The sequence below is a fragment of the Dermacentor variabilis genome, chromosome 9 (assembly GCF_050947875.1).
Source record: "Dermacentor variabilis isolate Ectoservices chromosome 9, ASM5094787v1, whole genome shotgun sequence".
In the NCBI taxonomy this organism is placed as follows: Eukaryota; Metazoa; Arthropoda; class Arachnida; order Ixodida; family Ixodidae; genus Dermacentor; species Dermacentor variabilis.
The window spans coordinates 21,331,285-22,449,262 of NC_134576.1; the positions used below are offsets into that span (position 1 = coordinate 21,331,285).

The following is a 1,117,978-nucleotide window of genomic DNA, read 5'->3' on the forward strand; positions in this document are numbered from 1 at the left end:
GAAGGGCACAACATTAAGAAAAAAACCAGCAAGAAAAGCAATACCAATACATTGCACCAACTAGCCCAATGTGTTTTACTGGCACAACGTTATACAATACTTAACAAACATTAACAGAAAAAGTTACTGCCTATGCACCCTGTACAGACGGTAAACCAGCGAAGCTGAAATGTGCAGCCCCGATGTTTATCACTGGGTTAATTCCAATGGTTTATTCAAGTCTTTCTATATTAGTGGTTATGTCTGTGTTTCTTAATGAGGTTATGCACATGTTTGGCTTGGGTTTATCACATTGTTTATTTGGAATGCCACGCATTGCACTTTGCAAGGTCACCATCATGGAAAGTGCAATGAATGGTTCATTGTGTTAATCCAGCGAGTCCATTAAAGTCTTTCTGATTTATGTTACGCACTTGTGTTTTGTAATGCGTTAATCATAATGTTTATGACTCAGTTATGCACTGTAGTTACGAAGTGGCACACTGGGGCTGCACATTTCATTTAATTAAATACAGGGACACATTTTGAACCTATTGGGAAGTCGGAGAGAGACTGCTGCACGCACGCTCTGCTGCTAGAGAGAAACGACGTCACTATCGGTCTAGCCAATGGCCCACCACACCTTTGCTGTGAGATAATAATGACATCATGATCTTGTCTTAACCCCATCCCCCTCTGTGTCCCTTCCCTGCAATAATACGCAAATAAATGTGTGTTTGAAATGCATAAGCATTTCTATGTCTACCCAACAAGAAATGTCTCCGTCCATCATGCAAGACGAATGCAATGGCTTACACCCCCTTAAACAATGGCTCATACCCCTACACTAGGGTTTTTGGGATCGGACCATGAGTGTTTCGCCTAGGCATATACAGCTTCACTGTAAAAAGAATGAACACCTTTCTGCTAGAGACCAAGACAATCATGAGGTGTATTAACAAATGAAAGTTTATTGAACATGCCGAGTAAATGCTGGTCGACAAGCAATAAATCGAATTTACACAAAAAGCAGAAGCAAGATCTGATGCGTGTCCATACAGATCCCAACAGGAAACGCATCCATCTCTGAAAGTGTAACAGCGGCCATGCTGACACAAGATTCTCCCAGTGTATTTGCATCTACAGCATCCATAATTTCTCTAGAAAGCCGATCTCCACAGAATGCTAGCTTCTTCCTCTACAATGCACTCTCCACATCTGAGCGTGCATTGTAGAGGAAGAAGCTAGCATTCTGTGCAGATCGGCTGCCTAGAGAAATTACGGAAGCTGTAGATCTAAAAATGCTGGGTTAATCTTGTCAGCACGGCCTCCATTAGAAATGGATGCATTTCTTGTCAGGAAACCCACATGAATTTTTGCTCCTCCTTTTTTGTGTATGTTCAGTAAATGCTTGTCAGCAAGTATTTACTCGGTGTGTACATTAACCTTTTGGTTGTTAGATCATCTCGGGTTTCCTTGTTTGTCCTATGTGTTCTCTGGTGCCATTTGCAGCCAGACTATTCGTTTTTTTTTTAGACTGCAACAAGTCACTTTAGTGGCCCTCATGATACCTTATAAAATCTTTTATTTGGCCAATGTAGCAAGAATGTACAGTGTGAAGCAGTAAGAACAGGGTACGCTAACTTCTAATTAAAAGGTTTATTGTGAAAATGCAGTGATCTATAAAGGTTACCACAAAGTAGTACAACAATACAACCTGATAAAGACTAGTGCTTGATGAAACCAAACATAAAAGCAGGAAAGGGAGAAAATACATATATATATGTACAAGTCCAGGAAAAAAAAAAAACATTGCGATCAAGTGTGCATGTGGCTACCTTCCAGGAAACTCATTTTTTTCCCAATGGCATGGAACTGGAAGAATGTGCTTGTATAAGCAAGCTGTCAGTCTGTCTACTGGAATAACAACAGTGTTTCTTGAAAGGTGCTGGCATGCAGGATTGGCAATTGTAATGATTTTTTCCTGCACTTGGAATGTTTCTGTATTTTCTTTCTGTAGCATATTTATTTATGTTTGGCTGCATCAAGTACCAATTTTTATCTATCCTTCAAAAATGTCTTTCTTTTTCTGGGGAAAACTCGGGGAAGGCAGGAGATGGAAATTCAAGACGATGAGCAACATGAGAACAAGGTGAAAATAGGAGCCAACTTTTCCACATGTGGACCTTGAAGACAAGTCCACTTGTCGAAACGTTGGCTCCTGCTTTCACCTTGTTCTCGTTTTGCTCATCGTCCTTTTTTTTTCTGGTAATTTATATAACTCGCCACATTTGTACAAATGAACCTGAGTTGAAAGTTAGTCCTCATCCATATCTAGTGTCATCCTGTTGATACTGCTCCATGCTATGCACTCTTGCAACATTTGTGTGTGTGTGTGTGTGTGTGTGTGTGTGTGTGATTGTGTGTGTGTGTGTGCGTGTGTGTGTGTGTGTGCGTGCGTGCGTGCGTGCGTGCGTGCGTGCGTGCGTGCGCGTGGATTTAGATGTGAGATCGGGCCCTTGGGCAGAGGTATCATTCTTCTCCTGTGCAGCCTTATGAATTCATTAACTATAGTGCAACAGAAATGCGATGGACAGGAACGAAGTGAACACACAGAGTGCTTCGTTCTTGTCTGTTGTCTATCTGTTGCACTTTAGTTAATAATGAATACACACAAACTCATCTAGTTTTCAGTTATTATGTCAGGCTTATAATAAGCCCGCCTGTGTCCTGGAATATCTGCATGGCTATGTATCCTGTAATTTAATTTCTGGCCATGTGCTTGCAAGTCGCGTGTCAATCTCCTGATTTTCCTGACAATCTTGTGTGATGTGCAGGCCCAGACAGTTTCTCGTGAATCCATGCAGGGTGTTGTGCTGGGTGTAACCTGCACTACAAGTGCTGCTTTGATTGCTTTCAGTTCAGCTTTTCTAGGTGTAGGATGACCTGGAATGGTACTCACTTATATGGGGTTTAGTTTTATGTAGTGTCATACTACTGCTACACTGCTATTGCCAGATCAGTGTACTATATGTGCCTTATGTTTGCTTGCATCTTCATGATTAGCAACCTCCTCTGTGTGTTTGGCAGTTGCGTATAGTCTCCTAGCCTAATTGTTTGCCCCCGTATTCCACGGTATGGGCCTGTTGTGTTTCAAGTTCAGGTACTCCCGAGGTTGTGTTTTGAAGGGAGGGGTAGTCGTCTTTGCATCTCATATGCTAGCTGGCATAGTATCTTGGGACGAGGTTCTGAGCTCTTGAGACAAAGAATTTGTGCTGCAGGCTGCAACTCTAGTCTGTCTAGGTGCTTGTTCGTTAGCTCTTTCTCATAGAGGTCTTCAAGCATGGTACAGTTGGAAAGACCTGTTATTACTACCCGATGCCTGTATTCGATGAGTTGTCTTTTTTGTGCGCTGCTGGTACTAATTCATACCGTACCATACCTTGGACACAAGCACAGCATCTGCGATTTTCTATAGTATCCACTCGTCCACCCCCATTATTTCGAGATTATTCTTTTCACCAGGTATGGAAGTTGTGTCCAGGCATTGCATAATTGTTTCACCCACATGCTGGCTCTGCTGTCATGGGCTTACACTAGCTGAGGATTTGTGGATGTTGACTTGCGGGCATATTTGCCCAGCTATGTGGATCACAATGTGCAATCTGGGGTAGTCCTTGATTCTAGTCTTTCTTTTTTTTCCGACGTCGATATGAGCTGACTTATCAGAAAGTGAGAGGCCAGACTGGCCAAGAAAGTCTGCAGTGTTGTAGAGGGCTTGTTGCATCATTCTTGATTTCTGTATAAGATAGCTTTCCCATAGACTGTAATACACCATAGGCTGTAGTGTTTCTTGTAGTACGCCCGTGTTGTTGGTGTGTGTGGGCCAAATGTACCTCCAACTCTCACCTGGAATTTTCTGTCTTTCAGAAAGTTACTGTTTAAGTGCTCTACCAGAAATGTTTTTGCTCATCGTTCCTCTTATTAGAGCAGCATGAGGTACTGCTGTTAAAAGCCTCTTCACTCTCTTCATTCTTTCATAAGCGGTATTACACAATGTCCTGCAATAAAGTTTCTGCTGCTTATGGCCCACTCATATCTGCCAGAAGGGACAACTCTTGAAAAAGGTTTTCTTTGTGCCATGTGTGCGACGTAGTGTGAGCATTCATGCCTTGACATTTATACATCTGTAGAACCAGCTTCCTGACAGAGTACTTGCTATACCTGATCATGCTTATTTGTGCAGTGCTGTTGAACAATACATATTGATGCAATGAATATTTACACACTCAAATTATCACGAAAGATGGTTGTTTTACAATTCTGCCCTTTGCTTTCTATTGGTGTTAGATTTTGCATAAGCATGCCCCCCCTATGCAATAGTATTTTGAAGTGTAAGGATTCAATAAAAGGTGATGAACTAAATCTAAGTGCAAGAGCTTTTTTTCTCACCTATGACTCCCATTGAAATGCGACTTCCATGGCTGGCAAATCAATCCCTCGCCTTGTGTTAGCAGCAGAATGCTATAGCCACAGTGGGGAAGGTGAACAAATTTAAGAACAATATTTCTGTCTATAATATTTTTTCTTGCCTGTATGTAAGTAAAGTTTGGAATAAGTTTGTCATTGCAAGAAAGCCCAGTTTGTGGTCTTTTATTGAATAAACCAAATATTGTGTATAGTTGAAATGTAGAAATTTGTTCTAAAATCCTCAGGTGATATATGTTCTTGCAAGTAGCATGGTATTTCATTACTTATAAATATAGTAATCGCAGTGGATATCGTTATATGGGTTTACACACTAACATATGTGATCACAAACTTATTAGAAACTTACTAAAACATGTAAGGCATGAATGTTTCTGCACACTTGATCAGCTGTGAACGTGCAAGAACTGCTAGTACTGGCTGACTTCACTGCACAGTTTTGATTTACTTTTCTTCAGCGTGTCGTTTTATACTGTTTTATCCCCACAAGAACAGGCCGTTTGCCTGCTTTTTGCATTGTTGCACGAGTTCTACATAATTGTGCAGGAGGGTACGTTGTCACTGTGCCACTATAGCAAGCAATTTACTTAATCTACTAGCTGTACAGTTAATTACCTTGCAGAGCAAGTGTTCATACAGATGCAGTAAGGATACAAAGTCCGCAACATAGTCAATGTTTCTTGGTTTCTGTGCAAGAAAAAAAAATTCTCCAGAGAAGAGGTGCAACTTAACGTGCATGTAATATTTTATTCAAGCCACGGATTTAATGCTATCGTAGCAAATTCATTACGATAGCCTACACTTTTGCTCTATCAAATTTCATAAGAGGCAAGATAAGCTTTCAAGATGCATCGGGAAACTCGTGCTTGAAAACCGACAAGAAAATGCAACTGAACGGTACCGCGTTCAGCGCAACGTTGAAAGTTCGGGTACTTTGCTGTCTTGTCATTTGCCCTTGCCGAGGTTAAAATGATTCAAGCTGCTCCGTAAGCGCGATTTTTGCATGCTACTCAACAAAAGAAAATTGTAACGACCTCGTCGTCTGCTGGGGATCGAACACCTCCTAGCACTGACAACTCGCAAAGGCGTACGAAGCAAACGTGAAAATGCGCTTCATTTGCTGTGTAGCGTGTCAACAAACGCATAGCAATCGGAGAATGCAATCTGCGGTACAAGTTTTTATTCTCCCTTCGCGTACGTACCGAATTCGACGATCCACGTCTCCGCGCATTGCACTTGTCGTGCGAGACGCCATTTTCCGAAACAAACCAGCGAAATAGCTCCGTTGACAGCTCTCCGCGCAATTTCGACGGAAAACGCAGCGATCGGTGCGACGGTGCGACTGTGCGACCAACCGGTTGGTCGCAGCCGAAAATCGGGGGGTCGGCACTGCGACTGCGATTTTCATCGCAAACGACGGAAATCGCACTTCCGGTGCGACGAAAATCGCATCCCTGTCACGTTGATCTCACGTTTGGAAGCAGGCTGTGTCACCTTACGATGGAAGACCTTCTGGTAGTCTACCACAGCGATCACAAGGCAATACTGTGCATGTGTAGAGTCATCATCATCATTTATTGGACCCTTAAAGGCCTCTGTGGGGCATTACATAAATGGGATGTTGCACACAAAGTATAACAAGTAGGTAATCGCAACAACAGCACACAGGCAATTATATCAAAATAAGAAGGAAGAATACATAATAATGTAGCAATTTATACATGGTACAAAACAAATAATAAAAACACACAGGCAAGTATAGTGGAAGTAAGAAGGAAACATATGAAAATGTAGCAATTTATACATCAAGATAAAGCATGAGGTTCTCGTTAAATTTTACAGGATCGCTCACAATGACTAGAATTGGGAAGCTGATTTCAATCCCGAATCACAGCAGGCAAGAGAATGGAGTTGAATAGACGGGATGAAGTGTGGACAGGTGGGACTAGAAGCGATCGAATCACGCAGGTTAGGAAATTTGTAGTATTATTTCTGGAATAGGCATAAGCGAGAGAGTTTACGTCTAAGGGCTAGTGGGCTGATACCGAGAGATGACATAATATTACTAATGCTGTGGTAAAAATCGTAATCTGAAGTAATAAAACGTGCTGCGCGATTCTGGATGGATTCTATCATTGGTATTCGTTAAGTCTGATGAGGGACCAAATTGCGGATGCGTACTCAAGCTTGGTACGTATGAAAGTCTCGTATGCTAGTTTGCGAGTCGATGGTGGAGACAAAGAAAGTGATCTTGTAATGAAACCCAGTGTTTTTGATGTGTCAATGGCGAGTTGAGTGATGTGCTTACCCCATGTTAGTTTGCTGCTAAGGACTCCTAAGTACTTATATGATTCAACCTTGGATATTATGGATGACTTTAGTGCATAAGGATAGGTAATATTGGAACTCTTACGTGACATATGCATAAACTTGCACTTGGTGATGCTAAGCTCCATCAACCAATCTGAACACCAGTTTTTGATTATTTGCAAGTCCTTTTGTAGAGTTGCCTCACTGGGGGAGAAAATGCGACAGTACAACACACAGTCATCAGCGAAGAGACATATGGATGATGAGATGCCAGAGGGGAGATCATTGATTTAAATGAGGAAAGGCAGCGGCCCAAGGACAGAATAGAACCTTGAGCCGCGCCAGAGACCACTTCGAGAGTGGCTGAATGACACCCCCCGACGACGGTGTACTGAAAGCATTTTGTGAGGAAAGAGTTAATTTAGGATAATGTCAGGTAATCGGTGCTGAGGTATGAAAGTTTAAACATGGGACGTCGGTGTGGGATGCGGTCGAAGGCTTTGGAAAAATCTAAAGATATGAAATTGGTTTGAAATAATGATTCCAAATTGAAATGAAGGTCAGTTGTGAATTCAAAAAGTTGCGTTTCACATGAATCACCAGGGCGGAAACCGTGCTGCTTTGGAAATAAAAAAGAGTTATGTTAAAGGTGGTTCGTGACTTGGGAGTATATAATGTGTTTCATGAGCTTACAAGCAATGCAAGTTAATGCGTTGCACGAAATTCTAAGTTCCGTCATGTCCCTGCAGAATAGTATGTGTACCGATGCTGATGACCTCCAGATACAACCTGTAAAATATGCTATCAATATAATCGCACCCATTTTAGAACATGTAGTCAACATGTAGTCAGTTCCACCGGCACTTTCCCCAAAGAATTTCAGACATCAAAAGTATGAGTGATATTCAAGGGCGGTGATATCAACGACGTCTAATTACAGGCCAATTTCAATTATTGCCGTGTTTTCAAAATGTATTGGGAAGTCCAGCTTTTCAATGAAGTACAGCATTATAATGCCATGTCAGTATGATTTCAGGAGCGGTTGCTCAACCGAAACGGCCCTTTTGAGCCAAAAAGGACAGATCTTGCAGTCCTTTGAAAATGGACTATCCATACTAGGCATATTCGTTGATTACTCTAAAGCAGCGAGCATACGTCTGAATGCAACTCTGCTCTTTCGCAGTGAAAACGGTGATACCAAAGGCTCCGGTGCTTGGTTGGAAACTCCCAGCGCTATCCTGGCTGCTCAGAAGCTGCACCACATCGCTGCGTGTTCATCGACTCGTGTTTCAGCATGGTGCTGCAGACCGTTCTGCAAAACAGATATAACCTGGACACTGGGTGCATCCAACTATTCGGCAACAGCGGTGGCACAGCGAGCGCACGTCTGATTGCAATTCTGCGCTTTCGCAGGTTGGTAATTTAGACAAAAGTTTATTTAAAGTGTGCTGCTGCTGCCGCCGCCACCACCCTTACAGTTGTCTTTGCTGCTGTCATTGCACATCTTGTGATATTGTACAGTAATGTCGACGAAAGATCTTTGTCTTTCCTGTGAAAATGGCTTTGACACACCCGATCTGTCAGTCCAATGTGCTGAAAATTCTGTTTTCTACCATCTTGGAACTTTCCCGAGCCTTACAGAAAGAACAGTACAGGAGCAAAAGCGTAGCAGCCACACAGAAGTGGGCGTGTCCTACGTGTAACGCTGCAAAAAGCAACGAAGATGCTCAGAAAGATGAGGCTTTAAGAGGAAGCTTTAGCTCAAGTGCTCCTGTCTAAATACATGTAAAAGGAGAATTTGTTTTCTCGGCAACCACTGCACCAAATTTGACGAGGTTTGTTGCATTTAAAAGACAAGCTTAAAATCTAGTGACTGTTGGTTTCGAATTTTTGAGTTAGATTGTCAATTTTTTATTAAAAATTGGCAAAAATCGAAAATTTTCAAAAAACGAAACTATCAAGTTTACAACTCTCTAACTTAACCACTAAAAATGATAATACAATTCTGTGAATTGCATCTAATAGTACATCTAAAGCGGACAAAATTGATATGTTACACATGAATATAAAAAAAATTTAATCATAGAGAAATACAACTTTTGCAAAACCGTTGTAACCAACGTAACAAATTAACGTAAGATGTAAAATGACATATTGAATTTGTCCGCTTTGAATGATCTAATGGATGCCGTTTACAGAATCGCGATATCGGTTCTTGATGCAAAGCTATGAGTTTAAAAACTTCGTGCTTCTATTTTTTTCAAACGGTCAAATATTTGAAAACCGTTTTAAGAAAATTCAAGCCCTAAATCGAAATTCCGCTTCCAACAGTCACTAGAATTTAACTTTCTCTTTCAAATGCTACAAATTTCATCAAAATCGGTCCAGGGGTTATCTCATAAAAACGTTTTTGCGTTTTACATGTATTTGAATAGGCCGCGTCGGAGTTGGGCCCGAGCTAAAGCTTCCTCTTAAGGAAGGAAACTGGTGAAATCAGATTACTTTTGTGTAGCATAAGCCAGAAACTTGATGGTTTGATGCCATTGAAGGAGACAGTGTCAAACATTGAAAGGGCAGTTCAGATGATGTCAGAAAAGTATGGTGAGCTTCTGCACTGACTGCAAAACCAAGAAAAAGAGACTAAGGACATTCACAAACGAATGGGCGCCATCATTGAGGTGCAATGCAAAAAAAAAATTCTGATGTGAAGAAAATGGTGCAGACAGAATTAAATGACCTTGAGTGGCGTAACAGAAACCTAAATATAGAATTTCATGGAATTGAGGTAACTGAAAGTGAGAACCCGCTACAAAAAGTTAACAACTTGGCTGATGTGATGAGTGTGCCAATAGTACTCTCAGAACTAGAAGTTGCTGCTATTCACCGTTTGCCAGCAAGACCGGGGAACATTCCAGGCATAATTGTGGAGTATACGAAGCAGGTGTTGAGGGACCAGTGGCTGGAAAACCGGCAAAAATTGAAAGCGAAGAGTTGTCGTGTGATTGTGGCTAGAGAATCTAACTAGCCACGACAGGCAGTTGCTTAACATCGCGAGAGAATTGGCGAAAGAAAATGGCTTTCAGTATGCGTGGCACAGGAACGGAAAGGTTTTCGTGCGCAGGGTAAACGGCGAGCATGTTATTGTTGTATGAATTAACGCACATGACTTTCCCGTATAATCTTGTTTTGGTCAACTGTAAACCCTTGTCATTCTTTCTAAGATGGCTGAACCAAAAAGTAATGTATTTCTTTCGCAAAAAATAATTGTTGTCGGTACCACTGATCATAAAAATTTCTTAAAACTTTTACACTTAAACATTAATTCCCTTTAGAATAAACGAGCCGATCTTCAATTTTTTATCTCCGAATTCTATTTTTTGTTTGGCGCCATATTGCTTACTGAAACATAGGGCAAAGACAAGGATGATGCACCTACATTCATCTCTTATCAGTCTTTCTGTTTGAGTCGCACAACGTGCCCTGGGGGCGGTCTTATCTTACTGTTAAAGGAAGCATGGAATGTACGTGAACTAGTTCCCGACTTTTGCATCACATGTGATAATCTTGAAATACTTACTACTCGCGCAGCTCTACATCTGTTTTCGGTGTGTTATAGGCCACCAGACTGAAACCCTGGCAGTTTTTTATGCTTCTATGAAAAACTCTTATATTTTTCGTCTGACAACCTGTATCTTTTGGTATCTGCAGGTGACAGATATGTTAGGTCATTCTGCGTCACAGCAGAATATGGATGGTATCAAATGGTTTTACTAGGGCTATTGCTTCGCCAACCAGAATTACAGAAAGGAGTGCAACTTTGCTGGACTTGTTCCTTACAAATATCAACAGTAAAAAAATCTTTGCCGGAGTTTTGTCACATGATATCAGTGGCCATCTTCCTATATTTCTCTTCATAAAAAACACCGTTCGCGACAACCTAATAGCATTCAGGCATTTACATTCAAGATATCTCTGGGTCTAGCCTGGAGGCTTTTAAAAATGAATTGCTTGGTAGTAACCTGGACAAGATTCTTCTGATAAAAAACGCTGATCAAAATAAGCCTACAATAAATATCCAGACATAATCTCAGACATTTACAAATGCCACTTAAATTTCCAAAAAGCAAGTCCATTTGAATAAAAAAAGACGTAAGCCATGGATGGCCCCTGATCTGCTAAGCAAAATTAAACATAACAACGAACTCTATCACAAGTTCGCGGTAAGTAGAAATTCTACCATTCTTACACGCTATGGAATGTGTGGCCGTCCGCTAGGCTTAAAGGGACCCTGAAACGATTTTAACAATTTTGTACAAACTTACTGAGTCGTTAGAGTAGGTCCTTCTGATCATTAATAGACGCATCTAAGTGCTCCGCGTAAAACGTGTAATTATAAGGTTTTAAAAATGTATATCGCTGCCGATCGCAGCACACTGCATGGCGGAATTTTCAGCCGCCACTACCCATATCATGTAAATCACCCAATTGACGTCAGTAGGGCGAGCTATTCGATTGGCTCCCCAGGGCACGTCATCGATAATTTTTCCACCTTTATGGTGAAGAAATGATGTCTGTAATAGCTATAATGTTAGTTAATTTGTTTCTATAAAAGGAAAGTAACAGAAAGAGAATGCACAAGAACAATTTTTCACTACACTTCCGGCACACATCAAGCGTCGTCTGCTTGTGTTACACATGCTCCATTTTGACAAGAGCTCCGCAGTCAGAGTCAGTCTCAGTCTTTTCGTGAGCACTATGATTCGACTTTGTTGCGTTGTGGAGTGCAAACGTAGCAACTGGCAATATGTCAAGCTGCGACTTCGTGCCCCTCTGCACGGCAGCAGACGAGCGGACTGGCTGCAGCACATCGGACTGCTGCTATCCAATCGGCAGTGGCATAGCAACAGGGGGGGCCGGGTGGCCGTGGGCCCCGGGTGCAAGGGGCCAGTTGGGCGGGGGGGGGGGAGGGTACGTGTCATATACGCCTGAAGACACCCCTCTTTCCGCCGGCTTGACTGGGCGCAAATTGCAAAGAATGCTCCGGTATCCAGTAGCCCGGGCTCATACACCCGATGCGTTGCGCCGCAGAATTTTCGGCTACAGCTCTATAAACACTCCACGAAATAATTGCACGAATGTGTGGGCTAAAAAATTTAATTCGCGAAATGTTCGCTCAACTACTCGCCTTAGCGGAACGTTTCATGTGGGGTGCGCTCGTGCTGTGCGTTCATGCTGGGAACAGGAGTCGCTAAACATACAGTGCGGCGTTGTAAGGCGTTGGGGCTCTTGGGTCCCTTTTCCGCTCAGAACGCGCAGCGAAGACGAACAAAGATAGCAGCAAGAGGGCGTTCAACCAGCGCGCCCGGCGCTCGCGTTTACGGCGACGCGTTCGTTGAGAGCGACGTCAAGGTAAACACACCTGGTAGCGAAACTTCCATAGGAACCCATACGTTCAAAACATGGCGGTCCATCGAGGGTTCATCATAGTGTTCCTGTATACGCATGTTCCCTGCGGGAGCATATACAGGAACCATAGAGTTACTATACTGACTCTAGAGGACAAGCTACCCATAGGGCCCATGCATTGAAATCGGGAACCGCAAGAGCGCCGCCATGTTGCTACGCGCCGAGGTTGCCAGCTCCTGAGACGCTTGCTAGACTTGGTGACAGTAGTCAGTTTTAATCCGGCAACAGTAGCAGCGTAGTAGCATGGCGTCTCGCTTGTACTGTCGTGATGTGTGCGTGCAGCCGTGTGTTTGGGCTTTATAAGTTGGTTCTTTATTCTATCTTGCGGGACGGTGCGGGTGTGGTCCATGTTGGCCGTACAGGTGGCAGTTATGCAACCGAGGGATGATCCTGTTGAAGTTTCCGGCGGTATGCGGTTTTCAGCGGTCACGCCTGTTGCAGGAGTGTTACTCGACGAGGTTACGAGCTCGAAGCTGTGGTCAGATCCCTCGTTGGCGTTCCGTAATTCTCTTCGCACGGGCGCGGTGCGTTGCAAAAGCCGCTTTCGCGATCTATCGCCGCGACGATAGATCGTTTTTTTTATTATTATGAGTACTGATCCAGCTGTAGGGCACATGTAACCGACAAACGGAAGTCTCAGGAGAGCACCTGAGATTATAATAAAGCAGGCGGCGCAAGAACTCCAGAGCACCGAAGTGACAGTGGGGGGGATCAAAGCTCGAAGCAGAACGGTACGTAGGTTGGGGTCGCCGAGGCAGGTGTGTGTGCCAGGGAGTGTTCGCACAGACAGCTACCCTGGCACGCGCAGCAGAGCCTCGCAAGGTCGAGATACCTTAAAGGCACCTGCGCCCATGATCTTTCTTTTGCCTCGGTGCAGTGTGCACGATTAAAGAGAATAATATGGAGGGCATCTGGTGCAGTCGCGAATGCGTCATGACAAATGTAGCTCGTGTCGCCTGGCGTGTGCAGTAATATCAGAGTTGGTTGTGTGAACTTTATGCATAATACGCTTTGTTACGGTACCTTAACGCAATGGGTCTAGAGGACGGTGTTGGTACATTTTTTCGTACCGCCCTAATCCTATACCCCCTACTACAAACACACACACACATACCCCCCTCTTTTTATGTATACATACAATTCCTTGCCACGACAGATCCATAGCCTCCTTTATTTTTGAAAAATAGAGGAGGCCATGGACCAATTGACCAGTTCAAGTTGTCAACTTCTCAGCAACTGTCATAGGAATCACTGTATTAAACACAATTCCACGATCGGATTGTTTACTTTCATTTTTTGTTGTAACACTGAGGACTACATAGAACTTTATTTTGTATATGTGAGAGAAGTATGTGGATATCACAAGCTTAAGCCAATGTGCGATACACAGACAAAGCAGCTGCTACAACATGAACTGCATTGAGGGCCACACAACACATACGTAATTAAAGGTGCAAAATATAGGGGGAAGCTTCAAAATACGCTCTGTAGCACTGCAAAGTGTAGCATATATTGTATGTGTACAATAAATGTTCAAAAATACAATGCATCAATGTCCCATTTGCCTTCAAGTTTATTATCAAGTTCAAGTTTACTGAAGTTTATTATGAGCATATGTACAACAGGAATCTACTGACACACCCGCAGTCAAGGTGGCTGTTCGAGGTGTGCTGGCTGCCTCCGTGAAAGAAAAAGAAATTGGGTGAATGTCGACACCAGTGCCACTGCTTCTTGCCTCTGACCTGCACGTGCCTCCGCGGCATCTTTGTGCACAAGTGTGCTGGCGTGGCGAGGCGTAGGAGTCATCCGAGAGAAAGAGTATCGTTTACATGGAGAAGTGGCTGTTCACATTGCCTGCCGCTTTCCCTCAAATGTTTCCTTTACGATTAGGGTGACACACCCACAGTCAAAGTGGCTGTTCAAGGTGTGCTGGCTGCCTAAACGAAAGAAAAAGAAAGAAAGTAGATGAATGTCGACACCAGTGCTATTGCTTCTTGCCTCTTACCTGCATTTGCCTCCACGGCCTCTTGGCTTGCGGAGTCTTTATGAAGGTGGTACGTTAATATTAAGTTTACAGAAAGCGATCGCTAAGTCCGTGACTTATATAAATCACGATGTACGCATTCATGCAATAAAAGATGACGCGAATTTCGGTTTCGAATCTGTTTTTTGGATGCGTAGTAGTTTCGCACAGTTTAGGTTTGACATGCGATCGCGCGTCGACAGCGGACGCTATGGCACACTCCTGCCTTATGTGCCACCGAAGCCCCCAAGTGCTCTGGCATATACCGTCACATGTAAGTAAACGAATGTATCTCCTTGTTGAGACTATCACGCGAGTATGCAGCTCTTGTGGTGAATCACAATCGTTTGAGAAGCGTCACAGTAGAGCATTTTTCTACATGCGGAGCGGTGTTCTTATTTGCAGGTTTCCCTTCAGTAGGAAATTGCTGGACAGGCGGACCAGCGCACCGGAATTGTACTGGCGAAGCCGCAAGCAACTCAAAGAATCTGTTTAATTGTTGCACTTTGAACAATCATGCTTCTACAAAGGCCACAGCAGACAAACAGTCTGATGCCGAGTATTTCTCTGCCACGAAGTAATCAAGAGGCGAGTGCCTAATGCGGACGAAATCGAGTGCATCGAGACTTAGAACGGCAGAAAGCTCAGCTACTTGGTAAGGATTCATTATGCAAAACAGAGGTGAGGCGTGCAGACAGGACACAAGAGTAGAGAAGTGGGCGGCGCTCGTGTTGTTTGCTTGTAAATACTCTACTCTTTGTGTCCTGTCTGCACGCCTCACCTCCGTTTTGCATAACGAGTGCATCAACCCACATATTAATAGCGTAGGCGTTTTATTAACTGTGCAATATTTTCAACACTTCCTTGCATGCCATTTCATGTGGAATATCTTTTCTGGTCACAAATTTGTGCAGCGAATCTATTTGCATGATTGACTCCGGGCCTGCGGGAACGTTCACTTGCACTTGATGCTGAGTCTTTTACGTGTATCCATAAACTGAAGATATGCACATCGGATCCCTGCGAGCATTTTCAAAATTCAATTATTTTAGACAACAGGCACATATGCAATACTGACATAATCCCGAGTACCACTAAGCAGCTGGGACACATTTTTGTTGACCATACTCGCAGGTAAAATAAGTAGATCATGTGGACAGCTCCAGCTCATTCTCCTTAAATCAGTGTGTACAAGGGGTATGCAAAGATAATTTTTTTCTCGCGCACCGATTATTTTGCTGTATAAGCAAGAGAACCCACCACGTTAGTGTAACGTATCTTGCACATCACACTAATATGTGCTTTAATTTACCAAGTGAGATGAGTTACTTTTATGGCTCATTCAGTCATATCACACTGCAAGCTGCATTCATCAATCTTCAATTGGATTTTGCAAATGTTTAATGAAACATGTTTCCCTTTTATGCAGATATGCAATGGCAAGCCCTTCCGTGTGTTCCAAAGGTAAAATTTAAGCTCTAAATTAAAAAAGACATTTTTAGTCAGAAACAAGCAAAAATGGTGAATGCAGAGTATCGAAGCCCAAGGTACAGAAATTATTAGAAGTGTCGAATGGTTTTAAGGAAAGAGTCGTATTTGCAAATGCAACTCTTTAGTGGAGGTCAAGCAAGTCAATATAGGTAGAATAATCTGCAAGATTATGCGAGTGAGGGGATGTCAAACAATGGGTCAGGAAATGCGTTGTTTTTCTGCAAAACAAAAGCTATGATTGTAATTACATAAGTCATTTTAGCGTCATGAGACTGGTGCTTGATAAATTCAGAAATAAACCAAAAAACAAGACAAGCAAAAATAAAAAAACAATTTAATGATGCTCTCTCCACACTGGGATAAATAAAAATAAACACATCACATCTAATGTGGACATATCAGACGCCTTGTGAAACACGAAAGGAAAAATTCAGTTTCGAGCTATGGAACTTGCCGCATAGATGTGGGGGGCCTTGCACTAATAGTGATAGTTACCACTGCATTTAGAAATTGAAAGCATTTGTGCAGACAAGGATGATTCTTTATATTTTTGGCTACCACTTCAAATGCCTCCACCAAGTGTTACAATGCTGCACGCAGCCATACTAAGGATCTCGCAGCAACACCTGCAGGTAAAAAGCAGAAGCAGTCAAAGTCCTGGTGTGTACTGGACACCATGTTTGAAAATTTTTGGGCAAGAAGAATGCAAGAAGCAGACATAACTGCATTGATTTCAATAATTTCCCATTTGAATGGCCTTTTCTTTTTGTTTAGACAATGCCTACGCCTAGCCACAGCAGCTCCCTCATACAGACTCCGCAAGCCAAGAGGCCGTGGAGGCAAATGCAGGTAAGAGGCAAGAAGCAATAGCACTGGTGTCGACATTCATCTACTTTCTTTCTTTTTCTTTCGTTTAGGCAGCCAGCACACCTTGAACAGCCACTTTGACTGTGGGTGTGTCACCCTAATCGTAAAGGAAACATTTGAGGGAAAGCGGCAGGCAATGTGAACAGCCACTTCTCCATGTAAACGATACTCTTTCTCTCGGATGACTCCTACGCCTCGCCACGCCAGCACACTTGTGCACAAAGATGCCGCGGAGGCACGTGCAGGTCAGAGGCAAGAAGCAGTGGCACTGGTGTCGACATTCACCCAATTTCTTTTTCTTTCACGGAGGCAGCCAGCACACCTCGAACAGCCACCTTGACTGCGGGTGTGTCAGTAGATTCCTGTTGTACATATGCTCATACTAAACTTCAGTAAACTTGAACTTGATAATAAACTTGAAGGCAAATGGGACATTGATGCATTGTATTTTTGAACATTTATTGTACACATACAATATATGCTACACTTTGCAGTGCTACAGAGCGTATTTTGAAGCTTCCCCCTATATTTTGCACCTTTAATTACGTATGTGTTGTGTGGCCCTCAATGCAGTTCATGTTGTAGCAGCTGCTTTGTCTGTGTATCGCACATTGGCTTAAGCTTGTGATATCCACATACTTCTCTCACATATACAAAATAAAGTTCTATGTAGTCCTCAGTGTTACAACAAAAAATGAAAGTAAACAATCCGATCGTGGAATTGTGTTTAATACAGTGATTCCTATGACAGTTGCTGAGAAGTTGACAACTTGAACTGGTCAATTGGTCCATGGCCTCCTCTATTTTTCAAAAATAAAGGAGGCTATGGATCTGTCGTGGCAAGGAATTGTATGTATACATAAAAAGAGGGGGGTATGTGTGTGTGTGTTTGTAGTAGGGGGTATAGGATTAGGGCGGTACGAAAAAATGTACCAACACCGTCCTCTAGACCCATTGCGTTAAGGTACCGTAACAAAGCGTATTATGCATAAAGTTCACACAACCAACTCTGATATTACTGCACACGCCAGGCGACACGAGCTACATTTGTCATGACGCATTCGCGACTGCACCAGATGCCCTCCATATTATTCTCTTTAATCGTGCACACTGCACCGAGGCAAAAGAAAGATCATGGGCGCAGGTGCCTTTAAGGTATCTCGACCTTGCGAGGCTCTGCTGCGCGTGCCAGGGTAGCTGTCTGTGCGAACACTCCCTGGCACACACACCTGCCTCGGCGACCCCAACCTACGTACCGTTCTGCTTCGAGCTTTGATCCCCCCCACTGTCACTTCGGTGCTCTGGAGTTCTTGCGCCGCCTGCTTTATTATAATCTCAGGTGCTCTCCTGAGACTTCCGTTTGTCGGTTACATGTGCCCTACAGCTGGATCAGTACTCATAATAATAAAAAAAACGATCTATCGTCGCGGCGATAGATCGCGAAAGCGGCTTTTGCAACGCACCGCGCCCGTGCGAAGAGAATTACGGAACGCCAACGAGGGATCTGACCACAGCTTCGAGCTCGTAACCTCGTCGAGTAACACTCCTGCAACAGGCGTGACCGCTGAAAACCGCATACCGCCGGAAACTTCAACAGGATCATCCCTCGGTTGCATAACTGCCACCTGTACGGCCAACATGGACCACACCCGCACCGTCCCGCAAGATAGAATAAAGAACCAACTTATAAAGCCCAAACACACGGCTGCACGCACACATCACGACAGTACAAGCGAGACGCCATGCTACTACGCTGCTACTGTTGCCGGATTAAAACTGACTACTGTCACCAAGTCTAGCAAGCGTCTCAGGAGCTGGCAACCTCGGCGCGTAGCAACATGGCGGCGCTCTTGCGGTTCCCGATTTCAATGCATGGGCCCTATGGGTAGCTTGTCCTCTAGAGTCAGTATAGTAACTCTATGGTTCCTGTATATGCTCCCGCAGGGAACATGCGTATACAGGAACACTATGATGAACCCTCGATGGACCGCCATGTTTTGAACGTATGGGTTCCTATGGAAGTTTCGCTACCAGGTGTGTTTACCTTGACGTCGCTCTCAACGAACGCGTCGCCGTAAACGCGAGCGCCGGGCGCGCTGGTTGAACGCCCTCTTGCTGCTATCTTTGTTCGTCTTCGCTGCGCGTTCTGAGCGGAAAAGGGACCCAAGAGCCCCAACGCCTTACAACGCCGCACTGTATGTTTAGCGACTCCTGTTCCCAGCATGAACGCACAGCACGAGCGCACCCCACATGAAACGTTCCGCTAAGGCGAGTAGTTGAGCGAACATTTCGCGAATTAAATTTTTTAGCCCGCACATTCGTGCAATTATTTCGTGGAGTGTTTATAGAGCTGTAGCCGAAAATTCTGCGGCGCAACGCATCGGGTGTATGAGCTCGGGCTACTGGATACCGGAGCATTCTTTGCAATTTGCGCCCAGTCAAGCCGGCGGAAAGAGGGGTGTCTTCAGGCGTATATGACACGTACCCTCCCCCCCCCCCCCCCGCCCAACTGGCCCCTTGCACCCGGGGCCCACGGCCACCCGGCCCCCCCTGTTGCTATGCCACTGCCGATTGGATAGCAGCAGTCCGATGTGCTGCAGCCAGTCCGCTCGTCTGCTGCCGTGCAGAGGGGCACGAAGTCGCAGCTTGACATATTGCCAGTTGCTACGTTTGCACTCCACAACGCAACAAAGTCGAATCATAGTGCTCACGAAAAGACTGAGACTGACTCTGACTGCGGAGCTCTTGTCAAAATGGAGCATGTGTAACACAAGCAGACGACGCTTGATGTGTGCCGGAAGTGTAGTGAAAAATTGTTCTTGTGCATTCTCTTTCTGTTACTTTCCTTTTATAGAAACAAATTAACTAACATTATAGCTATTACAGACATCATTTCTTCACCATAAAGGTGGAAAAATTATCGATGACGTGCCCTGGGGAGCCAATCGAATAGCTCGCCCTACTGACGTCAATTGGGTGATTTACATGATATGGGTAGTGGCGGCTGAAAATTCCGCCATGCAGTGTGCTGCGATCGGCAGCGATATACATTTTTAAAACCTTATAATTACACGTTTTACGCGGAGCACTTAGATGCGTCTATTAATGATCAGAAGGACCTACTCTAACGACTCAGTAAGTTTGTACAAAATTGTTAAAATCGTTTCAGGGTCCCTTTGAGCCTAGCGGACGGCCACACATTCCATAGCGTGTAAGAATGGTAGAATTTCTACTTACCGCGAACTTGTGATAGAGTTCGTTGTTATGTTTAATTTTGCTTAGCAGATCAGGGGCCATCCATGGCTTACGTCTTTTTTTATTCAAATGGACTTGCTTTTTGGAAATTTAAGTGGCATTTGTAAATGTCTGAGATTATGTCTGGATATTTATTGTAGGCTTATTTTGATCAGCGTTTTTTATCAGAAGAATCTTGTCCAGGTTACTACCAAGCAATTCATTTTTAAAAGCCTCCAGGCTAGACCCAGAGATATCTTGAATGTAAATGCCTGAATGCTATTAGGTTGTCGCGAACGGTGTTTTTTATGAAGAGAAATATAGGAAGATGGCCACTGATATCATGTGACAAAACTCCGGCAAAGATTTTTTTACTGTTGATATTTGTAAGGAACAAGTCCAGCAAAGTTGCACTCCTTTCTGTAATTCTGGTTGGCGAAGCAATAGCCCTAGTAAAACCATTTGATACCATCCATATTCTGCTGTGACGCAGAATGACCTAACATATCTGTCACCTGCAGATACCAAAAGATACAGGTTGTCAGACGAAAAATATAAGAGTTTTTCATAGAAGCATAAAAAACTGCCAGGGTTTCAGTCTGGTGGCCTATAACACACCGAAAACAGATGTAGAGCTGCGCGAGTAGTAAGTATTTCAAGATTATCACATGTGATGCAAAAGTCGGGAACTAGTTCACGTACATTCCATGCTTCCTTTAACAGTAAGATAAGACCGCCCCCAGGGCACGTTGTGCGACTCAAACAGAAAGACTGATAAGAGATGAATGTAGGTGCATCATCCTTGTCTTTGCCCTATGTTTCAGTAAGCAATATGGCGCCAAACAAAAAATAGAATTCGGAGATAAAAAATTGAAGATCGGCTCGTTTATTCTAAAGGGAATTAATGTTTAAGTGTAAAAGTTTTAAGAAATTTTTATGATCAGTGGTACCGACAACAATTATTTTTTGCGAAAGAAATACATTACTTTTTGGTTCAGCCATCTTAGAAAGAATGACAAGGGTTTACAGTTGACCAAAACAAGATTATACGGGAAAGTCATGTGCGTTAATTCATACAACAATAACATGCTCGCCGTTTACCCTGCGCACGAAAACCTTTCCGTTCCTGTGCCACGCATACTGAAAGCCATTTTCTTTCGCCAATTCTCTCGCGATGTTAAGCAACTGCCTGTCGTGGCTAGTTAGATTCTCTAGCCACAATCACACGACAACTCTTCGCTTTCAATTTTTGCCGGTTTTCCAGCCACTGGTCCCTCAACACCTGCTTCGTATACTCCACAATTATGCCTGGAATGTTCCCCGGTCTTGCTGGCAAACGGTGAATAGCAGCAACTTCTAGTTCTGAGAGTACTATTGGCACACTCATCACATCAGCCAAGTTGTTAACTTTTTGTAGCGGGTTCTCACTTTCAGTTACCTCAATTCCATGAAATTCTATATTTAGGTTTCTGTTACGCCACTCAAGGTCATTTAATTCTGTCTGCACCATTTTCTTCACATCAGAATTTTTTTTTTGCATTGCACCTCAATGATGGCGCCCATTCGTTTGTGAATGTCCTTAGTCTCTTTTTCTTGGTTTTGCAGTCAGTGCAGAAGCTCACCATACTTTTCTGACATCATCTGAACTGCCCTTTCAATGTTTGACACTGTCTCCTTCAATGGCATCAAACCATCAAGTTTCTGGCTTATGCTACACAAAAGTAATCTGATTTCACCAGTTTCCTTCCTTAAGAGGAAGCTTTAGCTCGGGCCCAACTCCGACGCGGCCTATTCAAATACATGTAAAACGCAAAAACGTTTTTATGAGATAACCCCTGGACCGATTTTGATGAAATTTGTAGCATTTGAAAGAGAAAGTTAAATTCTAGTGACTGTTGGAAGCGGAATTTCGATTTAGGGCTTGAATTTTCTTAAAACGGTTTTCAAATATTTGACCGTTTGAAAAAAATAGAAGCACGAAGTTTTTAAACTCATAGCTTTGCATCAAGAACCGATATCGCGATTCTGTAAACGGCATCCATTAGATCATTCAAAGCGGACAAATTCAATATGTCATTTTACATCTTACGTTAATTTGTTACGTTGGTTACAACGGTTTTGCAAAAGTTGTATTTCTCTATGATTAAATTTTTTTTATATTCATGTGTAACATATCAATTTTGTCCGCTTTAGATGTACTATTAGATGCAATTCACAGAATTGTATTATCATTTTTAGTGGTTAAGTTAGAGAGTTGTAAACTTGATAGTTTCGTTTTTTGAAAATTTTCGATTTTTGCCAATTTTTAATAAAAAATTGACAATCTAACTCAAAAATTCGAAACCAACAGTCACTAGATTTTAAGCTTGTCTTTTAAATGCAACAAACCTCGTCAAATTTGGTGCAGTGGTTGCCGAGAAAACAAATTCTCCTTTTACATGTATTTAGACAGGAGCACTTGAGCTAAAGCTTCCTCTTAAAGCCTCATCTTTCTGAGCATCTTCGTTGCTTTTTGCAGCGTTACACGTAGGACACGCCCACTTCTGTGTGGCTGCTACGCTTTTGCTCCTGTACTGTTCTTTCTGTAAGGCTCGGGAAAGTTCCAAGATGGTAGAAAACAGAATTTTCAGCACATTGGACTGACAGATCGGGTGTGTCAAAGCCATTTTCACAGGAAAGACAAAGATCTTTCGTCGACATTACTGTACAATATCACAAGATGTGCAATGACAGCAGCAAAGACAACTGTAAGGGTGGTGGCGGCGGCAGCAGCAGCACACTTTAAATAAACTTTTGTCTAAATTACCAACCTGCGAAAGCGCAGAATTGCAATCAGACGTGCGCTCGCTGTGCCACCGCTGTTGCCGAATAGTTGGATGCACCCAGTGTCCAGGTTATATCTGTTTTGCAGAACGGTCTGCAGCACCATGCTGAAACACGAGTCGATGAACACGCAGCGATGTGGTGCAGCTTCTGAGCAGCCAGGATAGCGCTGGGAGTTTCCAACCAAGCACCGGAGCCTTTGGTATCACCGTTTTCACTGCGAAAGAGCAGAGTTGCATTCAGACGTATGCTCGCTGCTTTAGAGTAATCAACGAATATGCCTAGTATGGATAGTCCATTTTCAAAGGACTGCAAGATCTGTCCTTTTTGGCTCAAAAGGGCCGTTTCGGTTGAGCAACCGCTCCTGAAATCATACTGACATGGCATTATAATGCTGTACTTCATTGAAAAGCTGGACTTCCCAATACATTTTGAAAACACGGCAATAATTGAAATTGGCCTGTAATTAGACGTCGTTGATATCACCGCCCTTGAATATCACTCATACTTTTGATGTCTGAAATTCTTTGGGGAAAGTGCCGGTGGAACTGACTACATGTTGACTACATGTTCTAAAATGGGTGCGATTATATTGATAGCATATTTTACAGGTTGTATCTGGAGGTCATCAGCATCGGTACACATACTATTCTGCAGGGACATGACGGAACTTAGAATTTCGTGCAACGCATTAACTTGCATTGCTTGTAAGCTCATGAAACACATTATATACTCCCAAGTCACGAACCACCTTTAACATAACTCTTTTTTATTTCCAAAGCAGCACGGTTTCCGCCCTGGTGATTCATGTGAAACGCAACTTTTTGAATTCACAACTGACCTTCATTTCAATTTGGAATCATTATTTCAAACCAATTTCATATCTTTAGATTTTTCCAAAGCCTTCGACCGCATCCCACACCGACGTCCCATGTTTAAACTTTCATACCTCAGCACCGATTACCTGACATTATCCTAAATTAACTCTTTCCTCACAAAATGCTTTCAGTACACCGTCGTCGGGGGGTGTCATTCAGCCACTCTCGAAGTGGTCTCTGGCGCGGCTCAAGGTTCTATTCTGTCCTTGGGCCGCTGCCTTTCCTCATTTAAATCAATGATCTCCCCTCTGGCATCTCATCATCCATATGTCTCTTCGCTGATGACTGTGTGTTGTACTGTCGCATTTTCTCCCCCAGTGAGGCAACTCTACAAAAGGACTTGCAAATAATCAAAAACTGGTGTTCAGATTGGTTGATGGAGCTTAGCATCACCAAGTGCAAGTTTATGCATATGTCACGTAAGAGTTCCAATATTACCTATCCTTATGCACTAAAGTCATCCATAATATCCAAGGTTGAATCATATAAGTACTTAGGAGTCCTTAGCAGCAAACTAACATGGGGTAAGCACATCACTCAACTCGCCATTGACACATCAAAAACACTGGGTTTCATTACAAGATCACTTTCTTTGTCTCCACCATCGACTCGCAAACTAGCATACGAGACTTTCATACGTACCAAGCTTGAGTACGCATCCGCAATTTGGTCCCTCATCAGACTTAACGAATACCAATGATAGAATCCATCCAGAATCGCGCAGCACGTTTTATTACTTCAGATTACGATTTTTACCACAGCATTAGTAATATTATGTCATCTCTCGGTATCAGCCCACTAGCCCTTAGACGTAAACTCTCTCGCTTATGCCTATTCCAGAAATAATACTACAAATTTCCTAACCTGCGTGATTCGATCGCTTCTAGTCCCACCTGTCCACACTTCATCCCGTCTATTCAACTCCATTCTCTTGCCTGCTGTGATTCGGGATTGAAATCAGCTTCCCAATTCTAGTCATTGTGAGCGATCCTGTAAAATTTAACGAGAACCTCATGCTTTATCTTGATGTATAAATTGCTACATTTTCATATGTTTCCTTCTTACTTCCACTATACTTGCCTGTGTGTTTTTATTATTTGTTTTGTACCATGTATAAATTGCTACATTATTATGTATTCTTCCTTCTTATTTTGATATAATTGCCTGTGTGCTGTTGTTGCGATTACCTACTTGTTATACTTTGTGTGCAACATCCCATTTATGTAATGCCCCACAGAGGCCTTTAAGGGTCCAATAAATGATGATGATGACTCTACACATGCACAGTATTGCCTTGTGATCGCTGTGGTAGACTACCAGAAGGTCTTCCATCGTAAGGTGACACAGCCTGCTTCCAAACGTGAGATCAACGTGACAGGGATGCGATTTTCGTCGCACCGGAAGTGCGATTTCCGTCGTTTGCGATGAAAATCGCAGTCGCAGTGCCGACCCCCCGATTTTCGGCTGCGACCAACCGGTTGGTCGCACAGTCGCACCGTCGCACCGATCGCTGCGTTTTCCGTCGAAATTGCGCGGAGAGCTGTCAACGGAGCTATTTCGCTGGTTTGTTTCGGAAAATGGCGTCTCGCACGACAAGTGCAATGCGCGGAGACGTGGATCGTCGAATTCGGTACGTACGCGAAGGGAGAATAAAAACTTGTACCGCAGATTGCATTCTCCGATTGCTATGCGTTTGTTGACACGCTACACAGCAAATGAAGCGCATTTTCACGTTTGCTTCGTACGCCTTTGCGAGTTGTCAGTGCTAGGAGGTGTTCGATCCCCAGCAGACGACGAGGTCGTTACAATTTTCTTTTGTTGAGTAGCATGCAAAAATCGCGCTTACGGAGCAGCTTGAATCATTTTAACCTCGGCAAGGGCAAATGACAAGACAGCAAAGTACCCGAACTTTCAACGTTGCGCTGAACGCGGTACCGTTCAGTTGCATTTTCTTGTCGGTTTTCAAGCACGAGTTTCCCGATGCATCTTGAAAGCTTATCTTGCCTCTTATGAAATTTGATAGAGCAAAAGTGTAGGCTATCGTAATGAATTTGCTACGATAGCATTAAATCCGTGGCTTGAATAAAATATTACATGCACGTTAAGTTGCACCTCTTCTCTGGAGAATTTTTTTTTCTTGCACAGAAACCAAGAAACATTGACTATGTTGCGGACTTTGTATCCTTACTGCATCTGTATGAACACTTGCTCTGCAAGGTAATTAACTGTACAGCTAGTAGATTAAGTAAATTGCTTGCTATAGTGGCACAGTGACAACGTACCCTCCTGCACAATTATGTAGAACTCGTGCAACAATGCAAAAAGCAGGCAAACGGCCTGTTCTTGTGGGGATAAAACAGTATAAAACGACACGCTGAAGAAAAGTAAATCAAAACTGTGCAGTGAAGTCAGCCAGTACTAGCAGTTCTTGCACGTTCACAGCTGATCAAGTGTGCAGAAACATTCATGCCTTACATGTTTTAGTAAGTTTCTAATAAGTTTGTGATCACATATGTTAGTGTGTAAACCCATATAACGATATCCACTGCGATTACTATATTTATAAGTAATGAAATACCATGCTACTTGCAAGAACATATATCACCTGAGGATTTTAGAACAAATTTCTACATTTCAACTATACACAATATTTGGTTTATTCAATAAAAGACCACAAACTGGGCTTTCTTGCAATGACAAACTTATTCCAAACTTTACTTACATACAGGCAAGAAAAAATATTATAGACAGAAATATTGTTCTTAAATTTGTTCACCTTCCCCACTGTGGCTATAGCATTCTGCTGCTAACACAAGGCGAGGGATTGATTTGCCAGCCATGGAAGTCGCATTTCAATGGGAGTCATAGGTGAGAAAAAAAGCTCTTGCACTTAGATTTAGTTCATCACCTTTTATTGAATCCTTACACTTCAAAATACTATTGCATAGGGGGGGCATGCTTATGCAAAATCTAACACCAATAGAAAGCAAAGGGCAGAATTGTAAAACAACCATCTTTCGTGATAATTTGAGTGTGTAAATATTCATTGCATCAATATGTATTGTTCAACAGCACTGCACAAATAAGCATGATCAGGTATAGCAAGTACTCTGTCAGGAAGCTGGTTCTACAGATGTATAAATGTCAAGGCATGAATGCTCACACTACGTCGCACACATGGCACAAAGAAAACCTTTTTCAAGAGTTGTCCCTTCTGGCAGATATGAGTGGGCCATAAGCAGCAGAAACTTTATTGCAGGACATTGTGTAATACCGCTTATGAAAGAATGAAGAGAGTGAAGAGGCTTTTAACAGCAGTACCTCATGCTGCTCTAATAAGAGGAACGATGAGCAAAAACATTTCTGGTAGAGCACTTAAACAGTAACTTTCTGAAAGACAGAAAATTCCAGGTGAGAGTTGGAGGTACATTTGGCCCACACACACCAACAACACGGGCGTACTACAAGAAACACTACAGCCTATGGTGTATTACAGTCTATGGGAAAGCTATCTTATACAGAAATCAAGAATGATGCAACAGGCCCTCTACAACACTGCAGACTTTCTTGGCCAGTCTGGCCTCTCACTTTCTGATAAGTCAGCTCATATCGACGTCGGAAAAAAAAGAAAGACTAGAATCAAGGACTACCCCAGATTGCACATTGTGATCCACATAGCTGGGCAAATATGCCCGCAAGTCAACATCCACAAATCCTCAGCTAGTGTAAGCCCATGACAGCAGAGCCAGCATGTGGGTGAAACAATTATGCAATGCCTGGACACAACTTCCATACCTGGTGAAAAGAATAATCTCGAAATAATGGGGGTGGACGAGTGGATACTATAGAAAATCGCAGATGCTGTGCTTGTGTCCAAGGTATGGTACGGTATGAATTAGTACCAGCAGCGCACAAAAAAGACAACTCATCGAATACAGGCATCGGGTAGAAATAACAGGTCTTTCCAACTGTACCATGCTTGAAGACCTCTATGAGAAAGAGCTAACGAACAAGCACCTAGACAGACTAGAGTTGCAGCCTGCAGCACAAATTCTTTGTCTCAAGAGCTCAGAACCTCGTCCCAAGATACTATGCCAGCTAGCATATGAGATGCAAAGACGACTACCCCTCCCTTCAAAACACAACCTCGGGAGTACCTGAACTTGAAACACAACAGGCCCATACCGTGGAATACGGGGGCAAACAATTAGGCTAGGAGACTATACGCAACTGCCAAACACACAGAGGAGGTTGCTAATCATGAAGATGCAAGCAAACATAAGGCACATATAGTACACTGATCTGGCAATAGCAGTGTAGCAGTAGTATGACACTACATAAAACTAAACCCCATATAAGTGAGTACCATTCCAGGTCATCCTACACCTAGAAAAGCTGAACTGAAAGCAATCAAAGCAGCACTTGTAGTGCAGGTTACACCCAGCACAACACCCTGCATGGATTCACGAGAAACTGTCTGGGCCTGCACATCACACAAGATTGTCAGGAAAATCAGGAGATTGACACGCGACTTGCAAGCACATGGCCAGAAATTAAATTACAGGATACATAGCCATGCAGATATTCCAGGACACAAGCGGGCTTATTATAAGCCTGACATAATAACTGAAAACTAGATGAGTTTGTGTGTATTCATTATTAACTAAAGTGCAACAGATAGACAACAGACAAGAACGAAGCACTCTGTGTGTTCACTTCGTTCCTGTCCATCGCATTTCTGTTGCACTATAGTTAATGAATTCATAAGGCTGCACAGGAGAAGAATGATACCTCTGCCCAAGGGCCCGATCTCACATCCAAATCCACGCGTGCGCGCGCACGCACGCACGCACGCACGCACGCACGCACGCACGCACGCACGCACGCACGCACGCACGCACGCACGCACGCACACACACACAATCACACACACACACAATCACACACACACACACACACACACACACACAAATGTTGCAAGAGTGCATAGCATGAAGCAGTATCAACAGGATGACACTAGATATGGATGAGGACTAACTTTCAACTCAGGTTCATTTGTACAAATGTGGCGAGTTAAATCAATTACCAGAAAAAAAAAGGACGATGAGCAAAACGAGAACAAGGAGAAAGCAGGAGCCAACGTTTCGACAAGTGGACTTTTCTTCAAGGTCCACGTGTGGAAACGTTGGCTCCTACTTTCACCTTGTTCTCATGTTGCTCATCGTCTTGAATTTCCATCTCCTGCCTTCCCCGAGTTTTCCCCAGAAAAAGAAAGACATTTTTGAATGCTAACTGCGCGACAACACCGCGCGCGGCTTCTTTGTATATAAAGTGCCCCACAAAGTTATGAAATTATTTACAATAATGTAGTGGATGCGAGAAAAAGCCACAATTGTTCCAGTGAGATTCAGTAGACGCGAACGCAACTGCATCACACGGGCGAGCTCCTTTTTGCTAACTGCGCAACAACACCGCGCGCGGCTTCTTTGTATATAAAGTGCCCCACGAAGTTATGAAATTATTTACAATAATGTAGTGGATGCGAGAAAAAGCCACTATTGTTCCAGTGAGATTCAGTACACGCGAAAGCAACTGCATCACACGGGCGAGCTCCTTTTTGCTAACTGCGCGACAGCACCGCGCGCGGCTTCTTTGTATATAAAGTGCCCCACAAAGTTATGAAATTATTTACAATAATGTAGTGGATGCGAGAAAAAGCCACAATTGTTCCAGTGAGATTCAGTAGACGCGAACGCAACTGCATCACACGGGCGAGCTCCTTTTTGCTAACTGCGCAACAACACCGCGCGCGGCTTCTTTGTATATAAAGTGCCCCACAAAGTTATGAAATTATTTACAATAATGTAGTGGATGCGAGAAAAAGCCACTATTGTTCCAGTGAGATTCAGTACACGCGAAAGCAACTGCATCACACGGGCGAGCTCCTTTTTGCTAACTGCGCGACAGCACCGCGCGCGGCTTCTTTGTATATAAAGTGCCCCACAAAGTTATGAAATTATTTACAATAATGTAGTGGATGCGAGAAAAAGCCACAATTGTTCCAGTGAGATTCAGTAGACGCGAACGCAACTGCATCACACGGGCGAGCTCCTTTTTGCTAACTGCGCGAAAACACCGCGCGCGGCTTCTTTGTATATAAAGTGCCCCACAAAGTTATGAAATTATTTACAATAATGTAGTGGATGCGAGAAAAAGCCACAATTGTTCCAGTGAGATTCAGTAGACGCGAAAGCAACTGCATCACACGGCGAGCTCCTTTCTGCTAACCGCGCCACAACGCCGGGCGAGGCCACTGTGTATAAAATGTACCCCAAAAGGTAACGAAATTCGTTACAGTGATGTAGTGGATGCTAGAAAAGGCATACTTTTCCCAGAGAGATTAAGTAGACGCGAACGCAACTGCATCAAACGGGCGAGCTCCAGTTTTGCTAACTGCGCGACAACACCGCGCGCGGCTTCTTTTTATATAAAGTGCCCCACAAAGTTATAAAATTATTTACAATAATGTAGTGGATGCGAGAAAAAGCCACAATTGTTCCAGTGAGATTCAGTACACGCGAAAGCAACTGCATCACACGGGCGAGCTCCTTTTTGCTAACTGCGCGACAACACCGCGCGCGGCTTCTTTGTACATAAAGTGCCCCACAAAGTTATGAAATTATTTACAGTAATGTAGTGGATGCGAGAAAAAGCCACAATTGTTCCAGTGAGATTCAGTAGACGCGAACGCAACTGCATCACACGGGCGAGCTCCTTTTTGCTAACTGCGCGACAACACCGCGCGCGGCTTCTTTGTACATAAAGTGCCCCACAAAGTTATGAAATTATTTACAATGATGTAGTGGATGCGAGAAAAAGCCACAATTGTTCCAGTGAGATTCAGTAGACAAGAACGCAACTGCATCACACGGGCGAGCTCCTTTTTGCTAACTGCGCGACAACACCGCGCGCGGCTTCTTTTTATATAATGTGCCCCACAAAGTTATGAAATTATTTACAATAATGTAGTGGATTCGAGAAAAAGCCACTATTGTTCCAGTGAGATTCAGTACACGCGAAAGCAACTGCATCACACGGGCGAGCTCCTTTTTGCTAACTGCGCGACAGCACCGCGCGCGGCTTCTTTGTATATAAAGTGCCCCACAAAGTTATGAAGTTATTTACAATAATGTAGTGGATGCGAGAAAAAGCCACAATTGTTCCAGTGAGATTCAGTAGACGCGAAAGCAACTGCATCACACGGCGAGCTCCTTTTTGCTAACTGCGCTACAACGCCGGGCGAGGCCACTGTGTATATAATGTGCCCCAAAAGGTAACGAAATTCGTTACAGTGATGTAGTGGATGCTAGAAAAGGCATACTTTTCCCAGAGAGATTCAGTAGACGCGAACGCAACTGTATCACACGGGCGAGCTCCATTTTTGCTAACCGCGCGACAACACCGCGCGCGGCTTCTTTGTATATAAAGTGCCCCACAAAGTAACGAAATTCGTTACAATTATGCAGTGGATGCGAGAAAAAGCCATACTTGTCGCAGTGAGATTCAGTACACGCGAAAGCAACTGCAACACGGGCGAGCTCCTTCTTGCTAACTGCGCCACAACGCCGGGCGAGGCCACTTTGTATATAATGTACCCCAAAGAAGTAACGAAATTCGTTACAGTGATGTAGTGGATGCTAGAAAAGGCATACTTTTCCCAGTGAGATTCAGTAGACGCGAACGCAACTGCATCACACGGGCGAGCTCCTTTTTGCTAACTGCGCGAGAACACCGCGCGCGGCTTCTTTGTATATAAAGTGCCCCACAAAGTTATGAAATTATTTACAATAATGTAGTGGATGAGAGAAAAAAGCCACAGTTGTTCCAGTGAGATTCAGTAGACGCGAAAGCAACTGCATCACACGGCGAGCTCCTTTTTGCTAACCGCGCCACAACGCCGGGCGAGGCCACTGTGTATATAATGTACCCCAAAGAAGTAACGAAATTCGTTACAGTGATGTAGTGGATGCTAGAAAAGGCATACTTTTCCCAGTGAGATTCAGTAGACGCGAACGCAACTGCATCACACGGGCGAGCTCCTTATTGCTAACTGCGCGACAACACCGCGCGCGGCTTCTTTGTATATAAAGTGCCCCACAAAGTTATAAAATTATTTACAATAATGTAGTGGATGCGAGAAAAAGCCACAATTGTTCCAGTGAGATTCAGTACACGCGAAAGCAACTGCATCACACGGGCGAGCTCCTTTTTGCTAACTGCGCGACAACACCGCGCGCGGCTTCTTTGTACATAAAGTGCCCCACAAAGTTATGAAATTATTTACAATAATGTAGTGGATGCGAGAAAAAGCCACAATTGTTCCAGTGAGATTCAGTAGACGCGAACGCAACTGCATCACACGGGCGAGCTCCTTTTTGCTAACTGCGCGACAACACCGCACGCGGCTTCTTTGTATATAAAGTGCCCCACAAAGTTATGAAATTATTTACAATAATCTAATGGATGCGAGAAAAAGCCACAATTGTTCCAGTGAGATTCAGTAGACGCGAACGCAACTGCAAATACACGGGCGAGCTCCTTTTTGCTAACTGCGCCACAACGCCGGGCGCGGCAACTGTGTATATAACGTACCCCAAAAAAGTAACGAAATTCGTTACAGTGATGTAGTGGATGCTAGAAAAGGCATACTTTTCCCAGTGAGATTCAGTAGACGCGAACGCAACTGCATCACACGGGCGAGCTCCTTTTTGCTAACTGCGCGACAACACCGCGCGCGGCTTCTTTGTATATAAAGTGCCCCACAAAGTTATGAAATTATTTACAATAATGTAGTGGATGCGAGAAAAAGCCACAATTGTTCCAGTGAGATTCCGTAGACGCGAACGCAACTGCATCACACGGGCGAGCTCCTTTTTGCTAACTGCGCCACAACGCCGGGCGAGGCCACTGTGTATATAATGTACACCAAAAAGTAACGAAATTCGTTACAGTGATGTAGTGGATGCTGAAAAGGCATACTTTTCCCAGTGAGATTCAGTAGACGCGAACGCAACTGCATCACACGGGCGAGCTCCTTTTTTGCTAACTGCGCCACTACGTCGGGCGAGGCCACTGTGTATATAATGTATCCCAAAAGGTAACGAAATTCGTTACAGTTATGTAGTGGATGCTAGAAAAGGCATACTTTTCCCAGTGAGATTCAGTAGACGCGAACGCAACTGCATCACACGGGCGAGCTCCTTTTTGCTAACTGCGCGACAACAGCGCGACTTCTTTGTATATAAAGTGCCCCAAAAAGTTATGAAATTATTTACAATAATGTAGTGGATGCGAGAAAAAGCCACAATTGTTCATGTGAGATTCAGTACACGCGAAAGCAACTGCAACACGGGCGAGCTCCTTCTTGCTAACTGCGCCACAACGCCGGGCGAGGCCACTGTGTATATAATGTACCCCAAAAAAGTAACGAAATTCGTTACAGTGATGTAGTGGATGCTAGAAAAGGCATACTTTTCCCAGTGAGATTCAGTAGACGCGAACTCAACTGCATCACACGGGCGAGCTCCTTTTTGCTAACTGCGCGACAACACCGCGCGCGGCTTCTTTGTATATAAAGTGCCCCACAAAGTTATGAAATTATTTACAATAATGTAGTGGATGCGAGACAAAAGGCACAGTTGTTCCAGTGAGATTCAGTAGACGCGAAAGCAACTGCATCACACGGCGAGCTCCTTTTTGCTAACTGCGCCACAACGCCGGGCGAGGCCACTGTGTATAAAATGTACCCCAAAAAGTAACGAAATTCGTTACAGTGATGTAGTGGATGCTGAAAAGGCATACTTTTCCCAGTGAGATTCAGTAGACGCGAACGCAACTGCATCACACGGGCGAGCTCCTTTTTTGCTAACTGCGCCACTACGTCGGGCGAGGCCACTGTGTATATAATGTACCCCAAAAGGTAACGAAATTCGTTACAGTTATGTAGTGGATGCTAGAAAAGGCATACTTTTCCCAGTGAGATTCAGTAGACGCGAACGCAACTGCATCACACGGGCGAGCTCCTTTTTGCTAACTGCGCGACAACAGCGCGACTTCTTTGTATATAAAGTGCCCCACAAAGTTATGAAATTATTTACAATAATGTAGTGGATGCGAGAAAAAGCCACAATTGTTCCAGTGAGATTCAGTAGACGCGAACGCAACTGCAAATACACGGGCGAGCTCCTTTTTGCTAACTGCGCCACAACGCCGGGCGCGGCAACTGTGTATATAATGTACCCCAAAAAGTAACGAAATTCGTTACAGTGATGTAGTGGATGCTAGAAAAGGCATACTTTTCCCAGCGAGATTCAGTAGACGCGAACGCAACTGCATCACACGGGCGAGCTCCTTTTTGCTAACTGCGCGACAACACCGCGCGCGGCTTCTTTGTGTATAAAGTGCCCCACAAAGTTATGAAATTATTTACAATAATGTAGTTGATGCGAGAAAAAGCCACAATTGTTCCAGTGAGATTCAGTACACGCGAAAGCAACTGCATCACACGGGCGAACTCCATTTTGCTAACTGCGCCACAATGCCGGGCGAGGGCACTGTGTATATAATGTACCCCAAAAAGTAACGAAATTCGTTGCAGTGATGTAGCGGATGCTAGAAAAGGCATACTTTTCCCAGTGAGATTCAGTAGACGCGAACGCAACTGCATCACACGGGCGAGCTCCTTTTTGCTAACTGCGCGACAACCCCGCGCGCGGCTTCTTTGTATATAAAGTGCCCCAAAAAGTTGTGAAATTATTTACAATAATGTAGTGGATGCGAGAAAAAGCCACAATTGTTCCAGTGAGATTCAGTACACGCGAAAGCAACTGCATCACACGGGCGAACTCCTTCTTGCTAACTGCGCCACAACGCCGCGCGAGGCCACTGTGTATAAAATGTACCCCAAAAGGTAACGAAATTCGTTACAGTGATGTAGTGGATGCTAGAAAAGGCATACTTTTCCCAGAGAGATTCAGTAGACGCGAACGCAACTGCATCACACGGGCGAGCTCCATTTTTGCTAACTGCGCGACAACACCGCGCGCGGCTTCTTTGTATATAAAGTGCCCCACAAAGTTATGAAATTATTTACAATAATGTAGTGGATGCGAGAAAAAGCCACAATTGTTCCAGTGAGATTCAGTACACGCGAAAGCAAATGCATCACACGGGCGAGCTCCTTTTTGCTAACTGCGCCACAACGCCGTGCGAGGCCACTGTGTATATAATGTACCCCAAAAGGTAACGAAATTCGTTACAGTGATGTAGTGGATGCTAGAAAAGGCATACTTTTCCCAGAGAGATTCAGTAGACGCGAACGCAACTGCATCACACGGGCGAGCTCCATTTTTGCTAACTGCGCGACAACACCACGCGCGGCTTCTTTTTATATAAAGTGCCCCACAAAGTTATGAAATTATTTACAACAATGTAGTGGATGCGAGAAAAAGCCACAATTGTTCCAGTGAGATTCAGTACACGCGAAAGCAACTACATCACACGGGCGAGCTCCTTTTTGCTAACTGCGCCACAACGCCGGGCGAGGCCACTGTGTATATAATGTACCCCAAAAGGTAACGAAATTCGTTACAGTGATGTAGTGGATTCTAGAAAAGGCATACTTTTCCCAGTGGGATTCAGTAGACGCGAACGCAACTGCATCACACGGGGAGCTCCTTTTTGCTAACTGCGCGACAACACCGCGCGCGGCTTCTTTGTATATAAAGTGCGCCACAAAGTTATGAAATTATTTACAATAACGTAGTGGATGCGAGAAAAAGCCACAATTGTTCCAGTGAGATTCAGTACACGCGAAAGCAACTGCATCACACGGCGAGCTCCTTTTTGCTAACTGCGCCACAACGCCGGGCGAGGCCACTGTGTATATAATGTACCCCAAAAAGTAACGAAATTCATTACAGTGATGTAGTGGATGCTAGAAAAGGCATACTTTTCCCAGTGAGATTCAGTAGACGCGAACGCAACTGCATCACACGGGCGAGCTCCTTTTTGCTAACTGCGCGACAACACCGCGCGCGGCTTCTTTGTATATAAAGTGCCCCACAAAGTTATGAAATTATTTACAATAATGTAGTGGATGCGAGAAAAAGCCACAATTGTTCCAGTGAGATTCAGTACACGCGAAAGCAACTGCATCACACGGCGAGCTCCTTTTTGCTAACTGCGCCACAACGCCGGGCGAGGCCACTGTGTATATAATGTACCCCAAAAGGTAACGAAATTCGTTACAGTGATGTAGTGGATGCTAGAAAAGGCATACTTTTCCCAGTGAGATTCAGTAGACGCGAACGCAACTGCATCACACGGGCGAGCTCCTTTTTGCTAACTGCGCGACAACAGCGCGACTTCTTTGTATATAAAGTGCCCCAAAAAGTTATGAAATTATTTACAATAATGTAGTGGATGCGAGAAAAAGCCACAATTGTTCCAGTGAGATTCAGTACACGCGAAAGCAACTGCAACACGGGCGAGCTCCTTCTTGCTAACTGCGCCACAACGCCGGGCGAGGCCACTGTGTATATAATGTACCCCAAAAAGTAACGAAATTCGTTACAGTGATGTAGCGGATGCTAGAAAAGGCATACTTTTCCCAGTGAGATTCAGTACACGCAAACGCAACTGCATCACACGGGCGAGCTCCTTTTTGCTAACTGCGCCACAACGCCGGGCGAGGCCACTGTGTATATAATGTACCCCAAAAGGTAACGAAATTCGCTACAGTGATGTAGTGGATGCTAGAAAAGGCATACTTTTCCCAGTGAGAATCAGTAGACGCGAACGCAACTGCATCACACGGGCGAGCTGCTTTTTGCTAACTGCGCGACAACAGCGCGACTTCTTTGTATATAAAGTGCCCCAAAAAGTTATGAAATTATTCACAATAATGTAGTGGATGCGAAAAAAGCCACAATTGTTCATGTGAGATTCAGTACACGCGAAAGCAACTGCAACACGGGCGAGCTCCTTCTTGCTAACTGCGCCACAATGCCGGGCGAGGCCACTGTGTATATAATGTACCCCAAAAAGTAACGAAATTCGTTACAGTGATGTAGTGGATGCTAGAAAAGGCATAATTTTCCCAGTGAGATTCAGTAGACGCGAACGCAACTGCATCACACGGGCGAGCTGCTTTTTGCTAACTGCGCGACAACACCGCGCGAGGCTTCTTTGTATATAAAGTGCCCCACAAAGTTATGAAATTATTTACAATAATGTAGTGGATGCGAGAAAAAGCCACAAGTGTTCCAGTGAGATTCAGTACACGCGAAAGCAACTGCATCACACGGGCGAGCTCCTTTTTGCTAACTGCGCCACAACGCCGGGCGAGGCCACTGTGTATATAATGTACCCCAAAAAGTAACGAAATTCGTTACAGTGATGTAGTGGATGCTAGAAAAGGCATACTTTTCCCAGTGAGATTCAGTAGACGCGAACGCAACTGCATCACACGGGCGAGCTCCTTTTTGCTAACTGCGCGACAACACCGCGCGCGGCTTCTTTGTATATAAAGTGCCCCACAAAGTTATGAAATTATTTACAATAATGTAGTGGATGCGAGAAAAAGCCACAATTGTTCCAGTGAGATTCAGTACACGCGAAAGCAACTGCATCACACGGGCGAGCTCCTTTTTGCTAACTGCGCCACAACGCCGGGTGAGGCCACTGTGTATATAATATACACCAAAAAGTAACGAAATTCGTTACAGTGATGTAGTGGATGCTAGAAAAGGCATACTTTTCCGAGTGAGATTCAGTAGACGCGAACGTAACTGCATCACACGGGCGAGCTCCTTTTTGCTAACTGCGCCACAACGCCGGGTGAGGCCACTGTGTATATAAAGTACCCCAAAAGGTAACGAAATTCGTTACAGTGACGTAGTGGATGCTAGAAAAGGCATACTTTTCCCTGTGAGATTCAGTAGACGCGAACGCAACTGCATCACACGGGCGAGCTCCTTTTTGCTAACTGCGCGACAACACCGCGCGCGGCTTCTTTGTATATAAAGTGCCCCACAATGTTATGAAATTATTTTCAACAACGTAGTGGATGCCAGAAAAAGCCACAATTGTTCCAGTGAGATTCAGTTCACGCGAAAGCAACTGCATCACACGGCGAGCTCCTTTTTGCTAACTGCGCCACAACGCCGGGCGAGGCCACTGTGTATAAAATGTACCCCAAAAGGTAACGAAATTCGTTACAGTGATGTAGTGGATGCTAGAAAAGGCATACTTTTCCCAGAGAGATTCAGTAGACGCGAACGCAACTGCATCACACGGGCGAGCTCCATTTTTGCTAACTGCGCGACAACACCGCGCGCGGCTTCTTTGTATATAAAGTGCCCCAAAAGGTAACGAAATTCGTTACAGTTATGTAGTGGATGCTAGAAAAGGCATACTTTTCCCAGTGAGATTCAGTAGACGCGAACGCAACTGCATCACACGGGCGAGCTCCTTTTTGCTAACTGCGCGACAACAGCGCGACTTCTTTGTATATAAAGTGCCCCAAAAAGTTATGAAATTATTTACAATAATGTAGTGGATGCGAGAAAAAGCCACAATTGTTCATGTGAGATTCAGTACACGCGAAAGCAACTGCAACACGGGCGAGCTCCTTCTTGCTAACTGCGCCACAACGCCGGGCGAGGCCACTGTGTATATAATGTACCCCAAAAAGTAACGAAATTCGTTACAGTGATGTAGTGGATGCTAGAAAAGGCATACTTTTCCGAGTGAGATTCAGTAGACGCGAACGTAGCTGCATCACACGGGCGAGCTCCTTTTTGCTAACTGCGCCACAACGCCGGGCGAGGCCACTGTGTATATAAAGTACCCCAAAAGGTAACAAAATTTGTTACAGTGACGTAGTGGATGCTAGAAAAGCCATACTTTTCCCAGTGAGATTCAGTAGACGCGAACCCAACTGCATCACACGGGTGAGCTCCTTCTTGCTAACTGCGCGACAACAGCGCGACTTCTTTGTATATAAAGTGCCCCAAAAAGTTATGAAATTATTTACAATAATGTAGTGGATGCGAAAAAAGCCACACTTGTTCCAGTGAGATTCAGTACACGCGAAAGCAACTGCATCACACGGGCGAGCTCCTTTTTGCTAACTGCGCCACAACGCCGGGCGAGGCCACTGTGTATATAATGTACCCCAAAAGGTAACGAAATTCGTTACAGTGATGTAGTGGATGCTAGAAAAGGCTTACTTTTCCCAGTGAGATTCAGTAGACGCGAACGCAACTGCATCACACGGGGAGCTCCTTTTTGCAAACTGCGCGACAACACCGCGCGCGGCTTCTTTGTATATAAAGTGCCCCACAAAGTTATGAAATTATTTTCAACAACGTAGTGGATGCGAGAAAAAGCCACAATTGTTCCAGTGAGATTCAGTTCACGCGAAAGCAACTGCATCACACGGCGAGCTCCTTTTTGCTAACTGCGCCACAACGCCGCGCGAGGCCACTGTGTATATAATGTACCCCAAAAAGTAACGAAATTCGTTACAGTGATGTAGTGGATGCTAGAAAAGGCATACTTTTCCGAGTGAGATTCAGTAGACGCGAACGTAGGTGCATCACACGGGCGAGCTCCTTTTTGCTAACTGCGCCACAACGCCGGGCGAGGCCACTGTGTATATAATGTACCCCAAAAGGTAACGAAATTCGTTACAGTTATGTAGTGGATGCTAGAAAAGGCATACTTTTCCCAGTGAGATTCAGTAGACGCGACCGCAACTGCATCACACGGGCGAGCTCCTTTTTGCTAACTGCGCGACAACAGCGCGACTTCTTTGTATATAAAGTGCCCCAAAAAGTTATGAAATTATTTACAATAATGTAGTGGATGCGAAAAAAGCCACACTTGTTCCAGTGAGATTCAGTACACGCGAAAGCAACTGCAACACGGGCGAGCTCCTTCTTGCTAACTGCGCCACAATGCCGGGCGAGGCCACTGTGTATATAATGTACCCCAAAAAGTAACGAAATTCGTTACCGTGATGTAGTGGATGCTAGAAAAGGCATACTTTTCCCAGTGAGATTCAGTAGACGCGAACGCAACTGCATCGCACGAGCGAGCTCCTTTTTGCTAACTGCGCGACAACACCGCGCGCGGCTTCTTTGTATATAAAGTGCCCCAAAAAGTTATGAAATTATTTACAATAATGTAGTGCATGCGAGAAAAAGCCACAATTGTTCCAGTGAGATTCAGTACACGCGAAAGCAACTGCAACACGGGCGAGCGCCTTCTTGCTAACTGCGCCACAACGCCGCGCGAGGCCACTGTGTATATAATGTACCCCAAAAAGTAACGAAATTCGTTACAGTGATGTAGTGGATGCTAGAAAAGGCATACTTTTCCGAGTGAGATTCAGTAGACGCGAACGTAGCTGCATCACACGGGCGAGCTCCTTTTTGCTAACTGCGCCACAACGCCGGGCGAGGCCACTGTGTATATAAAGTACTCCAAAAGGTAACAAAATTCGTTACAGTGACGTAGTGGATGCTAGAAAAGGCATACTTTTCCCAGTGAGATTCAGTAGACGCGAACGCAACTGCATCGCACGAGCGAGCTCCTTTTTGCTAACTGCGCGACAACACCGCGCGCGGCTTCTTTGTATATAAAGTGCCCCAAAAAGTTATGAAATTATTTACAATAATGTAGTGGATGCGAAAAAAGCCACACTTGTTCCAGTGAGATTCAGTAGACGCGAAAGCAACTGCAACACGGGCGAGCTCCTTCTTGCTAACTGCGCCACAACGCCGGGCGAGGCCACTGTGTATATAATGTACCCCAAAAAAGTAACGAAATTCGTTACAGTGATGTAGTGGATGCTAGAAAAGGCATACTTTTCCCAGTGAGATTCAGTAGACGCGAACGCAACTGCATCACACGGGCGAGCTCCATTTTTGCTAACTGCGCGACAACACCGCGCCCGGCTTCTTTGTATATAAAGTGCCCCACAAAGTTATGAAATTATTTACAATAATGTAGTGGATGCGAGAAAAAGCCACAATTGTTCCAGTGAGATTCAGTACACGCGAAAGCAACTGCATCACACGGCGAGCTCCTTTTTGCTAACTGCGCCACAACGCCGGGCGAGGCCACTGTGTATATAATGTACCCCAAAAAGTAACGAAATTCGTTACAGTGATGTAGTGGATGCTAGAAAAGGCATACTTTTCCCAGTGAGATTCAGTAGACGCGAACGCAACTGCATCACACGGGCGAGCTCCTTTTTGCTAACTGCGCGACAACACCGCGCGCGGCTTCTTTGTATATAAAGTGCCCCACAAAGTTATGAAATTATTTACAATAATGTAGTGGATGCGAGAAAAAGCCACAATTGTTCCAGTGAGATTCAGTACACGCGAATGCAACTGTATCACACGGGCGAGCTCCTTTTTGCTAACTGCGCCACAACGCCCGGCGAGGCCACTGTGTATATAACGTACACCAAAAAGTAACGAATTCGTTACAGTGATGTAGTGGATGCTAGAAAAGGCATACTTTTCCGAGTGAGATTCAGTAGACGTGAACGTAACTGCATCACACGGGCGAGCTCCTTTTTGCTAACTGCGCCACAACGCCGAGCGAGGCCACTGTGTATATAAAGTACCCCAAAAGGTAACGAAATTCGTTACAGTGATGTAGTGGATGCTAGAAAAGGCATACTTTTCCGAGTGAGATTCAGTAGACGTGAACGTAACTGCATCACACGGGCGAGCTCCTTTTTGCTAACTGCGCCACAACGCCGAGCGAGGCCACTGTGTATATAATATACACCAAAAAGTAACGAAATTCGTTACAGTGATGTAGTGGATGCTAGAAAAGGCATACTTTTCCGAGTGAGATTCAGTAGACGCGAACGTAACTGCATCACACGGGCGAGCTCCTTTTTGCTAACTGCGCCACAACGCCGGGTGAGGCCACTGTGTATATAAAGTACCCCAAAAGGTAACGAAATTCGTTACAGTGCCGTAGTGGATGCTAGAAAAGGCATACTTTTCCCAGTGAGATTCAGTAGACGCGAACGCAACTGCATCACACGGGCGAGCTCCTTTTTGCTAACTGCGCGACAACACCGCGCGCGGCTTCTTTGTATATAAAGTGCCCCACAAAGTTATGAAATTATTTTCAACAACGTAGTGGATGCGAGAAAAAGCCACAATTGTTCCACTGAGATTCAGTTCACGCGAAAGCAACTGCATCACACGGCGAGCTCCTTTTTGCTAACTGCGCCACAACGCCGGGCGAGGCCACTGTGTATATAATGTACCCTAAAAAGTAACGAAATTCGTTACAGTGATGTTGTGTATGCTAGAAAAGGCATACTTTTCCCAGTGAGATTCAGTAGACGCGAACGCAACTGCATCACACGGCGAGCTCCTTTTTGCTAACTGCGCCACAACGCCGGGCGAGGCCACTGTGTATATAATGTACCCTAAAAAGTAACGAAATTCGTTACAGTGATGTTGTGTATGCTAGAAAAGGCATACTTTTCCCAGTGAGATTCAGTAGACGCGAACGCAACTGCATCACACGGGCGAGCTCCTTTTTGCTAACTGCGCCACAACGCCGGGCGAGGCCACTGTGTATATAATGTACCCCAAAAGGTAACGAAATTCGTTACAGTGATGTAGTGGATGCTAGAAAAGGCATACTTTTCCGAGTGAGATTCAGTAGACGCGAACGTAGCTGCATCACACGGGCGAGCTCCTTTTTGCTAACTGCGCCACAACGCCGGGCGAGGCCACTGTGTATATAAAGTACCCCAAAAGGTAACAAAATTTGTTACAGTGACGTAGTGGATGCTAGAAAAGGCATACTTTTCCCAGTGAGATTCAGTAGACGCGAACCCAACTGCATCACACGGGCGAGCTCCTTCTTGCTAACTGCGCGACAACAGCGCGACTTCTTTGTATATAAAGTGCCCCAAAAAGTTATGAAATTATTTACAATAATGTAGTGGATGCGAAAAAAGCCACACTTGTTCCAGTGAGATTCAGTACACGCGAAAGCAACTGCATCACACGGGCGAGCTCCTTTTTGCTAACTGCGCCACAACGCCGGGCGAGGCCACTGTGTATATAATGTACCCCAAAAGGTAACGAAATTCGTTACAGTGATGTAGTGGATGCTAGAAAAGGCATACTTTTCCCAGTGAGATTCAGTAGACGCGAACGCAACTGCATCACACGGGGAGCTCCTTTTTGCAAACTGCGCGACAACACCGCGCGCGGCTTCTTTGTATATAAAGTGCCCCACAAAGTTATGAAATTATTTTCAACAACGTAGTGGATGCGAGAAAAAGCCACACTTGTTCCAGTGAGATTCAGTACACGCGAAAGCAACTGCAACACGGGCGAGCTCCTTCTTGCTAACTGCGCCACAATGCCGGGCGAGGCCACTGTGTATATAATGTACCCCAAAAAGTAACGAAATTCGTTACCGTGATGTAGTGGATGCTAGAAAAGGCATACTTTTCCCAGTGAGATTCAGTAGACGCGAACGCAACTGCATGGCACGAGCGAGCTCCTTTTTGCTAACTGCGCGACAACACCGCGCGCGGCTTCTTTGTATATAAAGTGCCCCAAAAAGTTATGAAATTATTTACAATATTGTAGTGCATGCGAGAAAAAGCCACAATTGTTCCAGTGAGATTCAGTACACGCGAAAGCAACTGCAACACGGGCGAGCTCCTTCTTGCTAACTGCGCCACAACGCCGCGCGAGGCCACTGTGTATATAATGTACCCCAAAAAGTAACGAAATTCGTTACAGTGATGTAGTGGATGCTAGAAAAGGCATACTTTTCCGAGTGAGATTCAGTAGACGCGAACGTAGCTGCATCACACGGGCGAGCTCCTTTTTGCTAACTGCGCCACAACGCCGGGCGAGGCCACTGTGTATACTAAGTACCCCAAAAGGTAACAAAATTCGTTACAGTGACGTAGTGGATGCTAGAAAAGGCATACTTTTCCCAGTGAGATTCAGTATATGCGAACCCAACTGCATCACACGGGCGAGCTCCTTCTTGCTAACTGCGCGACAACACCGCGCGCGGCTTCTTTGTATGTAAAGTGCCCCACAAAGTAACGAAATTCGTTACAATTATGCAGTGGATGCGAAAAAAGCCACACTTGTTCCAGTGAGATCCAGTACACGCGAAAGCAACTGCAACACGGGCGAGCTCCTTCTTGCTAACTGCGCCACAATGCCGGGCGAGGATACTGTGTATATAATGTACCCCAAAAAGTAACGAAATTCGTTACCGTGATGTAGTGGATGCTAGAAAAGGCATACTTTTCCCAGTGAGATTCAGTAGACGCGAACGCAACTGCATCGCACGAGCGAGCTCCTTTTTGCTAACAGCGCGACAACACCGCGCGCGGCTTCTTTGTATATAAAGTGCCCCAAAAAGTTATGAAATTATTTACAATAATGTAGTGGATGCGAAAAAAGCCACACTTGTTCCAGTGAGATTCAGTAGACGCGAAAGCAACTGCAACACGGGCGAGCTCCTTCTTGCTAACTGCGCCACAACGCCGGGCGAGGCCACTGTGTATATAATGTACCCCAAAAAAGTAACGAAATTCGTTACAGTGATGTAGTGGATGCTAGAAAAGGCATACTTTTCCCAGTGAGATTCAGTAGACGCGAACGCAACTGCATCACACGGGTGAGCTCCATTTTTGCTAACTGCGCGACAACACCGCGCCCGGCTTCTTTGTATATAAAGTGCCCCACAAAGTTATGAAATTATTTACAATAATGTAGTGCATGCGAGAAAAAGCCACAATTGTTCCAGTGAGATTCAGTACACGCGAAAGCAACTGCAACACGGGCGAGCTCCTTCTTGCTAACTGCGCCACAACGCCGCGCGAGGCCACTGTGTATATAATGTACCCCAAAAAGTAACGAAATTCGTTACAGTGATGTAGTGGATGCTAGAAAAGGCATACTTTTCCGAGTGAGATTCAGTAGACGCGAACGTAGCTGCATCACACGGGCGAGCTCCTTTTTGCTAACTGCGCCACAACGCCGGGCGAGGCCACTGTGTATACTAAGTACCCCAAAAGGTAACAAAATTCGTTACAGTGACGTAGTGGATGCTAGAAAAGGCATACTTTTCCCAGTGAGATTCAGTATATGCGAACCCAACTGCATCACACGGGCGAGCTCCTTCTTGCTAACTGCGCGACAACACCGCGCGCGGCTTCTTTGTATGTAAAGTGCCCCACAAAGTAACGAAATTCGTTACAATTATGCAGTGGATGCGAAAAAAGCCACACTTGTTCCAGTGAGATCCAGTACACGCGAAAGCAACTGCAACACGGGCGAGCTCCTTCTTGCTAACTGCGCCACAATGCCGGGCGAGGATACTGTGTATATAATGTACCCCAAAAAGTAACGAAATTCGTTACCGTGATGTAGTGGATGCTAGAAAAGGCATACTTTTCCCAGTGAGATTCAGTAGACGCGAACGCAACTGCATCGCACGAGCGAGCTCCTTTTTGCTAACAGCGCGACAACACCGCGCGCGGCTTCTTTGTATATAGTGCCCCAAAAAGTTATGAAATTATTTACAATAATGTAGTGGATGCGAAAAAAGCCACACTTGTTCCAGTGAGATTCAGTAGACGCGAAAGCAACTGCAACACGGGCGAGCTCCTTCTTGCTAACTGCGCCACAACGCCGGGCGAGGCCACTGTGTATATAATGTACCCCAAAAAAGTAACGAAATTCGTTACAGTGATGTAGTGGATGCTAGAAAAGGCATACTTTTCCCAGTGAGATTCAGTAGACGCGAACGCAACTGCATCACACGGGCGAGCTCCATTTTTGCTAACTGCGCGACAACACCGCGCCCGGCTTCTTTGTATATAAAGTGCCCCACAAAGTTATGAAATTATTTACAATAATGTAGTGGATGCGAGAAAAAGCCACAATTGTTCCAGTGAGATTCAGTACACGCGAAAGCAACTGCATCACACGGCGAGCTCCTTTTTGCTAACTGCGCCACAACGCCGGGCGAGGCCACTGTGTATATAATGTACCCCAAAAAGTAACGAAATTCGTTACAGTGATGTAGTGGATGCTAGAAAAGGCATACTTTTCCCAGTGAGATTCAGTAGACGCGAACGCAACTGCATCACACGGGCGAGCTCCTTTTTGCTAACTGCGCGACAACACCGCGCGCGGCTTCTTTGTATATAAAGTGCCCCACAAAGTTATGAAATTATTTACAATAATGTAGTGGATGCGAGAAAAAGCCACAATTGTTCCAGTGAGATTCAGTACACGCGAATGCAACTGCATCACACGGGCGAGCTCCTTTTTGCTAACTGCGCCACAACGCCCGGCGAGGCCACTGTGTATATAACGTACACCAAAAAGTAACGAATTCGTTACAGTGATGTAGTGGATGCTAGAAAAGGCATACTTTTCCGAGTGAGATTCAGTAGACGTGAACGTAACTGCATCACACGGGCGAGCTCCTTTTTGCTAACTGCGCCACAACGCCGAGCGAGGCCACTGTGTATATAAAGTACCCCAAAAGGTAACGAAATTCGTTACAGTGACGTAGTGGATGCTAGAAAAGGCATACTTTTCCCAGTGAGATTCAGTAGACGCGAACGCAACTGCATCACACGGGCGAGCTCCTTTTTGCTAACTGCGCGACAACACCGCGCGCGGCTTCTTTGTATATAAAGTGCCCCACAAAGTTATGAAATTATTTACAATAATGTAGTGGATGCGAGAAAAAGCCACAATTGTTCCAGTGAGATTCAGTACACGCGAAAGCAACTGCATCACACGGCGAGCTCCTTCTTGCTAACTGCGCCACAACGCCGGGCGAGGCCACTGTGTATATAATGTACCCCAAAAAGTAACGAAATTCGTTACAGTGATGTAGTGGATGCTAGAAATGGCATACTTTTCCCAGTGAGATTCAGTAGAAGCGAACGCAACTGCATCCCACGGGCGAGCTCCTTTTTGCTAACTGCGCGACAACAGCGCGGCCTCTTTGTATATAAAGTGCACCAAAAAGTTATGAAATTATTTACAATAATGTAGTGGATGCGAGAAAAAGCCACAATTGTTCTGGTGAGATTCAGTACACGCGAAAGCAACTGCATCACACGGGCGAGCTCCTTTTTGCTAACTGCGTCACAACGCCGGGCGCGGCAACTGTGTATATAAGGTACCCCAAAAAGTAACGAAATTCGTTACAGTGATGTAGTGGATGCTAGAAAAGGCATACTTTCCCCAGTGAGATTCAGTAGACGCGAACGCAACTGCATCACACGGGCGAGCTCCTTTCGCGACTTCTTTGTATATAAAGTGCCCCAAAAAGGTATGAAATTATTTACAATAATGTAGTGGATGCGAGAAAAAGCCACAATTGTTCATGTGAGATTCAGTACATGCGAAAGCAACTGCAACACGGGCGAGCTCCTTCTTGCTAACTGCGCCACAACGCCGGGCGAGGCCACTGTGTATATAATGTACCCCAAAAAGTAACGAAATTCTTTACAGTGATGTACTGGATGCTAGAAAAGGCATACTTTTCCCAGTGAGATTCAGTAGACGCGAACCCAACTGCATCACACGGGCGAGCTCCTTTTTGCTAACTGCGCGACAACAGCGCGACTTCTTTGTATTTAAAGTGCCCCACAAAGTTATGAAATTATTTACAATAATGTATTGGATGCGAGAAAAAGCCACAATTGTTCCAGTGAGATTCAGTACACGCGAAAGCAACTGCATCACACGGGCGAGCTCCTTTTTGCTAATTGCGCCACAACGCCCGGCGAGGCCACTGCGTATATAACGTACACCAAAAAGTAACGAATTCGTTACAGTGATGTAGTGGATGCTAGAAAAGGCATACTTTTCCGAGTGAGATTCAGTAGACGTGAACGTAACTGCATCACACGGGCGAGCTCCTTTTTGCTAACTGCGCCACAACGCCGGGCGAGGCCACTGTGTATATAAAGTACCCCAAAAGGTAACGAAATTCGTTACAGTGACGTAGTGGATGCTAGAAAAGGCATACTTTTCCCAGTGAGATTCAGTAGACGCGAACGCAACTGCATCACACGGGCGAGCTCCTTTTTGCTAACTGCGCGACAACACCGCGCGCGGCTTCTTTGTATATAAAGTGCCCCACAAAGTTATGAAATTATTTACAATAATGTAGTGGATGCGAGAAAAAGCCACAATTGTTCCAGTGAGATTCAGTACACGCGAAAGCAACTGCATCACACGGCGAGCTCCTTTTTGCTAACTGCGCCACAACGCCGGGCGAGGCCACTGTGTATATAATGTACCCCAAGAAGTAACGAAATTCGTTACAGTGATGTAGTGGATGCTAGAAAAGGCATACTTTTCCCAGTGAGATTCAGTAGAAGCGAACGCAACTGCATCCCACGGGCGAGCTCCTTTTTGCTAACTGCGCGACAACAGCGCGGCCTCTTTGTATATAAAGTGCCCCAAAAAGTTATGAAATTATTTACAATAATGTAGTGGATGCGAGAAAAAGCCACAATTGTTCTAGTGAGATTCAGTACACGCGAAAGCAACTGCATCACACGGGCGAGCTCCTTTTTGCTAACTGCGTCACAACGCCGGGCGCGGCAACTGTGTATATAAGGTACTCCAAAAAGTAACGAAATTCGTTACAGTGATGTAGTGGATGCTAGAAAAGGCATACTTTCCCCAGTGAGATTCAGTAGACGCGAACGCAACTGCATCACACGGGCGAGCTCCTTTCGCGACTTCTTTGTATATAAAGTGCCCCAAAAAGGTATGAAATTATTTACAATAATGTAGTGGATGCGAGAAAAAGCCACAATTGTTCATGTGAGATTCAGTACACGCGAAAGCAACTGCAACACGGGCGAGCTCCTTCTTGCTAACTGCGCCACAACGCCGGGCGAGGCCACTGTGTATATAATGTACCCCAAAAAGTAACGAAATTCGTTACAGTGATGTAGTGGATGCTAGAAAAGGCATACTTTTCCCAGTGAGATTCAGTAGACGCGAACCCAACTGCATCACACGGGCGAGCTCCTTTTTGCTAACTGCGCGACAACAGCGCGACTTCTTTGTATATAAAGTGCCCCAAAAAGTTATGAAATTATTTACAATAATGTAGTGGATGCGAGAAAAAGCCACAATTGTTCCAGTGAGATTCAGTACACGCGAAAGCAACTGCAACACGGGCGAGCTCCTTCTTGCTAACTGCGCCACAATGCCGGGCGAGGCCACTGTGTATATAATGTACCCCAAAAAGTAACGAAATTCGTTACAATAATGTAGTGGATGCGAAAAAAGCCACACTTGTTCCAGTGAGATTCAGTACACGCGAAAGCAACTGCAACACGGGCGAGCTCCTTCTTGCTAACTGCGCCACAACGCCGGGCGAGGCCACTGTGTATATAATGCACCCCAAAAAGTAATGAAATTCGTTACAGTGATGTAGTGGATGCTAGAAAAGGCATACTTTTCCCAGTGAGATTCAGTAGACGCGAACGCAACTGCATCACACGGGCGAGCTCCTTTTGCTAACTGCGCGACAACAGCGCGACTTCTTTGTATATAAAGTGCCCCAAAATGTTATGAAATTATTTACAATAATGTAGTGGATGCGAGAAAAAGCCACAATTGTTCCAGTGAGATTCAGTACACGCGAAAGCAACTGCAACACGGGCGAGCTCCTTTTTGCTAACTGCGCCACAGTGCCGGGCGAGGCCACTGTGTATATAATGTACCCCAAAAAGTAACGAAATTCGTTACAATAATGTAGTGGATGCGAAAAAAGCCACAATTGTTCCAGTGAGATTCAGTACACGCGAAAGCAACTGCAACACGGGCGAGCTCCTTCTTGCTAACTGCGCCACAATGCCGGGCGAGGCCACTGTGTATATAATGTACCCCAAAAAGTAACGAAATTCGTTACAAGAATGTAGTGAATGCGAAAAAAGCCACACTTGTTCCAGTGAGATTCAGTACACGCGAAAGCAACTGCAACACAGGCGAGCTCCTTCTTGCTAACTGCGCCACAACGCCGGGCGAGGCCACTGTGTATATAATGCACCCCAAAAAGTAATGAAATTCGTTACAGTGATGTAGTGGATGCTAGAAAAGGCATACTTTTCCCAGTGAGATTCAGTAGACGCGAACGCAACTGCATCACACGGGCGAGCTCCTTTTGCTAACTGCGCGACAACACCGCGCGCGGCTTCTTTGTATATAAAGTGCCCCAAAATGTTATGAAATTATTTACAATAATGTAGTGGATGCGAAAAAAGCCACACTTGTTCCAGTGAGATTCAGTATACGCGAAAGCAACTGCATCACGCGGGCGAGCTCCTTTTTGGTAACTGCGCCAACGCCGGGCGAGGCCACTGTGTATATAGTATACCCCAAGAAGTAACGAAATTCGTTACAGTGATGTAGTGGATGCTAGAGAAGGCATACTTTTCCCAGTGAGATTCAGTAGACGCTAACGCAACTGCATTACACGGGCGAGCTCCTTTTTGCTAACTGCGCGACAACACCGCGCGCGGCTTCTTTGTATATAAAGTGCCCCAAAAAGTTATGAAATTATTTACAATAATGTAGTGGATGCGAGAAAAAGCCACAATTGTTCTAGTGAGATTCAGTACACGCGAAAGCAACTGCATCACACGGGCGAGCTCCTTTTTGCTAACTGCGCCATAACGCCGGGCGCGGCAACTGTGTATATAAGGTACCCCAAAAAGTAACGAAATTCGTTACAGTGATGTAGTGGATGCTAGAAAAGGCATACTTTCCCCAGTGAGATTCAGTAGACGCGAACGCAACTGCATCACACGGGCGAGCTAATTCTTGCTAAGTGCGCGACAACACCGCGCGCGGCTTCTTTGTATATAAAGTGCCCCACAAACTTATGAAATTATTTAAAATAATGTAGTTGATGCGAGAAAAAGCCACAATTGTTCCAGTGAGATTCAGTACACGCGAAAGCAACTGCATCACACGGGCGAACTCCTTTTTGCTAACTGCGCCACAACGCCGGGCGAGGCCACTGTGTATATAATGTACCCCAAAAGGTAACGAAATTCGTTACAGTGATGTAGTGGATGCTAGAAAAGGCATACTTTTCCCAGTGAGATTCAGTAGACGCGAACGCAACTGCATCACACGGGCGAGCTCCTTTTTGCTAACTGCGCGACAACAGCGCGACTTCTTTGTATATAAAGTGCCCCAAAAAGTTATGAAATTATTTACAATAATGTAGTGGATGCGAGAAAAAGTCACAATTGTTCATGTGAGATTCAGTACACGCGAAAGCAACTGCAACACGGGCGAGCTCCTTCTTGCTAACTGTGCCACAACGCCGGGCGAGGCCACTGTGTATATAATGTACCCCAAAAAGTAACGAAATTCGTTACAGTGATGTAGTGGATGCTAGAAAAGGCATACTTTTCCCAGTGAGATTCAGTAGACGCGAACGCAACTGCATCACACGGGCGAGCTCCTTTTTGCTAACTGCGCGACAACAGCGCGACTTCTTTGTATATAAAGTGCCCCAAAAAGTTATGAAATTATTTACAATAATGTAGTGGATGCGAGAAAAAGTCACAATTGTTCATGTGAGATTCAGTACACGCGAAAGCAACTGCAACACGGGCGAGCTCCTTCTTGCTAACTGTGCCACAACGCCGGGCGAGGCCACTGTGTATATAATGTACCCCAAAAAGTAACGAAATTCGTTACAGTGATGTAGTGGATGCTAGAAAAGGCATACTTTTCCCAGTGAGATTCAGTAGACGCGAACCCAACTGCATCACACGGGCGAGCTCCTTTTTGCTAACTGCGCGACAACAGCGCGACTTCTTTGTATATAAAGTGCCCCAAAAAGTTATGAAATTATTTACAATAATGTAGTGGATGCGAGAAAAAGTCACAATTGTTCATGTGAGATTCAGTACACGCGAAAGCAACTGCAACACGGGCGAGCTCCTTCTTGCTAACTGTGCCACAACGCCGGGCGAGGCGACTGTGTATATAATGTACCCCAAAAAGTAACGAAATTCGTTACAGTGATGTAGTGGATGCTAGAAAAGGCATACTTTTCCCAGTGAGATTCAGTAGACCCGAACGCAACTGCATCACACGGGCGAGCTCCTTTTTGCTAACTGCGGGACAACAGCGCGGCCTCTTTGTATATAAAGTGTCCCAAAAAGTTATGAAATTATTTACAATAATGTAGTGGATGCGAAAAAAGCCACACTTGTTCCAGTGAGATTCAGTAGACGCGAAAGCAACTGCATCACACGGCGAGCTCCTTTTTGCTAACTGCGCCACAACGCCGGGCGAGGCGACTGTGTATATAATGTACCCCAAAAACTAACGAAATTCGTTACAGTGATGTAGTGGATGCTAGAAAAGGCATACTTTTCCCAGTGAGATTCAGTAGACCCGAACGCAACTGCATCACACGGGCGAGCTCCTTTTTGCTAACTGCGGGACAACAGCGCGGCCTCTTTGTATATAAAGTGCCCCAAAATGTTATGAAATTATTTACAATAATGTAGTGGATGCGAAAAAAGCCACACTTGTTCCAGTGAGATTCAGTATACGCGAAAGCAACTGCATCACACGGGCGAGCTCCTTTTTGGTAACTGCGCCAACGCCGGGCGAGGCCACTGTGTATATAGTATACCCCAAGAAGTAACGAAATTCGTTACAGTGATGTAGTGGATGCTAGAAAAGGCATACTTTTCCCAGTGAGATTCAGTAGACGCGAACGCAACTGCATTACACGGGCGAGCTCCTTTTTGCTAACTGCGCGACAACACCGCGCGCGGCTTCTTTGTATATAAAGTGCCCCAAAAAGTTATGAAATTATTTACAATAATGTAGTGGATGCGAAAAAAGCCACACTTGTTCCAGTGAGATTCAGTAGACGCGAAAGCAACTGCATCACACGGCGAGCTCCTTTTTGCTAACTGCGCCACAACGCCGGGCGAGGCCACTGTGCATATACTGTACCCCAAAAAGTAACGAAATTGGTTACAGTGATGTAGTGGATGCTAGAAAAGGCATACTTTTCCCAGTGAGATTCAGTAGACGCGAACGCAACTGCATCACACGGGCGAGCTCCTTTTTGCTAACTGCGCGACAACAGCGCGGCTTCCTTGTATATAAAGTGCCCCAAAAAGTTATGAAATTATTTACAATAATGTAGTGGATGCGAGAAAAAGCCACAATTGTTCCAGTGAGATTCAGTAGACGCGAAAGCTACTGCATCACACGGCGAGTTCCTTTCTGGTAACTGCGCCACAACGCTGGGCGAAGCCACTGTGTATATAGTGTACCCCAAAAAGTAACGAAATTCGTTACAGTGATGTAGTGGATGCTAGAAAAGGCATACTTTTCCCAGTGAGATTCAGTACACGCGAAAGCAACTGCAACACGGGCGAGCTCCTTCTTGCTAACTGCGCCACAATGCCGGGCGAGGCCACTGTGTATATAATGTACCCCAAAAAGTAACGAAATTCGTTACAATAATATAGTGGATGCGAAAAAAGCCACACTTGTTCCAGTGAGATTCAGTAGACGCGAAAGCAACTGCATCACACTGCGAGCTCCTTTTTGCTAACTGCGCCACAACGCCGGGCGAGGCCACTGTGTATATAAAGTGCCCCAAAAAGTAACGAAATTCGTTACAATAATGTAGTGGATGCGAAAAAAGCCACAATTGTTCCAGTGAGATTCAGTACACGCGAAAGCAACTGCATCACACGGGCGAACTCCTTTTTGCTAACTGCGCCACAACGCCGGGCGAGGCCACTGTGTATATAATGTACCCCAAAAGGTAACGAAATTCGTTACAGTGATGTAGTGGATGCTAGAAAAGGCATACTTTTCCCAGTGAGATTCAGTAGACGCGAACGCAACTGCATCACACGGGCGAGCTCCTTTTTGCTAACTGCGCGACAACAGCGCGACTTCTTTGTATATAAAGTGCCCCAAAAAGTTATGAAATTATTTACAATAATGTAGTGGATGCGAGAAAAAGTCACAATTGTTCATGTGAGATTCAGTACACGCGAAAGCAACTGCAACACGGGCGAGCTCCTTCTTGCTAACTGTGCCACAACGCCGGGCGAGGCCACTGTGTATATAATGTACCCCAAAAAGTAACGAAATTCGTTACAGTGATGTAGTGGATGCTAGAAAAGGCATACTTTTCCCAGTGAGATTCAGTAGACGCGAACGCAACTGCATCACACGGGCGAGCTCCTTTTTGCTAACTGCGCGACAACAGCGCGACTTCTTTGTATATAAAGTGCCCCAAAAAGTTATGAAATTATTTACAATAATGTAGTGGATGCGAGAAAAAGTCACAATTGTTCATGTGAGATTCAGTACACGCGAAAGCAACTGCAACACGGGCGAGCTCCTTCTTGCTAACTGTGCCACAACGCCGGGCGAGGCCACTGTGTATATAATGTACCCCAAAAAGTAACGAAATTCGTTACAGTGATGTAGTGGATGCTAGAAAAGGCATACTTTTCCCAGTGAGATTCAGTAGACGCGAACCCAACTGCATCACACGGGCGAGCTCCTTTTTGCTAACTGCGCGACAACAGCGCGACTTCTTTGTATATAAAGTGCCCCAAAAAGTTATGAAATTATTTACAATAATGTAGTGGATGCGAGAAAAAGTCACAATTGTTCATGTGAGATTCAGTACACGCGAAAGCAACTGCAACACGGGCGAGCTCCTTCTTGCTAACTGTGCCACAACGCCGGGCGAGGCGACTGTGTATATAATGTACCCCAAAAAGTAACGAAATTCGTTACAGTGATGTAGTGGATGCTAGAAAAGGCATACTTTTCCCAGTGAGATTCAGTAGACCCGAACGCAACTGCATCACACGGGCGAGCTCCTTTTTGCTAACTGCGGGACAACAGCGCGGCCTCTTTGTATATAAAGTGTCCCAAAAAGTTATGAAATTATTTACAATAATGTAGTGGATGCGAAAAAAGCCACACTTGTTCCAGTGAGATTCAGTAGACGCGAAAGCAACTGCATCACACGGCGAGCTCCTTTTTGCTAACTGCGCCACAACGCCGGGCGAGGCGACTGTGTATATAATGTACCCCAAAAACTAACGAAATTCGTTACAGTGATGTAGTGGATGCTAGAAAAGGCATACTTTTCCCAGTGAGATTCAGTAGACCCGAACGCAACTGCATCACACGGGCGAGCTCCTTTTTGCTAACTGCGGGACAACAGCGCGGCCTCTTTGTATATAAAGTGCCCCAAAATGTTATGAAATTATTTACAATAATGTAGTGGATGCGAAAAAAGCCACACTTGTTCCAGTGAGATTCAGTATACGCGAAAGCAACTGCATCACACGGGCGAGCTCCTTTTTGGTAACTGCGCCAACGCCGGGCGAGGCCACTGTGTATATAGTATACCCCAAGAAGTAACGAAATTCGTTACAGTGATGTAGTGGATGCTAGAAAAGGCATACTTTTCCCAGTGAGATTCAGTAGACGCGAACGCAACTGCATTACACGGGCGAGCTCCTTTTTGCTAACTGCGCGACAACACCGCGCGCGGCTTCTTTGTATATAAAGTGCCCCAAAAAGTTATGAAATTATTTACAATAATGTAGTGGATGCGAAAAAAGCCACACTTGTTCCAGTGAGATTCAGTAGACGCGAAAGCAACTGCATCACACGGCGAGCTCCTTTTTGCTAACTGCGCCACAACGCCGGGCGAGGCCACTGTGCATATACTGTACCCCAAAAAGTAACGAAATTGGTTACAGTGATGTAGTGGATGCTAGAAAAGGCATACTTTTCCCAGTGAGATTCAGTAGACGCGAACGCAACTGCATCACACGGGCGAGCTCCTTTTTGCTAACTGCGCGACAACAGCGCGGCTTCCTTGTATATAAAGTGCCCCAAAAAGTTATGAAATTATTTACAATAATGTAGTGGATGCGAGAAAAAGCCACAATTGTTCCAGTGAGATTCAGTAGACGCGAAAGCTACTGCATCACACGGCGAGTTCCTTTCTGGTAACTGCGCCACAACGCTGGGCGAAGCCACTGTGTATATAGTGTACCCCAAAAAGTAACGAAATTCGTTACAGTGATGTAGTGGATGCTAGAAAAGGCATACTTTTCCCAGTGAGATTCAGTACACGCGAAAGCAACTGCAACACGGGCGAGCTCCTTCTTGCTAACTGCGCCACAATGCCGGGCGAGGCCACTGTGTATATAATGTACCCCAAAAAGTAACGAAATTCGTTACAATAATATAGTGGATGCGAAAAAAGCCACACTTGTTCCAGTGAGATTCAGTAGACGCGAAAGCAACTGCATCACACTGCGAGCTCCTTTTTGCTAACTGCGCCACAACGCCGGGCGAGGCCACTGTGTATATAAAGTGCCCCAAAAAGTAACGAAATTCGTTACAATAATGTAGTGGATGCGAAAAAAGCCACAATTGTTCCAGTGAGATTCAGTACACGCGAAAGCAACTGCATCACACGGGCGAACTCCTTTTTGCTAACTGCGCCACAACGCCGGGCGAGGCCACTGTGTATATAATGTACCCCAAAAGGTAACGAAATTCGTTACAGTGATGTAGTGGATGCTAGAAAAGGCATACTTTTCCCAGTGAGATTCAGTAGACGCGAACGCAACTGCATCACACGGGCGAGCTCCTTTTTGCTAACTGCGCGACAACAGCGCGACTTCTTTGTATATAAAGTGCCCCAAAAAGTTATGAAATTATTTACAATAATGTAGTGGATGCGAGAAAAAGTCACAATTGTTCATGTGAGATTCAGTACACGCGAAAGCAACTGCAACACGGGCGAGCTCCTTCTTGCTAACTGTGCCACAACGCCGGGCGAGGCCACTGTGTATATAATGTACCCCAAAAAGTAACGAAATTCGTTACAGTGATGTAGTGGATGCTAGAAAAGGCATACTTTTCCCAGTGAGATTCAGTAGACGCGAACGCAACTGCATCACACGGGCGAGCTCCTTTTTGCTAACTGCGCGACAACAGCGCGACTTCTTTGTATATAAAGTGCCCCAAAAAGTTATGAAATTATTTACAATAATGTAGTGGATGCGAGAAAAAGTCACAATTGTTCATGTGAGATTCAGTACACGCGAAAGCAACTGCAACACGGGCGAGCTCCTTCTTGCTAACTGTGCCACAACGCCGGGCGAGGCCACTGTGTATATAATGTACCCCAAAAAGTAACGAAATTCGTTACAGTGATGTAGTGGATGCTAGAAAAGGCATACTTTTCCCAGTGAGATTCAGTAGACGCGAACCCAACTGCATCACACGGGCGAGCTCCTTTTTGCTAACTGCGCGACAACAGCGCGACTTCTTTGTATATAAAGTGCCCCAAAAAGTTATGAAATTATTTACAATAATGTAGTGGATGCGAGAAAAAGTCACAATTGTTCATGTGAGATTCAGTACACGCGAAAGCAACTGCAACACGGGCGAGCTCCTTCTTGCTAACTGTGCCACAACGCCGGGCGAGGCGACTGTGTATATAATGTACCCCAAAAAGTAACGAAATTCGTTACAGTGATGTAGTGGATGCTAGAAAAGGCATACTTTTCCCAGTGATATTCAGTAGACCCGAACGCAACTGCATCACACGGGCGAGCTCCTTTTTGCTAACTGCGGGACAACAGCGCGGCCTCTTTGTATATAAAGTGTCCCAAAAAGTTATGAAATTATTTACAATAATGTAGTGGATGCGAAAAAAGCCACACTTGTTCCAGTGAGATTCAGTAGACGCGAAAGCAACTGCATCACACGGCGAGCTCCTTTTTGCTAACTGCGCCACAACGCCGGGCGAGGCGACTGTGTATATAATGTACCCCAAAAACTAACGAAATTCGTTACAGTGATGTAGTGGATGCTAGAAAAGGCATACTTTTCCCAGTGAGATTCAGTAGACCCGAACGCAACTGCATCACACGGGCGAGCTCCTTTTTGCTAACTGCGGGACAACAGCGCGGCCTCTTTGTATATAAAGTGCCCCAAAATGTTATGAAATTATTTACAATAATGTAGTGGATGCGAAAAAAGCCACACTTGTTCCAGTGAGATTCAGTATACGCGAAAGCAACTGCATCACACGGGCGAGCTCCTTTTTGGTAACTGCGCCAACGCCGGGCGAGGCCACTGTGTATATAGTATACCCCAAGAAGTAACGAAATTCGTTACAGTGATGTAGTGGATGCTAGAAAAGGCATACTTTTCCCAGTGAGATTCAGTAGACGCGAACGCAACTGCATTACACGGGCGAGCTCCTTTTTGCTAACTGCGCGACAACACCGCGCGCGGCTTCTTTGTATATAAAGTGCCCCAAAAAGTTATGAAATTATTTACAATAATGTAGTGGATGCGAAAAAAGCCACACTTGTTCCAGTGAGATTCAGTAGACGCGAAAGCAACTGCATCACACGGCGAGCTCCTTTTTGCTAACTGCGCCACAACGCCGGGCGAGGCCACTGTGCATATACTGTACCCCAAAAAGTAACGAAATTGGTTACAGTGATGTAGTGGATGCTAGAAAAGGCATACTTTTCCCAGTGAGATTCAGTAGACTCGAACGCAACTGCATCACACGGGCGAGCTCCTTTTTGCTAACTGCGCGACAACAGCGCGGCTTCCTTGTATATAAAGTGCCCCAAAAAGTTATGAAATTATTTACAATAATGTAGTGGATGCGAGAAAAAGCCACAATTGTTCCAGTGAGATTCAGTAGACGCGAAAGCTACTGCATCACACGGCGAGTTCCTTTCTGGTAACTGCGCCACAACGCTGGGCGAAGCCACTGTGTATATAGTGTACCCCAAAAAGTAACGAAATTCGTTACAGTGATGTAGTGGATGCTAGAAAAGGCATACTTTTCCCAGTGAGATTCAGTACACGCGAAAGCAACTGCAACACGGGCGAGCTCCTTCTTGCTAACTGCGCCACAATGCCGGGCGAGGCCACTGTGTATATAATGTACCCCAAAAAGTAACGAAATTCGTTACAATAATATAGTGGATGCGAAAAAAGCCACACTTGTTCCAGTGAGATTCAGTAGACGCGAAAGCAACTGCATCACACTGCGAGCTCCTTTTTGCTAACTGCGCCACAACGCCGGGCGAGGCCACTGTGTATATAAAGTGCCCCAAAAAGTAACGAAATTCGTTACAATAATGTAGTGGATGCGAAAAAAGCCACACTTGTTCCAGTGAGATTCAGTAGACGCGAAAGCAACTGCATCACACGGCGAGCTCCTTTTTGCTAACTGCGCCACAACGCCGGGCGAGGCCACTGTGTATATAATGCACCCCAAAAAGTAACGAAATTCGTTACAGTGATGTAGTGGATGCTAGAAAAGGCATACTTTTCCCAGTGAGATTCAGTAGACGCGAACGCAACTGCATCACACGGGCGAGCTCCTTTTTGCTAACTGCGCGACAACAGCGCGGCCTCTTTCTATATAAAGTGCCCCAAAAAGTTATGAAATTATTTACAATAATGTAGTGGATGCGAAAAAAGCCACACTTGTTCCAGTGAGATTCAGTAGACGCGAAAGCAACTGCATCACACGGCGAGCTCCTTTTTGCTAACTGCGCCACAACGCCGGGCGAGGCCACTGTGTATATAAAGTGCCCCAAAAAGTAACGAAATTCGTTACAATAATGTAGTGGATGCGAAAAAAGCCACACTTGTTCCAGTGAGATTCAGTAGACGCGAAAGCAACTGCATCACACGGCGAGCTCCTTTTTGCTAACTGCGCCACAACGCCGGGCGAGGCCACTGTGTATATAAAGTGCCCCAAAAAGTAACGAAATTCGTTACAATAATGTAGTGGATGCGAAAAAAGCCACACTTGTTCCAGTGAGATTCAGTAGACGCGAAAGCAACTGCATCACACGGCGAGCTCCTTTTTGCTAACTGCGCCACAACGCCGGGCGAGGCCACTGTGTATATAATGCACCCCAAAAAGTAACGAAATTCGTTACAGTGATGTAGTGGATGCTAGAAAAGGCATACTTTTCCCAGTGAGATTCAGTAGACCCGAACGCAACTGCATCACACGGGCGAGCTCCTTTTTGCTAACTGCGGGACAACAGCGCGGCCTCTTTGTATATAAAGTGTCCCAAAAAGTTATGAAATTATTTACAATAATGTAGTGGATGCGAAAAAAGCCACACTTGTTCCAGTGAGATTCAGTAGACGCGAAAGCAACTGCATCACACGGCGAGCTCCTTTTTGCTAACTGCGCCACAACGCCGGGCGAGGCGACTGTGTATATAATGTACCCCAAAAAGTAACGAAATTCGTTACAGTGATGTAGTGGATGCTAGAAAAGGCATACTTTTCCCAGTGAGATTCAGTAGACCCGAACGCAACTGCATCACACGGGCGAGCTCCTTTTTGCTCACTGCGGGACAACAGCGCGGCCTCTTTGTATATAAAGTGCCCCAAAATGTTATGAAATTATTTACAATAATGTAGTGGATGCGAAAAAAGCCACACTTGTTCCAGTGAGATAAGGTATACGCGAAAGCAACTGCATCACACGGGCGAGCTCCTTTTTGGTAACTGCGCCAACATCGGGCGAGGCCACTGTGTATATAGTATACCCCAAGAAGTAACGAAATTCGTTACAGTGATGTAGTGGATGCTAGAAAAGGCATACTTTTCCCAGTGAGATTCAGTAGACGCGAACGCAACTGCATTACACGGGCGAGCTCCTTTTTGCTAACTGCGCGACAACACCGCGCGCGGCTTCTTTGTATATAAAGTGCCCCAAAAAGTTATGAAATTATTTACAATAATGTAGTGGATGCGAAAAAAGCCACACTTGTTCCAGTGAGATTCAGTAGACGCGAAAGCAACTGCATCACACGGCGAGCTCCTTTTTGCTAACTGCGCCACAACGCCGGGCGAGGCCACTGTGCATATACTGTACCCCAAAAAGTAACGAAATTGGTTACAGTGATGTAGTGGATGCTAGAAAAGGCATACTTTTCCCAGTGAGATTCAGTAGACGCGAACGCAACTGCATCACACGGGCGAGCTCCTTTTTGCTAACTGCGCGACAACAGCGCGGCTTCCTTGTATATAAAGTGCCCCAAAAAGTTATGAAATTATTTACAATAATGTAGTGGATGCGAGAAAAAGCCACAATTGTTCCAGTGAGATTCAGTAGACGCGAAAGCTACTGCATCACACGGCGAGTTCCTTTCTGGTAACTGCGCCACAACGCTGGGCGAAGCCACTGTGTATATAGTGTACCCCAAAAAGTAACGAAATTCGTTACAGTGATGTAGTGGATGCTAGAAAAGGCATACTTTTCCCAGTGAGATTCAGTACACGCGAAAGCAACTGCAACACGGGCGAGCTCCTTCTTGCTAACTGCGCCACAATGCCGGGCGAGGCCACTGTGTATATAATGTACCCCAAAAAGTAACGAAATTCGTTACAATAATATAGTGGATGCGAAAAAAGCCACACTTGTTCCAGTGAGATTCAGTAGACGCGAAAGCAACTGCATCACACGGCGAGCTCCTTTTTGCTAACTGCGCCACAACGCCGGGCGAGGCCACTGTGTATATAAAGTGCCCCAAAAAGTAACGAAATTCGTTACAATAATGTAGTGGATGCGAAAAAAGCCACACTTGTTCCAGTGAGATTCAGTAGACGCGAAAGCAACTGCATCACACGGCGAGCTCCTTTTTGCTAACTGCGCCACAACGCCGGGCGAGGCCACTGTGTATATAATGTACCCCAAAAAGTAACGAAATTCGTTACAGTGATGTAGTGGATGCTAGAAAAGGCATACTTTTCCCAGTGAGATTCAGTAGACGCGAACGCAACTGCATCACACGGGCGAGCTCCTTTTTGCTAACTGCGCGACAACAGCGCGACTTCTTTGTATATAAAGTGCCCCAAAAAGTTATGAAATTATTTACAATAATGTAGTGGATGCGAGAAAAAGTCACAATTGTTCATGTGAGATTCAGTACACGCGAAAGCAACTGCAACACGGGCGAGCTCCTTCTTGCTAACTGTGCCACAACGCCGGGCGAGGCGACTGTGTATATAATGTACCCCAAAAAGTAACGAAATTCGTTACAGTGATGTAGTGGATGCTAGAAAAGGCATACTTTTCCCAGTGATATTCAGTAGACCCGAACGCAACTGCATCACACGGGCGAGCTCCTTTTTGCTAACTGCGGGACAACAGCGCGGCCTCTTTGTATATAAAGTGTCCCAAAAAGTTATGAAATTATTTACAATAATGTAGTGGATGCGAAAAAAGCCACACTTGTTCCAGTGAGATTCAGTAGACGCGAAAGCAACTGCATCACACGGTGAGCTCCTTTTTGCTAACTGCGCCACAACGCCGGGCGAGGCGACTGTGTATATAATGTACCCCAAAAACTAACGAAATTCGTTACAGTGATGTAGTGGATGCTAGAAAAGGCATACTTTTCCCAGTGAGATTCAGTAGACCCGAACGCAACTGCATCACACGGGCGAGCTCCTTTTTGCTAACTGCGCGACAACAGCGCGGCCTCTTTGTATATAAAGTGCCCCAAAATGTTATGAAATTATTTACAATAATGTAGTGGATGCGAAAAAAGCCACACTTGTTCCAGTGAGATTCAGTATACGCGAAAGCAACTGCATCACACGGGCGAGCTCCTTTTTGGTAACTGCGCCAACGCCGGGCGAGGCCACTGTGTATATTGTATACCCCAAGAAGTAACGAAATTCGTTACAGTGATGTAGTGGATGCTAGAAAAGGCATACTTTTCCCAGTGAGATTCAGTAGACGCGAACGCAACTGCATTACACGGGCGAGCTCCTTTTTGCTAACTGCGCGACAACACCGCGCGCGGCTTCTTTGTATATAAAGTGCCCCAAAAAGTTATGAAATTATTTACAATAATGTAGTGGATGCGAAAAAAGCCACACTTGTTCCAGTGAGATTCAGTAGACGCGAAAGCAACTGCATCACACGGCGAGCTCCTTTTTGCTAACTGCGCCACAACGCCGGGCGAGGCCACTGTGCATATACTGTACCCCAAAAAGTAACGAAATTGGTTACAGTGATGTAGTGGATGCTAGAAAAGGCATACTTTTCCCAGTGAGATTCAGTAGACGCGAACGCAACTGCATCACACGGGCGAGCTCCTTTTTGCTAACTGCGCGACAACAGCGCGGCTTCCTTGTATATAAAGTGCCCCAAAAAGTTATGAAATTATTTACAATAGTGTAGTGGATGCGAGAAAAAGCCACAATTGTTCCAGTGAGATTCAGTAGACGCGAAAGCTACTGCATCACACGGCGAGTTCCTTTCTGGTAACTGCGCCACAACGCTGGGCGAAGCCACTGTGTATATAATGTACCCCAAAAAGTAACGAAATTCGTTACAGTGATGTAGTGGATGCTAGAAAAGGCATACTTTTCCCAGTGAGATTCAGTACACGCGAAAGCAACTGCAACACGGGCGAGCTCCTTCTTGCTAACTGCGCCACAATGCCGGGCGAGGCCACTGTGTATATAATGTACCCCAAAAAGTAACGAAATTCGTTACAATAATATAGTGGATGCGAAAAAAGCCACACTTGTTCCAGTGAGATTCAGTAGACGCGAAAGCAACTGCATCACACTGCGAGCTCCTTTTTGCTAACTGCGCCACAACGCCGGGCGAGGCCACTGTGTATATAAAGTGCCCCAAAAAGTAACGAAATTCGTTACAATAATGTAGTGGATGCGAAAAAAGCCACACTTGTTCCAGTGAGATTCAGTAGACGCGAAAGCAACTGCATCACACGGCGAGCTCCTTTTTGCTAACTGCGCCACAACGCCGGGCGAGGCCACTGTGTATATAATGCACCCCAAAAAGTAACGAAATTCGTTACAGTGATGTAGTGGATGCTAGAAAAGGCATACTTTTCCCAGTGAGATTCAGTAGACGCGAACGCAACTGCATCACACGGGCGAGCTCCTTTTTGCTAACTGCGCGACAACAGCGCGGCCTCTTTCTATATAAAGTGCCCCAAAAAGTTATGAAATTATTTACAATAATGTAGTGGATGCGAAAAAAGCCACACTTGTTCCAGTGAGATTCAGTAGACGCGAAAGCAACTGCATCACACGGCGAGCTCCTTTTTGCTAACTGCGCCACAACGCCGGGCGAGGCCACTGTGTATATAAAGTGCCCCAAAAAGTAACGAAATTCGTTACAATAATGTAGTGGATGCGAAAAAAGCCACACTTGTTCCAGTGAGATTCAGTAGACGCGAAAGCAACTGCATCACACGGCGAGCTCCTTTTTGCTAACTGCGCCACAACGCCGGGCGAGGCCACTGTGTATATAAAGTGCCCCAAAAAGTAACGAAATTCGTTACAATAATGTAGTGGATGCGAAAAAAGCCACACTTGTTCCAGTGAGATTCAGTAGACGCGAAAGCAACTGCATCACACGGCGAGCTCCTTTTTGCTAACTGCGCCACAACGCCGGGCGAGGCCACTGTGTATATAATGCACCCCAAAAAGTAACGAAATTCGTTACAGTGATGTAGTGGATGCTAGAAAAGGCATACTTTTCCCAGTGAGATTCAGTAGACCCGAACGCAACTGCATCACACGGGCGAGCTCCTTTTTGCTAACTGCGGGACAACAGCGCGGCCTCTTTGTATATAAAGTGTCCCAAAAAGTTATGAAATTATTTACAATAATGTAGTGGATGCGAAAAAAGCCACACTTGTTCCAGTGAGATTCAGTAGACGCGAAAGCAACTGCATCACACGGCGAGCTCCTTTTTGCTAACTGCGCCACAACGCCGGGCGAGGCGACTGTGTATATAATGTACCCCAAAAAGTAACGAAATTCGTTACAGTGATGTAGTGGATGCTAGAAAAGGCATACTTTTCCCAGTGAGATTCAGTAGACCCGAACGCAACTGCATCACACGGGCGAGCTCCTTTTTGCTCACTGCGGGACAACAGCGCGGCCTCTTTGTATATAAAGTGCCCCAAAATGTTATGAAATTATTTACAATAATGTAGTGGATGCGAAAAAAGCCACACTTGTTCCAGTGAGATAAGGTATACGCGAAAGCAACTGCATCACACGGGCGAGCTCCTTTTTGGTAACTGCGCCAACGCCGGGCGAGGCCACTGTGTATATAGTATACCCCAAGAAGTAACGAAATTCGTTACAGTGATGTAGTGGATGCTAGAAAAGGCATACTTTTCCCAGTGAGATTCAGTAGACGCGAACGCAACTGCATTACACGGGCGAGCTCCTTTTTGCTAACTGCGCGACAACACCGCGCGCGGCTTCTTTGTATATAAAGTGCCCCAAAAAGTTATGAAATTATTTACAATAATGTAGTGGATGCGAAAAAAGCCACACTTGTTCCAGTGAGATTCAGTAGACGCGAAAGCAACTGCATCACACGGCGAGCTCCTTTTTGCTAACTGCGCCACAACGCCGGGCGAGGCCACTGTGCATATACTGTACCCCAAAAAGTAACGAAATTGGTTACAGTGATGTAGTGGATGCTAGAAAAGGCATACTTTTCCCAGTGAGATTCAGTAGACGCGAACGCAACTGCATCACACGGGCGAGCTCCTTTTTGCTAACTGCGCGACAACAGCGCGGCTTCCTTGTATATAAAGTGCCCCAAAAAGTTATGAAATTATTTACAATAATGTAGTGGATGCGAGAAAAAGCCACAATTGTTCCAGTGAGATTCAGTAGACGCGAAAGCTACTGCATCACACGGCGAGTTCCTTTCTGGTAACTGCGCCACAACGCTGGGCGAAGCCACTGTGTATATAGTGTACCCCAAAAAGTAACGAAATTCGTTACAGTGATGTAGTGGATGCTAGAAAAGGCATACTTTTCCCAGTGAGATTCAGTACACGCGAAAGCAACTGCAACACGGGCGAGCTCCTTCTTGCTAACTGCGCCACAATGCCGGGCGAGGCCACTGTGTATATAATGTACCCCAAAAAGTAACGAAATTCGTTACAATAATATAGTGGATGCGAAAAAAGCCACACTTGTTCCAGTGAGATTCAGTAGACGCGAAAGCAACTGCATCACACGGCGAGCTCCTTTTTGCTAACTGCGCCACAACGCCGGGCGAGGCCACTGTGTATATAAAGTGCCCCAAAAAGTAACGAAATTCGTTACAATAATGTAGTGGATGCGAAAAAAGCCACACTTGTTCCAGTGAGATTCAGTAGACGCGAAAGCAACTGCATCACACGGCGAGCTCCTTTTTGCTAACTGCGCCACAACGCCGGGCGAGGCCACTGTGTATATAATGCACCCCAAAAAGTAACGAAATTCGTTACAGTGATGTAGTGGATGCTAGAAAAGGCATACTTTTCCCAGTGAGATTCAGTAGACGCGAACGCAACTGCATCACACGGGCGAGCTCCTTTCTGCTAACTGCGCGACAACAGCGCGGCCTCTTTCTATATAAAGTGCCCCAAAAAGTTATGAAATTATTTACAATAATGTAGTGGATGCGAAAAAAGCCACACTTGTTCCAGTGAGATTCAGTAGACGCGAAAGCAACTGCATCACACGGCGAGCTCCTTTTTGCTAACTGCGCCACAACGCCGGGCGAGGCGACTGTGTATATAGTATACCCCAAGAAGTAACGAAATTCGTTACAGTGATGTAGTGGATGCAAGAAAAGGCATACTTTTCCCAGTGAGATTCAGTAGACGCGAACGCAACTGCATTACACGGGCGAGCTCCTTTTTGATAACTGCGCGACAACACCGCGCGCGGTTTCTTTGTATATAAAGTGCCCCAAAAAGTTATGAAATTATTTACAATAATGTAGTGGATGCTAGAAAAGGCATACTTTTCCCAGTGAGATTCAGTAGACGCGAACGCAACTGCATCACACGGGCGAGCTCCTTTTTGCTAACTGCGCGACAACAGCGCGGCTTCCTTGTATATAAAGTGCCCCAAAAAGTTATGAAATTATTTACAAAAATGTAGTGGATGCGAGAAAAAGCCACAATTGTTCCAGTGAGATTCAGTAGACGCGAAAGCAACTGAATCACACGGCGAGTTCCTTTCTGGTAACTGCGCCACAACGCTGGGCGAAGCCACTGTGTATATAGTGTACCCCAAAAAGTAACGAAATTCGTTACAGTGATGTAGTGGATGCTAGAAAAGGCATACTTTTCCCAGTGAGATTCAGTAGACGCGAACGCAACTGCATCACACGGGCGAGCTCCTTTTTGCTAACTGCGCGACAACACCGCGCGCGGCTTCTTTGTATATAAAGTGCCCCGAAAAGTTATGAAATTATTTACAATAATGTAGTGGATGCGAGAAAAAGCCACAATTGTTCATGTGAGATTCAGTACACGCGAAAGCAACTGCAACACGGGCGAGCTCCTTCTTGCTAACTGCGCCACAACGCCGGGCGAGGCCACTGTGTATATAATGTACCCGAAAAAGAAACGAAATTCGTTACAGTGATGTAGTGGATGCTAGAAAAGGCATACTTTTCCCAGTGAGATTCAGTAGACGCGAACCCAACTGCATCACACGGGCGAGCTCCTTTTTGCTAACTGCGCGACAACAGCGCGACTTCTTTGTATATAAAGTGCGCCAAAAAGTTATGAAATTATTTACAATAATGTAGTGGATGCGAAAAAAGCCACACCTGTTCCAGTGAGATTCAGTACACGCGAAAGCAACTGCAACACGGGCGAGCTCCTTCATGCTAACTGCGCCACAACGCCGGGCGAGGCCACTGTGTATATAATGTACCCCAAAAAGTAACGAAATTCGTTACAGTGATGTAGTGGATGCTAGAAAAGGCATACTTTTCCCAGTGAGATTCAGTAGACGCGAACCCAACTGCATCACACGGGCGAGCTCCTTTTTGCTAACTGCGCGACAACAGCGCGACTTCTTTGTATATAAAGTGCCCCAAAAAGTTATGAAATTATTTACAATAATGTAGTGGATGCGAAAAAAGCCACACTTGTTCCAGTGAGATTCAGTACACGCGAAAGCAACTGCAACACGGGCGAGCTCCTTCTTGCTAACTGCGCCACAATGCCGGGCGAGGCCACTGTGTATATAATGTACCCCAAAAAGTAACGAAATTCGTTACAATAATGTAGTGGATGCGAGAAAAACGCCACACTTGTTCCAGTGAGATTCAGTAGACGCGAAAGCAACTGCATCACACGGCGAGCTCCTTTTTGCTAACTGCGCCACAACGCCGGGCGAGGCGACTGCGTATATAATGTACCCCAAAAAGTAACGAAATTCGTTACAGTGATGTAGTGGATGCTAGAAAAGGCATACTTTTCCCAGTGAGATTCAGTAGACCCGAACGCAACTGCATCACACGGGCGAGCTCCTTTTTGCTAACTGCGGGACAACAGCGCGGCCTCTTTGTATATAAAGTGCCCCAAAATGTTATGAAATTATTTACAATAATGTAGTGGATGCGAAAAAAGCCACACTTGTTCCAGTGAGATTCAGTATACGCGAAAGCAACTGCATCACACGGGCGAGCTCCTTTTTGGTAACTGCGCCAACGCCGGGCGAGGCCACTGTGTATATAGTATACCCCAAGAAGTAACGAAATTCGTTACAGTGATGTAGTGGATGCTAGAAAAGGCATACTTTTCCCAGTGAGATTCAGTAGACGCGAACGCAACTGCATTAAACGGGCGAGCTCCTTTTTGCTAACTGCGCGACAACACCGCGCGCGGCTTCTTTGTATATAAAGTGCCCCAAAAAGTTATGAAATTATTTACAATAATGTAGTGGATGCGAAAAAAGCCACACTTGTTCCAGTGAGATTCAGTAGACGCGAAAGCAACTGCATCACACGGCGAGCTCCTTTTTGCTAACTGCGCCACAACGCCCGGCGAGGCCACTGTGTATATAGTGTACCCCAAAAAGGAACGAAATTGGTTACAGTGATGTAGTGGATGCTAGAAAAGGCATACTTTTCCCAGTGAGATTCAGTAGACGCGAACGCAACTGCATCACACGGGCGAGCTCCTTTTTGCTAACTGCGCGACAACAGCGCGGCCTCTTTGTATATAAAGTGCCCCAAAAAGTGATGAAATTAATTACAATAATGTAGTGGATGCGAGAAAAAGCCACAATTGTTCTAGTGAGATTCAGTACACGCGAAAGCAACTGCATCACACGGGCGAGCTCCTTTTTGCTAACTGCGCCACAACGCCGGGCGCGGCCACTGTGTATATAAGGTACCCCAAAAAGTAATGAAATTCGTTACAGTGATGTAGTGGATGCTAGAAAAGGCATACTTTCCCCAGGGAGATTCAGTAGACGCGAACGCAACTGCATCACACGGGCGAGCTCCTTTTTGCTAACTGCTCGACAACACCGCGCGCGGCTTCTTTGTATGTAAAGTGCCCCACAAAGTAACGAAATTCGTTACAATTATGCAGTGGATGCGAAAAAAGCCACACTTGTTCCAGTGAGATTCAGTACACGCGAAAGCAACTGCAACACGGGCGAGCTCCTTCTTGCTAACTGCGCCACAATGCCAGGCGAGGCCACTGTGTATATAATGTACCCCAAAAAGTAACGAAATTCGTTACCGTGATGTAGTGGATGCTAGAAAAGGCATACTTTTCCCAGTGAGATTCAGTAGACGCGAACGCAACTGCATCGCACGAGCGAGCTCCTTTTTGCTAACTGCGCGACAACACCGCGCGCGGCTTCTTTGTATATAAAGTGCCCCAAAAAGTTATGAAATTATTTACAATAATGTAGTGGATGCGAAAAAAGCCACACTTGTTCCAGTGAGATTCAGTAGACGCGAAAGCAACTGCAACACGGGCGAGCTCCTTCTTGCTAACTGCGCCACAACGCCGGGCGAGGCCACTGTGTATATAATGTACCCCAAAAAAGTAACGAAATTCGTTACAGTGATGTAGTGGATGCTAGAAAAGGCATACTTTTCCCAGTGAGATTCAGTAGACGCGAACGCAACTGCATCACACGGGCGAGCTCCTTTTTGCTAACTGCGCGACAACACCGCGCGCGGCTTCATTGTATATAAAGTGCCCCACAAAGTTATGAAATTATTTACAATAATGTAGTGGATGCGAGAAAAAGGCCACAGTTGTTCCAGTGAGATTCAGTAGACGCGAAAGCAACTGCATCACACGGCGAGCTCCTTTTTGCTAACTGCGCCACAACGCCGGGCGAGGCCACTGTGTATATAATGTACCCCAAAAGGTAACGAAATTCGTTACAGTGATGTAGTGGATTTTAGAAAAGGCATACTTTTCCCAGTGGGATTCAGTAGACGCGAACGCAACTGCATCACACGGGGAGCTCCTTTTTGCTAACTGCGCGACAACACCGCGCGCGGCATCTTTGTATATAAAGTGCGCCACAAAGTTATGAAATTATTTACAATAACGTAGTGGATGCGAGAAAAAGCCACAATTGTTCCAGTGAGATTCAGTACACGCGAAAGCAACTGCATCACACGGCGAGCTCCTTTTTGCTAACTGCGCCACAACGCCGGGCGAGGCCACTGTGTATATAATGTACCCCAAAAAGTAACGAAATTCATTACAGTGATGTAGTGGATGCTAGAAAAGGCATACTTTTCCCAGTGAGATTCAGTAGACGCGAACGCAACTGCATCACACGGGCGAGCTCCTTTTTGCTAACTGCGCGACAACACCGCGCGCGGCTTCTTTGTATATAAAGTGCCCCACAAAGTTATGAAATTATTTACAATAATGTAGTGGATGCGAGAAAAAGCCACAATTGTTCCAGTGAGATTCAGTACACGCGAAAGCAACTGCATCACACGGGCGAGCTCCTTTTTGCTAACTGCGCCACAACGCCGGGCGAGGCCACTGTGTATATAAAGTACCCCAAAAGGTAACGAAATTCGTTACAGTGGCGTAGTGGATGCTAGAAAAGGCATACTTTTCCCAGTGAGATTCAGTAGACGCGAACGCAACTGCATCACACGGGCGAGCTCCTTTTTGCTAACTGCGCGACAACACCGCGCGCGGCTTCTTTGTATATAAAGTGCCCCACAAAGTTATGAAATTATTTACAATAATGTAGTGGATGCGAGAAAAAGCCACAATTGTTCCAGTGAGATTCAGTACACGCGAAAGCAACTGCATCACACGGCGAGCTCCTTTTTGCTAACTGCGCCACAACGCCGGGCGAGGCCACTGTGTATATAATGTACCCCAAAAAGTAACGAAATTCGTTACAGTGATGTAGTGGATGCTAGAAAAGGCATACTTTTCCCAGTGACATTCAGTAGAAACGAACGCAACTGCATCACACGGGCGAGCTCCTTTTTGCTAACTGCGCGACAACACCGCGCGCGGCTTCTTTGTATATAAAGTGCCCCACAAAGTTATGAAATTATTTACAATAATGTAGTGGATGCGAGAAAAAGCCACAATTGTTCCAGTGAGATTCAGTACACGCGAAAGCAACTGCATCACACGGGCGAGCTCCTTTTTGCTAACTGCGCCACAACGCCGGGCGAGGCCACTGTGTATATAAAGTACCCCAAAAGGTAACGAAATTCGTTACAGTGACGTAGTGGATGTTAGAAAAGGCATACTTTTCCCAGTGAGATTCAGTAGACGCGAACGCAACTGCATCACACGGGCGAGCTCCTTTTTGCTAACTGCGCGACAACAGCGCGGCCTCTTTGTATATAAAGTGCCCCAAAAAGTGATGAAATTAATTACAATAATGTAGTGGATGCGAGAAAAAGCCACAATTGTTCTAGTGAGATTCAGTACACGCGAAAGCAACTGCATCACACGGCGAGCTCCTTTTTGCTAACTGCGCCACAACGCCGGGCGAGGCCACTGTGTATATAATGTACCCCAAAAAGTAACGAAATTCGTTACAGTGATGTAGTGGATGCTAGAAAAGGCATACTTTTCCCAGTGACATTCAGTAGAAACGAACGCAACTGCATCACACGGGCGAGCTCCTTTTTGCTAACTGCGCGACAACACCGCGCGCGGCTTCTTTGTATATAAAGTGCCCCACAAAGTTATGAAATTATTTACAATAATGTAGTGGATGCGAGAAAAAGCCACAATTGTTCCAGTGAGATTCAGTAGACGCGAAAGCAACTGCATCACACGGCGAGCTCCTTTTTGCTAACTGCGCCACAACGCCCGGCGAGGCCACTGTGTATATAGTGTACCCCAAAAAGGAACGAAATTGGTTACAGTGATGTAGTGGATGCTAGAAAAGGCATACTTTTCCCAGTGAGATTCAGTAGACGCGAACGCAACTGCATCACACGGGCGAGCTCCTTTTTGCTAACTGCGCGACAACAGCGCGGCCTCTTTGTATATAAAGTGCCCCAAAAAGTGATGAAATTAATTACAATAATGTAGTGGATGCGAGAAAAAGCCACAATTGTTCTAGTGAGATTCAGTACACGCGAAAGCAACTGCATCACACGGGCGAGCTCCTTTTTGCTAACTGCGCCACAACGCCGGGCGCGGCCACTGTGTATATAAGGTACCCCAAAAAGTAATGAAATTCGTTACAGTGATGTAGTGGATGCTAGAAAAGGCATACTTTCCCCAGGGAGATTCAGTAGACGCGAACGCAACTGCATCACACGGGCGAGCTCCTTTTTGCTAACTGCTCGACAACACCGCGCGCGGCTTCTTTGTATGTAAAGTGCCCCACAAAGTAACGAAATTCGTTACAATTATGCAGTGGATGCGAAAAAAGCCACACTTGTTCCAGTGAGATTCAGTACACGCGAAAGCAACTGCAACACGGGCGAGCTCCTTCTTGCTAACTGCGCCACAATGCCGGGCGAGGCCACTGTGTATATAATGTACCCCAAAAAGTAACGAAATTCGTTACCGTGATGTAGTGGATGCTAGAAAAGGCATACTTTTCCCAGTGAGATTCAGTAGACGCGAACGCAACTGCATCGCACGAGCGAGCTCCTTTTTGCTAACTGCGCGACAACACCGCGCGCGGCTTCTTTGTATATAAAGTGCCCCAAAAAGTTATGAAATTATTTACAATAATGTAGTGGATGCGAAAAAAGCCACACTTGTTCCAGTGAGATTCAGTAGACGCGAAAGCAACTGCAACACGGGCGAGCTCCTTCTTGCTAACTGCGCCACAACGCCGGGCGAGGCCACTGTGTATATAATGTACCCCAAAAAAGTAACGAAATTCGTTACAGTGATGTAGTGGATGCTAGAAAAGGCATACTTTTCCCAGTGAGATTCAGTAGACGCGAACGCAACTGCATCACACGGGCGAGCTCCTTTTTGCTAACTGCGCGACAACACCGCGCGCGGCTTCATTGTATATAAAGTGCCCCACAAAGTTATGAAATTATTTACAATAATGTAGTGGATGCGAGAAAAAGGCCACAGTTGTTCCAGTGAGATTCAGTAGACGCGAAAGCAACTGCATCACACGGCGAGCTCCTTTTTGCTAACTGCGCCACAACGCCGGGCGAGGCCACTGTGTATATAATGTACCCCAAAAGGTAACGAAATTCGTTACAGTGATGTAGTGGATTTTAGAAAAGGCATACTTTTCCCAGTGGGATTCAGTAGACGCGAACGCAACTGCATCACACGGGGAGCTCCTTTTTGCTAACTGCGCGACAACACCGCGCGCGGCATCTTTGTATATAAAGTGCGCCACAAAGTTATGAAATTATTTACAATAACGTAGTGGATGCGAGAAAAAGCCACAATTGTTCCAGTGAGATTCAGTACACGCGAAAGCAACTGCATCACACGGCGAGCTCCTTTTTGCTAACTGCGCCACAACGCCGGGCGAGGCCACTGTGTATATAATGTACCCCAAAAAGTAACGAAATTCATTACAGTGATGTAGTGGATGCTAGAAAAGGCATACTTTTCCCAGTGAGATTCAGTAGACGCGAACGCAACTGCATCACACGGGCGAGCTCCTTTTTGCTAACTGCGCGACAACACCGCGCGCGGCTTCTTTGTATATAAAGTGCCCCACAAAGTTATGAAATTATTTACAATAATGTAGTGGATGCGAGAAAAAGCCACAATTGTTCCAGTGAGATTCAGTACACGCGAAAGCAACTGCATCACACGGGCGAGCTCCTTTTTGCTAACTGCGCCACAACGCCGGGCGAGGCCACTGTGTATATAAAGTACCCCAAAAGGTAACGAAATTCGTTACAGTGGCGTAGTGGATGCTAGAAAAGGCATACTTTTCCCAGTGAGATTCAGTAGACGCGAACGCAACTGCATCACACGGGCGAGCTCCTTTTTGCTAACTGCGCGACAACACCGCGCGCGGCTTCTTTGTATATAAAGTGCCCCACAAAGTTATGAAATTATTTACAATAATGTAGTGGATGCGAGAAAAAGCCACAATTGTTCCAGTGAGATTCAGTACACGCGAAAGCAACTGCATCACACGGCGAGCTCCTTTTTGCTAACTGCGCCACAACGCCGGGCGAGGCCACTGTGTATATAATGTACCCCAAAAAGTAACGAAATTCGTTACAGTGATGTAGTGGATGCTAGAAAAGGCATACTTTTCCCAGTGACATTCAGTAGAAACGAACGCAACTGCATCACACGGGCGAGCTCCTTTTTGCTAACTGCGCGACAACACCGCGCGCGGCTTCTTTGTATATAAAGTGCCCCACAAAGTTATGAAATTATTTACAATAATGTAGTGGATGCGAGAAAAAGCCACAATTGTTCCAGTGAGATTCAGTACACGCGAAAGCAACTGCATCACACGGGCGAGCTCCTTTTTGCTAACTGCGCCACAACGCCGGGCGAGGCCACTGTGTATATAAAGTACCCCAAAAGGTAACGAAATTCGTTACAGTGACGTAGTGGATGTTAGAAAAGGCATACTTTTCCCAGTGAGATTCAGTAGACGCGAACGCAACTGCATCACACGGGCGAGCTCCTTTTTGCTAACTGCGCGACAACACCGCGCGCGGCTTCTTTGTATATAAAGTGCCCCACAAAGTTATGAAATTATTTACAATAATGTAGTGGATGCGAGAAAAAGCCACAATTGTTCCAGTGAGATTCAGTACACGCGAAAGCAACTGCATCACACGGCGAGCTCCTTTTTGCTAACTGCGCCACAACGCCGGGCGAGGCCACTGTGTATATAATGTACCCCAAAAGGTAACGAAATTCGTTACAGTGATGTAGTGGATGCTAGAAAAGGCATACTTTTCCCAGTGAGATTCAGTAGACGCGAACGCAACTGCATCACACGGGCGAGCTCCTTTTTGCTAACTGCGCGACAACACCGCGCGCGGCTTCTTTGTATATAAAGTGCCCCACAAAGTTATGAAATTATTTACAATAATGTAGTGGATGCGAGAAAAAGCCACAATTGTTCCAGTGAGATTCAGTACACGCGAAAGCAACTGCATCACACGGGCGAGCTCCTTTTTGCTAACTGCGCCACAACGCCGGGTGAGGCCACTGTGTATATAATATACACCAAAAAGTAACGAAATTCGTTACAGTGATGTAGTGGATGCTAGAAAAGGCATACTTTTCCGAGTGAGATTCAGTAGACGCGAACGTAACTGCATCACACGGGCGAGCTCCTTTTTGCTAACTGCGCCACAACGCCGGGTGAGGCCACTGTGTATATAAAGTACCCCAAAAGGTAACGAAATTCGTTACAGTGACGTAGTGGATGCTAGAAAAGGCATACTTTTCCCAGTGAGATTCAGTAGACGCGAACGCAACTGCATCACACGGGCGAGCTCCTTTTTGCTAACTGCGCGACAACACCGCGCGCGGCTTCTTTGTATATAAAGTGCCCCACAAAGTTATGAAATTATTTTCAACAACGTAGTGGATGCGAGAAAAAGCCACAATTGTTCCAGTGAGATTCAGTTCACGCGAAAGCAACTGCATCACACGGCGAGCTCCTTTTTGCTAACTGCGCCACAACGCCGGGCGAGGCCACTGTGTATATAATGTACCCTAAAAAGTAACGAAATTCGTTACAGTGATGTTGTGTATGCTAGAAAAGGCATACTTTTCCCAGTGAGATTCAGTAGACGCGAACGCAACTGCATCACACGGGCGAGCTCCTTTTTGCTAACTGCGCCACAACGCCGGGCGAGGCCACTGTGTATATAATGTACCCCAAAGGTAACGAAATTCGTTACAGTTATGTAGTGGATGCTAGAAAAGGCATACTTTTCCCAGTGAGATTCAGTAGACGCGAACGCAACTGCATCACACGGGCGAGCTCCTTTTTGCTAACTGCGCCACAACGCCGGGCGAGGCCACTGTGTATATAATGTACCCCAAAAGGTAACGAAATTCGTTACAGTTATGTAGTGCATGCTAGAAAAGGCATACTTTTCCCAGTGAGATTCAGTAGACGCGAACGCAACTGCATCACACGGGCGAGCTCCTTTTTGCTAACTGCGCGACAACAGCGCGACTTCTTTGTATATAAAGTGCCCCAAAAAGTTATGAAATTATTTACAATAATGTAGTGGATGCGAGAAAAAGCCACAATTGTTAATGTGAGATTCAGTACACGCGAAAGCAACTGCAACACGGGCGAGCTCCTTCTTGCTAACTGCGCCACAACGCCGCGCGAGGCCACTGTGTATATAATGTACCCCAAAAAGTAACGAAATTCGTTACAGTGACGTAGTGGATGCTAGAAAAGGCATACTTTTCCCAGTGAGATTCAGTAGACGCGAACCCAACTGCATCACACGGGCGAGCTCCTTCTTGCTAACTGCGCGACAACAGCGCGACTTCTTTGTATATAAAGTTCCCCAAAAAGTTATGAAATTATTTACAATAATGTAGTGGATGCGAAAAAAGCCACACTTGTTCCAGTGAGATTCAGTACACGCGAAAGCAACTGCAACACGGGCGAGCTCCTTCTTGCTAACTGCGCCACAATGCCGGGCGAGGCCACTGTGTATATAATGTACCCCAAAAAGTAACGAAATTCGTTACCGTGATGTAGTGGATGCTAGAAAAGGCATACTTTTCCCAGTGAGATTCAGTAGACGCGAACGCAACTGCATCGCACGAGCGAGCTCCTTTTTGCTAACTGCGCGACAACACCGCGCGCGGCTTCTTTGTATATAAAGTGCCCCAAAAAGTTATGAAATTATTTACAATAATGTAGTGCATGCGAGAAAAAGCCACAATTGTTCCAGTGAGATTCAGTACACGCGAAAGCAACTGCAACACGGGCGAGCTCCTTCTTGCTAACTGCGCCACAACGCCGCGCGAGGCCACTGTGTATATAATGTACCCCAAAAAGTAACGAAATTCGTTACAGTGATGTAGTGGATGCTAGAAAAGGCATACTTTTCCGAGTGAGATTCAGTAGACGCGAACGTAGCTGCATCACACGGGCGAGCTCCTTTTTGCTAACTGCGCCACAACGCCGGGCGAGGCCACTGTGTATATAAAGTACCCCAAAAGGTAAAAAAATTCGTTACAGTGACGTAGTGGATGCTAGAAAAGGCATACTTTTCCCAGTGAGATTCAGTAGACGCGAACCCAACTGCATCACACGGGCGAGCTCCTTCTTGCTAACTGCGCGACAACACCGCGCGCGGCTTCTTTGTATGTAAAGTGCCCCACAAAGTAACGAAATTCGTTACAATTATGCAGTGGATGCGAAAAAAGCCACACTTGTTCCAGTGAGATTCAGTACACGCGAAAGCAACTGCAACACGGGCGAGCTCCTTCTTGCTAACTGCGCCACAATGCCGGGCGAGGCCACTGTGTATATAATGTACCCCAAAAAGTAACGAAATTCGTTACCGTGATGTAGTGGATGCTAGAAAAGGCATACTTTTCCCAGTGAGATTCAGTAGACGCGAACGCAACTGCATCGCACGAGCGAGCTCCTTTTTGCTAACTGCGCGACAACACCGCGCGCGGCTTCTTTGTATATAAAGTGCCCCAAAAAGTTATGAAATTATTTACAATAATGTAGTGGATGCGAAAAAAGCCACACTTGTTCCAGTGAGATTCAGTAGACGCGAAAGCAACTGCAACACGGGCTAGCTCCTTCTTGCTAACTGCGCCACAACGCCGGGCGAGGCCCCTGTGTATATAATGTACCCCAAAAAAGTAACGAAATTCGTTACAGTGATGTAGTGGATGCTAGAAAAGGCATACTTTTCCCAGTGAGATTCAGTAGACGCGAACGCAACTGCATCACACGGGCGAGCTCCATTTTTGCTAACTGCGCGACAACACCGCGCCCGGCTTCTTTGTATATAAAGTGCCCCACAAAGTTATGAAATTATTTACAATAATGTAGTGGATGCGAGAAAAAGCCACAATTGTTCCAGTGAGATTCAGTACACGCGAAAGCAACTGCATCACACGGCGAGCTCCTTTTTGCTAACTGCGCCACAACGCCGGGCGAGGCCACTGTGTATATAATGTACCCCAAAAAGTAACGAAATTCGTTACAGTGATGTAGTGGATGCTAGAAAAGGCATACTTTTCCCAGTGAGATTCAGTAGACGCGAACGCAACTGCATCACACGGGCGAGCTCCTTTTTGCTAACTGCGCGACAACACCGCGCGCGGCTTCTTTGTATATAAAGTGCCCCACAAAGTTATGAAATTATTTACAATAATGTAGTGGATGCGAGAAAAAGCCACAATTGTTCCAGTGAGATTCAGTACACGCGAATGCAACTGCATCACACGGGCGAGCTCCTTTTTGCTAACTGCGCCACAACGCCCGGCGAGGCCACTGTGTATATAACGTACACCAAAAAGTAACGAATTCGTTACAGTGATGTAGTGGATGCTAGAAAAGGCATACTTTTCCGAGTGAGATTCAGTAGACGTGAACGTAACTGCATCACACGGGCGAGCTCCTTTTTGCTAACTGCGCCACAACGCCGAGCGAGGCCACTGTGTATATAAAGTACCCCAAAAGGTAACGAAATTCGTTACAGTGACGTAGTGGATGCTAGAAAAGGCATACTTTTCCCAGTGAGATTCAGTAGACGCGAACGCAACTGCATCACACGGGCGAGCTCCTTTTTGCTAATTGCGCGACAACACCGCGCGCGGCTTCTTTGTATATAAAGTGCCCCACAAAGTTATGAAATTATTTACAATAATGTAGTGGATGCGAGAAAAAGCCACAATTGTTCCAGTGAGATTCAGTACACGCGAAAGCAACTGCATCACACGGCGAGCTCCTTTTTGCTAACTGCGCCACAACGCCGGGCGAGGCCACTGTGTATATAATGTACCCCAAAAAGTAACGAAATTCGTTACAGTGATGTAGTGGATGCTAGAAATGGCATACTTTTCCCAGTGAGATTCAGTAGAAGCGAACGCAACTGCATCCCACGGGCGAGCTCCTTTTTGCTAACTGCGCGACAACAGCGCGGCCTCTTTGTATATAAAGTGCCCCAAAAAGTTATGAAATTATTTACAATAATGTAGTGGATGCGAGAAAAAGCCACAATTGTTCTGGTGAGATTCAGTACACGCGAAAGCAACTGCATCACAACGCCGGGCGCGGCAACTGTGTATATAAGGTACCCCAAAAAGTAACGAAATTCGTTACAGTGATGTAGTGGATGCTAGAAAAGGCATACTTTCCCCAGTGAGATTCAGTAGACGCGAACGCAACTGCATCACACGGGCGAGCTCCTTTCGCGACTTCTTTGTATATAAAGTGCCCCAAAAAGGTATGAAATTATTTACAATAATGTAGTGGATGCGAGAAAAAGCCACAATTGTTCATGTGAGATTCAGTACATGCGAAAGCAACTGCAACACGGGCGAGCTCCTTCTTGCTAACTGCGCCACAATGCCGGGCGAGGCCACTGTGTATATAATGTACCCCAAAAAGTAACGAAATTCGTTACAGTGATGTAGTGGATGCTAGAAAAGGCATACTTTTCCCAGTGAGATTCAGTAGACGCGAACGCAACTGCATCACACGGGCGAGCTACTTTTTGCTAACTGCGCGACAACACCGCGCGCGGCTTCTTTGTATATAAAGTGCCCCACAAAGTTATGAAATTATTTACAATAATGTAGTGGATGCGAGAAAAAGCCACAACTGTTCCAGTGAGATTCAGTACACGCGAAAGCAACTGCATCACACGGCGAGCTCCTTTTTGCTAACTGCGCCACAACGCCGGGCGAGGCCACTGTGTATATAATGTACCCCAAGAAGTAACGAAATTCGTTACAGTGATGTAGTGGATGCTAGAAAAGGCATACTTTTCCCAGTGAGATTCAGTAGACGCGAACCCAACTGCATCACACGGGCGAGCTCCTTTTTGCTAACTGCGCGACAACAGCGCGACTTCTTTGTATATAAAGTGCCCCACAAAGTTATGAAATTATTTACAATAATGTAGTGGATGCGAGAAAAAGCCACAATTGTTCCAGTGAGATTCAGTACACGCGAAAGCAACTGCATCACACGGGCGAGCTCCTTTTTGCTAACTGCGCCACAACGCCCGGCGAGGCCACTGCGTATATAACGTACACCAAAAAGTAACGAATTCGTTACAGTGATGTAGTGGATGCTAGAAAAGGCATACTTTTCCGAGTGAGATTCAGTAGACGTGAACGTAACTGCATCACACGGGCGAGCTCCTTTTTGCTAACTGCGCCACAACGCCGGGCGAGGCCACTGTGTATATAAAGTACCCCAAAAGGTAACGAAATTCGTTACAGTGACGTAGTGGATGCTAGAAAAGGCATACTTTTCCCAGTGAGATTCAGTAGACGCGAACGCAACTGCATCACACGGGCGAGCTCCTTTTTGCTAACTGCGCGACAACAGCGCGACTTCTTTGTATATAAAGTGCCCCACAAAGTTATGAAATTATTTACAATAATGTAGTGGATGCGAGAAAAAGCCACAATTGTTCCAGTGAGATTCAGTACACGCGAAAGCAACTGCATCACACGGCGAGCTCCTTTTTGCTAACTGCGCCACAACGCCGGGCGAGGCCACTGTGTATATAATGTACCCCAAGAAGTAACGAAATTCGTTACAGTGATGTAGTGGATGCTAGAAAAGGCATACTTTTCCCAGTGAGATTCAGTAGAAGCGAACGCAACTGCATCCCACGGGCGAGCTCCTTTTTGCTAACTGCGCGACAACAGCGCGGCCTCTTTGTATATAAAGTGCCCCAAAAAGTTATGAAATTATTTACAATAATGTAGTGGATGCGAGAAAAAGCCACAATTGTTCTAGTGAGATTCAGTACACGCGAAAGCAACTGCATCACACGGGCGAGCTCCTTTTTGCTAACTGCGTCACAACGCCGGGCGCGGCAACTGTGTATATAAGGTACTCCAAAAAGTAACGAAATTCGTTACAGTGATGTAGTGGATGCTAGAAAAGGCATACTTTCCCCAGTGAGATTCAGTAGACGCGAACGCAACTGCATCACACGGGCGAGCTCCTTTCGCGACTTCTTTGTATATAAAGTGCCCCAAAAAGGTATGAAATTATTTACAATAATGTAGTGGATGCGAGAAAAAGCCACAATTGTTCATGTGAGATTCAGTACACGCGAAAGCAACTGCAACACGGCCGAGCTCCTTCTTGCTAACTGCGCCACAACGCCGGGCGAGGTCACTGTGTATATAATGTACCCCAAAAAGTAACGAAATTCGTTACAGTGATGTAGTGGATGCTAGAAAAGGCATACTTTTCCCAGTGAGATTCAGTAGACGCGAACCCAACTGCATCACACGGGCGAGCTCCTTTTTGCTAACTGCGGGACAACAGCGCGACTTCTTTGTATATAAAGTGCCCCAAAAAGTTATGAAATTATTTACAATAATGTAGTGGATGCGAGAAAAAGCCACAATTGTTCCAGTGAGATTCAGTACACGCGAAAGCAACTGCAACACGGGCGAGCTCCTTCTTGCTAACTGCGCCACAATGCCGGGCGAGGCCACTGTGTATATAATGTACCCCAAAAAGTAACGAAATTCGTTACAATAATGTAGTGGATGCGAAAAAAGCCACACTTGTTCCAGTGAGATTCAGTACACGCGAAAGCAACTGCAACACGGGCGAGCTCCTTCTTGCTAACTGCGCCACAACGCCGGGCGAGGCCACTGTGTATATAATGCACCCCAAAAAGTAATGAAATTCGTTACAGTGATGTAGTGGATGCTAGAAAAGGCATACTTTTCCCAGTGAGATTCAGTAGACGCGAACGCAACTGCATCACACGGGCGAGCTCCTTTTGCTAACTGCGCGACAACAGCGCGACTTCTTTGTATATAAAGTGCCCCAAAATGTTATGAAATTATTTACAATAATGTAGCGGATGCGAGAAAAAGCCACAATTGTTCCAGTGAGATTCAGTACACGCGAAAGCAACTGCAACACGGGCGAGCTCCTTTTTGCTAACTGCGCCACAGTGCCGGGCGAGGCCACTGTGTATATAATGTACCCCAAAAAGTAACGAAATTCGTTACAATAATGTAGTGGATGCGAAAAAAGCCACAATTGTTCCAGTGAGATTCAGTACACGCGAAAGCAACTGCAACACGGGCGAGCTCCTTCTTGCTAACTGCGCCACAATGCCGGGCGAGGCCACTGTGTATATAATGTACCCCAAAAAGTAACGAAATTCGTTACAATAATGTAGTGAATGCGAAAAAAGCCACACTTGTTCCAGTGAGATTCAGTACACGCGAAAGCAACTGCAACACGGGCGAGCTCCTTCTTGCTAACTGCGCCACAACGCCGGGCGAGGCCACTGTGTATATAATGCACCCCAAAAAGTAATGAAATTCGTTACAGTGATGTAGTGGATGCTAGAAAAGGCATACTTTTCCCAGTGAGATTCAGTAGACGCGAACGCAACTGCATCACACGGGCGAGCTCCTTTTGCTAACTGCGCGACAACACCGCGCGCGGCTTCTTTGTATATAAAGTGCCCCAAAATGTTATGAAATTATTTACAATAATGTAGTGGATGCGAAAAAAGCCACACTTGTTCCAGTGAGATTCAGTATACGCGAAAGCAACTGCATCACGCGGGCGAGCTCCTTTTTGGTAACTGCGCCAACGCAGGGCGAGGCCACTGTGTATATAGTATACCCCAAGAAGTAACGAAATTCGTTACAGTGATGTAGTGGATGCTAGAAAAGGCATACTTTTCCCAGTGAGATTCAGTAGACGCGAACGCAACTGCATTACACGGGCGAGCTCCTTTTTGCTAACTGCGCGACAACACCGCGCGCGGCTTCTTTGTATATAAAGTGCCCCAAAAAGTTATGAAATTATTTACAATAATGTAGTGGATGCGAGAAAAAGCCACAATTGTTCTAGTGAGATTCAGTACACGCGAAAGCAACTGCATCACACGGGCGAGCTCCTTTTTGCTAACTGCGCCACAACGCCGGGCGCGGCAACTGTGTATATAAGGTACCCCAAAAAGTAACGAAATTCGTTACAGTGATGTAGTGGATGCTAGAAAAGGCATACTTTCCCCAGTGAGATTCAGTAGACGCGAACGCAACTGCATCACACGGGCGAGCTAATTCTTGCTAACTGCGCGACAACACCGCGCGCGGCTTCTTTGTATATAAAGTGCCCCAAAAAGTTATGAAATTATTTACAATAATGTAGTGGATGCGAGAAAAAGTCACAATTGTTCCAGTGAGATTCAGTAGACGCGAAAGCAACTGCATCACACGGGCGAGCTCCTTTTTGGTAACTGCGCCAACGCCGGGCGAGGCCACTGTGTATATAGTATACCCCAAGAAGTAACGAAATTCGTTACAGTGATGTAGTGGATGCTAGAAAAGGCATACTTTTCCCAGTGAGATTCAGTAGACGCGAACGCAACTGCATTACACGGGCGAGCTCCTTTTTGCTAACTGCGCGACAACACCGCGCGCGGCTTCTTTGTATATAAAGTGCCCCAAAAAGTTATGAAATTATTTACAATAATGTAGTGGATGCGAGAAAAAGCCACAATTGTTCTAGTGAGATTCAGTACACGCGAAAGCAACTGCAACACGGCGAGCTCCTTTTTGGTAACTGCGCCAACGCCGGGCGAGGCCACTGTGTATATAGTATACCCCAAAAAGTAACGAAATTCGTTACAGTGATGTAGTGGATGCTAGAAAAGGCGTACTTTTCCCAGTGAGATTCAGTAGACGCGAACGCAACTGCATCACACGGGCGAGCTCCTTTTTGCTAACTGCGCGACTACAGCGCGGCCTCTTTCTATATAAAGTGCCCCAAAAAGTTATGAAATTATTTACAATAATGTAGTGGATGCGAAAAAAGCCAAACTTGTTCCAGTGAGATTCAGTAGACGCGAAAGCAACTGCATCACACGGCGAGCTCCTTTTTGCTAACTGCGCCACAACGCCGGGCGAGGCGACTGTGTATATAATGTACCCCAAAAAGTAACGAAATTCGTTACAGTGATGTAGTGGATGCTAGAAAAGGCATACTTTTCCCAGTGAGATTCAGTAGACCCGAACGCAACTGCATCACACGGGCGAGCTCCTTTTTGCTAACTGCGGGACAACAGCGCGGCCTCTTTGTATATAAAGTGCCCCAAAATGTTATGAAATTATTTACAATAATGTAGTGGATGCGAAAAAAGCCACACTTGTTCCAGTGAGATTCAGTATACGCGAAAGCAACTGCATCACACGGGCGAGCTCCTTTTTGGTAACTGCGCCAACGCCGGGCGAGGCCACTGTGTATATCGTATACCCCAAGAAGTAACGAAATTCGTTACAGTGATGTAGTGGATGCTAGAAAAGGCATACTTTTCCCAGTGAGATTCAGTAGACGCGAACGCAACTGCATTACATGGGCGAGCTCCTTTTTGCTAACTGCGCGACAACACCGCGCGCGGCTTCTTTGTATATAAAGTGCCCCAAAAAGTTATGAAATTATTTACAATAATGTAGTGGATGCGAAAAAAGCCACACTTGTTCCAGTGAGATTCAGTAGACGCGAAAGCAACTGCATCACACGGCGAGCTCCTTTTTGCTAACTGCGCCACAACGCCGGGCGAGGCCACTGTGCATATACTGTACCCCAAAAAGTAACGAAATTGGTTACAGTGATGTAGTGGATGCTAGAAAAGGCATACTTTTCCCAGTGAGATTCAGTAGACGCGAACGCAACTGCATCACACGGGCGAGCTCCTTTTTGCTAACTGCGCGACAACAGCGCGGCTTCCTTGTATATAAAGTGCCCCAAAAAGTTATGAAATTATTTACAATAATGTAGTGGATGCGAGAAAAAGCCACAATTGTTCCAGTGAGATTCAGTAGACGCGAAAGGAACTGCATCACACGGCGAGTTCCTTTCTGGTAACTGCGCCACAACGCTGGGCGAAGCCACTGTGTATATAGTGTACCCCAAAAAGTAACGAAATTCGTTACAGTGATGTAGTGGATGCTAGAAAAGGCATACTTTTCCCAGTGAGATTCAGTACACGCGAAAGCAACTGCAACACGGGCGAGCTCCTTCTTGCTAACTGCGCCACAATGCCGGGCGAGGCCACTGTGTATATAATGTACCCCAAAAAGTAACGAAATTCGTTACAATAATGCAGTGGATGCGAAAAAAGCCACACTTGTTCCAGTGAGATTCAGTAGACGCGAAAGCAACTGCATCACACGGCGAGCTCCTTTTTGCTAACTGCGCCACAACGCCGGGCGAGGCCACTGTGTATATAAAGTGCCCCAAAAAGTAACGAAATTCGTTACAATAATGTAGTGGATGCGAAAAAAGCCACACTTGTTCCAGTGAGATTCAGTATACGCGAAAGCAACTGCATCACACGGGCGAGCTCCTTTTTGGTAACTGCGCCAACGCCGGGCGAGGCCACTGTGTATATCGTATACCCCAAGAAGTAACGAAATTCGTTACAGTGATGTAGTGGATGCTAGAAAAGGCATACTTTTCCCAGTGAGATTCAGTAGACGCGAACGCAACTGCATTACACGGGCGAGCTCCTTTTTGCTAACTGCGCGACAACACCGCGCGCGGCTTCTTTGTATATAAAGTGCCCCAAAAAGTTATGAAATTATTTACAATAATGTAGTGGATGCGAAAAAAGCCACACTTGTTCCAGTCAGATTCAGTAGACGCGAAAGCAACTGCATCACAAGGCGAGCTCCTTTTTGCTAACTGCGCCACAACGCCGGGCGAGGCCACTGTGCATATACTGTACCCCAAAAAGTAACGAAATTGGTTACAGTGATGTAGTGGATGCTAGAAAAGGCATACTTTTCCCAGTGAGATTCAGTAGACGCGAACGCAACTGCATCACACGGGCGAGCTCCTTTTTGCTAACTGCGCGACAACAGCGCGGCTTCCTTGTATATAAAGTGCCCCAAAAAGTTATGAAATTATTTACAATAATGTAGTGGATGCGAGAAAAAGCCACAATTGTTCCAGTGAGATTCAGTAGACGCGAAAGGAACTGCATCACACGGCGAGTTCCTTTCTGGTAACTGCGCCACAACGCTGGGCGAAGCCACTGTGTATATAGTGTACCCCAAAAAGTAACGAAATTCGTTACAGTGATGTAGTGGATGCTAGAAAAGGCATACTTTTCCCAGTGAGATTCAGTACACGCGAAAGCAACTGCAACACGGGCGAGCTCCTTCTTGCTAACTGCGCCACAATGCCGGGCGAGGCCACTGTGTATATAATGTACCCCAAAAAGTAACGAAATTCGTTACAATAATGTAGTGGATGCGAAAAAAGCCACACTTGTTCCAGTGAGATTCAATAGACGCGAAAGCAACTGCATCACACGGCGAGCTCCTTTTTGCTAACTGCGCCACAACGCCGGGCGAGGCCACTGTGTATATAAAGTGCCCCAAAAAGTAACGAAATTCGTTACAATAATGTAGTGGATGCGAAAAAAGCCACACTTGTTCCAGTGAGATTCAGTAGACGCGAAAGCAACTGCATCACACGGCGAGCTCCTTTTTGCTAACTGCGCCACAACGCCGGGCGAGGCCACTGTGTATATAATGTACCCCAAAAAGTAACGAAATTCGTTACAGTGAAGTAGTGGATGCTAGAAAAGGCATACTTTTCCCAGTGGGATTCAGTAGACGCGAACGCAACTGCATCACACGGGCGAGCTCCTTTTTGCTAACTGCGCGACAACAGCGCGGCCTCTTTCTATATAAAGTGCCCCAAAAAGTTATGAAATTATTTACAATAATGTAGTGGATGCGAAAAAAGCCACACTTGTTCCAGTGAGATTCAGTAGACGCGAAAGCAACTGCATCACACGGCGAGCTCCTTTTTGCTAACTGCGCCACAACGCCGGGCGAGGCGACTGTGTATATAATGTACCCCAAAAAGTAACGAAATTCGTTACAGTGATGTAGTGGATGCTAGAAAAGGCATACTTTTCCCAGTGAGATTCAGTAGACCCGAACGCAACTGCATCACACGGGCGAGCTCCTTTTTGCTAACTGCGGGACAACAGCGCGGCCTCTTTGTATATAAAGTGCCCCAAAATGTTATGAAATTATTTACAATAATGTAGTGGATGCGAAAAAAGCCACACTTGTTCCAGTGAGATTCAGTATACGAGAAAGCAACTGCATCACACGGGCGAGCTCCTTTTTGGTAACTGCGCCAACGCCGGGCGAGGCCACTGTGTATATAGTATACCCCAAGAAGTAACGAAATTCGTTACAGTGATGTAGTGGATGCTAGAAAAGGCATACTTTTCCCAGTGAGATTCAGTAGACGCGAACGCAACTGCATTACACGGGCGAGCTCCTTTTTGATAACTGCGCGACAACACCGCGCGCGGCTTCTTTGTATATAAAGTGCCCCAAAAAGTTATGAAATTATTTACAATAATGTAGTGGATGCTAGAAAAGGCATACTTTTCCCAGTGAGATTCAGTAGACGCGAACGCAACTGCATCACACGGGCGAGCTCCTTTTTGCTAACTGCGCGACAACAGCGCGGCTTCCTTGTATATAAAGTGCCCCAAAAAGTTATGCAATTATTTACAAAAATGTAGTGGATGCGAGAAAAAGCCACAATTGTTCCAGTGAGATTCAGTAGACGCGAAAGCAACTGAATCACACGGCGAGTTCCTTTCTGGTAACTGCGCCACAACGCTGGGCGAAGCCACTGTGTATATAGTGTACCCCAAAAAGTAACGAAATTCGTTACAGTGATGTAGTGGATGCTAGAAAAGGCATACTTTTCCCAGTGAGATTCAGTAGACGCGAACGCAACTGCATCACACGGGCGAGCTCCTTTTTGCTAACTGCGCGACAACACCGCGCGCGGCTTCTTTGTATATAAAGTGCCCCGAAAAGTTATGAAATTATTTACAATAATGTAGTGGATGCGAGAAAAAGCCACAATTGTTCATGTGAGATTCAGTACACGCGAAAGCAACTGCAACACGGGCGAGCTCCTTCTTGCTAACTGCGCCACAACGCCGGGCGAGGCCACTGTGTATATAATGTACCCGAAAAAGAAACGAAATTCGTTACAGTGATGTAGTGGATGCTAGAAAAGGCATACTTTTCCCAGTGAGATTCAGTAGACGCGAACCCAACTGCATCACACGGGCGAGCTCCTTTTTGCTAACTGCGCGACAACAGCGCGACTTCTTTGTATATAAAGTGCCCCAAAAAGTTATGAAATTATTTACAATAATGTAGTGGATGCGAAAAAAGCCACACTTGTTCTAGTGAGATTCAGTACACGCGAAAGCAACTGCAACACGGGCGAGCTCCTTCTTGCTAACTGCGCCACAACGCCGGGCGAGGCCACTGTGTATATAATGTACCCCAAAAAGTAACGAAATTCGTTACAGTGATGTAGTGGATGCTAGAAAAGGCATACTTTTCCCAGTGAGATTCAGTAGACGCGAACCCAACTGCATCACACGGGCGAGCTCCTTTTTGCTAACTGCGCGACAACAGCGCGACTTCTTTGTATATAAAGTGCCCCAAAAAGTTATGAAATTATTTACAATAATGTAGTGGATGCGAAAAAAGCCACACTTGTTCCAGTGAGATTCAGTACACGCGAAAGCAACTGCAACACGGGCGAGCTCCTTCTTGCTAACTGCGCCACAATGCCGGGCGAGGCCACTGTGTATATAATGTACCCCAAAAAGTAACGAAATTCGTTACAATAATGTAGTGGATGCGAGAAAAACGCCACACTTGTTCCAGTGAGATTCAGTAGACGCGAAAGCAACTGCATCACACGGCGAGCTCCTTTTTGCTAACTGCGCCACAACGCCGGGCGAGGCGACTGCGTATATAATGTACCCCAAAAAGTAACGAAATTCGTTACAGTGATGTAGTGGATGCTAGAAAAGGCATACTTTTCCCAGTGAGATTCAGTAGACCCGAACGCAACTGCATCACACGGGCGAGCTCCTTTTTGCTAACTGCGGGACAACAGCGCGGCCTCTTTGTATATAAAGTGCCCCAAAATGTTATGAAATTATTTACAATAATGTAGTGGATGCGAAAAAAGCCACACTTGTTCCAGTGAGATTCAGTATACGCGAAAGCAACTGCATCACACGGGCGAGCTCCTTTTTGGTAACTGCGCCAACGCCGGGCGAGGCCACTGTGTATATAGTATACCCCAAGAAGTAACGAAATTCGTTACAGTGATGTAGTGGATGCTAGAAAAGGCATACTTTTCCCAGTGAGATTCAGTAGACGCGAACGCAACTGCATTAAACGGGCGAGCTCCTTTTTGCTAACTGCGCGACAACACCGCGCGCGGCTTCTTTGTATATAAAGTGCCCCAAAAAGTTATGAAATTATTTACAATAATGTAGTGGATGCGAAAAAAGCCACACTTGTTCCAGTGAGATTCAGTAGACGCGAAAGCAACTGCATCACACGGCGAGCTCCTTTTTGCTAACTGCGCCACAACGCCCGGCGAGGCCACTTTGTATATAGTGTACCCCAAAAAGGAACGAAATTGGTTACAGTGATGTAGTGGATGCTAGAAAAGGCATACTTTTCCCAGTGAGATTCAGTAGACGCGAACGCAACTGCATCACACGGGCGAGCTCCTTTTTGCTAACTGCGCGACAACAGCGCGGCCTCTTTGTATATAAAGTGCCCCAAAAAGTGATGAAATTAATTACAATAATGTAGTGGATGCGAGAAAAAGCCACAATTGTTCTAGTGAGATTCAGTACACGCGAAAGCAACTGCATCACACGGGCGAGCTCCTTTTTGCTAACTGCGCCACAACGCCGGGCGCGGCCACTGTGTATATAAGGTACCCCAAAAAGTAATGAAATTCGTTACAGTGATGTAGTGGATGCTAGAAAAGGCATACTTTCCCCAGTGAGATTCAGTAGACGCGAACGCAACTGCATCACACGGGCGAGCTAATTCTTGCTAACTGCGCGACAACACCGCGCGCGGCTTCTTTGTATATAAAGTGCCCCAAAAAGTTATGAAATTATTTACAATAATGTAGTGGATGCGAGAAAAAGTCACAATTGTTCCAGTGAGATTCAGTAGACGCGAAAGCAACTGCATCACACGGGCGAGCTCCTTTTTGGTAACTGCGCCAACGCCGGGCGAGGCCACTGTGTATATAGTATACCCCAAGAAGTAACGAAATTCGTTACAGTGATGTAGTGGATGCTAGAAAAGGCATACTTTTCCCAGTGAGATTCAGTAGACGCGAACGCAACTGCATTACACGGGCGAGCTCCTTTTTGCTAACTGCGCGACAACACCGCGCGCGGCTTCTTTGTATATAAAGTGCCCCAAAAAGTTATGAAATTATTTACAATAATGTAGTGGATGCGAGAAAAAGCCACAATTGTTCTAGTGAGATTCAGTACACGCGAAAGCAACTGCAACACGGCGAGCTCCTTTTTGGTAACTGCGCCAACGCCGGGCGAGGCCACTGTGTATATAGTATACCCCAAAAAGTAACGAAATTCGTTACAGTGATGTAGTGGATGCTAGAAAAGGCGTACTTTTCCCAGTGAGATTCAGTAGACGCGAACGCAACTGCATCACACGGGCGAGCTCCTTTTTGCTAACTGCGCGACTACAGCGCGGCCTCTTTCTATATAAAGTGCCCCAAAAAGTTATGAAATTATTTACAATAATGTAGTGGATGCGAAAAAAGCCAAACTTGTTCCAGTGAGATTCAGTAGACGCGAAAGCAACTGCATCACACGGCGAGCTCCTTTTTGCTAACTGCGCCACAACGCCGGGCGAGGCGACTGTGTATATAATGTACCCCAAAAAGTAACGAAATTCGTTACAGTGATGTAGTGGATGCTAGAAAAGGCATACTTTTCCCAGTGAGATTCAGTAGACCCGAACGCAACTGCATCACACGGGCGAGCTCCTTTTTGCTAACTGCGGGACAACAGCGCGGCCTCTTTGTATATAAAGTGCCCCAAAATGTTATGAAATTATTTACAATAATGTAGTGGATGCGAAAAAAGCCACACTTGTTCCAGTGAGATTCAGTATACGCGAAAGCAACTGCATCACACGGGCGAGCTCCTTTTTGGTAACTGCGCCAACGCCGGGCGAGGCCACTGTGTATATCGTATACCCCAAGAAGTAACGAAATTCGTTACAGTGATGTAGTGGATGCTAGAAAAGGCATACTTTTCCCAGTGAGATTCAGTAGACGCGAACGCAACTGCATTACACGGGCGAGCTCCTTTTTGCTAACTGCGCGACAACACCGCGCGCGGCTTCTTTGTATATAAAGTGCCCCAAAAAGTTATGAAATTATTTACAATAATGTAGTGGATGCGAAAAAAGCCACACTTGTTCCAGTGAGATTCAGTAGACGCGAAAGCAACTGCATCACACGGCGAGCTCCTTTTTGCTAACTGCGCCACAACGCCGGGCGAGGCCACTGTGCATATACTGTACCCCAAAAAGTAACGAAATTGGTTACAGTGATGTAGTGGATGCTAGAAAAGGCATACTTTTCCCAGTGAGATTCAGTAGACGCGAACGCAACTGCATCACACGGGCGAGCTCCTTTTTGCTAACTGCGCGACAACAGCGCGGCTTCCTTGTATATAAAGTGCCCCAAAAAGTTATGAAATTATTTACAATAATGTAGTGGATGCGAGAAAAAGCCACAATTGTTCCAGTGAGATTCAGTAGACGCGAAAGGAACTGCATCACACGGCGAGTTCCTTTCTGGTAACTGCGCCACAACGCTGGGCGAAGCCACTGTGTATATAGTGTACCCCAAAAAGTAACGAAATTCGTTACAGTGATGTAGTGGATGCTAGAAAAGGCATACTTTTCCCAGTGAGATTCAGTACACGCGAAAGCAACTGCAACACGGGCGAGCTCCTTCTTGCTAACTGCGCCACAATGCCGGGCGAGGCCACTGTGTATATAATGTACCCCAAAAAGTAACGAAATTCGTTACAATAATGTAGTGGATGCGAAAAAAGCCACACTTGTTCCAGTGAGATTCAGTAGACGCGAAAGCAACTGCATCACACTGCGAGCTCCTTTTTGCTAACTGCGCCACAACGCCGGGCGAGGCCACTGTGTATATAAAGTGCCCCAAAAAGTAACGAAATTCGTTACAATAATGTAGTGGATGCGAAAAAAGCCACACTTGTTCCAGTGAGATTCAGTAGACGCGAAAGCAACTGCATCACACGGCGAGCTCCTTTTTGCTAACTGCGCCACAACGCCGGGCGAGGCCACTGTGTATATAATGTACCCCAAAAAGTAACGAAATTCGTTACAGTGATGTAGTGGATGCTAGAAAAGGCATACTTTTCCCAGTGGGATTCAGTAGACGCGAACGCAACTGCATCACACGGGCGAGCTCCTTTTTGCTAACTGCGCGACAACAGCGCGGCCTCTTTCTATATAAAGTGCCCCAAAAAGTTATGAAATTATTTACAATAATGTAGTGGATGCGAAAAAAGCCACACTTGTTCCAGTGAGATTCAGTAGACGCGAAAGCAACTGCATCACACGGCGAGCTCCTTCTTGCTAACTGCGCCACAACGCCGGGCGAGGCGACTGTGTATATAATGTACCCCAAAAAGTAACGAAATTCGTTACAGTGATGTAGTGGATGCTAGAAAAGGCATACTTTTCCCAGTGAGATTCAGTAGACCCGAACGCAACTGCATCACACGGGCGAGCTCCTTTTTGCTAACTGCGGGACAACAGCGCGGCCTCTTTGTATATAAAGTGCCCCAAAATGTTATGAAATTATTTACAATAATGTAGTGGATGCGAAAAAAGCCACACTTGTTCCAGTGAGATTCAGTATACGCGAAAGCAACTGCATCACACGGGCGAGCTCCTTTTTGGTAACTGCGCCAACGCCGGGCGAGGCCACTGTGTATATAGTATACCGCAAGAAGTAACGAAATTCGTTACAGTGATGTAGTGGATGCTAGAAAAGGCATACTTTTCCCAGTGAGATTCAGTAGACGCGAACGCAACTGCATTACACGGGCGAGCTCCTTTTTGATAACTGCGCGACAACACCGCGCGCGGCTTCTTTGTATATAAAGTGCCCCAAAAAGTTATGAAATTATTTACAATAATGTAGTGGATGCTAGAAAAGGCATACTTTTCCCAGTGAGATTCAGTAGACGCGAACGCAACTGCATCACACGGGCGAGCTCCTTTTTGCTAACTGCGCGACAACAGCGCGGCTTCCTTGTATATAAAGTGCCCCAAAAAGTTATGCAATTATTTACAAAAATGTAGTGGATGCGAGAAAAAGCCACAATTGTTCCAGTGAGATTCAGTAGACGCGAAAGCAACTGAATCACACGGCGAGTTCCTTTCTGGTAACTGCGCCACAACGCTGGGCGAAGCCACTGTGTATATAGTGTACCCCAAAAAGTAACGAAATTCGTTACAGTGATGTAGTGGATGCTAGAAAAGGCATACTTTTCCCAGTGAGATTCAGTAGACGCGAACGCAACTGCATCACACGGGCGAGCTCCTTTTTGCTAACTGCGCGACAACACCGCGCGCGGCTTCTTTGTATATAAAGTGCCCCGAAAAGTTATGAAATTATTTACAATAATGTAGTGGATGCGAGAAAAAGCCACAATTGTTCATGTGAGATTCAGTACACGCGAAAGCAACTGCAACACGGGCGAGCTCCTTCTTGCTAACTGCGCCACAACGCCGGGCGAGGCCACTGTGTATATAATGTACCCGAAAAAGAAACGAAATTCGTTACAGTGATGTAGTGGATGCTAGAAAAGGCATACTTTTCCCAGTGAGATTCAGTAGACGCGAACCCAACTGCATCACACGGGCGAGCTCCTTTTTGCTAACTGCGCGACAACAGCGCGACTTCTTTGTATATAAAGTGCCCCAAAAAGTTATGAAATTATTTACAATAATGTAGTGGATGCGAAAAAAGCCACACTTGTTCCAGTGAGATTCAGTACACGCGAAAGCAACTGCAACACGGGCGAGCTCCTTCTTGCTAACTGCGCCACAACGCCGGGCGAGGCCACTGTGTATATAATGTACCCCAAAAAGTAACGAAATTCGTTACAGTGATGTAGTGGATGCTAGAAAAGGCATACTTTTCCCAGTGAGATTCAGTAGACGCGAACCCAACTGCATCACACGGGCGAGCTCCTTTTTGCTAACTGCGCGACAACAGCGCGACTTCTTTGTATATAAAGTGCCCCAAAAAGTTATGAAATTATTTACAATAATGTAGTGGATGCGAAAAAAGCCACACTTGTTCCAGTGAGATTCAGTACACGCGAAAGCAACTGCAACACGGGCGAGCTCCTTCTTGCTAACTGCGCCACAATGCCGGGCGAGGCCACTGTGTATATAATGTACCCCAAAAAGTAACGAAATTCGTTACAATAATGTAGTGGATGCGAGAAAAACGCCACACTTGTTCCAGTGAGATTCAGTAGACGCGAAAGCAACTGCATCACACGGCGAGCTCCTTTTTGCTAACTGCGCCACAACGCCGGGCGAGGCGACTGCGTATATAATGTACCCCAAAAAGTAACGAAATTCGTTACAGTGATGTAGTGGATGCTAGAAAAGGCATACTTTTCCCAGTGAGATTCAGTAGACCCGAACGCAACTGCATCACACGGGCGAGCTCCTTTTTGCTAACTGCGGGACAACAGCGCGGCCTCTTTGTATATAAAGTGCCCCAAAATGTTATGAAATTATTTACAATAATGTAGTGGATGCGAAAAAAGCCACACTTGTTCCAGTGAGATTCAGTATACGCGAAAGCAACTGCATCACACGGGCGAGCTCCTTTTTGGTAACTGCGCCAACGCCGGGCGAGGCCACTGTGTATATAGTATACCCCAAGAAGTAACGAAATTCGTTACAGTGATGTAGTGGATGCTAGAAAAGGCATACTTTTCCCAGTGAGATTCAGTAGACGCGAACGCAACTGCATTAAACGGGCGAGCTCCTTTTTGCTAACTGCGCGACAACACCGCGCGCGGCTTCTTTGTATATAAAGTGCCCCAAAAAGTTATGAAATTATTTACAATAATGTAGTGGATGCGAAAAAAGCCACACTTGTTCCAGTGAGATTCAGTAGACGCGAAAGCAACTGCATCACACGGCGAGCTCCTTTTTGCTAACTGCGCCACAACGCCCGGCGAGGCCACTTTGTATATAGTGTACCCCAAAAAGGAACGAAATTGGTTACAGTGATGTAGTGGATGCTAGAAAAGGCATACTTTTCCCAGTGAGATTCAGTAGACGCGAACGCAACTGCATCACACGGGCGAGCTCCTTTTTGCTAACTGCGCGACAACAGCGCGGCCTCTTTGTATATAAAGTGCCCCAAAAAGTGATGAAATTAATTACAATAATGTAGTGGATGCGAGAAAAAGCCACAATTGTTCTAGTGAGATTCAGTACACGCGAAAGCAACTGCATCACACGGGCGAGCTCCTTTTTGCTAACTGCGCCACAACGCCGGGCGCGGCCACTGTGTATATAAGGTACCCCAAAAAGTAATGAAATTCGTTACAGTGATGTAGTGGATGCTAGAAAAGGCATACTTTCCCCAGGGAGATTCAGTAGACGCGAACGCAACTGCATCAAACGGGCGAGCTCCTTTTTGCTAACTGCGCGACAACACCGCGCGCGGCTTCTTTGTATGTAAAGTGCCCCACAAAGTAACGAAATTCGTTACAATTATGCAGTGGATGCGAAAAAAGCCACACTTGTTCCAGTGAGATTCAGTACACGCGAAAGCAACTGCAACACGGGCGAGCTCCTTCTTGCTAACTGCGCCACAATGCCGGGCGAGGCCACTGTGTATATAATGTACCCCAAAAAGTAACGAAATTCGTTACCGTGATGTAGTGGATGCTAGAAAAGGCATACTTTTCCCAGTGAGATTCAGTAGACGCGAACGCAACTGCATCGCACGAGCGAGCTCCTTTTTGCTAACTGCGCGACAACACCGCGCGCGGCTTCTTTGTATATAAAGTGCCCCAACAAGTTATGAAATTATTTACAATAATGTAGTGGATGCGAAAAAAGCCACACTTGTTCCAGTGAGATTCAGTAGACGCGAAAGCAACTGGAACACGGGCGAGCTCCTTCTTGCTAACTGCGCCACAACGCCGGGCGAGGCCACTGTGTATATAATGTACCCCAAAAAAGTAACGAAATTCGTTACAGTGATGTAGTGGATGCTAGAAAAGGCATACTTTTCCCAGTGAGATTCAGTAGACGCGAACGCAACTGCATCACACGGGCGAGCTCCTTTTTGCTAACTGCGCGACAACACCGCGCGCGGCTTCTTTGTATATAAAGTGCCCCACAAAGTTATGAAATTATTTACAATAATGTAGTGGATGCGAGAAAAAGGCCACAGTTGTTCCAGTGAGATTCAGTAGACGCGAAAGCAACTGCATCACACGGCGAGCTCCTTTTTGCTAACTGCGCCACAACGCCGGGCGAGGCCACTGTGTATAAAATGTACCCCAAAAGGTAACGAAATTCGTTACAGTGATGTAGTGGATGCTAGAAAAGGCATACTTTTCCCAGAGAGATTCAGTAGACGCGAACGCAACTGCATCACACGGGCGAGCTCCATTTTTGCTAACTGCGCGACAACACCGCGCCCGGCTTCTTTGTATGTAAAGTGCCCCACAAAGTTATGAAATTATTTACAATAATGTAGTGGATGTGAGAAAAAGCCACAATTGTTCCAGTGAGATTCAGTACACGCGAAAGCAACTGCATCACACGGGCGAGCTCCTTTTTGCTAACTGCGTCACAACGCCGGGCGCGGCAACTGTGTATATAAGGTACCCCAAAAAGTAACGAAATTCGTTAAAGTGATGTAGTGGATGCTAGAAAAGGCATACTTTCCCCAGTGAGATTCAGTAGACGCGAACGCAACTGCATCACACGGGCGAGCTCCTTTCGCGACTTCTTTGTATATAAAGTGCCCCAAAAAGGTATGAAATTATTTACAATAATGTAGTGGATGCGAGAAAAAGCCACAATTGTTCATGTGAGATTCAGTACACGCGAAAGCAACTGCAACACGGGCGAGCTCCTTCTTGCTAACTGCGCCACAACGCCGGGCGAGGCCACTGTGTATATAATGTACCCCAAAAAGTAACGAAATTCGTTACAGTGATGTAGTGGATGCTAGAAAAGGCATACTTTTCCCTGTGAGATTCAGTAGACGCGAACCCAACTGCATCACACGGGCGAGCTCCTTTTTGCTAACTGCGCGACAACACCGCGCGCGGCTTCTTTGTATATAAAGTGCCCCACAAAGTTATGAAATTATTTACAATAATGTAGTGGATGCGAGAAAAAGCCACAATTGTTCCAGTGAGATTCAGTACACGCGAATGCAACTGCATCACACGGGCGAGCTCCTTTTTGCTAACTGCGCCACAACGCCCGGCGAGGCCACTGCGTATATAACGTACACCAAAAAGTAACGAATTCGTTACAGTGATGTAGTGGATGCTAGAAAAGGCATACTTTTCCGAGTGAGATTCAGTAGACGTGAACGTAACTGCATCACACGGGCGAGCTCCTTTTTGCTAACTGCGCCACAACGCCGGGCGAGGCCACGGTGTATATAAAGTACCCCAAAAGGTAACGAAATTCGTTACAGTGACGTAGTGGATGCTAGAAAAGGCATACTTTTCCCAGTGAGATTCAGTAGAAGCGAACGCAACTGCATCCCACGGGCGAGCTCCTTTTTGCTAACTGCGCGACAACAGCGCGGCCTCTTTGTATATAAAGTGCCCCAAAAAGTTATGAAATTATTTACAATAATGTAGTGGATGCGAGAAAAAGCCACAATTGTTCTAGTGAGATTCAGTACACGCGAAAGCAACTGCATCACACGGGCGAGCTCCTTTTTGCTAACTGCGTCACAACGCCGGGCGCGGCAACTGTGTATATAAGGTACTCCAAAAAGTAACGAAATTCGTTACAGTGATGTAGTGGATGCTAGAAAAGGCATACTTTCCCCAGTGAGATTCAGTAGACGCGAACGCAACTGCATCACACGGGCGAGCTCCTTTCGCGACTTCTTTGTATATAAAGTGCCCCAAAAAGGTATGAAATTATTTACAATAATGTAGTGGATGCGAGAAAAAGCCACAATTGTTCATGTGAGATTCAGTACACGCGAAAGCAACTGCAACACGGGCGAGCTCCTTCTTGCTAACTGCGCCACAACGCCGGGCGAGGCCACTGTGTATATAATGCACCCCAAAAAGTAATGAAATTCGTTACAGTGATGTAGTGGATGCTAGAAAAGGCATACTTTTCCCAGTGAGATTCAGTAGACGCGAACGCAACTGCATCGCACGAGCGAGCTCCTTTTTGCTAACTGCGCGACAACACCGCGCGCGGCTTCTTTGTATATAAAGTGCCCCAAAAAGTTATGAAATTATTTACAATAATGTAGTGGATGCGAAAAAAGCCACACTTGTTCCAGTGAGATTCAGTAGACGCGAAAGCAACTGCAACACGGGCGAGCTCCTTCTTGCTAACTGCGCCACAACGCCGGGCGAGGCCACTGTGTATATAATGTACCCCAAAAAAGTAACGAAATTCGTTACAGTGATGTAGTGGATGCTAGAAAAGGCATACTTTTCCCAGTGAGATTCAGTAGACGCGAACGCAACTGCATCACACGGGCGAGCTCCTTTTTGCTAACTGCGCGACAACACCGCGCGCGGCTTCTTTGTATATAAAGTGCCCCAAAAAGTTATGAAATTATTTACAATAATGTAGTGGATGCGAGAAAAAGGCCACAGTTGTTCCAGTGAGATTCAGTAGACGCGAAAGCAACTGCATCACACGGCGAGCTCCTTTTTGCTAACTGCGCCACAACGCCGGGCGAGGCCACTGTGTATATAATGTACCCCAAAAGGTAACGAAATTCGTTACAGTGATGTAATGGATGCTAGAAAAGGCATACTTTTCCCAGTGAGATTCAGTAGACGCGAACGCAACTGCATCACACGGGCGAGCTCCTTTTTGCTAACTGCGCGACAACACCGCGCGCGGCTTCTTTGTATATAAAGTGCCCCACAAAGTTATGAAATTATTTACAATAATGTAGTGGATGCGAGAAAAAGGCCACAGTTGTTCCAGTGAGATTCAGTAGACGCGAAAGCAACTGCATCACACGGCGAGCTCCTTTTTGCTTACTGCGCCACAACGCCGGGCGAGGCCACTGTGTATAAAATGTACCCCAAAAGGTAACGAAATTCGTTACAGTGATGTAATGGATGCTAGAAAAGGCATACTTTTCCCAGAGAGATTCAGTAGACGCGAACGCAACTGCATCACACGGGCGAGCTCCATTTTTGCTAACTGCGCGACAACACCGCGCCCGGCTTCTTTGTATATAAAGTGCCCCACAAAGTTATGAAATTATTTACAATAATGTAGTGGATGCGAGAAAAAGCCACAATTGTTCCAGTGAGATTCAGTACACGCGAAAGCAACTGCATCACACGGCGAGCTCCTTTTTGCTAACTGCGCCACAACGCCGGGCGAGGCCACTGTGTATATAATGTACCCCAAAAAGTAACGAAATTCGTTACAGTGATGTAGTGGATGCTAGAAAAGGCATACTTTTCCCAGTGAGATTCAGTAGACGCGAACGCAACTGCATCACACGGGCGAGCTCCTTTTTGCTAACTGCGCGACAACACCGCGCGCGGCTTCTTTGTATATAAAGTGCCCCACAAAGTTATGAAATTATTTACAATAATGTAGTGGATGCGAGAAAAAGCCACAATTGTTCCAGTGAGATTCAGTACACGCGAATGCAACTGCATCACACGGGCGAGCTCCTTTTTGCTAACTGCGCCACAACGCCCGGCGAGGCCACTGTGTATATAACGTACACCAAAAAGTAACGAATTCGTTACAGTGATGTAGTGGATGCTAGAAAAGGCATACTTTTCCGAGTGAGATTCAGTAGACGTGAACCTAACTGCATCACACGGGCGAGCTCCTTTTTGCTAACTGCGCCACAACGCCGGGCGAGGCCACTGTGTATATAAAGTACCCCAAAAGGTAACGAAATTCGTTACAGTGACGTAGTGGATGCTAGAAAAGGCATACTTTTCCCAGTGAGATTCAGTAGACGCGAACGCAACTGCATCACACGGGCGAGCTCCTTTTTGCTAACTGCGCGACAACACCGCGCGCGGCTTCTTTGTATATAAAGTGCCCCACAAAGTTATGAAATTATTTACAATAATGTAGTGGATGCGAGAAAAAGCCACAATTGTTCCAGTGAGATTCAGTACACGCGAAAGCAACTGCATCACACGGCGAGCTCCTTTTTGCTAACTGCGCCACAACGCCGGGCGAGGCCACTGTGTATATAATGTACCCCAAAAAGTAACGAAATTCGTTACAGTGATGTAGTGGATGCTAGAAATGGCATACTTTTCCCAGTGAGATTCAGTAGAAGCGAACGCAACTGCATCCCACGGGCGAGCTCCTTTTTGCTAACTGCGCGACAACAGCGCGGCCTCTTTGTATATAAAGTGCCCCAAAAAGTTATGAAATTATTTACAATAATGTAGTGGATGCGAGAAAAAGCCACAATTGTTCTAGTGAGATTCAGTACACGCGAAAGCAACTGCATCACACGGGCGAGCTCCTTTTTGCTAACTGCGTCACAACGCCGGGCGCGGCAACTGTGTATATAAGGTACCCCAAAAAGTAACGAAATTCGTTACAGTGATGTAGTGGATGCTAGAAAAGGCATACTTTCCCCAGTGAGATTCAGTAGACGCGAACGCAACTGCATCACACGGGCGAGCTCCTTTCGCGACTTCTTTGTATATAAAGTGCCCCAAAAAGGTATGAAATTATTTACAATAATGTAGTGGATGCGAGAAAAAGCCACAATTGTTCATGTGAGATTCAGTACACGCGAAAGCAACTGCAACACGGGCGAGCTCCTTCTTGCTAACTGCGCCACAACGCCGGGCGAGGCCACTGTGTATATAATGTACCCCAAAAAGTAACGAAATTCGTTACAGTGATGTAGTGGATGCTAGAAAAGGCATACTTTTCCCAGTGAGATTCAGTAGACGCGAACCCAACTGCATCACACGGGCGAGCTCCTTTTTGCTAACTGCGCGACAACAGCGCGACTTCTTTGTATATAAAGTGCCCCACAAAGTTATGAAATTATTTACAATAATGTAGTGGATGCGAGAAAAAGCCACAATTGTTCCAGTGAGATTCAGTACACGCGAAAGCAACTGCATCACACGGGTGAGCTCCTTTTTGCTAACTGCGCCACAACGCCCGGCGAGGCCACTGCGTATATAACGTACACCAAAAAGTAACGAATTCGTTACAGTGATGTAGTGGATGCTAGAAAAGGCATACTTTTCCGAGTGAGATTCAGTAGACGTGAACGTAACTGCATCACACGGGCGAGCTCCTTTTTGCTAACTGCGCCACAACGCCGGGCGAGGCCACTGTGTATATAAAGTACCCCAAAAGGTAACGAAATTCGTTACAGTGACGTAGTGGATGCTAGAAAAGGCATACTTTTCCCAGTGAGATTCAGTAGACGCGAACGCAACTGCATCACACGGGCGAGCTCCTTTTTGCTAACTGCGCGACAACACCGCGCGCGGCTTCTTTGTATATAAAGTGCCCCACAAAGTTATGAAATTATTTACAATAATGTAGTGGATGCGAGAAAAAGCCACAATTGTTCCAGTGAGATTCAGTACACGCGAAAGCAACTGCATCACACGGCGAGCTCCTTTTTGCTAACTGCGCCACAACGCCGGGCGAGGCCACTGTGTATATAATGTACCCCAAAAAGTAACGAAATTCGTTACAGTGATGTAGTGGATGCTAGAAAAGGCATACTTTTCCCAGTGAGATTCAGTAGAAGCGAGCGCAACTGCATCCCACGGACGAGCTCCTTTTTGCTAACTGCGCGACAACAGCGCGGCCTCTTTGTATATAAAGTGCCCCAAAAAGTTATGAAATTATTTACAATAATGTAGTGGATGCGAGAAAAAGCCACAATTGTTCTAGTGAGATTCAGTACACGCGAAAGCAACTGCATCACACGGGCGAGCTCCTTTTTGCTAACTGCGTCACAACGCCGGGCGCGGCAACTGTGTATATAAGGTACTCCAAAAAGTAACGATATTCGTTACAGTGATGTAGTGGATGCTAGAAAAGGCATACTTTCCCCAGTGAGATTCAGTAGACGCGAACGCAACTGCATCACACGGGCGAGCTCCTTTCGCGACTTCTTTGTATATAAAGTGCCCCAAAAAGGTATGAAATTATTTACAATAATGTAGTGGATGCGAGAAAAAGCCACAATTGTTCATGTGAGATTCAGTACACGCGAAAGCAACTGCAACACGGGCGAGCTCCTTCTTGCTAACTGCGCCACAACGCCGGGCGAGGCCACTGTGTATATAATGTACCCCTAGAAGTAACGAAATTCGTTACAGTGATGTAGTGGATGCTAGAAAAGGCATACTTTTCCCAGTGAGATAAAGTAGACGCGAACCCAACTGCATCACACGGGCGAGCTCCTTTTTGCTAACTGCGCGACAACAGCGCGACTTCTTTGTATATAAAGTGCCCCAAAAAGTTATGAAATTATTTACAATAATGTAGTGGATGCGAGAAAAAGCCACAATTGTTCATGTGAGATTCAGTACACGCGAAAGCAACTGCAACACGGGCGAGCTCCTTCTTGCTAACTGCGCCACAACGCCGGGCGAGGCCACTGTGTATATAATGTACCCCAAAAAGTAATGAAATTCGTTACAGTGATGTAGTGGATGCTAGAAAAGGCATACTTTCCCAGTGAGATTCAGTAGACGCGAACGCAACTGCATCGCACGAGCGAGCTCCTTTTTGCTAACTGCGCGACAACACCGCGCGCGGCTTCTTTGTATATAAAGTGCCCCAAAAAGTTATGAAATTATTTACAATAATGTAGTGGATGCGAAAAAAGCCACACTTGTTCCAGTGAGATTCAGTAGACGCGAAAGCAACTGCAACACGGGCGAGCTCCTTCTTGCTAACTGCGCCACAACGCCGGGCGAGGCCACTGTGTATATAATGTACCCCAAAAAAGTAACGAAATTCGTTACAGTGATGTAGTGGATGCTAGAAAAGGCATACTTTTCCCAGTGAGATTCAGTAGACGCGAACGCAACTGCATCACACGGGCGAGCTCCTTTTTGCTAACTGCGCGACAACACCGCGCGCGGCTTCTTTGTATATAAAGTGCCCCACAAAGTTATGAAATTATTTACAATAATGTAGTGGATGCGAGAAAAAGGCCACAGTTGTTCCAGTGAGATTCAGTAGACGCGAAAGCAACTGCATCACACGGCGAGCTCCTTTCGCGACTTCTTTGTATATAAAGTGCCCCAAAAAGGTATGAAATTATTTACAATAATGTAGTGGATGCGAGAAAAAGCCACAATTGTTCATGTGAGATTCAGTACACGCGAAAGCAACTGCAACACGGGCGAGCTCCTTCTTGCTAACTGCGCCACAACGCCGGGCGAGGCCACTGTGTATATAATGTACCCCAAAAAGTAACGAAATTCGTTACAGTGATGTAGTGGATGCTAGAAAAGGCATACTTTTCCCAGTGAGATTCAGTAGACGCGAACCCAACTGCATCACACGGGCGAGCTCCTTTTTGCTAACTGCGCGACAACAGCGCGACTTCTTTGTATATAAAGTGCCCCACAAAGTTATGAAATTATTTACAATAATGTAGTGGATGCGAGAAAAAGCCACAATTGTTCATGTGAGATTCAGTACACGCGAAAGCAACTGCATCACACGGGTGAGCTCCTTTTTGCTAACTGCGCCACAACGCCCGGCGAGGCCACTGCATATATAACGTACACCAAAAAGTAACGAATTCGTTACAGTGATGTAGTGGATGCTAGAAAAGGCATACTTTTCCGAGTGAGATTCAGTAGACGTGAACGTAACTGCATCACACGGGCGAGCTCCTTTTTGCTAACTGCGCCACAACGCCGGGCGAGGCCACTGTGTATATAAAGTACCCCAAAAGGTAACGAAATTCGTTACAGTGACGTAGTGGATGCTAGAAAAGGCATACTTTTCCCAGTGAGATTCAGTAGACGCGAACGCAACTGCATCACACGGGCGAGCTCCTTTTTGCTAACTGCGCGACAACACCGCGCGCGGCTTCTTTGTATATGAAGTGCCCCACAAAGTTATGAAATTATTTACAATAATGTAGTGGATGCGAGAAAAAGCCACAATTGTTCCAGTGAGATTCAGTACACGCGAAAGCAACTGCATCACACGGCGAGCTCCTTTTTGCTAACTGCGCCACAACGCCGGGCGAGGCCACTGTGTATATAATGTACCCCAAAAAGTAACGAAATTCGTTACAGTGATGTAGTGGATGCTAGAAAAGGCATACTTTTCCCAGTGAGATTCAGTAGAAGCGAGCGCAACTGCATCCCACGGACGAGCTCCTTTTTGCTAACTGCGCGACAACAGCGCGGCCTCTTTGTATATAAAGTGCCCCAAAAAGTTATGAAATTATTTACAATAATGTAGTGGATGCGAGAAAAAGCCACAATTGTTCTAGTGAGATTCAGTACACGCGAAAGCAACTCCATCACACGGGCGAGCTCCTTTTTGCTAACTGCGTCACAACGCCGGGCGCGGCAACTGTGTATATAAGGTACTCCAAAAAGTAACGATATTCGTTACAGTGATGTAGTGGATGCTAGAAAAGGCATACTTTCCCCAGTGAGATTCAGTAGACGCGAACGCAACTGCATCACACGGGCGAGCTCCTTTCGCGACTTCTTTGTATATAAAGTGCCCCAAAAAGGTATGAAATTATTTACAATAATGTAGTGGATGCGAGAAAAAGCCACAATTGTTCATGTGAGATTCAGTACACGCGAAAGCAACTGCAACACGGGCGAGCTCCTTCTTGCTAACTGCGCCACAACGCCGGGCGAGGCCACTGTGTATATAATGTACCCCAAAAAGTAATGAAATTCGTTACAGTGATGTAGTGGATGCTAGAAAAGGCATACTTTTCCCAGTGAGATTCAGTAGACGCGAACGCAACTGCATCGCACGAGCGAGCTCCTTTTTGCTAACTGCGCGACAACACCGCGCGCGGCTTCTTTGTATATAAAGTGCCCCAAAAAGTTATGAAATTATTTACAATAATGTAGTGGATGCGAAAAAAGCCACACTTGTTCCAGTGAGATTCAGTAGACGCGAAAGCAACTGCAACACGGGCGAGCTCCTTCTTGCTAACTGCGCCACAACGCCGGGCGAGGCCACTGTGTATATAATGTACCCCAAAAAAGTAACGAAATTCGTTACAGTGATGTAGTGGATGCTAGAAAAGGCATACTTTTCCCAGTGAGATTCAGTAGACGCGAACGCAACTGCATCACACGGGCGAGCTCCTTTTTGCTAACTGCGCGACAACACCGCGCGCGGCTTCTTTGTATATAAAGTGCCCCACAAAGTTATGAAATTATTTACAATAATGTAGTGGATGCGAGAAAAAGGCCACAGTTGTTCCAGTGAGATTCAGTAGACGCGAAAGCAACTGCATCACACGGCGAGCTCCTTTTTGCTAACTGCGCCACAACGCCGGGCGAGGCCACTGTGTATAAAATGTACCCCAAAAGGTAACGAAATTCGTTACAGTGATGTAGTGGATGCTAGAAAAGGCATACTTTTCCCAGAGAGATTCAGTAGACGCGAACGCAACTGCATCACACGGGCGAGCTCCATTTTTGCTAACTGCGCGACAACACCGCGCCCGGCTTCTTTGTATATAAAGTGCCCCACAAAGTTATGAATTTATTTACAATAATGTAGTGGATGCGAGAAAAAGCCACAATTGTTCCAGTCAGATTCAGTACACGCGAGAGCAACTGCATCACACGGCGAGCTCCTTTTTGCTAACTGCGCCACAACGCCGGGCGAGGCCACTGTGTATATAATGTACCCCAAAAAGTAACGAAATTCGTTACAGTGATGTAGTGGATGCTAGAAAAGGCATACTTTTCCCAGTGAGATTCAGTAGACGCGAACGCAACTGCATCACACGGGCGAGCTCCTTTTTGCTAACTGCGCGACAACACCGCGCGCGGCTTCTTTGTATATAAAGTGCCCCACAAAGTTATGAAATTATTTACAATAATGTAGTGGATGCGAGAAAAAGCCACAATTGTTCCAGTGAGATTCAGTACACGCGAATGCAACTGCATCACACGGGCGAGCTCCTTTTTGCTAACTGCGCCACAACGCCCGGCGAGGCCACTGTGTATATAACGTACACCAAAAAGTAACGAATTCGTTACTGTGATGTAGTGGATGCTAGAAAAGGCATACTTTTCCGAGTGAGATTCAGTAGACGTGAACCTAACTGCATCACACGGGCGAGCTCCTTTTTGCTAACTGCGCCACAACGCCGGGCGAGGCCACTGTGTATATAAAGTACCCCAAAAGGTAACGAAATTCGTTACAGTGACGTAGTGGATGCTAGAAAAGGCATACTTTTCCCAGTGAGATTCAGTAGACGCGAACGCAACTGCATCACACGGGCGAGCTCCTTTTTGCTAACTGCGCGACAACACCGCGCGCGGCTTCTTTGTATATAAAGTGCCCCACAAAGTTATGAAATTATTTACAATAATGTAGTGGATGCGAGAAAAAGCCACAATTGTTCCAGTGAGATTCAGTACACGCGAAAGCAACTGCATCACACGGCGAGCTCCTTTTTGCTAACTGCGCCACAACGCCGGGCGAGGCCACTGTGTATATAATGTACCCCAAAAAGTAACGAAATTCGTTACAGTGATGTAGTGGATGCTAGAAATGGCATACTTTTCCCAGTGAGATTCAGTAGAAGCGAACGCAACTGCATCCCACGGGCGAGCTCCTTTTTGCTAACTGCGCGACAACAGCGCGGCCTCTTTGTATATAAAGTGCCCCAAAAAGTTATGAAATTATTTACAATAATGTAGTGGATGCGAGAAAAAGCCACAATTGTTCTAGTGAGATTCAGTACACGCGAAAGCAACTGCATCACACGGGCGAGCTCCTTTTTGCTAACTGCGTCACAACGCCGGGCGCGGCAACTGTGTATATAAGGTACCCCAAAAAGTAACGAAATTCGTTACAGTGATGTAGTGGATGCTAGAAAAGGCATACTTTCCCCAGTGAGATTCAGTAGACGCGAACGCAACTGCATCACACGGGCGAGCTCCTTTCGCGACTTCTTTGTATATAAAGTGCCCCAAAAAGGTATGAAATTATTTACAATAATGTAGTGGATGCGAGAAAAAGCCACAATTGGTCATGTGAGATTCAGTACACGCGAAAGCAACTGCAACACGGGCGAGCTCCTTCTTGCTAACTGCGCCACAACGCCGGGCGAGGCCACTGTGTATATAATGTACCCCAAAAAGTAACGAAATTCGTTACAGTGATGTAGTGGATGCTAGAAAAGGCATACTTTTCCCAGTGAGATTCAGTAGACGCGAACCCAACTGCATCACACGGGCGAGCTCCTTTTTGCTAACTGCGCGACAACAGCGCGACTTCTTTGTATATAAAGTGCCCCACAAAGTTATGAAATTATTTACAATAATGTAGTGGATGCGAGAAAAAGCCACAATTGTTCCAGTGAGATTCAGTACACGCGAAAGCAACTGCATCACACGGGCGAGCTCCTTTTTGCTAACTGCGCCACAACGCCCGGCGAGGCCACTGCGTATATAACGTACACCAAAAAGTAACGAATTCGTTACAGTGATGTAGTGGATGCTAGAAAAGGCATACTTTTCCGAGTGAGATTCAGTAGACGTGAACGTAACTGCATCACACGGGCGAGCTCCTTTTTGCTAACTGCGCCACAACGCCGGGCGAGGCCACTGTGTATATAAAGTACCCCAAAAGGTAACGAAATTCGTTACAGTGACGTAGTGGATGCTAGAAAAGGCATACTTTTCCCAGTGAGATTCAGTAGACGCGAACGCAACTGCATCACACGGGCGAGCTCCTTTTTGCTAACTGCGCGACAACACCGCGCGCGGCTTCTTTGTATATAAAGTGCCCCACAAAGTTATGAAATTATTTACAATAATGTAGTGGATGCGAGAAAAAGCCACAATTGTTCCAGTGAGATTCAGTACACGCGAAAGCAACTGCATCACACGGCGAGCTCCTTTTTGCTAACTGCGCCACAACGCCGGGCGAGGCCACTGTGTATATAATGTACCCCAAAAAGTAACGAAATTCGTTACAGTGATGTAGTGGATGCTAGAAAAGGCATACTTTTCCCAGTGAGATTCAGTAGAAGCGAACGCAACTGCATCCAACGGGCGAGCTCCTTTTTGCTAACTGCGCGACAACAGCGCGGCCTCTTTGTATATAAAGTGCCCCAAAAAGTTATGAAATTATTTACAATAATGTAGTGGATGCGAGAAAAAGCCACAATTGTTCTAGTGAGATTCAGTACACGCGAAAGCAACTGCATCACACGGGCGAGCTCCTTTTTGCTAACTGCGTCACAACGCCGGGCGCGGCAACTGTGTATATAGTATACCCCAAGAAGTAACGAAATTCGTTACAGTGATGTAGTGGATGCTAGAAAAGGCATACTTTTCCCAGTGAGATTCAGTAGACGCGAACGCAACTGCATCACACGGGCGAGCTCCTTTCGCGACTTCTTTGTATATAAAGTGCCCCAAAAAGGTATGAAATTATTTACAATAATGTAGTGGATGCGAGAAAAAGCCACAATTGTTCATGTGAGATTCAGTACACGCGAAAGCAACTGCAACACGGGCGAGCTCCTTCTTGCTAACTGCGCCACAACGCCGGGCGAGGCCACTGTGTATATAATGTGCCCCAAAAAGTAACGAAATTCGTTACAGTGATGTAGTGGATGCTAGAAAAGGCATACTTTTCCCAGTGAGATTCAGTAGACGCGAACGCAACGGCATCACACGGGCGAGCTCCTTTTTGCTAACTGCGGGACAACAGCGCGGCCTCTTTGTATATAAAGTGCCCCAAAATGTTATGAAATTATTTACAATAATGTAGTGGATGCGAAAAAAGCCACACTTGTTCCAGTGAGATTCAGTATACGCGAAAGCAACTGCATCACGCGGGCGAGCTCCTTTTTGGTAACTGCGCCAACGCCGGGCGAGGCCACTGTGTATATAGTATACCCCAAGAAGTAACGAAATTCGTTACAGTGATGTAGTGGATGCTAGAAAAGGCATACTTTTCCCAGTGAGATTCAGTAGACGCGAACGCAACTGCATTATACGGGCGAGCTCCTTTTTGCTAACTGCGCGACAACACCGCGCGCGGCTTCTTTGTATATAAAGTGCCCCAAAAAGTTATGAAATTATTTACAATAATGTAGTGGATGCGAGAAAAAGCCACAATTGTTCTAGTGAGATTCAGTACACGCGAAAGCAACTGCATCACACGGGCGAGCTCCTTTTTGCTAACTGCGCCACAACGCCGGGCGCGGCAACTGTGTATATAAGGTACCCCAAAAAGTAACGAAATTCGTTACAGTGATGTAGTGGATGCTAGAAAAGGCATACTTTCCCCAGTGAGATTCAGTAGACGCGAACGCAACTGCATCACACGGGCGAGCTAATTCTTGCGAACTGCGCGACAACACCGCGCGCGGCTTCTTTGTATATAAAGTGCCCCACAAACTTATGCAATTATTTACAATAATGTAGTTGATGCGAGAAAAAGCCACAATTGTTCCAGTGAGATTCAGTACACGCGAAAGCAACTGCATCACACGGGCGAGCTCCTTTTTGCTAACTGCGTCACAACGCCGGGCGCGGCAACTGTGTATATAGTATACCCCAAGAAGTAACGAAATTCGTTACAGTGATGTAGTGGATGCTAGAAAAGGCATACTTTTCCCAGTGAGATTCAGTAGACGCGAACGCAACTGCATCACACGGGCGAGCTCCTTTCGCGACTTCTTTGTATATAAAGTGCCCCAAAAAGGTATGAAATTATTTACAATAATGTAGTGGATGCGAGAAAAAGCCACAATTGTTCATGTGAGATTCAGTACACGCGAAAGCAACTGCAACACGGGCGAGCTCCTTCTTGCTAACTGCGCCACAACGCCGGGCGAGGCCACTGTGTATATAATGTGCCCCAAAAAGTAACGAAATTCGTTACAGTGATGTAGTGGATGCTAGAAAAGGCATACTTTTCCCAGTGAGATTCAGTAGACGCGAACGCAACGGCATCACACGGGCGAGCTCCTTTTTGCTAACTGCGGGACAACAGCGCGGCCTCTTTGTATATAAAGTGCCCCAAAAAGTTATGAAATTATTTACAATAATGTAGTGGATGCGAAAAAAGCCACACTTGTTCCAGTGAGATTCAGTAGACGCGAAAACAACTGCATCACACGGCGAGCTCCTTTTTGCTAACTGCGCCACAACGCCCGGCGAGGCCACTGTGTATATAGTGTACCCCAAAAAGTAACGAAATTGGTTACAGTGATGTAGTGGATGCTAGAAAAGGCATACTTTTCCCAGTGAGATTCAGTAGACCCGAACGCAACTGCATCACACGGGCGAGCTCCTTTTTGCTAACTGCGGGACAACATCGCGGCCTCTTTGTATATAAAGTGCCCCACAATGTTATGAAATTATTTACAATAATGTAGTGGATGCGAAAAAAGCCACACTTGTTCCAGTGAGATTCAGTATACGCGAAAGCAACTGCATCACACGGGCGAGCTCCTTTTTGGTAACTGCGCCAACGCCGGGCGAGGCCACTGTGTATATAGTATACCCCAAGAAGTAACGAAATTCGTTACAGTGATGTAGTGGATGCTAGAACAGGCATACTTTTCCCAGTGAGATTCAGTAGACGCGAACGCAACTGCATTAAACGGGCGAGCTCCTTTTTGCTAACTGCGCGACAACACCGCGCGCGGCTTCTTTGTATATAAAGTGCCCCAAAAAGTTATGAAATTATTTACAATAATGTAGTGGATGCGAAAAAAGCCACACTTGTTCCAGTGAGATTCAGTAGACGCGAAAACAACTGCATCACACGGCGAGCTCCTTTTTGCTAACTGCGCCACAACGCCCGGCGAGGCCACTGTGTATATAGTGTACCCCAAAAAGTAACGAAATTGGTTACAGTGATGTAGTGGATGCTAGAAAAGGCATACTTTTCCCAGTGAGATTCAGTAGACGCGAACGCAACTGCATCACACGGGCGAGCTCCTTTTTGCTAACTGCGCGACAACAGCGCGGCTTCCTTGTATATAAAGTGCCCCAAAAAGTTATGAAATTATTTACAATAATGTAGTGGATGCGAGAAAAAGCCACAATTGTTCCAGTGAGATTCAGTACACGCGAAAGCAACTGCATCACACGGCGAGCTCCTTTTTGCTAACTGCGCCACAACGCCGGGCGAGGCCACTGTGTATATAATGTACCCCAAAAAGTAACGAAATTCGTTACAGTGATGTAGTGGATGCTAGAAAAGGCATACTTTTCCCAGTGAGATTCAGTAGAAGCGAGCGCAACTGCATCCCACGGACGAGCTCCTTTTTGCTAACTGCGCGACAACAGCGCGGCCTCTTTGTATATAAAGTGCCCCAAAAAGTTATGAAATTATTTACAATAATGTAGTGGATGCGAGAAAAAGCCACAATTGTTCTAGTGAGATACAGTACACGCGAAAGCAACTCCATCACACGGGCGAGCTCCTTTTTGCTAACTGCGTCACAACGCCGGGCGCGGCAACTGTGTATATAAGGTACTCCAAAAAGTAACGATATTCGTTACAGTGATGTAGTGGATGCTAGAAAAGGCATACTTTCCCCAGTGAGATTCAGTAGACGCGATCGCAACTGCATCACACGGGCGAGCTCCTTTTGCGACTTCTTTGTATATAAAGTGCCCCAAAAAGGTATGAAATTATTTACAATAATGTAGTGGATGCGAGAAAAAGCCACAATTGTTCATGTGAGATTCAGTACACGCGAAAGCAACTGCAACACGGGCGAGCTCCTTCTTGCTAACTGCGCCACAACGCCGGGCGAGGCCACTGTGTATATAATGTACCCCAAAAAGTAATGAAATTCGTTACAGTGATGTAGTGGATGCTAGAAAAGGCATACTTTTCCCAGTGAGATTCAGTAGACGCGAACGCAACTGCATCGCACGAGCGAGCTCCTTTTTGCTAACTGCGCGACAACACCGCGCGCGGCTTCTTTGTATATAAAGTGCCCCAAAAAGTTATGAAATTATTTACAATAATGTAGTGGATGCGAAAAAAGCCACACTTGTTCCAGTGAGATTCAGTAGACGCGAAAGCAACTGCAACACGGGCGAGCTCCTTCTTGCTAACTGCGCCACAACGCCGGGCGAGGCCACTGTGTATATAATGTACCCCAAAAAAGTAACGAAATTCGTTACAGTGATGTAGTGGATGCTAGAAAAGGCATACTTTTCCCAGTGAGATTCAGTAGACGCGAACGCAACTGCATCACACGGGCGAGCTCCTTTTTGCTAACTGCGCGACAACACCGCGCGCGGCTTCTTTGTATATAAAGTGCCCCACAAAGTTATGAAATTATTTACAATAATGTAGTGGATGCGAGAAAAAGGCCACAGTTGTTCCAGTGAGATTCAGTAGACGCGAAAGCAACTGCATCACACGGCGAGCTCCTTTTTGCTAACTGCGCCACAACGCCGGGCGAGGCCACTGTGTATAAAATGTACCCCAAAAGGTAACGAAATTCGTTACAGTGATGTAGTGGATGCTAGAAAAGGCATACTTTTCCCAGAGAGATTCAGTAGACGCGAACGCAACTGCATCACACGGGCGAGCTCCATTTTTGCTAACTGCGCGACAACACCGCGCCCGGCTTCTTTGTATATAAAGTGCCCCACAAAGTTATGAATTTATTTACAATAATGTAGTGGATGCGAGAAAAAGCCACAATTGTTCCAGTCAGATTCAGTACACGCGAGAGCAACTGCATCACACGGCGAGCTCCTTTTTGCTAACTGCGCCACAACGCCGGGCGAGGCCACTGTGTATATAATGTACCCCAAAAAGTAACGAAATTCGTTACAGTGATGTAGTGGATGCTAGAAAAGGCATACTTTTCCCAGTGAGATTCAGTAGACGCGAACGCAACTGCATCACACGGGCGAGCTCCTTTTTGCTAACTGCGCGACAACACCGCGCGCGGCTTCTTTGTATATAAAGTGCCCCACAAAGTTATGAAATTATTTACAATAATGTAGTGGATGCGAGAAAAAGCCACAATTGTTCCAGTGAGATTCAGTACACGCGAATGCAACTGCATCACACGGGCGAGCTCCTTTTTGCTAACTGCGCCACAACGCCCGGCGAGGCCACTGTGTATATAACGTACACCAAAAAGTAACGAATTCGTTACTGTGATGTAGTGGATGCTAGAAAAGGCATACTTTTCCGAGTGAGATTCAGTAGACGTGAACCTAACTGCATCACACGGGCGAGCTCCTTTTTGCTAACTGCGCCACAACGCCGGGCGAGGCCACTGTGTATATAAAGTACCCCAAAAGGTAACGAAATTCGTTACAGTGACGTAGTGGATGCTAGAAAAGGCATACTTTTCCCAGTGAGATTCAGTAGACGCGAACGCAACTGCATCACACGGGCGAGCTCCTTTTTGCTAACTGCGCGACAACACCGCGCGCGGCTTCTTTGTATATAAAGTGCCCCACAAAGTTATGAAATTATTTACAATAATGTAGTGGATGCGAGAAAAAGCCACAATTGTTCCAGTGAGATTCAGTACACGCGAAAGCAACTGCATCACACGGCGAGCTCCTTTTTGCTAACTGCGCCACAACGCCGGGCGAGGCCACTGTGTATATAATGTACCCCAAAAAGTAACGAAATTCGTTACAGTGATGTAGTGGATGCTAGAAATGGCATACTTTTCCCAGTGAGATTCAGTAGAAGCGAACGCAACTGCATCCCACGGGCGAGCTCCTTTTTGCTAACTGCGCGACAACAGCGCGGCCTCTTTGTATATAAAGTGCCCCAAAAAGTTATGAAATTATTTACAATAATGTAGTGGATGCGAGAAAAAGCCACAATTGTTCTAGTGAGATTCAGTACACGCGAAAGCAACTGCATCACACGGGCGAGCTCCTTTTTGCTAACTGCGTCACAACGCCGGGCGCGGCAACTGTGTATATAAGGTACCCCAAAAAGTAACGAAATTCGTTACAGTGATGTAGTGGATGCTAGAAAAGGCATACTTTCCCCAGTGAGATTCAGTAGACGCGAACGCAACTGCATCACACGGGCGAGCTCCTTTCGCGACTTCTTTGTATATAAAGTGCCCCAAAAAGGTATGAAATTATTTACAATAATGTAGTGGATGCGAGAAAAAGCCACAATTGGTCATGTGAGATTCAGTACACGCGAAAGCAACTGCAACACGGGCGAGCTCCTTCTTGCTAACTGCGCCACAACGCCGGGCGAGGCCACTGTGTATATAATGTACCCCAAAAAGTAACGAAATTCGTTACAGTGATGTAGTGGATGCTAGAAAAGGCATACTTTTCCCAGTGAGATTCAGTAGACGCGAACCCAACTGCATCACACGGGCGAGCTCCTTTTTGCTAACTGCGCGACAACAGCGCGACTTCTTTGTATATAAAGTGCCCCACAAAGTTATGAAATTATTTACAATAATGTAGTGGATGCGAGAAAAAGCCACAATTGTTCCAGTGAGATTCAGTACACGCGAAAGCAACTGCATCACACGGGCGAGCTCCTTTTTGCTAACTGCGCCACAACGCCCGGCGAGGCCACTGCGTATATAACGTACACCAAAAAGTAACGAATTCGTTACAGTGATGTAGTGGATGCTAGAAAAGGCATACTTTTCCGAGTGAGATTCAGTAGACGTGAACGTAACTGCATCACACGGGCGAGCTCCTTTTTGCTAACTGCGCCACAACGCCGGGCGAGGCCACTGTGTATATAAAGTACCCCAAAAGGTAACGAAATTCGTTACAGTGACGTAGTGGATGCTAGAAAAGGCATACTTTTCCCAGTGAGATTCAGTAGACGCGAACGCAACTGCATCACACGGGCGAGCTCCTTTTTGCTAACTGCGCGACAACACCGCGCGCGGCTTCTTTGTATATAAAGTGCCCCACAAAGTTATGAAATTATTTACAATAATGTAGTGGATGCGAGAAAAAGCCACAATTGTTCCAGTGAGATTCAGTACACGCGAAAGCAACTGCATCACACGGCGAGCTCCTTTTTGCTAACTGCGCCACAACGCCGGGCGAGGCCACTGTGTATATAATGTACCCCAAAAAGTAACGAAATTCGTTACAGTGATGTAGTGGATGCTAGAAAAGGCATACTTTTCCCAGTGAGATTCAGTAGAAGCGAACGCAACTGCATCCAACGGGCGAGCTCCTTTTTGCTAACTGCGCGACAACAGCGCGGCCTCTTTGTATATAAAGTGCCCCAAAAAGTTATGAAATTATTTACAATAATGTAGTGGATGCGAGAAAAAGCCACAATTGTTCTAGTGAGATTCAGTACACGCGAAAGCAACTGCATCACACGGGCGAGCTCCTTTTTGCTAACTGCGTCACAACGCCGGGCGCGGCAACTGTGTATATAGTATACCCCAAGAAGTAACGAAATTCGTTACAGTGATGTAGTGGATGCTAGAAAAGGCATACTTTTCCCAGTGAGATTCAGTAGACGCGAACGCAACTGCATCACACGGGCGAGCTCCTTTCGCGACTTCTTTGTATATAAAGTGCCCCAAAAAGGTATGAAATTATTTACAATAATGTAGTGGATGCGAGAAAAAGCCACAATTGTTCATGTGAGATTCAGTACACGCGAAAGCAACTGCAACACGGGCGAGCTCCTTCTTGCTAACTGCGCCACAACGCCGGGCGAGGCCACTGTGTATATAATGTGCCCCAAAAAGTAACGAAATTCGTTACAGTGATGTAGTGGATGCTAGAAAAGGCATACTTTTCCCAGTGAGATTCAGTAGACGCGAACGCAACGGCATCACACGGGCGAGCTCCTTTTTGCTAACTGCGGGACAACAGCGCGGCCTCTTTGTATATAAAGTGCCCCAAAATGTTATGAAATTATTTACAATAATGTAGTGGATGCGAAAAAAGCCACACTTGTTCCAGTGAGATTCAGTATACGCGAAAGCAACTGCATCACGCGGGCGAGCTCCTTTTTGGTAACTGCGCCAACGCCGGGCGAGGCCACTGTGTATATAGTATACCCCAAGAAGTAACGAAATTCGTTACAGTGATGTAGTGGATGCTAGAAAAGGCATACTTTTCCCAGTGAGATTCAGTAGACGCGAACGCAACTGCATTATACGGGCGAGCTCCTTTTTGCTAACTGCGCGACAACACCGCGCGCGGCTTCTTTGTATATAAAGTGCCCCAAAAAGTTATGAAATTATTTACAATAATGTAGTGGATGCGAGAAAAAGCCACAATTGTTCTAGTGAGATTCAGTACACGCGAAAGCAACTGCATCACACGGGCGAGCTCCTTTTTGCTAACTGCGCCACAACGCCGGGCGCGGCAACTGTGTATATAAGGTACCCCAAAAAGTAACGAAATTCGTTACAGTGATGTAGTGGATGCTAGAAAAGGCATACTTTCCCCAGTGAGATTCAGTAGACGCGAACGCAACTGCATCACACGGGCGAGCTAATTCTTGCGAACTGCGCGACAACACCGCGCGCGGCTTCTTTGTATATAAAGTGCCCCACAAACTTATGCAATTATTTACAATAATGTAGTTGATGCGAGAAAAAGCCACAATTGTTTCAGTGAGATTCAGTACACGCGAAAGCAACTGCATCACACGGGCGAGCTCCTTTTTGCTAACTGCGTCACAACGCCGGGCGCGGCAACTGTGTATATAGTATACCCCAAGAAGTAACGAAATTCGTTACAGTGATGTAGTGGATGCTAGAAAAGGCATACTTTTCCCAGTGAGATTCAGTAGACGCGAACGCAACTGCATCACACGGGCGAGCTCCTTTCGCGACTTCTTTGTATATAAAGTGCCCCAAAAAGGTATGAAATTATTTACAATAATGTAGTGGATGCGAGAAAAAGCCACAATTGTTCATGTGAGATTCAGTACACGCGAAAGCAACTGCAACACGGGCGAGCTCCTTCTTGCTAACTGCGCCACAACGCCGGGCGAGGCCACTGTGTATATAATGTGCCCCAAAAAGTAACGAAATTCGTTACAGTGATGTAGTGGATGCTAGAAAAGGCATACTTTTCCCAGTGAGATTCAGTAGACGCGAACGCAACGGCATCACACGGGCGAGCTCCTTTTTGCTAACTGCGGGACAACAGCGCGGCCTCTTTGTATATAAAGTGCCCCAAAAAGTTATGAAATTATTTACAATAATGTAGTGGATGCGAAAAAAGCCACACTTGTTCCAGTGAGATTCAGTAGACGCGAAAACAACTGCATCACACGGCGAGCTCCTTTTTGCTAACTGCGCCACAACGCCCGGCGAGGCCACTGTGTATATAGTGTACCCCAAAAAGTAACGAAATTGGTTACAGTGATGTAGTGGATGCTAGAAAAGGCATACTTTTCCCAGTGAGATTCAGTAGACCCGAACGCAACTGCATCACACGGGCGAGCTCCTTTTTGCTAACTGCGGGACAACATCGCGGCCTCTTTGTATATAAAGTGCCCCACAATGTTATGAAATTATTTACAATAATGTAGTGGATGCGAAAAAAGCCACACTTGTTCCAGTGAGATTCAGTATACGCGAAAGCAACTGCATCACACGGGCGAGCTCCTTTTTGGTAACTGCGCCAACGCCGGGCGAGGCCACTGTGTATATAGTATACCCCAAGAAGTAACGAAATTCGTTACAGTGATGTAGTGGATGCTAGAACAGGCATACTTTTCCCAGTGAGATTCAGTAGACGCGAACGCAACTGCATTAAACGGGCGAGCTCCTTTTTGCTAACTGCGCGACAACACCGCGCGCGGCTTCTTTGTATATAAAGTGCCCCAAAAAGTTATGAAATTATTTACAATAATGTAGTGGATGCGAAAAAAGCCACACTTGTTCCAGTGAGATTCAGTAGACGCGAAAACAACTGCATCACACGGCGAGCTCCTTTTTGCTAACTGCGCCACAACGCCCGGCGAGGCCACTGTGTATATAGTGTACCCCAAAAAGTAACGAAATTGGTTACAGTGATGTAGTGGATGCTAGAAAAGGCATACTTTTCCCAGTGAGATTCAGTAGACGCGAACGCAACTGCATCACACGGGCGAGCTCCTTTTTGCTAACTGCGCGACAACAGCGCGGCTTCCTTGTATATAAAGTGCCCCAAAAAGTTATGAAATTATTTACAATAATGTAGTGGATGCGAGAAAAAGCCACAATTGTTCCAGTGAGATTCAGTAGACGCGAAAGCAACTGCATCACACGGCGAGTTCCTTTTTGGTAACTGCGCCACAACGCTGGGCGAGGCCACTGTGTATATAGTGTACCCCAAAAAGTAACGAAATTCGTTAGAGTGATGTAGTGGATGCTAGAAAAGGCATACTTTTCCCAGTGAGTTTCAGTAGACGCGAACGCAACTGCATCACACGGGCGAGCTCCTTTTTGCTAACTGCGCGACAACAGCGCGGCCTCTTTGTATATAAAGTGACCCAAAAAGTTATGAAATTATTTACAATAATGTAGTGGATGCGAGAAAAAGCCACAATTGTTCTAGTGAGATTCAGTACACGCGAAAGCAAATGCATCACACGGGCGAGCTCCTTTTTGCTAACTGCGCCACAACGCCGGGCGCGGCCACTGTGAATATAAGATACCCCAAAAAGTAACGAAATTCGTTACAGTGATGTAGTGGATGCTAGAAAAGGCATACTTTTCCCAGTGAGATTCAGTAGAAGCGAACGCAACTGCATCACACGGGCGAGCTCCTTTTTGCTAACTGCGCGACAACAGCGCGGCCTCTTTGTATATAAAGTGCCCCAAAAAGTGATGAAATTAATTACAATAATGTAGTGGATGCGAGAAAAAGCCACAATTGTTCTAGTGAGATTCAGTACACGCGAAAGCAACTGCATCACACGGGCGAGCTCCTTTTTGCTAACTGCGCCACAACGCCGGGCGCGGCCACTGTGTATATAAGGTACCCCAAAAAGTAATGAAATTCGTTACAGTGATGTAGTGGATGCTAGAAAAGGCATACTTTCCCCAGGGAGATTCAGTAGACGCGAACGCAACTGCATCACACGGGCGAGCTCCTTTTTGCTAACTGCGCGACAACAACGCGCGCGGCTTCTTTGTATATAAAGTGCCCCACAAACTTATGAAATTATTTACAATAATGTAGTGGATGCGAGAAAAAGCCACAATTGTTCCAGTGAGATTCAGTACACGCGAAAGCAACTGCATCACACGGGCGAACTCCTTTTTGCTAACTGCGCCACAACGCCGGGCGAGGCCACTGTGTATATAATGTACCCCAAAAGGTAACGAAATTCGTTACAGTGATGTAGTGGATGCTAGAAAAGGCATACTTTTCCCAGTGAGATTCAGTAGACGCGAACGCAACTGCATCACACGGGCGAGCTCCTTTTTGCTAACTGCGCGACAACAGCGCGACTTCTTTGTATATAAAGTGCCCCAAAAAGTTATGAAATTATGTACAATAATGTAGTGGATGCGAGAAAAAGCCACAATTGTTCCAGTGAGATTCAGTACACGCGAAAGCAACTGCAACACGGGCGAGCTCCTTCTTGCTAACTGCGCCACAATGCCGGGCGAGGCTACTGTGTATATAATGTACCCCAAAAAGTAACGAAATTCGTTACAGTGATGTAGTGGATGCTAGAAAAGGCATACTTTTCCCAGTGACATTCAGTAGACGCAAACGCAACTGCATCACAAGGGCGAGCTCCTTTTTGCTAACTGCGCTTCAACGCCGGGCGAGGCCACTGTGTATATAATGCACCCCAAAAGGTAACGAAATTCGTTACAGTTATGTAGTGGATGCTAGAAAAGGCATACTTTTCCCAGTGAGATTCAGTAGACGCGAACGCAACTGCATCACACGGGCGAGCTCCTTTTTGCTAACTGCGCGACAACACCGCGCGCGGCTTCTTTGTATATAAAGTGCCCCACAAACTTATGAAATTATTTACAATAATGTAGTGGATGCGAGAAAAAGCCACAATTGTTCCAGTGAGATTCAGTACACGCGAAAGCAACTGCATCACACGGGCGAACTCCTTTTCGCTAACTGCTCCACAACGCCGGGCGAGGCCACTGTGTATATAATGTACCCCAAAAGGTAACGAAATTCGTTACAGTGATGTAGCGGATGCTAGAAAAGGCATACTTTTCCCAGTGAGATTCAGTAGACGCGAACGCAACTGCATCACACGGGCGAGCTCCTTTTTGCTAACTGCGCGACAACAGCGCGACTTCTTTGTATATAAAGTGCCCCAAAAAGTTATGAAATGATTTACAATAATGTAGTGGATGCGAGAAAAAGCCACAATTGTTCATGTGAGATTCAGTACACGCGAAAGCAACTGCAACACGGGCGAGCTCCTTCTTGCTAACTGCGCCACAACGCCGGGCGATGCCACTGTGTATATAATGTACCCCAAAAAGTAACGAAATTCGTTACAGTGATGTAGTGGATGCTAGAAAAGGCATACTTTTCCCAGTGAGATTCAGTAGACGCGAACCCAACTGCATCACACGGGCGAGCTCCTTTATGCTAACTGCGCGACAACAGCGCGACTTCTTTGTATATAAAGTGCCCCAAAAAGTTATGAAATTATTTACAATAATGTAGTGGATGCGAAAAAAGCCACACTTGTTCCAGTGGGATTCAGTACACGCGAAAGCAACTGCAACACGGGCGAGCATCTTCTTGCTAACTGCGCCACAATGCCGGGCGAGGCCACTGTGTATATAATGTACCCCAAAAAGTAACGAAATTCGTTACAGTGATGTAGTGGATACTAGAAAAGGCATACTTTTCCCAGTGAGATTCAGTAGACGCGAACGCAACTGCATCGCACGAGCGAGCTCCTTTTTGCTAACTGCGCGACAACACCGCGCGCGGCTTCTTTGTATATAATGCACCCCAAAAAGTAACGAAATTCGTTACAGTGATGTAGTGGATGCTAGAAAAGGCATACTTTTCCCAGTGAGATTCAGTAGACGCGAACGCAACTGCATCACACGGGCGAGCTCCTTTTTGCTAACTGCGCGACAACAGCGCGGCTTCTTTGTATATAAAGTGCCCCACAAAGTTATGAAATAATTTACAATAATGTAGTGCATGCGAGAAAAAGCCACAGTTGTTCCAGTGAGATTCAGTAGAAGCGAACGCAACTGCATCACACGGGCGAGCTCCTTTTTGCTAACTGCGCGACAACACCGCGCGCGGCTTCTTTGTATATAAAGTGCCCCACAAAGTTATGAAATTATTTACAATAATGTAGTGGATGCGAGAAAAAAGCCACAGTTGTTCCAGTGAGATTCAGTAGACGCGATAGCAACTGCATCACACGGCGAGCTCCTTTTTGCTAACTGCACCACAACGCCGGGCGAGGCCACTGTGTATATAATGTACCCCAAAAGGTAACGAAATTCGTTTCAGTGATGTAGTGGATGCTAGAAAAAACATACTTTTCCCAGAGAGATACAGTACACGCGAACGCAACTGCATCACACGGGCGAGCTCCATTTTTGCTAACTGCGCGACAACACCGAGCGCGGCTTCTTTGTATGTAAAGTGCCCCACAAAGTAACGAAATTCGTTACAATTATGCAGTGGATGCGAGAAAAAGCCATACTTGTCGCAGTGACATTCAGTACACGCGAAAGCAACTGCAACACGGGCGAGCTCCTTCTTGCTAACTGCGCCACAACGCCGGGCGAGGCCACTGTGTATATAATGTCCCCCAAAAAAGTAACGAAATTCGTTACAGTGATGTAGTGGATGCTAGAAAAGGCATACTTTTCACAGTGAGATTCAGTAGACGCGAACCCAACTGCATCACACGGGCGAGCTCCTTTTTGCTAACTGCGCGACAACAGCGCGACTTCTTTGTATATAAAGTGCCCCAAAAAGTTATGAAATTATTTACAATAATGTAGTGGATGCGAAAAAAGCCACACTTGTTCCAGTGAGATTCAGTACACGCGAAAGCAACTGCAACACGGGCGAGCATCTTCTTGCTAACTGCGCCACAATGCCGGGCGAGGCCACTGTGTATATAATGTACCCCAAAAGGTAACGAAATTCGTTACAGTGATGTAGTGGATGCTAGAAAAAACATACTTTTCCCAGAGAGATTCAGTACACGCGAACGCAACTGCATCGCACGGGCGAGCTCCATTTTTGCTAACTGCGCGACAACACCGCGCGCGGCTTCTTTGTATATAAAGTGCCCCAAAAAGTTATGAAATTATTTACAATAATGTAGTGGATGCGAGAAAAAAGCCACAGTTGTTCCAGTGAGATTCAGTAGACGCGAAAGCAACTGCATCACACGGCGAGCTCCTTTTTGCTAACTGCGCCACAACGCCGGGCGAGGCCACTGTGTATATAATGTACCCCAAAAGGTAACGAAATTCGTTACAGTGATGTAGTGGATGCTAGAAAAAACATACTTTTCCCAGAGAGATTCAGTACACGCGAACACAACTGCATCACACGGGCGAGCTTCATTTTTGCTAATTGCGCGACAACACCGCGCGCGGCTTCTTTGTATATAAAGTGCCCCACAAAGTTATGAAATTATTTACAATAATGTAGTGGATGCGAGAAAAAGCCACAATTGTTCCAGTGAGATTCAGTACACGCGAAAGCAAATGCATCACACGGGCGAGCTCCTTTTTGCTAACTGCGCCACAACGCCGGGCGAGGCCACTGTGTATATAATGTACCCCAAACGGTAACGAAATTCGTTACAGTGATGTAGTGGATGCTAGGAAAGGCATACTTTTCCCAGTGAGATTCAGTAGACGCGAACGCAACTGCATCACAGGGGCGAGCTCCTTTTTGCTAACTGCGCGACAACACCGCGCGCGGCTTCTTTGTATATAAAGTGCCCCACAAAGTTATGAAATTATTTACAATAATGTAGTGGCTGCGAGAAAAAGCCACAATTGTTCGAGTGAGATTCAGTACACGCGAAAGCAACTGCATCACACGGGCGAGCTCCTTTTTGCTAACTGCGCCACAACGCCGTGCGAGGCCACTGTGTATATAATGTACCCCAAAAAAGTAACGAAATTCGTTACAGTGATGTAGTGGATGCTAGAAAAGGCATACTTTCCCAGTGAGATTCAGTAGACGCGAACGCAACTGCATCACACGGGCGAGCTCCTTTTTGCTAACTGCGCGACAACACCGCGCGCGGCTTCTTTGTATATAAAGTGCCCCACAAAGTTATGAAATTATTTAGAACAATGTAGTGGATGCGAGAAAAAAGCCACAGTTGTTCCAGTGAGATTCAGTAGACGCGAAAGCAAACTGCATCACACGGCGAGCTCCTTTTTGCTAACTGCGCCACAACGCCGGGCGAGGCCACTGTGTATAAAATGTACCCCAAAAGGTAACGAAATTCGTTACAGTGATGTAGTGGATGCTAGAAAAGGCATACTTTTCCCAGTGAGATTCAGTAGACGCGAACGCAACTGCATCACACGGGCGAGCTCCTTTTTGCTAACTGCGCGACAACAGCGCGGCTTCTTTGTATATAAAGTGCCCCACAAAGTTATGAAATAATTTACAATAATGTAGTGCATGCGAGAAAAAGCCACAGTTGTTCCAGTGAGATTCAGTAGACGCGAACGCAACTGCATCACACGGGCGAGCTCCTTTTTGCTAACTGCGCGACAACACCGCGCGCGGCTTCTTTGTATATAAAGTGCCCCACAAAGTTATGAAATTATTTACAATAATGTAGTGGATGCGAGAAAAAAGCCACAGTTGTTCCAGTGAGATTCAGTAGACGCGAAAGCAACTGCATCACACGGCGAGCTCCTTTTTGCTAACTGCGCCACAACGCCGGGCGAGGCCACTGTGTATATAATGTACCCCAAAAGGTAACGAAATTCGTTTCAGTGATGTAGTGGATGCTAGAAAAAACATACTTTTCCCAGAGAGATTCAGTACACGCGAACGCAACTGCATCACACGGGCGAGCTCCATTTTTGCTAAGTGCGCGACAACACCGCGCGCGGCTTCTTTGTATGTAAAGTGCCCCACAAAGTAACGAAATTCGTTACAATTATGCAGTGGATGCGAGAAAAAGCCATACTTGTCGCAGTGACATTCAGGACACGCGAAAGCAACTGCAACACGGGCGAGCTCCTTCTTGCTAACTGCGCCACAACGCCGGGCGAGGCCACTGTGTATATAATGTACCCCAAAAAAGTAACGAAATTCGTTACAGTGATGTAGTGGATGCTAGAAAAGGCATACTTTTCCCAGTGAGATTCAGTAGACGCGAACCCAACTGCATCACACGGGCGAGCTCCTTTTTGCTAACTGCGCGACAACAGCGCGACTTCTTTGTATATAAAGTGCCCCAAAAAGTTATGAAATTATTTACAATAATGTAGTGGATGCGAAAAAAGCCACACTTGTTCCAGTGAGATTCAGTACACGCGAAAGCAACTGCAACACGGGCGAGCATCTTCTTGCTAACTGCGCCACAATGCCGGGCGAGGCCACTGTGGATATAATGTACCCCAAAAAGTAACGAAATTCGTTACAGTGATGTAGTGGATACTAGAAAAGGCAAAGTTTTCCCAGTGAGATTCAGTAGACGCGAACGCAACTGCATCGCACGAGCGAGCTCCTTTTTGCTAACTGCGCGACAACACCGCGCGCGGCTTCTTTGTATATAAAGTGCCCCAAAAAGTTATGAAATTATTTACAATAATGTAGTGGATGCGAAAAAAGCCACACTTGTTCCAGTGAGATTCAGTAGATGCGAACGCAACTGCATCACACGGGCGAGCTCCTTTTTGCTTACTGCGCGACAACACCGCGCGCGGCTTCTTTGTATATAAAGTGCCCCACAAAGTTATGAAATTATTTACAATAATGTAGTGGATGCGAGAAAAAAGCCACAGTTGTTCCAGTGAGATTCAGTAGACGCGAAAGCAACTGCATCACACGGCGGGCTCCTTTTTGCTAACTGCGCCACAACGCCGGGCGAGGCCACTGTGTATATAATGTACCCCAAAAGGTAACGAAATTCGTTACAGTGATGTAGTGGATGCTAGAAAAAACATACTTTTCCCAGAGAGATTCAGTACACGCGAACACAACTGCATCACACGGGCGAGCTTCATTTTTGCTAACTGCGCGACAACACCGCGCGCGGCTTCTTTGTATATAAAGTGCCCCACAAAGTTATGAAATTATTTACAATAATGTAGTGGATGCGAGAAAAAGCCACAATTGTTCCAGTGAGATTCAGTACACGCGAAAGCAAATGCATCACACGGGCGAGCTCCTTTTTGCTAACTGCGCCACAACGCCGGGCGAGGCCACTGTGTATATAATGTACCCCAAACGGTAACGAAATTCGTTACAGTGATGTAGTGGATGCTAGGAAAGGCGTACTTTTCCCAGTGAGATTCAGTAGACGCGAACGCAACTGCATCACAGGGGCGAGCTCCTTTTTGCTAACTGCGCGACAACACCGCGCGCGGCTTCTTTGTATATAAAGTGCCCCACAAAGTTATGAAATTATTTACAATAATGTAGTGGCTGCGAGAAAAAGCCACAATTGTTCCAGTGAGATTCAGTACACGCGAAAGCAACTGCATCACACGGGCGAGCTCCTTTTTGCTAACTGCGCAACAACGCCGTGCGAGGCCACTGTGTATATAATGTACCCCAAAAGGTAACGAAATTCGTTACAGTGATGTAGTGGATGCTAGAAAAGGCATACTTTTCCCAGTGAGATTCAGTAGACGCGAACGCAACTGCATCACACGGGCGAGCTCCTTTTTGCTAACTGCGCGACAACACCGCGCGCGGCTTCTTTGTATATAAAGTGCCCCACAAAGTTATGAAATTATTTACAATAACGTAGTGGATGCGAGAAAAAGCCACAATTGTTCCAGTGAGATTCAGTACACGCGAAAGCAACTGCATCACACGGCGAGCTCCTTTTTGCGAACTGCGCCACAACGCCGGGCGAGGCCACTGTGTATATAATGTACCCCAAGAAGTAACGAAATTCGTTACAGTGATGTAGTGGGTGCTAGAAAAGGCATACTTTTCCCAGTGAGATTCAGTAGACGCGAACGCAACTGCATCACACGGGCGAGCTCCTTTTTGCTAACTGCGCGACAACACCGCGCGCGGCTTCTTTGTATATAAAGTGCCCCACAAAGTTATGAAATTATTTACAATAATGTAGTGGATGCGAGAAAAAGCCACAATTGTTCCAGTGAGATTCAGTACACGCGAAAGCAACTGCATCACACGGGTGAGCTCCTTTTTGCTAACTGCGCCACAACGCCGGGCGAGGCCACTGTGTATATAATGTTCCCCAAAAGGTAACGAAATTCGTTACAGTGATGTAGTGGATGCTAGAAAAGGCATACTTTTCCCAGTGAGATCCAGTAGACGCGAACGCAACTGCATCACACGGGCGAGCTCCTTTTTGCTAACTGCGCGACAACACCGCGCGCGGCTTCTTTGTATATAAAGTGCCCCACAAAGTTATGAAATTATTTACAATAATGTAGTGGATGCGAGAAAAAGCCACAATTGTTCCAGTGAGATTCAGTACACGCGAAAGCAAATGCATCACACGGGCGAGCTCCTTTTTGCTAACTGCGCCACAACGCCGGGCGAGGCCACTGTGTATATAATGTACCCCAAACGGTAACGAAATTCGTTACAGTGATGTAGTGGATGCTAGGAAAGGCATACTTTTCCCAGTGAGATTCAGTAGACGCGAACGCAACTGCATCACAGGGGCGAGCTCCTTTTTGCTAACTGCGCGACAACACCGCGCGCGGCTTCTTTGTATATAAAGTGCCCCACAAAGTTATGAAATTATTTACAATAATGTAGTGGCTTCGAGAAAAAGCCACAATTGTTCCAGTGAGATTCAGTACACGCGAAAGCAACTGCATCACACGGGCGAGCTCCTTTTTGCTAACTGCGCCACAACGCCGTGCGAGGCCACTGTGTATATAATGTACCCCAAAAGGTAACGAAATTCATTACAGTGATGTAGTGGATGCTAGAAAAGGCATACTTTTCCCAGTGAGATTCAGTAGACGCGAACGCAACTGCATCACACGGGCGAGCTCCTTTTTGCTAACTGCGCGACAACACCGCGCGCGGCTTCTTTGTATATAAAGTGCCCCACAAAGTTATGAAATTATTTACAATAACGTAGTGGATGCGAGAAAAAGCCACAATTGTTCCAGTGAGATTCAGTACACGCGAAAGCAACTGCATCACACGGCGAGCTCCTTTTTGCTAACTGCGCCACAACGCCGGGCGAGGCCACTGTGTATATAATGTACCCCAAAAAGTAACGAAATTCGTTACAGTGATGTAGTGGATGCTAGAAAAGGCATACTTTTCCCAGTGAGATTCAGTAGACGCGAACGAAACTGCATCACACGGGCGAGCTCCTTTTTGCTAACTGCGCGACAACACCGCGCGCGGCTTCTTTGTATATAAAGTGCCCGACAAAGTTATGAAATTATTTACAATAATGTAGTGGATGCGAGAAAAAGCCACAATTGTTCCAGTGAGATTCAGTACACGCGAAAGCAACTGCATCACACGGGCGAGCTCCTTGTTGCTAACTGCGCCACAACGCCGGGCGAGGCCACTGTGTATATAACATACACCAAAAAGTAACGAAATTCGTTACAGTGATGTAGTGGATGCTAGAAACGGCATACTTTTCCGAGTGAGATTCAGTAGACGCGAACGTAACTGCATCACACGGGCGAGCTCCTTTTTGCTAACTGCGCCACAACGCCGGGCGAGGCCACTGTGTATATAATGTACCCCAAAAGGTAACGAAATTCGTTACAGTGACGTAGTGGATGCTAGAAAAGGCATACTTTTCCCAGTGAGATTCAGTAGACGCGAACGCAACTGCATCACACGGGCGAGCTCCTTTTTGCTAACTGCGCGACAACACCGCGCGCGGCTTCTTTGTATATAAAGTGCCCCACAAAGTTATGAAATTATTTACAATAATGTAGTGGATGCGAGAAAAAGCCACAATTGTTCCAGTGAGATTCAGTACACGCGAAAGCAACTGCATCACACGGCGAGCTCCTTTTTGCTAACTGCGCCACTACGCCGGGCGAGGCCACTGTGTATATAATGTACCCCAAAAAGTAACGAAATTTGTTACAGTGATGTAGTGGATGCTAGAAAAGGCATACTTTTCCCAGTGAGATTCAGTAGACGCGAACCCAACTGCATCACACGAGCGAGCTCCTTTTTGCTAACTGCGCGACAACAGCGCGACTTCTTTGTATATAAAGTGCCCCAAAAAGTTATGAAATTATTTACAATAATGTAGTGGATGCGAAAAAAGCCACACTTGTTCCAGTGAGATTCAGTACACGCGAAAGCAACTGCAACACGGGCGAGCATCTTCTTGCTAACTGCGCCACAATGCCGGGCGAGGCCACTGTGGATATAATGTACCCCAAAAAGTAACGAAATTCGTTACAGTGATGTAGTGGATACTAGAAAAGGCAAAGTTTTCCCAGTGAGATTCAGTAGACGCGAACGCAACTGCATCGCACGAGCGAGCTCCTTTTTGCTAACTGCGCGACAACACCGCGCGCGGCTTCTTTGTATATAAAGTGCCCCAAAAAGTTATGAAATTATTTACAATAATGTAGTGGATGCGAAAAAAGCCACACTTGTTCCAGTGAGATTCAGTAGATGCGAACGCAACTGCATCACACGGGCGAGCTCCTTTTTGCTAACTGCGCGACAACACCGCGCGCGGCTTCTTTGTATATAAAGTGCCCCACAAAGTTATGAAATTATTTACAATAATGTAGTGGATGCGAGAAAAAAGCCACAGTTGTTCCAGTGAGATTCAGTAGACGCGAAAGCAACTGCATCACACGGCGGGCTCCTTTTTGCTAACTGCGCCACAACGCCGGGCGAGGCCACTGTGTATATAATGTACCCCAAAAGGTAACGAAATTCGTTACAGTGATGTAGTGGATGCTAGAAAAAACATACTTTTCCCAGAGAGATTCAGTACACGCGAACACAACTGCATCACACGGGCGAGCTTCATTTTTGCTAACTGCGCGACAACACCGCGCGCGGCTTCTTTGTATATAAAGTGCCCCACAAAGTTATGAAATTATTTACAATAATGTAGTGGATGCGAGAAAAAGCCACAATTGTTCCAGTGAGATTCAGTACACGCGAAAGCAAATGCATCACACGGGCGAGCTCCTTTTTGCTAACTGCGCCACAACGCCGGGCGAGGCCACTGTGTATATAATGTACCCCAAACGGTAACGAAATTCGTTACAGTGATGTAGTGGATGCTAGGAAAGGCATACTTTTCCCAGTGAGATTCAGTAGACGCGAACGCAACTGCATCACAGGGGCGAGCTCCTTTTTGCTAACTGCGCGACAACACCGCGCGCGGCTTCTTTGTATATAAAGTGCCCCACAAAGTTATGAAATTATTTACCATAATGTAGTGGCTGCGAGAAAAAGCCACAATTGTTCCAGTGAGATTCAGTACACGCGAAAGCAACTGCATCACACGGGCGAGCTCCTTTTTGCTAACTGCGCCACAACGCCGTGCGAGGCCACTGTGTATATAATGTACCCCAAAAGGTAACGAAATTCGTTACAGTGATGTAGTGGATGCTAGAAAAGGCATACTTTTCCCAGTGAGATTCAGTAGACGCGAACGCAACTGCATCACACGGGCGAGCTCCTTTTTGCTAACTGCGCGACAACACCGCGCGCGGCTTCTTTGTATATAAAGTGCCCCACAAAGTTATGAAATTATTTACAATAACGTAGTGGATGCGAGAAAAAGCCACAATTGTTCCAGTGAGATTCAGTACACGCGAAAGCAACTGCATCACACGGCGAGCTCCTTTTTGCGAACTGCGCCACAACGCCGGGCGAGGCCACTGTGTATATAATGTACCCCAAAAAGTAACGAAATTCGTTACAGTGATGTAGTGGGTGCTAGAAAAGGCATACTTTTCCCAGTGAGATTCAGTAGACGCGAACGCAACTGCATCACACGGGCGAGCTCCTTTTTGCTAACTGCGCGACAACACCGCGCGCGGCTTCTTTGTATATAAAGTGCCCCACAAAGTTATGAAATTATTTACAATAATGTAGTGGATGCGAGAAAAAGCCACAATTGTTCCAGTGAGATTCAGTACACGCGAAAGCAACTGCATCACACGGGCGAGCTCCTTTTTGCAAACTGCGCCACAACGCCGGGCGAGGCCACTGTGTATATAACATACACCAAAAAGTAACGAAATTCGTTACAGTGATGTAGTGGATGCTAGAAAAGGCAAACTTTTCCGAGTGAGATTCAGTAGACGCGAACGTAACTGCATCACACGGGCGAGCTCCTTTTTGCTAACTGCGCCACAACGCCGGGCGAGGCCACTGTGTACATAAAGTACCCCAAAAGGTAACGAAATTCGTTACAGTGACGTAGTGGATGCTAGAAAAGGCATACTTTTCCCAGCGAGATTCAGTAGACGCGAACGCAACTGCATCACACGGGCGAGCTCCTTTTTGCTAACTGCGCGACAACAGCGCGGCCTCTTTGTATATAAAGTGCCCCAAAAAGTTATGAAATTATTTACAATAATGTAGTGGATGCGTGAAAAAGCCACAATTGTTCTAGTGAGATTCAGTACACGCGAAAGCAACTGCATAGCACGGGCGAGCTCCTTTTTGCTAACTGCGCCACAACGCCGGGCGCGGCCACTGTGTATATAAGGTACCCCAAAAAGTAACTAAATTCCTTACAGTGATGTAGTGGATGCTAGAAAAGGCATACTTTCCCCAGTGAGATTCAGTAGACGCGAACGCAACTGCATCACACGGGCGAGCTCCTTTTTGCTAACTGCGCGACAACACCGCGCGCGGCTTCTTTGTATATAAAGTGCCCCACAAACTTATGAAATTATTTACAATAATGTAGTGGATGCGAGAAAAAGCCACAATTGTTCCAGTGAGATTCAGTACACGCGAAAGCAACTGCATCACACGGGCGAACTCCTTTTTGCTAACTGCGCCACAACGCCGGGCGAGGCCACTGTGTATATAATGTTCCCCAAAAGGTAACGAAATTCGTTACAGTGATGTAGTGGATGCTAGAAAAGGCATACTTTTCCCAGTGAGATCCAGTAGACGCGAACGCAACTGCATCACACGGGCGAGCTCCTTTTTGCTAACTGCGCGACAACACCGCGCGCGGCTTCTTTGTATATAAAGTGCCCCACAAAGTTATGAAATTATTTACAATAATGTAGTGGATGCGAGAAAAAGCCACAATTGTTCCAGTGAGATTCAGTACACGCGAAAGCAAATGCATCACACGGGCGAGCTCCTTTTTGCTAACTGCGCCACAACGCCGGGCGAGGCCACTGTGTATATAATGTACCCCAAACGGTAACGAAATTCGTTACAGTGATGTAGTGGATGCTAGGAAAGGCATACTTTTCCCAGTGAGATTCAGTAGACGCGAACGCAACTGCATCACAGGGGCGAGCTCCTTTTTGCTAACTGCGCGACAACACCGCGCGCGGCTTCTTTGTATAAAAAGTGCCCCACAAAGTTATGAAATTATTTACAATAATGTAGTGGCTGCGAGAAAAAGCCACAATTGTTCCAGTGAGATTCAGTACACGCGAAAGCAACTGCATCACACGGGCGAGCTCCTTTTTGCTAACTGCGCCACAACGCCGTGCGAGGCCACTGTGTATATAATGTACCCCAAAAGGTAACGAAATTCATTACAGTGATGTAGTGGATGCTAGAAAAGGCATACTTTTCCCAGTGAGATTCAGTAGACGCGAACGCAACTGCATCACACGGGCGAGCTCCTTTTTGCTAACTGCGCGACAACACCGCGCGCGGCTTCTTTGTATATAAAGTGCCCCACAAAGTTATGAAATTATTTACAATAACGTAGTGGATGCGAGAAAAAGCCACAATTGTTCCAGTGAGATTCAGTACACGCGAAAGCAACTGCATCACACGGCGAGCTCCTTTTTGCTAACTGCGCCACAACGCCGGGCGAGGCCACTGTGTATATAATGTACCCCAAAAAGTAACGAAATTCGTTACAGTGATGTAGTGGATGCTAGAAAAGGCATACTTTTCCCAGTGAGATTCAGTAGACGCGAACGAAACTGCATCACACGGGCGAGCTCCTTTTTGCTAACTGCGCGACAACACCGCGCGCGGCTTCTTTGTATATAAAGTGCCCCACAAAGTTATGAAATTATTTACAATAATGTAGTGGATGCGAGAAAAAGCCACAATTGTTCCAGTGAGATTCAGTACACGCGAAAGCAACTGCATCACACGGGCGAGCTCCTTGTTGCTAACTGCGCCACAACGCCGGGCGAGGCCACTGTGTATATAACATACACCAAAAAGTAACGAAATTCGTTACAGTGATGTAGTGGATGCTAGAAACGGCATACTTTTCCGAGTGAGATTCAGTAGACGCGAACGTAACTGCATCACACGGGCGAGCTCCTTTTTGCTAACTGCGCCACAACGCCGGGCGAGGCCACTGTGTATATAAAGTACCCCAAAAGGTAACGAAATTCGTTACAGTGACGTAGTGGATGCTAGAAAAGGCATACTTTTCCCAGTGAGATTCAGTAGACGCGAACGCAACTGCATCACACGGGCGAGCTCCTTTTTGCTAACTGCGCGACAACACCGCGCGCGGCTTCTTTGTATATAAAGTGCCCCACAAAGTTATGAAATTATTTACAATAATGTAGTGGATGCGAGAAAAAGCCACAATTGTTCCAGTGAGATTCAGTACACGCGAAAGCAACTGCATCACACGGCGAGCTCCTTTTTGCTAACTGCGCCACAACGCCGGGCGAGGCCACTGTGTATATAATGTACCCCAAAAAGTAACGAAATTTGTTACAGTGATGTAGTGGATGCTAGAAAAGGCATACTTTTCCCAGTGAGAGTCAGTAGAAGCGAACGCAACTGCATCACACGGGCGAGCTCCTTTTTGCTAACTGCGCGACAACAGCGCAGCCTCTTTGTATATAAAGTGCCCCAAAAAGTTATGAAATTATTTACAATAATGTAGTGGATGCGAGAAAAAGCCACAATTGTTCTAGTGAGATTCAGTACACGCGAAAGCAACTGCATAACACGGGCTAGCTCCTTTTTGCTAACTGCGCCACAACGCCGGGCGCGGCCACTGTGTATATAAGGTACCCCAAAAAGTAACGAAATTCGTTACAGTGATGTAGTGGATGCTAGAAAAGGCATACTTTCCCCAGTGAGATTCAGTACACGCGAACGCAACTGCATCACACGGGCGAGCTCCATTTTTGCTAACTGCGCGACAACACCGCGCGCGGCTTCTTTGTATGTAAAGTGCCCCACAAAGTAACGAAATTCGTTACAATTATGCAGTGGATGCGAGAAAAAGCCATACTTGTCGCAGTGACATTCAGTACACGCGAAAGCAACTGCAACACGGGCGAGCTCCTTCTTGCTAACTGCGCCACAACGCCGGGCGAGGCCACTGTGTATATAATGTACCCCAAAAAAGTAACGAAATTCGTTACAGTGATGTAGTGGATGCTAGAAAAGGCATACTTTCCCAGTGAGATTCAGTAGACGCGAACGCAACTGCATCACACGGGCGAGCTCCTTTTTGCTAACTGCGCGACAACAGCGCGGCTTCTTTGTATATAAAGTGCCCCACAAAGTTATGAAATTATTTACAATAATGTAGTGGCTGCGAGAAAAAGCCACATTTGTTCCAGTGAGATTCAGTACACGCGAAAGCAACTTCATCACACGGGCGAGCTCCTTTTTGCTAACTGCGCCACAACGCCGTGCGAGGCCACTGTGTATATAATGTACCCCAAAAGGTAACGAAATTCGTTACAGTGATGTAGTGGATGCTAGAAAAGGCATACTTTTCCCAGTGAGATTCAGTAGACGCGAACGCAACTGCATCACACGGGCGAGCTCCTTTTTGCTAACTGCGCGACAACACCGCGCGCGGCTTCTTTGTATATAAAGTTCCCCAAAAGGTAACGAAATTCGTTACAGTGACGTAGTGGATGCTAGAAAAGGCATACTTTTCCCAGTGAGATTCAGTAGACGCGAACGCAACTGCATCGCACGGGCGAGCTCCTTTTTGCTAACTGCGCGACAACACCGCGCGCGGCTTCTTTGTATATAAAGTGCCCCACAAAGTTATGAAATTATTTACAATAATGTAGTGGATGCGAGAAAAAGCCACAATTGTTCCAGTGAGATTCAGTACAGGCGAAAGCAACTGCATCACACGGCGAGCTCCTTTTTGCTAACTGCGCCACAACGCCGGGCGAGGCCACTGTGTATATAATGTACCCCAAAAAGTAACGAAATTCGTTACAGTGATGTAGTGGATGCTAGAAAAGGCATACTTTTCCGGGTGAGATTCAGTAGACGCGAACGTAACTGCATCACACGGGCGAGCTCCTTTTTGCTAACTGCGCCACAACGCCGGGCGAGGCCACTGTGTATATAAAGTACCCCAAAAGGTAACGAAATTCGTTACAGTGACGTAGTGGATGCTAGAAAAGGCATACTTTTCCCAGTGAGATTCAGTAGACGCGAACGCAACTGCATCACACGGGCGAGCTCCTTTTTGCTAACTGCGCGACAACACCGCGCGCGGCTTCTTTGTATATAAAGTTCCCCACAAAGTTATGAAATTATTTACAATAATGTAGTGGATGCGAGAAAAAGCCACAATTGTTCCAGTGAGATTCAGTACACGCGAAAGCAACTGCATCACAAGGGCGAGCTCCTTTTTGCTAACTGCGCCACAACGCCGGGCGAGGCCACTGTGTATATAACATACACCAAAAAGTAACGAAATTCGTTACAGTGATGTAGTGGATGCTAGAAAAGGCATACTTTTCCGAGTGAGATTCAGTAGACGCGAACGTAACTGCATCACACGGGCGAGCTCCTTTTTGCTAACTGCGCCACAACGCCGGGCGAGGCCACTGTGTATATAAAGTACCCCAAAAGGTAACGAAATTCGTTACAGTGACGTAGTGGATGCTAGAAAAGGCATACTTTTCCCAGTGAGATTCAGTAGACGCGAACGCAACTGCATCACACGGGCGAGCTCCTTTTTGCTAACTGCGCGACAACACCGCGCGCGGCTTCTTTGTATATAAAGTGCCCCACAAAGTTATGAAATTATTTACAATAATGTAGTGGATGCGAGAAAAAGCCACAATTGTTCCAGTGAGATTCAGTACACGCGAAAGCAACTGCATCACACGGCGAGCTCCTTTTTGCTAACTGCGCCACAACGCCGGGCGAGGCCACTGTGTATATAATGTACCCCAAAAGGTAACGAAATTCGTTACAGTGATGTAGTGGATGCTAGAAAAGGCATACTTTTCCCAGTGAGATTCAGTAGACGCGAACGCAACTGCATCACACGGGCGAGCTCCTTTTTGCTAACTGCGCGACAACACCGCGCGCGGCTTCTTTGTATATAAAGTTCCCCACAAAGTTATGAAATTATTTACAATAATGTAGTGGATGCGAGAAAAAGCCACAATTGTTCCAGTGAGATTCAGTACACGCGAAAGCATCTGCATCACAAGGGCGAGCTCCTTTTTGCTAACTGCGCCACAACGCCGGGCGAGGCCACTGTGTATATAACATACACCAAAAAGTAACGAAATTCGTTACAGTGATGTAGTGGATGCTAGAAAAGGCATACTTTTCCGAGTGAGATTCAGTAGACGCGAACGTAACTGCATCACACGGGCGAGCTCCTTTTTGCTAACTGCGCCACAACGCCGGGCGAGGCCACTGTGTATATAAAGTACCCCAAAAGGTAACGAAATTCGTTACAGTGACGTAGTGGATGCTAGAAAAGGCATACTTTTCCCAGTGAGATTCAGTAGACGCGAACGCAACTGCATCACACGGGCGAGCTCCTTTTTGCTAACTGCGCGACAACACCGCGCGCGGCTTCTTTGTATATAAAGTGCCCCACAAAGTTATGAAATTATTTACAATAATGTAGTGGATGCGAGAAAAAGCCACAATTGTTCCAGTGAGATTCAGTACACGCGAAAGCAACTGCATCACACGGCGAGCTCCTTTTTGCTAACTGCGCCACAACGCCGGGCGAGGCCACTGTGTATATAATGTACCCCAAAAAGTAACGAAATTTGTTACAGTGATGTAGTGGATGCTAGAAAAGGCATACTTTTCCCAGTGAGATTCAGTAGAAGCGAACGCAACTGCATCACACGGGCGAGCTCCTTTTTGCTAACTGCGCGACAACAGCGCGGCCTCTTTGTATATAAAGTGCCCCAAAAAGTTATGAAATTATTTACAATAATGTAGTGGATGCGAGAAAAAGCCACAATTGTTCTAGTGAGATTCAGTACACGCGAAAGCAACTGCATAACACGGGCGAGCTCCTTTTTGCTAACTGCGCCACAACGCCGGGCGAGGCCACTGTGTATATAACATACACCAAAAAGTAACGAAATTCGTTACAGTGATGTAGTGGATGCTAGAAAAGGGATACTTTTCCGAGTGAGATTCAGTAGACGCGAACGTAACTGCATCACACGGGCGAGCTCCTTTTTGCTAACTGCGCCACAACGCCGGGCGAGGCCACTGTGTACATAAAGTACCCCAAAAGGTAACGAAATTCGTTACAGTGACGTAGTGGATGCTAGAAAAGGCATACTTTTCCCAGTGAGATTCAGTAGACGCGAACGCAACTGCATCACACGGGCGAGCTCCTTTTTGCTAACTGCGCGACAACACCGCGCGCGGCTTCTTTGTATATAAAGTGCCCCACAAAGTTATGAAATTATTTACAATAATGTAGTGGATGCGAGAAAAAGCCACAATTGTTCCAGTGAGATTCAGTACACGCGAAAGCAACTGCATCACACGGCGAGCTCCTTTTTGCTAACTGCGCCACAACGCCGGGCGAGGCCACTGTGTATATAATGTACCCCAAAAAGTAACGAAATTTGTTACAGTGATGTAGTGGATGCTAGAAAAGGCATACTTTTCCCAGTGAGAGTCAGTAGAAGCGAACGCAACTGCATCACACGGGCGAGCTCCTTTTTGCTAACTGCGCGACAACAGCGCAGCCTCTTTGTATATAAAGTGCCCCAAAAAGTTATGAAATTATTTACAATAATGTAGTGGATGCGAGAAAAAGCCACAATTGTTCTAGTGAGATTCAGTACACGCGAAAGCAACTGCATAACACGGGCTAGCTCCTTTTTGCTAACTGCGCCACAACGCCGGGCGCGGCCACTGTGTATATAAGGTACCCCAAAAAGTAACGAAATTCGTTACAGTGATGTAGTGGATGCTAGAAAAGGCATACTTTCCCCAGTGAGATTCAGTACACGCGAACGCAACTGCATCACACGGGCGAGCTCCATTTTTGCTAACTGCGCGACAACACCGCGCGCGGCTTCTTTGTATGTAAAGTGCCCCACAAAGTAACGAAATTCGTTACAATTATGCAGTGGATGCGAGAAAAAGCCATACTTGTCGCAGTGACATTCAGTACACGCGAAAGCAACTGCAACACGGGCGAGCTCCTTCTTGCTAACTGCGCCACAACGCCGGGCGAGGCCACTGTGTATATAATGTACCCCAAAAAAGTAACGAAATTCGTTACAGTGATGTAGTGGATGCTAGAAAAGGCATACTTTCCCAGTGAGATTCAGTAGACGCGAACGCAACTGCATCACACGGGCGAGCTCCTTTTTGCTAACTGCGCCACAACGCCGGGCGAGGCCACTGTGTATATAACATACACCAAAAAGTAACGAAATTCGTTACAGTGATGTAGTGGATGCTAGAAAAGGCATACTTTTCCGAGTGAGATTCAGTAGACGCGAACGTAACTGCATCACACGGGCGAGCTCCTTTTTGCTAACTGCGCCACAACGCCGGGCGAGGCCACTGTGTATATAAAGTACCCCAAAAGGTAACGAAATTCGTTACAGTGACGTAGTGGATGCTAGAAAAGGCATACTTTTCCCAGTGAGATTCAGTAGACGCGAACGCAACTGCATCACACGGGCGAGCTCCTTTTTGCTAACTGCGCGACAACACCGCGCGCGGCTTCTTTGTATATAAAGTGCCCCACAAAGTTATGAAATTATTTACAATAATGTAGTGGATGCGAGAAAAAGCCACAATTGTTCCAGTGAGATTCAGTACACGCGAAAGCAACTGCATCACACGGCGAGCTCCTTTTTGCTAACTGCGCCACAACGCCGGGCGAGGCCACTGTGTATATAATGTACCCCAAAAGGTAACGAAATTCGTTACAGTGATGTAGTGGATGCTAGAAAAGGCATACTTTTCCCAGTGAGATTCAGTAGACGCGAACGCAACTGCATCACACGGGCGAGCTCCTTTTTGCTAACTGCGCGACAACACCGCGCGCGGCTTCTTTGTATATAAAGTTCCCCACAAAGTTATGAAATTATTTACAATAATGTAGTGGATGCGAGAAAAAGCCACAATTGTTCCAGTGAGATTCAGTACACGCGAAAGCAACTGCATCACAAGGGCGAGCTCCTTTTTGCTAACAGCGCCACAACGCCGGGCGAGGCCACTGTGTATATAAAGTACCCCAAAAGGTAACGAAATTCGTTACAGTGACGTAGTGGATGCTAGAAAAGGCATACTTTTCCCAGTGAGATTCAGTAGACGCGAACGCAACTGCATCACACGGGCGAGCTCCTTTTTGCTAACTGCGCGACAACACCGCGCGCGGCTTCTTTGTATATAAAGTTCCCCACAAAGTTATGAAATTATTTACAATAATGTAGTGGATGCGAGAAAAAGCCACAATTGTTCCAGTGAGATTCAGTACACGCGAAAGCAACTGCATCACAAGGGCGAGCTCCTTTTTGCTAACTGCGCCACAACGCCGGGCGAGGCCACTGTGTATATAACATACACCAAAAAGTAACGAAATTCGTTACAGTGATGTAGTGGATGCTAGAAAAGGCATACTTTTCCGAGTGAGATTCAGTAGACGCGAACGTAACTGCATCACACGGGCGAGCTCCTTTTTGCTAACTGCGCCACAACGCCGGGCGAGGCCACTGTGTATATAAAGTACCCCAAAAGGTAACGAAATTCGTTACAGTGACGTAGTGGATGCTAGAAAAGGCATACTTTTCCCAGTGAGATTCAGTAGACGCGAACGCAACTGCATCACACGGGCGAGCTCCTTTTTGCTAACTGCGCGACAACACCGCGCGCGGCTTCTTTGTATATAAAGTGCCCCACAAAGTTATGAAATTATTTACAATAATGTAGTGGATGCGAGAAAAAGCCACAATTGTTCCAGTGAGATTCAGTACACGCGAAAGCAACTGCATCACACGGCGAGCTCCTTTTTGCTAACTGCGCCACAACGCCGGGCGAGGCCACTGTGTATATAATGTACCCCAAAAGGTAACGAAATTCGTTACAGTGATGTAGTGGATGCTAGAAAAGGCATACTTTTCCCAGTGAGATTCAGTAGACGCGAACGCAACTGCATCACACGGGCGAGCTCCTTTTTGCTAACTGCGCGACAACACCGCGCGCGGCTTCTTTGTATATAAAGTTCCCCACAAAGTTATGAAATTATTTACAATAATGTAGTGGATGCGAGAAAAAGCCACAATTGTTCCAGTGAGATTCAGTACACGCGAAAGCAACTGCATCACAAGGGCGAGCTCCTTTTTGCTAACTGCGCCACAACGCCGGGCGAGGCCACTGTGTATATAACATACACCAAAAAGTAACGAAATTCGTTACAGTGATGTAGTGGATGCTAGAAAAGGCATACTTTTCCGAGTGAGATTCAGTAGACGCGAACGTAACTGCATCACACGGGCGAGCTCCTTTTTGCTAACTGCGCCACAACGCCGGGCGAGGCCACTGTGTATATAAAGTACCCCAAAAGGTAACGAAATTCGTTACAGTGACGTAGTGGATGCTAGAAAAGGCATACTTTTCCCAGTGAGATTCAGTAGACGCGAACGCAACTGCATCACACGGGCGAGCTCCTTTTTGCTAACTGCGCGACAACACCGCGCGCGGCTTCTTTGTATATAAAGTGCCCCACAAAGTTATGAAATTATTTACAATAATGTAGTGGATGCGAGAAAAAGCCACAATTGTTCCAGTGAGATTCAGTACACGCGAAAGCAACTGCATCACACGGCGAGCTCCTTTTTGCTAACTGCGCCACAACGCCGGGCGAGGCCACTGTGTATATAATGTACCCCAAAAAGTAACGAAATTTGTTACAGTGATGTAGTGGATGCTAGAAAAGGCATACTTTTCCCAGTGAGATTCAGTAGAAGCGAACGCAACTGCATCACACGGGCGAGCTCCTTTTTGCTAACTGCGCGACAACAGCGCGGCCTCTTTGTATATAAAGTGCCCCAAAAAGTTATGAAATTATTTACAATAATGTAGTGGATGCGAGAAAAAGCCACAATTGTTCTAGTGAGATTCAGTACACGCGAAAGCAACTGCATAACACGGGCGATCTCCTTTTTGCTAACTGCGCCACAACGCCGGGCGAGGCCACTGTGTATATAACATACACCAAAAAGTAACGAAATTCGTTACAGTGATGTAGTGGATGCTAGAAAAGGGATACTTTTCCGAGTGAGATTCAGTAGACGCGAACGTAACTGCATCACACGGGCGAGCTCCTTTTTGCTAACTGCGCCACAACGCCGGGCGAGGCCACTGTGTACATAAAGTACCCCAAAAGGTAACGAAATTCGTTACAGTGACGTAGTGGATGCTAGAAAAGGCATACTTTTCCCAGCGAGATTCAGTAGACGCGAACGCAACTGCATCACACGGGCGAGCTCCTTTTTGCTAACTGCGCGACAACAGCGCGGCCTCTTTGTATATAAAGTGCCCCAAAAAGTTATGAAATTATTTACAATAATGTAGTGGATGCGAGAAAAAGCCACAATTGTTCTAGTGAGATTCAGTACACGCGAAAGCAACTGCATAGCACGGGCGAGCTCCTTTTTGCTAACTGCGCCACAACGCCGGGCGCGGCCACTGTGTATATAAGGTACCCCAAAAAGTAACGAAATTCGTTACAGTGATGTAGTGGATGCTAGAAAAGGCATACTTTCCCCAGTGAGATTCAGTAGACGCCAACGCAACTGCATCACACGGGCGAGCTCCTTTTTGCTAACTGCGCGACAACACCGCGCGCGGCTTCTTTGTATATAAAGTGCCCCACAAACTTATGAAATTATTTACAATAATGTAGTGGATGCGAGAAAAAGCCACAATTGTTCCAGTGAGATTCAGTACACGCGAAAGCAACTGCATCACACGGGCGAACTCCTTTTTGCTAACTGCGCCACAACGCCGGGCGAGGCCACTGTGTATATAATGTTCCCCAAAAGGTAACGAAATTCGTTATAGTGATGTAGTGGATGCTAGAAAAGGCATACTTTTCCCAGTGAGATCCAGTAGACGCGAACGCAACTGCATCACACGGGCGAGCTCCTTTTTGCTAACTGCGCGACAACACCGCGCGCGGCTTCTTTGTATAAAAAGTGCCCCACAAAGTTATGAAATTATTTACAATAATGTAGTGGCTGCGAGAAAAAGCCACAATTGTTCCAGTGAGATTCAGTACACGCGAAAGCAACTGCATCACACGGGCGAGCTCCTTTTTGCTAACTGCGCCACAACGCCGTGCGAGGCCACTGTGTATATAATGTACCCCAAAAGGTAACGAAATTCATTACAGTGATGTAGTGGATGCTAGAAAAGGCATACTTTTCCCAGTGAGATTCAGTAGACGCGAACGCAACTGCATCACACGGGCGAGCTCCTTTTTGCTAACTGCGCGACAACACCGCGCGCGGCTTCTTTGTATATAAAGTGCCCCACAAAGTTATGAAATTATTTACAATAACGTAGTGGATGCGAGAAAAAGCCACAATTGTTCCAGTGAGATTCAGTACACGCGAAAGCAACTGCATCACACGGCGAGCTCCTTTTTGCTAACTGCGCCACAACGCCGGGCGAGGCCACTGTGTATATAATGTACCCCAAAAAGTAACGAAATTCGTTACAGTGATGTAGTGGATGCTAGAAAAGGCATACTTTTCCCAGTGAGATTCAGTAGACGCGAACGAAACTGCATCACACGGGCGAGCTCCTTTTTGCTAACTGCGCGACAACACCGCGCGCGGCTTCTTTGTATATAAAGTGCCCCACAAAGTTATGAAATTATTTACAATAATGTAGTGGATGCGAGAAAAAGCCACAATTGTTCCAGTGAGATTCAGTACACGCGAAAGCAACTGCATCACACGGGCGAGCTCCTTGTTGCTAACTGCGCCACAACGCCGGGCGAGGCCACTGTGTATATAACATACACCAAAAAGTAACGAAATTCGTTACAGTGATGTAGTGGATGCTAGAAACGGCATACTTTTCCGAGTGAGATTCAGTAGACGCGAACGTAACTGCATCACACGGGCGAGCTCCTTTTTGCTAACTGCGCCACAACGCCGGGCGAGGCCACTGTGTATATAAAGTACCCCAAAAGGTAACGAAATTCGTTACAGTGACGTAGTGGATGCTAGAAAATGCATACTTTTCCCAGTGAGATTCAGTAGACGCGAACGCAACTGCATCACACGGGCGAGCTCCTTTTTGCTAACTGCGCGACAACACCGCGCGCGGCTTCTTTGTATATAAAGTGCCCCACAAAGTTATGAAATTATTTACAATAATGTAGTGGATGCGAGAAAAAGCCACAATTGTTCCAGTGAGATTCAGTACACGCGAAAGCAACTGCATCACACGGCGAGCTCCTTTTTGCTAACTGCGCCACAACGCCGGGCGAGGCCACTGTGTATATAATGTACCCCAAAAAGTAACGAAATTTGTTACAGTGATGTAGTGGATGCTAGAAAAGGCATACTTTTCCCAGTGAGAGTCAGTAGAAGCGAACGCAACTGCATCACACGGGCGAGCTCCTTTTTGCTAACTGCGCGACAACAGCGCGGCCTCTTTGTATATAAAGTGCCCCAAAAAGTTATGAAATTATTTACAATAATGTAGTGGATGCGAGAAAAAGCCACAATTGTTCTAGTGAGATTCAGTACACGCGAAAGCAACTGCATAACACGGGCTAGCTCCTTTTTGCTAACTGCGCCACAACGCCGGGCGCGGCCACTGTGTATATAAGGTACCCCAAAAAGTAACGAAATTCGTTACAGTGATGTAGTGGATGCTAGAAAAGGCATACTTTCCCCAGTGAGATTCAGTACACGCGAACGCAACTGCATCACACGGGCGAGCTCCATTTTTGCTAACTGCGCGACAACACCGCGCGCGGCTTCTTTGTATGTAAAGTGCCCCACAAAGTAACGAAATTCGTTACAATTATGCAGTGGATGCGAGAAAAAGCCATACTTGTCGCAGTGACATTCAGTACACGCGAAAGCAACTGCAACACGGGCGAGCTCCTTCTTGCTAACTGCGCCACAACGCCGGGCGAGGCCACTGTGTATATAACATACACCAAAAAGTAACGAAATTCGTTACAGTGATGTAGTGGATGCTAGAAAAGGCATACTTTTCCGAGTGAGATTCAGTAGACGCGAACGTAACTGCATCACACGGGCGAGCTCCTTTTTGCTAACTGCGCCACAACGCCGGGCGAGGCCACTGTGTATATAAAGTACCCCAAAAGGTAACGAAATTCGTTACAGTGACGTAGTGGATGCTAGAAAAGGCATACTTTTCACAGTGAGATTCAGTAGACGCGAACGCAACTGCATCACACGGGCGAGCTCCTTTTTGCTAACTGCGCGACAACACCGCGCGCGGCTTCTTTGTATATAAAGTGCCCCACAAAGTTATGAAATTATTTACAATAATGTAGTGGATGCGAGAAAAAGCCACAATTGTTCCAGTGAGATTCAGTACACGCGAAAGCAACTGCATCACACGGCGAGCTCCTTTTTGCTAACTGCGCCACAACGCCGGGCGAGGCCACTGTGTATATAATGTACCCCAAAAAGTAACGAAATTTGTTACAGTGATGTAGTGGATGCTAGAAAAGGCATACTTTTCCCAGTGAGATTCAGTAGAAGCGAACGCAACTGCATCACACGGGCGAGCTCCTTTTTGCTAACTGCGCGACAACAGCGCGGCCTCTTTGTATATAAAGTGCCCCAAAAAGTTATGAAATTATTTACAATAATGTAGTGGATGCGAGAAAAAGCCACAATTGTTCTAGTGAGATTCAGTACACGCGAAAGCAACTGCATAACACGGGCGAGCTCCTTTTTGCTAACTGCGCCACAACGCCGGGCGCGGCCACTGTGTATATAAGGTACCCCAAAAAGTAACGAAATTCGTTACAGTGATGTAGTGGATACTAGAAAAGGCATACTTTCCCCAGTGAGATTCAGTAGACGCGAACGCAACTGCATCACACGGGCGAGCTCCTTTTTGCTAACTGCGCGACAACACCGCGCGCGGCTTCTTTGTATATAAAGTGCCCCACAAACTTATGAAATTATTTACAATAATGTAGTGGATGCGAGAAAAAGCCACAATTGTTCCAGTGAGATTCAGTACACGCGAAAGCAACTGCATCACACGGGCGAACTCCTTTTTGCTAACTGCGCCACAACGCCGGGCGAGGCCACTGTGTATGTAATGTACCCCAAAAGGTAACGAAATTCGTTACAGTGATGTAGTGGATGCTAGAAAAGACATACTTTCCCCAGTGAGATTCAGTACACGCGAACGCAACTGCATCACACGGGCGAGCTCCATTTTTGCTAACTGCGCGACAACACCGCGCGCGGCTTCTTTGTATGTAAAGTGCCCCACAAAGTAACGAAATTCGTTACAATTATGCAGTGGATGCGAGAAAAAGCCATACTTGTCGCAGTGACATTCAGTACACGCGAAAGCAACTGCAACACGGGCGAGCTCCTTCTTGCTAACTGCGCCACAACGCCGGGCGAGGCCACTGTGTATATAATGTACCCCAAAAAAGTAACGAAATTCGTTACAGTGATGTAGTGGATGCTAGAAAAGGCATACTTTCCCAGTGAGATTCAGTAGACGCGAACGCAACTGCATCACACGGGCGAGCTCCTTTTTGCTAACTGCGCGACAACAGCGCGGCTTCTTTGTATATAAAGTGCCCCACAAAGTTATGAAATTATTTACAATAATGTAGTGGCTGCGAGAAAAAGCCACATTTGTTCCAGTGAGATTCAGTACATGCGAAAGCAACTTCATCACACGGGCGAGCTCCTTTTTGCTAACTGCGCCACAACGCCGTGCGAGGCCACTGTGTATATAATGTACCCCAAAAGGTAACGAAATTCGTTACAGTGATGTAGTGGATGCTAGAAAAGGCATACTTTTCCCAGTGAGATTCAGTAGACGCGAACGCAACTGCATCACACGGGCGAGCTCCTTTTTGCTAACTGCGCGACAACACCGCGCGCGGCTTCTTTGTATACAAAGTGCCCCACAAAGTTATGAAATTATTTACAATAACGTAGTGGATGCGAGAAAAAGCCACAATTGTTCCAGTGAGATTCAGTACAGGCGGAAGCAACTGCATCACACGGCGAGCTCCTTTTTGCTAACTGCGCCACAACGCCGGGCGAGGCCACTGTGTATATAATGTACCCCAAAAAGTAACGAAATTCGTTACAGTGATGTAGTGGATGCTAGAAAAGGCATACTTTTCCCAGTGAGATTCAGTAGACGCGAACGCAACTGCATCACACGGGCGAGCTCCTTTTTGCTAACTGCGCGACAACACCGCGCGCGGCTTCTTTGTATATAAAGTTCCCCACAAAGTTATGAAATTATTTACAATAATGTAGTGGATGCGAGAAAAAGCCACAATTGTTCCAGTGAGATTCAGTACACGCGAAAGCAACTGCATCACAAGGGCGAGCTCCTTTTTGCTAACTGCGCCACAACGCCGGGCGAGGCCACTGTGTATATAACATACACCAAAAAGTAACGAAATTCGTTACAGTGATGTAGTGGATGCTAGAAAAGGCATACTTTTCCGAGTGAGATTCAGTAGACGCGAACGTAACTGCATCACACGGGCGAGCTCCTTTTTGCTAACTGCGCCACAACGCCGGGCGAGGCCACTGTGTATATAAAGTACCCCAAAAGGTAACGAAATTCGTTACAGTGACGTAGTGGATGCTAGAAAAGGCATACTTTTCCCAGTGAGATTCAGTAGACGCGAACGCAACTGCATCACACGGGCGAGCTCCTTTTTGCTAACTGCGCGACAACACCGCGCGCGGCTTCTTTGTATATAAAGTGCCCCACAAAGTTATGAAATTATTTACAATAATGTAGTGGATGCGAGAAAAAGCTACAATTGTTCCAGTGAGATTCAGTACACGCGAAAGCAACTGCATCACACGGCGAGCTCCTTTTTGCTAACTGCGCCACAACGCCGGGCGAGGCCACTGTGTATATAATGTACCCCAAAAAGTAACGAAATTTGTTACAGTGATGTAGTGGATGCTAGAAAAGGCATACTTTTCCCAGTGAGATTCAGTAGAAGCGAACGCAACTGCATCACACGGGCGAGCTCCTTTTTGCTAACTGCGCGACAACAGCGCGGCCTCTTTGTATATAAAGTGCCCCAAAAAGTTATGAAATTATTTACAATAATGTAGTGGATGCGAGAAAAAGCCACAATTGTTCTAGTGAGATTCAGTACACGCGAAAGCAACTGCATAACACGGGCGAGCTCCTTTTTGCTAACTGCGCCACAACGCCGGGCGCGGCCACTGTGTATATAAGGTACCCCAAAAAGTAACGAAATTCGTTACAGTGATGTAGTGGATACTAGAAAAGGCATACTTTCCCCAGTGAGATTCAGTAGACGCGAACGCAACTGCATCACACGGGCGAGCTCCTTTTTGCTAACTGCGCGACAACACCGCGCGCGGCTTCTTTGTATATAAAGTGCCCCACAAACTTATGAAATTATTTACAATAATGTAGTGGATGCGAGAAAAAGCCACAATTGTTCCAGTGAGATTCAGTACACGCGAAAGCAACTGCATCACACGGGCGAACTCCTTTTTGCTAACTGCGCCACAACGCCGGGCGAGGCCACTGTGTATGTAATGTACCCCAAAAGGTAACGAAATTCGTTACAGTGATGTAGTGGATGCTAGAAAAGGCATACTTTTCCCAGTGAGATTCAGTAGACGCGAACGCAACTGCATCACACGGGCGAGCTCCTTTTTGCTAACTGCGCGACAACAGCGTGACTTCTTTGTATATAAAATGCCCCAAAAAGTTATGAAATTATTTACAATAATGTAGTGGATGCGAGAAAAAGCCACAATTGTTCCAGTGAGATTCAGTACACGCGAAAGCAACTGCAACACGGGCGCGCTCCTTCTTGCTAACTGCGCCACAACGCCGGGCGAGGCCACTGTGTATATAATGTACCCCAAAAAGTAACGAAATTCGTTATAGTGATGTAGCGGATGCTAGAAAAGGCATACTTTTCCCAGTGAGATTCAGTAGACGCAAACGCAACTGCATCACACGGGCGAGCTCCTTTTTGCTAACTGCGCCACAACGCCGGGCGAGGCCACTGTGTATATAATGTACCCCAAAAGGTAACGAAATTCGTTACAGTTATGTAGTGGATGCTAGAAAAGGCATACTTTTCCCAGTGAGATTCAGTAGACGCGAACGCAACTGCATCACACGGGCGAGCTCCTTTTTGCTAACTGCGCGACAACAGCGCGACTTCTTTGTATATAAAGTGCCCCAAAAAGTTATGAAATTATTTACAATAATGTAGTGGATGCGAGAAAAAGCCACAATTGTTCATGTGAGATTCAGTACACGCGAAAGCAACTGCAACACGGGCGAGCTCCTTCTTGCTAACTGCGCCACAACGCCGGGCGAGGCCACTGTGTATATAATGTACCCCAAAAGGTAACGAAATTCGTTACAGTTATGTAGTGGATGCTAGAAAAGGCATACTTTTCCCAGTGAGATTCAGTAGACGCGAACGCAACTGCATCACACGGGCGAGCTCCTTTTTGCTAGCTGCGCGACAACAGCGCGACTTCTTTGTATATAAAGTGCCCCAAAAAGTTATGAAATTATTTACAATAATGTAGTGGATGCGAAAAAAGCCACACTTGTTCCAGTGAGATTCAGTACACGCGAAAGCAACTGCAACACGGGCGAGCTCCTTCTTCCTAACTGCGCCACAATGCCGGGCGAGGCCACTGTGTATATAATGTACCCCAAAAAGTAACGAAATTCGTTACAATAATGTAGTGGATGCGAAAAAAGCCACACTTGTTCCAGTGAGATTCAGTAGACGCGAAAGCAACTGCATCACACGGGCGAGCTCCTTGTTGCTAACTGCGCGACAACAGCGCGGCTTCCTTGTATATAAAGTGCCCCAAAAAGTTATGAAATTATTTACAATAATGTCGTGGATGCGAGAAAAAGCCACAATTGTTCCAGTGAGATTCAGTAGACGCGAAAGCAACTGCATCACACGGCGAGTTGCTTTTTGGTAACTGCGCCAAAACGCCGGGCGAGGCCACTGTGTATATAATGCACCCCAAAAAGTAATGAAATTCGTTACAGTGATGTAGTGGATGCTAGAAAAGGCATACTTTTCCCAGTGAGATTCAGTAGACGCGAACGCAACTGCATCCCACGCGCGAGCTCCTTTTTGCTAACTGCGCGACAACAGCGCGGCCTCTTTCTATATAAAGTGCCCCAAAAAGTTATGAAATTATTTACAATAATGTAGTGGATGCGAAAAAAGCCACACTTGCTCCAGTGAGATTCAGTAGACGCGAAAGCAACTGCATCACACGGCGAGCTCCTTTTTGCTAACTGCGCCACAACGCCGGGCGAGGCGACTGTGTATATAATGTACCCCAAAAAGTAACGAAATTCGTTACAGTGATGTAGTGGATGCTAGAAATGGCATACTTCTCCCAGTGAGATTCAGTAGACCCGAACGCAACTGCATCACACGGGCGAGCTCCTTTTTGCTAACTGCGGGACAACAGCGCGGCCTCTTTGTACATAAAGTGCCCCAAAATGTTATGAAATTATTTACAATAATGTAGTGGATGCGAAAAAAGCCACACTTGTTCCAGTGAGATTCAGTATACGCGAAAGCAACTGCATCACACGGGCGAGCTCCTTTTTGGTAACTGCGCCAACGCCGGGTGAGGCCACTGTGCATATAGTGTACCCCAAAAAGTAACGAAATTGGTTACAGTGATGTAGTGGATGCTAGAAAAGGCATACTTTTCCCAGTGAGATTCAGTAGACGCGAACGCAACTGCATCACACGGGCGAGCTCCTTTTTGCTAACTGCGCGACAACACCGCGCGCGGCTTCTTTGTATATAAAGTGCCCCAAAAAGTTATGAAATTATTTACAATAATGTAGTGGATGCGAAAAAAGCCACACTTGTTCCAGTGAGATTCAGTAGACGCGAAAACAACTGCATCACACGGCGAGCTCCTTTTTGCTAACTGCGCCACAACGCCGGGCGAGGCCACTGTGTATTGTTTGGATCCCACCGATGGCATCGGTTGTTGGGAACCCCGGCGCTGACGCCCGTGGTTGTACCTGGGTCGCAAGCCCCAAGGGTAGCGTTGGCCTGGCGGCCTGGGGTACAACTGGAAGCATCCGAAGGTCCCGGCAAAGCATGAGTCGACTGGTAACAACAAAACAACTTGTTTATTTTAACATCGCAAAGAGTTGGCGGTCAGGTTGACCGAAGAAGAGAGACGGGAGAGCACTTTACTCAACAGAAGAAATCGGAGCCCTCCTTTTGGCGTCCGGGGGCAGCTGTTTTTATACTCTCGCAGTTGAGGGCAAGAAGGAACCCCTGAATAGACGAGCACGGGATTGTACAATGGGCTAATGGTGACGCACACTGTCGTAGCGCCGCCGGTCGGGCACAAAGACTGGGAGGAGAGCGTGACCCCTGCTGTCGCATCGCCTGGTTCGGGCACAATGACTGGAAGGAGAGGGTGACCCCTGCTGTCGCATCGCCTGGTTCGGGCACAATGACTGGAAGGAGAGGGGGACCCCCGCTGTCGCATCGCCTGGTTTGGGCACAATGGCACATACACTCACACACGCACATGAAGACACGTGGCATCGGAACATGCCTGGAAACGCCTGGAAACACCTGGCGGGGAGCGTTGCGGCGACGCCGAACGGGCCAAAATGTCTGCCGCCCCGCCGCAGTCGCGCCGGCAAAACCGCGTGTCGCAGGCGAAACGCAACAGACCGCCCCGCCGGGGGAAGGAGATCCCGATGGACAGGGGACTGCATCCGCTGTCCGGAGGGATGTCGCTCGATGATGCTCATAACCGAAGTCGGGCGTCCCTCGACGTTTCTTGAGCGTAGCGCACAGAGAAGGCCTCGTTCTCTCGTTCAGGTTCGCACGGGACACTGCAAAGTGACTTCGGGAGAGTTCACATTTTTGTTCTCGTTCCCGGCAAGCGTTAGAACTACGCTGAAACTCAACCGCTCAGTCAGCAAGCACGGCACAACCCTCACTAAGCCCTGCCAGGCTCTTTCCCCTTTTTATACCACTGCCTAGTTCCTTACAGTAGTCTAGCATCACTCAGAACGCGTCCACAAATTGAAAAATTGCACTAGAAAGCATATCATCACTTTGAAACACTAAACAAAAGCAATATGTTAAAAAAAATCCTGCCTCAGGAAGAAAAACATCAGTAACCAACAATTTTGAGGCTGATTCCTACGTTAGGGGCTTCGACTTAAGCCATCGGCGTTACCGTTGAGACTCCCCTTTTTGTAACGCACCTCAAAGTAATATTGTTGTAAAGCGAGGCTCCAGCGCAGGAGGCGGCTATTTTTGGGAGAGATGGTCTGCAGCCATTGGAGAGGGCAGTGATCCGTCTCAATGATAAACCTCGAGCCGGCTAGATAGCATGACAATTTCTGAACGGCCCACACGAGACACGCACACTCTTTCTCGGTGGCGCTATACGCCTGCTCACGACTGGTCAGCTTACGACTAGCATACAGGACGGGGTGTTCTACTTCTCCATTTTCCCGTTGGCACAGTACAACGCCCATGCCTCGCTCACTAGCATCGCACTGAACAACGAACCCTTTTGTATAGTCTGGCGATCGTAGCACAGGCTGGTTTGTTAGGGCACTCTTTAGGGCGCTAAAAGCTCTTTCCTTTGTCTCGTCCCAGACGACTGTTTGAGGCTCTGTCTTTCTTAGAGCATCCGTCAGGGGAGCCGCGATATCAGAGTACCTGGGGATGTACCTCTGATAGTAGCCGGCGACACCTAAGAACGACCGAATATCGGTCTTCGTGCGTGGTTGCGGGAAGTCTCGCACAGCGGCCACCTTTATTTCAGAGGGGCGGCGACGACCCTGACCAATCACGTGACCGAGGTAGACAACCTCGGCCTGTGCTAACTGGCACTTAAGAGCCTTGACTGTCAAGCCCGCTTCGCGCAGGCGGGTTAGCACTGCCCGCAAGTGTGCCATATGCTCAGACCAGGATGCGGAGAATATCGCTACGTCGTCTAGATACGGTAAAGCGAATTCTTGCTGTCCCCGCAACACTTTATCCATGAGGCTTGAAAAACAGTATGGCGCGTTCTTCAAACCAAAACTCAACACTTTAGGACGGAATGTTCCCATTGGTGAAATGAACGCCGCATACCTACTAGCCTCTTCTGTAAGTGGAACCTGCCAATAACCCCTGACAAGATCTAGGGTGGAAATAAACTGAGCGCTACTAACTTTCTCAAGGCGCTCCTCGATGTTAGGGATCGGATAAATTTGATCCTTAGTGATGGAATTAAGCCTGCGGTAGTCGACGCAAGGACGAGGTTCCTTGCCCGGTACCTCAACTAAAATCAAAGGGGAGGTATAATCACTCTCACCCGCCTCAATAACTCCGAGCTGTAGCATTTTCTTTACCTCAGCCTCCATAATATCGCTCTGGCGGGGTGACACCCGATACGCCTTGGATCGTACTGGCTCTGGGGAGGTAAGTTCTATATCATGAGTAAGTACAGAAGTCCTACCAGGCCTCTCAGAGAACAGACCTTGAAACTCTTGTAATAGCTGGTGTAGTTCGGTTTTCTGCTCAGGCGACAGCGGTGCTTTACTGATAAGGTCACTAATGACTTGACCGGTGTCTTCCCTGTTCGTCACTGAGCCTAGTCCCGGAAGCTCGACCGGAAGCTCTTCAGGAACGTTTACCATCATGCACACCACTGCTTCCCTTTGTCTATAAGGTTTGAGCAGATTACAGTGGTAAACTTGCTGTGCTTTCCGCTTTCCTGGCAGACTTACCACGTAGTTAACGTCCGACAGTTTCTGAACAATTCGTGCTGGGCCCTCCCACTGCACGTCTAGTTTGTTGTTTAGCGATGTGCGCAATATCATGACCTCATCGCCCACCTCAAAACGACGGGCCCTGGCTGTCCGATCATAATAAACCTTGGCCCTCTGCTGGGCCTTTGTCATTGCTTCACCTGACAACTCCTGTGCCCTTCTTAAGCGTTCGAGGAGCTTAAGTACGTACTCCACCACGACTGGGTCGTCGCCCCTACCTTCCCACGATTCTCGAAGCATGCGAAGCGGAGATCGAAGCGAGCGACCGTACACCAGTTCAGCTGGCGAAAACCCCGTAGCCGCATGCGGCGCGGTCCTTAAAGCAAACATCACCCCAGGCAGACACAGCTCCCAGTCAGTTCGATGTTCAAAACACAACGCTCTCAACACGCGCTTCATGACGGAGTGGAGCTTCTCAACGGAATTCGACTGTGGGTGGTACACTGAGCTGTGTAACAGCTTTACCCCACACCTTTCGAGAAAAGTTGTCGTCAAAGCGCTAGTAAACACTGTGCCCTGATCTGATTGGATTTCCGCAGGGAAACCAACTCGCGCAAATATGGACAGTAGTGCATTAACTATCTCAACTGAGCTGAGTTCTTTAAGCGGCACTGCTTCAGGGAACTTTGTCGCTGGGCAGATCACAGTCAAAATGTGTCTGTACCCCGTGGCTGTTACCGGCAGAGGTCCCACTGTATCAATAACGAGCCGTCTAAAAGGCTCCGTTATGATAGGTACCAATTTCAACGGCGCCCTTGATTTGTCCCCTGGTTTGCCCACCCGCTGACAAGTGTCACATGTCCTCACGAAATGGTCTGCGTCCCGAAAACACCCTGGCCAATAGTACTCTTGCAAGAGACGGTCCTTAGTTTTCTTAACTCCTAGGTGTCCGGACCACGAACCCCCGTGTGACAAGCGCAACAGATCCTGACGATAGCATTGAGGCACGATCAGCTGATCGAACTCCACTCCTCGGCGGTCTAGATACTTCCGGTACAGGACTCCACCTCTTTCCACAAAACGCGCAGTTTTCCTGGCGATACCTTCTTTGACATTGCAGCGCACGTTTTCCAGGCTGCCATCCTTTTTTTGCTCGGCTATCAAAGCCGACCGGCTGACTTTTAGCAACCTATTAAGTCCGTCTGACGTAGGCGCGATGAGCAAATCAGTAGCTAGCTCTTCTAACTTTCCCGTGTCGGGCGTTTCCTCTCCAGTATCTGGCGCCTTTAACGTTACAGACTCAAGTTTATTCAGTTCGGGCGTGCTCTGAATATCAGCTTGCTGCGCCTCTGACCCTTTTTCGTTGTTTGATAACGTCGGCCCCGCAACTACCGCCTTTGCAGCGAGCTCCCGAACCTTCGATCTGGTTAAGGCCTGAACACTAGCTTCACCAAACAAAAGCCCCTTCTCGCGCAGGAGGTGATCGGACCTGTTTGAAAATAGGTACGGGTACTGGGGTGGCAGCATAGATGACACTGCCGCCTCCGTCTCAAGCGCTCCGAAAGGTCCTTCAATAAGCACCTTTGCTACTGGCAGACACACGCTATGAGCTTCCACGGCTTGCTTGATCCATGCGCACTCGCCCGTGAACATATGGGGTTCTACGTAAGACGGGTGAACTACATCCATCGTAGCTGCGGAATCGCGAAGCACTCGGCACTCTTTCCCGTTCACGAGGAGGTCTCGCATGTAAGGCTCGAGAAGCTTCATGTTCTCGTCAGTGCTGCCTATTGAAAAAAACACAACTTTTGGTGTTGTTTCTGGACACTGCGCCGAAAAGTGACCCGGCTTCTGGCACGTATAACAAACGCGCGCTTGCCTCATCTCGAACCGCTTTCTGCGTTCGGCTTCGGCTGCCGCCGTCTCCTTAGGTTCGGTCGCACTGCTTCCACTCGCATCCGCACTACGCGTGTTCCCCTTTGCTCTCATGGGTGTGAACTTCGGCCTCTCAAACTTCGAGCCAAATTCACCCTTTTGACCGTCCTTAGCTCCGCGAGCCCGACGCGTCACAAACTCCTCGGCTAGCTCAGCGGCTTTAGCCACCGTACAAACGTCTGGCCTATCCAAGACCCAGTATCGCACGTTCTCCGGTAACCGACTATAAAACTGTTCTAGCCCGAAGCACTGCAGAACTTTATCGTGGTCACCAAACGCTTTCTCTTCTTTGAGCCACTCCTGCATGTTTGACATAAGCCTATACGCAAACTCTGTATATGACTCACTTTTGCCTTTCTCATTTTCCCGAAACTTCAGACGGAACGCCTCCGCAGACAGCCGGTATTTTTTTAGAAGACTCGATTTCACTGTGTCGAAATCCTCTGCCTCCTCTCCATCCAAGCGAGCGACTACGTCGGCCGCCTCGCCGGGTAACAAAGTGAGCAAGCGCTGTGGCCACGTTTCCCGAGAGAACCCCTGCTTCTCGCACGTTCGCTCAAAGTTAACCAGGAACAAACCAATGTCCTCTCCAAGCTTAAACGGCCGCATCAGGTCAGTCATTTTGAACAATACGCGTTCTCCTGCACCGTGTGCCTGACTTCCATTACGAGCGCGTTCCATCTCTACCTCGAGACGCTTCATTTCCAAAGCGTGTTCGCGCTCTTCTTTTTCTTTCTGCTCTTTAACTTCGCGCTCCTGTTTCTCTTTTTGCTCTTTAAGTTCGCGCTCCTGTCTTTTTGACCTCTCCTCAATAGTCTCAAGGCATTCCGACAGCTCGTCATCCTCAGCCTCTAACTCAAGAATAGCCTTTAGCAGTTCTGGTTTTCTGAGTTTGTCCGAGACATCCAGACCCAACTCTCTTGCAAGCTCCAACAATTTCGGTTTGCGCAACGACTTCAAATCCATGGCTGCTCTGAATGCTGCTTTCTCTACTGCTTACTAGTGTCTTGCCGCAAACTAACCCGGCAGCAACGACAACCACAATTACCAGCTCTGTTTCTGACACTAACAAAAGCCTGGCAAAGCTCAGAAGAAGAAAGTCCCGCACTCACCAAACCTCGCAGTCAAGAGTTCAGCGCAGTCGTTCCGCTGCAGGCAACCAGTCATCACACAGGGCTCGTTGCACTGCTCCCGGATCGTCGTTGAGCTGCTCAGCATACAGTCAACTGCATCTCTTCGCTGCTGGCCTCCGTTGTCGCGATCTCACCGCTGGCAGACAGTTGTTTGAAGTCGGAGGCGATCTCACCGCTGCCAACCAGATGTTTGGATCCCACCGATGGCATCGGTTGTTGGGAACTCGGCGCTGACGCCCGTGGTTGTACCTGGGTCGCAAGCCCCAAGGGTAGCGTTGGCCTGGCGGCCTGGGGTACAACTGGAAGCATCCGAAGGTCCCGGCAAAGCATGAGTCGACTGGTAACAACAAAACAACTTGTTTATTTTAACATCGCAAAGAGTTGGCGGTCAGGTTGACCGAAGAAGAGAGACGGGAGAGCACTTTACTCAACAGAAGAAATCGGAGCCCTCCTTTTGGCGTCCGGGGGCAGCTGTTTTTATACTCTCGCAGTTGAGGGCAAGAAGGAACCCCTCAATAGACGAGCACGGGATTGTACAATGGGCTAATGGTGACGCACACTGTCGTAGCGCCGCCGGTCGGGCACAAAGACTGGGAGGAGAGGGTGACCTCTGCTGTCGCATCGCCTGGTTCGGGCACAATGACTGGAAGGAGAGGGTGACCCCTGCTGTCGCATCGCCTGGTTCGGGCACAATGACTGGAAGGAGAGGGGGACCCCCGCTGTCGCATCGCCTGGTTTGGGCACAATGGCACATACACTCACACACGCACATGAAGACACGTGGCATCACAACATGCCTGGAAACGCCTGGAAACACCTGGCGGGGAGCGTTGCGGCGACGCCGAACGGGCCAAAATGTCTGCCGCCCCGCCGCAGTCGCGCCGGCAAAACCGCGTGTCGCAGGCGAAACGCAACAGTATATAATGTACCCCAAAAGGTAACGAAATTCGTTACAGTTATGTAGTGGATGCTAGAAAAGGCATACTTTTCCCAGTGAGATTCAGTAGACGCGAACGCAACTGCATCACACGGGCGAGCTCCTTTTTGTTAACTGCGCGACAACAGCGCGACTTCTTTGTATATAAAGTGCCCCAAAAAGTTATGAAATTATTTACAATAATGTAGTGGATGCGAGAAAAAGCCACAATTGTTCATGTGAGATTCAGTACACGCGAAAGCAACTGCAACACGGGCGAGCTCCTTCTTGCTAACTGCGCCACAACGCCGGGCGAGGCCACTGTGTATATAATGTACCCCAAAAAGTAACGAAATTCGTTACAGTGATGTAGTGGATGCTAGAAAAGGCATACTTTTCCCAGTGAGATTCAGTAGACGCGAACCCAACTGCATCACACGGGCGAGCTCCTTTTTGCTAACTGCGCGACAACAGCGCGACTTCTTTGTATATAAAGTGCCCCAAAAAGTTATGAAATTATTTACAATAATGTAGTGGATGCGAAAAAAGCCACACTTGTTCCAGTGAGATTCAGTAGACGCGAAAGCAACTGGATCACACGGCGAGCTCCTTTTTGCTAACTGCGCCACAACGCCGGGCGAGGCCACTGTGTATATAGTGTACCCCAAAAAGTAACGAAATTGGTTACAGTGATGTAGTGGATGCTAGAAAAGGCATACTTTTCCCAGTGAGATTCAGTAGACGCGAACGCAACTGCATCACACAGGCGAGTTCCTTTTTGCTAACTGCGCGACAACACCGCGCGCGGCTTCTTTGCATATAAAGTGCCCCGAAAAGTTATGAAATTATTTACAATAATGTAGTGGATGCGAAAAAAGCCACACTTGTTCCAGTGAGATTCAGTAGACGCGAAAGCAACTGCATCACACGGCGAGCTCCTTTTTGCTAACTGCGCGACAACAGCGCGGCTTCTTTGTATATAAAGTGCCCCAAAAAGTTATGAAATTATTTACAATAATGTAGTGGATGCGAAAAAAGCAACACTTGTTCCAGTGAGATTCAGTAGACGCGAAAGCAACTGCATCACACTGCAAGCTCCTTTTTGCTAACTGCGCCACAACGCCGGGCGAGGTCACTGTGTATATAATGTACCCCAAAAAGTAACGAAATTCGTTACAGTGATGTAGTGGATGCTAGAATAGGCATACTTTTCCCAGTGAGATTTAGTAGACGCGAACGCAACTGCATCACACGGGCGAGCTCCTTGTTGCTAACTGCGCCACAACGCCGGGCGAGGCCACTGTGTATATAGTGTCCCCAAAAAGTAACGAAATTCGTTACAGTGGTTTAGTGGATGCTAGAAAAGGCATACTTTTCCCAGTGAGATTCAGTAGACGCGAACGCAAGTGCATCACACGGGCGAGCTCCTTTTTGCTAACTGCGCGACAACAGCGCGGCTTCTTTGTATATAAAGTGCCCCAGAAAGTTATGAAATTATTTACAATAATGTAGTGGATGCGAGAAAAAGCCACAGTTGTTTCAGTGAGATTCAGTACACACGAATGCAACTGCATCACACGGCGAGCTCCTTTTTGCTAACTGCGCCACAACGCCGGGCGAGGTCACTGTGTATATAATGTACCCCAAAAAGTAACGAAATTCGTTACAGTGATGTAGTGGATGCTAGAAAAGGCATACTTTTCCCAGTGAGATTCAGTAGACGCGAACGCAACTGCATCACACGGGCGAGCTCCTTGTTGCTAACTGCGCGACAACAGCGCGACTTCTTTGTATATAAAGTGCCCCAAAAAGTTATGAAATTATTTACAATAATGTACTGGATGCGAGAAAAAGCCACACTTGTTCCAGTGAGATTCAGTAGACGCGAAAGCAACTGCATCACACGGCGAGCTCCTTTTTGCTAACTGCACGACAACACCGTGCGCGGCTTCTTTGTATATAAAGTGCCCCAAATGTTATGAAATTATTTACAATAATGTAGTGGATGCGAAAAAAGCCACACTTGTTCCAGTGAGATTCAGTAGACGCGAAAGCAACTGCATCACACGGCGAGCTCCTTTTTGCTAACTGCGCCACAACGCCGGGCGAGGCCACTGTGTATATAGTGTACTCCAAAAAGTAACGAAATTCGTTACAGTAGTGTAGTGGATGCTAGAAAAGGCATACTTTTCCCAGTGAGATTCAGTAGACGCGAACGCAAGTGCATCACACGGGCGAGCTCCTTTTTGCTAACTGCGCGACAACAGCGCGGCTTCTTTGTATATAAAGTGCCCCAGAAAGTTATGAAATTATTTACAATAATGTAGTGGATGCGAGAAAAAGCCACAGTCGTTTCAGTGAGATTCAGTAGACGCGAAAGCAACTGCATCACACGGGCGAGCTCCTTTTTGCTAACTGCGCCACAACGCCGGGCGAGGCCACTGTGTATATAGTGTACCCCAAAAAGCAACGAAATTCGTTACAGTGATGTAGTGGATGCTAGAAAAGGCATACTTTTCCCAGTGAGATTCAGTAGACGCGAACGCAACTGCATCACACGGGCGAGCTCCTTGTTGCTAACTGCGCGACAACAGCGCGACTTCTTTATATATAAAGTGCCCCAAAAAGTTATGAAATTATTTACAATAATGTACTGGATGCGAGAAAAAGGTACAATTGTTCCAGTGAGATTCAGTAGACGCGAAAGTAACTGCATCACACGGGCGAGCTCCTTTTTGATAACTGCGCCGCAACGCCGGGCGCGGCCACTGTGTATATAAAGTACCCCAAAAAGTAATGAAATTCGTTACAGTGATGAAGTGGATGCTAGAAAAGGCATACTTTTCCCAGTGAGATTCAGTAGACGCGAAAGCAACTGCATCACACAGCGAGCTCCTTTTTGCTAACTGCGCCACAACGCCGGGCGAGGCCACTGTGTATATAAAGTACCCCAAAAAGTAACGAAATTCGTTAGTGATGTAGTGGATGCTAGAAAAGGCATACTTTTCCCAGTGAGATTCAGTAGACGCGAAGGCAAGTGCATCGCACGGGCGACCTCCTTGTTGCTAACTGCGCGACAACAGCGCGGCTTCTTTGTATATAAAGTGCCCCAAACAGTTATGAAATTATTTACAATAATGTAGCGGATGCGAGAAAAAGCCACAATTGTTCCAGTGAGATTCAGTAGACGCGAAAGCAACTGCAACACACGGTCGAGCTCCTTTTTGATACCTGCGCCACAACGCCGGGCGAGGCCACTGTGTATATAGTGTACCCCAAAAAGTAACAAAATTCGTTACAGTGATGTAGTGGATGCTAGAAAAGGCATACTTTTCCCAGTGAGATTCAGTAGACGCGAACGCAACTGCATCACACGGGCGAGCTCCTTGTTGCTAACTGCGCGACAACAGCGCGACTTCTTTGTATATAAAGTGCCCCAAAAAGTTATGAAATTATTTACAATAATGTACTGGATGCGAGAAAAAGCCACAATTGTTCCAGTGAGATTCAGTAGACGCGAAAGCAACTGCAACACACGGTCGAGCTCCTTTTTGATACCTGCGCCACAACGCCGGGCGAGGCCACTGTGTATATAGTGTACCCCAAAAAGTAACAAAATTCGTTACAGTGATGTAGTGGATGCTAGAAAAGGCATACTTTTCCCAGTGAGATTCAGTAGACGCGAGCGCAACTGCATCACACGGGCGAGCTCCTTGTTGCTAACTGAGCGACAACAGCGCGGCTTCTTTGTATATAAAGTGCCCCAAACAGTTATGAAATTATTTACAATAATGTAGTGGATGCGAGAAAAAGCCACAATTGTTCCAGTGAGATTCAGTAGACGCGAAAGCAACTGCATCACACGGGCGAGCTCCTTTTTGATAACTGCGCCACAACGCCGGGCGCGGCCACTGTGTATATAAAGTACCCCAAAAAGTAACGAAATTCGTTACAGTGATGTAGTGGATGCTAGAAAAGGCATACTTTTCCCAGTGAGATTCAGTAGACGCGAAAGCAACTGCATCACACAGCGAGCTCCTTTTTGCTAACTGCGCGACAACAGCGCGGCTTCTTTGTATATAATGTACCCCAAAAGGTAACGAAATTCGTTACAGTGATGTAGTGGATGCTAGAAAAGGCATACTTTTCCGAGTGAGATTCAGTAGACGCGAACGCAAGTGCACCACACGGGCGAGCTCCTTTTTGCTAACTGCGCGACAACTGCGCGACTTCTTTATATATAAAGTGCCCCAAAAAGTTATGAAATTATTTACAATAATGTACTGGATGCGAGAAAAAGCTACAATTGTTCCAGTGAGATTCAGTAGACGCGAAAGCAACTGCATCACATGGGCGAGCTCCTTTTTGATCACTGCGCCGCAACGCCGCGCGCGGCCACTGTGTATATAAAGTACCCCAAAAAGTAACGAAATTCGTTACAGTGATGAAGTGGATGCTAGAAAAGGCATACTTTTCCCAGTGAGATTCAGTAGACGCGAAAGCAACTGCATCACACAGCGAGCTCCTTTTTGCTAACTGCGCCACAACGCCGGGCGAGGCCACTGTGTATATAAAGTACCCCAAAAAGTAACGAAATTCGTTAGTGATGTAGTGGATGCTAGAAAAGGCATACTTTTCCCAGTGAGATTCAGTAGACGCGAAGGCATGTGCATCACACGGGCGAGCTCCTTGTTGCTAACTGAGCGACAACAGCGCGGCTTCTTTGTATATAAAGTGCCCCAAACAGTTATGAAATTATTTACAATAATGTAGTGGATGCGAGAAAAAGCCACAATTGTTCCAGTGAGATTCAGTAGACGCGAAAGCAACTGCATCACACGGTCGAGCTCCTTTTTGATAACTGCGCCACAACACCGGGCGAGGCCACTGTGTATATAGCGTACCCCAAAAAGTAACGAAATTCGTTACAGTGATGTAGTGGATGCTAGAAAAGGCATACTTTTCCCAGTGAGATTCAGTAGACGCGAACGCAACTGCATCACACGGCCGAGCTCCTTGTTGCTAACTGCGCGACAACTGCGCGACTTCTTTATATATAAAGTGCCCCAAAAAGTTATGAAATTATTTACAATAATGTACTGGATGCGAGAAAAAGCTACAATTGTTCCAGTGAGATTCAGTAGACGCGAAAGCAACTGCATCACATGGGCGAGCTCCTTTTTGATAACTGCGCCGCAACGCCGCGCGCGGCCACTGTGTATATAAAGTACCCCAAAAAGTAACGAAATTCGTTACAGTGATGAAGTGGATGCTAGAAAAGGCATACTTTTCCCAGTGAGATTCAGTAGACGCGAAAGCAACTGCATCACACAGCGAGCTCCTTTTTGCTAACTGCGCCACAACGCCGGGCGAGGCCACTGTGTATATAAAGTACCCCAAAAAGTAACGAAATTCGTTAGTGATGTAGTGGATGCTAGAAAAGGCATACTTTTCCCAGTGAGATTCAGTAGACGCGAAGGCAAGTGCATCGCACGGGCGAGCTCCTTGTTGCTAACTGCGCGACAACAGCGCGGCTTCTTCGTATATAAAGTGCCCCAAACAGTTATGAAATTATTTACAATAATGTAGCGGATGCGAGAAAAAGCCACAATTGTTCCAGTGAGATTCAGTAGACGCGAAAGCAACTGCAACACACGGTCGAGCTCCTTTTTGATACCTGCGCCACAACGCCGGGCGAGGCCACTGTGTATATAGTGTACCCCAAAAAGTAACAAAATTCGTTACAGTGATGTAGTGGATGCTAGAAAAGGCATACTTTTCCCAGTGAGATTCAGTAGACGCGAACGCAACTGCATCACACGGGCGAGCTCCTTGTTGCTAACTGCGCGATAACAGCGCGACTTCTTTGTATATAAAGTGCCCCAAAAAGTTATGAAATTATTTACAATAATGTACTGGATGCGAGAAAAAGCCACAGTTGTTCCAGTGAGATTCAGTAGACGCGAAAGCAACTGCATCACACGGGCGAGCTCCTTTTTGATAACTGCGCCACAACGCCGGGCGCGGCCACTGTGTATATAAAGTACCCCAAAAAGTAACGAAATTCGTTACAGTGATGTAGTGGATGCTAGAAAAGGCATACTTTTCCCAGTGAGATTCAGTATACGCGAAGGCATGTGCATCACACGGGCGAGCTCCTTGTTGCTAACTGAGCGACAACAGCGCGGCTTCTTTGTATATAAAGTGCCCCAAACAGTTATGAAATTATTTACAATAATGTAGTGGATGCGAGAAAAAGCCACAATTGTTCCAGTGAGATTCAGTAGACGCGAAAGCAACTGCATCACACGGTCGAGCTCCTTTTTGATAACTGCGCCACAACACCGGGCGAGGCCACTGTGTATATAGCGTACCCCAAAAATAACGAAATTCGTTACAGTGATGTAGTGGATGCTAGAAAAGGCATACTTTTCCCAGTGAGATTCAGTAGACGCGAAAGCAACTGCATCACACAGCGAGCTCCTTTTTGCTAACTGCGCCACAACGCCGGGCGAGGCCACTGTGTATATAAAGTACCCCAAAAAGTAACGAAATTCGTTAGTGATGTAGTGGATGCTAGAAAAGGCATACTTTTCCCAGTGAGATTCAGTATACGCGAAGGCATGTGCATCACACGGGCGAGCTCCTTGTTGCTAACTGAGCGACAACAGCGCGGCTTCTTTGTATATAAAGTGCCCCAAACAGTTATGAAATTATTTACAATAATGTAGTGGATGCGAGAAAAAGCCACAATTGTTCCAGTGAGATTCAGTAGACGCGAAAGCAACTGCATCACACGGTCGAGCTCCTTTTTGATAACTGCGCCACAACACCGGGCGAGGCCACTGTGTATATAGCGTACCCCAAAAATAACGAAATTCGTTACAGTGATGTAGTGGATGCTAGAAAAGGCATACTTTTCCCAGTGAGATTCAGTAGACGCGAACGCAACTGCATCACACGGGCGAGCTCCTTGTTGCTAACTGCGCGACAACAGCGCGGCTTCTTTGTATATAAAGTGCCCCAAACAGTTATGAAATTATTTACAATAATGTACTGGATGCGAGAAAAAGCTACAATTGTTCCAGTGCGATTCAGTAGACGCGAAAGCAACTGCATCACATGGGCGAGCTCCTTTTTGATAACTGCGCCGCAACGCCGCGCGCGGCCACTGTGTATATAAAGTACCCCAAAAAGTAACGAAATTCGTTACAGTGATGAAGTGGATGCTAGAAAAGGCATACTTTTCCCAGTGAGATTCAGTAGACGCGAAAGCAACTGCATCACACAGCGAGCTCCTTTTTGCTAACTGCGCCACAACGCCGGGCGAGGCCACTGTGTATATAAAGTACCCCAAAAAGTAACGAAATTCTTTAGTGATGTAGTGGATGCTAGAAAAGGCATACTTTTCCCAGTGAGATTCAGTAGACGCGAAGGCAAGTGCATCGCACGGGCGAGCTCCTTGTTGCTAACTGCGCGACAACAGCGCGGCTTCTTTGTATATAAAGTGCCCCAAACAGTTATGAAATTATTTACAATAATGTAGCGGATGCGAGAAAAAGCCACAATTGTTCCAGTGAGATTCAGTAGACGCGAAAGCAACTGCAACACACGGTCGAGCTCCTTTTTGATACCTGCGCCACAACGCCGGGCGAGGCCACTGTGTATATAGTGTACCCCAAAAAGTAACAAAATTCGTTACAGTGATGTAGTGGATGCTAGAAAAGGCATACTTTTCCCAGTGAGATTCAGTAGACGCGAACGCAACTGCATCACACGGGCGAGCTCCTTGTTGCTAACTGCGCGATAACAGCGCGACTTCTTTGTATATAAAGTGCCCCAAAAAGTTATGAAATTATTTACAATAATGTACTGGATGCGAGAAAAAGCCACAGTTGTTCCAGTGAGATTCAGTAGACGCGAAAGCAACTGCAACACACGGTCGAGCTCCTTTTTGATACCTGCGCCACAACGCCGGGCGCGGCCACTGTGTATATAAAGTACCCCAAAAAGTAACGAAATTCGTTACAGTGATGTAGTGGATGCTAGAAAAGGCATACTTTTCCCAGTGAGATTCAGCAGACGCGAAAGCAACTGCATCACACAGCGAGCTCCTTTTTGCTAACTGCGCGACAACAGCGCGGCTTCTTTGTATATAATGTACCCCAAAAGGTAACGAAATTCGTTACAGTGATGTAGTGGATGCTAGAAAAGGCATACTTTTCCGAGTGAGATTCAGTAGACGCGAACGCAAGTGCACCACACGGGCGAGCTCCTTTTTGCTAACTGCGCGACAACAGCGCGGCTTCTTTGTATATAAAGTGCCCCAGAAAGTTATGAAATTATTTACAATAATGTAGTGGATGCGAGAAAAAGCCACAGTTGTTTCAGTGAGATTCAGTAGACGCGAAAGCAACTGCATCACACGGGCGAGCTCCTTTTTGCTAACTGCGCCACAACGCCGGGCGAGGCCACTGTGTATATAGTGTACCCCAAAAAGCAACGAAATTCGTTACAGTGATGTAGTGGATGCTAGAAAAGGCATACTTTTCCCAGTGAGATTCAGTAGACGCGAACGCAACTGCATCACACGGGCGAGCTCCTTGTTGCTAACTGCGCGACAACTGCGCGACTTCTTTATATATAAAGTGCCCCAAAAAGTTATGAAATTATTTACAATAATGTACTGGATGCGAGAAAAAGCTACAATTGTTCCAGTGAGATTCAGTAGACGCGAAAGCAACTGCATCACATGGGCGAGCTCCTTTTTGATAACTGCGCCGCAACGCCGCGCGCGGCCACTGTGTATATAAAGTACCCCAAAAAGTAACGAAATTCGTTACAGTGATGAAGTGGATGCTAGAAAAGGCATACTTTTCCCAGTGAGATTCAGTAGACGCGAAAGCAACTGCATCACACAGCGAGCTCCTTTTTGCTAACTGCGCCACAACGCCGGGCGAGGCCACTGTGTATATAAAGTACCCCAAAAAGTAACGAAATTCGTTAGTGATGTAGTGGATGCTAGAAAAGGCATACTTTTCCCAGTGAGATTCAGTAGACGCGAAGGCATGTGCATCACACGGGCGAGCTCCTTGTTGCTAACTGAGCGACAACAGCGCGGCTTCTTTGTATATAAAGTGCCCCAAACAGTTATGAAATTATTTACAATAATGTAGTGGATGCGAGAAAAAGCCACAATTGTTCCAGTGAGATTCAGTAGACGCGAAAGCAACTGCATCACACGGTCGAGCTCCTTTTTGATAACTGCGCCACAACACCGGGCGAGGCCACTGTGTATATAGCGTACCCCAAAAAGTAACGAAATTCGTTACAGTGATGTAGTGGATGCTAGAAAAGGCATACTTTTCCCAGTGAGATTCAGTAGACGCGAACGCAACTGCATCACACGGCCGAGCTCCTTGTTGCTAACTGCGCGACAACTGCGCGACTTCTTTATATATAAAGTGCCCCAAAAAGTTATGAAATTATTTACAATAATGTACTGGATGCGAGAAAAAGCTACAATTGTTCCAGTGAGATTCAGTAGACGCGAAAGCAACTGCATCACATGGGCGAGCTCCTTTTTGATAACTGCGCCGCAACGCCGCGCGCGGCCACTGTGTATATAAAGTACCCCAAAAAGTAACGAAATTCGTTACAGTGATGAAGTGGATGCTAGAAAAGGCATACTTTTCCCAGTGAGATTCAGTAGACGCGAAAGCAACTGCATCACACAGCGAGCTCCTTTTTGCTAACTGCGCCACAACGCCGGGCGAGGCCACTGTGTATATAAAGTACCCCAAAAAGTAACGAAATTCGTTAGTGATGTAGTGGATGCTAGAAAAGGCATACTTTTCCCAGTGAGATTCAGTAGACGCGAAGGCAAGTGCATCGCACGGGCGAGCTCCTTGTTGCTAACTGCGCGACAACAGCGCGGCTTCTTCGTATATAAAGTGCCCCAAACAGTTATGAAATTATTTACAATAATGTAGCGGATGCGAGAAAAAGCCACAATTGTTCCAGTGAGATTCAGTAGACGCGAAAGCAACTGCAACACACGGTCGAGCTCCTTTTTGATACCTGCGCCACAACGCCGGGCGAGGCCACTGTGTATATAGTGTACCCCAAAAAGTAACAAAATTCGTTACAGTGATGTAGTGGATGCTAGAAAAGGCATACTTTTCCCAGTGAGATTCAGTAGACGCGAACGCAACTGCATCACACGGGCGAGCTCCTTGTTGCTAACTGCGCGATAACAGCGCGACTTCTTTGTATATAAAGTGCCCCAAAAAGTTATGAAATTATTTACAATAATGTACTGGATGCGAGAAAAAGCCACAGTTGTTCCAGTGAGATTCAGTAGACGCGAAAGCAACTGCATCACACGGGCGAGCTCCTTTTTGATAACTGCGCCACAACGCCGGGCGCGGCCACTGTGTATATAAAGTACCCCAAAAAGTAACGAAATTCGTTACAGTGATGTAGTGGATGCTAGAAAAGGCATACTTTTCCCAGTGAGATTCAGTAGACGCTAAAGCAACTGCATCACACAGCGAGCTCCTTTTTGCTAACTGCGCCACAACGCCGGGCGAGGCCACTGTGTATATAAAGTACCCCAAAAAGTAACGAAATTCGTTAGTGATGTAGTGGATGCTAGAAAAGGCATACTTTTCCCAGTGAGATTCAGTATACGCGAAGGCATGTGCATCACACGGGCGAGCTCCTTGTTGCTAACTGAGCGACAACAGCGCGGCTTCTTTGTATATAAAGTGCCCCAAACAGTTATGAAATTATTTACAATAATGTAGTGGATGCGAGAAAAAGCCACAATTGTTCCAGTGAGATTCAGTAGACGCGAAAGCAACTGCATCACACGGTCGAGCTCCTTTTTGATAACTGCGCCACAACACCGGGCGAGGCCACTGTGTATATAGCGTACCCCAAAAAGTAACGAAATTCGTTACAGTGATGTAGTGGATGCTAGAAAAGGCATACTTTTCCCAGTGAGATTCAGTAGACGCGAACGCAACTGCATCACACGGCCGAGCTCCTTTTTGCTAACTGCGCGACAACAGCGCGGCTTCTTTGTATATAAAGTGCCCCAAAAAGTTATGAAATTATTTACAATAATGTAGTGGATGCGAGAAAAAGCCACAATTGTTCCAGTGAGATTCAGTAGACGCGAAAGCAACTGCATCACACGGTCGAGCTCCTTTTTGATAACTGCGCCACAACACCGGGCGAGGCCACTGTGTATATAGTGTACCCCAAAAAGTAACGAAATTCTTTACAGTGATGTAGTGGATGCTAGAAAAGGCATACTTTTCCCAGTGAGATTCAGTAGACGCGAACGCAACTGCATCACACGGGCGAGCTCCTTTTTGCTAACTGCGCGACAACAGCGCGGCTTCTTTGTATATAAAGTGCCCCAAAAAGTTATGAAATTATTTACAATAATGTAGTGGATGCGAGAAAAAGCCACAATTGTTCCAGTGAGATTCAGTACACGCGAAAGCAACTGCATCACACGGGCGAGCTCCTTTTTGCTAACTGCGCCACAACGCCGGGAGAGGCCACTGTGTATATAATGTACCCCAAAAGGTAACGAAATTCGTTACAGTGATGTAGTGGATGCTAGAAAAGGCATACTTTTCCCAGTGAGATTCAGTAGACGCGAACGCAACTGCATCACACGGGCGAGCTCCTTTTTGCTAACTGCGCGACAACACCGCGCGCGGCTTCTTTGTATATAAAGTGCCCCACAAAGTTATGAAATTATTTACAATAATGTAGTGGATGCGAGAAAAAGCCACAATTGTTCCAGTGAGATTCAGTACACGCGAAAGCAACTGCATCACACGGGCGAGCTCCTTTTGCTAACTGCGCCACAACGCCGGGCGAGGCCACTGTGTACATAATGTACCCCAAAAGGTAACGAAATTCGTTACAGTGATGTAGTGGATGCTAGAAAAGGCATACTTTTCCCTGTGAGATTCAGTAGACGCGAACGCAACTGCATCACAAGGGCGAGCTCCTTTTTGCTAACTGCGCGACAACAGCGCGGCTTCTTTGTATATAAAGTGCCCCACAAAGTTATGAAATTACTTACAATAATGTAGTGGATGCGAGAAAAAGCCACAATTGTTCCAGTGAGATTCAGTACACGCGAAAGCAACTGCATCACACGGCGAGCTCCTTTTTGCTAACTGCGCCACAACGCCGGGCGAGGCCACTGTGTATATAATGTACCCCAAAAAATAACGAAATTCGTTACAGTGATGTAGTGGATGCTAGAAAAACATACTTTTCCCAGTGAGATTGAGTAGACGCGAACGCAACTGCATCACACGGGCGAGCTCCTTTTTGCTAACTGCGCGACAACACCGCACGCGGCTTCTTTGTATATAAAGCGCCCCAAAAAGTTATGAAATTATTTACAATAATGTACTGGATGCGAGAAAAAGCCACACTTGTTCCAGTGAGATTCAGTAGACGCGAAAGCAACTGCATCACACGGCGAGCTCCTTTTTGCTAACTGCGCCACAACGCCGGGCGAGGCCACTGTGTATTTAGTGTACCCCAAAAAGTAACGAAATTGGTTACAGTGATGTAGTGGATGCTAGAAAAGGCATACTTTTCCCAGTGAGATTCAGTAGACGCCAACGCAACTGCATCACACGGGCGAGCTCCTTTTTGCTAACTGCGCGACAACAGCGCGGCTTCCTTGTATATAAAGTGCCCCGAAAAGTTATCAAATTATTTACAATAATGTACTGGATGCGAAAAAAGCCACACTTGTTCCAGTGAGATTCAGTAGACGCGAAAGCAACTGCATCACACGGCGAGCTCCTTTTTGCTAACTGAGCGACAACAGCGCGGCTTCTTTGTATATAAAGCGCTCCAAAAAGTTATGAAATTATTTACAATAATGTAGTGGCTGCGAAAAAAAGCCACACTTGTTCCAGTGAGATTCAGTACACGCGAAAGCAACTGCAACACGGGCGAGCTCCTTCTTGCTAACTGCGCCACAATGCCGGGCGAGGGCACTGTGTATATAATGTACCCCAAAAAGTAACGAAATTCGTTACAGTGATGTAGTGGATGCTAGAAAAGGCATACTTTTCCCAGCGAGATTCAGTAGACGCGAACGCAACTGCATCGCACGAGCGAGCTCCTTTTTGCTAACTGCGCGACAACACCGCGCGCGGCTTCTTTGTATACAAAGTGCCCCAAAAAGTTATGAAATTATTTACAATAATGTAGTGGATGCGAAAAAAGCCACACTTGTTCCAGTGAGATTCAGTAGACGCGAAAGCAACTGCATCACACGGCGAGCTCCTTTTTGCTAACTGCGCCACAACGCCGGGCGAGGCCACTGTTTATATAATGTACCCCAAAAAGTAACGAAATTCGTTACAGTGATGTAGTGGATGCTAGAAAAGGCATACTTTTCCCAGTGAGATTCAGTAGACGCGAACGCTACTGCATCACACGGGCGAGCTCCTTTTTGCTAACTGCGCGACAACAGCGCGTCTTCTTTGTATATAAAGTGCCCCAAAATGTTATGAAATTATTTACAATAATGTAGTGGATGCGAGAAAAAGCTAAAATTGTTCCAGTGAGATTCAGTAGACGCGAAAGCAACTGCATCACACGGCGAGCTCCTTTTTGCTAAGTGCGCCACAACGCCGGTCGAGGCGACTGTGTATATAATGTACCCCAAAAAGTAACGAAATTCGTTACAGTGATGTAGTGGATGCTAGAAAAGGCATACTTTTCCCAGTGAGATTCAGTAGACGCGAACGCAGCTGCATCACACGGGCGAGCTCCTTTTTGCTAACTGCGGGACAACAGCGCGGCCTCTTTGTATATAAAGTGCCCCAAAATGTTATGAAATTATTTACAATAATGTAGTGGATGCGAAAAAAGCCACACTTGTTCCAGTGAGATTCAGTATACGCGAAAGCAACTGCATCACACGGGCGAGCTCCTTTTTGGTAACTGCGCCAACGCCGGGCGAGGCCACTGTGTATATAGTGTACCCCAAGAAGTAACGAAATTCGTTACAGTGATGTAGTGGATGCAAGAAAAGGCATACTTTTCCCAGTGAGATTCAGTAGACGCGAACGCAACTGCATCACACGTGCGAGCTCCTTTTTGCTAACTGCGTGACAACACCGCGCGCGGCTTCTTTGTATATAAAGTGCCTCAAAAAGTTATGAAATTATTTACAATAATGTAGTGGATGCGAAAAAAGCCACACTTGTTCCAGTGAGATTCAGTAGACGCGAAAGCAACTGCATCACACGGCGAGCTCCTTTTTGCTAACTGCGCCACAACGCCGGGCGAGGCCACTGTGTATATAGTGTACCCCGAAAAGTAACGAAATTGGTTACAGTGATGTAGTGGATGCTAGAAAAGGCATACTTTTGCCAGTGAGATTCAGTAGACGCGAACGCAACTGCATCACACGCGCGAGCTCCTTTTTGCTAACTGCGCGACAACACCGTGCGCGGCTTCTTTGTATATAAAGTGCCCCAAATGTTATGAAATTATTTACAATAATGTAGTGGATGCGAAAAAAGCCACACTTGTTCCAGTGAGATTCAGTAGACGCGAAAGCAACTGCATCACACGGCGAGCTCCTTTTTGCTAACTGCGCCACAACGCCGGGCGAGGCCACTGTGTATATAGTGTACCCCAAAAAGTAACGAAATTGGTTACAGTGATGTAGTGGATGCTAGAAAAGGCATACTTTTCCCAGTGAGATTTAGTAGACGCGAACGCAACTGCATCACACGGGCGAGCTCCTTTTTGCTAACTGCGCGACAACACCGCTCGCGGCTTCTTTGTATATAAAGTGCCCCGAAAAGTTATGAAATTATTTACAATAATGTAGTGGATGCGAAAAAAGCCACACTTGTTCCAGTGAGATTCAGTAGACGCGAAAGCAACTGCATCACACGGCGAGCTCCTTTTTGCTAACTGCACCACAACGCCGGGCGAGGCCACTGTGTATATAGTGTACCCCAAAAAGTAACGAAATTCGTTACAGTGATGTAGTGGATGCTAGAAAAGGCATACTTTTCCCAGTGAGATTCAGTAGACGCGAACGCAACTGCATCACACGGGCGAGCTCCTTTTTGCTAACTGCGCGACAACAGCGCGGCTTTTTGGTATATAAAGTGCCCCAAAAAGTTATGAAATTATTTACAATAGTGTAGTGGATGCGAAAAAAGCCACACTTGTTCCATTGAGATTCAGTAGACGCGAAAGCAACTGCATCACACGGCGAGCTCCTTTTTGCTATCTGCGCCACAACGCCGGGCGAGGCCACTGTGTATATAATGTACACCAAAAAGTAACGAAATTCGTTACAGTGATGTAGTGGATGCAATAGAAAAGGCATACTTTTCCCAGTGAGATTCAGTAGACGCGAAAGCAACTGCATCACACGACGAGCTCCTTTTTGCTAACTGCGCGACAACAGCGCGGCTTCTTTGTATATAAAGTGCCCCAGAAAGTTATGAAAATATTTACAATAATGTAGTGGATGCGAAAAAAGCCACACTTGTTCCAGTGAGATTCAGTAGACGCGAAAGCAACTGCATCACACGGCGAGCTCCTTTTTGCTAACTGCACCACAACGCCGGGCGAGGCCACTGTGTATATAGTGTACACCAAAAAGTAACGAAATTCGTTACAGTGGTGTAGTGGATGCTAGAAAAGGCATACTTTTCCCAGTGAGATTCAGTAGACGCGAACGCAACTGCATCACATGGGCGAGCTCCTTTTTGCTAACTGCGCGACAACAGCGCGCCTTCTTTGTATATAAAGTGCCCCAGAAAGTTATGAAAATATTTACAATAATGTAGTGGATGCGAAAAAAGCCACACTTGTTCCAGTGAGATTCAGTAGACGCGAAACCAACTGCATCACACGGGGAGCTCCTTTTTGCTAACTGCACCACAACGCCGGGCGAGGCCACTGTGTATATAGTGTACCCAAAAAGTAACGAAATTCGTTACAGTGATGTAGTGGATGCAATAGAAAAGGCATACTTTTCCCAGTGAGATTCAGTAGACGCGAACGCAACTGCATCACTCGGGCGAGCTCCTTGTTGCTAACTGCGCGACAACAGCGCGGCTTCCTTGTATATAAAGTGTCCCAAAAAGTTATGAAATTATTTCCAATAATGTAGTGGATGCGAGAAAAAGCCACAATTGTTCCAGTGAGATTCAGTAGACGCGAAAGCAACTGCATCACACGGCAAGTTGCTTTTTGGTAACTGCGCCACAACGCTGGGCGCGGCCACTGTGTATATAAAGTACCCCAAAAAGTAACGAAATTCGTTACAGTGATGTAGTGGATGCTAGAAAAGGCATACTTTTCCCAGTGAGATTCAGTAGACGCGAAAGCAACTGCATCACACAGCGAGCTCCTTTTTGCTAACTGCGCCACAACGCCAGGCGAGGCCACTGTGTATATAAAGTACCCCAAAAAGTAACGAAATTCGTTAGTGATGTAGTGGATGCTAGAAAAGGCATACTTTTCCCAGTGAGATTCAGTAGACGCGAACGCAACTGCATCACACGGGCGAGCTCCTTTTTGCTAACTGCGGGACAACAGCGCGGCCTCTTTGTATATAAAGTGCCCCAAAATGTTATGAAATAATTTACAATAATGTAGTGGATGCGAAAAAAGCCACACTTGTTCCAGTGAGATTCAGTATACGCGAAAGCAACTGCATCACACGGGCGAGCTCCTTTTTGGTAACTGCGCCAACGCCGGGCGAGGCCACTGTGTATATAGTGTACCCCAAGAAGTAACGAAATTCGTTACAGTGATGTAGTGGATGCAAGAAAAGGCATACTTTTCCCAGTGAGATTCAGTAGACGCGAACGCAACTGCATCACACGGGCGAGCTCCTTTTTGCTAACTGCGTGACAACACCGCGCGCGGCTTCTTTGTATATAAAGTGCCCCAAAAAGTTATGAAATTATTTACAATAATGTAGTGGATGCGAAAAAAGCCACACTTGTTCCAGTGAGATTCAGTAGACGCGAAAGCAACTGCATCACACGGCGAGCTCCTTTTTGCTAACTGCGCCACAACGCCGGGCGAGGCCACTGTGTATATAGTGTACCCCGAAAAGTAACGAAATTGGTTACAGTGATGTAGTGGATGCTAGAAAAGGCATACTTTTGCCAGTGAGATTCAGTAGACGCGAACGCAACTGCATCACACGCGCGAGCTCCTTTTTGCTAACTGCGCGACAACACCGTGCGCGGCTTCTTTGTATATAAAGTGCCCCAAATGTTATGAAATTATTTACAATAATGTAGTGGATGCGAAAAAAGCCACACTTGTTCCAGTGAGATTCAGTAGACGCGAAAGCAACTGCATCACACGGCGAGCTCCTTTTTGCTAACTGCGCCACAACGCCGGGCGAGGCCACTGTGTATATAGTGTACCCCAAAAAGTAACGAAATTGGTTACAGTGATGTAGTGGATGCTAGAAAAGGCATACTTTTCCCAGTGAGATTTAGTAGACGCGAACGCAACTGCATCACACGGGCGAGCTCCTTTTTGCTAACTGCGCGACAACACCGCTCGCGGCTTCTTTGTATATAAAGTGCCCCGAAAAGTTATGAAATTATTTACAATAATGTAGTGGATGCGAAAAAAGCCACACTTGTTCCAGTGAGATTCAGTAGACGCGAAAGCAACTGCATCACACGGCGAGCTCCTTTTTGCTAACTGCACCACAACGCCGGGCGAGGCCACTGTGTATATAGTGTACCCCAAAAAGTAACGAAATTCGTTACAGTGATGTAGTGGATGCTAGAAAAGGCATACTTTTCCCAGTGAGATTCAGTAGACGCGAACGCAACTGCATCACACGGGCGAGCTCCTTTTTGCTAACTGCGCGACAACAGCGCGGCTTTTTGGTATATAAAGTGCCCCAAAAAGTTATGAAATTATTTACAATAGTGTAGTGGATGCGAAAAAAGCCACACTTGTTCCAGTGAGATTCAGTAGACGCGAAAGCAACTGCATCACACGGCGAGCTCCTTTTTGCTATCTGCGCCACAACGCCGGGCGAGGCCACTGTGTATATAATGTACACCAAAAAGTAACGAAATTCGTTACAGTGATGTAGTGGATGCAATAGAAAAGGCATACTTTTCCCAGTGAGATTCAGTAGACGCGAAAGCAACTGCATCACACGACGAGCTCCTTTTTGCTAACTGCGCGACAACAGCGCGGCTTCTTTGTATATAAAGTGCCCCAGAAAGTTATGAAAATATTTACAATAATGTAGTGGATGCGAAAAAAGCCACACTTGTTCCAGTGAGATTCAGTAGACGCGAAAGCAACTGCATCACACGGCGAGCTCCTTTTTGCTAACTGCACCACAACGCCGGGCGAGGCCACTGTGTATATAGTGTACACCAAAAAGTAACGAAATTCGTTACAGTGGTGTAGTGGATGCTAGAAAAGGCATACTTTTCCCAGTGAGATTCAGTAGACGCGAACGCAACTGCATCACATGGGCGAGCTCCTTTTTGCTAACTGCGCGACAACAGCGCGCCTTCTTTGTATATAAAGTGCCCCAGAAAGTTATGAAAATATTTACAATAATGTAGTGGATGCGAAAAAAGCCACACTTGTTCCAGTGAGATTCAGTAGACGCGAAACCAACTGCATCACACGGCGAGCTCCTTTTTGCTAACTGCACCACAACGCCGGGCGAGGCCACTGTGTATATAGTGTACCCAAAAAGTAACGAAATTCGTTACAGTGATGTAGTGGATGCAATAGAAAAGGCATACTTTTCCCAGTGAGATTCAGTAGACGCGAACGCAACTGCATCACTCGGGCGAGCTCCTTGTTGCTAACTGCGCGAACACAGCGCGGCTTCCTTGTATATAAAGTGTCCCAAAAAGTTATGAAATTATTTCCAATAATGTAGTGGATGCGAGAAAAAGCCACAATTGTTCCAGTGAGATTCAGTAGACGCGAAAGCAACTGCATCACACGGCGAGTTGCTTTTTGGTAACTGCGCCACAACGCTGGGCGCGGCCACTGTGTATATCAAGTACCCCAAAAAGTAACGAAATTCGTTACAGTGATGTAGTGGATGCTAGAAAAGGCATACTTTTCCCAGTGAGATTCAGTAGACGCGAAAGCAACTGCATCACACAGCGAGCTCCTTTTTGCTAACTGCGCCACAACGCCGGGCGAGGCCACTGTGTATATAAAGTACCCCAAAAAGTAACGAAATTCGTTAGTGATGTAGTGGATGCTAGAAAAGGCATACTTTTCCCAGTGAGATTTAGTAGACGCGAACGCAACTGCATCACACGGGCGAGCTCCTTTTTGCTAACTGCGCGACAACACCGCTCGCGGCTTCTTTGTATATAAAGTGCCCCGAAAAGTTATGAAATTATTTACAATAATGTAGTGGATGCGAAAAAAGCCACACTTGTACCAGTGAGATTCAGTAGACGCGAAAGCAACTGCATCACACGGCGAGCTCCTTTTTGCTAACTGCACCACAACGCCGGGCGAGGCCACTGTGTATATAGTGTACCCCAAAAAGTAACGAAATTCGTTACAGTGATGTAGTGGATGCTAGAAAAGGCATACTTTTCCCAGTGAGATTCAGTAGACGCGAACGCAACTGCATCACACGGGCGAGCTCCTTTTTGCTAACTGCGCGACAACAGCGCGGCTTTTTGGTATATAAAGTGCCCCAAAAAGTTATGAAATTATTTACAATAGTGTAGTGGATGCGAAAAAAGCCACACTTGTTCCAGTGAGATTCAGTAGACGCGAAAGCAACTGCATCACACGGCGAGCTCCTTTTTGCTAACTGCGCCACAACGCCGGGCGAGGCCACTGTGTATTTAGTGTACCCCAAAAAGTAACGAAATTGGTTACAGTGATGTAGTGGATGCTAGAAAAGGCATACTTTTCCCAGTGAGATTCAGTAGACGCGAAGGCAAGTGCATCACGCGGGCGAGCTCCTTGTTGCTAACTGCGCGACAACAGCGCGGCTTCTTTGTATATAAAGTGCCCCAAACAGTTATGAAATTATTTACAATAATGTAGTGGATGCGAGAAAAAGCCACAATTGTTCCAGTGAGATTCAGTAGACGCGAAAGCAACTGCATCACACGGTCGAGCTCCTTTTTGATAACTGCGCCACAACGCCGGGCGAGGCCACTGTGTATTTAGTGTACCCCAAAAAGTAACGAAATTGGTTACAGTGATGTAGTGGATGCTAGAAAAGGCATACTTTTCCCAGTGAGATTCAGTAGACGCCAACGCAACTGCATCACACGGGCGAGCTCCTTTTTGCTAACTGCGCGACAACAGCGCGGCTTCCTTGTATATAAAGTGCCCCGAAAAGTTATCAAATTATTTACAATAATGTACTGGATGCGAAAAAAGCCACACTTGTTCCAGTGAGATTCAGTAGACGCGAAAGCAACTGCATCACACGGCGAGCTCCTTTTTGCTAACTGAGCGACAACAGCGCGGCTTCTTTGTATATAAAGCGCTCCAAAAAGTTATGAAATTATTTACAATAATGTAGTGGATGCGAAAAAAAGCCACACTTGTTCCAGTGAGATTCAGTACACGCGAAAGCAACTGCAACACGGGCGAGCTCCTTCTTGCTAACTGCGCCACAATGCCGGGCGAGGGCACTGTGTATATAATGTACCCCAAAAAGTAACGAAATTCGTTACAGTGATGTAGTGGATGCTAGAAAAGGCATACTTTTCCCAGTGAGATTCAGTAGACGCGAACGCAACTGCATCGCACGAGCGAGCTCCTTTTTGCTAACTGCGCGACAACACCGCGCGCGGCTTCTTTGTATATAAAGTGCCCCAAAAAGTTATGAAATTATTTACAATAATGTAGTGGATGCGAAAAAAGCCACACTTGTTCCAGTGAGATTCAGTAGACGCGAAAGCAACTGCATCACACGGCGAGCTCCTTTTTGCTAACTGCGCCACAACGCCGGGCGAGGCCACTGTTTATATAATGTACCCCAAAAAGTAACGAAATTCGTTACAGTGATGTAGTGGATGCTAGAAAAGGCATACTTTTCCCAGTGAGATTCAGTAGACGCGAACGCAACTGCATCACACGGGCGAGCTCCTTTTTGCTAACTGCGCGACAACAGCGCGGCCTCTTTCTATATAAAGTGCCCCAAAATGTTATGAAATTATTTACAATAATGTAGTGGATGCGAGAAAAAGCCACAATTGTTCCAGTGAGATTCAGTAGACGCGAAAGCAACTGCATCACACGGCGAGCTCCTTTTTGCTAAGTGCGCCACAACGCCGGTCGAGGCGACTGTGTATATAATGTACCCCAAAAAGTAACGAAATTCGTTACAGTGATGAGGTGGTTGCTAGAAAAGGCATACTTTTCCCAGTGAGATTCAGTAGACGCGAACGCAACTGCATCACACGGGCGAGCTCCTTTTTGCTAACTGCGGGACAACAGCGCGGCCTCTTTGTATATAAAGTGCCCCAAAATGTTATGAAATTATTTACAATAATGTAGTGGATGCGAAAAAAGCCACACTTGTTCCAGTGAGATTCAGTATACGCGAAAGCAACTGCATCACACGGGCGAGCTCCTTTTTGGTAACTGCGCCAACGCCGGGCGAGGCCACTGTGTATATAGTGTACCCCAAGAAGTAACGAAATTCGTTACAGTGATGTAGTGGATGCAAGAAAAGGCATACTTTTCCCAGTGAGATTCAGTAGACGCGAACGCAACTGCATCACACGTGCGAGCTCCTTTTTGCTAACTGCGTGACAACACCGCGCGCGGCTTCTTTGTATATAAAGTGCCCCAAAAAGTTATGAAATTATTTACAATAATGTAGTGGATGCGAAAAAAGCCACACTTGTTCCAGTGAGATTCAGTAGACGCGAAAGCAACTGCATCACACGGCGAGCTCCTTTTTGCTAACTGCGCCACAACGCCGGGCGAGGCCACTGTGTATATAGTGTACCCCGAAAAGTAACGAAATTGGTTACAGTGATGTAGTGGATGCTAGAAAAGGCATACTTTTGCCAGTGAGATTCAGTAGACGCGAACGCAACTGCATCACACGCGCGAGCTCCTTTTTGCTAACTGCGCGACAACACCGTGCGCGGCTTCTTTGTATATAAAGTGCCCCAAATGTTATGAAATTATTTACAATAATGTAGTGGATGCGAAAAAAGCCACACTTGTTCCAGTGAGATTCAGTAGACGCGAAAGCAACTGCATCACACGGCGAGCTCCTTTTTTGCTAACTGCGCCACAACGCCGGGCGAGGCCACTGTGTATATAGTGTACCCCAAAAAGTAACGAAATTGGTTACAGTGATGTAGTGGATGCTAGAAAAGGCATACTTTTCCCAGTGAGATTTAGTAGACGCGAACGCAACTGCATCACACGGGCGAGCTCCTTTTTGCTAACTGCGCGACAACACCGCTCGCGGCTTCTTTGTATATAAAGTGCCCCGAAAAGTTATGAAATTATTTACAATAATGTAGTGGATGCGAAAAAAGCCACACTTGTTCCAGTGAGATTCAGTAGACGCGAAAGCAACTGCATCACACGGCGAGCTCCTTTTTGCTAACTGCACCACAACGCCGGGCGAGGCCACTGTGTATATAGTGTACCCCAAAAAGTAACGAAATTCGTTACAGTGATGTAGTGGATGCTAGAAAAGGCATACTTTTCCCAGTGAGATTCAGTAGACGCGAACGCAACTGCATCACACGGGCGAGCTCCTTTTTGCTAACTGCGCGACAACAGCGCGGCTTTTTGGTATATAAAGTGCCCCAAAAAGTTATGAAATTATTTACAATAGTGTAGTGGATGCGAAAAAAGCCACACTTGTTCCAGTGAGATTCAGTAGACGCGAAAGCAACTGCATCACACGGCGAGCTCCTTTTTGCTATCTGCGCCACAACGCCGGGCGAGGCCACTGTGTATATAATGTACACCAAAAAGTAACGAAATTCGTTACAGTGATGTAGTGGATGCAATAGAAAAGGCATACTTTTCCCAGTGAGATTCAGTAGACGCGAAAGCAACTGCATCACACCACGAGCTCCTTTTTGCTAACTGCGCGACAACAGCGCGGCTTCTTTGTATATAAAGTGCCCCAGAAAGTTATGAAAATATTTACAATAATGTAGTGGATGCGAAAAAAGCCACACTTGTTCCAGTGAGATTCAGTAGACGCGAAAGCAACTGCATCACACGGCGAGCTCCTTTTTGCTAACTGAGCGACAACAGCGCGGCTTCTTTGTATATAAAGCGCTCCAAAAAGTTATGAAATTATTTACAATAATGTAGTGGATGCGAAAAAAAGCCACACTTGTTCCAGTGAGATTCAGTACACGCGAAAGCAACTGCAACACGGGCGAGCTCCTTCTTGCTAACTGCGCCACAATGCCGGGCGAGGGCACTGTGTATATAATGTACCCCAAAAAGTAACGAAATTCGTTACAGTGATGTAGTGGATGCTAGAAAAGGCATACTTTTCCCAGTGAGATTCAGTAGACGCGAACGCAACTGCATCGCACGAGCGAGCTCCTTTTTGCTAACTGCGCGACAACACCGCGCGCGGCTTCTTTGTATATAAAGTGCCCCAAAAAGTTATGAAATTATTTACAATAATGTAGTGGATGCGAAAAAAGCCACACTTGTTCCAGTGAGATTCAGTAGACGCGAAAGCAACTGCATCACACGGCGAGCTCCTTTTTGCTAACTGCGCCACAACGCCGGGCGAGGCCACTGTTTATATAATGTACCCCAAAAAGTAACGAAATTCGTTACAGTGATGTAGTGGATGCTAGAAAAGGCATACTTTTCCCAGTGAGATTCAGTAGACGCGAACGCAACTGCATCACACGGGCGAGCTCCTTTTTGCTAACTGCGCGACAACAGCGCGGCCTCTTTCTATATAAAGTGCCCCAAAATGTTATGAAATTATTTACAATAATGTAGTGGATGCGAGAAAAAGCCACAATTGTTCCAGTGAGATTCAGTAGACGCGAAAGCAACTGCATCACACGGCGAGCTCCTTTTTGCTAAGTGCGCCACAACGCCGGTCGAGGCGACTGTGTATATAATGTACCCCAAAAAGTAACGAAATTCGTTACAGTGATGAGGTGGTTGCTAGAAAAGGCATACTTTTCCCAGTGAGATTCAGTAGACGCGAACGCAACTGCATCACACGGGCGAGCTCCTTTTTGCTAACTGCGGGACAACAGCGCGGCCTCTTTGTATATAAAGTGCCCCAAAATGTTATGAAATTATTTACAATAATGTAGTGGATGCGAAAAAAGCCACACTTGTTCCAGTGAGATTCAGTATACGCGAAAGCAACTGCATCACACGGGCGAGCTCCTTTTTGGTAACTGCGCCAACGCCGGGCGAGGCCACTGTGTATATAGTGTACCCCAAGAAGTAACGAAATTCGTTACAGTGATGTAGTGGATGCAAGAAAAGGCATACTTTTCCCAGTGAGATTCAGTAGACGCGAACGCAACTGCATCACACGTGCGAGCTCCTTTTTGCTAACTGCGTGACAACACCGCGCGCGGCTTCTTTGTATATAAAGTGCCCCAAAAAGTTATGAAATTATTTACAATAATGTAGTGGATGCGAAAAAAGCCACACTTGTTCCAGTGAGATTCAGTAGACGCGAAAGCAACTGCATCACACGGCGAGCTCCTTTTTGCTAACTGCGCCACAACGCCGGGCGAGGCCACTGTGTATATAGTGTACCCCGAAAAGTAACGAAATTGGTTACAGTGATGTAGTGGATGCTAGAAAAGGCATACTTTTGCCAGTGAGATTCAGTAGACGCGAACGCAACTGCATCACACGCGCGAGCTCCTTTTTGCTAACTGCGCGACAACACCGTGCGCGGCTTCTTTGTATATAAAGTGCCCCAAATGTTATGAAATTATTTACAATAATGTAGTGGATGCGAAAAAAGCCACACTTGTTCCAGTGAGATTCAGTAGACGCGAAAGCAACTGCATCACACGGCGAGCTCCTTTTTTGCTAACTGCGCCACAACGCCGGGCGAGGCCACTGTGTATATAGTGTACCCCAAAAAGTAACGAAATTGGTTACAGTGATGTAGTGGATGCTAGAAAAGGCATACTTTTCCCAGTGAGATTTAGTAGACGCGAACGCAACTGCATCACACGGGCGAGCTCCTTTTTGCTAACTGCGCGACAACACCGCTCGCGGCTTCTTTGTATATAAAGTGCCCCGAAAAGTTATGAAATTATTTACAATAATGTAGTGGATGCGAAAAAAGCCACACTTGTTCCAGTGAGATTCAGTAGACGCGAAAGCAACTGCATCACACGGCGAGCTCCTTTTTGCTAACTGCACCACAACGCCGGGCGAGGCCACTGTGTATATAGTGTACCCCAAAAAGTAACGAAATTCGTTACAGTGATGTAGTGGATGCTAGAAAAGGCATACTTTTCCCAGTGAGATTCAGTAGACGCGAACGCAACTGCATCACACGGGCGAGCTCCTTTTTGCTAACTGCGCGACAACAGCGCGGCTTTTTGGTATATAAAGTGCCCCAAAAAGTTATGAAATTATTTACAATAGTGTAGTGGATGCGAAAAAAGCCACACTTGTTCCAGTGAGATTCAGTAGACGCGAAAGCAACTGCATCACACGGCGAGCTCCTTTTTGCTATCTGCGCCACAACGCCGGGCGAGGCCACTGTGTATATAATGTACACCAAAAAGTAACGAAATTCGTTACAGTGATGTAGTGGATGCAATAGAAAAGGCATACTTTTCCCAGTGAGATTCAGTAGACGCGAAAGCAACTGCATCACACCACGAGCTCCTTTTTGCTAACTGCGCGACAACAGCGCGGCTTCTTTGTATATAAAGTGCCCCAGAAAGTTATGAAAATATTTACAATAATGTAGTGGATGCGAAAAAAGCCACACTTGTTCCAGTGAGATTCAGTAGACGCGAAAGCAACTGCATCACACGGCGAGCTCCTTTTTGCTAACTGAGCGACAACAGCGCGGCTTCTTTGTATATAAAGCGCTCCAAAAAGTTATGAAATTATTTACAATAATGTAGTGGATGCGAAAAAAAGCCACACTTGTTCCAGTGAGATTCAGTACACGCGAAAGCAACTGCAACACGGGCGAGCTCCTTCTTGCTAACTGCGCCACAATGCCGGGCGAGGGCACTGTGTATATAATGTACCCCAAAAAGTAACGAAATTCGTTACAGTGATGTAGTGGATGCTAGAAAAGGCATACTTTTCCCAGTGAGATTCAGTAGACGCGAACGCAACTGCATCGCACGAGCGAGCTCCTTTTTGCTAACTGCGCGACAACACCGCGCGCGGCTTCTTTGTATATAAAGTGCCCCAAAAAGTTATGAAATTATTTACAATAATGTAGTGGATGCGAAAAAAGCCACACTTGTTCCAGTGAGATTCAGTAGACGCGAAAGCAACTGCATCACACGGCGAGCTCCTTTTTGCTAACTGCGCCACAACGCCGGGCGAGGCCACTGTTTATATAATGTACCCCAAAAAGTAACGAAATTCGTTACAGTGATGTAGTGGATGCTAGAAAAGGCATACTTTTCCCAGTGAGATTCAGTAGACGCGAACGCAACTGCATCACACGGGCGAGCTCCTTTTTGCTAACTGCGCGACAACAGCGCGGCCTCTTTCTATATAAAGTGCCCCAAAATGTTATGAAATTATTTACAATAATGTAGTGGATGCGAGAAAAAGCCACAATTGTTCCAGTGAGATTCAGTAGACGCGAAAGCAACTGCATCACACGGCGAGCTCCTTTTTGCTAAGTGCGCCACAACGCCGGTCGAGGCGACTGTGTATATAATGTACCCCAAAAAGTAACGAAATTCGTTACAGTGATGAGGTGGTTGCTAGAAAAGGCATACTTTTCCCAGTGAGATTCAGTAGACGCGAACGCAACTGCATCACACGGGCGAGCTCCTTTTTGCTAACTGCGGGACAACAGCGCGGCCTCTTTGTATATAAAGTGCCCCAAAATGTTATGAAATTATTTACAATAATGTAGTGGATGCGAAAAAAGCCACACTTGTTCCAGTGAGATTCAGTATACGCGAAAGCAACTGCATCACACGGGCGAGCTCCTTTTTGGTAACTGCGCCAACGCCGGGCGAGGCCACTGTGTATATAGTGTACCCCAAGAAGTAACGAAATTCGTTACAGTGATGTAGTGGATGCAAGAAAAGGCATACTTTTCCCAGTGAGATTCAGTAGACGCGAACGCAACTGCATCACACGTGCGAGCTCCTTTTTGCTAACTGCGTGACAACACCGCGCGCGGCTTCTTTGTATATAAAGTGCCCCAAAAAGTTATGAAATTATTTACAATAATGTAGTGGATGCGAAAAAAGCCACACTTGTTCCAGTGAGATTCAGTAGACGCGAAAGCAACTGCATCACACGGCGAGCTCCTTTTTGCTAACTGCGCCACAACGCCGGGCGAGGCCACTGTGTATATAGTGTACCCCGAAAAGTAACGAAATTGGTTACAGTGATGTAGTGGATGCTAGAAAAGGCATACTTTTGCCAGTGAGATTCAGTAGACGCGAACGCAACTGCATCACACGCGCGAGCTCCTTTTTGCTAACTGCGCGACAACACCGTGCGCGGCTTCTTTGTATATAAAGTGCCCCAAATGTTATGAAATTATTTACAATAATGTAGTGGATGCGAAAAAAGCCACACTTGTTCCAGTGAGATTCAGTAGACGCGAAAGCAACTGCATCACACGGCGAGCTCCTTTTTTGCTAACTGCGCCACAACGCCGGGCGAGGCCACTGTGTATATAGTGTACCCCAAAAAGTAACGAAATTGGTTACAGTGATGTAGTGGATGCTAGAAAAGGCATACTTTTCCCAGTGAGATTTAGTAGACGCGAACGCAACTGCATCACACGGGCGAGCTCCTTTTTGCTAACTGCGCGACAACACCGCTCGCGGCTTCTTTGTATATAAAGTGCCCCGAAAAGTTATGAAATTATTTACAATAATGTAGTGGATGCGAAAAAAGCCACACTTGTTCCAGTGAGATTCAGTAGACGCGAAAGCAACTGCATCACACGGCGAGCTCCTTTTTGCTAACTGCACCACAACGCCGGGCGAGGCCACTGTGTATATAGTGTACCCCAAAAAGTAACGAAATTCGTTACAGTGATGTAGTGGATGCTAGAAAAGGCATACTTTTCCCAGTGAGATTCAGTAGACGCGAACGCAACTGCATCACACGGGCGAGCTCCTTTTTGCTAACTGCGCGACAACAGCGCGGCTTTTTGGTATATAAAGTGCCCCAAAAAGTTATGAAATTATTTACAATAGTGTAGTGGATGCGAAAAAAGCCACACTTGTTCCAGTGAGATTCAGTAGACGCGAAAGCAACTGCATCACACGGCGAGCTCCTTTTTGCTATCTGCGCCACAACGCCGGGCGAGGCCACTGTGTATATAATGTACACCAAAAAGTAACGAAATTCGTTACAGTGATGTAGTGGATGCAATAGAAAAGGCATACTTTTCCCAGTGAGATTCAGTAGACGCGAAAGCAACTGCATCACACCACGAGCTCCTTTTTGCTAACTGCGCGACAACAGCGCGGCTTCTTTGTATATAAAGTGCCCCAGAAAGTTATGAAAATATTTACAATAATGTAGTGGATGCGAAAAAAGCCACACTTGTTCCAGTGAGATTCAGTAGACGCGAAAGCAACTGCATCACACGGCGAGCTCCTTTTTGCTAACTGCACCACAACGCCGGGCGAGGCCACTGTGTATATTGTGTACACCAAAAAGTAACGAAATTCGTTACAGTGGTGTAGTGGATGCTAGAAAAGGCATACTTTTCCCAGTGAGATTCAGTAGACGCGAACGCAACTGCATCACATGGGCGAGCTCCTTTTTGCTAACTGCGCGACAACAGCGCGCCTTCTTTGTATATAAAGTGCCCCAGAAAGTTATGAAAATATTTACAATAACGTAGTCGATGCGAAAAAAGCCACACTTGTTCCAGTGAGATTCAGTAGACGCGAAACCAACTGCATCACACGGCGAGCTCCTTTTTGCTAACTGCACCACAACGCCGGGCGAGGCCACTGTGTATATAGTGTACCCAAAAAGTAACGAAATTCGTTACAGTGATGTAGTGGATGCAATAGAAAAGGCATACTTTTCCCAGTGAGATTCAGTAGACGCGAACGCAACTGCATCACTCGGGCGAGCTCCTTGTTGCTAACTGCGCGACAACAGCGCGGCTTCCTTGTGTATAAAGTGTCCCAAAAAGTTATGAAATTATTTCCAATAATGTAGTGGATGCGAGAAAAAGCCACAATTGTTCCAGTGAGATTCAGTAGACGCGAAAGCAACTGCATCACACGGCGAGTTGCTTTTTGGTAACTGCGCCACAACGCTGGGCGCGGCCACTGTGTATATAAAGTACCCCAAAAAGTAACGAAATTCGTTACAGTGATGTAGTGGATGCTAGAAAAGGCATACTTTTCCCAGTGAGATTCAGTAGACGCGAAAGCAACTGCATCACACAGCGAGCTCCTTTTTGCTAACTGCGCCACAACGCCGGGCGAGGCCACTGTGTATATAAGGTACCCCAAAAAGTAACGAAATTCGTTAGTGATGTAGTGGATGCTAGAAAAGGCATACTTTTCCCAGTGAGATTCAGTAGACGCGAAGGCAAGTGCATCACACGGGCGAGCTCCTTGTTGCTAACTGCGCGACAACAGCGCGGCTTCTTTGTATATAAAGTGCCCCAAACAGTTATGAAATTATTTACAATAATGTAGTGGATGCGAGAAAAAGCCACAATTGTTCCAGTGAGATTCAGTAGACGCGAAAGCAACTGCATCACACGGTCGAGCTCCTTTTTGATAACTGCGCCACAACGCCGGGCGAGGCCACTGTGTATATAGTGTACCCCAAGAAGTAACGAAATTCGTTACAGTGATGTAGTGGATGCTAGAAAAGGCATACTTTTCCCAGTGAGATTCAGTAGACGCTAACGCAAATGCATCACACGGGCGAGCTCCTTTTTGGTAACTGCGCGACAACAGCGCGGCTTCTTTGTATATAAAGTGCCCCAAAAACTTATGAAATTATTTACAATAATGTAGTGGATTCGAGAAAAAGCCACAGTTGTTCCAGTGAGATTCAGTACACACGAATGCAACTGCATCACACGGCGATCTCCTTTTTGATAACTGCGCCACAACGCCGGGCGAGGCCACTGTGTATATAATGTACCCCAAAAAGTAACGAAATTCGTTACAGTGATGTAGCGGATGCTAGAAAAGGCATACTTTTGCCAGTGAGATTCAGTAGACGCGAACGCAACTGCATCACACGGGCGAGCTCCTTTTTGCTAACTGCGCGACAACAGCGCGACTTCTTTGTATATAAAGTGCCCCAAAAAGTTATGAAATTATTTACAATAATGTAGTGGATGCGAAAAAAAGCCACACTTGTTCCAGTGAGATTCAGTACACGCGAAAGCAACTGCAACACGGGCGAGCTCCTTCCTGCTAACTGCGTCACAATGCCGGGCGAGGGCACTGTGTATTTAATGTACCCCAAAAAGTAACGAAATTCGTTACAGTGATGTAGTGGATGCTAGAAAAGGCATACTTTTCCCAGTGAGATTCAGTAGACGCGAACGCAACTGCATCACACGAGCGAGCTCCTTTTTGCTAACTGCGCGACAACACCGCGCGCGGCTTCTTTGTATATAAATTGCCCCAAAAAGTTATGAAATTATTTACAATAATGTAGTGGATGCGAAAAAAGCCACACTTGTTCCAGTGAGATTCAGTAGACGCGAAAGCAACTGCATCACACGGCGAGCTCCTTTTTGCTAAGTGCGCCACAACGCCGGTCGAGGCCACTGTGTATATAGTGTACCCCAAAAAGTAACGAAATTGGTTACAGTGATGTAGTGGATGCTAGAAAAGGCATACTTTTCCCAGTGAGATTTAGTAGACGCGAACGCAACTGCATCACACGGGCGAGCTCCTTTTTGCTAACTGCGCGACAACAGCGCGGCTTTTTGGTATATAAAGTGCCCCAAAAAGTTATGAAATTATTTACAATAGTGTAGTGGATGCGAAAAAAGCCACACTTGTTCCAGTGAGATTCAGTAGACGCGAAAGCAACTGCATCACACGGCGAGCTCCTTTTTGCTATCTGCGCCACAACGCCGGGCGAGGCCACTGTGTATATAATGTACACCAAAAAGTAACGAAATTCGTTACAGTGATGTAGTGGATGCAATAGAAAAGGCATACTTTTCCCAGTGAGATTCAGTAGACGCGAAAGCAACTGCATCACACCACGAGCTCCTTTTTGCTAACTGCGCGACAACAGCGCGGCTTCTTTGTATATAAAGTGCCCCAGAAAGTTATGAAAATATTTACAATAATGTAGTGGATGCGAAAAAAGCCACACTTGTTCCAGTGAGATTCAGTAGACGCGAAAGCAACTGCATCACACGTCGAGCTCCTTTTTGCTAACTGCACCACAACGCCGGGCGAGGCCACTGTGTATATTGTGTACACCAAAAAGTAACGAAATTCGTTACAGTGGTGTAGTGGATGCTAGAAAAGGCATACTTTTCCCAGTGAGATTCAGTAGACGCGAACGCAACTGCATCACATGGGCGAGCTCCTTTTTGCTAACTGCGCGACAACAGCGCGCCTTCTTTGTATATAAAGTGCCCCAGAAAGTTATGAAAATATTTACAATAACGTAGTCGATGCGAAAAAAGCCACACTTGTTCCAGTGAGATTCAGTAGACGCGAAACCAACTGCATCACACGGCGAGCTCCTTTTTGCTAACTGCACCACAACGCCGGGCGAGGCCACTGTGTATATAGTGTACCCAAAAAGTAACGAAATTCGTTACAGTGATGTAGTGGATGCAATAGAAAAGGCATACTTTTCCCAGTGAGATTCAGTAGACGCGAACGCAACTGCATCACTCGGGCGAGCTCCTTGTTGCTAACTGCGCGACAACAGCGCGGCTTCCTTGTGTATAAAGTGTCCCAAAAAGTTATGAAATTATTTCCAATAATGTAGTGGATGCGAGAAAAAGCCACAATTGTTCCAGTGAGATTCAGTAGACGCGAAAGCAACTGCATCACACGGCGAGTTGCTTTTTGGTAACTGCGCCACAACGCTGGGCGCGGCCACTGTGTATATAAAGTACCCCAAAAAGTAACGAAATTCGTTACAGTGATGTAGTGGATGCTAGAAAAGGCATACTTTTCCCAGTGAGATTCAGTAGACGCGAAAGCAACTGCATCACACAGCGAGCTCCTTTTTGCTAACTGCGCCACAACGCCGGGCGAGGCCACTGTGTATATAAGGTACCCCAAAAAGTAACGAAATTCGTTAGTGATGTAGTGGATGCTAGAAAAGGCATACTTTTCCCAGTGAGATTCAGTAGACGCGAAGGCAAGTGCATCACACGGGCGAGCTCCTTGTTGCTAACTGCGCGACAACAGCGCGGCTTCTTTGTATATAAAGTGCCCCAAACAGTTATGAAATTATTTACAATAATGTAGTGGATGCGAGAAAAAGCCACAATTGTTCCAGTGAGATTCAGTAGACGCGAAAGCAACTGCATCACACGGTCGAGCTCCTTTTTGATAACTGCGCCACAACGCCGGGCGAGGCCACTGTGTATATAGTGTACCCCAAGAAGTAACGAAATTCGTTACAGTGATGTAGTGGATGCTAGAAAAGGCATACTTTTCCCAGTGAGATTCAGTAGACGCTAACGCAAATGCATCACACGGGCGAGCTCCTTTTTGGTAACTGCGCGACAACAGCGCGGCTTCTTTGTATATAAAGTGCCCCAAAAACTTATGAAATTATTTACAATAATGTAGTGGATTCGAGAAAAAGCCACAGTTGTTCCAGTGAGATTCAGTACACACGAATGCAACTGCATCACACGGCGATCTCCTTTTTGATAACTGCGCCACAACGCCGGGCGAGGCCACTGTGTATATAATGTACCCCAAAAAGTAACGAAATTCGTTACAGTGATGTAGCGGATGCTAGAAAAGGCATACTTTTGCCAGTGAGATTCAGTAGACGCGAACGCAACTGCATCACACGGGCGAGCTCCTTTTTGCTAACTGCGCGACAACAGCGCGACTTCTTTGTATATAAAGTGCCCCAAAAAGTTATGAAATTATTTACAATAATGTAGTGGATGCGAAAAAAAGCCACACTTGTTCCAGTGAGATTCAGTACACGCGAAAGCAACTGCAACACGGGCGAGCTCCTTCCTGCTAACTGCGTCACAATGCCGGGCGAGGGCACTGTGTATTTAATGTACCCCAAAAAGTAACGAAATTCGTTACAGTGATGTAGTGGATGCTAGAAAAGGCATACTTTTCCCAGTGAGATTCAGTAGACGCGAACGCAACTGCATCACACGAGCGAGCTCCTTTTTGCTAACTGCGCGACAACACCGCGCGCGGCTTCTTTGTATATAAATTGCCCCAAAAAGTTATGAAATTATTTACAATAATGTAGTGGATGCGAAAAAAGCCACACTTGTTCCAGTGAGATTCAGTAGACGCGAAAGCAACTGCATCACACGGCGAGCTCCTTTTTGCTAAGTGCGCCACAACGCCGGTCGAGGCGACTGTGTCTATAATGTACCCCAAAAAGTAACGAAATTCGTTACAGTGATGTAGTGGATGCTAGAAAAGGCATACTTTTCCCAGTGAGATTCAGTAGACGCGAAAGCAACTGCATCACACGGCGAGCTCCTTTTTGCTAACTGCGCCACAACGCCGGTCGAGGCGACTGTGTCTATAATGTACCCCAAAAAGTAACGAAATTCGTTACAGTGATGTAGTGGATGCTAGAAAAGGCATACTTTTCCCAGTGAGATTCAGTAGACGCGAACGCAACTGCATCACACGGGCGAGCTCCTTTTTGGTAACTGCGCGACAACAGCGCGGCCTCTTTCTATATAAAGTGCCCCAAAAAGTTATGAAATTATTTACAATAATGTAGTGGATGCGAAAAAAGCCACACTTGTTCCAGTGAGATTCAGTAGACGCGAAAGCAACTGCATCACACGGCGAGCTCCTTTTTGCTAAGTGCGCCACAACGCCGGTCGAGGCGACTGTGTCTATAATGTACCCCAAAAAGTAACGAAATTCGTTACAGTGATGTAGTGGATGCTAGAAAAGGCATACTTTTCCCAGTGAGATTCAGTAGACGCGAAAGCAACTGCATCACACGGCGAGCTCCTTTTTGCTAACTGCGCCACAACGCCGTGCGAGGCCACTGTTTATATAATGTACCCCAAAAAGTAACGAAATTCGTTACAGTGATGTAGTGGATGCTAGAAAAGGCATACTTTTCCCAGTGAGATTCAGTAGACGCGAACGCAACTGCATCACACGGCGAGCTCCTTTTTGCTAACTGCGCCACAACGCCGGGCGAGGCCACTGTTTATATAATGTACCCCAAAAAGTAACGAAATTCGTTATAGTGATGTAGTGGATGCTAGAAAAGGCATACTTTTCCCAGTGAGATTCAGTAGACGCGAAAGCAACTGCATCACACGGCGAGCTCCTTTTTGCTAACTGCGCCACAACGCCGGGCGAGGCCACTGTGTATATAGTGTACCCCAAAAAGTAACGAAATTCGTTACAGTGATGTAGTGGATGCAATAGAAAAGGCATACTTTTCCCAGTGAGATTCAGTAGACGCGAACGCAACTGCATCACTCGGGCGAGCTCCTTGTTGCTAACTGCGCGAACACAGCGCGGCTTCCTTGTATATAAAGTGTCCCAAAAAGTTATGAAATTATTTCCAATAATGTAGTGGATGCGAGAAAAAGCCACAATTGTTCCAGTGAGATTCAGTAGACGCGAAAGCAACTGCATCACACGGCGAGTTGCTTTTTGGTAACTGCGCCACAACGCTGGGCGCGGCCACTGTGTATATCAAGTACCCCAAAAAGTAACGAAATTCGTTACAGTGATGTAGTGGATGCTAGAAAAGGCATACTTTTCCCAGTGAGATTCAGTAGACGCGAAAGCAACTGCATCACACAGCGAGCTCCTTTTTGCTAACTGCGCCACAACGCCGGGCGAGGCCACTGTGTATATAAAGTACCCCAAAAAGTAACGAAATTCGTTAGTGATGTAGTGGATGCTAGAAAAGGCATACTTTTCCCAGTGAGATTTAGTAGACGCGAACGCAACTGCATCACACGGGCGAGCTCCTTTTTGCTAACTGCGCGACAACACCGCTCGCGGCTTCTTTGTATATAAAGTGCCCCGAAAAGTTATGAAATTATTTACAATAATGTAGTGGATGCGAAAAAAGCCACACTTGTACCAGTGAGATTCAGTAGACGCGAAAGCAACTGCATCACACGGCGAGCTCCTTTTTGCTAACTGCACCACAACGCCGGGCGAGGCCACTGTGTATATAGTGTACCCCAAAAAGTAACGAAATTCGTTACAGTGATGTAGTGGATGCTAGAAAAGGCATACTTTTCCCAGTGAGATTCAGTAGACGCGAACGCAACTGCATCACACGGGCGAGCTCCTTTTTGCTAACTGCGCGACAACAGCGCGGCTTTTTGGTATATAAAGTGCCCCAAAAAGTTATGAAATTATTTACAATAGTGTAGTGGATGCGAAAAAAGCCACACTTGTTCCAGTGAGATTCAGTAGACGCGAAAGCAACTGCATCACACGGCGAGCTCCTTTTTGCTAACTGCGCCACAACGCCGGGCGAGGCCACTGTGTATTTAGTGTACCCCAAAAAGTAACGAAATTGGTTACAGTGATGTAGTGGATGCTAGAAAAGGCATACTTTTCCCAGTGAGATTCAGTAGACGCGAAGGCAAGTGCATCACGCGGGCGAGCTCCTTGTTGCTAACTGCGCGACAACAGCGCGGCTTCTTTGTATATAAAGTGCCCCAAACAGTTATGAAATTATTTACAATAATGTAGTGGATGCGAGAAAAAGCCACAATTGTTCCAGTGAGATTCAGTAGACGCGAAAGCAACTGCATCACACGGTCGAGCTCCTTTTTGATAACTGCGCCACAACGCCGGGCGAGGCCACTGTGTATTTAGTGTACCCCAAAAAGTAACGAAATTGGTTACAGTGATGTAGTGGATGCTAGAAAAGGCATACTTTTCCCAGTGAGATTCAGTAGACGCCAACGCAACTGCATCACACGGGCGAGCTCCTTTTTGCTAACTGCGCGACAACAGCGCGGCTTCCTTGTATATAAAGTGCCCCGAAAAGTTATCAAATTATTTACAATAATGTACTGGATGCGAAAAAAGCCACACTTGTTCCAGTGAGATTCAGTAGACGCGAAAGCAACTGCATCACACGGCGAGCTCCTTTTTGCTAACTGAGCGACAACAGCGCGGCTTCTTTGTATATAAAGCGCTCCAAAAAGTTATGAAATTATTTACAATAATGTAGTGGATGCGAAAAAAAGCCACACTTGTTCCAGTGAGATTCAGTACACGCGAAAGCAACTGCAACACGGGCGAGCTCCTTCTTGCTAACTGCGCCACAATGCCGGGCGAGGGCACTGTGTATATAATGTACCCCAAAAAGTAACGAAATTCGTTACAGTGATGTAGTGGATGCTAGAAAAGGCATACTTTTCCCAGTGAGATTCAGTAGACGCGAACGCAACTGCATCGCACGAGCGAGCTCCTTTTTGCTAACTGCGCGACAACACCGCGCGCGGCTTCTTTGTATATAAAGTGCCCCAAAAAGTTATGAAATTATTTACAATAATGTAGTGGATGCGAAAAAAGCCACACTTGTTCCAGTGAGATTCAGTAGACGCGAAAGCAACTGCATCACACGGCGAGCTCCTTTTTGCTAACTGCGCCACAACGCCGGGCGAGGCCACTGTTTATATAATGTACCCCAAAAAGTAACGAAATTCGTTACAGTGATGTAGTGGATGCTAGAAAAGGCATACTTTTCCCAGTGAGATTCAGTAGACGCGAACGCAACTGCATCACACGGGCGAGCTCCTTTTTGCTAACTGCGCGACAACAGCGCGGCCTCTTTCTATATAAAGTGCCCCAAAATGTTATGAAATTATTTACAATAATGTAGTGGATGCGAGAAAAAGCCACAATTGTTCCAGTGAGATTCAGTAGACGCGAAAGCAACTGCATCACACGGCGAGCTCCTTTTTGCTAAGTGCGCCACAACGCCGGTCGAGGCGACTGTGTATATAATGTACCCCAAAAAGTAACGAAATTCGTTACAGTGATGAGGTGGTTGCTAGAAAAGGCATACTTTTCCCAGTGAGATTCAGTAGACGCGAACGCAACTGCATCACACGGGCGAGCTCCTTTTTGCTAACTGCGGGACAACAGCGCGGCCTCTTTGTATATAAAGTGCCCCAAAATGTTATGAAATTATTTACAATAATGTAGTGGATGCGAAAAAAGCCACACTTGTTCCAGTGAGATTCAGTATACGCGAAAGCAACTGCATCACACGGGCGAGCTCCTTTTTGGTAACTGCGCCAACGCCGGGCGAGGCCACTGTGTATATAGTGTACCCCAAGAAGTAACGAAATTCGTTACAGTGATGTAGTGGATGCAAGAAAAGGCATACTTTTCCCAGTGAGATTCAGTAGACGCGAACGCAACTGCATCACACGTGCGAGCTCCTTTTTGCTAACTGCGTGACAACACCGCGCGCGGCTTCTTTGTATATAAAGTGCCCCAAAAAGTTATGAAATTATTTACAATAATGTAGTGGATGCGAAAAAAGCCACACTTGTTCCAGTGAGATTCAGTAGACGCGAAAGCAACTGCATCACACGGCGAGCTCCTTTTTGCTAACTGCGCCACAACGCCGGGCGAGGCCACTGTGTATATAGTGTACCCCGAAAAGTAACGAAATTGGTTACAGTGATGTAGTGGATGCTAGAAAAGGCATACTTTTGCCAGTGAGATTCAGTAGACGCGAACGCAACTGCATCACACGCGCGAGCTCCTTTTTGCTAACTGCGCGACAACACCGTGCGCGGCTTCTTTGTATATAAAGTGCCCCAAATGTTATGAAATTATTTACAATAATGTAGTGGATGCGAAAAAAGCCACACTTGTTCCAGTGAGATTCAGTAGACGCGAAAGCAACTGCATCACACGGCGAGCTCCTTTTTTGCTAACTGCGCCACAACGCCGGGCGAGGCCACTGTGTATATAGTGTACCCCAAAAAGTAACGAAATTGGTTACAGTGATGTAGTGGATGCTAGAAAAGGCATACTTTTCCCAGTGAGATTTAGTAGACGCGAACGCAACTGCATCACACGGGCGAGCTCCTTTTTGCTAACTGCGCGACAACACCGCTCGCGGCTTCTTTGTATATAAAGTGCCCCGAAAAGTTATGAAATTATTTACAATAATGTAGTGGATGCGAAAAAAGCCACACTTGTTCCAGTGAGATTCAGTAGACGCGAAAGCAACTGCATCACACGGCGAGCTCCTTTTTGCTAACTGCACCACAACGCCGGGCGAGGCCACTGTGTATATAGTGTACCCCAAAAAGTAACGAAATTCGTTACAGTGATGTAGTGGATGCTAGAAAAGGCATACTTTTCCCAGTGAGATTCAGTAGACGCGAACGCAACTGCATCACACGGGCGAGCTCCTTTTTGCTAACTGCGCGACAACAGCGCGGCTTTTTGGTATATAAAGTGCCCCAAAAAGTTATGAAATTATTTACAATAGTGTAGTGGATGCGAAAAAAGCCACACTTGTTCCAGTGAGATTCAGTAGACGCGAAAGCAACTGCATCACACGGCGAGCTCCTTTTTGCTATCTGCGCCACAACGCCGGGCGAGGCCACTGTGTATATAATGTACACCAAAAAGTAACGAAATTCGTTACAGTGATGTAGTGGATGCAATAGAAAAGGCATACTTTTCCCAGTGAGATTCAGTAGACGCGAAAGCAACTGCATCACACCACGAGCTCCTTTTTGCTAACTGCGCGACAACAGCGCGGCTTCTTTGTATATAAAGTGCCCCAGAAAGTTATGAAAATATTTACAATAATGTAGTGGATGCGAAAAAAGCCACACTTGTTCCAGTGAGATTCAGTAGACGCGAAAGCAACTGCATCACACGGCGAGCTCCTTTTTGCTAACTGCACCACAACGCCGGGCGAGGCCACTGTGTATATTGTGTACACCAAAAAGTAACGAAATTCGTTACAGTGGTGTAGTGGATGCTAGAAAAGGCATACTTTTCCCAGTGAGATTCAGTAGACGCGAACGCAACTGCATCACATGGGCGAGCTCCTTTTTGCTAACTGCGCGACAACAGCGCGCCTTCTTTGTATATAAAGTGCCCCAGAAAGTTATGAAAATATTTACAATAACGTAGTCGATGCGAAAAAAGCCACACTTGTTCCAGTGAGATTCAGTAGACGCGAAACCAACTGCATCACACGGCGAGCTCCTTTTTGCTAACTGCACCACAACGCCGGGCGAGGCCACTGTGTATATAGTGTACCCAAAAAGTAACGAAATTCGTTACAGTGATGTAGTGGATGCAATAGAAAAGGCATACTTTTCCCAGTGAGATTCAGTAGACGCGAACGCAACTGCATCACTCGGGCGAGCTCCTTGTTGCTAACTGCGCGACAACAGCGCGGCTTCCTTGTGTATAAAGTGTCCCAAAAAGTTATGAAATTATTTCCAATAATGTAGTGGATGCGAGAAAAAGCCACAATTGTTCCAGTGAGATTCAGTAGACGCGAAAGCAACTGCATCACACGGCGAGTTGCTTTTTGGTAACTGCGCCACAACGCTGGGCGCGGCCACTGTGTATATAAAGTACCCCAAAAAGTAACGAAATTCGTTACAGTGATGTAGTGGATGCTAGAAAAGGCATACTTTTCCCAGTGAGATTCAGTAGACGCGAAAGCAACTGCATCACACAGCGAGCTCCTTTTTGCTAACTGCGCCACAACGCCGGGCGAGGCCACTGTGTATATAAGGTACCCCAAAAAGTAACGAAATTCGTTAGTGATGTAGTGGATGCTAGAAAAGGCATACTTTTCCCAGTGAGATTCAGTAGACGCGAAGGCAAGTGCATCACACGGGCGAGCTCCTTGTTGCTAACTGCGCGACAACAGCGCGGCTTCTTTGTATATAAAGTGCCCCAAACAGTTATGAAATTATTTACAATAATGTAGTGGATGCGAGAAAAAGCCACAATTGTTCCAGTGAGATTCAGTAGACGCGAAAGCAACTGCATCACACGGTCGAGCTCCTTTTTGATAACTGCGCCACAACGCCGGGCGAGGCCACTGTGTATATAGTGTACCCCAAGAAGTAACGAAATTCGTTACAGTGATGTAGTGGATGCTAGAAAAGGCATACTTTTCCCAGTGAGATTCAGTAGACGCTAACGCAAATGCATCACACGGGCGAGCTCCTTTTTGGTAACTGCGCGACAACAGCGCGGCTTCTTTGTATATAAAGTGCCCCAAAAACTTATGAAATTATTTACAATAATGTAGTGGATTCGAGAAAAAGCCACAGTTGTTCCAGTGAGATTCAGTACACACGAATGCAACTGCATCACACGGCGATCTCCTTTTTGATAACTGCGCCACAACGCCGGGCGAGGCCACTGTGTATATAATGTACCCCAAAAAGTAACGAAATTCGTTACAGTGATGTAGCGGATGCTAGAAAAGGCATACTTTTGCCAGTGAGATTCAGTAGACGCGAACGCAACTGCATCACACGGGCGAGCTCCTTTTTGCTAACTGCGCGACAACAGCGCGACTTCTTTGTATATAAAGTGCCCCAAAAAGTTATGAAATTATTTACAATAATGTAGTGGATGCGAAAAAAAGCCACACTTGTTCCAGTGAGATTCAGTACACGCGAAAGCAACTGCAACACGGGCGAGCTCCTTCCTGCTAACTGCGTCACAATGCCGGGCGAGGGCACTGTGTATTTAATGTACCCCAAAAAGTAACGAAATTCGTTACAGTGATGTAGTGGATGCTAGAAAAGGCATACTTTTCCCAGTGAGATTCAGTAGACGCGAACGCAACTGCATCACACGAGCGAGCTCCTTTTTGCTAACTGCGCGACAACACCGCGCGCGGCTTCTTTGTATATAAATTGCCCCAAAAAGTTATGAAATTATTTACAATAATGTAGTGGATGCGAAAAAAGCCACACTTGTTCCAGTGAGATTCAGTAGACGCGAAAGCAACTGCATCACACGGCGAGCTCCTTTTTGCTAAGTGCGCCACAACGCCGGTCGAGGCGACTGTGTCTATAATGTACCCCAAAAAGTAACGAAATTCGTTACAGTGATGTAGTGGATGCTAGAAAAGGCATACTTTTCCCAGTGAGATTCAGTAGACGCGAAAGCAACTGCATCACACGGCGAGCTCCTTTTTGCTAACTGCGCCACAACGCCGGTCGAGGCGACTGTGTCTATAATGTACCCCAAAAAGTAACGAAATTCGTTACAGTGATGTAGTGGATGCTAGAAAAGGCATACTTTTCCCAGTGAGATTCAGTAGACGCGAACGCAACTGCATCACACGGGCGAGCTCCTTTTTGGTAACTGCGCGACAACAGCGCGGCCTCTTTCTATATAAAGTGCCCCAAAAAGTTATGAAATTATTTACAATAATGTAGTGGATGCGAAAAAAGCCACACTTGTTCCAGTGAGATTCAGTAGACGCGAAAGCAACTGCATCACACGGCGAGCTCCTTTTTGCTAAGTGCGCCACAACGCCGGTCGAGGCGACTGTGTCTATAATGTACCCCAAAAAGTAACGAAATTCGTTACAGTGATGTAGTGGATGCTAGAAAAGGCATACTTTTCCCAGTGAGATTCAGTAGACGCGAAAGCAACTGCATCACACGGCGAGCTCCTTTTTGCTAACTGCGCCACAACGCCGTGCGAGGCCACTGTTTATATAATGTACCCCAAAAAGTAACGAAATTCGTTACAGTGATGTAGTGGATGCTAGAAAAGGCATACTTTTCCCAGTGAGATTCAGTAGACGCGAACGCAACTGCATCACACGGCGAGCTCCTTTTTGCTAACTGCGCCACAACGCCGGGCGAGGCCACTGTTTATATAATGTACCCCAAAAAGTAACGAAATTCGTTATAGTGATGTAGTGGATGCTAGAAAAGGCATACTTTTCCCAGTGAGATTCAGTAGACGCGAAAGCAACTGCATCACACGGCGAGCTCCTTTTTGCTAACTGCGCCACAACGCCGGGCGAGGCCACTGTGTATATAGTGTACCCCAAAAAGTAACGAAATTCGTTACAGTGGTGTAGTGGATGCTAGAAAAGGCATACTTTTCCCAGTGAGATTCAGTAGATGCGAACGCAACTGCATCACACGGGCGAGCTCCTTTTTGCTAACTGCGCGACAACAGCGCGGCTTCTTTGTATGTAAAGTGCCCCAGAAAGTTATGAAATTATTTACAATAATGTAGTGGATTCGAGAAAAAGCCACAGTTGTTCCAGTGAGATTCAGTACACACGAATGCAACTGCATCACACGGCGACCTCCTTTTTGATAACTGCGCCACAACGCCGGGCGAGGCCACTGTGTATATAATGTACCCCAAAAAGTAACGAAATTCGTTACAGTGATGTAGCGGATGCTAGAAAAGGCATACTTTTGCCAGTGAGATTCAGTAGACGCGAACGCAACTGCATCACACGGGCGAGCTCCTTTTTGCTAACTGCGCGACAACAGCGCGACTTCTTTGTATATAAAGTGCCCCAAAAAGTTATGAAATTATTTACAATAATGTAGTGGATGCGAAAAAAAGCCACACTTGTTCCAGTGAGATTCAGTACACGCGAAAGCAACTGCAACACGGGCGAGCTCCTTCCTGCTAACTGCGCCACAATGCCGGGCGAGGGCACTGTGTATATAATGTACCCAAAAAGTAACGAAATTCGTTACAGTGATGTAGTGGATGCTAGAAAAGGCATACTTTTCCCAGTGAGATTCAGTAGACGCGAACGCAACTGCATCACACGGCGAGCTCCTTTTTGCTAACTGCGCGACAACACCGCGCGCGGCATCTTTGTATATAAATTGCCCCAAAAAGTTATGAAATTATTTACAATAATGTAGTGGATGCGAAAAAAGCCACACTTGTTCCAGTGAGATTCAGTAGACGCGAAAGCAACTGCATCACACGGCGAGATCCTTTTTGCTAAGTGCGCCACAACGCCGGGCGAGGCCACTGTTTATATAATGTACCCCAAAAAGTAACGAAATTCGTTACAGTGATGTAGTGGATGCTAGAAAAGGCATACTTTTCCCAGTGAGATTCAGTAGACGCGAACGCAACTGCATCACACGGGCGAGCTCCTTTTTGGTAACTGCGCGACAACAGCGCGGCCTCTTTCTATATAAAGTGCCCCAAAAAGTTATGAAATTATTTACAATAATGTAGTGGATGCGAAAAAAGCCACACTTGTTCCAGTGAGATTCAGTAGACGCGAAAGCAACTGCATCACGCGGCGAGCTCCTTTTTGCTAACTGCGCCACAACGCCGGGCGAGGCCACTGTTTATATAATGTACCCCAAAAAGTAACGAAATTCGTTACAGTGATGTAGTGGATGCTAGAAAAGGCATACTTTTCCCAGTGAGATTCAGTAGACGCGAACGCAACTGCATCACACGGGCGAGCTCCTTTTTGGTAACTGCGCGACAACAGCGCGGCCTCTTTCTATATAAAGTGCCCCAAAAAGTTATGAAATTATTTACAATAATGTAGTGGATGCGAAAAAAAGCCACACTTGTTCCAGTGAGATTCAGTAGACGCGAAAGCAACTGCATCACACGGCGAGCTCCTTTTTGCTAACTGCGCCACAACGCCGGGCGAGGCCACTGTTTATATAATGTACCCCAAAAAGTAACGAAATTCGTTACAGTGATGTAGTGGATGCTAGAAAAGGCATACTTTTCCCAGTGAGATTCAGTAGACGCGAACGCAACTGCATCACACGGCGAGCTCCTTTTTGCTAACTGCGCGACAACACCGCGCGCGGCTTCTTTGTATATAAATTGCCCCAAAAAGTTATGAAATTATTTACAATAATGTAGTGGATTCGAGAAAAAGCCACAGTTGTTCCAGTGAGATTCAGTACACACGAATGCAACTGCATCACACGGCGACCTCCTTTTTGATAACTGCGCCACAACGCCGGGCGAGGCCACTGTGTATATAATGTACCCCAAAAAGTAACGAAATTCGTTACAGTGATGTAGTGGATGCTAGAAAAGGCATACTTTTCCCAGTGAGATTCAGTAGACGCGAACGCAACTGCATCCCACGCGCGAGCTCCTTTTTGCTAACTGCGCGACAACAGCGCGGCCTCTTTCTATATAAAGTGCCCCAAAAAGTTATGAAATTATTTACAATAATGTAGTGGATGCGAAAAAAGCCACACTTGCTCCAGTGAGATTCAGTAGACGCGAAAGCAACTGCATCACACGGCGAGCTCCTTTTTGCTAACTGCGCCACAACGCCGGGCGAGGCGACTGTGTATATAATGTACCCCAAAAAGTAACGAAATTCGTTACAGTGATGTAGTGGATGCTAGAAATGGCATACTTCTCCCAGTGAGATTCAGTAGACCCGAACGCAACTGCATCACACGGGCGAGCTCCTTTTTGCTAACTGCGGGACAACAGCGCGGCCTCTTTGTATATAAAGTGCCCCAAAATGTTATGAAATTATTTACAATAATGTAGTGGATGCGAAAAAAGCCACACTTGTTCCAGTGAGATTCAGTATACGCGAAAGCAACTGCATCACACGGGCGAGCTCCTTTTTGGTAACTGCGCCAACGCCGGGCGAGGCCACTGTGCATATAGTGTACCCCAAAAAGTAACGAAATTGGTTACAGTGATGTAGTGGATGCTAGAAAAGGCATACTTTTCCCAGTGAGATTCAGTAGACGCGAACGCAACTGCATCACACGGGCGAGCTCCTTTTTGCTAACTGCGCGACAACACCGCGCGCGGCTTCTTTGTATATAAAGTGCCCCAAAAAGTTATGAAATTATTTACAATAATGTAGTGGATGCGAAAAAAGCCACACTTGTTCCAGTGAGATTCAGTAGACGCGAAAACAACTGCATCACACGGCGAGCTCCTTTTTGCTAACTGCGCCACAACGCCGGGCGAGGCCACTGTGTATTGTTTGGATCCCACCGATGGCATCGGTTGTTGGGAACCCCGGCGCTGACGCCCGTGGTTGTACCTGGGTCGCAAGCCCCAAGGGTAGCGTTGGCCTGGCGGCCTGGGGTACAACTGGAAGCATCCGAAGGTCCCGGCAAAGCATGAGTCGACTGGTAACAACAAAACAACTTGTTTATTTTAACATCGCAAAGAGTTGGCGGTCAGGTTGACCGAAGAAGAGAGACGGGAGAGCACTTTACTCAACAGAAGAAATCGGAGCCCTCCTTTTGGCGTCCGGGGGCAGCTGTTTTTATACTCTCGCAGTTGAGGGCAAGAAGGAACCCCTGAATAGACGAGCACGGGATTGTACAATGGGCTAATGGTGACGCACACTGTCGTAGCGCCGCCGGTCGGGCACAAAGACTGGGAGGAGAGCGTGACCCCTGCTGTCGCATCGCCTGGTTCGGGCACAATGACTGGAAGGAGAGGGTGACCCCTGCTGTCGCATCGCCTGGTTCGGGCACAATGACTGGAAGGAGAGGGGGACCCCCGCTGTCGCATCGCCTGGTTTGGGCACAATGGCACATACACTCACACACGCACATGAAGACACGTGGCATCGGAACATGCCTGGAAACGCCTGGAAACACCTGGCGGGGAGCGTTGCGGCGACGCCGAACGGGCCAAAATGTCTGCCGCCCCGCCGCAGTCGCGCCGGCAAAACCGCGTGTCGCAGGCGAAACGCAACAGACCGCCCCGCCGGGGGAAGGAGATCCCGATGGACAGGGGACTGCATCCGCTGTCCGGAGGGATGTCGCTCGATGATGCTCATAACCGAAGTCGGGCGTCCCTCGACGTTTCTTGAGCGTAGCGCACAGAGAAGGCCTCGTTCTCTCGTTCAGGTTCGCACGGGACACTGCAAAGTGACTTCGGGAGAGTTCACATTTTTGTTCTCGTTCCCGGCAAGCGTTAGAACTACGCTGAAACTCAACCGCTCAGTCAGCAAGCACGGCACAACCCTCACTAAGCCCTGCCAGGCTCTTTCCCCTTTTTATACCACTGCCTAGTTCCTTACAGTAGTCTAGCATCACTCAGAACGCGTCCACAAATTGAAAAATTGCACTAGAAAGCATATCATCACTTTGAAACACTAAACAAAAGCAATATGTTAAAAAAAATCCTGCCTCAGGAAGAAAAACATCAGTAACCAACAATTTTGAGGCTGATTCCTACGTTAGGGGCTTCGACTTAAGCCATCGGCGTTACCGTTGAGACTCCCCTTTTTGTAACGCACCTCAAAGTAATATTGTTGTAAAGCGAGGCTCCAGCGCAGGAGGCGGCTATTTTTGGGAGAGATGGTCTGCAGCCATTGGAGAGGGCAGTGATCCGTCTCAATGATAAACCTCGAGCCGGCTAGATAGCATGACAATTTCTGAACGGCCCACACGAGACACGCACACTCTTTCTCGGTGGCGCTATACGCCTGCTCACGACTGGTCAGCTTACGACTAGCATACAGGACGGGGTGTTCTACTTCTCCATTTTCCCGTTGGCACAGTACAACGCCCATGCCTCGCTCACTAGCATCGCACTGAACAACGAACCCTTTTGTATAGTCTGGCGATCGTAGCACAGGCTGGTTTGTTAGGGCACTCTTTAGGGCGCTAAAAGCTCTTTCCTTTGTCTCGTCCCAGACGACTGTTTGAGGCTCTGTCTTTCTTAGAGCATCCGTCAGGGGAGCCGCGATATCAGAGTACCTGGGGATGTACCTCTGATAGTAGCCGGCGACACCTAAGAACGACCGAATATCGGTCTTCGTGCGTGGTTGCGGGAAGTCTCGCACAGCGGCCACCTTTATTTCAGAGGGGCGGCGACGACCCTGACCAATCACGTGACCGAGGTAGACAACCTCGGCCTGTGCTAACTGGCACTTAAGAGCCTTGACTGTCAAGCCCGCTTCGCGCAGGCGGGTTAGCACTGCCCGCAAGTGTGCCATATGCTCAGACCAGGATGCGGAGAATATCGCTACGTCGTCTAGATACGGTAAAGCGAATTCTTGCTGTCCCCGCAACACTTTATCCATGAGGCTTGAAAAACAGTATGGCGCGTTCTTCAAACCAAAACTCAACACTTTAGGACGGAATGTTCCCATTGGTGAAATGAACGCCGCATACCTACTAGCCTCTTCTGTAAGTGGAACCTGCCAATAACCCCTGACAAGATCTAGGGTGGAAATAAACTGAGCGCTACTAACTTTCTCAAGGCGCTCCTCGATGTTAGGGATCGGATAAATTTGATCCTTAGTGATGGAATTAAGCCTGCGGTAGTCGACGCAAGGACGAGGTTCCTTGCCCGGTACCTCAACTAAAATCAAAGGGGAGGTATAATCACTCTCACCCGCCTCAATAACTCCGAGCTGTAGCATTTTCTTTACCTCAGCCTCCATAATATCGCTCTGGCGGGGTGACACCCGATACGCCTTGGATCGTACTGGCTCTGGGGAGGTAAGTTCTATATCATGAGTAAGTACAGAAGTCCTACCAGGCCTCTCAGAGAACAGACCTTGAAACTCTTGTAATAGCTGGTGTAGTTCGGTTTTCTGCTCAGGCGACAGCGGTGCTTTACTGATAAGGTCACTAATGACTTGACCGGTGTCTTCCCTGTTCGTCACTGAGCCTAGTCCCGGAAGCTCGACCGGAAGCTCTTCAGGAACGTTTACCATCATGCACACCACTGCTTCCCTTTGTCTATAAGGTTTGAGCAGATTACAGTGGTAAACTTGCTGTGCTTTCCGCTTTCCTGGCAGACTTACCACGTAGTTAACGTCCGACAGTTTCTGAACAATTCGTGCTGGGCCCTCCCACTGCACGTCTAGTTTGTTGTTTAGCGATGTGCGCAATATCATGACCTCATCGCCCACCTCAAAACGACGGGCCCTGGCTGTCCGATCATAATAAACCTTGGCCCTCTGCTGGGCCTTTGTCATTGCTTCACCTGACAACTCCTGTGCCCTTCTTAAGCGTTCGAGGAGCTTAAGTACGTACTCCACCACGACTGGGTCGTCGCCCCTACCTTCCCACGATTCTCGAAGCATGCGAAGCGGAGATCGAAGCGAGCGACCGTACACCAGTTCAGCTGGCGAAAACCCCGTAGCCGCATGCGGCGCGGTCCTTAAAGCAAACATCACCCCAGGCAGACACAGCTCCCAGTCAGTTCGATGTTCAAAACACAACGCTCTCAACACGCGCTTCATGACGGAGTGGAGCTTCTCAACGGAATTCGACTGTGGGTGGTACACTGAGCTGTGTAACAGCTTTACCCCACACCTTTCGAGAAAAGTTGTCGTCAAAGCGCTAGTAAACACTGTGCCCTGATCTGATTGGATTTCCGCAGGGAAACCAACTCGCGCAAATATGGACAGTAGTGCATTAACTATCTCAACTGAGCTGAGTTCTTTAAGCGGCACTGCTTCAGGGAACTTTGTCGCTGGGCAGATCACAGTCAAAATGTGTCTGTACCCCGTGGCTGTTACCGGCAGAGGTCCCACTGTATCAATAACGAGCCGTCTAAAAGGCTCCGTTATGATAGGTACCAATTTCAACGGCGCCCTTGATTTGTCCCCTGGTTTGCCCACCCGCTGACAAGTGTCACATGTCCTCACGAAATGGTCTGCGTCCCGAAAACACCCTGGCCAATAGTACTCTTGCAAGAGACGGTCCTTAGTTTTCTTAACTCCTAGGTGTCCGGACCACGAACCCCCGTGTGACAAGCGCAACAGATCCTGACGATAGCATTGAGGCACGATCAGCTGATCGAACTCCACTCCTCGGCGGTCTAGATACTTCCGGTACAGGACTCCACCTCTTTCCACAAAACGCGCAGTTTTCCTGGCGATACCTTCTTTGACATTGCAGCGCACGTTTTCCAGGCTGCCATCCTTTTTTTGCTCGGCTATCAAAGCCGACCGGCTGACTTTTAGCAACCTATTAAGTCCGTCTGACGTAGGCGCGATGAGCAAATCAGTAGCTAGCTCTTCTAACTTTCCCGTGTCGGGCGTTTCCTCTCCAGTATCTGGCGCCTTTAACGTTACAGACTCAAGTTTATTCAGTTCGGGCGTGCTCTGAATATCAGCTTGCTGCGCCTCTGACCCTTTTTCGTTGTTTGATAACGTCGGCCCCGCAACTACCGCCTTTGCAGCGAGCTCCCGAACCTTCGATCTGGTTAAGGCCTGAACACTAGCTTCACCAAACAAAAGCCCCTTCTCGCGCAGGAGGTGATCGGACCTGTTTGAAAATAGGTACGGGTACTGGGGTGGCAGCATAGATGACACTGCCGCCTCCGTCTCAAGCGCTCCGAAAGGTCCTTCAATAAGCACCTTTGCTACTGGCAGACACACGCTATGAGCTTCCACGGCTTGCTTGATCCATGCGCACTCGCCCGTGAACATATGGGGTTCTACGTAAGACGGGTGAACTACATCCATCGTAGCTGCGGAATCGCGAAGCACTCGGCACTCTTTCCCGTTCACGAGGAGGTCTCGCATGTAAGGCTCGAGAAGCTTCATGTTCTCGTCAGTGCTGCCTATTGAAAAAAACACAACTTTTGGTGTTGTTTCTGGACACTGCGCCGAAAAGTGACCCGGCTTCTGGCACGTATAACAAACGCGCGCTTGCCTCATCTCGAACCGCTTTCTGCGTTCGGCTTCGGCTGCCGCCGTCTCCTTAGGTTCGGTCGCACTGCTTCCACTCGCATCCGCACTACGCGTGTTCCCCTTTGCTCTCATGGGTGTGAACTTCGGCCTCTCAAACTTCGAGCCAAATTCACCCTTTTGACCGTCCTTAGCTCCGCGAGCCCGACGCGTCACAAACTCCTCGGCTAGCTCAGCGGCTTTAGCCACCGTACAAACGTCTGGCCTATCCAAGACCCAGTATCGCACGTTCTCCGGTAACCGACTATAAAACTGTTCTAGCCCGAAGCACTGCAGAACTTTATCGTGGTCACCAAACGCTTTCTCTTCTTTGAGCCACTCCTGCATGTTTGACATAAGCCTATACGCAAACTCTGTATATGACTCACTTTTGCCTTTCTCATTTTCCCGAAACTTCAGACGGAACGCCTCCGCAGACAGCCGGTATTTTTTTAGAAGACTCGATTTCACTGTGTCGAAATCCTCTGCCTCCTCTCCATCCAAGCGAGCGACTACGTCGGCCGCCTCGCCGGGTAACAAAGTGAGCAAGCGCTGTGGCCACGTTTCCCGAGAGAACCCCTGCTTCTCGCACGTTCGCTCAAAGTTAACCAGGAACAAACCAATGTCCTCTCCAAGCTTAAACGGCCGCATCAGGTCAGTCATTTTGAACAATACGCGTTCTCCTGCACCGTGTGCCTGACTTCCATTACGAGCGCGTTCCATCTCTACCTCGAGACGCTTCATTTCCAAAGCGTGTTCGCGCTCTTCTTTTTCTTTCTGCTCTTTAAGTTCGCGCTCCTGTTTCTCTTTTTGCTCTTTAAGTTCGCGCTCCTGTCTTTTTGACCTCTCCTCAATAGTCTCAAGGCATTCCGACAGCTCGTCATCCTCAGCCTCTAACTCAAGAATAGCCTTTAGCAGTTCTGGTTTTCTGAGTTTGTCCGAGACATCCAGACCCAACTCTCTTGCAAGCTCCAACAATTTCGGTTTGCGCAACGACTTCAAATCCATGGCTGCTCTGAATGCTGCTTTCTCTACTGCTTACTAGTGTCTTGCCGCAAACTAACCCGGCAGCAACGACAACCACAATTACCAGCTCTGTTTCTGACACTAACAAAAGCCTGGCAAAGCTCAGAAGAAGAAAGTCCCGCACTCACCAAACCTCGCAGTCAAGAGTTCAGCGCAGTCGTTCCGCTGCAGGCAACCAGTCATCACACAGGGCTCGTTGCACTGCTCCCGGATCGTCGTTGAGCTGCTCAGCATACAGTCAACTGCATCTCTTCGCTGCTGGCCTCCGTTGTCGCGATCTCACCGCTGGCAGACAGTTGTTTGAAGTCGGAGGCGATCTCACCGCTGCCAACCAGATGTTTGGATCCCACCGATGGCATCGGTTGTTGGGAACTCGGCGCTGACGCCCGTGGTTGTACCTGGGTCGCAAGCCCCAAGGGTAGCGTTGGCCTGGCGGCCTGGGGTACAACTGGAAGCATCCGAAGGTCCCGGCAAAGCATGAGTCGACTGGTAACAACAAAACAACTTGTTTATTTTAACATCGCAAAGAGTTGGCGGTCAGGTTGACCGAAGAAGAGAGACGGGAGAGCACTTTACTCAACAGAAGAAATCGGAGCCCTCCTTTTGGCGTCCGGGGGCAGCTGTTTTTATACTCTCGCAGTTGAGGGCAAGAAGGAACCCCTCAATAGACGAGCACGGGATTGTACAATGGGCTAATGGTGACGCACACTGTCGTAGCGCCGCCGGTCGGGCACAAAGACTGGGAGGAGAGGGTGACCTCTGCTGTCGCATCGCCTGGTTCGGGCACAATGACTGGAAGGAGAGGGTGACCCCTGCTGTCGCATCGCCTGGTTCGGGCACAATGACTGGAAGGAGAGGGGGACCCCCGCTGTCGCATCGCCTGGTTTGGGCACAATGGCACATACACTCACACACGCACATGAAGACACGTGGCATCACAACATGCCTGGAAACGCCTGGAAACACCTGGCGGGGAGCGTTGCGGCGACGCCGAACGGGCCAAAATGTCTGCCGCCCCGCCGCAGTCGCGCCGGCAAAACCGCGTGTCGCAGGCGAAACGCAACAGTATATAATGTACCCCAAAAGGTAACGAAATTCGTTACAGTTATGTAGTGGATGCTAGAAAAGGCATACTTTTCCCAGTGAGATTCAGTAGACGCGAACGCAACTGCATCACACGGGCGAGCTCCTTTTTGTTAACTGCGCGACAACAGCGCGACTTCTTTGTATATAAAGTGCCCCAAAAAGTTATGAAATTATTTACAATAATGTAGTGGATGCGAGAAAAAGCCACAATTGTTCATGTGAGATTCAGTACACGCGAAAGCAACTGCAACACGGGCGAGCTCCTTCTTGCTAACTGCGCCACAACGCCGGGCGAGGCCACTGTGTATATAATGTACCCCAAAAAGTAACGAAATTCGTTACAGTGATGTAGTGGATGCTAGAAAAGGCATACTTATCCCAGTGAGATTCAGTAGACGCGAACCCAACTGCATCACACGGGCGAGCTCCTTTTTGCTAACTGCGCGACAACAGCGCGACTTCTTTGTATATAAAGTGCCCCAAAAAGTTATGAAATTATTTACAATAATGTAGTGGATGCGAAAAAAGCCACACTTGTTCCAGTGAGATTCAGTAGACGCGAAAGCAACTGGATCACACGGCGAGCTCCTTTTTGCTAACTGCGCCACAACGCCGGGCGAGGCCACTGTGTATATAGTGTACCCCAAAAAGTAACGAAATTGGTTACAGTGATGTAGTGGATGCTAGAAAAGGCATACTTTTCCCAGTGAGATTCAGTAGACGCGAACGCAACTGCATCACACAGGCGAGTTCCTTTTTGCTAACTGCGCGACAACACCGCGCGCGGCTTCTTTGCATATAAAGTGCCCCGAAAAGTTATGAAATTATTTACAATAATGTAGTGGATGCGAAAAAAGCCACACTTGTTCCAGTGAGATTCAGTAGACGCGAAAGCAACTGCATCACACGGCGAGCTCCTTTTTGCTAACTGCGCGACAACAGCGCGGCTTCTTTGTATATAAAGTGCCCCAAAAAGTTATGAAATTATTTACAATAATGTAGTGGATGCGAAAAAAGCAACACTTGTTCCAGTGAGATTCAGTAGACGCGAAAGCAACTGCATCACACTGCAAGCTCCTTTTTGCTAACTGCGCCACAACGCCGGGCGAGGTCACTGTGTATATAATGTACCCCAAAAAGTAACGAAATTCGTTACAGTGATGTAGTGGATGCTAGAATAGGCATACTTTTCCCAGTGAGATTTAGTAGACGCGAACGCAACTGCATCACACGGGCGAGCTCCTTGTTGCTAACTGCGCCACAACGCCGGGCGAGGCCACTGTGTATATAGTGTCCCCAAAAAGTAACGAAATTCGTTACAGTGGTTTAGTGGATGCTAGAAAAGGCATACTTTTCCCAGTGAGATTCAGTAGACGCGAACGCAAGTGCATCACACGGGCGAGCTCCTTTTTGCTAACTGCGCGACAACAGCGCGGCTTCTTTGTATATAAAGTGCCCCAGAAAGTTATGAAATTATTTACAATAATGTAGTGGATGCGAGAAAAAGCCACAGTTGTTTCAGTGAGATTCAGTACACACGAATGCAACTGCATCACACGGCGAGCTCCTTTTTGCTAACTGCGCCACAACGCCGGGCGAGGTCACTGTGTATATAATGTACCCCAAAAAGTAACGAAATTCGTTACAGTGATGTAGTGGATGCTAGAAAAGGCATACTTTTCCCAGTGAGATTCAGTAGACGCGAACGCAACTGCATCACACGGGCGAGCTCCTTGTTGCTAACTGCGCGACAACAGCGCGACTTCTTTGTATATAAAGTGCCCCAAAAAGTTATGAAATTATTTACAATAATGTACTGGATGCGAGAAAAAGCCACACTTGTTCCAGTGAGATTCAGTAGACGCGAAAGCAACTGCATCACACGGCGAGCTCCTTTTTGCTAACTGCACGACAACACCGTGCGCGGCTTCTTTGTATATAAAGTGCCCCAAATGTTATGAAATTATTTACAATAATGTAGTGGATGCGAAAAAAGCCACACTTGTTCCAGTGAGATTCAGTAGACGCGAAAGCAACTGCATCACACGGCGAGCTCCTTTTTGCTAACTGCGCCACAACGCCGGGCGAGGCCACTGTGTATATAGTGTACTCCAAAAAGTAACGAAATTCGTTACAGTAGTGTAGTGGATGCTAGAAAAGGCATACTTTTCCCAGTGAGATTCAGTAGACGCGAACGCAAGTGCATCACACGGGCGAGCTCCTTTTTGCTAACTGCGCGACAACAGCGCGGCTTCTTTGTATATAAAGTGCCCCAGAAAGTTATGAAATTATTTACAATAATGTAGTGGATGCGAGAAAAAGCCACAGTCGTTTCAGTGAGATTCAGTAGACGCGAAAGCAACTGCATCACACGGGCGAGCTCCTTTTTGCTAACTGCGCCACAACGCCGGGCGAGGCCACTGTGTATATAGTGTACCCCAAAAAGCAACGAAATTCGTTACAGTGATGTAGTGGATGCTAGAAAAGGCATACTTTTCCCAGTGAGATTCAGTAGACGCGAACGCAACTGCATCACACGGGCGAGCTCCTTGTTGCTAACTGCGCGACAACAGCGCGACTTCTTTATATATAAAGTGCCCCAAAAAGTTATGAAATTATTTACAATAATGTACTGGATGCGAGAAAAAGGTACAATTGTTCCAGTGAGATTCAGTAGACGCGAAAGTAACTGCATCACACGGGCGAGCTCCTTTTTGATAACTGCGCCGCAACGCCGGGCGCGGCCACTGTGTATATAAAGTACCCCAAAAAGTAATGAAATTCGTTACAGTGATGAAGTGGATGCTAGAAAAGGCATACTTTTCCCAGTGAGATTCAGTAGACGCGAAAGCAACTGCATCACACAGCGAGCTCCTTTTTGCTAACTGCGCCACAACGCCGGGCGAGGCCACTGTGTATATAAAGTACCCCAAAAAGTAACGAAATTCGTTAGTGATGTAGTGGATGCTAGAAAAGGCATACTTTTCCCAGTGAGATTCAGTAGACGCGAAGGCAAGTGCATCGCACGGGCGACCTCCTTGTTGCTAACTGCGCGACAACAGCGCGGCTTCTTTGTATATAAAGTGCCCCAAACAGTTATGAAATTATTTACAATAATGTAGCGGATGCGAGAAAAAGCCACAATTGTTCCAGTGAGATTCAGTAGACGCGAAAGCAACTGCAACACACGGTCGAGCTCCTTTTTGATACCTGCGCCACAACGCCGGGCGAGGCCACTGTGTATATAGTGTACCCCAAAAAGTAACAAAATTCGTTACAGTGATGTAGTGGATGCTAGAAAAGGCATACTTTTCCCAGTGAGATTCAGTAGACGCGAACGCAACTGCATCACACGGGCGAGCTCCTTGTTGCTAACTGCGCGACAACAGCGCGACTTCTTTGTATATAAAGTGCCCCAAAAAGTTATGAAATTATTTACAATAATGTACTGGATGCGAGAAAAAGCCACAATTGTTCCAGTGAGATTCAGTAGACGCGAAAGCAACTGCAACACACGGTCGAGCTCCTTTTTGATACCTGCGCCACAACGCCGGGCGAGGCCACTGTGTATATAGTGTACCCCAAAAAGTAACAAAATTCGTTACAGTGATGTAGTGGATGCTAGAAAAGGCATACTTTTCCCAGTGAGATTCAGTAGACGCGAGCGCAACTGCATCACACGGGCGAGCTCCTTGTTGCTAACTGAGCGACAACAGCGCGGCTTCTTTGTATATAAAGTGCCCCAAACAGTTATGAAATTATTTACAATAATGTAGTGGATGCGAGAAAAAGCCACAATTGTTCCAGTGAGATTCAGTAGACGCGAAAGCAACTGCATCACACGGGCGAGCTCCTTTTTGATAACTGCGCCACAACGCCGGGCGCGGCCACTGTGTATATAAAGTACCCCAAAAAGTAACGAAATTCGTTACAGTGATGTAGTGGATGCTAGAAAAGGCATACTTTTCCCAGTGAGATTCAGTAGACGCGAAAGCAACTGCATCACACAGCGAGCTCCTTTTTGCTAACTGCGCGACAACAGCGCGGCTTCTTTGTATATAATGTACCCCAAAAGGTAACGAAATTCGTTACAGTGATGTAGTGGATGCTAGAAAAGGCATACTTTTCCGAGTGAGATTCAGTAGACGCGAACGCAAGTGCACCACACGGGCGAGCTCCTTTTTGCTAACTGCGCGACAACTGCGCGACTTCTTTATATATAAAGTGCCCCAAAAAGTTATGAAATTATTTACAATAATGTACTGGATGCGAGAAAAAGCTACAATTGTTCCAGTGAGATTCAGTAGACGCGAAAGCAACTGCATCACATGGGCGAGCTCCTTTTTGATAACTGCGCCGCAACGCCGCGCGCGGCCACTGTGTATATAAAGTACCCCAAAAAGTAACGAAATTCGTTACAGTGATGAAGTGGATGCTAGAAAAGGCATACTTTTCCCAGTGAGATTCAGTAGACGCGAAAGCAACTGCATCACACAGCGAGCTCCTTTTTGCTAACTGCGCCACAACGCCGGGCGAGGCCACTGTGTATATAAAGTACCCCAAAAAGTAACGAAATTCGTTAGTGATGTAGTGGATGCTAGAAAAGGCATACTTTTCCCAGTGAGATTCAGTAGACGCGAAGGCATGTGCATCACACGGGCGAGCTCCTTGTTGCTAACTGAGCGACAACAGCGCGGCTTCTTTGTATATAAAGTGCCCCAAACAGTTATGAAATTATTTACAATAATGTAGTGGATGCGAGAAAAAGCCACAATTGTTCCAGTGAGATTCAGTAGACGCGAAAGCAACTGCATCACACGGTCGAGCTCCTTTTTGATAACTGCGCCACAACACCGGGCGAGGCCACTGTGTATATAGCGTACCCCAAAAAGTAACGAAATTCGTTACAGTGATGTAGTGGATGCTAGAAAAGGCATACTTTTCCCAGTGAGATTCAGTAGACGCGAACGCAACTGCATCACACGGCCGAGCTCCTTGTTGCTAACTGCGCGACAACTGCGCGACTTCTTTATATATAAAGTGCCCCAAAAAGTTATGAAATTATTTACAATAATGTACTGGATGCGAGAAAAAGCTACAATTGTTCCAGTGAGATTCAGTAGACGCGAAAGCAACTGCATCACACGGGCGAGCTCCTTTTTGATAACTGCGCCACAACGCCGGGCGCGGCCACTGTGTATATAAAGTACCCCAAAAAGTAACGAAATTCGTTACAGTGATGAAGTGGATGCTAGAAAAGGCATACTTTTCCCAGTGAGATTCAGTAGACGCGAAAGCAACTGCATCACACAGCGAGCTCCTTTTTGCTAACTGCGCCACAACGCCGGGCGAGGCCACTGTGTATATAAAGTACCCCAAAAAGTAACGAAATTCGTTAGTGATGTAGTGGATGCTAGAAAAGGCATACTTTTCCCAGTGAGATTCAGTAGACGCGAAGGCAAGTGCATCGCACGGGCGAGCTCCTTGTTGCTAACTGCGCGACAACAGCGCGGCTTCTTCGTATATAAAGTGCCCCAAACAGTTATGAAATTATTTACAATAATGTAGCGGATGCGAGAAAAAGCCACAATTGTTCCAGTGAGATTCAGTAGACGCGAAAGCAACTGCAACACACGGTCGAGCTCCTTTTTGATACCTGCGCCACAACGCCGGGCGAGGCCACTGTGTATATAGTGTACCCCAAAAAGTAACAAAATTCGTTACAGTGATGTAGTGGATGCTAGAAAAGGCATACTTTTCCCAGTGAGATTCAGTACACGCGAACGCAACTGCATCACACGGGCGAGCTCCTTGTTGCTAACTGCGCGATAACAGCGCGACTTCTTTGTATATAAAGTGCCCCAAAAAGTTATGAAATTATTTACAATAATGTACTGGATGCGAGAAAAAGCCACAGTTGTTCCAGTGAGATTCAGTAGACGCGAAAGCAACTGCATCACACGGGCGAGCTCCTTTTTGATAACTGCGCCACAACGCCGGGCGCGGCCACTGTGTATATAAAGTACCCCAAAAAGTAACGAAATTCGTTACAGTGATGTAGTGGATGCTAGAAAAGGCATACTTTTCCCAGTGAGATTCAGTATACGCGAAGGCATGTGCATCACACGGGCGAGCTCCTTGTTGCTAACTGAGCGACAACAGCGCGGCTTCTTTGTATATAAAGTGCCCCAAACAGTTATGAAATTATTTACAATAATGTAGTGGATGCGAGAAAAAGCCACAATTGTTCCAGTGAGATTCAGTAGACGCGAAAGCAACTGCATCACACGGTCGAGCTCCTTTTTGATAACTGCGCCACAACACCGGGCGAGGCCACTGTGTATATAGCGTACCCCAAAAATAACGAAATTCGTTACAGTGATGTAGTGGATGCTAGAAAAGGCATACTTTTCCCAGTGAGATTCAGTAGACGCGAAAGCAACTGCATCACACAGCGAGCTCCTTTTTGCTAACTGCGCCACAACGCCGGGCGAGGCCACTGTGTATATAAAGTACCCCAAAAAGTAACGAAATTCGTTAGTGATGTAGTGGATGCTAGAAAAGGCATACTTTTCCCAGTGAGATTCAGTATACGCGAAGGCATGTGCATCACACGGGCGAGCTCCTTGTTGCTAACTGAGCGACAACAGCGCGGCTTCTTTGTATATAAAGTGCCCCAAACAGTTATGAAATTATTTACAATAATGTAGTGGATGCGAGAAAAAGCCACAATTGTTCCAGTGAGATTCAGTAGACGCGAAAGCAACTGCATCACACGGTCGAGCTCCTTTTTGATAACTGCGCCACAACACCGGGCGAGGCCACTGTGTATATAGCGTACCCCAAAAATAACGAAATTCGTTACAGTGATGTAGTGGATGCTAGAAAAGGCATACTTTTCCCAGTGAGATTCAGTAGACGCGAACGCAACTGCATCACACGGGCGAGCTCCTTGTTGCTAACTGCGCGACAACAGCGCGGCTTCTTTGTATATAAAGTGCCCCAAACAGTTATGAAATTATTTACAATAATGTACTGGATGCGAGAAAAAGCTACAATTGTTCCAGTGCGATTCAGTAGACGCGAAAGCAACTGCATCACATGGGCGAGCTCCTTTTTGATAACTGCGCCGCAACGCCGCGCGCGGCCACTGTGTATATAAAGTACCCCAAAAAGTAACGAAATTCGTTACAGTGATGAAGTGGATGCTAGAAAAGGCATACTTTTCCCAGTGAGATTCAGTAGACGCGAAAGCAACTGCATCACACAGCGAGCTCCTTTTTGCTAACTGCGCCACAACGCCGGGCGAGGCCACTGTGTATATAAAGTACCCCAAAAAGTAACGAAATTCTTTAGTGATGTAGTGGATGCTAGAAAAGGCATACTTTTCCCAGTGAGATTCAGTAGACGCGAAGGCAAGTGCATCGCACGGGCGAGCTCCTTGTTGCTAACTGCGCGACAACAGCGCGGCTTCTTTGTATATAAAGTGCCCCAAACAGTTATGAAATTATTTACAATAATGTAGCGGATGCGAGAAAAAGCCACAATTGTTCCAGTGAGATTCAGTAGACGCGAAAGCAACTACAACACACGGTCGAGCTCCTTTTTGATACCTGCGCCACAACGCCGGGCGAGGCCACTGTGTATATAGTGTACCCCAAAAAGTAACAAAATTCGTTACAGTGATGTAGTGGATGCTAGAAAAGGCATACTTTTCCCAGTGAGATTCAGTAGACGCGAACGCAACTGCATCACACGGGCGAGCTCCTTGTTGCTAACTGCGCGATAACAGCGCGACTTCTTTGTATATAAAGTGCCCCAAAAAGTTATGAAATTATTTACAATAATGTACTGGATGCGAGAAAAAGCCACAGTTGTTCCAGTGAGATTCAGTAGACGCGAAAGCAACTGCATCACACGGGCGAGCTCCTTTTTGATAACTGCGCCACAACGCCGGGCGCGGCCACTGTGTATATAAAGTACCCCAAAAAGTAACGAAATTCGTTACAGTGATGTAGTGGATGCTAGAAAAGGCATACTTTTCCCAGTGAGATTCAGCAGACGCGAAAGCAACTGCATCACACAGCGAGCTCCTTTTTGCTAACTGCGCGACAACAGCGCGGCTTCTTTGTATATAATGTACCCCAAAAGGTAACGAAATTCGTTACAGTGATGTAGTGGATGCTAGAAAAGGCATACTTTTCCGAGTGAGATTCAGTAGACGCGAACGCAAGTGCACCACACGGGCGAGCTCCTTTTTGCTAACTGCGCGACAACAGCGCGGCTTCTTTGTATATAAAGTGCCCCAGAAAGTTATGAAATTATTTACAATAATGTAGTGGATGCGAGAAAAAGCCACAGTTGTTTCAGTGAGATTCAGTAGACGCGAAAGCAACTGCATCACACGGGCGAGCTCCTTTTTGCTAACTGCGCCACAACGCCGGGCGAGGCCACTGTGTATATAGTGTACCCCAAAAAGCAACGAAATTCGTTACAGTGATGTAGTGGATGCTAGAAAAGGCATACTTTTCCCAGTGAGATTCAGTAGACGCGAACGCAACTGCATCACACGGGCGAGCTCCTTGTTGCTAACTGCGCGACAACTGCGCGACTTCTTTATATATAAAGTGCCCCAAAAAGTTATGAAATTATTTACAATAATGTACTGGATGCGAGAAAAAGCTACAATTGTTCCAGTGAGATTCAGTAGACGCGAAAGCAACTGCATCACATGGGCGAGCTCCTTTTTGATAACTGCGCCGCAACGCCGCGCGCGGCCACTGTGTATATAAAGTACCCCAAAAAGTAACGAAATTCGTTACAGTGATGAAGTGGATGCTAGAAAAGGCATACTTTTCCCAGTGAGATTCAGTAGACGCGAAAGCAACTGCATCACACAGCGAGCTCCTTTTTGCTAACTGCGCCACAACGCCGGGCGAGGCCACTGTGTATATAAAGTACCCCAAAAAGTAACGAAATTCGTTAGTGATGTAGTGGATGCTAGAAAAGGCATACTTTTCCCAGTGAGATTCAGTAGACGCGAAGGCATGTGCATCACACGGGCGAGCTCCTTGTTGCTAACTGAGCGACAACAGCGCGGCTTCTTTGTATATAAAGTGCCCCAAACAGTTATGAAATTATTTACAATAATGTAGTGGATGCGAGAAAAAGCCACAATTGTTCCAGTGAGATTCAGTAGACGCGAAAGCAACTGCATCACACGGTCGAGCTCCTTTTTGATAACTGCGCCACAACACCGGGCGAGGCCACTGTGTATATAGCGTACCCCAAAAAGTAACGAAATTCGTTACAGTGATGTAGTGGATGCTAGAAAAGGCATACTTTTCCCAGTGAGATTCAGTAGACGCGAACGCAACTGCATCACACGGCCGAGCTCCTTGTTGCTAACTGCGCGACAACTGCGCGACTTCTTTATATATAAAGTGCCCCAAAAAGTTATGAAATTATTTACAATAATGTACTGGATGCGAGAAAAAGCTACAATTGTTCCAGTGAGATTCAGTAGACGCGAAAGCAACTGCATCACATGGGCGAGCTCCTTTTTGATAACTGCGCCGCAACGCCGCGCGCGGCCACTGTGTATATAAAGTACCCCAAAAAGTAACGAAATTCGTTACAGTGATGAAGTGGATGCTAGAAAAGGCATACTTTTCCCAGTGAGATTCAGTAGACGCGAAAGCAACTGCATCACACAGCGAGCTCCTTTTTGCTAACTGCGCCACAACGCCGGGCGAGGCCACTGTGTATATAAAGTACCCCAAAAAGTAACGAAATTCGTTAGTGATGTAGTGGATGCTAGAAAAGGCATACTTTTCCCAGTGAGATTCAGTAGACGCGAAGGCAAGTGCATCGCACGGGCGAGCTCCTTGTTGCTAACTGCGCGACAACAGCGCGGCTTCTTCGTATATAAAGTGCCCCAAACAGTTATGAAATTATTTACAATAATGTAGCGGATGCGAGAAAAAGCCACAATTGTTCCAGTGAGATTCAGTAGACGCGAAAGCAACTGCAACACACGGTCGAGCTCCTTTTCGATACCTGCGCCACAACGCCGGGCGAGGCCACTGTGTATATAGTGTACCCCAAAAAGTAACAAAATTCGTTACAGTGATGTAGTGGATGCTAGAAAAGGCATACTTTTCCCAGTGAGATTCAGTAGACGCGAACGCAACTGCATCACACGGGCGAGCTCCTTGTTGCTAACTGCGCGATAACAGCGCGACTTCTTTGTATATAAAGTGCCCCAAAAAGTTATGAAATTATTTACAATAATGTACTGGATGCGAGAAAAAGCCACAGTTGTTCCAGTGAGATTCAGTAGACGCGAAAGCAACTGCATCACACGGGCGAGCTCCTTTTTGATAACTGCGCCACAACGCCGGGCGCGGCCACTGTGTATATAAAGTACCCCAAAAAGTAACGAAATTCGTTACAGTGATGTAGTGGATGCTAGAAAAGGCATACTTTTCCCAGTGAGATTCAGTAGACGCTAAAGCAACTGCATCACACAGCGAGCTCCTTTTTGCTAACTGCGCCACAACGCCGGGCGAGGCCACTGTGTATATAAAGTACCCCAAAAAGTAACGAAATTCGTTAGTGATGTAGTGGATGCTAGAAAAGGCATACTTTTCCCAGTGAGATTCAGTATACGCGAAGGCATGTGCATCACACGGGCGAGCTCCTTGTTGCTAACTGAGCGACAACAGCGCGGCTTCTTTGTATATAAAGTGCCCCAAACAGTTATGAAATTATTTACAATAATGTAGTGGATGCGAGAAAAAGCCACAATTGTTCCAGTGAGATTCAGTAGACGCGAAAGCAACTGCATCACACGGTCGAGCTCCTTTTTGATAACTGCGCCACAACACCGGGCGAGGCCACTGTGTATATAGCGTACCCCAAAAAGTAACGAAATTCGTTACAGTGATGTAGTGGATGCTAGAAAAGGCATACTTTTCCCAGTGAGATTCAGTAGACGCGAACGCAACTGCATCACACGGCCGAGCTCCTTTTTGCTAACTGCGCGACAACAGCGCGGCTTCTTTGTATATAAAGTGCCCCAAAAAGTTATGAAATTATTTACAATAATGTAGTGGATGCGAGAAAAAGCCACAATTGTTCCAGTGAGATTCAGTAGACGCGAAAGCAACTGCATCACACGGTCGAGCTCCTTTTTGATAACTGCGCCACAACACCGGGCGAGGCCACTGTGTATATAGTGTACCCCAAAAAGTAACGAAATTCTTTACAGTGATGTAGTGGATGCTAGAAAAGGCATACTTTTCCCAGTGAGATTCAGTAGACGCGAACGCAACTGCATCACACGGGCGAGCTCCTTTTTGCTAACTGCGCGACAACAGCGCGGCTTCTTTGTATATAAAGTGCCCCAAAAAGTTATGAAATTATTTACAATAATGTAGTGGATGCGAGAAAAAGCCACAATTGTTCCAGTGAGATTCAGTACACGCGAAAGCAACTGCATCACACGGGCGAGCTCCTTTTTGCTAACTGCGCCACAACGCCGGGAGAGGCCACTGTGTATATAATGTACCCCAAAAGGTAACGAAATTCGTTACAGTGATGTAGTGGATGCTAGAAAAGGCATACTTTTCCCAGTGAGATTCAGTAGACGCGAACGCAACTGCATCACACGGGCGAGCTCCTTTTTGCTAACTGCGCGACAACACCGCGCGCGGCTTCTTTGTATATAAAGTGCCCCACAAAGTTATGAAATTATTTACAATAATGTAGTGGATGCGAGAAAAAGCCACAATTGTTCCAGTGAGATTCAGTACACGCGAAAGCAACTGCATCACACGGGCGAGCTCCTTTTGCTAACTGCGCCACAACGCCGGGCGAGGCCACTGTGTACATAATGTACCCCAAAAGGTAACGAAATTCGTTACAGTGATGTAGTGGATGCTAGAAAAGGCATACTTTTCCCTGTGAGATTCAGTAGACGCGAACGCAACTGCATCACAAGGGCGAGCTCCTTTTTGCTAACTGCGCGACAACAGCGCGGCTTCTTTGTATATAAAGTGCCCCACAAAGTTATGAAATTACTTACAATAATGTAGTGGATGCGAGAAAAAGCCACAATTGTTCCAGTGAGATTCAGTACACGCGAAAGCAACTGCATCACACGGCGAGCTCCTTTTTGCTAACTGCGCCACAACGCCGGGCGAGGCCACTGTGTATTTAGTGTACCCCAAAAAGTAACGAAATTGGTTACAGTGATGTAGTGGATGCTAGAAAAGGCATACTTTTCCCAGTGAGATTCAGTAGACGCCAACGCAACTGCATCACACGGGCGAGCTCCTTTTTGCTAACTGCGCGACAACAGCGCGGCTTCCTTGTATATAAAGTGCCCCGAAAAGTTATCAAATTATTTACAATAATGTACTGGATGCGAAAAAAGCCACACTTGTTCCAGTGAGATTCAGTAGACGCGAAAGCAACTGCATCACACGGCGAGCTCCTTTTTGCTAACTGAGCGACAACAGCGCGGCTTCTTTGTATATAAAGCGCTCCAAAAAGTTATGAAATTATTTACAATAATGTAGTGGCTGCGAAAAAAAGCCACACTTGTTCCAGTGAGATTCAGTACACGCGAAAGCAACTGCAACACGGGCGAGCTCCTTCTTGCTAACTGCGCCACAATGCCGGGCGAGGGCACTGTGTATATAATGTACCCCAAAAAGTAACGAAATTCGTTACAGTGATGTAGTGGATGCTAGAAAAGGCATACTTTTCCCAGCGAGATTCAGTAGACGCGAACGCAACTGCATCGCACGAGCGAGCTCCTTTTTGCTAACTGCGCGACAACACCGCGCGCGGCTTCTTTGTATACAAAGTGCCCCAAAAAGTTATGAAATTATTTACAATAATGTAGTGGATGCGAAAAAAGCCACACTTGTTCCAGTGAGATTCAGTAGACGCGAAAGCAACTGCATCACACGGCGAGCTCCTTTTTGCTAACTGCGCCACAACGCCGGGCGAGGCCACTGTTTATATAATGTACCCCAAAAAGTAACGAAATTCGTTACAGTGATGTAGTGGATGCTAGAAAAGGCATACTTTTCCCAGTGAGATTCAGTAGACGCGAACGCTACTGCATCACACGGGCGAGCTCCTTTTTGCTAACTGCGCGACAACAGCGCGTCTTCTTTGTATATAAAGTGCCCCAAAATGTTATGAAATTATTTACAATAATGTAGTGGATGCGAGAAAAAGCTAAAATTGTTCCAGTGAGATTCAGTAGACGCGAAAGCAACTGCATCACACGGCGAGCTCCTTTTTGCTAAGTGCGCCACAACGCCGGTCGAGGCGACTGTGTATATAATGTACCCCAAAAAGTAACGAAATTCGTTACAGTGATGTAGTGGATGCTAGAAAAGGCATACTTTTCCCAGTGAGATTCAGTAGACGCGAACGCAGCTGCATCACACGGGCGAGCTCCTTTTTGCTAACTGCGGGACAACAGCGCGGCCTCTTTGTATATAAAGTGCCCCAAAATGTTATGAAATTATTTACAATAATGTAGTGGATGCGAAAAAAGCCACACTTGTTCCAGTGAGATTCAGTATACGCGAAAGCAACTGCATCACACGGGCGAGCTCCTTTTTGGTAACTGCGCCAACGCCGGGCGAGGCCACTGTGTATATAGTGTACCCCAAGAAGTAACGAAATTCGTTACAGTGATGTAGTGGATGCAAGAAAAGGCATACTTTTCCCAGTGAGATTCAGTAGACGCGAACGCAACTGCATCACACGTGCGAGCTCCTTTTTGCTAACTGCGTGACAACACCGCGCGCGGTTTCTTTGTATATAAAGTGCCTCAAAAAGTTATGAAATTATTTACAATAATGTAGTGGATGCGAAAAAAGCCACACTTGTTCCAGTGAGATTCAGTAGACGCGAAAGCAACTGCATCACACGGCGAGCTCCTTTTTGCTAACTGCGCCACAACGCCGGGCGAGGCCACTGTGTATATAGTGTACCCCGAAAAGTAACGAAATTGGTTACAGTGATGTAGTGGATGCTAGAAAAGGCATACTTTTGCCAGTGAGATTCAGTAGACGCGAACGCAACTGCATCACACGCGCGAGCTCCTTTTTGCTAACTGCGCGACAACACCGTGCGCGGCTTCTTTGTATATAAAGTGCCCCAAATGTTATGAAATTATTTACAATAATGTAGTGGATGCGAAAAAAGCCACACTTGTTCCAGTGAGATTCAGTAGACGCGAAAGCAACTGCATCACACGGCGAGCTCCTTTTTGCTAACTGCGCCACAACGCCGGGCGAGGCCACTGTGTATATAGTGTACCCCAAAAAGTAACGAAATTGGTTACAGGGATGTAGTGGATGCTAGAAAAGGCATACTTTTCCCAGTGAGATTTAGTAGACGCGAACGCAACTGCATCACACGGGCGAGCTCCTTTTTGCTAACTGCGCGACAACACCGCTCGCGGCTTCTTTGTATATAAAGTGCCCCGAAAAGTTATGAAATTATTTACAATAATGTAGTGGATGCGAAAAAAGCCACACTTGTTCCAGTGAGATTCAGTAGACGCGAAAGCAACTGCATCACACGGCGAGCTCCTTTTTGCTAACTGCACCACAACGCCGGGCGAGGCCACTGTGTATATAGTGTACCCCAAAAAGTAACGAAATTCGTTACAGTGATGTAGTGGATGCTAGAAAAGGCATACTTTTCCCAGTGAGATTCAGTAGACGCGAACGCAACTGCATCACACGGGCGAGCTCCTTTTTGCTAACTGCGCGACAACAGCGCGGCTTTTTGGTATATAAAGTGCCCCAAAAAGTTATGAAATTATTTACAATAGTGTAGTGGATGCGAAAAAAGCCACACTTGTTCCAGTGAGATTCAGTAGACGCGAAAGCAACTGCATCACACGGCGAGCTCCTTTTTGCTATCTGCGCCACAACGCCGGGCGAGGCCACTGTGTATATAATGTACACCAAAAAGTAACGAAATTCGTTACAGTGATGTAGTGGATGCAATAGAAAAGGCATACTTTTCCCAGTGAGATTCAGTAGACGCGAAAGCAACTGCATCACACGACGAGCTCCTTTTTGCTAACTGCGCGACAACAGCGCGGCTTCTTTGTATATAAAGTGCCCCAGAAAGTTATGAAAATATTTACAATAATGTAGTGGATGCGAAAAAAGCCACACTTGTTCCAGTGAGATTCAGTAGACGCGAAAGCAACTGCATCACACGGCGAGCTCCTTTTTGCTAACTGCACCACAACGCCGGGCGAGGCCACTGTGTATATAGTGTACACCAAAAAGTAACGAAATTCGTTACAGTGGTGTAGTGGATGCTAGAAAAGGCATACTTTTCCCAGTGAGATTCAGTAGACGCGAACGCAACTGCATCACATGGGCGAGCTCCTTTTTGCTAACTGCGCGACAACAGCGCGCCTTCTTTGTATATAAAGTGCCCCAGAAAGTTATGAAAATATTTACAATAATGTAGTGGATGCGAAAAAAGCCACACTTGTTCCAGTGAGATTCAGTAGACGCGAAACCAACTGCATCACACGGGGAGCTCCTTTTTGCTAACTGCACCACAACGCCGGGCGAGGCCACTGTGTATATAGTGTACCCAAAAAGTAACGAAATTCGTTACAGTGATGTAGTGGATGCAATAGAAAAGGCATACTTTTCCCAGTGAGATTCAGTAGACGCGAACGCAACTGCATCACTCGGGCGAGCTCCTTGTTGCTAACTGCGCGACAACAGCGCGGCTTCCTTGCATATAAAGTGTCCCAAAAAGTTATGAAATTATTTCCAATAATGTAGTGGATGCGAGAAAAAGCCACAATTGTTCCAGTGAGATTCAGTAGACGCGAAAGCAACTGCATCACACGGCAAGTTGCTTTTTGGTAACTGCGCCACAACGCTGGGCGCGGCCACTGTGTATATAAAGTACCCCAAAAAGTAACGAAATTCGTTACAGTGATGTAGTGGATGCTAGAAAAGGCATACTTTTCCCAGTGAGATTCAGTAGACGCGAAAGCAACTGCATCACACAGCGAGCTCCTTTTTGCTAACTGCGCCACAACGCCAGGCGAGGCCACTGTGTATATAAAGTACCCCAAAAAGTAACGAAATTCGTTAGTGATGTAGTGGATGCTAGAAAAGGCATACTTTTCCCAGTGAGATTCAGTAGACGCGAACGCAACTGCATCACACGGGCGAGCTCCTTTTTGCTAACTGCGGGACAACAGCGCGGCCTCTTTGTATATAAAGTGCCCCAAAATGTTATGAAATAATTTACAATAATGTAGTGGATGCGAAAAAAGCCACACTTGTTCCAGTGAGATTCAGTATACGCGAAAGCAACTGCATCACACGGGCGAGCTCCTTTTTGGTAACTGCGCCAACGCCGGGCGAGGCCACTGTGTATATAGTGTACCCCAAGAAGTAACGAAATTCGTTACAGTGATGTAGTGGATGCAAGAAAAGGCATACTTTTCCCAGTGAGATTCAGTATACGCGAACGCAACTGCATCACACGGGCGAGCTCCTTTTTGCTAACTGCGTGACAACACCGCGCGCGGCTTCTTTGTATATAAAGTGCCCCAAAAAGTTATGAAATTATTTACAATAATGTAGTGGATGCGAAAAAAGCCACACTTGTTCCAGTGAGATTCAGTAGACGCGAAAGCAACTGCATCACACGGCGAGCTCCTTTTTGCTAACTGCGCCACAACGCCGGGCGAGGCCACTGTGTATATAGTGTACCCCGAAAAGTAACGAAATTGGTTACAGTGATGTAGTGGATGCTAGAAAAGGCATACTTTTGCCAGTGAGATTCAGTAGACGCGAACGCAACTGCATCACACGCGCGAGCTCCTTTTTGCTAACTGCGCGACAACACCGTGCGCGGCTTCTTTGTATATAAAGTGCCCCAAATGTTATGAAATTATTTACAATAATGTAGTGGATGCGAAAAAAGCCACACTTGTTCCAGTGAGATTCAGTAGACGCGAAAGCAACTGCATCACACGGCGAGCTCCTTTTTGCTAACTGCGCCACAACGCCGGGCGAGGCCACTGTGTATATAGTGTACCCCAAAAAGTAACGAAATTGGTTACAGTGATGTAGTGGATGCTAGAAAAGGCATACTTTTCCCAGTGAGATTTAGTAGACGCGAACGCAACTGCATCACACGGGCGAGCTCCTTTTTGCTAACTGCGCGACAACACCGCTCGCGGCTTCTTTGTATATAAAGTGCCCCGAAAAGTTATGAAATTATTTACAATAATGTAGTGGATGCGAAAAAAGCCACACTTGTTCCAGTGAGATTCAGTAGACGCGAAAGCAACTGCATCACACGGCGAGCTCCTTTTTGCTAACTGCACCACAACGCCGGGCGAGGCCACTGTGTATATAGTGTACCCCAAAAAGTAACGAAATTCGTTACAGTGATGTAGTGGATGCTAGAAAAGGCATACTTTTCCCAGTGAGATTCAGTAGACGCGAACGCAACTGCATCACACGGGCGAGCTCCTTTTTGCTAACTGCGCGACAACAGCGCGGCTTTTTGGTATATAAAGTGCCCCAAAAAGTTATGAAATTATTTACAATAGTGTAGTGGATGCGAAAAAAGCCACACTTGTTCCAGTGAGATTCAGTAGACGCGAAAGCAACTGCATCACACGGCGAGCTCCTTTTTGCTATCTGCGCCACAACGCCGGGCGAGGCCACTGTGTATATAATGTACACCAAAAAGTAACGAAATTCGTTACAGTGATGTAGTGGATGCAATAGAAAAGGCATACTTTTCCCAGTGAGATTCAGTAGACGCGAAAGCAACTGCATCACACGACGAGCTCCTTTTTGCTAACTGCGCGACAACAGCGCGGCTTCTTTGTATATAAAGTGCCCCAGAAAGTTATGAAAATATTTACAATAATGTAGTGGATGCGAAAAAAGCCACACTTGTTCCAGTGAGATTCAGTAGACGCGAAAGCAACTGCATCACACGGCGAGCTCCTTTTTGCTAACTGCACCACAACGCCGGGCGAGGCCACTGTGTATATAGTGTACACCAAAAAGTAACGAAATTCGTTACAGTGGTGTAGTGGATGCTAGAAAAGGCATACTTTTCCCAGTGAGATTCAGTAGACGCGAACGCAACTGCATCACATGGGCGAGCTCCTTTTTGCTAACTGCGCGACAACAGCGCGCCTTCTTTGTATATAAAGTGCCCCAGAAAGTTATGAAAATATTTACAATAATGTAGTGGATGCGAAAAAAGCCACACTTGTTCCAGTGAGATTCAGTAGACGCGAAACCAACTGCATCACACGGCGAGCTCCTTTTTGCTAACTGCACCACAACGCCGGGCGAGGCCACTGTGTATATAGTGTACCCAAAAAGTAACGAAATTCGTTACAGTGATGTAGTGGATGCAATAGAAAAGGCATACTTTTCCCAGTGAGATTCAGTAGACGCGAACGCAACTGCATCACTCGGGCGAGCTCCTTGTTGCTAACTGCGCGAACACAGCGCGGCTTCCTTGTATATAAAGTGTCCCAAAAAGTAACGAAATTCGTTACAGTGATGTAGTGGATGCTAGAAAAGGCATACTTTTCCCAGTGAGATTCAGTAGACGCGAAAGCAACTGCATCACACAGCGAGCTCCTTTTTGCTAACTGCGCCACAACGCCGGGCGAGGCCACTGTGTATATAAAGTACCCCAAAAAGTAACGAAATTCGTTAGTGATGTAGTGGATGCTAGAAAAGGCATACTTTTCCCAGTGAGATTTAGTAGACGCGAACGCAACTGCATCACACGGGCGAGCTCCTTTTTGCTAACTGCGCGACAACACCGCTCGCGGCTTCTTTGTATATAAAGTGCCCCGAAAAGTTATGAAATTATTTACAATAATGTAGTGGATGCGAAAAAAGCCACACTTGTACCAGTGAGATTCAGTAGACGCGAAAGCAACTGCATCACACGGCGAGCTCCTTTTTGCTAACTGCACCACAACGCCGGGCGAGGCCACTGTGTATATAGTGTACCCCAAAAAGTAACGAAATTCGTTACAGTGATGTAGTGGATGCTAGAAAAGGCATACTTTTCCCAGTGAGATTCAGTAGACGCGAACGCAACTGCATCACACGGGCGAGCTCCTTTTTGCTAACTGCGCGACAACAGCGCGGCTTTTTGGTATATAAAGTGCCCCAAAAAGTTATGAAATTATTTACAATAGTGTAGTGGATGCGAAAAAAGCCACACTTGTTCCAGTGAGATTCAGTAGACGCGAAAGCAACTGCATCACACGGCGAGCTCCTTTTTGCTAACTGCGCCACAACGCCGGGCGAGGCCACTGTGTATTTAGTGTACCCCAAAAAGTAACGAAATTGGTTACAGTGATGTAGTGGATGCTAGAAAAGGCATACTTTTCCCAGTGAGATTCAGTAGACGCGAAGGCAAGTGCATCACGCGGGCGAGCTCCTTGTTGCTAACTGCGCGACAACAGCGCGGCTTCTTTGTATATAAAGTGCCCCAAACAGTTATGAAATTATTTACAATAATGTAGTGGATGCGAGAAAAAGCCACAATTGTTCCAGTGAGATTCAGTAGACGCGAAAGCAACTGCATCACACGGTCGAGCTCCTTTTTGATAACTGCGCCACAACGCCGGGCGAGGCCACTGTGTATTTAGTGTACCCCAAAAAGTAACGAAATTGGTTACAGTGATGTAGTGGATGCTAGAAAAGGCATACTTTTCCCAGTGAGATTCAGTAGACGCCAACGCAACTGCATCACACGGGCGAGCTCCTTTTTGCTAACTGCGCGACAATAGCGCGGCTTCCTTGTATATAAAGTGCCCCGAAAAGTTATCAAATTATTTACAATAATGTACTGGATGCGAAAAAAGCCACACTTGTTCCAGTGAGATTCAGTAGACGCGAAAGCAACTGCATCACACGGCGAGCTCCTTTTTGCTAACTGAGCGACAACAGCGCGGCTTCTTTGTATATAAAGCGCTCCAAAAAGTTATGAAATTATTTACAATAATGTAGTGGATGCGAAAAAAAGCCACACTTGTTCCAGTGAGATTCAGTACACGCGAAAGCAACTGCAACACGGGCGAGCTCCTTCTTGCTAACTGCGCCACAATGCCGGGCGAGGGCACTGTGTATATAATGTACCCCAAAAAGTAACGAAATTCGTTACAGTGATGTAGTGGATGCTAGAAAAGGCATACTTTTCCCAGTGAGATTCAGTAGACGCGAACGCAACTGCATCGCACGAGCGAGCTCCTTTTTGCTAACTGCGCGACAACACCGCGCGCGGCTTCTTTGTATATAAAGTGCCCCAAAAAGTTATGAAATTATTTACAATAATGTAGTGGATGCGAAAAAAGCCACACTTGTTCCAGTGAGATTCAGTAGACGCGAAAGCAACTGCATCACACGGCGAGCTCCTTTTTGCTAACTGCGCCACAACGCCGGGCGAGGCCACTGTTTATATAATGTACCCCAAAAAGTAACGAAATTCGTTACAGTGATGTAGTGGATGCTAGAAAAGGCATACTTTTCCCAGTGAGATTCAGTAGACGCGAACGCAACTGCATCACACGGGCGAGCTCCTTTTTGCTAACTGCGCGACAACAGCGCGGCCTCTTTCTATATAAAGTGCCCCAAAATGTTATGAAATTATTTACAATAATGTAGTGGATGCGAGAAAAAGCCACAATTGTTCCAGTGAGATTCAGTAGACGCGAAAGCAACTGCATCACACGGCGAGCTCCTTTTTGCTAAGTGCGCCACAACGCCGGTCGAGGCGACTGTGTATATAATGTACCCCAAAAAGTAACGAAATTCGTTACAGTGATGAGGTGGTTGCTAGAAAAGGCATACTTTTCCCAGTGAGATTCAGTAGACGCGAACGCAACTGCATCACACGGGCGAGCTCCTTTTTGCTAACTGCGGGACAACAGCGCGGCCTCTTTGTATATAAAGTGCCCCAAAATGTTATGAAATTATTTACAATAATGTAGTGGATGCGAAAAAAGCCACACTTGTTCCAGTGAGATTCAGTATACGCGAAAGCAACTGCATCACACGGGCGAGCTCCTTTTTGGTAACTGCGCCAACGCCGGGCGAGGCCACTGTGTATATAGTGTACCCCAAGAAGTAACGAAATTCGTTACAGTGATGTAGTGGATGCAAGAAAAGGCATACTTTTCCCAGTGAGATTCAGTAGACGCGAACGCAACTGCATCACACGTGCGAGCTCCTTTTTGCTAACTGCGTGACAACACCGCGCGCGGCTTCTTTGTATATAAAGTGCCCCAAAAAGTTATGAAATTATTTACAATAATGTAGTGGATGCGAAAAAAGCCACACTTGTTCCAGTGAGATTCAGTAGACGCGAAAGCAACTGCATCACACGGCGAGCTCCTTTTTGCTAACTGCGCCACAACGCCGGGCGAGGCCACTGTGTATATAGTGTACCCCGAAAAGTAACGAAATTGGTTACAGTGATGTAGTGGATGCTAGAAAAGGCATACTTTTGCCAGTGAGATTCAGTAGACGCGAACGCAACTGCATCACACGCGCGAGCTCCTTTTTGCTAACTGCGCGACAACACCGTGCGCGGCTTCTTTGTATATAAAGTGCCCCAAATGTTATGAAATTATTTACAATAATGTAGTGGATGCGAAAAAAGCCACACTTGTTCCAGTGAGATTCAGTAGACGCGAAAGCAACTGCATCACACGGCGAGCTCCTTTTTTGCTAACTGCGCCACAACGCCGGGCGAGGCCACTGTGTATATAGTGTACCCCAAAAAGTAACGAAATTGGTTACAGTGATGTAGTGGATGCTAGAAAAGGCATACTTTTCCCAGTGAGATTTAGTAGACGCGAACGCAACTGCATCACACGGGCGAGCTCCTTTTTGCTAACTGCGCGACAACACCGCTCGCGGCTTCTTTGTATATAAAGTGCCCCGAAAAGTTATGAAATTATTTACAATAATGTAGTGGATGCGAAAAAAGCCACACTTGTTCCAGTGAGATTCAGTAGACGCGAAAGCAACTGCATCACACGGCGAGCTCCTTTTTGCTAACTGCACCACAACGCCGGGCGAGGCCACTGTGTATATAGTGTACCCCAAAAAGTAACGAAATTCGTTACAGTGATGTAGTGGATGCTAGAAAAGGCATACTTTTCCCAGTGAGATTCAGTAGACGCGAACGCAACTGCATCACACGGGCGAGCTCCTTTTTGCTAACTGCGCGACAACAGCGCGGCTTTTTGGTATATAAAGTGCCCCAAAAAGTTATGAAATTATTTACAATAGTGTAGTGGATGCGAAAAAAGCCACACTTGTTCCAGTGAGATTCAGTAGACGCGAAAGCAACTGCATCACACGGCGAGCTCCTTTTTGCTATCTGCGCCACAACGCCGGGCGAGGCCACTGTGTATATAATGTACACCAAAAAGTAACGAAATTCGTTACAGTGATGTAGTGGATGCAATAGAAAAGGCATACTTTTCCCAGTGAGATTCAGTAGACGCGAAAGCAACTGCATCACACCACGAGCTCCTTTTTGCTAACTGCGCGACAACAGCGCGGCTTCTTTGTATATAAAGTGCCCCAGAAAGTTATGAAAATATTTACAATAATGTAGTGGATGCGAAAAAAGCCACACTTGTTCCAGTGAGATTCAGTAGACGCGAAAGCAACTGCATCACACGGCGAGCTCCTTTTTGCTAACTGCACCACAACGCCGGGCGAGGCCACTGTGTATATTGTGTACACCAAAAAGTAACGAAATTCGTTACAGTGGTGTAGTGGATGCTAGAAAAGGCATACTTTTCCCAGTGAGATTCAGTAGACGCGAACGCAACTGCATCACATGGGCGAGCTCCTTTTTGCTAACTGCGCGACAACAGCGCGCCTTCTTTGTATATAAAGTGCCCCAGAAAGTTATGAAAATATTTACAATAACGTAGTCGATGCGAAAAAAGCCACACTTGTTCCAGTGAGATTCAGTAGACGCGAAACCAACTGCATCACACGGTGAGCTCCTTTATGCTAACTGCACCACAACGCCGGGCGAGGCCACTGTGTATATAGTGTACCCAAAAAGTAACGAAATTCGTTACAGTGATGTAGTGGATGCAATAGAAAAGGCATACTTTTCCCAGTGAGATTCAGTAGACGCGAACGCAACTGCATCACTCGGGCGAGCTCCTTGTTGCTAACTGCGCGACAACAGCGCGGCTTCCTTGTGTATAAAGTGTCCCAAAAAGTTATGAAATTATTTCCAATAATGTAGTGGATGCGAGAAAAAGCCACAATTGTTCCAGTGAGATTCAGTAGACGCGAAAGCAACTGCATCACACGGCGAGTTGCTTTTTGGTAACTGCGCCACAACGCTGGGCGCGGCCACTGTGTATATAAAGTACCCCAAAAAGTAACGAAATTCGTTACAGTGATGTAGTGGATGCTAGAAAAGGCATACTTTTCCCAGTGAGATTCAGTAGACGCGAAAGCAACTGCATCACACAGCGAGCTCCTTTTTGCTAACTGCGCCACAACGCCGGGCGAGGCCACTGTGTATATAAGGTACCCCAAAAAGTAACGAAATTCGTTAGTGATGTAGTGGATGCTAGAAAAGGCATACTTTTCCCAGTGAGATTCAGTAGACGCGAAGGCAAGTGCATCACACGGGCGAGCTCCTTGTTGCTAACTGCGCGACAACAGCGCGGCTTCTTTGTATATAAAGTGCCCCAAACAGTTATGAAATTATTTACAATAATGTAGTGGATGCGAGAAAAAGCCACAATTGTTCCAGTGAGATTCAGTAGACGCGAAAGCAACTGCATCACACGGTCGAGCTCCTTTTTGATAACTGCGCCACAACGCCGGGCGAGGCCACTGTGTATATAGTGTACCCCAAGAAGTAACGAAATTCGTTACAGTGATGTAGTGGATGCTAGAAAAGGCATACTTTTCCCAGTGAGATTCAGTAGACGCTAACGCAAATGCATCACACGGGCGAGCTCCTTTTTGGTAACTGCGCGACAACAGCGCGGCTTCTTTGTATATAAAGTGCCCCAAAAACTTATGAAATTATTTACAATAATGTAGTGCATGCGAAAAAAGGCACACTTGTTCCAGTGAGATTCAGTAGACGCGAAAGCAACTGCATCACACGGCGAGCTCCTTTTTGCTAACTGCGCCACAACGCCGGGCGAGGCCACTGTGTATATAGTGTACCCCAAAAAGTAACGAAATTCGTTACAGTGGTGTAGTGGATGCTAGAAAAGGCATACTTTTCCCAGTGAGAATCAGTAGATGCGAACGCAACTGCATCACACGGGCGAGCTCCTTTTTGCTAACTGCGCGACAACAGCGCGGCTTCTTTGTATGTAAAGTGCCCCAGAAAGTTATGAAATTATTTACAATAATGTAGTGGATTCGAGAAAAAGCCACAGTTGTTCCAGTGAGATTCAGTACACACGAATGCAACTGCATCACACGGCGATCTCCTTTTTGATAACTGCGCCACAACGCCGGGCGAGGCCACTGTGTATATAATGTACCCCAAAAAGTAACGAAATTCGTTACAGTGATGTAGCGGATGCTAGAAAAGGCATACTTTTGCCAGTGAGATTCAGTAGACGCGAACGCAACTGCATCACACGGGCGAGCTCCTTTTTGCTAACTGCGCGACAACAGCGCGACTTCTTTGTATATAAAGTGCCCCAAAAAGTTATGAAATTATTTACAATAATGTAGTGGATGCGAAAAAAAGCCACACTTGTTCCAGTGAGATTCAGTACACGCGAAAGCAACTGCAACACGGGCGAGCTCCTTCCTGCTAACTGCGTCACAATGCCGGGCGAGGGCACTGTGTATTTAATGTACCCCAAAAAGTAACGAAATTCGTTACAGTGATGTAGTGGATGCTAGAAAAGGCATACTTTTCCCAGTGAGATTCAGTAGACGCGAACGCAACTGCATCACACGAGCGAGCTCCTTTTTGCTAACTGCGCGACAACACCGCGCGCGGCTTCTTTGTATATAAATTGCCCCAAAAAGTTATGAAATTATTTACAATAATGTAGTGGATGCGAAAAAAGCCACACTTGTTCCAGTGAGATTCAGTAGACGCGAAAGCAACTGCATCACACGGCGAGCTCCTTTTTGCTAAGTGCGCCACAACGCCGGTCGAGGCGACTGTGTCTATAATGTACCCCAAAAAGTAACGAAATTCGTTACAGTGATGTAGTGGATGCTAGAAAAGGCATACTTTTCCCAGTGAGATTCAGTAGACGCGAAAGCAACTGCATCACACGGCGAGCTCCTTTTTGCTAACTGCGCCACAACGCCGGTCGAGGCGACTGTGTCTATAATGTACCCCAAAAAGTAACGAAATTCGTTACAGTGATGTAGTGGATGCTAGAAAAGGCATACTTTTCCCAGTGAGATTCAGTAGACGCGAACGCAACTGCATCACACGGGCGAGCTCCTTTTTGGTAACTGCGCGACAACAGCGCGGCCTCTTTCTATATAAAGTGCCCCAAAAAGTTATGAAATTATTTACAATAATGTAGTGGATGCGAAAAAAGCCACACTTGTTCCAGTGAGATTCAGTAGACGCGAAAGCAACTGCATCACACGGCGAGCTCCTTTTTGCTAAGTGCGCCACAACGCCGGTCGAGGCGACTGTGTCTATAATGTACCCCAAAAAGTAACGAAATTCGTTACAGTGATGTAGTGGATGCTAGAAAAGGCATACTTTTCCCAGTGAGATTCAGTAGACGCGAAAGCAACTGCATCACACGGCGAGCTCCTTTTTGCTAACTGCGCCACAACGCCGTGCGAGGCCACTGTTTATATAATGTACCCCAAAAAGTAACGAAATTCGTTACAGTGATGTAGTGGATGCTAGAAAAGGCATACTTTTCCCAGTGAGATTCAGTAGACGCGAACGCAACTGCATCACACGGCGAGCTCCTTTTTGCTAACTGCGCCACAACGCCGGGCGAGGCCACTGTTTATATAATGTACCCCAAAAAGTAACGAAATTCGTTATAGTGATGTAGTGGATGCTAGAAAAGGCATACTTTTCCCAGTGAGATTCAGTAGACGCGAAAGCAACTGCATCACACGGCGAGCTCCTTTTTGCTAACTGCGCCACAACGCCGGGCGAGGCCACTGTGTATATAGTGTACCCCAAAAAGTAACGAAATTCGTTACAGTGGTGTAGTGGATGCTAGAAAAGGCATACTTTTCCCAGTGAGATTCAGTAGATGCGAACGCAACTGCATCACACGGGCGAGCTCCTTTTTGCTAACTGCGCGACAACAGCGCGGCTTCTTTGTATGTAAAGTGCCCCAGAAAGTTATGAAATTATTTACAATAATGTAGTGGATTCGAGAAAAAGCCACAGTTGTTCCAGTGAGATTCAGTACACACGAATGCAACTGCATCACACGGCGACCTCCTTTTTGATAACTGCGCCACAACGCCGGGCGAGGCCACTGTGTATATAATGTACCCCAAAAAGTAACGAAATTCGTTACAGTGATGTAGCGGATGCTAGAAAAGGCATACTTTTGCCAGTGAGATTCAGTAGACGCGAACGCAACTGCATCACACGGGCGAGCTCCTTTTTGCTAACTGCGCGACAACAGCGCGACTTCTTTGTATATAAAGTGCCCCAAAAAGTTATGAAATTATTTACAATAATGTAGTGGATGCGAAAAAAAGCCACACTTGTTCCAGTGAGATTCAGTACACGCGAAAGCAACTGCAACACGGGCGAGCTCCTTCCTGCTAACTGCGCCACAATGCCGGGCGAGGGCACTGTGTATATAATGTACCCCAAAAAGTAACGAAATTCGTTACAGTGATGTAGTGGATGCTAGAAAAGGCATACTTTTCCCAGTGAGATTCAGTAGACGCGAACGCAACTGCATCACACGGCGAGCTCCTTTTTGCTAACTGCGCGACAACACCGCGCGCGGCATCTTTGTATATAAATTGCCCCAAAAAGTTATGAAATTATTTACAATAATGTAGTGGATGCGAAAAAAGCCACACTTGTTCCAGTGAGATTCAGTAGACGCGAAAGCAACTGCATCACACGGCGAGATCCTTTTTGCTAAGTGCGCCACAACGCCGGGCGAGGCCACTGTTTATATAATGTACCCCAAAAAGTAACGAAATTCGTTACAGTGATGTAGTGGATGCTAGAAAAGGCATACTTTTCCCAGTGAGATTCAGTAGACGCGAACGCAACTGCATCACACGGGCGAGCTCCTTTTTGGTAACTGCGCGACAACAGCGCGGCCTCTTTCTATATAAAGTGCCCCAAAAAGTTATGAAATTATTTACAATAATGTAGTGGATGCGAAAAAAGCCACACTTGTTCCAGTGAGATTCAGTAGACGCGAAAGCAACTGCATCACGCGGCGAGCTCCTTTTTGCTAACTGCGCCACAACGCCGGGCGAGGCCACTGTTTATATAATGTACCCCAAAAAGTAACGAAATTCGTTACAGTGATGTAGTGGATGCTAGAAAAGGCATACTTTTCCCAGTGAGATTCAGTAGACGCGAACGCAACTGCATCACACGGGCGAGCTCCTTTTTGGTAACTGCGCGACAACAGCGCGGCCTCTTTCTATATAAAGTGCCCCAAAAAGTTATGAAATTATTTACAATAATGTAGTGGATGCGAAAAAAGCCACACTTGTTCCAGTGAGATTCAGTAGACGCGAAAGCAACTGCATCACACGGCGAGCTCCTTTTTGCTAACTGCGCCACAACGCCGGGCGAGGCCACTGTTTATATAATGTACCCCAAAAAGTAACGAAATTCGTTACAGTGATGTAGTGGATGCTAGAAAAGGCATACTTTTCCCAGTGAGATTCAGTAGACGCGAACGCAACTGCATCACACGGCGAGCTCCTTTTTGCTAACTGCGCGACAACACCGCGCGCGGCTTCTTTGTATATAAATTGCCCCAAAAAGTTATGAAATTATTTACAATAATGTAGTGGATTCGAGAAAAAGCCACAGTTGTTCCAGTGAGATTCAGTACACACGAATGCAACTGCATCACACGGCGACCTCCTTTTTGATAACTGCGCCACAACGCCGGGCGAGGCCACTGTGTATATAATGTACCCCAAAAAGTAACGAAATTCGTTACAGTGATGTAGCGGATGCTAGAAAAGGCATACTTTTGCCAGTGAGATTCAGTAGACGCGAACGCAACTGCATCACACGGGCGAGCTCCTTTTTGCTAACTGCGCGACAACAGCGCGACTTCTTTGTATATAAAGTGCCCCAAAAAGTTATGAAATTATTTACAATAATGTAGTGGATGCGAAAAAAAGCCACACTTGTTCCAGTGAGATTCAGTACACGCGAAAGCAACTGCAACACGGGCGAGCTCCTTTTTGCTAACTGCGCCACAACGCCGGGCGAGGCCACTGTTTATATAATGTACCCCAAAAAGTAACGAAATTCGTTACAGTGATGTAGTGGATGCTAGAAAAGGCATACTTTTCCCAGTGAGATTCAGTAGACGCGAACGCAACTGCATCACACGGGCGAGCTCCTTTTTGCTAACTGCGCGACAACAGCGCGTCTTCTTTGTATATAAAGTGCCCCAAAATGTTATGAAATTATTTACAATAATGTAGTGGATGCGAGAAAAAGCCACAATTGTTCCAGTGAGATTCAATAGACGCGAAAGCAACTGCATCACACGGCGAGCTCCTTTTTGCTAAGTGCGCCACAACGCCGGTCGAGGCGACTGTGTATATAATGTACCCCAAAAAGTAACGAAATTCGTTACAGTGATGTAGTGGATGCTAGAAAAGGCATACTTTTCCCAGTGAGATTCAGTAGACGCGAACGCAACTGCATCACACGGGCGAGCTCCTTTTTGCTAACTGCGGGACAACAGCGCGGCCTCTTTTTATATAAAGTGCCCCAAAATGTTATGAAATTATTTACAATAATGTAGTGGATGCGAAAAAAGCCACACTTGTTCCAGTGAGATTCAGTATACGCGAAAGCAACTGCATCACACGGGCGAGCTCCTTTTTGGTAACTGCGCCAACGCCGGGCGAGGCCACTGTGTATATAGTGTACCCCAAGAAGTAACGAAATTCGTTACAGTGATGTAGTTTGGGGTCTAGAAAAGGCATACTTTTCCCAGTGAGATTCAGTAGACGCGAACGCAACTGCATCACACGGGCGAGCTCCTTTTTGCTAACTGCGCGACAACACCGCGCGCGGCTTCTTTGTATATAAAGTGCCCCAAAAAGTTATGAAATTATTTACAATAATGTAGCGGATGCGAAAAAAGCCACACTTGTTCCAGTGAGATTCAGTAGACGCGAAAGCAACTGCATCACACGGCGAGCTCCTTTTTGCTAACTGCGCCACAACGCCGGGCGAGGCCACTGTGTATATAGTGTACCCCGAAAAGTAACGAAATTGGTTACAGTGATGTAGTGGATGCTAGAAAAGGCATACTTTTGCCAGTGAGATTCAGTAGACCCGAACGCAACTGCATCACACGGGCGAGCTCCTTTTTGCTAACTGCGCGACAACACCGTGCGCGGCTTCTTTGTATATAAAGTGCCCCAAATGTTATGAAATTATTTACAATAATGTAGTGGATGCGAAAAAAGCCACACTTGTTCCAGTGAGATTCAGTAGACGCGAAAGCAACTGCATCATACGGCGAGCTCCTTTTTGCTAACTGCACCACAACGCCGGGCGAGGCCACTGTGTATATAGTGTACCCCAAAAAGTAACGAAATTCGTTACAGTGATGTAGTGGATGCTAGAAAAGGCATACTTTTCCCAGTGAGATTCAGTAGACGCGAACGCAACTGCATCACACGGGCGAGCTCCTTTTTGCTAACTGCGCGACAACAGCGCGGCTTCTTTGTATATAAATTGCCCCAAAAAGTTATGAAATTATTTACAATAATGTAGTGGATGCGAAAAAAGCCACACTTGTTTCAGTGAGATTCAGTAGACGCGAAAGCAACTGCATCACACGGCGAGCTCCTTTTTGCTAACTGCGCCACAACGCCGGGCGAGGCCACTGTGCATATAATGTACCCCAAAAAGTAACGAAATTCGTTACAGTGATGTAGTGGATGCTAGAAAAGGCATACTTTTCCCAGTGAGATTTAGTAGACGCGAAAGCAACTGCATCACACGGGCGAGCTCCTTGTTTCTAACTGCGCGACAACAGCGCGACTTCTTTGTATATAAAGTGCCCCAAAAAGTTATGAAATTATTTACAATAATGTACTGGATGCGAGAAAAAGCCACAATTGTTCCAGTGAGATTCAGTAGACGCGAAAGCAACTGCATCACACGGGCGAGCTCCTTTTTGATAACTGCGCCACAACGCGGGGCGCGGCCACTGTGTACATAAAGTACCCCAAAAAGTAACGAAATTCGTTACAGTGATGTAGTGGATGCTAGAAAAGGCATACTTTTCCCAGTGAGATTCAGTAGACGCGAAAGCAACTGCATCACACTGCGAGCTCCTTTTTGCTAACTGCGCCACAACGCCGGGCGAGGCCACTGTGTATGTAAAGTACCACAAAAAGTAACGAAATTCGTTAGTGATGTAGTGGATGCTAGAAAAGGCATACTTTTCCCAGTGAGATTCAGTAGACGCGAAGGCAAGTGCATCACACGGGCGAGCTCCTTGTTGCTTACTGCGCGACAACAGCGCGGCTTCTTTGTATATAAAGTGCCCCAAAAAGTTATGAAATTATTTACAATAATGTAGTGCATGCGAAAAAAGTCACACTTGTTCCAGTGAGATTCAGTAGACGCGAAAGCAACTGCATCACACGGCGAGCTCCTTTTTGCTAACTGCGCCACAACGCCGGGCGAGGCCACTGTGTATATAGTGTACCCCAAAAAGTAACGAAATTCGTTACAGTGGTGTAGTGGAGGCTAGAAAAGGCATACTTTTCCAGTGAGATTCAGTAGACGCGAACGCAACTGCATCACATGGGCGAGCTCCTTTTTGCTAACTGCGCGACAACAGCGCGGCTTCTTTGTATATAAAGTGCCCCAGAAAGTTATGAAAATATTTACAATAATGTAGTGGATGCGAAAAAAGCCACACTTGTTCCAGTGAGATTCAGTAGACGCGAAAGCAACTGCATCACACGTCGAGCTCCTTTTTGCTAACTGCACCACAACGCCGGGCGAGGCCACTGTGTATATAGTGTACCCCAAAAAGTAACGAAATTCGTTACAGTGATGTAGTGGATGCTATAGAAAAGGCATACTTTTCCCAGTGAGATTCAGTAGACGCGAACGCAACTGCATCACACGGCGAGCTCCTTGTTGCTAACTGCGCGACAACAGCGCGGCTTCCTTGTATATAAAGTGCCCCAAAAAGTTATGAAATTATTTACAATAATGTAGTGGATGCGAGAAAAAGCCACAATTGTTCCAGTGAGATTCAGTAGACGCGAAAGCAACTGCATCACACGGCGAGTTGCTTTTTGGTAACTGCGCCACAACGCTGGGCGAGGCCACTGTGTATATAGTGTACCACAAAAAGTAACGAAATTCGTTACAGTGATGTAGTGGATGCTAGAAAAGGGCATACTTTTTCCAGTGAGATTCAGTAGACGCGAACGCAACTGCATTAAACGGGCGAGCTCCTTTTTGCTAACTGCGCGACAACACCGTGCGCGGCTTCTTTGTATAAAAAGTGCCCCACAAAGTTATGAAATTATTTACAATAATGTAGTGGCTGCGAGAAAAAGCCACAATTGTTCCAGTGAGATTCAGTACACGCGAAAGCAACTGCATCACACGGGCGAGCTCCTTTTTGCTAACTGCGCCACAACGCCGTGCGAGGCCACTGTGTATATAATGTACCCCAAAAGGTAACGAAATTCATTACAGTGATGTAGTGGATGCAATAGAAAAGGCATACTTTTCCAGTGAGATTCAGTAGACGCGAAAGCAACTGCATCACACCACGAGCTCCTTTTTGCTAACTGCGCGACAACAGCGCGGCTTCTTTGTATATAAAGTGCCCAAATGTTATGAAATTATTTACAATAATGTAGTGGATGCGAAAAAAGCCACACTTGTTCCAGTGAGATTCAGTAGACGCGAAAGCAACTGCATCACACGGCGAGCTCCTTTTTGCTAACTGCGCCACAACGCCGGGCGAGGCCACTGTGTATATAGTGTACCCCAAAAAGAAACGAAATTCGTTACAGTGATTTAGTGGATGCTAGAAAAGGCATACTTTTCCCAGTGAGATTTAGTAGACGCGAACGCAACTGCATCACACGGGCGAGCTCCTTGTTGCTAACTGCGCGACAACAGCGCGACTTCTTTGTATATAAAGTGCCCCAAAAAGTTATGAAATTATTTACAATAATGTACTGGATGCGAGAAAAAGCCACAATTGTTCCAGTGAGATTCAGTAGACGCAAAAGCAACTGCATCACACGGGCGAGCTCCTTTTTGATAACTGCGCCACAACGCCGGGCGCGGCCACTGTGTATATAAAGTACCCCAAAAAGTAACGAAATTCGTTACAGTGATGTAGTGGATGCTAGAAAAGGCATACTTTTCCCACTGAGATTCAGTAGACGCGAAAGCAACTGCATCACACAGCGAGCTCCTTTTTGCTAACTGCGCCACAACGCCGGGCGAGGCCACTGTGTATATAAAGTACCCCAAAAAGTAACGAAATTCGTTAGTGATGTAGTGGATGCTAGAAAAGGCATACTTTTCCCAGTGAGATTCAGTAGACGCGAAGGCAAGTGCATCACACGGGCGAGCTCCTTGTTGCTAACTGCGCGACAACAGCGCGGCTTCTTTGTATATAAAGTGCCCCAAACAGTTATGAAATTATTTACAATAATGTAGTGGATGCGAGAAAAAGCCACAATTGTTCCAGTGAGATTCAGTAGACGCGAAAGCAACTGCATCACACGGTCGAGCTCCTTTTTGATAACTGCGCCACAACGCCGGGCGAGGCCACTGTGTATATAGTGTACCCCTAAAAGTAACGAAATTCGTTACAGTGATGTAGTGGATGCTATAGAAAAGGCATACTTTTCCCAGTGAGATTCAGTAGACGCGAACGCAACTGCATCACACGGGCGAGCTCCTTGTTGCTAACTGCGCGACAACAGCGCGGCTTCCTTGTATATAAAGTGCCCCAAAACGTTATGAAATTATTTACAATAATGTAGTGGATGCGAGAAAAAGCCACAATTGTTCCAGTGAGATTCAGTAGACGCGCAAGCAACTGCATCACACGGTCGAGTTCCTTTTTGATAACTGCGCCACAACGCCGGGCGAGGCCACTGTGTATATAGTGTACCCCAAGAAGTAACGAAATTCGTTACAGTGATGTAGTGGATGCTAGAAAAGGCATACTTTTCCCAGTGAGATTCAGTAGACGCTAACGCAACTGCATCACACGGGCGAGCTCCTTTTTGCCAACTGCGCGACAACAGCGCGGCTTCTTTGAATATAAAGTGCCCCAAAAACTTATGAAATTATTTACAACAATGTAGTGCATGCGAAAAAAGCCACACTTGTTCCAGTGAGATTCAGTAGACGCGAAAGCAACTGCATCACACGGCGAGCTCCTTTTTGCTAACTGCGCCACAACGCCGGGCGAGGCCACTGTGTATATAGTGTACCCCAAAAAGTAACGAAATTCGTTACAGTGGTGTAGTGGATGCTAGAAAAGGCATACTTTTCCCAGTGAGATTCAGTAGATGCGAACGCAACTGCATCACACGGGCGAGCTCCTTTTTGCTAACTGCGCCACAACGCCGGGCGAGGCCACTGTGTATATAGTGTACCACAAAAAGTAACGAAATTCGTTACAGTGATGTAGTGGATGCTAGAAAAGGCATACTTTTCCCAGTGAGATTCAGTAGACGCGAACGCAACTGCATCACACCGGCGAGCTCCTTTTTGCTAACTGCGCGACAACAGCGCGGCTTCTTTGTATATAAAGTGCCCCAAAAAGAAACGAAATTAGTTACAATAATGTAGTGGATGCGAGAAAAAGCCATACTTGTCCCAGTGAGATTCAGTAGACGCGAAAGCAACTGCATCACACGGCGAGCTCCTTTTTGCTAACTGCGCCACAACGCCGGGCGAGGCCACTGTGTATATAGTGTACCCCAAAAAGTAACGAAATTCGTTACAGTGATGTAGTGGATGCTATAGAAAAGGCATACTTTTCCCAGTGAGATTCAGTAGACGCGAAGGCAAGTGCATCACACGGGCGAGCTCCTTGTTGCTAACTGCGCGACAACAGCGCGGCTTCTTTGTATATAAAGTGCCCCAAAAAGTTATGAAATTATTTACAATAATGTAGTGCATGCGAAAAAAGTCACACTTGTTCCAGTGAGATTCAGAAGACGCGAAAGCAACTGCATCACACGTCGAGCTCCTTTTTGCTAACTGCGCCACAACGCCGGGCGAGGCCACTGTGTATATAGTGTACCCCAAAAAGTAACGAAATTCGTTACAGTGGTGTAGTGGAGGCTAGAAAAGGCATACTTTTCCCAGTGAGATTCAGTAGACGCGAACGCAACTGCATCACATGGGCGAGCTCCTTTTTGCTAACTGCGCGACAACAGCGCGGCTTCTTTGTATATAAAGTGCCCCAGAAAGTTATGAAAATATTTACAATAATGTAGTGGATGCGAAAAAAGCCACACTTGTTCCAGTGAGATTCAGTAGACGCGAAAGCAACTGCATCACACGGCGAGCTCCTTTTTGCTAACTGCACCACAACGCCGGGCGAGGCCACTGTGTATATAGTGTACCCCAAAAAGTAACGAAATTCGTTACAGTGATGTAGTGGATGCTATAGAAAAGGCATACTTTTCCCAGTGAGATTCAGTAGACGCGAACGCAACTGCATCACACGGGCGAGCTCCTTGTTGCTAACTGCGCGACAACAGCGCGGCTTCCTTGTATATAAAGTGCCCCAAAAAGTTATGAAATTATTTACAATAATGTAGTGGATGCGAGAAAAAGCCACAATTGTTCCAGTGAGATTCAGTAGACGCGAAAGCAACTGCATCACACGGCGAGTTGCTTTTTGGTAACTGCGCCACAACGCTGGGCGAGGCCACTGTGTATATAGTGTACCACAAAAAGTAACGAAATTCGTTACAGTGATGTAGTGGATGCTAGAAAAGGCATACTTTTCCCAGTGAGATTCAGTAGACGCGAACGCAACTGCATCACACGGGCGAGCTCCTTTTTGCTAACTGCGCGACAACACCGTGCGCGGCTTCTTTGTATATAAAGTGCCCCAAATGTTATGAAATTATTTACAATAATGTAGTGGATGCGAAAAAAGCCACACTTGTTCCAGTGAGATTCAGTAGACGCGAAACCAACTGCATCACACGGCGAGCTCCTTTTTGCTAACTGCGCCACAACGCCGGGCGAGGCCACTGTGTATATAGTGTACCCCAAAAAGAAACGAAATTCGTTACAGTGATTTAGTGGATGCTAGAAAAGGCATACTTTTCCCAGTGAGATTTAGTAGACGCGAACGCAACTGCATCACACGGGCGAGCTCCTTGTTGCTAACTGCGCGACAACAGCGCGACTTCTTTGTATATAAAGTGCCCCAAAAAGTTATGAAATTATTTACAATAATGTACTGGATGCGAGAAAAAGCCACAATTGTTCCAGTGAGATTCAGTAGACGCAAAAGCAACTGCATCACACGGGCGAGCTCCTTTTTGATAACTGCGCCACAACGCCGGGCGCGGCCACTGTGTATATAAAGTACCCCAAAAAGTAACGAAATTCGTTACAGTGATGTAGTGGATGCTAGAAAAGGCATACTTTTCCCAGTGAGATTCAGTAGACGCGAAAGCAACTGCATCACACGGCGAGCTCCTTTTTGCTAACTGCGCCACAACGCCGGGCGAGGCCACTGTGTATATAGTGTACCCCAAAAAGTAACGAAATTCGTTACAGTGGTGTAGTGGATGCTAGAAAAGGCATACTTTTCCCAGTGAGATTCAGTAGATGCGAACGCAACTGCATCACACGGGCGAGCTCCTTTTTGCTAACTGCGCGACAACAGCGCGGCCTCTTTCTATATAAAGTGCCCCAAAAAGTTATGAAATTATTTACAATAATGTAGTGGATGCGAAAAAAGCCACACTTGTTCCAGTGAGATTCAGTAGACGCGAAAGCAACTGCATCACGCGGCGAGCTCCTTTTTGCTAACTGCGCCACAACGCCGGGCGAGGCCACTGTTTATATAATGTACCCCAAAAAGTAACGAAATTCGTTACAGTGATGTAGTGGATGCTAGAAAAGGCATACTTTTCCCAGTGAGATTCAGTAGACGCGAACGCAACTGCATCACACGGGCGAGCTCCTTTTTGGTAACTGCGCGACAACAGCGCGGCCTCTTTCTATATAAAGTGCCCCAAAAAGTTATGAAATTATTTACAATAATGTAGTGGATGCGAAAAAAGCCACACTTGTTCCAGTGAGATTCAGTAGACGCGAAAGCAACTGCATCACACGGCGAGCTCCTTTTTGCTAACTGCGCCACAACGCCGGGCGAGGCCACTGTTTATATAATGTACCCCAAAAAGTAACGAAATTCGTTACAGTGATGTAGTGGATGCTAGAAAAGGCATACTTTTCCCAGTGAGATTCAGTAGACGCGAACGCAACTGCATCACACGGCGAGCTCCTTTTTGCTAACTGCGCGACAACACCGCGCGCGGCTTCTTTGTATATAAATTGCCCCAAAAAGTTATGAAATTATTTACAATAATGTAGTGGATTCGAGAAAAAGCCACAGTTGTTCCAGTGAGATTCAGTACACACGAATGCAACTGCATCACACGGCGACCTCCTTTTTGATAACTGCGCCACAACGCCGGGCGAGGCCACTGTGTATATAATGTACCCCAAAAAGTAACGAAATTCGTTACAGTGATGTAGCGGATGCTAGAAAAGGCATACTTTTGCCAGTGAGATTCAGTAGACGCGAACGCAACTGCATCACACGGGCGAGCTCCTTTTTGCTAACTGCGCGACAACAGCGCGACTTCTTTGTATATAAAGTGCCCCAAAAAGTTATGAAATTATTTACAATAATGTAGTGGATGCGAAAAAAAGCCACACTTGTTCCAGTGAGATTCAGTACACGCGAAAGCAACTGCAACACGGGCGAGCTCCTTTTTGCTAACTGCGCCACAACGCCGGGCGAGGCCACTGTTTATATAATGTACCCCAAAAAGTAACGAAATTCGTTACAGTGATGTAGTGGATGCTAGAAAAGGCATACTTTTCCCAGTGAGATTCAGTAGACGCGAACGCAACTGCATCACACGGGCGAGCTCCTTTTTGCTAACTGCGCGACAACAGCGCGTCTTCTTTGTATATAAAGTGCCCCAAAATGTTATGAAATTATTTACAATAATGTAGTGGATGCGAGAAAAAGCCACAATTGTTCCAGTGAGATTCAATAGACGCGAAAGCAACTGCATCACACGGCGAGCTCCTTTTTGCTAAGTGCGCCACAACGCCGGTCGAGGCGACTGTGTATATAATGTACCCCAAAAAGTAACGAAATTCGTTACAGTGATGTAGTTTGGGGTCTAGAAAAGGCATACTTTTCCCAGTGAGATTCAGTAGACGCGAACGCAACTGCATCACACGGGCGAGCTCCTTTTTGCTAACTGCGCGACAACACCGCGCGCGGCTTCTTTGTATATAAAGTGCCCCAAAAAGTTATGAAATTATTTACAATAATGTAGCGGATGCGAAAAAAGCCACACTTGTTCCAGTGAGATTCAGTACACGCGAAAGCAACTGCAACACGGGCGAGCTCCTTTTTGCTAACTGCGCCACAACGCCGGGCGAGGCCACTGTTTATATAATGTACCCCAAAAAGTAACGAAATTCGTTACAGTGATGTAGTGGATGCTAGAAAAGGCATACTTTTCCCAGTGAGATTCAGTAGACGCGAAGGCAAGTGCATCACACGGGCGAGCTCCTTGTTGCTAACTGCGCGACAACAGCGCGGCTTCTTTGTATATAAAGTGCCCCAAAAAGTTATGAAATTATTTACAATAATGTAGTGCATGCGAAAAAAGTCACACTTGTTCCAGTGAGATTCAGAAGACGCGAAAGCAACTGCATCACACGTCGAGCTCCTTTTTGCTAACTGCGCCACAACGCCGGGCGAGGCCACTGTGTATATAGTGTACCCCAAAAAGTAACGAAATTCGTTACAGTGGTGTAGTGGAGGCTAGAAAAGGCATACTTTTCCCAGTGAGATTCAGTAGACGCGAACGCAACTGCATCACATGGGCGAGCTCCTTTTTGCTAACTGCGCGACAACAGCGCGGCTTCTTTGTATATAAAGTGCCCCAGAAAGTTATGAAAATATTTACAATAATGTAGTGGATGCGAAAAAAGCCACACTTGTTCCAGTGAGATTCAGTAGACGCGAAAGCAACTGCATCACACGGCGAGCTCCTTTTTGCTAACTGCAGCACAACGCCGGGCGAGGCCACTGTGTATATAGTGTACCCCAAAAAGTAACGAAATTCGTTACAGTGATGTAGTGGATGCTATAGAAAAGGCATACTTTTCCCAGTGAGATTCAGTAGACGCGAACGCAACTGCATCACACGGGCGAGCTCCTTGTTGCTAACTGCGCGACAACAGCGCGGCTTCCTTGTATATAAAGTGCCCCAAAACGTTATGAAATTATTTACAATAATGTAGTGGATGCGAGAAAAAGCCACAATTGTTCCAGTGAGATTCAGTAGACGCGAAAGCAACTGCATCACACGGCGAGTTGCTTTTTGGTAACTGCGCCACAACGCTGGGCGAGGCCACTGTGTATATAGTGTACCACAAAAAGTAACGAAATTCGTTACAGTGATGTAGTGGATGCTAGAAAAGGCATACTTTTCCCAGTGAGATTCAGTAGACGCGAACGCAACTGCATCACACGGGCGAGCTCCTTTTTGCTAACTGCGCGACAACACCGTGCGCGGCTTCTTTGTATATAAAGTGCCCCAAATGTTATGAAATTATTTACAATAATGTAGTGGATGCGAAAAAAGCCACACTTGTTCCAGTGAGATTCAGTAGACGCGAAAGCAACTGCATCACACGGCGAGCTCCTTTTTCCTAACTGCGCCACAACGCCGGGCGAGGCCACTGTGTATATAGTGTACCCCAAAAAGAAACGAAATTCGTTACAGTGATTTAGTGGATGCTAGAAAAGGCATACTTTTCCCAGTGAGATTTAGTAGACGCGAACGCAACTGCATCACACGGGCGAGCTCCTTGTTGCTAACTGCGCGACAACAGCGCGACTTCTTTGTATATAAAGTGCCCCAAAAAGTTATGAAATTATTTACAATAATGTACTGGATGCGAGAAAAAGCCACAATTGTTCCAGTGAGATTCAGTAGACGCAAAAGCAACTGCATCACACGGGCGAGCTCCTTTTTGATAACTGCGCCACAACGCCGGGCGCGGCCACTGTGTATATAAAGTACCCCAAAAAGTAACGAAATTCGTTACAGTGATGTAGTGGATGCTAGAAAAGGCATACTTTTCCCACTGAGATTCAGTAGACGCGAAAGCAACTGCATCACACAGCGAGCTCCTTTTTGCTAACTGCGCCACAACGCCGGGCGAGGCCACTGTGTATATAAAGTACCCCAAAAAGTAACGAAATTCGTTAGTGATGTAGTGGATGCTAGAAAAGGCATACTTTTCCCAGTGAGATTCAGTAGACGCGAAGGCAAGTGCATCACACGGGCGAGCTCCTTGTTGCTAACTGCGCGACAACAGCGCGGCTTCTTTGTATATAAAGTGCCCCAAACAGTTATGAAATTATTTACAATAATGTAGTGGATGCGAGAAAAAGCCACAATTGTTCCAGTGAGATTCAGTAGACGCGAAAGCAACTGCATCACACGGTCGAGCTCCTTTTTGATAACTGCGCCACAACGCCGGGCGAGGCCACTGTGTATATAGTGTACCCCTAAAAGTAACGAAATTCGTTACAGTGATGTAGTGGATGCTATAGAAAAGGCATACTTTTCCCAGTGAGATTCAGTAGACGCGAACGCAACTGCATCACACGGGCGAGCTCCTTTTTGCCAACTGCGCGACAACAGCGCGGCTTCTTTGAATATAAAGTGCCCCAAAAACTTATGAAATTATTTACAACAATGTAGTGCATGCGAAAAAAGCCACACTTGTTCCAGTGAGATTCAGTAGACGCGAAAGCAACTGCATCACACGGCGAGCTCCTTTTTGCTAACTGCGCCACAACGCCGGGCGAGGCCACTGTGTATATAGTGTACCCCAAAAAGTAACGAAATTCGTTACAGTGGTGTAGTGGATGCTAGAAAAGGCATACTTTTCCCAGTGAGATTCAGTAGATGCGAACGCAACTGCATCACACGGGCGAGCTCCTTTTTGCTAACTGCGCCACAACGCCGGGCGAGGCCACTGTGTATATAGTGTACCACAAAAAGTAACGAAATTCGTTACAGTGATGTAGTGGATGCTAGAAAAGGCATACTTTTCCCAGTGAGATTCAGTAGACGCGAACGCAACTGCATCACACCGGCGAGCTCCTTTTTGCTAACTGCGCGACAACAGCGCGGCTTCTTTGTATATAAAGTGCCCCAAAAAGAAACGAAATTAGTTACAATAATGTAGTGGATGCGAGAAAAAGCCATACTTGTCCCAGTGAGATTCAGTAGACGCGAAAGCAACTGCATCACACGGCGAGCTCCTTTTTGCTAACTGCGCCACAACGCCGGGCGAGGCCACTGTGTATATAGTGTACCCCAAAAAGTAACGAAATTCGTTACAGTGATGTAGTGGATGCTATAGAAAAGGCATACTTTTCCCAGTGAGATTCAGTAGACGCGAAGGCAAGTGCATCACACGGGCGAGCTCCTTGTTGCTAACTGCGCGACAACAGCGCGGCTTCTTTGTATATAAAGTGCCCCAAAAAGTTATGAAATTATTTACAATAATGTAGTGCATGCGAAAAAAGTCACACTTGTTCCAATGAGATTCAGAAGACGCGAAAGCAACTGCATCACACGTCGAGCTCCTTTTTGCTAACTGCGCCACAACGCCGGGCGAGGCCACTGTGTATATAGTGTACCCCAAAAAGTAACGAAATTCGTTACAGTGGTGTAGTGGAGGCTAGAAAAGGCATACTTTTCCCAGTGAGATTCAGTAGACGCGAACGCAACTGCATCACATGGGCGAGCTCCTTTTTGCTAACTGCGCGACAACAGCGCGGCTTCTTTGTATATAAAGTGCCCCAGAAAGTTATGAAAATATTTACAATAATGTAGTGGATGCGAAAAAAGCCACACTTGTTCCAGTGAGATTCAGTAGACGCGAAAGCAACTGCATCACACGGCGAGCTCCTTTTTGCTAACTGCACCACAACGCCGGGCGAGGCCACTGTGTATATAGTGTACCCCAAAAAGTAACGAAATTCGTTACAGTGATGTAGTGGATGCTATAGAAAAGGCATACTTTTCCCAGTGAGATTCAGTAGACGCGAACGCAACTGCATCACACGGGCGAGCTCCTTGTTGCTAACTGCGCGACAACAGCGCGGCTTCCTTGTATATAAAGTGCCCCAAAAAGTTATGAAATTATTTACAATAATGTAGTGGATGCGAGAAAAAGCCACAATTGTTCCAGTGAGATTCAGTAGACGCGAAAGCAACTGCATCACACGGCGAGTTGCTTTTTGGTAACTGCGCCACAACGCTGGGCGAGGCCACTGTGTATATAGTGTACCACAAAAAGTAACGAAATTCGTTACAGTGATGTAGTGGATGCTAGAAAAGGCATACTTTTCCCAGTGAGATTCAGTAGACGCGAACGCAACTGCATCACACGGGCGAGCTCCTTTTTGCTAACTGCGCGACAACACCGTGCGCGGCTTCTTTGTATATAAAGTGCCCCAAATGTTATGAAATTATTTACAATAATGTAGTGGATGCGAAAAAAGCCACACTTGTTCCAGTGAGATTCAGTAGACGCGAAAGCAACTGCATCACACGGCGAGCTCCTTTTTGCTAACTGCGCCACAACGCCGGGCGAGGCCACTGTGTATATAGTGTACCCCAAAAAGAAACGAAATTCGTTACAGTGATTTAGTGGATGCTAGAAAAGGCATACTTTTCCCAGTGAGATTTAGTAGACGCGAACGCAACTGCATCACACGGGCGAGCTCCTTGTTGCTAACTGCGCGACAACAGCGCGACTTCTTTGTATATAAAGTGCCCCAAAAAGTTATGAAATTATTTACAATAATGTACTGGATGCGAGAAAAAGCCACAATTGTTCCAGTGAGATTCAGTAGACGCAAAAGCAACTGCATCACACGGGCGAGCTCCTTTTTGATAACTGCGCCACAACGCCGGGCGCGGCCACTGTGTATATAAAGTACCCCAAAAAGTAACGAAATTCGTTACAGTGATGTAGTGGATGCTAGAAAAGGCATACTTTTCCCACTGAGATTCAGTAGACGCGAAAGCAACTGCATCACACAGCGAGCTCCTTTTTGCTAACTGCGCCACAACGCCGGGCGAGGCCACTGTGTATATAAAGTACCCCAAAAAGTAACGAAATTCGTTAGTGATGTAGTGGATGCTAGAAAAGGCATACTTTTCCCAGTGAGATTCAGTAGACGCGAAGGCAAGTGCATCACACGGGCGAGCTCCTTGTTGCTAACTGCGCGACAACAGCGCGGCTTCTTTGTATATAAAGTGCCCCAAACAGTTATGAAATTATTTACAATAATGTAGTGGATGCGAGAAAAAGCCACAATTGTTCCAGTGAGATTCAGTAGACGCGAAAGCAACTGCATCACACGGTCGAGTTCCTTTTTGATAACTGCGCCACAACGCCGGGCGAGGCCACTGTGTATATAGTGTACCCCTAAAAGTAACGAAATTCGTTACAGTGATGTAGTGGATGCTATAGAAAAGGCATACTTTTCCCAGTGAGATTCAGTAGACGCGAACGCAACTGCATCACACGGGCGAGCTCCTTGTTGCTAACTGCGCGACAACAGCGCGGCTTCCTTGTATATAAAGTGCCCCAAAACGTTATGAAATTATTTACAATAATGTAGTGGATGCGAGAAAAAGCCACAATTGTTCCAGTGAGATTCAGTAGACGCGCAAGCAACTGCATCACACGGTCGAGTTCCTTTTTGATAACTGCGCCACAACGCCGGGCGAGGCCACTGTGTATATAGTGTACCCCAAGAAGTAACGAAATTCGTTACAGTGATGTAGTGGATGCTAGAAAAGGCATACTTTTCCCAGTGAGATTCAGTAGACGCTAACGCAACTGCATCACACGGGCGAGCTCCTTTTTGCCAACTGCGCGACAACAGCGCGGCTTCTTTGAATATAAAGTGCCCCAAAAACTTATGAAATTATTTACAACAATGTAGTGCATGCGAAAAAAGCCACACTTGTTCCAGTGAGATTCAGTAGACGCGAAAGCAACTGCATCACACGGCGAGCTCCTTTTTGCTAACTGCGCCACAACGCCGGGCGAGGCCACTGTGTATATAGTGTACCCCAAAAAGTAACGAAATTCGTTACAGTGATGTAGTGGATGCTAGAAAAGGCATACTTTTCCCACTGAGATTCAGTAGACGCGAAAGCAACTGCATCACACAGCGAGCTCCTTTTTGCTAACTGCGCCACAACGCCGGGCGAGGCCACTGTGTATATAAAGTACCCCAAAAAGTAACGAAATTCGTTAGTGATGTAGTGGATGCTAGAAAAGGCATACTTTTCCCAGTGAGATTCAGTAGACGCGAAGGCAAGTGCATCACACGGGCGAGCTCCTTGTTGCTAACTGCGCGACAACAGCGCGGCTTCTTTGTATATAAAGTGCCCCAAACAGTTATGAAATTATTTACAATAATGTAGTGGATGCGAGAAAAAGCCACAATTGTTCCAGTGAGATTCAGTAGACGCGAAAGCAACTGCATCACACGGTCGAGTTCCTTTTTGATAACTGCGCCACAACGCCGGGCGAGGCCACTGTGTATATAGTGTACCCCTAAAAGTAACGAAATTCGTTACAGTGATGTAGTGGATGCTATAGAAAAGGCATACTTTTCCCAGTGAGATTCAGTAGACGCGAACGCAACTGCATCACACGGGCGAGCTCCTTGTTGCTAACTGCGCGACAACAGCGCGGCTTCCTTGTATATAAAGTGCCCCAAAACGTTATGAAATTATTTACAATAATGTAGTGGATGCGAGAAAAAGCCACAATTGTTCCAGTGAGATTCAGTAGACGCGCAAGCAACTGCATCACACGGTCGAGTTCCTTTTTGATAACTGCGCCACAACGCCGGGCGAGGCCACTGTGTATATAGTGTACCCCAAGAAGTAACGAAATTCGTTACAGTGATGTAGTGGATGCTAGAAAAGGCATACTTTTCCCAGTGAGATTCAGTAGACGCTAACGCAACTGCATCACACGGGCGAGCTCCTTTTTGCCAACTGCGCGACAACAGCGCGGCTTCTTTGAATATAAAGTGCCCCAAAAACTTATGAAATTATTTACAACAATGTAGTGCATGCGAAAAAAGCCACACTTGTTCCAGTGAGATTCAGTAGACGCGAAAGCAACTGCATCACACGGCGAGCTCCTTTTTGCTAACTGCGCCACAACGCCGGGCGAGGCCACTGTGTATATAGTGTACCACAAAAAGTAACGAAATTCGTTACAGTGATGTAGTGGATGCTAGAAAAGGCATACTTTTCCCAGTGAGATTCAGTAGACGCGAACGCAACTGCATCACACCGGCGAGCTCCTTTTTGCTAACTGCGCGACAACAGCGCGGCTTCTTTGTATATAAAGTGCCCCAAAAAGAAACGAAATTAGTTACAATAATGTAGTGGATGCGAGAAAAAGCCATACTTGTCCCAGTGAGATTCAGTAGACGCGAAAGCAACTGCATCACACGGCGAGCTCCTTTTTGCTAACTGCGCCACAACGCCGGGCGAGGCCACTGTGTATATAGTGTACCCCAAAAAGTAACGAAATTCGTTACAGTGATGTAGTGGATGCTATAGAAAAGGCATACTTTTCCCAGTGAGATTCAGTAGACGCGAAGGCAAGTGCATCACACGGGCGAGCTCCTTGTTGCTAACTGCGCGACAACAGCGCGGCTTCTTTGTATATAAAGTGCCCCAAAAAGTTATGAAATTATTTACAATAATGTAGTGCATGCGAAAAAAGTCACACTTGTTCCAGTGAGATTCAGAAGACGCGAAAGCAACTGCATCACACGTCGAGCTCCTTTTTGCTAACTGCGCCACAACGCCGGGCGAGGCCACTGTGTATATAGTGTACCCCAAAAAGTAACGAAATTCGTTACAGTGGTGTAGTGGAGGCTAGAAAAGGCATACTTTTCCCAGTGAGATTCAGTAGACGCGAACGCAACTGCATCACATGGGCGAGCTCCTTTTTGCTAACTGCGCGACAACAGCGCGGCTTCTTTGTATATAAAGTGCCCCAGAAAGTTATGAAAATATTTACAATAATGTAGTGGATGCGAAAAAAGCCACACTTGTTCCAGTGAGATTCAGTAGACGCGAAAGCAACTGCATCACACGGCGAGCTCCTTTTTGCTAACTGCACCACAACGCCGGGCGAGGCCACTGTGTATATAGTGTACCCCAAAAAGTAACGAAATTCGTTACAGTGATGTAGTGGATGCTATAGAAAAGGCATACTTTTCCCAGTGAGATTCAGTAGACGCGAACGCAACTGCATCACACGGGCGAGCTCCTTGTTGCTAACTGCGCGACAACAGCGCGGCTTCCTTGTATATAAAGTGCCCCAAAAAGTTATGAAATTATTTACAATAATGTAGTGGATGCGAGAAAAAGCCACAATTGTTCCAGTGAGATTCAGTAGACGCGAAAGCAACTGCATCACACGGCGAGTTGCTTTTTGGTAACTGCGCCACAACGCTGGGCGAGGCCACTGTGTATATAGTGTACCACAAAAAGTAACGAAATTCGTTACAGTGATGTAGTGGATGCTAGAAAAGGCATACTTTTCCCAGTGAGATTCAGTAGACGCGAACGCAACTGCATCACACGGGCGAGCTCCTTTTTGCTAACTGCGCGACAACACCGTGCGCGGCTTCTTTGTATATAAAGTGCCCCAAATGTTATGAAATTATTTACAATATTGTAGTGGATGCGAAAAAAGCCACACTTGTTCCAGTGAGATTCAGTAGACGCGAAAGCAACTGCATCACACGGCGAGCTCCTTTTTGCTAACTGCGCCACAACGCCGGGCGAGGCCACTGTGTATATAGTGTACCCCAAAAAGAAACGAAATTCGTTACAGTGATTTAGTGGATGCTAGAAAAGGCATACTTTTCCCAGTGAGATTTAGTAGACGCGAACGCAACTGCATCACACGGGCGAGCTCCTTGTTGCTAACTGCGCGACAACAGCGCGACTTCTTTGTATATAAAGTGCCCCAAAAAGTTATGAAATTATTTACAATAATGTACTGGATGCGAGAAAAAGCCACAATTGTTCCAGTGAGATTCAGTAGACGCAAAAGCAACTGCATCACACGGGCGAGCTCCTTTTTGATAACTGCGCCACAACGCCGGGCGCGGCCACTGTGTATATAAAGTACCCCAAAAAGTAACGAAATTCGTTACAGTGATGTAGTGGATGCTAGAAAAGGCATACTTTTCCCACTGAGATTCAGTAGACGCGAAAGCAACTGCATCACACAGCGAGCTCCTTTTTGCTAACTGCGCCACAACGCCGGGCGAGGCCACTGTGTATATAAAGTACCCCAAAAAGTAACGAAATTCGTTAGTGATGTAGTGGATGCTAGAAAAGGCATACTTTTCCCAGTGAGATTCAGTAGACGCGAAGGCAAGTGCATCACACGGGCGAGCTCCTTGTTGCTAACTGCGCGACAACAGCGCGGCTTCTTTGTATATAAAGTGCCCCAAACAGTTATGAAATTATTTACAATAATGTAGTGGATGCGAGAAAAAGCCACAATTGTTCCAGTGAGATTCAGTAGACGCGAAAGCAACTGCATCACACGGTCGAGCTCCTTTTTGATAACTGCGCCACAACGCCGGGCGAGGCCACTGTGTATATAGTGTACCCCTAAAAGTAACGAAATTCGTTACAGTGATGTAGTGGATGCTATAGAAAAGGCATGCTTTTCCCAGTGAGATTCAGTAGACGCGAACGCAACTGCATCACACGGGCGAGCTCCTTGTTGCTAACTGCGCGACAACAGCGCGGCTTCCTTGTATATAAAGTGCCCCAAAACGTTATGAAATTATTTACAATAATGTAGTGGATGCGAGAAAAAGCCACAATTGTTCCAGTGAGATTCAGTAGACGCGCAAGCAACTGCATCACACGGTCGAGTTCCTTTTTGATAACTGCGCCGCAACGCCGGGCGAGGCCACTGTGTATATAGTGTACCCCAAGAAGTAACGAAATTCGTTACAGTGATGTAGTGGATGCTAGAAAAGGCATACTTTTCCCAGTGAGATTCAGTAGACGCTAACGCAACTGCATCACACGGGCGAGCTCCTTTTTGCCAACTGCGCGACAACAGCGCGGCTTCTTTGAATATAAAGTGCCCCAAAAACTTATGAAATTATTTACAACAATGTAGTGGATGCGAAAAAAGCCACACTTGTTCCAGTGAGATTCAGTAGACGCGAAAGCAACTGCATCACACGGCGAGCTCCTTTTTGCTAACTGCGCCACAACGCCGGGCGAGGCCACTGTGTATATAGTGTACCCCAAAAAGTAACGAAATTCGTTACAGTGGTGTAGTGGATGCTAGAAAAGGCATACTTTTCCCAGTGAGATTCAGTAGATGCGAACGCAACTGCATCACACGGGCGAGCTCCTTTTTGCTAACTGCGCCACAACGCCGGGCGAGGCCACTGTGTATATAGTGTACCACAAAAAGTAACGAAATTCGTTACAGTGATGTAGTGGATGCTAGAAAAGGCATACTTTTCCCAGTGAGATTCAGTAGACGCGAACGCAACTGCATCACACCGGCGAGCTCCTTTTTGCTAACTGCGCGACAACAGCGCGGCTTCTTTGTATATAAAGTGCCCCAAAAAGAAACGAAATTAGTTACAATAATGTAGTGGATGCGAGAAAAAGCCATACTTGTCCCAGTGAGATTCAGTAGACGCGAAAGCAACTGCATCACACGGCGAGCTCCTTTTTGCTAACTGCGCCACAACGCCGGGCGAGGCCACTGTGTATATAGTGTACCCCAAAAAGTAACGAAATTCGTTACAGTGATGTAGTGGATGCTAGAAAAGGCATACTTTTCCCAGTGAGATTCAGTAGACGCGAAAGCTACTGCATCACACGGCGAGCTCCTTTTTGCTAACTGCGCCACAACGCCGGGCGAGGCCACTGTGTATATAGTGTACCCCAAAAAGTAACGAAATTCGTTACAGTGATGTAGTGGATGCTAGAAAAGGCATACTTTTCCCAGTGAGATTCAGTAGACGCGTACGCAACTGCATCACACGGGCGAGCTCCTTTTTGCTAACTGCGGGACAACAGCGCGGCTTCTTTGTATATAAAGTGCCCCACAAAGTTATGAAATTATTTACAATAATGTAGTGAATGCGAGAAAAAGCCACACTTGTTCCAGTGAGATTCAGTAGACGCGAAAGCAACTGCATCACACGGCGAGCTCCTTTTTGATAACTGCGCCACAACGCCGGGCGAGGCCACTGTGTATATAATGTACCCCAAAAAGTAACGAAATTCGTTACAGTGATGTAGTGGATGCTAGAAAAGGCATACTTTTCCCAGTGAGATTCAGTAGACGCGAAAGCAACTGCATCACACGGCGAGCTCCTCTTTGCTAACTGCGCCACAACGCCGGGCGAGGCCACTGTGTATATAGTGTACCCCAAAAAGTAACGAAATTCGTTACAGTGATGTAGTGGATGCTAGAAAAGGCATACTTTTCCCAGTGAGATTCAGTAGACGCGTACGCAACTGCATCGCACGGGCGAGCTCCTTTTTGCTAACTGCGCGACAACAGCGCGGCTTCTTTGTATATAAAGTGCCCCAAAAAGTAACGAAATTCGTTACAGTGATGTAGTGGATGCTAGAAAAGGCATACTTTTCCCAGTGAGATTCAGTAGACGCGAAAGCAACTGCATCACACGGCGAGCTCCTCTTTGCTAACTGCGCCACAACGCCGGGCGAGGCCACTGTGTATATAGTGTACACCAAAAAGTAACGAAATTCGTTACAGTGATGTAGTGGATGCTAGAAAAGGCATACATTTCCCAGTGAGATTCAGTAGACGCGTACGCAACTGCATCACACGGGCGAGCTCCTTTTTACTAACTGCGCGACAACAGCGCGGCTTCTTTGTATATAAAGTGCCCCAAAAAGTTATGAAATTATTTACAATAATGTAGTGGATGCGAGAAAAAGCCACAATTGTTCCAGTGAGATTCAGTAGACGCGCAAGCAACTGCATCACACGGTCGAGCTCCTTTTTGATAACTGCGCCACAGCGCCGGGCGAGGCCACTGTGTATATAATGTACCCCAAAAAGTAACGAAATTCGTTACAGTGATGAAGTGGATGCTACAAAAGGCATACTTTTCCCAGTGAGATTCAGTAGACGCGAACGCAACTGCATCACACGGGCGAGCTCCTTTTTGCTAACTGCGCGACAACAGCGCGACTTCTTTGTATATAAAGTGCCCCAAAAAGTTATGAAATTATTTACAATAATGTAGTGGATGCGAGAAAAAGCCACAGTTGTTCCAGTGAGATTCAGTACACACGAAAGCAACTGCATCACACGGTCCAGCTCCTTTTTGATAACTGCGCCACAACGCCGGGCGAGGCCACTGTGTATATAATGTACCCCAAAAAGTAACGAAATTCGTTACAGTGATGTAGTGGATGCTAGAAAAGGCATACTTTTCCCAGTGAGATTCAGTAGACGCGAAAGCAACTGCATCACACGGCGAGCTCCTTTTTGCTAACTGCGCCACAACGGCGGGCGAGGCCACTGTGTATATAATGTACCCCAAAAAGTAACGAAATTCGTTACAGTGATGTAGTGGATGCTAGAAAAGGCATACTTTTCCCAGTGAGATTCAGCAGACGCGTACGCAACTGCATCACACGGGCGAGCTCCTTTTTGCTAACTGCGCGACAACAGCGCGGCTTCTTTGTATATAAAGTGCCCCAAAAGTTATGAAATTATTTACAATAATGTAGTGGATGCGAGAAAAAGCCACAATTGTTCCAGTGAGATTCAGTAGACGCGAAAGCAACTGCATCACACGGTCGAGCTCCTTTTTGATAACTGCGCCACAACGCCGGGCGAGGCCACTGTGTATATAATGTACCCCAAAAAGTAACGAAATTCGTTACAGTGATGTAGTGGATGCTAGAAAAGGCATACTTTTCCCAGTGAGATTCAGTAGACGCGAACGCAACTGCATCACACGGGCGAGCTCCTTTTTGCTAACAGCGCGACAACAGCGCGACAACAGCGCGACTTCTTTGTATATAAAGTGCCCCAAAAAGTTATGAAATTATTTACAATAATGTAGTGGATGCGAGAAAAAGCCACAGTTGTTCCAGTGAGATTCAGTACACACGAAAGCAACTGCTTCACACGGTCGAGCTCCTTTTTGCTAACTGCGCCACAACGCCGGGCGCGGCCACTGTGTATATAAAGTACCCGAAAAAGTAACGAAATTAGTTACAATAATGTAGTGGACACGAGAAAAAGCCATACTTGTCCCAGTGAGATTCAGTACACGCGTAAGCAACTGCAACACGGGCGAGCTCTTTCTTGCTAATTGCGCCACTACACCGGGCGCCGCCACTGTGTATATTAAGTACTGCAAAAGTTATGAAATTACTTTCAATAATGTAGTGGATGCGAGAAAAAGCCATACTTGTCCCAGTGAGATTCAGTACACGCGAAAGCAACTGCAACATACGGGCGAGCTCCTTTTTGCTACCTGCGCCACAACGCTGGGCGCGGCCACTGTGTATATAATGTACCCCAAAAAGAAACGAAATTAGTTACAGTGATGCAGCGGATGTGAGAAAAAGCCATATTTGTCCCAGTGAAATTCAGTGCACGCGAAAGCAACTGCATCACACGGCGAGCTCCTTATAGCTAACTGCGCTACAACGCCGGGCGCGGCTTCTTTGTATATGAAGTGCCCCAAAAAGTTATGAAATTAGTTACAATAATGTAGTGGATGCGAGAAAAAGCCATACTTGTGCCAGTGAGATTCAGTACACGCGAAAGCAACACCATCACAAGGGCGAGCTACTTTTTGCTAACTGCTCCACAACACTGGGCGCGGCCACTATAAGGTACACCAAAAAGTTACGAAATTAGTTACAATAATGTAGCGGATACGAGAAAAAGCCATGCTTGTCCCAGTGAGATTCAGTAGACGCGAAAGCAACTGCATCACACGGCGAGCTCCTTTTTGCTAACTGCGCCACAACGCCGGGCGAGGCCACTGTGTATATAGTGTACCCCAAAAAGTAACGAAATTCGTTACAGTGATGTAGTGGATGCTAGAAAAGGCATACTTTTCCCAGTGAGATTCAGTAGACGCGAAAGCTACTGCATCACACGGCGAGCTCCTTTTTGCTAACTGCGCCACAACGCCGGGCGAGGCCACTGTGTATATAGTGTACCCCAAAAAGTAACGAAATTTGTTACAGTGATGTAGTGGATGCTAGAAAAGGCATACTTTTCCCAGTGAGATTCAGTAGACGCGAAAGCTACTGCATCACACGGCGAGCTCCTTTTTGCTAACTGCGCCACAACGCCGGGCGAGGCCACTGTGTATATAGTGTACCCCAAAAAGTAACGAAATTCGTTACAGTGATGTAGTGGATGCTAGAAAAGGCATACTTTTCCCAGTGAGATTCAGTAGACGCGTACGCAACTGCATCACACGGGCGAGCTCCTTTTTGCTAACTGCGGGACAACAGCGCGGCTTCTTTGTATATAAAGTGCCCCACAAAGTTATGAAATTATTTACAATAATGTAGTGAATGCGAGAAAAAGCCACACTTGTTCCAGTGAGATTCAGTAGACGCGAAAGCAACTGCATCACACGGCGAGCTCCTTTTTGATAACTGCGCCACAACGCCGGGCGAGGCCACTGTGTATATAATGTACCCCAAAAAGTAACGAAATTCGTTACAGTGATGTAGTGGATGCTAGAAAAGGCATACTTTTCCCAGTGAGATTCAGTAGACGCGAAAGCAACTGCATCACACGGCGAGCTCCTCTTTGCTAACTGCGCCACAACGCCGGGCGAGGCCACTGTGTATATAGTGTACCCCAAAAAGTAACGAAATTCGTTACAGTGATGTAGTGGATGCTAGAAAAGGCATACTTTTCCCAGTGAGATTCAGTAGACGCGTACGCAACTGCATCGCACGGGCGAGCTCCTTTTTGCTAACTGCGCGACAACAGCGCGGCTTCTTTGTATATAAAGTGCCCCAAAAAGTAACGAAATTCGTTACAGTGATGTAGTGGATGCTAGAAAAGGCATACTTTTCCCAGTGAGATTCAGTAGACGCGAAAGCAACTGCATCACACGGCGAGCTCCTCTTTCCTAACTGCGCCACAACGCCGGGCGAGGCCACTGTGTATATAGTGTACCCCAAAAAGTAACGAAATTCGTTACAGTGATGTAGTGGATGCTAGAAAAGGCATACTTTTCCCAGTGAGACTCAGTAGACGCGTACGCAACTGCATCACACGGGCGAGCTCCTTTTTACTAACTGCGCGACAACAGCGCGGCTTCTTTGTATATAAAGTGCCCCAAAAAGTTATGAAATTATTTACAATAATGTAGTGGATGCGAGAAAAAGCCACAATTGTTCCAGTGAGATTCAGTAGACGCGCAAGCAACTGCATCACACGGTCGAGCTCCTTTTTGATAACTGCGCCACAACGCCGGGCGAGGCCACTGTGTATATAATGTACCCCAAAAAGTAACGAAATTCGTTACAGTGATGAAGTGGATGCTACAAAAGGCATACTTTTCCCAGTGAGATTCAGTAGACGCGAACGCAACTGCATCACACGGGCGAGCTCCTTTTTGCTAACTGCGCGACAACAGCGCGACTTCTTTGTATATAAAGTGCCCCAAAAAGTTATGAAATTATTTACAATAATGTAGTGGATGCGAGAAAAAGCCACAGTTGTTCCAGTGAGATTCAGTACACACGAAAGCAACTGCATCACACGGTCCAGCTCCTTTTTGATAACTGCGCCACAACGCCGGGCGAGGCCACTGTGTATATAATGTACCCCAAAAAGTAACGAAATTCGTTACAGTGATGTAGTGGATGCTAGAAAAGGCATACTTTTCCCAGTGAGATTCAGTAGACGCGAAAGCAACTGCATCACACGGCGAGCTCCTTTTTGCTAACTGCGCCACAACGGCGGGCGAGGCCACTGTGTATATAATGTACCCCAAAAAGTAACGAAATTCGTTACAGTGATGTAGTGGATGCTAGACAAGGCATACTTTTCCCAGTGAGATTCAGTAGACGCGAAAGCAACTGCATGACACGGGCGAGCTCCTTTTTGCTTACTGCGCTACAACAGCGCGGCTTCTTTGTATATAAAGTGCCCCAAAAAGTTATGAAATTATTTACAATAATGTAGTGGATGCGAGAAAAAGCCACACTTGTTCCAGTGAGATTCAGGAGACGCGAAAGCAACTGCATCACATGGCGACCTCCTTTTTGATAACTGCGCCACAACGCCGGGCGAGGCCACTGTGTATATAATGTACCCCAAAAAGTAACGAAATTCGTTACAGTGATGTAGTGGATGCTAGAAAAGGCATACTTTTCGCAATGAGATTCAGTAGACGCGAAAGCAACTGCATCACACGGCGAGCTCCTTTTTGCTAACTGCGCCACAACGCCGGGCGAGTCCACTGTGTATATAGTGTACCCCAAAAAGTAACGAAATTCGTTACAGTGATGTAGTGGATGCTAGAAAAGGCATACTTTTCCCAGTGAGATTCAGCAGACGCGTACGCAACTGCATCACACGGGCGAGCTCCTTTTTGCTAACTGCGCGACAACAGCGCGGCTTCTTTGTATATAAAGTGCCCCAAAAAGTTATGAAATTATTTACAATAATGTAGTGGATGCGAGAAAAAGCCACAATTGTTCCAGTGAGATTCAGTAGACGCGAAAGCAACTGCATCACACGGTCGAGCTCCTTTTTGATAACTGCGCCACAACGCCGGGCGAGGCCACTGTGTATATAATGTACCCCAAAAAGTAACGAAATTCGTTACAGTGATGTAGTGGATGCTAGAAAAGGCATACTTTTCCCAGTGAGATTCAGTAGACGCGAACGCAACTGCATCACACGGGCGAGCTCCTTTTTGCTAACAGCGCGACAACAGCGCGACAACAGCGCGACTTCTTTGTATATAAAGTGCCCCAAAAAGTTATGAAATTATTTACAATAATGTAGTGGATGCGAGAAAAAGCCACAGTTGTTCCAGTGAGATTCAGTACACACGAAAGCAACTGCTTCACACGGTCGAGCTCCTTTTTGCTAACTGCGCCACAACGCCGGGCGCGGCCACTGTGTATATAAAGTACCCGAAAAAGTAACGAAATTAGTTACAATAATGTAGTGGACACGAGAAAAAGCCATACTTGTCCCAGTGAGATTCAGTACACGCGTAAGCAACTGCAACACGGGCGAGCTCTTTCTTGCTAATTGCGCCACTACACCGGGCGCCGCCACTGTGTATATTAAGTACTGCAAAAGTTATGAAATTACTTTCAATAATGTAGTGGATGCGAGAAAAAGCCATACTTGTCCCAGTGAGATTCAGTACACGGGAAAGCAACTGCAACATACGGGCGAGCTCCTTTTTGCTACCTGCGCCACAACGCTGGGCGCGGCCACTGTGTATATAATGTACCCCAAAAAGAAACGAAATTAGTTACAGTGATGCAGCGGATGTGAGAAAAAGCCATATTTGTCCCAGTGAAATTCAGTGCACGCGAAAGCAACTGCATCACACGGCGAGCTCCTTATAGCTAACTGCGCTACAACGCCGGGCGCGGCTTCTTTGTATATGAAGTGCCCCAAAAAGTTATGAAATTAGTTACAATAATGTAGTGGATGCGAGAAAAAGCCATACTTGTGCCAGTGAGATTCAGTACACGCGAAAGCAACACCATCACAAGGGCGAGCTACTTTTTGCTAACTGCTCCACAACACTGGGCGCGGCCACTATAAGGTACACCAAAAAGTTACGAAATTAGTTACAATAATGTAGCGGATACGAGAAAAAGCCATGCTTGTCCCAGTGAGATTCAGTAGACGCGAAAGCAACTGCATCACACGGCGAGCTCCTTTTTGCTAACTGCGCCACAACGCCGGGCGAGGCCACTGTGTATATAGTGTACCCCAAAAAGTAACGAAATTCGTTACAGTGATGTAGTGGATGCTAGAAAAGGCATACTTTTCCCAGTGAGATTCAGTAGACGCGAAAGCTACTGCATCACACGGCGAGCTCCTTTTTGCTAACTGCGCCACAACGCCGGGCGAGGCCACTGTGTATATAGTGTACCCCAAAAAGTAACGAAATTCGTTACAGTGATGTAGTGGATGCTAGAAAAGGCATACTTTTCCCAGTGAGATTCAGTAGACGCTAACGCAACTGCATCACACGGGCGAGCTCCTTTTTGCCAACTGCGCGACAACAGCGCGGCTTCTTTGTATATAAAGTGCCCCAAAAACTTATGAAATTATTTACAATAATGTAGTGCATGCGAAAAAAGCCACACTTGTTCCAGTGAGATTCAGTAGACGCGAAAGCAACTGCATCACACGGCGAGCTCCTTTTTGCTAACTGCGCCACAACGCCGGGCGAGGCCACTGTGTATATAGTGTACCCCAAAAAGTAACGAAATTCGTTGCAGTGGTGTAGTGGATGCTAGAAAAGGCATACTTTTCCCAGTGAGATTCAGTAGATGCGAACGCAACTGCATCGCACGGGCGAGCTCCTTTTTGCTAACTGCGCCACAACGCCGGGCGAGGCCACTGTGTATATAGTGTACCACAAAAAGTAACGAAATTCGTTACAGTGATGTAGTGGATGCTAGAAAAGGCATACTTTTCCCAGTAAGATTCAGTAGACGCGAACGCAACTGCATCACACCGGCGAGCTCCTTTTCGCTAACTGCGCGACAACAGCGCGGCTTCTTTGTATATAAAGTGCCCCAAAAAGAAACGAAATTAGTTACAATAATGTAGTGGATGCGAGAAAAAGCCATACTTGTCCCAGTGAGATTCAGTAGACGCGAAAGCAACTGCATCACACGGCGAGCTCCTTTTTGCTAACTGCGCCACAACGCCGGGCGAGGCCACTGTGTATATAGTGTACCCCAAAAAGTAACGAAATTCGTTACAGTGATGTAGTGGATGCTAGAAAAGGCATACTTTTCCCAGTGAGATTCAGTAGACGCGAAAGCTACTGCATCACACGGCGAGCTCCTTTTTGCTAACTGCGCCACAACGCCGGGCGAGGCCACTGTGTATATAGTGTACCCCAAAAAGTAACGAAATTCGTTACAGTGATGTAGTGGATGCTAGAAAAGGCATACTTTTCCCAGTGAGATTCAGTAGACGCGTACGCAACTGCATCACACGGGCGAGCTCCTTTTTGCTAACTGCGGGACAACAGCGCGGCTTCTTTGTATATAAAGTGCCCCACAAAGATATGAAATTATTTACAATAATGTAGTGAATGCGAGAAAAAGCCACACTTGTTCCAGTGAGATTCAGTAGACGCGAAAGCAACTGCATCACACGGCGAGCTCCTTTTTGATAACTGCGCCACAACGCCGGGCGAGGCCACTGTGTATATAATGTACCCCAAAAAGTAACGAAATTCGTTACAGTGATGTAGTGGATGCTAGAAAAGGCATACTTTTCCCAGTGAGATTCAGTAGACGCGAAAGCAACTGCATCACACGGCGAGCTCCTCTTTGCTAACTGCGCCACAACGCCGGGCGAGGCCACTGTGTATATAGTGTACCCCAAAAAGTAACGAAATTCGTTACAGTGATGTAGTGGATGCTAGAAAAGGCATACTTTTCCCAGTGAGATTCAGTAGACGCGTACGCAACTGCATCGCACGGGCGAGCTCCTTTTTGCTAACTGCGCGAAAACCGCGCGGCTTCTTTGTATATAAAGTGCCCCAAAAAGTAACGAAATTCGTTACAGTGATGTAGTGGATGCTAGAAAAGGCATACTTTTCCCAGTGAGATTCAGTAGACGCGTACGCAACTGCATCACACGGGCGAGCTCCTTTTTGCTAACTGCGCGACAACAGCGCGGCTTCTTTGTATATAAAGTGCCCCAAAAATTATGAAATTATTTACAATAATGTAGTGGAGGCGAGAAAAAGCCACAATTGTTCCAGTGAGATTCAGTAGACGCGCAAGCAACTGCATCACACGGTCGAGCTCCTTTTTGATAACTGCGCCACAACGCCGGGCGAGGCCACTGTGTATATAATGTACCCCAAAAAGTAACGAAATTCGTTACAGTGATGAAGTGGATGCTACAAAAGGCATACTTTTCCCAGTGAGATTCAGTAGACGCGAACGCAACTGCATCACACGGGCGAGCTCCTTTTTGCTAACTGCGCGACAACAGCGCGACTTCTTTGTATATAAAGTGCCCCAAAAAGTTATGAAATTATTTACAATAATGTAGTGGATGCGAGAAAAAGCCACAGTTGTTCCAGTGAGATTCAGTACACACGAAAGCAACTGCATCACACGGTCGAGCTCCTTTTTGATAACTGCGCCACAACGCCGGGCGAGGCCACTGTGTATATAATGTACCCCAAAAAGTAACGAAATTCGTTACAGTGATGTAGTGGATGCTAGAAAAGGCATACTTTTCCCAGTGAGATTCAGTAGACGCGAAAGCAACTGCATCACACGGCGAGCTCCTTTTTGCTAACTGCGCCACAACGGCGGGCGAGGCCACTGTGTATATAATGTACCCCAAAAAGTAACGAAATTCGTTACAGTGATGTAGTGGATGCTAGACAAGGCATACTTTTCCCAGTGAGATTCAGTAGACGCGAAAGCAACTGCATGACACGGGCGAGCTCCTTTTTGCTTACTGCGCTACAACAGCGCGGCTTCTTTGTATATAAAGTGCCCCAAAAAGTTATGAAATTATTTACAATAATGTAGTGGATGCGAGAAAAAGCCACACTTGTTCCAGTGAGATTCAGTAGACGCGAAAGCAACTGCATCACATGGCGAGCTCCTTTTTGATAACTGCGCCACAACGCCGGGCGAGGCCACTGTGTATATAATGTACCCCAAAAAGTAACGAAATTCGTTACAGTGATGTAGTGGATGCTAGAAAAGGCATACTTTTCGCAGTGAGATTCAGTAGACGCGAAAGCAACTGCATCACACGGCGAGCTCCTTTTTGCTAACTGCGCCACAACGCCGGGCGAGTCCACTGTGTATATAGTGTACCCCAAAAAGTAACGAAATTCGTTACAGTGATGTAGTGGATGCTAGAAAAGGCATACTTTTCCCAGTGAGATTCAGTAGACGCGTACGCAACTGCATCACACGGGCGAGCTCCTTTTTGCTAACTGCGCGACAACAGCGCGGCTTCTTTGTATATAAAGTGCCCCAAAAAGTTATGAAATTATTTACAATAATGTAGTGGATGCGAGAAAAAGCCACAATTGTTCCAGTGAGATTCAGTAGACGCGAAAGCAACTGCATCACACGGTCGAGCTCCTTTTTGATAACTGCGCCACAACGCCGGGCGAGGCCACTGTGTATATAATGTACCCCAAAAAGTAACGAAATTCGTTACAGTGATGTAGTGGATGCTAGAAAAGGCATACTTTTCCCAGTGAGATTCAGTAGACGCGAACGCAACTGCATCACACGGGCGAGCTCCTTTTTGCTAACAGCGCGACAACAGCGCGACTTCTTTGTATATAAAGTGCCCCAAAAAGTTATAAAATTATTTACAATAATGTAGTGGATGCGAGAAAAAGCCACAGTTGTTCCAGTGAGATTCAGTACACACGAAAGCAACTGCTTCACACGGTCGAGCTCCTTTTTGCTAACTGCGCCACAACGCCGGGCGCGGCCACTGTGTATATAAAGTACCCGAAAAAGTAACGAAATTAGTTACAATAATGTAGTGGACACGAGAAAAAGCCATACTTGTCCCAGTGAGATTCAGTACACGCGTAAGCAACTGCAACACGGGCGAGCTCTTTCTTGCTAATTGCGCCACTACACCGGGCGCCGCCACTGTGTATATTAAGTACTGCAAAAGTTATGAAATTACTTTCAATAATGTAGTGGATGCGAGAAAAAGCCATACTTGTCCCAGTGAGATTCAGTACACGCGAAAGCAACTGCATCACACGGGCGAACTCCTTTTTGCTAACTGCGCCACAACGCCGGGCGAGGCCACTGTGTATATAATGTACCCCAAAAGGTAACGAAATTCGTTACAGTGATGTAGTGGATGCTAGAAAAGGCATACTTTTCCCAGTGAGATTCAGTAGACGCGAAAGCAACTGCATCACACGGCGAGCTCCTCTTTGCTAACTGCGCCACAACGCCGGGCGAGGCCACTGTGTATATAATGTACCCCAAAAAGAAACGAAATTAGTTACAGTGATGCAGCGGATGTGAGAAAAAGCCATATTTGTCCCAGTGAAATTCAGTGCACGCGAAAGCAACTGCATCACACGGCGAGCTCCTTATAGCTAACTGCGCTACAACGCCGGGCGCGGCTTCTTTGTATATGAAGTGCCTCAAAAAGTTATGAAATTAGTTACAATAATGTAGTGGATGCGAGAAAAAGCCATACTTGTGCCAGTGAGATTCAGTACACGCGAAAGCAACACCATCACAAGGGCGAGCTACTTTTTGCTAACTGCTCCACAACACTGGGCGCGGCCACTATAAGGTACACCAAAAAGTTACGAAATTAGTTACAATAATGTAGCGGATACGAGAAAAAGCCATGCTTGTCCCAGTGAGATTCAGTAGACGCGAAAGCAACTGCATCACACGGCGAGCTCCTTTTTGCTAACTGCGCCACAACGCCGGGCGAGGCCACTGTGTATATAGTGTACCCCAAAAAGTAACGAAATTCGTTACAGTGATGTAGTGGATGCTAGAAAAGGCATACTTTTCCCAGTGAGATTCAGTAGACGCGTACGCAACTGCATCACACTGGCGAGCTCCTTTTTGCTAACTGCGCGACAACAGCGCGGCTTCTTTGTATATAAAGTGCCCCACAATGTTATGAAATTATTTACAATAATGTAGTGGATGCGAGAAAAAGCCACACTTGTTCCAGTGAGATTCAGTAGACGCGAAAGCAACTGCATCACACGGCGAGCTCCTTTTTGATAACTGCGCCACAACGCCGGGCGAGGCCACTGTGTATATAATGTACCCCAAAAAGTAACGAAATTCGTTACAGTGATGTAGTGGATGCTAGAAAAGGCATACTTTTCCCAGTGAGATTCAGTAGACGCGAAAGCAACTGCATCACACGGCGAGCTCCTCTTTGCTAACTGCGCCACAACGCCGGGCGAGGCCACTGTGTATATAGTGTACCCCAAAAAGTAACGAAATTCGTTACAGTGATGTAGTGGATGCTAGAAAAGGCATACTTTTCCCAGTGAGATTCAGTAGACGCGAACGCAACTGCATCACACGGGCGAGCTCCTTTTTGCTAACAGCGCGACAACAGCGCGACTTCTTTGTATATAAAGTGCCCCAAAAAGTTATGAAATTATTTACAATAATGTAGTGGATGCGAGAAAAAGCCACAGTTGTTCCAGTGAGATTCAGTACACACGAAAGCAACTGCATCACACGGTCGAGCTCCTTTTTGATAACTGCGCCACAACGCCGGGCGAGGCCACTGTGTATATAATGTACCCCAAAAAGTAACGAAATTCGTTACAGTGATGTAGTGGATGCTAGAAAAGGCATACTTTTCCCAGTGAGATTCAGTAGACGCGAAAGCAACTGCATCACACGGCGAGCTCCTTTTTGCTAACTGCGCCACAACGGCGGGCGAGGCCACTGTGTATATAATGTACCCCAAAAAGTAACGAAATTCGTTACAGTGATGTAGTGGATGCTAGACAAGGCATACTTTTCCCAGTGAGATTCAGTAGACGCGAAAGCAACTGCATGACACGGCGAGCTCCTTTTTGCTAACTGCGCCACAACGCCGGGCGAGGCCACTGTGTATATAGTGTACCCCAAAAAGTAACGAAATTCGTTACAGTGATGTAGTGGATGCTAGAAAGGGCATACTTTTCCCAGTGAGATTCAGTAGACGCGAACGCAACTGCATCACACGGGCGAGCTCCTTTTTGCTTACTGCGCTACAACAGCGCGGCTTCTTTGTATATAAAATGCTCCAAAAAGTTATGAAATTATTTACAATAATGTAGTGGATGCGAGAAAAAGCCACACTTGTTCCAGTGAGATTCAGTAGACGCGAAAGCAACTGCATCACATGGCGAGCTCCTTTTTGATAACTGCGCCACAACGCCGGGCGAGGCCACTGTGTATATAATGTACTCCAAAAAGTAACGAAATTCGTTACAGTGATGTAGTGGATGCTAGAAAAGGCATACTTTTCGCAGTGAGATTCAGTAGACGCGAAAGCAACTGCATCACACGGCGAGCTCCTTTTTGCTAACTGCGCCACAACGCCGGGCGAGTCCACTGTGTATATAGTGTACCCCAAAAAGTAACGAAATTCGTTACAGTGATGTAGTGGATGCTAGAAAAGGCATACTTTTCCCACTGAGATTCAGTAGACGCGTACGCAACTGCATCACACGGGCGAGCTCCATTTTGCTAACTGCGCGACAACAGCGCGGCTTCTTTGTATATAAAGTGCCCCAAAAAGTTATGAAATTATTTACAATAATGTAGTGGATGCGAGAAAAAGCCACAATTGTTCCAGTGAGATTCAGTAGATGCGAAAGCAACTGCATCACACGGTCGAGCTCCTTTTTGATAACTGCGCCACAACGCCGGGCGAGGCCACTGTGTATATAATGTACCCCAAAAAGTAACGAAATTCGTTACAGTGATGTAGTGGATGCTAGAAAAGGCATACTTTTCCCAGTGAGATTCAGTAGACGCGAACGCAACTGCATCACACGGGCGAGCTCCTTTTTGCTAACAGCGCGACAACAGCGCGACTTCTTTGTATATAAAGTGCCCCAAAAAGTTATGAAATTATTTACAATAATGTAGTGGATGCGAGAAAAAGCCACAGTTGTTCCAGTGAGATTCAGTACACACGAAAGCAACTGCATCACACGGTCGAGCTCCTTTTTGCTAACTGCGCCACAACGCCGGGCGCGGCCACTGTGTATATAAAGTACCCCAAAAAGTAACGAAATTAGTTACAATAATGTAGTGGACACGAGAAAAAGCCATACTTGTCCCAGTGAGATTCAGTACACGCGAAAGCAACTGCAACACGGGCGAGCTCTTTCTTGCTAATTGCGCCACTACACCGGGCGCCGCCACTGTGTATATTAAGTACTGCAAAAGTTATGAAATTATTTTCAATAATGTAGTGGATGCGAGAAAAAGCCACAATTGTTCCAGTGAGATTCAGTACACGCGAAAGCAACTGCAATACAGGGGCGAGCTCCTTTTTGCTAACTGCGCCACAATGGCGGGCGCGGCTTCTTTGTATATAAAGTACCCCAAAAAGAAACGAAATTAGTTACAGTGATGCAGCGGATGTGAGAAAAAGCCATATTTGTCCCAGTGAAATTCAGTGCACGCGAAAGCAACTGCATCACACGGCGAGCTCCTTATAGCTAACTGCGCTACAACGCCGGGCGCGGCTTCTTTGTATATGAAGTGCCCCAAAAAGTTATGAAATTAGTTACAATAATGTAGTGGATGCGAGAAAAAGCCATACTTGTGCCAGTGAGATTCAGTACACGCGAAAGCAACACCATCACAAGGGCGAGCTACTTTTTGCTAACTGCTCCACAACACTGGGCGCGGCCACTATAAGGTACACCAAAAAGTTACGAAATTAGTTACAATAATGTAGCGGATACGAGAAAAAGCCATGCTTGTCCCAGTGAGATTCAGTACACGCGAAAGCAACGGCATCACACGGGCGAGTTCCTTCTTGCTAACTGCGCTAAAACACCGGACGCAGCCACTGTGTATATTAAGTACTGCGAAAAGTTACGAAATTAGTTACAATAATGTAGTGGATGCGAGAAAAAGCCATACTTGTCCCAGTGAGATTCAGTACACGCGAAAGCAACTGCATCACACGCGCGAGCTCCTTTTTGCTAACTGCGCCACAACGCCGGGCGCGGCCACTGTGTATATAAAGTATCCCTAAAAGTAACGAAATTAGTTACAATAATGTAGTGGATGCGAGAAAAAGCCATACTTGTCCCAGTGAGATTCAGTACACGCGAAAGCAACTGCATCACACGAGCGAGCTCCTTCTTGCTAACTGCGCCACAACGCGGGGCGCGGCTTCTTTGTATATAAAGTACCCCACAAAGTTATGAAATTATTTACAATAATGTTGTGGATGCGAGAAAAAGCCATAATTGTTCCAGTGAGATTCAGTACAAGCGAAAGCAACGGCATCACACGGGCGAGCTACTTTTTGCTAACTGCTCCACAACACTGGGCGCGGCCACTCTATATATAAGGTACACCAAAAAGTAACGAAATTAGTTACAATAATGTAGCGGATACGAGAAAAAGCCATGGTCGTCCATATGAGATTCAGTACACGCGAAAGCAACGGCATCACACGGGCGAGTTCCTTTTTGCTAACTGCGCCACAACGCCGGGCGCGGCCAGTGTGTATATAAAGTATCCCTAAAAGTAACGAAATTAGTTACAATAATGTAGTGGATGCGAGAAAAAGCCATACTTGTCCCAGTGAGATTCAGTACACGCGAAAGTAACTGCATCACACGAGCGAGCTCCTTCTTGCTAACTGCCCCACAACGCGGGGCGCAGCTTCTTTGTATATAAAGTGCCCCGCAAAGTTATGAAATTATTTACAATAATGTAGTGGATGCTGAAAAAGCCATAATTGTTCCAGTGAAATTCAGTACACGCGAAAGCAACGGCATCACACGGGCGAGCTCCGTTTTTCTTACTGTGCCACAACGCCGGGCGCGGCCACTGTGTATATAATGTAAACCAAAAAGTAACGAAATTAGTTACAATAATGTAGTGGATGCGAGAAAAAGGCATACTTTTCCCAGTGAAATTCAGTACATGCGAAAGCAACTGCATCACACGGGCGAGCTCCTTTTAGCTAACTGTGCCACAACGCCGGGCACGGCTTCTTTGTTTATGAAGTGCCCCAAAAAGTTATGAAATTAGTTACAATAATGTAGTGGATGCGAGAAAAAGCCATACTTGTCCCAGTGAAATTCAGTACTGGCGAAAGCAACTGCATCACATGGGCGAGCTCCGTTTTCCTTACTGTGCCACAACGCCGGGCGCGGCCACTGTGTATATAATGTACCCCAAAAAGCAACGAAATTAGTTACAATAATGTAGTGGATACGAGAAAAAGCCATACTTGTCCCAGTGAAATTCAGTACATGCGAAAGCAACTGCATCACACGGGCGAGCTCCTTTTAGCTAACTGCGCCACAACGCCGGGCACGGCTTCTTTGTTTATGAAGTGCCCCAAAAAGTTATGAAATTAGTTACAATAATGTAGTGGATGCGAGAAAAAGCCATACTTGTCCCAGTGAAATTCAGTACTGGCGAAAGCAACTGCATCACATGGGCGAGCTCCGTTTTCCTTACTGTGCCACAACGCCGGGCGCAGCCACTGTGTATATAATGAACCCCAAAAAGTAACGAAATTAGTTACAATAATGTAGTGGATGCGAGAAAAAGCCATACTTGTCCCAGTGAAATTCAGTACATGCGAAAGCAACTGCATCACACGGGCGAGCTCCTTTTAGCTAACTGCGCCACAACGCCGGGCACGGCTTCTTTGTTCATGAAGTGCCCCAAAAAGTAACGAAATTAGTTACAGTGATGCAGTGGATGCGAGAAAAAGCCATACTTGTCCCCGTGAGATTCAGTACACGCGAAAGCAACTGCATCACACGGCCGAGCTTCTTTTAGCTAACTGCGCCACAACGCCGGGCGCGGCCACTGTGTATATAAATTACCCCAAAAAGTAACGAAATTAGTTACAATAATGTACTGAATGCGAGGAAAAGCTATACTTGCCCCAGTGAGATTCAGTACACCGGAAAGCAAATGCATCACACGAGCGAGGTCCTTTTTGCTAACTGCGCCACAACGCCGGGCGCGGCTTCTTTGTATATAAAGTGCCCCACAAAGTTATGAAATTAGTTACAATAATGTAGTGGATGCGAGAAAAAGCCATACTTGTCCCCGTGAGATTCAGTACACGCGAAAGCAACTGCATCACACGGCCTAGCTCCTTTTTCCTAACTGCGCGACAACGCCGGGCGCGGCCACTGTGTATATAAATTACCCCAAAAAGTAACGAAATTAGTTACAGTAATGTAGTGAATACGAGAAAAAGCCATACTTGTCCCAGTGAAATTCAGTACACGCGAAAGCAACTGCATCACACGAGCGAGCTCCTTCTTGCTTACTGCGCCACAACGCGGGGCGCGGCTTCTTTGTATATAAAGTGCCGCACAAAGTTATGAAATTAGTTACAATAATGTAGTGGATGCGAGAAAAAGCCATAGTTGTCCCAGTGAAATTCACTACATGCGAAAGCAACTGCATCACACGGGCGAGCTCCTTTTAGTTAACTGCGCCACAACGCCGGGCGCGGCTTCTTTGTTTATGAAGTGCCCCAAAAAGTTATGAAATTAGTTACAATAATGTAGTTGATGCGAGAAAAATCCATACTTGTTCCAGTGAGATTCAGTACACGCGAAAGCAACACCATCAGAAGGGCGAGCTCCTTTTTGCTAACTGCTCCACATCACTGGGCGCGGCCACTGTGTATATAAGGTACACCAAAAAGTTACGAAATTAGTTACAATAACGTAGCGGATGCGAGAAAAAGCCATGGTTGTCCATATGAGATTCAGAACACGCGAAAGCAACTGCATCACACGCGCGAGCTCCTTTTTGCTAAGTGCGCCACAATGCCGGGCGCGGCCACTGTGTATATAAAGTATCCCTAAAAGTAACGAAATTAGTTACAATAATGAAGTGGATGCGAGAAAAAGCCATACTTGTCCCAGTGAGATTCAGTACACGCGAAAGCAACTGCATCACACGAGCGAGCTCCTTCTTGCTAACTGCGCCACAACGCGGGGCGCGGCTTCTTTGTATATAAAGTACCCCACAAAGTTATGAAATTATTTACAATAATGTTGTGGATGCGAGAAAAAGCCATAATTGTTCCAGTGAGATTCAGTACAAGCGAAAGCAACGGCATCACACGGGCGAGCTACTTTTTGCTAACTGCTCCACAACACTGGGCGCGGCCACTCTATATATAAGGTACACCAAAAAGTAACGAAATTAGTTACAATAATGTAGCGGATACGAGAAAAAGCCATGGTCGTCCATATGAGATTCAGTACACGCGAAAGCAACGGCATCACACGGGCGAGTTCCTTTTTGCTAACTGCGCCACAACGCCGGGCGCGGCCAGTGTGTATATAAAGTATCCCTAAAAGTAACGAAATTAGTTACAATAATGTAGTGGATGCGAGAAAAAGCCATACTTGTCCCAGTGAGATTCAGTACACGCGAAAGTAACTGCATCACACGAGCGAGCTCCTTCTTGCTAACTGCCCCACAACGCGGGGCGCAGCTTCTTTGTATATAAAGTGCCCCGCAAAGTTATGAAATTATTTACAATAATGTAGTGGATGCTGAAAAAGCCATAATTGTTCCAGTGAAATTCAGTACACGCGAAAGCAACGGCATCACACGGGCGAGCTCCGTTTTTCTTACTGTGCCACAACGCCGGGCGCGGCCACTGTGTATATAATGTAAACCAAAAAGTAACGAAATTAGTTACAATAATGTAGTGGATGCGAGAAAAAGGCATACTTTTCCCAGTGAAATTCAGTACATGCGAAAGCAACTGCATCACACGGGCGAGCTCCTTTTAGCTAACTGTGCCACAACGCCGGGCACGGCTTCTTTGTTTATGAAGTGCCCCAAAAAGTTATGAAATTAGTTACAATAATGTAGTGGATGCGAGAAAAAGCCATACTTGTCCCAGTGAAATTCAGTACTGGCGAAAGCAACTGCATCACATGGGCGAGCTCCGTTTTCCTTACTGTGCCACAACGCCGGGCGCGGCCACTGTGTATATAATGTACCCCAAAAAGCAACGAAATTAGTTACAATAATGTAGTGGATACGAGAAAAAGCCATACTTGTCCCAGTGAAATTCAGTACATGCGAAAGCAACTGCATCACACGGGCGAGCTCCTTTTAGCTAACTGCGCCACAACGCCGGGCACGGCTTCTTTGTTTATGAAGTGCCCCAAAAAGTTATGAAATTAGTTACAATAATGTAGTGGATGCGAGAAAAAGCCATACTTGTCCCAGTGAAATTCAGTACTGGCGAAAGCAACTGCATCACATGGGCGAGCTCCGTTTTCCTTACTGTGCCACAACGCCGGGCGCAGCCACTGTGTATATAATGAACCCCAAAAAGTAACGAAATTAGTTACAATAATGTAGTGGATGCGAGAAAAAGCCATACTTGTCCCAGTGAAATTCAGTACATGCGAAAGCAACTGCATCACACGGGCGAGCTCCTTTTAGCTAACTGCGCCACAACGCCGGGCACGGCTTCTTTGTTCATGAAGTGCCCCAAAAAGTAACGAAATTAGTTACAGTGATGCAGTGGATGCGAGAAAAAGCCATACTTGTCCCCGTGAGATTCAGTACACGCGAAAGCAACTGCATCACACGGCCGAGCTTCTTTTAGCTAACTGCGCCACAACGCCGGGCGCGGCCACTGTGTATATAAATTACCCCAAAAAGTAACGAAATTAGTTACAATAATGTACTGAATGCGAGGAAAAGCTATACTTGCCCCAGTGAGATTCAGTACACCGGAAAGCAAATGCATCACACGAGCGAAGTCCTTTTTGCTAACTGCGCCACAACGCCGGGCGCGGCTTCTTTGTATATAAAGTGCCCCACAAAGTTATGAAATTAGTTACAATAATGTAGTGGATGCGAGAAAAAGCCATACTTGTCCCCGTGAAATTCACTACATGCGAAAGCAACTGCATCACACGGGCGAGCTCCTTTTAGTTAACTGCGCCACAACGCCGGGCGCGGCTTCTTTGTTTATGAAGTGCCCCAAAAAGTTATGAAATTAGTTACAATAATGTAGTTGATGCGAGAAAAATCCATACTTGTTCCAGTGAGATTCAGTACACGCGAAAGCAACACCATCAGAAGGGCGAGCTCCTTTTTGCTAACTGCTCCACATCACTGGGCGCGGCCACTGTGTATATAAGGTACACCAAAAAGTTACGAAATTAGTTACAATAACGTAGCGGATGCGAGAAAAAGCCATGGTTGTCCATATGAGATTCAGAACACGCGAAAGCAACTGCATCACACGCGCGAGCTCCTTTTTGCTAAGTGCGCCACAATGCCGGGCGCGGCCACTGTGTATATAAAGTATCCCTAAAAGTAACGAAATTAGTTACAATAATGAAGTGGATGCGAGAAAAAGCCATACTTGTCCCAGTGAGATTCAGTACACGCGAAAGCAACTGCATCACACGGGCGAGCTCCTTTTTGCTAACTGCGGCACAACGCCGGGCGCGGCCACTGTGTACATAAAGTAACCCAAAAGGTTACGAAATTAGTTATAATAATGCAGTCGATGCGCGAAAAAGCCATAGCTGTCCCATTGAGATTCAGTACACACGAAAGCAACTGCATCACACGTGCGAGCTCCTTTTTGCTAACTCTGCCACAACGCCGGGCGCGGCCACTGTGTAAAGTACCCCAAAAAGTTACGAAATTAGTTACAATAATGTAGTGGATGCGAGAAAAAGCCATACTTGTCCCAGTGAGATTCAGTGCACGCGAAAGCAACTGCATAACACGGGCGAGCTCGTTTTTGCTAACTGCACCACAACACCGTGCGCGACCGCTGTGCATATCAATGAGCCACTTGATATCCCCTCCAGCCTCCAATAATATTTAATCCGTGTGGTGTAGTACCAACCTTCTTCATGCATCTCACTCGCCCTTATGTCTTTCTACAATCCTCCTGTCACATCCTGTTCATTCACTGCCTTGGGAAGTTCCTCCATTCTCTTGCCTCCCCCTTCCATCTCCTCCTTGGGGGCGACTTTAACGCCCGTTACACACTCTGGAGCTACCACCAGACACTCAAGCCTGGCCGCCTGCTCCACTATTTTGTCCAGGAACGGCACCTCACCTTTCTTAATACTCCTGGTTCCTCTAGTCGAGCGGGCACTGTCTCACAGCGCTCCACGGCACCCGACCTCTCTTTCTCTCGGGGCTCCCTTTCCTTTCACTGGCACGTCACAGCTGGAACTCTTCTCAGGGAGCATTTTCTCATTCATATTAGCGGCTCTCTTTCCCACATCCCTCGATCGCACCCAATCACGTAAACTGACTGGCACGCATTTCGTACTAATCTCCTTTCCGCCTCCTTTGAGTCACACGACGACTGGACGTCGCGCATCTCCACTGCGCTTTCGACCAGTGATTGCCTTCCCTCACGTCACCCTATCCCACACCCGGATCCTCACTTTCTCCGTTTATGTCGTCATTGCAAACGTCTACAACGCTCCTTCCGCTCCCGACCCCATAGCGAACTTTCCTCCCGGATTGCTGCTCTGCGGGCCTCGATAGTCGCCCACGGCGCGTCCCTCGAGCATTCTCGTTGGAGTGCGCTTTGTGAAGGCCTCGAATCGGCGTTGCACTCGCGATGCAAGTGGTCCCTTTTTAAATATCTCTTAGGTACGAAGCCTGCCTTTGCTCCCACTCTAGCGAAAGTCCCTACTCAGGGGACTCCCTCCGATGTCGACAAGCTCACTTTGTATCTCCCACTCCCTCTCACACCTTTCCACCTAGCCTACTCAGGCGAACCTAACCAAGACCTGGACCGCCCTTTCAATCTCCGGGAGCTCGAAGCTGCCCTGGCTGCTAATGCTACTCGCTCGGCTCCCGGTGAGGACGCCATCACATACACCACACTTCGCAACCTTCCCTACAACGCCAAGAAATTCCTCCTGTAGATTTTCAACAATACCTGGGACAGCGGTTGCTTGCCGAGTTCTTGGACATCATCCCTTATTTCTATGATTCCGAAGCCGGGCAAACCTCCCTCCCTTTATAACCTTCGCTCTATCTCCTTGACGTCGTGTGTTGGCAAGACCCTTGAGCGAACGGCTTTGACTCGCCTCCTTGATTTTCTTGAGGCGAGGGAGTTCTTCCCCCATTCTCTTATCGACTGTCGACGCCGCGTCTGTGTACAGGACATGTTCCTGATACTCCAGCACACCTTTCGCTCGCCCACCCCCAGCAAGATCCATGCTCTTGTGACTGTTGATGTCCACAAGGCCTTCGACGGTGTGTGCCACGACCACATCCTCTCTCAGCTCTCATCCACTGACTGCGCCAACCACATGTACTCTTATCTCCACTCCTTACCCTTTAACGGAGTGGCTCGCTTACGAGTAGACACACATCTGTCCGATCCCCACCCGTGGCACTCCTGAAGGTGCTGTTCTCTCTCTTACCCTTTTTAATCTTGCTGTGATCCGTCTAGCCTCCCAACTAGCCCAAATTCCTGTCCTCTACCACATCTTTTATGTCGACATCACCCTCTGGTGTTTGTCTGGGTCTCCCGGTAACGTACAGGACACCCTGCAACGTGGCCTCGATCTCGTCAACTTTCTTCTCTTCCCTGCTGACCTGTCTCCTGTTATGGAGAAATCGGAGCTTCTCCTTCTTAACTACTCCTCAAACCAGCGCTCCCACAACGCCCTAATCTCCCTCCATATTTCCGGCTCTCCCATTCCTATTATCCCCCAATGCAAAGTTCTTGGCTTCCCTTTGCATGTAGCCAAGAATGTGCAAGCCCTCCACCACACTGTCAGGACCTGTCGCTCGGTAATTCACCTTCTGCGCGGCGTGGTCACTCGGCGCTCGAGCCTCCACAAGGCTCATGCGTGCCGAGTTGTCCATGCGCTCGCCCTCAACAAGTTTCTGCACTTTGTACATTACGTTTCCTTCACCCACACTCAGCTTAACACGCTCGATACCGCCCTTGCGGGCCTCTACAAGGCAGCTCTCAACCTCCCCATGACCATCTCTACTCCTAAGCTCTTTGCCAAAGGCCTCTTCCATCCTCTCCGTTCTCTTCTCTCTCTCCACCGTGACTCGTAGCTTACGGGGCTTTCTCTTACCCATCAGGGGCAGTGGTTACTGGCCCAGGCGGGTATCTCTCCCATACCAGTTTCCACCTTTACCTCTCCAAAATCCACCCCAGCTCCCAATCTTCGTATCCTCCCCCTCCCATCCAATATGTCCCCTGTTCTGCTTGCCGACCGTCGTCACGCGGCCGCGCAGCACCATTCACCCTCTTTACTACCCAGGAAGTAGCCTACACGGATGCCTCTTTCGTAGCTCGTCAAGGTTCCTGCGGCTACGCTATTTACCATCCTCAACCCACCTCCCTGCAACTGAAACCCACACCGGTGGGCCGTACCTGCATCCTCCAGATGCTCTCTCTCGAGGTCTTTGCCATTGTACATGCCCTACAATCATTTCCCTCCCTTCTCTTTAGCGGCTTCTACAATATTCAACAACCCATCAACGCGATCCAACCTTGCGCAAGGTGGCGATACCGTCGTCAAATCATGTGACCAAAGTGGCCACGTGATTCGTGATGCCAGGCAGCCGGGCGAGCCGGGCATAGTCGCGTCGTCATGGCGTCGTCGCGTCACCGCACTCGCATTGCGCTGTGGTGTGTTTGCGGCTGTTCTGAACGTGCTGCCGCTGCCCTTTGCTATGTAAGTGTTGCAGTGTTTTGCTGTCAAGAAAACGATATTCTGTGATCAGTTTGGGTTGTGCGATATGTTTGTGTGGTTTTAATTTGGAAATCAGTAGTGTTTTCAATTGTTATGTGACCAAGGCGGCCACGTTATTCGTGAAGCCGGGCATAGTTTCGTTATCGCACTCGCATGGCACTATGGTCTGTTTGCGACTGTTCTGAATGTGCTGCCGCTGCCCTTTGTCATGTAAGTGTTGTAGTGCTTTGCTGTCAAGAAAACGACATTCTGTGATTAGTTTGGGTTGTGCGATCTGTTTGAGCCGGGCATAATAGCGTTATCGCACTTGCATTGCGCTGTGGTATGATAGCGGCTGTTCTGAATGTGCTGCCGCTGCCCTTTGCCATGTAAGCGTTGCAGGGTTTTGCCGTCAAGAAAACGACGTTCTGTGATTAGTTTGGGTTGTGCGATCTGTTTGTGTAGTTTAATTTGGAAATCAGTAGTGTTTTCAATTGGAGGGCGCGGAGTGGAGGGCACTAATCAGCTCTTCAAGTTCATTGTCATGTTATGTGAGGCGCCTTTTCACTGACGCTGTAATTAAGGCGTTAAGGGCAGTATAAGGACGAAAGTTAGAGGGACGAAATCGTGCCTGTGTGTCCCTAGCGTCGGGGTCGGCCGCTATGCGTGATCCTAACAAGAAAGCATTTTGCAGAATGCGAAGAAAGGCGGCAAAATTTCTGTCTGCGCGCACCTTGCCGATCTCCACAATAGAGCCATCATCGTGGTATTTTAGTCTCCCGTTTAGCAAGAGTGTTGCAGACAAAGGAACTGGTTCAAGCAGGCTTTTTTTTAATGATTCAGTACTAGTGCGGTATCCCAAAAGGTGAGGTCAAGTGCTCGCCCTATTTTCTTCCCTCGCGCTACAGCGCACTGAAAGAATTTTGCGTGCACCATACCGTGCTTTTATCGTTTGCGCTTCAGGTTCTCGATTGTGGTTTCGGCCCCTTTACCCACGTGATGGGTATTTCATGGTATTACCGGGTACCACATGTGTCCACATATTGTGTCCAGTATATGAAACGGCCAAATTCGATTTTATTTCACGCCTCAAATGCTGGTGATGTATTGAGTCCCTTGTAGCTTTGTGCTTGTTATCAATTTTACTATTTGGCGAATGGATACAGCATGTACGCTGCATAACTCGCTTGTGGATACTGTATACGTGAGTCGAGTATGCCCTTGGTATAAAATAACTTGTATGCTTTAGGTAGTACGATTGTTAGCAGTTTGGGACATGTGTCGGAATGTACGCTGTGCGCCCTTCGCCCTTTACGGCGGCCTGCCGAGTTCGTGCGGGTGCCATGTGTGCGCATGGAGTTCGCGAAGCGCTCTCGCAGTTTTTATATATATATATATATATATATATATATATATATATATATATATATATATATATATATATATATATATATATATATATATATATATATATACATGTGTTCTGTTCGTGCGCTTCGCACAACAGGGCATGTCGCAGTTCTTTGTCCTTGTGCAACACATTTTCCAAGCGTACGTCTGTGCATTATTTGATACCGGTTTCACACGGGGCTCTTTTAGCCGCTATCCAGTCCGTTACAAATCGAATTTCTCGGTCGTGATTGGCTCCTCTGCGCAAGCTACGAGAGTGAGCCAGTCGCATCGATAATTTCGATCCGGATCGGGCTTGATCGCGATTGAGAGTGGTCGTGTGACACCGGTTTTACACATGGCTCCCACATAGGGAACACATTAAGTTCAATGCTACTGAATGAAGAGCAAGTGCATATACATGCCAGTGGTGGTATGTGGGCAAGTCTTTCTGGTGAAGCCAATACTTGTGCATTCAAAATATTTCAATTACCAGCGTAGTGCATCAATGTGTCTACTTCGACAAAATGGAGCACCAGTGTAGATATCTGAGCATAACTGTCCAGGGCAGCAAGTGTGTCTACACTGAAACCACTACCAGCATGTGCGGCAGTTCTATTTCCAGCAGCGGGACTGCACAATAATCAGTAGGGTGCTCTCAAGCTGTTTATCTATGAAGCTCTGCCTGGACTGTGTGCCAAATATTTTTGGACGTGAAAGTGGGGGTGAATTGGTAAACATCAGTGGAACTGTGCCTGGACTTTGTGGCAAATGTTTTTGGATGTGAAAGTGTGAGTGAACTGGCAAAGAATTTGCTCTGGGCTACATGTGTTAAACGTTTTTCTCATTCAGAGTGCTTTTTTTTACTTTAGGAGACTGGAGATGTGCGCAAAGTGTGACATGTCAGTGTGCTAATTAATGTATTTGCTGCCTTGCAAATTATTCGTTGCAACTTTATTTTTGCCAGAGAGGTACAACTTTGCCTCTTGTAAAGGGCTTTTTAGATAAAACACTTACTATTTATTATGACCATTGCTTCCTTTGTTACACAAATGCAGCTTCCAGTGCATTCCAGTTTATTTCCATGTTTATGTAAGTTTCTAATATGAGGCTTGCATATTCATTTCTCACGTTCTGGAGTGGAAAGATGCAGCACTACTGTCTCCTCGTTCGCTGTACTACAGTAGTGTTCACTTGTTACACTGAATCCCCCGTTTAAGTATTCTGTACTAATTTCACTTTATTGCTTTTTTGTTGTATGGTTATTTTTTCTCGCCATTACCTTCTTTGATATATCCTAAAGGCAAAATTTCCAATTTGGCATTGTTCCCATTTTTTTTATTTCTGTCACAGGATTGTTTTATGATGGTATGCGGTGGTATTTCTTTTTGTGCTCTTCTCAAGCTTCTAGATGATTGGTAACATTGCTTCCCAGGTAGCACAAAAGAGATACGTAACGTTTTCGTAGCGTTTATCCAAGACGATAAAAACGGGTTAAAGAAGACACGAATGAGAGAACTTCAGCGGGAAAACGTCGGATATCTCTGCTAATGTCCGGCTTAATTACTTTCTTGAGACGATCTAGAACAGGTCTGCAAGACGTATTCGAAAAGCTGGTCTAGAAATAGGATTGGGAAAGACACAAGTAATCCCTTTGCCGAAACTATTCGTAACAAATTTCTAAACGTTGTTAGGACGTTATCAAAAAGCTGGTCTAGAAGCGGTCTTGAAAGGTTTACGATCATCTGAAGCTAATTTTCGCGGGTGACGGGCGCGATGAGACATCGTTGTTCAAAGCACGCGTTTAGTTTCGCCTCACGCGACTGGCCTATGCCGCGCAGACGTCGTCAGCCGCACCCGTTGGCATGGCCTAGGCCAATCGCGTGAGGTGAAACTGATCGGGCGTTTCGAACAACGATCTCCAATCGCGCCCCAGGTGAGTAGAAGCGTCGGTGTTGACTGTAAGAGCCATGGCGCAGTGCCAAGCACTGTTCCCCGCATGGCCGGCGCATCGTCTACCAAGTCGCACGAAAATGAGCCTGTTAGGAATAATAAATCCTTAATACCGCCTTTAGTAAGCTACGATGCTTACAACCACAATGGGAATGACATCCTGCAAAGAACAAACGGCCACGTATTGGCAAGTGGCCAGACCAAGCCCTTCATGCCAAGAGTGCATGAAATGAGAACATTGTGACAAAGCAAGAACACTTTATTAAAATGTAATGCTTATGCAAGGTTCGAACAAACTGTGTGAGAAATGCAAATAGAAATAAATGTACATCAATAATGACAAAAGTCGCAGAAAGGATTCGTAATGAACTCGAAAGTGAACATTCACTAGCACATAAACAAAATTCCAAGTAAACATACAAAAATGAACAGAAAAACCTGGAGTGTACTAAAGTGTCTAATTTATCATAGTAAAGTGCGCGTGCTATTAGATGGACTAGAGTTATGCAGAAGTGACATCGGAGCGAATGGAAGAAGTAGACTGAAAAATGCAAGAGTATGAATTGGATGGTAACTGCCTCCAAGCAATGTTACCAATCATCTAGAAGCTTGAAAAGAGCACAAAAAGAAATACCACCGCATACCATCATAAAACAATCCTGTGACAGAAATAAAAAAAATGGGAACAATGCAAAATTGGAAATATTGCCTTTAGGATATATCAAAGAAGGTAATGGCGAGAAAGAATAACCATACAACAAAAAAGCAATAAAGTGAAATTAGTACAGAATACTTAAACGGGGGATTCAGTGTAACAAGTGAACACTACTGTAGTACAGCGAACGATGAGACAGTAATGCTGCATCTTGCCACTCCAGAACGTGAGAAACGAATATGCAAGCCTCATATTAGAAACTTACATAAACATGGAAATAAACTGGAATGCACTGGAAGCTGCATTTGTGTAACAAAGGAAGCAATGGTCATAATAAATAGTAAGTGTTTTATCTAAAAAGCCCTTTACAAGAGGCAAAGTTGTACCTCTCTGGCAAAAATAAAGTTGCAACGAATAATTTGCAAACCAGCAAATACATTAATTAGCACACTGACATGTCACACTTTGCGCACATCTCCAGTCTCCTAAAGTAAAAAAAAGCACTCTGAATGAGAAAAACGTTTAACACATGTAGCCCAGAGCAAATTCTTTGCCAGTTCACTCACACTTTCACATCCAAAAACATTTGCCACAAAGTCCAGGCACAGTTCCACTGATGTTTACCAATTCACCCCCACTTTCACGTCCAAAAATATTTGGCACACAGTCCAGGCAGAGCTTCATAGATAAACAGCTTGAGAGCACCCTACTGATTATTGTGCAGTCCCGCTGCTGGAAATAGAACTGCCGCACATGCTGGTAGTGGTTTCAGTGTAGACACACTTGCTGCCCTGGACAGTTATGCTCAGATATCTGCACTGGTGCTCCATTTTGTCGAAGTAGACACATTGATGCACTACGCTGGTAATTGAAATATTTTGAATGCACAAGTATTGGCTTCACCAGAAAGACTTGCCCACATACCACCACTGGCATGTATATGCACTTGCTCTTCATTCAGTAGCATTGAACTTAATGTGTTCCCTATGTGGGAGCCATGTGTAAAACCGGTGTCACACGACCACTCTCAATCGCGATCAAGCCCGATCCGGATCGAAATTGTCGATGCGACTGGCTCACTCTCGTAGCTTGCGCAGAGGAGCCAATCACGACCGAGAAATTCGATTTGTAACGGACTGGATAGCGGCTAAAAGAGCCCCGTGTGAAACCGGTATCAAATAATGCACAGACGTACGCTTGGAAAATGTGTTGCACAAGGACAAAGAACTGCGACATGCCCTGTTGTGTGAAGCGCGCGAACAGAACACATGTATATATATATATATATATATATATATATATATATATATATATATATATATATATAAACTGCGAGAGCGCTTCGCGAACTCTATGCGCACACATGGCACCCGCACGAACTCGGCAGGCCGCCGTAAAGGGCGAAGGGCGCACAGCGTACATTCCGACACATGTCCCAAACTGCTAACAATCGTACTACCTAAAGCATACAAGTTATATTATAACAAGGGCATACTCGACTCACGTATGCAGTATGCACAAGCGAGTTATGCAGCGTACATGCTGTATCCATTCGCCAAATAGTAAAATTGATAACAAGCACAAAGCTACAAGGGACTCAATACATCACTACCATTTGAGGCGTGAAATAAAATCGAATTTGGCCGTTTCAGATACTGGACACAATATGTGGACACATGTGGTACCCGGTAATACCATGAAATACCCATCACGCGGGTAAAGGGGGCGAAACCACAATCGAGAACCTGAAGCGCAAACGATAAAAGCACGGTATGGTGCACGCAAAATTCTGTCAGTGCGCTGTAGCGCGAGGGAAGAAAATAGGGTGAGCACTTGACCTCACCTTTTGGGATACCGCACTAGTAGTGAATCATTAAAAAAAGCCTGTTTGAACCAGTTCCCTTGTCTGCAACACTCTTGCTAAACGGGAGACTAAAATACCACGATGATGGCTCTATTGCGGAGATCGGCAAGGTGCGCACAGACAGAAATTTTGCCGCCTTTCTTCGCATTCTGCAAAATGCTTTCTTGTTAGGATCACGCATAGCGGCCGACCCCGACGCTAGGGACACACAGGCACGATTTCGTCCCTCTAACTTTCGTCCTTATACTGCCCTTAACGCCTTAATTACAGCGTCAGTGAAAAGGCGCCTCACATAACATGACAATGAACTTGAAGAGCTGATTAGTGCCCTCCACTCCGCGCCCTCCAATTGAAAACACTACTGATTTCCAAATTAAACTACACAAACAGATCGCACAACCCAAACTAATCACAGAACGTCGTTTTCTTGACGGCAAAACCCTGCAACACTTACATGGCAAAGGGCAGCGGCAGCACATTCAGAACAGCCGCTCTCATACCACAGCGCAATGCAAGTGCGATAACGCTATTATGCCCGGCTCAAACAGATCGCACAACTCAAACTAATCACAGAATGTCGTTTTCTTGACAGCAAAGCACTGCAACACTTACATGACAAAGGGCAGCGGCAGCACATTCAGAACAGTCGCAAATAGACCATAACGCCATGCGAGTGCGATAACGCAACTATGCCCGGCTTCACGAATAACGTGGCCGCCTTGGTCACATAACAATTGAAAACACTACTGATTTCCAAATTAAAACCACACAAACATATCGCACAACCCAAACTGATCACAGAATATCGTTTTCTTGACAGCAAAACACTGCAACACTTACATAGCAAAGGGCAGCGGCAGCACGTTCAGAACAGCCGCAAACACACCACAGCGCAATGCGAGTGCGGTGACGCGACGACGCCATGACGACGCGACTATGCCCGGCTCGCCCGGCTGCCTGGCATCACGAATCACGTGGCCACTTTGGTCACATGATTTGACGACGGTATCGCCACCTTGCGCAAGGTTGGATCGCGTTGATGGGTTGCTGAATATTGTAGAAGCCGCTAAAGAGGCTGACGCGCCGTGGCGTGGCGGTGGCGTTTTGAGTCGTTTGCAAAACGTATTCACCCCTCGTTTTTAAGCTGTCTGGCTTCCAATGTTATCAAAACGTATTCACCCCTCGTTTTTAAGCCATCTTGTTTGGAACGTCTTTGATGCGTCGATTTTGGTCAAAAATCCGTTTCAGACGTTGAATCCCTTAATACGACGTTTTCAAGACTTTGTGTGCTACCTGGGTTGGAGGCAGTTACCATCCAATTCATACTCTTGCATTTTTCAGTCTACTTCTTCCATTCGCTCCGATGTCACTTCTGCATAACTCTAGTCCATCTAATAGCACGCGCACTTTACTATGATAAATTAGACACTTTAGTACACTCCAGGTTTTTCTGTTCATTCTTGTATGTGTACCTGGAATTTTGTTTATGTGCTAGTGAATGTTCACTTTCGAGTTCATTACGAATCCTTTCTGCGACTTTTGTCATTGTTGATGTACTTTTACTTCTATTTGCATTTCTCACACAGTTTGTTCGAACCTTGCATAAGCATTACATTTTAATAAAGTGTTTTTGCTTTGTCACAATGTTCTCATTTCATGCACTCTTGGCAAGAAGGGCTTGGTCTGGCCACCTGCCAAGACGTGGCCATTTGTTCTTTGCAGGATGTCATTCCCATTGTGGTTGTAAGCATCGTAGCTTACTAAAGGCGGTATTAAGGATTTATTATTCCTAACAGGCTCATTTTCGTGCGACTTGGTAGAGGATGCGCCGGCCATGCGGGGAACAGTGCTTGGCACTGCGCCATGGCTCTTACAGTCAACACCGACGCTTCTACTCATCTGGGGCGCTATTGGAGATCGTTGTTCGAAACGCCCGATCAGTTTCACCTCACGCGATTGGCCTAGGCCGTGCCAACGGGTGCGGCTGACGACGTCTGCGCGGCATAGGCCAGTCGCGTGAGGCGAAACTAAACGCGTGTTTTGAACAACGATGTCTGATCGCGCCCGTCACGCGCGAAAATTAGCTTCAGATGATCGTAAACCTTTCAAGACCGCTTCTAGACCAGCTTTTTGATAACGTCCTAAAAACGTTTAGAAATTGGTTACGAATAGTTTTGGCAAAGGGATTACTTGTGTCTTTCCCAATCCTATTTCTAGACCTGCTTTTCGAATACGTCTTGCAGACCTGTTCTAGATCGTCTCAAGAAAGTAATTAAGCCGGACATTAGCAGAGATATACGACGTTTTCCCGCCGAAGTTCTCTCATTCGTGTCTTCTTTAACCCGTTTTTATCGTCTTGGATAAACGCTACGAAAACGTTCCGTATCTCTTTTGTGCTACCTGGGTAAGATCCATAGAAAGGGGCGTTTTTCGCTGTCATTTATATAATGCTGAGAAAGAGAGACTTGACACATTGAAACTACTTACAGAAATTCACCGACAATTACCGAACGCGGATAGTTTTAAACAAGTCGAGTAGCCTTCCTGCTGCGCCCGCGGACGGAGTAAATCTAGCTACACACGCCAGCTGAATGCGCCCGATCAGAATTGCGGTTGGGCACATGGCGCATTTCTATCATTTACACACGTGGATGCACGCAGCGTACTAAAAGAAAATCGATGTTTCCAACTCTCTATACGTTTCTTGTGATGCAGACGTTATTACCCTAAACGAAACATGTCTGCAGCCTGTCCACTGAACCACCGATATCCTGTTAACATCCAGGTATGATCCCTTGGTCCTTGTCTGGTCATAGCATCTAAAAGGCGTCCTACTAACATACATTTTGTAAGGTAGCCGATGTGTTATTGACGTTCATTCTAGTTTGGCATGGTCGATATTACACGCTGACGTAGATATGTACGCGCTACGTCATATCGGTCGCTACGTCATATCGGACACTTGAAGTTTCCTTGAAGATTTATGTAAGATGGCGCATCGGTTGGGGGATGTAATTATGCGACTAGATCTTTGAAAACGCTGAATTGCAGGAGCCTTATTGCACATAAAATACCACGAACATTGAATGTGGAACTTAAATTTTGCAGAACCGAAAGCGGAAGCATGATGCTCGTCGAAAATTTTCTCGTAATTTTTGTTCCGAAACGTCCGTGGCTAAGGCGTTGCGCTGCGGATCATGTACAACGTATAATGTATGATTTTTGTACATGACAAAAAACTTTTTCCGGACCACACATGAATAGTCACCGGTCACCCATAGCCCTTTTTTCCCAGTTTCTCTACAACAGAATTTTTTTGATTTATTCAGATTATAGTTGGAAACTATCACGTCTGCATCTCATAAGTATACATCTATTCTCCCTAGTTTGTGATACAATTTCCTTTTATAACTTTCGTTAATTTGATATGTTCAGTGTGTCAGGTACAGGAAAACGAGTATACGCAGCGCTTTCTTGACGTCGTCGGCGTGTGTAATAATATGTGTGCACCAGATGTATCTGACCCTGCTATGTGGGTGTTCTGCCGCACAGCATCTGCTGGGAACATAATACTGAATTTGGTTTTTACAGTACGTCTGTATTGGCCCCTGCGTGTATACCTCGCTAGCGTGAAGTGAAAAATCTGCACTGGATGTTCTATAGACATTTGTATGCCTAAAGTGATCAGGTATTAGTGGTCGCATATGTCTAGTTGCGACATACTTACAAGGGGTAGTGCAAGGACTTAGTTTATGGGTGTCGTTTATGCGAACTTGGACTTTTCTGGGAACTCTTGAGGCTTTTGTATTTGTGTTGAAGAGAATGAAGAAACAAGAAACAGAAGAAGGCGAGCCAGGGACAGCTTGCGCGCTTGGTAGCATCAAGGAAATTGAACAAAAGAGATGAAAGAGGGCGGCTGGGCCGAACGGGCAGGCGAGGGGGACTTGGAAGAGGCAGGAGCAGTGCGCTGTTGCGGGAGCTGGTGTGCTGCCGCACCCGAGGCGCCCGTCAGGTTAACGCACCTGCCTGCTAAGTGGCGCCCGGTGTGACGCCGTTTGGAGCAGGCCTGGCTGTTGCCTGCTCGAAGCCGGCTGCTGAAACAGCTTGAGGCCGGGTCCGGAGCGAGGCCTTTGCTTTGAGGTCATCTCTTCCTCGAGGTGGCACGTAGAGTTGTGGTGGTGGAAGCCACCCACCTGACACCCGTTCGAGTGCGCTGACCACGGTATGCATCCGGAGACCGTCGCCGGCCTCATCTGATGACCAGCGCCGTCACTGCGCCTTGGCTTGCCTCCAACGAGAATCGTCGCGACAGGCGATCTACCGCCGATAGTCCACGCCATCGGAACTGAATCTTTGAGACGCTTTTGACTTCTTTCTGGAACACGAGCGTAGGACTTTTTGTAGACATATGTTTGTTTTAGTGACCTTAGCTCTGTATTCCGTTTTTTTTCTGTTTCACTCCTACCATGTGAGATAAATCTTGGTTTACGACTGTTTGAGTCTCCGACGTTAATTACCGCTTGACTGCACACAGACATACGTGAAGAACAATTGTTCCACCACACAAGGCTACAGCAAGGTGGTTTGGATGGGCCTTTGATTATGCATGGTATGTATTTATAACATTGTTTGGACAAAGCTGGATATCTATAGGATGTGTGCAATGTCTAAAGCATCATGTTATCTACGTAACATACTTGGTTATCCGGGTAACGTACACGATCTCAAAATTTTCTTTGACGATTCGCGTTTCAGAATAAATTGTTGTAGTCAAACTAAAAGTGTTGTCGGCGGCGTACTCTTGGCCTCTAAAACGCATTTAACATCTCGCCTCATTCATGTCGATTCCCAGCTTCAATATGTCTTGGCATGCGTCAAATCGTGCCATCGTAGGTTAATTTTTTGTGCGTATGCCACCCGCTTTTCTATTCTGAGTTTATTCATGAACTACATGATGGTCCTTAGCCTTAATAGTACAAAATTTCCAAATGCTCCTGTTTGTTTTCCTTATGGGAGATTTTAATTTTCCCAACATATCGTGGTCTGTTGTGCTTCCCGCTTCTATTTCACCCTCAGCCGAAACCAGTAATTTTTCGAACCTTTGTTCATTGTTCTCAGTAACACAGTTGGTCTCCCAACCGACCCGAAATTAGATTTAGTCATGCCCCAAACTGGTATTAAATTTATACATGCCAGGCGTAAGTGATGATTTATCATTAGAATATCTTTATTTCAAAGCCTTGTGCACTCACAAAAACAATTCTACACTACAATAAAGCTCATTTCTACGCCATCAACTGCGAGTTGTCCCATTTCCTTTATCCACTCCTTGACAACGTCGGCGGACCCTTCGTTTACAACTGCCAATGATTTAAGTATAAAGTGCACGAACGAACAAATATGTGCTTCTGCGCACCATCCCCTATAACGTAAAATCCCATTGGTACGACGCCACTTTAAAACAACTAGTTAATAGAAAGAAATGTGCATTTCGCTCCGCCAAGTATTCCACATCAAAGCACATCGGAACGTCTACAACCGCGCCAATCACGTTTACATAGATGCTTTAAAGCGAGCGAAAAATAACTTCCTAAACGTGACACTATAACCTCCATGCTGACCAACGATCCAAAAAGTTTTGGCATGTAGTAAATCTTGCTTATGACACTATCCGCCTTGTTGGTTTCTACTGGGAGCCTTCTACCGGACAAACACTCCGTCCATTTTTAACAACAAATTTTGAAATAATTTTGTTGCTATTTCTAATCCCTCCTTCAAATGTTTCGATCACCTGTGTACCTTGATATGGACCCAATAATTAGTGAACCACTTGGCATTAATAAAGTAATTGACTTTGTTAAGATATCCGCTAGCCCTGGTGCTGACTTCATTAAAGCAAAGCTTTTAAGTGCTACTTTGTACTCATTTCAGATTCTTTGAAAAAAATTTGAGCAGTCACTCGACAGTTATTGTTCCCACAGACTGGAAGCTCGGGAAGGTGATTCCACTCCACGAGTTTGCTAATAACCATTTACCTATCAATTACTGCCCCATCTCGCTAACTAGAATCCCCTATAGAATGTTCAAACAAATACCAGTATCATAGTTAACGAAGTTTCTTGACTCCATCTCGTTCTTTTCTCCAGCACAGCGCGGTTGTCGTAAATCCTTTCCTTGCGAAACTCCACTTCTTTCCTTCATTCACAAACTTCACCTAATTTCAGACCATTCTTCGATGGCTGACTGTATTATCCTCGATTACTGGAAAACGTTTGATAAAGTTTGTCATGAACTATTACTCAGCTAATTAAATCATCAGCAGCAGCATATTTTACGTCCACTGCAGGACGAAGGCCTCTTCCTGCTATCTCCAATTACCCCTGCCTTGCGCCAACCGATTCCAACTAGCACGCGCGAATTTCCCAATTTCATTGCCCCACCTAGTCTTCTGCCCTACTCGACTGCGCTTCCCTTGGCATCCATTCGGTAACCCTAATGGTACACTGGTTATCTAACCAACGCATTACATGACCTGCCTACCTCCACTTTTTTTCTCTTAATGTCAATTAGAATATCGGCTATACACGTTTGCTCTGATCCAAAGCGCTCTCTTTCTCTTAACGTTATGTCTAGCATACTTCGTTCCATCGCTCTTTTCGCTGGCCTTAACTTGTACACAAGCTTCTTTGTCTGTTCATGCCCAATATGTCAGCGCCGGTAAAATGCACTTATTGTACACCTTCCTTTTCAATGATAATGCTAAGCTTCCAATCAGGAGCTCACGATGTCTGCCGTATGCGCTCCAACTCATTTTTATTCTTCTGTGAACTTCCTTCTCATGATAAAAGCTCCCTTTGAGTAATTGAACTAGGTAAATGTGCTCCTTCAGAGACTCTAGAGGCTGACTGGCGATTTTGAATTATTATTCCCTTCGCAGGCTATTCATCATCTTTGGCTTCTGCATATTATTCTTCAACCCTACTCTTACACTCTCTCTGTTAAGATCATCAATCATTTGTTGTAACTCGTCTACAGTATTGCTGAACTGGACAATGTCATCTCCAAACCGAAGGGAGCTGATATATTTGCCGTTGATCTTTACTCCTAAAGCTTCCCAGTTTAATAGCGTGCATACTTGTTCCAAGCGCGCCGTGAATTGCACTGGAGAGGTTGTGTCTCCTTTTTCTTTATAGGTATATTCCTACTTGTGGAGAATTAAGGCAGCTGTTGAATCTCTGTAGATATTTTACAAGATATTCACGTAAGCGGCCTGTATTCCTTGGTTACGTAACGCCTCTATGACTGCTGGTATCTCTACTGAATCAAATGTCTTTTCATAATCTATGAAAGCCACAAGCAACTGAACCACAAGGCTGATTGTACTCTGCGGATTTATCGGTTACCTGATTATTGACAAGTATGTGATCGATTGTAGGGTATTCCTTCCTGGAACTAGCCTATTCCCTTGGTTGACTAAAGTCCAGTACGTGCTGCCCTTATTCTACTGGAAATGAGCTTGGTGAATTATTTATATAATACTGAGAGCAAGCTAATGGACCCATAGTTTTTCGATTCTTTAACTCTCCCTTTTTGTGGATTAGTATATTGTTTACATTCTTCCAGTTCTTTGGGAGCCTTGAAGTCGATAGACACTTCGTATAGAGAGCCGCCAGTTTTCCAAGCGTTGTTTGTCCCATATTTCATTAAATTGACTTTTATACCATCTTCTTTTGCCGCTCTTCCGCGCTTCATGTCTTACAAGGTAATTTTCGTCCTTCGCTTGAAGTAGTCTCTGCAACCTGCTCATTACTGCTTTGAATAGAGGTATCGTGGCTCCTCTGGGTACTGCACAAGTCCGTATAGAATTCCCCCGCTTTGCTATACCTTCGAGATTGCTGCTGATATTATCCGGCATATCTTTAAGTGCATACATCTTGGTTTGTCCTATATAGATTGTATCGGACTGGTAACCAAAGTCCTCAAGAGTGGCAACCATTCTGTGCAAGCATGACAACCGGGTTACTGATATAAGAGCGCCAGCGCCCAATAAAGGTTCTGTTGCTCTGCACCTCGAGCTCGACGGCTGTCTGCGTCGCATGCTATCTTGAACGACACATGGTGTCAGAAGTTTCTTATAGCGCTCATTCCCGCTGCGACTGAGCCAGTGCCACGGAAGGACTGCCGCCCCCTGATACTCTACTGCTCTCCGAAGCACCGGCAGAAAACTGGAAGAAATTCAGGCAGAGGATGGACCTCTACTTCAAGGCACCTTCATCTGCTAGAGTGCACGAGTGCACAGGAAGCTGCAGTCTTCCTCCATGTGGCAGGTAAGAAAGCCATTGATATATTTAACACGTTTAAACTGTCATCCGAAGAGTGTGAGGGTTACAATGCTATTGTGATGAAGTTTGAAGAGTATTGCACGCCAAAGCGTAACGAGACCTATGAGCGTTAAATATTCAGAACTCTTCAACAGCGAGATGATGAGCCGTTCGAGCAGTTCTTACGCGATGTTTAGCTGAAAGCTCAGAGTTGTAACTTCAAAGACCTGAAAGATTCAATGATTCGAGACCAGCTGGTGTTTGAACGGCAGAAAAGAAGTTCCGGATGCGGCTTCTACGGGAGAAGGACGTCACCCTGGAAAGGGTCATAGAATACTGCAAAGCTGCAGAGCTAACAGCCAGCCAAAATCAAGCGTTTTATAAGGACGAACTGAAGCTAAATGCCATGCGGAATAAGCAAGCCGAGCAGGAAGACGCCACAAAGAAATGTACTCGCCAGTGCCCCTACTGCTACCGAAGTCGTGAGCCACGAAAATGTCCAGCCTGAGGCAAAACGTGCAGAATATGTCCTAAAAAATAAACCATTTTGCGCTGTGCTGCAGAACAAAAGAAGCATTCATGAAGTTGACTGTTCAGCGCAGACTGAAGCAGAGTCCAGCGACGAATTCCAAATTTTGGTCGTGAGCATAAGCGATGTACCCAGGGACCAAGACTGGATAATCACAGCAACGCTGTTTAATCGCACCATGCGTATCAAAGTTGACACGGAGGCACACGCCAACTTGCTTCCTTACGCCCTTTTTCGGAAAGTGAACGAGGGAAGATGCCTTACACCATCTACCACGGTCCTAACGAGCTGCGACGGCAGAGTTATAAAGCACTTTGGAACTGTGACGCTACCTACCACTTCGCATCGGCGAAATTGAAGAACCGACCGATTTCTTTGTGGTCTAGAAAGGAAAGCAAGCGCTACTGGGCCTTCAGGCTTGCGAATCTTTCGGTCTAGTTTCAAGAATCCAAGCGATTCAAAAGCATGCTGATTTGGAGACTCAAGTTTTTCGCAATTTACCGCAGCTTTTCGAAGGTCTTCTTGGTGCGTGAAGGAAACCTACAGCCTCGAGCTGACTGAAGGGGCAAGCCCAGTATCTCTGCCCTCACGCCGAATTCACCATGCGCTTCGTGAGCCCCTCCGCCAAGAAATAGCCCGCATGGAACATCAATGAATCATCAAAGAAATGCAAGAGGCTGCTGAGTGGGTGAGTCTCCCTGTCGTTGTCCGAAAAAAAGATGGCCATTTGCGCATTTGTATGGACCCTAGGCACGTGAACCCGTGCGTGAAGCGTGATTACTATCAGCTACCGTCCAGAGAAGAAATCGAGTCTGAGCTTGCAAATGTAAAGGTTTCAGGAAGCTAGATGCTAACTGCGGTTTTTGTCAAATTTCCTTAGATGAAGAAACTTCAAGGATCTGCACCTTTGCCACGCCGTTCAGGAAGTATGGCTTTTTAAGGCTGCCTTTCGAGATTTGCACCGCGAGCGAAGTGTTCCAGAAAGCGACGGCCAACATTTTTGAGGGCCTAGAAGGTACTCGCGTCTACATCGACGACATACTCGTGTGGGGCGCAACGCAACAGGAATATGTTGAGCGCCTGCGAAGAGTACTGCTGGCAGGAAAATCGGCAAAGTTTTTAGGGGACGTCATTTCAAAAGACGGAATTAAGCAGGTGAAACGTTAGTTAGGTGTGTAGTTGAGTTGCCGCTCCCAACGTCAAAAGAAGGTGTTCAAACAGTACTGGACATAGTGAGCTACTTCGAAAGATTCATTCTCCCTGTCTGAGAAGACTGAAAATCTGCGAGCTCGCAGAATAAAAGGGGACTGCATGTTCGATTGGTCAGGTAGTCATGACAAGGAGTGGAAAAACCTCTGCGAAACATTGTCGACCGCACCAGTACTCGCCATATTTGACCCGTCATAGCAATCCTAAGTAATAGCGGATGCATCCAGCTTTGCGCTAGGGGCGGAGCTTTTAGAGCCGCATGGCGAGCACTGACGATCAGTTGCTTATACTTCCCGAGTGCTAGACGACGCGGAAACAAGATACGCGCACGTTGAGAAAGAGGCTCTGGAGGAGGAGGAGGGAAAAACATTATTCTGCAAAGCAATTTGGGACCTCCCAGGCCCCCTGGGTCCCCGCACGATCCCCACTGCACTCAAACGCTCATGTTTAACACGTCCATGACGCTGACAGCTCGGCTGGCGGGGATCTTCTGCCTTGCCGGGTCCGTGGAGCGTAGTGAGATCTCCCAGTCCTCCCAGGTTTGGAGTGGTGCCGGCCAGCCGGAGGAGGAGAAGCCGGGCAGGCCAGGAGTATATGCTTTCGGCGCATTGCACAGAGCGCAAGAAGGTGGGATGGGTCGGTAGTGGGATAGGAGGGATGGAGTAGGTAGCGTGCGCGTTTGCAGGCGGCGCCATAAGTGTTGCTCCCTGGTAGTGAGAGAAGAGTGTGTGTGTGGGGGGGGGGGGACGTATATTTGCCTCTCGGCGCGAGCATTCGCGATGAGGTCAGCGAAGGTACACGCACGCTAACTCGAGAAACCTACCCCCCCCCCTCCCCCCGAGGTCCGCCTGTGCCCGGTTTCTCGACCCTCGGGCTAAAGAATCGGCGGCCTCATTGCCGGAGCTTCCCGAGTGCGCGGGCACCCAGATGAGCTCAGCGCTGCGGGAGGGTTCTGGGTCAGTATGTGGAAGGTGGCACGGTGAACTCTGCCCCAGGCATAATTTAGCCGTGCAGTTTTAGAATCGCTCAGGATGTAGGTAGCACTGGAGCTGCCGAGCGCTAGCGCTATAGCGGTCTCTACCGCTTTCTCTGGGTCTGTTCCCGGGGGTAGTTCCTGTTTTAAGGGAGGGGTGTTCGGTGTGTAAGCAACCGCTGTGGCTCCGTGCTGATCACGTGCAGCATCTATCCATATTGCATTCTGTTCATCGCCATACGGTTTATGAAGGGCTGCTGCTCTGGCTTTTCGTCGCTCGCGGTTTTGGTCGGGGCGCATATAACGGGGGAGCGGTCGAATGCGTAGCGTTTGACGAATTATAGTCACGTTCGCATGTGAATGGTTTCGTGATTTAATCGCTGGCTTCGACGTAATTGTAGAAGCGGATCATCGACCACTGATTGCTATAGCTGAAAACAACCTGTCAGACATGCCTTCTCGCCTGCAGCGTTTCTCTCTGCGCCTCATGCTGTTCAACATTTCCTTGCAGTACGTCCCAGGGAAAGACCATGTTCTGGCCGATGCTCTTTCAAGAATCAGATGCGACATCAATGAGCCACGTGAAAGCGAACTACATCGAAGATGTGGCCATTCATGCAACGGCTATCCTCACCACGCTCGTCAGCGACACAACATTCCAGCGGATAGCAAAAGCAACGAGTAAAGACGACGAGCTAAGGCAAGTAATCGAAGCGCTACAAGAGGGACGCAGCGTAACAGGTCAGCTGGTTCCCTTCGAGGCCGAGCTATCATGTGTAGAAGGCATACTGTTGCGTGGTTCTAGAGTTATCATTCCGAAGCCCCTGCGCAAATAAATGTTCCAGCGCCTACATGCGGGTCACTTAGGCGTCGGAAAATACAAAGAAATGGCGAGGGTATTGACGTATTAGCCTGGTATGACTGCAGAGATAACTGAGAAGGCTTCTAGGTACCCCACCTGCCGCCTTTTCGCTTACAGGCAGCCAAGTGAACCGCTAATTCAAAGGAACTGTCTGGCATTACCGTGGACTAGGGTCGGCGTGGACTTGTTCGAGCATGCCGGAAAGAACTACCTTGCAGTCTATGATGCCTATTCCAATTACCCCGAAGTAGAGCCGCTTCCTCAAACTACCAGTCACTGTGTAAAAGCTGGCCATGATATTTGCATGTCACGGCATCCCACTTGAAGTATGCACGGACGGCGGACCACAGTTTTCACCGAAGACCTTACGTGCTTTTGCAAGACAATGTGAATTTACGCACGTTGTCTCTAGCCCCGATTTCCCATGCTCAAACGGTTTGGCAGAGAAAGGAGTGAACGTCGTAAAACGTCTCCTCAAGAAGGCTGCATATGCGGATGAAGACTTTTGCATCGGACTTCTCAATTACAGGACAGCATCACTCGAAGGCCGAAAAGCCCCATGCGAGCTACTCATGGGCAGTAGGTTAAGAGGAAGACCACCCGACCTCGCAGACCACAGGGCACCAGAGGTCAAAAAGCACACTCAAGCGCACCCTCAGAGGCGTCCACTACAAGCGCTGGGCGAACATGACACCATTACGCTACTCGACAAGTCAGGGTGGAACACAAAGGCCCTCGTAGAAAAAGCCGTCGCCCCTCGCTCATACATGGTCCACGCGGAATACGGGGGTCAGTTCCGTCGCAACCGGCAACATCTGCCCCGAACAAAACAATTCGTCCCGTCACTACAAACCATTCCTGGCTGTACGGAAGACGGTGCTAACGATTGTGCCTCTCTTCCAGGCAGCGTGGCACCACAGGAGTCGCAGGCCCCAGCTATCCAGACACCTCAAGGGACGCCAGGGCAGTCCTCTGGCAGCCACTAATGCCGAGCTGGACGACACGGGGCTTTGTCGGAGCACCCGGGTTAGTAAGCAGCCTCGCATTTCAAAAGAACTTTCAGCACGTTGCTTAAATCGATCAGTGCTTTTTTATTCTGCTCGTTTGTTTTCTGTTGTCAGAAAGAGAAATATGTATCAGACCTGGCGACCAGGGTCATCACGATTGGCAACCATGCTGTGCAAGCCTGGCAGCATGGTACTCTCAATAACGTTGTCTCATTAACCTGGGTGCAGTTGTGCCATTTACACAGTAATGTACATGCAATAGAGTGGAATAGAAACCGTGAGACATGAAAGCACGGTTTTTCAAGGCTTTTATAGCGCACACAGCTCTAGAATGCTACCTGGCATACAGAGAGACCGCCAGATAGCCGTAGCCAAGCAGCCGTTTAGAAGAAGCCGATCATTTAGTGCAGTCGGCATGAAAAGCAGTAAACCAGAAGCGTGAATCTGTGTGTACCACCAAATAGGAAGAAGTAAGTCTCTTGCGATTTTTCCAGTAGTGAGACTTAATTTTCTGCAATACGCACATAGAAAGATGATTTCATGTGTTACACACTAATTCGACAGCTTTATGACCAATTTGGCAGTTGAGTGAAACTTTTGCCGCTTAGAGTGCGCTTCACAAAAGTTTTATTGACCACACACAAAAGTACCAATAAATCGGAATGGAAGTGTATCTGTGCGAAGTGTGTTGTGTGAGCACAGCGCTCAAGAAGCACAGCAACACAAGATGCAGGAAATGCAACAAGAACACCCGACGCAAGAGAAAAGCTCTGCCGATATGGCTTGGAAACGCCACAGAGCGAATGCACCTGATGTAACATACGGTGGCAAGGTTACAAACTGTGCACATATCAAGCATGACTTACATTCTTGCGAAGCCCCAGTGAGCCAATAAAATTAGAAGAAACGACATTGTAGGGCACCATTGGCACCCTCGTGCGAGAGAAACTGCGCTAGCTCATTAGCCAGGTTTGATGCTATTGTGACGCTCATTATTTTTCAGCCTGAAGGAAAAGAGAGCAAGTGACGGAAACATGTGCTGACAGCCATTGTAGCAGCTTTTGGTCTAAGGTAGAGAAGAGAAAGCGCCACAGTGTACTGCTGCACGCGGCCGCTGGACTAAGTAAAACCAACATGATCTGGTGTGCTTCTCTAGGCTATAATCGTCTTCCCGATATGCCCTTCTCCAGCTGCAAAAACCAACATGTGAGGGCAATAGACCTTCTGTGCCCCCATACTGTGCTACTCATTTGGTGCAAGGACCAGTTGATCCTACTCAGAAATCAAAATAGTGCTTTTTGAAGTGCGCGAGTACAAATTGCGATATGACAATTGGACAGGACAGGCAGGATGCATACAGTGCTCTGACCATGTAAGGCTTTCATTGCACTACTAATTGATTACATAACGCGATCAACTTCTGCAGTAATTTCTCAGTGCCAATAATATAAGCTATCGTGCTGAATGACGGTGGGCTGCACATAAAAGCGTGCTTTAACAAAAAAATCGTGAAGCTTTCAAATTAGTGTGCAGCTCCAAAGCTACAAATTTAGCTGCACCAAACAGAAACACCTTGTTTTTGCCAAAGATGTGTCGTTCAATGCAATTTTTGTGCACTTTAGCTGGAGTCTGGTGCTTTTAAGGAACTAACTAGTTACTAGGCGTGTTGTTGATGATAAAATCCACTACAAAATTCTTGTGACTTCCTGAAATACAGAAATAAACGTTTAAAAATATACCTCGATTAAAACGAGTTGATTCAACCTGCTGAGAGCATTCATACCAGTGCAAAAGAATGAGTGCGGAAAGAGCACATACGAGACGACCAGCACCCGCTGTGTTGTAATATCTCCTTCTTTCCATCCTTGTCCTCTGCGTTGTTACGAACGATGTCAACTTAGAGAATTTTAGAATAGGGGCCCCAAAGAAATAGCTCAGCTCCACTGCGCGTGCACGATAAGCAAGGAGAGTTTAGTATCTGCATCGGCGACGCTATTTCGCAGAAATAGCGCTGAGCAAAAGTTTTTCGTCGAGGAACATGGTGGTACCCATCTAAGCGACGGCTATCGCCTTGCACCACATTTGACCCCATTCCTTACCTTGCAGACATCAAAATGCAATGTACAACATCCTGCCCTTTCGCTTTCACTCATTTCACGTAAAAAAGAAGGGTTAAGCGAGAAATCATTGTGATTTCTTAGATTGCTAGATGAACTCGAAGGCTGCCACGCCTAACGCAAACGCGTCTCGTAGCTAGGCCGGCCGAGATTGAATTCAGAGCTTCACATGACGCAATTTCTTTAAAAAAACACCGTGCACGAGCACTCCGACTTATTATTAATAAAACACATTTTGAAAGAGCAATTATGTCGTTTCGCTTTATATTACTTGTGTGGGGGTTCCACTCTGCATGCGGCTAGGGCTGAAGGCGAGCTCCGGATCTAGCCCCACGCAGTCGCTTTGTGTTACACCCCAACCCGTAGCGCCGGAATCGCGGCTACATCGGGTTCGAACGAATAAGGCAACCAGCGGCGTCAACTGTAAGAACGTTTATTGCTACCGGCAATAAAGAACACTGGCATAGGGACGTCGTCTCTGTAATAGTAATAAATAGGCTGGCCTCGTTGCCCGGGATAGTCAGGCAACGTGGTCACTCACGGGTTGCGGCAGGTACTCCAGTCCGGCATGTTAGGGGTCCAGCCTCAGAGAGAGAGGGTCTCTCCCGGTCGCACTGTTTTGTACCTTTTTACCTGGACGATGGGAATGTCCTCCTCGCCCGTCAGCTACCTGCCCGCGAGTCGGGGAGAAAGGGCGCGCGCGGGTCGCGAGAGCGAGGGAGAATCGGGAGAGGGCATAGTGCGCCTCTCCCCTGTCTATGCCGGCTCTCGACGCGACGGCGCGGGGGAAGAAGGGCGCGTGTGCTCCCCACACTTGTTCTTGAAGCTTCCATTTTCGCACATTGAAGCGCTGCAAGCGCACGACGCAATCAAGCACTAAATTCTATTCTAAATCTCCTTGATCTCAAGTGACGGAAAGGTTGCGTGCACAAAGCTCTTTGGGGCTGCAAACATTCTTATTCCCCTATTCTCTATTTACCATGTGCTACTTGGGCTGATGCTCAGCGACCGTTAGTGCACATGCAAGTGAGCACCGTAACACAACCACGGTGCATTACATGACAGATAAGAAAAAAAGTTTCTGCTTTATGTGTAATGATCTGAACGCGTGTGGCATCTGCTTGGCTTTCAGTTATCACACGCTACCATGTGAACAGTGTACCATGCTTCACACCTCAGAACTGACGTTCACATGCTGAATTTTCAGCACCTAGAAACAACGGACACGAAGTGTATATAATGGACAGGCACAACCGCTAACTTACAACTAAAGTATTTAAGTGAGACCGTGTTACTTATAAGAAGCAACACGGAAACACAAAGGGCGTAACAAACAAAACGTGACGGCAGTAGCACATTTGAGAGTTTAAAAAGATGTTTAACAGGTATAGGCGGGCTAGTTGGTGGTCGATATTGGAATGCATAATGTAACCGCGCAAACAACAAAAAACAAAGAAGGAAACACACAGAACAGGCGCGGATCCACGCCTGTCCTGTGTGTTTCCTTCTTTGTCCTTTGTTGTTTGCGCGGTTACATGATGCATTCCAAAAAAAAAATGAACAGTCACTCAAGTATCCTAAAGTGCTTTGAATGCGCAAGCACGAGTTCTCTAAGTGGTTACATCCATGATACGTGACATTATACATTGTCACATGTCCTTCAATACTCTACCTTAATCCACTTTAATCCACCATGTTCTAATTTGTACTAACCTCAATCCACCTTCGTTCACTTTACTCCACCTTACTCTAACTTTAATTCCCTTTACTTAACTCCAATTCATCTTAATTACCCATAACTACATATTAACGTTGTTATACCATTTACTATCTTCTGTATTGATACTGACGTCATGCAATATGCTGATGACGCCACATTGATTTTTGGTACGACTCGTTGCGGACAACACCAGCTTTTCTGCCTCGTGGGACATACAATGCTTTCGCATTAAAACCTGCACATGCAAAGCCGACGATGGTGAAACAACTTTTAATGAAAACAGCAACTGTCAGAGGAGTTTATCTCTCCTCCCTTAGATGTTGGCTAGGCGCCCCTGGTTCCTAGCGGCATTTCCAGCTTCCCTTATGAGTTGTAGTTGGACCTCGCTGTCTGAGCTCAGATCTCCCATTGCTCCGCGTTCGTATACGCGTTGTTTGGCCCCTGCACTATGCTGGGGCAAGCCCAGATTATGTGTCTGAGATCCGCCCGCTGATTACAGCGTTCACATCTATCTGGGTAACAATGATTATAAGCAATCGGGTTTGGGAACGCGTTTGTTTGTAGTAGGCGCCATGCTGTCGCCTGCTGTGTAGTTAATGAGGAGTGTGGTGGGGGGTAATACTGCCTTACTAATCTGTAGTGTTTGGTGATTTCATTAAATTTGACCATGCGGTCGCTCTCCGCACTCGGGTCCTGCGTTGTTCCTGCCCCTGCTCGGCTCGCTAAATCCCGAGCTAAGGTGTGTGCGGTTTCGTTGCTCGGGAGGGAGGAGTGGGCGGGCGTCCATATGAAGGGTGTGTGCGATTTCGTTGCCCGGGAGGGAGGAGTTTGCGGGCGCCCATGAACGTCACGCTACCCACGAAAGTCAGTCAGGATCCTTAGCACATCTTTCGAGACCCTTCCCTTGGCGAAGTTAAGAAGCGTGATTTTAGAGTCACTGATTACTACGCTGGCAGAGGCGAGAGCCAGCGCTCTGGCCGCTTCCTCCGCGATTTCCGAATTTCCTGTTTTAAAGGTGTCACTGGCAAGCTGGCGACCTGCTTAATTTGAGGCGACCACTGCCATATGCTGACCGTCTACATATTCTGCCGCGTCTACATAGACCACGTCCGCGTCGTTTTGAAACTTCATGTGTAGTGCTTTCGCTCTTGTATTCCTCGGCTCAGGGCGCATGTTTCTGGGTAATGGGGATATGATGATTCTGGTTTCTCTTGGGATGTCGTATTTATCCCCGCTTTGCCCAGCGTACGTGATACCGAGCTTGTGCAGGACGTGTCTACCTGTGTTGCTTTTGCACGAGTCTTTCGTATTGCGTTATTGTATGAGCCTCGGCGAGTTCGTCAAACGTGTTGTGCATCCCCAGCGCTTCGAACTTCTCGTCAGGCGTGGTGACCGGTAGGCTGAGGGCTTGTTTATATGCCGTTTTGATGAAGCAGTCTATCTTTTGTTTTTCCGTCACTTGTAACGTGAAGTATGGGGCCACATACACTATTGGGCTGACGACGAAGGCTTGGATGAGCCGCACTAGGTTGTGTTTTTTCATGCCATAGTTCTTGTTGGCGATTCTTTTAATCAACCTGATGGTTGGCTGGGTGCTGTTATCCAGTATTATTATTACTTCTCCATTGTGTCCGTTCTCCTAGATACCAAATTTCTCGCATGGATGGCAAACTCATGCATGAGTGGTCACCCCTAGCCATTTCTGAAGCTTCAACTATACCCCACGTTCGTTGATCAGCATTCTTGTACAGAGCGGCGCACTTTGTAAATCCGGTTTGCAATAGGTACACTGTGTTGCCACATGTGCCTGTAGCCCCCTACAAACGTTGTAGTTATGTTAACGGAACCGGTCATTTAGACACAGCCCCGCTTAACCAACATATGATATCTGTTGCCATACGACAGAAGGGATGAATACACTACTTACCTTTTAGTCTACAAAACGCACACAATGCTTTGTACAGTTTGTTGTAGACCATCTGGATTTTGCCTTCACATACTGTAGCACAGTGGTGACAACTTATGTTGTGGCTGCATTACCCCCTTCACATTCACCACCTTCTTTCCTACCGTCTTCAAGTTGTGTGAAACCTAGTGAATGTATACAGGACGACCACGATTTCCTTAAACGTGTTTATTTCTTCGTTTTCTTTTCCACAATGCTGTAAATTTCTTAGGCATCGTGTTCCTGTACTTTTCATCTCATGATGCAACAGGTTAGCTATAGCTGAAAGCCGTTCCTAGAGGTAGCCAGCTGCTTCAAAACAGTTTATTTGCGAAGCTGTTCTGTATCAAGTGCGCCGGATTTATTTAATGCATTTCCAAGGCACAACTGAATCTTCGTTCTTACGAGTTTGCTGTGCACAGACTGGCCTGTAAGAGAGACTTATTCCCTCCAATAGAATGGAATGGAAAAACTTTATTTCTCTATATCTCAGAGAGATTGGCGGTGGGCCGGTGTCTTCATGTTTTGAGTCCTGGCTGCTTCACAAGGTCGGCGCCCCTATTCCAGGGCACCGCTGAGTCTTGCTGCCTCGCAGGCGTGCTGCACAATTGCCCGTTGGGCCGCGAGCTCGCTGCTGGTGAGCAGACCCTCCCATTGTTCCGCACTTGGGTTATTTACTTTATGGAATGCGAAATTACGCTTGCATTCCCACGTGATGTGGTATAACGTGGGGGTTTTCCGCACCACGGACATGTATCCCTGTACTGGGTAGGGAACATTTTGTGTAACGTGTGCAGGTTGAAGAACGTACCTGCTTGCAGTCTTCGCCAGCTTACTGCCTCATGTTGTGTGAGCGATGTGTGGGGTGGGGGGTATTTAAGTCTCCTTCCTCTGTAGTGGTTAAGTATTTCTGAATACGTCGGCTCCACCGTTAAGGGGGCCTCTAGGGTTTCCGACTGCCCTGCTAGGTGCGTGAGTTCGCGAACTAGGCGGTCCACCCTTGAGTTGCCCTCTATTCCGGTGTGTGCCGGTATCCAGAAGATCCTATGTTTTATCTTTTTGTTAGGAGGCTCTGTTTTGAGGAGGATTCTCAGTGCTTCCTTACTAACTCTGCCTTGTGTGCAGTTCCTGCATGTTGCTTTGGAGTCCGTTAGAATTATCAGAGATTTGTTCCTGCGGTAACCTTCAGCCGCCGCTAGAGCTACGGCGACTTTCTCCCCCTCCGTTACCGTGCAGTTTCTCAGGGTCGCACAGCTAATTGGTTCTTCCGTGTGGTTTACCACTGCTGCCGCGACTCTAAACATTCTAGTGTTGCGGTCCCATGGGTATACGGCCGCGTCTGTGTATACTGTGTTTTCTAGTGCGGCTAGGTTTCGTTCCACGAAATCTGCTCGTGCCTGCCTTCTGGCGGCGTGGAGATTCGGGTCCATGTTTCTCGGTAGGGGGCTAACCTCTAGGGTCTGGCGAACGCTGTCTGGGATGCTAGCAGCCCGATCCTCTATTCCGTCTGTGTTATGCCCTATTCTTTTTAGGAGCTTGCGGCCGGTGGCAGTCTGCTGGAGTCTGGCGATCTGTGCAACGAGCTGCGCTTCCGCGAGTTCTTTGAAGGTGTTGCTTAGGCCCATCTGTAACAGTTTATCGTTGGGCGTGTTTCTAGGCAGATGTAGCGCCGTCTTATACGCTTTCCTTAGTAGCGTTTCCGTCTGTTCTTTTTCGTGCTTGGTCATGTTGTGGTACGGGAGCGAATACGTGACTCTGCTGACCACTAGGCTTCTGACCAGCTTGATTGTGTCTTCTCTCATTCCGCTTCTTCTTTGAGACACCCTCGTTATCATTCGGCTTACTTGTTCTGTCGATGTTTTAGCAAGCTGATTGTGTGGCTGCATTTCTTGCTTCCTTGAATCCACATGCCTAGGACGCGTATCATGCTCCTTTCAGGTATGTTTTGTCCCTCTAGTTTTACTATTAGTTCTTCCTTGGTGGGGTTTCTTCCCACTCTCAGGATTTCTGATTTTTCGGTGGAGCACGCCAGGCCCCTTTCTCTGACATATTCTTCCACGCACTCGGCCGCTTCCTGCAATTTTTCTTGCTTCTGTCCCAGGGAGCCTCGATTGACCCAGACCGTGATGTCGTCAGCATATATTGCATGCTGGATGCCATCAATCTTGCTGAGTCTTCGAGCCAGTCCGATCACTGCGATGTTGAAGAGTATTGGTGAGATCACGGAGCCCTGCGGCGTGACTTTGCGTGGGGTGGTAAAGACGTCACTTCGCAGATCCCCCATCCCACCGTTGCCGTGCGTTTGGTCAGAAAGGCCCTCACGTAGTCGTGGATTCTTTTGCCGCAGTTGGCGTTGTTCAGTCCTTCCATGATGGCTTCGTGGCTAACGTTGTCGAAGGCCCCTTTGATATCTAGGGCCATGATAACGTTTTCGCCTGCTCTGGGTGACGTGTTTATGATTTCTTCTTTTATCTGTAGCAGGACGTCCTGTGTTGACAGGTTCGCCCGGAAGCCGAACATGTTGTGCGGGTATAGCTCCTTGTCCTCCAGGTGGTGTTGGATTCTTCTGGTGACTATCCTTTCGTAGAGTTTACCGAGGCACGAGGTGGAGGGAGATGGGCCTCAGGTTTTCAATCTGAAGCTTTTTGCCGGGTTTAGGTATCATCAACACGACAGCGTGCTTCCATTCCTTCGGTATCGTGCCCTCTGCCCAGTGTGTTGAGGTATGCTGTGAGCTGATCTATGGCCTCGTCGCTGAGGTTGCGTATTAGGGAGTTTCTGATCTTGTCGGCGCCCGCGGCTGTGTTTTTGGTTGTCGCTCTAATTGCCGCGTAATCTTCCTCTCTTGTAATCGGTCTGTACATGTGGGGGTTCTCTGTCCCCAGATACTCCCCGTCGTAGCTTTTTGGATTGTCTTTGCCGTAACATTTTACACGCACTGCCTCCAATAGTTCCTGGTCGGAGCCTTCTTGCTGGTGGACCAGTTTCTGGATTGCTTTGCCGCTTTCTGTTTTCGTTTTGGTTGGGTTCATGAGGGCTTTTAGTATGCGCCACGTCTTGGCTGTGCTGAGCGTGCCGTTCAGTGAGCTGCAGAACTGCTGCCACCCTTGCCTGGCCAGCTGTGTTGCGTACTCTTCTGCCTTCTTTGTGATCTCTGCTATCTTCTTCTTGAGTTTCCTGTCTAGCTTTTGTCTTTTCCGGCGTTTTGTGAGGCCGCGTCTTGCCTCCCAATTCCCTCCAAGCTGATGCATTCAACACACCTGCTTTGAGAAAAGCCTCAGAGCTTGTGGGTACCAACTCCTAGAGGGCGCAAACGATAAAAATGGGCAAAGTGCTCGAGACAATAACATCAAAGTTGTCTCCGATCAACATAACACTACGGTAACTGTCCAGAAACTTAAATTTCAGGACACGAGTGACCGATCTAGCATAGTTAATGTCTTTTTATTGATACGCACTTCAAAGAAATCACTGAGAATCGGGGTGATACAAGAACCGATACATGCACCTTCTTTTGTCAGCTAAATATTTTTCGTTTTGTACACTGCAAAAAGTAAGCTGTGTATTTGTCTGCTCTGTTCGACAACCGATATCATACGTTGGTGAAACGGGGTGATGTCTAAATGACTGGCTCTGCGAGTAGAACTACAACACCTGTAAGGGGCTGGAAAAAACAGGGGGAGTTCGGGAGATGGTAATTCAAGATGGTGAGCAAAACGAGAACAAAGTGAAAGCGGGAGCCAACGTTTCGACTAGTGGATTTGCTTTTTTGAAGGTGACATATGCTATCCTCGCGACAGTTTTTATACTGTGGCGAGGAAAGCATATGCCACCTTGAAAAATACAAGTCCACTTGTCGAAACGTCGGCTCCCGCTTTCACCTTGTTCTCATTTTGCTCACTGTAAGGGGCTACAGGCACATATAGCAGCGTACTGTAAATGTTGTGGTTTGCAAACCAGAGTATTAAAAGTGCGACCTTATGTATAAGAATGCTCATAAGCGAAGAATGGAGACTGTCGAAGGTGACTAGTGATGACCACTCATGTCTGAGTATGCGATCCATTGCTTCGTCAATGGCGGTGTCTCAGTTATGCATGTGCAGGTGATGGCTAACTCACAGATTGTGGCACATTATCTGTTTTTCCCCACTACGATATATGGTGCTACTGTGACATTTTTATGTGTCACACTTCTTTGTGTACTACTAGCAATTCCTCAGTTAAAACTTTATTTCGAAGTTAGCACTTGTGCTCGTCATATTCATTTTGTGTATGTCATTTCTGTGTGCTAGAAAGTTTGGTCATGAAACAACAATTAGCTTGATCTCTCACAATAGAATAATATTGCAACAATCCAGATTCATTATACACTGTCTCCTATTAGCATGCAATGGCATCAAGCAATGTGCCAGTTTACAATACCAGAGAGCGAAAGAAAACTAAAATAGAATAATAAGGTCTTGGAGAACAAGTCAGGTGCAACGGAGATTCTGTTTTATTTGAAGATCAACCATTAAGCAGCTCAGGGCTTCATGGCGAAACAAACTACACACTTTCTCTGTGTTATCTGGATAGCTCAACTTTCCAAGGCAGCAGAAAAAACATGAAATAAGCCTAATAGATATGCAAACACTTTAGTGCATTTAGTAAGCGAATCAAACATAAGAAACAAGGCAAAAATACATAACAGACACAGTAATGCAATATAGTATACTCTGTACAAGTCATATTTATGACTCAAGGACCAGCTATATGCTATATCAACATCGTCGTTAAAGTCAATCTGAGAACAGTGTCGAGGGCATAGTTGCAATAGAGCATAGGTGGAGCTTGTGACATGTGCCTTTGTTTTCCTTTTGATTGGGTATATTCTTTATAGCACATTGCTATAAGCAGGATATGCAAAGTTCTTATTTGAAAGTGCGTGTCTTCCTTGCTTGGTCTGATGGTTTGACAGACCACTAATACGAACTGCTCTTCCTGCATGCATCGCCAGCAATATACTTGGAAATTAAACTTGCTGAAATCCAAGTACAGCACTCAGCCGAGCCCCTTGATTTTTACGATGCTGCACAGCAATAACGACACGAACGACTACTAATAGAGTGCACCCATTTGAGTGCCCAAAAGATATGACAAGCAAGTGGGGCTATTCGAAAGAATGTTCAATGCACTCGTGTGAGGTGTGTTCATATTAGACTTGGTGCACTCGTGGCCTTTGCAATGCAAACCAACATGCAGCCTAACCACGGCACATATGACTTAGTGTAAAACCGGTTTGTACACTTAATGCACTGACGGAAAATAGTAGGCTTGGTTTGTCCTCTCCTAGCTTGGGGAAGCGAACAACAAAACAGGGCAAGAACTGCTGACTGCTAAGCTCTTGCGAAAAAGCAAATCCTCAAAAGCAGGCTCTAGTGTAGCACCCGCTCAGCAAATGTACAGGCATCCACTGTTTTTGTGCTCCAACAGCAAACTTCAGCATACCAACGTACGCTCTCAGCATTTAGCGTTCATAAACAGCAATTCATTTCATGTACAACCTTGTGATTGACAAAGTAAAAGGGTTGCTTAATGATCGACAAAAACGGCTGAAGAAATGGGCCATAAGTACGCAGAATCTGTTCTGCCACGTGGAAAAATAAATAAATAAATAAATAGAAAGAAACTGTCTCAACTGCTCTGAAAATGGCTAAGGCTGACTTGCAACTTAGGCATCTGTACTTTGCACATCGTTAAAGCAATTGAGCGCTGATTTACCAGTTTTATCAGATTAGTGAAAATTCATTCATCCCCCCCAGCATTATAGGATCATAAACAAAGTTCGAATTTGTAAAATGCTGAATTGGTAAAGAGGAAAGCCACAATAAACAAATAGCTTAGCATACTACAACAAGCATTATCGTGAAATAAAATAAATCCTTTCAGGAAACTGAACCACGTGGGTGCTTCACATTGCAAAAGCGTCTAAAATGAAGTCATGAAGTCAACATATACAGTGGTTGTAGTTGCCTGAGCAGCCCACTCAGAAACTCAAGCTGAAGTCAGAGCTCGAGCAATTAACACAAGCAACAAATGCGATCGTAGCAGTGGCTGGGCAGATGGAGGTAAAGATGTCCACATTGTCATTCTGACTCTAATTTTTCATCCAACTGCAGCAACCAATTCATGTTGAACTAGGACTGAACATGTACAAAAGACAACAATCATGTGATTTCTTCAGTACTTGATAGAAATAAATATGCTTCAGGTTGATTCAGAGGCTCAGACAGTTAAACAGCAAATGGAGCATTCGCATAAGCGCTCAGAACAGCGTGTAGTTCGAAACATAGACAGAAATGGTCTAGTGATACAACGGGCCCATGCTGCCAAAAGCATTATATATAAATATGCACATTTAGATGACCACGCTTTTACTGTTAAAAAGCTGCACAAAATAAAGCACAGTCGACGTTCCATACACCTCTGATGAGAAATTTCTCGAAACATAAGTAACAACAACACATAATAAAGCACTGCAGTTAAAGAAGAAACTTATTTTTGAGAGAGGGAACTACGTCCAATAAAATGCAGCTGTGAGTTGTTTCCAGTAGATGTGTTCGCAAAAACGCAGACTGACTCACAGGGGCTAGTGCTTCGTGTGGAGTAGCTATGTGCTCCAAGTCATATGACCAACCATTTGTTTGATCTGATCTTTCGTGCTCACGGAAGTATTTTCAAGCATTTCACGGAATCACAAAAGATTTTGTGAACATAAAAAGTTTTTCAGGTTGCCAGATAAAACTTATACGCGGCTTCTTAGAAGCACTGATTTTTGGAGCCTGCGATATCATAACACTCCACTGCGTCATCAGACTGTAAGCAAGAATGCATATGCTTCTTACACATAAAGCTTCCAACTTTGAAGAGGGGAAATGTCCACTGCTTCGCTACTGTTAAGGCGTGAAAAAAAATAATGTTCGTTGTTTGGATTGCGTGTTCTGTTCCTGTTCGATAGTGTACAGATACTAAACAAAGTTTATAGTGCAGTCTCTTGTACAAGCTGCAATGTTTCTGATGGCCTACAAGGCCTTTACTCAGCTATGTGAGACAAACAATGCTGTGAAACCGCCCGGGTAGATGCAAAGGCTCGTTGCATGGCAGCATTTCAGAGTGCTGGCAATGCTACCGCTGTGCTCATTACAGAATGGCCCGCAAGCTGAGGTCATCCAAACATCTTGCAACAAGTGTCTTGTGGTGCAGCACTCTGTATCCATATGTGTATATGTAACACAACACTATGACTGCTCTCATGCAGCGTCTGTCCTAGTGCAAACTACTGCAGGGGCCGAGGAAGCATCGCAGCTCCTAAGCTGACCCCGCCTTGCATAGGTTCGTGCACGACCACTGACAACGTGCTCCGCATGCTGCGCCAATGCAGCAACCTATGCGCACTGCAGCTAAATGTTGGTCAGCTGGGGTACAAGCGGGCCATCCCGGTGAGCGGGGGTCGCGCATCCACACTGGAAGACATTGCTTTTGCCGACGCGCTGCGCTGGCGGTCAAACAACGCGGACACGTAGTGCCATTCGGCGGCCAGCGCTAAGCTCATACCCTCGCACGGACCAAATACACCAGGCATGCGCCGCCATGCGCCTGTGTTCACAGGTTGAAGAAGCCGAACTTGCTGGCGATGCCACCGACGTTGCGCTTCAACGACGACAGGTGCTCGGTGACCGACTGTGTGACGTTCTGGATGCTGCGAACATATCCCTCGGCCCCGTCGCCTGCGTCACGCAGCGAGGCCACGATTTTGCGTCGTGGTGAGGCTTCGCTTTCAATCCCCGTCTCCGGGTAGTCCCTGCACATAGATTGAGTGCTGCAGATCAACCCACCATAAAAAGGTATGATCAATATTCAGAAAACAAAGAAAGCAATGAGGTAAAGTGCGGTGGTTGTGTAGGGTCACACAAGAAGATGGAAAAAATGATACAGAAAAAAAAAACACACAGTGCTGCGCAATGCAAGAATGAGCTATTCATTAGCTGATCCTAAAAGGGTGTGTAGACAGAACATAGAAACTGACTCGAGACTTTATTGCAGATAATTACGTTGAAATTACGCGTGTAATTCTCTATTCAGTCTATTCTTAATCCAGGTGGACCTTCCGAGAGCGTTTCTTTTATAATGAGAAAATCAGGAATCCTACAAAATAGTTCTATTTCGAGGGTAAGAGGACATACAAGGAAGAAATCTCTTCTAGAAGCTGTTTACTTCAACTATGTAGACACTCCAAGCGCATCTGCGCCGCCGCCATTGCCGTGGGGTTCCGTATAAAGTCCAAGTGCGATAATATCGACGCCGCGCGCCGTATGTGCGAGCGAAGGCTTGCGAGGGTGAAGCGGCGATCGCGGCTCAATCTCGCGCATGCAAGGCATGGTAGCAGGGAGGAAGCGCGCCGTCTTCCGCTGCGCGCAAGGCTCCAGTGGGCAGGAGGGTTCTAGTTCAAGCGGCAGCGCGCAAACGCAAACGCCCAGGCCGCTGTATCTTGAAAGCCACCTGCGACGGGGACAGAGTCCGCCGCGCACTGTGTTTTCGCGACTTAATTCGCGTTATGTCCCCTTTACGCGCACCAGATCAAGACGCGATCGTCGGCTCTCCTCGCGCACTTGCACTCGCACATACAGTACAGACAAAAACGGCGTAAGAACGGCACCGAGAGCGGCGCTGCTGCACCGGCGTTGAGAGCGCCTCATGCGGGACAAAATTCAACTAGCGGGTGGTACGCCTGGTACGCCTCTCCCATCTCTCGTTCGCACCGCCTTGATTGACTCTTGCACTGCGCGTGTTTGGGCACGTTTCGTACCGCGCGCGGTGTGTGCCTACGTGTGTGTGCGTGTACGTTTTATTCGAAGGACGATGTACAGTCTGTTTCACACTCAGGGGAAAACTCGGTGCGCATTGCATCGCGATGCGGCGAGCGCTTGAGTCAGGCGTTGCCAGCAGTGCGCGCAGGCGCACGTGCTCGAATGGCGGGGTCTTCAATGGCATCGTCTGCTACGGCGGCGCGCGCTGGATGCATTGTCGGGAAGCGTTCTACTGTCAGTTGCAGTGCGCCGATCTCATCGTTACTGCGTGAAATGAGCCGGTATTCTTTACTAAGCGTTGTGCGGTGCCCACTGATACGCCTCGAAGGTAAGTTCATCGCTGAAAAGTGCAGGGCAGTCACAGACGACGTACTGATTCCATACATTCTTGACGGCCCGTTCCTGGAAGGCGACTATATATTCTAACACGATAGGCCGCCGATCCACACTGCTCGTGTTGTGCATGAACTGCTGGAAGAGCGCGCCGTCACTCTCTTAGAGTGGCCGCCTCAATCCCCGGGCGCCAACATCATTTAAGATGTATGGGGCTCGTTGAAAGTATCGCTGGCGCACCATCCCCTCTATCAGTCCCCCGAGGATAGGCTTCGATCCACCATTGTCAGCGACTGAGACGTGTTGCGAATGAACAAATCTCTGATCAAGTCACTCTACACTTCAATGCCTTCCAGGATAAGCGCTGTCATCACTGCCGCTGGGGACATGACGAGATACTAACTGAAGTTCGGAGCGTGACGTGTCCGATTCCCCGCCGCCGGGCAGGGTCTGTCTGGTGTAATTATTGATTGTTGAGAAAAATCACTTCCGGCTCATTGTCTTAACCTAAAACATTCCTTTAATCGCATATGTTTGTTTCATCGTGTTCATCTTCCATAGTTATCATTGTTGAGTGCTTTGTTTTCCTTTCGAGTCAAATAAAGACTGAGCACGTTGCGCGCACATCTTGGTGCGTCTTGTCGCTGCTCATTACGGTAGCACACACAGTGAATATACGTGCACGCGCTCTGTACCCCGGTCTTTCGAATGAACAAACGATCGAAGCATGCTGTCAAAAGAAGTTCGTGGAACTCCATTATCGCCAATGAAGGCTCAGAGTTTGGCGTCGCACAACGTTTAGTAAAGAACGTCAGCTCAGTTCCCACAGTACCGATGAAATCGATGCACTGCCCCTGACAGTAGCACGCTTCCCGACAATGCGGCCAGCGCACGCCGCCGTAGCAGACGGCGCAGATCACGACTCCGCCCCTCGAGCGTCTGCGCCTACTCGAGCTGCTGCCGCCGCACTCCATTGCTTGCCGCATCGCGATGCAGTACGTTACGAGTTTTCCCCTAAGTGTGAAACAGACTGTACACGCTTCTATTTGCCTTTAAGAAGATCGGTACGCTTGACGATTATTTTTATGGCTGCAATGCGGCGAAAGGGCAGCGTCTGCTTAGCCATGTAAGTGACGCTGAGCAGGTAATTGGAAACGACATCGTATGTGCCGCCGGAAAAATCGTCGGCACATACGATGCGGCACATACATATAAAATGTTTGCTACAAATCCGTGTTGTATCTGATGGCGACAACGGACATCCATCGATACTGTGCGGAAATAAACAAGATATATCGCTGCATAGCACAAGTACGACATGCGCACACAACTTTAACTAGTACGTCCCCTACAATATAGAATAGAGGCAGCAATGTAAATATCTTGGCCATTTTTAACAGTGCTCAAGAGACGGAAGTTGAAAGTATTAGTAATCATTTCTGCTTCAGCAATATGCTGGCGCGCCTAAGACGCGGGCGTGTATTGTCCAGTAACTCGACTGATCGGTGCAGTGGTGATGCAGGAATGAACTCCGGTCATGTTCAATGCATCGTGCACATATACAATTTCTCGGCACGCGTGAACTTCGGCCACTGCTAGCGCATACAACAAAACTGGTTTCCATTCTTGGGCAGCGCACACACAAACGAAACACGAGAAAGAAGACAGGGCAAGCGCTGGTCGAATTGAAAGTTTTTATATGAATAAAATGATTATATACCAAGTAATTATTAAATTCATGCGGGTTACATATAAAAAACGTCATACACTCAGGAGTGATCAATGAACGAGCTCGCTTCGTTTGGCAGTTGTTTACTTCGTTCGGCGCACCGCAGTAATCCATGTCTGTCATCTGATGTTTTTGTACCATTTTCTTGTGAATCGGCAGAATTTCACTGGTTACATCAACCCTTTCGTGTTTACATTGCTGACGTGACAATTAACAGCAAAATTATAATTTCCGGTCATCCGAAGAGGCGCCGTCGCAAACAAGAGACGTTTCACGCGCAGCGCGAACTGAACGCGGGCGCGATCGTGAAGGGAAGCGGCGGCGGACAGAGTTTCTCACTATAACACCTAGAGGGAAATCTGGCGCCACCGTCTATGGGAGTTTCTTCAGGGGGCACCGTGCCAGCATGGGAATGACGGTATATGTGTCTGCGAGGCTCGTGTTGGCTGGTGTTGTAAGAGGCTTCGTCTAAAACGTGGATATGGCTACACAAATAACGCGTTTTCAAAGTAAAATCTTCATAAAATGTTTCTATTCACGCATATTACATCTTTACTCAAGTACAATGCATGACCAAGATAAGAAAAGCAAGAACAGACGACAAACTGCTCCAAAGCGAGCACGAACCTTGTCGTCTGTCCTCCAACTTTAGCGACCCGCTGATACTTTTTACGTAACATATAGTCGTACACGCAATAACAAGTTCTCATAGTTAAACAAAACATGTTTTTGCGTAATAATAAAGTTAAACAGCTTTTCACGTGCTGTTTTAGTAGAAAATGAATCATTGTGACAGACGAAATGGTGCTTGCCAAACGCGTCTTCAAGGTGTCCTGTCTCTCCGAGAACGATGCCAATCCGAAGTCACAATATACCGGCATTCCCACGCATACCACAGCGCAGCAGCGCCAGATTTCCCTCTAGGTAATGTAGTGAGAAACTCTATGGCGGCGGAAACCTACACCCGCTGGAGGGGAAATCGTTCCGCCAGGGGAGAAACGAGCGCTGGCGTCTAGGATGAAACTTGGCTTGCGGACGTCCATACAGAGGGAAACACACTGTCAGTTTCAGCTTCTGGTATTGCGTTAGACGCTCCGAAACGGCAGCCGGAACTCAGGCGTTGTGCCCTGCCGAACCGCGTCGGAGCGGACGCCCAGCGTGCGACAAACTGGGTAGGTAGGTTTTCATCGTCCGACTACCGCACCGTCCTTTGGCCGCAGCCAATGACAGCGCGGCTGGCGTGTAACGTCATCTGCCGTTTCCTCCACCGGTGGGCGGCACCGGTGGGCGGGGTTCTCGCTGTTTTTTTTTCTTTTTTGACGGCTATAATTCGTTTCTGACATGAAATAGTTGCGAATTCAGCAATATTATCCCGAGCGTGTGCCCCTTCTGCAAAGCAGGGCCTAAAGTATACTCGTACGATGTTACTGGCGATCTTGGGAGCCGCGATGTTAGGGTATTTCGCAGGTATAGACAGCACACGCCGGCTGACTTAGCGAGGCTGCTCGCTTGGCTTGCATACTTGCCTTCCGCATCGACGGGCGTCGACTACACCAATCGTATTTAATTACTGGCGACATAACTAGTGCTTCGACCAGGTGGCTGGAACGCGGGACTTACGGCGTGGGACGGCCGGAGCACAAAACGCCGCAAAAAAGAGATGTGCGACTTAGACTGGGACCAAACGTAGACTGAGTTTATTTCCCGTAGAGGGGAAGAGAACACGGAGCAGCACACAATGTTGGGCGCGGCGTGGCGCCAGTGGTCAGTTAGTTTCGAAACTGAAACACAAGATGCAACATCACCTCTCCCTCAAAAAAAAAAGTGAAGCTCTCCCCCTCGTTTCGAAAAGCGAGTACTTGAGACCAAGTGTCGTACAGACCAGATATTGTATACTTGTATTTGTATACTTGTATACACTTGTATATACAATGTATGTAATGTTGTGCGAGAACCCGTACAATAAATTTGTCAGTTGTTACGTAAGTAGACAATTGTTAAGGCCATGGAAAGGAAGCACACTATGCTGTGTTTCAGACATCTGGAGCAACGCTGTGGAGGCTAGAGAGACCTTTTTGCAGTGGCTGCGTCCACCCTTCGAAGCAGTTCGATGTTCTTGGTCGCAATAGTGGCAAACTTTCTTTAAATTATGGGGTTTTACGTGCCAAAATCACTTTCTCATTATGAGGCACGCCGTAGTGGGGGACTCCGGAAATTTCGACGACCTGTGGTTCTTTAACGTGCAGCTAAATCTAAATACACGGGTGTTTTCGCATTTCGCCCCCATCGAAATGCGGCCGCCGTGGCTGGGATTCGATCCCGCGAAACTTTTCTTTATATAGGCTCAGTATTGAATGAAGAAAGCGTTAATCTTTAGAAACAAACTGTGGTATACTAGAGGGAATTCTGGCGCTGCAGTCATTGTACCACCATGGGAATGAAGGGAAGTACATGGATTTGTATGACCTTCGTGCTTGTGGATTCAGACGTTCTTGTGGCTTTGTATATTCCGCTATATAAATCTTGTTGTCATAAATTTCAGCGCAATATATACTCTTCGAAGTGCAAAAGACGCCGCGAACACGCACAATTGCTATTAATTGTAACGATTGAGCTTGTCCAGGTGGCCAAATCGAAACGCGCTAAGTGTCTCAAGGTATTATGAAAAGCTATATCTCAAGGCACTGGCATGCCCGCAATAAATTCTTAAAGGCGTTTCATTTGCTTGTCGATACATGCGTCAGTGGCTTAATGGTTTCAATATCAGGCGTCTGTGCTAGAGTTCCTGTGTTCGAATCCGGCCGGAGGACAATTTTAATGATGTTTATTAAATTATTTATTACGCAGTACATTGTTCAAAATCACGAATCTAAAAAGTCACAAAGCCGTTTGAAGCCCAAAGGACGAAGTTTAGGCAGAAATCCATGTACTTCCCATTATTTTCATGCAATGGTACAACCGCTCTCATTGCAGCTCCCGTAGACACTTGCGCCAGTTCCTTCTCGTAATTATTGTACGAAACTCTATGGTATACGGCTAACTAACGCGTTGTTTTAGATAATTTTTTTCGCTGCGTTTCTTTTAGGTTTTTTTTATTCGCAGTCTGGTCGCAGCAGCCTCACGTGAACTCGCGCGAGCGTTCACGTTGGCCGTTGGCGCGAAGCATGGATGGAACGATAAGTTCTCGTCACCGAACTTCTTACGTAGCTCCCACAGTGTTGCACCTGATGTCTGAAACGGAGTATACATACAGTGTGTAGCTTGAAAAGAACTATGACTACATAACAGCACAGTTTGGTGAACTGGAAGCATCCTCATAGACTGGAAAAAGCCAAGTATCTGTACCTACCACAAACATTACTTCTTTTTTTTTTTTCAACAGCAGGCACTATTACGTTTTACATGTTCAGGACATGTTCAAAAGTTTTCTTCAGACATATCTTTGGTTCCCTTTATTTTCTTCGAACACAGGAATGAACATAATGAAAAGAACATTGCACACAGCACTCATATTACGTATACAAAGAAGGCAATGCTATATAATACACTTGTACCTGTCTTGTGGAAACGAAAGAAGCGAAGCTCGCTCGATTAGCTGAAGACATTTAAACACTGACGCAAGATACATATTGCATTTAAAAGAAAGACAGCCAGGTGTCCGCCTCGGATGCAGGGTGGGTGGCTCATTCGCTCTGAGCCGTGTGATGGTCAATTGACCGATGTAGCCTTCGTAAGTTTTCTTACTGCACGTTTAAGCTGCAAGATGCAAGAAAGAAATCATTTTTTACGGATACTACACAACCAAGCAGTTGGTACTATCTTCGTAATATTTGTCAAAAATGCGCACGATGTCTTCATAAGCAGCCTTAGCCGGGTTCGCTTGCAACGCAAGGTCATAATACAAACGCTGCTCCTCGACGCCCAAGTTTTTGAGTTGAACGGCTTTCGTCCGGTAGTGCCTCGCCTCCCGTCGCCTGAGGAAACGTGTGAAAAGAGCGCTTCCACGTTAGCCAAGGTACAGTAGGAGTACCAGGCGTAGCAAGGAATGGCGGCGGCGCAGGTGCGAACGCCGTGCTCGGAACGCAGAACAAAGGAGGCGAAGAAGATGCCGTCGGCGGAGCAGAAGTAGCGGAAGCCGGCAAAGTTGCCTCCATGCCGGACGTAGAGGAGAAGTCGAGGGGCCGAGGCGCAAAGCGCTGCAGAAAACATGTGCGACGGCGACTGGGCACAAACGTAGACTCAGTTTATTTCCAATAGAGGGGTAGAGAACATGCCGCAGGACACAATGTTGGGCGCGGCGTGGCGCTAGCGGTCAATTCGTTTCGTAACCGAAACAAAAGACGCAACAATAAGTGTAATATGTTAATCGTGTTGGCAAAAATAAGCGCTCTTCGACGAGCTCGGGCTGGATCGCAAGCGCCGTCGGCCGCGGCGTCCGCCGAGCTAGACCTACCGGCCCTATCGATGGCCGTCAGCGGTGGCGTCATTGGACAACGTGCCGTTGTGAAGGGTTTTGTCGCTCGCCATGGTAACAGTGTTCGCGTAAGGAAAAGAAAGCCTTGTCGAAAGTTGATTATATTGTGTTTGTCTACGAGCTGTTGGATACGGACCCTTTTCCTGGCATCACTCAAGTTCGCCGACCACATCCAATCGCCGTCGCATTCTAATTATTGTGCGCCGAGGCGCTTCTACCACGTTACTGGACCCGTCAGACAGGTTTGCGACCCCCCCCCCCCTCATGCGCCACACGTCGAGCTATTATGCCTACACCCCCCCCCCCCCTTCTGCTTGACTCTTCCCGAAAGTGCAACGGTAGGCTGGCACGGTCCCGAGCAAAGCTGTTTTGCGACTCTGGAAGGCCGTTCGAGAAAAACCCGTCTCCTCCAGCTGAGCGTTTGTGGCGAGGAGGCGACACCGGAGGCAAGTCAACCCTCGGACAATGAAGCCCTTGGAGCGTCCCCATTGGCCGAATGTGACGGCACTTGCACGGGCGCCTACCATTGGAGGAAAATGATGACACCTGAACTGGCTCGACGATTGGGCGAAAATGACATGACCCCGAGAGACCGAAGGGGTTAAAATCGGCAGACAGGCAGAAGAGTTTTTTTCGTTCTTCCTGCCACGGGCCGCAGCGTCCGATTTGCTGCCGGCCATCGATGGCTTTATGACTCTTCATTAATTTGTATTATTACTGAAAATAATGTAAATAAACCTTCAGTTCTCAAGATCCTCCTCAACGTCGGCCAACTCGCGCACTCAACGGGAAGATCTAATAGAGCATACGAAGTATTCCGAGCAAGCAAGCTCGGGCGTTGGATTTGGGCAGAGCTTACGCCTAGTTCGCCCGTTCGGATGCAAGGCCCGTGCATCGTCGTATGCCGCGTGCCAGAGCATGCAGCGCCGCACGTCGGATCGGACACAGAATCATAGCGCATGTCTCTTCATGCTTACAGCGCGCCGCACGGCGTTTTCGCCCTTGGACTTTACGCGGAACATCACGGCGACAGCAGAAATACGCCTGGAGTGTCCGTGTCATTGCTATCACAATAAAAAAGACGACAAAATCAGACACATATTTTAAGCAATTTTTGACAAGACGCGTTACGTTTCAGATAGAGAACTTAATTAAAGGAATACACAGAGGGCAGCATGAGCTAGTATGTTGTAGCCTGCATGGTGAGTGACGATAGTTGCAAAACATGGATGCACCATGGTACAAGTACAGCATTATGATTACACTTGAGAACAACCAGCCGCAATGGTGGCAATGACCAGCAGTGATTTGGAGCAAATTTTGCAGCAGGCGAAATGGCGCTTTGTAGCAGCTGGCCCCATGTTCTCAACACATATAAACACACAATAGGATATACTAAAGCTGAGCTGCGGAAATATTTTGTTGAAATGTGATTTTATGTCCTTATGTTTTGCTTGATTATTCCTATTTTATTCTCAACGTTTGTATGACCATTTGTGCGTCTCTATTTACGATTTTATTGTTTAATTTTATTTTTTTGCAATAGATTGTTACACTCTGTATGTATAACTGGTGAATGTTTTCTCTTTATTGACTACAACTATTGTATGTGTGTCTGATTTCTGTACCACTCGTGTGCTACTGCTTGTAGGGGTTTTCTGGACATAGTCAAGCTGCTCATGCAGCTTTTTGCCAGAAAACCCTCCAGTTGAACCTGGAAAATAAACTTACTTACTTACTTTTTCTAGCAGGTGGTCGAAGAAAAAATCACGTCAAAAACCAAATACACTGCTTAATACTTAGAAATAAACATCTTTTGAATTACCAGAGAACGGCAATAGCAAACTGCAGAACGAAAACAAATATGTTAACTCTTTGATTACCGCGTCTATAGAAATTGAATTTCATAGCCAGTTTTTCCACGGACTGTTAAACTTTCGCATTCAAATTATTCTACCAGCAACGAAATGCATCGTCTGAAATGACGATTAAACTGTCACATCTTACAATTTTTGCCCATTTTGGGCAGTGACAAAATAAAACATCGACTAAAGGTATCAATCGTCGAAGCATGCCTCGAATGCTTGTGGGATTTCCTCAGTAAACCAACACAAGATCTGCGCTTCAGTCGACCGGTGTGAGCTTACGTATCAATCGTCACTTACAGCACACACATAGACGAGGGACAAAAAAGGAAGACGAAGACAAGCGCTTGTCTTCGTCGTCCTTTTATTGCGAAAGCAATACTGCTCGCACTTTCGGCCCATCGGTGGCCGTGGCGCCTCCTTACACAGCTGCGCGTCACGTGACCGTTTGACGTCACGCCAGACCGAGAGACAGGGCCCCAGCTCGCGGACTCTATGCTGGAGGCGAAGCCCTGCGCGCCACTGCTGCGGCGCTACCGAGAGAGGGCGCTCGCTGGTGTGACGTCACGCTAGGAGGATAAATGGGGCTACAGCTCGGCTCCTCGCAGTGGTCGGCGCGCTGCCTTGCGCTATGTCGGGTGATGTATAGGCATAAGTTTAACAAAGGGCAACCATGTCCACACCATCAGCCGAACCAAGGCGCAGCCAAGGGTATTGCTTTCGCAATCTTCCAGGCTGAACCAAGCTAAGCCTTCAGCCAATTTTTTGTCCCTCGTCTATGTATGCGCTGTCATCATCATCAGCCTAGTTACGCCCACTGCAGGGCAAAGGCCTCTCCTACACTTCTCCAACAACCCCGGTCATGTACTAATTGTGGCCATGTCGTCCCTGCAAACTTCTTAATCTCATCCGCCCACCTAACTTTCTTCCGCCCCCTGCTACGCTTCCCTTCCTTTGGAATCCAGTCCGTAACCCTTAATGACCATCGGTTATGTTCCCTCCTCATTACATGTCCTGCCCATGCCAATTTCTTTTTCTTAATTTCAGCTAAGATGTCATTAACTCGCATTTGTTCCCTCACCCAATCTGCTCTTTTCTTATCCCTTAACGTTACACCGATCATTCTTCTTTCCATAGCTCGTTGCGTCGTCCTCAATTTAAGTAGAACAATTTTGTAAGCCTCCAGGTTTCTGCCCCGTAGGTAAGACACAGCTATTATACACTTTTCTCTTAAGGGATAATGGCAACCTGCTGTTCATGTGGGCTCGTCGGCTGGCCGCCAGTCAACATGACCAACCCGTTGCTTTTTTACATGCAGGTCAGTAACAAGGCTTCTACTGTTAAATCCAGCGATAGATGTTTCATCCAGCTGACGTGCCCACGCAGCCTTTGTACGCTCTGTTTGGTTGTTCATGATTTTGTCTTCTCTCTTCTTATGCTTTCTGGGGACGTAGAGCCCAATCCTGGACCTGAGGCTACGACTGATGAACTGTTAGTCGAACTACTTAATGGTCAGAAAAAAATAGAAAAACGGTTAGATCAAATTGAAATGAAACTAAAGGTGGTTGAGGAGTCGGCATTGGCTATTAAAGAAGTCAGCAAAAAAGTCTCTGGCCTCGAGAAAAGTGTGCAGAGGTTGCAGGAGAAATTTGTCGATCTAGAAGATCGTTCCAGGAGGAACAACCTTCTGGTTTTTGGGGTCAAAGAAACAGCTGCCGAAGCTCATGATGATCTGAAGCAAGCTGTGTTAGAGGGCGTGTTTAGGAGCGTTCTCGGTGTGCAAGTTTCCTCGGCTGAACGACTTCATAGGATAGGGCGCAGACACGGGACTAGACCACGCCCAGTCATAATCAAGCTTTTCGACCACCGCGAAAAAATGGCCGTACTACAGAATTGTTTCAAACTAAAAAACAAAGATATTTCGGTCTCGGAAGACTTCTCAGCGCCCGCAAGACTTAAAAGAAAGAAACTCTGGGATAGCGCCTGCGAAATTAGAGCTGCTGGGGGGAAAGTCCGACTAGTGTACGACAAAATTAGGATTAATGGCGAGCTATTCCGATGGGATGGCACAAGTGACAGAAGGATTCCCACAGGCAGACAAACTGAAGAAAGACGCCAGTCACAATGAACCCAAACAGATGCCCAAAAGCCGCTCCGTTTCATCAACCTTAATGCACGTAGCATCGTTAATAAAGCTGATGATATTGAAAGTATCATTTTAACACACAAGCCACATATTCTTATAATCACGGAAACTTGGCTTCACCCCGATATCTCCGACGAGGAAGTAACACCACCAGGTTACGGAATTCATCGTAAAGATAGAAGTTCGCGCGGCGGTGGTGTTGCAATTCTTTATCAACAGTCACTACTCGTGTCTAGGTTACCTGATATACCTGCTAATGAGTGCGTGCTCATTAAAGTATATTTCGATGGGCACACTGTAATTGTAGGAGCCTTTTACCGTCCCCCTACTCAAGATAACTTCTTTCTCGAGCTTAACGAATTAGTTTGTTCTAGCAAAAGCTATTCTTGTAATGTCCTCCTGGGTGGTGATTTCAATATGCCTTCAATCGACTGGAGTACCGATTTTCCTGAGCCCCTTTCTAGTGCTGCTGAACTTTTGTCGACCTCGTAGTATTCCATGATTTAGATCAGTTAGTAAAAGAACCCACGCGCATTCAGAATGATACAGCTTCAATTTTAGATCTATTCCTTGTAAGCAATGCAGTGCTCAGTCGTGATCCCGAAGTACATATTTTTGACGGTATATCTGATCACAAACTGATATCTTTAACACTTGAACTTGGCTGTCCGACTGAAACCAGGAAAAAAAGGTGCCTCGTTCCAAACTTTTGCCACGCTAAGGACGTTGACATATTGGACGCCATGGATAGGTCGCTGGATGATTTCATACTTCTTTCTGAATCGGGCACGTGCTGTGTGAACGAGCTGTGGTGCTTCTTTAGGAACCTAGTCTTAAAATGCGTCAGGGACTTTGTTCCAATGAGACTAAGCAATCAACAGCGCACACGCCCATGGATTACAAAGGAGATAGTGCGGCTGGAACGGAAGGCTAAACGAATAAGAAAACAGCACCGTCGGTGTACCACAGAGGACAATGCCAGTAAACTTTCCAACATACGTCTGCAACTAAAGGCAAGCATTAAAAAAGCAAAGGAATACTATCAAAGTGTATCTTTGAAGAATTTTCTGCTGTCTTCCCCGGCAAAGTTCTGGCGTCATTTTTCTTCGAAAAAGCAACCCTTGTCTAGCTTCTGCATCGACGGGGATACCGTAACTGATAAAAGTTTGATAGCAAAGTCTTTCAATCAATTTTTCTGTTCGGTATTTACTGATGACGACGGTCGTAAACCAAGCTACCTTCCAGTTGATTGCCCGCCAATTGCAGATATCTGTGACCGAAGAAGGCATTTTATCTCTCTTGTTAAAGTTGAATACAAAGAAATCGCCTGGAATGGATGGCATACCTACTGCCTTTCTCGTGAGATATGCCGAGTGGTGCTCAAAATATCTGTGCATCATATTTAGCAAGTCTTTATCGCGTGCGGAAGTTCCGGATGACTGGAAGTACGCAAAGGTTACCCCTATACCCAAATCAGAAAACAGGTCGCTTATCACTTCATACAGACCAATTTCATTGTTACCCACATGTGCAAAAACCTTTGAGCATATCATATTTAAACATATTTCGGTCTTTCTTAATGACAACAATATCATTGATCCCAGGCAGCATGGTTTTCGGAAGGGACTGTCTACAACAACACAGCTACTGGAAACTGTCCACGAACTCGCAGCAGTTCTAGATAAACAGGGCCAAACTGATTTAATATTCATAGATTTCGAAAAAGCATTCGACCGCGTGTCTCACACTAAACTGCTGTTAAAGCTACAAACAATACTTAAAAATGATTCTTTGATTTCATGGATTTCAGCGTATCTGTCGTTAAGGCGGCAAAGTGTGTTTATTGACGGCGCGCGTTCTGGATCAGCACCGGTTCGATCGGGCATTCCACAGGGGTCCGTCCTTGGGCCTCTTGCTAATTTTTGTCAATGACTTAATAAAAGAAGTAAACGTGAAAATACGTTTATTTGCAGACGACTGTATACTATATCAAGAAGTTAATAGCGTAAATGATCAGGTCCGCTTGAATTCTTCACTAGCCAAGGTAGAAGCGTGGTGTGCGACATGGCAAATGAATATTAACGCAAAGAAATCGGTTGCTATGTCAGTAACACGAAAACGCCACCCCTTAAAATTTTCTTACAGTTTCAGTGGTAATAATATATCTACGGTTAGTAGCTACAGATACTTAGGCCTCGTAATTTCATCCGACCTTAGATGGAACGACCACATATCTTTTATTTCAAAAAAGGCAATGCGCCAACTTGGTTACTTGAGAAGGTCGCTCCGACAGTCCACACAAAAAATCCGTCTTTTAGCGTACAAAACGTATATAAGGCCAATTCTTGAGTACGCCTCGGTAGTGTGGGACCCGTACACCCTGAAGAACATTACTCAATTGGAAAATATTCAAAGAAAATCTGTTAGATTCGTGTTTAACTGTTATAGTTGGCACGTATCCCCGACAGTTCTTATTAACGAAATTAACCTGGAAACATTAAAATTAAGGCGATATAGGGACCGTCTGAAATACATGTATTTACTTTACCATGATATGCTGGGGATAGATAAGGATATGTATATTACTTTAGTCACTAGGCGTGCAACACGATCTAATCATCACAAGAAAATAAAGAAATTTTCTTGCAGAACAAACGTATTTAAAAACACATTTTTTCCTCGTACGATAGGTGAGTGGAACGCGCTCTCTGCGAGTACAGTGGAATGCCCGACCGTCCAGTCATTCTGCAATCAGCTGAATAGCATTTAGACGATGGTATGTGTATATGTATGAATGTAATTCTTCTTTTTCCTTTTTGATTTACAATATACAGAAGTGCTATTTTCGCTTGCTTGTCATTACTATTTGTAGATTTCTTGCTGCTCAACCTACCGAGCATGCGCGATGTCTTTCAGCATACCAGTATGAATGCGACTCCTTGTTATCAATATCCCGTTGTTATCAATATGCTCTGTACAGCTTTTGCGGTTCAGCGAATATCCGTATTTTAAAATATATTGAAATTTTGTAATGCTTTTTTTGTGTTGGAATGCTCTGTACGGCTTGTGCGGATCAGGGAATATGTCTATTGCAATGTATTGAATTCTTGTAATGATTTTTGCTGTTAGTTTTTGTTTTCTTCATCTGTATATCGCACTGTCCACTCCTGCCCAAGGCCTAAGACTAAGGCCGGCAGTATCATGTAAATAAATAAATAAATGATCTGAAAATGCCTGCCAAACGCACCCCAGGCCATTCTTATTCTTCTGATTATTTCCGTCTCATGATCCGGATCCGCCGTCACTACCTGCCTTGAGTAGATGTATTCCCTTACCACTTCCAGTGCCTCGCTACCTATCGTAAATTGCTGTTCTCTTCCGAGACTGTTGAACTTTAGTTTTCTGCAGATTAATTTTTAGACCCACTCTTCTGCTTCGCCTCTCCAGGTCAGTGAGCATGCATTGCGATTGGTCCCGTGAGTTACTAAGCAAGGCAATATAATTAGCGAATCGCAAGTTACTAAGGTATTCTCCATTAAATTTTATCCCCAATTCTTCCCAATCCAGGTCTCTGAATACCTCCTGTAAACACGCTGTGAATAGCATTGGAGAGATAGTATCTCCCTGCCTGACACCTTTCTTTATTGGGATTTTGTTGCTTTCTTTATGGATGACTATGGTGGCTGTGGAGCCGATATAGATATCTTTCAGTATTTTTAGATACGGCTCGTCTACACCCTGATTCCGTAATGCCTCCATGACTGCTGAGGTTTCGACAGAATCAAACGCTTTCTCGTAATCAATGAAAGCTATATATAAGGGTTGGTTATATTCCGCGCATTTCTCTATCACCTGATTGATAGTGTGAATATGGTCTATTGTTGAGTAGCCTTTACGGAATCCTGCCTGGTCCTTTGCTTGACAGAAGTTTAAGGTGTTCCTGATTCTATTTGCGATTACCTTAGTAAATAGTTTGTAGGCAACTGACAGTAAGCTGCTTGGTCTATAATTTTTCAAGTCTTTGGCGTCCCCTTTCTTATAAATTGGGATCATGTTAGCGTTCTTCCAAGATTCCGATACGCTCGAGGTCATGAGGCATTGCGTAAACAGGGTGGCCAGTTTCTCTAGAACAATCTGCCCACCATCCTTCAACAAATCTGCTGTTACCTGATCCTCCCCAGCTGCCTTCCCCCTTTGCATAGCTTCCAAGGCTTTTTTACTTCTTCCGGCGTTACCTGTAGGATTTCGAATTCATCTAGACTATTCTCTCTTCAATTATCGTCGTGGGTGCCACTGGTACTGTATAAATCTCTATAGAACTCCTCAGCCACTTGAACTATCTCATCCATATTAGGATATTGCCGGCTTTGTCTCTTAACGCATACATCTGATTCTTGCCAATTCCTAGTTCCTTCTTCACTGCTTTTAGGCTTCCTCCGTTCCTGAGAGCATGTTCAAGTCTATCCATATTATACTTCTTTATGTCAGCTCTTACTCTTGTTGATTAACTTCGAAAGTTCTGCCAGTTCTATTCTAGCTGTAGGGTTAGAGGCTTTCATACATTGGCGTTTCTTGATCAGATCTTTCGTCTGCTGCGATCGCGCTGTAAGTGACGATTGATACCATGGAATACCAACTAGCCCCTACCCAAACCTTGGTGAGCTTACACAAAGCTTTTGATGTCAGGCGCAATGCCAAAAAGGTGGACGGAGAACTACGGACGCATGCACGGAAGCGGCCTGGAGGTGAAGGCCATAAGAGGTGCCTACACACTTACGACAGCCCTAAAAAATACGTTCACGGCTTTATCCGCCACAAAGAGATCCGAACAGTGCAGAAGATCGTCGCGTAACTCAGGAAACACAGATGATCTATCGATCCTTTAGCCCTGGACCATCCGTCTCCTCCTTCTGGACATTGGCTTCAAGAGCGAGAAACGTGGTAGGAACTCCTTGCGCATCGAGCGTGAGCACTTGTTGCGGTGGGAGCGCAAGTATCTTTATGAGATTGCTAGGTACAGGGAAGAAGGGCGCAATCCCCTAATTTATAATTAGTTGCGCAGCTTTCTGACCGGCCGGCAACAGTTCGTTTTCGCAAATAACTTTTCATCCCCTCTGTCTCTTGGGCTTTCTGGGGTTCTTCAAGGTTCTGTTCTTGATCCCTCCTCTTCTTAATCTACATTAATGACTTTCCTAATGACATATCTTCTAACATACGCCTATTTGCGGACGACTGTGTTATTTATCAACCCATTAACAATAGCTCAGATATCCCTGTCCTGCAGCGTGACTTCTGATATTGAAAGATATTCCATCTTGATGAAACGTAGGTCACGGCTGGCCACACAAAGAGTAAGGTCTCGGCTGATAAGACAGTCAAGTAGTCACGCGGCGCGTACTTGCGCGGCTTAACAACGGGCTCAAGCAGCCGTCGGGAAAATGACAGCGGCTGATCGTGACTCATGTTGGTAGTGAGGACGGACTTGCAGACGGTTGCCTGGGTCAGTTCCTCGGAAAGAAAACATGCGACTAACACGAGGAAATGGACGGCAACCGTTCCGAGACGTGGTTCACCTCGGTAGTCGAGAAGCTGCCACCGCGAAGCGTCATTGACATGGACAGTGCGTCCTACCACTCCAGGCACGGGGAGGAAATCCCGTCGCTGTCATGGTGGAAGGCAGCGATCCAAGGCTGCGTGGCCTCGAAGATGATCCCGTGCCATGCCGCCATGACCAAGAAGCCGCTACTTGACACCGTAGCCACCGTCAAGACTGAATTTATCAAGTACCGGGTTGACGCGGCTACTGAAAGACTTTGCTTTGTTATCCTTAGGCTCCCTGCTTATCACTGTTAGTTTAACCCCACAGAACTCATTCGGGCACAGATTAAGAATGGAGTGGCAGCAATGAACACCACATCAAGGCTAAGGATGTGCACAACCTTCTCCTTGCCGAAGTGGATAAAGTCACTGGGCCAAGGCTGTACAGCATGTGAAGGGCGTTGAAACACACTTCTCCAAGACACGTGGGTTTAGTGACAAGACAGAGGCAATCATCGTCGACCTAGGAAGTGATAACAGCACGTCTGAATCGCAGCTCTCTGGCAATGAGCCATTGCAGTGAGCTGGAACACTACACGATGACGCATGCTCCCCAGATGTCGTCACTGCTGCTGGTTGACTGTAGCCGCTGCGACGTTTCACCTCGACTACACGATGGATGACGCACGCTCCCCAGACGTCCTCACTACTGCTGCTTGAATGCGCCCACCCCCACGTCTCACCTCGACTACACGATGCCTGACGCACGCTCCGAAGGTGTCCTCCCTGCTGTCCTTTGTGCCCTCTGCCACATTTTACCTCGACTACACGGTGGTTGATGCCTGACTTCCAGAATGCGGTGACTTCCACATGTTCTGCTGTGCCTCTTGAGTGCAGGGTTTTGTATAAGGCTGTACCTTTGAACAATGGCTTTAGCCATGTCGGTATAGCTGTTGATCCTGTTAATGATAGATGTTGCGCAACTTAAGGTCTCTAAGCTTACGCATATATTAACCATCTCGCAAGCGCAGTTGTCCTGGCACAAGAGGTCAAATGAAAGATGCGGATCGCATATATTTAGTGAATTGAAGCAGCGCTCCACAGACATTGAATCAACGTAAGCCAGGGTACAGATCATTGCAGTCTAGTAGTGAATCCCGTCATGGCTGACCCTTTTGCTTCCTAGAACTCTTGCACGTGCCGCCCTCGACGCCTCAATGGGTCATTGATTATCAAGTGACTGAAATGCGCCTTGTGTGGTAAAGCCCTTTGCGCCCCTTTACCTTTACGCAAGGAGGGGGAGGCTCAATAACTCATTTTCCAAGCATCTCACTCCAGAGAAAGCAAGCACCAGGCCAGGGGATATGTAGCACCCATTGCATCACTAGTGGTTGCCCGCCAGTATTGGGGATCAAGCCCCACACCTCCTTTAGCTTGCACTGGTTAAGACCCTGTACCTGCTAGTGTCAACGTGCTGACAAGCTTCATACACAAAAAGTCCTAGTTCATCTCCTCCTCGACCTGCAAGGCAATATGAGACACGGCCGTGAGGGCTATACTGATACCACCTCCTGATCCTACTTGTGCATCACGAACCACGTTGGATACTTCTGATACTGCGCCCGCATGAAAAGAAAATGAAGATGGCGCCTGGCCGTGGCACGCGGAGCCACGGCTCGCAGTTCTATTCTGGCGTCGATTGAACGCCCCCAAGTTTGCTTTCGGCGCACTTGAGCTCGAGCTTTTGGGACATCGCACATCATTCGAGGGTATACGCCCTCTCCCGTCCCACGTCAAGACCATCCAGGATTTTCCCCGCCTACAACATTATGCCAGTTACGGCGATTTCTGGGACGTGCGAATTTTTCCAGGCGCTTCATACCGCACTATGCAGAGCTGCTTCGCCCACTCACCGACTTCTTTCTGTCAACCGCCAGCCCGTCCTCTGCCATTTCTTGGTCATCAGAAGCACAGGCTGCCTTTACGCTGCCAAGTAATCAGTCGCGAACGCCGTGCTTCCTAACCATCCGTGCAGCAACGCCCCTACTCGTTTGACGGTGGATGTCTCCCGTGCACGCGGCCGTCGGAGCCGTCTCACAGCAGCGCATTAAATCCGAGTGGAGACCTTTGTCTTTTTACTGTCGGAGGCTACTTCCTGCTGACATCCGCTACAGCGTCTTCGGACGAGAGCTACTATCCATCTACACTGCTATACAGCAATTTCGGCATGTTCTGGAAGGCCAGTTTTACGTCCAGACCAACCATAAGCCACTGGCGTATGTTCTGCGCACCAACTCATCGAAGTACGTGTCACGCGAACTCAACCATCTGGCGTATATTCGCCATGAGAATATACGCCAGATATTCGCCATGGGACATCCGCCATGTGAGAGGCCGACAACACCGCCGCTGATGCCCTTCCTCGTATAGCCGCGGCTGACTCCATCTACAACCATCGACTGGGCCGCATTCTCCTCCGCACAGAAGAATGACCGAGAGCTTTTTGGCGGAACCCCTGTTCGCTCCGACCACGGCTTGTGCCCCATCCATGCTCGCCTGAACCATGGCGGTGCGATGTCTCAGCAGACCTTCCCCGCCCTTTTGTTCTGGCTTCACTACGTCGCACCACTTTCCACTGTCTACACGACATATGTTACCAGGTTTTCGGGCTACTCCCTTCTCACCCAACGCTATGTCTAGCCCGGCTTTAACGGTCACGCGCGCGCTTGGACGCGCACGTGACGGCCCTGCGAGACGACAAAGGTCTCCAGTCGTACCAAGACGCCTCCCCTAGCCTTCCTTCCAACCGGCCATCGTTTCGACCATGTTCATCTCGACATCGTGGTCCCTCTACTGGTGTCTCAAGGTTATCGTAATATACTCATCATGGTCGACCGTTTCACACGCTGGCCGGAGGCTGTTCCCATTAATGACATAACCGCTGAGACTTTTCCCGCGCTTTCATTTCAGCGTGGGTATGTCGCTTTGGTTGTCCCGGCACCATGACAACAGACGGCGGTCTACAATTTGAGTCCTCGCTGTCTGCAACGAGCTATGGAAAAAAGAATGATAGGTGTAACGTTAAGGGATAAGAAAAGAGCAGATTGGGTGAGGGAACAAACGCGAGTTAATGATATCTTAGTTGAAATTAAGAAAAAGAAATGGACATGGGCAGGACATGTAATGAGGAGGGAAGATAACCGATGGTCATTAAGGGTTACGGACTGGATCCCAAGGGAAGGGAAGCGTAGCAGGGGGCGGCAGAAAGTTAGGTGGACGGATGAGATTAAGAAGTTTGCAGGCATGACATGGCCACAATAAGTACATGGCCGGGGTTGTTGGATAAGTATGGGAGAGGCCTTTGCCCTGCAGTGGGCGTAACCAGGCTTATGATGATGATGATGTCTGCTTGCCTTAATCGCATTCTCGGCGCCAGACATTGCCGTACAAACACGCATCCCCCGGGTGCCAACGGCATGGCGGAACGCCTTCACCAACAACTGAAGGCCGCCCTGGCTAACTGCCTCAGTTGTGCCACCTGGGTGGATGCCTTGCCCCTAGTGCTCCTGGGTTTACGGGCCGTCCTTATGGCGAACCTAGTGTTCAGCAGCAGAGCTGGTGTATAGTAGTTCCCGGAGACTTCTTTACATCATCGCAGCTAATAGGACAGCTACAAGAATTCCTACAACGCCTCCTAGACTGTGTTAAAGACCTCCGACCCACTCCAGCCTGCCCTTCCCGCCACAATGGAATATTAAAGCACCCCCGACCTGGCCACTTCAGCACACGCTTTTGTACGTCGCGACGCTATCCGACCATCGCTAACTCCGGCCTACCATGGACCATTCTGCGACCTCCACCGCACTCCGAAAACCGCCACCCTACTACTGAATGGCCGCGTAGAGACAGGCACCTTAGACCGCCTTAAGCCGGCTTACGTAGAGACCGCGATGGAAAACCTCGCATCGCCGCGTGACCTCACGCTAGAGTGCCATAGCCGGCCCTCAGCCTGGTTTCGACTTCCAGTCTAGGCAGGGGGCCCTGTAGCGCCCTCCCTTGGGCGGCGCCTAGTACCGGGACAGCGCGCCCGCACGAGAACACAATAAAGACGGCGCCTGGCCATGCCACGTGAGGCCACGGCTCTCAGTTCTATTCCGGAGCTGATTCGGGTCAGCTGTCTGTTTCCTTCGCTCCTGAGGCATAACCCGACAGACACAAGCGAAATAAATGTCAATTAAACGTTGCTACTAAGTGCCAATAGCAGCAGCAAGTAGGCCCCTTTGTTTGTGTTGGCCATTGTTTGGAATGTGGCCTGCAGATTATTCGCTCAAGTTGTGCCCACAGCTAAACGTTAATTCGGAGTCACCCAATACGGCGTTCTTCCCAAGAACATACTGTTTTGAACACATAAAGTTCATTTTATATATTTAACACCGTTTTTCACGAATGAGTGTCAACTATAGGGGTAGCTTCAAGTAATGAAGAGCAGCGAAATAGTAAAAAAAATCACCGTTCAAGCACTCCGTACAGATGGTTAACCAGTGAAGCTGAAGCGTGCGGCTCCGGTGATTGTCACTGGGTTTATCAGGACGGTTCGCTAAACGACGGCTTGATAGGCTGCCGGATCCTCGGCACGCAGTTACTGCTTGCGGTTCTGCTCGCGGCGTTGCTGACCGGAAGCTGCCTGCTCCTCAGGAGCACGTATGCCACGTGGCATACCCATTTCGGAGCCGGAGAGAAACTGCTGCACACGCTCGGCTGACGGAGAGCAATTACGTCGGTACTGGCGCAGCCAACCGTACGCCTATTTCCCTTTTCTTTCGCGCATGCGCACGGGGTTGCGTCGGCGGAATTTTCGGCGTAAAGGCGAGAGACGGGCGGGCGGACGGACGAATCGGCTAGCCCCCATAAGCACCTTCGCTGTAAAAAAACATAAACAACCCAAAGTTCTCGCCAGTATTGACGCGGATCTCTTGCTTTGTTTATAGCATGGAACCACGGTGGGAGGACATCACATCGCACGGATGAAAGCCTCAGATATAGGTGCAGCTATGCTATAGAGCGAGCAGTTCCGTTTTGCCATACCTTAACAAAGGATCGTACCACTTTCTAATCCATCTTTAATAGGTTGCGAGCGAGGATCAGATATGCCGGATATTATTCTGTCTGAGTAGAGAATATTTTATTCTTGGCATTGACAAAAAAAAAAACCTGCTGGCCCAAATTCCATTCTGAATGCATTTTTATGACTCTACGCAGAATGAGTCTCAACGTATTTATTAGTAAATTTTAATGCATCATTTCAGCAACAGACATTAACATATGACTGGCTAAATGCTGTCCAGTAGTACCTGTTCCTAAATATGGGATATAAACACAAAATTGAAAACTACAAAACAATTTCTATTACATGTACTTGTTAGGTCTTCAACCATACTCTATCAAAACGTTTATTTAATTACCTTGATCATTCTAGTCATTTTACGAAAGAGCATGGCTTAGACGGAAGCTGTCGATGGTTACTCCGCTCGCAGAAATAGACTGCAAAATCACGTAATGACGCAGGACAAATCGACACAATTTGCCTTGACATGTCCAATGCATTTGATCGTGTTCTTCATGAACGGATTGTAGCGTCCGCATCTGCTACGATGCCAGGAGGCGCCCACAGCTAGAACAACGAATAGGGTCTCTACCATGTTGACATTTTCAAATTCCTTGAGTTTTCAGGCTTTTCCTCAGCACCTTTGCAAAATTCCCTGAATGAGCCAGAACTTTGCTTTATGTCAAGACAGGCTGACACCATGCTGCCCCATGCTGTCGCTCTCTAGCAAGCATGTTGAAACAAAAAATACTTTAATCCAGTTTGAATAGTAAGGAGTAATATCTATTTTACTTAAAAAGAAAACAGAATGAAGGTGTTACTAAAATGCACAGCAAAAAGTGGTAAAACCCATTCCAAACTGAGTCGAACATTTTCAAATACAGATTTAAAGGAGATGCATAGAGAAGGAAATATTTTCGAATATGAGCTATTTCTATCAAATGATAACAAGCTCATCGGTACGAGGCCTGAACTTCGTCCCAACTAAGATTCTCTTTCAGCAGCTGGGAAGTCAACCTCAACTGTCGTGACATACTATCAGCCCGTACACAACATCTCAGTGTTTGGTTTCACTGCTTTAAAGAGTTTATTTTGGTTTGGATGAGGGACACCTGCATCTCGGTGTCAGCAAACACTTTCTTTAGCACAAGCTCCTTCAAAGAGGCAACGGCACGCTTCTTTTCTCGTTAATTCCCCAGTGCGTCGGTACTTTCTGTTCTCATCCTCCTTCCGCCACGCGTTCACCCCATGGATCATTTTAAGCGCTCTCTTGGTCAGTTGTAGCGCCAACGTCCGCTTTTTCGGACTCCCTAGGGGCCGCAAAAACATCCGAAAAATCGGGCAGTCCGAAAAAAATGAATGCATGTCTTTAACTGCCTAAAGGTTAAAATTGCCACAGCGCCTCCGAAAAAGCTCTTAAGGCCTGCCAGTACACTTGTTAGGCATATCGGTGCTCGTACTGTGACAGGAAACGGGGGTGCACGTGTGTATAATTCAGGAATACACACTGTGTCCCGTGACAATAGAGCCTTCCCACGCTTGTTATGCTTCACCGCGTAACACTGCTGTACTGAGGCGAAGCTAACTTTCGGAGAATGGCATTACGCAACGTGCTGTGCTCTGCGAGCTTCGAAGCCAATCGCGAGGATTACAAAGGTGGAGTCGTTGCTATTGCTGACAGCGGCGAATTCTTTAAATGAAAAAGACGGCACCGCACGGCAAGCACCTTAATAGCGAACGTTGAAGCAGCTAGTCCGAACATTGCCGCGGTGGTGGCTACGGCTGCCAGCGGATCTGCGTGCGCGAGTGCCGGTTCGAGGCGGCGAGATAATCAAAATGGCGGCAGCGGCGGTGGTGGCTTTGATTAATCACATTTCAGACCTGCAGTCAGGGCAACATACCTTGACTATATGGAGTACGTGGTGGTGCCGCAAAGCCACGCGAATTATCGGGCATATCTGAAAAATCGGGAGTACGGAAAATCGGTCGTTAACTGCTCTGGCAATATGTGCCGATGACACGGCGTCAATGACGATTCGTTGAGATTCCTCTGTTACTGGAGCCAGCATTAACACGACTTTCGTTCCTTTTCAAGAAAGTTACAGCTAATTTTCCCTGATAGAAGCACAAATTAATTCCCTGAGTTTTCCCCGAGTATTTTCAGAATATTCAAATTCCCTGAGAATTCCCGGTTTTCCCGGTCGGTAGACACCTTGAGTGAATGAAATAAAGATGGTAGTGGGGCGTAGCTCCGGTGATCAGCTCTTCAGCTTAAAAGGACACTAAAGCGAAACCATAAATCAGTTTAGACTAATGAAGCATGTTTGAGAACCCTGCAGGCAGTCATTTCAAAAAAATTGTTTGATCATTAGATGAGAAAATGAAGGCACAAGTATCAGTATTTGAATTTCGCCCCGAAACCCCAGCGCCGGTACGTCAGCGTGACGTCAGGGACTCATCATTAGATGAGAAAATGAAGGCACAAGTATGAGTATTTGAATTTCGCCCCGAAACCCCAGCGCCGGTACGTCAGCGTGACGTCAGGGACTCCAAAGTATGTTTTCGCATTTGTGCCGCGTTGGCTGAATAAAGGTTCCCGAAATTGCCATGTTCAATATTTGGTTCCTTTAGAACACAATGTAGTCAATCTTTACCGCTATATATAATTAGTAGGCCCTAGAAGATGCCATCAAAATTCAAGACGTCACAGCCCCCAGGTGCGGAAACTTAAGTAGGCGTCGCCACCCGTATTTTGTTCTTGCGCTTTTTCTGGCTTACCAAATCGTTGTAAGAGTGGTGTTTTTGGTGTTGTAGAACGGTAATTTACTGTAGCAGAAGAAATCATTTTTCACTTTAGTGTCCCTTTAAGTGTCGGTTCGTTCTTTGTTTCATGCTCCAGAGCGCTGACCTAGGACTGAAACATGACCGAACCTCGCAACGCAGCCCATGTCATTCGCTGCGTCAAGCCCTTAAAGGGACACTAAAGGTTAATATTAAGTCAACGTGGACTGTTGAAATACCATCCCAGCAACCTCGAAACGCTCGTTTCATGCGAAGAAGAGAGTTATTTTAAGAGAAAATGCGTTATTAAGCGTCCGCGTACCTCTAGAGCAGTTCAAATCGCCCGCCCTCCGATCGAGGAGTGGTGACATCATGGTTTCATAGTGACCTTGCGCCGTCGGTGAGCAAAACGGCGCCCGCAGACGGCGCTACGGCTTTTCTGCGCAAAACGCAAACGCGCGGACAGAAACAGAGCCGACAGCAGCGCGAAAGGGAAACTATGGTGGCTAGCGGAAGGGAAAGCGCGCGACGACAAGCTGGTTCTCTATTTTATGACGCCAACTTTGACGCTCGTTACAACGGACGACACTGAAAACGACACATTGGCTCGCGATGCTGGGCTCGATTTCAGCGATTTAAGCACTGATGAACGTGACCTGCTGCTGAGGGCTCGCGCTGCCGGCGTCGTTGCGTACTACTACGATGACAACTGTATGTCATGGCTGTACATATTCGCACATTTGTAGCTTTTTCTTCGTGAAAACCAAATGCCGCACTCACGGCCCCGGAATCGACCTGCAGCTCTTGCGCTTCGGATGATGATGATGAAAAACTATATTTATCCCTCTTTAAAGGGAAGGGGGCAATGGAATAGAGGGTGGTGGGAGGAACTACTTGAAGTAGGCCTCCTTTATCCTCTCAGCCCACTCCAGGATGGCCTCCTGAAGATCGGGCCTGGAGCGGCGCAAGGCAGCCTCCCACTGCTCCTCACTAGATATTAAATGCTTGAGGAAAGGGGGAAGGGGGTGCTTAGGGCACCCCCACTTGATGTGGTTTAAGTCTGCTCTGGGAGAGATACAGAATTTACAAGAGGGAGAAAGGTAAATGGCGGGATGAATGCGGTGCAGGAGGAAAGGGGACGGAAAGGTGCGAGTCTACAGATGTCGCCACAGAACTTCACACCTACGCGGGGATTCGCCTAATGAGTGGCGGAAAGGTTAAGCGGTCTAATCGGTAGTGTGTGCAGATGTCGTGGTAAGTAATAAGTCGATCCCGCGCTGTAAACGGCGCCTCCTCCGTGGCGAGGTCCGACACATCTGATGCCTGAGCCCGGACTGTAAATCCTCGGGCACTGGAATGAGCCGCCTCGTTTCCGGCAAGGCCCACATGCGCGGGAGTCCAGATTAATGCCACAGTTTGATGGAAAGGATGGGCCAAGAGGAGAGAAAGGGCTGGCTTAGAAACCCTACCCGCTCCGAAGTTATGTATGGCTGCTTTGGAGTCGCTAACGATAACTAATGAATTTGGGATTGTGAGGGCCAGGGCTATGGCCGCTTCCTCCGCCTCCTCCGAGGAAGAGCCAGGAATGAATGCGGCCGCAGCGACCTCGCCGTGAGTGTTAATGACTGATATTGCGTAATGATTTCTGTTCCCATATTCGGCGGCATCAACATAGAGCACGTCTTTAGAGGTGGAGAATTGTTTTTGGAGAGTCTTTGCTCGCTGCCTCCAGCGCTGTTTGTGATGCACAGGGTGCATGTTTTTAGGAAGTGGGGGGATGCAGAGGTTGTCGTGTATGTGATGTGGAATGGTGTATTTAGTCTTGATGATGGGTGCCAGAGTGATAGAAAGAGTTTGTAGAATGTGTCGACCTGTTGCAGTGTTAGAAATTCTGCTATATTGGGATGTGAGATGGGCTTCTGTGAGTTCAGTAAGTGTGTTGAAAGTTCCAGTAAGCATTAGCCTTTCAGTGGAGGTACGCATGGGGACCCCCAGAGCGAATTTATATAGTTTGCGTAAAATAGTGTCGATCTTATCAGATTCTGATTTAAGGAAATGTAGATATGGTGTTGCGAATGTAACCTTACTGATAACGAAGGCCTGAATCAAGCGGAGAAGTTCGGCCTCCTTTAGTCCGCCATGTTTATTGGAGACTCGCCCTATGTTTATTGGAGACTCGCCCTAGAAGGCGCAGGGTGTGATCGACTGTGGTGTGTAGTGTATGTAGGGTATATGTGTTGAGCCGGTTCCTTTGAATGTGTAAACCGAGCACCCGGAGCCTGTCTACTCCAGTAACGGGGATGTGGTTTAGGATTACCTGTATACTAGACATGTGTTTTCCGGCCCCCCGGTGGGATGGCAGAAGAAGTAGCTCGGATTTTTGAGGGGAGCATGTGAGATTCATAGCCCCGGCATGAGCCACGACGGCGTCTGCTGCGGCCTGTAGAGTGTCTTGAATCTCTCCATCGGAGCCGCCAGTCGTCCAAAGAGTGATTTCATCGGCGTAGAGTGAAAACTTGAGATCGGGAATAGACTGTAATGCTTGCGCCATCGGCATCATAGAAAGATTAAAAAGAGAAGGGGACAGCACTGAGCCTTGGGGCGTGCCGTAGCTACCTAAAGCGTATGAAAGGGATTGCTCTGTGCCTATGTGTATCGTTGCGGTACGGTTGGATAAGAAGGTACATATGTAGTCATATGTCTTTCCGCCAACCCCAATGAGATTAAGCTGTCGGAGGATGGCGGAATGTGAAACGTTATTGAAGGCTCCGTGGAGGTCCAGACTGAGAATTACTTGCGTATCTAGACTGCTATTAGGTGTAATGATGTCATGCTTCATTCGAAGCTTGATATCTTGGCATGAGAGAGATTTTAGAAAACCCACCATTTCTGATGGATAAAGATTGTTGTCCTCCATGTATTTACTGAGTCGGTTGAGGATGACGTGTTCGAGTGTTTTGCCTAGACAAAAAATTATGGGGTTTTACGTGCCAAAACCACTTTCTGATTATGAGGCACGCCGTAGTGGGGGACTCCGGAAATTTTGACTACCTGGGGTTCTTTAACGTGCACCTAAATCTAAGCACACGGGTGTTTTCGCATTTCGCACCCATCTAAATGCGGTTACCTAGACAAGAGGTTAATGATATAGGCCTGAGATTAGAAGTGTTCAGTGGTTTGTTTGGCTTTGGGATTGATTGAAGTACGCCGTGATGGCTGTGACAGAGTTGTCGTCTAGATTGCGGAGTATTTTATTGTTAAGAAGGTCGGGGCCTGGTGCTGACATTGTGCGCAGGGTGGCGAGGGCATGGCGAACCTCTGCTTCCGTGATAGCGGCGCTAAGTAGCTCGTTGGGTTCGCCAGAATATTTTGGCATGTCATACTACTGAGCGGGAGGCAGATGTTTATGGCGGAGGTCATCGAAGAATCCGTTGAGATTGTTTTCGTGTGCATGTAGTTTGTTTATGCTATAGTTGTGGTGTGTGCGCGATGTGGTAGGGTCTAATAAGCGTCGCAAGAGTTGCCATGCGCGCTTGTTATCGAGGTTGTCATCATGCTTTCACATACCTGGCCCCACTGTTGGCAGACCGGTTGTGTGGCGTACTCCTGGATCTGGAGGTCTAATCTGGCAATTCTGAGTCTCAGTTTTCGGTTGAACCGATGCCTCTTCCACCGTTTGAGAAGAGACTGTTTGGCTTCCCACATGTGTAGAAGCTTGGAATCAACCGAAGTGAAAGCGGTTTCGGGGGGCAGAGTGGTAGTGTGCGTCTGGGCGTCTGTGTGTAGTTGCTGAACCCATTCTGAGATGTCTTGAATGTTTGTGGGAGCTGATATCTGGCGGCCTCTCGAAAATTGTCGCAATTGGTAAGGCTGAGGCGTTTGGGTGCAAAGGGTAGTGTGATGGTAATCATGTAATGGTCGCTACCGAGGTTAACTTGTGAGTTGTGCCATGTGACCTGTTGGATTCTGCGTGTAAGCGTAAGATCGAGGGAAGTGTCCTTAGCTACGCTATTGCCTAGGCTGGTTGGTGCATCGATGTCGTTATGCAATGTGAGTCTGTGGTCTTGTATGTGGATCCATAGGGCTCTGCCCTTAGGAGTAGAAACGGAGTGACCCCACGAATGGTTGGGTGCGTTGAAATCTCCAAGAATTAGGAGGGGGTGGTGGGTGGCAGGGGCAATGGCTTGAGCGAAAAGGGAGCCAAAGCGGTGATGTTTGTCTTGTGGACGACTATAGATATTGAGAATGTAAAGGCCAGATGCATTATTTTTGCGATGAATAATTACTAGAAAATCGTGCTCTATATCGACGCTGTCGAATTGGGAGTGATTGGCAGTGAGGTGCTTTTGCATAAGAATTGCCGTATCGGGCCGGGATACCTTATTGTTCTGATAGACATTATCACCTGGGAAGCTGATTAGTCCGTGAGTTTCCTGAAGCGCAATGACAGCTGGGAGATTAGAAGAGGAGGCTAGAAACTGCTGGAGGTGTGCTTTGTTTTTTCGAAACCCCCTACAGTTCCACTGCCACACTTCAAACTCGGAGCGTGTCGGGTTATTGGCCATTGTTAAGCGGAGCTGGTGGGGAGGCGGATCGAGCAGGTGCAACTATGTTAGGATGATTCGCGGTGACTGCAGCTATCCAACTTGTAGTTTGTTGGATGTGTGCTTGTATGAATTTAATAAATTTGTCGAGCTTTTCATTCCTGGCTGTGTAATCTGTATTGATTTTTTCAATTGCAGTGAGTATATTATGGAATTTAGTCTCCAAAGCGGTTAGCCTGTCGTTATAATTTAAGATTGCTTCGTCCAGGGTGTCCTCTGATCGCGGAGTGCTCGGAGTTTTACGTTTGCTGGGGGGGGGGGGGAGGGTGAAGCGGTTCCCGTTCAGTGGAGGGGCTAGTGTCCATGGGGCGGTGTGAAGAGATTTCAGGTAGGGCTGATGGATGATGAGTCGGGTCGTGTTAGAGAGAGGGGCTTCAGAGGTTGAAGTAGTGGGGTGACGAGATTGGAGTCCTAGTTTAAGTCTTTGAATTTCGGCTTCTAGAATTGTATTTTCTTCAAGGAGGGATTCATTATTAGCAGTCTGGTTTGAGGAGCAGCTGGAAGAGGCTACCTTAGCCCAGCTTACCTGGGGTGGGTTGCGCGAGGAGTTGGCGAGAGTAGGGCTTGATGATAGAGCTGGCCAGGCGACGTCTTGGGTTGCATATCCAGGCCCGCGGTCCTTGCTTTTGCTGCGACTTCTTCGCCGGCTTGAGCCGCGAGTGAGGTTGAGACTGGGAGTTCAGTTGGTGGGTGAAGTGTCTTGTTTATGCCTGGGACGTGTAGGGCGCGGTTTGAACCTTTGTTTGCACAGTGAGGAGCCGGTTTGATGGTTTCCGTTGCACACAACACATATCGGGTCACATCCGTGGTCCATGGGTGCGTCTTTCATTCCACACTTGCGGCAGAGTGTGTCGGTGGCATTAGTGCAGACGTCCTGACGATGACCAATCCCGCGGCATCAGGTGCAGGCTTCTACCTTCTGCCTGAGGGGTTGCATCGAAGTGAACAGCTGTCGTAGTTGACGTAGAAAGGGATGATTTTGCCTTGGAATACGACCATGATGGTTTCAGAATTGACCAGGCGTCGTGCACCCCCAATAATCAATGTTGGGTTGCATCTGCGGAGGGTTGAGGCGATGTCATCTGCTGGGAAATCTGAGGGCAAGTGAATGCATCCTCTGCAAGTATCCATGGGATCGGCCACATGGGTGGCGACTTCGTAAGGGTTAACACTGAATTGCAGACTCTGGATGTTGTGGTAGAGATCTGTACGTCCCATGTCTGGTGTGCTGATTAGAACGGCATTGTTGATGGTGTTGACACGAATGTGGTCAGAACTGGTGCGGTCAGTGATGGGGAGCCCCGCAGCCTTGAGGATGACTTGTCTGAGGATGCATGCATGGATTCCAGCGCAGTTGAGGCACCCACGAACTCTTAGGATGATTTTATAATCGCTGCGCGGCAGCGGCGGGGGCTTCGGTTCTGCTCTTGATTGAGTCCTATGAGCCACTGTGGGGTATGCTGGTGGCGAAGGATGCTCACGCTGTCTTGAGAGGTTATCGTGGATCTCGCGCCAGGTGTGCGCGCCATCGCGCTCTGTTCCTGTGTCCATGCTAGGCAGAGCTAGGCCCAGCAGCGAGACGGTCAGCTGAGAGCCCTAAAAAGGGCTGCGGCTCACGTAAGGGACGTCGGAGTTGATAAAAGAACTGTCAAGAGGTGCCCATAACACTCACAAAGGTCTAGGCAGGAAATCAGGCTCTTGAAGTGATCGGGTAGGCACAAAAAGAAAAAAATGCAGGAGCCGAGGCAACATGCGACCGCTCGCACCGTCCTTGCGCTTCGGAGAATGCAGGCAATACCGACGGAACAGCGCTACGGGAAAGCATTGCTTTGAAAGGCACTCCACACAACTTCAGTAAGTCGGCCTTGAACTCGTAATCCTCTGGACGAACGTGCAGCGAGCACACTATGCGATTTTTCGGCTCTTTGCCAACACGCTGTGGCAGAGTTACGGCACTTGACCACTTCTAACGGAGAGGTTCACTCGTTGGCACACAGCGATAAGTAACGTTTCATTCACCGCTGCAACTGCCCTTGGCCAAGTCCCGCGGACCGTTCGCGCATCCCATGACATCTTGTGGACGTGGCATTCTCGCTGCTTGTTCCAAATGCAAGTTTCGCGAGCCAGCAGAACCATCGTAGCACGACGCGATAACGAAACAACTGAAACTCCAAAGCGGCGCGTGGCGCAGAGTCGTGCGCGCAGAGTCGAGCGAAAACGAAATCTTTCGACCGCCCATACTACTGAAGGGTAACGTCAAAATGTTATTTTTTCTTAGAATCGAACAGAAGTAGACAAGTAGCATTTTCTTGCGTCTTATAACCTAATGAAATTATCTTTTTAATACGAGTAGTTGAGTACTAGTGACATAAATTATAATGAGGAGTGCCTTCGTCATCGGGCTAGTACCACAATGTCGCTGGGGTGTCTCAAATCGTGTCAGGCATTTACCTCAATTTCTCGATTACTAAAGCTCTGTTCCGGTTATATTGACGCCTTAGACGTTCTAGAGGATTGCTTTATCACTTTAACTTGACTTCATAGTAACCTTTAGTGTCCCTTTAAACCGAGTGAAGCCATCGCCGAGGTGCGATTACAGCTGTCACCCTTTCTTTGTTGTTGTTGTTGACAATGACAATGACGTTTATTTGCATCAGTACATGACGCGAGGGGCATGCAGAAAAAGCTGCCACATGGACAGCTTGACGAAGCCACAGGCCCCCGCATTGGCGTTTGCGCGGCGTTAGAAAACACAAAGGCAGTACATCATTGTTTACAAATGTTCTTTACACAAAATTGAGCATCGCGAATCATGCGAAACAAATGAAGAAAGAAAGATGTGCTCTAACAGGGCATAGCAAAAAAAGAACATATCTAACCAATAAGGATAAAAAACAATGATAGGCACAACGGTATCGCAAATGTTCAAAAACACAAGGGTGAGAAAAGTATAATATAACACAAGCTGTAACAATAACATTTCTCATACAAACTAAAACAAATGCTAAACCAAGAATATAAACTATACAATGGGACTAGTTGGTTTCGATAAGGAAAAATTTGCGAAAGCCAGGGAAACAATCTAGTGCAGGCAGAAATAACGATACAGAGCTTTAAAAGAGATATTTTCCAATCCGGTGGTTTCGTTGTGTAATTTATTCAGTAACCTCGGCAGGTTGTTACGAATAGTTAGTTGTCCGTATGTCGTTCTAACGGTTTCTACTTTCCAAATCTCTCTGATCCTTGTCGTATATGTTGTAAGGTTGATTTTTAAATCCGCTAGTGTTCTTAGAAAGCTGGCTCCATTTTTTATTGTTTGTACGCTCTAGAGTCGATAATCGTGCATACTGGCAATTGGCATTAAATTGTATTTTATAAAAGAATTCACGTGTATGAACATATTTTGGAACCTTTTCTACGACTCGTGGGAATTATTTTTTCCATACATAAAGTTTTTCCAAATTTCCCTGTGTGGTAGTAGCCCAAACTAAGTGACAGTATAGTTTAGACTAGAAAGAAACAGTGTGTTGAAAATCAGCACCATTATTTTTGTTGGCAGTATATGCCGGTTACGGTAAACAAGCCCGATTGTTTCAGATAATTTTGCCGCCAAGGAATGGATATGCATATCCCAAGATAAGTTTTCTTGAAAGATAACACCTAAAGTTTCGAGGTACGGAACTATATCGATAGGCGTTAAATTTAGCAACATAGGCGCATTAATTATTATGCTTTTATTTTTGCTTCGGTAAATTATTCCTTTTGTTTTGCTTGTATTTATTTTAAGACAATTCTTACGTGTCCATTCATGCAATCTTTGAATGATTAAGTTTGCTTCCTCAACTAATTCATCCGCCGACTTTCTTATCAGGAATATGCTAGTATCATCGGCGTAAATGATATAGTTTGCCTTGATACTGATACTAATGATATGATTAATATGTAAATTGAAGAGGAAACGGCCCAAAATACTGCCTTGTGGAACGCCCCACGAAACGGGCAGTGGACTAGAGAGTTCATCATTAATACCGACTCTGTGCTTGCGGTGCAGCCTTCCCGTGGTAGCCATAACGTAGGAGTTTCCTAATAAAAAGTGAATGACTGACACAATCAAATGCTTTTGTTAAATCTACAAACAACCGCAGAACCAGTTTTCCCTCATCAATTGCCCTTGAAATTGCCCTTGAAACGGGCAAAGAATCCCCAGGTGTAGCTTCTACCGGCCGAAGCGCAATTCCACCTCCGCCGGATCGCTTCGCAGACAACGCAGTATTATAAAGTGATCTCGTCACTATCACCCGAAGTAGTGAAAGACCTCACTGACGACCTCGTCGAGCATTTAGGTCAAAACCTGTATAAGCGTCTCAAGGAAACGGTCCTCAGGCAGACCGTGCTTTCCGAACGCACTCGCCTGCAACAACTCTTGACCAGCGAACTTGGTGAAAGGCGCTCCTCCCAAAGGATGCACCCGATGCGGCAGCCCTGTGGCGAAAGTAACGTCAGCACTGACAGCGCTCTGCTCAAGAAACTTCGCCCTTGTCGCAGTTGATGCAACAACGCTAGACTGCCTTGCCGAGCTCGCTGATAAATGTCTGCGAGGCTGGCGCTCCTTCGGTTTATGTCTTCGCGCCTGAGCCCTCCGCCGTCGCCCAGCTCGAAGGGCGCAGTGACGACCTCAGTTCAGCGCTCTTCAGTCCTCGTGCTTCGTCCCCTTCTCGCGACCGGTGGGCAAGGGCCCCCCGAATTCTAGCGAATCTGCTGGTATCACCTGCATTTTGAACATTGCGCGTCCCCTGGTCAGGAAATGACAGGAGGGGTCACTGACAGCCGCACGTGACCCCTGCCTTCGAGTTGGCCGCCTGCTCACAATCACGGACAAGATTCCGGGCATACGTTCCTTTATCGACACGGGCGCCCAGGTTACCGTAGTGAACATAAAAAAATGATCGTCATTCGATGCCTCGCGGGTAGCCAGCCTCTCCGCGCCGCTACTATAGCGACATACGGGCTTCGTCCACTTACCATTGACCTCGGGTTACACCGCACGTCTCGCTGGATTTTTGTCATCGCTGACGTCATCCATCCCATCAACGGCTCAGATTTTCTGTCTCCTTACAACCTCGAAGTCATCATGCGGCACGAACGGCTCATCGATGGCACTACTCGTCTGCCGATCGTTGGACTTCTATCGAGAGTTGACTGCCCCACTGGCATACAGACACGTCTATAGTCAGGTCCTTACCAGAGAATTTAGGCCGATTTCCCCGTGGTCACAAAAGCTTGCAACTTGAACAAACCTCATAACCACACGATTACTCACCAGATCATCACACGTGGTCCCCCCGTTTCTTCCCGTCCTCGCCGCTTGTTCGAGGTGCGTCTCGCCGTCGCTAAACGGGAGTTTGAACAGATGCTACAACTCGGCATTATTCATCCTCCATGCAGTGCTTGAGCTTCGCCGCAGAATTTGGTACCAAATAAGAAGGATATTGCCGCGAATCTATGCAGTGCTTGCTCACTCTTCAAGTCTGCCGCCACGCGACGCAACGCAAGACGCGCTGCCGTCATGCGACGCAAGACGCGCCCAGTTGAGACGCGCCAAGACGCGCTTTAAATTGAGCGCAGACGACAGCGGCGGGCATTCTGTTCGACGACCGCCGAGCACGCTGGTCGCCTCGCCGTCGCCGGGTAATTCAGGGCATTGTGGGCGCAAGTCAGCCCAATAAACAGTCTTCTTTCGACAAACTTTTGTCCGTCCTCATCGTCCCTGCGACTGCCGTCACCACTACGTGACAATATGAATGATTAGCTTCCGTGTGGTACAGTGCTCTCAATGCTAAGTCATGCATGACAGCTACGCACTTTCGTATATAAAAATTTCCCATCTGATGGATGCACCACCTTCAGCAAAATGGATCTGGTTAAGGCATACCATCACATAGCAGTTGAACCCAACAAACAAAATTCCCTAAACCACCATCCCGACGCCCTTCGGCTTATTCGAGTTCATGCGCATGCCTTTTGGATTGCGCAGCGACGGACAAACATCCGGCGCTTGATGGCTGAGGTGACACGAGGTTTGCCCGCAGTCTTCACGTACGTCAATGAAATACTAATCGCTAGTGCCACTCCGGAAGACCGCGAGCGTCACTTGCGTGAACTTTTCCAGCGTTTGCAACAGTATGGCCTCGTTCTGAACCCACAGAAATGCATTTTTGGCGCCTCCGAGCTAGATTTTGTGGGACATCGCGTTTCGGCACTCGGCATCCTTCCATTGCCATCCCACATCGAGGCTGTGAGGAATTTCCCGGTGCCCAACAGTCTTCGCCAGATTCGCGAGTTCTTAGGCCTCGTCAACTTTTCACGCTGTTTCATCCGCACTGCGCAGATTTACCGCAGCCGATGACCGACCTATTGAAAGAGCTACGGAGCCCGTCTTCGACAGTACCATGGTCACGTCAGGCTCAGTCTGCCTCTTTGGCTGCTAAACAAGCCATCACTGAGGCAAATTTTGTGGTATATCCAGGGTGTCCACCAAGTTGACATTATCAAATTCTCTGAGTTTTCCAGGTTTTCCCTGAGTACCTTTGCAAAATTCCCCGAGTAACACAGAACTTTATTTTATGTCAGGACTGGCTGGGGGGGACACCATGTCGCCTAATGCTGTCACTCTCTAGAAAACGTGTTAAAAACGACTTAATCCAGGTTGAATAGTAATTAGTAGTGTTTATTTTTATCAAAACAGAAAACTGAAGGGAGGGGTCAGTAAAATTAACAGCGAATAAAATATCTTCGAAAAAAATGGTAAGACCCATTGCAAATTAAGTGAATCATATTCAAATACGAATAAAACAGATGCATACAGAAGCAAATATTTTCGAAAATTTTGGAAGATATTTCTGTCAAGTGATAGCAAGCTCATTTGTATTAGGCCCGAACTTTGTCACAAGTAAGATTCCCTCAGCAGCTAGAAAGACAGCCCGAACTGTCCTAACATACTCTCAACCTACACACAATGCCTGTGTTGCGTTTAACTGCTTTAACGAGTTTATTTTGGTTTCGATGAGGATCACCTGCACGTCGGCGTCAGCCAACACTTTCCTTTTTGAGCTCAAGCTCCATCAAAGAAGAGGCTGCACAGTTCATTTCCCGATCATTCCTCAATGCGACGCTCCTTTCTGTTCTCGTCCTCGTTCTGCCACGCGTTCGGCCCACGGACCATTTGAAGCCTCCGCATGGTCAGTTGTGCAGTCAATGTCGGATTTTTCAGACTCCCTAAGGGCCGCGAAAACGTCCGAAAAATCGGGCAGTCCAAAATAAAATGAATGTCTTTTACTGCCTTTTTTTAGAGCTCAAGTCGCGACAGCCAGGTCCGAAAAACGTCTGAAGGCCTGTCAGTACACTTAGTAGGCACATCGATGCTTGTACGGTGAGAGGAGGAAGCGGGTGCACGCGTGTATAATTAAGGAATATGTATTGTGTCCCATGACAATTGCCCCTTCTCACGCTTGTTAAGCTTCACCGCAATACTTCACGTATGCTTCACCGCGTAACATTTCTGCGCTGAGACGACGCTGCCTTTCGGGAACCAGCATTATGCAATGCGCCCTGCTTTCTTGCAGCCAACTGCGAGGATCACAGAGGCGGAGTCGGTGCCATTGCTGACAGCGGTGCATTCTTTCAATGAAAAACGCGGTACCGAACGGCAAGAACCTTAATAGCGAAGGTCGAAGCAGCTAGGCCTCGCGCTTCCGCGGTGGTGGCTACGGCTGTCAGCGGATCTGCGTGCGAGAGCGCTGGTTCGAGGCAGCGATATAATCAACGCTTCGGGTCAGCGGTCGCGGGAAAAAGTCCGGAAAATCGGACGGCGAAGGCTTCTTGCGTCCGGAATTTCAGACGGTCTTATACATTAGTTCTATGGGGTACGTGGTGCCGAGAAGCCGTCCGCAGTACCGGGCATGTCCCAAAAATCAGGCGTCCGAAAAATCGGTCGTTGACTGTACACAGACACGCGGCGTCAAAGACAATTCGTTACGGTTCCTCTCTTGTACACGTGCCAGCATTAGGACGACTTTGCTTCCCTTTCAATAATATGGCAGCTAATTTTTTCTGATAGAAGCACGTATTACCTGAATTTTCCCTGAGTATTTCCAGACTATCCAAAATCCCTGAGAATTCCCGGCATTTGGTAGGCACCCTGTATATCATCGTTTTGACGCACCGACTAGAGAAATGGTAGTTGCCTCCAATATGGCCAACGGAGCGGTGTTTCAAGAATATATTGGCTCTGAATAGCGCCCAAGTGTTGTTTCACTCGGAAGCTGCCATCCACCGAGATACGCTACAGCGTCTTCGGTTGCGAGCTGTTGGCCATCTACGCCACCATTCAACACTTGTGCCACTTACTGGAAGGACGCAAGTTCCCCGTGATGACAGACTTATGTGTTCAGCACGAACTCGTCAAAGTACGTAGCGCGGGAGATACGGCATCTTGCATACGTATCCGAGCGCACTGAGGACGTATATATACGGCATGTGAAGTGAGTGCAAATTTTCGGGCTAGTTGCGTCAATTAAAGTCATAGCGCTAGATTGACGCAGGCAAGAAAGCGCAAGTACTGTCGTCTTCCTTGTCCGTCTCAATCCAGTGCCATGACTTCAACTGACGTGAAGGGAGCCGACAACAGCCGACGCCCTCTTCCGTGTTGCAGTGATCCGCCCTCCCCCCAACTGCTGTCGACTGGCACGCGCTACTGGAGGCACCCCAGACCCTGATCTACAAGCACCGGCTCTTCCACCTTCGCCTCGAGCCCCATACATCCGCGCCGTGCTCTCTGTGGTGCGATGTGTCTGGGCCTCTGCCGCGCCCTTTAATTCCTCCAACGTTCCGGCGGGTCATTTTTCACTGCCTCCCCGACATTGCTCGGCATGGCACTCGTTACGCCGCGCTACGCGTGGCCTCGTGTCGATCTTCGCACGTATCCTGTATTTGCATTTCAAGCAACCAAGCAACACCATTGCGCCACACGAACGGCTCCTGCCTTCCGACCAGCGCTCGACCATGCCCATATCGACATGGTTGGTCCGTTTTCCCTGTCGCGCGGCTACCGTTACATTTTTACTATAGTGGAGCGTTTCAAACGGTGGCCCGAGGCGGTTCCCATCGTCGATATCACCGCAGAAACAGTGGCACGCGCTTTCCTTTTAAAGCGAAAGTTTTACTGGCCGCGAACTCGCGATTTCGCCGTGACCGTGCTCCGAGGAGGCACATGACGTCACACCGCGTTCCTCGTCGTTGCGTCCGCCTCCGCTCGCTTCGCCAGCTGCGTCGCATGACTGATAACATGTCGGAGGATGGAATAGGAGAGCTCGCGTGCGCCGCAACCACAGTTGAGGCGGCAGTATGGACGGCGACAATTCTGATAAGCAGACGGAAGCCTGGAATCGTCATCGCAACCAGATGAAGAGGAAACGAATCGCTCAGGAAACAGACGAACAGCGCGCCGAACGACTGGCTAAACGCCGCAACATAGCTAGACAACGAGACTAACCTGACTTGCAATCAAGATTAATCAAGGCTAACCATGCTATGCCTTAGCTTTCGCTACGTATAGGCCTTTTCATCGGGCGAGGAGGATAGGGCGCGTGGGGAGCCTTTCTTCCTCTCGTGCTTGGGCGATCCGGCGCGGCGCTGCTTGAAAGTATTGCTGCCCCGCGTGCTGACAATTTCGAGATGTTTTAAATCGTACTTTGCGACATTTACGCATTGTCCGTTCATATAAGGTCGTCAAGGAAGCCTTTCGGTGTATCGGTAACTACAGTAGGCGGAAATCTGTCTTGGGGGCGCAAAAATGTGACGCTCTTTATCAGCCGCGGTGTGTGTACATGTTGTGAACTATATTGCTTACATCGGTTTGAATTCAACAAAGAAAACTAGTGTCTTCGTATTACCAGCATTAAATGATAAATCAGTCTGATCGCTTGGCGTAGGGAGTAAAACAAAGCATAAGAGCGCATGCTCGTACACGGCCAACATCTAAGCGGCAGGCGCTATGAAATATTTGTGATGCACCGGCATCGTTCTCACGCATTTCAAGTCTAGTGGGCTTGAGGTTACTATATTTCTACTCTAGCCTTCCTGCACGAGGCCGATGGCCCTGCTCAACACAGCGATCACTGCGTTTGGTGAACCAGCACGAAACAAATGTAAGCTGTGCGCTTCGGCATTACCTTTCTGGCCTGTTTATAGCCATAATATATGAGAGGGATCGCATAAAAAGAACGCAACGGCTATTTTTAAGGACAATATTTCCGTAATACGTGTGAGTGCGTCATAGAGAACGGAACGAACACAACCGAAAAAGAAATTCGGTTATCATCCTCTTTCTCGAAAAAGCAAGAGAAAACAGCTAACGCCGCAATACGACCTCGCATAGTCATGCCGCACGTTTATAGACATATAACCGATGATGCCGTATGCTTGGACCAAGCGCTATTGAGAACAAAGATATCTGTAATCCAACACCTACCACTGCTTAGGACGCTCGCGCAGTTCGTAAACGGTCGCTTTGCTGGACAAGTTTAATTCAGACTGTAAGGTATGCTGCTATTATACTAGCCAAAACTATTTTATTCAGGGGTGGAAAGCTCATCCATCGAACCAAGTAGTCACGCAATGTAACCTGCAGCGAACAATTTGAACGCTTGTCAAAGTATAACGTCACAGTTCCTAACGTAGCAGAACGGTACCCATGCTGTTACGATCGTCGCGTATGTTTTATGGCTCCTAAACCATAGCTTAGAAATAAAGGATAATATTGCAATAAGGTCACATTAGTGAATGGAACATTCAGAAATACACAGTTGATCTCCGAGCCTGATTGTAGGCTCAAATATGCGCGCACACATCGCACTGCGTGTTCTGTCCACCTCAACATCAGCAGAAACTCCGGCCATGACGCCTTAAACCACTCCAGCACGTCTCACAGAACCGTTTACCACGTAGAAGACGCACGTCATACTAAACAGACCGCACGACCACGAAAACAAACGCCAGAACCTACTGCCCAGCGCCTACCTTCCATGCAAAACACCGCGTTCACCCAAGCCAGTATGGCACTGCTCATAGGCGGCGCCACTGCGTTCATAATATGGCGGCGCCTACGAAAAAACGGTGGATATTCTGGCATAGCCGAGCTAAGCCACTGCCAATTTTCTTTTGTTTTCACGGGTTTCACGTTTCGACTGCCGTCCATTGTAACCACTGGCCGTGGACGCCTGTTTGAATCTGCATGGAGTTCCAATCGGTCGGCCGAAGTGAACGGACGTGTCGTCGGCGCGCTCCGCAACCACCGAGACTACGCGACCTTCACCGATCGACCGCCCTTGACCGCCCTTGCCCGGGCCGCTTTGGCTGGGAGTCATGTGGGAAGCGGCTTTCTCGCCGTTTCCCACCGACCGCCTTTTCTTCCCGGGACTTTGTTGCCGCTCCCCGCGCCTCTACAGCTCTGAAGCAGTTCCAACGCGGCTGCCCCTGCGGGGGCCATAGCTGCCTTGGCGTGTTTTCTACACCATGAACTAAGAGCGCCAAGCGACCAGCTCTTCCGAGGCCCATGTTCTAAACGGGCGTGCAAAGGGTCTTCGACCAATTCACCGCTCTGTTTCGATGGAGCATTTATCTACCGCAACGTCATTTTCTAACGAGCAGAAGACGCAATCGGCGACGGAGAACGCCGCCGCGCGTTGCTCGACAATAAAAAAGACGCCCGAGGTGGATACCGCAAGAGTGGCCGCCGATCCCATCGTCGCCAATTTTCCCTCCCAACAGCGAGAGGTGGACACTCCGACCGGGGAAAGGATGGAGGAAGATGCTGCCCCGAACATTTCCGACGACAAAACTGACGACGACACAAGTGGCTGTTGGAAGACAGTCATACATAAGCGACGCATCCGACAAACGCGCGCTAAGACGCAACCCTCCGAGAACATCTTGGGCATTCCGGACGCCTCCCAGCCTACCGTACGCAAGCGCAGTCGGTATCATAACCTGCCCCAACTTCCTTTGCACGATGAAAAGATAATTCTGCGGCCTCACGGAGGACCTTGTCTCGATAAGTGGACGCGCCCAGAACTCGCCAGTGCTCTATGGAGTGCAGACGGCTTGACCCCCGAAGATCGTCAGGAGATCATATTCCGACTGCGACCTCAGCAGAACTTGGCAATCATCAGCACACCCCAGTCACACGTAGCCGACGCATTGTACAAAGTGAGGGAGCTGAACCTTGGTCAGCGGGTCTATCCCATCACGACATATTTTGCGGCCCCAGACAACTCATGCAAGGGAATTGTTCTTGGCCTTTTGCCCTGTACACCGTCTTCCAAGCTAGTGGATGACATTTTGATCCTGGAACTCAAATACTTCAAGCACGAATGATGGGTCAAACCAACGTTGCGTGGTAACATTTGAAGGACTTGAAGGTAACATCTGAATGACTCGCTACGTGCGTTTCTATGGTGCAGAACTCCGCTGCTACCCACATCGACCCCGCCAACTGGTTTGCAAGATATGTCACAAGCTCGGCCATTGGGCTGATTACGGTCCTACGCCGCACGTGGTCATTTGCGCGAGATGCGGGACTGACAACCCCACCTCCGTCATATCCGTGCGCCCCACACTGCAGATCCTGTGACGGGACCCACCCTACAGTGGATCCAAACTGCCCGCGGAGTGCTAGGCCGACACTGAGCAAAGCTTGGGTGTGGAAAGCTCTCGAGAAAGAGCAGCGTGAACTCACCCTTCAGCGACCCGACCACTACCACAGATACGGCGGAGACCCGAACGTCGCGCGCCCCAACGAAGGAGACCAGAAAAGTCCGGTCGGAGACCCATTCGAGATCCCGTCGCAAGTTCCGGACCCGCTCCAAGTCTCGGTCCCGATCCCGCGAGGCATCGGTGCGCCTCCCAGAGAAGCGCCCTCCTTCCCCATCCTCCCAACAACCCTAAAAGAAGGCCCTGCAGACCAACGCCACAGCCAAGGTGACCCTGGTCCCTTTAGGGGTGCAGCGGACCCCGGAGAAGAAAACAGCAATGGAGGCGCCTCGGGAGGTAGGTCGGGCGGAGGGTCCCCCACAGCTCGCTCCTCCCCGTAAACATCCCCCTACCCCTTCCCCTATTACCAATTCGTTACCAAATCCCGATCCTCTAATAGAAATAGCCCACCTACGTCGTGACATGGAGGGGCGCTGTGAGCGCCTGCAAAAACAAATGGACGCGCTGGTGGCAGACATGAGCACTAGTATGCAGGCGGCTCTGGACATGATAGAACGCCAAATGGAGGCCCTTCCAATAGGGATTACGGAGCAAGTGAAATCATGTATAGAGTGCACTTTCACACGCATGCAAGTTCCTGAGCTTAGCGGTAACAACAAAAGCGCGCTTTCCAACCAAGAAGGCCGCAACCTTCAAATGTGGGCACCCGGCGCCCGCATTTCTATGCAAGACCGCCTGCTTCCTCTCGCGATGATGATGGCGCCGCGTAACGCGGAGCAACTAGTGGTATGGCAGTGGAATTGTAGGGGATTCCGCCGAAAACGAGGTTCCCTGGAGCAGTACATCGCCACATCCACGAACCCTCCCGATGTCATCCTCTTATAGGAAGTCAATTGCACCCCTTCTTTATCCGGCTACAGCACGCTCTCGGGTGTCTCTCCTCTTGTGGGAGCCTTAGTTTCGAAACATGTTACATGTCGCATGCATAGCACTAACATTGATATTCCTCCCCAAATGTTGGAAATAATTACGCACGGTAAACGCAGCGAGAGTCTGTTTATACTCAATGCATACAGTTCCGCCCCGTTCGCGAACGCACTGTTTTCAGCACCTACTAACAGAATTTGGTAGGTTTGGACGGGTTTGTGTGGTGGCCGGCGACTTTAACGCTCCGCATACTGCATGGGGTTACGTTAAATCACAGGCTAAAGGGACCCGCTTATGGAATGCCATCTGTAACATGAGATACACACTGCTCACCGACCCAGAGCACCCCACTCGTGACACCTGCCCTGACCTTACCTTCGTGCGCAATACTGGCCCAGTCGTTGCACACGGGCCTTTAGAGAAGCACCTTGGTAGTGACCACTACATTGTGGCGACCACCTTGTCATTGCGGGGTGCGTGCAGGCCCCAGCGAAATGTGCGTATAACGGATTGGGCGAAATTCATGGAACGTCGCCAGGACCCACCTGAGCCCCAAGGGTACGAACGCTGGCTTGACTCTCTCGCACAAGATCTAGAGGCCACCACGAGCACACTGCGCACCACAACCGAGACACCAGACATAGACCCGCATTTACTTCATCTTTGGAACGCCCGCAGAGGGTTGACACGACGATGGAAACGACAACGTCTCAACCGCAAACTTAGGAAACGTATAGATCAAATTACACGGGAATCTCAGGAGTATGCAGAGATCCTTACGAGGAATAACTGGCGAGGATTTTGCGATCGCCTCTCAGGCACATTGAGCACAGCAAAAACGTGGTCGATTCTTCGCTCACTCACAGATCCCACCACAACAAAGGGAAAAACATTTCAACAGCTGCACATCCTAATGCACGAGTACAGGGACGATGTCTCGACACTCCTCAGAGAGCTAGAGAAGCATTTCATACCCACAGGCCCGCCGCCGCAGTACCCTGTCTATCCTTATGTAGGCGATGCGAACGAATTGCTTGATGCAGACATCCCATCTGACGAGGTGCGGGTTGTCCTACAAGACCTACGCCGCAACACGGCACCGGGAACCGACCGCATCCGATTCGTCACCCTTCGTAACCTCAGTGACGCGGATATCAACCACCTCACCCATACCTTCAATGATTGTTGGCGTAAGGGCATGCTTCCCCAAGCATGGCGACACGCCGACATCACACTGATCCCCAAACCGGGCAAGCCTGTTAAAGTTGAAAACTTACGACCCATCTCCCTGACATACTGCATTGGTAAGCTCATGGAGCATGTACTCTTGCGGCGTCTGCAGCCCTTCCTCGAAGAAAAATCATTCTTTTCTAACTCTCAATTCGGATATCGGGCTCATCTTTCTGCCAAAGATGTGCTTTTACAATTGCGGGAGGAGGTCATAGGACCTCCGTCGTCCGCCCAAACGAGAGCACTCATCGCCTTAGACCTAAAAGGGGCATTCGATAATGTTGAACATGACCGCATCCTTCGCAATGTTGCACATTCACACTGTGGAATTCGTATGTACAACTATATCCGCGCATTTCTTCGAGATCGCACAGCCACCGTAGGAATGGGACCGCATCTATCCTGTACGATTCGCCTTGTAGGACGTGGGACACCCCAGGGCTCAGTTCTTTCCCCTACTCTATACAATATCGCACTCGCAGGGCTCCCCCGGCTACTCGACCAGATCCCTGATGTCGCCCACGCTATTTATGCGGACGACATTACTATCTGGTCGACACGGGGTTCCGACGGAGCCATCCAGGACCGACTGCAGCAAGCAGTCGATACAGTTTCCGAGTACGCGAGAAAATGCGGCTTAAGATGTGCTCCGGAAAAGTCGAAGCTCATAATCATTCGCCCCCGGAGCCGTTCCTCTACTCCCCCTATCACTGTGCACGTGGATAGCGCACCGATACCACAGGTTAATCGTGCTCGTATCCTCGGCCTACACGTCCAAGCGGATGGCAGGTCAAACTACACTGTTTCCCTTCTATCCAGACGAGATTGAGCAAATTCTGGCCATGATCCGGAGGGTCTCCAATAGGTGCTCGGGTCTTCGAGAAGAGGACGTGCTGCGCTTGGTGGAGGCATGCGTGATCACCTCCCATTTCAGCGGTTGACCCAAGCGTAACAACTTCGCATAGGCGCAATTATTCGCAAAGCGACGAAGTTGGCCCATGGCCTCCCGAACTATACTTCCACACGCCGTCTCCTTAACTTAGGGACACATAACACACTAGGCGACCTGCTAGAGGAACATTGGGTCAGCCATCGCCAGCGCCTCCTACTCACTCCTACTGGCCGCCATCTTCTCACACGGCTAGGATACTCTGTCCCACCCCTTGAGTCTGAAACCCGTCCAACGATCTTGTCGTCAGCGATACGCCAAGCACAAGTATTCATCCATTGCCACGTAATACGCACCCCGAGCATGACAAAGGGCAGCGCAAAGCCCGTGTACGATACATTGGCCGCATGCTTGCAAACATCCCGGAAACACATACTTTATACATGGACACATCACGCACTGAAGAGGGCTATACCTCGGTAGTTTTGGATGGCACCGAATCCCTGAGAGACTCTGCTGCAATGCGCGGAACAAATGCCGCTTACGGAGAAATTCTCGGTGTTGCTCTTGCAATTCGATACGCCATCCGTGTTCCTGAGGAAGTGTATATATTGACGGACTCGCAACAGGCATGCCGGGCGTTTCTATCAGGACATGGTATCCCGAGAGCGGCGCACCAAATTCTCAAACAGATCCCGCAAAATACACCAACCACACCTCCCCGCATCCACTTACTTGGACCCCTGGTCATACCTCGCTGTCGGGTAACGAACGCGCACATGCGGTTGCCCGAGAAATTTCCCTCCGGGCGACTCGGCGTGGTGAGGCGACTACTTCAGAGTGGGGGGATCCCTTGCTCCGTTACAAAGACATACTCCGTCATTATACACGCATTCGTCGCACCCACGCCGCACCACCGCCGTCCTTCTCGCGGGAGGAAGCAGTGGCATTACGCCAGTTACAAACCGCAACTTTTCCAAATCTTGTCTCTCTCAATAAATTCTACCCACACTGTTATGCAGATCGTTGCCCTGGCTGTGGCAGCTCGCCCACAGTCTTCCACGTCACGATTGAGTGCACTGCAAACCTCTTTCCTCCCTTGTCAACTCTCCTTTACCCCCTACGCAACAAAGAGGTGTGGGACGATGCCCTCCGCGACGGACCTCCCGAGGTCCTCCGAGCTGTGATACAATGGGCTCGAAACATCGCCGGAATCATCTTAGGGACCCTGGACTGAGGGTTCCTCCCACACTGCTCTCACCATTCAAATATTATTAATAAGGATGTTTTACTCTCTCTCTCTCTCTGCATTATTTTCTGCACTTGCTCGCATTCTACGTCTGAAGCACTGCCACACTACTGCTTACCATCCGTCGCCTAACGGAAAGGTCGATCCTCTTTATCGGTAGCTCAGAGGGCCCCTGCAGCATGCCGTGATCGTGAGGACTGGACCGACAGCTTGGCGTTCGTAATTCTTGGCCATCGGGCCGCCCTCCGTTGCGACCTTGGGTGCTCTACTGCCGAATTGGTTCATGGCGGCCCTCTACATCTTTCCGGCGACCTTTTCACCACAGAAATGACAGCTCCTCAGCATCAACCCTATCTTCAACGCCTCCACGACTGCTTCCGCGACCTCCAGCACATCCAACCTAGCTCAATCAAACAACGCACATACGAACACCCGAACTTCGCGACCACTGTTGTGACTTCGGGGTGGAGGACGAAAGGCGGACTCTTTCCGCAGACGAAGAAGAAACGAAAAACTTTATAAAATATTTACAGATAGTGGATGATAGCGCAACAGACCGACTGGGCGGCTGGAAGCAACTCTCTCCTTCACAATGGGCCGGTTCCCCTTTGCGGACTCCTAGTCGGCAGGAACCAGTCGGGGCAGGTGCTGACACCACTCGCGTCGAATTCTTGATTCATCGCGGAGATGGCTAGCTGCTTCTTGAAGTCCCCCACATCGAATTCTTGATTCGTCGCGAAGTGGGAGCCCCCGTCGCCTCGATGATAGGCACGTGATATGACACAACAGCACCCCCGCCACCAGATAATACATCCAGAAGTCGAGCTGTTCGACGCGGCTCGACGTATGCAATGTGCTCATTGAGTGACGTCCCTGATGGGGTTAAGGAAATGGCTTTGCCGCCCTTTCCTCCGCTGGTCTTTCCTTCGCTTGAATCTGAGACAGCTCACGGAGTGACCGAAAATCAAAGCCAAGCACTTCCGTGAAAGTGAGCACCCTCCGAATGCTCTCCACAAGGTCAGACCAAACTCCGTGAAAACAAACGCTCTAACCCCCTCTGTGCTCTCAGCAGCACCATTACGGTTGTTGTACTAAACAAGAAACACGTACCCGATAAAGAGCCTGACATACAGACCTCTACAAATAGTGCTCTCAAAGAAGACACATTCAAACAGAATAACAGCTAAAGAACAGTTAGCAAAGCAATTCCTAACAGACATTCGGGAAGGAAAGACACAACTGAGGCGATCGAAGAAAGTTTATATTTTGCCCTGTCTCGCTCCGAGTGAAATTCTGTCACTTGTCGTTGTATTTACCAACTCGCTGACATGCGTCGCATGACTGAACAAGCGTTTCAAGCTCTTTCCAGCATCTTGACCAATCTTGCGCTAGCCTAGCCTTTGTCTTCTTGATACAGAGGTGACCCGCCCAAGCATTCCCATGAGCTAACACTGAAAGCTGTAGTCGGTACTTTTCTGGCACGAGTAGTTGGTTGTATGACCGGCCCTTGGAATCCTGATATCTCCGTTACTTGAGACCTGACCTAGTGTAGAACGAAATGTTCTTTCGGGCCACTCCTTTATTCACATTAGCCTGCAGAACATTTATCGAAGGGGCACTTTTCTGTGCCGCGATAAGCGCCTTCCGGTGAACCCTATTAAGCTGGTCCCAGCAAAAGGATGCGGGACTAAGCAGTGAACCTTCCACTTCAGCCCAAGGCACCCCATTTTCCTGACTCTCGAAAGGCTCCTCACCCACTGTCACTGGTTCGGTAATTGAACCGTCACAAGTCTGAGTCCTCTGCTTTTCATTAGCCGTATCTCCCGGCCTAGGCTGCCGCTGTGAGGACGGTACATTGTCAGTTTCCTCGTTTGAGGATGAGCTTTCAAGTCTCTTTGAGAGGGCGCGTGACCGCGATCGCGTAAATGCCGTGCTAGCGAGACAGGTAGAGACGACCGGCCCTCCTTTTCTAAAAGCTGCTCCGATTTGTTTGAAAAAAAAAGATATGAAAAGTGTTCAGGTAAACTTGGACTCACGGCTGCGTACATTTGGAACCTTACAGAAGCACCCTCGAGGTTTACCCTGGCAACTGGCAAGCACGCGCGCTGCTCTTCTGCGACTTCTCTGATCCAGGCGCATTCTCCTGTATAGTCCCCGGGAAAAACACAGGACGGATGAGTAACATCCATGGTGTCGGCGGAATCGCGAAGTGCCCGGCACATTTTCCCGTTTACCACGACATTCTGCATATATGGCTCGAGCAGCCTCAGATTTTCGTCTGACTGGCTAATGCTGGCGAACGCGATTTGCTCCTTGCAATTTGAGGAAATATGGCCTTCCTTGTTGCAACGGAAGCAGATAATTGGTCTCTGGGCCTCGAACGCGCGCTCTACGTCTGCCTTAGCTTTAGCGGCTCAAGACGACTGGGCTGACTCTGTTAGCCCTTCCCCCGCCACCTCAGCCTTAGTCAATAGTCCTTTGCTGAACTCGTCGCTCGTAGATGATTTCTTATTCAGCAAAACTGAGCTGAGAGGGGGAAACCGCTTTACAGAATAGTCTTTTTTTCCTAGCCTATCTTCCTGGATAGGTTTTCTTTGGAAGTTTCGGCGCGTGTAATATTCCTCCGCGAGCTGCGAGTACTGCTTGCATCGCGCTCTGCGTTTCGATGTGTTTTTTGGTAGAGTAGTGCTTCCACCCACGGTACCGAGATACCAGTCGACTCGCGAGGATACAAGGAACACGGGTGTGCTGCCCACGTGGCCCTTTGTGAAGCTCGTGAAGCCCAGCAATCCTACAAACCCGGACTACGGGGCAGCGTCGATAATCCGACGCCAGCTCGGCGCAGCAGCCGGTGCTGCTCCGACGCGTAAGCAACGCGAACGGCAGCAACCGTTCTGCTGGGCATGGCTACGGTAACGCTTAGCGAACTTCAGACGACGACGACAATGCAAGGAGAGACCACACCAGCAGAGAACATGGATCTAACAAATTTAGACAGAACAGAAGACGAAATAACAGGCTCCGTTCGCCACAACGCCGGGGGACGCCAGCGGAAGGACGACGACTGGCAGACAGTCCTGACACTACGGCAAAAGCAGCAGCAGGCTCGAGAGCGCAAGCGAGAAACGGACTCAACGGTCAGCACTAACCCGGCGAAACTAAGGAAACGACGAAGAGGCATACCCAAACTTCCTCCTCTTCCTAAGGATGACTTCAAGATAATTATGCGACCACACCAGGGACTGCCTTTGAAGACTGTCAGCACGCCGGCCCTCGCCGAAGCGATCGTCACGGCCTGCGACTACCAAATAAGAGGTGAGCAATTTTTGCTCCATATAAAGCCCGGCTCTAATATCGCCATACTTTCGACATCGAGTCAGGAGGTCGTGGAGCAGGCACGCCGAGTCCACTCCCTCACTATCAACGGACGTTCGCATACCGTTAACGTATACGCTGCCACGGGAGAGGAAGCTATCCGAGGAGTTATACACGTACTTCCACCCGAACGCCACCGGAGACCATCATAGCAAACATACGCATACGGACTTAAGGCGTCGAACTTATCCAAGCAAGAATGATCGGAGAAACAAAGCGTGCCGCCCTTACTTTCTGCGGCCCGTCACTACCTCGGGTGGTGTACTACAACGGAGGCGAACTCCTGTGTCATCCTTACCGTGCTACTGTTCAGGTGTGCAAAACATGCCATGGAAAAGGGCATCGGACAGACGTCTGTCCACAGCCCGACCTGCGAGTGTGCCGAATTTGTGGACTCAGGAACCCAGTGGACGGACACCCGTGTGAGCCAAAGTGTGCCTCGTGTGAGGGGGCCCACGTCACCGGGGACCGCAGCTGCCAACGACGCCTCAAGCAACCGAAAAAAACCTCAAGTCAGAAAGAGCACTGACAAGCGCAATGAAGGGCAGAAAAAACCTCGCTGGTTCGCCTCAGAGGGTGAGGAATCGGACTACACAAACGGCCATAGGAGCGACCAACGCGACCGACAGGGAAGGACGAGATCGCCATCTCCACACCGACTGAACGCTCGGTCCAGATCAGCGTCACCTCACCCGAGCAGATCCCGCTCGAGCACGAGAGCGCGTCCAGGGAGGAGAAGCAAGGCAGACGCAACGATCATCCAGAGAAGCACCGAAGGCGGCCTCCGTTCTGACAAATCCACAGGTAAGCTGGGCAGCGGTCGCGTCCTCCACAACCACACCTATCACACAAAACGAGGAATACAAGAAAATAGTTGCCGAAAACAGACAACTTAAGGCAAGCTTGGACAGCATGAAAAATGAACTCGAGACACTTAATCGACAAATGGCAAGCATGATGACGCACGGAGGAACCCATAAAACAAACGCACCCGCACAACTGTCCAGCACACAGAGGAACCCAACACAGACCAAAGCACTATCACAAACGCAGCCTATAGCACAGATGCCTGCACCCATCACTCATCTGGAAGGGAAACTAGACAATATGTGCGCACAAATGCAATTATTTTTTGCAGAGCTTCACAATCTTAAGCGGTACGTCGACGACTCGCTCAAAGCTGTCAAAAACACGCGAAAACGTCGTAGCAGCCTTAGCCCAGAGAACCGAGATCCAAAGGTCACCGTAACCACAGACACAGAACATTTCGAGAGCCCGTACTCTGGCTAACGACACACCTACACACCAAGAGAATTTCGTAATTTGGCAGTGGAACTGCCGATCACTACATAACAAACATGCTGCACTTACACAATATATCAAGGCGGCGCTCGTCCCAACTGACATTATTTGTCTTCAGGAAGTGGGGAAAATGCGGATACTTATTGGGGGCTACCGTTTTTACAGCGATTCGAACTACCCTGAAGTGGCAGCATTGGCCCGCAAGGACCTTACAATCACTGTCGCCATAGCACCTGGCGTAGAAATCCACCAACAAATACTCACCATTTGGCCAGTTAAGAAGGGTCATCCCAAGTGCCTGATAACCAACGTATATAGCCCCCCTAGGGATAAGAGGGCCGATTTTTCATTAATCTTATGTCACGTATCTACCTTGCTCTCAACGAAATACCGACTAATCTTTCTCGGAGACTTTAACGCTTGGCACTCCGCATGGGGTTATCAACGCGACAATTGGCCAAGGGCTTCAATCTACTACGAGAAACTCAGTCTCACGAACTTGTACTGATTACGCAGCCAGGCACTCCTACAAGGATAGGAAACAGCGTTGCCAGGGACACCACGCCGGACCTTACGTTTGTCAACAATGAGACGGGGGTCACCTGGTGTAACTTAGACGAAACGCTAGGTAGTGATCGCTATCTATTGTGTGTCAATGTGAACACAGCTAAAGTTCGTCAGCCTCTAGGGGTGGCCAGGCTCACTGATTGGAAAAGGTATAGAGAACAACAGCAGGCTGCTTCCTCATTTCCAGCCACGGCCGCAGGTCGGACGACTTTCCTCAAAGAGGCCCATGCTGCCACCACCAGAAAGATCAAGACCACTACGGAAGCACCATCAGTAGACAGCCATCTCGCCCACCTCTGGGAGGCCCACAGAAGCCTCACCAAACGCTGGAAGCGGCAGCGGCGTAATCGCAAACTTAGGCGCCGAATAGCCCTGCTGGCAAACGAAGCTAACACCTATGCAAAGGAGCTGAATAATCAAAATTGGCGCAGCTTCTGCGACTCTCTTAGAGGCACCCTCAGCACCAAGAAGACCTGTGCCATTCTTTGGTGCATGTTAGACCCAACTAGCACGCGCACCGAGACGTCTAACGTCATGCGACGGCTCTTAGTAGAGGGCTTAGTAAGGGCTCAGAACAAGAACTACTCGGGCACCTCAAACGCACCTACACCGTCGCTGCCCAGACATCTTCACGCGTTTTGAGAGAATACCAAGGACAGGATAACTCGAGCTTGGACGCCCCCATCGCCTTGTCAGAGCTCTATGCAGCGGCACAAACCTTTAACTAGAACACGGCTCCTGGACCCGACCAAATCACCAACGCAATACTGCGCAACCTTAGTGGTGTAGCCCTACAGCACTTAGTCGACTTCTTCAATGAACAGGTCTGGCGACCGGACGGAAGACTACCGCGAGAATGGAAGGAGGCAGACATCGTGCTTATCCCAAAACCGGGCAAGCCGCGCGAGCTCAACCATCTCAGGCCCATATCGCTCACGTCTTGCATGGGCAAGCTCTCTGAACGAGTAATTCTAACCCGACTCGAAGCCCACATCGAACGAAACTCGCTCTTCCCTGAATCCATGTTCGGTTTCCGCAGAATCTGTGCACAGGACGTCTTTCTTCTATTAAGAGATGAGGTGCTCGCTCCTCCTCAGGGCAGTATGGACAGAATCCTGCTAGCACTCGACGTCCATAAGGCATTTGATAACATCTCACACACTACAATACTAGACGGACTGCGAGATGTCGGGTGTGGAGAAAGAGTATTTCATTACGTTCAAGACTTCCTGAGCAGCCGCTTCGCGAAAATAGGACTAGGTTCAGCACGTTGAGATGTCGGGTGTGGAGAAAGAGTATTTCATTACGTTCAAGACTTCCTGAGCAGCCGCTTCGCGAAAATAGGACTAGGTTCAGCACGTTCTGCCCTGTATCGCCTACCAGATAAGGGCATTCCTCAAGGATCCATATTGTCACCACTTCTTTTTAACATCGGCTTACGTAGAATGGCCCTGGACTCACAGCAGAACCGGGACCTTGGCTGCGCCATACATGCAGACGACATTACACTCTGGGCCTGCAAAGGATCCTACGGAAACCGACAGGACACGCTTCAACAGGCCATCAACACCACTGAAAGCTATATGAAGCGAGCAGGCATGAGGTGCGCTCCAGCGAAATAGGAGTATATTCATATTAGACCTAGACATACCCTAGCGACCAGGGCTCCGGATCTGCAGCTCACTTTGGAGGGAGAGCCCATCAAGAGGGCATCCCACCTGCGCGTACTGAGAATGTGCATTCAAGAAACGGGCAGCGTTAGCATAGCGCTCTCCAATCTCAGACGCACTGTTCGAAGCGTAACTGGGCTTATTAGCAGAGTTGCACGCAGCCGAGAAGGCATGACCGAAGCAGACACCATGCAACTAGTAAACGCCTTCGTCATTTGTAGTCTAACGTACGCTCTGCCTTTCCAAACTACGCGGCGTAACGACATCGAACATGCGGATAAGCTCAGAAGAATCGCCTGTAAAGCAGCACTCGGCCTGCCTGAAAGCACAAGCACGATCCGACTGAACGAATTAGGAATGATGAACACTTTCTAGGATTATGCAGCGGCCACCCTAATGGCGCAGCGTGAACGGCTAAACACGACACCTCAGGGACGCTCGGTTTTACAAAGACTTCACTATCCACTGACACCACAATATTGCGGCGACGAAACAATACTACTGCCATCTGAAATCCGAGAGCGGATCCGCGTGGCGCCAATCCCCCGTCACATGCACCCAGTCCATCATGCGGCACGGAGACGCGCGCGGGCAGCCAGCTTACTAAGGCGGCGAAGCGATCCGGACACTTACTTTACAGACGCGAGTTCGTATCAAAAGAATACAGGCACCCTCAATATATTCGCAGCAGTCGTGACTAGCCAAGGACGAACAACCGTAGCAGCATCCATACGCACGAAATCGGTTGCAACGGCCGAAGCTGTGGCCATAGCCCTGGCCACACGCTCCGCGGAAGCTAAGGGCCAATCGGCCTACGTGCTGACAGACTCGCAGGACGCCTGCCGCCTCTTCCTTGGGGGGGCTTTACCGGGCTGCGTCTTCCGCATCCTAGGAACGGAACTCACCCTGGATCATTGCGTGACCTGGTGCCCGGCGCACACAGGGATAGCGGGGAACGAACGGGCGGACCGCTTGGCTCGAGGCATGACAGGCCGAGCGGCGGGCCACACCGCCCGATAGAACACCTCGACACCCGGTGCGCCAAGAGAAATCCTCAAATTACAACGGCTAAGTAGGGGAACCAAAGCCCTTCCTCACCCAGACCTAGACAGGAGGCAAGCACGGGACTGGCGCCACCTGCAAACAAACACTTCCCACATTTATACAGGCTACACAAGATGTACCCAGACAAATACAGCAACACATGCCCGTGGTGCGAAGGAACACCGACATTGGAACACACAACATTCCAGTGCGCGTTACGTCCGGCGGCTGCCACATCGCCGCTGCTAGACAACACTGTACATAACTGATCGTGGGAGGCGCGACTCGCGGAAGTGGAATTGGGAAGCCAACTGGCGACCCTTGACCAGGCCCGGCGAGCCGCTGTAACCAGTGGGGCCCTAGAGGAGGGGCTCCACCCACCATAACCAAACAACCTCTATTACAATAAACGTTTACTCTCTCTCTCTCTCCACGAGCTGCGCTGCCTTCTCTAGGTCTACCTCTGGGAGCCTGTCCTGCAGCCAATGTCTAACTTCTTCAGGAAGAACTCGATAAAACTGCTCCAGTGCTATGCATTCAAGTATCTTGTCGTGGTTGCCATACACTTCTGCACTTTGAGCCACTCATTTAAGTTAGACTTTAACTCGTACGCGAACTAAGTGTGCGACTTGCTGCCCCTTTTTGCCCGTCTAAACCGCTGTCAAAATGCCTTGGCAGAGAGGCGGTATTTGCGAAGAATCGCAGCTTTTACCTTTCCATAGTTCTCGTAGTCTTTAGACAAGCGTGCGAGAACTTCCGCGGCCTCCTGGGACAACGGAAAAACGTTTTTGAAGCAAAGGCTTTTGACCAGTCCTATCGTTTCACACGTACCTTCGAAATTCACAAGATAAAGTGCGATATCACCGCCTATCCTGTACGGTAGCATCAGGCCCTGTATCCTGAGTTTAGGCGTATCGTCTCCACCGTCAAGGGGACTTGAACGCGCCGAGCTGATTCGACTTAGCTTTATTTCCAGTTCTCTCACTTTAAAAGCATTATCTCGCTCTTCGTGCCTTTTCTTCTCCTCTGCCTCCTCGCGTCTTTTTTTTTTCTCTGCCTCGTTGCGCATTTTAGAGCGCAGCTCTTTGGCGTCCGTTCCTGGGTTTCGCGTCGTCGTCGGCGTTGTCGTCGGCCTCGTAACCAGCTCCGCCCCCCTTTCATCCCCCCAGCGCTAGCAGCGACCGACTGATACCGCTGGATGCCGCTGACGCCGCTAGAGAGTCAAGATAACGTGACTGCATAGAACACCGTCGCCGCCATGCAGAAAGAGGAGGAAAGGGTCCCCCCCCCTGTTCTTGTGTGGCGGATAGGGTGCTCTTCAGTTGCCGACGCGCCGGTTATTTCACGTAGGCCCCGGCACGTCGACGAATACGTGACCACCTTCCCACGGCTAGACCTGGTTCTTAGCGCTGCGGAAGCGAGGGTATCATATTGTTTGTGTCGGCATCGGCGGCGTTGTCCCTGAAACCAACTCCGCAGCTGGGGTTGACTCACTATCGGCGTCAGCGGCATCAGTCAGTCGCTGCTATCTCTTCCCTCCTCCCTTTATCGTGTTGTCCGCTTGCTGCGCGCGCTTCTGCCCCCATCGTTTGCCGCTGGGTGTACACGCCGCCCCCCTCCCCCCTCTTCCTGCGAGTCTCCGGTTGTCAAAGCGCCGGCTCGAACTTAATTCCTTTCTTCGCTCCTCCTCCAATGCAACCCCTGTGCGGTGGCAATCAGAGAGCCAGATCGGTGGCGGCGGATCTGTATATGTGCACCGCCCGAGCCGAAATTGCCGCTGCCGTTCGCCCTGTGCGGTGGCAATCAGAGAGCCAGATCGGTGGCGGCTTGACATAAAGACAAACAGCAATTTCCTAACACTTATGCGGGAGAACATCCCGTTCCTCTCGCTCGTAACGCGTCCCACGGCTGTGACAACCTCGCGAGGCACTTGTATAGATCTCGTCTTTGAGAATCAAGCATTGGTGTACCAAGTCGAACATATATCAGTCTATTTCTCCGACCACAAAGCTTCCTTCATGACTGTCAAGAACTGTTAGTGGAGTCTTTGTTAAAGGAATACGTGTGAAAAATAAAAAAAAAATTCTGTGATAGCGCATAGATGTGTTGCTCGATTTCTTTGCCTCAATCTATCGAAAAGGTGAAACAGCTTATTTGCTGCGCTCAAATTTCGCATTAGGAAGTAACGTAATCGTCGGTAATTTTTTTTTGTGCTTATCTTCTGAAGAATTTCTCCCCCAAACCTCTTCGACTTCCTCCTCAGTTACCTTTGTGCCCTCATAACGTTCAGAATGGCTTTCTTTCACCTTGCAGCGGCAACCGAAATGCCCATCTCCTGACAAACATCAAGGTTCTGTATCCTGAGCTTCTCCATGGCGATCTGACGGCGCGTCTCCGGTTTTGCCTCAAAATTAGCTTTGCTTCCGAAGCCGGAAATCTATGCAAAGCCTGAAGCCAACTAAGACAACACCACTACAACCCTTTCAGAATAATTGAACAATTGTCCTTAGCATATACGTGTGCGACAAAGGTCTGGCGATGCGAAAGGCAAACGTCGGGCATTCGCCCCTACAAAGTAGCTGACGCCGGTCGACTTCGTGGCTGCCGTTGAGCGGTGTAGCGGGCGTTATCTCACTTCGAATCCCAAAGCTTGCCATCCACTGTTGTGACTTCGGAGTGGAGGACAAAAGACAAACTCTTTCCGCAGACGAAAAAGAAACGAAAAACTTTATAAAACATTTACATATAGTGAGTCATAGCGTACATGTAGCTGTAAGAGCACAACAGACCGACTGGGCGGCGGGAAGCGACTCTCTCCTTCACAATGGGCCGGTTTTCCCTGAAGTCCCCTTCGGCGACTCCTCGTCGGCAGGAATGAGTCGGGGTAGGTGTTGACGTCACTGGCGTCGAATTTCTTATTCGTCGCGGAGATGGCTGGGTGCTACTTGAAGTACCCCTCGTTGAATTCTTGATTCGTCGCTGAGAAGTGGGAGCTCCCGTCGCCTCGATGATATCCACGTAGTATGGCAGCTCCCATCGCCTCGATGATAGTCACGTGGTAGGGCACAACACCACCGCACATGTTTTTTCTTAGGCGAGACGGTATACGGGCACCTATTACGCCGTCCTACGACGGGCCCTTTCCGGTTCTGCACCATTACACCAAGTCTTTTGTCACTGCGCAGCACAGACCGCCTCAATCCGGCCTACGTGGAGACACCAATCACTCATGTGCATCCCCGGAAAACGGATTCCTCAGAGCATTTGCTTCTCTTACTAGCTCATCGTGCCCACTTCACGTCTGCAGTCTAGCTGGGCGGTCCTGTGGCGCCCGCACCTGCAATGATGCCAGGTGACGCCCACAGCTGGAGCAACAAAGGAAATAAAGATGGTAGTGGGGCGTAGGCCCCAGTGATGAGCGCTTCAGCTTATGTGTCGGTCCTTCTTACTTTCGCGCTCCACAGACTGATCGTAAAACTTTTAGATTTAGGAGTAAACTTTAAAATTGTGGGATGCATAAATACGTACCTGTCTAACAGAACACAAATTCCTGGAAGTGAATCAAATGTTCTGGGGGTAACTTCAGGCGTCCCTCAGGGCTCCGTACTTGGGCCAGTTCTTTTTTTCTGCTACATAAATGATGTTGCAGACGCGATTCCTCCTACGTTTACGGCACGTTTATATGCGGATGATCTTTACTCAGATCTAAACTGCTACCAGGACCAAATCGCACTAAATTCCGTGCTGCAGGTTGTTGCGGCCTGGTGCGTGAAAAATAAATCAATAATGAACTTTAGCAAGACATCATACATACGGCTGACCATGACAACTAAAAACGTGTTAGCATCTGAATATGATATGGACAGACACCATCTAACATAATTTAACTCTTTTAAAGGTCTCCGCGTAACAGTATCCGCTAAACTGGTCTAAACAGATCTAAACTGCATAAAACACATTGTTGACATTTGCTGAAAAGCTGAGGGAAAATTCTGGTTTCTCAGAAGCAAGTTAAAGCCTCCTACTCTGAAGGCAAAGTTAACCTCATATGGAACCTTTGAGCGCCCATCATTAGAGCATGTGAGCACTATATGGGAGCCCCACCAAAAATGTCTTAAAATTATGTGGTTTTACGTGCCAAAACCACTTTCTGATTATGAGGCACGCCGTAGTGAGGGACTCCGGAAATTTGGACCACCTGGGGTTCTTTAACGTGCACCTAAATCTAAGTACACGGGTGTTTTCGCATTTCGCCTCCACAAAAATGCGGCCGCCGGGTCCGGGATTCAATCCCGCGACCTCGTGCTTAGCAGCCCAACACCATAGCCACTAAGCAACCACAGCTGGTGTAAAAATGTCTTACATACAAGTTGGAAAAGTCCAGAGAAGAGCGGCTGCACCGTATTGTCGATATACAATAGACATTGAGATTCTGTCACCAATATGATGATCGTGAACTTGTTGAGCGTAGAAGAATTACGAGACTAAAATTCTTGTATTAAGCGCACCGTAATTGGTTTAATGGCGACTTTTACTTAAAGCTACGTTCCTCTCGCACCGTGAAATAAGCTCTCGTAAAGAACAATTTGAACCAATAACGGCGCGAAAAAATTGCTTTAAATATTCATTACTTCGTAAAACAATAGAAGAGTGGACTTCCCTGCACCCAGAGTCCTTCAATCTCATTAAAAAAATTTCAGAAGTCGCTTTTATCTCATTTCTGCTGCGGCAAATAAAGTCGCATGGATGCCTCATACTACTGATTTACAAAAGCTTGCGGCACTGTTTCTCTCGTTTTTCATTATTTTTCCAAGCACTATGATTTTGAATGCTTGGCCATTTCATTTTTGTTTTTTTTGTTTTTTTCCCTTTCTTTGTCTTTTCTCTCTTTTATGTCACATGTGACTTACTTTGTGTTTAACAAACTGCCTTGTACTATATCATGCGCTGTAAACTTATTTGCACATTTTGTGATTCCTATTTACCGTTCGGCTAAAACCTTTTTCGTGTATTGGGTTATGTAGTTTGTGCTTCGTTACCTGCCCTGTAACGACCCTCGGGTCAACTGTATTTATAGATAAATATAAATAAATAAATGCTAGAAACAGCACACGGTACTCGACGTCCTCTGCTTTGCACGAAGCCCGACTCCTCGTTCGCGTTTCTCCCTCGCGCCCATCGCTCGTCAGGACGTCGAAAAACCCTTCCAGAAAGTTATTCGCTTAAAGGAATCAGTCCCTTATTGTTGCTGTTGCAGGGAGGATATTTAGGTAGCCACTTGTAGCTGCTTTGCGTAAATCCGCAGAAAAAAGATTCGTAACCAGAATGTGTGTAGCGGCAGCATGTCCCTTTCAGACGCAAATTAAATGTGATTAATTAATTAAACACATGCGAGCACTATTTTGAGCGAACCACACTTCATATCATTTATTTTCAAAAGGTAGGGAAAATTTTTTTTGCATTGTTTTCTGAGAGGCTGCATGCTGCTTGTAACTTGTCCAATCCATGGACATATATCAACTCGCTCAACTTTCGATGGCTTTTCCGCGTTAGTTATCACTTGGGCCCATTATTATGTTACGTGGTGGGCGTCTCAATGACCCTATGTCCTCTACCCACCTCTCCTTCAGGCTTCTCGCTAGGTATGCAAGTCGACACCGTAGAGCACCACTTACACTAATGCGAAAGAAAGACAACCCGCAGGGACTCCTCCACTGTGTGTACCCTTAGTCTCTTGTATAGCAACAACGCGTTGAACATTATCAACTAACATAAGTCAAGAAAGAAAAACAGCCGCCACAGAATGGTTGATCAATTGTAAGTGTATTGAGTTTTCATTTCCCTTATTATTTTTACATTTAAATTATTAGAAACCTTTAATTTCCCCTGTTGCATTATAGTGGTTGTAAATAAATGAATAGCCCCAAGACGGAACACATTCTGAGCGACAATGTAAAACAAAAATTGAAACCTTGCTCGAGACACAATGAAATGTTTCCTTTTTTGCTGCCCACATAGGGCTCCATCTTAAAGGGCCCTCGCGAGGTTTGTGCTTTGCAGACAGACAAGCATGGTAAGCAGACCGCGTTACGGCGACGGTGTCGGACAAGCCTCTACACGGTGCGAAAATAGCTGCAAATTCAAGCGAAAGTCACGTCTTCTCTCGAAACAGCCCCGCTTCCAGCTGGAGAACTGCGGAAACGTAAGGTGCATTACTGCCGGCAACTTGGACGATTGCGGCACGTGACTATGGTAAATCGTCCCATGTAGAACGCACAAGAGCGCTTCTTGAAGCGCCCGCTGCACTGAAAAAAAGAAAAGAACAACAGGAAGTGTGGTTGGTGGCGAGGCACAGTGCCTCGGCACAACTGTGGCGGCTTGAGGCTATGCGAGATGTTGGCAGTGAAGCATGGCAGCGCAATATTCGTTCCATGCCCTCCAATATTTGGCTACATTGAAAAAAAGTCAAGGTGTCCTTCGACTCTGAAGGACGACCAGCGAAGCTGTGTATGTGCGCCCCTTAATGGTGAACTGCACCTCCGCCGCGGGTCGGACCGGCATCGCACGATCTTCGGGATCGGCCCATGTATGGGGAGTGCTTAGCGCCTGTTTCATCTCCGCCGCGGGTCGGCCCGGCATCGCACTATCTTCGGGATCGGCCCACGTATGGGGATTTTTTTACTTACCAGAACAACACAAAAATTTGCTTGTACGGTAGAGGTATGGAGCTTCGCTGTAAAATGCTCGCCGTAAACCACTCTCTACATGGCATCTTATAAGTTCCTATTTTTAACCACCAACAGAGCCTGGAAAGGGGCCCTTTAATATCTTTTGTAGATGTTGCTGTTGCGCTCTCACCTTGAATTGCTTCTTGAGGTTCCATAAGTTTGTGCAAAAGCTTTGACTTATGCACAGGACGATGCGTATCCATAGCATCACAATAAACAGTGCCATTCAGAAGAAGAAAGTTCCTCCACCACCCAGGCAAGAAGAAAAGCCCTTTGCAAAATAAAGTACGCTACTCACAGACATGGCTGTCTTAAAGTGCAGCGACTTGCCCCTTTTAGTGGCTCTGGAAACAATTACAACACCAGCCACTCACAATAACATAAGCACAACTGCATGGCAAAAACCACTCAATACCAGGTGTGTTAGAAAAACATGTATGTTTGTCTAAGGGGTTAACATGTGTAGTAAATCGTTAAAAATTTCAGATAGCAAATAAAACGGGCTGCTCATTACAGTTATGCAGTGGGCGCGCCGATCAACTGTGGTGGGCACCGAAGTGAAATTAAATGCGTAGTATGGATGTAGTGCAAGAGTCAAGTTTTTCTATTTTCCCAAGTAAAAAATAAATTTCAGCATTGCCATTTGTTGGGCGTGTTGGTAAACTGACTTGGAAAGCATATTTAGCGGCAGCGAACAAGCACAGAAGGGAGACATCACCACAATGCGCTATAAAGACATACATCGTTACGATTCCAACATACTCTAATGCCGTCTTGAGAAAGCACGGACAAATGCTGGGTATGAAGAAAAGAACACAAACAAGTTGTGCACCTGGTGTCCATAAGCTTCTCTACTCAACTTTATTCTACTTTACTCTATCTACACTCTAAAAAAGTTTACACCTTTTGGGGTGTATATCTGCCGCACAACAATAATCGTCATCTGCCTTGCTTGCATTTCCTTTCTTGAAAACGCCGCGCCCGCTACTGTCCAGCCGGCAATACTATGTGATGGTGATAACGCGCATTCCGTTCGTTACTGGAAAGTACCGGGCTTGCAGCGTTAAAGAAAGGAAATGCGGAAAAGACAGATGACGTTTATCGTTGTGTGGCAAGATACGACTCAAAGGGTGTAAACTTTTCTTAGAGTGTACCTGCTTACGATACCCTCAACATGAGTGAGTGGAACAAGCTAGAGAATATGTTGTGCCCAGGATTCTCCCTAGAAATTAATTACAGGATGGCATCTTGTGACCGAAGGGGGTCGCTCTCTCTCACTTTCTTTTTTCTGTTGCTGTTGCCACGTGCCTACAGGAAGAGCACTTATTGGCGGGCGCAGATTTGAATCGCCAGCGCTTGTGTCGTATGCATTTTCACAGCGACGAGCTGTACATTTTCTTGTCCCGACGAAGTTTGCCGATTGCGGTGGGATGCGTTGCTGGCTTGAGTTAGTTTCGTTAATGCGTTCGAAATGCAAAACTGTTAAATGTACTGTCGCGAGCAAACATTTAGAGACCACGAAATCAGCAAAACATTTAAATATATTCAGGCGCAGCTGCGCAGCCTGGAATTGGTTTGATACATTGTATTTGTCAAACACTCGCAGTAGGCGCGCGCTCTTGATTTCAACCGGAATGCCCAGTCTGTGAAAAAAAAAATCGCGGCACCTTCATTCCCCAAACGTTTGTTTGCGACTGTACATTTTAATATTGCGGAACGTTCCTGTTGCGCCATATTAAACTGCACATTCACCAATTTTGCATTTGGAAACCACACCAAAAATTTAAAATGTTGCAGTGACGTTTCCTTTCGCGAACGCGGGTGACGCGTAAGCACACAGGTGCTGTGGCGCACACGAAGCGATCGGCCCTCGGTGCGCCCAGACGCCTGCAATGCCCGCCTCGCAGATGGCATTGAAGACAGTGCTCACGCGGCCACGCCATACGCAGCAGCAGCCGGAGCAGAACGCCACCTTGTAAACGTTCGTTTATAACTAAATTGGCAAGCAAGGTGTCAGCGTGCAGAGGCAGGCATGAAATCATCGCACTCGATGACCGCGGACATTCACTGTCAAAACGGTGGGGTAAGGAATCGCGGCAGCAGCTGCGAGCAAAATGAACCTTGTGGTGTCTATTGCTTGAATGCAAACTGAGCTGTGAGAACACAGCGCACGCGAAGCTACGAGTAGATCAAAGCAGATCACTTTCAAGATAAAGACCGCGCGACTGCGCGCGGCTGAAGTACAACCCCCACCCCCCGTGCCCCGTGCGCGACGGAAGACGGTGAGCTTAAAGCCTTTTAAACTCCGTAAAGTAGTGCCATGCTTTGAAGAATGCCGCCTCCTCCTAGCTCGCTCTGGCCGAGGCCACGGCCGCGTTGCCATTGGCCTAATAGCATCACGTGGGCCCTTGCGCCGTGCATCAGCGCCATTTTTGCTCGAGAAGCGTATACGGAGTGGCGAGGCGCGCATGTTGGTGCCGTTGCTACGCTCGAGCAGTGTAGGCGGCGCCGTGGTCGAGGAGGGAGCGTGAAAGAGAGGGGAAACGAGGAGTGACGGCGGAGGAGGAGAGTGTCGCTACTTTACGAAGTTTAAGGAGCTTTCGGTGCGCTTCCTCGCCGCTTTCCCCCCTTGCGCACGCGAGATTGTGCCGCCATCATCGGCTCACCATCGCACGCTTTCATTCTCACACACAGTGCACGGCACGCGAGCACGCTGCTCACACGAGACGAACGCGGTCCGTATCGCAATCAAAACCTGTAGCAACTGCCAGAGGAGGTCAACCCAGCAAGCCTCCGCCTACCTTCCTCCTCACCGACGCTTCACCTCGTTTATCCATCTCTACTTCGTTCAACGTTACCTACACATTCCTCGAGGTGGCGTTACTTCGTCGAGCGAAGCGAGATCAGCATGCCTCAGAACAAACACTTATAGGCCTTCGAACACTTACAGGCCTTCGAATGCCTTTTGGAGACAAAGGCATTCGAGGCCATTGCGAAGAATTTCAGGCGTATAGCTTTTATCCTCCCCAAAAAACAGAAGAAGGTTGCTGCCGCTATGTTGAAAATTATCAGCTAGATTATTTAAGGAAAGCTGTGCAGAAAGCCGAGAATGGTTCCTTGCGAGTATTTCTCACAGAAAAGACCCACAAGCTAGAATGCCCCTTAAAGCACCACTAAGACAAAAATTTTCCATCTTCTTTTTTCTGCTGCAATGAGTAGCTAATGACCCAGTAATCATGACACGAGAGATCATTGGCTTCAGAGCACGACAGGTAATTATGTGGGGTCGTGTCTGTACCGACGTGTCCAAGTGTCGATTTCAGTGAGAAACGAGATGGGTCAAAGAAGGAATGTAAACAGAGCAGCGCAGCCAGCGCGCGAGCTTCGTGCTGCTAGTTCGTCCGCTATGCCTGCACGCGCTTTGCGATATCCTCGCCATCATCGCCGTCCTCGCTTTCGTCGTCGCCGCTGTATTAGATGTCGTCAACTAGTTTTGATTGGATCCCAACAAATCAGAGACTCGGAGAGTACGGCTAGCGACAGCTATCGATATGCGTACGCATCGCTAATAATAGTACCAACCATTCGTCGAGGGCGCTTTGGGAATGAAGCATACTCCGGAACAGAAAACAAGGCGGGGTAAAAGTCGGCACAGCATCAGGTTTGGCGGTACGTAGTCTTGGTGGAACTTCCTCGGACTGCTCTAGGCTCGGTGGGTTTTCTTTATACCAGGCACGCTCCAAATGAAACGAGTAAATTTGGCTTCTCTTCAACGCTTCAACGCGTCCAGTGGCGCACACGAACTCGAACCACTTCTACAGATTATCAATGCCGATGATAGCGAACGAGCAACCCAGGCGAGCTGGCGATCGCTGGGAAACGGTACAGGCTGTTAGATACAGACCTTTTTCCTGACATCACTCGAGTTCACCAGACCACATTCAATCGCCGTCGCACCCAATTAAGGTGCGCAGAAGCGCGTCTAACACGTTCCCGAGCGAAATTATATTGCAGTTCTGAAAGGTCGCTCGAAAGCAACCCCCATCCGCCGATTGTGACGGCACTTGCACGGGCGCATACCATTGGAGGAAACTGACGACACCTGAGCGGGCTCGACGATTGGCCAAAAATGACGTGACACCGAAAGGGTTAAAAGCCAGAGACATGGAGCAGAGAGAGGCATTCCTTCATTCATTCATCTCTTTTGCGCTTCTTGCCACGGGCCGCAGCGTCCGATTTGCTGCCGGCCATTAATGACTTGATGACTGTTAATTAGCCCATGTTATTACAGTAAATAATCTAAATAAACCTCCAGTTTTCATCTCAAGATCCTCCTCAACGTCGGCCAACTCCCGCACTCAACGGCAGGATACAATAACTGGTGGACAGCGGCAGGATTGTCCTCCAGATCCAATAAGGCCTAGCGCGCTGGCCGTCGGATCCGAGGCCGACGGCGCTTGCGATTGGTCCGCAGCTCATAATAAAACACCTATATTCGTCAAATCAGCGTCTGCACATTTATGTTGCTCATAAGTGGCAATGCAACTAGTTTTCCCGACGGCGTAGGTATAGCGATGAGCAAACACGTTAGCCAGGCGAGAGAAGGTTGCTGCAGCAGCTGCGCAGATGCTTGCGAGCCAAAAGCACGCCAACAACTTACGATGTCACGCAACGTTTAATAACATGCACACTTTTGAGGTCACTTTATGAGTTATTTCGTGTCAGAAACAAATTCTAGCTGATTTTTATGCCGTCGACAGCGGCGAAAGAGGTCAGCATCGCGACCAGGAAGGAGAAGAAAGAAGGGAACGACACTGGGAGGAGCGGAGCGGCGAGGAACTTGCTCGCCCTGACGGCAGCGCAAGCGCGTCAAGTAGCGTCTCCTCAGTAGTTTACAATGCTTTCTTGATGTCGATGTCACGAGGTGCTGCGCTTTGCAGTTGGCTGCGCGCACGTACTTTAAAATTGATTTTAAATATGTTTAAGCTACATTCGCCATCGATATTTTGCAGACGATGTGTGTGCCCACATAAATCGATCTCAATTCTTAACTCGACTTGGAAATTTTGAGTCAGTACACCTTTAAGGGTTATCGCTTCTGAAAGACACAGCTCGAAAAAGAAATTAGCCGCTATCTTCAATGACACTTAAGTACCTTAACGGGAGATTACCCATTTTTCGTGCAGAGTTCAACAGACGTGGTGAAGGCTTTGGAAAGCGGAGAACTGCAGCGTGCAACCACAGCATTTTCCATAGATGTCGAAGCTAGTTAAAAGGGGGGTAGCTACGACGCGCCATGAGGCCGCGTTTGTTAATTCATGCAACGGTAAAATAGATGTTCGCTTTAGAAACCAGACCACGGGTCTAAATAATACTGGTTACCCTTCGGCCTTTATCACGAAAATGTGAAAGCCTTCTGCAAAAAGTTAAAGGAAAGAAAAAATTGCCGTAAACCCAGTTCGGACGCAACAGAACGGACGTGATCCCGTACCTTCACCAATCTCCAATAATGTAAAAAAGGTTGCGGGGAGATATAACGTAAATGTGGTCTTTTCTGCCCCGCGCAAGCTGGAAAAGCTATGCCCTTTGTTGTCAAAGAAAGAGGCACTTGTGGGTTGCTCTAAGATGCATGAAAAACGTTTCACTGATTTCATAGTTGACGTGGTTTACGAAATTCAACTTAATTACGGCCTTTCCTATAGTGGGCAGACAGGTCGATGTTTCAACGATATAGCACGCGAGCGCCATCTGGGAGTGTGCAGTAATATAGGTGGCCACATGGGTGACCATTGCAAAAGATGTGGGTGTAAGCCAGTACTAGAAAAAAAGTTGCTGGAGCGAGCTGGAGATAAAACAGAGAAAGATTGTAGAGGCTTACTTGATAACAAAAACAAAGAAAAGGTGCATCAGTAGGCTGTCAGTGTCACTTCTCGATAAATAGATTATATTTTTAGATTGTTTCTGTATCGTGTTTAAGGTAACGGACCGAGGCGACTTGTTCCTGAGCAAAGAATGACCAACTGGTCGTTTATTCATATGCTCATGTACTTGCGTAGGCCGCGAGGGAAAGGAGTCAGGGAAAGAAGTGGCAAACGATATCGGCGCACATGCGCGATAGCCCGTTCTGATACATCTTTTCTTCATACAATTGGGAGACTTGCTTGTCTTCACACAAACACGCACAAAATAAAGATAGCAAACTTGACGAAAGTTTCCGTCGTAGCAAATACGCTTGGGTTCCGTCCGAGATCTGGTAGACCGACGAATTGTTGGCAATGCGGATGGCCCTCCAGGTGTGTCTTGTTGCCCGGCTGCGTCAGGAACCCCGGTCATTCGCCGGCTGCCGCAGTGTCACCTGTGTCGTTTACCGGTTCGAAGTCTTCGATCGGTTGTAATACGCTATTCGGTTCCGGCTCAGTGTCTTCGCGGCCGTTATCGTAGTCGCTCTCATCTGTTCGCCGCAAATGTCGACTGCGCCTCAGCTGTTGGTGGCTCTCAGTTTTGACCAGATACGAACGTGGCGCTGCTTCTTTAAGCACCGTTGCTGTGCGTGACCAGTTCCCATTTTTCATCCGAACAACGTTTCCTGCTTCAAGAGGCGATATTGGCTTGCCCCGAAATGATTGCCGATGTTTTGATACAGGGCATCCCCCATCAGTGTTGAACTCGGGAACAGTTGCCCGAAGACTACGACATTGCGGCAACTCTCCGGGAGACCGTCCATCTTCTAAGGGAGACGATTGATAAGCCAAAAGGCCCAACCAGACATCCTCATGGCACTCCGTAGCTTTCTTGAGAATTCGTTTAACAATCTGTAGGCCCTTTTCGGCTAGGCCGCTTGAGCGCGGGAAATTATGGCTGGATGTTATTTGTTCGAAGTCGTACCGTCTTGCGAAAACAGCGAAGTCACTTGAAGCGAACTGGAGCCCGCTGTCAGTGCAGACTTGCGCAGGAATGCCATAGCGACAGAATATGGCAGATATCTTAGAAATAGCTTCCGTTGCTGTTGTGCCCGCCAACCTTTCAACCTCTGGAAAGTTCGAGTGGTCGTCATACACTACCATGTACGAGTGCCCTGCGTATTGGAACAGATCAATGCCGACACGGCGTCATGGTCGTTCCGGTGTAGGCTGTAGTAGCAGGGGCTCGCTCGGTTGACTGCAGGCGTATTTCTGACAAACATGGCACGTTCGTACCAGGTCTCTCAATATCACTGCCGAGTCCTGGCCAAAAAACTAGCCTACGTTCCCTGGCCTTGCATTTGTGCTGTCCCAAATGACCCTCGTGTATCCGCCGCAGAATTTCGGCCCTCATGGTTTTTGGTACGACAATCTTGCTTCCTCTTAGCAGAACGCCGTCCACTGCCGCCAACTCCGATGTGAACGGCTTAAGTTCCCCTTGAATGGTCGCACCTGTGTTTAGTTGTTCTATAACGCCGCTTAAATACGGATCCGTGCGGGTTTCTTCTTCCAGTCGTTGTTTTGCTCTCGTGCTTACAAGGCTCGAGACCACTTGAACTGCGTGAATATCCACGTCTTCCGTTTCTTCAGCGCACCCAGGCAGCGTGGCAGCACGGGACAGCATATCTGCAAGCAGCAAGTCTTTCCCAGGGATGAATTACAAGACAATCATACTTGAAGAGACGGATGAAAAATCGTTGCAGCCTTGGTGGCATGTCCACAACCCTCTTTTGAGCGATAGCAATCAGAGGCTTGTGATCAGTTTCGGCCAGGATCCTGCGGCGATACACAAACTGATGAAACTTTTCGCACGCAAGAACTATAGCGAGCGCCTCCTTTTCGATTTGAGCCTACCGCGGTTCACTCCCGCTCAGAATACGCAATGCGTACGTGACCGGGCGCCAGTCGTTTCCGTGCTTTTGCAATAAGGCGGCACCAATGCCGGTTTCCGAGGCGTCTGCCGTTACCTTCGTTTCTTTCTTTGAATCGAAGAGGGCTAGTAGCGGTGCGTGTATCACTGCGATAGCAAATGAAAAAGGCTGGTTTCTTGCTCAAATGAAAACTCTTTATTATCTGCAGAGCGTCGGCGTGAAGCGTGTTGCTGCGTTCCTCCGCGGCGTCTCTCGTTCGTCTACCCGTGCCGTCTCTCTGGTTCGGCTGGCCTCCGGCTCTTCTCTCTCGCCTCGCTCGAAGCCCCGTGTCTACTCGCGGGTCTCTTCTTACAGTCCCAGGAAACGTGGCAGGGCATTGGTGCGAAGAGTCTTTCCTCGTGTTTACTCAAGGGTCTCTTCATCATCATCATCATCATAATCAGCCTGATTACGCCCACTGCAGGGCAAAGGCCTCTCCCATACTTCTCCAACTACCCCGGTCATGTACTAATTGTGGCCATGTTGACCCTCCAAACTTCCTAATCTCACCTGCCCACCTAACTTTCTGTCGCCCCCTGCTACGCTTCCCTTCCCTCGGAATCCAGTCCGTAGCCCTTAATGACCATCGGTTATCTTCCCTCCTCATTACATGTCCTGCCCATGCCCATTTCTTTTTCTTGATTTCAACTAAGATGTCATTAACGCGCGTTTGTTCCCTCACCCAATCTGCTCTTTTCTTATCCCTTAACGTTACACCTATCGTTCTTCCTTCCATAGCTCGTTGCGTCGTCCTCATTTTAAGTAGAACCCTTTTCGTAAGCCTCCAGGTTTCTGCCCCGTACGTGAGTACTGGTAAGACACAGCTGTTATACACTTTTCTCTTGAGGGATAATGGCAACATGCTGTTCATGATCTGCGAATGCCTGCCAAACGCACCCCAGCCCATTCTTATTCTTCTGATTATTTCATTCTCATGATCTGGATCAGCAGTCACTACCTGTCCTAAGTAGATGTATTCTCTTACCACTTCCAGTGCCTCGCTACCTATCGTAAACTGCTGTTCCCTTCCGAGACTGTTAAACATTACTTTAGTTTTCTGCAGATTCATTTTTAGTCCCACCCTTCTACTCTGCCTCTCCAAATCAGTGAGCATGCATTGCAGTTGGTCTGTTGCGGGGAGCAAAGTACCATGCGGGGCGTCTCGTGATCTACGGGATTGCGGCGGTGGAGCACGCTGCCTGACAGGTCGGCGTAAAATGCGTGACGGCCTACCCAAAATTTGCGACTGTCCTCAGGCGCACGTGTCCGTCGATGTCAATTCCTCGGTGTCCAAGGCGCGTTCTTTGTACTTCCTCGGCTGTTCGACGTTTACAGTTTTTTCGTTTGATCTTCCGGGGATGGGGGTGGCCCTGCTTATAACAGCCATGTTGGGACCTGTCAGTGCCGTTATTTCGAACGGCCCTTCGTATCTGGCATCTAATGGAGACCTTGCGCCGAGCTCCAGAAGAACGAGATCACCACACTGGAAATGCGGTGTCCGGCATTTCTCGTTGTACCGGCTGGTCGTTTCCTCTTGGCTTTTCTTAAGACAGCTTATCATGTCCTAGCGCCCCTTGGCCATTTCATGGAGCCTTTGTGCGGCTTCCATTTCTTCTCCGATTGTTCCAATATTTAGTTCTCCCGGTACCCTCGGATCATAGCCGTGCATGAGCCAGAAGGGACTTAGGTTGCCGTGTCGGTGCTTTGAGACGTTGATGGCAAATATGGCCTTAGGTAGTTCCCTTTTCCAGTTTTCAGACTTGCTTATGACCTTTCGCAATATCTGTTTCAGGGTTCCCACCATTCTTTCGATTAGTCCATTCGACTGCGGCCAGTACGGAGGAGAGATTATGTGGTGGATTCCAAGCCTGTTGTGAACTTGCGCTGTTCGTTTGTTCACAAAGCCCTTCGCTTCATCCGTGAGGATGATGTTTGGGACGCCGAATCGTGGGATTCACCGGTTCGTAAGAAATTCCAGGTAGCACTTGGAAGATGTGCTTGGCACTGCTGCCGCGTCCATGTACCTTGTAGCGTGGTCGATGCATACGAGGACATAACCTTCGCCTCCATCCAGGGGACCATGTGATCGAGAGAGATGACAACATTGGGCTCGTTTGGAACTTCTCTGGGGCTGAGGCACCCTTCGGCTCGTGTCGTTCGTGAGTTAATCATTTGGCACGTGTGGCATGACTCGATGTAGCGGCGGATGTCCCTTACTATAGATGGCCACCAGTACTTTCGCTGGACCAGGGCTTTCGTTTTCTCGCTTCCGAGGTGTCCGTTGTTGTCCTGAAAGACTGCCATTACGCTGCTTCGGAGCGCCGCAGGAACCACCACCCTTTTGCAAGCTCGTCCTCCCTCGATCGATCTTCTCACCACGATGTCGTCTTCCACTTCATAGGTGGAGTTAACAGTTCCTGCTTCCGCCCGGAACTTTTGGCATTCGGGATAGGTCTCTTGAAACTCGCGAATGTGACTGTGATTGCTCACTATCACGGCGAGGCAAGTTAGGTCGTTGGTAGCCAATTCGTCTTCGTTGGGTTCTGGATCCGCTGCCAGTCTCGAGAGAGCATCAGCAGCAGCGTTCTGCCGTCCCGGCCTGTGCTTGACAACGAAGCTGTATTCTGCGAGATCGAGTGTCCATCTCGCGAATCGCCGGTTCGTCGTTCCCTTTTCATCCAGGTAGTACAGACTGAAGTTGTCCGTGTAGACGGTGAATCGTGGGCCACGATTCGAGATCGATTACGAGATGTGTGTATGCCGTCCCTTTGTGCTATTCAAATGCTCCTTCAGCCTGGTGTTGAGGCACGTGCCTGTTTGGCCAACATGTATGCGTACACGAGAAATGCACAGAATGCATTACTGAAGCTGAGCAAGAAACGAATTCGTTTGCGCGGTTAATGCTACAACTGGGCCGATTGCTTACATCTATAGTGCAGCTCCTCAATTTTTCACTACGCCTGCGCAGAGGCGAACAAACGCGAGCGAGCTTGTTCTTCGCCGAGAACACGACTTTCACGCCGTAGCAAAGAAGCTATCTTTTTTATTCCATGCGAGAAGCAGTGGATGTACGGGATGACGACCTGCTTACTCTCGGTTCCCCCAGTGTCATGTGTTCCCTCATCTGCTCTCTGCTTCGTTTACGCCTGACGCAAATATGACAGCCCGTGGAAACCCCGCTATCTGGAGGCGGGCTACTTGCCCTGACAGCTGTCGCCAGCTTCGTGGAGGCACATCAACAAAGCGTTCCTTAGGCTACGCAGAGCAATACCATTATTGACTAATTTCAACAAGGCTGGAATGGAGGACCAGAATTAACTTTCTAGATCTGGGCTGGTACTTCCCGCTACATGATTAGGCTCAAAGTGTAACTGTAGGTCCAAAAACTGAATGGCTGACTTTTTCGCCATTTCACAGAAACATCATTCCTTGCTCCTAGGAAAGTTTCAATATGTTCACTATTTGATAACAGCATTCACTTCCTTGAACGAGAATCAAGTAATCATCAGCGTACCAGATTAACATCCGCGCGATACCCCACAAGTTATTTTCCACTGCCCTGTCTACCTTAGACAAGAAAATATGGCTGAATACTGGTGCCACCCACGACCCAATACATACTCCGACTCTCTTGGCAAAAACATTGCCACCCCATGCCACAAGCGTAGAGCTAAAATAAAAACCTAACAGCTCGACAAAAGGACTGAACAGAAATGCCAGAGGTGCCACGAAAAAGAAACTCGCCATTATCAACCACTATGAACTGCTGAACACTCTTTAACAGTTCCTGCGGAATCAAGTAATTGATTTCACAGGGTTCCTCTACGTCGATGCTGAAAGCAGTGCCGCCCTGAAGGTTCTGCTTAACAAGATGGTCAACAAGGGCACTAGACCTCGGAATCACAAAAGCCTCGACGATTTGAAATGAGTCAAGATGCTTCTGGGGGTAGTCAGAGACAGCATAACACCATGAATCATGTTGAGAAACAATCGCACGGTACAGCATTGACTGCTTGTACGTTTTCACTATGAAGATATCCAGAGTGAGGCTCTTGCATTTCTTCACTTCGACCAACAGGCAAGGCAAATTGAGGTTGTTGAAGAGCGCAACAGCCCGCATAGTGAAAGATTCAACAGCTGCACTACAGCTGTAAGCAATCGGTCCACCTGTACTGTTCACCATGCAAACAAATTTGTTTCTTTCTTAACATCAGTAGTATATTCTGTGCCTTTCTCATGTGGGCATAGAAACCGGCAGGTGCCTCAACACCAGGCTGAAGGAGCATTTGAATTCCACAAAAGGGACTGCACACACGCATCTCATGATGCATATGAGACTGCAAGTCACATGATAAGTGCAGACCCCAGTTTGAAAATATAGCAGCTTTGTACAAGCACAAAGGTCAAACGACAAGAGAGGTTGTAGAAGCCTACCAGATAAAGAAAAAGGGGCGGGGAGTGCCAGCCATGCCTCCATAGCGTTTCATGATACTCAAGTGGTTTTTTAGAAGCAATTTAACACATGGCAGATTTTGTGGCGTGTGTAAGAAGCAAAATGTTCTTTTCTTTTACCTGCTTTTTTGATAACGTATAACACATCGCATTTTAAAGTTTCTGACATTTGGAATAAACCTTCGGTTGCCAGTCAGCGCTGTCTCTTGTCTGTTTGCGTGCCTTAGCTTTTGTTCCAGTCATTCGTGCTCCGAGTTAGCTAAGCAAAACCCTCGCTGAAGTATTCGTAGATGTTTTAGACGCGCAATTTGCGCAGATGTTAAGCACCAAGGCAAAATATTCCATTCTTTAGTGCATAATCAAGATGGTTCTTGCACTAAAAGTCGCGGAAAACGAAAGTTAAGTGGAGGGCACATGTCTGTCACCATCTTATCCGCGTTTTCTAGCGCAAAAACTGTTTCGCAATCAAGACCAACTTGCGAAAATGACCATTTGGACTTTGCTGTGGAGGGGGGGGGAGGGAGAATCACACTTATGTTTCACTTCGTGAACACGGGATACGCGCGAGCGTATTGGTGCAATTCCTATATAATTGCGATAGCAACTATATGGACACTCAAGGCACATTTCTTCCATCGTCGTCGCCTCGATGTTCTGTATAAAGTCCAAGGGCGATAACATCGTGCCCCCGCGCCGTATGCTGTATGTGCGAGTGAAAGCGTGCGACGGTGAGCCGACGATTGCAGCTCACTCTCGCGTGCGCAAACGAGGAAAGCGGGGAGGCAGTGCGCTGTCTTCTGTGGCGCGCATGGTACCGGGGGTAGGGGAGGGAGGGGCGAAGGCAGCGTTGTACTCCGCCCGTAACCGCATATTTCGCGGTTGCACGCGCGTGATCTTGACAGCGATCGGCAGAGTGTGGGTGTACCGACGACGCCGACAGGTCATGGCTGCATGAGTGCAGTGTTCTCACCGCTGAGTTTGCGCTGAAGCGATAGGTAGCACGAATTCGCTACCTGCTGCCGCCGCGCTTCCTCGCGCCAGCGTAGTGACAGCGAGGGTTATCAAGTGTGATGTTTTCATATTTGCCTGTGCGCGCTGACACCGTACTTGTTAATTTAGTTAGTAAGCGAATGTTTGGAAGTTTGTACGGCCGATAAAACTACTATATCTACTTCGTACAGCTGTCTACTAATTTGCTATCGTAATCGATACATTCTGCTCGCTGCTGCGCTTCCAGGCCACGCGCAAGACACTGCGCTGGGCTTCCAAACGGGCTTCACGCTGTTCAGGAGTTTCTAAGCTACGGCGCCTTGCCTGATACACCCGCATTGCCGCAAGTCGCGCAGCACGCTCCTCGGGAGTCTCCTGGGCACACGAAGCCCGCTCATTTTGCGGGAGCTTTTGAGCTTGTACCCGGTTCTTGGCGACGACGTCCGGGTCGGTCGATTCGTGGTCAGCCTGCCGCCGCTTGCGTTGCTGCTCCGTCCTTCTCGTTTGGCGTTCGACTACACGAGACGAACCCGGTACCTTCATAGCGCCCACAGAACGCGTAGCAACTGCCAGAGGAGGTCAACCCACTGCGCCTCCGCCTGCTTTCCGCGACGCTTCGCCTCGTTTTACCAAGCCGTCCAGTAAGGGATCTTTGAATGCTATGGCGTTCCATTCTTAAAGGCGAAGCTTAAGCGTCCTCCAAATTCTTTAGTACACCTGTAAACTATCGTATAGAGGAAATATATTTTACTTCCTTCCTTCATTTTATTATATATATTATATTGTATTATATATATTGTCTTTTTGTTATATATATGTGCACAGCGGGTGCACCAATTAGTTGAGTGTACAGCCTCAAATAGCCATATGCGTCAACATATTTATATATGTCTAGGCACCTAACATTGTCTTCACCAAGCCCTCTGTCACCTAATACATTTATTACAGCGTACACAGCGTGACACAGGCAACGAAGCCATACACTGTCGCAGACGCCTTAGAAGCCGACTTGGACCCCGCCACCTTCTTAAACATCACCAAATCCTTTCTTTTTGGGGAAAATGTATATCCAATTATCAATTCAGTAAGGGTAATAATGATCTGCATGTTTGTCAGCGACCAACCTTACCAAAGTCTGCCCAAAAGTAAATTACGGAGAAAGAAAACAGGGCTGTGAAGAGAGGCATGCTATATGAAATTCATCACTTATGGAACAGGCATGGCTTTTAAGATATCGCTGTCTTGTGGAAGGGCTTATACCAGACAGAGGTGGCTCTGACTCAGTGACACCATCTGATCCGTGCATGCAGAGAAGCTGAATTCAGTCAATAGCTCAGAGTGAAAATGGTCTTATTGAAATCTTGGAGACGGTGGTAAAAGAAACAGCATAAAAAATTTGGAAGGCATACTTTGACTTTAGCCTGAAATATTGTTGCTGTTCGATTTGCCGGTGACAACGTTCTATTCAGCAACAATGCAGACGAGTTACAACAAATGATTGAGGACCTAAACAGAGAAAGTGTATGAGTGGGGTTGAAGATTAATATGCAAACGACAAAGATAATGATGAATAGCCCGGCAAGGGAACAATATTTCAGGATAGCCTTCAGCCTCTGGAGTTTGTGAAGGAGTACGTTTACCTAGATCCACTAATCACAGGGAACCCTAATCATGAGAAGGAAATTCACAGAAGAATAAGAATGGGTTGGAGCGCATACGACAGACATTGCCAGCTCCTGACTGGAAGCTTACCATTATCATTGAAAAGGAAGGTGTACAAGCAGTGCATTTTACGAGTGCTGACATATGGGGCAGAGACATGGAGATTGACAAAGAAGCTTGGGAACAAGTTAAGCACTGCGCAAAGAGCAATGGAACGAAGATTGCTAGGCATAACATTAAGAGACAGAAAGAGAGCGGTTTGGATCAGTGAGCAAACGGGTATAGACGATATTCTGATTGACATCAGAATACCCGTTGGACCATTCGGGTTACAGAATGGGTTCCAAGAGAAGGGAAACGCAATCGGGGGCGGCAGAAGACTAGATGGAGCGATGAAATTAGGAAATTCGCGGGCGCTAGTTGGAAATGGTTGGCGCAGGACAGGGGTAATTGGAGATCGCAGTTAGAGGCCTTCGTTCTGTAGTGGATATAAAACAGGCTGATGATGATGATGATCGTTGCTATGTGTGAAATACCTCTTCCACCAGGTGTACCTCTCTCTCTCTTCCTGTGTGTGCGCGTGCACGGGTGTGTGTGTGTGTGTGTGTGTGTGTGTGTGTGTGTGTGTGTGTGTGTGTGTGTGTGTGTGTTTGTGTGTGTGTGTGTGTGTGTGTGTTTGTGTGTGTCCAGTTATATACTGGTCAAGCCAGCCACAGCGACCCCAAACCCCAAGGGAAGGGGCTGGGGGGAGAGCGGTGGTAAAGGAAGCTTTGTTTACAAATAACGCATAAAATATATCTTCACTGAATCAAACAACTCAAAAATGCAGCACAACTTGAGTCTAAGGCTATACATGCAGTGAAACGCATGCACTGAAGAGCTATCTATCAGGCCAAACGTGCCATGTAGTAGGTCGCACTACATTTTTATCATACACGTCAGAGGCTCTGCAATAGTGTAAATAGAAGTAATATTGCGAGCTAAACTGGTTTCCTGTTAGTAAAGACAATCTGGAGCGTGTGGATACAAGTACTTGCCGCAGAGGTGTGCACAAAGCAGAATTACAGGAAACTTTGAACAGAAATAGAAAGTTGTTCTGAACCTAAGCAATACTGTTCAATGATGTATCATGCAGTGCGGAGAAAGAGACATGTCTCACTCAGAGTCATCCTTCTCACGGCTATTGGCGTCCGATACTGAGGCAGCAGCCTCCTCCAGTTGAAGCCGGCTGCACACGGTCTGGTACACCTTCGAGTTGAGTTTCTCCTCCTCTATGCCTTGGAGCTCGAAGTCTGAGTACAGCTTCTGTAGAAAGAAAATCAATCAGCATTGGCAACCACGATATTAAATGCCCTGCGTTCAATGCACTTTCAATTTTTCCAACAATGAAGTGCGAGCAAGGGATGCCGACATCAAAACCACAAGGCAAACAACGGCCGCGCATCGACGAACATATATCACTTGGCAGCACCAAGGAAAGTTCCGAAACTCCATTGCCCTCCCCCCCCCATTTCTGATTAGAAGGCTTTTTCTCTAAGACACTGTCATTCAAGTGCATTTTTATGGTTTTGAAATGCGCGCAATTTGCACAATGGGTACAAAGAACTTGGGAAGGAAACCATACTATAAGTACAACCGGAGCAGGAAGAATAGACTTGTTGAAGGTACAAAGCTAAAAATCAGCACACCCAACTTTATAAGCAATAATAAATCAGCGTAACCTTGTGGCAATGCATAGCACTCACAAATTTTTGTCAGCTTCGGAATGGCATAATCACATAGGAGCAATATTCTGAAGATGCTGAAACATTCAGTTTCATCATAGTGTTGACACTATGATGATGTCATCACGGATGAAAGCCACACTAGCGAACGATAGGGTGACTTTCATCGTGCATGTTTCTTAGTGCTTGCACATGATCTATGTCTGCAATGGCGCATGTGGTATATAGGGTGTCCTACGTAACTTTAGCCAGAGTTTAAACATATGCAAATTCCACGTAGCTGGACAGAAAAAAATAAAATTGATTCATTGGAAATATTGATTGCCATCGCTTGGAGATACTGAGATTATTTTTTTATTCTGCCTAATTACCTAAGTAGGCCTAATTAATTAATCCATTTCTGAAATATTATATCTCGATGAAAAGTGTCAATGAGAAAATTGTAGAGCGACATAAAGAACTCTCCATACGGCTTTCTCTTGCTTAATACATAAAAGGGTTTTCCCGAGTGTGACAGAAGTGATAGACGCCCGCAAATGCACGCAAAATTGCCGCGGGACTGGCCGCTCAAGGCACTTTGCGTGTATACGCGGGCTTCTTTCACACTCGGAAAACCGCCTTTATGTAGCGCGTATTAAGCAAGAGACAACCGTATCCAGAGTTTTTCGAGTCGCTCTACAATATTTTCATTGACATTGTTTCATCTAATTATAATATGTGAAAATTTTATTGTTTAAGTAGGACTAATTATCTAATTAGGTAGAATGAAAACAATAATCTGAGTATCTCCAAACGACGGCGATCAAGATTACCTTTGTTCTGTCCAGCTACATGGAATTTGCATATTTTTAAGCTCTGGCTAAAGTTAGCTGCGAAATACGGTATAAGCGGCCTGATTTTGAGAACACACATTGTTTATAGTAGCGCTGCGTGGTGTCTTTTTATATGTGCCTGCTTGCGTAAGTGTTACGTTTCGCGCTGCATCAGAAGTGCCCACCAAAAGTCGAGGTTACGTAGCCTTTTTGTACCTTTCGTGTTGTCTACAGGTTTTCGCTCATGTTCGGCTGACTGATGACACCTATGGCTTTCACCTTAATAAATAATTATCCTCATCACCGCGACGCTCGTTCCGTATGGGCGTCGTCTGCTCCTTGCACCTCGCGAGCCCTCGACGTCTCGGCCACACAGTGACCTCGACGAGTGCCAGAACAAGCGACAGGCGGGCAACGCAGGAGCGTGGTCGATCCCTCCGTTTCTGGGTGTATCAGAGTGTGGGCTGAGCATTTCGCGCATACGCGACACGGACTTGACGACCAAGCTTCGCGCGCGCAATCCTCGGACACGCAGCGAAGCCTTTCGTGCATCGGTGCTCAAGAATTCGTGACCAAGCACATCGCGTACGCAATCCTGAGGCTGAGCATTTCGCGTATCGGCGAGGGCGCACTTGACGACCAAGCTTCGCGTGCGGAATCTTGGGACATGCAGCGAAGCCTTTCGTGCATCGGTGCTTGGGAATTCGCGACCAAGCCAATCGCGTACGCAATCCTGAGGCTGAGCATTTCGCGTATCGGCGAGGGCGGACTTGACGACCAAGCTTCGCGCGCCCAATCCTGGGACATGCAGCGAAGCCTTTCTTGCGTCGGTGCTCGGGAATTCGCGACCAAGCACATCGCGTACGCAATCCTGAGGCTGAGAATTTCGCGTATCGGCGAGGGCGCACTTGACGACCAAGCTTCGCGCGCGCAATCCTCGGACACGGAGCGAAGCCTTTCTTGCATCGGTGCTCGCGAATTCGAGACCAAGCACATCGCGTACGCAATCCTGAGGCTGAGCATTTCGCGTATCGGCGACGCGGACTTGACCACCAAGCTTCGCGCGCGGAATCCTGGGACATGCAGCGAAGCCTTTCGTGCATCGGTGCTTGGGAATTCGCGACCAAGCCAATCGCGTACGCAATCCTGAGGCTGAGCATTTCGCGTATCGGCGAGGGTGGACTTGACGACCAAGCTTCGCGCGCGGAATCCTGGGACATGCAGCGAAGCCTTTCGTGCATCGGTGCTTGGGAATTCGCGACCAAGCACATCGCGTACGCAATCCTGAGGCTGAGCATTTCGCGTATCGGCGAGGGCGGACTTGACGACCAAGCTTCGCGCGCGCAATCCTGAGGCATGCAGCGAAGCCTTTCTTGCATCGGTGCTCGGGAATTCGCGACCAAGCACATCGCGTACGCAATCCTGAGGCTGAGAATTTCGCGTATCGGCGAGGGCGGACTTGACGACCAAGCTTCGCGCGCGCAATCCTCGGACACGGAGCGAAGCCTTTCTTGCATCGGTGCTCGGGAATTCGAGACCAAGCACACCGCGTACGCAATCCTGAGGCTGAGCATTTCGCGTATCGGCGACGCGGACTTGACCACCAAGCTTCGCGCGCGCAATCCTCGGACACGCAGCGAAGCCTTTCTTGCATCGGTGCTCGGGAATTCGCGACCAAGCACATCGCGTACGCAATCCTGAGGCTGAGCATTTCGCGTATCGGCGAGGGCGGACTTGACGACCAAGCTTCGCGCGCGGAATCCTGGGACATGCAGCGAAGCCTTTCGTGCATCGGTGCTTGGGAATTCGCGACCAAGCACATCGCGTACGCAATCCTGAGGCTGAGCATTTCGCGTATCGGCGAGGGCGGACTTGACGACCAAGCTTCGCGCGCGCAATCCTGAGGCATGCAGCGAAGCCTTTCTTGCATCGGTGCTCGGGAATTCGCGACCAAGCACATCGCGTACGCAATCCTGAGGCTGAGAATTTCGCGTATCGGCGAGGGCGGACTTGACGACCAAGCTTCGCGCGCGCAATCCTCGGACACGGAGCGAAGCCTTTCTTGCATCGGTGCTCGGGATTTCGAGACCAAGCACACCGCGTACGCAATCCTGAGGCTGAGCATTTCGCGTATCGGCGACGCGGACTTGACCACCAAGCTTCGCGCGCGCAATCCTCGGACACGCAGCGAAGCCTTTCTTGCATCGGTGCTCGGGAATTCGCGACCAAGCACATCGCGTACGCAATCCTGAGGCTGAGCATTTCGCGTATCGGCGAGGGCGGACATGACGACCAAGCTTCGCGCGCGCAATCCTGAGGCATGCAGCGAAGCCTTTCGTGCATCGGTGCTTGGGAATTCGCGACCAAGCCAATCGCGTACGCAATCCTGAGGCTGAGCATTTCGCGTATCGGCGAGGGCGGACTTGACGACCAAGCTTCGCGCGCGCAATCCTGGGGCATGCAGCGAAGCCTTTCTTGCATTGGTGCTCGGGAATTCGAGACCAAGCACATCGCGTACGCAATCCTGAGGCTGAGCATTTCGCGTATCGGCGACGCGGACTTGACCACCAAGCTTCGCGCGCGCAATCCTCGGACACGCAGCGAAGCCTTTCTTGCATCGGTGCTTGGGAATTCGCGACCAAGCCAATCGCGTACGCAATCCTGAGGCTGAGCATTTCGCGTATCGGCGACGCGGACTTGACGACCTAGCTTCGCGCGCGGAATCGTGGGACATGCAGCGAAGCCTTTCGTGCATCGGTGCTTGGGAATTCGCGACCAAGCTAATCGCGTACGCAATCCTGAGGCTGAGCATTTCGCGTATCGACGACGCGGACTTGACGACCAAGCTTCGCGCGCGCTATCCTAGGACACGCAGCGAAGCCTTTCTTGCATCGGTGCTCGGGAATTCGCGACCAAGCACATCGCGTACGCAATCCTGAGGCTGAGAATTTCGCGTATCGGCGAGGGCGGACTTGACGACCAAGCTTCGCGCTCACAGTCCTCGGACGCGCAGCGAAGCCTTTCTTGACGCCTGCGACTCCGCGATCCAGCACATAGTGCGCGCACTCCTCGGGACCGTGGAAGTTGCACGCGGGCTGTTCGGATCCGCTGCTAAGCGTTTCGTCCAATGGCACCGCACGACTAAGCACATCGAGAGTCGACGCCTCGAACCCACAGCCGGCTAGGCATTTCGAGCATCAGGGCCTCGGAACCGCGGCCATGAACATCGTGCGCTGACTTTTTCATCATATCACAATATCTCGTAACGATATCTGTCCTACCACCATTTCATACAGAGAATCTCAGCATCAACTAGGTTCACTAGGCCCCTCGAGTTGGCGCAGAAACGCGGCTGCGGAAGCGAGGCATCCCATAAAAGTACAAGCTGGAAAAGCACCTACAGCCAGCGGAAATACTTGATCTGTAGGGCATACCGGAATCAATGTCCAAGCGGTCGTTGCGGAGAGAAACACGACATCTGTCAGACGTCCATTTTCTAACATCCTAACACGGACGTCCAAAGGATATGGCGCGTGGAGTTGTTTCGGACATCCGACATGCACCTTCTAAGTTTGTAGCTGAGACATACGGAAAGACAAGGGTACGACGACCGCGTATACCGAGGAAATTGTGGAAACCGTTTTTCTTCTCGGCGGCATGTACCCCAACGACTATATAGTTCCCGAACCAGACACAAATCCAAGTCTTCCCAGGGATAAGCAAGAACCGCTGAAGAGTCTGCTCCAGCAATACAAGCACTGTTTTTCGTCACCATCAGGGATACGACAAAGGCCAGTTGCAAAGCATCGTATATTCACCGAAGATTGCGCTCGGCCGCTCCGTCAAAGCCCGTGCCGAGTTTCGACGCGGAAACGAGAAGGCATAAAGCAGCAAGTGGCTGAAATGCTCCGCGACGAAATAATCCAGCCATCGAAGAGTCCATCGCGGCGTCTCCTGTGGTCTTAGTGAAGAAGATGTAACTCTGTGCTTCTGCGTCGATTATCACAGCTTGAACAAATCACCAAGAAGGACGCATACCCCCTCCCAAGGAAAGACGACGCATTGTTACGGCTCGGCAATGCTAAGTACTTATCGTTGATCGACCTCAAGACTGTTTATTGGCTAAGTCGACGAAAAGGTGAATCGCGAAAAGACCGCATTTGTCACGTCAGACGGTCTGTTCGAGTCCAAGGTGAGGCCGATCAGACTGATCAGCGCCTGCAATGTTCCAGCGCGTGATGGACACATGCTGGTCAGGACTGAAGTGACAGACTTGTCTCGTCTATTTGGATCACGTGGAAGCCTTTGCCGCAAACTTTGACACGACAGGAACATGCGCTTAAGGACCTGAAACGACGGCTGCAATCACCCCGGTGCTCTCACACTTCAACGAAGACGCAGAGACGGAAATTCACACCGACACAAGTGGCGTGGCCTCATTAATTCAGGGACGCACTTCGGCGGTCACTGGGAGTTTGTGCAGCCCGCATCCCCACCTCCCGTGTCGTAAGCGATGACCTACGCCACTGTCACCCGCCGTCACGCCTTCTGCCCGCCCCTAGAGTAACGAAAGCCTCATGCTCATCCGGGTTCCCGTGACATTTTTACGTTCATTCTTACGTTTTTTTCCGAAGTGCAGTCGATTGTTAGCTGATTTTAATAACCACATTTTAACGCTCTCAAGAAATGGCTGTTTCTAGTGTTCAGAGGGGGAGGACGCGCGTAAGTAATGGGAAAGGTGTAGCTGGTTTTCTTTTATTAAAGCCTGGTGTATCTTGGAGGAGGATGCCCTTGTGCTCGCTGCTTTGTAGGTGTGGGTCCGGCACTGTTCTGGGGTGATTGCTTGCCCACGCAGAAGACGAAAAGTTGCGAGACCGGTTTGCAAGACCAATTTCACCGGACCGGACCAGGGAGAACGGTCACAAGAGCGCCACGAGGACTGATGACAACTCCCAGGAATCTACCCGCTACTTCGAATTCTGCTACGGGAACGCCGATCCCTCGCGCAGCGGCTGCTGGCCTCTACGCGTCGGGATCTTCCTGCCCCGCCGGAGATGCTGTTACGGTTGGCGTCTGGCACCACGTGCAGAAAGGAATCTCACCCGACCTTCTTCATCCGAATGAGACGTGACATCTCCTGCCATGGTTGGCGTCCCGCACCTCGCGCAGAAAGGACTTTCTCTCACCCGACCTTCTTCGTCGAAATGAGGCGTGACTTCTGCCACGGTTGGCGTCCCGCACCTCGTGCAGAAAGGACTTTCTCTTACCCGACCTTCTTCGTCGAAATGAGGCGTGACTGCGCCTGCCACGGTTTGCGTCCCGTACCTCGTGCAGAAAGGACTTTCTCTCACCCGACCTTCACCCACCAGGCCTCGTCGAAATGAAGCGTGACTTCCTAATTCGCCATGACCATTTCGAGTGTCTGCCGGTCTGGCGGAAGCCCCGCAGTGTTTACAGGCATCTTTTTTTTGTGTGTGCGAGTTTAGAGGGACCCTTTCCTCGAACGGTCAAATTCTACAGAACTTCCACGAACCAGCAACGCGCAAAAGAGACGGGAGAGCGTCTACAATTCCAGGAGGCGGGACGTCCTCCTCCTTGCAGCAGGCTCGGTATAACCAGAGGAGGAGGGGCCCTCTTTCTGTGCCGGTCACGTGACGTCGATGGAAGTAAGATCCCTCCCACGATTGCAGAGAGCATATTTAAGGGGCTCCGAAATGTACTTTCGATCACTTCATTCTCTTCTCACCACCTTTCATCAACCTTTCAATAAACCGTGCAAGTTTCGCACTAGAAATCGCCTCGTCCTTGCCCGGTCGCCATGGTCTACCGGATGCCTGCAGCCCGCCGACAACGCCACGCTACCCAATAGTAACGTCGGTCGAGCTTCGATAGGCAGGCGTCGCTACAAATAGGCAGCAGTACAATACGCTACCCTGGAGTACGAAACACGACACGAACTGCGCATCACATTACCGGAATAGCTGGTTACGAGATCGAGTGAGGAGTTGCAACCAAGCATGTCGAGCCTGGACGCCTCGTCAAACCATGCCTCGGGTGCCGACACGGACCGCTATTCATACTACCGGGATTTCATTTGATTTGTTTACTCTCAAGGTCGTATCGGCATTACAGAGAGGAGTGGCAATAGAAAAAGAAAAAAATGCCTATGAAGCAGCACATGGTCACAGATAGCCGACTTGAACACATCATGACCTGTGATAGTGACGACAGAGTCGGGAAGGCGATTCCAGTCTTGAATTGTTTTCAGGTTGAAGGCTTCGAAGTATACAATGCTTTTACACTGAGGCACCCCAACCTTCATTCGATGATCAACACGGAATGACAAATGGCTCGGAGGCAAGAAAAGTGTAATTTTTAGGTCCTTATTAGTGTAGTATATCTTATGAGACAGGCATAAGCGGGAAATTCGACGTCTAGTAGAAAGGAGAGGTAGGTCAAGCTTTAGCTTCATGTGAGAAACGCTGGCTAAGCGATAGTACTTAGAGAGGATAAACCTAACAACCGATTCTAAGAAATGTGTTAACGAGCTAGTGTACGGGTCCCATATCGATGAAGCGTACACAAGTTTAAAATGCACGAGTATTTTATATAGTAGTAGTTTCAACGGAACGGGAGCGAGGCGGAAATTCCGCCGAAGCTTAGAAAACCAAGGGAATTGTTAGCTTTGTCAATAACATGGTGGATATGTTTCTGCCATGACAGGTTATAAGTGATATGGACGCCTAGATACTTGTAGCTGTCGACGAACTGTAGAGGGCAACTGTGAAGATCATAGCCCTGAGAAATCGACTGGTTAACCTTTCGAGACACCCTCATTGCTGGTTTATGTAGCAGGTTGCCGGATCCAGTGAGGAGCCGCCACCAAGCATGTCGAGCGAGGACGCCTCGTCAAACCATGCCTCGGGTGCCGACACGGACCGCGCATCACACTACCGGAAAAGCCGGTTGCCGGATCGAGTTAGGAGCCGCAACCAAGCACGTCGAGCGTGGACGCCTCGCCAAACCATGCTTCGAATGTCGCCACAGACCACGCATTATAATACCGGAATAGGCGGTTGCCGGATCGAGTGAGGAGCCGCAACCAAGCATGTCGAGCGTGGACGCTTCGTAAAACCACGCCTCGGTTGCCGACACGGACCGCGCATCGTAGTACCGGAATAGCCGGTTGCCGGATCGAGTTAGGAGCCGCAACCGATCATGTCGAGCGTGGACGCCTCGTTAAACCATGCTTCGAGTGTCGTCACAGACCATGCATCATAATTAAATTGACGGTTGCCGGATAAAGTGAGGAGCCGCAACCTGGCACGCCACCTCGCTCCCCCCCCCCAATGCGGAAAATGGCGCACTTTTACACGTAACAAGAAAAAAAAAATCTCCCAGCATATTTCATTACCAGCTTGAAAACAGAACTGTCCCCGAAGTCAAAAAATATAGATATCTTGGCGTTACTCTTACCAATAAACTCAGGTGGTCAACACATATATCGGCTATCTAGTCAGCGGCATTAAAGAAACTGTGGTTTGTCGAAAAGAGGAAGCTTAAACGCGCCTATAAGAACTAAAATATTAGCCTACAATGCAATAGTGAAATTAGAATTCGCTGCTGAAGTCTGGGACCCGTACACTAAAAACGAAATTATGAAACTCGAGCGAGTCCAGAGAAAAGCTGTGAGATTAATATACGAGAAGTATGCTAGGAAAGGTTATCCGTCCTCATTAATGTTACAAAACAGAATACAACACGCAGAAAGATTAATCGCCTTGTACTACTACACGATACTCTTTCTGGTAAAAATAATTTGGCGTTACCCGCTTCTGTATGTCAGCCTACTTCAAGAACACGACACATTCACGAATATTTGCTTGCGCCAATTTTCGTTAGAACAAACGCTCACAAGTACGATTTTTTCGCTCCAAAGGTGAGCGAATGGAGTTCACTTCCCATTGGTGTACTTAAGTCAAATGATTTCAGGGCTGCATTGGCAAAGCATTTTTGTGAATTTTAGCGATGACGAAATGTGATGCTGGTTTCTTTTTATGCATTAGGTTCATTTAAGCAACATTATTTACGCTCTTCTGTACTTTATTTTTGCTTGCTGTAACACCCCTCCTGCTTGGGCCAATGTATTGGCCTGTAGTCATCATCATCATCATCAGCCTAGTCACGCCCACTGCAGGGCAAAGGCCTCTCCCATACTTCTCCAACTACCCCGGTCATGTACTAATTGTGGCCATGTTGTCCCTGCAAACGTCTTAATGTCATCCGCCCACCTAACTTTCTGCCGCCCCCTGCTACGCATCCCTTCCCTTGGAATCCAGTCCGTAACCCTTAGTGACCATCGGTTATCTTCCCTCCTCATTACATGTCCGGCCCATGCCCATTTCTTTTTCTTGATTTCAACTAAGATGTCGTTTACCCGCGTTTGTTGCCTCACCCAATCTGCTCTTTTCTTATACCTTAACGTCACACCCATCATTCTTCTTTCCATAGCTCGTTGCGTCGTCCTCAATTTCAGCAGAACCCTTTTCGTAAGCCTCCAGGTTTCTGCCAAATATGTGAGTACTGGTAACACACAGCTGTTATACACTTTCCTTTTGAGGGATAGTGGCAACCTGCTGTTCATGATTTGAGAATGCCTGCCAAACGCACCCCAGCCCATTCTTATTCTTCTGGTTATTTCAGTCTCATGATCCGGATCCGTGGTCACTACCTGCCCTAAGTAGATGTATTCCCTTACCCCTTCCAGTGCTTCGCTACCTATCGTAAACTGCTGTTCTCTTTCGAGCCTGTTAAACAATACTTTAGTTTTCTGCAGATTAATTTTCAGACCCACCCTTCTGCTTTGCCTCTCCAGGTCAGTGAGCATGCATTGCAATTGGTCTCCTGAGTTACTAAGCAAGGCAATATCATCAGCGAATCGCAAGTTGCTAAGGTATTCTCCATAAACTTTTATCCCCAATTCTTCCCACTCCAGGCCTCTGAATACCTCCTGTAAACATGCTGTGAATAGCACTGGAGATATCGTATCTCCCTGTCTGACGCCTTTCTTTATAGGGATTTTGTTGCTTTCTTTGTGGAGGACTACGGTGGCTGTGGAGCCGCTATAGATATCTTCCAGTATCTTTACATATGGCTCATCTACACCCTGATTCCGTAATGCCTCCATGACTGCTGAGGTTTCGACTGAATCAAACGCTTTCTCGTAATCAATGAAAGCTATATACTATAAGGGTTGGCTATATTCTGCACATTTCTCTATCACTTGATTGATAGTGTGAATATGGTCTATTGTTGAGAAGCCTTTACGGAATCCTGCCTGGTCCTTTGGTTGACAGAAGTCTAAGGAGTTCCTGATTCTATTTGCGATTACCTTAGTAAATACTTTGTAGGCAACGGACAGTAAGCTGATCGGTCTATAATTTTTCAAGTCTTTGGCGTCCCCTTTCTTATGGATTAGGATTATGTTAGCGTTCTTCCAAGATTCCGGTACGCTCGAGGTCATGAGGCATTGTGTATACAGGGTGGCCAGTTTTTCTAGAGCAATCTGCTCACCATCCTTCAACAAATCTGCTGTTACCTGATCCTCCCCAGCTGCCTTCCCCCTCTGCATAGCTCCCAAGGCTTTCTTTACTTGTTCCAGCGTTACCTGTGGGATTTCGAATTCCTCTAGGCTATTCTCTCTTCCACTATCGTCGTGGGTGCCACTGGTACTGTATAAATCTCTATAGAACTCCTCAGCCACTTGAACTATCTCATCCATATTAGTAACGATGTTGCCGGCTTTGTCTCTTAACGCACACATCTGATTCTTGCCTATTCCTAGTTTCTTCTTCACTGTTTTTAGGCTTCCTCCGTTCCTGAGAGCCTGTTCAATTCTATCCATATTATAGTTCCTGATGTCCGCTGTCTTACGCTTGTTGATTAACTTAGAAAGTTCTGCCAGTTCTATTCTGGCTGTAGGGTTAGAGGCTTTCATACATTGGCGTTTCTTGATCAGATCTTTCGTCTCCTGCGATAGCTTACTGGTTTCCTGTCTAACGGCGTTACCACCGACTTCTATTGCGCACTCCTTAATGGTGCCCATGAGATAGTCGTTCATTGCTTCAACACTAAGGTCCTCTTCCTGAGTTAAAGCCGAATACCTGTTCTGTAGCTTGATCCGGAATTCCTCTAGTTTCCCTCTTACCGCTAACTCATTGATTGGCTTCTTGTGTACCAGTTTCTTCCGTTCCCTCCTCAAGTCTAGGCTAATTCGAGTTCTTACCATCCTATGGTCACTGCAGCGTACCTTGCCGAGCACGTCTACATCTTGTATGATGCCAGGGTTCGCGCAGAGTATGAAGTCGATTTCATTTCTAGTCTCACCATTCGGGCTCCTCCACGTCCACTTTCGACTAACCCGCTTGTGGAAAAAGGTGTTCATTATCCGCATATTATTCTGTTCTGCAAACTCTACTAATAATTCTCCTCTGCTATTCCTAGAGCCTATGCCATATTCCCCCACTGACTTGTCTCCAGCCTGCTTCTTGCCTACCCTGGCATTGAAGTCGCCCATCAGTATAGTGTATTTTGTTTTGACTTTACCCATCGCCGATTCCACGTCTTCATAAAAGCTTTCGACTTCCTGGTCATCATGACTGCATGTAGGGGCATAGACTTGTACCACCTTCAATTTGTACCTCTTATTAAGTTTCACAGCAAGACCTGCCACCCTCTCGTTAATGCTATAGAATTCCTGTATGTTACCAGCTATTTCCTTATTAATCAGGAATCCGACTCCTAGTTCTCGTCTCTCCGCTAAGCCCCGGTAACACAGTACATGCCCGCTTTTTAGCACTGTATATGCTTCTTTTGTCCTCCTAACCTCACTGAGCCCTATTATATCCCATTTACTACCCTCTAATTCCTCCAATAACACTGCTAGACTCGCCTCACTAGATAGCGTTCTAACGTTAAACGTTGCCAGGTTCAGATTCCAATGGCGGCCTGTAGTATTACTACATAAATAAATTGTAGTGACAAATACAGGGGCCAGCAGAAGGAGATGGTGTTGTCGTTGGCGCTCACCCCGCTCGGCCGTTGTTGCCTGTCCCTCTGCATTCGTATAAAACGCAGAGCACATCTAACCTTAGACGCGTACTGTCAATCGGTGGAGCGTGCTGGTTCCATTTTTCATCCTGAAACTCCGTACCCGGACTCTACCCCAAGCCTTCGCAACGCCTGCCGACGTGCCACAGCCAGCTAGGTGCCACCGCACCAGCGGTGGTCGTCTGCTCCGGAGTACGAAGACAGCGAAACCCTGTCATTGTGAACGGCACTGACGAGCACGGCGTCGAGGACTGGCTCACTTCGTATGAGCGGGTAAGAACCCAGAATAAGTGGGATGCCAGCGACAAACTCTGCAACGTCAACTTTTACCTGGTGGGCGTGGCAAAGCTGTGGTTCCACAACCACGAATCTGATATAGCGAACTGGTCATCCTTTAAGACAAGTTACGCGGAAGCCTTCTGCCGACCCACTATCGCAGAGAACACCGCTTACGCGGTCGCAGCCACCATTCGGGCGATAATATCACGTCCGATATGGAGGATATTGTCGACCTCTGCCGTCGCATCAGCCCTGCTATGTCCGAAGCTGATAAAACCAGACACATCACGATGGGAATCGAGGACGACGCCTTGCCAAAAATCTCTAAACTGTCACGGACGTCGCTCAGTACTGCCAGAGCTACGACGAGTTGCGGAAACAGCGCATTTCTAGACGCCTCCCGAGCTCTCACACGGCCAACATGTTAGCATTAAATGCAGGCGCCGTTTCTGTTGACACCACAATGTTAACGCAGCAAATACATAAGTTTGTCCGAGAGGAAGTGGCGCGACAATTGCCCCTTGTTCCCTACGTCCCAGACTTCGCGCAGGCGCTTGCTCCGACGCTACGACAAGCCAAAAAAGAGCAAATTTATGGGTAGCTATATACGAACCTCCTTCCAGCATTCGCCTGTTTCGGCTTCTCTGACCTATGCTGAGGTCGCACACAGGCAGTCACCTGCAATGGCACTCGGCAGGGATCCTGGTCGACCAGCAAATGTTTAACGGTTTAATTCGAGGAATGTTCAGACGCATCCACTGTGCCACCCTGTCTGCAAAACCTGCGTGATGAATTACGCGAGGAGTCTCAAGCTGTCAGACCAGATCTACTCGACGCCAGAGCTCTTCATCGCGCGGCCGCTTTTTCGCGCGGCGCCGCTCGTCGTCCTCATCACGACAAGGCGAATGCTGGTACCATCGTACCTCCAGTAACGCAGCGGGAAAGTGCACGGCAACCTGCAGTTTCCAGAGAAACTCCCTGCAGCACCACTAGAAGTGGCGAGTGGTGCGAGTGCCGAAGTCAGCTGCTTATTCTTAGTGACTCACAAAACCACAGGCCTGCTTTTTCTCGTGTAAACTGGTGCGGAGGTCAGTGTCATCCTATCCCCAGCTGTGATTAAGCCTATAAGCTGCCAATAAGGCCCCTTGCCACCTACGGGGAACAAGCACTGTCCCTGAACATCGGCTTCCGCAGGGCGTTCCGGTGTATTTTTCTAACTGCTATGTTGACTACCCTATCTTTGGTGCGGATTTCCTGCGCCACTACTATCTCTTAGTTGACATGCATCGCAAACACCTCATTGATGCTACGACACACTTTTGCGTGCTTGGTATAGCCTCGCGAGTGCCGCTTCCGGCGGTGAACAGCGCATTGCCAAAGCCAGTTTACATAAAAGTGCTCGAGCAATTCCCATCCCTTCTCCGACCGGCCAACTTCCTTCTGCCGGTGAAACGTGACGTCACTCACCATTTTGTCCGGCCCCTAAGGGACATTCTCCAGAGCAACAAATCGAAAACAACTGAACTCACCTCGTCCCCCGAAGAACTAATAACCGCTTTTGACACCATCAAGACCAAGCTGTCTGAGCAATCCTTGTTCATCCGAGACCAGGAGCCCCACTTTGCCTCACGACCGATGCGTCCGATGCTGTTGTGGAGCGGTGTTTTAAAAGGTCGCGGATAATGCCTGGCACCCCCTGCATTCTTTTGTTGGAAGCTCTGATCCACGGGGACCCGCTACAGCACAATCAGAAGAGAACTCGGAATGTGCGTGGCTGCACGTCCCTTTAGACACTTCCTGGAGGGTCGAGAGTTCCACATTAAGAGGAAGCTTTAGCTCGAGTGCTCCTATCTAAATACATGTAAAAGGAGAATTCGTTTTTCTCGGCAACCACTGCACCAAATTTGACGAGGTTTGTTGCATTTAAAAGACAAACTTAAAATCTAGTGACTGTTGGTTTCGAATTTTTGAGTTAGATCGTCAATTTTTATTAAAAATTGGCAAAAATCGAAAATTTTCAAAAAACGAAACTATCAAGTTTACAACTCTGTAAATTAACCACTAAAAATGATAATACAATTCTGTGAATTGCATCTAATAGTATATCTAAAGCGGACAAAATTGATATGTTACACATGAATATAAAAAAAACCTAATCATAGAGAAATACAATTTTTGCAAAACCGTTGTAACCAACGTAACAAATTCACGTAAGATGTAAAATGACATATTGAATTTGTCCGCTTTGAATGATCTAATGGATGCCGCTTACAGAACCGCGATATCGGTTCTTGATGCAGAGCTATGAATTTATAAACTACGTGCTTCTATTTTTTTCAAACGGTCAAATATTTGAAAATCGTTTTAAGAAAATTCAAGCCCTAAATCGAAATTACGCTTCCAACAGTCACTAGAATTTAACTTTCTCTTTCAAATGCGACAAATTTCATCAAAATCGGTCCGGGGGTTATCTCATAAAAACGTTTTTGCGTTTTACATGTATTTGAATAGGCCGCGTCGGAGTTGGGCCCGAGCTAAAGCTTCCTCTTAAGACAGACCACAAACCTTTGACCTTCACCGTCCGGTCGCATTCTACCAAATTTTCACCGCGGGAAACCCGCTATCTCGCCGTTATCGCGGAATTCACGACGGACATACGGCACGTGCGCAGAAAGGGCAATGCGGCAGCGGACGCGCTATCGCGCGGCGCCTCTTTTACCACTATGGACAACCCGATTATCATTGACTTCTCTGCACTTGCTGCCCAACGACAAGACAACAGAGAGCTAATTGCGATTCATGGAAAACCTGGCGCCTTGCATCTGCGTGCTGTCCACTTTCCACTTTGTGCCGTCCATATTCTTTGTAATGCATCTACGTGCGCCCCCGTCCAGTCGTTCCACTCAATTTCCAGCCCACCGTTTTAGATGCCTTTCATAAACTATCCCACGCTGGAATCCAGGCCACAAGACACCTGGTGACACGTTTCGTCTGGCAGGGCATCAACAAGGACGTATGTACCTGGGCACGTGGTTGTCAGGTATGCCAACAATCGAACGTTCATTGACACACAAGGGCACCTTTTGGCTCGTTTACTCCACCATCTGAACCATTCAACAAGGTAGAAATTGACATTTTGAGGCCATGGCCGCCATCTCAATACTGAAAAATAATATTTTGCAATACTCTCGAAAGTGGCGTGCTCCCTAAAGATTGGGAAAAAGCCCATATAGTTCCAGTGTTTAAAAGCGGTTCCAAGTCCTCCGTATCTAACTATAGGCCAATTTTACTTTCTTCCATATGTTGTAAAGCTTTTGAGCACATTCTTTATAGCAATATAATAAAGCACTTCAAAGGAATCATTTTTTTCTTTCCAAATCAGCACGGTTCTCGCAAAGGCGTGAGATGCACTACTCAGCTGCTAGAACTATTTCATGAGCTTGCAGATACTGCTGAAAAAAGAATGCGTACAGATGCAGTCTTTCTCTATTATCGCAATGCCTTTGATTCCGTATCACATGAGCTGTTAATACCTAAAATGAGCACTCTTAATTTGGATGCGAAAGTCATGAAGGTTATTGAAGACTACCTGAACGACAGAATACAATGCGTAGTTATAGGAGACAAGAATTCTAGTTTCGTCGAAGTCACTTCTGGAGTGCCGCAAGGCTCGGTGCTGGGGCCGCTGCTGTTTTTAGTTTACATCAATGACATCGCTTCAAACATTTCCTCACAAATTAGACTTTTCGCAGATGACTGCGTTGTTTACAGATCCATTCGCAATCAACATGATATAGACGTACTCCAGCAGGACCTCAACAGCATAGCCTCCTGGTGTCAAAACTGGGAACTTAGCCTGAATACTGATAAATGCTACCAGGTAACATTCACTAAATCTAAAATCACTAATGAACCTACTTACAAACTGGGAGATTCCATACTCAGGAAGGTTAACGAAGTTAAATACATAGGTGTTCACCTAACTGCTGATCTGTCCTTTTCCAGCCATATTGATATGACCGTAAGGAAAGCCGGAAAAATGCCTAGTCTACTTATAAGAACCCTTAGGACTGCCCCCCAGATTCTTAAAACCATAGCATATAAGTCGTTGGTAAGGCCGCAATTAGAATATGCCACCGCCTTGTGGGATGCCCACCAGCGGTACCTGATAGATAAGTTAGAAGGCATACAAAACCCGCTTCCAGGTTCATATAAAGGCAGTACTCCAGACACGCAAGCATAACAGCAATAAAGAAACACATCGGACTAGAGCCGCTACAGATAAGACGCCAGAAGCACAGACTGAAACTTCTGCACGTAATATACACTGATGCGACAGGCATTGACAAGCTAAAATACCTTAAAGCACCCCACTATATCTCAAACAGAAGAGACCAAAGTTTCAAAATACGCGAAATTTCCTGCAAAACGAACTATATGAAGTTTTCTTTTTTTGCCCGCAGTATTTCTGAATAGAATAAGTTGCCAGTTGAAGTTATGAGTGCTCCTCGGCATGCCTTTCTAAGACTAATCAATGATTTGTAATTGCAATCTTCTTCCAAACCAATGACTGCAGGCTGAATAAACTTTTTTGTACTGTTTTCCATGTACTTTTTTCATGTACATTTTTAAAATCTTGATGCATTGCTCCTTTGTCATCCCTCCCTTTTGTGTGATTATATTCTCGTGCTAGTAACTTCATGTTGTACCCACTCCCCTGCTATAATGCTTCGGCGCTGCAGAGTGTACTGTAAATTACTGTAAATAAATAAAACGGGAACGCCTACATCCTAACCTCCATAGATCGCTTTACCCGATGGCCCAGAAGCTCTCCGTCTACCCGACATCCCCACTGAAACCATCGGCAACGCGTTCGTCGGGGGCTGGCTGTCACGATACGGCGTACCGTCTACTATTACGACCGATAGCGGACGCCAGCTTAAACTGGCACTATTCAATAACATGGTGACCCTCCTAAGCACTTCTCGCAGACATACCACGGAATATCACCTCATCACCAATGGTCCTGTTGAACGTTTTCACCATTCCATCAAAACCTCGCTCAATGCGCAGCCTGATAATATTATACAATACAGATTTACTTCCACAAATACAACAGTTCTGGTGGATACCATAGGCTAAAAGCTGCTGGAAAAGCAGCTCGACTGGGCCGATCGTCCGTTACAAGGCATAGATGGTGGTTGCATCAAAAATAGTAACATTGTTAGACACTCAGAAAAAATAATTAGTTACATAAATGCACAATAAGAAGACCGAAAATATAGAGACTAATAGAGTGTGAGTGAGTGAAAAACTTTATCAGCTCTAGATTCACTGGTCTTCTGCGGTCTTCAGATGGAATCGTCCATCTTCTAGCACAACGGTCGGTTGCCCTTAGTCCAGGGCTCCGCTGGATGCTGCTGCCAGTTGTGCTCGCCGAATCAGACCTTCTTGGTCGACCTGGCGATCGCTGGAGAGCACTCCCTCCCATTGCTCCGCACTCGGGTTTGGTATAACGGGTACCACGTCTATCTTCTGGCATGCCCACGTTATGTGATACAGCGTGGGTGTTTCGTGGCACCAGGGGCATTTGTCATTGTATTGTGTGGGATAAATTTTGCTGAGTACGTTTAGGTTCGGGTACGAGCCCGTTTGCAGCTGCCTCCACGCGACAGAGTCCTCTCTGCTAAGGGAGTTGTGCGGTGGTGGATACCGCTTTCTGCAGCCCTTGTAGTAATTTAGTATCGCCGAATAGAAACATATTTGATATATCAGAAGAAAAGAATATATATGTGTGTAAGGATGACAAAAAGCTAACACAATTCGCTCTGATACAAGGACTGCATAATAGAGGCTAAAAAACACATTCGATAAACCAGAAGATAGAACAGTATGTGTGTGAGCGTTACAAAAACGGTAACACAATTGCCTCTGAACAAAACAATCAGTGATCACATATTTACAAAATGCATTCGAAGTTCCTTGGATGAGGAAGTATATATACTTGATATTTATTTACAATGTATGATAGAATATGTTGTAATGACTGTAGGCTATATTTATTACGAGACCACGGAACATACCACGCATCACTATTTTTTGTATTGGCAGAAATGAATTTTAGTGTCACAGATGCAGTAGACAATAGGAAATTTTTGAAAGCCATATTTGAGAAGCAAAACGAACTTAGAAGGCGATAAGTGTAGGAATATTCTATTTTGATAATTGTACGCTTTAAGAAAGCTGGCCGCATTGTCTACACAATACCCTTGTTGTCAGTGTGCCGAATCATCTTTTTCAAAGAAAGGATTTTCATAACATTCGTATTTCCTGTAGTCGCCCACACTAAGCTACAGTAACATAAATGGGAAGCCACTCACTGGCCCAAATCACTACCACTGACTATGCTGAGTCTTAGGGCTACACTGAAGCAGGATCTGCGCTGTAGGCCTGCCGAGGTGGTTTTTGCAGCACCATTACGCCTTCCAAGAGCGTTTTTTCACCCTACCGCTTCATCGCCGTGCCCTTGACCCCACCGACTACATGAAGAGGCTGCGAGATTCATTCCGAACTCTTCCTGCTTCTGAACCACGCCTAAACTCCCAACGCCCCGACGCAAGCTCCTCAAAGTATCGTTCAGGCTACCTGCAAGGCTCCGTCACTAGAGAGGGGCGGTCCCCTGTAGCAGCATCGCCGTCGAGGAAGATGGGGAGAACGGCGGCTGGCTAGGGGAAGCGGGCGCGTGACTCCGATCACGCCCTGCCCGCGCGAGGGCCGCGAGATGGATTCACCGAGGAATCACACTCAGCTAGGGCCTTCTGGTCAGTAAAAATACGCGCCTGTTTATTATGGCCTTCATCACTGACTTTGCACGCCACAGTCTATTAGGCAGGCAGGCTGCAGCGCTCACGGTCACGAAATTCGGCAACGAGCGACCACGAAGTGTTACTGCAGGACGCGTGTTGATAGGCAGGACGTGTGTCGAGTGAGCTCCTGAACAACACTTTGCAATGTGGCGAAGGCGGTTCAAATCATGAATCCGGGGCCTCAAAGAGGTGCGGCGTAAAGTTCACGCAGTTCTGCATTCGCTGGTAAATCACCACTGAATCTTTTTCTCAAGGAAGTGTGGCATTCCCTAAATACAGCCTATAATCTACAACAGCAGAGACGGCCACCAACCCACATGCGTCAGACTTTGCAAGAAAAGGCATGCAGGCACAGCTAGCATAAAAGAATACCGACAACCAAGATGCACTCGGCAAAATGTCGCGGCACGAGGATGGGAAACTATAGCACCAATTTCAGATGCTGTGCCCAAACAAGACATACATATATGATATTTGATAGATGGATGTCTTGTTTGCGCACAGTTTCTGAAATGGTGCAAACGCTGGCCTCCTGTGATTGAATGCTCTCAGTAAGGTACCATCAGTATCCTTCGGGAACATGCTTACCTTGCCTCTTAAGGGAGAGAAAACACTTCCTGGCCAGCATTTGCTTGGCACCAAAACCGCAGATTTCAGTTAAACTACCAGTGATTTCCATACTGACCAGACAGTTGCAATGCGCGCACAATATAATGACTTTGGCGCATGGGACAAGTGAGCACAAGATACACACTGGACGTGTCGGGACTGGGGTCAACCTCCTTAACTCTCCCCAGAAAACAGCCGCACAAAAGACAGCTCGACGCCGATGTATCACGAATATTTAAACCCAGAGTTCGACGGCATCCCGTCTGGTCGGGAAGACAAATGACAAAAAAGAGATCACCGACAAAAAAAATTAGTGAAAAATTACAAGACGCTTCATCATCATAATCATCAGCCTATCTTATGTCAACTGCAGGACGAACGCCTCTCCCTGCGATCTACAATTAGCCCTGTCTTGTGCCAACTGATTCCAGCAAGCGCCCGCGAATTTTCTCATTTCATCGCTGCACCTAGTCTTCTGCCGTCCTCAAGTGCGTTTCCCTTCTCTTGGTATCCATTTTGTAACCCTAATGGTCCAACGGTTGTCTAATTTGCGCATTGCGTGACCTGCCCAGCTCCATTTTTTTTTCTTTTAATGTCAATAAGAATATCGGCTATACCCATTTGCTCTATGATTCAAACTGCTCTCTTTCAATCTCTTAATGTTATGCCTAGCATTCTTCGTTCCATCGCTCTTTGTGCGGTCCTTAACTTGTTCTCAAGCTTCTTTGTTAGTCTCGAAGTCTCTGCCCAATATGTCAGCACTAATAAAATGCACTGATTGTATACCTTCTTCTCAATGATAATGGTAAGCTTCCAGTCAGGAGCTGGCAATGTCTGCCGTATGCGAGCCAACCCATTTTTATTCTTCTATGAATTTGCTTCTCATGATCGGGGCTCCCTGTGATTAATTGACCTAGGTAAACATGCTCCTTCACTAACTCCAAGGCTGACTGGCGGTCCTGAACTCTTGTTCCTTTGCCCGGCTATTCATCATTATCATTGTCTTCTACATATTAATCTTCAACCACTCTTTTACACTCTCTCTGTTAAGGTCCTCAATCATTTGTTGTAACTCGTCAGCATTGTTGCTGAAAAGAACAATGTCATCGGCAAACTGAAGGTTGCTGAGGTATTCGCCGTCGATCTTTACTCCTAAGCCTTCCCAGTTTAATAGCTTGAATATTTCTTCCAAGTACGCAGTAAATAGCACTGGAGAGATTTTGTCTCTCTGTCTGACCCCTTTCTTTATAGGTATCTTCCTGCTTTTCTTGTGGAGAATTAAGGTAGCTGTGGAATCTCTGTAGATATTTTCCAAGGTATTTATGTAAGCGGTCTGTACTCCTTGATTACGTAATGTCTCTATGACTGTTGGTATCTTTACTGAATCAAATGCCTTTTCGTAATATGTGAAAGCCATATAGAGAGCTTTATTGTACTCTGCTGATTTCTCGGTTATCAGGTTAATGGCATGGATGTGATCCATTGTAGAGTATCCCTTCCTGAAGCCAGCCTGTTCCCTTGGTAGACTACAGTCCAGTATTGCCCTCCTTCTCTTCGAGATTATTTTGGTGAATATTTTATATAATATAAGTTTTTCGATTCTTTAACGTCTCCCTTTTTGTGGATTAGTGTAATGTTTGCATTCTTCCAGTTTTCTGGGATCCTTGCAGTCCACAGACACTTCGTATAGAGAGCTGCCAGTTTTCCAAGCATTATGTCTCCTTCATGTTTGATTAAACTTAGTGCTATTACATCTTCTCCTGTTGATTTTCCCTGTTTCATGTCTTGCAAGGCCCTTTTGACCTCATTGTTAGCTATAGGAGGAGTCACTGCAACCTGTTCATTACTGCTTCGAATGGATGTATCGTGGCTCCTCTGGGTACTCTACAGGTCATTATAGAATTCTTCCGCTACTTTTACTATGCCTTCGAGAATGCTGATGATGTTACCCTGCTTATCTTTCAGTGCATACATTTTTGCTTGTCATTTTCCAAGTTTCCTTCTCACTGATTTCAGGCTGCTTCCATTTTTTACGGCTTCTTCAGTCTTTCTCACGTTATAGTTTAGGATATCACTTATTTTCGCCTTGTTTATCGGTTTTCACAATTCCGCGAATTCTTATCTTATTTTATCTCTGGAATTGGATACTTTCATTCTTTGTCGTTTTTCTTATTAGGTCCTTTGTTACTTGGTAGAGCTTGCCTACTGGTTGCCTTGGTGCCTTGCCTCCCACTTCAATCACTGCCTCTGAAGCCTGCCTAGTTACGGTTTAATTCAGTACCTCTATGTCATCATCATCTCTCAATTATAAGGCTGCATATTTGTTTGCAAGCACCCGCCTGAATTTGTCTGCTTTTACGTTTACTGCTTCGAAAGCTGCCTGTTTCTTCTTGAGCAGTTTTATTCTTTCTCTCTTCAAATTGAGGTGAATAGTAGCCCCCACTAATCTATGATTACTTCACTTTACCCTACCTATCACCTCTGCATCCTGCACTATGCTGGGATCGCCAGATAGTATGAAATCGATTTCATTTCTTGTTTAACCATTAGGGCTTTTCCAGGTCCACTTTCTGTTGCTACGCTTCCTGAAAAAAGTGTTCATTATCCGAAGCTTATTACTTTCTGCGAATTCTACCAGCACCTCTTTTCAAGCGTTCCTAAAATCGACGCCGTAGTTCCCAATTGCTTGATCACCAGCGTGCTTGCGCACCACCCGCAATTAACGGCACATTCATAATACACTAATATCTCAATTATTCTGCAGAATATGACGATTAATCTGCCCTGTCCCTGCATAGAAAGCGAAGCACTTACCCGAGCAATGTGCAGCAGTGCTGACAGTTGGATTGAGTGAAGTCCGTGATCCAAACGCTCCGAAAGCCACGAGCACAGCAGGCTCATCTGGGCAGCATACCATTGCTGCAATCGCGGGATGTGAAACATGTTAATAAGCTATTTGGATTCCAAAAAATATCGCAAATAGAAACTGAATGTAAACTTCACTAATGATCAGGCGTCTTGAGAAACCTTAAGGGGACCCTGAAACGATTTTGACGATTTTCTACAAACGTACTGAGTCGTTAGAGTAGGTGCTTCTGATCATGTATTGACACATCTAAGTGTTCTGCCTAAAGCGTGTAATTTATTATAAGGTTCTTAAATTGCACATCGCTGCCGATCGCAGCACACTGCTCGGCGGAATTTTAAGCCGCCCCTACCAATATGACAAAAATCACCCATGTGACGTCAGTGGGGCGAGCTATCCGATTGGCTGACCAGGGCGCGTGATCGATAATTTTTCCAACTTTATGGTAAACAAATGATCTTCGTAATAGTTGTAATGTTAGTTCATTTGTTTCTGTATAAAGAAAGTAACATAAAGAGAATGCACAAGAACGATTTTTCAGTACACTTAAGCACTTCCGGCACACAGCAAGTGTCGTCTGCTTGTGTTACAACGTACTCCATTTTGACGAGAGCTCCGCGGTCAGAGTCGGTCTCAGTCTTTTCGCGAGCACTATGATTCTATTTTGTTGCCTTGCAGACTGCAAACGTAGCGACTGGCAATATGTCAAGCTGCGACATCATGTCCATCTGCAAGGCAGCATACGAGCGAACTGGCTGCTGCGCATCGGACTGACGCTATCCGATTGGCGCCAGGATTTGCGCGTTTGTACTGGTCACTTTACACCGGAAGATTACTAACGCAATGGCGTTTCACGAGTCCGGTATTAGGGCAAACGCAAGCGCAAGGGGACAGGGTCAGGCCGCTTGACAGTGCCGCAACGCGATGAGCCATGAGATGAGCAGAGGCGCAAATCTGAATGGTCTGCACGGTGCAGCCACCTGGTGGCACAGAGCTCAAGCATACACAGTAGCAGTAACGAAGTGTATTCTTCTTTGCTGCTGATGTGTATTTTTCGCAGGAGTGTAATCATCAACACGTTGTTTTTGTAATTGTTTAAAATGTTTCACTCTTGGTTAGAGCAATATTAGCACTTTGTTTGGCTGGTTAAGCGCTGCGCCAACAAGTGGCTGGTGGCTGGAGCGTGCAGACCGATCAGGTCGCTCACGTACGCTTCATCAGCTTGAGTTTATGCCTACAGTCATTTGCCGAAATGACCAGCTTGCCTGTGGTTACCGGAATACCAGACGCGTTCGGCGCTAGGACAGAATGCTCGCAACACACGCTGCTTCGATAGCTCTCGCTTGGGGTCGACGGCCAAGCGGCTAGCGGAGAGGTTTCGCGCGGGCGGGCTCCAAAAGAAGCGGAAGTGGACGATGTGACGTCGTATCGTGACGCAAAACCAGTGAAGGCAGAGCTCAGCCCCGATCGCTCGGCGAACGAGTTGAGGAGGAAAAGCATGGCTAAGGAGGAGGGTAACTTCTAATCGCTTGTAGCTCCATTAATACGCAACGCTTCAGTTAAATTGTGGTGCGAATGTTCTACTTAAGTTGTACCCTACGCGTCTACAAAATTTGTCCAAACCGTTTCAGGGGCCCTTTAACAGCAAACCAAGTGCGTATGGTGCAACCTGCGAGCATGCATATAGAACACACGCACACCTCAAATATATATTAAATGTCCAGATTGTATATGTCATTTTGTGAGCCGCCGCTTTGCCCCAAAACACTGATGTTCAGTAAGCACTGTGGGGACCACTTTGGACCCCTGTCTCCTGTTCACGCGCGACTATTTGCCCACGCGGTCGCTGGGGACACGCAGTTCCAAGCCTTATTTTGGATAGCGTACATCCCCCGCGGCCGCCGGCGCGACGCGGAGCCTGCTGCTAGCGCGCGGCTCACGTTACGCCGTGCGCCGCGCGTAAGAACAGTGCCTGAGGAGGTGGGCCCCTCTCTCTCCTCCAGCATCGGAGGTGCGCGGGCGCTTTCGCCCGGACAGATGACTTTCGGTGCTCTTGGCTGTCGGACGTGCGGACCCACTTGGTCCCGCGCCCCTCTGAGCAAGGCGGCCCCCTTCTGTGTGGCGAACCTGCTCGGAAGAGCGAGCGTGGCGGAGCAGACTTCCCGGGAGCTTTCACCCGTAGTCTGCGACTGCTACCCCAGTGCCGTATTCCTGTATTGTGCGCGCATTTTGTACATAGCAGGGAATAAACCCCCATTCGTTGGTGCCACGGCTGGAGTCGTCTCTACGCCTTGCCGGTTAGTCAGCGAACCCGCCGCGGCGCCCCTTTGCGTGCGCTGCGGAGTGGGGACGAGCTACGTGTCTCCTTAGACCTTAGCTAGCCGGGTCCGGGCACGTTAGCCCGAAGCCCCACATATCTGGGCCCCACGTTGGGCGCCAGAGCATCATCCAGCGCATACCAGGCATTTCAAACAGCCATGGTTTTACTCGAAACACACATTCCGTACCCAAAATACGTGCATGTTGGTTGGTACTTAGTGAAGCCATTGTAGCACGCGTGACGACTGGTCTTCTGCTTTTCTTTTGTTTTTTGCACTACGATGGCTTCAACATACAACATGCAGAATGCCATGGCACTAATACCACAAAGAGGCTGAAATAGGAAGAGGAGAAACAAGAGACACGAACACGCGCGTCTCACGACATACAGTTGCACAACGACACACGTAACAATTTCAAAAAACTTATTAAAACCTGGTACGGAGGAAATACCATTACTTTTTGCTAAGTGACAGCGAAGACGCATTGAAAGGACGACAGAACCTCGTTCATAATATGCAAACCAACCCAGAACATCGGAAAAATCTTTAATGACGTGCTCATTACTTTTCTACCTGGGCAAAAAAAAAAAAAAAAAAAAAACAAGAACTCGCTTATAGCAAACATCTGAAAAACAAAGTCAGTGCTCTATCCCGAAAAGTTGTGACACCTAAATTACTCCTTCGAACACAAACGATAGAGGTAATATACCACAAGTCAAAACATAAAAAATACCTTCAATGACGTGTTACATACCCTTTTAACTGAACAAAAAGACTCTCGCTTACACTAAACATTGAAGAAAAAAGCAAAAGCAGTAGTCTTCAACCCAAGAAGTCAGTTAACGTTACAGCTACAGTAAACCTTAGAGCACACGTTGTATACAGGTATGTAGATAGTAAGAAAGTACTGGGAGTTTACTTCTCATGTGATTTAAACTGGAGCCATCATTCCAACTAAGATCGTAAAAAACGTCGCAGTTTCACCAGAAAGCCCAAGCATCGTTTGCGATAGCAACTCATTAAACAGCTATACTAAGTAGTGCCAAATATGAGCACAATCAGCCACATGCGCTAGTGTCCTGTCAGTAGCGCTGAGAGATAAAAAAAAAAAATGTCATCACGTTAGGCGTTTGGAAGCCATCACTTTAGGCGTTAGGTTTCCTTTTTTTTTTTTTTAGCATGTGAATCTGCATGAGCCTTGTATCTGACTGCACTTGCATGCCCCATCCACTTCCTTGGAAACTAGTCATTGAACTTCAGTTGTAATGCGCGTCTGCCCTGTTCACATCATTCCTTTCCGCTGACCTCATTCCGGTCAACGACACAACACCATGCAATAAAATGGAGAGTAGGGCTAGTTAGTTGACGTTCATATTTGACTTAAGCCTGTTTCACATGCAAGCGATTGAGCGAATGGAGCGAACAGCGGCGCGGCGCTGCGAAGCTTTTCGCGAGGCTTCGTTTCACATGCATTTTGCCGCCGCGCGTTTTCCGCCGCTGCAAATATCAGTGTTGCTGGCAAAAGACGGGACTTTCAGCCGGTTTCGATAGTTTGCGACTACCAATATAAGTGTGGCTGTGTCCCTGCCGCTCAAATCTTTATTTTATAAATACATATCCTGCGCTTAGCAATTATCAATTCGTTGAAAAGCTCTCTTGGCATGTCGCCCGTACCACGTGTAGCAAGTAAATAAACATCCTCCTATGCGCAGGCTTTCCCGCACTAGTCCTCCACTAGTCACGTGTCGAGACGGGCCGTTCGGAAGCGGTGCTGATGTCGCTGCGACGACATTCCAACTTGCCCGAAGCTCGCCGCTCCCGCCGCTAGTGCCGCCGCCGCTCGAAACAGATTTCTGCGGCGCAGCGGCAGGATTCGCGAGCATTTTCGCTTGCATGTGAAACAGGCTTTAGAATTCAAGCGCACCGAAGGCGCGGACACAGTAGATACAGCGTTGACGTTGTACCTACTCGCAACAAGAAACAAATTTGCGCGTGTCTACCCGCGCGTTAACAAAACAGAACCAGGTACTGCTCTGTCAATCATCAAAACAACTTTGTTAAATGAAAGGTGGTTTACTTGAACCCCTATCCCTGCGGCAAAGTATATGTGGGGCAACCCGGCAGATGCGTGAACGATCGGCTTAGGAAACACAACGCATCGTTAAAATCCACAAGCTATATTCATCCAGTCATTCACTGCAAAAACTGCAGAAATGGTGGGCGTAAACCAGTCTACTGACACGCAGATTATTTTTCGACACAGAATTGAAGTAACTCGTGGTCGTGAAGTAGTCTAGGCGTACCGTATTAGGAAAAGTGGGAGCAATTGCGTCAGTCAAAGAACCCTTACGATGCATAATAGGGAATATGCGTATCTAGACAAACAACGATTGCGATAGACTTTTGAGGGGGCTAAGTCTTGGCGCTCCTATCACGAATGTCACATCTTGCTTTGGTGCGCATGCGCGAAAACGACTGTATCTTCTTTGTAAATGTTTGTCTGTCCAATAATAAAAAATTGCCGTCCTTCCACAACTGCGAAGACGCGTTCAAGCGAAGCTCGGGATGCACGGCTCTTCGTTGTCGTAACGCCTCGGCGTCGCGCTTCCTCACGGCGAGGTCGGCACGTCAGCGGCGAGCCCTTCCTCAAGAGAGTTTGCGGCGGTGTTCATATCAAACGCCGCCTGTTCTTCGGCCGAACGCACAGCCCGCTCCCGCAGCCGTTCCTTCAACGCAGCCTGCTCTTCGGCAGAATGAACCAAGCGCGCCCTCCCCATCTGACTGCCGGGCCTGAACAGACGGGAAACGGCGGGCGCGATGCGAGCGAACACGCAATCACAACCTTCCCCTCCTCCGGAGGGAGGGGACGCATGTGATTGGCTCGCGCCTTGCACTTCATCTACTCCTTTATGTATATAAAACACCGCTGTCTGAATCGGTTAGCGTGGTGGTCTCGCAACCAGGAGGTCGGTGGTTCGAATCCGCAGGCCGTCTAGCAATTTTTATTCTCGCACGGCTTAAGTTATTTCATACAGCAAGACCAACACCGACGCCGACACGATTGAGGAAATACAAGCTTCGACTGAAAAAAATATCCACTTGAACGTCAAGCGCTGTGCTGTCTACTTCCTTTCTGTGTCCGCGCCTTCGGCGAGCTTCAATTCTAACGCAAATATGAAGATCATGCACCGACTGGCCGAGCAGTCAACTATTCTCAGGATAGCAGTTTTGTCAGCATGAGTAAGAGCGGCAGCAGCGAGCGACGTGCCCTTCGTGCTGTCTCTGGTTTAAACAAATAAGTGGCGAGAACGAAGCACATACCAAGGTCCATCTAAATAGGTCGCGAAGCTTGGAAAGAAAAGTGTGCCCAAACCTACTGCCAGAGATATCAGTTAGTGGTGCACGACTGAAGTGCGACTAGATGAGGCAGCGACAAACACTGAAACTAGAAAACTTATCTGAAAAAAAAAAAACTTCGAAAATGTTTAATCACATTACTGTTATACGAGTAAATATTCCGTTTCAAATATTTTTGCTGCACTAAAACAACAAATGTTAATTTTCTCTATTTCCCAATTTATTAGTTCGTTCTTCGTGACTTATTCGTTCTGGCGCGAGATTTGGCACGAATGCACAAGCCAGCTATTATGTCGTGCGGAATGGCGTTTCTCACTTGAACGCGGCCGGCGGTTTCATTCAAGTTCCTTTTTTTTTTATTTCCTTGCGTGTTTGTTCAAATTGCGGCGTGCGCTTCACTTCAAATATTGTGTGATCTAGCGCGCGACATTCATTGGCGAAACGTGCGAGTGCAGGTTTTTTGTTGTGCAAGTTTACGCTTCGGCATCCGACGCACTGTCTCGTCGTGACAATAAATGCAGAACGCTCCGCGAAGGAACTTCGCGCTATGTTAGTTCACTTTCCGTAGCACCGGCTCTGATTCTCCGACGGGCAGCAATATTAGTAAGTCTAATGTTTTCTAAAGTATAATTTTCGGCAATGTTGACCTGTCTGACAGCTGTCGAACTTGAATATATGGTGTCGCACGAAATTGCGAATGGCTGTGCGAAAGTGTTTCGCATATGTTGCTATACATTGCGACTGTGCGCTGGCCATAGCATTTTGATTAACTGGGGCATGTTTTGTTTAAACTTTTAGACGAATAAAAGTGAAATTGCTTTTGAAATATCTGTGGCATTGTCATTTATTTCAATCCTATTCGCTCACCTTCCCAAGCAACCTACAGCAGCAATAGCGGTCAATAACAGCCTAATTATGTTCCCCTAAAGCATACGCTACTCCTACAGTTTAATGACACGCTGGCGCTTCAGCTGAGGCGAGTCGCAAGCTCGCCTCAGCCTCAAAATAAACATAACTGCTGACGTATGTGTAGGAATGCCAGAAGCTAAAGAAATTCAAACATTCACGCCAAGTACTGTAAGATGTTGACGTCACTGCCATTTCCAGTTGTGACGTCACTTTTTATTTTTTATTTTTTTGCTTGCTGTTAGTTATGCCCCTGATAGCTATACGGCGACGGGTGCAACGAGCTCGTCGCCGTTCCTTGACGTGTGGACTTCTATGGAAGCTTTGGTACCAGTTTACATATACCTTGCCAAAGCCTTCGCTTAGACTCACCGGAATGCTTTCGATGGGGCCATACGCAGCCACTGCCGGACCCCTGCAGCCTTGCGTGCGATGGAAGATGGCCCGCTTCCTCCCCTCCTTGCTGCCTTGTGCGCGCGAGATCGCGACACTGTCCTTTCGGCTAACCCTCGCATGCTTTCACTCGCGCCCACATGTTATCGCACTTTGTACAGAGCATCAGGCTGACGTCGGAAATGCGCCTGGAATGCCCATGTAAATAAAGATTATATAAAATAATATGTTTAGCAAACCTTCGATTTAGTGCGACGTACTCATAGGCAGCCACTGCGTAATAAATGACGACGACGTGCATTGCTCGATGTTGGCTGGCTGCACATTGTACGTCAACAAATAAAATTATTACTATATAATTCACTAATATATCCCATTTTAAATACGTACATCTGCTATGGGGGACAGTGCGATTGCCTGGTTGTAGTGAGTATTTAGCTTATGTCCATATTTTGAGTTTCTTTTATTGTGCCAAAGCCTGGTATGTTTCATCAATTTCTTTATGCCCTCTTGTGCCTTCACTGAGACTGCCCCGCCATGCTGCGAATTACAGCAGCTTTTCATGGACAGCTTTTCCTTGCACATTCTCGGGCACTATGAAGAACTGAAATCGCGCAAATCAATATTATGTGTTTGCTATCGCCCACTTCGTGATGATGTTTTCCAACTTCGTTCCTTTTTTAGATTCACTCGTTGAATTTGTGAATGACGGCATGTTTAGTATTGCAACGTGCTACTCGAAGTCGATGATGTCAACCCTTCGATTTAGTGCGACGTACTCATAAGCAGCCACTGCGTCATAAATGACGACGACATGCATTGCTCGATGTTGGCTGGCTTCTATGCTGACCAGTGCTTACCACCCTTGTCAATACACCCTGTAAATAGCTTTCCCACTGTGCTTCCACGTAGCATTTATTTGGTGGATGAAGTGTTGGGTACCTCATCTTGCCGGCAAGAAACAACTGGCGGTACATACCCAGACGTCAACTGAGCCTCGCTTAACGTACGTAGAGGACGTGTTGGCATTGCACGAGGGTGAATCAGAAATTATTTGCCCCTATTTTTTATTAGCCAAAATGAGGTACAAAGTGATAATTACAAATATACGTCCCTTACACGATTTTTTCACATAGTGTCCACAGCTGTTCAGCATTTGTCCCATCGCAGCATTACATTTGAGAAATGTTTTCGTCAATCAGCGACGCACGCGGCCTCCCCAAAAGCTCATTTGGCATGCAAGTCCTCACGGCCTTTTGCGAACTCACAACACCACCACTTCACACTTCTCAGGGCGAGGCAGAGACACCTTTCCCCATACGTGGGCTGCATTTCCCTGTGTATTTCGATGTGCGTTCAGCCATTTCTCCGCAGAAAGCAAACCACACTTCATTGCTCGTACGCCGCGGACCTGAGAAGCGCAACCGCCATCTTCAACTGACAGCAGCGCCGTTCCGCGGAGCTACCGGCATAAAAGACTGGGCCGGTCGAAGAAAGGTCCACCACTGGGAATGGATACTTGGACTTCGCATTTACGGCCATAATTTGAAAAAAAAAATAGGGGCAAGGACTTTCTGATTCGCCCTCGTGTCTACAAGCTGACCAGAAGATGTCCATGGCTGACAAGATCGATCACATTTTAAAGGGCATCGCGGGCGATGCGCTCAATCTGTTCGTCTTCCACAAGCTCACGACCATTGACAGTGTGATGAAAGAGTGTCATCGTCTACAGCAGGCGAAAAGCCGGCGGATCTCGCCTCAGTTCGAGAATCTGCCGAACACCATTGTAACGTTGTCCTGAGAGATGACTCCTTGTCAACAATCCACGTCAGACTACGTGACGCGCATCGACCGCCGAGAATTCGAGACCGCATATCCGGCTTCTAATAAGCCCATGCTATCCGACACTTCAACGCCAGCTGTTTCAGTGATGCAGGTCGGTAATTCGCCAGGGATTTGCGAACTTGGGCCTCTTTTCTGCTGTCTGCGCCATGAACACTTCTGACACCACGCTAGCCTCCATGGACAGGCCTCGTCGCGGACCATGCTCCTTTACTCATTACCGAAATCCGTCTGAATGGATAACAGCCGATGATAAACCTATATGTTTGCGCTGCAGCCGTGCTGGACACATCGCTCTCTATTGCCGTAGCCAGTGGTCATCTCAGCCCCCTAGCCTGTTTCTCACTTACTCTACCTTCCATACTAAAATACGCTAAGAGCCCCGCGCCGAATCCTCTGCACCCAATGTCCCTGAGGAAAGTACCTACGCCCAGTCGCCTACGCCGCATCACCGTCCATTTTGTTCACCGACTCGCCGCCGCTAGACTGCGCAGCTACTCGAAGAGAAGCTGCACTGTCGAACTTGTCCCAATATCCGATGTTGCCTTTACTTGCCCACCGGAACACTCTTGAAGTCCACGTCAACAGCATTCCTGTGAGAGCTTTGGTTGACACTGGCGCGCACGTCTCTGTTAAGAGTGCCAGTTTTCGTCGCCAGATGAAGATCCTTACACCTTCCACAAGTTCACCATGTTGCTGATTGTGCGACCGTCGCTGTTGGTTGGATATGCGCAGCTCTGATTACCGCTGGTGGTCAGTATACAGGCGGCTGTTATTTTTACGGTATGTGCGCGGTGCCGTCGCGACCTCATACTTGAACTTGATTTATTTCTGTCAATTTCGCTCTGATTGATTGCTCCGCCGGTGTCCTCTGCCTTGAAGCCAGTGACTAACCTTCATCTCGCTTACATGGCAGGGACTTTGTTCGCCCGTTGCTTAAACCGGGACGTACACCCTTGCAATTGTCTAACAATAACGCGCAAGCGCCGACCACACGACGTGTCAGTGGCCTTGCAGCGGTGAGGGGCACTCCTGAAGCGAAGAGCGCAGCAGTATGCATTCGAACTAGAGTTCGCCTTGCACGACCGCACGTAATGTTACCAATTCCGCCGTCCCTGGCCACTACAAGGCCGCGGACACGCCTTACCATCGACGCTCGTGTGCTATTGTTAAAAAATTGCAAGGGTGTACATTGAATCCCCATATTCGCCAGGTATTCCAGATGGCGACTTTTACGTGACGCGTCTTACTGACGCCGTGCTACTCCACCGTGTCACTGCAGAACAGAACCTGCCTTTCAGTTGTGAATTTCAGCTTCATCAAGCAGGTACTTTCACAGGGGTTTCTGTGACCCACCTTCGCCCCCTCAAGAACTATCATGTAGAAGCTTTCGCACCGGATGCCGCATGTCATCTGAAGGGCACTCCGATGCACCAATTAGCGGCAGCCGCGAATTTCGGAGCACGATCGCCAATGACCTTCCGCTTCATAAAGTTGAAGCCCTTCGACGTATTATCGAGTCACACCTCGTCATTTTCGACTTCAGCCATCGTCCTTTGGGCCAGACTTCCGTTTTCGCGTGGCTAAGATCATTGAAGTATATTCTGTAGTCGACGCGAAGCCGCGTTCCTGTCTCTTAAAAGCGAAAGGAAGACTCGTTCGGAGACCTGTGCAACATCTCTACACACTTGAAGGCTGCTTCCAATCATGAGAAGAAAGCTTTTCGCGGCCGGAAGCTGTTGAAGCTCATGGGAGCGGACAAGACGAGAAAGAAGACGGCAGGCTCCAAAGGCGCGCGTGCTAAAGAAAAACCAATAAAAAAGAAAAAAAAGAAGCTTGATTTCGTTCGCATCGAACGTAGCTGTCTCGTCTCGTTTCTGCAACAGATGCGTCACTGCCGCCTCACTGCGTGTGGGTCGGACAGCCGCCAAGAGCCGTTGTGGCGCTGCCCCTACACGCGCCACTTCAGTAAAGATGTTCCTTGGCAGGTAGAATACACGCCTGAGAGCTTCTATGAATGAAATATTTTTTTTAATTTTATGGTCACAATTTATTTTTATTTTTTCCAGGATGGGCACCACCGTGAGTACGCGGTTGCTCCCCATCACAGTTTACACAGTGAAGAGAGTTCTCGCAAGATTCAGAGGTGTGTTCATGGGCATTTCGCACAAGTTCGGCGGCCTCGGCAGCTCTGTGAACTGTAGCCGAAACGCCGGCATTTAACGCATCGGAGGGGGTTTGGCACGTATGGCCTTATGCTAAGCTTGATGTACCCAGCCTCGATGGACTCGGGTAGGACAAATGAGCCGAAGGTGAGTATCAGGTGCTTAGTCTCGATTTCCTTTGCCATCCCACCTCATTTTAATTCTTCTGACATTGGTAACCTTCTGCTCACGGAAGCCCTCGAAGAGTTCAGACTCAGTAAGCTCGAGCAAGTGATCGTCCGAGAAAACGCCGCGGGTGGTGTTCAAAGTACGGTGCGGGGCTACTGTTACTTAGGTCTCCCCAAATGATACTAGTTTCGGCAGTTTCCCATATTGCTTCTGATCACAGAGCTCCAAGTGGAGATCATCGCTTGTCATCCTCGACGTCTTATAACCTAAACCAAAAACTTCGAAGACTTTCAAACAAGGAATGGTGAAATGGTTCGCACTGTTTGTCTGGTTTTTCAGAGTGAATTACATGGAAACGGGGGAAGTTGTGAACTTGGATTCCGAAAAACTGGGAGAGATCTTCGGTGCGCCCTTGTTTCTGAGGGTGATCAGGTAATTTAGGGAAAGCATTCTCCATAAGTATAGATGGGGTTTTCGGCAGCAATGCCAACTACCCACCATGGAGCCCAACGACAGCCGCACATCGCTACTATAACAAAATGCAGCATAAGCAAGACTGGCTAGCCACGCAAGGTTATACCTTACCGCCGGGAAATTCGGAAGTGAGAAGTGAAAAGAAGACAGGAAAGATGAAAAGGTGAGAGAGAAAAACAAAGGTTAAAGAGGAGGGCAGGAAAAGGCGACTGCCAATTTCCCCCACGTGGTTCAGTCCGGGGGTGCCGTCCATGTCAAGCGGAGGCCAAAGAGGTGTGTTGCCTCCTCCGGGGGGTCTTAAAGGTCCGAACACCCGACATCGGCTTAACCCCCAGTATCCCCCTTTCCCCAGGGCTAAGCCGCACACGGCTACACGCAGGAGGGTCCAAACCATGTGGGCTCAGGTACGTGGTGTCGCAACACACCAAAAGCCTGCTGACGCAGATGCCCCTGCGGGGTTACTGCTAGCGTGCAGTCATACACTGAAACCACTGTGCTTCAGAATCTGTGCGATGAACGCCTTGCAAGTGAATGACAATTGTGGAGCGTTCCTGCTTTTGACAATGGATGATACATCTGTGGCACGCAAAACAGCCATGTGGTAGGATGGGAAAGAATTGGCTGTTTTGAGTAACTAAAAGATGGATCCTCTCTAGCGCACACATTCTGTCTATGTGCCAAAGAAGCCCAAGGAAGTGAAGGTTGGCGGATGCATTGCAATAATGAAGAAGGCTTGACAGAACAATGTATGCCTGCGTGCACACCAAAGGGCTGTTGGTCGTACTTCGGCCGCGTCAACATGCTGGCTGCACGTGCACTCGCGTACCCTACAGCGTCACGCGGCGGATACCACAGTAGTTTGGTTCCATGAAGGCTCACTTAACGTGGGAGTATCTGAACATGTGGCTCGTCACATCTCCACGGTGCGTGGCCACCTGAAAGTTGTTGAATAAAACAAAATGATACTTGAAGCCACAACCAACCTACGTGTTTAAGCCTGTAGACTGCAGGTGAACAAGTCGTAGGTCGTGTGTTGTGATGTACGTCAAGTGTATTGCCTGTCATCGTCATGCGCATTCTTGCATTGCAGTGAAAATTTGCAAGCTTATATTCAAAAAAGCCAACAGCAGTAGGGACCGACCTCACACTCTATCATTATGGACTTGTTTCAATACTAGAGCAGGCAATAGCATTGGCAACGGTATCGCAATGGTATGTAGTCGGATCACTAGAGTGCCCGCGCGCGTCTGCGCAGCTTGGCGGAGTGACGTCACGAGTGTCCTTAATGGGGCCCTTAATGCTGATGACGTCGAGATTACTTCCGGCAATTCTGAGCAGACATCAACCAAACGCAGGAGCATGCTTCCATTGAACGCAAAATCTGCATGAAGGTGTTGCCATCTCTTTTTAGGATATAAACACGGGTGAACCCGTACGTTAGGAGCTTAATATTATTGCGTTAACATTAGGAAGGGACGCCTCTTACCTGGTACAGCCTCATATGCCCTAAAATTGTCGTGAGGTGTTTTCGTAAGTAACATGCTTGCAATCCAGTTTGGGTAATAGTGTACATTGAGCGATTTTCACAAACAGCTCTTTTGCCTTAAGTAATAGGTACTTCTTTTTACAGGGTTGAGTGTGACCTTATAATCACCACAACAATCTAACTTGCCTGCTGCCTTCCTCACTGGTGCCATAGGTGTTGCCCACTCCCTGATTGTTACAGATGTGACTATTCCTTCCTTTTCCAGTCGATTGAGTTCACCTATCCCAAGGCACATGCAACAGATCGTGCTCTTACATATTTTAGCTGTGCATTATTTCCTTTAATGCAGAGTTTTTCCTTGAAGCCTTTTAGTTCTCCAACTTTACATCTTGAAATAGTTCTTTGTGATTCTCCAACTCATCCTCAAGGGTTTTTCTCTGTGCCTTGAAACGGTATACTTGATGCCAGTCTAATTCAATATCTTGAAGCCATGCTCTTAGTATTGGAGCACTAACATGTTTTACCACGTAGATGTCGTGGCATTCTGTCTGCTCATTGTAAGAAATTTCAACATTGGCTTTTCCTTCCTGTATTATCAGCTTACCCTTGTATGATTTGAGTGCTATCCCAACTGGCTCAAGTTTAATGTCATTAATATAGACTTATACCTTCGCGTTAATCACAATTACTGGAAAAACATGCCGATTTAAATTTCTGGAATTGTACAGCGAAGCTGTTAATGTCTACTTTCCCCACTATTGTTTCCGCGTGTAGAAAAACAAAATCCCAAAGATAGTGCAGTGCCGGGCCGACCCGCGGCGGAAGTGGAGCTGGCATTAAATACTTCCCATATGTGAGCCGATCCCAACGATAGTGCAACGCCGGACGGCCCCGCGCCGGAGGTGCAGTTCGTCATTAAGGGGCCCACATACACAGCTTCACTGGTCACCCTTCTTGAAAGAGTGAAAGGGCACTGAGTTTTCTTTTTGAAATCTATGGGCTTTGATTGGTTTGGGAAAGCCATTCGATGCTAAAGCATAAAATGGATCGACTTCATCATCTTAATGCGTCAATACATGGTTCGTGAATTGAGAGAAAGTCTCTTATCGGTGCATTTGGACTAGCCTCGCTCTTGCTTTTGTATGCCGGTTAAAAATTCCATTTTTTCTTGCACGTATAACAGGTCTTGTTCTTGGGATAACAAACAATAATTACTGTAAGGATTGCCTTTGCTGCATCGATGACAAGACTTTCCAATGCCTTACAATTGAGCTTTTTCTCTCTTGGTCGTCTTTACCGACTTGGATGTTGACTGCTTTGTGCAATATATGTGCTGCGCATTCGCTCGCTGTAACAACGTCTTTCATGGTCAGCTCAAGTGCTGTTGCGAACTCTACAGCTGACTTGAAGGCAAGTCGATGTTTCACCAGAAGCAGTTCAAGAATGCTAGAACATTTTATGCCATCGACAAGTTCGTCTCAAAGGCTGATATCCAGAGCCCCCAAGTTACATTTCAATGAGAGTCGCTTCAGCTCGGCGAAGTAATCTGCTGTGGTTATATTTTCGAGCTGCTTTCTGTGGTGAAATTTGTGTCCCTCTGTGGTCTAAATGGACCTTGCTCAACATGCTGTTGCACAGATTGCAGAAGTTTATCATATCTCTTAGATGCTAGCTTGTCTAGAGTTGGCAGGTTGTGCATCATAAGCGAAGGATCAATCACACCGGCAACTTGAAGTCGCGCGACCATTTGCCACTGGCGACCGAAAAGCGACGGAAGGCGACCGATGCTCACGCCGACAAGCCCGGCTGAGCACAACCTGCAAGTCACGATCCCGGAGATCATCGTTCTCAGGGAACTGTAGGAATCTACGCAGTTCACGCGCACTTCGCTGGTTTCGCATTCGGCAACAGCCATGGATTTCGATCCTAGTGAAAGGGAAGACGTGCTGATGTACTCTGCTGTGGTATTAGCTGTGGCAGCGCCGAAGCCTCTGATCTTCTGACGCTAGTGGGTGCGCCCGTGCCTCCATTCGCGATAAGTGGCCGCTGCATAATTCTTGTGCTATCTTTTGATGTTTAGCTCCCTGCGAATGACACCGCGTACATTCGACACATTTCCGGGACTGCTGTGGCCAAGCACTATTCAAGTACCCTAAAGGCTCATACGGGCATTAGATAAAGGTGTTACAATAAATCAGTGATAGGTAAAGTTTACTCATTTAAACAGATAATGCAGGCTAAAATAAGAAGAACACAAGCAGAAAAACAGGGAAGAAAGGCACTATGAGCAATACAACAACACATCCTAAACGTTGAAGATACCTATAGCATTGAAATGGGTGTTACAGAGAAATCAACGTAACTTGGGTCACTTCATACAATTAATTATGAAGTTTTTACGTGCCGAAACCACTTTCTGATTATGAGACATGCCGTAGCGGAGGGCTCCGGAAATTTCGACCACGTGGGGTTCTTTAACGTGCACCTAAATCCAAGTACACGGGTGTTTTCGTATTTCGCTCCCATCAAAATGCGGCCGCCATGGCCGGGATTCGATCCCGTGTCCTTGTGCTCAGCAGCCCAACACCATAGCCATTGAGCAACCACGGGGTCACTTCATACAAGGAAAATGCTTGCTAAAAAGGTACATATACCAGCAAATACTGCATTAAAGAATGAAATAACACAACCAGAGAAAATTTTTATGCAGTACAAGGAACTAGGTGCTAATCTAGAACAAATCCATTTGTGCGAGGAACATCAAAATAGGGTTAGACAAAAAAAGAAGTAAAATAAGAAAAGGTGCAAAATAACACAGTGATGCCTATAACGAATGAGCAAGAGAATCATATGTGAGTACTTTAATGTAGTGTTTTAGTTTTGCTAAGAAATCATCATGACTTAGAGCTGATACGATTTCATTTGGTAAATATTCCAGTGATATATCGCGAGAAACAGGGGCAAGTGACTCAAGAAGCCAGTTCGCGCAAGAACTGGCTGCACTTTAAAGGGAAGATCAAGGCGTGAGAAGATACAATGGGCGGGCTTGATGTGGCATGCGCTGAAAGACGGCCTGCAGTGATAAAGCTTGTGAAAATGGGAAAGTCCTATCAGTCTTCGGTTTTCTAGCGAGGGGAGATTTAGAGATATTTTAATGTTGGTGATGCTAGACGTTCGTGAGTAATTTTTCGTAATGAAGCGGGTTGCCTTGTTTTGGACTAGCTAGAGCTTTTTCAAGAGGTACGACTGATACGGATTCCAAATAAAAGACGCGTGCTCCATTTTTGAATGAAACTGTGTCGTATAGGTTAATCATTTAGTGAACTTGTTTTCCGAGTAAATGTTACGCCTAATGTAGCTAAGGGTTTTACACGCGCTGCTAGTAATCACTTCGATGTGATGATACCATGAAACGTTTGACGATAAATGAATTCCCAAGTATTTTATTGTTTATATTTTGATGTTAGTGATGCTCGACGCTCGTAATTTTTCGCAATGAAGCGGGTTGCCTTGTTTTGGACTAGCTAAATCTTTCTTATGAGGTACGACTGATACGAATTCCAAACAAAAGACGCATGCTCCATTTTTGAACGAAACATTTAGTGGACTTGTTTTCCGAGTAAAGGTTGCGCCTAATGTAGCTAAGTGTTTTACACGCGCTGCTAGTAATCACTTTGATGTGATGATACCATGAAACGTTTGAAGATAAATGAATTCCCAAGTACTTTATTGTTTGCGCATGTGCAATACTAATGCCATTCATCAAGTAATGGGTATCCCTCGGGTTACCAGATCTAGTGACAGCTATAGCCTTAGTTTTTGAAACATCTATTTCGATTTGCCACTGTTTACATCAGTCGGTAATTTTCGCAAGGTGAGATTGCAAAGCGTCAGTGTCGGAAGAGTTAATTATTTGTCTATAAATTACGTAATCATCTGACAATAGTCTTAGTGTAGATTTAATACTATTGCTGATGTTGACGCATAGCAGGAATAAAATTGGCCCCAATACAGAGTCCTGCCGCACCCCAGATTTTACTAGTGCTCACGGAGAAGAAAATTTATTAGTAGTTACAAATTGGTACCGGCTAGTTAAAAATTAACTAATCCAATTCGTAGTCATACTATTTATATTCAAATAACGAATTTTCAATACTAAACGGTTGTGAGCTACCTTATGAAAAGCCTTCGCAAAATCAATAAATATGGCGTCTATTTGTGATGAGTCGTTAATAGCTTGGTGCAGGTCAGAGACTAGCACGAATAACTGCGTCTCACATGAGCGACCCTGTTGGAACCCATGTTAGTTAATGAAGAGAAGATTGTGCTCGGTTAGGTATTTCATAATTGCAGATGATATAATGTGTTCTAATGATGATGATGATATAGGGTTTTGTGGCGCAAGGGCCAGTCATGGCCAAAGAGCGCCAAGCAATAGTGTTATGTACTCGGTGAGAGAAATAACAACAAAGGGTATGGTGGCTGTCTATGTCGAGATAGTGTGGCTGTATGGAGGCATAAGACAAGACGCAGGATAGGAACATGTTAACATAATGACAATGGCTTGTGAGGTGTGCTGTTTACCTAAAAGTTATACCATGAAGGTGTGAGGTACTAAAAATGTATATGTGTCAGTAGCACTACTGCCTCAACAAGGTCCTTAAGTGAAAGGGGCCGGAGGCAAGTGCTATACAATGCGCTGTTTCCGCAGCAGGAGCCTCTGATTAGAGGCCGTGCTACGAAACTTGTGGGCCTAGTATTTGTAATGCGTCAACATCCTGTAAAAAGTTCAAAACTGTTTTTGGGTTAAAAAGCGGGTCAGCACCAAGAAACATACATGGGTGCAAAGGGATCTGCTGTGGGTATGCTAGAGGGAAGTGCTTTTTCCTTTGCGATTCCGCTTCCCGACACTCCAGCAGGACATAGAGGACGGTCAGTGTCTCTCCACATTTACAACAGGTTGGAGCTTCGCTACTGGTCTATAGATAAGAGTGTGTGCCATAGGTATGGCCTATCCTAAGGCGGCAGAAAATGACTTCAGTTCGCCGTGTTTTTGTTATTGGTGCGTAGTTTCTTAAGTGCGGCTTAATTAAATGGAGTTTATTGGAAGTTTCAGTATCCCACATCTGTTGCCAATGCCTTCTAAGTTTTTTGCGCAAAAATAGTTTTAGGTCTGAAGGTGTGATACCTATGGAAGAGTCGCTAGCTTTTTTTTTTGTAACGGATTTAGCAATTTCATCAGCGAGCGTGTTGCCCTCGATGCCCCTGTGCCCAGGCACCCAACATACTATGACGTATTTATTACACGAATATGGTTTGCACAGGAGTGAATGTAGATTAATGAGTATGGGATTCTTGAGGTTCTTGAGTGACATCAGAGATTTTACGACAGATAGGGAGTCTGTAGATACAATGGCTTTCTGTAGCTTTGTTTTCTTGATTTGTTGAACAGCAGACAGTATTGCGTAAGCCTCTGCGGTGAAGATGCTCGTTTCCGGGTACATAACGTTGGATTCGGAGAACGATGGACCGACAGCTGCATAGGCAACGCCAGCGTGCGACTTCGAAGCGTCAGTGTAAAATTGTGTGTACGGGTACTTGTGCTGGAGTTCTAAGAAATGCATTCTTATGTGTGCCTCTGGAGCGTGTTTTGTAACGTCTACGAAGGATGTATCGGATTCTATATGCTGCCACTGCCATGGCGGCAGTGGCTTTGCTGGGACCATAAGGTTTTGCTCAAGAGTCGGAACTTCCATTTCCTCAGAAAGTTCTCTAACGCGCACAGAAAATGGTTCTCTAGCTGCAGGCCGATTAACAAACAGCGTTGCAGATGCGAGGTCGTTTATCGTTTCGTAACAGGGATGGTCGCGGTTCGCGTTAACTTTCAGAAAGTAAATTGCAGTACGACCTCTGAAGATGAAGCGACCACTCGTTGGCTTCCACATAGAGACTCTCTACAGGATTCGTCCTGAAGGCACCGGTAGCCAGGCGGATACCTAAGTGATGAATAGGGTCAAGAATCTTTACGGCGCTTGGAGTGGCAGACTGGTAAACCACTGCCCCGTAGTCTATAGGCGTGTACGTATAAGGCTTTTGTAGACATTCATGAGGCATTCCCTGTCACTGCCCCATGTTGCATGCGACAAGATTTTCAGAATGTTCATTGTTTTTTAGGCATTTGTGCTTAAGATATCTTAGGTGCGGAATGAAAGTTAATTTTTTTATCTAGAATAACGCCCAGAAATTTGTGTTCTGTGTTTACAGGTATGCGCTGTCCATTTAAGTCTATATTGGGATCTGCGGTCAGTCCTCTCTTTCGTGTGAATAACACACATGAGCTTTTATTGGGGTTGATTTTAAAGCCATTTCCTCTGGCCCATTTAGACACTTTGTTCAGTCCAATTTGGATGTGTCGCTCACAGATTGCGAGGTTACATGACTTGAAACCAATCTGTATATCATCTAGCACGGCGTGTTCTACATAGTAGAACACGCCGTGCGGTATTGCTGAATGTAAGGAGTTCATTTTTATGATGAAAAGCGTACAGCTGAGTGCGCCTCCCTGCGGCACGCCAGTTTCCTGTGTATATGGTCTGGACAGAGCATTCCCAACTCTAACACGGAACGTGCGATTTGATAGGTAGCTTTCAATTATGTTAAGCATATTCCCGCGGATACCAATTTCTGAAAGATCTCGTAATATTCCAAACCGCCATGTTGTATCATATGCTTTTTCCATGTTGAGGAAGACAGACAGAAAAAACTGTTTGTGTATAAAAGCGTCGCGGGTAGTTGCTTCTATGTGAACAAGACTGTCTGTTGTAGAACGGCCTCTCTAAAGCCGCACTGATAAGGATCAAGCGGTTTGTTTTCTTCAAGGATATGTAAGAGCCTGCGGTTTATCATTTTTTTATAAAGTTTGCAAAGACAACTTGTCAAAGCTATGGGACGGTGACTTTCCACTGAGAATGCATCTTTACCTTGTTTTAGAATGGGTACTACGATGGCTTCTCTCCATGCCAGTGGAAGGAACCCAGTAGTCCAAATAGTGTTAAAGAGGGACAGCAGAGCCATTTGAGCATTAGAGTCCAGATGCTTGATCATCTCATACATAATATGGTCGGCTCCTGGACCAGAGCTTTGACAAGTGCTTAATGATGCTCTGAATTCCACAACACTGAAGGGACGGTTGTAAGGTTCGTTTTCACCACACTTTCCATTGAGCGGCTTGCTTTCTGCAGATTGCTTTAGCTTATGGAAAGACTCCGAATAATGTTCGGAGCTGGACAGATGCTCGAAATGCTGTCCAAGGGCGTTAGCCTGGTCTTCAAGGTTATTGCCTTGGACATCGACCAAAGGCAGGAGGTAAGGTTGGTGGCTTACTAATTTTTTCAACCGACTCCATATTTTTCCTTCTTGTTTGTAGGAGTTAATGCCGGAGACGTATTTTTCCCAGCTTTCCCTTTTAGCAGTGCGCCGTGTTCGTCTTCCTTGGGACTTTATATGTTTGACGTTAATAAGGTTCTCAGTTGTTGGAGAGTGGCGCAGCATGTACCAAGCCTTATTCTGTTTTTTTTTTCGTGAATTCCTGCAATCCTCGTTCCACCACGGCACCCGACTTTTTTTCGGGGACCCGTTCGTTTGTGGGGTTTGTAGGATACACTTCCAATGCGGCGTCAATCATAAAAGCGGTAAAATGAGCAACAGCGTCATTTATATTAATATCGTTAAGAGCGTTTCGGGGCATATACGTCAGCGTCTTAAATTTTTCCCAGTCTGCAGATGCAATCTTCCATCGAGGGGCGTGTGGGCAAGGATCATGTTCTTTTGTAGATTCGAGAATCACAGGAAAATGGTCACTGCCACAAGGGTTCTGAATAACTTTCCAATCTAAACGGGCTACTAAGGTCGGGGATGCTATGCTTAAGTCTATGAAACTGTATGTGTTATGTGCAAGGCTGTAAAATGTTGGTTGTTTCTTATTTAGCCCGCAGGCGCCTGAAGAAAACAGGATTTTTTCTATTATTCGACCTCTTACATCGCATCGGGAATCCCCCCAAAGAGTATTGTGTGCATTGAAGTCCCCAACAACTATGTATGGGTCTGGCAGGGCATCTATTAATCCCCCGAGTTCTGTTCGATGGAGCCGAAAGTTAGGCGGTATGTAGATAGAACAAATACTAATTAGTCTTCCAAATCATAAGGCCCGAACCGCAACTGCCTCAAGAGGTGTTTGAAGTTCCAGAGCACGGCATGCAACGGACTTATCAGCTATTATTGCTACACCGCCGGACGAGGTGTTGGCATCGTCACGGTCCTTGCGAAAAATGGTGAATTGCGTCAGAAAGCCTGACTGTGTTGGTTTTAGATGTGTTTCCTGTAAATACAGCACTTTTGGATTGTGTTTTTGGATGAGTTCCTGCACATCATCAAGGTTTCTAAGAAGACCTCTGACGTTCCATTGAATTATTTGTGTATCCATATTGGAAGTCAAATAGGTGCTGTGTGTACAGAAACAGAAGTATTAATTAGAGATTTCAGAGATTAGATTACAGAGCTCTTCGAGGCCCTGTAATCGGGGTTTTGCCCTTTCTGGAGCGTTCGAGGGAGCCTCGCCGCTCCTTAGGCGTTTGGCGCGCCGTGGGGATAGGTGTAGTGTCCATTGCCTCTTGTGAGGCGCCGGACACATGCTCTTGCGAGCGAGAGGTTACCAGGGAGGGTCCCACCTTGGAGGGCAAGACCCCTGCGCCCACCAGCCCGCAGGTCGATGGGGCTCCCTGGGGGATTTGGTTGCGCCGGCCGTTGTCAGCGCTGGAAGGGACCTGGGAGGTTGAGGCAGCCTCGGCTGCGCCCACATTCGTGGTCGATAGTCCCTTCTCCTCGGTTGACAGAGCAGCGCTAGCTGCAACCGCCGCGGGGGCAGATGGCGTAACTGCCGACTCACTGCTTGTGGGTCGGACAGCCGCCGGAGGCCGTTGTGACGCTGGCCCTTGACGCGCCACATCGGCAAAAGTTTTCTTGGGCAGGTAAGATACCCGCCTACGTGCCTCTTTGAAACTCATATTTTTCTTTACTTTTTTCCAGGATGGGCACGACCGCAAGTACGCGGCGCGCTCCCCATCACAGTTTACACAGTGGAGAGAATTCTCACAAGCTTCAGAGGTGTGTTCGTGGGCACTGCATTTCGCACATGTTTGGCGGCCTCGGCAGCTCTGCGAACTGAGGCCGAAGCGCTGGCATTTGAAACATCGGAGTGGATTGGGCACGTATGGCCTGACACGGAGCTTGATGTACCCGGCCTCGATTGACTCGGGCAGGACACTTGAACCAAAGGTGATTATTAGGTGCTTGGTTTGGATCTCTTTACCATCTCGCCTTATCTTTGTTCTTCTGACTGATAACATTTTGCTCGCTGAAGCCCTCCAAGAGTTCAGCCTCAGTGAGCTCCAGCAAGTCATCGTCCGACACAACGCCGCGGGTGGTGTTCATAGTACGGTGCAGGGTTACTGTTAGTTGGGTCTCCCCAAATGACACTAGTTTCGGCAGTTTCTCAAACTGCTTTTTATCGCGGAGCTCCAGGAGGAGATCACCGCTTGCCATTCTGGTCGCCTTATAACCGGCTCCAAAAACATCAGTCAGTCTTCGATACAAGGAAAGGTGAAATTGTGCGCACTGGTTTACCGGGTTTTTCCGAGTGAATTACATGGAAACGTGGAAAGTTGCGGACTTGCCGTCCGAAAAACTGGAAAACTTAATCGGTGCGCCCTCTTTTCTGAGGGCGATCAGGGAGTGGAGGAAAGGAGCTATCCATAAAGATATGTGATATTTCGGCAGTAACGCCAGCCACCCACCGTGGAGTCCTACAAGGGGACGCTGCAGGACCTGTGAAACACGGCCTGCAAGCGCCAGCTGTACATTACCAATATAACCAAATATGAAATAACCTAGGTTGGCTATTCACACAAGGTTAACCGTTGCTGCCTGGAAAAATTGGAAGTAAAGGGGAAGCCAGAAGAAGACAGGAAAGGTGGAAAGTAAGGGAAAGACGAAGGTAGTGACGAGAGAGCGACAGGAAAAGTCAACTACGGATTTCCCCCGGGTGGGTCAGTCCGGGGGTGCCGTCTATGTGAAGCAGAGGCCGAAGAGGTGTGTTTTCTCCGCCAGGGGGCCTTAAAGGTCCGAACACCCGGCATCGGCTCAACCTCCAGGATCCCCCTTTCCCCGCACACGGCTAAGCCGTGCACGGTTAGACGCGGGAGGGTCCAAACCTCGTGTGCTCGGGTACGTGGTGTCGCAACACACCAAAAGCCTGCTTACGCAGACGCCCCTGCGGGGAATGTGTCCTAATAGTTTACATGGAATACTGCTAAGTGAAATAGGTCTGTACTTGGAGACATATGACGAGTCACCAGACTTAAAGATTGGAATTATTTTAGCTATTTTCCATTTGTCAGAAACGAATCCTGAATCATTAGATTGTTGAAAAAGAGTGGCGAAAATGAGAGATATCACTGGTTTAGTTATTTTTAGTATTTTTGGACAGATTCCGTCTGGACCGGCAGCCGACCTGTTAGAAAGACGATCAACAGCAGCTTCAATGCCCTTTTGGGTGATTACGATATCATTCATGATGGAGGTAACAGAACCGAACTCAATGTTAGCGGCAACGGGACGTTCACTTGTAAAAACAGAACAGAACAGAAGAAAGAATTTAATGCAGTCGCGACTTCTGATGATGGAAGGAACTCGCTGACTTTCATTATGAAAATGAGGCCTGATAATGACGGTTTGAGGTTTATTACTTTCCAGAATTATTTTGTGTCGTTTGCTAACATGTTGGAAATATCATGGTTGAAAATTTTGTCTTTGGCTCCTTCAATTTCGGTTTTGCATAACTTGGATTGTTCCCGATAGCACTTCTAGGCATCATCAGATGACGAAAGTTTGGATTTTGAATAAGAGCGCTTTTTTTTATTAATACAGTGCCTTACCTGAGGGATGAACCACACACTAGTCCAGTAGAAACAGTTATTTGTATTTATGATATGTACTTTTCTTTAAGTTCAGTCAGCTTCTTAGAAACAATCATCCAGTTATCATTGCTATCGTGATCATGCATGCCGTTCCAGAATCCTACACAAAAAGCCGAGAGCTCACTGGCGATCATTTCAACATTTGCTCATGCATAATCATAAATTGTTTTCTTGTGCACTTGTTTTGCGCTTTAGATCGTATTTACAATGGAGGGCGTTGTGGTCACTAATGCCATCTAACACATGAACAGACACATTGATAGGTTCAGTGGTCAGCACAAAATCCAAGATAGCACCCCCCCCCGCCCCCTGTGTTAGTAAGGATACGATTTGGCTTAGTCAGATTTGGCTTAATCAGTAAGAAGTAAATCCTTACATTCAGCTTTCCTTGGGCCGCCTTCAGCTGTAACCGTCCAGCAATTAATTCAAGGGTAATTAGTCACCCGCAAGAATAATAGGTGAGCCGGGAAATTTGTTACATACAAAGGTTAGTGATTCACTTAGGCATTTATAGAATGTGTCTTGTGAGTCTGGAGGATGGTAGTAAACACCAACGGCACAAGTTACACATGAAAGCTGAAGCATGACCCATAAAATTTCAATACGGGAACCCGTGTCAAGTAGGCATGCTTGGAATTTTTTCTTTACTGCAATTATGACACCACTGCCTTGTGTTTCTACCCAGTCTTCTCGAAACAAAATAAAGTATTTAGAAAAAGATAATTAATTGTCGGACACATCACACGAGAGCTATATGAGAGCAGAACTCGATAAGCGCCCAAAGATGATTCTGTTTTCTGAAAGGACTTCTAAAATTTGCCACAATAATATACAATTTTTTGTCACCTGCATTGAGACGTCATTTGCCATTCGCGGGAGCCTTGTGTCTAGGGATGGAAACCATGTCATAGGTTGAAGGGTCGACTGTGAAAGTTCCGTTGCCCATTATAAGCTTATCAAACTGCAATTTATATTTCTCATTCTGCTAGAACTTCACGCACGCCAAATCACGTAGCGTTTTTCTGATTAGTTGCATTCGCGTTGAAAAATCTTCCTTGATCCATACGCGAGGGGTTGAGAGGTCTTTTAGTTTTCCAGATATTGTTTTGGTCTTTGAAGTTCAGAAATTTAACCAAAATGGGCCAAGTGTGATCGGGTTTACGTTGACCGACTCGATGGACTCGCTCTGCTTTACCTGGTTGAATACCCAGGTTTGCTCTGACAAATTACAAGGCAAGGCACCAATTACAAGCCAGCAGACTGCCATGGTGGCGAGGACTTTGTATTTGGCGCGACACAGGAAGGCGCCGGATGAAAACGCACGATAACATATAACTTTCAATGCGCCGCTGAATAGTTTAGCAGTTTGTGACCACGGTTGCATAACTGAAAAATCCAGCGCCGAGCGACTGGCCCAAAATAGTCGCTTTTCAAGAAAAGCGACCATTTGCGATCAACATGGTTGCGCGACCACTGTCAGTCACTGGTGCGGATTAGCCTCAACATACGACCGCAACAAGGACACTGGCTTGCTTTTCTTGCATGTCGATGGTAGCGAAGAACAACTCAAGTCATTCTATGTGTGATGCTCATGACTGTGCGTTTGGTTCAAATTCACTAATTCCCTCAATTTGCACATGTCGTGAAGTAAACTTGACTGCGGGTGGCACTTGTGCAGTTCTACCTTCTGTCGCTGTGATGTTCTAGTTCAGATCACCTCAGTCAAATCTAAATACAGAATCGAAGTAATTCTATTCTTGTCACGAAGTGAAGTTTAACAAATTAATTTCAATGAGCTGAATTGAACTGGTAATTAACTGAGTTTATTTTAGTCTAGCTACACAGCAATACGTAACATTCGTGTCTTCACAGTCCTCCGTGGAGTAAGGACTGTTGCCGGGGGCCCGATGCCCGAGTTGCTTCAACAGGTTTAACCTTGTTTCTCGCCGGTCCTCCAGTTGCGTTCAAGGTCAAAGTGCAGGCGGCGTAGGCCGCACAGACAGTGTTCTCGTATGTCTCCTTTATTTAGCTCCTTCGTTGCTTTGTCTAATATACCACACTCACTTAAATATTAGATCCACTGTCTACTACACACGTAATTCATAACAATGAAAAATCAACGAATGTCATACTGGTTATGGTAAACGAATTATTATTATTTATGATTTATTAGGTATCTAAATAGTCTCTTAAAGAAAATTACAGTGAGGAAGATGCTTCGAGTTAATTAGTAACAAGTCCTTTATGCGTTTAAAGCATGAAAAAGGCATCATTTGATGTAATAGAAACATTTTGGGCAACAAAGTACCAGTCTTGAATAGCACGAACAAAAAAAAGTTAACGGAAAGTGTCACCACTAAAAGGAATTTCATGAACTGTCTAAGTATGGGCCCTTCTTGACACGTGCCAGCCTAATGTGTTTTTCACAATCTATTCCTTTCTTAGAGTGTTAAGTATTGTGGAAAATTTGGAGGATGCTTATGCTTCACCTTTAAGGGTGGGACGCGATAGCATTCAAAGATCGCTGACTGATTCGCATGCTTCCCAGCAACTGCAGCGTGTCGTCATGCTTACTGCGAAACGCTCGCGGCAAACGCTATGCAGGAAATACACGTTGCTAGGCAGGTCGGTTCATACTGCTGAAAGGACCAGGCTGGCGCTCCTCTTGTTCCCTTCTGTCCGTCCTTGTTTGCACGAACATATCTATGGTCCACTCAACTATGCACGACGGCAGGCTTTCTGGTAAAGACGCGGCCTCTTGCATGAACCGCGATGGATGGATGTTATGAGCGTCCACTTTGAAACGGGGTGTTGGGTTGCACCACCAAGCTCTTGCTATTATACCGCCTAATGTCCTAACTTGGTTAAATAAGAAAAAAAGAAAAACAAAACACTGTGAACTCCCACAACCAAATTTTCTGATCCCCTATGGCGAACTTTGCTTTTGTACGTCTCCGTTTTTTGTCGTTTCCCTGCTCTTCTTCCACCAATCCTCCGATCGCCTCTTACTAATCTCTATTGCGGCCATGTTTACATTTCCACTGCTCTCACTGAACCCAAGGGCTTCAATGAGGCCAGTGGTGTCTAAATCGACTGCTGGCAGAAGTCTTCACATTCTAATAAAACATGCTCCATCATTTCCCTAGCTTTACCGCAGCAAGCACATCCTTATTCTTCCTTCTTATATGTCGCTCTATAGGTGCGTGTTCTAAGGCATCCCGATCTCGCTTCGAAAAGTAATGAGCTTCCCCTTGAGTTATCATAAATTGTTTATTTCCCCATTTCGTTTTTTCCTGTGAAGTAGTTACTCATGGCAGGTTTCCTTTCCATTGCCGCCACTCATGAGATTACTTCAGCATTTCTGACTTTCCGCTTGACGTTCTTTGTTGCTGTGTTGCTCACCCTACAGGCCGTATACTTGCTGGTAAGCCTCCTAGTTCTTTTCTTCCACTGTGAATGAATGTTTTTCCTGTAAAGATACTTCAACACTCTCTTCCATATTCCCCAGTCTTTCTTCATACTTAATTTTACTGCGAGCTTCCCTCACTTCAAAACTACTCCAGCTCATATCACCCTGCCCAGCTTCATTTGTAGTCTTCCCGTGAGCGCCCAATGCGAGACGTCCCACTGACCTTTGGTTCCCATCGAGTCCTGATTGTACTCCTAATTTAAAGCGAACAACCGCATTTCCAAAAGTAAGTCGTGGAATCATTGCAGCTTTCCACATACCTCGGAGCAGCTTGTACCTATTGTATCCCCCATAGCACTCTTGTATCCCCACTGCCTTCGTTTATCCATATACCAAAGTATTTATAGTCCCTTACCCGAGGTGTTTCCTGGCCCTATATTGCCACTGTCTGTTCACTGTTTTCATTGAATACCATAACACCTGATTTTCTAACACTAAATTTCAAACCTAAATTGTTGCCTTCCTGTCCACAGATATTAGCCAGACAATGCAAATCACTTTGCTTGTTAGCTAGCAACACGATGTCGTCTGCGTATAATAAACCTGGAAGCTGCTGCTCTACTACTGTACTGGCCTGTTTGTATGAGGGATTAAACCCGATATTACTTCCTTCTAGTGCCCTCTCCAGTCTCACCATGTACATCATAAACAGCAGTGGGTATAACTGGCGATGGCTGGCTGGATGGATGTTACGAGCGCCCCTTTGGAACGGGGTGGTGGGTTGCGCCACCAATCTCTTGCTATTATACTGCCTAATGTCCTACCTAGGTTAAACAGGAAAAATAATGATGTGGCGGAGGTGAGCGCCATCTTGAAGTGTCTCAAGAAAGCGGGCGCGCCGCTCTGTGCACTCTGAGAAATTTAAGCGCCAGCGGGCACAAAAAATGGTGGATGCATTGTATAAAGGCTGGAAAAGGGGTTTGAGTTTTCGCGTAACAGAATTATGTTTTCTCGTACGTCCAAATTATAATCCGAGAGCTATCACGTCTGTAGGTTGTAAGTCGTAGTTTAGGATTTTTCTATGTATTTTAGCTTGAGAAATTCAATTAGTTCTGTCAGTGGCTTACGTCACATGGAAGGCCTGGGTATGCGTGGTCCGCAAATCTTTTTTGCCGAAATGCCGACACTGGATTTTCTGCGACACGGGCTCCTTAACATTATCACGTTAAAAAGCCTTAACGTCAGGCTACTCCAGCGATCTTTAGGCGGTTTCCATTGCAATGGTTGTTTCCTTGCTGCAATGTGCTGTTATAGCAACCAGTCACGAAGTACACTGTCCTGTATTTAATTTTTTTAGCTTATTTGGAAACCAGGGTCCCATAGTTCGCAAGCATATTCAAGTATTGAATGGACGTGTGTAAGATACAGCTGATGTTTCTTAAGGCTACTTGAGAAGTGTTTAAAATTTATCAGCAAGATATAAAAGTAGAAACAGCTTTCATAGAAACGTCTTAAACATGAGCATTCCACCAAAAATCTGATGTGAAAGACACACTAAAATATTTTAACTTACTGAGTGCACTTTGACATTCTCATGCTGTATATAAATTTATTAAAGGAACATTTCATTGTAAAGGTGACGTCTACGGGTTTATTTTTTATTTAAGGAGAAAGCCTCAGATGGTTCATGGGCCGAAAAATCCGAAGAGTGTGCGGTGTTATGGCGCCAAAATTCAAGCACATGCACCAGTAAGCCATCAATTTCTTTGTCAATAAAAGTTTGATTATCTCTGCTCGCGTTGAACAGACATCCTTCCAAATAATCAGCGCGGCAACGAAAGTGTTTGCGAGTAGTTTTCCCGGTTTTGTTCATATTTGCAGTGCAATGTGTGTTATGACCTCTCGATGAGTATAAGTATGCCTGCGAGAACTGGAAGTAAATCTGCTGCTGAATGTTAACGCTGTGCATTGGTATATAATTTCCCTTTCAATGTTCCTGTCATCCTGCCTGCGCTACAACGGAAGGCACGATATATGGGAGCCCATATGTAGCTACCCTCGTCGATTAAAGTGCTAAAATAAACAAAAAATTATTCAGTGAACCTGGTTATGTGTTTTATTGGTCTTTATAGACTTGCCACGGCCACTCTAACGTGCCATTAACCACGCAGAACTAGATGTCCAGACGACCAAAAAAAGAGGACAAGAGAAAACAAGTAATATAACAATGCATTCGAATGAGAATGTCATATTAATTTATTGAATGTCATGTGGGCGCGCTGAATTTCGCCTCCACCACCATCAGTGTGTGCGAACGTGATTGTCAACTTTTCACATTCAGCAACGTATGCTATCGTGCACACCAATCAGCAACTAAATCTAAATTACTCTGCAAACTCAAAATCACGAACATTATTCACAATACCACACAGTTGTCTGCAAACACTCGGAAAGTGGACTCTATGACTGAGGTAGCGTCATTGTTACAGAACAGAAAAAGCAGTGGCACCAGCTGTGAACCTTGCGGTACTCGAAAGGTAATTTTGGCATAATCTGCCGAATGGTCATTGAGCACCACTCATTGTTTCCTTCAAAATAGGTATTCTGCTATCCACGAAATTGCATTATATATCTGTAAATGATTATAATACCAGAACTACCAGCATTTCAAGGCTTTAAGAATGACCCCACTTGTTCAGGTCACCTTACTCGATCGCCATGCCTGGCCAGACCAAAATAAATGAATGGCTGCAGCAAAGTGACTTTGCAGCACTGTGCACTGGGCTGAATGGAGTGCACCTTTTATAGCTCTTCGCCGCCTTTCCTGCAGCGACCAGCATACTTCCGGGGCTCATGGCCGGCACCAGCTCAACGCTGCAGCGCCTTGACATCGCAGACTGCCCTGCCGCCGTAGACTCTTTTCCACTGCGGGTCGCGGATTGTGCGTCGGCATGCGCCGCCACAACGTGACTGCGAGATAGTCTCATCACCACTGCTTGGGCACTTGGAGGTTTGTCCCGTACTTGACACACACTCCAGCAAACGGACGTGTCCACGGATCCCAGCAATGAGGTTCTTCCTGACCCGTCAGAGTCACATCCTCAGATTTCAGCACGGTCATTGGCCGAATGCGCCGGCTAAAGAAACAAAGGCAACCAACACAGCTGATTACCGATTACGTGAGAGACGCGCAAGCAAGACGCACCTGTCCCTGAAAAGCTCACACCAGTGAGCATAATGGGCCCGTCGTCACTGATTGATGTCACGGATTCTGACCGCCCTTCCTTTCACATTCGGACATGGACACGGTACTTCGTTGAGTTCTGGCGATTGGGGCGCATCGATAAGCTTTCATTCATCAGTGTCAACACTGCGAAGACGCACCCGATGGCTGAGCAGACTGGTTCTCTGTTTTCAGGGCGCTCAGTTTCATGCATATCCAGCAGTGCTTCCCCAATGCCAACGGATCTGCGAAACCTGCGACCGTACCGAAACAGCCAAGCCGCCTGCCAGAGCCTTATTCAGCGACCAGGGAAACTTGCCGCGTGGTCAAGTGTAAAAAGAAAGGGCACAAGGCAGCATGAGGAATCGAAAAAGGGGAACGCGGAAGAAATGAACAAGACTGGCGTTTTCAGGGCATTAAAAAACCTTCCCCAAAATGACCCATTAACTGTTATTGTGAGCTATCTGTATTCACAGCACTTACGGCATCTTTAAATTCAAGAATTCAACGAACATTTTGTTCGATGGTACCTCCGTACTTACGGAAACTATGTTTGCTATGGGTACCGGGACATCATGTGTTGCACTTGAACAAAATGGCTAATACCCTCACACGAGCATCCCTCAATGGCCCTATATCTGTTTTGCTGACACCGTCGCCTCTTTTGGTCATTGCCTGCTGCCAGTTAGACAACCATGGTCCAACATCGAGGACGACTACTGCCTCTATAAGCCGCTGATCTTCAATTCGCTTTCGGGGCGTGAAACCGGCGCGGCCATGACTGCGTCGCTCACGAACTTCTTGTTCTTCGTGCAGGTTAGTTACGATGATGTATGTTGCACTCATCCCGTTCTTGCGCTGCTGGTTTCACCCCCTGTACTTTTTGCAAGTGTCAGTTCAAACTCGAATGTGCAAAGAAAACTTTTCCGTAGGCGTCACCGATTCTTTCTTTTACGGCGGTGCGCATTTTATCTTTTGTTATTGCTATTATGCGGCGACGTTAAAAGAAACCCGGGTCCCGGAGACGACATACTAAACCAGCTTTTGAATGGACAGAAAGAGATAAAGAGTAAGCTAAACGCTATTGAACAGTATCAAGCTGATAATAAAAAGGCAATGTGTGACCTTACCGCGCGCATGACTAAACTCCAATCGCAAATAACTAAGCTAGAGGAACATGCAGAATACTGTCAGGGAGTGCAAGGAAATTAGTGAATTTCGAGAAGCTAAGCTGGAATCCCTGGTTAACAAAATAGACGATCTCGAGAACCAGAGCAGAAGGAGCAACTTGCTTTTCTATGGGGTCCAAGACAATGAAGAGCATGAAAAGTATGAAGTTTTTGAAAAACATGTTTTGGAAATTTGTCGGTCGACATTGGAATGTGGCGCTGTAAACATTGAAAGAGCCCACCGCCTTGGAAGGTACCAGTCGGAAGAAAAACGACCAATAATCGTCAAATTTACCACGTTCAAAGACAAGCAGGCTGTTCTGGCAAATGCAAAAAAGTTGAAGGTAACAGAAATTAGCATATCGGAAGACTTTTCGGAAGGTTTGCGGAAAAAAAGGAAACAGCTATGGGAGTACGCGAAGAAGCACCGAACAGAAGGTGATAAGGTAAACCTGAAGTATGACACCCTATACTTAAACAAGACGAAGTATGTATATGATGAGTCGCTCAAACAGGTTGTACGGTCTGCTTGACAGGCACGGCCACAGTACTCCGCTTTCACAATACTCATAATAAACTGCAGGAGTATTCGCAACAGAACCGACAACTTTTTCAGTGTTCTGGAAATTGCGAAGCCAACTGCAGTAATTGGAACCGAGTCATGGCTGGACTGCAATATAGGTGATAGCGAAGTATTTCCCGAGGGCTACGTCTGTTATAGGAAGGATCGCGGTCGTCGTGGAGGAGGCGTTTTTATTTTAATTCATGAGGCAGTCGACTCCCGGAAGCTTGACATTGATGTCGGCCAAAATGAGTCAGTATGAGTTCAACTTAGGTTACAGAATGGGAAATCTCTTGCAATATGTTCGTTTTATCGCCCACCGAGAAGCCCGGTTAATGTGCCTGTCTGATACCATGGGGACAATAGACACCAATATCTTATTCGTAGGTGGTGACTTTAACTTACCTGAAATGGATTGGTCCCGAGCAAGCATTACAGGTAACTTAGGAAATGCGTCAAGTAAAGAAATGATAAGAATATGCCACTCCTTCGCATTATCTCAACTGGTGCTAGAACCTACTCAAGAAATAATATATTAGATTTGCTGTTCACTAACCTTCCCACGGTAGTGCACTCTACAATGATAGTACCTGGAATAGGGGATCACAACGCTGTCGTTTGTAACATGAACCTCACATACGCTACAATTGTTAATTGCGGCTAGCGACACATATATGCTTACAAAAAACCCCGTACACTTGACATATGTCGAGCACTAGACGCATATTACGATGTTCTTGAAACCTTATCAGAATCTAATGACGTGCATGAACTGTGGCGCATATTTAAAAGCAAAATCTTTGAATTGTGGGAACGATACGTTCCATCGTGGTTGATGACGTCACGGCGTGGCAAAAGTAAGCCATGGTATACGAAGGAAGTATGCAAAATCGCCAAGCGAAGGCAGTATGCTTACGCTAGCTACAAAATGAACCGGTCGGCCACAATAAAAGTTAAAATGCATCAACTTACACAAGAAATGAAAATTGCAGTGAAACAGGCTAAGAAAATTTTTTCGGCTCTTCCCCTCGCGAATTAAAAACCAGCCTCAAGTATTATGGAAGCTTATCAAAATGAATAGAAAGGATGACTTATCTATTCCCCCCTTAGACGATGCTGGCACCGTTTTTCATGGAAATCTGGCCAAAGCAAGATGCTTCAACTCATTCTTTGCTTCAGTGTTCTATGCACGTGGAAACAGCAGCAAAATGAATACAAATTTTGGCAAAATGTGTGGTGAACCCATGGATGACACTACAATTGATCAGAGGGGAATTGAACTGTTACTAAAGCGGCTGGACGTTGGTAAGGCTTGCGGTCCTGATGGCTTACCTGTTGCATTACTATCATCGTGTGCGCACTCAGCCCTAAAATATCTTCACGTTATTTTTGATAAATCATTACAAGAAGGTGCCTTACCTGATGATTGGAAATCTGCAAATGTTGTCCCTGTGCACAAGTCTGGACCCCGTAACAGTGTACAGTATTCAGTTATCGACCCATTTCTTTGACATGTACTGTTTGCAAAGTGTTTGAACACATCTTTTTTACTAGCATTATAAACCACTTAAACAGATACTCACTGCTAAGTCCTTGGCAACACGGATTTCGTACGGGTTTTTCCTGTGTTACCCAGCTAACAGAACTAACACGATATAGCAAGTGCCTTAGATAACGGCTGCTCTATTGATTTGGTTTTTCTCGATTTTGAGAAAGCTTTTGATGTTGTTCCCCATGATTTATTGATAGAGAAGTTATCATGGTATCAAATACATCAGTTATTGCTTGGATTAAGGAATATTTAAGCTCAAGGCACCAGAAAGTAGTTTTAAACAGCCAACACTCGGATGACATTGAGGTCACATCAGGAGCACCACAGGGATCCGTCCTGGGCCCTCTCCTATTTTTAATCTACATGAATGACATATGTGTTGATATTTCATCTCCTGTACGTTTATTCGCAGATGATTGTGTGTTATATAGAGTTATTCATAATGAAAATGATTGTCTTGCCTTGCAAGAGGACCTGAACAAGGTTACGGATTGGAGCAAAAGCCAGGGCATGCGTATAAATTTGCAGAAAACTGTTCACCTGTCTTTTACAAGAAAACATACTCCTCATCAATTTAAATACAAAATAAGCACTCAACAGCTGTCATCTGTATCCGAGTTCAAATATCTTGGTGTTCTATTTACCTCCAATCTGTCATGGCACCGTCATATTGAATACGTTTCAGCCAAGGCGTGTAGGGTACTAGGTTTCTTGCGACAAAATGCAAAACATTTCCCTTCGGAAACTAAGCTACTCCTGTATATTACGAATGTTAGATCTGTCCTCGATTATGCTTGCACTGTATGGGACCCCTGGCTAAAGGTTGATATACAAAAGTTAGAAAGAGTGCAAAATTTAGCGGCTCGTTTTGTGTTCCGTAATTACTCTAGGCATTTCAGCGTATCACGTGCGAAAGAGAATATGGGCGGTGGTGTGCTTTGGACGAGTCCAAAGAACGGGCGCGGCCTGCAACGATCTGCAGTGACGTGTCTTGGTGGCAAGCAAGGCGGTTACAGTGCGAGGCCATTTTGCCTTCTTTTTATGCGTGTTGGAAGCCGCGGCGGAAAAGCACTCACATCACCGAGGCAGCTGTCACCTCGTCAATGGCACCAACATGAAACAATCTTGAAAGAATGCAAGAGTGACAGTCCTACCTGCGGTGAGTGCATACAAACGAAATAATCATCAAAACGTCTAAGCCTACGAAGTAACCCAACGAAGCAACGCACGACGCAGAGATATTGCCACCGGTTGTGCTGTTGCTCTCCGTGGTAGGTGGTGGCAGCCGAGAAAATTTGAAAGCGCGAAGAGAAAGTATCTAAGAAGGCACTTTCTTGTCACTCCCTTTGTGTGACAGTGATGAAACCGTCAAGAGCGCTGCGAGAGAGAGAGAAATCGCACATAGTTGAAGGATGACGCTAGTTGTTTTCGTTGCCGAGGAAGCCCCGAAGTAACTGAAATGCTCTCACTCTATCGTTAGGGCATTGGTAGCATCTGCTAAGCAATAGTCAAAAATTTATCCACTAGGCAGGGGGCACCACGTCCTGCAGTAGCCACTGGCCGCACACCGTATGGGCGCCGCATTTCGAACCATCAACGAGCGGTTTCCCTGCCTTCTCACCACTGGAAATGCCATCAAACGACGCAACTGGGCGAGTGGCCTCGATCGAGACCAATTTCTTCAAGATCCGGTGAGATCCTCACATCTTATTGGCTTTGTAAGTTTTTGACCACCAGGGCCGCCGCGCTGAGCCTTACCTGTGCTTCACCTCGCCAACCTAGACATGGGCACGCGTCCTTTCCCGTGCCAATTTACTCCGCTCAGATGGAGACTGATGGCAGCCACTCCCCCGACACTATGGATGCCGGCGCTTCATCCAGTCAGGCCAAGGAGGACACCAACTGGTTTCCCGTGGCTCGGAAGAAGAAACGCTTAGCTGAAGCTACTGCGAAATCGCCGCCTCCTCCGCTAACCTGAGCACCTCGCAAGATGAACATGTGACTCTCGCCACTGCCTGTTGACAACTACAAGATTGTGTTCCGCCTGAGAGACGGCCTGAGCCCCGATGCATGGCCTCATCCTTATGTTGACCGAGCCATGGGCATAGCAGCGGGGCTGGACAGTGCCGTTCTCAACGAACTCCTTATTCGCATCCGCACTGAGCAAAATCTTGCGGTGCTCAGCACACCAGACGAGAACCTCACGGCACGGCTCCAGAAAGTTCAGTCATCTCCATGGGCTTTACTCAATGCGCCATCAAAGCGTACGTAGCTGCCCCAGACAACTCTTGCAAGAGTGTAGTGTCAGGCATTGAGCCGAACACCACTATGACGACGCTGCTGGAAAAGCTCGCATGATGGGAACTACAAATATGGCACCCATGTACCCAGCTACGTCCGTATGTACGGAGCAGAACTCCGCTGCCACGTCTACCGACCGCGCCAACAGGTGTGCAGCGTGTGCTTGTCGATGGGCCACCAGGTGGACGTCTGTCACACGCCCGACAAACCCCGTTGCCCGGTGTGTGGCATCTAAAACCCACTGAAGGAACCTGAGAGCGCACCTAAATGTATTCACTGCAATGGCATTCACCCCGCCACTAACCTTCACTGCCCATGCATCAACTGCCACCACATAAAAAACATGTGCTTCAGAAAAAAAAACAGCATAAGGATCAGTGCCTCCCATCCGGCTCAGCCCAGGGCCAGCCTAAGACGATGACTGAGCAGAGCGCTCAGCAAGATATTGTCACGTGGTGGTGACGTTGAAGAACACAATAGCAATACTGTGAAAGACAAAACGAACTTTTATTGGGCGAACCTGTGCCCACAAAAACAGGCTACACTTATAGCACAACAATAGCGGCGAACACGGTCGGCGATCGTCGAAAATCTGATCAGCGGGTCAAGCGCGTCCTCTTTTATACATCAGTTGTCGAATGTTCCAGAGCAATCGCTGGGACTCGCATGCCTTCTACAAAGTTCTACATTATTCGCGTCGTGCACACATGCGATCAGATTACACAAGGTTCGCTCACAGACAGGGGATGGAAGCATCGATAACATTCCAGAAGCTTCCGATACATGCAGGCGCGTTCTGCGCTGTACGATAACATTTGTTAGGCGGTGAAACATGCCACCCGATAAAGACAAATAAGTACACGTCAATATGACCCAAGCGGCAACGGCAATGGGGAGCTCGGTGGAGAACCCCTGGACTAGAGGAAGCAACCTCACTCGCGGCTCACCCGGGGATCACCGCCAAACTGACCGGAGTCGCCCCAAGGGCCGGACCCCCCAGAAGCGGCCATCATTGCCACTAGCCCCATCTTCCCGATATAATAGTGTTGCGGGAAGTGCATTGTACTCTTAGACTGCCCGGCTGCAACACATACACAGACACAATAAATAGCAACACACCACACCTCCCAGCCACATTAGTGTCCAAACATATGATCGTTATCGAACACACCCTCGAAACCTCACCCATACCGCACATACTTCTCGAATTGGTCCTGTGCTCTCGCTCTCATAGCAGCCTGTTTGTGCTTAATATCTAAAGCGCACCTATTGCGACGAAGCATGAGTTTGGCCATCTTTTTGCACATCTATGCAAAGTAGCTAAACAGATGGTCATTGTAGGCAACTTCGATGCCCCACACCCTGCGTGGGGTTACCAAACGGAAACAGCGCTCCATCGCATGACTCTGCTGACGGAACCAGATCAACCAACACGATTAGGCAACAGTGTAAACAGAGACATGTGCCCTGACCTCACGATGGTCAGAGGGGTAGGTCAAAACTCTTGGAGCAATCTTGTGGAGAACTTGGGCAGCGATCATTACGTTCAAGCTACTGAATTGCAGGTGCCACCAACACACACTCCTGAATGTGGAGAATGATGGATGAAAAGGAAGGAAGGAAAGGTAGGGAGGTCAACCAGGTGCACGTCCGGTTTGCTACCCCACACAGGGGAAGGGCTTTAAGGGAAGAAAAGAAAGGAGAGGGAGGGAATAAGGTACCATCGGCGTGAGTACATACAGATGTCCATAACTTCACGCCTATAATCTGTCACTGAGGTCAGTCGCTTTCATGAAATGTAGCAGTGCTTGCGTCGCTTTGTAAGCCTGCGATGCATGGAGCCATAGTACAAGAATGGTCTGTTATCTAATTGGTTCAATACCCTCTGAAACACATCGCATTCGTTGTCATAGAGACCACAAAAACACAACACATCCTCAATCGTCTCTTCACAGTTGCAAGAGTCACAGATCGATGTGTTGGACATTCCAATAAGGAATGACTAGGCTTTCGTAAAAGCCACCCCTAACCAGAGGCGGCACAGTAAAGTTGCATCATGGCGGGAGGAGTTGATGAAATCTGCAGAGGCCTGACCTGGCAGTGGCGGCGGCAAAAACATAATCGTAAACTTCGACTCTGTATCACCCGCCTAACTACGGAGCAGATGACTACGCGAACACCCTCACTAACAACAATTGGCATAGCCTTTGGGATCACCTTAGCGGCACGCTAAGCCCACCTTGGACATGGTCGCTACTCTGTGCATTATTAAACCATATGCAAACCAAAATGCACACTAGCAACACAGTCCGCACCATCCTCCACAAATCAGGTCTTGATGACACTTCTCTACGCTCTACAGCAACGCTACATTGCTACAGGAACCGAGAATACCCACACATGGACGCCACCCTCCCAGATGCTGATATTACAGAAGCCGAGGTTAGGGCAGCCTTGCAGGGCATAAAGCGCAACACAGCACCCGGGGCTGATGGGATTCAATACACGCTCCTACGCAACCTAGAGGATCGGGCCATTCAGGAATTCCCTGCATTCTACAATGACCACTGGAGGAATAGCACGCTTCCACAGGAATGGCGCCATGCGGACATCATACTAATTCCTAAGCAAGGCAAGCTACTGTCCCTCCAGAATATCCTACCTATATCTTTAACTTCATGTGTAGGTAAACTTATTGAACAACCCTTTCTCGAAGACAGCCAATTCTTTCTGGATACACTCTTCGGCTACCGCCCTAACCTCTCTACGCAAGACGTTTTGCTGCAGTTAAGCATGACGTTGTGGATGGCCCTACTGCGGCACAGCCAGAGCTATTCTGGCCTTGGACCTTAAGGGGGCCTTCGACGTCTCCCACGATCTAATTCTCGACAATCTGGCTTCTTCCCAGTGCGACACACGCACCTACAACTATCTCAGAGCTTTCCTTTCGGACCGCACAACCATTATCGGCATAGGAGGGCTCCGATCGGACGTCATCACTATCGCAGGTGGAGGAACGCCACAGGGCTCGATCCTGTCGCCCACCCTCTTCAACGGGGCAATGGCTAAGCTGCCCCCCCTTACTAGACCAGATACCAACCATCCGGCATGCTCTCTACGCTGACGACGTTACGATCTGGGCAACCCAGGGATCCGACAGGACCATCCAGGATGCTCTCCAGGAAGCTCCGCGTGTGGTGCAAAACTATGCAGCCATAGGCGGCCTTGCCTGTGCAGCAGAAAAGTCGGAATTGCTCCTCGTGCACATTCGGCGTCGCAGAACCGATGAATTCCTCAATATCTCCCTGTTTTTACATGGCAGCCGTATTAGATAGCTAGACTCCGTATCTTGGGCCTCCACATTAAGTCTGCCTCGCACACTACGCACCTTCTGGGTCAGCAGATAGCACAAGTAACACATATGATAAACCGCATTACTAATCGTAGAAGAGGCCTTCACGAGAAAGATGTCCTTCACGTAGTACAGGCTCTGATAATCAGCCGGCTCACCTATCACGCCCCCTATCGTTATCTCACCCTCATTCGGACTAAGAAGATGGACGCCCTTCTACGGAAGGCAGTGAAAGCGGCTCTTGGGCTGCCTCCACATGCTTACACACAACGGCTTCTTCAGCTTAGCATCCAGAACACCGTAGGCAAGCTTCTCGAGGCTCATCGCAACGGTCAGCTTCAACGTCTCAGGCGCAGCCGTCAGGGCTGCACTATACTCTTTCATTTTGGATACTCTGTCCCTGAGACACCCACACACGTCCCACAATATCGCGTCGCTCCTGCTCTACACGCTAGCATTTAAGTAGCGCTAATTCTCCGCAATATGCATCCCGAGCGACATGCCGGCCGTAGACATGCCCGAACTCAGGCCGTGGCATACATTTTTGGAGATGACACCACAATGACACCAGTTTTGTACACTGATGCAGCCCGCTAGGAGGCAAGCCATGTGTTTAGCTGTAATTGACAACACAGGCGCGCTTAGGGTGTGTACCACAGTTCTTACAATAGATAGCTGCTCAGCAGAGGAGGGAGCTATCGCCCTGGCCATTGTCCACGCCTCAACCCTTCCCGCACATGAGACCCCCATTGCCATAGTGACGGACTCGCAGGCTGCCTGCCGGGCCTTCGCGCAAGCACTTGCGACTGCACACACACATTGAATCCTCTCCTCTGTCCCCCCTCCCATGTTACACAGGGCGCAATCGTATGAACTCATGGACATGCCTCCCTCCATGGTAATGAACGCATTAATGCGGTAGCCCAAGGTCTGACTGGCTGGGCATCATTGGAAGAGCTGTCCAACCCAGACGACACACCTTCAGAGCCCCTACACTACACCGCGACGAATGAGCACTACCTACAATGCCGTCATAATTATCTTCTTCCTCATCCTTTGCTTAATAGGGCAGATGCCACTGCCTGGCGGCAACTGCAGACCAATTGCTTTCCTTGTCTCTACATGCTACATATCTTTCATCCCTCCCTATACCCTTCCTGTTGTCCCTACTGTGGGGCCAAACCCACGGTACACCACTCCACATGGAAATGCCCTAACCCTTCAGCTGTTCCTCCTATAGCCAACCCTGCCCTTCCCTCTTGGGAGTCTGCGCTGCTCAACACATGCCGGCAGGAACAGCAACGGCTGATCCAGTGGGCTCGCGATGTCGCGCATGGCAATGGAGCTCTGGGCTAAGGGCCCCACTCATCGAGGAAAATTTCTTACTTGTTTGCCAAATAAAAGTTTATTCTCTCTCTCCATCCACTACGAACTTCAGAATAGTGTTTGCCTGAGCTCGTTGGTTGCACATAGCCCAGTTGGAACGTTCTGACATGAACAGGAAGAAATGACGACACATGTGTCGTCGTCTCGCCTCGCTCACACATCGCTCACTTCGCCGCTTACGTCACTAAATGTGCCACTCCCAAGCCGGAGGTGGAACAAGGAGAGGACGCGACCACTAGACGAGAGGGTGCTAACGTTGTGTGTACGTCATCACATGATGAGCTAATCGAGGAACTGCAGAATATTTCTGCTTGCTATAATTATTATTTATTTATTTCACACACTGTCAATCCCTCACGGGATTATAAAAATATATAATAATATATATAAAATATAAATTAAATATTATACAGCAAGTTCTAAACTATAAACGTGTGGTGCCGGGTGTTTACGCAATGCAGAAGTAATTTATTAATGCCAATCTTTTTCATTCTCATCAGACAGGTCGTATCGCAAGCATAAATGAGTTGGCAGAGCACAGCGCTGTGTCGTCTGCTACCAGGAGCTTATACGATGCACGCAACGACAACGCATTGCCAGCACTTCCTAAATAGCAAGAGTGACAAAACCATGAACTTGTTCTTAGCGCCACCTTTACTAGCCCACTATATCAATTTTCCTTCTTTTTCACCCTTCGGCTCACACCTGACTTGCTCATCGCCACGCTGCCTCTATCGCTGCGATCTTCGTCACAGCGCATCGCATGATAGAAGCGATGAAACTTTAAATTGAACATTACGATATACGGGTCAAAAAAGTAAAATCAAAGAGCGTGGTGCTGATTGCACGCGCTGTGCAGTGAGATTGAGGAACAAAGTGCAGCACTCCCGAACTAGAGAAAAAAGGGCAGCCAAATAAGAGATCTCCACAATATCTTCCCGTCCTGACTGTATAGATTTATCAGCCAAACGAAGGAAGCGCCGGACCAGCCTAGGTTGAACCCTTCTGATTGCTGAACGGCAAGCTGCGAGTTATTCACGCTGGCGATATCACTGGGAATTCGATCTCACCATGCAAATATCTCCTTGGCATTGACTTTGAAGTGGAGGTCACGGGAAAGCTGACCCAGTCCTTCTACCGGCCAACACAGTAATTGAGAGAGCAACTTTGTGGACAATGTCGGCAGCAAAGATTTAGGCCATTCCGATGAAGGCTTCGCTTCCAACCGACCTCTGGGAGCTGCAGGCCGGTGGCTATGAACCGCAGCGCGCAATTCCTTCCTCTGCGTGGAATAACCACTCGTACGCTTGCACTCGAGTATCCTCCAGTTGACAGCGTAGCCTGCAAAAGGTCTACCTAGAAAGCCGGCAGGGGTGGTGCATATCGCTATCTGTCATTTCTTCGAACGCGTATCGCACTTCCAGCCGTGGTCGACATTGAAAGAGCAATGCCAAGCAGACGACAAAGGCAAGTGATAGCCTCCTAAGCTACCAACACACGCGCGCGACGGCCACGTGTCTGCAGGGTTGTGCGACCGGCATGCGCAGCCAGGGCCGCGAGCCCACAGCCTAGCCACAGCAACAGAACCTAAAGCGGACTATGCCTTCGCCGGTTCCGCTCTTAGCCAAAGACAGGTTCACTTTGGAAATGATTGACAGGGAATGATGTCTCCTGAAAACTGCTGGAGGATAACGAAGGTGGCAGGGTAGGTCCGGTATTGAACTGTAATCCTTGGGGGCAGATACCAGTCGGCGTAATGAGGTGTCCTCTAGCTGTCTGAATTTGAGGGCCCTCCCATGCAGTCTTAACCTTCTTCAACTGAGCGGCGATGGGTCCACTCATGACGGAGTAGTCAGCTCCTGTGTCCACTAAGGCGGTAACTGCGTTGCCGTCGTGAAGCACATCAAGATCGGTGATTTTTGTCTTGCGCTGCAGTTATGTCTTAGCATCAGATCACGGCTGCATCGTGTTGAACTGAAGCTGGGACATCGCGTCACCAAGTAGTCTTTCATCGGTGTATTTTTTACTTTATGGCTTCGTCAGGATGGCGGCGTCTCGTTTATATATCGTCGAGATCGTCTTTCCGGCGTCTTCACCGTCGGCGGAGGATCTTCGTCAGTTCGACTAACAACAACCGCATCTCCATCAGTTGCTGCTTTTAGTTTTCCGGATGTGGGCTCGTAGACCGGCCCCAGGCTGGGCCAGTGTATGGTCATCATTGCGGCGACAGGTAGCGGCCTGGTGACAGCGAACGGGACAGTCGCCGAGGGCTCTACTGAGTAGCGGTGAGGTAGTCGGCGATATCGCGAGGTCATTCGCCAAGCTGTGGTCGTGGCGCATTAATGTCGAACCCTCGCAGTCCCATCTCCCGGTATGGGCATCGTCGGTAGACGTGACCCGCTTCTTCACAGTGGTAGCAGAGCGGACAGTGGCCAGGAGCACGCCAGACGTCTGTCTTCCCTGGACGATGGGTGGGCGAGCTGGCGGCAGCGACGGACGGTGGAACTGTGTCGTTAGAGTGCCCTGGCGCAGGCGCAGAGGGCTACTTTGACAGCAGGCGATGGCAGCATAGGTCATTGCTTCAGGCTGGGCCTGTGGCAATTCCGGCTTGCCTTCAAGAAGTTCCAGTGACTGCTGGATTTCTTCTATCATGATGTCAGCGATCGAGGCAACCTGATGCTGGGATCTTGTGAACATCCTCTGAAGTTCCTCTCACACGACCGCACTGATGGTCTCTCGTAGGTTGTCGGTGCCCAATGATTGAACTTCGGCGTAAATTGCTGGGCTTGCATGGTGGTTGAATTGCCCGTTCCGCATTCCCAGTTTTTTCTATGCTTGTGGCCTTGTGAGGAACTTCGACGGTCATCAGTAGATTTCGTATCGTTGCTGCAAAAAGTTCTTGCTTGATGCCACGCATGAGTAGGTGAAGCTTTTTCTCCTCGGACATTTCGGGGTCGGCATGGCGGAACAGGCGCGCCATCTCCTCGGTGAAGATCGCTATGTTTTCGTAGGGTAGTTGTACTCGGGCTTCTAGCATAGCTTCGGCCCTTTCCTTGCGCACGACGCTCGTAAAGGTCCGCAGGAAGCCGCTATTGAACAGATCCCCACATTGTCAGGGCCGACTCCCGGTTCTGAAACCACATTTTCGCAACGTCTTCCAAGGCGAAGTACAGATGTTGCAGCTTGTCATCGGAGTCCCAGACGTTGAAAGTTGCAATTCATTCATACGTCTCTAGCCAGGTTTCCAGGTCTTCAAACGATGATTCACGGAAGGTTGGTGAGTCCTGAAGTTGTTGTATCAGAATGGGGGATGCTGGGGCAACCATCAGGGTTGCTGACTTGGGCTTGATCCCTCTGGTCATCTTGAGAAGAGGTCTGTCATCTTGGGAAGAGGTAGCAGTCCTTGCTGCCTATGGCTAGCTCGCTCGTCCTTGGCGACGTTGGTGTTGTCATCGGGTTTCGGGCTTGTATCGCGGCTTAGCAGGGACATTCAGTACATGAACGCACTAGCACCTGCACCAGATGTCAGGTGGTAGTGACTGTCACAAACACAGTAGCAACACTGCGAATGGCGCAACTAAATCTTTATTGGGCGAACTTGTGCCCTAAAAGCAAGTTACACTTAAAGCACAACAACAGTGGTGAACACAGTCGGTGATCGTTGGAAATCTGATCAGCGGGTCAAGTGCGTCGGCTTTTATACATCAGTCGTCTAATGTTCCGGAGTAATCGCTTGGACCCGCGTGTCTTCCGCAAAGTTCTACACTATTCGCGTTGCGCATACATGCAATCAGATTACACAAGGTTTGGTGACAGACAGCAGATGGAACCATCGATAACATTCCAGAAACTTCCGATACATGGAGGTGCGTCCTGCGTTGTGCGATAACATTTGTTAGGCGGCGAAACATGGTTGCCCAATAAAGACAAACAAGTACACGTGTCAATATATACATGCTGCAAGAAATGGAACGTGCAACTAAACACGCACAAAACGGTACACATGCATTTCACAAAAAAAAGAACTGCACAAAGCACGACCTACTACATAAATTAATCTTGCTTGGGCAGTGCTCTAGAATTCAAGTATTTAAGAATATATCTCACACGGTCCATATCTTGGCACTATCACACTGACAACATCATGGGAAAAGCATGCAAAATGTTGGGTTTCTTGCGACGGAACACCAAGCTCTTTCAGAAACAAATTCGTGATCTGTTATATAAAACATATGTAAGGTCTATCCTAGAATATGGCTGTACAGTCTGGGATCCTGCAACAAACACTGACAAGGATAAAATTGAGAAAGTGCAAAATCTCGCAGCCCGATATGTTTTAGATAATTACAGCAACCCGCTGTGGTTGCTCAGTGGTTATGGTGTTCAGCTGCTGAGCACGAGGTCGCGGGATCGAATCCCGGCCACGGTGGCCGCATTTCGATGGGGAGCGAAATGCGAAAACACCCATGTACTTAGATTTAGGTGCACGTTAAAGAACCACAGGTGGTCGAAATTGCCGGAGTCCTCCACTATGGCGTGCCTTATAATCAGAGAGTGGTTTTGGCACGTAAAACCTTATAATTTAATTTTTTTTAATTACAGCAGACAGCTTAGCATGACTGCTGCAAAGCAGACATTGGGGTGGAAGCTGCTCCAAGAAAGGAGGAAAAAATTACTGCTAAAGTTCTTCCACACCATCTATAATTCTAGGACTGGCATAGACTGCGATAGGTACGTTCTATGACCTTATTGTGTATCCAGCCGTATCGGAAATTTCTCGCGTGTTATCGACGGTTCTTGCTGCTGTGCTCAGCGTGTGACGCGACTGCATGTTTTGGAAGTTTCTCAGATGTTATCGATGGTTCTTGCTGCTGTCTGTCATTGCTGAAGCTCATGTAATCTGATCGTATATGCGACGCGAATGGTGTATAACTTTCTGGAGGACACGCGGGCACCAGCGATTTCTCTGGAACATTCGATGGCTCGTCTATGAAAGCCGACGCGCTTGACCGGCAGATCAGATTTTCGACGATCATTTACTGTGTTCGCCGCTATCATTGTTCTTTGAGTGTAGCCTGCTTTTGAGGGCACAAGTTCGCTCAATAAAGCGCTAGTTTCGTCAATAACAGTTTTGCTGCCTTCTTCACCCTCATTACTACGTGACAGTATTATAGACGGTGCGCCAGCGCGCATCACATGCCTGTGTGCTTCTGTTATCATTGCTGTTTCGAAGCATGCTTCATATGCTACGGGGAACGAAGTGCTCTTCGAAATTGAAACCCCAAGTGGTCATAACATACGAGAATATAACAATCGCCGCACATTGATGCAAACGAGTTTCTTTACTATGATTACTGGATGAACAGCTACTGATGAAGCACAAAAAACAGAGCCCTCCAAAATTTGTGCCAGTACTCCTTTAAAGGGGCATAACACACATTTTTCGATTATAATCTGTATTGTGTGAGGTAACCGTTCAAGAACACATTGGCAAAATTTTCGCGCATTTGAGCAGTATTTAATTGTTTTTCTATTACACTCGAACCGCCCAACAGTGGAGCAGCACTGGCACCCTCGCGAGCTGTGACGTCAAAAGCTGCATGCTTGCAGAGTCAGCATGTATATTCCGGCGAATAATCCGTATTTCAGCTGTGCGCGCATACAGGAAACGTGTGCTTTGTTCAGCCACCGCCGCGCCTATGTAGCACTGTGGGGTGCAGGAGCTAATAGAGCAGGGAGCGCTGCGTATCATTCTTCAGGTGGCATAGGGCTTGCGAGATGAAGGTGGGCAGAAAAGACTGGCACTCATCTGAAGCTTTTGTTTTGTTATGGAAACACTTCACGCCAGACCACGACGATATGTGCCTGCTCGCCAGGTTTCTTCAGATACCCATCAAAAAGCTGACGCTGCGGCTAGACACGAGGCTGACCGCACACCGACTCATCCGGCAGGCCGTACTACCCCGTCCAAACATCAGCCTTGCTATCTACATTTTTTGCCAGTATTGGCTGCAATAAAGCAAGTTCAAGTAAAGATTCAGGCAAAGCGTACATTGTGCAAAATCCCTGCGCCATATACACATGTGCACGGACATTTGTTTACGCATTCTGCACGGCTCTACAGCATGGAAGAAAAAACTGGTTGGAACACGTGGCAGCTTAATAAAATCATACTTTTGCTAAGTATGGATCCGAGAGACAAGCATGTATGGTATGCATACCAGCAAACAATCTGCCGGCACAATAATTTGCATAGTGCGAATATGTAGTGCCAGACTTCGTCTCCCGTGAACGGCTGGCTAAGCGGCGTAATGCGATTGTAGCGTCTGGCATCACAGTCCTGCTGTTCCTGGATTCGTCAGAATTACTAATGGCCGAGACTTACTGCGGTCGTTAAACGTTACGTTCAGACATGTCCGGATTTCCAACGTTGCAAACCGCCATCCGTCAAGCCAGCCGGCCTACTGCACCCTGTTCAAGTACCAGCCACACCATTTTCACAAGTAGGCATGGATTTTCTGGGCCCCTTCCCAACGTCTATTACCGGCAATAGGAGGATAATAGTCGCCACGGATTATCTCACTAGACGTGCCGAGACAGGTGCTCTGCAACGGGCAACAGCACATGAAGCGGCTCGATTTTTTCTCAAATCCATCGGTTTAAGGCATGGCGCTCCCACAGTAGTCGTCACAGACAGAGGTACTGCGTTCATGGCCAAGTTTTTGAATATCGTTCTACGTCTAAGTGGTACCGCCCACCAGAAGACAACGGTGTATCACCTCCAAACAAACGGACTGATGGAACGACTTCATGGGACACTGGCTAATATGATAGGCATGTACGTAGGTGTAGCGGGCGAGCTTTTACCTTGTGTTACCTGCGCATATAATACGGTTCGCCAAGAGACCGACACCCTTCAGTCTCGTATACAGCCATGAGGTTACGACACCATCAGACGAAATGCTCTCTCATAAATTTGATGACAACGAGACAGGCGCTGAAGAGATTGCACAATGAGCAGGCAGCTAGGCAGCTTGCGCATCTGCGAATCCATGAACAGGACTGTGATGCCAGATGCTACAATCTTCGGCACAGACCCTTAACATATAACATCGGCGACAAAGTGTGGGTCTGGACACCTATTCGTCAGCGTGGGCTCTCTGAAAAGCTCCTGCACAAGTACTTCGGAACCTATGTAGTTCTCCGACGCATCAGTGACGTCAACTACGTAGTCGTTCCAGATGGCTCTCGCTGTTCAAAGCGCCGACGGCATTTACCCGAGGTCATTCACGTGCTTCGTATGAAGTCGTACTGTGAAGACTGACAAGACTGACTGACTGCGCAGTTCTTTTTTTTTTCACTGTTTTCCAAGCCTGTATCATCGGGGCGATGATTTTTTTCTAAAGGGGGAGCAAATGGCACAACTGTATTACCACGGGTATGTGCCAGTGAAGTAGGGCGGGTTTTCAGGTTAGGAATGGAAACAAAGAAGACGTTGTTGATTTTTCTTTGACAACTGATAAGGTGTATTTGTTGGTGATGCTCCACATCCTCGTCAATCCCACTTTGTTACAATATAATGAAATAAAGTCATAGTACTCAACAGTGAGGAACGACATCAGCAGCATTTCGCAACACTAATGTCGCGATCTATGTTGACTGCGTTTACTACGCTGTCTTTGTCTACTGCCTCCAAGATTTGCAGCACACCCCAATCTCAGAGGACGTGTTTCGGCACTTGAGCTGGTGGTGATGAGGACGAAGTCAGAATGCGCGGCGTATATGACGTCATCGCTGCTTTTACTCCTCTAAGATTTGTCGCTTACTTCTTCACGCGAAGTTGGTGGCATCGAAGACATTGCACGCATTATCTGGAGCAAATATAGAAACAAACGACAACTATGGTGCGACCTCATGTGGTGCGGTGGCTGATTTTCTAGAAGACGATGGCTCGGCGCCATGCAGCAACACGATGCCACATAGCCGATTGCTTAGCACGAGCTTCTTTAACAGGTCCGGTGATATCTGTGCTGCCGGCAACTGCGCACATCACTGCAGCCAGATATAAGCAATTTTCTTTGACCAAAGACAACAAAGCCCTATCATTAGCAAAATCTACAGATTTTATGCCCCTAAATTATTCTTGGAACCGACAACAGTGTCTTAAGCGATAATTCGAAGTTTCATTAACACGGCTGTGTTGCCACGTTCGAACACTTAATTTTTACTTGAACAGGTGTGGTTTGGCGGTATCCCCTTTATGCTACCTTTGCATGAGCTGGAATCCATAGGCCATTTTTTATTATCGTGTCGGCGGCTTTCTACTCATCGAAAACGATGTCTAGAAATTTTGCTTCAAAATCTAGGATTGCCTTTAAGCAGTACTATTATACTCTCCCTTGGAGCAACGGTATTAGGATACAGCCACAGGAACATTTGCCTAGCCATTTATAATTTCCTATGTAACACAAAAAGACTGCTTAATTAATATTTCGTAGTTTCCACAATTGATTTACATCTACTTCAATTCAGAAAATTCAAAAAGTAAAAGCACAAATTCACTGTTAAAATATTATTATTATTCAAAATTTAACTTGCTCGCGTTTAAGTATATCCTTTACTGTATGTATTACAGTAGCAAGTTTTTGTTAGTATTCCTGTCAAGGCAAGGCTGACTATCGTATCAATCACCCCTTTATCTCCTGCACTAACAGTTCATTTTTCATCTTTGGTTATTCATTTATTTTCTTTTTTGTGTGTTATTATTAATAACTAATTTATTTTATTTTTCAATCATATTACCACCTGATTTGTGGCCTATCCCCCGCAGTGGGTTTGTGCCGTTAATTGAAACTTCGTCATCATCATCATATGGCATGGCAATACGGCGATCGGCACCGCAGCGTGGGGCCAGAAGTTATAGCTCATACGTATTTTGGATGTGCTTTTACTGCCCAGTTTTAACACGTGCATAGCCATACTGGACCCTGTACTACAACATGTCGCGGTAAACCGCAAATTGTTGGGCGACCGTGTCATGTCCCCTTAAAGGCATATACAGCAAGTTCCTCCCACGGGCCCGAGGTGGCCCTGTTCATGCAGTCACGGACCGAGCCAAGAATTTCGGCCTGTGCAATACCCTAAAGTGCGTGGCCTTGAAACTCTTTGTGTCACTGAAACGACCACACTGTGTTCGGTATAGTTGTCCATCAAATTCGGAAGGCAGTCTGGCAACACTACTGCAGCCGTTGCAGTGCTTACCTCAAACAGGGCGAGTACCCAGAGTTCGTCGCTGACCTTCTGTCGAAGCTGCTCCATGCTGTTGCGCACGGAGTTTATGTACTGCTGGCCCACTTCCTTGCCTGAACTGGACATGCCCTGCCGGTACTGCAACAGTAGGACAGAATAAGCATGCGGCTCAAGGGTGCTGGAATAAATTAATGCACAAAAATGCACCAGTTCAACTGGATGTACACATGCACTGTTCACAGTTTCACCATACCCAGTTCCTGTTGATGCGGCACCGATGGGCTAGTTGGTAATTTATGGCTTGGTTACAAAGAGCGCAACTGAAAAAAGGTATGGGCACTGAAAAAAAGAGTGAGGGCACACACAGTGCTTCGTGTGTGTCCACTTTTCTGTGCCAGCATTTTTTTCAAACGCGCGGCTCGTATAGTGGCACCTCGTTAATTCCCATTATTGGAACTGACGCCGTGTTCCTGTAAAAATTTCAAGTGCAAAACCACCCGTTAATCTGAACACACGTTTGCTATAGTTATTGTGAACATACCACGCCGCCGAACTAAGCAACATACAAACTGGCACCTCCGACCCGAAAGTGCAGCCGCAGGCCAGCTGTTGCGGCTCTCGTCTCCCGTTACATGTGTCGTATTTTCGTGCATACAATATTTTAAAAATTAACATTTATGCTGAGGTGCAGGTTATATACAAATATTGCCTTGATGTGCAGCTTCACAGCAGCAAATTTCTGCTTAGAAATGTGGTTTCATGGCAGTAAACACCCTGCTGTCGTGAAGTTGCGCTTTCGCAACTCATCACTGATGTGTTCATCATCAGCAGCAGCCTGTTTTATGTCCACTGCGGGACGAAGGCCTCTCCCTGCGATCTCCAATTACCCCTGTTCTGCGCCAACCGATTCCAACTAGCGGCCACAAATTTCCTAATTTCATCGCTCCACCTAGTCTTCTGTCGTCCTCGATTGCATTTCCCTTCTCTTGGTACCCATTCTGTAACCCTAATGGTCTAACGGTTATCTAACCTGCGCATTACATGACCTGCCCAGCTAAATTTTTTTCTCTTGATGTCAATTAGAATATCGTCTATACCAGTTTGCTCTCTGATCCAAACCACTCTCTTTCTGTCTCTTAACGTTATGCCTAGCAGTCTTCATTCCATCGCTCTTTGCGCGGTCCTTAACTTGTTCTCAAGCTTCTTTGTCAGTCTCCAAGTCTCTGCCCCATATGTCAGCACTGGTAAAATGCACTGATTGTACACCTTCCTTTTCAATGATAATGATAAGCTTCCAGTCAGGAGCTGAATGTCTGCCGTATGCGATCCAACTCATTCTTATTCCTCTGTGAATTTCCTTCTCATGATCAGGGTTCCCTGTATTTAATTGACCTAGGTAAATATACTCCTTCACAGATTCTAGAGGCCGACTGGTGATCCTGAACTCTTGTTCTTTTGCCCGGCTATTTTTCATTATCTTTGTCATCTGCATATTAATCTTCAATCCCACTCTTACACTCTCTTTGTTAAGGTCCTCAATCATTTGTTGTAACTCGTCTGCATTGTTGCTGAATAGAACAATGTCATCGGCAAACCGAAGGTTGCTGAGATATTCGCCGTCGATCCTTACTCCTAAGCCTTTCCAGTTTAATAGCTTGAATACTTCTTCCAAGCGCACAGTGAATAGCATTGGAGAGATTGTGTCTCCCTGTTTGACCATGTTATTTATAGGTATCTTCCTGCTTTTCTTGTATAGAATTAAGGTAGCTTGGAACTTCTGTAGATATTTCCCAAGGTATTTACGTGAGCGGTCTGTACTCCTTGATTACGTAATGCCTCTATGACTGCTGGCATCTCTACTGATTCAAATGCCTTCTCTTAATGTATGAAAGCTATACAGAGAGGCTTATTATACTCTGTGGATTTTTTGATTACCTGATTAATGACATGGATGTGATCCATTGTAGAGTATCCCTTCCTGAGGCCAGTATGTTCCCTTAGTTGACTAAAGTCCAGTGTTGCTCTTATTCTATTGGAAATTATTTTGATAAATATTTTATATAATACTGGGAGTAAGCCAATGGGCCTATAATTTTTCAATTCTTTAACGTCTCCCTTTTTGTTGATTAGTATAATGTTTGCATTCTTCCAGTTTTCTGGGACCCTTGCAGTCGATAGATACTTCATATAAAGAGCCGCCAGTTTTTCAAGCATTATGTCTCCTCCCTCTTTGATTAAATCGACTGTTATTCCATCGTCTCCTGCTGCTCTCCTTGTTTCATGTCTTGCAGGGCCCTTTTGACCTCATCGCTAGTTATAGGAGGAGTTTCTGTATCCTGTTCATTACTGTTTGCAATTGAGGTATCCTGATTCCTCTGGGTACTGTACAGGTCAGTATAGTATTCTTCCGCTGCTTTTACTATATCTTAGCTCAGTGAAAATGTGCTGCTTAATGCATGTAAGTCCTCCATTCAATGAGCTTCCTGTCATTCGAGCTTCATTTATGAATACTTGAATACTTTGTTTAGCGCAAAAAGACAGACACAAGAAAGACGACAGGACAAGGCGCTACTCTCAACTGACATCATTTTATTGCGTCACTCCTTTATAGACCGCTCAAACCAGAGGAACATGCGCAGTGAGCACCATGCGGTGGAGCCACCAACATCCGATCCCAAGAGCGCACTCATGCGACAGAATCCAAAAAACCAAATTCAGCGCTGTAGCGCCTTGTCCTGTCGTCTTTCTTGTGTCTGTCTTTTTGCGCTAAACAAAGTATTCATGGATTCACACCAACTAGCCCGCCAACACATTGTATTGAGCTTCATTTAATTCAAAGAAATTTTCGGGACCCTTCGAGTAGGAACTACCGATACTCGATATATGAACTGTGTTTTATATATGTGCAGTGTTTTCACAGTGAAAAATAAAAAATTATTAAACGACGTGATGCCCCTGAACTGCACGGTGAGTTTCAAGCAAACTATACTGGAGGGCTCCGGATACACCTTGACCACCTGGGATAACTTAACATGCACACAATGCATGGTACGCCGTTTCTCAATCCACCGGCCCCCCCTCCTCGGAACGCGGCTGCCGCAGCCGACATCGAACCCTCAAGTTCCTGCTCAGCAACGCAACACATAGCCATTTCACACGTGTTATGTTTGGCACATTATCCGGACAGCGGATGCCAGCAACATTGAAATCATGGCATGAACAGCATTTCACTAAGCCAATGCGAGCACTGAAAAGCTGGCAAATCCGGCACTCGTACATGAAGGCGTGTCTGTTCTACCCAAGCGACTCACCCATGATGTCGCAGTGAAGCCATCGTCAGAGGCACATGTTTTTCATGGCGCGTGCGTGTTGGGTAAGCGAACTAAGCCTACCGCCTCCAAGAGGCTATTAATTACTGACAGCAAGTGTTGTGCGTCATGGCAACCCATAAACCCAGTTGATTGGGCGTTTTGGGGTGTGTCTTTCCTTCTGGCGAGATTCTGTTGTCCACCTCTCTTAGTCATCGCTTGGACACTGAGTATGCATGGTTATTCGTTTCCCCCTTCCCATGATCACTTTAGGGGTGCCGACTGTGCTTATTGTTCTTCTTCCTTCGGAGGTAGAGTTTTGATAATCCCACAGACCACCGCATTGGCCAATTATGACGGCCCCTTATTCCAAAGCAAGTGATCCATGGAAGATGGATGGTTTCAAGAAGCCATCTCGCATGCTAAAAGGTGCGCTCAAGAGAAAATAGCTGCTTTGACAGAATATATAGTGTGCTCCAAGAACGATGTATGCGCACGCTATGAAGTAACATTTACTGCGCTCGCTCATTCTGCAAGTAAGAGTTTGCCTTTACCTGTAAGTAAGTTAGCCTTAAATAGGTCCCGATACACTTCTCTAGCTGATCATAGAATGACGTTACTAATAAATTACGTCACATCACGAATCTCCTGCTGCAAAATTTTGTCAAATCCTTCAAGCACATGTGAAATGAGACTTAGTTATCGGACCGATGAGCGGTTTTTTGTCTCCTTTCATTTCCAATAGCGTTACGGCACACAGCCGTAACAGCTTTACAAATCTACCCTTACAAGGACTGGAATATAAAGGGTAAAATAAAAAAGTCGCAGTTCCACCCGAAAGGCGAAGCATCCATTGCCATAGCAAATTAGCAGACAGCTATACGAAGTAAGTACAGTAGCTTTATCAGCTGAATAAACTTGTAAACATTTGCTTACTAACTTAATTAACAAGCATGGTTTCACACACGCACAAGCAAAGATGAGCACATATTACTCGATGACTGCGCATACTCGCTGTCCAATCGCTGGAGCCAGTAGGCGTGGCAGCAAGCAAATTGACCTTCCTGCTTTCGCTTCGGCGCGAACTAAGCGGTGAGAACAGAGCGCACACGAAGCACCTCGTAGTAACCTATGGACTCGGTACTAATCGCAGATTGCTTCCAAGATAGGGTCTGGACGGCCGCGCCATACGCAGTGGCCGCTGGAGTAGAACCCCCCCCCCCCCCCCTGCCGCCGGTGCCTTGCGCAAGATGGAAGACGGTGCGCTTCCACCCCGCTTTTCTGCTCTGCACGCGCGAGATTGAGCCACCATCATCGGCTCACCCTCGCAAGCTTTCAATCACACATACGGCACGCGGTGACAATGTTATCACCTTGGACTTTATATGGAACATCACGGTGACGCCGACGGCATAAATGCGCCTGCAGTGTCAATATAACTGCTATCGCAATAAAACATCAAGGTACCACATTTGTCGCTTTTAGCCATTAAGCTTGCAAACAATGATGATGATGTGAAGTGTTTAGTGGCGCAAGGGCCAATTTTTATATGTAGGGTACACGGCACTGGAGGCCAGCAGTAAACGCTGCCATAAATGACAGCTTGACAAAGCCGCAGGCCCCCATGCACTTGATAGCAGTATAGCGGCATTGCTTACATCAGAAAAAAGAAACAAATGCAATACACCCTGAAAAATGAATTCCATTTTCTTGAAATGGACAAAAACAAAATTATTGTGATATAAAATGCAGAAAACACGAAGCACCTCGTAGTAACCTATGGACTCTGTACTAATCGCAGATTGCTTCCAAGATAGGGTCTGGACGGCCCCGCCATACGCAGTGGCCGCTGGAGTAGAACACCAGAACAAATACCTTGAACAAATACATTGAATGACAGAACAGATACCTTGAACCAAACAGAACAAAAATTTCTACGAAGTTATAGCCTACTAAGGTAAGAAAAACGACAATTCACTATAATTCAAAATACAATTCAATATACAATATAATTCAAAAATACAAGCAACAAATACAATTCACTCATCAGGTGGAAATAACATCGATACACATACAACAAAAATGAATAATGGAAACATGGTCACTTGGAATAAGGAGGAAGGACTTCATTAAAACAGAAGTAGGTTTAGAACAAAAAATAACAGAATAAGGATCAAAAACAGAGTAGCGTAATTGCAGATTGTAAGTGACACTCAATGACATGATAAGGTTCCTTTAGGACAAGATTTTTTTTTATTTACTAGAGGGCATTAAGGATCTTACTACACTTAGACAATCAGTGAATGTAATGGCCTTTTGTAATGTAATAGCCATAATAAATGCTCGTTTTAGCATGCAGACGTTCCAATTCAGAAAACGGACAGAGTGCTGCGTACCAGCATGTGACCTAGATACATTAATCTAGACACGAGTACTCTGAGTGAAGTTCCAAAAAGTCCATTTGAATATGAACCTGCGACCTTGACAAACGACGTGTCACATTCAACCAACTGTCACGGCAGTAGCCGCTTCGCTGAAAGCATTCGGTGATGTTCTAAAAGAGGGGCATCATTTCCTCATTGCATCTCATCAAACGTTCTCTCACTGAAGGTCAGTTTTGAATAAATGTGGCATATGTCGAGTCATTCATCATACAAGATGTGGACGTGCTCGGCAAGGTGCGCTGCAGTGACCACAGGATGGTAAGAACTCGAATTAGCCTAGACCTGAGGAGGGAACGGAAGAAACTGGTACATAAGAAGCCGATCAATGAGTTAGCGGTAAGAGGGAAAATAGAGGAATTCCAGATCAAGCTACAGAACAGGTATTCAGCTTTAACTCAGGAAGAGGACCTTAGTGTTGAAGCAATGAACGACAATCTTGTGGGCATCATTAAGGAGTGCGCAATGGAAGTCGGTGGTAACTCCGTTAGGCAGGATACCAGCAAACTATCCCAGGAGACGAAAGATCTGATCAAGAAACGCCAATGTATGAAGGCATCTAACCCTACAGCTAGAATAGAACTGGCAGAACTTTCGAAGTTAATCAACAAGCGTAAGACAGCTGACATAAGGAAGTATAATATGGATAGAATTGAACAGGCTCTCAGGAACGGAGGAAGCCTAAAAACAGTGAAGAAGAAACTAGGAATTGGCAAGAATCAGATGTATGCGTTAAGAGACAAAGCCGGCAATATCATTACTAATATGGATGAGATAGTTCAACTGGCTGAGGAGTTCTATAGAGATTTATACAGTAACAGTGGCACCCACGACGATAATCGAAGAGAAAATAGTCTAGAGGAATACGAAATCCCGAAGGTAACGCCGGAAGTAAAGAAAGCCTTAGGAGATATGCAAAGGGGAAGGCAGCTGGGGAGGATCAGGTAACAGCAGATTTGTTGAAGGATGGTGGACAGATTGTTCTAGAGAAACTGGCCACCCTGTATACGCAATGCCTCATGACCTCGAGCGTACCGGAATCTTGGAAGAACGCTAACATAATCCTAATCCATAAGAAAGGGGACGCCAAAGACTTGAAAAATTATAGACCGATCAGCTTACTGTCTGTTGCCTACAAAGTATTTACTAAGGTAATTGCAAATAGAATCAGGAACACCTTAGACTTCTGTCAACCAAAGGACCAGGCAGGATTCCGTAAAGGCTACTCAATAATAGACCATATTCACACTATCAATCAAGTGATAGAGAAATGTGCAGAATATAAGCAACCGTTATATATAGCTTTCATTGATTACGAGAAAGCGTTTGATTCAGTCGAAACCTCAGCAGTCATGGAGGCATTACGGAATCAGGGTGTAGATGAGCCATATGTAAAAATACTGGAAGATATCTATAGCGGCTCCACAGCCACCGTAGTCCTCCATAAAGCAAGCAACAAAATCCCAATAAAGAAAGGCGTCAGGCAGGGAGATACGATATCTCCAATGCTATTCACAGCGTGTTTACAGGAGGTATTCAGAGACCTGGATTGGGAAGAATTGGGGATAAAAGTTGATGGAGAATACCTTAGTAACTTGCGATTCGCTGATGATATTGCCTTGCTTAGTAACTCAGGGGACCAATTCCAATGCATGCTCACTGACCTGGAGAGGCAAAGCAGAAGAGTGGGTCTAAATATTAATATGCAGAAAACTAAAGTAATGCTTAACAGTCTCGGGAGAGAACAGCAATTTACAATAGGCAGCGAGGCACTGGAAGTCGTAAGGGAATACATCTACTTAGGGCAGGTAGTGACGGCGGATCCGGATCATGAGACGGAAATAATCAGAAGAATAAAAATGGGCTGGAGTGCGTTTGGCAGGCATTCCCAAATCATGAACAGCAGGTTGCCGTTATCCCTCAAGAGAAAAGTATATAATAGCTGTGTCTTACCAGTACTCACCTACGGGGCAGAAACCTGGAGGCTTACGAAAAGGGTTCTGCTCAAATTGAGGACGACACAACGAGCTATGGAAAGAAGAATGATAGGTGTAACGTTAAGGGATAAGAAAAGAGCTGATTGGGTGAGGGAACAAACGCGAGTTAATGACATCTTAGTTGAAATCAAGAAAAAGAAATGGGCATGGGCAGGACATGTAATGAGGAGGGAAGATAACCGATGGTCATTAAGGGTTACGGACTGGATCCCAAGGGAAGGGAAGCGTAGCAGGGGGCGGCAGAAAGTTAGGTGGGCGGATGAGATTAAGAAGTTTGCAGGGACGGCATGGCCACAATTAGTACATGACCGGGGTTGTTGGAGAAGTATGGGAGAGGCCTTTGCCCTGCAGTGGGCGTAACCAGGCTGATGATGATGATGATGATGATGTCGAGTCATCTAGGGCAGAAGAGCATGGATGCTCACAGTTAGAATTTACTTTCAGGAGGGATTGCAAAACTTAAATATGTCCTTTGTAAATGAAGTGACTACTGATTTGATTCTACATAAAGACATTGTGCAAGGCTTGTCTTGAAGGCTCCGGCCACGAAACGGATGCGTAGATGGTGAACAGGTTCAAGTATCTTTCATGCACTGGGCGCAGAAAACTGATAATCATAAGAAGCCAGCACACAAAGACACCAAGGACGACAAAGGGGAAATTACTTGTACTTATTGATGGAAACAAATAAATTATAAATTAATGGAATTGAAATTGGATAAAAAAAAACAACTTGCCGCAGGTGGGGAATGACCCCAGATCTTCGCGTTATGCGTGCGATGCTCTACAAATTGAGCTATCGCGGCACCGTCTCCCCATCCACTTTCTGGGTTATTTATGTGTTACTACTAGAACTATAGATATCTTCCAGTATATTTACATATGGCTCATCTGCACCCTGATTCCGTAATGCCTCCATGACTGCTGAGGTTTCGACTGAATCAAACGCTTTCTCGTAATCAATGAAAGCTATATATAAGGGTTGGTTATATTCTGCACATTTCTCTATCACTTGATTGATAGTGTGAATATGGTCTATTGTTGAGTAGCCTTTACGGAATCCTGCCTGGTCCTTTGGTTGACAGAAGTCTAAGGTGTTCCTGATTCTATTTGCGATTACCTTAGTAAATACTTTGTAGGCAACGGACAGTAAGTTGATCGGTCTATAATTTTTCAAGTCTTTGGCGTCCCCTTTCTTACGGATTAGGATTATGTTAGCGTTCTTCCAAGATTCCGGTACGCTCGAGGTTATGAGGCATTGCGTATACAGGGTGGCCAGTTTCTCTAGAACAATCTGACCACCATCCTTCAACAAATCTGCTGTTACCTGATCCTCCCCGGCTGCCTTCCCCCTTTGCATAGCTCCTAAGGCTTTCTTTACTTCTTCTGGCGTTACCTGTGGGATTTCGAATTCCTCTAGGCTATTCTCTCTTCCACTATCGTCGTGGGTGCCACTGGTACTGTATAAATCTCTATAGCACTCCTCAGCCACTTGAACTATCTCATCCATATTAGTAACGATATTGCCGGCTTTGTCTCTTAACGCACACATCTGATTCTTGCCTATTCCTAGTTTCTTCTTCACTGTTTTTAGGCTTCCTCCGTTCCTGAGAGCCTGTTCAATTCTATCCATATTATAGTTCCTGATGTCCGCTGTCTTACGCTTGTTGATTAACTTAGAAAGTTCTGCCAGTTCTATTCTAGCTGTAGGGTTAGAGGCTTTCATACATTGGCCGGCTCCACAGCCACCGTAGTCCTCCACAAAGAAAGCAACAAAATCCCTATAAAGAAAGGCGTCAGACAGGGAGATACGATATCTCCAATGCTATTCACAGCATGTTTACAGGAGGTATTCAGAGGCCTGGAGTGGGAAGAATTGGGGATAAAAGTTGATGGAGAATACCTTAGCAACTTGCGATTCGCTGATGATATTGCCTTGCTTAGTAACTCAGGAGACCAATTGCAATGCATGCTCACTGACCTGGAGAGGCAAAGCAGAAGGGTGGGTCTGAAAATTAATCTGCAGAAAACTAAAGTAATGTTTAACAGGCTCGGAAGAGAACAGCAGTTTACGATAGGTAGCGAAGCACTGGAAGGGGTAAGGGACTACATCTACTTAGGGCAGGTAGTGACCACGGATCCGGATCATGAGACTGGAATAACCAGAAGAATAAGAATGGGCTGGGGTGCGTTTGGGAGGCATTCTCAAATCATGAACAGCAGGTTGCCACTATCCCTCAAAAGGAAAGTGTATAACAGCTGTGTGTTACCAGTACTCACATATGGGGCAGAAACCTGGAGACTTACGAAAAGGGTTCTGCTGAAATTGAGGACGACGCAACGAGCTATGGAAAGAAGAATGATGGGTGTGACGTTAAGGGATAAGAAAAGAGCAGATCGGGTGAGTCAACAAACGCGGGTAAACGACATCTTAGTTGAAATCAAGAAAAAGAAATGGGCATGGGCCGGACATGTAATGAGGAGGGAAGATAACCGATGGTCACTAAGGGTTACGGACTGGATTCCAAGGGAAGGGATGCGTAGCAGGGGGCGGCAGAAAGTTAGGTGGGCGGATGACATTAAGACGTTTGCAGGGACAACATGGCCACAATTAGTACATGACCGGGGTAGTTGGAGAAGTATGGGAGAGGCCTTTGCCCTGCAGTGGGCGTAACTAGGCTGATGATGATGATGATGATGACTAGAACTAGTCCTGGTTCCACGTGCGCTGCCAAGGTTTATGAGTGATGGCACTGGCTAACACTTCCAGGGTTAGTAACACTCCCAGGGTTAGCCGCAAGTTAGTCCCAGGTTAGTTGCCAGACTAGTATTGTGTGTTGAACAAGCCGTTGACAGGTTAGGTGCCCTTTACTTTCAAAACAGTTCTGGAGTAACTGTTAGTGGGGTTCTTTTTTTGGAATCGCTTGAGGTGTATCTTAGATCTACCTTTGCCACTTGGGACAAAAATATTTACGTCCAAAAACGTGGAATTTGCATTGGGTCATGCTTTGCTCCTGTTGTAAGCGACCTGTTTTTAGCTATGCATGACAGGAAGATAAACAAATACCTCGAAGGAATAAATGTAATCCAAGTTTTTAATTTGTAGACGACTTTCTAATTATCATTGACAACGCCGAAGCGGATTTTCCTCAGACAGCTGGAAATGTGCTTCACATTTTCAAGTGAAAGTTCACACCTTTAATTTTTACGCATGAACTGCCTGAGAAAAATTCCATTAGGTTTTTAGAGCTGCAACTAAATTTTTTTAATGATTATGTATGTGGAGGTTATGAACCAAGAGCACAAAAAGCTTAATTACCCGCTGTGTCTGCTCACTCCAAGCTCATGTAACGTAGCATTATTAGGTACTGCTTTACTAATGCCCTAACACTATATTGTAAACATAAGCTCCAAGAAAGCCTCGCACTTTAATTTAGATGGCTGTCTGATGCGGGATACAAGGAACCTCTTGTGGTCTCTGTGGCCAAAGGCCTGTTGCGAACAATGAAAACAGTGCGGCATTCTGAAAACCAAGATGTGGCAGGTTCGGTTGCGTGCAAGAAAATAGCCATTATACCATACGTCCTGAAAAAGGTTGGAAAACGCGTAGACATTGATGTCGTGTTTTCGGCTCTGTACAAACTCAATCCTGTGCAAGAAAACAAACCCGTGCAATAGTAAAGAGAAGAAATCATGCAAGATTCAACACCAGAGACGTTTTGTCTCTTGTTGTTTATGGCGTGCCGTTGTCTTGCGGATGCGAATACATTGAACAGACTTGCAGATGCATAGGCACCCGACTAAAAGAGCACAGCAAGAATATAAGTGACGGTAATCAGGGCCAGCTTAGCCTACACTGCCTTAAATGTGATAAGTCTATGCGTCAACCTAACAAGCCATGTGTGCCTGAGATTGAAAAAAAGCGGGATTGTTTCTTGACACAAGGATCACTGTGTCAGAGAGATCATCGAGGTGGTCTAGACTGCTCGTGCAGGAGGGGGTGTGTAAGCATGCCATCACATACATTGACCAAAAATGAGCTGAGGTTTTTAGCTGGTTGGTGATTAGGAGCTTGGTGATATTGCCACGTGCTTGTGCCATGCGCCTGGGCCACTTGTCCCAGAAGAATACGAGGACGGGCTGGTTCACGAGCTCGCCCCCTGGTCTTTTGACGGTGACGCGTGGCCCCTTCGACGGCTCGGACTTTAACAGCCTCTTTTAGAAGTCGCCTGTCAATTAAATACGACATTTTTCTGGTGGAAGTGCTGGGTATTCTTGACCCATGCAACAGACCCCTCCTAGCAGCAGGAACGCTAGACCGATACCGGAGCTCATACCAGTACACCCCATTACCCAGGGATCCAGGGACTGGCCCGAGTTTGAGCCTTTACCTGCGAGGACAATGACAACGACGGCAGGTATGGGTGCTACATCCCATACTACCACAACTAACCCTGTGACGGCTGCTCCGGTATCTCCTCATTACACGCTGCAAAAACTGCGCATGCCAAGTCCCTTCAATGGCGACCTTCTTGAAGATGTGGAAGACTGACTGGTGGACTTCGAGTGTGTAGCGGAATTCAATGGATGGGATGACGAATCGGGGCTGCGAAACGTCTACTCCAGCCTTTTGGATGGTGCTCGCACATAGTTCCAGAACCGCGAAGATATTCTGACATCATGGCGTGGGTTCTGTCGCAGTCTCTTAGACACCTATGCCAGCTCCGATCGCTGGGAACGAGCAGAATGGGCCCTCCAATCTCGCATTCAGAAACCCAATGAGAGTGTGGCTATTTACGTGGAAGACATGGTGCGTCTCTTCAGGGGAGCTGACCCTACCATGTCGGAAGACAAGAAGCTGCGTCAGTTAATACAAGGCGTGAAAGAGCAGCTTTTTTGGTGAACTTGTTCGTAGTCCGCCCCAAACAGTTGCGGAGTTTCTCACTGAAGCCGTCACCATGGAGAAGGCCCTGCACCAGCGCTCGCACAAATGCGATCGGCAAGTGAATCACTCCTCTGCTACCAGTTGCCTAGGAGCTCTCACGACTGACGTCGAGTGCCTTCACGAGATTATTCGATCGGTAGTATGCGACAAGCTGTGACAGCTGCATCAGGTGCAGCAGCCTTCAGCCAACCTCATAGCCAGCGCTGTGCGTGACGAACTGCAGCATGCGCTCGGTACACCACGTTACGAAGCAGTATTTCTAATCACTCCACCACTTCAGGCATTCACGATTTGAAGTAAACCTCGATGCACAACCTACGCTGACATTTTAAGAGGCCCCATGCCATCACCGGCGACACCTCCTAGCGTGAGCGAATACCAGCGTGCGACTTATGCCGACGCATTGGGGCACCCTATCCCTGCACCAGCGCGGCTACCTGCCGTCACCCCATATTGCATGCTTCAGTCAGCGCAGGCGGTTCATTATTTTGGAAAGGATCGGCTAGCCGTACGTAAATCGGTCATTTAGCGCATGCCCAACCGATGACCACTCTGTTACCACTGTGGTGAGGCAGGTCGTGTCTACCGAGAGTGCCAGCACCGCCGCCTAGGGCTCCAGGGGTTTCCTATTAATTCACCCCGACCCCGGTTTAGACAACGGCCGCCTCAAATTGAAGATTTTATCGGCCAACAGCGCACGCCACCGTCATCAAGGCACCAGTCACGATCACCATCACCACGACAATCCTATTCGACAGGTACAGGTTGGATGCCACAAGGACGATCTCCTAGCCCTCGCCTGGAACACTAACGTCAGCAACCTTTCGAGGCAAGGCCATGGAGACTTGACAACATCGGTGTCTCAGGCTGGAGGCAACTTTTCATTGAACGTACCTGTGCTGATCAACGGTCGAAATGTTACTGCTATGACAGACACTGGCGCTTACTAATCCATTATCAGCGGAGAACTGGCAAGCAGTTTAAAGAAAGTTGTTATGCTTTAGACAGGGACGCACGCATGGACAGGTGGCAGACATGTTGACAAACCACTTGGCGTGTGCACTTCTTGGGTGCAAATTCAAAACTCTACATTTCCGATCGGTCCCCTTGTTCTCCGAGAATGCCCCCGTGAATTGATACTCGGAATAGACTTTCTTTGACAGTATGGCGCCATCATTTACCTCCATCGATGCTGTATTTCTTTACAAAGAAAGAGACGACACAAGACGCCTGCCACCACAGAGCCGTTTTACGAATTCCTGATGACAGCGACACAATACTACCTCGTGCTAGTATAATGATTCCGGTAACCTCCGAGGGCACGTGCGAAGGTGAAGTGCTCGCAGAGTACAACGTCTCCCTTCGACTTGACCTCGGAATAAGCGTGGCTCGAGGAATCATTGACGTTAGGGAGGGCCAAGCTCATATCTTGATCACTAACTTCACAAATGAACACCCACACCTCTTCCGTGACACTGCCATCGCTTGGAGGATGTCATTGGGTGTTTCGCTTGTGGAGAAAGTGGCAGCGATGGAGAATGCGTTACAAATATCGACATCAACAACGAGGTGTCGGAGGAGAATAAGGAGGCACTGCGAAGACTGTTGCATGAATTCAAGGACTGCTTCGCTCGATCGTCGAAAGTCAGTCAGACGGCGATCACGCAGCACAGGATAATTACTCAAGACGATGCACGTCCCATTCAGCAGCAGCCATATCGTGTTTCACAGAAAGTACTAGAGGCAAGTCAACAAGTGAAGGAGATGATTGACAATGGCGTCCTTGTTCTGGTTCCGTGGCACGCGTTGGGGCTGCGGCCACTCCTCAGATAGTTAACGAGTCGCAAACACCAAGAAAATTAAAACTTTATCCTGTGCATTTACATACTCGTAAAAACGCGGTGCTGCCACAGTCGTGCAGCGCGAAAGAACAAAAGAGGCGCCGGTCGCGTAAACAATGCAATCCGAGAGGGAGGAAACGAGAGTGACGGCGCACGGGGAGAAGGAAGAAGAAGGGAGGGGAGAGGAGTCCAATGTTCGCAGACGAAGGCGGCGCCCGGGCGGGAAACTTGAAATGGACACGGGACAGCACACTCCCCGTCTGGTTATACATATAACCACTATATGATGTTTTCAGTCCTCACACGGAATAAGCAGGACTGTCTCGGTCACAGGACGGAGAAACGTCTTGATCACTCCCCGTGTTGCCGTCTTGATTTCCACCTTTCGCACCTTGCCGTCCGCACTCGCGATAACGTTCACAATGAGTCCCATGGGCCACTCGTTGCGGTGAACCTGGCTGTCTCTCAGGAGGACGAGGTCACCTGCCTTGAGACTCCGCGTTGGGGTCTGCCACTTGCGACGACTCTGCAGGGTGGTAAGGAACTCGCGTCGCCAGCGGCACCAAAAGACGTCGGCCAGCCACTGAACCTGCCGCCACTGTCGCCGATATATATCTTTGTCATTAAAGACTGGTGGCACTGTGTTGCCGCCGACCTTCTGGGTCAGAAGCGTTGCCGGAGTCAGCACTTCCCAGCACTCGGGGTCCGTTGAGACAGGAACGAGGGGTCGTGAATTTGATCCCTGAGACTTCTGCCAAGAGGGTTACCAAGACTTCGTGAGTAAGGCGACGAGAGGTATTCTCAAGAAGCATGGAGTCCAAAATTCGCCGTGTGACTCCTATCATCCTTTCCCACACTCCTCCCATGTGAGAAGCATGAGGGGGATTGAACACCCAAGTGCATCCATGGTCTGACAGGAATGTTCCTAGCTTCTCGTGGTCTGGGCCAGTGGTGCTCACCTTTAGTTCGGTGCATGCTCCAACAAAATTTGTCCCGCAATCAGACCTCAGTTGCTTTGCCGGACCCCTTATGGCAAAGAATCTGCGGAGCGCATTAATAAAACTTGAGGTATCCATGCTCTCGATTACTTCAATATGAACAGCACGGATACTCATGCAAGTGAAGAGTACGGCCCACCGTTTACTGTTGGCCTCACCGCCTCTGGTGCGACGAGACGTGACTTGCCACGGGCCAAATACATCTAGTCCGACATAAGTGAAAGGTGGCTCGGTGCTTAGTCTTTCTGCGGGCAGGTCTGCCATCATCTGCTGTAGCTGCCTTCCTCTGAGCTTGCGACATGTAACACAAATGTGTATATATGAGGCGATGCTACGCTTAGCTCCGACGATCCAGAACCCAGCTGCCCTGACTGCTCCCTCAGTGAAGTGGCGTCCTTGATGTTTGACCTGTTCGTGATAATGCCGCACAACCAGGGTGGTGACATGGTGTCGCCCTGGCATGATGATGGGCTTCTGCTCTTGCTGGTCGAAATGGTTGGCCCTGCCCAGTCGGCCACCGATTCTCAAAAGACCGTCGGAATCAACCCATGGATCCAGTCTCCACAGAGGGCTTGACTTCGGTAGTCGCTTTCCTCGTTGCAAGCTTTTGAACTCCTCTGAAAAGGCTTCCTTCTGGACAGATAGAATAATGGCTGCCTTTGCTCGGGCTAGGTGCTCTGCAGAAGGTCGCACTTGGTGAGATGAGCTGTTACGCGGGCAGTTTGACACGTTTTCAGAAGTGCCCCGAATTTTGTCCACTAGCCGTACGAGCGTTCCAACTGCGCGAGTCAGCGTAATCCAACTTGAGAAGCGCTCGAACCGCTTGCTGCCGAGTTGTTTCACGTCCACACTGGTTGCGAGAACATTTGCCTGGGGCCGCACCTCCGTGTCGGAGTCCGCATCGACCAAGTCGAACTTGCCCTTCAATACCTGCGAGCAGTGTTCTTGACGATACAAAAAGTCCGGGCCTGTCAGCCAGGTCGATCCTGCCATCTGGGCCGCTGGCACAAACCTGGTTCCTAGATCCGCAGGGTTCATGTCAGAAGGAACGTAGTGCCATTGGTCTGGCCGTGTAGAGCTCCTTATGCGTTCCACCCTGTTACTGACATACACAAAAAACCTTCGCGTCTCATTATGTATGTAGCCTAGGACGACCTTGCTGTCAGTATAGAAGTTTACAGCATCAAGTTCCATATCTATTTCACGACTGATGAGTTCTGCTAGCTCCACTGCCAAGACTGCGCCGCACAGTTCAAGCCTTGGGATGGTGTGTTCCGGATGCGGTGCTAGCTTAGCCTTTCCTATGACGAACCCGACATGACACGCACCATCTGGATATGTCACTCTGAGGTACGCCACTGCAGCCACAGCTTTCGTTGATGCGTCGGAGAATATGTGCAGTTCCTTCCACTGTGCGGTAGTGAGTGAGGCAGGGGCATAGGTGCGAGGTATGTCCAGCTGCTCGAGTACTTGCAAGGAGTCTTTCCACACCTCCCAGGCGGCTCTCTTTTCGTCAGGAAGTGGGCAGTCCCAGTCGCATGTCAGAGCGACTAGCTCTCGGAGGAGGGACTTTCCTTGAACGATGACTGGAGCAACAAACCCAAGTGGGTCGTACAGGCTATTTACCACTGACAAGACACCGCGCCGAGTGAATGGCTTTTCTTGGAATGGAGTCGTAAATGTGAAGACATCCTTCTTCAGATTCCAAGAAACTCCCAGACTGCGTTGGATCGGCTGTGAGCCATTGCTCAAGTCAAGATCCTTCAAATCGTTGGCACGGTCTTCTTCTGGAAATGCTTCCAACACTGTAGGGCAGTTAGAGGCTATCTTATGGAGCTTAAGGTTCGATGCGGCCAACATCTGTTGCGTGCGGCGTATTAGGCTGATGGCGTCCTCGTCGTTGTAGAGAGACTTCAACCCATCGTCGACATAGAAATCCCTCTCAATGAACTGCCTGACGTCGCTGCCAAATTTTTCCTCTCCTTCTCGTGCTGTTCTCCGCAGCCCGTACGTTGCAACTGCTGGTGAAGGGCTGTTTCCAAACACATGTACCTTCATTCGGTACTCTACCACGTCACTGTAGATGTTGTTGTTGCGGAACCACAGAAATCTCAGATAATTTCGGTGGTCGTCTCGTACCAGGAAGCAGTAGAACATGTGCTTAATGTCCACAGTAATGGCCACTGGCTCTTTCCGGAATCGGATGAGCACCCCAAGCAGGCTGTTGATCATGTCTGGACCGGTAAGCAGCACACTGTTTAGAGACAGGCCCTTAAACTGTGCACTGGAGTCGAACACGACTCGTGTTTCCCCAGGCTTTCGTGGGTGGCAAACACCAAAGATGGGGAGGTACCAACACTCTTCTCCCTCTCGAACCGGTGGAGCTTCCTCGGCGTGGCCGTTCTTGAACATCTTCTCCATGAAGCTCGCGAATTGTTCCCTCAGTTCCGGCTTTCTCTTCAAGGTCCGTTGGACAGCAGTGAGGCGTGACTCGGCCAAGCACTTGTTATTCGGAAGCCAAGGTCTTGGACAACGAAATGGAAGAGGTGCTACCCAACTGTTGGATTCGTCCCTTGAGAACTCGTCATCCATCAGCTTCAAGAACTTCCTGTCCTCGACGGAAAGGGAAGGTCTGTTGTCATCCTTCGTTGTGTGGAACAGCGTTTCAGCGACCCCATCGCCACAGCGGTCTTTCCTAGCAGCGTTCTGAGCTGGTTGGAAGCAGTTTGTCGACCCTTGCGTGTCAGCGAGCTTCTCCTTGGCAAGAAAATGATTCTGGCATGGCTCGAAAATGGAGGGACGTCCATTTTCAAGGACGTTTGTTTTGAGGTTGCTCACAGAGTCCGGTGGGCGACTTCGACTTATGCAGACATTCCCCACGATGACCCATCCCAGATCCAGTCTCTGAGCAAATGGAGCATCGGCCGGTCCGTTGCGCTGTTGTCGAACCTTGTGTACTCTGAGGATATCTCTCCCGAGGAGAAGTAGAATCTTGGCCTCTGGGTCCAAACGAGGAATGAATTTAGCTACAGCTCTGAGATGGGGGTGATGCGATGCCACTTCCGGTGTTGGAATCTCGTTCCTGTTGTTAGGCATCTCGTTGCACTCGATGAGCGTTGGCAAGGGTAGCTTCACGGAGCCATGAATGTCCTCAATGAGAAAGCCGGATGCTCTTCTTCCTATCGCCTCTGCAGTTCCAGCACATGTCCTTAGAGTGTAGGGGGAACTGTCACCATTGAGCCCGAAAATGTCGAAGAACTCTGTTCTTGCAAGGGACCTGTTGCTCTGGTCGTCTAAGATGGCATACATTTTTTCAGTGTTGTGAGGCTGAGTCGGGTGACTAACTTTCACCAAGCAGATCTTAGAGCAGGATTTGCCACCGCCGCTTTGACCGCAGACCTCCGTACACTTTGATGACACTTCAAGTGCGGAATCTTGGTCTCGACCTACATCTTCAGAGTCGTGATGAGCTGCAGGAGACTTATGGTTGACATTTCCGGCATGAAGTGCTGTGGCATGCCTCTCGCTACCACAATCGTCACATTTGAGAACTGTTTTACAGTCTCTTGCAAAGTGGTCTGTTGAAGCGCAGCACCTGAAGCATATTCCATAATTTTTCAGCAGAGATTTTCGTTCATCCAGCGGTTTTTCTCGGAAAGTACGACACTTCCGGAGGGGGTGAGGCTTCCTGTGCAGAGGACAATACTTGGTTGTATCATGCCACTTTGGTGCGTTTGAGGGCGGATGGTCGGTGCTTGCTTCCACGTCCGTCAGTTGCACTGAGATGGGCGTTCTTCTCGTGCCGTCATTCGCAGCCCATCTGTCTGCTCTTGGGAGCCTTGAAGGGGTGCCACTTGCAGTGTTGAGTTTGAAGCTAGGATCATTTCTCGTTTTCGCTTGGTCCCTGATAAAGCTGGCAAAGAACGAAAAAGGGGGAAAGGCGACCCGATGATCTCGTTTGTACTTCGATCCTTTCGCTATCCACATGTCTTGCAAGCGCTGCGGCAGTTTTTCTACGATGGGGTTTACCCCTCTTGCCGTGTCCAGATAGGAAAGCCCAGTCAGCTGAGGGTCACATTTTGCAGCCTCAACTTCAAGAAGCAGGTCTCCCAGCTCTCTCAGTTTCTCGGTGTCCTTGTCGGACAGTCTGGGGAAACTTGCGATTCTCCTGAAGATGGCCTCTTCTATAATTTCCGGACGACCATAGCATTCCTCAAGTCTTTCCCAAACTACATCTAACCCGGCTTCGGGGCAGTCGACGTGCACGGAACGCAGCCGCTTTGCATAGCTCGACGACTCGGCACCAAGCCATTTCACGAGAAGATCAAGTTCTTCGCTTGCCGTAACCTCGAGAGTCCGTGTCATTCCCTTGAATGTAGATTTCCACGCCCGGTAGTTCTCAGGGCAGTCGTCAAACTTCGTAAGTGAAGTACTCACAAGGTCGCGTCGAATCAGATACTTTGCCATGGCGGTCAGTTCTGGGGCGTTAGCTTCATCTCCCTGCTGACGAGCAACGTTCTGGGCGATTCCTTGGTTGTGAGCGCTAGGAGTGCATGGAGCGTGGTCTTCAGCTGCTTCATCAACGTTCTGAAAGACGTAATGCTCTCCGCCGTCATGCCGCTGCGATTGCTGGCGCGGGCCAATGCGCACGTGAGCCTAGTCAAGCACGTAGTCAAAGGTACGTTGAGCGCGGTCTTCGGATGCCTCCTCCACAGTCCGACAGATGTGATGCTCCCCGCCGTGCTGATCTACGGCAGCCTCCAGGATCTCCGCTTGTGCTTCCGCGGCGGCCGCTTCTCTATCCAACTGCAACACATGTAACTCGGTGTCTAGCTCGACTTTCTTGCGTTCGATCTCCGCGGCCGCATTTTTCTCTTGTTCTTCGAGTTTGGCCTTTTCCAGTTTCACCGCGGCTTCTTTCTTCATAAGAGAAGCCTGCACTCGCGCCGCGGCGGCCTCCGCTCTTGCTCTGGCGGCGAGCATGCTTGGCGTTGTCGAGGCGGTCGAACGCTCCGAACGGGCTGAGCGCGACGAATGCCGTGACTGCACAGAGCTTGCCATTTTCTCAGAGCATGCGAGACGAGATTGGTCCGGACTCACTTGAGCAGCGGGCGACTTGCGGTCTTGCGACGCCATGCCGTGTGTGGCTGCGAGGCGAAAACGGAGCTTCGCAGCGCGGAGCCAGCGAGCCGAGCCGCCTAAGCCTAGGCGCTTTGGAGACGCGCGTGGGATGCCGACTCGGCGTTCATCGCGTTTTTACTGTTCTGGTTCCGTGGCACGCGTTGGGGCTGCGGCCACTCCTCAGATAGTTAACGAGTCGCAAACACCAAGAAAATTAAAACTTTATCCTGTGCATTTACATACTCGTAAAAACGCGGTGCTGCCACAGTCGTGCAGCGCGAAAGAACAAAAGAGGCGCCGGTCGCGTAAACAATGCAATCCGAGAGGGAGGAAACGAGAGTGACGGCGCACGGGGAGAAGGAAGAAGAAGGGAGGGGAGAGGAGTCCAATGTTCGCAGACGAAGGCGGCGCCCGGGCGGGAAACTTGAAATGGACACGGGACAGCACAGTCCTCCAACCTTCGAACAGTTTGCGGTCGTCACCGGTTGTTCTAGTAAAGAAGGACGGCACTCTCCATTTCTGTTTTCATTACAGAAAACTCAACAACGTCACAAGGAAAGACGCTTATTCGTTGCCGCGCATAGATGACTTTTTCGACCGGCTACGGCGAGCCAAGTATTTTTTTCCCTTTACTTGAAAAGTGGGTAGTGGCAGATTGAGGCATATGAGCGCAACTGGAAAAAAACAGCATTTGTCATTCCGGATGGACTTTACGAGTTCCGAGTACTTCTGTTCAGGTTGTGCTCTGCTACAGCAACTTTCCAACAAATGATGGACACTGTGCTAGCCGACCCTAAAATGGCAAACCTGTCTAGTCTGCCTGGATGACATGGTCGTATTTTCAGGCAGCTTCTCCAAACAACTTAAGCGACTGCGGCAAGTTCTCGAGGCAATCCAATCGGCCAACCTCACTTTAAAGCCTCAGAAATGTTACTCTGGTTATGAAGAACTGAAGTTCCTTGGACATGTCGTGAGCGCAGAAGGCGTCCATCCCGATCCCGAGAAAGCTTCGGGTGTAGCTGTTTTCCCGACTCCTACCGACATGAAAAGTTCCCACGTTTTCTGGGATGCATTATACGCAATTTTTCTAATATTGCCGAACCACTTACTCGTCTCACTAGAGATAACACGCCGTTCATCTGGAGCTCCAAACAATAAGTGGCTTTCACTGAGCTTCGACAGCACCTGGCATCGCCCTTTGTTCTTGGGAATTTTGATGAGGAAGCCGAAACAGAAATTCATACCAACTGCAGTAACGTAGAGCTAGGTGCGGCGCTCGTACAGTGGCAGGAGAACGGCAAAAGGGTCATAGCTTACACCAGTCGCACCCTATCGCGACCTGAGCCCAATTTACCACGGAGAAAGAGTGTCTTGCCGTCGTATGGACACTTGCAAAGTTCCGCCCTTATCTCTATGGCCGCCCATTCCGTGTCGTGACGGGTCATCGCTCCTTATGCTGGCTGGCAAACCTAAGAGACCCTTCTGGACGGCTGGCATGGTGGAGCCTGCGCCTGCAGGGGTACGACATGACCATCGTGTACAAGTCAGACCGCACACACGACGATGCCAATACATTGTTGCACGCACCTGTTTAACCTGGCGATCAACAGACCAAAGATGACAGTGCTTTTCTCGAGGCCACAGGCGAGGCAGACATAGCTACATGGCAGCAAGCAGATTGTGAATTATGACCTATCATTGAACATCTAGAAGGCCGCAACGTGCGTCTGCCCCGACAAATTGCTCGCAGATAGTCTTCGTTTTGTTTGTGACAGGGAATCCTATATAAGAAAAATTTTGCTGCCAGCAACAAAACCTATCTCTTGGTCGTACCAGCAGAGCTTCGTGATGAAATCCTGTTCGCATGCCACGACGAGCCTGCCTCTGGCCACTTGGGTTTCACTCGAACCCTTGCTAGGATACGGAAATCCTACTACTGGCCAAAACTCGCCAGTTGTGCTAAAGATACGTCCAAGCCTGCCTGAATGTCAGCTTCGAAAGTCACCCAATCTAAAACCTGCGTGGTTGCTGCATGTTATCGAGCCACCTCGAGGGCTCTTCGACCAAGTCGGAATGGACCTCCTGGGACCGTCTCCATTGTCTACTTCCGGAAGCAAGTGGATCATAATGGTCACAGACTATTTAACCCGCTATGCTGAAACAAAGGCTCTTCCTAAAGGCACATCTTCTGAGATTGCAGTTTTTCGTACAGAATATCGTACTACATCATGGCGCCCCAACCTGTGTCATCACAGATCGAGGGGCGGCGTTTATGGCAAGGCTGCTTGAAGAAGTTTTTCAACTGAGTTACACCACGCACCGAAAAACGACTGCCTATCATCTGCAAGCAAATTGCTTGATGGAAAGGCTTAACAGAATGATGACTAACATGCTGTCGATGTACATAGACATGCAGCATAAGACGTGGGACGAGATACTTCCGTACCTCGAACCAAAGGCGGTGGTGTCACATCAGGCTTTGATGAAACCCCGAGTGTTTGTTGATCTTCATCATGGATGACATGCATATTGGAACCAACCGCCACTCCATGGGCATTCTGGAGCTCTTTGTGCTATTACGCGAACCTAGTCGCTGTTTAATTCGAAGGCTGTAACTATGTTGAGTGCAGTGTTTAATTGCCAGTCAAAGAAGGTGGACCAATGACGTATGATGGCTTCAGTAAGAAACTCAGCGACGGTCCTTGAGAGGGCTTCACACCAGACCAACTGCTCTTTCACACCATGGATCACGTTGTGCAGCTTTTTGTCTTCTGTCGTGGCAGGGTGTCAGAAATGGTGCATCCCATCTTCCACATACATTGTGACCGACTCACTTGTCAGCTAAGTGTGAAACTAGAGAGCCCACTCAGTTTGGTCACGATGATCAGTGCTCATGTAGCTCCTTTAGAAACCAACAGCAGAATTCGCACCAGGACGTCAAGACGTTTTTTTTGGTTTTCAAAGCCAAGTACAGACGCTGTCCTGCAGACTGAAACAGACATTGTGCAGTTTTGTGGCATCGTCCCAGTCATTAACTGCTGGGTGGCGTTTGAGGCAAAGACTATGCCGTTACCACAAGCCTCCACCAAAGCTGAACGCCAAAACGGGGCATTTTTAATCAATGTTTGACAAGGGTGCATGAAACAGTGAAGATGTTCTACTTTGTCACCTCCTATATGTTGCCTCATGACACCGAGCGGCAATATATGCTGCAGGCAGCGGAAAGTGAGCGATGAGCATCATTTTTCATTCTGGCAGCACCATAGCTTGGGACTGCTCCACAACTCCATATTGTGTTAGTTTCCCGTCATCTCAAAACATTGCACAATAGGAAAACAACAATATGCGTATCGGGCTAGTCGAGCTCCACCAGCTTGACATGCATCGATGTCCTGTGCCACAACAATTTTCGCAATGCTTCGCTGTAAGTGACAAGATGGTGCTTGGTCCAGATGGTGTGGGCTGCTACAGATGGCACAACGTGACCTGCGCAGCAAGTAGCCGCGCCGACGTCGTCACCTACCTTGTCCTGCTTCCGTTTCCGGAAGCCTCGCTTGTTTTTGCTGTTTGCCCGCGATGGGCGAGTCAGTCAAGCCATTGCCGCTGGAGTGATCAGTCGGTGTGTTAAATGTAACCTTAACCCGCATTAAACCGTTACCCTACTATGCGAATCTTCCTGCGTTCAGCCCAAGCTTCACATCTGGCGCAGTCGACCCCGAATCTCTGCCAAGCCATTCAGCCACGGTAGCGCAAGAATGACGGTCAGTACGCCTCTTCAGTCACATTCGTCATTGTACTCGCGCCCTCACACCGCCGAAGACTCATGCCTGAAGATACTTCTGCCATTTTACCGCGCCTCTGTGTTCACTCCGCATCAGAAGAAAAGCACAGCTGTCAGATGAAGAGTGCCGTGAATGTTCACAACTAGCCCGGAACTAACTTGAATCCCGCGCATAACCTGTGGCTTAGCGCTCACTCGCCTAGTCTCCCGTGCGCCCAGCCTCGCTTTGCGGTGCATCACGCCAGGAATTATTTGGGAGGAGCTTGACTCAACGACCATGTCGCGGCTCGGAGTCTACCTTATCCGCGATGAATTGGCCCGACGCGAGTTAGAGAGCACCGGCTCTAAGGAAGAGCTCATTCAGCGCCTCGAAGCCGACATTCACCAACGTCGTGAGGCAACGCCACGGTCAAGCGTGGAGAGGGCGGGTACCGCAGGCAACTCAGGTTTGACCCTTGATCCCGCGACGCTCAAAAGTCTAGCACTTCTGTTTCAACAGCTGCCACGCCCCTCGACTAGAGTTACCACACTGCTAGACCTGTCGTCATCGATTGCTTACTTTGATCAGTCTCCAGCACAAAATGTTATTGTCTGGCTCAATGACGTCCGCCGGGTACAGCAGCTTGCCTCATGGGACGATGCCACCACCCATCTTATTGCCGCAAGTAAACTGAAAGGCACAGCTCGTAATTGGCACCTCGCTTTTGGAAATCACCATTCAACCTGCGAAACATGGAGCACCGCCCTGAAGGAAACATTTTCATCAGAGCTGACCCTCATCGAATGGCAGGAACACGTCATAAAGATCAGACAGGGCCCAGGCGAGAGCCTACAAGAATACACTTATGCAAAGCTGCGTGTGGTTGAAAGCTGCCCCGTCACCCTTACCGATGCCCAGAAGATTGATTACCTACTACAATGTCTTCAAAAACCACATGTCATTGCAGCCATCGCGGCTAATAGGCCGTTAACAGTGCGTGACTTCATGTCCACGTACACAAGCCTAGACAAGTGCACTCAACGTGCCCACGACAGGGCAAGCATACAGCAATCGGTGCTTCCACAGATGCCACCCCCTCATTCACCTCAAAGTGGCAATTCTGGATGTCAGCAGTATAACTTCCAGGTACCAGCTCCGCCAACAGCTACAACAGCACAGCCCAGACAATGCATTTCCGAGTTGCCCACGGAACAACAGGAATGAAGATACGAAGCCATTTCTGCACAGTATGGGGCCCCAGCATTCTGGAGTGGCCAGGACATTACACAAGCAACATGTTACAAGTGTAAAGAGTTAGGGCATTTGGCGTCGGCATGTCCCTCGCGTAGCAACAGGGCGCCACCGTCAACCATCCTTGATGCCCAACCACCACGGGCCTTTCACAGTATGCCTGACAAACTTGAAGGCTCCCAACATCAATGTCCATTTTTCACGGCCGCCATTGCAGGAGTCGAAAACATGAAGCATATCCAGACTCTGGCTCGAACATGACATTGATTTCTGAAGCCATCCTACCTTCCGCAATGATCTTGCCATGGACTAATTTCCTTCTTGCCGTCGTTGGAGGTGGTACAGTGTTACCAGTTGGGTCCGCCCTCCTTAAGATAACTATTGGCCGTATCACTGGTGTGGTTGAGGCAGCAGTTTTGGAGAACAACGTCCTACCACTTATTCTGGGTGAAGACTGGTTTTTGGTAGCGCGAGCCCACTTGATCTTCCAGCCACCAGAGCCCACTCAGCTACAACATCCAGCCACGGGTGTAACGCTTCCAGCCGCTCAGCGTCTGGTCCTGCGAATGGCCAATGCCATCATTTTAGCCCGCTCAAAACATTTGGCGCCGGCAGAAGCAACATCACAAGACTGTCTACAACGAGAACCCTTAACTTCGCCAGAAGAGCCGCCCTGGCAAGTTTTGGCGGTGAAGACAGTACCGCTGGACAGCAGCACTGCCGCACTACAAGACTGCACTACGGTGCCTGTAACCATCCACCCCGAACTTCCACCAGCCAGCCTAGGAAGCCAGCTCTCCCCTGAACGGCAGTCTGTCATTGCTGACATACTGGCCAAAAACAATGCCGTCTTTTCTCGCCATGAAGATGACATTGGTCATTTTACCGACATTCAATATCGCATTGATTTGCTGCCCAATACTGTGCCAAAGAGCCACAGCCCTTACACATATACGCTAGAAGATAGACAATTCCTCGAAAGGCAAATTAAAAAGCTTCTTGCTCAAAATATCATCCTCCCTGTATCTGGCCCGTGGGCATTCCCAGCCGTTGTGGTGTCTTGCAGTGGAAAGAAACGCTTGTGTGTGAATTACATTCCACTTTATGAACGTACGATCAAGGTTGTGCACCCCCTACCACTGGTGGATGATATCATTCAGGACATCGCTGGCTGTGCCTACTTCACCACAATGGACAATGGAGGTGAAGTAAAGTATGTTAACGCATGATGCCCTACGTAGCATAGTAACTAATGTGTTTAAGTTTATGGTTTTGTCAAGGTTTATGGAAATGTTGTGCTTAATATGATGGTTTTGTAAAAGTGTACGACCATGTGAACAGGACGTGTGTGCCTCTGCTGTTGTCTTTGCCAGCGTGGGGGCGAAGGACTCCCTCAAGCCATCTTTGAATGGCTTTTCCCTTCGCCTCCCATCACATGTATATGTGATAAATCAATAAAGAATCAATCAATCAATCAATCAAGTGCACCTACTGGCAAGTCAGCCTGAGACCCCAGGACTATGAGAAAACCGCATTCATCACCCACCACGAAACTTACATGTGGACCCAAATGCCATTCGGATTAAAGAATGCACCGTCCACATTTCAGCGAGCCGTGCAACTGGTATTCCAAGACCTTCAGCCTCGCCCGGATAAATGGGGCATACGGGTATATCTCAATGACATCCTTATCTATGCAGAGTCATTCGCCACATTCACAGACTTGGTGGAAGAGGCCCTCCTGAAGTAACTTGAGAAGCAGTTGGCAAAGAACGAAAGCTTTATTAAAGGTTAGTGTAGCTTTTATAGTCTTTATCTTGTGACGTCACCACAGCCACTGCCGATTCACAAGAGGCATGACCGGTGAATCTAACAAAACAAACACGTGTCAGCGGCGCATGCTGATTTACAACAATTCTTCCCCCCTAAGGAGTGAAGCGGTCCGGGGGCCGGTGCTTCCGCTTCGACCTACGCAGTGTCACTTAAGCCCGGTCAGTCACTTGCGGCTCCCTGGTAGCAACCTCGGCGTCGGCCCGCCCGTCTGAGTCTGACGGCGTTCGAATGTCGGTGCCTACTTGAGCTTGACTGCGACTGCTGTCGTGTCCTTGAGACTGCGAGTCTGCCGCGGCGTTCTGGCTGCCTTTAGTAGTTGGTACTTGCATGGGGGCCTCGGGTTCCACCGCTTCTCCCATGCTGGTCCTCCTGGTTTTTAGCTGATCGAGGTGGCGGCGATGTTGCTCCCCATCTGCAGTCTTTACCGTTGCCATTCGCGAGCCTTCGGTGGACTCTACCGCGCCTGGTTTCCATTTGTCACCCACTCCGTAGTTCTTGAACCAGACGTCTTTGCTCAGCGGTGGGCCACTGTTGCACGCACCTGCAGAAGGGAATGGTCGTGACACGACGTTGTGCAATAAAGAACGTGGCTGATATCTGAGAAGCATAGAAGCTGGGGTTTGCCTATATGGCAGGGGAGTGCGCCGATAATGCGAAAGAATGTGGTCCAGCCGAGCTTGCAAACTGCCACGTGTGTTTTTGTTTAACCCCTGTTTGACAGTCCGTATTGCTCTTTCCACCAGGCCATTAGACTGCGGTTTGTAGGGAGCTGTCCGCAAATGAGCGATGCAATTGCGCTTCATAAATGCCCTGAACTCTTCGCTAGTAAATTGCGGCCCGTTGTCCGTCACCAGGGTCCTCGGCAAACCGAACCGGCTGAACATAGTCTGCAGTGCTTCAACTGTCTTTGCCGAACTGGTGGTCTTCATGGCGGTAACCTCGATCCATTTCGTATGGGAATCAACCACGATCAACAACATGTTACCTTCCACTGGACCTGCAAAATCGACATGGACCCTAGGCCATGGCTCCTCTGTGTCCGGCCAAGGCATGGGTTGTCGGGCAGGAGGCATGCTGCCCCATTCTATGCATGTTGGACACGCGTTGACCAGCTTCTCAATGTCCCGATCGAGCCCTGGGTACCAGAAAACAGAATGTGCCAAGTTCTTCATAGCCAGTATCCCTTGATGTGCATCATGCAGCATACGCAGCATTAACTGCCGCGCACTTGTTGGAATAACCGCTCGATGGCCCCAGCACACAATTCCGTGGCTGTACGTCAGTTCGTCTTTCCTGTGCATGTACACGCGTAACGGCTCCTGAGCCGGTTGCAAGTACCGTGGCCAGCCATTCTGAATGTAATCACGGACTTGTGCGAGGTCGCTGTCGTCAACAGTCATTTTAGCCAAGTCACTCACCGACAGAGGACATACTCACGAGCGTCATCTTCTGCAGCCTCAGTGTTATGCTCCTGCCGCACCGGTAAACGGCTGAGGGTGTCTGCAGGAATCAATGCCTTTCCTGGCTTGAACTGAATTTTGTAGTTGTAGGCGCTTAGCAAGAGGGACCAACGGTGAATTCGGGCAGCGGCCATGGCGGGAACGGGCCTGTCGGGGCTGAAAAGGCTCAGAAGAGGTTTGTGATCTGTAACAAGCGTGAAATGATTCCCGAGCAGATATTCCCGAAACTTTGTAACCCCGAAGACAACTGCCAATGCCTCTTTTTCAATTTGCGCGTAATTACGCTCAGCAGCTGAAAGCGTTCGCGACCGGAACCCTATTGGTCGATCTTGCCCATTTACTCTGTGATATAGCACTGCGCCGACGCCACATGACGACGCATCGGTTTCCAAGATAAGCGGCTTACTTGGATCGTAGTGCGCCAAGAACTTAGCTTCCTCTAGCAGCCGCTTTGTTGCTCGAAACACGTTATCTTGTCTCGCTCCCCACTGCCAGCGTGTGTTCTTTCTTAGCAGTTCATGCAGCGGCTCTAGAACAGTAGCCAGGTTTCCCAGAAATGAGTGGTAGTAGGTCACGAAGCCCAAGAACGCCCGTAGTTCACAACACCGGTTGGCTTCGGCATTTTCATTATTGCAGCAATGTTGTCCATCTTAGGTAACAATCCGTTCGTATTTATACGATGTCCCAGAAATTCAACTTCTGCTTGTCGGAACTTGCATTTCTGCGGATTCAGCTTGACACCGTGCTGCCGGAAACGTCTGAAAACTTCACGCAGCGTCTCGCAGTTGCCGCGTTTCTCCGTGACTACCACATCGTCCAAATATACTTGAATGCCCGGAATGCCTTGCAGGATGCCGTCCATACGTCTCTGAAATATCGCAGGAGCAGAGGCTACACCAAAAGGAAGCCTATTAAAGCAAAACAGGCCTTTCGGAGTGTTTACGACCAATATCTTCTTCGTTTTCTCGTCAAGTGGCAACTGACTGTAAGCATCCTTCAAGTCGATGGTGCTGAATACTTCACCACCGTTTAGGTTTGCAAATATATCCTTTATTTTTGGCAATGGGTACTGCTCCGTGACACATGCAGCATTTGCGGTCACCTTAAAATCGCCACACAACCGAATGGAACCATTCTTTTTGATAACGGGACCCAAAGGCGTGGCCCACTCTGCACTGTCGACAGGCGAGAGAATGCCATGCTTAACAAGTCTGTCTATTTCATTTGACACTTGCTCCCGCATTGCATACGGCACAGAATGTGCTTTGCAGAACCGCGGCATCGCATTTTCCCACAACCGGAAATGGACTGCGGGGCCATCAATTAGCCCTAGACCTGGCGTAAACAAATCGCCGAACTCCTCTAAGAGTCCTCTAAGTACTGTCAGGGACATTTTGCTCACCGGAGGTTTTCTCGCCGAGAATGCTGAAGACGGGCCTTCCGATACGCTCAAATGCGCCGATGACATCTCGCCCGCACAAGTTCGGGCCATCGCATTGCAGTACGGTTAGAGTTGCATCTAGGGTCTTTCCCGCGTACGAGACCGGAAGTTTCAGCTGACCCCTCACGGGAAGCTTGCCAAGAAAGCAGGACAACTGCAAGGACGTCTCGCGGAGCGCAGGCCAAGCATGCCGATGCTTGCAGTATGTTTTCCATGTAATGATGGAGACAGGCGATCCGGTGTCCACTTGCATTGTCAGCGGAATTCCGCTCCAGCAGAGGGTGCGAACCACAGGCTTGACCAAGTTTACCGACGTTGTGTACAAACTCAGTAGACAAAGTTCGTTGCCGTCGCTCTCTGAAGAATGCTCCTCACAAAGGGCAACCCCTTGTTTCCATACACACATCTTAGCTAGGTGCCCTTTATGTCGGCAGCGAAAACAGTCCACCCAGCGAAACTTGCACTTTGCTGCCTTGTGCTTAGTGCTACCACAGCACGGGCAAACGACGTCTTCGCTTGATCGAGAAGTGCTCGGATGAGTCTTGTGGTAATACGGCTGACCTTGCACCTTGCTCCTCACGGCATGGACGTCGCCATAATCCTGTGTCCTCTCCATGTGATCAACGTTGAGAGCTGCCATCTCTGCTGCTAACGCTATATCTTCGGCTTCTTTCAGCGTCAGCGAAGGTCTGGCCAAAAGCTTCCGGCGAACGCCGGCATCACGTAGACCACAAACAAGTCTGTCTCGTAGCATCCTGTCCCGTGCCTCGCCAAAGTTGCAACTGCAGGCCTTCTTCCGAATTTCCAGAATGAAGTCCTTCGTTGCCTCGTCGGGACGCTGGCATCTGGTGAAGAACTTGTAGGACTCCGCTATTTTGTTTCCCTGTGGCGCAAAGTGTTCTGCCAGCAGTTCAAGCAGCTTTTCGTAGGTAAGGTTTTGAATCTTTGCCAGCGCGCACCGTACCGTTATTATGCCAACTGTTGCCGAGCTTAAGGCTGCCGTTAGCAGGGCTCGTAGTTTCTTCGAGTCAACGATATCGTAAGCTTCAAAGTAGGACTGCAGACGCACCCTGGTAGGCATCCTAACTGTCTTCCGTTTCGTCGAAACCCGGTGGGCCGCCATGGAGCAGGCACGGCCCGGTGGTGGGCAGCCTCGTCGTCACTGAAGTAATTCGAGAAGCAGTTGGCAAAGAACGAATGCTTTATTAAAGGTTAGTGTAGCTTTTATAGTCTTTATCTTGTGACGTCACCACAGCCACTGCCGATTCACAAGAGGCATGGCCGGTGAATCTAACAAAACAAACACGTGTCAGCGGCGCATGCTGTTTCACAACACCTCCAGTTGCTGCATACCAGTGGATTTAAGGCCTCACTTGAGAAATGTTCCTTAAGTCTCGCTTGCATCAAATTTCTTGGGTTCATCATTTCAAGAGAAAGCCATCGCCCGGATCCAGAGAGAGCAGCTGCCATGTACCGTATCGCAACTCCCCGAAACCAAAGGAAGTCTTCTCCTGGATACAGACAGCCAGCTTTTACCGTCGATTCATCAAGGGCTTCGCTAAAGTGGTAGCCCCTCTTCAAGCCCTTGTCAAGTCGTCCACATTTTTGTGGTCCCCAGAATGCGAAAGTGCCTTCCAGACTATTCGCTCAGCCCTTACAGAGCCACCACTACTTGCTCATTTCAATCAATATGCAGCAACAACAATAAGCACTGATGCTTCTGGTGAAGCCATAGGAGCAGTGTTGTCACAATTTGAGGATGGCAAAGAACATGTTATTGCCTATGCTAGCCGATCCCTGACACTAGACGAACACAAGCTTCACAGTAACGTGTGGGAAGGCATCGCAGTACATTGGGCAATAACAGTGAAATTTCGTCAGTATCTAATCGGAATCAAGTTCGTCCTTGTTACAGATAACTGGACTGTTGCTTGCTTGACCAAGTGTGTGAAACCATCTCGCAGATTTACTTCCATGCTGATGGACTTGGTTGAATTTGACTTCTCTGTCAGACATTTGCCTGGACGGCAGAATGTTGTAGCTGACCATTTGTCTCGACTTTCGTGTGCAGTCACACACTCCACCCAAGCGCTGGCTACCGCTCAAGAAAAAGACGCTGATTGCAGTGCAATTCTTCAAAGCCTTGCTCATGTAGATGCCCCGGCCGAGTTCAACCTAATCAACAACATTCTATACCATTGGACACCTTCAGGAACCTATGCTGTTGTAGCGCCATCGCCATTGCTCCCCGCCATTCTCCAGGCACTACATGACGGTGCAGGTCACTTCCACGTTAAGTGCACTTTACACAAAGTGCAAGACCGCTACTGGTGGCCAGATATGGAAAAGGCAGTCAAGAGCTACGTGTCATCCTGCCAGTGCTGCCAGCACTATAACCGTCCAACCTCAAGAAGTGTTGGTTTTCTTGGCAAAATGCCCACTTCAGATGTTCCATTCTAAAGCATTGCTATCGACCACATAACTATGCCTCCCAGCAACTCATCACAGAACATACTGAATGTGATTCATTTTGCGACTCGCTTTATCGCGCCAGGAGCCGCTCCGTCAACCTCGGCACGTGAAGTTATTCAGACTTTGCATAAAGTATTCTATTGCTATGGTGCACCTGACCACTGCCTCTCGGACCATGGGTCGGCGTTCGAGTCGACAGAGTTCAAGCGGTTCATGCATTTACATCACGTTGAGCTGCACTTTTCAACAGCCTACCGACCTGACGGGAATGGCCTCGTTGAACGTAGCAATGGGACATTACTTACAGCATTACAGAAAATATGTGCTTTGGAACCTTCATCATGGCCTGAAAAGCTCCATGAAGCAGCCTTTGTGGTCAACACTTCAGTGAATTCTAGCACCAGCTTTTCGCCATTCCAGTTACTCTTCAGCTACGTGCCTAAAGTTCCTCTCCAGCAACAACAGTCGCTCCAACAAACTGGCCTTGTTGAGCGCATCCTCGACGCAACAGCGCAACGTTCAGAGGCATCGGCCAATTCAGAAGCAGCTCAAGCCTCCCGCAAACGCCACTATGATAGTACCCATCGCTCTCATAGCTTCACAGTAGGTGACCTAGTATGGATCAAACATCAAGCACCAGCGCCCCACAAGAAAATGGCACCTCGCTTCAGAGGCTCTACCATCTCACTGAGCAGTTGACTGCATCCACATTCAAGGTGTCAGGAATGACAGCTCGCCTGCTTAACCAGCCAAGAACTGTGCATGTTTCGCAAATTAAGTTGTATGTGCCTCCGTCATCTCCTGTGGCACACCTTTCATCCAGCCTTGAAGGGGAAACATCCTCCACTACAGTCCCTGATGATGAAACTGCCATCCACCAAACACAGCCTCAGTGCCAACAGCATGTGCGCCACCTTCCCCGTCACTTGCGAGACTTTGTGCTTGAGTGACTATGTGGACGCCAAGTTAGACCAAGGGACTTGGTCATCCGGACGGGGGTGGAATGTGAGTGACGTGATGGTACTTGGCCCAGTTGGTGTGGGCTACTACAGACGGTGCAATGTGACCTGCACAGCAAGTAGCCGCACCGACATTGTCACCTACCTTGTCCTGCTTCCGTTTCCGGGAGCCTCGCTTGTTTTTGCTGTTTGCCCGCAATGGGCGAGTCAGTCAAGCCATTGCCACTGGAGTGATCAGTCGGTGTGTTAAATGTAACCTTAACTCACATTAAACCGTTACCCTACTATGCGAATCTTCCTGCGTTCAGCCCAAGCCTCACATCTCATTACAAAGATGTCAAGAACCTGCCAAATTTTTTAGCGACTTCGGATCATACATGTTCCCAATTAGCATGTTTTTTCTTGCATTCTTTTCCCCAAAATGTATGAACGAAGTTCTACTCGATTTGACTTATCCCATTATCAAGCAACTGCGTCTATGCCACTACATATGTTCCCATTCCTGGCCAATTCCCCAGAAGTACGTGCCACTGTGAACCAAAGGTTATGTATTAGAGGTGTGCAAATATCAAAATTTTCGTATACGAATTGAATATGAATACTTAGCTTCGAATATCCAATCGAACATTTAATATTACAGTAAAAGCTCATTAATTCGAATTCCGCGGGGATGCTATGAAAATTCGAATTATACAAAATTCGAACTAATGAACGTCAGAGAAAAAAAATCGCTCGGTTAAGGCGCGTATATAGTCTGATGTGGCGTGAGCACGCGCGCACACGCTACGTCATGTTGGCGTGAACAACGTCTATACTTCGAAGCACTGGCGCAGCCAACGTAACCGGACGCGGCCAGCGCGGTCCGACGCGCCCGACGTCGAGATGGCTCTTGCTCCATCCGCGTGTTCGTTGCACTGGCTGGGGAGGAGAAAAAAAAATGTCGCAGACTCGCGCGAAAACCGAAGCATCGATTGCGATAGAAAATTAGTAGATAGCTATACGAAGTAAGCATAGTAGTTTTATCGGTTGTATAAACTTGTAAGCATTCGCTTACTAAATAAATAACGAGCACTGTGTCATGCGTGCACAGGTAAGCATGAATGCATCTCGCTCGATGACCGCGGAAACTCGCTGAAAAACGCTGGAGAAGGACACGCAGCTGTAGCAGCGAGCGAATTGACGTTCGTACAGCTCTCGCTTCAATGCGAACGAAACGTAGAAAGCACGTCGCATATGAAGCTACCAGCACTACGCGCACTCTGCAAACATCGCAGATCGCTTTGAAGATGAGGCCCACGCGGGCACACTTTGGCCACGTCGCAGATCGCTTTCGAGATGCGGCGCCCGCATGACCGCGCCGTAAGCAGCAGCCGCCGAAGATCGTCCTCCCGTCCCTCCCTCACCTCACCCCCCTGCCTCGCGAGCGACAAGAGAGGGCACGCTCTGCCCCACCTTCGCCGCTCACGCACGCGAGATTGAGCCGCATTCGCTGACTCACCCTCGCACGCTCGTACACAAAAAACACGGCACGCGGCGACGCCAGCGTGCTCCCACGCACCCACGATGATGCGGAGTTCGAATTATCGGTGGCGGTGTGGATTGCAGTGTGAATGAGCGGGATGTGTTTCATATTGCTTTCAATACATTGTTTGATGGACCGCGGTGACTACTTCGAATTATCCGAAATTTCTAATTAACGAGTAGTGAACTAACAAGCTTTTACTGTACTATGTACACGCATTTATTAGCAAGTTTGGTTATCTTGATATGCTGGGATATTGCAATTACATTGTCAATGGTAAAATATTTTACTCATACTCATAAAGATTGTGTATTTGGCTGATGTGGAAATTTGAGTAATTCCCACTAGCTGTTTGTTCGCGTCACTTGTGCCTTATTAAACAACATCAAACGTCTGTAAACTCAGAGGCATTTGACTCTGTGATAGCCACCACTCATCGCATTTGTTGCTAAGCAACCAGCTGGGGATTAGGAGTGGCACTGCAAAAGTAACAAATAAGCAAGGCAAAGGCTACGCTCGCACCCAGCCAAAACGAACTGGTGCTGTACTGTTTGCTGTGACCGTTGCTCAGAAAAGAATTTCAAGAACATTGTCTTTTGTTTTCCTGTGTTTTGTGCCACGTGCCAATGGGACTTGTGCAGCACAGCTTGTGCAGCAAGCCCCCTTCTGTTGTTTGCCTTAAGTATGAGACATGTGAGAGACTCGCTGTTGCCGAGGTACTGCATTTGCAAGAATATAGAGCAGCCACCAATATAATGTGGGGCATTATACTACAGGAAGATGAGAGAGGGCATATTCAACTGCATGAAAAAAATGTGATTATAACTCCAAGTAAACACGTGTAATGTACCCACACTCGTTTAGAATACCTCCTTTTAACATACCACAATGTATGCAGGCATCATGGTAATACCCATCACATAGCACCCATATCCTGCAAGATCTGTACTACAAGTCTTGGATTTCACTTGTGCGCATAGTGCGGTAGCAGATCAGCCATCGCTCTATCCTGAAGTTGCAACAGGCATGTAATACATGGTACGGAGGCGCGACATGGGCATGCGACAGAGAGCTGGCATAGTCGCATGGTGATGCCACGTGGACGGGCATTGCTGCCGAGAAGCTATCCATTGGACCTGTGCTCCCACAGAGAGCATTCTTACTGCAGTTCGATTCAGCAGCCTCCATCCCCCTTCGCTGCACTCTAAGCACACCTTCGCTGTCTGCAAACCAGTGCCCCTTGCAACAGAGAGGCTTGCTTTCCTGCGCAGCTTAAATCTTCAGTGCCTGAGCATACTTTACAGGCAAAATTTTGCTAGCAGCATGAAATCATCACAAAATTCAGCACAATATCAGAGACATGTTCTTAGATTAGACAGAAACAAATGCTAAGAACTGCGTTTACCCCCCCACAGCTAGAAACATATTCAATTTGCTGCAAGTATCCATACCCCCAACCGAATATTCAATTTTTTTTAATACCAAGTTTTCCAATAGAATTAGAATATTCGATAATATTTGATAATATTCTTCTAATATTTGCACACCCCTAGTATATATGTACTGACACATCTGTGCTGCAACACAATGGTGTCACACCTCTCTTCCCCAACAAGGATCAAACATTGCCTTGGTTCTCACTGCGTCGACATCTTAGTGTGCCTGAACCGGTGTTTGCATTGCAGCATAGCTTGTGAAATGTGTAGTGCATAAGCAGTACATCACATTGAACTTGTGCTCTAGATAAACACTGAATGAGATTACACATTGCACAAGATGAAAATAGAAACAATTGTATGCTTCACATTTAGTTGCATGGCATTCACTTAACTGCACGCACGATTACTTTCCCTTCACATAAGTTCCAACATTTGCATTGTACCTAAATAACTTTTTCATTTGGTAATGTGCTGTTTCCTCCAGACATATTTCTTGTGCACCTGGTGAATGCCCAGCATCAATTTGTTTCCTAGTGAGGACTCACTGTGAGCGAGAGAATGGGTGCCAGCAGACTGCCTTCATCGTAGCGAGACAGCTTGGCCAAGGTCACTTCCAGCATGCTGGTCAGCTGCAAAGCAAAACTTCCGATGAAAGTGGCACATCGTTGTCGGCATTCGAGCTGCATTGTTGGCCACAGACACCAAGCATACAGGGTTGGTATTCTCGAGCAAGCACTCTTAGAGATACTACAAGATGTTATGTGTGACTTTGTGTCAGGCTTGTTGAAATACGCAGTAGAAAGCTTTCCTGGTGCTCTGCACAGCTTGACACAGCACCAGAAATGCTGGCGGCTGTATACACTGAAGCATCTGGTGCTAAGTCTCATGAAATAACACGAAAGTGTTAGTATCTCTGAAAGTGGCTGAACAAGAATGCCGCTCCAGATCATAGTCAAGCACAAAATGAACCCATGGCAGCCTTCAGAAAAACATGCTTTGTGACGCTGCCTCAGATGGCTTTGAGGGTACATTGTTTGTAACTTGTAGGCAGTTTTGCACCCATTTTCTGGGAAACACAGGTGCACTTTAGATTCATGTACGTAAATACAGTACTTTTGATCGAATGCTTTGCCAGACTCTACGCAATTTATGCGTTTAAAGGATGAAAAGGGCTATTCATCTTGCAGGAAAATATCGCAGGCCAGATACCAATCTATATTTTCTTGAGTCAATGAGATCGTCGTTTTTATACAACATTACTACTTTTGTAATCTGCAATTGACTCGTAGAAACGGACATAGCTAACAGGAATTGTATATATGCACAGGAATTGGTGCTAAAATATTTGTTAGCAACTAACATCACCAGCCATGTCCAAATACCATTCATGTCACTATACCACTTCTATTATTGAAACTTCTAATTATTGACGAAATCACAGGTAAAGGCAAAAAACAGAGATGTCATTTTGTTGTTCCAAATAAAGGGATTCATCGGACAAGACTTGTCAAAAGCCATATATGTGAGAAAATTATTGAAAGCATTGGTCAAGTGAGACCCGGAAAGCTGCTTACCACTTAAGATGAAGCTTTAGCTCAAGGACTCCTATCTAAATACATGGGAAAGGAGAAATCGTTTTTTCTCGGCAACCACTGCATCAAATTTGATTAGGTTGGTTTTTTTTTATTAGGTTGATTAGGTTTGTTGCAAAATTGCTGAAAATCACAAAGTTTCTGAAAACGAAACTATTAATGTTGCAACTCTCCGTAACCCAGCAATAAAAAATTATATAACAAGTCTGTCAATTGAATCTAATAGTAAATCTAAGGCGGACAAAATTTATGCATTATACATGGCTCTCAAGTATACAACTACAGTAATATGTGAGTCAGACATTTGCAAAACCCTTGTAAACAGCATAAATTCATGTAATTTCTAATTTTATACATCAAATTTGTCGGCTTTAGATGCTCCAACGGCTGCAGTTTACACAATGGCAATATCTGTTTTTGATGTAGATGGACAAATTTGTAAGCATTAGGCTTGCATTTTTCTTTAGCTAACCTTTTTTTTTAAATCTTTGTAAAAAATGTAGGTTCTAAATCAAAATTTTGCTTCCAAATGTAACTAGAATTTTACTTCTCTAAAATGCAAGACATCTCATTGAAATTGGCCCAGGGGTTATATCAAAAAAGCTGGGGCCGAGCTAAAGCTTCCTCTTAACATTCGGGCTTAAAGTGTCACTCGATGTGGTGTCAGGATTCAGTAAAGCATTCATTCTGTTCCACAATACCTCGCCATTTTGCCTCCTTAAACAATGTACCTTTCAGATGAATTAATCAATATATTTGATTATACATCCAGCATAAAATGCCTAACATAGAGCTTATGACCATAGTATGCACTTAAAAGAAGCTCTACTTATTTAGCAGTTGAACAGCTATATTTATAACATGTAGCTCAACTAGGTTTAGTGACTACAGGTGGCTGTTAAATAGCACTACATTTGCAAATATTACAAAGGCACTGCAGTCATAAATACCGTGAAACACTGTTGGCAACAAAAGTTGAGCTCACCTTGGCAATGAGTCCTGTCTGCATCTCTTGAAGTGTCCCGTCCACAAGGCCATCAATTTTGCTGTGGTACTGGTGCTGCAGGATAGCAAATGTGCATAATTCTGCAACATTGTTTTTGTAAGTGCTGTGATCTCGTTTCATAACCTCCAGACAGCGCAGTAAAGAATTATGCATTGAAAAGTAGAACACCATTTATCCTAAAGCTAATCAGAAACATGCAGCTGCAAATGATTTCTTTTCTCCATTACGACTGCCACATCAACTGCTCAACTCAATTCTTGACCTGTCCACACTCTATATTCTCTCCAAGCAAGGAGTCACCCCACCTGTACCCCATATTTATTGGGCCTTTGAGAACATTGCATGAACTGGTGTCTATGCATGCTTAGCTGGAACAAAAAATTCAGTCACGTAGAGAAAAATTAAAACAATTTGACGTATTGACCTGAAGATGAAACCCATTTATCTATTTATTTATCTATTTATTTATTTATTTATTTATTTATTTATTCTAAACACCCTCAAGCATTGCAGCAATAGAGAAGGAAATGAGCTTGACACAAAAAAAGAGAAAGAAAATGTTGTAAATAATATGCAGTAACAGTTAAAAGTTACATTATTGCGGGACAAAGAGTGACTGTGCCTGGTTCTGGATATCTAGGACAAGTACACGGGCATTACCAAGAACTCGCCACCCAATGAATGGTAGCGTATTGTATGGGGAAGACCAAAACAAGAAACAAGCACAACAAAGTGGACTACATTGCTGTGTATCAAGAAATTCGCTGATAATTAAGTACAATTTAACCTTGATGTAAGAAATTTCAATATAAAAAAATTCTGGGCATAACGATGTAGCACATACTTTTACATAACTTCTTGTCCATAGTACACCACATATTTTGCAGCTCAATATAACAAAGTGTGTTCATGTCAAACATTTCCAATATAAAGAAATTTTACTGCAGCCACGAATGAATACCATGGTGGAAACTGCTGCAGGCACAGATAACCAAATGGCTGAATTACCTGAACACGAATGCACCTCTCAACGGAGCGGCTGCTGAAGAGGCAGCCCTTGCAGCTTTCATTCTCACGGTGCTCGCTGCTGGTGCAGCTTTCATTTGTATGGACACATTGTGTGCTGCGTGTAGTTCTGTTCTCTGAGCACGAGCAGTGCCTGATTTATTGTGTGTGTGTGCGTGCATGTGTGTGCATGCGTGTGTGCGTAAGGATCAAGCACTCCTTGGCTCTAATCTTATAAATATTTCTTCATGGTGCTCACTGGGATATGACACTTACATCAGTTTCTACGAGAATAACAAGATGCGGTCTGTTCTTTTCTTACAGTCCTCCACCGCAACCGCTTTCTCTAGTAATTGAATACCCAGGTGTCACAAGTACTAACACTCAGGTGTAACGTGTACACTGAGTGACACGTGTACAAGAGCTTGGCACTCTTAGGCATGAACTAACCAAGTACCTGCAGAAACTAAGTTACTTGCTGACAGATTATAAGACCAAGACTTGAGTATACAAGCATCATCTGAGACCCCTACACCAGGCATAACATAGAGGCACAAAAAAAATGCAATGCAAGGCAGTTCTCTTCATATCCTAACACTACAATTGCAAAGAAAAATTCAGACTAAACGTCTTTCTTTTAATCAACTATAACAAACTGCCCCTTCAACCTGAACAATATCCAACTCCACTCAGATCTTGACCAACAAGACATCGCCATGTAGCATCATGGACTGCATTCAGCACCAAAAGAATTTTTTTTAAATGTCATTTTTCTCCCTCACACCATATCTGAATGGAACAGTTTATCTATAACAACACTACACAGCATTGACACCATTGCGTAAATTAAGTCTTAAATTGTGACTGTTAAAAGGTTCTTGCATCAAGCCACAATGTTTATTTTCATAATTTTATACAGAGCATTACTAAAAACTCAGTATTTACTTGCGGTTTTCATAGTATGTTTGCCAGTTTAGCTTTGTATACCCTAAAATTCCAAGAGATAGCCCACCTAAAAATAAGAGAAAATCGAGTGAAAACATGAGGTGGGATAACTTTCAGTGTGCAGTAAAAAAAAGTTGAATATGTATAGAACACACGTTTATTAGCACTGAATTGATTCGTTGTCAAAACCGCCAAACGAACAGTCATTTTAACTTTCAAACAAAAGGTCGACGACCTCCTCTCACACAGTTTTCAACGTGAGTGGCAGGGCAGTGGAAAGGGGGACCATCGAAGCAAGCTGCTCTTGAAGCTCTCGGTCTTCTGATCTACAGTATAAGAAATCTTAGAGCCCATCAGATGCAAATGCGAGTGCTCGAGCACAGAATTAAGTGACATTATCGGGCCAAGTGTGCTGCTAGGCCTAACCTGTACGCTGCAAGCACATGTACCACTCAGAAAACACGAAACAGAAACAAAAGTGAGAATACCGCAAAAAACAAGAATCATAATAGTGAGCGAACTAAACGTTTTCTCAGTTTGTAAATTACAAAAATAAAAAAGCATTTGTACGAATCGTATTGCAATATTAAAAAATTGCACCTGGAATGCTGAGGGTAAACAACACCTTTGGAAGGATCCAGCCAGTCGGCTAACTGAGGCTTATGAAAGCTGGGAGTGGAATAGGCTACCTTCAATGGTCAAGCGGCGCAGCGATTGGCTTTGCCATCAGTGCCACCGTGTCAGTTCTGCGAAACACCGAGGCGGCCACTGCCACGGAGGCATGCTTTTGCGGCGCTTGTTTGAAACGTGTCGATCGTTCTAAATTGCGGTTTTAAGGCAATCGAAAACATCGAGTCCATTTTGGACCACCGATGCTTGACAAAGGACGTTAAATTTACGACCACAACCATGTACGTGTCAAAGAAATAAACAGCACCAACATCGCAGCGAGGTGCTTAAATTATATCATGGGGTTTTAGGTGCAAGAACCACGATCTGATTATGGGGCATGCCGTAGTGGGGGACTCCGGAATAACTTGAACCAGGTGGGGTTCTTTAACGTGGACCTAAATCTAAGTACGGGTGTTTTCGCATTTCGCCCCATCAAAATTCAGCCGCTGTGGCCGGGATTTCATCTCGTGACCACGTGCTTAGCAGCCCAACACCATAGCCACTAAGCAACCACAGGAGGTCGCGAAGTGTTTATCACAACAAAGCAAGCATGCTTACGACGTCTAACTCAAAGTAAGTTAACAAATCATTATGTCATGCCACTTTGTCACATATAAGAGGGAGGCTAAAATAAAATTATAAACAAAGAAAGGTTTCAAAATGATGACGACGATGGCGTTAAGGATGACGTGGATTAACCAAAGACTAAAGAAGATAAAGAAGAAGTACTTAGTGAGGTGGCAAGAGATGATTGGTGGAGAAGAGAAGAAGAAGAAGACGAAGAGAAGGATTACGTGGACTAACGTCAAGGCTATAAAAGGGTGAGGAAGGGCAAGGCACGGGGGGAAGAAAAGCAGCGGAGGCTCAGAGGGTAAGGGACGGTTCGGCTGGAAGAGAGCGATGCCAGCTACTGCTCCAGTGAGCTCTGCTCCGGTGAGCTCTGCTCCGGTGAGCTCTGCTCTGGTGAGCCGGTGAGCTCGGCAGAAAATCTGTGGCTTCGCACCGCAGATTTCCTGCCGTTCCCGAGTTCGTTCTGGGGAGTCCATGGAGGACGCTACCACCTGCTATGGCCAGGGGTGTCTCCAGCGCTGTTGCCACTCATCCGGGTGGTGCCCCAATGCCAACATTATCGGCAACACCTCCACGGGCGTTTGGACGGGGAGCATGTACGACGCAGCCAACGACGACGCCAGCGATGCCAGCTCTAGAACGTCGAACGCCGCTTTGACGCTGGCTACGGGACCCATACCACGCCACATCCGCACCGAACCAAACGTGAGCACAAACAGTAGAACGCTAGTAGCAGTGTTACCGGGTTGTGTGTACTGATAGCCTTTGTATTTTGTGTTAGTTTTGTTATGTTTGTGTGCTAGTGTTTGTGCCACGTAGGTTGTATTAAATGTGCGTCTATGTGGGTACGCCTGTCACTTAGTCCATTCTTTCGGTCAGAGGGTTCTCCGGAGGAGATTCGTGACAAAGATAAGTGGCGAGCCTGCCAGGATTCACTGCCTTGTTTCTTTTTGCTTTTTCTCGGATCTTTCGGATCTCTCGACGGCAGAAAGTATGTATTTGGCAAAAACGCTAGAACTTGCGCTTAAGCTAGGGTTAAGCAAGGAAGAGGCAATACGTCTCTGTGACGAGGAGAAAGAAGAGGCAAAAAATCTAAGAGAGGAAAGGGCACAAGCACGCGCAGACGCTCGCGAAGTAGAAGAGCGAGAGGCTAGAAGAGCTCGCGAGGCAGAAGAACAGGAGAAAAGAAGGATAGAATGGGAGAAGGAGTTCCTTTTGTGGAAACAGGCGCATATCGCAGGAGGCTATGAGGGGATCACGGACAATGATCAGCGTTCCTTAGCGGGTACCGAATCTCCTAGACCGGCTAGAGTTTGTCCAAGAAAGCTGATGGCTCCTTTTGATGACAAAAGAGATTATTTGGACGCGTATCTGCAACGATTCGAGCGGATAGCTTTGGGGCAAGGCTGGGAGCAAAGTGAATGGGCCACGGCATTGAGTGTGTGCTTAGTCGGGGAGGCACTGAATGTTCAGCACAACGTGTTGGCGGGCTAGTTGGTGCGGATCCATAAATACTTCGTTTAGCGCAAAACAACGGACACAAGAAAAGGCGACAGGACAAGGATGCCAGCTGCCGAGTCCATGGACTACGAGAAAGTTAAGAAGGCACTCCTCCAAAGATTCAGGCTTACGGCAGAAGGTTTTCTGGAGAGATTTCGCACCGCGAAGCCTGAGGATTCTGAAACCGCTAAGCAGTTTTCCTGCAGGCTGACCAACTATTTTGATAGGTGGATCGATATGTCCAACACAGAAAAGAGTTTTGAAGGGGTGCGTGACTAGCTGGTCATAGAGCAATTTTTAGCATGTTGCAGCTCAAAGCTGGCGCTATTCTTGAAAGAAAGGAGGCTGTGTTTATTAGAAGAGTTTGCCGACACTGCAGACCAATTCCTCGAGGCTCAGGGGCTGAGAAATATGAGTAAGGGGAGGGAGGAGACACAGAGGGTCTCAGAGACAGGTGCGACGAAACCAAGAGCATCTAAGGCGCCAGTAAGGTGTTTTCTCTGCGGCAAGGTGAGACACCGTGCAGTTGACTGTCGGACCAGTAACGTTGCTCAAAAGACACAGGCTATGTGTCAGGGTTGTAAGAGGAGAGGACACACTGTGGATGAGTGCCAGTATAGAACGCAAGACCGAGCTGCATGCATTGTCGACTCTCGAGCAGAACTTGTCACACCACCTGAAGTTCCACAGCTTAAAGGAGAACAAACGCCGCTGGGAAATGAGGTGGCGAATGTAGCACCCAAGTCAAAAGCAGCAATGCCAGTTGTGGTTGGGCAAATAGGGGACTGTCCTGTATTGGTGCTTAGAGACAGCGGAGCCAACACAGTTTTGGTTCGGAGAAGCCTTGTGAAGAACGAGGATCTTACAGGGGAAATGTCGGCCGTCACTCTTGTAGATAGCACAGTAAGGCACCTACCTGAAGCCAGGATTCTAGTGTCCACGCATATTATACTGGACAAGCAGTGGCAAAATGCGTACAGCAACCCATCTACAATCTCATCTTGGGAAACATTACGGGTGCAAGAAGTGTCGAGGACCCCAATCCTGAGTGGAGGATGCTCGACGCTGAAGAACACCCAAAGGAGGAAAGGCCCATGACAGCTCAGGCGGTTGATGGGGCAGTCAGTTTCTCATCGGCAGTGGAGACAAGAGCTCAAGCGATAGCAAGAGCAACGCAGCGTCCTCTCTCTACTCCCGTCACGATGTGTCTGAGCATAACACCGGGTGAAATTGCAACTAGGCAAAGAGAAGACCCGAGCTTGAAAACCTGCTTCGAAAGAATCGGGGAAAAAGTGGAAAGGAAGAGGAGCTCTACATCATTTGAATATCTATTGGTAAGTGGTCTTGTGCACAGAGAATGCATATTTAGCTCAGGAAGGCGGGTCCAACAGCTGGTGCTACCGAAAGATACGAGAGAGACAGTGTAGGACATGACACCATTATGGCTGGACACCACGGTGTCCAAAAGACAATGTCTAGAATCACCGAGGAGTTTTTCTGGTCAGGTGTCCAGAGTGATGTGAAATGCTTTGTTCACTCATGCGAGGTACGCCAGCGCACAGTTCCGAAAGGTAGAGTTGGTCCCTTACCTCTGGGCAGGATGTCAGCCGTCGACCTGCCATTTCAAAGAGTGGCCGTTGACATTGTGGGGCCAATCTCTCCGGTATCCGCCAAAGGCAATAGATATGTGCTTACTCTGGTTGATATGGCCACTCGTTATCCTGACGCCATTCCATTGAAAACTATTGACAGTATCCAAGTGGCGGAGGGTCTTGTGGAGATGTTCTCGCGTTATAGGTTCCCGAGGGAAATTTTGAGTGACCGGGGCTCGAAGTTCACGTCGGAGCTGATGAAGGAGGTTAACCGCCTTTTTTCAGTAAGGCAGTTACTGACAACGCCTTACCATCCCATGTGTAATGGGCTTGTAGAGCAGTTCAATGGTACCCTCAAAAGTATGATTAAGAAAATGTGCCAGGAAATACCTCAGGATGGGGATAGATATCTCCCAGGTCTTTTGTTCGCTTGCCGCGAAGTGCCGCAAATGAGTCTTGGTTTCTCGCCCTTCGACATGTTGTATGGGAGAACCGTTAGAGGTCCACTTACAATACTCAAGGAGCTGTGGGCCAATAAAGCGAGTGCATCAGATCTCAAGACAACCTACACACACGTTCCTGAGTTGAGGGAGAAGTTGGAGGAGACATGTAGGCTTGCACATCAAGGCTTGGAAAGGGCGCGTGAACGCTATAAGGGATACTATGACAAGAAAGCCACGCACAGGAATCTGAAGCCGGGCGACAGGGTCCTCATCCTGCTACCCATGGATCATAATAAGCTAGTGATGCAGTGGAAGGGCCCTTACCTTGTGACGCAGAAGAAAAATGACATGGATTATGAGTTATTGATAAATAACACCAAGAAGGTTTTCCACGCAACCATGTTGAAAAAGTACGAAGAAAGAGCTCCCATAAGGTGTGCCGCCAAGGTAGCATACACGGTAGTGGCAGAGGAGATAGATAATGTTGCCGAGGTGCCCACGTGCAGTGGAAAGAAAATTGTAGGATGGGATAAAGTGGTAATAAACCCCGATTTGAATGAAGACAGAAGATCACAGATAAAGGCCCTACTTCAAACCAAGGGGGATGTGTTTTCGGATGTGCTGGGAAAAACGGACGTCATAAGTTGCAAACTAGCTCTCTCTTCAGATAGACCAATCAGCGTGAAACAATATCCACTGCCTCTAGCAGTTCAAGAGTCCATTAAAAATGAGGTGCGGGATATGTTGGAGCTTGGTGTGATTGAAAGGTCGTGGTCAGCATACAATGCGCCCCTCGTGGTTGTCAAAATACCCGATGGTACTAACCGACTGTGTGTAGATTTTCGTCGGCTAAATGACATCATAGTACCCAATGCCGAACCTATACCAAGAGCGGACGTGGTGTTCACTAAGGTGGCTCACGAAAGGTTTTTTCTCTAAATTTGACTTAGCTAAAGGGTATTGGCAAATACCAATGGAAAGTTCTTCTAAAGAGAAGACTGCCTTTTCTTGCTCGGCAGGTTTATTGCAGTTTAAATTCATGCCTTTTGGTTTGAAGACAGCATCCACAATATTCACGAAGCTGATGAGGAAGGTTTTGGAGGGGCTCCAAAATATAGAACATTATATTGACGACATCCTTGTGGCAACAGATACATGGGAAGAGCATGTAATTACGCTGGAAAAATTATTTGATAGAATTCAACAAGCCAGGTTGACCATAAAACCGGCAAAATGTGAGGTGGGTTTTAAAGCCATTTCTTTTCTCGGACACAAGCTGGGGATGGGCCGCATAGCGACAAAAGACGACATCCTGGTCAAAATACAGCAAGCCCAGACACCGACGACCAAGAAAGAAGTACAGTCGTTCCTGGGTTTAACGGGTACTACAGGAACTTTATTCCCGGTTATGGCCACATAGCCGATCTGCTTGTGGAACTTACCAAGAAGGGGGTAAGCAATAAACTGAATTGGACTGCTGAACATGAGAACGCTTTTGTGATGTTAAAATGACATATGGCAAAACCGCCCATTCTGCTTGCTCCAAATTTGGATAAAGAGTTTGTGCTGCGCACTGATGCGCCTGACCGAGCCGTACTCTTGCAAGAAGAAAATCATAAGCTGCATCCGGTATTTTTTGTAAGAGACTATCAGCAACTGAACGCAACTTTTCCGCTGTTGAGAAGGAATGCTTGGTGGTGGTGTGGGCAGTAAAGAAATTTCACATTTATCTTTATGGGAGACATTTCAGAATTCAAGCGGATCATCAGCCGTTTGAATACTTAACCAAGGCCAAAATGAACAATAGTAAAGTCATGAGGTGGAGTTTGGCCTTACAAGAATACTCATTTCAGGTGGAATATATTAAAAGCAGAGATAACGTTGGAACGGACTCCAACGTTAGTAGACCCAACTGAACAGCTCTAGGTATCTAGGTATCTCGGGGATCTATCTTGTTGCTGCTGTGCTATGTATTTCAGGAATGTATCGTGTTGTTGGTGTTGTTGTGGTTGTTACGTGATTATACAAAGAAGTATGTTGTGGACATTAACATGTTTATTAAGGACACCGTATGGACATCGGCAGTGATGTGTTAGTGTTCCGAAAACGCAGTTCGGTGGGATGTGTTAGTGGTGTGCTTTTGGTGTGAGTAGGTCATCTGCGGTGTGTTGTGTTATGTGCTGGGTCCAGATTCGCCACAGAAGATAGTCGGTGGGCTGGATGGTTTGAAGATGAGGATGATGTGAGCAGTTTTTCATGAAAAAACTCTTGAGAGAGGGGGCCCTTGTCACATATAAGAGGGAGGCTAAAATAAAATAAACAAAGAATGGTTTCAAGAAGACGACGAGGATGGCGTTAAGGATGACGTGGATTAACCGAAGACTAAAGAAGATAAAGAAGAAGTACTCAGTGAGGTGGCAAGAGATGATTGGTGGAGAAGAGAAGAAGAAGAAGACGAAGAGAAGGATTACGTGGACTAACGTCAAGGCTATAAAGGCTCTAAAAAGGCGAGGAAGGGCGAGGCACGGGGGGAAGAAAAGCAGCGGAAGAAAAGGGACGGTTCGGCCGGAAGAGAGAGATGCCGGCTACTGCTCCGGTAAGCTCGCGTTCTGCAGCTTCACACCGCAGATTTCCTGCCGTTCCTGAGTTCGTTCCGGGGAGTCCACGGAGGGCGCTACCACCTGCTATGGCCAGGGGTGTCGCCAGTACTGTTGCCACTCATCCGGGTGGTGCCCCAATGCCAACATCATCGGCAACACCTCCACGGGCGTTTGGACGGGGAGCGTGTACAACGCAGCCAACGAAGACACCAGCGATGCCAGCTCTAGAACGTCGAATGCCACTTCGACGCTGGCTACAGGACCTTTACCACGCCACATCCGCCCCAAACCAAACATGAGCACGAACAGTAGAACGCTAGTAGCAGTGTTACCGGGTTGTGTGTACTGATAGCCTTTGTATTTTGTGTTAGTTTTGTTAGGATTGTATGCTACTGTTTGTGTCACGCAGGTTGTATTAGATATGCGTCTGTGTGGGTACACCTGTCACCTAGTCCATTCTTTCGGTCAGAGGGTTCTCTGGAGGAGATTCGTGGCACACTTAAGTGAGCAAATACGGCCGTGGACGTTTTTCAACTGTCATTTGTCGATTCATTACTTGCAGCATGCCTTGCTCCTCACAATTGTAGAGGTTTTGGCGAAATGACAGGTAAGTGCTTTTTTCTCCATAGACAAAGTGCCCCGAACATATTCTAGCATTGTCATTCTGGCTCGAATGTGAGAAGGCATTACCACTGAAGCATAATACAGAGCAATCAGCTGAGACTAAACGTGAAAACTGAACAAATATGCCCTAGTATGCATGAGAGAAATGCTAGTTTTCGAATACTCGACGAGTGCTGCGGTGCACTCCTACCTTAGTTCTGTTGTTCTAAGCATGAGAAAACATCCGCATAAATGAGTTCGGTTCCAGCAGTCGTGTCTTGAACGTGGCACAGGAAGAAGCACAGTGTGTACAAAGCTACAGCACGGAGCGCTTACAAAGCTAGATTTGACACGTAACAGCCACTGCACGTTTGTTTTGGAGCAAGAAGAGCTAGACAACTATCTAAACCAATTTACAACAGCGGGAATCAGTTCACGCATTTTTATGCAGTGGACGCTTTGTTGTGCTTTTACGGTTCTTCCTTGCTTTTGCATTTAAGTCTTAGTTAGTTTAACAGAAATTTGCAAGACCGACACGAACCGTAACGATCCACTTCAGCCACCTGGTTGCTTCCCCGGTTTTAAAGGAAAGCAACAAAATTTGAAGCTGACATCCCCTTCGCGCTTGTGACAATTCTTAATGCAGCAGTATCTGCACTTGTTCTTTTTGTTCACACTTCTCACTGAGGCCACGGTGAATCCATTGGAAAATTGGAAAAGGACACTTTCAGGTGGGCCTGAGTGCACCACGGACAATGGTGAAATGACAGTGAGGGCCTATTCGCAAATGCTCACCACCACTGCTAGGTGGCGCGACATGTACAGGCAAAATTCATTGCAGGGTGCCCATTGTCAGGTGCGGGTTATTTATTGGTGTTCTTGAACAACTAGAAAATTGTGCCAAAAAACAGGGGTTGGTTATCTTTCGGGGGTGGAGCATCTCTCAGGATTTGACAATATATATACATACTATTCCATTCCGACTGTCTAGTCCAAGCGCTCTTGCGGGGGCCTGCTCCATGCCTGCAGTATTCTTGTAAATAAATAAATGAACAAGATCGTATTGGGCCCTGTTGTGGGTGCAAAGGTGAGCGAAGAAGGATGGTAGTTTGATGCGTTCTGTCCTCCCGTGCATGCTACAAAGAAAGCAGCGTCCAACACGTTTATGATGCGGCATTGGTCACACTGCAGGGAGAGCAGTTCGCTGACAGCGTAATCCCACTGCAGGCAGCGCTATCAGCTGTGGCAAGGGAGTAGACATAAACACTTCACAGGCTTCACTTCGTGCTGCCAATGTGAAGATGTACTGTCAGCGCAGCATGAAACTGAATATTTTGTTGGCTACTCTCAAATCCAAACAAGTAAAATTTTTGGTTATTGAAACTCGTTTTTTCTGATTGCCTGATCATTTGTAAACATCCATGGCCAATTTCATGCAACAAAAATCTGTCAATGACTAAAGGTACTAAAGGTAAGATTTCAATATAACAAAATTTCAATATATTGAAGTAAAGTGCCAATTCTACTGACTGTTGCGTCAAGGTGGAACTATATCCATTGTTCAAAATACCAAACAATAATTATAACAATAATACAAGGTGACTGTGATGCAATAATTAACAATTCACTATAATCATTATAGGGGCAGAAACATATGGAGGCTTACGAAAAGGGTTCTGCTCAAATTGAGGACGACGCAACGAGCTATGGAAAGAAGAATGATGGGTGTAACGTTAAGGGATAAGAAAAGAGCAGGACGGGTGAGGGAACAAATGCGGGTAAATGACATCTTAGTTGAAATCAAGAAAAAGAAATGGGCATGGGCTGGACATGTAACGAGGAGGGAAGATAACCGATGGTCATTAAGGGTTACGGACTGGATTCCAAGGGAAGGGAAGCGTAGCAGGGGGCGGCAGAAAGTTAGGTGGGTGGATGACATTAAGACGTTTGCAGGGACAACATGGCCACAATTAGTACATGACCGAGGTAGTTGGAGAAGTATGGGAGAGGCCTTTGCCCTGCAGTGGGCGTAACTAGGCTGATGATGATGATGATGATGATGATCATTATTTACCATTACACATGAAAATTGAATACTGTAAAAAATATTGTCACGCTGTAATGAAGGTGAGGAACCAGACAGTACCAGAAACTATGAGTTTCAAACCTGTGCCTCTTTTATGGGTGAACCAGTGCCCAGAAAAAACAAGTTAGACTCAAAGCAGAGTGATAACTGCGAGCACACTAGTCAATCATTGAAATCTGATCTGGAGATCAATCGTGTCTGCTATTCAAACAAGACTCATTGAGCCTTCCCGCATAATCACTGATGCTTGCGTAACTTGTAGAATGTACACTGCTATTCGCATCGCGCATGCAATCTGATTGCACAAGGCTTCGCAAAAACATAGACAACAGATAAAACCAACGTTAACATTAAAAAAACTTCCAATACAAAAAGGGGTGTCTTGCGCTGAGTGATAACATTTAACATTTGTTCGCCGGTGAAATGCGGTAACCAAAAAAAGATAAACAAGTACACGTGTCGATGCCCCCTTGCAAAAAACATTGTCCCGAAGCTACAATCGTAACAGAAGAGCAAAAAAGAAAAGCGCACGTAGTAAAGAAGAATAACAAAGCAACACAGAAAGATATTAAAAAGAAGAATAACAAAGCAACACAGAAAGATCTTATAAAGAAGAATAACAAAGCAACACAGAAAAAAATTTGTGGGACCTCCCTGAACAGGAAGTAGCCAAGATGAGTAGCATTATATTTGGCTTCGGCTTGCTTCTGCTGCTGTATTGTACATGTGTTGCGGGAAAAGTAATGCATAGAATTAAAGACAACCTGTACATATATGTACATTCGCGTAGTATTGTATTTCGCATTCCATACATGTACAGTCTTCTCTTTCCCGGTTGTGTGCGTCTTGCACTTCTTCCTCATGATTGTTCTTATATGTGTTTGGCACCAGTATACCAAGTACGAGTCTATGAGTGCTGAAGTATGACATACTTTAGTGTTTTTACATTGTGGATACCACATACTTATACATGATCAATGACTCTTCCTTGTCTTATGGTAGGCACATAGACATCCGCAGAGGGTGTTAAACTGACACGTAGACTATTTTGCACCGATGCAATGTTTGTGCAGACAACGAGCCATCCATTCTCACGCCACACCTGCTGGCCACTGTCAAGGGCGCATACAATGGGCTTAAACTGCACATTCTCCCCCTCTATTGAAAAAGGGTTCAATAAAGGGCCACAGTTGGCCCCGTATTGCACATCCCTGAGATCAGCCTACATTTTTTGGCCACAGACGGACAGACAGAATTTTCGGTACCACACACTCTGTATTGCTATGCATTAAGAAGTCTCAGAATTTATTAACAGTTGTAGAATGGTTTAAGGTGCACGACATGGACTACTTCAGGTCATGAGTGCTGCCACTGTGATTGTATAATGCCATCTGGCACGACCTCATAGTACAGTACTCCAAAACATTGGAGGATCTTGTGCAGTCTGAAATAGCATCACGAAAGTTTGTCGCAATGTCCTCATCTGTGTATCAGGGTCCAAACCCAAACATGGTTGCCAATCTGGTATTTCTCAAGGTATCAATGAAGATTGTAGCATTGGTTGTTGGTCATTTGCTGGTTCTTGATACATATAGGAAGGCGAGCTGTCAGGCTTTTCCGGTGCACTAGAGATAGGTGGTGAAGTCGAGGTTGTCTTCGTCGATGATGTACGGCAGCATGGCATTGAGCACTGTCTCCAGGTTCCTTCCATGTACCGGCTTAAACGGTGTCATTTGCGTTTTTTTGCACTGCTACGTTGTAAGTGAAGGTTAGGTGAGGAAGGACTGCATCCCACGTCTCAACGTCAATGAACTTCATTGCTAACATGTCGGAAAGAGTCTTGTTCACTCACTCGGTAAGACCAATAATTTACAGGAAGTCTGCAGTTGTCCTCCTAAGCATGTCTGGCTGCATTGCAGAATTGTCGTTGTTGTTGTCATAAAAGCTGAACAACATGAAAATCGGTAACAGAAACATGTAGGCATTGTTTAACAGAAAGCTTTCTGTATACCTTCATGGAAAACACATAACAAACTAACAAAAATAGTGGCAGAACCCATCTCACAATGACTGTTGATGGTAATGCATTAGCGTCAATCAATATAGTGACACAATGTATTGCCATCGCCAAAACGAGTTATGTATGAGGCATGTACTGCAGTGGGTCTCTTCTTTCGCTATTCACTAACAACGGTTGGTGCCATCTCGCACTGCTGCCATGAAGCCTGTGTGTGGCTTCCGAAATGTGTGGCAGACTGGGGTGTATGTATGCTAGGAAACGCATCATGCGGAAACTGAGGTCTTCCCTCGCACTTATTTCTGGAGGTGCAGCGCCATCTAGTGACACTGCCGAGAAGTGGCACTGCTAGCGGCACTACCGAGGCACTCGAATCATGGCATACCGGTGCTTGTAAAACTGAGAATTGTTCCATCACTTGCCGCACACTCAGTGGCACATAGTGGCCCGAGTTGGCAAGAGGTTCATTGAGGAGTGACACATTCCCAGTGTGTTAAAGGCACAGCTCGCTCAAGCATTGGCATGAAAGGCGTTAATTGAAAAGCGGCACATAGCCAGTTCACTTGTAGTGGAGGCTGCTAAAGCATCAGGTTGCTGTCTTTGAGGAACCCTTGTGACGTGGCTTACTTGTTATTCAGGCTTACTTCAGCCTTAATAAACAGGCTGAAGTAAGCCTGTTTATTAAGCATAATAAACAGGCTTACTTCAGCCTGATTATTAAACGTTGTCAGTAAATATACACAGTAACAGTAGGAAAAGTGCACTGATCAAAACACCCTTCTTGAATGGTTTCAGCTATTGATCAATAGCAGCTGCATATGGGAATCTGCTATACAAGTAAATAAAGCGTCCAGAAAAGAGTGAGGAGCAGGCTTCTGTTGAAAAGACAGTGTTTAAGAGAAAGGTGATTTCGCACTCCACTTGTAAGCTCCACACGCTGTGCACGACTGCGAAACTTAGCTGAGATGTTCATGGCAGCATATGCTATTCACGGACTATGTTTTTTCCCAAAGCCTGAGGGGTGGTTCATGACCTCTTCAAAGCAAAGTTTTCTTTGCCTACTTCCCAGCAATTTGGAGTTTCATCATCGCGGTGGTCGTCGGCTGTCTTGCTGAGTAGAAGCTTTTCAATTTATGTGGGTGCATGAGATCCAACTAATGACCATTGCAGTGGAGAGCATGCTGGCTCACGCTCCCCAGTGGCCTAGCGGTGGAGCCTCACATGTCGGAAGTACCAAGTTTAAATCCCAGTGCCACCTGGAACCCACCGTTTTTTTCTTTTTTTTCTAATGGGTAGAAATGTTTCTGGGCCTGGTGCTAGGCTCTCGTGGGGGTTCGCATCTCGAATAGGGGGCCCTATAGAGATTTACGAGTTGTCTCTGGGTGCCTGGTTGTCCAACCACAGACGGCCCTGTTGAAGAGCACCTCGCCACAGCTGTGAGAGGCAGGTGCTGCTGCGGAGTACCTGCCAGTAAAATAGGTACAAGCGCACTCCCAGCCTGGTGTTCGGCCATTATGGTACCTCAATACTAGGAAAAGGGGTGCTTGCCTCCAACGCAAAGGCGTCCCGACCTCAATAGCTGCATTTGGGGTGCCCCATGGGAACTGGCCACCTTGGGAGTAGTCCAAACATCACTTTTGTTTTTTGCACTCATGAGAGTTTCGATGCGAATTTAGGACGCAGGCTCCTTTCCCGAGCATATCACCCCTGAAGAAAGCCGAATGCAAGGTCGGGGTACACTTGTTTCATTTGAGAACCAGTTGGTGCCCGACAGTGCTGGGAATCGAGCCTCCCGAAGCCAAGGCGGGCACTCTACAGCTAGTCCATGGATGTGTACAACTAATGCACATCCATGCTGTATTTATTCAGTTATAATGTGGTCACAATCATAAGTCGAGGGTGCACTCCCCTCCCTTGCCAGTTGGCATAGCCAATAACTTAAAGGGACCCTGAAATGATTTTGACAATTATGTACAAATGTATCGAATCGTTATAATAGGTCCTTCTGTTCATCATGACACGTCTAAGTGCTCCGCATAAAGCGTGTAATTTATTATAAGGTTTTAAAGATGTACACTACTGCCAATCACAGCACGCCACTCAGCTGAATTTTAAGCCACCCCTACCATTTGACGTCGTTCTCCCTAGTGGCGTAAATAAGGCGAGCTATCTGATTTGCTGCCCAGGGCGCATCACAAATAATTTTTCCAACTTTATGGTGAACCAATGTTGTTTGTAATAGTTGGAATGTTACTTAATTTGTTTCTATAAAAATAATGTCACAGTAACAGAAAGAGAATGCACAACAAGAATTTCTCACTACACTTAAGCACTTTAAGAGACAGAAAGAGAGCGGTTTGGATCATAGAGCAAATGGGTATAGACAATATTCTAATAAACATTAGGAGAAAAAAATGACGCTGGGCAGGTCATGTAATGCGCAGATTAGATAACTGTTGGACCATTAGGGTGACAGAATGGGTACCAAGAGAAGGAAAGCGCAGTACAGGACGGCAGAAGACTAGGTGGTGCGACGAAATTAGGAAATCTGCGGGTGCTAGTTGGAATCAGTTGGTGCAGGACAGGGGTAATTAGAGATCGCAGGCAGAGGCCTTCGTCCTCCAGTGGACATAAAATAGGATGATGATGATGATGATGATGATGATTATGATGATGATGATGATGATGATGATTGAGCACTTCTGGCACACAGCAAGCGCTGTCTGCTTGTGTTACAACTTGCTCCATTTTGAGGAGAGCTCCGTGGTCAGAGTCGGCCTCAGTTTTTCACGAGCACCATGATTCGACTTTGTTGCGTTGTGGGCTGCAAACGTAGCGACTGACAATATGTCAAGCTGCAACATCGTGTCCCTCTGCAGGACAAAAGATGAGTGGAGTGGCTGCAGCGCATCGGACTGCCGCTATCCAATCGGCGCCAGGATTTGCGCGTTTGCGGACGTCACTTTACACTGGAGGATTACTACCGCAATAGGGTTTCGCGAGTCCGGTATTCGGGTAAACGCAAGCGCAAGGGGGCAAGGCCTGGATGTTTGACCGTGCCATTTCAAAGGATGAGCAGAAGCGCAAATGTGAACGGTCTGCACAGTGCAGCCACCTGCTGGCACAGAGCTCAACCACACAGTAGCAGTAACGAAGTGTATTCTTCTTTGCTGCTGGTGTAAATTTTTTTCAGGAGTGCAATCATTAACCCATTGTTTTTGTAAATGTTTAAAATGTTTTACACTTGGTTACAACAATATTAGCGCTTTGTTTGCCTGGTTAAGCTCTGCGCCAACAGGTGGCTGGACCATGCAGACCAATCAAGCCACTCACGTATGTCTACGCTAAAGTTACTTCATCAGCTTGAGTTTATGCCTCCAGCCATTCGTCGAAACGCCCATCTTGCCTGTGGTCACTGGAATACCAGACACCTTCGGCGCTGCAACAGAATGGTCACAATGCATGCTGCTTCAATGGCTCTCTCTTGGGGTCGACTGCCAAGCAGGTGGTGGAGAGTTTGGAGAGGCTTCGTGCACTCACTCCTAGAGAACCGGAAGTTGACGACATGACAGGCCATTGTGACACAGAGCCAGTGAAGGCACAGCTTAGCCCCGATCACTCGGCGAACGAGTTGAGGAGAAAATGCATGACTATGGAGGTGAGTAACTTATAATCGTCTGTAGCTCTCTTAATATGAGATGCTTCACACAAATTGTGGTGCGAATGATTAACTTTAGCTGTGCCCTACGTGTCTACAAAATTTGTCTGAACCGTTTCAGCGGTCCCATAAGTATGCGCCCCAATATAAAGCCATATGGAGTACTCGAAAGAATATTCAGACACGGCAGGGATTTCCCAAAATATTGGATGACTAACACAGTCAAAATGCAAACTAGCAATGATGAAATGGGGGGAAATGAACTTCAACACATGGAGTGCAGCTTATATGCAAATTTTGCCTTTAGGTGTGGCTTCATGGCAATGCAAATTTCACTGTATAGTGTGGCTTCATGGTATCAGGGCACATGCTGCGGTGAAACCACACTTAAAGGTGAAATTCACATATAAGGTGCGGAGTGACTTCGCGGCTAAGGATTTTGGGGGAAGAAAAACCTCACCTTGTATTTCAACAAATACCCAAGAATGTGGGAACAGCCATAATGTGGAGGTGGTGAGTTCGGCTCCTAGCAGCGGCAAGTTGTTTTTTAATCCACTTTCATTACTCATAAGCTCATTATTTCTACACTTTATTTTAGAACTACTGGAGCAAAATAGAGTTGCTGGTGCCTAAGTGGCATTGCCACCTGTATGAGCTCGTGGTTGCTGTCCTTAATTACCTGAACATCTCTGACTGCTACCCGCTGCCCACATCCCATTGCAATAAATCTCATTTCACATGGCTTCGTACAATCAGGAACTCCAAAGTCGCACACTACCCCCCCATCGTGACAGAAGACGAACGTGCCACTCCTACGATGGCCTCATCCACTCTGGTATGTCGTTGCCTCGCGTCAGCGAGATACCTCTATCTTCACCAGCACACAAGACAAAGACACTGAAGACTGAATTTCCTCCTAAGTGAGTGCACAGAATAAAAGGGACAACAATACCAAGCTGAGGAATGCAACTTTTTACCTATCGCACATTGCCAAGCTATGGTTTCAATGAAGCTGACCTTACAACATGGTCTATCTTTAAAACCAGCTTCACCCATGTTTCTGGTCATCCAGTGGTATGAAAGCTTTGTGCAAAGCAAAAGCACGTGTAGAAGATTCCAATAGTGCAGTAGTTCAACCCTCTTGCAAACCGGTTGCAAATGTAACAATCACTTGGTCGCAGAGCTGCACACCCACTGGACTGCGCAAGAAACATGGCAAGGGGCACCAAAACTGGTGCAACTGGTGAATGCCGGAGAAGACTGCGAGCCACAACTAAGGAAAGACCTCAAGTAAACAACTCATTCCCATCCTTTGTCATACCCAGCCTTTCTTTGCCCCACGATCGACCCCAGCAAACATCACAGTCGGAACTAGCCTGCTTCCACGTGAATCCTCTAGAGCAATAAACATTTTTGTACTTGTTATTACAGTGTGTTGTCATGTTTTCTGCTTGTCCTGATACTGCCGAAACTCGGCCGTACAAGGCAAGGAAAAGGGAGTTGGCCGTCAAGCCTTATGCACAAAGGCAGCCCGAGAGAACCCGAGACTACAAGCTTCTACGACAAAAAGGTAAATGGAGTGGTAAGCAGAAGGACAGCTCCAAGGCTGAATAAGCTGAGTTCGCACCAAATATAGTGGTGGTTTCTACCTCAAGAAAGATCAACATGCACACTTATTTATTCACTCTGAACTGTAAATCAGGGGAACCTAAAGCAGGATTGTTCTCAGTGCTGACAAGAGCAGCAGCGGACACTGCTTCTGGGTAAAGGACTCCTTCAGGAACAGTTCCTCAAGCTCGATTTCCCCCATGTGGTTGACTAAGAGAGGTTTACCAAAAATGCAATAATGTGGTGCTTACGCTCAAATCTATATGACGTCTGAGTAAAGAAGAGCTAACATTATTTGTGACTATGATTACACAACGTGTCTATGACTGGAAACACTCCGGGAGATCCAAACAACAAGCTGTGAATGAAGCCTACGTAAATTGCGAAGTCAAGACTTCTGTGCCAGCGCTTGCGGAGTTTTTCATTGCGTGTGTGTTGCCTCATGCTCGGTCACTGGATCTGACAGTTGAAAGTTCTACGATTACCACATTTTCTCTTTGAGCGAAATTAGTTTGTAACATCACCCTCCATAGAATTTGATTGGAAGGAAGCATGTGAATTTTCATGCAAGGAAGTGACGACTGCAGCCCATAACTCTGCAGGAAAGGTAAGTTCGCTCATTGCTAAACTATACAAATAATTGCCAGCTACAGCATCAACGGTTGTAAAGATTTTTGCTAAGGTGTAGAAGAGGTGAACAATAACAAGAGTTAATGAGATGGGAACAATAAATTCAGAACTGAGTGCAACATCCTTGCCCCAAATAGTATTTGTACCCACCATTATGGCTCAGTAGTTATAGTTGTGTTGCTGCTGCTGATGATCATGTCGAGAGTTCGTTTACCTACCATGGTGGCTGCATTCAGAGTGGGTCGGAATGCAAAACACTCATTTAGGCCCATGTTAAAGATCCTCAGGTGGTCAAAAGGTAATCTAGAGTACTGCACTGTGGCTGCTCGTAGCGCATGTGTTAACTGCTTCTGGACATTGATCCTCCTAATTTATTTGGTTCAAAAGATGCTTGGCTTAAACAAATCTACAAAAAAAAAAGATATGCACTAGTCGACAGCCTGATACTCCAAAATAACAATACACATATTAAGAAACACAAGAACAGCAGTGCAAGGTTATTGCATAGAAGCTAGAGAAATAATTTCAGCACTTTCGTCTTTTCTGAATATAGCAAAATTTCCCATGCAGATCTGCTTACATTTCTCAGAATAGTACTTGAAGCATACATCATAGATGAAATGAATGAACGAATTCTGGGATTTTATGTGGCAAAACCACGATTTGATTATGAGGCACACCGTAGTAGGGGACTCTGGTAAAAGTTTAACCACCACGGGATATTTAACGTGCCCCCAATGCACGAGACACTGGAGTTTTTGTATTTCGCCCCCATCGAATTGTGGCCACTGCGGCTGGAATTTGACCCTGCTACCTTGCATTTAGCAGTGCAACACCACAGCCACTAGGCCACCACAGCAGGTATAGCTGAAATCAAACACGCCTCTTGTCAACACCCCACTCTTCCTGGTGTATGGATGACAACGCGCACAGGAGCACCATTCTACTGATAGCAGCGTTATTTTTATGTTATGATGCAGAAAAGTGGTAAACTACACTCGAACGGCACACCTACTTCTCTAGCCACCATAGCTGTACCGAGTTCTCGAGGCACGAACTGTGTCCCCGTCGTAAAGCACAAGTCCTCGTCCCTCTCCAGCCAACGTCATTGAAGTGTCTGTCGAATGAGTCATCGCCCTTGCACTTGTCGACACAGGATCTGCCATCTCTATCATGAGCACGAAACTCGCTTCACAAGGTTCAGATGCATTTGTCAGGCCTGCTTCTTGGGATGGCGAGCACACAAAACAGTCTCTGGCTGCCTATACTGCTCAACTTGCCATTAAAAAAATCCGCCTCCATTCCACCCTGTTAAAGTGAATGTACAGTGAAGCTGTTGCTGACATTAGGCAAGATAGAAGCTTTTAAGTGCACAACCAGATGAGGATGGTGAAAGAAAACACAAGAGCACTATCACCGTGCTCGTCTGGCTGTGCGCTTAAAAGTTTTTGTCATGCCTTACCAGCACACCCAAATAGCCACCATTGTTAGACAAGTGCCACTGATGTTAGACAAGCACCACAAGTGACACATATGCACGTATGTAGAAGTGCAGCATACATCCTCATTCTTCTAGGCCCTCTATCAAGCACAAGTGCCTTGTCAACTAATTCAAATTTTCAAGGTAATCTGCATCAGACAATTCATAAAGCATGACTTAGACACAAGCCATAGACGTGGTAGCTTTGGATTGTAACATATTTCTGATATCTGAAAACTCCAAGGCAAAGCCCTTTTCCAGCTTCCTTTTGAGGTTTGTCTGTGTGGCCACAGCCGCTAGGTGGTAGTACTGTTTTGGACAATGTTTGCCATGATTTCGATGAAGTCGCGACAAACACTGTGTGACAGATGCAACGGGTAGAGTGCCCACGCATGAAAGACAGATACATTGTATGCACAGGTACATCACGCGCGCATGCACATGTGCGAAGTGCAACGTACATCCTCATTCTCCTAGGCCTTAGGATCGCTAAGATGCTACTAGGTTGCCTAGAGGGTGTTTGAAGGCTAGAAAATGTCAAACCATTGTCTAGCCTTCAAACAGTCCCTGGGCGCCACCAGTCATTCTCCTTACCTAAAATAATATCTCCATTCGCTTCTGCATGGACTGCAGATGTTTGAACAAGATCGCATGCAAGGACGTCTATTCGCTGCTGTGCATTGACAATGTCCTGGACTATTTTCCGACAGCGGAGTCTTTTCTTCCTTAGCTTTACACACTGTAGCCTGGAAAGCTACTGTGGCACTTTCTGATCAACTAAAAACAGCATTTGTCAATTCCAATGGATCATAGAAATTTACGGTGATGCCTTTCAGACTATGCAATGTGCCAGCCAGTTTTCAGAGTATGGTGGGCAATATTTTATGGGAACTCAAATGAAACACATGGTTCTGTGACCTCGATAACATAATGGGGTCTTTTCCACTGATTTCCACAAGCATCTTGGCCCTCTCAAATGCGTTCTGCAATGACTCACCGAAGAAGTGTGAAGAAGTGTCATTTTGGCGCCCAACAGCTCATTACTGTGGGTCATGTTGTATCACGACATGGCACTTGATGCAGCCCAACTTGACGCAGTCACTGACTTTCCGAAACCAAAGTAATTAATGGAACTTGGAAGCTTTGTCAGCTTGGGCTCATATTTCCACCATTCTATTCTAAATTTTGCCTCTACAGGTGCTCCCCTGCAGCGGCACAGATGCTTGGTGACTAGCTTGCAACGATGCCTTCCCATGTCGCCTGCTAAACCCATCCTATGCCACTTCAATCGTGCAGCCCCCAGTGACGTGCATACTGATGCCAGCGACATCAGATTCAGCACGGTGCTTGCACAACATGAGTTCAGTGATTATGGCATCTAAGCATGCTGCACGCTCACGAAAGCAGAACCCAATCACTGGGTCACAGAGAAATCATCTGGGCTCTTTGCACCCTTACTTGTGTGGCTGTCCTTTCAAACGTGGTCACTGACCATCATGCCCTTTGCTGCCTTTTCACCCTCAAAGATCCATCAGGCCATGCCCACTGGGCACTGAAGCTACAGGAGTATGACATCTGTGTTTTCTACCCGGTCCGGCTGCAAGCACAGTGATGCCGACGCACTTTTACACTCCCCAGTATCAGCTGACTGCCTCGCCCTCCTCGAGCGCACACTTTCCTCGTCTGCACTATACACCATAGCTTTGGAGCAACGCATTATTCGGTCAGTGCTCTCATCAGCATCCTGTCTGACCATCCCTTCTAGTGGCTGCTTGTCACACTGCACCACCTTCATTTGGTACATGCATGCCACTTTTCACGCCGACCCACATGTGCCATCCTCAACACTTGACCGGACCCAGTGGCATACTAACTATACTTTGAGTGGGGGGGAAGCAATTTCTCACTCCACACACACACACACACACACACACACACACACACACACACACACACACACACACACACACACACACACACACACATATAAAGAGAGTGAGAGATTTAAGTGATGAATGTCAGGCCCCAGCTGAAACATCAGAAAAGGAAAAAAAAACTTTTCGCACATGGCACATTCGTTCGTTCCTTTTGTGTCAGGATCATCCAACAACTGGATCATCTAGAAAAACATTCATTTGGTGTGTGTGTGTGTGTGTATATATATATATATATATATATATATATATGAAAATCTCATCAAAGTGCTTAAAGAGCAGTTTCGTTTTAAAAGTAGTAAAGTGAAATCCCTGACTCGGCGGTCATTGAACATAATGCGTTTTGTATTCGCATAAACCATACCAGCTTATTATGTACATATCGGTTAACGCGTAGTGTTTCCACTTTTCGGCGTGCAATTACGGCGGTGCATGATCCCCATCGGGCAGCCTGTCAGAACAACAAGCCTGAGAGATCAGAACAGCCTCCAAGCGCCCTGTGCGTTTGCGCATGAAGCCACTTCAACATCATTTTGATGGCGTGTAAGCAAGGCCTCGTGTCATGCCAAAGCTCGGAAGGAAAGCACCGGGTGCTCAGCATAGAAGAAAAATTGCACAATGTTTGTGCTATCGAACGTGGCACAAAGAAGTCGGCGCTGGCACACGACAAGCATCTGCTGTTGACTAAGGCGTGAGGCATTTGGAGTGCGAAGAAGTTGCTCGGCAGCACTGCTGCAACCGTGAAAAGATGTCGGCTGCGAAGCTTGGCTTTTTGCCATCATTGCCTCTGTTAATGCCGAAGTGTTGCCTAGCGACAGTGATAAGGACGACACGGAAAGCGACAGCACGAGCGATTCAGGCCTTACAGTAGCAGAAGCTGCACATTACATATGCATCATGAATACTGTAAAAAACCGCATATAATACGAACCCGCATATAGTACGAGGTGAAATTTTTGGGACGCGAAATAGAAAAAAAAAAGTTTATCCACGTATAATACGAGCTAGGAAAACTCGAGTAAAACATTTATTTAAATTGCATTCCACACTTCAATCACCGTCTTCCTCAGCTGCACTCTCTTCGGATAAGCTATGGAGGATGCTTTTACCTATTGCTTCAGTTTCAAAAAGTTGAAAACTGATAGCATCATGGACCTCATCTCTTGCCTGTCTGTGAAGAGGTTAAATATGGTCGGCTGTGAGCAGCACAAAGTTGAAGTGACAAATCAAATCATTCGCTTCTTCACACTGACAAGGATGCATTTTCTTGTAGCAGGAGAAAATGCATCCAACCAAAAAAAGAGAGAAAAGATTAAGTTCTTGAGGTTGAGACGTACTGCTTAACTTTGATAATGTTAACACAGCCAACAAGGTTTTCTTTTTTTATGTTATTGTACATTACCCACATTGTGTCGTCTGTTGCGACTCTTTAGTAATGTCTTATTCACATTGTTACAAAGGTCTCATTATCAAATTTGATGTCACAATCTGGCTGTGTTTGACATAGGTAGAAATTAATTTTCGTAAAGTGGTTTATGACTGCATATGTGTTTACCAATCAAATCTCAATGCCATGTGTGTATGCCCATTTTGGCAATGCATATTGACTGTTCTTTTTACTCGCCTTATTTACTTCCTTTAGCTGAGTTTTGCGTAACTTGCAGTTCTCCCCTACATTGATGCATATTTTCTGTTTATTTTCTTTTGATGGTGTTTTTGACATTCAATTGTAAGAGTGTGTCAAAATAAATGTCTTGCTTATTAAAGCTTGTATGAAACAGACCTTGCTTTTCGATGTGCAAGTTGTCAAAATAAAGCATTCAAGTATGGTTGCTGATGTTTCTACTTCAATTGAGACGTCATGGAGAACACTGCGGTATCAAAGCGAAAACTGCACGGACGTTGTTTTGGTGACAAGCTCACGGCAAGTCATTTGATTCGCTATCTTCCAGCGCTTCAGGGTGCCAGCGGCCCATGCAGCTAATATACAGGGAAGCAAGTTCAAACATAGTTTTCATTGCCAGTACACGCTTTGCAGTGAGCTGTCAGAAAAGTGTGCCAACTAGCCTTTGTTGTAATCCTCTTGGTATCATGAAATAGCTGCAACAAAAAGCGGCTGATACGGGCGCGCGAGTGTGGGGGGAATTTCGGAGCCGACAGCAGCGCCGCCGCATCTGGATAAATTCTCGCTCCCTCTCTGGCGCACTGATGCTGAGACCTCTCCTTCTAGTCACCATAGCCAAACTGCCTACTGGGCGCACTGTTGCCGATGTCCTGTGCAGCTAAAATAACCTTTTTCTTGAAAGCAGCCGAGTACTGTTTTTGTGGTCCGGACATCTTAGTCCTTCAATGCAGAATAAAAAGGATGCACTTTGCGACGCATGGTTTGCACGTGTGCTGCCAAAGTGTGCACTCAACAATAACGAAACGATGCTGTAGTCATACAGCAATACCAAAACCAAGCTGTAGCCACGCGTCAATAAGGAAGCCAAGCCATAGCCAAGCAGCAATAACGAAGTCAAGCCATAGCCACGCAGTAATAACTGCGTGGCTATGGCTTGGCAGAAATGAAAATTTCTGACTGAAATTTTCATTCAGATCTGCATATAGTATGAGGCGAAAATTTGGGACGCCAACAATAGAAAAAAAACCTCGTATTATACACAGGTTTTTACGATACCATCGTCCCAATAAGAAGAGCACCCCGTAATAAAAAAGGTGCCCAGCGACTTCTGCAGCACTGCCGTGCCCGTGCACGGAGAATATGTAACGTCAACGAGGAATCTGCCATGCGAGTGTTTGCCGAGGAGGCTGATAAGGTGGCTTGAAGCTTCAGCAAGTTTTAGGCCGCTGTCGTCACTGCTAGGCTGCCATGGCATCAAACGAAAATGAAAATAGCAGACTTTTGTCGTACGAAGTGAACAAATACTGTGTGTTTTTGCCTTTTCAACGCACTCTCTCCGAGTTCCGTTTTTGAGAGGTAAGTGGGCGATATCATGCTATTTCGGCTAAGCAGTACTACTATTTAATACATACTTTTTCCGAGCTCCGACAATTTTCGGTTTAACGAGGTTTCACTGTACTATATATTGTGGGGATACGAGACTCTCACGCATCCCCTGGTATGTTGTTTTCTCGCATAGCTCCAGTCTCCTGTAATCCGGCTTCACCGCATGGCTTGGTGTCCGCGGCAGTCGGTGTGGTTGAAGCGCATTGCGAGAGATGGCGAGAGTGTGGCTCTGCTAACACCACCTACTTGGGCGCAGAATGGAGAAGGCTCTTCCTCTTTGCACGGGTACGGCAAGTGGTGCGGACGTTCCGCACGTGCTCCGATCCATGCTTCTGCGAGACTGTCTCGCGAGGGCTCGTTCGAACGCGGCACCGTTCGCGTGACCGTACGCGCGAACGACCATGCGTTGGGATTCAGCATGGGGCGAACATATTCGCTCGCTATCCGTCGCGGTGAGTCGGACTTCCGTGATTTGTCGCGCGCCCCTCGGCATGTTTTGTGGATAGCAATTCGGCTAGCAGGCATTGATGAAAGGTGCAATAAATGCCCTTGTGATTGTTTGCACTACTGTGTTCTCGTTCCTTTGCCCCAAGAGCACGGGTGAGAATCCTACAGTATATATATTGTTACGAGAAGAAAAGACACTTGACAATATATTTACACGATCTATACAATGGGCACAAAACAGACATATAAGATAGAGCCCGTGCGCACGGCTATCGGCGATCGGCATCTTCGTCAGTCCTCTCATCATAATTTGCTCCTGCAGTGCCTCTTAGCATTACCCTCGGCGGTGAAGGTGCTGTTCCGGTGATCGGTAAGTTTGACAGATATCGCTTCAGTCGAGCGACATGAACGATATCAGAGGAGGATTGCGGTGTGGAGGTAACGGGAGGTTGTAACTCGCAGGTCCCATCTGTCACTTGACACAAGACATGGTGTGGGCCTGAGTAGGGTGAAATCAGCTTCTCACAAAGACCAACTCGCCATTCTGGTTTCCAAAGAAGCACGATGTCAACAGGGTTAAAGTGGGCCTCATGGTGGCGAGCATCATATATGCGTCGTTGCCTGTCTTGGGAAGTAGTGAGATGCAGGCGTGCAATCTCACGTGCCTCGGTCGTTCTAGATATGGCATCTCGGGCATATTCTGACATTTTATCAAGAACGGCTGGGAGGATCGTGTCAAGTGGTAGTATAGACCTTTTCATCGGGCGAGGAGGAAGGGGCGTGCGGCAAGCCTTTCCTCCTCTCTGGCTTGTGTGATCCGGCGCGGTGCTGCTTGAAAGTATTGCTGTCACATGCTGCGGAATGATGTAGAGATGTTTTAGGTCAGGCTTTGTGAAATTTACACAATGTCCGTTCATATATAAGGTCGTTAGGGAAGCCTTTCGGTGCACCAGTAATTACAGCACGCGAAAATATCTCTTGGGGGCGCAAACATGTGACACGCATCCTCATCCGTGGTGTATGTGTTGTGAACTATTTTGCATATATTGGTTTTAATTCAATGAAGAGAACCGGTGTCTCTGTATTACCAGCATAAAATGGTAAATCTGCACACTATCTGATCGCTTGCATAGGGACTAAAAACATAAAACATAAGAGCACATGCTCGTGTATGGCCAATCTAAGGCAACCACGAAACATATAAGCGGCAGGTCCTATCAAATATTTGTGATACACTAGCAATTTGGTTATCATCCTCTTTCTCGAAAAAAAAAGAGAGAACAGGCCTAATGCAGCAATATGACCTCGTATAGCCACGCCGCACAACTTTTATAGATCTATAAACATTGATGTTGTATGCTTGGACCATGCACTATATAGAATAGATATCTGTAATCCAGCATCTACCACACACCGGATGCTTGCGCAGTTCGTAAATGGTCGCTTTGCTGGACAAGCTTAATTCACACTGTAAGGTATGCTGTTATTGCTAACCAAAACAATTGTATTCATGAGTGGTAACCTCATCCACCAAACCAAGTAGTCACTCAATGTAATCTACAGCTAACACTTTGAACGCTTGTCAAAGTATAACAGCTCGACTTCTACCATAGCAGAATGGTACCCCCGCTGTCACAATCGTCGTGTATGTTTTATTGCTCCTAAACCGCAGTGTAGAACTAAATAATACTGATATAAAGTAACGTTAGTGAATAGAATTTTCTGAAGCACACAATTGATCTCCGAGGATGATTGCATAGACTCAAACATGCGTGCACACATCACGCTGCGTGCTCTGTCCGCCTCAACACCAGCAGAAAGTCTGGCCATGCCGACTTAAACCACTTCAGCACATCTCACAGAACCGTTTTCCATGTAAAAGATGCAAATCATGCTAAATAGACTGCACGAGCGTGAAAACAAACGCCAGAAACCAGTGCCAAGCATGTACCTGCCATTCAAAACGGAGCACTCGCCCAAGCCAGCATGTCGTCTGCCCATAGATGGCACCTATGCATAGAAATATGGTGGCGCCCATGAAAAAACAGTCTAAGAGAAAAAATGGAGAGAAACCAGCAGAATCATGGCAAGACCTATTGTAGGTGACTGTGACAAACAGCAGAGCAGCATCCCAGTCACAATGGTCGTTGGAGACATAAATAGCGAGCATTTCTGTGATAGTTTGAGCCGCTCTGTGAGGCCGTTGGTCTGAGAGTGATATGCCATTGTAAACTTGTGCTTTGTAGTACCGGTGTGCAAGATATCCTGGACAACCTGTGAGAGAAAGTAGTGGCCCCAGTCGGCAAGGAGTTGTCAGGAAGTGCCGTGGTGAAGTGCCATGGTTCTTCTTCACACATACATGACCCCCCCCCCCCCCCAACTGTCACCTGGCACCCGGGGCCGACGGCCCCAACGGCCACCCCTGTTACTATGTCACTGCCTTCAATGCTTTATAGCTTACGATATCCAAGCTGCAAATTTTCTCGAATCACATGCTTTTGAAGAAATAACAGTGATTAAGGCATGGCAGCAGAAAGAAACCAACATATCCTTCAATAAGCATGGCTCAAGCCACCCATACCCGAAGCATACATGAAGGGAATGAGCATGCGCAGCAGCCGACCGAGCCAGAGCAAGCGGCATCCTGGCCGTGACGTCACTCGCAAGAAAGCGCCACTCCAAGTTGTCGCTGTTAATTGCACAGCAGTAGCGGCGTAGAAGAGCCAAAGCAGCTACAGCCTAAGTTGAGGTCAGGAGCAGAGCAATATCACCACTTGCTGGATTAACCTCGGCAGTGTCTTTGTTTGGCCTCTACTTCTGCTGCGATCTCCACGTCCGTCAATTAAAGCATTTTGAAACACTTTCAATAACAAAGTATTAATGCCATCTGCCATGCACCCAATGAGCGGGTGCTGTCACGTGTCTCTGTGGATGCAAACCGCCAGTCCTCACGAGGCGCGCCAGGTGCAAAGCACGGCACCGAGGAGGAGTCAGTGTGACAAATGCAATGTGTGGTTGACGTTGTCAAACTAAACAAGCCGTCGCGTGCGTACGCCGCTACGTTCAAATGGCACCCTTGGTGCAATCGATGTGTGCAGCTATAGTGCGCGGAAGTCGGGAATGCCTGTGGCGCCACCGCTATCTTTGAGGGTGTTGCAGGAAAGCTGCCACCTGTTAACAAAGCGCACGTGGTCCGGGTGGCAGAGTTCAATATATCTATTTTACGTCTAGCCCCGTTCGAAATAAATGCGTGCGATTCTCCAGGTGACATAGAAAGTGTTCGATATATGCATTAATTCAATATATCCATGTTCGGTATATCGAGGTTTGACTGTATTTCATTACCTTCAGATTGAAAGGGTACAAATACAGCATGACTCAGAAGAACACAAGCAACGTAGTTTTCCTAGTATGAAAATGCACTTAGCCTACATATTATCCCTAAATTGTTTGTGCTTCTCGACATTCTTGGTAGCAGAAGTAGATTCCATGAAACTCGTTTGGCCACACGTTGCTGACATGACGATGACAATTACCTGAGGTCAGTACTTGTCAAACACCATATTTTCATCCTTGATCTACTTGAAGGCCACCGTGAAGTACTGATTGGTACGAAAGCTGTGAGAAACGGAAGCAATTTGTTCAGTCGCACGTGAATGAGCACAGCCTTCCAATGCTTCTGCCTTTTTTATTACACAGTCAATATAATATGTCTTAGTCACCTGCTGTGTTCTAAATCTGAACACAAATTTTATTCACTTTGGTTTTGGTAAATTAGCTATCTGAAATGCTTGCGCACGTCTACCAATCAAATGGATTTAGTGACACAGCTTAACCCCCAGCGTTTAAACACGTAGAAGTAGGTTATGTAAATAATAAAAAAACTTCAATTTTGTGAGCACAATGTGAAGGTTACGATGACCACTGTGCTGGGAAGCACAATTACAATGTGAAGGCCACCAGTGTGGAGGTAGCTGACAGTTCCTCATACAGCGAGTTTCGGCCATTTACATGTAGCTCTTGAATATTGAAGTGCATTCTAGATGGCCATTTTTCAAGCAACCTTTCTAACTTCGTTAAGATATCGCCAACTGTTCATTCATCACTAGAAAAAGTTGCTGATACAGTAAAAGCTCGTTAATTCAAATTCCGCTGGGATGCTACGACAATTCAAATTATACAAAATTCGAACTAATGAAAGTTGAAGACAAAAAGTTGCCCGGTTAAGGCGCGTATTTAGTCCAACGTAGCGTGAGTGCGCACACACACACACACATGCTACATCACGTTGGCGAGAAGAATGTCTATAGTTCGAAGCACTGGCACGGCAAATGTAACTGGACGCGGTCAATGCAGTCCAATGTGCCCAACGTCGAGATCGCTCTTGCTCCATCTGTGCGTTCATTGCACCGACTGCACCAACCCACAATGCATGGTGCAGAAAAAAAAGGTGCCCGCACCGCTTCGCTGACAGTTGAAGACAGCCGTTCAAAGTGGCGCATGGGTTGGGGATCACTATGTGCATGCTCAAAAGAGAGCAGCCGACGGCACCCACATCAAAGGGGATGGCATGGGAAGCAGCACAAGTGACGCACATCGACCACGTCGGACTACTACTAAACGCGCCTTTGCGCTGCCAACGCTCGCTGCAGGGTAAGAGCTACGCTCTAAAATGCATTCATGAAACGCACCAAAACTTGCTGAGACATTAGTCTCCATTGTATTTTTGTAGCTGCACCGTCCAAACAAGTATCCCGGCGATGCTTTCCTTTGAGTAACAGCCACAAATCTCAAAGGCCATGCTTTTTGGTACTGCGAGAGCTGATAAACGTCACGGCCACTATGCTTTGAGCATTACCTGGTGCCACTTCTCGGCAGAACACCTCGTAGAGAACGAGCATAGCTTTTATGATGTAATATTTAAAAAATACAGAAAAATAAAAACATGCAGCGCCGCGGCCACGTTTTTATCTTGAAGATCATGAGAGAGGGAGAGAACAAACCTGCGACATAGGCGTTGGCCATGCCTGGCCAGGTGCAAACGCGTCTCTCTCCAGTCAGGCCTAAACGAAGGGCCACGAATGGAAAGAGCAAAGCTGCGTGGCCGGCGCAGCGAAGCCAGCGTTTAAAATGTGCTCCAGCGCACTAGCACTCTCCCCACCCACGATGGTGCGGAGTTCGAATTATCGGTGGCCGTGCAGATTTCAGTGTGAATTAGCGGGATGCGTTACATATTGCTTTCAATACATTGTTCGACGGATCACGGTGGCTACTTCAAATTATCTTAAATTTTGAATTAATGAGTTGTGAATTAACGAGCTTTTACTGTAGCTAAATAGAAAACTTTGTCGTAAACAGACAAAATGTCACTAAATCTAGCGACAAAATCGCTAATATTGTAACACTGATTAAATACCACCAAATTATAAGAAGCGAATCTGATTTTGTGTTTTCAAGGACGTTTAGGTTAGACGGCTCCAACAAACACGGGAGTACAAGGAGTAGTGGATTAAAGTTGTTTTGGACTGCCCAGCGACAGCTTTCTCAGCAATGCAGGCTTGCAAGGCACGTCCTGCAGGCATCTCATACAGCGAAGTATGGTAACCCTTAACCGCTTAATGCAGCTGGCCAAGCGCCATCTGCATGGTGCGTAGGAGGCACTGCCGCCCAAAAGACAATCTTAGCTGTCCAATCAGGGGGTACCTAATAAAGAAATCATACATATGTGAGTGCAATTCTGCGAGAAAACTTGCCATAAGCTGTTGTTTTGTTGGATTTGTCAGTGCACAGCCGACAGTGGTCGCTTTCACAAGTGTGTGCTTGTGTAGGGGGCATGCCTCTCCCCCACACAGACACACCAGTAGATATGCAGATGACAAGCATGGTGTCACGCATGCACAGGCAAATATAAACCCGTTTCACTCGAGAACCATGAGCACTTGCTGTCAGAACACTGGCATGATGAAGAGTTCTGGCAGCGAGAAGCAAACACTCCGTGCTGCCTCTAGTTTAACTATGAGAACACCTTTCATGGCCAAATAAACGAAAGCAGTCTTGAAAGTACTGGGAATCTCAATTGCACTATTGAGGTTCCTAGAATGACGGACCAGCTAGCCTGAATCAATGCCTAGATCAAATCTTGAAGCACAACTGCCGACTTGTAGAGGTGGGGAAATTTACCAGTTGGAACCAAGTAGATGCTGTGTGCTATATTACATACATACTGGTGATGAGTACCCTGCAGAATCAATGGCCGAGACTCTGCGTGCAGCTGGTGGAGAGGTCAGACCCCTTTATCAGGGCTTCAAGCTGCTTTCTGTAGACTCGAGTGATTTTGGTCGGGATTCCAGGCACAATATACCCAGCTTTCAAAATACGAGGGTCAAACGGCCTCCTTTGACCCCCGAGTTCTGAGAGAGAGGGGGCGAGTGCCCCCCCCCCCCCCCCCCGGCTCTCCTGGTAGATAAGCTTATGACCGGGCCTGTAATTTTATTGATGCGGCATGTATATCAGCGCTGTGTATGTGCACTCGTCTCGTCCTTGTCCTTTGCACTGTTGAAAAAGACTGTCACATCAACTTGCCCATGCTTCAACAGTGTGTGTATAACTATGTGCGACAATTCATTCACTCATGTGCTCAGTGCCAATGGCAGAAATCTGGACAAGTTTGTCCACCACGACCGCTTCCTTGCAGTAGTCGACCTTCTGAGACCATACTATCCGCAAACCAATGGCATGACAAAGCACTTCAACCACACTCTCAGCAATATGCTGTCAATGTACATCGCGCAGCTGACGATTCTAACAGGGGACCAGATTCTTCCTTCAGTAACATATGCCTACAATACCACGCCACAAACTACTACGGGATTTTTCCATACTTTCTTCTACATGGATGAGAAACTTCAATGCTTTTCACACAGTCCTTTCTTACAAGCCTAATGCATCCAAAAGTACTCCGCTGCTCGACATGCCGAGAAATGCCACCAGCTTGGCCGGAGGCCATGGCCTTACTCATAATCATAATCAAGCTCCACAGCCATACTAGGCCGTGGAGCTTGATTATGATTTTTTTAATACAAGGAGTCAGACTCTGATCATCTGGTCTTGATGCCTCACCACTGTGTTTCATTGAGCCATTTTTTGTAACTTTTATAGTTCTGAGTGCCCACGGGCGATAACAGTTATGGTTGGCAATGAAAGAGTTCACCAGCAAAGTATCCCGCAATGTCAACGACTAAGTTAGGGCGACCAAGTCACCGCATTTTCGTTCCTTGTTGGCTATGGAGGAATGAAACAAAATAGGAGAGGCCCTGACATCACGTTTTGGAAGCCGGAAATGCAGCCATGTTGGTGTGCCATCTCTCTTTGCCCCTCCAATCAGCTCGCTAGGGCAGTAGGCGCAAGCTTTAAACTTGCATTACTATGAGCCACTGGAAGTGCCTGCTACCGACGGGCCTCAGAACAATGCCTACAAAACTTCTGTAACAGTTTTAGTGAAGCGGCCACGCTCCTATGTTTTTCCGTGGCACGTTAAGGAAGATGGCATAGATGCACACCATGATTGCTTGAATGTCTCTGTTGCTGGCTGACACACACTGTGGGGATGCGTGACTCTCACGCCTCCCCTGAGATCTAGTTTTCCCGCATGGCTCGTCTCCTGCAGGGCGGCTTCGCCCGTCGCGTGGCCCGCGGCGGTCAGAGTGGTACAAGCGCGGTGCGAGAGATGGCGCGAGCGTCGCGCCGCTGCTAAAGCCCCGCCGCTGCGGGGTTACTCGGGCGCCGGGAGACAAGGCGCTCTGTCTCTCTTTGGGGGTTCGGGCAGCAAGCGGGACGGACATGCCGTCTGCCCGTGCGCCGACCCATGCTTCTGCGAGACCGTCTCGCGTGGCCGCCTTGGACACCGTCCGCGTGACCGTACACGCGAATGACCAGGCGTTGGGATCCAGCATGGGGCGAACATATTCGCTCGCTACCAGGTCGCGGTAAGTCGGACTTCTAGATTTGTCGCGCGCCCATCGGCATGTTTTGTGGATAGCAATTATAACTCGGCTAGCAGGCATTGATCTTTGAAAGGTGCAATAAATGCCCTTGTGATTGTTTGCACTACTGTGTTGTCGTTCCTTTGTCCCAAGAGTACGGGTGTGGGAGACTCCACAACACACAGACCCAAAACACAACTGCCAAGCTTACACACCATGCTCCAAAGTCAACCTGTATTGGGAACATAATGTGTTGCATGAAACACACAGGCCAAAAAAACTGATATAACTTTTCAAAGGCCTAGAGCAGAAGTAGAAGGATTGCATCATAGTCTATATGCGGATGACATCACCCTCTGGGTTCCCGGGGGAGGATGTGACGGTCACGTCGAGCGAACGCTACAGGCAGGAGTAGATGCGGTCCAGAATTACTTGCGTGGAACGGGCCTCGAGTGCTCAGCGACCAAGTCCGAACTGTTAATCTACAAACCCACAAGGAGAGGTTGTAAAACCCTGCGCGACGAAGAACGGGAATACCCCAAAATACGTATTATATTGGCAGATGGTACTCCCGTACCGCACGTAGACAAAATTAGAATCCTGGGGTTACATTTGCAGGCAAATGGCCATAACGGAGAGACGGTGCGAAGACTTCGTCGTTCGGTAGATGACACGATCCGACTCTTGCGTCGCATCACGAATAGACGCAATGGTATGCGTGAAGACTGCGCGATCCGTCTCGTGCAGGCGTACGCGATAAGCCGCATAACGTATGTTGCCCCCTACCTTAAGTGGATAGGGTGCGAAAAAAACAAGATCGAATGCATGATACAAAAGGCTTTTAAGAGGGCGGTCGGCGTTCCACTCAACGCGAGCACCGACCAGTTTCTGTAGCTCGGGCTTCACAACTCACTTGACGAGTTAATCGAGGCGCACGGCATTGTGCAGTACGAACGATTATCTAATTCAAAGACAGGTCGATGCATCCTCGAGGCACTCGGCATCGCGTACCACACTCAGCATGGAGAAAAGATGGCGGTTCAGGCCTCGGTCCGCGACCGCCTGATCATCCCGCCGCTTCCGAAAAACATGCACCCGACACACCATGCCGCGAGATGCAACAAACGAGCAAGAGACCTTCAGAAGAAGTTTGGCAACAGCAGCGAGGCGGTGTACGTAGACGCTGCGCGATATGAAGGAGAGAAAAGCGCACACGCGATCGCGGTTGTAGACCGCATGGGTAAGTGCCTCGCGAGCGCTACAGTGACCACGGGACACACGGAGGCGGCCGAAGAAGCCGCAATAGCCCTAGCACTGGCCACGGTGCCTAGCGCTGCGATCGTGATCAGCGACTCGCAGGCGGCAATCCGCGGCTTCGCGCGCGGTCGCGTCTCGAGGGAAGCGGTCCGCGTACTCCAAATTTGTGACGACGGCGACTCGTCATCGCCCGCGAAACCCCAAAATTCTACAGTCTTCCTCCTCTGGACCCCGGCACACACCGATGTCCCGCTCGCGGGCAACGAGGCGGCCCACGCCACGGCTCGAGGTCTCACACGCCGAGCCGCCGCAGATTATGTGGCCGCCGCCCCGCTAGCGGGGCATCGGATCTGCCTGATCGGGACACAACAGAAATGCGGCAACAAGAATCACAATGGGCGTGGGGCGATCGCCTGACCACGTTCAGAGACCTCACCCAACACTACAGACTCCAAAGAAGCACATTCCCGCCACCACACGACAAGTTAAACAGGAATGAGGCGGTAACTTTACGCTTGCTCCAGACACACAGCTACCCTAGCCCCGCGGTCCTACATCACTTCTACCCAGGTTTATATCCAACAGATGCCTGTAAAGCTTGCGGACAGCGAGCAACGCTGCGACACATGCTCTGGGAATGTGCCGGCAACCACGGTAATGGGACCACATCCGTTCGCGACGCGTCCGTAATCGTGGCCGTTACCACAGTACGGGAAGCCTCGAGCTCGCTTCTCCTCGACGCCGCCCCAGCTGCGGGGGCCGCCGGGGACCTTCTCCATCGGCGTTGCCGCTGCTGGGAGTTCAGAGTTGGCAGACCAGCTCTGGGCCGTCCGGCAAGCCAAAGATGCTGCCCGAGTCCAAGGACTTCGAGCCCCCACCTGAGGCCACCACAACGAAACTGCCAGCCATTCATTAATAAAGTTTCTTCTCTCTCTCTCTTCAGGAGTGTGGTTGCTATGGCAATGTTTATGCTTGAGGTACCAGTCCCAGTGCTCCTCTGCGAAAAACGTACAGCACGTGACTTCCGCCACACTATCTCCAACACGTTCGTGCTGGCCGGGGCCTCTCCTACCTTTCCTTCCTCCATGTTGCTGGCACAGTGGCACTTCCATTTGAAAAGTCAAATAAAGCAAGTCCAAGCCAAGTGCAGCATTGAAGAAAACATGGCAGCGGACAGCGGGTAAGTCTATGTCATGTGTTTGTCATGAAGGCAGAAAGTGGAATGCAGATTTGTATGGGGAAGAAATAGACGCATTAGTGTATGATTTCACTTAGTGAACAGTACAGAGAGAACCTTTATTTATTACATAGTAAATCAGACGACCTCGCGCGACTTTGCCGCAGAGCTCTTTATGTTGGATGTTATGGGTGCTGGCACCTACGGCATCGCTTCGCCAGTACGATAAAATCAACAAAGCTGCCCTCCACAGGTATGTGACATTTTGTGCCTGGTCAAGAAAGTTGACAACCTCAATGTGATAATTTCAGCCTGTCTAGCTATCGCTTCTAAACAATTCAACGCCACTGTAATGTCCCTTGCAACTAATCCGCTACCACACGTGCCCTTCCGTGCTGTTTTTACCGACAAGAGCATTGTTGCAAACACCCAAGAAATCTGACATTGTATCACAGGCAGGCTGCAAATATCATGCTATGTCGTACTCAAAGCTACATGTAATTGCATGTAGTTGTACTTAATCTTTCTTCTGAATCATGTCGTGGCTAACAAAATGAAAAGTGCTACTCGTTATGAAAAAAAGTTATATTGTGAGCAGATGGATTTTGCCATAAAGATCAACATTCAATCACCAGAAGTTGCTTTAGCACTTCATGAAATAACCTTGTGCAGCAATGCTTCCTAGAATGTGGCATACACTCTCTTGCTTGTCATTTGTCTGCGTTTCAATGTAAGTTGTTTTTCGACGATGTGCTCTTAGTCATTTCTTCCAGTGTCCCTCATGGATCTCTCTCTTCAAAGCTTTCGGGGGAAGACATATCGAATGGTGAACGCTCCTCACTTTATCACGCTTCTTTCAACCTCTCTTGTCAGTGTGGCACGTGCTGCTGGTAAGTAAAATGAATAATATGGCTTTGTATGGATTATCATACATCTACAATCCCATTTGGTATGACCACACACTGAGCCCAGTGCAGCAGAGCTCAAAGGTATGCTTTGTCAAGCAGTAAGTGCATGCTGTAGTAGTAGGCCTGATTTTTTTCTCTTTATAGATGGAAAGCAGGTCACTTCAGTTAACAAAATTATGAATTTTCACTGGGTGCAGCGAATGCCCAGGTCTTTAAGATGTCCTGAATGCATACTGAAAAGATCCTCGAATGCTTGCCCTAGCAAAAATTCTAATAGAAGTTTGTATTAGTCTAATGCAGTTTCGGATTACCGTATTTACTTCCATAATGATCTCACTTGCGTAATGATCGCACCCCTGAATTTTGTCGTCAAAATTCTATTTTTTCCTTCCCCGTGTAATAATCACAACCCGAACTTGCGCAGCGATATGTCGTGTGCCAAATCTAGTTAATGATGATGGTGCTTACCATCCATTGAATGCTGTCGAATGCTATGAGAAGGACTCTTCAAGACATACCAAGCGGTCTTCGTGCACCAAACATTCTTAAGCAGATGCCTCATTTTATTCCTTTCATCACTTTCCACACTTCCACGAAAAAAAAAAGAAAAAATACGTACAACCAAACTTGTCTTGGCTTTATTATTTGTAGGCCTTATAGTGGTTGTGGTCAATAACAACAACAACAAAAAAGGCGCCTTTCGATTCTTCTCGTCTGCACTCGTGCGCACGAAACAAATCACGAGCGGCAACGATAGTAGCCACGTTTACACGGATACATTAAGAGTGTACCCTATTTATACGCCGATGCTTGTAACGCAAGCTAAGAGATTCGCCCACACTTAGCGGAAACAGGCTGTATTAGGATAGTAGTGAAGACAGTGCCGCAGTTTCCGCAGCATACCCGCCATGTGTTTCTATGTCACTGGCAGCTAAGCATGCCCATCTCTGTTTTTGTCCCCTCAAAGAGGACATGGCTACGTTATTGCCGCAAACTTGTCGATATTAACGATATTATTCAATCCTGATACGGAAGAAACTATTTCAATGCACATAACATAATCACGAAAAGCAAAAAAAAACATCGTGTTCGGCACGTTCGGCTTGCTCCTCTGGCTGCCATTTTTGTTTTGTTTTCTCGCACTGTTACAGCGGCAGCTGCCCGTTTGTTGACCTGTTGTCATCCTGCAGCAAATGCCGGATTAAAAAAATGTTTTTTTTTTCGCGGGAAATTTAATCCGCGTAATGATCGCACCCCTAAATATGCGGCAATTTTCTGACAAAAAAGTGTGATCATTATATAAGTTATATAGTAGATACAGTATATAAGTTTTGTGCAAGACCAATAGAAATTTCTATTAGTTGTACTGACTTACCTATAAGACCAATAGGCCCTGTGCATTAGACATATTAGTCACACAAACAGTGCTGCATGTCTACTAGTTTCTCTATTAGACTAATACGTCCTATTGACATTACACAGATTGTTGCTGGTCTGTTATACAACATGCATTGTTTGATGTTGTTGCTCTTGTTTGCTGCTTGACACATAGGCTCCAGCAATTACTCTGGAACCTTCGATGACTCCTGTATAAAAGCCTACGCATTTGCCCCGCAGATCAGATTTTCACTGACCCTGTTCGCTGCTATCGCTGTGCTTTGAGTGTAACTTGCTTTTGTGCGCACAAGTTTGCCCAATAAAAGTTAGTTTTGTCACTCACAGATTTGCAGCTGTATTATTCACCGTCACTACCCCTATTCTAACAAATAAGCATGGCCTATGCAGCATCACTACCTGCATGAGCTTGTGGTTGCTGCACTTGGCTGAACCTCTCCCACTGCAATCAACCACATTCAGTACAAATAACTTCCCTATGCTGTCCTTGGTTGCATTAACCGCTGGCTTTGTATGATTGAGGCTAACATAAATTGGGTTCCTTCTCGATTCCCTGTCTTCTCATTCACAGCTACTGTTTATGCATACGAGTGCACGCAGTGAACCTTTTCTTGTTGGCTTGAGCTTCTTTCACCGATCATTTGAAGCAACTATCTTCAAATAAGTATGCTGGTCAATTCAAAAGTGTTAAAGTAGTGCTGATGTAGTGACGAAACTTAAAACGACAAAAATGAAGACTACCTCAAACTACCGAAAAAATTAACGGCTGGGCTGCATTTCACACTCAGAAACCACAACCTAAACAATTTAGTATGGGTTCTTTCTGCGCCTTTAATTTTTAAATTAAGCACTTTCCTGTAAACCTTGGTAATAATTTAAGTCACATACTACGTCTTTAGTCATTCAAAGCAACAAAATTCGAAGAATACAAAGTTAGTTTGTCTCCAGAAAACATGCAAGCAGAAATGCTGTGTGGCTTACGTACATGCTCTTCTTTTCCATTTTCAGTGCATCAAAGTTCGGTCACTCAGTGTCTGGTATACCAAATGCAATGCAGTCCAGGAAACGATATGTGTGTGTGTGAAACAAGGATGCTTTCTGTATCTTTCACAAAAGCGATCATGTCAAGACATCTTGCATGGTATCAGGCACAGCAGCCAGACGCATCATACGGGCAACGTCATAATGCTTTCATCAGTGCCAGAACACAACAAATGACCCAATCATACATTTCCCTTACACAAAAGGAATTCAACATTACTGTGACATAGCCTCTCTTAATTTTCACAATCCATATGGGGCTTATTTTTGAACCTCTAAGAACAGAAAACATTCAACCATTTTTGCAATACTTGGTGCTGCTTTTAGAAATGAATACCCCAGGCAGATGCTGTGAAGAGAATGCACGAACAAAACTGTCTGCGCTCACTGCTGGCGCTGCAAAGCGGAGTGGGCAAAACAATGGCAGTGGTGCTTCATGCGAGGTGGACATCGCAACGTGTGACGGCACCATCCTTATAAGTGAGGGCATCATAAGGAGTTCTCATTTTTCACATGCTCTTCTATGTAAATGTGGGAAAAAACAAACAAAGAACTACGGCAGGGCTCCATAATAAAAAATATTGCAAGATTTTGTGTGTATACGTCAATGATGTGTCACAGATCATTTAGCAACAGTGAATCCTACAAACTGATAAAAAAAGCTGCTAGCACCAATTCGTATGCAGATGATACCTGCTAATGCCACGAAGTTGCTGACTCGCATATTCATTGATTGCACAGGCATAGACATCCTTGAGAAACAGTGCTGTGACTGGGTTGACCTGGGCACGACACAGTGAGCTGCACAAGCTTTCGTGGCTCTGACAGCAACCCCCCCCCCTTTTTTTTTCTTTTTTTAGCTTTCGGCCTCACTAGTTTTCGTGGGTTGTCACAGTTGCTCTTCTATTACACAGTGCATACTTAACACCAGGCCCCCAGCACATTTATGACCAAGAGATCGGAATCTCCAAGATTGCTAAAGCGAGCACCTTTTCTCCGTATGATTCAAGGATAGGGTACAAATGCGTTGTATTATTATCGATGTGTAGCAGTGGTTACGTAGCTTGTTGCTGATTAAACAGCCTGATTGCAAGCATGGGCTCACGATGTTCCAAGTCAGTAGTCTCCCAACTACGTTTGCGAGAAGCCCTTTTCGGAGTGCAGCGAGCTTGGAAGTAAACCCAAAAAGGCCTATTTTGCTGCCAGACCCGGCAATACAGGTCTGGAAGCAAAGTGCCCATTTGTAAAAGAAAAATCTTCACAGTTCTTTTATTCCTGCCCTGGGCCCGCTTTGCATTACATATTTTCAAGCAAACAATAGGGCAGACTATTGCAAGTGTGCAGGCCGCTCCCATCTTGTCAGCGTTTTACTTTTGGGCAGTGTTGGGTTGCTTTGGGATACCAGCCCACATGACTAAGACATTGTTTCCTATAACAACTATTTGCCAGCATTTCCAAAATCCAACAGAGGAATGAGTGCTGTTTTGCCTCCTTATGTGCTTTGATTGAAGCACACAAACGAGTGAATAAGCTTGGAGCATTTGCATGTGATAAGAAAAAAATTTTACATTCAAATTTGATCTGATGTGTTACATGTTTTTCACCCCTCTTCGATACAGATTTCCTTCAAGGTGAAAATCATGCATTTCTGTAATATATAATGTATCAAAAGTATTGTACTAGCCGGTACAAGCATGCAGGACTGACCACATCAGCTCCGTCCACGGTGCACAGCTTGAGCGACTGGATGCGCGCCTCGAGTACCACGTTGATCATGGCGCACATCTCTGAGGGCACGATGTAGTCAGTTGTATTCCACTTGCTCTTTCTCTGCAGCTGCTGGAATGCCTGCAGCGTCCTGCACAATGAGGCACTACCTTCAGCTGCCCTGCTGTCACAACAGCGTGAAAAATGAAACAGATACAGTAGAACCTCATTGATGCCATCTTGTTATGTACGATTTTCCGGCGCCAATAACGTTTTTGGTCGAGAACGCAAAAAATGACCCAATGGACACAGACAACATTTGATGTCCCCGGGACATCCTCAGATGGTACAAACAGCCTCACATGTTTTATGACGTTCTCAGGACGACATTCACTAGTTCATCGTCAAAACATTGTTTGCAGGACTTTTTAAGAATATGCAATCGTCACAAGAACATCCACTGCGAGACATTTTGAGGACGTTTAGTTTTATGTTAGAAGAGACCCAGAAGTTGATATTTTTATGATTGTTTCATTTGATGAATGAAAAATTAGGTGCTAATTAATTCATTTACTGCCATTACTAGGCCATGGAACTTGATTATGATTTTTTTATACGTGGAGTTAGACTCTGATAATTGGCCTTGATGCCTCACTATTGTGTTTGACTGAACCACTTTTTATAACTTGTATAGATTTGAGTTCCTCCGGGCGATAACAGCTGTGGTTGGCAATGAAAGAGTTAACCAGCAAAGTATCCCGCAATGTCAACGACCAAGCTAGGGCGACCAAGTCACCCAATTTCCTTTCTTCGCTGGTGCAATGGCACTTCGATTTGAAAAGTCAAGCCAAACTAGTCTAAGCCAAGTGAAGAAAACATGGCAGTGGAGAGCGAGTAAGTCTACGTCTTGTGTTTATTGCGCGTCTACAATCCCATTTGGTGTGACCACACACTGAGTCCAGTGCAACAGGGCTCAAAAGTATGCTTTGTCAAGCAGTAAGTGCATGCTGTAATATTAAGCCTGATTTTTTTTTCTCTTTATAGATGGAACACAGGTCACTTCAGTTAATAAAATTAATTTTCACTGGGCGTAGCGAATGCCCGGGTATTTAAAATGTCCTGAATGCATACTGAACAGGTCCTCGATGCTTGCCCTAGCAAAAATTCTAATAGAAGTTTTTATTAGTCTAATAGTTTCATATTGTAGATATCATCAGGGAAGTTGTGGCCAAATATTGCACCAGGGAGGCCAATTCCTGTTCTAAGGAGGGAGTGTCTTTGTTCAAGTTAGTGGGCCTTCCCAATTTGAATGTACCTGGATTAGTATAGCCCCACTCGCTCTCGGCATCTTTCGCCAGTGTCAGGCATCACTCCAAGCCTGCAGATGTCAGAGAGTACAATAATAATAATAATAATAATAATAATAATAATAATAATAATAATAATCAGCCTGGCTACACCCACTGCAGGGCAAAGGCCTATCCCATACTTCTCCAACTACCCTGGTCATGTGCTAATTGTGGCCACGTTGTCCCTGCAAACTTCCTAATCTCATCCGCCCACCTAACTTTCTGCCGTCCCCTACTACGCGAGAGTATAATTGTACTCTTATTGCACGAGCATACAATAAGCCTCTCTGCATGGCTTTCATAGATTATGAACAAGCACTTGATTCAGTAGACATACCAACAGTCATAGAGGCATTGTGTAATCAAGGAGTACAGACTGCTTACATAAATACCTTGGAAAATATCTATAGAGATTCCACAGCCACCTTAATTCTACACAAGAAAAGTAGGAAGATACCTATAAAGAAAGGGGTCAGACAAGGAGACACAATCTCTCCAATGCTATTCACTGCGTGCTTGAAAGAAGTATTCAAGCTATTAAACTGGGAAGGTTTAGGAGTAAGGATTGATGGTGAATACCTCAGCAACCTTCAGTTTGCCAATGACATTGTTCTATTCAGCAACACTGCAGACGAGTTACAACAAATGATTAAGGGCCTTAAGAGAGAGTGTGTAAGAGTGGGGTTGAAGATTAATATGCAGAAGACAAAGATAACGATGAATAACTAGGCAAGGGAACAAGAGTTCAGGATCGCAAGTGAGCCTCTAGAGTCTGTGAAGGAGTATGTTTACCTAGGTCAACTAATCACAGGGAATCCTGATCATGAGAAAGAAATTCATCGAACAATAAAAATGGGTTAAATTGCATACGGCAGACATTGTCAGCTCCTGACTGGAAGCTTACCATTATCAGTGAAAAGGAAGGTGTACAATCAGCGCATTTTACCGGTGCTGACATATGGGGCAGAGACTTGGAGACTGACAAAGAAACTTGAGAACAAGTTAAGGACCGCGTAAATAGCAATGGAATGAAGATTGCTAGGCATAACGTTAAGAAACAAAAAGAGAGCAGTTTGGATCAGCGTGCAAATGGGTATAGCCGATATTCTAATTGACAGTAAGAGAAAAAGATGGAGCTGGGAAGGTCATGTAGTACGCAGGTTAGATAACCGTTGGACCATTAGGGTGACAGAATAGATACCAAGAGAAGGGAAGCACAGTAGAGGACAGTAGAAGACTAGGTGGTGCGACAAAATTAGGAAATTTGCGGGTGCTAGTTGGAATCGGTTGGCACAGGACAGGGGTAATTGGAGATCGCGGGAAGAGGGCTTCATCCTGAAGTGGACATAAAATAGGCTGATGATAAAGACGATGTTTCATATTATATAAGTTTTGTACTAGATCAATAGAAATTTCTATTAGTTGCACTGATTTACCTATAAGATCAATAGGCCCTATGTATTAGACATATTAGTCATACAAACAGTGCCGCATGTCTACTAGTTTCTCTATTAGACTAATACGTCCTATTGACCTTCTACACATTCTTGCTGGTCTGTTATACAACATACACCATTTTATTTTGTTGCTCTTGTTTGCTGCTTGACACTTGGGCTCCAGCAATTGTTCTGGAACCTTTGGTGACTAATGCATAAAAGCCTATGCGAGTTGTTGAGGAATCAGATAGTGTTAACAGCACAGCAAATACTTCCACACTGCAAAAAACAAAAAACAAAAAAAGAAGCACAATGAACAACCAGCCGTAATCTGCAAGGCAGAGTACAGTGCCCGGTGAGGTTACGAGCATAGGTACAATAGCAGCAACCATATTTATTTGCTGCTGAAATCTCATTAGTCCCATATTTTCTGTTGAAGTGGGCATAAAGTACTGTTAAACTTGCAACCTGAATTTATAACTTGATACCGCACATGGGAGTGATGATAGAAACGTCAAAAAGAATCAGGTTGTGATCACTAAGCCCTTTTATGCACTACGGTGATTGAATTGCATCAGGATTCAAAACTAGAACAAGGTCGAGAGCGTTAGAGCCACGAGTTGGAACTGTGATTAATTGGCAGAGGTTAAACAAAAGAGCGAGATCTAAGAAATCTTTCGATTGGAGACTCATTGCAGTAAGAGTAGAGCAGTCAATGTCAGGAAAGCTCAAATCCCCCCATAATAATAAATTTGTTTTAGACAAGTGTGACTGCAAGTCTAATACAACTGTATAAAGCTGATTAATAAATGAAATATCGCAGTCAGGTGCACAGTAGCACGAAACAAGTAAAACAGATTGTGAAGCAAGAGATATGGTAATGCAGAGAATTTCATGTTGGGTGTTGATTGGAACAGGAATTGAAGCCAAGTTCGCTTTCACAAGGACCAGAACACCACTGCTACGTTTACCAGCCCTATCAAGTCTATGAACTGTGAAGGATTTATCACCAGGAACTAGTTCAATATCTTTCACTTCGGCACATAGCCACGATTCAGTAAGAACGGCGATATCAATAGAGTCATCTTTGATCACCGCATGCGCTATGTCTTATTTTGGAAGATAACTTCTAACATTAGCTACCACCACAGACACATTATCGTAGGACGGCAAAACTGCTTTAGCACTTGTACGATGGGCACGTGGCAAGGAGGGCAACGAAAACTATCCTGAAGGTCATTTTAACTGCTGTGGCTTGACTTCAATGATGGTGTCATGGTCAGCATCATAAATGTATTGTTTATTATCAATGTGCAGTTTGTTGAAGTGAATTTTGAACGGGGTGTTCAACTGCTGAGTGTATGATTAAGAAAAAAAAATCTCAGAAAAATCTTCGTTGATCGAGAATGATCATCCCTTCAGCTTGGAAGTGATGGAAAGAATCTTAGATTTGTCTTTAAAGTGTGTAAGCTTAGCTATAATGGGGTGGTTTTTGCCTTGTCAAAAGCACCCCAGCCTACGTGCTCAATCGGTGCAAGAGCCAACGACAGCAATATCAAGCGTTTGAGCACAGAAGGAAATTACTTGGTTCTCGGATTGCTCCCACGATTCACCAAGCTTGTCTGCGATTCCAAGAAAATAAATTTGGCTTGCGAAGGCAGTTTTCAGTGTCATCACACTTTACTGCCAGAGCCCTGATGTCAGAAGGTAGTTTTGCAACGGCCGTGCTGGGGATTGAGTCTGAGCATTCACCTGATGCCATGAAGTGGTCGCTAAGCTCTGTAAATTGTCCATACAGTGTGCAATGGGTTGACAGAAATCTAGACCACAAGCAATATATCCCAGTGTAGTGTTTTGGAAGATAATTTGAAATGGCAAACAAACAAGGTGACTGTTACCGCACAGATGTGCTACAGAGTCCTCCAATGGTGAGCATGTGAAGAGCAAAGCACTGGTGGAATAAAACAGTTGACAAACTCTAAGGACCAGAAAATTGCACCTCTTTCAGCTCATAGACTGGAGAACATTTTAGTTGTGTTGGGCCATCAGAAGCAGCAGAGTGGCACACATCCTGTTTTGCACAGCACAAAAGTGACATGATTGTCCTCGACAATGTGTCTACTAGGACAGGTACTAGGACACCAAATTGAGACCAACATATCAACACAATGAGAAACACCCCCATGCACACACGCACTCAACTAGACTCATTATCTCTATCTACGAGAGAGCAACAGGATGCAACTCACAACCTACAATTGGTTGCATCTTGAACACACAACAAAGAAAAGAAAAAAAGAAGGCAACATGGTTTTCATGATGCAATCATATAGCGCGCCCAGTTTACTGTGATGCACAGTGGAGGCTACGATTGACGAAATGCCTAATGTCACCACAAGCATTTAGAGAACAAGGCAACATTTTTCCGCGCTGGGCGTAACTGTGCAGAGCCTGAAGGCGATGCAATGCATGTCTTTAGAGTAACATTCCAGGTAACGGAGATATTTAAGCAGAAGAATATTCCAGACTATTTTACATTGCAATAAACCAAAATGGTACATACATTTATGTTGCCTAATTCTTTAAAACGTTTATGCCGAATTATGCCCTATATAGAACTGGTAGGCGTTTTTCTTTTTTTCTTTTTTTGCAATTTCAATATAACCGGACTTGACTGTTTAACCATGAAAGCGCTGTCATCAAAAAGTGCACTGACAACTATCACGAGACTCACCTAGTGACGCAAGACTCCACCATATCACAGGCCATGAGCTTGAGTCGCTGCTCGAGGTGCTTGGCAAATACCTCATCGGGCCAGTGCAAGTCTCGGATGAAACACTGCAGTGCGTCCAGCTTCCAGAACAGCTCCTCAGATGACGGGCAGCCATTGCTGCAAGCACATAAGCTGGTTGCAACCCTGGCACACTACCAGTATGCACATTGCACTATTGTAGTGTCAACACTGACTGTGAGCTTCCCTGCATGCATTCTAGGTGTAATGCATACATTGTGAACAATATATTCTAGTGCTAACACGAGCACATAGGCAACATACCAACTGTAAGCGATGTTTACTCTCAAGTAACTGCAGAACTAGTCCAAAGGCATGCCACCAAAAGCAAATTTCTGAGCACCATGTGTCCCCTCTGACTCAAAAATTTTAATGCGGTTAGCATTCTTTAGGAAATTCACCCAGTATGTCTGTTTGTCCTCATCCAGCCTCTTTCCCACCAGCATGACTCATTGGGCAGCCGAATGGTTAGAACGCCGGGCTGCTGTGCTGAGGAAACCAGGTTCCAAACCATCCGTTGGACCAACTTAGGTCTTCAATCCTCAGTGAACCACACCCACACCAGCTCGGGTTGCTGGGTGCGTGCTGCTCCTCAATTCTTCAATACAACATCGGTCACTGGATATGTGCCAGTGGGTACGTGCTGCACCTCAATGGCAGGAAAGAAATGCTTTAAAACTTTTCTGGTACTGAGCGGAATCGAACCCACATCATATACATTCAGACGTGGGCATTGCACAGACTGCGGTGGTGCCGCGAGATGGTGCAGCGTGTCCAGAGGGAAGAGCAGCCTGACTGCAGCACGTGCCGCATACGTGATGTGTCTCTGCAGTGGCCATACATTATGTTGCTACATTGCCTAATCACATTCACATCGGCATTCATTGTGAGATGGGCTGTGCCGGAATTTTCAGAGAAAGCAACAGAAGCAATATCAATGCAAAATGGCAGTATCACAGAAACAAGGGGGGCAACCACATTTCCTGCAATGGGAGGCCAATGGCCATACGAGGCCACACCTACCCGTTTGCCCAATCTAAACATCTTGTTCTGTCATTATAAAAAGGAGACCAAGGAAGCCATGGAAGCATGTCGTATCGCCACACCTGACGGCCAGCCGTTGGTTACGCTCGGGCACAAAGAAAACCACGCAGGCTGGACGATTTCCACATCTGGTGCTATTTTTTACAGCGCAGCTCTTAAGCGCCCATTCCTGGGTTGAGCGTCGACGTAACCGCACGAACGCAGTCGTGCCACTGCTCATGCATTTGTCATCGTTCCCTTCCGCAGCTGGCTTCATTGCTGCTCGTCGTGCCAGTGTTCCCATACTGCCCCTCCCTCTGTGAAGGCACCAACAGCACTGGCCTATGGCCAGTTGGTGCAGTGATTTCGGTCTCAAATTCTTTGCCTCAATATATTGCAAATTAAAAACACGTATCGAGCTGCTCTCAAATTTCATGTTGGAGAGTACCGTAATCGTCAGACATTTCTTTTTTGCTGCCTCCCTTATTTAATTTTTGGTCTTTCAGTATTCATGGAGCTTGCACAGCACACAATTTACTGTGATCCAAGTATATGCATTGCTTCAGAATGTTGCATTCTTTATCATTGACCGCAACAAACAGCTCACTGATATGTTTTCCACAGTGATGTTTTTTATAGAGGTGCCCACATTCCAGGCTTGTCCCTCTGTTTTCCATCACACAGTTAAAGGGACACTAAAGGTTACCAGAAACTCAAGTTAAAGTGGTAGAGCAATGTTCTAGAACGTCTAAGGCGTCAATATAATCGCGAACAGAGCTTTAGTAACCGAGAAATTGAGGTAAATGCATGACACGATTTGAGACCCCCCAGCGACATTCCGGTACTAGCCCGATGACGAAAGGACTCCTCATAATTTGTGTTACTAATACTCAACTACTCGTATTAAAAATATCATTTCATTCGATTATAAGACGGAAAAAAATGCTACTTGTCTACGTCTATTCGATTCTAAGAAAAAATAACATTTTGACGTTACCCTTCAGTAATATGGGTGTTCGAAAGGTTTCGTTCTCGCTCGACTCTGCGCGCTCGATTCTGCGCCGCGCACGCTTTGGAGTTTCAGTAGTTTCGTTATCGCGTCGTGCTGTGACGGTTCTCCTGGCTCGCGAAACTTTCATTTGGAACAATCAGCGAGAATGCCACGTCCATGTGATGTCGTGGGAAGCCCTCGTTGCTTTCCCGCTCCGGAGAGCCGGTGTCGAGGCCGCCGTCGTAGTACGCAACGACGCCGGCAGTGCGAGCCCTCAGCAGCAGGTCGCGCTCGTCGGTGCTCAAATCGCTGAAGTTGAGCCCACCATCGCAAGCCAATCTGTCGGTGTCAGGGTCCATTGCGACGAGCGTCGAAGTTAGCGTCACAGAATGAAGTACCAGCTTATGGGCGTCTTGCGCTGGAGTTTGAGGTATAGTAGCGGCGCCTGGTGGCGGTGCGGGAAACGACATCTGGGTCGTGCCAGCTTGGGTCGTATTGAGCCCTGGCTGTGGCGAAGCACGTTTCTAGGCCGAGTTTTGCGTCGATTCGCACATTTTTATGCCCTGTTGCGAGTGCGAAAAGGCTCGTCGCTTCTCATAGACCACGCCGACCACGCTGCGAGCTCGCCGCAGCCTATAGTTTAACCAATGCCTCCTTTACTAGATGCCAGCCGCGTTGCTCGCTTTCCCATTGCGGCGGCGGTTCCCTTAGTTGAAGTTAGTTCAGCATAAATTCCGTGAGGCGGCGCTCGTTGCCTTTTCAACTTCCGGCGGATGTGGCAGCCGCGGCTGAATGCTCCGCCGGCGCTTTATATGCGCAGGCGTCTGTTAGCGAGCGTTATCGCGGGCCTCCGAGATGGCAACAGACGCCATGGTAATCTCAGAGGCCGCAGCACGTGATCTAGGTTGCAGACGTCCGCCACAAGTGGCGCTCGTTGCCTTTTCGCGGAGGAGAGAAAAGGGAGAGGGCCAGGAACCGAGTTTACGGACAACGCGGCTGGCATCTAGTAAAGGAGGCATTGGTTTAACGAAAACGGACCCTCCGTGTGCCGTGGGACGTAATGTGGGACGTAATTCGTTTCTCCTTCCGCTAGCCACCATACTCCCGCTTTCGCTCTGCTGTCGGCTCTGTCTTGGCTCTGTTTCTGGCCGCACGTTCGCGTTTTGCGCAGAAAAGCCGTAGTGCCGTCTGCGGACGCCGTTCTACTCACCGATGGCGCAACGTCACTATGAGACCATGATGTCAGTACTCCTCGATCGGAGGGCGGGCGATTTGAACTGCGCTAGAGGTACGCGGACGCTTCAGAATGCATTTTCTCTTAAAATAAGTCTCTCCTTGGCACGAAACAAGCATTTCGAGGTTTCTGTGATGGTATTTCAACAGTCCACGTTGACTTAATAGTAACCTTTAGTGTCCCTTTAAATCCAGGGGTACCAACCCATTATCTTTGACAGACTAGCCGGTTAATGTAATTACATGTCTATGCGTGAAAAGGTAAACCACATAAAAAAACATTGTGACGTGCCATTCATGAGCCACAAGACATGTGGAAGAGCTGTGGTGCCCAGAAAAAAGCTCCCTTGCTTTTGGCACTGCCTTTGCTATACAAGAGATTTTCTATTTCTACGTTGATTTTATATATTTCTTTCTGCCATTCTAGGATTCTCCTAATGTGCCATTGGTTACTGCCAATGCCTAATTTATTAAAATTTTACTGCTCGACTCATCATCATGCTGTACATTACAGCATTTATGCAAGCACAATTAGATAATGCTGGTCCATAAATTAGTTTTCCATTTTTTCACCAAGTGCTTCTTTCGAGTGCTTTCACCTACAGTTCCTTATGCTTTGCAAGCATCAGTCTCCTCTCGCCACTTTCTCCATCATTAACCATATCCATTATTCCAAATATTGCCATGTCACTGCTTTTAGGCAACTTGGCCATGTGTTTGATGTAGTATTTCTGCGGAAACCTGTTAGGTGGAGAGAAGTAATTAATAAAGGGAAAATCAGATATCCACCCGTTCGTAGCAATTGCTGCAAAGGAAGCCCATATGGGCTCCTCGAAAGAAAAGCCTCAGAGTTAAAGAAAAATTCGTTCTGGTCCATTGCTTGGTCCAAACACTTGCCTTTGCTTCGTGTTGTTGACAAATTCGACTTCGCCCTGCCATCTGCTAGCCGCCTGGTTAGCTCAGATGATAGAGCGGCCGGAGTCCCGGACCAGGACGAATTTTTCTTCAACTCTAAGGCTTTTCTTTCGAGGAACCCATATGGGTTTCCTTTGTAGCAATTGCTACGAACAGGTGGATGTCTGATTATTTCTTTATTAACAACTTGGCCATAATTCACAAATTTAATTTCTCGTGGTTTAACTACTATTTTTTATTTATTTAAGAATGATAGTCTTATTTTAATTATTGTAAATTACCCTGTTTACATGAGTGAGATTGCAATCACAGTATGTATTTAAAAAGTCGCAATTTCACCCGAAAGGCAAAGCATCGATTGCAATAGCAAATCAGTAGACAGCTATATGAAGTAAGGATGGTAGCTTTATAGGCCATACAAACTTGAAAGTATTTGCTTGCTAATTATATTACTAACTCAATTAACAAGCGTGGTGTCAGCGCGCACAAGCAAACATGAACACACCATACTCGATGAGCACGGACGCTCAGCGTCAAAACACTGGTGTGCGCAATTGCGGCAGCAGCAGCAAGTGAAGTGCACTTTGTTTATCGCTTCAATGCAAGAGCGGCCAGAACACAGAGCGCACATAGCCATGAGCTGCCTGCATAGCCCTTTCAAGATACAGTGCACATGACTGCACGTGACCATGCAAAGTAGACACTTGCTGGCGCAGTCGAAGCCACCCCCTCTCGCACTTCCTCCCCGCTCTCATCAGGTTGAGCTGCGATCATGGGTTCACCTAGCCGCCAGTTGCAAAATATGCAGTTGCTGCCAGAGCACAACCCCACTGCCCCCCTCACATTCTCCCACAGCCTTTCGAGCGATGCAAGATGGCATGTTTGCTCTCCACCTTCCTCCATCGCATGCACCAGATTGGGCCGCAATCGTCGGCTCCTCTTGCATGCTTTCACTCGCACATACAGCATACGGCGCACGGTGATGGTGTTATTGTCCTTGGACTTTATACAGAACCTCACGGCGATGCTGACGCTGATGGCAGAAATGCACCTGGAGTGTCCATATAATTGCTACTGCAATAAAACAGTGCTAAATATTAAGACATTGATACAAGAGAGAACTGAACAATGCATCTCCCTGCTTCACCACCTTTACAATTTTGGATAATTATGAAATTTTTTTTACCTTGCCACATTCATTGCTGTAATGATCTCGCATACTTTTTGGGGCTTTGCCCTCCTTTTCTATCATCATCATCAGCAGCAGCCTGGTTACGCCCACTGCAGGGCAAAGGCCTCTCTCATACTTCTCCAACTACCCCGGTCATGCACTAATTGTGGCCATGTTGTCCCTGCAAACTTCTTAGTCACATCCACCCACCTAACTTTCTGCTGCCCCCTGCTATGCTTCCCTTCACTTGGAATCCAGTCCGTAACCCTTAATGACCATCAGTTATCTTCTCTCCTCATTACATGTCCTGCCCATGCCCATTTCTTTTTCTTGATTTCAACTAAGATGTCATTAACTCGCATTTGTTCCCTCACCCAATCTGCTCTTTTCTTATCCCTTAACGTTACACCTATCATTCTTCCCATAGCTCGTTGCATCGTCCTCAATTTAAGTAGAACCCTTTTCGTAAGCCTCCAGGTTTCTGCCCCGTACGTGAGTACTGGTAAGACACAGCTGTTATACACTTTTCTCTAGAGGGATAATGGCAACTTGCTGTTCATGATCTGATAATGCCTGCCAAACGCACCCCAGCCCAGTCTTATTATTCTTATTATTTCAGTCTCATGATCCGAATCTGCGGTCACTACCTGTCCTAAGTAGATGTATTCCCTTACCACTTCCAGTGCCTCGCTACCTATCGTAAACTGCTGTTCTCTTCCGAGACTGTTAAACATTACTTTAGTTTTCTGCAGATTAGTTTTTAGACCCACCCTTCTGCTTTGCTTCTCCGGGTCAGTGAGCATGCATTGCAATTCGTACCCTGAGTTACTAAGCAAGGCAATATCATCAGCGAATCGCAAGTTACTAAGGTATTCTCCATCAACTCTTATCCCCAATTCTTTCCAATCCAGGTCTCTGAATACCTCCTGTGAACACGCTGTGAATAGCATTGGAGAGATTGTATCTCCCTGCATGATGCCTTTCTTTATTGTGATTTTGTTGCTTTCTTTATGGAGGACTATGGTGGCTGTGGAGCCGCTATAGATATCTTTCGGTATTTTTACATATAGCTCGTCTACACCCTGATTCCGTAATGCCTCCATGACTGCTGAGGTTTCGACTGAATCAAACGGTTTCTCGTAATCAATAGACCTCTCCTATAGACCTTGTCTACAAGGCATTGTGGGGGAAGTGGCACCACCTAGCAACTGGCAAGAATTTGCCACCACAGTGGAATGCATATACTGCCTTTTGCATATGCATACGCTTGTGTAGTTGTCACTGCCTCTAGTTAGATCTGTCATGCAAGTACTGTCACTCGGTTGGGTATCTGCTCTTGCCATAGGTAGCCTCACTGTGCTTAAACTATACCTTTCCTGTTATTGTCACATACAGCCTGACTACTGCTGATTGCTGAGCTGGGCATCTGAGAGTGTGTCAAGAGACTAGGTGTGGAGCAGGTGATTCCATCACTGATCAACATCCTGGCTTCTTGGCAATAAAAAACACTATGCCAGACACTGCGCACACAATTCCAACTTGCTCTGGTAGACATTCTAGGCCCGATTTTGTCACACAGTGCCGTGGAAGCCCTGGTGCTGTCAGGGTTGCCCACACCTTGCCTTGACCAGTTCTCAGAGTGACAGCAGAGACGTTGTGGCATGCTGTTAAAGAGCCCTTCCTTTGCTTCAGCAAAAACCAAGCAATTGCTGCCAGCTGGTGCAAGTGACACCAGAATTGGTGGACATTGTGTGTGTCTGTGATAACTTTATTTGGAATCCGGCGATTGGGAGGCCCGGGCCTGGGGCCGCCTAGATGGCCACTGGGAGCTGCTGCTCCCGTGCGGCTTCCTTGGCTCGCTGGACGGCCCAAAGTTGGTCTTGGAGTTCTGAGCTGAGCAGCACGGCCGACCACCGCGCCCGTAGATTTTCTGGGGAGACTGCCATTTTATTTTGGTGGACATTAGGTGACACAATTTCTTGTTTTCAGGCATACACACCTGAAGAACTGAGATACTGTGACATAAAGAAATCACAGGGTCCGAGTATGTACAGGGTGTACTTAAAGTAAGATGCACGGCTCTCAACCAAAATGGCTGACTGCTCACAAGCCCTGTCCTTGGCTTTTCCTTTCGCCTTCAGCATACACGTAGCAATACGTCTCGACTAGTATATGTCGTAGTGCTCTCACTCAGGCTTTGGGCTAGATCACCGACTCCGCTCACTCCTTGCAACGGTATAAATGGTGAGTAATTGCCAATGAAATTCCTCCCATGATGTCACCTCACGGTTGGCAAACCTTGCAGGATCCTTATGTACACATTGTGCAGCTCATGAATCTAGCTGTTGAAGCTGATAACTTGCTCTTTCAAAAGCATCTTTGGCTTGGAAATCCAGGGTTGGTTGAATTCGCTGCCCAAGGCTGCACTGTGGTTGAAGCCACAGTGCAGCCACAGCTTGCCAAACAACTAACTTTTTTAAATAGTGGCCAACACTAGATGCACACTTTGTTGTCCTCATTTCGATGGCAACACTAATGTACAGAGTGCCACTCTTGCTTATTTATGCTTAATATATTACATTCTCAACCATTACTTGCTTTACCACCTTTTCATCACAAGTCCGAACTTTTTCAGTTTTCCACGGTAGTACACATCTTTCAGAATACGTTTTTTGCAGTAACTAACCATAGTTCACATTAAATGCTACCTGTGTGCAGCTTTTCGAGTTTCTCTGACAAGCCACTCACCCTTTAATCTCCCAGTGCTCTTTCTCAAAGCCCTTGTGCAGTGACTGGGCAATGGAAGACTCCATGAGGTCCACGTAGCGAACCACTTGAGGGGCAAATGTGTCTCGCAGATGCTGGTGGAAACGACCTCCACACAAGTTTTCTGCGTAAGAAAGCTGGCCCTGATGCACTTGACTTACACAGGCACTGCAATAATCTCTTTTTCCTCATATGGCTGTGCTGAAAAGCACCATACTAACAGAACAACAGGGCGCTGGACCATTAACTTGAAACTAGACAGCCCAACACTTTTCTTGTACATGCATGAAAGTCATCCTCTGACAGTTGTAGCATTTATGTCAAGCAAAGGTCAGTTGCAGTTAATCCAGTTGGGCTGGTGACTTGTTCCACAGTAACATTGACAGCCTTAGTTACACATCATGCTCATTACTTCACATCTCAAAGAACTGGAGCAAAGACCCAAATTACCTAAATTGTATAGAATGTACAAAGAAAGCAATGACCAACGTTTACAGCACTTTCATGGGTGAAGCAGCATGCACTAGAAAGGTAAGCTACCAAGGCATGCCTCCTCTGGCAGATGTCCACTTGTCCTCCCACTTGCCATGTTTTGACAAATTCGGCCCCTGGCTTTATGAATAATTTGCTACCATATGGCTGTTAGTTCCATAACATCTACAAGAGAGCAACTAACAACTGCCTGAATTTAATTTATGAAAGTTTGGATTATTTGGTAAGGTGTCTTAAAACATATGCTAACAGTGCAAACGCTACATGCAGACAAAGACAAGAAAACATGGACAGCATGGGCATCCAACTGAATTTTAATTGCAGATAGAACACTTGTATATGACTGTGTAATTAAGTCACAATAAAATCATGTCTGAATGTGTATGAAAATTGTCAGGAGCTAGCTTGTGTTGGAGAATAATTAAGGCCTTGCCTTCAATGGCTATGATTTCCCAGTGGTCATAACTAACAAACTCACCATTGAAAAGAATTTTCAGAACAGAGCTCATTCAGACATTTTTCAAGTGGCATTCTATGTGAAAATGTCATCATGCAATGGAAATGTCTTTTGTAGCTTCACTGCGTGCGTTTGACACCTGTCGTAGCCTACAGAGCTTTCACTACTCATGTGTTTGGATTAATGGCACATGTGGGTATTCCGTGAAGTATACAACTGCAGAAACAAAGAGCCCACAGGTGTGGCCTCAGAAAGAAGTATAAAAGCCACCCACCATCAATGCGTAGGTAATCGTTGAGCACTTGCAGCAGAGGGAAGCTATCCCAGGTGTCAGGCGGCTGCTCCGCGAGCACCGCGTCCATGTCAACCGCAAACAGCGACCAGAAGATCTCGGCATGCTCTACCAGCAGATCGCTGAACCATGCAAACGCCTGTGGGACACAACGACACTGACAACACACTCGCTGCACACCAACGCCCCACCTGATGTGTGCACACCACAGCATACCAGAAAGTTGTCACTCAGAATGTGCCTCTGGGATTGCATGTGATCAGCTGCAAGCTACCCAAGGCGAGCTCAAGAATCGTGCAACATAATTGGGCATCATTTTCACTAATCATGAAATCTATGGAACGTAACTAACATATGGCCTTCAGAAGATGTAGCAAGGCTTTGAATTAAAAATAATATTCAACTGAATTCTGGGGTTCTGCATGGCAAAACCACATTCAGATAATGAGGCATGCCGTAGTGGGGGCTCGGGATTAATTTTGACAACCTGAGGTTTTTTAACATTTACTTAGGGTGTATGCAGTCGAGTACATGGCTTACCGCAATGTCACACAAAAAAATGTTACATTTGTCCCAGCATGTCACTCGTTTCACTCCTAACTGCAAGAGACAGTGCCACCAACACACTTTTAGGTAAAATATGCTGAATGTGTACATAAAGAGGTAGCATTTCTCAGTCAGTTAAGTTTACTCAAAAAGGAAAGTAAGCCACTTTGGCATACATTAAAGAGGATGAAGACGAAAGGCTGTGCTCTCACAAAAAATTTATTACTTTGCTTGACATTTTTATTCTAATGTGCTGTTACGTCTTGTTACTTGTTTTCTCGCACCAAAGGCCCTGGGTTCGAGTGCCTTAATGAACTATATCTCAATTAAATGTGCTTTAATTAACTTTACCTTAACACCAAAGTGGTTTCGACTCTTGACCTTCACGACGTCAGTTGGAATCCAACTTGAAGATATGGCCGGTTTGCCCATATCTCCATGTTGGGTTGTGGGTTCAATGCCTTAATTAACTATGGCTTAATTAACACCAAAAGTAGTTGGTACGGCTATCGACCTTCACAATGTCGTCATCATCATCGTCATCATCATCATCATCATCCATCTGGTTACGCCCACTGCAGATCAAAGGCCTCTCCCATACTTCTCCAACTAACCCGGTCATGTACTAATTGTGGCCATGTTGTCCCTGCAAACTTCTTAGTCTCATCCACCCACCTAACTTTCTGCTGCCCCCTGCTACGCTTCCCTTCACTTGGAATCCAGTCCGTAACCCTTAATGACCATCGGTTGTCTTCCCTCCTCATTACATGTCCTGCCCATGTCAATTTCTTTTTCTTGATTTCAACTTAGATGTCATTAACTCGCGTTTGTTCCCTCACCCAATCTGCTCTTTTCTTATCCCTTAACGTTACACCCATCATTCTTCTTTCCATAGCTCATTGTGTCGTCCTCAATTTAAGTAGAACCCTTTTCGTAAGCCTCCAGGTTTCTGCCCCGTATGCGAGTACTGGTAAGACACAGCTGGTTATACACTTTTCTCTTGAGGGATAATGGCAACTTGCTGCTCATGATCTGATAATGCCCGCCGAACGCATCCCAGCCCATTCTTATTCTTCTGATTATTTCAATCTCATGATCCGAATCTGCTGTCACTACCTGTCCTAAGTAGATGTATTCCCTTACCACTTCCAGTGCCTCGCTACCTATCGTAAACTGCTGTTCTCTTCCGAGACTGTTAAACATTACTTTAGTTTTCTGCAGATTAATTTTTAGACCCACCCTTCGGCTTTGCCTCTCCAGGTCAGTGAGCATGCACTGCAGTAGGTCCCCTGAGTTACTAAGCAAGGCAATATCATCAGCGAATCGCAAGTTACTAAGGTATTCTCCATTAACTCTCATCCCCAAATCTTTCCGATCCAGGTCTCTGAATACCTCCTGTAAACACGCTGTGAATAGCATTGGAGAGATCGTATCTCCCTGCCTGACGCCTTTCTTTATTGGGATTTTGTTGCTTTCTTTATGGAGGACTATGGTGGCTATGGAGCCGCTATAGATATCTTTCAGTATTTTTACATACGGCTTGTCTACATCCTGATTCCATAATGCCTCCATGACTGCTGAGGTTTCGACTGAATCAAACGCTTTCTCATAATCACTGAAAGCTATATATAAGGGTTGGTTATATTCCACACATTTCTCTACCGCCTGATTGATAGGGTGAATATGGTCTGTTTTTGAGTAGCCTTTATGGAATCCTGCCTTGTCCTTTGGTTGACAGAAGTCTAAGGTGTTCCTGATTCTATTTGCGATTACCTTAGTAAATGTTTTGTAGGCGCCGGACAGTAAGCTGGCCGGTCTATAATTTTTCAAGTCTTTGGCATCCCCTTTCTTATGGATTAGGATTATGTTAGCGTATTTCCAATATTCCGGTACGCTCGAAGTCATGAGGCATTGTGTATAGAGGGTGGCTAGTTTTTCTAGTTTTTCTGAATAACTTCACGCATAAAAAAATAGTGCACTGATGGTCAGATGCTGTCAACACACAAAGTCGTGGCTCCTCAACTTGCTTCAACATTCAGTCATCAGCCAACAACTTGTTTTCCAGTTGTAGCTGTTACACGAAGCGACTGTCTGTTGACGGTGCAGTGATATCGTGGGAGACCACAGGAACGACAACTGCTTGTACGAGGTAAAAAATTGTGCTGTGTTGACTGCGTAACGGCACTTTGACTACTTTGTGGCATTCAGTTCGAGAAGGAAATACGCTACCTAACGCGTTAAACGTTATGCTTGACTTTCCTCCGACCCTGAGGCACACCTTCATTGCTAAGTCTTTTTTGATGAAGGACCTCTGGCTTCCACCATCTAAAATGCCTGTGACACAGCACTGATTGTTGTTGTGGGTGACCAATATACTTCGTTGTCCTTGCTGTGCACTCTCTACCCACTACTCGATAACCCTCTGGAATGCGACATTGATGTTTGCGGTGAAACTAATGCTGCTGTGCATCTTCCTGATGCCTCTGGGTCGACACACATTTTTTCTGGTACAATGCCTTCCATGGCAAGACGAGCATTTTAAGCTTAACTTGAGAGGTTCGTGCCTGATGACCTCTGGACATGCCGCTAAAACATCTGTTGTCCTTGGAGAGTTTATCCTTCCTTGCAGCCAGTGAGAAGTCACTGTCACAAGCACGCGAACCATGCTTCTTCAGGCGGCAGTCAGCTTTCCTTACAAATGCATTATGTAAAACAGAAGCTGTGCCACCTCATGCTGTCGTTTCAGCTCGTTTGCACTGTTTCTCGCATGGCATCACGCACTGCTTGCATCTTTCCAACTCCACACGAACGAATGCCGGCAGTTCTTTCAGCTTGGTATTTGGGGAAACAGTTGCTGAAGCTGATTCCAATACAACTTGAGTGTCGTCTGATGAGTCCCTCCTCAATGCTTTAGTTCGCTGCTGTCTAGTAAACACAAGAATGACATCGTATGGTAGAGCCTTTTTCAGTATGTTGATAAGCATTGCCAAGAAACTTAACGTGGGCACGTTGAGAGAATTCCGACATTCGTCTGAGGCCTCGCACATTCTGCAATTAGTTTTAACGTGGGCAATGTTCCTTAGAGTGACTAGGTGATGCTGCTTCATTCTGTTTCTGTCACCAAAGTGCTCCTTGAGTATATCAACAGCATCATCATAACAAGGCTCAGATGTTGGCAATCCCACATTTGCCGCCCTGGCTTCTCTAGCGAGATGCTGTCGCAAGGAAAAAAAAATTGCTGTTGATGAGAGGGCGTCATTTAAATGAACTGTCTGCCCAAACTGCTTCCAAAATCCAGTCCACTGATTTATGTCTCCCTTAAATGACATGTCGAGTTTCGGATGACTCGGTCGAGCAAAACTGTGTGCTAAGGCAGCATTATCCGTGTTGTTAGGCTGCACAGATGGTGACTGCCGAGGAATACCACGGGCTCTCTCGGCTCGTTCCAACACCTAAATCTGACAAGTTATCTCGGCAAGCACGCTGACTGTCTGGTCATTGTACTCAGCAGTAGTCGCGTATTCCACTTTAAGTTATCATCCGGTATGTGATCCTTGATCTCGTCATTAATTTTTGAGAGCATGTCATTGATTGAAGAAAGACAGTCACGCATATCTTTAAGCTTGGGGATGCCAACCTTGGGCACATTCAGAAGAAACCTGGCTTCCCGAACCATCTTCATGTTTTGTGCTCATTGGGCCACTTGCTTGGTCTTCAGACGATCCATTAGGTGAAGATGTTTGCGATCTCAGAGCTGACTTGCCCAGGAGTAAATCTTCACGTCCGTGTTTATTGTTCCTCACCACTTGTTGCAGAATAGAGAGCCCCTCGACGCATGCGAAGAGAGCAAAACATGTCCGCACGGGGTTTACGGCACCAAAATAATATTAAAACACAAGAGACTGACTCGAACACCAAGAGCCTGCTCGAACTCCATCATCCTTATCTTTTTTCTACGAGTGCCCAGTCTTTATTATAACACTTATTTTTCTACAGCCATCATAGTTGAAATTCGTCGCATTAGGAATCCTTTCAATGCAAGTCCGCACTGCGGCATCCATCGCTTACCCAGTGATGGCATTTCCAACGTACTCGCACAAGCAAAAATAAAGACATTTCATTCAACCCTCGAATATTGTATGATTGCTGCAGAGATAAATGCCACAGGAGATGTGTTACTTGCCACTCGGTGTGGGAAAACAAAGCTGCACGTAACTTCTAGTACATTGCAGCACAGCTAAGAGATGAGACACCATGGACTCAACGGCAAGTTGAGGGATAGCCTCAGAGTTTGGTGCGTCGTAGGTGCTAAAGTTGGAAGTAGTGGGATTTACGTGAACATCCAACATTAAATTTGAACTGCAAGCCAGGGTAACATTCAGTAGGTGAAGCACTGTCGGCACACCCTGCTCAGCCATACCCTTCGCAGTGTAAGGCATCGAACAAGGAGCACGGGCACCACAAAGGGGATCAAAGGTGATCTTTGATTGTCCATAAGTTTGCTTCTGCTGATTGCACTGAAGTGCTTTTTGCTTGGTTAAAGCCGAGATAGTTAAAGCCGAGTTGGTTAAAGCCGAGATACACAATGCACTTGACTGAAATTGTGGTCGTACTGCAGCCATCTTGGCTGACGAGTTATCTGCCTAGACCGTCTTGGGATCGGTGTTGTAAGTTGAGTCGGATTTGCGTGCACTCCAGTTGGGGATGTTACCAGCTGGTCATCCTCGCTTTCCGGCTCATCGCTGTCGAGGTCATCCTGTCAAAATGGCTCACGCGTTGGAATCAGGTGTCTTCGATTCCAACGAAGTACTTGGCCATCTTCAGTAACAATGTGATAGGACCTCGGCGCTGCCGGTCCCATGACCTGTGCTTTGCAGGTCCATGCTTTGTCTTAGATCCTCACCACATCCCCTTTTCAGAGTACTGGTAGGTCCTTTCTGTGGGCACCAAGTTGTCTATGCTTAGACACTAAATTTTTAGGTTGCGAGCTGAAGTCTGGAAGCCTGGTTCATAGTGAAGCTGTAGAAGTGCAGCGCCTAGTCCGCTTTTAGAAGCGTCAGAAGAAATTTTAGTTTCCCTGGCAGCATCGAAAACAGCCAACACAGGTGCGCTGCTGAGCCATGTGCAGATGGCTGTCCATTCACTTGCGTGGTTGGCCGACCATTCAAACTTGGTGTCCTTTTTGATGAGACTGCGCAAAAGTTGTGTCTTTTCTGCCAGATTCGGAATGTATTTCCCAAAGTAGTTGGCAACACCTAACATTCTGTGCGCTGCAGCTTTGTCCGTTGGTTGCGACATTTCTTTAAGGGACATGCTCAGTATGGCATTTTGCCTTATTCCGTCTCGGCTGATGACATCACCCAAAAATTCAACTTCAGTAAGCCCGAACTTGCACTTGCTTGCGTTAAAAGTTAAGCCTGCATTTTTTGCCAGTTGCAATACATTTCGAAGGCGTGTGTCGTGTTCTTCTTTAGTGGCGCCCCAGACAAGAACGTCATCTACATATACACACACCCCCGGAGCCCTGTCAAAAATTTTGCTCAATGTTTTTTGAAAGATTTCAGGAGTCGAGGCGATAGCGAAGGGCAGTCTCAGAAAGCGGTAGCAACCGAAGGCGTGCTGGATGTGCAGATTTTTGATGTGGCGTCATCTAAAGGAATTTGGTGGAAACCTGAATTCGCATCGAGGCGGGAAAAATATTGAGCGCCGGCGAGCTCAGCCTCAATGTCTTCACGCTTAGGCATCTGATAGTGCTCACGTTTCAGGCATTAATTGATATTCCTAGGATCAATGCATACACGTAGCGTGCCGTCCTTTTTGCGTACAATAACAAATGGGCTCACCTAGTCCGTTGGTTCCGTCACTTTTGTGATGATGGCACCCAGTTCTATGCGGTCCAGCTCCTCCCGCAGTGGTTCTTGTAGTGTGAAGGGTACATGCCACGCTGGCTGGACTACAGGTATCGAACCAGTGCGTAATACCATCCGATACTGGCGGGCAACACAGCCTGTTCCTTGAAAGAGTTGAGGAAATTCCTGCAGTATTTCGTTGGCGGTGCTAGTGTTGACTGCATCCACCGACCTCACGACCAGTCCGAGCACCTTACTTGCACATAGTCCGAGTATTGCCTGGTTGCCTTTTTTGACTATAAAGAAGCCGAAACTCCCAGCCTGATCTTTTATGGTGACAGGTAACATCGCAACACCGAAGTGTCTGATGGCATCACCGCTATATGACTGCAGAATGGAACTACTCGGCTTCAAACTTTGCATCCCTTTGCACTTCCGATAGACCGTGTAAGGCAGCAAGTTAGTTTAGGAGCCTGTGTCTACTTTCAAGAAGGCATCCTGGCCGGCCACTTTAGCATTTACGATCCAGTCCATCGAGCTTCTCACACTGCAAGTTTTTACATCAAGGATGTCGAAAGTGTCCTGCACATTGACCACTTTGCCTACTGTAGACCCTTTCTTGCAACACACTGCAAAATTATTGGCGCCACCACATACAAAACACGTCTTCCCGAACGCCGGACACCTACTACGTTCGTGTGAGCGGTTGCATTTCATGCATTTAAACGGACGCTTCTTTACCAACGCGACCTGTTTTTCCACCTGAGCCCATGCCCCGTTCTGCTGGTTGGACAGTTCAGCAGCCTTGCAGGTTTGTTCTGCTTTGGCTATCGTAAGGTCTTTTACTTTGATGAGCTTCTCCCGTAACTTGGGGTTATGTACACTGAATACAACCTGGTCACGAATCACTGACTCGGTTAATTCAGCGAAGTTGCAGCTTCGGGACAGCTTTCCCAAGTCGCGCAGGATATGCTCAAAGGGCTCCGCTTCGTCCTGGGTTCTTGACCGGAAAATATACCTCTCATAGACTTTGTTTTGCTGTTCTTCACAGTACTCTTTAAACTTCCGCACGACCATCGTGTAATCATCCTTGCGTTCCGCCTCCAGAAAGTTGAAGTTGTTAAACACCTCATGTGCATCGTCGCCAGCAACACTCAGCAGCAGCGCAGCCTTAACAGCTTCTGACCTTGGTTCTTTTGTAGATGCTGTCGCTTGTAGGAACAGTTCGAACTTCTGGATGAACAGGTTCCAATTCTTCACGATGTTGTCGGATGAGCCAGAAAGTTGCAGATGCTCTGGTGGCTTGACTAGCTCCATTGCTCTGAATGGTTATGTTCATCCAGCGATCCCACTTCTGGCACCATGTATCATTTGGACGGAATCCAAGAATGAAAAGAACATTTATTCAGGAAACACCCAGGGTATATATAGTTGTCGGCATTCACAGGCACGTGTTGCCATAATCTTCGTGCTGTCAGTCAGTTCAGGCTGATACATGTGACACATGCGTAGTCTGCACAATACAGTAGCAACAAGCTCGGCTAGCCACTATTTTTAGAAGGGCCTGTTCTCTAAGAGTCCACCTAGTCTGCTGTCCGTTTTGACCCCTGCTGATTGGCCGGAGCTGTGTACCAGCGAAGAGGAGGAGACAGGCACCCCTACTGCGCCTCCTCCCAGATTTCCACCTGTATGTGGATGAGGCTCCTTTACCAGCCATGTTATCTCCTCAACAGTTTCAGTGTTGGTGAATGGACGGTCTACCTCCATAGGTTTTTGTCTGTGCATAATGGCAAGATCTTTGGGTAGGCATCACATCAGGATGCGGTTCAGTACCACACTTTATGGGGTCGATGACACTACAAGACCTTCAAAGTGCTGACACAGAACTTTACAGAGCCGTAAAGTAGCCAAACGTTCGAAATATCCAATTAGATTCTCAGAGCAAACACCGCTAAAAGATAGCCTATGTGATCATTAATCAGAAGATCTCAGCATCCAAACCAATCAGTGAGTGTCTTGATCGTGAGGTTGTGATTTTGCTCTGCCAGTCAGGTACTGTCAATAGCCTGCTTGCCACTGCTAGTTAAGTACATAAGCAAGTACTTGAACTATTCAGTGTGTGGCAGCTTGATATTCTTATGGATGGTACATAGTATTGAAATTATCCCAGAAGGACTGCCATAAATGCAGATTACTGTTGAAGGCTTGTATATGAAGCTTCAGTAAAATGACAGAGCAAAGATGCTGCTCTCTCACCTGACCCAAAGTTGAAAATGCTTTATAAAAAATATTTTTCAAAGCAACTTTCTTGATTTCGATGTTGCTAAAATGACACCTATAGGTGGACAGCAAAATGGCACATCATCTTCTAAAGCACTTCTGGTTTAATGCCTAGCTGTCCCGCTACTCAAGAATTTTTATTGTTCGAGGTAATGGAGGAAGAAACACATAGTATGCCTCTGGGCCACGATTATAATCACCTGCCCAGCGATCGCATGCTTGAAATCTTCTGTGAATGGAAAGAAAATGTCTCGGATTGTATGGAACAAAGTGCACAAGTGTAAATAGACAGTTGCTTTCAATGAGGGACGGGGATCAGTGAGGCATGGTGACGAGCCTAGCATCAAGTATACGTAAAGATTATACTTTGCCGCACATAAGTATTTTAATGAATAAGTTTGCTTTTTGATCTTTGAGCGCCAAAGGTATAATGATTGCTTACATATATGAAGACATGGTGCAAAATTATGCCAGCAAAGAAAAGTTCAGTGACAAGGGCTTCTGACAACAATGCAGGTCCTCTGTTCAATCAAGGGCACTGATGCAGTATAGTTCCATTACATACTGTATTTATTTATTATTTATTATACCTCAAAGGCCTTGGAGATGGGGCATTACATGAGGGATGGGCTGAGTTTAACAAAACAGTGATTCGAGAACAGCCTTGCCTACTTATTGTCAATAATATATAGAATATTGAGCTGGGGAAGGGCCACAAAAACAAACTACTCAGTTACACTGAGGTCACTATCATGAAGATAGGTCAAGCCAATTGAAGCCGCATCAGCTAGCAGAAGACTTGGTAGTCTGTGGCCGTTAGCTGCGTAGTTGTATTCCTCTTACCAATAAAGAATCAGTTCTGTTCATCATATGATATGGTATCATACATGGGATTGCAAGAAGAAAGAAGACAGCCAAAGAAAAGAGTGGCACAAAACAGAAGCTGCAACTAGAAGCGTTTTGAAGGCGGCAAAACGGCAGCAGCAAGAAGTCATTCCAAAACCAGTCTAAAGGCTTTGAAGCCACTTTACATGCAATCCCAGGCACTCAACGCATGAAAAGCTACAAATGGTACAACAGCGCAGTACAATTTCTCAAGAAGCCTCAAGAAATTCGGATGGCGAATTCCATGATGATGACCGAGCCAAACACACAAAATGTGTTCCAGACTGAGTGAAGCTAAGAACGACGTACAAGCAGTCAAGTGCAAGTATAAAAAAATACTTCTTCCCGAAGGTTAATCATGTCTACAAGAGGTACAAGAAATGAAACAGAAGGAAGGGGAACGTTTCAAGGAATTTCTCGCGCGGCACGGCTACAAGTGAAGAGCCATTTTGCTGAGTTTATTGATGAGCCCCTTTGGGGACCGCATCATTGTTGGCATCACCAACGACTTCGTTTGAGAGCAACCCGACTGTTGACCTACAGAAGGCAGTAGACCTGTGCTGGGCGAGTGAGCAAGCACCACAGCAACTCACAGACATTGCTACGGAGACCAGGACTGTGGATGCGCTCACAAATAAAAAGCCACGGCCAAGGAGAAATTCGTTGACTGAAGCAAAAGGTTTGACGTGTTCACTACTTCCAGAAAAGCGTGCAGTTTTTGCAGAACCCTCCATAAGCCAAGAGAATGTCCAGCTTATGGGAGGCAGTCCAACAAATGCAAAAAATTTTGATGCTTTACAAACATGTGCCGCACAGCAGCGAAAGAGAACAAAGTGAAGTGAACACCATTGAAGACAAACAGGAAACAATGACTGTACATCAGAACTAAAAACAAAGAGCAGCAATGCAGAGTGGCAGAATGAACTGCAATTAAGCAGTGGGACCAAAACATTCAAGCAATGGGTCTACATGCGTCTCCATCATGATAAAAAGAACTGCCACATACAGAAGCCACAAAATTCATGTTCTTGGTGAAGACAGAGACATGCAAAGTCAATGGGCAAGCAGCAAATCTGAAGTTTCATGCCGTGGACTCTGATGCCGGCCCAGTGCCGGGCCAGAACACATGTGAATTTCTAAACCTGATAAAAAGAGTGCATGAAGTCTGCGGACTAGAAAACAACGAGGACGTATTTCAAGGCATCGGATTCATAAAGCAATCTGAATATGATGCAGACATCAGATAATCAAGGAGAGAGAGAGAGAAATAGAAGGCAAGAAAGGCAGGGAGGTTAACCAGACGCACATCCGGTTTGCTACCCTGCACTGGGGAGGGGGGGAATTCAGAGATAATCAAGCAAGAGTGTGGAAAACAAACAACCTAAGAAAGTCCCATTTCAGTTCAGCCGGAACTTGCAAAGATGGAGCAAGAAGAAATTATCAAGAAGATAACCAAGCCAACTCAATCCTGTAGCCCAATAGTGGTTGTCAAACAGAAAGGCAAGAGAGAGACCTGCATCAATCCTGTGGAATTAAAGAGTTCTTGTCAGGAGATAAGTGGCGTAGCCAGAAATTTCGTTCGGGGGGGGGGGGGCTCACATTGGAGCTTGGCCTCCTCACAGAATTTGTCGAGGGATCAAATACGTGAATAATAACTGCATTACAATTGCCAAACATGCTGCAAACAAATTCTTGAACACTACGCACTGTCAAGATAAGTAAAATATGTATTTTTTCATAAAAGAATATGTTGTTATGTCCTAAAAATTGTGCCAGAAATAACTGATATCAATGCTTCCATGTTGTTTGTCTATTAAGAAAGAAAATATCACGCGAACTTTAGAACTATATCAGTGCGAAACCAGCAAAGCAGTGCATGCCGCTGATATGATAAATGTAAAGGCCGCGAAATGAACAAGTTGAAGACAAATATGTTAATGATACTTTGTCATTCGAAAGCCTTATTTACATTTTTGTACATATGCAACGGCCAGGGAAAAATCTCAGTGATGCTGTCCTTCATTCCAATCTACTGCGCAGGAGCAGCTGTCACCGATTGCGTATTGTAATCGCACCGAAATCGTAGTGGCAACAGAGATCACATATAAAAAGCAGCACTTCTGCTAAATATACATGAGAAATTCAAAGTACAATGGAATACACAAATGCAAAGATAAAGATTGTTAAAAAGAAAAAAAAGTGGCCCTGGAAACAAAGTTCACTGCATGTATCCACAAAACCTCGCAACAAGATATTTAAATATACGTATAAGTATACCCAATAAATCTGCGTATCTAAGCAAAAGTCACCTTATACAGGGTGTTTCAGCTAATTTTAGCCAGAGTTTAAAAATATGCCGATACACTCTAAAACGACGCGACAAAGTGCAAGTCGCTCACTTTTGTATGTAGTGTGTCACGCTGTATAGTGTATTTTGCTTAACTAGATTTTTAGTCAAGATTAATAAACCAACTTCTGAAGTAACGTTAAGTTCAGAAGTAACGAAGTTTGGAAAAAAATTCCATTTAGAAAATTACAGAGCGGTTTGCAAAGCGTCCGAATAAACAGTTTCTGTCTTTATATATATATATATATATATTAGGCATTGTGTTTCAGCTTACTGATGATGCCCGCGAACTACAAAACTAGTGACATGCCCGCTTACGCGTCGTGATTGCAATGCTCCCCAACGTTCATCGCACAAACAGCCATAGGCGCGCTACCACTTAAAAGGCGACAGGGCAATCACGTAGGCATTGGGACGCATCATGTAACCGCGCAAATAACAAAGGACAAAGAAGGAAGCACAAAGGATAGGCGCGGTTAAAAATCCGCGTGTGTGCTTCCTTCTTTGTCCTTTGTTGTTTGTGCGGTTACATGATGCATTCCAATATCGACCACCAACTAGCCTGCCTATCCCTGTTAAATCACGTAGGCGTCGGCTGTGCCGTTTACGCCAGCGATGTGCTCCCCTCGCAAAAGTTCGTTATAGCGATAAGCAGACACAGGGGTTATCGCTTGTGTTGCCGGAAGCAACAGGTCCATCATTTCGCGATAGCTGTAAGCAAATTGAACATCCTTAAATAAAAAAAACTCAGTTTTCAGAAGGCTGAAAACGGTGGAATAAGAGTATCACTAATGACCAGAAGCAGTGTTTCACTGAATTTACGTTTATTTTTCATGCACTTTCACAGCAAGCGCTCTAAGAGGCCACCTTCTGCAGCGATACAGCACTGGAACCTTCTGAGAAGGCTTGCTGTCGCTGCCTTGAGCACCGTCGGTGCAATTCTGCCGCAGACTTCAATTATCTTCTCCTGTAAGGCTTCTGGAGTCGTCGTTTCCGTCGTGTATACGTGATCCTTAACATAGTCCCAGAAGAAAAAGTCAAGAAGGTTTCGGTCAGATGACATTGCCGGCCACAGCACAGGCCCGTTTCTCCCTATCCATTGCCCTGGGAAGGTAACATCAAGGCTTGCTCGTGCTTGACTGTTGTGCTTGACTGGCCCCGTCGTGTTGACACCACATTGTGTCAAGCTGGGCCAGCGGCATGTTGCAGCAGAAGTCTTCAACCTGCCCTTTGAGGAATTGACATACCTCTTGCCATTCAGAGTGTTGTTAAAAACATTGGGCCAATGACTATGCTGTCATATATTCCGCCCAAACGTTAAAAGACCACTGATATTGGTGGTGGGATATTCCTATAGCCAGTGGGGATTTTGCTCACTTCTATGGTGTGGATTGTAGATATTTACTTGGCAATTTCAGGAGAAGTTCATCTCGTCAGTCCGGATAACTTGGTGAGAAAGTCAGAATCCTGCTCCTCCTGAATCAAAATCCAATTCACAAAGTTGAGTCTCTTTTGAAGATCCCTTGACTCCAGGAATCAATGCAACTGCAGGTGATAAGGGTGCAGTCCAGCTGTTTTCAAAATCATCCAGGCAGTTGAGTTGGACACATTGAGCTACGCGCTCACGCTGTGCGTGCTAGCGTGTGGATTAGCTGCCATGAAAGACAAAACGTTGGAGCGAACCTCATTATTTATGACTCAAGCTCTCTGCCTCTTTCTTGTGAAGCTGCCGGTTTGCTTCAGCGACTCGTAGGTGTTGAACATTGTCATCAGGCTCAGTCGCGTACTTGGGTGCCAGCTTCGAAATATTCTTGCAGCCTGCCGTCTCTGTCTGCTTGCAGCTACTAGGGCAAGGATCATGTTTGCGTTTTCCTCGTTGGAAAAATGCATCACGAAATTGCTTGCGCTTTAGTGGCCGATGCACGATAGTCTGTTTATCGCTGTCTGGAAATATTACCTACCACTACAACCACGTCCATCAGTCGCTTTACACAGCACAGGAGATAACGGTTGCTAGCCTAAATCGAACAGCCAATGCTAGCGTCGCTGCTCTGTCGCTTTTTAAGTGGCAACTGGTGCACCTATGGCTGTTTGTGTCCAGAAAGCTTGGGAGCAGTGCAATCACGACACGCAAGCAGGCATGTCACATTGTGTTTTTTCTATTTCGCGGGAATCTGCAATAAGTTGAAAAACACTAATACTTAATAGATAGAAAGACAGAAACAGTTTATTCGGACGCTTTGCAAAGCGCTCTGAAACTTTCTAATTGGAATTTTTTTCCTAGCTTCGTTGCCTCAGAAGTTAGTTAATAATTCCTGACTAATTATCTAATTAAACAAACTACAAAAATAGCTACACAATGCATACAAAAGTGAGCAACATGCATTTGGTCGCGTCGTCTTAGAGTGCATCGGCATATTTTTAAACTCGGGCTAAAGTTAGCTAAAACACCCTGTATAATGCGTCAAACAAGGCAGATAAACATGTTGCGCAATCACAAATTCACAAATCACAGAATCCTAAGGCCCGCACACCTTCCCTCGACTCCCCTGATGCATCGCGCGCGACAGAAGGCGGCGCACTTCGTTGCCGCTATTCTCCATTGCGCACACACAAGACTGACCCACCATCGTCGGCTCCGCCCTCCACCCGCACCCCCCCGCTATGCTTTCACTTGCGCTTACAGCATGCGGCGCGCGCTGACGATGTTATCGCCCTTGGGCTTTATACAGGACATGACGGCGACAACAGGAATGCGCCTTGAGTGTCCACCTAATACTATCGCAGAAATATAGTAAAAGTATCCGGCAAGTGAAGAGTCCCATGGCCGATTACTTTTCGCAAAAGTAGTAACAAAATCGAACTTTCAGCATGTGATAATTCACTGCGCAGTAACAATGTCTTTGTGTGTGTGTGGGGGGGGGGGGCGGGCACCGAAATGAAGAAACGCAAAGGAAAGCATCTTGGCCACAATCGAATGCTTACTTGGGGCACCTAATGTAGCTACCTAAGGAATATCCAAGAAACACGTGAGACGCTTGGTCCACAGAGAACCATATGCATGCTGCTCGTTATCCTACACTGGCGAGATAACACTTTCCGTAGACGTTGCGATAACATCGAAACGATGGCGATGCCCTCAAGCGAACGCGTTGCAATCTGTCGAGTCCCCACAATGGTGACAGCGAGCGACCATTGCTTCTTTTTCTCGTCTGCTAGCCAGAAAGCGTCCAAAACTCTCCGGGGCCAAAATCCGCTCGGCCAGAAAAAAAACGAACGTGCACCGCAGTGAGCCGCGCGGTTGTCAGGGCGACACATGAAAAATGCATGACCTCTGGCTGGATCTGGTAGCCCGCGGGTAGCGAGGACAAAAAATTGGAGAGGATCAATGTGTCCTCGCAAATAAAATTCAAAGTAGAAAAAATAAATAAGAACGCAGTTACCTTTCCTGGCTTTAGTGTGTTAACATGGATGGATGCTTTGGCACAGGTGAAAAAGATGTTGATATTGTTTTCTGTGACATGATGGCAAATATGAACTATCACAACACTTCGTCTCATCGGACCTCGCTGCGTGCTTTGCTAACTTGTCTGATAGTGTATTTATTTGGCTTGTTTCGTTGTATGGTCTGACGTACGACTTTAGAAAAGTAAATGCAACTTTGGCATCAAATGTTAATAAGAACAATAAACCCACAAAGATCCGGAAATGAAAATGTAAAGCAGGACTTTGGAAACGTTGATGCACCTTTCGCATCAAAACATTATATGATCTTTATGCCTCTAAAGTTTCTTAATTGAAATCTTTGCGCTCCGTAGATTCTGCGGCCTCTGTGAGATGCACCGGCGGGCCCGCTCGCCATCAAAGTGCCCTTGAACCTTTCTCCTCGGATGGCGATCTTTGCATTATGTGACTCCAGGTGCATGGATGTCGCCGCGAAATCCAGACCGAGTTAACAATCTTCGCGCCGATATGTTTTTTCGGGCGCGAAAAATAAATTCTAGAGAAAATCCAGAATGATTTCCGGCGCTGTGGGTTGTTTTGGTTGGCGGTGCATCACAGCACAAAAAAATTTCGGGGAAGGGGGGGGGGGGGCTGAAGTCCCATAAGGGCCCCCCCCCCTGGCTACGCCCCTGCAGGAGATATTACTCACTGAGAATACTGGAAGAAATCATCTCACAAATTAGAGGTGCCAAGAGGTTTTTGCTGCCACACCTAAAGAAAGGATTCTGGCACATGAGAGTGTCAGAATGCACAACGAAATACCTAGCCTTCAGCAGACCACGAAGAAGGTGCTGCTTCAAGAGAGTCCCGTTTGACATTGCAACACTGACAGAGGTCTTCCAACAAGTGGTCAGTAAAATTCTAAAAAGATTACAAACACTGAAAACTCAACGGATGACATCCTAGTGTATGCAGAAACAATCAAACATCTCAAAAAGCACACAATGCTAGCAATGAATACTCTGAAAGATGTTGGAGCAAAACTGAACCATGACATGTACACCTTTGACAAGTTGGTTGTAAAACTTCTGGGTCACATCATAACAGCAGAAGGCTTCAAGGTCAACCAAAACAAAGTGGCAGCCATCAACAAATTAGCTGAACCAAGAAACAAGACCAAGCTACTAAGGCTATTGAGAATTCTTCAGTACATGTACTTACAGAAATTCATTCCAAACTTGGCAGAACAAACAGCGCCACTGAGGAAGCTAGTGACCAAAGACACAGAGTACCTGCGGACCAATGAACAGATGCACGCGCTAGACGAAATACACCAAGCATTGAAGCATGCATTAAAACTAAACTACAATGTTGTCAATGGCTCTTTAATGCTTTCCATCAATGCAAGTCTCTAAGGCATTGGGAGCTTTTCTCTTGCAAGAAGAAAGGCCAGCAGCATATGCATCGGCAACAATGACAGAAGCTCAGCAGAACTACCCTCAGATAGAGAAAGAGGTTCTGGCCATCATGTATGGACATCAGAAATTCCACCAACACGAGAATTAAAGAACTTCAGCAATGACTGAGGATTCAGTCCTGTAATGTCGAGTCCAAGGTATGCCTAGTCTAACTGCCTCAAAGAGCTAGTGGTCCAAAAAGCAAGAAGCCTACTCAGAAAGTGTGCACAAGAAGGAACCGACATAGAAGTCGCTGTACTCAATCTGCAGAACACGCCTAGAGGCGAATCTCGCTCTCCAGCACAGAGGTTGATCAGTAGAACAAGAACCTTCATCCCAGTCCACAGAAAGCTACTAAAGCCAGAAATGATCCACAGTGTGTTGGAAGCAATGTTAGGCAAAAGTACTGCCAGAAAATGTATGCTGATTAGCATACAAAAATAGCTCCTCCCATGGCTGCAGGCAACTATGTCAAGGTGTGAAAAGAAAGCAGAAAGTGGGCAGAAAGTGGGTTCGGGCTCAGCTATACGAAGAACAGTGAAACTGCATTTCCTCATTGTGCAAATGCAAACAGAATGGTACCGCTGAAATACAGAACACACCCGCCCAACGAAAGTTGACGCTGCACTGAACGATTCAACTTCCAGCTGCCTAAGTAATGGCTAACAAATACCACTGACACCGAAGCCAATCAAGCCTGGTGGCGTGACACAGAGCCCCATAACCATAAACTCCGGCTGTGTCATCAAGCCCATTGTCAAACTCGATTCGTAAAGACAGGAGGATGTCACGAAGACAAGCCAACCTGCAAAAGACATGGCAGATTATGGCCATAAGCCATGCAGAGTAAACAATCGGTTTTGCTTGCCATTTGACCGTCGCTATTGAGATACGGAATTACGCCGCTTTCTGCTGCATGAGTGGCACAGTATGGAGGCTATAATACATCTGAGACATTAATGAGTGAACAGCTGATACCTTTGTGCTGAACGCATAAGGAAAATGCGTGTGCAGTGCTTAGCTTCGGCCAAGAATGATGTTCAAATGCAAATAAATGAACACTCGGATGGAGCTATAATTAAGAGTTGTCAAGGGGGGAAAAGGGAACTGGTCTCCTTGAAGTTAACAGTCATCAAAATTGCACTGATGCTGTTTACAAGTACAGTCAACTTCTGTTAATTCGATCGTGACTAAACTGACAAAAGTGATCGAATTAGTCAGTGGGTCCAATTAAACAAGATGCAAAAAAAAAAAAAGAACTCCAAAACACAACATTGATTCATTTGGCAGTATTTTCCCTATTCTAACAAGCCCCCCAAACAAACGTGAACCGACTTTCTGCATGTCTGAAGTAGAAAATGAACATAGAAATGACATTAATGCTTCTAAACGAAGTAGAAATCTAATGCACACCCGATGTTTTTACAAAATAAAAAAAATATATAAAAAATAGCAAAGTGTGTCACACAATAGCAACCTGTTTTTTCAAGTCAGCTTCGGCGCAATACAGGTTTGTTACGTGGTAAAGCATAAAATGCCGCAAAGGCTGTTTTGGTATTGCGTCTGATTGCACCGCACAGGCAAATTTCGGCCCAATTTTTTCGAAAAAATAAATTAAAGGCGCATGTTATAATTGAGTAAATATCGTAATCACACATTGTGAGCTAGTTAGCGCTTGAAAATCTTTCTAAGGCACGGCCGAAAATACTTTTTTCCACATGAGATGATATGTGTTCAACGCAATCACTGTCCCCTAAGCTCCGCCAAAACAGATGCTGCTGGCGAGGTCACTATTTGGGTCCCTAGGAGTCAGGCACATGCGTGCTCACTGGTCAAGTTTGAATTATCCAGTGAATGCCAATTTTCGGATCAAAATAATGGAAGTTTGGGCCCATTGAAATGCATGGACATTGACCAGAACCTTCTGGCCTGGATCAAATTAACCGAGAAATCGATTTAACCAGAGTCAAGTTAATGGGCGTCCACTGTATACTTGAAGTTGAAGTGAAGTTGAAGTTTATTCATATGAAAAAACATAGGTACGCAAATGTAATATACATACGAGGGTCCCAAAGTAATGATACTGAAAACTGGACCCTCGGTTACTGAGGCAAATCATTTCACGATGTCAGAACATCAAAAGTATGCATTAAATTAAATGCAGTGATATCTACATGACCGTGCAACAAGTTATTATGCAGCACAAAGCATGTGTAAGAAACAAACTCTCCCCTGCGAACCAATGTACAGAGTAGTCAATATGCATATAGCACTTGTATGAAGGAATGGCAGCTCACACCTTCCAAAACTGTCGATCAGCAATTAGGCACAATGATTATTTAGCTAAGCTGCACAGCACTCGAGATGCAATGCAATAACCTTGCGAAATAACAACTGCAAATGCCACCAGACCCAGCGAAAAACAACGGTCTGCAGAAGACGCCATGCCCCACAATCCTTTGCGAGAGTCTGGCTTTTCCTGTCCACCTTTTGTTCTGTAACATCGCTGAAAAAGGTCGCCGGTTGCTAAATACAAAATTTTGTTGCTAAACAGACCAAAACGTCACTAAATCTAGTGACAAGGTCGCTAAAATGGCAACACTGTGTGTGATGCTATAGTACCAGTAGCTTTAGTGCAGCAAAATCCGAGATGCTGGCTCACACTCACCTGTAAGTGATTATGACAAAATATTTCACTACTATATTGTTTTATACATAATGTGCTCCTCGCATGTTACCGTGTGTTATCAAGCTATTGCTACTGAGAAAAAGTATGTAGTTTGTGATGGAGAGACTGCAATTAATCACATGGCTTGGGGTGAAGCGTGAAGCTGGTAAATACATCAAATGCACCAGGCAGTGAATGACAAGAAGAAAGCTTTCATGTCCACACTTACCCGATCCTGGAAAGGCCATAGTCCCGAAGGAAGACAGAGAGAGAGGAGGCAGAGAAGTAGGTCATTGCCCCCCATCGAAGGGGATGGGGGGTGGAGGAGGGCAGGTAGCACAACACTCATGCAAGGGTTCATGCATCACTGGGTGCTGCCCACTGTTTAGAACATCACTTGCGGTAACGCACATTTTGAGATACCTCAAAAGCAATATTTTTCATCTCTGCGATTCAGGCTTGGCTACTCATATAATTGTTCAAATGCTCTTGCCACTTTCTAGAAGGAAAGCCACATACTCACATAAAAACAAGGAGGCACACTAATATGCAAATCAACAAGCAGATGAGGTGGCATCAATTAAGACATAGCATTGCTTAAGGAGTTCACAGAAGCTTTTCCAGAGTCCAACTAAATGTGATGCCAATTATATATCTTTTATGCCCACAGAGTTAAAATGAACAGAAGAGAGTTCCATTAGCATGCAAACAAAGGTTGTAGCATGGCTTCTGCAGGAGGAATAAATGTTCTCCATTGGGCACTGAAATATTTCAAAATGCTCTCTAGCATGGGCCAACTCTTCTGGAAGAGTGATTTCATGCTTTAAACATGAGAAAACATGTAGATAAGTGCATTCAGTGCCTAATACACATGAATTTTCTTTGAGAACAACCCAGGTTGACTGAGTCAGCTAATACAGCACACAAAGCAGCTAATACCAAGTGTACAGTACTGGTCTAGTATCTTTACATTATCTATGTTCCTTACAACATTAATGTGTTCTACAGGTTCATATTAGCCTAATAATTTTTATATGGTGAATGTAGCACTGTATTGATTGCCTTCTGTTTTTTCTCAAGACAGATCTTAGTTTTCTTCTCTAACCCATACACATTTTGGACCAACGGTGCACATTCAGTGTAACAGCAAGTGGTTCCTGCCCCTTTGGTATGACCAACTTATTGTTGCTGGAAAACTAGAAGTGGTTATTATTATAAAATATCAGCTTCACAATATCTGTTTGAATAAGGATGAAAAAAAACTAATCCACTCCTACAAGTAAGGTCTGGCATTTCAGCCTTTGCCAGTATATGCTGTGAAACATGTACTAAAATTTTTTCCTGCAGTTTGGCTTTACCAACAAAGGCCACTGGGGCAATGTAGTGTGCAGAAAAAGCAGTTAGGCTCCAGAATGTGGCAGATTTACCCCAGAATTGGCGATAATGAAGCCTGCAATGCCAAATGGTGGCAGCAATCAATGTGAGTGTTGCAATGTATTAACATCGTGAAGCATGAAAGAAAGAATTGGCGTGTTTTACTGTGTGGTACACAACCAAAGAAGCAGAATTGGCACCTGATTGCAGAGATAACTACACACAATATCAACACAGTTTCCCCAAGATGGTGAACCCACTGGGCCCAGCAAAACATTGTTTGCTAATCTGCTGGATCTCCACTTGGGCGTGTTCAGATGGCCGACTAAGAGGGGTCCCGACTGTTATTCTTCAGCAAAATTTTTAGATGAGGCGAGAAAATGTCTCTGTAAAAAGGAATCAACCTTCGTATTGCAAAATTTAGCTCGAGTTTCTTGGAAAAAATATTCTTATTTCATTGACGGTGGAAAAGTTTTAACAACTTGCATATTTAACAAATTTGAAGGCCTATCACTCTAATATAAACCGATTGTACATTGTACTAAATTTTTTTGGTAAATGTAACACTAAACAGGAAGTTAACTCAAAGTACGTTTGCAAAAATTTGCTGAACTTTACCTTTTGAGCAACTGCCCCTGACTGACCCTGAAATCAGGATATTTTGGGGGGAGGGGGGTGGTGGGTCATTTTAGCTAAGGCGATGAAGCTGAAAAATATTCCTGACAGATTCTCAAAGTGCTTCTTGCATACTATAAAAAAGAGTATGCAACTACACCACATATTTATTTTGTTATGAAATCCCATAATGCCAAAATTGCAACATTGGAGCGAGAGTCAGAACATTTCAGAGAAGGAAAAACAGTCAACCAAGCCAACTTTTATAACAATTTTATAGAATACCCACCCAGGACTGTTAAATCTAGTATTGCAAAATACTCTTGCATGATTTTCTTTTAGGTGAAGAAATGGAGCCTAGTTTAAGACCCATGTATGGTCATCTCAATAATGTGTCTCATTCAAATAATAAAATAAAAATCACACTCATATTGCATTTTGAACATGTTTTTCTGTTGTAGTAAAGAAGAGTGCATCAGATTCTGTCTTTTTTAGCCATGAAATGTGTTGAGCTTGAGTTTTTGGGCTCCAGCATCCATATTTGTACGAGCAAGCAAGCACACGAGAGCGCACACAGGAAGTTTTTTTAAGACTAGTTGGGAGAATCTATCTCTGGCATTGATCTCTAATTATGTCCACTATCTGAAATGCTCCCCGTGTACCTGAATTAAGCACCAGCCTAACGGGAAAGCGCGATGACACCACTGGAGTGGATGAGCCGGACGGTTATGTTCAATGAAGACAGTCGCAAAACGGGTCCCGAATATTTTTCATTTTCATTTAAATTCTTATATTAGGCATATAATTCCTTCCACCCTGCAGAACTATGACTACTTTTCCAACACATTTTTTTTTCTCACAATAAATTTTAACTGATGCAAGGTGCTGTTGCTGATGATGAGGCATGAGGGTTCTTTGGTGCAAGGGCCAGGGATGGACAAAGAGCGCTAAGAAATGGTATGTGGAAGTCAATGACACGGTGATTGACAAGTGTCAGATATAACATGGCTGTATAGAGGCCTAAAATATTTGCTGTAAGGTACTTATAATATTGTCACGTAGTAGAGACGGTGAAGAAGGCAGTAAAACTGTGATTATAGAAACTAGCATTTTATTGGGCAAACTTGTGCCCTCAAAAGCAGACTACACTCAAAGAATGGCGACAGCGGCGAACACAGTCGGCGATCGGCGAAAATCTGATCAGCGGGTCAAGTGCATCGGCTTTTATACAGCAGTCGTCGAATGTTCCAGACTAATCACTGGGACCCGCGTGTCTTCCACAAAGTTCTACACCATTCGCGTCATGCGATGAAATCAGATAACGCAAGGTTCGGCGACAACAGACAGTGGATAGAAAGAAGCATCTATAACTTTCCAGAAACTTCCGATACATGCAGGCGCGTCCTGTGTTGTGCGATAACATTTATTAAGCGGTGAAACATGGTCACCCGATAAAGATAGGCAAGTACACGTGTCAATATACAAATATTAATATAATGTCAAGGACGGGGAGTGATGTGGGCGATGACTACAAAATATATTCCAGAAAGTAATAATACGAGAAAATACATTGCTCCCAGTAGCACTACTGCCTCACTGAGACCCTGGAGCACAAGGACCTGGAGGCAAGTGCTCTACAAAAAGTATGCTCGCTGCAATACCCTCTAAATACAGCAATAGCTGCAAATTTCTCTGGCTAATAACATGTCACACGTCACAAAAGCACTGCTTTGGTCTCAAAGAAAAGTTCTGGGATAATGTTGGGTGTAAGGAAATATGTAGTTCGTATGCTAGAGGAAAGTACTTTTTTCCTTATACTTCTACTGCCCGGCACTCCAGCAAGACATGGAATATGGTCATCCTCTCGCTAGATCTACCACAGAGGGGAGGTTCAGCGCCAGTCAAAAAGTATGAATGGGCACCACATGTGTGCCCTATTCTCAGGTAGCAAAAGAGGATGAGAAACTGTCACGACTTTGTTAATGATGGCCATTTCCCTAAATGTGGCTTAATTAGATGGAGCTTATTCAATGTTTGTGCCCCCCACAAGTGTTGCCAATAGCTCCCGAGTTTTTTGTGCAGGAATGGATATGGATGGATTGCTATGCTTTGTTGCTATGGAAGTTGCCATTTTATCAGCAAGCTCGTTACCCTCTATGCACTTGTGCCTGCAGGCACCCAGCGCATATTACTGCCTGTTGGTCAGATGTACGTGTATTGCAGAGCAGTGAATAGAGGTCGTTGATTACAGGATGTCCTTGTAGCAATTGTAAAGCTTTGGCGACACTTAAGGAATCTGTGAGTATAACGGCCTTTGGGGTGCTTTGCCCTCTTAATGTATTTAGTAGCCGACAGTATTGCATAGACCTCTGCCGTGAAGGTACTGGCTTCAGGGTGCAGAATGTCAGATTCTGAAAACAATGCACCAACAGCCGTATAAGAGACGCCAGCTTGTGACTTTGATGTGTCTGTGTAAAACTCTGGGCAGGTGCACTTCGACTGAAGGTCTAGAAAGTACATTTGTATGTGCACCTCTGGAGCATGTTTTGTTATGTCGATAAATGATGTGCCACATTCAACAAGTTGCCACTGCCACAGTGGTAACAGCTTTGCTGGGTCCATTGGAGTATTTTGAAAGACTGGAACATGCATTTCCTCTCTGAGGTTCCTTAAAGGCAGTGAAAACGTCTTTTGTACTGCAGGTTGGTTATTAAAGAGGGTGGCACTAGTATATTTACAGTTAAATAGAAGGGGTGCTTATTGTTTGAGTGAACCTTCAGATAATACAAGAAACTAATCTACAACATGTGCAGATGGAGTGACCACTCATTCGATTCTGTGTAGATACTTTATATTTGGCTTGTCGTGAAGGCACTGGTCGCCAAACAATGGCGAACCTACAGTGTGAACCTACAGTGTGAACAAGGTCCAGCATCTTTAGGCCACTTGGAGTGGTGTACTGATACACTGTGGCCTCATAGTCTGAGTATGTGCATATAAGGCTTTTGTATAGATTCATGAGGCATTTCCTGTCATTGCCCCATGCTGTGTGTGATGAAATTCTAAGGATGTTTATTTTTTTTCGGCATTTGTTCTTGAGTTAATTTATGTATGGAATGAAGCTTAGTTTTATGCCTAAAATGATGTCTAAAAATTTATGTTTGGTGTTTACAGGCAATTGCCGTCCATGTAGCTCAATATCAGGATCTGGGAGTAGGACACTCTTTCTTGAGAATAAGATGCAGGAGCTTTTAAGGGGATTTCGCCTAAGTTCATTGTCAATTGCCCATTTTGACACTTTGAAGTAATAGTTCTGTGGAAATCCACAAGGTGGAGAGAAGTAATTAATAAAGGAGGAATCAGACATCCACCTGTTCATAGCAATTGCTACAAAGGAAACCCATATGCGTTCCTTGAAGGAAAAGCCTTACAGTTGAAGAAAAATTTGTCCTGGTCCGGGACTCGAACCCGGGACCACCCCCTTTCTGGGGCAGCCACTCTACCATCTGAGCTAACCAGGCAGCTAGCAGATAGCAGGGGGAAGTCGATTTTGTCAACAACTCGAAGCAGAGGCAAGAGTTTGAAGTAACAGTTCTGTGGAAACCCGGATTCCTCCGGTTTCCTTTGTAGCAATTGCTACGAACGGGTGCATGTCTGATTTCCCCTTTATTAATTCTCTCCACCTTGCAGGCTTCCGCAGAACTATTACTTGAAACTCTTGCCTTTGCTTCGAGTTGTTCACAAATTTGACTTTGCTCTGCCATCTGCTAGCCGCCTGGTTAGCTCAGATGGTAGAGAGGCTGCCCCGGAAAGGTGGTAGCCCCTGTTCCAGTCAAGAACCAGGACAAATTTTTCTTCAACTGTGAGGCTTTTCTTTCAAGGAATGCATATGGCTTCTTTATTTTTTTTTTTTGTAGTAATTGCTACGAACGGGTGGATGTATGATTTCCCCTTTATTAATTTTGATGCTTTATTGAGGCCAAGTTCAATCGCCTCCAGCACGTGCGCAAGTTCAATGAGTTGCTCGCAGACTGTGAGGTTACAGGATTTCAATCCAATCCGCACATCATCTAATTAAGTATTATAAAACATACTTTGTGGAATGTACGTATGTAGAAATTTCATTTTTACTCTAGAAAGAGTGCAACTAAGTACACCACCTTGTGGTACACCAACTTTTGAATAGATGGCCATGATAAGGCATTACCAACTCTAACACGAACTGTAAGGTTTGACAGGTAACTTTTGATTATATTAGGCATGTTGCCTCGGATGCCCATTTCCAAGAGGTCTCTCAAAACTCTATAGCACCAGGTTGCGTTATATGCTTTTTCGATGTCAAGGAACACCGACAGAAAGAATTGTTTGTGAACGAAATTGTCACAAATGCATTCCTAAATGCACGTAAGATGGTCAGATGTAGAACGGCCTTCTCTAAAACCACATTGATATGTGGTCAAGCAATTTGATTTTGGGAAGTTGCTGCAAGCAAAATGAAACGAACATCAAACTTTTATAGATCAGACACACACGTGTGCATCCGAAGAGCAACGTAAAAAACAATTTTAAAAAACATAAGCGACCTTAAACAGGGGAGCCATACAAATACTAAGCAAATGCTGACACACTACTGAGGCACTGAACACGTGTGTATCACATGGAAAGAAACAAAAGTTCTTTCTGAGAAACCACAACTGACGGCGAGCTAACGCAATCACTATCGTTAAAGTGTCGCATGGCCACTGCCTCTACAATCTCTTTCCAGCTGGCATTTTTTCTGCCGATAATGTCAGTCTGAAAACAAAGGACAGCAGCCCAAGCAACTACTGAATAGCCAAGTTCGACCCTCCAGCTGGCCCCAAGGAATGTTCATGCTCACACAAGCAAATGTTAATGCACCTACTGATTTGTCCCCCAATGTAGTATATGCCGCACTTTAGTGGAATCTTCTATATGACATGTATTGTGCAAGTCACATGCTTCGTTTCACAGAAGGCCAAGCCCGTGGTTCCTCTTGAAACCATGCTGCACAACTTGGAAAGTTTGCAAGGTGCTGAAAGGTGTCAAACAAGACTTCAGACCTCTCAAGGGTTCGTAGCAGATCAGCAAGTCTTCAGCTGCACACCTTTCGTGCTCTGTTTCAGGTGACAGACATTGTGTTGATGATACCTATCCGCTCCCACTCGGTCGTGAGCTGACGGGAACCGAAAGAATGCCTGGAGATGGCCCTTGAATCAACATGCTTGCCATAGCCATTAAGAGCGTAAAATTCTGCAGATGTAGGCCCTGTCAAAAGTGGAACATAGACAGAAAAGGCCACTACTTCTGATGGCGGAACCTTATGTTTGATGAGACCAGCCAAGTATGATGGCAAAAGGAGGCATACGGAAAGGATATGGGGGGATATGGTTCTCTGGAGGGCACCAGAGAACCAGCAAGGGTACCGAGGATGTTACACAGAGAGGATTGGAACACTAGCTGAAGCACTCATTGAGAGCAATTTGGCAAGATTTACTTTACTTAGGTTTGGGTTCCACTGCTATAGTTTTATCATTAGTCACTGATGTAGTACCATCAAATGCTTTTGCATAATCCAGAAAGATGGCATCAATCGGGTTGAGATTAATATTGTCGCAGCCTAGTAAGAGACGGGAAAGCCGGCGTAAAGGACGTATGAAAGCACTTTATCAGAGCAGTCAATGCAACCTCGTTGTCGTCTTCGTTTTTCGACTCGCGCGCTACTTCAGCGTCATTCTCATTGCCTGGCACATACCCGCAGCGACCATATAGGATGTGGCATTTGCCCCCCCCCCCCCCCCTTTGAAAAAAAAAAAAGGCATCGTCCCGATGCACCAACCGCCGAAGGCTGTAGACAGACGGTGCAAAGTTAAGGTCATTAGGAAATGTATGGCTTCATATGAAGCACATGCACAACCTCGGGCAGATGCCGCCGACGTTTGGAGCAGTTATGGCTGTCGGGGACAACTTCATACTTCACATCGCTGATGCGGCGCAGAACTGTGTACGGGCCAAAGTATCTTTGCAGGAGCTTCTCTGACAGCCCCCGCCGACGAATCGGAGTCCAGACCCATACCTGGTCACCGACGTTGTATGTGACGGGTCTGTGCCGAAGATTGTAGTGTTGGACATCGTATTCCTGTTGTTCTTGGATTAGCAAACGCGCAAGCTGCCTGGCTTCCTCTGCACGTTGCGTAAACTCCTCGGCACCAGTCTCGTCGTCACCGCACTCGTGTGGCAGCATTGCGTCCAACATTGTTGTCACTTCACGTCCGTAAACGAGGTTGAAAGGCGTCACGCGTGTTGTCTCCTGGCGAGCCATGTTGTCATCATCATCATCATCATCAGCCTGGTTACGCCCACTGCAGGGCAAAGGCGTCTCCCATACTTCTCCAACAACCCCGGTCATGTACTAATTGTGGCCATGCCATGCCTGCAAACTTCTTAATCTCATCCGCCCACCTAACTTTCTGCCGCCCCCTGCTACGCTTCCCTTCCCTTGGGATCCAGTCCGTAACCCTTAATGACCATCGGTTATCTTCCCTCCTCATTACATGTCCTGCCCATGCCCATTTCTTTTTCTTGATTTCAACTAAGGTGTCATTAACTCGAGTTTGTTCCCTCACCCAATCTGCTCTTTTCTTATCCCTTAACATCACACCTATCATTCTTCTTTCCATAGCTCGTTGCGTCGTCCTCAATTTGAGTAGAACCCTTTTCGTAAAAGCCTCCAGGTTTCTGCCCCGTAGGTGAGTACTGGGCAGGTGAGACATGTTGTACGCAAATGTAACATATGGTAAACTCTCATCCCAGTTCTTGTGGTCGACGTCGATGTACATACTCATCATATCTGCCAGAGTCTTATTCATACATTCTGTCAGCCCATTCGTTTGGAGATCATAAGCCATGGTTTTTCGGTGAGTGGTACCACTTAGTCGCAACACGGTATCCAGAAGCGCAGCCGTGAACATAGATCCTCTGTCTGTTATGACCACTGCGGGAGCGCCATGCCTTAGGACGACGGGGGCAAATGCCACATCCTATATGGTCGCCACGGGTATGTGCCAGGTGATGAGAACGACGCTGAAGTAGCGCGCGACTGGAAAAACGGAGACGACAACGACGTCGCGTTGACGGCTCTAATAAAGTGCTTTCATACGTCCTCTACGGCGGCTTTCCCGTCTCCTACTAGGCTGTGACAATATGCAAGTCATGAAGAAAGAGAGCCAGTTGTGTCTTTTATAAAAAGTTTACACAGTAACTTCTCTGGGAGTTGTCCAGGTATGCATAAGTATTGTGCCACTTGTTCATTTCCCCCCAGCCCAGTGTCATTATCAATGTTATTAAACTTGATCTGATCAGTACAAATGACAGTGCTGTGGCAACATGAACTGCTGTGGATGATGGTGCAAAGTGAATTGGTGATACAAGCAAACTACTGCAGGTGGCGGTGCCAGGTGCACTGATGACATTCTGATCATTAGAAGCCATTATCACTCTTTATCGCCTTATCCAGCCGCATCGAACCATTATGAACTGTGATCAACCACAGTCCGGCAGCTGCTGTGTCTGGCGTGGTCGAGAGGGCCATATCTTGAATGCGATCTGCAATGGCAACAGAGAGTACTAACTGCTGACAGCTTTGTTTGCGCTGTGTTCTCACCGCTTAGGTTGCATTGAAGGGAGATGTGTGGGTCTCAATCTAAAAAGCAATCTGCGATGGAGGCACAGTGCGATGAGTGCTGACAGCTTCGTGCGCTCTGTGTTCCCGCCACGTAGTTTGCGATGAAGTGAGAGGCAGCATGAAGGTGAATTCGCTCACTGCTGCGGGCCCATATAGAGAAAGTGATTGTCTTATGTGACAGATGGATGGCCGGATGGTTTTCCTGATTGGGTAAGCATAGAAATGGTTACGTATTTAAAACTTTTATAGAAGCCATGCTTACACAGATGAGACAAGTTACTGTATAGACTTGTGTATGGGCCACAGATTTACACCACAATTTTAACGAGGTGCAGCCCTTACATGGGACTGAACATTTTGGTCAAAATGGTACTGGTGGAGCTGGCGACTTGTGCACACCCCAAATCTCTGGATGTACCATTGCATCAGAGGTCATCGCGCAGCTCTCGCCATCTAGTAGTGGCAAGTGGAAATACGCAGCGCACATGTGACACCGGGGCACCAAATGCGATTGCTTCTTCATTGTAATTTTTTTTTCCAAACTTTGAGCTGCCAAGTTGGGTGTGCAGCCCTTTCATGGGTGCGGCCCTTACACAAGTCTATACGGTATTTGAACTAAACAAAACCATGACCTGCCAGCAGATGACGTTGCTCTACAATTTTGTTTGAATACTTGTTAGTGACATGGGCAGGTAGTTTAGCGACACATGTTTGTCACACCTAATTTGAAGACAGAAACAAGATCCCCCATGTTCCAGTTGTTTGGTATGTGACTTGAGGGAAATTACTGTGAAAATATAAAATATACAAATAAGCGGTACTGGTACGTCTCGTATTTTTTCAACACTTTGAAATTAATTCCATTGATACTAGTTGATGAGGAACGTATGTTTTTTTTCCATCATCAGTGAAATTCCATGAGGGGAAACTCTGAGCGCAGGCATTGTTGAATCAATCATACTAGTTGATGCAAACAATAACAGTGAAAATTTTCCTGCAACAATTTAAGAGAGTGACGCTCTGCTAGAGAGGCCCTGAAACACTTTTATAACTAATCATAGAATTACACCACTATCAAATTACATTGCTTCATGAATCTCCTGCTACGAAAATTACAATCCTTCAAGAACAAGACACAGTTACCAGACCGATGAGCAGCTTTCTCTCTCCTTTCATTTCCACTAGCCCGCTGGAAAAGGGGGAGACAGCAAGGGGGCGAAACACAGCTGGCCCTGCCCAAAGGTCTCAGCGGCAAGATGGCTTGTGGTAGCACCCCCTTGTGGCAGTCACTGTATCAACCCTTTTCATCTCGGAGGCCACGCGCAGCAACCCACAACTGTTATGTTTAACCCCATGGTTTAACCCCTTGACGTACATGGGACACCAGTCCCTGAAACTGAAACACGCCTTGATAAATATGTTTTGCCTCTAAATTCATACTGACGGCAATTAACAAAACTAGTGAGCTTCCTTTATCGAAATATTTGATTTCGGTTGACAACTCTATGACAAAACACTGACGAAACGTTGGTGCAGTCACACCACAAGAGTGTTGTTCACCATTGATGAATTACCTCCTCATTTTGGAAATTTTTCTAATCAATAAAAAAAGATAATGTGTGGAATATAAAGTGCAGTGATCAAGGGTATCTAACAAATCAGGATTCTTGAACTTAAATGAGCATAAACAACTTTTTTTAGCAATAAACAGGCATTTGGACATCATATCTGTCCTAGTGTACCGTGACGGAATGCTGGAGGCCAATTGGCAGTGTTCGCTTCACTTGAGGTGGTACTTTTATGCTTTAATAACAGCTTGACATGAATAAATTTATATGCTTTGCACCTTTACGTGTGGCCTGGTTTACGTTATATTGTTACGCGAACGAAGGATTAAGAACTGGAGACTATTGACAAGGTATATATAGAAAGGATAACTGCAGCGCTGGCCAGTTCGACCGACAGCTCGAGAGCCAGAGAGCGTTCGTCGTCTTCATCGGAGCGCCTACGTGTATCGTCCACAAGAAACACGCAATACGCATGTATCATTACCCCCGGCGGCAGAAGCACCGTCCCAGGGCGTCTAAATATTGGTGATAACATGAGAGTAATATGGCTTGAGGCCTGCAACATGCACAACATCAGTGGAATTTGGGGCAAACGAGGCACTGGTACTGACTGGGGCGACTTCGTACGTAACTGGAGTGATGGCACGCAGCACTCGATATGGGCCTGTGTACCGAGCCAGGAGTTTTTCTGACAGGCCAACGTGATGAGTCGGGGACCACAGGAGTACCAGAGATCCAGGCGAAAAGTGGACGTCTCTGTGTGGGCGATCGTACAAGCACCGTTGCTTGTCTTGAGAGGTCAGGAGGCGAGCGCGGGCAATTTCGCGGGCTGGGCTGCCCTGATGATGGCGTCAAGTGCATACTCGCTGGTCTCTGCTGCGGGGGATGGAAGATATGCATCCAGTGTGAATGTGGGTTCTCAGCCGAACAGCAGAAAGAACAGGGAATAACTGGCAGTGTCGTGGCGCGAAGAATTATGTGCAAAAGTGACATAGGGTAGGGCAAGGTCCCAATCAGTATTGTCGGACGAGGCATACTTTGCAAGCATATCTGTTAGGGCGCGATTCAGATGCTCAGTGAGACCATTAGTCTGTGGATGGTAAGACGTAGTCAGCTTGAGCTTGGTTGAGCAGAACTGCAGGATGTCGGCGATGACTTGAGAAAGAAATGTCCAACGACGGTCTGCGAGCAGTTGGTGTGGAGCACCATGCTGCAGAATCATGTCGCGTAAAAGAAAATCGGCAACATCTGTGGCACAGCTTGTTGGAAACACTATGGTGATGGCGTAGCACGTGGCGTAATCTGTAGTCACAGCGACCCACTTGTTGCCAGACGTGGATAGCGGGAAAGGGCCAAGTAAGTCCAAGCCAATGCGAAAGAACGGCTCCGAAGGAATGTCGAGCGGTTGAAGGCACCCGGCAGGGAGCGTGGATGGTGTTTTTCGGTGCTGGCATTTTTCACATGCCGCAACGTATTTCCGGACAAAGTGGGCAAGGCCTGGCCAAAGGAAGTATCGGCAAATCTGGTCGTAGGTGCGGGAGACACCAAGGTGGCCTGCCGTTGGTAAATTCTTGGAGAACAGCTGACCAGAGGTGATTGGGAATGACAAGGAGTAGGGCAGGGCCGTCGGGGCATACATGGTGGCGGTATAATACACCATCCAAACAGGTGAAGGGACGGATCAGAAGTGAAGATTCCAAGCCATCAATGATGGCACGCAAAGTGGCATCACAGCATTGCTCATCAACAACGTGTAGCAGCTGAGAAATGAAGAAAACGCAAGCATCGGCATCGGGGTCAGGGACGGCGGGTGGTTCGTCCACTGGATAGCGTGATAAACATTCTGCGTCTTGATGTAATTGGCCCGACTTGTACACTACTGCATAGGAATATTCTTGCAGCTGCAGAGCCCAGGGACCAAGCCGGCCAGTAAGATCCTTGAGTGAGGAAAGCCAGCACAGCGCGCTGTGGTCAGTGATTACAGGGAAGTGCGTGCCAGACAAGTACGGGTGGACTTTGGAAACCGGCCAGATGAGAGCCAGGCATTCATGATCTGTAATCGAATAGTTGCGATCCGCTCTGCTGTGACGAAGCAGCTAGCGTATGCGATAACACGATCTTGACCCTGTTGGCACTGGGCTAGGACGGCTCCTATACCGTGACCACTGACACCGGTACGCACCTCTGTAGGAGAGGACAGGTCAAAGTGGGCCAGTATAGTTGGCGTGGTGAGAATGTTGGTGAGGTGGGCAAATGCAACAGTTTGAGCAGGGCCCATGCAAACGGCATGTCCCTCTTGAGAAGATCAGTAAGAGGTCAGGCAATCACTGCGAAGTCTTTAACGAAGCGTCAGAAGTAGGAGCAGAGCCCTACAAAAATTTGGACGTCTTTGACAGACTGAGGTACAGAAAAACATGTGACAGAACGAATTTTCTCCGGGTCTGGTTGAACACCGGAAGCATCGATAAGGTGGCCCAGCACTGTAATTTGCTGACGACTGAAGTGACACTTCGATGAATTTAGTTGGAGCCCAGCCTCACGGAAGACTTGAAGAACAGCTGATAAGCGCTCAAGGTGTGTCTCAAATGTAGGCGAAAATATGAGAACGTCGTCTAGATAGCAGAGGCATGTTAACCATTTGAACCCTTGAAGCAAAGAGTCCATCATACGTTCGAACATTGCTGGGGCGTTGCATAGACCAATTGGCATGACTTTGAATTGATATAGACCATCAGGGGTGACAAACATGGTCTTCTCTTGGTCCTTTTCATCCACAGAAATTTGCCAATAACCAGACCAAAGGTCTATTGATGAAAAGTAGTTGGCACCGTGGAGACTATCGAGGGCGTCATCAATGCGAAGCAAAGGGTAGACATCTTTCTTGGTAATGCAGTTTAGATGACGATAATCTACGCCAGTTCAACCAACAGCTCGAGAGCCAGAGAGCGTTAGTCATCTATGTCTGGGCACCCACGTGCATCGTCCACAAAAAACACGCAATATGCATGTATCGATATAAAACTATTATTTTCAAAAATTATGGCAGGAAAACACACATTTCTCATATCAGAAAAAACAATACTGTAAGATTTTATTTGATAACAGTGACAATGAGTCTGCTTTACAGCTTCACGAAGATGTTGACAATGTTGGTACAGAAATTAACGCGTAACACCTAGAGAAGCAAGAACATTCAGTCACCGAAAAAAGTAAAGATGGAATGTGTGTCAGCCAAAATCTTGCAATTGCTCCTCCCAAAAGCCATGTGTGCAGTCAAAGGGTCATCGAATGGGAGATGGTCAAAACTGAGCAGAACACAGCTGATTGTGGCATGCAACATGAGGAAATGAAGCATATTCTTCAGTGCAAACAAACGGTGGACCTTATAACACTACTACACTGAAATATACTCTGTTACGAAGTTGGAAAGCTTCATAAAAATGCTTGTAAAAGAAACCACTCGGTATGCTGAGCTAAATGGGAACATTTTCATAACGTTGGCAGAAGAAATCAATGCTTTTCCAGTTGTCAACCTTTTTGATGAGAAATGTACTGCCAACTTGAAGGTAATCTATGAAGTGAAATGAAAGCCCAAAATAAAATACCTTCGAGTGTTTTTTGAATTCCTGGACATTGGAGTAAACAACGGAAAATTTATTATGTACATCAGACTGCAAACTGACAAGCCCGCCAAGTCCACTCTCACCTTACTGCAGTTCTGCCAAGCAATCGCATGGGTTCCTATCGAAATTTCTTGAGCCAAGAGCAGAGCACACACCTTGAGCAGATACGCAGGCACATAAGAATGTGCACAAAGCAAGAGGCTCCCACACGCCAAATTACAAAAGCACCTGCTCAAAAGGGCTGCTAAGAGTGTTCCAACTTAAAGCTTGAAAACCCCCATTCATCTGCAGCAACATTTGCAATGCTCGCTAGTGCTTCCTTGCCAAGAAATTGCTTCATGAAGTGTTGCAGTGGAAGCAAATAAGAATCCCACATAGATGTTCAGTTCTATTAAGGTACATAGGGACACATAGGTGTCAGAGAGTAACATAGAAGCTATCAGAAATATGTTTTTGAAAGGTGTTCCATTATAAAACTGTTGCACAATGCAATGAAGGGACTTAAGGGAGAACAAAACACGACACCCAATGTTCTCTCATTCAAGCCCTGTTCATTCGTCGCTTTGTGCAATAGTTTTAATTATGTCTAGCCCACTCCGGAATTTTCTTTAGCTCCATTATTGTTTGGAAGGCCGAAATAAAGAACAAAATGCAATAACATCAATAATTTCTCGGCTCATCGGCTTATGTACGTAAGGGGTTTAGACCGGCAGTGCAAACATGAAATGGTTTTTAGTTCTTTAGGGATTGCAGACAAATATATTTTTCATCTAACTCAAATGAGCAATAATTGTACAGTCGACTTCAGTTAATTTCCGGCCCAAAGTTCTTGAGGGAAAAAAATGGTGCATTGGAATCACATTATAACATAATCAGACATTCTGAGTTACAGTTACTGCTTAAAAATTTTCATAGGTCAGGCCAAAGACAGGCATTTTCAACAGCAGATGTGACATGTGTTAAACACATTCACTGTTTGGAGTTTGAGTTTATTGAACGTCACAGGGGAGGGGGGGTTACATACGGAGAAAGGTATGCAGAAAGAGGTCCCTTAGTGTGAACACTACAATAGGACCTCATGTTAAAATATGCATAAAAATCATACAAAATAATAGAAGCAATCAGCGAAATGAAGGCATACAATACAAGGAAACAGAATCAATTGCGAAATACAAGCAAACAATACATACAAATACAGGGAGTTGGGAAAAATAGGAAGTAACAAACAGAAGAACTTATCAAAATTGAAGAACATATGCAAATAAGTGAGTAAATAGGCGAAGCGATAACGAAGAGTCACATATGCAATCAATAAAAATTTAACACAAATAAATCCCAGGACATAAAGTAACTGAATGAACATAAATAAGAATACATGAAATTCACTCGAAAGGAGAAACAAGTAACGATAGCGATCGTCATATAAATCGACCTGAAAAGGCGAACTGAACATTGGAAAACAATGAATGAGGATGAGGTTTTAGTCTTCAAGGGTAGACTATTCCACACTTTGATGGTGCTGATACTTATGGTATTTTTCCATAATTAGTGCAAGTCCTAGGCAGTAAAATATTATTAATATGGGAAAAACGTGTATTATTAGAGTTAGTCATAAATTTCTTTCCTATAATAGCATAAAGAAGACTTAGATTACGCATAATGCGGCAGGCCATAATGGATATATTAATGAAAATAATATTTGAAATAGGAAGCATATTTAATAGTGGAGCCAAATGAGCGTGATATGTGCTGTTGGTTATAATACAGAGTGGCTGTTTTTGGATATGTTCAAGTGGGCATAAGTAAGCTTTATATGTAAGGCACCACGACTCGATACAATAGGTTAAATGAATATGAATGAACGTGAAGAAAGGGGGTTAATCGAGGGGCCTGATTTTTATTAGTCATATCATAAGAAGCCAACAACATTGACACAAAGGATAACATAGACAAAATTACTTGTGCTTAATAAATGCACTAAAGAAACGATAAATTGATGAAAATGAAAGTGGATGAAAAAACAACTTGCCGCAGGTGGGGAACGATCCCACAACCTTCGCATTTCACATGCAATGCTCCACCAATCGAGCTACCGCGGCGCGGTTTCCCCATCTATCTTCTTAGGTACTTATGTTTCTTAGTAGAACCTTGGGAGTGTTAGCCAGCGCCACCACTCACAGACCTTGGCGGCGGACAGGGAACGTCCTGCGGCAAGTTGTTTTTTCATCCACTTTCATTTCCATTAATTTATCGTTTCTTTGTTTCATTTATTAAGCACAAGTAACTTCCCCTATGTTGTCCTTGGTGTCAGTGTTTGTTGGCTTCTTATGATATGACTAATAAAAATCAGGCTTCTCGATTAACCGCCTTTCTTCTCGTTTATTAAATAACGTAAGGAGGGTCTCGAATCTGGCAACATTGATGCCTTCAGGTAGCATGTGTGGGTTTATTGACCAGTTGCCTTCACCCAAAAAGACCACATTCTCGTGACGCCTGCAGCAGAAAGGACGTTCCACGTCCGCTGCCAAGGTCGGTGAGTGAACGTGAACAGGGAACTCCTGTGGAACATATTAAAAGATGACGGTATCGGTCATGAGGTAATTGATTTTCTACAGGAAATATATCGAGAAAATAATGTTGAAATAACATGGGAAGGAATTAAGAGTACGACAACTGTCGAGGTACACAAAGGATTAAGGCAAGGTTGTCCTCTGTCATTGCTGCTGTTCATGCTTTATATGATAAGCATGGAAAGAAGGCTACAAGGAAGCAATCTAGGGTATAATCTTTCGTACAGATTAGGCAGAAAGGTTGTTGAGCAATGACTATCGGGTTTAATGTATGCGGACGATATTGTACTGTTAGCATGAGAGCCAGGAAGATTTGCAAACTCTGGTTAATTACTGTGGAGACGAAGGAGACAGTTTAGGTTTCAGTTTTAGTGCAGCTAAGTCCGGTGGGATGTTTTTCAATGATACAACTGATCAGGAGCTTACAATACAAGGCCATGTGATTGTCTAGAAAGCGCAACCAATGTTTCCAATTAAAATACCCCTAGTGGCCGAATACAAATATCTTGGGGTATGGATAAACAAAGGGCAGATGTACACGGAAAAGCACGAACAGTCTCTCATAGCAAAAGGGCAAAGAGGTGCCGGGATAAAGAAACATAGGGCATTATGGGGGTACAACAGGTATGAGGTACTGAGAGGTATTTGGAAGGGAGTAATGGTGCCGGGGCTTACTTTCGGGAATGCGGTCCTGTGTTTAAGGGCAGAGGTTCAGTCGATACTAGAAGTAAATCAGAGAGCTGTTGGAGGATTAGCACTAGGTGCCCACGGGAAAACCACAAACGAAGCAGTACAAGGGGATATGGGTTGGGCATCATTCGAAACACCAGAAGCTCAGAGTAAAATCCTATAAGAAAAACGCCTGAGGAAATTGGACGATAACAGGTGGGCAGCCAAGGTATTTATATACCCATACAGAAAGGGCGTTGATTCGCAATGACGGAAAAGAACTAGGAAGCTAATCAGTAAGTATGCCAGACACGAGGACGGAGAAAGACAGAGCATTAAATGATAGGTTAAAAATGCGGAAGGTAAAAATTGGATAAATTCAATGGAAAAGAAGCATAGTGTGGAACTATATCGATAATGGAAACAGCAGATCAGGAAGGAAGCGTTTTATGATAACTCAAGAGGCAGTGCCCTACTCTTTGAAGCTAGGTGAGGATGTTTTAGAATGCGGAGCTATAAAAAGAAATTTAACGAAGAAGAACACACATGTACTGTGTGTGGTAAATCTGCAGAAACAATACTAAAATGTGATGGTATCCATCCCGATGTCGATGCGGCCACAGTCACGCTTCCCGAGGCCCTGGGTTCAGAGATAACAATAGTCACGTAAATAAATATGCGGTGGAAATTAGCAAGAGGTGATTGGAGGATTGGTGGCTCAAAAGCAAAGAGGTGACATAACTTTAAAAGTGTAGGAAGATGTATTTAAAGAAAATGGCGAATTTGAATAACTTACAACATAGCTAAACAAAAATAAAAAGCTGAGCATCGTGGCAACTGCCCCGTTTCAAAGGGGACGCTCCTACCTTCCACCCATCCAGGGTTCTACTAGGAAACGTAAGTACCCAAGAAAGTGGATGGGGAAGCGGCGCCGCGGTAGCTCAATTGGTAGAGCATCGCACACGAAATGCGAAGGTTGTGGGATCGTTCCCCACCTGCGGCAAGTTGTTTTTTCATACACTTTCATTTCGATTGATTTATCGTTTCTTTGTTTCATTTATTAAGCACAAGTAATTTCTCCTATGTTGTCCTTGGTGTCAGTGTTTGTTGGCTTCTTATGATATGAATGAATGTAAAATAGAGGGAAGTTAGAGTATGGAGCGTGACATATTGACAAGATTTGAGAAGAACGTGAATGCCATAGGCAGTTCTCCTCTTTATTTGATTAATGTGCACATTAATGTTTAAAAAACAGTGACGTTCAACATCGAGAAATGTGCATTGATTAAATGGGCATATTTCATAGTTATTGACATACACAGGGAGTAAGTTACACCGTTTTTTAGACTTAGAACTGAAAATAACATACTTTGTCCTAGATGAATTAGTAACAAGCTTATTTTTATGACACCAAATAGTAATTCTCTGTAGATGACTGTTTAGCTGGGAATTTAAGGTTGAAATGGAGGCATCTGAAGTGAAAATGGTGGTGTCATCAGTGTAGAGTAAGGATTCTGTGTGTGGTGACAAACAATCTGATAGGTCATTAATGTAGATAAGGAATAGAAGAGGGCCTAATATAGAGCCTTGTGGGACCCCTATGTTGATTGTCTTGGTGTCAGAAAGCACGCCTGAAATAGATACAGTCTTAGTACGATTAAGTAAGCAGTTCGAAATTAGTTCTCATGGTGGGCCAGTTATACCATAAAAAGAGAGTTTGTCCAAAGGAACAGAATAATTGGTCGAGTCTAGAGCTTGACTGAAGTCAATGAAGACTGATCAAAGGAACTTGCCATCGTCAATTGGGTTTCTGATGTTTTCAGTGTAAGCACAGCCAACACAATATTAGTAGAAAGCCCTTGATGAAATCTAAACTGACGCGGTGATAGCAGCTTAAATTTGTTTAAGCAGTTTGTAACACATGTGGAAAATAACCTTTCAACAACCTTACTAAAAAAGGAATAATAGTGATGGGCCTATAATTCTTGGTTACTCTATTGCCTTTCTTATAAATACATATTATCTTGCTTTTATTTAGTTCAGAAGGAAAAATGGAGTGTTTAAAGATTAAATTGACAATATGAGCAAAGATAGGAGCAATGGCATCAACAATGTCCTTTATTTGCCTAGCGGGTATGTTGTCAAGTCCAGCGCCAGTTGTTTTAAGATTCAAGATGGTATTGTGAACCACAGTGGGAGTGGTTTAGAAAGCATGAAAAGACTGCAAAGAACAACGACTGTCACTAGAGTAAGAGTGCCCAGATTGTGCTGTGAGACCAGAAAAACTTTCACTGAGGGCATTTGCAATGGTATCGTAAGGGCGAAAGGCGTTTCCATCATGACAGATTCCTGTGATGCAGTTACAGAGCTAGTTTTATTTAGAAATGAATTTAGTATATGCCACTGCTTTCCCGTATTCTTACCGGTTTGAATTATAACTTCTTCATAGTTATCCTGTTTTGTTTTTCTTAATAGTAGGGTTAACATATTGCTACATCTTTTATATCGCTCTTTTAAAAACAGATTAAAAGGTTTTTTCTTTTATTTTCTGTATAGGTTGTCTTTTTTTCGTACACAAGTAAGAAGACCTGTCCCCTAGCTAAGCTCCGCCGAGAGAGACACTGCCACTAAAGGGGCCACCATTGGGGTCAGGAATGTGCGTGCTGACTGGTCGAGTTCGAATTACCCAGCGAAGGCCAATTTTAAGATCTAAATAATGAAACTTTGAGCCCACTGAAATGAATGGGCTCTGGCCAGAAGCTTCAGTCAGAACCGAATTCACTAGAGTCGAATTACGAAGTCTACTGTATTACTGAGAATATTCTTGCGATCATGAAATCAGCCAATAGCTACGGTGGGTCCAGCTACTTGCGATGACGCTGCATGCCGACATTGTGAAGGAGAGAGCAAGCAATTTTTCACTATTTTTGACGCGAGATTGTGAATTCCCTGTTGCAGGCAGTACAAAAATATTTGGCTTACATGTCCACAGGTGCCTCGCTAACTGATCGACGTTTTCTTACCGTGTTGAAAAAGGTGTTTCAGAGCACCTTTAAATATATAAGCGCATTCAGCGTCCAAGACTGTCTCATACAGATAGGATGACAACCCGCATAGTGGTGGGATTAATGTCGTGCCATAATTATTTTGGGTTGTTCAGAAGGAATGTTTTGTGTTGCATACAGCAATCAAGCAAGCGTCTTCGGCTACGAGGTATCCATCCCAGCTACTAGGGCGACTGTTATCTGCGTGAGGCAGGCTAGATGTACTAGCTTGTAAAGCAAAGCAATGTATGGTCATATTTTGACAACACCGTACGTGTTCACCAGTCACAAAGCAGCTTTCATGAACGAGCCCGTCGTCCGGCTGAGGCAGGGTATCCACAAGCCATTGTGTATGCTGTTGCAAAAAAATTCCAGGAGCTGCAACTTCCATGGTGATCTTTATGCTCACCTTTCATGTAAAGTCCCTTGGATGGAGGTAATAATAAATAAAAGAAGGCTGAGCTCGACATGATGCGAAACATATTGTTATCTGACGAGAAGGGTTCTCATATGAATCGTGTTCATTATGTGCTGCAGGAATTACCCAGTGGTTGTCGAATATGAAATGTTTTATGTATTACATTGCTTTGGTTGCTCCACTTGGGTTGTTTAGCATTCCCATTCAGCTATCTATTTTCATTCCAACAGGGCAGTGCAGCTAGGCCTCAGGCATCTGAGCCTGGCCTTGGTAGGCTTATTACGTTCCTCAGCAGGGATGAGGAGCTTCTTAGGGCACATGGTGGCGCAGCGAGCTAAAGCTACTGTGCTTGAGGAACCTGTGCGATACGGTTCCATCTAGCACCGGAACAATTTTATAGGATTCTTAATAAATTAACAGCACTATGAAAGAAGTTTGACAAAAATGGCTACACAGATGACCAGAACAATCACTACTCGCAGAAGAACTTGAACACACTCTTCCGGAAAGCCAAGAGCGAAGGAGAGCTGAGACTGCAGAACGTTCGGGATCGGTTCATATTTTCAGACTGCACCAGCTATCTTCGGGCTTGGCCCACATTTTAAGACTGTGCCGCCTTCGGGACCGACCCACTTCATAAACTGCACTACCTTCAGGATAGGCCTACATTTTTGTGCAGCAATCTAGAGACTGGCCATGAGAACGGTTAGACAAAGGGTGGACGGCAGGAAAAGCTGAGCTACACTCGACAAGCATGCGTCGCATTAACATTCTCAAGCAACTCAGAAAAATCGATGCTGACGCTCACAACGCTGCCGGTGTTGAAGCACAGAAATGTAAAAAGAATGTGTCTGTAATTCTATACACTAATGCCGTTTCACATAACTTGAAGAAAGGGTCGATGTTAGGATGGTATTTTCGTCCGCAGATAACTTGCAAAATTGAACAGGGCAGTACAATAAGAAAAATTATGCAGATCCCACGCACTGTGAGAATTGATGTAAGCAAATTGCTTTCTTTTCTTTTATAAACAATACCGTATCTACTTGAATCTAACGCACACCTTTTTTCCGATAAAACGAGTCCAAAAATTGCATGCGCGTTAGAATCGAGTACGACCCTAAATTCGTGTTACCATATCTCCATCGGCATTCGAAAAATGATGCATTGCATGCGCTTCTAGCCTAGCTGCCGTACCTTCCTCCATGTGCATACCTCCATGTTGTACGTGTAACCAGATGCTGGTGTAACCTAGTTTACTGCCTGTCTTCTCGTTTTCTACATTTATTCAATCTGCATGGAAGCACCAACTGCGAATACACGCCGAGTCCACCATTACGCCGCATTTAAAACGAAAGTTATGTACGTAGAGACAGGCAGAAATCGAGCCACATCATGGGTGTTTGGAGTTCCCGAAACTTGCGTGCGGGACTGGTGGAAGCAGAAGGACAATATTTTCACCAGCAAAGCAACAAGGATTGGTTTTAGTGGACCAAAACAGGGCTGCTTCACCAAAATAGAAGAGCTGCTAGTGTAAAGTGGACCTGGAAAAGCTGTAATGGTGAAACAAGAAATGAAATTGATTTCATACTTTCTACCGATCCCAGTATAGTGCAAGATGTAGAACTGATAGGTAGGGCAAAGTGCACTGATCATAGGTTAGTGAGGGCTAGTATTCACCTCAATTTGAAGAGAGAAAGAGTAAAATTGGTCAAGAATAAACAGGTCAACTTATAGAAAGTAAGGGTAAAAGCAGACAAATTTAGGCTGGTACTTGCAAACAAATTTGCAGCCTTAGAACAGAGAGATGATGATGATGATGACATAGATTTAATGAATGAAACTGTAACGAGGCTGGCTTCAGAGGCAGCAATTGAAGTGAGAGACAAGGAACCAAGGCAACTGGTAGGCAAGCTCTCCCAAATGACAAAGGATCTAATAAAGAAATGACAAAGAATGAAAGTGTCCAACTCAAGAGATAAGATAGAATTCGTGGAACTGTCAAAACTGATCAACAAGGCGAAAATAAGGGATATTCGAAACCCTAGTGTGAGAAAGACTGAAGAAGCCGTAAAAAGTGGACGCAGCCTGAAATCGATGAGAAAGAAACTTTTCGCAAGACAAACCAAGATGTATGCACTGAAAGATAAGCAGGGTAATATCATCAGCAATCTCGAAGATGTAGTAAAAGCAGCAGAAGAATTCTATACTGACCTGTACACTACCCAGAGGAGTCACGATACCTCAGTTAGAAACGATAATGAACAGGATACAGAAACTCCTCCTATATCTAGAGATGAGGTGAGAAGGGCCTTTCAAAACATGAAACAAGGAAGAGGGGCAGGAGACGATGGAATAACTGTTGATTTAATCAAAGATGGAGGAGACATAATGCTTGAAAAACTGGCAGCTCTCTATACGAAATGTCTATCGACTGCAAGGGTCCCAGAAAACTGGAAGAATGCAAACATTATACTAATCTACAAAACGGGAGAGATTAAAGAACTGAAAAATTATAGGCCTATTAGCTTACTCCCAGTATTATACAAAAGATTTACCAAGATAATCTCCAATAGGATAACGGCAACACTGGACTTTAGTCAACCAATGGAACATGCTGGCTTCAGGAAGGAATTCTCTACAATGGATCACGTCCATGTCATGATTCAGGTTATCGAGAAATCCACAGACTACAATAAACCTCTCTATATGGCTGTCATAGATTACGAAAAAGCATTTGATTCAGTAGAAATACCAGCAGTCATAGAGGCATTGTGTAATCAAGAAGTACAGACCGCTTAGGTAAATACCTTGGAAAATATCTACAGAGATTTCACAGCCACCTTAATTCTACAAAGGAAATTAGGAAGATGCCTATAAAGAAAGGAGTCAGACAAGGAGACAAAATCTCTCCAATGCTATTCACTGCATGCTTGGAAGAAATATTCAAGCTATTAAACTGGGAAGGTTTAAGAGTAAGGATCGACGGCGAATACCTCAGCAACCTTGGGTTTGCTGATGACTTTGTTCTATCCAGTAACAATTCAGACGAGTTACAACAAATGATTGAGGACCTTAACAAAGAGAGTTTAAGAGTGGGGCTGAAGATTAATGTGCAGAAGACAAAGACAATGATGAATAACCGGGCAAGGGAACAAGAATTCAGGAGCGCCAGTCAGCCTCTAGAGTCTGTGAAGGAGTACGCTTAACTCGGTCAACTATTCACATGGAACCCTGACCATGAGAAGGAAATTCACAGAAGAATAAAAATGGCTTGGATCCCATATGGCAGACATTGTGAGCTCCTGACTGGAAGCTTACCGTTATCACTGAAAAGGAAGGTATACAATCAGTGAATTTTACTGGTGCTGACATACGGGGCAGAGAATTGGAGACTGACAAAGAAACTTGAGAACAAGTTAAGGACTGCACAAAGAGCAATGGAACAAAGAATGCTAGGCATAACTTTAAGAGACTAAGAGACAGAAAGAGAGCGGTTTAGATTAGAGAGCGAACGGGCATAGACGACATTCTAATTGACATAAAGAGAGAAAAATGGCGCTGGGCAAGTCATGTAATGCGCAGGTTAGATAACCGTTGGACCATTAGGGTTACAGAATTGGTACCAAGAGAAGGGAAGTGCAGTTGAGGATGGCAGAAGACCAGGTGGTGTGACGAAATTAGGAAATTTGTGTATGCTAGTTGGAACCGGTTGGTGCAGGTCAGGGGTAATTGGAGATCACAGGGAGAGGCCTTCATCCTGCAGTGGATATAAAATGGGCTGATGCTGATGATGATGAGGAGATAGGTGCATCAGTGAGGCATCAATTGCGCTTTCAACAAAAGCGATAGCTTTCTTGAATGGATGCACATGTGAGTAAAGATATTTCTCGGGACATGCGCTGTGTTATAGCAAGTATATAAAAGGGAAACATTTTTCCGAAATAGAATTGTTGCAGCTTTGTGCCTTGTGTGTCCCTTCCTTCTTTCTTGTGTCCGTGTCCTTTATGCGCAACTCTGTACATACTTATGGCACACAACAGGCCCAAATAGATACCTTTTGTTCAGTGGTGGACAATGACTGGGACGCGATGATGACTGCATAACGCTTGCCAGACGGTTGATCTTGCAACAGTAACAGCCAAGTCTGCCACTACCAGAGCGGCATGCCCAGAATGGCAGCTAGCCATACATGTTAGATGAAAGCATGTTTTTTCTCTATCAAATGCAACCTACTGAAGAGTGCCCCACATCCACTTAACCCCCTTGTAAAGGAGCCCTCATATGGGAACAATGATAGGTGTAGTAAAAACCTTGCAATGTGGTTTGCCATGTCGAGGAACCTACAGCCACTGATATCAACACACGGTTCCATCTTCTGGATGGCTTCCACATTGCTGGGATCAAGCGGGATACCCTCAGTGGACACAACCATGGCCAGAAAATTAACAGCTGACATGCAAAACTTGCACTTGTCCTTGTTCAGAGTGAGGTTAATGTTCCTCAATCAGTCAACAGCTTCTGTCAATCTTTTGTCTTCCTCTATGTGGCCATAACCGAACACCAGCACATTGTCAATCATGTCTACGAGACCCACTTGCCTTTGCAGCATATAGGACATCTGGTGTTGGAAGTACTCCAGGGCTGAGGTTATCCGGAAGGGTAGGTGACAGAAACAATATTGCCTGAATGGTGTGATAAACATCATTAACTCTTGGCTGGCCTCAGCTAACTTCACCTGGTGAAAACTGGACCTGGCATCAAGTTTCGAGAAAACCTTCGCATTTCCGAGCAGCTCGTGCACTTGTTCAACAGTAAGAAGCACATGTCGCTAGCGGAGGACAACTTTCAGTTTTGTTAGGTCTACATAGTGACAGTAGTCCCCTGGTGCTTTATTCACGATCACTAGGCCAGCACAGTAGAGGACTGGGTTTGTGACCTTCCTCATTACACCTAGGCTTTCCATTTTGTCAAGCTTGGACTTGACAACTTGTTCAAGGGGAATAGAAATACTTCTTGGCACGTTTAACAAAGGGTGCATACAGCTGCAAGTGAATATTGCATGCCTCCAGAAGCACACTGAGGCCCTGGAACAGCTTGTCTGCTGAATGTATGTTGAAAGGCCAGGTCTTTTGTTTCTCAACACTATCTGCAAGCTTGATCTGCCCAGTGCCTGGATAGTCGGAAATACCAGTAAGGGGTACCTGCAGCGAGCGCATAACATAAAGCATCTGCATGGAAATCTTGCCTTTCCAAGTGAGAATTGCAGAGAGTGTTTCCAAAGCAACCAACCTATGCCCGTGGGGCCCGTGAGCTCACCCTCTTGTGCATCAAGGCATGCTGACAGTTCTGCCAACGTACTGGGTATGACTTCTGCACCACTTTGAAATTGAGTGGCGTCCCATTTAGGAGTAGTACTTCCGCGTACTCTGCATTCGGGTGCTTCTATTGAGCTTGCTGAAGGCCTGCATGGTTTTTTGCATTGGAACGTCTCTTCTTAAAGCAGATGGATTCGAAGTGGCCATACTTGCGACAAAAGTTGCAAGCAAATGGCGGACTTTCACTGCATGGCTGCGAAGCCTGGCCACAAAATGGGCACGTACAGTCAGCCTGTTGGTTGGGTGTACGGTCACATCTCCTCATTTACATACTCAAGATCCCACTTGATAAGGTTTTGAAAACCAATCAACTGCCTCAGTTGTGGCTAACGACAAACTATGTTGACAGAAATTGCACCAGTGGTCAGTTCACATTCACTGACGCTCCACCTCAGTCAAAGCTTTCATGACTGACCGACATCCTGAAGGTGATCCTCTTGCTCTGAGAAATGTCAGATTATGTAACAGATGATAATATATCAGAAAATAGTATCGATATGAAAACTGTCAAGGTAAGTGTTGTATACTATATTTAGTACTTTGTTCTGTTGGGTGGCCCCAGGGGGCGCCCCACTGTAGATACATAAATGCCCTCGCTGCAGCCAAAAGGTAAGTGGGTGTGGTGTGGAACTAGTGTGTGTGTCGCTCTTTCAGAGTCACCGACGGTGCACAGTGCCTCCCTTCGCAAACACTACAAAGGTGCAGTCGACATGTGTCATGGATGCCTTACACTTTCCGCCACTCGTCAACTGCAGCCAGCAGTCATGGAGCAGCTCATTGGCAACAGCAGCTGCGGCGATACCTGTTTGGCCTGTTTTCATTGCAACGAACACAGCCTGCCGAAGCAGCCCATTGCTCTCAGCGCATTGCCGCTTATCGCATAGCACATCGCAAGCCACTGCCCTCAGAAATTTCAGAAAAACACCTGGTCATGTAAACAACACACAGCCATACAGCCCCGACAGGATCGACCTGATGGGAAAGCCCCTCTTCTTTTGGAACCATCCAGGAACACCAGCAGTACCATGGACTCGGCGGCTTGAAGATTTTGAAACAATGCTCACCGTTGGTGGCAACGCAAAGCCGCATTGTTGAAAACACTTGTTGAGACTGAAGGTCAGAGGCAAGCACAAGTTGCACTCATCACAGCAATAGAAAGGCCGGGTTAACCAAAGACGCTTACTCCATATTGGTGAAAACGCTAACTGCCACGTTGTGTCCTCCAGATATAGTAGCCACATCACGACACTCATTTCGGAACCTAGTGCAAGGCAAGGTATCCCCCGGGATTTTTTCTTAACGCCGCAAACCAGTGCAATTTTGGTGACCTGAAGGACCAGTTGCTTCTCCAAAAATTACTCATTCGACTGAACTCCATGAGGCTACACGAACGTCTGCTTGTCATAGAGCCCACACTTACATTCAAGAAGGCCGTGAAGATCATCACAAGTGCTGAGCGCATCCGGCGTCGCCTCCAGGAATACGAGCCTGCAGCACTCGTACAGCTAAACATATTGCTCTATGAAAGTCTGGAGCAGCACCGTCCTTTGCCGTGGGCTTCGAAAGTCCGGCCTCGTCAACTGACCAGACTTTCGTCGATGCACCAGTATTACAGCTGGTCACCTCATTCTTCAATTTTCTGTCCCAACTGTGGCTATCAGACTACTCAGAACTGCCCCGCACATGGCAAGGTTTGCTACCAGTATTTCAAGAGGGGATATTTTTGCCACATTGTGTAACAGTAGCACATTCGCGCAGTCACCACTGGCATGGTGCCAGCAAGCCTCCAGGTCACCCAGCCCCCTCAGACCTCGTCATTCAGATCGTGTCCATTCGATAGCCCGGTCAGACAACCAGCCACAACCAGTTGTCTGCAATCCAGGACTTTACGCGAATGTTAAGGTGAATGGAAAGCATTTATCCCCATTTGAGGACACTGGCTCCTCGGTTTCCATTCTGTCTAAAGATTTGTTCAGGCGATACTTTGTCAAGCCTCAGGTGTCTGGTTGCAGACTAGCAGTTCCTCCGAAAATGTTGAGACTATTCGGGCCCTATTGTTCCACTTCTCATTTGCTTTCAAGCTCTGGTAACATTCAGAAATTGCACTGATGAGATACTGTTCTACGTTGTAAAAAATGGGTAATCTCTTCTTGGTATTTATGCAACCCATCAACTGAACTTGACTCTTTGCAGGCGACAGCTTTCAATGCTGCAGCATTACCACCCAGCTAGTCTCGATGGGTCCTTCGAGTGTACCGCCCCTGCCCAAGGTTCTCCATGAGTTGCCACCTGTGTCACCTAAAACATCAAAAAAATTTACCACATCAGGTATGGTGGGTGACCTATCAGCTAAGTTCAATAGTTTTGAACGCCTGTTTACACCTGGCCTTGGCCTCATACATAGTTCAGATATGTTCTGCAGTTCAATCACAATGCTTAATGCTCAGGCATCACATTGCAAGAACCAGTCAAGCAGAAAATAGAGTACTTATTATGACAAGACGTTATAGAATGTGTATCGTCATTAGAATAGGTGTCCCCCATTGTTGTTCAGAAACAGAACAGAGCCATCCGAATGTGTGTGGATCTGCTCGCAACTAACCAGGCCATTGTCATTGATAGCTTCCCATTACCTCATGCAGAAGACCTGCTGCAATCTCTGCAAGGTGCTAAATGGTTCTGAAAGTTAGACCTTGTCTCAGCTTACTACCAGGTAACACTACATGAAGACAGTCGAGGTTTGATGACCTTTATAATGCAGAAAGGCACTTTTCACTTGAAGCGAGTATGTTTTGGGCTCACTTTTGCTCCTTCTGTGTTCCAACAACTCATGCATCAAATTCTCTCAGGCTGTTTCGGTGTCAAATTTTACACTGATGGCATCATCGTTTTCGACAGCACTCAAAAGGAACATGATGACAACCTGGAAAATATGCTCACACATATTTCTTGCTCAGGCTTAAAGCTGAATGACAAGTGCATTTTTGATGTCCAAGAACTGTCGTTTATCGGACACAACATTTCAGCCCTGAGCATATTGCCTCTTGAGAAGAACATTCAGCAGGTTGAGACGTTTAGCTGCCTGTCCACTCTGACACAACTGCGCTCTTTTCTTGGTTTGAACGAATATTACTCCAAGTTTGTGCCACACATGGCCCATGTAGTTCAACCACTTCATCTGCTGCATAAAGATGTTCCATTCAACTGGGATGTGGCCGCTGGGAACAGTTTCCCGCAAGTGAAAGAGTATCTTCATGATGCACCCATTTTATCACTGTCTGACCCAACTCTTCCTATTGTGGTATCCACAGATGCCTCTGATTACGGGCTTGGCACTGTATTACAACAGACTGACGAAGAAAACACTCGAACTATTCCATTTGCATTTCGTTCTTTTTCTCCAGCTGAGCACAGGTACTCCACTGGCAAAAAAAAAAAAGCTCTGGCTTGCTAATGTCCTTGTGAAAAGTGGTATGCCTACCTCTGGAGAAGAGAATTTACGCTAATCGCTGATCACCAGGCACAGGCTACACTTTTGTCGCAGAAGGGCTCTGGGAAGAAACCACTAAGAATAGGTCAGTGGACAGCTCGTTTTCTCAATGACGCATTTACCGTCCGCTATCACAAAGGCAAGCAGACGTCCTCTCTTGCAACCCCATTGATACCTCCGAACCTTCCTTTGCTGTTGAGGAAGAGGTGGTTGACGAGGTTGAGGCCATGATATCTAAGACTGAAGTACAACAGGCTATGGCCTGTAACCCACTGCTGACGCAAGTTATGGACCATACCATGAATAGCTGGCCTTCGAAGAACCAACTTCCTAAAGAGCTGCATCCATAGTACGATGTGAGGAACGAACTATCTGCAGTGGATAGTATCCTACTAAGAGGGGACCAAGTTGTCCTTCCCAGCCAACTACACAAACAAGTTCTTGCAATTGCGCATGCGGAGCACCCAGGTAATGTCAGAATGCAAGACCTAGTTTGCAGCATGTATTGGTCGCCAGCTTTTTGCAAACATGTCGAGCAACATGTAAGCGACTGTCAAATTTGCAACAGTGCTCACAAGTCGGCCAAGATTCAACAGGGGCCCTTAGAGCCAACCGAATATCGTCCCGAACCTCGGATAAAGGTGGCTGGAGACATCATGGGTCCGTTTCATTCGGCTCCTCAAGACTTAGAGCAGACTACTACTCTAAGCAGCTTGAGGTGATTTTCACACCATGTGTAACTAGTCTCGCCTGTAATCGGTTTACTGGCCTCTGCATTTTCTAGAGAGGATCTGCCTGAGGAAATCGTAGCTGACAATGGCCCCCAGTTCACCTCTGTTGAATTCGTAACATACCTCACTACAAAGGGAATCAAGCACATCAGGTCCACACAGGTAGAGCAGTTTAACCATGTTCTCAATTATTCATTCATTCAGTGTACTCTTGAAGAACAAAGTCCTCTAAAAAAGACGGTCCTCGACTACGTTGCAACATACCGAACCATTCCTCATACCGCAACTACATTGTCTCTGTTTTATTTCTTACGTGATCGTGAACCTCGAACGCATTTGCACATTGTAGGCTTCTCTGCACACAGTTTTTAGAAGAACCCATACCACGAGTACCAGGAAGTGCAACAATGTGCTGAACACTATCAGCGTAAAATGCAAGAGGATGCCAATCGAAGACGTCCAGCCTACTACAGTTCCTTTCAGCCTGGCGACCAAGTCTGTGTGCATCAGAAAGAACAACAAAAAATGTCCTCCCAGTACAGTAAAACCTCGTTAAATCGTACCCGCTTAAACAGTAGTTTCGTTTTAATAGTAGTAAAGTGAAATCCCTGACTCAGCGGCCACTGAACATGATGCGTTTTGTATCCACATAAACTGTGCCAGCTTATTATATACGTATCGGTTAACACGTAGTGTTTCCACTTTTCATCGCACAATCACGGCGGTACGTCGTCCCCATCGGGCGGCCCGTCAGAACAACAAGCCTCAGAGATCAGAACAATGGCCTCCAGGCACCCTGTGCACCTGCGCATGAAGCCACATCAACATCATTTCGGCATTGTGCAAGCAAGGACTCTCATCATGCCGAAGCTCGGAAAAAAAGCACCAGCTGCTCGGCGTAGAAGAATAATTGGACATCGTTCATGCTATCGAACGTGGCACAAAGAAGTTGGTGCTGGCACATGACAGGCATCTGCTGTTGACAACAGTGTGTGGCATTTGGAATGCAAAGAAGTTGCTCGGCAACGCTGCTGCAAAAATGAAAAAATGTCGGCTACGAGGTTCGGCTTTTTACCACTGTTGCATTTGTTGTTGCCAAAGTGTCACCTAACGACAGTGATGAGGATGACACGGAAAGTGACAGCACGGGTGATTCAGGCCCAACAGCAGCAGAAGCTGCGCATTACGTCAGCCTAATGAATGCAATCGTCACAACGAGAATAGCAGGCTGCAATGAAAAAGGTGCCTTGCAACTTCTGCAGTGCTGCCGCCCCCGTGCATGGAGAATATGCAACGCCAATGAGGAATCTGCCATGCGAGTGTTTGCCAAGAAGGCTTTTTGAAAAGGTGGCTCTTAGCTTCAGCAAGTTTGAGGCCGCTGTCATTGCTGCTAGGCCACCACAGCTTCAAAAGAAAATGAAAATAGCAGACTTCTGTCGTGCGAAATGAATAAATACTGCATGTTTTTGCCCTTTCATCGCACTCTCTCTGAGTTCCATTTCTGACAGGTAAGTGGACAATCTCATGCTATTTCGGTTAAGCACTACTACCGTTTAGAACATACTTTTTCCGAGGTCCGACCAATTACGGCTTAACAAGGTTTCACTGTATTACATGCCCCAGGGTCATTCATTTCAAGGTGCCCTGTAACACTTATCTGAATGACAACACTACCTAGCATGCATCAAAGCTTTCGAAGAGCATACTGAAGGGCCCCATAAAACAGTTACTACAATGGTACACATATTCATGTGTGTGTGTGTGTGTGTGTGTGTGTGTGTGTGTGTGTGTGCGCGCGTGCGTGCGTGTGTGTGCGTGCGTGCGTGCGTGTGCGTGCGCGCCCGCGCGCGCGTGTGCGCCACCGACAGTGCTCGGTGCTTCCCTTCGCAATACATCTGCACACATTACAAAGAAAATCATGCTAAGCTTAAATTCGATCACCAATCTTGAACATTGCAAATGGAAATAAGTTGGGTGGAGTGGTTTAAGAGAATGTTTAGGTATGTGGATGATTTTCTGGTTTTTGTCAAGGATGAAGCTGTTAATCGCAAGATTGTCGGCACATTGAAAGCATTTAGAGTGCTTGGCCAGGGCTTGCCTTTCACGGTTGAAGTCACAAAAGGCAGCATGCTGCAATACTTTGATTTGTGGCTGGATTTTTCTAGTGCGCCTGTTTGCTGGCAGTATCTCATCCCTGAAGCCTCCCGTGCACTTCATATCGGACCATTCAAAGCTTGTTGAGTGACATAGCCACATTTTGCTTGTACTCTGCCCTAAATAAATCCTGCACTCGTAAGATACAGGCCAGTGTAATGTCGCAAATTGAAAATGTTAGAGATGTTGGTTATCCGAATTCGGCGATCTTCCTGGCTTGTAAAAAAAATTCTGAGAAGCCAGAAACAGGGCCCAGAAGAGTTCAGGAAAAGAAAGAGCGATGACAATAGAAAGCAAGTAGCAAGAATTATGCTTGTTGAGGCACCGTCTGATCGAGTGAACGTTGCCAACGTGCATGTAGTTTTTTTCATCATGCTTTCACAAACATGGAACAATTTGACCAGCAATGCATGCCCACAACAGTGCTCTTGAATGTGGTGCTTGCAAAGTCAAGCACCACATGCAGTCTGTCTCTTGTAAAAGGGAGGTGGTGTACTGTCTACCAGTTTCCCACGGTTGAGTATATACAGGCCAAACTACACATAAATATATGACTAACCAAACATCGCGGCTCGCTGAAAAGTGCATTCCCACTTGGCCTTGCACTGCGGAAGTTGCAGTTGCGTGCCAGCTTTTAGTGAAGTTGACTTGTTTTCCAACATGAACATCAGAGGGCACACGAGTTGGTTGAGGCACAAGGAAAAGAGGAAGTGCGTGCATCAGTCAGGTGTCAGTGTCACTTTTGGAAAGTGAAGTAACCTCATTTGAAAAGGGCTAGGCAGGCACGTAATTTTTGACAAGTGATTTTGAAGTACGTCATGTGTCATGATTTATACCTGGTGCCAAATGCAAGTTTTCTTATACTTTTAAGACTTCGGTATCTTCATGGTTTGCTTCCTTTTATGTTGTCATGTCATGTGATAGCTGGGTTTACGTAATCTTATTCATATTTAAGCAAGCATTTTCTGTGAATAAATTGTAGTTAGGCAAGTTCAGTGCTCGTCTTGTGTGGTTCTTTCTTTGTCTTTGTCGTTCGCGCTGCTCATTACCATGTACAAAATCTCTTTTGTTTCTGGTCACGTGGGCCTGCCCACGGTCACGCTCTCAGATCGTTCACGGCGATCGCCACAGTGTTTCAGATGTAAACATGGCTAGCTATGGTTCCATCCCTCGGCTTCCTTCCTCCCTCTCTGAAATGTAGCCACTTTGTTAAAGATACCTGGGCCAACCACAGAGCCCCTGAAATCAACCTGTGCGGATCTGAAGGATCATAGCCACAATTAGAAGATGCTACTGGAAATATTTTTGCCATACAACAGTGGTTGCACCATGACAAGAGAAAGTCCACCCAAACATTTGTGCTGCTCAACTGAAGGACATTTTGTTTAACACCACACATGTTAATCCTCATTCTGCAACATCACACAGTAGGTCATGCAATATCAGTGGGTTGTGCAATATCAGTTCAGACTTCACATCAATATGCAAATAACAAAATAAGAAGCCACAGAGAATGACAAAGGAACTTGTATTACTTTATAAATATAACTTGATTATGTAGCGGCACGACTATTGCCTCCAAAGCCAGTGAAGAAGAAGAGGGCTGGCATGCCGGTAGCTCGGGAATAGAATACGCTAGGCACTTGACCTGAGTGGCCACTCCCGCAATCCCTAAACTGTGGCTGCAGCAGCTACCTCTTCGCGCCGTCTCCCACAATTCCTTTCCTAAACTCACCCTTACCTTAAATATGCAGTCATGCCCTACTTTTGCTTTCAGTATTACTCGTGATTCTGTAGTTATTGTGAATACCTGGGCAGAAAAATTTCCTTCGCAGTGTTTACTCATGCTATTGAAATAAAGGTAATTCTTGTGCTATTGGAAGCAGAACAATTGAAAATTATTGCTATGCTATGGTAAGAAATTAGTTCGGTGACAAAACCACAACACTGAAAAAGTACAATTGTGTGGCCTTACCTGAAGTAAGTGCAGCAAGCATCAACACATGTCAGACACCAAAAAGCACACGGAAAGCAACGACTGATCATGACTGGATTCGTGTCATGATAGTGTACATGCCAGATGCTTGATGCGCAGCTAAACCAAAATACTAGTATGCATCTCTGTGGTCTACCACGCATCCTTGACAAGTGTGTCCTGTATGCGTACCGTTCAATAATAAATGTAGCCTGTAAACCATGTCAGCAATCTGGATAGCAAGAATATCAGGAACTAATAAATTTTGCAACAAGAGCACATGTTAGTGTTTGAACATAACCAGCATGACTGTCACTGTTTCTGAGAGTATTTCAGCTAATAGAGGGTGAAGAGGCTTGCTGCTCTTGTGTTTCCAACACTGTTAGTCATCGTAGTGGTAGCGCAGTGAAGAGGCTAGCTCTGCATCGTATGCAACTTTTTTTTTTTCAAACATGGCTGCCAGCACAGCTCCGAGAAGGAAGACTTCTTGTACAATCTCGTGAGGCGTTCAACTCTCATGCATCCCGTGACGTTTTCTTCGCATAGCTCTTGCATCTCGTGTCATTTGGCTTCACCACATAGCTAGCTGCAGAATAGCATGAGAGATGGCGCGAGTGTTGCTAATGCCACTTAACGGCGGGGTTACTTGTGCGCAAACTCCTCCTCTTTGGGCTTGGAGTCAGCGGTGTGTGTGGACTTCTCGCATGCTGGCCAGCACACTTACGAGACAGTCCTGAGAAAGGTTTCGGAGCAGGGCACCAGGATGGATGAACAGGATCGTATGAATGCACAAGCATTCGCATGACTGTGCGTGCAAACGATGAGGCATTGGTGTCAAGCATGGAGGCGAACATATTTGCTTGATATTGTCCCGTAGTAGTGACGGTGAAGAAAGCAGCAAAACTGTGAATGATAAAACTTGCATTTTATTGAGTGAACCTGTGCCTTCAAAAACAGGCTACACTCAAAGAACAACGATAGTGGCGAACACAGTTGGCGATTGGCGAAAATCTGATCAGCGGCTCAAGCGTGCCGGTTTTTATACATGAGTCATCGAAGGTTCCAGAGTAATCGCTGGTGCCAGCATGTCTTCCAGATAGTACTGCACAATTTGCTTTGCACATGCAATCAGATTACACAAGCTTCGGTGACAACAGACAATGCATATAACCATGGATAGCGTTTTTGGGGTTTCGGGCTCTCGCGGTGGTTCTGTGGAGCAATTGCACTGTGTTTCCGGGGGCTCCGTGTCTTTTTCCTCCTTGCCTGGATGGGGTGGCAGCGGGTCATAAAACACTGTCGCTCTGCTGTCATCCCGCCCACAGGAAGGTCAACAGGCTCTCCCCATTGGCCAACATTTTGGTTGGATTCGGGCCCTGCTTGTGTGCGCTCTGGGTAAGCACGCGCAAGACAGGGCCCGAGGTGACCACATCAGGGCGTCGGTAGGTGCGTACGTGTTCCTCTCTGCCGGTGGCGGCCCCCTTTCTCCACAGCCGGCCGATGGTTACTTCGGCTTGTGCACTCTTCCGTCGTCTCGATGTCCTGAGGCAGCGTCTTCTGATTGTGCCCCCGTCTGTTCATCTGTCGTTTCTTTCTATTCCCATTTTCTTTGCTGTGGGGCGCACGATGGCAGGCGCTGACCAAAGGATAGGCAACCTCTCAGTGCTGTGTTCTTTGTTCTCTGTGTAGTGGTGCACCGTTAGGGGCCACCAACGACCTTTTGGCCATGTTTTGTGTCTTAATTAGCTTCAGATTCGGACGTCATGTGTGTTTGTATTGAGTCCCAGCATAATAAATGTTCTTTGTGGCTTCTAGAGAGCTTCTCATAGGGTCTCCCTTGCTCCGCGCATGGCCTCGCCTTCCCCTAAGATGGGCTGGGGCCGGCAGGGCGCGTACGCGTGCAGCTGCGCATCGGCACACAGAACGGGGTCGGGGCAAGCGCGGACGCGGCGCCCTGTGTATGCATGGCGGCTCGGAGTGCTCGAACTCACGGTGGTCGTCCGGCGCGCGCGATATCAGAGCATACGGGCCGTGAGCGTAGCGAGGAGACCACACATTCCAGTAACTTCCACTCTGCTGGTGTGTCTTGCATTGAGTGATAACTTTAAGTTGTTGGTGGGTGAAAAGCAGTCCCCGAGAAAAGGATAACTAGGTACACGTGTCAACACCCCCTCTTAAAGAAAACATGATCCTGATGCTATAAACATGAAAGCAAAAGTAAAACCCCACATGTTGTTGTCTTTTTCTGTATTTCTGCCCCTCCTGCAAGGGCCACTACAAGGCCTGCAGTATTTTCTAAATAAAAAAAAAATAAAAAAAATAATAAAGAAGAAGAACAACAAAATAACAAAGTAACGAAGTCTCTAAGTTTGTCAGTATGTGCAGAAAGGCTTAAGACGCACCACGTGAACGACTTCAGGTCGTGCATGGCACTCTTGTGATTATGCAATGCTGTATGGCACGACCTCATAGTCCAGTGTGCCAATGCATCGAACGATCTTGTAGGGTCTAAAATAGCGGTGTAACAGTTTCTCGCTAGGTCCTCATCGGCATATCGAAGTCCAGACCCAAACACAGTCGCCCGGCTGGTACTCGACCTAGCATCGTCGAAGATTGTAGTATCAGCTGTCAGTCCTCTGCTGGTTCTTGATGCGCAGGCGGGCAAGTTGTCAGGCTGATTTAGTGCGCTGGAGATAGATGGCAACATCCAGATTCTCGTCATTGGTGACGTGCGGCAGCATGGCATCGAGAGTCGTCGTGGCATGGAGGAAGGAAAAATGCACCGTAGAGTATCTGCCATAAACCAACTTGAACGGCACAATCTGCATTGTTTCTTGCATTGCCATGTTGTAAGCGAAAATTACATACGGCAGTAAGGCATTCCATGACATATGTTCAACGTTGATGTACAGTACGGTCCACTCTTAGAGCGAACTTGCAAGCACACGGCCGGCACTGTATATGCTACCAAAGGTAGCAGAGTTGCGCGTCTGTTTTATCATGCCGCTAGCGCCTCTATTGGCAGAGCGTCATCATGTGGTAGTCAACCAACCGTGCATTGCGGAGAAGCAGCTGCTCGGGCCAATTTTTGTATTTCCCGCCGCCGCCGCTGCAGCGAACTGGATTGATACAAGTTATCGCCAGTCAAATTCAAAGCAAATCCGGCCAATCTTGGCGTTCGCTGTGCGCGTGCAGGCTAGCTGCGGAGAGCTAGCTATGTAGCTATGTCGATGTAGCTATGTCAATCCTGTGAGAGCAAAACTTTCGCTACACTCCCACAGAAAGTTACTTTTGGAATTCCTGCAGTGAAAAGGCACATAATGAAGTGGCACTTGCAGGCGTGGCTGATATCCAGTGCCTGCTAGTAGGTGGGTACGTTTCTACAGCAAGTCTAATGGGGTACCAGTGTCGAAATACCAATGGTTGGTCACTGATTCACCAGTAATATTTTAGACGGCCTACACATTGAGAGCTTTAGCACATAAGCAGGTATCCTTAATGCAAAACCCAGTATCCACTGTTCAGTGCAGCGCTGGATTGTGGGCCCATTGCCGCGCGCTGGATGCAGCAGGGGCGCTGGGTACTTGTGAGAAAAATAGCTCTAGCGAGTTAACCACACAGCGCTCGGACACCGTATATATATATATATTTTTTTTGGAATACAGAAAGCAACAGAGAGCGTTTTGGTGCAACAAAAAAAGAAAAAAATTCCATAAAAAATAAAAGAAGCTCCAACCAGGACTCAATCGTCGGACCTGCAGATCCCAAGGCCGGTACTTTACCACTACGCCACACCAGGAGGCGAACATGAGCGGATAATTTGCCATGTCAAGGACCGAGAAGTAGTTTTAGTTTCACAGAGATGCATCTCGCTTAGTCATGGTAGATGTGCTATCGCCCAGCAACTAAAACTCATGCATGTACCACAAAGAAAATTTTGCTGTCCGTATTCAGTAGCATGCTCGGAAGTGCCACAACATCAATTTTCACTTGCGACTGGCATTTTAACTTCGAAAAAAAGTCCTAAATGAACCGCCGACCCGGGACGCTGTATGGGCTGTTACTACAGATTTGGATAGCTGTTTCTTGTTCTTCACGCGAAGGATATGCAACGTTTTCTTAGTTCAGTGATGCCTTTCAGTCGACAAGTCGGTCTAGTCATATATCTTCGTCAGAGAAGCGCAGGCTAGTGCCGGTAGCCTTCGGTGACAGCGCATATATACCTGTGTTTATGACGCGTCACATCGGCACTCATCGCTACTTGTGCTGGCACTGTAAACATGAAAAAATTGTTTATTTAAGAACACCGATGTGAAAGCTGAATAGAGTGATTTATCCTTGTTAGACTTCTTGATTCCTGAGCCTAGGCGCATCAAGAGCATGCAGACGGACTCGGCGGATACGCTAGGCCTAAGCTTCGGTGGGGACCGATATCGGCGTCTTTTAACGCGATAGCGTTAAGGAGCTCGTGTCGCAGAAAAGCCGGTGTCGTCGGCGTCGGTGTCCGCGGCGTTGGCCGTGAGCGATAAATCACGGCAGGCACAAATAAAAAGCAACTTCCAAGATGGGCTGGGTGGGAATCGAACCAGGGTCTCCGGAGTGTGAGACGGAGACGTTACCACTGAGCCACGAGTTCGATGCTTCAAAGCGGTACAAAAGCGCCTCTAGTGAACGCGGTGTTGCCTTAGATACGAGCTGTTTCTAAGGCTCAGGCGTGCGTCGCTTGCTCAGGCGCACATTTCGTTGTCGCGCCGAACGCTGCGTTGCTCGACGCTCACCGCGTCCGATGCGGGGCGCGTAGTCGCTGCGCCGTAGCCCATTGTCTTACACCCCTTGGCGGGTCGACGGGAACGCTGTCGCGTTCCACTCTTGAAGGCGAAGCTTAAGCGTCCTCCAATTTTTTTCTTGACGATCCTATGCAGTCAGCGGTTTCGATGCGCTTTGTTTGCGATTAGACGGAAAAGCAGTCCACAAGCGATGCAAAAGCGCCCATGGTCGATCGACGATACGGTAGGCATTTCGCCCGCAAGAACGGAGTGCGGCTTCGCCGCATAGATTTGGTTGCTTCCCAGGCAAGATGGCGGACCTACGCGCAACTCTGCTACCTTTGGTAGCATATACAGTAACTCTAGGCCACGACCTACTGTATACAGTAGGTCGTGCTCTAGGCCGGCGGCCCACAGAGTGCTAACTGGTGGCGAGATTTGGAAGCACATGCATATATAGGTTCATAACGGCGGTGCGTGCCCCACGTCGTCTGCTACTTCTCCACCCCAGTGCTTGGCACGTGCTAGCGAGCACTGGCCCTTGCAGTTTCTTTTTTTTTTCCGCAGTGTAAAGCGACTGACACCAACTCTGCCTCCCACTTGTTGAATAGACTGACATTTTATGGTTGGAAGGGCACACTTAGCATGCTCGATGCATCAGGCTTCAATTGCCTTGTCTGTTATCAAAAGTGTCCAGTTTCTGCGAGCAGTATGTGAAAAACATATGACTAGCTTATCGGAGAAAAAAAAAACATTTTTTTTTTCTTGCTGATTACCCAACGAGCAGCAGGCAGAGTGGTGGCTAGATAAAATGCACTGTGGAAAAACGGAGGCGCTCTCCAGTGCTAACCGAGCACAGGGACGGAGAAGTAGCAGACGAAGTGGGGTATGCATCGCCCTTACTCTATGCGCATGTGCCGCGTCCACAAATCGCGCCATCACTTTAGCCTGCATGGACCGCCGGCCACACACTTGTGAGTTCCTTCTAAGATTGGACCATACTGTACATTGTAAGCATGTCGGCGAGGGTCTTGTTCAGTGGTTCCCTAAGACCATTCGTCTGCGGGTGGTAGGCAGTTGTCCTCCTATGGCTTGTCTGACAGTATTGCAAAATGGTTTAGGCGAGTTCTGCAGTGAAGCCCATTCTTCTGTCGGTGATGAAGGCTACCAGGGACCATGTCGCAGCAGGATGTTCTAGAAAAAAAATTTAGCAACTTCGGATGCACTACCTTTAGGCATACTTATTAATTCAGGACAAGCGCCGTGTCCTGTGTCCAGGTGTCTTCCGTTATTTTTGCGCTGAATTAGCAAGTATGCATCCTTTCCAACTTGCCCATCTTTCTACCTTACTAACTTTAGGCAGAGCTTTCGTTTTGGCGTAGCGGGTAAAGTAGTCGATAGCCACTATGACTCACTTGTTTCCGAATGTTGACGTCAGAAAGGGCCCCAACATATCCATCCCAACCTGCTGAAACGGTTGGCAAGCAGGCTCGATCAGTTGTAGTAATCCCATAGTAGTGACAGTAAAGAAAGCACCAAAACTGTGAATGACAAAACCTGTGCCTTCAAAAACAGGCCGTACTCAAATAACAACGATAGTGGTAAACACAGGTGGCGATAGTCAAAAATCTGATCTGCAGGTCAAGTGCATCGGCTTTTATACACAAGTCATCGAAGGTTCCAGAGTAATTGCTGGTGCCCGCGTGTCTTCCAGAAAGTATGACACAATTCGCGTTGTGCATACATGCAATCATGTTTCGCAAGGTTCGGTGACAGACAGCAGATAGAACCACCAATAACATTTGAAAAACTTTCAATACATGCAGGCGCGTCCTGTGCTGAGTGATATCATTTGTTAGATGGTGAAACACGGTCACCCAATAAAGAAAAATAAGTATGTGTGTCAATATACTCCCACAGTGAGTCTGACTTCCAGTGAGTCTGATTGTCTACACTACTGTACCATTGTTCCTTTGTCCCAAGAGCATGCTTGAGACCCCACAAACTCGCACATTTTTGCCCTCAGTGAGCTGTTATCGCTCTGTTTCTGTGTGCTGGGGGTAACGGCCACCAGGCACACAAACAAGACACTCTGTACAGAACACAAAGGAAGCAATTTGTGCAGATATTCTCCATGGAGATAATTCTTAACTTGTGCATTTTCATTTGATCAAATGTTAAGTATGTGCCACTCTTGTTTTGTTAGAACATGAAATGTAACACCAGTCAGTTAACACCCTCTTTCCAGTTCGCACAGATGAGCTTTTTCATATTTCACAGCTCATCACAAAAAATTTTCATGGGAACTTATACAGTGTAGTATACCAGAAGAAAAAACATGCATATTGGATAGCTGATTGGCGTAGCCAAAAACAAGGACAATTGTGTTTCCAGCTTTCAACACTGCGAGCACAGTAATGAATTGTTGCTAACATTGTGCAACGATAGACAACAGTGCAGCTGCATAGACTGCTTTTGAGCTGTGGTTTCCTTCCACAAAGCAACCCTTTTAATTACAACCACATGGCATCTTGCAACTGATGGGAACACATCTTCCCTGTAGTGGGATGTCAAACTTGACAGCCCCAAAAGATCCAATCAAAGGATTGTTTGGAAGCATGAAGCAGGCAGGTAGACAGATGCTAGGCAGTACAACACCGAGTTTGTGGCAACAGCAGTGAGAGAAAAGTGAAGAGGCATGCAGCAATTAGGCAGCAGGGGACACTCACCGCCCGAAAGCCCTGCACGTTTCACGAGGTGAGGATGGGGAATAGAGAGAGAGAGAGAGAGAGATAGAAAGTTACAAGACAGAAGACGAGACACACAACACGCACACACAACCCTACAAGTGGGCAAGCGAGGGATCAGAGCAAGCGACAAAGCAGGCACATGCTGCGAGGTGGAACGCACCTACCTTGCGTGATGGCAGTGTGCAAACAAAATCCACGAGACCATGTGGCCACAGAGTGGTGAGGCAATGTGCACGCTCACACAACATCTCGCAAGCAAGAAGGTCTGGACCAGCTAGGTGTGCGCTTCACACCTTGGGACGGAGCTGCAATGACTGCACACCTTTCTTCATTACAGTACAAAAATGTGCAGAGTCGTGCGTGATGCATCAAAGCCGTTCTGCCATTTCAGTCTTGCAGTTATTATTAAGCAGGAGCGCATTGTATAGATTACCACAAATTTGTTGACAAAAGCTGCAGTTTTTAACAGCTATTTGGATCTGTCAGCATTTCGACATTAAGCTCTTTGAGACATGGACCAACACGAAATCCGACAAACACAAACTAACACGAGAATAACACTTCAACACGAGAAACCTTAGGAGCTATGAGATAAGGGATTCGCTTGTCAGTTGCCCTTCAGTGGTTTCTTTTCAAAAAAAGAAAAAGATTCTAATGCCCTAAAGTGAAGGGCAGCACATCATTTCATTTTTTTTTCTATCTTTCATTTTTGTTCGCTCTCATGGTTAACGCTTTTGGACTTAAGATCTTATCCCTTTGATGTGCCCCTTCCCCTTGTCCTTATATCACCTGCACAAGCATGTATTCAGGCACAAACATAAATGCTTTTCTCATAGCAACATACCTTCACTCGTAGTCTATGTCTCAACAAGTGCCACTGCCTTGAGAATGATAATGGCCGACCAACTAACCCACCAATACCTTCTGAGCTCTCTGTAGAATTTCTTTTTTTTGCACACATGTGTATGACAGATACTATAAACACCATCATTTCCTGAATAGGCAAAGAATGTTATCGAAGACAGTACTGATGAGAAGTGCTGTGACAGGCACTCTCCTGTACTTGGCTTATGATTCAATACTCTGCACTCGGTAAGTGTACATGGTGTTGGTCCATGTGATGCCTTTGAATATATGCACGGATATTGAGAAATGGCTGCTCTGCACACAAAGATGCACATCTTGAAATCTTTGTGCCCTGCTGACAAGTCTCTAGCACCAGTGGCCTATGACAGTCACAGGTGACCAATCAAGTCCCACCTACAACATATGCAGTTGTGTTACAGGCTATACTGCTGGGTACTTGTGTTTTGAGAGAGTTCAAGCAACTCTTAAATTCACACAATACGAGAGGGCATAGTTGTAGTTGAAGCAACAGAAAGTACGAACCAAGTGGACCAAGAGCTGCAACCACTGGTGCCAGTCGGAAACAACTTATTTTCTAAAGGAAGGATATTTCCACAGACTGCCTGGAACAACATTAGTAGCCAACGCAGAAAAAAATTGGTACCACTCACACTTCAGCCTTGTTGGCACAAAATGGTATAAAAATATTGACATGAAACTTGCTCTCAATCTGTTCAAAGCAAAGAAGCCATGGTCACAGCACAACGGCTACAAATTGTTCAGAACAGACTGCTTTCCTGGCGGTTGGAAGATGTTTCAGGAATTGTTTCAGCCAGTATGCACTTAATTAGTATCACCGCATCCATTCTGAATGTGTGACCCTGTGAGAACCACAAGAGGAGGTGAACTACGAAGAACAACCTCGTCGGCATAGCACCATGTGCACACCACATAAGATGTGCTAAACTCATCTCTCTGCTATACTCTTGACAAAATAGGCCCCTTGAACAATTCTAGGGCCCCAAAATTCTTGCTTTTGCCAGAACATCTAATTCACAGTGCATATGCCATCTTAATCAGTTCACTATCGACCTTTCTGCTGCTCTTTCATTTTTTCAGCGACCCACGAGTCATGTCAGAGGAATACCTATGTCATTTTACACATGATTACACACAGCCTTCTATTTTCCTGTGACAATTGAGTTTACCATAGGTTCCCTTCACTTTTCTACAGCATGATTTCTGCCACAGCTGTTATCAGCTTACAAGCCTCTTAACCTGGTTATCAAAACTAGTGTTCAAGAAGGTTCCATGTATGAAGTTATGCATGACAGAAAAGCAATGAACTGGACTTGCTTTTTCTCAGGTTGGTCTCAGCCTTCAAACTTCACTAAATGTGAGACTGAAAAAGCCTACTCAACTCATAGTCTGAGAGCTTTTCAAACTGCGCGCTATTCAATTGCTTTCCTACATGCATCAAATATATTTAGAAATTCAAGATCCTGATCCTAATCCAAATACACAAAAGGTGATCTTGTTAAATATTCCTAAAGAAAACCCACTCATACTAAACAGAAAATGGTGACTGGTGCAAGATACAACCTGGCACAAATCCGCTTGCATTTCACACCAGACTTATAAATATAGAGCAGAAATAAAATTCAAGCACACGAAGGTTGTTATCATTAGAAATTGATTGAGCACCATTGCTCTCAATGTACACCTAAGAAAAGGCCATCACAAGCAGATTAGATCTAGTCCTGCAGCAGCTACCGCATTCTGGATGGGATACGTGCCAATTAACACAAAATTTGCAATTGATGTGTAGTCAACAAGCATGCTCTTGACAGCCGTCTTTTGTTGATGGCTGGCGCAAGGTTCTTGGTATCATTATTCCTTCCAAGCTTAGCCTACAAAATTCTTTCCTCCCAATGAAGGAATTTTTAAGGCATTGCAACTTAATGGTTTTGCAAATTCTCTTGGCCTAAAACAATGTCTGGCAGTGTGAATCCTTTCTTCGAGCAAAAGGGGAGGTCTTCATGGGTCTAGACATTGGTTTGTGAAACGCCTTATATTGGCATCTCAAGTTTACTACAGGGCTATCATTATTTAGCTTCTAACAACACACTGTTTTGTGAACATTACAAATAAAAAATAACTTTTTATTACATCTAGGGTTTTTTTCCATTTTCATGTTGTAAACGTTCAGCCTACTTTATTTTTATTTCTACTCTATATTTCTTTCTTTTGTGTGCGTGAATGCATTTTTCCACATGAACTTTCACCAACCTTTTCAGTAGATAATTTTTGTATTTAGCTTATTTTTTTTGTCTGTAATTATATGGTTCACTAAATTTGCTGGCAGTGAAAGGTGCTGCATTTTTGGATAGCCTGCAATTCAACACTGTAGTTGCAACTCTCCTGCACAAAATAAGAAAGTTTTCAAGCAACAGCCTATGTGCATGTCTTATGGTGATGAGACTATGCAGAAATTAAGTCAGCGCACTTGGCATTTGAATACCAATGGAATAAGGCATTATTTGTGACCATTATGTGATTAAAGAATACTATAGGAAAAAAGACTAAGTAGATATGATCTGACGTTACCATCCCTCTAGTTTATCTGTAGTAAACTTACCAAGTTTGCACACTGTTAAGCTGCAATTTTTTTTTAGTTGTAGTCAAAGTAACAGTGTTCTTTAACGCTGTAATGTCCAAACACGGTCCCAAATGAAGGAAACTTCAAACAAATTGTTGATATTTATTTCTGGCCATGGAGAGCACATCAATAGAAAAGAAAAACAAGACATGTTTTTTCAGTTACAACTTAATTACTGAACTAATTATTTATTTAGCAAATGGTGTGTTACACAGTCCACACCTGAGACTTCACCCCAGCATATTAAAAAATCAATTATGGGTTTTGGATTAGGTTGCTCGCACTTCAATCAGCATTTTGAGGCATCAAACTCAGCGCAGCAAATAGGATACATTGGGCATTACAAGGTTAACTAATAATGATCAGATAAATAATGTTGTAAACTTTTTTTTACAACTGAGGTTGAATAGCATGAACAAAACAAGGACATGAGGAAACAAATTTGTTTCTTCGTGTCCTTGTTTTATTCACGCTGTTCAACCTCAGTTCTAAATATGAACCAACTAGCCCTCATCAAGATATTTTTAAACTTCACAGCAATGGCCTGTCCTTTATGAACGAGTTCCCAGTTGATGACATGGTCTGTACTTTTTAGATTTAATTATAAAAACAAACATGTCCGCTTGTGTCATTCAGTGTGCGCAAAAAAAGAACTGTTGCCCTACAACTCTGTCCACTTGTTAAAAGGGTATCTCTGCTAGGGTTCGCATTTATTGCGAGACTAGTTTTGACAATCAGGTCCAGCAAATTTCAAAAGCCAGATTCCCACATTCGGTGCAGACATCAGCCACTGAAACTTTGTAACTTTTGCTAAAAGGTAGCAAAAATTAAGGACAGGCGAAGAAGTCAAAAAAGACTTGTTCGAGTTTTTCACTTGAAAAAGAGCAAAAATCATGCTACACTTCCACAAGGTGAGCCACAACCATAAGACGGTGGCAAATAGGTATGAAGTTGTTTCTGCCACCCCAAAACTAACTAGTCCATCTCTGCCCCCAAATAATGGCATGCGCTGTAGAAGGGTCAGGTGCGTCAAATGCTACGTGTTCTGCTGGAGTGCCGTACCAGATCATGCTAAGCTGTGGAAGAACCTATGTTGCACAACCTGGCTGCCGTATCAATAACAGAATGAGGGGACATGCAAACAGTTCACACAAGGGTTTGAGTACACATACTTCTGCACATTGCTAATCTTGTGAAAGACATTTTTCTTTTATGTGGATCATGCAAAGAAGTAAAGCCAAGACTGCGTGGGAAGTGTTAGAAGCATTTCACATTAAAATCAATGGTCAGTATCACGTTAGCCAAACCTCAGTCTTGTTACACGACATGGAAATGAGAGTGACAAGCTCTTGCCATTGATAACTGCCCTCTTGCTTTTTGCTGCCCCTCATTATTGTCTGCTTGTGCAGCCCATATTTTTAATTTTCTTTTCTTTGTTTTCACCAAGAAGTTTAGTGCAGGTGCTCAAAATATTGTTGGAGCCATTGCAACCAGTGCAACAAGCTCAGCTTTGGAATAAACAGTTTAAGTGCAGCACATGTTTTTTCTTCCTGGTCTTTTCTTTGGCTGTTGTTATTTCTTTCTTTTCTGGTTTATTGCACTACAATAATCATGTCATACAATGCCTGTCGTATAAAGATTTGAACAGAAGTGATTTTACAATGTGATGATTTTTAATAGCAGGGTAAAACCTCATTATAAGCAAGTCAAAACGAAGCCAGAATTGCTTTGTTATCAAGCAGATGCACGTGCTGATGCAATAAGATTGCGAATTCCACTTGTATTTGACCCACACATGCACTGCGCATTTGTTTCTCTGCTTGAGCTTATTGCTAATCACAGAATTGCTCTACAACACACCTGCTGATAGAGCAAATGAGGACGGCAAGTCTTGCCAAGAGGCCAGCCGTTGACTAACAACAAAGACTGCTCCCTTTAGCTGGGCACTCAATTGAGTGTCTGCAGTACTACGTGTATGGACAGCACCCCTTGAGTATGTGCTCATGGATCCATGTGCTTACATGCCAGGCTGACAAGTTTCGCAAATGCTCCTTATTGAAACCAGCACAATCCTTGGAAAATTTGGCATACCAGTAGAAGGGTACACTGACCACATTTGTGTTTAAGCGTGCGACTTGGTAGTGTCAGATGCCAACTGTCACAAAAAAGGGCACACGCAATAAAGCGAATTAAATATTCTATGAAAACAAAACAAAACTTTTGCAGGATAAGCACACATTGCAGTGCATTATCAACAGAGCCGGTGTAAAATGACAAATACACTCAAAGCTTGCAATAACAAAGTACAAACCTTTGAAATCCCCATCCATTTATTTAAAACCTTGCGTTAACCAAGCAAACTTGTTCTGCCAATGGATGTAATGAACTAGACTTAACTCGAAAACCCCAAAATACCCAACCACATTGTGCGCTAGATTCAGCCCTCGTTCGGCACGGTAGTTGGAAACTCCCGCATCTCCGCGCTGAATGTGCCGCCGAGCTACGCTGAGCTTGCACACCAGCCACGCCGAACGTCTATTTGCGGTGCGCTGCGTGAACCGGCAGCTTCCAGATCACACTGGCAGCAGTGCCATCACCCAAGCCAAGCAGGCACTGCAAAGTTCACTGGCCTTCTCAGTTATGCATTGCAGCGTGAAGACCGCCCTCTTCAACTGCATCGCCGCTTCGCTGGTTTCACAACAAGCCAAGTGAAAGGCAGGCAGGTGATTTCAGGTCATCAGAAGTACTATCACTTTCGTTCGTGTGACAGCGTTTATGGCACCGTGTGCAGCTTAATTGCAGTGGCAGAAATGCTGTGAGCCATATGTGCCCACACGTCCAGTGACAAGTCACACAACATCTTGTGGATCCTGCTGCACAATGCAGCTATCATAAAGATTGTCACATCAGGTGCTAAGAAATTATGTGTTGCCCATACTGAAGATTTTTTTGTGTGTTTCATTAAAATCTAAGTGCACACACGGCTGTGTAGCGGTTCCATGGGCTGCAAAGCCGCCTTCTTATTTCCATGCTTGCATTTGTACAGCTCGTGGGGCATATATTGCAGTAAAGGGCTATAACGGACATCCCCCTTTAACTTGGTCATATCGGAGTTCGAGTGTACTGTGTTAGGAAGCACCATCCCATTACATACGTTCCCACTCCTAAGCAAAAGAAATAAAGAATGGTAATGAAATTACACCGATAATCCTTTTTGTTGTTTAGCATTTGGCTAGGTCCTCAACCTGTTCGTGCCCCCAGCAAAACAGACACCATGTGTGTCGCATTCACCACATGCTTTTGTGCAAAGTGCATGTTAGAACTGAGCAGGTAGTATCAAACACACAACAAATCTTCCAACTTTTTACATAATGTCCCAGCATGACATTACAAAATGAAACAATCAGGCTCGAAAAATTTTTGAGAAATAGCGTGTTCCAAGTAAATTGCAACTTCACTCGAATATTTCCCTTTTTCCCACAATCACTGCTGGTGGACAGCTTCTACAGCACTTTGGGTCTCAGAGACGCTAACAATACTGGTGGAATAAGCAGATGTTTCAACCCTCACAGGTTTCAAACCAAGTGGTGTTTCATTACTCGTTCAGTTTTCTTGGATGCAATCGTGAATTAGTAGATCAAGGTTCATTATTCCTTTCAGGTGTGCTACCAAAAGCAGGGGCAGTTAGTGAACACTGTTAATGTTGCCATTCGAAGATGATAAGCTCGGATGTGTAAAAAGGTCTGCTTCTAGGAAGTTCCCCATAAACAGCAATGCAAAAAAAAAATGCATTCAATATCATCAACATGTCCCCCCCCCCCCTCAAGACTGCTCTGATCATGAAGTACAGTAGTTCCTGCAAATCCACAGGATTCACAAATGGACAGAAGCTGTGCAAGAAAAAGGAAGGTCTAAGCAATTGGTCATAATATTTGTTTTACCAATCACTGGTTAATGTTGCTATTGTTCCAAGATACGCCTTTTATTTTGTTGCTTTTCACATATTTTGTGTATTTGCTGAATGTCCCTTGTACAGAAATACTTTTCCATCCTACCCTTGGCGGCCACTCATTGAGTTAATAAGTTTCACTATTGTTGACTGAAATTAACCCCTTTTCTCGCCAGCAAGAGGAAAGAAGATATTAAAATGAAACCTTGCTGAACTGTTTCTTCTTGTGTCAGCAGTGAGTGGTTGGTAGTTTAAATGCTGCAATAGCCCTGCAATTATGAATGGATCACTGTCAAAGTGGCGATTTGGGTGGGGTGGTTATGCATTTCGAAATGGTTTTTACACTAGAAGATGAGGACAAAGAAAGGGCGTGTTTCGCATGTACTGTGCCCCCTTTTTTTCGTCCATGCCTTCTAGCACAAAAACTATTTCAAAATGAGACTCTTGCCATGTACAAATGAAGAAGGCAATTTTTTCTCTATATTGTCAGCAATAAAATTTATCGCCTGCAATGTTTTTCAGGTGCATGTGGGAAAAGTTTAACTGAGACATTTTGTAGACTCTGTGACAAATATATTTTTGATAGTGGGTCCAAAAAAGTGAACTTTTGAACTGCTGGCACAATTTTAGTAAAAATTGGAATGCATGTTTACAGCAATAGCATCAAGCAGGCTCCCAAATTTTAGCATTAAAATAAATTTCCATAACTTTAGAGCTCTCGGAAAGTTCCAGCTATTATGGTTAGTCACAAAAACTACTGTTCCAAAATTACGAGAATGTTTAGCCTTTCGGTGACTTACGTAACATTGTGAAGGTTAACCTATGCTATTATGCCACTGTGGAGCTATTTTTTTATGTTGCATTACTTTTCATGGAAAAAAAATTGTAATTGCCACCGTTAGACTTGTACTTGCACCATGCATAGAAAATGTCCTTTTTATAAAAACAGGAAGTCAAAACTTAAAACTCTGAGATATTGGGTATTAGCACACCTCAATGGTCACCCATTAACCATTCTATGCTTCTTGTGTTTCCAAGGGTATGCAATAATAGTTTTGAACAAAAGTGGCCAATGACGAAACAGCTTTTTAAATAAGGTCTTCAGTTGCGATAGCACCTTTTTTAATAAAATATTGTCAAGATCAGAGGCACTCTAGAAGGATGCACACTGTGATTCTATTTTATGGAAGCCTTATAAAACATCAACCCGACAAACCGCTACTGAAGTCTAAAACATACAAGACGGCGACTTCGTGTAGAGCTTAAATCTTTCAGTTAAGTTTGTGCCCAAAATACTAGAAAAGTACTTTGATGTCACATTCGTGTTTGCAGTGTGGATTTGAGAAACACGCAGAACGAAACGCGCTGAAAAGAGCATTGAAAGGTTTTGCCCTGTGGTCAATGGGCGCAAATGCACACCGCAACAAAGAAAGACATGCGTTTGTTCCTTGCATGACTGGTGTCCAGTACAAGACGTGTGCCGCTCTCATGCAGGAGAAGCTATACCTGCAGAACATGGGCACTGCCTTAATGACAGATTGCGAGAGCACCTGGCAGCAGTGCATGTGCAGGTAATGGGGGAGGACATTTTGCAGACCATTGCCTCAGGTGCACTACACGTGTGGTCCGGACAGGCCGCCATTGGAATCTGAACCTGGCAACGTTTAACGCTAGAATGCTATCTAGTGAGGCGAGTCTAGCAGTGCTAACTGGGATATAATAGGGCTCAGTGAAGTTAGGAGGCCAAAAGAAGCATATACAGTGCTAAAAAGCGGGCACGTCTTGTGCTACCGGGGCTTAGCGGAGAGACGAGAACGAGGAGTCGGATTCCTGATTAATAATATAGCTGGTAAAATACAGGAATTCTAAAGCATTAACGAGAGGGTGGCAGGTCTTGTTGTGAAACTTAATAAGAGGTACAAAATGAAGGTTGTACAGGTCTACGCCCCTACATCCAGTCATGATGACCAGGAAGTCGAAAGCTTCTATGAAGACGTTGAATCGGTGACGGGTAGACTGAAAACAAAATACGCTATACTGATGGGTGACTTCAATGCCAAGGTAGGCAAGAAGCAGGCTGGAGACAAAGCAGTGGGGGAATATGGCATAGGCAATAAGAATAGCAGGGGAGAGTTATTAGCAGAGTTTGCCGAACAGAATAATATGCGGATAATGAATACCTTTTTCCGCAAGCGGGATAGCCGAAAGTGGACGTGGAGGAGCCCGAACGGCAAGACTACAAATGAAATAGACCTCACACTCTCCGCTAACCTTGGCATCATACAAGATGTGGACTTGCTCAGCAAGGCGTGCTGCAGTGACCATAGGATGGTAAGAACTCGAATTAGCCTAACCCTGAGAAGGGAACGGAAGAAACTGGTACATAAGAAGCCGATCAATGAGTTAGCGGTAAGAGGGAAAATAGAGGAATTCCAGATCAAGCTACAGAACAGGTATTCGGCTTTAACTCAGGAAGAGGACCTTAGCGTTGAAGCAATGAACGACAATCTTGTGGGCATCATTAAGGAGTGTGCAATAGAAGCCGGTGGTAACTCCATTAGGATACCAGTAAGCTATCGCAGGAGACGAAAGATCTGATCAAGAAATGCCAATGTATGAACACCTCTAACCCTACAGCTAGAATAGAACTGGCATAACTTTCGAAGTTAATCAACAAGCGTAAGACAGCTGACATAAGGAAGTATAATATGGATAGAATTGAACATGCTCTCAGGAATGGAAAAAGCCTAAAAGCAGTGAAGAAACTAGGAATTGGCAAGAATCATACGTATGCGTTAAGAGACAAAGCCGGCAATATCATTACTAATACGGATAGGATAGTTCAAGTGGCTGAGGAGTTTTACAGAGATTTATACAGTACCAGTGGCACCCACGACGATAATGGAAGAGAGAATAGTCTAGAGGAATTTGAAATCCCACAAGTAACACTGGAAGAAGTAAAGAAAGCCTTGGCAGCTATGCAAAGGGGGAAGGCAGCTGGGCAGGATCAGGTAACAGCAGATTTGTTGAAGGATGGTGAGCAGATTGCTCTAGAAAAACTGGCCACCCTGTATACACAATGCCTCATGACCTCGAGCGTACCGGAATCTTGGAAGAACGCTAACATAATCCTAATCCATAAGAAAGGGGACACCAAAGACTTGAAAAATTATAGACCAATCAACTTACTGTCCGTTGCCGACAAAATATTTACTAAGGTAATCGCAAATAAAAATCAGGAACACCTTAGACTTCTGCCAATCAAAGGACCAGGCAGGATTCCGTAAAGGCTACTCAACAATAGACCATATTCACACTAACAACCAGGTGATAGAGAAATGTGCGGAATATAACCATTCCTTATATATAGCTTTCATTGATTACAAAAAAGCATTTGATTCTGTCGAAACCTCAGCAGTCATGGAGGCATCACGGAATCGGTGTAGACGAGCTATATGTAAAAATACTGAAAGATATCTATAGCGGCTCCACAACCACCGTAGTCCTCCCTAAAGCAAGCAACAAAATCCCAATAAAGAAAGGTGTCAGGCAGGGAGATACGATCTCTCCAATGCTATTCACAGCGTGTTTACAGGAGGTATTCAGAGACCTGGATTGGGAAGAATTGGGGACAAGAGTTAATGGAGAATACCTTAGTAACTTGCGATTCGCTGATGATATTCTGATTCTGATACTGATTGGTCCCCTGAGTAACTCAGGGGACCAATTGCAATGCATGCTCACTGACCTGGAGAGGCAAAGCAGAAGGGTGGGTCAAAAAATTAATCTGCAGAAAACTAAAGTAATGTTTAACAGTCTCGGGAAAGAACAGCAGTTTACGATAGGTAGCGAGGCACTGGAAGTGCTAAGGGAATACATCTACTTAGGGCAGGTAGTGACCACGAATCCGGATCATGAGACTGAAATAATCAGAAGAATAAGAATGGGCTGGGGTGCATTTGGCAGGCATTATCAGATCATGAACAGCAGGTTGCCATTACCCCTCAAGAGAAAAGTGTATAACAGCTGTCTTACCAGTACTCGCGTACGGGGCAGAAACCTGGAGGCTTACGAAAAGGGTTCTACTTAAGTTGAGGACGACGCAACAAGCTATGGAAAGAAGAATGATGGGTGTAACGTTAAGGGATAAAAAAAGAGCAGATTGGGTGAGGGAACAAATTCGAGTTAATGACATCTTAGTTGAAATTAAATAAAAGAAATGGGGCATGGGCAGGACATGTAATGAGGAGGGAAGATAACCGATGGTCATTAAGGGTTACGGACTGGATTCCAAGGGACGGGAAGCGTAGCAGGGGGCGGCAGAAGGTTAGGTGGGCGGATGAGATTAAGAAGTTTGCAGGGGCGACATGGCCACAACTAGTACATGACCGGGGTAGTTGGAGAAGTATGGGAGAGGCCTTTGCCCTGCAGTGGGCGTAACCAGGCTGATGATGATGATAAAATTTTGAAGCTTTTGGCAATAATTAAGACAAATGTGTCAGCCTTACATCTATGTAGCTCAGATTAGATGCATGGATAGATGAATGGATGGATGGATGGATGGATGGATGGATGGATGAATGGATGGATGGATGGATGGATGGATGGATGGATGGATGGATGGACGGATGGACAGGCAGACGGACGGACAGACGGACGGATGGGTAGGACCCATCTAGCTCCACATTAATCACTGCGTTTGAATCCGTTAAGAACTGCACTGCCTAATACGTGGTCACTAATTATTCACGCTACACCAGCGTCTCGTCAACGAAATCTAATTTAGGTCTACCGACACTTCGATCATGCCGCAAGTGCTTCCGCTTAAACCCAACACTCAAAAACAAGCTTTTCCCCCCACCAGATTACGTGTCCTCAGGGATCAATCATAAACTCAAGGTTAAGATTCTTCTATGTTGCACTAACACTTGCCATGCCTCTTTTTTTTGCCACAAACAAGCAGTGACTGGAACCACCTTCCCAGCTCCGTCGCTGCGATCGAAGAACCTGCTGCCTTTAAAATTGTGATTAACAATTTATTGTTAGATCACTCCTCTCTGTAATACCCTCGGGTCCTGAGAGTATGAAAATAAATAAATAAGCCAGAAAGAGCTCGAGTACTTGAACAAAAGTCTAGCACACGTGCAGTGGTGACAGTGTTAGTTGCTTATCTGCTTCTGTGTGCAGTTTAGTGTTCGTGGAACGTAATGATTTCTTGGTGGTAAGTGCATTTGCCCACTCGCTTGTGTAGTGTTTGCACTTGCATGCCTGTATATTGTACATTTGTGTATCTGCATAATAACCTCAGTTGACGTCCAACGCTTGTCCAGACTATTTGTTTCCTTCTGTGTAAGTGTTTTTCAAATCCATGCTGCAAACATGAATGCGAGATCCAGCAACCAACTAGCCCTCCTCACAGCTTTAAGTACTTTGATGGTTCAGCTTTTTTTGACATAGTCAGAAAGTGTCAGGTAGCAGCAAGACCACCAAGGGGCTCAAACCACTGCGTGCATCTTTTAAACAAGGCTTTTTCTCAGTCATGATGATGACGATTTATTGGCATCTCCATTGAATAGGGGCAGTGTGAAATGGTCATCTAGCCTGCTTCGGTTAATAATCAGGTATACTGTATATGCATTTTCATTCTAGTGTTTCTGTATACATTTCCTTAGCTTTTTTTTTTTCATGAAGTGGCAGCCGCACCACTTTCTGGCACAATGGCTCCATGCACACCGCGGCCACGAAGGCGCACTTGTAGGATGAGCCCATAGAAACGTTATACTTACGCTTCCAGCATCACGGTCGACAAGTGTGCTCAACAAACCGCTGCGTCACCCATGCAGAGCATCGTGTGCGCACTAGAGAGCACCCTGCATGGGTTCAGGAACTGAACACATCTGCTGTACCAGGTGGCCATCCTTGGTAAATTTGGTTCTCAATTCAGAGTGAACTTTACTCAATAAATAATATCAAGATAATATACAGCCCCCTTGTTTCCAAGGGTGCACATGTTTACTGTTTTGTTGGCCAATAACATGCCGACGTGTAAATCCATGGGTGGCGAAGACTTTTGCCTGTCATGTTCCTAGTAATTACGACCATGTAACACGGCACTGTGATGAGATGTGTTCAGTTCACAAAGCAGCCTACCTGCATCAGCCATTCCACTCAGTGCAAAAGCCTGCCTCAGTGCACCTGCATGAAACCACAGCTTAAGTCTTGGCATAGTGAGACGCACCTTGTGTCACTGCATGTAAAAATTGCCACTACCATTTTACAAAATCAATTAACTAACAAAATTAATTTTGTCAACTAATTAGTAAATAAATGTACTAATTATAAAAACACCCTCACAAACTCCGAAGACCCATGTGCGATATGTCGGCAGGTCAACTTCTCGCTGAAGTTGCAATACAAAATAAGCGGTAGCAAAGTGGGAAAGAAAACTGCACTAAATGCAGATTCTGGCCAAGGCTATCGTATCCTGCTTGGTACCCAAAAAATAGATACGGGCAGCCAGAACACATCGATGTGCATAAATAATGATCCTGCAATGGGAATGTACGAGTAGTATAGTATAGTAGGTAAATCAACTTCTCTTAAACAATCTGGAATGTTACAATTGATGCTAGCATTGCTTTGGCAGCAGCTCTGCACACACACAAAGAAACACAAAATGGAGCCACAGGTTAAGCTGCACCAGCACTCAACATACAGTAGAGCCTCTTCATTAGGTTGAGCAGCCTAAGGCTCCACTTAGTGCAAAGAGCCAATCTTAATTGCTGTCTCACAACCTCGAAGAAGAGCACACAGTTTATGTGTGCTGGTTCATATTTATTTGTACATGTGACAATCACTACACACAAGATGTCTCCAACTGAATGTACAGTGTTTGAACAAGGCTCGCACCCAACATCAGCCTTCTTATAAAGGCATCAGAGGCAGGCATCTTTTGCAGACCACCCACTTTTTCTTTATTTTCAAATTGTTTCAATTTTTTTCAAGCTCGATTATAATTTGAGTATTTTCACTTCCTCCTTTAAAAATCTGTCACAAAGTAACATTTTTTTTTTGTGGCTAAAACATCTGCTGGGTTTGTTTAGCATGTGGGCTTCATTGGACATTTCATGCCAAACTTGTTCTCTGTAAGCTCCTTTCGATATAGATTTCATCAGTAGTTTCTAAACCTGTCAAAGTGGTTCCCTCTGCCAAAAAAGAGTAACGTGACTCCATGTGCAATCAGAACTTACACACATTTTCTGTGTGTAGCTATTTATGAACATGGTGTTCTTTCTTGCATGCTTCTGATGCAGAGCACCGGAAAACTAGTAGAACACTCGGGTCCACTTTCCTGGGTCCATTTTGACTGCCACTCCCGAGAGTGGCAGTCAAAAAGTTAAAAAACATTGCTCATGAGAGACTAGACAAAAATGAAAAAAAAAATAATGCCAGCCATCAGCTGTGCTCTCCATGAATGTGGGAAGAGGCAGGCTTTTGCATACTGACATAAAAGATGTTCAGCCACTAGCAGCAGGCACGTGCTGGCAGCCTCAGCCAAGTGGCATGCTGGAAATACAAGCATCCACTATTCTATGGCCCATATGGCATGAGCCATTGAAAGTGCAATGTGGTGAGAATCCACCTCAAAGCATAAATAATCACGGGCACGGTTAAAAAACTTCGCACAAGATTAGCTCCACAGCTCTCTGGTGGAACCGTTTGTCTCTCATGGCGTGAATGTTGACCTGGACATCTTTTAGCAGCTATCAAGTAGCACAGCCACTTATTCATGAAAGGGAAAATTGACATTTACCGGAATTTATTCGGGTGTATGTCAGCCATTACCATTTATTCAGAGCCATTTAGTCAAAGCCCGATGTTGTCATTGTGCTACCCTCCATTCATAATGCAAAATTCATGACAAATGCCTTAAATGGTATGCGACCCAAATAATGCCATCACGACCTGCCACCACGACCTGCTCACACTGTCGCTTCCTACTAGCATGCATGCACAAAGGCTTCTGTGGTGCCCTTAAAGATATGGAGAAATTATTTGAACCAAACAAAGCGAAGTCAAGAGCATTCTCCTTAAGATAAGCCTGATTTTTCTACCACCGTATTACACCATCACTTAGCTGAAACTTGAGCCACAAGTAATGTCACACGTTGTCTGTCACTTATGGTTACACTAATCGTGTTCGGTTACAACTCTTTACAAACTTTACCAACAGTGCATGCCCTTATTAACAATTATTACTAATTTCTCCTAGTTAAACAGTGCCTCAACCATGTGCTGTGCTTAGCTGTGGTCTGAAACCCAAAGAAAAATAAGTAGAAGCACCTGCACTAAGCTTTTTATTGCCGATAGATTCTTGGTGAAAAATCAAGGCACCAGAGAAAGAAACATTTTAGCACAGCAGGGTCCCAGTGTGTGGCTTGCTATTTTGCCGGCAAACCCTCTTCGTTGTGTCTCTAACAACGAGCTCCAGCTGTTGTGCCAGCACTGGTGATGTTGACTGCTTTAAAATTAACACTCACAAATTTAGACAGATGTGGCTGATTCAGAGAGGCATCAGCTCTTTGCTTGCAATTGTAAACTTAAATCAAGTGCTCAAAGGAATAGACTTCAATGGCAATTTCCTTGGGTGCGCCAAATGCAGCCCTGCAACATACTGCCTGGTATGAGAGCTATGGAATGGGCAGCCTGGCTGTCACGGATGCATACTGACAGCAGCCACGACTTATACTGTGACACATTTTTGTAGCATCGAAAAGATTTGTGCAATAACGATGCCCCCAAAGCAATGAAAATGAACCCCACACAGCAATACAAAGCACCACAAAAGAAAGAATATAGACTAAATCCTCAACAACCACATCACAATGGTGACAATGGAGCAACTCCAGGACCCCTACCATGCACAAATGATGTACTCGATAATATTGGTTCGCATAATTTCCAACAATCTGCGAGCTGTGCTTAGCAAACATTTGACAAAGGTGAAAGAGGGGCATGCTAATATGTGCATTAGTGTGGTGTTTTCTAAAATACTTATTCAAGCATCTCTTTCTTCTTGCAGTTACCATAGCCATAGCACACAATGTGCCAAGCACTTGGGTGAGTGGATCAGAGAAAACCTGACATATTTGAGCCAGCCTTGTCAAACTCACCTCGGAGTAGTGCTCATTGTTCTGTTGAAGCAGGTCCACGCAAAGTTCGGCCAGGTGGATCAGCTCCTTCAGCTTCCGGTTGGAAGGCAGCTGCTCCTCAAGGTCTGGGTTGTACAACGACCATGGAGACAAGTGCCCTTTATTCAAGTGAAACGCTACAGTGGAAACATGCATTAACAAACCTCATCCCTTAGGAATGTTACCACTACTTCAGTAATGTTGCTATTCAGAGGAACAAGCGTTCACTTGCAGCCAATGTTTATTGAAACGACATGGCTAAGACCAGATGCAATCAAAAAAGCTTATCCATCACATTCAATTATCTAGAGGTCTCACTGACACGTGTCACCACTCTGGCAATAAATCATTTCAGTCTTATGCACACAACCTGATGACTCTAAGGAAGCAGCACTCAGCACGACTGTGCCAAAGGCATTAGCATGTATCTTCTCGCACTGCTTGTAATGTTTTTTGGTGGACAACATTAATGTTGTTATATGCTTTTAAATAGCTTTCTTCACAATCAAGCATGACAAATGGGTCACAGAAAGACTTCCAGTCATTAATAAGGGCGTTCATTCTAGTTGTCAAAACAATGACTCCAGGCCTATTCTGTAAATACAAAGTTGTGTAGATGGTCATTTGTGCTTTTTGGTGCCTGAGGGCTTCGCACACACCGTAGCAAACACTTGCTAGCTTTTCACTGTGCAACCTTTCACCATGTAGAATGTTATTAACGTCCTCACTTTATGAGCTGTCATAAGGTAACACACATTTTTTGTTTCTTGGGTCCAACATGTATTGCAAGGGTAAGCAACATTTTTTGCATATAACAACTGAATGTGCCTTCCGAAAAGCTGTTGGCACCTTGAATTTTTATTTTGTTATGAAAAAATTGGACAAATCTTCATTTAAGGCAGACATGTTTAAACACTGTTCTAAAGAACTCCAATTTTATCAGTCAAGCTCGAAGCATATTTGCATATTGTGCCATATGATATGCCATGCAGTTCTGCACGGTATGATCATGCAAAAAGACCTTTTAATTGCAGGCAATTTATAAAATATGGGGTGATCATTTTTAGGTCTTGCATAATTTCTAAAGACTGCCTGCAGCAGGTGGCATAATTCTTATCCTTGAGCTGGATTGCTCAAAGTGGCAGACATTAATAGCACATGAAATTAAAACATATATGAACTAATTAATCAGAACATACTAATTAAATTTAAATTATGACATATATTGCAATTTACATTTATACATTTTGCAATCTCAGTGGCTAGGTAAGACTGCAAGATGTAACAACTAGAAATGAATTTCCAGGATGACGCCAATTAATTTAGAGATATTTTTTCCCAAAGTGTGGGACGAGGCATATTGACATTCCATTTAATCTTGTGCTGCAATGCATAAAACAGCATGTTGTTAAAAATAAAGTAGAACAACAGTGCATTTTTACGGCAAGTTTGATGGTGCATATCTCCAAACTGGGGAAATTCTGGAAATTCCAAGTGAATACTCTATAATTCGCATTTTGCCATATGTGCTGTAAAGTAATTAACTAAGAAGATAATTAGTGAATTTTTGTCTATTACTTGAATATGTATTTAAAATTCTCGTGCAAGTAATGTCTGCCTCTCTGAATAATCCAGTTCAAGGACTATAATTATGTTATCTCCAACAGGCGATATTTAAGAATTACGTAAAACTGTAGAATGATCACTCTGCATATCACAACCACTGAGAATACTTGAAGCAGTGCTTAAAAAAAAGGAGCGTACTTCTCACAGATCAAGCTAGTACAAAGCTCTCTAAAATCTGATGGTGTCATCACTGATTGACTAATTTACAGCTTTAATATCCATACTGGAGCACTTAAAGGCATTGGTTTTATGTTAATTATTGCTTTGCATAGTGTTTAGGAGGAGGATGCAAGCCAAAAGAAGAACATTGTTCTTGTGAGAGTAATTTGTTGCTGCTGCTGTTAGCTCTCGGAACACAGCAGGCCCCCATATAACTCCTCCACCTTCATCACCTCTCTCTCTCTCTCTCTCTCTCTCTCTCTCTCTCTCTCTCTCTCTCTATATATATATATATATATATATATATATATATATATATATATATATATATATATATATATATATATATATGCTTATTAATCAGTGCAAAAAACAACAGAAGACCACTGAGTTAGAAGGACACAGGACGACTGCTGTTAGACAACCATTTTCCCATGTCCTCTTACGGGCAACTCCACAAATTTTTCGATGTCCACCAATCTTAATAAAATTTTGAATATACGTTCTCTTTTGCACACTGATTACCTTTGCCAAGCAATACGGCTGCAAGTCATTTAGTTTTCCTGAAGATGAATTTTAAAGATTGCTTGCGTTCCCAACTCACAACTCTTTACTGGCCACCCTGTGTTTGTGACATCAGAGACTACACCGCCACCGCCGCTGAAATCGTCGCTGAAATAGCCGCTGTCTAGTTAGGAAAATCTGTAAGAGCTCCCTGTGTCATCAGGAGACATCATCAGCTTCGCTTGTTTGGCATTAGTGCCACGGGTACTGCATGTTTAACATGCTTTCTGCATGTTGACATTATGGTAGTGTAGGACCTGACGTCATCGACTCATCCTGAGAGGACTGTCAATGCCATTTGAAAATGACACTGTCCTAGTATGGTTAAAAAAATGCCGGAGTTGCCCTTTAAATATGTGTCCTCTGTTGTTTTCAACGCTGATTAATAAGCATATACCCTTTCTAACTCACCCATCTTTCTACCTTACTGCAGTAAATATATGGAGGTGGTAAACAACGCAAAGACAAACTCCTAGAATTCCCTGGACAAGAATGCTTTAACAACGAGGATGCACGTTTCTGCATTGCCGAAACACTTTACTTAACTTCGAACAAAAGTTTTTCATCATTTAAGGTGTGCATCCACTAGACATCAAATCACACTACCATCCATACGCTATATTAAGAAATGATGATATTTCAAACTGAAATTTCGTTTACGAATTGATGAATTTAGATAATGTATGTCGATGACCTAGCTGGTAAATGACTTGGAAAAACAAAACAGTGCCAAAAACAGGGCCAAACAAAAACAAGACAGCACACTGTTGTGTGTCTTGTTTGTAAACCAGACTTGTTGCAGCCCAGGTAACAGTGGAGATAACCATTGTTGTCCAGCCACATCTTCTAGTGCATGGTACAGCCATGGCTACGTACGGAAAAGGGTGGACACTATTTTGCAAGTCGCCTATTACTCAACCACATTTTCGGCATTGTGGGCATGCTACATTATTCTAGATTTAAGTATATATCAAGTATATTTATCAAGTAAGTATATTTAAGTATATATCAGCCAGCGTTCTGTTCAGACGTTTCGTTAATCCATTGGTTTGAGGGTGATACGCAGTGCTTTGCAGTGAGAGCAATGTGTCAGCTGGAGAACGTCCTGCATAAGTTCGGCTGTAAATGCTGTACTGCATTCGGTATGAGAACAGACGGTGCACCATGTCATAGGACGATATGGCATACAAAGAACTTGGCCACTTCATACGAGTTTGCTTGTGGAATAGCTTCGGTTTCGGCGTACCAAAGTAGTCGGTAGCAACGACCATCCATTTGTTGCGCGCAGAGGTCACTGGGAATGGCCCGAGTAGATCCATTCCTATTTGTTGGAACGGTGCTTGAGGAGGGTCCACAGGGTGGAGAAAGCCCAGCCGTTTTAACTGGTGATTTCTTGTGGCACTGACAATCACTGCAGGTCTTCACGTACCGTTGCACAGAATAAAAAAGCCGGGGCCAGTAATACTTCTGCCGTATCCTTGCTAATGTCTTAGCGAATCCAAGGTGTGCCACGCATGGCTTATCATGGCAGGCTTACAAAATGTCTTGGCGCAGCGCCAACGGCACGAAAAGGAGGTACGTATTTGGACCACTTCTACAGTTTTTCCTGTAAAGGACGTTGTCGTGCAAAGGGTACGATGATAAGCCGCGCACGAGCGACCGAGGTAAGACACCTTCAAATCCTTGAAGGTGCTCGATCAGCGGCAGCAGCTCAGGGTCAGCGCACTGGTGCTCAGCGATCTTTATGGCGTCGATAACGCCGACAAATGGCGAGTCATGGTCAGGGTCCGATGATGTCGTAGGGAGTGGTGCGCGTGACAAACAGTCAACGTCGCTGTGCTTCCTTTCAGATCGGTAGACAACTATCATGTCATACTCTTGTAAGCACAGGCTCCAACGGGCTAGTCTGCCTGAAGGATCCTTGAAGTTGGCAAGCCAGCACAGGGCGTGGTTGATCACTGACAGCCTTAAAGGGTCTACCATACATATAGGGTCAGAATTTACCAGTTGCCCACACAACCGCTAAGCATTCTTTTTCAGTGGTTGAGTAGTTTTTCTCAGCCTTGGTGAGACTGCGGCTTGCATAAGCAATGGGGTGTTCTGAACCAGCTTGCCACTGCACAAGAACTGCGCCGAGACCCGCATTGCTGGCATCAGTATGAATTTCAGTGTCAGCGTCTTCGTCAAAATGAGCAAGCATTGGGGCCGCTTGCAAACGCTTGTGCAATTCATTGAACGACTGCTGCTGCTCGTCCGCCCAAATGAAAGGCACATCATGGCGTGTAAGCCGTGTCAGAGGCTCAGCAATTCTCGAGAATCCCTCGACGAAGTGCCTATAATATGCGCACAAACCAAGGAAGCGTCGGACAGCCTTGTATGTGGGAGGCGAAAACTCAGCGACGGCAGCCAACTTGTCAGTGTCTGGTCGGACGCCTGTAGGACCAACAACTTGGCCAAGAAATTTGAGCTCTTGGAACCAGAAGTAGCATTTTTCAGGATTGATGGTGAGGCCGGCAGTAGGGAATGCAGTGAGGACACTCTCGAGTCGTGCGAGATGTTCGTCAAATGTGCTCGAGAACATGACGACGTCATCCAAGTATACGAGGCAGGTTTGCCATTTGAGCTCAGCAAGCACGGTATCCATCATCTGCTGAAAGGTGGCAGGTGCAGAATATAGACCGAAGAGGAGAACTTTGAACTCATAAAACCCGTCAGGTATCACAAACACTGTTTTTTCATGATCCTGTTCATCAACTTCGTTTTGCCAATACCCTGATTTAAGATACAATGAAGAAAAAAACTTGGCATGCTGTAGACGATCCAATGCGTTGTCGATGCGTGGCAATATATAAACATCGCGCTTGGTGACATGGTTAAACTTTCTATAATCTACACAGAAGTGCAGTCTGTTGTCTTTCTTTCTGACTAACACTACAGGATGTGACGACCCTTCGGGCATAATATTAGTTGGCATGCCAGGCTCGGTAGGCAACAATGGTCACCGCATCGCAATAAATACCAACGTGCATGGCTGCTCGGCGGTCAGTCATCGTTCGTCACCACCATTCTGCAGAGTGTCTGTCTAATGGAGGGTGCCTCGAGCCCTCCCTTGTTCACGAACCCGGGGGGATCGTCACACTGGCAACGAGTACCCACAGACCGTTCCACGCCGCCGCGAGCGGCGACATTAAGCTTCATTATCCAAGCATTAGACTAAAAAGCAATAAGTTCTAGAACTTTTTGGAGGATTGTATGATCATCGGCCCACTTGACAGAACGATAAAGAATGCAGTCGTACGAAAAAATGTGCACGTGTGAGGAAATGCTGTTCGGTAAGTCGTTAATGTATATGAGAAATAGTAATGGCACAAGAACACCGCCTTGTGGTATGCCTGAAATAATGTGCGAAAGAGGAGAAATTATTAACTGCTGTCAATTGCTGATGATTAGGAAGGAAATTGCAAATCCATGTTAGTGTAAGAGAATAAAATTTAAGAGCACATAATTTAAAAATCAAACAGCAATGTGCTACGAGGTCAAACACTTTTGAAAAGTCTAGAAAAGCACAATCAGTTTGTAGATCCTCTTCCATGTTCGTATGTCAATCAGTTGCTAATTCTAATAACTGCATCTCGCAAGAGAAGTTTCTCCAAAATCCATGTTGATTAGAAAAGAAAAATTTGTTGGCTTCTAGGCGACTGCAGACATTTGATGCAATTACATGTTCTAGCATTTTGCAGCATACAGATGTTAATGATACTGGACGGTAGTTTTCTAGTGCATGTTTATTACCTGCCTTAAATATGGGTATGACCTTTGCTATCTTCCAGTCTGAGGGCAGCACACCAGTCTCTAAAGATTGCCTGAAGATGTGAGACGGAATGTTGCTAGATCCTATGACGGTGTTTTTCAGAATTTTAGAAGTAATGTCGTCAATGCCACAGGATGTGGTTAGCTTGAGGTTATTTATCAGGCATGCGACACCTTCAACTGTTGTTTCTATTGGTGACATGTATTGGTAGTTTAGGCTCCGATAAGTCCGGCAGATAAGGCTGATCTTCTGTGGTGAATATAGAAGAAAAATAAGCATTGAAAGTAGAAGCACAGTGGATATCTGAAATGGAAGTGTTATTATTGTTGTGTTATGAACACAATTTCACTGCTAAGGTTGACTAAATACAAAACTTCACGTCCTTGGCTTGCATTCTGCAGTGGCAAGATCCTGATTTAGTGTGGTGTGGCTGCGCAAAAAATAATGTAGCCTGACTGCAAATTTGAGTGACGATTGCGGTTTCCATGGGATATTTGTGACCAAGACGTTTCATGAAAGCAAGCAGATCGTTTGTCGGTGCGGCGTACTATCACCCCGGTAACCGGGCATGGAGCACGTGTGGAATATGTTTAGAAATAGGGCACAAAATCAAGTGCTAAAATTTATAACGAAGCTGATGGGCTACACGCTGAGCACACTGTGCAACCTTGTTCATCCAGCGCGGCTTTCCTTCCTGACTGCTCCATGAAATGAGCACCAGATCAAGTCATCTTTAGCTGGTCTGCATATACACAAACATGTAACACTTTTATTTTTAAAAATTGACTCGCTATCCTAACCTTGCAAAAGTGGATGGCCAGCGAAGCTGTTAGAAAACCACTCAAACGCTGTCGATGGGGATATGAAATGTTTTATTGTTCTGCCTAGTCTTAGCATGACACCATTGTTGAGCATTACGATTTTGCACTCTTTGACACTCATCATATTCACGCAGCTCTTCGCGAGTTCTAACTTTACGTGGTCTACCCATAGCAGTCTTGTAATGAACTGAATGAGTTGCTAAGCGGGTCTCCCTTTTATATATGAAGTTTGGTGACGTGACTCGCTGATTCGTATGATGCTGATGCCCCTTTCCCATTGGCACAGCTTATGCAACCATAATCTTTCCCTGGGAACACATGTGGGGCGAAGGAATGTGCCTCACATTGCTCACAGGAGCCTTATCCATCATGTGGTTTTTACGTGTGTTTTGTACACCTGATTCTGCAGGAGATATGCACTTTTTTTCGCTCAATTTTTTTTTTTTTTTTTTTTTTTGCTAACGGACACGAAAAATCTTGACCAACTAGAGTCCAACAGCGTCGCTGTAAAGCAGTAGTATTCACTGTATAGCACAAAACGGTTTTCAATTTCTTGTGGCCTGGTTAGAATTATGCCACCAAACGCACCCACACTCCAAGGACACCCACGCTGGAACAGATTGCTTAGGCTTGGATTGCAGGGCTAAGTACTAGCCAATGCATGTCTATGGTTGGGTGGTTGCCATTGCAGACACATACATCCTGATAAATTTTGAAACTTCATTCGAGATTAGTGTTTTGGCGCCGATTTGTGCAGCTTGATGCTTTGGTGCAATATGGCACAATTGGCACAGCATCACTGATCACTGCTTTCTGTTTCACATTTCAGAAAAAGAAAGACCTTGAATTAAATTTTTGGGTTTTACGTGCCAAAACGACACATATGATTATGAGGAACACCATAGTGGAGGACTCCAGATGAACTTTCACCACCAGGGGCTCTTTGATGTGCACCCAATGCACAGTACATGGGCTTCTTTGCATGTTGCCCCCACCGAAATGCAGCCGCCGAGGTTGGGATTTGATCCTGCTCCCTTGGGCTTAGCAGTGGAATGCCAAAGCAACTAAGCCACCACAGCCAGTACATCTTGGGACATGTGCCCACACTACATTTGGGTCACATGACAGACTAACTTGGGCATGTAAGAGAAAACAGACTTTGCTGACCGCACATCCACATTTATTACACGTAAGAGAAATACTGGACATGCATTCTTTGCCCCTCACATCAGTATACATTCACTGAGAATCTGCACATTGTCAGGGTCTCGCTGCTGCTCGGAGCAAAACCACCACTATTCTGGGATTGAGGACATGCAATGCTTGTGCAGATATACAGCTTGGACCGCTAGTAAGAAGCTAGCATCATTATAACAAATGATTGCAATTCCTGCACTAATCAGTGAGGCTCCTGTGATAGCACAAGTTTGACCAGCACAGGATTGACATGAGGTCCAATTGGTGTAAATTTACTTTGTTACTGTTTTTGCTTTTGGTTGTCTATGTTGCATTAAACGGTACGCACATTCAGTGACTGGCACATGAGTGTGAAGCACCAAGTACCATTTTCAGTATAAACATGGTACTGAAGACAACATTCTGCACAAGCTGAAGCCATCCCTCATCAGCTTTGTCAAACATATGTCATGATACAACACTCATAAATCATTGTTACCAAGGAAGGGCCAAGAGAAAAATGAAGCAACTTACGGTACTCCTGGTCTGCCCGGTTTACGAGGAAAGGTAAGAAAAAAAGACAAGTTTTGGCAAAGATGACTTCAATGTTTCTTAAAAGCTCACAACTTCCAGTGTTAAATATTTCTAGCACAAGCAATATGGTAGTCGTTGGTAAGAGCGCACTTAGCTGCTCTCCTGCAGATTTGTGAGAATATCGTGGAAGGCCATTATTTGGGCAATTCATCATCTTGGAAAAAGCTATGCTAACGAGTCGCAAGAAAACAAGGCCAGACACAGGGTTTTTCTTTTGCCTTACATCTGTGTCAGCCGCATTTATTCCAAGATGGTGGCAGGTAGACTTGGCCACGTGACGAGAAGCAACAGTGCCTGCAGCAGCTGGCAAGGGAGCAGCTGCGGCCACGGTTGTCTACGCTTGAGACCTTGCCCGAAGCTGATGTTTCAACATGAGGCCCTTTCCTTGGCCCAAGGGCCGGTCAGCTTCAAAAGGATTCTAACAAGAAAACAAAGCATTGGCTTTGCCAGAAAATGGTATTTCATTGTTGGAAACAGACTGCCCGTCGATGACTGTGATGTGTTCAGTTTCCAATGAGAATAAATTTCTATGAAATCAGCAGAGTGATGAAATGGTACTTGATATGGCATCATTGTCTGTTAACATTAGGTTGAATACAAACAAGTGTGCATTTTAACTTAGTCGACATACAGTCCACTTTAATAAGTACCACAGTAATGATGCTTTGTGCTGCAATGAATCTATGTTATTGAACAAATCTTGTACACTGTAAAATACTTTGTTCTTGCTGAGCAATTATAATTGTATACAATTATGAACCACTCCTACGGTGCTCTGTTGACCCGTCTGGCTCCATAAATAATTTTTTTCATGCTTTTCAATAGTGATTTGTCATTTATTGTTCCTTAAAGTGTTGGTGATTTTTTATTATTATAGTGATTTCCACTCATTTAAGTGCAATGAATCTCCTAGAATTAGCTCACTCAAATGGACATGACTAACATCATTAGTGTTCCTACACATCTGACTCCAGCAGTGAGTCTCCATTTACTTAGTATGTTTGAGTAGTTATAGAATGCTGGTTTTTCATACACTGAAATCAGTGACCATATGCCATTGTTTTATTTATAGAAGGCAAAGAATAATCCCTTTCACACCCAGCTTCCCAGGCAAGATATCAGTGACTGGGGTATAAATACATTCTGCCATTTGATATCCAATGTAGACTGGGACGCTGTGTCATCGTAGATGAGGCTTTATTGGGACTGCAAGTTAGGTTAGCTGGATTGGATTCATTGTAACAGACAAAACTTGGCACTAAGGCAAAGGATGAAGAACGTGTTGTACCCTTCATCCTTTGTTACCATGAAGCTTATGACGTGGCCTCTCCATTTCCTTCTGGGCCATCAAATAGAGCATGCAGAAAGGCTGGGCTAGCTATTCATGGCAGCACTGAACTGCACATAATGAGCCATATGCTTTCATTGAAATGTGGGCGAAGAGGGAAGCCTGTCCTGTGAACAAGTGTTCAATCTGCAGGGCAAGCAGTTCGGGCTGATGGTGGAACAGTGCGAGAGAATGCAACGGAAGCAGCCCCAATCGATATTCACAACAAGAGCGGTGGTCCCCTTAGGCAGCAGCACATGTTCACAGGTTGTGTTCACACAGCCTGAAGGGAATGACCAGGTGAAAAGCAGACTAGGCTGCAGGCAATGGCAATGGCCCGAGAAACGCATCGAGGTGAAGGCACAATGAGGAGTAGCTGTCAGCCAACATGCTGACAGCTACTACAGGAGACTTCCATAAATTCGACTCAACTTAATTCAATTTCTGGGTAATCTTATCTTGTTAAGGTTCATGCTGGCTCCCATGATTTTCTGTGGGCCCAGACGTTATTTCCAAGTTAAAATTGTCCCTCGCCAGATAATTCAAACTTGATTGGTCAGCACATGTGCACCCGACAGCAATGCTGACCTAAACTGCGACCCCTTCAGCAGCAGTGTCTGTCTTCGCAGAGCTTGGGGGACAGTGAACACGACCATCGCACATCATCCTCTGCTGAAAATGCCTATTCTTGGACTACCGTGGAAAAATTTTCTAGTAAGAACGGTAGCTCACAGTGAACGATTACAGTTTTTAACAGATTCTAAAGCGAACATATATTTTTTTTTTCAAATGAAATTGTGCAGCTTAAAAGTACCTGTGCGGTGCAGTCAAGTATGAAAATGAAACTGCGTTTACAGGGTTTGTCACAGTAACAGTTTACTGCGCCAGCATACCCAGTGTCATCGCCATTGAAATCACAAGCTGGCAACAGATGCGGTGCTCGCATACCATGCTTGCATAGCGTAATGACGACAGTGAGTCTAGATTGTGAAAGCTCATTCAAAACATGTTATTTTAGCTAAAGCACATTTGCAGGCTAGTTGGTTAGGATCCTGACAACACAGTGCAGCACAACAGGATGAGGACAGAGAAAATTTTGACACAGACACATTGCTAACTTCAACTACAAATTTTTATGTTCGCATGTGCACAATATATATACAGAACTGGACGATTGAAAACAAAAACAAGAAGGTCAGCATTGAGAGGCACACACCAAGGAACCGATACGTGTCAAAGCGTTTAATCACAACCTGCTTGCACTTTTGCAGGGCACTGCACTTCTACACTACTGTCTCGATAACTTGAGAAACCGCATCTCTCTTTCTGATAATGCCACCGTAGGCGTGCTCATACACTTTTCTTTCATTTTCTCAATTTCATAAGCCTCAAGAGTTTCTCTTATCATTCTGCACTGGCCTTGCTTTGAAATAGTACTTTCTTCAAAGACTGGGACGCAGCCACAAACCTAGCAATGCATGCCTAGATGGCCTGAAATACCTTTTGTGACATTACAACGATGCTCCTTTAGCCTCTAATTATTATAATGGCCTGAATGACTGATATACATACATTTGCGTGAAGTAAACAACATTCCGCATGCAATTGACAAATTGCTTGCAATGTCTTGTGGTACAGGCAGTTGTCTGTACCTTGTCCGAGTTTACTTTCTTGCAGATCCTCTGCAATCGTTCTGGAGCAGAAAAAACTGCGTCCCTGCGGACTCTTTATGCAAGATGCTGTCTATGTAAAGTACGATCGCCACTTTCTTTGGTGTGGCAGTGTCATTGCACACATTCGAATCAGACCCGTATTTTTTACTCAAACCCTCCACTACTTAGGTCAATAGTCACAAGGGGTAACCAGAATAGACCAGACACTTAGCCTGGCTCCGGAAACTTGTTTCAACGTTGTGGTCACATGACTTCATTAATAAATTATGTAAACAAGGTTCTATTTAAAAAAAAAAGGTTTCCAGCAGAACATACCAACACGGACAGAAAGGGACAATGACACACACTAGTGTGTCGACAACACATGACCGTGTGTGCTGTCATCCCTTTCTGTCCGTGTCAGTACATTCTGCTGGAACCCAGCTTGTGCTACATGCACCCCATGAGCTCAGGCAAACACTATTCTGAAGACTGTCTATAACATTGCATTTTATAAGTTTCAAGTGTGCAGATGGAAATGGAAGTACGGGCTTATTGCCTCTTGGTTTGTTCGATTCAGAAATATGCACGGCACCACAAATGAAAAGGTGCAGGTGGTGCCAGTTGTGGTGCACTGGGCTGCACCTACACAGTGCAAGGTTTAAGGGTGCACTGCACCGCGCAATCGAACACAGGAGTGCAAGGTGCACCTCGGGGAATTCAAAGCCTAGGTGCAGTACACCATTAAAGTGACACTAAAGGCAAATATTAAATCAAGCTAGAGTGATAGATTAGTGCCCAAGAATTTTAAAGTTGTCAATATTATCGCGAACAGAGCCTTAATAATCGAGAAATTGAGGTAAATGCAGGACCTGGTTAGAGATTCCTCCGGGACGCAAGCACTTGCCCTATGATGAAGGCACTCCTCAGTTTAATTCTGTCGCTAGTACTCAACCACTCATTGCAAAAAACATCCTTGTAATGTACTATAAGATGAAATAAAATGCTACTTGTTCAGTTCTATTTCGTTTTTAGGAAGAAGAAATCATTGAAATTACCCTTGACAATGATGGGGGGTGGTCGAAAGGTTTCGTTTTCACTCGACTCTGTGCCTTCCAAGCTTGCACATTTCAGTAGTCTCATTATTGCATAGTGCTGTGCTGGTTTTGCTGGCTCACGAAACTCACACAAACTGCAAGTAGCAGAGAATTCAACTTCCATGTGATGTCGCGGGATGCCCAAACGGTCTAGGCAACTTGACCGAAAAGCAGCTGCAATGGCGAATCCACCGCTCTGTCTTGGCTTGGTACCGTAGTCTGTCGGGCGCCGTTTTACTCACCGATGGCAGCAAAGGGTGGTGATGGCATATGCAACGTCACCAATCCTTATGTATGATGGCGGGAGATTTGAATTTAGAAAAAGGTATATTTGGACCCTTGAGATGCAATTTTCTCGTAAACTAAGTCTTTTCTGGGTAGGAAACAAGCATTGCGAGGTTTCTGGAATGGCACTTAAACAGTCCACAGACACTTAGTATTTACCTTTAGTGTCCCTTTAATAGGAGCTGAAGGTACAGAGAAGGTTAGTTGAATCGAATAAACCTCCTACAGGAACCTCGTGATAAAAAGTAAAAACCTAAGTGTAAAAATCTTATGACATTGCCTACAGGTACTTCATGCATACATACCATAAGGGACAAGACATCAGTAAACATAGTTAAGGTTTTCAAAATTCTTGAGGCTTATGAAATTGAAAAAAAATTATAGATGAAAGAAAAGTGTGAACATGCCTTCAGTGGCATTATCAGAAAAAGAGATGCAGCTTCTCAAGTTATTGAGATAGCTGCGCAAAAGTGCAGTGCCGTGCAAGAGCACAAGAATTGCGATTAAGCTGCTTTGACATATTTCAGTTTCTTGGTGTGTGCCTTTAAATGTTGACACTCTTGTCCTTGATAACCTTGTTATGTATGTATATTGTGCAGCTGTAAAAATTTAAGTTTGTGATTAAAACTTAGTACTGTGTGTGTGCCGAAATTCTTCTCTGTCCTCGTCCAGTCGCGCTTCACTGTGCTAGGTTATTTTACAAGTCACATGCCGAGGTAGCACTAACAAGTCGTATCACTAGCAAAGTGGTTAGTCAAGGCATGGCCCACCATCTCCTTTGTGGTTGTTTGGTAGTCGTTGTGTATGCATTTATATAGTTCTGTTCAACTGTTACATTGTGGCTAAGGCTTGGCTTAAATTATGAGATAAGATTTTTCTGCTTTCTGTTTCTGTTTTTCTGTTTGTAAGCTATAAAAAAAATATTTTACTTACTTGAGTACGTTCAACATGTGTGACTACATGATTCATCCATAGCAGCACTTATTTCTTGAAATTGGCGACAGTCAAGATGTTATCAATGTTTCAGCTACAGCCTGACTGAAGTATCGCCAAAAAGCAAAGACCAGACTATAAAGGACCACAGTTTGCTGACCTCCTTTTCATACATGTCATGTAACCTGGGCAGCAGCCGAGACCTGCATCCCTGAAGAATACTTATGTTAAGCGGATTGTCCGCAGTTTCTTATAAGTGCTATGGTCTCCAGCTTGCTGCCTGACATATGGAAGCTTGTATGTTGACCGTTCTATGTTGCTGTTGTACATTAAATAAACTCTAAAAGTGTCTGCTCCTGGCTATACAGCAGTATGATGGGCCTCCAATAAATTCATTGCCGTAACTGTTTGTGTTCCAGCATTCATATTGCAGTAAAAAAATATGCATGTGGATGTTGCAATGATACTGGTGTTATGGCATTATTGACCTGAGAGGCGGAAGACCACGTCGGTGTCAGTATAAATACAATGAAATAAAAAAATTCACAACCCTTAGACATCCCATATTCGTAAAATTTGTAGCCCATGGATGTCCTGTGGCCATTCTAAAAGAGCAAATAGCCTGTTGTAGGCATCCACGGGACCTTAACCGGACGGCCCCTTTTAGTCACACCTTAACTGCTAGAGATATCCACAGTAAATCCAGCAGATATGTGCGGATGACTGGTGGACATTTGAATGTCCTTTAATTGTTGTCCTCTGGATATTTGTGGACATTCATAGTCCAATGGGAACCAGCGCTGTTTTGCCAGGTGTCTGTCACCGAACTTATAGTACACCCCATCAATGGCCTTTTCTTTTCAGTGCCTGTATAACACGCACTAAAAATTTATAAAAAGTTAGCAGTAAAATTTTGACTTGAGGTGTGGCTTCGCGCCAGTGCAAATTTTGCATCACATCAGTGCACCCTACGCTGCTGTGAAACCACCTTTTGGATGGTTTCACAGCAGCGGAAGGGAACAGAACCGCTGGCAGAAATGAAGACTAATCCAACAAACATCTGGACAAACATTTCAACACTCAACAAACATATAGATTTTTGCGAATTATACGGACATACTTTTTTTATTTACAGGGTGTTTTAATTGGGAGTGTGAATAATACATAAAAAATATATGTATAATAATTTGTTTGAAATATAGTATTTCATAAACTATGAATACTGAAATATCGAGTAGCATAATATTCAATCAAATTCTTAGAAAATATCCAATATTCATACAAGCCTAGTTCGAACATATAATCTCCAGACATACTGCATAAACAGACTGCATAAATTTTAATGCATTGGTAGCCAACCAAGTTAAACTCGATGCATACTTGCATAAAATTAATGAACGATGCGTGTAAGAAATGGCAAATGCCTAAATTTGCTGAAGACAGTCTGCATGACAGTAACACATACATGCAAGCCTTTATATTTACCTAAACATTGTCCCGTGTTCCCTTAGCTCGGGTAGCAGAATACAAGTACTTCGGTGCAACTGACTTCAAAAATTTCTGTATCACAAGTTTTTCAGTGAGTTCAAGTATGGATGTCGTGATGGCCTGTTGGCGGAGACAGAATTTGTGGAAACTACACACTTTCTCAGTGAATTGCTTGATAGAAGAGGACAGATTGATATCAGTTATCCAGATTTTAAAACAGCACTTGATATTGTTAGTCACCAGAAACTATTAATGAAATTAGAAATAGTATTGGGAAACTGCAATGTTGTTCACTGGATTGAGGCCTTTCTAACTAACTGGTACCATTCAAGAAAGTCACTCTGCCATAGGTTAGAGAAAAGACTGTGGCGGGGAAAGCATATGTCGCCTTGAAGAAGACAAGTCCACTTGTCGAAACGTTGGCTCCTGCATTCACCTTGTTCACGTTTTGCTCATCTGCCATAGGTTGTGTTACGTCTGGGGTGCTACAGGGTTCAGTGCTCGGAAACCCTCACTGTTCCTAATGTTTTAGCTGACTCATCAGTTCAAGCCAGACTGTTTGCAGACCAGCATAAATTTTAGTCAAATAACACTGGTAGCCAACCAAGTTAAGCTCAATGTGTACTTGCATAAAATATTAAACAATGCACATAAGAAATGGCAAATGTCTAAATTTCCTGAAGACAGTATGCATGACAGTGCTCCCTTAGCTCGGGTAGCAGAATATGAGTACTTTGGTGCAACTGACTTAAAACCTGAGCTGGACAAAGCACACAGATAATGTTGTTGGTAAGGTGAATAAAAGCTTGGAATCTATTGGGTGCATGCTCAAACTTGCACCTCATTCTAAACAAGGTGCAACCTAAAGAAGGTAGCAAAAAGACATGACGTGCCCATCTTGTTCTCTGTGTCGTGCAAGACGCATGGTTGCACTAAGAAGTACACCAGGTTGTATGGAAAATGCCCCACTGGAGTCATCTATGAGATTCTGTTATCTTGTGGCTGTGGTAAGATCTATGTCAGCCAGACCGATTGCTGTGTCAACGAATGTGAGCTGTCTTTAATAAAAGGTAAAGACAAAGCGCATTCACACTTCAGTGCCCGACTGCAGTGTGTGAGCCACGACAAGATAAGGATTCTGGGTAGATACAGTGGCACGGGAATAATTATTAGAGGCTTTTTAGGTTAATAATTAGGCGACATGCATCCGTTGCCCTCTTTCCTTCAGAGAGATGTTTTATTGAGAGCCAGGTGCAGTGATGCGAGTTTTTTTAGATAGCTGCACAGTGTGCATACACTTCTACACATACTGGATGTCTTTGTAAGCAGAATAAACAACTGAAAGCTCACCTTGTTGCCTCACCCTTTCCGTTTTCATTTTGCACTTAAATCTTGTGGTCTGAAATGGTTCAGTATGAACCAACTAGCCCAGCAACTACTCAGCTTCACTTCATGTAGGAAATAAGGAGAAAATGTGAGGGGGCTTCATATTTTGTAGTGGCTTCAGGAATGTGTCAAATCCTTCTTATTCCTAGGGGTGGGCATCACAACCCGGACAGAAGACAAAAGGAAGTGCACGATACGACCGCAATGCGAGTGATTCTGCGCTCGTGTTGTGCTCTTCCTTTTGTCTTTCGTCTGGGCTGCGCTTCCCAGCCCTAGGAATATGTTCAGTCACCAACTTGCCCAGCTTGCTGGGTTAAATCCTTATTAAATGGATGCCACAAGAAATTATTAGGAAGCGATGCTAGCTTTTTAGAGCTCCCTGAAGGGCCCCAACACCATGATGCCGAGGGCCAGAAATGACAACAAAACTTTGTGTGTGTTCTAGAATGTACAACACTATTTGCATTGCATTCACAATCTGATTATGCAAGGTTTGGCAACAAAAACAGCAGTCTGAATCTGCGACAACATTCGAGAAAGTTCTTGTACACGAATGCACATCTTACGCTGAGCAACAATTTCTTAAGATTTCCTAGCCGGTGATAAACAGTCAATGAAAAAACACAAGCAAGCACATGTGTCAATACCACTATTCCTGCTAAGAAGCCCAAGGACATCCCCATTCAAGTGCTTGCATAGCTAGCCTTGGTTATGCGAGAAGGGCATGCTGACACTCGGTCATAAAGGAGAGCAAAAGAGATGCACACCTTGCAGTTGGGTAGCTCCTGCCTGGTAGTGTCCTGGGATGCAAAGAAAAATGCAAGAGTTAGCCAGATGGGCTACCATTTATGGCCCCTTTACAAGAAAAGCATCTGCATAGGATTGTGTGAGGAGGTATATGTGAAAAAAAAAAAACATTGATTCAATAAATATTGAAAACCATTTGACAAATCCACTAATTTCATTTAGGTCACCTTTCAAGTGATTAAACATTGCTTTTTTTTCTCCTCACAGTTGAAACCAGCAGTAATGTAAACAAAGAACAAACTGCCAGAATGAAGGAACTGAAAGCTATGTTTTTCACTAACATTTTACAATAACTTGTTGTAGTGGGCCAGTTGGCTCTGTGACACAATGAAGTGAAACAATCTTCCTAAAACACATAAGCTTCCCATAGAACAAATATTTACAGCAGAAATCCCAGGTCAGCCTATAGTGTCTAACAACACACCTACTGAGTCACTATCTAAATTTTTAAATCACCAGTTGTCAAAGATCCCCACCACTCTCCCATCTTTTGTTCAAGACATGCCCCACTTCCTTTGAATTCTCGACGGCATTAATCTCAACCAAATCCTTTCTGACCACGCTATTCTAGTCACTTTATATGTTTCTGCCTTTATACTAGCATACCCATCAGTGAAGGAATTGAAGCCATATCGAAGTCCCTCGCAGTCAATCCCAAAGCGCGCACTCCTGAAGTTCACCTGTCACTCTTTAGGTTAGTTCTCACACACAACTATTTTGAATTTGATTCTATTCACTACCTGAAAACTTTCCAACACTAGTATGGGAGCACCATTCGGGCCCACATATGCCAACATTTTCATGGGACAGCTTGAAGCAAACCTGATAAAATACTACCCAATGTTGACATCGATTCTGGACACCGACAGCTACAGCAGAATTGAAAAGCTGCTCAGGGTCACTGCATGGAAATTCAGATTCGTCAAACACTGCCGATTTAAAAACAGAGCACACACTCGTTTTTTAGTAGCCGAAGAGATTACTGAAGCAGAAAAATATTGGATCAGACATGTACAGAAGCAAGCCTTCAGCGAAGATATAAGTTCGATAGCAACAGGTACATCAGCAAAGGCAACCTCTCGCATTAAAGACCTCAACCCGTTGTTGGATGTCGACAGCATCCTCCAGGTCGACGGGCACCTGTTGCACATTGACGCATCTGAGGAGGTAAAACACCCAGTCATCCTCCCGCACGATCATCACTTTTATACGTTACTGACAATGCGAGCATACTGCGGAATACTACAGGTAAGCGTGAGAGACACCCTGTTACAGTTGCGAGAGCACTATTGGATCTGCCGGGCAAGAACAATAGTGAAGAAAGTCATACACGGCTGCTATACGTGCAGATGTTGCAGAATTGGCCCTGGCGACGCTCCAACTGCCCCTATAGCACGACATTCGAAGTCACTGGAGTTCACTTCGCACGACCACTATTTTTGTGACTCAAGCGGGAGAAACAAAATGTTACACAGCGCTCTTCGCATGTGCCACATCCTGAGCAGCGCACCTGGAACTGGTTTCGAGCATGACCTCAGAAGCATTCCTCATGTCTTTACGATGCTTCACAGTGCGAATGGGTCTACCTCACGTGATTTATTCAAACAATGCAAGAACATTTAAGAAGACGTTAAAAGACTTAGAGAAGCTTTTTAAGTTGCTTTCCCAAGAGGATGTAACAGCATACTTGAGCCAGAAGAGTATCACTTGGAAGTTTATTCTACCCGGCGCACCATGATGGGAGGCTGGTGGGAGTGTCTAGTCAGGACGATCAAGCTTCCACTGAGAAAGGTTCTCGGCAAAGCTCAACTTAACTTTGAAGAGCTGATGACTGTGCTTACAGAAGTCGAAGCGGTCATGAACTCGAGGCCTCTCACCTACGTTGAGTCGGACAGCGAAGAACCTGGCGCATTAACACCAGCAGACCTCATCATAGGACGGAGACTAATCACGCTACCACAGGGCAGCAACGACGTGTCAGTGGACGTTACGCGCACGGAAGCTGTCTGACAACACGCCTACAGGAAACGCCTGAGAACTTCTGGAAGAGGGGGATGAAAGAATATCTGCTGCAACTTCAATCAACGTACTTTTCCCATGAGACACCAACCAACGAAATAAAGACAGGAGATATTGTCATAGTCCACGCCGAGAAATTGCCTCGACAAACGTGGAAACTCGCAAGGGTTATTGAAGTCTACAAAGGTGTTGATGGCCATGTCTGCTCTTGCAAGATTCAACAGCAAGGAGTTATTACCACCAGACCAATACAAAAACTTTATTCACTCGAGCTGAACGAGTGATCTGGCGGCCGGGAGTGTGTTGAATTAATCTCAGCACAGTCTTAGATCAAAGAAGAAGAAGCGCCTCCTTCCTGGAGGGAGCCCGTAATCACGAGCACGTGCAGCCGGGGGCTACCTGAACGGGAAAGAATAAAAAGAATGCCTGATGTTTTGAACCTCGCTTCTTGTCAGTAAACCATACACCATTTTAATCAAGGGTTTGCAGTCATGAAAGCCAAAATGTCTCCTTTAGCCTCTTCACTGATGGTCCCCTTTCTGTGCCGCATCTATTTGAAGCTACCCATTTCATTCAGCGTCAAGTAACTCCTCATAATTGTGTTCGCGCTAGGTCTTCCCCCACATTGCCAATTTCGGTATACCTTGGCAGCTTCCCTCTCGTCACCCCATGCCACTCATAAGGCTAAGACCATGTTCGCCTTCTGCTCGTTTGAATAAGGCATGCCTTAGGCGCTGCAAACAAACATTTCGAAACGGTTGCGCGGCATGACAGTAATAGACAGTCGAGCCCACATGCATCTAGCCGCTGGCACAGCTTTGAAGAAAAGTGGCATTGTAACAAATTATGCTCTCTCTCACACTGGTTCCAGATGTATGATGCATATTTTGTGTGTATTTTTCTATTCCGCATCGACTTGAACGCTGGAAAAAAATTGATCTTCTCGTCATATCGGAATAAACGGCTGATGACGGCGCGTTGTTATGCGACAGGCACGAGCCGCTGCTGACAAAGCGCTTCTTTAGAGCGCCGTTGCCAGCCGCTGCTGGTAATGTCAGAGCCGAGCAAAGGTTGAAGCCCTTTTTCGTAAGTGAAGGGAAGGCGCGGCGCTGCCGATGTTTTTACAAATCACTCATGACAGCGCTGTAATCGCGGCGCATTCAGGTGCACAGAGCGCGCTGTCACGTGCCATTTCTTAAACTCTGCGGGCTTTAGTTTTTCCCCAAATAAAAACAGCCACGCTAAGTCTATTTCATTGGAAGTACCTGGGTTAGGCAATATTTGCGAAGCTCCACAACTTTCCTATTGACGCCTGAACGCCTCAAGCTATATTTAAAAAGTTAATTCATCTCGGCTAATTACTTAAGAAAGTACGAGCAAAAACATGATACTGAAAGTTTAGATAAACGCTAACAACATCCACACAATTTGTGTTCTGAAGAACGTATGGTTTTTTTCAAAATCTTGGTCCACGTTAGCTGGGGCACCCTGTATAGACACACACGCACACACACGTGTGGGGGGGGGGGAAAGCTGGCGGGGCCCCAGCACCCTCTGGAAAAATGAAAACATTCTGCCTATGGAAAACAGTGTTAAAAATGGCAGTTCACCTGGCTAAATCTGCAATTAGTGCCGGCTGAAAAGAGTCACGGGTACACCAAAGCAAGTAAAACCATAAAAAAATTTTACTGCCCAGATTTTCTGCAAGAAAAACTTGGCATCCACCAGCATCCACACAACGAACGCGCGCTCACTAGCATAACGAATGCTAGCACTTGACAATGACAGGAAAATTGAGGGCGTCATGTTGTATAGCATTTCATGTTGTAGGCCTCAAATAAGTATACGTAGCAAAAAGGTGTCAATATAAACTTGCAGTTGAAATACAGCACCATTATAAGAGCGCGCACATGCAATCAGTCTCAGTGCCCGCTTTGAAATTACGTTGAATATGCCACAAAGCACATCTCTGCTCTAGTACAGTTCACTTGCGGAGCCCTCGCACAATTTTTCTACACGTGGTGCCTCAGCGGGAGAGTGTCATTCGGCTCACTCGACCATTCTCTAGTACACTCTAGATTAGGTTATGTGCAGACCCGGGAAGTAGACCAGATGCTTCTGATGAGAACAGACGTGCTCACAGGGCTTTTGCCGCACAATCATGTATACGTATTAAATAAATAGTACAAGAATTTAACATGGCCATATAATTATCCTCCACATAACTGGTAATCCGGAGTTTTGAAAAGCAAGCGCTACAGCTTTCAAATGTCCTGGACAGCTAGCCAGCTCATTGCAAAAACAACAACGATAAGCGGAATGGCAACCACTGATGCTACTCCGATGGAGAGACCCCACGAACTACAGGAACATCCTGCCGTCTCGGCCGTCGCTCTAAAGCTCCAGTGTTTCTGGCCTGCAGACCCTGTTCTTTGGTTTGCGCAAGTGGAAGCCCAATTTCCAACCAGGAGAATCGTGTTTTTTTTTCATCATTTTCATCATCAATTTCATCACATTATTGCAGCTCTAATACCAAGCGAAGCAGCTGAGGTATGCGACATTTTCCTCACCCCTCCAACCAAGCAGCCGTACAACACGCTGAAACACAAGCTCAACCAGAGCACCGTCTGCTCCAAGCAAAAGTGCCTGCAACAGCTCCTAATGGTACAAGACTACGGTGACCGCAAACCATCGCAGTTACTATGCAGCACATGTCAGCTTTTGGGGGAGAAGGCGTCGAAGATGGACGACTCCCTCCTCTGCCAACTGTTTCTGCAGCGCGTCCCTGCAAATGTGTTTATGGTTCTGGCCGCAGCGGGGGACTTGCCCCCTGATGACTGCGCTGCTCCTTGCAGACAGGGTGCTGGAGGTTGCGGCATTGGAGATTTCTGTTTTTGACAGCACACAGGGTGTCTAGCAAGTTGACATTTCCAAATTCCCTGAGTTTTCCAGGTTTTCCTTGAGTGCCTTTGCAAAATTCCCTGAGTTTTCCAGGTTTTCCCCGAGTGCCTTTGCAAAATTCCCTGATTGATGCAGAACTATGTTTTATGTCAAGACAGGCTGAAACTATATCGCCCAATGCTGCCACTCTCTAGTAAGCATATGAAAAAAATTTTAACAAACAACCTAATCCAATTTGTATACTAAGGAGTAGTGTTTATGTTATTCAAAAAAGGGAATAGAAGGGAGGGGCTAGTAAAATGCACAGCAAATAATGTCTTTGAAAGAAATTGCAAATCGAGTCGGACATTCTCAAATACAAATAAAGAAGAGATGCATACAAAAGCAAATATTTTCAAATGTTAGCTGTTCTATCAACTGATAGCAAGCTAAGTGGTATGAGGCCCGAACTTTGTCACAATTGAGATAGAAAGTTTATTTAACATAATGAATGTATACAATTGCAAAGTACACACTTTTGGGACCCAACAAATTTGATAAAGGGTCCCTACCGATTGTTATTGGGAAAAAAACACTTCTATGGCAGCTGTTTTTTTATACTGCAATATCACATAAAACTGAAATAGCTGAATAAGTAAAACAAGAAAATACAGTAGTATTTCTCTTTCAACAACTCATAAGTCAACTTCAACTGTCCTGACATACTCTCAGCCCGTGCACGACACCTCAAGGTTGTGTTTCACGGCGTTAATGAGTTTATTTTGGTTTGGATGAGAGACACCTGCATCTCGGCATCAGCTCAAGGTCCTTCAAAACAGCGGCAGCAGGTTTCCTTTCCAGTTCATTCCTCAATGCGTAGGTCCTTTCTGTTCTTGTCCTCCTTCCTCCACTCGTTTGCCCACGGACCATTTGAAGCAACTTCTTGGTCAGTTGCACAGTTCACATCCGACTTGTTTAACTCCCTAGGGGCCGCGAAAACGTCCATAAAATCGGCCAGTTGGAAGAAATAAATGCATGTCATTTACTGCCCTTAAGGGCTCAAACCGCCACAGGCACATTCGAAAATGCTCTGAAGGCCTGTCGGTACACGCGTTCGGAATATCGGTGCTCGTACTGTGACAGGAAATACCAGGTGAACGCGTGTATAATTAAAGAATACATACTGCGTCCCGTGGCAATAGCCCCTTCCTACACTTGTTAAGCTTCACTGCAATACGTTTGCGTACGCTTCACCAAGTAACATTTCTGTACAGAGGCGAAGCCGACTTTCGGGAACTGGCATTATGCAACGCGCAGTGCTTTTTAAGCATCTAAGCCAATCGCAAGGACCACAAAGGCCGAGTCCGTGCCATTGCTAACAGCAGCGAATTCTTTCAATAAAAAACACGGCACCCAACGGCAAGAAGCTTCATGGCGAACGTCGAAGCAGCAAGGCCTAGCGTTGCAGCAGTGGTGGCTATGGGGCTCTTGCATTGCCCACGGGGCGCTGCGAAGGATGGATGGATGTTATGAGCGTCCCCTTTGGAACGGGGCGGTGGGTTGCATCACCAAGCTCTTGCTACTATGCTGCCTAATATCCTACCTAGGTTAACTAATGAAAAAAAGAAAAAAAACACTATGAACTACCACGTCCAAATTTTCTGATCTCCTATTGCGAACTGTGCTTTTGTACGTCTCCGTCTTTTGTCCTTTCCCTACTTTTCTTCCACCAATCCTCCAATCGCCTCTTACTAATGTCTATTGCGGACCTGTTTGCTTAATTACCACTGCTCCCGCTGAACCCAAGGGCTTCAAGGAGGCCAGTGGTGCCTAAATTGACCGGTGCGTAGACGTCTTCACATTCTAATAAAATAAGCTCCGTCGTTTCCCTAGCTTTACCGCAGCAAGCATATGCTTCTTCTTCCTTCTTATATCTCACTTTATAGGTGTTCTAAGGCATCCTGATCTCGCTTCGAAAAGTAATGAGCTTCCCTTTGAGTTATGATAAATGGTTTCTTTCCTGATTTCGTTTTTTCCTCTTAAGTAGTTACTCATGGCAGGTTTCTTTTCCATTGCCGCCACCCATGAGATTAGTTCAGCCTCTCCGACTTTCCGCTTGACCTTCTTTGTTGCTGTGTTGCCCACCCCACAGGCCGCACACTTGCTGGTAAGCTTCCTAGTTCTTTTCCTCCACTGTGAATCAATGTTTTGCCTGTACAGATACCTGAACACTCTCCCAGCCCATTTACTTTCTTCCATATTCCTCAGCCGTTCTTCATACTGTATTTTACTGCAAGCTTCCCTCACTTCAAAACTAGTCCAGCCCATATCCCCCTGCACAGCTTCATTTGTCGTCTTCCCGTGAGAGCCCAATGCGAGGCGACCCACTGACCTTTGGTTCCCGTCGAGTCCTGATTGTACCCCTGATTTAAAGTGAACAACCGCATTTCCAAAAGTAAGTCCTGGAACCATTACCCCTTTCCACATACCTCGGAGGACCTCGTATCTATTGCATCCCCATAGTGCTCTGTGCTTCATTATGGCTGCATTTCTCTTCCCCTTGACTGTTATGGTTTTTTCCTGTGTTTCCATATATCCATTGCCTTCGTTTATCCATATACCAAGGTATTTATATTCTGTTACCTGAGGTATTTCTTGGCCCTGTATCTCCACTGTCTGTTCACTGTTTTCATTGAATACCATAACAGCTGATTTTGTAACACTAAATTTCAAACCTAAATTGTTGCCTTCCTGTCCACAGATATTAGCCAGACATTGAAAATAACGTTGCTTGTTAGCGAGCAACATCATGTCGTCCGCATAAACCTGGGAGTTGCTGCTATGGGGAACCAGCGCTGGAGTTTTCACGGCGCCTGCAGCTCCGCCCTGGCGGTCAGAACGTGCACAATGCAACCTCCCCCGCGGACGAAAATTGCGTTGCGTGCCCTTAAAGTCGAAGGAAAACAAAAGGGCGCCGACGATACTGTTGCGTATACAAGTGCCACAACTAAGTCGGGATGAGGGAGGATGTATCCTTCTGCGTCTTTCCATCTAAACCCTACGAACAAGAACGGAAGCGGCGTTGGATCCAAGCAGTCAGGCGAGCGGAGTAAGCTCCCGTCTTGTCGCCTTGTCAAGCGGTGTCGGGCTGGTTTCTAAATCAAATTTCGCGTGTATCCTTGGTTTATTCGATAGTGAAGACGGTCAGCCATGGCAGACAGTACCAAACAGCAGAATCTGCAGTCGGTATTTCGTCGGAAACAAAATGAGCAATAGCATGCACCATCCGGCATATGTACCATTTTTCCTTCGCAATGCCACCGCCAAGCCCCTTCCAACGCCACCGCACCAAGTGAACGATACGAAAGGTAAAAATTATCCATTCATTGCCAAAAATTATGTGGGAGGGAAGCTGCCTTGTAATACGAGTTGTATGCGCATAGTGCCGGCGCGCGCGCGACTAGGCCACCTGTGTGTTTATAAAAATGCGCATGCAGATGAGGACTCGGCGCTGAGATGCATCCGGCAAATTTATGTAATTAGCGCTAAATGTAGCCAGGATTGTTACGGATCAAGCAGCGGAGCACTCAAACCTTTGCTTGCGCGAGTCAGCTGATGCGATAAAGCTTTCTTCTCCATTGACTGCTGTGGCGAAGTAACATCAGAATTTTTTATGTCTAGCCAGAGAAATATGGAATATCTTCAGGCCAACTAATACTTACGAAACCATAGCGCAGCACGACCGGAGCCATAACTGCTAGATTTGCGAGGCAAGCAGCCACGCAAGTATGGCATCGATACACGACGCAACCGTTAAAGAAACACACGTGCTCGTCGCGACGCACTTTGAAAAATATATGAAGCTTAAAAAGCTTCTTTCGTCATTTCTTCACTTGATGGCGCTAGCTTCTTTACAAAAACTCCACTTGAAGCGGCGCGAAAACGGAACATACGAACTATAATACGGCTGCGTATGTGTGTGTGTCGTCTGGTTGTGTGGCTGGAATATGCCGCGTTTCGTCGCCAGGGCGGCGTGCAACGCACTCTTTTCGACACGCCGCCTATCCAGCGCTGGTTCCCCATAGATACATAGCACAAATGGTGCTAAAAAGCACCCTCTATCCTGAACTGAGTAGAACCATAGAGTTTCTAAATAAATACCCTAGAGGGAAATGTGGCGCTAGTGTCCACGGGGGTTCTCATGAGCGTTGCCTCAACCTACATGTGAATGATGGGAAGTACAGGCTTCGGACTGACTTCGGTCTTTAGACTAGTGGCGTTTGCTTGTGGCGCAGTAAACAAAGCTATACTCAAATATTATCGCGTAAAATCTAATTCTATTTCTGCAGTATGTTATATAATGTACAACACACTACATCAACTTTGTATGACTTTGAGATGGAAGCATGGTTTACTATGGTTTGTCACCAGGACATACCAGGGTATGCATACTTGTGCGATTCTGTTCCCGATTTAACGCCAAAGAATAATTATTTATTCATTTTTGCAATAGCAAAACAACCGTGCATGTACTTATATATAGAAATACTCATCAAGTATTTCTGGAAATAAAAATTTATTGTGACAACGTGTTGCGCCCTTGAGCGGAATGCTACAAGTGTCGTCTGCTATGATGCCTGCTCGCTGCAAACGCGAGACTTTTTTTGCAGAGAACAGACACTTGCGAACTCTCTTACTCTTTCGAAAGGCTGCGTCGGCTGTCACGATTGCTGAACGTCTTCAAGTACTTTTAAGCACATCTGATGCAGTGCTAGCTAGGACGCTAGCAGGGTGTCTACCAAGTTTACATTTCCAAATTCCCCGAGTCTTCCAGGTTTTCCCTGAGCACCTTTGCAAAATTCCCTGAATGAGCCAGGACATTGTTTTATGTCAAGACAGGCTGACGCTACGTTGCCCGATGCTGTCACTCTCTAGTAAGCATGCTAGTAAGCCGGCTATATAAATAAAAGTTATTTCTCTCTCTCTTAATCCAGTTTGAATAGTAAGGATTAATATCTATTTTATTTAAAAACAGAAGGTAGGTGTTAGTAAAATGCACCGCGAAAGAAATGGTAAAGCCCATTCCAAATTGAGCCGAACATTTTTAAATACGAATGAAAAGGAGATGCATACATAAGTAAATATTTTTTATATGAGCTATTTCTATCAACTGATAGCAAGCTCATCTGTATGAGGCCCTAAACTTTGTCACAACTAAGGTTCTCTCTCAGCAGCTGGGAAGTCAACTTCAACTGTCCTGACATACTCTCAGCCCGTACACAACACCTCAGTGTTGGGTTTCACTGCTTAAAACAGTTTATTTTGGTTTGGATGAGGGACACCTGTATCTCAGCGTCAGCCAACACTTATGATATTTTTCACTGGTTGATTCGGAGCAGGATTTCTTGCTCCGTGGCAACAAATCCGAATTTCACTGGTCGATCTGGAGCGGTTTCGCGCGTTCCACTGGTCGTTTCGGATCAACTCGCTCCGCACCGGATCACTCTCACTTGCTCCGCTGCCGAGGCGCGGATTCGGCCGGAAATAGCTCGCGTCACTTCCATCTTCAAGCGAAATCGGTACCCGGTTGGTACGCACAACATTGTGTTGCTTCGCAAAATGGCTGCGTTCGGTGCTGCTGCAGCGCTCGCGTTTAGCGATGAGAGCGCGGATGGGACAGCGATTACAAAGTGACGCAGGTGCTGTACGAAGACTTCTATGCACGTTGTCCATGCACAATCCTTGCGGGCGCGACATGGAAATGACGGACTATGCGACTGCCACGGTCAAATTACACACAGGGGACGGTGAGTTTGGTTGCCATGGAAACGTACAGAACGAAATAGGGCATGGTTTTCGGAACCGGTTCGTGCGACGTGTACTCTTCCTGTGTGATCCGCCGCGGAGCGTTCTTGCGCTCCGCTGGCCGATTCGGATTTGTGAAACCCGAGTGCTCGCTCAAGGATTTTGGCAGCCGCTCCAATCGACCAGTGAAAAACGCCATTAGTTTCTTTAGCTCAAGCTCCTTCAAAAAGGCGGCGGCACCCTTCCTTTCCCGTTAATTCCTCAATGCGTCGGTCCTTTCTGTTCTCATCCTCCTTCTACCACGCTTTCACCACATGGATCATCTGAAGCATCCTCTTGGTCAGTTGTACAGTCAACGTCCGATTTTTCGGATTCCCTAGGGGCCGCAAAAGCATCCGAAAATTGGAAAAAGGCGGCACCCTTCCTTTCCCGTTAATTCCTCAGTGCGTCGGTCCTTTATGTTCTCATCCTTCCTCTACCACGCTTTCACCACATGGATCATCTGAAGCATACTTTTGGTCAGTTGTACAGTCAAAGTCCGATTTTTCGAATTCCCTAGGGGCCGCAAAAACATCCGAAAATCGGGCAGTCCAAAAATAATGAATGCCTGTCTTTAACTGCCCTTAAAGGCTAAAATTGCAACAGGCACGCCCGAAAAAAGAGAGAGAGAGAGAGAAAATGATAAATGAGAGGTAGGGAGGTTAACCAGGACTGAGCCCGGTTGGCTACCCTACACTACACAGGGGGGGAAAGATTAAAAGAGAAAGTCCACTGGGGATATCAGTCGGTCATTCAGTCCAGATCACAGACGCTGACTCATTCCGGTATCTTTCAAATATTGCAGCAGCACTTTTGTGGCCTTTCGTAGCTGCGATATGCGAGGCCATGGTCCCAAGATCTTGTTCAAGGTGAACAGCTTTCCATCTAGCTGATTGAGAGCTGTGCAGAGGTCTTGCCTTTCATCTTCAAAAGATGGGCAGTAGCACAGTAGGTGTTCTATGGTTTCCTCGACACAGCAGGCATTGCACTCGGCGCTATCAGCCATTCCAATCAAACATTCGTGAATGCGACGCCCAAACGTAAGCAGCACAGCACTGTTTCCTCATTTCGCGGAAGACCTGGTAACAGCCGCAGTTGCATAAAGGGATCGAGGGAATACAATCGATGTTGAGTGAATTCAGGTGTGTGCCACTTCTCCAATGTCAAAGAGTGCACTAGCTTGCCTAAGTGTTGGGCTGCGTCGGTCCGCGATGAAGGTATAGAAACAAGGGTTGCTCCTTCGTGTGCTTTCCTAGCAGCTTCATCAGCAAGGTCGCTGCCGGAGATACCGCAATGACCAGGCAGCCACTGAAACACGACGTCGTGTCCTTTCGTGATCATGTGATGGTGCATTTCTCGTATCTCCGACACGAGTTGTTAACGTGACCCGCGACGAAGTGATGACAGAAGACATTGTAAGGCCGCCTTTGAATCACCCAAAAAAGCTCTTAAGGCCTGCCACTACACTTACTAGGCATATCGGTGCTCGTACTGTGACAGGAGATGGGGGTGCACGTGTGTATAATTAAGGAATACATACTGTGTCCCGTGACAATTGCCCCTTACCACGCTTATGTTTCACCGCCTAACACTATTGTACTGAGGCGAAGCTAACTTTTGGAGACTGACATTACACAACGCGCTGTGCTCTACGAGCTTCAAAGCCAATCGCGAGGATTACAAAGGCGGAGTCGGTGTTATTGATGATAGCGGCGAATTCTTTCAATGAAAAACACGGCACCGCACGGCAAGGAGCTTAATAGCGAACATAGAAGCAGCTAGGCCTAACGTTGCCGCGGTGGTGGTTACGGCAGCCAGCGGATCTGCGTGTGAGAGTGCCGGTTCGAGGCGGCGAGATAATCAAAATAGCGGCGGTGGCGGCTTTGATTAATGCCATTTCAGATCTGCAGTCAGGGCAATATACATTGACTATATGGAGTACGTGGTGGTGCCGCAAAGCCGTGCAAATTATCGGGCATGTCCGAAAAAATCGGGCGTCCAGAAAATCGGTCGTTAACTACTCTGGCAATACATTGTGCCGATGAAACGGCGTCAATGACAATTCGTTGCGATTCCTCTGTTACTGGAGCCAGCATTAACACGACTTTCGTTCCCTTTCAATAATGTTACAGCTAATTTTCCCTGATAGAAGCACAAATTCCCTGAGAATTCCCGGTTTTCCCGGTTGGTAGCCACCCTGCCGCTAGTGGCCTCCTACGAGTATTTCGTCATCATATTTTGCGTGCGTCCATCAAGCTTTTTCTTGGCGACCTCAGAGCGGACGTTGGGAACGCCAAAAATCTGCCGAAGCTGGTGTTTGAATGCCGCCCAGTCAGGCAAGGTGCTCTCGTGGTTGAGAAACCAAGTCCTGGCAATGTCAGTGAGGTAGAATGCGACGTTGCGAAGCTTGTGCATGCCATCCCACCGGTTAGACTCACTCACGCGGTTATAATTGTCCAGCCAATCATCAACGTCGTCACTACGAAGGCCAGTGAAGATGGTGGGATCGCGCTGCCGCGCGCTGACGGTCCATGAAGGAACGACCGGTGGGGCAGAGACGGTGACGCCGGAGGCTCCTCGAGGATGTTCTTGGGGCATCCTGGCCCAAGAAGATCCTCCTCGCGGAACAAGCGACGGCCTGAGCGAAGCTCCAGGGAAACTCGAAGGCGTAGAGGACCAAGGAATCGAACTAAGCAGCCTCCACCACTTGCGAAACAGCTGAAAGGTTTATTGCGCAGGTCGCACGCTGAAGACGATGACGCTGGCCATGATGATGAATATATACAGATGAAGAAGATGAAGGGATAATATAATGCTCACAATATTGACGTACCGCTTCCGAAGCGTTACGGCGTGGCTTTGCCCTTACCCATTTTGTGACACTAGACTACAGCCAGGAAGCAGCAACCTTTCCTACCACAAATTTGTGTTCTCAAAGTCCTAAAACACGCATTTCAATGAGCACATAAACGAGAAATGCATAATGAAGCTCTCAATAAAATTTGATTGTCAAGCCACTAGAAGCTTGTATATGTCTTGTATCAGTAGTGCCTTCTTTGTCCTATTCTGAACTTTCATAAAGCATGTAACGCTACAGTGCCAACCTAACGCACTTAACAAACCAAGGTCCAAACGCTCAAAGCATGTTCTTTCAACGTTTACGATGCCGCCGCTTTCTCGTCAGGGCTTCGACGCCACACCACGATACGAGCATCGTCCCAGTCGCTGGCCCAGCGCACTATCGCCACTCCGAGCAACATAACAAAGGCAGAGAGCTTTGCATTGCACTGTCCCACTGCAGGTTATAGCAATTGCGCTTGGAGCGAAACCAAAACTGCCAAAAAAAAAATACTTGTGGACTAGTTCGCCAGTCAATAGAATGCCAATCCGAAGCCTGTACTTCCCATCATTCTCATGATGGTTGAATGATCGCAGCGCCAGATTTGCCTCTAGGTATACTAATATGAAACTCTATGGAGTAGAACCAGGCACGGTCGTCTGCTTCGAAGAGCCCGTTTACAATATGGCCCGCCACTTTCGCTTTTTTTGCACCACCGCTTGCAGCGAATATCGGGCGCCGAAGATTTTTTTCAGGGGTGGCACGCTGCACAAAGGCAATAAGTTATGCAACGCCGAATACGTGTATGCTGTTCAAGGAATAAGCGGCGAAGTTTTAGCGCGGTGTCAATAGCAAGTGAAGCGAGTCGCGTGTGAAGTTGATAGACCCGTCGTGGTTGCTCAGTGGCTATATGGTGTTAGGCTGCTGGACACAAGGTCGCGGGATCGAATCCCGGCCACGGCGGCCGCATTTAGATGGGGCGAAACGTGAAAAACACCCGTGTACTTGCATTTAGGTGCACGTTAAAGAACCCGAGGTGGTCGAAATTTCCGGAGTCCTTCACTACGGCGTACCTCATGATCAAAGTGGTTTTGGCACGTAAAACCCCATAATTTAATTTTTTTTATGAAGTTGAACTTTAGGTAAGGTTTGCACGATACTAGATTTAGGCACACAAACACGAGGAAATGCTTGCTATAAATGAATTCACAGCAGCGATAAGCAGACATCATGTGTATGGAAATGCTCGAGCGCACGATCGTACGCGCCGCGACGGCAGCGGCCTTTCGGCATGCCGCGAAATGGCAGGCCTCCTGCAATCTTTGTTGACTGCATGCCGCTAGACAAGTACTTATGCCTGCATTGTAGTACCAGCCATCTGTCCCTTTTAGCAACTGATAAATAACTGATGCAATGCATATGAGCTCGCAGTAACGTACGTGCGAATCGCGCTGCAGCGCAAGCTCATGCGCTACTCGCTTGATGTAGCTTTTAATGATAGCGCTCGAACATCGATGTGCTGCGATCAATACTACCTTGCTGCGCTGCCTCAACGTGCTGGCTTGAGGTCGAGGATGAGCACATTTAACTCTCTAACCTGTGCTGCTCGTATTGGGGTAGTGAATTGTCACCGAATCAGCCCGACCATTTGTGCTCATTTGCACACACCTGGTTACTTCACCACTTCGCACCAGTCGAATTGTTAATTGTCGCTGTGACCGGGCCTCGAATCGTGAATCCCCAGCCATGCCTGCTGCTATGTTGGTCTGCCGTCGGGACTGTAGGTGCAAAAGACCGAATTTTGGAACGCAGATAATCAAGCAAGCTTCAAGGTAGGCGAAGCAGTCAGCATGGCGCGAAGTTTCGCTTGCCCAGAGCGACGAACTGCAGCTATCCAGCGCACTCAATGCTCCGCTTCGTGAAGCCTTGAAGGAAAATGGTAGAATCTGATGTTGGGATTCGGGCCTTCTTGTTCATGGAAGCCCACGACGCAGAAGTAACAACGGCGACACTTTCTCGAGGCTGACCTAGGTCTCTCCGGATCAGTGTTGCCGGTTCCTTCTGGTACCAGCATTACATCTCACGGAAAGCCTGCTTTCGTTAAACTATAAGCTGCGGCTAGCTCGCACCATGGTCGGCGTGGTCTGTGAGAAGTGACGAGCCTTTTCGCACTCGCAACAACGCAGAAAAAGGTGCGAACCGACGCAAAACTCGGGCTAGAAACGTGCTTCGCCACAGCCAGGGTTCAATACTATCCAAGCTGGTACTACCCAGATAACAAGTAAGTAAGTAAGTAAGTAAGTGGTCCTGTTCCCTTTTGACTCAGGGCAGGCGTTTGTCAATGCCACAGGAGATGTTCAGAGTACAAGAAGGAAAGAAAGTAAGGAGAGAAAACATAAAACACAGTTTTGTCACAGTCACAGTCTGTGAGTCCGTCTGGTTGGTCCGGCTTGTTGTATTCTAGGCTCCAGTCGCCTTGGATTTCACTAAAGCCACGACAATCCAATCTGCCAGCGATGCCGGTTCAGGTCAGCGCATCCCAGCTGCGTTGCTGCCAGGTCGGCCGTCTGTATTTTAGGAGCTCGTGTAGCTGAGGAGGTCGGCATCAGCGGCCACTCGCTGTGACTGGGCGGCTCTAGCCGGGCGATATCTCTCTGGGGGTTTCCTTCACCTATTTGGCTCGCCTGCCCAGTCGTTCCCACTGTTCTAGCCGGATCTTCGTAGTCTCAGCGCGTGCAGTTCGGTCCTCCTCAGTGAGACCAGTCAGTGCCAGGCTCTCAGCCAGGGGCACGGAGCAAGTGGCCAGGGGGCACGATCGGGGAACTGCAGGAAGTCTCGGACATTGTTGTAGCACGTGGAGAAGGGTTTCTTCTGGTGCACCGCACAAGCGGCACGTCGGATCCACGCCGAATAGTTCATGGCGGCATTGGTTTGTGAGGAGAGCGCCAGTTCGGGCTTGAAACAGCAGGGCGCTGCCTCTATCTCCTCGGTAGTCTGGTGACGGGCACGGTTCCAGCTTGTGGTGGTAATATAGTGCCAGGCTTTGCTTTTTTGCATCTGTGGTGCGCCAAATCGTTTTTTCAGCATCATTGATTTCCTTGATGACTGCCTTGCGCCAATCTGCCTCCGTCTTAGTGTCGTGTTGTTTTGAATTTTCACTATTTTGTGTCTATGGACGTGTATTTCCGAATCCAAGCCATCTTGATGTTTTTGTATCTTAGGTGTAGGTACATTCTGCGACTGAAATTTGTGTTTGCCATGAATTTGAGTCTGCCGGCATATTGTAATTTGGACCGCGCCTCCCTTGCCTCGTACGAGGACCAGCTAATTTCACCGATTACTGCTGCATTTGCAGTGGCTATGTTGCCCCCTAGCAGCCAACGGCCTAGTTCTGTTTGGTGACGCTCCAGGCATTTTATGGTTTCACTGGAGTAGGCCAGCACATCGTCTGCGTATGTTGTCACTGGTACTGCTACTCCCTTCCACAGTGTGCGTCCAACAGTGTATGGGTTGTATGAATGTCTGGCCAAGTACCAGATGCAGCCTTTGAGGCGATTAGATTTTTCTTTACTAATGCATTTTGATGCGGATCCAGAAAGTTTAATTGGTCACTGAGAGTTATGCCGAGGTATTTGTATTCCGATGTTTTTTTGACGAGGTTCCCTTGGAGGGTGAATTCATTGGTAGCGTTGCTTGTATTTATCCCCATCCACAGTGTTTTCTCAGTGTTAAACCTTAGCTGGTCGGTTCCTGTGACTTGGGAGCAGATGTCGAGCTGATGTTGGAGGTCAGCTGCTGATTCTGCTAGCAGCACAATATCGTCCGCGAATGCCAGACATGAAGTTTTGGTGTATTCTTCTTGTTTGTCGGTTCTTACCGTGGACAGGTGGAGGCCTGGTCCTTCATTGTCTAATGTTTGGAGTAGTTGTGTGATGTATATGTTGAATAATGTTGGGGACAACGGGCATCCTTGTTTTAGTCCTATCTTTTGCTCGATTTTCTTCGACCTTAGTTTTTTTAGTGTGTACATTGCTGTGCAATCCGTGTATAGGTTCTTGAGCGGGTCTATGCTTTTACAATCTATTCCATTGCTCAGTAGTTTTTGCCAAAGCCTTGAGTGGGGCACACTGTCATAGGCTCTTTCCATATCAAGGAAAGCCAGATATAGCGTTGATTTTTCCTTATGTTTCATCTCCATAGCCTGGGTGAGAGTGAATATATGGTCACTTGTCCTGCGGTTTAGTCTGAAGCCGTTTTGAGACTCTGTGAATATGCTATTTGATTCATAGAACTTTTGTAGTCTTCTGTTGAGGATTGGGCTGAACAGCTTTTGTACGTTGCTCAGTATAGATATCGGGCGATATGAATTTGGTTGTTCAATTGGTTTTCCTTTGCCCTTGTGTATGAGGGTCACTTTTGCCTCTTTCCAAGCTGGTGGAATTTGACCCAAATCAAAGATGCTGTTGAAGTAGTCTAGTAGTACCTCTCTTGCTTTTTGTCTTTAGTGCGTTTGGAATTCGTTGGGGACATCATCAGGGCCTACTGCTTTTTGGTTTTTAAGGTTGCTGATGCTTCGTTTCAGTTCTGTTGTGGATATCGGGCTCAGTATGCTATGCTCTTTTTCTGTCCTCTTTATCTTATCAGTCGTTGTGTTTAATGGATGCGGTGTGTGAACTTAAGGATTGTCTTGGAGTGCTGTGAAGTGTTATGTCAGGTATATTTCCATCTCTTCCTGTGTTTTCAAGACAAGTCTAGACGCAATGTGTAAAGCAGTTGTTTTCATTGTCTTTTTTGGTTTAAAAGAGTCAATATACATCCAGAACCTTTTTTTCTATTGCCACTCCTCTCTGTAATGCCTGTACGGCCTTGAGAGTAAATAAATGAAACGAAATGAAATGAAATTTGACTGTAATGTTTTCGTTCCTTTATTATGTGGCTTTCTTATTGTTTGAAGGTGGTGTCGACTTTTTTTGGCTACGAAGTGTTTAACCTTTTGTTTGTGGTTTAAGTAGGCTTGCCATGCATTGGCTTTCTCTGTGGTTTCCTTTTCATTTGTATGGCGGTTTAGTCTGGATAGTCTTTTCCATTTTAATATTTCTTCTTTAACTTCCTTGTCAAACCAGGGTGTTGGTCGTGTTCGGGTCGTCCCTTTTGTCTTGGCAATAGTTTTATCTGCCACTTTTAGACATTGTTCTATGAACTCTTCATAGGTCTCGGTGTTTTCTATTTTTTCTTCTAGCTGTGATGCGAACGCTTCCAATTTGTCTTTGTCTCTTATCATCCAGTGTCTTGCTGTGTGTGTTCTCTTTTTGTTTTTCGTGCGAGGTGCAAGGGTACTTCGAAGTATTTTAATTCTATTGCGGTCGCTACCACAACTGTCTGTTTTGTCTTCGTCAATGTGCATTGATATTATTAGAATGTGTTGTGGGGTGGTGTATTTGTTGTATAGCACATAGCCAATGGCTGATTTTTGAGTGTGTCGTGTCCACATGTAGGTGCCTCGGCAGGTAGGGTCTAGGTTTGCTATGGACAGGTGGCATTCTTCCACTAGTTTGCGGAAGCCCATTGCATCCTTTTCTTTGCCTTCAAGCTATATTATATAACAGTTGAAGTCGCCCAGGAGGAAAACAGGGTGTCCACTATATTTTTCTTGGATATTCTCAGTGATTCATTCATATATTTTTCTATCCGTTCGTCTCCTTCAGATGTTGTAGCCATGTATATCATACATAGATATACACTGCGTTTCTCTATTTCTAGTTTTATCCACATGTGTTCTTGACACAAATTTTGGTCCTCTCCAGTGATTTTCTGGGTGGCTTGTGCAAGGAATCCGACTCCTCCTCCACGTTTGGTACTCCTTTTTCTATTTTGGTCATACCATTCTAGACCATTGTGTTTATAGGGCTCCTCGTCATCTCAAAGGTGTGTTTCAGTTAGTGCATATAAATCAATTTTCTGTTGGCTGATTTGACGTGAGACTTCTTCCCATTTCAGTCTGCTGCCACCTTGCATGTTTAGTAGGCAGATGGATAGGTTCTTTTGTTTGTCTCCTGATTTTATTTTGTGTTTTCTTTTTGGGTACAGTGGGTGTTGTTTGAATTTTGTTGTGGGATTCTGATTCTGCGTGCTGTCCTGGTTAGCTTGATCCTCTTCTGTATGTCTTACAGGCAACTTCATGTTGGCCATGCGTTGTTGTCTTCATCTTGAGTGGTCTGTTGGCTGTGTTCAGTTCTGTTGTCTTTATGTATCTGTGAGGCTAGTGGCAAGTGTTTTTGTTTGGCTTTAATGAGGCATTTTACCAGTGGCGTCTTGTTTGGCCTAACTCGCCAAGTGCTGTTGTCATGGCTTTCAACAGTGTCCTCACTGCCCTCTGGCCTGTATCGTTGGGGTGTCGGCGGTTTTGTGATGTGGTTGTGTGTTCCCGGGAGTTGTTTCCTAAAAAAGGACTCATTTTTTGGGCTAGTAGGGAGCTCACACGGTCTCCTGCTGCTTCAGTATAGTAGATGTCATTGAAGCTATCTTCGTTGAGGTCATCCCCTGTTGCAATAAATTCTACACTGCGACTGAGTGAGGCACATATGTTGTTGATTTGCTGGTTCCATTTGCAACAAGCTGCTTCTGCTTGGTGGCCTCGTGACTTCGGCTCTGGAATGGCACTTATGATGTAGTGGTGTTGGGGTGCCTTTTTGCTCCAGGATGTTAATTTCTCTGTGAGCTGTTCGATGGACTTTTCAACTCCTGTGTCACTTAGTGCGTCGACAGTACCAACGTGTAATACTAGTTGGAGCCTGGTGTTGGAAGAGTCTGCGCGTGCAATTTCTCCTTCAGCTCGAAGGAGTGTTTGCGATTGGTAGTCATGCGGAGCCTCTGGTCCTTGATTTTCTCGTAAAGGTGTTTTTTCAGTCGATGGGCATTTGAGTCACCAAGCACCACCGTCTGGTAATGCTGAGGTGAGCTGTTGCTGAGTTGCTCTTTTGGCTGTTTGCGGGTCTTTTGTTTAGGCATTTGGTTGGAGGGGGGGTGCTGTTGGGTTGTATTCTCTCCATTTTTTCCATTCTTCTTCTTACCGACTTTGGTCCATGGGTCTTCATTTGTTTCTGATTCTTCACTCTCTTTTGCATTTTCTTGGTTTTCATTTTGTGTTTGGTAGCTCCTTTGACTGGGTGGGGGGTCCTGTTTTTTTAGTAGCACTTTGTTGTTTTTTGTGTCTTCAAGTGTTTGACAGTTTTTCATTGGTGGGGTACTTTCTCTCTAGCTGAACTTTTCGACCTCAGCTCGAAGCGCTGTCACCTCCTCTGACAGCCGTTCGCGTTGTTCGCGTTCGGCTTTTAGCAACTGTAGTATTTCTTGTTCTGTTTTGCGCTCGATCTCGGATTTCTCCCACTTTGTTCTCAATGTTTCGATGTCAAGGCTGCACTCGGCCCTCACCTTTTTTTCTTGTTGCGCTATTATCGCTTGTAGTGTAGACATCTTTATGCAGAACTTGCACGTGAAGCTCTTACCGTCGGCCTCCTCTATGGTGCAGAATGGGGAGTCCTCCAGGAAGAACCATCTGTCGCAGCCGCTGCATTGAACCATTGGCTCGTCATTCGTGGTCATCTTCTTAGACGTGCCGCGGTGTGGCCTGCCCATGTTGCTCCTCGTCCAGTGTCGGCTGACAGGCACGCGACCGGCACGCACTTGTTTGCCTCTCTCCCGAGGGCTGTGGATGCTCCGCAGTCGACGTGGGGGGTTAGGCCTAAGACGCCGATGGGGCTGTAAGGCCTCGTCGCGAGCACTAATTCGTAATTTGAGGCACAGTTGTGGGTGAAATAGTCATTCTTGGAGTCCAAACGACAGTCCGGAGCAGCCCTTACACACAAGAACTAGCGAGCGGCGGCGAGACGCCACCAGGCGCTGCTACTATACCTCAAACTTCAGCGCAAGACGCCCATGGCTGCCAGCGGATCTGCGAGCGAGACCACCGGTTCGAGGCAGCGAGGTATTCAAAATGGCAGCGGTGGTGGCTTTGAGTAATGCCCTTTCGGACCTGCGGTCACGACAAAATGTCAGGAAAATCGGACGGCGAAGAGTTCTTGCGTCCGAAATTTTAGACGTTCCGATACTTTGACTCTAGGGGCACGTGGTGGTGCCGCGAAGCCGTCCAAATTATCGGGAATATGGAAAGTTGGTCATTGACTGTACATTGGCAGCTCTCCAGCCGACGACAGGGCATCAAAAACGATTCATTACGATTCCTGTCTGTTACTCAAGCCAGCATTACTTTCGACCCTTTCAATAAAATTACAGCTAATTTTCCCTGATAGAGGCACAAATTCTCTGAGTTTTCCCTGAGTTTTTCCAGACTACTCAAAATCCCTGAGAATTCCCGGTTTTCCCGGTTGGTAGACAGCCTGATACAGCAAAAGTGAGTGAAGCTTCTCCCGATTCAGTGATGGGGAATCCCATCACGGAATTGAAGTCATTTAAGGAAGAAGTCCAGTGGATTGCACACACTCTTGAAGCATTGAAGAACCAAAGAGAAAGATGCCTCTGTTCCATCTCATGCAACCGCGTGTCGTCTCCCTCTTCTGACATTGCATGCATCTGCTGGTACCATCGTCACTTTGGAGAAAATACAAGCAAGTGCGTGGTGCCCTGCGCCCATCAGGAAAACATGCTGGCTGAGCACTGAAGGTGGCTGGTGCACCAGGCCCAACCGCACACCACTTCTCATCTGCTACCAGCTGCATTAAGAAAGCTCATCATCAAACACCTGTCGAAATTTCCACTTCCAAAAAAGTTTGCTTTTTAATAAATCAGCAAATGCCGTCTAAAAACAATAACCCACCTACTTCATGGAAGTTTCTGTCTCAAGTATCCGGCCAATGCAAATACCACTTATTTGATGTCGTGGACAAAGTATAAAAAACCCATTTCTTGGTGGACACCAGTGCCGAGGTCAGTGCGATTCCAGCGACGTGTGCAGATCGCCAAGGCTACCCCACATGCAATTTGCAAGTCGTGAACGCCACATGAATTGCAACATATTGGCATCAATCTCTAACGATGGACTTTGGGCTGTGCTGAACCTTTCCTTAGATATTCATTGTGACAGACGTGAAACATGCGATCATCGGAGCATATTTTCTTCGCTACTTCAGATTTCTTGTTGACATGCTGAACTACTGGCCATGAGATGCTACAATACACTTGAGCATTCACGGCATCACATTCTGCACGGATATGATGAGGGCAACGCTCCTTCGACCGGAAGGACCGAATGTTCACTTCAAATTCACAGACTTATTGAAAGACTTTCTTTGCCTCACATCTCCTGTCAACACCCCATATCTGGTCAAGCACAGCGTTACACATCCCATCGTGACTTCAAGACCCCCAGTGCATGCCCGTCTTCGCCGCCTGCCACCTGAGGGGCTGAACATTGCTTGATGAGAATTTGAGCATATGCTCCAGCTCGGTATTGCGCGCCCATCCTCAAGCCCATGGTCATCCCCACTCCACTTAGTCCCAAAGTCTACTCCAGTCGACTGACGCCCATGCTGTGACTACCATTCCCTCAACAAGGCAACACAGCCAGACTGCTATCCAGTCGCCCATTTTGGATGACTTTGTGGGAACCACAGAGTTTTCATACAAGGGTTGCTAGATGGAACTCTGGCGCTAGTGTCTATGGGAGCTGCAACGGGAGCGCTTGTACCAGCATGGGAATTATGGGAAGTACATGGACTTGCCTAAATTTCGTCCTCCTGGCTTCAAACGGCTTTGTGACTTTGTAAACTCGTCATTTTCGACAATGTACTGTGTAATAAGTAATTAAATAAACATTATTAAAATTATCCGATGGCAGGATTTGAACACAGGACCTCTAGCACAGAGGCGGGATGTTGAAACCATTAAGCCACGGATGCATGTATCGACAAGCACCCTAACGAATTATTGTGGACACCCTAACGAATTTATTGTGGACATGAAACGGCTTGAGATGCTTGGCGCATTTCGATTTGGCCCCCTTGACAAGCTCAATCGTTGCAATTAGTAGCGACTGTGTGTGTTCGCGGCATCTTCTGCACTTCGAACAGTATAAAGTGCCCTGAAATTTATGACAATAAGATTTATATATAGCGTAATATACAAAGCCACAAGAACATCTGAATCCACAAGTACAAAGATCAGACAAATCCATGTACTTCCCATCATTCCCATGGTAGGATAACGACTGCAGCGCCAGAGTTCCCCCTAGTATATTGTAGGAAACTCTATGGTGGGAACACTGCACGGAGCCACTGTGTTCTCCAAAATTGACCCCATCAAAGCTTATCACCAAATACTGGTGGAAGAGGCTGATATTTCCAAGACAGCAGTCCCGACACCCTTTGGTTTATTTGAGTACACCAGAATGCCCTTTGGATTGCATAGTGCATCGCAGACTTTCCAGCAGTTTATCGATTACGTGACCTGAGGCTTGGATTTCTGCTATGCATACGTCAAAGACATCCTGGTCGCTAGCACTTCAGTTGAAGAACATACCGCCCATTTGCGGCAATTATTCTCTCGCTTGGATGAACACAAAATTGCGGTCAACCCAGACAAATGCCTCTTCGGAGCAGCAGAAATCAACTTTTTGGGACATCACATCATGTGTGATGGTATACAACCACTGAATGGCAAAATACAAGCTGTTCAAAACTTACCTCTACTGGTAAACAAGTGAAAACTTTGACAATTTCTTGGATTGGTTAACTTCCATCGCTGTTTCATATAAGCTTGTGCACGCACACTGAGGCTGTTAAAAGATCTCTCAACACCCAGACCAGGCAAAGCACCGTTGGAGTGGATGGATGAAGCTCACGCCGCCTTGAACACAATCAAAGATGATCTGGCGAGCGCAGCTCTTCTCACAAATCTGCAGCCTCACACTATGACCCACCTTATGCCAGACATTTCCATCAATGTTGTCAGTGCCATACTGCAGCAATACATCGAGAATGAATGGAAGCAAGCCTCTTGCATTCTTTTCGAAAATGCTCTGCCCTGCACAAACCTGGTACAGCACCTACAGACATGGGTCCCTCGCTATCTATAAGGAAGTAAAGCAATTTTTTCACTATAAGGAAGTGAAATATTTCTGCCACTTTTTGGTGGGCAGGTCTTTCTACACTCTCACTGATCACAAGCCACTAACCTACGCTTTCACGACCAAATCAGATGGACTGACACCAAGAGAAATTTGACAACTGGTATTCATATCAGAACTCTGCACTCATATTCGCCATGTCACCAGTTCTGACAACGCCGCAGCTGATGCACTTTCACGTGCACAAATGAGCAACATAACTTTGCATTCAAATTCGATCAACTTCGACAAAATGACATTGGAATAAAGGGATGACGAAGAACTCCAAGAGCTTTATCCTCCACAAGTTATTCATAGTTTTTGCTGCTGCATTCTTTCCCGTGACTACAACGTGACAATATCGCAGCGCTCTGTTTTCTCATGCTCTTAATTCTAGCTCATTCTATAATGCACAAAAAGAATATTGCTTATCTAATCATTGTGGCTGGCCCTAATAAAATGCAAGTGGTGATCTGGGACAAGTGCAGCAGGCCTCAGGACTTTGCCAGACACCCACCTTGTAGTTTGGCCTGCTCTGAGATGCGGGTATAGTTGACGAGGGCCGCATTCTCCAAGCACTTTTTAATGATGGCACGCACCTCCTCCGGAGGTGCTGGAGTCATCACGTCCTTCATCAACACCTGCATGAGTTAACCAGGTTCAGTAGTCAGACACATGTTGCCCACATGCAACATGACAGCGATAACTGCAGATTGCCATGCAAACAAAAGTAACAGCTGCCTGACTGGTGCTTGCATTTTTGCTGCTTTCATGTCTGAAAACATGGCCTACACAAGGTAATCCCTTGCTCATTCACCTAAATTTGATGCAGTGCATCCACATGAGTCGATAGTATGCAATGTTCAGTGACAGTGAGGAGGACAAGTGATGGAGGAATGGGGGCATGACATGCATGTATTTGTCGTCACCATATTTTCTGCCTTCCACACAAACACATTCAGCTTTGGATCCACTTAAACTACAACAGTAACACAAAAGTCAAGTCTGGCTGTTTGTCACGAGTCACCAACAAAGCACATGCAAATATGTGAAAAAGACAATGATGCCAGTCAGCAAAACGGTGAGTGGACACATGATGCAAGAAGCACGTGTCCAAGAGAGAGAAAAATGAATAAAAAGGAGACAGAGGCAGAGGAACCTTCAGTAGCATGGAGGAGCATGGACGAGAAGCATGGCAGATGCATGTCCGGCTGTGCTCTGGAGACTGGAAACAGCAGCTTCGAGGGCCACGAGTTGGAGCAGGGATGTCTCAGAGCTGGCCGGCAACAGCCCCAGTTCCTGAGCCCCAACGACATAGCCATGGCAGTGCTCCATGGCCCCGGTCCAGCTCTGTGCTGCCATAACTGGCCACTGTTATGGTTATAGCAGCCCCGTGCTGCCACAACCACCTGGCTATGTCAGCGGCACAATGCCCAACCGGCCCAAACAGCGTCCTGTGCCACGTGGGTCTCGGAATCTGGGCACCGCAACCCCGTCACTTGCAATAGAGGTCGACGTCTATGCCGAGTTGGAATTAAGCAGGCTGACGCCGGGTCAACGTTCACCACTACTATAACAGTCAGGACTCTTAGGGACTGTGTGTCACTTCGCTAGTAAAACTAGGAACAGTATACAGATACAATTTGTTTTTCTTATGTATATAGCTAGTTTTGTGAATGTCTCTTGTGTGTTGCTGTTCATTTGTTTTGGGGTAGAATTGTTTCTTGGGATAAATGTTCTTCAACGTCTTTGCATCGTGTCGCTGTCCATTTCTGGAGCGCCAAAATTTGTGACAATGGGCCCCCATATGAGGTGCTTCTTGCACAAAAGACTGCTCACCACACACCTCAGTTTGACACACCCAGTTCACAAGGAATGATCACAACACAACTCTGCATTCACTGTCCATATATCACCTCACGGCACCAAATGACTGATCTCCTATAACACATAACAGGAGTCTACTTGCCACACAAATAAACAATGATACATCTCGAAAGCTTAACCTGAAAGTTTCACTGTGTCCCTGTTTGTCATCTGCACTTTTTTTATCGGCCTTCCCAGAATTTTAGAGGTCGTTTGCCCCCCTCCCCCCAACAAAATTTGAAAACTCTTCGCATCTTTATGGATGCCTAGCCAAAACACCTTCTCTGTTAGGGTTGTTTGTCATAGTGCACTTGATTTCTCTGGGTCTTGTACTGCCATTCTCGTGATAATTTTTCAATACACTTTGCCGATGCCTAACCGGAGCCGTTAGCTGCACTGGCAGCATGCCTGTGCTGTTCAAACGTCTCCTGTAGAAGAGCCTTCTACTTCATACTGTACTGTTGTTCACTTCTCTCATTCGTGCCTGGCCGATTCTGTTAAATGCATACCACAGGGACTTGTCCTCTCTTCGCTGCTTGGCCAACTCTGAGAGTGGAAATCGTACATTTGTGTGAATTAAAGCTGCATTAACTGCTTGCCTTTCTTTACTACTACTATCTGTGATGACTGTCCACACTGCAGCCGAAACCTGTGCCTCCAGTGACTCTTTGGTGTTGTTATGCCACGTTCAATTACTTTCTCTGTTAAACTTGTATTTGTCATTTAAAAATTACCGACGATTACGTTACTTCCTAATGCGAAATTTGAGCGCAGCAAATAAGCTGTTTCACCTTTTCGATAGATTGAGGCAAAGAAATCGAGCAACAGATGTATGCGCTATCACAGAATTTTTTTTTTATTTTTCACACGTATTCCGTTAACAAAGACTCCACTAACAGTTCTTGACAGTCATGAAGGAAGCTTTGTGGTCGGAGAAATAGACTGATATATGTTCGACTTGGTACACCAATGCTTGATTCTGAAAGATGAGGTCTATACAAGTGCCTCGCGAGGTTGTCACAGCCGTGGGACGCGTTACGAGCGAGAGGAACGGGATGTTCTCCCGTATAAGTGTTAGGAAATTGCTGTTTGTCTTTATGTCAAGCCGCCACTGATCTGGCTCTCTGATTGCCACTGCACAGGGCGAACGGCAGCGGCAATTTCGGCTCGGGCGGTGCACATATACAGATCCGCCGCCACCGATCTGGCTCTCTGATTGCCACCGCACAGGGGTTGCATTGGAGGAGGAGCGAAGAAAGGAATTAAGTTCGAGCCGGCGCTTTGACAACCGGAGACTCGCAGGAAGAGGGGGGAGGGGGGGGGGGCGTGTACACCCAGCGGCAAACGATGGGGGCAGAAGCGCGCGCAGCAAGCGGACAACACGATAAAGGGAGGAGGGAAGAGATAGCAGCGACTGACTGATGCAACTGAAGAGCACCCTATCCGCCACACAAGAACAGGGGGGGGGACCCTTTCCTCTTTCTGCATGGCGGCGACGGTGTTCTATGCAGTCACGTTATCTTGACTCTCTAGCGGCGACAGCGGCATCCAGTGGTATCAGTCGGTCGCTGCTAGCGCTGGGGGGATGAAAGGGGGGCGGAGCTGGTTACGAGGCCGACGACAACGCCGACGACGACGCGAAAACCAGGAACGGACGCCAAAGAGCTGCGCTCTAAAAGGGCTCGTCAACATCTCACATGCCAGGCACGTTTCCTGAGATAATGTCATACAAAGGTTGCTCGACACACATAGTGGTTATTAGCCCTTAGTAGTAGGGTGTCTAGCACTATCTTAGCTTCAGAGAGCCACCTCTTTGTCCCATCTACTAGGATCACTAATGCTGTCTTTCCAGTTATTTCGCCATTCTTAACTAAGCTTCTCCTGACTAATACCGTACTTGTGCCTGTGTCACGAAGCACAGACACTCACTTGCCATTTATTTCTCCCTCTACGACTGGCATATTTTTATCTGCAGTAGAAGATTTGTGCTGTTGCTTTACGAGCAATCTCGGCGTCTCTGGTTTCTTCAACTAATTTTTTGCACCTTTCGTTCGGAGCTACCAGTGCTGCAACTCAATCTTTCGGGCGCACTCTACATTGTTCTGTGCTATGCCCTCTTCTGTTGCCTGTTCCACAAATTCTCATGCCTGGAAGCTGCTCTCATCTACACAGCAGTTGACCACATGATGCCCAGTACAGTTACATAGGAAACAGTTCAGCTGGAGTGGGCGCATGCTTCCCCGAGGTTCATATTTTGCCTTATGTAGTCTCTCTGGCTAGGTCCCTTTTCATTTGTTCTAGGTTTTTTAACCCTTTGACGGTCAATGACGTAAATATACGGCGCCGTCTGTACATTTAAAAAGCGCACCAATTTCCTAACTTTTTCTTTTCTGTAATGTGCTATCACTATGTGGGGATACAGGGAATTTTTTTTTCGCGTCTCCCTCTCTCGGGTTTCGCTGCATGGTTTGTTTTAGCCCTACTTTGCTCCCGTGCATCTATATACTAGCGCGCACGCATTTGCGCGGGCGCGGGCGGGCGGCCGTTTGGATATTGTTTCGCGTGCGGTTTCGGCTTTTTGCTCTTGCAAAAGCAATGGCTAACTCGTTACTAATCGTTCAAAGGGCGACCGCTTGTTTCTCACTCGTTCAGTGCTCACAAGGAGGAAGGATGCCGCCGTGCATGCGTTTCCGTTTCTTTTCTTTTCTTTTCTTAAGACTCGCGAAAACTAATTGCCCTAGCTGGTTGGCGATAAGATGAAGATTAGCGGAAGTTTGTCACACGTGTTGCTTTTTTTGATGGGCACACAACCAAACAGTTTTCTTGAGTGCGCGCACCTATGCAGTTCTATTACGCTGTGGACCTACGTATTAGTGTGAGAGCAGGAACACTTGAGACTTGCGAAATATTCTTGTGTGCGGATTTTCAAAGCCTTGAACTATGTGCACAAGAGTGCATAAAATTTTTAATTCCGATAAGTCTATTTCCTTTTTTATTGTTGTTATTCATGAATGAAGAGTGCATATATACCAACGCAAAAGATTTTTTTCTCACTTTATGGTCACCCTAGAAAAATTACGGCAAATTTTTTTCGAAATAAGTCCATAAGAAGAATTGGAATCAGCAATAAAAAAAATCGACTCTGGGCGGTCGCATATGGCGAAAAAAATCGACCCTCAAAGGGTTAACCCCTGTGCCTCCAAAAACTGATAAGCTTGTTCTGCTATATTGTTGAGTGAACCCAGCTTTCTCTCCCTTAGGAAAACACACAGATTAGGGCTACAGCAAGCCGGGAATTGCTCACTAACCATGCAATCGCAAACCCCCTCATAAGTTTTTGCAATATCAGCCATTTCCATCTACCGGTCAAAATAACTTCATAGGTGGCACACAAATTGTTTTCCTGTTTCTGTGTCTTCTGGCTTGCAGTTTTAGAACCTTTGCAACAGTGCCCTGTTATAATTCAGGGAGTTGTAGGCAGTCATCCTCCCGAAGACACTCAGTGCCTCACCCACCAGGCTGTGGCGCATTCGCTCCAATCCCGGCCTTGTCCGAGGGCTATCCTTTCGAAACGGTGCAAGTATGCATCCAAGTCGTCACACTTTTCATCCAAAGGTGACATGAACATTCGCGGACAGATTTTGCTGGCTTTTGGAGATTGCGAGCTGGAAGCCGCCACACTCTCGACATCACGGTGACACTCTGTTGCTGGTACCAATCTCAGTTTAAGTTCAAAAATTTATTTTCCCTAGCATACACTTCCCACGCTACAGCATGTTCGGCCCCATGCTCCTTTTGGAAGATATCACTCTGTTCAATAAATTTCAGGGTGTTGCCATTCGAAAAACTTAACTCCTTCACTAAGGCTGGCGTACTGTCCCACTCCATTTCCAGATTACAAAAATTTGTGATGGGGCAGGAAAAACAAATCACAGCAGGCTTGCGAACTGTCACAAATTTCAGCACTCCAGAAATGAACAGAGACACAAAGCACACATGTTAAAGAATGTTTATAACAAGAAACAATCTAACCCCAACCTTTTGAACAGTCAACTAAACTCTCACAGCATAAACCCTATACACACAGACATTCACAAAGCTAGCTATATACATAAGAAAAACAAACTACACTATAACCTCACTGATGCGTTCCCGTTACACAAGTTTTCCCAGCGCCAACTTCGCAATCACGAACACGAAAATGACTCAATAGAGTTACGCTTATTTTTTGTCAGTTCATATGTTCCTGGAAAACAAAATTTTTTGGAAGCAACATTCAGTACGTCACCAAACTACGATCGTATGATACATTTTCCGGTTGCTAGATCCCATGCAAACAAGAAAATGCACGAGGTGCATGCAATCGAGAACAATATACATATATCTGCCCCAATGGCAGCTTCATCGCAATACTCGCCCGCCTGTCTCACATGAAAATGCCGGCGAGCACTCAGTTTCTCATTTCAGTACCAGCAAATCTTCTCTGGGGTCGTCGGATTCACAGCTATCACCACCAAACCTATGCGATAAGCATATTCATCTATCTGTTTTACAGTGCATGGTTCATAGTGCCATTGGCAGCATATTGCATGCTTTCATTAGGTGATAATTCAAATGTGCTGCCGTTCCCTGCTGCTGGCAGGGCGATGTGGGTAATCACGTTTTGCTTCGGCAGCATCCGGTGTTGCCCACCGGCTCGATTTCGTTTGGGTTTTCCGCTGGCCTCTTAAAACACCACACAATATGAAAACAGCGAAACACGTTTCGGGCTGCCGGTACACCACAAGCTCCACGCACATTGGCATCTCGTGCTGCAACGATCTACGCAATGCTTCGCATTACATAGATGTCAACAATACTTGAGTCTGTCAATTTTTTTAGTTACTTTGGATCGTACGTTTTCCCGGTTAGTGCATCTTCTCACATTTTTTTTTCCCAAAACGTATGAACAAGGTTCTACTGTAGATATTATATTGTCGGTATACTGTTCCTAGCTTGACTGGCCAGTGACATGTAGTCCCCAAGAATTGAGTGTTCTGACCATCATAGTAGTGGTGAATTTCGGTCCAGCATGGCATAAGACATTGGCCTGCTTAATTTCGACTCGGCGTAGACGTCAACCTCTGTTGTGAGCGACAGGGTTGTGGTCCTTTTCCGAGACTCACGTGGCACAGAACACAGTCTGGGCAGGTCGGGAATTGTGCCGCTGACATGGCCAGGTGATTGCCTCTGTGGCACTGGACAGTAGCCTGTTACGTCAGCGTGAGCCTGAACCAAGGCCGTGGAGCACTGCCATGGAGACGCTGTCGAGGCTCAGGAGCTGTCGCCGGCCTGTGGTTCTCGAAGCTGCTGCTCCCTGTCTCCAGAGCACAGCTGGTGATGCATCTGCCCTGCTCCTCGTCCACGTCAGGTATGCCGGCTCCTTCGTCTCCTCTTTATTCATTTTTCCGGTCGCACTTGACGTGCTTCTCGCATCAAGTGTCCACTCTCCGTTTTGCTGACCACCGTCGTCGTCTTGTTCACATATTCGCACGTGCTTTCCTAGTGACTTACGACTTGTTATAACCAATCTACATAAAAAGTGGAACATGACTGGGCACAAACATTGGACGCAAGTGGTGACTTGCCAGTACATTTAATTTAATTTAATTATACTACAACAGAGACCCACTTGAAAAAAATTTGCAGATCTCACACATATATGTGAGAATCAATGAAAAGCAGAGCTTTTCTTTATGTTAAATTATATGTTCACTTCTTCACTTTTATGTAGCTCCATGCACACTCTGGCCTTTACACTTGTTTCTCCCCACCCGGTTGCTTCTTTGTAGCCAACTTGTTCCCTTCTTGTTCAGTTTGTTGATGTGGTCTGCACGCACCCACTGGTGCATGCCCCTTCTGGGACAAGAATGGCCAAACACACACAGTGGCCCAAGTTGTACATTTGGCAAGAAGGGCGCCGGTACCAATAAAGTCGAGCAAGAGGCACACAAAGCTTCACTTTAAAGAAAGAAGATCCTCACAAAATCAATATAATCTATAAAAAATAGCCCTAATGCATGCAGCAACCAGGCTAGTAATGTACGCACAATGTGGGAGCGTGGTGAAAGCCGAAAAATTTTTATTCAGCACATTGTCTGTGATTCCTTCAGAATAATTAGTACAGCTCAGGGGTGTGTCTTCAGACTTTTGGCTGTGTTGCCACCCTTTGGTTACCCTCTGTGGAGCGGAGTGCCTACACAATTCATCCTACCTGGGCATTATTTCTTTCCTTGGTGACCCCTTTCCAGGCTGAGGTGATTGAAAGGATGCTCGTGCAGCCGAGCCAACACAATGCAGGTGTTCCTTCTGCACTGTGTTCTCACATGTTCTATCGTACCATAAGACTTCGTTAATTCGACCCTCGTTAATTAAGAAAAATTGATAATTTGGACTCGTCCCTTGCTCCCGGCAGGCACATGCATTATTTAATGCCATCAAACCTGTTACAAGTGTGGCCGAGCAGTTCCGAGAGGAGGACCAACTTTGCGGGATCGCCGTCAACGGTTATGCCCAAGGAACAGGAACCCATGACATGACCTACAGCACGACCGTACACTTGAGATCGCACTCGAAAACGGACCCCGTGTTTGTTTTTTTTTTTTCTCCGCCTTTACAGGGTGGCCCAGGTGGTGCCAAGCAGCAGCCGGCCATCTAAAACGAAACCGAAACAGTCCTCCTTCCCCCCTGATATCATTCAAGAAAAGCATTATGCAGAGTAGCGCTGCACTGGCTTGTGGCTCATGGTGCTTCTTCGCAAGTGAGGCGCGCTGCATACTGAGTTGGGACTGTTCGCAGCAGTCTCTTCTGTGCCACCAGTCACATTCACGACTGGCTCTGAGATTGCAGAAACAGCCAGATGAGTATCACAGTTGTTGAGCAGTCATCGATGCCAGTAAATAAATGGAAATTCATAACCTATTTTGATAACATTAAATACACTGAAATTATTGAAGAGGCAGACTGGTTGTCAGTTCTTGAAGCTCTAGATCCTGATGTTGTGTTGACCAAACTCACCCAGATTATTATTACCGCAGTGAGATCATGCACTACCATGCTGTCCTCAAAGCGAAGTAATCCTGCTCCGCTTCGCCCCTGGCTATCAAATTCTCTGTTATGTTGTTTAAGAAAAAAGGACAACCTCTACAAAAAACAAAAGTGCCAGCATTTCAACACGTGCCTTAAAGCACAATATAAGCATTATTCAAACACTTTACCCACACTTCTCAAAAATGCAAAACACAGTTATTATCAAGATCAAACTCAACAAGTCGGTAATAATACTAGAAGAAAATGGCAGTTGGTAAATTAGTTCTTAAATAATTCTGATTCATATAACTAGTGTTTATGCACTTTAGCTCTTGCTCTCCTTCTGTCCCTATGATATTCAGGAATCATGTTTTTTGGTATTGAGTCTATCCTTAAATTTCTGTGGCATATTGGTGGAAGTTTACATATGGAGGTGTGTGTGGATCCATATCGGATCCTCAGATCCTCCAGTATGTGTCTTCCTAGTTCAGTTTCGGATAGCCTCTCCAGCTGGGCTAGATTGTGTGCCTCGGCCAGCTCCTCTAGGGTATTGTGGATTCCCAGTTCTAGGAGCTTCTCAATAGCCCTGTATCTAGGGAAGTGAAGGGCTGATTTATATGATTGTCTAATTAGGCAGTCGATTTTCTTCTTTTCAGCCACGCAGGTAAGGAAGGGTATATACTATCCGGCTCAGGACGAAGGCTTAGACAAGCTGCCTGAGATCTGCTTCTTCATGTCTTTACGTATGTTTGCCACTTGCTTAATTAGCCTGTTTGTTATGGCTAACACACCATATGATTTTGTTCAGGGTGACTGCGTTCTTTCCGTTATTTTGTACGTGCATACACAGGATTCTAAGAGCCTGCACTTCTTGTATGTATGTGCCATCTACCATCACCTTTATGTCCGGATAAGGCATTTTTGCTTGTAGTTGAGTCCTTATAATCTGAAGTTCTGACTTTTGGGGGGAGCATGAGAGATCTATTTGATTCGCATGATATGACACTTGGTCTACTCCGGCTTGTTGTGTTTCCTCTATCTTACTATAATTTCTGGTATCAGCCCAGGGCGTCATATCTTCAGCTTATAGTGAGTGTCTTAAACCAGAGATTGTGCTAAGTGCGGTAGCTAGCAGTATAAGATAGATGTTAAACAGGAAAGGGGATAGTGTTGATCCCTGTGGGGTTCCTTTGCTGCCAAGCTGCAATGTAGAAGATGCGATGGAGCCTAACTGGACTTTGGCGGTCCTGTCGGAAAGGAAGGCTTTTTTTACATAGTTGTAAGTTTTGTGCGAGTTCCTCCAATGCAAGCATGATTCCTTCATGCCTAATGTAGTCAAAGGCTTCTGTTAGATCTAGGGCTAGGACAGCTCTAGTTCTTTTACTGTGAATAGGTTGCAAAACCTCTTCTGAGAGTCTTAGCATGATGTCTTGTGTTGATAGATTTGCTCTAAAGCCTATCATAGTGTGCAGGAAGTAATTTCTGTCATCCATGTGGCTCTGCAGCCTGCTCAGAATTACATGCTCTAACACTTTTCTTAAGCAGGAGGTGAAAGATATGGGCCTGAGGTTCTGCAAGTCAAGCTTCTTTTGCGGTTTCAGGATGAAGACTATCTTTGGTGCCTCCAAGATGAGGGGAGTTCCCCTTTTTCTCAACATTCATTAAAGTATTTAGTAATGGCTTTGACCGAGGTATCATCTAAGTTTTTCAGTGATTTGTTTGTAACCCTGTCTGTGCCTGGAGCCGAGGAGGTCACGAGTCTTTGAAGCATAGCTTGCACTTCTGACTCTTGGATCTCCTTGTCCAGTTTGTGGTTCGGGGTTCCTGAGTAGCTTGGCAGAGAGAGTTTGATGTGTCTACGTATCCCTGTCCGAGTTCCTCAACGACTTGTTTATCTGTGAGTGCTTGGTTATGCACTAGTCTAATGATGTTTTTACAGTGCACTATGTTGCTGTTCTCCAGATCCAGCAGATGTCTGAGGATGTGCCAAGTATCCCTGAGGCCAAGTTTGCCACTTGGGCGCGGTGAACTTGGCCAGCAGACTTGGCCCATTGTTGCCTGGCGAGCTGTTGTGCATAATCTTCTATCTCTTTAGATATTTGTAATTTTAATACGCAACGGCCGATTTAGTTTCTGCATTTGCCACCTTCTCTGCAGACTGTTTGCTTCCCACATATGTAGCAGCTGACTGAACAAAACGAATAACATTGCCTACATTGACCAGGTTTTCTTATCTAATTGACTGACAGGAGGCGAGGTGCACGCTCAAGTGGAGTGGATTTCAATGGGGTCGAGCCAACACACTGAAAATAGATAACTGGATGAAGAGGGAGTTGCCAGCTTCTGCAATTAGTCCGCTTTCCCTTACTTAGCTTGCAGTGGCTTGTCTAAAATTGCAGCAGCATGCAACAGACAGTTAAAGATGCCACTAAAACGGATCCTCAGCAAAGAAGAGTTGGCAGAGCAATGTTGTATATGTGCCGAGAGGGCTCAATAACGCTATACGGCTGCACAAAAAGTTTAGTTACGCACAAATAAACCCATTCTCTCCAGCAGGTGCAGTAACATTGTATGATGAACCTCCCTAATTTTAGTGCCTCAGGTAATCCGGCAAGTTCAAGCGGTTTGCCGGATGAGCGGGAGCGTAAACATGAGCGACCAGGTTGGTGGTGCCAGCAAGGGGTGCAAAGATCAACCACATAAATAGAGAGCCAATTACTATATTCTTCTGGGCTGGGGTGTAAATTTTAGACAGCGGCGTAATTGTGTTCACAATTACACCGCTGCTGAAAACTTGTACCATTAGCGAAGCAGAATATAGTAGGTTACTGCAATTTTGGCTCTGCGTTTGTCTGATTGAGCTCTACACCCCCAGGCAGCTGCACCACTCCGGCCACTCACATTTATGCCCCCGACGGTCCGACAATACGCCAAAACTGACCCCGTTTGCCCGACTAGCGGACAAGCTAAAACTCTCTAGTTTGGCGCCGCCTGCCGACGGAATCTCTCCGTGACGTAGAAAATGTCATGATGAGATACCGATTGCGAAGTGTTCGATGTCTCCAGTGGCTCAGCCCATTCAGCCACCATTGTTTTCGTGTTGCAAGCGCTTAATGTACGCGTCTTAGCTGCAAAACAACCTTGCGTACTGGCCAACAAAGGTACTTAGCGAGTCAACGTATGGCATTGTCCACTCTCATCAGAGCGTGTGCAAGTGATGCCATGGACAACGAACGTGAAGAGGCCACTCGCGTATATGGGAGCTGTTATGAAATTTACCTAGTAATCTAAATCTCGAAGCACTCACACATCTCTTGTACATTTATGTTTACTGAGGCAAGCATGATTGCATGCACCTATCTCTTGCACACGTATCTCTGGCCGAGAGGTAAGATTTCAATTTGAGTTGATTGCCATGTGTGATTCACGGCAACGCTTTGCCCTAGTTTTCAGCGCGTAATTAAACTGGCGACACATACGAAGCTTCAATATTGGTTATTAAGTCCACATGACCTTTAATAAAGGTAGCCATATGCACTCTAGGCGCAATAACAATACTGTTCGCAGCATTCGCCGGGCCAGTGCGGCATGCCACTTTTGCCAGAATTATCGCAGGACGATGATTTATCACCAATATATTTCAATAAGCGGAAATTTTAACCGATTATATTTTTTGTGTCCTCAATCTATGCTTCATTATGCAAAAAAGGTGATGGTGTGCAGACAGAACACAAGAGAAGTGGACAACACGAACGCCACTTCCACTTCTCTTCTCTTGTGTCCTGTCTGCACGCCATCACCTTTTTTGCATAATGAACCTTTACCAACTAGCTCAGCTTTCTGTCGTTCTAATCCATGGTTCCACTATATGCGCTTCTCTATGCAGGGTATTTTCACTTATGTCCATGCATCAAGGGTGCAATCGGAGATAGTTGTTCGGAGCGTTCGTTCGGTTACTGGTGCGCGCGATTGGCCTACTCCGTGCCGACGTCGCGGCCGCGGGACGCGGCCACATTTTTTGGCGACGTCAAAATGACAGTAAAACTTTCATTTGGGCGAGTCAGTTCATGGCTATTCAAAAGGCGCAGCACAACTGGGACGGAGACAAAGAAACACAAACACAAAATGATGACATGCTCCTGTCAATCATCTTGCAACCGAGTATGTCGTCTGCTAGGCGCCGAGTGCGATGGGAGTTGGGAAGTTTGGAGTGATCATACGCTCGTTACAAGACCGGCTTCACATGGCTTGTCTGGTGTATTGGATTGGATTCAAACGGCGGCTTCGATGGCGGAATGGCACGTTCAGATCCAATCCATTGTTTAATTCGAGAAAATATCGCTTCCAATGGGAACTTCGGTTGTTGCATTGGCACTGCTTGAGCAGGAACAAGAGCAGTGGAGGTGTGAAACGCGTTTGAAGAAATGCCAGAAAGCAAATTCCGGCGTCGCTTTCGTTTCTCGAAACAAATAGTGTGTGTTTGGTTGTGCGGCGAACTCGACCCCATCGTCGGGTGCCAGTGAGCCACTGGAATGTTGTTTTTGCCTCTTGAAAAGTGCACCACTGTTCCCGTCGTTTCTTTTTCCTTTTATTTTTTCCTCGCTGCGCGCAACACCACCTAGGGACGACGCAGAGAAACTAATAGTTATAAATTGTATATGCGGTATACGAAGCGGTACACATGGTGGCCATCATTACAATAAGTATGTCTGTATTTGGTAAAGTAATGCCTTTACTGCACGTGCATTTTGTTTTGATGTATCTATGTATTAGAAAAAATAAATATTGCTGAAAAAATAGATATAAATTTATTATAAGATGCATTTGAGCCATATTTTTTAACTACTTTCGAGGCGATGGCAGCGCTAAGGATACATTGTAGTTTCTGTTAAAAGCTTCAACGGAGACCATCTGGAGACTGTGTAGCACCGACGCATATCCCTTGAAGTAATGTGCCTTTGAAAGCTCAATGCTCCTTAACCTCAAAGGACTTTGAAAGTGCCAGTGTGACTGGGGTATAAGCTTGAGAAGAAAAAAATACATTTTTTAGATAAAGAAATCATTCATTGGAAGACGAGAAACATTTCATTTTGTAATATACTGTCTGCAAGCAGACAAGAAACGAGGGAAGTAAACTTCCGGGGAGTTCACCGCTTGCCGATTGGCTGCTCTCTCAGCCTCGTTCTCACAAATTTTGCATACTGCCACATTGTGACGTTGCAGAAACTGAACAGAACACGTATCGAACAAAGATCTCTGATTGTGCCCCAAGTGAGCACGCTGCAAGCCCAGTGTGTATCCCTTGCTCCCAACTCTTAATTACGATCGCCATATTTAGGTTTCAGTGACTCTGCCGGTCTCCAGCATCAACCAATTCGGTGACCAGCAGTTCAGAACATCACGACTGCTAGCAGAAGGACAGGCAGTATGGGAAGCTGATCACATTCAAATATGCAGCGTAAAGGAACAGCATGAGGACAAATTCCACCTAATAATTAGTCTTTTTTAATTAATCAACTTCTAAAATATCATAATTCGATTGAAAGTGTCAATGAGAAAATTGTAGAGCAACATGAAAAACTGCCAATACAGCTTTCTGTAGCTCAATACGTGCTACATAAAGGTTTTCCGAGCGCGAAAGAAGCCCGCGAATACAGTCGAACCTGACTATATCGAACCCGTTTACATCAAATTATTCTATATATAGAACAATTTCTGGACACAGTATAGTTACAATGAGTATACATAGCAAAAACAGGGTGTCTACCAAGTTCACATTTCCAAATTTTCTGAGTTTTCCAGGATTTCCCTGAGCGCCTTTGTGAAATTCCATGAATGAGCCATAACTCTGTTTAATGTCAAGACATGCTGACACCATGTTGCCCAATGCTGTAGGATGCATGTTGAAACAAAAAAATTACTTAATCCAGTTTGAATAGTAAGGAGTAATATCTATTTTATTTAAAAATAAAACAGAAGGAAGGTGTTAGTAAAATGCACAGCGAAAGAAATGATAAAACCCATTGCAAATTGGGTCGAACATTTTCAAATACGAATGTAAGAAGATGCATACATAAGTAAATATTTTTGAATATGAGCTATTTTTATCAACTTATAGCAAGCTCATCGGTATGAGGCCTGAAATTCGTCCCAACTAAGATTCTCTCTCAACAGCTGGGAAGTCAACCTCAACTGTCCTGACATACTCTCAGCCTGTACACAACATCTCAGTGTTGGGTTTCACTGCTTTAAAGAATTTATTTTGGTTTGGATGAGGGACACCTGCATCTCGGCATCAACCAACGCTTTGTTTTTTGAGCTCAGGCTCCCTCAAAGAGGTGGCAGCATGCTTCCTTTCCCGTTAATTCCTCAGTACGTCAGTCCTTCCTGTTCTCATCCTCCTCCTGCCACGCGTTCACCCCGTGGATCATTTGAAGCATCCTCTTGGTCAGTTGTACAGTCAATGTCCCATTTTTCGGACTCCCTAGGGGCCGCAAGAAAATCTGAAAAATCGGGCAGTCAGAAAAAATGAATGCATGTCCTTAACTGCTCTTAAGGGCTAAAATTGCCACAGGCACGTCCGAAAATGCTCTTAAGGCCTCCCAGTACACTTATTAGGCATATCGGTGCTCGTACTGTGCCAGGAGATGGGTGTGCATGCGTGAATAATTAAGGAATACATACAGTGTCCCGCGACAATTGCCCCTTCCCACGCTTTTCATGCTTCGCCGCGTAACATTGCTGTACACTGGCATTATGCAATGCACTGTAAGCTATTCGCGAGGATTACAAAGGCGGATTCGGTGCCATTGCTGACAGCGGCGAATTCTTTCAATGAAAAAACACCGCACCGCACGGCAAGAAGCTTAATAGCGAACATAGAAGCAGCTAGACCTAACATTGCCGCGGTGGTGGCTATGGCCGCCAGCGGATCTGCGTGCTTCGAGGCGGCGAGATAAAATGGCAGCAGTGGTGACTTTGATTATTGCCATTTCAGACCTGCAGTCAGGGCAATATACACTGGCTATATGGAATATGTGGTGGTGCCGCAAAGCCATGCGTATTATCAGGCATGTCCGAAAAATCGGGTGTCTGGAAAATCGGTCATTAACTACTATGGCAATACCTCGTGCCAATGACACAGCGTCAATGACGAAGATTCATTGCGATTCCTGTGTTACTGGAGCCAGCATTAACACGACTTTCGTTCCCTTTCAATGAAGTTACAGCTAATTTTCCCCGATAGAAGCACAAATTCCCTGAGTTTTCCCTGAGTATTTCCAGACTATTCAAATTCCGTGAGAATTCCCGGTTTTCCAGGTTGGTAGACACCCTGCAAAAATTACGCTTACATCAAACAAAAATAGCGGCGACTCTACGTCAAGCGGCCGAAAAGTGCCTCCAGAAGTTGGCTTTCCCTCGCGGTGGCGGGGAAATCCGACGGCGCGGCTCCATCCAACTGTTCTCCCTACCGTGACCGCGCTGTCTCGAATGAGCCATCGACACCCCCCTGCAAAAAGTGATCCTGGCCCACCCACAGCGCTTGCTCAGACTAAACCCCTCCATACACGTTTCCGCCGATCAGGTTAAGTACCGCCAACTTGCCCTCCTCCTCCATGCTCCTATCCCACTCACCCCCTTAGCTTCCGGCGCCAAGCGAAACTTACATAGCTGCAGCTTCCTGTTCCGAGTGGAAGTGACGTTTTGTTTTTTAGCATTGTTTACTTTCGCGTCGCTGAGAGGCTTTAATTGCACCAGCTGCGGTTGAAACTGTGAATGCGATTCCATCCAAGAATCACCGCCTATTGTAACCAGCAATCTGCTTGTGTTCGCTGCTTTGCGTCAACCTGCGACCAGTTGTGGCACGAGCGACAACGTACAGTGGAATGTAGTGCCTGGGCGCTTGGAGACCACTGCCGTTTTTCGTGCATTTAGAAAACGGTGACCGCGAACTACTGCTTCAGCAGAATACAACAGCTTGTCCCCTTTGCATTCTTCTTGTGGTGACTGCCACAGCTCTGCTAAGCACGCACGGGCATCTCACCATCGTCTAACAGCAGTCAAAGCGGAAATTCCCGCAGCGCAACTCCAGGAAATGGAAACACCGGAACTGGAAATTTTTAAACCGGAAATGCCGGAACCGGAAATACCGAAACCAGATTTGGTGTGAGGGGAAAAGGCGGTGCACAACAAAGGTTATCGCTACTTAAGAAAGCGGCGGTGGTGCGTGGATGCAGGGGCTTTAGCTCAGACAGCCAATCCATACACAAAAGATGGCCAATCAGAGACTCTTGTGCCCTCGTCGCAGAAGATGGCGAAAGTGCGAGTTGTCTCGCTGCTTTTCTGGTTCATTGTGTGTGCGCCTTGTGGGCCTTCTCCCGCAGTGTAGCCATGATGGAAGGGCAGAATTCGCCTTTCTTCGTTAAGCTCGAAATTATAAATCGGGTCTAACACGCTGAGAAGTCGGATGTCCCCGCAGCGTGCAAGATTCCGAGGAGCACTCTCAGCACGATCTTGAAGAATAAGGGGGAGATTAGGGCTAAAGTGACCAAACTCGCGACCCGGTGCCCATGGCACCCGACGCGTACGCACAGCCGTGTACGAGTGGTTCATCCGAAATTGCTTCAGCTGTGTCGGCTTCCGCGTGCTCGGTGATGACTGTACATTTCGATGAATGCAGCGAAGCCGTTGCGGGTGTTACCGAAGTTTGGAGCGAGCTGTCAGAATTTTCAGAAGCTCTTGAATCAATGATGGACGAGTTTGTGAGTGCAAATGATGATCTCGCGACCACGGGGGACCACCTGTCAACCTGTCCAGCAGACCACCTATCTACTCAACCACTTCCACCTGCGATTCGTCATCCCTTACCATCACCGGCATGCCGAAGGAACAACGCAAAGACCCCTGGATCGCTTCGCTGCTTGACCATATATCTCGATGTTTGTCTGGCTCGCCCTCACGCACCCTTCGTCGTCAAGCTCCACACTTTACCGTTCACTAAGGCTTGCGGTACCATAGCAATTACTCAACCAATGGCCGCAGGTGGCTCCTTGTTATTTCTCGTCATCTACGCTCGGACATTTGCAGCATTTTCCACGATGACCCCCAATGTGGCCACACTGGCACATTCAGGGCATACTCCCTTCTTCGCCTATGGTACCACTGGCGCGGCATGTATCACCACGTTCGCCAGTATGTTCGGTCATGCCCTATGTGTCAGCACCACAAGACACCTCCTCACAGCACCGCCTGTCCTCTACAGCCATTGCCTTGCCCTGCCCGACCGCTTGACCACGTTGGAGTCTATGTTTTCGGTGCCCTTCCGAACACTGCTGATGGCAACCAGTGGGTTGCCGACCACCTCACCCGGTACACTGAAAGATCGGCGCTGCCAACCGGCACAGCGAGAGACGTTGGTTACTTCCTTCTTCATCACGTGATTCTGGGACATGGTCCACCATATAAATTACTAATCGATCGTGGCCGCGTGTTTCTCTCAAACTTCATCGAAGCCCTTCTAAAGGAATGTCAGATTGTACATCGCACCGCCTCAACCTACCATCCTCAAACTAATGGCATGCTGGAATATATCAATCGTACCCTTGCCAACATGCTGGCAACGTACGTGTCCGAAGCTCAGACGAGTTGGGACCAAGTACTTCCACTCATAACCTACGCTTACAACTCTGCCAACCAAGCTACCACTGGTTTCTCGCCTTTCTTTCTTCCCTATGGATGTGAACCATCACAGTGCATAGACACAATTCTGCCATACCGATCTGACGTTTCTGAAGCGAAACCTATTTCTGAAGCGGCTGCTTATGCCAAAGAATACCATTAACTGGTGTGTCCATTTAGCATGCAAGACCTGTGTCAAAAATCTCGCCATGGCACCTCTGCATCTATTGCCCACTATTTCCCCGGAACACTGGTTTGACTATGGGTTCCATCCGCCTCACGGCCTTTCTACCAAGCTCTTGTCCAAATACCATGGTTCTTACAGAGTCCTAGAGCAAACATAGCTCGTGAACTATGTCATCGAGCCGGTTGAGCCAGCTCCCAAAAATCGTTTCCGAGGGCGCGAAACAGTTCATGTCGCACAGGTTAAACCGTGCTACGACCCGCCTGTGCTGTCTTCTGCCCAGGTCGCCAGGTTGGCTCCTTTCTACCCGGGGAGTGTTGTACTGTAGCACTTCGGTACCAGTTCTGTGCCAGCACAGAGAAAGAAGGCGACGTTCGTGTGTGTCTCGCTCTGTCGGTTTTTTGGGCTGTGGCTGCCTTGCGTTAGTGGCCCTTTTACAGACGTCATGCCCTGCTGAGACGAAAACACCTGTTACTGCACACACACACACAGAGGGAGGGAGGCAGCTCATTGTGCTGATGCCTCCCCCCCCCCCCAGAAAATGAAAAGTGTGCGCCTATCCCTCCCAGCGCGCATTGCTATGGCATTGCTCGAGGTCGTGGGTTCAACCCCGACCGCGGCAGCCCTATTACGATGGAAGCAAAATACAAAAACTCTTGCTTACTTAGGTTTAGGTGGACGTTAAAGAACCCCAAGAGGTCAAAACTAATCCATAGTTTGCAACTACAGCATGTTTCAGAATCCAATTGTAGTTTTGGCACGTACAGTACCATAATTCAAGTAAAGTTTAACACTTCTGCCACCATGTGACGTGCCATGTGAGGCAATTACAATACTAAATGTCTTGGAGGTTATGAACAATGGCGCACAACAATGCCTCAAGCAAACATGTCTCGCTGTGTGTTCTGTGTACTGCGCAGTGGTGCACAAAAGGTAACAGTTACCATCAACTCACCACTCTTGTATTGCATTAAACGTTGAAGAAATTAAAGACACACTGCCAACGTCACCGCTAATTATCATTAATCAAACCAAACAGCACAGAAAGCTTCACTTACGTCGATGCCCACACCCACAGTTTTTAGCACTATGTTGACAACCTGTACTTTTACTATGATGATGTCCACTATTACATTGTGCAGCCCATCATGGATTATCAACTAGTCCAGGGTTCAATTCTGGAGATTCTGCTATTTTCCTTGACATCAATGGACCCGATTTGTTTTCATAAAGTGATGTAATCTTCATGTTTTGCCTCAGAAATTGTAATGGAAGCAATGAACCTAATGTTCTTGATAAAGCATAACAGTTTTTCTCCTCAGTAAAATTAAAGGACCTATACCCGCGGACAACTTTCTGTGGCAATGAAAGGAAAGCTACAGAGGGAAAGCGATCCACAAGTGAGAGCGCTTCTGAAAAGAGTCCCATGTTTTCATCCAAGTTAGTTTAAGCTGATTTGAATGTGAAAGTTTACTTATTTTGCAGCTTTTCCCTTCCACATCTGGGCAAACGCGAAAACATCGCATGTGAAGCTGCGTTGATTCACAGTATGTTCCGAGCAACCAAAAGCACTATCAAACGCTGGCGGACTACTTGGCACTGTCATACACGTTCAGGAGCCATGCGTCCGTAGGTTTCCCTTCTTGCCATAAAAAGTTGTCCGCGAGTACAGCTCAAAGCACATGATTATCTTATTGAAAACGCCTCTTGGTTCCAATATCTGCAGCGTACACGCTATCGTCTGCTTTATTAGCCAGGATGCGTGTCAACAAAAAACGTAAGGAGTCATTGTAGGTCAGCCCCATCATTCTTGTTTTATACTTTGAGAGAGCATACGTGACCGATAAGTGTTGTTGAGTGCATGTTCAAGGCCAAGTTATCGCTACAGTATCTTGTGAAACGCAAGCGACTGAGCTTTACTAGGTTGGCTGAGAAGTGGTCGAACATTACAGATAGCAATGCATGCACCAAAGAAAACCACTTGCACAACGCAAACGATGGCACAGCCATCTCTCATAGTGAGCAAAATAAGTACAAAAAGACGAGGACAAGACATGTAGGTGACACACACATGCACTAACTTACAATATTTCAAAACTGTATGAAATATGTAGCATACACATGGCACAAAAATAAAGAAACATACAATGTGACGAGCACGTGTTCGCCACCTGCTCATCATTACTCTAAACATACACACCCAATAATCATTTCTCATTTTCAGTCAGTACCATGGGTGCCATGCTTGCACATGCATCATCCAGTTTATCTACCTTTGTTATTTCTGACTATTAATTTTGTCATCTTGTCAGAGGATTGGCTAAGCACTGAAGTGCTGTGAAAATGTGGTATGCATCTACAATCTTGGCGAAATTCCTTGCAAAACATTTACTCTGTTCCGAGTTGAGCAGGCGCCCCCATAGAAAACAGTGATGGCAGATGTACAAGTGCACAGCTAGCCCATACCACTTGGCAGGTCACTCCTCAGAGCATGTGATTGAGTGGCCATGGTACCACCTTTGCAATCAGGCCAGATTGTTATAAAATAGATTGTAATGTTTCTTTACTGCAGTATAGAAAATCAGTCCTCATGCCATCATAATATTGTCCTGGCTGTCGTCATCACCTCGTTGCTGTTTTCACAAACACGCTCACACCACACACACAATGCTCGCCTTACACAAACGCATTTGTCTGGAAATGATCTGCAGAACATCCAAACAATGCAGAACAGCCTGCTACCTGCAAAATGCTGGTTGCAGGCCATTGTGCCTGCGCTGCTGAATATATAAATATCACGAAATTATAGCTACTAGAAAGAAAATTTTTTCGAGAGATTTAGCACACTAAAAGTCGGAAGCCATGCTATGCCATCCTATACAGGCTGAATGGGCATATTTCACTCACCCTTTCTAGCAGGGACAGAGTAGCCTTGAGGGCACCCTCCGGCCTCCCAAATGGGAAACAGTACCTGCACACAGCACTCGATATAGCAACCTGGCCCAGCCTGGAGAAAGATATCAGCTACACCCACACATTCAAATGGCCTCCAATGTGCCCGTCACATGGCTCTGTCAAGATAGAACGAAAGTTGGCAGCATCTTTACAAGCTTCATGGCATTTAATTCTTGCATAATACTGATGAAATCAAGTAATAAATCTCTCTGTATCTTATGACCTAATCTTGAAATTTGCTTTTCTTTGTGAATGCTTACGCTACTTATGTGAAAGCAGATGCAATCATTATGGTAAAACAAAGTAGAGTGCAAAAAACACACCCACACACATGCACACAGCCGCACACATGCGGTCACACCAAAAAGTACCCCACACACAGGCACTGTGTCTGGGGGGTCTTTTTGGTGAGATTGTGAGTGTGCGGATGTTTTTTTTTTTTTTTTTTGCAGTCTAATTTGTTTTACCATAATGAGTTACGAACTAGCCCAACAGCAAGTTCTTCTAATATTCAATCAATTAGCAGGGCATTCGGTGGCTCTAAGTTTTTCAGGCATTCCTTTGGCAGTTAATGTAGCTAATTCAGTTCCAGTTCTTCAGCTGTTAAAAATAGTCTCAAATGCATCTCTCATGTGGTTATGCCTTTGAGCATGAAAGCACACTTCAAGCAATTTGAGTTGGTATTTCATAACCTGCCAACTAGGTCATGTGAGCCAACAGTGTCTGGCCTAGCATCACATGTGGCACACACAGAGTGCTCAACCGAGCAAGACTGGAAACAGACAGAACCTGACACCCCCCCCCCCCCCCCTGTCCATATGTTTGAGGAATGTGTTCCGCACAGGAGCCGAGGGACAAGGCGGACTACCGGCAAGGCAGAAACCAAAACAATCTTTATTCCCACTCCCCAAAGCCCCCCTTATAAATACAAAGTCATTCCAGTAGCGCCATCTTATATACACAGGTGGCGACCTCTATATCCCTCCTTTTCACCTCTCATGGGACAGGGCCCTACAAGTCCAACCGTCGCGCTGGTCTCATTATATGACTGCTGCGAGTCTGTGTCACCGTTTCCTGCGGCGTTACTTCTGGCTGCATTGGATCTTCTTGAGGTGCTGCAAGCTGCATGATCTCAGGAGGGACAGGCAGAGAAGCTGCCAGTTAAGCCGGGGTCGTTTCCAATGAATGAAGTACCAGGTGTCAATGATTACACTGAACGACACCTCTGGCGATCTGAACAAGCTAGGACCGTGGACGCTGAGCCTGTGAGAGTACTTCATTATTGCAGCATGCGTCAGTGCTATACATAGTCTCTAGGACTGAAAGGGGCCAAATGGCTTGAAGCATGATGACGATTGTAGTTCATCACTTGCCGTGCCTTGTTCCACGAGTCCTTTTCTCTGAAACTTGCGTGGCATGGTAACGACGGCACCAGTTGTTCCGGTAGTTTCGGGAGACAAGTTTGTAATTTGGTTCCCATTGGGGCTTGAGCCGGGAAAATGCCGTTGGGACTAGGCGTGTCACAGTACGACAGCAAGGCAAGGTAGGGATCAGGACCTTTCAAGAGCAAGTCTTTCACTGTGCGCACCATGCACTCTGCCTCTCCATTGCTCTGGGGGTACCTCGGGCTGCTGGTCTCATGACAGAAGCCGTATGACTGCGCAAACTCGGCGAACTCGTTGGACACAAACTGCGGTCCGTTGTCGGTCGGGACGATGTCTGATATACCAAAATGGGCAATACAGCTCTTGATCGCTGAGATGACTGCTGGTGCTGTGGTGGACCCCACGGAGACTATTTCAGGAAACCTGGAATAATAATTAACAATCGGGATGTAATTGCGCCCTCTAAGTTGAAACAGATCGATGCTAAGGTGCTTCCATGATCTGTCAGGTGTCACCGTGAACAACATAGGCTCAGACTGCCGAACTCAAGTCTTGGTACATATGGCACATTTGGCCACCATATTCTCAACATGCATGTTACAGTTAGGCCACCAAACAGACTCCCTGGCCCGTTCTTCGCAGCAGCGCACTCCCTGATGCCCTTCGTGTAATAGGGCAAGAATGTCCTGCTGCAAGACTGAAGGAATGACAAGTCGTCGGTCCAGCAGAAGGATGTCGTCGTATATGCTTAAATCTGTCTCTCTCCTTCCAAACTGGAGCGATCTGCAGCGGCACTTTGTTTTTGTCTTGCCATCCTTTCATGCAGTACGTCATGACTGCAGCATGCATGCATGACTGCATGGCTTGGTGTATGCAGACATCTTCTAGCCGTCTTGCTACAAGAGGTGGTAATTTATTGAACACTTCACTCACAAACAACTCCAGGGTGTCTACCATGCGAGTACCTGGCAAATCAGAGGGAGCTCTTGACAAAGTGTCCGCCGTAGCTAAATGCTTTCCAGGCACATATTTCACCACATACTGATATTGCATCAGTTTTATCTGCATTCATTGTATATGAGGCAGCATGGGTTCTAGGTCCTTGTTACCCAAAAGGGTGATCAGAGGAAGGTGATCTGTCTGTACCTCGAAGCCGCAAAGAAACTGGTCGTACCGTGAAATGGCCCAAGTTACTGCGAGACCTTCCTTTTCTGTTTTACTATAATGTGCTTCCGTCGGAGTAAACGCCCTTGAAGCATAAGCTACAGCCTGTAGAGTACCTTCAGGCTGGTCCTGTAGCAGTACAGCTCCCAGACCATAGGAGTTGGCATCCGGGGATACTACAGTGTGGTAGCAAGAATCGTATTTTGCCATGGACGTGTCGGAGCTCAACAGCAACTTGAGGCGTGAGAAGGCCTTTTCTTGACTGGGACCCCAAGTGCAGGTGCTGTTCTTGTTTAGGAGGGAACGAATGGACTCCGTAACATCGGATAAGTGAGGTATAAACCGTGCAACATGATTGGCCATTCCCAGCAATTGTCGTACTCCGCTGACGTCGGTCGGTGAAGGCAGACCCTTACAGCCTTGACCTTGTGCGGGTCTGGCGAGATTCCGTCCGCCCCAATCACTAATCCAAGGAACTTGACCGAGCTCACCCGAAATGCGCACTTCTTTTAGTTAAGGGTGACACCCTCCTCCTCAAGGCGAGCTAGGACTGCACCCAGACGCTCGTCGTGCTCTTGACGATCTTTTCCGAAGATTAGGATGTCATCAATCAGGTTCACGACCCCAGGAAAGCGCTCAAGAACCCATGACATTAACTGCTGGAAATACTCTGGTGCCATGGCGATACCAAAAGGGAGTCTCTTACAACAGTAATGCCGAACGGCATTTTAAAGGTTGTAAGTTCCTGGGTGTCGGTGCTAAGCTTCACCTGATGAAAACTAGACCGTGCATCCAACTTGAAGAATACCCGCGCTCCACCCAACTGGCCGAGGATTTGTTCGACCATCAGCAAGATGAAGCGCTCATGAAGCTTTCAATGACTTCGTTCAGCTTTGTCAGATCGACGCAGATTCTGTAGCCACCCGATGATTTAAGCACGAGTGCAAGCCCGAAGCACCACTCAGTTGGCGTCTGTACCTTCCTTATGACGCCCTGCGACTCCAGTTTGTCTAGCTCTTTCTTGACAAAGTCGTTTAAAGGAATTGGAATCTGCCTTTGGGTGCTCAAGGAAAATGGGCAAGAGCCGGGTTTAACATGAATGCGATATTCGGCTTCCCGAAATTTTCCCAATCTTGAAAAATCTTGGCTGTGAGGGAATGAACGCACTCCGCAGCATCCTGGAAGTGAACAACATCAAGGGCTTCAATTGCAGGTAGCCCAAGCAGGTGAGTGTGCTGACGTTCAACTGCGTACAAGGTCTGCACTGTGGACTTATCACCCCACTGTAAGGTTGCTTTAAAGGTACCAAGAATGTGCAGACTGTTCTCCAGGGCCCAAGACTTCCCCTTCAACATCATCCAGCAACCGTGGTCAGCCTGGGAAAAACGGCGAGACAACAGAGACTTCCGTGCCAGAGTCTATCTTAAACTCCGCCAGGTGCCCGTTCACTGGTATGTCTATGTACCTTGCTCGTTGTCAATTCACATGAAGTTTGACGGAACCCAGTAGCTCATTTCTGTTCTTCATGCACACTTCGGCAAAATGTTCTAGCTTTCTACAGTAATGGCAAACTGATTTTCTGGCTGGGCAGTCTTTTCGAGAGTGACACTGTCATTTACAAAAGCCACATGATAACCTAGCGAAGTGCTCAGACTGGTCGCAGAAACGTGGCGAAGGGGTGGGTGTATCGTTTCGCCAAGCCGAGTCAATATTTAGCGTTTCAGCAAGAGCATTATCCATAGTCAATGTAGCACGTGATAACCCCTCTTTTTCTGCGTCCTCGTGTACGTTGACTTGGCACAGTGCTTCCTCAGCGGTAAGTTTTGTGTACTGGCACAATTGATCAGACAGTTTCTCGTCACATATGCCTACGATGAATCGGTCACAAACAAGGCGGTCCTTGATGAGCGGGCTGTTATAGTTGCAGCGCTTTACCAGGTTGCATAATGTCAAAAAAAGTCATCCACAGATACGCCTGGCTGCTGAGTGCAGTGGTGGAAACGACGACTTTCGTATATCTCATTTGCAGGATGCACAAAGTGCGAATCCAACTTTTCTTTGACAGCAGTGAAAGAAAGCGCTTCCGGTGTTGACACCCCCAAGGACGAAAGAATGGTCCTGGCTTGCGGTCCCATATAGTAAGGAAGTGTCCGTACCTGGGCCTCGTCGCTGGCTATGTGGAGGCTGGCCACGAAAGTGTAATCCTTGAACGTCGAAATACATGTTGGCCATTCTCATGGGTTTGAAAACGTGAAGTTCTCCGGTGGGTGCAGACCAGCGTGAACGTTGTGCCCTTTTGGTTCGGTGGTCTCGGCGGGGTGGATTCCGTGTCAGGCATGTCAGTGTTAACAGGGGGGCCCCCCCTCCTGGCACCATGTTCTGCACAGGAGCCGAGGGACAAAGCGGACTACCGGCAAGGTGGAAACCAAAACAATGTTTATTCCCACTCCCCAAAGCCCCTTATATACAAGGTCATTTCAGATTGTAGTGACACCTTATGGCCACAGGTGGCGACCTGTACAGAATGCCCAGGCGTTCATGTCACAGGGCGTAGGGAGTTCGCGGCTACAGTGTCCAGTCTTGTACCCTCCTCCTGGCAGGTTCTGAATGTGAAAGTAAGACCTGTTACAAATTAAGGTGGTGGGTGCTAAGCAGAGCAGAACGTGCTAAGAATCTGTGGGTCCGGACAGGCTGCCAATGGAAAGTGACCCTTGCAACATTTAACGCCCGAACCCTCTCAAGTGAGGCTAGCTTAGCACAACTCTTTGAGGAACTAGCAAACATTGTTTGGGATATTATCGGCCTTAGAGAGATTAGAAGAAATGGTGAGGCTTACACATTGCTAAATAATGGCCATGTCCTCCGCTATAGAGGTCTCCCTGATAAGAAGCAATATGGGGTAGGATTCCTATTCCACAAGGACATGGCGGGCAACATTGACGAATTATACAGCAATAATGAGAGGGTAACTGTAGTTGTAATCAAACATAGTAAGAGGTATAGATTAAAGGTAGTACAAGCCTACGCTGCAACATCCAGTCACGATGATGAAGAAGTAGATCAGTTTTATGAAGATGTTCAATTAGCAATGAGAACAGTGTAAACTCAGTATACTGTAGTTATGGGCGACTTCAATGCAGAAGGGGGGAAAGCAGGCTGATGAACAAGCAATGGAAACTATGGTGTCGATTGTAGGAACGCTAGAGGAGAGATGCTGGTAGAATTTGCAGAAAGGAATAGGCTGCGAACAATGAACACCTTCTTCAGGAAGCATTGGAACAAAATGTGGACCTGGAAAAGCCCTAATAGTGAAAACAAGAAATGAAATTGATTTCATACTTTCTGTTGCTCTGAGCATAGTGCACGATGTAGAAGTGATAGGTAGGGTAAAGTGCAGTGATTATAGGTTAGTGAGGGCTAGGATTCACCTCAACTTGAAGAGACAGAGCGTAAAAATTGGTCAATAAGAAGCAGGTGAACTTATAGGCAGTAAGGGTAAAAGCAGACAAATTTAGGCTGGTACTTGCAAACAAATATGCATCCTTAGAACAGAGAGATGATGATGATGATGACATAGAGGTAATGAATGAAACCGTAACGAGGCTGGCTTCGGAGGCAGCAATTGAAGTGGAAGGCAAGGCACCAAGGCAACCAGTAGGCAAGCTCTCCCAAGTAACAAAGGACCTAATAAAGAAACGACAAAGAATGAAAGTGTCCAACTCAAGAGATGAGCTAAAACTTGCGGAATTGTCAAAACTATCAACAAAGCGAAAATAAGTGATATTGGAAATTGTAATGTGAGAAAGACTGAATAAGCCGCAAAAAATGGGCACAGCCTGAAATCAGTGAGAAGGAAACTTGGCATAGGACAAACCAAGATGCATGCACTGAAAGATGAGCAGGATAATATCATCAGCAATCTCGAAGGTATAATATAAAAGCCACGGAACAATTCTATACTGACCTGTACAGCACCCAGAGGACTCAGGAGTACTCTATATGGAACAATAATGAATTGTATACAGAAACTCCTCCTATAGCTAGAGATGAGGTCAGAAGGACCTTGCAAGGCATGAAACAAGGAAAAGTGGCAGGAGAGGATGGAATAACAGTCGATTTAATCAAAGTAGAAGGAGACATAATGCTAGGAAAACTGGTGGCTCTCTATACGAAGTGTCTATCGATTGCGAGGGTCCCAGAAAACTGGAAGAATGCAAACATTATACTAATCCACAAAAAGGGAGACGTTAAAGAACTGAAAAATTATAGGCCCATTAGCTTATTCCTAGTATTATATAAAATATTTACCAAAATAATCTCCAATAAGATAAGGGCAACACTGCACTTTAGTCAGCCAATGGAACGGGCTGGCTTTAGGAAGGGATACTCTACAATAGATCACATCCATATCGTTAATCAGGTTATCGAGAAATCTGCAGGGTACAATAAGCCTCTCTATATGGCTTTAATAGATTACGAAAAAGCATTTGATTCAGTAGAGATGCCAGCAGTCATAGAGGCATTGCATAATCAAGGAGTACAGACCACTTACGTAAATACCCTGGAAAATATCTACAGAGATTCCACAGCCACCTTAATTGTATGCAAGAAAAGTAGGACGATACCTATAAAGAAAGAAGTCAGACAAAGAAACACAATCTCTCCAGTGCTATTCACTGCATGCTTGGAAGAAGTATTCAAGCTATTAAACTGGGAAGGTTTACGAGTAAGGATCGACGGCGAATACCTCAGCAACCTTCTGTTTGCCGATGAGATTGTTCTATTCAGCAACACTGCGGACGAGTTACAACAAATGATTGAGGACCTTAACAAGGAGAGTGTAAAAGTGGGGTTGAAGATTAATATGCAGAAGATAAAGATAATGATAAATGACCGGGCACGGGGACAAGAGTTCGAGATCGCAAGTCAGCCTCTAGATTCTGTGAAGGAGTATGTTTAACTTGGTCACCTAATCACAGGGAACCCCGACCATGAGAAGGAAATTCACAGAAGAATAAAAATGGGTTGGATCGCATACAGCAGACATTGTGAGCTCCTGACTGGGGACTTACCGTTATCATTGAAAAGGAAAGTATACAATCGGTGCACTTTACCGATGCTGACATATGGGGCAGAGACTTGGAGACTGACAAAGAAGCTTGAGAACAAGTTAAGGACTGCGCAAAGAGCGATGGAACGAGGAATGCTAGGCATAACTTTAAGAGACAGAAAGAGAGCGGTTTTGATCAGAGAGCAAACGGGTATAGACAATATTCTAATAGACATTAAGAGAAAGAAATGGCGCTGGGCAGGTCATGTAATGCGCAGATTAGATAACCGTTGGACCATTAGGGTGACAGAATGGGTACCAAGAAAAGGGAAGCGCAGTAGAGGACGGCGGAAGACCAGGTGGTGTGACAAAATTAGGAAATTTGCGGGTGCTAGTTGGAATCGGTTTGCGCAGGACAGGGGTAATTGGAGATCGCAGGGAGAGGCCTTCGTCCTTCAGTGGACATAAAATAGGCCGATGATGATGATGATGACAAAAAGTAAAATAGAAGATTTTAGCCATGTGAGCAGTCGCAGCTCATTCTGACACCGGTGATGGCTATGTACCGAACCGCTCAGATAGTGTTGCAATACCCACAGTATCTTGCAAAGATCTCTCTCCAGAAGAGTGGTAACCACAAGTGAACACAGAAAAGTGTGTAAATGATGACTGACCTAGTCCCAACAAGGTGTAGCATAGATCACAGGCTATCCACACTGATCTGAGAAGGGGCTGCCAGCCAGACCAAATTAGGCCAATCACAAACAAATCTGCAGCCTGAAAGGATGAAGAATAGGTGCATTGCCAACCTTTGATCAGACGGATTGCATCGCTTCATGGCGTTCTCTCCAACACACTTGCAATGTGTGGAGCGCTGCATCCTCTCATGTTGCACTTTGCAATTTATGATGGCCTCCCATGTTCACCGGATGGTCCAAAGTGGCTGCTAGTTATACCACGAACCTTGTGTTCTGAAATCTGCACAGGCCGTCACTCCAACCCGCAACATACTCACATCAGTGTTTTAAACACTCCCCAATTAACACCTTTGGCACCAATACTACTGGCATGGCATGTTCATTTTTGATGGCCAGTTTATTTCCGTGCCTTCCCATAGTGTAGGTGATGGAAAGAGCTGCCTACATACAAAATCCTCATTTTAATGAAATGTGAGGTTTAAGGTTGTTTCCAGCTTTGAAGACACTATAATATGAGGTATAAAGTGTGTAGAAAAACAGAAAGTGTTCACTGCTAACGAGGACAGACACATGGAGCCAAGTTCTTCTGCAAAAGAAAAATGAGGTGGCAATGTCTCACCGGAAGTGAGTAATCTGGTGCTCCAGAAGAATGCGCAGGCGCTCCCTGACCTGAGCGAACATGTCCTTCTCCTCGACGGTGACGGTGCCGATGCCATCAGGCCTGAGGGGGGCAATGGTCAAGTCACACTGTCATGCACAGTGATCACTGTGGGGCCATGAAGCATTTCAGCACCTTCACTCATCAGCTACTCATAACAAGTGCCACAAAGCTTTCTTTCATTCCGTTGTTTCTGCATGTCTTCATGTGGTTCAAGTTAAATGCACAAGTTCAGATGAGTATAGATGTCTTGGCATGTATGGCAGACAGAGTGTGCTCCCATGCTGAGACAACACAGATACATGCTGCTTGTGCACAAGGCATGCAAGAGTGTGTTTTCAGTGCACATTTAGTGTGAAGCAATGCATTTGCCATAGTCATGCATAAATAAATTAGTATTGCACTTTGCTGGTCTATTTGTATGGCTCAAAATATTCAACAGGGTAATATAAAATAATGTCAGCGTAACACACGCCAATCTACACAGTGCTGACATCACCCCTCCTATTAGTCTGTGGAACCAACCATTCTATATGGCCCAGATGTGTACCAAATATCAGCATATTTTGCAATCTCTAGATGGTTACCACTTAAATCCAATGCTGACAGAGAGCAAAAAGGCAGCCCTGATGATGGCTGGGAAACGCTATTACACTCTTAAACAAAGGTACACCCGTCGAGGTGTATATTTGCCACACAATGATAATTGTCATCCGTCTCGTTTGCATTTTCTTTCCTGAAGATGGTGCGCTCGCTACTTTCCTGTCAAGAATGCTCTGTCATGCTGATAATGCGCTTGCCGTTCTTGAATTGGAAGTACCGAGCTTGCAGCGTTAAAGAAAGGAAATGTGGACAAGACAGATGACAATTATTGTAGTGTGGCAAGATACGACCTAAAGGATGTAAATTTGCTTAAGAGTGTAAGCTAAACTTACGACCAAGGCTGACAAGGTAAGCACAAAAAGGGTTATACCGTGCTATTATATGAATGTTTCTTATTCTGTGGGTAAAACTTTTGATGGGCCTGCTAAACATTGTTTCTGGGCACCAAAGGCGACATATGAAAAAAAATTTGCCTGTTCATGGGAACACATTGACAGCGATAGCAAGGTTTAGCATCGTAATTGGATTTGTCAGTGTTCTAAACACAGATGGGTGCAACATGTTGGTATGACGCAGCACACAGCAAGGGAATTACTGCTGCGCCAAGAAAACCACACATCTACCAGGCACCTCACAATGCTGGCACGATGAGGTGCATGAGATGAGACCAAAGGCAGCGCCCAGTTAAATGCGAGATAAGGTTAGCTCTATTGCTAGGGTGCATATAAGCACACAACACTCGTGCCAGCAGGAGAAGGCTGCCCTTGCTGAATCCACTTGGACGTTTGTGCAGCCTTAACCAAGTCTCTGGAGGCGCTGAGTCACACATACGCTGTCAGTGCACAAGAAAGGTGGTGTGAACGTGGCATCAGTACACAATAAAAGGACACCCAAAGCTCGATTCGCATGTGTCACTCTCCTTCATATGTTACTTTTTGCACCCAAAGACAACATTTAGCATACCCCGCCAACTTGGCCAATAAGAACAAGCTCTGTTGAGCTTTGCCTTGGTGGGTTATGTGCTAAGATTGGCAAGGACTGACAGGAGTTCATGTCAGTCAGTGTCAAATCTTGCAGAGAGAGAAGATGCCTGTGGGCTATGACCTTGCCGTGAAAAACAGTGGAAGTACCGCAGAATATACTGCATATATGCAATTAAGTGTGTTATGATAAATTGGAAAATCTATTCAACCCTATGTGGTCACCATGCAGCACCAAGTGGAAATGCGGATTCATGGATTCATGCAGACAGAGCTTTTTATTCACGATGATCACGCTGAAGACAAGGCTGAGATAGAACTGGTACAGCTATTGATACAGCTACCGCAAAGCAAATAAGAGATGAATTGATGCTGCCAAAGATTAGCTACTTAGATTTGCAAAAAGATTTTTAGCTGTATGCCGTATGAGTGCAAGGAAAATGACTGAGTGTTCACTGCAATTAACAGCAAAAGGCAACTGGTTGTGGCTCGCACATACTACAACAACGCTCTGCTGCTGAAAACTCGATGCATTCGGTAAAGGACTATACGCACTCTGAATTTTCATTGATTACTCAAAAAAAATTAAGCCATATTACACTAATTAAAAAACTGTAACATAACTTCTGGCTGTCATAGAGACCTACTTGCAGTATCGGCAGCAAATGGATGAAATTAATGACTGCAGATCTAGTCATCAAAAAATTGGCACATGGCATGGCACAAGGCAGCATCCTGGGCCCACTTCGTTTTAATTTTTATGTTCACAGATAAAAAATACAACTTTTATTATTTATGCAGATGACACGAGCCTATTTTTTTTATGGACTGTGATCCGAATACACTTGTACACAGAGCAAAGGGTGTCATCAAATTACTGAATGCATGGAGCATAAACAATTGCTTAAATGTAAACGGCTCTTTTGTCCCAAAACAAGCTCATAAATTGTAATGCAGCCCTCACCATTGGCTCGGCAACTATGGAACTTGTGTCTCTAGCTAGAAGCCTAGGTGTGCTTTCTCATGAGAGTATGCCATGGAGCAATGAGACCAAGCTTGTTCATGCCAAATTTTGTAGGTGCATTATTGTGTTTGCAATTTCCCAAGGAATTAAACTATTGTTATATAATTCTCTCTCTTTATCAGTGCACATTTCCTGGCGTGCACATGCCACCGAGCTCGTATCACCAGCGAACAGATCTCTCTGTTTTTCAAAGCGTCATTTGCCTCAAGCCTCACAGGACACAAAACTTCTCACACATAAATCTCTAATCAAATCTAAACCAGAATATGCGGTGCCCATCTGGAGTCCGCACCAGGTACACTTAATCAACAAATTAGAATCCGTGCGAAACCATGCCACTAGGTTAATTCATTCTTCATACTCATATGACAGCATATCATCTCTTAAAGCAAAACTGGTCTTCCAAATCTTTCTGTGCATCGCCACATCACCAGCTTCACAAGTTTTTCTCTTCACAGCTTGCTCAATCGCGCATCCTACATCTTCCCACCGACGCACAAATCTCACCGCACTACCCATCCACATCAAATGCACGTTCATGTGCTCACACTACCACCTTCGCTGCCTCATTTTTTCTTTGTACAGCAGAGGACTGGAATGGCCTTCCCCGAGACATTGCAACCTTCACGTGTCCATCAAGTTTTGCAGTAATGTCACAGCACACTGTTCCGCATAAAAACGTATTTGTAACCTTCATTTGTTAGCCCACCCCTTATGTAATGCCTCCTAAATGGGGATCTTTAAGGTAATATAGTGATGTGATGTGATGTGATGCATTCACTTACTGCTATCTTGTATTTATATAGAGTACCACAACTAACATGAACATACCCAGGATATATAGGGTGCTTTTTTTTTCATAATGCAAGCAACATAAAAAAAGGCACTAACAAAAATTTGAAAAAGGCACTGACAGCCAATTGATGCAATCATCTGCTGCCTGTACAATCTCTGTAGCATCTACGATTTCCCTGGTTAAGCTGTTGCAATGGCAAAACATGACAACAGTCTGATCGAAAAGGGGATGGCAAGGTGGCTGCACGTCATATTTTTTACAATGGGCAGCCAGTTGGCCATCTGTAGCCGTATTGCTGACTTTTTTGTTGTGCTCTTGCCAGCACAACATGCACAACATATGCCAGCACAACATATGCACATTCAAGCATCTGCCAGTCTGACCAAAGTAGTGTCTTCCACAAGAGAGTGGGATTCTGTAAACAAGTGCCTTTTTGCAGGTGACATAGGCATCTTTGTGCTTGATAGTACAGTCTGGTTTGTGCGTTCTCATAGGGTAGCTCAACTTGCACAAACTCAAAAATTTATTTGGCGCTGCAAACAACACTTTGACGCTGGGACGTTGCCCTACCTTTTTAAGATTGTGAAAAACTTTATGCAGGTAGGGAATCACTGCTACCTTATCTTTCTTTTTTCTTTTGTCTTCTGCTCTCTGTTCATTGCTCATGCGCAGCCTTCCTTCTGCAATGCAGGCCTTTAGTCACTGGGAATATAGCATGCCTCGAATACCCTGCCGCCTCCAGGCGTGCCGCTTGCATCTGAAGGCTTTCTGCCATGGAATGATCACATGACTTACAGAGAGCGTCCGGCAAGAAAGAAAGCATTGTATTTCTTTTTACAAGCTTAGACTGTGCTGAGCTGTACAGTAAAGCGGGCTTATTGGCTCTTGGCCCATACATCCAAAACATGTGATTGTCTTTAAAATGCAGCCACAAACTTAAAAACCTAATGCTGTCCTGCTTGGGGAGTTCAAAGGTGAAAGTAAGTGGCCCGAAACATGCATTAAAGGAGGCTAAGATACATGGGACAATAGGGTCTGTAAAATTTAGAGAGCAATCTAAATGAGTATTGACAATAGGGTCCGTAAAAACAGATATATCTAAAGAAATTTTTAGAAAATCAATGTACCAGCGAATATTTAACACCTTAAGTTTGCCCAGCAGCCAAAAAAGAAAAAGCCCTGCCACATTGAGCTAAAAACAAATCACATAAAATAGGTGCAATGCATGACCCTATGCAAACACCCTGCTTTTGCAAGTAAATTTCCTTGTCAAGAGCAACAAAGCTTGACGTCAAATAGCGTGATAACAGCTCTAAAAAACCAGTCGTGCTCACACCACAGATGTGCAGGGGAAAAAAAAAACAGAGCACCGTGCCCATCAATTGCAGCCTTGACACAGGACAGCAATCCGGCAATGACTAAAACAAATCCTTTATATCAACAGAAAAGCAGTTAAACTTTTGTGGTCACATGACCTTAAAAAATCAATAACGGCGGCAGAATCTTTAGTCAGGAACAGGTCGACTACGTCTAGTAATTTTAACCTGAACTGCAAGAAGTCCGCAACACACTTTTGCCATGTACCAGATTCAGAGACAACCAAACAGGAGTGACATTCTACCTTATGAGTCTTAGCCAAGAAAAACATTTCCAGACAGTCTCTATCGCTGCCTTCTATTTACTTTACAACGTTCAACAGGCATTCTTTTTCTGTAGTGGAGTAGTTAGCCTCCTTTCTTGATAGCGTCCTACTGGCATAAGCGATCACTCTTTTGGTGCCGTCCTGCCACTGAACAAACACTGCACCAAAGCCGACATTATTAGCATGGGTAGGAAGAATCGTCAGGATGTCTTCATCAAGGTGTACGAGCACAGGAGGCATCTGCAGTCATTGCCATAGGTTGTGAAATGCCCGCTGCTGGTCTTTGCCCCGCACAAAAGAGACAATTTCTCTAATGAGATGCGTTAATGGCAACATTATGCGCAAAAATTCTGCAATAGACCATCAGTAGTAAGCAGAAAGGCCTGGAAAACGTCGCACGGCCTTTTTATCAGATGACATCAGAAAATTAGCAACGGCAGCAATTTTATGAGGATCAGGTCGGACACCTTCATGACAAACAATGTGACTGAGGAATTGAGGTTCTTCAAAACCAAAATGGCACTTTTCAGGTTTCAAAGTTAGACCAGCTGAGCGTATTGCTTCAAAGACTTCAGTCTCCGTAAGTGTTCCTCGAACACAGCAGAGAAAATCCCGTCATTGAGGTGCACCAGGCAGGTTTGCCATTTGAGGCGTGACAGTACTGTGTCCATTAGTCATTGAAACTTTGCTGGTGCAGAACACAAACTGAAGGGAAGCACCTGAAATTCATAAAGTCCGTCAGGCATCACAAAAGCAGTCTTTTCACAGTCTCTCTCATCAACTTTGATTTGCCAGTAGCCACTTTTAAAATCCATCGACAAAAAGTGAAGTGCATATCATAGCCAGTCCAGGGAACCATCGATAAGCGGCATCGGATAAATGTCTTTCTTTGTGATCTGGTTGAGTTTTCAATAATAAATGCAGAAGCCGTAGCTACTGCCCTTCTTTTTCACCAATACGACAGGCCATGTTCAAGGACCCTTAGATGGTCGAATAACCCCGTCCTCGAGCATCGTCGTCACTGGTGTTTTTGTTGCCTTGCACTCTTTCAGCACCACATGTTAAGGATTCTGCCGAATAGGTCTGGCGTCGGCTTCGGTGATAATACGGTGCTTGGTGAGCAACGTCTGTCCATTTCGTGACACAGATGAGAAGCAGCTGTTAAACTGATTGATGAGCTCAGGAAGGTTGTTGCGTTCGATGGGCGATAAGGTGAGACTGACATTAACCACAGGGGCAGGCATAGGCACGGTGGATGTCGCATACTGCACTGAGAGGGAGTCTTGTATTGGGGCAAATTCGTCGAAGCAAGCAACAGCCGTGCCTTTAACAATGTGCCGATGTTCCCTGCTAAAATTCGTCAGCAGGAGTTCAGCATGTCTGTCAAGTACATTAATTACGGCCCTGGTGATGAAAATGCCTTGACTCAGTACTAGTGCATTGATGTGTTCAGTAACTCCAGTCCCGGTGTGCAAGTTGTCAGAGACTACAGGAACGAGGGAACAGCTTCGTGGCATAAGTGTCACGTCATCATCGGCGATACGCAAATGCGCTTGCTGGAGTTCCAGAGGGTCGACATCATTTGAGCAAGTAGAAAATGTAACGACGCGGTCACAGAAATCGCTGCACCATACTCACTCAAGAAATCCATCCCTAATATAACTTCCTTACACCACTCAAAGAGAATGACAAGGGTGATGATGAAGGCTGAAGCAGTTTCCAATCAGTGTCATCAACCAGCCCCCAGCAGTTCTGGTGTGGGGCCTGGTCCACGGCGCCTTCACTTTTCTTAGTCTATCAGCTGGCTTTAGACTCATTATCGAAAAATGCAAACCAGTATGAATGAGAGCGGCCACTTGGTGGCCATCAAGGCGAACCACAAGATCAGCACTGATGGCATTGGTTACATAGGGTGTGGTTGGAGTCGTCAGAGTCTTAGAGTTGTCGATCGTCGGTGATGCGGACCCTTGAGAAGCTAGATGGTTTGCAACCTCACCCCGGAGGTTGTTGCCACTAGTTTCCCTGGCACGGTCTATGGAATCTGCCCCTAGAGACACCAGGAAAATTGCGACGGGTCAGTGGTGTGTAGCAAGCCGGAGATGGGGAACGCGATCAAGGCGTCATTGAAGCTTTCGGTCGGAAGTTTGTAGAATTGTCCTTGCAGGTACGTGGAGCATCAAATAGAGGGTAATTGCAGTTGGTGGGAAATCTTCAATATGCAGCTGCTCAGTAGTGGCACGTGCAGTAAACATGCCTGGCTTCGCTGCAATGAAAGCATAGCGGCCAGCAGTCAGCGGTGCACCACAAATTGGTCTTTTGAAACGGGTAGCTGGCAGGGAATTCTCCGTAAGACTGAGGAGCAGCAATCAGCTGTTGGCGATACGGCATAGCTGGCGGTGGTGACTGTCGAAGATAGGGCGTTGAGGGTGACGACAGTGGCTGTGTCAGAGTGGTTGACGGTGTCAGCAGCATCGAAGTGGCGGGAGGTGGACGACAAACAGCTTCCGCATAGGTGAATCATCGCGGCACTGCCTGCCAGTTGGGGGAAGAAAAGGCCTGTTGAACTTCTTGCTGGACAATATCATTGACAGAAGCCGCCGCTGTTGCCATGGGAGCGATTCCGAGCTGCCGGATCTCCTCTCATACCATCTCTCGCATGACTTCATGCCCAGATGTTCACAACTCTTAGGCAGAATTGAAGCATTCATCAGTGATTTCTTTTGACCATATTGGTGGCAACACTGCTGTAGTAACCATTCGACAGCGGTAGCCTCCTTGGTAAATTCAGCCAATGTTGTCGGTGGATTCCTCGCAAGTCCGGCAACAGTTTCTCTTTCACTCCCTGCGAGAGATAGCACAACTTCTTTCTTAGGGCCTGCTCTGCGGAAAATACGAGCCCTCTCTTCTGCAAACATGACAATGCTCTCATTTGGTTTTTGAATACGGGATTCGAGAAGGCGTTGCGCATTGTCTCTTCTGTCGCTACTAGTGAATGTGTCTAGTGGCTGGGCGCAGAAGGCATCCCATGTGGTCAAACTCCTCTCCAAATTCACAAACCCCGTCTGTGCACTATCTTGAAGAGCAAAATAGACATTAGCCAGCTTTTGCCGGAACGCCCAGTCATTATAACTGGCAACACATTCGAACTGGTCCAGCCAATCTCGGACATCTTCAAAAGCGTCACCATGGAAACTTTCTGGAATCTCAGCATTCTGCAGCATCACTTACGATGGAGTTGCAGTGGCCATGGCGGAAGTAGGTAGACGCGTTCCTGCAGCATCCTGCAAGGGGTTGAACTTGGGCGTCAGGCCTAGCAGGCGGCGACTGCACCGGTGAACAGGAGTTTCGACGAACGACGATGATTCTGCGTTCGATGTATGGCTCCGCAAAGGGGTGCCAAGCATCAGGCAAGCCTACCCAGCACCTCCACCAGTGTCATGGCGTAGTATGAGACGAGAAAGCCGGTGTGGAACATGGATAAAAGCACTTTATATGAACAGCTAACGCAATGTCGTCGTCTCTGTTTTTCTACCTGCACGCTACTTTAGCGTCGTTTTCATGGCATGGCACATACCTGCGGCAATGATATAGGATGTGGCAATATTCAATTTTCATCTCGTGAACCCACTTCTTAACAGCAAGCACACGAATGCTCAGATGGATCAGACGTGACTTAGTGACCATGTGCATTCCAGCTGGCAAAACCTCTCACATGCCGTAGCACACAACGAATGATGGTGATAATGAGGCAATAAAGCTAATGGCTAGCGATCGTACCATCAGTTCTGAAACTTGCAGAGGTCTGGCGTTCATCAATAACACAAACGTGTACATGTACACACATCACTGCCACAAATTGCCATACACAGAACACATACAATTTGTTTGCGATAATCGGACATTTTCCCTTTCAGCGCGCATTTAACATGTATCGTGCCCAGAATTCACGTGCATGGGATGGACTCCTTGTTTGCATTTACACACAAAGCACGGCACAAGAAAGCATGAAGCCAACGGTTTCAAATAGTGCTTCTGATGCTCATGTAACACAATATACTTCCTGCACTCCGTCAGTTTCAGCCAGCAAACGCACACACTACCTCATTACAACGGAACTGCTATGGAACAACCATCGCGCAAGATGCTGCACACATCAGCAATGAATGCAAACATTGACCGGATTCACTTTGAACTTGACTGGCATTAACAAGTCCGAATCCTGTTTGCTATAGAGGCAGCATTGGGAAATACAAAGCGGCCCAAGCATAAGCTTCTACGCAGTGTACAGTTGCTTGAAAACCATGTGATGGCATTCTGCCAGTGGAGGTGGGAGTGACGCTTTCAAAACAGATACACAACTCTGCTACCTTTGGCAGCATAAACAGCAACTCTAAGTTGTGGCTGCCAACAAACCTCACAGTGGGCCAACCCAGTGAAGGTGGATCTTCAGATGGACATAATCTGGAAATGCTCACTGAGGTGTCGGCACTCTCCATCGCCTAAGTCCGTACCATACACAATCAATGGTGAAGAGTCATGCCACAGAGAGACTGGATTTATGAGCCTGTTCACAAGGGGGATACAGTATAATCCATTAAAGCTGTGTATTTGATGTGGTGCTGCCTACCATGCTGCACCATGCTTTAATGTATAAACAGTGGAAGAAATAAAGGGTGTGGCTTTTTTGTGCATTTAATAAGGGCTTAAATGGTCATAAAATGATTTAAGATCTTTTTTTTTCTCATTCCATTCAGTTTAAACAAGTTGTTCAATAAGAATCATGCAGGGGCTAATCAATATCACTGCCAACAATCTGTTCACAGACAAGCAAATTTAAACACAGCATGCTAAACACCGCCTATCCCTGCACTTCAAAACTTTTTCTATGCAGGGCAACATATAATTTTTTATCTGCATCCGCTTTAGGGCACAATTGATTTCAATGACCTACCCACAGCACTGCCATGGAGCATAACAGCAGCTACCTGCCATCACTTAAACACTCCAAATTCCTTCAGTCTACGACAGAGATTTTTCAAGTCTAAGAAGAGTCACGGTGTCCTTAAAAAATTTGCAAATCTTTTAATAGACAGTCAACACCTGGAGTAATAATTTTTTTTTTTGAATATTTCCCTAAATTTTAGTACCTTTTAGCTAGGCCTGGACTATTCTTGAACATTTCAGGTTAGCAGATCTGTGTGCTGCAATTTACTGTTATAATTGCATACAAATACAGTGAGCCTTCTTTGAGAATTCTTAATACTGTCCAAGAAAAAAAAATGGTGGCCAAAATTGTCATGCCTATGCTGTATTGCACTAGCAACAGCAATGTCACTTAGTGATAGGGTTGAATGTTTGCCATTCTTATTTTCCAATAACTCGGCATAGCCTTTTTGCCATCACAGAGTGCAGTACAACCAGAGACAACGGTGGTGAAAGTAAGAGAAATACAAAAAGTAAGTGTGTGTGTGCGTGTGCGTGTGTGCGTGTGTGCGTGTGCGTGTGCGTGTATGTGTGTGTGTGTGCGCGCGCGCGCGCACCAAGAAGCTAAGTGCACTTTGGTCTGTTTCTCTGTTTCTTAATTTACTTTCAATGAGACAAGAATAATTAATTTCCTTATTAAGTACTTGACTATTTGCAAAAGATAGCCCCCTCTGGTTGTCCAGAGCCGGACTTGAAGGCCTCTGCAATTATTTTGGTTACCGAGTCTAACAGGTATTAACATAAATGCAGTTGTCGACCGAGTATTCAGACACTGATATTTCAAATAAGCTTGGTTCGGACAGCTCCGCTGCACCCCCACTGGCTTCACAGGCTTAATGTATATAAGACTACCGAAATTTTGGACACCTTAAAGCGTGTCATCCAATAAATCAGACTGCGACTGCGCGGCCGCATGATAATTTGGACATTGATTTAAGCAGAAATAGCTATCGTTTTATTCTGATACATTGCCGGCATAGTTGCCCAACATGTCAAGGTACCCCCTCAAAACCGATACTAACAAAGCCTAGTTAATCTAGTAGTCACCAACAAGAAATGGCTGCATTAGCAGAATTAGTCATGTGAGTTCCATTCCACTCTTATCATCCACTGTTGGAAACACGGGTGAATCTGACTACTGGTGAAAAGAACAGAATAAAAGGCATCACTAGAAAACTGGGACCAATTACTTTCTAGGCCACATAGCAAAGCGCTTGGGTTGTATACGGACATTCTAAGATATTTTCACCTTTGTGATATTTCATGCGGGACGCATCAATGTGTGTCAACATTTCTCCTCTGTGATAACATGCCCGGCACTCTGCCAAGGACGCCGTAGACATCAATGCGGCCTGCACCAGCGCTAGGCATGAGGAAGATAGCATGCTTGGCATTGTGCCAAGAATGCCGTCACTTGTAGACACTGATGCATTTTGTGGTAGTCATGCATAACTGAAGGTACCCCAAAACTGACAACCCGAGAATACGGCACACCTTCTTTTGCCACTTGTGGAATAAGGTCACTTCTGGTGAGTCCAGTGTATTTCGCACTTTTTGGCGGTATCTGTTGAGTCATCAGTAAGTGACTATACATGTCTGCAAGTGTGCTTGTGCCAAAAAGAAAGCCAGATGACCTTTTGTGGTGTTTGTAGCAGCAAAAGCGAGTGGGATGGCTGTCCACCCACTTTGTTCCACCTTCAACCAAACGTTGAGACTTTCTTTGTTAAAACCCCACATGGGGGGGCACACAATCCAACTTCCTTCCTGGCACACACTACAACAACGTGGCTGAGGAGGCATGCACCAGGCAGAAGCAGCCAAAACAGTGGACGTACCTCACATCTGTAACGACCAGGCCAGCTGGCGGGGCGATACTTTACACCGGCAACACAATGTGAAGCCAACGTCAGTCCTCCACAGGTTACAACGTGCACGTACACTCACTCAGATGCACCACATGCAGCTGCTACCTAATGCGGCCTAAGTGAGAGTACTCACATAATGGACACACTTCCTTTCAAACCTGGGGGTGTGTTTATTACAATGTTTCCGAATGCTCAATGCTAAAAGCCCAATCAAGTAAGTACACTTGGTACAATGTACCAAGTGTACATCGGTAAAATGATTAAATGAGAAGAAAGCACATGCGGTTGACCATGACAGGATGGAATGAACTCTGCTCAGTGATATGCAGCCAGACAGCCAGGGGCTGTATTCTGTAACGGTTCGCTTTGGACCGGTTTGGTCTGTTTGTTACGTCAAGGTGATGTCACTCGGAGAAAGAGTGGAATGTAGCGGCTCGAAGGAGACCAATGAATGTGCGGCATTCTGTCGCAAGGTCCCGTCATCATTTTTGTTTGTACTTTGGGGATGATATAGTAACTGAAGGATGTTGCTAGTTGGGTAAACAAAAATTGGTTTGTATACAACACTTCCACATTTAATTTCCAGTAATAACTGAACTTCCGACGCAGACAGCTAGTGGTTTAATTTTATCTTGCTTTATTTTATTTTTATTTTTATTTGTCGCTAGGTGGTGCACCATATGTTAAGCAATCAAAGCGGTTCTCTGTGTGTAGGCCGCGGCTCTAATAGGATTTCGTTTAGCCATGGCTGAGGTTCCTAGGGTGAACAATTGCGATGTGTGAGTTCCATCCACGTATCCCTCAACTTTGATAATCTTGCCGCGGTCAAGGAAATGTGCTTGACTGCGGCTTTCTCCTGTAGCATGGAGAGATATCTCACACTCCTTTTTCTTTTCCCTCAACCGTAATGACCCTAGCGACAACGGTAATGACACGACTGACCCACGGTTGCGACAACCCGATAGCTTCTACATTACAGTCGCACTGATGGAAACAAGTAGCAAAAAAAAAAAAAAAAAAAAACAGAAACCTAGCGCGCACAGCAGTTATGTCGCAGTGTCAATGCTACTAAATCTTGTGGTCCTCTACATTCTAGCTTATCGCAAATCCATCACATTCTGTATTTGCGGTGCCTAAACTGCCTTTGCAACTAGCCTTCGCTGATGTCGTATGCGTCGCATCGTTACCCCTCGTCACGTCGCTGTCTTAGGCCAACTCCCGCCAGCAACACAACCAAAAAAGCCACTATCAGCATCCCTCTCGTTGCGCCGGCCAGCGCGAGACTAGCAGCTGGCCACAGTTGCCATAGCAACCATCAAGATCGTGCTCGCCACCGCGCGCGACTCTGAAGTGAACCATTTCTCCATGGTTCCTCTCGTAGCAGACAACGGGTTGCTTTCCAGTTGATTGACAACCTGTGTGACGACAGCAAAATTTGTTGTCACGCCCACCAGAGATGACGACAGCGAAACGCCAACCAATGGCATTCGTGAGAGCGAACCGGTTCCAAAGCGAACCATTACAGAATACGGCCCCAGGTGGGATAAGAATGCCAACCAATGGCATTCGTGAGAGCGAACCGGTTCCAAAGCGAACCATTACAGAATACGGCCCCAGGTGGGATAAGAGCTGCCACCACATCCACATTAGACAAATGTCATTTATAAATGAGAGCACGCAAGTCCATTGGGTGCAGGGAAGGCACTCCATTTCAAGCGAAAGTGCATATCATATTGACCGCAAATAAAGACGGGGACAGCGGAAGAGAACACAAAAGCAACACGGGCAGTAACTTTCAACTGGTTTCTTCACAGCAACTCATGGGCATATAGAGGCAAATAGAACATGCGCAGAACACAGCAAACAAGAACACCCATCAGCCTAGCTGGGCAATCAAATATAAAAAAAATCTATTTCCGATTGAAACAACCTAATGTAAGTGTCACTAACACAGCTTTGGCCTTTCTTTTTATGTGACATGCCTCCATCAGTTCGCATGCAGTCTGGCCCTGGCTTCTCCCCAGAATCTTTATCTCCTTAAAAAGTGGTGCACAAAGGCAGGCATTGCAGTGCGCCCCCAGAAAAGTGCGCCAATTCGTCTTTCGTTAACGTTTGTTCATGTTCCTTGGCTCGATCATTCAGGCACCGTCCTGTCTGCCCTATGTAGGACTTGCCACACGCCAGGGGGATTGAATTTAGGCACACTTGCACAATCTGTAGAGAGCAAGGAAGGGTCGGCCCTTCTGATGTTTTTCTCAGCGAAAACCCACAAGCCGGAAACGCCTTCTCGTGTCATTATTTCGGAAAAAGGCACGTGGCAATATTCCCTCTCCTGTTGGCTCCAGTGTCACCTTAAGAAGCTAGATGTTAATGATACGTTTCTGGTTAAAGTATCTGCCGAGGTTATACACTATCTTTCTCAACATTCTGACATCCCAGTTAAGGCTATGTCCTAGATATAAAAGACTTCTTTTCTTCTATTTCGCATCAGGTGTTCCTGGTTGTTATCGAAGAAGCCATTAGTAGTTTTGGTGCTCTTGCGTTCCAGCATGAATGTGGTGTGTCTATTTCAGACTTTGTAATATTGCTTCAGCTTTACCTTTCCTCAAGTTTCGCCAAATGGAACGGGAATGTTTTCCTTCAAAAAAGCGGGATATGTATAGGGTCTTGTATTGCTCCCTTGTTGTGCGACTTATTTTTGGCTTACCTAGACAGGAATGCTATGTCACGGATGGGCAATACGAAAATCTAAAAAGCCTTTCGTTATGTGGATGATCTTTTAATTCTGTTTAAATGTGAGGACAGCTGTGTGGTGCCCTCTGTTCATCAGATGTTGGATCTGTTTGAAGAATGCTTATCTCCGCTCACACTCACACATGAGCTTCAGGAGAATGGGTCACTCAGGTTTTCAGATTTGAATTTTACCTTTTACCTGGACATGTATGCTGGATGTATGAGCCACGAGCTAATAAGCCTCTGTTATCCGATGCACCTGCCCATTCAAAACTTGTTAAGAGAGGTATCGTTCATGCTTGCTTGCATAATACACTAACAAAATCCTATTATCATTTGATAAAACCTAGTTTCAATTCGCAGATTGCTCGGTTGAGGGCGGCAGGGTACCCGAGCAACCTTCTTGTCTCAGTCTCGGAGAACTTGCATAGTAAGTTAAGCCCCGATCCTCACAGCATTGAGCCTCAGGTACACGATCGAAGAAACAAAACAGCTGTTATCCCGTACGTTCATGGGATCTCCCACAAACTTAAAAAATTGGACGAAGAGCAGGTATCGATGTTGTTTTCTCTGCTCCAAAAGAACCTGCCCAGCTTTGCGTCAGAACTAATCCTGTTGCTAAGGGACGTAGGATTTGCAGTATTAATCATAGAAAAAAGTATAAAGTTTGTTCTAAAGGTGTTGTGTACAGGATACCGCTGAAATGCGGTCGGTCTTGTATAGGGCAGACATGTAGATGTCGCAATGTTAGATTACAAAAACACAGCAATAAAGTGCGCAAAGGGCAGAAAGGGCTTTTAGGTGTCTATTGCGCACAATGCGGCTGTTTCCCGCTTTTTGAAGAAACCACTATCTTAGCTAGGCATTCTAATGAATGCACTAGACTTATCATTGAAGCAGCATCGATTGCTGAAGGTGACTCAGTTAGTAAGCCGTCAATTGCATTAGCAGATAAAGAACTGGTTTTTCTGAGGTCGCACATGCGCTCTCGTTCATCTTAGACGGCGGTCATGCTTCTTCTCAATTTTGAATGCACACTCATGCCGGTTAGATGCTTTCTGGGGGGCGCTGTTGTCTTGGTGTCTCAGTATATATGCATGTTACTCAAAATAAATATCAATTGGAAGTCAGTGCTTGTCTTCGTCATACTTTTGGTCCCTTGTCTATGCATGCGCTGTAAGTGATGTTTGAAACAATGAAATACCTAATGAGAACATAGCCGTCTTCACTGAGGAGATGACACACCTGTTCCGCCCAGCCGACCCCGAAATGTCCAAGGAGAAGAAACTTCGGCTACTCATGCATGGTGTCAAGCAAGAACTTTTCGGCAGAATGATACAAAATCCATTGAAGACCGTCAAAGAGTTTCTTCACGAGGCCACCAGCATTGAGAACACTCTGGAAATGCGGAACTGGCAATTCAACTGCCGTACAAGCTCAGCAAATCTGGAGTCTGCCCTGACTTGCAGAAGACAGCTGCCATCACAAAGTTCCAGCAGCCCATCGACAAGAAGGCAGTGCGTAGATTCCTTGGCATATGTGCCTATTACAGGCGCTTTGTCAATGACTTTTCACACATCTCTGAGCCATTGACACATCTAACTAAATGTGATGTCGAGTTCAAGTGGGGAATGCTGCAGGCTGACGCATGTCAAGAACTCAAACGACGCATGCAGTCGCCACCGGTACTTGCACACTTCGACTTTAAAGGACTCTTCAGGGCGGCTGGTGCGGTGGAGCCTCAGACTGCAAGAATATGACATCACTGTAACCTACAAGTCCAGATGAAAACACTCCGATGCCGATTGCCTATCACGCGCCCCCATGACCAACCGCCGTAATATGACGAGGATGATGGCACCTTCCTTGGAATAATAAGCACGGACGACTTCGCTGAACAGCAATGAGCAGACTCGGAGCTAAAAAGCCTTGTCGAGTATTTGGACGGGCACACCGACATTGTTCCTAGGGCATTTAAGCGAGAAGTGTCTTGGTTCTCGCTTCAAAACAACTTACTGTTAAGAGCGCAAAACGTAGACGGGACACGAGACGAGAAGACGACCCCACAAGCGCTGTTAACACCATGATAGAAAACCGACAAGCCCCAGCTGCTATTCTATTAAAACAACCTACTCGTAAAGAACTCAACCTACTCGTTGACTGGTGACAACCTACTCGTTGTCACCAGTCCACGCCAACTAGCTTTTTGTTGTTCCCTCAGCGCTGCGTCCAGAAGTACTGCACGGCCTATATGAAGATCTGACTGCTGGGCACCTCGGATTCTCCCATACGCTATCGATGATACAGGAAAAGTATTACTGGCTGCGCCTGACCATTGACATCGCCTGTTATGCAAAAACATGCCGAGAATGTCAGCGACACCAGACACCACTGACAAGGCCAGCGGGAGTACTACAGCTGATCAAGCCTCCTTGCGACCATTTCAGCAGATTTCAGCAGCAGAGGGAGTGAGGGACTATCACATTTTTCTTGAGTGCTTGTTATAATCTGTTTTCTTGAGCTTCTTATAATCAGGCTTGGCTAAACCACAACAAGAACCCATACCAGGGTGGGAAGTGTTGACAGGTACAAACAATGCAGTCTGAGGAGGCAAACACACATCTTGCGACATGGAGAGAACTGTATCGTACCGCGTCTGACACATGTGCTATGCATGATAAGCTAAGGGGGCGTAGTCCCACTTCTCTGTATATCGCCGCATGACCATCTGAGGGGCGTTGCCCCATCTTACTGTATAAAATAACTGCTCAATAAATCCCGGGCACTCGTCCTCTGGCAACCGAAAGCACGGGGCCATGATGATACATGGTGTCAGAAGTATCTAGCGCCTGCCCACATCCGCTCGTCTGAAGGACAGCAGTCGCCGAGGTTGCTGCTGCCAGCATGGATTTCATAAAGCCACCGGAACAGCTGTGGTTTGAAGGTGACATAAGCAAGAACTGGGGGCTGTTCAAGCAACAGTTTCAACTATTCCTGACTGCAACGGAACCTGCAAGTAAGAAAAGAGAAGCATTGACAAAAACTGCGTTGCTACTGAGCGTCGCCGGAGAGGAAGCCATCGAGGTCTACAACGCCTTCAGCTTCACGGAAGACGAGTCAAAGGACGATTACAATGCAGCAATCAAAAAGTTCGACGACTACTTCGCTTCTCAAGTCAATGAGGTACCTCAGCGCTACCTGTTCCGTGGCCGAATGCAAGAGCCCGGTGAGCCTTTTGAGCATTTCTTACGAGATCTGAAGACAAAAGCATGAGCGTGTAACTTTGGTGGGCTAGCAGACTCAATGATCAGAGACCAAATTGTTTTTGGCACAAACCACGCAAAGGTTCAAGAGAAGCTTCTTTCTGACAACCAGTTGACGCTGCAAAAGGCAGAAGAACATTGCAAGGCAGCTGAAGTAGCAGTAGCGAACCAGGCAATTTGGATGCGAGAACAAAAGCAAGTCGACGCAATGCATAGGACCAGTCGTGCTTCGGAAGTAAAGAAGCGCAAAAGTTACAAATGTCAAAGGTGTGCAAAGGCGCATGCACCACGAAAATGCCCAGCTAACGGACGAAGTTGTCGTGCATGCCAAGGAAAAAACCACTTCGCCATATGTTGCAAATCGAACCCACAAGTAGGCAAGTTGCACGGTAGTGAAGATGATTTTGAAATTCTCGCTATCGGAAATAAATCCAGCTGAGCAGACTGGATGGTGAAAGCTAAGGTGGGAGGAAAACTGATTGATTTTAAAATAGACACTGGATCACAAGCCAATCTGCTACCTTTAGTGCTGTACGCACAGAAGAACCCGAAGCCACAGATGAAGCCCTGCAGTGCGGTGTTGCGATCCTACGGGGGAAGCGAAATCAAGCATTTGGGAACCGTAAGGCAAGAAGTGACGCTGCGCGACCGCACTTTCACTCAGGATTTTTTCGTTGTCCGCAAGTGATCCCAAGCAATTCTTGGTATGCAGGTGTGTGAGACCATAGGGCTAGTATCCCGACAAGTACACAGCGTGTCGCAAAGCAGCTCAGAAAAAGTTGTGAATGAATTTCGCCACCTTTTTTCTGGCATAGGGTGTATCCAGAGCCACTATTGCATGGTCCTGCGGGACGGAATACTCCCAGTCGTCAAGCCGGCGCGTCGAGTGCCATTGGCCTTGAAAGAGCAGCTTCGACACGAGCTGGAGCGTATGGAGCGGGAAGGCATAATCACGAAGGTGACTGAGCCTACTGAATGGGTAAGCCCTCTTGTCATTGTGCGCAAGAAAAACGGCAAAATATGCTTGTGCATGGACGCGCGTAAGATAAACGAGGCCATTAAATGAGAACACTTTGAAATGCCTAGGCGAGAGGACAATGAATCTGAGCTCGCAGGAGCTAAAGTGTTCACTCGCCTAGATGCGAATTCCGGTTTCTACCTGATTCCGCTTCACGACGAAATGTCGAGAATCTGCACTTTCGCAACGCCTTTCGGTTGCTACCATTTTCTCCGATTGCCTTTTGGCATATCGTCAGCATCGGAAGTGTTCCAAAAGGCCCTAAACGACATTTTTAAGACTGTACCAGGAACAAAGGTATATGTCGATGACATATTAGTTTGGGGCTCATCAAGGCAAGAGCATGACGAACAATTGAGGTTGGTGCTAAAGACTGCAGAAAAAGCAGGGCTAACATTCAACTCTGACAAATGCGTTGTTGGAGTCAACGAAATTGAGTTCTTAGGGGATGTAATTTCTGCAGAATGAATAAGGCCGAGTTCTGCCCTCGTTCACTCTATGCTCCCAATTCCAGAGCCGCATGAGCCGCGCAGAGAATGCTCAGAGTCATAAATTATTTTGACAAGTTTATTCCAGCACTGGCAGACAGGACGAAGCTTTTGCGCAGCATAATCAAGAAAGACGCGGTGTTTGATTGGATGCCGAATCACGTGGAAGAATGGCGTCAGATATGCCACACTTTAAGTAGCCAACCGTTGCTGTCGGTGTTCGACCCAGAAAAAGAAACAAAACTCTCGTGTGACGTATCACACAGTGGCGTAGGCACCGCACTCTTGCAGAACCATGACGGCACTTGGAAACCGGTCGCGTATAAATCAAGAACACTTTCGGAAGTGGAAAAACGCTATTCGCAAATAGAAAAAAAAAATGCTAGCCATTACATAAGGCTGCGAAAAATTCAATCACTTTGTGTATGGCCAAAAGGTCGTCATTAAGACCGACCATCACCCTTTGATCGTTATCTATAAGAAAGCAATCGGTGACAAGCCACCCAGGCTACAACATTTCTTTATGCGATTGCTCAGATATGACTTCGACCTGCAATTCGTTCCAGGAAAACAGCTTGTGCTCGCAGACATGCTGTCTCGAGCACCCAGCAATTTGGACACGGATGCGATTGGCACTGCCGACGTAGAAGTGAATGCCGTGAGTATGGTACCTTCACTCATCAGCGACGAAACATGGAAGCGTCTCGCAGCAGAAACAGCCAAGGATAGTTATCTGAAAGTGGTACTGCAAAACCTAATAACAAATGAGCCAATAGACGGTCTGTTGAAACCATTTTCATCGGAGCTATCTCATATTAAAGGTGTCCTATTCAAGGCGTGCAAGGTCGTAATTCCAAGCAGTATGGGGTGAGAGACTTTGCACAGGATTCACAAGGGTCACCTAGGAATCGGCAAATGTAAAGCTAGTGCTCGTCGTCTCGTCTTCTGGCCTGGCATGAACTCTGAAATCGAAGTGTTCACTCAGAGGTGAGCTGCATGCAAAAAGTATGCGCATAACCAGCCGAAGGAGCCACTTATGATGCGTCCCATTCCGGACCAGCCTTGGTATCGCGTAGGAATCGACATATTCCACTACGGCGGCAAGTCCTACTTGTGCGTCTATGACGCCTTGTCTACTTCCCAGAAGTAGAATGCCTGAGAGACAATACAGCCAGGACCGTCATTGAAGCGACTAGTGCTATATTTGCCCGTTATGGCATTCCAATGGAGGTTCTTTCGGACAATGGTCCCCAATTTTCTAGCAGAGCATTTGCCACGTTTTTCCGCGCTTACGACTTCAAACACATTATCTCAAGTCCGGGATTCCCACATTCCTATGGGTTATCGAAAAAGGGGGTACAGGTGGTGAAGAGACTTCTAAAGAAAACGAGCGACGTTAAACAGGATTTCTGGTTGGCACTTTTGGCTTACAGGACTTCTCCCTTAGAGTGTGGCCAGTTGCCACCGGAGATCCTCCAAAGCCGCCAACTACGAACACTGCTGCCTGCCTGCGAATGTGGACCAGCCCACCAAGTTGTCAAGCACCATCAGCTTCAAACTTCCGCGCAGCCACTAGCATCGCTCCACGAAGGCAATGTCATGTGAGTCCACCAGACCGGCACGTGGACCACGAAAGCACAGGTTCTGAAACAGTCAACGTACCCCAAGTCGTACCATGTCATCACGCCGGAGGGGCAGTCGTTTCGGTGTAATCGCAAACACCTACTACCGACCGGGGAGACCTTTCAGCGTGACTTCATTCCCAACGGTAGCAATGCGGAACCCGAGTGCTCAACATCTGCTCATCGCACCGACGATGCAGCACCGAGTAATGGTGTTACGACAGCTGTGGACATGTTCCACAGTGTGCAGCCAATGTCAGCCAGTGTTCCGGGAACTGCAGACATTTCGGACAGGTTGCCGCCTACACCAGCACCGAGGAGGTCCCTGAGGCAAGCAAGATCACCCCAGCGACTACAGTATGATCGGAACTTTGAACAGATTTCCTAAACACGCTGTGTCAATATTTATATGCTGTACTTTCGTTACAAATGTGTAACCTTGGAATCATCGCTATACTACATCTGTAAGTACTTGCGCTGTTTATTTTATTTTATTTCTCGTAACGAAAGAGGATGTATCGTATCGCGTCTGACACGTGTGCTATGCATGATAAGCTGAGGGGGCATAGTCCCACTTCTCTGTATATCGTCGCATGACCATTTGAGGGGCGTTGCCCCATTTTACTGCATAAAATAACTGCTCAATAAACCCCGGGCACTCATGCTCTGGCAACCGAAAGCACGGGGCCATGCTGATACAAGAACGTCTGCGGCATCACTGGTGTTATCTGTTATTGAAGTTCGCCCGTTGCAGCAAAGAGAAATCATGCCAGTGCCACAATCCAAAGTTGACCCCCACTCACAAAAGAAATCAATTCCTAAAATAATGTCATGCGTTGTACATGCAAGCACAGTAAACTCACTTTGAAATGTCTGGTCCCCTATCATAACTGAAACAGAACAGACCCTTAGTGGGTGTAACATTTCCCCACCAACTCCGCGAAAGGTAGCATTCCGATCCAAAGAAAACATAAGTTTTTGTCCACAACGATTTTTGAAGGACAGGCTCACAACAGAAACTGCTGCCCCGGTATCAACTAAAGCAAAAGCCATCACACTGTCAACTGAAACAAACACTTCGTTTTTAAATAATTTTGCACAAGGGGGTCTTGATGAAGATGAATATATTGCAGCCTCACCCTTGTTGGTAGCACCAGCTAGTTTCCCAGCGGCGGCGGTGACAACGAGCGACGACGACGAAGTGACGGAGAGCGCTGTTGTCGTGTCGGTGGCTGTGTAAGGCTGCGCTTGGAAACGGGGAAGTCACTGCAGTTCGCGCATCCCTGCTGCAGCCATTGGAAGGAACTGGGACACAGCCAGGGCTCGTCAGTGGGCACACGAGGTGCATAGGCATTAAACCGTGGAGCTCGCTGCTGGCGGCGGTGGCAATACCTAGCAATGTGTTCAGGCACACTGCAGCTGTAGCAAATGCGGGTGTCGCGGCTTGTCACGGGGGACGCTGGTGACATCGGTGTCAGGGGCAGAAATGAACTCTCAGGCTGGTTGTAGGAGGGAAGAGCCCACGGAACAAATCGTGGTGCATCTTGTCAGCGTCCCAGACTTGCCGGTTGCTGTGGCATGTTGCTGCTCTCCGGATGGTCAGCATAGGTCTTGCGAGGCTCTTGGTAACTCTGACGTGCCCAGGTGGCCAGTGGCACATGAGAGCGATCGTCAAATGCACACTGATGGCACACATGAGCGTCATCAACAACTTTAAGGTGTTCAAACTCTTCTTTAACCACTTACCGCATCACCGAGGAGATGTCGACATGGGCTGGGATGGGCACACTAGCAATAGTAGTGGCATTGTCCAACCGTTCGAACTTTGGTCCAATCCTTCTCATTTTCAGTGCTTCAAACGCCCGGCAGTGTTTTTTCAAATCAGATGGAGTACTAAGGTCTTCCTTTGTTATAAGAAAATTATAAGCATCTTCAGTGATTCCTTTGAGCAGATACCCTACTTTGTCTTCGTCTGTCATGGTGGCGCTGACGATTCCACATGATTTCAAAACAGCCTCTACGTACGTTGTACAAGTTTTGCCTCGCCAAAGGCGGGGTCGTCATTGCCTTCTCCAGAATCGGCCATGTCTGCTGCTTGTAGTCATAAATCGGCCAAGCGTCTACTTCGCCTGACAGTTGGTAGAGCTGGGTCGTCCAGGATCATTCAGGATTTACCCCGCACTTCGACCAAAGATGTCATCAAAGAGGTTTATTTACAGGGTGAAACGAGGTCCAGGAGGAAGCCACAGACAAGGCCCAGCCAGTGCAGAGTACCCTGAGATAATGTGCGTGCACTCTACTTCTTTCTCTGCCTCAGTCGTGCAGTGCTGCGACAATATGTACAACTTTCTCTCTGCATGAAATAATGGCTGAAGTATAATGTAGGAAGTCCCAGCCCAGGATAACTTCATGGATAGAGATGGGAAGGAAATGAACTCAATGTAGTAGTCAATGCCGTCAATGGAAACATGAGCAGTACACTGTCCATTGGGGTGAATGAATACATTATTAGCACCATGCAAAATAAGTCCAAGATACAGTAATGTGGAAAGTTGGGCTAGTTGGTGAGGTCCAAGACACGGAGCTTTTACTTTCTGGAGCTGCAAGCACAGATCACTGCGAAGAACAGACACGGCGGCACCAGTATCAACGAGAGCTGACACAGGAATGCCTTCAACAGTTGCATAAAGCCTGTTGGTCGGGCAAACAGGAGGCATTTGTAATGACTGATAGGAAGCAGTTTTCCCTCCAAAAACTGGAACAGTTACTTTTCTAGGTGCTGGTCTGCAAGATGGGAAGTGGGACAAAGTGTTGATGTAGAGTGCCAGTAGGGCGAAGAAGAACGATGTCTGGCTGAATGAGAAAAATGAGGCTGATCGAGGGCAGCTGGAGGAGATAGAGAACGCTGCTGAGGGAACGAGTAGGGTCTGGGATAGCAGGTGCCAGGTCGACAGGTAAGCTGTCAGGTGGACTGAGGGTAGGATGGCGCAGCAAGCGCCCTGGTGCTCATCAAAGCCAAATGACCATAGGTGACTTCAGTAGGCATAGAAGTCATGGTAGGGGTTGGCAGTGAAGCAACATCTGCGTACATGAGTGTTTAGCATGCTACTGGAGTGGCAGGCATCGTGGGTGTAGTCATCACTGTCAACTCTTGCCTTACAACCTCGCAGGCAGCAGGAGAATGCCTCAGGTCTTCTACATGAAGCTCTTCGCGAATGATGGTGTGAATCAAAGCACACAGATCAGAATAATGGTGAACCTGATTTCTGCTGTCCTTTTGAAAACAAAGAGGCTGCAACTCCTCTAGACGCTGACAAATGGAAGTGATGTCTTGGATAGAAGCTGGATTTTGCATAATTAAGGCTCTGAATGCAACAGAGTCAATGCCTTTTAATATATGTAAAACGCGTTCGGCTTCCATCATGTTAGGGTTCGCACGATGGCACAGAGCCAAGAAATCCTCTATGTATAAGATGCAAGACTCGTGCGGAAGTTGAGGCACATGTCTAGCTTCTGTTTGGCGACTTCTGCATGGCCACACAAAGAAGTGAAAATTTGCCGCAGCTAGGTGGTAAATGTTGATCAATCTGTGATGTCAGATTCGTGGTTGAAATACCACATCTTTGCAATGCCAGTCAAATAAAATGCAACGTGCGTCAATTTCTAGGTGTCAGTCCACTGATTGTATGAACACAAAAAGTTATAGTTGTCGAGCAGTTCATCAACGTCATCACCGTGGAGCCCCACTAAGACACAGGGATCGTGTTGAAGGCTCGTCATAGTTCAAGAGGGCAGCACAGGTGGAGTCGTCGGTGTTGTAGGGTTAGAGGCACTAGAAAAGGCAAGTTTGGAAGTGTCCATTGTTGTAGGCGTAGCCAGGCCAAGGAGGTCAAAGAAAAACTGCTGGAGTGGAAGGTCCTGTAGCTTCTTACCAGGAAAGGTGAAGCCAGATCCGGATGGAATACTGAGAGCAGGTGGAACTTTTCCTAACGGTGAATGACATGCCAGAAGGTAAGAAGACGACCGTATTTTTGATGTGTTGCGGAGCCGCGACGTATTTCTCGCTATGATGTTTACTCGCCGCTGAGGAACCTGCCGAGGCGAATATAGCGGCAATTTTTTATGCACTCAACAATTACTTCTTGCCAAACATGTCGGAAGTGGTAGCAAGTTTCAAGTTTTTCACGGCATAGGAGGAATGGGGACGTGGTGAGCGAGTACATTGCATCGTTAAGGCAACTGGCTGACGATTGCAAATTTGGGACATTACGAGACCGCATGCTATGAGACCAAATTGTTAGTGGCCTTAATGGTGGGCCGATGCAAACATGTTTATTAGAAACAGCTGATTTAAACTTGGAAACCACAATGAGTACAGTACAGGCCATCAAGGCTGCTCGCAAGGATTCCCGTACATACACCGAGCACTCGTCGAACACCACAGTCCGAGCCAGCGCAAATGACAGTCAAAATGACCATGGTGGCAACAAACAGGGTACAATCTGGGCTTCACAAACGTGGGTGTTTCTATTGAGGTGGTACCCATCAAGTGCGCCAGTGCCAACACGTCAACTCAGTTGGCTACAAATGCAGGTGGCAAGGGCATCTGGCAAGAGTCTGCAAGACTGATAGCAAGTCAGCAGATAGACAGATGCACCGTACAGATACAAGGCATGTAAATATTGTGGATGAGGTGCTTGTCACACATTAGGCGGGTGAAAGCTTATGACCTTTGGGCACTTAAGGCGGCCAGACCAGCACCGATGCGCATTTCGGTTATCATTAACGGCGTGCTGCTAGAGATGGAACTTGATAAGGGCGCCAGTGTGTCAATGATAAGTGAAAAAAAGTTCACACAACTGTTTCCATTGGCCTCCTTGGAACAATCTGACATCCAGCTGAGGAGCTTTTGTTGGCATACGCGACCAGTCGACAGGAGGTTCATGGCCACTATGAAGCTTGGGGAAAAAGAGACAGCCACCACTGTCTGTGGTAAAAGGGCAGTGCCCCACATTGTTCGGTAAAGTTGGATGAAGGAATTTCAATTAGGAATCAGCAAGCTGGAATTCATTTTTTTCGTGGTTTCTGCAGAAGAAGCTTTGGACCGTTTTCAGGAAGTGTTTTCGGAATGTTTAGGCACATTCAAGGGGGTTAAGGCTCGCATCATGGTGCCACAAGACGCTAAATTTAGATTCTTCAAGTCTCGGAGGATTCCCTCGGCCAATTCCCTTTGCTCTGAAAGGTAAGTTTGAGGAGTCATTGCAGAGACTGGTCCATCAAGGCGTGGTCCGACCAGTGAAGATTGCCAGATGGGCAGTACCAGTTGTTTCAGTGCTGAAACAAGATGGGCAGCTATGCATTCTAGTAAAACGCGCTGTTTCGCTAGTTGGTGCTTTGTATAAAGAAAAAAACCATGGCGATCAACCACGGCAATCAACCTACGGCGATCAGCAAAATGCACCGATGGCAGATAAATCAACAGATCTTTTAGGCATGAAAGCTTTACGAAAAGGGCTTTGAGATACATTATTGACATACCTTGCACATAATTTCTAGTGACAACACTAGAAAATATAACGCGAACAAATTCCTAACATCTCCACATACCGCAATGACATTGTAAAAAAAAAAAATTTAACGAGATGCTATCTTTGTAAGCCTACATACAGAGAAGCTCATTTATACAGATCTTATAAACATATTCGGGGAACCGAACACATGAATGGATGTGAGTACTACACACTGCATAACACTACAAATGTTCAAGAATTTATTGGCAGCAACTTATGAGGCGTGCTGCCAAAACAGGCTTTCCTTGATGATGCAAAATTTCCACACAAAAGGAACATAGAAACGTGACGAGAAGGTTTTACATTATTCACGCAAAGAATAAGTGCAAAGCACGTAGCGACAGCACTTGTAAAGTTAACACACAGATTTTCATCACGTCAGAACGATCGTATTTGCATCCATTCCTTTTGTCTGCATTTGCGGTTATTCTATCTTGCGTATTTTCCTTTGTGTTCCCGGGAATTCGATTGCGAGCACAGCAGAAACAGGGCCGTTAATTGCTTCCACATGCGAAATGTACAAAACATGTCTGACTGATTGGAGACGGCATTGCTGTAGCTTAAATGAGGCATAGCACTCCCGAATTTCTAGCATATAGGCCCGAAGTGTTCCCGGAAAGCTAAGGGGTTCATTCTCTCCATTTCTTCCTTCTCATTAGCTCTGGTCTGTCCAAAGCTGTAGAAAGCCCGAAGTTGCCTAGGAACGGTCAAGGTTGTCTGTTGTGCGGGAGGCTCATAGTCGTATTGTTCTGCGCTGCTCATCTAGCCACCCTTAATTCTTACCCGGGAGAGCAAGTTTGGGACGGCAAAAGGCAGGCAGGCACAAGCAGGCGATACGCGGCTTGGGGCTTCTTGGTAAGCACTGAAAACTTTTCCCTTTTTTTAGTTTTTTTCACACAATATTTAGGTGCTGTACAAAAACCCCCAAAATATATCACGTACCTAGGCGAGCTCAAGGCCGCATGCACACGTGAGAGTCCAGAACCACGATGTTAAGACCACTGAGAATTGACACTATATTGTGCAAAACCTGCCAACGCTGGATAAATCAACGGACCTCTTAGGCAAGAAAGGCCCTCTGGGCTGAACTTTTCGACGATAAGGTAGCCTCGCCGCCTGCAGGGTTATCTGACTGAGCTATGTCAGATGCTCGGTTGCCATAGTCAGAAGTTACAATCCTTGTATGAAATTTTTTTTTATTCTGACAATGATGAGCTTGAATTTCACCTCTTCCAGTGCACTACATCGGCAGGCTTGGAGTGACACCTAACACTGGCAAAAGATGCCGAGAACAAGCGGGGCTATACTAATCCAAGTACAACCAAATTAGGAAGGTCAAGCTTCAGCAAAGATACTCCCTCACCAGAACAGGAATTGGCCTCCCTGGTGCAGTATTCAGCCACACCTTCTCTCATGATTCCTACAATTAACCCATGGCTTTCAGTCCCCAGCAGCTGCGGAGCACCCGACCAAGGCGGTGGTCAGACCTGTAACACAGCCCAGGGTGCTAAGAATCTCTGGATCCGGACAGGCCGCCAATGGAAACTGACCCTAGCAACCTTTAACCTTTAACAGCCGAACTCTGTCGAGTGAGACTAGCTTAGCAGGATTCTGAGGAACTATCAGACATTGTTTGGGATATCACTGGCCTTGGTGAGATTAGAAGAACTGGTGAGGCTTCGAGGAATTCGAAGGCTTCAGCATGAGGCCAACAAGGCAAGGAGCCACCGCCATGCAATCGAACAGCTTCTCCTGGCAAACGCGCTCACGATCAGTGCTCTAGCCGTGAGTAGCAGCAAGATCGCCTGCTGATCTCTACAAAAATAAAGAGCTCCTTTTAAAGAAGTGAAGAATATATCAGTTGTTTTTATCTACAAGTTTGCTTAATATCTTGAGAATGTGGTCACTACGGCCACAGCGGGGGCATTGTAAACGAGAGTACGCATTCAATGGCCAAGTGAGTTGTAATAATTATAAGAATGCACTACACCGTGAGAAAGAGCAATTTTTTAAAGAAAGTGAAGAACATATTAATTGTTATTCACTAAGAATCCGTTCACTCTCATCGGAATATGGAAACACTGGGATCGAGAGTACACATTTGATGACCAAGTGATTTACGAGAATGCACGACGTCACGAATGGCATTGAGCTTTAATCCCGTTAAGCATGTCTGTGTGGCACCTCGCGAATAACATTAAAGTTTAAGGCATTAGCCAGTTAATGTCATTTTCTGTGCCTGTGCGGCAGGAGTATTAGAACAGCGACATGTAGATGACATGGAAGCAATGAATGAAACCGTAACTAGGCTTGCTTCAGAAGTAGCACTTGAAGTAGCACTTAAAGATAATGATAAATGACCAGGCATGGGGACAAGAGTTTAAGATCGCAAGTCAGCCTCTAGAGTCTGTGAAGGAGTATGTTTATTTAGGTCAATTAAGCACAGGAAACCCTGATCATGAGAAGGAAATTCACAGAATAAAAATGGGTTGGATCGCATACGGCAGATATTGTCAGCTCCTAACTGGAAGCTTACCATTATCATTGAAAAGGAAGGTGTACAATCAGTGCATTTTACCAGTGCTGACATATGGGGCAGAGACTTGGAGACTGATGAAGAAGCTTGAGAACAAGTAAAAGACTATGCAAAGAGTGAAGGAACGAAAAATCCTAGGTATAATGTTAAGAAACAGAAGGAAAGCGGTCTACTTCAATGACATCTTGGTAACAGGTGACAGTGATGACGAACATTCCGCAAACATCTGCAAGGCACTAGAACGCTTGCAAGAGGTGAGCCTGAAGCTGAAACTTGAAAAATGCGAGTTCCTGTTACCTGAAGTCCAGTACTTGGGTCACATTCTAAGTGCTGCCGGGCTACGTCCAGATCCTGCCAAGACTGAAACAGTGGGGAAAGCTCCCGAACCCCAAGATATTGTGAAAGAGTTACAAAGCTGTTTGGGTTTGGCAGATTCGTACGGAATGTTTTTCCCAAATCTGTCAAATTTACTACAACCATTGAACACCTTGCTGACCAGTGAGACCAAGTGGTACTGGACTGCAGTCAAACAAGGTGCATTCGTTAGGAGCAAAGAGCTGCTAGCATTCGCCCGTGTCTTCCCATTACAACCCATTTAGACCGACCGTTGTGATCACTGACGCTTCCCTTCACAGCCTGGGGACGGTCTTGGCACAGAGAGAGACTTCTGGAGAAGACCGGGCAACAACCTTTGCATCAAGAAGCCTCACTGCCGCTGAAAATAATTACAGCCAACTTGATAAAAAGGCATTTGGACTTATGTTTGGTGTCACAAAGTTTAGGCAGTATCTGTGGGAACGAAAATTAGAAGCGATTACCGACCACAAGCCCTTGTTGGGTCTGTTAGGTGCTGGAAGTACTATTCCTGAAATGTGCTCGCCGAGGGTTCTTCGGTGAGCGTTGCTGCTCGAGGGATCCAGCTATGGCCTGAGCTATAGATCTGGAGGCCTGATAGCCTATGCAGATGGCTTGAATAGGCCCCCCTTGCCAACAACATCAGCAGGGGCTCCTGTTGAGGTATTCATGCTTGAACATGTCTATCCCCATGTTCTGTCATCAAAGGTGGTCCTCCAGAAACAACAAAAACAGTCCTCCAGAAACAACTCACCCAGAGCCAAACCGAGGGTGCTAGCACAACCAGAAGACAGGGTGTTTGCCAGGAATTTTCGCTGAGGTTCGAGCTGGATGGCCGCTGTAGTCACCAGGCAACACAATTCCCAATCAGTTGCGCAAAGGGTGCAGAAGGATTCGTGCTACTTTACAGGTGGATGACAATTTTTCTCTTTCATCCACCTTCCTGCTTTGGGCAAAGCTGATGAAATGCTTTTGAGTTATCAATTTGAGTTGGCTTTGCACTCATCATCATCATCATCATCACCAGCTTGGTTACGCCCACTGCAGGGCAAAGGCCTCTCCCATACTTCTCTAACAACCCCAGTCATGTACTAATTGTGGCCACGTTGTCTCTGCAAACTTCTTAATCTCATCCGCCCACCTAACTTTCAGCCGCCCCCTGCTACGCTTCCCTTCCTTTGGAATTCAGTCGGTAACCCTTAATGACCATCGGTTATCTTCCCTCCTCATTACATTGTGTTGTGTTCATATAGGAGGTTATGGCCAAGTACTGCACCAGGGTGGCCAATCCTGTTCTGGTGAGGGAGTGCGTTACCGGTTCTGGTCACCGGGATCAGGCCTCACTCCAGGCCTGTTTATGCAATTTTATCAACACGCGGATATTTTTGTTTTAATCCGGTGGAAAATTGCGCGGCACCATGATTCGAACCACGGACCTCTTGCACGCGAGGCGGGTGTTCTACCTCTACGCCACCGCTGCACCGCTTTGCACTACGATGTGCTAACCTCAGGAGCGACCCCTTGAAAAGGCCATTGCTCCCAGGTTCAATCACCAGAGACCAGAACAATTAGGCTTTCTTTTTGAGAAAGCTGTATGGGCTTTCTTTCTAAATTTAGGCTGTTTAAGGTAAACAACCTTTTTTTTTTCTTGTCATGAAATCTCTGGGCTCTTGCACATTGTCAGTGCGTGAACAGAAAGAATGCCCCGAATGTGGTTAATAAACAAAACAGTAAAGGAAAACAATGAAAAAGCTAACAGCAGAGAAAAGACTATGAAGTTCAGTGTTTGACGGAAGCCCGTCTGGTCGGGATGAAACATGGTTAAAAGGTTAACAAAAACCCGGGGCACTTCGCCGACCAATTCTTCTATTCTTTGATTCTTATATTTTGATATTTTGAGATTCTTTTAAATCTTTATTTGGTCGGCGAAGTGCCCCGGGTTTTTGTTAACCTTTTAACCAGAAAAGACTATATACACATGACTGAGCCACTTAAGCAAAAAATGGCCCAATGTTATTTGAACCTGCAAAAGAGGTATCTCACAATATACAGTGAAATCTTGCTAATTCGAGTTTCATGAGACCGTAAAAATTTCTAAGTTAGCCAAATGCCAAATTATCGAGAGCATCATAAGAACATAAACAAATATTTACTACGTCCACACTCTTCTATTTACCAAATGAATGCACAAATCATGTTTCTAGTCTGCACAAAAGCAGTGCAGAAGCTGCAATTCTTTTCATCTCGTTACTGATTAGCACTCGCAGTGAAGGTCTGCAGCCAATGCATGTACTGAGTCAAGATGAAACTGCTGTTTGCCACAACTGGCTGCAGACGAAACTACAGTCGGCAACCAGAGATGGCGATGCGGACTCCGGATGCTAGTACTATTTTTGCTCTTTTGCACCGCATAGTGGCAGCGCTTCAAGCTCGCCAAGCTCCGAGAGCTGCCCTAATTTGAACGAAATATTTTCGAATTAACGAGAGCTTGATTCCATTAAGTAATGAATACGCCTGACAAAAAAAGACATACACCAACCAAGTAAAACTTATTAACAGACAAGATGTTTCAGCTTCCATACGAAAGCCTTGTTCACAATGGAGTGAAAAAGGCTGAAGTGCCTGTTTAAATAGGTTTTAGCATGTGGCGCAAGCACCACACATAAGGTGGGGCAAAGGCTCCTTCGTTTCAATTGAGTGTGTGTTCTGTTGATTGTATCTTGAGAGACTCCAGGTACAGACATGACTTCCAGTTTCTTTCCTGGTCGACTAGATTATATTTCAACCAGTCAATATTGTGCGTAGTCATTGCTGCATGCTCTGCCAAAGCATTTGAAGTCACTCTTCTCTTATCCACATTGTTTTGCTGTTGGCGCTGCTGCTGTTTAAAGTTGCCCGTCTCCCCTATGCAGACGCAATCGCAATCCTCACAGGGGATCTTGTAAACAACGCCAGGAAAGACTTCCTTCAGCAACTTGTCCTTCCCATCAACGAGTGCGTGCCTCAGTTTGTGTACAGGAACATGAACCACCTCAACATCATTATTACACAGCACGCGTGATAAGGTCTCGCTTATCCTGGGCACGTACAGAATGGAAGTGCGTTTCTTCAGACGGGCACTGCCAGCTTGGAAAGGGTTGAACAAATGGCACTCCACAGCATTCATGAACGCAGGGGCGTAACCACTCGTCAAAAGATCTTTCCGGGTTGTCTGCATGTAATAATTTAGGTCTTTAGGTTTCGTGCAAATGCGGCTCGCAGGGCCCAAAAGAGAGGCAACTACTGACCTCTTGTGAACATCAGCATGCACAGACAAGAAAACGTCTTGTGTTTTTATAAGTTTTACTTGGTCAGTGTACGTCTTTCTTTGTCATGTCTCATCCTAACCAGATGGGCTTCCGTTGAACTCTCGATTACAATGCATATGCCTGCAAGAACCAGAAGACTGGTCCGAATAATCCAACTTTCCAAATCAGCAAGGGTCAAACTATCAAGGTTTTACTGATGTCACATGAATGGAGATGGTCATAAACTTTGGCTGAATCCAGCAGATCTAAAGCTGAGCACAACAAAGCATCAGCACTGTTGTGGTCTCACTGCATTACATGCAGATTTGATACAAAACTGTCGATACTAAAACACAGCAGATGATTTGTGAGAGTTGGGCCTGGTTTAGCATGAGAGGGGCTGCGTCCATTATGTGAGTTCTTTGACTGAGTCACAAAACAAACCAATAAAGCAGAACTAGTAGGAAATGATAACAGTCTATGCTGAAATGTTCCTATCATAATCACAAGCAATTCTCTCACTTTCAACATTAGCAAATCAATGTGGCATGCCAACTACTGGCATGCTTTTCCATACCTGTCTCAGCTGTAAAGTGCATAAGCGGCGTGCATGCATGTGGTGCATCAAATATTTCTAATAATATTCTTTCTAGCATGTTTACTGCAGCATAGATCAAGTCCTATACCGTCATCATGCTCAGACTGTTAGCACAATGCCTAACCCTACTTGTATGCAGAAGTTGCATGGCACACTCACCGTTCCCAGAAAACAGCTAGCTCCCAACTGTGGCAGCAAAAAAAAAGCTTGTCCACTTTCTCAGGCTTGTGGTGAAATGACAGTCCGTATTGCACAGACCACTGCAGCCAGGTTTATTGGTTTCTATTCATCATCTGCTTCAGAGCCATCTTATGAAACTGATCCATTTTATTCAAGGTCCCTTTTCTAATGCATGCCATATTTCTAGATGGCACAACCTGCGCTCAGATTAGGGAACTTAAAAAAAATTTTACAGAAATGAAAGCCATCCATTATGACATTCCTTGTGGAGGAAGCACTGCCTGCAGTACAATGCTTTCGCAACATCTGAAGAAACAACAAAGTTCCATGGACTTGGTCACCTTCATAAACAAAGAATAAACACGGAACAATCACGACAATGATTTTATGACGAGAATGTAATGAGGACGACGGCATGACAACAATGGAATGTTGATGGCAGCAGAACAACAGCATAATGAAAATGGTGTGATGGCACTAGAATGACCACAATAAAAAAAATGAAGGTGGAATGACCATGGTGTCATGACGATGACTGTAAGACAAACAATGAGTCTGATGGCATGATGATGACGGAATGACGATATGATGAAAGCATGACAACAATAAGATGACGGCTGTGGAATGATGATTATATGACAATGATGGCATGATGACAATGGATGACAATGCTTGGGTTGACAAAGGTTCGGTTGACACTGGGTTGACAAAGGTTAAATGATGAAATTTTCACTATGTTCAGTACCAGCCACTTCTGTGACAGGGCAGTTTCGCTTAAATTAGAGATTTTTCTTTCCTTTCTTGTTTTGAACAATTGGTTGACATTTCCCGCCGATGAGGGATTCAACGCCGTATAAACTGTGGTCCCGCCTAGAGGAGACGAAATGGGGTGTTTTAAGTGTGCTTGTATTTAATTATTCCATTTGTGTTGTTATAATGCAAATGTTCAAATTTACATGGTTTTCTTTTCTTTTCATGGGCAGAATGGAATGTCTTACCTGCAAATGTGGTGACAACATATAATGGTGTATTTTCTAAAGCAATCAATGATATGTCAATGTTGCAGTTCCAGGACACTGCCATTATATACTAACTGCTGTTGACTTTGTTTTTGATTCTATTGTACTCATTCCCCTGCTACTGCTTCAGCAAAAGGGTGGCCAGTTGGGCTGGTTGGTGAAACATTGTCTCGACAATGTTTGTGCACTGTTTCACGTGAGACATGAAAGTACGCTGTTGCCTTCCTTACAATTTGCGGACTAAAAAGGATTTTTCCTTGTCTAAACAATGTTTAGGTCCTGTGGGGTGTATTGAAATAAATAAATGAGTACATAAATAATATACACTTAGTGGAAACCCATTTATATGACTTTCCTAGGACCACACAAAAACGTAAAATTTGAGCATGTTTACGTCAATCAAGAAAAATTATGTCTATGATATACATGGTCTTGTGCGCAAAAGTTACGAGAAGCTTCAATCTAAAGTACTGTAGGCTAATGCTCTGCAGGACTCAAAAACCAAAACCGCCATAAAAGTAAATGGCAAAAAGAATACTGCAGTGCAGATGCCAATCAGACTTGGCGGCAGGGATTCAGTATACCGTGTACTGTGATTCACGCCCACCAGCAAGCTAAAAAGCTCTTTTTAGGAGTGTGTGAATGCCAAATAGAAGATTTTGAATAAAATATTGAATCAAAATCAAGAAAGAAAAGCCAGATATTGAATTGAATATAAAATATCTAAACCTGACACAAACTTTTATACTTCCAAATTTTGTGCAAAAAAACAGTGCTGCACATGCTCGAGAGGCTAACCGTATTACTCAAAAATGATCTCGGGTAATTATGAATTGAGGTTTACAGTATGCTGTACTCTCACCAAAAGGAACAGCAAATTATTATGCCAGCACTGATAATAACTCAGCCTGTATATGAAGGCCTGCGAAATATTCTTAATCGATAGAATGTCTGTAGCACAATCTTTTTTTCTAAAGAAAGTTTACTACTAATCTCAAATAGAATCAAATGCTTTTTCCCTCTGAAGATGAAGAAACAGCCAAGTTGTCCTAAATCCCAATGGGGTTGTAGCGGCATAACTATCGCCTCCAAACCCGGTGAAGAAGAAGAGCGCTCACGTGCACGCAAACTGAGAATAGAACACGCTAGTGCACTCAACCTGAGCGGCCATGGTCTCAGCCGCTGCCTAGATCCCGCTGCACCATACGCCGGCCTAAATAAATCATGGCTATGGTGGCTACCATTTCGCACCACCTCCCACAAACTGGTGACCCGGACGACTGGACGACCAGCCATGCCAGCGTCAGCACACCGACTCTACCAAGGCGAGTGACGTGGCCTCACACAGTCCAGCAGACATTCCACGATTGTAAGGTGTCCGGGAATTCTGCATCGACATGCCAAACATCTGGTCCATCCAGCTGGACAGCCACTTCCTTCTCAACAAGGTTCCAGGCTCCAGCTGCATTCTGGGCTCCCGCTGCCAACCCCTAGCCCCGATGTCTACATAGACTTGCAGGCAGCCGTCCTTACTCACTACGTCACCTAGAGCACTCACTCACAACAGCTCTCACCATATGAACTGTCGCATTATTCCGCATGTTGTCGTCGCACATCGCCTGCGTCCACAAATGCTGATCGTCAGCACACGCAAGCACCAGCATCAGACCTCTACTCGGTTCATGAGCCTCCTCCCCAGCGCAAAGGCAGCCGCACGATGACTAATTCCAAGGAATTCAATGGGCCAAACGTAAGCGCTTTCAAGCACTCTATTGCCCGCCGCTCTCCTTCCTTGGCGTTCACGTAAGCTGTCTGCTTTACTTTCGGGGGCACCCCACTCATCACCAATACAGAGGCTCTCCCACTGGCTCCTCTAGGTGCAAGTTTCACTCTTGCAGGCACGGCGACACCACAAGCACAACCTTTGCGATGCATTCAGCGACCACTGCAACCCTGATGCTATCGGCATTAGAGATTTTGCCACAAGCAGCAGCAGGAGAGCCTTCTGATGCTCTGTGCTCACACCTTCCATAGATGTATGGCTTACTGAGATTTTACAAGAGCAGCTCTGCCATCCGGTTTTTTCAGCTCGAGTATCACTTTTACATCTACATTGTAACTGACCAAAACTTGTACTATCTCCAGGCACATCCCGAGCTGCCAGATGGTCTACTTTTGGACCTCCGACTCCTACAGGCCCGGATGTCTATGAGAACCTGCGGCAGGTCGCGATTTTGCACTACGGCATCCCTGTGGCTGCGCCTCGCTCAAAACCTTCGCTGCCGATGCTGCCTTGTACATCTCTCCCAGACTGCGCGAACCTGACACTACCAACGACGACACCGTCTGCACACTCTACCTCAATTCCTTTACCTGGACTTTACCAGTGGACTTTATTTCAATTACGCTTTGCACTAGGAGGGAGCCCTGTAGCAGTGCAACCATCGCTTCCACAGCCGGCGAAGAAGAAGAGAGTTTGCGTGCAGGCACCACGAGAATAGACCACAGTAGCATGCTTCACCTGAGTAGCCGTCGTGTCGGCCACTCTCAAGATCCTGCTGCACCATGGCAAGCTGGCCTAAATAAATTGTGTAGTATAGTGTCGCCCCCTGCTAGATCTCCGTGTTATCATACATTTATGTTTTGTAGTAGTCCAGCTAGATGGCGCACCCCCCTTCTGTCATGTGACGAGCTTGGACCAATCAGGAGGTGCCATCTGGCGTGTGGTCTTTTTTGTAATAAACGGCCGCTAGCCGGCTCAGTCCCAGTCCGGTTTTCATCAGGAGCAGTTAGCTCCACGTCTCCCTCACTGCGTCGGCGCTCGCCGCGCGTTCGCTGGGCGCGGGCCCCCGCTTGCCTGCCGCTGCCGACACAACAAATTGCAACTATGGCAGCTACCTCTATGCACCGCCTCGCACTGGGCTTTGGGCTTTTAGTTTATATAGCGCATGGTCCAAGCATGCGGTATCAACATTTGTAGATCTTTAAACGTTGTGTGGTGTGACTATGCGGGGTCGTATTGCAGCGTTAGCCCGTTTTCTCTTGCTTTGTCGAGAAAGAGGATGATAACTGAATTTTTCTTTCGGTTGTGTTCGTTCCATTCTCTACAACGCGCTCACATGTGTTACGGAAATTTTGTCCTCAAAAATAGCCATCGCATTCTTTTTATGCGATCCCTCTCATATATTATGGCTGTATACAGGCCAAAAAGGCAATACAGAAGCACACAGCTTACATATGTATTGTGCTGGTTTGCCAACCGCAGAGATCATTTGTGTTGAGCAGCGCCATCGGCCTTATGCAGGAAGGCTAGCATAGACATATAGTAATTTAAAGCCTACTAGACTTGAAATAATTGAGAATGATGCCGGTGCATCACAAATATTTTTGATAGCGCCTGCTTCTTAGATGTTTCATGGTTGCCTTAGGTTGGCCGTGCACAAGCATGCGCTCTTACATTTTATGTTTTACTCCCTATGCCAAGCGATCAGACAGTGAGCTTATTTACCATTTAATGCTGGTAATACAGAGACAACGGTTTTCTTCGTTGAATTAAAACCGATATAAGAAAAATAGTTCACAACACGTACACACACCACGACTGATAATGCGCGTAAACCGCGGCTGATGAACCGCGTGACATTTTTGTGCACCCAAGACATATTTCTGCCTACTGTAGTTACCAATGCACCGAAAGGCTTCCCTGACGACCTTATATGAATGGACATGGCGTAAATTTCACAAAGTACCATCTAAAGCATTCCGAAATTGTTCCGCAGCACGCGAAAGCAATACTCTGAAGCAGCACCGCACCAGATCACCCAAGCCAGAGAGGAGGAAAGGCTTGCCGCGCATGCTATCCTCCTAGCCTGATGAAAAGGTCTATTTGTGGGCCATACCACAGTATGGCCCACAAATAGACCTTCTGGCAATGGCAATCTTCTATTGCTTACGAAGGTGTGCTTTTCAGTTTTCTGCCAGAAAACAGGAGGGTCTTTCTGTCTTTATGGCAGGTGGTTCTTGTGGGTGTAACATCCCGTCTCGATACCCAGTTTCGGTTTCGAATAGTTATGACCACTAGTGCCACTCCGCGCCCAATCCTGTTAGTGTACCCTGCCGTGCTTGCTTTCTCCTCACTGGAATAAACGCATTCTTTGACCGGTCCCTGACTCGAGTAGTCCGGCTCGTCTCTTGTGGCGCTTCACGCCCGACCGTTAGGTCTCACGCCGTAGGTCCTGCGTCCGACTTGAGTAGTCCAGCTCTTCTCTTGCGCACACCCAGCCGTTAGGCCTCACGCTGTAGGTCCCGCACCCGGCTGCCCGGGCAAACAAACTGGCGACAAGGATGAACCCGTTCTGCTACTACGAACACCAGATCCTGTCGTTGAAAATCCGGAAGTGAGAAGAAGTGATAAGAAGACAGAAAAGAAGAGGCAGCGAGAGGGAAAGCAAAAGATTGAATAGAGGGACAGGAAAAGGCGACTGCTGATTTCCTCCAGGTGGGTCAGTCTGAAGGTGCCATCTATGTGAAGCCGAGGCCACAGAGGTGTGTTGCCTCCGCCGGGGGGCCTTAAAGTTCCAAACCCCCTGCATCAGCTCAACCCTCAGGATTCCCCTTTCCCCAGACACGGCTAGGCCGCGCACGGCTATGCGCGGGAGGGTCCAACCCTCATGTGCTCGGGTATGTGGTGCCGCAACACACAAGCGTGTGTGTTTCAGTTTGGCATCTGCGCCATCCGCCTTCCAGCATATCATGTCATGTGTTTTAGGAGATTGTCCAGGTAACTTGTGCTATCAAGATAATGTTTTGATTTGGGGCCACACACAAGCTGACCACAATAAAAATCTGCAAACTGTGCTATGCAGAATCTTAGTTGCTGGCATGGAGCTAAATGCAAACTGTGTATACAGTGTCCTGGAGCTCCCTTTTCTTGGACATAGGATTAGTGCAAATGGCATTTCACCGCTGGAAAACAAAGTCAAGTCAATTGTTGAGGCACTACAGCCAAATGACAAAAAGGCTCTGCATTCATTTCTGGGCCTCACAGGATATTATGCAAAATTTGTCCCACAGTATGCAGAATTGGTAGAGCCTCTTAGAAAACTTCTAAAGCAAGGACAACCTTTTGTCTGGGATCAGGATACTAAATACAGCTTCCAGACTATTAAGGAAATGGTCGCATGCGAATTTGGCTCTTAAGCCGAAAATGTTAAAACGTACGTGGACTGTCGTGGCGCAACAAAATGCCCTCAGTTTCATCCAGGAGATCTTGTCTAAGTACGCAACTGGAGAAAGTCTGGTCTTAAATACTCAGGTTCACGTCAGATTTACCATAGGGTAGGTTGCAATACTTTCAAGCTCGAAAATGGCAAACATTGGAATGCGTCCAAACTTGTGAAATGCCCTGCATGACAGGATTCTCTTGAAAACTTAACCGAAAAAGTCATTCCAGTGAATACTCATCCCTTGATGATGGTTTCCCACCTTTTCTTCCAGTTCCTACTGGTATAGGAGATACCTTACATTTCTTGTAATGTAAACATGCAGTACATACAATGTCAAGTTCACTACGGTAGTGACCAAGATATTGTCACAGACAAAGCCACAAAAGACTTCGGTCGACGCTAGAGATCTTTTATATCTATCGCTGTCCTGGCACCTTCGTCGTTCTCTTCTTCTCGGAGCCACCCAACGTGCCTAGCATGTGGCACCGACTTGCACCGAGTGGCTGTCAGCTGTTTCGAGGTCGTGGCATTACCCCCCTCCCTAGAAGCATCGTCTCGATGCGGAACATTGACGCACTGGAGATAGCGACGGTGATACTGTTAAGACAGACGTAGATGGTGAGAGAGGTGCGGAGCTTTGCGTTCAGCGGGAGTGGTATAACTTCAATCTAGAGACGTGAACGACATCGGACAGGCCTGGGCGTCGGGGACGGCGAGTGGTGCCTTCTCCTTCAGGAATCACTTCGTATGTGACGTCGCCGAGTCGTTGAACTATCCTATAAGGTCCAAAGTAGCGGCGCAAAAGTTTCTCCGACCGACCACGCTGGCGGATCGGTGTCCACACCCATACTTTGTCACCGGGTTGATAAGTGACGTCGCGGTGACGAAGATTGTACCGGTCGGCGTCGTTGTGTTGTTGGTGGCGGATACGCATTCGTGCGAGCTGGCGTGCCTCTTCGGCACATCGAGCGAATTCCGCAGCATCAGTGACAACATTAGAACAGTAGGTGGGTAGAAGCATTGCGTCCAACGTTGTAACAGCTTCCCGGCCGTGTACTAAGCGAAAAGGGGTGAAGCCGGTAGTTTCTTGAACGGCAGTATTATATGCAAACGTAACGTATGGGAGAACGTCGTCCCAGTTTTTGTGGTCGACGTCAACATACATGGAAATCATATCAGCGATAGTTTTGTTTAGCCTTTCTGTGAGCCCATTCGTCTGGGGATGGTAAGCAGTGGCTTTGCGGTGAACTGTACCACTGAGAAGCATGATATCTTCTGTGAGCTGCGCTGTAAATGCTGTGCCCCGGTCGGTTATAACCACTGTTGGAGCACCGTGGCGGAGTACGATACCATGTACAAAGAAGGTAGCAATATCATTAGCAGTGCCTCGTGGGAGTGCTCGGGTTTCAATGTAACGTGTAAGGTAGTCTGTGGCAACAGCAATCCAACGGTTACCAGCCCTCGACGTGGGGAATGGCCCAAGCAAATCTATGCCAACCTGCTGAAAAGGGATCCGCGGAGGATCCACGGGATGGAGAAGGCCAGCCGGACGCGCGGGTGGTGTCTTGCGTCTCTGGCAGTCGCGGCAGGTCTTCACGTATTGCTTTACGTCACGGCGAAGGTTAGGCCAGAAGTACTTCTGGCGTATGCGTGAAAACGTCCGTGCGAATCCCAAGTGGCCCGAAGATGGCTCGTCGTGAGTGGCCCGCAGGATATCGTCACGCAGTGAAGACGGCACTACAAGAAGGCAGGCGGTTGCAGTCGAGGGAAAACCCAGTTTGTAGAGAACGCCATCTCGGAGAAAAAACGAGGATAATTTGCGGATGAACATACGAGGCGGCTCTGGTAGACGGTTCTCAAGGTAGTCGATGAGAGGCCGGAGTTCTGAATCATCGCGCTGTTGCTTGCTGATGTCTGATACTGTGATAATGGACAGAAATGCGTCCTCTTCATCAAAGTCGTATGGCGACGGTTGAAGTGGAGCACGTGACAGGCAGTCGGCGTCGGTGTGTTTACGCCCGGACTTGAACGCTATCGTCATATCGTATTCTTGCAAGCGAAGACTCCAGCGTGCAAGACGGCCGGATGGATCCTTGAGATTGGCGAGCCAGCACAATGAATGGTGATCTGTCACAACTCGAAATGATCGGCCGTACAAATATGGTCGGAACTTAGAAATTGCCCACACAACGGCCAAGCATTCCTTCTCCGTAGTGGAATAGTTCCTTTCAGCTGGAGACAAAGTGCGGCTTGCGTACGCAATGACGCGCTCGGCTCCATCTTGCCACTGTACGAGGACGGCACCAAGGCCAACGTTGCTGGCATCCGTGTGCAACTCGGTGTCACTGTCTTCGTCAAAGTGTCCTAGAACAGGAGGTGTGTGCAGACGTTTCTGGAGTTCACAGAAGGCCTCTTGTTGGTCCTGCTCCCAGACAAACGGAACATTATCCTTAGTCAACCGTTGCAACGGTTCGGCTATTCGTGAAAAGTTGGCCACGAAGCGTCGATAATATGCGCAAAGCCCTAGAAAACGGCGGAGTTCGTGTTTGTTCGAAGGTGTTGGAAACGAAGCAACAGCAATGGTTTTGTCGGGATCTGGTCGAATGCCCTCGTAGCTGACGACATGGCCTAAAAATTTGAGTTCGTCATACCCAAAATGGCATTTTTCAGGCTTTAAAGACAGGCCAGCAGTACGAATTGCGTCTAGAACTGCGTGTAAGCGCTGGAGGTGCTGCTCGAATGTTTCTGAAAAGACAACGATATCATCTAAATAGACAAGGCATGACTGCCACTTGAGACCTGATAGAACCGTGTCCATCATGCGCTGAAAAGTAGCAGGCGCAGAGCACAATCCGAAAGGAAGGACCTTGAATTCGTAAAGTCCGTCAGGCGTAATAAATGCGGTTTTCTCACGGTCACGCTCATCAACCTCTATTTGCCAGTAGCCGCTGCGAAGGTCCATCGATGAGAAGTATCGAGCATTTCGAAGGCGGTCCAAAGAGTCGTCGATGCGGGGAAGGGGATAAACGTCCTTCTTCGTAACGTTGTTAAGCTTGCGATAGTCAACGCAAAAACGCAGTGTGCCGTCTTTCTTTTTCACCAGAACCACAGGTGACGCCCATGGACTGGTGGAGGGCTGTATGATATCGTCGGTAAGCATTTGTTGGACTTGATTTCGGATGGCGTCTTGCTCTTTACGAGAAACACGGTAAGCACGTTGGCGCACGGGTCTTTCATTGGGATTTGTAATAATTCTGTGTTTCGCAATAGGCGTTTGGTTGACCTTCGATGTTGAAGCGAAACAGTCCGCAAAAGACTGTAAAAGGCTTCGAATGCTAGCCTGTTGTTGACCCGATAATTTAGAATTCACATCAATATTGCTGTTGGCTGGTACGTCACAGTTAGAATCACCATCAGTTTGCCCTACAGTTAAACAAGCGGGAAAATCACTGACTGGCTCCAAATAGGCGATGGCAGTTCGTGGGGCGAAGTGCTGGTATTCACGACTGAAATTGGTCACTAAAATCTGAGCAGTCCGTGACGATAGCTGCAAGATGCCGCGGGCTACGCAAACCTGTCGAGCCAACAAGACTGACAGATTGCCTTCAGCGATTCCGAGATGGGGAGGATCATTGTCTGTCTCTACGGTGATCAACGCAGTACTCCGAGGTGGTAAAGTAGCACAGTCACCCGAAACGCGTAACACCGTGGACTGTGGGTGGTAGTCGTCCGAAATAGTTGAGTGTTCGCTGGAAAATGTGACAAGCAACTCGCGAAGGTTTATGATTGCGCCGTACTCCCGAAGAAAGTCCATGCCGAGTATGACCTGCCTAGAGCACTCTTCCAGTATAATAAATGAACCGACAAATGTGACCTCACGAATTTGTACCCTCGCAGTGCATTTGCCGATCGGCGTGAGGACATGACCGCCGGCTGTACGGAGCTTAGGTCCTGGCCACGGTGTCGTCACCTTGCGAAGTGCCGTAACCAGTTGTCCGCTCATGACAGAATAATCGGCGCCAGTATCGACAAGAGCGGTTACCGGGTGGTTATCGACAGAAACGAGTATGTCGGCTGAAACAGGCTCACGGTTTTCGAAGGAAGGTGTCGAAGGTACGCAGTCGTCGTTGTCTTCGTCGTTATCGTCGTCATCGGGGTGTCGCAGCGGAGGATCTTTCGAAGTGCGTTGGACAGCGGCCCCACCTCCGGAGGTCGCTGTTCTCAGTTTCCCCGACTTGGGCTCATGGGCCGGTTGCCCACGGAAGCGGAGAACGTAGTGTAGCGGCTAGGTGACGCCGATCGTCGAGGAGGTGGTGATCGTGACTGGCGCCTCTGCGGAGACGGAGATCGGGTCGTTGGCAGGGACTGTTCAACCGGTGGGAACTGCGCGTACGGCGACGAAGGTTGACTGGCCAGATATTGCTGGATTTCTCTCGGACGCTCTCCCTCACGTGGGCGACGAGCGCCGGGGTGATAGCCCTGGAGTCCAATTCTTCGGTAGTAGCAGGCACGGTACAAGTGGCCCGCTTCGCCACAGTGGAAGCAGAGTGGCTGATAGTCAGGTGTGCGCCACACGTCTGACTTTCGCGTATTGATTCGGGGGCTCGTGGACCCGTACATATTTGTACGTGAACCTTGGCCCTGGAAGTGGCACAGCGGTTCTTCAGAAGAAGGCGGGTTACGGTGGTTCCCGGGTTGCGCAGGTAGCCTCACTGCTTGCGCATAAGTCAGTACGGGGGCGGCTTCAGGTCTGGTTTGCACGAATGGCTGTGCTGCCTGGCGAACTTCTTCGCGGACGATATCTGTGAGGGATGTTACGGTCGGTTGAAATCGCACGCCCTGTAGCCGGTCGAGCTCCTCACGCACGACACTACGCACAAGCTCTCGAAGCGCATCGGTGTCATAGGGTAACGAGAGCGAAGATGCTGATCCCAGGTTGATTTGGCGATCGTAGACCGAGGAGCGTTGTTGAAGGGCTCGCTCCATTGTTGTCGCCTCACTGACGAACTCAGCTACTGTAGCTGGAGGCCTTCGCATCAGTCCAGCAAACAGCTGTTCTTTTACCGCACGCATCAGTAGGCGTACTTTCTTCGCTTCTGTCATGCCAGGGTCAGCACGCTTGAAAAGCCGCGACATGTCTTCTACGAACATGGCTACGCTTTCGTTCGGCCTTTGAACCCTATTCTGAAGGGCTTGCTCTGCTCGCTCTTTTCTTGCGGGGCTGCTGTACGTATCGCGTATCTGCCGTTGAAATTCTTGCCAGGTGGTGATGGATGGCTCGTGGTTAGCGAACCATGTTCGGGCAGAGTCCTCTAGGGCGAAGTACACGTTCCTTAACTTTTTCTGCTCGTCCCAATAATTGACGTCAGCCACACGATCGAAGTCGTCGAGCCAGTCTTCCACGTCCTCAAAAGGCTCACCATGGAACGGCCGCGGCCAGCGTGGGGTGTGGAGAACCAGCGACGCAGGAGGCTGTCCCGTACCGTACGTCTCCTGTGTCTGGCTTGCGGTTGTGGTGGACATCCTCGGCAGATCTTGCAGGCCGTATTCCGGAGGCAGTCTTTGAAGCCGTCGGCTTTTGCGTAGGTTGTCCGCTCCCTGTTCCTGGGGGTCAGAGTACATAGACGCGTACCCCGCACCTCCACCAGTTTGTCACAGACAAAGCCACAAAAGACTTCGGTCGACGCTAGAGATCTTTTATATCTATCGCTGTCCTGGCACCTTCGTCGTTCTCTTCTTCTCGGAGCCACCCAACGTGCCTAGCATGTGGCACCGACTTGCACCGAGTGGCTGTCAGCTGTTTCGAGGTCGTGGCAATATGAATTCGTCTATTTATGCCAAAAGTCTTTTCCATGTAACTTCAGTCCTTTACTATCCTTCAATGGGGGAGATTTCTGGCAGCATATACATGCACTACGCACATTCTTCAATCCATGATTGCCACAGAGCTGTCTAGACTCAGGCTCAGAGCGAATGAGCCACCTATTCATGTCGTACAAGTGGATACATGGATGTTTGCATTGTCTGTTTCTTTCTTGCATTCATTGAATTCTTATTATCATGTATGATGTGTATTTGCAAGTAGGCATTCCTTCGTTGTCCTCCCAGGATGGGTACTTTTGCAAACATAGTGCAATTGTGTTCATGAACTTATGTTCATTTTCAGTGTCTTTTATTGTATGCTTTCTTTCTTTAAAAAAATTTTTCACTGTGTTACTGCTTATTCATTATATAACTGCTCACAATTCTGTATTCTTCTATAAGACATTTGTGCCTACCTCTTTCATGGCTCTTACTTTTCTTGAGCAAGGAGAGCGAGTGGCACATTTTCTTTCGAGGGAGAGGTGATTTGATATCCTGTCTCAATACCCAGTTTTGGTTTCGAATGGCTATGACCGCTAGCGCCCCTCCACGCGCAACGCTGTTAGTGTAACCTGCCATTTTTGCTTTCCCTCACTGGAATAAATGCATTCTTTGTCTGGTCCTCAACTCGAGTAATCCGGCTCTTCTTTTGCGGTGCTTCGCGCCCGGCTGTTAGACCGCACGCCATAGGTCCCACGTCCGGCCGCCCCGTCGAAATGACCACAGTAAGTTATCGTCAGCTCGGTAAGGCCGGAACGGGGAATGTGCATCCCTCAGCACCACTCCATGTGGTCATTGGTGCTGCACGTGTCAGCCGCAGCCAGCACCGGCGGTAAAGAGTTCTCAAATTAGGAAGCACACAGCACGTTCGTGCACCGCTCCCCCCACTTTTTTTACCATCTGCCATCTGTGTAAATGAGCTTGCAGCCAGGAGTCAGCACGCTGTCACATGATATTTTCGGGCCTGCCATGTAAAACCAAAACTATTCTTGTAAAAGGTTGCTCGAAGCTACAAAAAGAGCAAGCTGTGCACCTACGAATGGCATTTGGAATGAGAAGCCCCCGTATGATATTTCACAAGGATTGTGACTGTGAACATGCAATGGTCATTCTGTGCACTTGCTTGTGTTGGTGAGACTGTCGGTTTTCTGAGGGTCGCGCAACCCACCGTGAATAGATCTGAGTTAATTCGTTAACCATAACTTTAGTCACTGACACCCTGACGACGCAGCTCCGATTAGGTCTAACCAGCTAGCCAGCGTGGCCAATGAAGTGCAGATGATGAAAATTTGCCACTGGCCGATATGATAACAGGCCGCAAACTGTTGCGGAAAGATTGTCGCCAATATGTGGCTCCTCAGTGATCGCTTGCGGAATCACATGTGCAGGTTAAATTGACAGCCGTTGAAGCGGCATTAGGGTCCACGGTCAGTCAAGGTTGCCAGGTTTGACAACTTCTTGCCAAATCGGTTAATTTTAGAGTCCCCTGGTAAACAAAAATCATGGTCGGCAACTTGGCTACTTTCAGGCTACTTTTGACAGTGTTAATTGGTATAGGTTGTGTTCAAATCACACTCCTTATGACAGCTCCCACGAAACAACAGCCCTAAAAGCCAGATGTCAAAGGCCATACTCTTGTGTTTTACAAGCAGCGGAAGCAAATCCAGGAACTGAAAACATATAATAGCCACCACATGGGCAGTAGGACTCTTCATCTTGTCATCCTAGGCAGTCCAGGACTGCCCGAGACGCTTTATAAGGAATGCTTATTGACTGAAATCACCGCCGCCTGGGACTGCCAGGGTGGATAATTCAAGAGGCCCATTGGGTTTCTCTATAGGTGGTGTACAAGAACGTAACAGGAATTAACTAACCTCAAAAGCTATGCTTTTGCATGTTGCATGGAACAGAAGAAACGGGTTAGGTCCTAATCCCGCCACCAGCAATGGTTGCCTCGATAGCGAATCTCAAAGACCATGCTTTTTGGCACCAGAAGCGACTGCAACACCTGAGAACACGTCATGGCAGCCATGACATTACAAGTGCCAGTGTCTATGTTAGTTTCTTAAAGGCGCTTTTAACTGCATGCCAGGGAGAGCAGAACACTTCAGCTATGAGAAAGTACGCAAGTGTGCGGCAAAAATGATCAAAGAATGTCAGGCAGTCATTATGGTAAATTATAAAGCAATAGTATGTGATAACACTTATTTTGTTCAGTTATTCTCGTTTGCCATCAGTGCAGCAGAAAACTACAGTTCGTTTTCACCTTTTCTTCTTCCATATCTAGTCACAAACCGACACCTGTTGGTTTGTTGCACCGTGGCTACTCGCACCGTGGCTGCTTTTTTGACTACCCAAATAAAGCTTTTACCACACGTACTGATTTTTTTTGCTATTTTTAGAACATGTTCAGCTAGTTTTTCTCCCAAAGACCTGGTAACCTGAGCATAGACCACGAGCATGCACGCAAGTAGGTCTGTGTGCTTGCATGTGGTTAGAAAGCTCCAAACTTGCATGTCTGCATGTGTGAACACTGAACTCGCATATTCAATGCGATCAGCATGGCTCCCAGTGGCTAATCAGCCCGATCGTCACACATGCTTCTATGCTTTCCACAGGCGCGGCTTTTGTTGTTCCCTCTGTTCACCTAGCGTTAATCATTTTGATTAGTATCTTCGACCTGGTCGAACCTCGTCGAACCGATAGATATTGCACTTCATGAGAACGCTGCATGTGCCAAGGCACCATCCACGGCCAGGTGATACACCAAAGGTACCGATATTCAAAAAATTGTATATTTGATAAATCGAATATTATATATGCGATTTGCAAATCAAATTATTCGAACAATCTCTAATCTCTAAGTGTTGTTGACACGTGAACAGGGAGAGCAGCATGTCCGAACTGGCAGTGTCCAGCAGTGTCGGCAACACTTCCCTGCATGTCCCATCTCATACGATGACCCACGTGAAACTCAACGACGCACGTGAGAGAAGTTTTGTGTGCTTGCATGCAGGCTGATCTCTGAACTGCGTATCCGATATAATTGGACATGCAGTACGATACGAACTGCGTGAACAAGCCTATGCAATATGATCTGTATGCCTTCCAGTGGTTCCAGTTCTCATGCACCTTGGGGCAGTAATCTTGGGTGATCATTTTTTGAGACAGTTTCACTTTTGCAAGATTTCGCCCTAGATGCATGAAATCTTGTGAAAGTGAAACACTCACGAGTACTGCTCCTGGCCCCAGATTTTTGTCACCATTCCCACTGTCTGCGTTGCATATGGGTATTGTTTTGCTCGGTCGTTATGGTATCTATCTTTGCCAGAATAGTTTTCAACAAGGATTCTGGGATCCCTCGACAGCTGGTCTCTGGCTCCATGTCATTTCTACACTTTTTTGAAAATTATCAGCTTGTCCTCAAGCGTAAGCACAGTTCGTTTCCACCACATTGTGCCTTGAAGTTGCCCAACGCATCTTCTGCAGACATACAAGATGATGATTCAGTTTCTCGGCTGTCTGCACTTGGATCATAACTGATGAATAGAAAACATGGAGGACCCTCACAGCAGGAGCAGGCACTGCTGAGAGAAAATGTTGAGAGACAGAGAAAGTGCAAGGAGATGACAATGAAGGTAGGCAGCGGCTGAGCAGCATGAGGAGGGAAATGAGAGGGCAGTGATCACAAGGGAAAGAATAGTTCGCAAACAGCCACCTGACAGAGACGATGGTGCTGCAAAGGCATTGCTGCATGTGGGTGACGCTTCTTACCCATCAGTTGTTAAGTTTACAATTTGGTGCAGGTTGTTGCGTGAGACAGGATCTGCGTGATCTGGTGTCGTACATTCATTTTTTTCAATACATTGTCTTTATGGGGATTTTGCCGGGACTGCACTAATCCATCTTCAATGTGGGAAATCACAATATCCAGTGACACATAACCGAGGTTCTGCTGTATCTACAAATATATCTGTTGAGATACATCCCAATCCAGCAGCCAGCCAGCCAGCCACGCCAAACCCAGGAGGGTAAGCAAAAAAAAAAAAAAAAAGCTTTGCTGTAAAAGAACAGAATTGAACAGCACTTCAGATAGGATTAAGTAAAAATGACAGACACAGCGCTCATCTTTACTTGGTCGTGTTCTGAAGCACTAGTCGATTCCCTTCCAAGAATGCACAGTTCAATGCACTCCTGCAGTTTGCTTTAAAAGCTAATATTAGCACTGTGTCTACAGTCTTGCAAACGTAAACAGCTTTACCTGATGAAATTCATGCCTCGTGCACGTGTGCAAAGATGATAACCTGTATGATAATGATGCTTGCTCCCTGTATGAAGATTTGCAGAGATTGCTTTTTTGCCTATTATGAACATTGTTGCGCATTAAATACTACCTAAAATAGCATGTTAGGTAAGCCATGACGGGTGCTCTTACAAGCACAAGAAAAATCTTGAAAACACTTTTCCTTGCAGTAGGCAAACTACTGGACTGTGTCATGTCACCACAAGCCTGGCACTGCAAGGAGGACCAACAGACAAGTGCAGTGTGCACAGCTTTTGCAAAAGAGGGGGCCGCAACCACAAAAAGGGTGGGAGAGGCAGCAAAAGGACGGCTAGGGTCCAGGCACAAAACAATGCTTGGGAAGACCATGCACCTAAAGCTGGCAAGGTAGAACACATGTGACGCACTTAGGTGACGCCTACAAGGGCTTTTGACTTGAACCCGAGTTTCACGAGAGGTTGCAACTTGTGACACGAACCAATGGCACCGGTGACATGGGAATCAAAAGGCTAGATTTTTGTTCACATGAAGCCAATATCATCTTTTTATTATTATTACTATTATATTCTTTCATTATTTACTTTTTTAGAGCCCAGTTTTGTTTCTGCAGCCTACTAAAGCAAGAAAGTGAAAAGCACACCTGTTTCCGTGGACGTGCGAGGAGCAGAAGGCAAAGCTGTAGTGGATGAGTGTGGGGTCAATCATGAGGCCCTTTTCGGCACGTGTGAGCAGGTCCTGCAGGTAGCACAGGTGACGAAAGCAGCTGCGCACACAGTAGCGTGCTGCGTACTCGTCCAGCACAAACACCTGACCGGGGCTGAACCAACCCTGCAGAAAAAGGTGGTGCTGTTGCTAGAGAAGCAAGAGGTGAGGGAGGAACACCCACCAGCGAGCAATATGGGTCAGCCAGTCGATAATCGAGGGTCAATGTCTGCAGCATGCGGAACAGGCAGTGATGGTCAAAGCAGTTAGGATCAGCCGAGATGAACTCGTCCATGCCATGCTTCCGGGCACGCTCGGTGTCTGCACAGGTGGGTACAAAGACGGGTCAAGCCAGACACAACATCTGAAGAAAAGAAAAAACAACACTTGCCGCCCTGCATGCGTGAGATGGTGGAGTTCTTGCTGGCCAGTGGCTGGATGAGGGGCGTTGGCTTGTGCGACTGGCCAGTTGCCCGGTACATGGCCATCACCCACAGGTGGCACTCATTCTCATCCTCACTCGCAAAGGCCACACTGTCCCCCTCTCGCACAGCATTGAAGAAGAAGCGACCACCCTCCAGCTCTGCACAGGTGCATCAAAGACACCCCCCTCTTCACAGCCTTGGCTTCAGAAATAAACATGTTGTGTGCAAAATGGACACCACACAGAGAAGACACCAAACGCGCTCAGTTGTGTTCGTCGTCTTCTTCGTCCAAGTAACGTCATTTTGTCATAGCATTGCTGACCGTGCTTTGAAAATGAAGCTGTTGTATGGCGCGCGTGTCCTTAAGCAAGAAAGAAAGCTAGTGAATGCACTGCCCAAGTACCTTAATGTTGAGAACCCTGCCAGCACAAGGATGGTGCACTGAGCAAGATTCCCACACTAATGGAGCATTACACATGATGCACAAGATAATGACTTATTTGTATGGCTAGTTCAAAGAAAGTGCAACAAAAGGGGAGACTTTCCTCGAATGGCAAAGTTATGTCTTGAGGATGGCAGATAATGCACAGTGTAGACAGGAACCTGCACTGCAGAACACTGGGAATGAAAGGCAAAGCTCCCCACCTGTGAGTGCCTCCGTGTAGTCCACTGTGTAGCCATCCAGCTGAAGCAGCTCAGTGGGCACCGATGTTTTTTCCCTGAAGCTGCACATGGCAAACGTGTACTGTGACACCTGAAAACACAGAAAATTTGATAAAAGCACAGGCTCTATTATGCACATAAATTACGCACTAAAAGCAAATGTGCATAAACATTGGCAACACTTGCTACTACTGCCAAGCACTGCACTATGACACAATCATACATGACATTATGAGGTCTGTGAAAGAATAATGCCACATGTTGCTTCAAGTTGCGAACAATATACTGATGTGTGTATTCTATGCAGACGACGACGACGATGGGAGCACTAACGGACTCCGCCTAGTGAGTCAGAGTGAGATTGGATGATGACGTAGAACACGTGTCTCAAACTGCTCTGTTTGTTTTTGAACAGATTGTCCTGTTCGTGAAGAATGTCTTCTCCCTGTGTTCTGTCCATGTTGTACCGCGACACTGGTGGAGGTGCTGGGTACTGACCGCGTCTGATGCGTCGGAGTCCTTCTGGGAGTCGTTCATCTAGCCCGGACGCACTGTCACCAGTTACGACACCCGTGCATCGCTTTAGTTGTCGACTGCTAGGGTTTTGCCCCGGAGTTTTCCGCTCTTCAACCGCCTCTCTCCAGGAGCTGCACACATCTCACAATGGCTGAAACCAGTCCACCACAAGCACTCCAAAGCAGTCAGTTTCCCAGTCCACAACAGGTAACCGTTCTGCAACCGCTGGTTCCCAACTGCTATCGCAGTGCAGTCTGTGAAGACATTGAAGACTGGCTGGACAAGTATGAACGTGTCACACAGATTAATCCGTGGACTGAGCAGCAAAAGCTCTCCCACGTCTATTTCGCCCTCAACGACAGTGGCCGTACTTGGTTCGAGAATCGTGAGGCAAGCCTGACGAGCTGGCATGACTTTCGGCAGAGGATCACGGATACTTTTGCGAGTGCCGACCGACGCGACCGCGCCCAGCAAATGATGGAGCTACGCGTGCAACAACCTAATGAGTCGGTCACAATGTTCGCCGAGGACATGGCCCGCCTCTTTTGTAGAGCCGACCCGAACATGACCGAAGATAGGAACTTGCACTACCTTATGCGAGGTGTAAAAGAGCAGTTGTTCGCGAGGCTTGTGCGCAATCCGCCAGTCACTGTTGCTGAGTTTATCAAAGAGGCTATGGCTATTGAGCGGGCCCTTCATCAAAGATGCAGGCAATACGATCGACTATCCGCGAGCACTACAATCAATGCCACCGCAGTGACTGCCGAGTATCAGAACTCCTTGTGTAAGTTGGTCAGAGAGCTCATTAGAGAGGAAATTCAAAAGATTCTAACATCGACACTAGATAGACCCATCGCATCAATCACTGAAGTGGTGCGTGATGAAATCCGGCAGGCGTTCCCGGTAACCAATCTTCAAGACCACCAGCGACCCCTGAGTTACGCCGCCGCTGTCCGATGTCCACCACCGGTTGCAACCACATCGCCGTACCACCAACCTCCGACAGCCGCTTCTTGGTCGCCGCCGCAAGAGGAGGCTTCGAAGCACGCAGCTGTTATGCCGCTTTAGTCATACCGCCAGCCGTCGTTCGCCGCGTCTTGGTCACCGCCGCAAAACGACGCTACGGGACGGCCACAACTTCGGAGAACCGACGTATGGCGCATTGTCAATAGGCGCCCACTCTGTTTTCACTGCGGAGGCGCCGGCCATATTTTGCGTCATTGCTGGCATCGTGACAAATCATTTCGACCTCTTCGTCCGTGGTCCTATGGTCAACATGCAAATGACGACGCCATGCTACGCCGCGACGACACTGCTTTTCAGGGACCCCCAATAGCACACCCAAGTGACGAATCTGTGCCCAATGATCGGTCCAATTTCGGCTGTCAGTCGCGCTCTCCAACCCCTCCACGTCAGATACGTTCCCCTACTGGACGTACTTTTGCAGAGCTCCGAGGACGAAGGTCGCCCAGCTCCCGTCGGGGAAACTGAAGGCAGCGACCTCTGGGGGCAAGGTTGCAGGCCCACCGCAAGACACTAAAAAGCCCCCAACATTCTCACTGCAGAACGACGTGAAGCCGATAAACACTGAAGAAATTGTGAGCGCCGCCATTGATGTTTTCGTGGATGGGCAGCCGGTGACAGCGTTAGTCGACACTGGTGCCGACTTCTCTACAATGATTCAGGAACTCGTTCTCCGCTTGAAGAAAATAAAGACGCCATGGACGGGACCTCACATAAGGACGGCAGGTGGCCAATTACTGATGCCTACTGGAAGATGTACTGCTAGAGTTAACATCGGGGATTCTTCTTTCATGGCCGCTTTCGTCATCATTGCTGTATGCTGCAAAAATTTGATTATTGGAATGGACTTCCTAAAAGAATATGGCGCCACAATTACCATCGCGGACCGCATGGTGACGTTTTATAAGAGCTCCGGTTTAGTCTATTGTTTATCGCCGCAACACAACTCCTTTCGTCTAACAGAAGACGACGTCGTCATCCCCCCTCGATCGTGTGCCCTTGTTTCGGTAGCATGTGACATACCGTTCTGTTGCGAAGGAGTTGCTGACCAAATAACCACATTGTTGTTTCGGTCGCACGAGGAATCGTGAATGTCACCGAGAGGCGCACAAACCTGCTGCTAACAAATTTTAGCACAGAGTGACGGCACCTTCCCTTGGGCACGGCTGTGGCTTATTTTGATGGCATTGCAGATGTTCGTGGCTGCTGTTCCGTACTCAAAGAAGCGCCTATGCAAGACCCAGCTCCTGTACTTGACGTTAGCACTGCTTTGTCGCATCACGAACGAGAGCGCCTTCTTACACTATTGGCCAAGTTCAACGACTGCTTTGCATCAACATCCAGCGTCGGTCGGACGCCTCTAACAAAGCACCGAATAATTACAGAGGATACAGCAAGACCAATTCACCAAAATCCATATCATGTGGCTCCTAGAGAATGTGACGCCATACAACAAGTGACAAAAATGCTTGAAGATGACGTAATCCAACCATCAATGAGTCCCTGGGCATCTCCTGTAGTTCTGGTCAAGGAAAAAGATGGCAGCTTGCATTTCTGTGTGGACTATCGAAAGCTAAATAAGGTGACAAAGAAAGATGTATACCCGCTTCCCCATATAGATGATTCACTCGACAGGCTTCGACAGGCACGTTACTTCTCTTCAATGGACTTAAAAAGTGGATATTGGCAAATCGAAGTAGACCCGAGAGACCGTGAAAAAACTGCTTTTGTGATGCCAGATAGCCTATACGAATTTAAAGTCTTGCCTTTCGGCTTGTGTTCTGCCCCTGCTACGTTCCAACGCCTCATGGATACAGTACTTTTGGGTTCGAAGTGGAAAACCTGGTTAGTGTATCTCGATGACGTCATCGTGTTCTCCGCAATGTTTGAAGAACACCTTGAATGGCTTGAAGCGGTTCTGCAGTCCATACGGTCTGCCGGCCTCACCCTGAAGCTGCAGAAGTGCCACTTTGGCTTCGCGGAACTGCAGTTTCTCAGTCACGCCGTCAGCCACGCAGGTGTCCGGCCGGATCCTGGAAAAGTTGCAGCCGTCGCACAGTTTCCCGTACCATCTGATAAAAAGGCTGTCAGGCGCTTCCTCGGCCTCTTTGCCTATTACCGGCGGTTTATTGCACACTTTGCGCGCATTGCATCGCCGTTAACTCACCTGACAAGAGACGACGTTGCCTTTGTATGGGGTGACGAAGAGCAAGGTGCATTCGATGACTTGCGGCAACGTCTCCAGACACCTCCAGCGCTTGCTCACTTTGATGAGACCGCTCCTACATTGCTCCACACTGATGCCCGCAATGTTGGCTTGGGAGCTGTTCTTGTGCAGCGGCAAGATGACACAGAAAGAGTGCTTGCCTATGCAAGTGGAACACTCTCACGTACAGAGGCTAATTACTCCACAACTGAGAAAGAATGCCTCGCCATGGTATGGGCGGTTATGAAATTTCGCCCATATTTGTATGGCCGCCACTTCACAGTTATCAGCGACCACCATTCACAAACCTTAAAGATCCTTCTGGACGACTGGCACGTTGGAGCCTAAGGCTGCAAGAGTTTGACATGACTTTCACGTACAAGTCTGGGAAACGACATACGGATGCTGACTGCTTGTCTCGATTGCCGATAGAGTCAGCTGCTCCGCCCGAAGAAGAAGACTCAGCATTTCTTTGTGTTATGGACACATCCGCCATCGCGCAACAACAACGGGATGACCCTGAGTTGCTTGAACTAATTAATTACTTGGAGGGAAGATCTGCGAAACCACCTAGAGTTTTCGCAAGAGGACTGATGTCATTTTGTTTACGGGCCAAGGTCCTTTATAAAAAAAACTTTTCTTCGACCAGGACCCCCTATCTGCTTGTCATTCCTGCAGCTCTTCGTACGGAAGTACTTCAAGCTTGCCACAACGAGGTGACGTGTGGTCACTTAGGCTACATGCGAACATTAGCCAGAGTGCAGCAAAGGTACTACTGGCCGAGACTTACCACCGCCGTAAAACATCACGTTCACACTTGTCTCGACTGCCAGAGGCGCAAGTCGCCTCCGACGAAACCAGCTGGCCACCTGCAACCCGTCCAGGTCCCTCGAAGACCATTTGATCAAATCAGAATGGATATTTTGGGCCCACTTCCTACTTCTACTGCAGGCAATCGCTTTGTTATCGTTGCAACCGACTATCTCACATGTTACGCTGAAACAAAGGCAATCCAGAGCAGCACAGCAGCCAAGGTAGCGCGCTTTTTCATTGAGCATGTGGCGTTGCGACACGGCGCGCCAACCGTCGTAATAACAGACCAAGGAACCGCATTTACGGCTGCACTTTTAGATCACGTCTTGCTACTAAGTGGAACGGCCCATCGAAAGTCAACCGCCTACCATCCACAAACCAATGCATTAACAGAGCGCCTAAACGAAACAATTGAAGACATGCTATCAATGTACGTGGATGTTGAACATAAAAATTGGGATGACATTCTACCTTATATTACCTTCGCATATAACACGGCGAAACAAGAGATAACATGCATGACTCCGTTCACCCTTGTTCACGAACGAGATGTATGAACAGTGCTGGATGCGATGCTTCCACATGACTTTGACGACACTGATACAGACGCCGATGTGTTTACGCAACGCGCAGAAGAGGCTCGGCTGCTCGCGCGCTTGCGGATCTGCCAGCAGCAAGACAACGATGCAGGCCACTTAGATCTTCAACGTAGAATAGTTACCTATGAAGTCGGTGACAGAGTGTGGGTTTGGACACCCATACGGAAACGAGGCCTCTCCAAGAAACTGTTAAGGTGATATTTCGGTCCATATCGGGTATTGCGGCGACTCAGTGATATCACCTACGAGGTCGTTCCCGATAATCCCAACTGTACGCGGCGCCGCACACAACGTCCTGAACTTGTGCACGCTGTTTGCATGAAGCCGTATGTGAGCAAATAACTATGCTAGCGGCCTTCACTTCCGCAAGTGACATTTCTTGTCTAGCATCGGGACGATGCTCTCGTAGGGTGGGACAAATGATGCGTGTATTCTATGCAGACGATGACGACGATGGGAGCACTAACGAACTCCGCCTAGTGGGTCAGAGTGAGATTGGATGATGACGAAGAAGACGTGTCTCTAGCTGCTCTGTTTGTTTTTGAACAGATTGTCCTGTTGTTCGTGAAGAACTTCTCCCTGTGTTCTGTCCGTGTTGTACTGCGACAATATGTTTCCTCATGATATTGTCGCGTGGTAGTGAAGTTAAGTGGGCAGATAAGATTAAGAAGTTTGCAGGGACAACATGGCCACAATTAGTACATGACCGGGGTAGTTGGAGAAGTATGGGAGAGGCCTTTGCCTTGCAGTGGGTGTAATCAGGCTGCTGCTGCTGCTGCTGCTGATGATGATGGGTGACGTTAAAGAACGCAGTAGCAATACTGTGAATGACAAAACGAACATTTATTGGGCGAACCTGCGCCCGCAAAAACAGGTTACACTTAAAGTCCAAGGATAGCGGCGAACACAGTCGGCGATCGCGTGTTGGCTTTATACATCAGTCGTCGAATGTTCCAGAGTAATCTCTGGGACCCACGTGTCTTCCACAAAGTTCGACACTATTCGCAACACACATACATGCAATCAGATTACACAAGGTTCGGTAACAGACATCGGATGGAACTTTTGATAACATTTCAGAAACTTCCAATACATGTAGGCACATCCTATGCTATGCAATAACACTTGTTAGGCGGTGAAACGTGGTCACCCGATAAAGATCAAGAACTGCACGCGTCAATACCCCCGTCTTAGAAAGCATCGGCCCAATGCTGCAAACAAATGAAAGTAATAAAGAAAAGCACCCGTAGCAAAGAAACAACAAAATAAGGAAGTTCATCAGCGTGCGTAAAAGGGTTTAAGATGCACCACGTGGACCACTTCAGATCGTGTGCGGCACCACTGTGAAAGCAAAATGCTGTCTGGCACGACCTTATAGTCCAGTGCGCCAATGTGTCGGATGACCTTGTAGGGTACGAAATAGCGTCTCAATAGTTTCTCACTGAGTCCTCGTCAGCTTATCAGCATCCAAACCCAAACACAGTCGCCAGGCTGGTACTCGACGTAGTGTCATCGGAGGTTGTAGTGTCAGCTGTCGGTACGCTGCTGGTTCTTGATCCATAGGGAGGCGAGCTGTCGGGCTTCTCCAGCGTGCTGGCGATAGGTAGCAACGTCAAGATTCTCTTCGTCAGTGACACGTGGCAACATGGCGTTGAGAGTCGTCGTTCGGTTCCTGCCGTCAACTAGCTTGAATGGTGTGATCTGTGTTGTTTCTTGCACCGCCGTGCTGTAAGCAAAGGTTATGTACGGCAGGACCTCGTCCCACGTCTTGTGCTCGACATCGACGTACATTGCTAGCATGTCGGCGAGGGTCTTGTTCAGGCGCTCCATGAGACCATTCGTCTACAGATGGTAGGCAGTTATCGTGTTGTGGCTTGTCTGGCTATATTGCATAATGGCTTGGGTGAGCTGTGCTGTAAAGGCCGTTCCCCTGTTGGTGATGAGGACTTCTGGGGCACCACGTCGACAAAAAAGTTCGCCACTTCGGCTGCGCTGCCTTTCGGCAGAGCGTTAGTTTCAGTGAACTGGGTGACATATTCCGTCGCCACGCCGATCCACTTATTACCGGATGTTGATGTCGGAAACCGTCCCAACAAATCCATCCCAATCTGCTGAAATGGTCGGCAAGGAGCTTCGATCGGCTGTAATAATCCCGCTGGCCTTGTCGGTGGTGTCTTGCGTCGCTGACAGTCTCGGCATGCCTTGATGTAACGGGCAATGTTGGTGGTCAGACATGGCCAGTAATAGCTTTCCTGCATCCTCGACAGTGTCCGGGAGAATCCGAGGCACCCGGCGGCTGGATCGTCATGTAGGGCATGCAGTACTTCTGGAGGCAGTGTTGACGGAACAACAAGAAGGTACTTGGTGTGGACTGGTGAGAAGTTCTTCTTCACAAGCAGGTTGTTTTGTAGCGTGAACGAAGACAATCCGCGCTTAAATGCCCTAGGAACAACATCGGTGTTCCCTTCCAAACACTCGACGAGACCTTTTAGCTCCTAGTCTGCTCATTGCTGTTTAGTGAAGTCTTCTGCGCTTATTATTTCAAGGAAGGTGTCGTCGTCCTCGTTGTCTTGCGGCGGGGGATTGATGGGGGTGCATGATAGGCAGTCGGCTTCAGAGTGTTTTCGTCCGAACTTGTAGATTATTGTGACGTCATATTCTTGCAGTCTGAGGCTCCACCACGCCAGCCATCCTGAAAGGTCCTTTAAGTTAGCTAGCCAACACAACGCGTGATGGTTGCTGCCGACTTTGAATGGCCTGTCATATAGGTAAGGGAGGAATTTTGCTGTAGCCCAAATGATGTCGAGGCATTCCTTTTCAGTTGCAGAATAATTGCCTTCCGCTTTTGACAGCGACCGGCTAGCATAAGATATCACCCGTTCAAGTCTGTCTTTCCTCTGGACTAGGATGGCACCAAGGCCTAGGCTACTGGCGTCAGTGTGGATTTCGGTATCGGCGTCCTCGTCGAAGTGTGCAAGTACCGGCGATGACTGCATGTGTCGTTTGTTTTCTAGAAATGCGACGGCCTGCGGCGTTTCCCACTTGAACTCGACATCACATTTCGTTAGTTGTGTTAGAGGCTCCCCGGTGCGTGAACAGTCCTTGACAAAGCACCTGTAGTAGGCGCATGTGCCAAGACATCTACACACTGCCTTCTTGTCGGTGGGCTGTGGGAACTTTGCGATGGCAGATGTCTTCTACGGGTCAGGGCGGACTCCAGATTTGCTGATGACATGACCTAGGAACAGAAGCTCATCGTAGGCGAAGCGACACTTTTCGGCCTTCACAGTGAGCCCTGATGACTTGATGGCCTCTAATACTGTCGCAAGCCGCCTAAGGTGATCTTCAAAATTTCCGGCGATGACAACAATGTCATCCAAGTAAACAAGACACGTCTGCCACTTTCATCCTGCTAACACCGTGTCCATGACGCGCTGAAACGTTGCAGGCACTGAGCACAGTCTGAATGGCATGACCTTAAACTCGTAGAGGCTGTCTGGCGTGATGAAGGCGGTCTTTTCGCGATCTCTCTCGTTGACTTCTATTTGGCAGTAGCCAGACTTGTGGTCCATCGATGAGAAGTATTTAGCGTTGCAGAGCCGATCCAATGTGTCGTCTATCCGTGGAAGGGGGTATACGTCCTTTTTCGTGATCTTGTTCAGTCGACGATAATTGACGCAGAAACGTAGGGTTCCATCTTTTTTTTTCACCAAGACTACAGGAGATGCCCACGGGCTTTTCGACGGCTTAATGATGTTGTTATACAGCATTTCGTTGACTTGTTGCCTAATAGTGTCACATTCTCGTGTCGAAACTCGGTAAGGGCTCTGGCGGAGTGGTCAAGCGCACTCTTCAGTTATTATGCGATGCTTTATGACTGGTGTTTGTCGATCCTCGATGACGTCGAAAAACACTCTTTGTATTGTCGGAGAAGACTTCTGAGCTGTTGCTGCTTACTCATAGGGAGACTTCGATTTATGTTGAAGTCTGGTTCGGGAACTATGGTTATCCGGGCAGATGCGGCAGAATCCGAGAGGACAAACACATTGCTGGTTTCCACAATTTCCTCGATGTACACGACTGTCGTGCTTTTGTTAACGTGCTTGAACTCCTGGCTGAAGTTTGTCAGCAACACCTTCATTTTTCCTCTGTGCAGTCCATTTGTCTCTTGCGACACAAATTTCACGGTCGAGTAGCAGACATTGGTCACCCTCGATGACGCCTTCTATGTCAGCGGGTGTTTTGGTGCTGACGGAAATAATAATGCTGGAGCACGGTGGGATGCTCACTTGATCTTCGAGTACAGTCAATGCATGGCGACTATGACAGCTCTCCAGCAGTAACGCTTTATCTTCCGACAGCAATATCATATTCGACGTCAGGGCGATGACTGCGCCGTGTTGGTTCAGGAAGTCCATGCTGAGAATGATGTCTCGTGAACACTGTTGGAGGATAACGAAAGTGGCAGGGTAAGTCCGGTCATGAACGGTAATTCTTGCCATGCAGACTCCAGTCGGCATAATGAGGTGTCCTCCAGCAGTCTGAATTTGAGGGCCTTCCCATGCAGTCTTAACTTTCTTCAACTGGGTGACGATGTGTCCACTCATGACAGAGTAACCGACTCCTGTGTCCACTAAGGCGGTGACTGCGTGGCCTTCGAGAAGCACGTCAAGGTCGGTGGTTCTTTGTCTTGCGTTGCAGTTAGGCCTTGGCGTCGGATCACGGCTGCGTCGCGTTAACCTGTGGCTGGTATGTGGCGTCATCAGGTCATTTTTTGTCAGCGTATTCTTTGCTTGCAGAATTTGTCAGTATGGCAGCGTGTCGTTGTTATGTTGTCGAGATAGTCTCTTCGGCGCCTTCGGCGCCGGCAAAGAATCTTCGTCAGTTCGACAAACAGCAACCGCACCTCCATCGGTAGCTGTTTTTAGTTTTCTGGATATGGGCTTGCAGACCAGCCTCGGGCTGGGCCAGTGTATAGTCATCGTTGCAGCGACAGGTAGCGGCCTGGTGACGGCGAACAAGACGGTTGTCAAGGGCTCCACTGAGTAGCGGCGAGGTAGTCAGCAATATCGAGAGGTCGTTCGCCAAGCCGTGGTCACGGCGTGTTAAGGTCAAACCCTCGGAGTCCCACCTCTCGGTACGGGCAATAGCGGTAGATGTGCCCGGCTTCTCCACAGTGGTTGCAAAGCAGACGGTGGTAGGGGGCATGCCAAACATCAGTCTTCCTTGGAATGCTGCATGGGGCGATGGGTTGGCGTGCTGGCGGTGGAGGCGGTGGTGAACAACAGAATTATGTCATCACTGGGCCCTGCCGTGGGCGCCAAGAGGGAAAGTGACGGCAGGCTACAGCGGCGTATGTCATCGCTTGTGCCTGAGGCTGCAGCGACTCAGGGGCTACTCAGAGTTGTTGAAGCTCCTGACGTACGACGTCGGCAATCGAAGCCACTTGAGGCTGTGATGAAGGGAACACCTTCTTTAGTTCCTCCCGCACGACTGCTCGGATAGTCTCGCGTAGGTCGTCAGTGGCCAGTGACTGAACTCTGGCATAGCTTGTCGAGTTAGTGCTGCGGTTGAATTGCCGGTTCCGGATTTCCAGTGTCTTCTCGATTCTGGTGGCCTCGCGAAGAAACTCGTCAATGGACTTTGGTGGGCTTCGTACCATTCCGGCGAAAAGTTCCTCCTTCACACCACGCATGAGTAGGCGAACTTTCTTCTTCTTGGACATTTCCGGGTCGGCGTGGCGGAATAGACGGCTCATTTTCTCTTTGAAGATCGCGGTGGTCTCATTAGGCAGCTGCACTCGGGTTTCTAGTAGTGCTTGGGCTCATTCTCGGCGTACGATGCTTGTGAATGTCTGCAGGAAGCCGCTTCGGAAGAGGTCCCACATCATTAAGGCGACTTCTCTGTTCTCGAACCACATCCTGGTGGCATCTTCCAATGCGAAAAAGACATGTAGAAGTTTGTCGTCACTGTTCCAGCTGTTAAATGCAACGACCCTCTCATACGTCTCAAGCCAGGTTTCTGGGCCTTCAAATGTTGAACCGCGGAATGTCGGAGGCTCCCTGGACTGCTGCAGCATTATGGGGGACACTGGGGCTGCCATTGGGGTTGACTGGGCAACGATCCTCCTGGTCGTCTCAGGCAAAAGTCCGTGCTCCGGGAGCAGTCCTTGCAGCCTGTGGCTACCTTGCGGGTTCTTGGCAACGTTGGTGTTGTCTTCCACGTTCGGGCTTGGGTCACGGCTTTGTGGGGGCATCCGGTACATGAACGCAAAGCACCTCCACCAGATGTCACGTGGTAGTGACAAAGAACACAGTAGCAATACTGTGAAAGACAAAACTAACTTTTATTGCGGGAACCTGTGCCCACAAAAACAAGCTACACTTAGAGCACAACGATAGCGGTGAACACAGTCGGTGCGAAAATCTTCCAAAACCTCAGAATCATGCAGGTGCGTCCTGTGCTGTGCGATAACATTTGTTAGGCGGTGAAATGTGGTCGCCCGATAAAGATAAACAAATACACGTGTCGATATGAATGAGAAGAGAGGGCATTAAGCGAGGGGAGCGAAGCCCTTAGCGTTAGTGAAAGTGATTGAGATCGTCCACAGGAATGAAAACATGTTCATGAGTTACCTCCTCCCCACAATCAGTGTACTGAAGCTACGCCTTCAACAGCTGCTCATGGAAGGTCTCCAGTTCTTTACACCCTTCACCGATGCACACCTAAGCGGCATCCAGAAATGGTAAGATCCTCTGTATAATACAACTTGGGTTAGCACAGGACGTCTGTTCTGGAATAGTCACAATTGTTCTGCTTCAAAGATTTAATATTTCTATCTGAAAAGTAACTCATAAAAATCCTACTGTGCACTTGATTCCGCGTAGGCAATATTTTGGTCTCCTGAAGCATTAATTTTTTTTTTTACTTATGCTACAGGTTCAGCCACCTCTTCAAAGTATGCAAACTTCTGCTGGCACCCGTTGCAATTCCTCGGTTTAAAGCTAAATGGGTGACTAGTGAAGGGCGACGCCAGGAGATTCACCAGCTGTTGATCGATGAATTGAACCACCCTTGCTATGGTTCTACACCAGAGGACGCATCCGGTGTTCCGAAGGAATCACCTACTGACAATTTTTTCGCCTCTTCCTTGGCCTTACCTGCAACACTTTACACAAGCGCCAGCAACAGCGAAGCACGACGCTTCATAGAGGACATGGGCACGAGCATCGGAACACTGAGAAACTACGAGCTGGTGTGCAAGGTGTTCCTACATTATAGTAATACCGCCCTCCCCTCCAGCGCGTGCATTGAGAGAGTGTTCAGTGTAACCGCTGACCTCTTAACGAGAAAATGTGGAAGACGACAACATTGAAAAACAACTCCTGTTGAAAGTTAACAATGTGTAAAACTATATCACAGAAGCCACAATAAGCCTCTCAGCCTTCATACAAGCCTCCAGATTTCTCTCTACCATGCAAGCCACAGTAGTTCGTTGTAGTTTGAGTAAACTTTAGTTATTGTGTCACGGCAATAAAATTCTGAAGGAAAGTAAGGCAAAAGCAATCGATTACATTACTGTAAGTGCTCAGTTACTTTTCTGGGGCTGTAATTGACCACTGTAATCAATTACATTTCAAAGGAAGTAAGTGTAATTGTAATCAGTTACTTATTTTCTGTAATGTGTACAAGTCTGATTTCAATTGCTGAGCACTGCTCGTACCATTGCCTACAGACCGCACATATCCAGGCTTTCTGCGATTCCATCTGGTGAAGCCGCTATGAAAACCGAATAAACTGAATGGCTCCACCAGCCATTCAGTTCAGTCCTGTTTCAGAACTTTCATGTACTCAAAGACTAGAGTGTACTAAAACAGGGTTGAGTGGGGTAAGCGGCCGGGGTGGCGCATGCTTTGAAGTGAGGCGCCTGACAACAAAAAAATCTGCAGCAGCCCTGCGATCAAAATGGATTGGGCTGTACGAAGGTCATGCCTTTGGAAACTGCAGGCAATACTACTCGGGGTCGTTTGTACTACTCTGCATGCTGGTACTTGTGATTAGACCACTTAAGTGCTACTGTCAAGAGGCATTCTGTTTTAATTCATGAATCCCTCAGAGAGTAGAGCACCGCAGCGAGAGGTCACACAGCTGAGGCAATACAAGGCTTTGAAAAACTCGTCATCGTCTTTCTCAAAACAGTTCATGCTGCTCGTTCTTCTCCAGTACAATTATCTCCCTGAAGAAGAGGAGCCGTCCCGGTGACCTACAGGCAGGATAGCAGAGGTGGATTGAAGTACAGCTTTAGCCATTGAGTTTCATGCCCTCGGTCGTGCTGATCCGAAGGTGGCAAAATAGGGTGCAGGAGAGGCGGGAATATCCCGAAGGTGCTTCTGTTACTGACCATGACAAGCGAGAAGAAAGGGGTTAACCGAGGGGCCCGATTTTTATTAGTCATATCATAAGAAGCCAACAAACATTGACACGAAGGACAACATAGGGCAAATTACTTGTGCTTAATAAATGAAATCAAGAAACGATAAGTTAATGGAAATTAAAGTGGATGAAAAAACAACTTGCCGCAGGTGGGAACCAAACCCACAACATTCGCATTTCGCGTGCGATGCTCTACCAATTGAGCTACCGCGGCGCCGTTTTTCCATCCACTTTCTTGGGTATTTATGTGTCCTAGTAGAACCCTGGGAGTGTTCGCCAGCGCCACCACTCGCAGACCTTGCCGGCGGACGTGGAAGGTCCTTGTTGCCGCAGGCGTCAGGAGAACGTGATCTTTTTGGGTGAAGGCAACTGGTCAATAAACCCACATATGCTACCTGAAGGCATCAATGTTGCCAGATTCGAGACCCTCGTTATGTAATAAACGAGAAGAAAGGGGGTTAACCGAGGGGCCCGATTTTATTAGTCATATCATAAGAAGCCAACAAACACTGACACCAAGGACAACATAGGGGAAATTACTTGTGCTTAATAAACGAAATCAAGAAACGATAAGTTAATGGAAATTAAAGTGGATGAAAAAACAACTTGCCGCAGGTGGGAACTGAACCCACAAGCTTCGCATTTCGTTGGCTTCTTATGATATGACCATGAGAAGGAAATTCACAGAAGAATGAAAATGCGTTGTGATCGCATATGGCAGACATTGCCAGCTCCTGACTGGAAGCTTACCGTTATCACTAAAAAGGACGGTATACAAACAGTGCATTTGCCGGTGCTGACATATGGGTCAGAGACTTGGAGACTGACAAAGAAGCTTGAGAACAAGTTAAGGACCCCGCCAAGAACGATGAAACGAAGAATGCTAGGCATAACTTTAAGAGACAGAAAGGGAGTGGTTTGGATCTGAGTGCAAACAGGTATAGGCGATATTCCAATTGACATTAAGAGAAAGAAATGGCGCTGGACAGGTCATGTAATGCGCAGATTAGATAACTGTTGGACCAATAGAGCGACAGAATGGGTACCAAGAGAAGGGAAGCGCAGTAGAGGACGGCAGAAAATTAGCTGGTGCGACAAAATTAGGAAATTTGCAGGTGCTAGTTGGAATCGGTTGGCGCAGGACAGGGGTCATTGGAGATCGCAGGGAGAGGCCTTCATTCTTCAGTAGACATAAAATAGGCTGATGATGATGGTGGTGATGATGATGATGAGCTAGTCCTTGGCCACATTGTTTTGAAAGATGGTATTACTTACCAAAAAGAATGCACGGGTTTGTATAAGCGACCGCTTTTGCATGTGCACTTGCACAGAAAAAGGGGTGTTTGAAGGTACGTGGATGCTTCAATAAATCAGTTGTAAGTGCAGCGACTGTGTGTGTGTTTGTGTATGCTTGTGCGTGCATGCATGTGCCTCCTTCTGGTCCTGCGTGTTGGTTTTCGCTGTCTTTTTTTTTTATTTTGCATTAAACATGAACCAAATGGCACAGCAATTCACGCTTCCAAACCGATCAGCATGGAGCTGTGAAATAAGCTACCAGAATCAAAGTTCTTGAGTGCGATCCACAAAAATTTAAGCAGTTACTGACAGCCCATTTCCAGAAATAATTACTTTACTCACAGCTCTGCCATAGCTTATGTTCTTGGTGCCTTCAGTGACCATCCCATTTGTGTCCCTGACATGTTATTTTATTAAATATTTTGCTGTTATTTTCATGACTGTTGTGTTTACTGGTTTACACGCTCCCCCCTTTTGTAATATCCTGCAAGGGGCCTTTAAGGGAGAATAAATGATGATACTGATGAGACCCTACTTGGGCTGTGCCAACACAGTGACAGGCCTTAATATTAAGTATGCTTTCTATAAATACATGTGTCAGAACAATAAATGAGTTTAGTCTTCCACGCCCACCCCCAACTTTTGAAAAACTACATCACAGCCATTTTATTGTGGGACTGCGCAAGATCAAAGTTGGGGGTGTAATTATTATGAGGGGGAAAACAAATACTAATTTTCAGGAGCAAAGTTGGGGGTGCGCTTATTATGCAAGTACATAACTCATAGATATTGATGCACAAGTCATTTCAAAGATAGCGTGCTTGGCACTGTGTCAAGGATGCCGTCACTCATAGATGTCAACGCATTTGCACTAGTCATGTGAAATTGAAAGTATATACGCCTGAAAGTGGCAATCCAAGAATACAGCACCGCTTTTTATTTAACTTATTTGGGCTGATCAGTTGTGCGGAATCCTCCAAGGTGATGAACGTGTTGTGCAAAGCTGCAATCCATCCCAGTCGAGTCCGGCATGTGTTCCAAGCAGTCTTGCACTTTCAGCCTTTCAGCCACTTATTTCCTGGTGAATCCGGTATTCAATACTTCCGATTATTTGGGCATTTCAGTTTTCCTAGTCAAGTCGGAATAGTCGGTCCAAGACTGTATGTCTAACTGGTGTAGTATGTAGCTAACAACTGACTGTAAATGTACAAACAGGCTTAAAAGCACAACAATCTTACGTACACATAAAATGAAACCAAAATAGAGCATGTCATTAGTTATAAATATCTTAATGTATACATATTTGACAATTTGACATGGCAGCCTTACGTAACTTAGATTACTAACAATGCTAGTCGTGCTCTAGGTTACACCTGAGGCAACATTTTCATCAAACAAACGTACTTCTTAAATTATATAGCTATATAAAATATTCCACTCAAACCTTGAACATGCTTCAGCTATATGGAATTCAGCTCAAACCACGTGATCTCTCAGAATCCATGCAGAACCTATCAGTTAATTTTATGCTTGATACATATGTTTTCACTGAAAAATTCACATGGATGAAATTGACTCTTGGCTTCCTGGTAATAAGAATAAGGATTTCCCAGCATTCACTTTTTCATACGCTGTTTTATTTTTTTCTTTCTATAGCCACATTACCCCCAGTAGTTTATCTCACAACATGCCTACTTTTCATTTTGTGTTAAAGTGGTGATTTTTTTCAGGCCTGCAAATCTGTTTTTACATATTTTCTTGCACAAGAAAAGCAGAAAGCGGAATCATCTTTACTCCTATTTGCGGCCACAGAGGATGCAACTTTGTTCAAGTACACCATTCTTTCGCTTGGTATGCTCTTTGCCTTGACAAATGTTTTGTGCCCACCCCCCTCTGTGGGCCTTGAGTTACCACAGCCAATCATCGCTCACCCTCTCAGTCACCCAAGAGCCCGAGGGGAGTGAACAATCCGACAAAAGGAGTGATAAACAGACTCACTTGGACAAGAACAAAGTAACGCTTCTTCCACTTTTTCCACACTTGCTTGCCTTGAGCATAAAGGTAGCTGCAAAAAACATTCAGTTTGCACCCATTAGGTGCATGTCACATGCTTTCGCACATAGGGAAACGGTGTCACAATACTGATGCTTATTTGTTTCAAGGAACAGCTACAACCTTCAACTGGTTCTATGGGAGCATAGCAGACCAAATATGACGCAATGAGCAAGGGTCGCACCGCATCGTCAAGATAAGTGAAAAACAGACTAAGATTCACTCATGATTACACTGTGATATCGAACACGACAGCAGCATTATAATTCAATAAAACTAATAAAATGAGGTGAATTTAGAGTGTAAACACACGTACAGTGGTACCACTAACCAACTGAGATTTGGAGTAACTTTTGGAGCAGCAAAATGTTAATTTTGGAGCAGTTTGGAGCACCCAAATACAGATTTCAGAGCACTTGGCAGCAAATCAATGCGAACTGCTGTAGGCCTTAGGCTATTTCAAACACTTAAAATTGACAAGCGTTATTCCAGAAAGTATTTTCTTGCTGTAAAACAATGGTGCTCTGCCTCTAAGTAAAAATAAAGGGGAAACCTAAATTTGACTATGGCTTTCATTTAAATCAAGACAACAAACCTGTTCATGAAGTGCACTGTAATTAGTTAATTTCAAATTGCATCATCATCATCAACATCAGCCTATTTTATGCCCACTGCAGGATGAAGGCCTCTCCCTGCGATCTCCAATTACCTCTGTCCTGCACCAACCGATTCCAACTAGCAGCTGCAAATTTCCTAATTTTGTTGCACCACCTAGTCTTCTGCCGTCCTCTACTGCGCTTCCCTTCTCTTGGTATTCATTCTGTCACCCTAATGGTCCAATGGTTATCTAAATCTAAATTGAGTGAAGCTCCTCAAATGTTGCATTTGACATCTTATGAATTTTTTATTGACAGCTGCCAGCTTAGTCATGTTTTCAGAAAGCTAGAGTAGCTAGCACCAGTCACAAACACCTTGCCAGACTCAATGTCATCAATGCTCTTCTGAGCCAGGCCAGCCTTGATGAACCCCTTGGTAATGCTCCAGCATTACTTTAGACACAAGGTGCCTTTCAATAGTCTGCTTATCCTCGTCAAGCTAAAGCCTCTGCTCAGCAACTGGCGCCAACCAATAATCCAGACAGCAACAATTCTGACAAGCTCGATTATTCGGACAATTTCTACGCATTATCACCGGTCTATAAATTTAAGGTCTAAGTAAAGTCTAAATTTCGGACACCTTGAGGCATGCCATTCAAGAATTAGGACTCTGCCTGCATGAGCACGTGCAAATTTGACTGCCAAGTTGAGTAGAGTTTTCGCTAGGCGATGTTAACATTCCTAATATTAAATGGAATCCTGAATCACCTGTTATGAATCCCTTCTCCACATTAGCTAATGATGTGTTCCCCCTCCCCCTTCTTTTTTTCTCAGGTAATTACACAACTTACAAGAACAACGAAATCTGCCGCAAGTACCCTCTACCTAGTCTACCCTCTCCTTTGACATTGCACTATTGAGGACATAAGTTACAAGTCAAGTTAAAACAATTCGTGATTATTTATCTGGTAATTTTAAAGCTATTAACAATGAACTTAGTGCATTCACCGATACTTCATGCAAGCGCTTCATACAAAGCATGCAATTTATTAATTAGTTTTATAAATGTGCATTGCTGCTGATCGTACCAGCACTGCTCGCCGAAGTTTTCAGCCTCCCCTCCTATTTGACTTGGTTAACCCAATTGACATCAGTTGCACTAGCTATCCTACTGGCTAACCAGCATCATTGATAATTTTTCAACTTTAAGGTGAAAAAATGTTGTTCATAATAGTTGAAAGTTGTTTCTATAAAAAAAAGGGAAGTAAAAGAAAAGGAATACATAATAACAATTTATCACTACATTCAAGTACTTCTGGCACACGGAAAGTGTCACCTGTTTGTGATAGATACAACATTCTCCGTGTTGATGTGGGCTGCGCAGTCAGTGTTGGTCTCGAGCTTTCTTTTTTCAAGCACCAAAAATCGCCCTTGTGACATTGTGGGCTGCAAATCTAGCAATCGGTGACATGTCAAGTTACGACATCGTGCCCTCTACAAGGCAACGTGCAAAAGGAGCAGCTGCCGCTCATCGGGCTGTCATTATGCAATCGGCACCAACATCTACAGCCCAGACAACACTCGATGTTCTCAAATGGTACTAATGTTCTCACACTTTTTACAACATCCTCGAGATGACATTCACGGGTTCATCCTGAAAATATCTTTTGCAGGACTTATTAAGGATGTCCACACAGGACATTTTGAGGACATTTAGTTTTATGTTAGAAGAAACCCTGAAATTAAAATTTTTAGGACTGTTTCGGCTGATGAATGAAAAATTAGGTGCTATACTTCATGTGACGTCATTACTACACCATAGAGCTTGACTTTGATTTTTTTTCATTGAGTTAAACGTTGATCAACTGCTCTTGATACCTCACTGCTGTTTTTGATTGAACCATTTTTTGTAACTTGTATCATTTTGAGCACCTGCGGGTGATAGCATTTGTGATTGGTAATGAAAGAGTGAACCCCCATGATGTCAGCGACCAAGCCAGCCCATTTTCTTTTTTTTCTGGCACAATCGTGGCTGGCACATTGGCACTTTCGATTTGAAAAGTCAAGCCAAGCCAGTCCAAGCCAAGTGCAGCATTGAAGAAAAACATGGCAGCGGACAGCGGGTAAGTCCATTTCATCTTTTTCAGGTTGGCAGATAGTGGAACAGAGATTTGTACAGGACAAAAATAGATGCATGAGTACATGTTTCTAATTAGCAAACAGCATAGGCACAACCTTCATCAATTACATAGTGAATCGGATGACTTCGCATCACTTTGCCATGGAGCTCTTTGTGTGGGAGGGAACGGGTGCTTAAACCCACGGTGTCACCTCGCCGGTAGAATAAAATCCCCAAAGCTGCTCTCCACAGCTTTGTGGCACTTTATGCCGGGTCACGAAAGTGTACAGTTTCAACGTGATGATTTCAGCATTTCTAACCATCGCTTATTCATGGTTCAATGCCGCTGTAATGTCACTCTCAACCTCTCTGTGCTGTTTTTACAAACAAGAGCATTGTTATGAACGTCCAAGCAATCCGACGTATTAACACTAGGTGGTAGCAAATATCGCACTTTTTGGCCTCTAAGCTAGATGCAGTTATACTTAATATTGACACGTCTACTTATCTTTATCGGGCGACCACGTTTCGCCGCCCAACAAATGTTATCGCACAGCCCAGGACGCGCCTGCATGTATCCGAAGTTTCTGGAAAGTTATCGATGCTTCTATCCGCTGTCTGTTGTCGCCGAACCTTGTATTATCTGATTTCATCGCATGACGCGTATGGTGTAGAACTTTGTGGAAGGCACGCGGGTCCGAACGATTAGTCTGGAACATTCCACGACTGCTCTATAAAAGCCGACGCGCTTGACCCGCTGATCAGATTTTCGATGATCGCCGACCGTGTTCGCCACTATCGTTGTGCTATAAGTGTAGCCTGTTTTGTAGGCACAGGTTCGCCCAATAAAAGTTAGTTTTGTCTTTCACAGTATTACTACTGTGTTCTTCAATGTCACCACCACGTGACATCTGGTGGAGGTGCTTGTGCGTTCATGTACCGAACGCCCCCTCAAAGCCGCGATCCAAGCCCGAAGCCCGAGGACAAAACCAAGGTCGCCCAAGACCAGCGTGCTAGCCGCCGACTGCAAGGACTGCCCCCAGAGCACGGACTTCTACCTGAGACGAGCAGGAAGATTGCCACCAAGTCCACCCCAATGGCAGCCCCAGCATCCCCCGACGTGCTGCAGCAGCCCAGGGAACCCCTCACTTTCCGCGGTTCAACATTCGAGGACCCGGAAACCTGGCTCGAGACGTACGAGAGGCTCGCTGCATTTAACAGCTGGAACAGCGACAACAAACTGCGACATGTCTTCTTCGCATTGGAAGACGCTGCCAGGACGTGGTTCGAGAACAGAGAAGCCACCTTAACGACCTGGGACCTTTTCGGAAGCGGCTTCCTGCAGACATTAACAAGCGTCGTACGCCGAGAACGAGCCCAAGCACTACTAGAAACCTGAGTGCAGCTGCCTAACGAGACCACCACAATTTTTACAGAAGAAATGAGCCGCCTATTCTGCCACGCCGACCCGAAAATGTCCGAGGAAAAGAAAGTCCGGCTACTAATGCGTGGTGTAAAGGAGGAACTTTTCGCCGGTATGGTACGAAACCCACCGAAGACCGTCGACGAGTTTCTTCGCGAGGCCACTAGCATCGAGAAGACACTCGAGATGCGAAACCGGCAATTCGACCGCCGCACCAACTCTACAAACTATGCCGGAGTTCAATCACTGGCCTCTGACGACCTGCGTGAGGCTATCAGGGCAGTCGTACGAGAGGAGCTTCAGAAGATCTTCCCGTCGACGCAGCCTCAAGTGGCCTCGATCGCTGACATCGTCAAAGATGAGGTTCAGCGGTCGCTTGGAGTTCCGTAGGTGCAACCTCAATTACCGCAACCCCTGCCCGAAGCGATGACCTAGGCCACCGTCGTACGCCGTCAAGGCCTTCCGCCGCGACCGCGCCAGGGCCCTGTAACGCCGCAATTCCGTCGACCACCGCTGCCGCCGCCGCCGTCAGCACGCCCACCCGTCGCCCAGCGCAGCTACCCGAGGAAAACCGACGTTTGGTACGCTCCTGACCACCGCCCGCTCTGCTACCAATGCGGGGAAGCGGGTCACGTCTACCGACGATGTCCATACCAAGAGATGGGACTGCGAGGTTTCGCCGTCAACGCTCCGCGCCCGCAGCAAGGTGAACGCCCTCGCGATATCGCTGACTACCTCGCGGCTACTCAGTGGAGCTCTCGACGACCGTCGCGTTCGTCATCACCAGGCCGCTACCTGTCGCCGCAGCGCCGTCCATACACTGGCCCAGCCCGGGGCCAGTCAGCGAGCCCATATCCGGAAAACTAAAAGCAGCAACCGATGGAGGTGAGGTTGCTGTTCGTCGAACTGATGAAGATCCTCCGTCGCCGACGAAGACGCCGAAGCAACTACCTCGACAACATAACGACGCGCCGCCATGCCGCCGAAGCGTGAAAGCAAAGAATATGACGACGAAAGCCGATCTGATGATACCAGCCACAGGTCAACGTGACACAGCCGTGATCCGACGCCAAGACCTAACTGTAACGCAAGGCAAAGAACCACCAACCTCGACGTGCTTCTCGACAGTCACGCAGTCACCGCCTTAGTGGACACAGGGGCTGATTACTCCATCATGAGTGGACACATCGCCGCCCAGTTGAAGAAAGTTAAGACCGCATGGGAAGACCCTCAAATTCGAACCGCTGGAGGACACCTCATAACGCCGACTGGAATCTGCACGGCAAGAATTACCATTCATGACCGAACTTACCCTGCCACCTTCGTTATCCTGCAACAGTGTTCACGAGACGTCATTCTCGGCATGGACTTCCTGAACCAACACGGCGCAATCATCAACCTGAAGTCGAAGTCAATAACGCTGTCGGAAGATCAAGCAATACCGCCGGAGAGCCCTCGTAGTCACCACGCCTTGAGTGTGCTCGAAGATCAAGTGAGCATCTCACCGCATTCCAGCATTATTATTTCCGTCGGCACCGAAACACCCGCTTACGTAGAAGGCGTCATCGAGGGCGACCAACATCTACTGCTTGACCGTGAAATTTGCGTCGCAAGAGGGATCGCTCGACTCCACGGAGGGCAAGTGGAAGTTATGCTAACCAACTTCAGCCAAGAGTTCAAGCACATCAACAAGGGCACGACAATCGCATATATTGAAGAAAGTGCGGAAACCAGCAATGCCTTTGTCCTCTCGGATTTCGCCGAATCTACCCCAATGAGCGTAGTCCCCGAACCAGACTTCGACGAGAATCCAAGTCTTCCTATGACTAAGCAGCAACAGATCAGAAGTCTTCTCCGACTATACAAAGACTGCTTTTCGACGTCATTGAGGATTTGACAAACACCTGTTGCAAAGCATCGCATAATAACCGAAGAGAGCGCTCGACCACTCCGCCAGAGTCCTTACCGAGTTTCGACGCGAGAACGTGAAGCTATTAGGCAACAAGTCGACGAAATGCTGCGCGACGACATCATCCAGCCGTCGAAAAGCCCGTGGGCATCTCCTGTTGTCTTGGTGAAGAAAAAGGACGGAAACCTACGCTTCTGCGTCGATTATCGTCGACTGAACAAGATCACGAAGAAGGATGTGTACCCCCTTCCACGGATAGATGACGCATTGGATCGTCTCTGCAATGCTAAATACTTCTCGTCGATGGACCTCAAGTCTGGCTACTGGCAAATAGAAGTCGACGAGAGAGATCGCGAAAAGACTGCCTTCATCACGCCAGACGGCCTCTATGAGTTCAAGGTCATGCCATTCGAACTGTGCTCGGCGCCTGGAACGTTTCAGCGCGTCATGGACACGGTGTTAGCCGGACTGAAGTGGCAGACGTGCCTTGTTTACTTGGATGACGTCGTTGTCTTCACCGGAAATTTCAACGATCACCTTAGGCGGCTTGCGACAGTGTTAGAGGCCATTAAGTCATCAGGGCTCACTCTGAAGCCGGAAAAGTGCCGCTTCGCTTACGATGAGCTTTTGATCCTAGGCCACGTCATCAGCAAATCAGGAGTACACCCCGACCCACAGAAGACAGCTGCCATTGCAAAATTCCCGCAGCCAACCGACAAGAAGGCAGTGCGCAGATTCCTTGACATGTGTGCCTATTATAGGCGCTTTGTCAAGGACTTTTCATGCATCGCGGAGCCGCTAACACATCTAACCAAATGTGATGTCGAGTTCAAGTGGGAAACATCGCAGGCCAAGGCATTTCAAGAACTCAAACGACGCATGCAGTTGCCGCCGGTACTTGCACACTTCGACGAGGACGCCAATACCGAAATCCACACTGACGCCAGTAGCCTAGGCCTCGGTGCCGTCCTAGTCCAGAGGAAAGAAGGACTTGAACGGGTGATATCGTATGCTAGCCGGTCGCTGTCAAAATCGGAAAGCAATTATTCTACGACTGAAAAGGAATGCCTCACCATCATTTGGGCTACAGCAAAATTCCTCCCTTACCTATATGACAGGCCATTCAAAGTCGTCAGTGACCATCACGCGTTGTGTTGGCTAGCTAACTTAAAGAACCCTTCAGGACGGCTGGCACGGTGGAGCCTCAGACTGCAAGAATATGACGTCACCGTAATATACAAGCCCGGAAGAAAACACTCCGACGCCAACTGCTTATCACGCGCCCCCATCGATCCCCCGCCGCAAGATGACGAGGATGACGACGCCTTCCTTGGGATAATAAGCGCGGAAGACTTCACTAAACAGCAACGAGCAGACCCGGAGCTAAAAGGCCTCGTCGAGTATTTGGAAGGGAACACCAACGTTGTCCCTAGGGCATTGAAGCACGGGTTGTCTTCGTTCACGCTACAAAACAACCTGCTCGTGAAGAAGAACTTCTCACCAGTCTGCGCCAGCTACCTTCTTGTTGTACCGTCAGCGCTGCGTCCAGAAATACTGCACGCCCTACACGACGATCCAACTGCTGGGCACCTCGGATTCTCCCGGACGCTGTTGAGAATACAGGAAAGGTATAACTGGCCGCGTCCGACCGCCGACGTCGCCCGTTACGTCAAGACATGCCGAGACTGTCAACGACGCAAGACACCACCGACAAGGCCAGCAGGATTACTACAGCCCATCGAACCTCCTCGCGGACCATTCCAGCAGATTGGGATGGATTTGTTGGGGTCGTTTCCGATGTCAACATCCGGGAATAAGTGGATCGTCGTGGCGACGGACTATCTCACCCGCTTTGCTGAAACTAAAGCTCTAACAAAAGGCAGCGCAGCCGAAGTGCCGAAATTTTTCGTCGAGAACATCCTGCTGCGACATGGTGCCCCAGAAGTCCTCATCACCGACAGAGGAACGGCTTTTACAGCAGAGCTCACCCAAACCATTCTGCAGTACAGCCAGACAAGTCACAGGAGGACAACTGCCTACCATCCGCAGACGAATGGTCTCACGTAGCGCCTGAACAAGACCCTCGCCGACATGCTAGCAATGTACGTCGACGTCGAGCACAAGACGTGGGATGCGGTCCTGCCGTATGTAACCTTCGCTTACAACACGGCGGTGCAAGAAACAACACAGATCATGCCGTTTAAGCTGGTTAATGGCAGGAACGCGACGACGACGGTCAACGCCATGCTGCCGCACGTCACTGACGAGGAGAACCTTGACGTCGCTACCTATCTCCAGCGCGCCGAAGAAGCCCGACAGCTCGCCCGCCTGCGAACCAAGAACCAGCAGAGGACCGACAGCCGACACTACAACCTCCGACGACGCTTCGTCGAGTACCAGCCCGGCGACCGTGTTTGGGTATAGACCCCGATACGCCGACGAGGACTCAGTGAGAAACTACTCCGACACTATTTCGGACCCTACGAGGTCATCCGACGTATTGGTGCTCTGGACTATGAGGTCGTGCCAGACGGCATTTCGCATTCACAGCGGCGCCGCGCATGATCTGAAGTGGTCCACGTGGTGCGCCTTAAGGCGTTTTAAGGACGCTGACGAAATTCCTTATTTCTTTGTTTTCTTTGCTATGAGTGTTTTTCTTTCGTTTGTATGTAGCATCGGGTCGATGCTTTTTAAGAGGGGGGTATTGACATGTCTACTTATCTTTATCGGGCGACCACGTTTTGCCGCCCAACAAATGTTATTGCACAGCGCGAGACGCGCCTGCATGTATCCGAAGTTTCTGGAAAGTTATCGATGCTTCTATCCGCTGTCTGTTGTCGCCGAACCTTGTATTATCTGATTTCATCGCGTGACGCGAATGGTGTAGAACTTTGTGGAAGGCACGCGGGTCCGAACGATTAGTCTGGAACATTCGACGACTGCTCTATAAAAGCCGACGCGCTTGACGCGCTGATCAGATTTTCGACGATCGCCGACTGTGTTCGCCGCTATCATTGTGCTATAAGTGTAGCCTGTTTTGTGGGCACAAGTTCGCCCAATAAAAGTTAGTTTTGTCTTTCACAGTATTACTACTGTGTTCTTCAACGTCACCACCACGTGACAGTATTTTTCAAAATGATGACGCGGCTAAGAAGGTGAAAAGTATTAGTTATGAAAAAAAAACACTGATTGGATTGATTTTGCCATAAAGAGCAACATTCATTAATCAGTAGTCAATTTCTTTGGTGCTTCTTGCATTAATTTTGTGCTTCAGTGCTTCCATGTATATGACAAACTCTTTCGTTTGTCATTTCTCTGTATTTGGATGTAAGTTTTTTTTGACAATGTGCTGTTTATTATTTCTTTTAGTGACTCCTATGGGCTCTAGCGCTTCAGTGTTTTTGGATAAGGACATTTCAAACGGAGATTTCCCCTGGCTTTGTCCTGCGTCTTTCAACCGTTTTGGTCAGTGCAACATGCACTATTACTAAATAAAATTAATGAAATGGTTTTGTGTGAGTCACTATGGGTTTACCTTTTCGCTTCATGTGGCCCTCATCAACAGGGCTCAAAAGTATGCTCTGTCAAGCAGAAAGTGCATGCTATAGTTTTAAGCATTAATTTCTAACTTAGTGGATAGAAAACCGCTTACTTTAGATAATAAAATCAAGGATTTTTACTGGTCGCACCGAATGCCTAGGTCTTTAATATGTCCTCAACATGTACTGAAAAGATCCTCGAATGCTCTTCTGAGGTCAACCCCGGTCATATACTAATTGTGGCCATGTCGTCGCTGCAAACTTCTTAATCTCATTCGCGCACCTAACTTTCTGCCGCCCCCTGCTACGCTTCCCTTCCCTTGGAATCCAGTCCGTAACCCTTAATGACCATTGGTTATCTTCCCTCCTCATTACCTGTCCTGCTCATGCCCATTTCTTTTTCTTGATTTCAACTAAGATGTCGTTAACTCGCGTTTGTTCCCTCAACCAATCTGCTCTTTTCTTATCCCTTAACGGTACACCTAGCATTCTTCTTTCCATAGCTCAATGCGTCGTCCTCAATTTGAGTAGAACCCTTTTCGTAAGCCTCCAGGTTTCTGCCCCGTAGGTGAGTACGGGTAAGACACAGCTATTATACACTTTTCTATTGAGGGATAATGGCAACCTGCTGTTCATGATCTGAGAATGCCTGCCAAACGCACCCCAGCCCATTCTTATTCTTCTGATTATTTCCGTCTCATGATCCGGATCCGCCATCACTACCTGCCTTAAGTAGATGTTATTCCCTTACCACTTCCAGTGCCTCACTACCTATCATAAACTGCTGCTCTCTTCTGAGACTGTTAAACATTACTTTAGTTTTCCGCAGATTAATTTTTAGACCCACCCTTCTGCTTTGCCTGTCCAGGTCAGTGAGCATGCATTGCTGTTGGTCCCCTGAGTTACTAAGCAAGGCAATATCATCAGCGAATCTCAAGTTACTAAGGTATTCTCCATTAACTTTTATCCCCAATTCTTCCCGATCCTGAATACCTCTTGTAAACATGTTGTGAATAGCATTGGAAAGATCGTATCTCCCAACCTGATGCCCTTCTTTATTGGGATTTTGTTGCTTTCTTTATGGAGGACTACGGTGGCTGTGGAGCCACTATAGATATCTTTCAGTATTTTTACATATGGCTAGTCTACACCCCGATTCCGTAATGCCTGCATGAGTAACATAACAATAACCAAGTGTATTCTACTTCACTGCTGGTGCAAATGTTCGACAGGAGCATAATTGTGAACACATTGTCTTTTCAAATGTTTATGTTTTACACTTGGTTACAGCAATAGTACTTCTGCGTTTGGCTGGTTGGGGAGGGACACTGCTGTTGAAATAATGTTCATCCTCCTTTTTATCAATGTTAATAACACTTTCCAGCCTTATTAAGATTTTTGTGCTGATTTCAAATATGTAATGAGTTTTGTTCTAGGATAATTAACATTTCCCTTCCATTGTTTAAGGACACAATGGAAAGTAAATGGCACAGTCAGAAATTATTTGTGAGGCATGTTTAGATAGCATAAAGACTAAATAATGAAAGATAGCAAGCACATTTTTTATCTGGCCCTGAATAGATATTTTACAGCCCATTGAATACAAGCCTACAAAATATGGAAACCATGTGGCAGAAGTTGTTGCAAAATAATTAATTTCCAAAGTCAAAACAAGAAAATTTGGTTGCTATACTGCATAGAGTATACATTAGGTTCCATTCTGCAAAAAAAAAAAAAAGCATTTTCTGTTCTTGGTGTTGAGATATCAATGCCTGAATATTATATGGAGCCCAAAATTTGTTTTTTGAGAAAATTACGAAAAACTAACAGCGTTAAATATGAGAGGACATGGCATCCAGAACAATCATTTGTGATACTTGCTCTAGACACATGAAACTTTCAGGACACATCCAATCTTGTATGATGCTTATACATATGCAATTAGACTTTTCCTGAGGTCAATAAAAGGAAAAGTAATTACAATTCTTCTTGTGTTAAAAATTTGGGAGGTGATTTGCAATAAATGTACTGCAACAACATAGCTAAAATGAAGCAGATATGTTCCTTGATGTTAAAATACTGCAAGTTAGTACTTGGATGTTTGTATCTGTACTTTAACTGAAGTTGGAGGTTAGAGAAACTTCGCGCCAACTCCCAGACAGCCGGATGTGACAACATGACATCACACACTCTTCAAAAAGTTAACATTTTTTGGGGCGTATCTTGTCCTACAACAATAATCGCCATCTGTATTTCCCGCATTTCCTTTCTTTAATGCTGCGAGCCCGGTGCTTCCCGTCATGAACGGCATGCGTATTATCAGCGTGACATAGCATTCTCGACAAGAAAGTAGCAAGCGCAGCATTTTCAAGAAAGGAAACACAAGCAGGGCTGATGGCGATTCTTGTTGTCGGACAAATATGCACCTGAAAGAGTGCAGCTGTTTCAAGAGTGATCATGATGCAGAGTCGCTGAAGGTGGAGTGAAGGCGGAGCTTAGCCCCGGTCACTCGGCAAACAAGTTTAGGAGAAAGAGCATTGCTATAGATGAGGGTAACTTATAATGGTCCGTAGCTCTCTTAGTATGAGGCACTTCACTTAAATTGTGGCGTGAATGTTTTACTGTAGCTGTACCCTACACACCTAAAAAATTTCTCCAAACCATCTTGATGACCCTTTAATACAGTCGAATCTCATTAATTCAAACACGCTTAATTCGAACGTTCGGTTTATTGAAACTGGCGTCGTGGTCTTATCAAAGTTATGTGTATTCCAAAGGGTGAAAATGCCCAGTAATTCGAATGTGCAAGCATTTGAGACGGTTAATTCGAACATACTGCCCTCTGACAACGCTCTCAGCAGCACGTCAAACCACGTGGTGGCGCCTCCGACCATCATTCCTCTGACCCTAGCCCTTAAGGAAGAGCTTAGGAGAGACTCCTCAACGTTATGTACAAAGAAAAAAAAAAGAAACCGTGGTCAAAATTTGTACACAGCCGTGTGCAGGCGTGCATCACCGAATACTTCAGTTAGTGACTTCTGTTAGTGTTGCGCTACTGCCATGTACCCCATAGTGTCAATGTATAAGAGCGTCTGAAATTTAAGACGCAAAAAACCTGCGCCATCCCATTTTCCAGACTTTTTGCCATGACCGCAGGTCCAAAACAGCATTAATCACAGCTACCACCACTGCCATTCTGATTATCGCGCCACCTCGAGCCAGCACTTTCGCACGCAGATCTGCTGGCAGCCGTGCTGACTGACGATTAGCTACTTTGATGTTTGCTACCAAGCTTCTTGCTGTTCGGTGCCGTGTTTTTCATTGAAACAATACGCTGCTGTCAACAATGGTGGCGACTCTGCCATTGTAATCTTCACCAATGGCTTCGTAGCGAGGAAAGCATGGCACATTGCATAATGCCAGCTCCTGAAAGTCAACTTCGTCCCAATACAGAAGTTTTATGCGATGAAGCATATCAAAAGTTCAAAGGGGGCAATTGTCATGGGACATAGTATTTTGAAGGTGAAAAATTCAGCACAAAACGCAGGACAATCCACAAAGAAGAGACGAGACAAGCACTGGCGCTGACTAACAACTGATTTATTCTTCTTGTGAAAATGCATATAAATACATAGTGTTTCCTTTAATTATACACACGTGCACCCACCATCTCCTATCACAGTAAGAGCCTAATAACTGGCTGTAATATGTAAATACGTGTGAATAAATCTTGTGGAACTTCCTACTTATATGTTAGCTCAGTGCACATGTGCCACTGCAGGTAAGTCCTCCATTCAATTAGCTTCCTTTAATTCAAATGTAATTCGAACAAATTTTCCGGCCCCTTCGAATTCGAATTATCGAGATTCAACTGGACCAAATTTTTAAAATGCACTACTTGCTATTCTTCCATTATAAAGACAAAAATTTTTCAGCAGTCAGTGGACAATGGTTCTCCCCCTGATGATTGAGAAGGTTAACTGTGGCATGGTGAGTCCACTTCATAAAGCAGGTAACATACACTTAATTATCGGTCCATTTCCAGTATCCCATGCAAACTACTGCACCCTATTCTGTTTTCAAATCTGGTCAAGATTCCCGACTCAAACTCATTTTTCTCACACTCATAACATGGCTTTCGGAAAACTTATTCATGTGAAACTCAACTCATATATAATGTTCACGCATAAATTGAACATCATTCTTGCTAATGGCTCCTCGTCAGACTGCTTATTTTTGTTAGTCTTTTCCAAGGCACTTGACAAGGTGTGCCACAAGCTATTACGCTTCAAATTAAGTTTTCTTAACCTCGATTCAAAATCACCTGGCTTGAATGCTTTCAAGCTGAATGCTTGAACGTCTGCATCTTTGTAGTGCATTTGTAGTGCTGTAGTGTTTTCTTCAAGTACGTTTCTAATTCTTTTTTTTTTTTTTCAAACACAAACTCCCCATAACTGCTATGAACTCTGGTGCATACACCACAAGGTACCGTGCTTAGCCCATTACTCTTCTTCACCTATATTGTGACGTGGTAGTGACGATAAAGAACACAGTAGCAATACTGTGAAAGACGAAACTTTTATTGGGCGAGCCTGTGTCCACAAAAACAGGCTACACTTAAAGCACAACGATAGTGTTGAACACAGTCGGCGAAATCTTTCTGAAATGTTCACTTTCTGCGAAACTATCGCCTTGGCCACACCGCCACTAACGGCGCGTGTGGATTGGCTGTTTTAGCAAAATGGACGGACGGACGGACGGATGGATGGGTGGATGGACGGATGGATGGATGGACGGGTGGACAAATGGACGGATGGACAGACGGATGTTATGGTCGTTCCCTTTGGAATGGGGCAGTGGGTTGCACCACCAAGCTCTTGCTATTATACTGCCTAATGTCCCACCTAGGTTAAGAAAGAAAGAAATCCACTATGAACTTCCACAACCAAACTTTCTGACCCCCTATTGTGAACTTTGCTTGTGTACGTCTGTTTTTCGTCGTTTCCCTATGTTTCTTCCAATCGCCTCTTAAAACCGGAAACAGTGCCATCTAGTAGTTTCGGCCTCCGTAATTTTCACGTCATGGTGTCAATGGGTGCTCTCGATATGCACTGAATAGACAAACACGTCTTTTGGCGTTCGGTTGGTGGTGGAGTGTAGTACATATCAGAGGTGGTAGTTTATAGTGGTCTTTTTGGTGGCATCCTACATGCATTGTTTCGCGGCGATATTTGTTCATCCGTTTAAAATAAAACATTTCACACTTCGTTTTTCAATTTATTTTAACTAAAGCAGCTGCAGCCAACCGTAGTCAGCGCACAGAACCCGTACTGCGGCCACTAGACTCGAAAACAACACACCTTAGCCACTCTGCACTCGCACGAGACGGTCTATCATGCGATGTGAGGTGTTCAAGAGTGCATGTTGGTGGTGCATGCTGACGTCATGGCTAAGCAGCCACTTGATTTATTTAACGTGACTATGGCGGTGGCAAAACTATTGCGGAAGGCGAATGTTTCATAATCTGATCAGTGGGTCAAGCGCGTCGGCTTTTATACATAAGTCATCGAAGGCTCCAGAGGGATCGCTGATGCTCGCGTGTTTTCCAGAAAGTTCTTCACCATTCGCGTCGCGCAATGAAATCAGATTACGCAAGGCTGTCAGTGACAATACACAGCAGGTAGAGCCATCGATAACTTTAGAGAAACATCAGATAAATGCAGGCGCGTCCTACGCTGTGCGATAACACTTGGTAGGGGGTGAAACGCGGTCATCCGATAAACAGAAACAACTACATGTGTCAGTACCCCCCTCTTAAAAAGCATTGTCCCGATGCTACAAACATAAAAGAGCGAAACACAAAAGCACTTATTAAACAAAAGTAACAAAACAACGAAGTAACACAGTCCATAAAAAGAAGGTCCAGAGTTCAGCTATGCAAAGTGCCAATGTACATTAGTGCTGATCAGTGGCGTAGCCAGAAATTTCGTTCATGGGGGGGGGGGGGGCTCAAGTTGCAGCTTGGCCTCCTCCTTAAAAGGAAGCTTTAGCTTGGGTGCCCCAATCTAAATACATGTAGAAGAATTCATTTTTCTCGGCAGCCACTGCACCAAATTTGACAAGGTTTGTTGTATTTAACAAAAAATTTAATTCTAAGGACTGTTTATTTCGAATTTTTCATTTAGGTTGTCAATTCTTTCTTGAAAATCGGCAAAAGTAGCAATTTCAGAAAACGAAACGATCAAGTTGAAAACTCTGTACCTCAACAATGAAAAACAATATTACAATTCAGTGAACTGCATCTAACAGTACATCTACAGCGGACTAAATCGATGTCTTACACATGAATCTCACAATATTTTGTATGGAAATACGGCTTTTGCAGAACCCTTGTACACAACATAACCAACTCATGTAAGATACAAACTGACACACCAAATTTGTCCAATTTTACTGTTATAGTAGATGCTGTTTACAGAACCATGATATATTTTCTTGATGCAGAGCTACTAGTTTGTAAATGTCGTGCTGCTATTTTTTTCGAACTTTCAAATTTATTCAGAATATTTTAAACAAAATTTAGGCCCTAAACTGAAATTCCGCTTTCAACAGAAACTAGAATTCAACTTTCTCTCTCAAATGCAACAAATTTCATTAAAAGTGATCCAGGGGTTATTTCAGAAAAACATTTCCGCCTTTTACATGTACTTAAGTAGGTCGCATTGGAGTTGGGCCCGATCTAAAGCTTCCTCTTAAACAATTTGTTGAGCGATGAAATACATGAATAATAACTGCTTTGTCATTGCCAAAGATGCTGCAAACCAATTCTTGAACGCTATACACTGTCAAAACAAGTCAATTATGTACTTTTTAATAAAAGAATATACTCATATGTGCCAAAAGTTGTGCCCAAAGTAACTGATATCAATGCTTGCATGTTTTTTTGTCTATTTATTAAGTAAAGAAAATATCACACGAACTTTAGAACTATATCAGTTCGAAACCAGCAAAGCAGTGCATACCGCTGATATAAAAAATGTAAAGGCCATGAAATGAAGAAGTTGAGGACAAACATGTTAATGAAACTTTGTCGTTCAAGAACCTTGTTTACATTCTTGTACACATGCAACAGCCAGTGAAAAATCTCAATGACACTGTCATTTGTTCCAATGTATTACGCAGGAGCAGCTGTCAATGGTCATGTATCGTGAGTAAATGCACCAAGATTATAGTCGCAACAGAGAGCACGTATAAAAAGCAGGAGTTCTGCAAAATATATAAGGGCAAGTAAAATGAAAGTGAGCCATTGCGAATATATGACAAACAGGGTACTTTATTTAAGAGTAGTCTCCGTGAGCATTTAGAAATTTGTCCCATAGACTAACAAGTCGCGTGATTCCCGTCTTGGGACTTCTTGGGCTGCTGCTTCAAAAAGTCTGCAATTGACTTTTTCGCATCATCGTCCGGAACAAATCTGGTTCCCTTGAACCGTTTTTTTCAATTTGGGGACAAAGTGACAGGCCTTGGCTGTATGGCGGATGTTACAGCATTTCCCACTTGAACTTTGCCATATTTATATTTAACCACATCAGCGGGATGGGGACAAGCATTGTCGTGGAACAAGATGACCTCATTCGTAAATTTTCCACATCGTTTGTTCTTGATTGCGATACGCAGCCGATCTGGCGTTTCACGATATCGGAAACAATTGATAGTCTCTCAAGATTTAGCAAATTCTATCAGTAATGGCCCCTGATGATCTAAAGAAAGATAGTCAACGCCTTTCCGGTGGAAACGACGGCCTTTGCTTTCTTGGGGGTGGTGAATATAAATGTTTCCACTGTAACCTTTACTGTCGTGTTTCAGGCTCGTAGTAGCGGCACCATGGTTCGTCCCCGATCACAATTGCAGACAAGAAGTCGTCACCCTCGTTGTGATATTGGATCAGATAAGTCAAGACAGCACCGAACTTCTCCGTCTTCTGGTGGTGGTTCAAAATCTTGGGCATCTACTGTGCACGCAAAAGCTGATAACCGAGATGTTCATGAATTAGTGTGTGAACGGAACCCTGACAGATGTTCACACGCTCGGCCGGTTCATCGATGCTGATCCTCCGTTCTTGTCTTATCAGCGCGTCAACCTTTGCATTTTTGTTGAGGGTGATTACACGGTGGCTTTGACCCGGTCTTGGATCGCCTTTGCAACTTTCACATCCTTCTTTGAACTGTTTTTTCCAACGCTTCACAATGGCGAATGAAATTATATGTTCAACATACACAGCAACCATACGGCGACTAATTTCTTCTTAGGAAACAACTTCAGCTGTCAAAAACCTCATGGCACCATGCTGCTCAACTTCTGGAGTGTCCATTACGTCACGCAACCATGAGAGCATTAAAGAACATTTATCCTCACACCTGCATGTCATTTTTGTAAATGAGAGATGCGTGTGTCCTACGTGCATGCCTCACAGATAATGAACCGAACCATTATTGCACGGGCTGGGTAGGTTCACTTTCATTTGACTCGCCCTCGTTCAACAGAAATGCGAAGATACAATGGAATATACAAATGGGAAGATACAGCTTTATAAAGGGCAAAAAAGTGTCACCGGAAACAAAGTTCACTCCGTATAGACAAAACCTTGCCCCCAGATATTTAAATATGTGTATAAGTCTCCAATAAATCTACGTATCTAAGAAAAAAATCACTGTATATAATGCGTCAAACAAGGCAAATAAACATGTTGCGCAATCACAGATTCACAGAATCCTAGATTCCACCCTCATTCCATCCTGTTAAGAACGGTCCGCTGACATGCAAGTTTTGCCAACCAGTTGCGACCGCGGGCGTCATCTTTTCATGGAGTGTCGCCGCAAACCTCTAGCCACGACGTGACTAAGTCGACTGTGTGTCGAAAACAATACGCATGTCCTCCACTTTCTGTAATTGGAGTTGAGTTCGACGAAGCACGCTTTGTGCCTGCACTCACCACCGCCGCCCTGGTCTGCCGTGAGCGGGGTAGCGCCGCGGGAACATCGACGGGGACCCCTTCCCACGCACCGTTCTTGCAGTAAGCCCCGAGTTCTACGAAGTCTGTGTTGACGTTGGTTCCGGACCATGAGCCTGTATGTGTGTGTGTGCGTGTGTGTGCGTGTGTGTGTGTAAGTCATCCCGCGGAGAGGCGGCGTGTTTATGAAGACTGGACGAACGTTTCCGCCACCTTGGAATCGGGGGAGTACCGAGTGTTTATAAACCGCTGTTGTGCGGATGCTCAATACACTCTCTCAAGCAGTCATGTTAGTCTGATGTACTTTCTCTCGCACTCATGCTAGACTGATGAACGGCATGTAAATACTGTAAATAAACCAATATTCCTCGTTCTCGATGAGAAGCAGTCCTTCCCTTCATCAATGTCCTCAGCGTGGATAAGTTGGACGACGGCATGGGCCAGCTACCTTCTAATTCATGCCGGACTCCAATCTTGACAACTGATTATGAGCGATGAGATTGAGCCCCCAATCCTAAAAATCCACTCCCCCGATGTATCGTGCTCGATGAAAGGCGGCACGCTTCCTCCCCGCTTTTCTACTTTGCGCACACAAGACTGAGCCGCCATCGTCAGCTCACCCATGCCACCCCCCCCCAGCCCCCTGCCTTCACTCGCACATACGGCATGCGGCGCGCGGTCACAATGTTATCGCCCTTGTACTTTATACGGAACATGAGGACGATGGCGAAGACACAAATGCGCCTGGAGTTCCATATAATTGCTATCACAATAATATAGTCACAGTATCCAGTAACTGAAGTGTCCCGTGGCCCATTACTTTCCGTAAAAGAAGTAACAAAGTCGAACTTTCACCATGCGACAATTTGCTGCGCTATGACAATGTCTTTTTGTCTTTTGTGGGGCAGAAACACAGAATTGAAAAAAAACCGCAATGGAAAGCATACTGGCCACAATCGAATGCCTACTTTGGGTACCTAGTGTGGCTACCGAAGGAATATTGAAGAAAACGTGAGACGCTTGATCCACCGAGAACCATATGCATACTGCTCTGTACCCTCCACCGGCGAGACAAGACTCTCCAGAGAGGTTGCGCTCAAGCGAACGTGGTGCAATCCATTGAGTCCCCACAGTGATGGCGGCGAGCGACCATTGTTTCTTTTTCTCATCTGCTAGCCAGAAAGTGTCCAAAACTCTGCCAGGCGAAAATCCACTCGGCCAGAAAAAACCGAATGCTCACAGAATGCTCACCGAAGTGCGCCACATGGTGGTTGGGGCAACACCAGAAAAACGCATGCACTCTGGCTGGCTCTGGCAGCCCCTGGTGGGGTAGCAAGAACACAAAATATTGAAGAGGCTCAATGTGTCCTCGCGAATAAAAGTCAAAATAGAAACAATAAATAAGAACGTAGTTACCTTTGCTGGCTTTACTGTCTTGACATAGATGCTTTGGTGTAAGTGAAAAAAAGATGTTGATATTATTTTGTGACATGACTGCACAAATGAACCACCACAAGGCTTTGTCTCATTGGACCTCGCTGCGTGCTTTGTCAACTTGTCTGATAGTGTGTTGATTTGGCTTGTCTCGATGTTTCGATGCATGACGTTAGAAAAGTAAATGCACCTTAAGCATCAAATGTTTATAACAACATTAAACCCACAAAGTCCCGCAACTGAAGATCTAAAGCACAACTTTGGAAATTCAAATGCACCTTTCACAACAAAGGTTTATGAGAACTTTATACCCATGAAGTTTCAGAATTGACATCCATGCGCTCCGTGAATTCCGCGGCCTCTGCAAGATGCCGCAGCGAGCCCGTTCACCATTAACATGCCCTCGAAACTTTGTGCTCGGATGGGGCTGTTTGCTTTATGACTGCCGGTGCATGGGCGTTGCCGCGAAATCCAGCCCCTGTTCACAATGTTCGCAGTAAAATGTTTTTTCGAGCATGAAAAAGACATTATAGACAAGATCAAGAGTGATTTCCGGCGCCGGGGGTTGCTTTGATCAGCAGTGCATGGACAGCACAAAAAAATTTCAGGGGGGGGGGGGGGGCCCATAAGCCTCCCCCCGGCTACGCCCCTGGCACTGGTAGAATGGCTTAAGTCGCACAAGATGGACTATTTCAGGTCACTAGCAGCACTGCTGCGATAGCAAAATGCCGTCTGGTACGGCCTCATAGTCGAGTGCACCATTGCGTTGGATGAACTTGTATACTTTATCATGAATTCATCCTGGCTAGCAGGTGGGAAAAGCCATTGTGTCATGGTAGATAGGAGCATTTGTACACAAAGTGAGGCTCAAGAAATTTGCAGAGTCACCACCTTTCCCAAAGGTGACTGCACAGGCTTTTTGAAGAGCACGCAGACAAATTGCCATTACCTCATCCTCGTGGGCCTATACCTGAAGGGTACATTTCTGGGTGCGATCTGTGCATTCCCTCCATGCCATGACGTCAGTGCCTCTTCACAGTTCTGGAACCAGGTGCAAATGCTGCCCGCGAGACTGAAATAAACGTTCCTTAATTTTGCTTTGTCGTCCCACTCCCTGAAAGCTGCTACTCGCTCAAAGTCATCACTAAATGCCATCCCGTCTTCAAAAAGGTCGCCGTAGAAGGAACTCTGCACTCATGGACTTTGCTGCATGTAGCGACTTGGTACTGTGGCCTCCATACCTTCCACCGTGGCCATTGTCCTCCCAGATGATGGTGCAGTCTCAGAGGCTAGTCCCCAAACTCTCTGGTTAGCATGCGCACTGGTGCTAGCTTCAGTATGGCACTGATGTTCTTACTGCTTGGAGGGATCTGTTGTATAGGTTGAGGTTACCCAGTACCTCCACCAGAAATGTCACGGTCTAGGAAAACATGCCACCTTTCATTGAAACATTGAGCCTGAGTCTCTAACCATCAACCGAGCACATGGAAAACTCAAGAGCCCGCGCATGCACGGAGCGTTTTCATCTGCTTCTTCACTGATGCTCCCGTCATTGCCCCAGCTATGACTGCCGAAATAGTAGACTTGGTTCTTGGTGGCCCCGATGACGACGAACAGCCAATGGACGAACAGCCTCGTGATATTCCAACAGTGGCGCAGACACAGGAGATCCTCCGTCTGCAGCGAAACAAAGTTGAACGCATGGACGGTGACCACGACCTCATGCAGTGCTTGAACAGACTGGAGCAGACATTACTGGTACCCGGCAGAAGCTGAAGAACACCCAGAAGCTGACCATCAATTTTGCAGCTCAATAAAGGTTTGCTTCATTGAATATCTTAAACTTATACCAGTGTCACACAGCCATTTATTATGGCATTTGAGCCCGATCTGGATCGAAATTTTTTATCGTTATTGGCTCCCTTTGCAGCTCATAGAAAGGAACCAACCATGACCAAGAAATTCGGTCCCGATCTGGATCAATTGCGATTGATAATGCGCGTATTAGAAATGCCCGTATTTGGCCTCTGTGGAGTTGTGCTCTTTCAGCTCTACTTTCTTAGCTTTTAAGGAATAGATACTTTTATTTGAATTATCCCTTGATCAAATTTTTTTGTGGTCCCGTTCACTTCGTTATAATGAGGGTTTACTGTATGAGTAGTATCGTACTAACTGGATTGTTCTATTTTATGATTTCATGTTCTATGCTTTCATTATTCATGTTAGCTACTGTTGAAGAGTGTAGAGCCATGCGTTAAAAAAAAATATGAAAAGAAACACACACAGCACGCTAGACTGAGCTCCGTTGGCAGACTCTGTGAAGTTGCCTTTGAGAAACATACTGTTGTCTATGAAGTAAGCTCCTTGAATAAATTTTGATGAATGAAGACACAACAAAAATATGTTTTAGAGGACCGTCATAAGTGTACTAGCATAGAAAACAAGAGGGAACAAATGGAAGCGCTGCAGGAGGCACTCGGACACCACCCAAACTGTAGCAGACAACAGGTGAGAGTCCCTGCTCTGATGTCATGCGAGTGGTGCTCACAACACCCCTGTAGGTCGTTCTCGGGACTAATAGCAAACGCTGTGCAAAAGGCCCTTGCTTATGACCGTAAACTGTTCATAACAAGTCCCTGTGATGTCCCTCATGAACACGCAAGCGATGTTGATAAGATACAGAAAGTGGGGCCAAACAATTGTAATGGACATTCACAGCACGGCTTCAACACATGCCTAGGATATCCATGTCCTGGCAGTGGAGCTCCATAGGAGATCCATAGGACATCATTGCCGTCATTGCGTATCAACCCGATCATGGATGCTGAATAAGCAGTTATGAAGGCACCCAGCCAAGCGGTATTATGAATGATGACAAATGCAAGAATAAAGGCTACAAATGCACAAATAGGCACGCAACATTCTGGCTTTCCTGTCGTTCCGCTAATGACTATGGCAAAGTGGACTCAGCCACTTCGTTTTGGTTGGATGCCAGCAGCACTTTTGCGCTTTTTTGTTACACATTTGTGGCACTTCACACTACGACATTTGTCCAATCTTATTAGGTGGGCGGCCGAATATGCCCAAATTAACAAGAATTTGATTTTATTAAACAATGCATACGGCTGCCAGGACCAGAGAATGCATTCGAACAATCCAATTTTTGGAATTAACAAAGGTTGAATTAACTCTGTTGTTACTGCTAGAAATATGCTCATTTTCTGTGCTTTTATGTTTTAACATTTTATTTCATGACGTAGTAGCCACAATGTATAATGTGACACATAAAAATTAGAGCCTGATCACTGGTGTTCGGGATGGTTGTCATCATCATCATCATCAGCCTGGTCATGCCCACTGCTGGGCAAAGGCCTCTCCCATACTTCTCCAACAACCCCGGTCATGTACTAATTGTGGCCATGTCGTCCTTGCAAACTTCTTAATGTCACCCGCCCACCTAACTTTCTGCCGCCCCCTGCTATGCTTCCCTTCCCTTGGAATCCAGTCCGCAACCCTTAATGACCATCGGTTATCTTCCCTCCTGATTACATGTCCTGCCCATGCCCCATTTCTTTTTCTTGATTTCAACTAAGATGTCATTAACTCGCGTTTGTTCCCTCGCCCAATCTGCTCTTTTCTTATCCTTTAAAGTTACACCCATCATTCTTCTTTCCATAGCTCGTTGCGTCGTCCTCAATTTAATGGATGGTTGTAAACAGGAATAATTACTCACAATTTTTTAGAATTCTTACATATAAATTCAAAGAAGCACTTCAAGGGACACAAATGAATGTAATAATTTGCTATATTTATTATAAGTACCGAGAGTAAAAAAAAACTGAAACATGCAAAATATGATCCTGGTTTCTAGTTCCCCACTTCTATAAGTCATATAACACAAAAAAAATTACTATGGCTATTCGTTGGCATCATGTAAGCTAGAGCATGATGCCCATGCTATGCAGGAAAGCAGTAGCTTCACAAATGCAAAAACGAGTAAGCTCCTAGTGTTGAAAAAGCATTTGCTTTTGCTCACTGCAGCACGCACCTGCTTTGTTTACTGCATTCTTTAGGCTCAAGAAGCAATGGCTGTCAGATTAGGGAGCATACAGAAGCCTTCTACTTGATTAATGTGTTCAATCAGCTTTTCTGTGCAAGCCAGGTGGTCTCTAGTGCGCGTTCAATTGGCATGGAGACTCCACATGCCTTGTTCAGTTCCTGTACACTGCTGTGCAGTAATGCGGGGTGTAGTGCACAGTAATGAATAAGAGCATTTACACAGGCAGCGTCCAAAATACAAGAGATTAAACAGCTAATCAAGCTTCGGTGGAAAGCCAGTCCGGAATCGACTGCATGCTCTTGTGCAAGTGAAAACGCCAGACAAGGAGAATGATTGCTTGTAATAATTTGTGCATATGCTGTTGAAGTGCTCATTGATAAAAAGCAACTCATGGCACGAAAAATAATGTTGCACTTGATATTAGTCTAATGCAATCATGAAGATAACATACTCATGAGTATGTGCAGATCTTTGAGACATCATTAAACTAGTGTAGATGTTAATTGGGAAATTAATCACCTGTTGGAATCGTTTATGTCTTCACTGCAGCTGTTATGTAAAAATTATGTTGCTAAGTCGCCCAAAGCGCTGATTTGCGTCTTTTCATAGAAGAAGTGCTGGGCACACTGGAGGCTAGTTTCAATGATACTCCAGTCAGATTTATTTTTCTAGACTCCCCAATCTGTCGTAAATTGTCAAGACAAAATGTTAAAGTTCAGTCGTCATTTCAGATGGTGCATTATGTTGTTAATAGAAGAATTCCAACAGAAATTTTTAACACATAGAAAAACTGTCGATCAAATTGATCAACTTCTATAGGCACAGTAACCAGAGTTAACAAGGTTTTACTGTATCTCGAGCAGAACGTGGTTGCTCAGTGGCTATGGTGTTGGGCTGCTGAGCACGAGGTCGCAGGATCGAATCCCGGCCTCGGCGGTGGCATTTCGATGGGGGCGAAATGCGAAAACACCTGTGTGTTTAGATTTAGGTGCACGTTAAAGAACCCCCGGTCGCCAAAATTTCGAGTCCTCCACTACGGCGTGCCTCATAATCAGAAAGTGGCTTTGGCAAGTAAAACCCCATAAATTAATTTAATTTGTAATCTCAAGCTGAATCTTGGTTTGAGCTAAGTGGTAATTTAAAAAATTCATGGTGCAAAACAGATGAGGACAAAGAACACAAAAAAGGAAAGGACACCCATCCTGTCACTGCATCCTTTGCCCTCGTCTAGCTTGCACCGTGAATTTCTTTTAAATACTGTATCCGTTTTTTCCTCGCAGTACTTTAAAGTCACAGGCCTCAGTAAGATTGGCAGCATCCCTGAAGGTTCTTTTGTGGCAGTGCTGCAGATCTACGAGGCTTGTCTTCTGCAGCATTCAGGTGTTCTGGTGGTTCAGCCACCAGCTTCTTGGCAGTAGAGCTGGTGACTGAAAAAAATCGAGCGATTCTTGCAGTTCCTTCTTGGTTGTCAAACGATGGCCAGAAACGCAGGGTTCTGTTGTCGAGGCTGCCAGTGCTAGCATTTATTTCACTTGCGAAGCTTGTGCAACCTCAAAACCATATCTGACGGCAGAGCTCTTAATGAGAATTTCACGCAGCATGGCACGGTAGTTCACTAGACCTGTGCCAAGTGCCTTGACACCACATACATGCACCTGAACTTCACCGTTAAGGTCTCGAAGGAGACGACAATGAGACGGGCTTCAAATCAAGTAGACTTCCAAGTAAGTCTTGCACTACGATGCTCTTGTTGCCAGATCAGTTCTTCAGGATGTCCGCTGCATCCTTGTAACACTTCTCAGTAGCCTGGAGTCCTGAAATAACTAAAGCAGCTGCTCCAGCCATGAGGGCGTTCAATTAATTTATTTATGCAACAGAAAGGTGAGCTAGGGATTTTGTTAGAAAAAAGTTAGGCATGCAGACACGGACACAAGCGGGAAATTGAATTATGGTTTTGCCGTGGCAATGCTGTTCGATTGTGAACAGAGGCCCTGCATCACCGGAGTAAGCATTCCACCTGTCAGCCAGTAGCCCAGAGCTCGTCATCAACTCGCAGGTGTAGCGATTCTATGCATTAGTGAGGTTGATGCTGTCGAGAAGGACCTGGGTTTGCACCATGTCATGGACCTCTGAGTCTGCTGGCTACCACAATGATATGACGGTCCAAAGGCACCGGGTAGTGGAATGACATAAAACCTTGATTTAATGGAGTGGTGCGCCACCACAGCACTAGTGTGCCCAAGCTGCTTGTGAAGAGCAAATGACATGACGATGATTGGTCACCTGGTAGGTGCAAAGTTTGAACAACAATTCGGAAGATCTTGCGACACTGGTATAATGAAGGTTGCATACTTAATTCTAGCATACACAATACATTTGGAGTTGTTGCCAGCCAGCATTTGCACTCGTTTGGATACCTTCTTTGCAGAATAGTTAGCCAAACAGAAAAAGCTGCAGTTGCTAATTTTGCATAAACAGACATTTTATTCTATACGTAAAGTTAATCGGTGGTAGATTGCTAGCGCAAAGATTTAAAGTGCACCACATATCTAGACGCTGCATCAGAGTAGGCTGAGAAGGAGGAGAAAGAAAAGTGGCGCAACTTTACAAAGGGCTTTACCACCAAGCCCCCTGTGTACCAGAATATCTGGCATAAGACACACCCCTGACAGAAGTCACAGGGTATGTCTGCGTGTCGCCTTCGTAATTGTACCTTCACACTACAGTACAATGGTCCATTACAATAGCCGAGCATTGCAGTAGCGCGTGATTAATGTGAGATAACAGCAGTACACACCCACAGTGCTTCATGTTCTGCGGCTTGTCCATCCGCAGGGCAATCTTAATACGCAAGTCCTGGTCTTGGGCGTTCTTGGGCACCACCATGCGGTACCACTCGGGTGCCTTGGCGCTCAGAGGGTTTGGGTGCAGCAGCACCTTGCCCAGCTCCTTGTCATCGAGAGAGAGCAGGCCTGGGCTCTCCGTGTACAGCTTCACCTTGACCAAGGGCAAGGGCTGTCCCGTGGTGAAGTCACCCTGGGTGTCCCACATGGGCTTAGAGGCCTCGGCGTGGTCCGTCTGCAGCTTCTCACCCCCTTCCACCTCCATGGTGCAGTAGACGATGCGGTTCGGAGCCAGCGACTTCAGCCCCTTCACCTCCATCACCACCACCTGGAGATAGCGACAAATGCAGCAAGGCCACACTGCTATGCTTGTACAACAACACAAAAAACGTAACCAGATCATGACACTGGCTAGGTGACATTTTACCATTGAGTCTGTTATTGGAAACCACAGCTTAGGGCAGCTTATTCCAGTCAGAAACGGTGCATGGCAAAATAAATCTGGGTTGAATAATAAGAAAAAGCCATAATAAACCTGGGTTTCATTTGACCACTTATGTCTCTTCTCTTTCCTCCACTCCGTGCAAGGCCACAAAACCCCTTCGGCACTAATTTGGTTCACAGGGTAAGTGCCACTCTTCAGTGAATGTGGATGTGTGCCACTGGGTATGTGTCCCTCCTTCAATGTCTGCATGTCACGCCTACTCGGGTCACTGAAGAGTGAGACAGACTAGTGGCATACATCCAAATGTTTCACCCCATTTAAACTCATTTTATCACAGATTCCTGCTCAAGCCAAGTACGTGGAGTCCAATGTACTGTGTGTATGTTCCTTGTTTTCATTGTATTTTTTCTGCATACTGACTTTGCCTTAGCCTTATAGCACTGAGACACATGACAATAACAAACCTAGTTCGAGGAGCCTATCTTGTTATTTCTGTTGCTGTGCATTTAGTACATCTGTTCTCAATTATTTGCAGTAGCTTGCTTTGGTTGATCATGTGTGACCATTTCTGAGTTGTTAACTGTGGCGTCATGTGTGGCAAGCCTTTGAGCATAAGTAGCCCAGTTTCCGTGCAAATGATAGTCAGCACTTGTGATGTGGTTTGTTTAGAACAACAGAAAGCTGAGCCAGTTGGTATGGATCCATAATGCAAAAATAGGGTAAGGCGTGCAGACACGGACACAAGAGAAGTGGACAACGCGATCGCCGACTATCAACTGAAGGAAGCACTGAGGCAAAAAAAGAAAGAAGACACAAGTTTATTGACTGTCGTATGGGTGCGATATATAAAGTTCCTTTTAGTCGTGGCCATTTCTATGTAGGGCAAACAGGGCGGTGTATCAATCAGAGGCTAATGGAACACAAAAGGTCGTTAACTGGTGGATCACCTTCTAATCTTTCCTTACATTGTGAATACTGCTAAGATTGTAACTGCACACCTGAGTTAGATGAATGCACGATATTGTACAGGCATAGGAATGAAGATACGCGTCTAATGGTCAAGGCTTGGCATATCAATAATGTTGGAAGTGCGTGCGCGAGTCACCCTTCGATTACCTTACATAAGGAAGAGATCAACTGTCTTAACAGTTATCTCTCATGTAGACCAGCACGTGTGCCCGATTGACATGTGGTGCTACCATTCTAGAGCATGCGCAGATGAGTTTTGTGTCTCCTTTCTTGTTTCGCCTCAATGCTTCCTTCAGTTGATAGTTGGCGTTCGTGTTGTCCACTTCTCTTCTTTTCTGTCCGTGTCTGCATGCCTTACCCTTTCTTGTATTATGTGGTTTGTATTTTTTTGTCTCCGTCTCAGTAGCTCTGCACCTTTTGAATAGCCATAAGCTAACTAGCCCAAATCAAGGTTTTACTGCTATCAATAGGACTATTTTTTTTTACCTACATTGTGGTGCACTGGAATAGGGCAATGTGTCATCCCTATAGCAGAACAATGGGAGAACCGGGGATGCTTCAGCAATGACGCCCCCAGAGGGGCACTGTGATCGACCGGCGTGCCTCGTGTGCGAAATTGAAATGTGTTCTGCAAAACTTTCTACATTTTTAAACTAAACGTTCCCTAAACCCAATTGGAGTTAATATACTTAGTTATAGTTAATATAATATAAATATAAAAGCAACTGCGTGCTTGGCCGTATTCAAGCTATTAAACTGGAAAGGTTTAGGAGTAAGGATCGACAACAACAACAGTTACACAGTTACAACAAATGATTGAGGACCTTAAGAGAGAGAGTGTAAGAGTAGGATTCAATATTAATGTGCAGAAGACAACGTTAATTATCAATAGCCGGGCAAGGGAACAAGAGTTCAGAATTGCCAGTCAGCCTCTAGAGTCTGTGAAGGAGTATGCTTACCTAGGTCAACAAATCACAGGGAACCCTGATCATGAAAAGGAAACTTTTAGAAGAATAAAAATGGTTTGGGTTACATATGGCAGACAATGTCAGCTCCTGACTGGAAGCTTACCATTATCATTGAAAAGGAAGGTGTACAATCAGTGCGTTTTAGCGGTGCTGACACGAGGCAAAGACTTTGATACTGACAAAGAAGCTTGAAAACAAGTTAAGGACCATGAAAAGAGGGATGGAATGAAGAATGCTAGGCATAATGTTAAGAGACAGAAAGAGAGAGGTTTGGATCAGAGAGCAAACGGGTAATTCCAATATTCTAACTGACATAAAGAGAAACAAATGGAGCTGGGCAGGTCATGTAATGCGCAGGTTAGATAACCGTTGGACCATTAGGGTTACAGAATGGGTCCCAAGAGAAGAGAAGCGCAGTCGAAGATGGCAGAAGACCAGGTCATGTAATGCGCAGGTTAGATAACCCTTGGACCATTAGGGTTACAGAATGGGTACGAAGAGAAGTTGAGCACAGTCGAGGACGGCAGAAGACTAGGTGGGGCGATGAAATTAGTAAATTCACAGGTACTAGTTGGAACCAGTTGGCGCTAGACAGGGGTAATTGGAGATTGCAGAGAGAGGCCTTCGTCCTGCAGTGGACATAAAATGTGATGATGACGATGATGATGATGATGATGATGATGATGATGATGATGATCAATCTGCAGAAAGTAAATCATACAAGCTGTTAGGATACATCAATAACCCCATCTAAGCTTGCACGTTTCCAACCACCGATCATGCAGTGTTCCTCATCGTCTGCTCAGCATTTCAGTTACAGAAGACAAACAGACACTGGTCTGCTCGTTCTCTTCGCTATGCACGCATGTGTTGTTGTAATCAAATTATTTTGAGACATACGAGGATGAAAAGGGCCAGACGGAGTACCTGCACAGCACCTGATGAGTTGCTTAATATTCCTTTCAAGTTGCATCAGTCAGAAAAGCAGTTGCCCTGTTTCACTGAAGAAAAAAAGAAGAATAATGCTCTGTGATGAATGCAGCCACCATTGTTTGGCCATTTTGCTCCACAAAAGGGTGCCGAAGGGCAACAATACAGCCAATGTTCTAATGTGCCCGATCTGATGAAGCCTAGAGTTATTCTAATTGGTGTACAGGAAACTCAATGCACACACACAAAAAAAGAGACTTGTACAAATTCAGTGCTTGCCGTGCACTTGAACAATGTGCAAACGCAGCACGAAAAGCCGCAGCAAGCAATTGGTGAGCTCCGCACAGACATGCACGACCTCCATGACAACCATAACTGCTGATCCCGGAGGCCCTGTGTTGCACCATTCTTTTTCCTCTTGCCAGCAATGGCTTCAGGCTGCAGCAACAGCACTGCAGCAGATCGGAGTGCTCTGGCACCCTAGGTAGTCATCGCAAGGACAGTCCCATTTTTGTCCCCAGGCGACATAGTGCCCTGTTCCAGTAAACCATACCTACACTTCGTGCAGGCTACTGTTATGAGTGTAGTGCCAGGCAGAGGCTATGATGTCAAGTGCTGCGCTGCACTTGCTGGGGCATAGCCAATAATGGGAGTCGCCAGCAGATGAAAAGTTCGCCTGCATTTCACACTCACTGGCTGCGTATATGCCCTTGCTTGAAACTAAACACCAATGTTCAAGTTTCCTTTCATTAACAAGTCTCGACAAGCTGCAGCGAAATACATCGCAAATGCGCAGTGCACAAAGACAAATTATCAATGCGTTTTGTACAAGCATGGAATCAGAAACAGCCCGCACCATCCGTAAGTAAGATAATTTTATCTTCTTGGAAGATTACCTTACCTTCCTCTGTAACACAAGGTCACACCAGCACTTTGCTACGTGTCCTTGCAGCAAATATTCAGTAATGTCGCTACATCAGCGCCGACAGTCACAGGCAAAATGTCGCCACACATTTGCAACACCAGCCTGCTTGATTGTCATCTATTTCCTGCACTCACCGAAACCGCAGTGTAGAAAGTGTAGTTTTCATGCTACACTACAGCTATAAAAAGCGGCTTCGTGTAGGTAGGCAGAGCTACAGTTTTCTACACCAACTAAAAAAATGGCGACTTTCTACACTCATGTAGCCAGTTTAGAGGACCTCTAAACTGGCTACACGAGTGTAGAAAGTCGCCATTTTTTAAGTTCGATTTACCTGCACCACTGTGAACTAGTTTAAGGCGGTTCAAAAGAAATTCAGAAATCGTGCAGCTCAATTCTTGCAGTGTAGGCACAGCACAAACATCTAAATGAATGCCAAGGTGCAGATGCAGTGCAGGCATTATGTTTTGTTGGACTAATGTCCACCAAGTGTGTAAGTTTGAGAGGCCCTGAACTGCTGGTATGATTATGGCTTCTGAGGTGTAAGTACAGCCATACAAAATATGCATCTGCTTAGACATGGCAGACGCACATAAGCGAGGCTTCAATGGTGCTCGTTCCCATCTGCTGCATCGTCTGATGTGCTGTTGCTTCGCACCTGTACCCCTGCACCAAGTCGGCACCAATAGTGGAGTGGGTGCAACAAAATCATGAACCAGCCCTGCACCTTTCCTGCACCTTTTGAAATGAATGGCACAATTCAGCAGGTGCCATTGCTGCACCACTGAAACGAATGTCAGGGTGCAGCACCTCGTGAACTGGTTCAGGTGGTGATTCATATTTAAAACAGCGCCAAAAAACACGGACAAGGGAGGACACAGGACGAGGACGAGGACACAGGACTTTGTCCGTGTTTTTTGGCGCTGTTTTAGATATGAATGATCCGTACCAACTAGCTCGCACCCAAACCCTTCTGAGTCAGGTGGTGCATGCAATCTTTTACCTGACGAATCAGGTAAAAAGAAATAGCCCTAATAAAGCACCCTATTTATTCACCTTGGAGGCCATTTCCGCTCGTCCTTAGCTGACAGAATGTTCAAGAGGATGGCACCTCTTTCTTTCTTTTCTTCTTTTGGTCAGCATATCGTCATAATCACTTAATGCGGGATCAGTTTTCTTTTATTTATTTTTCTTAGTTTCAGTTGCTATTTTACACGTTTTGTGTCCACAAAGGAGGTCTCTCCTAGAGATGTCGTAGCATCTTTGTGTGTTGCTTCGCGTCGGTGCCACTCCCTGTGCCTTTGCGAGAGCCAGATGGTTGTGAACATGGCTCATTTTTTCGATCTCCATGGTGATCTCTGCCAATGAAGATCACCAATGTGGTGATGCTCTTGTCGACTGTATATGGAGGTGATGTTACTCTTGCACAAATCTCAACAAATCTGATCGCCTCCAAGCATAGTAATGATTTTTTTTTTTTGTGAACGAGTTTTTTGGACTATTTGATTTTTCAGACTATTCTTCAGTTCCCGCGAGGTCTGGAAAATCGGTCGGCGACTGTACACATATACAGTTAAACCTTAATAAACGTAATAAACTTTATTATTACAACAATATTCTCAGCATTTAACTTTTTATAACTTTTTGTCAATAGGACATGTATTTTGAACCTCAATATAACGAAGTGTGTGTAGACACGATTATAACTTTCAACTCAATGTTATAAGAGAGCTGCTTGGCACAAGAAATGTAGATCAGGATGGTCAGGAACACAGGAGAGATACTGACGTTTCTTGAACTCATCTGCGTTGGAGTCTACCCTCCTGCGAAGTCTTTCCTGGAAGTTTCGTTCAAGCTCCAAGACACAAATGTAGCCCATAAGAAGACCTATCCACTATCTCACGAGAAGAAGAAAGTATGGCTCAAAAAGGTACTGGAACAAATGCTAGATGCTAAAATCATCAGGCCCCATACATCCCCGCTTGCATCACCTATAACAATTACGCCTAAGGAGGATGGTACTATCAGGCTGCCGGTTGATAAACCGACAGACAGACTTGTTTCCATTTCCTATGCCACTGCCTCTGATCGATGACATAATTAGTGAAACTGGAGGATGTGAGTGGTTTTCGCAAATCCATCTTTGCAAAGATTATTGGCAAGTTCCTCTATAGGAAGAATACAAGAAGTTTACAGCTTTCATTACACCTTTTGATGTGTATGAATACAACAGGCTCTCATCTGGCTAGAAGAACTTGGGCACCTGGTTTCAAAAGATGATGAACAATTTTCTATCTGCTTTTGCTGGTCAATTTTGCAACGTCTATGTGGACAATATTATTGTGTATTCTAAAACAGAGGACCAGCACGCAAATCATTTATTACAGGCTTTGAAAGTACTGAGTAAAGCCGAGTTGAAGATAAATGTTATAAAAAGCTAATTCTTCAAACGGCCTGTGGTATTCCTGGGCAGAGTGACAGCCACATGAACAGTACCAAAGCAGAGTCGGTCGAGAACATAAAGACACTGCCTAGGCTGCATGATTTCCATTCATTGTGAGTGTTTCTAAGTCTGTCTGGACACTTTCGAGCCTTCATACCACACTACGCCACCGTGACGAAGTGTTTGACATCTCTAACACAGAAAGGTGTACAGTTTGTTTGGACTGAACTTTGCAAACAGACATATCAAGAACTTGCCAAAATCTTATCTTCAAATCCAATCTTGATACTCCCAGACTTCGAGAAGTCTTTTGAGCTCTGCACAGATGCATCACTTTACGAAACTGGGGCTTTCCTCTACCAACAGGATGACTGCAAGCCACCAGTGTGCCAACTCAAGGCTGTGGGTTATTACTCATACACATTTACGAAAGCACAAGAAAATTACGCTACTACAGAAAAGGAAGTGCTTGCAGCAGTGGCGTAGCCAGAAATTTTGGGGGAAGGGGGGGGGGGGTGCTCACGTTGGGGCAGCTCGGCCTCCTCCTTAAAAAGTTTGTTGAGTGATACCATATACGAATAATAACTGGATTGCCATTGCCAAAGATGCTTTAAACAACTTTTTGAACACTATGCACTGTCAAAACAAGTAAAATGTGTATTTTTTCATAAAAGAATATGCTCGTATGTCCCAAAAATTGTGCTCGAAATAACTGATATCAATGTTTCCATGTTTTTTGTCTAATTAATAAGTAAAGAAAATATCACACAACTTTAGAACTATATCAGTTCGAAACCAGCAAAGCAGTGCATGCTGCTGATAGGAAAAATGTAAGGCCATGAAATGAACAGGTTGAGGACAAATATTCTAGTGAAACGTTCATATTCAAGAACTTTGTTTAGATATTTGTACATGTGCAACGGCCAGGGAAAATCTCAATGATGCTGTCCTTTCTTACAATGTATTGCGCAGGAACAGCTGTCACTGGTCGTGTATTGTAAGCAATTTGCACCTAAATTATAGTCACAAAAGAGAGCACATAAAAAAAGCAGGAGCTCTGAAACATATACCAAGGGCGAGTCAAATGATAGTGAGCCAACGTGAATATATGAAAAATGGGGTACTTTATTTAAAAGTAGTCTTCATGAGCATTGAGACATTTGTCCCACTCACTAATGAGTCGTGTGATTCCTGTCTCATAAAGCTCCTTGGGTTGCTGCTTCAAGAAGTCTGTAATTGACTCTTTCACGTCATTGTCCGACATGAATCTGGTTCCCTTGAGCTGTTTTTTTTTTTTAAATTTCCACAAATTGTGGAAATCACAAGGTGATAGGTCTGGGCTGTATGGCAGATGTTGCAGCATTTACCACTTTAACTTTGCCAGTTTTGTGTTAACCACAGCAACGACGTTGGGACGGGCATTGTTGTGGAGCAAGATGACCCAATTCTTCAATTTTCCACGTCGTTTGTTCTTGATTGTGACACGCAGCCGACGTGGCATTTCACAATATCACAACGATTGATAGCCTCTCCAAGTTTAGCAAATTCGATCAGTAATGGCCCCTGACAATTGAAAAGAAAGTCAACAACACCTTTCCAGCGGAAATGACGGCCTTTGCTTTCTTTTGGTGTGGCCAATTCGAATGTTTCCACTGGAAGCATTGCCGTCATGTTTCAGGCTCGTAATAGTGGCACCATGATTTGTCCCCGGTGACAATCGCAGACAAGAAGTCGTCACTATCATTCTGATACCGGATCAGATGAGTCAAGGCAGCGCCAAACTTCTCCGTTTTCTGGCGGTGGTTCAAAATCTTGGGCATCCATTGCACCCACAAGAGCCGATAACCGAGATGTTAATGAATTATGGTGTGAACCGAACCGTGACTGATGTTCACACGCTCTGCAAGTTCATCGATGCTTATCCTCCGTTCTTGTCTAATCAGCTCATCAACCTTTGCAATTGTGTTGGGGATGATTGCATGGTGGCTTTGGCCCCATCTTGGGCCCTCATTGAAAATTTCACGTCCTTTTAACCGTTTGCTCCAATGCTTCACAGTGGCCAATGACATGCAATGTTCAACGTACACGGCAGCCATATGGTGACTAAATTTTTTTTTTTGGGGGGGGGGAGAAACACTTTCAGCTGTCAAAACCCCATGACACCACACTGTTCTTTTGGAGCGTCCCTTATGTCATGCAACCATGTTCAACCCTGTGTATGAGAGCATAAAAGAACATTTATCCTTACACCTGCGTGTCACTTTTGTAAATGAGAGATGCTTCTCTGCTACGCGCATGTCTCGCAGATAATGAACCAGACCATTATTGCGCGGGCTGGGTAGGCTCACTTTCATGTGACTCGCCCTCGTTCATCAGAAATGCGAAGATACCATGGAATATACAAATGGGAAGATACAGCTTGATAAAGGGCAAAAATGTGTCACCAGAAACAAAGTTCACTGCACATATACACAAAACCTCACAACAGAATATTTAAATAGGCACACAAGTCTCCAATAAATCTACATATCTATAAAAAAGTCACTGCATATAATGCGTCTAACAAGGCAAATAAATATGTTGGGCAATCACAGATTCACAGATCACAAAATCCTAAGGCCCACCCCCCTCCTTCCCTCCACTCCCCCTGACATACCGCACGTGACGGAAGGCGGCCCACTTCGTCCCCGCTTTTCTCCCTTGCGCACACAAGACTGAGCCACCATCGTTGGCTCACCTGTGCTTCCCCCCCCCCCTCTTCCTACGCTTTCACTCGCACATGCAGCATGTGGCATGTGCGAGTGTTACAATGTTACAGTCGACTGCCGTTAATACGAAGTTCACGGGGACCGCAAAAAACTTTGAATTATACGAACTTCCAATTAAGCACAAAACACAAATAACAGCACTTTATTTGTGGCGAAATCGAGTATTTTCTCTAAGAAAAATAGTCGGTCATCTTGCTTTGCTTCTTCTTGCCGAATCTCGCTGCTGAAAGCAAGTTCTGCAGGCTGTAGATGTGGCGGAACGCTTCTTCCGCGTTACCTTCAGCGGCAAAGAAGCACTCCGCAAGAGCAAGGCCCACAGATACATCGGCAGCCTTAGGTTGCGGCTCGCCTTCAACGTCATCGTCGCTTTCCTGGGTCGCTTCCTGGGGCCGAATAATCTCTACAATTTCGCTATCCGTCAGCGCACCGCCCATTTCGACCGCCTTGTCTACGGCGACGTAATCTTCAAAATTGACGTCCCCGAGAGCATCACCAAAATCAGTGCCGTCAAGCTCGCTTGTTGACGCTTCCTCCGCTGAAATTTCAGAGGCATCCTCCGAAGAAGCTGCCACAAAACCGCAAGCCCTGAAGCAGTTTGCGATTGTTTCTTGCTTCACACGATCCCATGCTCGCGCCAACATGTGGATGGCACTAAGCAGGCTCACCTCGTACTTTGTGGAGCTATCCATACACAAAATCACGCGCTCGAGGAGGTGCCGCCTGTACAGGACTTTAACATTCTTGATGATGCCTTGGTCCATTGGCTGCAAAACAGCCGTTGTGTTTACAGGCAAAAATGTGAGGCGTATTGCACTCAAGGCTGGCACATTCACGTGAGCACTGCAGTGATCGACAAGGAACAACACCTTGCGGTTCGAAGCAGCAAACTTGCGGTCCAATTTGCTTATCCAGCTCTTGAAGATTTCGGCCGTCATCCACGCTTTTTTGTTCGCCTCATAGTCCACAGGCAGCGCCTTCACGCCTTTAAAACATCTCAGCTTCGCCGCTTTCCCGATCACAAGTAACCGACATCGTTCCGTGCCAGTCGTGTTTGCCGCGATCAGCACCGACACTCTCTCCTTGCTGCGTTTGCCCCCAGCACAGTCGTCGTCCTTGAATGTCAGGGTCTTCTCTGTAGAAGCCAATAGAAGAGTGCAGTCTCATCTGCATTGAAGATGTCTCCTGGTCTGTATTCGGCAAGATATTCACGCAGCTTTCCGTCCTTCCACGTGGCGCATGTTTCCTGGTTAACAGACGCCTTTTCACCACACACGCTCTTGAAAACCAGGTCATGGCGATCTTTAAAGCGCGTCAGCCATCCACCTGACGAAACGAAGTGATTGATCCCCAACATTGCTGCAAGCGTTCAGGCTTTCATCGCAACGATGTCTCCGCTGAGAGGAAGTTCATTGCTCCTGGCCTCCCTAATCCAAACCAGCAGAGCCTTCTCCAACTCTGGGTAAGCGCCGGTGCGCATTCGCTTCCGAGAAGTCTTGAACTTGCCGTTCTCAAATGCATCCATTATTGTGCGCTTGTTCTTGATGTAGTTAGAGAGCGTGTTCGGCTTGATCCCGTACTTCCGCGCTATGTCTTGTTTGGCGGCACCGCCCTTCTCAACTTCCTTCAAAACCTCGACTTTCGTTGTAAGGTCGAGCGTGCGATAAGAGCCACGGTTTGCCATGGCTATAAACTGCGCGACTAGGTACAGTCAATTCCGAATCACTCGTGGAACTACCTAGCCTACGAGCTTCCCGCACAAAGGCGCTCGACCAACACACGCCTCGAGCTGCGCACGCTGCAAGACTAATCTCGCACAATCTCGCCACTGCCAGTATGCAGCGCTGCGTGCACCTATGGCACCCGCGTCGCCTCCGCGATCAGCTCCGGCCATGCGCGGCAGCCGCGCATGGCCTCCGGCGGGAGCCGCTTCGCCTCCCGCCGGAGTTGATCGCGGAGGCCACGGCAGCCGTAGCAATGAATAATCGCGCCGCTCCAAGAAGGATGGTGTTGCGGGCGGCTGCGGTGGCGATGACACCAACGCGGAGCACGGAACTGTTGCAACACTTGAAAAATTGCACATTCTACCAAAGAATGACGGTCACCTCGAGGATCCCGGCTGAAAATTAACTTCCAATTAAACAATATTACTGGATGAGGACTTCGAATTATCGAGCGATTTCTTCTATAGGATTACATGCAAAACTGACGGGACCAGCACTTGACTTCTAATTAACCGAAAATTCCAATTAAGCGGCTTCGAATTATCGGGAGTCGACTGTATTGCCCATGGACTTTATATGGAACATCAGGGCGACGGCAATGGCAGGAATGCGCCTGGAGTGTCGCAGTAATATAAGAGTCTCCGGCAATTATAGCGTCCCGTGGCCCATTAATTTCCGCAAAAGAAGTAACAAAATTGAACTTTCACCATGCAACGATTCGCTGCGCTGCAATAATGTCTTCTTTTTTATTTCTTTCATGGGGCGGGGCACCGAAATGAAAGAAAAGCATGTTGGCCACAATCAAATGCCTACTTTGGGAACTTAATGTGGCTATGAAGGAATATTGAAGAAAACGTGAGACGCTTGGTTGACAGAGAACAATACTCATACTGCTCGGTATCCTACACCGGCGAGACTAGACTTTCTGGAGAGGTTGCACTCAAGCGAACGTGTTGCAATCCACTGAGTCCCCGCAGTGATGGCGGTGAGCGGCCATTGTTTGTTTACTCATCTGCTAGCTAGAAAGCATAAAAAACTGCCAGGTGAAAATCCACTTGGTCAGACAAAAATAAACACACACCGATGTGTGCCGCGTGGTGGTCGGAGCAGCACGAGAAAAACACATGCGCTCGGGCTGGCTCTGGCCCGCAGGTAGCAAGAACAAGAAAATTGAAGAGGCTCAATGTGTCCTCACGACTTAAAGTCAAAGTAGAAAAATAAATAACAGCATAGTTACCTTTACTGGCTTTAGTGTGTTGACATGGATGCTGTGGCGCAGGTGAAGAAATTGCTGGTATTCTTTTCTGTGACATGACGACACAAATGGACCCCCACAATGCTTCGTCTCATCGGACCCCGCTGCATGCTTTGTCGACTTGTCTGATAATGTGTTAATTTGGCTTGTCTCATTGTATGGTCCAATGACGAATTTAGAAATGTTAACGTAAATTTGGCGTCAGATGTTTATAACAACATTAAACTCACAAAGTTCTGGAATTGAAAATTACAAGCACGACTTTGGAAGTGTCAATGCACCTTTCGCATCAAATGTTTATGAGAACTTTAAAGCCACAAAATTTCTGGATTGAAATCAATGCGTTCCGTATGCATGGATTTACGTCATATGACTCCTTACATCATATGACTCCTGGTGTATGGGCATTGCCGCAAAATCGAGCCCAAGTTTGCAATGCAAGTTGCAATGTCTTTTCGAGCATGAAAAAGACATTCTGGATTGCGTTCCATATGCATAGATTTACGTCATATGACTCCTTCCGTCATATGACTCCTGGTGTATGGGCATTGGCGCAAAATCGAGCCCAAGTTTGCAATGCAAGTTGCAATGTCTTTTCGAGCATGAAAAAGACCATTCTAGACAAAATCCAAAATGATTTCCAGTGCCGTGAGTTGCTTGGTCGGCTGTGCATGACAGGCCGAAAAAGTTTCGGGGGGAGTGGGGTAGCCCCATAAGCCCCCCCTCCCCCCCTGTCTGCGCTCCTGAACATGGGGTGGGTACAAAGTTTTGGCACACCGAGAGGGCTGTCACTTTATGTGCAATGTCTGCACCCACGTTTAGTGCTGGAGGTCACGCAATCTCAACCTTCGGAGGCGCATTGAAGAGAGGCAGACGAAGCATTTGCTCCTTTCTGCCTGTGCTCTTCAAGATGGCATCGCCACTATGCGAGCAACGCTATCAGCTGCAGCGATGGAGTGGGTGTGAAAGCTTCACAGGCTACGCTTCATATCGCCGATGTGAAGATATCGTCTACACAGTATGAAACTGTACCTTTGGTGGGTGAATCTCAAATTCAACAAAATGATTTTTTTTTATTGAAGTTCATGTTTTTCGATTGCCCTATAATTCGGAAAATTTTGTGGCCCCCCTTCCTTGTAAGAAAAATCTATTAGAGACTGTACTTATTCGCACAATAGCTTGAATTCCAATATAGTTAAATTTGAATGTAACGAAACACACTGGCAACCTTAGGAATTTCGTTATACCAAGGTTTAATTATGCACATATATGGCTTCAAGAAAAAGTGCAGGACACACGTTGGTGTTGCACACTATACTATTGACATTTCTGCTGGTGGACCAGCCGGGACATCAGAAGTATACTATGCAGCACCAATGTACGCCGTACTCTTTTCTTTCAAGTTATTCCTACGGACCAGTGTGATTCCTACTCTACAATATTTTATCATAGTAGTGATTGTGAAAAACACAGCAGCAAAACTGTGAATAATTTAACTTTTTATTGGGCAAACCTGTGCCCACAAAAGCAAGTTACACACAACTTTACAGCAAAATGATAGCGGCAAATACAGTCGGCGACCAGTAAAATCTGATCTGCGGGGCGAAGGTGTCGGCGTTTATACATGAGTGATCGAAGATTCCAGAATAATCGCTGGTGCCCATGTGTCTTCCAGAAAGTACTACACAATTGACATCACGCGCACAATAAGTTTACGCGCGGTTTGGTGACAACAGACCGCGGATAAAACCACAGATAACATTTGAGAAACTTCCGATACATATAGACGCGTCCTATGCTAAGGGATAACGTTTAACCTTTGTTAGCCTGTGAAAAAGCAGTCATCTGAGAAAGGTAAACAATTACACATGTCAATGCCCCCCTCTTAAAAAGATTGTCCCCATGCTAAATCATAACAGGAGAGCGCAAAAACAAAAGCACACTTAGCTAAGAAAAAGCAACAAAGAAACAGAGTCCCAAAGTTTGCCAGTGCTGGTAGAACGGCTTAAGGTACATAACATGAACTATTTCAGGGTTGAGCAGCATCGCTGTGATAGCGAAATGCTGTCTGGCATGGCCTCATGGCCCAGAGTGCCATCCATTGGGTGATCTTGTAGGGTCTGAAGAAGTGTCGCAGAAATTTCTAAGACCTCATTGTTGTATTGGGGTCCACACAAAAAACGGTCGCTGGGCTGGTAATCAACGTATTGTCATCGAAGATTGTAGTGCTGAATGTTGGATGCGCAGGCAGGCAAGCAGTCGGGCTTCATTAGCGTGCTGGAGATAAGCGGTGACGTCGAGATTCTCTTCATCGATGACGCGTGGCAGCATGGCGTCGAGAGTAGTCTTCAGATTCCTTCTGCAAACCAGCTCGAATGCCGTGATCGGCAGTGTTTCTTGCATAGCTGTGTTATAAGCGAAGGTTACGCACAGGAGGACAGCATCCCCCGTCTTGTATTTGACATCATGTCAGTGAGGGTCGTAGGTAGTTGTCCTCCTGTGGCTTGTCTGGTTGTATTGCAGAATCGCTAGCGTGAGCTCTGCTGTAAAAGCCATTCCTCAGTCGGTCATGAGCACTTCTGGGGCACCATGTCATAGCAGTGTATCTCGAAAAATATTTTTGCCACTTCAGCCGCCCTACTTTTAGGCAGGGCTTTCGTTTCGGCGTAGTGGGTAAGGTAGTCAGTAGCCATGATGATCCACTTATTTCCGGATGTTGACATCGAAAATGGTCCCAATAAGCCCATTCCGAGTTTCTTGGAACGGTCAGCAAGTGGGCTCGATTGAGTGTAGCAGTCCTGCTGGCCTTGTTGGGGGTGTCGTGCGTCCCTGACATGTCTTGACGTAGCGGGTGATGTCGGTGGTGAGGTGCAGCCAGCAGTACAGTTAAACCTTGGTATAATGAAGTGTGTAAAATCGGCAATTTGCTTCGTTATATCAGAACTTTACCTTTTATGCAAATAAGTACTGTCGCCAATCGATTTTTTTTTGCACGAAAAGGGGCCGCAGAAATTTCCGACTTATGAGGCAATCGAAAAAAGCAAATTTGAATAAGAAAACTACTCATTTTGAGAAATTTGTGAGTCGGTGACGAATGATACGTTTTCCTGCCACGTACGTCAACAATATCTTCACATCGGAGGTACAAATTAAGCAAGGCCAGCCACGCTTTCGCATGCCCTCCGCCCTGCGGCTGATTGCGTTACCCGCACTGGGACGATGCTATCACGTAAAGCACCGGCAGTGGGGAGCAAATGCTTCGTCTGTCTCTCACTCAAACGGCTCACCAAAACTCAAGATTATGCAACCTGCAATACAAAACGCGTGGAAAGACAGCTTACACGATCCCACACCGTCTTGGCATGCCCACTCTTTGCACATGCGGCAGTGGCTATGTATGCACTCAGCCGTGCCTACAGCCATGATCAGCCACGGCCGAGATGCGCACTAGCTTGCTCCACTGCCCCATCGCCCAAGCTTGATTGCATTACCACGAGCTCGCTTCCCCCCTCTTTCCCTTTACTGGCGCAGAAAGGTGTCACTCGGGAAGTCACCATCTTTCTTGTCTCACCCTCGCACAATCACTCACACCTATAGCACACAGTGCGCTGGGCGCGATAGGATCTTATCACACTTGGGCTTTATATAGAACATGATGCGGCTCCACTTCAGCGGTCACTATTGTCGCCAGCATGTGATATGAGAAGTCCATTTGCAAGCAGCCACTTGTAAGTCAACCATTTGATCATCTGTGTTCGTGGAAGTTTCCATTTATTGTCTCCGCATTCCTCTGCAGCAGCAGTGAAATTTCGTTATATTGAAATCGCATACAAGCACACTGCATTATACTGTGGTTCTAAATACATGATGTTTTATGGACAGGAGGTTATGAAAAGTTAAATACTTCGTTACATCGTGAATTTCATTATATCGAAGTTCGATAGAGATTTCTGTTGCTCGATTTATGCTACATAAAAGTGTTTTTCCGAGCATGAAAGAAGCGCGTGAATACACTCAAAGTGCCTCGAGCAGCCAGTTGCGCGGCAATTTTGCAGGCGTCTTTCATGCTCAGAAAGCACTTTCTTGTAGCACATATTGAGCAACAGAAAGCCGCACCAGGGGTTTTTCATGTTGCTCTACAATTTTCTAAATGATACTTTTCATATAATTATAATATTTGAGAACTTCGTTAATTAATTAGGACTAGTTATCTCATTAGGTGGAATGCAAAAAATAATCTGAGTATCCCCAAGCGACGGTAGACAACATTACCTTAGTTCTATCTAGCTACTTGGCATTTGCATATATATAAGTCTTGGTGCAGGACAGTTGAGACACCCTGTGTACACACACACACATATATATATATATATATATATATATATATATATATATATATATATATATATATATGTTGTTACGCCCACAAAAGGCGTTACTTTGAAGCCGGGAAGAGTTCGAAGCGATGACCTTGATCAGCTGAGCGCCTGTCGAGATTCAGCCAGCCAGCCACACGTCGTCTTCTTCGTTCACCACTCTTCGGTGCCCCCGCATACTGTTTGTTGAGGCGTGAACCCACTATGCACCTAAGAGCGTCACATTCGTGAACCCACTATGCACCTAAGAGCGTCACATTTCCCTCCGCGCAGACGAAGCCCACCGGGCAAGTCAAGCAGGCTGTCGAGAAATAAAGGGCTTTAAACGGGCGACATGCGAAAGTTCAGTCTTTGCTGACCGTCGGCCATTTGATGCGAGACGTGCTACGCGGTAGGTTAATTCGCTGATGCGCTCCGTAATAACATAGGGTCCAACATAGTGGGCCAGCAGTTTTTCACATAGTCCACGTTTTCTGGTTGGTTTCCAGAGCAACACTAAATCACCAGGGTCATATATCACGTGTCGGCGTCGGCGGTCGCAGCGTGCCTTCGAGCGGTCTTGTAAAACAAGAGTGGGTAAAGAAGCAAGTCATCGGGCTTCTTCAGCAAGACAGACTGTCTCTGATATACAAAGATTATCGTGGCTGGAAAACGGGAAGATAGTGTCTAGTGTATAACGAGGCGGACGAGCGTAAAGAAGAAAGAAGGGACTGTAGCCCGTAACTTCATGCTTTGAGGTGTTAAATGCGTACGTAATGAAAGGTAGCACGCTGTCCCAATTCTTATGATCTGACTCAACATACATGGACAGCATGTTAGTAAGAGTTCTGTTCGTGCGTTCCGTAAGGCCATTTGTTTGGGGATGATACGAGGTGGAATGGCGAAACCTTGAAGCACATAGACGAAGCATCTCTTCGACCACGTCTGCAGTGAACTGCCGCTCACGATCGCTGATGATGACTCTGGGAGGTCCATGTCGGAGAACGACAAAACGCAGCAGAAAAATACACACTTCGGTTGCAGTAGCCGATGGTATTGCAGCTGTCTCACAGTAGCGTGTCAAGTGATCGGCACACACGATAATCCAGCGATTCCCATCGGATGAACGCGGGAAAGGACTGAGGAGGTCGATGCCAACTTGCTCAAAGGGAGTGCTGGGGGGTGGCACTGGATGGAGTTGACCAGGAGGAGCACTCGTCGGACGCTTGTAACGTTGACACTCGCTGCAGCTGGACACATACTGGGCGGTCGTCTGGCGCATTTTAGGCCAGTAGAACCTTTCTTGAAGGCGGTAGAGAGTTCGCGCAGAACCCAAATGTCCAGATGTTGGATCGTCATGCATAGCGCGCAAGACGGAGACACGGAGACTCTCCGGGACCACCAGAAGATACCGTGGGCCTGTAGTAGAATAGTTCTTTTTGTAAAGAACCCCATCACGAACACAGAAACGAGTGGATGGTGCTGATTGCCTTGCAGTAATGAGCAGTGGTTCTAAAGTTCTGTCTTTTTGTTGCTCGACCTTGAAGGTATTTATATCAGGAAATCCCGGCTCCAGTGATGCGATATAGCAGTCGAAGTTGTCCGCGTCGCAGTCCGTCGTTGGAAGCGGCATGCGCGAGAGGCAGTCAGCGTCGGCGTGTCGGCGGCCGCTTTTATAAGAAACGGTAAAGTTATATTCCTGTAAACGGAGTGTCCAACGCGCAAGCCGGCCCGACGGATCACGGAGATTAACCAGCCAGCAGAGAGAATGATGGTCTGTCACCACAGTGAAGGGGCGCCCGTACAGGTACGACCGGAAGCGCTGTATTGCGAAAATAACTGCAAGACATTCTTGCTCTGTAACGGTGTAGTTACGCTCGGACTTACTTAACGAACGACTCGCATAGGCGACGACGTGTTCTTTGGTGTCGACGTGTTGAATAAGGACAGCGCCGATGCCAATACCGCTAGCGTCCGTATGAACTTCTGTGGGAGCCGCATGGTCGAAGTGTCGGAGAATGGGATGAGACGTCAGACGAGACTTCAGCTCACGAAAACTAGCTTCACATTCAGGAATCCATTCAAAGGGAACGCCCTTCTGGAGGAGGCATGTCAGCGGATACGCGATGTTGGCAAATCCACGAATAAACCGGCGGAAGTACGAGCAAAGCCCTAGGAAACTGCGTAGCTCTTTTACATGGCGAGGTTGCTTGAAGGCTTCCACCGTAGCAGTCTTCGCTGGATCAGGTCGTATCCCGTCCTTATCCACTAGGTGTCCCAGAACGAGCGTTTGGCGCTCTCCAAAATGGCACTTCTTCGAGTTGAGGACCAAACCCGCTTTGTCCAAGCAGTCTAGCACAAGATTGAGACGTGCGTTGTGCTCACTGAACGTGCGCCCGAAAATCACTACATCGTCTAGATAGCACATGCATACTTCCCGCTTCAAACCACGCAGGATGTTGTCCATGAAGCGCTCGAAAGTTGCAGGCGCATTATAGAGCCCGAACGGCATCACATTAAATTCAAAAAGTCCATCTGGTGTTACAAATGCCGTTTTCTCCTTGTCTGCCTCGTGCATAGGAATCTGCCAGTACCCCGACCTCAAGTCAACAGACGAAAAGTAAGACGCTGATGAGAGGCAGTCGATAGCATCATCAATACGCGGAAGAGGATATACGTCCTTTTTAGTGATGGTGTTGAGGCGGCGGTAGTCGACACAAAATTGCCATGTACCATCTTTCTTTCTGGAAGAAAGAAAGATGGCGCTGCCCACGGACTACAGGATTCTTGGATTACATTCTTATTTAGCATTTCGTGGACTTGGTCATTGATCACCTTGCGTTCCGATGGTGAGACTCTGTATGGTTTCTGTCGCAGCGGTTGGGCAGATCCCGTATCTATGCGATGGTGTATACGAGAAGGAGGAAACAATGGTGGTCCCTCTTGCTGGAAGAAGTCAAACAGTCGGGCATGTTTTAGCAGAATATTCGCCACTTCGTGACGCTGCTTAGTGCTGAGCGACTTCTTTACCATAGTCAGAAATGAGGAGTGCGCCGCAGGGCAGACATTAGTGAAATGGCCCTCATCCGCAGAATGAAGGGCCTCTGTAAGAATGGCGAGCGATAGCACGTGATCTTCATGGTAGGCGGCAAGTTTCAGACCCTGTGGTAGTATTGCAGGTTCACTTGAACAGTTTACGGCCCATAAGTTGGTGCGTCCCTGAACAACTGACAGCGTGCAATACGGTATCAGTACATTCCTCTTGATGCAACTCAGGTGAACGGGCTCCCCGGTAGCGTCAAACGTTCCGTCGGTGGCGGGGAAACAGGCGACTGAAACACACGTTGCGGATAACGGAGGCACAACGGTATCCCGGGATACACAAAGCACACTTTCAAGACACAGTGGGCCTTCCATAAACGCAGCAGAAAAGCTCGTACCTACACTGATTTCACCCGTTTTGCAGTCGACGGTGGCACCACACAGTTTCAAAAAATCAAGGCCCAGGATTACGTCATGCGTAGAATGAGGTAGAACAGCGAACTCCGCGTTAAATATTTGACCACCCAAGGTTACGTCTACATTACACACGCCCACAGGATACAACAACTCCCCACTCACTCCGCGAAACGTATCGGCACGGTCCCAGCGAAACATCACCTTTCGTCCTAGAAGGCTTTTAAACGCCAGACTCATCACTGAAACGGTTGCTCCCATGTCCACTAAGGCCATAGATGAAACCCCGTCAATTTTTAATACAAACACCTTATTCTTAAACATCCAAATGGTTGGAGGTATCTCTGTCGACATCGAAGATTGTCCAGCGACCTCACCTCCAACGGCCACGCTGGCTAGTTTTCCGGAGGTGGCGACGGGTATCGACGCCGCGGAGAGGGTGATCGGCTTACACGAGTAGCGGGTGGTGGTGTCAAGCTGCGATCGGATGCTGGAGAACGGTTCCGCAGCGGCTCCGGGTGCTGGTGAGGCAAGCTTCCTAAATATGTGTGCGAGGGCAAATATGTTTCGCCCAGAGGAGCGCGGTACCGCCTAGACATCGTCGATCGGTCGAATCTCGGTGGTTGGCGGCGATTGCAGTACCTGGCAATGTGACCCAAGTCGCCACAGCTATAACACACAGGTAAATGACGATCGATGAACTGCCCTTCGAAGCGCTCAGCCGTGGCGGGTCGTGTAGCAGAGCGAAGCGGCTGAGCCTGCTGCACAGGAGGAACGGTCGGTCTGCGTGCAAACCTGCTGGGGCGAGGGTGTTCTGCAGGTCGGTGTTCGGGCGTAAATGTGTCCTCACGTGGCCAAGGAGCACCTCTGTGGTTGACGTCTGTGACACATACCACCGGTTGCCAGGAAGCGCAGGGTGCGGCAGGCGCCATGTGTTGCGGGTAATAAGCGTCAGGTTGTCGTGTGACGTCGCGCGCAAGTTCCTGGTGCCGCAGCAGTTCTTCACGCACGATCTGCCGTATAGTAGACGAAAGATCGGTAGACGGGCTCTCATCGACGCTGGCAATGGTTGTCACATTCGCCAGGCGTCCAAACTTTGGCACAATGCGACGTGTTTTCAACGTCTCAAACGTACGGCAATGGCGCACGACATCTGAGACGGAATCAACGTGTTCCCGACTTATGAGGAAATTGTACACATCTTCTGCAATTCCTTTGAGGAGATGTCCGACTCGGTCTTCCTCGGACATCTGCGGATTTACGATTTTGCACAGCTTGAGGATTTCCTCTATGTATATAGTGCATGTTTCTCCAGGAGCTTGAGCTCTTTGAGCAAGTGTTCTCTCGGCGCGTTTCTGTTTGGCATGGGCGTCGCCAAAACACTTCTTAATTTCCTCGACAAAGTGCTCCTACGTTGTTAGGGAGTCTTCGTGGTTTTCATACCACATCAGCACTGTCTCACTCAGAAAGAGCGCAACATATTCAAGCTGAGTGACAGAATCCCAACGGTTGTAGCGGCTCACCCTTGCGCAGTGCATCAGCCACTCGTCGACGTCTTCGCCCACTTTTCCCGCGAACGAGCGTGGTTCCATGTAGTGCCGCAAAAGTCCAACTGATGCTGACCTTTGAGAAGGTGAAACTAGAGCTGGCATTTGTCCACCTCCGTCCTGAGCCATAGGGAAGGTCGTTGGCAAGAGACCGGCAAGACGACGGCTCCGGCGAAGTTCTGGATGTTGTGACTCCGTGGTACGTTCTGTCATACCCCGCACCTCCACCACTCTGTTACGCCCACAAAAGGCGTTACTTTGAAGCCGGGAAGAGTTTGAAGTTTGAAGTTTGAAGTTTGAAGTTTATTTTCCTTTCTTCATTACAGAAAGAGGAAAGTTAGAAGCGATGACCTTGATCAGCTGAGCGCCTGTCGAGATTCAGCCAGCCAGCCACACGTCGTCTTCTTCGTTCACCACTCTTCGGTGCCCCCGCATACTGTTTGTTGAGGCGTGAACCCACTATGCTCCTAACAGCGTCACAATATATATATATATATATATAGGGGTTTTCTTCAAAGTTCAGCACGCTGGACCCGACGTAAAATACGCAGGAAAGAGACGACGAACTTTTTGGGAGACTTCTTTTTCTTACTTAACGTTTTCGGCTGGTGGACCAGCCTTCGTCAGAGTACAGTCAGAGACTGTACTCAGAGACTGTACTCTGACGAAGGCTGGTCCACCAGCCGAAAACGTTAAGTAAGAAAAAGAAGTCTCCCAAAAAGTTCGTCGTCTCTTTCCTGCGTATATATATATATATATATATATATATATATATATATATATATATATACACACACACGCATGTCTTGATAAACCTCAAGGCCAAATAAACGGCTGGCCAGAAATATCATCATCATCAGCCTGTTTACGCCCACTGCAGGGCAAACGCCTCTCCCATACTTCTCCAACAACCCCGGTCATGTACTAATTGTGGCCATGTCGTCGCTGCAAACTTCTTAATCTCATTCGCGCACCTAACTTTCTGCCGCCCCCTGCTACGCTTCCCTTCCCTTGGAATCCAGTCCGTAACCCTTAATGACCATTGGTTATCTTCCCTCCTCATTACCTGTCCTGCTCATGCCCATTTCTTTTTCTTGATTTCAACTAAGATGTCGTTAACTCGCGTTTGTTCCCTCACCCAATCTGCTCTTTTCTTATCCCTTAACATTACATCTATCATTCTTCTTTCCATAGCTCGTTGCGTCGTCCTCAATTTGAGTAGAACCCTTTTCGTAAGCCTCCAGGTTTCTGCCCTGTAGGTGAGTACTGGTAAGACACAGCTATTATACACTTTTCTCTTGAGGGATAATGGCAACCTGCTGTTCATGATCTGAGAATGCCCGCCAAACGCACTCCAGCCCATTCTTATTCTTCTGATTATTTCCATCTCATGATCCGGATCCGCTGTCACTACCTGCCCTAAGTAGATGTTATTCCCTTACCACTTCCAGTGCCTCGCTACCTATTGTAAATTGCTGTTCTCTTCCGAGGCCAGAAATATATATTCATACAAACTGCACAGTGGGCGTGGGGGGGGGGAGGGTAAGCCAATGAAAACTTAGAGCTTAAAGACACACTTTTTTATTTTGCCACAGTAGATTGGTGATAAAGGTATTGCCAGTTTCCAGCTGGTTCACCACAATGGGTATGACACACATAAAGAGCCATTTCTAAAAGTGCTGTGCACAGCTAGTGAAAGCTACTTGGCCAGGAAAGCCCTTACCTCCAGTGTGAAGGAGAGCACAATGTCCAGTTTTGACAAGGTCGTCTCAGTGTCCTCAGTCAAACCTTCTTTGGAAAGGGAGGCCTGGCTCCTGCGACGACAAGGATAGCAGCAAGTTGGTCCATGCCTGACAACCACAACAGCCATTTGGTGGAACAACACTGTCTTGTGTGGTTCCAGACATGGCATTAGGACTGAAAGGAGCACCTGACCAAAGCTATGCCACAATGGCTGCACATGTACTACACAGTGATGCTTGTGTTAACAAATGAGCTATGATAAATAAAAGTGCTTGTCCTCGGCAAAACAGTTGGATCATCAGCAAGTGGCACACATGACTTATGTTAAAGAAAGAAAGCCTATTTCGCTTGCCTACAAACTAGTGGGCAGTACAAAGCAAGCAACAACACTTTATTCAAAAGAATTTAAGCAAGACAATTTCAGAAAGCAACATGTCCAAGGAGCATTCATACTTTACTACACTTGCATTTGCTAGACAGGCTGACAACTGCAGGAGCCAAGGTGCAATCATATTTATACATGCAGGCAAGCCAGCTCTTCAAAGCATATCACAAGATGGATGAAATAGTGTGCACATTCTACCTCAAATTGTTTTATCACTCTTTAACATTTATCACTTTGCCAATTTTGACACCTAGTCAGCGTTCATTCATTTGAGACTGGTTGGACATGCAAAGAGAGTCAAAACGAACATCTAAAACTTGGTGTTGGTCCTCATTTACCAATCTCTCGCCACGATGCTACATCAACTTCTCCGTGCCAAGGTTGAATTTTGTGCTACTCTTAGTGCTTCCTTCATGTTCACACTGTCTTGACCCTGTGAGCATTGCAAAGTTTTAACACTCTGATCTAACTACTGCTGAACCAACATACAGAGCTTTAAATTATGTGTTCTGTAAAAAATGCATAGGTTCTTTTTGAAAAATCTTAGTTAAAGTGAATAAAGTGCACAGTAGATATCTATGAACGAATATAGGGCAAGATGCAAAAAAAATAAAAAAGGGTAAAGCATGCGTACGTAGCAGCACATGCAAGCAGCACAGCATCATAGACGACCATCCAGAGTGGTGCCTGCAGGTACTTGGTCAAGCAGTCACGCAGCATCACTTCCACCTGGTTTGTGCTGCACACACAAGGCAGGCAACAAGCATGCACACACCATCATCATCATCATTATGCATCACTTATGTGTGTGTGAGAAGTGGCTAGTTGTTCTCATGCCAACAAGTTAACAAGTTTGCAAGCACTTACATTTCAGTGTCACTCCATTTGCTCTAGACACCATTTCTGAGCACTGCACTGTTGGTAGCGAACTTTTTCATTCTGAAGCTTTTAAATACTGAAAGGCCCCCTGCAATATAAGGCTCTAAAACGGCTGCATTGCAGCGCTCGACACTATAGCAGACAGCCCATTGCACAAGCTAAGCTGTCTTAAATTCTAAGAAGCTTCTCATGCCAAAGTAGCCACAAATTGGGCATGCAACATGCCCGTTATAATGCAGGTGTTGTACGTATACAGTACACATGAGTGATTAATACGAGCGATACTTAGAAACAATGATGAGTGTGCTGCAGGCGAACATGGCACAGCATTGTGCAGCTGGAATGCCCACAACATCACAATGCAGCCACTGCGCATGGTCAGTGTGTGTGTGTGTGTGTGTGCGTGTGTGTGTGTGCCCCCTCTGAACTGTCACAATATGAGAGTGTCTGCACATAGCATATGCATGCCTTTGGGGAAAGAACTCTCAGAAAGATTCTACCTGCCTCAGGACTGAAGACCTTCGATGACTGCTCATGAGTTTTGAGGGTTCGAAGTAGAGCAACGAGGGAGAGAGAAAAAGTGGGGGCAACATTATGTAAAATCATGTCACATCATGTTGAATGCATTATTGGGGAGGAGGAGGAGTGATTTGAGAGCTATACTGAACATATGTTGACATGCTCCCGTGAAGCCAACATGACATCATTCACTACCGCTTGAAAAGATGTGGCTTTATGCTGCGAAACATGCAAACCAAAAACAAGTCATTCAAACCAGCATGTTGGCTCACATGCCACAGATTTGCCCTGCTTCCTTATAGCCTGGTTGTTCTACGCTGTATTCATCAATTTCATGAACTTGCACGAGCGTCCGCACAACATTCAAGCCCACAAAATGACAAAGAAATGGTTGTGCTGACATAGATAGTAACCACTGGTGTAGCCTGTCATTTATGGATAGAAACATGTTCACCATGTCATCTGGCCTTTGCACTCTGCCACGGACAAATTAGTTGGCACTGTACTTGGGTAAGCTAGTGCAAGATGCTAAAGGTGCGCGAAAACCAAAGAACATGTACACGCTGGGCTGTACGAGTCACCGACCGGCAATTCAAACGCCAATATTTCAGACATGCTAGATTATTTGGACAGCATCACTACTGGCCTTATAGTGGACTTAATGTATAAGGACGACCAGAATTTCAGACGCCTTACAGCACGTCATGCAAAATTTGGACTTGGGAGTGCATGGCCACCAAGTTGAACATAGAGATAATTTCCTTTTGATAGATCACTGGCCATTTAGATGATGCCTCCTTGAAACCCAAAATAGCAAAGCCTAGTTGATCTAGTAGACGCTGACCATGCCCAAACTGCAGGACAAGCAAAGCAACTAGTAAAAGCTGCCTTTGTGATTTGCGTGATTTGCCCTGCGAGTTTTGTTCCGCTATTAGCATCCACCACTCATGGCCAGCTGGTCCCATTGATAACACAAGTGCAGCATCATTTGGACAACTGACAAAGCGAGACAAAACATGAAAGAATCGCCAAAAGGGCATCGCTAGAAAAACGCAGGCATGAACTGTCTATGCCAAACATAAGCGTATGTGCCCATAGCGTTACATTGACAAACTTGGGCAGTATTGTCAGACAATTGCTTTCAAAAACACTTTGTGTCACCAGCACCAGCAAGAATGCCATCACTCATAGAAGAAACTGATGTGTCATCTTGCACTAGTCACCCAAAATTGAAGGTATCCCCAAAAGTGACAATCGAAGAATATAGCACACCTTATATGGAGACTTGCAAAATAAAGTCACTCATTTACTGGCAAATCCAGTACTTTGAATTCTTGATTATTTGGAGATTTTGGTGGTCTTTGCAGAGTCAGAATTATAGGCGAGCAAACACACAAAAGACATTATTATGCCAGTCCTTCATAAAACGGAACAACTGATTGAGTTTGATCACACGAAGACTGTTTTCAAAAAGAATCAGTAAAATTTAGAGAATGCAGAACGTTCACTTGAATATTGTTGCATCTTTCCCAGTAAGCATAATTATTAAATGACATTATAATACCCTTATATTGTCATCATACTTTTTGGATGAGCAAATGTGTAAAGGACTGCATATTTGGATATGTATGAGAGTACACAATATTTTATTGATCTTGACATTTACAGAGAGTGAATTTCAAAGCAGAACAATTTCTTAGGATCACATCATTTATTTAAAACGAAAAACTGTTAAAGACTCCCTCACCAGGCCATATATCAAATTTCGGTTATATGCTGGAAGTTGTTACGTGCCCTCTAGGGAGCGTTCTGCCACAAGAATTTTTCTAATAGGTTCATTAATAGCTGAGACAGAAATATTTCAGTGCAACAAGCCCATGATTTCATGTCAGGTCAATACCACTGCCAAGAGCGACACTCCCTCCCCTTGGCCCATATAGCCTCTACAGGCGAAATTCCTTCCCTGCGTTCTCCCATACCAGAGCTCGAGGATCACGTGATGTACATGTCATGGGCCCGCCTTCATTTTTTTCCTCTAGCTTTTTTGCTATGCACCACACTTCCTCTGACAGTGTCACATGTGACCTGTTATGATTGTCTCGTTTTGCGCAGCACACGGTTTTGCGCGCTGTGCACGAGGACACCTGACTAGCGGTATAAGTCAATGCTACACGAATACTGAGGCAGACACAAGTGAGTCACAGAGTATGATCTCGCGCTGAAGCACGGTAGAAATTGACATAATTTCGGTGTCTGTGTGCATGACTGCACGACATGGAAACAAACACATAAAACGGAAGTACATCTCTCTTGCTGCTTAACAACTGAATACTGATAAGTGCAGTTCCAAGACGGGACAAAAGAAGGACACAGAACCACAGTACAAGCACTAACTCGCAACTAAATTTTATTGTGAAGACTTCGCCTACTTAAATACTTAGCAGACCAGGATCGCGCAAGTGCACTGTCCATCAAGCCAATCAATGCATCACATCATATCATTGTCGCTCTATTGCCGATGATCTCGATCCGACACAATGTGAGCAGCTAACTACTCTTTTAAATGATTTTCACGCCTCTTTTGACTGGAACCAAGCATCATTAGGCCGCACAAGTACCGTCTCTCACCACATTGATACTGGACATTATGCACCATTACGCCAGCATCCGTACCGCGTGTCATCCACCGAGCGTCGTGTCATCACCAAGCAAGTTGAAGACATGCTTGAACTTGGTGTTATCAAGCCATTCTGCAGCCCTTGGTCATCTCCCATAGTACTCTTTAAGAAAAAAAGATAACTAGGTTCGTTTCTATGTGGACTATCGTCGCCTCAACAAGATTACATGAAAAGACGTCTATCCTCTACTGCGCATAGATGACGCCCTGAATTGTCTACATGGTGCCGAATTCCTTTCTTCTTAGGACTTGCGATCGGGCTATTGGCAAGGCCAGTGGATGAATCCGACCGCTCAAAGGCAGCTTTCATTACGGCTGATGGCCTGTATGAGTTTACAGTAATGCCAGTCGGCCTCTGCAATACGCCCGTGACATTCAAAAGGATGATGGAATGATGGACAATATTCTGCGAGGCCTGCGTGCTTGTGTTATTTAGACAATGTGGTAGTTTTCTCCCCTGATTTTACCACTCACCTCTCTCATCTACGCGAAGTCCTCACTTGCCTTGCCACTGCCAGCCTTCAACCTAACTTGAAAAAGTGCCGCTTCGGAACCCGCCAGCTGACCATACTTAGCCATGTCGTTTCCAAAGACAGCGTCCTTCCCGACCCTGACAAACTTCGTGCTGTTGCAGAATTTCCGCGGCCGACTACAGTGAAAGAGCTCCGATGTATTGTCGGTCTCTGCTCTTACTTTCGACGGTTTGTGTGCAATTTTTCCGGCATCATCGCTCCCCTGACGAAGCTCCTGGCTGGCCCTGGTGACCTACATGATTGGACTCCGGTATGTGACCAAGCCTTCACCACTTTGTGTCATCTGCTTACCTCACCGCCTGTTCTACGCCACTACGACCCGGGTGCAACGACCGAAGTTCATACGGACGGCAGCGGCATTGGTCTTGGAGCCATCCTCGCGCAATGCAAGCCTGGCTTTCCGGAGTATGTGGTTGCATGTGCGAGTCGTGCCCTCACGAAGGCATATGCAATAATTGGATTCTGCCTCACGAAGGCAGAATCCAATTATTCTGTCATGGAAAAAGAATGTTTGGCTAAAGTTTGGGCCTTAAATAAATTTCGCCCTTACTTGTATGGCCGTCCATTCTACGTTGTGACAGACCACTATGCGCTCTGCTGGCTTGCATCACTGAAAGACCCGTCGGGGCATCTTGGATGTTGGGCTCTTCGGCTCCAAGAATTTAACATTCATGTCATCTATCGATTCGGGCGTCAACATTCTGTTGCAGGTGCGCTCTCCGATCGCCCATGTGATCCGACGAAACGCCACCCTCATCCATAGAGTGCCCGGTTGCCATGCTTGCTGTTACTGACATGCCGTCTGAACAGAGAAAAGATCTGTGGATTGTGTCTCTCACTGACATTCTTAACAGTTCTTCAACGGCTACATGCCCTCTAGCCCTTCATCACCAAGCCACCCATTTCGTGCTACGGGACGCCATCTTGTACCGCCGAAACTATCAGCCAGATGGTCGCAAATGGCTGCTAGTCATCCCTCGCCATTTGCGTTCCGACATATGCACGTATTTCCACACTGACCCACAACAAGCTCATGCTGGCATCCTGAAAACCTACGAGCGGCTCTGCCAGCGGTACTACTAGCGCAGCATGTATTCCTATGTCCGCAAATACATTCGGTTATGTGCAGCCTGTCAGCGACGCAAGGCATCTTCTCATACGACAGGCCCTCTGCAACCTTTACCATGTCCTGCATGTCCTTTTGATTGGGTTGGCATTGACCTTTATGGGCCTCTTACATGCACTGCTAATGGAAATCGTTGGATAATTGTCGCAGTAGACCACCTCACAAGATATGTTGAAACTGATGCACTTGCTTCAGCTGCTGCTCATGACATCACCGCATTTATCTTACGGCATTTCATCTTACGGCACGGCGCACTGCGAGAACTGCTCAGTGACCGAGACCATGTCTTCTTGTCCGAAGTTATTAATGAGTTACTCGCTGTGTGCCGCACTATTCACCGCACCACCAGATCGTGTCACCCACATACTAACAGTCTAACGGAGCGATTCAACCGCACTCTTGGTGACATGCTCACCATGTATGTTGAATCTGATCATTCTAATTGGGATGATCTCCTCCCTTTTGTGACGTACGCATATACACCGCCGTTGAGACTACCACAGGCTTCTCACCATTTTTCCTTCTTTATGGACGTAAACCAGCCACTACCCTCGACACCATACTACCATATCATTCGTATGCCTCTGAATTCACTTCTCTATCTGAAGTTGCTTGCATTGCTGAAGAGTGCCGCCAACTGGCTCGCTCATTCACGTCGAATACCCAAGGAATCCACAAAGATCGCCACGGCAACGATCAGCCCACACAGTCCTTCGCCATGGACTCTCACGTCTGGCTTCGGATGCCCTTCCAAGCTCCAAACCTTAGCCCAAAGCTTGCTCCAAAATATCAGGATCCATACCGAATCGTCGCATGTACGTCGCCTGTGAAATATGTGATCGAACCGGTGATGCCATCTGCGGACAAACACTGCCGTGGCCGCGAGACGGTTCGCATCAGCCGCCTGAAGCCGTACCACGACCCCCTTATCGTGTCATCACCTTAAGTCGCCACGATGGCTCCTCTTCGCCGCAGGGGCAATCGTAGTGGGTAATATGCATGTGGCACTGTGCGGACTGCCACCGCTGTAGCACGAGACCCGAGCTTGGGCTGCTGATGCAAAGTGCTAGGACTCATTATCAAGAGCTACGTGCGATCCCTCAAATGAGCTGCAATAAACGCCATTTCAAAATGTATAGATTACAGCATCATTTCTAAAACCTGCTTTTCTTTGCTATGCAAAACAACCAACCTATCGCTAATACAGATGTTTCTTTTCATTCTATTATGACACGTCTCCACAATTTCCCTGGCCAAAGCATTGCCACTCCTGATTAGAATTAGAATACTAGAAAGAATTGGCTCACAGAGACAGGACCTACAATGCATAGGCAAATGAAAAGAAGCTTTGTTAGCGACAGATCGCTGCGCTGCTGTGCTGCGAGGTAAAACAAAAACATGCGGACCTTTGGTTTGTGTGTTTTATTATTTCTCTAAACTTTAATTTTTCCACTGAAGAAAAATTTGCCAGTTTGTCACAATGTACATATTTTTAGCTTGTTGGTCGTTGCATTCCATTTGTTCAAACTTACACGCTGCACTTGCTTTTAAGTGTTGTGCAACTGGCCATTAGCCATGCTGGCTACCAGTGCAAATATAATAAATAAAGCTTCCTCCAATCAACCTTGACTTTAATGTTCCACACATGGTCCATGTTTCAAGTTCTGAATGAATGACCATAAAGCATTACACACCAGCCTCCAATTTGTGGCACCACCTGGCCCACAGATAGACACAAAAAGTGGCTCCAGCAAGGATGTCATGCTCGCTCTTGCTGGTACAAACTACTACATCAAACAAGTGAAATGAGGGCAGCTCTAATATCTATAGCGGCACTAAAGCCATAAGGGCCACTTGAAAGAACAACTGTAATGGCCGTTGAAAACTGCGCAGTTAAAACTAGTGAATATGATAGTGTGGTATATATGGGAGGAGCCAAAATATTTTTCTGCGAGTATACTCGTCATATGTCCTATTTTTTACCGTGCAGTTTTCATAAATGCAATTATACAGGCTTGTGCCCATATTTTTGAAAACTCAGAGGTTTCTTTTCTATGACAATAAAGAAAAGTTAGAAATGGGCTCCCTTTAATGGGTCCCGAATTCACGCATGCTATGGATCACAAGGATTCCAGCACATGTGTCACAGATTAACAGCTGCTGGGAAAAGTACATTCTTAATCACTTGGTGCAGCATCATAATCACAAGGCAAAGCTTGGCTGTTTTCAATATATAAGCGTGCAAACATGGGCGAAGGTCCAGCTACGCTAACAAAAAAAGCAGGGCTCCTTTTCAGATAATAGTTGACATCGTTATCTCATTGTGTCCGAGAACTCCAGCCCCATTTCCTTTATGGGTCTGCATTGCATATATTCCACATTATCATTCACTTTTAGAAAAGTGAGCATTCCAACTAGCTCTGTAGGACACTAACATAAAGGCATCTAGGTAATGACACTCATGTTCACTCAGCTTTGTCATCAGCTTGCAGAAAGAGGGCAAGAAGGTATATCACAAATCAGAACAGTATGTCTGCAGAGAAACATTTAAAGTAGAAATTCGAGCTAACTGGCACTCATTCACCATTTATTCCTGTAACGGCCACTAGTGGGGCATTCCATAGGGAAGGGTAATCCTTAGAAATAAACAATTGTCTACAAGCAATAAAAAATATGTAATAAAAATGTATTCAATAAAAAATATATTGTCAGGTCAAAAACAAACATGCATATAGGAATAAAAGAAAGTAATAGACGCGATTAAAGCAATTATGTAGCCAGCATTGTGCAACAAGAAATATGATGAGTAAAAGGAACATCATAGTTGGTTACTCATCATATAATGACAATGCCTAAAATGAGGGACGAACATCAACTTCCAACTCAGATGATTACAAAAATGTGAAAAGTTAGGCAACATTAAACAAAGGCATGCGCAATGTTTCAGAGGAGGAGAAAGCAAGCATCATTACCTTTGCCGACTGATATGTTGTCACCACAGACCGCCAAGGAGGAGAAGAAAAGAATATACAAAGTTAGCAAAATGTCATCAATTCAGATTCCCAGTATGCATGACACTACTAGAGCAAACAAAACTCAGAATGGTGAATGTTCTAGACATGCATATACGTTGTTTTTGAAGAACCAAGTTGGACATTCAAAAAAGCTACCACAAGAAAAGGCAACGGAAACGGAAAGAGCGCTCTTTCCGTCTCCATGGCCTTTTCCTGTGATGTCTTTTTTCAATGCGCCACTTGATTCTTCAAAAGCAATCCACCAACAAGCCCAGCAAGATGTTCTGAAACTATGTGTTGTGCCTACCACATACTACGTACAACCTGCACGGCATTCAACTGATGTGGGTCAATGATGATAGTGCAAATATTGAGCTATTTTTGACAGTCTTGAGTCATTGCAGCCTTAACAAGGTCATCACCACAGCTGCACATCTGAAGGAAGCATAACACAACAAAATGCAATCGAATATTGCAGAATGCCTCTGTTTTGGTGGTTGCTTCAATTAACAGTGAGGGTTCTTCAGAATTGTGCACTTATAATCAGAGCACATTCACACATACCTCAGAAGAGCATTCATGGAATATTGTCATCCCAGTGCCTAGATCTGGCTCATCAATCTTTGACATAAGCATGTCTGCCATGACAGTGTATGAAATTCATTGCAGCTGTTTGTGCATACTCATTTGTATCTTGAATTAGCCATTTGTAAAGTGTCCCAATTAATGAGCTTCAAGTGACCTTGGAAAGGTCCAATTGAACGTGATAATAACCAGTCAAGCACAGAAAGAAAGAGCTTACTTTGTTTCGGACAGTGTGAAATCGCCAAAGCCATTGTCATACTATAATTCTTCTAAGGCTACATTCAACATAGAGCAACCAGCATAGCAACATGCAGCTTCCTATGTTTTATTTTTGGAGCAACAGTGTAGCAGAGATATTTATCCTAACAAATTAACGAACTTGAAGAAGGTGTGATCAAAAAAGAAAGGATATCACAATTTTTGCGGCATACCCTTCAAGCATGCATAAATATTCTATTTGTTTGACAGCGAGGCCTGAATGATTATAGACTGGTCAATCAATCAATCAATCAATCAATCAATCAATCAATCAATCAATCAATCAATCAATCTTTATTTCGCATTCATTCATTTACAAAAAATGAACGCTGGGACAAGAACTAAAAGCTGCTTTTTTGCAGATTGACAAGGTTCTCGGCCGCATTCATGACAACGGGAACATAGTAAAATAAAGGTTCTACACTTCAGCGTGTGCAATGTACATATTGTCACGTGGTGGTGACGTTGAAGAACACAGTAGCAATACTGTGAAAGACAAAACTAGCTTTTATTGGGCGAACCTGTGCCCACAAAAACAGGCTACACTTACAGCACAAAGATAGCGGCGAACACGGTTGGCGATCGCCAAAAATCTGATCAGCGGGTCTAGCACGTCGGCTTTTATAGATCAGTCATCGAATGTTCCAGATTAACCGCTGAGACCCGCGTGTCTTCCACAAAGTTCTACACTATTCGCGTCGCGCATACATGCAATCAGATTACACAAGTTGCGGCGAAAGACAGTGGACGGAACCATCGATAACATTCCAGAAACTTCTTTTACATGCAGGCGCGTCCTGCGCTGTGCGATAACATTTGTTAGGCGGTGAAATGTGGTCGCTAGATGAAGATAAGTACACGTGTCATTATCCCCCTCTTAAAAAAGCATCGACCCGATGCTGCAAACAAACGAAAGTAATAAACAAAAGCCCTCGTAGCAAAGAAAACAACAAAAATAAGGAAGTTCGTCAGCGTCCGTAAAAGGGTTTAAGGCGCACCACGTGGACCACTTCAGATCGTGCGCGGCGCCGCTGTGAATTCGAAATGCCGTCTGGCACAACCTCATAGTCCAGGGCGCCAATACATTGAATGACCTTGTAGGATCTGAAATAGCATCAGAATAGTTTCTGACGGAGTCCTCGTCGGCGTATCGGGGTCCATACCCAAACACGGTCGCCGGGCTGGTACTTGACGAAGCGTCGTCGGAGGTTGTAGTGTCGGCTGTCGGTCCTCTGCTGGTTCTTGATCCGCAGGCGGGCGAGCTGTCGGGCTTCTTCAGCGCGCTGGAGACAGGTAGCGACGTCAAGATTTTCCTCGTCAGTGACAGGCGGCAGCATGGCGTCGAGCGTCGTCGTTGGGTTCCTGCCGTAAACCAGCTTAAATGGCGTGATCTGTGTTGTTTCTTGCACCGCCGTGTTGTAAGCAAATGTTACGTACGGCAGGACCGCATCCCACGTCTTGTGCTCGACGTCGACGCACATTGCTAGCGTGTCGGCGAGGGTCTTGTTCAGGCGCTCCGTGAGACCATTCGTCTGCGGATGGTATGCAGTTGTCCTCCTGTCAATTGTCTGGCTGTATTGCAAAGTGGCTTGCGTGAGCTCTGCTGTAAAAGCCGTTCCTCTGTCGGTGATGAGGACTTCTGGAGCACCATGTCGCAGCAGGATGTTCTCGACGAAAAATTTCGCCACTTCAGCTGCGCTGCCTTTCGGTAGAGCTTTAGTTTCAGCAAAGCGGGTGAGATAGTCCGTCGCCACGATGATCCACTTATTTCCGGAAGTTGATGTCGGAAACGGTCCCAACAAGACCCTCCCGATTTGCTGAAAAGGTCAGTAAGGAGACTTGATCGGCTGCAGTAATCCCGCTGGCCTTGTCGGTGGTGTCTTGCATCGCTGACAGTTTTGGCATGTCCTGACGTAATGGGCGACATCGGCAGTTAGGTGCGGCCAGTAATACCTTTCTTGTATCCTCGATAGCGTCCGGGAGAAACCGAGGTACCCAGCGGTCAGATCGTCATGTAGGGCGTGCAGTACTTCTGGATGCAGCGCCGACGAAACAACAAGAAGGTAGTGGGCGCGGACTGATGAGAAGTTCTTCTTCACGAGTAAGTTGTTTTGAAGCGTGAACGAAGACAATCCACGCTTAAATGCCCTAGGGACAATGTCGGTGTGCCCTTCCAAATACTCGACGAGGCCTTTTAGCTCCAGGTTCCTTCGTTGTTGTTCGGTGAAGTCTTCCGCGCTTATTATTCCAAGAAAGGCGTCGTCATCCTTGTCATCTTGCGGCGGCGGGTCAATGGGGGCGCGTGATAGGCAATCGGCATCTGAGTGTTTTCGTCCGGACTTGTATGCTACAGTGATGTCGTATTCTTGTAGTCTGAGGCTCCACCGTACCAGCCGTCCTGAGGGATCCTTTAAATTTGCTAGCCAACACAAGGTGCGATGGTCGCTGATGACTTTGAACGGCCTGCCATACAGGTAACGGTGAAATTTCACTGTAGCCCAAACAATGGCGAGGCATTCCTTTTCAGTCGTAGAATAATTGCTTTCCGATTTTGACAGCGACCGGCTAGCATACGATATCAGCTGTTCAAGTCCTTCTTTCCTCTGGACTAGGACGGCACCGAGGCCTAGGCTACTGGCGTCAGTGTGGATTTCGGTATCGGCATTCTCGTCGAAGTGCGCAAGTACGGGCGGCGACTGCATGCGTCGTTTGAGCTCTTGAAATGCGTCGGCCTGCGGCGTTTCCCACTTGAACTCGACGTCACATTTAGGTAGCTGTGTCAGTGACTCAGTGATGCGTGAAAAGTCCTTGACAAATCACCTGTAGTAGGCACGCATGCCAAGAAATCTATACACTGCCTTCTTGTCGATGGGCTGCGGGAACTTTGCGATGGCAGCTGTCTTCTGCGGGTCGGGGTGGACTCCAGACTTGCTGATGACGTGGCCTAGGAACAGAAGCTCATCATAAGTGAAGCGGCACTTTTCTGGCTTCAGAGTGAGCCCTGATGACTTGATGGCCTCGAGTACTGTTGCAAGCTGCCTAAGGTGACCGTCGAAATTTCCGGCGAAGACAACGACATCATCCAAGTAAACGAGACATGTCTGCCACTTGAATCCTGCTAAAACCATGTCCATCACGTGCTGGAACGTTGCAGGCGCCGAACACAGTCCAAATGGCATAACCTTGAACTCATAGAGGCCGTCTGGGGCGATGGAGGCGGTCTTTTCGCTATCTCTTTCGTCGACTTCTATTTGCCAATAGCCAGACTTCAGGTCCATCGACGAGAAGTATTTAGCGTTGCACAGCCGATCCAATGCGTTGTCTATCCATGGGAGGGGGTATACGTCCTTCTTCGTGATCTTGTTCAGACGACGATAATCGATGCAGAAACGTAGGGTTCCGTCCTTTCTCTTTACCAGGACAACAGGGGATGCCCACGGGCTTTTCGACAGCTGGATGATGTCGTCGCGCAGCATTTCGTCTACTTGTTCTCTTATAGCTACACATTCTCGCGGCGAAACTCAGTAAAGGCTCTGGCGGAGTGGTCAAGTGCACTCCTCGGTGATTATGCGATGCTTGGCAACTGGTGTTTGTCGAATCCTCGATGACGTCAAAAAGCAGCCTTTGTATCGTCAGAGCAGACTTCTGAGCTGTTGTTGCTTAATCACAGGGAGATTTGGATTAATGTTGTAGTCTGGTTTGGGAACCATGGTCGTCGGGGTAGATGCGGCGGAATCCAAGAGGACAAACACATTACTCGTTTCCAGAATTTCCTCGATGTACGCGATCGTCATGCCCTTGTTGATGTGCTTGAACTCCTGGCTGAAGTTTGTCAGCAACACTTCAGTTTTCCCTCCATGTGGTCGAACGATCCCTCTTGCGACGCAAATTTCACAGTCTAGCAGTAGACGTTGGTCGCCTTCGATGAAACCTTCTACGTCAGCGGGTGTTTCGGTGCCGACCGAAATAACAATGCTGGAGCGAGGCGGGATGCTCACTTGCTCTTCGAGCACACTCAAGGCATGGTGACTACGAGGGCTCTATGGCGGTATCGATTTATCTTCCGACAGCGTTATCGACTTCGACTTGAGGTCGATTATTGCGCCGTGTTGGTTAAGGAAGTCCATACCGAGAATGACGTCTCGTGAACACTGTTGGAGGATAACGAAGGTGGCAGGGTAAGTCCTGTCATGAATGGTTAATCTTGCCGTGCAGATTCCAGTCGGCGTTATGAGGTGTCCTCCAGCGGTCCAAATTTGAGGGCCTTCCCATGCAGTCTTAACTTTCTTCAACTGGGCGGCAACATGTCCACTCATGACGGAGTAATCAGCCCCTGTGTCCACTAAGGCAGTAACTGCCTGGCCGTCGAGAAGCACGTCGAGGTCGGTGGTTCTTTGTCTGGCATTGCAGTTAGGTCTTGGCGTCGGATCACGGCTGCGTCGTGCTGAACTGAAGCTGGAACGTCGCGTGGTAAAGTCATCTTTCGTTGGTGCAGTCTTGGCTTCCTGACTTCGTCGGGGCGGAGGCGTGTCATTATGTCGTCGAGATGGTCTCTTCATCGTCTTCGTTGGCGGCGGAGGATCTTCGTCAGTTCAACGAGCAGCAACCGCACCTCCATCGGTTGCTGCTCTTAGTTTTTCGGATATGGGCTCACAGAGCGGCCCCGGGCTGGGCTGGTGTATGGTCGGCGCTGCGGCGACAGGTAGCGGCCTGATGACGGCGAACGGGACAGTCGTCGAGGGCTCCATTGAGTGGCGGCCAGGCAGTTGGCGATATCGCAAGGTCGTTTGCCAATCTGTGGTCGTGGTGCGTTAACGGCGATCCCTCAGAGTCCCATCTCCCGGTATGGGCATCGGCGGTAGATGTGCCCGGCTTCTCCGCAGTGATAGCAAAGTAGGCGGTGGTCGGGGGCGTGCCAAACGTCAGTCTTCCTTGTAACACCACGTGAGGTGATGGCTTGGAGTGCTGGCGGTGGGGGTACTGTGTCGGAACTGGGCCCTGCCGTGGGCGCGGAGGGGGAATGTGACGGTGGGCTACAGTGGCCTAAGTCATTGCTTGCGGCTGAGGCTGTGGCGATTCAGGGTGTACTCCGAGTTGCTGCTGGAGCTCCTCACGTACGGCGTTGGCAATCGAAGCCACTTGAGGCTGTGATGAAGGCAACAGCTTCTGCAGTTCCTCCCGCACGACCATTCGGATAGTCTCGCGCAGGTCGTCGGTGGCCAGTGATGCAACTCCGGCGTAATTTGTCGAGTTCGTGCGGTGGCTGAATTGCCGGTTCCAGATTTCCAGTGTCTTCTCGATGCTAGTGGCCTCGTGAAGAAACTGGTCGACGGTCTTCGGTGGGCTTCCTACCATTCCGGCGAAAAGTTCCTCCTTTACACCACGCATTAGTAGACAGACTTTCTTCTCCTCGGACATTTCCGGGTCGGCGTGGCGGAATAGGCGGCTCATTTCTTCTGTAAAGATTGCGGTTGTTTCATTAGGTAGCTGAACCCAGGTTTCTAACAGCGCTTGGGCTCGTTTTCGGCGTACGACGCTTGCGAATGTCTGCAAGAAGCCGCTTCGGAACAGCTCCCAGGTCGTTAAGGTGGCTTCTCGGTTCTTGAACCACGTCCTGGCAGCTTCTTCCAATCCGAAGAAGACATGTCGCAGTTTTTCGTCACTCTTCCAGTTGTTAAAAGCAGCGACTCTCTCGTATGTCTCAAGCCAGCTTTCCAGGTCCTCGAACGTTGAACCGCGGAACGTCGGAGGCTCCCTGGGCTGCTGCAGCATGATGGGGGATGCCCGGGCTGCCATTGGGGTGCACTTGGTGGCGATCTTCTTGGTCGTCTCCGGCAAAAGTCCGTGCTCCGGGGGCAGTCCTTGCAGCCTGCGGCTACCTCGCTGGTTCTTGGCAACGTTGGTGTTCTCTTTGCGGTCCGGGCTTGGATCACGGCTTGTCGGAGGCGTCCGGTACATGAACGAAAAGCACCTCCACCAGATGTCACGTGGTGGTGACGTTGAAGAACACAGTAGCAATGCTGTGAAAGACGAAACTAACTTTTATTGGGCGAACCTGTGCCCACAAGAACAGGCTACACTTATAGCACAACGACAGCGCCGAACACGGTCGGCGATTGTCGAAAATTTGATCAGCGGGTCAAGTGCGTCGGCTTTTATAGATCAGTCATCGAATGTTCCAGATTAACCGCTGGGACCCGCGTGTCTTCCACAAAGTTCTACACTATTCGCGTCGCGCATACATGCAATCAGATTACACAAGTTGCGGTGAAAGACAGTGGACGGAACCATCGATAACACTCCAGAAACTTCTTTTACATGCAGGCGCGTCCTGCGCTGTGCGATAACATTTGTTAGGCGGCGAAACGTGGTCGCTAGATAAAGATAAGTACACGTGTCAATATGTATAAGTGAAAATGTGTAAGGTGAAATGTACAATCAGTGATACCAAGGAGTGTGTTTAGTCAGTACAAATGACATATATGAATATACAGTATATAACAGATATACATAATTATTTTGAATTGCTGAAAAATTCACACTTGTTTTACTGCAACTGCAGTTCAAAACTTATTTTCGTCATTATGTCTGCTTCGGTGAAACTGTGCTGCACATGCCACCAGAGTGTTCTCACTCTGCTGCCACTAAGAGAGTATTTCAGAAGCTGGCATACAGCAGATGTCTCTTGCTGTATGTCTTGAAGGGCAAGGAAGTGTCATCCACCCATTTGGTACCAACATGGTTCTAAAGGGTTGCGTGATATTTTTGTTCAATGGAATTGAAGCTCCTTGAAGCTGTAAAACAAACATTGTTAACTACAAATAAACCGGTGTCATACTTCTCTAGGTGTACAATTTGGAAATAACATAAACTTGGCGGAGGTGCAGCAGTTTATGTTGAAGAACAATGTTTACCACTGCGGAAGAATTGTTATTAGTAGTATGAAATTTTCAACTGTATATTTGAATAGAACTATTGGAAGCTTTGTGTACAGACTACCAAGTGGTGACAAAGCAATGTTTCGCTTATTTTTCTTTCTCTACATAACAGCTGCATTTTACTTGAGCATCCAATGAGATTTGCAATTACAGCTGACTTTGAACATAAACGTGGGCGCTGACAAGATGTTGTAATTTGAGTTTGATGATGCTATGGTAATTACACTACAGTCAATAATGCCACACTGTTCAATGTAAGTGTTTGAAATTTAGTATTAGAAAGTGTGGTGTGAAGATTGAAGTTGCCAGTTGAATGCGTGTAGTGCGCAAGCAAATCCCACATATGTCGCTTTATGTATCTAGATATATCTGACAGAATTATCAATGGATAATATTTTCTCTTCACACATGCATTATACTTTCTCTTCACTCATATCTTTTTGTTAACAGTGTTAGTAAAAGGTATGCTTTTGGTCAACTAGTACAAAGATTCCCTGTGAATGAAGGGGTCAGCTTCCCCTCATCCTAGCAACCCGCAGCTTTTTTGCCTGGTCATCCAGCATACACGGGGCAGATGGCGGGTGCCCTGAACGAGTCTGCCCACAGAGCTGCACGAGTAGTGGTCGACCGCGTAGTTACCGAGTGGCGCAGCGCTGAGGTTATGGACAATCGGGACTCTCCCTCCTCATATAACGAACTTACCTAAAATTTTTACATGGGACGGAGACGATATCCTCCGCCACATAGAAAACTAGGCAGACCACAGGTGTTCACACACTCGGGTTACTCCAGGTTGGGGCATACCCTAATCCCACACTGTTACACAAAACCTATCCAGAGGTACAATCGACCAATATTTGCGAGCTATGCTCAGACGTAGCTAACTTAGAACACGTGGTCTGGCGGTGCCCCGCATGATGCGATGGCGTCACGTCGTCCAACTGGGAGGCTGCTCAAACCAGCCCCGATCTTGAAGCACAGCTATGGGCTGTTCATAGGGCCCGCGACACAGCAGAGAGGCTCGGCTTTTCGGTACAGACGTGGGAGCGTCCCGCTGCGTGCTGCCATGCGTTCCGAAGGACCAGAATAAAGTTTCATCATACCATCCTAGCAACATTGTTGCAGAATAAACTCAATTTGCCAAATACCTCAACAACAGAGTTTTGCGATGGCGCTTAATCTTGCAGGAGTACTCTTTTTCCATTGATTACATCAAAGGGTCACATAATGTAGGCACGGATTACCTGAGCCACGTTTTAATCATTGAGCTGTCAAGTGTATATTACCCTAGTGTGTGATAGAGAGAGAGAGAGCAAATGATAACTGAAAGGCAGGGAGGTTAACTAGGACTTGCTACCCTACACTGGGGAAAGGGAAAAGGGGATGGAAAGAAAAAAAGAAGAAGAGAAAGTCCATTGGGGATATCATTCAGTCACTCAGTCTGGATCACAGATGGTGACTCAATCCGGTAGCTTTCAAATATTGCAGCAGCGCTTTTGTGTCTTTTTGTAGCTGTGATATGCGAGGTCATGGTCCCAAGATCTTGTTCAAGGCGAACGGTTTTCTATTTAACTGATTGAGAGCTGTGCAAAGGTCATGCCTTTCATGCCTTTCATAGGATAGGTCAAAATATCTTAGGCGCCGCCCATAGGGGCACAAGAACAGATTGGAATAGTCTTATGTTATACAGGCCCTGTGGACAGAGATGCCCGCCTGCTGAACCTCTTGAGTGCACACGTCCCTAATGTCTAGTTTGCTTCCTGTGCCCTCAGCCTACTTTTCGTTGTTTTGCGACTCGGCTGTGGGACGTCACGCTACTCGGCTCACTCAACTGTATTCTACTACACTTTAAATACAGGTGTCCTGGCCTTTCCACAAGCAGCGACGACAGCCACGTGCCAGAAGGGCCAAAAAGTCCAGCATTTCAACGGCGAAAATTAACTCTTTCTGTATTGCACCCATTGGGCATCGTTAGCCTGCTAACAATGGTTTGAAATGCCGGTTTCAAGACTTTCTGCGCTGCCCATGGAGACACTGCACTATTGGACATGAAGGAGGAGAACTACTCTTTTGTTTTCTAAGGAGTCCACTTTTTCTCCCAGGCGATAATTTTTCAATGCACTCCAAAGTTTTCAAAACCGTCCAAGTAGCAAGCAAAAATGGCCGCCCGCTATCGATGATTTAAAACGCCGCTTTCAAGATCTTCCACGCCGCTCACGGTCACTCTGCGCCATGGGACGTGAACAAGGAGAATTATATTTTTGTTCTCTAAGCAGTTCCCTTTTCTTTCTTTCTTTCTTTCTTCCTTTCTTTATTGATTTCTTTCTTTCTGTACATCAAGAGAAATCGAAGCAACAGCAAAAGGCTATACAACAAAGGCTTTTGCTCCGAGATTTCCGCCGCAAGGCGTTAATTTTTTAATTTGCTCCAAAGTTTCACGACCATCAAAGTAGAAAAGAAAAATGGCTGCCTCGAGGAGCGACGTGCACGCTTAGAAAGGTCGCAGGTCTCGTGATGCCACTGCATTTGCAGCTGGTTTTATTGGCAGATCTGGCAGCAGCGAGTCTGAGGATGTTGCCTATCCGTCACACTTTGATTCTGAGAGCGACGACGATGCAAACCTGCCTGCAACAATCGCGGCTACAGCCTGGCACGCCTACCTGTAGAGCTTGCAGTTTAATTTTCCTAGTGGAAAATCTGCTGAATGAAAAATGTTCATTTTTTTGGGGATATAGTGACTATTAGACAGCAATACATTTTGTATATCTCATAATTTTTTTTACATTTTTGATCTTAGTAGATACAACCGTGTCTTTACAAGGTTTGTTCAATTTTATCCCACAATCTTGATTTTGGCAATTTATATTTCTTTTATGACATATATCTCATTAAAAAAGCTTTTATGCGTGAAAAGTGAATTCATTCTGCTTTTTGTTTATGTATTATATAAAATATTGGGTGCTGTAGTTCCTTCAGAAAAAGATCTCTGGTCTAACCTGCAAAAAACACCTATTTTCCCCATGGTGCAGAAAGAGTTCAGGGAAACTGCGGTAGGCACCGTCGTGAAGTGTGCAGAATGTGAACGACTGCACACTTTTTCAGAGCACAAATCCGCTTGCTGTTCAAGGCCACTGCTGGAACAGACATGCCGAAGCCATTTTGGCACAGTGTGGTGCAATTTCGGTAGATTTTTTTGTGCTTGGCACAGGTTGTATCAAAATGGAGCCATTGGCACAGGAGTGCGCCGCATGCCCGCAGTGCGCTGCAGGATTACTTGAAAAAGGTCTATCGATATGCTGGACATGTAGGTTCCACCACACTGGCACGTAGTTCTCCCTTTCACATTTTCCAACTAGTCGCTGTGCACTTAGATATTTATGCTGTATGTTGGCGTTTTCTCAAGAGAATGGACCTTTTCCAGCAGAAGATTTGGCTTATGCCACATAGCTACTTCACGTTATCATCCTTTGATCATCGATATATTTATTGTTACTGGAGAGTCTGGCGTTGTTGTCAACATTTCCACTTCCACCCAAATAATAAAGGCACATTATCAAAAGCAAGCTTCAACGAAGTCCTCCTTAAGCTATGCACCAACTAGCCCAACAGAGTACTCTGATAAACTCTGTGTGCTGTTGCAACATGTGTGCGACAGCACAAATGACTGGATGCTAATTAGAACTGTCTGTAATACTAGCTTGTTTTCATTGGCTACAATGGATCAACTAATCTGAAAAACAGTGCTTGATTGTAAAATAAACCCTTCCTTTTATTGTTGCCATGTGCCCTATGCCCTACACCAGATTCACCCTTGCCACTATCAATATGCTCCACTGCAAAATACAAGATGCTTTGCATATGGCAAGCCCTGCAAATAAACAACTGCACTGTGGTAGAAGGTCTCGCTGTCTTACAAGTGCATGCAGGGGTCACGTATGCACTTGCGTCAAGCCAGAAGCCAGTGATGCACATAATTTATGAATCAATTCCTTAATTATGGTGATTGAAAATAAAATTATTGTGCAGTAAAGCTGGTGTTTATTCAGAATTTCCCCTTTACTTGTCGCAGGATGCTGCAATTATGCATGTATAATGCTACGGGCCTCTATAGGTTACATGCAAATTAGCAACTGAAATAATAAGGGTACTTCTTTTATAGGTGTTGAAGTGGTGTAAGGTGGGACCCAGTGGAATACAAAGCAGGTATCAAGTCCTTTTATTTGAAAGGCTGCACACTAAGGGAGGAGACGAAAGAGGTTTATGGGGATGATGGAGTGAAGAACTTGCATCGTGAATTCAAAAGTGGTCGAACTTATGGAAATGGCTCCCATTGCAGGGCAATCTCATTTCCCTATCGATCAACACACCATCCAGCAAGCGGAGGTTGCCATTTTGGAAAATCACCACATAACCATTCGCAACCTAACCAAAAATCAGTGTGTAGATGGCAGAAAAAATCCTCGCAGACCAGCTTCATATGCGTAAGGTATCCACTCGCTGGGTTCCCCAGCTGCTCACATCTTTCAAGGAACAGGAACAAGTTGAATGCTCCCAGGCTCTTTCGAAGATAGGGATAAAAACTAGGAGGATATTTTTAACAGATTGGTCCCACGGGATGAAAGATTGGTCTATCACTACAATTCGGAGAATAAAGCCTGATCAATGCAATGGAAGCATTAGGATCACAGACTCCAAAGAAAGCATTCACCCAACCCTTCACAGATGAGGTCATGCTCAGTCTTTTTGGGCCAGCCCGGTATAGTGTTGATAGATTTCCTAGCAAAGGACCGTTTATTCAAATAATTCACAGCATTTGTTCTGTCGGAACACTGTAAAGAGAGAACTGTAGTGTGGACAGCGAATAAGGACACAAGAAGGCACAAAAGAATGTGTGCATGTAGCGTTGTATGTGTGTCTTCTTTTATGTCTTCTCGTGTCCTTGTTCCCTGTCCACACTAAAACTCCCTTGTCTCAAGATCAACAACCATCAAGTCCACATTGCCACTCTCACGGTAAAACGCACACTCCTCTATATCCCCCGCTAGAATAACCTGCATCACAAACAGAAATATTGACGAAGCTTATTAACGAAATAGTCACATAACAGCAGGCTAAAAAATGGTTGCCATTGGGTGGGTGGCACTGCTGCAGATATGCATCTGAACAATCAAGTGGGTCCAAACGACCCAGCTTTGAAAATCACTTGGCGACTGTATTTTGCAAGGCGCCACCTCATCAACACCCTCATGCGCTCGGCGTGCTATCCTCATTTCTGTCAACGCATGCTTGTCGCTGGTGTCTGCACGTATAAGTGGCAGTCCTGCGTGCTTCCGGGTTAGCAAGCACTGTAGTGATCGGGCTAGTTGGTGCAGATCCAGAACTTGCACAGGACATGTACCAGTGGCATGCACAGGCTCTGGGAACTGCATCTCCTTACTACTTGTTCCCGAGGCTGTTGCTGTGTGACGGGCTGTGTAGCATCTGATGGTATAAAAATAATAATATCTTTATTTCCATGATAATATGATCGAGGAAGCAAGGAGAGAAAGCTAGAGAACAAGCTTGACTAGCTACTCCCTGTCTGAATACAGCAGGCTATGTTGTTCATGTACGTTATCTGTCCTGGTTCATGCTACAGACAGGAAACTGCAAGCTGTACCTACATTCTAGCACCCAACGCATTTTTGTATCCCATCTGTAGACCATGCACGTCAGGCTGTGTTGTATTTAGCCGACTAGAAAACTTGCTTCCATCTTTGGTTTTCTGTTGTACTGCTGCTCTTTTTGGCATGACAGATGCTGAGGGAACAGGTGGCATCAAAACTTCGGTCTGGCATGCAGCTGTCTGGCATTGATCACCTGATGCAGCAAGTTGTCAAGATGTGCACCACAGTCACTGACAACATAGGCCACTTTGCCAAACAATCACAGTCCTTCAGCCAAAATACACACACTATAATGACCTCCAATCAGTGGCCTCGATAGGCTGGAGTCGTGTCTGCCAAAGCCAGAGGTGCCTAGTATGTCTTGATGCCGAACGTTGGTGCAGTCCCCTTTTCCAACATGGAAATAGTTAAAGATGCGAGAAGAGTTCCTGATACGAGTTATGGAGCTTCGAGCGCTCACAACAGTTGTGCGACGCCGTTACATTGTGTTTCCAAGAACTCTGCGTCCCTCGCCTCCCTCTCTGGGTGAGATGGCAGGGTTAGACAGACAAGCTAACAACGACTGAATCACATTTTTTTTAAAGCATTCATTTTAAAGCTAAGCTGTATATGCCTAAGCAAAATGCTCACGGTCCAACGACAGAAATCCCCTTAAGCTCATACCCCCTTAAGCGATGCTCTTACCGTCGTAAACGCGGCATCCCCATTACGACGACAGAAGAGAAGTGAAATTCTATGCTGGAATGATAAGCGGCAATGGAGCCAGCTGTGGAAGACGAAGATGTTCAAGCCATTGCTGATGATTATACTAGTTTTTTGCACAACAGAGCCAGCTGTGGAAGAAGGCGACGATGACAAACGTGCAAGCAGTGGCACTAGCGTGCTTGCGCGGTTGGCGCCGAGAATTTTTACAGCGAAGCTGTATATGCTTAGGCAAAACAGTCACGGTCCAATCACAGAAACCCTCTGGTGGAAGGTGTGGTGCACCATTGGCTACGCCGATAGTCACTTCATTTTCCTCTCGCAGCAGAGCACGAGCACAGCAGTTTCTCTTCGAGTTTGCAATGGGATGGCCACGCATTGTTCTCCCGAGGAGCAGCTGGCCTACGAGCAACAGCGCTGAGAGCAAGAGCGGGAGAGATCTTGTTGGCGTCGTGCCCATGCCTAGGCAGAAGATCAGGCCTGTGATGCGGAGCGCATGCGGCAATGTCGGGTCGATCTGGCAGCTCATGCGGCCGAGCTAGTTCGCGAAGCAGAGTTAAAGTGGCAACATTATGCTGCCGATGCCGCGAGCAAAATCGCCAGCAGCTACGTTGAGCCAAGGATCCAGCAATTTGGGCCCCTGAGGAAGAGCAGCAACAACGTCGATGTCGACGTAAACACTGTGGCTGCACATTTCAGCTTCGCTGGCTTACCACTGTACGGAGTGCATGGGTGGCGTTTTTGTTTTTTTTTAAAGCATCCTTTAGGTTGTGACTTCGTTACTTGAGCATGTGCCATCAAAGCAGAAGTGACGCCACTGTAATGGTGATAGAAATAAATCGTTATTATTATAATTAAAAAACCCCAGTAATACAGCCAGCGGTTTACCATAGTTCAAGGGAGTGTGCCGACAGCACAAAATCATCATCGTCAGCCTATTTTATGTCCGCTGCAGGACGAAGGTCTCTCCCTGCGATCTCCAATTACCCCTGTCCTGTGTCAACCAAGTCCAACTAGCGCCCGCGAATTTTCTAATTTTATTGCTGCACCTAGTCTTCTGCCGTCCTTGAATGCATTTCCCTTCTCTTGGTGCCCATTCTGTAACCCTAATGGCCCAACGGTTATCTACCCTGTGCATTACATGACCTCCCCAGCTCCATTGTTTTTCTTAATGTCAATTAGAATATTGGCTATACCCGTCTGCTCTCTGATCCAAACCGTTCTCTTTCTGTCTCTTAATGTTATGCCTAGCATTCGTCGTTTCATCACTCTTTGTGCAGTCCTTAACTTGGTCTGAAGCTTCTTTGTCAATCTTCAAGTCTCTGCCCCATATGTCAGCACCAGTAAAATGCACTGATTGTACACCTTCTTTTTCAATGCTAATGGTAAGCTTCCAGTCAGGAGCTGACAATATCTGCCGTATGCAATCCAACCCATTTTTATTCTTCTATGAATTATTCTTCTATGCCTGGCAAACAGCACATACTCGCATTTGTCCTTAGCTGTAGATCTCACTGTCATGTCATCATGCAGTTGTGCTGGAAGGCGGTTCAGGGCAGCAGCAGCAATCAGTGCTTTTCCTGGCTTTAATTTGATGTGACAACGAGTATCTGCTAAGCAGTAGAGACCACCGCTGAATGCTGGCCACTCTTAGAGCTGGAATGGGCTTTTCTGGACTGTAGAGGCATAGCAGTGGCTTGTTGTCTGTAATGATGGTAAAAGCATTACCCAAGAGATACTCATGAAACTTTGTGAACCCAAACACAATGGCCAGTGCCTCCCATTTAGTTTGAGAGTAATTACACTCGGCAGGCAAAAGTGTGCACGAGCGAAATACGACCGACCGATCATCTCCGTCAATAAGGTGGTAAAGTAGCATACCAAGACCACAAGAAGACGCATCAGTTTCTAATGCAAGCAGTTTTTTCAGTTTGTAGTGGCTCAAAAATTTAGCTTTGCTTATCATGACAAAACTTAAAGCACCTTATCTTGCACCGTCCCCCATCGCCAGGGCACATTCTTCTGCAGCAGTTCGTACAATGGCATAAGCACTGTTGCCAGGCTTTTCAGGAATGCGCCATAATAAGTTGCAAAGCCAATAAAAAGGCGCAATGCTAATATGCACAATGGTTTTGGCATTTTCAACACTGTATCTATGATACCCTCCTTAAGTAACAGTCTGTTAGCACTAATGAAGTGGCTGAGAAATTCGACCAGTCCTTGCCGAAAGGCGCACTTCTTAAGGTGCAGCTTCACACCGAAGGTCCTTAACCTCTCAAACATTTGGTGCAGCTTGTCACAACTTTTCTGTTTTTCCGCCACCACAATGTCATCAAAATAAGCTTGAACTTCTGGAACACCTTGTAGTATGCCCTTCACGCGTCCTTGAAACATAGCTGGTGCTGAGGTCATCCCGAAAGGAAGCTTTTCAAAGCAGAACAATCCTTCAGTATGTTCACAAGAATGTTCTTCGTGTCTTACTTCTAATGGCAGCTGATTGTAGGCATCCTTAAGCCCAACAGTGCTAAAGATCTCACCGCCGCAAAGGTTTCCAAATGTCTAGAATTTTTGGCGAGGGATACTGCTCTGTGACACAGGCTGCGTGTGCTGTTGCCTTTAAGTCACCACAGAGGTGGATGGATCAATTCTTTTAACTGGTCTTGAACCACTAGGTCAGTAGCAGAGCCAAACTTGCACGATTTGGTGAGCTGTTGAACATCTTGAATTCCGTAGTCAGCTCCACAGGAATTAGTGCTCTGCGTTTTGAGTGGACGCGACTGCAATATTCGTCCTTTTCTTCACGAAAGTTCTTGTCAAGCACTTGAAGCGCCGCGGATTCCCCTTTCCCTTTGTCAGCTCCGGTCTGCGTCTCACCCTCGATGAAGTTGTAAATACTGAGGCCTTGCACCTCCAGCAAGTTGAAAAGGACCCCTTTCTTGTGGTCTGGCGTAGCAGTCTAGGCAGTGGCGTCGATGTAGGCCTGCAAAACATGTCACCATTTGAGCCAAGGAATAGCCGGTATGACGGGACATGACAAGGGGGGGGAATTGCCACATTCATACTGAAGCAGTAGCAGGGAGGTCCGAGAGGTGTGGGCAGCAGCAGGGAAGATGCCGCAGCAGTGTCGAAGGTCAAGCAGATGACTTCGCAGTCACTAAATGCAGAAATACTGCTTGCAAGGAGGGCAGCAGCAGTAGAAGATGCGGTGACGAAGCAAGCTGGGAGTTGTAACTCACATGTAGGGGCAATGTACGTGGATTATCCTCGTCGCCAATGTTATGTTACGAATGGCGATGGGATGCGCTGCGCAGGCGCAACACTAGTAGCATCAGCTCCGGCGCCAGCGGCAACAGAGTGGCAGAGTGGCAGAATCAGCAATTCTTGTGGGCAGGGTAGTAGCACTTGACGAGCAGCCCGCTATGAGCCCGCACAGGAGGTTAATCCTCGTCACCAATGTTATGTCGGAATGGCCGCTATGAACGCCACGCCGGGCACGTTTGGCATGCCAGGACGGCAGCTTCAAGAGAGATGCAGATGGGGACCGAGGCTGAGAGTGAGTTCATTGAAGCACGGCGCCGTAAATAGGCTCAGCATCGCTTACAGCCCCCCATGAGGGCGAGTAAGTTTTGGTCTCGAAACTGAAAGCCCGATGTAATACTGTTGACATACACTGTAGTTAGGCAGACATTGGATAGTAGTACCATATTTGGATAGTAGTACCATATTTACTCGCATAATGGTCACACTTCTTGGCAAAAAGAAATTGACGCAAATTCAGGGGTGCAATCATAACGCGGGTTAAATTTCTCGCGAAACGAAAACATTTGTTTTTTTCATCCCACGTTTGCTGCGGGATGAGAACAGGTCAACAAATAGGCGGCTGCCGTTGTAACAGTGCCGGACACCAAAACAAAAATGGCAGTCGGCGGAGCAAGTCGATTACGCCGAACGCATTTCTTTTGAGAGCAGCATTCTGGGCAAGTTGGTATTCCATTACTTAAATGATATTGCGCGACACTAAAAAACGACACGGACGTGAGAGAAGACGACACACCAAGCGCAAACTTTCAACTAAGTTTATCGTGCCAGTGCGTCAGTTTTCTTTTCTTTTCGCAAGTACACTACGCGCATTGAAACTGCTTCTTCCGTATCAGTAATAAATAATATCCTTACTACCGGCAAGTTTGCAGCAATAACGCAGCCATGACCACTTTGAGGGGACAGAAACAGAGATGGGCGCGCTTAGCTGCCAGTGACACAGAAACCCAATGCGGGCACGCTGTGGAAACTGCGGCATTTGTGTTCACTACTATCCCAATATGGCACGGTTCCACTATGGGTGGGCGAATATCTTAGCTGGGTTACAAGCGTCAGCATATGAATAGGGTACACTGCTAATGTACCAGTGTAAACGTGGCTACTATCGCTGCCGCTCGCGATTTGTTGCGTGCCCACAAGTGCAGACAACAAGAATCGAAAAGCTTCTTTTTGTTGTTGTTGACCACAACTGTTATAAAGCCTACAAATAATAAAGCCAAGGCCAGTTTGCTTGTAGCTTTTTTTTTTTTCATGGAAGTGCAGAAAGTGATGAAAGGAATGAAATGGGGCATCTGCTCAAGAATGTTTGGTGCGTGCAGACCGCTTGGTATTTTTTAAAGGGTCGTTCACGTAGCATTCGACAGCATTCGACAGATGGTAAGCGCAATCATCATTAGCTAGACTTGGCACACGACATATCGCTGTGGCAAGTTTGGGATGCGATCATTACACAGGAAAGGAAAAAAATCGAATTTTGACGACAAAATTCAGGGGTGCGATCATTACGCGAGTGTGATCATTATGCAAGTAAATATGGTAATATTTATTGAATTGACATGCTGCTTAAGCACCCTGCAACAAACAATGTACATTTGCATGTGTTCTGCAGTCACAAACTATTACAATATATTTGTCGCAGCTTTTTGCATTTCATTAATAAAAGTTAGCTTTTTTATTTTTGATGCAGTTGACATTCGTGCTCCAGCATGCAGTATAGCGGATGGCACCAGTGTAAAGCAACACACTCCACGCACTAAAGAGAAGAGCGCTCCACAACAAGGTATCGTGTGTACTTTGGCTGTTGCTACAAGGCAAACAACACTGGGTTCAGATTGTAACGTGTACCCGTATTCCGCGACCGAAAAATAAAAAATGAAAACCTCGATTGTAATGCGCACCCGTTTTCCATGACCAAGAAAAAGAAAAGAAAGAGTACAATACCGCGCACCTCATGCTTTCATATAGAAATACTATTTTCTCTCATTTGGAAATGACAGATTTATTCCCAATACACTAAAGTTGTGCAGAATAAAAACACAAATGGAAACGGCGTACCTTGCCACCAAGATTTTCAGTGCGCCAGTACGAGTCGCGTGGGGCTATAGATATCACTCGCCGCTATCAGACAACTCCTTATCGCTATCAACAGGCCAAAGCATTTCATCCTCGGCGCCGTCCATGGAATTCGAAATCCCGCACTTTTCAAAGGCCTTGTTGACCATGGCAGATGGAATCCTGCACCACGCATCTTTCACCCAATCCAGCAAAGTCCTGCAGCGAGGCATGCTTCATTTTATTGCCGGGTGTGAATTCGTGGCAGCCACTGACAAGCCATTTGGTGTGGAGCTCCCGAATTCTATCTTTCACTGGCTTGTTCAAACAAACATTGAGCGGCTGGAGCTGCGATGTCATGCCACCGGGTACCACAACAAGGTCGGTGTTGGATGCAGCCAGCTTGTCCTTGATGCGCTGGTCAAGGTGGCATCTGAACGGGTTGAGCACAAGCATTCCACACAGACCCAAATTGCCGCCGGGTCTCTTCCGCCAAACGTTGTCAATCCAGTCAGCAACCAAGTCCATGGTCATCCAACCTTTTTCATTTGCGAGTACAATCACGCCACTCGGAAACACGATTCCTTTCAGGAGCGTCTTCCATCTGAAGATAAGATATACGGGGACGGCTTGTGCCCATCCGCAGTGCAACAAAGCATTGCCATTGCGGTGACTCTAGTTTTTTCATGGCCGGGAGACAAAATGCGCACTTGCTTCACCCCCTTCTTTACAATGGTTGCGGTGGCAGGCATGTCAAAGTACAGTGGCGTCTGATCAGCATTTCCAATCTGTCCGAAGTGGTAGCTGTTTCTATGCTACAACTTCAAAACATACTGCTGAAAACTGTGCAATTTCTCTTCATATTTTTTGGGCAATTTTGGCCTATCTCTGTCTGCCTTCGAAGAGAAAAAGTCTTTTTTTTTTTCATGAAATTTGATAGCCAGCACCTGCTCGCTTTGAAGTCACTCGGCATTAGTCCTTTCTTAGGGCTAACTGCATCACCCGTACTTTGAGCAGATAAGTTGTCACAGGCCGCTGTGCTGCTCACTGCTCTTGCATGTATTCTGCGAGCAGTTCTTCTATTTTGGCGAAGCGGCCCTGCTTTGGTCCACTGAAACCCTTCCTTGTGGCTTTTCTGGTGAAAATATTCTCCTTCTGTTTGCGCAAGTCCCGCACGCAAGTTTCTGGAACTCCGAACACCCGTGATGCGGCCTGATTTCCGTTCATCTTTGCGCACATCATAACTTTCCTTTTAAATGCGGCATCATGGTGGACTCTGCATGTCTTCGCAGTTGGCGCTTCTGTGCTTTCAGTGTACCCAAGGTTATTATTTCGACAGTAATAAAGTTCCCTCATTTCAAGAGTACTTACAGAAATGTACAGGAGGGCTGCCGCGTGGTGTTTTTATTAAGCGCCGTAAGCCAAACATATGAGGAGTGCACCGCGTGATCCTTTGTACTACGCAAGGAAGGCGCTTCCGACAGATGGCAACTCCGTAAGACCTCGCCCCCATTACTAGATGCCTGCCACGTCGCTAGTTTTCCCATTGGAGCGAAGGTTCCTGTAGGTCAGGGTAGTCGCAGAGAGACAGTGCTCGCCGCCGACCCTACTTCCTGTTGCAAAGGAAGTGACGATTGCTAGGCTAGCGTGCACTCAACCAATGGCTTGACGAGAGACCGTGGGCCCTGCCTCTGGGATCGCTACAGATGCTGCTAAAATCTCGGAGGTAGGGGAATGTGATTCAAGTTTGGAGCAGCCGCCGCAACTAATGCTCGCAGCCAACCCTGGTGGAGAGCAGGAAAGAGGAAAGGGGCTGGAACCAGCTTCTCAGCTCACGTGGCAGGCATCTTTTAAAGAAGGCATTGGTTACACATACAACATAGAGGTATGCACATGGAGAAAGCTACGGCAGCTAGGCTAGAAGCGTGTACGAGGCGGCCATTTTTTGAATGCCGATGGCGATACGTTAATGCAGATTTAGAGTCGTACTCGATTCTAACGTGCATGATATTTTTGGACCTGTTTTATCAGAAAAGAGGTGCGCGTCAGATTCGATTAAATACGCTAAGCATATTGCTTTATATATGTTGTATTGCCTTGCTAGTCTTGAGATACATGTCATTTGTTTGTACAAGAAGATATTTATTTATTTATTCATTTATTTATTTATTCATTTATTTATTTCACATACTGTCAATCCCTCATGGGATTATAACAGGAAGGACAAGTACATATGGTAGTATTTGCGAACAAAGAATATAAATACATTATATAATCACTAGTGTATTATTGCAAAGGTTTTGGCTTTGCTAAACAAAATAATTAAGTAATCACAAATGCAATATTTGGGTACAATATACTATAACGAAGAAGAATCTGAGAAAAGATGAACCCAAACAAGAAAGAAAAAAAGAACACCTGAAAACACGTGATATAAAACACCTAATGAACATGGCAAACAGGACGCAGTCATACATATAATGCATCATACAAGAAGAACACTCATAGATAAAAGTGTTAGGCTATGAAGATCAGTAACGAACCGGAGTATGTAAATCAGAGCTGTTAGGAGAGGAGATGTTTTTCCACTGAATTAGCAAATGTATCTGATGAGGAGCTGTTACTAATGGATTCACTCAGTTTATTCCACTCTCTCATCGCTAAAGGAAAGAATGAATTCTTAAAGCAATCGGTATGAAAAGAATACTCACTGAGTGTTTGTGTGTTTATGTCGCATTGACCGTGTTTCAGTTCTGGAGATGTATCTAGAGGTATCAATATTGTCGTGGCTCACTTCAGACAAGAGCGGAGAGCGGTTGTTAATCAAGGCAATTAGAACAAGCGTTCAGTTTACACTTCTTCTTCTCTAGCACCCTCGCTTGCACACGCGAGGTCGTCGTCCTCGTCGTCAGCGTGGTTGGGCACAGATGGTGTCACGGCATTTGCCCCCTTTCAGAAGGAGCATCGTCCCGATGCTCGGTGGGTAGCATCCGGTGTCCAGCCGACCAGCAAGTGTCCATGTCATTCAGCAAAATAAGGTTTCATGCGCAGCACATGCACAGTCTCAAGCAGATCCTGACGGCGCCTTGAGAAGGATGGGCTGTCAGTAATGACTTCATAGTTGACGTCACTAAGGCGTCGTAGAACCTTGTACGGTCCGAAGTATCGGCGCAGAAGTTTCTCCGCGAGGCCTCGGCGGCGTACTGGAGCCCAAACCCAGACTTTTTGGCTGGGCTGGTAGACGACGCATCGGTGGCGTTGATTGTAACGTCATGCATCTCAGTCTTGCTGGCTAGTTATGCGAACGCGCGTGAGCTGTCTTGCTTCTTCGGCGCGGTCTGTAAAATCTGCGGCGTCAGTCTCAGAATCGCTGGAATCATGAGGAAGCATAGCATCCAGCATTGTAGTCACTTCTCGACCGTGGAGGAGACTGAATGGCGTCATTCTTGTTGTTTCTTGCCGAGCCGTATTATAAGCAAATGTTACATAGGGTAATATTTGGTCCCAGTTCTTGTGTTCCACATCGACATACATGCACAGCATGTCTGCGAGAGTTTTGTTGAGTCGCTCCGTAAGTCCATTGCTTTGCGGGTGATAAGCTGTCGTCCTTCTGTGTGCCATGCCACCGAGCGTGAGTACAGTTCGTAAAAGTTCAGCCGTGAACGTGGTTCCCCTGTCGGTTACGATGACCGCTGGAGCACCGTGCTTCAGGATGACGTTTTCGATGACGAACTGCGCGACTTCGGCTGCTGTGCTGCTCGGAAGTGCTTTTGTTTCTGCATAACGCGTAAGGTAATCTGTTGCAACTATGATCCACTTATTTCGGGTAGTTGATATTGGGAATGGGCCCAAAAGGTCCATACCAATTTGTGCAAACGGTGTTTCCGGCACTTGAACGGGACGTAATAGTCTGGCAGGTTTCGTAGGTGGCACTTTTCATCGCTGACAGTCAAGGCACGTTCAAACGTATTGCTTCACCTGTGTTGCAAGCCGTGGCCAATAGTATTTCTCTTTGACCCGTGCTAATGTTCTTGTGTTGCCTAGGTGGCCCGAGGTAGCTTCATCGTGACAGGCCTGCAAGATTTCACTGCAGAGAGTTTTAAGGATCACCAGTAGATATCTCTTCCCTGTTGAAGAGAAGTTCCTTCTAAAAAGAACACTGTTGCGTATGCAGAATGATGACAAGTTTCTTTAGAACAATCTGGGCTTGTTAGTGGTGTGGCCTTCTAAGAAATCAATTAGTGAAGCGAGCTCCTGGTCCTCTTGCTGTTGTTGAGAGATGGTAGCCGCATCAACAACTCCTAAAAAGCCTGCGGATTCGTCATCATCTTGGCCTGACGACTCGATCGGTGATCTGGAAAAGCAGTCAGCGTCTAAGTGCTGCCTTCCCGATTTATAGACCACTCTCATGTAGTACTCTTGAAGCCGTAGGCTCCAGCGTGCCAAACGTGCAGATGGATCTTTCATGTTGGTCAACCAACAGAAAGAATGGTGGTCACTTATGACTTGAAATGGGCGGACATATATGTACGGGCAGAACTTGGTAACAGCCCATACTACAGCCAAGCATTCCTTCTCTGTAGTGGAGTAGTTCGACTCAGCACGTGACAGTGTTCTACTCGCTCAGCGCCGTCTTGCAGCTGAACAAGGACGGCCCCTAGACCCACAGTTCTAGCGTCGGTGTGGATCATTGTCGGCACATCCACGTCAAAGTGGGCAAGAACAGGCGGAGTTTGTAGATGGTGCCGCAACTCGTTAAATGCCGCCTCCTGCTCCTCACCACACACAAACGTCACATCTTCTCTGGTTAGGCAGGTGAGCGGTGAGGCGATGCGTGCAAAACCCGCAATAAATTGCCGGTAATATGAGCATAGGCCCAGGAAGCGTCTGACTGCCTTCTTATCTGTAGGCCTTGAAAACTTTGCGATGGCTGCGATTTTCTCAGTATCAGGTCTGACACCTGTGTGACTTACAATGTGGCCCAAAAACTGTAGTTCTTCATAGCGAAAGTGGCACTTTTCGGGTTTTAAGGTAAGCCCAGCGGACCGTATGGCTTGAAGAACTGACCATAGCCGACTGAGATGTTCTTCAAATGTGGCAGAATAAACAATCACATCGTCTAGGTACACTAAGCAAGTCTTCCACTTAAGGTCTGAGAGAACACTATCCATTAGCCTCTGGAACTTGGCTGGGGCGGAGCACAAACTAAAAGGGAGAACTTTGAATTCATAGAGCCCATCAGGCGTCACAAACGCAGTCTTTTCGCGATCCCGCTCATCGACCTCTATTTGCCAGTACCCACTTTTTAAGTCTATCGATGAGAAGTAACATGCGTGCCGCAGCCTGTCGAGGGAATCGTCGATGCGTGGTAAGGGATACACATCTTTTTTCGTAACCCGACTGAGCTTGCGATAATCGATACAAAACCTCAGGCTACCATCCTTCTTCTTAACGAGTACCACGGGCAATGACCAAGGGCTTTTCGACAGCTGGATGACATCATCTTCTAGCATTTTCTTGACTTGCTGCAGTATTGCTTCACGCTCTTTCTCAGCCACGCGATACGGATGCTGTCAGATGGGTATTGCTGTTTCCTCTGTAATGACGCGCTGTTTCGTCAGTGGCGTTTGGCGCACTCGGGACGTTGTAGAGAAGCAGTCCTTAAAATGATCAATCAGTTCTCTGAGCCTTTGTTTCTGTTGCGGCACTAAACCTAGGTCAGCGTTGACGACGGGTGTAGATGGCATCGTATCGGTGGTTAATTTCTCTTTTACAGCAAAGCAGTGTTGGACGTGGTCAATTTCGTCAAAGTACGCCACAGTGGTGCCTTTACTGATGTGCCGGCGTTTGTTGGTAAAATTTGTCAGTAGTACCTCTGTGCGACCGCCGATTAGGCTGACGATACCCCGAGCGATGGCAATACCTTGATGGAACAGAAGTGCAGTTAGTTGTTCGGCTACACCGTCCTTGTCAAACTATTCTCCGCAACTTACGGAGACAAGACTGCATGATAGTGGTGGTATGCAGACGTCGTCGTCGGCGACACGTAAAGATGTACGTCGGTGCTCTTCGTCTTGGCTCGTGTCTGTACTAGTTGACAAGGTTATCTCGCCGTCCCGTATGTTAACCATGGCGCCGTACTCCCGCAAGAAGTCCATTCCAAGGATGAGTGATCTGCAGCACTCTTTTAAAATCATGAAAGTGGCGACAAAACCCGTATTTCCTATCAGGAGCTGTGCAGTACATTTTCCTGTAAGTATAACTATCTGGCCCCTGGCATTTCGAATATAAGGGCCCGTCCATTGCATTTTGACTTTGTTAAGCCAATCTGCCAACTGCTCACTCATTATCGAAAAGTCTGCACCACTATCAACTAAAGCTGTCACGTTGTGCCCATAAATCGTTAAGAGTAGGTGGGCACTCACAAATTCGTTCGCGTCCCTTTTCTCCGGGTTGCTCTGCTCGTTTCTCAGTAATAATGGGGAATTTTCGGCGGTTCGACGACTTGCAGCCTTCCCCCCGGAGGTCGCTGATTTCAGTTTCCCCGCCGTGGGCTTGGAGAGCGGCCTCGTACCACGTCGGCGAAACTGCAACGGTTCGGCTAAGAATAATGTAATGGAGACAGCGAGCGCGGCCAAAGATTAGCTGAGCTGCCTTGTTCCCGAGTGACACTGTTGTCGAAGCGTGGATGTCTCTCTGGAAACTGGCGCGGAGTGGCAGGTGACATTTCCTGGATGCTGCCCTGGCGATGAGGGCAAAACCAATAAATGTGCCCTGATTCGCCACAGTGAAAACACAATGGTTGGTGATCAGTAGTGCGCCATACGTCGGTCCTGCGAAGCTGGGGTCGTCTGAAATGCTCCCTCTGTATCCAGGCAGCAATAAGTGGCCGCTGGTGGTACTGCTGTACTGGCATGGTAGAAAGCGGGCGCCGGACAGCGTCTGCGTAGCTATATGCGCGTGGCTCGAAGCGCGGCTCCGGACTCGGTTCAGGGAGTGCCTAAGGAGGTGCTAATGCTTGCCGAATTTCTTGGCGAACAACTTCAGCGACCGAAGCAACAGTAAACTCCTTCGGTGTCACGGTTTGCTTCGCAATCTCCTCGCGCACAATGTCTCTTATCATTTGACGCAGCGAGGTCTCGTCTGTCACTGTGAGTACTGCGGCTCCTGTAGGCGCATCGTTAGCCAGGCATTCGTATTGCCGACAACGCTGCTGGAGCGCCCGCTCAATTGCTGTGGCTTCCTTAATGAATTCTTCCACTGTTGTAGGCGGGTTACGCACGAGACCAGCGAATAGCTGTTCTTTAACGCCACGCATGAGATGGCTCAGCTTCTTCGAATCCGGCATGTTGGGATCCGGGCGGCGAAACAAACGAGACATGTCCTCGGCAGACATGGAGACACAGATCAGTGCTTCCGAAGGTGTCAAGTAGCCGACAGCAAAATTTGTCCCACATTGTCAAATGTGCCTCGCGGTTTTGGAACAACGTCCTTGCACTACCTTCAAGAGCGAAGTACACATTGGAAAGCTTCTGGTCCGGACGCAACTGAATGACCTTAGCTACGTGTTCGTACTGGTCCAGCCAGTCTTCGGCGTCTTCGTACGTGTCGCCGTGGAAGCTTGTGGGGACTAGATTGTTTTGGATAGTCACCTGTGTTGGACTTGCAATCGCCATTTCCTGAGTCGGTGAGGTCGCTGACGAAGTTCGTTGCAAGAGACCGTATTCTGGGCACAGACGTTGCAGGCGGCGGCTTGCGCGGTGCGCAGGTGTCTCGACGCGTGGATGATATCTTGAAGGGCTGGACGCAGGGCTACTCGCAGCAGTCGTCCCTATCATTAGGTGATGATGCGATACCCAGCACCTCCACCAGTGTTGCGGCTCACTTGAGACAAGAGCGGAGATCGGTATTTAATCTAGACAATTAGAACAAGTGTTCAATTTAGGCTTCTTCTTCTTTAGCACCCTCACTTGTACACACGAGGTCGTCGTCCTCATCGTCAGCGTGGTTGGGCACAGATGGCGTCGTGGCAATATTAAGCTTGTTGTGTAGGAGCTCATACATAAGCTTAGAACGGGCTAGTACAGCTCAGCACAATGCGTTGGCGGGCTAGTTGGTGTGGATCCATAAATACTTTGTTTAGCGCAATACAACAGATACAAAAAAGGCGACAGGACATTGCAACATTGCGCTAAACAATGTATTTATAGTACAGCTCAGTTTTGTACTGTTACGATTCCAGCTTTGTTAAGTAGTTCGGTGGGTGAGTATGTTAATTTATGTTTATTGTATATATACCGTAGAGCTTTCCTTTGTACACCTTCTAGTTCTTTAATTAGTTGTTTAGTGTACGGGAACCAGATAACATTTGCATACTCAAGGACTGACCTGACGAAGGTTTTGTAAGCCAGAAGTTTTGTATCGGGTGGTGCTAGTCGGAGGCGTCTTCCAAGAAAGAAAAGACGTTTCATTGCAGTCGCTGTAACATTATTTATATGGGAGTTCCATCTGAAGTCATGTGTTAATGTTAATCCAAGGTACTTGTGTTCATGAACTTGTATTAGTGGCACGTCGTTAACGGTATACCTAAAACTCGAGTTACTTCTTTTTCTGGTGATTGAAAGAACAGCATATTTCTTAGTATTGATGGTCATCTGCCAGTGGGCACACCAGTTAGACACAGCTTTCAAGTCTTTTTCAAGTTGTTTAATGTTATGTGGTCATCATGCAAGTTAATATTTCAATAAAGAATGCAATCGTTTGCAAATAGCCTAACGCTTCCTGTGATTTTTGCAGGTAGGTCCATTAATAAAAATTAGAAATAAAATGGTATCCAGAACACTTCCTTGGGGGACTCCCGATGTTGCCCAGGCTGTCTGGGAAATCTGTCCGTTCACTTCCACAAATTGGATACGGTTAGTAAGATAGTCGCAAATCCAGTCAATTATGGGGCCTGTACCTAATGTAGTCTCAAGTTTTCTTATGAGCTTTTTCTGTGATACCCAATCAAATGCCTTTGAGAAATCAAGTAGGATGAGGTCTGTTTGTCTGTGTTGGTCAATATTCAATGATATGTCGTGGATTAGTTCCAGTAGTTGAGCGATTGTAGAAAGGCATCTGCGAAAGCCATGTTGATATGGTGATATGATACACTCCTTTTCTCAGAAAACGGTTATATGTTTTAGGATGATGTGTTCCAGAAGTCTGCACACAGTACTCATAAGCGAAATCGGCTGAAAGTTGGATGGGTCGTCTTTGCAGCCTGAGTTATGTATTGTATTTATGTATTTATGCATCCCGATTTATGTATGTATTATATGAATCTTTGTTCATATTTACGGTTCAGTATTAGTGGTTCAGACATTCAAAAACGGTGCATGAGCTTGGTTAATCTGTGCTGTATCTCATGTGTTACTGTTCTGCTCCAACAGAGTGTGCACCAAGCACATCTTGGTCCTCATCACAGGATCCCCTATCTACACCCACATGAAAGAGCCGGAGCCCAATTCGGAAAGGCTTTTACACCACGAACAAAAAATTGGATGCAGAAGTATTTGGATGGCATATCAAGTCTACGGAGGACTGTGCCAAGACTGAAAAGAAGGGCCTCGGCCATCATTCCACCAGCACAGACAGTGGCCAAGTCATCCAGGCTCCTCATCAAACATGGTTCTCCAGAAGTGCATGTTGCTGGGCTGGCCGGTTCATATTGCTGAGTAGACCATAAATATGATCGCTTGGCACAAACAAGGAAGGACAGAAAGGAACAAGGGGAGTGCCAACTTTCGACTGTTTGTTCTCTATTGTATAACATGTAATATATACACGCGGGCGAACTCGCACCATACAAAAACAGCTTCAATAGCGCAACACCCTAATCACAGCCGGCTATGAAAGAACCTTCTTTCTGCATGCAAAAATTAAACTGATGTGCCACTAATACAAGATGATCCTTGCTATTTAATATGAAATACCTCTAACAATTCACGTGCCGTGGTGTCCCTGCTTCTTCCAATAATCCGTATCTTGTCCAGTCGTGGCTCACACGAATATGAATTGCAGTGCTTAGGCAAATGTGCTCCATCTTTACCTCTCAGTGACAGTTCATGTTCCCACACACATTGATTTAGGCATCGCCCAGTATGGCCAGCAGCGGAAGCTCGTACACGACTCCAGTAGCACATTTTGTGTAAGGCTTGGCATGAACTTTAAGACAGCCATGTTTCTTGCTCCCATCGGAAAGAATGCGAGAACACAGCTGGGCGAGCTTGCGTGGTGCAGAGAATATGACTGGCACCAGTGGCATAGCCAGAAATTTTGTTGGGGGGGGGAGGGGGTGAGCTCACATTAAAGCTGGGCCTCCTCCTTATAGAATTTGTCAAGGGATCAAATACATGAATAATAACTGCATTGCAATTGCCAAAGATGCTGCAAACGAATTTTTTAACGCTACACTGTCAAGACGAGTAAAACATGTATTTTTTTCATAAAATATTATACTCATATGTCCCAAAAATTGTGCCAAAAATAACTTATATCAATGCTTCGATGTGTTTTGTTTATTTAATAAGTAAAGAAAATGTCATACGAACTTTAGAATTATATCGGTTCGACACCAGCAAAGCAGTGCATGGCGCTGATATGAAAAATGTAAAGGCCGTGAAATGAAGCAGTTGAGGACAAATATTTTAATGAAACTTCGCCATGCAAGATACTTGTTTACATTTCTGTACATATGCAATGGCCAGGGAAAAATCTCAATGACTCTGTCCTTCGTTTCAATGTATTGCGCAGGAGGAGCTGTCACCAGTCGTGTATCGTGAGTAATTGCACCAAAATTATAGTCACAACAGAGAGCACATATAGAAAGTAGGAGTTTTGCAAGATATACGAGGGTGAGTCAAAGGAAAGTGAGCCAATGGGAATATATGACAAACGGGGTATTTTATTTAAAAGTTGTCTCCATGAGCATTTGGACATTTGTCCCACTGACTAACGAGTGGCGCGATTCCCGTCTCATAAAACCTCTTAGGTTGCTGCTTCAAAAAGTCTGTAACTGACTCTTACATGTCATTGTCCGACACGGATCGGATCCCTTGAGCTGTTTTTCAACTGCCCCAAAATGTGGAAGTCGCAAGGCTACAGGCAGGCAAAAAATTGGGATGTGATGCACAGGGCATGTGTCCCCATCGTTGATGAAATTTCTCTAAAATGAAAACAGCAGTATGACTCTAAGCATGGCATTGTCGTTGGTTATGTTGACAGCAGCAGCACTGAAAGGTCTGGTCATGTAGCAAACACAGCACTCTTGTCTCTGGTGTCACGCATAGCAACAGGCAGCTCCAGCCTATGGCTTTCAGGACAGGTGAATGCACGGTTCATTCTGGACCCATTTACTGAGAGCAAGCTGAAGGACTGCTGTCTCGATGTAAAACCACTGATCTGCAATCAAGCTAGCAATAACTGTGCACTTGGGACAGCACTTGGAATAACCCCACAGGATCCTTTTCCTTTTTTTAAAAAAGAATGGGGCAAAAATGTACTTTATTTTTGATCCACCGCACTTGTTGAAATGTATTAGGAACAAATTGTGGAAATACGACTCCCATATTGGCAGCAATGTTGTTTCATGGAAACACATACTCAAAATATACGAGTCCACCCACCACCTCAAAATAAGCTATCTGCCAGAAATACCTGACAGGCATTTGTAGGAAACTCCTTTGGCAATACGAAGGTAAAATTTGCCTTGCAAGTGTTAAGTAACAGTGTGCATTTGACAACTGAGAGCTTCACTGTTTTTAACGTTTTGTCTCCTACTGCCACACACACAGGCAGCTTTGTAGAAAGGATGGACAAGCTGTTCAATGCCTTGACCAGCGCCACAGTGTGTATAAATGTGCGGAAAATGAGACATGCAATTACGTCGTCCACAGAGCACATTGAACCATTAAAGGCTTCCATGCTTTGGATTAAGTCCTGGAGGTTCAACTGCCCTCTCCAGCCTAGGTCTATATTTGGATGGCAGGTCACAACCAAATAAATCTTGTTGCTGTGGCAAGACCTCCAGCAAACTTTTAATTTTCTATTCTTGTTGATATGGCGGCTGAATCAGAAACCCCTTGGGAATATGTTCTGGCTCATTCGGCAACAGCACAGTTGCAATGAAACTCTAACCATCTACCACTTTTCTGCCGGACTCAGGCACATTGTTGTATTGAAACTTTTTAAGCATACAACAACAGGAGGAGAAGGGTGTTCTTTTAAATCAACTTAAGGTGCTTCCACTGACTAACCTCCTTAGCACAGGAACTGAAGGGTCACCTACCTCCATGAGTGCTGCTTTTACAGAAGGGCTCTCTGAAAGTACCGTATATGCTTGTGTAATGGCCACAGGTTGTTTTTTCTGAGATTTGGGGTGAAAATCGGGGGTGCGGCTATTAGACTGAGAAAAAAAAAACATTTTTTTCATAAATATTTTTGGAGATACCTGCTTTTATGGAACAACAGTACTTGCATGTACTCGCTCTGGCTACTCTTGGCTATTCCTGTAGAGAGTCACCTGCCGGCTGGAATAAATGATGACGCCCCCGCAGAACAGTGACGCCAGTGTCTCGGAAGCAGCCGCTAAATCTCGTAAGCTGTGCTTTTGCTATCTGGGGACACTATTTTGGGGACACTACCATTCGATATTTACACACCCCTAATTTCTACACATTATATTGAGCTGTACACATTTTAGAAGGCTGGCATTGTGTCATCTGACTACGTTGTGTGATGGCAAAAGCTTGTTGTATAGTGCACGTGTACCTCCTGTTTCACATGCAAGCCTGCAAGTGAAACTTGCAGCCGTGGTTGCGGCAGTTGCGTGGCCCAGCGCCGCAGGTGTTGTTGAAGGCTTCGTTCTCCAATAGCGATGTTAGGTCTCCAAATTTTTATGTAAAAACACACTATGATGATGCATGTTTACTTTAGTTTCAGTTCCTGAAAGCTTCCTCCACTAATAGGTGCCTAGTGCTGCAGCCAGAGAAGATAGCATTGTTGATTGATTTATTTCTTGATTTGATCTATTTATTACTCGTACAAGTGGAGAGGAGACAAGGACATACAATTGCAGGGTGCCTACCAAGTTGGCATTTCCAAATTCCCTGAGTTTTCCAGGTTTTCCCTGAATGCCTTTGGAAAATTTCCTGAGTGATGCAGAACTATGTTTTATGTCAAGACGGGCTGAAACCATATCGGCCGATGCTGTCACTCTTAGCAAGCATACGTAAAATTTAAAGAAAGACGATTTAGTACAATTTGAATACTAAGGAGTCGTGTTTATGTTATTCAAAAAGAGAATAGAAGGGAAGGGTTAGTAAAATGCACAGCAAATAAAATGTCTTAAAAAAATTGAAAATCAAGTCAGACATTCGCAAATACGAATAAAAAGAAGATGCATACAGAAGCAAATATTTTCGAATATGAGCTATTTCTATCAACTGATAGCAAGCTCAGTGGTATGAGGCCCGAACATTGTCACAATTGAAATTCTCTCTCAACAACTCATAAGTCGTCAACCTCAACTGCCCTGACATACTCTCAGCCCGCGCATGACGCCTCAGTGTTGTGTTTCACTGCTTTAAATACTTTATTTTGGTTTGGATGAGGGACACCTGCATCTCGGCCTCTGTTTTTTGAGCTCAAGCTCCTTCAAAACGGTGGCAGCACGCTTCCTTTCCCACTCATTCCTCAATGCGCTAGGTCCTTTCTATTCTTGTCCTCCTTCCGCCACTCGTTCGCTCCCCAGACCATATGAAGCATCTTCTTGGTCAGTTGCACAGTTCACGTCCAATTTTTCGAACTACCTAGAGGCTGCGAAAATGTCAGAAAAATCGGCCAGTTGGAAGAAATAAATGCATGACATTTGCTGCCCTTAAGGGTTCAAACCACCACAAGCACATTCGGAAACGCTCTGAAGGCCTGCCGGTACACGTACGTATTATGCATATCGGTGCTCGTACTGTGACAGGAAATACTGGATGCACGCGTGTATAATTAAGGAATACATACTGTGTCCCATGGCAATAGCCCCTTCCCACGCTTGTTATGCTTCACTGCAATACTTTGCGTATGCTTCACCAAGTAACATTTCTGTATGGAGGCGAAGCTGACTTTCGGGAACCGGCATTACGTAATGCATTGTGCTTTCCAAGCATCTGAGCCAATCGCGAGGACCACAAATGCGGAGTCCGCGCCATTGCTGACAGCAGCGAATTCTTTCAATAAAAAACACGGCATCCAACGGCAAGAAGCTTCATAGCGAACGTCGAAGCACCTAGGCCTAGCGTTGCCGCCGTGGTGGTTACGGCTGCCAGCGGATCTGTGTGCGAGAGCGCCGGTTCGAGGCTGCAAGGTAATCAAACTGGCAGCGGTGATGGCTTTGATTAATGTCGTTTCGGACCTGCAGTCACGGCAAGACCTCCGGAAAATCGGACGGCGAAGGGTAATTCTTACATCCGAAATTTTAGACGTTCTGATACATTGACTCTATAGGGTACGTGGTGGTGCCGCGAAGCCGTCCAAATTATCGGGAATCCGGAAAGTCGGTCGTTGACTCTGCACTGGCAACTCCTCCAGCCGACGACAGGGCGTCAAAGACGATTCATTACGACTCCTGTCTGTTACTCGAGCCAGCATTACCTCGACTTTCGACCCTTTCAATAAAATAAAAGCTAGTTTTTCCTGATGGAGGCACAAATTCCCTGTGTTTTCCCTGAGTTTTTCCCTCATACTACTCAAAATCCCTGAGAATTCCAGGTTTTCCCGATTTTCCCGTTTGGTAGACACCCTGAATTGCCGAGAAAGGTTGCTGCCCCCTATACAGTTTGTACAGGGAACAAGGACATAATTATTGAAATCTGGCACAAAACGGGCCTCTCGGTGGCTCTCGTTCTCGATGCCGCAAACCATTTCATGCACCGTTTGGGCCACACAGGTGCAAAGAGCCTGGAAACTAGGCACAGTTGGCTTCTAACTATAACCTCTTGTCCCCTTTTTCCCTCAACGCACTCGAGCACTCAAGGTAGTCAGCTGCGCGACAGTCGTTCCACTGGTGGCATTGGGGGAAAATAAAAACAAAAACTTGCGGCAGCTCTCAACCAGCACCGGAAGTCTGAAGAAGATAGCTTGTCACGATGTCTGGCAAGCACGTGAGGTGCGCTCACCACTTCCGGCAGTGAAGTTGGCTGGGTGAATTTTTGAATGCCGAGGGTCAGGCATTCACTGCTGGGCAAAGTTCATTGCTCTGACATCAGTTTCTCGCTTCGTGTAGCCCGACCTTAACACCACTGTATTGAGGCCAAGCTGACTTTTGGAAACCGGTTGCAGAGCTTGATATATTTGTTAAATGATTCAACGTCCGAGCAAGTTGGCCATATAAAGATGAAAACAGATGCAATTTCTCTTGGTGATTAATAATATTTGGGGTTTTACGTGCCAAAACCACTTTCTAATTATGAGGCACGCCGTAGTGGAGGACTCCGGAAATTTTGACCACCTCGGGTTCTTTAACGTGCACCTAAATCTAAGCACACGGGTGTTTTCGCATTTCGCCCCCATCGAAATGCGGCCGCCGTGGCCGGGATTCGATCCCGCGACCTCGTTCTTGGTGATTCACCGCCTCTTCGATATAAGTAATAATTCAATTTATCCACATATATATAGTGTGTATATATACATATAAAAAACGAGGTTCAACTGTACTCGGTCAAATCGACTTCAGCTTGAAGACGTGTGCAGCCATGATGCCCCGCCAATGCACTCTATGAAACAAATGTGTTCTATCATGGCTTCATCAACCTTCGCTTACCCTTTTTTGGTATTGGTATAGAGTTTATATTTGCATAACAGGGAGAAGAGCTTGGCAATCAGTAGTGCACTGTGACACAGCAGGTGAATTTGTAAACTGGTGTCGTTGCTCTATCATTATACCGTCAGTTTGACTGCCTTTAATTCTATCTTGGTCCCTGCTGGCCCCAATATGTTGGCAAAACAGTTTGGTTATTTTTATCTTGAAACTGGCCCTGAGCAGATAATCCAAACTTGCCAGCATGCAATCACAATACAATGGTGGCCCCAGTGGCTGCCACCTTGATTGAAGTGGTGGTCAGTGCACATGTCAGGCCCTACCTTCCTCTAAAAAGTGAAAATTTTCAGCCTGCAGATTTTCCAAGGAATAATGGCACCTCACAATGATTGATTACCATTATTTAGTCGATTCCACTGTGTATGGTACCAAATGTGTTTGAAGGAGAAGAGAATCTGTGCCCACAGTTTGTTTCTGTCATTTAAGTAAAGCAAACATGAGATAATGTCAAAGCAATTCTCGAGAAATGTGAACAAGGTCACACCTGTGGTTGTAGCGCTTCAGCTTCTGGAGGCCGTACTTGCTTTCAGCACTTCCTTTTGATACAGGCAGGCTCTCCAGGTTGAGCATGAGTTGGTTGATGGATGACCGCAGCTCCTCGACATGCAGGCTCTCCATTTCCTTGAGCACAAATTTGGGCATCAGCTTCCGGTTCTGCACCCACAAATGCACCACGCTTTGTCTGCTGCACTGCACAATACTAGGCTGCAGCACAACATACCTTTTCCATCTCGTTCACTTTCTGCACACGACCATCCAGTTCCCTCCGGATGGCAGCGGCCTGCTCATCTGCCGAGTCCAACTGCAATGTTTGTGCAAACTACTTTGTAAAACGTGCTGTCGGGATAGTTGGATATGACCCCTGTTTAGACCTCCCATGCATCTTATGGTGCAGTCACAAAAGCGGAAACACCGGTTATAATGTGGCAGCGACTTTGTTTCACAACGAGGGAAGAGGGCGATGCAAAGCAGTGAAGTGGCAGCACGCTGTGCTTCATGTGGGACTTGTCTAGGCTAGACTTCAATGCCACTCTGGGCTAGCCAAAGCGAGAACTCTGCTCCAGCCACTTGTCTGCACTGTTTCAGCTCGTGTAGAAAGTAAACACAACTGGTGACTAACTTTTCTGATGAGATGGATGGGGTCGCAAAATTAACAAAGAAAATAGGCAGGCTGAAAAAAAGAAATTTTTGGCAGTAAAAAGCACCACAAGGAATCTTAAAGAATTTGACTCTATACTGTGGTTTACTGAGACGTTACAAATACTGTCAAGGTCACAGGTTCACATTCACGCATCGCCTTGTGAAGTGCAGATATCGCTTGTGTGACCTTGACTGTAAATGGTGTCAGTTTAGGCTGCTCTGCAAATTGAATTCGAAGCTTTGTGCGTGTGCATGAGTACATGCACATACGCACTTGGTAGGAGTTTTCGATAGTTGTGTGCAGCCTGCGCACGTGATCTCTCGCCCAATATCCATGACTACGAGTAGTAGTAGGAGAACTACAGGTTTTCCCGCTCAAATTAATCCAAGCGCCATCTATTTCAGTCCAAGTGCCTGTCGATTTAATCCACATGCCACGCATTTAATCCCAGTGCCAAATAATTTAATCTACACGCCACATATTTGAATCCTCACGCCAGTGAATTTAATCCAAAGTAAAGATGCATCTGTAGAAGTGTTCTAGGAAGTTTACAATAATGGCAAATTGTTATAATTTTGCGTCAACCAAAAATAACTGAAGAGGCTTCTTGAAGAGCATTGCCATGTGACAACAAAAATGCCTTTCCCATGCGATACACCATTTAAATAATGCACAGTTATGAATATTACGTATTACTGCCATGAGCAAGTCATGCAAAGTGCAACTATTTGATGGCTTTGCTGACATGCATTGAAACAAAGGTGCATGCAGGAAAAAACTGTTTATTTCTAAAGCTGATAAAGACAGGCTGAAACGAGCATCACCTGACATCTCATCATATTGTTTTTACAAGCCCCGTTGACATGGCTATCAAATGAACGAGCTTCGAACAATCTGCAATTATAACCATGTAGCGCATCTAAGATCACGTCGAAGAGGGTGTCACGGAATCTGACGTAACATTTGGCAGCCTATTCCTGATTTCTAACCATATCGACATGGATATCAAATGATCAGGCTTCGAAGGAGCCCTGTGATAGTACCCACGCAGGGCATGTCAAACCATGTGGTAAAGGACGTCACATGGCCTAGCGCAACTTTCGGAAGCCCATATATTCACAAACACACTGAGATGGGTGTCAAACGAATGGGAATCGCAAAAGCTATGCGATGGTACACACATAGCAAATGTCAAACCAAGTGGGAAAGACTGTCGCATGACCTCACGCATCTTTTGCTAGCCCATGCATGATTCCCAACCATATTGACATGGATAGCAAACAATCGGGCTTCGAACAAACTCTGCGATGGTATGCGCACATAGCATGCTTTAAACCACGTGAAAAGGAGTCACGTGACATCACATAACTTTAGCCAGCCCATGTGTAATTCCCAACCATGCAGACATGGATATCAAACGAACAGGAAACTCAAAAGCTATGCGATGATACCAATGTAGCAAATGTTAAATCACATGGGAAAGCATGTAACGTGACCTCAGTTATGTTTCGCTCACCCATGCATAGTTCCCAACCATAACTACGTGGGCATCAAATGAACGGACTTCGAACAAGCTCTGTGATGGTATGTACATCGCGCACGTCAAACCACAATGAAAAGAGTGTCACGTGACTTCACGTAACTTTTAGCAGGCCCACGGGTCATTCCACGAAACAAGAGTCAGTGTGTTTGTGAATCACCTGTGGGTTTCCAAAAGTTACGCTAGGTCACATGACATCCTTTACCACATGGTCTGACATGCCCTGTGTGGGTACTACAGTAGTGCCGTGACTATCGCCTCCAGTCTTGCATAATGCCGACCAAGTTTTGTAAACAAATCGAGCTACTTCATGCTGATCTCACGGAAATGAGGGAGAGCTTACAAACACATAGCCATCTCTACGAGTCCGTTAAGAACAGAAATGAAGAACTGGCCAAAGAAAACAAAATGCTCAAGGACGAGAATAGACAACTAGGTGATCAGCTAGCTGCCCTAGAGCAATACTCGTGCTTGAACAATGTCAAGACAAAAGGCATTCCTAACACAGAAGGTGAAAATTGTCTCGCCGTGGTGCAGGCAGTCGGTGTAAAGGTTGGATGTCCCGGTGAGCCTAAGGACATCGATGTTGTTCATCGCGTCCCAGCAAAAAATAAATTGAACATTCTCGCACAATTTTGCTCCAGAAGAAAGACGACGTTGCTTCCAAGGCACATAAAGTGTGCATCATGAATGCAGCCATTGGCTTTCATAAAGGGATGGACAGACCCATATTTGTCAATGATCCTTCAACACCACAGAAAAAGAGGCTGTCTACTCAGGCTTTGGAATTAAAAAAGGCTAAGAATTGGAAGTATCTGTGAACAGATAACTGCATAATAAAGGCCAGGAAAAGTGATGACAGCTGCATGTATCATACCTATATGTGATACAGGCAACCTGTCTATTTTTCAATAGATTGTTGCCGCTAGCAAGGTCTTTATACATAACCATGGATTCATCTGTTCTTTCATAACAGCATTTCTTATGCATAACACACCGGCTTTATCGTTGACTCATTTTAACGTACGTAGCCTAGGAAAGCATCATGGTGACTTCATACATTTCCTATCAGTGATCGATCACATTTTCTGTCGTATGCCTCTCCGAAACATAGTTAACGAAGAATAGTGGAAATTTATATGGCTTACCTAATTATACTTCCGAATACTGTAACTGTGACTTGACCCTTGGTGGCGGTTCCACCATCTTTATGGATTCATCACTATCATATAGGTGCCATCATGACCTTTTCTTCAATAACTTTAACTGCAAATCGGTGTGGCTAGAATTTGGTCAGAACATTTTTTTTTTGTTGAATGGCAGAAACATGATCATTGCATCGATCTAGCACTCACTCTCATCATCGATTACTTATTTTTGCTCACAACTTGAATATCTTAAACCTACTTGTTTTTAAAAATAAAAACGTCACCATATGCAGGGACATTAACATCAATATCCTTACCCTAATATGTATTCATTTGCACTCTGATTATGTCTGCGCTTATCAAAGCTTTGGCCTCACCTCATTAATAACTACTCCTACGAGGTGCGATCTATCAGATACCAACATATTAATTGACCCTATCTTGTCCAGTTTGACGACGCATGTCACAACGGCAGTAATAGACTATCAGTTTAGTGACCATTATCCTGTTTTCCTCAGGTTAGGATCTGCTCTTTCGTCCCATCGCTTAAACAACAAACAATATACTAAATCAGTTTTTAACACAGAATTGTTTGTTTCCCTGGTTATCAAATTAGTTTGGATTAATGTCACAGAAGCTGAATCTCCTGAGCCAGCTTACAACTTATTTTCTAGTCTGATAACAAATTGCATAAAACAGAGCACATCGCCCATCCCAATGGCTTGTTGGTTTAGTGCGCAAAGAAATCCATGGATCACAAATGGGTTGTTGCAGTCAATTCCTAAAAATAACAGAATGCACAAAAAAGTAAAATGTCAACCATTCAACACAACGCTACTAATTTGCTTTAAGAAATATTTGTATACTCTTGGGGCAGTTTTCAAACATGCAAAACATGACTACTTTCAAAAGTGCATATTGATCAATGGAAATAACAATAAACGAAACTGGGAACTTATTACAGTTTCAGAACAAAAACAATTCCCACATGCGATTAACTAAAACAACAATTGCATCAAACACTTATACTGAACCAAATTATATTGCTAACACTTTTAATGACCATTTTACTTACACTGAAAGCCCTCAAAGCCCTTTATCATTTTCCCAGTTGCCGCACTGTCCCCATTCGTCTTACTTATATCCAGTTTCTAGTGCAGAAGTTCATTTTGTCATATCACTTAAAACAACAGGGGCAGGTTTAGATCCCATTCACCCTTCAAGAATAAAATTGATAAACGGTACAGTTTTGCTGGTCTAAAATGTTTAAGAACAGTACTTTTCCAACCTCCATAAAAAAATGAAACGATAATTCCGTTTTCAAGAAAGGTGATCACGAATGTAAAAATAACTACCGTCCAATCTGCATTCTTCCCTTTTTTAGCAAAGTAATTGAAAAGCTTCTGTACCAGCGCCTAATGGTCACACTTAAAGTTCGACTTACTCTCTCCCCATCAGTTTGGCTTCCGTCCAGGGTTGTCAACTGGACTGGCACTCATTGATTTCATGGACCAAATTAAACTTGCTGTTGATGATGGATCACTATTTGGCACAGTTTTTGTTGACCTTACTAAAGCGTTTTACACTAGTAATGAAACTATTCTCTTTCATAAACTCGAGACTTATGGAATTGCTGGTCCAGCTTTGAATCTTATAAAATGTTACTTAAACAGGTTGCAGGTTGTCGCAGTCGATAGTAGCATTTCCAGTGCCAAGATTACTAACCAAGGAGTACCTCAGGGGATCTATTCTAGGCCTTGCTTTTTCTATTCTTTATCAATGACTTGCCCCTAACACTTTGCCACACTGACTGCTTACTTTATGCGGATGATACAACTATATATTCATTTCGCAAAAACATCACGGTATTGCAGGAAAAGCTCAATGCTGATTTAAATAATGTCAGCATTTGGTGCAAGAATAACTATCTGCTCATGAACCTGCCGAAAGCTAGGTTTATAATATTGCACTCACAATTATTAAAAGTGGCTCCTGTGGTGCTCATGATAGGACAAGAAGAAATACCAGCTACTAACAGCACCAAGTTTTTAGGTGTTACTTTAGACGAACATTTAAAGTATAATCTACAGGTTAATTCACTAACACAGAAAGTTTCTTTTGGTGTCCATATAATCATTAAATCCCTTAAATATTTCCAGAGACACATTATTAGAGAGTTTTAGTTTAGGGGATGCAAGTGGCTTGCGTACGCAAGAACTAGGGGCGATGGCACTGCAAATGCGCAGACCGCTACGTCTACTTGCGTCCTTGGGTTGTTTGGCCAGCCGAAAACATCGCTGCCCCTAAGTGGTCACGTTACCCACTTGACTCTCGCGGTGTAGGAGAACTTACGAGTAGCTAGCGGGTATTTAATCTGATAAATATTTCGCCAAGTGTCGACAGACGTCGTTTTTATATATATTAAAGCGTGTCCAGTATTCGGATACACGCAGCTGGGGCGGAGAACGGGAGCGGCCTGCATGGTGCATCCACCTGGCGGCGCAAAGCTCAAACGGGCAAAAGCAGCTAATATTGCTGCAACCAAGTCTATTCTACTTCGCTGCTGGTGTAAATTTTCGGCACTGGCATAATTGTGTTTCTGACAAAAATTTATACCCGCAGCAAAGTAAAATAAACTTGGTTACTGCAATATTAGCTGTTTTTGTGTGTTTGAGCGTTGCGCAACCAGGTGGCTGCACCATGCAGACCGCTCCCGTTCATGGCTCCGCCCCAACGCCCCAGCCTGCGTTTACCCGAATGCCGGACACTCTAAACCTCTAAATTGCTTTTAATAAGAATAGTTTTATGTGCTCTACTTCATATGCTTGATTTCATGTTTTAAAAAATGATAACGCAGCAAAGATCAGACGTTGATGGCGCTGCGAGCGCATGCAACCTCACTGCAGTTTGCGTTTGGGGCCGCTAACCTATAACGTGTTTCTGCTTGCATACGCAGACGCAAACGCACCCAAGCGCTAGGGGCCCTAATGCCTTGCGTCCACTAAACTAAAGCTCTCTATTCTTTCACTACATTACTCCTACATTCATAGCCATCTCTCTTACTGTATATGGTCTTGGGGTAACACTTATTACTGTCACCTAGACGCCCATGAGCTAGACGCCCATGAGCTAGACGCCCATTTCGTATCGCTAAACGGTCACTAAATCGTGAACGCTGCTTCTCATACAAATCTGCTGCCGCCACGTACTTTTCAAATTTACGATCCGCAAAATTTTCCTACTACAACGTTACCCTTCCCAAGCTACTGAAAACTAACAGTAAGGCATTCTGCAGCTCTATGAAAGGAGATAGCACTAGAAAGGTTACTCTAACTTCACTAACTGGGAAAGCAATCGCCGACCACACATGCGCTGACGTGCTAAATGACACGTTCGTACAGGCCTTTCCGCCGTCTTCGCATGTTACTCCTCCTCCCGAAATACGGCCTAAAAGATACCCACACATGGATCCCCTAGCATTTAATAGTAACGGTATTAAATCGATTATAAATAAATTAGAATTGAAATCGTCATGTGGTGTTGATGAAATTAACATTAAATTTTTACACAGTACTAGTGAGTATTGCTCGATAATTTTAGAAGTACTTCTTTCTCGGTTGCTTCACAACGGCACATTACCTTTAGATTGTAAAACGGCTAAGATCGTTCCAATTCATAAATCTGGCGATACGCATAACCCTTCCAATTAAGGGCCCATTAGTTTGACTTCAGTGCCCAGTAAAATAATGGAGCATGTAATTTATTCTCAGGTAATCAATCACCTTGAATCTAACAACTTCTTTACATCTAGCCAACATGGCTTTCATAAAACATTCTCCTGTGATACCCAGCTTCTTTGCTTTACTAACGACTTGCATTCCAACTTGGACGCAGGATTTCTTACGGACTGTATTTTTCTTGATTTCGCTAAAGCTTTTGACAAAGTACACCACACATTACTGCTATCTAAACTCAGCGCACTAAACATTGATACTAATGTACTTAATTGGATAAAAGCATTTCTAACACACCGCATGCAATTTGTAAGCACTAATGAAGTTAATTCAACTCTAACTCCGGTTAAATCAGGTGTTCCACGAGGGTCTGTGCTTGGGCTGCTGTTGTTTTTAATCTACATTAACGATCTACCTGATAACATTTCGTCTAAAATTTGTCTTTTTGCAGATGACTGCGTAATATATCGTAAAATTACTAATCACACTAATATTTCATCTCTTCTGGACGATTTAAACACACTGCATAACTGGACTATAAAATGGCACATGCAGCTTAACGTCAAGAAAAGTAAATCAATGCGAATATCCCATACTAATGAAGCTTGTCCTGCCTATTTACTTAATAACATTCCTTTAGAGAGCATAAGAAATTACAAATATCTGGGTGCCCATATAACCTATAACTTATCCTGGAAGTACCATATCGACTTTACAACGAGCAAAGCTAATCGCACACTTGGATATCTTCGTAGAAACTTCTCGCTCGCACTATTATCACTCAAACATTTGTTATACACGACATATGTCTGTCCGCAGTTGGAATATGCATCATCAGTATGGGACCTACATCATGCCACCTCAATTAACTGCCTTGAAGGTGTCCAGAATTGATCCGCTCGGTTTATACTAGCTAATTACCATCATACAGCAAGCGTAACACAAATGAAGACTACTCTGAACCTACCTTCGCTATTAACCCGCAGGAAACAATCACGCCTATGCTTATTTCATAAGATTTACTACCAGAACGCTGTGCTTCAGTCAGCATGGATTAACCGAGCACCATTCATCTTCTCACGTAGAGATATACGCATAAGGTACATGTTCGTCGCTCTAACACACTAACACATTCGCAATCATTTTTACCTAAAACATGCAACGAATGGAACGGTCTGCCACCATCTATTGTTAATATAAGTAATCCTGTTCAATTTAGAAATGCTTTAGTTAACTACATGGAAACCATGAAACTTGCATTCAATATATCATGTGACTTGTTATTGTATAAGTACTATTTTTTCAAATTAACTATGTATGTATTTGCCTATCATTCCCAACCTGTATATTGAAGTATATGATGACTACTATTTTTTGTGTAAATTAGTGAGCTAGTATAATTTTCTATTTTTACTTATACTGTGCCTTTCCTGTATATCATTTCTTACCTCCTTTATGTAGCCTCTCCCCTCTATAATGTATATTTACTCTGAGGGTACTGAAAATAAGTAAATAAATAAATAAATAAACTGTTGTATATTGTCATAAAATGATATATGTATCATGTTTTCATTTCATTTGTTTGCTTTTACTTTTGTACAATTGCATTTCCCCTAGCTTTTCTGTTAATATTTATTGCTCATGTATCCCTTTTAAAGTGAGCTGCAATCTATACTTGATTTGTATAGTATTAGGTGGTCCCCCTGACAGTTTCATAACTATGGCACCACCGAATGTAATAACATCACTAATGCTGTTATCATGTATGCAAGAAAGTGTAAATAAACTTTAACATTAATGAACATTAATGAAAGCCAGTGAAGAAGAAGAAGGCTCATGCGCAGTTAGCACGAGAATAGAACACGCTAGGACGCTCTATCTGACCGGCTGTGGTGTCGGCTGCTCCCGAGATCCCACCGGCACCATGGCTGGCCAGCCTAAATAAGCGTGGCTAAGGCGGCTACTTCTTTGTGCCACCTCCCACAAATTCGTGACACGGACAACCGAGCCTAGCCGTGCTAGCGTCAACCCACAAATTCGTGACCTGGACAACCGAGCCTAGCAGTGCTAGCATCAACCCACAAATTGGTGACCCGGCTGATGGGCAGGCAAGCCATGGTGCAGCAAGATCTCAGGAGCAGCCGACAGCGCGACCGCTCTGGTCGAGCATGCCAGCGTGTTCTATTCTCGTATTACCTGCCCATGAGCCCTCTTCTTCTTCGCCGGCTTTGGAGGTGATAGTCGCGCCACTACACTATCACAGAGCTCCTTCAAAGCGATTGTTTGGTATCCACGTCAATATGGTTGACACTCAGGAATAGGCTGGCGAATGTTACAAGGGATTCTGTGACACCCTCCTCCACATGATCTTAGATGCGCTACATGGTTATAATCGCAGAGATTTTTCGAAGCTCATTCATTTGATATCCATCATTTGATATCAATGGAGCTTGATGAGATATCATGTGACGCTCTTTTCAGCCTGTCTTTATCAGCTTTAGAAATAACCGGTTTGTTGCTGGATGCCTCTTTGTTTCAATTCATGTCCGTAAAGCCATCAAATAGCTGCATTTTGCATGACGTGTTCATGGCAATATATAATATCCATAAAAGTGCATTATTTCAATGATATATCGCACTTGAAAGGCATTGTTGTTGTCACATGGCAACACACTTCAAGAAGTCCCTTCAGTTATTTTTGGTTGGCGCGAAATTATAACAATTTGTCATTATTGTGAACTTCTTGTGAACAATTTCACAAATGCATCTTCACTTTGGATTAAATTCGCTGGTGTTAGGATTAAAATATGTGGCGTGTAGATTAAATTATTTGGCACTGGGATTAAATGTGTGGCATGTGGATGAAATTGACTGGCGCTTGGACTAAGATAGCTGACGCTGTGATTGAGTGGGAAAACTTGTAGTACCTGGTCTACTTGGTAATCCATCTTGGTAACCTGTTCAAAGCAAAAGAACACACCCCAAGAAAAGACACCTCCATTTCTTCACACAAATGCTCACTACCAACTGTTTATTCGCGATATTGGAAACTCAAATCTACATGATCCCATCCACACACCATATTAGAAACTCACACGATCACCACACATGCTCAACAGATCACCAAAGGCCACCTACTATGGCATCTTAGTGCACTGATTACAATCGAAGAAATTGACCTCAGATCGCAAAAGGAAAATGGAAGGCTAACTGACACACTGGTTGTTATGCTCACAAGAAACAATGCTAAAGCCAATCGTGCCATTCTTTTCATGTTCTTGCAGAGAATAACCATTTCACCAAATTGTGGTTCACGGCCACATGAAACACCACGCAAAACAAAATGTGCCTTTCTTTCTGAGCATTCTCCCTTAAGGGGCCCTGAACGTTCCACTTTTTATCAAAGTGGAGAAATGCATTTGCAGTTAAAATAGGCTGTTCCAGAAATAGTTTGCCACAAACATACTTCAATGCGTTCAGCAAGAGAGGAGTTATTGGCAATTAAACACTTTTGCGGTGCCTCCGCTCCTTCTTCAATGCCTTGCACTGAAAAGGCTACAGTGGAACGGTGTGTGCCCACAACACTCTGCCCCCCCCACTGAATGTCATTTTAATGCGCAGTTAAAATTTGATCTTGGGTGTTCACGTAGACACCACTACTCCTGATTTTAGCACCTATGAGGCGCCAAACGTAAGCCAGACGCAATTGTCCTCAGTGAGCCGCAGTGAACTCAGTCAGCGGACTCGTTGCCACACTACGCGGTGTTATCTACGGTACATAGCAGACCCCAGCTACCTGCAACTGTAGTGCATATGAATTTTCTTTACGCACGACAGAGCTTCAGTGTGCGCTCACACTCATATGCTCCAGTCTGGCCATGCTACGTGGTGCAGACTGGCTTTGCCCTGTACCAGCGTGACTAATGGATAGTAGCCACATCCTACTTGTGTACCTTGAAGCGCTGTCGACAGCTCAATACAAAGCGAAGTCTGCCAAGGCATCTAACCAGGAGCGGCCAGGAGTGAGCACATGCTGATAAGCATGCGTGTGGTCTGACCTTAAGTTTCACGTGGCTCAAGACTAGTTGAGTGTTCAAAGCTAGTCAAAATTACTGAGACCCAACGGCTATGACACGATAAGCAGGGTGGCCAAAGTTTAATTCCTACATGGGAGGCTGCAGCCAAGCATGAGCAGACAATAGTCAGCTTCTTTTGGAAGTATGTAATTATGATCGAAATTCCAAAGCAGCCTTTTGCTTACTTCAGCCTGTTTATTAAACTTTGTCAATAAATACCGTATTTATTCGCGTATAACCCGCACCAAAATGTGAAAAAACGCGTTTAAAAAGTGGGGGTGCGGGTTATCTGCGAATTTTTTCCTTGGGAAGGGGGGGGGGGTCGGCTTCACCGCAATGTGCGGCGGCCTCCCCGTGTAGTCCGCCATCCCCATCGTCATCGACGCTTGTCAAGCCGATGAAGGGCCAACGAAAGGCCAGCATTGTTGAGCCTCGCGTTAGGCGCTGTTTAGTGTACTTACCCCAGTTTGCACTGTTTGCCTGCTTTGTTTTGGCATCATGAGTGCGACTCGACGGCAGTGTTTCACAGCGAAAGAGAAGCTAAAGATTATAGCCGCTGCCGAAGAAATCGGCAACAGAGCTGCTGCAAGACAGCATGACGTCGACGAGTCGTGCATTCGCGACTGGAAGAAAAAAGAGAGTCTCGAAGCAACGAACCGGAACAGGCGAGCGTTTCGGGGTCCGAAGACTGGCGCGTACCCCCACCTCGAGACGCAGCTTGCGAAGTTCATTGAGGAGCAGAGAAGTCGTGGCCACGCTGTTTCGACTGAGATGGCGCAAATGGAAGCCCTGAAGTTGGCCCGGGAATTGAACATTCCACGTGAGTTTCGTGCAAGCCGTGGATGGCTTCAGCGCTTCATGCGAAGACATGGATTTTCTATGCGGCGGCGAACAACCATGTGCCAGCGGCTTCCTGAAGCCTACGAGGAAAAGTTGTTGAACTTTCAACGATATGTGATCGCACTTCGGAAGGAGCACAGCTATTTGCTGTCTCAGGTGGGAAATACTGATCAAACACCTGTGTACTTTGAGATGCCGATGGACACGACCATGGAAAAAAAGGGCTCCAAATCAGTCAGCGTGCTGACCGGCGGAAATGCCAAGCTGCGCTGCACAGTCACGCTATGCGCTTTGGCTGACGGCACGAAACTGCGCCCGTATGTCATTTTCAAACGCAAGACGCCACCTGGCATTCCACTGCCCCCAGGAATCGTTGTGCGTGCGGAAGAAAATTCGTGGATGAACAGTGGCCTAGTCGGTGACTGGCTTCGAGTAATCTGGGAGCGAAGACCAGGTGCCTTGCTGGCACGCCGGTCGATGCTCGTACTAGATTCCTTCAGAGGCCACTGCACTGATGCGGTGAAGGCTCGCCTTGCCGAGACCAGCACCGACCTCGTCATAATACCTGGCGGCATGACGTCCATGCTACAGCCACTCGACGTGTGCCTGAACAAGCCGTTCAAGGCACACGTGAAGCGGCTGTATGCCCAGTGGATGGCCGACGGCATTTACGCCCTCACACCGACGGGACGCGTGCGAAGGCCTGATATTCCATTGCTGTGCCAGTGGATCGTGGATGCGTGGAAAGTGATACCGGCCGATTTGGTGCGCAAAAGCTTTAAAAAATGTGCGATCATTAATAGTCTGGATGGTTCCGAGGACGACTACGTCTTTGAGAGTGGCGATGAAGCCTCGGATGGCAGTAGTGAGAGCGGCGACGATTAAGAATCGGATAACCAGTGACGTGGTGGCGGTCGTTTGAATAAATGTTCTGAAAACGAAATGATCACTGAGTGTAAGTTGCATCTTTCTAGCGCTCATTTTTTTTTTTTTTTTCAGGTAAACGTGCGGGTTATACGCGAGTTTTTTTTTTTTTTTTTTTTCGCCGAGTTCAAAGTTAGGGGTGCGGGTTATACGCAGGGGCGGGTTATACGCGGGTAAATACGGTATACACAGTGTAGTGGGGATGAAGCGACGCGTGCAGCAGTGGGACGCTGTCTGGGCAGGAGATGCGAGCGCAGGTCGCGAGCTGTTGATGCCGCCCGTCGTGCGGTCCTTCTGCCGGCCATCCAACATTAATAAACCCCCTTTCAAAGGGATGGACGTGCGGGGTTTTCAAACCTGGAACTCCGAAGTCGGACGCTACCAAGTACCCCGACAATGCCCAATGAAATTACCCAGCAGGCCATCGCCCCATCCCCGCAGGTTTGCGTACCGTGACCCTCCCTTTAGTGGAAAAGATGACCACAATGTGGAAGATTGGTTGGCGACATTCGAAAAGGTGACCGGAAACAATAAGCAGAACGACCCATCGAAACTTGCTTATATAGTTGTACTTGCTGTATTTTTACAGTTACTGTAGTTACATAATTGTACTGTTGTACATTGTGTAGGGCAAGCTCCTTTTTTTTTGTGTGTGTGATCTCTTCTATGTATTTTTTGTTATTTTATGTGAAGTTGCGTATTTGATTTACATGCATATTTGTTGTTATATATGCAGCGGATGTGTGTGCTGCTGTCTGTAACAGGGAGCCAAGGCCCAGTCAGACCTACCGCCTTTTGCCCCTTTTGTGTGGAAGAAATGAACATCAAATCAAACTACAGAATGTCTCGTTCATCTCAAAGATGTCGCAAGCCTGTGGTACCACAACCACGAGTCCAACTTCGCCACATGGAGTGTGTTCAAGAAATGCTTCACAGACGTGTTCAACCACCCAGCCATGCAAAAACTCCGCACCGAACAGCGCCTCCATGGACATGCACGGCAGCAAGGCAAATATTTTACTAGCTACATAGAAGACGTGATCAACTTGTGTAAGCACCTGAATCCTTCCATGACCAAGCAAGAGAAGATTAAACCCTTCTTGAAAGGCACCGACGACGTCGGCTCCCTCGCCTGGCTCCGCACACCATTTCGTTCCCCTGGCCTGACTCCTAAGTTTGCCCCCACGTACCAAGGCCCGTATCGTGTCGAGTGCCCATCTACCATCACCTATGTTGTTGAGCCGATCAGCCCATCCTCCGACAAGCATAGCCTTGGTTGCCAGGTGGTCCACATGAGCTGCCTCAAGCCATATCGTGACCCCCTTATTCTCACGTTACCTTGAGTCGCCAGGATGGCTTCCCTTCGTCGCAGAGGGACTGTAGCGGGGATGAAGCAACACGTGCAGCAGTGGACACTGTCTTGGCAAGAGGTGAGAGCACGGATCGCGAGCTGTTGATGCCGGCTGAGACTGTCTTTGCTATGCCCGTCGTGCGGTCCTTACGCCTTCTGTCCAACGTTAATAAACCCCCTCTCAACAGTAATGGTAGGAAGAAGCGCACTGATCCAAACACATTTCTTGATTGATGTCGGCTATTGGCCAATGGCAGCTGCGTATGGAAATCTGCTATATTACAAAATAAAGCTTCCAGAAAAGACCGAGGAGCAGGCTTCTGTTGAAAAAAGAACACTTGAGTGAAAGGTGACTTCGCACTCCGCTTGTGTGCTCCACTTGCCGCGCACGACTGCAAAACTTGGCTGGGATGCTCACAGCAAACTGTTTTTCCACCAAACGCGACGAGTGGTTCAGGACCTCTTTAATCAGTCATTAATACACCGCTCGGTCTTGATGGTGTAAAACTTCCTGCATGAAAACAGAATCAAGTACACAACCCCCATGAGCCTGGTACAAAGGCACTTTGAAGTTTCCAGGAATAGGTCTACTATATAAAGGGGCCAGTGTGCCCTATGCAGACCTACTTGAAGGCATTCCATAAACCATGCTCACTGTGTTAGTGAGATTGCATGCTTCCCAAATGACCGCTTCAATATAAAAGATGAAATGCGAGCAACTTGTTTTATGATGTACCACATAATAAATTACTATTTTGCTTCAAAACATTGCGTTGAAGAGAATCGTATTATTTTGGAATATCTGTCACCAATGTCCACTTAATGACAAGCTCTTTATTCAGTCAAAAAGTATTTTCATGAGTTAAGAAGCTTTACTACAGTCTTCTGCTGCATTTTTTTTTGTGTGAACTGACTGTGATATAGATGCCGACCAATAATTCAAACTTGATGGGGACCACCTAAAAGTCTTAATAGTGGTGAGTCAGAAATAGCGGGTTAACCCGAAAATAATATTAAGAAAGGTGTGCCGTATTCTCAGGTCGGCACTCGTGGGGAATACCTTCAATTTCATGCGACTTGCACAACATGCATCAGCGTCTATGAGCAACTGCCTTCTTGGCACAGCACCAAACACGTTATCCTTTCATGTGACTAGCGAAAGACACATCGGCATCTGCAAGCAACAGCAATCTTGGCACAGTGCCAAGCACACTATCTTTTGTGTGAATAGTCCAAGAAGCATAAATGTCTACGAGTCATGGAATTCTTGGCACATTGCCAAACACGCTATCTTTTGCATGACTAGAGAAAGATGCATCCGTGTCTACGAGCGATAGCACTCCTGGCACAGTACCAAGCACACCATCTTTCATGTGACGAGAGCAAGATGCATAGCATCTATGAGTAACTGCATTCTTGACAGAGTGCCACGTAAGCTATTTTAGCACAGTGCGGAAACGCTGTCACCCATCAACGCATCTGGTGCTAGTGACGCAAAATATCGCGAAAATTAAAGTGCCTTTAAAAGTGAAGAATACAGCCCAAGTTTTTCAACACATTGCTGTGCGCACATACACTTGCTTATGGCATAGACACTTCATGGCTGCAATTTCCTAGAGATTAGTTTTATGCTATTCTTTTTCCTGCTTTTCGCACTTTGTCAGTGCTCAAAGCAACACTTCGCACACATTATCAATGGAATCGGCCAGCCATGAATGGTGGATAAAAGTGGCCTAGAATTGAACTGTAGGCATCGCTACAAAACCGTGGCCCATAATTCCGCAACTGTCATGCGGTAGCTACAGATAGATGAAGGTACAGTCAAAGCATGCACTGTATTCTCATTGGCGACTGCTGGATAGACTAGTCTAACATATCAAAACAAAAATACAGTCGAATTTGGTTAATTCGAACACTCTTAATTTCAACTTCCAGTTTATTAGAACTGACACTGTGGTCCCATCAAAGTTATGTGTATTGCAATTGGTGAAAACGCCCAGTAATTCGAACGTGCAAGCATTAGCAATGCTCTCAGCAGATCGCCAATCTTGTGGCAGCACCGCTGACCAGCATTGCTCTGACCCCACTATGGAGGACAAGCTTATGACAGACCCCTCAACGCTGCATGTGCAGTTCCATATAATGTCCAAGGGCGATAACACCGTCGCTGCATGACCTACCCTGTGCCTGCAAGTGAAAGCGAAGCGTGTGAGGGGAGCCAACATCGGTACTCACCCATGCGAAAGAGACATAGCCAGGAGGAAGCGTGCGAGGTACCCAATGTTGTGAGGCACCAGGGGGAGGGAAGAGAAGGGGGCAGCATTCTACTCTGGCTGCAACTGCGCATGTGGCAGCTGCGCACGGTCACGTGGCCGTATTCTGAGAGCGATCTACCATCATCAGGTGATCGCAGATCGCTTGATGTTTGCTTGTGCAGGCGTGACACCATGCTTGTTAATCTAATTTGTATGCCTACGCTTACAAGTTTATAAGGCCGATAAACCTACTATCCTTGCTTCGACCACTAATTTGCCATCACAATCGATGCTTCGCTTTTTGGGTGGAACAGCAACTTTTTTTTATGACGAGTCTAAACCGAGACATCCCAATGGAAAGGTTGTCAGAGACAGTGTTGCACGTCCGATTCTGTACAACACGGACTCTGAATACAAGGACGCGAAGGCGACGCCCAGTACCTCATTCTCCTCATCTTTTGCATGCAGCGACACTGCAACAGAAGGGAGCACACCAACCCGATCATGATCAGTGGCAACTGACTTCCGTCATCTTCATAAGACATGACGCATTAAGAACACAAAACTAAGAACATAGACGCAGCGCCGATCTGTCAGCAGATGAAGGAAAAAGCATGCAGAGGGAAGCAGCAGGAAGCAACTCAGCCGCTTCGGTGCCCGTCTTAGGTAGCAGAGGTGAATAGTGCCATCCATCAAGCTGACAGAAAAGCAAAGCTCCCCCTTGGCCAGTTCGTCACTACTCTACGCGGGTTAGCGAGTGCTTGTGTTTTCGGGGACCATCTGGACACGCTCCTGCGGGACCGTTTCGTCTGCGGCATCAACAACCCAGCCATGCAGAAACGACTCCTGGAGTTTCCTGACCCCTCGTTGGACGATGCCGTTAAGGCAGCGCTGGCAATGGAAGCTGCTGCCAGGGACGCCGGCGGGATCGCCCATGCAACTGGCTCACCATCGGCGGAAGCGGCGGTCAACAAGTTGGCGATAAAGGGCAGTACCTGCGGTCGCTGTGGTGGTGCCCACTCCCCCTCACAGTGCCAGTTCTCTCAAGTACAATGCTTCACATCCGGGAAAACTGGGCACCTGGCACGGCTATGCCGAAGGAGGAGGACAAGCAGCAAACAGCACCAGCAGCCTGGTTCAAGCCCAAGTACCACACAAGCCCGTGGCCAGGGTAGCCATTGCAAGGGTACACGGCGGGGGCATGCAGCAGCAGGCTCAAGTTCTTCCACCACCGGGCTCCACGTCATGGCCGAGGACCCGCCAATTTTCGACATGTGGAACACAGGCTTTGTTCCGTCATCTGTGCCACCGTACATGCTAACCGTTGAAGTCTGCAAGCTCCCCATTTTCATGGAGCTCGATACAGGGGCCAGCGTGTCAGTAATGGCCAGGAAACTCTTCAAGCGTACTTTCTCCGGCCTGCGCGTCGAGGCTTCGAGCGTGATGCTGCACAGCTACTCCGGCCAGCTCTCACAGGTCCAGGGTCAGGCCCAGATGAGCGTTCGTTTGGTGACAGGGAGGTAACCCTTCCCCTTTACCAAGGGGTCATCACCGACGCTGCTGGGCCGATATTGGATTCATGCACTGAGCGTTCGTCTGCCAGAGTACTAGGAAGCCAGCGTGCATGTGGTGAAAGACATCCCCAGCCTCCTGACCGAGTTCAAGTTCTTTTTCCAGCCAGGGGTGGGCACATTCACTGGAATGATGGCTGAGGGAGCCCGGCCACGTTTTTTCAAGCCTCGCCAATTGCCATTCGCCATGATGGATGGGGTCAGCCAGGAGCTGCAACAGTTACAGCGAGAGGGCATCCTGGTGCCTGTCAAGACGTCTGAATGGGCCGCTCCCATCGTACCAGTCCTCAAGCGAGATGGCAGTGTCAGGATCTGCAGGGATTTCAAGGTTACCATCAACCTCGTTGCTACCTTTGAGAAGTAGTCGTTGCCCCTGATTGAAGATCTCTGGTCAGCGTTGTCTGGTGGACAGAAATTCACCAAGCTCGACCTTGGAGATGCTTACCAGCAGCTTTTGCTCCAGGATACCTCCCGGAAGTATGTCACAATATCGGCAACTTTGGGGCTCTTCTAGCACACGTGCTTACCGTTTGGCGTGGCCTCTGCCCCAGCCATATTTCAGAGGGAGATGGACAACCTCTTCAGGGGTATGAGACATGTGGCAGTGTACTTGGACAACATCCTGGTTACTGGCAGCGACGATGGGGACCACCTGCAGAACCTGCACAACGTCCTGGCACAACTGCAGGATGCTGGTCTCAAGCTCAAGCTGGAAAAGTGCATTTTCCTGCCCCCAGTGTTGAGTACTTGGGGCATGTCATTTTCCAGGCTGGCCTAGCCCCGGCTCCCTGCAAAGTTTATGCTGTGCTCAAGGCGCCTAAACCCCAGAACAAGAAGGAGCTTTAGAGCTACCTCGGCCTCATCAACTACTACAGGAGTTTCCTGCCGAACCTGTCAGAGCATCTACAGCCGCTCCATCTTCTGCTTCGAGATGGTCATATGCACAAAGGCTTAGTTTCATATAGTCGGCTTCCGTTAGGAATATCGTTTGCACTGTTGATTTTCCAGAGAAAAATTCAAGGCGGTGTCCCAAGGGGATGAATTGGTTCAGCAGGCCTATAGCCACAAGGCCGCCGAGCTCAGATTGCCACAGGGCTGCCTACAGTGGGGTTCCAGGGTCGTGATCCCACAAAGTCTCTGGTCCAGAGTCCTGCAGTTGCTGCACGCGGTACATCCTGGTGTGGAAAAGACTAAGATGGTGGCCCAGTCCCATGTTTGGTGGCCTGGCCTGGACCAGGACATCATTCACATGGTGCAGAGCTGCCAAATCAGCCAGGAGCATCAGCAGGCCTCACGTCATGCGGAAATCACCCCCTGGCCATTCCCACAGAGACCCTTGCCCTGCCTGCATGTGGATTTTGGGGGCCCTTCAAGGGCCATTACTTCCTGGTAGTGGTGGACACCTTGCGAAGTGGGTAGAGGTTCTACCTGTTACCACTCCATCAGCAGGCGCGACCATTGTAGCGCTACAACAGGTCTTCACCGCCCAGGAGTTGCCGGACGTCATTGTGTCCGACAATGAGGTCCTGCTTTCGCCAGCACAGAGTACCTGGCCTGGCTGACGAAGAACGGAATCCACCGAATGATGGTTCCGCCATACCACCCTGCTTCAAATGGTGCAGCCGAGTAGGTGGTGCAAACCATCAAGGACAAGCTCAAGTAGAGCCAGACTGGGGATTTCCAGATGCAGATTGCTTGGATACTGTTCCAGTACCGGACCACGCCCCACGATGTCACTGGCTGTGCCCCTTGTGAGCTCCTGCTGGGTCGGATGATCAAGACACCCTTGGACGTTTTGCATTTGGACCTCCGATGCACAGTGCTCCTGAAGCAGCTGAAGCAAAAGCTGGCTGCTGACCGAGGGTGCCGTCCAGGGCCTTTGCCAGAGTCGGGGGCTCCAGCTTTCACCAAGAACTTCCATCCTGACACATCCTGGTTCGCCGGACAGGTGGTGTCTCCTGCCAGCACCTCATTGCTGTTCGTTCGCATGCCAGATGGGGTCACGTGGCACAGACACGCCGACCATGTTAGGCCTCGCCTCGGGACCTGGCCAGTACCGTCGACTTACCGTACCGTCGACAGTACCGTACCGTCGACAGTACCGTACCGTCGACAGTACCGTTGCCGCTAGCCCACAGGGGGACTAGCGGCAACACCAGTCGCTTCCAGAGGAGCTCCCCCCACCTCGAAGGCGACAAGCGTTGCCAGAGGTGCGGAGCCCGTTGGGCCGGTGTCAAGTCTGGCACCACTGTCAAAGCCGACCACTGCGACCCTCCGGACAGAGCGAGGCTGGCTCAGGCAGTGCCCAGCGTTGCCACACGCAGCCCGTCAACACCAGTGCCCAGGCGGAGTACTCGATTGCGGAGGCCACCGGACCATTACTCACCTAAGTAGCAGGCACCGTCGACTTGGCTGAGACGGAGGCAGAGCCTCATACTTTGAACTTGGGCATTTATTTGTTGTCAACAAACAAACGGGGGTAAGGGGGTGTAACAAGCATGTCACACCCCCTTGGGCATAACCTTCATTCGCCCGCCAGGCTAGGTGGTCTGTGAAGCTCGGTAGGCAACCTTGGTCACCGCACCAATAAACACCGGTGAGCACAGATGCTCGGCGGTCAGTCATTGTTCATCACCCATCACCACCACACTGCGGAGTGTCTGTCTAACGGAGGGTGCCTTGAGCTCTCCCTCGTTCACAAATCCGAGCGGATCGTGACAACTGCTTCTCTCTCCCACCCCTCCTTGCAATTGCGCTCCCCTTGCCCTGCCTCTCTCTCGCAACTCCCTCACCTTCTCCGTGCACGCCCGCCTCTGTGCCAGCGCCAGCTTATCCCGCTCCCTGAAGTTTCATTTTCTGCCGTTATCAGGAAGCGAGCAGTGGCCGGTGTGGGCTGTTGCGTGATAAGCTCCCTGTGTGCTTGCGCGACACAATATTTTTCGACTCGCACCATTTGTGCATTGTGCTATGGTGCACAAGTACTTCAAGAACAAGTCCTCCTTTTAATTCCAACTTCTTTTAATTCACTGAGCATGTGCTGATGGGCGAGTCAGTTATACATGATTACAACAAAGGCGCAAAATCAAACAACGGACGAAGGAGGCACAAGACAACCACACAGGCGCACTAACAACTGAGCATTTTATTTCTTGACACAGGAATAAATAGCTGCTGTCAAGGATCAAAACAACAAGAACAAGCAGGGCCATCATTTGCATCGCACAAGGAAACCACGATACACAACAACTTCTAAGTGCCGCTCCCAAGATATGCCAGTTCCTTTGTCGAAAGAGAAACTGAGGCTTCACTGATACAATCATCACCGCGCTTCTTGATCTCAAGCGCTTCCAGTATCTCACTTGTCAGTTGATCATCAGCTCTGTTCAAAACACAGGTTCTATCAAAATCTGCAATGCACTTGTGAGCCTTACAAAGCGCACTTATGTGACCAGAGAGCTGGTTTTCCTTCTTATATTTATGCTCATGCAATCTGTCATTCAGTCATTTCAGACCAAGAACATTCAGACCAAGATCAAATTTTCAGGCCCCTTCAAGTTCAAGTTATCAATATTTGACTGTATCACTATTTCTGTTCGACTTGGTGGCAAAATTATCGCACGGTCGTACAGTTGCAGCCCGAATTATCGCAGTCCGAAATTTCAGTTGTCCTGATACATTAAGCCTATGAGGCTTGTGGTGGTGCAACAGAGCTGTCCAAATTATCTGTGTCCAAATTATCAATTGGCGAATGCGTTACAAGTGCACTTGACATAGGGTGACTCTTGAAGCATTTAGGTTACATTGATGAGTGCTTATAAACAGTTCAGGCATGACCCGTATATGACACAAGCATTGACTACTAGGAGAGAAGGGGATTGCGGTAGAATGTATCCACATTCTTGCAGTACACCGGATTAGCAGGTAGTGAACTACAAGCGACATTGGTTCATGGAAAAAAATATTTCAAGTAATCCATCTTGAAAAGGTGTCGCCTGAGCTTAAATGAATGGTCTCTACATGGGGAAATATAGTCGGGGGCTTCAAATAATCTGATGAGCATATTCTAGAATGGTTATGGAAAATTGGATCAAACAGCTCAAGACACAACCTGCTCAGTCATTCAAAAAAAGGGATCCAAGCAAATTTTTTCATTGCCTTTAGACTTGGAAAGCAGTCTATCTGCCTAGAACAAACCTTGCCGCAACAGATTGTTCTTTTTTTTTAATGCATTATGCATTAGGAAAAAAAAACATCTGTCACAGCAAGGTGTTCTGGACCCCCTGCAAAACAAATCCCATACAGGGCAGGCATACTTCAAAATTGATAAAATGTGTTTTATTTGCTGACTCTTTTACATCAATGCTTACATGCTTTAAACACTGTTGATTGAAACCAAGGGCGCTCCCTGCACCTATAACTATGGTCTTAATATGTTCTGACCAAGAGCCATTCTTGGACAGCAAAGTAACACCGAGATATTTAACTCGCTTTTTATAATCTTTTGGTGGTTTAACGATTAGTTATATTTGATTTAGTTGATCTTTCTTGTAAAGGTAATGTGTACACATTTGTTAATGTTAAGAGATGTACAACTGGTATAAAATTGTACATCAAATGGCACACCATTTCTAAATTTGCTTGAGGTCAGTTGCCAACAAAAAGAATTTTTCTCATCAGATTACCCTTCCATACAATACACAATCATCTGCAAACACTCATATCCGAATTTTGAGACCGTCACAAATATCAAATATGCGGTTTTCTATGCAACTAAGATCGGAAAATAAAAATAGCTTGTTATATTATGACTTTCATTAAATCTTGGTTCGTTATATCAAGGTTTGTATGTACGTATGTATGCCACATAAGGTCAACAGACATTGAAGCCAAGGAGAACATCGGGGAAATTAGCTGTTGTTGAAATGGAAAATGTAGAAAATAACAAAGAAAAGGGAAATGAAAGTGGACGAAAAGATAACTTGTTGCCGGTGGGAGCAGAAACTCACAACCTCCGCATTACGCATGCATTGCGCTACCAATTGTGCTACGGCAACAGCTATCAATTTATCTACTACCTTGGGTATTTATGTTGACTAGATCTAGTCCTAAGAGTGTTAGTGGCAGTGGCTAACACCCCTAGGGCTAGATCTAATAATTGCAATTCATCTCCAGTACTACTGAACTGGACAATGTCATCTCCAAACCAAAGGTTGCTGAGATATTTGCTGTTCATCCTCGTTCCTAAGCCTTCCCAGTTTAATAGCTTGAATACTTCTAAGCATAAGTGAATAGCATTGGAGAGCTGTGGAATCTTTGTAGGTATTTCCCAAGATATTCACGCCTGCCTCCTGCAGTCTATGATTATGTAATGCTTCTATGACTGCTGAATCAAATGCTTTTTCATAATCTATTAGAGCCATACAGAAAGATTGATTGTACTCTGCAAATTTCTCAATTACCTGACTAATGGCATGAACGTGGTCCATTGTAGAATATCTCTTCCTGAAACAAGCTTGTTGTCAAATTTTGCCTGATTATATCAGACAAAACGTTGGCCAATATTTTATGCAATACTGAAATCAAGGTAATTGGCCTATAATTCTTCAATTCTCTAACGTCTCCTTTCTTATAGATTAGCAAAGTGTTGGCAGTCTACCAGCTCTCTGGTACACTTGAAGTCATGGGGCATTGTGTATAAAGGGCCACAAGCTTTTCAAGCATGATATCTCCTCCATCTTTGATTAAATCAACTATTATTCCATCTTCTACTGCTACTTTTCACCAGGATATGTCTTGCAAGGCCCTTCTAACTTTGTCGCTAGTTTTAGAAGGAGCCTGTGTATCATGTTCATCACTACTTCCAATGAAGGTTGTGTGGCTGCTCTGGGGACTGTACCGGTCAGTATATGAAATTCTTCTGCTGCTTTTACTATACCATCAAAACTGTTGGTAACATTACACTTATGATAACTTTCACTACATACATCTTGCCCTGCCCTTTGCCAAGCTTTCTTCTCACTGATTTCATGAAACAGTCATTATGTACTGCATATTCACTATTTCTGACGTTATAGTTTCAAATTTCAGTTACTTTTGTCTTGTTTAGCAGCTTCGACAGTTCAATGTATTCTGCCTGCTCCCTTGGGTTATGCACTTTCATGCTCTGTTGTTTTGTTATTAAGTACCTTGTTACTTGAGAGAGCTTACCCACCAGTTGCCTTGATGTCTTACTTCTGAGTTCAATTGCAGCTTCTGAAATCAGCCTAGTTACGGTTTCATTTATTGCCTCTATGTTATCTTGATTTTCCTCTTCTAAAGCTGCATGTTTGTTTGCGAGCAGCAGCCTGATTTCGAAGTACTGAATGCTGGCTGTGTTGGTAATCCATACTCAAGGAAGAATGGCACAAACAAACGGGGGTGATATAGAGAACACAGAACGAGCGCAGACTTGAGCTCGTTCTGCAGAATATATAGCCTGGCACGAACACGTGTAACAGATTAAAGATTAGTAGTTAAATAATCAATTTCTAGTTCTGCAGACTCACAGACGACATTGCAGCAAAAATCCGGAGACCACTTAGCACATCGTAACGGAATGCGAAGGGTTTCACCCAGTGAGAGCCATAGGTAACGTACACCTTCCAGAAGCGCTTCGGTTTAAAGTAGACAGAAGCGTCAACCGGTCAGCAGTCAAGATAAGCATGAAATGTTTAGAGTATCGGTGTAAAAAAATGTAGGAAAGAGATTGATACGACCGGATCCCTTAGTCATCATTAGCGGTACAAGTTAAGGTAGATTTTGAAGGAAAAAAAGAAAGATTAAGGGGGATGTACACAAAAATGCTAGATAAACATGTACAGCATATCTGATTAAATCAAACAGGCTAGGTAACTATATAGCACACAGCAAGAAAGAGGGGAAGGGATAAATAGAGAGTAGGGGAAGAAAGTGATTACAGCAGGTGCGCCCAGCTTCATAGGCACGTCCGGTGCCATGACGATACAACAGTCTCATCTTCTCTTAGGGAGAGAACCTGTCAGGGGGACGTCTCGAACGGGTTGACCTTCGTAGTTCCAGGGTTGTGGTCTCATCCGTCTTATTCGCACTAGCGGTCTTGTCGACGGCTCTGCCGCCTCTGGCTGAGAGACGTGGCTGCACTTGTACTTGCTCTGAGTCCTGCACCACCACATGCGGTTGCACTTGGTCCAAGTGTCGTCGCATTAGTTCACCCTCCGGTCCCTCGGCAGTCACCATACGAGACCCCTCTGTTGTTTGGACACGTGCTTGAGTCCATGGGTCTCCGAGGCAACCGTAGTTTTGCACCCAAATTGGTTTATCCTTCTGCAAGAAATCATTGGCAAAAGGGCAACTGTAAAGCTCTGTTTCTGACGGCAACAAGTTATCTAATCGGGAGCGTAGCTCATGCCCCATCAGCAGCATAGCCGGCGTTTTTCCACCCGACAGCGGCGTTTGTCAGTAGTTGTGCAAGGTCCTGGCCAGTCGCGTTTGCATTGATCCTTGCCTGTTTTTCTGCAGGCTTTGTTTTATGGTACGCACCGCTCGTTCCGCCAACCCATTCGATTGATGGTGATAAGGTGCAGTGCGCATGTACTTTATTCCATTCACCGTAGTGAAAGTCTGGAATTCCCGGCTTGCAAACTGCGGCCCATTATCTGTGACGATTGTGCACGGCAACCCAAAAGTGCTAAAGAGGGTGCGCAGGGCATCTACGGTCGTCCCAGTTGTGGAAGTTCGCAAAGGCACAGCTTCCATCAACTTACTGTGTGAATCAACCACAATTAATAGCACGTAGCCATCCACCAGACCCACAAAATCAATGTGCAGACGAGACCACGGCTGCCTGGTTTCCGGCCACGGGACTGGTACCTGGCGTGGAGGCATCGGTGCAGCTTGGACACATAAGTGGCACGTCTTAGCGAGCTGCTCAATCTGCTTATCAATGCCAGGATACCAAAGCAGCGAGCGAGCTAGTCTCTTCATCGCGGTGATTCCTTGATGTGTCTCATGAATCAGCTGCAACACTGCGTTCCTGGCTGCTTTAGGCAGGACGACTCGGTGGCCCCAGAACACCAGGCCTTCTCTCACAGTTAGTTTGTCCCTCCGAACTAGGTACGGCTTCAGAGTGACTTGCTTAGCGTCTAAATGCCGAGGCCAGCCTTCCTGCACCCACTTCCGTACCACAAGTAACTCCTCATCTTCGGCCATATAGCGGGCCAGTTGTTTGGCTGACAGCACTCTACTGCCCAAACAGGCGGTGAGAAGTACGTACTCAAAGTCATCAGCGCCGTCCTCGTCTCCGGACACTTCCTTGGAAGGCGCTGCCCGTGGCAGGCGGCTGAGTGCATCAGCCAGAACATTCGCCTTGCCGTCCTTGAACTTGAAGATGTAGGAGTAGGTGCTCAAATGGAGGGCCCACCGTTGTATGCGGGTGGCCACCATGGCTGGAACCGGCTTATCTGGATTGAAAATACTGGCTAATGGCTTGTGATCAGTCAGAAGTGTAAATTTCCTACCCAACAAATATGCCCGGAATTTCGCCACTCCAAACACTAATGCCAGGGCTTCCTTTTCAAGCTGCGAATACTTCCGCTCTGCGTCTGTGAGTATGCGGGAGCGGAAGCCAATGGGTTGCCTCCCCCCTCAGCTGTGCCGTGAGAAAGGACGGCTCCAATGCTGACTGATGAAGCGTCACATTCTAGTACCAACGGTTTGTCCGGGCCGTAATGGGCAAGAAATTCTGCTTTACTTATTAGTGCTTTGACCTCTTGGAACGCCTGCTGCTGAGCAATGCCCCACTTCCACTCCGTCCTGGCGCGCAATAGTTTGTACAGAGGTGCAAGGATCGTGGCTGCCTGCGGTAGAAACTTTTGGTAATAGGTGACCAGACCCAAAAATGACCTTAACTCGGGCACTCCCGTGGGTGTGCCGACATCCAGAATAGCCTCAAGATTTTCCCTTTTGGCATGCACGCCCTTATCGTTGATTTTGTAACCCAAAAAATCAACCTCATTCTCACGAAATCTTGACTTCTCCCGATTCAGCCGCACCCTGAACTCGCGGAACCTTCCCAGAACTTGGCGTAAGGTGGCGGCGTCATTCAGCTTTTCTGCAATGATTACGTCGTCTAAATAGACCTGTACTCCGGGCAGTCCTTGCAAAATTGTTTCCATGTGTTACTGAAGTAGCGCTGGCGCAGAGGCTACTTCGAACGGAAGGCATGTGAAGCCAGAAAGGCCCTTCTGTGTATTCACCATCGTAAGCAGTTCCAATTCTTCGTCTAACACAATTTGATTGTAGGCGTCCCGGAGATCGATAGTTGTAAAAACTTCGCCGCTGTTTAACGTCGCCATGATGTCCTCTATGTGCGGGAGAGGATACTGGATCGTATGGCAGGCTTGGTTGACAGTAGTTTTGAAGTAGCCGCATAAGCGAATGTCTCCACTACCGCCACCACAGGTGCCGCCCACTCCGAGTGTGCGACTGGGGCAAGAATTCCATTTTCAACTAACCGATCAATTTCGGCCTCCACGTTTGAGCGCAATGTGTATGGCACCGGCCGCACCTTACAGAACCGAGGAACAGCATCATCCCGCAATGGCAATCAGGTGGGCAGTCCCTTTATGAGCCCTAACTCGGGCCGAAACAGGTCGGAAAATCTTCTAACAAGACTTGAACGCCATTGTCAACTTCACGAATGGCTGCACTCTCACCTTCCTGCGTTGCGCTGAGCACCGGCTCCCCAAGAAGGTCGAGCGCGGTCATGATGTCCTGGCCACACAGGTTTGGCCCAGAATAACTCAGCACTGCTAATGTGGCTTTCGTAGTCTTCAAACCCAAGGAAACGTCGAGCTGTAACTGGCCACGCACCGGCAGTGGTCCAAGGAAGCATGACAACTTGAGCAGCGACTCTTGCAGTTTCGGCCAGGCATCTTGATGCTGTACGTAGGTGGGCCAAGTGATGATAGAAACTGGGGACCCTGTGTCCAGCTGCATCTTGATCGCTATTCCATTCCAAAGTAGAGTGCACATTATTGCCTTTACGGTTTGAGTGTTTCCAACGAAATTATCTACCGTTTCAACGAGGAACAGAGCTTCTGATCCCAGATCGTTGCAGTTTCCTGCTGACGGATGCACGACATTAATTTGCTGGTGTGGCCACGTGAACGGTTCTTTCGTTCTGCTGTCTGCTTGTCCGGGACACATCTTGTGAACATGACCGCGCTGCTGGCACCGGTAGCACTTCGCCGAGCGGAACTGGTAAGTTCTGGGGTTGTGCCCTGTTTTTCCACACCTGAAGCATGGTAGCCGACTGTCACGTCGTGTATACGTTTCTTAACGTGTGTACGCCTTCGTCTTCAGGTGCAGTCTTCAACGTCTTCACGTTTTCTTCCGCCATTCCCACTGCTAAGGCGATTTCCTCTGCTTCGCTTCTTGTTAAGGATGCCTTCGAAAGCAGTTGACGACGTACCGAGTTGTCTTGCAAGCCACAAACTATACGGTCCCGGAGCATCCTGTCAAGTGAAGTGCCGAAGTTGCAGGTATCCACCGATTGCCGAATGGCTACAAGAAAATCTCTGACTGGCTCTCCTGGCATCTCGTTGCGTGGGAAAAATTTGTAGGATTGGGCTATTTCATTCAGGCTGGGCGAAAAATGCTTCTGCAGTAAGTCGAGTGCTTCATTGTATGACAGCTCGTTCACCTTTGTTGGCGAGCAGCGTCCACTAACGACGGCCACCGTGTGAGGGCTCAGCCCTGCTACGAGCAATGCTCGCTTCTTCTTTTCTTCCGTGATGTCGTTGCCTTCGAAGAAAGATTCTAGCCGCATTAGATATGCCAGCAAGTGGTCCATAGCTTCCTCGAACTGCGGTGGGCTTGCGTATCCGGCTATGGCTACCGGGGTGTTGCTGGTGGGCGGCAGGCTCATCCCATCCTCGTCGCCACTGAAGTAACCACGTACTCCCAAGAAGATCAACCGTGCAAAGAACGTTTATTATGGGTATCGCGTGCAATATAAAGCACACAGCAAGAAAGAGGGGAAGGGACAAATAGAGAGTAGGGGAAGAAAGTGATTACAGCAGGTGCGCCCAGCTTCATAGGCGCGTGCGGTGCCATGACGATACAACAGTAACTATTTGTCACTGCCTCGTTTCAAAGGGGATGTCATTAAATCATCACCTTCACCGTCAATTGCTCCTTTCCACTCTTGATGTGCCTCATTGTAATACTTCGTATGTTTCACTGTGTAACATTGCTGTGTTGAGGTGAAGCTGACTTTTGGAAACCGGTATTATGTGATGCATTGTGCTTTCCGAGCTTCGAAGTCATTGGCTAGAATTACAAAGGCGGGGTCAGCGCCATTGCTGACAGCAGCGATTTCTTTCAAAGAAAAAACATGGCACCGAACAACAAGCTTTGTAGCGAACACCGAAGTAGCTAGGCCTAGCGCTGCCGCAGTAGTGGCCAGTGGTGGATACGCCTGCTAACAGATTTGCGATAATCAAATGGTGGTGGTTTTGATAAACGCCATTTCGGACCTGCGGTCACGGCAAAAAGTCAGGAAAATGGGACGGCGAAGGGCTTTTGCGTCAGAAATTTCAGACGTTCTTATGCACTCTATGGCCCGGGGTACATGGCGGTGCAGCGAAAGCGTCCGAATTATCGGGCATGTCTGAAAAATTGGGCATCCGGAAAATTGGTTGTTGACTGTATGAGTGTGAAGTAAACAAAATGAGTGACATAGAAGGCAACAAGTAAGCACATTTTAGTAAAGAACGCTTTGCTTATTCACACTAGTGGGAGATTTAACTCTTTTTGTCTCGGTGAGAAGAAAGGATCCCAAGGTAAAAGAAAATGTTCCCTAGCCCCTTCCTGTGTCATTTTGTTGCATTAATTTATGACTTGGTTCCCCTGCTGGTAAATAAGAAATAGTAAATTTGCTGTGTTGTGTACCTGCAGGGCATTGTAGAGCAGCTGGTGCTCAAACTTCTTGATGTTCAGCACCCCTTGGAACATCTCGTACAGCTGCTCCTTCGAGAGCAGCAGCTCGGAGGCCAGGCCGTGTGGCAGCAGGGTTCGACCCTGCTGTGTCCGGCTGCAGCAAGCAAGCTGTCAGGTCAAACAGACAAAGCGTAGCCAGCACTCACCTGCGGGTGTCCTCGTCCCCGCGAAAGATGGCGTCAAACTTGGTCATCCAGGAGCCCAGGACGGTCTCCTTGGAGAGCCCGTCCATTTCAGGCAGGCTGCGCACACGCTTGTCAACGTTGGCACGGAAGACCTCGCGGAAGTCGTGCGCTGAGCAGGCCCCACTGGCCACCATGCGCTGCACCCGTTCGCTCTTGAGGAACACTTCCACGTAGCTGTGCACTGCATTCTGGAACGCCTCGTCCGCCGCTATCTGCGTCTCCCCCTTCAGGAATGCCTGCGCCCAGCAACGAAGTGCAAAACTATTTGTGTGCACAGCTCGGGCTTATACTTTGTGATGCAATTCACTCTAAAAACTGAACCAGGTTAACTTATGCCTGGTAGGGCACCTAAGAAAAAGAAAAGCGGACTGCACTGGTACACATGTGTGTATCTTGACACAGTGTATCCTATCTTGCTTTATGGGTGTGCTACCCGTGTTAAGCAATGCAGATCTGTTACATAGTGCCTGCCGCAAATTATTTATTGTAGCCAACACTATACTATTAAAGGTGCTTGCATGTGCGTGCTATGTAGATGGCACGTCCCCATGATGTTCCTCTCTAACGGGCAAGGTATGTTTGCAGGTCAGAAAAACTGTGGCCAAATAATTGTCTGATGGACATACTTCAGTCAAATTCAGAACATTCCAGGAATACCAACATTCAAATTGCCTACCTCATCTGTTGGCATGCGTTTCAAGAGGTGCAAAGCTCGTTCACAATTTTTCTGCATCCTCCCTACTGACATTTAGATGCAGACATACAAGTGAAAATCAGCACTGCAGCAAACAATGCACCGCACAGTGTAAGCTCTATTTTAGTGCAGCATTCGGTGTGCTGTTCACGTGCCCCATGTATACGCTAGCATTTCCCATAGACCACAAATCAGCTGTTTGTGCAGATAACATGCCTCTGCCAAAATGTCAGTGCTGTTTCTTTTCTAGTAACTTGAAAGGAGCTGCTGAGGGATATTTGGTGAATACTTGACATAATTATTGAGTGCAAAAAGCAGGCACAGCAAAGAAAAAGGCTTGTTCATCCCTTTTTCAGTTGTGCTCTGTCTGTTTTTTACACACACTGATCATGTCAAGTTAGTGTTTTTATAGTGCTGTAAAACCAAAAGCATAACAAGAGAAAAAAAATTCATTGCCCACATTTTCACCAGTGAAGGCCCCAGTTCTGTCCAAGATAATGATATCCTGTAACACACTTGGCTTTTAGAAATATGCTGCTTGATTGTCAGTGGTAAAGCAACAACTGAACACACAGCATGCATTCAGTACTACTTGCATCATTGGCAGTACCAACCATGCAGTTCCAGACTTCTATGTACTTCTTTCTTTATTTTTTGCTATCGACCAGGGTGTCAAACTATAACAGGTAACCAGAATATGACCACTTATTTTTGTCAATCTGGAGTGGAACCTGAACCAAAATGTGTGCAGCCATTTTGAAGCTGAACCTGAACCGGAGAAATATTGTGGAAATGCTCTGACAGCCAGCTGTTCATAATGGTTTGTAACAAAATTGCTCGTTCTCAAGCAGTTCGTTAAACGATCCATTCTATGTCATCAGTCGGTAGCTGATGGCACAAACCCTTCAATCACTCAGGTTCCACCAATTGCGGGAATTGTCACTTGTCAAAATAAGCGCATGCATGAATGACATACATTAATTTCAGTTGTTCGTCAACTCTCGATTCAAAGCAATAGAAAAGCATCTTACTGCTCTCAAACAGTCATACTCTGCGTCTATGTCCCTTGTGCATCATGTGATGAGCTGCGTAACAATGTTCATGAGCTAAAGGATACATTCAGCAAACTTTCCACTATAAGTGAACTTAAAGGGGCCCTCAAACACTTATTATCAAAGTCGAGAAATGAATTTGAAGTTAAAGGAGACTGTTCCAGAAATACTTTGCAGCAAAAAGTACTACAAGGCGTCCAGCAGAAGTGGAATTATTGTCAATCAAAGATCACTTTTGATCCCCTTCACTGTGCTCCCGATCCTTCTTCAATGTCTCACACTGTGAAGGCTATGACGGTACAGGGTGTGCAGTTCAAATTTGATACTGCATGTTCATGTAGGCCACTACTTCCAATTTAGGCACTCACAATGTACCAAATTCTGAGGCTATCACTCAACTTACAAGTGATTTCAAGGTGTCTCGTGCCTTTATTGCACTGCAGTGCATTAGGTAGCTATACATGACTGCTTTTCCGTACAAAGTGGCAAGTAGCACATCTCATTTCGCACTTATCTCTGTAGCAATTATACAATGTAGTGGGCTGAACAAAATGTCGCCTCTATATTTACTCATGTGAGTACATCGGCAGCGTTCACATCAGGTAAATGATGGATGCCGCATTACGGACACACATTGGAAGGATTCCTAACGTAATGATCTTCAACCATGATGGCGGTGCAACTCGCAGGTGTGCAAATTGGGAGGTAGACAACTTGTTCTAAGGTGTTAGCACTTGGCTCGCTCGCCACATGCCTGAAGCCATGCCACCCACAGAGGCAACACTCGGAGCATGCGATTGTTTCCAATGAGCCAGGACAAGCTCAGCAAGCGGACTCATCGCAGCAGCAGTGGTATTTACTCTACACAACAGCCATAGCTACATGCCACTGCAGTGAGTGCATGCTCACAATTTTTTGCACCAGTCTGGTCATGCTACATGATGCAGGCCAGCTTTGTCCTGCACCATCTTGACCAGCGGATAGTAGCCACATTCAAATTGCAAAAGTGCTGTCAATAGCTCAATACGAAACGATGCGCACCAAGCCAGGAGCAGCAAGGAGTGAGCACGTGCGTACATGTGGTCTGACCTTTAGTTTCGCATGGTTTAGGCTAAGTGTTCAAAACTAATTGAAATTAGTGAGACTCGATGACTACGAATGCAGTGTGGTCAAAGTTTCATTCCTGTGCGGGTGGGCATGGCTGAGCATTAGCAGATGATAGTCAGCTTCTTCCCAAAGTGCATAACTATTGTAATGATGTTCAATTAAAGGTAAGGAGCAGAAGATAAACAGCAGCCTAGCAGCAGCAAACAGCCCGAGCTCTCTTGCTGATGAAAGCACGAGTCGTCCTCGTCGTTTCCGAGCTGCTATCGGAAACACGAGGCGCGTCTGCTTCATTACATTAGCCCCGGGTGTTAAACAGAGCTATCCTGGCAACTCAGGGAGCAGAGAAGAGCAGAAAAGAACGACCGATACAGCGGCAAGGTAGTCGAGCAGCAGGGCAAGGGATGGGTCTTTGCGTCGCTCAGAGGGCATGTTAATGGTGGTCAGTAGTGGTGGGTCTGAGGTCGGAGAAGGAACGGAGAGAGAAGCCACATCAGGTGTCATCGGCGAGCGAGAGAGCATCGGAATCTCTCTGGTCAGCATCGGAATGCTTTCGACCAGAGCGGTATATGACATGAATGTCTTATTCCTGCAGGCGAAGCACCCAACGGCCGAGGCTGCCCAATGGGTCTTTCAAGGAGGAGAGCCAACAAAGGGTGTGATGGCCAGTGATGATGCTGAAAGGACGGCCATAAAGATAAGGACGAAACTTGCCCAATGCCCAAATGATGGTTAAGCATTCCTTTTCTGTAATGGTGTAATTCATCTCAGCATGTACGGCTAGCATAAGCCACAACATATTCTTCATTCGTGGCTTTCCATTGGGCCAAGACTGCATCAAGGCCGACACCGCTAGCATCGGTGTGAACCTCTGTAGGCGCAGTTGCGTCATAATGGCGAAGAATCGGCGGTGAAGTCAGCAACTCGCATAACTTGTCAAAGGCTTTATCGCGTGCTGATGACCATACGGAAACGCCTTTGCTTGCGGTAAGCAGCTTCGTCAAGGGTGCGATAATAAAGGCGAAGTTCCACAAGAAGCATCGAAAATAAGAGCACAGGCCTATGAAACTTCACAGGGCCTTGATAGATGTGGACTTCAGAAACTTGGCGACTGCACGAAGCTTGTTCGGATCAGAAAGGTTACCATCTTTCGAGACAACGTGACCTAAGGCAGTTAATGTTCGGGCAGCGAAACGGCACTTCTTGAGGTTGAGCTGTAGGCCAGCTGAAGTAAGACAGGTCAGGATACCATGCAGATGGGCGCGATGTGTTGGAAAATCCTGCGAGAAAACAACTATGTCATCCAGGTAACATAAACAAGTCTTCCACTTGTGTCCGCAAAGGATGGTATCAATCATGCACTCGAAGGTAGCGGGAGCATTGCAGAGCTCGAAAGACATAACAAACTCATACAGGCCATCAGGAGTGATGAAAGCTGTCTTTGGGCGGTCAGCCTTAGCCATGGGAACCTGACGATAGCCAGAGCGGAGATCTAAAGACGAGAAGTATTCGGCACCGTGCAGACAGTCAAGAGCATTGTCGATCCGAGGCAGTGGGTAGACGTCTTTTCTTGTAATCCTGTTCAGGCGGCGATAATCGATGCAAAACCGAATGGTGCCATCTTTTTTTTTGCGCGAGAATGACAGGTGACAACCAAGGGCTTTGGGAAGGCTGAATGCCGCTGCGCTGCAGCATGTTGCCCACTTGTTCTGTGATAACTCGGCACTCTTCTGCGGAAACGCGATACGCACGCTGTCGGGGTAAGCTGGGGTGACTGCCGTGACATGGGAGCAAGGGAAACCCGGTGCATTGGTGGTGGGACGGAATATGACGGTGGGGGTGGCCATGCGACAGCAGCAGCATAGTTGAGGGGCGGAGGTGTGACCCGCGAGAGGTAGTCGGCATAAGAGAGCAGTGCCATCGGAGGTGCAAATAGTGGCGGGTAGTCAACATAGGAGAGCAGTGCTGTCACAGGGGCTGATGGGCGAACAGGGGTAAGTGCATCAGATATTTGGGCATGGATGGCTTGTTGCACGGCTGGAGGCAGTGTTGGGGCAGGCTCCTGGCTGTCCGAGACCGAGTCAGCCAGTGAAATGTTTTGGCGGACGATGTTATGTTGGCAGTGCAATCAGTGCGATTCATCGAAACTCTGACACAGGTTGAAGAGTACGGCGATGCTGGTTGGGCTCTTTGCCAGCAGCATTTGAAACGCGTCGTCCTCAGTTCCCTTTAGAATATGATTAGTCTTCTCGTCCTCCGCCATCGTTGCATTAACACGGCTGCAGAGATCCAAGACATTCTCAATATAGCTGGGGAAAGCCTCGCCCAGTTGCTGTGCTCGCTGGTGTAGACGCTGTTCAGCACGTAGCTTGCGGACAGCGGGGCAGCCAAACACTTCGGCAAAATTTGTCTTGAATGCGGACCAACTCGAAATGTCAGATTCGTGATTGTTAAACCATAGATTTGCAATGTCAGCAAGGTAAAATATGACATTATTCAGTTTAGTGTGGTCATCCCACTTATTCTGAGTGCTTACACGTTCATAGGACGACAGCCAGTCTTCGACCATCGTGTTCTCCGGTCCCGCAAAAGATGGCCGGGTCGCGCTGACGGAGAACGCCAGCGCAAGTGACAGCGGCAGTCATGGGTACAGTCGATGCGTAGGTCGCATGAGTCATGGTGGCGGTGGGCAATGTACGATTGCGGAGCTCCAAGGTGACTTGAGGGATTCCAGCAATCTCCACCAAATGTAATGATGTTTAATTAAAGGTGAGGAGCAGCAGATAAACAGCAGCCTAGAAGCAGCGAACATCCCGAGCTCTCTTGCTAATGACAGCACGGGTTGTCGTCGTTGTCTCCGAGCTGCTATCGGAAACACGAGGCACGTCTGCTTCATTACACTATTATCGAAATTCGAAAGCGGATTTTCGCTTACTTCAACCTGTTTATTAAACTTTGTCAATCAGTAACAGTAGGAACAAGCTCAATGATCCGAAAACCCTTCTTGATTGAAGTGAGCTTTTGGCCAATGGCAGTGCTCTATGGGAACCTGTCAAGGGGCAGCTGCAAGCAGCCCCAAAACAGGCAAGAAGGCTTCTGCTGAAAAGAGAGTGATTTTAGAAAAAGGTGACTACATTCTGCTGGGGAGGGGGTGACTCCCCCCCCCCTCCTCGCCACACATGAGTGCAAAATATGGTTGAGGTATTCACAGCCCCTTTAACATTGATTATAAACTTTTCACTTGGATTGAATGTTTTCTTCTTCATTGCTGCCAGTTTGTCTCAGCTAACAACACTACTTCATGTCTGAGTGCTGTACATTCCGGTGTACTACAGGGTTCAGTGTTTGGTCTCCTGCTTGTTCTAATTTACATAAATGACTTGACTTCTCTTTCCTCAAGCAATCATCTATATGCAGATGAATGTGTAATTTTCAGGAAAGTAACTTGTGACAACATAATGATTCTTCAATCTGACCTTAGCATAGTTTGTTCGTGGTGCAAGAGATGCCAGTGAAATTCAATATTACAAAGTGTAAACTTGTGCGTGTGTCCAGATCACAGTGCAACATACATACACTTTAGGCAAGGATACTCGTGAGGTGCTATTGACCAGATAAAGTAGCAATGGCGCATGTCGATCAGTCCGGTGACGGCAGTGAATATCTAACAGTGGGACGATGCAACTTCCCTTAGAACGCAGGTGACAGCTTGCACAGACAAGGAGCGTAGATAACACATGCAACCAAAGTCTGCATGCAGCATCGCATCTGCTCCGTCAGGGTGATGCCCTCACCAGGGCAATCCACTTTAGTGCGAAGCCAGTAGCGTAGCAACAGGGGGGGCCGGGGGGCCGTGGGCCCCGGGTGCAAGGGGCCGGTGCTCCGGAGGGGGGGGGGGGGGGTGTCATACGCCTGAAGACACCCCTTTTTCCACCGGCTTGACTGGGCGCAAATGGCAAAGAATGCTCCGGTATCCAGTAGCCCGAGATCATGTACCCGATGCGTTGCGCCGCAGAATTGTCGGCTTCAGCTCTATCAACACCCCATGAAATAATTGCACGAATGTGCGGGCTAAGAAATTTAATTTGCAAAATGGTCGCTAAACTATTCACCTTAGCGGAATGTTTCATGTGGGGTGCGCTCGTGCCGTGCGTTCATGCTGGGAGCAGGAGTCGCTAAACATACAGTGAGGCGTTCTAAGGCGTTGAGGCTCTTGGGTCCCTCTTCCGTTCAGAGCGCGCAGCGAAGACGAACAAAGACAGCAGCAAGAGGGCATTCAACGAGTGCACCCGGCGCTCTCGTTTACGGCGAAGCGTTCGTTGAGAGCGACGTTGCATAAGTGCGGCCGTCAAAAGTCGCGAATGGGATTCTCTGGATCGTCTTCAGACTCATTGCGGCCGAAGAGTTTGGCGGCTTATGACTCGACAGGCTGTATATAGCCGCGGGTGCCACGATGTTCAGCTCGCTTTTACTTCCCCTCTCCCGCTCGCTCCGAGAAGCCGCTGTGAAACATGGCGGTATGTTTCACGCTTTCATCCTTACCCTCGAAAGTGTCAGAAAACTGTTGTTGTTGTGTGACTTCATGTCACAAGTACAGTGTCTGTGTCAGCTGCACAGAATTAAAAAAAAAAAACCTGAATTTTGTAAGGATATTTCCCGATATTCTATGAAGTTATGTGTCTGTGATTACTAAGAACTCGGTAGCGTGAAAAATATGGCAGGTAAGTAATAACCATATCCTTAATAATCCCCTAATTAGTACTTATAGAGGAAGCACTTCAATTCCAGAATTGAGAACTCAAAGTCATATTATTAACTCAACAAAAAAATTTTAAACAAAATCATTTTGGGTGCTACAACCTACAGTACTTTGGCACTGCGGGCGGTGCCCAGTATGGCAGTAGAGAAAGAAATATGAAATAGTGGACCAGTGAGGTTGATCCCTCAACGCTCTCCATTGCGAGTGCAGACCAACAGGTTTCGCTGGCACGGGCTTCATCGAGGTCTTTTTTTTTTATGGTGACGCCAAGAATCGAAGCGAAGCGTGCTCTATTCTGTTCCCAATCTTTTGGTGGTACCGCAGCTAGGATAATCACGTTTGTCCGTATAGCAGCAAATAAAAACAAGGCTTTATTGATCACAATGAAGAGAAGTCGTAATTGTCATAACATTGGCGCCCGCGCAACAGGGAGGTAGGTGGCGTTTTCCGTTTTTCTAATATGGTGGGGAGATCAGCGTCACTGAGACACAATTTAATTTTCGTTTTCGTTCAGGGCTGCCCACAGCCAAAATACTGTGGGCCATAGTACCTACGACAATTTTTGTGAAGTTGTTGTTGGGCAAGATATGAATGTCGGCCTTCAATTTAGCAAATGCAATGTTGCCGCTAAAATTGGTAATTAAAACTTTATAAAAACTTTTTTTTTTACTTGTGACGTGAGCCGTATCTGCCACGATGCCGCATTTGTATTGGTTACCAAGCCTTGCAGTCTGACAGAAGATGTGCACATGCGCTTATCACAAGTTATCAGTGCAGCACACTGTGTTATTTGCCGCAGAAAAAACAGCGTGTATTGTCCTCGAGCTCAACCACTGGAAATGCTGGCACCACCGTCGGCGTGACGTGCTATTAGGGATCACGAGGACATAGCGGCAGCGTCGGCTGCTTCGGGAGCGCCGAAGCGAGCTGAAAAGGAGAGTTTAAGTTCCCTCGTACGCTGTGGTCCTCATTTAGAGGCGAGACTTTCCCGCTTCGAGTGTCTCCTTTACAACGATTGAAAGCACTAGAATAGGTAGTGGCTGCCTTTGAAAGTGCGCAACATGGTAGGCTACTGCTCGGTGCCGCAGTGCCGGACGTACGCAACGGAGCCCGGTGTCAGCCTTATTCATACGTAGCCGCAGGACAAGAAGCTGCGTGAAGCTTGGCTCGCGAAACATAAAACCGGCAGTCATCGGCTACAACTCGGGTATGCAGCAAGCACAGACGCGAGAAAAATTTCTGCTTCGGCGCCGGGTCTGCAATGTTCGAGAAACGCGCACTGAGGCGCTCGCCCGAGTTCGCTGCCTGACTAATGTCATGACGGTTTGGTCTATGAACTTGTCAATGCTATAGATACTGGCAAGTTCACTGGAGTGGACAGGGAGCGGTAAGAAGCACATAAAAAAAGCATGGCATATGGTCATGTTTGTGTTGTGAATTAATGCACTGGATTACAAAAAAAAAAAGAAGCAGTGGGAAATCGCACGCTGACACACCGATATACGCAACTCGAGAAATAATATTGAAACGTCCAAAAATTTAGAAAAGAAAAAAGAAGATTGAATCGTCGCGACGTCCGGCACATCAGTCCCCGTAGGTGTCGAAGTCTCTACAATGAAATTATTTTTGAACAGCTCTGATAGCGCCCACACAACATTGATTGCTTGTATACTGTCAAATGCTCATATTCTGCGGCCTAAAGTTCATGGCACCGTGCGAAAACGCGCACGCGGCGAAAGCGAAACAGTGCGCGGACAAGCATGCAGATGCGCAGTCGGTCGCTGCGAAGCTGTGCGATCGCGGCATTGAGGCTTCATTCTATTACGCTCCATTTAGATATACAAACACTATAAGAACATATTTCACATAGTTTGGTCTCAGCGTTTCCCTACCTTTCACGCAAGAAGTCGGTTCGGGAGACTAAATCACGGCGACCGCGCACAGTGGCATGCACTGTACATATTCGGTAAACAGATAGCGTCTGTAAACGATTCTTTGCTTTCAGTTCGCCCAAGAGTATTATTTAGACCGTAAAAAACTTATCTCGTTTCCAAAGTACTTGCAGAAATCTCCAGGAGAGCTCCCGCATGGTGTTTTCAGTGAGTGCTGACAGCAAACCCTATGAGGAGCGCGCCGCGTGATCCCTCATATTACGCCAGTGAGGGGCCTCCGATAAATGCCGGCTCCGTAACTCCTCGCCGCCAATGCCTGCTGCATTCGCGACCTCTGGGAAAGAAAGTGAAGGAGAGGGGGACACGGGGGACGTGCGCGGTGTCCAAGGCGGCTGTACTGGTGCTGAAACCCGGAAATTGTCGATATCCTCGCCTTCCTCGACTACGCCCAGGGGGGAGGTGACAAAAGACCAATGGGCCCCGGGTGCCAGACGACCTAGCTACGCCACTGTGCGAAGCACTATTTGCTACACTAAGGGAGATCTACCTTGAAATTGCATTGTACCGCTGATAGGCAGCTGCTGCCGAACTGATGGATGAGCACCATTGCTACTTTACCTGGTTGGTCGTGCTGCGCAAGCAAGCCAAGGGTTCCCAACTAACGAGTATACATCTTACCCCATGGTCCAGATTGACTAACACACTGCCCGTATACAGACTAGATAATATACCATTACAGCATGTGTCTTCATATACCATATTTTACAGTCTATAGCATTCCTTTTTTCCAAAATTTTCATCAGTGCGTCTTTTATATGATAAAAACCATACATGTCCAAAATGAGCATTCTTTTTCTCCCGAAGCCCACCATGGCCGCAGAAGCAATGCCAGTGACGTGCTTACAACATTTCGCAAAAGTTACTTAGAGGACAGTGACCCAGCGATGCTGCTGACCAAAATAGCTTAAATTTCCCACTGCACTGGAGGACAAGGCCTTCTATGGCTTCGAGTGAAGTACAAAAAAAAAAAGAATCTTTTGGTTTCCTGCACCTAAGAATAGTTGGCTCAAGTTTTATTCCGTTAGATTTTGTGGCTCATAAAAATTTGTTTATGTAACTTTGGAGATCTGAAATGGGTATGTAATGAATTTTTCAACAAGTGTATAAGCATGCATAACCATGTTTTATCATATCAACCGAGTTATATAGGATATAATATTTTTTTAAACTCGCAAAAAGTAGGGGGTACAACTTATATAAAGGTACGACTCACCATCCGGAAAGTACGGTAAGTATCCTGGCCTACATATCCATGGCTAACTTGAAATTTCCATATCATATAAATAATGCCAACCCTATGCTCGGATATGTTTATCACAATTCTTCCAAATTACCTTCTTGTTCAAAGCTTCTGTTGTATAAATAAATAATTCGATAAAAATTTGAGTATGCTCCATCAAAGTGAAACCATTGTGAGAAAAATTTCTTGTGTGCAGTCAAAATGGTTCAGAATACTCCCATTCATTTTATTCTCACGTAATACAGCCATATCGCTAGCATAACAGCTACGAAACTACGTTTAAAAGTACTGTTTCTCACAACCTGTCATCAAATGCATCACTTAGTCCTTTTTTTCATAAGTTATCTACACCTGTGCAGCCAACTAATTCTCGAGTACATCTCACAGCTACTGAACTACATTCAGTCATGCAAAGCCTTGTTCAACTCGTACATAGCAGGTACATCAAAAGAATGGAATTGTCTTCCCATCCCTTCCAAACAGCTCAAATTCAATACACCGTGACCTCAACCTTAAGCTCAGGGATAGCTTCCGAGTGTGGCGTGTCCTAGGCATCAAAATTGGAACCTATAAAATTAAATATGAACTGTGCGCCATTGTGACATTCAGTGACATTGCAGGCACCAACCAACTCCGCCCTAGACTTCGCAGTGCAAAGCATAGAAGAACACTGCAAAAGGAATCAGAGGCGATCTTTGACTGCCAATAACTGTGTTTCTGCTGAATGCGTTGAAGCACTTCTTGCGACAAGGTATTTCTGAAATAGTCTTGTTTTAACATCAAGTGCATTTCTTCACATACATCCCCTGCAAGGATGCTATCAAGACTTCATGTTTCACTCTTTTGCTCTCACACTGACTTATTCAAGCATTTTTTTTAATCCAAACCATTGAACTCTGTCTGCTTAGCAAAATGTGATCATTCCCTTTACAGAATTTTTTAAAGCTTATCAAATGCTTAATCTGTCTGTAATGCTTTTACGATATGCATGCATGTTGTATATTAGTGCCTTCTGTTTTTTTTCCTCCCCTTGAGGAACAAGACAGATGCGTTTACTCCACGCCCCTACTGCGATAGCCCTGGTTGGCTGCAGCATCTCCAAAGAAATGAATAAAAGCAAAGTAACCTCTGTGAAGCAGTACAACTGCTGTCACAGTGATGAGCAACACTAGGCCATTCTGAAAATTATGCGACTAAACAGCCTGAGCAACAGAAACTGAATACTGAATACCCTGTGAGCACACTGAGGATGTCCAGTACATATGAAGAATAGCACAAAAAAAGCTTTTCATCTATGGTGGAAGCTTCATGGCTAGTAAACTTTGTCTATGACATGCTACGAAATAATGTACTAGCAATCAAGGCTCGTTAACTTTGCATCTTGTCCCTGCTCCATAACAAGCCTTTGCAAAAAAGTTCTGAGCAAGGGAACTAAAAGGAGCTTCATGGCAGTGTAATGAATAACCAGCGGAACTTTTTGTTGGGCTAGTTGGTGCATGTTACTGAAGTACTAAAGTGCCAAACAGACAACACAAGAAGAGACACGGATGAGCGCTTACTAGCAACTGATGCTTTATTGATGGAAACACACAATATATATATGCAAATCTGGCAGCGCAACTCACACGTTGTCGAAAATCACATGGTGACCAGGCAAAAGGCAATAAAAAAATGCTTTTTGACTGGTCACCATGTGATTTTCGACAATGTGTGAGTTGCGTCGCCAGATTTGCGTATGTATATTGTGTGTTTCCGTCACTAAAGCATCAGTTGTTAGTAAGAGCTTGTCCATGTCTCTTCTTGTGTCGTCTGTTTGACGCTTTATTACTTCAGTAATGAATAACAGCTGAGTTGGCACAGAGTGAGCAGAACTGAATTCTGACAAAACTGCATTTGTCAGTATCACGGAAAACTTGCACTGGCTGTACAAGGTGTACAAAAGGTAAGCCAACAGGAGGTTATTACCAATGGCAAGGAAAATAGCACAACTTATTTCCAGCCTTCTGTTATTCTGTTTACTAAGGCAAACGTTGGTATTAAGCCCTCTAGAAAGACTCTGCTCGTGTGTCATAGTACCATTATTTTATCAACAAGAAAAGTAAAAACAAAACAGGACCGGCCTACTAAATTAAATCTAGTCATGGAAAATAAAGCGTAAGCAGGTACTTCTTCAAGATTCAAATGTATTTTTACTTATACTTTAAGTCATACAAAATATGCAAAAAGTGTTTGGACCCATAGCCAAAGGCAAGTAATGGGTCCAAAGAAAAACACATTGCACAATATGACACAGCACATATGCAATTTTCCGATAAGCCCATGGCTTATGTGTAACCAAAATTGTATGTACAATTGAAGAGCCTACAGAACAACTAAATTTGATGTTTCCATGCAAACATACATACGACAAAAGAGATAAGCAATGCTATCCTAGAAACATCGAGTTGTTCCTCATTTAACAAAAGGAATAAACAACTAAAACACGGGATCACACAAACAATGTAATCTGGCACAGTATGTAAGTTAGTCACACAGAAACAATTAGAACAGGTATGCGAGACAAATACTGTTCCATTTCACAAATAGGTGCCCCTGATCACTTTATTTCTAATGGTAAACTATTCCATGTTTTAACTCCTGAAAATTGCATCCGTTGCTCTCCGTAAATATTATTTACAGAAGATAGATCGAAGTTAGTTACTTTACATAAGGTTTCTTATGGGACAATATATTAGATGGGTATGTGTGAGGGAAAAGTACAAGATACATAAGATGTCACGGTCTAAATGCTCTCGCGCTGGTAGCAGTGTGTAACACCCAGATTCGAGCTTTAGGCAGATAACGTTGATGTGGTAGCTCCAGTGTAAATTGTTGTCTAAAATAAAGCCAAGGGATTTAAATGAACCTGTGTGTTCGTAACCGAATGTCATTAAATGAGAAGTGTGATGCCATCATAGCTGAGTCTTTTTCTGTGTGAATGAAATACATATAGTAGTGCCGTCCTGTGTCTGTCATGCCCCTGTGTTTTTGGATGGTGCTAAAGGCTTTGGCGTTATGAGAAATCTAGTATATTTGGTCTTTTTCGTGTTAATAGGTAGTGTGTTCACTGTGAACCAGGTATTAGCCTTATCTAATTCCGAGTTTACTATACATTCTAAATCTGAGATGCTCTCAGCAGTAACAACTGTGGTGTCGTTGGCACAGATCCCCATTTCAGAGTTACTTATGCGGTAAGTCGTTGGCATACAAAGTGAAAAGGATGGGTCCAAGGACAGATCCTTTTGGTACTCCTGTAGTCCTAAATTGTGGTGAGGACATAGTATTGTTGATAGCTACTACTTGTTGGCAGCCATTAAGGTAAACTCCGCAACAGTTCATAGGTCTGGGCTCGAACTCCAGAATGCTGTAGCTAAGGATACTGCAATCTGACTATGTTGTACGCCTTTTGAAATCAATGACCGTACGGCAAAACTGGCTGTAGAAACAAGGTGATGATGCACAGTGATAAAATACGTCTCCTAATTTGTAATATATACTGTCTCCAGCATATAACCAAGTGTTAAATTGGAATAATAGATTAAGCAATCAGGCAAAAAGATTTTTTTTTATGTTAGAGGGCCATATGTTAGCACAGAAAATAGGCACGGTGACTTCCTGTTATGTCATTGTTTGGCGCCCAACTGTGTGACGAACAATATGGGCTGATCCCGAAGGCAGTGTGCAATGTAACACAGCATCTCAAAGCACTAGCTGTCACAAGAGAAGAATGCAGGAAACAGGTCGGTGTTAGATCCTGACCTGATGCTTAGAGAAATGGGATGCTGAGGTGGAAGGTTCGAACCCACCATCAGTAAAGCATTTACTTATAGCACTATTGACTGACTTTCCCCATTCTGGAGGCACCTAACAGAAAACTCCAGGTTTGTTGAGCAAGCATACCAGTGTGCATGAAATTGCAAGTTCATAAGAGATGCAGCTGTGCAAGGTAGCCTACGACACATGCACGCAGCTGTCGAGATGTTACAATCACCCGAACCTAAGTATGCATGCTTCGAGAGTTAGCGGTGCTAAATTCTGGCCAAATCTCTTTTTCTTCATTCCTTCCTCTTCTGTAGGCTAAGAGGGCTACAGCAAAATATGGTGCGACCTAAGCTTAATGCAGTGCGGACGTACTTGAAGTACACTAACAAAAAGCAGTCAGTGTACCAAACAGAAGACTGTGGCTTCTAGAGAGCACGCCACAAGGCTCGAGTATCATGCCGATTGTACTCCTAAAGCCATCCTGCAGCCAAAGTAGTTCCGAGCCATCTACAAGTAATGGCAATGCTTTAAAGCAGTCCCCAAGACATGCAAGCAGACAAGCCACTACTGTGTTTGAAGCTATAGACACATGCGTGAAGCTCGTGATGACTAACTTTTGACAAATGTATGACTTTGACTTCAGAAAAATTATAGACCCCATCTTTAAAGGTCTTAGAGGGCGAATCACCCTGAGTGCTGAAAGGCAGAAATCCCAAGGAAGGAGGTGTCCGATATCGCTGAAGATTGACTACATCAGTTTAGATAGTGAAATCCGCTGATATTCCCAATATACTTTTTCTTTAGGTTCCCCCTCCCCAGAAAGCAAGAGTCAGTTTTATGGTGACTGTGTGCAAAAAATATTTTCACCCATTTTTGCCTTGACCCTTGAAGTGCCAGAGTAAATATGCTGCTCCCAGAATGAAGAAATGTTTTTTGAGTGCAATCTTTTTAAGTAGTGCCTGCATGCCATTCTAATGGCGAATAATTCCCCAGAAATTAACCAGTGCATTCCGAACAGATGTTCAAAATCTTGTGTGCTCAGAGAGGCACCAAAGCAACTGTGAATTGGTTCAAAGTGTACAGACTGTTTCTTCTCAGATGATGAACCCAAAACCATTGAATACAATAATGGCATGATGTGGTCTTTGAGATTATGCAAAAATGTTGTACGTATTTGCTTTGGTGCAATGCCATCAAGTTACACAACAAGTGAATAAATTCCAATTTGCTGCAATACGATGAACACACCAGGCCACGGCACCTGTGACATGTATCTAAGTGTTTTGTTTCTGTTTTTTTATCACGGTTGCATCCTTACACTGTCCTTAAATGATTTGGGCTATGGTGCCTCCCTAGCAAAAAATCCGATAGGATAAACTGATAAAAATTCTATCAGTTCTTTTCTATTGCATTATGAAACGATACAACTGATACACTGATAAAATTCCTTTTAGTTTTGTTCTGGACATATCTGTGCTATTCCACTTGTACAAGTCTACTAGTGTATTCTTTTTATTAGTGTAATAGTGTATTCGTATTAGTGTGCCAGATCTATAGTCTATCCGTATCTATGTGTGTTGTATAGGTGTAATGAGCTTCGAGGAGAAGCAGGCTTTCTTGACTGCCCAAAAAAATGAGTCAGAAATAATGTATATTATCACAAAAGACAATACATATAAATCAAATGTGAAGCCCAGGATTTGCAAAGGAAAGATTATTGAAACAAACCTAAACAACAAATATACACCATACAACAGCTTAAAAAGAATAAAAATGTGATCACATTTAAAAGAGAAAAGATGTTTACATTGGTTAATGACAAAGTTTAGCCGCTTTAAACAGGAGGTTATGGGCAATCAAGCCACCAAATTGATTCACACGTACACCACGAAGATTATCAGACTTCACAATCTGGAAAGCTAGTGAATGGAAGTGGTGGGTTCTTCATTATTCATTACCATGTCTTCATGGCTGTTTGCCGGATAAGTATGTCAGACATTTCAATTTGCTTCTGGAGGGCATCTATATACTTCTACTGGACACCGTCACTTCAGATGACATAATTACATCATCCGATCTTCTCTCACAGTTTGTTGTGAGAACACAGCCTTTGTACGGATTGGGTGCAATGACATACAGTGTACACCAAATTCTGCATCTTCCTAAAGGTGTGGCTAAACTAGGACCTCTTTGGTCGCATTCTTCATTTGTATTTGAAGGCAGAAATGGATTTCTTGTGAAACTGGTCAGCGGAGCTAATGGTGTTCCTTTACAAATATTGTAATGTTATGCACTTGCTCGAAAGTCACAGGAAGCCAAAGTTAGTTTATATCTTTCACCAGAAGCAGTCAGTTTTCTTGGTATACAGGAGAGCAGAGCTGGTCAGCAGACAGTTTTGTTAGGCACTGGAAAGCTGTGCCTCAAATTGGATGAAAGTGAAAAACAGGCTATAGTCCACAACCGTGGCAGGGACTCAACAAGTGTCACTGAATATTACCGAATGATCATTAACAAGCAAACATTCCACTCTCTCCAGTACACTCGAACTACAAAGACTAACAACAGTGCATTTGTCTGCTTCTCAAGTGTGTTTTTTCTCATTTGTAGAATTCTTAAAGGAGCAAATTCTTATAAAATTCTGCAATGCAAGAAACCATTTCCTGTTGAAATTCTCCATGCAAAGCACTTTTCAGTCTGTGACGGAGGAGAAAAGCCACTAGTTTATGTACCACCCAGTGAAGTTATGCGCCTTTGTGTATATATGGAAATAGACCACAATATTTTTGTATCAACAATACCAAACCTTTATGACAGATAGTAATTCCCGTGCTCAAGATATGGTAACGATGAACAGTATGTCTTCAGCCATGGTGCATGAATGTCTGGTAATAACAGGTTATAGCCTTAAAAAAAAGCAGTTGGTAACAGTGCACCACGCTTTACGGCGTTCTGCAAGAATCAGCTTTTTGATGTTTGAATGAATTAAACAAGCCAGAGCCATCAAAATTCTAGAGCTTTTATTTTTTCTTGCAATAGCTTCTTGTTTTCCTAATGAACCAGCGAGCCCAATTTGCCACTCATTATTGTACTCTTGCTGAGCAAGTGCTTAGGGAATTGCATGGTCTGCATGTTTGCAGTAGTGATGCAGCTGCTGATGAACAGTCGTGGTAGCCAAAACATGACAATATTTTACAAGACTTATGCATGGTTTCAGGTCGGTGTCTTTACATGTAGCGAAGGACGAACGAACAGTACTTCACTAGCAGATGGTGAAGAGGTAAAGTTTCTCAGTCTGTATGCAGAGGCATGTAAAGCTGCTGAATGATGCCTTAAGTGAGCAGTTTTGCTACTTGATACAACAGCATCACTTTCACACCATGCACCTGTCTTTCTCACTTTGTTAGTTTCTCCTTTGACTCAATGTAGTTGGTGCAAGTTTATCCGTTAAGACACTGTCTATTTTCTGAATGAAACAAGCAAACTCTTAAATTTTATTTTAACAGTGTACTACGGTTTGAATCAAAGACTCCAAACACTATATATGAAGCCTGTTGCTGACAGTCTTCTTTGCTGTCGCGTGCTGAAGGCTACACATTTCTACACATTCTCTGACACATTTCGACAAACAGTGGTTGAACTAGCACCCAGTGAAGAATTGTGTCTTCTGATTTTGTAATATGTGCGCTTGATTCTGGGCTGTTTTTGTTCATGAATATGTGGTTTTAAATATGGTAAATCCATGTTCTTACGTGAATAATTTCTCAGATCTGTACTCACTTTTGCTTGAATAAGATTGCTGTATTGTCATGTTCTGATGTATTGCTGTACATCTTGTACGTACCAATAGCTATACCTTTTATACCTTGTACCTTGTAATAGCTAATAGCTTGTACCAATGCTTGTCCTGTTTCCTTGCTTCCTGTGTGTTCCAGGGCAGTTTGTTCTTTTTGCACAAGGTCACTTGTGTTCGGTTACATATCACAACACTTTTGGGATGAATGCAAAAGCGCATAGTCTGGAGAAATTAGCTTCATATGAAGTTGGAATATGATAAAAAACATGTGCCAATTAGACATGGCGTTCAATGCAGCATCTGTGAGCACAAATGGGCATGGTGATGTTGGTACTTCAGTCCGTGTTTTTCCTCTTACGTGTTTGTTTAAATGTGGCTAAAGTTGCTTGCTTATTGTTTAGATATCAATGTAAAATAAACCCTAATCATGTTGGTATTCATGTCGCTTGCGTCTCATTCTTGTTCCTTTGTGGATGCATTGTTAGCACTGTTAAAATTTTCAAATCAAGTATGCACCAACTAGCCCAGAAAGAAGTTTTAATGAAATCACCTTGGTAGCGTGCAATTTATGGCATTCACAAACTCAGCCTGACATGTTAGAGCTGCAGTTAGTATCCACAGTCTTGAAAGTACTTTGTTTTGCCTTTGTAAATAAGCTTTATTACAACAGTAATCCTGTTTTGGATATGCATTACACGCTGCACATCCATCTCGCAAAATTTGTAAATGCAATTTTCTATTAAAAGAACTGGAGCACAGCTGCTACAAAAATGGACTGATACTTTTTTCATGCAAGTTCCTCAATGTAGTTTCACGGATTAAGTAACACTGCTATGCTTTGAAAATGTGTGCTTTAATTGACGTTGAAACATGTTTAGGATAATAGATCTGCATACAAGCTGTAAGAAGTTTTGATAATTGCACAGTTTACACAGTTCATTTTCATTTGATACTCTAATATCCCAACTGTGTTTGTTAATCTGTTCACGTGGCCGGCAATGTGTTCGGGCTTGTATATTCAGTTCATTTTAAAAACATCTCTTCAGGCGTGTGGGCACTGGTGTGTGTGCTATTCCAAACATGCTTTATCAGTGCCTCAATTAGATTTCTGTATGTTGTATGATGATCTTTATCTGGGTTTTAAAGACTGATACATCATCCTATTTGGTCTTGTAGGCAGCACAGCGAGATCTATCTGCTGCCTACCAGTCTGGTAGAGTTCTATGGGTCAGGTAGGAACAGATATCAGACTCATAGAAGGACACGCGCGTACAACCTAGGTATATTCCCAAGAGACTTGTAGAAATTTCTATCAGTTTTTTTGCTAGGACTTCTGTACTTTGAACTCTCCATAATGCCAGGCATTCCCAAGATGGCTTTCCTTACACGATTACCTCTAGCATGTGTGGGACACACTGCCTCATATAGACATATCCACAGACGATGCTTCTGTGGACATGCGCAAACTTTCCCTTTTTCTTTCACCGAAACGACTTCACCACATGAAACCATGCTCGGCTAAAAAAGCGCTACTGAAACCTGCTGCGCACGGAGACATAAAACGTCCGCTTATGAAACCAATTTCTTGCATGCAGCAACTTAAACCCCGAGCTTTGTTCAAGTACCTGGAACCTGGCCTGGATAGTCTCCAGCTGCTGCCTAGTGATCTTGGTCTGCCGCCGCGTCATGTCGGTCGGTTGCTTGGCGTTGAACGGGTAGGCGACGCAGCGCAGCACGAACACGTACAACTGGAGCCGCTTCTTTCGGCGCAGCTCCTCCTCGCGCTCCGCCGTCTCGTCCTTCTCGCTCACCAACGACGGGCTCGGGCTGGACGGCCGCGCCAAGCTGTTGGAGCGCGACTGGGCCGACGGCGAGGGCTCAGCGGCCGGCGACAGGCTCCGTGTCGCGCTCACGCTGCGCGGCAGCTCGAGCACCACGGCGGCCGCCTCCGAGACCTCATCCTCGACCGGTTCGTTGTCGCTGCCGCCTTCATCTTCGGAGGAAGACGGCTCCAACATGTTGTGGAGGTCGGCTTCGCCGCAGCGCTTATCCCTTGCGTGGAAGCGTGCTTCGCAGGGGCGTTAGCGACGCGTCCGCCAGCGGTGGGGTACTCGCGTCGTCATCTCCGCCCGGCTAGGCTTAGTGGCGTATTTATTTGTGCCAGTCCGCACTGCAGCAGCGCTGCAAGCTGGGATTTTACCTCGTACGAGGACGCCTTCGGAAGGGTGTACCGGCGCCAGGGGTTGTTCTTCCAGCAGACTTCCTATAAGGCTGTTTTTTTTTGTGTGTGTTTCTCAACCCAGGAAGGCCGTATCGACGAGTTCGCCGCGCACTCGCCCGCACGCTAGCGACGTCGCGCGCAGATGTGCGGCGCATGCGCTTTCTGGGTCGTGCGTGTGCAGCGCTATATTGGCTATATTTACGGCAAGCAACGAGTGCCACGCACTGGCGACGCGCTTCTCGCAATGCGACACCTCTGGCCACTAAACAATCTTGTAATCTGCAGCAACCATTTCATTCTACCTGTAACGCGGAAGCCACTGAAACGCATATATCATTATTCTTTCCTGGCTAGAACGACCTTCCTGGTCGAGCAAATTACGCCTCGCTTCGACGCTTTTGGAAGTTCAATAGAAAATCCGCCATGCAAAACCGGACAATGAAGCGCGAAATGATCGTTATGTCTGCGACAGCACAACTTCGCAATTCTGCGAAAGCCAGCCAATCCGATGCGAATGTTTGCCATTTGCATGCTATTTGTCATTTGCAATGCCGCTAATATATATATAATTTTTTATTCAAGGTGTGTATTTCGCTGCGTACGTCCGGAAAAAAGGTTTTGCGCTCAGGCCGCTGCACTGTTCTTGCTCAAATTTTGCAGAGCGATAGCATTTTGGCATCGACTTCGGTTAGCATAACACTTCTCAGAGTAAATTGTATGGTTTTTAAGCAAAAAGGGTAAGTTTGCCTGCGCTTACGGGTATGCGAGCTGCTGCCACGATGGCGCAAGCATGAACTTGTTTCGCCCCCTGTCGTTATCTGCAGAAAACAGCGTTTCAGGGAGGGCTACCACCATATGGCTGCCACATGTTGCCCGCTCCAGAAACAGGCGACTTCCCTCCATGAAACACTGCTTTCTGCAGATGACGACAGGCGGCCACAAAGTTTATGCTTACGCAGTCGCGGTTAAACGGTGGTCGCGGCAGCAGCTCGCGTCCCGCGTCCCCATAAGCGCAGGCCAATACGCACTTTTATGATTAAAAACCAGGCAATGAACTGTGACATGTGTTATACTAAACGAAGTCGACACCAAAATTCGATCGTTCTGCAAAATTTGAGCAAGAACAATGCAGCGGGGAGCGCAACACCTTTTTTCGAACGTGCACAGCGAAATATTGAGGACCTTGTACAGGGTGGTCTTTTATGAAAAGAAACACGCGAGCGCGTGGCCCGTGCTCTGCGGAGGTGTGCGGAGGTAAGGGATTTTATGCGGAGGCTGCTTAGAGCGCCAGAAACAGGCAGCATGGGTAAAGTGTACTAGCATGGGGAAGCACGTTTGCTTGTGGCGTCATCTGCTGGGAACTAGAATAACCATGCAGACATTGCCGATAGGCAAGAATTAGCTGGAACCCCCCCCCCCCCCTCCTCGCATGACCTGCTGCGCAAAGAGCGGGGCCTGCAGCGCAACGTGTGCTGCTAGCAAACCGCGTTGGATACGGAAGCGCACTGGAAACGTGGAAGCGCCAACGTACACCTGGTAGTTATTAGGTACTCCTGGTACCTGCATTTTTAATTGATGCGTCAGCATTTTAGGGCTTCTTCCCTCGGAACTGTATCCGTCCGTGCGTTCGCCCGTCCCTCCGCTTTTCTGCCTGTAATGCATGTCACGTATACGATGCACTGCATGCATAGGTATACATGATGTCCTACGGAGCTAGTGTATATGAGAATGCCTTATGACTACGTATGACTAATGAGACATAATTTTGACTATATATATATATATATATATATATATATATATATATATATATATATATATATATATATATATATATATATATATATATATATATATGAGTACTGAAAGGTATAAGTGTGAGTAAGGTTAATAAAGACTGATAATATTAGTTACAATAAAAATAGTTAGGTGTAACGGCGATTAATTGAGGGTAATTAGGAACGCTAAGTCTATAGTAATTAAAATCAATTTATGCTAAAGTGTTAGACTAATCAAAAGTTACTAAGGCTAAATCAACGGAGCCTATATATAATCAAGAATTAAGGGTACATTCAGATGAGTTAATCCTAAATAATTACATATATAAACGCCTTCATCATAACATTAACTAAGGTTAATTAATTAGGTAATTAGACAGATGGCATCATTATAGAAATAATTAAGCCTGAATAATAAATAAAATAACTACGTTTATTTACCTAAGCTTTAGCGCACTTCTTTCCTATAGACCGCTACAAATTTGGTGAGGTTTATGCATGCTATGGGGGAGAGTGGGCAGCGCCGGCTCCATACTGCGAAAAAAGCACGCGGAAACTCTACTGGAGTTGTCAAAGTGTGCATAAGCCTACCCCCAAATTTATGTTAATTGGCCCACCCCCATATTTCAACTTGGCCCACTACCAAATTTATGTTGGCCCACGCTCAAATTTCAAGTTGGCCCACCTCCGAATTACTCCAGATTTCAACTTGGCCTACCCCCAAATTTTAAGCTGGCCCACTCCGAAATTTAAATGGGCCCACCCCCAAATTTATGTTGGCCTACACCCAAATGTCAAGTTGGCCCACCCCCAAATTTTAAGTTGGCGCATCCCGACATTTAAATTGGCCCACTCCCAAATTTCAAGTTGGCCCAACACCAAAGTTAAGTTGGCTCACCTCCAAATGTCAAGTTGGCTCACCCCCAAATTTATGTTGGCCCACCCCTACTATAGGCTTCCCCATGCATTTTCAGTGGGCCCTATATATCTCTGTGGTTATTCTCTCTAATCATTTTTTTTCAATTGTTCGTCATCCCTTATAAAGCTACCAATCGTCTACATTTGCATTATTATAATGACTGAATGTCGTAACTTCGCCGCATTTTTGTGCAGATACAAGGCATTATACTTATCGCGTGGCGGACAGATCTTGCTGTGGTACTCGCCAAAGAATGCTTACGCATTAAAATACGCTGGGAGTGCCTATTAGCTAGCGGGCATATTTTGGTCCTTCCACGCTTCCAATGTGCTAGCGTACCAAGTGCGGTTTGCTAGCAGCAGACGCTGCGATGCAGGCCCCGCCGGTTGCGCATCCAGCTGGCGTGGGAGGCAGTTCACAGCCGCTTGCCCATCAGCCGTGTCTGCTTATTCTGGCCGCCAATTGATGGCGCTACAAGCGGACGTACAAAAGCACAGTTCGCAATAGGGGATCAGGAAATTTGGTTGTGGGAGTTCATAGTCTTTTTTTTATTGTTTGACCTAGGTAGGACATTAGGCAGTATAATAGCAAGAGCTTGGTGGCGCAACCCATCGCCCCTTCCAAAGGGGACGCTTATAACATCCATCCACCCATCGTAACCCTTGCTGCCTGTTGCTACGAGACGTTAATTTGAGGGATCGCCAGTCGTTTGTGCGCAGGCGCCAGTAAGAGGGGGCGCGAGAGAGAAAATCTGGGGGCTTTTGCTCCTTGAAGTTTGTATTGGCGGCGAGGAGTTACGGAGTCGCCATCTATCGGAAGTGCCTCGCTGGCGTAGTATGAGGAATCACGCGGCGCGCTCCTCATAGGTTTTGCTGTCAGCGCTCACTGAAAACACCACGCGCGAGCTCTCCCGGACATTTCTGTAAGTACTTTCGAAACGAGAGAAGTTTCTTACTGTCTAAATAATAATCTTGGGCAAACTGAAAGCACACAATCGTTTACAGACGCTATCTCCTTACCGAATACGTACAGTGAACGCCACTGCGCGCGGTCGCCGCGATGGAGTCCCCCGAACCGGCTTCTTGCGTGAAAGGTAGGTAAACGCTGAGAGCAAACTATCTGAAATATGTTCTTATAGTGCTTGTATAACTAAATGGAGCGTTATAGAACGAAGCCTCAATGCAGCGATCGCGCAGATTCGCAGCGACCGACTGCGCGTCTGCATGCTTGTCCGCGCACTGTTTCGCTTTCTCCGCGCGCGCGTTTTCGCACCGTGCCATGAGGTTTAGGCCGCAGAATATGAGCATTTGACAGTACACAAGCAACCATTGTTGCGTGGGCGCTATCAGAGCTGTTCAAAAATAATTTCATTGTAGAGACTTCGACGCCTACGGGGACTGTGATGTCCCGTCGCGACGATTCAATCTTTTTTTTTCTTCTAAGTTCTTTGAACTTTCAATATTATTTCTCGAGTTGCGTCGCACTGTATGTTTATCGGTGTTCTCAGCGCGCAATTTCCCGCTGCTCCTTTTTTGTAATCCAGTGCATTAATTCATAACACAAACATGACCATATGCCATGCTTTTTTTAAATGTGCTTCTTACCGCTGCCTTTCCACTCCACTGAACTTGCGAGTATCTATAGCATCGACAAGTTTATAGACCAAACCGTCATGACATTAGTCGGGCAGCGGACTCGGGCGAGCGTCTCAGTGCGCGTTTTCAGAACATCGCAGACCGGGCGACGTAGCAGAAATCTTCCTCGCGTCTGTGCTTGCTGCATACCCGAGTTGTAGCCGATGACTGTTTGTTGGTTTTATGTTTCGCGAGCCAAGCTTCACGCAGCTTCTTGTCCTGCGGCTACGTGTGAATAAGGCTGACACCGGCCTCCGTTACGTGCGTCCGGCCCTGCGGAACCGAGCACTAGCCTACCATGTTGCGCGCCTTCAAAGGCAGCCACTACCTATTGTAGTGCTTTGAAGCGTTGTAAAGGAGAGACTCGAAGCGGGAAAATTTCGCCACTAAATGAGGACCTAAGCGTACGAGGGAATTTAAACTCGTTTCCAGCTCGCTTCGGCGCGCCGAAGCAGCCGACGCGGCCGCTATGTCCACGTGATCCCTCCTAGCACGTCACGCCGACGGTGGCGCCAGATTTTCCAGTGGTGGAGCTCGAGGCCAATAGGTGTTCTGTGTAAGTACTACTGAGGATGTTTCTTAGCGGATGTTGTCGGCATTTGTCTGTAGGCGTTCCGGCATTGCGGAGCGGGGTCGAGTGTCGCGCACGCGGTCGAAAATCGTACCGTGTGTCTCCTGTTTACGCTCCGGCGCTGACGCCCTATTTGGCGACCGCTGTATCGTACAGACTGTCTCGCACCTCCTACGCTCGTGCTAAGTCAGTCATGGCGGATCATAGCTTTCTCGCGCCTTACGGCGATGTACCTTGTAAATAACATCACAGATGTTTCTGTGGGAGCCGTAGCGACCGTAGTAGAGCCCGGGCCGCATAGATTGAAAATCTAGAGGGCAGAAATACCTGCCTTAGCAATCGCGGTACAACGTGTTGACGATGACTACTCAGCCCTAGGTTACTCAGCACCAGCGCCGCAGGCGCGAGAAAGTCTGTCCGACGTACCTTCAGAGGCAAAGTTCTGAGTGGTGTTGCAGAAGTTGCGGGGCGCGGTGCTGCGGAACTTAGCGTCACGATTTGGCGGCTGGGCGTAATTACATATTTATTCAATCGTGTTTCTTTTACTAATTGTAACAACTTGTCATTATTTCGCGTTATTGGTGGCGCCTCGAAGACACCAAAGCGGCAACGGGAACACCAAAGCTAGAACTCGAACCGGTCCGTGGAATTGGCGCTCGCCGAGGCCTGCGCGTGCCAGGGGTGTATAAGATCGGCTGCCCGCTATCGCGGAAAGCCTATTTTTTGTGCGAACACGTACCCCCTGGCACGCTTCGGCCTCCGCGGCTCCAACCCACGGGCCGCCCTGCTTGGAGCTTTGATCCCCCCGCTACCCGTTGGGTGCCCTGGAGATCCAGCGGCGCCTGCTTTATTATAACCTCAGGTGCTCTCCTGAAGTCTCCGTTTACCGCTTACATGTGCCCTCCTGGAAAAGTGCTTGTAAAAAAATTCAATCTATCGTCGCGACGAAAAAAGCGACCCGCGACCCTTGCCCCTTCAGGCATAGCGATCACCAAATGGGGCGTCCGTGCCCACTGCCTCACCGCGCAGGCAGCCACCGGCGGACTCGACCGCACTCCGCAACGCTGGCGTGTCTAGGGGACAAACGCATACAACACGAGAAACCTCCTCCGTAGTGCCTGGGCAGAGTCATCTCATAGAATAAAGTCATCTTTTCAAGGAGCAAAAGCCCCCAGATTTTCTCTCTCGAGCCTGCCCTTACTCGCGCCTGCGCACAAACGACTGGCGATCCATCAAACGAACGTCTCGTCCTGTTGCTGGCGCTCAGCCTCCGCAGCGCACAGGCCACGCGCTCGCGTGTTCCCTTCATAAAGGACCGCCCTGTACATATTTCGCAAACGTATTCGTGGATAAATGTTAGCACTGTACAAAACGTATTCGAAAAGCTGGTCTTGAAATAAAGTTGGGAAAGACACAAATAATCGCTTTGCCCTGGCTCTTCATATATGATTTCTAAAAGCTAGTCTAGAAGTAGTCTTGAAAGGTGTACGATAATCTGTAGCTCGTTTTCGCGGTTTCCAAATGAGTCGAAGCGTCGGTGTCTAGTGCTACTGGGTTCCTGGCGCAGTGTCAGGCACTGTTGCCTATAGAAGCAGACACATTTTCGACCAAGTCAGCTGAAAAGGCACATGTCGACGAAAATAAATTCGCAATGCTGCTTTTGGTGTGCAGCAACGATGTTCATGAACAAAATGGGAATGACATCCCGCTAAAGAATGGGCGCGTCTTGACAATCGGTCAGGCCAGGATTTTTGTGCCAAGAGCACATGAAACGAGCATATCACGAACACTTTATTGCAAAAATAGTGCTCATGCAAGGTCTGTGCAAAATATATGAGAAATGCAAGGTAAATCGCAATAAAAGCATATCAAGAATCACTAAAGCTACCAGAAACAATTCTTAATGAACTAGAAATTGATCAACAATGGCTAGAACATACATAAATGAAATCACTAAGTACGCATACAATGACGAACAGCAAGAACGCAAAGTGTGCTAAAGTTTCTTACTTTGCACAGTAAAGAGAACATGCTATCAGATGAACAGACTAGAGCTATTTAGAAATTGATATCACAGCAACTGCAAGAAGCAGAATGAAAATGCGAAATTTAATCGCATGGTACCTGCCTACAAGCTATGCTACCGATAAGCTAGGAGCTTGAAATTTAAAAGAACCTTAAATTAAAAAAATTACCGACGATTACGTTACTTCCTAATGCGAAATTTGAGCGCAGCAAATAAGCTGTTTCACCTTTTGGATAGATTGAGGCAAAGAAATCGAGCAACACATGTATGCGCTATCACAGAATTTTTTTTTATTTGTCACACGTATTCCTTTAACAAAGACTCCACTAACAGTTCTTGACAGTCATGAAGGAAGCTTTGTGGTCGGAGAAATAGACTGATATATGTTCGACTTGGTACACCAATGCTTGATTCTCAAAGACGAGATCTATACAAGTGCCTCGCGAGGTTGTCACAGCCGTGGGACGCGTTACGAGCGAGAGGAACGGGATGTTCTCCCGCATAAGTGTTAGGAAATTGCTGTTTGTCTTTATGTCAACATTAAAGTCCCCCACTAATAACATCGGTGTGGATCGATGGACGGTTAATGCGAGTTGCAGGAAGTGCACGACGTCTTTCGTGAGTGCGGTAGGGGCGAAGTAGGCAGCTACTACCAGCAAGCCGTTGGGCAACTTTGCGGCGCACAGTTCGCCAACTTCATGTGACGTGCCAAACATTTCGACTGGTATTGCAGAGAGACCTGTGCGCAAGTAGATAGCGACTCCCGCCGCTCTGTTGTGGTCTCTGCGAGCACCACAGCAGTATAGGAAATGTATGATTTCGAGAGGCTCTTCGGGATCCATCCAGGTTTCAGCAAAGCAAAGTACAGAGGAATGGCGCAGAATGTGATCGTGGTGTACGTCCTTGGCATGTGCGGCAAGGGAGCGTACGTTAAGAGCGGAGATCAACAAGTAGTGCGGCTGTTCAGTCATGGCGAGGCACTTGGCGGTGATGGTGTCAAGTTTGTGGGACTGCAACCGACGAAATTCATCGGCTAGCTTTCTGTCCGGATTGGCTTTTCCGTGGTAGAATGTGAAGTCGTTGTCAACATTGGTCAGGTAGAGTCCGTTGATGTCTGTAGCGCGACTCAGTGCCACGTATACCAACTTCTGTGGATGATTCTTGGCGTAGGAGTACACGACTTCATCATATGTGCAACCCTGGGATTTATGAATGGTAATGGCGCTCGCCTGCACAACGGGAAGCTGGCATCTTCTTACCGATACCTTCGTCTTCTTATCGATAACGCAGGTGACGGTACGCCTTTCAATCGGTATCCAGTTCGGTTGAATGTTTCTGTTGAGCTTGCGTAACTGGTGTGATTTTGCGGCCGCTACGGTTCCGATCGCAAGTTTGGAGCCAAGCTCCCCGAACTGCAACCATATGCGTAGCGGTTTCCCATGGGTGTCGTTTTCGATGAATTTCAGTGTTCCCACCGATCCATTAACAAGGCCATCGGAAACATCCACGTTGAGGGTGATCATGTAAGGCTTGCCAATGCACAGCATTATATTTGCTGGCAAATTTCCTATTTCGGCCTTGGGTAAGGTTTCGACCTTACGCATGGCCTCTGTTTGCTCTTGCATAGACCTACACCCAACGATTGTATCCTGTGCCGTGCATGGTACAGCATTATCCTGTGCTACTATGGCCTTTGTTGTGTTGTAGTAATCAGATTCCTTGTTGGAGTAGAACAAGCGTATGCCACCGGGGCAAGAAGCTTCTGCTTCCTGCTGTGGAACGAACCGACTCTCGATAAGTGAGATTTCCTCGGGGTCTAATTCGACACCATCTCCAATTTTGGAAAGCAACGTGGAGAACCTGAGATTGTTTTGTCGTACCACTTTAATGAGTGCAAAGTAGGCGAGATGGTGCCACGCGATTTCTGTGTTAAACACGTCGTCTGTTTTGACGCGCTGGAACACCTCAGCTGCACGAACGGGGGGAAGCTGACGCAGGTCGCCACAGAGAATGACGTCCAACCCTCCGAAGGGCTGCAGATATTTGCAGGTGATGGAGCGGAGCCGCGAGTCGATTCTGTGAAGTATATCAGCAGACATCATGCTAACTTCGTCGATAATCACGCATCTGACATTCCTGAAAGCATAGCGGAAGGTGTTCAACTCGTTGTCCCTGAGTCGCTGTCTGTCTTGAGGCTAAGCTTGAACGCGGCGTGCACAGTTACTCCGCCTAGTGCCACCGCCGCCTTTCCTGTTGTAGCGCAAGCCACATATGCGTTTAGATTGTATGGGCCAGCAGGGTTACAGTACCTGTTGTAGAGGTCCATGATCAGGCGCAGTACAAATGTTTTGCCGCATCCAGCCACTCCCGTGAAGAATATTTGCAGTGGTGGAGAGTTCGGAGTTGTCAGTCGGTGTAGGACTTCTCGGACGATCTCGTACTGCTCATCATTTGTCTTCCGCATGGTGTCCAGGTACTGATCTCTGCTCATGACGTCTTGGCGCGTGCACACGGCGGGGCATTGTTTAAACGGGACATTGGACTCGACTGCACCAATGTCTAGGAGATCAGAGTCGTCGTTCTCCATGGCTGCCGGGCGCACGGTCACATCGGAAATCTCAGAAGCCGTCTCCCGTTCCTCGTTATTGGGTCGTATCAGGGAATTACAAACCGCACGGAGGTCTTCAATATTTACATCACTCTGATAGCGTGATTTGTGCTCCCGAATGACGTCAGTGTTTTCCTCGTATAGCCGCTCGAAACAATTTTGGTCTAAGATGTCCACCTCCTTACGAAACGGAAAGAAGAGTAGGACATGTTCTCTCTTGAAGTTAACTGAATCGTCGATGGAGTAACCGCGGTAGCGAAGTATCACTCGCTGAACTCTCTTCTTGCAGGTGTAGATGTTGTAGTCTGTAGCGAACTCTGCCAGAGTGACGGCTTCCAATTCAGGCGCGCGGTCTTCGTAGCGCTCGATCATAGTCCTTTTCCAAACGGCCGTGCTAGATTCGTCCAAGCGTTCCTCCTCCATTTGAGCGTTAGACTTCCGGATGCGCGTCCTTTCCTCAGGCCAGGCAGTGTTTACAAAGACAATTTTGCGACTAGCCTGCGACATGTCCTGCTTGAGCAAACACCAGGCGGCCTCCTGTGCTGAGAGCTCGATCGCATTGAGCATCTTCACGCCCAAGTGTCTCAGTGCCTGCGTGTAATCCATGTCCCCCTTATCCTTGACAATTTCTTGCACCGCACGGTTCAGATTGGACATACCTCGATTGGCCTTATTTACATACTCTACCACGTAGGCAGCACACGCGTACGTGTCGAGCACTATCTGAAGATCCATGTTTGAATCTAGAACGGACGCCACCCATGGGTTAAAGTAATTAACCCGCTTTTGCTGCACGGTACGGGGTAGCATGACGGTGGGACGAGGTGTACCTGCTCGGAGAACCGAAATGTACTGCTCCCTGTCCGTGATGCCGTGATGTTCCCAGAACTGCTGTAGTGAATCATAGTTGGTCGTTTCCAAAGCCTGGTGCATGGCTTGGTAGTTGATTTGGAGCATCTCGATGAGTTTCTTCTGCGCCTCACTCTCCAAACTCGGGAAAGGCACTACGACCATGGGTTCATCAATGGGCATGAAGGGGACGTTAAAGCGGCACTTGGTGCTGTTGCGCTTGTAGCAGGTGTGGGTGTGTTGGTGCACCTGCGTGCGCTCCCGCTTCAAGTACGTGGTGTCCAGCGAAAGCAGAGTAGTGGCCATTTCCAGAGTTCGGGGCATGTGCATGGAGAGGTCCTCATCGGGGGCATTATCAAGCCAGAGAAGAATGTGCGCGTGTGCCGACCCGCGATGTTGAAATTCGATGCGTTTAAAGTAGTCGAGCACTACGTATGGTCTGAAGGGGGATATCCGGGTATTCTGGAGTATGTTTAGAATGATGCGCACCAGGCGGTCGAAGTAGATGGCACAGACTACGGGATCGTCATTTACTAGCTGGGCACGATAAATGCTGTTCATTTCCTGTACGGCAACTGCAGTCTCATCAGGTTGTAGGCGAAGTCGCTGAAGCAACACTAACAGCTCGGGCCAGTGCAATTCCGAGGCAGACAGTGTGAGGAACGCCGTAGGCTTACCCAGTTGGCGGATCATGGCAAAGAGGTCTTTCTTGCGCCTGGCCCAGTACTGCACGGTATTGGGTATGCCATACATAAAAGCCATGTCATGTTCTACCGCTTCCTGAACGAAGTCCTTGTCGAGTAGCTGTTGTTTCGTTAGGGTTTCCACCGCTCTGACGTTGCGGAAGGCCACAGACATGTCGCTGGCTACTCGGTGCCTAAACACTTTCATGGCCATGTACAGTACGTGTTGTGGGGTGGCACCTCGACGATCAGACCTGCGGATCTCGCTCATGGCGTGCGTGAAGACGGTTGGTTTGGCACTGGCGTCCACTCGGCGTGGTTCACCGAGGTAAATCTGTGGGAATGAGAGCTCCTCCGCATGTTCGTCGTAAAGAATGCTCAGGGGCTTCTTTCCCTCACCGGGAGCAATGACAAGAAACTTGTCTTCATCCCATATCAAGGTGTGCTGAGCCAACGTCATGGCTGTGGCCGCCTGGATGGGATCGTTGAGGTCCGCGCATTCCGGGAGCGACTCAATTTCGTCCTGCTTGTCCACTTCAGTGATATCACCCAAACGGGCAAAGTCGCACTTGATGTTGTAGTGCTTGTATAGTGTGCTATCGCAAAGCACCTTGAGCCACGGCAGCAAATCACATTTTCTCACTGCCCCCGCCAAGTAGGTCGTCTTCGCGAGAATACGCCGCTTCAGATGCACATTGAGAGCGCGGTCTTGTTCGATGGCACGGGGCAACGACGTAACCATCTCGTCCACGTCAACGCAAACGTTCACAACTGGACCCTTAATGCCATATTGGCCTCCGCCGTGCATCAGTCGTCGCACTTGCGTGAATGGGATTCGCGGAGATACGAGTCTTACACTCACCACATTAAGTTGTGGAAGGTGCGCTGGCCTCGAGGGATATTTGTAACCGTTTGTTGTCGAAAAATGAGGAATGTCACCTTTCCGCACAGATTGCATGCATGAAGAACACAGTCTGAATTGACACAAGTCCGAGTTGGGAAGCGCACACCGGAGATTCTCACGGCACGTATCCGGAAGCGGTTTCACGTCATTTTGGAACCAGAGCCGATCACACACTGAACACACACTTCCAAACGGATTGTCTGTAAACTGTCGCCGGAAAGCATTTGTTGCACCCTGACTGTTTGCGAGCCTTTGTTTGCGTTTGGCCTCGGCCTCGGCCGCGCGAACGGTAGAGTCTTCTCTGCGACGGCGATGAGCTTCTGCTTCAGCCTCGCTTACTGCTGGTTGCTCTCGACGGCGGCGATGAGCCTCCGCTTCGGCGGTGCGAACGGCAGGGTCTTCTCGGCGGCGGCGATGAACTTCTGCTTCAGCCTCGCTTACTGCTGGTTGCTCTCGACGGCGGCGATGAGCCTCCGCTTCGGCGGTGCGAACGGCAGGGTCTTCTCGGCGGCGGCGATGAGCTTCTGCTTCAGCCTCGCTTACTGCTGGTTGCTCTCGACGGCGGCGATGAGCCTCCGCTTCGGCGGCGCGAACTGCAGGGTCTTCTCGGCGGCGGCGATGAGCTTCTGCTTCAGCCTCGCTTACTGCTGGTTGCTCTCGACGGCGGCGATGAGCCTCCGCTTCGGCGGCGCGAACTGCAGGGTCTTGGCGGCGGCGATGAGCTTCTGCTTCAGCCTCGCTTACTGCTGGTTGCTCTCGACGGCGGCGATGAGCCTCCGCTTCGGCGGTGCGAACGGCAGGGTCTTCTCGGCGGCGGCGATGAGCTTCTGCTTCAGCCTCGCTTACTGCTGGTTGCTCTCGACGGCGGCGATGAGCCTCCGCTTCGGCGGCGCGAACTGCAGGGTCTTCTCGGCGGCGGCGATGAGCTTCTGCTTCAGCCTCGCTTACTGCTGGTTGCTCTCGACGGCGGCGATGAGCCTCCGCTTCGGCGGCGCGAACGGCAGGGTCTTCTCGGCGGCGGCGCTTAGCCTCTGCTTCGGCGACGCGTACTCCTGGATCATCTCGACGGCGGCGACGGTAAGCTTCTGCTTCGGCGGCACGCACCTCTGGATTCTGACGGCGACGGCGCTGGGCCTCTGCTCTGGCAGCTCGTTTAGCAGCAGCAGCAGCAGCAGCAGCAGCAGCAGCAGCAGCAGCAGCAGCAGCAGCAGCAGCAGCAGCAGCAGCAGCAGCAGACGGAGGACTTCCATCGGTCGTCTCGCTCATGGCTCAGAAAGAACTGGCAGATAATTTCGCAGTGGCGAACGGCAGCGGCAATTTCGGCTCGGGCGGTGCACATATACAGATCCGCCGCCACCGATCTGGCTCTCTGATTGCCACCGCACAGGGCGAACGGCAGCGGCAATTTCGGCTCGGGCGGTGCACATATACAGATCCGCCGCCACCGATCTGGCTCTCTGATTGCCACCGCACAGGGGTTGCATTGGAGGAGGAGCGAAGAAAGGAATTAAGTTCGAGCCGGCGCTTTGACAACCGGAGACTCGCAGGAAGAGGGGGGAGGGGGGCGGCGTGTACACCCAGCGGCAAACGATGGGGGCAGAAGCGCGCGCAGCAAGCGGACAACACGATAAAGGGAGGAGGGAAGAGATAGCAGCGACTGACTGATGCCGCTGACGCCGATAGTGAGTCAACCCCAGCTGCGGAGTTGGTTTCAGGGACAACGCCGCCGATGCCGACACAAACAATATGATACCCTCGCTTCCGCAGCGCTAAGAACCAGGTCTAGCCGTGGGAAGGTGGTCACGTATTCGTCGACGTGCCGGGGCCTACGTGAAATAACCTGCGCGTCGGCAACTGAAGAGCACCCTATCCGCCACACAAGAACAGGGGGGGGGACCCTTTCCTCCTCTTTCTGCATGGCGGCGACGGTGTTCTATGCAGTCACGTTATCGTGACTCTCTAGCGGCGTCAGCGGCATCCAGCGGTATCAGTCGGTCGCTGCTAGCGCTGGGGGGATGAAAGGGGGGCGGAGCTGGTTACGAGGCCGACGACAACGCCGACGACGACGCGAAACCCAGGAACGGACGCCAAAGAGCTGCGCTCTAAAAGAAGCTCGTGAATGATCGTAAAGAATACTCAGGTAACGGAATCTGTGTAACAAGTGAGTAGCACTGTAATGCAGAGTACGATGAGACTGAGTAACGCTATACATAACTAAAATAATCATAGTACTCTAGTACACGAGAACTGAATGTGCAAGCCTTATTATTACAAAATTGTATAAACCTGCAAATTTCCCGGCCACGGCGGCCGCATTTCGATGGTGGCTAAATGCAAAAACACCCGTGTACTTAGATTTGGGTGCACGTTAAAGAACCCCTGGTGGTCCAAATTACCGGAGATCCCAACTACGGCGTGCCTCATAATCAGTTAGTGGTTTTGGCATGCAAAATCCCATATTTGAATGTTTTGAACCTGGAAATTAACTGGAATGTACAGGAAGCTGCGCTTCGGTAACCAAGTGAGCAATTGTCATAACGCGAATCAATTTATATAAACAGCATTGTACAAAAGGCACCATATGTACCACTCTCACAAAAACAAGCATAAGGTCGCAATGAATCATTTGCAAACCCATGAATACATTAGTACACCTTGAACACATCTCCAGTCTCCTGAATAAATAAAAGAAATTGACTCGCCATCCCGGCCCTGCGAAAGTGGATGCCCAGCGAAGCTGTTCAATACTACCACTACAAGTGCTGTGAGGGTATGCAGTGCTTTGCTGCTTTAGAGTGATGGTAATTTTGACAGCAAGCCGCCGCCCGTAACGGTGCTGCAACAACACTGAAATCAGGTGCTAGGCTGGTTATTTCATATACGCAAGGCCAGAGACGTCACTTCCCACGTCGCAAGCTGCCATCGCCGAGGGGCAGCTTGCGCAGCAGTAATCGCTATCAGGAAACGTGTGCGGGGAGCGCTACGTGCTTCGCATTGTTACCAGGCGCACCTTATCAATTATGTCGGTCGGATGCTTGTTTTGAGCTTGTTCTTTATTGAAAGGCACGCTGGTCTATATGTTGCATCCGTGCTTCCAAAGAATGTATGCACTGTGCTCCACTTTGCTGAAGCCTCTGCCTTACGGGGGTACGAGCCATCGCTTCTGGCCCTGCACTGTCACCACGATCGGCCCACATTTTCGGTAACGGACAGGGACACAAAAATGCCGACCAAGTAGGGGCTAACAGCTTAGCTGTAAAATGCACTCTGAATGACAAAAACCTTTCGCACATGTAGCACTGAGCCAATGCTTTAACAGTTCACTTTCACATCCAAAAATATTGGGCATACAGTCCAGGTAGAGTGCCATTGATGAACAGCTTGGGAGGACACCACTTTGTACTCTACAGTTCCGCTGGCAATGGCACTGCCGTACGTGCTGGTACTTGAAATGTCTCCAATGTAGACACACTTGCTTCCCTGGACAGGTATGCCCAGATATTTGCACTGGTGCTCCATTTCGTCGAAGTGGACACGACATTTTGCACTACGCTGGTAGCTGAACTGTTTTGAATGCAGACGCAGTGGCTTCGCCAGGACGACTTGCCCACATGCCATCTATGGCACATGTATGCGCTCACTCTTCACTTCGTAGCACAGAACTTTAAGTGTGCCCACTTGGTGTGCTTGCTAGATAAGTGGGCAGGCCTCAAACTCAAATGCTTGCAGTTTCTAATGAAACACATAGCAGCAGACTTAAGCTACAATGTGATAGATATGCTAAATTTATGACTCATGAAAGTGGCATGAGCACAATATATGCAACTACAACATGTATCCAGATCATAAAAATGAACATAACCAATGCTAACTATAAAGATGTATTGCGGAAATTGTTTTGGACAAGCTGCTCAATGAAATGGGCACATAATATGTAGATTGCACATTAAGTATGGTAAGCACTTTCACTATGCAATGACAATGTAAATTGCGTTCACTCGCTCTTCCTGTGCTAGCAATCTAATTGCTTGCATTTCTTAAACGATTTGGAGGACGTCCTTAAAAGCAGATGAAGGAAGATTCCCTGATGCATATCCACGTATTCTCCCGCCCTTTTACCAGGGGACACTGTGTTGATGCCAGTGGTTTTTATGTCACCTGTCATCTGCTTACTACCATTCAAGACACCACGTTAAGTTACCAGACGTTAGTCCGATATTGCAGCATTTATTGGCCCACTGTCCCCTTGTAATCACATTTTGAACTAAGACTTCCAGGTAGGGACAAATATATGCAATTAATCATGCACAAATCCATTCAGAAACACAAGGCTAAAATCGCTGTGCAAATAACCCATATTGCCACAGACAGCTCTCCACACGCCAGTTACAAGCACTCTCGTGAGTTACCCTTCTGAGCGCTTCATCGCTAAAGCCCCTAGGCATTACCTACTCATCGCATCGCCATTAGAAGAGCGCCAGCAACGGCTCGCTGATGGCGAGACAGCGCGTGTCCCTCGTGCAAGCGCACACGGCAGCGCCCGAGTCCCCCCGTGCAATGAGAACTAACGGCGTCGCTACTTGTCTAAGGGGCGCGTGAAAGTGTGTACGGTGCGGAGACGCGGTTCACTGTTGATAGGCTCCTGTTAACTCTGCTTGCAAATTGCGTGAAAGTGCTTTAGGCTTGAGTTCCCGTGCACAAATTCGCCCACAATAAACCAGTTTGCTTAGTGTGCTTCATTGAAGAGTGCTACATTCCTGGTGGAGGTGCGGAGTATGATTTTGAGTCCCCAGTTCGTAAGAGAGCGGAGCACCGACCCTCAGCGATTGGAATCCAGAGAACTGACTCCAGTACACGAGCGCACAAGCCGCTGCCTCCGAGCAGACCCGCCCGAGTTCGGACTGCCTGTTGCTGCAGCAGTGCAGGCAACAGTTACCAGCGACGGTGCAACCATGTTGGCATCGCCTCAGCTCATCGTGTACCCACCACACACGTCCGAGTACTTCCACGGCGATACGTTCGAAGATGTGGAAGACTGGTGAGAACACTTCGAGCGAGTCGCAGATTTCAACGGCAGGGACAAGGCAAGGAAGCTTCGCAACGTGTACTTCGCGTTAGAAGAGTCAGCGAAGACATGAATCATGAAGACGTGAATTATGAAGCGGCGCTATCTTCATGGGAAGAATTTCTGAGACAGTTGCTTGCCACGTATGCCAGCACCGATCGGCGAGAGAAGGCAAAGAAAGCTCTCCAAGCCAGAAACCAGCGCACTAACGAAAGTGCTCTTAACTGGCATGTGGAGAGCATTCTGCGGTATTACATGGCAATATTACATGAACTCTAAGCAGCAAGTGCTATGTATTTTCACCCATCAGTTTACTTAATGAACCGACATCCCTAAATGCATAACAGGTCCCTCCGTTTGAGGTACGCTTGAAAAATTTGTTGCACAAGGACAAAGAACAGCGGACGCCCGGTTGCACGAAGTGCACGAACAGCGCACAAATCGAAAAAACCGCGCGAGCGCTTCCGAAACTCCGTGCGTACAGACGACACACGCACGAACTGCCGAGTTCGAGGCCACGCAGCGCCGAGACCGGCACCAGTCACAAAAAAAAAAAAAAGTGACTGCCTGGAGTAACAGGATATTTTCCGAGCATTCCGAGGCGCCGAAGAAAGTCGAATTCGGCCGTCATCATATTGGACACAAAATTCCTCTTAAGACCACGAAATACCAGTCACGTGGGATAAAAGGGGCCAAAATACAATCGAAGCTTAATCGCAAGTGATAACAGCACGGTGTGGTTCACACGGATGGATGGATATTGACACGTGTACTTATCTTTATCGGGCGACCACGTTTCGCCGCCTAACAAATGTATTCGCACAGCGCGGGACGCGCCTGCATGTATCCGAAGTTTCTGGAAAGTTATCGATGCTTCTACCCGGCTGTCTGTTGTCGCCGAACCTTGTGTTATCTGATTTCATCGCGTGACGCGAATGGTGTAGAACTTTGTGGAAGGCACGCGGGTCCGAACGATTAGTCTGGAACATTCGACGACTCCTGTATAAAAGCCGACGCACTTGACCCGATGATCAGATTTTCGACGATCGCCGACCTTGTTCGCCGCTATCGTTGTGCTATAAGTGTAGCCTGTTTTTGTGGGCACAGGTTCGCCCAATAAAAGTTAGTTTTGTCTTTCACAGTATTGCTACTGTGTTCTTGAACGTCACCACCACGTGACAATATTATGAGCGTCCCCTTGGACGCTCATAATTATGAGCGTGATAATATTACGTGATACCACCACGTGATAATATTATGAGCGTCCCCTTGGGTTGCGGCACCAAGCTCTTGCTACTATACTGCCTAATATCCTACCTAGGTTAAACAATGAAAAAAAGAAAAACACTATGAACTACCACGCCCAAATTTTCTGATCCCCTATTGCGAACTGTGCTATTGTACGTCTCCGTCTTTTGTCGTTTCCCTACTTTTCTTCCACCAATCCTCCAGTCGCCTCTTACTAATGTCTATTGCGGACATGTTTGCTTTACCACTGCTTCCTCTGAACCCAAGGGCTTCAAAGAGGCCAGCAGGGCCTAAATCGACCGCTGGGTAGACGTCTCACATTCTAATAAAACATGCTCCGTAGTTTCCCTAGCTTTACTACAGCAAGCACATGCTTCTTCTTCCTTCTTATATCTCGCTTTATAGGCGCGTGTTCTAAGGCATCCCGATCTCGCTTCGAAAAGTAATGAGCTTCCCTTTGAGTTATCATAAATGGTTTACACAATATTCTACGAGTGCGCTGTAGGCCAGGGCACGGGAAGACGCAGGGCCCTTCACCTCATGTCTTGCACTACCGTACTCGTGATGAACATTAACAAAGAGCCCGTTTGTCAGCTCTCTTGTATGCAACATTCTTGCTAAACGGAAGAGTGAAATAACACAGTGACTGGTGTCTAGAGGACATTGGCAATTTGCGCAGAATTGGCATTCGCGCCTTTCTTCTCATCCTGCAAAACTTGCTAGTTTCATGTATGACGGCCGGTCCCGATGGCAGGCACCCAAAAGTAACATTCCGTCTGTAATTTTCATCTGAATACTGCTCTTACGGCCTTAATTACAACGTCACTGAAAAGGCCCTCACATAGCCATAGAAACATGACAATGAGCTTGAAGAGCGAATTAGTGCCCTCCACTCGGCGCTCTCGAATGAAAAACTCAGCTGCTCTCCAAATTAAAATCATACAGACAAATCACTCCATATGCAGCGCCAAGGAAGATAACAAAGCACAATACTTATTTGACAAAGGACAGCGCGACCGAAAACAGTGAGAAACACACGACTGCTCACACGAGTACAATTGCGGAACTATGCACAGACCGCTTTCACACGGCAGCCTTGGCCACAGCTCAGCTGCTTTCCAAATTAAAATCATACAAACAAATCGCTGCACACGCAGTGCAAAGACAACAAAGCACAATAGTTGCTTCACAACGGACAGCGCAACCGAAAACAGTGACAAACACATGACTGCCCAAACGAGCACAATTGCGGAACTATACACAGACCGCTTTCCCACGGCAGCCTTCGCCACACGCTTGGTCATGTGACCAATGTGACGACGGTATCGTATCGCCACCTTGCGTAAGGTTGGTTTCAGGGGCGTAGCCAGGGCGTGCGTCTAATTGTCGTACAAAAATCCCTCGCGTGACCTGATCCTAGGTGCCTAGGGACAGGATCGTTTAGGGATTTTTGAGAAGGCATGATGGTGGCGCCGAGCGACGCCGTGGCGGGTTCGTTCTCGGCCTGATCGTTCTCCGGCTCGCGCGGACCGCGCGTTGTTCAACGTTGCTTATGTGATCGTGCTTGCGTTGCTTGTGTGTTGGTGGTAGGTTCCGTGTTAGTTGGCGGAAAGGCGCGAGTAGTGGTGGTGCGGCAGTGCGACTTGCGCCTCGGTGAGCTCTGGCAGTACAGAATCTGCGTTGTGTGACCCGTGCTTTCTTGACAATGGAAATGTCGAAGTGGCCTAGCGCCTCGGCAGCGAAGTTCTGTGAACCGCGATGTGGCGTCGCCGTGTCCGACTTTGCTTAACGGACATCGAGGGATGTGCTGCTCGCTACAAGTCATGTAAATGCGACTGCGTCGACCGCCCACTGTTCAGCGCTGAATGTGTGTTAGGTGTGCTGTGCTTGAAACGATCGAGTGGTGCAGCCGTGCAGCGGGAGGTGGTGGAGGAGCAGAGTGGCTTAGGGTCTCCATTTGCACGTTCACAGATTAGCGGCTGTCGCGGGATTGTGGTGTGCTCCTTGCCTAGTATGAAGTTTACGATGCTAACACACAGTACGTTAACGTTTTTCCGTGCTATGTCATTTGCATGACGACCGAGTTGAAAACAAGGCATATTTCTGTGTTGTTTGCGTTTTTGTGTTGTAAATTACTTCCTATTGTGGAAGTTTTCGCACTCTTATTACGCAAGGAGTACGAACGTAGACATATAAACATATTTCTGTGTGTCTGAAATTTTGGATTACCCATAATACCCTTTACGACTGATAAGTGGGCTACACAGCCTGTGTGAATCAGCTACCTTTTGTTGCGACGCTCTTCCATGTGGTAGACTGATGCAAGGTGCGCGTTTATTTCTGTACTGTTGTAAAAACCATTTGTTTATTCACCCAATACAAACGTACTGCTTCTTCGCCGCAGTACATTTCAGTTACGCGGTGATGGATACTAAAAGTGGGAGGGGCCGCTATCACTCAGAATAGTATGTCCACTCAGGCGACCTGAGAGGAGGTGGTTGCGCGAGTGTATAATTAAAGAACTCTTTTTATGTCCAGTGACAGTGGCCCCTTTCCACTTTTAGTATGCTTCACCGCAGTACATTGCTTAGGCTTCACCGCAGAACATAGGTGTATTGCGAAAAAGGTAATCTTAAAAACCTCAATTGTGCAACCTTTCTTTCGTAGCTTGCTACACCGCAATACAGGGGTGGAAATAAGCATGGTGCAGTAAAGCATAATAAGACTGGAAAGGGCATATAGGTTTACTCATTATTTTCAATTGTGATATAATTTGCAAGTGCATCTGTGCTCTTGGTAAGCTTCATTGAGAATTCTTTGTACATTACAAATTCATATTGCAGGGAAGCTTACTAAGGCACATTCGCCATTTTGTAACGCATTATTCACCTTCAATGCAGGAGCACAATACGGATTCATGCCTATGCTTCGGGCTAGACTACACGTGCTCTTTGAGAATTGATTCGTTGTTCATAAGTGCACTGGTACTTTACTCTAAACTGGAGGACTGGAGTTGACATGGAAGCACAATTTTTATTAAGGGGACAAGATGTTGCCAAGATGGTTGCAGCACAGCGTTTTTTTCTTCCAGGCACATTTTCTGCTAGAAGCTTCCATTGCAGGGTTTCGAGCCTCTTTGAGCCAGCACATAGTGTATATAAAAATCGGACACCGATTGGGAACATCACCTTTGCATGCTCTCTGCAGTAAGCTGTGCACAGAACAAGTTCATGCCTATCTATAGAAAAAAAAGTAACATAACCAGACAAAATAAAAGGGGGTGGCCTACAGTAATACTAAGTGTTAAATGGTGCCTTATCCTTTCATTTGAGTTTTCTGTTTTGTGCTTTTTATTATGGATCCTCCACAGTAACCACACGAGTGCCGAACTTGAACTCGTTGGTTTCAGATCTCATGGTTGTTACTAACAGAACAGTGTGCTAAACGAACAAGGGCTTGGAGGCATCCACTCACCTTGCTTGTCTCATGGTGTTGCTTCATGATCGCCGTGAGCCTCCAGACCAACTAGGAAGGAAGGTTTGTTGCAATCACTTCTGAACTGTATTGCCACCAAACCAACACTGCTCTCAATGACAACTTTTGGACAGTAGAATGCTTGCGCCCAGCAAAATCTAAGAAGGAAGCATTCAGGATGTGCGAAGTGGGCCTTTTGAAGCTGGCATCATTGCTGAAGGGGCTTTGCCTGTCTGCCCTCTTTAAGAATACACAAAGATGATTTCCTCTTTTAGAGGGATTGTTTCAGATGTCGTTACATGACAACAAGGCTGGGTGTACAGTAGCAGAGAAGCTTGTCTTTGCTCACTGTCAATAATATGTTCCTTTTCCAGTGCCTCTGTGGAAGTGCCTACTTTTTGGACACAAAGTGCTCTCCATGCATGCATGCATTTTTAGCTTGTGAAGACCTTTTTAGCTTGTGAAGATGTGGTTACTGTGGACAGGCTACCCCTTGCCTCAAGCTGGTCCTTGTTGATGTCACCCAAGAAGTCATTGGGGAGTATGGCGATGCAGACTTACAAAACACTGTTGATATCAGTGAAACCAGATTAATAGATCTGTCGTTTTTTTGTCCACTCCATCTTCATCAGTTACAATGAGCAGTTCTTTGTCCAAACAGAAGGCATATCTAGTTGGTCATGCATAGCCTGCGCACTAATACTTGTTGGCGTGTTACAAGAAACCTGCCTGAGAACCTTAGCACAGTGTCTATGTGATAAAACCTTCTGATGTGTTGATGACTTCCTTTTCTTTATCACACTTTGCCTGATGAAGCCAGCAACTTGGTCAATTAGACGTTCAACAGGCTTCGCAATAGTTTTCCCAGCGTCTCCTTTGCCAGGATGCGGCTCATAGATATCTGTTTTCTTGACCTTGCGCTGCACTTCAACCATGGCTACACCTGCTGAACCTATAGTATGCGATCAGAAAAGTGCTATACATCACGTTGCTCCAAACTCACGATATGTGCTACAAGGCCTTGAGGAACACCCTCATTAATTTCCGCCCTCATCATACTGTATGAAGCTTCGCATGACAAGTGCGACAATTAACATGTGCTAGTTTTTCGCTGCTATTCCTGTCCAGCTTGCTGAAAGCTATCCCGAGTGTTTCAAATGCAAGACTGCTGCCGGACAACAAGTGCATAAAGCAAGGGTCGCTATAAGCATATATGTCACACAAAATGAAGAAGGCCACTGAGTATACAGGCGGTTTACTTCATATCCAACAAGCTTGGTTCTCCCTTTGCAAGTGAGTAAACTCAACTTGCCCCGAAGACTCGGCCTGTGACAAACTATGTGCCAGATGCTGTGTCCCCTGCAAAGCTGAATATGCATACAAGATCCTGACACCCGCAGTGGCTTCTACACTGGGCAAACAGGCTACTATAAGAACGACTGCCTCTACTAATATGCTAATAACATGAAAATGGGCAGAAATTTGGCTATTCATTGGGCCCTACTGCAGGTGCAAGCCACTCTTCCACCAGATGTGTGTTCACAGGAACTGGAGCTATACAAATACATATAAAAGATAAAAAGATGTTTGAAAGTAGTAGAGTTGAACTATATTCTGCACAAACAGTGCTATTTGCAGCGCTGGTACCTTATAGCTACAATTCATGGCTGCCCCACCATGAAAAGGCACTATTCTTGAATTAACTTCTATATATATTTATGGTGGCCATATATTGCAAGTACGTATCATCCACATTGTGTGCAATATGGTTAAATGATGTCAACTATGATAGCCATTCCTAATCTGAGATGCAACAAAAACTAATATAGGCAACAGATTGTAATTCAAAAAGACAACAAGTGGACAGGATAAGTGACAGACTTCCTTTTATTGAACAAAAGTCACATGTGTTACATGTCACCAGCAGTGTGTAGCAAACTTGCAAGCTTGGGTGACAGAGGCAAAACTTAGCAAAATGCTACACTCATACTCAAATGTAAAACGGCCTATGACACAAAAAAAAACGACATTATATTGTACTGAATGAAAGGGCAAGACTCCATCCAAGAACACTATGGCCCCACATACTTGACATGGTGTAAAAGATGTTATGATGCCCTCCGCATAAAAAAATGAAACACTGAAAACATGCCCTAAAGCCAATGTGCAGAGTCTCAAAGCAAGAGAAAACAACCCAAAAAAGGTTTTGCTGTCTTTCAATGATAAAAATTGTCAAACTGTCTTGTCACTTCTTAATGAATCTGCACAGCGGAAAAAGGAAGGAAAGAAAGCCCAATAGCAGGACCACAGAAAATGTCACCAAATAAATAAACCTTGCTTACCAAGGATACCTCTGGTTTAGTTGTCCGACTCTGCACAGTAATTGTGTATGAGCTTTTCTTGTTTAGAATGGTTTAGCAGTTAGTGAAAAAAATGGCCAGGAGAGCACCAGGTGTATGCATAATCGATGCACAAAAAGCCACTGTTTTCTTACTTTTTTTCTCTACTACTATTCACGAATATTTGAGTGCTTTAATAGCACTGCTAACATCCTACTGCAAAACACAAAATCGGGCAAGTTGTGGCATAAAGAAAATTGGAGTTTCACTCATACTGCGAAAGTGATGCAATAGATGGTGAAACATGCGCAGGAAGCTTGTTTCATTCGGTGTTTGTTGAAGTGAACACTTGCCAGTGCAAGTCAGTAATCGCCTTTAAAGAAGTAAAATAAGTATGAGTCGTATTTATTTGTGTGAGTTGTGCCTCCCAGTGTTGAAGTGGGAAGACTAGTTTTCTTCCACCTCTTTCACATCCAGCTTGGTCACTGGTCTCCACCAAAACAACCCTTTAGCTTCTTACTGCTGAATTCATTTGGTTTTCTCAAATCTATATTTGAGCTACCCATTGCTAGGCCTCGCGCTGTGCCCCATCAACCAGCCCCATCCAGTAAATCTGAGAAGCCAAGCACTAGAAGATTAATGAAGCAGATGCACCCAATCACTCTCATTACATGTAATGTGAAAATTTAACAGGACTGCCTTCACAAGTGGGGAAAGTGATGAGTAAGAACTTGAAAACGTGGACGGCAGCTCTATATACAGTACGCAGACATTGAACAGGTGTTAGCCAATCATGGCACCTGTTGGCTAGATCGCACTCTCCAGGATCAGTATTCGCCACGACTGTACCTTCAGCAGAGTGGCTGAAATGTAGAATTGTGGACTACCAATCTTTTGATCATGTTTGAATCCACGCATCACAAATAACTTTATCTGCACTAAATTTGGGAATTAGAGTGACAACACCAGTAGACATCAGAACCAGGGGAGTTGACCCATAGCAGCTATTGGTGTAAAAAGAAGACTGGCATAAGAAGAATTGAGATGGGCACAATACATGCCTTTGTTCTGGTAGTGGTTCACTACTTTGGTGCTACAGTTCATGATCTCGAATGAGTTCAAGGAGCAAGAATTTAGCCCAGAAAAAAATATTACGCTTAGCAGCTGTATCTAGTTGTATCATTTTGCCTATGCCGCTTTATATAACCCTGTCCACACTGCTAGGAAGGGAAGCATAGCAGAGGGCGGCAGAAAGTTAGGTGGGCGGACGAGATTAAGATATTTGCAGGGACAACATGGCCACAATTAGTACATGACCGGGGTAGTTGGAGAAGTATGGGAGAGGCCTCTGCCCTGCAGTGGGCATAACCAGGCTGATGATGATGATGTCCACACTTACCTAAAGCACGAGTGGCATCCTGAAAAAAATTGAGCTTTAGATATAACTTTGGAGAAAATTCATCTGTTTCGGCCTAACAGTATATATACATACTGCATATACTTGCATTCGGTATACCTTATCAAAAACTGTTAAGTCGCCTTCTTACCTCAGCGAATCACTCCTGCAACCAAGTGTGCGGGTCCGGGTTTTACCAGCATTTCCACCTTTGCAGTTGGTAAAAGTCTTTGGCTGTTTACTGTAGCTTCATATTCAAACATTTGGTTGCATAAGAGGCTTTGGCAACACTAATGACTAGGCAGGCTTCACGAAAGGCCACCAGTACCTCCTCGTTGCAGACTGCTCAACATCCTTCTTGGTTGGACTGTGACTAAGAAACAATATATCTTTCCTCCGAAGCAGCTGGCATTGGCGATGGTTTGATGCAGAAAGAGGCTATCGTGGCACATGCCAACCTTAGGCCAGAAACCAATCTGGCACAGGTGGAAATCGTCTTGTCTGGTTGCTGGTTCAGATGCTGGTTCAGCCTCGCGAGGCACATTCCTTCAGTCAATTTGCACACTGTCAATGTGAGTGAGACTGATCAAAGGTTGTCTATGGTGTCAGTTTTCTTGCCTGGTTTCGGTAGTGGCATCATGACTAAGTGTTTCCACTCGGTGGGGAATTCCAATATTCCAGATTTCATTGATTACAAGCAATGGTGCTTGCTTCCTCGTTTCGGCAAGATTCCTCAACATCTGCAATATGACTCCATCTTTGCCACGTGCACTTTAAGTGTTGACATGCTCGAGAGCAACAACAGGTTCTGCCATCGTATATAGAGGCTTTCCATTCCTTTCTTGGCAAGTGGTCATTAAGGTGCGTACAACTCGGTTGACGGTCAGTCACTGTGAGGTGATCGGGGAAAGCAACTGCAGCTTGTTCCTCAAATTTCTCAGATGTGCACTGAAGATCGAGCAGCGTGTTTTCAATATTATTACAGTATTTGGTTCATCCTGTTATAGCCGAGAATGTGCTACAGCTTACTGAGACCTATACGTTTAAATGACGCGCAGTGGTCCATCCACTGGTCCCTGGCAAGTTTCTTAGCGTGACATTTTGCCTGCTCAGTCTTGTGCAGAACGTTGATCAGGGTATGTTGCGTGCAGCCACAATTTAATTATGCAGCTCGGCCTGCTCAGCCCAAAGTTGCAGCAGATGCTTGTCAGGGCTGGATGTTGCCTCAGTAAGCTCTAGTTCACATGTCGCTCTTTGCAGTGTCTAAAGGATGCGTGTAGCTAGCGATTCTTCAACACCTTCATATTCTGCAGACTCAAGTGCATCACGGAAATGGTCCCAGCCTGAAACTCTGATTTTGTGAATGTGGCACATTTTCACCCCTACATCAAGTATTATATCACATAATGGTCGCTGCCTCTTGGGGCAGAGTCGCACTGACACTCTGGATGAAGGTCCCAGTTGCCCATGCTAGGTAAGTGTACTTTGCATCCCCAATATAGGTTATGTGCGTTGAGCTCACCTCGACTGAGTATTACGTGCTTGTGAAAGCGAATTGGAACCTGTCAAAGCCAAGTGAAGCCGCCTTGGCTGCGGTGCCTGGTTTTGGGACAGAGGTAGACCGGCTTCCTTTCAAAACGGCTTCCTTTCACTACCTTAGCCTGCAGCACACCACCGCAACTTTCTGATGAGACATATGTTTATTCAAGCTGTTCCTTCCTTGCCCTAATTCAATAATAGCTAATTTTAGCATCTGCAAATCAAGCTGACTTCAGAAGACTGTTGATTTTTAGCCACTTCTAGTAGCTTATTGCTTGGTTAATTTTCTAGTTGGGCATGACATGCTTCGTGCTTAAAAATGAGCTGTTTAAAGAATTATTGGAGTAATATTAGGGCAGGCAACTCTGAATGAGTCATCACTGCTTTTGTCGCAAAGTGTGGCAATGAGCTAGGCAGATGCTGTCACGAAACCGTAGGTTGTACGAGTACAGACGAAACGAAATTGGAGTTGTGAAATTCAAAGCCATATTTTTACAGCCTCTCTTCGTGCTGCTGACATTAGAGAGCTTTAGATTAGTGGACGCAAGCAGCATGCGTAAACAAGCACCATGTTTAGGTATTTCTGGCACCCATGTGGTTTGCATAACCAAGCAGCACACGAGTCGCTTGCGTCCTCTGATGCAGTACTATTATTTTCATTGTAAAGCAACCAATATCGCAGTAAGTCTGATCAACCTGCATCAATATGCTAGAAATTTTTAAGCATTTAAGGTGTGTTGGTTGAATGTTTAAAGCACTTAATTACACTCTTGGCCACTAGACTTGTACTTTCCAGTATTACTTGCTAACCAACTCTTGAGGTGCTTACGTTGTTTTTCTGTGCTGTAAGATTAGTTTGACAGTCCTAATAGAATTGTTAAAGTGAAGGTGTGGGCTGTTGTATTGGCCATGTCATGCTAAAGCTGTTAGGTCTGACACTGTCAAAGCATTTGGCAACATTAATAAGCTTCACCTCACTATATATATGTACTGCGGTAGGACCATTCAGCATGTGAAAATAAAAATTCCGGCAAATAAAGAGTTCGAGAGCACCTGAGATTATAGTAAAGCGGGCGGGGCAGTATCTACAGGGTAACAAATGTGTTTCGGTGAAGTTATTGCAGACGTATATACACATTAATTCTTCCCAACTTTGCACCAAACCCTGCGCCCCTTACTAAAACTAAGAGCGCGAAAAACGGGCACAGATGCAGCTGAACATCACAGGGCACAATATTAAGCTCCACCTCACTGTGCTTATCGCGCCCTTAGCATCAATAATATTAAACATCTACTCTGCATTTCGTGCAAATCTGGCAGATCATGTTATGTCACTAAAGCTCCGTTATGTTGACAGCACTACGCGATGATTGCCGTAAAGCGCACGATAAAAGTAAATCACATGAAGTCACGGATAGCGCAGTGGCGCTGAACACGATTGAAAACATGCGCTGCCCCATTTCCAAGGATGCGTGAACAGTTGTGAGCAAACACCACCTTAAGACGCCGTGGGGTCGCCGAACGACGCCACGGCGTCGCTCGGCGCCACCATCATGCCTTCTCAAAAATCCCTAAACGATCCTGTCCCTAGGCACCTAGGATCAGGTCACGTGAGGGATTTTTGTACGACAATTAGACGCACGCGTAGCCGGGGGGGGGGGCTTATGGGGCTTCAGCCTCCCCCCGCCCCCGAAATTTTTTCGTGCTGTCCATGCACCGCCTACCAAAGCAACCCCCGGCGACGGAAAGCATTCTGGATTTTGTCTAGCATGGGTCTTTTTCACGCTCGAAAAAACATTTCACCGCGAACATTGGGAACTCGGGCGTGATTTTGCGACAACGTCCATGCACCAGGAGTTACATAACGCAAGCAGCCCCTTCCGAGCACGAAGTTTCAAGGGCGTTTTGGTGGCGAACGGGCTCGCCGCGGCATCTCGCGGAGGCCGCGGAATCTACGGAGCGCATGGATGTCAATTCCGAATATTTATGGGTTTAAAGTTCTCATATACTTTTGATTTGAAACGTGCATTGGCATTTCCAAAGGTGTGCTTTCGATTTTTAATTGCGGAACTTTGTTCGTTTAATGCTGTTATAAACATTTGACAGCTAAGGTGTATTGACTTTTTTTAAAGTCGTACATTGGAACATACAACAAGGCAAGCCAAATCAGCACACTATCAGACAAGTTTACAAAGCACGCAGCAGCAAGGCCCGATGAGACGAAGCGTTGAGGTGGTTCATTTTGCCGCCACCTCACACAAAAAAATATCAAAATCTTGTTTCACCTACTCCAAAGCATCAATGTCAAGACACTAAAGCCAGCAAACGTAGCTGCGTTCTTATTTCTTTTTCTACTTTGACTTTTATTCACGAGGACCACATTGAGCCTCTTTTTTCGTTCTCGCTACCCTACCCGCGCGCTGCCAGAGCCAGCCAGAGCGCATGCGTTTTTCTCATGTTGCCCCGACCACTGCGCGGCGCAGTTCGGTGCGCGTTCCGTTTTCTCTGGCCGAGTGGATTTTCGCCTAGCAGAGTTTTGTACGCTTTCTGGCTAGCAGACGAGAAAAGGGAACAATGGCTACTCGCCGCCATCACTGGGGGCACTCAACGGATTGCACCGCGTTCGCTTGAGAGCAACATCTCCGGAAAGTCTTGTCTAGCCGGTGTAGGACACCAAGCAGTATGCGCCTGGTTCTCGGTGGATCGAACATCTCACGTTTTCTTTGATATTACTTCGGTAGCCACATTAGGGGCCCAAAGTAGGCATTCGATTGTGGAGATACTTTGCGTTTTTTCATTTCGGTGCCCCGCCTCACAGAAGGAAAAAAAAAGACATTGTTGTGGCGCAGCGAATTGTCGCATGGTGAAAGTTCGATTTTGTTACTTCTTTTGCGGAAAGGAAAGCAATGCGCCACGGTAACTTGCCGGATACTCTGATTATATCATTAAAATATACGGACGCTACGGGTGCATTCCTGCCGTCGTTCACGTTCCGTATAATGTCCGAAGACGATAGCATCGGGACCGGGCGCCGCAGGCTGTATGTGCGAGTGAAAGCGTAGGGGGGTGGTGGCATGGGTAGGCCGAGATGGTGGCTCAGTCTTGTGTGCGCAAAGGAGAAAAGCGGGGAGGAAGCGCGCCACCTTCCGTCGCGCGTGATACATCGGGGGGAGTGGATGGAATGGGGGCGGGATCTAGTATTCCGTGAATCTGTGATTGCGCAACATGCTTATTTAATGCATTATATACAGCGACGTTTTCTTTAATACGTAGATTCATTGGAGACTTATACGTATATTTAAATATCATGTTGCGAGGTGTTGTGTATACGTGCAGCGAACTTTATTTCCAGTGAAATTTTTTTACCCTTTGTCAATCTGTATCTTCGCATTTCTAATGTACGAGGGCGAGTCAAATGAAAGTGCGTGTAGCCACCCCACGCAGTAATGGTTCGGTTGATTATCTGCGAGGCATGCGCGTAGCACACAGGCATCTCTCACTTACAAAAGTGACAAGTAGGTATGAGGATAAATGTTCTTTAATGCTCTCATACACTGGGTTGAACATAGTTGCGTGACGTAATAAATGCTCCAGAAGTTGAGCAGCGTGGTGTCGTGAGTTTTCTGACAGCTGAAGGTGTTTCCCTCCAAAAAATTAGTCGCCGTATGGCTGCCGTGTACGTTGAACATTGCATTTCAGTGGCCACTGTGAAGCGTTGGAGCAAACTGTTGAAAGAAGGACGTGAAAGTTGCAAAGACGATTCAAGACTGGGGCAAAGCCACGATGCAATCACCCCCAACAAAATTGCAAAGGTTCATGAACTGATGAGACAAGAACGGAGGATAAGCATCGATGAACCGGCCGAGCGTGTGAACATTAGTCAAGGCTCCGTTCACGCCATAATTCATGAACATCTCGGTTATCGGCTCTTGTGCGCGCAATGGATGCCCAAGATTGTGAACCATCGCCAGAAGACGGAGAGGTTCGGCGCTGCTTTGACACATCTGATCTGGTATCACAATGAGGGTGACGAGCTGTTGTCTGTAATTGGGATCGGGGACGAACCATGGTGCCACTAGCCTGAAACACGACGGCAAAGCTTACAGTGGAAACATTCGCATTCACCACCCCCAAGAAAGCAAAGGCCATCGTTTCCGCCGGAAAGGTGTTGTTGAATTTTTTTTCGATCGTCAGGGGCTATTACTGATAGAATTTGCTAAACCTTGAGAGACTATCAATTCTTTCCGATATTGTGAAACGCGAGACCGGCTACGTGTCGCAATCAAGAACAAACGACGGGGAAAAATTGACGAATGGGGTCATCTTGTTCTACGACAATGCCCGTCCCCACGTCGCTGATGTGGTTAATATAAAACTGGCGAAGTTAAAGTGGGAAACGCTGAAATATCCGCCATACAGCTCAGATCTGTCGCCTTGTTACTTCCGCATTTTGGGGCAACTGAAAAAAACACCATAAGGCAACCAGATTCGTCGGACGATGATGTGAAATAGTCAGTTGCAGACTTTTTGGAGCAGCAACCCAAGGAGTTTTATGAGACGGGAATCACGCGACTTGGTAGTCAACGGGACAAATATCTCATTGCTCATGGAGACTACTTTTAAATAAAGTACTCCGTTTGTCATATATTCGCATTGGATCACTTTCATTTGACTCGCCCTCGTGTATATTGCAGAACTGCTTTTTATGCGTGCTTTCTGTTGCGACTCTAATTTCGGTGCAATTACTCACGATACAGGACCGGTGACAGCTGCTCCTGCGCAATACATTGGAGAAAATGACAGTGTCATTGAGATTTTTCACTGGCCGTTGCATGTGTGCAAGAATGTGAACAAGGTTCTTGAACGACAAAGTTTCATTAACATATTTGTCCTCAACTTGTTCATTTCATGACCCTTACATTTTTCATATCAGCGGTATGCAATGTTTTGCTGGTGTCGAACTGATATAGTTCTAAAGTTGGTGTGATATTTTCTTTACTTAGTGAATAAACAAAAACATAGAAGCATTGATATCATTTACTTTGGGCACAATTTTCGGAACATAAGAGTACATTCTTCTATATAAAAAAAACTAAATATTTTACTTGTTCTGACAGTGCGTAGCGTTCAAGAATTCGTTTGCAGAATCTGTGGCATTGCCAATGCAGTTATTCATGTATTTGATCCCTCGACAAATTGTTTAGGAGCAAGCTTTAGCTCGGGCCCAACTTCGACGTGATCTATTCAGATACATGTAAAACGCAGAAATGCTTTTCTGAGATAACCCCTGGATCGCTTCTAATGAAATTTGCTGCCTTTGAGAGAGACAGTGGAATTCTACCGCCTGTTGGTAGCGGAATTTCGATTTAGGGCCTGAATTTTGTTTAAAATATTTTGAAAAATTCGAAAGTTAAAAAAAATAGAAGCACGATGTTTACAAACAAATAGGTTTGCATAAAGAAGAGATATCGCCGTTACGTAAACGGCGTCTACTTTAACAGTCAAAGCGGAAAAAATTTGGTATGTCAGTTTATATCTTAAGTGAATTGGTTATGTTGTGTACAAGGGTTCTGCAAAAGCCGTATTTCCATAATACCTAATTTTCTTGAGATTCATTTGTAACATATCAATTTTGTCCGCTGTAGATGCGCTAGTAGGTGCACTTCACAGATTTGAGATATCATTTTTTATTGTTGAGTTAGAGTTTTAAACTTGATAGTATCGCTTTCTGGAAATGTGAAATATTTGCCAATTTTTAATAAGAATTGACAACTTAAATAAAAAATTCAAAACAAACAGTCACGAGAATTTAAGTTTTTCTTTTAAATGCAACAAATCTCATCATATTTGGTGCAGTGGTTGCCGAGAAAAACTCATTCTCGTTCTACATGTATTTAGATAGGAGCACCTGAGCTCAAGCTTCCTCTTGAGGAGGAGGCCGAACTGCAACTTGATGCCATCGGTAAAATAAATCTCATTGTGTAAGAAACTAAAAAAATAGTAACACCTAAAAAGTAAACAAATCAATTAGGTCGGGCACTGCGCTCAGCGTGTAGCAGCTCTTCGAATTTTTCTGCGTATCTTCCAATGTCTATGTGCAATGGCAAGTTGTTCCATTCTACGATAGTGCGTGGTATAAATATATTTGCAAAACGATGAGAGTGACATATCGATCGTTTCGCATTTGCACTAGTGGTCATGACAAAAAAATTAGTGCGGGGCACTGAAAGAAATCGTCAGAAAGAATTGAATGATAACAAAGTTTATGAAAAAGCCAAAGCTATTGAACAAGAGGATTCGCTGTCAGAATCAGCACTAACGCCCGCATGGTCTACTGAGTGGCAGCGCTCCTCCGAAGTCGATGTGGAGCCATTGTCCGCGTCACAAAGAGCGGCTTCAATGTTACTGCACTCGCGCACCATTCCTTCGCGGCGTGTTGCGGTGTCAACTTCGTTTGCAATCGTTCGTCTCTTCTGACGTGAGGTCAGCACCACAAACGGCTTCTTTTTCCTAGCCGAACTCAGGCTCATACAGGGCGAATACAGCGGCAATTGACACGACTGCCGCGTGTTAAATGGAGAATTCTCCCGCCAAGAACGGTGCCGTCTAAAACCCAGCACGTTAACTGAACAGATACGGCCAGACATATGAAAACGTTTTCGAAACGTATTCACCCCTCTTTTTTAAGCTATCTTACTTGCGACGTCTTTAATGCGTCGAGTTTGGTCAAAAGCCTGTTTGAAACGTTGAATCCATTAATACGACGTTTTGAAGACTGTGTGCACCTGGGTTATATTGCGAGTGCGGCGGTAACAGGATCGTCAATTTCTTAAACGCGCGAAGGATAGAATTAAACCATATCTGATTGATCGCAGACGGCCTTGCTGTAGCTTAAAGGAGGAATATAACATTCCTAACTTGCTAGCATCTGGTCCGAAGCGTTCCCGGTAAGGGGCCCGTTCCGCCATTTCTTTCTTCTCATCAGCTCTGGTATAAGCGGTGTCCAAACCTGTAGAAATGTTTGGACACCTAGCCGTTGTCAATGTCGCTTGTTTTAATTGCGCGCGGCTCAGAACCATTTTGTTCTGGCGGCCCATCTCGCCACTCTGGGTATTTGCCCGGGAGCAAAAGTTTCGGTATATAAGCAAACGATGGCCAGAAAACGACCGCGAAAGAAAGCGCCAGAGGCAGGCATAAGCGACATTACGCGGGCGGGTGTATCTCCGCGAATACGCGACTCGGTGCGTCCCGGTAAGCGCTGAAACGTTTTCTGTTTCTTCCTTTTTTTTCACACACGTTTTAAGTGCTGTTCAAGTTCGCCGAAAATATATCGTATACCTATCCGCGTTCATGGCTGCATGCGTACGTGAGATTCCGGAACCCCGATCGATGTTAGCACGATTGAGAACTGACACTATATTGTCACGGCTCACTTGAGACAAAGGCGGAGAGCAGTATTTAATCTAGACAATTAGAACAAGCGTTCAGGTTAGGCTTATTCTTCTCTAGCACCCTCGCTTGCACAGACGAGGTCGTCGTCTTCATCGTTGGGCACAGATGGCGTCGCGGCATCTGCCCCCCTCCAGAAGGAGCATCGTCCCGATGTTCGGCGGGCAGCATCCAGTGTCCAGCAAACCAGAGAGTGTCCATGTCATTCAGAAAAATAAGGTTTCATGCGCACCACGTGCACAGTCTCAGGCAGATCCTGACGGCGCCTCGAGAAGGATGGGCTGTCAGGAACTACTTCATAGTTGACGTCGCTAAGGCGTCCTAGAACCTTGTACGGTCCGAAGTATCGACGAAGAAGTTTCTCCGCGAGGCCTCGGCGGCGTACTGGAGCTCAAACCCAGACCCTTTGGCCGGGCTGGTAGACGACGTATCGATGGTGTTGATTGTAACGTCGGGAGACTGCGCTGACCAGCTCAAACCCGCAAGAGCAGCGACGGCTGATCCGGCGGGCACGCGGAGTGGCGCAAGCCAATGGGGCCCTGAACTAAGGCCTCCACCCTGCGAGGAAGTCGCCCAAACTCATGATAAATAAATGTTTTCTCTCTCTTTCTCACTCGGGAATCACGGTCTTGCTGGCTAGCTATGCGAACGCGCGCGAGCTGTCTTGCTTCTTCGGCACGCTCTGTAAAATCTGCGGCGTCAGTCTCGGAATCGCTGGGATCATGAGGAAGCATAGCATCCAGCATTGTAGTCACTTCTCGACCATGTAGGAGACTGAATGGCGTCATTCTTGTTGTTTCTTCCCGAGCCGTATTATAAGCAAACGTTACGTAGGGTAATATTTGGTCCCAGTTCTTGTGTTCCACATCGACATACATGCACAGCATTTCTGCGAGAGTCTTGTTGAGGCGCTCCGTAAGTCCATTGCTTTGCGGGTGATAGGCCGTCGTCCTTCTGTGTGCCGTGCCACTGAGGGTGAGTACAGTTCGCAAAAGTTCAGCCGTGAACGCGGTTCCCCTGTCGGTTACGATGACCGCTGGAGCACCGTGCCTCAGGACGACGTTTTCGATGAAGAACTGTGCTGCCTCGGCTGCTGTACTTCTAGGAAGTGCCTTGGTTTCAGCACATCGCGTTAGGTAATCTGTCGCAACTATGATCCACTTATTTCCGGCAGCAGATATTGGGAATGGGCCTAAAAGGTCCATGCCAATTTGTGCAAACGGCGTTTCCGGCACTGGAACGGGATGTAATAGTCCGGCAGGTTTCATAGGCGGCACTTTTCGTCGCTGACAGTCAAGGCACGTTCGAACGTAGTGCTTCACCTGTGCTGCGAACCGTGGCCACTCTGCGTAGGCAGAATGATGACAGGTGCCTTGAGAACAATCTAGGCTTGTTTGTGGTGCGGCACTTCTAAGAAATCAATTAGTGACGCGAGCTCCTGGTCCTCTTGCTGTTGTTGAGAGATGGTGGCCGCATCAACAACTCCTAAAAAGCCTGCGGATTCGTCATCATCTCCGCCTGACGTCTCGATCGGCGATCTGGAAATGCAGTCAGCGTCTAAGTGCTGCCTTCCCGATTTATAGACCACTGTCATGTCGTACTTTTGAAGCCGTAGGCTCCAGCCTGCCAAACGTGCAAATGGATCTTTCATGTTGGTCAACCAACAGAGAGAATGGTGGTCACTTATAACTTGAAATGGGCGGCCGTATATGTACGGGCGGTACTTGGTAACTGCCCATACTACAGCCAAGCATTCCTTCTCTGTGGTGGAGTAGTTCGACTCGGCACGTGACAATGTTCTACTCGCGTAAGCGATGACTCGCTCAGCGCCGTCTTGCCGCTGAACAAGGACCGCGCCAAGACCTACGTTGCTGGCATCGGTGTGGATCATTGTCGGCGCATCCACGTCAAAGTGGGCAAGAACAGGCGGAGTTTGTAGACGGTGCCGCAACTCGTTAAATGCCGCCTCCTGCTCCTCGCCCCACAGAAACGTGACATCTTCTCTGGCTAAGCAGGTGAGCGGTGAGGCGACGCGTGCAAAACCCGCAATAAATCGCCTGTAATACGCACATAGGCCCAGGAAGCGTCTGACTGCCTTTTTGTCTGTAGGGCTTGAAAACTTTGCGACGGCTGCGATTTTCTCACCATCAGGTTTGACACCTGTGTGACTTACTACGTGGCCCAAAAACTGTAGTTCTTCATAGCGAAAGTGGCACTTTTCAGGTTTTAAGGAAAGCCCAGCGGATCGTATGGCTTGTAGAACTGACCGTAGCCGTCCGAGGTGTTCATCAAATGTGGCAGAATAAACAATGACATCGTCTAGGTAGACTTAGCAAGTCTTCCTCTTAAGGTCTGAGAGAACAGTATCCATTAGTCTTTGGAACGTGGCTGGGGCGGAACACAAACCAAAAGGGAGAACTTTGAATTCATAGAGCCCATCAGGCGTTATAAAGGCAGCCTTTTCGCGATGCCGCTCATCGACCTCTATTTGCCAGTATCCACTTTTTAAGTCCATCGATGAGAAATACCGTGCATGCCGTAGCCTGTCGAGGGAATTGTCGATGTATGGTAAGGTATACACATCTTTTTTTTTGTAACCCGATTGAGCTTGCGATAATCGATACAATACCGCAGGCTACCATCCTTCTTCTTAACGAGTACCACGGGCGATGCCCAAGGGCTTTTTGACGGCTGGATGACATCATCTAGCATTTCCTTGACTTGCTGCTGTATAGCTTCACGCTCTTTCTCAGCCACGCAATACGGATGCTGTCGGATGGGTATTGCTGTTTCCTCTGTAATGATGCGGTGCTTCGTCAGTGGTGTTTGACGCACTTGGGACGTTGTAGAGAAGCAGTCCTTAAAATGGTCAATCAGTTCTCTGAGCCTTTGTTTCTGTTGCGGCGCTAAACCTGGGTCAACGTCGACGACGGGTGCATGCATGTAGCATCGTATCGGTGGTCGATTCCTCTTTTACAGCAAAGCATTGTTGAACGTGGTCAATTTCATCAAAGTATGCCACAGCGGTGCCTTTACTGATCTGCCGGCGTTCGTTGGTCAAGTTTGTCAGAAGTACCTCTGTGCGACCACCGATTAGGCTGACGATACCGCGAGCGATGGCAACACCTTGATGGAACAGAAGTGCAGTTAGTTGTTTGGCTACACCGTCCTTGTTAAACTGTTCTCCGCAACTGACAGAGACAAGACTGCATGATAGTGGTGGTATGCAGACGTCGTCGTCGGCGACACGTAACGTTCGTCGTGTCGCCTTCGTCGTGGCTCTTCGTCGTGGCTCTTCGTCGTGGCTCATCTCTGTACTAGTTGACAAGGTTATCTCGCAGTCGCGTATTGTTGCAAATGAGTCGCAAGCCCCAAGGGTAGCGTTGGCCTGGCGGCCTGGGGCACAGCTGGAAGCATCCGAAGGTCCTGGCAAAGGATGAGTCGACTGCTAACAGAACAACTTGTTTATTCTAGCATTGCAAAAGAGCGGCCGGTCAGGTGGACCGAAGTGGAGAAACGGTAGACCACGTTACTCGACGGAAGAAATCGAAGCCTCTCTCTTGGCGTCCGGGGCAGCTGCTTTTATACTCTCGGAGTCGAGGTCAAGAAGGAACGGCTCGGAAGAGGCGCACGTGGCGGCGGCGCACGTACACGTTGTGACAAGTATCCGCCGGGCCGGCCAGACCTCCTCGCTTCACAGTTCGGGAGCTCCTCTCCCCGGCTGCCGCGCTTTGACAAGCGTGGGCACCAACATGCACGCACTCACTCACACACACGCACACACACACACACGCACACGCACGCACACACACACACACACACACACACACACACACACACACACACACACACACACACACACACACACACACACACACACACACACACACACACACACACACACACACACACACACACACACACACACACACACACACACACACACACACACACACGAAGACACGTGGCATTGAAACATGCCTGGACGCGCTTAGCAGGAGCTGTTGAGACAGCGCTGAACTGGCCAAAATGTCCGCCGCTGTGAACGAAGCCCCGGCGTCCGTTGCATCCGCGCCGGCTATACCGCACGTTGGAGGCGAAACGTAACAGACCGCCCCGCCGGGAAAAGGAGATCCCGATGGTCAGGGGACTGCATCCGCTGTCCGGAGGGATGTCGCTCGATGATGCTCATAACCGAAGTCGGTCGTCCCTCGGCGTTTCTTGAGCGCAGCGTACCGAGAAGGCCTCGTTCTCACGTTCAGGTTCACACAGGACACTGCAAAGTGACTTCGGGAGAGTTGCCTTTCCTTTTCTCCTTCCCAGCAAGCGTTAGAACCACGCCGAAACTCAACTGCTCAGTCAGCAAGCACGACACAACCCTCACTAAGCCATGCCAGGCTCTTTCCCCTTTTGTACTACTGCCTAGTTCCTTACAGTAGTCTAGCAGCACTCAGAACGCGTCCACAAATTGGAAAATTGCACTAGAAAGCACGTAATGACCTTGAAACACTAAACAAAACCAATATGTTAAAAATCTGGCCTCAGGAAGAAAAACATCAGTAACAAACAACTTTGAGGCTGATTCTTACGTTAGGGGCCTCGACTTAAGCCATCGGCCTTACCGTTGAGACTCCCCTTTATGTGACGCACCTCAAAGGAATATTGTTGCAAAGCGAGGCTCCAGCGCAGGAGGCGGCCATTTTTGGAAGAGATGGTCTGCAGCCATTGGAGAGGGCAGTGATCCGTCTCAATGATAAACCTCGAGCCGGCTAGGTAGCATGACAATTTCTGAACGGCCCACACGAGACACGCACACTCTTTCTCGGTGGCGCTGTACGCCTGCTCACGACTGGTCAGCTTACGACTAGCATATAGGACGGGGTGTTCCACTTCTCCATTTTCCGCTCACTAGCATCGCACTGAACAACGAACCCCTTTGTGTAGTCTGGCGATCGTAGCACAGGCTGGCTTGTTAGGGCGCTCTTTAGGGCGCTAAGAGCTCTTTCCCTTGTCTCGTCCCAGACGACTGTTTGGGGCTCTGTTTTTCTTAGAGCATCGGTCAGGGGAGCCGCGATATCAGAGTACCTGGGGATGTAATTCTGATAGTAGCCGGCGACACCTAAGGACGACCGAATATCGGTCTTCGTGCGCGGTTGCGGGAAGTCTCTCACAGCGGCCACCTTTATTTGAGAGGGGCGGCGATGACCCCGTCCAATCACGTGACCGAGGTAGACAACCTCGGCCTGTGATAACTGGCACTTGGGAGCCTTGACTGTCAAGCCCGCTTCGCGCAGGCGGGTTAGCACTGCCCGCAAGTGTGCCATATGCTCAGACCAGGATGCGGAGAATATCGCTACGTCGTCTAAATACGGTAAAGCGAATTCTTCCTGTCCCCGCAACACTTTGTCCATGAGGCTTGAAAAGCAGTATGGCGCGTTCTTCAAACCAAAACTCAAAACTTTAGGACGGAATGTTCCCATTGGTGAAATGAACGCCGCATACCTACTAGCCTCTTCTGTAAGTTGAACCTGCCAATAACCTCTGACAAGATCTAGGGCGGAAATAAACTGAGCGCTACTAACTTTCTCAAGGCGCTCCTCGATGTTAGGGATCGGATAAATTCGATCCTTAGTGATGGAATTAAGCCTGCGGTAGTCGACGCAAGGACGAGGTTCCTTGCCCGGTACCTCAACTAAAATCAAAGGGGAGGTATAATCACTCTCACCCGCCTCAATAACACCGAGCTGTAGCATTTCTTTACCTCAGCCTCCATAATATCGCGCTGGCGGGGTGGCACTCGGTACGCCTTGGATCGTACTGGCTCTGGGGAGGTAAGTTCTATTTCATGAGTAAGGACAGAAGTCCTACCAGGCCTCTCAGAGAACTGACCTTGAAACTCCTGTAAGAGCTGGCGTAGTTCGGTTTTCTGCTCAGGCGACAGCGGTGCTTTACTGATTAAGTCACTAATGACTTGATCGGTGTCTTCCCTGTTCGTCACTGAGCCTAGTCCCGGAAGCTCGACCGGAAGCTCTTCGGGAACGTTTACCATCATACACACCACTGCTTCCCGTTGTCTATAGGGTTTGAGCAGATTACAGTGGTAAACTTGCTGTGATTTCCGTTTTCCTGGCAGACTCACCGCGTAGTTAACGTCCGACAGTTTTTGAACAACCCGTGCTGGGCCCTCCCACTGCACGTCGAGTTTGTTTTTTAGCGATGTGCGCAATATCATTACCTCATCGCCCACCTCAAACCGACGCGCCCTGGCTGTCCGATCATAATAAACCTTGGCCCTCTGCTGGGCTTTTGCCATTGCTTCACCTGACAACTCCTGTGCCCTTCTTAAGCGTTCGAGGAGCCTAAGCACGTACTCCACCTCGACTGGGTCGTCGCCCCTGCCTTCCCACGAGTCTCGAAGCATGCGAAGCGGAGACCGCAGCGAGCGACCGTACACCAGCTCAGCTGGCGAAAACCCCGTAGCCGCATGCGGCGTGGTCCTTAATGCAAACATCACCCCAGGCAGACACAGCTCCCAGTCAGTTTCTTGTTCAAAACACAACGCTCTTAACACGCGCTTCATGACGGAGAGCTTCTCAACGGAATTCGACTGTGGGTGGTACACTGAGCTGTGTAACAGCTTTACCCCACACCTTTCGAGAAAGGCTGTCGTCAAAACGCTAGTGAACACTGTGCTCTGATCTGACTGGATTTCCGCAGGAAAACCAACTGGCGCAAATATGGACAGTAGTGCATTGACTATCTCAACTGAGCTAAGTTCTTTAAGCGGCACAGCTTCAGGGAACTTTGTCGCTGGGCAGATCACAGTCAAAATGTGTCTGTACCCCGTGGTTGTTACCGGCAGAGGTCCCACTGTATCAATAACGAGCCGTCTAAAAGGCTCCGTAATGATGGGTACCAACTTCAACGGCGCCCTCGATTTGTCCCCTCGTTTGCCCACCCGCTGACAGGTGTCACATGTCCTCACAAAGTGTTCTGCGTCACGAAAACACCCTGGCCGATAGTACTCTTGCAAGAGACGGTCGTTAGTCTTCTTAACTCCTAGGTAGTCTAGACCACGAACCTCCATGCGACAAGCGCAACAGATCCTGACGGTAGCACTGAGGCACGATCAGCTGATCGAACTCCACTCCCCTGCGGTCTAGATACTTCCGGTACAGGACCCCACTTCTTTCCACAAAACGAGCATTTTTCTTGGCGATACCTTCCCTGACATTGCAGCGCATGTTTTCTAGGCTGCCATCCTTTTTTTGCTCGGCTATCGAAGCCGACCGGCTGACTTTTAGCAACCTATTAAGTCCATCTGACGTAGGCGCGATGAGCAAATCTGCAGATAGCTCTTCTAACTTTCCCGTGTCGGGCATTTCCTCTCCAGTATCTGGTGCCTTCAACTCTGCAGGCTCAATTTTATTCAGTTCGGACGTGCTCTGAATATCAGCTTGCTGCGCCTCCGACCCTTTCTCATTGTTCGACAACGTCGGCCCCGCAACTACCACCGTTGCAGCGAGCTCCCGAACTCTCGATTTGGTTAAGGCCTGAACGCTAGCCTCACCAAACAAAAGCCCCTTCTCGCGCAGGAGGTGATCGGACCTGTTCGAAAATAGGTACGGGTATTGGCGGGGGGGGGGGGGGTGGCATAGATGACACTGCGGCCTCCGTCTCAAGTGCTCCGAAAGGTCCTTCAATAAGCACTTTTGCTACGGGCAGACACACGCTATGAGCTTCCACGGCTTGCTTGATCCATGTGCACTCGCCCGAGAACATATCGGGTTCTACGTAAGAGGGGTGAACTACATCCATTGTAGCTGCGGAATCACGAAGCACTCGGCACTCTTTCCCGTTCACGAGGAGGTCTCGCATGTAAGGCTCGAGAAGCTTCATGTTCTCGTCAGTGCTGCATAATGACAAAAACACGACTTTTGTTTTTGTTTCTGTACACTGCGCCAAAAAGTGACCCGGCCTCTGGCACGTATAACACACGCGCGCTTGCCTCGTCTCGAACCGCTTTCCCAGGTAGCACACAAAGTCTTGAAAACGTCGTATTAAGGGATTCAACGTCTGAAACGGATTTTTGACCAAAATCGACGCATCAAAGACGTTCCAAACAAGATAGCTTAAAAACGAGGGGTGAATACGTTTTGATAACGTTGGAAGCCAGACAGCTTAAAAACGAGGGGTGAATACGTTTTGGAAACGACTCAAAACGCCACCGCCACGCCACGGCGCGTCAGCCTCTTTAGCGGCTTCTACAATATTCAACAACCCATCAATGCGATCCAACCTTGCGCAAGGTGGCGATACCGTCGTCAAATCATGTGATCAAGGTGGCCACGTGATTCGTGATGCCGGGCAGCCGGGCGAGCCGGGCATAGTCGCGTCGTCATGGCGTCGTCGCGGCACTGCACTCGCATTGCGCTGTGGTGTGTTTGCGGCTGTTCTGAACGTGCTGCCGCTGCCCTTTGCTATGTAAGTGTTGCAGTGTTTTGCTGTCAAGAAAACGATATTCTGTGATCAGTTTGGGTTGTGCGATATGTTTGTGTGGTTTTAATTTGGAAATCAGTAGTGTTTTCAATTGTTATGTGACCAAGGCGGCCACGTTATTCGTGAAGCCGGGTATAGTTGCGTTATCGCACTCGCATGGCACTATGGTCTGTTTGCGACTGTTCTGAATGTGCTGCCGCTGCTCTTTGTCATGTAAGTGTTGCAGGGTTTTGCCGTCAAGAAAACGACGTTCTGTGATTAGTTTGGGTTGTGCGATCTGTTTGTGTAGTTTAATTTGGAAGTCAGTAGTGTTTTCAATTGGAGGGCGCGGAGTGGAGGGCACTAATCAGCTCTTCAAGTTCATTGTCATGTTATGTGAGGCGCCTTTTCACTGACGCTGTAATTAAGGCGTTGAGGGCAGTATAAGGACGAAAGTTAGAGGGACCAAATCGTGCCTGTGTGTCCCTAGCATCGGGGTCGGCCGCTATGCGTGATTCTAACAAGAAAGCATTTTGCAGAATGCGAAGAAAGGCGGCAAAATTTCTGTCTGTGCGCACCTTGCCGATCTCCGCAATAGAGCCATCATCGTGGTATTTTAGTCTCCCGTTTAGCAAGAGTGTTGCAGACAAGGGAACTGGTTCAAACAGGCTTTTTTTTAATGATTCAGTACTAGTGCGGTATCCCAAAAGGTGAGGTCAAGTGCTCGCCCTATTTTCTTCCCTCGCGCTACAGCGCACTGACAGAATTTTGCGTGCACCATACCGTGCTTTTATCGTTTGCGCTTCAGGTTCTCGATTGTGTTTTCGCCCCCTTTACCCACGTGATGGGTATTTCATGGTATTACCGGGTACCACATGTGTCCATATATTGTGTCCAATATATAAAACGGCCAAATTCGATTTTATTTTACGCCTCAAATGGTAGTAATGTATTGAGTCCCTTGTAGCTTTGTGCTTGTTATCAATTTTACTATTTGGCGAATGGATATAGCATGTACGCTGCATAACTCGCTTGTGGATACTGCATACGTGAGTCGAGTATGCCTTTGGTATAAAATAACTTGTATGCTTTAGGTAGTACGATTGTTTGCAGTTTGGGACATGTGTTGGAATGTACGCTGTGCGCCCTTCGCGCTTTACGGCGGCCTGCCGTGTTCGTGCGGGTGCCATGTGTGCGCATGGAGTTCGCGAAGCGCTCTCGCAGTTTATATATATATATATATATATATATATATATATATATATATATATATATATATATATATATATATATATATATATATATGTGTGTGTGTGTGTGTGTGTGTGTGTGTGTGTGCGTGTGTTCTGTTCGCGCGCTTCGCACAACAGGGCATGTCGCAGTTCTTTGTCCTTGTGCAACACATTTTCCTAGCGTACGTCTGTGCATTATTTGATACCGGTTTCACACGGGGCTCTTTTAGCCGCTATCCAGTCCGTTACAAATCGAATTTCTCGGTCGTGATTGGCTCCTCTGCGCAAGCTACGAGAGTGAGCCAGTCGCATCGATAATTTCGATCCGGATCGGGCTTGATCGCGATCGAGAGTGGTCGTGGGACACCGGTTTTACACATGGCTCCCACATAGGGAACACTTTAAGTTCAATGCTACTGAGTGAAGAGCAAGTGCATATATATGCCAGTGGTGGTATTTGGCAAGTCTTTCTGGTGAAGCCAATACTTGTGCATTCAAAACATTTCAATTACCAGCGTAGTGCACCAATGTGTCTACTTCGACAAAATGGAGCACCAGTGCAGATATCTGAGCATACCTGTCCAGGGCAGCAAGTGTGTCTACATTGAAACCACTACCAGCATGTGCGGCAGTTCTATTTCCAGCAGCGGGACTGCACAATAATCAGTAGGGTGCTCTCAAGCTGTTTATCTATGAAGCTCTGCCTGGACTGTGTGCCAAATATTTTTGGACGTGAAAGTGGGGGTGAATTGGTAAACATCAGTGGAAGTGTGCCGGGACTCTGTGGCAAATGTTTTTGGATGTGAAAGTGTGAGTGAACTGGCAAAGAATTTGCTCTGGGCTACATGTGTTAAACGTTTTTCTCATTCAGAGTGCTTTTGTTGCTTTAGGAGACTGGAGATGTGCGCAAAGTGTGACATGTCAGTGTGCTAATTAATGTATTTGCTGGTTTGCAAATTATTCGTTGCAACTTTATTTTTGCCAGAGAGCTACAACTTTGCCTCTTGTAAAGGGCTTTTTAGATAAAACACTTACTATTTATTATGACCATTGCTTCCTTTGTTACACAAATGCAGCTTCCAGTGCATTCTAGTTTATTTCCATGTTTATGTAAGTTTCTAATATGAGGCTTACATATTCATTTCTCACGTTCTGGAGTGGCAAGATGCAGCATTACTGTCTCATCGTTCGCTGTACTACAGTAGTGTTCACTTGTTACACTGAATCCCCCGTTTAAGTATTCTGTACTAATTTCACTTTATTGCTTTTTTTGTTGTATGGTTATTTTTTCTCGCCATTACCTTCTTTGATATATCCTAAAGGCAATATTTCCAATTTTGCATTGCTCCCATTTTTTTTATTTCTGTCACAGGATTGTTTTATGATGGTATGCGGTGGCATTTCTTTTCGTGCTCTTTTCAAGCTTCTACATGATTGGTAACATTGCTTGGAGGCAGTTACCATCCAATTCATACTCTTGCATTTTTCAGTCTACTTCTTCCATTCGCTCCGATGTCACTTCTGCATAACTCTGGTCCATCTAATAGCAGCGCACTTTACTATGATAAATTAGACACTTTAGTACACTCCAGGTTTTTCTGTTCATTTTTGTATGTGTACTTGGAATTTTGTTTATGTGCTAGTGAATGTTCACTTTCGAGTTCATTACGAATCCTTTCTGCGACTTTTGTCATTGTTGATGTACTTTTACTTCTATTTGCATTTCTCACACAGTTTGTCCGAACCTTGCATAAGCATTACATCTTAATAAAGTGTTTTTGCTTTGTCACAATGTTCTCATTTCATGCACTCTTGGCATGAAGGGCTTGGTCTGGCCACCTGCCAAGACGTGGCCATTTGTTCTTTGCAGGATGTCATTCCCATTGTGGTTGTAAGCATCGTAGCTTACTAAAGGCGGTATTAAGGATTTATTATTCCTAACAGGCTCATTTTCGTGCGACTTGGTAGAGGATGCGCCGGCCATGCGGGGAACAGTGCTTGGCACTGCGCCATGGCTCTTACAGTCAACACCGACGCTTCTACTCATCTGGGGCGCGATTGGAGATCGTTGTTCGAAACGCCCAATCAGTTTCACCTCACGCGATTGGCCTAGGCCGTGCCAACGGGCGCGGCTGACGACGTCTGCGCGGCATAGGCCAGTCGCGTGAGGCGAAACTAAACGAGTGTTTTGAACAACGATGTCTGATCGCGCCCGTCACCCGCGAAAATTAGCTTCAGATGATCGTAAACCTTTCAAGACCGCTTCTAGACCAGCTTTTTGATAACGTCCTAAAAACGTTTAGAAATTGGTTACGAATAGTTTTGGCAAAGGGATTACTTGTGTCTTTCCCAATCCTATTTCTAGACCAGCTTTTCGAATACGTCTTGCAGACCTGTTCTAGATCGTCTCAAGAAAGTAATTAAGCCGGTCATTAGCAGAGATATACGACGTTTTCCCGCCGAAGTTCTCTCATTCGTGTCTTCTTTAACCCGTTTTTATCGTCTCGGATAAACGCTACGAAAACGTTACGTATCTCTTTTGTGCTACCTGGGTTCTGCGTTCGGCTTCGGCTGCCGCCGTCTCCTTACGTTCGGTCGGACTGCTTTCACTCGCATCCGCACTACGTGTGTGCCCCCTTGCTCTCATGGGCGTGAACTTCGGCCTCTCAAACTTGGAGCCAAATTCACCCTTTTGACCGTCCTTAGCTCCGCGAGCCCGACGCGTCACAATCTCCTCGGCTAGCTCGGCGACTTTAGCCACCGTACTAACGTCTGGCCTATCCAAGACCCAGTACCGCACGTTCTCAGGTAACCGACTATAAAACTGTTCCAGCTCGAAACACTGCAGAACTTTCTCGTGGTCACCAAACGCTTTCTCTTCTTTGAGCCACTCCTGCATGTTTGACATAAGCCTGTAGGCAAACTCTGTATATGATTCACTTCATGCCTTTCTCATTTTCCCGAAACTTCCGACGGAACGCCTCCGCTGACTGCCTGTACTTTTTTAGCAGACTCGATTTCACTTGGTCGAAATCCTCCGCCTCCTCTCTCTTCAAGCGAGGGACTACGTCGGCCGCCTCGCCGGGTAGCAAAGTGAGCAAGCGCTGTGGCCACGTTTTCCGAGAGAACTCCTGCTTCTCGCACGTTCGCTCAAAGTTAACCAGGAACAAACCAATGTCCTCTCCAAGCTTAAACGGCCGCATCAGGTCAGTCGTTTTGAACGATACTCGTTCTCCTGCACCGTGTGCCTGACTTCCATTACGAGCGCGTTCCATCTCTACCTCGAGACGCTTCATTTCCAAAGCGTGTTGATGGTCGCGTTCCTCTTTCTCTTTTTGCTCTTTACGTTCGCTCTCCTGTCTTTTTTCCGTCTCCCTCTCCTCAATGGTCTCAAGGCATTCCGACAGCTCGTCATCCTCAGCTTCTAACTCAAGAATAGACCTTACCAGTTCTGGTTTTCTGAGTTTGTCTGAGACATCCAGACCCAACTCTCTTGCAAGCTCCAGCAATTTCGGTTTTCGCAACGACTTCAAATCCATGGCTGCTCTGAATGCTGCTTTCTCTACTGCCTACCATTGTCTTCCCGCAAACTAACCTGGCAGCAACGACAACCACAATTACCAGCTCTGTTTCTGACACTAACAAAAGCCTGGCAAAACTCACAAGAAGAAAGTCCCGCACTCACCAAACCTCGCAGCCAAGAATTCAGCGCAGTCGTTCCGCTGCAGGCAACCAGTCATCACACAGGGCTCGTTGCACTGCTACCGGATGGTCGTTGTGCTGCTCAGCATACAGTCGACCGCATATCTTCGCTGCTGGCCTCCGTTGTCGCGACCTCACCGCTGCCACCAGTTGTTGCGAATGGGTCGCAAGCCCCAAGGGTAGCGTTGGCCTGGCGGCCTGGGGCACAGCTGGAAGCATCCGAAGGTCCTGGCAAAGGATGAGTCGACTGCTAACAGAACAACTTGTTTATTCTAGCATCGCAAAAGAGCGGCCGGTCAGGTCGACCGAAGTGGAGAAACGGCAGACCACGTTACTCGACGGAAGAAATCGAAGCCTCTGTCATGGCGTCCGGGGGCAGCTGCTTTTATACTCTCGGAGTCGAGGGCAAGAAGGAACGGCTCGGAAGAGGCGCACGTGACGGCGGCGCACGGACACGTTGTGACAAGTATCCGCCGGGCCGGCGCCGGTCAGACCTCCTCGCTTCACAGTTGGGGAGCTCCGCTCCCCGGCTGCCGCGCTTTGACAAGCGTGGGCACCAACATGCACACACACACACACACACACGAGGACACGTGGCATTGAAACATGCCTGGACGCGCTTGGCAGGAGGTGTTGGGACAGCGCTGAACTGGCCAAAATGTCCGCCGCTGTGAACGAAGCCCCGGCGTCCGTTGTATCCGCGCCGGCTATACCGCACGTCGGAGGCGAAACGTAACAGTATGTTAACCACGGCCACGGAGTAAGACATTTAGGAGGTGAAACTCCCGTCAGCGCGAGCGAGCGCGGGCGACCAGATAAGGTCACAATTGTTGTATGCGCCGACGGGACCGTATACAGTGGCGGCGCCATGCGGCGCGTCGTAGAAGCCGCAGCGAAAAAAAGAATGCAGCGCCCGGGCAGGCGGCTCCGGCGCGCGCGCTTTCAACGGCGGTAATTTCTTTCCAGGTCGCCAGGCGCCGCCAGCACGATAACGGCTCCGCGGGCATGTGACTTTTTCTGGTCTCCGCAAACAGCGGAGTTTCCACTCCTAAATATTTCTTGCTCCTAAATATTTCCACTCCTAAATATTTCCACGGCGCCGTACTTCCACAAGAAGTCCATTCCAAGGATGAGTGATCTGCAGCACTCTTTTAAAATCATAAAAGAGGCGACAAAAGCTGCATTTCCTATCTGGAGTTGTGCAGTACATTTTCCTGTAGGTGTCATTATCTGGCCCCTGGAATTTCGAATATAAGGGCCCGTCCATTGCGTTTTGACTTTCTTAAGCCGGTCTGCCAACTGCTCACTCATTATCGAAAAGTCTGCGCCAGTATCAACTAAAGCTGTCTCGTCGTGCACATCAATCGTTAAGAGTAGGTCGGCACTCACAAATTCGTCGGCGTTCCGTTTCTCCGGGTTACTCTGCTCGTTTCTCTGTAATGTTGGGGGACTTTCGGCGGTTCGACGACTTGCAACCTTCCCCCCGGAGGTCGCCGATTTCAGTTTCCCCGTCGTGGGCTTGGAGAGCGGCCTCTCACCACGTCGGCGAAACTGCGATGGTTCGGCGAAGAATAACGCAACGGAGACGGCGAGCGCGACCGGAGGTTAGCTGGGCTGCCTTGTTCCCGAGTGACACTGTCGTCGAAGCGTCGACGTCTCTCTGGAAACTGGCCCGGAGTGGAAGGCGACATTTCCTGGATGCCACCCTGGCGATGAGGGCAAAAACGATAAATGTGCCCTGCTTCGCCACATTGAAAACACAACGGTGGGCGATCAGCAGTGCGCCATACGTCGGTCCTACAAAGCTGGGGTCGCCTGAAATGCTCCCTCTGTATCCAGGCAACAATAAGTGGCCGCGGGTGGTACTGCTGACTCAGAAGGGTTTGGGTGCGAGCTAGTCGGTACGGATCATTCATATTTAAAACAGCGCAAATAACATGGACATGGGAGGACACAGGACGAGCGCTGACGTCAGCGCTCGTCCTGTGTCCTCCCATGTCCGTGTTATTTGCGCTGTTTTAAATATGAATGGTACTGCTGTACCGGCACGGTAGAAAGTGGGCGACGGACAGCTTCTGCGTAGCTATACGCGCGTGGCTCGAAGCGCGGCCCGAAGCGCGGCTCGGGACACGGTTCAGGGAGTGGCTCAGGAGATGCTTATGCTTGCCGAATTTCTTGGCGAACAACTTCAGCGACCGAAGCAACAGTAAACTCCTTCGGTGTCACAGTTTGCTTCGCAATCTCCTCGCGCACAATGTCTTTTATCAGTTGACGCAGCGAGGTCTCGTCTGTCACTGTGAGTACTGCGGCTCCTGCAGGCGCATCGTTAGTCAGGCGTTCGTATTGCCGACAACGCCGCTGGAGCACCTGCTCGATTGTTGTGTCTTCCTTAATGAACTCTTCCACTGTTGTAGGCGGGTTACGCACGAGAGCAGCGAATAGCTGTTCTTTGACGCAACGCATGAGATGGCTCAGCTTCTTCGCATCCGGCATATCAGCGCGGTGAAACAAACGAGACATGTCCTCGGCAAACATGGAGACACTTTCGTTGGGCTTCTGAATGCGCAACTCGAGAAGACGTTGTGCATTATCGCGGCGATCAGTGCTTCCGAAGGTGTCAAGTAGCCGACGGCAAAATTTGTCCCACGTTGTCAAATGTGCCTCGCGGTTTTGGAACCACATCCTTGCGCTACCTTCAAGAGCGAAGTACACATTGGAAAGCTTCTGGTCCGGTCGCCACTGATTGACCTTAGCTACGCGTTCGTACTGGTCCAGCCAGTCTTCGGCGTCTTCGTACGCGTCACCGTGGAAGCTTGTGGGGACCAGATTGTTTTGGACAGTCACCTGTGTTGGACTTGCAAGCGCCATTTCCTGAGTCGGTGAGGTCGCGGACGAAGTTCGTTGCAACAGACCGAATTCCGGGCACAGACCTTGCAGGCGGCGGCTTGCACGGTGCACAGGTGTCTCGACGCGTGGATGATGTCTTGAAGGGCTGGATGCAGGGATACTCGCAGGAGTTGTCCCTATCGTTAGGCGATGATGCGTTACCCAGCACCTCCATCAGTGTCACGGCTCACTTGAGACAAAGGTGGAGAGCAGTATTTAATCTAGACAATTAGTACAAGCGTTCAGTTTAGGCTTCTTCTTCTCTAGCACCCTCGCTTGCACACGCGAGGTCGTCGTCTTCATCGTCAACGTTGTTGGGCACAGATGGCGTCGCGGCAATATTGTGCTACCTATCACTTCCTCGCCATAACAGGAATTGGCTTCCCTGGTGAGTATTCGGCCACTCCCTCCCAAATGACTCATACGATCAAAAAATGGCCCTCAGTCCCAAGCAGCTGCGGAGCACGTGACCAAGGAGGCGATCAGACCTGTACGCAACAAAGGGTGCTAAGTATATCCGGACCCGGACAGGCCGCCAATGGGAACTGACCTTTGCAACCTTTCACACCCCAACTGTTTCGAGTGAGGCTAACTTAGCAGTACTCCTTGAGGAACTATCAGGCATTGTTTGCCACACCAATGACCTTGGTGAGGTTAGAACTGGTGAGGCTTATAGATGTAGTCGTGACTAACGGCTATGTCCTCTGCTAGAAGGGTCTCCCAGATAAGAAGCCATACTGGGTAGGATTCCTAATCCATAAAGACATATCGGGCAACATTGACGAATTCTACAACATTAATGAGAGGGTTGCAGTAGCCGTAATCAAACTTAATAAGAGGTATAGATTAAAGGTGGTACAAGCCTACGCTGCAACATGTGTCCAACAAGTGTCCACTCACGATGATGATCAAGTAGATCAGTTTTATGAAGACGTTGAATTAGTGATGAGAAAAGTGCAAACTCAGTACTGTAGTAATGGGCGACTTCAATGCAAAACTGTGGAAAAGCAGGCTGATGAAAGAGCAATTGGCAACTACGGCGTCGATTCTAGAAACGCTAGAGAAGCTGGCAGAATTCGCAGAAACGAATAAACTGCGAATGATGAAAACTTCCTTCAGGAAGTTCATAGGTTAGTGAGGGCTAGCATTCACCTCAATTCAAAGAGAGAAAGAGTAAAATTGGTCAAGAAGAAATAGGCTAACCTAGACGCAGTAAGAGTCAAAGCAGACCAATTCAAGCTCGTACTTGCAAACAAATATGCAGCCTTAGGACAGAAAGATGATGACATAGAGGTAATGAGTGAAACCGTAACTAGGCTGGCTTCAGAGGCAGCAGTTGATTGAAGTGAGAGGTAAGGCACCAAGGCAACCAGTAGGCATGCAAGCTCTGCCAAGTAACAAATGGCCTAAGAAACGACAAAGAATGAAGGTGTCCATCTCAAGAAATAAGATAGAATTCGCGGAACTGTCCAAACTGATCAACAATGAGAAAATAAGGGATTTTCCAAATTATAACGTGAGAAAGACTGAGGAAGCCCTAAAAATGGACGCAGTATGAAATAAGTGAGAAGGGAACTTGGCATAGGACAAACCATGATGTATGCACTGAAAGATAAGCAGGGTAATATCATCAGCAATCTCGAATGTAGAGTAATAGCAGCGGAAGAATTCTATACGGACCTGTACAATACCCAGAGAAGTCAGGGTCCCTCCATTAGAAACAGTAATGGACAGAATACAGAAACTACTCCTATAACTAGCGATGACGTCAGAAGGTCTTGCAAAACATGAAACGAGGAAGAGCGACAGGAGAAGATGGAACAATAGTCGATTTAATCAGAGACGGAGGAGCCATACTGCTTGGAAAACTGGCGAATCTTGATACGAAGTGTCTATCGACGGCAAGGGTCCCAGACAACTGGAAGAATGCAAACATTATACTAATCCACAAAAAGGGAGACGTTAAAGAATTGAAAAATTATGAGCCCATTAGCTTACTCCTAGTATTATATAAAATATTTACCAGAATTATTTCCAATAGAATAAGGGCAACACTGGACTTTAGTCGACCAAGGGAACAGGCTGGCTTTCCAAGGGAGCCGGAACTTTCCAGTAACGAACGACACGCGCGTTATCAGAAGCGGCACTCCAAAGGGTGTAAACTGTTCTATGCTGATAACGCGCGTGGCGTTCGTTACTGGAAAGTTCAGGGCTCGCAGCGTTAAAGAAAGGAAACACATCAAGGCAGATGACGATTATCGTTGTGTGGCAGAAGGGGCACGCCAAAGGGTGTAAACTGTTCTTAGAGTGTATATGGCTATAGGTAGGCTGAAAAATCTTGTAATATATCTACAGAGATTTAACAGCTGCCTAATTCTCCACAAGAAAAGTGGGAACATGCCTATAATGAAAGGGGTCAAGCAAGGAGACACAATCTCTCCAATGCTATTCACTGTGTGCTCGGAAGAAGTATTCAAGCTATTAAACTTGGAAGGTTTAGGAGTAAAGATCAACGGCGAATACCTCAGGAACCTTCGGTCTGCAGATGACATCGTCCTGTTCAGCAACATCGGAGACGAGTTATAACAAATGATTTAGGACCTTAACAGAGAGAGTGTAAGAGTGGGGTTGAAGATTAATATGTAGAAGACAAAGATAATGATCAATAACAGAGCAAGGGAACAAGAATTCAGGATCGCCAGTCAGCCTCTAGAGTCTGTGAAGGAGTACGCTTACCTAGGTAAATTTCTCCCAGGAGACCTTGATCATGAGAAGGAAATTCACAGAAGAATAAAAATGGGTTGGATCGCATTCGGCAGACATTGTCAGCTCCTGACTGGATGCTTACCATTATCATTGAAAAAGGAAGCTGTACAATCAGTGCATTTTACTGGTGCTGACACATGGTGTAGAAACTTGGAGACTAACAAAGAAGCTTGAGAACAAGTTAAGGACCGCGCAAAGAGCGATGGAACAAAATTTGCCAGGCATAACGTTAAAAGACAGAAAGAGAGTGGTTTGGATCAGAGAGCAAACTGGTATGGGGAACCAGCGCTGGAGTTTTCACTACGCCTGCAGCGCCGCCCTGGTGGTCAGAACGTGCACACTGCAGCCGCTCCCGCGGACGAACATTGCTACTGGTAGTGGCGTTGCGTGCCCTGAAAGTCGAAGGAAAACAAAAGGACGCCGACGATACTGTTGCGCATACAAGTGCCACAACTACTTCGGGATGAGGGTGGATACATCCTTCTGCGTCTTTCCATCTAAACCCTACGAACAAGAATAAGGCGGCGTTGGATCCAAGCAGTCAGGCGACCGGAGTGAGTTCCCGTCTTGTCGCCCGGTCAAGCGGTGTCGGGCTGGTTTCTAAATCGAATTTCGCGTGTGTGCTTGGTTTATTCGATAGTTATGACGGTAAGCCGTGGCAGACAGTAACAAACAGCAGAATCTGCAGTCGGCATTTGGTCGGAAACAAAATGAGCAATAGCATGCACCATCCGGCATATGTACCAACCATTTTTCCTTCGTAATACCACCGCCAAGCCCCTTCCAACGCCACCGCACCAAGCGAAAGATACGGAAGGTAAATATTATCCATTCATTGTCAAGAATTATGTGGGAGGGAGGCTGCCTTGTAATACGAGTTGTGTGCGCGTACTGCCGGCGCACGCGCGACTAAGCTGCCTATGTGTTTTTAAAAATGCGCATGCGGATGAGGACTCGGCGCTGAGATGCATCCGCTAAATTTATGTAATTAATGCTAAATGTAGCCAGCGTTGTTACGGATCCAGCAGCGGAGCACTCAAACCTTTGCTTGCGCGAGTCAGCTGACGCGATAAAGCTTTCTTCTCCATTGACTGCTGTGGCGAAGTAACATTAGAATTTTTTATGTCTAGCCAGAGAAATATGGAATTTCTTCAGGCCAACTAATACTTCCGAAACCATAGCGCAGCACGACCGGAGCCGTAGCTGCTAGATTTGCGAGGCAGCTAGGCGCAACCGTTAAAGAAACACACGTGCTCGCCGCGACACACTGTGAAAAATATATAAAGCTTAAAAAGCTCCTTTCGCCATTTCTTCACTTGATGGCGCCAGCTTCTTTACGAAAACTGTCCACTTGAAGCGGCGCGAAAATAGAAACATACGAACTATAATACGGCCGCGCACGTGTGTCTCGTCTGGTCGGGAGGCTAGAATATGCCGCGTTTCGTCGCCAGGGCGGCGCGCAACGCACTCTTTTCGACGCGCCGCCTATCCAGCGCTGGTTCCCCATTGGGGGGCGAGAAATTATACGGAGTCGCCATCTGTCGGAAGCGCCTCCCCTTGGGCCTGTCCGGTCAAATGGACGAGTCACAAATCGATCGGATCCAGTCAACGAAGAGCCTATTGCTGCGGTGGGAACGCTGTGCAGACAAACTGAAAGCAGACAGGCTAGGTTAACGCCCAACACAACTTGTTTGCCAACCTCACACACCGGCACGCCACCTCTTGGACACCGATGCATAGACGACGGCTGCGCAGAGTGCTGAGTGGAGCCGCAGAACACCTGGTGGAGCCCAGCTAGATCTACACATGTGACGGTGGTCAAAGCGTTGGCTGCTAGCTACGAGACAACACTCATGCTCCGAAATGCCCATAGAATAAAGAACCAACTTTAGAGAAGGGAAACTGTACCTTTCACAGTGGTGCGAAAATAAGAAGCGGCAGCGCATGGAACTTAGCGGGGGGCCCGACAGATGGCGCTGCTCACACAGGAAGCGGAAATTCGTCTTTCTTTAAGTGCAAAATCCATCAAGTGCAAAATCCAATTAAGTGCGCCTGTACGCGCCGTGCTCGTCCTCCTGGCTTTGTTGCTTGCTTCAGTGCTTTGGCTGCCGCGTAGCTGGTGCGTTCTAATTGCCGGGACACCAAAGAGCCTCTACTGACGCCCATACAAACAAGCCACAAGTGAGTGAACAGGACATGAGACTTTATTGGCAGAAGACAAGCAGTGCACCTTCTCGTACAAGAGCAGAAATAAAATTTGCATATCGATATACGCTGAAACCATTAATGCGAACTCGTAAACTGCTCACTTTCGGCGTTGCGCATGACGGCCTGGTAATAAGCGACAGCCAGCAGCGCAAACAGATTGGACAGTGTCCCACCTGTTTGCACCGGCAGTCGCCGCTGAACATTAGCAATTTGCATTACGAGGCAATCGAGGGTCTCGAGCATCTGCTGCAGCGGCCGACACAGCGACATGTACTACCCTGCATTTTAACGTTCCCTCCTTTCCAACCTGCACGCTTTCTTTTTTTTTTCTTTTGGGGGCTCACACTTGGTGCCCCACTTTCTCTCAATATGGACATCGGTCTGCGATTCGTGGGCGTCGCCTTGGGCAGCCACTTTTGCGGGCCTTTCAACCCACGTGGCTATCAACTTCATAGAATTCAGATCATCTACGCACGTATGCTAGTCTCAGTTCATGCCAAATCACGGCCCAGCAAGGCCACAAGCATAATTTGCCCACGGCTGCAGCAGGAAAGGACGAACGGGGAGCACCTATCGCGGTGCGTCTAAGGGCCGATTTACGCTCGAGACGCCCATCGCCGCAAGCCGCACCGCACGCGTGCGGTCGCGCGAAAGATTGCACGTATCAAACGCTTGTGCACAAATTTAGCTTTACAATGTGTAAGGTATACACTGTGCACACATTGTAAATGGTAATTTGTGCACAAGTGCTGGATATGTGCAATTTTTCTCGCGACCGCAAGCGTGCGGTGCGGCTTGCGGCGATGGGCGGCTCGAGCGTAAATCGGCCCTAAGCAGGGAGTCTGTGTCGTTGTGCGGACTGCAGGAGCAGCTGCTTACCTCGAGAGATGTGCTTCCCAACACAACCGACCAGGCCGCCACACCCGAGAGACACAACACGGCGACTGACCAAGTGAGACAACAGCGAAATGAGACTCTGCAATCACTCACTGCATGAGGTTCAAACAATAAATTATACATTGGCTAAGATCCACATGAAAACGGTGAGCATTCACATACAAGGGTCGCTTATGGCACAATCAGCTGTCCGACTTCAGGCGCAGTGCTTGCCTTCTTTGCCTGTGGCGGTTTGGTAACGAACGACAACCGGCAGTGCAAGCAGATTGGACAGTGGGTCCCGCCTGTTTGCGCCGACAGTCACCGTTTAGCAACTTGCAATGTGAAGCAATCGAGTTACTCTGGCATCTGCTGCCGCAGACAACACAGCGACGTGGACTACCCAGCATTTTAACGTTACTTCCTTTCCAACCTGCACATTTCTTTTTTCTTTCGGGGCCACTAATGTGTCGCTGACACATGGTGCCCCACTTTCTCTCGATATGTACATGGGTCTGTTTGATTCGTGGACGTCGCCTTCGGCAGCCACTTTTGCAGGCCTTTCCACCCACGTGGCTATCAACTTCATAGAATTCAGACCATCTATGCACTTGTGCTGGTCTCCGTTCATGCCAAATCACTGCCGAGGAAGGCCACATAATTTGCCCACGGCTGCAGTAGGAAAGGACGAACGGGGAGCACCAATCGCGGTGCGTATAAACAGGGAGTCTGCGTCGTTGTGCGGACTGCAGGAGCAGGCGCTTACCTCGAGAGATGTGCTTCCCAACACAACCGACCAGGCCGCCACACCCAAGAAACAACAGAGAAGCAAGACTGCAATCAAATCGCATCAGTGTACCTGGCAAAAACCCATGCTATCGAGCAAGGAGAGGAATGAGATTAGGTATTAAATAATTGAATGAAAAAGCTCACATTCAACAAAAAAAAAAAGAAAACACTCTGGCAGGTCACGGTGCAAAAGTTAATGCAAGAGATATGCTGATACCACATCAGCTATTTCAGGAGAGGGACTGCACATGGCAACATACATTAGAAAATACTCCTGTAGATTGTTACCATGGAGTCGCTTGTGTCAGCAGACAGTTAATGGTGCTAAGGATGAGCAAAGAATTAGCCGAACTTTATGTTTGGATGAGGAAGAAGGACGAGCTCGAACGAAAATGGGGAATGAAAAAAGCTTGCATACACAGAAAAAAAAATATACTTTGCACAAATGGAATAATTATCAAGCCAAGGAGCTGATTAAGGAAGGAAAACCGAAAACCAAGTCATTGAAGCGAAAACGCAAGCAAGCATTAAACTTAGTTTTGCAAGATACCCTGACAGCTACCTACTGCAGCTTCTTCAGGTTTCTTTTGGCAGCAGATTTAGGTGCCCTTGACAAGCTTAATTTGCGGTTTTTAAACCTCAAATGCCAAAGAAGCCGGAGGCGAACATAGAGTTGCGGAAATTGCTGCTTGCAGTCTGAACCGCGAAATGGGGTATCGCTAGTCTCCTCAGCCACAATAGAGAACAATTCACTTGTAACACCGTGATGGTGTGCAATAGCATCTATTGCATGCGTAAATTTGTTCTCTAGCATCACGACATAGTCGTACGCTGCAACAGTTGGCACAGTTAAATGACTGAGGGCTTTGTCCTTTATTTCAACAGTTTTAAACATCATAAATAACTGACTGGGCCTTGCGAGGTCCTGGCTGCTTTCCTTAAGGAGGTCGTGGCACGAAGTACACTGCCGTTTCTTTAGGAATGTGTGTATAAAATATCCACACACATAGTAAATAAACTATGTTTGACTCAAGCACATCCTTGCTTGCATTTTCGCTGCTTTCAGAGAGCCGTTCTGTAATAGCAGTGCCCATGGAGCTAGGAACCCTTTCAGTCGTGCTGCTACGGTTACTCAGTGGAAGTGCCTTAAGTCGAGTTAAAAGAACACCCTTGTCCTCCTCGCAATTGCTGTTGTATCAAAGCTTTTCAGGCTTTCTGACAACAATGTGCCTGAGTCCGGCAGAAAACTGGTAGACACTTTGTCACGATCCACCCCGGGTCGTGAACAAGGCAGGACTTGTGGCACCCTCCGTTAGACGGTCGCTCCACAGCGTGGTGGTGCTGAACTTTGCGGGGAGCCAGGGCTAGGCCTGTCTGGGAAATGACATGTCCCAAGTACTCAACGCTGGGGGCTAAGAAAACACTTTTCCAGTTTGAGCTTGAGGCCGGCGTCCTATAGTCGTGCCAAGACGTTGTGCAGGTTCTGCAGGTGGTCCCCGTCGTCGCTGCCAGTAACCAGGATGTCGTCCATGTACACCGCCACGTGCATCATGCCCCTGAAGGGGTTGTCCATCTCCCTCTGGAATATGGCTGGGGCCGAGGCCACGCCAAACGGTAAGCGCGTGTACTGAAAGAGTCCCAAAGTTGTCGATATAGTGACATACTTCTGGGAAGCATCCTGGAGCACCAGCTGCTGGTAAGCATCTCCGCGGTCGAGCTTGGTAAACTTCTGCTCACCGGACAATGCTGACCAGAGATCTTCAATCCGGGGCAGCGGGTACTTCTTGACGGTAGCGACGGGGTTGATGGTAACTTTGAAATCCCCGCAGATCCTGACACTGCCATCTCGCTTAAGGACTGGCACCATGGGAGCGGCCCATTCAGATGTCTTTACGGGCACCAGGATGCCCTCTCGCTACAACCGTTGCAGCTCCTGGGTGACCCCGTCCTTCAGGGCGAATGGCAGTGGGCGAGGCTTGAAAAAACGTGGCCGGGCTCCCTCAGGTGCATAGATGCCAGCCGTCGTGCCGGCAAATGGGCCCACCCCTGGCTGGAACAGGGACTTGAACTGGGTCAGGAGGCTGGGGACGTCTTGCACCAGATGCAGGCTGGCTTCCTGGTACTCTGGCAGACAAACTCCCAGTGCATGAATCCAGTTTCGGCCCAGCAGCGTCGGCGACGACCCCTTCGTTAAGTAAAGGGGAAGGGTTGCCTCCCTGTCGCCATAGCGAACGCTGACCTGTGCCTGACCCTGGACCTGGGAGAGTTGCCCGGAGTAGCTGCGCAGCATCACGCCCGAAGCCTCGACGGACACGCCGGGGAAAGTACGCTTGAAGAGCTTCCCGGCCATTACAGACGCGCTGGCCCCTGTGTCCAGCTCCATGGAAATGGGTGCCCGCAGATTTCGACGGTCAGCATGTATGGCGGCCCAGACGACGGTACAAAGCCTGTGTGCCACATGTCGAAAATCGGCAGGTCCTCGGCCACGACGTGGAGCCTGGCCGCGGAAGAACTTGAGCCTGCTGCCGCACGTCCCCGCCGCATACCCTTGCGACGGCTACCCTGGCCACGGGCTTGTGTGGTACCTGGGCTTGAACCAGGCTGCTGCTGCTGCTGTTCGTCCTCCCCCTTCGGCATACACGTGCCAGGTGCCCAGTTTTACCGCACGTAAAGCATTGTGCTTGAGAGAAATGGCACTGTGAGGGGGAGTGGGCACCACCACAGCGACTGCAGGTACTGCCCTTTGTCGCCAACTTGTTGACCGCCGCTTCCGCCGACGGTGAGCCATTCGCACGGGAAATCTCGCCGGCGTCCTTGGCGGCAGCTTCCATTGCCAGCGCTGCCTTCGCGGCGTCGTCCAGCGAGGGGTCAGGAAGCTCCAGGAGTCACGTCTGCTTGGCGGGGTTGTTGATTACGCAGACGAAACGGTCCCGGAGGAGCGAGTCCAGTTGGTCCCCGAAGGCGCAGGCACCCGCTAACCCTCGTAGCGCAGCAACGAATTGCCCGAGGGTCTCTCCTTCCCGGCGGCTCCGGTTGTTGAAGCGGAAACGCTCCATTAGTGTGGACGGTGCTGGGTTAAAATGCGAGCGCAGTAGGGCGAGCAGCTCACCCAGCGTCTTAACGTGCGGCGTGGCTGGCTTGAGAAGGTCGAGTAAAAGGCTGAAGACGCGGGTCCCGCAGCTGGCCAGGAAAATGTGCCACTGTTTGACCTCGGGTGTGTCGTTTGCCCGGAAGAACACGTGAACTTGCTCCTCGTAAATTTGCCAGGCGGACCCATCTCCCTCGAACGGCTCGAGCTTTCCATACAGCGGCATGGCGACAGCAACGGGGGGCGGTGTTTCGCCGTTCGCGGCGGCGTGGGACGATCCGTGGGTACTCGTCGCCAGTGTCACGATCCACCCGGGCTCGTGAACAAGGGAGGGCTCGAGGCACCCTCCGATAGACGGACGCTCCGCATCGTGGTGGTGCTGAACGATGACTGACCGGCGTGTAGCCGTGCTCGTCGGTGTTTATTGCGGTGCGGTGACCGATGTTGCCTGCCGAGCTTTAGCAGCTGGGCCACCGAGTTTGGCGGGTGAACCAAGGTTATGCCCTAGGGGGCGTCACATACTTGCTACACACTTGGAGTTTCATTGCAACCATGCTGCTGCCTAATGAGCCCAAACATATCCTCAAGTGGGTCCTGATTCAGCCGCCGTGTCAGCAGGAATTTAAAATTGAAAGATTGCTGGGGTTCTTGCCACAGCAACATGATTGCCTTGATTGTGACCCGCCATCCATCTATAGTCCTAGGTTGACGAGGACAATTGAATTTCCAGGAGTTAATCCAACGTATGCAAGCCTTTAAAAATTCAATGTGCTCTGTGGATGAGGTGATGGCATGTCTCATTTTTCGCTCTTTTATCCGCACTGCGGAGCTGTTCAAGGTATCAAACAGCATGTCCATCCTTTCTACAAAGCTGTCTGTATGTGTGGCCCTAGGAGGCAGAACATTAAAAGCAATAAAAGCCTCAATCGCCAGATACACGTTGTTGCTTAATGCCTGAGAGGCAAACTTTACCTTCATGTTGCTGAAAGGCGCTTCATACATATGCCTGTCGGTGAGTTTTGGCAAATATTTAAATTTGAGGTGATGCGTGGACTCGTATATCTTGAGTAATGTGTTTCCATGAAACAACATCCTTGCCAATGTGAAGGTCATATTTACGCAAGTTGTTCCTTGCGCATTTCAATAAGTGCGGCGGATCACAAATGAAATATATTTTCAGCCCATCCATTTAAAAAAAAGGATTCTATGGGGTTACTCCCAGTGCTGTCTCAAGTGCATAATTGTTGCTCGCTTGATCGCAGATCAACGCCTTTACATAAAGCCCAGAGTCTTTCAGCTTACCTAATAGTTATCTCAGTATACTCAAAATATGTTCAGACTGAACTGCGCCCTCATCCGTCACAAAAGCTACAGGCTGGAGCCAACGCTTCGCTGTGCCTGACACCAGAAACAAGAGTGCCGTGTTTGCTACACGACCAGACCTCCCAATGCCGTTGTCAAATTAACCAACAACAACATCATGCTTAGAGTCGTACTGCAGGTTTCGTTTTAAAGGAATTGCATCAAAAATTAGGTCACATGCCCTATCCATGACATCCCAATTTTTCGTTTTTTTTTCTTTTACGAGCTCAAGGATCTCTGTCATCAGTCCAGGTTTGAGCGAGATTGCCGATAGCCAAGTTCTTAATGTTTTTACTGTTGGAAGGCTAAGGGTTTTTGCCAGGTAGCTGTAAGCTTTTGGGGTACTAAAATAGAGGTTAAGAGCGAACTGACGGAACTCTTCTGGCCAGCGTCGTCCATGTTTGTTCAGAGGTTGCAGGTGCATCCGAACACGAAGAATTTCTAAAAAGTCTTTGCTGAGGTACCTGGATGACTCGGCCAATATCCGCATTGGTGGAATGATGGCATCCAAATACTTTTGCATCCGCTTCGTTCGTGGTGTAAAAGCCTTGCGAATTCGGCTCCGGCCCTTTCCTGTAGGTGTAGATGGGGCCTCCTGCCACGAGGTGCTTGGTGCAGACTCTGTTGGGGAAGACAGTAACACATAAGATACAGCACAGGCAAGAAGTTCAGGAATTAGCCTCACACCAGCTCTGAACGCACCTTGATAGACGGCTGGCTGGGTCGGGCTGACTGGGTTGTGCAGATGGATCAGCTGAGTGGGTTCAGGCGTGCTTGGCACAGGCTCTGTTGGGGGCAGAACAGTAACACGTTAGACGCAGGAACACGGGCAGAAAGGTCGGCCATTAACTGCACAACAGCTCTGAATGCACCTCTAGCGATGGCTGGCTGACGAAGGACTCCACGGGACGTGCTTGGTACAGGCTCTGTTGGGGGCAGAGCAGTAACATGTTAGACACAAGAATAGGGGAAAAAGGTTGGCCATTAGTCGCACAACAGCTCTGAACGCACCTCTAGCGATGGCTGGCTAATGAAGGACTCCACGGGACGTGCTTGGTACAGGCTCGGTTGGGGGCAGAACAGTAACACGTTAGACGCAAGAACAGGGGGAAAAGGTTGGCCATTAGCTACACAACAGCTCTGAACGCACCTCTAGCGATGGCTGGCTGATGAAAGACCCCACGGGACGTGCTTGGTACAGGTTCTGTTGGGAGCAGAACAGTAACGTGTTAGACACAAGAACACCGGCAAAAAAGTTATGCCGCACAACAGCTCTGAACGCACTCTAGCTATGGCTGGCTGATGAAGGACTCCACGGGACGTGCTTGCTACAGGCTCTGTTGGGGGCAGAACAGTAACATGTTAGACGCAGGAACACGGGCAAAAAGGTCGGCCATTAACTGCACAACAGCTGTGAACGCACCTCTAGCGATGGCTGGCTGCTGAAGGGCTCCACAGGACGTGCTTGGTACAGGCTCTGTTGGGGACAGAACAGTAATGTTAACGTTAAATGCAACATGGGCAAAAAGGTCAGTTGTTGCACAGCTAGTGTTGGTACCAGGGAGTGTGGTTAAGAAAACAATTAACTTTTATTGAAGCCAGAATTGTACAATAGCTGAAATAGTAAAATTGCTTGAATGTAGCCAAGCGATTGCAAGGGCCAAGCACAACATTCTGCTGTAACAATTGCAATGACAGCATAGTCTTTGCCATTAGGGTGGGAGAATATTTGAAGTTTAGAATATGAATAGAAGATCACGCAAAAACAACTGTTCAATATGTTGAAAAAACAGCAGTCACTGCTTCTTTAAAGTTTGTTTGCAATTAGGCTTTTATCATAACTTAAAATTGGCTCCTAGTGGCTACATGCGTGGGAGCTGCTAATTATACCAAAATAAATATTCCCGATAAAACATATGCATGTTCATTTGACTATCGGATATGCAGTACTTGCTCCTAGTTTATTTAACATTAAAAATGTTTATATTTCGCCCACCTCTATTTAGAACATATTGCAAAGGGCACCCCGAAATGAAGGTACAGCTAGGTAGAAGTTACCAGGCAGAAACGTGGGTGGCTGTTGCAAGGCCAAGGATGTACCTGGAAGTTCTGGCTCCGCAAGGTATCCTGGCAACTCCGGAGGGGGAAAGTCACGAGGCCCTGGCATAGAGAAAGCAGACATTACATCTAGGCACAGTAGCAGAAACATGCCTTAAAAATAATCAGCTCGTACCTAAGGGGTCCAGTGTGCAGTATGCATGATCGATGAGGTGTGGACCTGAAAATTGATGAAGAAGAGTTTATTGGGACGTTCTTATGGGCAATGTTGCAAGAATTCAGGTGAGGCAAGGCTTACAAGTAGCGAATGCATACCTAAGGAACCCAGTGTGCAATATGCATGGTCAATATGGTGTTGGCCATGTTGAGAACATTCTGCAAGGGATGAAAGTGACAAACTTATTAGGACATCTTCATGGACAGCGATACAAATGGCTCTGTTCAACCACTGGCACAGTCGGTCAGAGGTGCTCTTTGGGTGCCCATGCCTGTGGGGTACGAAGTCTGACACTATGTGTGGTCATATTCGAAAGGTTGCGACTGGTGAGGTTGAAAACCTGCTATTTTCATGTACCATGCAAAGCTAGAACATACAATTTAACCGTACCATGGATTGCTGCCAAGAATGACGAGACCTGCGGTGCATTTCCCCATGTCCAAGCTGGTGTCTCTGGGTCGCCTGGAGATAATCTTCCTGCTGGAAAGGAAAAAAAATGTTTGAGTGCCTAGGGTACCGATATGAAGGTGTAGTATTCAGTTCGCAAGTTTGGCAGTCTCCTGCAGCAATGATGCGAACCACTGTGTAGAAACTGGAGGGAGCACACGAAGGCTGCAAAATAGTGAAAAATATTGATGAGGTGTAATGGCATAAAGCTTGTTAAACATGCTCTTCAGAACTACCGGTTCACTGGAGAAGATGTGCCTACGATTTGGCAGCTTTGATCATTTGAGTGGGAGGAAACATCATGAATGTGCAAAAAGTGTACCTGGGCTTGGGTCTGGTCCAGTGTAGAACTCTGAAAAGGAGGAGTGATACCTTGTATAAATGCGAAATCTGAAACTGCTAATTAGAAAAATATCTGGGCAATTCTTTTAACTCACTTGGTAAAACAAGATGCCTTAGTTCTAGATCAAGTACAGGAACAGTTGGCACTGCAGTACGTTTCAAAGTCCTTCTTGTGCCTAGTGAATAGGAACTTGATGTTATCAGCATGTCAGGCGTGAAGTGCCTTCCACAGAGTCTATAATTGCGCAGCTTTTCTCTTGGTAGCTGCCGAAGGTATGGTGTATTGGCATATTCAATCCAGGCAGGTGTTCTGCACAAATAATGTAAGAAGTTACTGTGCGCTAAATAACGAAGACCCTTATATTCTACACCACTGTCATTTGGATGCAGCCCTTCTTTGGGGTCTGCCCTAGAGGCCACAAATATTGGGAACAGGTTCTGCAGAGGGAAGTGAGAAGTCTCCTTTAAAGAACCACTAAAAAGAACCATTAGTTTGTCAGTGACAAATCGAACCTTCGACTTCATACACAACAAGATGTGGGTATGTAATCATGCAGAAATGCATTGGTATTGCTCTTCCCTTGTACAAGCCCTATCATATTTTCGATCGAGAAAAACGAAAACGCAACCAGGCCGCTTCGGCGCACGCGTAGCCGCGTCCCTTGAGGCAACGTTCCACCGTGCCTGTGCTTACGTCACCCGGCCGCGGGCATTCAGGGCGCTGCGGCAGGAGCCGCAACGCTGAAGCCGCCCGGTTTCGTTTTCGTGCGCTCTGTTAGCCGAATGTCGTCGCGCTGCAGTTCCGCGGGTATGTGCATTTTTCAAGACAAAAGTTTACATGGCTTGTACAGAGAGCTAGCTTCAATATGCCGATGACGATGAACCCGCCGATATTTTCGAAGTTGTTTAGTGGATCTTTTTTTTTTTCCTATCTTAGCGAATAGTCGTATTTTCCGTCACCGCATGGTCACCACAGCTCAGCCTTTTCATTTGACAATAAAGTATTCTTCAGCATTACTTAAATTCTTCGGAAAAAACACACCTCTCGTTCCCCTAACGCCCCACCGTGCTATGTCCTCCTCTTTCTCAATTTCTTGCCTTTTTTTTCTGCTGCCTCCCCGCTCTTGTCCCCTCGTCTTAGAAACCACGCCTAGAGAGAGAGAGAGAGAGAGAGAGAGAGAGAGTAAAACATCTTTATTAATAATATCTGAATGGCGAGAGCAGTGTGGGAGGAACCCTCAGTCCAGGGTCCCTAAGATGATTCCGACGATGTTTCGAGCCCGTTGTATCACTGCTCGGAGGACCTCGGGAGGTCCGTCGCGGAGGGCATCGTCCCACAGCTCTTTGTTGCGTAGGGGGTAAAGGAGAGTTGGCAAGGGAGGAAAGAGGTTTGCAGTGCACTCAATCGTGACGTGGAAGACTGTGGGCGAGCTGCCACAGCCAGGGCAACGATCTGCCTAACAGTGTGGGTAGAATTTATTGAGGGAGACAAGATTAGGAAAAGTTGCGGTTTGTAACTGGCGTAATGCCACTGCTTCCTCCCGCGAGAAGGACGGCGGTGGTGCGGCGTGGGTGCGACGAATGCGTGTAAATGACGGAGTATGTCTTTGTAACGGAGCAAGGGATCCCCGACGCCAAACGACAGCGCTCACTCTCTTTCCGGTCGCTCCCTTTGCAGCCAGCCGCCGCCGACAACGACCGCACGTGACGTCCCCCCATCAACCCTTCTCAAACGAACCGGATGACGAGGCCACCTTTGACGAAGATACATTCTCCCATGGAAACGTTGACCGGCCTTTCCGAGCACCCTTGTTTATATATACTAGAAGTTCCGAGAACCTTTTTCCGAGCTAATAGAAAGTATTGAAATACATGACATCACACTAGCTCGCACAATTAAAAAGGGGGTAGCCTGATTATTCTCTTCGGTAGTAATAAGCAATTACTCGCTAATTGAAAGAAGGACAAGGTTAACCATGGCGGAACAAGCTCAATACGATCGTAGACGTAAGCCGATTCACACTCGCTGCCGAATAGGCAACGATCGACTTGCGTGATACGATTACTTGACGCATCACTACCGTTGAAGGCGGTCATTGGCAAAAGAGCAGCAAAATGTCAACGCACCCGTGTCAAAACAGCGGGCCAGGTGAGGAGCCGCGAAGAAGCAACCATAGAAAACCAGGCACAAAAAAGTAACCAGTATATACAGGGTGTTTCAACGAACACTTTCAAAAATCTTTAAAAAGTTGCCTGTGGCAGATATCACAATTGTAATTCATGAGCTGGTCTACTCGAAGTGGCGGGCAATACTTGAGCAAACAATTGAGATGAAAAATCGACTAATTAATAAAAATTCATCAAGCTTTAACATATTGCATAAAGGCCCATATTGCAATTTACAAATTCTAGCCGTGGAGTTCGCAAGGCTTGGAATGAGTTTTCAAGATGACACCAGTTTCGAGCTATAAATTCCCGAACATGCACTGAAGCACACAAGTAACTGGAACACCAATGCATTTCTCCGCAAAGTTCGGAAATCTAATCTCGAAATTGTTGCCCTCCTGAAAATTCGTTCCAAGAGGATCCGCCTTGCGAACTCCACTGCTAGAATTTGTAAATTGCAATATGGGTCATAAAATAATTAGCTAAAAGGTAAATAGTAAATTCTTGTTAATTAGCCCATTTTGCATTTCAATTTTTTTCTGCAAGTAGTGTCCGCCGCTTCGAGTAGGCCGGCTCATGAATTAGAATTGAGCTATCTGCCACAGGCAACCTGAAAAAATTTCGGAAGTGTTCGCTGAAACACCCTGTGTAATATCTACCGGGTATTTCGGCAAACGTTTTTTTTTTCATATAAAAAAATGTCTGTGGCAGATAGCACAATTTTAGTCCATGAGCTGGTCTACTCGAAGAGGCTCGACAATACTCGCACGAAAGATTGGAATACATAATCGACTAATTAGAAAACATTCACAGATAACCAATTACCTTATGACATATTGCATTTCAGGAATTATAGCTGGGCAGTTCGCAAATCGGATGTACTTGGAGCGAATTCTCAGGATGACACCAGTTTCGAGATATTAATTCCTGAACTTTGCGGAGAAATGCATTGGCGGTCCGCTTATTTTTGTGCTTCAATAGATAAAGCCAAGTTTTGTTAGGAAAGTATAAGTGGAACAACAGTGCATTTTTACCGCAAGTTTGGCGGCGTATATCTCGTAAATGGTGTCACCTACACAACTATATTCATGTGGATATGCCTCGCAGTCTCACCCCCTAGAATTTGTAAGCTGCAATATGTGCCATACGATGATTAGCTTAATTGGTGAATTTTAGTCGATTATGCATTTTTTTATTAATCTTGAAAGAGTTCGTTGAAACATCCTGTATATTGTCGATGCAGTGCCTTTAACGGTGACAATTTGCGAATTTGCAAGAAATTTGCCTGCAGTCACAATGAAATCACCCTGAGGAATCGGTGCCCTACAGTAACCACGCGCGGAAAAATTGCGCGCGCGTATATCGTACACTCGAAAGAAAGTTTGCACCCTTTGGGGCTTATCTTGTCCCACAACGATAATCGTCATCCGCCTTGCTTGTGTTTTCTCTCTTGAAAACTCGGCGCTCGCTACTTTCCTGTCGAGAATGCTGTGCCAAGGAACGTCGTGAGCATGTCATTGCAGGCAATCGTTGTCATGGAAGCCTACGAGGATGTGCATGACAACCAAGCCCAAGAGGTATCGCTAGAATACTACCTTGACATATGCATTACAAGACATTGGAAATGAAAGCACTGAAAAGCAGTTATAACAAATTTGCAAATTCACAAAAGGCAGCATATAACTTGCATGCATACCTGTAATCGTTGGGGAACCTGTATAAACCGATGCCTTCGCCGGTTTCGCATCTCCTACGGCACCATGCCGCGCCACAGCTATTATCGCTTGACATAGTTACACTGGCATAAGAGCGAACTAAGATCTTCCTGCCGTGGCTGTCACACACGAAGACGTTCGTTGCTGTCCTTGCATTTTCTAAAAATCAGAATAGCAGCTAACGGAGCCATGGAGGGATTATATCGCCGCTGCAGGGGTGAGGAGGAACCCAGTACCCCAAAGCCGTACCTGCGCGTGGCCGCAGCTTTCCTCCTCGCAGTGTCTATGGCGCGTGGACGCTTCAAGAAGGAAAAGCTTTTTCTTTTTTTTAACTGATCAGTTAAAAGCGCTCCTGACAACGTGGGTACGCCTGCGTGATTTAGCAACTGTATGAATGAAGCAACACATATAGTGATCATGGGGAAGCAATGACGCTTATTACTGCACCCCTCAACTGTTTCGTTACCGCGCCTACACAAATCAATCATCCTGATCGACAGTTTTTCTGCGCGTTGTTATACATTTCTGTTGGAAGACTTCTACCAGTGACATCAGGCCCTGCACACCAGTGACACACACTGCACTGCACACTGTCACTGCACACCAGTGACATCGGGCCAAGCACATCTTGGTCATCACAGGAGCTCCCATCTACACCAACAGGAAGGTGCTCGAGCCGAATTTGCAAGGCTTTTACACCATAAACAAAGAAGTGCAAGCAAAAGAATTTGGATATCAAGTCTGTAGATGACTGTGTCCGTGTTCTGTCTGCACGCCTCACCTTTTTTTGCATACTGAAAAGACCTTCAGCCACCATTAACCAGCACGGACATTTGGCTGAGTCATTCAGGTAACTCAAAAAGGACTTTCTAGAAATTCTTCGTCTTCAGATGCACCTGCAACTTCTGACCAAGCACGGACGACGCTCGTCAAAAGAGCTCCGTCAGTTTGCCCTTAGTCCGCTTCCTGGCCATGTCAATTCCATTTGTGCCAAGTGCAATTTTTTTCTATAAATGCAAGCTTTTTCACTGCCCATTCTCGTTGGAGATCATTCATCCTCATCCAAACATAAAGGTCAACCGATTCTTCGCTGACACCAGTCACTGTCTGGTAGCGTACCATGTCTGTAGCAGCATCTTCTAGTGTATGTTGTCATACACAATTCCTCTCCTGAAATAGCTGACGCAGAATCAGCATGTGTCTTGGTACGCACCTACGCACCGTGTGCTATGCACCATTTTACTTTTCTTAATGTTTTTAGCCTTCAATGCTTGCAGAGCAAAGTGGCTTCTCTCTTGAATGCAATCTTTCTCATTTTCCATATTCCTAGTCTCGTTGATGATTGCTCTTCTTCCTCGATAGCCTGAGTCTTTGAGCAAGCTACACTGAAGTGATTGATTGCAGAATCTGGTTTTGTTGCCCCACTTGGTTGTGGTCGCCGTGTCACGTTTTTCGGATGTGGGGCCTGGTCAGTTACGTTGGTAAGCAGTCTCTCGAAGTAAGCATCTGCTCCTGCAGTCCGCACAGCGAGAGACTCCCAGTATACACGCACTGTAACTGGTGCTCTCCGTTCGTTCTTTCCTGCTACAGCCATGGGCAAATTGTGCTTGTGGTCTACCGCGGCCATGATTTACTCAGAACGGAGACGTGGCAATTTCGTGGCAATTAGAACGCACCAGCTACGCGGCAGCCAAGGCATTGAGGCATGCCGCATAGCCGGCAGGGCAAGACGGCGCGTACCAGCGTACGCGACCGGCGAATAGCGGCAACATTGCATTTTGCTCTAAGAAAACGCACTTCCGCTTCCGAATTGAGCACCGTCATCTGGCGTCCACCTAAGTAAGTTGCATGCGCTGCCGCTGCTTATTTTCGTACCACTGCGGAAGGTACAGTTTCCATTATCTAACGTTGGTTCTTTATTCTATGTCTAACCGTCGCGGTGGTCTCTCTATACAACCGCTGCGAGTCTGTGTCACCGTTTCCAGCAGCGTTACTTCTGGCTGCGTTGGATCTTCTTGAAGTGCTGCAGGCTACATAATCTCGGGAGGGACAGGTGGAGAAGCTGCTAATTGAACTAGGTTTGCATCCGACGAATGAAGTACTAGGTGTCGACGATTACGCTGAATGACGCCTCTGGGGGTCTGAACAAGGTAGGACCGCGGACGCTGAGCCTGCGAGAGTACTTCACCATTGCCGCGTGTTTCAATGACCCATACATAGTCTCTAGGACTCAGAGGGGCCAATTGGCTTGAAGCATGACGGCGATTGGAATTAATCGCTTGCCATGCCTTTTCCTTGAAACTCGTGTGGCCTGGTAACGATGGCACCAGTTGTTCTGGTAGTTTCGAGAGACGAGTTTGTAATTTCCTTCCCATCAGGGTTTGAGCCGGGGTAATGCCGTTGGGACCGGGCGTGTCACGGTACACAGCAAGACATGGTAGGGATCAGGACCTTTGAAGAGCAAGTCTTTCACTGTGCGCACCATGCGCTCTGGCTCTCCATTGGTCTGGGGGTACCTTGGAATGCTGGTCTCGTGACAGAAGCCGTATGACCGCGCAAACTCGGCGAACTCGTTGGACACAAACTGCGGTCCGTTGTCGGTCCGGACGATGTCTGACATGCCAAAATGGGCAATACAGCTCTTCATCACTGAGATGACTGCTGGTGCCGTGGTGGACTCAACGGAGAATACTTCGGGAAACCTGGAATTACAATCAACAATCAGGACGTAATCGCGCCCTCTAAGTTGAAACAGATCGATGCCAAGGTGCTGCCATGGTCTGTCGGGTGTCACCGTGGACAACATAGGCTCAGAACACTGAACTCGAGTCTCGGCGCAAACGTCACATTGGCTCACCATATGCTCAACATGCATGTTACAGTTAAGCTACTAGACTCCCTGACCCGTTCCTGGCAGCGGCACACTCCCTGATGCCATTCGTGTAATAGGGCGAGAATATCCTGGCGCAAGGCTGAAGGAATGACAATACGTAGGTCTAGCAGAAGGATGCCGTCGTCAGGAGAGGGACAGATTAAGCATATTGATTAAGCATATTGCTTAATCTGGTCCCTCTCCTTCTTAAAATGGAGCGATCTGCAGCGTCGCCTTGTTTTTGTCTGGCCATCCTTTCTTGCAATACGTCATGACCGCAGAGCAGACTCCATTTTGGGCTTGGTGTATGCAGACACCTTCTAGCCGTCTTGCTACAAGAGGAGGTAATTCCTTGAACACTTCACTGACAAACAACTCCAAGGTGTCTACCATGCGAGTAGCTGGCAAATCAGAGGGAGCTCGTGACAAAATGTCTGCCATAGCTAAGTGATTTCCAGGCACATATTTCACCACATACTGATATCGCATCAGTTTTATCTGCATTCGTTGTATACGAGGCAGCACGGGTTCTAGCTCCTTGTTACCCAAAAGGGTGACCAGAGGAAAGTGAGCTGCCTCTACCTCGAAGTTTAGGCCACAATGGAACTGGTCATACCGTGAAATGGCCCAAGTCACCGTGAGACCTTCCTTTTCTGTTTGACTATAACGTGCTTCCGTCGGAGTAAGCGCCCTTGAAGCATACGCTACAGCCCGTCGAGTACCTTCAGGCTGGTCCTGTAGCAGTACATCTACCCAGAGCGTAGGAGCTGGCATCCGCGGATACTACAGTGTGTTAGCAAGAATCGTATTTAGCCATGCACGTGTTACAGCTCGACAACAACTTGAGGCGTGAGAAGGCCTTTTTCTTGACTGGGACCCCAAGTGCAGGTGCTGGTCTTGCTTAGGAGGGAATGAATGGGCTCCGTAACGTCGGATAAGTGAGGTATGAACCGTGCGACGTGACTCCGCTGACATCGGTGGGTGTCAGAGATCTCTGACAGCCTTCACCTTGTCCGGGTCTGGCGAGATCACGGACGCCCCAGTCACTACTCCAAGGAACTTGACAGAGATGACCCGAAACGCACACTTCGTCAAGGGTGACACCCTCCTCCTCAATGCGAGCTAGGACTGCAGCCAGACGCTCGTCGTGCTCTTGACGATCTTTCTCGAAGATTAGAATGTCACCGATCAAGTTCACAACTCCAAGCAAGCGCTCAGGAACCCTCGACATTAACTGCTGGAAATACTCTGTTGCCTACGCCAAAAGGGACCCAACGAAGCTGGTGGCTGGAGCCCCGCCTCTTTTAGGGTTAGAGCTGCAAGATGGCAGCGGTGAGCGTCGAAGCGTATGATATAGCGAGAGAAGAGTATGAGGACGAAGCAGGTTAGCGTGTTGTGAAGAGAGGAGGATGCGCCAATGAGCAGACAAAAATCTCACGGAACCAAGGACCAGGCAGAGCGCTTCTCCAGCGAGAACGAATTCAATAATAGGTGGAACAAGGGACAAAAAGCAAGACAAATCATGGCGGCAAGCAGGATGCCCAGTTTGCCGAAGGCAGAGTACAAGATAATAGTGCGCGCACGTGACAGCTTCAAGGTCACCGACTATGGGATCAATCGCCTAGAATGCTGCGTCGCCAACGCCGCGGGAATCCCCAGGAAAGAATCGGAAGATGACACGGTGTGTGCCAACTACAAACAGAACGTTCTAGTGATCAGCGCGCCATCGGAGGAGCGCGCTGAAAAATACAGGACTATCACTCGACTGAGGATGGGAGACAAGGAGTTCGAAGCCAACGCGTACGAGTCGGCTCCGGAGGATAAATCTAAGGGAGTGATAAGAGGAGTTACGCACAAGGTTTCTCCTAGAGAAATAGTGGAGATGCTTGTAACACCAAGGAATCCGACGGTCCTCATGGCCAAAAGGATGGGAAACACCACGAACGCCATCATCCTTTTCGACGGGCATCACGTCCCAAACTACGTGAGATACGGGAGGGCACTGCTCAAGTGCTCACTATACCGGAAGCAAACAGACATATGCTACCAGTGCGGACGCCTCGGACACAGAACCGATGTCTGCCCGAACCCGAACAGCAGGATATGCAGAGGTAGCGGGATGGAGATCCCGCCACAGGACCACGAGTGCGAAGCGAAGTGCCAGCTCTGCGACAAAGACCACCCTACGGCGGATCGCCTATGTAATGCCAGATACAAGTTACCGTACTTGGTAAAGAGGCGCCGCTGGGAGCGAGTCAGACGAGAGGAAGAAGAAGCAATGTACCACGAAAGGGAAGCTGAAAGACTGTACAGGCCAGGACGGGAAGACTGGAGACAGCGGTCGGAACATCGGACAAGGGACGGATCTGGACTAGAAGATTTCCCCAAGCTCCCGGCAAGGGAAAGGGGTCGCTCGACGTCGAACAGAACAGAACAAGATCGAGATCGCGGTCCAGATCGAGATCCGAACCCAAGACCGGATCTCCCAGAGCACAGGGTGGAGGAGGATCCCAGAGCCCAAAAGGAAAGAGCAACGTCAACGGGCGCCACGGGACCCTTACAGGTGAGCTGGGCGGACGCGGCTTCCGGAGCGCGTGCGGAGGCAGAGGCTGCTTTTCGAAATAGAGTTCAGACGCTAGAGAAAGAATTGGCGCAGATCAGGCAGAGCAATGTTGCGTTTATGGATGAAATTAGAAAACTCAGGGAAGAGAACGACCGTTTGAGGAGCGGGAAAGTGCCACGCAACGAGGAAACCTCGCGAGTTATAAGGGAGGGAAAAGAGACAGCAATGGAAGAAGACGTAGCACTCACCCCCATTAAACGTAATACCGAGAACGCTCCGATTGAAACCGGAGTAAAGAAACCCAAGCCAGCCACGACGCTCCAAGGAAGACAGGAGGAATTTGAACAGAAAATCGAAACCAGCATCAAACAGAACGAAACCAAATTTGAAACTAAACTAGAACAACTGGAAGTGAGGCTTGAGGCAAAAATAAAGGCGCTAGGAAGGGCGATACTACAACAAGTGCAACAAATGATGGCTGACTTCGAAGTGAAACTAGCAATATGGGGACCGCAAACAAGTAGGGGGGACCGGTTAAGACGGCCATTAAGCCGTACACTAGGCCCCCGGTACCCGCCGAGGGATTGGAGAACCTGTAACGCCGCCATGGACAGACGAATTAGATACACGATTTGGCAATGGAGTTGTAGAGGATACGATCGAAAACGATACATTTTGCAACAACACCTTAAAGACAAAGAAAACCCGGATATTATAATGATACAGGAAACAAATGGGCTGGCAAAATTGTCGGGTTACAACTCCTTTGGTACTGCCGAAGGGGAGACGAAGGCGCTAACGACGTTGGTAAAGCGAAATCACTCGGTCGTTCAACACGACAGGGAAGTTAAGTCAATCGATCACATTCTTTTAGAACTCATACCCATGCGGAAAACGAAGGACAGCCTCTTTGTATTAAATATTTTTAGAAGTCCAAAGTGCAGACACCATAAATTTCGATCGCTCTTTAAAAAAAAACCCTAGCCATAGTGGACAACCGAGCGGTAGTGATGGGAGGCGATTTTAACGCCCAACACGCGGCATGGGGTTACAAAATCGAAACTCAAAAAGGCAGGAACCTATGGCTAGACGCGCAACAGGAAGGCCTGACCCTCGTGACCGACCCATCGGTTCCCACGAGAATAGGTACCAGCGTTTGCGCGGATACTACGCCAGATTTAACATTCACCAAGAACATACGGGACACGCAGTGGACAAATACGCAACACGACTTTGGGAGCGATCACAATATACTAGAAATAACGGTAAGGGCAGGACCGCGCAAGACAAAGGGTAGACCACTTAAGATTGTCGATTGGGTCAAATTCAGGAAAATAAGGGAGGAGGCCGACGACACGACACAAGGTATTGAGGAATGGACCGAAAAACTAAAGGAAGATGTGGCCGCAGCTACGAAAACGGTCCCGCCGGAGGCGCATTTAGAGAACGTAGACCGTAAGCTTCTACACATGTGGGAAGCTAAGGCAGGGTTGCTACGGAGGTGGAAAAAACAAAAACACAACCGGACGCTTCGTAGAAAGATAGCCAAATTGAACAGGGACATAGAATAGTACGCCCAGCAGCTATGCAGACAACAGTGGGAGGAAAAATGCAGCATGGACAGTCAGATAGGAATGGCAAAAACGGGGAACATCCTTCGATATTTGTTAGACCCGGACGGGACAAAGTCGGCACATAGGCAGAATATAAATCAGCTAATACAAATGTACCGAGGGACAGAGCAGGACTTCTCAAGGAAATCGAGAAAAGATACATGTCGCAAGCGCTGCCCGTCATACATTCTGACTACACAGGGCAGGTAAATGACGAATCAGACAGCAAAATCGGCGAGTCAGCGGTCAGGGAAGCCCTACAGAAACTCAATACCAAGTCGGCACCCGGACTAGACGGTGTAACGAATAAAACGCTAAGGGACTTGGACGATGAGTCTATAACTAAGTTAACCGAATATATTAACGAATGCTGGGAGGCAGGGCAGATTCCGCAGCAGTGGAAGACGGCACAAGTCGTGTTAATCCCTAAACCGGGCAAGCGACCGCATATTGAGAACTTGAGACCCATATCTCTCACTTCTTGCGTGGGAAAACTCATGGAGCACGTGGTCCTAGAGAGGATAGCCACCTACTTCGAAGACTGCGACGCACTCCCGCCCAGGATGATAGGATTCAGGAGAAACCTCTCGGCGCAGGACGCTCTGTTACAACTATAACATCAGATCATAGACGATTCGGGCAGATCGACAAAGGCAATTCTAGGGTCGGACCTAAAAAAGGCCTTCGATAACGTAACACATGCAACGATACTAGATAGAGTAGGCGAACTAGGACTGGGAAAACGCACGTACGATTATGTACGCAATTTTCTGACGCGCAGAAAGGCAAAGTTCACGATAGCGGACCTAGTTTCGGAGGAGATCGAGATAGGCAGCGCAGGTACGCCACAGGGCTCGGTCTTATCACTGATGCTATTCAATCTGGCGCTAATCGGGCTGCCAGCCAAGCTACAAGAAATCGAGGGTCTAAATCATACCTTATACGCTGCCGATATCACCCTATGGGTGAGAAACGGAAGTGACGGGCAGATAGAACAAATGCCTCAAACAGCGGTCGAAACAATCGAAAAATATCCAGAGGGGACAGGGTTAACATGCTCGGCAGAGAAATAGGAGCTGTTGCTGTACAGACCAACTCGCAGAGGGCGCAAACCAGGCAACTGCAGGGAAGGTCTCACCCATAGAGAGGAGATACAGTTAAAGACGGCCGATGGGAAACCCATACCCAAGGTCGATAGGATCAGGGTATTCGGGCTCCTCTTTTAAGCCAAGGGCAACAACGGAGAAACCCTCAGAAGACTGGAGGGAGCTGTAGCGCAAATCATGAGGCTAATCAGAAGGATAACAAATAAACATAGCGGGATGAAAGAAGAAAACACGATCAGGTTAATACAGGCCTGCGTAATAAATAGAATAGTATACGTAGCGCCGTACTTAAAATGGCAGGTGGCGGAAAAGATCAAACTAGAATGCCTCAAGCATAACTGTGAGTCGGCCTAGTTGGAACATATTCATATTTATACTTTTTGTGCGCAAACAAACAGGGACGAAGAATAGGGGCAACACAAGGACGAGCGCTTTCTAACAACTGGTTTCATTTTTGAAGAACTACTTACTTAAATACCCACAGAACTGCGCGATCTAGAGAACAGAGCACGCCTACAGCGCATATGATACCCGCTGATCTGCGCGATCAAGTCAAAAGAGCAACGTCAAATATTACATATAACACTTGTGATAAAAAAAGAAGGCGTGGACAAAAGCCACCCAGTCATACTAAAAACAGCAAAGTGCATAAAAACAACCACTTACAATAACATGCGTTAAAGATGTGATGATAGATGTTTACCAGATTCCTATGACGTGTGGTCATGTGTACGTAGGGCAGACTGGGAGATGCATTAACACTAGGTTAAGGGAGCACTTGTCTAGCCTGAAAGGTCGCCCTAGTACGCATTTGGCAATGCATTGCCAAGAACATGGTTGCTCCCCTTGTGTTACTAGCACAGACATTTTGTACAGGCATAGGAATCAAACCGCTAGGGAAATCGTGGAAGCATACTGGATTGAAAAACAAAAAGAAAAATGCATCAGCCATCCTTCTGTTTCATTGTTAGATAAAGAAAATTCGCTTCTATCATCACATCTTTAACGCATGTTATTGTAAGTGGTTGTTTTTATGCACTTTGCTGTTTTTAGTATGACTGGGTGGCTTTTGTCCACGCCTTCTTTTTTTTATCACAAGTGTTATATGTAATATTTGACGTTGCTCTTTTGACTTGATCGCGCAGATCAGCGGGTATCATATGCGCTGTAGGCGTGCTCTGTTCTCTAGATCGCGCAGTTCTGTGGGTATTTAAGTAAGTAGTTCTTCAAAAATGAAACCAGTTGTTAGAAAGCGCTCGTCCTTGTGTTGCCCCTATTCTTCGTCCCTGTTTGTTTGCGCACAAAAAGTATAAAAAGAATGCCTCATTCGGAAAATATACAAACTATCCATAGGACTACCGATCAGCACCAGCACGGACAAGTTGCTGCAATTAGGCCTACACAACACGATAGACGAGCTCATTGAAGCGCAATGTACGGCACAATATGAACAGCAGGCAGACACATCCTATGAGATTAGACATAGGTTACCACACACAGCACGGTGTCAAGGTGGACATCCCGAGAGAGACAAAGGAAAGATTGGTAATACCTCCCATACCAAAGAACATGCACCCAGAACACAATAAGGACAGAAGAGAGAACAGAGCGAAGCAAATACAGATGAAATTCGGCAGCGACAAGGACGCAGTGTTTGTAGACGCGGCTCGATACAGTCGCAGACGGCCGGGGGTTTACGGCAGCCGTAATCGATAGGGAGAAACGGTGCAAGACGTGCGCGACGATGCGCACCACAAGTAACGAGATAGCTAAAGAAGTAGCCATAGCGCTCGCAGTAGCTCAGACTAACGCAACCGTGATAGTCAGCGACTCTCAGACGGCAATAAGAAACTTTGCCAACGGCCGAATCTCCCCGGAGGCACTACGCATTCTTCTTACAGGAGGCCAAAATTACAAAAGAAAGATATACATCACCTGGACACCCGCTCACAACCTCGCGGAGGACGGCAACAACGAGGCGGCACACGACGCGGCTCGAGGGCTTACGGACCGAGCGGTAGTCACAAGTGACGCCCCGACACCCTGCGGACGTGACGGTGCGGTAAATGAGTGGGAGTGGGAGGACAGAATGACAACATATGATGACATTACGAAACATTATAGGTTACAGAGGCGCATATTCCCGCGACCTCACGCAAAATTTACAAAGAAGCAGTCTGTCGCATGGCGGCAGTTACAAACTAGGACGTATCCGAATCCTGCGCTCTCGCACATCATACATCCGAATGTATATCCTACGGACAAATGCAGAACACGTGAATCCAGAGCCACTCTGGACATATATTATGGGAATGCCGAGGGATAAATAACAATAAAGAAAACGCGGCCTCTAGCAGCAGCCTTCGCACGCGCTGGGAAGCAGCGCTGCTCAGCCCCGCCCTCGAAGATCAACTATGGGCCGTCCAGCGGGCCAAGGATGCCGCCAGGACCCACGAACTCCTGGCCGTCACCTAGGCGGGGCCTCTGGCCCTCCCCACCAGCTCGCAGGGCACACAATAAAGTTCTTTCCTCCTCCTCCTCAATACAAATGTACTGCTTCTTCGCCGCAGTACATGTTAGTTATGCGGTGAGGCACACTAAAAGTGGGAGGGGGCCGCTGTCGACCAGCATAGTATGTCCACTTAGGCGACTTGAAAGGCAGCGGGTGCGCGAGTGTATTATTACAGAACTCTTATCATGTCCAGCACCTTTCCACGTTTAGTATGCGTCACCGCAGTACATTGCTTACGCTTCACCGCGAAGCATTGGTGTATTGCGAGAAAGGTAATCCTAAAAAGCCCGATTACGCAACGTTTCTTTTGTAGCTTTGCTACACCGCAATACAGGGGTGGAAATAAGCATCGTGCAGTAAAGCATACTAAGAGTGGAAAGAGCACATAGGTTTACATTGTGCTCATTATTTTCAATTGTGATATGTACATCTGTGCTCGTGGTAAGCTTCATTGACAATTCTTTGTACATTACAAATTCATATTGCAGGGAAGCTTACTTAAGCACATTGACCATTATGGAACGCGTTGTTCACCTTCAATGCAGGAGAAAAATGCGGATTCATGCTCATGCTTTTGGCTGGACTGTACATGCTCTTTGAGAATTGATTCATTGTTCACAAGTGCACTGGTACTTTAAACTGGAGGGCTGAAGCTGATACGGAAGCACAATTTTTATTAAGGGGACAAGATGTTGCCAAGATGGTTGCAGCACAGCGTTTTTTTCTTCCAGGTACCTTTTCTGCTTGAAGCTTCCATTGCAGTGTTTCGAGCCTCTTTGAGCCAGCACATAGTGTATATAAAAATCGGACACTGATTCGGAACATCACCTATGCTCTCTGCAGTAAGCTGTGCAGAGGAGAAGTTCATGCCTATCTATAGTAAAAAATATGTAGCACTAGAAGACAAAATAAAAGAGAGGGGTGGGCTGCAGCAATACTAAGTGTTAAATTGTGCTTTATCCTTTTCCATGAGTTTTCTGTCTTTTGTGATTTTTATGGATCCTCCACAGTAACCACGCGAGTGCCGAACTTGAGCTTATTGGTTTCAGGTCTTATGGTTGTTACTAACAGAACAGTGTGATAAACGAACAAGGACTTGGAGGCATCAAGTCACCTTGCTTGTCTCATGGTGTCTCTTCATAAGCACCGTGAGCTTCCAGACCAACTAGGAAGGGAGGTTTATTGCAATCGCTTCTGAACTATTTGCCACCAAGCCAACAGTGCTCTCAATGACAACTTTTCGCCAGTAGAATGCTTGCACCAAGCAAAGTCGTAAGAAGGAAGCATTCAAGATGTGCAAAGTGGGTCTTTTTGAAGCTGACAGCATTGCTGAAGGGGCTTTGCCTGTCTGCCTAGTTATGGATACACAAATGTCATTTCCTCTTTTAGAGGGATTGTGTCAGAGGTCGTTAGATGGCAACAGTGCTGAGTGTTTAGTAGCAGAGAAGCTTGTCTTTGCCCATTGTCAATAATCTGTTCCTTCTCCAGGGCCCCCGTGAAGTGCCTACTTTTTGGGCGCAATGTAATCTCCATGCACGCATGGATTTTAGCTTGTAAAGACGTCTATTACCCCTTGCCTCAAGCTGGACCTTGCTGATGTCACCCAATAAGGCATTGGGGAGTGTGGCGATGCACACTTACAGAACACTGTTGATACCAGTGAAGCAAGATTAATAGAGCTGCTGTTTTTTGGTCCACTCCATCCTCGTTAGTTACCATGAGCAGTTCTTTGTCCGAACAGAAGGCATATGTAATTGGTCATGCATAGCCACGAAACACGCAAGCAGCTATTTGATGTCTAAAAGATGTCTTGAACGGCTAATTCAAAAGCCTAGTAGCTGTCTTGATCAAGACATTTTGTAGCCATGGACGTCTAGAAGTACTTCAGTAAGCCCTGCTAACGTTACGCTAAAAGTTGGCTAATGGACGGCTTGACAAGAACAACTGAAGACTTTTATTAGACATTCCCTTAATTTTTTTGCGGCAGCTGTTACAGTAACCCGACGTTTGCCCACAGTTACAATTTATTTTAAACGAGGCATGGACATCAGAAAAAAATGTATATTGTCGGATACAGTGATGCACAGGTAGTTTTTCCAGATGGGAACCATGGGAATAGTGTAGTACAGCCTCATTGGTCAATTAGTGCTTTTCAATTAGACCAATCAATTGAATGCCGCCTGTCAGAATTAGTTTGCAAATAAAACATGATCTGTGTTGCATGCTGACATAATTCCAACGTTCACCCATTGACCTAAACAAGAACACCTCTACGTGAAACACGTCATTATTGACAAAACTTCGCCCTGCTGGGTCTCCACCAAATTGAAATAGTTTCTAGCAAAGAAAAATTTTGTCAGTGATGCTGCAGTTCAGGCAAAAATTACATCCTGGTTACAGCTACAGGGAGCACAATAGCCTTACACCAATATACGAAACAGAACACTGTGCTGCAATGAATTGTTAAGAAATAAAGGATAGAACACATCTGGAAAAACGCTCTGCGAACCACTCTAACTAGCAATATAAATATATTTTTTCTGATGTCCATGCTTCATTTAAAAGTAAATTGTAACTTACTTGTAAGGTAACGCCACATGCTTGCACAGCATCACGCAGAAATAATGGCCAGTCTTCGGCATACCATCCATTAGCGAATTCCTTGTACGTTGCATGTTACCAGAACTGAAAGATAAATCATAGTATGCTGTTATTTTTTTCATAAACTGTACGATGAGCTTTTCATGCATAAAAGATGATTGCAAGCGAAAATGCAGCAAGACATCAACTTCACACCATGTCACATACTCATACTTTATTACCTAATAAATTAGAAAAGATGCAGAAAGTGTAATTAACAAGAGTGACAAATAGCAGCAAAGGTGATCATGGATAAATCTTGAAGATGATTGCCGCCGCTGCCAGAGTAGGCCAGCCTTCGTAGGAGAGCACTTGCTGCCCACAAAAGCTTGCTGTCACAGGCGACGCGTGACGGTTCTTGTAGACATAGGCAAGCAATACCTTCACAGAAGAGGAAAAGAAAGGCGAGAGAGGAAATTGGAATGTTGAAATCGGAACTTCAATTAGAATTATGTGCTAAGTAAGAAGTTTGGCTCACATAAACAATAAATTTAAGCACTCCTTTCTCTTAAATTACAGGTATCTTAAGGTATGTGATGACGTTGAAAATGACTAGTATATTTCTTATCATAAGAAGCCAACAAACACGCCAACAAACCAAGGACAACATGGGGGAAATTACTTGTGCTTAATAAATGAAATAAAAAAAACGATAAATTAATGGAAATTAAAGTGGATGAAAAAACACCCTGCCGCAGGCGGGAACCGAACCCACAACCTTCGTATTTTGCGTGCTATGCTCTACCAATTGAGCTACAGCAGCGTCGTTTTCCCATCCACTTTCTTGGGTATTTATGTGTCCTAGTAGAACCCTGGGAGTGTTAGCCAGCACCACGACTCAGAGACCTTGTTCCTGGCATATAGTCATTAAGTTGCATAGCAAAGTGAAAGTCAGGCTTTAAATTATTATATGGTGTTTTGTGGCTAAAAAGCCACTTATCAACCTGTCAAACAAGTCTGAGGATTGCAATTTGTTGGGCATGTTGGTAAACTGAAAGCATATTTAGCGCCAGCAAACAAGGACGGAAGGGAGACGACAACACATCTTGGGAGACAACAACACATTGTCGTCTCCCTTCCGTCCTTGTTTGCTGGCGTAAATGTGCTTTAAGTCTGAGGAGCTTCCTGCAAAATATAATCAGTTTAAAACAGTAATTCACTCTGCAGATAAATGATGTAACTTAATTAAAGAGAGAAGTAGCATTTTATATTGTTGAACTAAAAGCAAGTTTGGCATTTTGTGCTGCCTAGCTGTTGCCTTTCTTTCAAACTTAAACATGACACAGTACAGAGTAAGCAGGTAGCATGCAAAGGAGGACTGGTGACAAAGTAGTGTTCCAAAGCAACACTCCTAGCTGTATCAATTACCTTTGTTGATATATTTTCATGTGACCCCAATTTGCTTAGGGTAATACCTCACACAAATGATGGAAAACCTTGGATGATGTGTCATACAACATTGAAAGTATCTCATGATGTGATCAAACGATAACATTGCCCACTGTGTTGGAAGTGTTAGCATGCTGTTTGCGCGAGAATGTGCAAAGTTATTCGTATAGGTAGCAAATTCATCAGTGCATCTATAGCCTCAGGTAATTCTGAGCATCTATGTTGACTCGCAATTGAGAAGCCACTGCACACAAAAAGGTGTATTCAAGTAATGGTCCATGCTGAATAATTGCCCACCTAGTGAAAATGCAAATGTGGCAGGCTAATGGGCTAGGGCAAATATATATTGCTAAATTCTGATAACACCTCCAATGATATTATTGAAATAGGTGATAAAAACAGCAGAGGTAAAATTGCAGTTATGAAAAAATTTTAAAAGCACCTCCGCAAACTGCTGGAACTCTCAGCATCATGCCTGTTCTACACGTACATATTGTGACGCTCTTAGGTGCATAGTGGGTTCACGAATGTGACGCGCTTAGGTGCATAGTGGGTTCATGCCTCAACAAACAGTATGCGGGGGCACCGAAGGGTAGTGAACGAGGACGCCGATGTGTGGCTGGCTGGCTGAATCTCGACAGGCGCTCAGTTGACCAAGGCCATCGCTTCTAACTCTACCCGGCTTCAAAGTAACGCCTTTTGTGGGCGTAACAGAGTGGTGGAGGTGCGGGGTATGACAGAACGTACCACGGAGTCGCAACATCTAGAACTTCGCCGGAGCCGTCGTCTTTTCGGTCTCTTGCCAACGACCTTCCCTATGGCTCAGGACGGAGGTGGACAAATGCCAGCTATAGTTTCACCTTCTCAAAGGTCAGCGCCAGTTGGACCTTTGCGGCACTACATGGAACCACGCTCGTTCGCGGGAAAAGTGGGCGAAGACGTCGACGAGTGGCTGATGCACTACGCAAGGGTGAGCCGCTACAACCGTTGGGATTCTGTCACTCAGCTTGAATATGTTGCACTCTTTCTGAGTGAGACAGCGCTGATGTGGTATGAAAACCACGAAGACTCCCTAACAACGTGGGAGCACTTTGTCGAGGAAATTAAGAAGTGTTTTGGCGACACCCACGCCAAACAGAAACGCGCCGAGAGGACACTTGCTCAAAGAGCTCAAGCTCCTGGAGAAACATGCACTATATACATAGAGGAAATCCTCAAGCTGTGCAAAATCGTAAATCCGCAGATGTCCGAGGAAGACCGAGTCGGACATCTCCTCAAAGGAATTGCAGAAGATGTATACAATTTCCTCATAAGTCGGGAATACGTTGATTCCGTCTCAGATGTCGTGCGTCATTGCCGTACGTTTGAGACGTTGAAAACACGTCGCATTTCGCCAAAGTTTGGACGCCTGGCGAATGTGACAACCATTGCCAGCGTCGATGAGAGCCCGTCTGCCGATCTTTCGTCTACTATACGGCAGATCGTGCGTGAAGAACTGCTGCGGCACCAGGAACTTGCGCGCGACGTCATACGACAACCTGACGCTTACTACCCGCAACACATGGCGCCTGCCGCACCCTGCGCTTTCTGGCAACCGGCGGTATGTGTCACAGACGTCAACCACAGAGGTGCTCCATGGCCACGTGAGGACACATTTACGCCCGAACACCGACCAGCAGAACACCCTCGCCCCAGCATGTTTGCACGCAGACCGACCGTTCCTCCTGTGCAGCAGGCTCAGCCGCTCCGCTCTGCTACACGACCCCCCACGGCTGAGCGCTTCGAAGGGCAGTTCATCGATCGTCATTTACCTGTGTGCTATAGCTGTGGCGACTTGGGTCACATTGCCAGGTACTGCAATCGCCGCCAACCACCGAGGTTCGACCGATCGACGATGTCTAGGCGGTACCGCGCTCCTCTGGGCGAAACATATTGGCCCTCGCACACATATTTAGGAAGCTTGCCTCACCAGCACCCGGAGCCGCTACGGAACCGTTCTCCAGCATCCGATCGCAGCTTGACACCACCACCCGCTCCTCGTGTAAGCCGGTCGCCCTCTCCGCGGCGTCGATACCCGTCGCCACCTCCGGAAAACTAGCCAGCGCGGCCGTTGGAGGTGAGGTCGCTGGACAATCTTCGATATCGACAGAGATACCTCCAACCATTTGTATGTTTAAGAATAAGGTGTTTGTATTAATTGACGGGGTTTCATCCATGGCGTTAGTGAACACGGGAGCAACCGTTTCAGTGATGAGTCTGGCGTTTAAAAGCCTTCTAGGACGAAAGGTGATGTTTCGCTGGGACCGTGCCGATACGTTTCGCGGAGTGAGTGGGGAGTTGTTGTATCCTGTGGGCGTGTGTAATGTAGACGTAACCTTGGGTGGTCAAATATTTAACGCGGAGTTCGCTGTTCTACCTCATTCTACGCATGACGTTATCCTGGGTCTTGATTTTTTGAAACTGTGTGGTGCCACCATCGACTGCAAAACGGGTGAAATCAGTGTCGGTACGAGCTTTGCAGCGGCGTTTATGGAAGCCCCACCGTATCGTGAAAGTGTGCTTTGTGTATCCCGGGATACAGTTGTGCCTCCGTTATCCGCAACGTGTGTTTCAGTCGCCTGTTTCCCCGCCACCGACGGAACGTTTGACGCTACCGTGGAGCCCGTTCACCTGAGTTGCATCAAGAGGAATGTACTGATACCGTATTGCACGCTGTCAGTTGTTCAGGGACGCACCAACTTATGGGCCGTAAACTATTCGAGTGAACCTGCAATACTACCACAGGGTCTGAAACTTGCCGCCTACCATGAAGATCACGTGCTATCGCTCGCCATTCTTACAGAGGCCCTTGATTCTGCGGATGAGCGCCATTTCGCTAATGTCTGCCCTGCGGCGCACTCCTCATTTCTGACTATGGTAAACAAGTCGCTCAGCACTAAGCAGCGTCACAAAGTGGCGAATATTCTGCTAAAACATGCCCGACTGTTTGACTTCTTCCAGCAAGAGGGACCACCATTGTTTCCTCCTTCTCGTATACACCATCGCATCGATACGGGATCTGCCCAACCGCTGCGACAGAAACCATACAGAGTCTCACCGTCGGAACGCAAGGTGACCAATGACCAAGTCCACGAAATGCTAAATAAGAATGTAATCCAAGAATCCTGTAGTCCGTGGGCAGCGCCAGTGATCCTGGTTAGAAAGAAAGAAGGTACATGGCGATTTTGTGTTGACTAGCGCCGCCTCAACACCATCACTAAAAAGGACATATCCTCTTCCGCGTATTGATAATGCTATCGACTGCCTCTCATCAGCGTCTTACTTTTCGTCTGTTGACTTGAGGTCAGGGTACTGGCAGATTCCTATGCACGAGGCAGACAAGGAGAAAACGGCATTTGTAACACCAGATGGACTTTTTGAATTTAATGTGATGCCGTTCGGGCTCTGTAATGCGCCTGCAACTTTCGAGCGCTTCATGGACAACATCCTGCGTGGTTTGAAGTGGGAAGTATGCATGTGCTATCTAGACGATGTAGTGATTTTCGGGCGCACGTTCAGTGAGCACAACGCACGTCTCAATCTTGTGCTAGACTGCTTGGACAAAGCGGGTTTGGTCCTCAACTCGAAGAAGTGCCATTTTGGAGAGCGCCAAACGCTCGTTCTGGGACACCTAGTGGATAAGGACGGGATACGACCTGATCCAGCGAAGACTGCTACGGTGGAAGCCTTCAAGCAACCTCGCCATGTAAAAGAGCTACGCAGTTTCCTAGGGCTTTGCTCGTACTTCCGCCGGTTTATTCGTGGATTTGCCAACATCGCGTATCCGCTGACATGCCTCCTCCGGAAGGGCGTTCCCTTTGAATGGACTCCTGAATGTGAAGCTAGTTTTCGTAAGCTGAAGTCTCGTCTGACGTCTCATTCCATTCTCCGACACTTCGACCATGCGGCTCCCACAGAAGTTCATACGGACGCTAGCGGTATTGGCATCGGCGCCGTCCTTATTCAACGCGTCGACATCAAAGAACACGTCGTCGCCTATGCGAGTCGTTCTTTAAGTAAGTCCGAGCGTAACTACACCGTTACAGAGCAAGAATGTCTTGCAGTTATTTTCGCAGTACAACGCTTCCGGTCGTACCTGTACGGGCGCCCCTTCACTGTGGTGACAGACCATCATTCTCTCTGCTGGCTGGTTAATCTCCGTGATCCGTCGGGCCGGCTTGCGCGTTGGACACTCCGTTTACAGGAATATAACTTTACCGTTTCTTATAAAAGCGGCCGCCGACACGCCGACACTGACTGCCTCTCGCGCATGCCGCTTCCAACGACGGACTGCGACGCGGACAACTTCGACTGCTATATCGCATCACTGGAGCCGGGATTTCCTGATATAAATACTTTCAAGGTCGAGCAACAAAAAGACAGAACTTTAGAACCACTGCTCATTACTGCAAGGCAATCAGCACCATCCACTCGTTTCTGTGTTCGTGATGGAGTTCTTTACAAAAAGAACTATTCTACTACAGGCCCACGATATCTTCTGGTGGTCCCGCGGAGAGTCTCCGTGTCTCCGTCTTGCGCTCTATGCATGACGATCCAACATCTGGACATTTGGGTTCTGCGCGAACTCTCTACCGGCTCCAAGAAAGGTTCTACTGGCCTAAAATGCGCCAGACGACCGCCCAGTATGTGTCCAGCTGCAGCGAGTGTCAACGTTACAAGCGTCCGACGAGTGCTCCTCCTGGTCAACTCCATCCAGTGCCACCCCCCAGCTCTCCCTTTGAGCAAGTTGGCATCGACCTCCTCGGTCCTTTCCCGCGTTCATCCGATGGGAATCGCTGGATTATCGTGTGTGCCGATCACTTGACACGCTACTGTGAGACAGCTGCAATACCATCGGCTACTTCAACCGAAGTGTGTATTTTTCTGCTGCGTTTTGTCATTCTCCGACATGGACCTCCCAGAGTCATCATCAGCGATCGTGGGCGGCAGTTCACTGCAGACGTGGTCGAAGAGATGCTTCGTCTATGTGCTTCAAGGTTTCGACATGCCACCCCGTATCATCCCCAAACAAATGGCCTTACGGAACGCACGAACAGAACTCTTACTAACATGCTGTCCATGTATGTCGAGTCAGATCATAAGAACTGGGAAAGCGTGCTACCTTTCATTACGTACGCATTTAACACTTCAAAGCACGAAGTTACGGTCTACAGTCCCTTCTTTCTTCTCTACGCTCGTCCGCCTCGTTATACACTAGACACTATCTTCCCGTTTTCCAGCCACGATAATCTTTGTATATCAGAGACAGTCTGTCTTGCTGAAGAAGCCCGCGACTTGCTTCGTTACGCACTCTTGTTTCACAAGACCGCTCGAAGGCACGCTGCGACCGCCGACGCCGACACGTGATATATGACCCTGGTGATTTAGTGTTGCTCTGGAAACCAACCAGGAAACGTGGACTATGTGAAAAACTGCTGGCCCACTATGTTGGACCCTATGTTATTACGGAGCGCATCAGCGAATTAACCTACCGCATAGCACGTCTCACATCAAATGGCCGACGGTCAGCAAAGACTGAACTTTCGCATGTCGCCCGTTTAAAGCCCTTTATTTCTCGACAGCCTGTTTGACTTTCCCGGCGGGCTTCGTCTGCGCGGAGGGAAATGTGACGCTCTTAGGTGCATAGTGGGTTCACGAATGTGACGCGCTTAGGTGCATAGTGGGTTCATGCCTCAACAAACAGTATGCGGGGGCACCGAAGGGTAGTGAACGAGGACGACGACGTGTGGCTGGCTGGCTGAATCTCGACAGGCGCTCAGTTGACCAAGGCCATCGCTTCTAACTCTACCCGGCTTCAAAGTAACGCCTTTTGTGGGCGTAACAATATGTTGCAGCGCAATCTATATCTCAGACGCAAGCACCTCCACACATCACTTTGTGATCGCCTCACAATAAGGTTAAAAAACAGTCTGGCGCAAGCTACCTGATGTGATTCATTTTGCAAGCGCCAGCCAAGTGCTGACCGTGGTAGAGCGAAATTCAAGTTTGTCCTTGTATGAAAGCATCGGCCCATGTTTTATCAATTCTAGCGGCAAAGCACACCTTTCACAGCACACATAAATCTTAAATTAGACTGTTTGCTGATGCCGTACAGTAAATTCCTGTAAAGAAACTAAATCACACAGAAAACATTTAGGATACAGAACTAATCAAATACTGGCTTGAATACATTTGTGTATTAGGGAAGCAAGGTGTAATGTACACTATTGTAGCAAATTTTTACTCATGTATAGAATACTTGTATGACACAACAGAGTTAATTTGCGAGTTCTTACATAGCACTGACTACCTACAGTTAAATTTTGTAGGGTTTAGGGGGAAACTAATTAATAGTACAACTGTGTATGTACACTGGCACTGAGAAATTGGTTATAATAGTGGCAACTTATAAAGGACCAGTGCAAAAAATGCCCGTTTGGAGACACCAACTAGCTCTTTTATCACGAAGCGCTCCCTGGCCTTAACCCATATATAAAGCACTGGGAGGACCAGAGAGGGTACAGTACATTGGCTTACACTGATCATGATGAGGTCCCGTCATCCAGCTAGCGCCAAGGTACGAGAAGGATGTCCAGCCGTCTATAGAGTGAAATGAACAAAATAAGATAGCATCAAGTCAGTTGAAAGGCCGATTTGCAATTACAAATAAGTTGACCCAGTCACAGTCATTCATTAATAAATGCCAAACTGTCGTGACTTCACTCCCAGATGAAGCACCCATTAGGTTAAAGGTTTTGCTGCTTATTTAGAACAAAATACAAGTGAAGTTTGTACATCAGCAGACGATTTTATTTGGAATTGTATAAATAAAGTAAACATTGCAGTTATATTTTTGTTTTGCTATAAAGTGGAAACGCTACAAACTGCACAGTCACCGACACACGCGCGCACGCGCAAGAACAAAAGGAGTTTAGTCTGGTTCAGCATTACAGCCAGCGCGTCGTCTTCGAATGCACTCCCTTCGGTTGGTTCGTGCTACGTTAACCACAAAGACTAACAAGCAGGGCAAAGTTCTGACTGGTGTTGGGGAAGTCGTGGAGCGCGGTAGTGCTAAACGGCTGAACACAAGCAGAACCCTCGTATAAAAGTAATGACGAAAACTCGCAGGGCAGAAGAGCTCATATGTCAAGAATTGTCGCGAGTAACACCTAAAAATATTCACATTGTTGACGAAAAACGAAGTGCAATGTATTTCACTTACCGGAAAAAGTGTTATCCGAACGTGCGACGTACAAAGACGCACCGAGACACGAAGGCGGCGAACGCAGATCCCACCATTGTGGTAGTAAGCCGTCGGCGAAAACACGGAATACAGCCGATGTCACGAAGCACTGATTCAAAACACACGACAGACATCATCAGCACAGCTAAATGACGCCAGTTAATATCCAGTATAAATGTACAGAACGGCTTAGAATGACGCACAACTGGATAACGAACCCACGACCGAGACATTGCGGGCGGCAGTTGCCATTTTTTCAAACTTCCTGCCTCCCAGTGTTTCCAGCACAGAATGAGATGTCCGACAAATTTGGATCGTGGCGCCGAAGTGATCGCAGCGCAGTGGCTCTGTGACACCGCTGTGTAACGTCGGCGTTTCGCTCCTGCTGCTGTCGTATACCTGCTGCACGAGCATAGAATGGTTTCGCGTCGTATGCGCGCCCCGTATGGAAAACAATAACACGCCCTTGATTGTTAAAGTTCTGGTGTGAAATTATTTAATACTAAAGCCAATTAATTTATGTTGCTTCCAACGAGTTCGATTTGTCTGTGGCGTCTTTTATTCGCTAACGCCGACAGCCGACGGTAACCGCACTTTTAACGCGTCGTTTGGCATTTTACGCACTTTAGAAAAAAAGATCTAGAAAAGTTCTTGAGTTAGACATTCTGAATGTGTTTACCAAAACAGACTCTAGTGATACCAATAATGGGCATTGCCGCAGATAGAATATATACTAGCATATTCCAAATGCTGAGATTATGTTTAGAAGAAATTCTATTTTCAGTCTAATCATAGACCTAGACGTCTATAGCCGTTTGTAGCCGTTTCAAGAAGTTTTTAAGAGGTTCTGTGTTTCGTGGGTAGCCTGCGCGCTAAGACTTGTTGGCGTGGTATGACAGAGACGTGCCTGAGCACCTTAGCATAGTGACTATATGTCAAAACCTTCTGACGTGCTGATGACTTCCTTCTCTTTATCACACTTTGCCTGATGAAGCCACCAATTGGTCAGCCAGATGTTCATCAGGCTTCCCACTAGTTTTCCTAGCATCTCCTTTATTAGAACAGAAGACGCGAAATGCTGTACAATCCGAGACCAGGTCGAAGCCCCCGGCCTTCAGAACCGGGGATTTAGAACAAAATACAAGTGAAGTTTGTACATCAGCAGACGATTTTATTTGGAATTGTATAAATAAAGTAAACATTGCAGTTATATTTTTGTTTTGCTATAAAGTGAGAACGCTACAAGCTGCATAGTCACTGACGCGCGCGCGCACGCAACGCTGTAATCCATGCATGAACAAAAGGACACAAAATAGGACGATCTCTGTCTGGTTCAGGATTACAGCCAGCGCGTCGTCTTCGAATGCATTCCCTTCGGTTGATTCGTGTTACGTTAACCACAAAGACTAACAAGCAGGGAAACGTTCTGACTGGTGTTGCGGAAGTCGTCGAGGGCGGTAGTGCTGAACTGCTGAACACAAGCAGAACCCTCGTATAAAAGCAAAGATGACGAAAACCCGCAGGGCAGAAGAGCCTATCCATCAAGAATTGTCACGGGTAACACCTAGAAAATATTCACGTTGTTGACGGAAAACGAAGTGCAATGTATTTCACTTACCGGAAAAAGTGTTATCCGAACGTGCGATGTACAAAGACGCACCGAAAACAACGAAGGCGGCGAACGCAGATCCCGCCATTGTGGTAGTAAGCCGTCGGCGAAAACGCGCAATACAGCCGATGTCACGAAGCACTGATGCAAAACACACGACAAACATCATCAGCACAGCTAAATGACTCCAGTTAATATCGAGTATAAATGTACAGAACGGCTTAGAATGACGCACAAGTGGCATGACCAACCCACGACCGAGACATTGCGGGAGGCAGTGACCGCTTTTTCAAACTTCCTGCCTCCCAGTGTTTACAGCACGGAATGAGATTTCTGACAAATTAGGAGCGTGCCCCCAATTTGGAGCGTGCCGCCGAAGTGATCGCAGCGCGGTGGCACTGTGACACCGCTGTGCAACACCGGCGTTTCGCTCCTGCTGCTGTCAGTACTGATGCGCGAGCATAGAAGAATGGTTTCCAGGCGTCGTGTGCGCGCCCCGTATAGAAAACAATCACACACCCTTGATTGTTGGACCCCGGGTGCGAAATTATTTAACACAAAAGCCAACTTATTATGTTGCTTCCAACGAGTTCGATTTGTTTGTGGCGTCTTTTATTCGCTAACGCCGACGGCCGACGGTAACCGCACTTTTAACACGTCGTTTGCCATTTTATGCACTTTTAGACAAAAAGATCTAGAAAAGTTCTTGAGTTAGACATTCTGCATGTGTTTACCAAAATAGACTCTAGTGACACCTGTAGTGGGTTTTGCCGCAGATGAAATATGTACTAACATATTCCAAGTGCTGAGGTTATGTTTAGAAGGAATTCTATTCTCAGTCTTATCATAGACCAAGACGTCTATAGCCGGTTGTAGCCGTTTCAAGAAGTTTTTAAGAGGTTGTGTGTTTCGTGGGTTACCTCTTGACTGGGGGGAATAATCCGACTTAGTAAGTGCGGCCAGAATCTCACAGTTCTGCTCGTTCTTATTCAATGCCCTGCAATAGAAGCACTGAGGAAAAAGTATTTCCTTTCTGCATATCGCGAAAATATACCTCTTCACGCGAAATTTTTTCTTAGCAATGAACCGCTTTTTAATCTGAAATTAGTCTTAGAGTTTTTAGCTGAAACAGGCACTCTGAAAATCATTTGGCCAGGGAATTTTTAGCACACGTATAATAGCCCCTGTACTCAAGGGCTTTCTTGAAGCTAAAGTGTCATTATGTTTTGTTGCATTATGCTTTTAACGAAAGCCCATTGCCATAGCCCACAGCACAACTTAGTGTCATTATTTTAGCAACTATATATTCCACAGCGACAGGTTCTAGGCCTTTTTACAGCCATGTCTCATAGACCATGAGTAATTCATTGTATACACCATTCACAATGCATCGTTAACATTACCTTGGTAATGGCGCTCTTTGGCCATACCTGGCCCTTGCGCCATAAAACACCACGCATCATCATCAGCGTTAAAGAAAGGAAATGCGGACAAGACAGGTGACGATTATCGTTGTGTGGCAAAAGGGTTTACTTTTGCTTAAGAGTGTATAGGCGCGAGCAGCGAGCGATGTGTTGAAAGCCCGGTGGAAAAGGTAGGCGCACACCAAGCCTCGCGCTAAGCGACGCTCATTTCGTCTTTATATATAAGGGCGAGCAGCGAGCGATGTGTTGAAAGCCCAGTGCAACAACCAGGCGCACACCAATCTGCGCTCGGAAAAGCGCGCGCAAGCACGTAGCGAGCCGCGCCAGTCTAATCCAGAAGGCCAAGGAGGATGGGAAGTAATAGGTGACGCTAAGTTCAGAACTACCGACGCCCTGCAATATACATTATCCGTGTCGGCACCATATGCAGTCGGCACTGTGTTACCACGACTCTTCGAAACAGACAGTCCAAATCAGGCGACATGTGTTGCTGTCTCGTGGATGCAGTACAGGTCGTTCGAAGCTTCTGTAGCTTCGTAACGGCAATGTTACTCGTACTCGCAGATATTACACAGTACTACGGTACACACCACACAGCCACAACATAGTTTCTCACCGTATTACCTAGAGGGAAATCTGGCGCTGCTGCGCTGTGGTATGCATGGGAACGCCGGTATATTGTGACTGCTGAAAGGCATCGTTCTCGAAGAGCCACGACACCTTGAACACGCGCCTGGCGAGACCCGTTCCGTCTGTCACAATGATTCATTTTCTACTAAAACAGCATGTAAAAAGTTGTTTTAGCTTTCTAACACAAAAACATGTTTTGTCTAATTATAAGAGCTTGTTATTCCATGTACAATTATAAGAAACATAGAAATTATGAGCGGGCCACTAACGTTGGAGGAGAGACGACAGGATTCGCGGGAGCTTTGGAAGAGTTTGCCGTCGTTTCTTGCTTTTCTTCGCTTGGTTATGCATTGTACGTGAGTAGACTTCACTGGAAGATGTAATATGCGTGATTGGAATTATTTTATGAAGATTTTACTTCAAGAACACGTTATTTTTGTAGCCATACCCATGTTTTAGACAAAGCCTCTTACAACACCAGCCAACACAAGCCTTGCAGACACATATACCGTCATTCCCATGACGGCACAGCAAGCTCCCATGGACGCTGGCGCCTGACTTCCCTCTAGGTGTTATAGTAAGAAACTATATGAGCCACAAGGGGCGTTATTCTCGACACTCATGACGGCTGCACGGCCGCCATTATCCGCCATGTTGACTCTCTGATTGGCTGTGGAGAGCTCACGTGCCTTGAAACTTGTGCCAGGAAATGGAAGCTTTGCAATATGCAATTTTGCGTTTTCATCAAGATGACGAAACGTGACGTGGATCTACAAATGTTATCAACTAATACATTTTTTTTTTGGTCCTTGGTAGTTATATTGCGACGTTAGAGCTTCAAAAAAAAAAGTGAGCCGTAGCGTACTTTCTGCAGATGCATTGCCAGTGCAATGCATCTGCAATTTCGCAAATATGTGATGGCGATCCAAGATATGCGCCATGCCAGCTTGCTGATTGGCTGAAGGAATATCCCGTGAGGAGCGTCGCAGGAAGGGCTGTTTCGTAAACGTCATTTCGACGATGCGTGACGTTGTGCGGGGCCGCCATTGCTGAGATTTTCCGCCATAATTTTTGGTGCGACAAGCCGCGTGAATTATGCTAATCAGCAGCCATATGCAATGGCAGCCGAGAGGAATGCGTATCGCCACATTTTCTCTGTCGTTTGGCGCCATGAAAATCTTTTGTTCATAACGCTTGCACATAGTATTTGCATCGCTCTCGGGTGGTGTTGGCATTTGTGTTTGGGGCCATTATTTTTTAAAAGAGCGCGTTTATATGAAATAATATTGGTTGAACATAGCAAACTTTCGGCAATGTTGTCCACTTTTCACTGCTGCATTTGTATTATAGTCAAGATCAATGCCTTTTCGCACTATCAAAGGTTATGACAACGGCGTCTTTCTGATTTTTAAGAAGAAATGTACGCAAGGTGGCGCCTTGAAGTTTCCTCGCGTATAGGGCACCGTTTATAGATGCGTAGGATGCCTCGATGCGCGCGCCCTCTCGGCGGCGGAGGGTAGCGCGCACATCGAGGCACCCTATCCTCGCGCTGTGCCAGTAACCAGCGAAGTGAACAAGAGATGGCAGCGCCGGCGCTTGCTTCGCTCTAGTGGATATCTCTGGCGCGTGCAACGATATCGGTTATATTCGGCCGTTCCTCAGCCAGCCGAGTCGGGCTGAGTCACTTGCGTTTCACGAGATAGCGATAAAGTGGCCTAGAACGTGCGCGCATCACCTCTGGTAGGTCGCGTATGTTGTCTCAAGGAAGAAAACAAGCGCGTTGGCGCCAACATACGATGACTCATTCTTTACCGGGGACACGCATCCTATATATAGACCGTTTTTTTGTAGGCGCCGCCATATTGTGAACGCAGTGGCGCCGCCTATGAGCAGCGCCATCCTGGCTTGGGTGAAAGCGGTCTTTTGCATGGCAGGTATACGCTCGGCGGCAGGTTCTGGCGTTTGTTTTCGCGGTCGTGCGGTCTGCTTAGTATGACGTGCGTCTTCTACGTGGTAAACGGTTCTGTGAGACGTGCTGAAGTGGTTTAAGGCGTCATGACCGGAATTTGTGCTGGCGTTGAGGTGGACGGAACACGCAGCGCGATGTGTGCGCGCATATTTGAGCCTACAATCAGCCTCGGAGATCAATTGTGTATTTCCGAATGTTGTGTATTTCCGAATGTTTCTATCACTAATGTGACCTATTGCACTATTCTCTATTTCTAAGCTGCGCTTTAGCAGCCATGAAACATACGCGACGATCGTAACAGCGTGGGTACCGTTCTGCTACGATAGGAGCTGTGATGTTATACTTTGACAAGCGTTCAAACTGTTCGCTGCAGGCTACATTGCGTGACTACTTGGTTCGATGGATGAGGTTCCCGCCCCTGAATAAAATAGTTTTGGCAAGTGATAGCAGCATAGCTTACAGTCTCAATTACGCTTGTTCAGCAAAGGGACTGTTTACGAACTGCGCGAGCGTCCTAAGCAGTAGTAGGTGCTGGATTACATATATATTTGTTCTATACACCGCATGGTCAAAGCACACCGCATCAGCGGTTATATATTTATAAACGTTGTGCGGCGTAACTATGCGAGGCCCTATTGCGGCGTTAGCCCGTTTTCTCTTGCTTTTTCGAGAAAGAGGATGATAACCGAATTTCTTTTTCGGTTGTGTTCGTTCCGTTCTCTACGACGCACTCACATGCATTACGGAAATTTTGTCCTCAAAAATAGGCATCGCATTCTTTTTATGCGATCCCTCATATATTATGGCTGTATGCAGGCCAAAAAGGCAATGCTGAAGCGCACAGCTTATATATGTACCGTGCGGGTTCACCAACCGCAGTGATCGCTGTTTTGAGCAGCGCCATCGGCCTCATGCAGGAAGGCTAGCGTAGACATATGGTAATTTGAAGCCTACTAGACTTGAAATGCGCGAGAACGATGCCGGTGCATCACAAATATTTGATTGCGCCTGCCGCTTAGATGTTTCGTGGTTGCCTTAGGTTGGCCGTGCACGAGCATGCGCTCTTATGGTTTATGTTTTACTCCCTACGCCAAGCGATCAGATATTCAGCAGATTTACCATTTCATGCTGCTAATACAGAGACACCGCTTTTCTTTGTTGAATTAAAACCGATATAAGCAAAATGGTTCACAACACATACACACACCGCGACTGATAATGTGCGTATACCGCGGCTGATAAAAAGCGTCACATTTTTGCGCCCCCAAAAGATATTTCCGCCTACTGAAGTCACCGATGCACCGAAAGGCTTCCCTGACGCCCTTATATGAACGGACACGGCGTAAATTTCACAAAGTACCATCTAAAACATCTCGAAATCGTTCCGCAGCACGCGACAGCAATACTTTCAAGCAGCGCCGCGCCGGATCACCGAAGCCAGAGAGGAGGAAAGGCTCTCCGCGCGCCCTATCCTCCTCGCCCGATGAAACGGTCTATTGAAGCAGACGACGGCTTGTACGCAGCAGACGACGGAAGCGAGAAGCGCTTTCGACGGAATAATCATGCGCTTTGAGCTAGCTGCTTTATTTTTACTTCGGAGGAAAACTGTTTTGCTTTATCGAGAACCTTACGTTCAGCGCCTTCATTTCAGTTTCTTAGGCAAAACGTCAAGTTGGCGTCACGTTGCGAAAGCAAAATGGGGCCATCAGCGCCATTTTATTCGCGTCGCGTCTACGTCACGCATCGACGAAAATTGCGGAATGCCCAGGGGCGCTATTCTGGACATTCCGCCATTTTCTTTGATGCGTGACGTAGGCGCGACGCAAACAAAATGGCGCTGGTGGCCCAGTTTTGCTTACGTAACGTGACGCCAACTTGACGTTTCGCCTAAGAAACTGAAATGAAGGCACTGAATGTAGCGTTATCAGTAAAGCAAAACAGTTTTCCTCCGCAATAAAAATAAAGCAGCTATCTCAAAGCATATGATTATTCGGTCGAAAACGCTTCTCGCTTCCGTCGTCTGCTGCGTACAAGACGTCGTCTGCTTCAATAGCTAGGATGCGTGTCCCCGGAAAATGGAATGAGTCATCGCATGTTGGCGCCAACGCGCTTGTTTTCTTGCTTGAGACAGCATACGCGACCTACCAGTGGTGACGCGCGCACGTTTTAGGCAACGTTATCGCTATCTCGTGAAACGCAAGTGACTCAGCCCGACTCGGCTGGCTGAGAAACGGCTGAATATCACCGATAGCGTTGCGCACGCCAGAGATATCCACTAGCGCGACGCAAGCGCCGGCGCTGCCATCTCTTGTTCATTTCGCTGGTTACTCGCACCGCGGGAGGAAACTTCAAGGCGCCGCCTTGCGTACATTTCTTTTTATAAATTAGACAGATGCCGTTGTCATAACTTCTGATTGTGCGAAAAGGCATTAATCTTGATTACAATACAAATGCAGCAGTGAAAAGTGGACAACATTGCCGATAGTTTGCTATGTTTAACCAATATTATTTCGTATAAACGCGTTCTTTTAAAAAATGATGGCCCCAAACACAAATGCCAACACCATCCGAGAGCGACGCAAATACAATGAGCACGGGTTATGAACAAAAGATTTTCGTGGCGCCAAACGACGGGGAAAATGTGGCGATACGCATTCCTCTCGGCTGCCATTGCATATGGCTGCTCATTAGCATAATTCGCGCGGCTCGTCGCAGCAAGAATTATGGCGGAAAATCTCAGCAATGGCGGCCCAGCGCAACGTCACGCATCGTCAAAACGACGTTTACGAAACAGCCCTTCCTGTGACGCTCCTCACGACATATTCCTTCAGCCAATCAGCAAGCTGGCATGGCACATATCTTGGATCGCCACCACATATTCGCGCAATTGCAGATGCATTGCACTGGCTTCTGCACGCTACCGCTCGCATTCTTTTTGAAGCGCTAACATCACAATATATCTGCCAAGGACCAAAAAAATGTATTAGTCCATAAAATTTGCAGCTCCACGTCACGTTTCGTCATCTTGATGAAAACGCAAAATGACGTTTCGCAAAACTTCCGTTTTCCGGCACAAATTTCCAGGCACGTGAGCTCTCCACAGCCAATCAGAGAGTCAACATGGCGGATAATGGCGGCCGTGCAGCCGCCATGCGTGTCCAGGGGCCGAATCTTATAACGGTTCGGAATACGAACCGTTCGCTTCGCCGCTTACGTCACTAAATGTGCCACTCCCAAGCCGGTGGTGGAAGAAGGGGAGGACGCGACCAATAGATGAGAGGGTGCCACCTATGAAGTGTACGTCATTATATGACGCTCTAATCGAGGAATTGCAGAATGTTTCTGCTTGCTAAATAAATGTAAAATATAAATTAAATATTATATGCCAAGTTCTGAACTACAAACGAGTGGTGCCTGGCGTTTACGCAATGCAGAAGTAATTTATTAATGTCATTCTTTTCCACTCTCAGCCGACAGGCGGTATAGCAAGCGTAAATACATTACGCTTGCAACGCTACTTCGTCTGCTACCAGGAGCTCGCACGATGCACGCAACAGGAACGCACTGCCAGTACTTTTAAGTAGCGAGCGCGACAAAACCGTGAACTGGTTCTTAGGGACACCTTTACTTGCCGACTATATCAATTTTCCTTCTTTTTTCGCCCTTCGTCATCGGCTCGGACATGACTCGCTCGCCGCCGCACTGCCGCTATCCCTGCGATCTGTGCCCCACGGCGCGTCGCGTGATAAAAGCAATGGAACTCGTAATGGAACATTACGATACACGGGCCCTGCATTGCCTGCGCGAAGCAAAATCGAACAGTGTGGTGCTGACGGTGCGCGCTGGGCCGTGAAAATGAGGAGCAAAGTGTTGCACTCCCGAACTAGAAAAATAAGGGCAGCCAAATAAGATATCTCCATAATATATCTTGCTATCCTGACTGTATGGTTTGATCAGCCGAACGAAGGAAGCGTTTAACCAGCCTAGTTTGAACCCTTCTGATTGCTGAACGGTGATCTGCGAGCTATTCACGCTGGCGATAGCACGGGGAATTCGATCTCACCTTGCAAATATCCCCTTGGCAGTGGCTTTGAAGCGGAGGTCATGGGAAAGCTGACTCAGCTCTTCTACCGGCCAACACAGTAAGTGCGAGAGCAATTTTGTGGACAGCGTCGGCAGCAGAGATCTAGGTAATTCCGATGAATGCTTCACGTCCGACCGACCTCTGGGAGCTGCAGGCCGGTGGCGATGAACCGCAGCGCGCAATATTCTTTCCTCTGCGTGGAATGACCACTGGTACGCTTGCACCCGAGTCTCCTCCATTTGATAGCGTAGCCTGCAAAAGGTCTACTTAGAAAGCCGGCAGGGGCGGTGCAATTCATTATCCTTCATTTCTTCGAACGCGTATTGCACTTCCAGCCGTGGTTGACACAGAAAGAGCAACGCCGCAACGCCAAGCAGACGACGAAGGCAAGTAATAGCCTCCGAAGCAACCAACGCACGCGCGCGCTACGCCCGCGTGTCTCCGGGGTCGCGCGACCGGCGCGCGCGGCCAGGGTCGCGAGCCCACAGCCAAGCCCCAGCAACGGAACCCAAAGCGGACTACCCCTTCGCGGGTTCCTACGACCGGTTCGCTTTGAAGATGATTGACAGATGCGTGACGTATTCAAAAATTGCGGTACCGCCCCGCTGCCTCTGACGACCTGTGACGTAATCAAAATTTTGGCCAATCAGATGAGGCCATAGGAACGGTTCCCCAACCGAACCGTTATAAGATTCGGCCCCAGAATAGCGCCCCAGAATAGCGCCCCTGAGTTTCCTTCCTCCATGCGCCCAGGGAACCGCAGCGATCCTCCTGATGGATGGATGGGTGGATGGATGTTATGAGCGTCCCCTTGGGAATGGGGCGGTGGGTTGCGCCACCACGCTCTTGCTATTATACTGCCTAATGTCCTACCTAGGTTAAACAATAAAAAAAAACACTGTGAACTCCAACAACCAAATTTTCTTATCCCCTATTGCGAACTGTGCTTTTGTACGTCTGTGTCTTTTGTCGTTTCCCTACTTTTCTTCCACCAATCCTCCAATCGCCTCTTACTAATGCCTATTGCGCACATGTTCGCTTTACCACTGCTTCCACTGAAACCAAGGGCTTCAAGGAGGCCAGTGGTACCTAAATCGACCGCTGGGTAGACGTCTTCACATTCTAATAAAACATGCTCCATCGTTTCCATAGTTTTACCGCAGCAATCACATGCTTCTTCTTCCTTCTTACATCTCGTTTTATAGGTACGTGTTCTAAGGCATCCCGATCTCGCTTCGAAAAGTAGTGAGCTTCCCTTTGAGTTATCATAAATTGTTTCTTTCTTGATTTCGTTTTTTCATCTTAAGTAGTTACTCATGAGAGGTTTCTTTTCCATTGCCGCCACCCATGAGATTATTTCAGCCTCTCTGACTTTCCGCTTGATCATCTTGGTTGCTGTGTTGCCCACCCTACAGGCCACATACTTGCTGGTAAGCTTCCTAGTTCTTTTCCTCCACTGTGAATCAACGTTTTTTCCTGTACGGATACCTGAACACTCTCCCAGCCCATTTACTTTCTTCCATATTCCTCAGGCGTTCTTCACACTCAATTTTACTGCGAGCATCCCTGACTTCAAAACTAGTCCAGCCCATATCACCCTGCACAGCTTCATTTGTAGTCTTCCCGTGAGCGCCCAATGCGAAGCGACCCACTGACCTTTGGTTCACATCGAGTCCTGATTGTACCCCTGATTTAAAGCAAACAGCCGGGTCCCCAAAAGTAAGTCCTGGAACCATTACACCTTTCCACATACCTCGGAGCACCTCGTACCTATTGTATCCCCATAGCGCTCTGTGCTTCATTATGGCTGCCCCCATTTCTCTTCCCCTTCACTGTTATTGTTTTTTCCTGTGTTTCCATATACATATATTGCCTTCGTTTATCCATATACCAAGCTAATTATATTCTGTTACCCTAGGTATTTCCTGGCCCTGTATCGCCACTGTCTGTTCACTGTTTTCATTGAATACCATAACACCTGATTTTCTAACACTAAATTTCAAACCTATATTGTTGCCTTCCTGTCCACAGATATTAGCCAGACATTGCAAATCACTTTGCTTGTTAGCTGGCAACGCAATGTCGTCCGCATAAAATAACCCTGGAAGCTGCTCTACTACTGTAACCGCCTGTCCGTATGAGAGATTAAACCCGATATTATTTCCTTCTAGTGCGCTCTCCATCCTCACCATGTATGTACAGTCTCGGTCAAAAAACTTGAACCCGCTGTGAACGGCCGGGTAGCGGCTACGATCCGCTATCGCGGCGCTGCCGGCGCCGGCGCGCGCCGAGGATAAAGAGGGCGAGGGGAGCATTTTTCTTACTCTCAAGCATCCTTTGATAACAGCGCTCGTGAAAAACCAGTGCGTCGTTCGTTCTGCCAGCTGCGAGGTCGTCTTGCGGCCACTGTGGTATGTGCGAGTAAATGCGCTCACCTGGGCAAAACTGACCGGCTTCCATGCACCGCGTTATACTACAAAAATGGTCCTAATCATCGAAATTACCTATTACAATTTTATCTTACGTATTGAAAGGCGAGAGCCTTCGTATTATGCTTTTAGATAAACATTTCGCATGTGTTTCGGAGTGCCATGAAAACAAAAGATAAAACATTAACTGACATCTCTCAGTGCTGTCTAGCGTTGTTCCAGGTTTTATTTTAATATGCGGGAAATTCAATCATCGTTCGTTTAGAAAAGACCAGAAGCAGTAATTTCGACTACAAACGCTATCTTCGGAAAGGGCCTGTAACCACCCTTACAATATTTCAAATACCGTTGACCGCACTTCTCCACTAAGGAACAAGTGCGTTTGGCGTTGAAGTTCTTAAATTAAACCCGCAATGAAATTATGAAAACTTTTCGGGGCTAGAAGACGTTTGCCCTGCCTGAGTAGCCGATTGAGCTAGACCCATTCCCTCGGCATTTTGGAAAATGCGCACTACCTCGCCTTTTTTTATATCTTCGTGTACAACGCCTCATTGTCATTAGGGCCCACTTTCATGCACACACGAGGCCAGTGTAAGTTCATCCAGCTTGCATTGGTCACCACGCGTTTGAATTATAGGATTATATATTATAGATTATAGAATTCTCCCATAGTGAAGGAGTCACACCGGCGGGCCTGTCGCTGTCACGGGTTCACTAGAAGAAGTATTGTGGATATAGTTTACTGAGGTATAGTTCGTCTCTACGATAAAGGGCTTCACAAGCAGTTTTTAAAAAAGATGGGTTATACGTAGCCTCCTTTCAACCAGAGACCTTGGCTAGTTTACGGTCAAACACATGGGCAGGCTGTAATTGTTCGGGGCAACCACAGACCAAGCCACACTCAATGCCTTGAAGGCATGCTCCTCCTGTGATTTCATCGGGGGATGCAGGTGACACCCTGAAGCGTACGCTTTCTTGATTAATTTGCTACTTGTGACTTTCATGATTACAAATACGAGATGCCATTGTGACACATTATTAAATATATCATTCAGCTGGCGGAAGTCAGATCTTAGCTACGATCCTCACAAAGTGTCCGTGTTCGAGCATGCGCAGGGCTATTCATAGCGTTGTTCCTTTAATTTTGTCCAGAAAAACATTAACTGATGATTACGATACTCGGAATTGCGAAATTTGAGCGTATCGCGTTTGACAGCGGTCGCCAGAGACCCCCGCCCGCTCATCCAGCCTACGCTGCAAACGGCGTGCTAGCCGGTCGGGTGGCTTCCGCTTTGCCACCGTCGCGCCGCGCTTGTCGCAGTAGTTTTTCACAAGCGCTCTGTTATCAAACGACGCTTGAGAGTAAAAGACATGCTTCCCTCGCCCTCTTTATCCTCGGCGCAAGCGAGCAGCGGCGCACGCCGGCGGTGACAGCGCCGCGATATTTTACGGAGTCGCCATCTATCGGAAGTGCCTCGCTGGCGTAGTATGAGGGATCACGCGGCGCGCTCCTCATAGGTTTTGCTGTCAGCGCTCACTGAAAACACCACGCGCGAGCTCTCCCGGACATTTCTGTAAGTACTTTCGAAACAAGAGAAGTTTCTTACTGTCTAAATAATAATCTTGGGCAAACTGAAAGCACACAATCGTTTACACACGCTATCTCCTTACCGAATACGTACAGTGAACGCCACTGCGCGCGGTCGCCGCGATGGAGTCCCCCGAACCGGCTTCTTGCGTGAAAGGTAGGTAAACGCTGAGAGCAAACTATCTGAAATATGTTCTTATAGTGTTTGTATAACTAAATGGAGCGTTATAGAACGAAGCCTCAATGCAGCGATCGCGCAGATTCGCAGCGACCGACTGCGCGTCTGCATGCTTGTCCGCGCACTGTTTCGCTTTCTCCGCGCGCGCGTTTTCGCACCGTGCCATGAGGTTTAGGCCGCAGAATATGAGCATTTGACAGTATACAAGCAACCATTGTTGCGTGGGCGCTATCAGAGCTGTTCAAAAATAATTTCATTGTAGAGACTTCGACGCCTACGGGGACTGTGATGTCCCGTCGCGACGATTCAATCTTTTTTTTTTCTTCTAAATTCTTTGAACTTTCAATATTATTTCTCGAGTTGCGTCGCACTGTATGTTTATCGGTGTTCTCAGCGCGCAATTTCCCGCTGCTCCTTTTTTGTAATCCAGTGCATTAATTCATAACACAAACATGACCATATGCCATGCTTTTTTTAAATGTGCTTCTTACCGCTGCCTTTCCACTCCACTGAACTTGCGAGTATCTATAGCATCGACAAGTTTATAGACCAAACCGTCATGACATTAGTCGGGCAGCGGACTCGGGCGAGCGTCTCAGTGCGCGTTTTCAGAACATCGCAGACCGGGCGACGTAGCAGAAATCTTCCTCGCGTCTGTGCTTCCTGCATACCCGAGTTGTAGCCGATGACTGTTTGTTGGTTTTATGTTTCGCGAGCCAAGCTTCACGCAGCTTCTTGCCCTGCGGCTACGTGTGAATAAGGCTGACACCGGCCTCCGTTACGTGCGTCCGGCCCTGCGGAACCGAGCACTAGCCTACCATGTTGCGCGCCTTCAAAGGCAGCCACTACCTATTGTAGTGCTTTGAAGCGTTGTAAAGGAGAGACTCGAAGCGGGAAAATTTCGCCACTAAATGAGGACCGCAGCGTACGAGGGAACTTAAACTCTCCTTTTCAGCTCGCTTCGGCGCTCCCGAAACAGCCGACGCTGCCGCTATGTCCTCGTGATCCCTAATAGCACGTCACGCCGACGGTGGTGCCAGCTTTTCCAGTGGTGGAGCTCGAGGCCAATAGCGGAGCGCAGCTGCTCCCCGACCGTTCACAGCGGGTTCAAGTTTTCTGACCAAGACTGTACATCATAAACATTAATGGGGAGAAAGGGCATCCCTGCCTCAGTCCCTTGTTGATATCAACTTTCTCCTCGCTCCTAATCCCTTCCCATTCAACGCAAACGGTATTTTCTAGGTAAATCTCTCTCAAAAGCTGCAGACAATCGTCACCTAAGCCTTCCCCTTCCAGAATATCACACAAAATGTAGCGGTCTACGTTGTCATAAGCTCCTGTAACATCTAAAAAGGCCACATATAACATTCTGCCTTCTACTCTTGATATTTCAATACAGCGAGTAAGAACAAATAAGTTATAATCCAAACTTCTACCTATACTGAACCCATTCTGAAGTTCTCCCAAAATGCCATTATTCTCGGCCCATGCTTGCAGCTTTAATTTGATTGCCTGCATTGCTAACCCATATATTAACGATGTAGTGGTCAGCGGTCTATACGAGTTAATTCTATCTTTCTCCCCCTTACCTTCATAAATTAAATTCATTCTACTTTGTCGCCAACTGTCTGGTAAAGCGTTTTAAAGTTTTTTCCACGGCTTTCACCAGAGCTTCCTTACTTCTTGGTCCTAGTTCATTAATCAGCCTAACGGGAACCTCGCCTAGCCCTGTGGCTGTGCGCTTAGGAAATTTCTCTTCGGCTTTCTTGTGGTTGAAATTTGTCAGCATCAGCTCCTTTTCCACCTGGGTCTCTTTCAAGCTCTTTTTTTTTTCAAATACAACCTCGTCATTGCCTTGGAAAGATTTGGCTGTTATTTTTCGGATGTAATTTATTTCCGCTGCCCCTTCCAATCTGTTTCCATCTTCGTCTAGGATATGTTGTTGTTTATGTTGCTGACTTCCTCATAATTTTATGCGGTTCCAAAATATTCTAGGTGCGGCCTTTTTCTCACGTATTTCTGACAACCAACGTTCACTTTCACCTTTTATCTTTTGCTTGCACCAGTATTTGATCCATAGATTTTTTTCTCCCGCTATATTTCCCATTTACTGGCTGCTTCATCCTGCGGCAACAGCGCCTTCTTTGCCTGCCTGTGCACTCGGGATGCTTTCTGTCGTTCGGGGATCGCTTCTTGTATCTGCCAGTTCCACCAGCTTCTCCGTTTTTTTTTCTTTCTAACGAACATGTTATTTCTCTTTCCGTATTTCTGTCATTATTACACTTAGAAACTCACTATATTCTCACTCTTTACTTGGCCATTTGCCAAATTCTTTCTCGACTCTAGTGACTACATTTGTTATTTGTTCAGCGTTCAAATTTGTACAGACCATTTTTCACTCCTTGCTCTGTTTTGCAACTACATATCCCATTTTCAAAATGATGCGTTTATGGTCACTCCCGATGCTGCTATACCCTTCCTCATAACTTAAAGCAAGGTAAGAGAGGAACCTGCCTACCTACCGCAATGTGGCAAGAATATGCCAAAGAATGGTTAGCATTAAAAATTCACACATACGAAATGAACACGTTTACACAAAATGTGGCCACACACGGGAGCGCAATTAATGAATTGAACTACTGCAGCGGCGGCGATCTTTCGCTGCCTTTGCTACCGTCGACGTTTCCTTTGGCGAGCCGGTGATTTGTGCGCGACATGCAGATCTTGACTGCACGCGTCCCCTGGGTCCGGGTGCACGTGTGACGCGCGGCCGGCCTTGGCTCGCATCGTGACATCCGCAGAGACTGACATGGCGTCCAGCATGCCGCACACACCTGCCAGCAGGTTCTCGGATCGGTGGCTTGGCATACTACGGCCCAGCACGGTCAACCAGGGGGTCTAGCTGCAGAGGAAGAAGGTAGCGACACTATAAGTCAACAAATCAAAAAGAGACGTCAGACTAAAAAGAAAAACGCTTAACTTGTCCCGCAAATGGCACGGAATATTCTTGCACAATTCAGGCACAGCAAATATTACGAAGGTGGCAATCGACCCCCACCACAATGTATTGTTTATTGATTTCTTTCTTTCTGCACATCAACAGAAATCGAAGCAAAAGGCTATACAGCCTGAAAGAGGCTTTTGCTCCGAGATGCAGTTCAGCACGCAGTCATAATACAAGTAGAGAAGCAGCAACAATATACAATAATTAACATTAGACAATCATTGAACAATCAAAATTGTCTCTATAGGTATATATAAAAGAAACAGAAATATCCCAGAGTAAAGAAAACAAGCAAATCGACATACTTATATCGTGACAAGCAGCAACAAAAGAATGTGCGCTCAGAAATAAAACACACAGTGCACATTGAGTAAGACAAAAAAAGTCAATACACGTTGGAAGTTGTAATCAACACTTAAACAGTACTTAAACATATTCAGTGCAGTTTTCTAGAAGAATTTGTTTAAACCTATTTTTGGAAATTTGTTTATTTAGGTCTAAAATGTTGCCAGGTTTATTAAGCAGACTGGGTATTTGGTGCAGAATATGCTGCCGCATAGGTAGTTCTAATTTTTGGTGCTCTTATACTTTGTGCACGGAGGCAGTATTGAACACAGCTAGAAGAACTGTACGTGTATATAGCTTATTATTTTGGATATGCCAAAAAAGCTTGAGATAATAGATTTGGTTAGCTTGCAATATGAAATGTTTTTTTTAAATAGCGGATGCGTGCTGAGACCTTGCGGGTGACCATAATATCCCTCAAATATTCGTAATGCCATTTTTGTAATGTAGGTAATGTGGTGTAATTCTGTGCTGTCGTTGTGCCCCAGATCAACAAGCAGTAACTGAGTCTGGAATAGAATAGCGTAAAATATAGCGCTTTCTTGAGCAAAAGTGGCAACAATCGACTTAATCTGTACATACGTCCAACACTTTTACTTAATTCTAATGCTAATTTATTTACGTGTTCATTCCAAGACAGGTCTTCCTGGAACTATACGCCCAGAAATTTTTGAACCTTAACTTGCTGAAGCGTCTGGCCCTCAAAGGAATCATTTAAGCTTATATTTTATTGATAGGTGCAAACAATATGTATTTAGTTTTACACGCGTTTAGCCGTAACTTCTTGATTTTAAGCCAACAAAACAGCTTACTTAGATAAGTATTTACACTTCCTTCAAGGTTAGAAATTGAAGCACCAGAAAACAAATGTTAGTGTCATCGGCATACATAATTATTTAGGAGAATCCGGAATGCGACACAGGTCATTTACGTAAATTATAAATAACAGTAGACCGAGTGTAGATCTTTGTGGGCCACCTTTGTTGACCTTAGCATGCGAGGATGTCTCCTGATTAATAACTACGTACTGGTAACGGTCTGTCAAGTAACTTTGTAGTAACCTATTGGCAGTACCACGGACGTCATAATTATTAAGTTTTTGTAGAAGAACGCTATGACACGCGGTATCGAATGCTTTACGGAAATCTACAAACAGTCCCAGCGTGTAAAGCGTTCCCCCGAAATTATTTAGTATCTCACTTTTAATATCGAGTAATGCAAGCTCGGTGGATTTGCATTTATGAAAGCCAAACTGGGCCTCACTTATGATATTATACTTAATTAAAAACCTGTAATCTGATATTAATAGCACTTTCAAACACTTTCGACAGTATCGGAAGTACCGATATTGGTCGATAATTTGCAATTTCTTTGTCATTACCACTTTTGAAGACCGTAAACACACCAGCTATTTTCAGTTGATGAGGAAAAACCCCCAGTAGAGAAAGTTAAGCTAATAATGTATGAGAGCGCGGCCGATATCACATCAGCAACGTATTTTATTGGCATAGGTTTGATGTCACCATGTCCTGCCGCACAGTTGTTTTTAATCTTGGTTATTAATTCTTCAGTCTCACGACATGAAATAGAATGCAAAACTATGGAGTTAGGTAAACCACGGTCATTTATCGATAATCGTGGATCATCGTCATCACATACCTCATCGTAACCACAACTAGCAACGAAGTATGATCGTTCATTTCAGTTGCAACCTCTCTGTAGCCAAGACCGCTAGAGTTAGCTAGAATGCTAGGGACGTGGTGTTGTTTTATTAGACCGGAAAGATTTCTAACCTCGTTCCAAATTTTCCTGGGATCATTACTTATTTTACAAAATAAATTATCATAATATCTGAACTTTGTACACCTTAGTTCACCATTTAGCTGGTTTCAGTACTTTTTAAACTCAATAAATAAATTTATGTCGCGTGTCTTTACAAATTGATGGTACATGCTATTCTTCTTTTTAATTTTTTTAAGTAAGATATTATTTATCCAGACTTTTCTAATTTTCTGCCGTTTTACGTGCCTTATAGGTACCGGGAAAGCATCATTATAACATTTTGCCAGTTCATACATGAATACGTTGTATGCCAAGTTAGGATCCTTTTCTCGGAACAAGTGATTCCACTCGGTTTGAATAACAAAATGCCGGAATATTTCTAGTGTCCTAGCGTTGATATGGCGTGCGTTCACAGTGACTAATTCGATGACTTGCTGATGCCAGAGGATAAGAATTGTCCTTTAAGTTGTAATAAGAAGGCGCACTTCAAGAGCGACCACTTTTTTTTACGACCCAAATATGGCTGTGCAACTGCCATGCAAATGTAGAGGGTGCTTTATGCATGACTGGGTGCGTTTCGTCTTCACAGAGAAGCCCAGTGTCGGAGAAACGCCGGTTAGCCAAAGTATTCTGATAAAACCAAGGTTTATTTGCTTATACCGGAGTGCGCATGGCGTGTCATCGTGTAAACTGTGTCGATCCCAAAGATAGTGTAATCCAAATTGGGCCATTCCTGCAGTCTATATTCAAAGTTGTACATGACTTTGTGAGCTGATCCTTGGACACTGCGCAATGTGCATCCTCTCATTGGCTCTAGTGCGACCTGTGACGCACGCTGATACTGGAGCCACTGCTTCAGTTCAGTCAGACTTGGGTAGGCCCATCCTTATTATGCTATCGCGCTGCAGTCGCTTAGGCATAGCATGTGAACCCATGGCCTCCAAGATTGTGTGTGCCCATGCCAGTGCAAAGTATCTCGGAGACCATGGTGCACTTAGCTTTTTTCTAGTTTTGTCGTCTGCGTCTTGCTGAGCAGAAGTAGCATGGGGATCTTTTCCACACCTGAGGCACCGAGATGAAAAGCAAATAACAGCTGTGAAGTTAGCATGGTGGAGTTTGGAAAGTGGAGTGACGCTTACACGTTCATACATGGGGTAACGTTCGTATGGTGCTTCCCTATAGGGGACATTCGTCAACGTCTCAGTTGAGTGATGTAGCGACTATGCTCATTTTGTTCAAGGAATAAATCAGTCAAATTTAATTCGTTTAAGTTTATATTTCAACACAAGCACTTTCATAATGCATTGCATCAATGTGTCATGTACATAACATAATAGCCCTTACGTTAATGTATCAGCATATAACATAAGCACATTTCGCATTAACACAATAATATGCAACTAAGCAAGCCTTGCGTCCACTGATTCCCAACAGTTGTTAAGAACGGCCAGCTGCAGTGCAATTTTTGCCGGCCAATTGCGACAGTGGCGGCAACTTTCCTGGAGCGCCGCCGCGAACCTTTAGCCACGGCGTGACTAAGTCGACTGTGTGTCGAGAGCAATACACGCGTCCTCAAATCTCCGTCGCTGGAGCAGAGTTCGACGAAGCAGGCTTTGTGCCTGCACTCGCCACCGCCGCCCTGGTCTGTCGCGAGCGGGGAAGTGCCGCGGGAACGTCGACGAAGACCCCTTCCCACACACCGTTCTGGAAGTAAGCCCCGAGTTCTGCGAAGACAGTCGGACGGCGGCGGGCTCCGTGAACCTGTGTGTGTGTGTGTGTGTGTGTGTGTGTGTTTGTGTGTGTGTGTGTGTGTGTGTGTGTGTGTGTGTGTGTGTGTGTGTGTGTGTGTGTGTGTGTGTGTGTGTGTGTGTGTGTGTGTGTGTGTGTGTGTGTGTGTGTGCGCGCGCGCGTGTGTGTGTGTGTGTGTGTGTGTGTGTGTGTGTGTGTGTGTGTGTGTGTGTGTTTGTGTGAATAAGCCCTCGCGCAAGGAGGCGGCCGTTTCCGTCCCCTGGGTATCGGAGGAGGATCGAGTGTTTATAAACCGCTGTTGTGCGGATGCTCAGTACACTTTCTCTCGCAGTCATGTTAGACTGACGTACTTTCTCTCGCAGTCATCCATGACTGATGAACTGCATATAGATAGTGTAAATAAACCCATATTCCTCGTTCTCGATGAGAAGCAGTCATTCCCTTCATCAACGTCCTCAGCGTGGATAAGTTGGACGACGGCATGGGCCAGCTACCTTCTAACATACCCAGGAATTCTGGACAAGCGTTTGGTTTCCTTTTTCGCCACCATGTGGCGTATCCACCTTAATGATTTGAAATTCGCGCCGTGACGTATGCCATGACGCACAACAAAAGAAAACATAATAAAAAGAAGCGCACCCTGAGACTGTTGCTTCACCTCGGTACTTGAAAACGAGCGCGCTCAAGTATCGGCCTTATCTGCTACTTGCCCGACTGGCAATGAATCGACCATTTTGTTAGACACCTTGCCAGACAGCTCGTTGGCATTCCGTGTGAGATGTCTGGCCGAGATAATGGCTCCCGCAAAGCTTCCCTTTGGTTTCCTTCGTTGTATTTTCCTATTATTTGTACACCACTGCAGCCGTGGGCTTCCATATAGTCAGCTTTGTGTTTCGTGGGTTTCCGGTAGAACCGGAATGATTGAATAAGAGGAAGCTTTAGCTAGGGCCTATCTTCGATGCCGGCCGCTCAAATACATGTAAAAGGCATGATTTTGTGCGAAAACAGCTCAATGACCTGAATGAGAATTGTTGCATTTAAGAGAGAACGTGTAGCATTTAAGAGAGAACGTTAAATCAGTGATTGCAGCAGAAATAATCTTGATTTAGGCCATATAGAAGTATTGACAAGACGTCGGAAATCAGTAAATCTGAAAAAAGAATAGAAGTACGAAGTTTACAAATCCGCTTGTTAGCATCAAAAACTGGTATCACATCTCTATATTGGAGCAGCTCAATCAGGCAAGTTTGACGTATGAATTTATGATGTATGTGAGGTTGTTACAATGCTTGTCAAGGTTTTGCGAATGCCACATTCAGGAATTAGTGGTGTACTTAAGGGTGGCATATGTTATATCATTTTCGTCCGCAATAAATGAAATATTAGGTGCAGCTTAGAGAATTGCGACATTATTTTTTGTTGGTGAGGTGCGGGGTTGTATACTTCAGGTAGCGTTTCTTTAAATTTCGCATATTTTCAGAATTTAAAAAAGTGGAAGTTAAATAAAAATTCGTGGTTTCTGCAATCTCATTTTAACGGTCTCTTGTGAGTTCAACATAACTAATTAATTTCGGTGCAGTGATTGTGAGAAGAAACCATTGTTCATTTCCCATGTAGGAGCTAAAGCTTCCGGTTAGGTTCGATTTAGAATATTATTGCTGAAAGAAGAAGCAAGACGGGTAGCGTATTTACAGTATGGGGGCCGCAATTCGATGGGGGTGAAAATGCGAAAACACCCTTGTACTTAGATTTTGGTGTACGTTGAAGAATCCCAGGTGGTCGAAATTTTCCTGAGTCCTCCACTATGGCGTGCCTCATAATCAGATGGTCGTTTTGGCAGGTAAAGCTCCATAATTTAATTTTTTGTAAGTTATAGAATTAGGAGTAATTTACAGTAATTGGCAAAGACAATTACTGCAGTCTAGTTTCTGAAGCATTGTCTTCTTCAGTCCCAAGCTCCTGCTCATCTTCCTCAGCGTTGTGCAGAACTGTGTAACGTATTTCCACCTGGCATGGAAGTGCCATTCCGCTGATTTTTATGCTGAAACGGACTAGTAGCGTTTTAGGCAGCCGACAAGTACGGCGTCATGGGATGCCTGGATGGAGCGAGTAGTAGGTGCGGTCGGAGAGATCTCATAGGTTACGTCGCTTACATGACAAAGGACCCGGTAAGGCCGGAATAGCGGGACATTAGTTTTTTCGAGCGGCCGAAGCGGCGGCTGGGAGATCGCCGAAGTACAAGATCCCTGGGAACATAATCGGCGTCCCGGTGACTAATGTCACAAATGCTTTTCTGCCTTTTCTAAGAAGCACAAAGGCGACGGTGAGCAACTAGGCATGTTTCTTGGGCTCGAGCAATTACATGGCGGGTATACTGAAACACGGGCTCTTGAGTAGTAGGCAGTATTGTAAAAAGGCAATACTGGATCTCGGCCGTACAAGGAATAAAATGGCGAGTAACCTATAGCGTCGTAGCGTGATTAATTGTAGGCGAATGTGACGAAAGTGAGAGCAATATCTGAATCAAGATGGTTTTCAGAAACACACATGGAGAGCTTGTCCGTTATTGATCGAATAAGCCGCCCCCTAAGATCGTTCGTCTGAGGGTGGGATGCTGTACGAAGTTTATGTTTGGTAGAACAGGAGCGGAGCAAGTAGACCACAACTGTAGAGAGGAAGGAGCGACCCCTGTCGGTAAGAAGTTGACGAGAAGCGCCGTGGTGAACATAATGTTGTGCAAGAGGAAGTAGGCTACGTCTGTTGGAAGGGCTCTGGTGAACCCGAACCAAGTTGTAGAATCAGTTGCGACGGCAGTCCATTTGTTGCATCAGCAAGATGTGGGGAAAGGGGCCAACAGTCGTACACCAACGCGATAAAAGGGTTCGGTAGGATTGCCAAGAGGTAGGAGTAAACCATCAGTGAGAACAGATGGCTTCTTCTGTAGTTGACGCAACTCACAAGAAGCGACGTAGCGGCGGGCCGATCGGTACAGACCAGGCCGTAAGAATCGTTGCCGGACACGGTCGTACGTACTGATTCCCCGAAGTGAGTAAAAGTTGGTAGATCGTACAGCTTGGACAGAAGGATCAACAAGAGAAGGATCACATGATCTAGATGTGAGCTTGTACATGATGCCACGTATACCGGATCTCAGCACTCTTCGGTAGCGAGGTCAGCGAAGCACATAGCGAAAATGCAGAAGCAGAAGCATAGCACACAGGAACATCAGGAGCATCGTCTAGGTGGTAGTACTAGCAGTTGGCATGTTGGTGTAAACTCGCACAAGCAACCGCGTACGAGTATTCCTGTAGGCGTAGCGCCCAGTGACCTAGGTGACCGGTAGGGTCTTTGAGGGACGAAAGCCAGCAGAGCGCATGGTGGTCTTTCGTGAATGTAAAGGGCCGACCATACAGGTAAGGGCGAGATTTTGCCACTGCCTAGAGAAGTGCAAAGCACTCACGTTCAGTAATGAACTAATTGCACTCATCTGGAGAAAGCAGACAGCTGGCGCAGGCAATGACGTGGTCGTGGCGTCGTTGACGTTCGCAAAAACAGGCACCGATTCCATGACCACTGGCATCAGTGCGGACTCCTGTTGGAGCAGTCTGGTCGGAGTGCGCAAGAAGGAATGGAAATGTTAGGAGAGAGATAAACTCCGAGTAGGCAGTTGCTTGTTCAGGACCCCAAGAAAATGAAACGTCTGCCTTCACAAGAGCAGAGGGCGGGTGACCTCCGCAAAATTGTGCATGCGGCGGCGGAAGTACGAGCACAGGCCCACGAAGCTCCGGATATATTTAGCACATTTGGCACGGGAAGCATCCGTACGGCGTGAACTTTGCCCGGGTCTGGGCGCGCAACAGATGAATCAACAAGATAACCGAGGATAGTAATTTGACTGCGTCCGAAGTGGCATTTAGAAGAATGAATTTGAAGGCCAGCATTGAGAAAAGCAGAAAGAATGTGCGAGAGGCACCCCAGGTACGTGGCAAATGCAGGAGCAAAAATCAAGGCGTCATCTAAGTAACAAATACAGATGGACCACTTGAGGTCATGAAAGAGTGTGTCCATCATGCGTTAAAAAATAGCTGGAGCATCACATAAGCTGAAAGGCATGACTTTGAAATGATATAAGCCATCAGGTGTTATAAACGCGATGTTCTCTCAATCTATGTTGTCAACAGCAATCTGCCAGTATCCGGAACAAAGATGGATGGAAGAAAAGTACTTTGCACCGTGGAGGCAGTTGGAGGCGTCATCAACGGCTGGTAGAGGATAAACGCCTTTCTTGGTGATTTTGTTGAGGCGCTGGTAATCCACGCAGAAGCGCCAGCTGGCGTCCTTCCTTTTAACTAGAACGACATTGGACGCCCAAGGACTGAATGACAGTTCCACGACTTCTCGAGATCATGTTCCTGACCTCCGTTTGAATTGTTTGTCGTTTGTGCAAGGACCATGACATGGTCGCTTGTGAATAGGGTGTGCGTCACCGGTATCAATACAGTGGGTCGTGAGAGAGGTCTGTCCTAACGGGCGACCCAAGTAAAAAATGTCGCTGAACGAGGAGAGCAGGTGGCATAACTGGTCGGCGTGGTGAGGCGAAAGTTCGGGAGCAACCATGTTTGTTAGGTGAGGAAAGACAGCCGGCAAAGAAGACGTCAACAGGAGATGGCGTAATATCAGAAGTCAAAGTTGAAAATTGCGAAACTTTAGTGAACCGTCTACGAAGCTGGTCGCTCATCGCAGAGATGCACGCGCCTGCATCTAGCAGAGCAGTGAAGGGACACCATCTACGTACACATCAAGTAAATCCGTATCCGTCGGCAAGGTCAGTAGAGCAATTGCAGTAGGGATCGTTCTAGCAGCGTCACTCCAAGGAGCTGCACCCTTCAGTTTCCCGTAGAGCGCCGGTACATGGGCGAAGGAGAACTGCAAACAGGGAGTGAGTGAGACAGAGGTCGTCGTGGTGAAGGTGAACGACTCTGCCGTGTAGATGAGGACGCCTTAGTAGAGTTCGATGGCTCTATGGAATCTTCCTGTACTATACGAGTACCTGGTGACCGGTGGTAAGGTTGGAACGCAGATTGATATTGGGATGACGTCCAGGTATTGCGGTAGTGAGGGGAAATGTGGCTGCAGCGCCTCGGCAGTTGCACCAAATCGGCCGATCTATGGAATCTATGGCTCTATGGTTCTCTATGGTATATATATCCATATATATATATATACCATATAGATGTTCGCTATTCCGCTGGATTGCGAAAAGGTCGAGAGGGGCACTGCCGTCACGAATGAGGGACCGTAGGAGAGGCATAGGTGTCCGATCGGTTGACGGAACAGACAGTTTGAATTCCAAGGTTACTCAACTGGTCGCGACGACAGACTGCACAAGGGAAATCGTCCGTCGAGAACATTACCGACTGTGACAATATTATCACTTTCTGAAAGCGAAACCGACGCAAAAAGGAAAAAAAATATTAGAAGCCATTCCACTCTGTGAAGATGGATGACCGGCTAAGCTCTAGCACATCACACAGGATTACACAAGCGGTCTTGTATTTATTTTCACCACTCTGGAAACGCTGCCAGTCGAAATTACAACACGAGAAGGGCACCCCATTCCGAGGGTGAACTACATCAAAATTTTAGGACTTCTAATCAACGCCAAAGGCTGTAATGCAGAAGCTCTAAACAAGCTGAGCGCGCAGGCGAAAAACATACCAAGACTCATAACTAGAATCGCAAGCAAAAGGGGGGGACTCAAGGAGGACAACCTACTCAGGGTCTTCCAAGCTTTCTTTATCAGTCACATTACTTACACGGCACCGTACCTCAAGTGGAGCAAAATTGAAAAGAACAAACTCGACACACTCATCAGGTCCGGCGTCAAAAGAATACTCGGTATTCCACAATCCGCTAGCACATTAAAACTACTTGAACTTGGAATTCACAATACCACAGACGAATTAATTGAAGCACAGTTTATTGCACAGATCTCCAGGCTTTCGTCAACTAAGCCGGGAATCAAAATTCTTGATGAAGCTGGTCAACTCCCTATGCAGGCTCCGCTCAACCGACACCCCCTGTCTAATTTAGCCCGTGAAGGTATAAAGGTCGAGCCCGTGCCGAGGAACATCCACCCAATATATAACGAAGGTCGCAGAAGAGCGCGGGCTAGAGCCATCCTTCGACGAATAGATCCTTACGGGGCAGATGCATCCTTCGTTGACGCCGCCAAATATGGCAGCGAAGACAGGTTTGCAATCACGGTCGTTGACGCGCGCGGAACGCTTATCAGCGCCGCATCAATCTACGCCAAACACGCGAACGAGGCGGAGGAAACCGCGATAGCCTTGGCTCTTCAAGCCGCAAAAGGCCCGGCGTCCATTTTCTCTGACTCGCGCACGGCGGTCAGGGCTTTCTCGTCCGCTCTAGTTTGTAAACACGCAGCCAACATCGTTAACAGATGCTTTCGTATTAATACGCGAGAAGAAACTGCAGGTCATATCAACATAGCATGGTTCCCGGCACACATGGACGATGCAACTAACCGAGCGGGTTGCAACCCTAACGAGCGGGCCAACTGCCTGGCGCGTGAATTCACGAACCGCGCCACAGCTAGCAGTCCGGCTCTCCCGCAGGATTGCCCCTTCAAAGATAAACTTACAAGCTTTCACGAAATTACGTCACATTACAGACAAAGCAGGAGAAAATTCCCTCCCCCCAGTCCGAAACTGAACAGGGCTCAGGCTGTTACTTTCAGGCTTTTACAGACGAGATCGTACCTCACACCGAGAGCGCTTAGTTGGATAGACCCGAACTTTCCGCAATCGTGCTCCAAATGCGGTCACGCGTGCTGCTCCTTCGACCACATGCTCTGGCTGTGCCCGTACAACGCGGGCTCCGACTTTCATAACGAGTCCAAGTGGGACGCCTTGCTGAAGAGCTCGGATTTCACAAGCCAACTACAGGCCGTCCAGAGGGCCCGCGACGTCGCGGAGAGTCACCATCTCCCTGTCCCGTAGTGGGTGGAGCCACCAACTTGATCGGGGAGCCTTCGGGTGCCCCCTAATCAAGTTCCTCAGGACACTCTAATAAAGTTCTTGTCACTGTCACCACTTGGTAATGGTAGTGACGATAGCCTTACTGTGATTACTGTGATATATACGGGTTGGTCCGGTTACAACCTTAGACAGATGTCTTGGCCAAAGTAGAATCTATGCACGACCATTGTTGGTTAATTGAGTTACTTCGAGTGGTGTAGCACTCCAAACCAAATTCTTCATGCACAAACTCAGTGAACCATTTATTTTCTGGTTTTCAAATGCCCACATTGAAGTCTTCAATGATGATCACAAAGGTAGTGTCATCGCAGCTAACCAATGCAAAGTGCGTGGTAATGAACTTCTCAGTACCACACTTAGGTGTGCCTGAATATACATATATAGACAGTGGATATCATAATATCGTCTTTCGTTTGTACGGCAGACACTGCACTCCACAGTCGGTGCCTCTCTCCTCTTACGAGTCATGTTGTATGGTTGCACATACATTTCCGCCTATGCATATGCGGCAATGCCTTCTGCGCGTGAGACCATGTGCGGTTCACAAATGATTCCAGCATGCCCATCGACGGGAAACAATGCATCTTTATTATTATTATTATTAATATTATTATTATTATTATTATTATTATTATTATTAGTAGTAGTAGTAGTAGTAGTAGTAGTAGTAGTAGTAGTAGTAGTAGTATTGGCGGAGCACTTGAAGCCTGCTTCACCTCCGCCGCGTGACAGCCCGATACTTCGCAACCTCCAAGATCGGCCAAAATTCTTGCTCCCTGACACGACAAATGCATTTCGGGGCAGAGGTACACAGCTTCGCTGTGAAAGCGCCTGTACAGTCAGTATTGCCACCCTGTATTTTGTCTCGATGGCACCATCACCATCGGCACGGTCCCGCTAGGAGCTACTAGCGGTTCGCTTTCGTTATCTTCCTTGCGTCTTGACGGCGATGACGCGCTAAATCTGCACTATCATTGCGTCGTGCACCCCTACTTCGCCCAAGCCAGCTTTCGGCGGCACACGTTCGCTTTTGTATTGACATCAAAGGTTTAAACTGCTTGATTTAGAAAAAAAAACAAAACAAATGTACATCAAAAGTGCACTGGCCGCAGGGAACGTACTCACGGAGTGATGCTATTGATCACATTATCACAAAAGGCTGGGCTCTGTCAGGTCGCCCTTAAAGACGGTCTTTTTCAGCGTCAGTTATGCTTTCAGAGTTTATCTGTAAAGGATTTGTAAAATAGAAGCATGTTTATTAATTATTCGCTCAGCTAGGTAGTCTCGCGGACTGGCTCCAAGCTACACATGTCCGTTACCCACCTAAGATCAATTATTGACAATTTAATTATCGTACCTTCGTTTATTACGAAAACAACTGCTCAGCTTACTCCGTATGTATATAGAGGCTACCAATTTCAACACTGGAATGATAGCAATAATGTCAGCAAGATTTACATTGCTCTATTAAAATTTGGCGCCGTTAAAAAGTAACTGCCTGGATATTCATGGTGCAGTACGCTTCTGTTAAAGCAGGTGCAAATGCTCCAACGGGTTTTCTTGTCGCAATTCAAGTTCATCAACTTAAGCACATGCGCTCAACAGTACACTTCTGCTTTTACTACGGACTCTCCTACGTTATACAAGAAGCACCTCAGCGCTACGGTATATCACACAAGGTGTGCGAGAACATTGTGCGCGCTCCCGATTACACAAATGAGCTTGGTGACATCAGGCTCGGTTTCCTGGCGTCATTAAGAATAAGAACAGCTGCCTGGCGGAAATCAATGCAAAATTATTATGGTGCATTGTATCAAATACAGTAGCGCGCACGTGTGTGTTAGAACAAAAAGTACTGAAGTATTGGAATGAGTGCTTTGCGGAATATATTTTAACTGGCTATTGTTAACACATACAGAAAAAAATACCACTATTTTTTTTCTAGAAATATTGCTGATATACGTATGCAGTCAATGGAAACATGAGTTCCGACCTAGTGCCCGTGGTGGAAGCAGCCCCAAACCGCACGGCTACATTGGCAGACGAAATATTGGTTGATTAGGGTGAAAGTCTAAAGTGGCTCGTTGCAATGGCTCATACCGGAAAGAAGAACGACACAATCAGGAATGGCTCATACCCTCGTAAGCAAGCAAATATGCAATGGCTGAATATGAATGAAGAAACAAGAGGAAAAAAGAACGAAGGAAAGAAAGAAGGAACAAAAGAACGAAAGAGAAAACAAACAAAGACAGAAAGAAAGAAAGAAGGAAAGAAAGGAAGAAACGAAGAAAGAAAGAGAGAAATCTTATTTTGTTGTAGCGCGAGCTGAACAAGGTCAACAGAAAGGCACATCTGACACACACAACGCTAACTTTCAACAACAGATTTATTTCCCATTCTCGTCGCAATATATACACCCTCGAAACGTCATGCAGCGCGTGTGTTGTCCTTGTTCAGCTTGCGCTACAACAAAATAAGATAAGCCGTACCAACAAGCCGCTATAGCGATCCTCATCGACAGAGAGAAAGTAAAAAAAAAAATCATGAGATCCACTCCGTGAAGGTGGTTGACCAGCGAAGCTGTTTGGCACAGGAGACCGAAGTGACATAATTTTGAACAAAAGGAACAAACTCACTTATTGTCCTAATGGGTCGTCATCATTTCTCTCGCAACTGCAGTCACATTCTTTGATAATGTCAAATAGATGCACGTACGCCGCTGGGTTGTCGGTTGGGCCGGATCAGTGTGGCATCGCAAGGGATATATCTGCAACACGGAACGCGTAACCGCTCCCTTTTCGGTACCCACACATACGCAATGAAATCACCGATGACAACAGAGGCAGTGTCATCGCAGCTAATTCACGCAAAGTGAGTAGCCATGAACCTTACGGGACTATGAGTCGTTACATTTTTTATTGCTTACTGGGGTATGAACCATTGCTCACGGGGGTATGAGCCATTGATGATGGCATTTTTCGACATGCTGTTTTGTATGTCGTATGCGTGATTAGAAAGAATTTAGGCACTGTTCGCTTCACTTTGCTGAGTGTATGTAGCCTCTGCCTTACGGGGCTATGAGGCATTGCATTTTTTGCTTGATCGGGAGTTTTCATATTGCTATACAATTTTGTCACTGACACTTTTCACCTAATTATAATATTTTAGAATTTGATTCATTAATTAAGGCTAATTATCTAATTATGCCGAAATAAAAATAAATATCTGAGTATCTTCAAGCGATGGCAAACATTACGTTGAGTCTGTACAGGTACGTTGCATTTGCATGTATTTAATGTTTGGCTCAAGTTACGTGGGACACCCTGTATATACGCATAGGTATATGCGAGAACATTGTGCGCGCTGCCGATTACATATATGAGCGTTGCTGACATCAGGCTGGGTTTCCTGGCGTCATTAAAAATAAAAACAGCTGCCTGGCGGAAATCAATGCAAAATTATTATGGTACATTATATCAAATACAGTAGCGCGCACGTGTGTGTTAGAACAAAAAGTACTGAAGTATTGGGATGAGTGCTTTGCGGAATATATTTTACCTGGCTATTGTTAACACATACAGAAAAAAATACCGCTTTTTTTCTAGAATTATTGCTGATATACGTATGCAGTCAATGGAAACCTGAGTTCCGACCTAGTGCCCGTGGTGGAGGCAGCCCCAAACCGCACGGCTACATTGGCAAACGATATATTGGTTGATTAGGGCGAAAAAATCTAAAGTGGCTCGTTGCAATGGGGGCTGATACCCGAAACAAGAACGACATAATCAGGAATGGCCCATACCCTCGTAAGCAAGCAAATATGCAATGGCTGAATATGCATATACATTGTTTGACTATGCGTATGACTTGCTGTTGAATTGACATCATGTAATTATTCGTCTTTTCATTAAACATCATAATTCCCGATTTCTCTCTGCTGAACTTAAGGCCTATGCTTTTCGCTGCGTAGCCACAAACATTCGCTCGTGTATAAATCACATTCATTCTCGGTAGTGGCAGAATGTCGTCATCACACATCATTCCGGGAACCTTCTGTTGCGCGATTTGTCAATTACTCATGCAAGATAAATCAGACCCTAATTCACTGTTCTGATTCCTAATGACGCCAGAAAACCAAGCCTGATGCCGCGAACGCTTAGAAATCTATTAGGGAGAGCAAATAATGCTACCACACACCTTTTGTGATGTACCGTGGCACTGAGGCATTTCTTGAACAATGTAGGAGAATACATTGTAAAGACAGAGGTGCATCCTTGGATGCGTGTGTTCTAAGTTCATCAACTTGAATTGCACCAAGAAAACCTGTCCGAGCATTCGCACCTGCTTTATTAGATGCCTACTGCACTATCATTATACAGGTGGTCTTTTTTAACGGCACCAGATTTTAAGAAATAGATCAATGTAAATCTTCCTGACATTATTATCATTAGAGTGTTCAGACGGTAACCTCCGGATACGGAGCAAGTTGAACAGTTGTGTGCGTAATTCACGAATGTATGTTGATTATCTTTTAAATAATTGATCTTGGGTGGCTAAAGCGAATGAGTAGTTTGGAGCCTGCCTTCGACATTGTATAGTTGAGCGAATATATGCTTATGAAACATGATCCTGTAAGAGTAAGAACAAATATCTTGCAATTAAGCGCTCTCTGAAAGCTTCGCTGACGCGGAAAAAGGTCGAGGGTAACGTCGACCTGACCGCTTCCAGCCTTTTGAGATATTGTCATGAATGACACGGCTCCGTGAGCATGTTTCTTGCGGCCAGACGACTGTCGATTTTTATTCACACTGTTTTTTCCGAACGCAAGCCGTTTAAAGTTGAAATGTCAATACAGCAACAAACGTGCGCTGCCGAAAGCTCGCTTGGTCACCGAAACGATACACGATCGAATGATAGTGCAGATTTTGCGCGTCATTGCCTTCAAGACATTGCGCTGCCACCGACGGAAGCAAGATAACGAAGTTTAACTGCTTGGCAGCCTCTTACGGGCCGTGGTAGGCAAGGGCGGCATTACTGACATCGCAGGCGCTTTCTTTTTGCAGTGTCATTCGTAGTTGTCTCGTGCATTTAAACACGGGCTTTAATGATCTCCACATCGCGTTTGTTTCCAAGAGTAGGTGTAAGCAGGAAAATGTTCGCTCACACCCGCAAACACGCAAATACCCTCGCACACACACACACGCACTCTCTCTCCCTGGCACGAGCACGCACTCTCTTCCTCAAACGCATTCACACGCCCTCTTCATCGTGCCCATCGTACGCACAGATATCCATGCGCACACAAACACGCACAGTTATGTCCGCAGGCATGCATGCTGAAACACGAACAAGCACGGTCGCACATGTGTACATTCACGCGCCGCCATGCATGCGCCGAAAGCACGCAAGCGCACACACACATGCACTAACACGCAGATGCAGGCATGCACACACGCCGCGAACGCTCACACACACATACGCGCACTCGCGTGCAAGCATATGTACATACGGAGGCACTAGCACGCGCACACACTCTCCGCTGGCACGCACACTCACGCACACTATCTCTCTCCCTCGCGTATACACACGCTCTTTCCCTCGCGCGCGCACACATGCTGGAAACAGTGATAGGTGAGCGCGACAGTGATTATATGCCGGCTGTGCGAGATTGATAACACAGAACTTAGTTTAAAGGAAAAAAAAACTTTAAAAGAACTTATATTCTGGTCATGCAGTACAGTTTAACAAAGGAAAACATCGCAGCGTAGTACGCAACGTCCGCTTTGTCTTGTCTCTAAACAGCGTCTCTCTCTTTCTTCTCACACAAACACACACACACACACACACACACACACACACACACACACACACGCACACACACACACGCGCGCACACACACACACTCTGTATCCCTCGCACGCAAACGCACTCTCCCTCACACGCACGTACTCTCTCTCCATCCGTCATACGCATACACACACACACACGCGCACACACACACACACACAATACGCACGCACAGATATCCATGCGCACACAAACACGCACACATTTTTTCGCAATCCTGCATGCTGAAACTCGAAAAGCACACGTTGGCACGCGTACACGTACACACACGCCCACGCATGCACCGCAAGGGCGCGCACAAGCGCGCACACACGCAGGCACCCACATACGCTGCGAACGCTCACACACGTCGCGAACGCTGACACACGCATACACGCACTCGCGCGCATGCAAACGCAAATACGGAGGCACACGCCCGCACACTCATACACAGAGCGAACATGCGCATAGAACCATACCCAGGCACGCTCAAGACATGCACATGCATAACCACTCTGTACCATCTCGGCTGCTTCTCAAAAGCCTGCACGTGCAAACAGGCTGCATAACACTCCCTCTACCAATACCTTTTCAATGTTAGCTGTAATAAATCGCTTTAAGGTTTAAATTTGGCGCTTTTTTAAGCCAATGTGCCCTCTGGCGGGAGGGTGCAAAGCGATTTTCTCCTGTCGTTGGACTTCACCGCCCCTTTTGACTTTCTTTAACTGCTTTAACGTACCACCAATGTTCCGACTAAGTGCCAAAATGCATATGTTGCTAGAAGGGACTACCCTCTTGTTGTCGTCGTTTGAAACTTTTTGACCCTCGCCCTATATTCTGAAATATAAATTAGAAAAAAAAATTCCCATTGAGTCACACTTGTGCGTTGCTGTGAAGTTCCGAAGGAGAATGTCCAGAATTCCTGGACATGTTTATGCCGGACTCCAATCTCGACAACTGATTACGAGCGATGGGATTGAGCCCCCAATCTTGACACAGTGCACAGAATCCCTAAACTGTTTCTTCTAAAGTGAACTGCAGTTTCAGGGAAAACGTTGTTGCTTTATTACACTATTTGGTAATTTTAAGATGTTGAACAGAGCTCTCGCAAGCAACAATGAAAGCACGCTGATGATCACTGCACTTGAATGTGAGCAAGCCGAAGACTTTTCGGAAGCTGCATGCCATCACAGTAGATATTGCAGTGTCAGAATACAACAGTCAGCAATGCCTACGTACATGCTGCAGAGTCACTTTTCGCAAAGTACAATTCGTGGACATCTATAGGCATTTGTGGGAAGCTATAATGAGAGGAGTATCAAGATGGAAGCGCAATGCGAAAACTGGTGGTAAAGTTTACTATTATTACCGCGTCTTTGCCTTATGGTAACTAGCGAATAAATAACTGGGAAGTATAATATGGACAGAACTGAACATGCTCTCAGGAATGGAGGAAGCCTAAAAGCAGTGAAGAAGAAACTAGTAATTAGCAAGAATCAGATGTATGCGTTAAGAGACAAAGCCGGCAATATCATTACTAATATGGATAAGATAGTTCATGTGGCTGAGGAGTTCTATAGAGATTTATACAGTACCAGTGACACCCGCGACGATAATGGAAGAGAAAATAGCCTAGAGGAATTCGAAATCCCACAGGTAACGCCGGAAGAAGTAAAGAAAGCCTTGGAAGATATGCAAAGGGGGAAGGCAGCTGGGGAGGATCAGGTAACAGCAGATTTGTTGAAGGATGGTGGACAGATTGTTCTAGGGAAACTGGCCACCCTGTATACGCAATGCCTCATGACCTCGAGCGTACCGGAATCTTGGAAGAACGCTAACATAATCATAATCCATAAGAAAGGGGACGCCAAAGACTTGAAAAATTATAGACCGATCAGCTTACTGTCAGTTGCCTACAAACTATTTAATAATGTAATCGCAAATAGAATCAGGAACACCTTAGACTTCTGTCAAGCAAAAGACCAGGCAGGATTCCGTAAAGGCTACTCAACAATAGACCATATTCACACTATCAATCAGTTGGTAGAGAAATGTGCGGAATATAACCAACCTTTATATATAGCTTTCATTGATTACGAGAAAGCGTTTGATTCTGTCGAAGCCTCAGCATTCATGGAGGCATTACGGAACCAGGGTGTAGACGAGCCATATGTAAAAATACTGAAAGATATCTATAGCGGCTCCACAGCCACCGTAGTCCTCCATAAGGAAAGCAACAAAATCCCAATAAAGAAAGGCGTCAGGCAGGGAGATACGTTCTCTCCAATGCTATTCACAGCGTGTTTACAGGAGGTATTCAGAGACCTGGATTGGGAAGAATTGGGGATAAAAGTTCATGGAGAATACCTTAGTAACTTGAGATTCGCTGATTATATTGCCTTGCTTAGTAACTCAGGGGACCGATTGCAATGCATGCTCACTGACCTGGAGAGGCAAAGCAGAAGAGTGGGTCTAAAAATTAATCTGCAGAAAACTAAAGTAATGTTTAACAGTCTCGGAAGAGAACAGCAATTTACAATAGGTAGCGAGGCACTGGAAGTGGTAAGGGAATACATCTACTTAGGGCAGGTAGTGACGGCGGATTCGGATCATGAGACGGAAATAATCAGAAGAATAAAAATGGGCTGGGGTACGTTTGGCAGGCATTCTCAGATCATGAACAGTAGGTTGCCGTTATCCCTCAAGAGAAAAGTGTATAATAGCTGTGTCTTACCAGTACTCACCTACGGGGCAGAAACCTGGAGGCTTACGAAAAGGGTTCTACTCAAATTGAGGACGGCGCAACGAGCTATGGAAAGAAGAATGATAGGTGTAACGTTAAGGGATAAGAAAAGAGCACATTGGGTGAGGGAACAAACGGGAGTTAATGACATCTCAGTTGAAATCAAGAAAAAGAAATGGGGCATGGGCAGGACATGTAATGAGGAGGGAAGATAACCGATGGTCATTAAGGGTTACGGACTGGATTCCAAGGGAAGGGAAGCGTAGCAGGAGGCGGCAGAACGTTAGGTGGGCGGATGAGATTAAGAGGTTTGCAGGGACGACATGGCCACAATTAGTACATGACCGGGGTGGTTGGAGAAGTATGGGAGAGGCCTTTGCCCGGCAGTGGGCGTAACCAGGATGATGATGATGATGATGATGATGATGATGATGATGATGATGATGATGATGATGAACTGGCGAATGCCAAGGGTGGATCCAAAGTACCCTTCAGGAGGCGGCTTTCATCAGATGATACAGAGAATTTGTGTGTGGTGGGGGTCTTGCTGCACACCCTATGCTGTCTACCGACATGTCTTGTGGGGTGGTCCAAGCGCCCGTTCTAAATGCGGCAGTGGTGCACGCACATGTACTTTTGCGAGCACATGCTCTATATGGTAAGACATCAACAGTAGTCACGGTCAGCAAAGTCTGGTAGAGTTTGCAAAGAAAGCTTCACTTTAAAATACACATGAAAATGTCCTGTCTGTCGTACACAACATCATGGTTCGGCATCCGACATTTGCCATACCCTACTTGCTCACCAGCTTCATGCCTACCTCAACTGTGGTCACCCAGGCGCCAAAGCGAGTTGTGAGTTGGAAACCCCACGAAGCACCTAGGAGCAACAAGCTGTACAGGGCGCCTGAGGTGCCGCCGATGCTGCAGCTCACGGTACTGGACAGCTGGTGGAACGCCAAGCTCAGATGCTCTAGTGGAGTCATTGAGCTGAGATATTCCAGCATGCATGTGCCATGGAGATCTGCACATGAGGCGCTGTGAATGACTTCTGTTTCGAAAAATTTTTGTAATTGCATATATGGTACAGTTGAACCTCATTATAATGAAGTCGCATCCGAAGTGCAGGAAGATAGGTGTGTGTAGTAGCAATATCACAAATGTATTTCTATATAAATATATGGTGACACCTGTACAAGTCAACCCTCTGTGAGATTACATGAAAAAGAATTTGATCTTTTGAAGCTGCGTATCACCTATTTATTTATTTATTTATTTATTTATTCATTTATTTATTTATTTATTTATTTATTTATTTCTAAAATACCTTACAAGGTCCCCTACACGGGGATTGAGCAAGGGGCATAGAATTAAGTAAATACATACAATCTGGCAACAATATTAATAAAAAAAAACATCAGCCAAGTGCACAACCTTAAAGTTACAGAAACATATTAGCTACATACAGCTGTATATGTGTACAATAAAAAGCAACTCTGTAAGTTTGTAACAAACGTATTACAGTGCAAGAAAAATGTAGGAAAAATGACACAGAACAGTGAGTGTGATATCAATGATTAACAAGGGTTAAGCGAGTTGAGTGAGTGCCAGAATTTCTCACGGTCAGTTTTCGGAACTATGCTGACGGGGAGGCTGTTCCAGAGCCCCAATGGCACGTGGAATTACAGACGCGTTAAATGCTTCTGTTTTACCATAGATCCGCGGGAAGCTATGATGATTGTGTAATCTGTGTGACGTGTGCGATGACGTTTCTAGGTGTAGGGAGCGTTTGTTAGTGTGGTTGGCGTATTTATGTAATAATGACAAAAGGGCTATGTCGCGACGATTACTTGGCAGTTGAAGTGAAAGGTGAATCTTTATTTGAGTTACGCTGGAACGGTCGCCATAATTCCGGGAAATGAAACGAGTGGCTCTATTTTGGATTGATTCCAGCATGTTAAATAAGTAATCTTGGTGGAGATACCAGACTGGTGCGGTACACTCAAGTCGAGGGCGAACAAATGTTTGAAATGCCAGTTTGCGGATAAGTGAAGTGAGTTCCTAAGGTTACGTCGCAGATAACCCAGTGATCGAGAAGCACTGGCAAAGAGAGTGGTAATGTGAGAAGCCCAGGAGTGGTTTGTTAAAAGATTTACGCCTAGATAGTTAAATGATGAGGTCCGAGATAATGGGACATTTTTAATACAGTAGGAATAGTCCAAGTTAGTCTGTTTGCGGGTGAAGGGCATCACTTTACATTTTGATGAATTTAGAGTCATCAGCCAGGTGGCACACCAATTAATAATTTCGTTAGGTCATTTTGGAGGATCAAGTGGTCATCAGAGCTAGTAATAGAATGATAGATAATGCAGTCGTCAGCGAAAATGCGCATACATGATAAGTTATTTGGATAAAAAATAACGTACAGCGCGAAGGAGAAGGACGGCGAGAGACGACATACCACCCTAGTTCACTCAAGTTATTTGGCATGTCATTAATCTATATTAGAAAGAGTAAGGGAGCAAGAACGCTTCCTTGTGGTACACCGGATCGAACATCTGAAAGGGGCGAGGAGAAGCTGTTAGCGAAAATAAACTGCTGCCTGTTAGAAAGGAAATTTCGAAGCCAGGATGGAATTAATGAATCAAGTTTTAATGATGATAACTTCAAAAACAGGCGACAATGCACTACGCGGTCAAAAGCTTTAGAAAAATCCAGAAGCTGTCAGTTTGAAGGTTTGAGTCCATGTTAAAATGTAAATATTGCTACGGCACAGTATGTGCGATCACGAAAGGCGAGCAGTCACGGTGAAGACGACGACGACGATTAGAAGCTAGCGCGGGCTGTTGCCTCTTGGCCAAGCGCAGCGTATTGCCTTGTAGCCTTGTAAATATACTTGTAAATAGCTTTTCGTCGGTGTCTTCCTACGTAACATATCTGGTGGAGGTGGACGTTCCCTGTACCTCGTCACGGAGCTTCGCAGTGGACGGTACGTCGTGCCTTCCTTCATGGCTCCCGGCGACGACCACCCGACTCCGCCGGCTCCGACACCTGCTGCCACTTCGACGACCTACATCACTCTCCCCGCTCCCCGTGATCCTGGCGTATTCTCAGGCAAAGATGGGGAAGACGTCGATGACTGGATCAGCCTGTATGAACACGTCAGCCGCAATAACCGGTGGGACCCTACTATTATGCTCGCCAACGTAGTCTTTTACCTCGGTGGCACACCTCGAGTTTGGTATCGCACGCACGAAGATGAGCTCACCAGTTGGGATTCACTTAAGACACAGCTTCGAGACTTGTTCGGCAACCCCTACGGTCACCAACTTGCCGCGCAGAAGGCGCTTTCCGGCCGTGTGCAGACGTCAACAGAGCCCTATGTCACGTACATTCAGGACGTCTTGGCTTTGTGCCGCAAAGTTGACACCCACATGACTGAGTCAGACAAGGTTTCCCACATCCTCAAAGGCATTGCCGATGACGCCTTCAACTTGCTCGTGTGCAACAACGTAGCGACGGTGGATGCTGTTATAAAAGAGTGCCGCCGCATGGAACTCGCCAAAAGCCGACGTATTGACCCGAAGTTTGCCCGTCTGCCCAACACCCCAGCGACATCTTCCTGTGCCGACGCTCCTCGTCCCAACAACACTGCTGATGTTACCAGGATCGTCCGGCGTGAGATCGAGGCCGCCTATCCGGCTGCCTTCGACTCCAGTCCCACCAACACATCTGCAGTCACGGTCTCACTGATCCAGGCAGTTGTCCGCCAGGAGTTCGAAAACATGGGTCTTCACACCATCTGCTCGGCCCATCGCCCTGATACCCGCCCGGCTTCTTCCATTCCGCCCCGTCCCGCATCTTCTTACCCACCACGTTTCCGCAACCCATCTGAATGGCGCACTGCTGACGACAAGCCCATTTGTTTCTACTGCCATCGAATCGGGCACATTTCTCGGCACTGTCGCAGTCGCTGGAGTTCCCCGATCCGATCTACTTACACTGCCTACTCTCGCTCCCCAGGTGGCCCTTCTCGTCCCTATGCCGCACCTTCCGATAATGCCGCCACTGATTCTCCTGCAACGAACCGCCCCTATTCTCGTTCGCCTTCGCCCCAACGACGACAATCTCGCTCTCCCCAGCCCCGTCGCTCCTATTCGCCAACTCCCTTCGGACGCCGCTCCCAGCCGGAAAACTAGACGATGCAGCGCCTCGAGGTGACGCTGCATTGCTCCCTACGCCGCCAAATCCTCTACTGACCTTGCCCACTCATCTGAACCTTCTTGACGTGCAAGTCGACGGTGTTTCTGTGTCTGCACTCATAGACACTGGGGCGCATTTGTCCGTAATGAGCGCTGACCTTCGTAACCGGCTCAAGAAAATTATCACGCCCGCCACGACGCCTGTTGTCCGTGTTGCCGATGGCGGAACAGCCCCCGTTATTGGTATGTGTACCGCCCGCGTCTCCTTCGCCGATCGCTCAACAATCGTGCTATTCACAGTCATCGCCCACTGTCCCCACGACATCATCCTCGGCTTAGACTTCCTCTCCGCACATTCTGCTCTCATCGATTGTTCCGCCAGTACTCTCCGCCTTGACCTGCCTGTTCTCGATCCTGCTGAACCACACCCCAGTCGCCTCAGTTCCGCCGACTTCGTTCGCTTGCCACCTTCGGCACTGACCTACATTGACCTAGTGTCATCCCCACCAGTCCCCGATGGTCACTACATCGCGGCTCCTATGCAAGACGTCCTCCTTACACACGGGATCACAGTACCTCATACAGTTTTATCTATTACGGCGAATTGCGTCTGCCTGCCAGTGGTCAACTTTGGCTTGACGACACAAGTGCTGCCACGTGGGATGTCTCTGGCCCACCTTTGCTCATTCGAGGATCACTCAGTAGCATCCATTGCAGTTGACGACACTTCATCCGATACTCCTCTACCATCGCAGTCGGCAAATTGTACCATCGCTGCCTTCCAGAAAATGATTGCCCCCGACTTGCCGTCCGAGCACGCTCGTGAACTCTACCGCGTTCTGTTTTCCTACCACGATATTTTTGACTTTAACGATCGTCCTTTGGCCCAAACTACAGCTGTCAAACATCGCATTAATACCGGCGATGCCCCTCCTATTCATCGCCGCCCGTATCGAGTGTCACCAGCTGAGCGTCAGGTTATTCACGCAGAAGTTCGCAAAATGCTTGCCAAGAACATTATTGAACCATCACATAGTCCATGGGCGTCACCTGTAGTACTGGTCAAAAAGAAGGATGGCTCATGGCGCTTTTGCGTGGATTATCGGCACCTTAATAGGGTTACCAAAAAGGACGTTTATCCCCTACCTCGGATTGATGGCGCCCTTGACTGCCTCCACGGTGCTCGCTATTTCTCCTCTATTGACCTTCGCTCCGGCTACTGGCAGATTGCCGTGGACGATCTCGACCGCGAGAAGACTGCTTTTGTCACACCCGACGGTCTTTATCAATTCAAAGTGATGCCGTTCGGTCTATGTAACGCCCCTGCCACTTTTGAACGCATGATGGACTCCCTTCTTCACGGATTCAAATGGTCCACGTGCCTGTGCTACCTGGACGACGTTATCGTATTCTCCCCAACGTTCGCTACGCACCTCGAGCGCCTCTCAGCAGTCCTGGACGTTTTTCGTCGAGCCGGTCTGCAACTCAACGCATCCAAGTGCCAATTCGGCCGTCGCCAGATTACCGTCCTTGGACATCTCGTTGACGCGAACGGAGTGCAACCGGACCCTGGCAAGATCCATGCTGTTGCGCACTTCCCTGTTCCGAAGTGTGTCAAGGATGTGCGCAGCTTCATCGGCCTTTGTTCGTACTTCCGCCGTTTCGTGAGAAATTTCGCCGCCATAGCACGACCACTAACCGAGCTTTTGAGAAAAGACGCCCCTTTCCAGTGGGGCGATAACGAGGCCTCTGCATTCTCCCATCTAATCGACATTCTCACAACGCCTCCCGTTCTGGCCCATTTCGATCCTTCTGCGCCTACCGAAGTCCGTACTGATGCCAGCGGTCACGGAATTGGCGCGGTACTGGCACAACGTCAGCGTGGCCACGACCGGGTTATCGCTTACGCCAGCAGGCTCCTCTCACCCGCGGAGCGCAACTATTCCATCACTGAGCGTGAGTGTCTGGCCCTAGTTTGGGCGGTTGCGAAATTCCGCCCATACTTATATGGCCGATCTTTTTCCGTTGTCACAGACCATCACGCGCTTTGCTGGTTATGCTCACTGAATGATCCTACAGGCAGACTTGGTCGCTGGGCCTTACGCCTCCAAGAATATTCGTATACTGTCACCTATAAATCTGGCCGACTACACAAGGACGCTGACTGCCTGTCTCGCTACCCGGTCGACGAGCCTGACGACGCCGACAGTAGTAGCGCCAACGGCATTTTCTCTGTGTCTGCCTTCGCTAACATCGCCGATGAGCAGTACGGAGACCTATCGCTGCGAGCACTTATCGAGCGTCTGCGTTCTACACCTACCGACGCATCCGTTCGCCGATATGTCCTCCAGGGCGGCATTCTGTATCGCAGGAACTTCCTCCCTGACGGCTCTGACCTTCTTCTTGTCGTGCCAAAACAACTCCGACAGACTGTGCTCTTTGAGATGCATGACGCACCCACAGCCGGACATCTTGGGGTAACCCGCACGTACGACCGCGTCCGCCGCCGCTTCTATTGGCCTGGTCTCGCTCGCTCCGTTCGACGCTATGTTGCTGCCTGTGATCCCTGCCAGCGTCGGAAAACACCTCAGGTGCTACCTGCCGGTCATCTCCCGCCGATCACCATCCCTGTGGAACCGTTCTTTTGTGTTGGATTAGACCTGCTCGGTCCCTTTCCCACGTCATCCTCTGGGAACAAATGGGTAGCCGTCGCGACTGATTACGCCACCCGATACGCTATCACTCGGGCTCTCCCTACCAGTTGCGCCACTGACGTCGCGGACTTTCTCTTGCGTGACATTATCTTGTTTCATGGCGCCCCGCGACAGCTCCTTACTGACCGTGGTCGAAACTTTCTCTCGAAAGTTATCGCTGACATTGTGCGTTCCTGCTCCGTTCAACACAAACTGACTACCTCATACCATCCTCAAACCAATGGCCTGACAGAGCGGTTAAACCGTACTCTTACCGATATGCTGGCCAAGTACGTTTCCAAGGACCACCACGACTGGGACATTGCCCTTCCTTACGTAACATTTGCGTACAATTCTTCCCGGCACGACACCGCTGGATTTTCTCCCTTTTATCTACTGTACGGTCGCGAACCTACCTTGCCCTTAGACACGGCACTTCCTCCTGCTTCGGTCTCAACAAGCGAGTATGCGCGCGACGCCATCGCCCTCGCCGACCATGCACGTCAGCTTGCCCGTGCTCGACTGACGGCCTCACAAACCACTCAGCAGTGCCAGTACAACGCCCGTCATCGTGACGTACAGTTTTCGCCTGGTGCGCTCGTGCTCCTGTGGTCGCCCACTCGTCACGTCGGACTTTCAGAAAAGCTCCTTTCGCGATACACAGGGCCCTACCGCGTGCTGCGCCAGGTGACGCCTGTGACTTACGAAATTGCTCCCGTGGGTTCAACCTCGTCCACTCCTCTGGCATCTAGTGATGTCGTACACGTCAGTAGGCTCAAGGCCTACTACACTGCTTCCGAGTCCGATCTTTAGTCGCTCCGGGACGGCGCTTTTGCCGCCGGGGGTAGTGCTACGGCACAGTATGTGCGATCACGAAAGGCGAGCAGTGTGAAGACGACGACGACGATTAGAAGCTAGCGCGGGCTGTTGCCTCTTGGCCAAGCGCAGCGTATTGCCTTGTAGCCTTGTAAATATACTTGTAAATAGCTTTTCGTCGGTGTCTTCCTACGTAACAATATGTCGTAAATTCAAGCAGTTGCGTTTCGCACGACAAACCTCTCCTGAAACCATGTTGGTTATGGAAAAAGAAGGTCGATTATAGATGATGGTAAACATGAGATGCGATAATGTGTTCCTTCATCTTACAGCATATGCACGTTAGTGATATCGGTCGATAGTTATCAGCCAAGTTTTTGTCAGCGTCTGTGAAGATGGGTATGACTTTGGCTGTTTTCCAATCTTGGAGTATCTGACCTGTCATTAAAGATTGATGAAGAATGTTGAATAAAGACTTGATAGATACAGAGACTGTATTTTTTAATAATTTAGAATTTATATTGTCAATATCTGCTGAAGACGAAACTTTCCAGTTATTAATAAGCTGAACAGTACCATCAATAGTAATCTCAATAGGTTCCACGTACCGGTAATCTAGGTCTGCAACTATGGGCAAATTAGTAATACTTTTGTTCGGGAATACGGATGAGAAGAATTTATTAAAAACTTGAGCGCACTCACTGTTAGGAAAAGGAATGTTGTTTTCATTGTGTAACGAAATGGCATTAGTATGGCGTTCAGGAGATAAAATTTTGCCAGAACTTTCTGGGATTAGATTTGAAGTGAAGGAAGTTCTTGGGAAAATTATTTATTTTTGGCTACATTGAGAGCGGAGCAGTAAGAACTTAAACAGTTAAGATACCTTTCCCAAGCTGACGGGGTGCCGGTTCGTTTTGCATTTCTGTATGAACGTTTCTTTTTGTTTCTAAGTAGATGAAGGGACTTAGTGAACCACGGTTTGTTTTTGTCTTCAGTTATTCTGATTAAAGAAATGTTCTGCTCAACCAATGCGCATAACTTATCTCTGAACATGACCCAGTTATCCTGAACAGACCTGGTGCGGAACGAAAGTAAAAATTGATGTTCAAGAAATGATTTTAGCTCAATGTTGATTACTTCATAATTTCCTTTGTTGTATTCACGAATTGTCTTTCTTGAGACACCTGTAAATGGTAATGGGACACTGATGGATAACTTGAGTAATCTGGGGTCACTGAAACCATTCGAGCATGTTACTTGTTCTATAGTTTCCAGGGCGTTAGTTAATATAAGATCTAAGACGTTAGAGCCACGGGTAGGTTCTTTAATGATCTGGAACAGATTATTATCTAATGTTAGGCTAATGCATTCTGATGAAAAACTGCAGTATGACGACAAGTTTGGCCAATCAATGAGAGGAAGATTAAAGTCGCCAATAAGGTATGTGAACTCGGTTGGACAGAGCTGGGTGGCTTTAGCAATGCTGCTGCGTAGTTCATCAACGAAGCAATCACTATAATCTGGGGCGCGGTAACAAACGCCTATCGAAACTTTAGCAGAACGGCAGCGGCACGCAGCCCAGACAATCTCGAGACCTGAAGATATGTCAATAATGTACGATGCGATAGTCTTTTAATAGCCAGGAGGACGCCACCATCTCTTCTATCTGAGCGATCGCAGCGATAAATATCATAGATGAGCTTAATCATCATCGCTCGCTGAGTCCTCAGAGTCCGAGCTGGGGCTGTGTTGCAGGGCACACTCATTCCACAAGAAGTCATTTTCGACGCCGTCCGAGCTGTTGGAGGTTCCGGTGACGTTAAAACTTCGGGATACGTTGTCCATCGACACCGAGCTCCACAGAGTTTCGTACAATAATTACTAGAGGGAACTCTGGCGCTAGTGTCTGCAGGAGCTGCAATGAGAGCGGTTGTACCAGCATGGGAATTATGGGAAGTACATGGATTTGCCTAAACTTCGTCTTTCTGGCTTCAAACGGCATGTAAACTCATTTTCAACAATGCATTGCGCAATAAATAATTAAGTAAACATCATTAAAATGTCCGATGGCAGGATTCGAACACAGAAACTCCAGCACGGAAGCCTGATATTGAAACCATTAAGCCACGGGCGCATGTGTCGATAGGCGAATGAAACGCCTTTATGAATATATCGCGGGCATGCCAGTGCCTTTTGACGCTTGGCGCGTTTCGATTTGGCCACCTGGACAAGCTCAATCGTTGCAAGTAATAGCAATTGTGCCTGTTTGCGGTGACTTCTGCACTTCGAAGAGTATAGATTGCGCTGAAATTTCCGACATTAAGATTTCTATAGCGTAATATACAAAGCCACAAGAACGTCTCAATCCACAAGCACGAAGACCAGACAAATACATGTACTTCCCATCATTCCCATGGTGGTACGACTGCAGCGCCAGAGTTCCCTCTATTAATTATTGTATGAAACTCTACGCCGAGCTCCACGTGGACAGAATCTAGCCAAGCACAGTCGCAAGGTATGCCCTCTTGAGTCATCTGCCCAGCGTCTGCTTATGGCTGCAGCTTACCATCCATTCCTAGTACTGCCTTCAGAAATCGACTTTAAGAGGCATACTTATGGTGACAACAGCAACGTCTGTGGCGACACGACACAGCTGTTCCTTGACTTTATCCGTCAAGTGATCGAGGAAGCTATCCAAGACCAAAAGTGACCGTTTGGCGAACAAGGCGCCTGGGTGGTCCTGCCAAACGGTTTTTGCCCAGTCGAGCATAAGGTCATCGTTCATCCAGCCCTTTTCTTTCGCTCAACCTATGATTCGCTTGGGGAACACTTCATTGGTAATTTCTTTCCTTTGTAGGGGGGTGGCTTTAGCCCGTCCGCGGTAATACAAAGCATCGCTGCACAGTGTTTATGCTCAGCGCCGGTTCTTCGTGCGATGATGGTCTTCTTACTTTTAACTTAGACTATGTAGGCTAAGCACTTTGTCGGTGTAGTCGTCCGAAAGCCGCTGGAACAGCGTAGTCCTTCGCCGAAAGGAGAGGTTCATCCTCTTCAAAAATCTTCGCACGCAATCGGCACTACTTTATAAATCCTCGAACGATATGCTTTTCGCACATGCCAATTAACGCATGAGCCTTCATGCGCAGCATGCGCGTTGTCAAAGCATAGCCAGCTTTACGCAATTCCACAGTGTTGCTAACTCAGTGTGCCATCTTATCCCTAGAATGATATCCAAAAATCCCTAGATTGCAAAAGAAATCACTAAAGTTGTTATACAATGACAACGTCATGCTTCACGGGGCCGCAGAACTTTGTGCACGCTTCTGTTCACATCTGTATAAGTCTTGTTGAATGATAAAGTAAATTGGTTTTTTTACTCGGCTCATCGCCGCCAGTTCCACAAGTTGACATTTACTTTGGTAGTGCGTCTATTGTGCACAGATCTCTTCGAAATATGAACTTATGAGGTGCTATCGAAGTACTAGAAACATGGTAAATTGCCAAGCATGCGTTCTCGAGTGAGTTCTCGAGACCAAACTAGCCAAGCTTCAGAAGTTTCGCTTTGACACACGCTGCGCGGCAGTTATAATACCCAGCCACAATAATTCTTCGCCCTCTTTTGCTAAAAGGTCCAAACAAGGGTTCCCAAATCGAACCATAGGCGGCAGTACTAAATGGCCTTTTTGGTCGAAAAGAAACTCTATGTTACTAGAGCCGCCGGAAGACATGCCCCATACGGCCCTCAAGAGAACAGCGATGTCCAGTCCACCCGTGCCTATTACGATGTCAGAACTGAAAGAAGTCACGACTGACTACACAGCTGCTAGTTGTAGCGACCGCTAGCTCCAGGCGCTTTGCTCCACCTCCACTAGTTGGTAGTGCTAGAAAGTCAAGAAACAGCTAGTTTCAGCTACCTTGCTAAAGTCTGCATAGGTACTTAGGAATATGCATAGTGGCGTAAATGGCTGCATAGCTGCATCTGAGAAATCCCTAGATACTTCGAGAAAGACGCTAAATCCCTAAACAGACCCGAGAACCCTTAGATCTAGGAATAAATCCCTAGAGGAGGCATTACTTCACTTCCATCACGTAGCAGAAGAGCCCTTCGAATTCAGTAAACTTGCATGGCTTGCCTTGGAAAACGCACTTTTTCCTGCTTGTGTACTTCAAAGCATCTTTCTGACTGCTCCATCGTCGAACGCACTTCACGTCCACGTTGAACTTTATTCACGCTTCCCATGTTTGAGAACAAACTCTACTACCTTCAATTTAAAGCCAGCCGTGGAGCTGTTTAGGTGCTTGACCATAGTGATAAAATGTGAATGCCCAGATGAAAATAAGCAAACAGCACAAAAGTTCCCAACGGCACGCAGAGCATCTGTAAATGGCCAAACAATGCACACAAACCAGAGTTGGTGATGCTAATGCTAATGTGGACAGCGCGAGTTCACATAGAATTGAGAAAAGCTAATAATATCCTGATTTCACCTTTAGACGACGAGTGTATGAACACCAAGAGGTAAAAAAGTTTTTAACCTAGTTGATGAACACCTTAGTACGTAGGAAGTTAAAAAATCCCAGTCACGTATTTGTTAGGGATGATGATTTGTCGCATTCTCTGGCACCATCGATGCCACCGAAGCTCGCACAGAGCCGCGCATTTTTTCATATGTGTGGGTTGAGGAAAGAGTGGCTGCGGCCCTTATGCGGATTTCTTTTTTTCCTGATACATACTTGGAAATACGGGGTGCGGCCCATACACGGGTGTGGTGCTTATATGTGTTTATGCGGTAATCAATTTTGCCATGCACGTATTTTATACTATGGCTGTTGTTTCTTGTACCTACCTTACGTTCAGTGCTTTCAGTTCTGTTTCTTAGGCAAAACGTCAAATTGGCGTCACGTTACGAAAGCAAAATTGGGCCATCAGCGCCATTTTATTCGCGTCGCGTCTACGTCACGCAAGAAAATGGCGGAATGTCCAGAATAGCGCCTCTACATGGGAATGATGGGAAGTACAGGCTTCGGATTGACTTCAGTCTATAAATTAGCGGCGTTTGCTTGCGGCGCAGTAAACGAAGCTATACTGAAATATACTGAAAGAAACTGTCTGCATTACCCCGGTCGACGGAACGCAGGCGTTAGGTTCGTCCAAACGTCACGTCCGGGATGTCGCACCCGTTCTTTATTTTTTGCGTCAGTGATGTCACATCCGTCTTTGGTTTTGACGGCAGAATGGCAAGCTCAAAGAGGAGCTACGCTCAAATAAGTGCATAAAGACGTGTATCGTTTATTTTAGGAGGCTTGTGCTAACGTAAAGCGTAAGCTATCGTAAGTACTTCACTTTTCCATTCGATGTGCATCTACTGTGCAAACCTACGCTTTCGGCTGCCTGATACTTCGTTTCCAGGTTCCTTTCCAGCTCATTTTCCTTGTGACGCATCCCACGGACCGTGGCACCGGCCAGCCAGTGCTACAGTGTACTGGTGCCGAGAATGCATATTAGGCGAAACTGTTAATCTTAGGTTCCTTCAGACTTCTTAAGAGCCTTTTTCAGAATCACTTAAATGTAACATTACCTGGTTACGGTGCTGCTACACGGCAGAATGTATAAATGGCAGATGACCCAAGTGCGGCATGTGCGCGCGCTTGTTTAGAGAAAATAAAGAGTATTCATCGTGTATTTCCCAATAGAAACGCACATTGCTGACGCATGGTTCAGGTCTGTCGTCCGTCGACTAAGGATGGTATTTAATGAAGTCGCTAAATTAGTGCTTTGCGGCCTCATTGCACGCGCGGGAAAGAGCATTCGTTTTACAGCCAAAGTACTATCGCTGCGCTGTCAGCAGCCATTCTCTGGTAACCTTTCTCCGCAGCTCGAGTGCTCTATGCAGATGTGACGGAGGTTGTGTGTGCGGTCGGTATGTGTGATTTTCTTGAAAGAAAAAGCTTCATTACAAAATGCATGATCAGGCTGCGTGGTCATCCGTTCTACTAGAGCGAAACAATCAATAAACTATACAAGCATGGACATACACAAGCTACTGCCAAATAAACATCAAGGTGGGGCTATTTAATACTGGTGATTTAATCATGGATGAAAGACTGGGATGTTCTCTTTGTGTGCTTGCTTCAAAGTAGGATAAATCGAAACTTGGCCAACCAATTTTACTAGTGTTATAAGGTTTTGTGAGAAAGGGTGTTGTGTATTGCTTTGGAACTAGTGACTTAATTTAAGAGTGTGGTATTGTCTCCCATCGCACGTGTATTTCCCCGGATGGAAGTGATGTTCATGTTGTGCTCAACAATGCTTCAAGAACCCTCTGAGCACTTACACGTTGGTATTACAGCCACTTGTGAATTCTGGTCCTAATGTAAGCATTAAGGGGCTTTAGCACTCTTTAATGATAACTTTAAAGGTTAATTCTATAGTGTATATTGTTGACCGACAAGAGAGGCTGCGTCTGGTGAAAATTCCTAAGATGAAAGACGAAAAGTCCAAAGTTATATGAGCATATTCGAAAGCACAAAATAATGGTTCTGCCCAGCAAGAGCTGTTTGAACAAATATGTGAGAAACTATAAAATAAGCTTTGGGTTCAATGAAAATGCCCTTGCTGCCATCGCAGAAAAAAACAAAACTATGGATGAGTTTCAGAGGCACGGATCGAGGTCTCTTGATTTATAAAATGAATCTTTCAGAGAGCCTTCAAGTGACAAGCAGTGGATTTATTGAAGGCTTCGTTGATTTGGGCAAATACACTTCTCTGGACCAAAGCATACAAACATGTGTTCACGGTCTGGTAGTGTTGTACCAGCCATTTACAGGCAACTTTCAGCAGATCCTGGGAGCCTTCGGGTCCCATGGAAACGTTAAGGCAGATATGCTTGCGAAGATCATAGTTGATGTGACACTAGCTGAGAAGTCTGGCCTTTTTGTAGATTATGTGAGCACAAATGTCACATCCTGGAATAGAAGTATGTGGCGACAGTTCGGCATCAAAGGAACTTCAAAGTCAATTGTCTGCAAAGTAAAGCACCCTGCAGATAACAGCAGAAGCCCGCACTTCTTATAAGACTTTCCGCATCTCTTGAAGTGCGCCCGCAACAGCGTTGTGTAAACGGGTCTCCAGGTGCCTGAAGGAACGACCAGGATAGATGTGAAAGAGGCGTGGAAGTGTGACAATAGGGATATTGTGTGACCCAAAGCAATGTCTCGTGTAACAAGAGTTGTCATCGAACCGAATGAGTTTGAAAATGAAAGTAAACTATGCTTTCACTTTTTTCCAGCGATGAGATAATCAGAGGCTTGTATGCATATAGGGAAGAGATCGACAGAATATATGGCACCGGCTCCAGCAAAGTAACTACATGCTTAATCAGAATAATGGCTAAGCTGATTGCAGCCATGACTTCTCGCTGCAGCCGTGATGCTATGCATTCAAGCTCACCAGTCTTGGCTGAAGTGAAAGATTTTATTGCATATTTAGATGCCTGGGAGGAAGGAATTGGAAAACTAGGTTTCCTCAGCCAGGGTACCACAGAAGGGCTTCGTGTTACTCTGGCAAGCACCGTGCCCATTCTCGAATATCTAACAGCAAAACTTGGCCATAAGTACTTGCCAACTTCACGACTAAGCCAGGATCCTCTGGAGAATGTGTTCGGAATCTTGAGGCAAATGTCTGGAAGCAATGATCATCTGACGCCGACAGTTTCTACGTTCAGCAAGCTTTCTCAGATTCTGCAGTTTGGTAAAGACACCTGCAAATGGAAATGTGTCGCCATCAATGCTTAAGAGCCTCATATATGGGGCATGCAAGGACCAAGTAGAGGTCCAGAAGAAGCTTGACGAGCTCATGGACATTGACTGTCTCAACGAAGTGCATGAAATACGTGAACCGGTATCCCATTGGATCACAGTGCAATGGTTTCAGCCAAAAGTGACTACCGAGTAATTTATTACATCACAGGATATGTCGCAAGAGGGATGATAAGAAAAACCAAATGTGATGAATGTGCAAAAGCACTCATTTATCCATCTGATTCTGAAATGCCTACGGATGTCTGTTTAGTCAAAGAAGTAGACAGGGGAGGACTGCTTTACCCCTCTTATCAAGTGCAGACCATTATCGCAAAGATGGAAGACTCATTCACATACTGCTTCAGTTTCAGGAAACTGAAAGCAAATAGCATAATGGACCTGATTTCTGCACTGGCAAGAAATCGACTGAATCATGTTGGCTGCAAACAACGCTCGACAGATGTAACCAACAGTCGCATCAAGTCTTATATGATGACAAGGCTGCATTTCATTGTAAAAGCAGAAAACCAGGCACGGGAGGGTAAGTGGCAGCGAATGCGCTATTTGAAGCTTCATCGCGTTACATGATTATGCCTGGACTTATGCTTTCCTCTGATTATGATTTAGAACTACTTATTTGTGATGTACAAAAATAAACATGCAATCTTTCAACTCTCTGCACTCTGTGTTTGTATATGCGTGAGTCAAGATGTAGAAAATCCACCAGACACGAAACTTTTATCGGATTGACGGAAAGTGAACAGCCGTAAAGTGAAGGAAGTAATAATGTATCCTTAACTGGTGCATATCCTTTAACACCGTAAGAGGGGGTTACAACCGTTTGTAAATGTGAGCATATACTCGCTCCTGCGGCTATGTGTGAAACTGTTTATAAAGACCGCGCGGTCTAATCGCGAAGTAAACCGGCTCTTGGATGCTACCTTCATGGTTTGCACGTCACTAGAGATCGGTCAATGGCCACGCTACATTCCGTGCCTATATCTCCGTGTACAGCACCCCGTAGCTAGCTAGACACACTGCCGGATTCCTCTCATAACAAGCTGTTTGGAAGCTCTGCAAACTGTTTGGAACTGCCGCGGTGCGCCTGGCCGGCTCGGCCGCAGGGCGTCCGCCGCGGCCGACCGATCTAAAAATAGGGTGCCTTGATGTCCTCCTCGCCCGCTAACGGAGCGGCGGCCGAGGAGGACATCGAGGCACCCTATCTAAAAATAAAGCCCCTCAATTTTTCAAAAGTAGCGCCATTCTTAGATCTTTCCGACACCCCGCTCACCCTGGCGGGTCCTCCTCCACGCCTCCTGTCTCCCCAGCCTCCTCCGCTCCCCCATTGGCCAATCTGTGTCACGTGGAAGCAGGCGCCGCGCTTTTGTGTATTTTTTTCTTTCCAGCGCGGAGCAGGCGCCGCGCTTTTGTATATTTTTTCTTTCCAGCGCGCGCCGACCTCCATTATTGGGCCTGCGCGACGAAACTACGGCAGGCGGACTGACAGAGTGCGTTAGCGTAATAGAATGTGCAGGGCCGAGAACATAATTGCGATGCCATGCTGCTGCGCCTTCGGTTGCCGCAACAGACACAGCGAGGGCAAAAAGTTTTTTGCTTTGCCGTCCGGCGGGCGCTACACAAAAAGAAGTGTGGATACGCAGGATCGGGCGGGCTGACTTCGAGGAAGTGACAAAGAACGCACGGCTTAGTGAAGTAAGGGCCACGGCTACTCACAACCTCTTATTTTGAGCCTAGTTCACGCCTTAATTCCGCTTCGAAAAAGTGTGTGTTCATGCTCTGCGTGGTTTTTAGCGCGTTGTTTGACTTCTTTTTTCGAATGTGCTCTCTTTGTTTCATGTAGTTTTGTCTTGCGGTGAGATGTACGCATCTGCAGCTGGCCTGTGACATAAAAGCGACTTTATTCAGGGTGTGTTTTGAGCTCCACCAGAAGTTAGCACATTATCGACGCTTTTGCAAGGCTCACTATGACTTACGACGCAGTCTTAGCTTCGAATGTACGCCCGCATGCATTGATTTGGTTTGTGGTGATTAACGTTTTTAACGTTCCGAAGCGACTAAAGCTAAGAGGTCGTAGTGGATGGCTCAGGATAACTTTATCTAGCTCGCCTGGGGATGTTTAACGTGCACTTTGATCGTAGAGTCGTACGTGGGCCGGTAAATTCCTCGTTGGCGTTTCATAATACTCGCGCGCTAGCGCTGCTTTAGAAGTTGGCGCCTCGGCGCGATTGTATTTCTTCAATAAATTTTATTTACTAGTTGTAACAACTTGTCATTATTTCGTATTATTGACAGCGCCTCCAGGGCACCAAAGCGGCAACGGGAACACCAAAGCTAGAACCACGGCTGGATGGGGCTTGCCGAAGCCTGTGCATGCCAAGGGGGTATAAGATCGCGGACAGCCAATTTTGTATGTGAACACTCCCTGCGACGCCTGCATTAGTGTAATGTTACGTGCTCTTCAGAGGCCTCCGTTAGCCATTACATGTGCCCTCCTGGAGCAGTACTTGTAAAAAAAAAAATAATATATCGTCACGATTACCAAAGCAACCCGCAATGAAAAAAACGGCCCTGTTGCCAGGCATTGCTGACCGCACACAGCCGGAATCTCTCACGCGCCGACCGAACAAAAGTGTCCTGCAGGTACGTGAATGAACCTACGAAACCACGTACACATACCTTCACGCTGTCAACACCTGAAACTTTGGTAATTACGCGCGTGTTTGAGTACACCGCGTGCTTGCGTCGTGTTTCAGCAACACGAACTCTCAACGTCGCGCGCTTTACGCCTTAAATACTCCTTGAATAATGGTAATTTTCTCTATTTCTTCCGCAATTCCAAGACGAAATTCTAAAGGCCAGTTACCGACTGGCGAAGAAAGATCTCGATTGAAAAAACTGCTCCGCAGGGCTCGAACGAACTTTTCTGCGGATTTCCTGCCGTAGCGTGTTAGCCGTCGTCTGCTACGGCAGGCCCACCACCGGCGGCGCCACCGACGAGGCCGCGCCGAGCGGAGGAGGAGGGAAGTGAATGGCGCTACTTTGGGAAATTGAGGGGCTTTATCTAAAAAGCGACAACAGCGCCGCCGCTGCCTGCACGATCTGTTGCTACCATAGAGTTTCCTACAAGAATTACTAGAGGGAACTCTGGCGCTAGTGTCTACGGGAGCTGCAATGGCGTGCGTCTAATTGTCGTACAAAAATCCCTCACGTGACCTGATCCTAGGTGCCTAGGGACAGGATCGTTTAGGGACTTTTGAGAAGGCATGATGGTTGCGCCGAGCGACGCCGTGGCGTGTTCGTTCTCGGCGTGATCGTTCACCGGCTCGCGCGGACCGCGCGTTGTTCAACGTTGCTTATGTGATTGTGCTTGCGTTGCTTGTGTGTTGGTTGTACGTACTTAGCGGGAAAGCCGCGAGTAGTGGTGATGCGACAGTGCGGCTTTCGCCATCTGTGCTTTCGCCTCGGTGACCTCTGGCAGTACAGAATCTGCGTTGTGTGACCCGTGCTTCCTTGACAATTGAAATGTCGAAGTGGCCTAGCGCCTCGGCAGCGAAGTTCTGCGAACCGCAATGCCGTGGCGTGCGTTGAATCTCCGGCCCACGCCGACCGCTGGTCGTGTGTCTCCGCAGTGGGATCAGTACTTGTTGGCTAAAAGTCGCGCAGTAGTAGTGGTGTGGCATGTCGGCTTTAAGTCTCGGTGAACTCTGGTGGTGTGAGATCCGTATTTCTGAAGAATTCATTGGTGCTGACGATTGAAATATTCAAGTGGCGTAGCGCCACGGCAATGCAATTTGCGAACCGGCGCTGTGCAGCAGCGTCGTCGTGTTCGCCCCTTTTCGGCAGCGTCATCACATCGCACATGCACTTTTACTTGACGGGACTCGTAGGCGGAGGTATTGCACGTGTTTTTCGCCACGACTTACGTAAGTAATATTGCATAAGGTGGTGTTTGCTCACAACTGTTCACGCGTCCTTGAAATAGGGCAGCGCATGTTTTCAATCGTGTTCAGCGCTAGTGCACTATCCGTCACTTCATGTGATTTACTTTTATCGTGGGCTTTACGACAATTATCGCGTAGTGCTGTGAACATAACGGAGCTTTAGTGATGTCACATGATCTGCCAGAATTCCACGAAATGCAGAGTAGATGTTTAATATTATTCGTACTAAGGGCGCGATAAGCACAGTGAGGTGGAGCCTAATATTGTGCCCTGTAATCTTCAGCTGCATTTGTGCTCGTTTTTCGCGCTCTTAGTTTTAGCAACGGGACGCAGGGTTCGGTGCAAAGTTGGGACGAATGAATGTGTATATACGTCTGCAATAACTTCACCGCAACACATTTGTTACCTTGAACATACTGCCCCGCCCGCTTTACTATAATCTCAGGTGCTCTCGAACTCTCTATTTACCGGTATTTTTATTTTCACGTGCTGAATGGTCCTACCGCAATACATATATATAGTGAGGTGAAGCTGATTAATGTTGCCAAGTGCTTTGACAGTGTCAGATCTAACAGTTATAAAATGACATGGCCAATACAACAGCTCACACCTTCACTTTAACAATTCTATTAGGACTGTCAAACTAATCTTACAGCACAGAAAAGCAACGTAAACACCTCAAGAGTTGATTAGCAAGTAATACTGGAAAGTTCAAGTCTAGTGACCAAGGGTGTGGTGAAGTGCTTTAAACATTCAACCAATACACCTTAAGTGCTTAAAAATTTCTAGCATATTGATGCAGGCTGATCAGACTTACTTTGATATTGGTTGTTTTACAATGAAAATAATAGTACTGCATAAGAGGATGCAAGCGACTCGTGTGCTGCTTGGTTATGCAAACCACATGGGTGCCAGAAATACCCAAACATGGTGCTTGTTTACATACGCTGCTTGCGTCCACTAATCTAACGCTCTCTAATGTCAGCAGTATAAAGAGAGGCTGTAAAAATATGGCTTTGAATTTCACAACTCCAATTTTGTTTCTTCTGTACTTGTACAACCTATGGTTTTGTGACAGTATCTGCCTAGCTCATTGCCACATTTTGCGACAAAAGCAGTGATGATTCAATCAGAGTTGCCTGTCCTAATATTACTCCAATAATTCTTTAAACAGTTCATTTTTTAAGCACAAAGCATGTCATGCCCAACTAGAAAATTAACCATGCAATAATCTACTAGAAGTGGCTAAAAAATCAGCAGTCTTCTGAAGTCAGCTTGATTTGCAGCTGCTAAAATTGGCTATTATTGAATTAGGGCAAGGAAGAAACGGCTTGAATAAACATATGTCTCATCAGAAAGTTGCGGTGGTGTGCTGCAGGCTAAAAGCCGTTTTGGCATTGGTCTACCTCTGTCCCAAAACCAGGCACCACAGCCAAGGCGACTTCACTTGGCTTTGACAGCTTCAAATTCGCTTTCACAAGCACGTAATACTCAGTCGAGGTGAGCTCAATGCACATCACCCGCACTGGGGATGCAAAGACATACGGCCAAGAGGATGCCACCTTGACGAAGCAGACACCACAGAGTGCACATGGCAAAGATGGAGTCATTTTTCAGATGTTGAGGAATCTTGCCGAAACAAGGAAGCAAGCACTATTGCTTGTAATCAATGAAATCTGGAATATTGGAATTCCTCACAGAGTGAAAACACTTGGTCATGATGCCACTACCGAAACCAGGCATGAAACCTGACACCATATACAACCTTTGATCAGTCTCACTCACATTGACAGTGTGCATATTGACTGAAGGAATGTGCCTCGCGAGGCTGAACCAGCATCTGGGAAAGACAATAGCCTCTTTCTGCATCAAACCATCGTCAATGCCAGCCGCTTTGGAGGAAAGATGTATCGGTTCTTAGTCACAGTCCAACCAAGAAGGATGTTGAGCACAGTCTGCAATGAGGAGGTACTGGTGGCCTTTCGTGAAGCCTGCCCAGTCATTAGTGATGTGAAAGCCTCTAATGCAACCATATGTTTGAATATGAAGTTATAGTAAACAGCCAAAGACTTTTACCAACTGCACAGGTGGAAATGCAGGTAAAACCCGGACCAGCACACTTGGTTGCAGGAGTGATTCGCTGATGAGGTAAGAAGGTGACTTAACAGTTGGTGATAAGGTACACCGAATGCAGGTATGCGCAATATGTATACATACTGTTAGGCTGAAACAGATTAATTTTCTCCAAAGCAATATCAAAAGCTCAATTTTGTTTAGGATGCCACTCATGTGCTTTAGGTAAGTGTGGGCATCATCATCATCAGTCTGGTTACACCCACTGCAGCGCAAAGGCCTCTCCCATACTTCTCCAACTACCCCGGTCATGTACTAATTGTGGCCATGTTGTCCCTGCAAATTTCTTAACCTCAGCCGCCCACCCAACTTTCTGCCGCCCTCTGCTACGCTTCCCTTCCTAGCAGTGTGGACAGGGTTATATACAGCGGCATAGGCAAATGATACAACTAGATACAGCTGTTATGCGTAATATTTTTTTCTGGACTAAATTCTTGCTCCTTGAACTCATTCGAGATCATTAACTGTAGCACCAAAGTAGTGGAACACTACCAGAACAAAGGCATGTAGCGTGCACATCTCAATTCTTCTTATGCCAGTCTTCTTTTTTACACCAATAGCTGCTATGGGCCAACTCCCCTGGTTCTGATGTCTACTGGTGTTGTCACTCTTAATTCCCAAATTTATTGCTAGAATATTGCAGATAAAGTTCTCATTGTGATGTGTGGATTCAAACATATGATCAAAAGATTGGCAGTCCACAATTCTACATTTCAGCCACTCTGCTGAAGGTACAGTCGTGGTGAATACCGATCCTGGAGAGTGCGATCTAGCCAACAGGTGCCATGATTGGCTAACACCTGTTCAATGTCTGCGTGCTGTATATAGAGCTGGCGTCCACGCCTTCAAATTCTTACTCATCACTTTCCCCACTTGTGAAGGCAGTACTATGTTAATTTTTCTTCTTACATGTAATGACAGTGATTGGGTGCATCTGCTTTATTAATCTTCTAGTGCTTGGCTTCTCAGATTTGCTGGATGGGGCTGGTTGATGGGGCAGAGCGCGAGACCTAGCAATGGGTAGCTCAAATATAGCTTTGAGAAAACCAAATTAATTCAGCAGTAAGAAGCTAAAGGGTTGTTTTTCTGGAGACCAGAGACCAAGTCTGGATGTGAAAGAGGAGGAAGAAAACTAGTCTTTCCACTTCAACACTGGGAGGCACAACTCCCACTTATTTTACTTCTTTAAAGGAGATTACTGACTTGCACTGGCAAGTGTTCACTTCAACAAACACCGAATGAAGCAAGCTTCCTGCGCATATTTCACCATTTATTGCATCACTTTCACAGTACGAGTGGAACTCCAATTTTCGTTATGCCACAACTTGCCCAATCTTGTGTTTTGCAGTAGGATTTTAGCAGTGCTATTAAGGCACTTACATATTCGTGAATAGTAGTAGAGAAAAAAAAGTAAGAAAACAGTGGCTCTTTGTGCATCGACTATGCATGCACCTGGTGCTCTCATGTCCATTTTTTCCGCTATCTGCTAAATCGTTCTAAACAAGAAAAGCTCATACACAATTATTTTGCAGAGTCAGACAACTAAACCAGTATCCTTGGTAAGCAAGGTTTATTTATTTGGTGACATTTTCTGTGGCCCTGCTATTGGGCTTTCTTTTCATCCTTTTCCGCTGTGCAGGTTCATTAAGAAGTGACAAGACAGTTTGACAATTTTAATCACTGAAAGACTTAGCGAAACCTTTTTTGGGTTGTTTTTCCTTGCTTTCAGACTCTGCACATTGCCTTTTAAGGCATGTTTTAAGTGTTTCTTTTTTTTATGGAGAGGGCATGTTAACATCTTTTACACCATGTCAATTATGTGGTGCCATAGTGCGTTCTTGGATGGAGTCTTGCCCTTTCATTCAGTAAAATATGTTTTTTGTGTCATAGGCAGTTTTACATTTGAGTATGAGTGTAGCATTTTGCTAAGTTTTGCCTCTGTCACCCAAGCTTGCTACCCACTGTTGTTGACATGTGACACACATGTGACTTTTGTTCAATAAAAGGAAGTCTGTCACTTATCCTGTGCACTGGTTGTATTCTTGAATTACGATTTGTTGCCTATATTAGTTCTTTTGTTGTATCTCAGATTAGGAATGGCTATCAAAGTTGACATCATTTAATCATATTGCACACAATGTGGATGATATGTACTTGCAATATATGGCCATCATAAATAGAAGTTAATTCAAGAATAGTGCCTTTGCATGGTGGGGCAGCCATGAATTGTAGCTATAAGTTACCAGCACTGCAAGTAGCACTGTTTGTGCAGAATATAGTTCAACTCTACTACTTTCAAACATCATTGTTTTTATCTGCATTTGTATAGCTCCAGTTCCTGTGAACAACACGCATCTGGCAGAAGAGTGGCTTGCACCTGCAGTGGGGCCCAATGAATAGCCAAATTTCTGCCCGTTGATGAGGACGGAAATTAATGAAGGTGTTCCTCAAGGCCTTCTAGCTTGTCATGAGTTTGGAGCAACGTGATGTATAGCACTTTTCTGATTGCATACTATAGGTTCAGCAGGTGTGGCCATGGTTGAAGTGCAGTGCAAGGTCAAGAAAACAGATATCTATGAGCAGCACACTGGTAAAGGAGACGCTGGGAAAACTAGTGGGAAGCCTGTTGAACATCTAATTGACCAAGTTGCTGGCTTCATCAGGCAAACTGTGATAAAGAGAAGGAAGTCATCAACACATCTGAAGGTTTTTGCGTATAGACACTGCTAAGGTTCTCAGGCACGTCTCTTGTAACACGCCAACAAATCTTAGTGCGCAGGCTATGCATGACCAACTACATACGCCTTCTGTTTGGACAAAGAACTGCTCATTGTAACTGATGAAGATGGAGTGGACAAAAAAAACGGCAGCTCCACTAATCTGGTTTCACTGGTATCAGCAGTGCTTTGTAAGCATGCATCGCCATACTCCCCACTGCCTTCTTGGTTGACATCAGCAAGGACCGGCTTGAGGCAAGGGGTAATAGACATCTTTACAAGCTAAAAATGCATGCATGCATGGAGAGCACGTTGTGTCCAAAAAGTAGGCACTTCACAGGGGCATTGGAGAAAAAACAGATTATTGACAGTGGCCAAAGGCAAGCTTATCTGCTGCTAAACACCCAACACTGTTGCCATGTGACACCTCTGAAACAATCTTTCTGAAAGAAGAAATCATCCTTGTGCATCCATAAAGAGGGCGGATAGGCAAAGCCCCTTCAGCAATGCGGCCAGCTTCAAAAGGCCCACTTGGCACATCCTGAATGCTTCCTTCTTAGACTTTGCTGGGTGCAAGCATTCTACTGTCCAAAAGTGGTCATTGAGAGCACTGTTGGTTTGGTGGCAATACAGTTCAGAAGCGAGTGCAAGAAACCTTTCTTCCGAGTTGGTCTGGAGGCTCATGGTGCTCACAAAGCGACACCATGAGACAAGCAAGGTGACCGGATGCCTCCAAGCCCTTGTTCGTGTATCACACTGTTCTGTTAGTAACAACCATCAGATCTGAAACCAACAAGCTCAAGTTCAGCACTCGTGTGGTTACTGTGGAGGATCCATAATAGAAAGCACAAAACAGAAAACTGAAGGGAAAGGATAAGGCACCACTTAACACCTAGTATTGCTGCAGCCCACCCCCTTTTATTTTGTCTGGTCATGCTACATTTTTTTCTATATATAGGCATGAACTTATTCTGTGCACAGCTTATTGCAGAGAGCATAGGTGATGTTCCCAATCGGTGTCCGATTTTTATATACACTATATGCTGGCTCAAAGAGGCTCGAAACACTGCAATGGAAGCTTCTAATAGAAAAGGTGCCTGGAAGAAAAAAAAGCTGTGCTGCAACCATCTTGGCAACATCTTGTCCCCTTAATAAAAATTGTGCTTCCGTATAAACTTCAGCCCTCCAGCTTAGAGTAAAGTACCAGTGCACTTATGAAAAACGAATCAATTCTCAAAGAGCATGTGCAGTCCAGCCAGAGGCATAGGTATGAATCCGCATTGTGCTCCTGCATTGAAGGTGAATACTGCGTTACAAAATGACGAATGTGCCTTAGTAAGCTTCCCTGCAATATGAATTTGTAATGTACAAAGAATTGTCAATTAAGCTTACCAAGAGCACAGATGCACTTGCAAATTATATCACAATTGAAAATAATGAGCAAACCTATGTGCCCTTTCCACTATTAGTATGCTTTACTGCACAATGCTTATTTCCACCTCTGTATTGCGGTGTAGCAAGCTACGAAAGAAACGTTGCATAATTGAGCTTTTTAAGATTAACTTTTTTGCAATACACCTATGTTCTGCGGTGAAGCCTAAGCAATGTACTGCGTTGAAGCATACTAAAAGTGGAAAGGGGCCACTGTCACTGGACATAAAAAGAGTTCTTTAATTATACCCTATGATTATACACTCGCGCAACCGCCGCATCTCAGGTCGCCTGAGTGGACATACTATGCTGGGTGATAGCGGCCCCCTCCCACTTTTAGTATCCTTTACCGCGTAACTAAAATGCACTGCGGCGAAGAAGCAGTACATTTGTATTGAGTGAATAAACAAATGCTTTTTACAACAGTACAGAAATAAACGCGCACCATGCATCAGTCTACCACATGGAAGAGCGTCGCAACAAAAGGTAGCTGATTCACACAGGCTGTGTAACCCACTTATCAGTCGTAAAGGCTATTCTGGGTAATTCATAATTTCACACACACAGAAATATGTTTATATGTTTACGTTCGTACTTCTTGCGTAATAAGAGTTCCAGAACTTCCACAACAGGTAGTAATTTACAACACACAAACGAAAACAACAGATACATATGCCTTGTTTTCAACTCGGTCGTCATGCAAATGACATATAGCACGGAAAAACGTGAACATGCTGTGTGTTAGCATCGTAAACTTCATACTAGGCAAGGAGCACACCACAATCCCGCGACAGCCGCTAATGAGACCAAAACGGGAGCACATATCTGTGAACGTGCAAATGGAGACCCTAAGCCACTCTGCTCCTCCACCACCCCCCGCTGCACGGCTGAACCACTCGTTTCAAGCACAGCACACCTAACACACATTCAGCACTGAACAGTGGGCGGTCGACGCAGTCGCATTTACATGACTTGTAGCGAGCAGCACATCCCTCGATGTCCGTTAAGCAAAGTCGGACACGGCGACGCCACATCGCGGTTCGCAGAACTTCGCTGCCGAGGAGCTAGGCCACTTCGACATTTCAATTGTCAAGCAAGCACGGGTCACACAACGCAGATTCTCTACTGCCAGAGCTCACCGAGGCGAAAGCCGCACTGCCACACCACCACTACTCGCGGCTTTCCGCCAAGTAACGCAGAACCTACAACCAACACACAAGCAACGCACGTACAATCACATGAGCAATGTTGAACAACGCGGGGTCCAGAGAACGATCACGCCGAGGACGAACACGCCACGGCGTCGCTCGGCGCCAGCATCGCGCCTTCTCAAAAATCCCTAAACGATGCTGTCCCTATGCACCTAGGATCAGGTCACGTGAGGGATTTTTGTACGACAAATAGACGCACGCGCTGCAATGGGAGCGGTTGTCCCACATGCGTCTCCCCGCAGGCCGGCTGAGGCCGGTGAACAATAGAAGGCAACATCCACGTGACCCTGCGTTCCCGGATGTTGGTTCCCTAAGTTGGTTTCCAACTGTCCCTATGGGGCCACTGAATACCTAGTGTGTCACGTGATTGGGGAGGTTTATTCTCTGTATTGCTGTAGTGCGTGCAATGACACAGAAACCACGTGCTTCCAAACGCCGCCTACTCCGCTTCGGAATGGCGCGCTTCTGTGATCGAGCTGCCATCGGCGATGACGATCGTCGCTGCGAATTTTGCAGCAAACTATTCATACAGAGGAAGAACATGCTGCAACACATCAGGAACGTTCACAAAATGGCCGTGGATGTCAAGAAATTGATGAAATGCGACGTATGTGGCACTTCCCTGCCTACAATGGAGAAGTATTCGGTGCACCAGATCGCTGCGCACAACTTCGAGGCTGACGTGCACCTGGTGTTCCGGAACAGTTTTATTAAATTTATTCTCAGTCATCGTGAGCAAATGACGTTTAAACGCAATATTATATCTTGGACTTTTTTAAAATTTCTTGTTGCGCAGTGTGCTTCCAAAAAGGCAGTTGTTTATGCTTTGCGGGCCTTTCTTTTCTCTTTCTCCATCTGTTTCGCGAAGAGCAGCTTTTGCGCAGGTGCCTAATTTATTTCCTTGGGGTATTTTGAAGTTTGTGTCCTCGTTAAATATAATTTGTTTCTTTATCCATCTATAGTATAGTCATGTGTGCGCGCTCCCAGCGATGCGCTACATGACATACGTTTGGCATTGTCTGCTATCCTGCACAGCAACTGGAGTGAAATTTGACGTTTGTACATCTTCTTATTTTTTTTTAAGCGACAGGAGTAAGCTGTTCTGCGTTCTGACGTTGCTCTGTGCCACATGCGTGCGTGGCTTAGTCTTCGCCTTAGTGCACGTTGCAATGCGGCAGAGACGCAGAACCGGGACCATACATGAATTTGCGGATGTCGCCGGGATGGTTTCCCAGCGTATTGTGGGCAAGCTCTTTAGCAGTACATTTCATAGAATAGAGCGAAATGTGACGCTCGCGCAACCCCCCCCCCCTTTTTTTTTACTTAAACGAGAGGAGGAATTTGCTCTGCGTTCTGACGTTGCTCTGCGCTACTTGCGTGCGTGGTGTAGTCTTCGCCTAAGTGCAGGCCGCAATAGGTCCGAATGCAGGCCGACGTAGGGCCAGGACCACACTTGCAATTGCGGCTGTCAGCGGCTTGGTCTCCCGGCGTACTTTGGGAAAATTCTTTAGTAGTACCACAGTCCTTCAATTGAAGGACTCTGGTTGTAGATTTCATAAAGTATAGCGAAATTTGACGCACGCGCAATCCTTTTTTCTTTAAGAAGAGTGTGTTAGGAGGCTACTTGGTAAGACATCTTTTTGTGAACGTAAACTGCGCTTGGGAAAAGACACCAACGTACAAGAAGACAGGACGAACGCAGACTAGCAACTGGTTTATTGAAATCGCACATAATGCTGCCTCTTCGAACCAGGCGCATGGCCAAGCCAGATCATAACCGCGTGACGATGGAACACTCCCTCGCCAAGCCCCTATGTACAGTAAAAAATCAAGCTCTTCTTGAAAAGAAGGAGCTTTTCAAGAAGAAACTGAGAGAAGGGATTCACACTGTTCTGGGGCGTAGCTTCCACCACGTGCTCTCAGTTCGTCTTTGTCTTATCGTAACAGCATTGCTATGAATGTAGTCTAATTCAATATTGAGGAAGGAGTGAGCATAGATCATGCTTAAGTTTCATATTTGTTTCTTATTAAAACAAAACTAATATGATAAATTTTTTCAAGTTATAGCGCATTGCATTTGAAATTCAATTTTAACATAAATTTGAGCAATATCAAGGGTGACCTCATGACACAGTCGAGTTGAAGGTGAAGGAGTAAAATAAATGCTACATTAGCCCGTGTCCAAAGCCTTCAGAGCGATTAATTTTGTTTGCATCTCTCTCCCAATAGTACTTGTCACTATCTAATGCTATTTTGTGCTTTTATTACAGAATTTCATGAATGGAAAGCAGAAGAAGAGGGTAGCCAAAACTGCTGGTTCATTTTGCCCAGGGACCCCAAAAAGCTGACCAGTGAAGAAACAAGGATCCACTATTACTGTAATAGATCAGGCGAGGCAAGGAAAAAGGAAGGTCATAGTGACCGTCGGGAAAAAAGTCAGGGGAGCTGTAGGTCTGGTAAGATATGTCTTTCATTTATTACCGTCACAATGGACAACACTCAGAGTCCGACACCTGAAGGCACCACCATAAAAGTCAGGTATCAAAGAAACCATTATGGTCATAAGCCAGAAATTCAGCACTTGAGAATGAGTGACAAGGAAAAGGCCAGCGTAGCAGAGAACCTAGAAAGGGGTGTGCCCATGAAAACCATTCTAAAGCGAGTAAGAACATCTGTGGCATTCAAGCTGAGGCCAGTGCACTTGGCAGAGTGCTCAACCCTGCATAACATCAAACAGCAGTTGAACATTGCTGCTCCTGAACATTGTCACACTAATGACCCTATCAGTGTAGACACGTGGGTGCTTGTGATGAAAGAAAAAGGTGAAACACTTGTCCGCCTGTACAAGGCACAAGGTGCAGTGGACCCAAGTGGTACATTTCCTTCAGCAGACTTTGCTCTTGTTCTGATGACAGAGCCTCAGAAGGAGCTACTAGAAAAATTGCGCCCTGCAGGTACTGTATGTCTTGACTCCACACATGGAACTACAGAGTACCAGTTTGAGCTGACCACTCTTCTGGTGCTAGATAAAGTAGGATCAGGTGTAGCTATAGCTTATTTCATCTGCAACCGGATGAACGAGCAAACTTTGACAGCATTCTTCAAATATCTGGAGTCGGCCATGGCCAAAAAAGTGGCTGCTAAGACATTGATATCTGATGATGCGTCACAATTCTACAAAGCATGGTCCATGGTCATGGGTGCTGCACAACAGAAACTTCTCTGTGCCTGGCATGTGGATAACAATTGGCGTAAGAAGATACTCGAGTGTGTAGAGAAACAGTCAAGGCCACATGTTTACCATAGTGTGTGGCTACTCTTAGAGTTCTTCGCGGAAAAGGCATTTGAAGATTATTTTAAGCAATTCCTTTCTAGTGAGGAAGAAAAACTGAGGGACTTCCTGAAGTACTTCAATGACCACTATGCAGTTAGGCCGCAAGAGTGGGCCTATTGCTTTAGGACTAGAGCAGCTGTCAACACTAACATGCACCTTGAGAGCAAGCACAGGACGTTAAAGCATACCATGCTGCAGAGAAAACAGAATAAGCATGGTGACAAACTAATTTCTGCCCTCATGGACTTGACAAATCATTTTTTAATGAAAAGGGCTATCCAGATGATGAAAGGGGCAAAGGGTAAGAAGCTGAGCAGAATTCAGAAGAACCACAGGTCTGGCAATGAAATGGCAGCTTGTGCCCAATTAAATGAAGATGGCATATGGACTGTGCCATCTCAGTCTATTAAAGGGCTCTCATATAAAGTGTCAAAAGTGGGAGATGGTGCTTGCTGTCCTTTGAGGTGCAAGGAATGCGCAGTGTGTGTGCATACTTATATGTGCACTTGCTATGACCATCTTATACACTTTACAGTGTGCAAGCACATTCACTGTGTGGTCATCGCTAATCCAACTAGCAGCAACAAGGTCCATAAGAGCTCACCCGAAGAAGCATGTGAGGCAAGTCGGGCATTGCACATTGTACAGAGTATAACAAAGCTGGAAGCAGCCAAAGCAGTGTCAAACTCAGCACTCTTAAGAGCAAAAATGGACCCAGTCAGACAGGCAATATCAGATGGTGAAGTCTCTGAGGGTGTGGCTGAGAAGGCAAACAATTTGTTTGAGCCAGTTTTCATGCTTGTTGAAAGTGAAAGTGACCCAAAAAGAAAGATGCCAGACCATTCAAATGAACCAGCCAACAAAAAAGTTGTGCACCTGTTAAGATTTCACTCTACAAAAAACCCTAGATTGTGGCAGCCATCATCTAGCCTTTCAAGGCCCACTGAAGCTCAAAAGGAAGTCCTTAAATAACAGCTTAGGGACAGCAACATAGAAACTGAAGAGATAACCACGTCAGCAGGGCACGATTACTGGTAACAAGCCTCCAGTGCAGTTAGGAAGAGAGAAGTGGTGCATTAGTGCTGTGCTCTCATGCCTTATTGAAGCAGGTTGAGGGCTCGCATGTTAACAAATCATGACATGTAATCTCTGATGATTAGCCCGTCTGTTTTTGTCTGTGGTGTGCAGCCATATGTCACAGCTGGATGGTATGTGTGTTAGAGCACGAGAGATGCCACCATGCTTGTTGTATGAGCTGCTGGTAAGTGTTCTGTGAAAATAGGTACAAACCCAGTGGTCATCTCTGGTATGTGGCAGCTGTCGGATGGTAGTGTGTTAGAGCACGCCTCCATGCTTGTCATATGAACCGCTGGTAAGTATGTCTGTACATAGATGTAAGGAAGTGCATTGGATGGTGTGTAGTGCTTCAGTGTGCAAAAGCCTCCAATGTGTTTTGCTACTTATAAATTTGTGTAAACACTCAGTAGCGCAGTAGTTATGATGTTGCACTGCTGAGCTCGAGCTTGCGGGTTCAATCCCAGCAAAGGTGGCTGCATTTCAGTGGTGGTGAAATGAAAAAAAAAGTGTGTAATTGAATTTAAGTGCACATCACAAAACCCAAGGTGGTCAAAAATAATACTGAGTCCCGCACTGTGGCATGCCTCATAATTCGATCTAGATTTTGTGTTCCATGTGATGTTCTTATTGCCCATTTGAATAAACTTTTATTTTTCAGATTACCAAAATAGCAATGCAATGGTATTGTGTGCAGTCTGGATAAGTTGCTCTGGTCATGAGCACTCAATTAAAACTTCTGCATATTTAGCTGCAGCAGACAGTGTCATAATGATTGTAAAGACTATGCAGAAAGCTTTAGGCCACCCTACATATCAGATCAGTTTTATATTGCATCCCTTATGGTGCATCTCTTATTTGAGTAGGCATAATAACAATTGGCAATGCTTCCTTACACATTTAATATTTTTCTTTATTTCTTTTGGAAGAGCAACCTTGGAAGGATAATCTACAACAGTGCTCCTACCTTCTCTTTCACTGTCTCCCCATTTCTTTTCTACACTTCAACTTCATTCTACGCACTATTTTATTCTCCTCTTCATCCTACATTGAGGGTGTGGGAAAGTGAGCTAAGTGTGCATAAAGATTGCTGTGCCGAACTTAATTGCGGCACTGACGAAGACAAATCTTTGTCAAAGGGTTCACTCCAGCTACATTCTCCCTCCAAACACTGTTTATCACTTCAAGCCTTCATATTCCTGTGAGTTTTTGTCTTGTTTAACAGTTGTAACAGTCATACTATTTATTACTATCAATAGCCAGCATATATTTAGCACTGCAAAGGGCTGTTTAGAAGACGTGCGAGTTTCTACTTCCCTTATGATAAATACTCCAGACATTCAGTCTCTATTTTATGAAAATCTTTCAAACATTGCCAGTGATGACCACCATATGGGTTAATGTCGGCATGGGACTGAGGCTTTCCCGCAAAAAGAACAGTTATGTTTTGCTCATATCATGTGACTGGCAGTTTCTGCTGTAATTTTTGCACTTGTCAACTGCACTGTGAAGAGTTCATTTCTGTGAATATGTGCTGGCCTGATTCTTCTTGTTCACGCATTTCAGATCTTGTGCTATGAGATGAGGAGGTGTAAAATAAAAACACCGTGTAGATTTCACAATGCCTTTAAGAAACCACGCAAAGCTTGGAGATGAAGCATTACATGCAACTTGAACCAAGTGTCTGGACACAGTGAGTGAAAGTTGTTTTGTCATGAGCGAGGGTGTCGGTGTTACTTGTAACTACTTTAAATAAAAGTGTTTCAAAACAGTGGCTCAACTCTGTGTTCCCCCGGTAAAAAACAAAACCATTGGGATTTCCAATTCGCTTTTTAAACATAATTGACCTATATGGATAAAAAAAACTTGAGGAATCAAGATATAATCTTACCATACCATGGAAACACTTGAAACTCCTTTTGAGAAGCTTACTCATACACGAACACACTATAGCAATTATTTTCAATCATATACTCACAATTTGCCGCGTCACCGCGTCAAGTTTCAAGGCAGATTTTTTTTAGACTCCAGGAAGCTATATGCTTAATTCTATCCATTGTTTACTGCATTGCATTTGATTTTCTTAACAAATAAAATTGAATTCTCCATTGATTGCGCCGACGCTCACGTTATAATTGAATGCTATTATTATTGACTAGTCATATATTTTCTTGGGGGGTGGGGGGCTGCACTGGTGGCGTTCTACGAATTTGCGCCACGTGTCTGTGCGGGTAAGCTTAAGCGCAGAATTTTTTTAGCGCGTTATGAAAACAATGCACTGGAGGTATTTTAATTAATGCAACGAGCTGTATGAAATATCGGTCAAGGGGTTGGAAACGTCGTTATAGAGAATCCCGACGATTTTCTTTTGCGTGTGTGTATTTGGAGTTGATGCAGTTTTCTTTATTTATTTTGGCTACATTGCGCCAATTGCGCTGCCATAGAACAAGGAAACGCGCTTCCACGCGCTTGCCGACTCGATCGCAAGGGGACAGCCTGATCAACATCAATATCAGCAGCAATGGCGGATTTGCGCTTGCCATGGCGCTTGCAAAGTTTTCAATAGTTTTCGCCTTTTAAGTGATGCTTTTGCTATTTTAACGTGTGGAGGTTCATTGTACGTCTGTTTTTTCAAGTTTGGCATGTGTTTTAACACATGTGAAGGTGTATAGTCTTTTCTTCTTCAGCGGATATTTGTACAAGCCCCTGTTCACCGTCTATCAGGTAAGATGTGTACGTATGCTACACGCAATCGTAGTGCTTCACTAAGCCACAGTGCACTACAAAGTTAAGCATGAGCGGTACACAAAATTCACAAGTTCTTAGTATTGCCAAGAACAACCATTGCTTGGTGAAGTTCTCACAGGCGTTGTAGAAGTTGTTGGGCGCGGCAGTGCTGAACGTAGCGTTAGCGGCTTAAATCGTGTTTTTTACTAGTAACAACGTGTCACTATTTCATATTATTGGCGGCGTCTCCAGGACACCAAATCGGTAACGGGGACACCAGAGCTAGAACGCGGACTGGTTCATGGGTTGGGGCTCGCCGAGGCCTGCGCGTGCTAGTAGTATATCTATGATGTCTGTAGGCTGTGTGTAAGTCGTACTTTCGGAATTTTCTGACGCATTTTAAGATCAGCTGTCCGCTATCGCGGACAAGGCTGGAGTCAGGGTGGTCCGTGAGTTGGAGCAACATAACCTGCTTCCAGTTTAGGACCGCCCTGCTTCCAGTTTTGATCCCTCCGCTGCCCCTTGGGTACCCTGCCGCCTCCTTGATTATATTCTAATGCTCTCCTGAGGCCTCTGTTTGCCGGTTACATGTGCCCTCCTGGAGCAGTACTCACTACAACACCAGTCAGAACCTTGCCCATTGGTTTACCTATGTGTGGCCGCAAATATCTGAAACTTAATGCCAGTGCAACAGGTTTGTTGGCAAGGGTGTCAGATCGTTGCTTTGTGTTGAATCGGCCTTTTCTCAATTCTTAAGAATTTAATTGGAATGCACCTGACCAGTGCTGCTCTGTGGTGCTTGCCACCAGTCCCTTGGACAGGGAAGACATATGAGAATCCCTGTGCATACACTTTATATGCAGTGGTGTGACCGCTTCCTTTGGGAAACTACCACGTTAGCGATATTGTGAGCGCAATGTGACTTTCCTTCATCTTCCTCATCCGTACGTAGTGTGTGTCGCTTCTTCCTCGCCATAGCTCTAGCTCGGCAAGAATAAAGCGGTTCCTTAGAAGTGGTGGAGGTGCTGGGGTTCTGCATACCAAGGACGTATAAGGTAACAGTGTTTGTGCCTTTAATATGTCGCATTCGATCATTTTGAGACGTGGTGGTGTTCATGCGTTAGCACAGTGCAAGGACATCCACAATGTAAGAGGTACATCATTCTCGAATTTTATACTCTCTCCGGGCTTTTCTCGCGACCTCAGCACAAGTAGTGGGAGCATCAAAAAACTGACAAAGCTGCTGCATGAATGTTGCCCAGTCAGAAAGATCTGGCTCTTGGATCAAAGCCAATTTTTTTTTACATTGTAGAGGCAGACGGGCATGCTGTGAAGTTTCTAAGAACTGTCCCACCATTGCTGAGTCTGTTGTACATTTATCAAACCACTTAATTCTCACCAAGCTCAAGCTATGGTGACAAAGATGCGCCACATGCTTTACAGTCACATATTGCACTCGCAATTCATCTGTTATGCCAGTTTGCCGAAATGAGCATGCACAGCAGTGACGAATTCACTATGCGTGCACAGGGATTTGCCTTTCCTGTCCTATGGGCTGTTGGCAGGTACACTCGTCAGGTACACCTCAGGTTTCAGTATGTTTGCATTCGGTTGCATGAATATGGAGGGAGTGTGTTCGCTGTAATCAGTACCACACATTTTGCTAATGTAGGCTTGAGTGGCTTTCCCGTGACTCCACTAAATAGTCGGAATACTTCCATGTATGATAGAATGATGAGCATTTTAACCTCCAGACATGCAGCAGTCTTTACACCACTGCAAGGCAGAAGCAGCCATCTCACCATGTTCACGCTCAAATAAATCTCGTTATTAAGGCATTTTATGGGCCCGCCAAACCGCCTGCACCACCTGAATGATGTCACTTGTTGTTGCACCTGGCTGTTCATTTCATTTGGCATCCTCTGTTCGCACATATTCGTTTCCAATAATTCAGAAAAATTGCAGGGCTGGTTTGCAATCTTTCCTGTTTTCTTTATTTTTCTTTATGGCCTTGTAAAACTGAGAAACGATAATGAAAAAAAGAAACAAAGGCTGCCTTCCTGTTCACCAGTGAAAGTATTGTTGCTTAGAAAGAGGCGCAGAAAAAGATGTATATGCATGTCGGACAGCCTGCACAAGGTTTTATCTTTGTCTCTTCAAACATGGCGTACCTGGTTGGGGTCACTGGAATCGCTTTTCTGTAGCATTACCCCTGGCAGCGGAAGCGCTGTCCCAGAGCTCTAAAGAGAGTCATCGGAAACACAGTGCTAAACCTTCATCCTTGAAATGTAAAGGACGTCACTGGACAGGACGAGAGATGACAAGGTGAGACTGATTGGGGCAATGTTGTGGTGATGGGTGCCACCTGGTTGAGCGCACAGTATGGTCCCCTGTCCTGAGAAAAGCTTTTCTGGGAGCCCTACACAGTGGAAAGGGGACCAGAGAAGTACAAGCGCACCAGGGGAGAAATGAAAGTCGCATTGTGAAGCATGGTGCTGTCATTTCTGGTTGCTTCATGACGCAGTAATGATAGTCGCAGCACAATATCTTCAATTTATTCTGGCAACTCACGATATGCAAGTGAATGCTGCTCACTCTGATCATGTGGCTGCGTTTCAGTGCTTGGATATCTAAGGCCACGTTGCAAAATGCACAAGAGATTTATAATCGACTTTGTATACACAGAAAATACAAGAACAGTTCTAATAGCACTGAAAAGACAGAGCATTCACGGCGTCGTTCAAGCTCAGTGTCCTTGAGCGTGCGCAAGAACTAGTCTAACTGATGTTATGACTGGCCTGTGTGGTCAACGATTTGTGTCGCGGCGCCAAAGCAACAGTGAAAGGCTGGACCTTTTAAATACGCCGAGCCGCCTGCAACCGTTGGCAAACGCCTAGGAGGCCCCAATAGCAAAAAGACCTTATCATTTGTACAGGCATTTTCACCTTCTTACCCACGGCTTGCACAACACCCTGATGTCTGCGTAGTCTCCACAGTGCTGTCTCCCTTCAGCAAGTTGGACGGTTAAGCTTCGTGTGTGCATTCGCTCTTTCTCTTCGTCCTCGGCAGGGAAGGTGCCAGCGTTCTCTGTGTGTGTGTGTGTGTGTGTGTGTGCGTGCGTGCGTGCGTGTGTGTGTGTGTGTGTGTGTGTGTGTGTGTGTGTGTGTGTGTGTGTGTGTGTGTGTGTGTGTGTGTGTGTGCGCGCGCACGTCAGTGCCTTTCCTTCTGCTGAGCCAGTGGGGGTTAGAAAATTTGTTGAACACTTCCATGTATCGAGCGGCGGCCGCCAGCGTGGAAAGTGTTTTCTCTCTCCTTCTTTTGAGCAAGGGTATTCCAAACACTATAAAGGACGTCTTCGCCAGTGGACTTGAGCCTTCAGTTTTTGATCAAACTAGCATGTCTGTCGCTCTCCATCGGGAAACTTGCAGAGTTGACCATTCCGTAACAATGTGAAGTAAACATTCATTGTTACTCGTTGCATTGTTGCCGTATCTCCTGCCTGGCCCCCTGACGACTCACGAGCCGCTGCAAAATGCAGTCAGCGGCACGATCCTGAGCACCTGGGTGCACAGTTTGTAAGAATTGGTGCCAGCGGTTCGATCCGACAACCAATGGTAAGCTCCAGACCACCAAGCCCACGCTACTTCCACAGTCTTCGGTTCCCATCTTTAATACGGAGCAGCAGCAAAAAAAGAATTGACAGCTGTGAATAAGGTATGCGGATGTGGGCTGCTTCCCTTGAACTTCCTGAAGGCAAATGCCTTCAGGAAGTTCAGTCGCACTTTGTTATTTGAAAAGGCGTCTCACCAAGATTGGAAGTTGCAAACCGACAAGTGCAATGCCTAGATCACACACTAACAATCCTGTCTCCAAATTATCAAAATGATGCACAGTGGGAAAACAGCTGAAATATTGAACAAAAGCCATCATGGTCGCAACGAAGCCCTGCTTCAGTCAGAGTCAAGGTTACATGCACAAATGTCTCTATGTAAAACGTGCTGCCTGCAATATCACCAACCATGGCACGTGACTTTCGTAAGCCAAACAATGTTAAATGCCATCCCTGGATGTGTGCCCCACAGCAAAAAAGGAAGAGAAGAAAAAAAGGAAAGAAAAGACAGGGCTTGTCATGCGAGTGTGACATGAACCCTTGGCTCCGTCATGGGGGAAGATGAAGAAGGAAGATCACTTGGAGGCAAAGGAGTTGAGTGCTGTTGCTTTTAGCACTCGCCTCCTGGCAGCGTGAAAATGCAACGTTTCAATTTCTTCCATTTCCTTTAATAATGAACTAATTAGAAATATTTGTTTGAGAAAATGCTCCCTTGACGGCTTCCAACGTACCAATGTACCTATAACTAAAATTTGCCATGGTGCTTAATGAGAGGGGCTTTTTCAGCCCAAATTAGATCCTGCAGACTATAGTACTGTATGGAAAATATGGTACATGGAACTGTAAAATTTAATTTTCCACAGCAATTTCTACCTGTGCAGTTGGAGTTGGCTTTGTCACAGCATAGATGTGAGGACCGTGAAATGACCTTTATTCCCTAAAGGTCCTGTCCTGTAGTATATTTGAGCATTTACATAAAGGCATGGAGACCCTCAGTGTGTTGCAAACTAAGTGGCGACATATAGGTGGTGTGTGCTGCCTGTAGGGATGCCACTGTAAGCCATCTATGTATTGGCGGATTTCTGAATTGTGGATGGGAGAAGGCTCATGGCTGTTCTGCCTTTGCACCAAGCACTGAAGAGCACAGCGCTGCAATTTTCTCTTTGTGCAGTTGGAAGAAAATTATCCCTGCAGTGGCAGCGACTACACAGAAAATGCACCCTACAAGAGTGGACAGAGTTCCAATGTGACTGTGGTTTGAAATGGTCCTGCCCCTGTGTATACAAGCACCGATTTTCCCAGACAAGTGTGACAGTGCCTGGTTTTGAATGCAGTGTGCCGCTTCATAAATATTGCAGTTGCCCAGCGCCAAGCTGCCTGGATTATGTGGTTGCCATAATGACTTCTCTGTACCCGTGGGACAAATATTTGAACTCGAAATAGCGACAGCAGCCATGCATTTCCTGCTGACATAGAATTAGGTTCCACAATGTCATCTGATGGATACACATGCTGTGATGTGATTGTGTGGCCATGCTCTTTTTTCCTCCCTTCAAATATGCTGGTGAACTGCCACTAGTTACAGATGTCTGCAAGGAGTGCGCACTGTGTGAGTGATGCACATGAATTTAAATTACGACCACCACAGTGATGATAAAGAACACATTGAAAAGTAATCTGACAACACTTATTAAGACTGTCTACAAGTTTTCTGTGAGAGATTTCCTCAGGGTTGACAAAAACCATCTTAGGGATCATTTAATGGGGTGTTACCGCCCACATTATGAGATGAAAGAAAAGGAAGCCATTAGGATTTCTCTGGTGGTGCAAGGTGCTCTAATAGATGGCTTTGAATTGCAATAGAAATAAATATTATCATTCTATCTGTCTGGGCACAACTTCTTCGCCAACCTCTCTGTCATCTCTGTAGCACATTAATCTGTGATAGTAACTCACTCTGACGCAGGAGATGAAAGTGCATGCCAGGCATGCTGACCACACTGACTTGGAGAACGCCACTTTCTTAAATGTGGCAAAAGTCTGTGTTTTGGGCGAAATAAGAGCTCATAGGCAATTTTCATCTGTGATAAACAGAAATAAGTGCTGCCAGTGGTCAGACGTCTGAGGTCAAGCTTCTCAAGCAAGTGGATGCCATCGAGAACACCAAAAAAGCCAGTGATAGCCATTGTGCAGCAGCTTCAGATGGTAAGGTCCAGCCGGGGTTACTCTGCACAAGGTCACCAAGTGGAATTCCTAAGTAACGGATATTTTTCCCCTAAACTGCTACCCTAGAGTGGCCGGAACATGCACCATTCGATCCAAGCATGCAGCTGTTATCAAAGTTTAGTTTAGTCAATTATTGAGGCTTAAGATGGTTTTAATAAATGTACATTAGGAAACAATTGTAAAAGAATGTAAAAAAATTTGAACTGTGTTGACTCTTTGGTGGCATACTGTTGCTAATCCTGAAGTTACGTCCTCAAATGACTTATGCTCCAGGTATTTGAGCAAAACTATGGGTGTGGAAATATGAATTTTTCAATTTCAAAGCTGATTCGAATAATGAAACCTAAGTGCGAAGCGAATATTTTTCGAATATGAATACTACTGCTATTGCAAAAATCCATTTTTTTTCACCAACCAGAGGTGCAAAATAGCTTACTGCATAGCAAATTATGTACAGGGATATTATGCTTCGTGGTTAACAAAATTCTCTAATACAACACTTTTGTTTGACAATGTCATAACTGTAGTTACTTAATGTTTCATGAAGCAAGGACAACAGCTCAACATGTTCAAAGAGCAGTGACACCTAGTGCATGTCACCATCGATTCAGACATCGAAAAGAGCTGCTTAGAGTGTCTGGTATCAGCAGGTCGCTCTTCACAAGCCGAGCCAACAGTGGGCACCACGCTTACACCATCACTCAAACGGATCATCTTTTTGGCCCAAAATGTCATCATGCAAATATCTTTGAACCTGCGATTGTGGCAGTGAAAATTTCTGCCACGAGTGAAAATTTCTGCTGGGTGATAAGCTCATCAGTCTTTCCGCAGTGCTGATGTGGAAGTGGCCCGTTCAGAAGCTTTTGTTGTTGAACGCATACTTGGGTTCCTTGGTGTTGAAATTATCCTTCCTTTCTCTAAAACCAAGGGCGAGATCTTGCATTCTGAATGTTTGCTTGCGCTCTCATTATTCGCCTTCACCGTGCTTTCGTCAGCGGTCGTCTGCTTGGTGAAGCGGGAGCGCCTATTGAACACTGCCTACTCACTGATGTAGAAGGTGAAGCAAACAGTCAGAAAGCTAGAAGCTTGCGCAATCTCATCCCAGGTTTTCAATCCAGTTTGACATTGAAGCATCCTGGTAGTATTAAAGTACGTGAGAATGAGGTTCCAGAAGCATTGCGAAGTTTGCCACTTGGTGAAATTTGTAGTTTGGAAACAATTTAGGCTCTTAGCGAGATTAGCAGTGAACAGAGGTTTTCACATGGCGATTGGTGTTGTCCAAATGCATGAAGAGGTCACAGTACGAGTACTTAAGCTGATAGTGTCGGGTAACCATAAGCACCAGCAGGGGCCCCGTGACAGTGTCCCCTTTAACTTCAGATATGCTTCACTGCATGATGCTAAATATGCTTCGCCGCATAACACGACTCTGCTGCTGTGAAGGTGACTTAAACCGACAACAGCCGAGAAGGTGCAAATAGCACTGCGCTGCCTGGTCCTTGCTGTTGGCCTTTTCTTCTTTTCACAGTGTCCTTACTGTAAGTGCACTCCAGAATTACAATGCAGGAATATGCATGTGTGCACAAGCTTTCATTCAAGAGTAACTCATGATCATAAGTTACGTCATCATGGTTTCGTACCATGTCACGGCATCATAAGCGAGACATAATAAAGGGGGCCTCAAAGGCTGCGGGAGAGACTAAGCTTTTGTGCGAGATTGTGCTATCCTTGCTGCACACAGTGCAATATTATACGACTCTCATGTCTATGGTGGCATTGTCGATTATGAATGTTTCCTTACTGCGTTAAAAAAATGTGCAGTGCATCTTTCAGATAATAATGGCATTATAGCTTCAGAGTTGTTCAAGTTTGGGGTACTTGTTCACTAAAAGTACACTATTAGAAAAGCTTTAGAATTTTAGGTCATAATTGCATTTGAAGAACTGCAAGTCTTCCTACACATAGCAATTGGTAGCTTACTGTACGATGTTGAAGGTGGTTTTTATTCATAGGCCCTACGCAGAGAGCAGCAACACAATGCCTGGCATGTGACCAGGGTTCGTAACAGTGTTTGCATTTCCAGTGCTCGTAACTGATTCCAGTCTTAATGCATAAATTTGCTTTATGAATTCTTTGTAGACAGAAGGTGCTTGAATATTGGTTGCATGAAATGCTCCAATGCACACTGTATACGTACAGGGTGTCTTTTATTACCGTACAGATTTTCTTGTTTTAAAGTTATGAGCGCGGCAAATGTGGCATTCTTGCAGGGGAATTCCTCTATTTTGGAACTCCACAAATTTGGAGGCAGTCACATTTTAATGCACTCTCATTTCTTACAAATCTTGAAAGTTGCACCTAATTCAAGATATTCATCATTGAATTTCACTGGTAAATCGAGGCAATATTGGAACCGAGTGTGCTGGGAGCGCAGAAAAGAAGGTCCCGCTATCTCATCAGATGGAAACATCTTGGCCAGTCATTGTAGCTGCTGATACGACACACTTTGCCTGGCAAGCATGTGCGTCAGTGTGCCATGTCAGGCTATCATTTAAGCTTTGTCCCACACTTCTTGACAGGGCACTGCCGCCTGATGTGGAGGAGGATGCACCAAGTTTTGATTGTACTCAATTGAGTGCGATAATCAATATTTCAGAATAAGTGCAATTTTCGAGATTTAGAAAAAGAAAGGGTGTGCGTTCACATGCGACTGCCTCCAAATATGCCATTTAGAAGGCTGCCGCCAAGTTACTAAAAAAAAGTGACTGAATTTTTCAAAATTAATTTTCTGAAACTCGCATTAGTAGCAAAGTGTGTCCACCTCACCTAGAAACTCCTTTGCAAAAACGCCGGGCTCTCCGTGCTCAAAACTTTTTGCTAAATATCAGCATGGTTAAAAAAAAAACTACATATGCATAATTGTTAATGTATGAAAATCGTACACTATTACTTTTCAAAATTTTTGTCCTTCTATGCAACACCAGAAAAATTGGAAATAGAAGCTTCAGGTGACCTATCTGATGTGCAAGTTGCATGGCCATATTATTGTTTTAATTTTTTGCTATTACCTTTTACTGTGATATCGCCACTGCAGCAGCTCGATGGCTGTGGCTTTTCATTCCAGGTCACAAAGCTGCACCCAGGTAGAGGCATAATCCAAAAATGCTTGTGTACTTAAGTATAGCTGCACATTACAGAAGCCGAGGCCCTCAAGATTTATCCGTAGCCCACGAGTTCCATATTTTTTATTGGGATTGAAGAGTAATGTTTGTGCTGTATCCCTCTATTTCAGACTAAATAATGTGCATGCAAAATTATATCTTCATTACTTTACACCATAGCACCAATATCTGTTGTGCGTTGATTTTCTGATGTCCTTGCATTTGCTATAGCAAGGATTTTTAAAAATCAGCCACAAAAGAAAAAAAATGAATGGTCAAGGAACCAAGTGGTGGACAAGTTTTGCACTCGTGTGTTAGCAACACTGTTTCACCAATTGTGTACTTCAAAAGAAGTGTTACCTTTCTGCTTTGGAACTTTGTGGTTTTGTTCTGCCAGCTGCTTGACCAAAACAAGCAAAATGTACTTTGGATATTCCACAAATTCATTCTGTATGCATTTGGTACAATAAAATTTGTTTCAAGAATGGACAAATGCAGTGATGGTTAATTGAAAACTGCAACATGCCGATTTTAGTTTCATGCTTCATTAATTTTCTCAGCCCCAAAGAAAGCATGCGAGGTTCGAAAATGTATCATGTGACAAAGTGCTGGCCTGCCATGACATTAGTGCACTCGGTCTAGAGAACTGATTAATGCTGCACATACATTGAACATGGTGGCCATGACCATCCCTCATGAATTGGCATTCCCTGCCTAAACCACCTCACCAACACAGCCTGTTAACAGCAAGAAAGCTGACGGGGCTTCCAAGAATGTCTATGCACTATTTATTAGTATCGCCCATTGAAATTGCTCCATTGCTTTGCTGACAATTGTCTTGACAAAAGTGGAAGCCGAATCGGTTGAGTTCAATCAGTTTTATTTACATACAACCTATTATAAAGTGGACCTTTCTTCGCCTCTTCAACTGTTCCCACAGCTGCTGCTGCCATCTTGCACGCCACATGGTAGGTGCATGGGAGGATTTTCCAAGGAACTCTGGAAAGCTGTAATCAGATTGTGGGCAAAGTTAAAAACTTAAATACAAAAAGGGTGTAGAGTATTGTAACCTTGTACATGTTGATCACACATGTTTCAGCTACAGCTGTAAGTGCCTTGTCTCATCAACCAAGCTACAGTTCTTGCAACGTTACACTTTGTGATACTCAGTATGAATTGATAAGACTAGTTGCTATTCTAGTGGTTGTGCAGGCCACAAGGGAACAGTGCCTGGCCTTTGTGCTTGTATGTGTCAATTTCTCTCTTTCAGTCTCGCCCAAGCCACACCAAAATGCTATCCACAAGTGTTGTGCCAAAATGGCCTGGCAACATTTTGTATTAAGCCGTTTGACCTATTTATTGCACTGATGCACAAAGTGCAACCAAATGAAGGAAATGACATCGCCTAGGTGATTAGTAAATTACCGTTCTAAAATACCACAAGTGCAACTTTGCTGTGGCAAGAGCCTTAGCAAAAACATGAGACACACAAAAATGAAGGAAAAGCGACACCTTCATGTTCCCCCACCAACTCACCGTGACAAGCACGAATTTTGACAGTGTCTGCTTGAGCTTAGTTATTTCGAGATACATGCAATTGAATGCTTTTACAAGCATTGAGATGCCCCACTATGCTAGCTTGCCTTTTATGGCTATAGAAAGTCATATACTGCCACAAGTCTGCCTATTCTTCAGATTGGAATCTATATTGAAGCTGCTTTGAGCAATGGGCGGTATTCTATTTCAGTGCAAATGATACATTGAGAGTAGTGTGCCTGGAAGGAATAGGCAAAAGCATTGCAGAAGCTGCAGCACTTTGTGCTCGCTGAATGATCATACGAGAAGGTAAAGATGCCATCAGAAAGCATCCTTCGTATAGAGTCTCTTTAAAAGAAAAACACTACAACTAGACATGGTGACAGTTGTGGTGGCAAACTAAAAATATTATAATGATAGTTCAAGGTGTGGTATGGCATGTTTATGCTATTTCTTAAAAAATAAACACGGCAAGTGTGTCCATGCCAGCAATTGACACAGGATGTGCAGATGCAAAGCTGCAATACAGCACCACGGCCTCAAAACGACAGTATGCAAGTGGTGGTCCAGCATCAAAACTTCTATGTCCCTACACTGCAACACTGGGAGGCCATGCTGCATGACAGAAGCCTGGGTGGCCAGCAGGCGCTACTCTTTCGGGCACAGGACGTGGCAGCAACTATTTCTCCTAAGGATTAAATAAACGGATTTCTCTACGTCACCCGCTATGCGATGCGCCATGCGAGGGAATGACAGTGCCACTACTCTCACAGGATATGGATGGTGCACAACACCACCTTGAGCATCGGAGTGCACGTCTGCCTGTGAGCTCTGTACTACAAACACAAGTGGTGCATGCAAGGTAACATTTAACATATCACTGTCAAATGCCATCAATGAACAGAAGCAGCAAAGAAAGCTGGTTACATAATCTTCAGTGTGTCGGATCTGCATATTTTTTACATCCTGTCTGCATGCCGCATTGTTCATTTGTTCGTCACTGCTCAAAAGTGCATAGTTGCATGGTACTTTTTTCGATCTTGTGCACTTTCTTTTGTCCTGAAAAAATAACCACAGCAGCTATCTTCATAAAATAAAGCAGATGTTTCTGAATGAGCTGTAAGTATTAAAGTTGCTCAAAAGGGTAGTTTACTGAATTGAGTGCATTTGAGTACTGCAGGCCTAGTTTCTTTCCGTATTTCTCTTTTAAAGCCTCAGCACAAATTAGCTGAAACACCCTGTATACTCGACGGCTTGCCTGGCTGCCCGCACCGCCGAGGTGGAGCATCAAACGTTTTTGTGGCGCACTTGTCGCCGTCTCGTGGCACCGGTCGTCCATCCTTATCGCGCACACGCCACCGTCGTCATCACGCCACTGTCGTCTGGTGTTCTGATTGGCTGCGGCAAAGCGGACAGCTCTGGCGGGCGGGAAAAAAAAGTGGTCCGCGAGCGATCGGGCTTGCCGCCTCGTTTAACGCCTGCTTTTATCCGCCTGGCCAAGAGCTTTGCCCGGTTTAGCCGCTTTGTCTTCAGTGTGAACGTGCCTTTAGAGCAAGAAAATCAACAGCTTACGCTTCCACATTTTTTGCTTGGTAGCTGCATTCAATTTGCTTGCTCCTCGTCTTTTAGATGTCTAGGCTACCCATATTTGAAGCAGCAGAAGCTTGATGTGGGCGAGTTGGTTGAGCGTACTCGTTCTTTCGTCCTTGTCTTCGTATCGCTCTCTTTTTTTCATTAACTACCCATATTTTAACGTGGCTGAATAGTGCACAAATCAGAAACGCGAGTTTCTGTGGCCTAGCCTTCTCACACTTGCAAGGATACCATCCAAAATTGATCTATTTTTCTTATGGGGTGCCCACTGATTATGAGGATGCTGACATCGAAGGATCTCAAGTGGTTCTCTAGCATTTTGGTGACGTAATACAGTAATGCCAAGCTACAACTGACTTGATATCTGTCAGCACCAATGAACGCAGTGGTTAGTATTCTCACTAAATTGAGAGTTCAGCCCAACAGCAGATGGACACCAGTGGTTTGAATCCCCGTGTTGGCAAATTTAACTGGCTGAAATCAAGCATTTAAAAGACACGCATTTAGTTCCATCCCTTCAATCTGCGAGCATAATGAAGATCAAAGGTCAGGTTATATGGCTGCAGCACCTTCTGTTCGTGCAGCATACCTTTACTTTTCTTTACCAAGACACTTAGCATGCACATACCTTGTGTGCAAGCCACATCTATTTACAACAGAAACAGCGCCTTCCACTCGTGAGCAAAAGTTTGGAGGTAAAATATGGTAGAATTTTTTGTCCAGCCAACACATGCAGGCTGAAATCCAAGTGGTACAGCCAATATGTGCCTGTTCAATCACTGCAATGCATTGAGCCACTTCTGACAACGCACAGCTGTACCAGAAAAGGTTTAGATTTTTTTTTCACTAATGCCATGGACTTATGAACTTTTATGAATGTACCTTCAGCTTTCGCAGACTTTCAAGTAATTCGAACGTAAAGTGACCTGTGTGTTATTGCTATTCAGCCAGAGTGCAATAGGAGCCAGTCAAATTAGTAAAACATGAAGTCAATGTGCACGCAAAGACTACATGTACCCTTGCATGACTTTGTGCCACAGGCAGCTAACAGCTTCCAATTCACAGTTCTTGTAATATGCTTGTGGCCACCATCTACAGTGATCTATTTGATTTAACGAGGATGTGTATGTTGGCTGAAAACAAGAAAATATATTAACACCGATGGATGCAATATATCCTTTCCGGTAGTTTCGCAAGGGGGAAACTAATTCGAACTTCACGGCAGCGTGCACCGCACAGCTGCACCTCATTTTATATTCTTGCGCATGCGTCAGTGTTGCCGCGGCTGTCTGTAGTGACACCCTCGCGTGCATTTCTTGTTCAAGCTTTGTTGAAGGGTTTGAAGAAATGAAGGCAGTACGGTGCCGCTCATTTCTTCCTTAATGCGACCTTTGAATAGTGTGTGCATCTTAACCCTTTCATAGACGCAAGCAGAGAACAGGCCGCTTTGTGTCCGAGACATTACAAGTGCTTTTTCTTTTTATGAAGTATTTTTCACATAACGTAAAATCTCAAAGCTGACTACGATTCTGTAATAGCGAAAAGTGGGAATACTACATCCCACTATACAGCCTCAAGGCCCATTTCTACCTACTCGTGGTCACCTGTAATGTGATTACAAGCAGCCAGAGTACCCAGTACAGTATACATTGTTTGTGCACGTTTTCATTATACTTACTGAGCATGCTTTGTGTGAGAATCCTCAATCAGGGCTTTCCGATATCACAAGGGTTCTTAGAAAAAAAGATGCTTCTTGAAAATTCTTGAGGGCTCGTATGTAGCAGCTCGCATATGTAGGAATGCGATTTGTTCGCGATGCTAATAATTTGATCACCTGTTTTGGTAGCTGTGGGCACGAGAAATTTAGACACCTAACCGCACCAAAATTCAGCTTATATGAAAACACGGAATTTCGATAAAAAGAGTCCATTTGCCGCTGTGGTGGTTTGAAGGAAGGCGATAGAATAGAATAAAATAAACATTGTAGAACGGGAAGTAAACAATCTGCGCAATCGCTCTATCGCGTTGTTTGACAAAGAAATGGACGAAAAAATGTGCTTAACGTGATTCAGAAACATATCTACACAGGAATGTTCAATGGTAGAAATTACACTTCACCGCTACAGAGTAGCGAAGTTGCCCTGAAAAGTGGGACCAATATTTTCCGACCGCCCAACAAAGGGTGAAATGCGCACAGTATGTACGGCAACACTTGCTTTGTTCACCGCAGTAATGCCACCCTGGAATGGAGACACAACTACGACAAACGGTCCGCATTTCTTCCGCAGCGAGAAAAAGTGAAACATTTTTTACCGAGTCAGAAAAAAGCCAAGCGTGTTCCTGACGGTATGTAACGGCATGACGCTGGGAAAAGGGGGGTCCATACCTCGGGGTTCAAATTCTGCAGACAAGGCATGCGCTTCAGCGTAGCCGTCAATTTGCGGTTGCGCAAGCGACGATTTTGCATTTTCTGTTCCGCATCAGCATGTTCTACGCAGCGAGGGAGCACCTTGAAAACCAGCACGACGGGGGCCGTCTCGTTGAACGATCAAGGCCTAAAATTTAAGAGACAACACAACTATTAGCGCTTATTGTTTCAAATTTTGTGATTTCAGTAGACTTACCTTGATGTTGTCGCATATTTCTTGTGGATCCATGTTGCTTTCAAGGTCGTTTCCGCCAACATAAAGAACGGCGAAATCGACACGCTCGAAGCGCATCGTGGAGACAGCTCACGCCAGCCGCACTGCATTGTAGCCCACAAAACTGAATGTGCAGGCTTTCATAGACTCAATTAGGCGCAGGCGCGACCTATTTAAGAATTTAACCTGACTCACCGACAATGACGCCGCGCAAGGACGGCATGACTGAACACGATCCAGCGAGGCGTAACAAGACCACGCGAACGAACCTACGTGAGCCGGCAGTGGCCGCATGTGCATGGCATGTGGCCGGCACACACCACAGGGATTTAGCAGCAGCACCTAGCAGCGTCCTTCCCTAGGCGTACAAGTACCTATCTGGGGGCAGGGAGTACGCCACTGGCTTACGTCACATCCGGTTTGCCTCCAAACCGGGTACAGCCAGCCTGCGGGGAGACGCTTCTGTTGTCCCAGCATGGGAATTATGGCTAGTACATGGATTTGCCTAAACTTCGTTCTTTTGGCTTCAAACGGCATTGTGACTTTGTTAACTCGTCATTTTCAACAGTATATTGCGGAATAAATAATTAAATAAACATCATTAAAATTGCCCAACGGCAGGATTCGAACTCAGGGACTCTAGCACAGAAGCCTGATATTGAAACCATTAAGCCACGGACGCACTTAACAACAAGCGAATGAAACGCCCTTATGAATTTATCGCGGGCATGCCAGTGCCTTGAGACGCTTGGCGCGTTTCGATTTGGCCACCTGGACAAGCTCAATCGTTGCAATTAATAGAAGCTGTACGCGTTCCCGGCGTCTTCTGCACTTCGAAGAATATAGATTGCGCCGAAATATACGACAATATTTATATAGCGTAATATACGAAGACACAAGAACGTCTGAATCCACAAGCACGAAGATCAGACAAATCCATGTACTTCCCATCATTCCCATGGTAGGACAACGACTGCAGCGCCAGAGTTCCCTCTAAGTATCCCGGCCACGGCGGCCGCATTTCGATGGGGGCGAAATGCGAAAACACCCGTGTGCTTAGATTTAGGTGCACGTTAAAGAACCCCAAGTAGTCAAAATTTCCGGAGTCCTCCACTACGGCGTGCCTCATAATCAGAAAGTGGTTTTGGCACGTAAAACCCCAAATATTATTATTATTATTAGTTCCCTCTAAGTTTCCTACAAAATTACTAGAGGGAACTCTGGCGCTGCAGTCGTTGTCCTACCATGGGAATGATGGGAAGTACGCGTGCGTCTAATTGTCGTACAAAAATCCCTCACGTGACCTGATGCTAGGTGCCTAGAGACAGCATTGTTTAGGGATTTTTGAGAAGGCGCGATGCTGGCGCCGAGCGACGTCGTGGCGTGTTCGTCCTCGGCTTATCGTTCTCTGGACCGCGCGTTGTTCAACATTGGCTCATGTGATTGTGCGTGCGTTGCTTGTGTGTTGGTTATAGGTTCTGCGTTACTTGGCGGAAAGACGTGAGTAGTGGTGGTGCGGCAGTGCGGCTTTGGCCTCGGTGAACTCTGGCAGTACAGAATCTGCGTTGTGTGACCCGTGCTTTCTAGAGAAACCGGCGGTGGTGACGATTGAAATATCGAAGTGGCCTAGCGCCTCGGCAGCGAAGTTCAGCGAACCACGATGTGGCGTCGCCGTGTCCGACTTTGCTTAACGGACATCGAGGGATGTGCTGCTCGCTGCAAGTCATGTAAATGCAACTGCGTCGACAGCCCACTGTTCAGCGCTGAATGTGTGTTTGGTGTGCTCTGCTTGCAACGAGTGGTGCAGCCGTGCAGCGGGGGTGGCTGAGGAGCAGAGTGGTTTAGGGGCTCCGTTTGCGCGTTCACAGACATGTGCTTACGTCTTGGTATCATTAGCGGCTGTCGCGAGACTGTGGTGTGCTAGCTCCTTGCCTAGTATAAAGTTTACGATGCTAACACACAGCATGTTCACGTTTTTCCGCGCTATGTCATTTGCATGACGGCCGAGTTGAAAACGAGACATATATGTCTGTGTTCTTTGCATTTGTGTGTTGTAAATTACTTTCTATTGTGAAAGTTCTGGGAGTCTTATTACGCAAGGAGTGCGAACGTAAACATAAACACATGTGTGTCTGAAATTTTGAATTACCCATAATACCCTTTACGACTGATAAGTGGGCTACACGGTCTGTGTGAATCAGCTACCGTATGTTGCGACACTCTTCCGTGTGGTAGACTGATGCATGGTGCGCGTTTATTTCTGTACTGTTGTAAAAACCATTTGTTTATTCACTCAATACAAATGTACGGCTTCTTCGCCGCAGTACATTTTAGTTACGCGGTGAAGCATACTAAAAGTGGGAGGGGGCCGCTATCAGCCAGCATAGTATGTCCACTTAGGCGACCTGAGAGGCGGAGGGTTCGCGAGTGTATGATTAAAGAACTCTTGCCCCTTTTCACTTTTAGTATGCTTCACCGCAGTACATTGCTTAGGCTTCACCGCGAAATATTAGTGTATTGTGAGAAAGATAATCCTAAAAAGCCTAATTATGCAAAGTTTCTTTTGTAGGTTGCTACACCGCAATACAGGGGTGTAAATAAGCATCGTGCAGTAAAGCATACTAAGAGTGGGAAGGGCACATAGGTTCGCTCATTATCTTCAATTGTGATATAATTTGCAAGTGCATCTGTGCTCGTGGTAAGCTTCATGGACAATTCTTTGTACATTACAAATTCATATTGCAGGGAAGCTTACTAAAGCACATTCGCCATTATGGTACGTGTTATTCACCTTCAATATAGGAGGAGCGCAATGCGCATTCTTGCCCCTGCTTTTGGCTGGACTGCACATGCTCTTTGAGAATTAATTCATTGTTCATAAGTGCACTGGTACTTTAATCTGGAGGGCTCAAGTTAATATGGAAGCACAATATTTATTAAAGGGACAAGATGTTGCCGAGATGGTTGCAGCACAGCCTTTTTTTTTCTTCCTGGCACCTTTTCTACTTGAAGCTTCCATTGCAGTGTTTCGAACTTCTTTGAACCAGCACATAGTGTATATAAAAATTGGACACTGATTGGGAACATCACCTAAGTACATGCCTATCTATAGTAAAAAGATGTAGCACGACCAGACAAAATAAAAGAAGGGGGTGGGCTGTAGCAATACTAAGTGTTAAATGGCGCTTTATCCTTTCCCTTGAGTTTTCTGTTTTTGTGCTTTTTATGGATCCTCCGCAGTAACCATGCGAGTGGAGAACTTGAGCTTGTTGGTTTCAAGTCTTGTGGTTGTTACTAACAGAACAGTGTGATAAATGAACAAGGGCTTGGAGGCATCAGTTCACCTTGCTTGCCTCATGGTGCTGCTTCTTAAGCACGGTGAGCATCCAGGCCAACTAGGAAGGGAGGTTTGTTGCAATTGCTTCTGAACTTTATTGCCACCAAACCAACAGTGCTCTCAGTGACAGCTTTTGGACAGTAGAATGCTTGCACCCAGCAAAGTCTTAAGAAGGAAGCATTCCAGATGTGCAAAATGTGCTTTTGAAGCTGGCAGCATTACTGAAGGGGCTTTTCCCATCTGCCCTCTTTATGGATACACAAAGACGATTTCCTCATTAAGAGGGATTGTTTCAGAGGTCGTTACATGGCAACAGTGTTGGGTGTTTAGTAGCTTGTCTTTGCCCACTGTTAATAACCTGTTCCTTCTCCAGTGCCCTTGTGAAGTGCCTACTTTTTGGACACAATGTGCTTTCCATGCATGCATGCATTTTTAGCTTGTAAAGACGTCTATTACCCCTTGCCTCAAGCTGGTCCTTGCTGATGTCACCCAAGAAGGCATTGGGGAGTATGGCGATGTACACTTACAAAACACTGTTGATACCAGTGAAACTATGAATCTATACCAGTGAAACTATGAATGATGAATCTATTCTGGATATGCTTGCATTCTACTTTGATGACTTCAGAAACAGCACTTGCAATGCAAATGACTTGTGGCTTTCTTTTAGGGGAATTGTCTCTGAATGTATCCAACGATTCGTTCCCACAATTGCAAAATCTTCTGTGCACCGTAACCCATGGATTTCTCGCGAGACGTTACGCTTACAGCGAAGGCTTAAAAGGTTAAAAGTGAAAGCAAGAACAAATGTAACCTTAAAATCTAGTGTAGAAGGCACTTCAGAACAACTAAAACAGAAAATAATTTGCGACAAAGAAAAATATTACGGAACGATCCTGCCTTCATTTATTAAAACGTCTCCCGAGAGATTCTGGCGCCAAATAACACCTAAATCTTCTTCTACCAGTGGGTTCATGATAGACGGCAAATGTGTAAGTGATGAGACTGTCGTTTGTTCTGCTTTTAACAAATTCTTCCAGTCGGTATTTACCAAAGATAATGGTTGCCTTCCCAACTTTTCTATATCGCTTCCTGTTATATCTGACGTTGTCATTTCTGAGAGCGGCGTTTTTAATTTGCTATTGAACGTTGATACTAAAAAGTCACCAGGACCAGATAAAATACCAAACGCGTTTTTAAAGCGTTATGCGGAATGGTGTGCCAAGTACCTGTATGTCGTATTCACCAGATCTTTACGCGATGGTTCCCTACCGGATGACTGGAGGACGGCCGAAATCAAACCTTTACATAAATCCGGGAACAAAACACACATAGACAATTACCGACCAGTATCTCTTACATCTACATCATGCAAAATTTTAGAGCATATAATTCATAAACATATATTAAGTTTCTTAGAAGAGCACAAGGTACTTACAGATGTCCAACATGGTTTCAGGCATAGGTTCTCTACATGTACTCAATTAGTTGAGACTGTTCACGATCTCGCACAGGCAATTAATGAAGGGAAGCAAACAGATATTGTGTTCATGGATTTTCGTAAAGCATTTGACAAGGTATCACATAACAAATTAATACATAAATTAGAGTATTATATAAAAAATGTACAGATACTTACATGGATCAGAGCCTATCTTACTAACAGACACCAATTTGTCACCTTAAACAATACTTCTTCTAACAATACAGAGGTTGCGTCTGGAGTCCCCCGGGGATCAGTTTTGGGACCACTTTTATTTCTGTTATTTATAAATGACATAGTCGCAGAACTTTCAGTTTCCGTGAAACTTTACGCAGATGACTGTATTTTGTATGAAAAGATATCTTCTGTTGATGATCAGGTGCGTCTAAATAATGACCTGGCAAAGGTGACTGCTTGGTGCGAACAATGGCAAATGTCTATTAATTTTGAAAAAAACTGTTTTTATGAGAATCACACATAAGAAAGAACCTCTTCAATTTGCATATAATGTTGACAACGTATCTCTATCAGAGGTAAGAGAGTACAAATATTTGGGCCTATGGATAACCAATGAGCTTTCCTGGACGAAGCACATAGATACTGTTGTTGCGAATTCTTTGCGTAAACTGTTTTTCTTGAGGCGCTCACTGAAATCATGTACGTCTGGTGTTCGTTTACTGGCGTACAATTCCTACATTCGTCCGTTGTTGGAATATGCTGTAATTATTTGGGACCCATTCACTTTAACCAATATTAAAAAACTGGAACGTGTACAGCATAAGGTAGTTAGGTTTGTTTTTAGTTCATACGGCCGCGCGTCTGTTGGTGAGCTCGTAAGGCGCAGTGGCTTACCTCCGGTGACTGTGCGCAACCGTATCTGTCGATTAAAGTTCCTCTTTCAACTTGTAAACGGCCATTATAAGGTTAACACTTCCAAGTTCTTTACTTACTCATCAGGTTATAACACGAGACGAAGGCATGCTTTATCCATAACCCCCATCAACGCACGGAATAACTGTTTCAAATATTCCTTTTTTCCTAGGACAATAACAGACTGGAATAATCTTAATTCTCATACTGTTACCCAGAATTCCTTATCAATGTTTGAAAAATGCTTGCAAATGTTATGAATTCGTGTGTGTTATCTGCTAGTGTGTTTTTTTCTTGTATGTTATGTATTCTTCACCAATGTCTGAAAATGCCTGCATATGTGATGGATTTGTATGTGTTTACATGCTTGTATATTTTTATGTATACCCACCCTGCTATGATCTGATTTCAGATCGCAGTATTTATAAATAAATATAAATAAAATAAACCAAATTAATGGAGCTGCTGTTCTTTTTTTGTCCATTCCATCCTTGTTAGTTACAATGAACAATGTCCGAACAGAAGGCATATGTAGTTGGTTGTGCATAGCCTGCGCACTAAGACTTGTTGGCATGTTATGACCTTAGCACAGTGTTTATATGTAAAAACCTTCTGATGTGTTGATGACTTCCTTCTCTTTATCATACTTTGCCTGATGGAGCCAGCAAGTGGGTCAACCAGATGTTCAACTGGCTTCCCACTAGTTTTCCCAGAGTCTCCTTTACCAGGGTGCTGCTCATAGATATGTTTTCTTGACCTTGCACTGCACTTCAACCATGGCCACACCTGCTAAACCTATAGCATGCAATCAAAAAAGTGCTATACATCATGTTGCTCCAAACTCGTGACATGTGCTACAAGGCCTTGAGGAACACCCTCATTTATTTACGCCCTCATCATACTGTACGAAGCTTCACATGATAAGTGCGAGAATTAACATGTGCTGGTTTTTCAGTGTTATTCCTGTCCAGCTTGCTGAAAGCTATCCTGAGTGTTTCAAAAGCAAACGACCGCTGCTGGACAAGAAGTCCTTAAAACAAGGGTCACTATAACCACATACGTCACACGAAATGAAAAAGGTCACTGAGTATACAGGCGGTTTACTTCATATCCAACAAGCTTGGTTCTCCCTTTGCTAGTGAATGAACTCAACTTGCCCCGAATACATGGCCTGTGACAAACTATGTGCCAGATGCTGTGTCCCCTGCAATGCTGAAGATGTGTACGAGATCCTGACACCCTGCAGCGGCTTCTACACTGGGCAAACAGGCTACTATAAAAACGACTGCCTTTACTAGTAGCATGAAAACGGGCAGAAATTTGTCTATTCATTGGGCCCAACTGCAGGTGCAAGCCACTCTTCCACCAGATGTGTGTTGTTCGTAGAAACTGGAGCTATACAAATGCAGATAAAAACAATGATGTTTGAAAGTAGTAGAGTTGAACTATATTCTGCACAAGCAGTGCTATCTGCAGCGCTGGTACCTTATAGCCACAATTCATGGCTGCAAAACCATGCAAAGGCACTATTCTTGATTTATTAACTTTCATTTATTAATGGTGGCCATATATTGCAATTACATATCATCCACATTGTGTGCAGTATGGTTAAATGTCAATTATGATAGCCATTCCTAATCTGAAATGCAACAAAAGAGCAAATATAGGTAACAAATTGCAATTCAAAGAAACAAAAGACAACCAGTGCACAGGATTAGTGACAGACTTCCTTTTATTGAAAAAGAAATGTCACATGTGTCATGCCACCAGCAGTGGGTAGCAATCTTTCAAGCTTGGGTGACAGAGGCAAAACTTAGCAAAATGCTACAATCGCGCTGTAAAACGGCCTTGGACACAAAAAACCGACATCAAATTGTACAGAATGAAAGGGCAAGACTCCGTCTAAGAACAGTCTATGGCACCACATACTTGAAATGGTGTAAAAAATGTTGACATGCCCTACCCATAAAGAAAGCAACAAACAAAGAAAACATGCCTTAAAATGCAATGTGCAGAGTCTGAAACCAAGAAAAAACAACCCGAAAAAGGTTTCGCTAAGTCTTTCAACGATTAAAACTGTCAAACTGTATCATCACTTCTTAATGAACCTGCACAGCTGAAAAGGAAGGAAGGAAAGCCCAATAGCAGGGCTGCAGAAAATGTCACCGAACAAGTATACTTTGCTTACCAACGATACCTGTGGTTTAGTTGTGGTCTGTGTATAAACTAATTGTGTATAAACTTTTCTTGTTTAGGATGGTTTAGCGGATAGGGAAAAAATGACCATAAGAGCACCACATGTATGCATAGTCTGCGCACAAAAAGCCACTGCTTTCTTACTTTTTTTTCTCTCTACTACAATTCATGAGTTTTAAGTGCCTTAATAGCACTGCTAACATCCTACTGCAAAACACAAAATTGTTCAACTTGTAGCATAAAGAAAATTGCAGTTTCACTCATAATGGGAAACAATGATGCAGTAGCTGGTGAAATATGCACAGTAGACTTACTTCATGCAGTGTTTGTTGAAGTGAACACTTGCCAATGCAAGTTGGTAATCTCATTAAAAAAGTAAAATATGAGTCGTATTTATTTGTAGGAGTTGTGCCTCACAGTGTTAACGTGGAAAGACTAGGCTTTTCTTCCTCCTCTTTCATATCCAGACTTAGCCACTGATCTACACCAAAACAACCCTTCAGCTTCTTACTGGTGAATTCGTTTTGGTTTTCTCAAATCTATATTTGGGCTAGCCATTGCTAGGTCTTGTGCTTTGCTTGAGGAAAACAAGACACCAACAGCTCTATCCAGTAAATCTGAGAAGCCAAGCACTAGAAGAAGATTAATGAAGCAGGTGCACCCAATCATTGTCATTACATGTAAGAAGAAAATTTAACATAGGACTGCCTTCACAAGTGGGAAGGTGATGTGTAAGAACTTGAAGGTGTGGATGCCAGCTCTATATACAGTACGCAGACATTGAGCAGGTGTTAGCCAATCATGGCACCTGTTGGCTAGATCACGCTCTCCGGGATCAGTATTCACCGCGACTGAACCTTCAGCAGAGTGGCTAAAATGTAGAATTGTGGACTGCTACTCTTTTGATCACATGTTTGAATCCTCGCAGCACAATGAGAACATTATTTGCAATATTCCAGCAAGAAATTCGGGAATTCCAGTGACAACACCAGTAACATCAGAACAACCAGGGGAGTTCGCCCATAGCAGCTATTGCTGTAAAAAAGAAGACTGGCATAAGCACAAGAATTGAGATGGGCATACTGCATGCCTTTGTTCTGGTAGTGGTCCACTACTTTGGTGCTACAGTTAATGATCTCCACTGTCACTGGACATAAGAGTTCTTTAATTATACACTCGCGCACCCGCCGCCTCTCAGATCGCCTAAGTTGACATACTATGCTGGCTGATAGCGGCCCCCTCCCACATTTAGTATGCTTCACCGCGTAACTAAAATGTACTGCGGCGAATAAGCCGTACATTTGTATTGAGTGAATAAACAAATGGTTTTTACAACAGTACAGAAATAAACGCGCACCATGCATCATTCTACCAAACGAAAGAGCGTCGCAACATACGGTAGCTGATTCACACAGGCCGTGTAGGCCCCTTCTCAGTCGTAAAAGGTATTATGGGTAATTCACAATTTCAGAGACACATATGTGTTTATGTTTACGTTCGCACTCCTTGCGTAATAAGACTCCCAGTACTTCCACAATAGAAAGTAATTTACAACACACAAACGCAAAGAACACTATATGTCTCGTTTTCAACTCGGCCGTCATGCAAATGACATATAGCGCGGGAAAACGTGAACATGCTGTGTGTTAGCGTCGTAAACTTCATACTAGGCAAGGAGCTAGCACACCGCAGTCCCGCGACAGCCGCTAATGAGACCAAGACGGGTGCACATGTCTGTGAACGCGCAAACCCTAGCCACTCTGCTCCTCCGCCACCCCCGCTGCCAGGCTGCACCACTCGTTTCAAGCACAGCGCACCAAACACACATTCAGCGCTGAACAGTGGGCGGTCGACGCAGTTGCATTTACATGACTTGCAACGAGCAGCACATCCCTCGATGTCCGTTAAGCAAAGTCGGACACGGCGACGCCACATCGCGGTTCGCAGAACTTTTTGCCGAGGCGCTAGGCCACTTCGATATTTCAATTGTCACCACCGCCGGGTTCTAAAGAAAGCACGGGTCACACAACGCAGATTCTGCACTGCCAGAGCTCACCGAGGCCAAAGCCGCACTGCCGCACCGCCACTACTCACGGCTTTCCGCCAAGTAACACAGAACCTACAACCACCACACAAGCAACGCACGCACGATCACATGAGCAATGTTGAACAATGCGCGGTCCAGAGAACGATCACGCCGAGGACGAACACGCCACGACGTCGCTCGGCGCCAGCATCGCGCCTTCTCAAAAATCCCTAAACGATGCTGTCCCTAGGCACCTAGGATCAGGTCACGTGAGGGATTTTTGTACGACAAATAGACGCACGCGGGAAGTACATGGATTTGTCTGATCTTCGTGCTTGTGGCTTTAAACGTACTTGTGGCTTCGTTTATAGCTCTTTCTGGGCTTTTCATCGTAGAGTTAGCATACTGACTACACTACTCTATGCTTTTCTTTCGGCATCTTTTCGGTTACAGCGTCGGCCCGTCTCGGCTGATTGTGAACGTATTGAAAGCGGTGAGCTCAAAAGCTGTAACTGCCGTAGTGGCGTGACTGGGATGACCGAACGATCTATGAGCGAGCAACGAACGGCGGTACCAGCGTCACTGAGAGCCTCCACAATGCTCGCGGCGTTAATTTTTTAATCGCTGGCTTGAAAAGGCGGACGTGTGTCGTTTGGTTCTGTTTTGTTTATACTTGGCGACACGATTAATTTATGTTGACGGGCCCAAGTCAGTGCAATTGTGTTCTTAATTTTGTACAGCATGTAAGCGTTGTTCGCAAAGCGCAGCAGAAGGCTTCTGCTGTGCTTTGTTTTCGCCTCGGCGATGACAGAAACTGTGTGGCTGATGTCACGCATAGAGTCTCACGGACTACAAGCCATCCTCTACAAGAACAAGGCTGTCCGTACCGTAGACTGTTGTGTGTACGGCATTTTTCGCGGACTGTGTAACGAAGCCTTTCAGCATAATTTATTAAATGCATCTCGTGTGACTCACACCACTGCATAATAGCAGAGGTGCTCACTTCACAACTTTATTAGCACAATCTTTTATACGTCGAACGAAACTAGCGAAACGGAAATATTGCCTATTCCCATCATCCCTTTCCACCCCTCCTTTCCCCCAAAGCTGTGAGCCATAGTCCATAAATATGTAGTAGCCCACTTGGCCTGCGCAAAAATAAGCAAACGCGTACTCATTAGTTACTAATGATGTGTTTATGCTCTCTTACCTGCTTAAGCACACTAGTACGGCACCATCACTTACAAAAATGAAGCGTCATATTTGAAAAATAATTTCTATCTGGCACTGCATTTTTCAAATTCTTGCTAAATCTAGTTACCAGTCACAAAGGCAACACTGGTACTACAAGCTTTTTTCTCCTAATCTTTTGGCGTTCGCATTTTTCTAAGCGCGTGCTGTCAATTAATTTCAGTATTTTTACATAATAATTGTGAATTGTCGCATTCACTAAGCAATATGTTGCTCAATACGATCAATTTGCAAAGCTACAAAGCCGTTTGAAGCTGGAAGGACGAAGTTTAGGCAAATCCATGTACTTCCCATAATTCCCATGCTAGGACAACCGCTCCCATTGTAGCTCACGTAGACACTAGCGCCACAGTTCCCTCTAGTAATTTTGTAGGAAACTCTATGCCCTCTAGTAATTTTGTAGGAAACTCTATGGTTGCTACCACTGATACTATAGACCTCGTGCACTAGTGTTCCTGTATATTCTCCCGCAGGGAGCAGAGTTGCACATACCTTTTCCGGCGCCGCTCGCACCGCTATTGGCCGAGCGCGAAAAATGACGTCAAATGATCCGCGCCGCTGCGAAGCCAACTTTACGGGCGCATCGCCAACTCATGCGAATTTGTCGTTTCCATCAGTGCCATCGCCATTACAATCAGCGGACCGTCGACGTGCGTTGAGAGGAGCAGCTGCGGGTTTCAGGTACGGTATTCGACGATGTGAAGTCAAGGACCTTGGTGAAGTGATACGAAACACATCGTACTGGCACTTGTATTGCAGTATGACGGGATGCGGCGCACCACACTGCACAAACCGCACGGAAGTGCTTCAGCCAAGCAAACTAGCTGGAGACACACTGATACTATAGTGAGAGTGTTGTTGCTAACCAGTCTGGGCTTCTTGAGTTGGAATGCACCCTTCAGAGTTTAAAATTGAAATGAATAATATGTACCTCTCTCGTCAACCGCAATTTATGAAGAGCTAGGACATCGTTGCAGAAAGCACACAAGGGAACAAGGATAAAACGGGTGCTAAGTTGGCATATGCATATTTAGCTCTCGAGCTGTGATAATTGTAATATATTCCTTCTCCGTGTGAAGTTTTGAGAACAGTAAAATTGATTCTAGTCAATTTATTGTCTTGAAGTGCACAGGCTTATTTATTTTGTTAACTAATTGCTGCCATAGAAGCTAAGCCGCAACTGTATGTGTGCTAGCTTGTGAGCATCATGTATCGGCCAGTGGAACAAAAACTTGTCGTTCATTTAAACACGCTAGAAATCTACGTTGTGCTTTGGTGAATGCTGTTTCCTGTGGGCGGGAGTGGAGGGAATGCACTGTTCAATGACGTAAAATTTCCTTGCCTCTGATGCGATAGGTCACAAAGCTTTGTAACCTGGCTTTTTGGCCAAAAGCAGCTTCAGTGATTTCATTGATTTGATACAGTGTCTTCAACTACTGGCTTTTTTCCGAGTGGTAAGAGATCAAGAAAAATGTGTTGTCAGATTACAGTCTGCACTGTGTGAATAATTACTCTGCAAGTTTGCCATCTTGATGTGATTAGTGCAATAAAAATAACCTACTCTTAATAGCTTGTTGCCTTTCCAGTTTCTTTGAATTCTGCCCTCAAGGTTTTAAGAACCAGCCCACTTGGCCTGCTGCCAGCAGCCGTTCATGCGTTCCCTTGTATGAAATAAATTTGATCTAGAAGCTCTTGCATCTTGAATCTTTTTCTACTTGCAGATTTGCTGCTACTATATAGCTGATTAGTCTGCGGTATGAATGAATCGTAAAAGCAAGCTTTGCTTAAAATGTGCGCATGTGAACATTTGAAATGCGCTTAAATCTGTGTCTGCACCGCATGTATCGAAAACGTGCAGCTGTTGTGAACGATGGTTAGGGATAAATGACGCTCTGTTAACGGTCACTGACATAACTGCAGGCACGATAGCTCTCTTGGCGACGGTCATTAATCGGCTGGTTTCGGCAGCCAAAATGCGCTAAGTGTCCACCTTACGTGTGTGAAGTT

The 1,117,978-nt window shown here is 46.5% G+C and overlaps 4 protein-coding genes, 2 long non-coding RNA genes and 1 pseudogene across 15 annotated transcripts; 3 read left to right on the plus strand and 4 right to left on the minus strand.

The window, feature by feature from the left end:
- Positions 1 to 310,720: 310,720 nt before the first annotated feature.
- Positions 310,721 to 929,292, minus strand: Cadps (calcium-dependent secretion activator 1). 10 transcript variants are annotated; one of them, XM_075704048.1, is made up of 31 exons: positions 928,134 to 929,287; positions 908,075 to 908,349; positions 907,881 to 908,022; positions 878,052 to 878,132; positions 877,815 to 877,984; positions 833,788 to 833,892; positions 832,749 to 832,839; positions 809,201 to 809,574; positions 782,260 to 782,326; positions 765,358 to 765,466; positions 764,679 to 764,870; positions 764,472 to 764,608; positions 764,226 to 764,413; positions 725,519 to 725,557; positions 713,617 to 713,718; positions 704,653 to 704,716; positions 683,467 to 683,590; positions 658,209 to 658,241; positions 649,214 to 649,225; positions 640,505 to 640,608; positions 561,557 to 561,731; positions 560,316 to 560,457; positions 552,178 to 552,333; positions 546,659 to 546,809; positions 504,371 to 504,445; positions 502,339 to 502,422; positions 465,017 to 465,142; positions 414,605 to 414,709; positions 391,551 to 391,696; positions 375,716 to 375,761; positions 313,920 to 314,088 (listed from the first exon to the last, which is right to left on the minus strand). In XM_075704048.1, the coding sequence occupies exons 1-31, from the start codon at positions 928,524 to 928,526 to the stop codon at positions 314,065 to 314,067; spliced, it is 4,032 nt and encodes a 1,343-aa protein (XP_075560163.1). In that variant the 5' UTR covers positions 928,527 to 929,287; the 3' UTR covers positions 313,920 to 314,064. The 10 variants fall into 10 exon arrangements, with proteins under 10 accessions (XP_075560157.1, XP_075560159.1, XP_075560162.1 ...); XM_075704042.1 differs by lacking the exon at positions 375,716 to 375,761 and having other exon boundaries at positions 310,721 to 314,088; positions 928,134 to 929,286; XM_075704044.1 differs by lacking the exon at positions 375,716 to 375,761 and having other exon boundaries at positions 310,721 to 314,088; positions 561,557 to 561,713; positions 928,134 to 929,283.
- Positions 488,808 to 490,640, plus strand: LOC142557870 (uncharacterized). The gene is made up of 2 exons (XM_075670085.1): positions 488,808 to 488,880; positions 489,682 to 490,640. The coding sequence occupies exons 1-2, from the start codon at positions 488,808 to 488,810 to the stop codon at positions 490,638 to 490,640; spliced, it is 1,032 nt and encodes a 343-aa protein (XP_075526200.1).
- LOC142592541 (uncharacterized) lies at positions 904,640 to 906,879 on the minus strand (annotated as a pseudogene).
- Positions 929,293 to 935,983: 6,691 nt separating the features above from the next.
- Positions 935,984 to 937,253, minus strand: LOC142558273 (uncharacterized). The gene has a single exon (XM_075670427.1). It carries the CDS (start codon positions 937,202 to 937,204, stop codon positions 935,984 to 935,986), a length of 1,221 nt encoding a protein of 406 aa, XP_075526542.1. The 5' UTR covers positions 937,205 to 937,253.
- A 562-nt stretch (positions 937,254 to 937,815) lies between these two features.
- Positions 937,816 to 940,539, minus strand: LOC142558274 (uncharacterized). Its single transcript, XM_075670428.1, has one exon. It carries the CDS (start codon positions 940,537 to 940,539, stop codon positions 937,816 to 937,818), a length of 2,724 nt encoding a protein of 907 aa, XP_075526543.1.
- Positions 940,540 to 1,074,661: 134,122 nt separating this feature from the next.
- LOC142592542 (uncharacterized) lies at positions 1,074,662 to 1,079,574 on the plus strand. The gene is made up of 2 exons (XR_012830716.1): positions 1,074,662 to 1,075,395; positions 1,078,264 to 1,079,574. It is a non-coding gene; the product is annotated as an uncharacterized LOC142592542 (long non-coding RNA).
- Positions 1,079,575 to 1,089,773: 10,199 nt separating this feature from the next.
- Positions 1,089,774 to 1,099,530, plus strand: LOC142592543 (uncharacterized). The gene is made up of 2 exons (XR_012830717.1): positions 1,089,774 to 1,090,037; positions 1,094,822 to 1,099,530. It is a non-coding gene; the product is annotated as an uncharacterized LOC142592543 (long non-coding RNA).
- The last annotated feature ends 18,448 nt before the right edge of the window (positions 1,099,531 to 1,117,978 follow it).

Bases quoted from the DNA above. Each gene is read 5' to 3' on its own strand.
- LOC142557870 (XM_075670085.1), top strand. From the start codon at position 488,808: ATGTTCTACTTTGTCACCTCCTATATGTTGCCTCATGACACCGAGCGG. The intron at 488,881-489,681 runs GTGAGCGATGAG...GCATCACGCCAG, and splicing joins TATGCTGCAGGCAGCGGAAA to GAATTATTTGGGAGGAGCTT.
- LOC142558273 (XM_075670427.1), bottom strand. From the start codon at position 937,204: ATGCTGTGCATTGGCAAGCCTTACATGATCACCCTCAACGTGGATGTT.
- LOC142558274 (XM_075670428.1), bottom strand. From the start codon at position 940,539: ATGGTTACGTCGTTGCCCCGTGCCATCGAACAAGACCGCGCTCTCAAT.
- Cadps (XM_075704042.1), bottom strand. From the start codon at position 928,526: ATGTTGGAGCCGTCTTCCTCCGAAGATGAAGGCGGCAGCGACAACGAA. The intron at 832,840-833,787 runs GTACGCATGCTT...TTGTCGTCGCAG, and splicing joins CTGCTTGCATGTGCTGCTAC to GAGCCAGGCCTCCCTTTCCA. The intron at 465,143-502,338 runs GTGAGTCCTCAC...CTACTGTTGCAG, and splicing joins CACCCATTCTCTCGCTCACA to TACCGGCAGGGCATGTCCAG.